This window comes from Balaenoptera ricei, chromosome 4 (assembly GCF_028023285.1).
Source record: "Balaenoptera ricei isolate mBalRic1 chromosome 4, mBalRic1.hap2, whole genome shotgun sequence".
In the NCBI taxonomy this organism is placed as follows: Eukaryota; Metazoa; Chordata; class Mammalia; order Artiodactyla; family Balaenopteridae; genus Balaenoptera; species Balaenoptera ricei.
The window spans coordinates 26,796,202-27,859,694 of NC_082642.1; the positions used below are offsets into that span (position 1 = coordinate 26,796,202).

The window sequence follows — 1,063,493 nt, forward strand, 5'->3', positions numbered from 1 at the left end:
AAAATAAACAAATGGGACTTAAGGAAACTTAAAAGTTTGCACAACAAAGGAAAACATAAAGAAGACAAAAAGACAACCCTCAGTATGGGATAAAATATTTGCAAATGAAGCAACTGACAAAGGATTAATCTCCAAAATTTATAAGCAGCTCAATATCAAAAAAAACAACCCAATCCCAAAATGAGCCGAAGAACTAAAGAGACAGTTCTCCAAAAAAGATATACAGGTAGCCAACAAACACTTGAAAGAATGCTCAACATCATTAATCATTAGAGCAATGCAAATCAAATCTACAATGAGGTATCACCTCACACCAATCAGAATGGCCAACATCAAAAAATCTGCAAACAATAGATGCTGGAATGGGTGTGGAGAAAAGGGAACCCTCTTGCACTGTTGGTGGGAATGTAAATTGGGACAGCCACTATGGAGAATAGCATGGAAGTTCCTTAAAAAACTAAAAATAGAACTACCATACGACCCCACCATCCCACTGCTTGACATATACCTGGAGAAAACCATAATTCAAAAAGAGTCATGTACCACAATGTTCATTGCAGCTCTATTTACAATAGTGAGGACATGGAAGCAACCTAAGTGTCCATCAACAGATGAATGGATAAAGAAGATGTGGCACATATATACAATGGAATATTACTCAGCTATAAGAAGAAACGAAATTGAATTATTTGTAGTTAGGTGGATGGACCTAGAATCTGTCATACAGAGTGAAGTAAGTCAGAAAGAGAAAAACAAATACCATATGCTAACACATATGTATGGAATCTAAAAAAAAAAAAAATTCTGAACAACCTAAGGGCAGGACATGAATAAAGACGCAGACGTAGAGAATGGACTTGAGGACACGGGGAGGAGGAAAGGTAAGATGGGACAAAGTGAGAGAGTGACATCTACATATATACACTACCAAATTTAAAATAGATAGCTAGTGGGAAGCAGCCACATAGCACAGGGAGATCAGCTCGGTGCTTTGTGACTACCTAGAGGGATGGGATAAGGAAGTTGGGAGGGAGAGGCAAGAGAGAGGAGATATGGGGATATATGTGTATGTATAGCTGATTCATTTTGTTTAAAGCAGAAACTAACACACCATCGTAAAGCAATTATACTCCAGTAAAGATGTTGAAATAAAAACTGTTTAAGACAGCAGAGGACCTGTATTAAGTGTTGGTCTTTCTCACTCTTCCACTTCTGCTCTCTGTTCTTCCTAGAGAAGATGTTAAAGGGGGTATAGTACTTTTTAAATAGGAGGTTTAATTTATTTCAGATAATACACATCCTGCAGAAAAGATTATTCCTCTATAGAAATGTGAACACATGAAATCACTACAAATACATATTTTATGGGTTAGATATTATTAGTTCCACTTTATAAATAATTGAGCATGCCAAAGTACTGGCAACTGGATAGGAAGAGGACTCAAACCTAGGGTGCCCCCACCCCAGTTTCAAGACCATGGGATGTTTTTCTTTTTTTTATATTCTTTTTCATTATGGTTTATCATAAGATATTGAATATATTTCCCTGTGCTATACAGTAGGACCTTGTTGTCTATCCATCCTATATATAATCGTTTCCATCTGCTAATCCCAAACTCTCAATCTATCCCTCCACACACCCTCCCCCTTGGCAACCACAAGTCTGTTCTCTATGTTTGTGAGTCTGTTTCTGTCTTATAGATAAGTTCACTTGTATCGTATTTCAGATTCCACATATAAGTGATATCATATGATATTTGTCTTTCTTTTTCTTACTTCACTTGATATGATAATTCCTAGGTCCATTCATGTTGCTGCAAATGGCATTATTTCCATCTTTTTCACATCTTCTTTATCCATTCATCTGTCAATGGACATTTAGGTTGTTTCCATGTCTTGACTATTGTGAATAGTGATGCTATGAACATTGGGGTGCATGTAACTTTTCAAATTAGAGTTTTCTCTGGATATATACCCAGGAGTGGGATCGCTGGATCATATGTCAACTCTATTTTTAGTTTTTTAAGGAACCTCCATACTGCTCTCCATAGTGGCTTCACCAATTTATATTCCCACCAACAGTGTAGGAGGGTTCAGCTTGGGCATTTTTTTCAAATCCGTGTTTCATATGGTCTTTGTTTCTCATCCATCCTTCCGTGTCTGCCTCTCTCAAGAAGGCTCAGATCCTCCGTTTTCACACCCTCCTGGCTGACTGTGCTTTAGCTCCTGCTGTGTAACATTGATGTGCATGGGTGTTTCTGATTCCCCGGTGGATCACAAGTTTTGCCAGGTAGTGGCTGTATCATACGCTGCTTGCTGTAACCCCAGAGTGATTAGAACTTTCTGGTACATAGGGTGCTCCCTCTGTCCCCCGTGTGTGTACCCGTCCCCTTATCTTACATCCTGCACCTGAGTCAGGTTTGTGGGTGACTACAGTGTACATTTAACTTCCTCAAAATCAACTCTGCACCCTTGATCACTTGTTAAAAATACTCATATTACATTTGGATGGTTTGCTTTCTATTATATAATCTAAATTAATGTGTGATGTTGTACAGATATATTACAGTACGATGTTGTATATGTAATGTAATATGTATTGCACTTGGCGAACAATTTATGGGATTTTTTTCAAAGATCATTTTGACTATGTGTGAGTTTTACTTTATGCATTAACTTTGAATCATATTCCTTACCTACAATGTGCTCCATTATAATTGTAAGGCCATGCTTTGTGTTGTGTGTGGTTAGGTAGAATTATTAGTGAGAGGCATACATTTTGAGTCAGGCATTCCTGGGTCTGAATTCCAGCTCTACTTAATCTCTTGAAGCTCAATTTCCACAGATGTAAAATGAGAATAACTTGAGAGCCTGTGCCCGGGGATGGCTGTGAGCCTCAGAAGATACATGCACCCTAAGTGCCCATCGTATTGTGGGCACATGGAAAGTCCTCAGGTTGTCACTGTTGTTGGCTGGTGGCATCCCTCAAGGTTTAGTGCTTAGGAGTAATTCCCCTAATGGTAGTAGTTTGCTGTGTTGCAAGGGAGTTGTGAAAACTAGAAGGAGTGTGTTTATGAAGGTATGATAAATACTAGCAATAAATCATTTACCGTCCTTCCCCCTCTCCCCTGTTCCCACCCACAAGTTTTATGCCTAGTTGCAAAGATGACTCAAGGGTTATGCTGGGATTTCTCTGAGATAAAATTTCCTCTGTTCCTGCTGATTCCAGATTTATTTCAGATGCAAAGTATGTTTAGCACTGGCCCCCAGATACACAGTCAGAATACAAAATCAATCACTCTGCTCTGCAAGTGGAGCAACAGACATTTATTGTATTTATATATCTCCTATCTTTGTCCGAAAAAGATTCTGGGTAGCCAGCAATAGACAACATATTGGGTACATTCTACTGTCAAAGTCCAAAATGCTACTAGCACAAAATATTCTTTTTTTTCAGGGAGACCCCCATTCATATTGTAAAGCCATGGTTCTCACACTGGAGCACGAATCAGAAATCTCCTGGGGGTCTTTTGTTACTACACAGATCAATGGGCCTCACAACCAGAGTTTCTGATTCGGTGGATCTAGTGTTAGAGTCAAATAATTTGTATCTCTGACGGTTTCCCAGGTGATGTTGATGCTGCTGGTTTGGGAACCACACTTTGAGAACCAATGCCTTAGATACTCCCTTTATTTAGACAAACTGTGCATTTTCTCTCCTGTGGGGTATGACTGAGAACAGCATTGGTGGTGAGGAAAGGGACCTGACATTTACTGAGCACCTGTGACATTTGCCGTGTGCCAGGTACCTCAGCAACACTTTACACGTATTATCCTATTTAATCCTCACAACTGCCCCACCAATCAATTCATAATTATTTATGAGACCCTGTCGTGTATCATGCCATGTGCTGTGCTAGGTTCTGGGGGTGTGGAACCAACGCCACAGACATAATCAGGGAAACATGCTTGAGCAGATAATTATAAGGGCGATCAGTGTGATCCATAGAAAATAGAAGACCAGAGAGGTTAAGTAACTGGGCTAAGGTTACACAGCTAGTGGGAGACAAAGGGGACAAAACAAACTTAAAAACCATTTTACTCCAAAATGTACCGTCCTTCCACTAAAGCGGAGGTTCTTAGATTTTTGGTCTCAGGGTGTCTTTACACTCTCAAAAATTATTAAAGACCTCAAAGATTTTTCATTTATTTGGGTTAAATCTATCAACATTTACTGTATTAGAAAATAAAACAAAGTGGTTCACAGTTTGAGAACCGCTGCACTAAACCAGGCTGCAAATAGTACCATCTTTCTTAGGTTCTGAACACTGACTTGTTTTTTTTTTAATTAATTAATTTTTTATTTATTTTATTTTTGGCTGTGTTGGGTCTTCGTTGCTGTGAACAGGTTTTCTCTAGTTGCGGCGAGCGTGGTCTACTCTTAGTTGCGGTGCTTGGGCTTCTCATTGTGGTGGCTTCTCTTCTTGCAGAGCACAGGCTCTAGGCACACGGGCTTCAGTAGTTGTGGCACGTGGGCTCAGTAGTTGTAGCATGCGGGCTTTAGAGCACAGGCTCAGTAGTTGTGGCACACGGGCTTGGTTGCCCCACGGCATATGGGATCTTCCCGGACCAGGGCTCGAACCTGTGTCCCCTTCATTGGCAGGCAGATTCTTAACCACTGCACCACCAGGGAAGCCCCCATGACTTGTTTTAATGACTTCTGTAAGCCATCAAAGATGAGAAACTTCTCCTAAACTATTTTTTTATTTTAAACATGAGGGCCTCTTTTGAGCCTCAGCCTATATTTCTAGTGCTGATGGCTTCCTAAAGACAAGGCTGACCTGCTTTGGAATAGCCCTTTTAAATGTGTGTGTGTGTGTGTGTGTGTGTGTGTGTGTGTGTGTGTGTTTATGATAAGGAAAAGCCAATTAAACGGCCAATTGCAGAACAAACTAAGATGTGGTAACTTTATTATTCACTGAAGGGTCTCTACCCCAGAGGAGGGCATTTAAAAAGTTACAGTTCACAAAAGTCAGTGATGTGCGTTGTCTTCAGGGCTCCTCAGGGCAAACGCCATGGCCAGGGAAGCCGAGGGATCCCTCTTGCTGTCTCGTTAACAGTAAGAGAAGTAGAAGAATGACTGGACTCAGGTCAGGCAGTTTTTATGTAACGTTGGCAGCTGAATCATGCTTAATTGTGGGCTAACGACCAATATACTGCCCTTTCCTATCATTTGTATTCATTACCTAGTGAGCATGAGACAGCCTAGTAGATACTTTCCTGGTGTGTAATGGTCTGTGGTTGTTCAGACACGGACGCTCTGGCTGACTCTGAACGCTTTATGGCCTCGTTAAGTTTTACTGAGTAAAGTCACCAAATGAGAGTTGCCATAACTCAATGTGATTCTCAGTGGATGATCAATGAGATCAGATCTCCTTTTATTTTTATAGAGACCAGTGAACTGGAGAGGGGGGGGCGCTGCTGCAGCAAGGTTTGAGCAATTATTTAGATGTAGCAGACCCTTGGATGAGAAGTAGGAAAGAGAGAAGCCTCCAGTCATCTGACTGTGTGGTCTTCTTGACACCAAACATCTGGGTCACTGGTTCATGGGGAAACTTTTTTTTTTAACATCTTTATTGGAGTATAATTGCTTTACAGTGTTGTGTTAGTTTCTGCTCTATAACAAAGTGAATCAGCTATACGTATACTTATATCCCCATATCCCCTCCCTCTTGCGTCTCCCTCCCACCCTCCTTATCCCACTCCTCTAGGTGGTCACAAAGCACTGAGCCGATCTCCATGGGGAAACTTTTAAAATGTTTATCCAGATGTTTCATTCACATATGCATATCCCATAGCCAAAACAAACAAATCAGAAATGTGTGATGAGAGATGATCATTTGTCATCTTCCTTAAAAGCTGAATTTTGACACCAAGCATCTCTGTTGGTTGACCTGAGGCAGCACGGAGTCCTTCACACAGCACCTCTGCACAGGGCACATTTTGCCAGGTGATTGTAACATTTTAGAGGAAATGTTTTTTTCTGGAAATAAGCACTTGTATGAAGGTCTAAGGCATAAGGAATTATACTGGCAACTTGAATCTCCTTTTCACCGTCACATCAAATGGGAAACTGTGATACATACCCTGAGGGGCCATCTCCTGGGAATCCTTTTAGCCAAGTTTCTTGTGCTGTTTGTAAGTCGTGAGCTTCTTGCCCAGAATTCTCATTTTCTGATTCCATGGGCTCATATGAGCAACTCTCAGTGATGAACCCTGTTGGTTTTGCAGATTGCTACAGCTGCTTTCAAGAACCTGTTTTTCTAAAGCAGGCACAGGGAATGCCCTGGCAGTCCAGTGGTTAGGACTCTGCACTTTCACTGCTGAGGGCGCGGGTTCCATCCCTGGTTGGGGAACTAAGATCCTGCAAGACATGCGGCCAAAAAAAAATATAAAAAAATAAAAATAAAGCAAGCACAAACATGGAAGGTAGCTAGGCCCCTGCTCCTCACCCACCCTCCCTGCCCAGGGATGGGGCTCGGGGAAGACCAGACCTGCTCACCGACCCTTTGTGTCTGCCCTGTGTCTGCCTTGCCAACAGTCAACCTCAGCTTTATCCCAGCTTAGACTTTAGCCCAGCTTAGACCTCTGGAAGAAAGGGATGGGAGTTATTTTCCGCAGGGATGGGATGATGGGAATCTGCCTGACGTCATGGGGACATCGTCTTCCGTAAACAGGGGAGAAAAGACAACATTCAGTTAGGGAGGTGCAATGTGGTTACTTAGGTGGAAACCCTGTCCCTCTTTGCTTGGGTGGCCAGGAAATGTTCTATTTAAGATTCCCATTCCTTCCCTGTGTTTTATGAGTGATTATATAAGTTTACTCTCTAAGCATCTTGTTCTGTGATTTTCCTTTTATAGGTATGTATTTTAATATTTAAGGGAGGTTTGAGGTGAAATAAGACATGATTAAGGCCAGCTTGAGATCTGCAGGTCAAAAAGGTCAGTGTCAAATTGAGATCCGCTAAGGCAGGGGTCAGCCAAATAGAGCCCATGGGCCAAATCCAGCATGCAGATTTTTTGTAAATGAAGCTTAGTTGGAACCCAGTCACACCTGTTGTTACCTATGCTGTTCTCACATGACAATGGCAGGGATGGGTAACTATGGCCCTCAAAGTCTGCTGTCTTGCTCTTTGTGGAAGAAGTTTGCCAACTCCTACACTTGGGGACATATTTCTCTTTGGCCATCTCCTGATAGGAAACATACATAGATTTCAGAAAAATCCAAGGGAATATTATTCTTAAATATGGACTCTGAGCCATAAATGATAGAATTTTGTTGCTATGCCTTGTGAGGATCTTGTACATAGTAGGTGCTTGTGGGATGAATAATTGTGTATTCCTAGATGAGTGATTTATGGCCTGGGTTACATTCCCCCATGTATAAAATCAAAGTATCTGGTGTGATCTCTAAGAATCCTTGCATGACTGAACGTTCATGCCTTGTACCCCAGTCTGCCAAGCCTCTTGAGTTCCCATCATTCATATTCATTTAGCATCAGCTGGAGTTATTAGGCAGGGTCAAAAAGCATGACTATCCACATGGAGAGAAACAAGGAGGGTTAAGAGTTGAGAGCATCTAAATAATGCTTAATGCCTGTTCTGAGTTGCTTTGTGGGACATTTGTTGTTCGTGGTGTGATCTTGGACACACCAAGGCTGGATGTGCCTGAGGTCCCAAGTCACAGTCCAGGGGGTGGTGAGCAGTAGATGGATGATGTGGTGGGGGACTGAGGGAAGGAGAGGTGATGGCATTACTGTCTTCCACCCAGGGAGAAATATGAGCTGTGCCATTGTGAAGGAAGGCTCCTGCTCTGTGGTGTGATTTGGTAGCCGACTACTGATTCAAAGCTTATGCTGTACCTCCCTTTAGGACCCGGAGTTCCCATGGTCACCTTTCCCGAGGAGATAGCCAGGGTTTCCATCTGCTCAGCTCCACAGATTTGACATAGGGTTATCATTTATTCATTAATTTGGGAGGGTGACACACTGCCTCTGCTGAGATGTAAGCAGAGCCTCAGCCTCCCAGGCTGCACCCAGGTTTTCCTTTCAGGAATTCCAGCCCCCAGAGTGCTGGGGTTCTGCTGAGCAGCCCTGCCTCCTCACATCCTGGTAAGTGACTGACCATGGCAGGTCGGAAGGCTAAGGACAAGCAGGATGTGAGCAGCCCGGGGCTAAGGAAGGGGAGGCCTGCTCACTAACCCTTGGCTTCTATGTGCAGGATCCAGACCACCCTCTCCCCTTTGGGAAGAGAAGGGTAGAAAGGACAGGACCAGGACAGGGCCGAGTGGCATGATGCAGTTTGTGCCACGTTCTGACTCTTGTACCTTTAAGCTCCATGGCTAAAAGGCATGTTGCAGGGACAGACTGACTGGTCCTGCTGGAGAAGCAGAATTTGTTCCTTTCTAGACATTTTGTTTCTGAGAGCTCCTAGTTCTTAGAACTTCTGAAGGCCTTAGTCTTAGGACTGGAGGTAGAGGGATGCTTTTTGATCTGCTGAAGCATGGCTAATGTTGCAGTTCAGTAAAGTGCATCATTATGTCAAGTGAGAACATTAAAACACATTTTCCTGGACATCTTATATTGGTTGCCTCTATCGTTCGTTTTTAAAAATAAGTGGACAAATCATATGCATCTGATCACAAACTTTCCTTATTCCTTTATATGTGTATCTTCATATGTCCCATTGAATGTATATTTACCTTTATTCATCAAACTTATTTTTCAGATGTATTGTGTTACAGACTGATGCAATGCCATGCCTATTACTTTGAATCAAGTATTTAATTAAGTCCTTCATCTAAAACAGCAGCTATCTGAGTATTTCTGCTACCCACTACCTAGGGCTTAGAAGATTTCATGTGCAATCAAGGCAAAGTCTCACAGTAGAAGTTCCTTTCAGTGAGAGAAGACACCCTTTCTGCAATCTTAGAAATGAAGATGCTAGTACTTGGCTTCACGGAATTGGACATAATTTAAAACTGTAACACACTTTTCTGCTTGCTTTATTTGTAAATGTTGATCCTGGCACTGAGAATCTCAGAGCTTTTCCTATTTTCTTATTTCACAACTCCTAAGGCATGTGCAAAAGGAAAGGTAATAAAGGATAATATTTTCAAGATAAAACATGATTCATAAAGGTGACAGCTATGCCATATGTGAGCAGTGATTAACAGCTGCAGAGTCTGCTAACGGCTTTTTAAAAGCAAAGTGATAAAGCAGATTTTCCTATTATTGATATTTTGTATTTTGTTGCTTGCTCAAGTGCATGCCCTGATTTTTCTAAGCTTCATTTTATTCTATAGAAATCGAATCACTGTTCATGCCCCAGCAGTGCTGTGTTAGGGCTTACTTAACTATTTCACATAGCTCCCTGGTTATTCTTCCAGTGATATTTTAAGTTTCAAGACAATGATATGGTGTATTAAAATCATAACCTACACTTCTTATTTCTGGAGAGTGCAATTGGATGGACAGAGGGCAGAATATTTCCGAGGCTTGCTCGTTTCAAATTGGTTTAATTTAGAGCAATGATGAGAGTGGGCATGCGCTTAATGAAGTATCACACGTTTCGATGGTCTTCCCCTGCCATCCCCAGCAGATCCGCTGCAGGCCTGGTGGGGACAGACAGACAGACAGGCCCAAAGACCGATTGCCTCTGAGATGGGGGGGTGGAAGGGAAAGAAAGCTCCTGTTTCAAAATTGAGTTGTCATCTTAGCGAGATCGGTTAATTCTAGGAAATGCATCTTCATGGAATTCAGTTGTCTTTGGCAAATAACCAAGCCCATTTTCTCTGATTGAGAAACCCCTGATCACTTGCCTTGTATAGGTGGTAGTTTTCCTCTTGTTTGGATCACAGTTCCCTTGGAGAATGTACTGAAAGCTATGGATTCTTTCACCTGAAAAGTGAACACACCTATTTGTACACAGAAGTCTGCAACCAACTTCAGGGGTTTATGGACCTCCCTGAAGCAGAGACCTTTTCCTTTTCCCATCAAGAACCCCTTCATTGTTTCTTCAATGGATGTGTTCTCGATGGTAAATTTCTTTTAAAAAATATCTACATTAAACTCATGACATGGTAGCATTTCTGTTAGAGGGAAAGGGAGCAGTAGAGCTGGGGATATTTTGTTACCATAAAGAGCTGTGCATTGTACTGTCTGGGGGACGCTCTAAATTGAGTGTCTGGCTCCTTGGGGGTGCTTGGAGGAAGGGAGTGCAAGAGGGGCGAGGACAGTGCCTGGGGGTTGGCTGTGAGGGAGGCATGGCTGCATGCCAGTGAGTGTCCTCAGGGGCACTCCCCACCCCCACCCTGTGGAGCCCAGGAGCCCCGATTCCCTGATGGGCTGCCCAGGAAGCTGGTGGGCGGGGTGTGTCATGTGATGCCTTGGCACAAATAAGAGGAGAAGGCCTCCTGTCGCACTCCTGGTGGAGGGCCAGTAGTGCCCAGGCTTTTGCCCAGAAGTCCTCCAGAGCTCCAAGCCCTGGGCCGTGAGACACAGCCTTTCTGGGGCTGGCTTCTCTGGACTAGGGGTGCTGTGCTCACAGGAGATGGTGGGTGCTGACCAGTAAAGAAAATTGGCCTTGGAAGTGGTTCACACACACCTTTATGCAGGTGCATCAGGCAGCCTGGAACTCAGCGCTTGGTGCTCTGTAAGGTCCCAAGAGATATTTTGGAAATAGAGAGGTAACAAGAATAAACATGGAAGACCCAGAAGGTCAAGGGTAAGACTTGTCCTTCATCCCTTTCTTTCCCCCTTTTTTCACCCTCCCTCCCCTTCCTCCTGCCTCTTCCTCCATCTTTCCATCCATCTTTCTTTCTTTCCTTTCTTCCATTCTTTTCTCCTCCTTCCCTCCCTTTTTCCTTCATCCTTCCCTATTTTTCTCTCCACTCCTCACTTTCTTCCCTTTATCATTTCCTTTAATCTTTTCTTCCTTTCCTTACCTCCTTCCTTCCATTCAACAGACATGTTCAGGTGTCTGCCGGGTGCTGTTGGTTCTTAGCTGGTGTGGAATTTTGGTGCCCTTTCTGTCATGACGGGTCCACCCTCGTGCTACCAGGGAACATTTTTGTACTTTGTTAACTTCCCCTGCTCCTTTCTTCCTTCATCAGCTAGCATATATCAAACAGCTGCCTTAGAGAAAAAAGCTAAAATGATTATGGACTTCAGTTTCAGGAAGGAAGGTGAAAATCAAATTTAGGAATCAAGGTACAAGTATGTGAAAAGCCAAATAATAGTGGAATAATTACATGATGTCTTGAAACAAGAAGGTGAGATGCCGGAAGACAGCCTGAACATTATTGTTAGATGAGTGGATTGAGACATGTTTGAGTTTAGAGAATGGAGCAGTTTTTGTGGGGTGGGTGGGTTTGGGAGAGTCTTATAGAGAAGGAGCATAAACTGGTGTTCCAAATAGAATTTTCATATTTGGAAAAGAGAGAAAATTTCAGTCCAGGAAAGAGGAATGATGTGGGTAAAAGCTCAGTAGTGTTGGTCTTTTTCTTTTGTCGCCTACATTTTCCAAGGGAAAGTTCCAGTCCAGGGAACCTCTCTTCCTCTCCTGGTCATGGCCATCTTGTCTCCAGTTCTTTATCTTTCCCCACATTTTAAATTCAGCTGTTGATGGGCTCAAGGGAAACACCCAGTTTCTCTCAGCCCCTGCCACGATCAGCAGACTAGTCACTTTCTGTTGCACATAAAGAGCTCCTCAGAGGGGACGTTTAAACTGAAGAGAGTGCTTTGAAATGTCATTTCCAGCTTCATGGTTGAAATTCCAACAGTAATTTTTGTCAGCCCTTGGGTGAGCCAGAGCACTGCTTTTAGGGCTCATGGTCTGACATGCTGGAGGTCTCAGAGTGCCTGAAGTCAAGGTTTTGGGCTGGAATTCCTGGTGTGGCTGGTCCAGTGTGACTGAGTCCAATTCAGGAAACACTCCCACTTTTCTTGCACATTGTATGTACATTTAGCTGTTGTTCTTGGATGTTTTCGTAGTAGATGGGTGTTATAAGCTGAAGCCAATCCATATTATTTGGTTTCAACATCCTCAGTCCATGTTTTTTCCCTCTGAGGCTGGCATTTCTCTGCAATTGTTCCATTGGATCCTTTCCAAGGCTTAGCCTCTTCGGCAACATTGCTAGGGAGATACAGGGTTGCTGGGGTCCCCCTAGACTTGTGGACTTTTGATATTTGCCCTTAAGTAAAAGAAATAATCTCTTTACCGAATACTTGCTGGTTGCTCAGAATAGAAATTTTCTCACTGGTACATTACACTTGATTATTGAAAAGTTCACATTCAGGCATCGTATATGTCGTGTGTGTGTGTGTGTATGTGTGTGTGTGTGTGTGTGTATGTGTGTAAAAATAATTCCTTTTCCTTCCAAGGACATTGTGATTATTCTCAGGATCTAGTTGATCTTCCCTTCTTTCATCAGATGAAATCTGGTTAAAAGGGTTACCTTGGAGCAGAAAGGAAGGGGGATGATGGCCCTGGCGGTAAATGTAAGCCTCACTGAAAACTGTCCTAGAATGATATTGTCAAAGGACAATTTTGAAAGTTTTAATTCAGCTTCCCATGTTATAAAAAAGGGAAACCTAGGTCCAGAGATGTGAAGTGATTTGGGCCGAAGTGATGCAATAGATTAAAGATAAACCAGGATCTGAGTACAGGTTCTCTGACTCTGGGAAATAATTACATGTACAGAATCTTTGCACCCTGTTATCAAAATATGTTAGACAAAGAAAGCAATGATAAATAAATATTTGATCAGCAGAATAAAGGAAACAGCTTTGTTCCACCTTTCATTAGGAGTGGTTTGACAGAATTTATAAGAAAAAATTTTAAAATGGGGGATAAAATATATTTCAAGAATACAGAGATCTTTTACAAAGATATATAAGGTCTGTTCGAAAAATATTCTCAGTAAAAAAAGCAATCAACTTATTGCCCACGACATTCTCATAACACAGTATAATGACTTTGGAGGTGTAGAATACTAAGCTAATTAAAAGCTACTCAGTTGCTTGAAAACGATTAAATAACTGTTTTGTGAAAGACAGAAGCCAAGTACACAATATATTAAAAGACAATGGAAGTGCAGTCTTCTCCATATACCATGGGATGCAATCAAAACTGTAATTAGACTACATTTCCTACTCCCAAATGCCAGTGTTAGACAAGAAAAAAAGAGATTAAAATAGTTTCTGAATCAAGAACATTTTAAGAAAAAAAGAAGGAAAAAAGAAAGAAAAATCAAAATAATCTGGATGTCATCGAGGAAGGAAAAACCAAGTGGTCTAATGAACAAAGTTAGCATTTCTAGCCCCAGCTTGATAGTGCCTCCTCTTCTTCCTCCTTCTCAGATGCCGCTCGTCCTTACCTCAGTCACTGAGAAATTTGGAATGCCTGGCCCCTACACTCCCCAGAGTCAGGATCTTGGGGAGATATGGAGAGGGGTTAGGGGCTGCCTTGGGGCCATTTTTTCTACCCTGTCCCCTTAGGGAAGGCTCTGGGAGGATCAGAGAGAGCACTGTTCCCAGCTGTAGGCACATTTCTAGAGCAGGGAGGCGGTTGAAGAAGGACCTTCTTTACAAGCTGCAGACATGCCTTCTTGCAGCTCCTCCAGTAGCAGCCGCCCTCTTAGAGCCGAGCTCCAGTGCAGAGCCCTCAAGAAGGTCCTGTGTTCCCCACTCAGGAGAATGTGCAGAGTGAGCTCACTGGCAGTCATACACAGTTTGGCTTAGCTTCAACCCAGATCTCCTCCTTTGCCATCCACCTCTCAGAGTCACTACTGTCATCCACCCCAAACATTTACTGATCACCTGTATTGGTTGCATTATTAGAAGCTATGGTATAAATAGAAGTGAAGAGCACTGGCTCTGGAGCTGGGATCCCTGAGTCCAATTCAGGACTCCACACTTGTAGCTGCATGATTTTGGGCAAGTTATTCAATCTCTTTGTGCCCCAATTCCATTGTCTGTCAATGGAATAATAATGATAGTGGGTCCCAAGGCATGGGTTGTGAGGTTGTTACATGAGAAGGGCCTTAAAACACTTTGATAGTGCCTGGCACAGAATAATGACTCCTCAAATGTTAGCAATGATTATTACTTTAACCTGTAGGGACACTGGGTAAGGGTGTAAAATTACCGTACCTGCCCCAGAGGGACTATGCTGTAATCTGGGAAGCTGAACGTTTTTCAGTCATGAAGAAGGAAGTTGGTTTTGTAAAGCTGGTTTGGTGATGCTGAATTCTCTGAGCTTTTGCTTGACTGTAAAGCTTTTGATTTCTCCATTGGATCTGAATGAGTAGATTCCGAATCTGGGTAGAGTGTTCTTGGTTGTAGGTTTTTCCCTTTCACCACTTTAAATATATTGACACTCCCTTCTGGCCTGCAGAGTTTCTGCTGAAAAATCAGCTGACAACCTTATGGGGATCCCCTTGTAGGGTATTTGTTGATTTTCCCTTGCTGCTTTTAATATTTTTTCTTTGCATTTAATTTTTGTTAGTTTGGTTAATATGTGTCTCAGTGTGTTTCTCCTTGGGTTTATCCTGTGTGGGACTCTTTGCTCTTCCTGGATGTGGGTGATTATTTCCTTTCCCATGTTAGGGAAGTTTTGGACTATAATCTCTTCAAATATTTTCTCAGATGCTTTCTCTTTCTCTTCTTCTTCTGGGACCCCTATAATTCGAATATTGGTGTGTTGGAAGTTGGTCTTGTGATCTTGTGCATCTAGCAAAGGATCAGTTGTTATGTCTGAAGATGGATCACCATCCCTCCCCCTCCCTCTAGCATGGATGGAGCAGAGCCTCCTTGTTTACCAAGAAGAGCTAAGCCCTCTAGTAATGTTAGTTTTTCCAGATCTTAGGCTTCTGAGAAGTCCTGTCTGGGTTTCATTCACTCTTTAAAAAAAAAAAAAAAAGCTCCTGGTTACATAGGCATAACTACATGTAATTGCGTAAAGAAATAGAATACACGTGAATTCTTAAATATGCAACTACTCTCGAGGCTAACTTTTTGGTTGTGTCTCTTTTCTATCGTGGGAAAATGCAGAGGAGAGACCAGTCTGATTTTTGGAATCTTATATGAATTTATCAATCTCATCATGCCCAGAAAGATGCATCTCTTAAAATGAAGCCTCCATGCTCTGAGTAAGTTCCTCCTCTTACTGTGTGATGCCAGTCTTCTCAGTTTAACCCTCTCCCCAACCTGATGACAATCAAGGGTAGGATGGAAGGAAGGATTTCACACCATTGCCATCTTGGCTACTAACTTCTATTTGTCTAGGAGCGTCAACTCTTGGTGGCTTTCATGGCTTATGTCAATGAACTGGGGCTCAGGTTCTGCCCACTTCATGCCCAGCACCACCTCAAGCAGAGGTCAGCAAACTGCAGACAAGAAGCCCAATCTAGCCTGCCACCAGTCTTTATAAATAAAACTTTATTGGGATGCAGCCACACCCATGAATTGATATATTGCCTATGGCTGCTTTTGTGCTGCAGATGCAGAGTTGAGTAGTATTTGTGAGAGACCATATGGTCCACAAAACCTAGAAAATGTCCTGTCCAGCCCATAATAGAAAAAGTCTGCTGATCCTTGACCTAAAGATTAGACGTAGAGAGAGGGAGTCCTCCCAAGGCCACATAGGGAGCCAGAGATCACAACTGTTCTACAGGTAGGGAAATTCAGGACAAGAAAGGATAAGATGAGAGTAAGAAAGTTGCCTGTAGAACCAAGGGGATGAAGTAGTAGCTGAGCTGTTTGCATACAGGCTCCTGCTGTTGCCTAGGCTGTAGTGTATAACAACTTGTCTAATTCCAATGGAAGTTGCCCCTAATCATATGCCGTGTTTTCCTCATCACAGGAGTCATGTGAAATCCTCCAGTGATGGAAAATGTCATGGATTCTGTGAAATGATACCCTGTCCTCCCACAGCTCTGCCGTGATGGCTTGTTACAATTTCCAAACAAAACTGTCCTTTGAGGTTTGACCTTACGTTTCTGTGTTGACTCTGAGCTGGGTAATGAGGTTCCCATTTTTCAGCTACCGTAGCCCCCTCACTCCTTTGAAATTATTGAGTTTTTCTGGGCCACTAGCTATGTGTGAAGTATCCCCAAGGTACCCACACCACTCCAAGTGTCTGCCTTTCCCCTTTCTGTCATTAAAGGGGACACAAGGAAGACAGAGTGTGAAATCTAGGCTTGTTGCCCAACATATCTTGCTTTGCAAGGACAGCAAAGAGCTTAGGAGCCAGTATTTTCCATGTATAACTGACTCCATCTCTAAGAGATCGTCAGTCTGATCTCCACTTTGTGACAACCCCTTCCCAGAGCTTCTGCACAGGGCTGTCTGCTGGCCTGAGAGCTGGTTGCTTGCTGGCTGTTCACCCTGGCCCAGCACTGCCTCCATCCAGAAGGACATCATTTCTAACTTGCACAAAGGTGCCCTGTGGGCTGGCAGCAGTCCTGTCCCTTCCTCTCTCTGAGCTTCAGTCTTGCCTGCTCGGGGAAACTGAGCTAGATGGTTTCCAAAGCATCTCTTAGCTCTTTGATTTGAAGACCTTTTGAGGCAAACTGCTTGGCTGGCTAAGTCCCCTTCATGCTCTGTGCTGCTTCCCTGCCTGGAGTGCCTTTGAAGCCAGCGGGGAAAGCTGTGTGCCAGGAAATCCAAGGGCTTGAGAAGAGAAGGGCTCCTGGGTTGCTCTGAGGACAGGGCTCTGAAGACTGGACTTGACAGTGTCGAGGCAAGTATCGGTTCTGAGAGACCATGGTGGGGGGGGGGGGGCGGGGTGTCAGACCAAAGGCAGGTGTCGCCAAGTCTGGCCTGATTTTCTCAGCATCAGAGCAGTGGAGAGAAGCCGGAGCCCCTCTGGCTCCATGCAAAGGGAGAACAGCGACGTGCACCCATGTATCTTCTCTCCCTGACCAGACCATCGCTGGGGTCATGCTTGGCCTCTTACAGTACAGACCTGGACACCAGAGTGACCAGATGCCTGGGCTGAGCCAAGGGATAGTAATAGGGAGGACAATGAGGAACACTGTGAGTGTGAGTACACAGAGGTGAGGCTCGCTGGGGCCATGGACCCTCTAGGGAAGAGGAACCTTGTGAGCTTCCTTGAGATCTTGTCAAACCCACACTCCAGTTCCCTCAGGTTACTAAATTTTTTGGTGTATTTCTATTAAAAACCTTGTTTTGTTCTGTTTTGCCCCCACTTTGTTGGGCCTTGATAATGCTGGGTGTGAACATGGTGCTAAATGCTTTCGTATCATCTCATGTAATTTAAACGTTACAAGGCTAGCTGTGACCAGTTCTCTCTACATTTGGCAGAAGAGAAAACCGAGGCTCGCTGGAGTTAGATCACCTGCCCAAAGACACAGAGCTAGAAAGTTCTTCAGCTAAAATTCTAACCCAGACCCTACACCCAGATGATACTGCCTTTAAATGCTATGTCCCAGGGCCTGTCCACGCTGCCTCAAACGTGGCTAATGGTGTTGCTAGTGCAATGAGGTTGCAGGGGCAGGGGGAGCTTTCTTGCCTGTGCAGACAACACAACTCAGGGTTTCTCAGCCTTGGCACTACTGACATTGGAGCCAGAGAATTCTTTGTTGGGGGGAACTTCCTGTGCATTGTAGGATGTTTAGCAGCATCCCTGGTCTCTACCCACTCGTTGCCAGTAAGTTCTTTATCTCTGCCCAGTTGTGACAACCCAAAATATCTCCAGACTTTGCTAAATATCCCCTGGGAGACAAAATTGACTTTGGTCGAGTGAGAATCACTGACATGAACTAGTGTTAATTTACCAATAAAGGAAAAAAATCTCTGCACATGTAATTTCTTTATTGTCTACTTTTCTTTCCTTTGCACCAAAATTCTGCTATTAAAGGCTTGAGCCCTTCTTCCTGCCTGGCTGACATCCTGAACTGTGTCACTGGGAACGCTTTACCTTGCTGGCATCTTCCCACACGTCCCAGACACTCTCTCTTTGAGCCTGGAGCCTCCTGGGGGAAGTATTAAGAACCAACCAGCTATGAAAACAATGTGTTCTTCCTTGTGCTAAGTGCCTCTGCTCTGGCGGTAAAATGCTTCAGTGGTGTGAGCATATGGCATCAACAGGGCCTCTAAAAACCACGCAGGGCATCCAACAAGCGTGGAGGGAAGGGGACAGGCTGTATGAGCTCCAGAAGTTTTTGGACGGGACCTCCCCTCCCCCAGGAGCAGCTGGGCTGGGGTTCCTCGGGGATCTTGAAACTCCACACAGGCCAAGGTTTGCAGGCCTTGAAGCCATTGCATTTTGCTCCTTTAATTAAACACCCTGCAGACCTTGACATCTGCCACAGAGAAAGGCCTAGAGCAGCCCAGTGGCCCAGCGCCAGCCCTCACTTCTGGTTCCAGGCAGGCGTCTATTAGGTGAGGGGTCTAGGCACCTCAGCAGGGACCCGCTGCTTTCTGCCCACACAGCCTCCCGAGGGCAGGACATCACTTGGAGACTTCTAGGCCAATAAACAGCCTGGAGTATTGGTCTCAGAGCAGGGGGTCTGAGCTGCTCAGTCACCCAGTTTAATAGCACCAGGTGTAAAAGCTTAACGAGGTCAGGGGCTTAGTGTGCTGGAAAATGATGCCTGTGAGTTTTCATCATCCTGCCTCCTGGGTGATGTCACTATGGGATCTGACAGTGGGTTTTAAAATAGTCTCCTTTTTTTCAGAGCATAAATTTTTGGAGCTAAATAAAATCATCAGGAAAAATCTTTAGAAGTTTAGTCCACAGGGTTTATGGGTATATCCTGAACCATGGCTGACGGTGTAGGGTGTAGATGTGCCTATACCGTTATGCCCATGTGCACACATGCAGGCATACTCTTGTCTCCACGTGAAGGATGAGGGGCTTTAAGCCAGATGAGCCTGTTTCAAATTCCAGGTCAAGTCACTTCCTGCATGTACGGCATGGATGACTTACTTATGATCTCTGAGCCTGTTTCCTTATCCTTAAAATAGGAATAATCATACTGACATCCATGGCATTGTTGTGAAGGTCAGAGATAATGGGTTTGAAGTTACAAAGAATAGAAGACACTTGATAAGTGATGTTGTTGTTATTATCACAATGTTCTCTTGTGAATAGTTACAAAAAAGATACCAAATCTGGGATAGAGCTGATTTTCTTAGATTACTCTTCAATAATTAAGTTGTTATACCTCATACTTCCTCCATTTCACTCTTGGGACTGGATGTGGATGTTTTCCATTTCGAAATACTCTCTCTTAATCCTCATTCAATAAGGAATAATACGTGATCTTTCAGAAATCATAAGGGCTCCTGTTTTCCATTCATTCCTATAAACATTTATGAAGCATGTACTGTGTGCCAGACACAGATCCAAGGGCTGGGGATCCAGCAATGAAAACAGACGAAGCTGCTTGCTGATTGTCTACATGCCAAGTCTGCTGCAGCCTTGCCTCCGGGAAAGATGTGCCATCCTGTGGCAGAGATACCCACTGTGAACTGACTTCGTGTCACGCTCTGTGTTGGGTGATTAGGGGAGCAGCATGTAGTGATGAAAAGAAACAGTGAAATATGGCAACGTGATGGGTTTGTTGGGTAACTGACACATGAGCAACTGACTGAGACAGAAAATACAAAACCATGACAAGTGTCATGGAAATCCAAGAATTGATTTAGAATAAATTTATGGATGAATAATTCATTAAGGCTTATTAAGGGAAGTTGAGAGCATAGTGCCTGGAACATAGTATATGAATGTTTGAATGGATGAATTGTTGCATGAACGGAAGGCCTGCCATGTACAGTTGTGCAGGTTTCGTACTGCACTCCAAGGCATGCCATTCAAACTGTGGCAATGATGTTCAGCCTCTGTGCTCATGTGCCAAGAATTTCACATGTAACCTCATTCAATCCTCCCAACACTCCACCATTTAAGTGGTGTTTTCTCCATTATGCAGACATGGACTTGGGGACTCAATGTGGTTGTTACCTGCCCAGGTTCACAGAAGGAGTCAGTGGAAGTGGAGGGGACTCGCAATTGGAATGCAGACCCCTCTGACTCCACAGAGTTCCTTCTTGGAGAATAGAAGAAAACAGTAGCTTGAAATGAAACTTGATGGTTTAGGTCTTGTCTTTTCTTTGAACCAAATGCTTAGGTCTCTGGGGTCAAAAGGAGAAGTGGAGACGCTGAAATGATTGCTTTTCCAGATTTTGAGCTTCAAGTCACATGCTCGGTGAGACCCTTGCCCTGTCTCACATCACACTCTTAGCTCTCCATTCTCCTCTCTTCAAGAGAAGCTTGGATCCAAGATACCAGAAAAACCCATCTGGTACAAGTGGTGAATACACCATATGTATTATTTACAAAATTAATAATGAGAAAAGATAACAGCACTGGAGTGAGGAGCTGTTATTGCAGCAGACAGTCAGCCTCTTGGCCGGGAGATGACATCCAGCTCAGATGTGCTGTTTCTTTTATAACTAAGTTTAATCTCTCTCCATTCCTGACCCAGCAATTAGCTGGATAATGCAATGCCATGTTGGTGTCATGTCAAGACTGTGAACTAACAGGGCCTTCCCCACACTGCCCCCTGAAGTCTTGGCACTTCACACTCCTGTGTGATCCAGGAAATCAGCAGGAGAGGGGGTCGACTGACTGCTCCTGATTGCTGGTTGCTCTTAAAGGCAGTTTATTTCTCAATCAAGTTTTTAATATAACAGTTCAATCTAGAGAACTACAAAAGGTGAAAGAAAAGTTTATGTCAGGTTAAAAAGAATTGTGGCTAACAGTGAATACAATTTTAAAGTTTCAGGAAACAGAGGATTATGAATTGTATGGCTTTGGAAGGATTACGAGTTGTATGGCTTTGGAAGGGGAATGCAGTCTTCCTGCTTTGGAAACATCCCGCTTCTTATGCTGTACTTCTCTCTGAATTCCAGAGCCTGTAGGAGTCTTAGAGATTATCTACTTACAGTTGTAAACAGGCTTTACATCTTTTGTTTTGGTTATCTTAAAGAAAGAAGGGGAGGGGTGAGGAAGAGAATTATATTTCTGAGTTATGTGCTTGATTTCCTTAATTCCTTCCAAGGGTCCTGAAAATGAGATATTATTATCTCAATTTTATTGTTGATGAAACTGAGGTCTTTAGAAGTCCCAGAACCCAGGGTATGTGTTCAATCTTTTCATCTCTGGACTGTCTGCTGTGTAGCCCACACTCTTTGTATAATAACATATATTTTGACACTCAGGGAGGGGCTACTTTTCTTAAATAGAAGGAGGAACAATTCTGTGTTAAATAATATCCCCTACAGGTAAATAAAACAACAATAATAAGTATTTAATGAGTGATTACTGTGTTAGGCGCTGTGCCAGGTGTTCTGTTCTCTTAGCGCTCTGGTGAGGAAGGCACTGTCTTCTGCCCATTTGACAGATGATGGAGCTGAGGCTTAGAGGCAAATGACTCTCCAGAGTCACACAGCTGTTAGAAGTGCTCTATCTTTGTACTCATGTCTTTCTTCTCTGTTAGGCTTTAAACTTCTAGAAGGCAGGGACTGTCCCTAATCAATTTCTTTATTCCTAGAAGCCCTTGCAAAGTGGTTTCCCATAGCAAGTGCCTACTAGATATTCGAATGTTAGAGAATGTAACTGATCCTGGAATCTGTCCTCTCTGATCTCATCACACATTCTGACTGTTTTATCAAGTGGGCAGATGGGGGAAAGGGTGTGTTAGCAGAGTGTTTCCTTCCTTCTGTGAAGCATAGAGGCCTAAAGCTCTTATGTACATATGATAGGAATGGAACATTCATTCATTTTATTGTTTTGTTTTGTTTTGGTGACTGTATTAGTCAGGGTAATACAGGTTGTGCTAACTTGACAAATAACCCAATGGCTTTGAACCTCCAAGCAGCTCTCTAGGGCCGCTGCCCCCCATCACCAGTGGTGCAAGAAATGCCTTGACCTTTGGCTCTGCCATTTCAATACAAGGTCCTTTAATAGTCACCACAGTGGGGGCAGCTGGGTGCTGGGACTGTCCTGCCCTGGTCATTGAAGAGACACACATCATACTGGTCACACCCTACCAGCTGGAATTAATCATATGCTCCCAGACAGCAAAGAAGGTGGAGAAGAGGAATTCTGCCCTGTGCACAGAAGAGGAAATTTAGATGTAATTGATCTCGAAGACTCTAGTCCACTGGTGGTCCTTTGTTTTATTTCGTCTACTGAGTTACAGAAAAGGTTAAAGGTAACAGTTACAATACTATGATATTCCTTCAGAACACTTTCATGGACTTGCAGTTCCATTTGGCAAATTATACTAATTTCGATTCCATATGTTTAACCACAGTGACTCATGTCCAACTCTGGCTATTTTAAGTTTCTATATGTTGGCTATACCAGTAACTGCAATTTTTTTAAAGGATAAGGTATTTCTTCTAAACCATCAAGGATGTTTTAGCTCAGGAAATTGTTCTATTTTCTTGATACTGTCTCAAAGGATGCCTTAACTGGAGTTCTCAATTTTTTTAAACGTCAGTGTAAAAATATTTTCCAACAGATTGTTAAAATCCTTCATAAAACAATGCTAAGTGAACCTAACAAAATATAAAACTATATATATTATGATTCCAAATTTCTCTGTCTCTCTGATAATTGCTGTCTGTGTCACTCTGTCTCTGTTCTACACACACACACACACACACACACACATACACAGACACACACTCCATATTGCAAATCAATACATCAAAATCTTGACAGCCATAGTCTCTGAGCCTAATGATTATTTTGATTTTCTTCTCTATACTTTTTTGAATTTTACAAATAATTTTATACCAAAATATCTTTTTAAAGATTAACATAATTTTTTGCTCAGATATGTTATAATCAGAAAAATACATCTTAGATATAGTTATAAATATAGGATGGATATTTAAAAGTGCTTATGTGTTTCTTGTAATTCCGTCTCACAGCACAGAATTAAATGGTGCTTATTATAGATTATTCCCTCTGTTTCCTTTTTCAAGTCATTTAGAACTTGGAGGCAATGTTGAGAAAAGGGAATGGAGAGCAGGAAGGGAGAGAGATGCCATCCAGAGATGAGGGAACCATCATTTCCATCGTGAAATCCAGTTTAATTAGGGTCAGCCAGTCCCTGTATCACTGTCCCCGTCTGCTCTTCCTGGATAGTTAATTTGATATCTTCTGATGAATGTCATCTTGCAGTTAAAATGCTGGTGCTAGCGAGTTTCAGCATCTCAGCTGCCATGTCCCCTAGCTGTCAGCAGCCTTGTCTTTTTAATCAGGACCTCTATGGCTCTTTTTATTCAAGTAACTTTTTACTTTCCCAGATCCCAATGAATCTGGATGGAGAAGAGAGACATTAGTTGAATTTTAATTTAATCACTTGCCCCTCGGGAAATGTGCTAAAAACGATGGTTCACACAAGGACAGGATAACACACCTGCTGGGGTCTGATTCCTACTGACTCATCACCTGGGTACAGAGCACTGAGGGTGAGCAGAAGGCCTGCCACCTGGGAGCAGGAGGTGAGGATGGCTTCCCTTGGAAGCAGGAGAGAAAGGGAGCCCATGTCTGTCAAGGTCATCATAATCCCAGCTGTCTGAGTCATGAGAGGAAGGAGATCTGGGCTCCACTTGCTTAATCCCCAGGAACAAATGACCTAGGCAAGGTACGGGGTCAGCAGAGGATGAGCTGACTGATGAGGGCTTCCTGAAGAGGCTGATCAGACTGACAGCTCAAAGCCTTCCGACCAGAGACAGTCGTCACAATAGACTGAGGAGTTGCTCTCTGTGACAGATGCCCCCCTCCCCTGTCCTCCTTTACTTATCTCCTTAACTGCATGGAGTCCCTCAAGGGGCACCTGTGATGTCATCTGCACAACCTGTGTGGCTGTGTGGCTTCCAGCGACGTGTGCGTGTTTACCAAGTACAGGTGCCAGTGCTGGGCAGACCAGCAGGGCGAGTTGGTGATGATGAGTTCCATTCAAAACCCAAGAGCTCTCTCATTGAACTGAGAGCTTCTTGAGCCCCAAAGTGAATACAGATCACCTGGGAATCTTGAAAAAATGCAGATTCTGTCTTGGTAGGTCTGGAGTGGGGCCTGAGAGTCTGCATTTCAGCAAGTTTTCAGTAGATGCTGAGACTGCTGATTGCAGGACCTCACTTTTGAGTTGTCTTCACTGGGGTCATCAGGCTATCAAAAGGATATTGGGGGAAAAAAAAAAAGAAGGATATTGACAAAACTTGGTTTCTTGATACATTCTTCTATTGATATTTAGATTTTTATCTATTGCAAAGGATGATTTTTTTAATATAGCCTTTGATGTACAATAACAAAGGGATTGATTCATCGTTGAGTTTCTTTCTGTTTCTTTGTTTAAGTCGGGAACAGAAGTGCCCAAATGGGCACTGTGGGCTCATTTTCTGCAGGCTTATCAGAAACACACATCCTCACCTAAATGCTGCAGCCCTTATTTCCTAAGTTGTAAGCTTCTGCAGGACAAAGGCCAATACTTCATGTAGACTGGTGCTTAATAAAGATTTTCTTGTCATAGTCTACGTACAGTTTATGATGTGATCTAACTTGGCAAAAAATAAAAAGAATAAAAAAGGCTTAGGCATTTGAGTTAAATGTGACAAGAAAAATTGAAGCAGTTTCTCTGGAATGTCATGCCTTATCTTCCTGCTTAAATCAGAGTCCAACTCCTTGCAAGACTCCCATGAAAGTGACAAGTCAGCTACACATTAATGAGAGCTTTGGTCCCTGTCTCTAACCTCTTCTTCCTGGGTCCCTCTGAGGTTTTCTGCTGAGGTATGGGTTTAATTTAATATCCCCATCTCTACAGCAATTGGTCTTTGGCCCGTCCAGATTCTGTTCTGAACACCATGGTGTGTTATTGAGATGACGAATGGGGCAAATAAGGGAAGTTGAGAAAGCTCTGGGAGGCTGTTGCCACGGGGGCGTGGCAGAGGTGATGACGAGATTGGCAGCCTAACGGGTTTTATTAGCTGGTGCTGCAGTGTCTGCAGTGATGTCATTCCTTTGGAAAGGAGCCCAGGACTCACTGGGAAAAACATTACCTGTTTAAGGAAAATAAAATTGTTTGGAAAGGATCACACATGGGAAAAACTATTCAGCAGAGGCTGACCTAGGGAAGTTAGAAAAATGAATTCAGTTGCACATGGGTTACCAGAGTTAACATACAATAACTTCTTGCACTGGGCAAGCCTTAAATAATGTCTGTGACTTGGAGGGCGGTGGTGTGACTGATGGATATGGGTTTTAGCCTTGATGTAGCCCCCAAGTCTCTGGATGTCCTCCTTATTTGTGGAGTTCATGGAAGGAGGAAGGTGTGAACTGGTCTTCCGTCCACTTCATCCAGGTGTGGAACTGTTTTTAGGAATTGTTGCTTTGTGTCCATACTCAGTATGGATGGAATTTTTTCTAAATGCTGAGAACTACAGGGCACCAGGTATTTCATATGGTCCGGGCCAGCAGGCTTGGAATTTCTGTTTGTTAACAGTTGCTCCATTGTATTTGTGATGTATTTATAGTTTTTATTTGCAGACAGGTTGCCTTTGTCATATCATCTGTGGTCTGTTGATTAAAGCAACCAACCACATTGCTGATATTATCTACTCACCGTACTTGGGTGCGATTCCCCCTCTGCCCCTTCATGGAAGTGTCTTATGCTGCTTTTTCTGAATCAAGATCAATCAAAATCTTCATCTGGTCAAACTGAGTAATCTTTTGGTCGACTTAGTTAACTGTCTTGTTCTCTAGCCAGCAAAATAAATCATTTGGTATCAGTATTTAGTTGAATTTGCTTTGCTTTCTTGATCAGGTTATACTATTTGGAAGCTTAGACATTTTTCTCCCTGTAACACTTGCATCTACAAAGTGAAGAACAGATACTATAATTGTACATGAAAGCAACTTTGTTCTTTTTTTTTTTTTAACTTCTAATTTTATGTTGGAGTATAGCCGATTAACAATGTTGTGCTAGTTTCAGGTACACAGCAAAGGGACTCAGCCCTATGTATACATATATCAATTCTCCCCCAAAACTCCCATCCCATCCAGCCTGCTACATAACATTGAGCAGAGTTTTCTGTGCTATATAGTAGGTCCTTTTTGGTTATCCATTTAACATATACCAGTGTGTACATGTCGATCCCAAACTCTCCTTTCCCCCCATCCTTCCTCCCCTGGTAACCATAAGTTCCTTCTCTAAGTTTGTGAGTCTGTTTCTGTTTTGTAAATAAGATCATTTGTATCATTTCTTTTTAGAATCTGCATATAAGGGATATCATACGAAATTTCTCTTTCTCTGCCTGACTGACTTCACTCAGTATGACAATCTCTAGGTCCATCCATGTTGCTGCAAATGACATTATTTCATTCTTTTAAATGGCTGAGTAATATTCAATTGTGTATATATACCACATCTTCTTTATCCATTCCTCTGTCAATGGACATTTAGGTTGCTTCTATGTCTTGGCTATTGTAAACAGTGCTGCAATGAACATTGGGGTGCATGTATCATTTCGGATCATGTTTTTCTCCAGATATATGCCCAGGAGTGAGATTGCAGGGTCCTATAGTAGCTCTATTTGTAGTTTTTTAAGGGACCTCCATACTGTTCTTCATAGTGGCTGCACCAATTTACATTCTCACCAACAGTGTTGGAGGGTTCCCTTCTCTCCACACCCACTCCAGCATTTATTGTTTGTGGATTTTTTGATGATGGCCATTCTGACTGGAGGTAATATCTCACTGTAGTTTTGATTTGCATTTATCTAATAATTAGCGATGTTGAACATCATTTCAGGCCTCTTGGCCATCTGTAAGTCTTCTTTGAGAAATGTCTACTTTGGTCTTCTGCCCTTTTTTGATTGGATTGTTTGTTTTGATGATATTAAACCTCATGAGCTGTTTGTAAATTTTGGAGACTAATCCCTTGTTGATCACATCATTTGCAAATATTTTCTCCCAATCTGTGGGTTGTCTTTTTGTTTTGTTTATGGTTTCCTTTGCTGCACAAAAGCTTTTGAGTTTAATTAGGTCCCATTTGTTTATTTTTGTTTTTATTTCCATTATTCTCGGAGATGCATTGAAAAAGATATTGCTGTGATTTATATCAGAGAGTGTTCTGTCTATGTTTTCCTCTAGGAGTTTTATAGTGTCCAGTCTCACATTTAGGTCTCTAATCCATTTTGAGCTTATTTTTGTGTGTGGTGCTAAAGAATGATCTAATTTCATTTTCTTATATGTAGCTGTCCAGTTTTCCCAGCACCATTTGTTGAAGAGACTACCTCCACCATTGTGTAGTCTTGTCTCTTTTGTTGTAGATTAATCGACCATAGATGCCTGTGTTTATTTCTGGGCTTTCTATCCTGTTGCACTGATCTATATTTATTTTTTGTGCCAGTACCATACTGTTTTGATGACTATAGCTTTGTAGTATAGTCTGAAGTCAGGGAATCTGATTCCTCCAGCACCGTATTTCTTTCTCAAGATTGCTTTGGCTATTTGGGGTCTTTTATGTCTCCATACAAATTTTAAGATTTTTTGTTCTAGTTCTGTGAAAAATGCCATTGTTAATTTGACGGGGATTGCATTCAATCTGTAGATTGCCTTGGATAGTATAGTCATTTTGAAAATATTGATTCTTCCAATCCATGAACATGGTATATCTTTCCATCTGTTAGTGTCTTCTTTGCTTTCTTTCATCAGTGTCTTATAGTTTTCAGAGTACAGGTCTTCTGTCTCCTTAGGTAGGTTTATTCCTAGGTATTTTATTCTTTTTGATGCAATGGTAAATGGAATTTTTTTCTCAAATTTCTCTTTCTGATCTTTCATTGTTGTTAGTGTATAGAAATGCAACAGATTTCTGTGTATTAATTTTGTAACATGTGCCATTACCAAATTCATTGATGAGCTCTAGTAGTTTTCTGGTAACATCTTTAGGATCTTCTATGCAAACAGTGACAGTTTAACTTCTTCTTTTCCAATTTGTATTCCTTTTATTTCTTTTTCTTCTCTGATTGCCATAGCTAAGACTTCCAAAACTATGTTGAATAAAACTGGTGAGAGTGGACATCCCTGTCTTGTTCCTGATCGTAGAAGAAATGCTTGCAGCTTTTCATCATTGAGTATGATGTTAGCCGTAGGTTTGTTGTATATGGTATTTATTATGTTGAGGTATGTTCCCTCTATGCCCACTTTCTGGAGAGTTTTTACCACAAATGGGTGCTGAATTTTGTCAAAAAAAATTTTTGGCATCTATTGGATGATCATATTGGTTTTATCCTTCAATTTGTTGATGTGGTGTATCACACTGATTGATTTGCAGATACTGAAAAATCCTTGCATCCCTGGAATAAATCCCACTTGATCATGGTGTATGGTCCTTTTAATGTTTTGTTGGATTCAGATTGCTAGTATTTTTTATTTTTTAAAATTATGTTACCTTTTATTATTTTACAATAAATTTCAAAAAATGCTGTTACAGTTGCCTTAACTGCTCTATATATAAGACCTGGAATCAAAGAACACTGAGAATTAGAACACACAAACATCAAGCTGTAATACCTACTTGTGCTGAACAATTACTATCAAAAGGATGTCATTTTTTAAATAAGCAGATGTGTGGCAATGCAAAATAAAATACAAACCTGTTAAAACAGAACAGTAAACTTTGTTTCAATGGCTATAGAAAGGAGGTGGTTTTGTTTTTTGTTTTTTGTTTTTCAACACATCTGGTCTGGCAGCAAGTTGTACTATGCATTTAAAGCAATACATGCCCTGAAAGCTTATATTTTCAGCTGTGTGCATCACCTGAATCAGAGCCCAGGTGAAAAAATATTACTCTCCATACCCTCAACACCCCTCCCTCCATAAGGTCACAATGTTCTTGAACTCAAGATTCTTGTTGGTGAACTATTTTACAATAATTCTTCTCCAGTGACACTGGATGCTTTTAGTTTCCTCTAAAAGAGAAGCAATGAAAATGCAAGGAAACCCTCCAGGGTCCAATTTTCACTTCACATTCTCCAAGGAGTAAAATAGCAGCTCTACATGTTGATGAAAAAAGTTTTTGATTTCCTCCTATTAGGTTTTAATCATATTAGCATTAAACTTTATCTGGAGTTAGTTGGATTTCCAAAAGAAAATTTTTTGTTGCCAAATATTTGAGAAATTTAATAAAACATTACATATATGTAATTAGCTCTTAAATCTATACCAAAAAATTTATATATATATGTTTATATTTATTTATCTTACCTTTGCTGAAGTCCTGTTTTTTTCTGGCAAAAAGTTTAAGTGGACGGACAAATGCTGGCTTTATTTCTTTATAAGCAATAAGTTGAGTCTTTTTTTTTTTTCATTCAATATGACTGCATGTTCATAATAAATTCACAAAAGGCAATACAAGAAAACACCTACTGAATAGGCATCTGCCAAGCAATTCATGTTTTAAGGTTAGACTCTATCAAATAGCACTACGGCATTATAGGCATTCCATTTTTGTTTTCTTTTTTCAAGTTTGTCAGTTCTTTACTATTTTTTTGTTTGTTTGTTTTCTTAGCAGGGGATAGTGTGTAATCACAAAGTAAGGCCTAGAGACCATTTACAGTCACTCCCAATATTAGGGTGGACATAATTCTCAAGAGCTGATATAAACCAAACTGAACAGTAGTCAACTAGGACCACATTTGGTCACATTCAAATAGTCTCCAATAACATTTTGCTGATATACATGTTTCCTTCTCGACTGATTTTGTGTTAATCTTTTAAAAATTATAACAAATAAGACTGCCAAGTTTTTGTAGAGTTGTATTTTTAGGGGTTTGTTACATTGCAAGGAATATGTTTTAATTCACAAAATGTCACTAGTAATGTCCTTTCTATAAACATGGTTGGCAAAATAAAAAAGGCACAAAAGGGGAATTATGAGAAATGCTTTCAAAGCAAGTATATTTCACGAGAAAGAAAGAGTACCAAAGCAATTATCTTTCACTAGAAAAGGCAGAGAAAAGTGTTCAGTAATTCATGCACAACTTGAGCTAAAAAAAAAACCAAAAAACTTCTCTTCAAATGGGTCCTGAGGCTTGAGAAAACAAGTTTTCCTAATCACGTGCTTTGTGTAAAATAAAATGTAAAGCTGCACAAATACATGTTTGGTTTAACAGTGGACCCATGTTTTTTAAAAAGTGAGGCAATTTAAACAAAGGAAAACAAAACCAAAACACCTTCATAAACAAAGCAATTCCACCTGTAGCCTCTGTCCTTTTTACCACTTAGTGGGGTAAAATGTCCAGTAAAATGTAAAATGCAGCATTCTTAATCATGTAATCTAGAAACTTTTCATGATAACTTATTGCAAATTGCACTTGACAGTTCACCACAACAATGGAAAACTGGCCCCTTGTTCGTTTACACAGTCCTTGAATGATCTGGATAAAAAGTTTGCAGCTGTGCTCAGCCAGCTAGCTCCACCCTCTGGGTGTGAGCCCACCAGGAACACTGCTTTGTCCTGCTCCTTTGTGGGACTCTCGTCCTCAGGCAGGTAGTCGGGCAGGTCTGTGTTCTGTTCTACTTCCACAGGCGTGTCTTGGACGGGACCAGCATCTCTTCTCCACTTCCGCTTTTCACAACTTGCTGAGCCTTCATAACCTTGGTTGATGCTATTGCTGATGCCAAAGCCTCTGCTTTCAGATCTGAACGGATTCGCACCACACATCTTTGAACAGCCATTTGAAAAGTAAAGCTAATAACGCCTTTAATTTTTAACAAAGCCTCTTCACACACGTTTCTCCAAGACGTATCATCAAGACCATCTATATGCAAAACCACTGTTTTGGCACGTTTGTTTGTGGTTCCCAGAAAAAACTGAGCTTTCCTTCGACGTGAATTCATTTCATTGAAACTATCACCATCTGCCATATTGGAAGACTGAAGAATTTCATAGATTTCAGAGGCCAGCAGTTTTGTTTCTCCTGGAGTTGTAGTCGAGCAAAGCCTAGTGGACGACAGGGGGGTTGGGATGTTCCATAAATAAAATAAGGCCGGGCAGACATCCCTGATCCTGGACAATGGCTCTACGGTTTAATGGATCTGCTGCTAGATCCCGGAGCTGGTTAACTACTGAGAGAGCATCAGGTTCTTCATTCATGGTGGAGGAGGACGAATTCATCTTCTATGCCATACACATGAACAAAATCTTCTAAATTCGCTCCAGCGTTCTAGGAATCCGGAGCCTGCCGCAGCATCAGGGCCACACCAACGGATAACGTAGAGGAACCAGCAGGCACGGAGCGAGTCTCTCCTTTCGCAGACGTGGCCTCGGCAATGACAAACGACCCTGATGACTTTAGGAGCCAAAAAAGCTAGGACACTGGCGGGGAAAGGCCTTAGGGACTCTCCCCCATGACCCAGTCACCTCGGCTGGTTCAGATTGCTAGTATTTTGTTGAGGATTTTTTGCATCTATATTCATCAGTGATATTGACCTATAATTTTCTTTTTTTGTGTGGTATCTTTGTCTGGTTTTTGTATCAGGGTGATAGTGACCTCATAAAATGAGTTTGGGAGTTTTCCTTCCTCTGCAATTTTTAGGAACAGTTTCAGAAGGACAGGTGTTAGCTCTTCTTTAAATGTTTGATGTGAGTCGATCAACTGTGTGAATCACAATCAATGTGTGAATCCATCAGGTCCTGGACTTTTGTTTGTTGGGAGTTTTTTAATTACACTTTCAATTTCAGTGCTTGTGATTGGTCTGTTCATATTTTCTATTTCTTCCTGGTTCAGTCTTGGGAGATTGTACCTTTCTAAGAATTTGTCCATTTCTTCCAGGTTGTCCATTTTATTGGCATAGGGTTGCTTGTAGTAGTCTCTTATGATCCTTTGTATTTCTGTGGTGTCAGTTGTAACTTCTCCTTTTTCATTTCTAATTTTAGTGATATGAGACCTTCCCTCTTTTTCTTGATGATTCTGGATAAAGGTTTATCAATTTTGTTTACCTCTTCAAAGAACCAGCTTTTAGTTTCATTGACCTTTGCTATTGTTTTCTTTGTCTCTATTTAATTTATTTCTGCTCCAATCTTTATGATTTCTTTCCTTCTACTAACTTTAGGTTTTGTTTGTTCTTCTTTCTCTAGTTGCTTTAGGTGTAAGGTTAGGTTGTTTATTTGAGATTTTTCTTTTTTCCTGAGGTAAGATTGTATTGCTATAAACTTCTCTCTTAGAACTGGTTTTGCTGCTTCCCATAGGTTTTGGGTCATTGTGCTTTCATTTTCATCTGTCTCTAGGTATTTTTTGATTTCCTCTAATTTCTTCAGTGATCCATTGGTTGTTTAGTAGCCTATCATTTAGCCTCCATGTGTTTGTGTTTTTTATAGATTTTTTCTTCTAGTTTATTTCCAGTATCATAGTGTTATGATTGGAAAGTTGCTTGATATGATTTTAGTTTTCTTAAATTTACTGAGACTTGCCTTGTGTCCCAGCATGTATCAATCCTGGAGAATGTTCCGAGTGCCCCTGAGAAGAATGTATATTCTTCTGCTTTTGGATGGAATGTTCTATAAATATCAATTAATTCTATCTGATCGAATGTGTCATTTAAGGCCTGTGTTTCCTTATTGATTTTCTGTCTGGATGATCTGTCCATTGATGAAAGTGGGGTGTTAAAATTCGCTGGTATTATTGGGTTACTGTCAATTTCTCCCTTTATGGCTGATAGTACTTGCCTTATATATTGAGGTGATCCTCTGTTGGTGCATATATATTTACAATTGTTATATCTTCTTCTTGGATTGATCCCTTGATCATTGTGTAGTGTCCTTCTTTGTCTCTTGCAACAGTCTTTATTTTAAAGTCTATTTTCTCTGATGTGTATATTGCTACTCCAGCTTTCTTTTGATTCCCATTTCCATGGAATACCTTCTTCCTTCCCCTCACTTTCAGTCTGTATGTGTCCCTAGGTCTGAGGTGGGTCTCTTGCAGACAGCATATATACCAGTCTTGTTTTTGTATCCACTCAGCCAGTCTGTGTGTTTTGGTTGGCACATTTAATCCATTTACATTTAAGGTAATTATCAATATGTGTATTCCTATTGCCATTTTCTTAATTGTTTTGGGTTTGTTTTGTCGGTCTTCTTTCTTCCCTTCCTCTTTTGTTTTCTTCTCTTGTGGTTTGATGAACATATTTAGTTTTGTGTTTGGGTTGCTTTTTCTTTTTGTGTGTGTATCTATTGTACTTTTTGGGTTTGCTGTTCCCATGAGGTTTTGATATAACAGTCTATATATGTACAAGTTCTGTTTGTGTGTGTGTGTGTGTGTGTGTGTGTGTGTGTGTGTTTAAGTTGCTAGTCTCTTTCCTGCCTAGAGAAGTTCCTTTAGCATTTGGTGCAAAGCTGCTCTGGTGGTGCTGAATTCTCTTAGCTTTTGCTTGTCTATAAAGCTTTTGATTTCTCCATCAAATCTGAATGAGATGCTTGCTGGTTAGAGTATTCTTGTTTGTAGGTTCTTCCCTTTCTTCACTTTAAATATATAGTGCCACTCCCTTCTGGTTTGCAGAGTTTCTGCTGAGAACTCAACTGATAACCTTATTGGAGTTCCCTTGTATGTTATTTGTCATTTTTCTCTTGTTGCTTTTAATATTTTTTCTTTGTCTTTAATTTTTGTCAATTTGATTACTATGTGTCTTGGTGTGTTCCTCCTTGGGTTTATCCTGCCTGGGACTCTCTTTGCTTCCTGGACTCAGTTGACTGTTTCCTTTCCCATGTTAGGGAATTTTTCAGCTATTATCACTTCAAATATTTTCTCGGGTCCTTTCACTTTCTCCTCTCTTTCTGGGACCCCTATAATGCGAATGTTGGTGCATTTAATGTTGTCCCAAAGGTCTCTTAGATTGTCTTCATTTCTCTTCATTCTTTTTTCTTTATTCTGTTCCATGGCAGTGATTTCCACCATTCTGTCTTACAGGTCACTTATCCATTCTTCTGCCTCATTATTCTGCTATTGATTCCTTTTAGTGTATTTTTCATTTCAGTTATTGTATCATTCATCTCTGTTTGTTTGTTCTTTAGTTCTTCTGGGTCTTTGTTAAACATTTCTTACATCTTCTCAATCTTTGCCTCCATTCTTTTTCTGAGGTCCTGGATCATGTTCATTATTATTATTCTGACTTCTTTTTCTGGAAGGTTGACTATCTCCACTTCATTTAGTTGTTTTTCTGGGGTTTTATCTTGTTCCTTCATCTGGGACATAATCCTTTACCTTTTCATTTTATCTAACTTTCTGTGATTGTGGTTTTCTTTCTGCAGGCTGCATGATTGTAGTTCTTCTTGCTTCTGCTGTCCATCCTCTGGTGGATGAAACTATCCAAGAGGCTTGTGCAAGCTTCCTGATGGGAGGGACTGGTGATGGGTAGAACTAGATATTGCTCTGATTGCTGGGCTGTGCTCAGTAAAAGTTTAATCTGCCTGTCTGCTGATGGGTGATGTTGTGTTCCCTCCCTGTTAGTTGTTTGACCTGAGGTGACCCAGCACTGGAGTCTACAGTCTATATGGGTGGGGCTTAGCAGTGGCCTCCAGTAGGGCTCACTCCAATGGGTACTTCCCAGAACTGCTGCTGCCAGTGCCCTTGTCCCTGCAGTGAGCCACAGCCACACCCCACCTCTGCAGGAGACCCTCTACACTAGCAAGTAGGTTTGGTTCAGTCTTCTATGAGGTCACTGCTCCTTTCCCTGGGTCCTGGTGCAGACAAGACTTTGTGTGTGCCCTCCAAGAATGGAATCTCTGTGTCCCCCAGTCCTGTGGAAGTCCTGCAATCAAATCCCACTGGCCTTCAAATTCAGATTCCCTGGGGATTCCTAGTCCCATTGCCAGACCCCCAGGCTGGGAAGCCTGACGTGGGTCTCAGAACCTTTACTACAGTGAGAGAACTTCTGTGGTATAATTGTTCTCCAGTTTGTGGGTCACCCACCGGATGGGTATGGGATTTGATTTTATTGTGATTGTATCCCTGTTACCATTTCATTGTGACTTCTCCTTTGTCTTTGGATGTGGATTATTTTTTTGGTGGGTTACAGCATCTTCCTATCAATGGTTGTTCACCAGTTAGTTGTGTAAAACAACTTTGTTCTGACATGGTCATGACTAATTCTACTGAGGGTTTGTTTTGAGTGGATTGAGGCTATCTTAACATTTCTGTGCCTTAGTTTTCTCATCTGTCAAATGTGGATGATTATAGAACACAACTAGCTCATAGGGTTGATGGCTGTGGGATTAAGTGAGATAATAGTGTCTTCTCCTTTTTCTGACATTTGTATAAGATATTTGAAATGCTACTGCCTTAGGACTTTTGCCCTTGTGTGTTCTGTCTGCCTGGACTTGTTTTCCTCCCAAAACCCTAATCATCAGCTCTCTAATTCTTTTATGTTTTTACTCAAGAATTCCCTCCTCAGTGAGTTTACCATATCTAAAATGTTACTGCTCCCCTTAACACTGCATCCTTCTTCCCTGTTTATTCTTTGTCTTAGCTCTTATCACTGCCATTAAACTGGACATTTATTTATCTTTTTTATTGACTGTTACTCCCTCTTTCCCAACCCATTAGAATGTAAGATCTATTAAGTAAAGAAAAAATTGTGCCCTGTTTTACTTCTAGCACTTGAGGATAAAGTAAATATTTGTTAAATTAATGTAATGTACTATGCTTACAGCATAGTGGGTACTTAATAAACATCACATTGTGACCAGGACACCTCACACTGCCTTCTCTCCACTGCTTATCTAGATTCTACAGCTGAACCAAATTTCATCATCTTTCTTTCTGGGTCCACTCAGCTAACCCCTCTTGCCAGCTGCCTTCTTCTTTAAATCCCATTTTTTTTATGGTAGCATTATCTTTTTATCTGCCCTATCTTGTTCTCTGATTATTTCATATGAGTTGGTCCAACCATCCCAACTATCTTTGCAAATTTCTTGTTGGGAATAAATAACTCATACTTCTGCCCTATTTCCTTCAGCATAGTGCCCAAGATGTAGTGAGTGTTCACTGAATATTGTTTCTGTATCAATCTGCATTGAGCAAATGATATGTGACTACAGAATTTATTGTTTACTAACTAGAAACCATAAAACCAATTGAATGGAGGGAGAGAAGTATCATTTTCAAGCAAAAATCACATTAGTGAAATACATTTATTTGTGTGAATTATTTGATCAATACTTGTCTCCATCACATTAGGGTACTCTAGCTGCACTGGCCTTCTTTTCTTTCCCAAGCTTTTATTATGAAAAATTTTAAATATCAGCAACATTGAAAGAATTTTACAGTAAATACCTGTGTACCCACCAATTTGGTTCTACTGTTAAAAATTTTAGTTTAATTGCATTATCACATAATTTATTCATTTGTTCACTCTTCTATCTGTCTATTAATCCATCTTATATTTTGGTGCATTTAAAAGTAAATGAAGGGACTTCCCTGGTGGTCCAGTGGTTAAGACTCCGTGCTTCCACTGCAGGGGCATAGGTTTGATCTCTGGTTGGGGAACTAAGATCCTGCATGCCACGCAGCATAGCTAAATAAATAAGTAAGTAAATAAATAAAACAGTGATAGGGAACTCCGTGGTGGTCCAATGGTTAGAACTCCATGCTTTCACTGCCGAGGGCCCGGGGAACTAAGATCCCACAAGCTGCGTGGCAGCCAAAAAAAAAAAAAAAGTAAAATGAAGACATCAGTACATTTCCCCCTAATTACTCAACATATATTGAACTAGAGTTCATCATATAAATGGAATGCTGCATGTACTGTCTTTTGCATAAGGCTTGCTCACTAAACACAGTGTTCCTAAGATTTATCCATGCTCTTACAAACTCATTCCTTTTCATTGCTGAGTAGAATTCCACACTTTGTCTTGCCCTAGCTGCTGGATGTTGTGACTTATGTGGCTGCTATCCACCTATGTTTGTGTACAAAGCTATCTTCTTCCCCTTGGACAAACACCTCGGATGAGATTTCTGGGTCATAGAAATCCTTTTTTGTCCTCAGACATACCAAGCTTTTCCCTGCCTTATAGCCTGGCACCAGCTCTTTCCTGTGTTTGGAATGCTGTTCTCTGTGTATGAAATACTTTTGCCCCTTATTATATGTAACTGCCTCTTTTGTATCACTCAAATCATAGCCTTCCCCGACCGCCTGTTCTAAAGTAATCACCTAGTCCTTCTTCAGCACATGACTCTTTCATAATTTTCTGCATAGAATTTCTCGTCCTCTGATAATTTTGTTTTTGCCTAATGTAAGCTAGGGATAGGGTCTCTTTGCTTTACTTTTCTCATTCTATAAAGTGCTCAATGACAGTTTAAGCTTTAATAGTTTTAGATAATTCTGCAGTCAAAAATGGCATTGTATGTAGTAGATAGTCAATAAACATTTGATGAAGAAGTGAATACAGGAATGAATACATTAAATTCCTAATTGCTAGGCCCATCCACCTTACTCATTGTTGTATCCTCAGTACTCAACATATAACAAGTGCACACTATCTATTTGAGGGATGAGCAGATGATAACAGTTCCTTGGTAGATCAGAAACTCTTAAGAAAATGCCACTCTGGAAAATGTCTTCTTTCCTGCCTTGTCATATGAAGGCAGTTAATTCAATTCCTTAAACATGTTCAAAACCTGGGTAAAAGTGTGTCACAGCTGCAGATGTGAGGCATCTCCCCTCTGCCTTGATATCCAGTGGGAAGTTGCTGGTGGCAAAGTGGAAAACACACTTGTAAGCTGTTGTGAACAGATTGGCTCATTAACCTGGTGTTTAATGGTGCTAAAATGTATTTCTCCAAATTTAGTTACTAGTACTTATCCTGATTCGGGGGTAAGGGTGAAAGAGGAAGCACTTACCTTACAGGGCAGTTAGTTGGGTGGGGTTGGCAACTGGACATGGATTTCTTGTCTTGCTCAGGAATTGTCATCTTGGACACCTGCAGCCACAGAAATAGGAGATCTCTGAAGTTCAAGGGAAGGAAAAGTCAGCATTTTATGCTCTTAGAGTCCTGGAGTGGTAGAGAAGGACGAGAAAGGAAGAATTCCTGGTGACATCTACCACCAGATTCTTCCTTTCTCAGTCCAGCTGACCTTGTACTATCTGGGAACAAAGAACTGGACCTGCCCATCCTGTGAGTTGAGAAGGGGTCCTCGTATCTTCCAATACTCCACAAAAGAAATGGACAACCAGTGTGGACATTGGAGGAGAATCTTCCCAGGATCGGCTTCTCTCTGCCTTGGCCACTGGTGTGCTTGTGTCCTGAGTAGTATAGGCAGAGGCATGAAAAGAGGCGAGGTGGAAGTTATGGTTGAAGTTGTGTATAGCCCACACAACAATGCTACCCCCTCAGCCCTGGCCCTATCACAGTGCCCAGCAAAGAATCTGCTTATTTGGAGACCAAACTCAAGCAGCCAACTTCCACTGTGCCTTTCACTGTTTACTCCTCTCTCAGAAAGAACTGTATCCATGTATTAAGGCCTTGCTCAGTGACCAAGTTGAACCTAACCATGTCTGGTAAATTCCTTGGTTTGAGGGAAAGGAAAATGATAGCATCAAGACAATCTAGAGCAGCTTGATGAAGGATGAGGGAAATCATATGTGGGCTTCTCTTTCTGCACTAGGCATAACCACGAAAGACCAAGCATTCATCAGGTTATTTTTTTAAAACATCAGGCTATTGTAATTCTAAGGAGGTGCTAGCTACTCTGTAATGTAATATTTTGCAAAACAGAGTTTTTCTGTAATATGAATAATCACCCTATGTTATATGCTTTAGAAACTTGGACTTTGATCTTTTTAGTTGTACTTAAATAGCATTTGAGTTCAAGAGACACTTTGAGGTAAGGGATTCTGGGAAGATGCAGCCTGAAGGTGTATCCTTCATGTCAATCCCTCTTGACTCCAAATCATCTACTTCTACTGCGCCAAGTTGCAGATGGGATTGACACTGGAGGTATTATTGAGGCCACTTTTCCTGGGATTTCTGGGTAAGAGAGCAAGCTCTGGACGTATTTATTCCCCTTTGGGCCCGATAGGTTCTAGGACATACAGAGGCTGAGAGGCCAGGGGAAAAGAGTGGTTAGGGATGGGCATAGGAGAGATGAAAGGATCTCCTTAAGGAGGGAGTCCAAGTGTGGTCTTTGATGATGGGCCTGATGGATCTTCCTGGACCCTGAGTAACTGCCAGGGAGTTAATTGGATGGGATGAAATCCTCAAATCCTCAAGTCTAGGAGACAACCAAGTCTTGCAACTCAGGAGGTCTGTATGCAGAGGCTTCCTCAGGGAGAAGGAATAGAAAACGGACCAGTGCTTCACTGGCCCCCAGTGACTGCTGCACTTCCCACTATTTGCAAGTTTCCTACCATCTAGGGTGATGCTTACTTGATTGCTGGAAGGTGGAATGAGTGTGGAAAGATTGTAAGTCATGATTTGCCAGAGGAAATAGTAGTGCAACCATAGGGAGGAGGACAGCAGATGTTGCTTAGTGAAACTGAGCCACTAGAGATACAAGCTGACCAATGACAATGATAATAATAAGAGTATTTAGGAAGATTTTCTTACTGCATAGAAAAGTTATTGGGTTTAAAATTATTTGTTTTAATTAAAAATGTAGTAGTTCAACTGAAAGAGCGAATAATTACTGTTAAGAACTAAAAGAGTGGCTTGGAAGATGATTGAGAAGAAATATTTCAAAGTAGAGGGTAAGGATATACAAATATGAAAATAAGGAGGGATGCCAAAAGACCCAGAGGACAGTCTGAGATCCTCACTAGGCATTCCAGAAGGTCCACAAAAGAACAGGTGGTAGAGAGGCAGTTATTTTCAAAAATGATAAAAGAAAATTTCCTTATTTTGAAAAAAAACTTGAGTCTATAAATTGAAGGTCCTCACTGAGTTCTGAGCAGGATTAATTAAAAATATATATATCTGGATTTCTAAAATCAAAACATTCCAAACAGCAAGACTAGCATCAGACTTGTCATCTGCAACTCTAGAATCTAGAACATGGTAGAAATAACATCTATGGACAATCTGGATTTTTATATCTGATGTTGAACTCTCTGAAAAGAGATTATTCCTAGCTTGAGACTACATGATATAGAAATGCTAACTGATCTACTGAGTCAGAACTTAAAAGACTAGTGGGCACTCCCACTGATATTCTCACTATAGAAAAAGTCTTTTGATTGCATTTTCTCCCAAACCTTACCATTCCTTCCTGGGAAATTCTTTCCCAGTATCACTGAAGACAATTCTTGTAAATAGAAATATTTGAGAATTCCATACTGAAAATGGCTCTTCTGTATCATCCGGTCCTACCTACTACTTTACAGAGACCAGGAAACTAAGGAGTATCAAGAAAGTTAACCAAGGCTTCATAGGGAATGAGTGCAAAAGTCAGGACAAGAACACAGGTCTGGTTTCCAGTCTAATCATCCTTCCAATTTAGTTGAGGAGAGGAAGTCCTTTACTTCTGTGATCTATTTCATATCCTTCTAATACATTTCTTTCTTAAATAGCCTTGAATGGGTTCCTGTTGCTTGCAACTGAAGGTCCCGAACTGATGAAAAGTCTAGCTATTCTCTCAGTTTCAATAATGACATATACTCATGTGATTACTAAATTGATATTTCTAGGCATGACCTTTTCCTCTGTTTTCAATATCTCAAATTTCCGAAGTTTCCCTCTGTAGAGCTTACTCATTTTTCAGATTCAACAGGCAACAAATGAAACTCAAAATGTCATTTCAAAAATGGCCGTTTTCTTAATGTTCCTACTTTTGTCACTGATATCACCGTTACTCGAGAAATTTAAATCGCTTTTCATGAAACACATTCTCATTAAGTCACTCTCTTCCTCAGAAACTTCTGCCCTTCTCTGCTGCTTGCAAGATCATGTATGTTAACACCTTGGCTTAGCATTCAAGTTCCTGTCAGATCTCTCCACTTTATTGTCATTAACCTAACTTTTTAATATTCATACCTGTGACCATACTGGACATTCCACCTAAAAAGAATTTCCCTACCTGTAGAAATGTTCTCCATATTGCATGTAATAAAAGAAACTCTGGCTAATGTTGTACAGCAACTATACTTCAATTAAAAAAATAAGCTCTGGCTCTGTGCTTAAAATCAAAGATACTGGGCTGTATGTTAGTTCCACTAATCCTGGCTATGGGTCCTTGAAGCTTTGGTTATTTTTATCTATAAATATGCACATTTTCTCTCTTCTAGGCCAGATCTTTCATTTTTATTCATATAAATAAAGAAAAATAAGGCACAGAGAATTTTAGGGACTTTATCAAGGTCAGATCGCTTCCAGATAAAAGAAAACTAAATGAATATGAGATGCTACATCCTCAAGTGGATCGTTTCTCAGGAGTCCCCTGCGGTCTCCTGCTTGTAGCCTTAAGCATATTCAGATGTGAAGACCCCTCTGTGCATTGGGGACTGGGTGGGGGAGGGGAACTGTTTGGGCAGAATCTGATCTGTAAAATTTGTTTCAGTCTTTAGGCTAACAGTAGCTGTTAGAATGTCTGAAAATTTTATTCATGAGTGGCCTGCCCTTTCCACTGTTGGTTAAAAACAGACTTAATATCCAGGGAAATTTTTTTCAGGCAGGCAAATTAGATAGTTGGAGGCATGCTAGAATCCAGAGACCTTGATGTGAAAATAGGTTACATTGGAACCACGGTGGAGAGTGGGACTCTTAACCATACTTGAGTTGGAGGTGTTTCTGGTCATAATGCCAGTGTCTGCACTGATGATGACCCCCCTCACCCCAGAGTTCTCCCTGTATATTATTTCCATTTAAGGGTTCTTGGTGTAACCCAGTCATTCTCATCACCAGCATGTAGATCCCCATCATTCTTGAAGCAGGTGCTTTGTACATTTTAGAATATTTCAAGAATGCTAGTGCAAACCCTCCAGGTCTCCTGAAATTCAGGCTGTTCCATTTCCGGACAGGAAGACACTTTTCCAAAGAGATGTGGCCTTGGCTTCATTATCCCACCTCCTAACTCAGAAACCAGATCATGCCTTGTACAGCTGTAAGAGTGCACTCCCAGGAGGCTGGGGATGCTCCAGTCATTATGAACTGATGAGATCTTCTTTCATACATAACCCACCTGACAGATCTGATCAGATCACACCTGGGCTCTGCAGGCAGGTGCTGGCTGAGCTGAGAGGTGATGACTGAAGTGTGGGGAGCATTAAATACTCCCCCTGTTGGTATGAGGTTTGCTGGTGTGCCTTTTGTCGGGCTTGCTCCCCTCCTCTCCTTATTACCCTCCCCATTTCACAATGATGTCATTGGGCTTCTCCTTCTAGTTCATCTTCTTCTGCCTTCACCTCGTGCACCGATTCCTTTCCCTCCTGCTTGTTGACTTTCTCGTCTCGAGCCCTCCTGCCTTCCTGCCTGAGTTCACTTTATTTTTAATGGAATTTCTCCTCTGGTTCTCTTCTCTCTCCTCCTACTCTGTGTTCTTCCACAGTCGCCCAGCTATAAATAACCTGAGGCGTCCAACCTTTTGCTCTCATGGAGAAATGAATAATTAAAACTCCAGAGGAAGACACGTGGATTAAATCAGGCACTTAATTCCTTCAAAACACAGAGAGCATTTTGTGGTGTCCTGTACAAATGGATGAGTCACAGTCAGTTTCTTTCAGAGGGGAGAAAGCTGTTTGATTTGGTCAGCAGTGTATTAAAAAATGGAGCATGCTAATGAATGTCAGATGTTGGATGGGAACGACACTTCTCCCACATTCTGCGACATGAGCCCTGGAGTCCCAACTATAACACATGTGGAAGTGACAGAGTTTACTGACCAGTGGTTTGTAGAATGTTTCTCTGTAATATTTCATTTACATTATCAAATATCACAAATTTTGAGTCCTTGCTTATTAAATATGGTGAAGTGGGGAATTGCGATTCTCTTAGAGATATTGTTGAGGTGACGGCTTATGGGACTATTTAATAGTAAGTGCTCAGAAAGCTCAGGTGATGTCTCAGGAATGGGTCCACAAAGGAGGTTGGCAGTCGCTGAGCTGAATGGTTCTCACTGGCTCCCCTCATTGTACAAGTTCTTCTTCAGCTTTCCAGAGACTGGGTTCCTTCCAGAATGGTCTAATTTTATGGTATCTTCTCTTACCCTGAAACATCTTGCTGATGTCGTCAAGAAAGCGCGGGCATCAGGATCCATTATGCCACACCCTGCTCTGTTGCTTTGTAAATAGACTTTCTGAAGGAAAATCAAGGAGGATTTTCAACCTGGATGAAGTCTACAGAGCCTTTTATGGGAGGCCAAGGGCCTCTACAGAACCTTGAAGGGGGAGGTATCGTTCAGAGATCCGTGAGGAGAAAAGGCCTGGGTATTGGATTCAGAAATAAAACACACACAAACCTAAGGAAACTATTGGTAATTTTACAGAAATATCTCAGACCTGGCTCAACCCGGGAAATAGTCATGTGTTGGAACTCCCTCAAAAGAACAGCTGTGTGTGTGTGTGTAAATTCTGCTTTGGGAACAGATAAAATAAATTAAAAACTACCTTAGAGGAAATTACTCAGTGAGGTAGGAGGGAAGGGTGAGTGGCATCTTAAAAGCTGAACAGTAAGGAGGGCAGTAGACTTACCTTTTTATTAAAAAATCATTTGGCAGCATGTGCTTTTGGTTAAATCCCTTCTTCTCTTTTAACATTGATTAGCTGCTTTTCTCTAAAATGAGTTTCATTATAGAAAAAATGTTTTCATCTGTTTATCTCCCTGTCCCCATATGCTACTCTCTCAAAGTTTAGGTCCTTTGGGAGGAGTAGGTGTTAATTAAGCTAATTACTTCCTTTAGTTTATTCAGACCTTAGAGATGGCTTTAGGGCCCATTACACAGGGCTCTCCCAAAGAAATAAACACACCTTTGAAATAATTTAATTGTTTCCTTTGCATGCACTTTGCTGCTAAATAAGGGGAAAGACTTTGGATAAGGGTGATTTGTTTGGGGAAGTGCTGAAGGTGAAAGTCACACGAACGCAGTGCTTCTTAAACTTTAGTGTGTACGTGGATTGAATTACTAGCGCATCTTGTTAATGCAGGTTCTGGTTGGACAGGGCTACCAGATAGTGCCACTGCTGCTGGTCTGAAACCACACTTTGAGAAGCAAGGAGCTAGATTTAAATTTCATGTTTTTGGTGCCACTGTAAATAGTACTTTTTAAAAAATGTTAATTTTCCATTCCATGGCTAGTACATAGACATGCTATTGTTTTTTGTATATTGTCTTTGTATCGGCAATTTGCTAAGCTCACTATTAGTACCAATAGCTTTTTTGTAGACATTTGGGATTTCCTACATAGTCAGTCATTTTGTCCAAGGATAGAGACAGCATTATTTCTTTCTTTCTAATCTGTATGCATTTTATTTCTCCTTTCTGGAATTTTTGCACTAGCAAAGATCGCTAGTATGATTGTTGAATAAGAGTGCCTTACTGGTTCTTTTAAAGCTAGGAATGTTATTTCAAGCAATAATTAAAGCAGATCTAAGAGTGGTGTCTTAAATTGAGCGCCCTATTAACATATCTTCAGGTGATTATTTTCAGTTACTGAAAAAAGAGACTCTCCTCTGTGGATTAGAAACTTTCTAGGGCTCATCTTCTACCCAAGGGTTTTGTTTCTACTTCTGAGGCACTTGAGATGTCAGCATTTACCCAGACACCCCCACTTCAGATAAAGTCATGCCAGTGACAGCCAGACCTCTGGCTCACCACTCTCTGAACTATGCCATCTCTTACCACTCCTGCAACAAAACAGGGGTGTCTTCTGCCCAGGCAACCCACGCTTGAATAGCTCTAATTAACAGCATTTCTTGTGACTGTCTTTTGCCTTTTCAAAATGTTGCTGAACATGAAATAAAAATCACAGGTTTCCTGGGCTCTAGTTTTAAAAAGGTCCTGAACCTGGGTGTCGTGTGGCAATCTACTTAGCTTCACATAGCAAAGGAAACAGCAAATGTATTCTCCCTTCAGAACTGTAGCACCACCTGTGATACTTTCACATCACTGAGGTGGAAGAGAGCAGACATTTTTGTGTGGACCCACCACCTCTTAATACACAGCCATGCAGTCCCTTACAGCTCTGCAGAGCCATTGTCAGGAACTTCTTCCAGCCCTACCATGTGCTTTATCCTCCATCAGCTTGTCAGCCTCCCATATACTTCTTTTCTATCTTTATCAATGAATATCCCAGACAAATAAATTACACTGGGAGCAAAAGAGAAAGGGTCACTAGTGATTTTTTGAATCCATTTTTGAAATATAAGTTTCCAAATCAGATATTTATTATGAGATCAAAGAAAATAAGCGCAACTCTTTTCATATTTCATTCTGTATTGGCATCATGTTATAACATCAAGTAACATTTCTGTTACATATTTCATTGGGTATGTCCTTGAAAAGCTTTGAATAATTGTTATTGTATTTGCTGGGGGATTTTAAAGGGAAAAAACTTAAAACAACATTTGCTCCACATGTATAACATTTATTCTCCCTCTGTTCAATAATGGCGATTTGGACTTAGTCACTAAAAAATTGGGTAAAACTCAAAACTCACCTCAGCCCTCAAACTGAGAAGTATTTAGGGAAAAACAAAAAACAAAACCTTTCTATGGCATGTACAATCACAATTTAGATATTGAAATTCTTCTTTTACAAAAAAGTCCTATGGATGCTTATCTTTTCTTTAAGAAACGTGAATATAGATAAATTTTTTCTCTTGGAGATTTAGTCATATGTCTCTAGAGGCTTGTATGATAAGCAGAAAATGATAAATGAAGATGTGTGATTTTTAAATGTCTCTTTCGTATACAAAGTTATCAGTGAAACCATGAGCATCACAGTTCAACTGGAGAGAATATGGACTTTGACTAAAAATTCACAATAATTCAATATTTGTGTTGTTCCCATTATCCAACAGCCCTTGTGCTCCAGAACATTCAGTGTCTTCCTAGAGCCCCATGCATTTCATGTCAGCCTCTTTTGCCCAGGATTCTGCACCTTCCATGCTTAGTCTAATCCTACCCACTCCAGGGCAACCGAACTTCACAACAGACTACCACCTGTTTCCCAAAATCTAAGTGCAGTTTTGCTTCTCGATGCTTTTGACATGGTATTATCTTAGGCTGGATAGGCTTTCTCTGCCTGTTGAAGTTTTATTTCTCAGCCACCACTACGTCAAATTTCATTGTCTTTATAATACTTTTCCTGTAAGAGAAAATGTATCATTCCTCTGCCTTTCACAAAAATTGCCTCCCTCTCTTCTTAGCACTACTTTCATTCTGTTTGGATTATCTGTTCTTCTTACCGTGTCTGTCTACCTGGCAAATTACATTTCTAATGAGGATAGGACTCTTGGTTTATGGGTCCCCAAATTTGTGCTGTGTTTTAGCCATTGTTGGTGCTCAAGAAGTATTTTTAAGGTAAGTGTATTTGTAACCAAAGCCTCTGGTGCTGCACCCACAATGATTGATGGAAACAACATTTTATATTCCAGAGCAGCATTTTGTGACTGAAACAAGCCTGTGTGCTTTTAGGGCCATTTAGTTGACCTATAGCGACCCCAGTCAACTCTAAACTCCCATGTTTTTGTGTTGAATCTGATCTCAATAGCCACCAAAAGTGGATGCACAGTAATGTACTCAGGTCTGCAGCTTGTCTCCTAGAATTCATGGTCATTATCACCTTTGCAAGGTACCTGTTTTCATCCAGGAAGTGGGCTCCGAATGTACTTTAAAAATGCATGCTGTATGCTTTAAATATGTACAATTTTTATTTGTCAAGTGTACCTCAATGAAGCTGGAGAAAAACTGCACTGTTTTACATGTAAAAAAATACATTACTCTGGCAAGTAAATTCAACACATTGCAAGCCAGCAGAGCACACAATTATAAACAATTTCCTAAGCATGTGTCTCCATATACAGTAGTCAGCTATTGGTTTATGAGTGCTAAAGGGAAGAAGGAAGGGAGACACAAAGAGAAGGATTATTTGGATCCAGTTTTTGAGTTTTGGGGACTTTATATTCACAATGAAACATAAGTGGACCTGGCGTTAGAGTGATCCATTATTGTGTGAGGCCAGTCACATAGGGAAAGAACTATGCTGACCAATGGAAAAGAGATGCCATTGTTGTCAAGCTCTTTTTTAATTTTGTGGACTTATTTCTAGGAAAAGTCTTATATTGGTAAACTATGTTTACTGGAAAAGAATAAATTTGCATGAAATTGGGATTATCCTGGAAAGCCTTGAAAATATGAAAATAAAAGGGAGAGTGTTCCCCACCTTTGCAAATGACCCCCCAATTTTTAGAGTTGTGCAAATGAGAAGACTCAGACTCATCTTTGACACCCTCATAGTCAATCTGTCATGAAGACCTGCTCATGTTCCAACATAAATATCTGTAAACCATCTCTGTTTCAACAGTTGTCACCACTGTCCAAGCTAAAATCACCTCTCCTTTGGTCTACTAGACTAGCCTTCTCTCTGGCTGCCCTCTAACAGTTCTCCACACTGGTTAGAGTGATCTTTTTAAAAATGCAAATCTGATTATGCCATCCCCCAGCTTAGAACCTTTCAAAGGCTTCCCATTGCTCCTCAGATAAAGACCAGAATCCTTGTGGCTCACAAGCCCTGTTTTCTCTGGCCTCTGCATGCGTCAGCAAACCCACTGCTTACTGCTGACCATCACTCCTCACTCTACAACCATACTGGCCTTCTTTCTGCAGCTCAGTTTCACCCTAGTCTTATAACACTTTTGCCAGTTAGGATGAGTAAATATTTAGGATGAGCATTTTCTGGTCTAATATCTATAAACTCTGGGGAGGGGGAACAGGTGCTTGCTTATAGCACATGGCAGAGACTCACTGAGATATTTTTTTCAGTGAGTGAATTTTTTGTATGAATTGTTGGACCTCAGTAGACTGTGACGTCTTCAAGGACAGCATATGCCAGAGACACATCCATGGGCCTGTCGTTCATACCAACTGGGCCCAGCCCTGTGCCTGGCACACATGGGCACTGGGTAAACATTTGTAGCACATTGACTTTAAGTCACTCTGACTCTAGCTGAGAGCCTTGAGAGTCAGACAAGTAGCATCAACATTGCTTGGGAGCTTATTAGATCCAGAATCTCAAGACTCACCCAGATTTACTAAATCAGATTCTGCATTTACCCCCCAGGCCCACTGTTTAATTTTTGAGGTATAGCATATATACAGTAAAATATGTAAAGTGTACTAAACTTAACTGCACAACCTAATGTATTAACTGTGTTACCACTTCTGATCAGAGGTAGAACATTCCCAGCACCCAAGAGTGTTTCTTTCTTCCTGTTTTCAGTCAGTACTCTCTCAGAAGTAACCACTAGTCTTACTTCTTTCTATTAATTAGCTTATTAGCTTTTCACATTCTTGGACTTATAAAGTACCACTCTTTTTCACTTAACATTTTCAGAATCTGCATTTTCACAAAACACCCACCCACAAAACTTGCATGTTCAACTTTGAGAAGCATTTCTAGGGAGCCTTTGTTCTCACCCCTGATGGCACATTGATGACCACTGGTGCCTGGGTACCACCCCCATGGATGCTGATGTAATTGGCCTTGGATGAGGCCTAGGCAGCAGAATTTTTAAAAAAACCCTCAAAGGATTCTAACTTGCAGCCAAAATTGAACACCGCTCTGTATGTCCTTAAATCCTATATCAACCAGAGCTCCCTGCCTCTTTAATACATGCTGGGAAAGAACAGTCATTACCTCTCAGAATGAAGCAGATCTCACCCAGAGCAGATTTTGTCTGCTTTCTCAGTTAACTGCTTTTCTCATCTCCCACCTTCTCTAGAACCTAGAGAAGACACACTTAAGCCTTTGGCTTGTGTTTTCATCATCCCACGGGAGCAGTGGTATGCTGGAGCTGGCTCATAGTGGCTTGTGAAGGCAGACTTTGTGCTTCTCTTTCCAACTATGCATTCAAGGACGACATGTTGGTAATTTGAAATTGGCCATGATGGGAGTCTTTATACCACAGAAATGGGCAAACACTACCAGTCAGGTTCTGTTTCCTCCCCAGTCTCCTCCTGGAGAGTTGGTTTGCATCACATATTCCCTTAATATAGGCAAAGTAGTTAGGAAGTGGTTCCCGTCATCCACTCAAGCTTTCATTTCTGCCAACACCTAACTTACCATTTGGCAATTAATCATATGTTTAAGTAATATTGGCAGCGCATCCACTGCTTTGGGAGTATAAAAAGATGGGCATGATTATCGTGTTTCTTCCATCCAGCTTAATTGGAAATCCTTAGATGCCTGCTTCCAGGGTCACTACTGTCTGGTCTTATTTAGGCCATCAGTACATGAATAACAGAGCAGAAGTCAGTGAGAACATTCATTACTGTACCTCACTTAAGGTCTTTCGTTGCATCTAGTATTCTCTTGGGGTTGTCCAACATTTGACTTATCTGGTTTCTATTGATCATTGAATGCCACTGATTACAAAGTGATTCAAGATATTTTGCAGATATTTTGTAAGTAAACCTGTGGGGTAACACTGATAAAGGATTTATGATTCTTAGTGGTTAAAAACAAGACTTTTTAAGTCAGATAGATCTGTGCTTTAATCTTGGCTCTTCTACTCCTAACTGGGTGACTGTGGGCCAATTATAACATCTCTAAGTTTCGTGTTCCTCATCTGTAAAATGAATGAAAAATCCTTTGTGGAATTGTTGTGAGGATTAATTAAGGAAAAACAGGCAATGCAGTAGGCTTCAAACCTGACACATAGTCAAACTTTACTCATTGTCATGGGCTGGGTCCCCAGGAACAGACCCTGAGACAAGGATTTGGGTGGAAGTAGTTTGAGAGGTGATCTTAGGAAATATTGGTGGGTGAGGAGTGGGAAAGGGAGACAGGGAAGAGCTGGAAACCAATAAAGGTGCAATTGTGAAGCAAATTTACATGTTAGCAATTGGAACTTAATTTTACTGGGGAATCTGAGAAACAATGTAGAAGTTATAACTCAGGTTTGTCCCATTAGAAGGTAGAGGAAGCTGTGGTATTAATCCGTCAACCCAATAGTAGTAGCCGTGTATGGGAAAGCTTCCTATAGCAGAATGTTGTTTTTCTGATCCATTACTCTGAGAAAGGCAGGATAATATAGTCAGAGAAGCATTGATTCATCTCCTAAGGTTTGTTTTAGCTGTATTAGTCACAAATAGTCTCATGGCTTAATTTCTTTTTGTAGGCACAAACATTACTGCTGGTGTGAATTAAAATCACACTCACATACACACACACACAGAAAACCCTTGTACAGTTTTACTTTTCATCCTGTAGTGATGGGAAACAGTACTATATAGCCATTCAGCTCTAATATGCTGAAGCATAGATTCGTCTAGGGGCAGCATGGCTCAGTAGAAAGACCATAGGATGAGGAGTTAGGAGACTTTTGTGGAGTCTTGACTCAGTCACTTAAACTATTTTTGTAGCCTTGAAAGGAGCAAAATTTCCCTGAATCTCTGCTGAAGGGGAAGAATTACCTGCCTAGTTAATTCCTTGTGGTGAGGAGCACAGGGAATAGTGCTTTGAAAAGGGGTTGTCTCGTATGCTGAGGTCTGTATTGGAGGGACCAAGTCTCCATCAGCCACCAGAGCAAGGTGCTTCTGGTTTCTTTGGGCAGGATTCCTGAATTCCCTGTAGAGCTTCGGAGTTACCTTGTATTTTTCCTGTATCCACAGCATTGCAGTAGTTTGTGACCTGAAGACATAGTGACTCTCTGGAGGCACGTTAGACACATTGATGTAAATCAGCTGGTTCCAAGGATTCTGTGCAGTTCTTGTCTTCAGTGAAAAGTGTGGCTGCAACTGCTTTGTTCAGTTTCTCCTAGAAAACAGTGTTGATATCAGTCTCTCTGACATCCTGGAATATTTCCTTGGCTCCTCAAACATGAAGGAGAAGAAACCAGGGCAAATGTTTATATAACTTTATTCCCCCTTGTTCTCAAATCCAAGGAATGATCATGTTGGATTTGGATGGAAGCTTCTTTGCCCTCAACATGTCCATCACTTTATGAATTAAGTTCTACATTTATATAAGGTATTGGTTTTCAATTACTGAACAAATTTTAACCAGGTAAATATTTAGGTGGAAGACTTTGGAATTGCAAGAATTTACTACATGCTTTGAACTTTAAAGAGCTCCTTTTCTATAAATTGGCTTGTCCAATGTAAGTTTTTTCTTGCAGCTCCACATGGGAGCAAGGAACTTATAATATGTATATATTTTAAAGATGCAGTGTGGCATTCTAGCAATTAAACAATCTCAGTATGATGTAAATGTAATCACATCAGATTCTGTGTTTTGAATTGCAGTGCAAAACTGTATACATTTTAAGGATGGACTTACTGTTAGAGAAAAAATACTATATCTTTATTTTTTAAAAAATAAATTTAGACAAATATGGAGTAATCTAGAGTTAACTAGAGTTAATTCCCAAGACTCTAAACTTAAGTACCTGAAAATTTAGATATTTATAGGTTAGTGGTTTTTAATTAGAAAATCTAATGCTCACCAAAAATATTATTCAATATTAATGTGGTTACAATATTTTTAGTTTCAATAAAAAAAAAATTTGGAGAGATTCTTTAGAAAGCAAAAATGATGACACAAATTAAAGATACTAGGAAATAATTATATCATCTTTTTCTTCTTTAAGACGGTTTGCTCAAATCAGCATATCTATAACTTCAGCATAAGCATAAAATTTCAGAGTATCCATAAAGATAATGTATGCAGAATATTTCTAGATAGTTTCATATATAGTACATATATAATAGTTTTATTATAAGCCAATTTGAAGTTTATTGACTATTGCATATATATATGAAAATAAATCTGGGTCTTTCCTCTTTTTTCTATCAATAGAATTTTTTATACATAAACAAAACAAACAAACAACTCACATGAGCAAATACTAATAATAGACCACCAATGATCCTGGCAAAAAAGTACACAAAGTGGAAGTTACAATCTTCCTTTAACCATAAACTTCAATCATGGCAAAGGGGATAAAAAGTTATTTATAATAATTGTTTGTAATAATTATATTTGATAAACCAATTACTCCTTTTATGTGACTTCACTTTCTAAAGCTGACACTTCATTTTTGTGAGTAGAAGGACCTGCATATGTTTGCATCCAGTACATAGAATATGTGCAGTGAATAACTGCAGATTGATTGGACTCCTTTGACTTTTTAGCATTTTTAAAATATTGAAGTACATTGTTTTTACAATGTACTGTATTTTACAATGTAAAAACAATGTATTGTTTTTACATTATTGTGTTAGGTTTTGGTGTAGAGCACAGTGATTTAGACATATATATATTCTTTTTTTTTTTAAACATCTATATTGGAGTATAATTGCTTTACATATATATATTCTTTTTCAGATAATTTTCCATTATGTTATTATAAGATATTAAATATAGTTCCCTGTGCTATACAGTAGGACCTTGTTGTTTATCTGTTTTATGTATAGTAGTTTGTATTTGCTAATCCTCAACTCCTAATTTATCCCTACCTCTGCTTTCCCCTTTGGTAACTATAAATTTGTTTTCTATGTCTGTCAGTCTGTTTCTGTTTTATATATAAGTTCATTTGTATCATTTTTTTCAGATTCCAGTTACAAGTAATATCATATGATATTTGTCTTACTGTCTGACTTCACTTAGTATGATAATCTCTAGGTCCATCCATGTTGCTGCAAATGACATTATTTCATTCTTTTTTATGGCTGAGTAATATTCCAGGGTGTGTGTGTGTGTGTGTGTGTATATATATATATGAAAATATATACATCTTCTTTATATATGGACGTTTAGGTTGCTTCCGTGTCTTGGCTATTGTAAATAGTGCTGCTATGAACATGAAGTGCATGTATCTTTTTGAGTTAGAGTTTTCTCTGGGTATATGCCCAGGAGTGGGATTGTTGGACCATATGGCAACTCTATTTTTAGTTTTTTAAGGAACCTCCATACTGTTTTCCATTGTGGCTGCACCAATTTACATTCCCACCAACAATGTGGGAAGGTTCCCTTTTCTGATTGGACCCTTTTGAATTCTGGTATTTTCACTCACTTATCTCTGTGACACTTTATTTATATCTCTGCAAGTGTTTTTATTAAATCACATTATATATGTAAGACTTTTCACTCGTTTAAAATGGCTAATTGTTAAGAGATCTGAATGGATAAGTCTTAGTGATAAGAGAATTTATCTCATAGGTTCCATTGGTAAATGAAGCATAGGGATGTTTATGTAGAAAGTTTCTAGAGCTTTCAGTGATCAAACAATGGACATTTTAAAGAACCGTCTAGAGGAGATGCCTGAAACTAAATGGCATCGCTGTGGTTTCTGTGTGGCAGATCAGGGAGGAGGTGTTTTCTTCCTTGGGTGATTTATTGTCAAATATGGATTGACTGGCTATTCAGCACAGGATGTCACCTTAATTGCAGGTCCTCACTGAGGTGTGAGCTTCTCTTAACTTGTGCTACTTTTCACAGCCCTGAAAGGAGAGGGTGTTGTGGTGGCTAATTATTACTCTGTCTAGTTATTGCTGTTAAAACAAAATGGTATCTTGCTTGAATTAATCATCAGCCCATGTGGTGAAGATTACTTCCCAGGACTTATCAACTTATTAAACAATTAAACTGAAATTCTGGGGACAGTAGAGCTTATCATCCAGTCTCTGCTGCTGTCTTGCTCTTGTAAGTAACAGGAGACTGTTGTCTCTATACTCCTCTCACTGTGGTTCCTTCGCTTGAAGTCCAGGATCCTTGAATACTGGATAGAATTAGTTCATAGCTGATTTTTAACTTTACAAAGACTTTTGTGGGAAAGAATGAAGTAAGTTTCACCTAAAGTAGGTTTATCAGAAATGATAATGTTTTTCCTTTATTACCTATTAATTTTTTAGTGTTGGATGTTTATTCCTTTCAGACATTTAAAGCCAATTGCCAAATCCTTCACTAGCCATTACAGAACCAGGTCATTTCCTTTGGCTCTAACTCAGAAGTAATTTCCTTGATCATTTATATGATTTTTTCCCCCCTTGAGCTTCCCTTAATTACTCTTCCTCTTGGATATTGTGCAGCCTGGGATGCTGGATACAATTGTGACGTTCATGTCAGGAGACTATTTCAGGGGGACAGATTTCTTTTTTCTTTTTTCTTCTCCTACTCTCCTCCTGCACTTTCTTTAAAAAAACAAAACCAAAACAAAACAAAAAACAAAGAACCAAAAAACTTATTTTTCTTAGAGTGTCTCAGACCCCAATGGCCACACATAGGCTGATCTCTAAAAGCGAAAATAGCTTAGGTGAACTTTATCAAAGTTTTTGTTGTCAATGTTGGGTTTTCATTTGTTTGATTGTTTTTATATGAACCATTTTTTAATTGGAAAAGTAAACCATAGTCATAATATAAAAAAATTAAACCCTATAACAGTAAATCTCCCTTCCAACCCAGACTCCTGACCCCAGATGCTTCTGTTGAAGTGATAGATATGCTGATTTCAACAAACAAGGACAGAAAGATGAGACAGTTATTTTGTAATATCTTTAACTGCCTCATTGGTTTTATCTTCCAAATCAGTGATTTTCCAAATTCAGCGATTTGTGTCCTGAATACATAGTGACTCTCGAGCGACATGTAAGACACGTTGATGTAAATCAGCTGGTTCCGAGGATTCTGTGCAGCTCTTGGCTTCAGTGGAGAGTGTGGCTGCAACTACCTTGTTCAGTTTCCTCCTGGAAGACAGTATTGATATCAGTCTCTCGGACATACTGGAATATTTCCTTGGCTCATCAGACATGAAGGAGAAGAATCCAGGGCAAATACTTAAATAACTTTTTTCTTCCTTGTTTTCAAATCCGAGGAATGATCATGTTGGATTTGGATGGAAGCTTCTTTGCCCTCAACGTGTCCACCACTTTATGAATTAAATTCTACACGTATACAAGGTATTGCTTTTCACTTACTGAACAAATTGTAACTAGGTAAATATTTAGGTGGTAGACTTAGCAAGAATTTACTGTATATTTTGAACTTTTAAATGCTTCCCCCCCACTCCCAAATTAGGATTACTTGTGATCCTTCTACAAATACTTCAAGGATTGAATGTTACATAGGAAAGGGAAAGGGAAGAGTGAAAGGAAGAGAGAGCATTCTCTTTTTTAAAAAGACTAATAGTGACAGCTTATTAAGTTTTTTTTCACCCAACAATATATTTTAGAGGTCTTTCTATATCAACATCCATAAGTCTACTTTATCCTTTGTCAGAGATGCATAGTATGGATAAGTTATAATCTATTTTTTATTTTTTTAATTAATTAATTAATTTGTCTGCGTCGGGTCTTAGTTTCGGCATGCAGGATCTTTGTTGTCACCTGCGGGATCTTTTGGTTGTGGCATGTGGGATCTAGTTCCCTGACCAGGGATCGAACCTGGGCCCCCTGCATTGGGAGCACAGAGTCTTAGCCACTGGACCACTAGGGAAGTCCCTGTAATCTATTTTGCCTGTCCTTTGTCAGTGGTCATTTCAGTTATTTCATTTATTCATTCATTTTGACGGTTAAAGTCATGCTGTAGTGATTGTCCCTATTTGTATGCCTCATAACCATGTATATACTTGTCAGATAAAATTCTATGCATACTAGACATAAATGTCTTCGCATGCAGATATGTGTGTAACTATTTGTATACTCAAACAGAATCATTAAGAAATACAGTTCTCCACCACCCTGGTTTCCTCACTTTACAAAGTACTTTGGGATGGCGACAGGTACAGAGCCACCTCATTCTTCAGGTTTCCTTGCCTTTCCCTTCATAGATGTAGATGTCAGGGTGTTATTTCTACAGTGAAGACATTCAGGGCCCGCAGAAATAGTGTGAGTAGATGCCCCTGGATGTGAGACAAATGGGCTGAAGAGGTTGGAGCCAGTGGCAGGCAGGCTTGTTATAGTTCAGAAGCCTGGGCTTTTGGCCGTGGGATAGACGATGGGGCAGTGGAGCCCAAGCCCTCATTCTCTGTGTGGAGGGACTGGACATCCAGGCAAAGTCAGTCTCATGCCTGAGTCACTTATCCAGTGAGGGGCAGAACCTCCCAGCTCACCACCAAGGGCTTTTTCTACTACCCCATGGAAACTCCCATGTTTGTCTCTCTGTTTCTTGTAGGCTGACTCTCCTATTGTTTATTATTTCTCCTCATGACCTTGACTGGGTTCTCTTGACCCAGTTGAAAGGGGCATTTAGACACCATCCCACTCAACCTCTGGAGCCTAGTTAAAATTTGACAGGCAGTTCTGTCTTGCAGGAGAGATTTTTGCCAACTTCTCTGAGGCCCCCATCTCAATTTGATGATGATTTCAAAATCATTACTAAAAAATAATGATATAACTTTGGGGGAAAAACGATGGTTCTCTGTCTTTCTCTCTCCTGTATTGCTTTTGAAGATGCTTACGTGATAGGGGCATAGTGGGCAGCCAGGCCTGGTCCTATTGACATAGTGTGGGGGAGGGGAAGAGCCAGTGGTGACCTTAATGAATCAGATCACATCCATGTGGCCCTTCTCTCATGGTGGTCAGGGAAGAGTAAATGCTGCTTGGTGTCCTTTCTCAGCTGAGTCTGCCTCCAGGTGGACAGACATCTGTCAGAATCATGAACTGAGAGTGCTGTGGTGAAAGGAAAGTGGGAAGTCATGATATATGCGTCTGCACTTGAATGTGCATGTTATGAATGTATATACATATGCATTTACTGTATATGTATATGCACACCATGTACATATATGTATATGTGTGTACAAATGGGAGCATATACACACCTATATATGCACACGCATAGATTTTACAATGTATGGCTGTGAAGGGAAGCAGAAGATAAGGACTCTCTCAAACCTCTTCCATGCAGGAAAAAAAGAAACAACTACATTAAGAAGATTTGAGAAAAGAAAGTTCTGACAAAAGCAAGGATGTTTTTCTTCCTAAAGTGAAAGATCTCCCACAGGACAGATTATCTCCAAATACCCATTTTCTATCACAAGCAGTATTTATCCTTCTTCTGTCTGTTTACATGGGGGCATCTCCACTGACACTGGTTGCCATGGTAATTCAAAGCAACTGGTCTGGCCCTGTAGTTTAGGATAATATATTTCGAATAGGCAGGGTAAAGAGCCCAGAGAATGCACATTTGTGGCCTGGCACCTTGCTAATCTGTGCTGAATTCTTAGGGTAAAAAAAAAAAAAATCAATGCTGTGCTCTGTGAACCAATTTCTTTTGACAAGATAAGTGCTTGTGACATATCTGCTCTTCTCAGGTAATTGTTAAATAGATCTGCAGATTAAATTGACCTTAGAAATAAACAGTCACACTCATTCCTCCATGGTGATAACTGTTCAAAATACACCTTCCAGATTTCTCTGGACTAGATTCCCATGTGGGGAGAAGTAGTTCTTTGGGTTGCAAGCATTGACTCTGGTGTCCAATTACCTGGGTTTGAATCCCAGCTCTGCCACTTACTGGCTGGGACACCTTGAGAAAATTGCTTAAACTTTTTGATCCTCAGCTTTCTTATCTGCCATTGGGGATGATAATAGTCTCTACCATTTAGGGTTGTACTGAAGAAGAAATTTATTGATATATGTACAGCACTTAGAATTGTGCCTGGTCCACACTAAGGGCTACATAAATGTCAGATGTCATCGCCACCATCATCACCACCGCCACCATCATCATCATCATCATCATCATCATCATCATATTTCTGTTATTACATTTAATTTTTATTGGGAAGAATTGACATTTTTTTCCATCCTACATTTAGATGGGCTCTGGGGAGAAGAAAAAAGATAATAAAGTCCATAGAACAGAGTCTGAGTGGAAGCTTGAAGTCACAGGAGTTCTTTGAGATAACCTGAAAATCTTCCGGAACACATTTGAGAACTTCCAGCCTTTCCTCCTTCTCCTAAATTCAGGTTTTGGTAGCTTTTGAAGTGGCCATCATACCACTAATCAGTTACATGAAGTGGCTTTTCTCCAAGCCACTGGATGTGCTGAGAGTTTGTGCTCAGTCACACTCTGCTACTACAACCAGCTGGAGTTTTGGAGCCAGGAGATGAGTCAGGGTGGGTATGTACATGTGAGAGGGAGAAGATGGGACCAAACCTGAGTTGAGTTGTGGACGTTTGTTATTTTCTAACTCCCTTTTTAAAAAAAGTGTATGAGAAAAAAAATAAAGTATATTAGAAAGCTGAGTTCAGGGAAAGATTAAGAGTAAAATTCATTGTATTAGTGCTTTTTGCCAGGCTTTCTTTGGAACCTGTGATCTAGTAATGGCAGAGCTGGAAAGAGTCCATTGGGAATATTTGCTTCCACACTCCCCTTTATGGAGGACGAAGTGGAACCCTAGAAATGATGGCCTGGGCAGGGAGGGACAAAGGCAGGGCGAGAACCCAGAGCACCACTGGCTGAATCCAGAGCTACCTTCAGAAGTAGGACTGTTTATGGTTTGAGTCTTCAGTACCATCTGGACTCCTCCGCACTGTCACCTCTTCTACGTCCTGGTCCTTTGACACTGTTAAAGGATTCTTCTCAGAGGCCTGGGACATCCTTTGTTCCATGACAGCAGCAGCCTCCTGTGGGGTGAAGTGCTTCTCTCATGGAATTCTCACAGGGAAGGCTAGTCTTCTTTGTCCACAGTAATGCCATCTCTTTATTTAAAAGGGAACCAGATGTCACTGGGGACTGACATCTATTCTAGCTATGTGCACTTACTTGACCTCAGACAAAGAAACTGTGGTTCTGAATGCTCTGATGAGGTTCTGAGTGGACTAGCTGAACCTGGGGGATTCACCAGGCAGAGAGCTGTAGACTTTTCTGTCCTACTGGAGTGTGTACTTGTTAGTGGCAGCAAGACATTTGTTTGCCAAGGGAGGTTTGATGTATGGCCCTTAGTCTTTTTATTGACTTCAGAGTCTCTGAGAACAGTGTTTACTGTCCTCTGATAGGATAGGCATTTCTTTTTGTACTTTCATTTTTTTATCTTCCTAGGATAGAAAAATAAGAAATTTCATTACTCCCAATTCTGACTTTGGTTGTCATGTGCATTTTCTTCTCTTAAGTAAATGTGCTTTGCTGGCCTCTCATCCCTTTCACTCCACAAACATCTGTCCATTCAATCCACAATATTCATTAAACATCTACAGAGTGGCAGGCATGGAGCTGAATGAAGGGGGCACTAAGGCAAACAAGAGCCCATCCTGGGCCATGAGGAGTCCACAGGCTAGTGGGAGACAGGCAAGTAAGTGATTCCATTGTGTGCTCAGCAAATACTGCTTCATAAATATTTGGTAAGTTAAATTGATTCCAACAGTCAAAACTGAAATTTGGGATTACTTGGCAAGATATTTCAGGTCTGTCGTCTGAGGGAATATTTCATATCATCTAGTCCAAGTGAGAAAATATTTCCAGTCTTCTAGTCTGTTGTTCAACTTTTTGTTGCCATTGCTTTGGGACATAGGGTCAATTCAAGAAGCAAATTCAACAGTAATTTTCTCATTGATATTTCATTAGAAATATTTTAACGTTCAATTAAAAAGATTAATCTAAGAATATACTTTTTACTCAATAGTACCCCAAAGAGACCTCAAATAGACTTAGTTTTGAGTTGCATTTATTTTTATTGATCTTGAAGCTGTTGTCACTCTGAGGCCTGAAGGGATGAGGAATGGGGGAGGTGGGTATTGGGACTAGAGAAACCACCTGTCATTCTAGAGGGGATGCTTATAGGAGCTATGACTTTAGCTCAGCTAGAGAACAGGACCAACCACAGTGCTCCAGAAGGGAGGAAGCTGGGAATAACACCCTTGCTCCTCCTCCCCTGCCAGTGTCTCCTGTTGACTGCTTCTGATGTGAAACCAGAAGGCCAGGGAGCTGCTCATGTAGCCCACACAGGTCAGACTCCCAGGAAAAATGGCAGCGTGTAAAGCATGGAGATGCATCTTCAGGGGCAAGGACAAATCTAGCATAGAACGACTTTTGTAAGTGAATCCAGATGACCCTCTGGGGCCAAAAGGAAAGCATTTAAATTCATATAAGGAAATTACTATTTGCTCATCAAAGCTTAATATCATTACTGGGGGTTTTGAATCTAATCATATCTTGGGGAATCAGAGAAACAGTCAAGAGGTTGCTGTTTCATGGTATAATAAGTATAATTACAAATGCTTTGTTTGTCCTTCCACTGAGTCACAGAATCTAATTCCATATCAGCTGGACATGGTCTTTTTTCACCAGTAAATCTCAGCAGAAGTGAAGCTCTAGGACTTCTAAGGCTAGGTCCTAAGAAGCCTTGCAGATTCTGCCTTGGAATGCTCTGAGAACTTTGATTCACCACCTAAGAAGTCCAGCTACCTTGATATGACCATATTGGACTAGGCCCTGCATTTAACATATCCAAATGAGCCTCCCTCTTCCAGCCATCCCCACCAAGGTGCCAGACATGTAAGGGAAGTCACCTTGGACTCTCTAGACCAGCCTCTTCACCAGATAAACACCAGTGAGTGGCCTCATCTATGCCACATGGAACAGAAGAATCACTGAGCAGAGCCCTTCCCAAATTTCCAACTCACAAAACCAGTGGTATACAATGAATGGTTATTGTTTTAACCCATTGAGTTTTGAGGCAGTTTGTTAAGCTGGAATAGATATTTAGGAAACGCCCTTACCCTCTATGTCCACATTAATAACGGGAGGTAGCAACAACCCTCCATCAAACCCCATACACACATATACTAACACATACCACTTTAACTTTACAGTTCTGTTGTAAGTGATCTAGCCAGATAATTGAGTCTAATGTGAAACTGTTGATTCTGGATGAATTTTGAATTCTGGAAATGGAGAAAGCAGTAAAGAGCAGCATCACCAGTTAACCTGTGCAGCCTGGGGAAAGATGCAGTCTGGGGAAAGGTGCAGCCTGGGGAAAGATGCAGCCTGGAAAAGGTACAGCCTGAGGACTGTACAGCCTGGGGAAAGATGCAGCCTGGGGAAGGTTCAGCCTGGGGAAACATGATCATCTTCATCACCTCAAGTTGTTTTTAAATAAAAGTTTAATTTTAAGAAACTATAATAAATTATATGCTCCTTGCCCAGATGTTCCATTAGAAAACAAACATAAACATTTTATTCATGTCAGAGTGATTACACTAATTTCTAAGGAAAAAGATGCAGCAAGGAAATGTACAGGTAATGAGACAATCAGAAAAGGAACAAATATTAGTAAACATAGTACTGGTCAGAATACACTGGATTATGCTGCTGTAGCAAACCCCAAATCTCAGTGACTTCACATAGCAAAAGCTTTTTTTCCTGCTATTCTATGTGTGTGTGGGGTATCTCCACTCACTGAAGTTACTCAGAGACACACAATAGCTGGAGCTTTACATAGCTTGTGCTCCCACCATCTCCAGAGCTTCAGGAAAGAGAAATGGCAGCTCACATCTGGTTCTTAAAACTTCATTCAGTGTGAAAGAGAGGCCTTCCATTCCCACTTCACTAGCCAAAGCAAGTTATGTGGCCGCACCCAGTTTGAAGAGGGCAGGGAGTTCTCCTGGGAGAAGGAAGAATGGGTAACCCTTGCTGAGGAGCACTGGTTATGACCACAAGCATGTGTTTTGGGGCAGGCACTCTGCCAGGCATGTTTCACTGAAATCTAACAAAAATCCATTTTATAGGTTGAAAACAGGCCTATGGAGGTAAAGCACGTTGCCCATGGTCACAGCCGATACTTGTAGAGGAGGGTCTGGGACCCAGGTCCTTGGGTCAGATTCCAAAGGGCAGACTCTTTTTGACATGGTGCTTACCAAGCATATTCATATCATTGAGGAACAAGAACAGACAAAAGGAAGTGAGGAGAATTTGATAACTATTTGTATTTTGCAGCAACTTTCATCTTAATAAGGTACTTTGCTTCTCTTTTGACTTGTGCTCTGAAGTGCATTGATATGAATGGTAAGTTATGGAGGCCTCACCATGTTCAGGGCACTGTTCTTGGTCTGTGAGAGAAAGAAAAAAATCAGAACACAGTATCCTTGTAGAGTTTATTATACTCTAGTAAAAGGAAACATCTTTAAAAGAATAAGGGTTCCTTTTACATACAAACAGCAAAGTCTTGGAATTTGTTCAGGTATAAATATATATTGTTCCAAGCAGATTTTAGAACAGTGGTTCTTAAAATTTTTGAATCTACTGAAAGCTATTCTCTCTCTTAGGAAAGTGTATTTACACACTAGAACTGTACCTTCCCTATATTACGTGCTCAATACATATTGTTTCTTTAAATTGAAGTATAATTGATTTACAGTGTTTCAGGTGTACAGCAAAGTGAATGAATGGAAAGAGAAGGAGGGACTATTTGGGATGTACTTCTAATATATGTTCATCCTTATGTGGCTGTCACTCAGAAGGATGGTATGTACTTTGCTCTGGGGCATCTTAGCACATTTTTGTTGTTGTTCATAGCATGAGAATTGGGCCCTGAGGAACTGAGCGAAGATCAAATACTGAATGGAAAATAAAGCAATGGATTGATTGTAACCCTCAGAGAGTTGGCTGTTAGAGTAATTGTTGAAACATGTAACAAATTCTGAGGGAAAGGGAAATATATCTCATCATCTACCCTTGACTGAGCATCTGCTAAGCACCAAGCACTTGTTGGGTGGGCACTGGGAAATAAAATTAAAGGTAAAATTCTGATCTTGAGAGGCCCTTAGTCTAATGGATGAAACAGAAGGAAACAACTACCCACAATGCATTGTGAGAACAGTCATAATGGAAGCGTGAACAACTTGCTATGGGAACTAAGACTAAGGCAGGGCCTTGAAGAGTGACTTGAAGTAAATGGTGTTCCTGGGTCCAGTTCCCATGTGTGTGTGTGGCAGTGGGGGTGTGTGGGGCGGGGCAGGGGCCTTCCCCATATCAACAAGGACACCTGGCTGGTGTCTGATAATTCAACTCAATTTTGACACTCTCTGCCTGGAGGTGGCATCAAATTCCAGAGGTTGAGGGCTCAATTCCACAAGACTGCCCCCTTTCCCCACTTCAGATACCACTCGCAAGCCCAGGTTATCACCTGTGCTTCTCACCAACTAGCTATAGACTGGAGGTTCCAACAACCCCCTCCTTGGACTTCAGATGCCAGACACAAGTCCAGGTTGTTTACCTGTACTTTTAACTGCCTGGCTGTAAATCAGAGGTTTCCATGACCCCCTCCTTCCTTGAGTTTCATTAATTTGCTAGAGCAGCTCACAGAACTCAGAGAAAAATGTTACTTACTGGATCACCAGTTTATTATGAAAGGATATAACTCAGGAACAGCCACATGGAAGAGATGCATTGGGCAAGGTATAGCGAAAGCACTCAAGGCCACTCTCCCATAGATATCTCCATGTTCACCAGCCCAGAAACTCTCCAAACCCTGTCCTTTTGGGGTTTTATGGAGACTTCATTACATAGGCATGATTGATTAAACCATTGACCGTTGGTGACTAAACCCCACTCCAGCCCCTCTCCCCTCCCTGGAAATCCCAGGTGGAACTGAGAGTTCCAAACCTCTAATCACAGGGTTGGCTCTACTGGCAACCAGCCCCCACCCTTATGTGCTTTCCAAAATTCACCTCATTAACATAAAAAAACGATACCTTTATCACTCCTAACACTGAGGGTGTTCCAAGGGTTTGGGGAGCTGTGACACAGAAAACTTGGAGGAAGACCAAACATATATGAGAAATTTACTTTAGTCATCTGAATGACCAAATCTATCTATCTATCTATCTACCTATCTATCTATCTATGTATCTATGTATGTATCTATGTATGTATGTATGTATGTATCTATCTATCTATCTATTTTTTTTAAATCTCAAATTTTCCAGGTTAGAAGGGGAGTCTAATCAAGAGAGAACAGCAAAGGCATGGATATTTGCATATGCATGGAATTCTGAGTACTTCAAGAAGTCTAGTGCTTTTTTGTATTATTATTTGAGTAGGAAGATAATAATCTTTCATAGAAGATGGTTTACAGTGGTGAGAAGGGAAGCCAGGAGACCTGTTAGGTGGTGGTGATCAAACTGAGGTTGTCTCCAGAGGTCGAGGACATTCTTTAATGAACTATCTTCCCCCAGGTTAATACTCCCTACCATGCTTAGCATATAAGAGGTGTATTTGCTGGGCAAATGAATGAATAACTAATGAATGAGAATCTAGATTTGGCCAGTTGGATGAGATAGGTTAATGGAGTAAGAAACATTTTGGAAGTAGAATGTGTAGCAGGACTTGATGAGGTATGTGCTTGGAGAGGTGTGTGCCATGGCAGACCTGGGTTTGGGAAGGGAAAAGGGAGAAGGGAGAGAGAGAAATGGAAAATTGTTTTGAGATATTTAGTTTGTGTGACTCTTGGTGATGCTACTCCTTCACCTCCTGGTTTTTCTTTCTTTCTTTTTTTTTTAAATTGAAGTATAGTTGATTTACAATGTTGTGTTAGTTTTGCTGCTTAACGCAAGTTCGTATGCTGGAAGCACAGTGAGGCCAAACACTACCAAAACGTCGGAGTTTGGAGCAGAGAAAGGTTTATTGCAGGGACTAGCAAGTAGATAGGAGGCTCATGTCCCCCAAACTGAGCTCCCCAAATGGTTTCTGCAAAACATCTTTAAGAGCCAGGTGAGGGAGGGGTGTCCAAGGATATGGGATCAGCTCGTGCACAATTCTCGGATTGGTTGATGGTGATCAATCCTTAAGACACCAGAATGTCTGGGGGCTATGTTCTCATGATCATCTAGTAGTTCATTTCTTCCATTTGGTGGTAGTTTTCAGCATCTGAAAAACTCAGGAAATATACATCAGATACCATTATCTAGGTACTTCAGAGAGGAGTTAAAGCAGAGGATATGAGGGAGAGGTCCATCCCAGGAAGGCTCCATAGGGTCCTGCTCAGTTATAGTTTCTGGTGTACAGCAAAGTGATTCAGTTATACACACATACATATTCTTTTTCTTTTTTTTTTGATCTTTCTTTAAGGCCATGTTTTGTGGATTGTTATTAGGGACCATAAGCTCCCTTCAATCCTACATTATCTGCCTTCAGTCTACTAGGTTTGGATCTTGAGAGTCAGGAATAGACAACAGAGAAGGGAGAGGAGGATACTTTTGGAGAAGCATGACCTGCTTGCTTGTAATGGGGTAATGCCGTGAATGCATATTCTAATGACTGTTTCCTTTCAGCCAGAGGTCCTAGCTGACCACTCAGGTCATTGGAAAGGCTATAACTTAGCCTACTCAGTGTGTAAGTGGCTCAACTCCATTTCTTTTGGCCTTATGATAATTCATATTGGCTGAGTGCTACTTTGGATGGATTCCTGGGTCAGGCAATATCACACATGTTTGTTCCTCACAGCAAAGCTGGGAGTTAACCAGAATTACTGATTTTTCACCAGTGATGAAACTAAGGCTCAGAGTGATGAAGTTACCTGCCTAGAGTCACAGAGGAGCTACTGAAATTCAATCCTTTAGGATATAAGTATGTTCAGATTCTAATACAGTACTGTGAAATGATTCTTTAAGGAAAAAAATCATTCTACGAGTCATAATTACTCTAAAGAGTTTTTTTGTAGTTCTCTCTCTCTGCAAAAGCATGTTCACATGGAACAAAATGTCCCTGATGAAGATCCAGGTGATCAAAATATTAGTCCTAGCTCTGCTTCTAACCACCACCCCTGTGGCCTTAGAGCAGCCATTGAACATTTCTGGGCTTTTGTGTCTTGTGAGATCTCTGAGTTTGTCTTGTTCATCTCTAAAGTTTTGACTAGCTATAATCAACATTTCTTGTTCTGATAAAAATTATGGTAATGGATATTTCCAATCCACAGAGTTGATTTCAAGGTAAACCCAATATCACATGAAAACATTGTCAGAAGATATTATCAGCATTTTTTCAAAGCAATAATGTTTTCTAAACTAATATGATTATATATTGTGCTATTCAGCATTGACAGTGAGTGTTGCAGTAAGGGGGACCCCTTCCAGGGCCCGAGAGTAGGCCCTTGTCTAACACTCGGAAATGAATTGTCTGAGGAGACACACGTGCAAACAAAGCAAGAGACATTATTGGGAAGGGGACGTGGGTGGAGAGCAGCAGGGTAAGGGAACCCAGGAGAACTGCTCTGCCATGTGGCTCACAGTCTTGGGTTTTATGGTAGTGGGGTTAGTTTCCGGGTTGTCTCTGGTCAATCATTCTGACTCAGGGTCATTCCTGATGGCGCGAGCATCACTCAGCCGAGATGGATTCCAGCAAAAAGATTCTGGGAGGTTGGTAGGACATATGGACTGGAGTCTCCTCTCTCCGTTTGACCTTTCCCGGATTCTTCCAGTTGGTGGTAGCTTATTAGTTCCGAGTTCATTACCAGGACCTCCTGTTGTAAGATAACCCGTGCAAGTGGCTACTATCTTTCCTGGCCAGGGTGGGCGGTTTCAGTCAGTGTTTCCCCTAACAATAGTGTGTTCTCTCTCTCCATCTCTCTCTCTCTCTCTCTCCCTCTCCTCACACAGTATATTGTCAGACTCACAATTCTTTTCTTTTCAATGCTGAATCATTTGAATGACCTGAATCTTTAGAAGCACCACAAAGTATGACATATTACTTGAATTTGCTGTTGGGTTTTAGTATTCAGAAGATATATTTCTTAAAATAATGGGGTTAGTCATTCAAAAGAAGAAGTTTCTTTTAGGCATTTATATTCATAGCTCACTGTCACTGTAATTCAGGGCAATGTATGACATTTTAATTTAGGTGGTTTTATACTAGAGTAGGTGGGGCGGTGAAGGGGAGCAAAAGGATTTTGCCCTAAATTGCATCTGAGAGTGGAAAACATTCTTTGCGCCTTCCACTGTTTTTGAGAGGCGCCATCACACTTTGGTGTTACAGGCAGTTACACAAGCAAGTTAGACTGGGTGGAGGAGAGACTTTTTTTAATCGGGAATTTCACTTTCCCCATATCATAGTGGTCTTTGGATGAGAATGTTGTCGACTGAAAAAAAAAAAGGCACAACATGAGAATTGTGAGTTAAGTTTTATCTGGGGCAAAATGAGGACTATAGCGTGGGAGACAGCATTTCAGATATCTCTGAGAAACTGCTCCAGAGAGGTGGGGGGAAGATCAGTGTTACATATGATTTTAGTGAAAGGGGGATGTGCAGTGGAGCACACATGTTGGCAGAGGCTGGCTGTTAGTCACGAAGAGCAGGTGTCACTGTTAATTATTTCAGTGCTTTTCTAGATACGAGGAGATGCAAGAATTGGGCTCATAAAATCTTCTCCTGAAAATATCTAACTATCTGAAGACCTGTTCTGCCAGTTTTTCCTACAGCACAGAGTGCCTCATTCCTGATCTCCACCTTGAACTCCTTTCAGGGGGTGTTGAAATAATGAGCTGCAGATGAGGTAGATGGCAAGTGCCAGTTTGTAGTTGGAAATGTTTAGGAAGCTGGTGGCTGTGACTGGTAGTCTGTTCTGAAAGGGCAGTGTTTGAGTTTGTGATTTTTCTTTCATGGGTTTTGATTAGAAACAGCCTGCCTTTTCTCTCTCACCCTTCAGGTCCCCCTGCTGCCTAGATGTTGAAATATTGCACTGAGTCATTTCCCTATTGTTTGATGTTTTTGATCTTTGGTGCCCAGGGATGACTGGCTCCTATGGACCTCTGGGTGTGTTAACCCCAGTCTCTCCAGTCTTCTTTGCTAACTCATTGGTTTTGGTCAGATAACTGTTGCCTGATTCACAGCTTATGGCCAGTTTGCATCCAGATATCATTTATGGAGCTGCACTGCTCTAGATACTTGCATTTATCTCATTTCATTCATTATAAAACCCACCAGGATTGGGGAATGCAGGAATACTTATTATTAACTCTATTTTTTATACAGAAGAATTGAAGCTTAGGAAGGTACGTAGATTGTCAAAGGTCACATAGCTGGCACATAGGAGAGCTAGAATTTCATTCCAAATATCTGACTTCAAAGAGTTTAGGATAGAGCAGTGGTTCTTAAGCATCACATGTGTCAGAATCCCTGAAGGGCTTGCTAAAAATAGCGTCCTGGACCATAGCCCCAGTTCTTAATCAGCGGGTCTGGGGAGGGGACACCGAATATGCAGTAGAATCACTTGATTTCAGAACTCTTCTGCTAGAATAAGCTCCTGGAGAACAGGAGTTGTGTGCAACAAATCTTTGATCCTCTGCAATGTCTCCCACCATTAGCAGGACCCTAACAAATATCTGGTGAGTGAATAACTAAGTGAAGGAGTTGGAAGGCATGAGGTCAAAAAGAGCTTTGCTACCTGGGGTGGATTATTTCCCCATTATAAGTTTTGCTTTCCTCAATGAAAGGCTTGAATTAGAATTTTAAAAAATTTAAATACATGCCTTTTCTATTACAGCTGCATACTTACCAGGTCAAATGATTTTCTGTTCAGTAGTTTAATAATAATGCTGATAACCAAAGGCTCTGTGCATGCTCCTCTTAGCTTATTTTACTATAAGAGTCTTCTTCTTGCGTACCTGGTGCTGAATGGAAGGCAGGACACGCTAGTGACCACTGTGGTGACTTTTCTTTTTCAAAATCCCCATGATTCAATTCAAGAAGCTATTATATTTGTCCCAGGATCAAGCTGACAGGCATGGGGACATCATTTTCCTTTGGTAAGGTTTGTTTTGTTTCAGTTTAGAGGATGCCCTAGATGTATTCTGACAAGATTAAGGCTCTAGTGAGGATGTGCTCTGCTAACAGTTATAAGTGTCAACAGTTTTCTCACCGAGTTCCAGTGTTGGATTATTTTGTATCCCTACTCAGTAAGTAGGACATGGCATTGAACTAGGAGAGAATGTCTTTCATGCAGGATGAGCTAACACCCCATGCTAGATCAGTGTGGCTATAGAAAACAGGAATGAACTTTTAAAAATATTTTATAACATGTTTTCTTCCTGATGACAAGAGCATCATCATGTTCATGATAAAATATATATGTAAAATTTCAATGAAAAATATAGCAAGGTTAAAACTTTGGTATACATACTATGAGTCTCTTATTCTCTCTCTCTCTCTCTCTCTCTCCCCTCTTCCTTCCTCCCTCCCTCTCTCTTACCATTTGCAAACAAAATTAAGTGACAGAATATATAATTTTTTCTCACCTTCCAACCCACAGTATTTTCTTACACTCTCTAAATATTCTTCAAGAATATAACTTTTCTTGGCTATATGGTATTCAACTGAGTGTATATAAATACCTTGCTAAAAACAATCTCAGTTTTTTAATATTTATATTGTTTCCAAAATTATTGGTATTACAATAAATGCTCTATTGAACTTCCATCCCTATGTATAAATTTTGTGTATATTTATGATAATTTCAGTCAAAAAACTACACTGAAGTGGAATTTTACTGGATCATAGGGCATGAATCTGCTTTGCTGTTCCATAGATTTCAATCTGCATTTTTTATGCAAGCCATTTTAATACTTAAGATTTTATTGGCTGAAGGTGACATAGTAAACTACAGTGAGCCAATATCCATTAAAGAAATAGACTTGGTAGTTAAAAAGATGCCTCCATCAATTCTGTACCTCTCAAGTATAAGAAATACATCAGGCCAGTAAAATTTGAACACAAGTTTCATCAAACATCAATGAACTGGTAATCCCTGTCTTATGCATATTTCAGAGAACATAAAAAGAAAGAAAAGCTATAGACTTTTTTTAGCTATATTACCTTGATACCACAACCAATACTCAGAGTTTAAAGAAAAGGCTACTATAGACTAATCTCACTTAGAATCATAAATAAATAATTCCTAAATGAAATACTAACATATGAAATCCAGTATTTTAAAAATATATCACATCCAAGAAGAATTTATCCTGAGGGTGAAGGATGGGTCGGCATCAGTCTGTATATCAGTATATATCACTATATTAATATCAGAGATTAAAAGAGAAAAATGTTACCATTGTCTTAGTAAATGTGATAGCTTTTAGCCTGAGTACCCTAGGGTGGATCTGCTAGAAAGAAGAGCCTGGGGTGCAGATTACAAAGTTGACACTTTGAGGGGTACAGATATCATCAGGGAGAGTGAGGAAAATAGGTAATATCAGGCAAGGAAAGATGTGAAGCAGTTGTGTTGCCGTATTAGCCACAACTTCCAAATACATTGCAAAGACATTCAAGCATGTTACCTCAGCTTATGGGGATTTACACAAAAAGTTTACAAGAGGAAAGTGCCCCGTTGAGCAGTTCTATAGAGGGGCAAAGGGAGGGTAAGTTTATCTGACTGTTTCCCTCTTCACTTTTGTTTTGCATTGGTCATGGTCTATCCCACAGAGACCTGATACTTTTGTACACCTGGTAAGATTGTGACTGCTAAAGAAGCCAATTCTAAGCCCTGTCATGTGGCATTTCATCCAAGTCCAGAAGCAGAGAGGAGATTCAGTTGGTTGGAGCACCAACCAAGAGAGAAAAGAAGGAGGTAGCTGAGGGAAACAGGAGGCACACAAAAAATTTAGATGCAATACAATTCATAAAAAGCACTGGATGTGATATAACACTTATGATAAAAATAAATAAAACAAAAGGAAAATCTCATAATCAACATGGTCAATATATCTATGCAAAAGCTCTGGTAAATTTCATATTTTAAAAGTTCAGAGATAGTTCCATTAAGTCAGATACAAAACAAGGATGCCCACTTTTCTGCTACTATTCCACTTTTTACTGGATATTCTAGCCTTACCACTTAAAAAACCAAAATCAAAAACAAAAACAGAAAACCCAGAACTTAATCACATACTTGCAAGGGAGACTAAAATATGTAATTTCTAGCTGCCGGCCATGTGCTTAGCTAAAACAGGTGTGTGTACTGGGGAAAGGTCTTTTACCATAATGAAAATATGGTGAATGGGTGCTGGGACCATAATTAGTCATTTCTGCCACATCTATGTGGGAAAAAACCTAACAGTATCTACAGACAATAATCAAAAATAAAAAAGAGAGCTCAGTGTTTCCAGATAAAACATTAACATAAAAACTTTAGTAGTATGGGAATGTAAATTGGTCAGTCATGAAAAACAGTATGGAGGTTCCTCAATGAATTAAAGTTAAAGCTGCTATATAGTCCAGCAATTCCACTTCGGGGTACATTACATATCCAAAGGAAACAAAATCATTATCTTGAGATAGCTGCACCCCCATGTTCATTGTAGAATTATTTACAGTAGGTAAGACATGGAAAACAAACCATGGTCTGTGTCCATCAGCAGATGATTGGATAAAGAAAATATGATATATATATATATATATATATATATATAAAATGGACTATTATTCAGCCACAAAAAAGAAGGAAATCCTGCATGTATGATAATATGGATGTACCCTGAGGGCATTATGCCAAGTGAACAGAGAAAGATACTGTATAATCTCAGTTATATGTGGAGTCTTAAAAAAACAAACTCCTAGAAACAGAGAACAGATTGCCAGAGGTGGGTGTTGGGGGTGGGGTGGGGGAATCAGTGAAAGTGGTCAAAAGTTACAAACTTCCAGTTATAAGATAAATAAATTCTGGGATGTAATGTACAGCATGGTGACTATAGTTAACAATACTAATAGTATATTTGAAAGTTGCTAAGAGAGTAGATCTTAAATGTTCTCATCACAAAAAAAAAATTATAACTATGTGAAGTGATGGATATTAACTAAACTTATTGTGGTAATCATTTGGCAGTATATACATATATCGAATCATTATGTTGTACACTTTAAATGAATACAATATGTCAATTACATCTCAATAAAACTGGAAAATTTTTCAGTAATGAGCCCTATAGCAACAGTAATCAATTAGAAAATGGTATGGATAGATATATAAATTATAATAACAAAAACTACCTAATGAGTAGAAATAAATTTAATCCCCAAATGTACAATATTCTAAAAGAGAAAAATCACAAAACATCTCTGAAACACATAAAAGAAGATAGTAATAAATCTTTTAACCATGTTAATTCTCCTCAGATTGACCTAAAAAACTGATGCAATTCTAATAAATTTTCCAACAGAATTTTTTATAAAGCTGGGCAAACTTATTCTAAAATTTATATGTTGAGATAGGTACCCGAGGATAGCCAAAACCAACTAATTGGCAAACAATAGGAAAATGGGAAAAGAGCATCTGGGCAGTTCATAAAGGACAAAACATATAAAGGGGTTCTCAGTCTCACTAGTAATGTGATAAATCCAAATTGAAGTAACCAACCACAAATTGCCCTTTTATGTGCCTTGGATTGACAGAAATTAAAAATAGTAACAATATCAAGGGTTGGAAATGATGTGGGGACATTTGATGGAGTGAAATTTAGGAATGAAGTGAAATAGGTACAACCATTTTGAGCAATAATATGCCAACACCTAATAAATCTGAAGATGGCTATGTTAATATCTAGGAATACTACTTTTAAGTGTAGTTGATCCTCATTACTCACAGGTCCCATATTTGCAAATTTGCCTACTTGCTAAAATTTATTTGTAATCCTCAAATCAGTATCCACAGTACTTTCACAGTCACTTGTAGACAGAGAGTGGCAAAAGTTTGCATCCCTTGATGTGCACAGTCCCAGCTGAGGTCAAACAAGGCGACACTCTACCTTCTTGTTTTATTTGCAAACAAGTGTCCTTTGCATGGTCGATTTAGTGCCATGTTTCAATTTGCATTTTGTGCTTTTTGTTGCTGATTTCATTGTTTAAAATGGCCCCCAAGTATATGCTGAAGTGCTGTCTCCTGTTCCTAAATTCAAGAAGGCTATGATGTGCCTTATGGAGAAAGCGTATGTTAGATACACTTTGTTCAGGCATGAGTCATAGTACTGTTGACTGTGAGTTCAGTGTTAGTGAATCAACAACATATATATTAAATAAGGTGCCTTTAAGCAGAAACACACATAAAACAAGGTTATTAATTGATTGGTTGACAAAAATATTGTGACCAGAGGCTTGCAAGGACCTTAACCCTGTGTTTCCTCTAGGAACAATGGTACAGTATCTGCTAATTCAGTGTTCACAGTGACTTTATAAAACACAACTACTACAAATAACAGAAATCAACTATAAACTGCAGAGAAACTTGCATATGTTCACAAAAAGACATAAAGAGTGTTCATTGTTTGTAATGGTGAAAATGTAGATACAACCCTAATGTATTTCATGCAGAGAATGGATGAATACATTGTGTTATATACATACAATGGAACACTTTCATAGTGCTAGCATTTTGGTTGAGACTCGTACAATAAGCAAAATAACTACATAAAGTATATAATCTGTTAAAAGGTAGTGAGTGCTGTGGAGGAAAATTAATTAGAGAAGGGTAATATCAAGTCCTGGAGTGTGGGGCGTTTTTTTTTTTTTTTATTGGAGTACAGCTGCTTTACAATGTTGTGTTATTTTCTGCTGCACAAAGAAGTGAATCAGCTATATGTATGCATATATCCCCTTCCTCCTGGGCCTCCCTTCCACTCCCACCCACCATCCCACCTGCCTAGGTCATCACAGAGCACCAAGCTGAGCTCCCTGTGCTATATGGCAGGTTTCCACTAGCTATCTGTTTTACACATGGTAGTGTATATATGTCAATCCTAATCTCCCATTTCATCCCACCCTCCCCTTCCCCACCCCGTGTCCACATATCCATTCTCTATGCCTGTGTCTCTATTCCTGCCCTGCAAATAGGTTAATCTGTACCATTTTTCTAGATTCCACATATATGCGTTAATATAATATATTTGTTTTTCTCTTCTGACTTACTTCACTCTGTATGACAGACTCTAGGTCCATCCAAATCTCTACAAATTACCCAATTTCGTTCCTTTTTATAGCTGAGTAATATTCCATTGTATATATGTACCACTTGTCTTTATCCATTCATCTGTTGATGGACATTTAGGTTGTTTCCATGTCCTAGCTATTGTAAATAGTGCAGCAATGAACATTTGGGTGCAGGTGTCTTTTTGAATTATGGTTTTCTCTGGGTATATGCCTAGTAGTGGGATTGCTGGGTCGTATGGTAGTTTTACCTTTAGTTTTTTAGTGAACGTCCATACTGTTCTCCATAGTGGCTGTATCAATTTACATACCCACCAACAATGCAAGAGGGTTCGCTTTTCTCTACACCCTCTCCAGCATTTATTGTTTGTAGATTTTTTGATGATGGTCATGCTGACTAGTGTGAGGTGATACCTCATTGTGGTTTTGATTTGCATTTCTCTAATAATTAGTGCTGTTGAGCAGCTTTTCTTATGCCTCTTGGCCAAGCGTATATCTTCTTTGGAGAAATGTCTATTTAGGTTTTCTGCCCATTTTTTGATTTTTTTTTTTTTTTTGATACTGAACGACATGAGCTCATGTATATTTTGGAGATTAATGATTTGTCCATTGCTTCATTTGCAAATATTTTCTACCATTCTGAGAGTTCTCTTTTCATCTTGTTTAGAGTTTCCTTTCCTGTGCAAATGCTTTTAAGTTTCATTAAGTCCCATTTGTTTATTATTGTTCTTATTTTCATTACTCTAGGAGGTGGGTCAGAGAAGATCTTGCTGTGATTTATGTCAAAAGTGTTTTTCCTAATCTTTCCTCTAGGAGTTTTATAGTGTCCGGTCTTACATTTAGGTCTTTGATTCATTTTGAGTTTACTTTTGTGTATGGTGTTAGGGAGTGTTCTAATTTCATTCTTTTACATATAGCTGTCCAGTTTTCCCAGCACCACTTATTGAAGAGGCTGTCTTTTCTCCATTGTATATTCTTGCCTCCTTCATCATAGACTAAGTGACCATAGCTGTGTGGGTTTATTTCTAGGCTTTCTATGCTGTACCATTGATCTATATTTCAGTTTTTGTGCCAGTACCATACTGTCTTGATTGCTGTAGCTTTGTAGTATAGTCTGAAGTTGGGGACCCTGATTCCTCCAGCTCTGTTTTTCTTTCTCAAGATTGCTTTGGCTATTCAGGGTCTTTTGTGTTTCCATATAAATTGTAAAATTTTTTGCTCTAATTCTGTGAAGAGTGCCACTGGTAATTTGATAGGGATTGCATTGAATCTGTAGATTGCTTTGGGGAGTATGGTCATTTTCAGAATATTGATTCTTCCAGTCCAAGAACGTGGTATATCTCTCCATCTGTTTGTATCACCTTTGATTTCTTTCATCAGTGTTTTGTAGTTTTCTGAGTACAGGTTTTTGCATCCTCAGGTAGGTTTATTCCTAGGTATTTTATTCTTTATGTGGCAATGGTAAATGGGATTGTTTCCTTAATTTGTCTTTCTTAGCTTTTGTTGTTAGCATATGTAAATGCAAATGATTTCTGTTCATTAGTTTTATATCCTGCAACTTTACCAAATTCATTGATTAGATCTAGTAGTTTTCTGGTGGCCTCTTTAGGATTCTCTATGTATAGTATCATGTCATCTAAACAGTGACAATTTTACTTCTTCTTTTCCAATTTGGATGACTTTTATTTCTTTTCTTCCCTGATTACCATGGCTAGAACTTCCAAAACTATGTTGAATAATAGTGGTGAGAGTGGACATCCTTGTTTTGTTCCTGATTTTAGAGGAAATACTTTCAGTTTTTCACCATTGAGAATGATGTTTGCTGTGGGTTTGTCATATATGGCCTTTATTATATTGAGGTCGGTTCCCTCTATGCTCATTTTCTGGAGAGTTTTTATCATAAATGGGTGTTGAATTTTGTCAAAAGCTTTTTCTGCATGTATTGAGATGATCACATGGTCTTTATTCTTTAATTTGTTAATATGGTGTATCACATTAATTTTGTTTTTTTAAAATTTTTTAATTTAATTTAATTTATTTTTTTAACAGCAAGTTCTTATTAGTCATCAATTTTATACACATCAGTGTATACATGTCAACCCCAATCGCCCAATTCATCACACCACCACCCCCACCCACCACGGCTTTCCCCCTTGGTGTCCATACGTTTGTTCTCTACATCTGTGTCTCAATTTTTACCCTGCAAACTGGTTCATCTGTACCATTTTTCTAGGATCCACATATATGCGTTAATATATGATACTTGTTTTTCTCTTTCTGACTTACTTCACTTTGTATGACAGTCTCTAGATCCTTCCACCTCTCAACAAATGACCCAGTTTCGTTCCTTTTAATGGCTAAGTAATATTCCATTGTATACATGTACCACATCTTCTTTATCCATTCGTCTGTCGATGGGCATTTAGGTTGCTTCCATGACCTGGCTATTGTAAATAGTGCTGCAATGAACATTGGGGTGCATGTGTCTTTTTGAATTATGGTTTTCTCTGGGTATATGCCCAGTAGTGGGATTGCTGGGTCATATGGTAATTCTATTTTTAGTTTTTAAAGGAACCTACATACTGTTCTCCATAGTGGCTGTATCAATTTACATTCCCACCAACAGTGCAAGTGGGTGTCCTTTTCTCCACACCCTCTCCAGCATTTGTTGTTTGTAGATTTTCTGATGATGCCCATTCTAACTGGTGTGAGGTGATACCTCATTGTAGTTTTGATTTGCATTTCTCTAATAATTAGTGATGTTGAGCAGCTTTTCATGTGCTTCTTGGCCATCTGTATGTCTTCTTTGGAGAAATGTCTATTTAGGTGTTCTGCCCATTTTTGGATTGGGTTGTTTGTTTTTTTAATACTGAGCTGCATGAGCTGTTTATATATTTTGGAGATTAATCCTTTGTCTGTTGATTCATTTGCAAATATTTTCTCCCATTCGGAGGGTTGTCTTTTCGTCTTGTTTATGGTTTCCTTTGCTGTGCAAAAGCTTTGAAGTTTCATTAGGTCCCATTTGTTTATTTTCATTTTTATTTCCATAACTCTAGGAGGTGGGTCAAAAAAGATCTTCCTGTGATTTATGTCATAGAGTGTTCTTCCTATGTTTTCCTCTAAGAGTTTTATAGTGTCCGGTCTTACATTTAGGTATCAAATCCATTTTGAGTTTATTTTTGTGTATGGTGTTAGGGAGTGTTCTAATTTCATTCTTTTACATGTAGCTGTTCAGTTTTCCCAGAGCCACTTATTGAAGAGGCTGTCTTTCCTTCATTGTATATCCTTGCCTCCATTGTCATAGATTAGTTGACCAGAGGTGTGTGGGTTTATCTCTGGGCTTTCTATCTTGTTCCATTGATCTATGTTTCTGTTTTTGTACCAGTACCATATTGTCTTGATTTCTGTAGCTTTGTAGTATAGTTTGAAGTCAGGGAGTCTGATTCCTCCAGCTCCGTTTTTTTCCCTCAAGACTGCTTTGGCTATTCGGGGTCTTTTGTGTCTCCATATAAATTTTAAGATTTTTTTGTTGTAGTTCCGTAAAAAAATGCCATTGGTAATTTGATAGGGATTGCATTGAATCAGTAGATTGCTTTGGGTAGTATAGTCATTTTCACAATATTGATTCTTCCAATCCAAGAACATTGTATATCTCTCCATCTGTTGGTATCATCTTTAATTTCTTTCATCAGTGTCTTATAGTTTTCTGCATACAGGTCTTTTGTCTCCCTAGGTAGGTTTATTCCTAGGTATTTTATTCTTTTTGTTGCAATGGTAAATGGGAGTGTTTCCTTAAATTCTCTTTCAGATTTTTCATCATTAGTGTATAGGAATGCAAGAGATTTCTGTGCCTTAAATTTGTATCTTGCAACTTTACCAAATTCATTGATTAGTTCTAATAGTTTCCTGGTGGCATCTTTAGAATTGTCTATGTATAGTATCATGTCATCTGCAAACAGTGACAGTTTTACTTCTTTTCCAATTTGTATTCCTTTTATTTCTTTTTCTTCTCTGATTGCCATGGCTAGGACTTCCAAAACTATGTTGAATAATAGTGTTGAGAGTGGACATCCTTTTCTTCTTCCTAATCTTAGAGGAAATGCTTTCAGGTTTTCACCATTGAGAATGATGTTTGCTGTGGGTTTGTCATATATGGCCTTTATTATGTTGAGGTATGTTCCCTCTATGCCCACTTTCTGTAGAGCTTTTATCATAAATCGGTGTTGAATTTTCTCAAAAGCTTTTTCTGCATCTATTGAGATGATATTATGGTCTTTATTCTTCAATTTGTTTATATGGTGTATCACATTCATTGATTTGCGTATATTGAAGAATCCTTGCATCCCTGGGATAAATCCCACTTGATCATGTTGTATGATCCTTTTAATGTGTTTTCTGGATTCTGTTTGCTAGTATTTTGTTGAGGATTTTTGCATCTATGTTCATCAATGATATTGGTCTGTAATTTTCTTTTTTTGTAGTGTCTTTGTCTGCTTTTGGTGTCAGGGTGATGGTGGCCTCATAGAATGAATTTGGGAATGTTCCTTCCTCCAGAATTTTTTGGAAGAGTTTGAGAAGGATGGGTGTTATGTCTTCTCTAAATGTTTGAGAGAATTCACCTGTGAAGCCATCTGGTCCTGGACTTTTGTTTGTTGGAAGATTTTTAATCACAGTTTCAATTTCATTACTTGTGATTGGTCTGTTCATATTTTCTATTTCTTCCTGGTTCAGTCTTGGAAGTTTATACCTTTCTACGAATTTGTCCATTTCTTCCAGGTTGTCCATTTTATTGGTATAGAGTTGCTTGTAGTAGTCTCCTAGGATGCTTTGTATTTCTGTGGTGTCTGTTGTACCTTCTCCTTTTTCATTTCTAATTTTATTGATTTGAGTCCTCTCCCTCATTTTCTTGTTGAGTCTGCCTGATGGTTTATCAATTTTGTTTATCTTCTCAAAGAACCAGCTTTTAGTTTTATTGATCTTTGCTATTGTTTTCTTTGTTTCTATTTCATTTATTTCTGCTTTGATCTTTATGATTTCTTTCCTTCTGCTAACTTTGGGTTTTGTTTGTTCTTCTTTCTCTAGTTTCTTTAGGTGTAACGTTAGATTGTTTATTTGAGATTTTTCTTGTTTCTTGAGGTAGGCTTGTATAGCTATAAACTTCCCTCTTAGAACTGCTTTTGCTGCATCCCATAGGTTTTGGGTCGTCGTGTTTTCATTGTCATTTGTCTCTAGGTATTTTTTGATTTCCTCTTTGATTTCTTCAGTGATCTCTTGCTTATTTAGTAACGTATTGTTTAGCCTCCATGTGTTTGTGTTTTTTACTTTTTTTCCCCTGTAATTCATTTCTAATCTCATAGCATTGTGGTCAGAAAAGATGCTTGATATGATTTCAGTTTTCTTAAATTTGTTGAGGCTTGATTTGTGACCCAAGATGTGATCTATCCTGCTGAATGTTCCTTGCGCACTTGAGAAGAAAGTGTAATCTGCTTTTTTTGGATGGAATGTCCTATAAATATCAATTAAATCTATCTGGTCTATTGTGTCATTTAAAGCTTGTGTTTCCTTATTTATTTTCATATTTAATGATCTGTCCATTGGTGTAAGTGAGGTGTTAAAGTCCCCCACTATTATTGTGTTACTGTAGATTTCCTCTTTTATAGCTGTTAGTTGCCTTACGTATTGAGGTGCTCCTATGTCGGGTGCATACATATTTATAATTGTTATATCTTCTTCTTGGATTGATCCCTTGATCATTAGGTAGTGCCCTTCCTTGTCTCTTGTAACATTCTTTATTCTAAAGTCTATTTCAACTGATTTGAGTATTGCTACTCCATCTTTCTTTCGATTTCCATTGGTATGGAATATCTTTTTCCATCCCCTCACTTTCAGTCTGTATGTTTCCCTAGGTCTGAAGTAGGTCTATTGTAGACAGCATATATATGGGGCTTGTTTTTGTATCAATTCAGCAAGCCTGTGTCTTTTGGTTGCAGCATTTAATCCATTCACGTTTAATGTAATTATTGATAAATATGTTCCTATGACCATGTTCTTAAGGGTTTTGGGTTTGTTTTTGTAGGCCCTTTTCTTCTCTTGTGTTTCCCACTTAGAGAAGTTCCTTTAGCATTTGTTGTAGAGCTGGTTTGGTGGTGCTGAATTCTCTTAGCTTTTGCTTGTCTGTAAAGTTTTTGATTTTTCCATTGACTCTGAATGAGATCCTTGCCGGGTAGAGGAATCTTGGTTGTCCATTCTTCCGTTTCATCACTTTAAGTGTATCATGCCACTCCCTTCTGGCTTGTAGAGTTTCTGCTGAGAAATCAGCTGTTAACCTTATGGGAGTTCCCTTGTATGTTATTTGTCATTTTTCCCTTGCTACTTTCAATAATTTTTCTTTGTCTTTAATTTTTGCCAATTTGCTTACTATGTGTCTTGGCGTGTTTCTCCTTGGGTTTATCCTGCATGGGACTCTCTTCATTTCCTGGACTTGGATGGCTATTTCCTTTCCCATGTTAGGGGGGTTTTCGACTATAATCTCTTCAAATATTTTCTCCTGTCCTTTCTCTCTCTCTCCTCCTTCTTGGACCCCTATAATGCGAATGTTGTTTCATTTAATGTTGTCCCAGAGGTCCCTTAGGCTGTTTTCATTTCTTTTCATTCTTTTTTCTTTATTCTGTTCCATAGCAGTGAATTCCACCATTCTGTCTTCCAGGTCACTTATCCGTTCTTCTGCCTCAGTTATTCTGCTATTGATTCCTTCTAGGGTATTTTTCATTTCAGTTATTGTATTGTTCATCTCTGGTTTTTTTGTTCTTTAATTCTTCTAGGTCTTTGTTAAACATTTCTTGCATCTTCTCGATCTTTGCCTCCATTCATTTTCCGAGGTCCTGGATCATCTTCACTATCATTATTCTCAATTCTTTTTCTGGAAGGTTGTCTATCTCCACTTCATTTAGTTGTTTTTCTGGGGTTTTATCTTGTTCCTTCATCTGGTACATAGCACTCTGTCTTTTCATCTTGTCTATCTTTCTGTGAATGTGGTTTTTGTTTCACAGGTTGTAGGATTGTAGTTCTTCTTGCTTCTGCTGTCTGTCCTCTGGTGGATGAGGCTATCTACGAGGCTTGTGCAAGTTTCCTGATGGGAGGGACTGGTGGAGGGTAGAGCTGACTGTTGCTCTGTTGGGCAGAGCTCAGTGAAACTTTAATCCATTTGAATGCTGATGGGTGAGGCTGGGTTCCCTCCCTGTTGGTTGTTTGGCCTGAGGCAACCCAACACTGAAGCCTACCTGAGCTCTTTGGTGGGGCTAATGGCAGACTCTGGGAGGGCTCATCTCAAGGAGTACTTCCCAGAACTTCTGCTGCCAGTGTCGTCCCCACGGTGAGCCACAGCCACCCCCCTGCCTCTGCAGGAAACCCTCCAACACTAGCAGGTAGGTCTGGTTCAGTCTCCCCTGGGGTCACTGCTCCTTCCCCTGGATCCCGATGCACACACTACTTTGTGTGTGCCCTCCAAGGGTGGAGTCTCGGTTTCCCCCAGTCCTGTCAAAGTCCTGCCATCAAATCCCACTGGCCTTCAAAATCTGATTGTCTATGAATTCCTCCTCCCATTGCCAGACCCCCAGGTTGGGAAGCCTGACGTGGGGCTCAGAACCTTCACTCCAGTGGGTGGACTTCTGTCATATAAGTGTTCTCCAGTCTGTGAGTCACCCACCCAGCAGTTATGGGATTCGATTTTACTGTCATTGCGCCCCTCCTACCATCTCATTGTGGCTTCTCCTTTGTCTTTGGATGTGGGGTATCTTTTTTGGTGAGTTCCAGTGTCTTCCTGTTAATGATTGTCCAGCAGCTAGTTGTGATTTTGGTGTTCTCACAAGAGGGAGTGAGAGCATGTCCTTCTGCTCTGCCATCTTGGTTCAGGGCGTATCACATTGATTGATTTGCATATGTTGAAGAATCCTTGCATCCCTGGGATAAATCCTACTTGATTATGGTGTATCATCCTTTTAATGTGTTGTTGGATTCTGTTTGCTAGAATTTTGTTGAGGATTTTTGCATCTGTATTCATAAGTGATATTGCCCTGTAATTTTTTTCTTGTGATGTCTTTGTCTGATTTTGGTAACAGGGTAATGGTGACCCCGTAGAACGAGTTTGGGAGTGTTCCTCCATCTGCAATTTTTTGATAGAGTTTGAGAAGGATAGGTGTTAGCTCTTTTCTAAATGTTTGAGAGAATTCGCCTGTGAAGCCATCTGATCATGGACTTTTACTTGCTGGAAGAGTTTTAATTACAGTTTCAATTTCGTTACTTCTGATTGGTCTGTTTATATTTTCTAATTCTTCCTGTTTCAGTCTTGGGAAGTTGTACCTTTCCAAGAATTTGTCCATTTCTTCCAGGTTGTCCATTTTATTGGCATATAGTTTCTTTTAGTAGTTATAGTAACCATAGTAACTATAGTAGTAGTTAAGTAGTTCTTATGATCCTTTGTACTTCTGCGATGTCATTTGTAACTTCATCTTTTTCATTTCTAATTTTATTGATTTTAATCCTCTTCCTTATTTTTCTTGAGTCTGGCTAAAGGATTATCAATTTTTTTTTGTCTTCATGAAGAACCAACTTTTAGTTTTATTGATCTTTGCTATTGTTTTCTTCATTTCTATTTCATTTATTTCTGCTCTGATCTTTATGATTTCTTTCTAGTAACTTTGGGGGTTTTTTTTGTTGTTGTTCTTTTTCTTCTTTCTCCAGTTGCTTTAGGTGTAAAGTTACATTGTTTATTTGAGATTTTTTCTTGTTTCCTGAGGTGAGATTGAATTGCTATAAACTTCCCTCTTTGAATTGCTTTTGCTGCATCCCATAAGTTTTGGGTTGTCATGTTTTCATTGTCATTTGTTTCTATGTATTTTTTAATTTCCTCTTTGATTTCTTCAGTGATTTCTTGGTTATTTAGTATTTTATGTTTAGCTTCCATGTGTTTGTGTTTTTTACAATTTTTTTCTTGTAATTGATTTCTAATCTCATAGCATTGTTGTCGGAAAAGAGGCTTGATGCAATTTCAATTTTCTTAAATTTTTCAAGGCTTGATTTGTGACCCAAGATGTGATCTATCTTGGAGAATGTTCTATGTGCACTTGAGAAGAAAGTGTATTCTGCTGCTTTCAGATGGAATGTCCTATAAATATGAATTAAATCTATCTGTTCTGTTGTGTCATTTAAAGCTTGTGTTTCCTTTTTTATTTTCTGCCTGGATGATCTGTCCATCGGTGTAAGTGAGGTGTTAAAGTCCCCCACTATAATTGTGTGATGTTGATTTCCCCTTTTATGGCTGTTAGCATTTGTCTTATGTATTGAGGTGCTCCTATGTTGGGTGCATAAATATTTATAAATTGTTATATCTTCTTCTTGGATTGATCACTTGATCATTCCTTATCTCTTGTAATAGTCTTTATTTTAAAGTCTATTTTATCTGATATGAGTATTGCTACCCTAGCTTTCTTTTGATTTCCGTTTGCATGGAATATCTTTTCCCATCCCTTCACTTTCAGTCTGTATGTGTCCCTAGGTCTCAGGTGGGTCTCTTGTAGACAGCATATATATGGATCTTGTTTTTGTTTCCATTCAGCCAGTCTGTGTATTTTGGTTGGAGTGTTTAATCCATTTACATTCAAGGTAATTATTGATATGTATGTTGCTATTACCATTTTCTTAATTGCTTTGGGTTTGTTTTTGTGGGACTTTTTCTTCTCCTGTGTTTCCCTCCTAGAGAATTTGCTTTACAATTTGCTGTAAAGCTGGTCTCCTGGTGCTGAATTCTCTTAGCTTTTGCTTGTCTGTAAAGCTTTTGATTTCTCCATCGAATCTGAATGATATCCTTGCTGGGTAGAGTAATCTTGGTTGTAGGTTTTTCCCTTTCATCACTTTAAATATATCCTGCCACTCCCTTCTGGCCTGCAGAGTTTCTGAAAAATCAGCTGATAACCTTTTGGGGATTCACTTGTATGTTATTTGTTGCTTTTCCCTGGCTGCTTTTAATATTTTGTCTTTGTATTTAATTTTTGTTAGTTTGATTAATATGTGTCTTGGCGTGTTTCTCCTTAAGTTTATCCTGTATGGGACTCTCTGCATTTCTTGGACTTAGGTGGCTATTTCCTTTCCCAAGTTTTCAACTATGATTTCTTCAAATATGTTGTCAGACACTTTCTCTTTCTCTTCTTCTTCTGGGACCCCTATAATTCGAATGTTGGTGCATTTAATGTTGTCCCAGAGGTCTCTGAGACTGTCCTCATTTCTTTTCCTTCTTTTTTCTTTATTCTGCCCCTTGGCAGTTATTTCCACCATTCTGTCTTCCAGTTCAATTATTCGTTCTTTTCATTCAATTATTCTGCTATTGATGATTCCTCCTAGTGTATTTTTCATTTCATTTATTGTGTTATCCGTCACTGTTTGTTTGTTCTTTAGTTCTTCTAGTTCCTTGTTAAACATTTCTTTTATTTTCTTGATCCATACCTCCATTCTATTTCTGCAATTTTGGGTCATCTTTACTCTCATTATTTTGAATTCTTTTTCAGGTAGCTTGCCTATTTCCTCTCCATTTTTTTGGTCTTATATGTTTTTACCTTGCTCCTTCATTTGTACCATATTTTTTTTTTGTCATCTCCTTTTTATTGTTGATGGATGGGGCTGTGTTCCTGTCTTACTGGTCGTTTGGCCTGAGGTATCAAGTACTGGAGTTTGCAGGCAGTTGGGCAGAGCCATCTTGGTGCCAAGAAGAGGACCTCCAGTAGACCTCACACCAATTAATATTCCCTGGAGTCTAAGGTTTTCTGTTAGTCCAGTGGTTTGTACTCAGTGCTCCCACCACAGGAGCTCAGACCCAGCCCGCGACCTGGGAATCAAGATCCTGCAAGCTGAGCAGTGTGGTTAAAAATAAAGCAGAACAATAACAAAGAACAAAAAATAAAATAAAATTAGAAAAATTAAAAAAAATATTAGAAAAAATAAAAATATAAATGAAACAACAACAAGGTAAAACAGAAACACAACAGCAAAAAAAAAGAGGGGGAAAGGCCTTGGGGGTGTGGGCTTATGTGGGGTGGGGATTAGTTAGGGGCTGGGCCTAGTATTAGGACCCACTTGGCCAGAAAAGGCCCTGGGGGAGGCATGGTGGGGCCATGGGTGTTGGGGCTTAGGCTCAGCACAGATGTTTGGGGCCCTGGAGGCCCGGGACCCCTGCAGACTCACTGGAGCTTGAGGGGGCGGGGAAGACACTAACCTTGTTTCCCTCCAATCCCATGATACCCGGAAGCGTCTCCCCATTGCTGCTGATCCCTGCTCTGTGGGTGGGCCCCTCCAAGTGTGGGAACCTCTTTCCTACCCACCCTGCCCCAGATGGGTGCCAGTGCCCTCCCACCTCCCCTTTTCCTTCCCCCTCCCTCTTTCCCATGCTCCAGTTCCTGCTTGGCCAAAGGGGTCCCTGAAGGGCTGAGCTTTAGGCCCAGGACCCCAGCAGGCTCCCTGGGGCCCGAGTTGTTGGGGGATATGCTAGCCACATTCCCCTCTGAAACCCCCAGTCCCTCCAAGGTCTCTCCCCATCGTTGCTGATCCCTGCTCAGTGGGTGGGCCCCTCTGATCATGAGAACCCCTTTCCTCCCCCAGCCACCCATCAGTGGTGCCAGTCCCATCCCACCTCCTCTTTTCCTCCCCTCATCCTTCCCCCCCAATGTCTTTCCCACCCTCATCCTACACAGTCGCTTGGGGATTCCTCCCATCCCTTTAGGTGTCTGATGTCCCCCATCAGCGCCTGGTAGGTGCCCTAGTTGTGAGGAGATGCGAACTCTGCATCTTCCTACTCCATCATCTTGACTCTGCCCTGTAGGGTGCTTTGAAATTTTAAATAATGTGGCCAAGGAATGCCTCCCTGCAAAGGTGTAAATAATTAAAATTTGATATTCTCTTCTTATTTCATAAGGTAGAACTTCTAGAATTTATTAAATAATAATTGTAATAGGAGATTTTTTTAAATTCCTGACTCAGAATCTAGCAAATAGTGGGGGATGAATAAATGTTTACATAATGAATGCCTCTGATGTTTCACCTTTAAATATGATTTTGGCTAATGTCCAATACATCCACATTTCAGTGCTCTAGGAACTTTGCATATTTTTTGTGTGTTTTATTATTTCATTTGGAAGATTGAAAGAAGTGTTTTAGATTTTCCTGGCTTTCCTCCACTGTGAGCTGGAGTTCCATGATTGACATTTTAATATAGGTGAAGCACTGAGCCTGGCATGAATTATCACTCAATCAATGTTTTTTAAGTGAATTAATGAAGAAACTGAGAGGGGGAAGGAAATACAATGTTTACCTTGATTTGTAATTTTCAAATAATCATGTATTTGGTAAGTAGGCTTCTTTTTTCTTCTTTTGCCATTGGCCCTGCAAATGGTAGGCGTGGGCTTAGCCAAGGGAACTAATGTTTGTTCAGCAACGATTATGTTCTAGGTACAGAGTGCAGAATTCATTCCTTTGCATGTAATCATTACAAAACCCAGCAAGGTTGATATTATCTCTACTTTACAGAAAAGAAAATAGTTTCAAAGAGGTTATGCAAATTTCTCAACGTCATACATCCTGAATCATAGCACAGCTGGCATTCCAGCCTAGTTGATCTGACACCAAAACCTGTGCTCTTTTCTTCACATACTGATGCTAGTTCCCAGAATCATAATCAGTGTGCTCAGTCTATGTATTTTTGTTTGCTTTTTCCTCCATTGCATTTTATACTCAACATAATAATGCCAAAGCATATCAGCACATAGGGAAAAATCACTTCTGGTTTTCAATTTAATAAACACTTATTGAGTTCCTACATTGGTTATTTTCAATACTTTATAGAAAATATGACCTTCTCAACATGATAAAAGGCATTTATAAAAAACCCACAGCTAGAAAGTTTTCCCCTTAAGGTCAGGAAAAGACAAGTATGTTTACTTTTACCACTGATATCCAACATTGTACTGGAAGTTATAGCCAGGAAAATTAGGCAAGAAAAATAAAAATAAAAGGCATTGAAACTGGAAAGGAAGAAGTAAAATTATCTCCATTTGCAGATGCCATGATCCTGTATATGGAAAATCTCAAAGACTCTATAAAAAAGCTATTATAGCTAATAAACAAATTCAGCAAAGTTGCAGTATATAAGATCAACACAGAAAAATCAGTGGCATTTTTAAATACTAACAATGAACAATCTGAAAAGGAAATTAAGAAAACAAATTCATTTAAATATCACCCAAAAGAGTAAAATACCCAGGAATAAATTTAACCAAAAATGTTAAGGACTTGTGCACTACAAAACATTGCTGAATGTAATTAAAGAAAATCTATATAAATGTAAAGACATCCTATGTTTATGGATTGGAAGACTCATTAAGATGTCAGTACTATTCACAGTAATCTACAGATTCAGTGTGGTCCCTATCAAAACTCCAATGGTCATTTTTTGCAGAAATGGAAAAGCTGATCCTCAAATTCACATGGAATTGTAATGTCCCTCGAATACACCCCAAAACCTTGAAAAAGATGAACAACTTCTTGATTTCAAAATGTACTACAAAGCTTCAGTAATTAAAATGGTGTGGTACTGGCACAAAGATAAACTTGTAGACCAGTGGAATAGAATTGAGAGTTCAGATATATACATATATACATCTATGGCCAGTTGATTTTTGATAAGGATGCCAAGACCTTTCAACAGGGGAAAGAATAGTCTTTTCAACAAATGGTGCTGAGACAACTGGATATCTATATGCAAAACAGTGAAGTTGGACCCCTACCTCACATCATATAGAAACATTAACTCAAAATGGATCAAAGACCTAATTACAAGAGGTAAAGCCTTAAAACTCTTAGGAGAGAACGTAAGGGTAAGTCTTCATGACTTTGGCCATGGATTCTTAGACATGATACCAAAAGCTGACCAACTTAAAAAAAATTAGGCTTTATCAAAATTAAAAACTTTTGTTTATCATAGGACATTATCAAGAAAGTGAAAAAGAACCTACAGAATGGAAGAAAATATTTGTAAATCATTTATCTGGTAAAGGTCAGAATATGTAAAGAACTCTCACAACTCAACAACAAAAAGATAAATCACCAAATTTTAAAACGTACAAAGGACTTGAATATGTATTTCTCCAAAGATTATATGCAAAGAGTCAACAAGCACACAAAAAGGTGCTCAACATCATTAGTCATTAAGAAAATGCAAATCAAAGCCACAATGAGGTACCACTTCACACCCAGTAGGATGGCTATAATTAAAAAAATGGAAAATAGGTTTTGATGAGGCTATGGAGAAATTAGAGAGTTTGTACATTGCTGGTGGGAATGTAAAATGGTTCAGCCACCATGGAAGAAGTTTGGCAGTTCCTCAAAAAGTTAAACATTCAATTACCATATGACCCTTCAATTCTATTTCTAGGTATATATCCAGAATAATTGAAAACAGTCACTCAAACAAGTATGTGTACACACATGTTCACAGCTGCACTATTTACAATAGTCAAAAGGTGGAAACAGCTCAAATGTCTATCAACAGATGAATGGATAACCAAATTATGGTATATTCATGCAGTGGAATATTATTCAGTCAAAAAGAGGAATGAAGTACTGAAACATGCTACAAAATGGATGAACCTCCAAAACATCAAGCTGAGTGCAAGAAAGCAGATACAAAATGACAAATACTGTATGATTCCATTAATATGAAATATTTAGAATTGAGAAATCCATAGAGATAGAATGCAGACTGGTGGTTGCCAGGAGCTGGGGAGAGTTGGGGGTAGGGAGAAACCATTTAATGGGTAAGAGGTTTTACTAATAAGTGATGGAAATGTTTTGGAACTAGATAGAGAAGGTGATTTCAATAACACTCTGAAGATACTAAATGACACTGAATTATTCTCTTTAAAATGGTTAATTTCATTGAATGTGAATTTCACCCCAATAAAGTACTTAAAAAATATTATGACCAATCTTGGAGATTCCAGTAGGTCTCAGATGAGTACCAACTCTGTCTGTTTTGAAAAGATAACACTAGTGGTTCAGATGTGTACCAAGGGTTGTGAACTGTTGGCCTCCATGCCATCAGTGTCCTGGGAACTTTCACAACATTATCTCATTATCCCATTCCTGTCCTCATTTAACCCTCTTAGGTCCTGACTCTGTGGGTCATATTCACTATATGTGTGTCAGTTTTGGTCCTCTAATAAGAAGACGCCAAGATGGAATTAGATATGGAAGAGACTTATTTGTGGGAAATAACTGCAAAGAATAAAGGGGGATAAAACATTTGGTGGGAAAGGCTTTCAGAGTGTGATGCAAGTCTGATATCTGTGAAAGGGGAACGAGAAGGAAGGAGGCTTGGAGAAGAAAAGCCTCAGACTTCAGTGCAGCCCTGAGAAAAGCTTATCCAGGTAATGAGATCCCCAGAGCAGATTGCCCATCAGAGGAGTCCTCCTTTGGGCTGGAATGGCCTACCTCTTGTACCTGAATCATTCCCTCTCATTGGCCAGGAACAGCCCTGGAAGGGTGTGGCCTCAGGGATGGATGCTGCTGAGGATTTGAGTATATGGCACCTGGAGGATGTCCACCAACCAGCCTTCTTGCAGCAGGTTCTCTTGAAAGATCTGAGCACAACATCTCAACCGCCACCAACAGTGTGATATTGGACAAGTCCTGTAATCTGTCTGAACCTTATTTGCAAAATGCAGTTTATGTCATCTCCATCAAGCAGTTATAGGAAGACAAAATTAGATAAGTAAAAGTACCAGGCAAGGTATCTGGAATGAATATAAGTGATTGACCATTATTCTTTTTCCCAGCATACATGTGAGCAAACTGGCTCAGAGAGAGAAAACGACATTTCTGAAGCCCACATAGCTAGTAAGTAGCAGATGCAAGATTAAAACCCAGCCTAACTTCATGTCCTACACGTATTCCATTTAATCACCTACTTATCTGAGATTTTCTTCCCAGTATCTGGAACTGGGGACTGCATGAACACTCTCCGTGTTCTGTAAAGTTGTCTGTGGAGACACATCTGCCAGCTCTGTGTGTGCAATATGTACTTTTACTTAATTTCCTTGTGCCTTATTTTCCATTGGCACATCACAGAGAAGCGCCAAGCATCTTCTTCTCTTATCATTAGTTGTGTATTGACATTTGGAACTTTTGGAAAGATGATAACATCCAACACTGAAATATTCATATTTGATAAACACTATCATAGGAGAAAAAATTAAGATGTAAATTGGTTTCATTTAAATCTCACCACTTCTACCACACAACACCAAGTTGACATAGTCAGACTGGCATGGCTGTGCCTTCTCCTGTCATCTGTTGAGAAGTGGACGATAGCAGCGGCTCCTCCTCTGGGGCTCTGGAGTCATGGGAGGTGGCCAGCTGAGGGACTGAGGTGAGCCCCAGCCATTGCATTTCCCCTGCTGCTACTGCTGCTGTGGAAAGTGGAATATTGACAACACTAACAGCCAGAAGCAACCTGTGGGCAGGGCAGACACACGCAGCCCTGCCGTCTCTCACTTCACATACTTTTATAGATATTATTCAAGAGCATAGCAGCCCCTCCCCATCTCAACTTGCTCCATCGTAAAGTCATTTGTCAGCTTTCATTGCAGAAGGGATGACACCAAATGGTCTCTTCTGGGCTTTCCCTGCACATATTATTTGCTGGCAAAAAGAGAGAAAGAAGTTTGGCTTTGCTGTTTAGGAGATAAATATTTGGTGCCCGGTTAACCTTATAATACAGTGTCAGATCCAGGATTCAGTTCTGTGGACATTTTTAGTGCTCACCATGGCTAGGTACTAGAAATTTGGAGTTGAAAAAGATAGTCAAAGCAGAAACCGGGGGTGTGGTGAGAGGTGAAGCAGGAACCAGGGGTGTGGGTCAGAACAAGACTAGGTCTTATAGATCCTACTAAACGATTAGACCTAATGGAGTCAGTGACAGGAAGCCAGCGAGGAGAGTTAAGTCGGGGAGATACGAGGTCACATTGGTGTGTACAGGGGACGATGGATGTACTGGGAGAGACTGGAGGCTGGGAGATCAGTTAGGAGGCTGATAGAGGAGTCCAGGTGAGAAAAGGGTGAAGATCAGAATTTATGCAAATGGCAGAGGCAATGGAGAGAAGGGGATGGACGTGAGAGAACTTCTGAATAAGAAATAATAAAGGTAAAAGCAGTAACAATAGTAGTAATAACAATTAGTTGTTGCTGTAATAACACTTATTAAATATTCATCTCTGCACCAGGCCCTATGATAGATAAGCACTCTCTTCATTTACAGCAACCCTATGAGATATTAAAAGGCTATCATCGCCTATCCAGGATTCTAAAATTCCTAAAATCCTTCAAACAAAAAGTTTTTCCAGATTCATTTGCAGTAAAACTTCAGTAGACTTTTGAACTCGCTTGGTGGAAAAATTTGACTGGAAATGATGGAAGGCTACTTACAGGTTTCATTTATTTAGTGTGGACACCCACACGTTTTGCTGCAGGAATATAAATGTGTTTGATTATGGAGCATGGGCCCCAGACCCTTCTGGGGACATTACCAAATAGACTATAGATGGTGTAATGCTGTCTGCCTGTGTTACAAATTATATTTCACATCCACTTTATACCTTTTAACCTTTCCCCAAGGGTTTCAGGTAAGGGACTGTGGGCCTACCTATATTTTAGCTGTGGAAACAGAGGCACAGGGAGGTTAAGTAATTTGCCCAGAAGTATGCAACTAGGTGGTGGCAGAGCTAGGATGGGAACCCAGCTTCTCTGGACTCGAGAGCCTGCACTCTGAAACCTGTTGCTGCACTGTCTGCTTAGGTTGGCAGGAAAAGATTATTTTACAGATGAGGCAACCTACGTTTCTTTTCAACTAGCTTCTGTGAATGGTAATATCTTGCTTTCTAGGTTTTAGAAGAATGGAAGCATTTCCTTACCAAGGTTACTCAAATGAATCTTTTGGACAGAAAAAAGGACTCCAGGGTGATGAAGGAGGTTTCTGGGGATGGGGACTGGTTGCCAGTTTGGGAAGATTCATCAGGTGGAAGTGAAAGATAACAGCTGCCTAATGTCATGGGCTCCAGATTGAAGGAAAAAAGTGGTGAATCTTTGGCAAGATTATAGATGATTTTGGTTTTGATTCTTAAAGCTTTCCAGGTTTTTCACAACTGTCACAATTTACTTTTATAGTTAGAAAATTGGCTTTTAATTTCTTTATGACAAATGACTTATTTTGGGGAGAGTTAAAGCAATAAGTGCCTTATAAATAAAAGGCATTCAGTAACTATTTGTTGATATGTTCACTCAACATATTACTTTCTTATCCCACTTGCTAACTGCCCACGAATACTGAAAAGTTTAAAGTAGAAATTTTGTTAATTATTATTCATGTTTTACAGAATGTTTTTCTTTCTCTTAAATTGAACTAATATATTGCTGTACAATATTATATGTTACAGGTGTACGATATAGTGATTCATAATTTTTAAAGGTTATTCTCCATTTACAGTTGTTATAAAATATTAGCTATATTCCCCATGTTGTACAATATAACCTTGTAGCTTATTTTATACCTAATATTTTGTACCTCTTTATCCCCTGCCCCTATATTGCCCCTCCTCCCTCCCCTCTCCCCACTGGTAACCACTAGTTTGTTCTCTATATCTATGAATCTACTTCTTTTTTGTTAGATTCACTAGCTTGTTGTATTTTTTAGAGTCCACATATAAGTGATGTTTCTCAATTTTTTTTAAAAAAGCTATCCAAGTCCACTTAATTACAATAAAAAATTTTTAAAGGAATAAAAAGATTTTGAAGTCATAATGAATTGTTTGGTAAAAAAATAAAACAATACCTAATGTGATAAACATTCCAGTAACATTAGAGAATTTAGGCAGTCTTTTGAAGCTTAATAAAACCTAATTTTACTAATATTAAGTTGTAATAAGAGGACAGTCTTTCCTTGTCACACAAGGTATTATTATGACATTTTATACATATTAGGAATAAACAATAAAATGTTGGTAAACCACAGGAGCCCATTTTTTATTGAGCACCTGATTTGTGCCAAGATGATCAGGAGAGTCTAAGAAAGGTAGTCCCCATCTTGTGTTTTAAAATGTGTATCTTCTGAACCAGGAGTTTTAACTTTCTTTAACCTTTTGTCAAATTGCCTTTATAATATTTTGCCATAAAGGACAGTAAATAGCATCAGATATATTGCATGATTCTTTTCAAAAATAGCCTCTCTTTGGGCCTTAGTTTTCTCATCTGTCACTGGGGATAAACAAGATCTGTTTCATAGAGATGTGGCTAGTGGTGTGCTGATAAATGTTTAACAAACAGCCTTCAAAAAGAAGAAAGAAAAGGGGGATAAATCTCTGATTTGTCGTGTTTCCTAATTTCTGTGGTGTAAATATTCCCATCACATCTGATTTCAGGCCACCATGGTAACATCAAAGCACCATTATACAGTATTTCCTTCCTTACTACTACATAGATAATAGGTGTAAACCACCTTAAGAGCATAGAAAATAGTAAAATGTGGTAAAAATAATTAGGAAGTAATGAGTTTTGAGTATTTATTACCTTTGTTTTAAATATAAAGTTTATATAATTTAGTGTCTAAAATGGCTATGTTTGACAGCCAGTTTGCAAAAATTCCTGAAAATTTAACAGTTGACTCTTGAAGCCAGTGCAAGCCAGCTCCAGCATACCACTCACTAGGTGTTATGAAGATTAAAAGGAAATCATAAATTTTAAAACTGCCTAATAGTTCCTCTATAAATCTCCATTTTCTTCTCTTTTCTCTTGTGTTTTATTAAGCCCCATCCTCCTCCTCAGAGTCCATGACAACATCTCTAGTTTTAATACCATCTCCAAAGACAAATTAGCTTGATGAATTATTCAGAATATTCAGGAAAACTTGGTGAGCACAATTCACTTGCTCTCAGTCTTGTGAGAAGGGTCAGCTTGAATATGAAGAAAAAGGGCCTTGGTGTCTTCATCTCTCTTTGCAAACACTTGTTCTGCACGCCTGGAATTCACTGCCCCTTTTCCCTGGATCAGTAGTTCCTCATGCTTTCTTATCCTAGAGCTGACCAAGAAGAAAGCATGATCTCATTAGAGAATCAAATCTGTGGCTTTATTCAACTTCAGATGAGAGTTCTGGGAGATGTTTCCACTGTATATTGGAAAAATATACACCCCACTGATTCTGATATAGTCATTTTTTGTTTTATTTATTTTCAACTAAGTCACATGATTAGAAATCCATGTGTATCTGAGCCCGTATATTTTCCTTATAAAGGAAATATAAATTTTATTGTGATTTCAAAATATAAAGGTTAACCATGCTCAGTGTAAAAACCATGAAATAATACTGAGAAATATAAAAAGATGAAAACAACATTACTCATAATTCTACAACTCAGAGAGAGCCACTATTATCTTTTAGTGGATTTCTTGTTTTTTCCTTATTTTTCTGTTTGTGTAAGTTACATAATTGGGATCATACAGTATATGAAGTTTAGTATTTAGCATGGATACTTTTTGATGTATGACTCTAGAAGATTCATACATTATGTATGAGCATTGTTGGAAACAGTTTCATTAAAAACATAAACTTACCTGTTTTCCTTTTATCTGTAAACCATCATAATGCCTTAATTTCATGATTTAGTTATGAGGAATTAAGCTTGCCAATCAAAACAATATGATTACTTATGTTAAACTTCAAGGATGGGGTTAGAACACATACCCACAAACACACACACACAGGCATACAAATATAACACATACATACATGTCTTAGGGAACAGGCAAACCTGGGTGCAAACTCCAGCCGTGTTACTGTCTTGCTGTGTGACTTTGGGCAGATTACTCAGTTTCTTCCCATGTAAAATGGGAGTAATGTTAATACCTACCTGGAAGGGCTGTTAACCAGATTTGATGATGAGGTGGTACATATAAAGTGCTTACTTAGGATGCAGTAAGTCCCTATGAAAGACAGCTACTGTTACTGTCATTACTGAGTGGCCCAGCCCTGCCAGCTTGAGACCAGGATAGAATGAGCCACTGACTATGTTAGCAGTGGGCAGAGGATAGGCTGTGGGATTAAGTATATATAAAGTGTTTAGACCTGTGCCTGACACAGGAAGTGCCACATGAATGTTTGGTGCCAGTGTGCATTAATGATTAACCTATAACTTACCATCTAGGTTGAGACAGTTTTGAGAGTGAAAGGGTGCATTAGTAATAATTAGACTGGAACAATAGGTGTAAACCAGGACTGCCTGAGGCAAATTGGGACAATCCTAGGCAAACCAAGACATATCCACCCAGCTCTCCCAAATCCTTACCCAAACTTATACACTGTTAATAGTTTCTCTAAAATTCTTCCAGAGTTTCTTTATAATATACAAGCAAATGTACGTATATAATTTTTCTTATTTTCCTCCTTTTTACACAAAAGACAGCATTTTCTACACACTGTTTGCAGCTTCATTTTTCACCTAACAATACTATATCCTGAGATCACTCTGTATCCACAAAAACAGCCATTCCTTTTTTTTTTTTTTAAACAGCTATATGGTATTCAATTGTTTGGATATACCAACAGCTTATTTAACCAATTCTCTATTGTTGAACTTTTAGATTGTTTACAATATTTAGCTATTTCAAATAATGCTGCAATAAATAACTTTGTATATAAGTATGGAAAAGTGGGGTGGCTGGGTCAAAGGGCGTATGACTTTATAATTTTGAACAGTATTGTTAAGTCTCCCAGGATAAGCTGTGTACCAATTTGCATTACTGGTGTATGAAAGCACGCATTTCCCCAAGGTGTTGACTGCAGAGTATAGTGGTAACCTTTTATTTTTGCCTTTGGCAATTTGATAGGTATTTTAGTGTAGTTTGAATTTAGTAATATGCTGAGCAGTAGTCATGATAGTGAATATCCCTGTCTTATTCCAGACTTTAGTGAGATGCCTTTTGAGCTTGCCCATTAAACTTAATTCTGTCTTTTGAGTTGAATATTTTTTTTTAATTCATTTAAGATTAATACATTTATTTATTTATTTTTTAGCACCTTTAATTATTATTTATTTATTTATTTATTTATTTATTTATTTATTTATTTATTTTTTGGGCTGTGTTGGGTCTTCATTTCTGTGCGATGGCTTCCTCCAGCTGCGGCAAGCAGGGGCCACTCTTCATCACGGTGCACGGGCCTCTCACTATCGTGGCCTCTCTTGTTGTGGAGCACAGGCTCCAGACGTGCAGGCTCAGTAGTTGTGGCTCACGGGCCCAGATGCTCCGCGGCATGTGGGATCTTCCCAGACCAGGGCTCGAACCTGTGTTCCCTGCATTAGCAGGCAGATTCTCAACCACTGCGCCACCAGGGAAGCCCTGAGTTGAATTTTTTTAATGTTAAGTATCCACATACTTGTACCATGCTTTATCAAGGTTTTAAAAATCTTTTACAATGTCACATTTTCCTTTCTTTTCTTATAGTTTGGTATTTCGGAAGATCTGTGTTTCTATTCTAATATTACCTTGGTAATTATAAACTTATGTAGTATGCTCAGTCCTTCAGTTCTTCTTTTCCTTTCCTTTTTTTTTTGGATTCCACATATAAGTGAAATCATGCAGTGTGTATCTTTTTCTATACGGTTTTCTCCACTTAGCATAACACCTTCCAGGTTTATTCATGCTGTTGCAAATGGCAGGATTTCCGTCTGTTTAAAAGTTGAATAATGATCCATGATATATCTATCTATCTATCTATCTATCTATCTATCTATATATGGGATATGGTGATATAAATATATCATTCCATCAACACTCATCTGTCAACACACTTTTAGGTTGTTTCCATACCTTGGCTCTTGTGAATTATTCTGCAATGAACATGGGAGTACAGATATCTCTTCAAGATAGTTATTTTATTTCCCTTGGATATATAACAAGAAGTAGGATTGCTGGATCCTATATTAGTTCTATTTTCAATTTTTAGTGTGGAGGAACCTCCAAATTATTTTCCATAGTGGTTTTCCAGCTTCCATTCCCACCAACAGTGTAAAAGGGTTCCCTTTTCTTCACATCCTTACCAGCATTTGTTATCTCTTGTCTTTTTGATAATAGATATCCTAGCAGGTATGAGGTGATATATCCCTGTGGTTTTGATTTGCATTTCCCTGATGTTGAACACCCTTTCATGTACCTGTAGGCCATTTGTATGTCTTCTTTGGAAAACTGTCTATCCAGGTCCTTTGCCCATTTTAAAACTGGATTATTTTTTCTTCTATTGTATGAGTTTCTTATATATTTTTTTAATATTAACCCCTCATCAGATGTGTGGCTTGCAAATATTTTCTCCTGCCCCATAGGTTGCCTTTTAATTTTGTTGATGGTTTCCTTGCTGTGCAGAAGTTTTTCAGTTTGATGTAGTTCCACATGTTTATTTTTGCTTTCGTTGCCTGTACTTTTGGTGTTAATTCTGAAAAAACATTGCGAAGACCAATGTCAAGGAGCTTACCTCCTGTGTTTTCTTTTAGGAGTTTATGGTGTTCAAGTGTTTAATCCAATTTGAGTTGATTTTTGTGTATGGTGTAAGATAGTCCAGTTTTAATCTTCACATGTGGAAGTCCAGTGTTCTCAATATAATTTATTGAAGAGACTATCCTTGTATTCTTGGCACCCTTGTCGAAAATTAATTGACCATAAGTGCATGGGTTTATAGCTGGGATCTCTGTTTTTGTCCATTGATTTATGTGTGTCTTTATGACAATACCATACTGTTTTGATTACCATAGCTTTGTAAAATAGTTTGAAATCAGTAAGTGTGATGCTTCTAGCTTTGCTCTTCTTTCTCAAGATTACTTTTTCTCTCTGGGGTCTTTTGCAGTTCCATGCTAATTTCAGGATTGTTTTTTCTATTTCTGTGAAAAAATGTCATTGGAATTTTGATAGGGATTGCATTGAATCTGTAGAGTGTGTTGGGTAGTGTGGTCATATAAACAATAATGATTTTTCCATTCAATAAACACTGAATATCTTTCATTTCTGTCTTCTTCAGTTTCTTTCATCAGTGTCTTACAGTTTTTCAGTATACAGGTCTTTCACCTCCTTGGTTAAATTTATTCCTAAAATTTATTTATTTATAAATTCCTAATAATTTATTTTATTTCTTTTTTGATCCTATTGTAGATGGATTGTTTTCTTAATTTCTTTCTTACAGTTCATTGTTAGTGTCTAGAAACACAACTGAGTTTTGTATATTGATTTTTTATTTTGCAACTTTACTGAATTTGTTTATTAGTTCTAACAGTTTTTTTGGTGGAGTTTTTAGGGACTTTTATATATACGATTATGTCATCTGCAAATAGACAGTTTTCCTTGTTCCTTTCTGACTTAGATGGCTTTTATTTGTTTTTCTGGACTAATTGCTCTGGCGAGGAATTCTAGTAGTATGTGGAATAGAAGTTCTGAGAGTAGACAGCCTTGTCTTATTCCTGGTCCTAGAGGAAAAGCTTTCAGCTTTTCATTGTTGAGTATGATGCTAGCTGTGGGCTTTTCATATATGGCCTTTATTATGTTGTGGTACATTCCTCGTATTTCTATTGTTGAGAGGTTTTTTTTTTTTTTATAAAAGGATGTCAGATTTCATCAAATGTGAGATGATCATATGAGTCTATCCTTCACGTTGTTAATTCGGTGTATCACATTGATTTGCTGTTGTTGAACCATCCTTACATCCCAGGAATAGATCCCGTTTGATCATGATGTATGATTCTTTTAATGTATTGTTGAACTCACGTTGCTAATAGTTTGTTGAGGATTTTTGCCTCTATGTTCCTCAGGGATATTGGCCTTTAATTTTTTTTTCTTTTCTTGTAGTACCCTGGTTTGGCTTTGGTAGTAGGATAATGGCCTTGTAAAATGAGTTTGGAAGTGTTTCCTCTTCACTTTTGGGGAAGATTTGGAGAAGGATTTGTATTAATTCTTCTTTAAATGTTTGGTAGAATTCAACAATGAAGCCATCTGGTCCTAGACTTTTCTTTATTGGGAATTTTGTTACTACTGATGAAATCTCCTTACTAGTAATTAATATATTGATATTTTCTATTTCATGATTCAGTCTTGGTAAGTTGTATGTTTCTGGAAATCCATTTCTTCTAGGTTATCTAATTTATTGGTGTTTAGTTTTTCATAGTGGTTTCTTGTGTTCCTTAGTATTTTTGTGTTATCAGTGGTAATGTCTTCTCTTTCATTTCTGATTATATTTATCTGAATCTTTGAGTCTTCTACTTTTCTTAGTCTAGCTAAAGGTTTGTCAATTTTGTTTATCTTTTAAAAAACCAGTTCTTAGTTTTATTGACCTTTTCTTCTGTCTTTCTAATCTGTTTCATTTATTTTCGTTCTGATTTCTGTTATTTTCTTTCTTTTAGTAAGTTTAAGCTTAGTTTTTTCTTCTTTCTCTAGTTTCTTGAGTGTAAAATTAGGTTGTTTATTTGAGATCTTTCTTTTTTCATAATGTAGGCATTTATCATTGTAAACTTCCGTCTTAGTACTGCTTTTGTTGCATCACATAAGTTTTGGTATATTGTGTTTCCATTTTCATTGTCTCAAGAGTTTTTCATTTCCTTTTTGATTTCTTCTTTGATCCATTGCTTGTTCACAAGCATGCTATTTAAATTCCACATATTTGTGAACTTTTTGAGTTTTCTTCTTGTAATTGATTTCTAGTTTCATATCATTGTGGTCTGAAAAGATACTTGTCATTATTTTATCCTTCTAAATTTAGTTAAGACTTGTGGTCTGACATATGATCTATCCTTGAGAATATGTGCTTTTGGGAAGAATGTGTATTCTTCTGCTGTTAGATGGAATGGTCTATAAATATCTGTTAGGTCCCTTTGTTATAACATGTAGTTAAATCCAATGTTTCTTTACTGGTTTCTGTCTGGATAATCTACCTGTTGTTCAAAGTAGGGTATTGAAGTCCCTTACTGTTATTGTATTGCTGTCTATTTCTCTCTTCAGATCTGTTAGTATTTGCTTTATATACTTAAGTACTCCAGTGTTGGGTGCATAGATATTTAGAGTTAGATTCTCTTGATGAATTGACCTCTTTATCATTATATAATAGCCATCTTTGTCTCTTATTAGAGTTTTTGGCTTAAAGTCTATTTCGTCTGAAATAAGTATATCTATCCCAGCTTTCTTTTGGTTTCCACTTGCATGGAATATCTTTTTCCATCTCTTTACATTCAGTCCATATGTATCATTAAAGCTGAAGGAAGTCTCTTGTAGACAACATAGAGTTCGGTTGTTTCTTCATCCATTCAGCCACTCTGTGTCCTTTGATTGGAGAATTTAGTCCATTTACATTTAAAGTAATTATTGATAGGTATGGCCTTACTATTGCCATTTTGTTCATTGTTTTCTGGCTGTTTTGTAGTTCCTTTGTTCCTTTCTTCCTCTTTTAGTTTCTTGATGATTTTCTGTAGTTGTATACTTTGATTCCTTTCTCTTTACCTTTTGTGTATACTATAGGTTTTTGTTTTTTAGTTACCATGAAACTTACATTAACATCTTTTAGTAATAACAATCTATTTTAAGCTGATAACAACTTCAGATACATACAAAAGCTCTACATTTTTACACTCCCTCCTTTTATATTTTTGATGTCACAATTTACATCTTTTTATATTGTGTAGCCATTGAAAAATTATTGTAGTTACCATTATTTTTATTATGTTTACCTTTTAACCTTAATACTAGAGTTATAAGTGATTTACCCACCACTATTACAATATTGAGTATTTTGCCAGCAACTTTATACTGTCATATGTTTTTCTATTACTAATTATGTACTTTTATTTCAGCTTGAAGAACTCCCATTTTATTTCTTGTAAGGCCAGTATAGTAGTAATGATTAACTACTTTGGCTTTTTTTTGTCTTGGAAACTCTATTTCTCCTTCCATTCTGAAGGACAGCTTTGCTGCATACAGTATTCTTTGTTGATAGTAGATTTTTTCTTTCAGCCCTTTGAATGTATCACCCCACTCCCTTCTGTCATGCAAGATTTCTGCTGAAAAATCTGCTTACAGGTTTACAGGGGTTCCCTTGTATGTAACAAGTTGCTTTTCTCTTGTTGCTTTTAAGAGTCACTCTTTGTCCTTAACTTTTGATAATTTGATTATGGTGTGTTTCCCTGGGGGTCTTTCTGGATTCATATTATTTGATATTTTCTTTACACTTTCTGGATCTGTACGTCTGTTTCTTTCCCCAGGTTAAGGAAGTTTTCAGCTATGATTTCAAGTAAACTTCCTGCCCCTTTCTCTCTCTTTCTCTCTTCTCCTTCTGGGACTTCTATAATGCATGTACTGGTTCTTCTGATGATGTCCCATAAATCCCTTAAGCTATCTTCACTCTTTTTCATTCCTTTTTTCTTTTTGCTCCTCTGATTGGATGATTTCCACTGCCCTGTTTTCAAGTTCACTGATCCTTTCTTCTGCTTGATTTCATCTGATGTTGAAACCCTCCATTGGATTTTCAGTTCAGTTATTGTATTCTTCAGCTCTGTGATTTCTGTTTGGTACTTTTAAATATTTTCTACCTCTTTGCTGAAGTTTTTACTTTGTTCATGAATTGCTCTCTTAAATTTGGTGAGCATCTTTATGACAGTTAATTTGACCTCTCTATCAGGTAAATCACTTATTTCCACTTCATTAAGATTGGTTTCTGGAGATTTATCTTGTTCTTTTGTTTGGGACATATTCCCTCTTTCTTCGTTTTTCTTAACACTCTGAGTTGGTTTCTGTTTATTAGAAAAAACAGCCACCTTTTCCAATTTTGACAACCTGCCCTTGTGCAGGAGATGAACTTTGTCAATCAGCTCAGTCTGAGCTCCTGGCTTCCTCTTAAACCTTTGTGATTGTTTAAGCTGTGGACTTTTTTTTTAGTGGCTCCCAATAAATGATGGTGTGGCAAGACCTATCAGTGTCCTAAAGGTGTAGGAAATGTCCATACCCCTCTTCAGGCTCCTGGAGAACTATTAATTACCTGCCTCTTGAGCCCCTGATTCAGGTTAATTGAAAGCCTGACCTTCAGGCAGCAGCTGGGAAAGCCAGGATGTTATATATGCAGTCTAGCCCCTTTCAGGGAGAAACTGAAAGCTGAGTGTTTTGCCTACTCTCTCTCTTGTTGAGCCAGGGAAAACAGTCACTGAGAGTGCTTGTGTACCCCAACAGAATTCCCTCCTTGTTTTATGTGGTGGGTAGCTCATGAATTCTGAGGCCTATCAGCTCCCAGAGCTAGGTGATTTGGGAGCCAGTCCCTCAGAGGCAACCATAACAGTTGGGGTGCTAGAAATATGGACAGGCTCCTTCCAGGGAGAAGCTCAAGATGATTTTAGTTGCCATGAACCAGGAGAGTTAGTGGGGGATGTGCCCAAGAGCTCTTTCAGACTCCTGGGAGGATCCAGTCTGTTCCCACATTCAGGCTGATTAGAAGCCAGAACCTCTGGCAGCAGTTGGGAGAGCATGCATAGCAAATCCATTCCAGGGAGAGACTGGGAGATGGGTATTTTTTGCTGTCTCCCTCTGCAGTGAACCTGGAGGGGGTAGCTTCAGGAAGTGCTTGTGCAGCTGTTTGAAAACTAGGTGGCTGTTTTCTCTGCTTAATATGTTTCTATGGGATGCATGAATGCTGAGCTCATTGGTTATCAGAGCCAGATGATTTGAAGGTCCATCTCTTGTATGGCAGCTGCAAAGTATAGACAAGCTCCTTGGAGATTTGGTTTTGCTGTTGAAGCTAGGTGGGGGTAGAAGGTGGAGGAAGTGCTCACCAACTCTTTCAGGCTCCCAGGAGAATCCAAGTCAGCCCTAAAATTCAGGCTGATTAGAAGCTGAACCTTCAGACAGCAGCTGGGAGAGTATTGCAATGAAATCCCTTCCAAGAAAAAAACTGGGAGATATGTGTTTTTGTTTGCTCCTTCTGCACTGAGCCTGGAGGGGATGTCCACAGGGAGTGCTTGTGAACCCATTTAAGAGCTGCTTCTTTGTTCACTATAGTCCTGTGAGACTTTTGAATTCAAACCTCAGTGGCTCTCAGAACTAGGTGATTTGGTGGTCCATCCCTCAAGTGACAGCTTTAAAAGTTAGGACACTACATGTGTGGCCCAAACCCTTTGCTCCTCAGGGAGAAGCTGGCAGCTAGGGGTTCCCTCTCAAGTGTAAGGTGCTGTGCTTAGGGCAGGGATCATGGTGAGAATGTGTCTCCGCCTTTCCTATTCATTTTGATATGGGCATTTTCTCAGTTGCCTGATGCACAGGAGTCACTCAACTAATTTCTGGATTTTTCTCAGAGGGAATTGATCCATGCATAGCTGTATGTTTAGTGCATCTGTGGGAGGAGGGTAAGTCAGGAGGCTCCTAGGTCACCATCTTGGTCAGTCCTTCATTTCCTTTACCAGACGCAATTAGTAGTGATGAGTAAATATATTGACTCTTTCCCCTCTTTCTGGCTTCTCTCTTTTATCCCTTAATTTTAATCAATAATATTGTCTTTCTTATTGATTAACTTTTTACTATTAAATATGCACTTATTTTTGTTATTTGTTATATTGGTTTTAAAAGATATGTTTATTTCTGTCAGATGCTCCATAGAGTGGACACCACTTTTTCTTTATCTCCCAATTTCTTTCCTCTTTTCTCCCCCATATTTCTGTTATTTGCCTACATCTATGTGGTCAAGATGTTAATATATACATTTTGTGTTGGCATCTTAATTTTCACTTTGCTTTTGTCTTAGTTGGAGAGTTAAATATATTCAATGCACTATTTCTTTGTCATAGTTTCCTTAGGCATTTTGTAACTGGTTTAATTTTGTCTTCTAGTATTTTCTCAAGAAAGTCTCATAAGTACAGCATACCCTTAAAACCTGTAAGTTCAAAAATGCTAGTCAATGGCCTTTATATCTGAAGTATAGTTTATCTGTATTTGAAGTCCTTGGCTTAATATTTCATTCTTTGAAAAACTTGTAGGTGCTACTGCATTGTGTTTGGTGTAGAATTTCTCTGTAGAGAAATCTTATGCCAGTTTGATTTATCCTCCATGGTTTTGCATAGTTGTCCAAATAGTTATTCAAAGTGTGATAAATTTACTGGGATATGTCTTAGTATTATCTATTTTTGTATAAATTTCCTGGTGCATGTAATACCCTTTTAATAATATGTTCAAACCTTTTACTTCAGGTAAGTTTTCTTGATCATATTTTAATTAGTTTTTCTGTTTTGTTGTTTTGTTTAGTTTTCATTTAGTTTTATAAATGGGGAACTGAATATTCACAGTTGGTTCTTTGCTTTTCACATAACTTTCATTGTCTGTCTAATCCCTAACTCATTTCTGTGCCTTTTTTTTTTTTTTCTTTTTTGATCCTTGTTTTCTTGTTTCTGGTATCTGTTCCCTTAATGTGCTATCTGCGATGTCTGCTTTGCTCATGTCCTTTCAGATTTCATCTCTATGTCTGTGATTATTTTTTCTTCTGCTTATTTCCTAGGTTCTGCCAACTCATTTCTTCTCTTCTTGTTTTTCCATCTCTTTTATGAGTTCTTATATTTCTATTCTGTGCTATTCCTTCATAGAGGGGATTATTTCATTAAATTTTTATAATTTTTTGTAAAATATTTTTATCACAATTTTCATGTGCTCTTGACATTTTCTAATATCTATTCTCTAATAGTAAGTTTTTTCTGCTCTTCTCCACATTTTCTTATATTTTCTTTGCATCTTGTCTGTGCCAATTCACTTTTAAAAAATTGAAGTATAGTTGATTTACGATATTTTGTTAGTTTCAGATGTACAACATAGTGATTCAGTATTTTTATAGATTATACTCCATTTAAAGTTATTGCAGAATGATGACTATATTTCCCTGTGCTCTACAATATATCCTCATTTTTCATTTATTTTATACATAGTAGTTGGTGTCTCTTAATCCTCTACCCCTATCTTGCCCCTCCCTCCTTACTTTCCCCCTCTGGTACCCACTAGTTTATTCTCTATATCTTTGGAGTCTGTTTCTGTTTTGCTATATACATTCTTTTGTTTTACTTTTTAGATTCCACATATAAGTAATAACATACAGTATTTGTTTCTCTGTGTGACTTATTTCATTAAGCTCTAGGTTCATCCATGTTGTTGCAAATGACAAAATTTCATTCTTTTTATGGCTGAGTAGTATTCCATTGTATATTTATGCAATCTTTATCCATTCATCTGTTGATGGACACTTAGGTTGCTTCCCTTTCTTGGCTATTGTAAATAATGCTCCTATGAACATTGGAGTACATGTAATCTTTTCACATTTTTGTTTTCATTTTCTCTGGATATATACCCAGCAGTGGAATTACTGGATCATATGGTAGTTCTATTTTTAATTTTTTTGAGGAACCTCCATACTATTCTCCATGGTGGCTGCACCAATTTACATTCCCACCACCAGTGTACTAGGGTTCCCTTTTCTCCACATCTTTACCAACATTTGTTTGTTGTGGTCTTTTTGATGATAGCCATTTTGAGAGGTATGAGGTGATATCTCATTGTGTTTTTGATTTGTTTTTCTCTGATAATTAGTGATAAACATTTTTTTTCATATGCCTGTTGGCCATCTGTATATCTTCTTTGGAAAAATATGTATTTAGGTCTTCTGCCCATTTTTAAAATGTGTTTTTTTTTTTTTGATATTGAATTGTATGAGCTATTTATATATTTTGGATATTAATCCCTTGTTAGTCACATTTGCAAATATTTTCTCCCATTCTGTAGGCTGTCTTTTCATTTTGTTTATGGTTTCTTTTGCTGTGTAAAAGCTTTTAAATTTAATTAGGTCCCATTGGTCTATTTTTGCTTTTGCTTCTTTTGTCTTAAGAGACAGATCCAAAAAAAATATTGCTGTGATTTATGTCAAAGAGTGTTCTGCCTGTGTTCTCTTCTAGGAGTTTTATGGCTTCTAGTCTTACATTAAGTCTTTAATCCATTTTGAGTTTATTTTTGTATATGGTGTGAGGAACTGTTCTAATTTCATTCTTTTACATGTAGCTGTCCAGTTTTCCCAGCACTACTTACTGAAGGGACTGTCGTTTCTCCATTTGTATATTCTTGCCTCCTTTGTCATAGATTATTTGACCATAAATGAGTGGATTTATTTCTGGGCTCTCTACTCTGTTACATTGATCTATGTGTCTGTTTTTGTGCCAGTACCATGCTGTTTTGATTACTGTAGGTTTGTAGTATAATCTGAAGTCAGAGAGCATGATACCTCCAGCTTTGTTCTTTTTTCTCAAGAGTGCTTTGGCGCAGTTAACCTTTCATTGCTCTTCAGTGAGCAGGTTGGATTTTTATTAACTATTTAGATGTAGGAAGTTTCTCTTTGAGGTAGTAAGGGTCCAGGGTAAATTTATAAGCATCGCAGCCCAAAGATTCTCTCTTTTTCCGCTGCTACACAGACCCATCCTAGTGTTTCTTGTGTAATACCCTCTTATTTTCTCTGAACCAGACTTAGTACACCAGGGCTTCTACTACCAGCCCTATTCACCCAACCCACATTGATTATTGAAGAACTGAGACACACCTTGTACACTTCAAAGCCCTCATCTTCAAGTGAATGTTGCTTATCCTTTCAAAGCCGAGTTCTCTCTTCTGTTTATTCATTTTTCACCTCCCAGAATGTTTCTGCTTCTTCTCAGATGCTTTTTGCAGCCCTTTAATGTGTTTTGGGTCTCTGTGGATTAAATCTATCTCTTGATCTCACTAAAAATGGAGTTTGAAAGTTTTATTTTTATTCTGTTTATCACTTTTATATGATTTTCATGAGGAAAAGAGTAAGTGTTGACTTAATAGTTATTATCATACCAGAATTCCAGAATAATGTTTCTGCCAAAACAAAAGAAATATAAAACACAGTAGGAGGCCTATAATCCTGGACTGTATGTTGGTTGTCCCAGTCTTTATTTTATCCTTGGTTTTCTTAATGTATAAAAGGAAATTCATACCCCCTCCACCAATCCATACAGACCCCAAACACTACCCCTCCTCTCCCAACCCCACTTCTAGTTGGTGTTTCCTAGAATTCTCCAAATAATGAAGTTCTCTAAATTTTATACTTTTAATGCAGAGCCCCCATCCTCTACTTTGCCTAGGTTCATATATGTTTGAACCCTAGGACACCACTTTTTCTGTGGCCTTTTCAAGCAAAGTCTATTTTTCAAAGCCATGCTGTCATCTCCTCCTACCTTGTCATGCCCTTTCTATCACTGAAGGCTTAGCTCAATCTTCCTGAGCTGCCTGCCTTCTGCTATCATCCTAGAAAATTGACATCTTCTTGAACATTCCCCAAAGGACTCAGACCTCTCATTTCCTTGATTTCTTTCTATCTCCAATGATTCTTTGCTCTCCTCTACTCCATTTATCCCATCTGTCCTTTATACTGTTGACTTTGGTCATTAATTCACAATGCCCCTCCTCCAATATTGCTAATTCAACCATCCCACTTTCCAGCTTATTTGTTCAATCATCTCTGCACAATGATTTTATGACCTCATCAAGATGTCCAGTCTATTGATGTCTCCAATTTTTCTGTTGACCTCTTCCTGTTTCATTTCCATCCTATCCAGATTATATTTTATTGGCTTTCATTTTAATGTCTCTTTTGCAAATACTCTCAACTTCCTTGACCTCTCCATCATTATAACTGCTTGATCTCAGCCCAGGTAAACCAAACTATGTGCCAACACCCAAAGAGCTAGGTCAAGATCTCTTGAGAATACCACACTTTGGGAAAGGCTGGTATCATTGGAAATCCATGACCATCAACCTCCAACTGGGCCCTCAGTAATGTCAAAATAGCTTATTTACATTTCCTTATTGAGTTTTTTCTTCATCATTAAACTCATTTTACATCTCCTCCATACCTCTTGTAACTCTAAAGTCCTTTCCCACAACCTTAATCAAATGACATATTTCTATTCACAGAAAAAATATAGAAGCCATGAAATGGGAACTCTTTCTTGTCCCCCCCCCCCACCATCCCCACAGACTTACTGCATTTCCTTCCTTTCTGTTCAATAGAAGAAGCACAGATATTCCAGACCGCATCCCTTCTCACTTTCTCACAGGACTTACATTACTGGGTATCCCCTCTAGTGGCTATAACCTTACTCTCTGCTCTCTAACTGGATTTTCCCCAGCAGCCTGCATCTATATCATGGTACATAGTTCATCTTTAAAACACTTTCCCTGGATATTGCATCTCTCTCTATGACATTTTACAACAAACTTCTTGAGAAACCTTTGTACACATGCTGCTTTCTCTTCCTTTTCTGTCATTCATTTTTTGATTCATCCCAATCTGGATTCTCCACCTGTTAAAGCCAACAATGGTCTTCCTAAATCCAAAGGATCACTTTAAGTTCTTATCTTCAGTGACTTCACATTTAAAACAGCATTTAACATAGTGCTATGAAAACATGACTCAATTTCCATCTCTGGCCCCTATATTTCTTCCTTTCTGGTGTCTCTCTTCTCAGGAAATGGTATGACCTCTATACATCAGTTGGTCACACCATGAATGTGGGCAGCCATCATTTTGTCATTTCCTTCATCTTCCATTTACATATCCACTTTGCATAGGGCCTGTCATTTTTCTCCCAAGATTCTCCTCAAATCTGTCTGTTTCTTTCCGTCTCCTCTACTACTGCTTCAGTCCAAGCCTCCATCCTTTCCTGACTTCATGGCCGTAATGACCATCTCACTACTCTACTCCCTTTCGTTCTTGATCTTCCCCAGTCCATTCTTCACATTGTTCCAGAGTGGTCCTTAAGGAACTTACAAGTGTCATGTCACTCACCACTGCATTTAAAATCTAAAATCTTCAGTGTCATCTACAAAGCATGAGTTAACCCTTAACTGTCTCTCAACCCTCAGTTTCCTCCTACCCTCAATGTCTGAGCCACAGGGCTGACTTTAAATTTGGGCAAACTTGGAGACTTTGCATATGCTGGAATATTCTTCCATCAACTCTTTACTTGGCCGAGTCTTACTCATCCACTAGGCACAAATTAAATGTCCCTTCCTCAGAAAATCCTTCTCTGACCCCAAAAGGTACCCCTTTCATATCTCATCACACTGTTTGGTCTTTCTTCATGGCCTTTATCCAATTGTGTATGTATATATTTGTACACTTATTTGTTTAATGTTTGTCTTTTCCATGAGGGTGGGGTCTACATCAATCTCATTCTCCATTTAATCACTAGCACCCAGCACAGAACATGACACAAAGCCAGGAGCTCAATAGATATTTGTTTACCCAATGATTGAAAGGGAATCTAGGCTAGGCTTTGCTTTGAGACAGAGGTATTTGACGGTCTGATCTGTCATATATCAGATAGCCAGGTTTCTGTCAGGGTTCTATACAGTGACCTGGTAACTGAACCAGCAATTTTATGGTAATAAGGCCTTTCAAAATGTCAGCACATGTATACTTCTGTTTAAACTGTTGACCTTTGGTTACAAGACTTTCTGTCCTCTTGTCCAAATCCATTAGCAGACATGTGAGATCTCTCTGATATCCATAGCCACATTCTTCAGGAAGTTTCTTGAATCTTCCAGTCCTCTGACTGCTGTGGGCATTGGGAACATTGCCTTTTCACTGTGGTAGCTGTAACCTTACCTGAATAGAACTCACTTGTATCATGATGTCAAACTAGAGGCAGAGAAGAGAAGTAGTATTTTGAAAGACAATTAACTATGACACATAAGAACAAAAGGGATTGTCTCCTCTCTCCTAGTTTCATAGAATGCCAGAATTGGGAAGTACCTTACAGCTCTAACCTAACCCCCAATTGTACAGATAAGAAATTTGAAGCCCAGAGAAGTAAAGTGATTTCACCAAGGTCACACAGTTATGTGACCCCTTTGTCCACTGTACCCTTCATTTATCTTAGTAACCAAAAATGTGCATGCCAGCTTTAGATCAATTTTTCATGGAATTTTTTTTTTCAGTTGTAAAAAGCTTAGAGCAAAATGAAGATGGGGATGAAATGGGGATGGGGACATAAACAATCTTTGTGATTAGAGGGAAAGACTCGAGTTCTTCATCTCTCAGTGTTGAAGGGGACCTCAGAAGTCATATAAACCAAAGTAGTGAGGCAGGTCCTACAAACCCATAGGTATGAAGCTCAATATTGAGACAATTAGGGATAGCTTACTCTCTGATGAATGATAGTTCCCTTTGCAAAAGACTGTTGTTGGTCAAGGTAAGGTTCTCTTCTCCTACTTAAGGAGACATCAGTTTCTCCCTAACCTTTTTATTAAACGGGTTCACCAATTTCTTCTTCACTGAAATGCTCTTCATTTACTTTCCTGAAACATTTTTCACTATTCGCATGCTGAAGGTTGGATTTTGTTCAGTGGTAGTTGCATTTCAGGAGCATATTGCAAAAGCTGTCACCAGTCCAACTGGTAGAGTGTTTTCATTGGCTGTACTTCCTACCATGATTGAAACTGCCCTGAAATTTATGGGAAATGAGTAAGGGTAAGTTACCTTTGTTAAAGTATCAGGTAATGATATTTCCTATATGAAGTATTGGCATGTGCGTTCATTGGAAATATTTCTAATCAACACTTTTAGTTTCCTGTGTGTGAGCTCATTCTTTATCACCTCCCAACCGTTCATCTGCCTCACCTAACCTTGTGAGAGAGGCAGAGGCACAAGATGGGAAGCAGGAATTTTGAAAACATCTGTTTCTGAACATTCTGTGATTACAGGAGTCAGGCTTGAGAGCTCCTCACCGTTCAGTAAGTTCTTTACTACCTGAGGGAAAGAAGTCATTGGAAGAGTGGCAGCTTTGCCCCTTAGGTTTCTATATGTGAGGACCCAAAGAGACCTACATACAACGGGAAGCTTTTAACTTGCTCTGCCCCAACTGAAGGAGGTAAGGGAGTTAATATTCACTAAGCACCTATTATCTGCCAGGCACTGTACCAGGGGCTTAGTAGGACTGCCACATTGCATGACTCAGGGAGCAGCATTCACATTGTAGTCCATGTGAAGTGGACCACCGAAAGTTGTGCAATGAGGTATCTTTACATCTATTATCAGTTACTACAACTGCTCATATATAATCACACCAAAAAAAAAGTCCTTTGGCTTCCATTTGTTTTTTTTATTGGGAACCCTAGTATGAGATCAGAAGAAAGGATGAGGTCAGGGCATGTATTCCCCTGACTCCTTCGTTGCAGGGTCACTGTGTGCTGGCTGTGTCCCTGATCTTCTCAAGACAGTTTTTTCCTACCTAACTTTCTCCCCCTGGGTTTTAGATCCTACTCTTGTGTCCATATTGCATTATCCCTTGAATTTCCCCTGCATCACACTTACCCTAATTTGAGTGTGCCCTTCTTTTCCCTATAAGGACCCTGACTAATACAGGCTAGATATCAAGATGAATCTATCTCACTAGAAAGTTAATGTCCTTACCACTACCTCTTGGTAACACCCATTGAAAAGTGCCAGTATTTTCATGGGACTGTCTGAGTTAAGTGGAGTCTCTGGCAAAGACCTCCAGGGTGTTGCATGTTAGGTGCTTACTTGCAAAATCTCCACGGCTCACTTACAGTAGCACTTACAGCCAAAAAGACCTGCTCTGCATGTACATGTCATAGATGGTGCTCAAGTGATTGCCCATTAAGGTACACTGCAATAGTCTTTCCTGTGGAAAGGATCCCCTGCTCCCAGCAGCTTGTTAGGCAGCCAGTGCTGTTAATGCAGACTCATTCAACAGCTCTAAGGCTTGCATCTCTAGGAGTGTTCAGTTAAAGATTTTAAAAGCCCTGTCAGGAGGAGTACACACTTGTGACAGAATGGCTAATTTGTTGGCAAGCTTTCCAACAAGATAGATAGGTGGAGAGAATGGGATGCAGAGAGGGTCGACTTCGATAAGGGGGAGAGAATGTGCAGAACAGCTCTGTCAGGGTGGCAGGTCTGCGCAGTTGTATGCGATGGTAAGGGGGTACTGGGAGGCCAAGGGCACACCTGATGGAGGGGACATGAAGACATGAGGTAGAAAAGAGACGTGAGACAAAATGGAATCTCCACCTCCCTTACAGGTTCTTCTTTTGCAGGCCCCAGATGATGTCAGTATAGATCTCTGGCAAAATATCTTCCTGGCTTAGAGTTTAGTCCTTCCACCTCATCATGAAAGTTACTCTGATTTCTTATTTCCTTCCAGCAGAAGTGGAGTTCAAAGCAGACAGTTTATCATGAGTGAGTCAACAGACTGGAGGGCATTTCCACGAAAGAGATCCCAAGAACAGGAGAGACTGGTGCACTTTTAGAGGGAGTGCATCTGTTCTTTAGTTGTTTATCCCTTAAATTAGGTCCAGAGTTGTGGTAAGGAGCTACCCAGAAACCATGGAGCCTATATAAGCGCCATCTCTGTCCCAACTCCTGCAGCCATGGTTTTAATAGGGAGACCATGGATGGAATGGAAGGAGAGAGGTGATGTGCAGTGGGGGGGAAGGGCCATGGAAGGAAGGCAGTGACTAGGCACAGGCTCTGATAGCAGACTCTGATATCACTACTGCTATTACTGCTAGTACTGCTACTGTACTACTAGTACTACTACTACTATTACTACTAGTATTACTAGTACTGCTACTGCTACTGCTGCTGCTATTACTACTATATACCTCTCAGGTTTGCTGTGAGAATTAAAGAAATAAAGTGCTTAGCACAATTCCTGGCACACACTAAAGGCTCATGCTATGTTAGCCATCATAGTTACTGTTACTGTTATGCATAAAGGGAAGGAAGGAGGACTATTAACAGTTGGTGAGAGGTTGCCAGAAAAACCTTCCCAACTTGAGTCTGGCTGGAACTAGTCCATGTTGTGTAACTCAGAACCACCTTTTGGATCCCATTTGCGATTCATTCACCCATTCAACAAATATTTCTTGAGTGTCTACAACATGCCAGACACTGAATGAGGGATTGGCTCCACAATGGGGAACGTTCATAGTCTCTCATACAGCTCACCTGAGAGTGAAGGAGAGCTTGGAGAGGAGATTATTACATACAGGAGAGCATGTGCTGTGTTAGGGATAGAGGCAGCATGTTAAGTGTATATGGAGAAGGAAGACAGGAGAAGGAGGTGGGCAATTTAAGTTGGCTTGGAATTGTGTGCAGGTTGGCTTCCCACTGATGCTGACTAAACCCTTAGTTGAAGAAAACAGATACAGGCAGACCTTGTTTTATTAGGCTCCACAGATGGTGCATTTTTTACAAACTGAAGATTTGTGGCAACCCCACGGCAAGCAAGTCTATTGGCATCATTTTTCCAACAGCATTTGTTTACTTGGTGTCTCTGTGTCACATTTTGGTAATTCTCACAATATTTCAAACTTTTACATTATTATTATACTTGTTATGGTGATCTGCGATTAGGATATTTGATGTTACTATTGTAATTGTTCGGCGGCATCACAAATTGTGCCCATATAAATGGTGAACTTAATAAATGTTGTGTGTTCTGATCACTCTTTCTCCCTTTCCTCGGGCCTCCTTCTTCCCTGAGACACAAGAATATTGCAAGTAGACCAATTAACAATTCTAAAATGGCCTCTAAGTGTTCAAGTGAAAGGAAGAGTTGCATGTCTTCCACTTTAAATCAAAAGCTAGAAATGATTAAGCTTAGTGAGCAAGTCATGTTGAAAGCCCAGATAGGCTGAAAGCTAGGCCTCTCGCTCTAAACAGTTAACCAAGTTGTGAATGCAAAGGAAAAGTTCTTGAAGGAAATTAAAAGTGCTGCCCCAGTGAATACACCAATGATAAGAAAGTGAAAGAGGCTTACTGCAGATATGGAGAAAGTCTGAGTGGTCTGGATAGAATATCAAACCAGCCATCACATTCCCTTAAGCTAAAGCCTGATCTAGAGCAAGGACCTATCTCTCTTCAAGTCTATGAAGACTGAGAGAGATGAGGAAGCTCCAGAAGAAACGTTTGAAGCTTAGCAGAGGTTGATTCATGAGGTTTAAGGAAAGAAGCCGTCTCCATACATAAAAGTGCAAGGTGAAGCAGCAAGTGCTGATGAAGAAGCTGCAGCAAGTTATCCAGAAGCTCTAGCTAAAATCATTAATGAAGGTGGCCACATTAAACAACAGGTTTTCAATGTAGAAGAAACAGCCTTCTATTGGAAGAAGATGCCATCTAGGACTTTCATAGCTGGAGAGGAGAAGTCAGTGCCTGTCTTCCAAGCTTCAGAGTACAGGCTGACTCTCTTGTTAGGGGCTAACGCATCTGGTGACTAAGTTGAAGCCAGTGCTCATTTATCATTTCTAAAATCCTAGGGCCCATAAGAATTATGCTAAATCTCCTCTGTCTGTGCTCTGTAAGTGGAAAAACAATGCCCAGATGACAGCACATCTATTTACAACATGGTTTACTGAATATTTTAAGCCCACTGTTGAGACATATTGCTCAAAAAAAAAAAAAAAAAAAGATTCCTTTTGAAATATGACTGCTCATTGACAATGCACCTGGCACCCAAGAGGTCTGGTGGAGATGTACAATAAGATTAATGTTGTTTTCATGCCTGCTAACACAACATCCATGGGTTCTGCAGACCATGGGTCCAGGAATCATTTTGACTTTCAAGTCTTATTACTTAAGAAATACATTTCATAAGGCCATAGCTGTCATAGATGATGATTCCTCTGATGGATCTTGGAAAAATAAATTGAAAACCTTCTGGGAAGTATTCACAAATGTGATTCATGAGAAGAGGTCAAAATATCAACATTATCAGGAATTTGGAAGAAGTTGATTCCACCCTCATGGTTGACTTTGAGGGGTTCAAGATTTCAGTGGAGGAAATAACTGCAGATGCAGAAATAGCAAGAAAACTAGAATTAGAAGTGGAGCCTGAAGATGGGACTGAATTGTTGTACTTTCATGATAGAACTTTAATGGATGAGGAATTGCTTCTTATGGATGAGGCAAAGTGGTTTCTTTCTCCTGGTGAAGGTGCTGTGAAGATTGTTGAAATGACAAAGGGTTTAGAATATTAAACTTAGTTGATAAAGTAGTCACAGGATTTGAGAGGATTGACTGTCTTTTGAAGGAAGTTCTGCTGTGGGTAAAATGCTATCAAACAGCATTTCATGTTACAGATAAATCATTCCTGAAAGGAAGAGGCAATTGAGGTAGCAAACTTCATTGTCTTAGCTTTAAAAATTGCCACAGCAACCTCAGCCTGCAGCAGACTCCACCCTAGTCAGCCAGCAGCCATCAACATCAAGGTCAGACCCTCCACCAGCAAAAAGATTATGATTTGCTGAAGACTCAGATGATGATTAGCTTTTTTTAGCAATAAAGTACTTTTAAGTTAAAGTATGTACTTTTTTTTTTATACATAATGCTATTGCATTCTTAATGAACTACAGTATAGTGTAAACATAACTTTTATATGTACTGGGAAACCAAAAACTTCATGTGACTCACTGTATTATGATACCCATTTTATTGTGGTGGTCTGGATCAAACCCGAAATATCTCTGAGGTCTGCCTGTATTGTGCACTGAACAACATTCTTGTGGTCCAAGTTACTTTACTAATTAATTCAATAAGTGTTTATTGAACACACCTCCCTGGCAGCCACTGAACAAGGTGCTTTAAAACTCCATGAAGGCAGAAAATTTATCTTTTTACTCACTTCTCAGTCAGTGTCCGTGGACTGAGAAACTCAAGAGACCCAGATGGTACCAAGGATCATTTGAATCTTGGTCGTTCCTGGGGGTCTCTGGTTCCTGTGGGCTTGGTGTTTATAATAAGGTGATATCTGGGCTTCTTTTCTCGCACAAATGAATGCACAGCAAGTAAATGCAGCCTTTCAACTCAATGGTATCATCCAAACACAGCATGTCTTTCCTTGTGGGGACAAGTTGGGGACTGGTGATTGGTGAAGAAAGAAGAAGATGGCAGAATGTGTGACATATAAATCTGGCTGAACTGAAAAATCTTAACCATCCAGAGGCAAAGGCTTATTTGATGGACACTAGAAAGCTGAGTGATCATCATTGCAGCCATTGTTTGGAAGATGCTTCAGCTCTGCTTCACCTCAGCTGATCCTGGGACTGTGTCCTCTCCATCCTCTCCACTGAACTGTGTCCAGAGCCTCATCACTCACTGTCAATACCAGAAGTTGGGCTTCGATGCAGTAGCAGCCAGCTGCTGCAAGTTCCCTTCAATTTTTCTGTATCTTGACAAAGGTGTCAAGAAACACAACTTCTCACAGGACAGCCTCCTCTGGCTTAGGTCTGGGAGGCCTGACACTTCCACCCATTCCGATCAGGCCTGGAGGGAGTGTGGACAGCAGGTGGTCCCTCCAGGATGTTGCCTTAACAAGCGTGGCCAGGTGCAGGTGTGAAAGGACACAGGCTCTGTTTCCTTGTGGTAATCACACCTCAGGCATGACCAGTTGGACACAGCTTCAAGTCTTGAGGTGGGCTTTGGGACAGGCTGTAAGCAATCACTGCCAGGGCACTGTTGCCCTCTTGGACCCCTCTCTGTAACAGATGGGCACCTTGTGTTGCTGAGTGGCAAAGGAGAAGGGTCAGTGGTGGCCACCGGCTCAAAAGGCTTATTCCTTTGGATAGGCTTGGGTTGTTTTCACAATGAAATTCCCTTAGGATTTCATAGCAGGGTAGATTTAAAGCATGAATTACAAACCTTTTGTGTTAAATATAATCCCGATTTTATGTGCAAACTATTTTTTTAAGAAAAGCAGACTGTTTTAAATTTTGAATTATTTATACTTTAATTCACTGATATGGTATGTATAATTAATACATCTACAGAGTTTGCTTAATGCTTTAAAACATAATTCTTATTGTATTTCTGTTACAAAAGTAATATATGCATGTTTATTACCTATAATTTAGAAAATACCAAAATGCACAACACTGAAAATTAAAATCACCTATAATCCCATGACTCTGAAATAAATTAATATTAACATTGTAGTGTATTTTCTTCTGGGCTTTTATCCTACACATGCATCTAATATGTTTTTGAATGATTTTTACGCATAATGCTTGCATCAAGAATGCAGGCAGAAAAGAAAACAGAATTGCTTTTCTTGCCTCTTTGCAAGATTGTCCTTGAATGAGTGTTCTTTCAAACATAACCCAGCCACCTGTACCTCCTGCTACAAAGACAAAGGCAGAAAACTATGGTGGGGAGGTGGAGTGTGGGGACAGGCAGAGAAAAATGAAACTCTGGTTAATATCCAAAGCAGAGGGTAAACTATCCTGCAGAATGTATTTGGAGGATTGTTTTACATGAGAACCAAAAATGATTTGATTGACTGACTCATTCATTCATCCATTCAACTTTGATTGAGCCCTCATTTTGAACCAGGCTTTGTACTTGGCAATAGAGTAAAAATACAAATAAGACCCAGCCTTGACCTCTGAGAGCACCCAGGCTGGGGTGGGTCCAGATGAATAATTCAGCAATGACAATGAAATGGTTGCGTTTTGAATGTATAGAAAATAACAAGCCATTTGCAGTGGATTGGGAAAGGTACTTGAGGAGATGGGGTGGGAGAAGAGCTCTGTGTACATACTGGGTAGTTTGTTCTTAATTGTGAAAGCACCTGGAGTCCACTGAAGGACTGTAGAGAGGAGAGTTAAATTATCACTTTTGTATCTTGGCCAGCACATTGGGAAACAAACAAGATTTTGACATCAGACAGCTCTATGATTCTCTGAAAAGCAAACAAAACAAAACAACTGAAACACAAGAAAATAAACAAACAAGATTCTCCAAGAGTCAGTCTGCCCATCTGTAAAATGGGAATAATAACTGCCTGTAAGGTTGTTGTGAGACAGGAGACAATATGGCATAGTAGAAGGATGTGACCTCACCTCTTCTTATGGAAACACCAAAATTACAACTAACTGCTGAACAACCATTGACAAAAACCCTCTGGAACCTACCAAAAAGATACCCTATATCCAAAGACAAAGAAGAAGCCACAACCAGACAGTAAGAGGGACACAATCATGATAAAATCAAATTCCGTACACACTGGATGGGTGACCCACAAACTGGAAAATAATTTTACCACAGAAGTTGACCCACAGGAGTGAAAGTTCTGAGCCCCATGTCAGACTCCCCAGCATGGGGGCCTGGCAATGGGAGGAGGAGCCCCTAGAGAATCTGGCTTTGAAGACCAGCAGAGTTTGATCTGAAGAATCCCACAGGACTGGGGGAAACAGAAACTCCACTCTTGGAGGGGGCACACGGGTCTCGTGTGCACCAGGACACAGAGAAAAAAGTGGTGACCTCATAAGAGGTTGGGCCAGACCTACCTGCTGGTATTGGAGGGTCTCCTGTGGAGGCGGGGGGAGGCTGTGGCTCACTGTGGGGACAAGGACACTGGTGGCAGTAATTCTGTGGAGAACTCATCTGCGTGAGCTCTCCTGGAGGCCCCTATTTTCTCACCGAGACCTGGCCCAACCCAACAGCCAGTAGGCTCCAGTGCTGGGTCTCCTCAGACCAAACAACAAATGTGGCAGGAACACAGCCTCACCCATCAGCAGACAGGCTGCTTAAAGTCTTCCTCAGCACACAGCTGGTTGATAAACACACCCCCTGACACGGCCCTGCCCACCAGAGGGACAAGACACATGTACACCCACCAGTGTGCAGGCATCAGTCCCTCCCACCAGGAAGCCTGCACAAGCTCTTAGACAGTCTCACCCAAAAGAGGGCAGAGAGCAGAAGCAAGAAGAAATTCAACACTGCAGCCGGCAGAACAGAAACCGCAATCACAAAAGGTTAGACAAATGAGACAGCAGAGGAATATGTCCCAGATGAAGGAACAAGATAAAACCCCAGAAGAACAACTAAGTGAAGTGGAGATAGACAATCTACCTGAAAAAGAATTCAGAGTAATGATAGTAAAGTTGATTTTAAAGATCTCAGAAAAAGAATGGAGGCACAGATAAAGATACAAGAAATGTTTAAAAAGACCTAGAAGAACTAAAGAACAAACAAACAGAGATGAACTATACAGTAACTGAAATGAAAAATACACTAGAAGGAAGCAATAGCAGAATAACTGAGGCAGAAGAACGGATAAGTGAGCTGGAAGACAGAATGATAGCTATCATGCAACAGAACAGAATAAAAAAAAGAAAAGAATGAAAAGAAACGAGGACAGTCTAAGAGAACTCTGGGACAACATTAAACACACCAACATTCACATTATAGGGGTCCCAGAAGGAGAAGAGAAAGAGAAAGGACCTGGGAAAATATTTGAAGAGATAATAGCTGAAAAATGTCCTACCATGGGAAAGGAAACAGCCACCTAAGTCCAGGAAGTGCAGAGAGTCCCAGGCAGGATAACCCAATGAGGAACACACTGAGATACATAGTAATCAAATTGACAAAAATTAAAGAAAAAAAAATATTTAAAACAACAAGGGAAAAGCAACATATAACGTACAAGGGAACTCCCATAAGTATATCAGCTGATTTCTCAGCAAAAACTCTGCAAGCCACAATGGAGTGGCACAATATATTGAAAGTGATGAAAGGGAAGAACCTACAAACAAGAATACTCTACACAGCAAGGCTCTTATTCAGGTTTGACAGAGGAATCAAAAGCTTTACAGACAAGCAAAAGCTAAGAGAATTCAGCACCACCAGACGAGCTTTGCAGCAAATGCTAAAGGAACTTCTCTAGGCAAAAAAGAAAAGCCTAAACTAGAAAGAAGAAAATTACAAATGGAAAGCTCACTGGTAAAGGTAAACATACAGAAAAGGTAGGAAATCATCTGTACACAAATATGATATCAAAACCAGCAATCATGAGAAGAGGAGAGTACAAATGCAGCATATTGGGAATACATCTGAAATTAAAAGACCAGCAACTTACAACAGTATTGTTTATGTATAGACTACTATATCAAAACCTCATATTAACCATAAACTGAAAATCTACAAAAGATACACACACACACACAAAAAGGAATCTAAACACAACACTAAGGTTAGTCATCAAATCACAAGAGGAGACAACAAAAGAGGAAGGGAAGAAAAAAACACCTACAAAAACAAATCCAACACAATTAACAAAATGGCAGTTAGAACATGCATATCGACAATTACCTTAAATGGAAACAGATTAAATGCTCCAACCAAAAGACATAGACTGGCTGAATGGATACAAAAACAAGACCCTTATATATGTTGTCTACAAGAGACCCATTTCAGATCTACAGACACATACAGATTGAAAGTGAGGGGATGGAAAAAGGTATTCCATGCAAATGGAAGTCAAAAGGAAGCTGGAGTAGCAATACTCATATCAGAGAAAATAGACGTTAAAATAAAGACTGTTGCAAGAGACAAAGAAGACACTACACAGTGATCAAGGGCTCAATCCAAGAAGAAGATATAACAATTGTAAATATATATGTATCCAACATAGGAGCACCTCAATATATAAGGCAAATACTAACAGCCGTAAAAGGAGAAATCAACAGTAACACAATAATAGTGGGGGACTTTAACACTCCATTTTAATCAACGGAAAGATATCCAGACAGAAAATCAATAAGGAAACACAGGTCTTAAATGACACATTAGACCAGATGGACTTACTTGATATTTATGGAGCATTCCATCCAAAAGCAGCAGGATAAACATCCTTCTCAAGTGCACATGGAACATTCTCCAGGATTGACCACATGCTGAGCCACAAAGCAAAACTCAGTAAACTTAAGAAAATTGAAATCATACCAAGCGTTTTTTTAGACCGCAACCCTATGAGATTAGAAATCAACTACAAGAAAAAAAAAAAAACAAACAAACACACAAACATGTGGAGGCTAAACAATATGCTACTAAACAATGAATAGATCACTGAAGAAACCAAAGAAATACTGCCTAACTGCAGGAGTGCTAGGGGAACAGACAATGTTTGCTGAGAAGATTTGACACACACACACACACAATTTTACCTCTGCTTCTTTGGTCCTACTATTGGCATGGAAGAGGAAAATGATAAAGCAAAAGTTATTTATAGTAAGCTTTTTAATTGAACTAAACTCTGATTTTCCAGTAAGAATGAAGTTAACTAAGTTTTTAAACCCACCCAAAAGCTAATTTCTTTACAGAACTAGCCCCAAAATTCCATGTGTCCAATGAACCAGTCTAAATTATAATTGAACATATTTGTTCTAAAATTGTTGACCCAAACCAAAATATATGAATAACCTAACATGAATTGATTTTTAATTTGGAGTCTTGTTATTTAATAATGATTTATCTTTAAATCAGAGCTCTCTCAAATGATCTGAAATTTGAGTGTGGGAACATTTGGGCATTTGCTATATTATAGACCATAGGACAGGAGAAATAGAAATAACATTTTTCAGAGACTCTATTGTATTGATTATTATGTTTGGTTCTTTTATGTCTGTGATCTCGCTAATCCTCACAATAGCCCTGGGAGATAGCTTTTTTTTTTTTTTTTTTCAGAATGAGACCACTAAGGCTCTCTGTGTTCTCTAACTTCTCTAAGTTATGTCACAACTAGGAAATGTCAGAGCCAGGACACAAATTCAAGTCCTTGTGTCTCCAACACACTTTTGACTCTGTCATGCACCACTTGGGTGATACTCTCATCCATCCAAGCATCTCATGACCTCCAGAAACAGAATGCTGCCTCTGTGTTTTTGCCTTTTTTTGATGATGGGACATACAGATTGGCATATCCTTTCTTCTTTTCCTAGTCTCTTCCATTCAGACCAGTGTTGTGAGCTTAGCTTAAAACCTTTCTCTTCCATTTTACAAATAACATAGTAATGGTTCATTTTAAAGCACCTAATACCAATTCTAGCATAAAGAAGTCTTTGTGACAAATACTGCCTTTCTTCTCTCTTCACTACACTTCAGTTTTTTCTCCAAAAATTACCATTGCTTTCATTTTTTAAATTCATGATACTAATTTTGAAATTTCTTTTAAAAATTTATTTATTTTATATTGAAGTATAGTTGACACACAATATTATATTAGTTTCAGTTGTACAACATAGTGGTTTGAAAGTTATGTAATATTACAAAATGATCACCATGATAAGTCTAGTATTCCCTATGCTGTACATTACATCCCCATGACCTACTTATTTTATGACTGGAAGTTTGTATCTCTTAATCCCCTTCACCTATTTCATTCATTTCCCCACTCCCCTCCCTTCTGGCAGCCACCAGTTTGTTCTCTGTATCTATGAGTCTGTTTCTGTTTTGTTTGTTCATTTGTTTTTTTCTTAAATTACACATATAAATGAAATCATATAGTATTTGTCTTTCTCTGTCTGACTTACTTCACTTAGCATAATTTGCTCTAGGTTCATCCATGCTGTCACAACTGGGAAGATTGTATTCTTTTTTATGGCTAATATTCTAATATATATATATATATATATATATATATATATATATATATATATATATTCCATTAATCTATTAATGGACACTTAGCTTGCTTCCACATCTTAGCTATTGTAAATAGTGCTGCAGTGAACATAGGGGTGCACATATTTCTTTGAATTAGTGTTTTAGTTTTCTTCAGATAGATATCCAGAAGTGGAATTGCTGGAGCATATGGTAGTTTTATTATTAATTTTATGTTTTCCATAGTGACTGCACCAATTTACACTCCTAAGAACAGTGCACAAGTGTTCCTTTTCCTCCACAACCTCACCAACATTTGTTATTGGTTATCTTTTTGATAACAGCCATTCTGATGTGTGTGAGATGTTATCTCTATGTGGTTTTGATTTGCATTTCTTTAATAATTAGTGATGTTGAGCATCTTTTCATGTGTCTGTTGTCATCTGTATGTCTTCTTTGGAAAAATGTCTCTGTCCATTTTTAAATTGGATTGCTTATTTTTTGGATATGGGGTTGTAGGAGTTCTTTGTATATTTTGGATATCAACCCCTTATCAGATATATCATTTGCAAATATATTTTCCCACTCAATAGGTTGCCTTTTCATTTTGGGATTTTGTTTTCACTGTGAAAAAGCTTTTTAATTTGATGTAGTTCTATTTGTTTATTTTTGCTTTAGTTGCCCTTACCTGAGGAGACATACCCAAAATGATACTGCTAAGACTGATGTTAAAGAATGTACTGCCTATGTTTTCTCCTAGGACTTTTATGGTTTCAGGTTTTACATTTAAGTAAATCCATTTGGAGTTTATTTTTGTATATGGTGTGAGAAAGTGGTTCAGTTTGATTCTTTTCATGTATCTGTCCAGTTTTTCCAACACCATTTATTGAAGAGGCTGTCTTTTCCCCATTGTGTATTCTTTACTCCTTTGTCATAGATTAGTTGATCTTAGAGTGTGGGTTTATTTCTTGGCTCTCTATTCTGTTCCATTGATCTCTTTGTTTTTTGTACCATACTGTTTTGATTACTGTAGCTTTGTAGTATAGTTTGAAATCAGGATGCATGATCCCTCCAGCTTTGTTCTTTTTATCAAGATTGCTTTTGCTATGTGGGGTCTTTTAGGTTTCCATACAAATTTTAGCATTGTTTTTCTAGTCTGTGAAGAATGTCACTAGTATTTTGAAAGGCATTGCATTGAATCTGCTTTGGGGAGTATGGACATTTTAACAATATTAATTCTTCCAATTCATCTTTTCCCTTCACTTTGGACCAAAGTATCTTTATCTTTTCTGGGCTTTATCATTACTTAGCTTGTCTTTGCTAATTACTTTAGCAATTCATCATATACCTTCTTGCAGAAATCTTTTTCACATGAGCACTGGTTAACATAACAATTATTTAGCACTTACTCTATGCTGTATATCTGCCTTGTTACTCCTTGAATCCTCACAACAATGCTAAGTTAGATCCTACTGTTAGTTCCCTTTTGCAGGTGAGGAAACCAAAGTACATCTTGCCTACAGTTATAACAGTAAATTATGGATCCAGGGTGTGAACCTGGCTATCTGACTCAAAGGCTTATACATTTAAATATAATGCTATATTGCCTTCTATGAATAAAATATTTCATCTACTTCATCCCACTGAAAGTCCTTGAAAGGCAGTGACCACAACTTAATATTTTGGTGCCCCTCCTAGCATGTGATAGAGTATTAGGCACTGGGTATTTGCTCAATAATCATTTATCAAGTTGAATTTTAGGGATCTTAAGTGTGAAAGGAGAGTATCCTTGACCATGAGCATCTCTTGCCAGTGGTATGTGATTATGAGAATTAGCCATGTTTGCTTCCTAGACTTTTAGCCTCCAGTGAAATCGACAAACACAGAGTCAGAGGGACTTGAGGGTTAAGGAATATGTCTAAGTGTTCTAGACCAGCTGGTGGCAGAGATAGGAATGAATTGGTGCTCTATACCCATAAGTGACATCATTTCTTCTGGGAGAATTGGATTTCTGAGACACAGAGGCAAATCATTGCCCTTTGTTGCAGCCAGTCAGTGCCAAGTGGGTGGGAGCAGTGCTGTCAGCACATCAGGAGTGAGCAGGAAGCCTGTGTTCTGACTGTTGTGTTAACTCCTGGTTATCCATCCCCACAGTGAGAATTCCAGACCCTGTTCTTTTCCTTTAGCCATTTACCATGGAAGTAATCTGTGTTTGAGGAAGTATCAGTGAGACGATTCATGCAGGGAGAGGGAAGGAAGAAGATTGGAGAGAAATGCTCTCTGGGATAGAATGCTTGGAGTCTCACACTGATGTAATGTTTGGTTCTAAGGTGATGGCATAGATCATAATCGTCATATTTCTAGGTCACCTGGCATTTTGAGGGTCTGTCTGGCCACTCCAGTCCCTGTTTCTGGTTCTGGAGATCTATTTTGTATCAGCAGCTAGAGTCACAGATTTTTCCAGGACCCCACACCATGGGGTTCTGACCTGTCATCCTGCAGTTTAGGAGGCTCCATGCCCAGTCTGTCCTGCTTTGAACCTTTGTTGAACAGTCCCTGGCCCCTACCCACCAGGATTTTGTAGACATGGAAGCTGATAGTTATAACATGTGTGTGATCGTTGACGTCAGGGGACCATAGGAACACAAACTAAGGAGTGACTAGTGGGTATGGGGTGGTCATGGAAACTTGTTCAGTGTATTAAAATGGGGCCATGAAGGAGACATAAATGAGGAGGAATTTTTCATGTGAAAAAAAATAATATAATTCCATGGGAATTCCAGTGGAGGGACAAGAAAGACTTGAAAGTGAGAAAAAGAGTAATACGAATGAAGCAGTTTAATGTGGCTGGACGTACCGTATAGCAGAGAGAAATATGCTCAATATTTTGTAATAACCAATGAGGGAAAAGCATCTGAAAAAAAAGATAGATATGTATGTATAATTGAATCACGTTGCTGTACACCTAAAACTAACACAACATTGTGAATCAATTATACTTCAATTTAACTAAGTAACTAACTAGCTAAATAAATAAATAAGAAATAAATAAAATAATTGGCTGGAGACTAGTATGCCCAGTGGACAAAGGTCGGAAAAGTCAGCTAGTGATTCTAGCCTGGGAAGTGTGGACTTTGGCCTGTAGAATTTAGGTACCACAGAAGGATGTGGGGCAGGGAGTGACCTGATAAAATTTGAGTTGAAAAATTTGGCAGACACCCCTTGAGCACCTTGTACCTACTGATTGCAATGAGGAATAATTTATGATGGATCCAAGTTGGGGGAAATGAGAGAAATGATTCTCTTTGTCTCATTTAAGGTTTGTTTCCTGAGATTCTACTTTGCCTCATATTACTATTATCATCTCTACTTTCTTTTAATTGGAGTCTCTTTTTATTTATCCAGATATTCACTCATTCATTGACTCATCCATTTACTTACTTATTACTGTTTGCTTTGTAAGTATCCCATAGTTAGATTTTAAAGACCTAAGGTTCTTGGTCCTTTGGGAGGGAATTTTAACATTTTTATGATTACTAATATATTAGATATGTTGGTCTTATTTATGCCATCTATTATTTATTTTTTAAGTAAAATTTTATCCAAGTGCAACAAACATACAGAAGAGTTTATATCATAAGTGTATAGCTTCACAAATTTTTATGAAACAAACACTCCAAATCAAGATATAGAATATTCCTGCACTCCAAAGCCTCTTTTGTATCCCTCCCATCATTGCCTCCACAAAAGGTTATCATTATTCTGACTTCCATCATTATAATTAATTTTGGCTTGTTTTTGAACTTGATATAATTGGGATCACATGGTAAGTACTCTTTTATATCTGACATGGTTCAGATATAAAAGAACCTCCATGTCTAGGAGGTTCATTCATGCTTGTGTGTGCATCAGGAGGCCCTTTATGCTCATTGCTGTATGGCATCTATCATGTGACTAGATAACACTGTCGTTATCCCCGTCCATTTCTTAGGTCATGTGTTACAGCTCTTGTTATTTTCTATTTACTCATTCAAGGATGGGAACACTCTGTTCAGCCTGGCATTTACCAGTGTACAGGCTAAGTGGAGTGTCATTAATCTTCCCCACTATCCGCTGGATGCTAGCTTCTCCTGCCTCTAAACTGAGTATTTGAGGGTCACCATGACATCTAGTACCTGGCCCAAACTGGTAAGGCCCACAGGTATTCATCTAGAGTAGTTTGGCCAAACTGTGACTGGAGCTCCGACTCAGAAGCTCTGAACACATTCCTCTATGCCGTGTGGTACCTGAGAGACAGTGCTTCCCACACCGCACTGCTTCCTGGTGTAGTCATGTCTCAGCCCCCAATTACAGTATTTTCAATGGGAAACAAAATATTCCCAACTACAGTATGCTTCTGCTTGGTGCCCAAACTCTGCCATTTTTCCAGAGTTTGTTTTTGCTTTTCCTTTTTGCTAATCATTTATCTTCTGTTGTGTCCCATGACATTTTTTTAATTGAAGTATAGTGGATTTACGATACTGTGATAATTTCAGGTGTACAGCAAAGTTATATACATATATATTTCTTCAGATTCTTTTCCAGTATAGGTTATTATAAGGTATTGAATATAGTTTTTTGTGCTATATAGTAAATCCTTGTTGTTTATTTATTTTATGTATAGTAGTTTGTATCTGTTAATCCCATACGCCTGTTCCCCCCCCACACACACACACTTTCTTCTTTGGTAACCACAAGTTTGTTTTCTATGTCTATAAATCTGTTTCTGTTTTACATATAGATTCATTTCTATTATTTTTTAGATTCCACATATAAGTGATATCATATAATATTTATCTTACTATGTCTGACTTTTTTCACATCATCTTAAACCAAATGTCCGTTGATGGGCACTTGGGTTGTTTCCATGTCTTGGCTATTATAAATAGTGCTGCATTGAACATAGGAGTGCGTGTATTTTTTCAAATTAGAGTTTTAATCTTTTCCAGATATATGCCCAGGAGTGGATTCCTGGGTCATATGGTACCTATATTTTTAGTTTTTAAAGGAATAACCATACTGTTTTCCATAGTGGCTGCACCAACATACAGATGGCCAACATGCATATGGAAAGATATTCAACATCGCTAATTGTTAGAGAAATGCAAATCAGAACTACAATGAGGTATCACCTCACACCAGTCAGAATGGCTATCATCAAAAAATCTACAAATAATAAATTCTGGAGAGGGTGTGAAGAAAAGGGAACCCTCCTACACTGTTGGTGGGAATGTAAGTTGGTACAGCCATGAAATTTTTCTGTGAGTAAATAAGTTTAGAAAACATTATATGCCATATCTCCTTTTTGGTTTACAGAGAATATTCACATACAGCAGAAACTCTCTACTGTAAAAGAACCTGCTTTATGTTATAAAACCTACCATTTTCTACTTTTGAGAGTATCTGTTAGTACCTCACAAAATAGAACAATGGTTCCATAGCACATTGTTATGTAGAAAACAGTCAGCGGGATTTCCACTTGGATGTTTTTTCCTTTTAGTGTTATTGCTAGTTTCTGAGGTTCTCCATGGCTATTTTAATAGAAATGTGGCAGAAGGAATAACAGGCAAAATTAATCTATTATAAATACTTATCTGTGAGAGTCAAGATGGTGGAGGAGTACAAGGATGTGGAGTTCATCTCTCCCCACAAATCTACAAATGGAACGATTCTCACAGAGCACCTGCTGAACACTAGCAGAGGACCTTGGACACCTAAAATGACGAGAAATATCCTTGCATAACCGAGCAGGATGAAAGAAAGAAGAAGGGAAAAGGAAGAGGAAAGGAAGCAGGAGGGACCTGTGCCCCTGGAGGGGAGCTGAAGGAGAGGAGGGGTTCCTGCATCCGGGGAAGCCCCCTCACCAGTGGGAAGATCAGTTGGTAGAGAAAGGGGTCTTTAGGGGTTATCAGAGGAGAGTGCAGCTTATTGGAGGAGAGTGCAGCAACCGGTGTGTCAGGCAGGACAGGGTGAGACCTACACAGATGGTCCATGCCACAACGCTGTGTGCCCCAGCCTGAGATTTGTGTCTGCCAGTGTGGACAGGGGCTGGGTGCTGGAACGTGGGGTTTAGAGAACAGATCTGGGGAGAGGACTGCTGTTGCTGCGAGGAGACAGCCTGAGGGGATGGGAATGAGGAAATCCGCAACCGTAATGCTTGTGGCAAAAACCTGGACTGCCATTGAAGTGAAGTGGCATTGTTGAGTGATGCATAAGGGGTGGGGCCACCATTGTGGCCTCTCTCCTCACACGCTGGCTCCTGCCTCCCTGGAAAGTAGGAAGGGCTCCCAACAGGGCCAGGACTCCTGCAACCCCAGTGGCTGCCACCTCTTCCTCTGCACCTCATCCCTACTGTGATGGGCACTCTTGTGACCCTGACCACTGCTACCTCCATGCCCCCTCTTTGCTGGGGAACTCTTGTGTGCTCCAGAGCAATCTCAGGAGCAGACACCTGTGGGTGGCCCACACTCAGAAGTGGGGCTGAAACCACAGCTGAACCCCAGGGGCCATGCAACTAAGGAAGAAAAGCTGAAATCTCTCCTTCCAGCTGCACAGACTGTGGATTGACACCCCTATGACCAGCTTTGTAAACTCAGCTCCTGCAGAACATCTAAACAGACAACAAGTCCTCCTGCAGCCAAGATGGGTCTATCTTTAGCAGCTGTACACTCTGTGGGCACATACATGTGGCTGGTGGACCAGGCCAGAGTCTGAGCTGCCCCCATAGTGCCCACAGTGGGTCCAGATCCATAATTACTGCAATCTTGGGACCTGACTTCAGTGGATCTATGCTGGTGGCCTGGTGAAAACAATTTCAGAGAGACACCAGGGCCAATTGCCAGCATAACTATGGTTAAGGTGGGGCCAAGAGCAGTGCCAACAACAGTGTAATCTGAGAGCTCGCACAACAGGTGAAAGGTGACACAACAGAGCACACCCACAGGTGAACAGCTCCAGAGGAGGAATACTCAGTGGTTTCTCTCCCAGTGGAAGTGCTCCAATCCCACCTACCTTGCACCACAAATCAGAAACACAGCTAAGAAACAGCTCTGGGGACCTCTACTCCAACAACTAGGGAGGAGACCCCAACTCTGACGGGGCAGTGACAACCACAGAGCAAAGGGGAAGCCCCATTCAGTATCCAGGGCAGACTCTGGTCACCACAACTTCAGTCACACCTCTTATCAAGGGGATAATGAGCAGCATACACTGAAGAAAGAGGTGGCAGACATCTATATTAAAAACAGCCCTCACACCAAAAATTATTAAACCCATGCAGGTTACACAGGGATGTTCCCATGTAAAAATAGCCCTCCAAGACAGTCTGAGGGTCTGGTATCTGGAGGAAGAACCCCCAGAGCATTTAGCCTTGAAGGCCAGTGGGGCTTGAGTGCAGGAGCTCCACAGGGCTGGGGGAAACAGAGACTCCACTCTTGGAGGGTGCACACAAGGTCTCACATGCACTAGAACCCAGCACAAAGAAGTACCTCCATAGGAACCTGGGCTGGACCTACCTAGGGGTCTTGGAGGGTGTCCTGCAGAGGCAAAGGTTGACTGTAGCTCACTGTGGGGGCAAGGACACTGGTAGCAGAAGCATCAGGGAATATTGATCAGAGTGAGATCTCCCAGAGTTCCACATTTTGGTACCAAGACCTGACCTCACACAACAACCTGCAGGCTCCAGTGCTAGAAAGTCTCAGGTGAAACAACCAACAAGATAGGAACACTGCCTTCACCCATCAGAAGGCAGTCTGTCTAAAGTTGTACTAAGCTCACAGCCACCTCAAAACATACCCCTTGACACGGTCCTGCCCATCAGAGGGACAAGACCTAGCTCCACCCACCAGAGGGCAGGCACCAGTCCCTCCTGCCAGTCCCTCCTACACAAGCCACTAGACTAACCTCACCCACCAGGGGGCAGACACCAGAAGCAAGAGGAACTACAGTCCCGCAGGCTGCAGAAAGGAGACCACAAAACCAGAACAAAATGAGACAACAGAGAAATATGTTAGAGATGAGGCAATGAGATAAAAACTTACAAGAACAACTAAATGAAGAAGAGATAGGTAATCTTTTGAAAAAAGAATTCAGAGTAATGATAGTAAAGATGATCCAAAATCTTGAAAAAGAATTGAGGCACAGATTGAGAAGATACAAGAAATGTTTAACAAGGAACTAGATGATTTAAAGGACAAACAGAGGTGAACAATACAATAACTGAAATGAAAAAAACACTAAGAGGACTCAAGAGCAGAATAACTGAGGAAGAAGAACGAATACATGAGCTAGAAGACAGAGTGATGGATATTACTGCCACAGAACAGCGTAAAGAAAAAAGAATGAAAAGAAATTAGGACAGTCTCAGGGACTTCTTGGACAATATTAAACATACCAACATTCACATTATATTGGTCCCAGAAGGAGAAGAGAAAGAGAAAGGGCCTGAGAAAATATTTGAAGGTATTATAGCAAAAAACTTGCTAACATAAGAAAGGAAACACTTACTCAAGTCCAGGAAGTGCAGAGTCCTATGTACCAAGGAGGAACATGCCAAGACACATATTAATCAAACTGACAAAAATTGAAGACAAAGAAAAAACATTAAAAGCAACAATGGTAAAGCAACAACTAACATACAAGAGAATCCCCATGAGGTTATCAGCCGATTTTTCAGCAGAAACTCTGCAGGCCAGAAGGGAGTGGCATGACATGTTTAAAGTGATGAAAGGGAAAAACCTACAACCAAGAATACTCTACCCAGCAAAACTCTCATTCAGATTCAAAAGAGAAATCAAAAGCTTTACAGACAAGCAAAAGCTAAGAAAATTCATCACCACCAAACCAGCTTTACAACAAATGGAGCTTCTGTAGGTGGGAAACAGACCAGCAACTTAAAACAAACTTGTACATATAAAACCTGCTATATTGAAACCTAATGGTAACCACAAACCAAAAATCTACAATACATACACACACAAAAAAGAAAAAGCAACCAAAAACAACACTAAAGATGGTCATCAAACCACAAGAGAAGAGAAGAAAAGAGTAAGGGAAGAAAAAATACCTACAAAAACAAACCCAAAACAATTGAGAAAATGGCAATAGGAACATACATATTGTTAATTACCTTAAATGCAAATGTATTAAATGCTGCAACCAAAAGACATAGAGTGGCTGAATGGATACAAAAGCAAGACCTGTATACATGCTGTCTACAAGAGACCCACTTCGGACCTAGGGAAACATAGAGACTGAAAGTGAGGGGATGGAAAAAGATATTCCATGCAAATGGAAATCAAAAGAAAGCTGAAGTAGCAATACTCATATCAGACAAAATAGACTTTAAAATAAAGACTGTTACAAGGTACAAAGAAAGACACTACATAATAATCAAGGGATCAATCCAAGAAAAAGATATAACAATTGTAAATATATGTGCACCCAACATAGGAGCACCTCAATATGTAAGGTGAATACTCATAGCCATAAAAGGGGAAAGTGACAGTAACACAATAATAGTGGAAGACTTTAACACCCCAATTACAACAATGGACAGATCATCCAGACAGAAAATTAATAAATGAAATATTAGACCAGATAGACTTAAATGATATCTATAGGACAGTCTATCCAAAAGCAGCAGAATACACTTTCTTCTCAAGTGCACATGGAACATTCTCCAGGACAGATCACATCTTGGGCCACAAATCAAGCCTCAGTAAATCTAGGAAAATTGAAATCATATAAAGCATCTTTTCCAACCACAATGCTATAAGATTAGAAATCAATTACAGGAAAAAAAAACTGTATAAAACACAAACACATGGAGGCTAAACAATATGTTACTAAACAACCAATGGATCACTGAAGAAATCAAAAAATACCCGGAGACAAATGACAACAAAAACACGACAATCTAAAACCTATGGGATGCAGCAAAAGCAGTTCTAAGAGGGAAGTTTATAGCAATTCAATCTTAACTCAGGAAACAAGAAAATTCTCAAATAAACCATCTAACCTTACACCTAAAGCAACTAGAGAAAGAAGAACCAAAAAAAAACCAAAGTTAGTAGAAGGAAAGAAATCATAAAAATCAGAGCAGAGATAAATGAAATAAAAATGAAGAAAATAGCAAGGATCAATGAAACTAAAAGCTAGTTCTTTGAGAACATAACAAAATTGATAAACCTTTAGCCAGACTCATCAAGAAAAAGAGGGCGATTACTCAAATCAATAAAATTAGAAATGTAAAAGGAGAAGTTACAGCTGACACCACAGATCATAAGAGACTACTAAAAGCAACTATATGCCAATAAAATGGACAACCTAGAAGAAATGGACAAATTCTTCTAAAGTTACAACCTTCCAAGACTGAACCAGGAAGAAATAGAAAATATGAACAGACCAATCACAAGTACTAAAATTGAAACTGATTTTAAAACTTCCAAAACAAACAAAAGTCTGACCAGATGGCTTCATGGGTGAATTCTATCAAACATTTAGGGAAGAGTTAACACTTATGCTTCTCAAACTATTCCAAAAAATTGCAGAGGAAGGAATACTGCCAAGCTCATTCTATAAGGCTACCATCACCTTGATACCAAAACCAGACAAAGATACCACAAAAAATGAAAATTACAGGCCAATATCACTGATGACCACAGACACAAAAGTCCTCAACAAGTTACTAGCAAAGAAAATCCAACATCACATTAAAAGGATCATACACCATGATCAAGTGGGCTTTATCCCAGTGATGATAAGAAAGAATGAAAGATCAGAAAGAGAAATTAAGGAAACAATTCCATTTACCATCACATCAAAAAGAGTAAAATACCTAGGAATAAACCTACCTAAGAAGGCAGAAGACCTCTACTCAGAAAACTATAAGATACTGATGAAACAAATCAAAGGTGACACAAACAGATGGAGACATATACCATGTTCTGGTTTGGAAGAATAAATATTGTCAAAATGACTATACAACCCAAAACAATCTACAGATTCAATGCAATCCTTTATCAAATTACCAATAGCATTTTTCACAGAATTAGAGCAAAAAATTTTACAATTTGTATGGAAACACAAAAGACCCCAAATAGCCAAAGCAATCTTGAGAAAGACAAATGGTCTGGAGGAATCAGGCTCCATGGCTTCAGATTATACTACAAAGCTACAGTAATCAAAACAGTATGGTACTGGCACAAAAACAGAAATAGATCAATGGAACAGGATAGGAAGTCCATAGTGCCACGCACCTATGGTCACCTAATCTATGACAAGGGAGGCAAGAATATACAATGGAGAAAAGGCAGCCTCTTCAATAAGCGGTGCTGGGAAAACTGGACGCTACATGTAAAAGAATGAAATTAGAACACTCCCTAACACCATACACAAAAATAAACTCAAAATGGATTAAAGACCTAAATGTAAGACTGGATACTGTAAAATTCTTAGAGGAAAACAGTGGCAGAATACTCTCTGTCATAAATCACAGCAAGATCTTTTTTGACTCCCACCCCCTACAGTAATGAAAATAAAAACAAGAAAGAAATGGGACCTAATTAAACTTTAAAGCATTTGCATAGCAAAGGAAACCATAAACCAAACAAAAAGACTACCCACAGTATGGAGAAAATATTTGCAAATGAAGTGACAGACAAGGGATTAATCTCCAAAATATACGAACAGCTCATGCAGCTCAATATCAAAAAACCAAACAACCCAATCGAAAAATGGGCAGAAGACCTAAATAGACATTTCTCCAAAGAAGACACACAGATGGCTAAAAAGTACATGGAAATATGCTCAACATCACTAATTATTATGCAAATCAAAACTACAATGCAATATCACCTCAACACCAGTCAGAATGGCCATCATCAAAAAATCTACAAACAATAAATGCTAGAGCAGGTGTGGAGAAAAGGAAACCCTCCTACACTGTTGGTGGGAATGTAAATTGGTACAGCCACTCTGGAAAGAGTATGGAGTTTCCTTTAAAAACTAAGAGTAGAACTGCCATATGATCCAGCAATCCCACTCCTGGGCTTATATCTGGAGAAAACCTTAATTTGAAATGATACATGTACCCCAGTGTTCATTGCAGCATTATTTACAATAGCCAGGACATGAAGCAACCTAAATGACCATGACAGAGGAATGGATAAAGAAGATGTGGTGTGTATATATTATATATATATATATATATTATATATATATATATTATATATATATATTATATATATATATAATATATATATATAATATATATATATATATATAATATATATACACACACAATGGAATATTACTCAGCCATAAAAAAGAATAAAAAATAATGCTATTTGCAGCAACATGGATGGACCTAGAGATTGTCATACTGAGTTAAGTAAGAGATAGACAAATATCATTTGATATCATTTATATGTGGAATCTTAAAAAAAATGGTACAAATGAACTTATTTACAAAACAGAAATAGAGTCACAGATGTAGAAAACAAACTTATGGTTACCAAGGGGGAAAGGGGGGCAGTGATAAAATGGGAGATTGGGATTGACATATACACACTACTATATATAAATTAAATAACTAATAAGGACCTAACATGTAGCACAGGGAACTCTACTCAATACTTTGTAATGACTTATATGAGAAAAGAACTTAAAAAAGAGTGGATTTATATGTATAACTGATTCACCTTTCTGTAACTCAAGAAACTAACACAACATTGTAAATCAACTATACTCCAGTAAAAATTAAAAAAAAAACTTTATCTGTTTATTTCCCATTTGCCTGCAAGCTCCTTGGAGTTAGTGGCCCTGTCTTTTCCTCTTTGTAATTCCCAGTACCCAGCATGGTTCCCAGCACACATCTGAAATGTTAAATAAATATTTTATGAATGAATGAATGAATGAAAGAAATATAACACTCTGGGACTGTTAGTGTGAAGGGACTCAAATAGAACTAGAAACTGAACTGAGATGTTAAGGTATACAAAGGAGGCTGAATAATATTACAGACAGAATCCTGTAACTTTGGAGTTAAAAAGAATACAGTTGAATCCTGCCCCCTTCGTTTTTTTTGATTATGTGATCTAGGAATTTACTTAGATTTTCTGAATCTCAGTTTTCTCATCTGTAGAACTGAAATAATACTGAGTTACCCTTAATAAGTATTGAAAGGATTGAATGTGATGGTGTAGCTGGCAGCACTGAGCACAGTGCTGGTCACCCAAGTAGGCAAAAACAGTTGTTGTGGTTGGTTTCATTGTTGCTGTTATGGTTTTCCTGTGGCACTTATTTCTGTGGTCTCTGCCTGCACTGGAACCTGCAGGTTTTCCTGTGTTCATATTCTCTTCACAGGCAGTGCGGATGGACATCTATAGAACTCCCAGCCCCCACATGCATGGCATCTGTCAGGTTTCCTCATCATCTAATCATGTCTTACACATACCTTGCCCAGGTGCCTAAACTTGAGCCATTCAGTCAGTATGTCTTCATGCTGTCAGAGGACCCCTGAAGTTTCTCAGTGCTCACGGGGAGACTGTTTCTTTCCTTTCCAGACTCCTCCACTGAATATAAATTTCTCACATTGTTACACAACAGCAGTCCCACCCTGTACTCTGGTACTATGGAAATTCAACAGGAGCGGAAGGAAGAGAGAGAGGAAGAGAATGAATGTGTGTTTGTGTCCATGTGTGAATACTGACATGCAGATACCATAACTTCCACATTGGCTGCGGCTTTCCTCTTCACTGAAGTATCATGACGACTGATATCTGAGATGGATATGTTGTTATCCTCTAGAACAGCCTCCCTTTTCAGCAGTCCTCTCTCCACTCCCCAAATCACACCCACTTTACATAGTACTTCTACCTCAATTCTCATCTCTCATTTGTTTTCATCCATTGCTACTTCAGCAAGGCCATTGCCACAAAGCTTATGTTTTGCCATTTTGAAACTTTCTGTAGAAACATTATTACACATCAGACATAAAGGCAATGCCACATTAGAAAGAAGTTCTAGTTTCTTAAGGAACCTCCATACTGTTCTCCACAGTGGCTGCACCAATTTACATTACCACCAACACTGTAGGAGGGTTCCCTTCTCTCCACACTCCAGCATTTATTGTTTGTGGATTTTTTGATGACAGCCATTCTGACTGGTGTGAGGTGATATCTCATTGTAGTTTTGACTTGCATTTCTCTAATAATTAGTGATTTTGAACATCTTTTCATGTGCCTCTTTGCCATCTGTATGTCTTCTTTGGAGAAATGTCTATTTAGGTCTCCTGCCCATTTTTTGATGGGTTGTTTGTTTTGATGATATTAAGCCACATGAGCTATTTGTAAATTTTGGAGACTAATCCATATGATCCTGCAATCCCACTCCTGCGCATATGCCCCCAGAGAAAAACATGGTCCAAAAGGATATATGCACCTCATTGTTCATTGCAGTGCTGTTTACAATGGCCAAGACATGGATGCAACCTAAATGTCTATCAACAGAAGAATGGATAAAGAAGATATGGTACATAAATACAATGGAATATTACTCAGCCATTAAAAAGAATGAAATAATGCCATTTGCAGCAACATGGATGGACCTAGATATTGTCATACTGAGTGAAGTAAATCAGACAGAGAAAGAGAAATATGGTATGATATCACTTATATGTGGAATCTAAAAAAAATGATAGAAATGAACTTATTTACAAAACAGAAACAGACTCACAGACTTAGATAATGAAGTTATGGTTATGGGGGGAAGGGCGGGGGGGGAGGGATCATTAGGGAGTTTAGGATTGACATGTATGCACTGCTATATTTAAAATAACCAACAAGGACCTACTGTATAGCACAGGGAACTCTTCTTAACATTTTGTGACAACCTAACTGGGAAAAGGATTTGAAAAAGAATAAATACATGTATATGTATAACTGAATCACTTTGTTGTACACCTGAAACTAACACATTGTTAATCAACTATACTCCAATACAAAATTAAAAGTTTTAAAAAAATGTTCTAAGGAGAACCTCACTCCAATATCTTCCTTAGGCTGCCACGTTCCCCCACCCCAAGAGTGTGGATGGCAGACATTGTTAATTAACCACACTCTTTCTCATGCAGTCTGTCTCTGTGCAGTACTGCAAGCATTCACCACTGAGCAACTGGCCCTGGCAAACGAGGAAAAGCCTATGGGCCAAACCTGGACGTGCTAAGTCCTTTTAGCACCTCTGTGTCCAGTCTCCACTAAAGAGTGGGAAATAGATTTCTCTTATAAAAGAGTCCTGGGCTTCCCTGGTGGTGCAATGGTTAGGAATCTGCCTGCCAATGCAGGGGACACAGGTTCGAGCCCTGTCCGGGGAAGATCCCACATGCCGCGGAGCAACTAAGCTCGTGCTCCACAACTACTGAGCCTGAGCTCTAGAGCCCACAAGCCGCAACTGTTGAGCCCACGTGCCACAGCTACTGAGGCCTGCACACCTAGAGCCTGTGCTCTGCAACAAGAGAAGCCACGACAATGAGGAGCCCGCTCACTGCAACGAAGAATAGCCCCCACTCACCGCAACTAGAGAAAGCCCGCGCACAGCAACAAAGACCTAACAGAGCCAAAAATAAATAAATAAATAAATTTATTTAAAAAATAAAAATAAAAGAGCCCTGTTTCCATGACTTGCTTTGAGTTGAGGTCCTTGACATCACATTCATGTTGGAAGGTTCCTTTGAGCAATAGCATTCAGTTATAGTCTTCAGGAGAAACAAAGGAAAAAAAAAAAAAAGAATGCTATGAACAGTAGTTTAATACAATATGTCCAGCACATGTCAGTTATGGTAGCCACCAGCCACAGGTGGCTATTTAAATTTAAGTTAAAACTAAATAAAGTTAAACATTCATTTCCTCAATTGCACTAGCCCCAGCTCAAGTGCTTTTGGCCACTGTATTGGACAACGTAGGTAAAGAAAATGTCCATCAACACACGTATTTCTACTTGGCAGCACTGAACTAGACGTTGTGTTCTGTATCCTAAGAGGTAGTTCCTTTTCACTTTGTCATCTACTTAACCCCCCTCTTCTTTCCCAAAACACACGATGCTGTCCTTTGCCAATTAAACAAAATCCTGTTAATGCTAGGATGTCGTTCAAAGCAGAAGCAAGTCTTAAACGAGATGTAGGAGCAGAACAAGACCCATCAGATCCATTACCATGCTTTTTCAAGGAAATTGGCTTCTGGCTTCATATACTGTCTATAGTTTCTCCTGTTGAACATAAAAATAATGTTGCTCCTGTTTGCTTTTAAATTTAGCCACATATATGAGACCAGAAGCACAAAATCCACTTTGTGAGCCCCCAGCTTCCTTTGAGCATGACATTAATGGAAGAATCCACCCTGTGATTATATTAAAAAGGGAAAATAACTGAACAAAAGAAGACTGGGATTTGATCTTTTTACTGGGTAAATTTAGTTGCCTGAGAAACAGGAGGAAATTATTTCAGTGCCAAAATATAAAACATCATCTGAACTTGCTTTTTCTCTCTCATTCAGGATCTATAGTTGCCTTTGGTGTGGTAAGAAAAGGAGTGGCTGTTACAGGAAGGAGACAGTTATTCATACGATTTCCTTTGACATTTTGTTCATGTTTCACTTTTAAAATTTTGTCAGCCTTTGTAATCGTCCAGTTAAATTTGTATATCCAGTTCTTCTCCTAAAAATGGGTGACATTTGAGTGCTATAAAATTAATAGGAATGTGATGCAATGGACATAATTGCTTTCTAGAAAAATCTCATGTTTATGACTCATTGTCAGAGACACAAATGTGAGCCCGGAAGTTCCTAGAACATCGATATATCTGATTCCTTATGTACATTTTCCCAAGAAAGCTCTTTTTCAGTAAATAGGATCTCTGCTGGATTTTTTTCTTTTGGTCTCTCGGTTGTCTCAAATTAGAAAGTCAGGAAATGACTGAAATAATAATTTACTGCACTTGAGTGATTTGACATATGTTTCTTGAATGTTTCAAGAAAAACATTCAAGTCCACATATTGTCAATTTTGAATCTTATTCATTAGCACCATGGCCTTTTGTGGTTCATGTGGTTTTATTTCTGGGTTTTCTGGTGGTGTAGCCCCACCAATGATAACTCATTGATGCTCACTGATGAAATCATCCGGGTAGGGGCACTGAGTTCCCAGACCCCTCAACTTGTTGGTGAGGCTACCGTTACAAAGAGTTCCAAAAGTGACTTGGGCTGCTTTGAGAGTAAGGAGAAGAAAGAAAAGTGAATTTTTAAAGGCTACTAGAGCACAATCTCATTAATGTACATAGTACACCTTAGAGATTTTATTAAGATTGGAGCGGGTTTTAAGTTTGCCTTTGCATGATCTAGAAGGAAAATAATTGTTAATCTAATTAAGAGTGTAAATCATTTTATAAGAAATGGTCAAAAACACAGATTGTGGAGTCCATTAGACCCAGGCTTGATTCCTGACTCTGTCACTTGGCAGCTGTGATTTAACCACCATGAGTCTTACTTTTACATCTATGAAGTGGGGCTGGCAATACTTATCTCAAGAGACTGTCTCAAGAATTCAGTGAAACACTGTCTGTGCAGTTTGTTACTGGTGTCGTTAATATTAGTGGCTAGGAAAATAAGCTATTTTTAAAAGAGATTTATAGAGCACTATAGGCTTTTTTCCCTTTTCAGCCCTCGTGGGAAGATTCAGTGTTTGTGCTGGCAAACCAGGAGCCGAGGGAGCCTGAGCAGGATGCATTATGATCAAAGCTGTGAGAGGAAGGGAACCTAGAGGACAGGTTAATTTATAAAAAAAGGAGCTCTCTATGAAGGAAAAAATAATAAGGAATTTAAAAGTTTCAAGGACTGAGAGAGAAGGGCGCCGGAAGTTTTGGGGGATAGACGGAAAGAGGGAGGGGCAGTACAACGTGACACTCAGGGGAACCAGGTAAGTCAGGAACATTTGGGCAAGTGTTGTGTGGTGTAAGTCCCCAGTTGCCTCTTTTACTGAGAGTCTTCTTTTTAAAAAATTTTTAAAAATTGAAGTATAGTTGATTTACAATGTTGTCTTAATTTCTACTATACAGCAGAGTGATTCAGTTATACATGTATACTTTTTTATATCCTTTTCCATAATGGTTTATCACAGGATATTGAATACAGTTCCTTGTGCTATATATAGTAGGACCTTGTTGTCTATCCATCCTATATATGAGTTTGCATCTGCTAATCCCAAACTCCCAATCCATCCCTCCCCCACCCCCTCCCCCTTGGCAACCACAAGTCGGTTCTCTGTGTCTGTGAGTCTGTTTCTCTTTTGTAGGTAAGTTCATTTGTGTCATACTTTAGATTCTACATATAAGTGATATCATATGGTATTTGTCTTTCACATTCTGACTTACTTCACTTAGTATGATAATCTCTAGATCCGTCCATGTTGCTGCAAATGACATTATTTCATTCTTTTTTATGGCTGAGTAGTATTCCATTGTGTGTGTGTGAACACACACACACACACACATCACATCTTCTTTATCCATTCATCTACTGATGGATTTCCACATCTTGGCTATTGTGAATAGTGCTGCTATGAACATTGGGGTGCATGTATAATTTTGAATTATCGGTTTGTCCAGATATATGCTCAGGAGTGGGACTGCTGGATCATATAGCAGCTTTATTTTTAGTTTTTTTGCGGAACCTCCATACTATTCTCCATAGTGGCTGCACCAATTTACATTCCCACCAACAGTGCAGAAGGGTTCCCTTTTCTATTGAGAGTCTTCTTAAGTAGTTATCCCACAGGGAGGAGAGTGGAGCAGAGTGGTTAAGAGCCTAAATTCTGGACCTGGAGTTCTAGGTTCAAATCCTTATTCATCACACTTGGCTGAATAGTTGTTTTACTTCTCTAAGCTGCAGTTTCCTGCCTGTGAAACGATTCTCCTGGGATCTCATGACTTAATGTTGAGTGCTTGGCAGATATATAAGAGCTTGATAAATGTTACATGAACTCAGTGGTATCCTTTTTAAGAAGGACAATAATCGTTTTCATTATTCTTCTGAAGACATTATGAGGCTTAATTCATTTAATTCTCAGGAAAACTCTACAAGGCCGGAGCTATTATTATTACCATTTCACACGTGATAAAACTGAGGCTCAGAGGAGTCAAGTAACTCGCCCCAACTCATACACAGGGAGTAGCAGAGTTCGGGTTAGCATCAAATATTCTGACGCTGGATCCCTACTCTTTTCTTCTATACCATCTACATCTCATACGTGAGCATCTGGTCTTCAGATGAACAACTTCTAGGGCAGTTTGCCTTGTTTTATAAATGCTTGGTTTGTATTCAACAACCTTGCCTCTCAACGTGTGGGCCATAGGCAGCAGGATCAGTGACACCTGGGAGCAGAGTCTCAGGCTCCACTCCAGACTCTTGTAACAGGAACTATGTCTTAACAAGCTCCCTGCATGATCCGTGATCGTGTACAGCCTGAGAAGCTGCTCCAGGATGTGAACATGTAGGAGATGGGCTGTCTCATTAGTGTCCAGCGCCGCGCTTGCCGCCTAAGAATAAATTTACTTTTGATCTAACAGTAGATCAGGAAACTTTGAATAGGAAATAAATTCAGAAGTCGAGGGAACAATACCTGGTTTCTCCTCAGCTGAGTGAATGATGCTCAGGGCCTCTGGATCCACTGCAGCACCAGGCACATAGCAGACACCCTGTCATATTTCTTGCATTGATATGGAAATGTTGTGTGATAGAGACATCCAGCATAGCAGCCTTCCTGGATGTGCAGTGACGTTTAAAAAGACCAAATAATGCCAGAGCAAGCAGAACAGAGATTATGCAGTTATTCTTTTTTTTTTTTTTTTACATCTTTATTGAAGTACAATTGCTTCACATTGTCACGCCAGCTTCCGCTGCACAACAAAGCAAATCAGCCTTACCCACACACATATCCCCACATCCCGTCCGTCTCCCACCCTTCTAGGTGGTCACAAGGCACCGAGGAGCTGATCTCCCTGTATGCACTTATTCTTCTTTTTTTTTTTAAACATCTTTATTGGGGTATAATTGCTTTACAATGGTGTGTTAGTTTCTGCTTTATAACAAAGTGAATCAGTTATACATATACATATGTTCCCATACCTCTTCCCTCTTGCATCTCCCTCCCTCCCACCCTCCCTATCCCACCCCTCTAGGTGGTCACAAAGCACAGAGCTGATCTCCCTGTGCTGTATGGCTGCTTCCCACTACCTATCTATTTTACATTTGGTACTGTATATATGTCCATGCCACTCTCTCACCCTGTCACATCTCACCCCTCCCCCTCCCCATATCCTCAAGTCCATTCTCTAGTAGGTCGGTGTCTTTATTCCCATCTTGCCACTAGGTTCTTCATGACCTTTTTTTTTTTCTCTTAGATTCCATATATATGTGTTAGTTAGAGTCTGTCATACAGAGTGAAGTAAGTCAGAAAGAGAAAAACAAATACAGTATGCACTTATTCTTAACATAGCTTTAAGACAAGCTGGTCCCCTGTGAAACCGAGCTGATTCTCTTTCCTCTTGAGTTCTCTATTGTCTCGGCATTGTTTTCAGCTCATTCAGAAACTAATTAAGTTTCAGGATCAGTTTGTCCTGTTAGAGAGTGTGGATATGCTAAAGGAGTGGTTTTTTATAACTTAAATTATCCAAGTGAAAGGACAATTATAATTTGCTTCTAAAATTGGCCAAAAGTCAGCTTGCACCAAAATAATTCTCAGCAGACATTAGTCTCTGTAAAACCAGGCTATTGTATGAAAGGCAACAAAAGGATTTAAATAGGCCATGGAAAATGTATTGATAATCTGGCCATATTAATCCTGTCCTCTAACAGAGTGTGAAATTACTTGTTTACTCCACTTATCTGGGGCTGGAGGTAGCTGATCACTGGTTGACAGAGCCATAGTTTGTGATCACCTTTCAGCAGTGAGCTTCAGCTGGGCCAAGGCCAAACAGTCTGAATTCACTGACCTATATACCACCTCCAAAGTCAAGGTCAGGACTGCTGCTACCTCTGGACAGCCAGAGGAAGTCATGATCTCCAAAATGCCCATCTAAGTGTGGCTTTCATTTGTGCACGGACATGACCTATATCCTGTCCCCCCAAAAGTGAGTATTTGTAGTGGTTTCATCACCAGTCTACAAATATTATCAAGGCGAACACTATTGGGGTAAGGTATAAGAAGTAGTCCCTGACCTAAAGGAGACTAACCACTGTGGTGAAATAGACCCTGTTGATGCTCTGCCCAGTTCCCCTTTATCAGGCTAGTGTATCCATCCCCCAGTGCCCAGTGGATGTGAGTGTTGGCTGTGAATGTTTCACAGCTGCCCTTTTTCTGGAGACTTGGCTGATTGTTCTCAGCCAGTGGGTGGCAGGGGCCAAACCTGAGGACTTATGCCTGCCCAAACCTAGAATGAATGTAAGCCTGAAGGAGCCAAGGGAAGAAACAGTACTCCCAAAGTTCAGTGAGAACCTTGGAGATGGAGTTGCCTTTCAGGACCTGGGTCATATAGGGGTTTGGCTCACAGTTCTGGAGGCTGGACATCCCAATCAGAGTGACAGCATGGTTGGGTGAGGGCTCTCTTCTCACTGTGTTCTCACATGGCAGAAGGGCCCGGGGAGCTCTGTGGTCTCTTTTGTAAGAACACTAATGACATTCATGAGGGTTCCACCCTCAGACCTAATCGTTTCCCTAAGTCTCCACCTCCTAATCTCACCACCTTCAGGGGTTAGGATTTCAACTATGAATTTTGTGGGGGGACACAGACATTCATACCACAGCAACAGGAGGCTAGCCAACAGTGAGCTGTCATTCAGTGGAGGTCAGCCTCTTAGGTCCTTGAGCAGAAGAAGAAGGGCGGGGGTGAAATCAATGAAAAAAGGAGGAGTAAATAATGACCACCCTTTGACAATCATAAACTTTCTTCTCTCCTCTAGTTCAACCATCATATTGGCACTAGATTAATTTTTATCAAATGATTATTTCATCATGTCTATTTTCCCAGCTCTAAATCCTCCAAGTGTTTGCCTAAAAGAATGATTCATAAATATTTTTAGATCATATACCCCACTGGTTAAAAAAAAAGTCTCTGAACATGTGCCCCAATTTCATTTGTTTATTCATTTATAAACGATTTAAATTTACTACCAACTAATATCTCAGAGTACCATGTACACTTACAGTTTAGGATATATTATTCATGGTATGGCATAAATCCATATTTCAAGAAGCTTTCCTAATAGTTTTAAATTATTTTAGACAGCTTTTGGCCTATGTGATCAGATTGTCACTTATATTTTACTATTTGCCTTCTGATCGGCTAATGTGTATGAATCCTCAGACAAACTACTGATTTGAGAGGTGGTTGTGTGCTCTTAGGTGGAGAGTGTCATGCCCAGACTGTGTGGGCTGCAATGACAGAATGTATTTAAGGGGTCAAGTAGAACCTTAATCCTGGAGTAATAGCAAGAAAATCTAAGAGAGTTCCAGTTGGCAATGGGAGAATGAGTGATTTAATCTTGAGAGCAGTCAGATTACAATAATAATAGCTCTACTTTTGAAGCATCTACTGTATACCTGGCATTGTGCTAATTACTTTACATGTATTATTTCATCTGCCCTTCATAGCAACTCTTCAAGGTAGGTATTACTACAGGAGAGGTTAAGAACCCTGCTCAAGGTTACATAGTGAGTGAAGGAGCCAGGATTTGACCTTGGAAGGAACTGTCTGTCTCCTTGACAGTCTTTTTTCCATCACATCCCACAATTAATACTTGGCATTAGAGCAGGTGTTCCATTCTATAGGAAAGCTTGTGTTATACAGAAAGGAGTCAGTGGGTCCTGGATGAAAGGAGCCAGCCTGAAAGGGCTCCTATCTCTGTGACATTCTGGAAAAGGCTATGCTGACAGTAAAAAGATCAGTGGTTGCCAGGAGTTAGGGAGGGATGAATAAGTGGAGCACAGAGGATTGTTAGGATGGTGAAACTACTCTGTATGGTACTGTAATGGGGGGGTACATGTTATTATACATTTGTCCAAACACATGGAATGTGCAACCCCAGGAGCGAACCCTGATGTGAACTATGGACTTTGGGTGATTATGATGAGTCAGTGGAGGTTCACCTATTGTAACAAAGGTAATGGAGGAGGAAGGTGGCATATGGGATATCTCTGAACATTCCTCTGAATTTTGCTATGAACCTAAAATAGAAAATACTCCTTAAGAAAAAGAGAGAGAGAGAGAGAGAAAGGGGATGGACCTGGCCATGAGCCTGTAAGGATAGGGCCAGTTGGAAGGGGTAGCAATGCCTCCCAGAGATAGGAGAGGCCACTCAGAACTCAGAAGAGCAGTGTGGATCCAAGGAGCCAGCTAATGCTTTGGGAAAGCAGAACTCAGGAAGGATAAGCTGTTCTTATCAAAAAGTTGACAGAGAGTTCACAACATTTTTTCCAACACTGTCTGATACAAAACCACCCTCCTACTAGTCTATTCCTTCTCTGTGCACTTTTTTATAAACTGAAGTTCACATATGCTCTGCCTTCTATGTTGCTCTAATAATTGGTCTGCTCACAGTCTGTAAAAATAGAGGAACCATCATTTATTAAGCTGTGCACTTATGATTTGTGCATTTTCTATATATGAATAAAATTTGTTTAAAAATAGAAAGAATGATTCTGTATGGAGGTTGAAATAAATCAAGGATATTGTCATATCCACTGTTACTTTGTAGATTCTACATATGGTAAAAAATAGCATGGGCTAAAAGATAGAAAACTGGCATTTCAGTATTAGCTCTTCCATTAGAATAACTGTGTGACACAGGCAAGGTTCCAATCCCCTCTGAGCTTGGATTTTCTTGTATGTAAAAAACAAATGTCCCAAAATCCCTATTAATATTCAGTATGATAGAGGACAGAGCAACTCTCACCCTCAAACTAATCCCACAGCACATATTGGAACAGAATCCCAACTCCTTCCAACTGCAAACTCCCCTTACCTGATATTTTAGAGCAGAGACTGGGAAACATTTTTTGAAGAGGCCAGAGAGTAGGTATTTCAGGCTTTGCAGGCCATGCAGCCTCTGTTGCAAATACTCTGAGCTGCAGTCTATTAAGGCAACCACACAAAATATGTAAATGCATGACCAGGCCTGTGTTCCAACAAAACTTTATGTATCAAAGCAAGTGACAAGCTAGATTGGGCACACAGGTCATAGTTTGTCCACTTCTGTTCTAGGACATAACTTTCTGGCATTCAGTGCAACTTCCCTTCAGCATATATAGGGAAAAACATATGTTCATAATAATTAGATAAATAGGGAACTAGAGAGTTGGAATGTGGAAGGGAGGCAGGGCAGAGAGCCTTGTGATGGAGCATTGGGAGAGAAAATTCCAGTGACATCTGCCATGAGAGAGGGGCATTGTCAGGTTGGAAAAGGTTGGCTTTGGCATGGAGCTAGCTGCTAAGTTTGGAGAGACCAGCTGGTGTGTGTGTGTGTGTGTGTGTGTGTGTGTGTAAGAGGTTATGGTGTACTCAAACCTAGCATGGTGCCAGGTACCAAGGGGACTCACTGAATATTTGTGGAAGAAGGGAAGGAAGAAGGGTGGATTATCCTCATTTTATAGATGAAGAAATTCCACTGTGGGATACCAATGCCGTTTCTCATAGGGAATCTACAGGGAAACAGAATTTCATGAGAAGGATATTGATTTCACCCCTGAGAGGCTCTGTCGATGTCCTTACAGACCCAGCCCTCCTCTGAGAAGGAGAGTGTTGGAGGGTTCTGGGGGTTCCCTGTAGCCCTGGGCCTTGGTGATGCAAAGTGTCATTGAAAGGTGACCATGTGAGGACAGGAAGGAGGCCTGCAATACTTACTTGTGGCTACTGTTTCCATGGGTTAGGCTTTGTGCTCTCCTTCAAATGGTCACAGTCACATTTCTGACATGGTAGCAGGAGCAGGGAAGGGAAAGGAGAGAATGGACTAATGCACTTGAGGCAGGAGATCAGATGCTGGGTCTCTCTTGGACTTGGTTTGCTGAAAGCATCTTGAGAAAGGGAGCCAGGGTTTGGGGAAGGGAAATTTGGACTGTTTCTTCATGTCAGACATTGTCCTTCTCTGTGCCATCACACAGAAGGAAAAGAAGAGCTGGATTTGGGAGGAATCTGAACAACTTGGAATGTGACTAAACTGATTAACCAACAACTCTGTAAAATTTCACACAAGCCATACACTTAGTATAGAACTGGATTACAGTTTGCAGTCTGTTGCACTAATTCGTTAATATTATTTCACAGACTAAAAATTTTACTATGCAAATCATATAAGAAAATAGTGTTCTTAGCCAAGTGCATTAGCACCTATTGGGTATTTTGGTTGTTTTTTCTTTTGGTTTTGTTTGTTTGTTTGTTTGTTTCACTGGAACTCTGACCCTGCTGTGGAAAGCTAGATAATTAATATATTCAGTACTCGATAGTGTGTGTTGAACATTTTCCTGAAGGGTGACTGGGAGGCTTTCTCCTTTGACAAATACTGTGGTGATTGGCATGTATTTTTTCCTCTTTTTCTTGCCTAAAACAGAATGAAGAAGATGAGCAACATTTATGAGTCAGCTGCCAATACACTGGGAATCTTTAACAGCCCCTGCCTGACCAAAGTTGAGCTGCGTGTGGCATGCAAAGGCATTTCCGACAGAGATGCTCTTTCCAAACCAGACCCCTGTGTCATCCTCAAGATGCAGTCCCACGGGCAGTGGTTCGAGGTAGGCATGTCCAGTGAAATGGACAGAAGCATGGCGGGAGAAGTGATTTGAAAATGTTTTGGCATTTCCTGTCTTCAGGTGGTTTATTTCGGTGAGATGGAAAATTCTAGAAATGAATATGATCACATTTCTGTTTATATCATGATTTTTATTTATTTAAAAAATTTTTATTTTATATTGGAGTATAATTGATTAACAATGTGATAGTTTCAGGTGTACAGCAAAGTGATTCAGTTATACATATACATGTATCTATTCTTTTCCAAATTCTTTTCCCATTTATGTTATTACAGAATATTGACCAGAGGTCCCTGTGCTATACAGTAGGTCCTTGTTGGTTATCTGTTTCAAATATAGCAGTGTGTACATATCAATCTCAAACTACCAGTCTATCCTGCCCCCATACCCTTCTCCCGTGGTAATCATAAGTTTATTCTCTAAATCTGTGAGTCTGTTTCTGTTTGTAAATAAGTTCATTTATATAATTTTTTTTGATTCCACATATGAGTGATATCACGTGATATTTCTCTTTCTCTGTCTGACTTACTTCACTTAGTATAATAATCTCCAGGTCCATCCATATTGCTGCAAATGGCATGAATTAATTCTTTTTAATGGCTGAGTAATATTCCATTGTATATATGTACCACATCTTTATCCATTCATTTGTCGATGTAAATCGACATCCATATCGTGATGTTTTAATACTGTGGATATTTTGACATTTACCCTTAATTTGTGTGCTCATTTTAGACATAGTAGCCCCTGGGGATGGGCAACAGGGACTGCCTTACAGGGGCCACATCACACATTTATTTTTCGGAGTGAAAACTTAATATTAGCTAAACTTTATTGGGTGCTTATCAAGTGTCAGGTGCTGTTCTAAGTGCTTTATGTAAAATAACTAATTTTGTCCATACAACAATCCTATGAGGAAACAGACAGGTGAGGAAACAGAAAGATTAAGTAAGTGGAAAATCTAATATTTACCAGTCAAGCTCCAGGGCCTGAGCTCTTTATTGCTATTTTATACTTATGGTGGCCATTGGTGTGGTCTTTGGTGGTTTGTGTGGCAAAATTGCATGTTGAATTCTGCAGTTGGGTTTTGTTTGTTTATTTAAAAGTTGAAACAAATTGGATGAGGACTGTTTTTAAGTTTTGGGTTTTTTGTGTTGTTGTGTTGTTGTTGTTTTCTTTTTAATTTTTGTTCTTGGTACCTGGTCTGTTTGCAATGTTTTTAAAGATCTGGTCTCAGGTGGAAGGCAGGAGAGGGAGGAACAGGGGGTGCAGCCAAGGAAGCAGTTGTTATTGTCTCTAAGGGAACCAGATGCCCAGTGGAATTTGGGTGAGGGGTTTGAATCCATACTGAGTAGATCAAGTGTAGACAAATACCTTGTTTGGATCCCTGAGGACAGACTTCAGTCCTTCTTCCATCTGCTTGCAAGGAGCTGACAGGTGCTCCTCTAGGGGCCAAGGTCTTCACTCCACAGCAGGAAGAAGGCTCAGAAAACCTCACAGGTAGCATGTTTACTTACCTGTACGTATGCAATAAAAGCCACTTCTCTGAAAGGATGGTTTGATAGAATTTGGTAAGCTGATGAAATTCAGGTGAGAAGGCAACATAACACACATGAGGGGATGAATGACAGATGGCAGATAGGGGATCTTCATTTAACTTCCAGCTCATCCAGGTCTTATATTATACATATAAAACAGCATTCACAGGCATCTTTTTTTTTTTTTTTTTTTTTTTTAAAGCTTGGGATGGGACCCAAGCCTGAGTATTTTTCTTTTCTTTTTTTTTAAAATTAATTAATTAATTAATTAATTTATTTATCTTTGGCTGTGTTGGGTCTTAGTTTCTGTGCGAGGGCTTTCTCTAGTTGCGGCAAGCGGGGGCCACTCTTCATCGCAGTGCGCGGGCCTCTCACTATCGTGGCCTCTCTTGTTGCGGAGCACAGGCTCCAGACGCGCAGGCTCAGTAGTTGTGGCTCACGGGCCTAGTTGCTCCGTGGCATGTGGGATCTTCCCAGACCAGGGCTCGAACCTGTGTCCCCTGCATTAGCAGGCAGATTCTCAACCACTGCACCACCAGGGAAGCCCCACAGGCATCTTAATGTGTAACGTCTTTTTTATCCCGTCTAAATATTCTCCATGACTTTGTTGGTGGGCTTTACTGTCTTTTATTTTTTGTTTAACAAAACTAAATGGAATATCTACATTAGGATATTAGGACTCTCTTGGATAATTAGAGGAAAAGACTTCATCTCCTGAGACCCCCCCCCTTACATAATTTATTTATTATTTGTATATATTTCTTTTTAGTGTTTTCCTTCTGGCATTCATATTCTTACATGATACTTATCATGCACATAAAATTTTCTTTCCTGATTTTATTACTTAGTAGTATATGTTTTTGTCCATATTATTATAATATTCACAATTATAATTTTTAAGACTGCATAATATCCCATCAAGTAGATTTATTTAATCATTTTCCTATTTTTTTCACTTTGAAGTTGCTTTCAAAACTACCCTATTTTAAATAATGCTGCAGTAAACATCTTTTAGCATAAGGCTTTTCCCTTCTTTTTGGATGAGCTCCTAGGAGATAGTCTGTCAAAGTGGAACTAGTGGAACAAAGGATAGGACACATTGGGGGCTTTTGATACATTTGCCAAATTGCTTTTCCAAAGTGCTTTTCTACAGAGTCACTTAAAGTGTGTTTACCCACAGCTACCAGCCTGCAAACATTTTGTTACCAGTGCACAATGAGATAAGAAGCTTGTGCCACATTGTAAACTGATTCACTGCTTCCTTCATCTAGAAAGTCTTACTCTTTAAAAGTAGTGTCAGCTGAACTTCCAGCATGCTTAGTGATATGACTGATTTATACTTTGGAACTTTGAGAAGCACTTCTCTAATAAATTTTAATCTTAAGAATATACATTTAGGATATAGTTGAGAAAACAGAGCCCACACCAGGTAGCTAATAGAAAAGATTTAATTCAATAACAAATAACAAAGGAGTTGGGAATCTTGAGAAACTAAGTAGGAACTGTGAGGAAACCCAGAGATTAACAACGGGAAGCTGCTACTTAGGGTAGAACAGTGATGTACTGAAGCTATCTTGTAGAGGCTTGAGAGAGACAATTGTTAAATCTTCAGGAATTTTGCTAGCCTGGGTATAAGTATTTACACCACAGACATTGGCAAACATTTCAAATCAGAACTTTCTCCCCACCAAGAGAACCGGTTGCTACACATTTACCAGCACACCACTGGGAGAGGGGGACAAAAGGAGGTGTTAGTACCAGGTGGACCATTGAGCAGAAGCTGGATCTGTGGAAGGAGGGCCTACCTAATGGCAGCCAGCAAGGTAGAGGAGATGCAGGTAATGCTGAAAATGTTACCTGAAAGGGAGATGAGGAAGGGATGTCATCCCAGGTCTCCCATCCATGCCTTCCAGTGACCACACCCCTGGTGGAAGCCAGTTGACAAGGTTCCAGGGAAGAGTCCAGAAAACACTTGAAAGCACAGAGGTAACTGACTAGCACATAGACCTTCTGACAACTCACAGTAACTGGGAGAATCAGGCACTCAGTCATGAAGTAGTGCATATTTATTTAGTGCTAACACCTACTTTTTGGTGCAAGTTCAGTGCGTGGTCCTGTGCTCAAAGTGAGAAGCACCTGACAGTCTATTTAAACCACACACCTACTACCTTCTATGTTTAGTGAAAGCTGGCATGCATGGCCATTGCCCTGGGACATGACTGATGCACATTTTCCTGTATCTGTCCCTTAGAACATGTTTGGAATTACAGAGAGATTTCTATGTGCAGAATTACAGAATTCAGAGAAAGCAATGCAGAAGAGGATTCATGCCAGCTGTGTCAGTTCCTGAGTGTCTTTGTTATGTGAAATCTGGTAAATGACTAAGTGAAGAAAAAAGAAAAACCTGAGAGGCTAAACTGATTTGCATAATAAAGAGATTGTTGAGGGTGTAAGGATGAGAGAAAGAAAAACAAGGTGAGCTTCTTTTTCAGAGTTTTGAAGTTTGGCAAAAGAGCCTCTCTGGAGATCAGCACTGTCCACTAGAACTCCCTACAGTGATGGGCATGTTCTCTGCCTGTGCTGGCCAGTAGGTAGTCGCCGGCCACAGGTGGCCCCTGAGTAGTTGAAAGGTGGACTGTATAACTGAGGAATGGAAAATGTTAATTATTTAATTTTAATTAATTAGAGGGTAAATAAGTAGCTGGTGTGATTTCGGAGTCTCCTTGGGTGGTAGAGAATTTGGCTGGGTGGGGAAAAGAGGAAAGGGAGTTTGTTAACACGTTACTACCATAGGCTGTTGTTTTTACAGCTGAACCTCTTTTGGGGAAGACATACCTAGAGATTGATATTTCCTTGTTATTACTTGTGATTTCTGCCCTGTACATTTTGTTTTTGTTGTTGTTCTTGTTGTTTGTTTTTTTGTTTGTTTTTATCTGTTTCATCTTTTTTTTTAACATCTTTATTGGCATATAATAGCTTTACAATGGTGTGTTAGTTTCTGCTGTATAACAAAGTGAATCAGCTATATGTATACCTATGTCCCCATATCCCCTCCCTCTTGCGTCTCCCTCCCACCTTCTCTATCCCACCCCTCTAAGTGGTCACAAAGCATTGAGCTAATCTCCCTGTGCTATGCAGTTACTTCCCACTAGCTAGCTATTTTACATTTGGTAGTGTATATATGTCAATGCTACTCTCTCACTTCATCCCAGCTTACACTTCCCCCTCCCCATGTCCTCAAGTCCATTCTCTACGTTGGAGTTTTTATTCCTGTCCTGGCCCTAGGTTCTTCAGAAACTTTTTTTTTTTTTAGATTCCATATACTTGTGTTAGCATACGGTATTTGGTTTACTCTCTCTGATTAACTTCACTCTGTATGACAGTCTCTGGGTCCATCCACCTCACTGCAAATAACTCAATTTCATTTTCTTTTATGGCCAAGTACTATTCCATTGTATATATGTGCCACCTCTTCTTTATCCATTTGTCTGTCGATGGACACTTAGGTTGCTTCCATGTCCTGGCTATTGTAAATACAGCTGCAATGAACATTGTGGTACATGACAATTTTTGAATTATGGTTTTCTCAGGGTATATGCCCAATAGTGGGATTACTGGGTCATATGTTAGTTCTATTTTTAGTTTTTTAAAGAACCACCATACTGTTCTCCATAGGTGCTGTATCAATTTACATTCCCACCAACAGTTAAAGAGGGTCCCCTTTTCTCCATACCTTCTCCAGCATTTATTGTTTGTAGATTTTTTCATGATGGCCAATCTGACTGGTGTGAAGTGATACCTTATTGTAGTTTTGATTTGCATTTCTCTAATGATTAGTGATACTGAGCATCCTTTCATGTGTTTGTTGGCAATCTGTATATCTTCTTTGGAGAAATGTCTCTTTAGGTCTTCTGCCCATTTTCGGATTGGGTTCTTTGCTTTTTTGATATTGAGCTTCATGAGCTGCTTGCATATTTTGGCGATTAATCCTCTGTCAGTTGCTTCATTTACAAATATTTTCTCCCATTCTGAGGGTTGTCTTTTCGTCTTGTTTATGGTTTCCTTTGCTGTGCAAAAGCTCTTAAGTTTCATTAGGTCCCATTTGTTTATTTGTGTTCTTATTTCCATTTCTCTAGGAGCTGGGTCAAAAAGGATCTTGCTGTGATTTATGTCATAGAGTGTTCTGCCTATGGTTTCCTCTAAGAGTTTGATAGTGTCTGGCCTTACACATAGGTCTTTAATCCATTTTGAGTTTACTTTTGTGTATGGTGTTAGGGAGTGTTCTAATTTCTTTCTTTTACATGTACCTGTCCAGTTTTCCCAGCACCACTTATTGAAGAGGCTGTTATTTTCTCCATTGTATATTCCTCCCTCCTTCATCAAAGATAAGGTGACCATATGTGCATGGGTTTATCTCTGGGCTTTCTATCCTGTTCCATTGATCTATATTTCTGTTTTTGTGCCAGTACCATACTGTCTTGATTTCTGTAGCTTTGTAGTATAGTCTGAAGTCAGGGAGCCTGATTCCTCCAGCTTTGTTTTTCTTTCTCAAGATTGCTTTGGCTATTTGAGGTCTTTTGTGTTTCCATACGAATTGTGAAATTTTTTGTTCTAGTTCTGTGGAAAATGCCATTGGTAGTATGATAGGGATTGCATTGAATCTGTAGATTGCTTTGGATACTATAGTCATTTGCACATTGTTGATTCTTCTAATGCACGAACATGATATATCTCTCCATCTGTTTGTATCATCTTTAATTTCTTTCATCAGTGTCTTATAGTTTTCTGCGTACAGGTCTTTTGTCTCCTTAGGTAGGTTTGTTCCTAGGTATTTTATTCTTTTTGTCGCAATGGTAAATGGGAGTGTTCCCTTAATTTCACTTTCAGATTTTTCGTCATTAGTGTATAGAAATGCAAGAGATTTCTGTGCATTAATTTTGTATCCTGCTACTTTACCAAATTCATTGATTAGCTCTAGGAGTTTTCTGGTAGCATCTTTAGGATTCTCTATGTATAGTATCATGTCATCTGCAAATAGTGACAGCTTTACTTCTTCTTTTCTGATTTGGATTCCTTTTATTTCTTTGTCTTCTCTGATTGCTGTGGCTAACACTTCCAAAACTATGTTGAATAATAGTGGTGAGAGTGGGCAAGCTTGTCTTGTTCCTGATCTTAGTGGAAATGGTTTCAGTTTTTCACCATTGAGAATGATGCTGACTGTGGGGTTGTCATATCTGACCTTTATTCTGTTGAGGTAAGTTCCCTCTATGCATACTTTCTGCAGGGTTTTTATCATAAATGGGTGTTGAATTTTGTCAAATCTTTTTCTGCATCTATTGAGGTGATCATATGGTTTTTATCCTTCAGGTTGTTAATATGGTGTATCACATTGATTGGTTTGCATATATTGAAGAATCCTTGCATTCCTGGGATAAACCCCATTTAATACTGGTGTATGATCCCTTTAAAATGCTGTTGGATTCTGTTTGCTAGTATTTAGTTGAGGATTTTTGCATCTATGTTCATCAGTGATATAGGCCTATAGTTTGCTTTTCTTGTGACATTTTGGTCTGGTTTTGGTATCAGGGTGATGGTGGCCTCGTAGAATGAGTTTGGGGGTGTTCCTCCCTCTGCTATATTTTGGAAGAGTTTGAGAAAGATAGGTGTTAGCTCTTCTCTAAATGTTTGATAGAATTCGCCTGTGAAGCCATCTGGTCCTGGACTTTTGTTTGTTGGAAGATTTTAATCACAGTTTCAATTTCATTGCTTGTGATTTGTCTGTTTATATTTTCTATTTCTTCCTGGTGCAGTTTTGGAAGGTTGTGCTTTTCTAAGAATTTGTGCATTTCTTCCAGGTTGTCCATTTTATTGGCATATAGTTGCTTGTAGTAATCTCTCATGATCCTTTGTATTTCTGCAGTGTCAGTTGTTACTTCTCCTTTTTCGTTTCTACTTCTGTTGATTTGAGTCCTCTCCCTTTTTTTCTTGATGGATCGAGCTAATGTTTTATCAATTTTGCTTATCAACTCAAAGAACCAGGTTTTAGTTTTATTGATCTTTGTTATCATTTCCTTAATTGCTTTTTCATTTATTTCTGATCTGATCTTTATGATTTCTTTGCTTCTGCTAACGTTGAGGTGTTTTTTTGTTCTTTTTTCTCTAATTGTTTTAGGTTTAAAGTTAGGTTGTTTATTTGAGATGTTTGCTGTTTCTTGAGGTAGGAATGTATTGCTATAAACTTCCCTCTTAGAACTGCTTTGCTTCATCCCATAGGTTTTGGGTCATAGTGTTTTCATTGTCATTTGTTTCTAGGTATTTTTTTATTTCCTCTTTGATTTCTTCAGTGATCTCTTTGTTATTTAGTAGTGGATTGTTTAGCCTCCATGTGTTTGTATTTTTTACAGATTTTTTCCCATAATTGATATCTAGTCTGATAACGTTGTGGTCAGAAGAGATACTTGATATGATTTCAATTTTCTTAAATTTACCATGGCTTGATTTGTGACCCAAGATATGATCTATCCTGGAGAATGTTCCATGAGCATTTGTGAAAAAAGTATATTCTGTTGTTTTTGGATGCAATGTCCTATAAATATCAATTAAGTCCATCTTGTTTAATGTATCATTTAAGGCTTGTGTTTCCTTGTTTATTTTCATTTTGGATGATCTGTCCATTGGTGAAAGTGAGGTGTTAAACTCCCCTACTCTTATTGTGTTACTGTCAATTTCCCCTTTTATGGTTGTTAGCATTTGTCTTATGTATTGAGGTGCTCCTATGTTGGGTGCATAAATATTTACAATTATTATATCTTCTTCTTGGATTGATCCCTTGATCATTATGTAGTGTCCTTCTTTGTCTGTTGTAATAGTCTTTATTTTAAAGTTTATTTTGTCTGATATGAGAATTGCTACTCCAGCTTTCTTTTGATTTCCATTTGCATGGAATATCTTTTTCCATCCCCTCACTTTCACTCTGTATGTGTCCCTAGGTTTGAAGTGAGTCTCTTGTAGATGGCGTATATACCAGTCTTGTTTTTGTATCCATTCAACCAGGCTATGTCTTTTGGTGGGAGCATTTAATCCCTTTACATTTAAGGTAGTTATTGATATGTATGTTCCTAGTACCATTTTCTTAATTGCTTTGGGTTTGTTATTGTATGTCTTTCCTTCTCTTGAGTTTCCTGCTTAGAGAAGTTCCTTTAGCATTTGTTGTAGAGCTGGTTTGGTGGTGCTGAATTCTCTTAACTTTTGCTTGTCTGTAAAGGTTTTAATTTCTCCATCGATTCTGAATGAGATCCTTGCTGGGTAGAGTAATCTTGGTTGTAGGTTTTTCCTTTTCATCACTTTAAATATGTCCTGCCACTCCCTTCTGGCTTGCAGAGTTTGTGCTGAAAGATCAGCTGTTAACCTTAGAGGGATTCCCTTGTATGTTATTTGTTACATTTCCCTTGCTGCTTTTAATATTTTTCCTTTGTATTTAATTTTTGATAGTTTTATAATATGTGTCTTGGCGTGTTTCTTTGGATTTTTCCTGTATGGGACTCTCTGTACTTCCTGGACTTGGGCGGCGATTTCCTTTCTCATGTTAGGGAAGTTTTCAACTATAATCTCTTCAAATATTTTCTCAGTCCCTTTTTGTTTCTCTTCTTATTCTGGGACCCTTATAATTCGAAAGTTGGTATGTTTAATGTTGTCCCAGAGGTCCCTGAGACTGTCCTCAATTCTTTTCATTCTTTTTTCTTTATTCTGCTCTGTGGTAGTTATTTCTACTATTTTATCTTCCAGGTCACTTATCCGTTCTTCTGCCTCAGTTATTCTGCTATTGACTCCTTTTAGGGAATTTTTAATTTCATATATTGTGTTGTTCATCATTGCTTGTTTGCTCTTTAGTTCTTCTAGGTCCTTGTTAAACATATCTTGTATTTTCTCCATTCTGTTTCCAAGATTTTTGATCATCTTTACTATCATTGCTCTGAATTTCCTCTTCATTTGTTTGTTCTGGTGTGTTTTTACCTTACTCCTTCATCTGCTCTGTATTTCTCTGTCTCCTCATTTTGCTTAACTTACTGTGTTTGGGGTCTGCTTTTCGCAGGCTGCAGGTTCATAGTTCCCATTGGTTTTGGTGTCTGCCCCGAGTGGCTAAGGTTGATTTAGTGTGTTTGTAGGCTTCCTGGTGGAGGGGACTGGTGCCTGTGTTCTGGTGGTTGAAACTGGATCTTGTCTTTCTGGTGGGCAGGACTGCATTTGGTGGTGTGTTTTGGGTTGTCTTTGAACTTATTATGATTTTTGGCAGCCTCTCTGCTAATGGGTGGGCTTGTGTTCCTGTCTTGGTAGTTGTTGGCAAAGGGTGTCCAGCACTGTACTTGCTGGTTGTTGAGTGGAGCTAGGTCTTAGTGTTGAGATGGAGATCTCTGTGAGAGCTTTCGCTTTTTGATATTACGTGGGGCCAGGGGTCTCTCATCGACCAATGTCCTGAACTCGACTCTCCCATTTCAGAGGCTCAGGCCTGACACCCGGCTGGATCACCAAGCCTCTTTTGGGAAGTCTGAGGCCTTCTGGTAGCATTCAGTATGTGTTCTGTAGGAGCTGTTCCACCTGTAGATGTATTTTTGATGTATTTGTGGGAAAGAAGGTGATTTCCACATCTTACTCCTCCACCATCTTGAAGGTCCCTGCCAAAGCAATCTTTGTGGAAGTCCAGGAGTCCAGCAGAGAAGTTCCAGCACAGCCCTTTTGGGAAGTCTGAGGTCTTCTGCCAGCATTCAGTATGTGTTCTGTAGGAGTTGTTCCACATGTAGATGTATTTGTGATGTATCTTTGGAGGGGAAGGTGATCTCCACGTCTTACTTCTGCCATCTTGAAGGTCCCCCTGTGCTTTTTGTAATAGCATTCCAACTGGGAAAAGACCCTGTTATGCCCTAGTTTACAGCTCAGGTTACTACTGCAATAATTATAACTACCTTCTGATGCCCAGCTCATATGCAGGGGAACTGCTTGCTTTTTAAATTGGCTGTAGCATGTTTGCAGTGGAAGAGAACATTTGATTCCTAAAGTGTATCATAAAAATGTAAGCCTGATAGTTAGACTCAAAAGGACCTACAATCTGACCTTCTGTGCTGTTAATGGTATTAAGAGTCAGTAAGAATACATAGTAGTTTGTGTCTCTTATTCCCCTTCCCCGATGTTTCCCCTCCCCCCTTCCATCTCCCCACTGGTAACCACTAGCTTGTTCTCTGTATCTGTGAGTCTGTTTTTGTCTTGCTATATACATTCCTTTGTTTTACTTTTTAGATTCCACATGTAAGTGATAACATACAGTATTTGTCTTTCTCTGACTTATTTCACTAAGCATAATTCTCACTACGTCCATCCCCGTTATTGTAAATGGCAGAATTTCATTCTTTTTTATGGTAGAGTAGTATTTCTTTGTATATATATATACCACATCTTTTTTATCCATTAAGGATATATGTACAGCACAGGGAATTATAATTATTATTTTTTAGTAACTTTAAATGGAGTGTAACCTATCAAAATACTCAATCTCTTTGCTGTAACACTGAAACTAATCTAATATTGTAAATCAACTGTACTTCAAAAAAAGAGTTGATGAGGATAAATCTGTGTCTCTGAAATACTGGGAATCAATTGTTCTGAAATGTAGAACAGATTGTTGCTCTTTGCAGACCAGCAGGGTTTGAAGTGTATGTTTAAGGGCTGAGGAGATGGAGAGGATGCTTTTTGTTTCCTCTCAGAGTATAAAGATGAGATGGTAAACCTTCTAGTAAATCTTTAATGACCATGATTGTAACTGTCAAAAGGAAGGAAAGGAAAACTTGTAGCTTGGAAATACATTCCCAGTGGAGAGTTTCAGACCTATCATTTCATTTCCCTAATTTAATTCATACCCATTTTTTAAATCCCCCTGTACCTGCTCCTGGCCATTTAATGGTGACAGTATGTGGTACAGTTCAGTGTGCTGATAATTTAAAACACATTTTGTCTTCCAGTGAAGGGTGGAAATATTTCCCCCTGGCTTCTAGTGAGTGCTGATATTCACTAACTCCCAGGCACTAAACTTCATATGCAAATGGAATAAATTAACACTTCTCAGGGATTCACAAGGCAAGAGCCCTTATGAACTGGAGCCTTTTATTCAGTTCCCTGGGCACCTGGATGCTCTCCATGAAGCAGAGCTACACTCCTGATACTGTGGCCCTTGGCAGAGATCTTGTAGATGGCAGAGTAATTGTTCTCATTGGAAAAAGCCAAATGATTGCCCACACTGCTAGGATGTTGCCAATCACCTTTAATTCCAGTTTTCCATTTAATCTTAATACGTAGTTATTGAATTCCTCCATAGGAAGCTCTAAGTAATTCTCAGGATGAATTACCCTTGGATCAATTCCATATGAAAGCATGTTATGATGAATCATATGCTTTGGTGGATTGTTGGTAATAATAATTGTTAGTAATAATTAGTGTGGTTATATCTAACACATTAATTGTCAGTGGATGTTAATGCAAGATTATTATTGTTTATAATAATAATGTATCCATATAATACTTTACATTCACAAAGCCCATCTACTTAAGTTATTTCATTTACTTCTCATAATAGCCCTGTAAAAAGGTGGCACAGACATTGAAATTAACCCTAGCACGTACTGAGTACTATGAAAAAGACATCTTTTGTGTCCTCAAAGACCTCAGAGTCTAGTAGAATGCAGCCCATCTCAGAGCCAGAGGCCTGGAGCCTTAGATGGTCATGTGAACTTGAGAAAGTGGGCTCAAAACAAGGTCCTAAATTAAACCTTTTCCTTTCCTTCAATGTGTGGTGGATAGACCATTTCAAGCGTGCCTTGGCTACTTTTATATGGGGTGGAACTAAAAATCAATCATTCCTCCATCCCTCCACTATTCCCCATGTTCTCTCCCCACTCCCCATCTACCCAGATGTAGGGTCTGGATACCATCTGATCCAACATCCCTACTGGCAGTACAGAGGAGAAATATGGGTCCACAATGGTGGCCTTGCCCACTCCCAAATAAGTGGGCTATGAACTTTTTTCAGCAATTCTTTGTTGGCTAGAGGGCTCATGGAGGAGTTCTGTGGAACAAGTTTCTTTCATGCTTGGGTAAATAGTGAGGCAGCATCCTTTTGTGTATGGAGCCAGGAGGATAGAGTCCAAAATAGCAGCTTCACCTATACCTGAGATTTTCAATTTCCTATTGCTCCAAAATGCTAGAATTTTATGAAAATGGGTCAGACAATATGAACATTTAGGTGATAACAAAATAAAGTAGCCATCTCTAATTGTTGATACCAGCTATGTATTCGTCATTTTACATATTTTCCTTCTAATCCTCACAACTACCCTGCAATGCAGACTTTATTAACCAGGTAAGGAAACTGAGGCTTGGGCAGAATTAATAAGTCACCAGGTCGTACAACTAGTCAATAGTAAAGCTGGAATCTGGTTGATTCTAAAACCCATATTATCTCTATTTTACCAGAGGTCACAAATTTAAAGCTAAAGGCCTCTATCTAATCTCCAGGCATAGTTTATCTGGCCTTCATGTGTTTAAACAAGTTTTGTACTGGTTGACAAAACTTAAAGATCAGGGGATTTTTCATAAAACTCCAGATTTTTTCTTTTGCCAGGAAATCTGGCAACATGGAGCCTTTAGTTCTTGTACAGTGATGGTCAGCATCTGCCCCTACCCAGAATCCAAGTGTGTCCTTGTGCTCACTCCTAGCCAGCCTCCTTCACTCACTGGGATGGCTCCAATGGCCCCTGGAGGTGTTTGAGTTCAGACCACGCTCCTGCAATCCCTGGGCTGGGCCTCTGAAACATAGCTAACCGCTCAGTTGTGGACTCAGACAAGAGCTGAAAAATGAAAATTAAGTCAATTAAAGCATTCCCTCTGGGTATCACAAACAAGTTCCTTTCTCAAAAGATTTTCTGTTCACACTTTGCTGACTGGCAGTGTTTGAGTGGCTAACACCAAGCATGACGGGTGATAAAAAACAACAGTTTTCTTCAGTTGTTCACAAAGTTTCCACTGTGGTTTCACATCAAACTCCCATTTGGGAAAACTTTGATGTTGCTTTCCACCTCCCCCTTAACACGTCCTAATGAGAATAATTTCTTTTCTTAAAAAAAAAAAAAAAAGAAGAAGTTGATTTTGGTGATATTAGAAATCTTATCCTGAGCACTGAATAGAAAAGAAAACAAAATGAAATATTAGAACCAGAAAATGTTTCCTTCCTGCTGCTGGAAGTTACATCCCTGTGACCAGAGACTGTGGTGTTATGATGCTCACTCCAAAAATGATGCACTTGGATGAAAGGGAAGATTACTGGATTGTGTAATATGTGACTAAGTAGCTTTCTTATCATTGAAATCTCCAAGTTGTCAATGTTATAATGTCTGAGAGCAGAATCACACAAGATGGGAAATTTGGGGCTACAAATGAGAAAAAGAAACAATTAGAACTGAAATCCTATTTTCACTGCTTATTCTCTTGGGGGCCCAGAAGATGATTTATCAGCTGGAAGGATAATGTCAGGTCTCCTACAAAGAAGAGAGCACTGTGATGTGGGCTTCACTGCCTCCTTAGCTTGAAGAACTGGCAAGACACACTCTGGACACTCAGACTCAACAGTGGTTGCCATGGGTTTTTGTAATGTGTCTTGAGTCCCATGTTGAGTGTTTGGAAGATGGAATACAGGCCAGGGATAGAACGTGAGGAGGCATCTATGATTTAGAGCTCTCTGCCTCTAGCTCAAACCACCTGCAACATTTCAAAGGAGATATTTTCAACACCTTTTCTGGGCCCCACTTTTTAATGTTTTTCTAGTCACTATTGATAATCATCATCTTAAAATTACCTTTCCTTTGTAATTTCAATCAATTGTATCTTTTTTTTATTAAGTGTAGTTGTGGTTTATTAATAATGATACCTTAAATATATTGAGAGTAGGCATGCAGTGTATCAGGCACTCTCTTAAGCACTTTACATGTGTCATCATATGTAATTATCAAAACAACCCTACAAATTGTCCTATGTAGATATTTTATAAAGAGGCACAGAAGAATTAAGCAACTTACTCAAGGGTCACACAAGTCAGTCATAAGTGAAGGAGCTGTGACAAATTGAACCCAGTCTGTCTGACTGCAGACGGTGCTGCCAGGATCCATCACTGCCCATCCCTAAGAATAATGTGTCCCAGTCCCTGAGTGCTGTGTGCCGTGTGCTGAGTTTTTACATGCATATTCATAGAATTCTCATGACAGTGTTAGCAGATAGGAACTGTGATTACCCATTTTATAGGTGAGAAAACTGACACTCACATAGGAAAGGTACATGTCGAAGCTCACAAGACTAGTAAGAAATGGTCTTGGGACTTGAACTCAGATCTTCATGTCTCCAGTGCCCGTGGAGGTAGAGTAACACCCATAAGGCCACTAGTCTTTAAAATGAACATGTTTTTCCTCCTTAGAAAAGGCAAGAATTCATTTAAAACTGATTGCATTTATTTTTAATAGAAATTAAATTTGTTTGGGGGCTGATATTTAAAACATCCACCACAACCCCAGTTTATATGGTTTCAGCCTGACCTCCTAGTGGTTCATGATGGTGCGTGGCAGAGTGGTTCAGAGCTCAGACTGTGGAGCCAGGCTGCCCAGATTTAAGTCCTAACCCAGTCATTATTAGCTGTGCTAATAGGCAAATTACCTAGCCCTTTCTGTGCCTCAGTTTCCTCATCTATAAGATGGGTATCATATTGGTACCTTTCATATGGAGATGATTATGAGATTCAATGAATCAGCTCAGGTAGAGTGGTTAGGACAGTCATGAGGTGCACCACACGTCAATGGTGTGACCTTGGAAAGCCTCCTAACCCCTCCAAGCCTCTCACACCACCTCCTTTCTAAACGGTTGTCATTAGGATTGAATGATTGGCTGGCAGGATAGTGAGCATGCTGATGCTATAGACTCTGGAATTGGACCACTTGGGTCATCTATGACCTTACACAGAAGCCTCACCTTCCCTGACCCTGCATTCTCTCCATCTGCTACATGGAGGTATCAATGAAACCTGCTCCATGGATTTACTATAAGGGTAAAATGAGATGATACCTAAGAATTCCTTAACAGAGTACCTGGGGCATAGTGAGTGCTTAATAGACATTAAATGTTATTATGCTTAAAGCATATAATGTGTGCAAAACTAATGTGGTTAGCACATTACCTAGGACCCCGTATGCAGAAGATGTTATCAGGTAACACCTACATGATGTGTGTTTAATGCCAGCAACAAGCTTTTGGTCTGCTGCCCAGCCCAAGTATTCTTGGTCCCATTTGTCTGTGTTAAAATAAGAGAACTTTCAGTCAAAAATTTTGGCAGGTCTCTAAGTTTCCCCCAAGCCTCTGACTAGCCACTTTGATTGATCTGTTTTGGCTCTCCTGGTAGGGAATTATCCAAGTCTCTTCCTCCCCTGCACTCCCTGCATTTTGAAGAAGACAAATAGGCTTGGAGCAATTTCATTTCACTTGTCCATGTTCTCTAATCTGTGGATGGGAATAAGAGAGGCCGTGCTGATAACCTTGCCTTTCCATCTTTGCTTCTGTACCAACATCAGCCAGCACTGTTTGGCAGTCTTAGAAGAGAAGTGACAAGAAAATTCCTCCTTCTGGAAGCTCCAGATGTTCTTGGGGTCAGTTTATAGGCTAATTAAATATTTTATCTTGATTCAAGCTCAGAAAAGTTCAACTGCCTATCTTGGTTAGTCTGTTTTCAAATACTTGATATTTCAAGAACCTCTTCCCACCTGAGAATTCAGTCTTAGATATTTTCTTCTTGAGTGTGAAGACTAGTTCTTCTTGTTAAAAGATTACAGTTTGGGAACTGTGTGTGGAAGCAAGAAAATTTGGTACCTTTTAAACACCCCCTTTGAATTCCAACCGTTTCAGAACAACTTCTGAGGAACTGGGATTTTTGGTAGGATAGCCTACGTAAGCCTGTCCATCTTGAAGATTTGCTTTTCCAGCTCCAATTACTACCATTGCATAACAATCACCCTAAAATTTAGCAGCTTAAAACAACCATTTTATTAATCTCATGGATTCTGTGACTTCAGACAGGTCACAGTGGGTCTGGCTTACCCCTGATTCACAGCATCCAGGGCCTCAGCTGGGAAGACTAGAGGGCTGGCAGGATTTGAGGCTTGGGTTCAAATCATCTGAAGGTCCTTCACTCTCATGTCAGGCTGGGACTTCCGACTAGAGCATCTGCATGTGGCCTTCCATGCATGGTGGTCTCAGGACAATAAGAAGAGTGTCGAATGTTTGCCATCCAGTTAAGCCATGGACGATAAAAGTTGAAGTCTCTCTTCTGGTTCTAGACACCGTTTTAAGAATAATGCATAGGGGCTTCCCTGGTGGTGCAGTGGTTGAGAATCTGCCTGCCAATGCAGGGGACACGGTTGTGCTCCGCAACAAGAGAGGCCGCGATAGTGAGAGGTCCGCGCACCGCGATGAAGAGTGGCCCCTGCTCGCCGCAACTAGAGAAAGCCCTCGCACAGAAACGAAGACCCAACACAGCCAAAAATAAATAAATAAATAAATTTATTTTAAAAAAAAAGAATAATGCATAAATGCTACCACGACTAGATAAGAAGAAGAAGAAAAGGAATAAAAAAGAGCAACTTGTATCTGCATAGCCCTTCCACAATTCTTTTCATAGCTTCCTCACAACAACTTATGAAAGTCAGTACTATTATTTTTACTGCCAATCTGCAGATGAGAACCTGAGATTCAGAGATGTCATAATAACATTTCCAAGGTCATATAGTCAATATATGTGGTACCTGCTCTCTAAAATCCTCTGACTTCCAAGTTTGGGATCCTTTGGTTGCATCATGAATCCTCTCCCACTGATGTTCATGATTCTAACCCTGCCCCTTTCTGAGAAACCAGTACACCTATGGCTGTGGGAACCAGTTGAGCCCACACACAACTCTCTCCATCCCTTTGCTACTTGATCCCTTTCTTGCCCACTCCCTACCTGCTGCCTTGAAATTTGCCCAACCACATTTTCCAATCCTAATAAGTATTTTCCACAATAATTTGCTGGCAAGAGACCCATAGGTGAGTTTATTCCATGGGTGAGCCATGATTCACCTACCAGCCCACTAATGGTGCACATGTAAGTGGTTCATTTTTTGATTCATTTAGCAAACACTTATTGAGTTCCTACTATGTGCAAGGCACTCTGCCTTCCATGGGCTGGGAGAATGGCAGGGAGTAACACATGGTTACTTTTGTGCTTTTGTGCAAGTGAACAGAATAGAAAATAAACAATGAATGTATAATCTGTTGTCAGGTAGTGGTGAGTGCTTTGAAGAAGAATGAAGCAGGGAAGAGGGTGGAGAATGCTGAGGACACCAGTTTAAAAATTATGGTTAAGGAAGGCTTCTCTGAGGTATCAACATTTGCACAGGAAATTAAGCCAGTAACGGAGTGAGCCATCTGGTTACAGGGAAAGAGTGTTCTAAAGAAGGATGAGCAGAGGCCATGACACAATGACACAGGTTTGCTGACCTATTTAAGGAATAGCAGGGAAGCAGGATGGATAGAATAAAAGAAAAGAAATTGAGTTATTTGTAGTGAGGTGGTTGGAGTTAGAGTCTGTCATATAGAGTGAAGTAAGTCAGAAAGAGAAAAACAAATACAGTATGCGAACACATATATATGGAATCTAAGGAAAAAAAAAAAAGGTCATGAAGAACCTAGTGGCAAGACGGGAATAAAGACACAGACCTACTAGAGAATGGACTTGAGGATATGGGGAGGGGGAAGGGTAAGATGTGACAAAGTGAGAAAGTGGCATGGACATATATACACTACCAAACGTAAAATAGATAGCTAGTGGGAAGCAACCGCATAGCACAGGGAGATCAGCTCTGTGCTTTGTGACCACCTAGAGGGGTGGGATAGGGAGTGTGGGAGGGAGGGAGATGCAAGAGGGAAGAGATATGGGAACATATGTATATGTATAACTGATTCACTTTGTTATAAAGCAGAAACTAACACACCATTGTAAAGCAATTATACTCCAATAAAGATGTTAATAAATAAATAAATAAATAAAACAATGAGGTTAAAAATGTATGGTTGAGAGGAAATGGTGTGAGGAGGCAGCTAGGGACCAGGTTGTGTAGGGACTTACAGGCCACAGTAGAGATCCTGGGGGGTTTCTAGATTTTATTCCAAACGTGGAGGGCAATGGAATTCTTGGAGCAGGGAAGTGATTGGCATTTTAAGAGATAACGCTCTTTGTTGTTGGGCCAGACAGTGTACAGAGACTACGTTTGTCCAAGGGAGAGATATGATAGTTTGGAGCAGGTGGTAACCGTGGAGAAGAGGAGAAGTGGTTGGAAATGAGCTGTATTTAAAAAATAGACTATAAAATTTGCTGATGGATAGGATGTAGGGTATGAGAAAAAGGGAGGAATCAAGCCTGATTCCAGAGGTCTAAGCACCTAAGTCAACGATGACAATGCTTGGGGAAGAGCGGGCGTGATAATAATTCTACAGTGAACATGCTTCTAGCAGTGAGAGGCAGGGACAGTGTGGCTAAAAACCATCTATGTTTGAATCCCAGCTCTATTATTTATCAGCTGTAAGGTCTTACCCAAGTCAGTTACTTCCATTTTCTTACCTGTATAATGGAGATGATAAAATTACCTACATTGTAGGGTTGTTTGGAGGATTTAATACACAACAGTACCTAGCACTTAACTGCCAGCCATCAGTGTCATTATAAACATAATTCTGTTAACATTTAGATTGTTGTCTTAGGGGAAGTGTTGGATCAAATGATATACACACATGTTAAGCTTTTAAAATTACCTAATTCCCTATCTGGAATGATCATACCCATATGCTCCTACCAGCAAACTGTGAAATGAAAAGGAGGTCCATTGTTAAGAATATGTTTTTAAATAGAACAGCTTAACTCCTGGGTTTACCCAGGTTAACTCCTGGGTAATGTTTTGTTAAACATTATTTAACAAAAATGTTTTAGATATTTAGCAATTAAGATATAGACTCCCCAGACCTTTGTTGTTGCCAACTGCCCCAGTCACAGAGGGAGGCTTTCTTTGGTATGGCGTGACTCGAAGTCACTTAAGGGATTCTAATCATATTTCTGTCCTTTTTCTCCCAAAATTATCTTTATATTAATATGTGTATTAATTATTAATATAATATAATATGCCTGATATAATAATAAAATACTAATAAATTAAAACATAACTGTTAATACGTTTTTACTAGTATACAGTGTGTGTGCGTGTGTGTGTGGGTTTGTAAGAGTGAGAGCTCGAACAAGGGAGATGTGGGTTGTGTGTGTGTGTAAGGACTGGAGACTGAATCCAAACATCTCTAGGTTGTCATCTCTAATTCTGAACGATCACTGTGCTTGATGTTGTGCTTTATTTAAAGAGAGAGAGAGAAATTGATTTAATAACCTGTCACATTATACAACACAAGAAGAAAACTAGGGAAGAAAAAGCACTCTAGTATTCTTAGTGGGAAGAAAAATATTGTGACAGCTCCATGGAGGAATCTTTGTGCAGAGAAAACTGGTAGAAATTATGGTGGTGAGTTGAGGATCTTAGGAAAATATACTGCTTCCATGGAATAAATGTGACCACTACACCACAGAGCTTTACATTATAGAAGACTATTTCCCTCTCTTATGTAAGGGGAGTAAGAAAATAGAAACTTCGATTGTTCCTTCTCTTTTTCTAATTCCTTAAAATAATTTATTCCATCATCATTTCCTCTGGGGTTTCTGAAATATTCTATTTAACTGAGGTGGGACAGAATAACAACAAATTATGATAACAATATGATAAAATTGTAAAATTTAATCAAGAGAATTTAATATCTTAGTGTAAATGCTGGCATTTGGGAGAAGTCAGTTTGTATGTTAGTGAACAGATATATGTGAGGGAATAATACCTTCCAGCCACCAGGAAGACACCTATTGTTGAATAAGTTGGGTTTGTTGCTCTTTGTCACAAGTGAGAACACTCTCCTTGGGGAACTCCGAGGCATCTTAGTAAGAGAGTTTAAGAAAGGACTTAATTGAATTTGGGCTATCGTTAGGTGATTTGGGGAGAATTTAAGGAAGGACAACTTTACTCTGGATTGGATGGAAGCCAGGACAATTCTGTAATTGAGTACCCTAATAGACCTTATCTAGGAGGGAAGAATAGACCAAGGTTGAAGCTATAATCAATAAAGAAGCATCAGTCGATCATTTAACCAGGATGGGAGATGTTTGGTCATTTTTGTGGTTTGGACAGTGTTTATGTTTTTCTCTGGCTCCAGCATGATTATGGAGCAGTCTATTTTTTGTCTTGCTCCATCATGGCCTTGTGTTATATTGGTGTTCTGTGAAAGTGTTTTGTTCCACAGGACACTAAAATCTATCTGTACGTGCCACGCCAGCTCCTAGCAACACCAAGGTCAAGCTGATAGCACCAAGTCTGCTCACCAAGCCAGCTCCCAGATGTCAGGGGATGCTTTCCTCTGGCTCAGAGTGAAAACCAGGAGTTAAGCTGTTCTATTTAAAAAACATATTCTTAACAATGGACCAACTTATTGACTAAGCAAAGTATCAATCATAACATGTCTTGAATCCAAACAAAACGACCTTTTATTTCTCAGCTGTCCTTATTATCCAAAGAATGATAATTAGGATATTTATCATTCTTAAATGATAATTAAGAATGATAATGATTATTATCCAAAGAATGATGTCCAATGTATGTAGATTCTATAAGTTAATTTTACTTCTTCAATTTAACCCCAAATCTCCCTTATATATTTTTTTTCTCTAGCTCCCTTATTAGATGTAAAATTCCCAGGAGCTCTTTTGAAAACATTCAAGTTTCTGCTAATCCTTTCTATAGAAATCTCTTTAAGAAATATCCTAAGTCCATCAGACAAAGCATGCATTTTCACAAGAGATCTGGGCAGGAGAATTCTTTTTTTTTTGAAGATGAGATAGATGGCTTAATTTCTATCCCATTTATTAAGCCAGCTCTAGGGGGAAAGTTATTTTCCAAAAGCTCCATTTTATAAACATCACCTGGTCACTGACATTCATTCAACAAATGACTAATGAATATCTGCCATGTGCCATGCACCCTCCTTGCCACTGGATAGCAGAATTGACAATTATGGTCCCTGTCTTCATAAAACTCATATTTCTCAAAGGACAGGAAAATGTGTGAACCAAAATATTCTTTCAAAGCTTAGAGGAGTCAGAGGAAAGTATATTTGACTCTAGATTGGGAAAAGGAGCCAGGGAGGGTTTTATAAAGGAGATGTGACTTAACTAGATCTTAGGTGATGAGTCTGCCAGGTAGATAAAATAAGGAATAACATTGCTTAAAAAGGGAAAAATTATGCTATGCTATGCAAAAGACTGACTTCAATAGGATCAGGCAACCCCTACCAATCACCAAGCCTGGATAATTCTGATAAATTGTTCTTGATAGGACTTTATGAAAGGACCATCATCTTCTTGGCTAGAGCTCTTCCTAAGCCATACTCCAAGAAGAGAATATCTCTTCTATTTTTAAAGACCTTTTGAGAAGGGAGTCCACAGTCATCCTGGGAGGTCCATGGCTTTGAGTCACAGAACCTTATTAGCACAGATGGTGTTCAACAGCTCTCAGCGGGAGGAGGAAGGGATGTTCCAGGAGGGATCAGGGGCTAGTTTTGAGGGTTTAATACTTTGAACAGGAAATAACCCTGATGCAGCCGTGAGCTGGAGTTTAGATTGCTTATGTGCCAGGATTTTCCCATGAATATAAAACAGGAGACTGGATATGGTAATGTCAGATGAAACAGCTAACTTCTTTTACCTCATGAGATCCTGGGGAACAATGGGGGAGCTTAAGAAAAAAACTCATTAGTGGAAGTAGATTTCTGTTAGTCACAAGATTTCAGCCTGAGTTACACGCACTCTTATTCATGTATTCTCCTATAGTGTTCCACACTCCCTTTCTTCACTTCACTTAATCATATTTTTGTCTCTCAGACAATCTCACATACTTTGTGTGGTTTGCACTCACTGACAAACTCAAACTCTGAGTCTGTCTGTGTTTTCTACAAACACACACACATACACTTACACACTTTTAGATCCAATTCATAGTTAACTCTTGTTAGTGAGCTTATTACCAAATGAAACTGAGCCAAAAAGTCAAACAGTAGGAGACAGTCTCAGTCATACTTTTCATGGAATCTTCCAGAATAAACAAATGACTTTTCTAGGTGTTCTTTATTCTGGAACCTAGGGTGAAGCAAGGTAAGATCCATAAGGGCGAGACTTTGATCTATCTTACTCATCACTGAATTTCCAGCTCCTAAAATAATGTCTGGTACTTAGTAGGCACTAAACGGATGTTTGAATGTATAGTTGAATGGGGTTTCCTCTTGCTTGTAGAGATTGTTGGTGTTTCATCACTGCTGAATTTGATCATTTAGAAGTTCTTCTGTAGAGATCAGTGTACCCTATCTAGTTGTGGCATGTTTGTTCTTAATGGGAATATCTTATTTCTTGATAGCATATGGGTTGAGTTGTTTGAATCATCTAGCTGGTGTGAAATTTTGTTTCAGTCTGTCTTTGGGGAAACAGCCTCTGATAATTATTTTAGGTAAACTTTTAATTTTACAAGTCATAAGTGTACAGATCAAGATATTTTCAGAAAATGGATCCAACTGTAGAACCAGCACTTAGATTAATAAACAGAACATCAGCAGAACCACAGAGCCCCTCTTGTGCCTTCTTCTATTTACTACCCCTCCACCTGTGTCATGAGTAACCACTATGCTGACTTCTAACAGCATTGATAGCTTTTGCCGATCTTCAACTTTTACACAAATAGAGCGTGCAGTGTGTATTTTTTAGTGTCGAGCTTCTTCCATTGAGCATTATATTTGTGAGATTCTTGATATTGCATGTAGTCTGGTTCATTCTCATTGCTGTATACCATTCTGTTGTATGGATATACCCCAATCGATTTATCCATTCAGCTGCTGATAGACATTTGGGTTATATCCATTTTAGGGCTCTTATGAATAATGCTGCTATGAACATTCTTAGGGATGATTTTTGATGAGTATATTGATGTGTTGCTTTTGGATAAATACCTAGGAGTATGATTACTGGGTCATAAGGTGAGTAAAGGATTAGCTTTAGTAGATACTTCCAAACAGTTTTGCAAAATGGTTGTACAAAAGTACACTCCCATCATTAGTGTATGAGAGTTCTAATTGCTCCACATCTTCTTCAGCATTTGATATTATTTCCTCTCTTTTTCATCTTAGCTATTCAGGTAATGTGTAGTCCTAGATCACTGGAATTTTAATTGAATAAGATTAAATGAATAAGAAGATGAGCACTTTCATATATTTGTTGGGCATAAACATTTTATTTAAAGGTTTGGTTTTTTTTAGTTGTATCTCTATTGTGCAAATACATTCCCAGACCCAACAGTCACTCTCTTTTCAACCTATTTTTAATTCAGTCCCACAGTAGTTGTTACAATAATAAACAGGGTAATTCTTAGCTATCACAGTCATTTTTGCTATCACTCTTATTGTGGAACTTCACACTCTTAAAATTATTGCTTATATTATTGATTACTATTTATATTATTGATATATCTTTCTATTCAAAGTGCTATTCCTGACTCATAATTGTTGTAATCATCATCCACAGTACATCATTAGGCTTTATAGTAAACCACATTACATCTCTGTACCAGCTAAGAATGCTTTCAGCTGTGAGAAAAGGAGGCTAGAGGGTTTTGAACAAATAGGGGTTCATTTTTCTCATATAATAAGAAGTTTTTGGTGTTGGGTCAGCTACTCCACATCACTGTCAGGGGTTGAGATTTTTCTGCATTTTCTTTGTGCCACTCTTAGTAAGTTTATTGGGTGTTCTTTCCTGTAGTTGTTGCCTCCTGCACAAAAGACAGTTGTTGAATTGCCAAATATGATGCCTACATTCTAGACAGGAAAAATGGGGGTGGACGGAAGGCTATGCCATCCATGTCTAAAACCCTTTTCTAGTGGGCATAGTTTTGTCCCCAGAATCCTGATCTGCATACATTTTAGGGATCACTTGATGGTAACAATGTCACTGGTTACTACTAGATGCAGGGGAAGCTGGGAGATTAGTGGTTGGCTTTGTAGCCTGTAAAGCAGAAGACAAGAGAGAAGGGTGTTGGTTTGGTGTCAAGGAAACAAAATACAGTGTCTGCTGTAGACTGTTAGAAAAAAGAAGGCACAAACAGAGGCTAAAGAGGGGTTGATACAATCAACCCCTCTTTAACCTTGAAGAAAATATAACTAGAATGGCTTTTAACAAGGTAGATAATGTTCTTTCCTGATGCTCGTGCACTTTATACCTGGTGCTCAGAGCTTGATTTAGGGAGCACTTGCCATGTTGTCCCTAGCTGTTCCTTCTGATTAGTGACGTCCCACACATGGTTCATTAGACTCTGCCACCTTCTGTCAGTTACCACACAGATTAACCATTAATAAAATTGATGATAAAACACACACAGACACACACTTTCTATGAAAAGGGGGGAAAGAAACACCTCATAGCAATAAACAATTCTCACAAAAAATGAAAGTCTTGCCTTCCATTTGGTTGTAATTGGAATTTTGTATAAATTAGATAAATATTATTTGCTTTTGCCTTTTACTGGTAAATATGGGACCCTGTTTGTCTGTGGAAAAGTAGAACTTTTTTTTTAAACTGTACTAGTGAGAAAAGAAAATGAAAATACCAACCAACAAAAATCCAACAGGCTGTTTAAAGTTTTTTAAAGCACAGTGAAATTTCTCATGATGAGGCAAAATGGTTATTATTTTAAAATTGTTTTCCACCTTTATTGAGGTATGATTGACAAATAAAAGTTATATATATTTATATTGTACAATGTAATTTTTTAAGGTGTATGATGTGATGATTTAATACATGTATACATTGTGAAGTGATACCACAATCAAGTCAATTAACACATCCATCACCTCATGTAGTTACTTTAATTCGTGTGTTTGGTGAGAACACTTAAGATATGCTCTTTTAGAAAATTTCAAGTATACAATAAAGTATTATTAACTATGATCACCATGCTGTACCTTAGGTCCCCAGAAGTTATTCATCTTATAACTGAAAGTTTGCACCCATTGACCAACATGTCCACTGTTGGTCTACTCTCTGGTTCTATGAGTTTGACTCTTTTAGATTCCACATATAAGTGAGATCATATAGTATTTATTTTTCTGTGTCTGGCTTATTTCACTTAGCATAATGTCCTCCGGGTTTATCCATGTTGTCATAATAGCAGGATTTCCTTCTTTTCTATGACTCGTGTGTGTGAATCCACATATATATGTATATATAAATGTTCATATATATAGATACGTTCATATATATGTATATATACACATATATACATATACACAGTGACATATATATCAATTTTCTTTATTCATTCATTCATTTATAGAGACTCAGGTTGCTTCCATATCTTGGATACTGTGAATAATGCTGCAGTAAACATAGGAGTGCAGATATCTCTTCAAGATACTGATTTCATTTCTTCTGGATGTATACGCAGAAGTGGGCTCACACGACCGTATATAGTAGTTCTATTTTTAATTTTTTGAGAAACCTCCATACTGTTTTCCATAGTGGCTGTACCAATTTACATTCCCACCAATATGCATCAGCGTTCCTTTTTCTCCACATCCTTGCCAACACTTACTATTTCCTGTCTTTTTGATAATAGCCATTCTAACAGGTGTGAGGTGATATCTCACTGTGGTTTTGATTTGCATTTTTCTGATGATTAATTATGTTGAGAACTTTTTTATAAACCTGCTGGCCATTTGTATGTCTTCTTTGAAAAAATGTCTGTTCAGGTCCTTTGCTCATTTTTTAAATTACGTTACTTGTTTTGTTTGCTATTGAGTTGTATGAATTACTTATGTATTTTGGATATTAACCTCTTATCAGATATATGGTTTACAAATATTTTATCCTATTCCATCGGTTGACTTTTCATTTTGTGGATTACTTTCTTTGTTGTACAGAGCTTTTTAGTTTGATATAGTCTCACTTGTTTAGTTTTTACTTTTGTTGCCTTTGCTTGTGGTGTCAAATCCAAAAAAATCATTGTCAAGACCAGTGTCAAGGAGCTCACCCCCTATGTTTTCTTCTAGAAGCTTTATGGTTTCAGGTCTTATATTTAAGTCTTTAATCCATTCCAAGTTAATTTTTGTGTATGATGGGAGACAAAGGTCCAATATCATTTTCTTGCATGTAGGTGTGCAGTTTTCTCATCATCACTTATTGAAGAGACTATCCTTTTTCCATTGCGTATTCTTGGCACCCTTGTCAGAAAATAGTTAACCTTATACACGTGTTTTTTTTAAATCTGGGATCTCTATTCTGTTCCATTGAGTTATGTGTCTGTTTTTATGGCAGTACTGTACTGTCTTCACTATTAGAGCTTTGTATCAATTTGAAATCAGGAAGTATGTCTCCAGCTTTGTTCTTCCTCCTCAAGATTGCTTTAGCTATTTGGTGTCTTCTGTGGTTCCATGCAAAATTTAGGATTGTTTTCTGTTTTTGTGAAAAATGCCATTGGAATTTTATTAGGCATTACATTGAATCTGTAGATTGCTTTGGATAGTACAGGCATTTTAACAATATTAATTCTTCCAATCCATTAACATGAGATCTTTTTCTATTTATTTGTGTCTTCCTCAATTTCTTTCTTAAATGTCTTATAGTTTTTAGTTTACTGGTCTTTCACCTCCTGGGTTAAATTTTTCCTAAATATTCTTTTCATTTTGATGCTATTGTAAATGGGATTTTTTTTCTTAATTTCCTTTTTGGGTAGTTTGTTGTTAGTATATAGAAATACAAGATCTTATATTCTGTAGAGAGTTTGGGTCTGACAGTAGAGATAGGTATGTGGGAAATATTCATCAATAGTATATATGTAATTTCCCTTTTTTGCTTGATTTGTTTTAAGCCAGAATCTTTCCAAATTTTCCCATTGTTACAAGGAACTACAGATGTGAATTTTTTTTTAATTTTATTTATTTATTTATGGCTGTGTTGGGTCTTCGTTTCTGTGCGAGGGCTTTCTCTAGTTGTGGCAAGTGGGGGCCACTCTTCATCGCGGTGCGCGGGCCTCTCACTATCACGGTCTCTCCTGCTGCGGAGCACAGCCTCCAGACGCGCAGGCTCAGCAATTGCGGCTCACGGGCCTAGTTGCTCCGCGGCACGTGGGATCCTCCCAGACCAGGGCTCGAACCCGTGTCCCCTGCGTTGGCAGGCAGATTCCCAACCACTGCGCCACCAGGGAAGCCCCAGATGTGAATTTTTAAGTTTAATTCTTTACCATAAAGTTGTAGTTAACTGTTTTCAATGAAACATCTTTGCAAATGAAATGAGCATATTAAATATAACAAGAAAATGAAGTAGTATCGTTTTCTTTTAGATTAAATCCAATATGTATATAGTACTTTCATATATATCGGTCCATTTAATTTCTACAGCAACTCTGCCAAGTCAGTGGTGTTATCTTAATTTATAACTGAAGAAATCAGAGCTCAGAGACCTTATGATTTTGCCAAGGTCACACAGCCAACAAAAGGGGTCTTCTTACGTCCAACTCTGCAGCATCCTCTGAGCACTTTAAGAATTTAGGAGAGGAAAGGAAGTGGAATTTCTCAAAATAATCCATTTAAAATGTACCATAATATCTTGAGGCCTGGGACTCTGTCCATTCCCTGTCTTATTCCCAGTGTTTGGGCCAGTGCCTGGAATGCTGTAGGTGCTCAACAAACATTCATCAAATAAACAATGGAATGAATAAATGGTTTTAAAACTAAAGTAGTTTTAAAATTAAGGTGAAGTGGTCAAATGGTGCATTCTACACTGGACAGCTACTGTCCTATGGAGGTCGAGGCCTAGCCAGACAGAGATTTTGGGGATGGGCATCATCCCCCACTCTTTCCATAGTCTTATGGGCCAGCTATTTCCTCAAGGTGGCCTTGGTGAGGGAGAGGAGGGGGAAGCGAGAGACAAGCAGCAAACAAGGAAGTTGAGGAGTCAGAGAGAAGGTACAGAGCTCTCCCTGTACCTTCCACCTGCCCCCAGTGTCCAATACATACCTTACCCATAACTCTCACTTGCTGAATTGAGAGGTCCATTTAGGGGTAGTCCCTCTTCTAGAGTGTGAGCTCCTCAGGGAGAGAGATTGGGCATTTGCCATTACTGAATTCCCAGCACTGCTGCAAAAGTCAGTGTTGCTTTTCGCCCCCAGCTTTATTAAGGTCTGATTAACAAATAAGAATTGTATATATTTAGGTTTTACAACATGATGTTTTAAAAGTCAGTGTTTCATAGATATTTGTGAACACAAATGAGGCACACCAATGTACTAAAAGAAACCTTTTTCATGCAAAAAATTTTATCCTGTGTAAGTGAAGTTCCATGACTATCAGGTACCTCAGAGTGGTCTAAAGGTCTAGTTACATAGTCAGGGAAGTAGGGCTTGATCTAAAAGATCAGGATATCAAGAAGAGGGGTAGAAGTATTAGCGTGTTGTAAAGGCAGGTTTCTCTGGCCGAATCTCAGAACTCAGCTTTGCCAGAGTCATTATTTTCATCCTCCATTGTGTCAATCAGGGTCCAGTCAGAAGAAAGAAACTACATGTTATTTTAAGAGATAGAATTTAATATAAGGAATGGTTTAGTAGGAATTGAAGATATGAAAGGGCAAATAGGAGACACTACGGCACCAAAACGATAGCAACTGAAAGAAGCAGACTTTGCCCTTAGGGTTGGGAGAATGGAGAGGAAAAATGGACTAAAACCCAGATCTCTGAGGAGATGGTGTCATGTCCCTGAAGGGTGTGACAAGCTGGTTCTGTGTGTGTTGGAAAAACTGCAAAGCAGATTCAGCAGCTCCCAAGGGAAGAAGTGTCTTTGTTGGAGTGAGAAGTGTTGGTGGGGGAAGATTGCTGATGCTCCTGGGTTGTGGGAGCCAGTCCCTTCCTCTTCCACCTCCAGACTCCTCATTACCTCTAGGGACCCTGCTTGGCAGAGATTAACAGGGATCCAGCTGCCAAAGCAGACAGTGGTTTTCAGAGTTCCCAGATTCGACATCACAAAGTCATGTAGAAGGGTGGGTTTGAAACTTAGAGGCAAGAGTTTAATAATCGGCAAACCCACCTACCTTCCCCAAGCTGTCAGCCACAGAGTATGAGTGTCTGCAATTATTCCACAAGACAGCTAAGTTCCTACATTGGCCACTGCTAATACCTAATCAAGTTTCATCCTAGTGGTCCTAGGTAGTTTTCAGGAGTGGATAGAGCAAAATGAGATGGGTCTTCTGAAAATTCATCTGCCCAACAAATGTTTATTTATTGCCCTGCTCTAGGTCTGGGAGACATACAAGTGAAAAGACGTGGTTCCAGACATCTGAGAGTTCCCAATCTTGTGATAGATAAAGTAAACGAATTATACCATAGTGTGATAAGAGCAATGATTTCATTAAAATGAGTGCTGTAGAGTCATGAAAGATGGCATCTCTATTCATTTTTTATCGCTGTGCAGGACTTTACCCTAAGCCTTAGTGGCTTAAAGCAACAAAAATCATTTATTATCTCACATTTCCTATGGGTAAAGGATTTAGGCAGGGCACCTCAGAGGTAGTTTGTCCCTACTCCACAATGTCTGGAGTCTTTGCTAGAAAATTTGAAGGCTAAGGGCTGAAATCATTTGAAACCTCTTTCACTCACATGTGTTGGTTGGGAGCCTATCTAAGACTGTTGCTCAGAGCACCTACATGTGGACTCTTCATATGGTCTGAGCTTCCTCAAAACATCGTGTCTGGGTTCCCAAGGTAATTATCCCAAGAGAGAGCCGGGCAGATGCTACATTGCCTTTTATGACCTAGTCTCACATGTCATGCACTTCCATCACAATGTTTTTTTCTGAGATATTACAAAGGTCTACCCAGGTCAAGGTAGGGGAACCAATTTCTCACCTCTCTATGGAGAAATGTCAATGTCATGATATAAGGAAGGGCATGTGGGGCAGGATATATATCAGTGCAGTCATTTTGGAAAATGTCATCTCCCACAAGATCTAACTCAGCCCATGGTTAGGGTACAAGGTAGCCAGAAAACATTCTTAGAGGTGATGGCATTCCTGCTGGATTCTGAAGGCCCAGAAGGATTTTTCCAATGAAGAAGAGAGGATGGTTATTTCAGATAAAAGGTAAAGTCAAAGTCCCAGAGGTATGAGGTAGATTTATGTCTAGAAAATTTCCTGTAGTTCATTGTGTTTAGTTTTCTTTGAATGGTAGGGACTGAGCTTACCAAGTCTTTCTCTCTCAGAAGAGAGACGTGGTTTCAACTGTCAGGCTGATGACGTTACTCCTGAGAGGAATGGAGTCTGGCATTGTGAGGTTAGTCTCCCAACTCTCCTCCTCACTTTTTCTCTGTCTGGACCCACAGAAATTGTTAAGATGCTCTGGGTAGTCAGTTTCCTATTGCCACAGGACCGTACATGTTTCCAGGGTCTGAGAGTGAAATGGTAGGGAAGGAAATGTCAGTATATCAGCAGCCCTGCTCCAGACCTGTTCACCTGGCCCTTTGCAGCATTCTGAAGAATGTTCTCGATGCTGACAACCAAGAATACAGTCCTCTTCTGAAGATCTCTTCAGTCCTTATTAGTATATCTTATTGCAATCCCCTCAACTCTTCTGATTAGGAAATATCCCAACTTATCCTTATTTTCTAACCAAGATCACCTCCTGGGAGCACGCCCTCCTGTTCTGTCTTAACTCGGCAAAGTTGTACAGCAGTTAGCCACCATCAGCTTGAAAGTGCCCCTTACAAATATCTTCATGTTGCTGGTTCTTTCCCCCTTATCCTCCCTACTTTATCCAGGGACCAGTTTCAATCTCTGCAATATTTCTTTATTCTTTTGTTCCTTTACATCTCTTTTGCCCTCACTCTAGAGATTTAGAATTTTCTTCCTGGACTATTAAAGTGGTTTAATAATTGGTCTCCCAACCTCTTGTCTTTTCCCACTCCCAACCACACTTAGCATCACTAGGTCCTCTTCACAGAGGTCGTTAAGCTTGGTTGGTTTTTCCTAGGCGGCATTAATTGAATTGCCCCTCCACCTTCTCTCCTCCAGGCTGGATGGCTCCATGTCCCCAGAGGTGCCCCCCCTGTGCATCTCTAACATGGCTTAGTGTGATGTCTGCTGCTGAGTCAAATGATTTCTAAATAGAAACCTTCTGGTTTCTGGCACCGTCATTAATTAGCATCCATTCTCAGAACATTTAAAAGAAATTAGTTGGGAGAACAATGTGCTCCCAACAAAACTAATGAAACTTGGAAATTGGTTACATTAAAAAATAAATAAGTAAGTGCAGCCCTTGCTGGTTAACTGCTTATGCAGAGTTTATCAAACGTCCCTCTTCTTGCCTTCCCATTTTTGTCCCTTGATCCTCTCACCCACTGCCTTCTTGTCCTCTCCCCTCAGAATTATGACTACTTGTCTTTTAAAGATCACACTGTGTCCTGTTCATACCTGATTGATTATTAGCAGCTGCAGCCCTCATACCATCAATTTAAGCTGCAGCCCTCATACCATCAATTTAAGCCCAGACTGCCTCTGTTGACAAAGTTGGTTTCTCCCCAAAGGTAGTGACCATGTCTTATGTGTCCCTCTAAACTGTAATTATAGCACAATGTGTGACACGTAGTTGAATATTTAATGACTAAATGAACAAATTACTAGTAAGAAGTGTTATTTTGCCCACTTTGGGTAAGACAGCCAAATGGGACCTAGGATAGTATCTTGTCCTGATCCCACTGAGATGATCCTGGACAGTTGCCCATGCTGTTCATTCTGCTGAGGACACTCTTCTCGTCGTCCAGGTCATCTCCTACTCATCGTGGGTAGATCTTAGCTTAGTTGTCATTTCTTTGCAAAACCTTCCCTAACACCCTCCTGCCAAACTTCAATCACCCTTCCTTCCTTACCAAGTGAGGGACTCCTGTATATTCTTCCTTATACTTTTCATGTTATAGGAAATGCATATTTTACTGTTTACCTATTAATTATCTACATTCAGCTTCAAACTGTGTGCCCCACAAGACAAAGGTCCATATATATCTTTTATTCATCATATTCCCGACACCAAAGAGAGTGTCTGGCATACTGCAGGCTCTTGATAAATAAGAATACAAGTATGTAGGAATGATTAATAAAGTCAGGACCCTTTTGGGGGTCTTGGAATAATGTTCTCTCCCCTTTCCTTCTCCCAACATAGAACTGTACCATCTATATAGCTAAAATTGTGCTATGGAAAAAATAAAACCACAATAAGATATATACAACGCCTTGTACAAAAAACCAGTAACGTCTTTTATTTATGCTTTTGTCTAAGCATATTCCATTATTGTAAAATATGCAGAAGTGGAGGATACATGGCCCACAAGTTTTCCTTAAATTGAAAAGCTGAGCTCACAGTGAGCTTTGGCATCTCTTCTGCTCCTTGTGAACAGGATGCTCCAGCTGCTGTGAGCATCAGAGGTACCATCCATCTACTTCTTAGAGGAGAATATGATTACTGCAAGAAACATTGTGGATTTTATCTAAAAATGACAAAAATTAATAGTCATAATATAATCTGCTCTGGAATGATATCCTATTCCTCACTTTGATACTTTGACAAGAGTAAGAGTCCTTCATAGAGGGGGTATCCAACGTCCCCTCAACTTTAGAGAGGTGATTGCCCCCGTTAACTTCTCGTGGGAAAGTTTTCCACATCGAGGGCAACATGAGTTTCTTCTAAGATGTTCTGGTCTTGGATGAATTCCATTTTAAAGAGTGTATTTCTGCTTACATCTACTAATGGTTGCTTGTATCTATTTAGAGAGAAGTAGGAAGTTCACTGGGCTTAGGTGTCAAAATTGTCCTGTATCCCAATGTTAGCTCTATTGAAATTTTCAGTAACTTATTAAATCTGTAAAATAAAACTAATAATTCCTGTACTTGTATCAGTTAGGAATTATTTGGGCTGCAAGTGAAGCAAATAGCGGTATAGTTATTTACACAAAACACAAGTTTATTTTGCTCACGCATTAAAGACATACAGAGCCTGCTAAAGCAAATTCATGGGGTCATTAGGAATCAAGGCATTTTATCCTGTTGCTTTGCCATCCTCCACGTGGAGCTTCTACCTTGTGGTCCAAGATGTTGCTTGAATTCTACCCATCAGTCTGCATCTCAGCCGACTAGAAGGAGACGGGGAAAGAAGAACATGGGCACCTCTTTTTAAGGATGTTTTCTGGAAATTATAACGCTGCTTCTGCCAGAACTTAGAAGGGTATCATGCCTAGCTTTGGGGGGAGGCTGGGAAAGGCATTCTTTATTCCATGTGGTCATGGGTTACAGCAAAAACGAGGAGCTGATTCCTCTGAAGATAAGAAGGATGGATATGGGGGGACAATTACAAGCCTTTGCCACCTCCTCCTCACCTGAATATTGTGAGGATCAAGTAATACAAATGCATTTCATAAATTGTTAAATACTGTATCCTTGACAGATTTTATTTTTAAGATATTATTAGTGCTATTTTTATGGGTAGGAATTCAGAAAACTAAAGAGAAGTTAAAGGAAGTTCTTAAACGGGCAATTGCTAGGTAAAATTTTATTCTGGACAGTGATTATTGAGATCTGTTTTTGAAGGATTATTATAAGGAAAACACTTATCATTCATTACCCAGCTACATAGATGATAGAGGGAACTGGAAGCTAGATGGTGTATCTCTTTCATTTTACAGATAAAGAAACGACGTCCAGAGAGGAGATGTTATTTTTCTAAGGTTACAAAGCTAGAAGTTAGTGGTAGAGCCAGAATTAAAACCCAAGATCCCTGGAAGAATATTTAATATCTTATCCACTGGACATTCCTACCTTCCCAAATTGACAATCAACTGTAAAATGAGGGTTGATTAAGCTGTCAAGGGAAGTTTTGAGGAGTTGCTAAAATTTTCTGAGGCTGGCAGGGACCTGCATTTGCACAGAGGCTGGCTGAGGGGACCTCTTCAGGTGACCTCAGCCCCAGGCTTTCCTTGTAATTGGAGTTAAAATTCAGAGTGGCTCATTCAACATTGTCTCTGTGTCCTTTTGTTTCTTAGTTGCAGAGTTGATTTTGGCCCCCCTATGGCTACACTATGGGGTCCATTCTTTTCTCCTTCTTGAAATTTGTTTAATGTTTTGTTTGTCCTTTAGTTTTTACATTCTGAATTCAAGGATTCTCAGTTTATCAGGTCCTGATGCTTTTTGTCCTTACAGCTTTTCTTACCCAGTTCTCCAGCAGCCATTCCCCAAGGGCTGTGGGGGGCGGAGGGTGTCAGTTCCCCCTGAGCGTCACAGCCCTTTTTCCATCTCTTCCCTCGCATCGGGGAAACCTATTTCTATCTCAAAGGGTGACCTTTAGCTTCTTGTATGAACACTGGCAACAAACTCTTACCACTTCCCCAGCAGCACCAGCTGCCTCTCTGAATTCTCACCTGAATTTCTAAGGAGTATTGCTGACTAGTTGCTGAGATGTCTGTGTTTGTGTTTTATGCTTGCTGTTTTGTTTTAATGCTTGGTGGTGTCTTTTTCCTGTTTTGCCCTTTACTTTGTATTCTCTTCTTTGCCCTCTCTCATTGAAGATGACTTTGATTCTCTGTCCCAGCAATCTGTTTTCTGCTGTGTCAGGAGCTGGATGCCACTCTTCCCCTAATTTCCTCTGGCAGGCTTAATTAATTCATATAATTTTGTATGCTAAATGGGGAACAGTCACTTTACAAAACAACAATTACCTTATGAATCTACCCTGTCTCTATGTTATCCAACCTTATTACATGTCACTTGTTTCTCCTTTGAACCTGGGTTTTTAAACCTGAGTCTATAAGGCAGAAATTCTTATTTGCCTAATATCAATGATTCCTTTTTCACTCAAAGAACTCTGCTTTGGGGGTGTGTGAGAAAGGGGCAATTGCTCCCAAGCATAAAAATTATGATTTCCGTGTTACACATTTTTTACCTCAGTAAAAGTTTCAACTTACATTAGCTCACATTTCTTTTGTTCTGAAATTATTTTTATGTGTCTGTGTTTTGCTTCCTCACCAAGACTCTAAACCCAGGAAGTATGTCCCTTACTTATAAATCTCATTATACTCTTAAGTGTAATGTCTTAAATGCAGTGTCCATTGTGTAGTGACCAATATGGTAATAAAAATTGGAAAAGATTAATAAATATAAGTATGATGAAAAAAACACAATTTCCAGCCTCCCTTTCATCCAAGAGGAGCCATATGATAGTGTTCCCACAAATAAAATATTAATAGAAGTCTAGCTGGAGATTCTGAGAAAGCTTGGCTCCCCATCGATGCCACCTCTTTCTTCTTTGTCCGTTTTCATTCCTGCTTCTTGCATGTACGTGGCTGCCACAGCCATTCCCTCGACTGTGAGAGACAGGCCCAGAGGGTTGAGGCGACCTCAGCTCTAGTACTCTGCACCACTAAACAAAAGTCAGTAGTTCCTACCTCCAGAGTTCTTGTTAAAAGAAAAATAAAGCCTCTGGTGGGTTGATATCACTGTTGTGGGGGACTCTTTTACTCTCTGCTAAATGCAGTTTCTAAGTGATCCATTTATAACCAATAGATTGAGTCTCTGGTGAACACTGTGATGTGCCACCCAGATCCCATGCAAGGAAGAACTTGTCGCCTGGTCACTGTCAGTACTGTCAGCCCTTTTGGGGGATTTTTCAGTTTCAGGCAACCTCTTCATCCAAGGTTACTCCCTTTCTGGAGTGGCTCACATTCAATAAATGATCAGTTGGGCACATAAAGTCCTGGACATTTGATCCAACTTGGGACAATTCCACAGGGTCATTTAGAGCTCCTATAGGGGTGTCAGTAGCTGTCATTGAGTCCACATGAGTTTGACTTCTCCCTCTGTTCACCCCTGCTTTCCTTCCCTTCCTTTCACGGGTACTGGTCCCAAGAGTGCTCCTCTGTACTAGGCTCTGTCTCCGGGTCTGTTGCTTAGAGTGAGGGTCCCCAACTCCCAGGCCGTGGACCAGTAGTGGTCTGTTAGGAACCGGGCTGCAGAGCAGGAGGTGAGTGGTGGGTGAGCAAGTGAAGCTTCATCTGCCGCTCCCCATCACTCGCATTACCACCTGAACCATCCCCCACATCCCACCATCTGTGGAAAATTTGTCTTCCATGAAACCGGTCCCTGGTGCCAAAAAGGCTAGGGACTGCTGGAAGGACCCAACCTGTGACACCTACAATTGATTTTCAGTCCACAGATGTTTATTGACATCCTACCCAGTACCACGCTCTGTGCTATGCCTTACTTGGTGGTGAGGGGTGGGGGTGGTGGGTCAGGAACACAAAGATGAGTAAGATACAGTCCTTATTCAGAAGTAGCCCTAGTCTAGTAAAGGAGTCAGATAGGTAAACATATACTTTTCATTTGGGGCAATGAGTCCAATTATAGTATGATTATATCACTCATACATTTGAGTGATATTGTTCAAAAAGAGGATGTAGAATAAAAGAAAAAATGGCAAAGAACAGAGCCCCTGGGAAACAGCCGTTGTGTCTAGTAGGACCTGAATAAGTACTGCTGAATCCTGAGTAGAGCGATGATGACTAAACATTTGTGTCCCCACTTCCCCTGGGAATATATGGGACAGATTGAACAACTACCTGAAGGCCAGAGAAGACCTCACAGAGAATGTGAGGTTTGAGAGGAGACTTGAAGGATATGGAGGTGTTACCATATAAAGTGGAGGTAAAGGGCATCAAAAAAGGAAGAGTATCCATTAAAAATGCAAGAGCTTGAAAGGGCTCTTGATGTGATTGAAAAAGAAAAATGATTTTCTGGCAGGTGGGGAGACAGGTGAATTGAAGCCAGACAGTGGAAGACATTATATAAGTCTTTGGGAATTCACTGGTATTTGTTTGCATCAGAGTCAAAGTTATATGAAAATTTGAGGGTTAACGAAAGACCAAGTATTGGCCATGTGAAAGGTAGATTAAGTAGGAAGAGATGAGAAGTAAGCAAACCAGTAAGTGCTCTTTGGTAGGGTATCCAGGCAACAGATGATGGGAGACTGAACTAAGACAGGGACTGTGGGTACAGAGAGGGTGTGATAGATTTAGGAAATTTGGGTGGAGGAATTAAGAGGGCTTGGAGTCTAAATTGATGTAGGCAGTAAGGAAGTCAAAGATGACTGAGAATTTTGGCTAATGAGATGTAGTCATGGTACTCTCAAGAGCCAGAAGAGAGATTATAAGAGACTTGAGGTCTCAAAGATATCTAGAAAAACAACTTGAAATAGATTTCTAGCACACAGAACCTTCCCTGGGCAGCAAATATAGGTTTCTAATACACTGAAATATTTGTGTTACTTGAAGCCATACATTTGAGTGATATTGTTCAAAAAGAGGATGTAGAATAAAAGAAAAAATGGCAAAGAACAGAGTCCCTGGGAAACAGCCATTGTGTCTAGTAGGACCCGAATAAGGACTGCTGAATCCTGAGCAGAGTGATGATGACTAAACATTTGTGTCCCCACTTCCCCTCATTAACGTGCAGTATAACTCCTTTCACTGTTCTAGAAAACTCTAGGTTACTCCTAAGGCTTTCTATCCCTTTGTGTACTCATTGGCCAAATCTTGCCCATTTTCAATGCCCTTGAACTCTCTTTATCATTCTGTTGACATACTATTCCTTTTTAATTTTTTGGTCACACCGTGTGGCATGTAGGATCTTAGTTCCCTGACCAGGGATCGAACCCATGCCCCCTGTATTGGAAGCACAGAGTCTTAACAACTGGACCACCAGGGAAGTCCCTCTTTATCTTTCTGAAGGGAAAGTATCATTCTTCTCAGTTCTAACATCTTCTTACATCCCTTTTAACAAGATGGGATATCCCAAACTCAGAATTATAAGTTGACTGGCTTTCACAGAAAGCAGGGAGCATCTTGCAGTGTGAAATATTGCATCATTCAATTAGGAGGGTTTTCTGCCGTGAAATCAAACTCAGTCCTGAGCACTTATTCTAAAGTCTTTGAAAACAAGACCAGTCTTGTTGGTCTTTGAAAGGCTTGGTGGGGACTAAACATTAGCTCTGTGTTGAACTGAGTTCAAATGGAACTGAGCCAAGCCTTTCAGAATCTTTCCAATAAGTGATATTTTACAGTCATTACCTGACTCCAAATGAAAAGTCTTCTGCAAAGATGGAAATATATGTCGGGTTTCAGAAAGACTAAAATAGAGGTAAATGTACAAAGTGATCACCATGATGAGTCTAGTTCCCATCTAAAACCATACAAAATTATTGATATTACATTATTATAGACTATGTTCCCTATGCTATACATTACATCCTCATGGCTTGTTTTATAACTGGAAGTTTGTACCATTTAATCTCCCCCACCTTTTTACACTTACACCCCTCCCCACCCTTCCTCTGGCAACCACCAGTTTTTTTCCTTGTACCTATGAGCCTTTCTGTTTTGTTCTGTTTGTTCATTTGTTTTGAGTTTTAGAGATCACATTTAAGTGAAATCATAGGATATTTGTCCTTCTATGACTTATTTCACTTAGCATAATACCTCGAGGTTCATCTATGTTGTCACAAATGACAAGATTTCACTCTTTTTTTATAGTTGAGTAATATCTTGGCTACTGTGAATAATGCTACAGTGAATGCAGGGGTGCTTATATCTTTCCAAATTAGTGTTTTTGTTTTCTTTGGAAAAATACCCAGAAGTGGAATGTCTGGATCCTATGGTAGTTCTGTCTAATTTTTGGGAGAACCTTCATACTATTTCCCATAGTGGCTGCACCAATTTATATTCCCACCAATAGTGCATAAGGATTCTTTTCTCCACATCCTCATCAACCCATGTTATTTGGTGTCTTTTTGATAATAGCCATTCTGACAGGTCTGAGGTAACGTCTCATTGTGGTTTTGACTTGCATTTCCCTGATGATTAGTGATGTTAAGCACCTGTTCATATGTCTGTTGGCCATCTGTATGTCTTCTTTGAAAAAAGGTCTATTCAGGTCCCCTGCCTATCTTTTGAGTTGTTTCTTTGATGTTGAGTTTTATGAGTTCTTTGTATATTTTGTCTAGTAACCCCTTATCAGATATATCATTTGCAAATATCTTCTCCCATTCAATAGGCTGCCTTTTCATTTTGTTGATAGTTTCCTTTGCTGTGCAAACACTTTTAAGTTTGATGTAGTATTACCAGTTTGTCTTTGCTATTGTTTCTCCTCCCTAAGGAGACATATCCAAAAAAAAATTTGCTAAGACTATGTGAAAGAGCATATTGTCTATGTTTTCTTCTAGAAGTTTAATGGTTTCAGGTCTTATATTTAAGTCCTAAATACATTTGGAGCTTATTTTCATATACAGTGTGAGAAAGTAGTCCAGTTTGATTCCTTTGTGTGTAGTTGTCCAGTTTTCCCAGCACTACTTATTGAAGAGGCTGTCTTTTCTCCATTGTATGTCTTGTATCCTTGTCGTAGATTAATTGACCATATAAACATGGATTTATTCCTGGGCTTTCTATTCCATTCCATGGATTTATGTGTCGGTTTTTGTGTTAGAACCAATCTGGTTTGATTATTATAGTTTTGTAGTATAGTTTGAAATCAGGGAGCATGATACTTCACTCTTTTTTTTTTTTTTTTTTTTTCACACACACACACACTGTATTTTATTTTTACAAGAGATAAATCGACTGACACCAAGCATTGTACATGGATGACCACAACAAAAGCAACAATGATTGCAATTACCAAACATGAAACACACTCATACTATGTCATAGTATTGACATTCAGTCCAGTAATCCTCCACTGTAACAGCTCCTTTACTTTGCAGTGAAAATTGATTTGTATATTCTTTGCCTCTGAGTCCTTGTGGAATTTTTTTTTTTTTTTTTTTTAAATTCAGACAGAAAGTCACAAAAATTATACTCATCCTCATCAGTTCACTCAGTCCCATGTAATTAATTTTTTTTTTTTCATCTTGATCTTTTGTTAGCACTTTTATGAGTTCATCAGTTTTTCATTAGAGTTCTGAAAATGCTTATTCATTCAGTTCAGCAGTACAGTCCGTTACCAGAAACCTGTACTTGTCAGAGTCTTTTCCATGTATTTCTTGAAGATGAAACCCTTTTATAGGAACATATTTGCAAAATCATCAGAGTACACCCAGAACTGTCTGTAAATGACAAAAGACTTAAAAATGACCACGGTTAAAGATTTGATGACAGTTCATAATAATGCAGTTGACAAGAAAATTAGTTATTTCTGAGATATACATTTTAAAGTAATAAATAGGATTATTACTTATAACATTATACCAGAACATATAAGATTTTTAGAAATTTCATGTAATGTCTGAAACATTTATATTAACATATTTCCATACATATTTCCATACAAGTACAAATATAAGATTTTTAGAAATTTCATGTAATGTCTGAAACATTTATATTAACATATTTCCATACATATTTCCATACAAATACAAATATGATTTTTAGAAATTTCATGTAATGTCTGAAACATTTATATTAACATACTTCCATACATATTTCCATACAAATACAAATATAAGATTTTTAGAAATTTCATGTAATGTCTGAAACATTTATATTAACATGTTTCCATACAAATAACCCAATGAAAGTTTAGTATTAGTTGTTTTGTTTGTTTTTTTATACTGCAGGTTCTTATTAGGCATCAGTTTTATACACATCAGTGTATACATGTCAATCCCAATCGCCCAATTCAGCACACCACCATCCCCACCCCACCGCAGTTTTCCCCCCTTGGTGTCCATATGTCCATTCTCTACATCTGTGTCTCAACTTCTGCCCTGCAAACTGGCTCATCTGTACCATTTTTCTAGGTTCCGCATACATGCATTAATATACGATATTTGTTTTTCTCTTTCTGACTTACTTCACTCTGTATGACAGTCTCTAGATCCATCCACGTCTCAACAAATGACTCAATTTCGTTCCTTTTTATGGCTGAGTAATATTCCATTGTATATATGTACCACATCTTCTTTATCCATTTGTCTGTTGATGGGCATTTAGGTTGCTTCCATGACCTGGCTATTGTAAATAGTGCTGCAATGAACATTCGGGTGCATGTGTCTTTTTGAATTACGGTTTTCTCTGGGTATATGCCCAGTAGTGGGATTGCTGGGTCATATGGTAATTCTATTTTTAGTTTTTTAAGGAACCTCCATATTGTTCTCCATAGTGGCTGTATCAATTTACATTCCCACCAACAGTGCAAGAGGGTTCCCTTTTCACCACACCCTCTCCAGCATTTGTTGTTTGTAGATTTTCTGATGATGCCCATTCTAACAGGAGTGAGGTGATACCTCATTGTAGTTTTGATTTGCATTTCTCTAATAATTAGTGATGTTGAGCATCTTTTCATGTGCTTCGTGGCCGTCTGTATGTCTTCTTTGGAGAAATGTCTATTTAGGTCTTCTGCCCATTTTTGGATTGGGGTGTTTGTTTCTTTGATATTGAGCTGAATGAGCTGTTTATATATTTTGGAGATTAATCCTTTGTCCGTTGATTCATTTGCAAATATTTTCTCCCATTCTGAGGGTTGTCTTTTCGTCTTGTTTATGGTTTCCTTTGCTGTGCAAAAGCTTTGAAGTTTCATTAGGTCCCACTTGTTTATTTTTGTTTTTATTTCCATTACTCTAGGAGGTGGATCAAAAAAGATCTTGCTGTGATTTATGTCAAAGAGTGTTCTTCCTATGTTTTCCTCTAAGAGTTTTATAGTGTCCAGTCTTATATTTAGGTCTCTAATCCATTTTGAGTTTATTTTTGTGTATGGTGTTAGGGAGTATTCTAATTTCATTCTTTTACATGTAGCTGTCCAGTTTTCCCAGCACCACTTATTGAAGAGACTGTCTTTTCTCCATTGTATATCTTTGCCTCCTTTGTCATAGATTAGTTGACCATAGGTGCGTGGGTTAATCTCTGGGCTTTCTATCTTGTTCCATTGATCTATGTTTCTGTTTTTGTGCCAGTACCATATTGTCTTGATTACTGTAGCTTTGTAGTATAGTCTGAAGTCAGGGAGTCTGATTCCTCCAGCTCCATTTTTTTGCCTCAAGACTGCTTTGCCTATTCGGGGTCTTTTGTGTCTCCATACAAATTTTAAGATGATTTGTTCTAGCTCCGTAAAAAATGCCATTGGTAATTTGATAGGGATTGCATTGAATCTGTAGATTGCTTTGGGTAGTATACTCATTTTCACAATGTTGATTCTTCCAATCCAAGAACATGGTATATCTCTCCATCTGTTGGTATCATCTTTAATTTCTTTCATCAGTGTCTTATAGTTTTCTGCATACAGGTCTTTTGTCTCCCTAGGTAGGTTTATTCCTAGGTATTTTATTCTTTTTGTTGCAATGGTAAATGGGAGTGTTTCCATAATTTCTCTTTCAGATTTTTCATCATTAGTGTATAGGAATGCAAGAGATTTCTGTGCATTAATTTTGTATCCTGCAACTTTACCATATTCATTAATTAGCTCTAGCAGTTTTCTGGTGGCAGTTTTAGGATTCTCTATGTATAGTATCATGTCATCCGCAAACAGTGACAGTTTTATTTCTTCTTTTCCAATTTGTATTCCTTTTATTTCTTTTTCTTCTCTGATTGCCGTGGCTAGGACTTCCAAAACTATGTTGAATAATAGTGGTGAGAGTGGACATCCTTGTCTCGTTCCTGATCTTAGAGGAAATGCTTTCAGTTTTTCACCATTGAGAATGATGTTTGCTGTGGGTTTGTCATATATGGCCTTTATTATGTTGAGGTAGGTTCCCTCTATGCCCACTTTCTGGAGAGTTTTTATCAGAAACGGGTGTTGAATTTTGTCAAAAGCTTTTTCTGCATCTATTGAGATGATGATATGGTTTTTATTCTTCAATTTGTTAATATGGTGTATCACATTGATTGATTTGCGTATATTGAAGAATCCTTGCATCCCTGGGATAAATCCCACTTGATCGTGGTGTATGATCCTTTTAATGTGTTGTTGGATTCTGTTTGCTAGTATTTTGTTGAGGATTTTTGCATCTATATTCATCAGTGATATTGGTCTGTAATTTTCTTTTTTTGTAGTGTCTTTGTCTGGTTTTGGTATCAGGGTGATGGTGGCCTCATAGAATGAGTTTGGGAGTGTTCCTTCCTCTGAAATTTTTTGGAAGAGTTTGAGAAGGATGGGTGTTAGCTCTTCTCTAAATGTTTGATAGAATTCACCTGTGAAGCCATCTGGTCCTGGACTTTTGTTTGTTGGAAGATTTTTAATCACAGTTTCAATTTCATTACTTGTGATTGGTCTGTTCATATTTTCTATTTCTTCCTGGTTCAGTCTTGGAAGGTTATACCTTTCTAAGAATTTGTCCATTTCTTCCAGGTTGTCCATTTTATTGGCATAAAGTTGCTTGTAGTAGTCTCTTAGGATGCTTTGTATTTCTGCAGTGTCTGTTGTAACTTCTCCTTTTTCATTTCTGATTTTATTGATTTGAGTCCTCTCCCTCTTTTTCTTGATGAGTCTGGCTAATGGTTTATCAATTTTGTTTATCTTCTCAAAGAACCAACTTTTAGTTTTATTGATCTTTGCTATTGTTTTCTTTGTTTCTATTTCATTTATTTCTGCTCTGATCTTTATGATTTCTTTCCTTCTGCTAACTTTGGGTTTTGTTTGTTCTTCTTTCTCTAGTTTCTTTAAGTGTAAGGTTAGATTGTTTACTTGAGCTTTTTCTTGTTTCTTTAGGTAGGCTTGTATAGCTATAAACTTCCCTCTTAGAACTGCTTTTGCTGCATCCCATAGGTTTTGGGTCGTCGTGTTTTCATTGTCATTTGTCTCTAGGTATTTTTTGATTTCCTCTTTGATTTCTTCAGTGATCTCTTGGTTATTTAGTAACGTATTGTTTAGCCTCCATGTGTTTGTCCTTTTTACGTTTTTTTCCCTGTAATTCATTTCTAATCTCATAGCGTTGTGGTCAGAAAAGATGCTTGATATGATTTCAATTTTCTTAAATTTACTGAGGCTTGATTTGTGACCCAAGATGTGATCTATCTTGGAGAATGTTCCGTGCGCACTTGAGAAGAACGTGTAATCTGCTGTTTTTGGATGGAATGTCCGATATATATCAATTAAATCTATCTGGTCTATTGTGTCATTTAAAGCTTCTGTTTCCTTATTTATTTTCATTTTGGATGATCTGTCCATTGGTGTAAGTGAGGTGTTAAAGTCCCCCACTATTATTGTGTTACTGTTGATTTCCTCTTTTATAGCTGTTAGCAGTTGCCTTATGTATTGAGGTGCTCCTATGTTGGGTGCATATATATTTATAATTGTTATATCTTCTTCTTGGATTGATCCCTGGATCATTATGTAGTGTCCTTCCTTGTCTCTTGTAACATTCTTTAATTTAAAGTCTATTTTATCTGATATGAGTATAGCTACTCCAGCTTTCTTTTGATTTCCATTTGCATGGAATATCTTTTTCCATCCCATCACTTTCAGTCTGTATGTGTCCCTAGGTCTAAAGTGGGTCTCTTGTAGACAGCATATATATGGGTCTTGTTTTTGTATCCATTCAGCCAGTCTATGTCTTTTGGTTGGGGCATTTAATCCATTCACGTTTAAGGTAATTATCGATATGTATGTTCCTATGACCATTTTCTTAATTGTTTTGTGTTTGTTTTTGTAGGTCCTTTTCTTCTCTTGTGTTTCCCACTTAGAGAAGTTCCTTTAGCATTTGTTGTAGAGCTGGTTTGGTGGTGCTGAATTCTCTTAGCTTTTGCTTGTCTGTAAAGCTTTTGATTTCTCCATCAAATCTAAATGAGATCCTTGCCGGGTAGAGTAATCTTGGTTGTAGGTTCTTCCCTTTCATCACTTTAAGTATATCATGCCACTCCCTTCTGGCTTGCAGAGTTTCTGCTGAGAAATCAGCTGTTAACCTTATGGGAGTTCCCTTGTATGTTATTTGTCGTTTTTCCCTTGCTGCTTTCAATAATTTTTCTTTGTCTTTAATTTTTGCCACTTTGATTACTATGTGTCTCGGCGTGTTTCTCCTTGGGTTTATCCTGTATGGGACTCTCTGCGCTTCCTGGACTTGGGTGGCTATTTCCTTTCCCATGTTAGGGAAGTTTTCGACTATAATCTCTTCAAATATTTTCTCTGGTCCTTTCTCTCTCTCTTCTCCTTCTGGGACCCCTATAATGCGAATGTTGTTGCGTTTAATGTTATCCCAGAGGTCTCTTAGGCTGTCTTCATTTCTTTTCATTCTTTTTTCTTTAGTCTGTTCCGCAGCAGTGAATTCCATCATTCTGTCTTCCAGGTCACTTATCCGTTCTTCTGCCTCAGTTATTCTGCTATTGATTCCTTCTAGTGTAGTTTTCATTTCAGTTATTGTATTGGTCATCTCTGTTTGTTTGTTCTTTAATTCTTCTAGGTCTTTGTTAATCATTTCTTGCATCTTCTCAATCTTTGCCTCCATTCTTATTCCAAGGTCCTGGATCATCTTCACTATCATTATTCTGAATTCTTTTTCTGGAAGGTTGCCTATCTCCACTTCATTTAGTTGTTTTTCTGGGGTTTTTTCTTGTTCCTTCATCTGGTACATAGCCCTCTGCCTTTTCATCTTCTCTATCTTTCTGTAACTGTGGTTTTTGGTCCACAGGCTGCAGGATTATAGTTTTTCTTGCTTCTGTTGTCTGCCCTCTGGTGGTTGAGGCTATCTAAGAGGCTTGATGGGAGGCTCTGGTGGTGGGTAGAGCTGACTGTTGCTGTGGCGGTCAGAGCTCAGTAAAACCTTAATCCACTTGACTGTTGATGGGTGGGGCTGGGTTCCCTCCCTGTTGCTGTGGCGGTCAGAGCTCAGTAAAACCTTAATCCACTTGACTGTTGATGGGTGGGGCTGGGTTCCCTCCCTGTTGGCTGTTTTGCCTGAGGCAACCCAACACTGGAGCCTACCCGTGCTCTTTGGTGGGGTTAATGGCAGACTCTGGGAGGGCTCACGCCAAGGAGAACTTCCCAGAACCTCTGCTGCCAGTGTCCTTATCCCCACGGTGAAACAGAGCCACCACTCGCCTCTGCAGGAGACCCCCCAACACCAGCAGGTAGGTCTGGTTCAGTCTCCCCCAGGCTCACTGCTCCTTCCCCTGGGTCCTGATGCACACATTACTTTGTGTGTGCCCTCCAAGAGTGGGGTCTCTGTTTCCCCCAGTCCCGTCAAAGTCCTGCAATCCAATTCCCACTAGGCTTCAAAGTCTGATTCTCTAGGAATTCCTCCTCCCGTTGCCTGACCCCCAGGTTGGGAAGCCTGACGTGGGGCTCAGAACCTTTACTCCAGTGGGTGGACTTCTGTGGTATAAGTGTTCGCCAGTCTGTGAGTCACCCACCCAGCAGTTACGGGGTTTGATTTTACTCTGCTTGCGCCCCTCCTACCGTCTCACTGTGGCTTCTCCTCTGTCCTTGGACGTGGGGTATCCTCCTTGGTGAAGTCCAGGGTCTTCCTGTCAATGATGGTCCAGCAGTCAGTTGTGATTCTGGTGCTCTCGCAAGAGGGAGTGACAGCACGTCCTTCTACTCCGCCATCTTGGTTAATCTCCCATCCGATACTTCACTCTTTGTTATTCTTTCTCAAGACTGTGTTGGCTATGTGGAATCTTTTGTGTTTCCATACAAATTTTGATTTATTTGTTCTAGTTGTGTTTAAAATGCCACTGGTAATTTCATAGGGATTGCACTGAATTTCTATAGATTACCTTGGGGAATACAGTCATTTTAACAATATTAATTCTTGCAATCCATGAGCATCATATGTCTTTCCATTTGTTTGTGTTGTCTTCAGTTTCTTTCATCTGTGTCTTATAGCTTTCCTAGAACACAGCTTTTATCTCCTTACTTAGATTTTAAAGACTTTTTTAAAAATTTATTATTTATTTATTTATGGCTGTGTTGGGTCTTCGTTTCTGTGTGAAGGCTTTCTCTAGTTGTGGCAAGTGTGGACCACTCTTCATCACGGTGCGCGGGCCTCTAACTATCGCGGCCTCTCTTGTTGCGGAGCACAGGCTCCAGACGCGCAGGCTCAGTAATTGTGGCTCACAGGCCCAGTTGCTCCACGGCATGTGGGATCCTCCCAGACCAGGGCTCGAACCCATGTCCTCTGCATTGGCAGGCAGATTCTCAACCACTGCACCACCAGGGAAGCCCCTCCTTACTTAGATGTATTCCTAGGTATTTTATTCTTTTTGATACAGTTGTAAATGGGTTGTTTTCTTGATTTCTTTTCTGATAGTTTATTGTTAGTGTATAGAAACACAACAGATTTCTGTATGTAAATTTTGTATCCTTCAACTTACTGAATTCATTTATTAGTTCTAACAATTTTTTCATAGTGTCCTTAGGATTTTCCATATGTACTATTATGTCATCTGCAAACAATGACACTTTTATGTCTTCCTTTAAAATTTGAATTCCTTTTATTTATTTATTTTTTCTTGTCTGATTGCTGTGGCTAGGACTTCCAATGTTAAAGGAAAAAAAGGGGTAAGACTGGGTATCCGTGTCTTTTTTTTTTAACATCTTTATTGGAGAATAATTGCTTTACATTGTTATGTTAGTTGCTGCCGTATAACAAGGTGAATCAGCTATACGTATACATATATCCCCATATCCACTCCCTCTTGCATCTCCCTCCTACCCTCCCTATCCCACCCCTCAAGGTGGTCACAAAGCACCAAACTGATTTCCCTATGCTATGTGGCTGCTTCCCACTACCTACCTATTTTACATTTGGTAGCATCAATGCCACTCTCTCACTTCGTCCCAGCTTACACTTTCTCCTCCCCGTGTCTTCAAGTCCATTCTCTATGTCTGCATCTTTATTCCTGTCCTGCTCCTAGGTTCTTCAGAAACTTTTTTTTTTTTTTAGATTCCATATATATGTGTTAGCATACGGTATTTGTTCTACTCTTTCTGACTGACTTCACTCTGTATGACAGACTTTAGGTCCATCCACCTCACTACAAATAACTACATTTCGTTTCTTTTTATGGCTGAGTAATATTCCATTGTATATATGTGCCACATCTTCTTTATCCATTCGTCTGTTAATGGACACTTAGGTTGCTTCCATGTCCTGGCTATTGTAAATAGAGCTGCAATGAACATTGTGGTACATGACTCTTTTTGAATTATGGTTTTCTCAGGGTATATGCCCAGTAGTGGGATTGCTGGGAAGTATGGTAGTTCTATTTTTAGTTTTTTAAAGAACCTCCATACTGTTTTCCATAGGGGCTGTATCAATTTACATTCCCACCAACAGTTCAAGAGGGTTACCTTTTCTCCACACCTTCTCCAGCATTTATTGTTTGTAGATTTTTTGATGATGGCCAATCTGACTGATGTGAGGTGATACCTCATTGTAGTTTTCATTTGCATTTCTCTAATGATTAATGATGTTGAGCATCCTTCCATGTGTTTGTTGGCAATCTGTATATCTTCTTTGGAGAAATGTCTATTTAGGTCTTCTGTCCATTTTTGGATTGGGTTGTTTGTTTTTTTGATATTGAGCTGCCTGAGCTGCTTCTAAATTTTGGAGATTAATCCTTTGCCAGTTGCTTCATTTGCAAATATTGTCTCCCATTCTGAGGGTTGGCGTTTCATCTTGTGTATGGTTTCCTTTGCTGTGCAAAAGCTTTTAAATTTCATTAGGTCCCATTTGTTTATTTTTGCTTTTATTTCCATTTCTCTAGGTGGTGGGTCAAAAAGGATCTTGCTGTGATGGATGTCATAGAGTGTTCTGCCTATGTTTTCCTCTAAGAGTTTTATAGGGTCTGACATTACATATAGGTCTTTAATCTATTTGAGTTTACTTTTGTGTATGGTGTTAGGGAGTGTTCTAATTTCATTCTTTTACATGTACTGTCCAGTTTTCTCAGCACCACTTATTGAAGAGGCTCTCTTTTCTCCATTGTATATTCTTGCCTCCTTTATCAAAAATAAGGTGACCATATGTGCGTGGGTTTATCTCTGGGCTTTCTATCCTGTTCCATTGATCTATATCTCGGTTTTCGTGCCAGCACCATACTGTCTTGTTTACTGTAGCTTTGTAATATAGTCTGAAGTCAGAGAGCCTGATTCCTCCAGCTCCATTTTTCTTTCTTAAGATTGCATTGGCTATTCAGGAACTTTTGTGCTTCCACACAAATTGTTAAATTTTTTGTTCTAGTTCTGTGAAAAATGCCATTGATAGTTTGATTGGGATTGCATTGAATCTGTAGATTGCTTTCAGTAGTATATTCATTTTCACAATGTTGATTCTTCCAATCCAAGAACATGGTATATCTTTCCATCTGTTTGTATCATCTTTAATTTTAGTTCTTCTAGGTCCTTGTTAAAGGTTTCTTGTATTTTCTCCATTCTATTTCCAAGATTTTGGATCATCTTTACTATCATTGAATTCTTTTTCAGGTAGGCTGCCTATTTCCTCTTCATTTGTTTGGTCTGATGGGTTTTTACCTTGCTCCTTCAACTGCTGAGTATTGCTCCGTCTTCTCATTTTGCTTGACTTACTGTGTTTGGGGTCTCCTTTTCGCAGGCTGAAAGTTCATACTTCCCATTGATTTTGGTGTCTGCTCCCAGTGAGTAAGCTTGGTTCAGTGAGTTGGGTAGACTTCCCAGTGGAGGGGACTGGTGCCTGTGTTCTGGTGGATGAGGCTGGATCTTGTCTTCCTGGTGAGCAGGACCATGTCCAGTCATGTGTTTTAGGGTGTCTGTGAACTTATTGTGATTTTAGGCAGCCTCTCTGCTAATGGGTGTGGTGTGTTCCTGTTTTGCTAGTGTTTGGGATGGGGTGTCCAGCACTGTAGCTTGCTGGTCCTTGAGTGGAGCTGGGTCTTAACATTGAGATGGAGATCTCTGGAAGAGCTCTTGTCGATTGATATTACGTGAGGCTGGGAGGTCTCTGGTAGTCCAATATCCTGAACTCGGCTCTCCCACCTCAGAGGCTCAGACCTGATATCTGGCCGGAGCACCGAGAGCCTTGTCAGCCACACAGCCACACAGCTGACAAGAAAAGGGAGAAAAGAAAGAAAAAATATATAAAGTTATTAAAACAAAAAATTTAAAAAATATTATTAATATAAAAAAATAAAAAGTAATAAAAAAAGAAAAGAGCAACGAAACCAGTAACCAAATCCACCAATGATAGCAAGTGCTATAAACTAAACTAAACTAAGACAAACATATAAATATGAATCTTCAATCGCTCCCAAATTCCAACACCTCAATTTTTTGATGATTCGTTGTCTATTCAGGTATTCCATGGATGCAGGGTACATCAAGTTGATTATGGAGATTTAATCCGCTGCTTCTGAGGCTGTATGGATAAATTTCCCTTTCTCTACTTTGTCCACACAGCTTCTGGAGTTCAGCTTTGGTTTTGTCACTGCCTCTACATGTAGGTCGCCCCTGGCATTGTTCTTCACTCAGACAGGAAGGGATTAAAAAAGCAGCTGACACCATCACCCTGATACCAAAACCAGACAAAAATGTCACAAAGAAAGAAAACTACAAGCCAATATCACTGATGAACATAGATGCAAAAATCCTCAACAAAATACTGGCAAACAGAATCCAACAGCACATTAAAAGGATCAAACAACATGATCAAGTGGGGTTTATCCCAGGAATGCAAGGATTCTTCAATATACACAAATCAATCAACGTGATACACCATATTAACAAATTGAAGGAGAAAAACCATATGATCATCTCAATAGATGCAGAGAAAGCTTTTGACAAAATTCAACACCCATTTATGATAAAAACCCTGCAAAAAGTAGGCATAGAGGTAACTTTCCTCACCATAATAAAGGCCATATATGACAAACTCACAGCCAACATTGTCCTGAATGGTGAAAAACTTAAACCATTTCCACTAAGATCAGGAACAAGACAAGGTTGCCCACTCTCACCACTATTATTCAACATAGATTTGGAAGTTTTAGCCACAACAATCAGAGAAGAAAAAGCAATAAAAGGAGTCCAAATCAGAAAAGAAGAAGTAAAGCTGTCACTGTTTTCAGATGACATGATACTATACATAGAGAATCCTAAAGGTGCTATGAGAAAACTACTAGAGCTAATCAATGAATTTGGTAAAGGAGCAGGATGCAAAATTAATGCTCAGAAATCTGTGGCATTCTTATACACTAGTGATGAAAAATCTGAAAGTGAAATTAAGAAAATACTCCCATTTACCATTGCAACAAAAAGAGTAAAATATCTAGGAATAAATCTACCTAAGGAAATAAAAGACCTGTATGCAGAAAATTATAAGACACTGATGAAAGAAATTAAAGATGATACAAATAGATGGAGAGATATACCATGTTCTTGGATTGGAAGAATCAACATTGTGAAAATGACTCTACTACCCATAGCAATCTACAGTCTCAATGCAATCCCTATCAAACTACCACTGCCATTTTTCACAGAACTGCAACAAAAAATTTCACAATTTTTATGGAAACACAAAAGACCCTGAATAGCCAAAGCAATCTTGAGAACGAAAAATGGAGCTGGACGAATCAGGATCCCTGACTTCAGACTATACTACCAAGCTACAGTAATCAAGACAGTATGGTATTGGCACAAAAACAGAAATAAAGATCAATGGAACAGGATAGAAAGCCCAGGGTTAAACCCACGCACATATGGTCACCTTATCTTTGATAAAGGAGGCAAGCATATACAGTGGAGAAAAGAGAGCCTCTTCAATAAGTGGTTCTGGGAAAACTGGACAGCTCCATGTAAAAGAATGAAATTAGAACACTCCCTAACACCATACACAAAAATAAACTCAAAATGGATTAAAGGCCTAAATGTAAGGCCAGACCCTATCAAACTCTTAGAGGAAAACATAGGCAGAACACTCTATGACATAAAGTACAGCAAGATCCTTTTTGACCTACCTCCTAGAGAAATGGAAATAAAAACAAAAATAAACAAACGGGACCTAATGAAACTTAAAAGCTTTTGCACAGCAAAGGAAACCATAAACAAGACCAAAAGACAACCCTCAGAATGGGAGAAAATATTTGCAAATGAAGCAACTGACAAAGGATTAATCTCCAAAATTTACAAGCAGCTCATGCAGCTCAATAACAAGTAAACAAACAACCCAATCCAAAAATGGGCAGAAGACCTAAATAGACATTTCTCCAAAGAAGATATGCAGATTGCCAACAGACACATGAAAGAATGCTGAACATCATTAATCATTAGAGAAATGCAAATCAAACTACAATGAGATATCATCTCACACCAGTCAGAATGGCCATCATCAAAAAATCTACAAACAGTAAATGCTGGAGAGGGTGTGGAGAAAAGGGAACAGTCTTGTACTGTTGGTGGGAATGTAAATTGGTACAGCCACTATGGAGAACAGTATGGAGGTTCCTTAATAAACTACAAATAGAACTATCATACGACCCAGCAATCCCACTACTGGGCATATACCCTGAGAAAACTGTAATTCAAAAAGAGTCATGTACCAAAATGTTCATTGCAACTCTATTTACAATAGCCAGGACATGGAAGCAACCTAAGTGTCCATCAACAGATGAATGGATAAAGAAGATGTGGCACATATATACAATGGAATATTACTCAGCCATAAAAGGAAACAAAATTGAGTTATTTGTAGTGAGGTGGATGGACCTAGAGTCTGTCATACAGAGCGAAGTAAGTCAGAAAGAGAAAAACAAATACCGTATGCTAACACATATATATGGAATCTAAGAAAAAAATAAAAAATAAAGAAAAAGGTCATGAAGAACCTAGTGGCAAGACTGGAATAAAGACACAGACCTACTAGAGCATGGACTTGAGGATATAGGGAGTGGGAAGGTTAAGCTGTGACAAAGTGAGAGAGTGGCATGGACATATATACACTACCAAACGTAAAATAGATAGCTAGTGGGAAGTAGCCGCATAGCACAGGGAAATCAGCTAGGTGGTTTGTGACCACCTAGAGGGGTGAGATAGGGAGGGTGGGAGGGCGGGAGACGCAAGAAGGAAGAGATATGGGAACATATGTATATGTATAACTGATTCACTTTGTTATAAAGCAGAAATTAACACACCATTGTAAAGCAATTATACTCCAATAAAGATGTTAAAAAAAAAAAAAAAGAAGTGGCTGATTAGGTGGCTCTGGCTCACTCAGGCTGGGGGGAGGGAGGGGTACAGAATGCGGGGTGAGCCTGTGGTGGCAGAGACCGGCGTGACATTGCAACAGCCTGAGGCATGCCGTGTGTTCTCCCAGGGAAGTTGTCCCTGGATCACGGGACCCTTGCAGTGGCAGGCTGTACATGCTCCCGGGAGGGAAGTTGTGGATAGTGACCTGTGCTTGCACAGAGGATTCTTGTTGGCTGCAGTAGCAGCCTTAATGTTTTATGCCCGTCTCTGGGGTCCGCGCTGATAGCTGTGGCTTGTGCCCATCTCTGGAGCTCGTTTAGGCAGTGCTCTGAATCTCCTCTCCTCGTGCACCCCCCAAAAATGGTCTCTTGACTCTTAGGCATGTCCAGACTTTTTCCCGGGTTCCCTCCCAGCTAGCTGTGGGACACTAGCCCCCTTCAGGCTGTCTTCACGGAGCCAACCCCAGTCCTCTCCCTGGGATTTGACCTCCAAAGCCTAAGCCTCAGCTCCCAGCCCCTACCCACCCCAGCGGGTGAGCAGATAAGCCTCTCAGGCTGGTGGGTGCTGGTTGGCAGTGAGCCTCTGTGCAGGAATCTCTCCTCTTTGCCCTCTGCACCCCTGTTGCTGCACTCTCCTCCATGCCTCTGAAGCTTCCCCCACCCCCACACCCCACCCCCGTCTCCACCAGTGAAGGGGTTTCCTAGTGTGTGGAAACTTTTCCTCCTTCACAGCTATGTCTCAGGGGTGCAGGTCCCGTCCCTATTCTTTTGTCTCTTTTTTCTTTTTTCTTTTGCCCTACCCAGGTACGTGGGGAGTTTCTTGCCTTTTGGGAAGTTTGAGGTCTTCTGCCAGCTTTCAATAGGTGTTCTGTAGGAGTTGTTCCACATGTAGATGTAATTTTGATGTATTTGTGGGGAGGAAGGTGATCTGCACATCTTACTCCTCCGCCATCTTGAAGGTCCTCTCCTGGGCACCCATGTCTTGTTCCTGATCTTAGAAGAAATGCTTTCAGCTTTTCACTGTTGACTATGATGTTGGCTCCAGGTTTGTCATATGTGGCCTTTACTTTGTTGATTTATGTTTCTTCTATACCCACTTTCTGAAGAGGTTTTTATCATAAATGGATGCTGAATTTTGTCAAAAGCTTTTTCTGCATCTGTTGAGATGATTATATAATTTTGATTCTTCAGTTGTTAATGTGGTCCATCACATTGATTAATTTGCAAATATTGAACCATTCTTTCATCCCTGGGATAAATCATGCTGTATTATCCTTTTAGTGTATTGTTAAATTCAGTTTGCTAATATTTTGTTGATGATTTTTGTATCTATGTTCATCAGTAATATTGGCCTGTAACTTTCTTTTTTTATGGTGTCTTTGGTTTTGTGGTGTCAGGGTGATGCTGGCCTTGTAGAATGAGTTCAGAAGTACCCCTTCCTCTTAAATTTTTTGGAATAGTTTGAGAAGGATAGGTATTAACTCTTCCTTAATTGTTTGGTAGAATTCACCTGTGAAGCTGCCTAGTCCTGGACTTTTGTTTGGTGGAGTTTTTTGTTGTTGCTGTTGTTTTGTTTAATTACTGATTCAATTTCGTACTGGTAATCAGTGTGTTCATACTTTCTATTTCTTTCTGATTCAGTCTTGGCAGATTGTATATTTCTAGGAATTTATTCATTTCTTCTAGGTTATACATTTTATTGGTGTATAATTGTTCATAGTAATCTCTTATGATCCTTTGTATTTCTTTGGTGTCAGATGTAACTTCTCTTTCATTTCTGATTCTATTTATTTGGGCTCTTTTCCCTTTTTCCTGATGAGTCTGGCTAAAGGTTTATCAATTTTGTTTATCTTTTCAAAGAACCAGCTTAGTTTCATTGATCTTTTTATTTATTTACATTTTAGTCTCTATTTCATTTATTTCTGGTCTGATATTTATGATTTCTTTTTTTCTACTAACTTTGGGTTTTCTTTGTTTTTCTTTTTTCTTGTTTCTCTAGGTGTAAGGTTAGATTGAGATTTTACTTATTTCCTGGTGTAGGCTTGTGTCACTATACACTTTCCTCTTAGAACTTGTTTTACTGCATCCCAGAGATTTTGGATCATTGTATTTCCATTTTCATTTGTTTCATGGTATTTTTTGATTTGCCCTTTATATCTTCAGTGACCATTGGTTATTTAATAGTATATTGTTTAGCCTCCATGTATTTTTATTTTTTTTCTTATAGTTTACTTCCAGTATCTTAACATTGCAGTCAGAAAAGATGCTTGATATGATTTCAGTCTTCTTAATTTTACTGAGACTTGTTTTGTGGCCCAGCATGTGATCTATCCTGGAGAATGTTCCATTTGCACTTGAAAAGAATGTGTATTCTGCTGTTTTTGGATGGCTGTTCTCTATATATTTATTAAGTACATCTTAATAAATGTACTTAATAAAAAAGTGTCTTTTAAGGCAAGTGTTTTCTTTTTATTTTATTTTATTTTCTGTCCATTGATATAAGTGGGGTGTTAAAGTCATCTAGTATTATTGTGTTACTGTCAATTTTTCTTTTATGTTTCTTAATATTTCCTTCATATATTTATACACCCAATCATATTTAGGCTGCATATATATTTATAATTGCTATATTTTCTTATTGGATTGATCTCATTATGTAATGTCCTTCTTTGTCTTTCTTTTAAAGTCTATTTTGTCTGATATAAGTATTGCTACCCCAGCTTTCTGTCTGATATAAGTATTATTACCCCAGCTTTCTTTTCATTTCCATTTGAATTGAATACCTTCCTCCAACCCCTCATTTTCAGTCTTTATGTGTCTCTAGATCTGAAGTGTGTCTCTTGTTGACAGCATATATATGGGTCTTATTTTTTTTAAATGCATTCACCATTCTATATTTTTTGATTGGAGCATTTAGTCCATTTACATTTAAAGTAATTATTGATGCATATATACTTATTTCCATTTTTATTGTTTTCTGGTTGTTTTTGTGGTTCTTTTTTGTTCCTTTCTCACTGTTTTCCTCTCTTCCCTTGTGATTTGATGCCTGCCTTTAGTGCTATGTTTGGATTTCTTTCTCTTTTTGTGTGTGTATCTATTATGGGTTTTTGGTTTGTAGTTACCATGGGGTTTATATATAACACTGTTTGTTTGCATGTATATATGATTATTTTAAATTGATAATCTCTTTAGTTCAAATGCATTCTAACAACCCTATATTTTTACTCCCCTCACCCACGTTTAATGTTTTTGATGTTGTATTATATACCTTTTTGTTTTGTGTATCCCTTAACTACTTACTGTGGATATAGATGATTTTACTACTGTTATCTTTTAGTCTTCCTTACTAGCTTTATAAGTGATTGATCCACCACCTTTACTCCTTGCTTGCCTTTACCAGTGAGATTTTTTCTTTCATAATTTTCATATTTCTACTTGTGACCTTTCTGCTTAGAGAAATTCCTTTAACATTTCTTGCAAGACCTATTTAATGGTGCTAAATTCTTTTATCTTTTACTTGTCTGTAAAACTCTTGATCTCTCCTTCAGATTTGAATAATAACCTTGCTGGGTAGAGCATTCTCAGTTGTAGGCTTTTTTCCTTTCATCACTTTGAATATATCATGCCGTTGTCTTCTGGCCTGCAAAGTTTCTGCTGAAAATTCAGGTGATAACCTTATAGGAGTTTCCTTGTATGTAACTGCTTGCTTTTTTCTTGCTGCTTTTAAGATCTTCTATCTTAAATTTTTGCTATTTTAATTGCAATGTGTCTTGGTGTGGACCTCTTTGGGTTCATCTTGTTTGGGACTCTCTGTGATTCCTGGACCTAGATTTCTGTTTTCTTCCCCAGTTTAGGGAACTTTTCAGCTATTATTTCATCAGATAAATTCTCTGCCCCTTTCTTTATTCTTCTTCTTGGATCCCTCTAATGCAGATGCTAGTATGCTTGACATTGTCCCAGAGGTCAATAGTTTAAGAAAACTATCCTTATTCTTAAAAATTCTTTTTTCTTTTCAGCTGTGGTGATTTCCACTCCTTTGTCTTCCACTTCATTGAATCATTCATCTGTATCATCTAATCTAGTATTGATTCCTTGTAGTGTATTTTTTATTTCCATTATTGTATTATTTTGCTCTGTTTCTTCTTTATATTTTCTTAACTCTTTTTTAAGCTCCTCACTGTGTTTATCCATTCTTCTCCTGAGTTTGTTGAGCATCTTTATGATCATTTCCTTGAACTCTTTATTGAGTAGAGTGCTTATCTCCCCTTCGCTAAGTTCTTCTCCTGGGGTTTTGCTTGTTTCTTCATTTGGAACATATCCCTCTGTCTCCTTATTTTACCTAATTTCTCTGTGTTTTTTTTTTTTTTTCTCCTATGTATTAGATAGGTCTATTATGTTTCCCAATCTGGAGAAGTGGTCTTATGTAGGAGACGTCCTCTGGGGCCCAGCAACACACTCACCTCTGGTCACATGAGCTATATGCTCTAGGGGTGCCCCCTATGTAGTCTGCCCAGGTTCTTCTCTTGTTATGGGACTGATTACTGTGGGTGTGTTGGTAAGCAGGGCTGGCCCCTAGGCTGGTTGGTTGCCAGGCCTGCCTCATGTGGTAGCTGTCAGCCTGCTTTTGGGTATGACTGCGTCTCCACATGGCTGGCTGCTTAGCTCTGGAGTCCCAGGTTGGTGCCAGCCCACTGTTGGGTGGGGCTGGGTCACTGAACTGCTGGCTGTGCAGCCCTGGGGCCTGGTGCTGATGCTTGCCAGCTGGTGGGCAGATAAGCCCCTGGCTCTAATAGTCTGGGGGAAGGACTCCAAAATGGTGCATGCCAGCAAAGTGTCTTCGTGGTAGAATGAACTCCCCCAAATGTCCACCACCAGTGTGTATGTCCCTGGGGGAGTCCCAGTTGTCTCTTGCCTTTCCGGGAGGCTCTTCAAGATCAGCAGGTGGTCTGACCCAGGGTCCTTTCAAACTACTGCCTCTATGCTGGGACTGGGAGTATGTAAGATTTTTTGTGTGTCCTCTAAGAGCAGAGTCTCTGTCTCCTTCAGCCCTCTGGCTCTCCCATAGGGGTGTCCTGCTGCCCTTCAAAGCTAAATATTCTGGGGGCTCATCTTCCTGGTGAAGGACCCTTGGGCTGCAGAGTCTGATGTGGGGCTCAGACCCCTCACTGCTTGGGGAGAACCTCTCTGATTATCTTTCTGTTTGTAGCTTGCCCACCCAGAATTGTGAGGTCTGACTGTACTGTGTCTCTGCCCCTCCTAATCATCTCACTGCTGCTCCTTCCTTATATCTTTAGTTGTAGAAAATCTTTTCTGCTGGTCTCCAGGTCATTCCCATAGATAGTTGCTCTGTAAATAGTTGTAGTTTTGCTGTGTCTGTGGGAGGAGATAAGCTCAGTGTTTTCCTACTCTACCATCTTGGCCACACCAATGTCAATATATTTATGATTGTACTCAACAATGACACCCAAACACACTTTTATAGAGATGGTGCCTGAGTCTCTTCAGGCTGCCATAACAATATCATAGACTGGATGCATTACAAACAGCATAAATGTGTTTTTCACAGTCCTGGAGGCTGGGAAGTCCAAGGTTAAGGCACCAGCAGATTTGGTGTCTGGTGAAGGTTCGCTTCCCAGTTCATAGACAGCTGTCTTCTCTCTGTGTCCTTACATGGCAGAAGGGACATAGTAGTTCTTTGAGGTCTCCTTGATAAAGGCACTAATCCCATTCATGAGGCCTCCACCCTCATGACCTAATCACGTCTGAAAGCCCTTACCTCCTAATACCATCACACTGGGGATTAGGTTTCAATATAAGGATTTGGGTTGGGGGGGACACAAACATTCAGTTAATAGCAGATAAGTAGAAATTCTCAAAGTCAGTGATGACAGAGGCAGCCGGACATACTGGACATGGGATTCATATACTGAAACTGCTTAGGAAAGTAGCATTTGCACTGATGGCCAGAAATCATACAGGGTTCTTTTTCCTCAGTTATTAAAGACATACTCATGAAACAGGTGTTATTCATTCAAAGACAGACTCACCTGTCACTTGTGAGTATATTCTGTGTGCTAAGCACTGTGGTTTATTTTTGTTGTTATTGTTGTTTTGCATTGCTTAGCACACAGAATATACAAGTTACCTTATTTTATCCTTTCAACATTTTCTGTGACATAAACAATATAATCTCCATTTACAAATGAGGGAACCAAGACTCTTTGAGTTTGACTGAATTAGTCATTACAATCTAGATCTCTGACTCAAATTCCTATACTCTTTAAAACATGTCCACACTGTTTCCATTAAATCCTTCATTAAAAATGTATGCAGAGCCTCAATAAAGGGAAGTAAACACAATTTTCAGATGTCTTTATTACCTTAGTGTATCATCCATCCCAGGGACAGGAACTGCTGGGGAATGTGCAGACTTTGTCTCGACTGTTTCCCATTATAGATTCTGCCATTTCTTTTAGTGTTTTATAGCAGTCATTTAAATGAACTCAGTCCATCTTTGACTTTTTAATATCTTAGCCCTCCTCTCCTTATGTTCTGTACGACCAGTAATCCTCAGTTAATATCTAATCTGCTTTCAAATGTTATCATGGTAACTTAGTAACATTTTTACTTTTGTAAGTCTTTAGCCTTAGAAACATCTAACTCTGGTGGACTGAGTCTTTATTATGGCCATCTTTATCTCCCAAACTTAACTTCTGAGGCATTTGTTGTCATGCTTTTTTGGGTGATGTGACAACATAACTATATAGACAAAGGGATGACTGATAACAAACAGTTAAAGACCCAAGTGCCTTAGTTTGTCTAAATAATGACTTTGGGGTTGTTATAATTTTGTGTATGTGAGAATTGGAACCCAGGAGAAGGTGATTTGTTTGAGATAAAGGAAAGGAATGAGGAAATAATTGCTGAGTGAGAAAGTATGAAATGGCGGGTCATTCTGTGGATGTATTTGCATTGATGTTTTCTATTTTAGTTAGTTTATAGCCTAGGTTCTGTTGGATCAGAATCATTATAATTTCTTTTAGCAGTACCAGTGCTTCTCTGTGCATCTTTTCCCATCTGACACAAGTTTTGCCATTCTATGCAAGGCTCCTTAGAAACAAAAGAAGTTCGGGCATCAGCAGAATCACAGAGAGTAATCTGAATTGCACAGAGTTCACTAGTTGGCAACACCACCTTCTTATTGTAATCTCTTGGATAGTACTGGGTCTCAATCTTGGCTACACATTCAAATCACCTTTAAAAAATACTGATGCCTGAGTTTAACCCTCAGAGATTCTACTTTTATATGCCTGGGATATGGCCTGGGTGTTTGAAAATTTAATCTAACATGCAGCTTGAGAGCCACTCAGATAGAGGTTGAGAATCACTAAGATCAATGCTAAATTTGGGGGAAAATAGTATGGAAGAGGGTCAAAAGCAAAGGTTGGCTTGAGTTGCAAAATTAGCCAAAAAGAGGTCAACTGCAGGTGGTTTCCAGTTATGGGTGTTAGGTAGAGAAGAGCGTCTTGAAGACCACTGAGGTGCCAGCCAGTGAGGGGCAGGCAAGGTAAGGAGCCAAACTGAGATTTGTGACTGGCTTTCTTGGGGTTCTTCTGGGATAGGTTAACAGATAAATTATCATCCAAACCACACATTTTTGAAAATGAAAAGGAGTGACATTAATTATTATACTGAAACAACAGGCATAAACCAACAAGATTATCTTGGGCAAATTGGGAGGTATGGTCACACCTAGCGTGCATCTCATTCGTGACTTCTGATGTTAAGATCATGTGAGCAGTATAAACTTCTCCTTTATAAGTACAGTTGAAAGTGGTTAATGCTTTTGATCTTTGATAATATCATCCCACAGCTCCATCAGCTTCTTTAGACAGTGGTTTTCAACCTGAGCTGCACATTAGAGTCACCTAGGACTTCAGAAAACAAATGCTAATACCTGTTCCCCATCCTTAAGGAACTCATATTTTGGTGGGTAGAGTCCAGACATTACTATTATTCTTTTAAAGCTTTCTAAGTGATTCAATTTGTTGCCGTGGTTGAGAAGCACTGCTTAAGAAGGAAGGGGTTTCTCAACCTCAAAGCATTTGCATTCCTTTGTGGAGGGCTGGCTGAAGACAACTGGCACTGTTATATAGCTTGATTGTGGTGGTTTGTGTAATGAGTCTTGTTGCTCTATAGCTACACCTCCTAGATGTGCTTTGTCTCATTTGCTCTTGAAATTATGAGACCATTATGTGATGGTTTTGGGACTCATGGTCTTCAAGTTGCTGTGGGCTTGTGAAGACTTTGGCAGTGATTTTTTTCCAAATGTTTCACTGTTGTGATGGCTTTCAAAGGAGAATATGTTTAAAATTCCTTTCATAAAACTTTTAGAATATCATCATATTACCCTAGGATGCCACTTGTAAAAAGGTCTCCGTGGATGACAAGTAAAGGGAGTAAAACCATCTCTCATTGTGGTTTCAGCAAATATCAAACACTGCCTCTTTGTGAACATAGCCAACTCTTCTATCCAAGGCTCTGTGTAGACAATCAGTGCTTCTCTCTTCTCTTATCTCTTACCCTTGGGCTGCTCATTTTTTGATCAGTAGCTCATTAGAGTCCATCAAAGGTGAGAACATCATAAAGAAGGAGAAACCAAACTCACCTGCTATTTTCATTAATGGATCTGGTGATAGGATTGAATGAGAAGAGTCTGAAGCTGGGGTTGAAATGATGCTCTTACACTGTCTGTGTGATGAAATTAATTCATCCTTTTTCACTCTTTTTGTTCTCGGAGGAAAAATCATGGTCAAACCTTTAATTCTCTTGGCTTTAAGAAATTAAGTTTGAAGATATATCAATAATTGTGTGAATTAACTCACAAATGTGAACAATTGATATTTTACAATTAATTTTAAAATCCCTGAAGAAATGTGTATAGCTGTTTTAAAAAGTTGAGTTGTCAAGAAAAGAGACTTATTTGCATAATTTGGAGAACTTATTCCCCTCTAAACACCTGCGTGGTAGTATTTATGTGGAAGAACTTATTCCCCTCCAAACACCTGCGTGGTAGTATTTATATGGACTACATCTGGTGTGAGTTTTTTCACTCTTCCCTTTTCTTAACCACCTAGAACCTGCTTGAAATTGCTCTGTTGTTAGGAGAAATGAAGGCTGTATTAGATTCCTCAGTGGATTCTGTAACATAATTAGTGCAGGAGTGTAACTGATTGAGCAACAGAGAGGTTGGGAGATGGAAAGGCAACGAGGGCTGTAACAGGGTTTTCCTCTGCCAGCCCAGAGAGGATTTTTTCCACTTACCTTTTCCCCAGAAAGTAGGGACCAAAAAGAACATTCTGTCCTGAAGCCAAACAGCCCCAAATCTATACAACTGTAGAATGTTGTATCTAAAGGCCTTAGAGAATTTCTAGTCACCCAACTCTTTTCTGTAAAATGAAGAAAGTAAGGTTCAGGGAAACAGAAATGTTCCAAAAGTCAAGCTAATTTACTTTTCTAGTTCCTAGTTCACTGTACTTTTCACTGCATCCAGTGAAAAGTCCAGCCAGATGTTCACCAACCCTAGAGCTTCCCTGCTTGTTTTGGGAACTCTGTAAACAAGGGAACATTTCCTGTCAAACAGGGAGTGATTGACTGCAGCTGGAAGACCCGCTCCTCACTTTTACCTGATTTGTGTTGCAAGTTCTATGTCAGATTTTTAGGGGAGGAAAAGAAACCAGTCAGTTTTGCTAATATAGATATAAAATACCCATGTGCCTAAAGGGAAGGTTCTTGGGATACAGTTTTGAAACACTATAATCTGGCACTGAGATTGAAACAAAATATTTCTCAGTAACTTCTTGTTGAAAGAGTATGGAAGGGAGAAGATATACAGATGACCAACAGACACATGAAAAGATGTTCAACATCACTAATTATTAGAGAAATGTAAATTGAAACTACAATACAATGAGGTGTCATTTCACACAGGTCAGAATGGCCATCATAAAAAAGTCTACAAATGATAAGTGCTGAGAGGCTGTGGAGAAAAGGGAACCCTCCTACACTATTGGTGGGAATGTAAACTGGTGCAACCGCTATGGATTAACAGTATGGAATTTCCTTTAAAAAACTAAAAATAGAACTACCATACGATGCAGCGATTCCATTCCAGGGCATATATGTGGAGAATACTGTAACTTGAAAAGATATATTCACCCTAGTGTTCATAACAGCACTATTTACAATAGCCAGGACATGGAAGCAACCTAAATGTCCATCGACAGAATGGACAAAGAAGAGATATATATATATATATATATATATATATATATATATATATATATATATATATATATATATATATATACACACACACACACAATGGAATATTACTAATCCAAAAAAAGAATGAAATAATGCCATTTGCAGCAACATGAATGGACCTAGGGATGATCATATTAAGTGAAGTAAGTCAGACAGAGAAAGACAAATACTATATGATATCACTTATGTGTGGAATCTAAAATATGATACAAATGAATTTATTTACAAAGCAGAAATAGACTCGGAGACATAGAAAACAAATTTATGGTTACCAAAGGGTGGGGAGGGATAACTTAGAAGTTTGGGATTAGCAGATTCAAACTACTATATATAAAATAGATAAACAACAAGGTCTGACTGTATAGTGCAGGGAACTATATTCAACATCTTGTAATAACCTATAATGGAAAAGAATTTGAAAAAGAATATTTTATATATGTATGTATAACTGAATCACTTTTCAGTATACTTGAAACTATCACAACATTGTAAATCAACTATACTTCATTTTTTTAAAAAAGTAAAAACAAACAAAAAAACAAAATATAGAGTATGTAAGGAACACAAAAATGAAAGAAAATGACTTGTGAACTTTGTTTCTTTCATTGCATAATCCTTGATGCAAAGGTTTGACATATGCTTCCAGGTAGAATGTACACATGACCTAAGTCAGGGGAAGCCACCATGTCTTGTAAACAGAAATAATTGACAAAAGGCATACCCTCTTATTCCACTGAGTGAATGAAATCAGATACCATCGTGAGGGAGAGCATGGGCTCTGGAACCTGACTGTGTTTAAATCCCAACTTTACCATTTATTAGCTATGTGAAAGCTATGTGAAATTGTGGAAGTTTTCTGTACTTTATTTTGCTCATCTCTAAAATGGGGACAATAACATCTACCTCATGGGAAGGTGAAATATTTTAAGGCATGTAAAGCTTTAGAACAGTACCTGGCACATATAAGCATTGTTGTTATTAATTATTAAAAATTTATATTAACAATGTTGTTATTAGCCAAGAAAAATAATACCAGGAAATTCTTTTGTGGTATTTGTGAACTTCTCTAAGGTTCCATAATTTCTCAGTAGGTTTTCCTTTCCACCCCCCATGTTTCTCATTCACATCTGTGTTATTTTCCTCTTCCAATACCTTAGTGCAGAAACTACATGTGAACATCCCATCTTGCTATTGCCTGGATTTGTCATATCCTCTACAACTATAGAGTGTTAGAGCTGTTAAAACTCCGTAGAATGTTTAGAATATATAAAGCCTTTGGTCTCCTGGCTCATTTTAATAGCATTTTGGAATAGTTTGCCTTTTGTAAAACATCTTAACCTGGTTAGAATGAGTGCATGATCATCATGAGAGATAAAATTATATAGAAACCGTGTAAAGGATACTATTTATGTCTTCCAAGATTCTGCATATAAGTGAGTGCCCCAGAGATATTTACTGACTTGAATACACTTTATAGATAGAACCACATGGTTGGTCATTTTCCTTTTCTCTATGTCAGATTATGTTATCCAAGTTCCCTGGCCTGTTGGAGGAAAGCACATTGTGTTGGCAAATAGAAGGACTAGTCTCAACAAAATATCTCTTGGCTTGAATCTCAAACATATTTCTGGTTTCAGTGGCTTTTCAACCAGAGTAAGACTCAGAGAAGGGCAGATATATGAGGTCAAGTGCAGGAAGAAACATATGATAAATTTTATTTTATATGAACTCAATATCTGTGTATTAGAAAGGATCAGGCTTGGCTGCAGGGATAATGATGACAAATATTGCTAGATATATGATGATAGATTCAACTAAGCAGAGTCTGGAAGTGGAGGGCTTTATAAACAGAGGCCCAAAGAAATTCTTCAAAACTAAATGGTTGCAATATTTGTCACACACATTCTCTCCCTCTTTCTCTCTCTTTCTCTCTCTCTCTCTTGGCACAAATGGGAAAGCAAATGACTACTCAGATCAAAACAGATGCTCAGGAACTAATGCTTTACCTAACTGTGCTACTAACAAGAGTAAGATGGACAGTGAAACTGATGATTTTGAAACCAATCTAAGTCTTGAAAAAGGACATAGAGCTGCAGGGGAGAAGATCCTTTTCACAGACTTGAAGAAACCTTCCTGAAATGGAGGCAGAATCAACTTTACAATCAGAGAGCTATCAAAGATGATGCAATTACTGGCAAGTCAAGAGCCAAAAATATCTGCTTGTGCCTAGAAGCTGCAGATGGGGAGTCTTAGGTGTTTCTCCTCTTTATGTCAGCTCATTGGGTCCAGCCTCAGTGGACACAAACCCATTACTGCTGTGGAGATAAAGGACCAGTTCCAGGACCATGTCTCCTTGTCTTCACACAGGCCAATCTCTGCCCAACTAGGAAACCGTGAGACCTTGTCCAAAAACACAGGAGTTCGTATCTTAGGGACGAGGGAAGAAAAAGACATCACTGCAAAAAAATCAAGGTGAGGTCAGGCCCACAAAAGGCCCCTCTTTAACATTGGAAATTCAAACTCAGAAAGAGATTTATAAGAAATACACTGACCTAAAACAAAATCTCTTGAACCTGCCCTTTCCTTGGATTCCTGATCTAAGGGAACAGTAGGAATACCTGGCCCTTGTTGTTGGCTTGTCCAGACCTGTGGAGAAAGCTTGAGAGACAGCATTTGTGTATGTTGGTCAGGCTTTGGGCTCACAAAATTTAAATTCTTGGGTTGAGTGAAATTATATTCTGTGTATAAATCTTTTTCCAGTTTTCTAGGGACCCTCAAAAGAAGAAGAAGAAAACCAAGAGGGGGAGGAGGAGAGCCAGAAGGAGCAACAGAGGGAGGGTAGGAGGGAGAGAGGAATAGAGAGAGAAGAATAAAAGAAAGAAACACACAGAGTCTCTCTTTAATGGGGTTGAATGTTTCTTATTTTGGTATTGGAATGGAAAATATTGATGTTTTAGCTTGGATTGGAGTGTACAGGTTAGTTCTTCATCCTGAAATGGAATACACAAATATCTTTCCCCAGTGGGATTTGGGGAACCATTTTTTGCCCTTTTTCTTAAAATTGAAGTATAAAATTGCATATAAAATTCCCAGGTCTATTCAGTTCCATTTAAGTGCATATCATTTTGACAATCAAATACACTTATGTAACAACCACCCATATTCCACACAATGTGTAGAATGTAGAAAGTCATCTCATGCCCCTCCCCTCCCAAGCTCTTGCCTCCCAAGAAGACAGCCACTATTCAGATTTCTATTCTCATAGATTTGTTTTAGTCTGTATAAATGTACTCTTTTGTGTCTGGCTTTTCTGTTTCAACATAATGTTTTGGAGATTCATCTGTGTTGTTTTATGTATCAGTAGTTTATCCATTATTTAAATATACCAAAATTTTTTTTTATTCATTCCCCTTTTTATGGGCATTTGGACTAATTTCAGTTTTCAGCTATTATGAATAAAACTTCTATGAAGATTCTTATACAGTGTTTTAGTGAGCATATATTTTTGTTTAAATTTATACGAAGCTCTGAACTGTCCTTCAAAGTGGTCACACCATTTTGCACTCCTAGAGGGGACTGATGAAAGTTCCAATCACTCCACATCCATGGCAACATTTGACATTGTAGGTCTTTGTTATTTTAGCCATTCCAGTGAGCATGAAATATTATCTTACTGTGGTTTAAGTTGTACTCCCTAATGACTAAATTATGTGGGGCCTCTTTTCATGTGCATATTGGCCATTGTGTATTTTCTTTTGTGAAGTGTCTGTGCATATCTTTGCCCATATTTTTATAAATTGGTTGTTTATATTTTTATTGTTGATTTGTAGGACTTCTTTGTATACTCTGAATAGTCATATTGCAAATATCATCCTCTATGGCCTGTCTTTTCATTTTCTACTAGTGTATTTTTTAAGTTTTTAAAAAAAATTTTAATAAAATCCAGTCCTTTTTTCTTTTATAGTTATTGCATTTTGTGTCTTAACTAAGTAATATTTGGCTTTTTCAAAGTCACAGAAATATCCTGCTGTATTTTCTTCTAGAAGCTTTATAGTCACGGCTTTTGAGATCCCCTTTACAGACAAGCAAAAGTTAAGAGAATTCAGCATCACAAAACGAGCTTTATAACAAATGCTAAAGGAACTTCTCTAGGCAGGAAACACAAGAGAAGGAAAAGACCTACAAAAACAAACCCAAAACAATTAAGAATATGGTAATAGGAACATACATATCGATAACTACCTTAAATGTAATGGATTAAATGCTCCAACCAAAAGACACAGACTGGCTGAATGGATACAAAAACAAGACCTGTATATATGCTGTCTACAAGAGACCCACCTCCGACCTAGGGACACATACAGACTGAAAGTGAGGGGATGGAAAAAGATATTCCATGCAAATGGGAATCAAAAGAAAGCTGGAGTAGCAATTCTCATATCAGACAAGATAGACTTTAAAATAAAGACTATTACAAGAGGAAGGAAGGACACTACATAATGTTCAAGGGATCAATCCAAGAAGAAGATATAGCAATTGTAAATATTTATGCACCCATCTCAGATTAATTTTTGTTTATAGATTGACAGAGGATTTGAAACTAATTTTTATACAGATATCCAGTTGTTTCGGTGCCACTTGTTAAGATTTTTTAAACTTTTTTTGTTCCACACTGAATTAACTTTGTTGAAAAAAAAAAAAGAAAGAAAATCAGTTGAAAGTGTTTGTGTAGGTTCATTTCTAGACTCTCTTCTGTTTATCACTTTTCTATCCTTACAACAGTATTAGACTTTCTTGGTTAGTATATCTTTATAGTATATCTTGAATTCAGATGCTGGGAGTCCTCTACCATTCTTAGTTTTCAAGATTGTTTTGGCTATTCTAGATCATGTGCATTTTCAGAAAAATTTAATATCAGCTTGACAATTTCTTCAAAAGATTTTGCTTGTATTTGGTTGAGATTGCTTTGAATTTTACATCAATTTGTGGATAATTGACATCTCAACATGTATATCTTAACATGATATGTCTCTCTTTAAATTTTTTTAAAAATTTCTCAAAAAACTTTAATAATTTTTACTGTATAGGTCTGTACATGTTTTGCTCATTTTATTTCTATGTACTTTGTTTTCATGCTATTTTAAACTATATTATCTTATTTTCTAATTACTTATTGTTAGTAAATGGAAATACAGTTGATTTTTGTACATGACTTTGTATCCTATGACTTTCCTAATTTGTTTATTAGTTTATTGTTTAGATTCCATAAGACTTTCTGAGTACACAATAATATTGTCTGTGAGTAATGATCATTCTCCTTTTTAATCTTTTTTCTTCTTGTCTAGAACTGTCTAGAACTTCTAGTACACTGTTGAATACATGTAGGGAAAGTGGAAATCTTTACCTTATTCCTAATCTTGGGTAAAAATGTTTAGTATTTCACCATTAAATATGTTAGCTCTAGGTTTTTCGTAGGTGCCCGTTATCACACTCAGGAAAACTCCATTCTATTTCTAGTTTTCTGAGAGGTTTTAACATCAATAGGCTTTTGAATTTTGTCAAATACTTTTTCTGCATCTCTTGTTATGATATGTTTTTTTCCTCTTTTATTCTGTTAATGTGGTGAATTATAATGATTCACTTTCAAATGTTAAACCAACCTTATATTCCTGGGATGAATCCCACATGATCTATTACCCTTCTTATACATTGCTGGATTTTATATATTGTTTATATATTGCTAATATTACAGGGGGCACACAGTCATCATACTCTCCTACTAGATTTAATTCTTGAGAAGGGAATTTATTTCTAATCTGTGAAAGTGTCCCTTACTGTATCATACTCATAATGCCCAATAAGTGCATAGAATATGTTTTATTTTAGAAATAAATGAATTCATGAATAAACAAATAAATGTATATGCCTTGGTTCTCCCATGTCTCTTTCAAGAGTAGGCTTTACTTAATAAAAAACTTGAGACATATAACGTCCCTGTAATGTGCAACATGATAAATATAATTAACACTGTTGTATATGAGAGTAAATGCTAAGAGTTCTCATCAAAAGGAAAAAAAAAATTTTTTCTATTTCTTTCATGTTATACCTATGTAAGTTGTTCACTAAATGCACTGTGGTCATCATTTCTTGACGTATGTCAGTCAAATCATTATGCTGTACACCTTAAGCTTACACAGTGCTGTACATCAATTATATCTCAATAAAATGGGAAGGAAAAAAGAAATCTCATGCTCAACACCTTCCTCTTTGCACAGGTCTGAGTGCCTCATACATATTTGAACGCTGTAGCTGTCCATGGTGCGGACAGGCATCGCACTGGCTCCGTTCTCACCTGCGAATGGAGGCTCAGCCATGAGTGTATGGTGATCGGGGAGGGTTCTGCTGGGGTTCCAGCCTTGGCTCCACTGCTACCAGGAGAGTTGAGCAACCCACCTCCTGCCTTTGTCTTCAGTTCCTCATCTGTAAAGTGAGAAGGATCTAAGGTCTCTAAGACCTCCTCTGGGTATAAAATGTTCTGTGTCTGGAGATGGCAAGTGAATTACAAGAAGACCAGGATTAGGATCCAGGTCTCCTCAGGCCGAGCCAGCTGTCTTCTCCCCTGGAATGTTCTATCTTCCTCTTCTAATGCTTACTGTTTCATGCTGTTTGTTTGAAGGCTTATACTAAAAATGTTCAGTGCAGGGAATGGATACTCTTCTCTCTTCCGTCATCAATTCCCAGGAAATGACTGTGTAAAAATTTTTTATGCCCACTCTCTATTAATATGAGGGCAGTAGTCAAACCCTTATTTTTTTCAGCTTTATAGAGGTATAATTGGCAAATAAAATTATAAGCTATTTAAAGAGTCCTCAAACCCTTACTTACTGCCATATTAATCCCTTAGTACCTTGGAGCCTTTCTGTATGTATGATTCATTTGGGGAGTAATGGTCCTATCTACGTTTTATGATTTTCTAGTTCTAATTTTTTCAGCTTGTTATATTTCCTCCATCCAACTGTTACACAGCTGGTGTTAAGCTCATAGAATACTCTTCCAGTCAGCCTTTGGAGTTTCTCAGTGAGTGTTTTGTTAAGGAGGGATTAAAAATATTAATTTTTAATTGAATGAGTAATATACAAATACAGTCTCACTTTAAAACCACCCACCTTCTTTACTGGTCACTTCCCAAGAGGTTATCCATGTGGTGACTTTTCTCATATATTTACATGCATACATACATGTACTTAAAAAAATCTAAAATTGTAACATAAATGGCATCATGCAACGCCCATTTTCCAGTACCTTCCCTCATTGTGTTGTTTCAGTTTATCAATATTGTAAATGGTTCAGCAGTGAAGGTTCTTATATACGTTGTCTTGCACACAGTTGCAGGGAGAGCTGGCAGGAAGAAGGATTTCTGTGTCATGGAGCTTGTGCATATTTAACTTTAATAGATACCATCATAGCAGAGGGGTTAAGGGCATGGACCCTGGACCCAGACTACCCAGGTTTGAATCCCTGCTCTGCTGCTTCCTAGCTGTATGATTTGGGGCTGCTCTGCAAAATGGGGATAAGATCTCACAGGATTGTTAAGGCGATTAAATGAGATAATAGAGAAAATAGTACCCACCCCAGAGTGTCGTCAGCTACACTTTAGTTCACTAAAGCTGGGGACCATGTCTTACTCATGTGGTATCCTCAGTAAAGCACTGTATTTGGCACATATCAGGAACTCAGGAAATCCTATTGTACAATCGTAGTTCAACCCCAAAATGGCTATTTTTTTTTCACGTAGCCATAGTAGCTCCTTGCATAAGATGAGAGGGGAGTCAGAGTGAGAAAGAAGTGAATACTTATTCTGCTACTGGCATATGTCAGGTGTCAGGCTGGGTGTTCTACATTTCTTACCTAATTTAATGTCCCATGAGGTTTCATTTTATAGATCAAAACATTGAGGCTCAGAGAGATTAAGTAACTTGTTCAAGGCCACACAGCCAACAATTTTGAATTCAAATTCAGTGTTGTCTGCTTCCTTATCTAATGAGTATCCTTCCAGGACAAACAGTGGGATGCCTTCAATTCCTACAGGCACAGTCCCATTGAGGGAAGGTACACTTTTCCTGGAGGTGTTATAACCCTATACCAAGAACCCTTAGAAAGCATTTTTTTCAAAAGCAGACCCTGTTTTAAGATATAGTTAACATTAAGCTCCAGAGGAGTTCTGGACCTTAGCCAAAAACTAAAAAGTGTTTTAAAATTCAGAAAAATGGAAGTGATGAATTGTGCAGACTGCTGCAACCAAAAGAGATACTCTCAATATTAAGGAGATGCCAGTCATGAATATTGTACTCACACTGAAAGATAGATTTACAGCACCAGACCAAAAATAGGGTACTCCTAGCTCTCAATGCTAACTGATAGTACTATACCAGTTTGCTATTGCTATGATCATTCCGTGGAACAAATAAACACAGAAATTCAGTGGCACAGAAATGACTTAGGTGTGTCTGTGGGTTAGCTGAGAGCCATATGGTTTGGGCTAGGCTCCTTCACATTCTTTTTGGTTGGGACACCTCTGTTCTATGAATTTTTCATCCTCCTCCTGGGACCAGAGGGTTAGACGGGGGATGTTCTATTGTGGTGATGGCAAAAGTCCCAAAGAGCAAGAAGCATCACACAAGGCCTCTTAAGTCCTGGGCTCAGAGCTAACACACTGTTCCTGCCGCTTCATTCTATGGCCAAAGAAAGTAACATGGACAAACCAAAGTCGAGGTGTGGAGAAACATACTCTGTACCTTTAGGGGGAGGAACTTCAAAATCACTTGGCAAAGGGCATGGATTCAGACAGAGTGAAAAATTGAGACCGGTGATGCAATTTACCATGAGGATTAGTCAAAAAGTCCCCTTGAGGCTATGTATTTGCTCCTGCCTTGGTTGGGCAGCTAAAACAGAAAGAAGAGGTTTGTTTCTTTTCTTTTCTTTTTTTTGAATCACCACTGTCATTCCACTAGTGATGGAAAATGCCTTCTTCAATCCTCCCTCCCCTGTGGGCACATGGAGTGAAGAGTAATTTAAAATGAACAGGCTGCTTTAGATTTTTCAGAACACCTGTATCTTATTTTAGAAACAATTGACGCTCTTGGCCTGGCTTATGCTTGGGCAATTTAGAGCGATTAAAGAATTTTACATTTCTCAAGTGCTTCTGTGTTCAGATGAGCCAAATACAGGTTGGATGCAAATCTTCTTCAGTGCTATTTTTTTGAGACACTTTTAATTACTAATCATCTAATAAAGTAGTGAAGATATGAAGTTCCCGGTGTTCCAGTTTGAATTCACAGCAGAACAAATTTAAAAGCCTTCCTGGCAAACTCTACCTCATTGGCTTGGTATTTTCTCCCCTTTCCTTTTTTATTTTTATCAACAAGAAGTCCTTGCCTCTCTCTGTGTTTATCATTTTTGCCCACATGGTGCAGTCTTGAAGGAAGTCAGCTTAAAAATATTGCTCTCTTAAATGAGATTATTCTGGGATAGGGACTAGTGAGGTGAGATGAAGTAGGCAGAGAAGAAGAGTGGGGGTGTGAATGAGGTGGGAGCCACAAACAAGATTAGCCACTGGTGATATCTGCTTAACGATAGACAGATAACCTAGAGATTATGGCTATGATGCAGAGGAAACAACAACATCTGAGATTTTAAAATGAAGCTGTCTTCCAAAGAGGGTGGGTTGTACCAAATACTAGTTCCATTTGTTGTGCAAAACATTGGGTTTGGAAAGGCAAAAAGGTGGGTGTGGAAATGTAGCTTGGCAATAGGAGCCTGGAAGAGCAGAACTGATTTGTATAAAAGAAAAAGGTGGAATTCCCCAAAGCCTTCTACTCAAAGTATTGTCCTGGGACCAGCATGGACCACACCCAGGAGCTTGTTAGAAATGGAGAATCTTGGGCCCAACCAACCTATTGGATCAGAATCTACATTGCACCAAGCTCCCCAGGTGTTTTGTATTGGAGCTGGAGAAGAACTGCCTTAGAACAGCAAGGGTGGAACAGGTTAAGAGGAAAGACAAAAGGAGAAAAGGGAGGTAGGAAGGAGATGGTTTGGGCTAAGGAGTAACAAGCTGCCAGTGAAAAATCACCAGTGGTGGGCAGGCCAATGGACTTTTAAGAACAAAATTGTCCAATTTTAGTAGTTTGCTTTTCTGAAATATAAATCCTTCATCTGTATCCTTCCTATCCTTTACTAAGTCTGTTCTATGTATCCTAACAGCTTGTGGCGGTGTCTGCTTTCTGCTTCTGTGTGTATATAAATCCCAGGACTATCTGAGTTTCTACCTGAGTCTAGGTGGGAAGGACTAGAGACAGCAGGTTCAATGAGGCAGAGTGACTCAGGACCTGAGCGGATCTATTGGAATTGGGAGTCTGGGATAAGAGACCACGAAGGTGATGTTGATATGATGAGAATGTTTTAGAATTTAATCTATTTTCCCCTTTTGCATTTGCTTGTGACCCCCACATTCAACTAAAGGAAACCTTTGCCTCAAGGAATGTTGGGATTATTAAAGCTGCAGGGCAATCAGAGAGGGTCAGTGTGCAACTTCTGGGTGTCTTAAAGGTTCCAAGAATTTCCTAAATTACAGATGCTCCCCATTATATATCAAGACTCAGACTTATCTGACTCTAATCATAGCATTTTATTCTAAACTCTGTTGTAGAGAAGATCCAGACTATGTTCCTGAAGGGAACATGTGACAAGAAGTGGACACGGAAGGTCTTCTGCAGGGCGAGGAAGGAAAGGGTTTAGGAAATGCATCTCAGGTGGGGACTCTGGCCTCCGCAGGAATACAGTTTCTCCATTGCATTGGCATTGCTTGAGGGAGCTGAGAATGAAGAAACTCTAGTTAGGTTGAAGAAAAAGCCAAAAGTGAGAGGGCTTCTGCCTTCTTCCTCTTTATGACTCTGGGAAGAGACGTGGCTACAATGCCTCATGGTGACATATGGTAACCACAGCAGGATTGACATGGCATTGTAAAACATAGAGTGAGGACTCGACACTATTTCTCCCTAACACCCACCACACTGTTCTCATAGACTGTGGATAACAAGGAAAGGACCAAACTGTACCTCCATGCCCAGTGAAAATATGGTATATATCTGAAGGGCACTCTGGCAAGCTCTGGACAAAGTGACACTGTGGCCAAGGGCTTCAAGGAGGGCTGGCCAAGCTGGCAATTAAATTGGAGTCATGGTCAGAGCTCAGAAGATTTGCTGAGCCTGCAAGAGCTGCTGAGGGTGGGAGGAGAACCCAGCTATAGAGAGCAATGGTTACACTGAGGATAGAGGCCGCTGCCTAAATCCTGGGTGAGGTGAGCTGTCCTCAACCTTGAGTTTATCAGGGGCTACAAGGAAGGACAACACAAGACCAGACACCCCCTCCCCTGCTGCCAGGAAGATATGAGCTTCCCCCGCTGCTCCCAGATAGACTTATAGAAAGGTGGGAGGGGTGGGGAGATCCTTTAAGAAAAGAAAGGAACACCCTTGATGATGGGGAATTTGACACTTAAATTGACAGAGTACTTACCCAAAGAAGTGGAAATAACTAGAAATATATTTTAATGTGAAGAGTGTAACTTTTAATTCGTATGTGCATGTTTTCTTCCAAAATTGAGAAAAAGATGAGATGAATTAATAGAAAATAGAGGAAGCTACATTTTTGTAATCTGACATGTTGAGTTAAATCTCCTCCCTGCCCATTTACCCCAAAACACAGATACACAAACACACATACAAAAACGCACACACAGGTGTGGCATGCACGTTCCTGAGAGTTTTTTAAAAAGGTATGGAGGGGTCTTTAATTGTTCCACAGTATATGAAGTTGGAGCCTTCAATCTTCATGGGCACTGAGACCCCAGCTGATATCCGAGTGACAGTAAGTGTCAAGTATACGAGCATCTTTTATGTGCCAGGCATTGTCTTGATACTTAATATGTTATTTAAAATAACTTTTACAGAAAAGCCTGTGATTTAGGTGGTGGTGTTAAAGTTTACAATAACAGATGGGAAACCAGAGGCTCAGAAAGGCTGGCTTATAGGTAACTTGCCCAATGTAACATGTAACATGTTACATGTTAACATGTAACAATGTAACATGGCCAATAAGTGACCACATTGGGACCCCACCCCAGACTTAAATCTAGAGTTTATGTTATCTCACATTCTATATTTGATACTCTCCCAAATGTCTGCTTGCATCATAAGACCCTTCCCTATTCCACCCTCCTTCTAGGTTCTGCATCTGTATTTTCCCTCCCTTTGCTTGCTCCTTTTGTAGTCGCATGGTGACTATTTCTCTCTGGGCATTAGCACGAGCACTAGCATTTGCTGTCACATGTACTCCCCTGGGCTGAGTCCTGTGGTCTGCCTGGACCTTTCTTAGTGGTCCTCAGCCATGAAGAGGAGAGACGCATGTATCCCAGTGTCCATGCAGATCACCCTGGAGACACACAGTGTGGCCCAACATCTGTCATGGTTCCAGCACCAGGGCCTTCCATTTACATTCTGGAAAATGGCCATGGCGCCTCAGCCAGGGAGCCACCCTCGTGTTAGCTGATATTAACTTTGGTAGGGCATGTTCTCTCTAAGCTCCAGGAGCTACAAATTCCTGTTGGACTGTTGTTGCTCTTCTTTATGACAGCAGTGGTCTGGCAGGTTCTTCTATTACATGAAAGCTGTAGAACTTCCCCACTCACTGGGTCACTTAATCCCTGAACATACCTTCCCCTGCCCCACTTCTTTCCCAGAATCTCACACAGAATTAAAATCTAAGGATTCATGGATTCAGTAAAATATTGTGTACTGTTATTATGAAGCCCCCCTGGAGTGATGAGACCTGGGATAATTTGAAAATGCTGCTTACTCAGGCTGTAAAATCAGAAGTTTTAAAGAAGAACAGACAAATCAAGAGGCAGATTTGTTGTTGTTTCTCTAATAATCTCTTTATTTTAGGAAGCTGGTCTACAAAACAGTCCTGTACCACTGTTTTGTAAGGTCATACTGCTACCTGCATTCTGATTCTTCATGAGTTATCCTTTTTTACTGTCCACTTTTCTCTCAGATTAGCAATGGATGTCACAACAGATGTCAAAATATATGTGATTGTCTTGCTTTGCAAAAGGACATTGAGAGGGGATGGCATGGCACTGCCTGTGAACCGAGAGGCTATGTAAGACATAAAAACAGATTGGCCACAGGACAGGGATGAGCTGTGCAAATGAAAATACAGAGCTAGTTATCCTCACTATAAATCAGTCAAGAGAGCCAAGATGCATAAACATTTTCATACTTTTTGAACTAGTCATTCCATTTTTGGGAATCTTTCCTAAAGAAGTAATGAAAAATGCAGACAAAAACTGCACTGATTAGATAGTATGGGATTTATTAATTCCTTGGATACTTTATAGAACTTACCTGTAAGACCATAATGACCTAGCATGCTTTAGGCGGAAATACTTCAAGAACTTTTCCAATTTCTTTTATAGTTATTAGACAATTCCAATTGTTATTTCTTGTGTCAATCTTGGTAGTTCAGATTTTCTCACCAATAGTCCATTTCATCAAACTTATCACGTTCTTTTATAGTTTCTTGTCTTCTCCATGTCTGTGGTGATAGGATTTCCCCCAACATTTTATTGTGAAACCTTTCAAACATTCAGAAATGTTGGAAAGAGTATGCAATGAGCACCCATAGACTCACCAACAAGATTCTACCGCTAACATTTTACTATATTTGCTTTATCACATTTCTGTCCATCACTGCATCTTTTTTTTAATGAACTCCAAAGTACATTGCAGACATAATGATAGGATTTTAAAATGAAAAAAATGTTTAAATCTCTTTGAGCAGTGTAATAGTTTTAGTATTATTAGTTGACATATCTGGGGTTCATGGCAGGAAAGAGATGGCATGTCAAATTGGGCAATTTGAGGACTGTTCACAAAAATGGGAATGGTGCCATCCTGGGGCAGTGGGGCACCAATGCCACCCTGGGGCCTGGAGGGGAAGGTAAAGAGGGAACTCACTAAAACTAGGGACAGAGCTGTGTGGAGGGGGCTGCTTAACAGGAGAAATGCAGGGGGTGGAGGCCTGGGAGAATAGCCACCCTCCTCTCTCCCTTTAGTCTCCTGCTGGTGCTCCCATTACCCAAACCCAGCCAGAAGCCAGAGGGCAAGGTTAGCCTTCGGAGCAGAGAGCATGGTGGAGAAAGGTAGAGAGTGGATCAGGAGAGGACTATCTAAGTGACATAAATTCTAGGTAGAACATAGCACGTTCAGCAATAACGTGGATTTTGAAATCCTTGGTGTAGCTCAAGTGGATACGTACATGGTAGGTGTCCAGGAAATGTCAGTTAAATTAATATCAGAGTTGTGAAAAGCTTAATTTAAGGTGATGAAATCCTGAAAAACCCATCAGTATAGTAGCAGAAAGGCTTTTGGGTGGTAGAGGCAACTGTGTGGGAAGGAGAGGGCAAGAAAACCATGTGGTTGATTGATCACGCTATAGGCTTTTGTTTCCAGTGGGTCTCCTGCCTCACTAGACGCTCCCAGCCTTGCACATCTGCCCTCTTGCTGACTCACTTAGCCAGGCCTGCCGGCTGCATGGCCAAAAAAGTTAATACCCTTTCTAAAGAAAGTGTTCAGATGTCGTGTCTTCCTTTGGACTTGGGAGTCTTCACACATGGTGCAAGGAGTGCATACAAGACACCATCCTGCACACTGTGGGGAATACAGGCAGGGAGGGCTGTCCACAAGGAGCTTCTCCTCATTTAATGAGCTATAAGGAGGCATAACTGACATCCTCCTTGCAGATGTCATTGAGAAGTGATTTTATCTTAGGGTGTTCCCCGGGTGTGCTCATGTCATCACTGTTTTCTGCTTCGTCTTAACACTGCAGGTCAGGCCAAGGGCAAAGAGAGAAGAGACCCCCACTATAAAGTATAACAGATGCTTCACATTTCTTTCAGCTGCCCACCTACCACCTCTTTCTACATTTGGGAAATCTCCATCTCAGAAGTGTGGGTAGGGCATGCAAACCTTCTCCCTCCTGTGGAGTCTCAGGCTCAGTAAATTGGCCATGCCCGTTGCCAGACTTCGACTCAAAAGCTAGTGAAATGAGACACAAGGGACAAGGAGTTCTCTCTCTCTGGTGGCCTTTGCATAGGGGCAGTAGTTTCTTCTCCAGAATCAGTTGAAAAAGGAGGTGTTAGTCATATTTCCTGGCTGCTTAGCCTTAAGGTTAGTTTTCAAGCCTTCCTAAAGACACTATGAACTACCTCAAATCCTTTTAACATAGCCTTTTTCTTCTTTCCTTCTTACCTGCTGGCTTTCGTTCTTTCTTTCCTTCCTTCTCCTCCTTCTTCTCTCTCTCTCTCTCCCAATAGACACGTGCACAGACTATGGGCAGAATTCCTAAAGCAGACTCTTAAATGGCTAATAAACACATAAAAATATTCTACTCTGTTAATAATCAAGTAAGTGTGAATATAAAATAAGACACAATTTTTCAATTATTATAATTCCTTAGGTTTTAAAAAATGATAATATCCAGCATTGTTGAGGGTACAGGGGGAGATATTCTAAACCCCCTATGATTGCCGGTGGAAATAGAATCTAATAAATATGTAAACCTTATGTATAGAGAAGGTTTCTCCTCACAGTGGTGGTTATAATAGTGGAAACATGAAAACAGCTTATATGTGCAACAATAGGAAAGTGATTACATATATTATGTTAATACAAGTCAATAGTGTTCTGCTATTAACAATGAGATTTTGAAGCAGTATCTAATGATGTAGATAATGAAATAACACTTTAAAAAGAAGGATAATTATATGTATGGGTAATATGATCCCATATCTGTTAAAATTATGAAAGAATTTGTGTTATCATATACACAAAATGACCAGGAAAAAAATTCACCAAAATGTACATACTTTTTATCTCTGAGTTATGAACAAATAGGAGGTTTTAATTTTTTTTCTCTATTCTCTATTCCAAATCGTCTTCAATAATCAAGTAAAAACATTTAAAATCATAGTTATCATTTTCTCCCTTACCACTCATCTAATAGGCCATCTGCTGCAGTTAACTTCTGTTTTCTCCATTTGAAATTTTGGTACACAATTGAAATAGTGGATTTTTTAAACAATTGGATCCTGAAAGTGGATGTGTAATCTCCATATTTCTGTGCTGGCTCTTAACACTCATTGTGCTCCCCTGGACAAACCCCAGTATGTGGGATTTGAGTGAAATCCTATTGCTTTGGCATTTTAACACAATTAACAGTGGGCTTGAATTCAATCTCTGCTCATCTATGATTCTATTCCAGTTCTGCCCCAAGTCAGAAAATAGCCAGATATTCTCTCTGAATATACAAGGTCAGCAATGCATTCAGTTGTACTTAATCCTATACACTCAGGATTGTGAGAAAATTAATCATTAAGAACATTGTTTTCTGGAACTAGTAATACTAGTTATGACTAATGATGAAATAAATGGAATTTGCTTCTTTGTTAGAAGAGAGACAGAGAGGTGAAGGGCATATGCATAAAGTTTACATCAGACAAAACTGACCCTGAGTGGATGTAGTGGTGATGAGCAAAACCAAGCCTGGACCTAGGGCACAGCCATGAGGGGAAGTACCAGTGTCCAGAAGAGGAGTGGCAGGAACGCACCTGTGAGGGGCCAGTGATGAGATGACATCATGCCTGAGAGAGAACACTATACCAAATTGGCTAGAGTCTTGGCGGGCGGGGAGGGAGGACTGGTTAGCAGATTGTGTCTTCCAAAGGTGGCCACAAAAATAGGACCCTTCCTCATGCTCTTCCTAATAAGACTTTGGCATCCTCCCTTCAAAGTGTGAGATCTGGGTAGACTTGTGACTACTGCAAATTTGGTGTAACTCTGAGGCTGGATCATAGGAGGAAATACAACTTCTGCCTGGTTTGGGGCAACACTTGCTCTTGAAACCCAGCTGCCATGCTGTGAAGAACTCACACAATCCATGAGTATGTTGAAATGGTTGCTCTACACCACTGGGTTTGGGATGTTTGTTACACAGCATAGTAACTGGAATAGGGGAGATGTGAACATAAATGGGTCACAATCTTGGGATTTGGTACAGAGGTAAGGCTGGACCCCAAAGGCTAGAAGCAAGTTGCTAAAGAAGGGTGAAAACAAAGTAAGTCATCTAAAATAAAAAGACATTTAGCTTGTAGTAACTCTATGCTGCAGTATCACTAAAAACACATAAGAAAATCTACAGCACCTCCAAATATGGAGAAGGACGATTGCTGCTAGAGTTTTCACACACTTCAAATCTCTTGGAGCCGGACTGAGAATCGCAATAGGCAGCCTACCTTCTGAAGCCATTCCCCTGTGTGAAAGAAGCAAGGAAATATAATACTTTCTCACTTCCTTACCAGAGTCTGAACCACGCAGAAAACTGAACAACTTTTTACTGTGTGGGTGAGTTCAGGAAGAAGCTAGTTTATTCTATCCTTGCCACACCTTCTATAAATGTACCTAGTAAATTCCAATCTGATTCATTACTTTTACCCACCTCCTGAATAAGGCCAAGCCCTTAGACCTCTTTTACTACATCTATTCTTAGACAGGTTTTCCCTGTCAACAAAGAATGCAGCTAAGGGGAAGCGGGCTGTGCTGGGGAAACTAGAGAGTGACACAAAGGACTTTTAGAGGTAGAGTTCTGACAATAAAACATAGTAACTAGAAGGTGAAAGAAGAACTCGGGTAGCTGGACATGAGTAGTGGATTTTTGTTATTTTATTCCATCAAGAGAGTTGGAAGTCTAGGCAGTAAGGAGGGAAGACATCAGCTCATTCCAGACGATCTGTGTTAAACAAATGCCCCTTGGATCCTGGAAATTATACTAGATGTTCTTGAAGAATATATACTTACTTAATGTCAAGCACTTCAGAGTGATTTACATGTGTTAACTCATAATAACTCCATTAGTTAAGTATATTATTTACCCCATTTTACAAGTAGGAAATGGGCACAAATAGGTTAAGTGCCTTGCCCAAAATTGCATGGCTTGTGAAAATGAAAATTTAGGCAGTCTGACTCTAATCCCTGTGCTGTTGACCTCTGTGCTATCAGGCTTCAAATGCTTGATTTAATCCCAGTTAACTTTCCAGAACTGAGAATAGAATCAAGGATGCAAACTGAAAAGGTTTATCCCGTTTCAATAAAAAATAATGAAGGAAGACTCAGTCCTGTGCTCAATATTCTGTAATAACCTAAATGGGAAAATAATTTGAAAAAGAATATATATATATATATATATATATATATATATATATATATATATATATATATATATATCTGAATCACTTTGCTGTACACCTGAAACTAATACAACATTGTAAATCAACTATAGCCCAATATAAAATAAAAATTAAAAAATAAGACTCAGCCCTCAACTCACTGTGGCTAAATTTTTCTCACAAAGCAAAAATACAAAGCCTATAAACATCCAGGAATTTTTAAAATATCCCAAAGGGAACCCAAATCAAGCTAGTTTCCAATTTCTGCTGCATTAAATACCAGAAGAAAAACCCAATAATATCTACATAGTCATTGAGCAGGAAAGATATGGACCAACAATTTCATGCCTAGTTACTATTTCATCAATCACTCTTCATTCATTTATTCATTCAATCACCATACTTATTCAGCATCTATTATATTAAAGGGATTACATGAAAGTAGCAGAAAAATATTCTTAGACATATTTTAACTACACACGACCTATGTTCCATCTTGTACCTCTTGTTGCATGGATTCTTAAAGGTATAGCATGTTTCTTATGACAAAGTTAAGTAGATTAATGGAATCGTGTTACAGTTAACTTTAGCTTTCAGAAGATTTAACTACAGTTAAGTGGGTAGGCAGTATAACCTTGGAAGGCAGATTGCATGGTAAAGAGCAAAAACTTTGATGTCAGAGAATGCTGGGTTTGAGTGCTGTGTCTGCTACTTGGATGTGACCTCAAGTAAGATAATTATCTCTTTTAAACCTCAGTTTCCTCATTGTGAAATGGAGTTAATATGTCATAGGGTTGTTGTGAAAATTAAGTTGGGTAATATATTTAAATGGTTGAGCCTGGTACCTGACATGGAATTAATATTCAATATAAGTTAATGATGATGGTGATGGTTATGAGGATGTCATATTTGTATACAGTGAGGAGTCAGTATTTAAGTTAATCTGCTAAAGCTTTTCAACAAGTCTTTTTTTGAGATTTTTTTAAATTGAAATATAGTTGATTTACAATGTTGTATTAGTTTCAGGTATACAGCAAAGTGATGCATATATATATATATATATATATATATATATTCTTTTTCAGATTCTTTTCTCTTATAGGTAATTACAAGATACTGAATATAGTTCCCTGTGCTATACAGTAGGTCCTTGTTGGTTATCTATTTTATATGTAGTAGCGTGTATCCATTAATTCCAAATTCGTAATTTATCCCTCTCCCCTTTTCCCCTTTGGTAACCATAAGTTTGTTTTCTATGTGACTTTATGTCTGTTTTGTATATAAGTTCATTTGTATCATTTTTTTAGATTCCATATATAAGCAATATCATATGATATCTGTCTTTCTTTTTCTGACTTACTTCACTTAGTATGATAATCTTTAGGTCCATCCATGTTGCTGCAGATGGCATTATTTCACTCTTTTTTATGGCTGAGTAGTATTCCATTGTGTGTGTATATGTGTGTGTGTGTGTATGTATGTGTGTGTGTGTATATATATATATATATATACACACAGACACACACACATACACACACACATACATACATACATACCACATCTTCTTTATCCATTTATCTGTCAATGGACACTTAGGTTGCTTCCATGCCTTAGCTATTGTAAATAGGCAGCATTTTCCCCCAATTTTATTTATTTATTTATTTTTGGCTGCATTGGGTCTTTGTTGCTGCACGTGGGCTTTCTCTAGTTGCATCAAGCAGGGGCTACTCTTCGTTGCATTGCGTGGGTTTCCCACTGAGGTGTCTTCTCTTGTTGCGGAGCATGGGCTCTAAGCGCACAGGCTTCAGTAGTTGTGGCACATGGGCTCAGTACTTGTGCCTCATGGACTCTAGAGTGCAGGCTCAGTGGTTGTGGCGCATAGGCTTAGTTGCTCCGCGGCATGTGGGATCTTCCCAGACCAGGGATCCAACCCGTGTCCCCTGCATTGACAGGCGGATTCTTAACCACTGTGCCACCAGGGAAGTCCCAGCAGCAAGTCTCAAATCCAGTAAAAATACATAAATGGAATCAAACATTGAATGAGTCTCTTTTTCTGTTAGCTGTTACCCCAAATCATCTTTTTATCTCACTTTATGTTGAAATGTAGTATGAAAGAACTAATAGGGAAAGTGATTTTTCGTAAATAATGAAGGTATAAACCAGGAGTAGCAGATGCAATAAAACTTATAGCTCATAGTAATTTCACTTTGCCAAGTGTGGTGACTTGTACAGTGTACAGAATATGCATTATTGTCATGTGGGAGCCATTCTGAAGAAATTTAAAAAAGAAAGAGCAAGTTTGTGGCTAGAGAAAATGCAACATGGTTATTTATATAAGTTCTTCAATCAAAAACTTAAAATTGGGAGAGGAAGTGATGTATTTTCCACATTCTATCTTGTTCCACAATCCCAAGGTTGAAATCAGACCACAAACATGAATTGAGTATCTCCTCTATGCCAGGCCTCATGAGGAATTCTGGTGTGGAAGAGCTGTGAGGTGTGGACATCACAGCTTAGTTCCCAAGAGCTTGCCTCCCAAGCTGACAGCCTGGATGTAAATACCTATTATGTTGTTTCATGGATCTCTGACCTTCAATCCACTATCCTCCTTGAGCCTCTACTGAGTTATTGGTAAAAAGAAGATAATAATTGTTAGTACCTAAACCAATGACTGTTGTGAATATTTCATGAGATCATATCTATTAAAATTATTTGCCTGGCATAGAATAAACAATAATAGCATGTTAATAATTATTTTTGTTACAATAACAACTTCAAGGAGCAACAGTTTGGTGGCTACAATGGATTTAAAATAAGTAATGAAAACATAGCATATACGGAACATACAGAAATTCTTGGGATCATTTATTGATGAAAGGGTTGTTTTTATCTAAGAGACTCAAGTTAAAAACAGAGATCTTAGGGTGCGAGCAGACATTTGTATATGTTGTAACTAGAACACAGCCTGGAGCCAAGATAGGGGATGAAGATGGGTGTACATGTGCAGAGGTGGTAACCAGAGATAAACTTAATTTTAATTAATTTTCTGCCTACATTTCTATATTGCATCCTTGCTGCTCCCTTCTCCTTGCTTTGCATGTCTTCCCACTGCTCTATTCAAGGGACATTTATCTGTGTGTGTGTTAAGGCCATACTCAGACCAGGTCAGGGAAAAAGAGCCCATGCTATTGTAAAGGCTCCATGGCAAAACTTCCTCCCAGTCTTACTGAACAATACAAGGCTGGGGAAACCAGGACAGAGGGTCACCATTGGTGACCCAGGGATGTAGAGGAAAGGTCTTTGCAATGTGCTAGCACAGCAAGTGCTGCATGTACATTTCATCTGCAACCTTGGAAGGGAGGCCTCACCCCCATTTTGCACAGGAGGAGACTGAGGCTCAGAGTGATCAAAAAGCTGGAACTGGTGCAAAATTTCAAACTACGGTTTAGAAATGGTCTGGTTGTCCAAATAGCCTGCTGAAGAGCAGGCGAGGAAATAACTTCTTTCATCCTGGACATTGTCAACACACATTACTCCATCTTTAAAAATTGTATCTAAGATGTGTTGAATTACATTACTCTTTATGCAAACACTCAGTTCTGTATGCACCATATCTCTTTGCCCTCTTTATTTGAGCAATGTACCCTGGTGTGTAAATAAGAGATGACAACTCCTACATGTGTGTGAGGGAGGATTGGATTTGAGGAAACAGAAGCATGGGTAATTCAAATAGCAAGCCCTGTCCCACTCAGTTTCTGCATAAATAATTTGCAGATATTCTGGACTTCTGCCAGCAACTCTCCACTGCCCACCCCCATTCCATAAATCTCTGAGTCATATCGGGCATGGTATAGGGAGATGGGGTTGGTAGAAATAAGATTTTTCTCTGAATGTAATTATTATTTCACTTTTTTCAATATGTTTTATAATTAATATTATTGGATTTTACTTATTTTTACTAACAGGTAAATTGAGATGCAGAGATGGTTAAAGGCAGACCAAGGTACCATTGCATATTGGAGGAAGGGGTAAGATTGGGACTAAGATCTGAGTGTGTACTTTGTTCTTACATGCCTCATTTGCCCACTGGGCAAATATTGTGCATTGTCTCTGGTTTTCATCATGGAGCACTTTTCAGATGTGCAGCTGATGGAATCATGTTTCATGTTACTTTGAAAAATATGTCAGTGGCTTAAAATTTTCAGGGACAAATCATGTGTGAAATGATATGACTATTTCTCTATAGTGGAACCCTCATTTCTACTTGATGGTGGTGGGATTGACCCTAAACCTGCCTGCTGGAGGCAGTTTTGTCATCTCTCATTTACAGTAGTCTCATTCAGGTTAACACAATCATTTTCATGTAAATAGTCAAATGAGAATTTAAATCATCACTCCCAAATTCAAACCTCCTATCTGGGTAGTATTCCCCTCTCAGGGAGTCTCCTCTTTCCAGTATGGAGCCCAGCTTCAGAGGGGCTTACATAAGTAGCTACATGGCATCAGGGGATGGGTGTATGGTTCTTGCTGAGTCATCGGGCTTCTGCTGGCCACCTGTGAAGTGGGTGTACTGAGTGCTTTTGGAAATGGATTCACTTGGACATTGATGGAGCTCCAGCACCTGCTCATGTCTAGGGTCCCTGTTGACTTCCTCTGTGTGCCCTCTCCATCCCAATTATAGGTTTCTTTCACCCTATTGAGCCTTTTGGCCCATTCCCATTTTCTGCAGAAATTTCTGCAAACTACATATAGGTACTAGAAAACTGAAACATACTTTCTCAACCTTCTCCTTTTCTTCAAAATGCTATTCCACCGTTTTTATTCTATTGTGGTAGCCCTAAGTTGGCCAGGGGCATGCTAAGAAGGCCCCAAGACCATCTAGGTTTTCATCTTATCTATTCCTGAAGGGAGGGGCAGGGGGCAGCCTCCTCTCTCTCTCTTCCCCCACACCCTCTCAATCTCCATTGCTTACTACCCACATCTCTGTCTCTGTCTCTATCTCTATCTCTCAATCTCCCTCTAGGTTTCTCTAACACAGGGAGAGTTTTTATTTCCTCCCAGTGTAGCAGGAAACCACCTTCAAGTTTATATCATGATGTCCTGTACTCCATGATAGCTGGCTGCGCAGCTGAGGTGATCCCCAAGGAAGCTGGTACTGAGGCTGGGGCAGCAGCTCCTCCCATGGAGGAGGATCTGGGTGGTGCATCTCCACGTCCATCACACTGATGGTGACTTCTCTGCTTGCTAAGTGATGTAATGTTGTCTTTCTTTCTGTGCTCATCTGAATACCTTAAGTTCTTTTCTCATGTAGGAATATCTTTGCCTCATGGCAGTGAAAGGAGGAGCAGTTTATGCTCCTTTGGGAGGCCTAGTCACTTTCTAGTGGGAATATGAACCAAAAATTGATTTCCTGTACTCTCTTCTCCCCTTGTACTTCCTTATGTAACACCATTTAATTTCTCCTCTGGCTGCAGAAGCTCAATGGTTCCTTTTTAGCCATTCCAGGCTTACTGTGTTGGAGGTGCTGCACTCGTTTCAGGAACTGAAAGGACGGCATTTCTCCTCCTTTGGAGGTGGTAATGGGTTGGGAAAGAACTCTGTTCAGAAACAGAGTGTGAGTGCAGGCAGGAGGGAGACAGCAGAAAGATTGAAAGGAAGCTACCTCACTCCTGGAGAAGTTCCCCCAAGGGTATAACACAGTAGGTGGCCTCACCCAGATGAATGGTCATACCCAGGCTCTCACCCCCTATGGTGTGAATGCCTGTTTGTATCATTACTATTGGAAAAACTACTCCAAGAGCATTTCCTACCAAGGTCAGGTCCTTGACAAGCCAGAATCTGTGTTCTACAAGCCCACTCTGGTGATGCGGGGACATTCAACTGACATGACGTAAAAAGCCAGATAATGAACACCCTAAAGGACTTCTTAAAAGGCTGCCGAGGACTCAGAGTGGTGTCTGAATGTGTTAAAAGCCATACCATCTGAGGTTGGCAACGAAATGCTCACACAAATATTTGTCTTGCTGCTTTGAAAGTCCTTTGATTAGAATTCTAGAGTGAACCAGCTAGATATACCACACACTCAGCTGAGCAGAAATTTAAATCAAACTCTAGAATTAAAATCCTGTTGATAAGTATTTTGGCTGACTGTTTCCTAGTGAGCCTGGCATTTGGCCAACATATTTGTTAACTGAGCTTTGATTTGTTCTTTTGGATTCCAGTTCTGTGTCACTCTTTGGCTCTTTGGGGTTCACTGCAGAGGAAATTGAAATAAAAACTAATGGAATAAAATTGGAAGCCAATTGAGAAAATTATAGAGGTGAACATCAGCTGATCTGGGAGAGGAATGGATAAGGCTGATTTTGCGAACTCCTTCGTGAAAATATTTCTGGTCACCCTGCCAGATGTGGCTTCTCCTCTGCTAACCCCTCATGGCTCCCAGCAAATTCTCCCTCATGATGGATGGATTTATACGTGTACATGATTGTTTCCCCTAACTAGATATTAAGGTCTTTGAGGTTCCGTTCACCTTTTCCAGCTTGCATTGCCTTGTGTAGTGCCTCATATATTCTAGGTAATTGAGCTGTAAAATAATAGAGCTACCAGGAACTCTGAGATGACATACTCATTCCTCCTTTAACAGGACTGGGATGTTTTAACAACCTGCCTGTGGTTACTTGGTTAGTGGCAACACAGCAACTAGACACCAGGTCTCCTCACCTTCAAGGCATGTATTTTTCTGATTATAATATTATTACATGTTTACATATGTTGCACATAAGCATGCTTCCATTTCCATATGTGAGAAAAATATAAAGTACAAAATAAATGCCACCACTCAGAATAATCACTATCAATATCATATTAAATATATGCATAAATAAATATATAAATGTATAAAATACAAAATACATTGACAAAATAAAATGTATAAAATAATATATAATCTATGTAAATTGAATAAATGTATGCTTATCAACATTTTATTAAATATATATTAAATAGCAAATTAAAGTATGACTATATCTATGCATCTATATATATATAATTTTATACCCTGATTTTTATTTTATTTAAAAAAATTTTTTTAACATCTTTATTGGAGTATAATTGCTTTGCAATGGTGTGTTAGTTTCTGCTTTATAACAAAGTGAATCAGTTATACATATACATATGTCTCCATATCTCTTCCCTCTTGCATCTCCCACCCTCCCACCCTCCCTATCCCACCCTGCTAGGTGGTCACAAAGCACCGAGCTGTCTCCCTGTGCTATGAGGCTGCTTCCCACTAGCTATCTACTTTACATTTGATAGTGTATACATGTCCATGCCATTCTCTCACTTCGTCCCAGCTTCCCCTTCCCCTTCCCCGTGTCCTCAAGCCCATTCTCTAGTAGGCCTGTGTCTTTATTCCCATCTTGCCCCTAGGTTCTTCATGACCTTTTTTTTTTTTTTTTTTTTTAGATTCCATATATATGTGTTAGCATACGGTATTTGTTATTCTCTTTCTGACTTACTTCACTCTGCATGACAGACTCTAGGTCCATCCACCTCAGTACAAATAACTCAATTTCGTTTCTTTTTATGGCTGAGTAATATTCCATTGTATATATGTGCCACATCTTCTTTATCCATTCATCTGTCAATGGACACTTAGGTTGCTTCCATGTCCTGGCTATTGTAAATAGAGCTGAAATGAACATTTTGGTACGTGACTCTTTTTGAATTATGGTTTTCTCAGGGTATATGCCAAGTACTGGGATTGCTGGGTCATATGGTAGTTCTATTTTTAGTTCTTTAAGGAACCTCCATGCTGTTCTCCATAGTGGCTGTATCAATTTACATTCCCACCAACAGTGCAAGAGGGTTCCCTTTTCTCCACACCCTCTCCAGCATTTACTGTTTGTAGACTTTTTGATGATGGCCATTCTGACCGGTGTGAGATGATATCTCATTGTACTTTTCTTTTTTTTTTTTTTTTTTAATTTTTTAAAAACATCTTTATTGAAGTATAATTGCCTTACAATGGTGTGTTAGCTTCTGCTTTATAACAAAGTGAATCAGTTATACATATACAATATGTTCCCATATCTCTTCCCTCTTGCATCTCCCTCCCTCCCACCCTCCCCATCCCACCCCTCTAGGTGGTCACAAAGCACCGAGCTGATCTCCCTGTGCTATGCGGCTGCTTCCCACTAGCTATCTATTTTACATTTGGTAGTGTATATATGTCCATGACACTCTCTCACCCTGTCACATCTCACCCCACCCCCTCCCCATATCCTCAAGTCCATTCTCTAGTAGGTCTGTGTCTTTATTCCCGTCTTGCCACTAGGTTCTTCATGGCCTTTTTTTTTTTTTTTTTCTTAGATTCCGTATATATGTGTTAGCATACTGTATTTGTTTTTCTCTTTCTGACTTACTTCACTCTGTATGACAGACTCTAACTCCATCCACCTCATTACAAATACCTCCATTTCATTTCTTTTTATGGCTGAGTAATATTCCATTGTATATATGTGCCACATCTTCTTTATCCATTCATCTGTCGATGGACATTTAGGTTGCTTCCATGTCCTGGCTATTGTAAATAGAGCTGCAATGAACATTTTGGTACATGACTCTTTTTGAACTATGGTTTTCTCAGGGTATATGCCCAGTAGTGGGATTGCTGGGTCGTATAGTAGTTCTATTCTTAGTTTTTTAAGGAACCTCCATACTGTTCTCCATAGTGGCTGTATCAATTTACATTCCCACCAACAGTGCAAGAGTGTTCCCTTTCCTCCACACCCTCTCCAGCATTTATTGTTTCTAGATTTTTTGATGATGGCCATTCTGACCGGTGTGAGATGATACCTCATTGTAGTTTTGATTTGCATTTCTCTAATGATTAATGATGTTGAGCATTCTTTCATGTGTCTGTAGGCCATCTGTATATCTTCTTTGGAGAAATGTCTATTTAGGTCTTCTGCCCATTTCTGGATTGGGTTGTTCGTTTTTTTGTTATTGAGCTGCATGAGCTGCTTGTAAATCTTGGAGATTAATCCTTTGTCAGTTGCTTCATTTGCAAATATTTTCTCCCATTCTGAGGGTTGTCTTTTGGTCTTGTTTATGGTTTCCTTTGCTGTGCAAAAGCTTTTAAGTTTCATTAGGTCCCATTTGTTTATTTGTGTTCTTATTTCCATTTCTCTGGGAGCTGGGTCAAAAAGAATCTTGCTGTGATGTATGTCATAGAGTGTTCTGCCTATGTTTTCCTCTAAGAGTTTGATAGTGTCTGGTCTTACACTTAGGTCTTTAATCCATTTTGAGTTTATTTTTGTGCATGGTGTCAGGGAGTGTTCTAATTTCATACTTTTACATGTATCTGTCCAATTTTCCCAGCACCACTTATTGAAGAGGCTGTCTTTTCTCCACTGTATATGCTTGCCTCCTTTATCAAAGATAAGGTGACCATATGTGCGTGGGTTTATCTCTGGGCTTTCTATCCTGTTCCATTGATCTATATTTCTGTTTTTGCGCCAGTACCAAACTGTCTTGATTACTGTAGCTTTGTAATATAGTCTGAAGTCAGGGAGCCTGATTCCCCCAGCTCCATTTTTCGTTCTCAAGATTGCTTTGGCTATTCGGGGTCTTTTGTGTTTCCATACAAATTGTGAAATTTTTTGTTCTAGTTCTGTGAAAAATGCCATTGGTAGTTTGATAGGGATTGCATTGAATCTGTAGATTGCTTTGGGTAGTAGAGTCATTTTCACAATGTTGATTCTTCCAATCCAGGAACATGGTATATCTTTCCATCTATTTGTATCATCTTTAATTTCTTTCATCAGTGTCTTATAATTTTCTGCATACAGGTCTTTTGTCTCCTTAGGTAGGTTTATTCCTAGATATTTTATTCTTTTTGTTGCAATGGTAAACGGGAGTGTTTTCTTAATTTCACTTTCAGATTTTTCGTCATTAGTGTATAGAAATGCAAGAGATTTCTGTGCATTAATTTTGTATCCTGCTACTTTACCAAATTCATTGATTAGCTCTAGGAGTTTTCTGGTAGCATCTTTAGGATTCTCTATGTATAGTATCATGTCATCTACAAACAGTGACAGCTTTACTTCTTCTTTTCCGATTTGGATTCCTTTTATTTCTTTGTCTTCTCTGATTGCTGTGGCTAACACTTCCAAAACTATGTTGAATAATAGTGGTGAGAGTGGGCAACCTTGTCTTGTTCCTGATCTTAGTGGAAATGGTTTCAGTTTTTCACCATTGAGGACAATGTTGGCTGTGGGTTTGTCATATATGGCCTTTATTATGTTGAGGAAAGTTCCCTCTATGCCTACTTTCTGCAGGGCTTTTATCATAAATGGGTGTTGAATTTTGTCGAAAGCTTTCTCTGCATCTATTGAGATGATCATATGGTTTTTCTCCTTCAATTTGTTAATATGGTGTATCACATTGATTGATTTACGTATATTGAAGAATCCTTGCATTCCTGGGATAAACCCCACTTGATCATGGTGTATGATCCTTTTAATGTGCTGTTGGATTCTGTTTGCGAGTATTTTGTTGAGGATTTTTTTTTTTTTAAACATCTTTATTGAAGTATAATTGCCTTACAATAGTGTGTTAGCTTCTGCTTTATAACAAAGTGAATCAGTTATACATATACAATATGTTCCCATTTCTCTTCCCTCTTGCATCTCCCTCCCTCCCACCCTCCCCATCCCACCCCTCTAGGTGGTCACAAAGCACCGCGCTGATCTCCCTGTGCTATGCGGCTGCTTCCCACTAGCTATCTATTTTACATTTGGTAGTGTATATATGTCCATGACACTCTCTTACCCTGTCACATCTCCCCCCACCCCCTCCCCATATCCTCAAGTCCATTCTCTAGTAGGTCTGTGTCTTTATTCCCGTCTTGCCACTAGGTTCTTCATGGCCTTTTTTTTTTTTTTTTTTTTCCTTAGATTCCGTATATATGTGTTAGCATACTGTATTTGTTTTTCTCTTTCTGACTTACTTCACTCTGTATGACAGACTCTAACTCCATCCACCTCATTACAAATACCTCCATTTCATTTCTTTTTATGGCTGAGTAATATTCCATTGTATATATGTGCCACATCTTCTTTATCCATTCATCTGTCGATGGACATTTAGGTTGCTTCCATGTCCTGGCTATTGTAAATAGAGCTGCAATGAACATTGGGGTACATGACACTTTTTGACCTATGGTTTTCTCAGGGTATATGCCCAGTAGTGGGATTGCTGGGTCGTATGGTAGTTCTATTTGTAGTTTTTTAAGGAACCTCCATACTGTTCTCCATAGTGGCTGTATCAATTTACATTCCCACCAACAGTGCAAGAGTGTTCCCTTTCCTCCACACCCTCTCCAGCATTTATTGTTTCTAGATTTTTTGATGATGGCCATTCTGACCGGTGTGAGATGATATCTCATTGTAGTTTTGATTTGCATTTCTCTAATGATTAATGATGTTGAGCATTCTTTCATGTGTCTGTAGGCCATCTGTATATCTTCTTTGGAGAAATGTCTATTTAGGTCTTCTGCCCATTTTTGGATTGGGTTGTTCGTTTTTTTGTTATTGAGCTGCATGAGCTGCTTGTAAATCTTGGAGATTAATCCTTTGTCAGTTGCTTCATTTGCAAATATTTTCTCCCATTCTAAGGGTTGTCTTTTGGTCTTGTTTATGGTTTCCTTTGCTGTGCAAAAGCTTTTAAGTTTCATTAGGTCCCATTTGTTTATTTGTGTTCTTATTTCCATTTCTCTGGGAGCTGGGTCAAAAAGAATCTTGCTGTGATGTATGTCATAGAGTGTTCTGCCTATGTTTTCCTCTAAGAGTTTGATAGTGTCTGGCCTTACACTTAGGTCTTTAATCCATTTTGAGTTTATTTTTGTGCATGGTGTCAGGGAGTGTTCTAATTTCATACTTTTACATGTACCTGTCCAATTTTCCCAGCACCACTTATTGAAGAGGCTGTCTTTTCTCCACTGTATATGCTTGCCTCCTTTATCAAAGATAAGGTGACCATATGTGTGTGGGTTTATCTCTGGGCTTTCTATCCTGTTCCATTGATCTATATTTCTGTTTTTGTGCCAGTACCAAACTGTCTTGATTACTGAAGCTTTGTAATATAGTCTGAAGTCAGGGAGCCTGATTCCCCCAGCTCCATTTTTCGTTCTCAAGATTGCTTTGGCTATTCGGGGTCTTTTGTGTTTCCATACAAATTGTGAAATTTTTTGTTCTAGTTCTGTGAAAAATGCCAGTGGTAGTTTGATAGGGATTGCATTGAATCTGTAGATTGCTTTGGGTAGTAGAGTCATTTTCACAATGTTGATTCTTCCAATCCAGGAACATGGTATATCTCTCCATCTATTTGTATCATCTTTAATTTCTTTCATCAGTGTCTTATAATTTTCTGCATACAGGTCTTTTGTCTCCTTAGGTAGGTTTATTCCTAGATATCTTATTCTTTTTGTTGCAATGGTAAACGGGAGTGTTTTCTTAATTTCACTTTCAGATTTTTCGTCATTAGTGTATAGAAATGCAAGAGATTTCTGTGCATTAATTTTGTATCCTGCTACTTTACCAAATTCATTGATTAGCTCTAGGAGTTTTCTGGTAGCATCTTTAGGATTCTCTATGTATAGTATCATGTCATCTACAAACAGTGACAGCTTTACTTCTTCTTTTCCGATTTGGATTCCTTTTATTTCTTTGTCTTCTCTGATTGCTGTGGCTAACACTTCCAAAACTATGTTGAATAATAGTGGTGAGAGTGGGCAACCTTGTCTTGTTCCTGATCTTAGTGGAAATGGTTTCAGTTTTTCACCATTGAGGACAATGTTGGCTGTGGGTTTGTCATATATGGCCTTTATTATGTTGAGGAAAGTTCCCTCTATGCCTACTTTCTGCAGGGCTTTTATCATAAATGGGTGTTGAATTTTGTCGAAAGCTTTCTCTGCATCTATTGAGATGATCATATGGTTTTTCTCCTTCAATTTGTTAATATGGTGTATCACATTGATTGATTTACGTATATTGAAGAATCCTTGCATTCCTGGGATAAACCCCACTTGATCATGGTGTATGATCCTTTTAATGTGCTGTTGGATTCTGTTTGCTAGTATTTTGTTGAGGATTTTTGCATCTATGTTCATCAGTGATATTGGCCTGTAGTTTTCTTTCTTTGTGACATCTTTGTCTGGTTTTGGTATCAGGGTGATGGTGGCCTCGTAGAATGAGTTTGGGAGTGTTCCTCCCTCTGCAATATTTTGGAAGAGTTTGAGAAGGATAGGTGTTAGCTCTTCTCTAAATGTTTGATAGAATTCGCCTGTGAAGCCATCTGGTCCTGGGCTTTTGTTTGTTGGAAGGTTTTTAATCACAGTTTCAATTTCAGTGCTTGTGATTGGTCTGTTCATATTTTCTATTTCTTCCTGGTTCAGTCTCGGCAGTTTGTGCATTTCTAAGAATCTGTCCATTTCTTCCAGGTTGTCCATTTTATTGGCGTAGAGTTGCTTGTAGTAATCTCTCATGATCTTTTGTATTTCTGCAGTGTCAGTGGTTACTTCTCCTTTTTCATTTCTAATTCTATTGATTTGAGTCTTCTCCCTTTTTCTCTTGATGAGTCTGGCTAATGGTTTATCAATTTTGTTTATCTTCTCAAAGAACCAGCTTTTAGTTTTATTGATTTTTGCTATTGTTTCCTTCATTTCTTTTTCATTTATTTCTGACCTGATCTTTATGATTTCTTTCCTTCTGCTAGCTTTGGGGTTTTTTTGTTCTTCTTTCTCTAATTGCTTTAGGTACAAGGTTAGGTTGTTTATTCGAGATGTTTCCTGTTTCTTGAGGTAGGCTTGTATTGCTATAAACTTCCCTCTTAGCACTGCTTTTGCTGCGTCCCATAGGTTTTGGGTTGTCGTATCTCCATTGTCATTTGTTTCTAGGTATTTTTTTATTTCCCCTTTGATTTCTTCAGTGATCACTTCGTTATTAAGTAGTGTATTGTGTAGCCTCCATGTGTTTGTATTTTTTACACATCTTTTCCTGTAATTGATATCTAGTCTCATAGCGTTGTGGTTGGAAAAGATACTTGATACGATTTCAATTTTCTTAAATTTACCAAGGCTTGATTTGTGACCCAAGATATGATCTATCTTGGAGAATGTTCCATGCGCACTTGAGAAAAATGTGTATTCTGTTGTTTTTGGGTGGAATGTCCTATAAATATCAATTAAGTCCATCTTGTTTAATGTATCATTTAAAGCTTGTGTTTCCTTATTTATTTTCATTTTGGATGATCTTTCCATTGGTGAAAGTGGGGTGTTAAAGTCCCCTACTATGATTGTGTTGCTGTCGATTTCCCCTTTTATGGCTGTTAGTATTTGCCTTATGTATTGAGGTGCTCCTATGTTGGGTGCATAAATATTTACAATTGTTATACCTTTCTCTTGGATCGATCCCTTGATCATTATATAGTGTCCTTCTTTGTCTCTTGTAATAGTCTTTATTTTAAAGTCTATTTTGTCTGATATGAGAATTGCTACTCCAGCTTTCTTTTGATTTCCATTTGCATGGAATATCTTTTTCCATCCCCTCACTTTCAGTCTGTATGTTTCCCTAGGTCTGAAGTGGGTCTCTTGTAGACAGCATATATATGGGTCTTGTTTTTGTATCCATTCAGCCAGTCTGTGTCTTTTGGTGGGAGCATTTAATCCATTTACATTCAAGGTAATTATCGATATGTATGTTCCTATTCCCATTTTCTTAAATGTTTTGGGTTTGTTATTGTAGGTGTTTTCCTTCTCTTGTGTTTCTTGCCTAGAGAAGTTCCTTTAGCATTTGTTGTAAAGCTGGTTTGGTGGTGCTGAACTCTCTCAGCTTTTGCTTGTCTGTAAAGGTTTTAATTTCTCCATCACATCTGAATGAGATCCTTGCTGGGTAGAGTAATCTTGGTTGTAGGTTTTTCTCCTTCATCACTTTAAGTATATCCTGCCACACCCTTCTGGCTTGCAGAGTTTCTGCTGAAAGATCAGATGTTAACCTTATGGGGATTCCCTTGTGGGTTATTTGTTGTTTTTCCCTTGCTGCTTTTAATGTTTTCTTTATATTTAATTTTTGATAGTTTGATTAATATGTGTCTTGGCGTGTTTCTCCTTGGGTTTATCCTGTATGGGACTCTCTGTACTTCCTGGACTTGATTAACTATTTCCTTTCCCATATTAGGGAAGTTTTCAACTATAATCTCTTCAAATATTTTCTCAGTCCCTTTCTTTTTCTCTTCTTCTTCTGGGACCCCTAGAATTCGAATGTTGGTGCGTTTAATGTTGTCCCAGAGGTCTCTGAGACTGTCCTCAGTTCTTTTCATTCTTTTTTCTTTATCCTGCTCTGCAGTAGTTATTTCCACCATTTTATCTTCCAGGTCACTTATCCTTTCTTCTGCCTCAGTTATTCTGCTATTGATCCCATCTAGAGTATTTTTAATTTCATTTATTGTGTGTTTCATCGTTGCTTGGTTCCTCTTTAGTTCTTCTACGTCCTTGTTAAATGTTTTTTGCATTTTGTCTATTCTATTTCCAAGATTTTGGATCATCCTTACTATCATTATTCTGAATTCTTTTTCAGGTAGACTACCTATTTCCTCTTCATTTGTTAGGTCTGGTTTGTTTTGACCCTGCTCCTTCATCTGCTGTGTGTTTTTCTGTCGTCTCATTTTGCTTATCTTACTGTGTTTGGGGTCTCCTTTTCACAGGTTGCAGGTTCGTAGTTCCCGTTGTTTTTGGTAACTGTCCCCAGTGGGTAAGGTTGGTTCAGTGGGTTGTGTAGGCTTCCTGGTGGAGGGGACTATTGCCTGTGTTCTGGTGGATGAGGTTGAATCTTGTCTTTCTGGGTGGCACATCCACGTCTGGTGGTGTGTTTTGGGGTGTCTGTGGCCTTATGATTTTAGGCAGCCTCCGTGCTAATGGATGGGGCTGTGTTCCTGTCTTGCTAGTTGTTTGGCATAGGGTGTCCAGCACTGTAGCTTGCTGGTCGTTGAGTGAAGCTGGGTCTTGATGTTGAGATGGAGATCTCTGAGAGATTTTTGCCGTTTGGTATTACGTGGAGCTGGTAGGTCTCTTGTGGACCAGTGTCCTGAAGTTGGCTCTCCCACCTCAGAGGCACAGCCCTGATGCCTGGCTGGAGCACCAAGAACCTTACATCCACACAGCTCAGAATATAAGGGAGAAAAAAATAGAAAGAAAAAAAGAGGATAAAATAAAATAAAATAAAGCTATTATAATAAAAAATAAGAAAAAGAATTATTAAGAGTAAATGTATTCAGAAAAATTTTTTTTTAATTTTTAAAAATAGATTTATTAATTTTTTATAGTAAAAAATAAGAAAAAAAATTTTAAGACAAAAATTTATTAAGAAAAAAAATTTTAATTTTTTAAAATATAAAATATGAAAAAACTTATTAAAAATTTTTTTAATTTCTAAAAATAGAAAATACGGAAAAAATTATTAAGAAAACATATATTAGGAAAAAAATTTTTTTTTAAGTAAAAAAAAAAAAAAAAAAAAAATGGACAGACCTAACCCTAGGACTAATGGTGAAAGCAAAGCTATACATACAAAATCTCACCCAGAAGCATACACATATACACTCACAAAAAAAGGAAAAGGGGAAATTAATATATCCTGCTCCTAAAGTCCACCTTTTGAATTTGGGATGATTCGTTGTCTATTCAGGTATTCAACAGATGCAGGCACATCAAGTTGTTTGTGGAGCTTTAATCCGCTGCTTCTGAGGCTGCTGGGAGAGATTTCCCTTTCTCTTCTTTGTTCGTACAGCTCCCAGCGTTCAGCTTTGGATTTGGACACGCCTCTTCATGTACATCGCCTGAGGGCGTCCGTTCCCCGCCCAGACAGAACGGGGTTAAAGGAGCAGCTGCTTCGGGGGCTCTGGCTCACTCAGGCTGGGGGAGGGAGCGGTACGGAGGAGGCGGGGCGAGCCTGCGGCATCAGAGGCGTCATGACGTTGCAGCAGCCTGAGGCGCGCCGTGTGTTCTCCCTGGGAAGTTGTCCCTGGATCACGGGAGCCTGGCAGTGGCGAGCTGCACCGGCTCCCGGGAGGGGCAGTGTGGGGAGTGACCTGTGCTCCCACACAGGCTTCTTTGTGGCGGCAGCAGCAGCCTTAGCGTTTCCTACCAGTCTCTGGGGTCCGCCCTTATGGCCGCAGCTCGCGCCCATCTCTGGGGTCTGCGCTGTTAGCCGCGGCTCGTGCCCGCCTCTGGAGTTCGTCTAGGCGGCGCTCTGAATCCCCTCTCCTTGCGCAACGCGAAACAAAGAGGCAAGAAAAAGTCTCTTGCCTCTTCGGCGGCTGCAGACCTTCTCTCCGGCTCCCTCCTGGCTCGCCGCGGCACGCCAACCCCTTCAAGGCTGTGTTCACGCCGCCAACCCCAGTCCTCTCCCTTCGATCCGACCGAAGCTCGCGCCTCAGCTCCCAGCCCCGCCCGCCCCGGCGGGTGAGCAGACAAGCCTCTCGGGCTGGTGAGTGCTGCTCGGCGCTGAGCCTCTGCGCGGGAATCTCTCCATTTTTCCCTCTGTGCCCCTGTTGCTGTGGGATCCGCGCTGATAGCCGCGGCTCGCACCCGTCTCTGGATATCGTTTAGGCAGTGCTCTGAATACCCTCTCCTTGCGCACCGCGAAACAAAGAGGCAAGAAAAAGTCTCTTGCCTCTTCGGCAGCTGCAGACTTTTTCCCGGACTCCCTCCCGGCTAGCACCAAAGCCCGAGCCTCAGCTCCCAGACCCCGCCCGCCCCGGCGGTTGAGCAGACAAGCCTCTCGGGCTGGTGAGTGCTGGTTGGCGCCGAGCCTCTGTGCGGGAGTCTCTCCGCTTTGCCCTCCACACCCCTGTGGCTGCGCTCTCCTCCGCGGCTCCGAAGCTTCCCCCCTCTGCCACCCGCAGTCTCTGCCCGCAAAGGGGCTTCCTAGTGCCTAGAAACCTTTCCTCCTTCACGGCTCCCTCCCACTGGCGCAGGTCCCGTCCCTATTCTTTTGTCTCTGTTATTTCTTTTTTCTTTTACCCTACCCAAGTACGTGGGGATTTTCTTGCCTTTTGTGAGGTCTGACATCTTCTGCCAGCGTTCAGTAGGTGTTCTGTAGGAGCAGTTCCACGTGTAGATGTATTTCTACTGTACCTGTGGGAAGGAAGGTGATCTCCGCGTCTTACTCTTTCGCCATCTTGCCTCTACCCCCCTCATTGTACTTTTGATTTGCATTTCTCTAATGATTAATGATGTTGAGCATTCTTTCATGTGTCTGTTGGCAATCTGTATATCTTCTTTGGAGATATGTCTATTTAGGTCTTCTGCCCATTTTTGGATTGGGTTGTTTGCTTTTTGATATTGAGCTGCATGAGTTGCTTGTATGTTTTGGAGATAAATCCTTTGTCAGTTGCTTCATTTGCAAACATTTTCTCCCATTCTGAGGGTTGTCTTTTCATCTTGTTTATGGTTTCCTTTGCTGTGCAAAAACTTTTAAGTTTTATTAGGTCCCATTTGTTTATTTTTGGTTTTTTTTCCATTTCTCTAGGAGGTGGGTCAAAAGGATCTTGCTGTGATTTATGTCACAGGGTGTTCTGCCTATGTTTTCCTCTAAGAGTTTGATGGTGTCTGGCCTTACATTTACATCTTTAATGCATTTTGAGTTTATTTTTGTGTATGGTGTTAGGGAGTGTTCTAATTTCATTCTTTTACATGTAGCTGTTCAGTTTTCCCAGCACAACTTATTGAAGAGGCTGTCTTTTCTCCATTGTATATTCATGCCTCCTTTATCAAAGATAAGGTGACCATATGTGTGTGGGTTTATCTCTGGGCTTTCTATCCTGTTCCATTGATCTATATTTCTGTTTTTGTGCCAGTACCATACTGTCTTGATTACTGTAGCTTTGTAGTATAGTTTGAAGTCAGATAGCCTGATTCCTCCAGCTCCGTTTTTCTTTCTCATGATTGCTTTGGCTATTCGGGGTCTTTTGTGTTTCCACACAAATTGTGAAATTTTTTGTTCTAATTCTGTGAAAAATGCCATTGGTAGTTTGATAGGGATTGCACTGAATCTGTAGATTGCTTTGGGTAGTATAGTCATTTTCACAATGTTGATTCTTCCAATCCAAGAACATGGTATATCTCTCCATCTATTTGTATCATCTTTAATTTGTTTCATCAGTGTCTTATGATTTTCTGCATACAAGTCTTTTGTCTCCTTAGGTAGGTTTATTCCTAGATATTTTATTCTTTTTCTTGCAATGGTAAATGGGAGTGTTTTCTTAATTTCACTTTCAGATTTTTCATCATTAGTATATAGGAATGCAAGAGATTTCTGTGCATTAATTTTGTATCCTGCTACTTTACCAAATTCATTGATTAGCTCTAGTAGTTTTCTGGTAGCATCTTTAGGATTCTCTATGTATAATATCATGTCATCTGCAAACAGTGACAGCTTTATTTCTTCTTTTCCGATCTGGATTCCTTTTATTCCTTTTTCTTCTCTGATTGCTGTGGCAAAACTTCCAATACTATGTTGAATAATAGTGGTGAGAGTGGGCAACCTTGTCTTGTTCCTGATCTTAGTGGAAATGGCTTCAGTTTTTCACCATTGAGGATGATGTTGGCTGTGGGTTTGTCATATATGGCCTTTATTATGTAACCCTGATTTTTAAATTAATTTTACATTATATTATAAGCATCTTCCCATGGTATTATATTGTCTCCATAAATATGTTCTTTAAAGACTACCTTGAAAATCCCATTATTATTTACCTCATCTTTATAATGTAGATTTAGAAATTTTTCAAAATTTTCACCATTACAATGCAAATATTTTCTTTCAAAAAATCTTTCACCATTAAAATGGAAAGATATGGAGGTCATCTCTGCACATTATTCTTGTCCACACCTCACATTTCTTCACAAGGGTAATTTCTGAAACCAAGTAATGAACTATTTCAAGGCGTATGATAAATATTACAAGACTGTTTTCTAAAAAATTTGTACCAGTACATAGTGGTGTATCATTATTTGACTTTCTTGATTAAGGTGTTAAGTCAAAATTGCTTTATTTTAAAAGGCATTATTTTTTATTACCTGAAAACTAAGAATATATTGTATTTATTTGGTCTGAGTAAAATAATAACTCAGAAATTTTATATTTTGAATCACATTCATTGTCACTGCAAATCATATATATTTACTAAATATATACAGACATATGTGTATGTATATTATACTTATATGTACACATATGCATGCATTTAAACATATATATAGTAATTTTAGAATTTACAGAAAAATTTGAAGTATACTTTCATAATAATATCATTTCACTTGAGATTATTTTTTCTGTTCTATGAAATTCTTACATTTTTTTTTCTCTTATGAAAATGTTACTTTGGTAAAAGACTTTAAGAAATACTTTAATGTTCATCAACATGCTTATTCTTATAATTTTAATCTAAAATTGTAATGTTTCTTTAATTCACCATTGACTTTTCAAAACTCATAGGAGGTATTTTTAAATGTCATATTATATCACCTACAGAAATAAGTTTGTTAAATGCCTTACAAGCCTTGTTTACTTTTTACTGGTCCCCGTGGAATGAGTTTGTCACCAATAATAGCTGAATTTTCTCTGTCCTATGTGGAATTATCTTGGGTATTCTAATGAGACTACTGCTTCTAAACATGGATAACAGAACTACACCATAATGTTGTCATTTGTATTTTTCCTGACTTACATTATATGTAAGTCCCCTACATACAAAACTTCGAGTTGCAAACTTTTAAAGCTGTGAACGTGCATCCACATGTCCAATCATGTAAGTTCATGTGTCTGGCGTACATTGTCATGTGTGTGCATCCTTTACAAGTGGTTGTGCTTTTGTGTACTTTACTGTACAGTACTGTATAGAGGTACGGTAGTACAGTATCTTTATTTCAAGACCAGATGTCTGGAAGCAAACGTAAAAGCAGCAAAGATATAGCTGGTACTGCTTAAGATGTAGCAGTGCTGATGTAGCTGATATCTCCTATTGCTGATGATCCTTCAGCTCTATCATCTCCCACTTCCTCTCCCTCCTCCAGCCAGTAACTCTTCTTGCCTGTTCACTTGATGCCAGCCCCTGTGTGCCAGCTGTTGTACTGTACTACGGTACTTTTCAAGGTACTGTACTGTAAGATTAAAAATGTTTTCTTTATTTTTTGTGTTTGTTTTTAATGTATTATTTGTGTGAAAAGTATTATAAACCTATTGCAGTACAATACTATATGGCCGATTGTGTTAGTTGGGTACCTAGGCTTACTTTGTTGGACTTACGAACAAATTGGACTTACGAACACACTCTCAGAACGGAACTCGTTCATATGTAGGGGACTTAGTATATATGAAATCATTAAAAATCCATGTGCCTAGAGAGAATTAATATGAAAATCTGATAATTTTGCCAGAATTATAGGAAAACAAATCTGAAGGTCATAGGGTTTTCAAATTATTTTTAACATTTTATTTTGAAATAATTTTAGACTAACACATGTGTTGCAAAACTAGCATGTATACCAGAAAAGTCATGTCCATGGAGACAGAAAGTAGCCTGGAGCCGGGGCAGGGAGTGAGTGGAGATAAGCCTGAGGTTTATTTTAGAGTGATGAAAATGTTCTAAAAATAGTTAGTGGTGATGGTTTTACAACTCCATAGATTTACTAAAAACCATTCAATTGTATACTTAAAATGAGTGAATTTTATGGTGTGTATATGATACCTCAAAAAACTCTTAAATAACAAGTCATCACATTGTACACCTGAAACTAATATAATGTTATATATCAATTATAACTCAATAAAAAATATATATATAATTACATTTCTTTTAAAAGACCCTCTTAAAAATATAGTACAGGGTTCCCATGTACCTTTTACCCAACTTCCTTCAAAGATAACATAATGTATAAATAACCTTAGTGCAATTGTCAAGACCAGCAGTTTTACATTGATACAACAGTATTACCTAAATGACAGGTATTATGTGGGTTTCATCAGTTTTTTTTTATGCACTTTCCCTTTGTTATTTTAGGGGGGGTACGGAGAGTTCTATTAATTTTATTACATGTGTAAATTTGTGTCACCACTGCTGCAGTTACAATACAGAGCTGTTCCATCACCTCCCACAAACACTGCATTGTGCCGTCCCTTCAAGTCACTCCCTCCGCCTCCATAACCCCAATGGCAATCACTAATCTGTTCGCCATCACTATGATCTTGTCATTTGGCAATTTTATATAAAGTAAAATCACACACTATGTAATCATTTGAGATTTACCTTTTTCCCTCAGGATAATGCTCTTGAAAGCCATTCAAGTTGTTGTGTGTATATATAGTGTGTCCTTCTTTAGTGCTGTGTAATATTTCATGGTATAAATAACCAACAGTTTGTTTATCCATTCACCTCATGCAGGACATTTGGGTTGTTTCCAATTTTAGGCTATGAACATTTATGTACAAGTGTTTGTGTAAATTTAAGTTTTCATTCTGTAGGGTAAACACTCAGGAAACTACCAAACTGTTTCCTAGAATGGTGGCACCATTTTACATTCCCACCAGCAATGTGTGAGTGATCCAGTTGCTCTGTCCTCCAGTGAACTCCTGTTACTTCCAGCATTTTGTTATTTTAGCCATTCTAGTAGGTGTGTAGTGGTATCTCATTATGGCTTTAATTTGCATATTCCTAATGCCTAGTGATGTTGAACATCTTTTCATTTACTTGCTTGCCATCAGTATATCTGTGGTGAAGTTGTATATTCAAATATATTATCCATGTTTAAACTGGATTGCTTAATTTCTTACTGTTGAGTTTAGAGAGTTCTTTATATATTCCAGATACCAGTCCTTTGTTAGACAAGTATATACAAAGTTTTCTTCCAGTTTATAGCACGTCTTTTCATTCTCTTAACAGTGCCTTTAGCCTAGCAAGAGTGGTTTTGTTTTGTTTTGTTTTTTATGGTTTGTTTTTATAAACTCTAATTGATCAGCTCTATAATGGATTATGCTTTTGATGTCATATCTAAGAACTCTTTGCCTAACTCTTGGTCATGAAGGGAAATTATGTATTTTCTTTTCCAAACTCTATTTCTTTTGCTTGCCCAATTGTACAAACTGGAACACCTTGTGTTGGATAAGACTGGTGAAAGTAGACACACTTGCCTTAATCTTATGGAGAAGCATTCAGTCTACTACATTGAATATGAGCTATTGAATGTGAGCTATTGGTTGTTTTGTAGATGCTTTTTATCATGTTGAAGTTTCCTTCTATTCCTACTTTGCTGAGAGTTTTTAGCATGAGTGGTTGTTAAATTTTATCGAAAGACTTTTATGACACAATCAATATGATCATGTGGGTTTTCTCCTTTAGACTGTAAACATGGAAGGTTGCATTAATTCATTTTTGAGTTTTGAACCAACTTTGTATCCACTTGGTCATGATGTATTATTCCTTTTACATATTTACTAATATTTTGTTAAAATTTTTTATATCTATGAACAGGAGAGCTGTGGTTCAAATGCCAATTATATTTTAAAGCCTTTGAAGTGCTATTCTGGTCTGCCCCGCTTGAGGCAGACCTGAAACCTGGGTGATATTTTATATCATATTTCAGCATTATATCATATTTCAGTATTATATCATAATTCAGTTCTCAAAGCATTTGCTGTGTTCACTCTTGGTTAGTTTTATGCATGGGCCTCTTCAGGGTGAGCCTGGGACTGCAGACACAGATGTAAAGGGTCCCTTTCTCTGGCTTGTCTTCTCAGTGATCCCCACTCTCTAGTTAGGGGGAATGCTGTCTCTCCTGCATTTGCTTAGTAAAAGGTGTGGGTAGCCCTTTAGAGCTCCACTCCACTGTATATGCAGCAGTAATGCCAGGCGGGGGCAGGGAGCGGGGAAGGGGTGCATGTCACCACCTCTTTGCTGTCATTTGCTCAGTGTACGAAGGAGTGAGTTGATGGGGTTCCACTCCAAGACTTTTTTTTTTAAACATATTTATTGGAGTATAATTGCTTTACAGTGGTGTGTTAGTTTCTGCTTTATAACAAAGTGAATCAGTTATACATATACATATGTTCCCATATCTCTTCCCTCTTGTGTCTCCCTCCCTCCCACCCTCCCTATCCCACCACTCTAGGTGGTCACAAAGCACCGAGCTGATCTCCCTGTGCTATGAGGCTGCTTCCTACTAGCTATCTATTTTACATTTGGTAGTGTATATATATCCATGCCACTCTCTCACCCTGTCACACCTTACCCCTCACACACCCCATATCCTCAAGTCCATTCTCGAGTAGGTCTGTTTCTTTATCCCCGTCTTGCCACTAGGTTCTACATGACCTTTTTTTTTCCCCCTCAGATTCCATATATATGTGTTAGCATACGGTATTTGTTTTTCTCTTTCTGACGTACTTCACTCTGTGTGACAGACTCTAACTCCATCCACCTCATTACAAATACCTCCATTTCGTTTCTTTTTATGGCTGAGTAACATTCCATTGTACATATGTGCCACATCTTCTTTATCCATTCATCCGATGATGGACACTTAGGTTGCTTCCATGTCCTGGCTATTGTAAATAGAGCTGAAATGAACATTTTGGTACATGACTCTTTTTGAATTATAGTTTTCTCAGGGTATATGCCCAGTAGTGGGATTGCTGGGTTGTATGATAGTTCTATTTTTAGTTTTTTAAGGAACCTCCATACTGTTCTCCATAGTAGCTGTGTCAACTTACATTCCCACCAACAGTGCAAGAGTGTTCCCTTTTCACCACACCCTCTCCAGCATTTATTGTTTCTAGATTTTTTGATGATGGCCATTCTGACCGGTGTGAGATGATATCTCATTGTAGTTTTGATTTGCATTTCTCTAATGATTAATGATGTTGAGCATTCTTTCATGTGTCTGTTGGCAATCTGTATATCTTCTGTGGAGAAATGTCTACTTAGATCGTCTGCCCATTTTTGGATTGGGTTGTTTGTTTTTTTGTTATTGAGCTGCATGAGCTGCTTGTAAATTTTGGAGATAAATCCGTTGTCAGTTGCTTCATTTGCAAATATTTTCTCCCATTCTGAGGGTTGTCTTTTGATCTTGTTTATGGTTTCCTTTGCTGTGCAAAAGCTTTTACGTTTCATTAGGTCCCATTTGTTTATTTTCGTTTTTATTTCCATTTCTCTAGGAGGTGGGTCCAAAAGGATCTTGGTGTGATTTATGTCATAGAGTGTTCTGCCTATGTTTTCCTCTAAGAGTTTGATAGTGTCTGGCCTTATGTTTAGGTCTTTAATCCATTTTGAGTTTATTTTTGTGTATGGTGTTAGGGAGTGTTCTAATTTCATGCTTTTACATGTAGCTGTCCAGTTTTCCCAGCACCACTTATTGAAGAGGCTGTCTTTTCTCCACTGTATATGCTTGCCTCCTTTATCAAAGATAAGGTGACCATATGTGCGTGGGTTTATCTCTGGGCTTTCTATCCTGTTCCATTGATCTATGTTTCTGTTTTTGTGCCAATACCAAACTGTTTTGATTAATGTAGCTTTGTAATATAGTCTGAAGTCAGGGAGCCTGATTCCTCCAGCTCCATTTTTCGTTCTCAAGATTGCTTTGGCTATTCAGGGTCTTTTTTGTTTCCATACAAATTGTGAAATTTTTTGTTCTAGTTCTGTGAAAAATGCCAGTGGTAGTTTGATAGGGATTGCATTGAATCTGTAGATTGCTTTGGATAGTAGAGTCATTTTCACAATGTTGATTCTTCCAATCCAAGAACATGGTATATCTCTCCATCTATTTGTATCATCTTTAACTTCTTTCATCAGTCTTATAATTTTCTGCATACAGGTCTTTTGTCTCCTTAGGTAGGTTTATTCTTATATATTTTATTCTTTTTGTTGCAATGGTAAACGGGAGTGTTTACTTAATTTCACTTTTAGATTTTTCATCATTAGTGTATAGGAATGCAAGAGATTTCTGTGCGTTAACTTTGTATCCTGCTACTTTACCTAATTCATTGATTTACTCTAGTAGTTTTCTGATAATATCTTTAGGATTCTCTATGTATGGTATCATGTCATCTGCAAACAGTAACAGCTTTACTTCTTCTTTTCCGATTTGGATTCCATTTATTTCTTTTTCTTCTCTGATTGCTGTGGCTAACACTTCCAAAACTATGTTGAATAATAGTGGTGAGAGTGGGCAACCTTGTCTTGTTCCTGATCTTAGTGGAAATGGTTTCAGTTTTTCACCATTGAGGACAATGTTGGCTGTGGGTTTGTCATATATGGCCTTCATTATGTTGAGGAAAGTTCCCTCTATGCCTACTTTCTGCAGGGCTTTTATCATAAATGGGTGTTGAATTTTGTTGAAAGCTTTTTCTGCATCTATTGAGATGATCATATGGTTTTTCTCCTTCAATTTGTTAATATGATGTATCACGTTGATTGATTTGTGTATATTGAAGAATCCTTGCATTCGTGGAATAAACCCCACTTGATCATGGTGTATGATCCTTTTAATGTGCTGTTGGATTCTGTTTGCTAGTATTTTGTTGAGAATTTTTGCATCTATGTTCATCAGTGATATTGGCCCATAGTTTTCTTTCTTTGTGACATCTTTGTCTGGTTTTGGTATCAGGGTGATGTTGGCCTCGTAGAATGAGTTCGGGAGTGTTCCTCCATCTGCAATATTTTGGAAGTGTTTGAGAAGGATAGGTGTTAGCTCTTCTCTAAATGTTTGATAGAATTCGCCTGTGAAGCCATCTGGTCCTGGGCTTTTGTTTGTTGGAAGATTTTTAATCACATTTTCAATTTCAGTGCTTGTGATTGATATGTTCATATTTTCTATTTCTTCCTGGTTCAGTCTCGGCAGGTTGTGCATTTCTAAGAATTTGTCCATTTCTTCCAGGTTGTCCATTTTATTGGCATAGAGTTGCTTGTAGTAATCTCTCATGACCATTTGTATTTCTGCAGTGTCAGTTGTTACTTCACCTTTTTCATTTCTAATTCTATTGATTTGAGTCTTCTCCCTTTTTCTCTTGATGAGTCTGGCTAATGGTTTATCAATTTTGTTTATCTTCTCAAAGAACCAGCTTTTAGTTTTATTGATCTTTGCTATTGTCTCCTTCATTTCTTTTTCATTTATTTATGATTTGACATTTATGATTTCTTTCCTTCAGTGAACTTTGGGGTTTTTTTGTTCTTCTTTCTCTAGTTGCTTTAGGTACAAGGTTAGGTTGTTTATTCGATATGTTTCCTGTTTCTTGATGTAGGCTTGTATTGCTATAAACGTCCCTCTTAGCACTGCTTTTGCTGCATCCCATAGGTTTTGGGTTGTCGTATCTCCATTGTCATTTGTTTCTAGGTATTTTTTGATTTCCCCTTTGATTTCTTCAGTGATCACTTCGTTATTAAGTAGTGTATTGTGAGGCCTCCATATGTTTGTATTTTTTTACAAATCTTTTCCTGTAATTGATATCTTGTCTCATAGTCAGAAAAGATACCTGACACGATTTTAATTTTCTTAAATTTACCAAGGCTTGATTTGTGACCCAAGATATGATCTATCTTGGAGAATGTTCCATGAGCACTTGAGAAAAATGTGTATTCTCTTGTTTTTGGGTAGAATGTCCTATAAACATCAATTAAGTCCATCTTGTTTAATGTATCATTTAAAGCTTGTGTTTCCTTATTTCTTTTCATTTTGGATGATCTGTCCATTGGTGAAAGTGGGGTGTTAAAGTCCCTTACTATGATGTGTTACTGTCGATTTCCCTTTTATGGCTGTTAGTATTTGCCTTATGTATTGAGGTGCTCCTATGTTGGGTGCATAAATATTTACAATTGTTATACCTTCCTCTTGGATCGATCCCTTGATCATTATATAGTGTCCTTCTTTGTCTCTTGTAATAGTCTTTATTTTAAAGTCTATTTTGTCTGATATGAGAATTGCTACTCCAGCTTTCTTTTGATTTCCATTTGCATGGAATATCTTTTTCCATCCCCTCACTTTCAGTTTGTATGTTTCCCTAGGTCTGAAGTGGGTCTCTTGTAGACAGCATATATACGGGTCTTGTTTTTGTATCCATTCAGCCAGTCTGTGTCTTTTGGTGGGAGCATTTAATCCATTTACATTCAAGGTAATTATCGATATGTATGTTCCTATTCCCATTTTCTTAAATGTTTTGGGTTTGTTATTGTAGGTGTTTTCCTTCTCTTGTGTTTCTTGCCTTTAGAAGTTCCTTTAGCATTTGTTGTAGAGCTGGTTTGGTGGTGATGAACTCTCTCAGCTTTTGCTTGTCTGTAAAGGTTTTAATTTCTCCATCAAATCTGAATGAGATCCTTGTGGGGTAGAGTAATCTTGGTTGTAGCTTTTTCTCCTTCTTCACTTTAAGTATATCCTGCCACTCCCTTCTGGCTTGCAGAGTTTCTGCTGAAAGATCAGCTGTTAACCTTATGAGGATTCCCTTGTGTGTTATTTGTTGTTTTTCCCTTGCTGCTTTTAATATGTTTTCTTTATATTTAATTTTTGATAGTTTGATTAATATGTGTCTTGGCATGTTTCTCCTTGGATTTATCCTGTATGGGATTCTCTGTGCTTCCAGGACTTGATTAACTATTTCCTTTCCCATATTTGGGAAGTTTTCAACTATAATCTCTTCAAATATTTTCTCAGTCCCTTTCTTTTTCTCTTCTTCTTCTGGGACCCCTATAATTCGAATGTTGGTGCATTTAATGCTGTCCCTGAGGTCTCTGAGACTGTCCTCAGTTCTTTTCATTCTTTTTTCTTTATTCTGCTCTTCAGTAGTTATTTCCACTATTTTATCTTCCAGGTCACTTACCCATTCTTCTGCCTCAGTTATTCTACTATTAATCCCTTCTAGAGTATTTTTAATTTCGTTTATTGTGTTTTTCATCATTGCTTGTCTCCTCTTTAGTTCTTCTAGGTCCTTGTTAAATGTTTCTTGCATTTTGTCTATTCTATTTCCAAGATTTTGGATCATCTTTACTATCATTATTCTGAATTCTTTTTCAGGTAGACTGCCTATTTCCTCTTCATTTGTTAGGTCTGGTGTGTTTTGACCCTGCTCCTTCATCTGCTGTGTGTTTTTCTGTCTTCTCATTTTGTTTATCTTACTGTGTTTGGGGTCTCCTTTTTGCAGGCTGCAGGTTCGTAGTTCCCATTGTTTTTGGTATCTGTCCCCAGTGGCTAAGGTTGGTTCAGTGGGTTGTATAGGTTTCCTGGTGGAGGGGACTAGTGCCTGTGTTCTGGTGGATGAGGCTCGATCTTGTCTTTCTATGTGGCACGTCCACGTCTGGTGGTGTGTTTTGGGGTGTCTGTGGCCTTATTATGATTTTAGGCAGCCTCTCTGCTAATGAATGGGGCTGTGTTCCTGTCTTGCTATTTTTTGGCGTAGGGTGTCCAGCACTGTAGCTTGCTGGTCGTTGAGTGAAGTTGGATCTTGATGTTGAGATGGAGATCTCTGAGGGATTTTTGCTGTTTGGTATTATGTGGAGCAGGGAGGTCTCTTGTGGACCAGTGTCCTGAAGTTGGCTCTCCCACCCCAGAGGCACAGCCCTGATGCCTGGCTGGAGCACGAAGAGCCTTTCACCCACACGGCTCAGAATAAAAGGGAGAAAAAATAGAAAGAAAGAAAGAAAGAAAAAGGATAAAATAAAATAACGCTATTATAATAAAATAAGAAAAAAATTATTAAGAAAAAAATTTATTAAGAAAAAATTTATTAATTTTTTAAAATAAAAAGTAAGAAAAAATTTATTAAGAAAAAAAATTTTTTTAATTTTTTAAAATAAAAAATAAAAATATATATTAAGAAAGAAAATTTTTTTATTTTTGAAATAAAAAATAAGGAAAAATTATTAAGAAAAAAAATTTTTTAAGTAAAAAAAAAAAAAACAAAACGGATGGACTGAACCCTAGGAGAAATGGTGAAAGCAGAGCTATACAGACAAAATCTCACCCAGAAACATACACACATACACTCACAAAAAAAGGAAAAGGGGAAAAATTAATATATCCTGCTCCCAAAGTCCACCTCCTGAATTTGCGATGATTCTTTGTCTATTCAGGTATTCAACAGATGCAGGTACATCAAGTTGTTTGTGGAGCTTTAATCTGCTGCTCCTGAGGCTGCTGGAAGAAATTTCCCTTTCTCTTCTTTGTTCATACAGCTCCCGGGGTTCAGCTTTGGATTTGGACCCACCTCTGTATGTAGGTCCCCTGAGGGCATCTGTTCTTCGCTCACACAGGATTGGGTTAAAGAAGCAGCTGCTTCGGGGGCTGTGGCTTACTCAGGCCAGAGGGAGGGAGGGGTACAGATGTGGTGTGAGCCTGTGGTGGCAGAGGCCGCTGTGATGTTGCAGCAGCCTGAGGTGCACAGTGCGTTCTCCCGGGGAAGTTGTCCCTGGATCACGGGAGCCTGGCAGTGGGGGGCTGCACGGGCTCCCGGGAGGGGCGGTGTGGATAGTGACCTGTGCTTGCACACAGGCTTCTTGGTGATGGCAGCAGCAGCCTTAGCGTCTCATGCCCGTCTCTGAGGTCCTCGCTGATAGCCGTGGCTCGCGCCCGTTTCTGGAGCTCGTTTAGGCGGCGCTCTGAAGCCCCTCTCCTTGCGCACCGCGAAACTAAGAGGCAAGAAAAAGTCTCTTGCCTCTTCGGCAGCTGCAGACTTTTTCCCGGACTCCCTTCCCGCTAGCTGTGGCACACTAGTCCCCTTCAGGCTGTGTTCACGCCGCCAACCCCAGTTCTTTCCTTGTGATCCGACCTCCGAAGCCCGAGCCTCAGCTCCCAGCCCCCGCCCACCCCCACGGGTGAGCAGACAAGCCTCTCGGGATGGTGAGTGCTGGTTGGCACCGCTCCTCTGTGCAGGAATCTCTCCGCTTTCCCCTCCGCACCCCTGTGGCTGCGCTCTCCTCTGTGGCTCCGAAGCTTCCCCCCTCTGCCACCCACAGTCTCCACCCGCGTAGGGGCTTCCTAGTGTGTGGAAACCTTTCCTCCTTCACAGCTCCCTCCCACTGGTGCAGGTCCAGTCCCTATTCTTTTGTCTCTGCTATTTCTTTTTTCTTTTGCCCTACCCAAGTATGTGGGGAGTTTCTTGCCTTTTGGGAGGTCTGACGTCTTCTGCCAGCGTTCAGTGGGTGTTCTGTAGGAGCAGTTCCACGTGTAGATGTATTTCTAATGTATCTGTGGGAAGGAAGGTGATCTCCACGTCTTACTCTTCCGCCATCTTGCCCAGACCTCCACTCCAAGACTTTTTAAGGAGAGGCCAAGAAAGTGGCTCTGCCCAGAGCTGCCACTTCTGTGGTGTTAGTAGGGCAGGGTGGGGTAACAGGGAACCAGTCTAAAGGGCTTCCTCCTTGCAGTCCTCTGGATAGAAAGAGCAGGCTTTTCCTGGGAATAATTTATTTTTATTGTGCGCTGTGGTGGTTCTGAGTTGCAGGCAGCTCTAGCACCCAGACTAAGATATATATGAGAAATAAATAAATAAAGCCCAGGGAACTCACTGTGAAGTCTTCCTTCTTTCTTAGCCTGACCATCCTCTTAATTTCACCCTTTAAAATCTTCTGATACTTACTTTGTGCAGGTCCAGGGTTTTAGTTATAATTAACAGTAGTAGGGTGAAATGTATTTATTCCATCTTGACCAGAACCAGAAGCTATCATTTTATTTTCATTAGTAGTGACATTGAATTTTTCTAAATTTATTATTGGGCTTCCCTAGTGGCGCAGTGGTTGAGAATCTGCCTGCCAATGCAGGGGACACAGGTTCAAGCCATGGTCTGGGAAGATCCCACATGCCGTGGAGCAACGAGGCCCGTGAGCCACAATTACTGAGCCTGCGCGTCTGGAGCCTGTGCTCCGCAACAAGAGAGGCCACGATAGTGAGAGGCCTGCACACCGTGATGAAGAGTGGCCCCCACTTGCCGCAACTAGAGAAAGCCCTCGCACAGAAACGAAGACCCAACACAGCCAAAATTAATTAATTAATTAATTAATTAAATTTATTATTAATTTTTATTTATTCTTATTTGAATTACTTGTTCATTTCTTGGCCAATTTCAAATGAGATTTAAATGTTTTTCTAATTATTTAATATGAATACTTTATATGTATTACTTGTTTATAATAATTTTATTTGCTATAAAATTTCTCCAATTTTTTTCTTTTTATATGTATTATTTTTGACAAATCTATAGTTTTTTTCCATTGTGATTTCTTCTTTTTACATTCTAAGATCAGATAAATGGCAGTAATATTTTCTTTTATTTTTTTTTCTTTTATCCATACTTTTTTTTTTTAAAACATCTTTATTGAAGTATAATTGCTTTACAATGGTGTGTTAGTTTCTGCTTTATAACAAAGTGAATCCGTTATACATATACATATGTTCCCATATCTCTTCCCTCTTGCATCTCCCTCCCTCCCACCTTCCCCATCCCACCCCTCTAGGTGATCACAAAGCACCAAGCTGATCTCCCTGTGCTATGCGGCTGCTTCCCACTAGCTATCTATTTTACATTTGGTAGTGTATATATGTCCATGCCACTCTCTCACCCTATCACATCTTACCCTTCCCCCTCCCCATATCCTCAAGTCCATTCTCTAGTAGGACTGTGTCTTTATTCCCGTCTTGCCACTAGGTTCTTCATGGCCTTTTTTTTTTTTTTTCCTTAGATTCCATATATATGTGTTAGCATACTGTATTTGTTTTTCTCTTTCTTATTTAAAAAAAATTTTTAAAGTATAGTTGATTTACAATGTTGTGTTAATTTCTGCTGTACAGCATAGTGATTCAGTTATACATATATACATTCTTTTTTCATATTCTTTTCCATCATGGTTTATCATACGATATTGAATATAGTTCTCTGTGCTATATAGTAGGACCTTGTTGTTTATCCATTCTATATAATATCTTACATCTGCTAACCCCAAACTCCCACTCCATCCCTTCTCCAACCCCCTCCCCTTTGGCAACCATAAGTCTATTCTCTATGTCCCTGAGTCTGTTTCTGTTTCATAGATAGGTTCATTTGTGAACTTATATTTTAGATTCTACATATGTGATATCATATGATATTTGTCTTTTTCTTTCTGACTTCACTTAGTATGATAATCTCTAGTTGCATCCATGTTGCTGCAAATAACCTTATTCCATTCTTTTCATGGCTTTGTAGTATGGGTTATTTGTTTTTCTGTTGTTGAGTTGTATGAGCCGTTTGTATATTTTGGAAGTTAAGCCCTTGTTCATCACATCATTTGCAAATATTTTCTCCCAGTCTTTAGGTTATCTTTTTGTTTTGTTTATGGTTTCTTTTGCTGTGCAAAAGCTTGTAAGTTTGATTAGATCCCATTTGTTTATTTATTTATTTATTTATTTATTTATTTATTTATGGCTGTGTTGGGTCTTCGTTTCTGTGCGAGGGCTTTCTCTAGTCGCGGCAAGCGGGGGCCACTCTTCATCGCGGTGCGCAGGTCTCTCACTATCGTGGCCTCTCCCGTTGCGGAGCACAGGCTCCAGACGCGCAGGCTCAGCAATTGTGGCTCACGGGCCTAGTCGCTCCGCGGCATGTGGGATCTTCCCAGACCAGGGCTCAAACCCGTGTCTCCTGCATTGGCAGGCAGACTCTCAACCACTGCGCCACCAGGGAAGCCCCCATTTGTTTATTTTTGTTTTTATTTCTCTTGCCTTGGGAGACTGATCTAAGAAAATATTGGTATGATTTATGTCAAAGAATGTTTTTCCTATGACCTCTTCTAGGAGTTTTATGGTGTCATGTCTTATGTTTAAGTCTTTAAGCCATTTTGAGGTTTTTATGTGTGTGTATGGTGAGAGGATGTGTTCTAACTTCATTGATTTATATGAGACTGTCCAACTTTCCCAACACCACTTGCTGAAAAACTGTCTTTTTCCCATTGTATATGCTTGCCTCCTTTGTTGAAAATAAACTGACAGTAGGTGTATGGGTTTATCTCTGGGCCCTCTATTCTGTTCCATTGATCCATATGTCAGTTTTTGTGCCAATACCACACTGTTTTGATTACTGTTGCTTTGTAGTATTGACTGAAGTCTGGGAGGGTTATGCCTCCTACTTTGTTCTTTTTCTTCAGGATTGCTTTGGCAATTCTGGGTCTTTTATGGTTTCATATAAATTTTAGGACTATTTGTTCTAGTTCTGTGAAAAATGCCATAGATAATTTGATAGGGATCACAATCTGTAGATTGCTTTGGGTAGTATGGCCATTTTAACAATATTAATTCTTCCAACCCAAGACCATGGGATATCTTTCCATTTCTTCGAATCATCTTCAATTTCCTTTATTAATGTTTTATAGTTCTCAGTGTAAAAGCCTTTCACCTCTTTGGTCAGGTTTATTCCTAAGTATTTTATTTTGGGGTTTTGGTTTTAAAAGCCTTTTGTTTTTTTACATTCCCTTCTGATATTTCATTGTTAGTGTAAAGAAATGCAACTTATTTCTGTATGTTAGTCTTATATCCTGCTACCTTGCTGAATTTGTTTATCAGTTCTAGTAGTTTTTGTGTGGAGTCTTTAGGGTTTTCTATATATAGCATATGTCATCTGCATATAATGACAATTTTACCTCTTCCTTTCCAATTTGGTCTGATTGCTGTGGCTTGGACTTCCAATACTATGTTGAATAGAAGAGTTGAGAGTGGGCATCCTTGTCTTGTTCCAGATTTTAGCAGGATGTCTTCCAACTTTTCACCATTGAGTATTATATTGGCTGTGGGTTTGTCATAAATAGCTTTTATCATGTTCAGATATGTTCCCTCTATACCCATTTTGGTAAGAGTTTTTATCATGAATGGATGTTGAACTTTGTCAAATGCTTTTTCTGCATGTAGTTTTGTCTCTTCTTTTGTTTATGTGGTATATCACATGGATTGACTTGCATATGTTGAACCATCCCTGTGAACTTGGGATGAATCCCACTTGGTCTTGGTGTATGATCTTTTTTATGGGTTGTTGGACTTGGTTTGCTAATATTTTGTTGATAATTTTTGCATCTGTATTCATCAAAGATATTGGCCTATAATTTTCTTTCTTGGTGGTATCTTTGTCTGCTTTTGGTATCAGGGTGATGTTGGCTTCATAGAATCTCTTTGGGACTGTACCCTTCTCTTCAATTTTTTGGAAGAGTTTGAGAAGGATCAGTTTAACTTCTTCTTTGTATATTTGGTAGAATTCACCTGTGAAGCCAGCTGGTCCTGGACTTTTTTTTGTAGGGAGTTATTAAATCACAGATTCTATTTCACTTCAAGTGATTGATCTGTTCAAATTATCTATTTCTTCTTGATTGAATTTTGCTGGGCTGTATGTTTCTAGAATCTTGTCCGTTTCTTCTAGGTATTTGAATTTGTTGGCATACAGTTGTTCATAGTACTCCCTTATGATTTTTTTTGTATTTCTGTGGTATCGGTTGTTATGTCTCCTTTTTCATTTCTTATTTTGTTTATTTGGGTTCTCTCTCTTTTCTTCTTGGGGAACAAGGTCAGAGGTTTGTCAAAGAACCAGCTCTTGGTTTCATTGATTTTTTCTATTGTTTTTTAAATCTCTATTTTATTTATTTCCTCTCTGATCTTTATTATTTCCTTCCTTATGCTGATTTTAGGTTTTGTTTGTTCTTCTTTTTCTAATTCTTTTAGGTGGTAGGTTAGGTTTTTTAATTGAGATTTTTCTTGTTTTTTGAGAAAGGCCTGTATCACTATGAACTTCCCTCTAAGAACTGCTTTTGCTGCATCCCATAGCTTTAATATGGTTGTGTTTTCATTGTCATTTGCCTCCAGGTATTTTTTAAAGTTTCTCTTTGATTTCATTGTTGACCAATTTGTTTTTTAGTAGCATGTTGTTTAGTCTCCATGTAATTGTTTTTTTCTCATTTCTTTTTCTGTGGTTGATTTCTAGTTTCATGCCATTGTGGTCAGAAAAGATGCTTGAGATAATTTCTATACTTTTAAATTTGTTGAGGCTTGTTTTGTGCCCTAGTATGTGGTCAAGCCTAGAGAATGTTCCATGATGTGCACTTGAAAAGAATGTGTATTCTGGGGTTTTTTTTTTGGATGTACAGTAAGTCCCCTACATACAAATGAGTTCTGTTCCAAGAGTGCATTTGTAAGTCCAGTTTGTTCATAAGTCCAACAAAGTTAGCCTAGGTACACAACTAACACAATCAATTATATAGTACTGTACTGTAATAGGTTTTTAATACTTTTCACACAAATAATACATATAAACAAACACAAAAAATAAAACATTTTTAATCTTACAGTACAGTACCTTGAAAAGTACAGTAGTACAGTACAACAGCTGGCATACAGGGGCTGGCATCGAGTGAACAGGCAAGAAGAGTTACTGACTGGAGGAGGGAGAGGAGGTGGGAGATGGTAGGGCTGAAGGATCATCAGCAATAGGAGATGGAGGGCAAGCTGCAATTTCACTCATGCCTGACGTTGATGGTACAGGTTCTGGTTCCTTGCTGGATTCAATTCCATCTACCCTCTTGAAAAAACAATCCAGTGATGTCTGGGTAATAGCTCTTTTTTTCTCATCATAGATGACACGGTAGCACTGTATTGCATTCTGAATGGCTGCTGCAACCTTCAAGTACCATACTACATTCGGGTCCTGTGCATCAAAAACTAATAGTGCCTCCTCAAATAAAGAAAATCCCCTTGCCATTTCCTGCATCGTGAATCTCTTTGGTTCTTCAGTTTCTTCTTCAACCTCTTGTCTCTCTTTGTCCTTTCTCTTGTTTCTGGAAATCCTGGGCTTGAAATAAAGATACTGTACTACTGTACTCTATACAGTACTGTACAGTAAAGTACACAAAAGCACAACCACTTGTAGAGAATGCATGCACATGACAATGTACACCAGACACGTGAACTAACTTACATAATTGGACATGTGAATGCACATTCGCATCTTTGAAAGTTCACCACTTGAAGGTTTGTGTGTAGGAGACTGAAAATATCAATTAGGTCTAACTGCTCTATTGTATCATTTAGGATCTCTGTTGCTTATTGATTTTCTGTCTCAAAGATCTGTCCATTGATGTGAGTGGAGTGTTTTAAAATCTCCTATGTCTGTTAGTATTTGTTTTATGTATTTGGGTGCTCCTATATTAGGTGCATATATGTTGATGAGTATAAAATCCTCTTCTTGTATTGATCCTATTATCATTATATACTGTCTTCTTTTATCTTTCTTTATGGTCTCTGTTTTGAAGTCATACTGTGATATGAGTATTTTGACCCCCGCTTTCGTGTCATTTCTGTTTGAATGAGATATCTTTTTCCATCCCCTCATTTTCAATCTATGTGTGTCCTTTGCCCCAACGTGGGTCTCTTGTAGGCAGCATATTTTAGGCTCTTGTTTTTTTTTTTTTATCCAATCTGTCACTCTGTGTCTTTTGATTGGAGCATTTCTCCCATTGACATGTAAGGTAATTATTGATAGATATGTATTTATTGGCTTTTTAAACCTTGTTTTCCCATTGATTTTATATTACTTCTTTGTCCCTTTCTTTTTCTCTTTGTTTTTCTTTTTGTGGTTTGATTATTTTCTTTTGTATTATACTTATGTTCTCTTCTTTTTTGGCTTTTGTGGTTCTATTGTATGTTTTTGATTTCCGCTTACCCTGTTTTTCAAGTATGTTAACCCCTACTTATATCTAATTGCCTTAGACAGGTAATCATATAGGCCCAAACACATTCTAGGGAAAAAAAAATCTACATTTTCTTACTACTCTCCTCCCCCACATTTCATGATTTTGATGTCCTCTTTTATGTCTTCATGTTCATCCTTTTGCTCTTCATTCCGGTTGTCATCACTTTCACAGATATTCTTTGATTTTTTTTTTTTAATCTGTGTACTGGCTTATTTAAGTGATTTACTTTCCAACTGTGATTTTCTCTTTCCTACAGATTCTTATTTTTTTTCTATTTAGAGAAGACCTTTCAATACTTCCTTTAAGATAGGTTTAGTATTGCTGTATTCTTTTAGTTTTTCCTTATTTCAGAAATTCTTTCATCTTCTATTCTAAAGGATAATCTTTTGTTTGTTTATTTGTTTGTTTTACACATTACTACAACATTAACATCTTAAAACATCACTTTTTTTTTTCTAACATCTTTATTGGAGTATAATTGCTTTACAATGGTGTGTGAGTTTCTGCTTTATAACAAAGTGAAGCAGCTATATATATAAATATATCCCCATATCTCCTCCCTCTTGTGTCTCCCTCCCACCTTCCCTATCTCACCCCTCTAGGTGGTCAAAAAGCACTGAGCTGATCTCCCTGTGCTATGTGGCTGCTTCCCATGAGCTACCTATTTTACATTTGGTAGTATTTATAAGTACATGCCACTCTCTCACTTCGTTCCAGCTTACCCTTCTGCCTCTCCGTGTCCTCAAGTCCATTCTCTATGTCTGCATCTTTATCCCTATACTGCCCCTAGGTTCTTCAGAACCTTTTTTTTTTTTTAGATTCCATATTTATGTGTTAGCATACTGTATTTGTTTTTCTCTTTCTGACTTACTTCACTCTGTATGACAAACTCTAGGTCCATCCACATCACTACAAATAACTCGATTTTGTTTCTTTTTATGGCTAAGTAATATTCCATTGTATATATGTGCCACATCTTGTTTATCCATTCATCTTTCGATGGACACTTAGGTTGCTTCCATGTCCTGGCTATTGTAAATGAGCTGCAATGATCATTGTGGTACATGACTCTTTTTGAATTATGGTTTTCTCAGGATATATGCCCAGTACTGGGATTTCTGTGTCATATGGCATCTAAAGGATACTCTTGTTGGGTAGAGTATCCTAGGTTGCAGATTTTTCCCTTTCAGGACTTTGAATTTATTTTGCCACTCCCTTCTGGCCTACAGTGCTTAGGTAGAGAAATCAGCTGATAGCCTTATGGGGGTTCCCTTGTAATTAACTCTTTGTTTTTCTCTTGCTGCCTTTAGTATCCGCTCTTTATCTTTAAGTTTTGCTATTTTTACTATAATATGTCTTGGTGTAGGTCTGTTTGTGTTTATCTTCTTTGGGACCCTCTATGCTTCCTGTACCTGGATATCTGTTTTCTTCATTAGGTTTGGGAAGTTTTCTGCATAATTTCTTCAAATACATTTTGAATCCCCTTTTCTCTTTCTTCCCCTTCTAGAATCCCTATTATGTGTAGATTGGCACACTTTATATTATCTCATAGGTCTCTTATATTGCTTTCAATTTTTTAATTTGGCTTTCTGTCTGCTGTTCTGATTGGGTGATTTCATTATTCTATCTACCAGGTCACTTATTCGTTCTTCTGAATTATTCATTCTGCTATTCATTGTCTTTAGCTCAGCTTTTGTCTCAGCAAATGAGTTTTCTCATTTTTCTTGGTTCCCCTTTATAGTTTCTAGTTCCTTTTTACAGTATTCTGCATTTCTGTCAATAGCCTTTCTTAATTCCTTCAGTATTTTCATTATCTCCTTTTTCAATTCAGTGTCATTAGACTGAAGAGATCTGTTTCATTGTTTATTCTTTCAGGGGAATTCTTTTGGTCTTTTAACTGGGAGTAGTTCCTCTGCTTCTTCATTTTACATATATTTTCCTTACTCTGAGAGTTTAGGAGAAATAATTATCTACTGTGGTCTTGGAGGGCTATTTATATGTGAGAGTATCCCTGTGTAGCTTCTTTGGTTTTAATATTTTTAGTGGAAGGGCTGTTTTTAGTATGGATGTCTGTTGCCTCTTTCCTCAGCTTGTGCTGGCCATTATCCCCTTGATAGGGGATGTGCAGATGTGGTGTCTGGTGCCTGGTCCTGGAGTTCTCAGTGGTGGTGGCAGCTCACATGCACCCCTGAAGCACACAATGGGAGCAGAAGCAGCTCTTGACCACTTCTGAATTCCAAGAGGATGGCAGCAGCAGCTTGTGACCACTCCTGGAACTTCTATAGGTGGTGTCCTGCCACCTGAGAGCACACATCGGGAAAAAGGCTGCAGTGGCAGGTCCCAGATCTCCCCTGACACACCTGCCAGACAATGGCGCCTGGCCTCTAAGGAGGCCCAGGCTTCCTCCACGTACACCCTCAGTTGCTATCACACCACACTCCAGCACCTTCAGTCTCTTTCTGCACAGCCAACCCCAGTCCTCTCCTCCAGGTCTGATCTCCGAAGCCTGAGTGCCCCCAGCCCCTACCTGCACCAGTGGATGCACATCTCAGGCTGGAGAGTGTGGGGTGGTGGTACTAACCATCTGTGCAGGCCACTTTCCATTCTGGCTGCCACAAACCAATTGCTGTGTTCTCCTCTGAGGTTCTGAAGCTCCTCTCTGTCCCGGCTGTTCTCCCTCCTGGTGAGGGGACTTCACAGAGATTGGGAACCTTTCCTCTTTCACAGCTTCTTCCCAGGGGCACAGGTCTAGTCCTGATTACCTTCCCACTTCCTTCCTTTTTTTCTTTTGTCCTACCAGTTACATGGAGATTTTCTTGCCTTTTCAGAAGTCTGAGGTCTTCTGCCAGTGTTCCATAGATATTCTTTGAGAATTGTTCCACATGTAGATGTGTTTTTGATGTATTTGTGGGAGGAGATGAGCTTCACGTGTTGCTACTCCACCATCTTGATCACCAACGAATTTATTTTTATTCTTTTGTGAGAAGTGATGTAACTTGATCTTTTTTCTTCCAAATAGTTAATTGCCTCAGCATATTTGTTTATTTAGTGATCCTTTCTTTCTCTACTAACAGATATAATTATTGAATGAATAAGCCCTTTTTCCTTCAAAGAAGAATTTCTTTGCCACCCACACCTTCAAGCCCAACAAACCCTCTCTTTGAATCAAAATAAGAAAATAAAATCTAACTTCTATCATAAAAGGTGACAAAAAATCTCCTTGTCTTCACTTTTCTACTCCCCACTCGTCAGTCCACATCTAAAGGGATAAACAAGTAAATGAGCCAAACAAAGAAATAAGAGAAATTTAAAAGGAGATAATTAAATTTGGCTGTCCTATGAAACTAATAAAGGGAGAAAATGCAGAAGTTAAAGGTTATTATAAAATCTAAAAAGGGAATTTAAGCCACAGGCTTTCACTGTAGTCTGCATTTTTCTCCCTAGCTTTTGTCTTTTAAAAAATGAAAAACATATGAATATTTATTGTCATCTTATCTTTTCAAAATGTGGAATTAAAATTAGTGTTTCATAGAGAAGTAAAATAATTGTATCTTAGTTCACAGACATTTATGCTTTTCCTGCTTAATGTTTAATTCTTTGAATTATTCAAATAATTTTAATTGGCCATTTTAATAACTATATGAATTTAAAGATATACCACAGACCTCAATTGCCATCACTTTTATACAGATGGGGAAAATATACCCCAAATGCCAGTTTCCTCTTGCTGGTATGTACGTGACTCAGTAGAGGAAGGAATCATGATGAAATGTAGGGTAAAGGAGAGGAAATGGTGGATGTTCTTGATGAGTCAGTGGTAACCTTTGCAAATTTTCCCAATTTCAATGAATTATTCTTGAGCAAGTCAGCCCAGCCAAGTTTTATATCTTGATACTCTTCTGGCACAGATAGAATTTTTAACTGTAGAGGCTGAGAGATCATCTTTGTTCCCAAAGCAGCCTCACTTGACCTAGAATTTACTGGCACTCTCCACTCAAACCACCAACATATTGATATAAATGTCAATTATACAATATAAAATATACCGATCAAATAGAACCTTGAGCCCTTGGCAGTGAGGACTCAGGGTGGCCTGAACAGAAAGGATTTTAGTCATTGAAATTAAAGGCCCAGAATCTTTTTCTGACCAGAAGAGAACTAATATTTAAAAGCACCTGCTCATATTTTGGGTATAGTCTGGTTTCCCTATAACTGTTTTCACACTTGATACTGAGGCAGCAAATCCAGTGGTTAAGAGAGTATAGGTTTGAAAACAGGCTTGAGTTTGAGCCCTGATCTGTTACTTCCTAATTATTTTAAATAGTTTAATTTCAATAAGCCTCAGTTTCCTCATTTATAAATGGGGCTAATAATACCTCCCCCTCAAGATTGATGGTGGATTAAGGGAGATATAAGTGAAGTGCTGTGCCTGAAACAGTGACTGTAAATAAATAGTAACCGATATGAATGGAAAAAAAAGTAAAAGCACCTGCTCTGTGGTTTCACATATTCTCCCATCTAATTGTCACCTCAGTCTGCAAAACAGGGACTAATGGCCCCATTTCACAGATGAGGGAAAATGAAACTTGGTGAGATTGTCTCTAGCTCAAGGTTTCAGACTTGGTAAGTGATGGAGTTGGCATTTAAATCTGGATTTTGGACTCCAGAGTCCATGCTAGTCACTCTAAGGCTCTAGGGACACAGAGATGATTTTAGGGGAAATCTGGACACAGAGTTAAGTAATCCTGAATCACACAGTGAGGCAGTTAGACCTTCTAAATTCTCTTTCTATTCTTCTGATGATAGCAAAAAGAAAGTTTTGTTTTGGTGTTGTATACTTTCATGTCTTTTTAACATTTTATGTCCTCCATTTTCAATAAAGAGGACAAAGATCTCAGACTCAAAGTATTGGGCCAGCAAAAGTATCTACCTAGAATTTATTTATTTATTTGTTTTCATTATGTATATTTTTATATCTCTTATTTATGGCAAGTTATACTAATTTTCCATTTATGGTAGTGATGTAAAGTTTCAGTTGTTTAGCTAGATATACTTAATTTTTTAATGTGTCGATTTAAAGAAAATTAGTATCTAAATGCAGGTATTAGTAGTATATGAAAGATATATGTGAGAAGCACATATTTTGTTTTAGATATGATGCTATAAATTCTTAGAACAATTTCAATGCTTGAACAATATGATGTATGCTCCCTTCCCCTAGGGGCCACAGTTACCCCATGTGCCATGGGCCACTGGATATGAGATATATCAGTACCAGAACATGATAGCATTTTTCTTGCAGGGTAAAGAAGAACTTATTCTCAACTTTGAGAAATTTCTAACAATGTTATATACTAGACGAACTGCATAGAAAACTATAGATTTTTCTTCCTAAAGATTCTACCCTCTACTTCTGGGTAGAATAACTTTTACCTAAGATTCTACATATAATTTAAAATTTGACCTACAACAGGGCATCCCTGGTGGCACAGTGGTTAAGAATCCGCCTGCCAATGCAAGAGACACGGGTTCGAGCCCTGGTCTGGGAAGATCCTACGTGCCGCGGAGTAACTAAGCCCGTGTGCCACAACTACTGAGCGTGAGCTCTAGAGCCTGCAAACCACAACTACTGAGCCCATGTGCCACAACTACTGAAGCCTGTGTGCCTAGAGCCCATGCTCTGCAACAAGAGAAGCCACGACAATGAGAAGCCCATGCACTGCAACGAAGAGTAGCCCCTGCTAGCCGCAACTAGAGAAAGCCCGCGTGCAGCAATGAAGACCCAACGCAGCCAAAAATAAATAAATAAATAAATTTATTAAAAAAATAAAAATTTGACCTACAACAATGATTCTAACAGTATCTTTCAATATATTTTCTAAATTTTCCATAGTGAAGTCAACTTCAAGGGAGACCTTCATTACTAGAGGCATCTAATGCAAAGTTTTTCATTTGTTCAACAAATGTTTATTGAATACCTACTGTACACTAAGCATACACTTGGGATATCTCAGTGAACAAAATAGGTAAGAATTTGTGGATCCTGCCTTTGTGAAGAAAAGGAAGAGAGACAATAGATAACATATATAATAAGTGAGTATATAAAAAGAATGTGGTAAGTGTTATGGTGTAAGAATTGGGAAGGCAGCAGGGTGTTGGAATTTGTTTAGAGGGGTCTGAGCAGGCTTTATTGGACATTTGAGCAAAGACTTGAAGGTGGTAAATAAGACTAAGGAGGAGGAAATACCATCACAGTTATACAGAACAAGTACATCCCAGGAATGTTTAAGGAATATTAAGGATGCCTGAGTAACAATAGTAGGGGATGTAAAGAAGTGGAATGGAAGGAGGTGAACAGTATGGAGGGAAACAGAGTAACAATGATCTAGTTTATCTTTTAGAAGAATCATGCTGTCAGCTGGGTTGAGAATAATCTATTGAAGAACAAGAATGAAATCAGGGACTCAGACAGAAGAGTACTGTAGTCATGCAGGTGAGAGATTATGGTAACTTGGACGAGGGAAGAGGTGGAGAAAACTAGTCATTCTGGATATATGTTGAAGGTAGATGGAGTTAGATGTAGAGTGTGAAAGAACTTGTCAACAACAGGGCAGCAAGGGATGGAATATCTGGGAAGGAATCTCTGTAGCAAAGGCATATATTTGGAGGAGAATATGGTCTTTGAGCAGCCAGATTGTAATGGAATTTTATAAGCTCCAAACCTTTAGTTAATTTAAGAGAAGAGATCCATAAAATACTTGGTTTTTGCCTGTATAGCTATGTAAGTCTAAATGATGACTACCACTTCTTGCCAGAATCTTCCAGTGTTGACTTTTAGAGATGTGTTTGCATGCACATAGGATCTTGCTAATTTCCACCTAAAACCTATCACCTAGTGGCTTGATTGAAATGAACATCACGTTCTACTGGTGAACAGTCCTGGTGGCAGTAATGTGTATATTTATTTCAGCAACAGATGACATATAAATCCAAGCAATTTCTCCCTATCCTTTTGTGAAGGGGTGTCACTTCTGATTTAGTCAATCTTAGCATCTTCAACATTTGTCAAGCAATGTTTCATTTGGGCTCTTTACTCCTTAATTTGTTGTTTTTTTATAGTGTAGTTACAGTATTGTTTTATAGGATCATTTGGTTAATGTTCTGGACACCCTTTTTGTATATACTGCCTCATCAGCTCCATCTGGGATTTGAATGTTAATTTCTTGCTCTTGTAACTTTTCACATTGTGCTGATGAGGTGGGGTTGTGGAGAAGAGGGCATAACTAAACTGCACCAGTGAAATTAAGTTTGAGTGACTCAAAAGAAGCATGCATTTCATTTGAAAAATACTAACTTCTGGCCATGTGCCAGGCACTGGGATCATAATGATGAAAAGTACTGTCCCTACCTCAGGTGGATGATGATAAGGCCTGGTTTAGAGCAATGACATTGATAGTAGATGAGAGAGGAGATGGATTTCAAAAGTGTGTCATCTATGTACATAAAAAACAAAGATATTTTATATAAGTTCTCAAAAAATACACCGTTTCTTAAGAAACATAATGCTTACCAAACTTTTAAGCAAAAAGCATTCAAATATGTGATCCAGATTACAAAGAGATTAATCAAAACAAAAGTTCAAGAATAAAATGTGTGAACTCCGTGATCCCCACTACCACCTTCGCATTCACCCAAGAAGAAAGGTATATACATACAAAGACTTATATAAGAATGTTCATAACAGCTTTATTTATAATAGTCAAATTTCCTTCAATCTGAGAATGAATAAATAAATTGTGATATAGCCATACAATGGAACACTACTCAGCAATAAAAAAGAAAAAAACTGCAATGCCTATGATAACATGGATAAATCTCACATTTTTTTTATACTGAAGGCAACCAAAGAGTACATACTGTATGATTCCATATATATGAACCTAAAATAAGCAAATATTAGCTAGGATGATAGAAATCAGTACAGGAAGAAACTTGCTTGCATTATGGAAATATCTTGATTATGGTACTGGTTACATTAGTATACACAGTTGCCAAAACTCATTGAACTGTGCTCTTAAAATCTGTGCATTTTAATGCTGGCAAATTATACCTCAATAAAAAAAAAAGACTGGGGGGGAGATAAAATTTGAGCATGAAACAATTAAAAAATTATATCAAGCAAATTTAGAATCTGAGCAATACAGTGTTATATTGGCTTGTCCTAGACTTACAGGGATACTGTCACCATACGTATGACTTACTATACTGGGCTATTTTTAACTGTGGCTTCTACTTCTTTCTCCCTCATTGAAATATGAGCTCATTAGTCTCTAATTTATTGTGATAGAGAGCATGATGCATGTCACAACGTATTTTCTTGGAATCTGTCATATCCTCAGCCAAGGAAAACCATACAAGATACCAGGGTTTGTTCTGGTAAAACTACTATGTACTTGTGCTTTGCCTCATCCAGATCAGCTCCATGTTTAATCTTCTCGTTTTATCTCATTAACTTCCTGTTTGTTTCTACTACAAATAAAACCTAAAGAGCTACCACTTTCCTACACTTCAGTCCCAACTCAACACTCTTCCTTATGATATAATGAAATAAGGGTAAAAACTGAAATTAAATACTCTAAAACATGACATTTATTGTGGCAGAAATGTAGGAATACACTAGTAGATTTGATTCACTCTTCTTTATTTTGCATTTTTAAATTTATGGCTATTTTGTTTAAATCATAAAATGTTTTATGTCTTGCTATGCTATCAGTTGTATCCTATTTGTCCATTGCTGCTGTTTCCTACAAATGTAATAAGGTTAGAGACTGCTGCTGTGATGAGCCCATAAGACTGTCACAGCAGTCACAAATTACTGTGTCTTGCTTCACCCTTGAGTATATGCACATTAAAGTCATGTGTGTAGTAAAGCAGGTTTCCATTACTGGCAAAGCTAAGAAACCTTGGAATAAATAGATCATTTTCACAATGCAAAGTCTGATTTCTTTCTAGAACACATTTTAAGCAATTCAGTATCTGTGGTTGGGCATAGAAGCAATTGGGAACTGGGTTGACCAGGCTTGATGGTATTTTTTTCTTAAGTGGTCATCCTGAGACATTTTCCTTTTCCTCCCAAATATATATCTTTGATGCTAAAGTTTTAGATACATCTTTTTTGAATCCCATAAGAATTCCTCAAGATAATTCAAATTCTTCCTTTTGAAAGTGAGATATAATGTACTTTGTAACTTCAAATGTCTCTATGGAGACACAGAGCTCATTGGATTTTGGTGACTAAGAAAAAGACACCTGATGTGGTAGAGTGTATAGTACATCTCTGTGTTTACATTCACAGGGTAGGGTGGCTGTGAAGACCTCAGCGGATGGCCCTGTTGAATAAAAGCAGTGTTTAGAATGAGGTTTAGGGAAGGATGTTAGCTTAAAGACTGAGTGACGTAAATTTTTTCATTTACTTTCTCTCCCTCAGTCTGAGTGACCGGGTACAAGGGAGCCCATCCCACAGGGGAGCTAGAAGAACCAAGATACATTGAACCCAAAACCTGGATGGGAATTTTCCCTGAGAAATTATTTTTCTCCTCTCAGGTCCATCTTGCTGTTTTCCTTTTGTCTGACCTTTATGGTGTAAGAGATTGAATAAAGAGTGGCCTTTGTAAAACTCTGCAGTGGGGAGGCCACTTAGAGTGGTAAAAGTCACAGAACAGAGTCAGAAGAACTGAGCTCAGTCCCACAGGGTCTTAGGCAAGTACGTCATAGTCCCCAAGCCCTTATCTGTAATAGAAAAAATAAGGATTCTCTAAATTTCCTTTTAGTCCACTCTGACTTTCTGTGACTCTGGTTCAAACCTTTCTCAGGTATGAAATGATCCTTAAACCTTCTCTTTTCCAATCCACCCAACTGTCCTCATGTGGTTTAGTTTGTATTCTTTAACCATTTGTGTTACTCTTAACCAGAAGATCCCCAGATCCACGAGAATACCCTTAGACCATGAAGAGCCCGAACATACTTTTTGACTGTGTACTTACTATAGGCCACTCTACCAGGCACATGTGCTTGCACCCACATGTACACACACACACGCACACACACACACATACACACAATTTTACCTTTTCCTCACACACAACCCTGTTAAATAGTCATTATTTACCCCATTTTCGGGTGGGTGAGGGAATGGAGATGTACAGCAATTAAGCAATTTACCCAAGATTTAGCTTATGTAAGTCAGGACTGGACTCCAGGACACATAATCTCCCCTCTATCTTGCTCCAACTCCTGAAAATACTCACTAATTTCACTAACTTATTCATGCAAATCCAGAACTTTATTGAACGCTTACTCTATGCTTGTCTCTATACTGGGATTTGAGATGCCCCTAGTGTCTACAAAAATATTAATTCAGGAATTTTTTTTTCCTTCAGGAGTGAAAATAGTCCAACATAGATTCCACCAAAACTTTTCTAGAGTTCTCTGTTTTTATCACAAGCTTTTCTGTGCCCTTTTCTTTTTCATTTTGTTTATTTCTGGCTTCACACAATGACCATCTAAGACCGGGGCATAGGGTCTGGGCTCTGGGTCATGCTTTGGTTATTAACTGCCATGCTAGGAACAGATGGCCTGTGCCATTGGGTCTGCCATTGGAGACAGCAATCCTGAATGAGATGACCGAGAGTTCATCATGTGTTCTAGGCTTTATGAAGCCTAGGGACCTTGGTTGGACCTCTTTCTAGTGACCTCAATCACAGTCATCAGCCTGGGGAAGGATTTTATGACCACTCTCAATCTAAACCTGCACAGAGTAGATGTATTCTTGCCTACCTGAACTTTGTGCGAATACCCAATCTACTATATTCAGGGCCCATCAGGACATGACCAAGAAGAAGCTGACACTGGTAGGAAAAGAATTACTTCTTGTATGTTTCTTCATTCTGACATCCTTCTTAGGACACAGCTCTATCTTAGAAATGACTACTCACAAAAATTACCACATTTTTATTTGTTGATTGGGCCTCAAACAGTGAAAATGGTTTTGCCAAATTTTAACTGCCATTTCTGAGGATTACTTTTAAGTATATGTTATAAGAACCACTCACGTGGTTCCTATTTCTCAGTAGAAATTACATTTGAAATAAATCATTACTATGACACCAAAAGCTGCCAAGGAATCTCATGACAGATCCCTGTGGTTCCTGAAACTCTTGGGACCCTCACAGGGTGCTGCTTCAACTATTCCATTGATGGTGGAAGTTCAGGTCACATCCCATGAGAAGAAGACTAAAGGTCCACTTGTGTGGTCCCTCTAAGACTTCAAGGTTCTGTGCTGCTATGAAGAATTTTCAGGAATATCAGCCTGTCTTACTTCCTACTCCCTGATGTACTGTCCTCTCCAGGCCCCTCACCAAAGATGCTCTTCAAATCCAAGGTGCCTTAGAAATGAGAGTAAGGACACGTTGTCTCCATCTCTAGTTATCTCTTCTCTTGTTCTGCTCCAGAGGAGAAAGAGGCAGACACACCAAAAAACTGGGGAATGTTTTCCTCCTGAGTAGGTCCCTATGCTTAGTCTGCTTTCACTCAAACAAGCTGTTGTTTTTTCCAGTGGGAGAAGTTTACACAGGCTTAGTACTGATAAAACTGGGACCCAGGGACATTGAAAGACCTGAGCAGACCCCTGACTGGTATTATTAACTTCAGCAGTTCTGCCCTCTTCGCCACCAACCCAACTAAAGGATAAGGCTGGGCACTAAGTCACATCGCATTTACAAAGGTCGCTGGCATCCAGTATCTTTTGACAGCATACTCAGAAACCCTCAGAGTAAGCTGCCTCCTGAGAGATGGGTAGTTCTTTTTCTAAACTCTGAGTTCTACATTTCTTTCTAAGCCACATTTATGTCAAATTCCTATGTTACTGGATAACCAGAAAGATATCAGAGTACATATGATCTGAATAACTGGGTTTTGATTTATAGAATCATAGAGTCACAGTGTTAGCTGGGGCCTTTCAAATGTCTCATTTGACAAAGTACTAAAGAGAGTTTAAATGACTTACCCAAGTAGTTAGCTGTAGAAGTCAGGTTTTCTGTCTTCCAGACTAGTGTTTTTAATTCTCTGAGAGTTCAGCATATTAAAGATTCTTAGTCTTAAGAATAAGGAACCAGACTCTCATTCATTCAACAAGACTTTGTTGTAGATCCTCTCTGTGCTAGGTGATGAAAGGGTTCCTAAGAATCATGAAACAGTTCCTATATATCTTACAATCTCGTTCTAAGTTCCAGTATGTACACCAGTGCCTCTATTTCTTTTTTCATTTAAATTATTGAAGAGAAGAAATATCTGGCTTGCTACCTTTGATATCAGACTGGAAACAAAATATAGATTTGATGTATGGTTTTATGTAAATCCCACCACATGTGCTTATCTTTACATAATATGCAATGTGGCTGATGAAAGTAACTTGGCCTTCATGCCTAACCTTTAAGGAGGGTGTGATTGCAACATGATTTTGCAACTCTGGTTATTTTTGCATTCACTAGAAAGTGCTTCAGTGGTGCTCCAAAGCTCACCTTCCATTTGCTTTCAGGAAGGTATTTAATTACCATGCGCTCAGTGAAAATGAAAGTCTTGACCCTATATTCAGAGCACGTGGTACATTTCAATTCCAACAACTCACCGTGGTGGTGTCTGTATTGATGTGACAGTCTCCAAGAGGATGGTTTCTGAACTGTGGCACCATCACACTTATGTCTTGCTGGCAGTGCCATAGTGGAAAGCTCACAAGCGCTGGTGTTAGAGTCAAATGCAGACCTGCCAGTTACGGGCTGTGGAATCTCGAACAAGTTGCTAACATTTCCAAATGTCCATTCGGTGAATGTAACCCAGAATTCTGCAGGGTTGTGGTGAGGACGGAGTGATATGAGAGGCATCTAACAATACCTGGCATGTAGAAAGCTTTCAATAAATGTTAGTTTCCTTTCCTTTTTACCTGCGTGCACATGCGCGTGCGCACACACACACACACACATACACACAAGACTCGCGATGATGTGTGAGCTGCCACTTATTTCTGCCTCCTTGCTGAGAAGTGGGGAAATTATTTTAGAGATCCAATACTGGATGAAAATAACAAGTTGAAGTATATGAAACAGGAATACTTCCCAAATGATCGTTTAGGTAGATAGATTGTTCTGGGGCTGCAGGAGTGAGGCGATGACCTGGATATGTGTTATATTTATGTGAACAAGGTACTTCCTGACTCTGTAAGACTATGTCTGGGCGGCGTTTGGTTCCCTGTACAGATAGAAAAGCCAGTTCACTCCCCAAGGCAGACAAGGACATCAACTTTGATGGCTGAACGACAAACTCATGGCCAAATTCTCGCCACCTGTTAAATTAGTGAATCCTGAATTACATAGGGATATAGGAGTAGGGTGGATATTTTAGGAGAAAAAGAATACATTGATTATTTTCTAACCCTTGTTAGTTCATTCTTTCGGAAAATGATCCATTTGTGCTAAAGTTGGAATTACGGTCATTGGTCTGTGCTGGTATAAGGATCAGGGCAGCCAGTATATGGAACACATAAAAATCCCTCTTTAGGATTTCATGACAAAGAACAGAATTCCACATCTTCCTACAGAGGTATGACCAAATATGTTTTGTTGTAGCCTGACTGGAGGTTAAAATTTTAAGTAGTTCACTTACAACCTGGAAAAAAAAAAAAAGTTCTATTCACGTAATTAGCTGGTTCATGAGCTCCATTGGCTTTTACTTTTTTTTTGTAAATCCAATTTCACTGAATTTACAGAATTTTGGAATTAAATGGCTTCATTCTACCTCAGTTATCCAGAGTATATATAAAATAGCAATTTCCCCAGATAATTGGTATGTTTACCAAGTCCTTCTTACTTCTGGAAATGTTATTTAACATTACACTTACCTTGGTAATGAGGGAATAAGCAATCCCTTGAAGAACTACTCAGGGTTGATTTGTCAAGTTTTCCTATTTTCCAAAGGAGTCTATCAGATATAAATGCAAGGCATAAGAATCCCTGGAGAGACCTAGGGGCCTGGGGAGCAGGATCCTGAAAGGATTTGGACAGCATCAGAATACAAAGAAAAAGTTGATTTGCTTCTTGGACATAAGGCTGAGTGAGCAAACTTGCACTAAGTGTGGGGATTGGTATTGCAGTGCACGGCTACATTCCCCCTTCCAAATATACCCCGGTTTCCTTTTGTGAAGTGAAATCTCCCCCAGTTCATAAAGCCTTGGTGGGAGAAAAATTCCATGTGTCCTCACCTACAATGGAAACCAAAGGGCTCACGCCCTCTCTGTCGTCTCCTGATATAGCCATGGGGCAGCCAAGCAGATGGTTTCTCTCCAGACCTTCCATCCTGGGTGAGTGATAAACGGTGGAAGGAGTGCTTGGGAGTCATTCATCACAGTGGCTACACCAGCACCATGGACAGCTGGCCAGACAGCTGGACAGCTGTCCAGTCTTCTTGCAATGAGGAGACAGCTGGCTTCCAAGTTGTTAGCCCCCCAGGGGCTGTGTAGCCCTGCCAGTTCCACTGACTCCCTAAACTCCTAGTATTCTCCAAAAAATGTTCTTTTGGATAAATTAGCCAAATCTAGTTTTTATAGCGTGCAACCAAGGAACCATAACTGATCTAGACCTGTATTCTAAGCTTGTCTCAAAGTACATTACACTCCACCAATTAATATGCTGGATTATCAGTGGAGAATTCTCAAGCTGAAAGGGGCTCTAGAGGTCCTGTAATCCAACCACCTTCTTCTGCATTTCTCGGGGGCGGTAGGGAGCTGAGACATAGGCTGATTACCCTTTACAATGTGGGAACGTTATGGCATAAAGGTTAAGTGAGTTCGCAAGATACGTGAGTCACATTTCTCAACAAATGGGAAGAAAGGGAACACAGCTCCCTTGACATCTCTGTTGTTCAGTTGTTGATGGGTTGAGTTGATGTTGGCAGGCACATCAGTGGTGTAGCAAGAAGTGCCATTAAAAACCTGTCCAATATCATGTCCTTTCACTCTGAACCACTCGTCAGAATTATTTCTACTCACCGTCTGCACTTGTTTCTTCAACTGTAAGATGGATATAAACATTATCTCATAGAGTTATTGAGAAGTTTAAATGAGATGAGTGTGGGCTTCAGAGCTCCAAATCCCAGGACCTAACAAAGTACTAAAAGCTATTTTTAAAACAGAAAACAGAAATTGATAAGATGTTAATCATAATTGGGTCTTTCTGGACACCAGAATCTCTATTAGTAAGAGATGTTTATAAGGATTACATAAGCAAAGGAAGTGAAGCAAACATGACTTGCATAGTATGTGTTGGATGCAGAGATGTAGCACCCAGATCCCCCATTAAAGGATTTGTTGCCAGCTGCCAAAAATGCTGTCTGTCCCTTCAGGGACTGACTCAGCTGCAAAGAACCCCCCCACCCAAGGTCATGTCCTTCCCTGAGCTGCCCAGCTCTATTGACTGACTGATGGGTGTGGGAAAAATGTCTGGCCATTTCAGCCCACTGTCAGACAGCTCTGTCAGGCCATGTAAGCTCCAGAGCTCTCATGAGCCAAGTCTGTTATTGGGGTTCATTGCAGCATCTCCTTCTGCCCATTCTGCTCCCTTCCCTTTCCTTCCACAGAAGTTTTGGCCCCAAGGGCATTCCCTAACACGCAGACTGGAAGCTAAACTCAGAACCTGCTTCTGAAGGAACTCAATGTACAACATCCTGTGTTGGGCATTTTACACTGAATTTTTGCAAGAAACCTTATGAAACATCTCTAATTTTCCTACTGTAACAGATGAAGGAATTGAAGCTCAGAGAACTCAGCAGCTTGTCTCAGGAAACACGTTATGTGACAAAGCTGGTATTCAAATCTAGTTCAGTTTGATTCCAAGAACTGTGTTTTGAGAAATTATAAACGTATCTTTTCTTGGACTGAAAGAACAACTTTCTCTCCCGGAGTGAGCAGCTAGGCTCAGTGTTTGGTCAGAATCATTCTGTCCACATAACTGTCTAGGTTGGTTCCGATGAGATTCCCTTTCCTTTTGCCTTTATCCATTTGCATCCTTCTTTATTCCCTGAGTTAATGGCTATTGTTTTAGCCTAAAAATAACAAGTGTCAGCTTCTACACATTTTCAAAAATTTCAACATCATCATTTAAAAATAAACTCTGAAATTTTGTTTTCTCTCTGTTGGCAACCACAGTTGCTATGGAGTTCAAGTAATAGATTGTGATGTTTAACACTGAATTAATTACTACTTCTCACTTGCAGGGAACATCTAATTATACATATTCATGCCAAGCAAGATTTGGTTTTCTTAAGGAAACTGTGGTGTGGTGTGGGGTGTGTGTGTGTGTGTGTGTGTGTCCTTTTACCCTACAAGGTACATGGGGGAAGGGTCTTGGTTTGTGGTCTTCTAGAAGACTTCACTTTTCTTCTTAATTACAGTTTTTCCTACTAGATCTGACCTATATTGAGATCATATTTCTCCTTACACACCTGAATGGATTTTCCTACATGCAAATGGTGGGCTTTTTCTTTTATTTTAAACATCATGGTGAGGTAAAGCATGAAGATTTCTTCTCATTTCCTCCCCCCGTCTTGTTCTCTTGGACACATGTATCATGAGGTGGTGAAGTATTACTGGAGACAGCATGCTATCTGTTAGGATCAGATATAACTGAGTCTGAATCCTGGTTTTGTAACTTAATTAACTTGGAGCCAAGTCATGTCAGGACTGAACTTCAACTCCTTAATTGATACAATGGAAATGATTTTATCTACCACTTGGAGCTGTTGCAAAGATAAATTAAGTTTTAAACAAACTTAACACCATACTTCTCAAACTTTAATGTGCAAGATGGAGCTCTTGTTAAAATGCAGATTCTGCTTCAGCTGGTTAGGCTTGGGGACCGAGCTTCTGCATTTCTAACTGGCTCCCATTTGATGTCGATGCTGCTGGTCCATGGACCACACTGTGAGTAGTAAGAACGTACATGAAGTCAGTGCATTTGTAGCTATTAGTACAAACCCTTAATTTGTTACCCTACACATTTTGGATAGAAAAGCACAAAATTCACACCCACTGGCCAGATGGAGAAACAGAGGCACGGGCAAGCAGATCATGCACTGTCACCAAGAGGACACCATGGGGTGTCTCTGCCACGTGTTGCCTTCACCTGCAAAGCTTCTATTTTTCCCTTGTGCGGGCTGTTGCAACTCCTACTGCTACTAATGGGAGTTACCCAGGCATGTGTGGAGGAAAGAACATAAATCCTGTGGTGTTTTTATGTACTCAGCTAGTAAAGCAATTTTGTATTTTGCTGAAAAGAAACCAGTTTCTTGACACTGACAGTAAGATGTTTAGAAATTTACTCCTTTCAATTGGCTCATCAAATAACTAGTTTTTTAAATTGGATTTGGGGTGTTCATTTGAAAACGGGATTGTGGCTCAAAGGCTTAGGGGACCTAAGTGGTTGAGATTGTGCAACACAGCACTGAGCATATTAAGATTTGAAGGCAGCCCCTTGCTGAAAAGATCCTTGGATTCTTACAAAACAGGAGTTGGCAACCTTTCAGATGTGGGTAGGCGGCATTTCTTTTATTTATACTCTTCATTTAGGGGAGGTGGTAAAATGCTTCTTCTTTGAGAAGATTGGGAAAGTACTTTTCTGCGTGCTTCCTGACTTACTTCCTAGAACTTCTGTGTCTTTCTGGCCTGCCCTTTTGAATCACGTATACCTTGCTGGCCTTTGTTGCTCCATCCTTTTGGATCTTGGACCAGGACTAAAACATATGTACCACTATTCCCTTGGCTGATGACCCTGCTGGCCTCAGGCTGCCCTTCCACACCACCATACCACATGGTAAAATGACAGTAATAACCAGAGTCCTCCAGTGGCCACCTGGAGCCAACGTGTTTTGATTCCTCCATAACCTCTCTGACCATCTATCCTCCTAATCACTCCTCATTTCTCACACTCCAGCCACGTCGGCCTCCTTGGTGTTCCCTGACAGTACGAGGTATATTCCAACATTAGGCCCTGTGCCATAGCTGCCCCCTTTGCCCGGAACTCTTTTTCCCCTGAGAGTAGCCCAATTAACTCTCTCCCCTCCTTCAAGGCTTACCTTCTCAATGAAGCCTTGACCCACTACTCCTTTAAATTACAAACTGCAAATCCAGGCCACCCCCAATCCACCATTCCTGATCCCCCTCACCCTGCCCTACTTTTTCCTTTTTCCATAGGGCTTATAACCTTCTGTTCCTATGCAGTGAACTACAGTTCCAGTAGAGAGCATTCCTCACTGCCTCTCCTCCTCCCAACATTATTGATTTGGATTGAAAATTCCTTTCCTCCCACAGAAGGCAAATCTAAGTCTTCAGAAACAGCAGAAATAATTTTTCCTAAGGAAAAGTTCAGGCTGTTATGTATCTTGATTTTGGTGGTGGCTACACAGGTGTACAAATTTGTCAAAGCTCATCCAACTGTAAAGTTTAAATGGATATAGTTTACTGAAACTGAATCATACCTCAATAAAGTTGATTTAAATAAAAGAGGATATAACTGTTCCTCTGGGGGCATGGGGTGGGTGTGAGGTGGGCTGATATTATAGGTTGAGGTAGTAGTTGACATTTAGGAAGATAAATTTCTTCCTCGGAAATAATGTGGATAAAGAAATCAGTACAAATTGGTATCCTGGGAGTCACTCCCTCTGGCTTTGAACGATGAGAGCAAATATTCGGTGTTAATGATTCACATTGTCCCTGATGACTCTTCTTTCATTTGCAGAGTGACTCTCAGAAACCCAAAGATTAGAAAATTTCGGGTTGGTTTAGTTTTATGGTTTTCTAAAGTGAGTTGATCCCTATTTCAATCCTATAAAGGAGTGTGGATTAGAATCTCTTCACTCTGAAAACATAGTTTTCATTTGGATAAACAAAACCAGAAACAAACAAAACCCCTCATCTTTCCTTGAACTCTTCTCATGTTAATACAGGAAACAACTAACAGGAAAACAGCTAGCAAACTCCTAGAATGTACACACTCAGATATCTAGAAATGTCCACTCCTCATCCTCAGCCCAATTTCAGTTTTCAACTTTTCAAAAAGAATCAGACAAATCTCTGATGTGAGGATGCAAGGAAGTAAAGGGAAGATATAAATCTAAATTCTGCCACTTCTGAAACACCTGCCATTACAGAATGGAAGGTTTGAAAAAAACTATCAGAACCTGAGTATCAATGTTAGTCCTGGACATATTAAAAACTATGCTTCTAGACTTTGAAAAGTATTAAAATACTTATAGATGCATCTTAAGTAACTATAATTAAAGTGGATATTAGGACTTTTTTCCAAACATGTTCCAAGTATTATATATAGGCCGGTTCTGGAATCTTCACATACTGGAGTAGAGAGAGGGCTCTTTGTAAAGTGCATCGTAGTTTACTTAAACCTCAGTTGAACTCTCAGAAGTGTTACCAAGAGGATGTATCTGCTTCCCTCCCGCCCCCTCAAGCTGGAATCTGGCTAGCAGTCAGGAACCTCTCACATGAATTGGGGAGGTCAGCTTACCCCAGGGGCCCTCCATCTTCATCCTGGATGGCTCTAACCCTCTTCAGTTCTTATCCATTTGATTTTCTTTTTCCTGTCTTCTCAAGGAAAAAGTATTCAAGATGCTTCTGTCTCTTTCACTTTATTTATACTGTTAGCATTGTCCACTTTCATGATCCCAGAGCCTATTTCCTTATATCTCTCTCTAGAATGTCTAGTGATACTTTCTGATTTCCATGCTCAGTAATTCTCCCTCTGGTCCTTTACATCTGGTGGATATTTTTAGATTGTTATCCGTCCACCTCCACCACCCACTGTTGCTCCCCACTGAGGCTGTTCAGCCAAACTATACATATTTAATTCTTCTAATCTTCCTTTATCCACCAGACCCACCAGTCTCTTAAAATTGTTTTGTTCATTTTAAGACCGCCTCCTGATTGTAGCTGCCCTGTGACCCCACAGACTTTCTCTCAGACAGGGCGAGTGAAGGCACATCTCAGCGTCTCCCGCCTCTGTGAAAAATAAACAGTGGAGATACTGCTTTGGGAAAGCAAGTGTTCTCCTTACTTGCTGCAAGTCATAAATACTTCTTTCACTAATAATAATAATAATAATAATAATAATAATAATAATTAAAAAAAATAAACAGTGGAGACAGGAGGATTCTTGTGGCAGTCATTATCAACTTTTGTCCAGTTCTCTGCCTTCTGAACACACAGTAGGATTGCAATTCCTGGGCCCTTGTCATTGGTAGAAACTTGTGACCAATTCTGCATGTGAATTATGAGTAATGAAACACTTCCAGACCAGTGAGACCCTCGAGTGCTTTTTTCTTTCAGGAACAGTGGCTGCCAATGTTCAGGATAGTGGCTGCTCAATGCAAACCATTATATATAGACTGGATAAACAATAAGGTCCTACTGTGTAGCATAGCAAACTATATTCAATATCCTGTGATAAACCATAATGGAAAAGAATATGAAAAAGAATGTATATTGTGTATAAATGAATCAATTTGCTGTACAGCAGCAATTAACACAACACTGTAAATCAACTATGCTTGGATTAAAAAAAAAATAGCAGCTGCTCTGCTAGCCTGATCCCTTGAGTTACTACAATGAGCTGAGACCCTCCTGCCAAGCTACGCTGTCCATGCAACAAGAACAAAGAGTACACTTTTGTTGTTTTAAGTCTCTGAGGTGGGAGGACTATTTGTCACTGTAGAATGACCTAGTCTCTGCTGACTAATACAACTCTAATAGATGCCCTGAGGTGCTCCACGTATACACACCAAGCAGCATGTTACAGTCTGGGACACTCAGCAGACTAAGAACTTTTATATAAGGGTTAATTTGAATAACATTCTCAGAGAAAGAATTAGAGGCAAGGTTGGGGCAGAAAAGAAACATAGAGGGGTGGACTCTCATGAGGGAGCTTTGAATGTACAGCAGAGACTCCACTTCGTACCAGGCAACTGTCCTCCTGGATGTGAAAGCCAGTCACCGAACTGTCTTTCCATCATTTCTCTCTCCAGGCCCCAGTTCCAGCACATCATATTTAGGTTATTTCTAGGATTAACATCTTTATACTTTTATGTCTCTTCTACTTCTTTCTTCTCCTCCTTCCCCTTTTCCTCCTCTTCCTTTGACTCCTTTTCAATTTTTTCCTCTCATTTATCCCCATGCAGGGATTTCACCTGCTTACTTGAACCAGCCAAAGATATTCGATGACTCTTAAGAAGCACTGTTTACCTTTTATAGTCTACTTGAAGATATTTACTCCCTCTTTGTATTAAATTTGCAAATTTCTACAAAAATCTATCAGATAATTATGACCTATTCACACTCTTATAAGTGAATGTTGTAGCTTATGATGTGTTTGTCCACATTTGGTTATTGTTTGCACACGTTCCACTGGTTTCTCATTAACCTTGGCGTATTTATTGTCAATCTTATCCGACTTTTACTACCACACAGTTGTGGGCTGACCCTGCAGATTTTCCTAGGTATTTATTGAAGCTTTGTGGATGAGGGGAGTGTGCATATTCATTTGCTATTGTAACAAATTACCACAAACGTTGTGGCTTGAAACAACACAAATATATTATCTTACAGTCTATATAAGTCTGACATGAGTCTTAATGATTAAAACTAAGATGAGGGGAGAGCTGTGTTCCCTTCTGGAGACCTTAAAGGAGATTCCATTTCCTTTCTTCTTCAGCTTCTAGAGGCCACCTACATTTCATGACTTGTGGTCCCTTCCTCCATCTTCAAACCGGTAATGACAGGTTGAATCATTCTCATATTGCATCACTCTGACCTGCTGTTTGGCCTCCCTCTTCTGCTTTTAAAGACCGTTGTGATTACATTGGGCCCACCAGAATACTCCAGGGTAATCTGCCTATTTTTGTCTCCACATACTCACCAACACTTGTTATTTTTTGTTTTTATTTTGTTAACAGCCTTTCTAACATGTATGAGGTGATATCTCATTGTTTTAATTTGAATTTTCCTGATGATTAATGATTTTGAGCAACTTTTCATGTACCTGTTGGCCATGTATGTGCCTTCTTTTGGAAAAATGGCTATTCAGATTCTCTGCCTATTTCTTAATTGGCCTGTTTGGTTTTTTGCTATCCATTGCATGGGTTCTTTATATATTTTGGATATTAACCCCTTTTCAGATATACGATTTGAAAATATTTTCTTCCATTCAGTAGGTTGCCTTTTCATTTTTTTGCTGATTTCCTTAGTTGTGCAGAAACTTTTTAGTTTGATTTAGTCCCATTTGTTTATTTGCTTTTGCTGCCTTTGCTTTTGGAGTCAGATCCAAAAAATTATTGCCAAGACTGATGTCAAGGAACTTATCAACTATGTTTTCTTCTAAGAATTTTATGGTTTCAGGTCTTACATTTAAGTCTTTAATTCATTTTGAGTTAATTTTTGTGTATAGTATAAGATAGTGGTCTAATCTCATTCTTTAGCATGTGGCTGTCCAATTTTCCAGAACCATTTATTGATGAGATGGTCCTTTCCCCATTGTACATTCTTGGCTTCTTTGTCATAAATCAATTAGCCATATATGTGTCAATTTATTTCTGTGCTCGTGATTCTGTTCCATTGATCTATGTGTCTGTTTTTTACACCCATACCATGCTAACTGAATTCTTCTTACCCACATTTATGGTGCCCTTGTCTTCCTCCCATGCTCTGTACACCATTTCCCCTCACAGACACTTTCCTTAGATTTCAGGCTGGCTTGTACCCTGTGACCTCAATTCTCTGATTGGTTTAAGAAAACTTGTGAATATTTAGAGTATTTGGCTTTTCCTGGTTGTTAGAATAGAAGTAATGCTCTTTCCAGCTTTCAACATTGTAGGCAGAAATCCCCATGTCTTCTATCATGTTCTAATTTCTACATATATAAAATTAAAGACAGGCAGTGTTCTTGCTTTCATGGAGGATACATTTGGACATTTTCTACTATTTCTTTTGTTGTTAAAATTCATCATAAATTTTAAAATATTTGTAAAATACTATATATATATGTAAAATGTGGGGAAACAAGTCATTTCATATTTTGCAGATTAAGATATAAATTACCATACCCACTTTAGAAGATAAGTAGTCAAGACTTAAATTATATACCTTAAAAAAAATGCATCCCCTATGACCCAAGGATTTCTTTTTATCTACCCTAGGGAGATACATGAACTTGTTCACAAAGACATTGTCATAAGGGCTTTCACTGCCACATTGTTTTAGAGAAAAATTGGGGAAGAAAATAAATATCTGTCCATAGGAGAATATATTCTATTTTGTGTCCATACTATGAAATAATATGCAAACAGATACAATAGGGTAGATCTATAGGTAGTGACCTAAGTATCTCCCAGACAAAATATTTTTTAAAAGGTATGAAATGATATATGTAATATACCTTTTAAGAAACAATTTTTAAAAACCCAAGCTTGTTAAATGATGTTGAGTGATGAATAGTTGAAATAACTACTTAGAGACATAACAGATAAATTTTAATAATGCTGGGAGGAGGAGGAGTTCCTCATAAACCCACTATTCAGATATTCACTAAGAAACTGGATGTCCACATGAATTCCTAAATTGAGCAGATAGATAATTATACCAAATAACTTGTTCTTTTCCAAATCTGGAGTTATACAAGCCTATTAAAAGACAAAAGTGAAAGCAAACTTGAACTTGTATTTCTAACCTTAATACTCAAGTAAGCAAATGTGCCATGGAGCCCCGATACATGAGTACAACTTAAGCTCTAGCAGGAAATGTTATGGCTGAAGGGAAATGACTGAGAAAAATATAATATGGGCTGTGAGGTGGACAAACGGTTTCATGGAGCTTTATTTTAGCAGCTTATCCCCAAACTTAGTGGCATAAAACAATAAGGGTTTTTGGTCTCGTACTGTTTCAGTAGGTCAGGAATTTGAGAGCGGTGTTGCTAGGTGGTTCTGGCTCAAGGTCTCTCATGAGATTACAGTCAGATATTGGCCAGAGCTGCAACCTTCTGGAAGCTTGACCAGGTTTGAAGCAATTGCTTCTAAGATGGTCCATTTATGTGGATGGTGAGTCGGTGCTGATTGTAGGCAGGAGGCCTCAGTTTCTCACCACAGGGACCTTCCCATAGGAATATCTGGTTGCCTCATGCTTAGCAGGTGGTTTCCTCTAGAGCAAGTGACCCAAGAGAGAGGAAGGTGGAATCTGCAACATCCTTTATGACCTAGCCTGAGAAGCCACACCTCCTATTGATTGTGCAGGTTGGCCCTCTTCAGTGTGGGAGGGAGCTGTATAGGAGCTGGGAATCACTGGAAACTATCTTGGATGTCTACTGTCACAGGGTTATGTTCCAACCCAGTGCTTTTTAACCACATTTCTAAAGCAAGTGATGGGCAGACTAGTCCAGACAATGAAAATGATTTCTAATTCCATCACTTTTTAATGACATGTTCAGTAAATAAGAATGGGATTTTTTCCATTATTTTTACTTCAAGTTAATTATATTCAAATCGTCAACTATTTCATGATTGCCTATAATATGCAGATAGGAGGTGAAGACTAACACATCTGGAGTCATGTCTGCTACTTCACAGCAGGCTTTGCACAAGTTTGTCATATTTAAGCTATTCAAGAATCCTGTACATAAGTATAATTTGTTTCATATCATGGATGACAAAATTGAGGATAAATGAAATGCTCATAATTACACACCCAGTCAGTAGTATCATCAGGATTTGAACCCCAGACTACCTGTCTCCAGGTGTTCTTTCCACTAAACTGGGATGAAAAGTATTTTCTCCTTATTTCTCTAATTTTCGATCCACTAATATGAAATTAATTTTCTTGAACTTAAGAAAATAATGACTCAAAAATATTTATTTCTATGAAAACAATGCAATGGTTATGAAGCTCAGTCTACAAATTGCTGAGTAAGAAATATAACTTGCTTTATTTTCTGTAATACTAGTTAATATTTATGACCATAGGAAGCTAATAGGAAGCTTTAACATCTATCTTTTCTGTGGCTCCTGAACCCTCCTTATTCCCTTTCTATATGGTGTCAGAGTTGGGCAAAGAACAGGGACCATGTGACCCACAAAGGTCCCTGAGATGTCCTTTGCCTCATGGCCTTGAGGTTTTGTGATTGTATGAGGCTTCCATGTCTGGTGTGGGGAAAGGGGACTTTTGTTCAAATGGCACCTCCCCCTACCTATGCCTACCATAGCCATTTCTCCTCTATGGATTTGTGTGCCCCTCTCCCTCCAGCACCCCAAAAGCACTGGCAGCTTAGATGACCTGTTCCTGATCTCTAAGCTTCCCCACACCTCTCTGAATGTGCTGACAGTCCATGGTCTTGCCAGGATGCATGTCCCTATGCTCTCCTGTTATGCATACGTTTCTTTTTCTCTTCTCTCTTCCTACTAACCTTGAGAAATCTGTGATTGTAAGGAGAGCCCCTTCACCTCCTGCTTCACTTAAGAATTTTTGTGAAAATTGCAAACTTCCTCCTTCCTTATCCATTCCCCTGGATGGACATTAGGTTTTTGAAAATAAATCCAGGAAGACTTGAAAAATCATTCACTCTCCTTTACCCTGACCGCATCCTCCTTCAGAGGTAGGGGACCTGGAGTAGAACACCTACAAGAAACCAGAGCAAGAAAATGCAGGAATAACTGTTGTAGTTTGTAGCCTCATAAAGTGTCTAAGAGATTTTTTTGAATTTTCACCTTTTCCCAGCACCTGGGCCTTAACATCAGCTGACCAATTTGGCTGTGGTTTGGTTTTTAGGGTGTTTTTTGTTTGTTTTTTGCTCCAGGCAGAGGCTGACACCTGTAAAATTACTATGTTCTGAAATTAATACTTTAAAGCGAAGTTCATATTTTAAATTAAATATCGTTTAGTTGTACGTGGAAGGATAGTACCCAGCCAACAGAAACGTTCTCATTAACTTTCAAGATACTTTTAGGAAGACTCAGATAGGGAAAGTTTCATGTTCTAATCAAGACCTGGCTGAATATGGCCACATAGTATTTAATGTCTAAGTCATTAGTTAGTACGATCTAACTGCCTGTTAATAAAATGTCTGGCTTAGGGCAAAGAAAAGTGACTCAGGAATTTCCTGATTTCCTATTATTTATCCACACATCTGGAAAGTTTTATTTTCCATCAAAGGATGTAATAGTATCTTCCACCCTACATGCTTTTCTTTAAATGTGACCTTTCCAAATCCATGGGTATTAGAGGTAGAATCTATGTGGCTTTTTCTTGCACCTAAGCATACCTTTTTTCAGGGTATATATCCAGTAGTGGGATTGCTGTGTTGTATGGTAGTACTATTTTTACTTTTCTAAGGAACTTCCATACTGTTCTCCATAATGGCTGTATCAATTTGCATTCCCACCAACAGTGCAAGAGGGTTCCCTTTTCTCCACACCCTCTCCAGCATTTATTGTTTGTAGATTTTTTGATGATGGCCATTCTGACTGGTGTGATGTGATACCTCACTGTAGTTTTGATTTGCATTTCTCTAATGATAAGTGATGTTGGGCATGCTTTGATGTGTTTGTTGACAATCTGTGTATCTTCTTTGCAGAAATGTCTATTCAGGTCTTCTGCCCATTTTTGGATTGGGTTGTTTGTTTTTTTGATATTGAGCTGCATGAGCTACTTGTAAATTTTGGAATTTAATCCTTTGTCAGATTCTTCATTTGCAAATATTTTCCCCCATTCTGAGGGTTGTCTTTTCGACTTGTTTATGGTTTCCTTTGCTGTGCAAAAACTTTTAAGTTTCATTAGGTCCCATTTGTTTATATTTGTTTTTACTTCCATTACTCTAGGAGGTGGGTCAAAAGGATCTTGCTGTAATTTATACCATAGAGTGTTCTGCCTATCTTTTCCTGTAAGAGTTTTATAGTGTCTGGCCTTACATTTAGGCCTTTAATCCATTTTGAGTTTATTTTTCTGCATGGTGTGAGGGAGTGTTCTAATTTCATTCTTTTACATGGAGCTGTCCAGTTTTCCCAGCGCCACTTACTGAAGAGGCTGTCTTTTCCCCATTGTATATTCTTGCTTCCATTATCAAAAATAAGGTGACCATATGTGTGTGGGTTTATCTCTGGGCTTTCTATCCTGTTCCATTGATCTATATTTCTGTTTTTGTGCCAGTGCCATACTATCTTGATTACTGTAGCTTTGTAGTATAGTTTGAAGTCAGATGATAGACTGAATCCTCCAGCTTCGTTTTTCTTTCTCAAGATTGCCTTGGCTCTTCGGGGTCTTTTGTGTTTCCATACAAATTGTGAATTTTTTTGTTCTAATTCTGTGAAAAATGCCATTGGTAGTTTGATAGGGATTGCATTGAATCTGTAGATTGCATTGGGTGGTATAGTCATTTGCACAATTTTGATTCTTTCAATCCAAGAACATGGTATGTCTCTCCATATGTTTGTATCCCCTTTAATTACTTTCATCAATATCTTATAGTTTTCGGCATACAGGTCTTTTGTCTCATTAGATAGGTTTATTCCTAGGTATTTTATTCTTTTTGTTGCAGCAGTAAATGGGAGTGTTTCCTTAATGTCTCTTTCAGATTTTTCATCATTAGTTTATAGGAATGCAAGAGATTTCTGTGCATTAGTTTTGTATCCTGCTACTTTACCAAATTCATTGATTAGCTCTAGTAGTTTTCTGGTAGCATCTTTAGGATTCTCTATGTATAGTATCATGTCATCTGCAAACAGTGACAGCTTTACTTCTTCTTTTCCGATTTGGATTCCTTTTATTTCTTTTTCTTCTCTGATTGCTGTGGCTAAAACTTCCAAAACTATGTTGAATAATAGTGGTGAGAGTGGGCAACCTTGTCTTGTTCCTGATCTTAGTGGAAATGGTTTCAGTTTTTCACCATTGAGGATGATGTTGGCTGTGGGTTTGTCATATATGGCCTTTATTATGTTGAGGTAAATTCCCTCTATGCCTACTTTCTGGAGGTTTTTTTATCTTAAATGGCTGTCGATTTTTGTTGAATGCTTTTTCTGCATCTATTAAGATGATCATATTGTTTTTATCCTTCAATTTGCTAATATGATGTATCACATTTATTGATTTGCATATATTGAAGAATCCTTGCATTCCTGGGATAAACCCCACTTGATCATGGTGTATGATCCTTTTAATGTGCTGTTGGATTCTGCTTGCTAGTATTTTGTTGAGGATTTTTGCATCTATGTTCATCAGTGATATTGGCCTGTAGTTCTCTTTCTTTGTGACATCTTTGTCTGCTTTTGGTATCAGAGTGATGGTGGTCTCAAAGAATGAGTTTAGGAGTGTTCCTCCCTCTGCTGTATTTTGGAAGAGTTTGAGACAGTTAGGTGTTAGCTCTTCTGTAAATGTTTGATAGAATTCACCTGAGAAGACATCTGGTCCTGAGCTTTTGTTTGTTGGAAGATTTTAATCACAGTCTCAATTTCAGTGCTTGTGATTCGCCTGGTTATATTTTCTATTTCTTCCTGTTTCAGTCTTGGAAGGTTGTGCTTTTCTAAGAATTTGTCCATTTCTTCCAGGTTGTCTATTTTATTGGCATATAGTTGCTTGTATTAATCTCTCATGATCCTTTGTATTTCTGTGGTGTCAGTTGTTACTTCCCCTTTTTCATTTCTAATTTATTGATTTGAGTCTTCTCCCTTTTTTTCTTGATGAGTCTGGCTAATGATTTATAAATTTTGTTTATCTTCTCAAAGAACAAGCTTTTAGTTTTACTAATCTTTGCTACTGTTTCCTTCACTTCTTTTTCATTTATTTCTGATATGACCTTTATGATTTCTTTCCTTCTGCTAACTTTGGGGTTTTTTTGTTCTTCTTTCTCTAACTGCTTTAGGTGTAAGGTTAGATTGTTTATTTGAGATGTTTCTTGTTTCTTGCGGTAGAATTGTATTGCTATAAACTTCCCTATTAGAACTGCTTTTGCTGCACCCATAGGTTTTGGTTCATCATGTTTTCATTGTCATTTGTTTCTACGTATTTTTTGATTTCCTCTTTGATTTCTTCAGTGATCTCTTGGTTATTAAGTAGTGTATTGTTTAGCCTCAATGTGTTGGTATATTTTACAGATTTTTTCCTGTAATTGATATCTAGTGTCATAGTGCTGTGGTCAGAAAAGATACTTGATACGATTTCAAATGTCTTAAGTTAACCAAGGCTTGATTTGTGACCCAAGATATGATCTAACCTGAAGGATGTTCCATGAGCACTTGAGAAGAAAGTATATTCTGTTGTTTTTGGACGGAATGTCCTATAAATATCAATTAAGTCCATCTTGATTAATGTATCATTTAAAGCTTGTGTTTCTTTATTTATTTTCATTTTTGATGATCTGTCCATTGGTGAAAGTGGGGTGTTAAAGTCCCCCACTATGATTGTGTTACTGTCAATTTCCCTTTTTATGGCTGTTAGTATTTGCCTTATGTATTGAGGTGCTCCTCTGTTGGGTGCATAAATATTTACAATTGTTGTATCTCCTTCTTAGATTGATCCCTTGACCATTATACAGTGTCCTTCTTTGTCTCTTGTAATAATCTTTATTTTAAAGTCTATTTTGTGTGATATGAGAATTGCTACTCCAGCTTTCTTTTGATTTCCATTTGCATGGAATATCTTTTTCCATCCCCTCACTTTCAGTCTGTATGTGTCCCTATGACTGAAGTGGGTCTCTTGTAGACAGCGTATATACAGGTCTTGTTTTTGTATCCATTCAGCCAGTCTGTGTGTTTTGGTTGGAGCATTTAATCCATTTACAGTTAAGGTAATTATCAATACATATATTTCTATTACCATTTTCTTAATTGTTTTGGGATTGTTATTGTCGGTCTTTTCCTTCTCTTGTGTTTCCTGCCTAGAGAAGTTCCTTTAACATTTGTTGTAAAGCTGGTTTGGTGGTGCTGAATTCTCTTAGTTTTTGCTTGTCTGTAAAGTTTTTAATTTCTGTGTCGAATCTGAATGAGATCCTTGCTGGATAGAGTAATCTTGGTTGTAGCTTTTTCCCTTTCATCACTTTAAATAAGTCCTGCCTCTCCCTTCTGGCTTGCAGAGTTTATACTGAAAGATCAATTGTTAACCTTATAGGGATTCCCTTGTATGTTATTTGTTGTTTTCCCCCTGCTGCTTTTAATATTTTTTCTTTGTATTGAATTTTTGGTAGTTTAATTAATATGTGTTTTGGCATGTTTCTCCTTGGATTTATCCTGTATGGGACTCTCTGCATGCTTCCTGGACTTAACTATTTCATTTCCCATATTCGGGAAGTTTTCAACTATAATCTCTTAAAATATTTTCTCAGTCCCTTTCTATTTCTCTTCTTCATCTGGGATATCTATAATTGAAATGTTGATTCATTTAATGTTGTCCCAGAGGTCTCTGAGACTGTCCTCAATTCTTTTCATTCTTTTTTCTTTATTCTGCTCTGCAGTAGTTATTTCTGCTATTTTATCTTCCAGGTCACTTATCTGTTCTTCTGCCTGAGTTATTCAGCTATTGATTCCTTCTAGAGAATTTTTAATTTCATTTATTGTGTTGTTCATCGTTGTGTGTTTGCTTTTTAGTTCTTCTGGGTTCTTGTTAAATGTTTCTTGTATTTTCTCCATTCTATTTCCAAGATTTTGGATCATCTTTACTATCATTACTCTCAATTCTTTTTCAGGTAGACTGCCTATTTCCTCTTCTTTCTTTTGGTCTAGTGGGTTTTTAATTTGCTCCTTCATCTGCTGTGTGTTTCTCTGTCTTCTCATTTTGCTTGACTTACTGTGTTTGGGGTCTCCTTTTCATGGGTTGCAGTTTCGTAGTTCCCATTGTTTTTGGTGTCTGTCCCCAATGGCTAAGGTTGGTTCAGTGGGTTGTGTAGGCTTCCTGGTGGAGGGGACTAGTGCCTGTGTTCTGGTGGATGAGGCAGGATCTTGTCTTTCTTGTGGGCAGGACCACATCTGGTGGTGTGTTTTGGGTTGTCTGTGACCTTATTATGATTTTAGGCAGCCTCTCTGCTAATGGGTGTGTTTGTGTTCCTGTCTTGCTAGTTGTTTTGCATAAGGTGTCTAGCACTGTAGCTTGCTGGTCGTTGAGTGGAGCTGGGTCTTAGCATTGAGATGGAGATCTCTGACAGTGCTTTTGCTGTTTCATATTACATGGAGCTGGGAGGTCTCTGGTGGACCAATGTCCTGAACTCAGCTCTCCCATCTCAGAGGCACAGGCCTGACACCTGGTCAGAGCACCAAGACCCTGTTAGCCACACGGCTCAGAAGAAAAAGGAGAAAAAGAGATAGAAAGAAAAAAATAAATAAAATAAAATAAAGTTATTAAAATAAAAAAATCATTATTAATAATTTAAAAAAATTAAAAAGTAATAAAAAAAGAAAGAAAGAAGAGAGCAGCCAAACCAAAAAACAAATCTACCAATGACAACAAGTGCTAAAAACTATACTTAAAAAAATAAATAAATAAATAAAAAAGACAGAAAGAACCCTAGGACAAATGTTAAAAACAAAGCTGTACAGACAAAATCACACACAGAAGCATACACATACGCACTCACAAAAATAGAAAAAATGAAACATATATATATATATGTATATATCATTGCTCCCAAAATCCACCGCCTCAATTTGGGATGATTCATTGTCTTTTCAGGTTTTCCACAGATTCAGGGTACATCAAGTTGATTGTGGAGATTTAATCCGCTGCTCCTGAGGCTGGTGGGAGAGATTTCCCTTTCTTTTCTTTGTTCACACTGCTCCTGGGGTTCAGCTTTGGATTTGGCCTTGCCTTTGTGTATAGGTCACCTGAGGGTGTCTGTTCTTTGCTCAGACAGGACGGGGTTAAACTAGCATCTGATTAGGGGTCTCTGGCTCATTCAGGCCAGGGGGAGGGAGGGGTACGGAATGTGGGGTGAGCCTGCAGCGACAGAGGCCAGCGTGATGTTGCACCAGCCTGAGGTGTGCTGTGTGTTCTCCCGGGGAAGTTGTCCCTGGATCACGGGACCCTGGCAGTGGCGGGCTGCACAGCCTCCCCAGAGGGGAGGTGTGGATAGTGACCTGTGCTTGCACACAGGTTTCTTGGTGGCTGCAGAAGCAGCCTTAGCGTTTCATGTCCATCTCTGGGGTCTGCCCTGATAGCCGTGGTTCACGTCCGTCTCTGGAGTTCATTTAGGTGGTGCTATGAACCCCCTCTCTTCGTGCACCTGAAACAGTGGTCTCTTGACTCTTAGGCAGGTCCAGACTATTTCCTGGACTCCCTCCTCCTATTTCTGGCATACTAGTCCCCTTCAGGCTGTGTTCAGCCTGACAACCCCCATCCTCTCCCTGGAATCTGACCTCCAGAGCCCGAGCCTCAGCTCCCAGTGCCCACCTACCCCAGTGGGTGAGCAGACAAACCTCTCTGGCTGGTGAGTGCTGGTCAGAACCAATCCTCTGTGTGGGAATCCCTCCACTTTGCCCTCTGCACCCCTGTTGCTGTGCTCTCCTCCGTGGCTCTGAAGCTTCCCCCCCCACCTACCCCCCATCTCTGCCAGTGAAGCGGCTTTCTACTATTTTGAAACTTTTCCTCCATCACCCTCCCTCCCCAAGGAGCAGGTCCCATCCCTATTCTTTTGTCTCTGTTTTTTTTTTTCTGTTGCCCTACGCAGGTACTTGGGGAGTTTCTTGCCTTTTGGGAAGGAAGTCTGAGGTCTTCTGCCAGCGTTCAGTAGGTGTTCTGTAGGAGTTGTTCCACATGTAGATGTATTTCTGATGTATTTGTGGGGAGGAAGGTGATCTCCACGTCTTACTCCTCCGCCAGCTTGAAGGTCTCCTCCAGCATACCTTTTTTGACTGAGTACAGTGGAACAGATCTTAGAGTCAATCTCACAGTGGAAGTTAATCTCTGTGACTCCTTAGGCATTAAAGGAACTGCAACTCCTGCCTAACTCTCTCTCAGGACACTTGTTCTTGGTACCCAGTCATCTTGCTGTGAAGAATTCCAAGCCATGTAAAGAGACCAGTTGTAAGTGGTCCAGCTGGCAGCTGGCACCAACCACCAGCCAGGCAAGTAAAGAATCTTCAAGGTGACTTCATCTCCACTCATAATTGGGCTGCAGCTTCATGAGAGATCCTGAGAAAGAATCACATAGTTGAACCCAGAACTGTGAGAGATAACAATAATAAATGGTGATTTTTTCCCCTATACTATTAAATTTAGGTTTTATTTTGTTTTTTTCAGATAGTCACAGGAAACTAGAACAGCACACTGGCCCAGGGACAAAAACAGCCTGAACGAAAGGTGTCAAAGTTGCTGGAATCACCCGCTTGTGGTTTCACTGTAGCTCTAGATGCTAATCTTCCGTTCAGCTCTTTATCTTACCATAAATACTTGGAAAGCATGAGCGTGCCCTGTCATATACATCTCTGAAAATTTATTCTTCAGATTATGTATCCAGAATAATATATCTCCCCAAGGCACAAGGAAAGTAAGAGAATGCATATCTCTCAGTTTTGCAGCAGGTACTGTGTGATTCATTCATGGGCTGATGAGATGGGAATGAGGAGAGAGTTGCCCACAAATGGGCAACTAGAATTCTGGCTGGACTCAAGGCACATGAATATGGGAAGTGCTCAGAATTCTGCTCATTTTGGAATCTAGTTTGCTTCTATTTTCCTTAAGTAATAAAGCATCCAAAATATAGTGGCTTAAAACAACCACCATTTATTTAACTCAGTTTGTGGGCAGCAGTTTGTGCTGTGCTTAGCTGAGCATTCTTCTGGTCTCAGATGAACTTTCTCATATGTCTGTCTTCAACTGCAGTAAAACCTGGCTAATGGCAAGGATAATGGGCCACATGTTCCCTTGCTCTTCTGCAGCACAGGCTGGGATCAGTCACATGGCAGTGGTATAGCTCTAAGAGAAAGAGCAGAAACATGCAAGCTTCTTACAGCCTTGGCTTAGAATTGGCACACAGCCACTTCTGCCACATTTCTAAAGCAAGTCACAAGGCCAGGCCAGATGCAGCGGGTGGGGAAATACACTGTATATTTTGAAAGATGAGTTGAAAAGTCACATTGTAAAGGATGTGGGACACGGGGAGGGGTAAAAAAAAAAAAATCCATTTCACAATCACTTAGTCCTGGCCTTGGTTGACCAGTAGTACAAACCTTTGTGCTAGTTCTATGGATCAGGCTATGGAGGGCAGTCTAAAGATTAAAAAGGACCAGTTGCTAGCCATTTATTCCCAAGGCTGCAGTCATACTCAGGAAAGATATACCTCCCTGTTTGAAAGGAGTTTTCAAATCACATATTCAACAGATATTTACAATTTGTGTTTTGGTAATACTTGCCCACTCCCTGACATTAACATTTGCCTGATTGCATTTGGTTAAATCATGTGGATTCTTCTTAGGGCCAACAACTGGGTTCCACAGAGGTGTAAATACTGATGATGATAAAATGTGAATGGATAGGGAAAGCAGAAGTAATAACAACTCTCAGAACTTCTATCCGATGGTTGAATCACAAGAGTCTCAAACCGTCAGTGCTAGGAGGAAATTTCAACCAACCTCTTCAACCCTGTTGGGGTAGATTAATTAATAATGGTGTGTGTGTGTGTGAGAGAGAGAGAGAGACAGAGAGAGACAGAGAGAGAGACAGAGATAGACGTTGACTCTAGGTACTGCAAAAGATAAAACAAGGTAAGAAAAAAGAACTAACGAGTATTGTGTCAGGAAGTCTATCTTACAAACTCAGATGCTCAGAGATGGAGTCCAACCTTAATCAGAACCTGAATTTCTTTTTTTATTTTTTTGAAGTTTTGAATTTTATTTTATTTTATTTTTTATACAGCAGGTTCTTATTAGTTATCCGTTTTATACATATTAGTGTATACATGTCAATCTCAATCTCCCAGTTCATCCCACCACCACCCCTGCCGCCACTTTCCCCCTTGGTGTCCATACGTTTGAAGAACCTGAATTTCTTATTCAGTAAGAAGCTGGTTCTTATTCATAGTTGTCCATTCTTTTCACAGCTATCATTTGATCACTGCATAATGCTCCAGCAATTAGAAGTACATAATTTACTTAGCCATTTCCCTGTTGTTAAACATTTATATTGTGTTTAGTTTCTTATCATTACAAATAGTGCTGCAATAAACATTTCTGAGCAGAGTATGTTCTCCCCAACTTGTGTATGTGTCAGGAGGGCTAAAAGGTGTTCATCTTTGTGTCTCCAGTGGCTAGAACAGTGCCTGGCACAAAGTAGGTACCTAACGATATATTTTTTAATATGTTTCCTCACATTTTAAATTCTTTATTTGGGAAAGATTATCAGATGCCTATGCTTTCAAAGTGTTCTTATCCAAATATTTCCTTTGAGGAGAAGAACAAATCACATGCACAGTTTTTCTTTCATTGAAAATCTTTATAGAAGCAATTATCAGCCAAACCTCCTTGTACTTTTGTTTTCTGGAAAAAAGGGACTAAATTTGAGTGGGACTGAGTGTACAGAGACAGGGGGAGAGAATTCGTGTTTCCTGTCACCTGCCACATGCCAGGCACTGTCCTAAGCATGGTGCTGCATCATCTCATGTTATCTTCATGACACCCAAGACATGGGTAAAGTCATACCCGTATCCAAACCTCCAGGAGATCATGCAACTTGCTCAATTCCAAGGCCACCCCGTTGGCTAACAGCAGAACCAGGATTTGAATTCAGATTTGTCTGACTTAAAAGTACTGTCGAATTTTACCTTTCACTACCCCTCTGGAAACCAAGTTTGATATATAAGGTAGAAAATTCTCCAAGTCAATCTCAGAAACTTCTAATTCCAGTCCTGTGTTCATTGAAGTTTTCAGACTGAGGCCAGGATGCTAAGACCCAAGGCTTGAAGTACTCTTTCAGAGATGGTTTTCTCTGTGGGTTGCTGACTTGTTCTGCTGTGGGTCTGTGTTATCATAACCTGGTCTCTTTGCAGATCTTAAGGGGCAAAGCAGGGACATCTTTTTCAGTGTCTATAAAGCCAAATATTCTGTCTTAACTGTTGGTTTAGTTCTGAGCTTTCAGATACGTTAGCAGGTTTGGGGGAGATTCCAGGGTTTCCCTCTGTGAACACTGATCTTTGGAGACCCTGCTATGAGGCTCTGCTTAAATGTCTGTCCTTTGACATCATTCGCAGGCTTGCTGTGAGATCAGTGCAGTGTGACTTAGGTGTCTCTGTTTACTAGTGCTGCCAGCACTGTTCTGGCCACATCCCAGCTACATTCAGTGCATCTGCTCACTGCCTCACCCGACTTCAATTCTGGAACCCAGAAGGAGCAGCTGGGCAATTTGTCAACATTTTTTGCTGTGCAAACCAGAATAGTTTGTAATAGTCTCCTGTTCTACACCTGAGACTAGAGGTCTGAGGCACTTGAATAATATTCCTTAATATTCTTGGTTGTTCTCTGCCCTGGGACTTGATGTTTCCATGGCCCTGAGTCTCTGTTACCTGTTAGAAAGGAAGACTTGCACTCTACTTAGACTGGATGGGTGGAATCTGATTCTCACCCAAGTCCTTCTGGGACGTTTTCTATGTTACTCTTTTCCTTTCTCACTTTGGATGCATAGTCTGATTTGGCGTGAAAGTGATCCTCCTTCTATGTTTTCCTGGAACTTCCCCTCCCTATTTCCTCAACCTGGTGGGTAGGCCCATCTGACTATTGCTGTCTCATCTGGGGATCCTAGCAATGGGGCTCTCTCACTTTCTCTCCAGTCCTGTTGGCTTCTGGCTTGGTTTCTTTTGAATCCTAGCATGGCTTGAGCTCGGGGCCACTAGTCAATGTACCCAGACTAGGTCCTGACACTGAGTATTTACTAAGCACCTATCAGCCCTCCCAAGCCTGAGAAAACACTCATGAAGTATACTACATTTTATATCCCAGAATTTTTTTGCACAGTGATGCCCTCTCTTTGAAGACAAAGCCCATGGTTGAGTCCTGTCTTTGGTAAGAACTAATAGCCCAGAGTCTCCCTCGTTTCTCTTCTGTTGACATATAACTTTGGCAGACACCTGAGCAGATGGAGCATCTGGGTTTTATTCCACTTCTTTCTCTGTTTAGGGTCACAAGGCAACTTTTTTGGCCTGAATTGTATAGCTTTATCTCTTTTGCAGTGGTATACATGGTTTTGAGTGATTGGACAGGAAGTTATTGTGAATTACAGTAAAGTACAAAAATAAACCTGACCCCATTTCAATCAGGAAAGCAGCATGAGCTCTTTAGAAAACTCCAGGCACCACCTGCATACTGACTGATTGACCTGCTGTGGGCATTGCTGATAGAAGCAGGTCACTCCTCTCAGGCCCCCAGGACAAATGATGGAGGCTGCTTGCAGGTGCCACTGGGGAAACACATGTCCATGCACCATGCTGCGATGTCTGGATACTGACTCCACTTGATATATAAACCTCTCTGTCCTTTTTCTTATCTCTACTTCCTTCTTTATAATCAGTGTGAATCCCTTGGAAATCTGTCTAGATGATCCCTTTCTGTGGTGATATTGTGAGTTCACCCCTAAAGTAGCTCTCAATCCCACACTCCTTTTCTTCCACCCTCACGGAGGGCTTCTTCACTTCTCTCGTAGAAGATGGACTAGCTGCCTGTTAGGCATGTTCATCTTTGTGCTTGGTCTTCTCCTGTTGCCAGAGTGGTTTCCCTAATATATATCAATTGTGTCATTTATTCCAAATATACATCCAATCATGCCTCTCATTTCTTCAGAACTTTTATCATGAAATTAAGGCCACACCCTTAGGCTAACAATCAAATCCTCGCCAACTGTAATGCCAGTATTTCTTTTTTGGATTTTCTTCACCCAGGCTTTCCCAACTCACACATGGGCCACACTAGTGAGAGGCACATGGTGGGAGGGCTTCAACAGAATTGAAAGAGGCCCTCCTTTTCTTACCCATCAAATATTTCAGCAAATAACATCTCATCCATTCTAACCCTGACATTTTAAGCGTCCATAAAATTAAAATATTGGTACGTTTAGGATCAAAATCCTAAATATTTTTTTCCTTTTTTGCCAGTAATGGATTGATGGAATGTGACAAAACTAGCAAGATTTGTGCAAAACCATTTCTTCTGTCATTTTTATCATGAGGCTACAACCCCAAAGCCATTCCACCATTTATCTACCCATATAGTAACCATTAGGTGCTTGGCACTTGCCAGGAGATGAGAATATATAAATTTTTAAGATAAATGGACCCTGTCTTCAAGCAGCTTGCCATGTAATAGTGGTAGAGACCTGTAAACAGAGCTGTATTATTAGGTGTTATGAGAGCTGCAAAAGCACCCTTAATGGTTACAGAGGGAGCACAAACTCCTGGAGAGGTTAGGAAAGGCTTCTGGAAGGAGATGTTTGAAATACACACACACACACAAACACACACACACAAAATGAACAATCCATATGAAGACTGAGACCTGATGTCTAAGGATCTTGGAGACCAAAGCCTACTCCATTCCTAGACTTTACATTTGTTCTTCAAGAATAGAGAGAAGGCAGTAACCCCAGCTGCTAGCACTGACCACTTTTTCACTAACCCTAGGATGATCTGCAGGCCACTGAATTATTATTCTGGGGTGTTTCACCAGTGGTTACATTAGGGAAAGGGGGTATAGGCTGCCACTGAAAATGGTGATTGTATGTGGCCCTTGTGTCAGTGCTGGAGCATCATTCGTGGGAGCTAAGAGATGGGAGAAAGGGAGGGGATTGTGGAAGAAGATTATTCCAGTTTTTTTCATAACTCAATTTGGAGACTGAGGAGTAGCAGCAAAATATCAGAAAATAAAAACAAAAACAAAAAAACCCCAAGAGCAGGTAGAAAATAATGATCTATTTTCAGGATACATAACAATTCTGTGACTCACTCTTGCCCGTAGAGTGGATTCAGTGAGATGCGGGGTCTGAATATACCCCTGAAGGCTCCTGTGGGAGAATTTTGAGCCCAGCTCAGGACCTCAGATGAGATTATTATGATGGTCCCATTTGGTATTGCAGCTCCGCTTCATGCCTTGGTCTTAAACACACTGCACAGAGTTTAACCTTTAATGAGTTTATGTTTACTTCAGGAACAAGTCCTGGCCCAGCTGTCTGTGTCTTTTCTAATTCAGTTATGCCCAGTCTCTCATGGGATAACTCTAAAAGTTAGAAACATATCCACAGTAGCTTTCATAATATTTTTTCTCTTTCAGAGCCAGTTTTCAAAACTCCACAAAGTGAATAAATACATCTTAAGCTCTTTGGAAATGTCTTGTCAGGAGAGTTTGGAGAAAAATGTCTTTAATTGAATATGGGGCATACAAGTTCAATTTAAATTCCAAAGTGTGGGCTTCCCTAGTGGCGCAATGGTTAAGAATCTGCCTGCCAATGCAGGGGACATGGGTTCGAACCCTGGTCCGGGAGATCCCACATGCTGTGGAGCAACTAAGTCCGTGTGCCACAACTACTGAGCCTGTGCTCTAGAGCCCACAAGCCACAACTACTGAGTCCATGTGCCACAACTACTGAAGCCATCATACCTAGAGCCCGTGCTCCACAACAAGAAAAGCCACTGCAATGAGGAGCCTATGCACCTCAACGAAGAGTAGCTCTTGCTCGCTGCAACTAGAGAAAACCCACATGCAGCAATGAAGACCCAACACAGCCATAAATAAATAAATAAATAAATAAATAAATAAATAAATAAATAAATAAAAAGTTTATAAAAATAAATATATTCCAAAGTGTGATGGAGTTAAACTTTGCACAATTTTATCTTATTGATTTTCTTCTGTGTTTTTGGTTAAAAAATAAATAAAAACTTCCAAGCAATCACTTTTCTTTTGTGAAAGTCAAGCTATGATGTCAGTAGTATTAATGCCATATTAAAAAAATATTGTACTGGCACAAAAACAGAAACATAGATCAATGGAACAGGACAGAAAGCCCAGAGATAAACCCATGCACATATGGTCACCTTATCTTTGATAAAGGAGGCAAGCATATACAGTGGAGAAAAGACAGCCTCTTCAATAAGTGGTGCTGGGAAAACTGGACAGGTACATGTAAAAGCATGAAATTAGAACACTCCCTGACACCATACACAAAAATAAACTCAAAATGGATTAAAGACCTAAGTGTAAGGCCAGACACTATCAAACACTTAGAGGAAAACACAGGCAGAACACTCTATGACATAAATCACAGGAAGATCCTTTTTGATCTAGCTCCTAGAGAAATGGAAATAAGAACACAAATAAACAAATGGGACCTAATGAAACTTAAAAGCTTTTGCACAGCAAAGGAAACCATAAACAAGACCAAAAGACAATGCTCAGAATGAGAGAAAATATTTGCAAATGAATCAATGGACAAAAGATTAATCTCCAAGATTTACAAGCCGCTCATGCAGCTCAATAACAAAAAAACAAACAACCCAATCCAAAAATGGCAGAAGACCTAAATAGACATTTCTCCAAAGAAGATATACAGATTGCCAACAGACACATGAAAGAATCCTCAACATCATTAATCATTAGAGAAATGCAAATCAAAACTACAATGAGATATCATCTCACACCAGTCAGAATGGCCATCATCAAAAAATCTAGAAACAATAAATGCTGGAGAGGGTGTGGAGAAAAGGGAACACTCTTGCACTGTTGGTGGGAATGTAAATTGATACAGCCACTATAGAGAACAGTATGGAGGTTCCTTAAAACACTAAAAATAGAACTATCATATGACCCAGCAACCCCACTACTGGGCATATACCCTGAGAAAACCATAATTCAAAAAGAGCCATGTACCAAAATGTTCATTGCAGCTCTATTTACAATAGCCAGGACACGGAAGCAACCTAAGTGTCCATCATTGGATGAATGGGTAAAGAAGATGTGGCACATATATACAATGGAATATTACTCAGCCATAAAAAGAAATGAAATGGAGGTATTTGTAGTGAGGTGGATGGAGTTAGAGTCTGTCATACAGAGTGAAGTAAGTCAGAAAGAGAAAAACAAATACAGTATGCTAACACATATATATGGAATCTAAGGAGAAAAAAAAAAGGTCATGTAGAACCTAGTGGCAAGACGGGAATAAAGACACAGACCTACTAGAGAATGGACTTGAGGATTTGGGGAGGGGGAAGGGTAAGGTGTGACAGGGTGAGAGAGTGGCATGGACATATATATACTACCAAATGTAAAATAGATAGCTAGTGGGAAGCAGCCGCATAGCACAGGGAGATCAGCTAGGTGGTTTGTGACCACCTAGAGGGGTAGGACAGGGAGGATGGGAGGGAGGGAGACGCAAGAGGGAAGAGATATGGGAACATATGTATATGTATAACTGATTCACTTTGTTATAAAGCAGAAACTAACACACCATTGTAAAGCACTTATACTCCAATAAAGATGTTTAAAAAAACAAAAAACCAAAACCAAAAAAGAAAGTATTACCAATATTCTACCACCTAATGCATATTTACATGTCCGAATTCTGGGACTTCCCTGGTGGTCCAGTGGGTAGGACTACATGCTCCCAACGCAGGGGAGCCAGGTTTGATCCCTGGTCAGGGAACTAGATCCCACATGCACACTGCAACTATGACTTTGCATGCCACAACCAGGGAGCCCGCATGCAACAACTAAGAGGTCCACAGGCCGCAACTAAAAGATCTTGCAAGCTGCAATGAAGATCCCGCATGCCACAACTAAGACCCAGCACAGCCTAAATAAATAAATAAATAAATCTTTAAAAAATAAAAAGTAAATAAATGTCCCAATTCAGCTAATTATTTGGTAGGCTGGGAAGAGAGTAAGAGGTAACTGCTTTCTTTTTTCCAAACTCTTGCCTAGTTGAAAGAAAATTGGAAGGTTGAAAAACTTCTTCCTTGGACTCCCAACTACCTCACAAAACACCCACCTCACACTCAGCTGAAGGGTCATCTCTTCTAGGAGGGATCTTCCTACCACCCTTCATAGGTCAGGTTAGATGATGCTATTAGGTGTGAATTTATATCACTCTGTGGATATCCTTAACTTCACACTTAGACTATTTAATCTGTATCTGTTTACTGTATTTACTAAGTATCTGTTTATGTGTCTAACTCTCTTACATTGTGATGTTCCTGAGGGTGGAAACTGTACCCTAGTTATCGTCCCATTATCTTACACAAGTCATGGAACAGAGTAGGTCTTTGGTGGTGATTCCGTGCATTATTGTGTACATGTCCATAGATCCATCTTAGTTGGCAGAAGCCTGTGACTGAGGCCTTTGAGGAGTGCTCTTCTCATAATTATGTCATTGGTTCAATGGCAGAACATCTGAGGTCTCATGTCCATTCACTGGGCAGTTTTGCTCAACCAGTGCACTCCTGGGTAAGCCTTGACATGGCTCATTCAGGGAGTTTTGATGTAAGAGGCATTGATGTGCTGTATCTGAACAGGGCAGTCAATCTATCTCAGAACATCACTGACACAAATATTGCCATTCCTAATGCAAGTAAAATACTTACCCCACTTTCTATAGCCATTGACTCTGAGGTATTAATAAGGTTTGTAATAGAGCCCACTCGTTTCCATGTTCCTGGTTCCTACAGAATAGAACAAAAACATATAATAGTTGTCCTGAGAGTTGGACCCTTCTAGGGTGATCGTTTGGTAAGTTTGTAATACAGTCTAACCTTTAGCTGAACTTTGGGAGGAATCTCTGTGATGGAATAAACCAGTAGTCTTGATTAGCCACCAGCATGAAGCCAGCCACATCATGATTCATTCATGCTCGTGAAATCATGGGCAGATAGATCTCCAGTGAGTTGGATGTGTTCTGTGCTGCCTTCCTCAGAACCCTCCCCTTGCCAGTTTTGGGATACTTGCTCAGGAAATACTAAACCCAAGAAAACAGGTCATTGCAAATGATGAGGGCTATAAAGTATCCTGCTTTCAGCCCAACTCTCCTTGACAAATGAGAATGACGAGAAGATGGCGTTGATGTGGTCAGCGTTTCAATCCAGAATTCAGATTTCTGCAGCTTAAGAAAACCAGAGCCACTGTGACCTGCAGAGTGTAATCATACAGTGTGGAGTGAATGAAGCTTAAGTAAATACCTGTCAGAGTCTAGAGCTGACCAATGCCATCTGGAGTGAATAGGAATCATTCGGCCCCGTTCCAAAGAAAGACTGGTCAGTCTTCTGGTTAGAAGAACAGAGCTGTTACATTCGCAAAGAAAGTGAAACTTGCCCAACACCATTAGAGGAAAAGAGTATATGTGTATTATTCTAACAACAAAGCAGTGGCATGGAGAGGAAGGCTCCCGCGGTCTGCCTCTGTGAACTGCAGTGGCACTGATGATCTTTGAGTGGGAGGTTTATGTTCATTTGCAAATGCGATGACATTTTCAGCTTTTTGTGCCAGGAAGCACCTTGGGAAGCTTGTGAGTGAATGCATTCTCCCTAGAGAGCAGCAAATGAGGTTTAATCCATGTACTGATGGAGTGTCTGGAGAGAAGTGTGGGGGAGCGGGGGAGGAAGGGGCGGATAGATGTGTGGCAATGGGTTACTCTAGTTTGAACTGACTTAGAGAAAATGTATTTTGCATCATTCCTTCAAAGACTGCAGGGACGAAGCTTGGGAAACATGTGTCTCAGTAGAAAGCTATGGGGTGGTTTGTGCTCTTGACCTGAGGGAGCAGATCCAGAATAGATGAATGTGTCTGAATAGTCAGGGATGGGACACCTGACTTCATCCGAGTTAGGGATTCAATTCAACAAGTTTGATAAACAGGGAGATTGGTAGTGACCAAACTAACCCCCTTAAATAGTTAATGAGGCTGAAGATGATTCCAAAATGGCTTAATGTGGCAGAATTTTTCTCACAAAATGGTTTTGATTCAAGTAACCTTGGACAACTGTGGTGCAAGAATAAAGAAAGTTCTCTAGACAGAAAAAGCTCTGCTGCTTCCTCAAGCCAAAGTTGTTAGAGTCCAAAGGAACTTAATTTGGTACTGAGTTCACCCCCTCAATCTCCTAGGGAGGAGGAGGAACCATGAGAATTTAAATGATTCCCGTGGAATTGGAGGCTATCATCAGTGTACTGCTCTGAGCTTTGATGATTATGCCTCTCACTCTGGAATCTTGGACCCTGCTGCTTCCCTTTAGGCATTGGCTACAAACCAGGGACCATCCCAAAGTAATAGTAAACACATTTCCAAGTGATCCTGGAAAGAGCTCTAGACTTTTTGGCAACTCACTAGCAGATTTTTGATTCACTGAGAGAATTTCCACTGGGACAGGGTACTTCACTGCTGAATAATAGAGTTGCCATATGCAAAATAAAACAATAAGCAGCAAGCAAAAATAGTAGTACTGCCATGTCTACTTCTGCCACGTTTGGCACCTTTGCAGATATGAGAAAGATGCCCCCTGCCCCCGGTGGTTGAATTTGAGAAAAACTCCCTTTCCCCTGCACTGACTTTCCAGGATGGGCTTGGAGAGGGGCTGGATTTCATTCCCTATTCACCCCCTTGACCAGGCACGCCTTAGCAGGATGCAGACTACACATTTGGATGCAGGAACTCTGGTAACAGACTTACTTTCAGGTTTTTGTGATACCGTAAAGAAGAACATCTGTACAAGTTCTTTGAAAGATGTCGTGCTCTTTATCGGTGTAAGTCCTATTAAGATACTGAAATTGGTGGACTACAGGGAGATCCCTTTATAGCCAAATTGTGCTTGGGGATCTAAGTTGAAACTCATTCTACTCCTGAGAGCTTTACACCCAAGTCATCTGCATCTCTGAAAAAGTAGTTTCTGAAATTGAACTGGATTTTCCATAAGTATTTTCTTGGGAAATGTCACTAAAGGATGATTATAAGGGTCTGTGTGTCAGGATACGTCCCTGGTGAGAAGTGTCATTCCTCAGAGGTGGTCCCTGATTGCTTGGTATGTTGAGAGCCTGATAATCCTTGGCATGTTGACAGCCATCTCAGGGTGGTTGTGCACCACAGGCAAGGAAACAGGAGGGCAGCCAGTGGCAATGAGCTCGTAGAAACAGGGCACACGATATGGGAGTGATGGCGGAAATGCACGGTGGTAACTCCTGGTATGAGGACTTTGATCTCAGGTACACAGACACGGAGGTTTACAAGTCTGTTGCCCAGTTCTCTGTGACTCTCTCCTTTTGAAGAGGTGATATTTGAGCAGATTTCTGAATGGTGAGAGGGAGCCAGCCAATGTGAAAATCTTGGAGTAAAGCCTTCCAGAGAGAGAAAATAGCAAGTGCAAAGATCCTGGGGCAGGCACAAATTTGGTGTGTTCAGAAAGAGAACTGGATCGGTATGTTTGGATTTTAGTGAGTGAGGGAGATCACAATGGAAGAAATGGTCAGAGCAGTAGACAGAAGTCATATCATGTTGGGCAATTGTTGTCAACTCCCACCGCGTATCAAAAATGCAGGCGCTCTACCAGCAGCAATTCGTATTCAGTTAGTCTAGGGTGGAGCATTAGTGTTTGATTTTTGTTGTCGTTGTTGTGACTGTTGCTGCTCCTGTGGTTATTTTAGGTCTCCAGGTGGTTCCAGTCAGAGGTGAAAAGGCTCTGATGTGGAGCCTTATAGGGTCTTCTAGAAATTTGGATTTTATTTTAAGAACAGTAAAAAACCACAAAGGATTTTAAGCAGGGAAATGACATGGTATGATTTCCATGTCTAAATGTCATTCTTGCTCCTGTGTAGAGAATGAATTAAAAGGGGTAAGTATGAGGGAAACTCTTGGAAGTCCATGACCAATATCCGTGGAGCCTTGGTCTACTGGAGGGAAAAGTGGATGGAGAGGGGAAGCGTGGAGGTGTAGTCCTGCACATTTCCTAAAGTATTTATTTTCTGATGGATTGGATTTGGGGGTATGGGAAAAGATGAATGACCGACAGATTTTTTATTTGAGGAATTCAGTGTATTGTGGTGTCATTTACAGAAATAGGACACCCTGAGGAGAAGCATTTTTTTTTTGAGGATGAGGGAGCGGAATAAAAACTTCCATCCTGGCGAGTTGTGTTGAGGCTACATGTTGATTTCCAAGTGTAGATGTCTGGTTAGCAGCCGTTTATTCACAATAGGAATTTAGGGGTGAGATACAGAATGTGCATAGAAAATTGAGTTTGTATTGTATATCGATGGTGTTTCTCATCTCATATGAGATGGTATGCGGGTGAGGGCAGGAATAAACTTTTCAGTGACAACAACCTTGGTCCAGAGGCAACTCTGAAGATGAATCACTGTGTCCTGTTCCTATCCTGCCCCTCATCCCAGGCTGGTTCTCCTGCCAAGAGAGAGGGGGGTACTTTCAGTTCCTAGTTCCCTTTAATTCTGATTCAAGGAGAAAGCTGCCAGTTTTGTGACTATAGTGCAATATCTTTAATAACTTAATGATGCCTTCTGACAACCTTAACACCAGTGAAGTGGTTCACTTAATGGTGACAATCAGTCCTTTTGTTAGAGAAAACAACTGAAATCACTGGGGAAACTTGGCTTGGTGATGGCAGGCAGCCCTGGAGTGGCGAAACCTGCCTCCAGCATGGTTTCAGAGCACCCAGTGGCCATGGGGGATGGGGCATGGTACCTTCCCAGACACTCTTGATGAATTTCTCCATTCCACAAGCACATCAGTAACTCGCCTCCTTTCCCGATCTTGTATGGTCTGTTGATATTTTGACTTAGAGCAACATTCTTCATACCTGGAGAGACACACCCCCTAGGGAAACATGAAGATTTTCCAAAGAGTATAAGGGCTTAATTACAGATCTTCCAGTTCCATCTGTACTGTTTCTTAAGAATTGAACTGCCTAGGAACTCACCCTTCTCCTACTCTATCAAATAAAGAAACTTGTTGCTGGGCTCTGTCTATGGTGCATTGCCCTGTGGTTTACAAAAGCCTCCTAAGTTCTAAACAAGGGGCCATTTGAATATTAGTGTAGGTATTGAGAAAACAGATGACCGTCCTGACTGGGTAATCAACAAATCTTTCTGCAAGTCAGGTTTTCCGATTCTTTGCTTTCTACAAAATTGAAGGTGGACTAATTGACATGTCAGTTGCTAGATCATTAAAAATAACTTTGATGATAAATCACTACGATTTTGACATACAACTTGGAAGGGGTACAAAAATTGAATGGCACCTCTATTACAAAACTTCCATTCATGTCTATTTATTTACAAGAAAAAGTTTCTCAGTTCTAAGCATTTATAAAAATGAAAAACAGGAATGCAATGGAGGCTGAATCTGATTTATTCTTGAGATTTGTTATATTTATTCTTTAATACATGAAGTAATTATAGGAGAAATAGCCATTCATCTCATTAAGAGATGCATTTTGAATTATAACTTTAACTCTAATAATTATCAAAATTTAGAGAATATTTCATTGTTTTGATCAATCCTATACTCATAACTGTAATGATAACTCAATCCAAATTAAAATCTTTAACAGCATTACAGAAAACTTTTAAAAAGATTCACATTTATAGACATATTTTTGTCACAAAGAGGTATGAGAGACCAATGAATAAAACATTTTAAAGTATAAAATTATATTTCTTTGGGATAAAATTCTATGAGGAAAATAAAATGGAAATCCAGTTTGAAGGGAGAAAAGGAAGTTTATAAAATTTATTAATGAAGAGTTTGTCTAAGTATTTTTTCAATAGATAATAGCATTAAATCACTATGGCATCAAATTTCCACTCTTTAGAGTTCAAGCAGTTTTAAGATGGCAGAATTAAAATATGCTGAATGTTATATGCTATTAAAGCTGGGGATGAAATATTTCAGATGCCAGCTTAGAAGTATTTAAATGGATTCACAGCTTTTCAAAATTCTTTCAGGGGGCATCTAAGCACAAAGCTAGAAGATGACTTTTAGAGCGTGTGATGGATCTTCTTATGGGCTCTTTAGGTTCCTCTTAGGCCAAGGACAAAAATCCTCATTCTAAATGGCCACTCTTGGGCCATTGAGCCCTGGGGTGTTGCAGTTTTAGTTCAGGATAATTTCAAAGTGACCATTGGGAGGATATAGATAGGTAGGTAGGTAGGTAGGTAGATAGATAGATAGATAGATAGATAGATAGATGTACATAACGTAAAATTTACCATTTCAACTGTCTTCAAGTGTATGATTCTGTGACATTAAGTACATTCACACTTGTGTGCCCATCACCACCATGGAAATATGTATTTTAAAAAACCTCTAGCACCTCAAATATTTACCATCAGTGAGTTGTATTTTATTGGTGTTTGCTGAGAGAGAACTAGGCATGTGAAACATTGTACCTTATTTTCTGTATAATTCTGATTGAGAATTTTGTTTCCTCTGTGCTGCCATATAAGTCCCACGAGAAATACCTCCTAGCATTCAGGTCTTGGAAAGAATTTCATTTTAAAAATATTGTCAGTGGCTGGGCTCTTTATTTATCTGCATTTAAAAACCTGTGACAATTATGTATTCCTTATGTGGTAGAAATATGAAACAAGAAGAGAGTTGGAGGTCTTTTACTGAGGGCAGTGAGCTGTATGCTCAGCTCTACATGACTAATGTGGTCCTCTGTGAAGCCCTGGGAGACGCAGTCCAAGAGGGGGTCTGAAAGGATGTATTTCTAACCAGGATTTGATCTATTATCTTTACATTAAGTTATATATCTGATTTGTCTGGGAAGTTCATTTTTTCATTCACTCATTCATATTCACTCATCAAACATTGATTGGACACCTATTATATGCCAGGTCACCACCATGCTGGCACTGGGCTAGAGGTAAAATGTATAATAACCACCCTCAGAACAATACATGGTTTAAAGTGGGAAAGAGAATTATTCTAAATGTTACCAGTGGGGTTGGCGCTGTTGCTGGTGACACCTAACTGAGCCAGGAAGCAGAGTCAGAGAATGGGTTTCAGAAGGGATGATGCCATAGCTGAGCCTCAGAAGACAAGCAGGAATCAGCAAGGTGGAGAGAAGAAGGACAGAATTTCTAGCCAAACGTAGCAGCTGGTCTTCCCAACTAGCTCTCCCCAGACTCGGCCCATTCTTGACCTGCATTGGAGAGATTTGAAATTCTAAATTAGATTCCTAAGAAAGGTGCCAATTAGAAGAAAGCATGGAGTGACTGGCAAACAAAATCGGCTGTGTTGGGGTAGGGGGTATCTAGACAGGTACCACTTGGCCTGCAGAACAAAGAAGTACCCCTGGGGAGGGTGGGTGTTGGCTAAGCGGCTTAGTTAATTTTCAGATGTCCTGTGTTCTTAAAACTCTGTGACAGCAAGACATGGGCATTTATTGTTTTGTGAGCAGAGGGGTTAGCATAGCCTTTCACTGAAGGTCAAACCAACCCATGGAGGGGAAGTACAGAACTCCCACATCTGGCAAGAGTAGGAGAAAGGACCTGGAAACGGCAAAAGCATGTCAGACATGAGTGCAAGTTCATAGTGTACTGCTGGCTGCCTGCAGTGGGCGTGGGCATAGGAAACTAAGCTGGAAGAAAAGCAAGCATGGCTCTCCCTTATTCCCTCTCCTGTTTCTTGTCACCCAGTCTCCCCTTAAGGATTTGACAAGGGGAGGTGATTAGAAGGAGAATGGAATAGAGGAAGAAATGGACATGGGTTGGGTGTCTACTGTGTGCATCAAGCTTCAGCTCAGTATCACCTCCTTCTCTGAACTCCTGGACTAGAAAGATGAAAGGCCCCTTTTTGTGCTCCTAGGGTGCCCTATTCAGAGCTCCAACCTGATTTACTTTGGGTTTTTTTTTACATTTCTGTTGGATTATAATTGTTTTACAATGTTGTGTTAGTTTCTGCTGTACAACAAAGTGAATCAGCTATAAGTATACATATATCCCCATATTCCCTCCCTCTTGAGCCTCCCTCCCACCCTCCCCAACCCAGGTCATCACAATGCACCGAGCTGTTCTCCCTGTGCTATACAGCAGCTTCCCACTAGCTATCTATTGTACACGTGGTAGTGTATATATGTCAGTGCTACTCCCTCAGTTTATCCCAGCCTCCCCTTCCCCCCATGTCCACAAGTCCATTCTCTACATCTGCGTCTCTATTCCTGCCCTTCCACTAGGTTCATCAGTACCATTTTTCTAGATTCCATATATATGTGTTAATATACAGTATTTGTTTTTCTCTTTCTGACTTAACTTCACTCTGTATGACAGACCAATTTACTTTATTCTATTGGGGAATTTTTTTTCTTTCTGTACATGCCTCCTTCTCAAAATCATGATTTTCCCCAAAGCAAAGGTTATATATTCTGATATCATAGATTCCTTAGAAGGACTTGGCACATAGTAGATACTCAGTTTCTGAATTAAGTGAATTGCATCTCTTTAATGGCGTTTTATGTTCGATGCCTCATTGAATAATTGCAGAAAGCACTGGCTTAGTGTGGGCTGTGTACCAGGAAGGCTCTAACCCATATTCTTCTCCTAAAACCCTGTAAAGTGGACACTCATTATCTCCCATTATATAGGCAGTTACCACATCTCATAAAGGTTAAATAACTTGGCCTGGTCCCACAGCTAACAGGTAACAGAGCTGGGATTTGAACCAAGGCAGTCTGACTCCTGAGTTTGTACTTTGAACCATTATTCCCATCCTGTTCTTGCCACATTAATATTGGGTGGATATTTATAACCATGTAACCCAGTTTTGCAAAGAAGGTAAGTAAGTCTCAGAGAGTATAAGGGAGTTGCCCAAGACACACAGCTGGTAATTGGCTGGCCTGAGACTCAGATTCAAACATGTGCAACTCCAAAGCTCATGTCTATTACACTCCACAGCAATTTGCACACTCTCAGAACTGGACAATCATCTCAAGTGTTTTGACTGAGGATGCTGAGAGAGTTAAGGTATCATTTCTTCAAGAATGTAGGGTGAGTAGCTGAAGATGGGTGGCTGGTGAAAGAGCAGAAGCAGACCGAACTTCCTCTGTTATTAGCTTCTTATTTAAAAGTGTATATGTGTGCATGTGTGCATTTGGTTGAGTTCTCTGAAATGTGCACAGTGTAAAAATTTTGAAAACAGAGGAAAAAATGAATAAGAAATCATCATTATCATTCTACCTTCCTGGCATAATCATTGCTAATTTCTGTGCATCTAGTATGTATGTGTATGTGTATAAATAAATATATTTATAAGTGAATTTAGACTCACATTGTTGTCTGTGACTTTTTTCAGCTTAACATTATAACCTAAGCACTTTCTAATTTCATTAAATATTCTTCAATTATGTGCTTTTTAATAACTTCACAGTAAGTGGATAAACCATAATTTATTTAATCCTGATTCCTCTATTGTTGGATATTTATCAGTGTTTACATCTTAGATAATTTTACAGAAACTTCTTAAAAATAGAGTGGCTGGATCACAGACTTTTTATGCACATGGAGAAAATGTCCTCAACAATGGTAGTATAAATTTATTTTTCCTCCAAATCTATATGTAAATCTCATCTCCCCAATCTTTGTCTACAGTATTATCTTTTCAAAATTTGTCAGTTGGATAGATGAAAAACTTTCTCTTCAGTTTTAAAATTACAATCGTTTGATTATTAAAGTGGCTAGATGTTTTCTATATATTCTTGGTCATTTGTTTTTCTTCTTTTTGGAAAAGTACTTTCATATCATTTGCTTTTTCCATTAGGATATTTTTAATATTCTAATCAACTTGTCTGAACTATTATTAAAAAGAAGACTTCATCTGTTACAGATATTTTCCAAATTGTTAATTTGTCTTTTAAAATAATTAATTAATTAATTAATTAATTTTTGGCTGTGTTGGGTCTTCGATGCTGTGTGTGGGCTTTCTCTAGTTGCAGAGAGCGGGCGCTACTCTTCGTTGTGGTGCGTGGGCTTCTCATTGCGGTGGCTTCTCTCGTTACCGAGCACAGGCTCTAGGCGTGCGGGCTTCAGTAGTTGTGGTGTGCGGGCTCAGTAGTTGTGGCACACGGGCTTAGTTGCTCTGTGGCATGTGGGATCTTCCCAGACCAGGGCTCGAATCCGTGTCCCCTGCATTGGCAGGCGGATTCTTAACCACTGCACCACCAGGGAAGTCCTGTTAATTTGTCTTTAAAATGTTTTTCTTTTTTTTTACATATGGAAGTTTAAAAATTATATAAACAAACTCTGAATTTACTTTGTGGTGTCTTTGCTTCTAAAATTTGAATACCTCAAAATCAGAATCATATTTACCTATGTTTTCTTACACTTATGGTTTCAGTTTTTATAGTTAAGACTTTAATACATTTGCCATTCATTTTGGTACATGGTTTGATGTAGGTGTTAATTAATCTTTTCTTTTTCTCAATTAAAGAATTGTTCAAAAGTGATCTACTGAGCAGTCCTTTCTCTGGTGGTCCTTGGTACAATCCTCCCCTAGTTTTTTATTTAACAACATCCGCTCCCCTCTCATTATATAAAAGGGGGAGGCTATGTGTTGTGGGGTCTTCAGATGCATAATTCCCAGCTTCTGCCCTCCAAGAACTTGTAACTAAGTGGGGAAGTTCAAGCTGTTAAATTAACTCCTGCACAAGACAGAAGGAAGAATATGGGTGATCATTTTGGTCAAGGCCTCAAGGTTTTCTTTAGGATATTGGTGAAATCTCGGGTCTAGTTTCAATATCCCCTGTGGAAGATGCAGAGATTCACCACCCACACCTCCTTCAAGGAAGCTTCATGCCCAGTGGTGGGGAAGGATGGTCATCAGAGAACCTCCAACTGTCAAAGCCTTCAGGGTTGCCTGGGTGCAGAAGAACACCTCATCCAAGGACATGCCCTTTCCAAGGCATCTGGTGCCTAAGTGAGGCTGGGTGTAAATGCCTCACTATGTGGGCCTAATGCAGGGAGATGCTGACAAGGAGTATTTGCTCCAAGGCTCCCCACGAGTTGGTCAAGACTTTATCAGCCCTGCATTGCTGTTCATCTTCTCCCTCTGCCAAATCCTGCTTCCTCCCTTTCCTCTCACAGGTATTAATCCCTAATAAACCTCTTGTACCCCCAAACCCACTTCAACATCTGCTTCTGGAGAACCTAACCTGAGATGTCCCCTCCTTCCCTCGAGTATTGCCCTGGACCAAGGAGGGCTAATCAACACTTCCAAGGCACCCACAGAAACTTAGTTCTGGAGATGCAGGAGAAACCTTACAAATGAATTCAGTGTGCCAGGAAATGAGTGCATCAGTTAGCAAGTAATATAAACTTAAAATGTGTGAAGATACAAAGAGAGAGGTAGAAGTTCGAGCTGGTAATAACTGATGTGTTCACAGAAGGTGTACAGGGAACCACCTGCCAATCAGAAGCGTGTGCTGGTGCTAAGTTCTTAGGATCTGATGAAAGAAGCATAGCATCATCACCTCATGTCCACAGAGAGGATATTCACTTTCCCTGCACAATACAAATACGATTTCTAAATGGGCACTGTGTGATAGCACTAACATTTACAGAGTATCCCATGTGCCAGGCAGTGCACTAGGCAATTTCTAAGGATAGTCTCACGTAATCTTCACATCGAACATTATTATCACCCTCATTTTCCTTAGAAGGTGTAAGTACCTGCCCAAAGTCATGCACATTTTAAGCGATGGACTCAGTGCAGGAACCTGAGCAGCCTAAGCACTACTTTGTTGTAGGCATGTCAGCCACTAATGAGCTGTGTGATCTTCTTGGAAAGTTACTCTAACCTCAGTTTCTCCTTCTCTAAAATGGGCATAATGGTGTTTATCTCATAGAGTTGTTTGGATGACTCAATGAGGTAATGCAGTATAAAGTCCCAGGCATTGTATGTCACAAAGTAAAAACTTTAAACATGTCAGTTGTTACTATCAGTGTTGTTATCTTCTAGGTTTCTGACATGAATTTCCACATTGTCTGAAGGATGTTTTATTTTTGATAAGGGACTACTTATGGGAAGACTTCTGGTCACCCTGGCAAACTGACATGACATAGAAACACAAAGAAATGCTAGGCGAAATTACAGAAGTTTAAAATAAACACAGCTAAGCTTGAAAGTAAGACAAGGCAATCCCTGGTGGCAGAAATGAAAGGAAACAAAACCAGAGCGTTTGGCACAATTGCTGATGACCTGCTCATAAAGCTGTAGGACCTGACCATCAGCCCTAAGTCCTGGAGACCTGGTGTTTAATCTCCCATATGTGCCCTGGGGCCTTGCACCTAAGCCCCTGTACAGACATGGGAATTACTCAGATTGGAGAATGGATAAAATAAACCTGGAGAAGCATCAAGAAAGCTGGTCCTTTACCTTAAGTCACAGATAGTAATAGAGTCACCTGGGAGTATTACCACAGTCCTGAATATGTAAAAACCCATCAGTGCACAAGGATTCTATACCTTGTGGCTCTCTTAGGGTCTTGGCAGATGCAAGCATAAAATCCAACCCTTAAGGACAACTCTAAACCCAGAGAACCCAGACTCTCAAGGAACACAACTCCTGGGAAGATGAGCTCACAATAAAAATTACAAATTGCATGCAAGGAAATAAACCACCATGAGAGAGAGTTGGCAGATGTAACAAACTGTCAATTCTGTACTCAAAGAACTGGAGATAATAGCGCAGTCTGAAAGAAACTTTAAAAGAAGTAGTTTAAAAATATGCAGGGAGCTAAAAGGAGAGAAGCAATAAGGCAAAAATAAGAGTGGAAACAAAAGCCCTGGAGACTGAAGGAGCTATGGGCAGGAGAACTGTGATAAATAGAGTAACTAGGGAGGCCTGGGGGTGGAGATGGTGAAAAGTAATCAGAGACATGAAGGAGGTGAGGGAGTTAGCCAAGCAGTATCAGAGAGAAGAAGTTCTAGGTTGTGAGAACAAAGAAAGCCTTGGAGACAGAACTGCAGCTGGTATGTCTAAGGCCAGCAAAGAGGTGGGTAGACCTGGAAGGGAGTGTCTGAGAGGGAGAGTTAAGTTAGTTAATCTACCTGAGCCTCAGTTTACTCTACTGTAAAATGAGGAATATCTACTTCCCAGAGTTGGAAAGTTTAAATAACTTAAGCAAAGGAGCCGGGTTTATGGAACAAGGCCACTTTAGATCCTTTATATCCGCTATTTAATCCTCAAAGAAGCCTCTTATTATCTCCATTTTACACATGCAAGCACTCAGACTGCAAGAAAGCACAAAGATGTGAGAGATACAACCAGGATTTAAACACAGGTCCTTTTGTCTCCAAAGCCCAAGCTCTTTACATTATCTTCATGTGGAATGGCCAAATGCGGTGATGGGTATAGAGTAGGTGATTAGTAATTATAGTTTCATGTTTTTATTACCCTGGACCAGATACATCAGTAATTAATTTCGTCTTAGTTTGGGTTCCCCCACAAAATAAAGCCTAAGACAGAGATTCGAACATAGGTATTTTATTTGGGAAGAGATGCCAGGAAGCAGGCATGAAGGAATGGGGAGAAGGAGACAGGGAAGAAAGAAAAGACAATAAAGGCGCTTCTAGGATGGGCAGCTGGGGCCCACTCATACTAATGATTTTATGAGGAATTGTGTAGAATGCATCTCAGAATTGTCCCTCCAAAGGGTGGGAGGCTGGTTAAGGTCACCCTGGGGAGTGATAACTCACCACATCTCCAGACTTCCTTCACGTGGGCCCGCACAGCTTCAGATAAAGTCCAGAGGCTTTACTCTTTCTTTCTAGAGAAAATGTCAGCAGTGCATGAAATACTAAGAGATCTACATTTCCATTCTTTATTCCCTACCAAGGAGACCTAGAATCTCTGGTTCCCAAGCTGCCAGCTCTTTCACAATATATCATATGCTCTTTTGAAATATCTTAAATCTAGTTGCCTAATTTCAAAAACCATGTATGGCCTTTTTGGAGTAAAATTAATCTTTTCAAAATAACTAGGAACCATGAACTGTGTGTGTGCGTGTATGTGTGTATTTTAACTAAATGAGATAAACCAAACTGAAATTATTCAGATGTGTTCAAAGTGCATCAAATATTGGTAGGGTGTAGATTAAATTATTAAATGTTTCAATATAATTATAAAGTATTTGCAAAATATGACATGTTAGGGAACATTAAATCTGTTTGAAAAGAGATGAGACAGTAATAGTGTATGAAAATCTTTTGTGTTGGATGTCTCTTTTCACTAAGATATTATATTTTTATTTTGAATTTTAGAAACTGTTATCTTCAGAATTGACCAAATTGATACTTCTCTTTGCGTACTACAAAGTTTGATCTCCTTGGTTTGATGTACTCATCTACTTACGATTTTGAAGATGCTTAAGAGCATAATAAATAGGGTAATCAGAGGAGGCCTGATTACTGAAAGGGAGAAATGAAGAATTGCAGAAACAGTGTCTTTTTTTAACATCTTTATTGAACTATAATTGCTTTAAAATGGTGTGTTAGTTTCTGCTGCATAACAAAGTGCATCAGCTATATGCATAGTTATATCCCCATATCCCCTCCCTCTTGCATCTCCCTCCCACTGTCTCTATCCCGGAGAGAAACAGGGTATTTTTAAGTCATTTAACTATTTCAAAGTACTTCCATGTCAATTATCTCATATCCTCATTTATTCATTTACTCAGTCATTTAACAGACAGTAACTACTGACACTGTCTCTGTGCCAGAATCAGTGGCAGGCACTTGGAGGTAAAGATTCGAAAAAAGTCTCTGAAATTGCTTGTGGGAGGAGTCAAGATGGCGGAATAGGAGGACGTAGAATTCGTCACTCCTCACAAGTACATCAAGAATACATCTACAGAATCATCGACAGGAATACACTGGAATTCACCAAAAAATGATACCCCACATCCAAAGACAAAGGAGAAGCCACAATGAGATGGTAGGAGGGGCGCAATCAGAGTAAAATCAAATCCCATAACTGGTGGGTGGGTGACTCACAGACTGGAGAACACTTATACCACAGAAGTCCACCCACTGGAGTGAAGGTTCTGAGCCCCACGTCAGGCTTCCCAACCTAGGGGTCTGGTAATGGGAGGAGGAATTGATAGAGAATCAGACTTTGAAGCCTAGTGGGAATTGATTGCAGGACTTCACAGGACTGGGGGAAACAGAGACCCCACTCTTGGAGGATGCACACAAAATAGTGTGCACATCGGGACCCAGGGGAAGGAGCAGTGACCCCGGAGGATACTGAACCAGACCTACCTGCTAGTGTTGGAAGGTCTCCTGCAGAGGCAAGGGGTGGCTCTATTTCACCATGGGGACAAGGACACTGGCAGCAGAATTTCTGGGAAGTACTCCTTGGCGTGAGCCCTCCCAGAGTCTGTCATTAGCCCCACCAAAGAGCCCAGGTAGGCTCCAGTGTTGGGTTGCCTCAGGCAAAACAACCAACAAGGAGGGAGCCCAGCCCCACCCATCAACAGTCAAGTGGATTAAAGTTTTACTGGGCTCTGACCATCACAGCAACAGCCAGCTCTACCCACCACCAGAGCCTCCCATCAAGCCTCTTAGATAGCCTCAGCCACCAGAGAGCAAACAGCAGAAGCAAGAAAAACTATAATCCTTCAGCCTGTGGAACAAAAACCACATTCACAGAAAGATAGACAAGATGAAAAGGCAGAGGGCTATATACCAGATGAAGGAACAAGATAAAATCCCAGAAAAACAACTAAATGAAGTGGAGATAGGCAACCTTCCAGAAAAAGAATTCAGAATAATGATAGTGAAGATGATCCAGGACCTCGGAATAAGAATGGAGGCAAAGATCGAGAAGATGCAAGAAATGTTTAACAAAAACCTAGAAGAATTAAAGAACAAACAAACAGAGATGACCAATACAATAACTGAAATGAAAACTACACTAGAAGGAATCAATAGCAGAATAACTGAGGCAGAAGAACGGATAAGTGACCTGGAAGACAGAATGGTGGAATTCACTGCTGTGGAACAGACTCAAGAAAAAAGAATGAAAAGAAATGAAGACAGCCTAAGAGACCTCTGGGACAACATTAAAGGCAACAACATTCGCATTATAGGGGTCCCAGAAGGAAAAGAGAGAGAGAAAGGACAAGAGAAAATATTTGAAGAGATTATAGCCAAAAACTTCCATAACATGCGAAAAGAAATAGCCACCCAACTCCAGGAAGTGCGGCGAGTCCCATACAGGATAAACCCAAGGAGAAACACACCGAGACACATAGTAATCAAATTGGCAAAAATTAAAGGCAAAGAAAAATTATTGAAAGCAGCAAGGGAAAAACGACAAATAACATACAAGGGAACTCCCATAAGGTTAACAGCTGATTTCTCAGCAGAAACTCTACAAGCCAGAAGGGAGTGGCATGACATACTTAAAATGATGAAAGGGAAGAACCTACAACCAAGATTACTCTACCCAGCAAGGATCTCATTTAGATTTGATGGAGAAATCAAAAGCTTTACAGACAAGCAAAAGCTAAGAGAATTCAGCACCACCAAACCAGCTCTACAACAAATGCTAAAAGAACTTCTCTAGGTGAGAAACACAAGAGAAGAAAATGACCTACAAAAACAAACCCAAAACAATTAAAAAAATGGTCATAGGAATATACATATCGATAATTACCTTAAACGTGAATGGATTAAATGCTCCAACCAAAAGACACAGGCTTGCTGAATGGATACAAAAACAAGACCCATATATATGCTGTCTACAAGAGACCCACTTCAGACCTAGGGACACATACAGAGTGAAAGTGAGGGGATGGAAAAAGATATTCCATGCAAATGGAAATCGAAAGAAAGCTGGAGTAGCTATACTCATATCAGATAAAATAGACTTTAAAATAAAGAATGTTACAAGAGATAAGGAAGGACACTACATAATGATCAAGGGATCAATCCAAGAGGAAGATATAACAATTATAAATATATATGCACCCAACATAGGAGCACATCAGTACATAAGGCAACTGCTAACAGTTATAAAAGAGGATATCGACAGTAACACAATAATAATAGGGGACTTTAACACCTCACTTACACCAATGGACAGATAATCCAAACTGAAAATAAATAAGGAAACAGAAGCTTTAAATGACACAATAGACCAGATAGATTTAATTGATATTTATAGGACATTCCATCCAAAAACTGCAGATTACACTTTCTTCTCAAGTGCGCACGGAACATTCTCCAGGATAGATCACATCTTGGGTCACAAATCAAGCCTCAGTAAATTTAAGAAAATTGAAATCATATCAAGCATCTTTTCTGACCACAATGCTATGAGATTAGAAATGAATTACAGGGAAAAAAAACGTAAAAAACACAAACACATGGAGGCTAAACAATACGTTACTAAATAACCAAGAGATCACTGAAGAAATCAAAGAGGAAATCAAAAATTACCTAGAGACAAATGACAATGAAAACACGACGATCCAAAACCTATGGGATGCAGCAAAAGCAGTTCTAAGAGGGAGGCTTATAGCTATACAAACCTACCTAAAGAAACAAGAAAAATCTCAAGTAAACAATCTAACCTTACACCTAAAGGAACTAGAGAAAGAAGAACAAACAAAACCCAGAGTTAGCAGAAGGAAAGACATCATAAAGATCAGAGCGGAAATAAATGAAATAGAAACAAAGGAAACGATAGCAAAGATCAATAAAACTAAAAGCAGGTTCTTTGAGAAGATAAACAAAATTGATAAACTGTTAACCAGACTCATCAAGAAAAAGAGGGAGAGGACTCAAATAAAATTAGAAATGAAAAAGGAGAAGTTACAACAGACACTGCAGAAATACAAAGCATCCTAAGAGACTACTACAGGCAACTCTATGCCAATAAAATGGACAACCTGGAAGAAATGGACAAATTCTTAGAAAGGTATAACCTTCCAAGACTGAATCAGGAAGAAACAGAAAATATGAACAGAGCAATCACAAGTAATGAAATTGAAACTGTGATTAAAAATCTTCCAACAAACAAAAGTCCAGGACCAGATGGCTTCACAGGTGAATTCTATCAAACATTTAGAGAAGAGTTAACACCCATCCTTCTCAAACTCTTCCAAAAAATTGCAGAGGAAGGAACACTCCCAAACTAATTCTATGAGGCTACCATCACCCTGATACCAAAACCAGACAAAGATACTACAAAAAAAGAAAATTACAGACCAATATCACTGATGAATATTGATGCAAAAATCTTCAACAAAATACTAGCAAACAGAATCCAACAACACATTAAAAGGATCATACACCATGATCAAGTGGGATTTATCCCAGGGATGCAAGGATTCTTCAATATACGAAAATCAATCAATGTGATACACCATATTAACAAATTGAAGAATAAAAACCATATGATCATCTCAATAAATGCAGAAAAAGCTTTTGACAAAATTCAACACCCATTTATGATAAAAACTCTCCAGAAAGTGGGCATAGAGGGAACTTACCTCAACATAATAAAGGCCATATATGACAAACCCACAGCAAACATCATTCTCAATGGTGAAAAACTGAAAGCATTTCCTCTAAGATCAGGAACGAGACAAGGATGTCCACTCTCACCACTATTATTCAACATAGTTTTGGAAGTCCTAGCCTCGGCAATCAGAGAGGAAAAAGAAATAAAGGGAATACAAATTGGAAAAGAAGAAGTAAAACTGTCACTGTTTGCAGATGACATGATACTATACATAGAGAATCCTAAAGATGCCAGCAGAAAACTACTAGAGCTAATCAATGAATTTGGTAAAGTAGCAGGATACAAAATTAATGCACAGAAATCTCTTGCATTCCTTTACACTAATGATGAAAAATCTGAAAGAGAAATTATGGAAACACTCCCGTTTACCATTGCAACAAAAAGAATAAAATACCTAGGAATAATCCTACCTAGGGAGACAAAAGACCTGTATGCAGAAAACTATAAGACACTGATGAAAGAAATTAAAGGTGATACCAACAGATGGAGAGATATACCATGTTCTTGGATTGGAAGAATCAATATTGTGAAAATGACTATACTACCCAAAGCAATCTACAGTTTCAATGCAATCCCTATCAAATTACCAATGGCATTTTTTACAGAACTAGAACAAATCATCTTAAAATTTGTATGGAGACACAAAAGACCCCGAATAGCCAAAGCAGTCTTGAGGGAAACAAACGGAGCTGTAGGAATCATACTCCCTGACTTCAGACTATACTACAAAGCTACAGTAATCAAGACAATATGGTACTGGCACAAAAACAGAAACATAGATCAATAGAACAAGATAGAAAGCCCAGAGATAAACCCACGCACCTATGGTCAACTAATCTATGGCAAAGAAGGCAAAGATATTCAAAGGAGAAAAGACAGTCTCTTCAATAAGTGGTGCTGGGAAAACTGGACAGCTACATGTAAAAAAATGAAATTAGAACACTCCCTAACACCATACACAAAAATAAACTCAAAATGGATTAGAGACCTAAATATAAGACTGGACACTATAAAACTCTTAGAGGAAAACATAGGAAGAACACTCTTTGACATCAATCACAGCAAGATCTTTTTTGATCCACCTCCTAGAGTAATGGAAATAAAAACAAAAATAAACAAATGGGACCTAATGAAACTTCAAAGCTTTTGCACAGCAAAGGAAACCATAAACAAGACGAAAAGACAACCCTCAGAATGGGAGAAAATATTTGCAAATGAATCAACGGAAAAAGGATTAATCTCCAAAATATATAAACAGCTCATTCAGCTCAATATTAAAGAAACAAACAACCCAATCCAAAAATGTGCAGAAAGGTTGCTTCCCTGGTGGCGCTGTGGTTAATAATCTGCCTGCCAATGCAGGGGACACAGGTTCGCTCCCTGGTTTGGGAAGATCCCATGTGCTGCAGAGCAACTAAGCCCGTGCACCACAACTAATGAGCCTACCTTCTGGAGCCCATGAGCCATAACTACTGAGCCCAAGTGCCACAACTACTGAAGCCCAAACGCCTAGAGCCCATGCTCTGCAACAAGAGAAGCCACTGCAGTGAGAAGCCTGTGCACCGCAATGGAGAGTAGCCCCCGCTCACCGCAACTAAAGAAAGCCCCCAGGCAGCAAAAAAGATCCAACTCAGCCAAAAATAAATAAATAAATAAATAAAATTAAAAAAATAAAAGTGCAGAAGACCTAAATAGACATTTCTCCAAAGAAGACATACAGATGGTGAAGAAGCACATGGAAAGATGCTCAATATCACTAATTATTAGAGAAATGCAAATCAAAACTACAATGAGGTATCACCTCACACCAGTTAGAATGGGCATCATCAGAAAATCTACCAACAACAAATGCTGGAGAGGGTGTGGAGAAAAGGGAACCCTCTTGCACTGTTGGTGGGAATGTAAATTGATACAGCCACTATGGAGAACAGTATGGAGGTTCCTTAAAAAACTAAAAATAGATTTACCATATGATCCAGCAATCCCACTACTTGGCGTATACCCAGAGAAAACCATAATTCAAAAAGACACATGCACCCCAGTGTTCATTGCAGCACTATTTACAATAGCCAGGTCATGGAAGCAACCTAAATGCCCATCGACAGACGAATGGATAAAGAAGATGTGGTACATATATACAGTGGAGTATTACTCAGCCATAAAAAGGAACGAAATTGGGTCATTTGTAGAGATGTGGATGGATCTAGAGACTGTCATACAGAGTGAAGTAAGTCAGAAAGAGAAAAACAAATATCGTATATTAACGCATGTATGTGGAACCTAGAAAAATGGTACAGATGAGCCGGTTTGCAGGGCAGAAGTTGAGACACAGATGTAGAGAACAAACATATGGACACCAAGGGGGGAAAACTGCGGTGGGGTGGGGATGGTGGTGTGCTGAATTGGGCGATTGTGATTGACATGTATACACTGATGTGTATAAGTGATGACTAATAAGAACCTGCAGTATAAACAAACAAACATAAAAAGAATACATCTACAAATGGAATAGTTCTCCTAGAGCACCTGCTGAACATTAGCAGAAGACTTCAGACACCTAAAAGGACAATAAAAATCCTCTCACAACCGGGTAGGACAACAGAAAGAAGACAAAAAGAAAAGAGGAATCAAAAAATGGACCAGCAATGCTGGCAGGAAGCTGAAGGTGAGCGGAGGTCCCTGCACTCAGAGAAAGTCCCTCACAAGAGGGAAATCAACTGGGACAGAAAAGGACCTTTGGGGAATCAAAGGAGAATGCAGCAGATGGTCTGTGGAAGACAAGACAATGTAAGAACTGTTTGCATGGTCAAAATCACAGCCCTGTGCATTCCAGCCTGAGTCGTGAGTCGCCTGTTGCAAAGGGGGGTTGGGTGCTGGAAAGTGGGGTTTGGAGCACGGACCCAGGGAGAGGACAACTGTTGGCTGTGAAAAGACAGCCTGAAGGGACAGGAGTAAGGAGCTCCACAATCAGGAAGGTCTACAGAAAAAGCCATAAGAAGCAAGGTGTCATTGTTGAGTGGTGTGCAAGGGGTGGAGCCACCATTAGAACCCCTTTCCCCAACCGCCAGCTTCTTCAGCCTCTGCAGGCACTGGGAGGGTCTCCCATCTGAGTGGGCCCACCTGCCCCTTGGGCTGGGGTCTCCTCTGCCCACGTGAGCTCTGGGGTACCGCCCATCCAAAAGCCTCCTTGAGAATCACCCGTGGGTGCCCCTGACTGGGACAAGAGCCCACTGATGCTGGCAGAGGCTGAGTGCTAAAACATGAGGTTGGGAGAACGGATCAGGGGAGACAAGCACTGTTGGCTGTGCAGATACAGCAGAGGGGATGGGAGTGAGGAGATGCATGGCCGGGAATACCCCTAGAGGAAGTGTGGTCTGCCTGGAAAGCGAGGCACCATTGTTGAGAGGCATGCAGGGGGTGGGGCCTCCACTGTCCCCACATGCCAACTCCTGCCTCTGTGGGCACTGGGAGGGATGACCACCAGAGCAAGTGCATCACAGTCCGTTCCAACTGTGCGCCGGTCCCGCCACCACAGGCAACTTGCACACACCACAGTTGTGGCCACCCTACCACCCCTCGGCCTGTATGAGTAAGTGTGCCCCAAGCAGCTGCTGCTTTCACTCCCTCTTGCCTGGGCAAGGAACAGAAGCCTGAGGGTGATGCGCACACACAGATGGGGTCAAAACCAAAGCTGAGCCCCAGGGACAGTGCGACTATGGAAGAGGAATGGTAATCTTTCCTTGCAGCTGCATAAGCTGTGGATTAAATCCCCGAGATCAGCTTGGTAAACCCTGCATCTGTGGAATACCTGAATAGGCAATAAATGTTCCCATAATTGAGACCAGTCTAGACTTTGCAGCAGTGGACTTTGGGAGCAAGTGTGTACAGGAGTTGGGCCAGGTCAGAGTCTGAGCTGCTCCCACAGTGCCCACAGCAGGTCCAGAGACCTATCTAGAGGTATTGGAGGGCCTCCTGAGGAGTCAGGGATTGGCTCTGGCTCACTGTGGGGGCAAGGACACTGACAGAGGAGACCACAGGAAAATATTCTTATTACTGTTGTTCTTTCTTTCTTTGTTTCATTTTGTTCAGTTGTTGGTGTTGTTGCTTTTATTTTTTTATCTTTTATTTTTAAGTTTAATTTTTTAATTTTTTTAAAATATATTTTTTATCTTTCTATTTTTACTTTACATTTTTGTTGTTTTGTGGTTTTTTCTGTTTTTGTTCTTTGTTTTTTATTTTCTTTTTTGTGGTTTTTTGTGTATATTTTATGTTTTCTTTGCATTTTTGTTGTTTGTTTTCTGTTTTTGTTTTATTTTTCATTTTTTTTTTTTTGTTTCTGTTAGTTTGGTCCTTATTGACTGTTCTTATTTTTTTAATTCTTTTGTTTATTTGTTCTCTTGTTTTATTTTTTTTCTTTTTTCTGTGTGTGTGTGTGTGTTGTGTTGTTGCTGCTGTTTGTTTGCTATGGTTTTTACTATTTGTCTTGGGTTTTGTTTGTCTGTTTCTTTTCTTTCTTTATTCTCTGGTACACTGTGCGACTTGTGAGCACTTGGTTCCCTGGCCAGGGTCAGGCCTGGGCCTCCAGGGTGGGTGTGCCAAGTCCAGGATGCTGGTTCACCAGAGAATTCCCTGGCCCAGGGAATATTAATTGGCATGCGTGCTCCTGGAGGCATCCGTATCACCAAGACCAGGCCCCACACAACTACCTGCAGGCCCCAGTGCTGGGCACCTCATGCCAAACTAGCAGCAAGACAGGAACACAGCCCCACCCATCAGCCGACAGGCTGCCTGGAATCATACTAAGCTCACAGACACCCCAAAACACACCACCTGACATGGCCCCGCCCTTCAGAGGGAAAAGACTCAACTTCACCCACCAGAGTGCAGGCACCAGTCCCTCCCACTAGGAAGCCTGCACAAGCCTCTGGACCAACCTCATTCACCAGGGGGCAGACAATGGAAGCAAGAGGAACTATGACCCTGCAGCCTGCAGAAAGGAGAGCATAAACACAGTAGGATAGAAAAAATGAGACAACAGAGAAATATGTTGCAGAAAAAGGTAAAATCCCACAAGATCAAATACATGAAGAGGAAATAGACAAGCTACCTCACAAAGAATTCAGAATAATGATAATAAAGATGATCCAAGATCTCAGAAATAGAATGAAGGCAGGGATTGAGAAGATACAAGAAATATTTAACAAGGACCTAGAAGAGCTAAAGGACAAACAATCAGTAAGGACCAACACAATAACCAAAATGAAAAATACACTAGAAGGAATCAATAGCAGAAAAACTGAGGCAGAAGAATGGATAAGTGACCTGGAAGATAAGCTGTTGGACATAAAGATAAAAGAATGAAAAGAAATGAGGACGGTCTCAGAGACCTCTGGGACAACATTAAATGCACCAACATTCAAATTATAGGGGTCCCAGAAGAAGAAGAGAAAGGGAAAGGGCCTGAGAAAACATTTGAAGAGATTATAGTTGAAAGCTTCCCTAACAAGGGAAAAGAAATAGTCAACCAAGTCCAGGAAGCACAGAGAGTCCCATACAGAATAAACCCAAGGAGAAACATGCCAAGACACATATTAATCAAACTAACAAAAAGTAAATACATAGAAAACATATTAAAAGCAGCAAGGGAAAAGCAACAAATAACGTACAAGGGAACTCTCATAACGTTATCAACTGATTCTTCAGCAGAAACTCTGAGGCCAGAAGAGAGTGGCAGGACATATTTAAGGTGATTAAAGGGAAAACCGTACAAACAAGATTACTCTACCCAGCAAGGATCTCATTCAGATTCAATGCAGAAATCGAAAGCTTTACAGACATGCAAAAGCTAAGAGAATTCAGCACCACTGAAACAGCTTTACAACAAACGTTAAGGAAATTTTCTAGGCATGAAACACAAGAGAAGGAAAAGACCTACAAGAACAAACCCAAAACAACTAAGAAAATGGTAATAGGAACATACATATCAATAATTACCTTAAATATAAATGGATTAAATGCTCCAACCAAAAGACACAGACTAGCTGAATGGATACAAAAAGAAGACCCATATATATGCTGTCTACAAGAGACCCACTTCAGACCTAGAGAAACATACAGACTGAAATTGAGGGGATGGAAAAAGATATTCCATGCAAATGGAAATCCAAAGAAAGCTGGAATAGCAATACTCATATCAGACAAGATAGAGTTTAAAATAAAGACTATTACAAGAGAAAGGAAGGACACTACATAATGATCAAGGGATCAATCCAAGAAGAAGATATAACAATTATAAATATTTATGCACCCTACATAGGAGCACCTCAATACATAAGGCAAATGCTAACAGCCATAAAAGGGGAAATCGACAGTGACATTATAATAGTGGGGGACTTTTAACAACTCACTTTCACCAATGAACAGATCATCCAGACAGAAAATAAATAAGGAAACACAAGCTTAAAATGACACCATAGACCAAATAGACTTATTTGATATTTATAGGACATTCCACCCAAAAGCGGCAGAATACATTTTTCTCCAGTGCTCATGGAACATTCTCCAGGATGGATCACATCTTGTATCACAAATCAAGCCTGGGTAAATTTAAGAAAATTAAAATCGTATCACACATTTTTTCCAACCACAACGTTATGAGATTAGAAATCAATTACAGGAAAGAAAACTGTAAAAAATACAAACACATGAAGGCTAAACAATATGCTACTCAAAAACCATGAGATCACTGAAGAAATTAAAGAGGAAATCAAAAAATACCTACAAACAAATGACAACAAAAACATGATGACCCAAACCTTTGGGATTCAGCAAAAGCAGTTCTGAGATGGAAGTTTATAGCAATACAATCTGACCTCAAGAAACAAGAAAAATCTCAAATAAACAACCTAACCTTACACCTAAAGTAACTAGAGAAAGAAGAACAAACAAAACTCAAATTTAGTAGAAGGAAAGAAATCATAAAGATTAGAGCAGGAATAAATGAAATAGAAATGAAGAAAACAATAGCAAAGATCAATGAAACTAAAATCTGGTTCTCTGAGAAGGTAAATAAAATTGATAAACCTTTAGCCAGACTCATCAAGAAAAAAAGGGAGAGGACTCAATAAAATTAGAAATGAAAGAGGAGAAGTTACAACTGACACCACAGAAATACAAAGGATCATAAGAGACTACTACAAGCAACTGTATGCCAATAAAATGGACAACCACGAAGAAATGGACAATATCTTAGAAAAGTACAAACTTCCAAGACTGAACCAGGAAGAAATGGAAAATTATTTGTGATTTTATATATGAATAATAATGAAGTTGAAATAATAATGAATTTGAAACTGTGAAATAATGAAATAATGAATGAAATAATGAATTTAAAACACAAATAATGAAATTGAAACTGTGATTAAAAATCTTCCAACCAAGAAAAGTCCAGGACCAGATGGCCTCACAGGCAAATTCTATCAAACATTTAGAGAAGCGCTAACACCTACACTTCTCAAACTCTTCCAAAAAAATGCAGAGTGTGGAAAACTTCCAAACTCATTCTACGAGGCCACCATCACCCTGATACCAAAACCAGACAAAGATATCACATAAAAGAAAATTACAGGCCAATATCACTGATGAACATAGACACAAAAATCCTCAACAAAATACTAACAAACTGAATCCAACAACACATTAAAAGGATCATACACCATGATTAAGTGGGATTTATCCCAGGGATGCAAGGATTCTTCAATATCCACAAATCAATATGATACACCATATTAACAAATTGAAGAATAAAAATCATATGATCATCTCAATAGGTGCAGAAAATGCTTTCGACAAAATAGATGCAGAAAAAGCTTTCAACAAAATTCAACACCCATTTATTCAACACTCTCCAGAAAGTGGGCATAGAGGGAACCTACTTCAACATAATAAAGGCCATATATGACAAATCCACAGCAAACATTATTCTCAATGCTGAAAAACTGAAAGCATTTCCTCTAAGATCAGGAACAAGACAAGGTTGCCCACTCTCGCCACTACTATTAAACATAGTTTTGGAAGTCCTAGCCACAGCAGTCAGAGAAGAAAAAGAAATAAAAGGAATCCAAATTGGAAAAGAAGAAGTAAAACTGTCACTGTTTGCAGATGACATGATACTATACATAGAAGGCCATAAAGATGTTACCAGAAAACTACTAGAGCAAATCAGTGAATTTAGGAAAGTTACAGGATACAAAATTAATACACAGAAATCCCTTGCATTCCTATATACTAACAACGAAAGATCAGAAAGAGAAATTAAAGAAACAATCCTATTTATCATTGCAAGAAAAAACATAAAATGTCTAGGAATAAACCTACCTAAGGAGGCAAAAGACCTGTATGAAGAAACCTATAAGATACTGATGAAAGACATCAAAGACGATACAAACAGATGGAAAGAAGTACCATGTCCTTGGATTGGAAGAATCAATATTGTGAAAATGACTATACTACCCAAAGCAATCTACAGATTCAGTGCAATCCCTATCAAATTACCAATGGCATTTTTTCACAGAATTAGAACAAAAAAATTTACAATTTGTATGGAAACACAAAAGACCCCAAATAGCCAAAGCAATCTTGAGAAAGAAAAACGGAGCTGGAGGAATCAGGCTCCCTAACTTCACACTATACTACAAAGCACAATAATTGACAGTATGGCCCTGGCTCAAAAATAGGAATATAGATCAATGGAATAGGATGGAAAGCCCAGAGATAAATCCATATGCCTATGGTCACCTAATCTTTGACAAAGGAGGCAAGAATATATCAATACAATGGAGAAAAAACAGTCTCTTCAATACGTGGTGCTGGGAAAACTGGACAGCTACCTGTAAAAGAATGAAACTAAGAACACTCCCTAACACCATACACAAAAATAAACTCAAAACTCAGACGTAAAAAGAAAATAAACTCAGAAAATAATCCACAAAAATAAACTCAGCCATAAAAAGAAAGGAAATTGAGTTATTTTTAGTGAGATGGATGAACCTAGAGTCTGTCATACAGAGTTAAGTAAGTCAGAAAGAGAAAAACAAATATCGTATATTAACGCATATATGTGGAATCTAGAAAATGGTATAGATGATCTTCTTTGCAAAGCAGAAATAGAGACACAGATGTAGAGAACAAACATATGGATACTAAGCTGGGGGATGGGGGAATTGGGATATTGGGATTGACACATACACTATTGACACTACGTATAAAATAGAAAACAAATTAGAACATACTGTATAGCACAGGGAACTCTACTCAGTGCTCTGTGGTAACCTAAATGGGAAGGAAATCCAAAAATGTTGGAATATATGTATAGCTGATTCATTTTGCTGTACAGTAGAAACTAACACAACGTTGTAAAGCAACTATACTGCAATAAAAATTAATTTAAAAAAACAGAAAAACCTATCTCTGCTTCACGAAACTCTGGGAGCTGTGTTCCGGCATGCATGGTCAGGGCCTTCTTTGTGATGAGAGAATGAGACTAAAAAGATTAAGCCATTTACCCAATGGAACAGGTTGTTAACGTTTGAAAGGGCTAAATTTTTAACCAGGTCTCCTGGCTTAAGTAGGTAGCCTGGACATGTTTTTAAGATGGTGCATTTAATAACAGTTTCACTTGGCATATAGACCTAGAATGTTGATTTTTTAGCCACCTGTGACCCAGTAGGGAAATATTAGAAGAGAACATGCATGAATTTCCACTTGTGTGTCCTCACTTCAGGAAGTGTTCTTCTTTGACTTCAACTTGACTTTGGACTCCTCTGCATATCTTAGCTACATACATTTTAAATTTAATTTTTCAGTCTTTTATTTAGAAGGACACTGTACTTTGCTCTGCCATTAAGATTCTGAATGGCCCCTGCGTATTTGTTATGCATTGCTTTCTTCATTTGAGATATTCAAATGACTAGGCTACAGCTGGAAGCTTTAACTCCAATAAACAAAAGATGGGGTCCAGATTTATGATGTCCTCATCTTTATGGAAGGTAGGACAGAAATGTCTCTTCCAACAGGTTTTCTGCTCTTTTAGCCTATTTGTTCCTGAAAATTGTCTGCATCCAGCCTTATCCAGGCAATTGATGTAACAACTGGGGGAAATGTTGCTTGTCTTTGCTGCTTACTCAGGAACTTTGTTTGACTTCTTGGTAGGAGTGGGGCCAAAGTTAGACCCAATTTCATTTTATCCCCACCTGAGTTTACCAACAGGCAGGGACAGATTGATTCAGAGGGAAATTTGTTCCCTCCTGTCCCCTACCTCAGAGAAACATTCAGTTGGTCTCACTCATGCAACTGTCAGGGGGTCCCTGATCAAACTGGTTCTCACCACGGCAAAAGTCATGGCCTCTCCTCTCCCGCTCTCCCAGCCTCCGTTCATCTGTTTGACCTCAGGTTGTGCCTCTCAGTCCTGGTTCACACACCCCCCTCGGACCTGATGGCAGACTTATCTTCTCTCCTTGGTGCTCATCTCTGGGCCCTGGTTTTGTATGCCCCTCCAGCTCAGTAAGCTGCCAGCCCATCCTCCCCCGCTCCCAAGAGGGGAGATAAGACAGGTAGGGAAACTATCTGTAGTTGCTATCCATAGGGTCTGGCCATGCTGAAGATTTTCCCAGCATGCTGTGTCACAGGTGCCTTCTGATCCCTCACACTTGGAATTGGAACAGGGAGGCTGACTGTGGAGGGAGAAGGTATATCTGCCACTTATGTATCCTCTATTCTGTATTCTCTATTATGCATGCAAACTGCACATTACATGTACTTCCTGGTGGCAGTGATTATAATCCCCACTTTCCAGGTAAGGAAACTGAGTTTCAAGGCGGTTATATGACTTGCCAATGTCACATCGCTGTAAGTGACAGGATTTGAGCCTTACTCCAAACCCATACTCTATATAGAACAGGCTGCATCTCACAAGATCTGAACTAGACATACGCCTCTGAGAGGGGTGTGTGATGGGGAGTGGGGCAGTGGGTGTTCAGGCAGTGCATCAGGCAAGCAGCTGTCCCCAGGGAGCTCTAGCACAAAGCAGTGCATATTCCCTAAAGGAAGGGTGTAGGAGCAGAGGGAGACTTGTGAGATCTGTCTTTGGTCCCCAGGATAAGCCTGATGTTGGAGGTCAGCCACAGTCTAATCCAGAGGGCAAGGCAGGACCCTGTGCATGAAGGAACGCAGTCACTGGAGAGCAAAACCCAGTCCTGCTGGGACACTTGGTTTTGACACTGGGCCAGAGTCATACAGAACCAGTGTGAATCCTCTTCCTGAAGGCAGAGCTATGAAATTCCCCCAACACATCATCATTACATTGCAGCCTCAATAAAGGGGTGCATTTTGCCTCCAGGCCTGCTCAGGAGAAGGTCTCTGCATGGTTCCTTCAATCTTGCCCAAGGATGGGTGCCAGGTGCTTTCCATTCTGTACCCTCACCTCCTCTCCACATGCCCATTCACCACTCTTGGTCTTGGGGGAGCTTAAGATTCTCCCGGAATGTGGAAGAGTGTGGTCCATAAAGGGTGGGACCAATGGGATTGCATAAAGTCCTGGGGTGCATATTGAGTCTCGATGGCTGCTATCAATAAGACAGCCAGGGAGGGCAGTCCCCATGCCTCCTCATGAGCAGTGAGCCCAGGAGTCTACTCCTGCATCCCTCTCAACTTCTGTCTCCAGTGTGATCCATCCTCCCATGAAACAGTCCTCATCTACCCTCTGGGGAGGTCTTCCTGCTCTTCAGCTGTTTCTTCCAATTCTACTATTTATAATGAGATTTGCTTTTGTTATTTGAAATTATTGGGCTCTTGAAACTAAAAAAAAAAAAAAAAAAAAAAATCTTGAAGTGCTGTCATCTCTGGTCCAAACTGTGGTTAAAAACTCAAAGGTGAACACACCTCATATTTTTTTCTGTCTTCATTTCTACAGTTTTGGATGTACCCAAGAGCAGGGTATGCTGAAAGCTCCTCCTGCTTTGTGAGTACTGAGAGAGGTCGGGCTCAAGTTCTTGCAGGGGAAAGCACCTCACCACACAACCTCCCAGGGGATAAAAAGAAGCACTTCCTCATTAAAGAGACACGTTTACTGTAAGATGAGCCCCTCTTTCAGGAAGATTAATGTATATATTTTAGAACGCATGTTGGACGAGGCAAGTCTGCAGGTGAGGTGTGGTCCAATGGCTGTGCTCTGAGGATGGGGGAACATGGCCTTTCCAGCTAGAAAGTATAAAAACTCAGCAGCCTCTGACCAACCTTCCTGTGTACCAGGGGACAGGTGTATCAGTAACTGATATAAAACTCAAAGAATTACCCTGTCACTCTTTAATTCAATCTATGCACTTACTTCAATGTACTTCTATTAAGTACAATGTACTTCTCCTTAAATCTGTGTGTAGCAGGTGGAGGATGAGGAGGGGAGTTGCTTTCTCCCTAAAGATAGTTCCTTTAATCAGCTGTCAGCTCCTGATAAATGAAAGGCCATTGTCCAGCAAGATGCGATAAAGCAGTGTGTTAGGCGAGGTGGCCCCATTTTCAGTGTTTTGTGTAAACTGAGTTGGCTTTTGGAGATGCTGATTGCTTCCAGTCTGAGTGCTTTTGTGCAGCGCTTTCCCTAAATTGGCACCTGCTTTATCTCTGGGGCTATCTCCCTTGCTTGGCTTCAGTGCCTCAATTTGAAGCTGACTGGAATGGTTTTGTCTGAAATAAAGTTCCCAGCATTACACTCTCTCCTCATCTCTGGTGGGAGGCAGCAGGATGTTGAGTTGAAAAATGTTCGGCCATGAGCTATCAGCCTCCTCCCTCTCCTTTTGCAGGCTCTGGTTTCTGGAATCCTCTGACCAGGGCTTTGGAAGGTCCTGAGGCAGTGAAAAGAACAGAGTCCCTCAGTTGGAATACTGGCCTGCCAACTAGCTATAAGTGAACATAGGAAAATGTCTTAAAATCTCTGAGCCTTGCCTTCCTGACTTATGAGAAGGGAAACAGTTTTATTGGAGGAGGTGGAATCACCTACATTGGTATCAGGCCATGACAAATACATGAAGAGGCTGACAGCTGATCACCTAAGATGCTTGGTTGGTTTGGGAAGCTTATTGGAGAGCTCGTGAGAAGTTGGGTTGGGACTGAGGCAGTGACCAGGTCAGAAAGGTGCTCCAGAGTAAGCTAAGGAGGAGAGAAAAGTCAAGCAGGAAGAAGGATACTCCACCCTGTAGGAGGCTGCTGGGACCAGAGCTGAGAAGTGTGGCCAGCATTTGTCTGCTGCCTCACAGTTATCTACTTCTGGGTCACATTGTGCATGGAGGCCGAGGGAGCCCCACAGCTGGTCTGGGCTGGTGCGTTTATTACACACTTACTTTCATGATGCAGGTTGCCCACAAAGGCCCCTCATCAGCACATTCTGACCTTCTCCCAAGCACAGTGAAGCCATGGCATTTGCACTGTTTCCCTTACCTTATAGTTCTGAAATCTGAGATTATGGATTGAGACAAATAAAGAAGAAAAAGAAAATGGAGAGCCCTGAACTCTCATTGTTTTCCACGTGGAACATTTGTAGATTTTTTTCCAAATTGCTCTCTGGCCCTGTGCAAGTTGCCATCAGGAACCCTGATCCAGAGAAGACAGAACCTGGAGAGTCAGGGCTTTAGGCATCATGCCCATCTCTCACTTTTACGTGCATCTAGGTCCGAACCTAGAGAATTCAGGTTCGAGCCTTCCAAAGAAGTGTGTATCCAGTGGCATTTAAACTGATGGAAGAGGTGATTGGAACACTGCCTCACTTTGCCCCTCTCCCCCACCCATCTCTTTCTCTAGCATTCTTTAGATATTTATTGTGTATGAACTAAAATTCTCCCCCACCAAAGATGGTTGACCTTCTGGAACAAAAGAAAATGATCACTAAAATCTGTCTCAGGATCAATCAGAGGTTTTAAAGAACTTGTGCTCTGAGCTGTTTCCACAGTACAGAAAGAATTTACTGCTTCACGACCCTGAGTATCTTCCCTTCTCTCTTCTCTCTCCTGTAGGACCCATGGCCTTTTCACTCCTCATCAGGACATTCCCTAACAGGTGAAAAATAAAAATGGGAAAAGAAAAAGGGGGGACAGCTAGAATAGAAAACAAGCTAACTTTAGCTATTAAATAGCCCAGAGGAAGAGAGATCTAGATAAGAAAGAAGTTAGACCAATTCAGTTAAGGGATGATTTCTGAATTGCCTTTGGATTTCATCTTTCCTTCCTTTCTGCCCCATCCCTTCTCAGCCAAAATCACTGAAGCAAACTTTAGACTGTGATTTTAAGAGCAGTCCTCTTAAGCAAAAGAAAACCACCAGTTTAGTGTTGGCTTGAAGGAAAACATCTGTCTTCAAAGAGGCCGCATAGGGTGGTGCCATGGTTTTCCATTATTTTTAATCAGGAGAAACTTTTAAGAACAATGTCTAACTCTGAACCTCTAGGTGTTAAAGGGTGAGGTGGGAGTAGGGGCAGCGGGGGGGTCTCTCTAGTGTAGCCCCCCTCGTTCTTGCCAGCAGCCCCTGAGGCACAAAGAGAAGCCTTCCCAGGGGTCTCCAGATCCCATTCCTCAGTGATTTTGAGCTTTGTGCTCAGTCCGGCCTGAGTTTAAATCTCATCTCTGTCACTCTTCCAGCTAGAATAATCTTTGACTACAACAGAATACTCAGCTATTTATTAATTATTATTAATAATTAATGTCCTACAAACCCAGGATCTTTCCTTCTTTTTCTGCACCATACAGAACATTCAGGCTGGTTCTGCATGATGGTAAGATGGTGGCCATAGCTCAGACATTATGCCCTCACTCTTCTGTGTCCACAAGAAGAAAAGAGGTTCTTTCTCTCTGCTTCTTTCTCTTTTTTTAAGGGTAAAAGCATAGAGCAGAGGCTACTCAGCAGACTTCTCTTGCTGTATTTTTGGCTGAAACTAGATAGAGACTCACCTCTAGATTAATCACTGATCAAAGAAAATGAGGTTACCATTTGGGGTTTTGACCAATTATGTTCCACCTCAGGGTGGCCGTCTGTCTCCCAGGTGTGTCTGTTAGTGGTGTATAAGATAGCACACACGAGGGGCGGCCGGCCTTCAGTAAACAGAGCTCACTGGTGCCCCCAAACATATTCACAATGAGCCTACAAATCACATGTTCTCAAAAGGAGCAAAATTCCACAGGAATACAGTGGAAGAACTGTGCTGATATTGAATCACATGTAGTAAGGTCTAGGGTTGTTCAGCGTCCCTTCCCACTGCGTTCATTCCTTTCCACTGACAGGGTGTTACCAAGCCATCTGTTTCACAAATCTGAATAGAAAGACTAGGTGACTTCACATCAATAATTTGTTTCAAGGGAAAAATTATAGCTTCTTGCATCTGCGACTGTCTGATAAGCCTGCTAGGGGAGGAGATTCATGTAGTGATTCTGATGCTGTCAGGGAATTCCTATGCACGTGACTAGCATGGTGATGCCACCTCATAGCTCACACACCCCGTGGACACTCTCCAACAGAGCTTCTGTAACCACACTTAGTGGCAAGACTCTTTTTTTCTTTTAAAAAATTTTGTTTTAATTGAAGTATAGTTGATTTACAAAGTTATGTTAGTTTCTGCTGTACAACAAAGTGATTCAGTTATACATATATATATTATTTTTCAGATTCTTTTCTATTATAGGTTATTACAAGATGTTGAATATAGTTCCCTGTGCTATACAATAGGACGTTGTTGTTTACCCATTCTATATATAATAATTTATATCTGCTAATCCCAAACTCCTAATTTATTCCTCCTCCTCTTTCCCCATTGGTAACCATAAGTCTGTTTTCTATGACTGTGAGTCTGTTTCTGTTTTGTAAATAAGTTCATTTGTGTCATATTTTAGATTCTACATATAAGTGATATTATATGATATTTGTCTTTCTCTTTCTGACTTAATACACTTAGTATGATCATCTCTAGGTCCATCCATGTTGCTGCAAATGGCATTATATCAATCTTTTTATGGCTGCATAGTATTCCATTATATATATGTACCACATCTTCTTTATCCATGCATCTATCGATGGGCATTTAGATTGCTTCCATGTCTTGGCTATTGTGAATAGTGCTGCTATGAACATTGGGGTGCATGTAGAGTTTTTTGTCAGGATATATACCTCGTAGTGAGAGTGTGGCAAAAGTCTTGAGGTCTCACTCTGTAGTTCCTTGCAAATGCCAATTAGCACTTATAATAACATGTATCCCATCTGTTCATGTAGCATACCTTTGTTGGGCACCTGCTCTGCACCGGGCACTGTTCTTAGTGTGATGTAGGTACGGGCCACTCAGCCTTGTTTGCTCCATCAATCCCTTCCTCTACATTACAGTGAAGATGGTTCCACCAATCCTGTGATGTTGCCACCCCTCGTGGTCCAACTCCTGTGGTAGAATGAGGAGCCTGCTCTGGGACAAGAAATGTGATAAACTCCTGGGACACCTCCTTTCAGGAGCTTCCTTGTGGTCTCGCTCCATCTGTTTTTCAGTCATTTGCTTACTGATTGTGAGGGATGCTGGTGACAGTTCAGGAAAGGATCATAACACCCTTAAAACTAGTTGAACTAAATGTAGACTCAGGGGCAGGAATGATTGTATCTGGAAATGTGTGTGCTGGAAAAAAAGTTAAACCTGACGCTAACCCCGAATTGTGCAGCAGGCATCTAAGAGGGAGTCAGGAGCACATGAAACCATTTTCAGATAGCATCAACCTCTTCAGAATGGGAATTTTGAAAAATCAATAAGGATTCCAAACCCAGATGTCTTTATGGTATAAATAAATACATAAATGCCTTATAATTTGGATATGTTCATTTGTGGCATTTTAAAAGTCTATTGTTTCTTCAACAAATATTTATTGAACATCTATTATGTGGCAGATTCTGCACTAGACACTGAGGACATAGCATTAAAGGATCAGAAATGTTTCTTGTTTTCATGGGGTTTACAACTTGGTAGGGACAAAACTTTAACAAATAAACATATAGAAATAAGGAATTATAGTCAAGATGAAGACTATGATGGTCACCAGACATTACATTTAGGCATTACTTTCACCTTTTTTTTCTTTTGAATTGATTTACAGTGTTGTGCCAATCTCTGCTGTACAGCAAAGTGACTCAGTTATACACAGACAGACATTCTTTTTTTATATTCTTTTCTGTTATGGTTTATCACAGGATATTGAGTATAGTTCCCTGTGCTCTACATTAGGACATTGTTGTTTATCCATTTTAAAAGTAATAGTTCGCATCTACCAACACCAAACTCCCAGTCCATCCCTCTCCTGTGATGACCACAAGTCTGTTCTCTATGTCTATTTCTGTTTTGTACATAGTTCATTTGTGCCATATTTTAGATTCCACATGTAAGTGATATCATATGGTATTTGTCTTTCTCTTTCTGACTTACTTCACTTAGTATGATAATCTCTAGTTGCATCCATGTTGCTGCAAATAGCATTATTTCATTCTTTTTTATGGCTGAGGAGTATTCCATTGTATATATATACCACTTCTTCTTTATCCATTCATCTGTCATTGGACGTTTCAGTTGTTTCCAAGTTTTGGCTATTTTGAACAGTGCTGCTCTGAACATAGGGGTGCATGTATCTTTTTTTTTTTTCTTTTTAACATCTTTATTGGAGTATAATTGCTTTACAATGGTGTGTTAGTTTCTGCTTTATAACAAAGTGAATCAGTTATACATATACATATGTTCCCATATCTCTTCCCTCTTGCATCTCCCTCCCTCCCACCCTCCCTATCCCACCCCTCTAGGTGGTCACAAAGCACAGAGCTGATCTCCCTGTGCTATGCGGTTGCTTTCCACTAGCTATCTATTTTACGTTTGGTAGTGTATATATGTCCATGCCACTCTCTCACTTTGTCACAGCTTACCCTTCCCCCTCACCATATCCTCAAGTCCATTCTCTAGTAGGTCTGTGTCTTTATTCCCGTCTTGACACTAGGTTCTTCATGACCTTTTTTTTTTCCCTTAGATTCCATATATATGTGTTAGCATACTGTATTTGTTTTTCTCTTTCTGACTTACTTCACTCTGTATGACAGGCTCTAACTCCATCCACCTCACTACAAATAACTCAATTTCATTTCTTTTTATGGTTGAGTAATATTCCATTGTATATATGTGCCACATCTTCTTTATCCATTCATCCAATGATGGACACTTAGGTTGCTTCCATGTCCTGGCTATTGTAAATAGAGCTGCAATGAACATTTTGGTACATGGCTCTTTTTGAATTATGGTTTTCTCAGGGTATATGCCCAGTAGTGGGATTGCTAGATCATATGGTAATTCTATTTTTAGTTTTCTGAGGAACCTCCATACTGTTTTTCACAGTGGCTCTACTAACTTACATTCCTACCAACAGTGTAGGAGGGCTCCCTTTTCTCCACACCCTCTCCAGCATTTTTATTTGTAGACTCTTTAATGACGGCCATTCTGACCAGTATGAAGTGATACCTCATTGTAGTTTTGATTTGCATTTCTCTAATAATTAGTGATGTTGAGCACCTTTTCATGTGCCTACTGGCCATCTGTATGCCTTCTTTGGAGAAATGCCTATTAAGGTTTTCTGTCCATTTTTTGATTGGATTGTTTGTTTTTTTGTTGTTGAGTTGAATGAGCTGTTTGTATATTTTGGAGATTAAACCCTTGTCTGTCACATCATTTGCAAATATTTTCTCCCATTCTGTAGGATTTTTCATTTTTTTTTATGGTTTCCTTTGCTGTGCAAAAGCTTGTAAGTTTGATTAGGTCCCATTTGTTTATTTTTGTTTTTATTTCTATTGCCTTAGGAGACTCACCTAAGAAAATATTGGTACGATTTATGTCAGAGAATGTTTTGCCTATGCTCTCTTCTAGGACTTTCATGGTGTCATGTCTGATGTTTAAGCCTTTAAGCCATTTTGAGTTTATTTTTGTGCATGGTGTGAGGGTATGTTCTAACTTCACTGATTTACATGAAGCTGTCCAACTTTCCCAGCAGCACTTGCTGAAGAGACTGTCTTTTTCCCATTGTATATTCTTGCCTCTTTTGTTGAAGATTAATTGACCGTAGGTGTGTGGGTTAACCATTACTTTCATAAATAGATTTTCACGTGTTCCAATTTAGTGAATAAAATGAAATATCTAATTTCTGAAAAAATATGTGATTTCTCCATATTTTGTGGGCATACAACTCCTGTAAATGGCTTGTGAGTGGTGTGAAGTCTTCAGCAGTTTAGATTCAGGGGTCCAACCATGACATATAACTCAGATAAGTAGGTCAGGGAGGTTTTGCAAGGTGAGAACTTTGGTAAAAGGGACACAGCCTAAGTTGGTTCCAAGGTGGCAGAAATCTCAGGATATCAGCTTCATAAATTGCTCTCCTAGGCCTAAATACCAGCAGGTGGTCACAGCACTGGGCAGAGGACCCTATCTTTCTTCACTCTTGCATCTAGAGTGTTATCCCATAGTTTCCTGGGACTCCTGGAGCCTCCTCCAGGTGTTGACCCTCAAGAGTGGGATACATGCAAGACAGCTCAATGCTGCCTGCCTTCCAGGATGGTCACTTGACCAACAGAAAGATCACCCATCTTTGCCACACCAAATGGCAGATTCATTAATGCTCCTACCTTCCTTGCCAACTCTTCTTTTACTGCTCAGGTAGACACCAAGGAAATATTAGCAAGCCCACTGCATAAACAGGTGCCCAACCAAGGATCCCCTTCTTGCCAGCCCTACCAGTCTCTGAGGATAGTTCTCCTGCAAGGACTCTGCTCCCCTGAATTTGCAGAATGAAGCTTTACCTCCTCTTGAGGGGGAAGAGGGCAGTCATCACACACCCCATCAGCCAGTCAGAACAAATCCAGCCCTTCTTGACCCTCCCTTCTTTCCTCTCTAATCATAAGCTTCGATCGGAGGCACTGATGGTTATGGGTTTGGTCATCTCAGAGGGGTGTTTGGCCTTCAATTTATTCCTCAGTTTAAAATATGAGGTATTTGACATTTGTGTCCTTAGATGGAAGTAATTCCAGGGTAACAGGAGAAGCCCCATTTAAAATCCCTTCACATGTGTAATACACTAACGCAAACCTAAAACCCAACAACAGCTTGTGAATCCACATGGTAGCTGGGTCAGTGCTCAGAACATGTTTTGTGCCATGAAAATAAACAAACAAAAAAAACCCCACATACATTTAGAAATGGAGTATCTTTTTTTTTTTTAAACATCTTTAGAAATGAGTATCTTGAAATCATTCAAAGACTCGAGGTTCATGCTTTGTTGTTAAGAGTAAATGCATCATGAACTATGCAAACTGATTGTTTTGGGGCCCAGACCAAGAATAATTAAGCTCTGAGAATAAATTGAAGGTTATCTTTGGCCCTATTTGGAAAAAAAAATGTAGGTAAGGGGAAATAAGCAAAGCTCACCTCATAATGCAGTTTTAATTATTCAACTTTTACAGAGGTCTGTTTAAAAGATAAGGAACAAAAATCATTATTCATAGTTCAGTTACTAAAGAAGAGGGAGAACTCCCTTCCTCCCATTATTAGTGGCCAATCGATGGCCCCTGCTGACTCTAAATCCTAGACAAGCCAGACTGGTCATTCAGGAAGGAACAGCAGGAGGAAGGGAGCAGATAAGAATGAAGAAAAAGGCTTCTTAAACAGATTTGTCTACCCTGTGTTTCCTGCCAGCTGTCTCATAACCACTTGTTGACAACAGGCTATTATCCCCCGCTCCCAAACAGGGGTCATCATCATTGTGGCTTGGGGGGAGTTGTCTCAGGTAACCATTCCTTTCTGGACATAATTCACATCTAGGCTTCTTACTAATTTATTGTAAGAAAAACTTGAATGTTTCTTTTTCAACACAGACCAATCGTCAGCTATATCATCTACAAAAGTAAATGTTAGATTTATTATGTATATATTCTTCACACAAGTGTGCATCCTCATTTACAGACAGCCACGTCTTGTGGTTTGTCAGACAAAAGGAACCTGGCGCTTAAGTTTTCTTCACATCTTCCCACAACCCTGAGGGAGATACCCACCAGTCATGATTCTCTGTTTTCACTGTGTAGCAAATTGATTGTAGAGCACCCCGAAACCTATCCCTCAGTTTGCCACCTTCCAGAAGAGGGCCACTGAGCCAAACTTCACCTCATCTAACTCTAGGGATTCCATGAGCGCTGGAAAATTCCATGGGCAACAGAATGTGGGAATCTCTTCCAACACCAACGGGTGAACACAGATTGGGTGAGGTCAAGCTTTGTAGATATTTGATGAAAATCCACACACTCACACCAGCATATACCTAAATATAATAACGATTTGCTGTGCCAGTCCTCTGGGCTATGAAATACTCAGAATGTCTTTTGGTAGCATATTCAAGCTATAAGGAACTTAGAATTTCCCTCGAATAAACAAATTGCTTTGAGAGGGGTACAGGTAGCCTTTTTTTCTTACTGGTCTAGTTTGGGTCTCTAGTTGCTTTTCAGGAGATTCATTCAGTATTCATGTCCAATCTGGCTACACTACAGGGAAGTGTGACATTGAATTCATGATGCAGAGGATAAAAAAACAAGGCAAAATCATCCTCGACAGCAGAAGGAAAGCAATTCTGTTTTTCCCAGGCCTTTCAACAGCTGATCAGAGAGAGCTGTTCCCCACTCTGCTTAAGACGAAGTTGTTCAGCTAACTTCCCTCTGGACCCTTCTGATTAAAGTGGGTTTTACACATAGTGTTAGCTGAGTCTCAGCAAGTTCAAGGTCCTAAAATTGCTTCAATTTCTTAAAATTGAGAGATTCTAATGAGAGATTCCACAGCACTGAGTGGAAAGTACAGATCACCATGAAGAGCATTTACACAAAGGAAGATTTCTGATTCAATTTCTATCCCGATGGATGGACTCATTCTGGGCTCAGGATATGTGGTAGTATTTTTTTTTCAAGTCTCTCCTGAATCCAGCTTAACCTGTCTAGTGGTCTGTCTTATTTCCACCTCTCCTTGCAAAACTAGGAATTGAAACTCCTGGGTTCTTATGGAATCTCTCTTTCTGGGCATCCTTAGTGACCTGTACAAGCCACCAGAAGGCAGGACTGGGTTCTAGAATAAGTGGATACAAACATCCTCAAAGCCAGCCTTTAGTTTTCTGCAGAAACACTGAAACTTCCAATACATGCAAACTGGCTTAAGCTTGATGACAATCACAAATCATAGCCTCCTCTTCCACCGAGCTTTGGAATTCCAGATATCCTCACCAGTAGCTGCAGTAAAATACCTTTCTTTCCCTGTCTTTCCCTTAACCAGACCTGGTAGGACAAATAAAGCAAAAGAACAGAAAAGCCTAAGACCCAAAACATCCACAAACTGGAGACTTGGTTTCTAAATAAAATAATAGGGTGTAGGCTCGGTTTGGTAAGGGTATGTGACTTTCTGGTTACAAACACTCAAAACATGTTTCTCCTAAAACCTGTGAAATCTGAGTGTGGATATTTGGGAAAGGGGATTTGGGAATTGAAAATAAATCCTTCTAGGTCAAAGTTATCCTTTTGATAGGCAGATTGAATCTGAAGCTCTTGTTCTGAAGAAATATTCACTGAGGTAGCAGAGGGGAAAATTGTAGCTGTGATTTTTTTTTTCCTCTCAAGTCCGGCAGAGTATGAACAGTGTTCTCTTCTTGCCTAAAGGAGAAAGGGGTCACGGCTACCCCCCAGCCCCCATTAGTGCCCCAGCCAAGCTGAAGGGAGCCAACTGGGTTCTTTGTAAAAAAAAAAAAAAAAAAAAAAAATTGCCACTCACTGGACTCAGATGGGTCCAGCCCTTCATTACTGAGTCCTGCTTTTTTTTTTTTTTTTTTTTTTTAAACAATCTGAACCGGTTTTCTTCAACTTTCTTTAAAGAGCCAACTCTAAATATATGTCTCAATGTGGTTTACCACTCCTGGGTAGAGGGTAAACCATGCTGAGAAGTGATGGAGGTTTCTAAATAAATATCTAAATACAATGCACATGCACACCACACACACACACACACACACACACACACACACACACACACACCTAGCACTTTCCACACTTTGTGCCTTTATTATCCCATAATCAGATGTCTTAGATAAGCTACAGACCAAAGATGGAAGGAAGGAAGGGAGGAAGGAAGGAAGGTAGGAAGGAAGGAAGGAAGGGAGGGAGGGAGGGAGGGAGGGAGGGAAGGAGGATGGACTTTTCCCCTTTCTTGCACACATGTGTTTATGCCCAGGTTCAGACTCTATTTTAAAGTTTTGTTATGATTTATTATGTATACAATATTAACAGTCATCCAAATGAAAGGAAAAAATTCCCTTAGAGCATTGCTTCAACAACAAATCAAACCGTGTTCACTTTGCTTTACTCTTTTCCTGTCCCCATCCCAATGTTGGCATCAATTTATCTGCCATTTACTGTTGATTCTAGAGCAACATAGCTTATGAAGTGCATCAACTGATGTATTAACTGCATTTCAGAACAACACCAAATAAATGAAACAACATTAAATGGGGATTGTAAGATGTGTCGTGAGCACAGAAAATCAGCAAAACTCTGAAAACTGTGCATCTTTGAATCAAGGAAGCCTGTGAGGTACAATTTCATTACAGATACAATTTTGAATCTAGACTTTTTATTATAATAATCATTTTGTAGGGCTGTATCTAGGCATTATAATTCTAATTTTTACAGCATTATATTATGTTATCAAGGGACATCCTTCTGACCATTCTTCTTTGGCAGATATTTAAGCCTCTCTCCAGTGGTGAGGTGTGCTTGAGCCAGCCCTTGGGGGCCCATCCTGCATATCTCATCTCTACCCTGGCTTCAGAGACTTCAAATTGGTGGCTTGGAATTGGCCATGGTGGGAATCTTTACACCATGAAAACTGGCAGATATGGCCAATTTACCAGCACCCCACTACTTATTTCTAATATTGTTCCTATTATATATAATACCTTAACGATTGACTAAGTGTCCCAATTTTTTCTTATTCCGAATTTGGAAGAATTCCACTAAGGGGATAATGATAATGAAGTACTAATAAGTAAATGCTAACACTTCTTCAGTGCTTACCAAATAAGATACTGTGCCAGCCCCCTTACTTATCCTCAAAGCAACCCCATCAAGTTAGGTATTATTTGTAATTTCACTTTACAGGTGAGAAGATTGAGGCTTAGAACAATTGGATGACAGTCAAGCAACTAACCCAACATCACACAGCTGGCAAGTGGCAGGGTCAGGGTCTGGATGCAGGCAGTCTGGAGCCAGAGGTCACCCCCAAACCACAGTGAGGTCATTAGCATTCCTGGGAGTCTAACTGTGATCCCCAACAAACCAACTCTGAAGCCCAAGCCTGCCAGGTCCCTCCCTCCCCTGTCACAAGCCCACACAAGGGTTCACACTTTCTGTGGCTGCCCCGAAGCTGCTGGTGCCAGGTCTGCTCCATTCTCTTCTCTCTTTCTTGCACCATTTAGTTCCAGCAGTCTCTGAATTGATGCAGTTTCTCCATCCTAGGGTCTTCAATGCTTTTCTTCATAGTTCCTCTTCTTTTTCTTCCTTCCTGATGTTGTAGCTCATCCTTCTCAGGGCTCCAGGGTTTGCCTCCATCTTATCCATCCCTCTTTCTTCCAGTTTCTCCTCCTGTTCCTTGACCTGAGTGGACCTGAGAGGAGTGACATGACAGGAGTCTGCAAAAAACCCTGAAAACCTGCTGGTCAGGAAAGCAGAGTTTGTTAGACTTCCTGCAGTGAAGGACAAGGCCACCTGGATAATCTTAGGAGTTTCTCAGGTGGGGGGAGGTGAGGGGAGGATGTTTAAAAGGTTTTAGGGTCTCATCTCCCTGATTCAAGGCAGGTCCTGAAAGACGGGGAACTGGTCAGGGTTGGAGAGACTTTATGGGCTTCTGGTTGGTGGGCACAGTCAGGGGATCACCTAAAACAACTCCGACTAAGCCAGCTGCTAATCTTCATCAACAAACTCTCGTATTGTTCATGTTGTCATCTTCCCAATGCAAGTACTTCCCAGAGCAATTAACCAAGTCACTTGTGTGGGTTCCCAGTACTGTGTTTAGCACAGAAAAAGGAAAAACACTTGCTCCCAGTATTGTTTATCAGAGAGAGAAAAGTGTGATATCTTAGTTCTCAGGCAGAAGAGGCCCTTTCTGCATCAGTGGTTTTGGGATCCCAAATGGGCCCTCGTGACAGAAGCCTGACCGTGTCCCTGAAGCCCAGACTGGTGATAGCACAGGGCGCCATACTCCAAAGGCCATCTCTCCCACAACCCAGTGGCATTCCTGGATTTAAGTCTAGTCTGTGCTTTTTCCAGGTGGGTTTCCTGGCTTTAGTGACACCAGGACTTTGACAGGAGATTTTGTTCAACCACACAGAGCCCTTCAATATGTCTGGGCAATGTCCTCCCTCATAAGCCCCCTGGGAAGATGTGCAAATAGGAGCCCTGGTAGCCTGCCAGCCTTTCAGGGTTCTATCAGTGGACTTATAAATCAAATATTTCAGTTTTGTATTTCTTACTATGTGCATATAGCAGTTTTCTTCTTCTGAATTGTGATCATAAGGTAATTTCCACAAGTGGGACCACAGGGTTAACAGGAAGTGAACATTTTCATGGCTCTTGATTTTCATTGCCAGCTTACTTTCTATAGAGGGTTGTAACAATTTATATTGCGAGCAGCAATATGATTGTACTGTTTTCACCACAATATGGCTGACATTGTTTTATGATTCAAAATATGCATACTATAGTTTAATTATACTATTATTTCTTGTACTTAAATTTCAATTTCTTTGATTTCTAAGGAGGCTTAACATTTAAATACATGGTCTGCGTAACAATGATTAGAACTAAGAGATAGGCAAAAAGAAAATTTCAGAAGCATCTAAAGTTGCCACCCCAAAGTAACCACTGTCAATAAAAGACCTTTAGGTTTCTTTCTTTCTATAAATATACTCTTCTTTTTTTCTGTGAAAACTGGGTCACACTGTTCAACATATTTTGTAACCTGTTCTTGTTTTTTTCACTCACTCACATATTCTTACACTTTTCCATGAAATAATGTCTCCCTAACACCAATTGTGCTGATGGAACATTATCTCATTGTTGTGAGGCAGTGTAAATGGAGATTAAGGATGTAGACCATGGTGCCCAGATGCTGGGTTCAAGTGCCAGGTTAGCCATTTGGGATCCATGTAACCTTGAGTAAGGTATTTACATCCTTGTGAGTCAGTTTACTCACTTGTGAAAAAGAGATCATGATACAACAACCCTTATAGGGTTGTTTCAGAAATTAAATAAATTAAAACTTGTAATACTTAAAGAGTCTGGCACACTATGTGTTTGTTTGCTGGAAACAATGTTGGGTGTGCCATAATTAATTCACCAAACTATATCATTGGACATTTCAGTTGTTTTCTTTTTTCTTCTGATACAGAAAATGCTGTGATGAACATTTCTTAAGATAAATTCCTGAATATTACATTGCTTGATCGAAGAACACCTACCTAGTTAAGGCTTTTGTTATGTATTGCTAACTTTTCCTCCAAAAAGTATATCCCATGAGCAGTATAGGAGAATGTGATTTCTTCCCTGATATTAGCAATCAATGTCCTTTAGATTCTTTGCCTGCCTGAGACAGGTGAAATCTGGAAGGTAAACATGAGCTGACCAGAGAGCCAAGGGCACAGTTTCCTGTGGCCTCTCTGTTCTGCCCATCATAATCTCCTCATTAGCTGGCCTAGGACTCTATCTAAAGCAGGGAACATTCACCATTTAGGTGCTATTTTAAAGTGAGAAATGATAACTGGTAATATTGTATTTATGGTTATCATTAACTTGGGCTAAATTACAAAGAGACAGCTCCAGAAATAAGTGGAAGAATTGGAGGAATAACAACCCAATTTATTACATCTCTGTATGCCCACAGTGAGCACTGCAGGCTTATCACAATGGGGACTTCAGGGAGTGGGCTTCAGATCAGCCGAGTCCGACAAAGCCTGCTTGACATAGCAGCTGTGGTTTGTGTTATCTCAGGTATTAAGTCAGCTGCTAAATCAGATTTACCATGATACTTTATTTCTTGTCCAGATTAAAGAGGAAAAACTCATTGTGCAAGAGAATCAAACATTGGCTGCTTTATCATAATTAAGAACACATGCACAGCTGAGAATTTCTTTAGGGAACATACATTATTGAATTTAAGGAGATTCTAGATGGCTATGTCCTGGGTAGAAAAGATAGTTTTATTTTCTGAAAAAAAAAAAAACAAAAACATTTTGTGGTATATACATTCTTTCCTGCCTTACCTCCTTCTCCATTGGATTTTCAATGAGACTTGTCCAGTCACTTCTGTGTGTGACTTTTCTTCCTGCCTTGACATGTACAAGTTGAACTGTAATATCAAAAAGACCATAAGCTTTTGCCCACTGTAACTTTGTCAAGGAAAAAAATAATGTATACCTAAAATAGGGGGAAAACAGTTGATATTTTTTATATTACCTGAGTTTTCCCACCAAAAGGAATTAAACTATGCTATCACATCTTTGTATTCCAAGGAGTGGTTATCTAGTTCTTGTTTAAGATTGTTTGGATGTCAGCTCTCTTCATTGCTGGTTACCCGCTTCAGGTCACATGCCTGACTATTAACTTAATCCATGAGAAAAAAAGTTAGAACATGCATGTCATCATACTGTCCTTCTTAAGTTGCTCTGGAAAGAAGTTTGAAGAGGGGGGTTGAAGCTCTTGGGCCATATGAGGTGATTGACTAATCTCCATCCCTGACACACTTCTTCCCCCAAACCACAGAGGTAGAGTGACTGTTAATGAGTGCCTGTCATTTACAGTGTTCAGAGCGTATATTATTCACTCTTATTTGTTATTCAAGAAGCAAAGACCTAGAAAATTGTGTGTTTTAAATAAGATCAGAAAGAGAAGGGATGAGGCAAGACTGTAACTGACATACATCGAACATCAATTACAGACTAGACATGCTAATACATGACAAATGATTTAACCTCAGCCCACAGCAGTGAGATAAGGTAGGTACATATCCTAGCCTGGCAGATGTGAAATGCATCATCCAGGTCCATAAAGGCCACAGGTGATTTAGTTAATTGCAGTCAGTCCCCAGCTATACTGCAGAACTTATCAGGGTCTTCAATTTGCTGGCTAGTATTGTGGATCTTCAAGAAGGGGATATAATATACAGAATTTTCCAGCTGACTTGGCATGCCCTCCAACCCCCACACACATACAAGCAGATAACACACAAACAGGCATAATTTCTTTTAAAAAATATCTTTTCAGCTAATGTTTCATAAAGCACATTTGGAAAATACTCCTCATTGTACTGGTGAGATATGAGAGACCCAGAGTAGCTAAGCAACTCTCTCAAGTTCACACAGAGATTTTGAAGTAGAATTGGCACTCAGCCCCAGCCATTGCAAATCTTAACCCTGAGCAGTCGTAGTTTTAACAATGATGCCTCACATGGTGGTAAAAACTGGTTGAACTCTAGCTGATAGTTTCTCCTCTGATTTCTTTTTTTCCTACATATTAATATTATTCAATATTAATTCTCAACTTGAGTAACAAAAGTAAGTCATTCCTTCTTTGTCTTAAGCAAAAATCCTAAGATACTGAACCTTAGCTGAGAATGAGATGTTGTGGAGAAGCCTATCAATCTTTGATTTAACCAGACATGGTGCAGTGATGAAAGACACAGCTTTTGGTTGAGACATGCAGCCCTGATCATATCTGGCTCTGTCACTTGACTGCTGGGATTTTTAAGTCAACGAGGGCAGTGTCTATGTTGGTTTTGCTCAATAGTGTATACCCACTTTTGGCTTACAGACTATTAAGGAATAATAGTTAAGCATGTATATATATATATCTTTCCCCCATTCCAACCCTCCAATGTCTTTGCCCATCTCACTCAGAGTCAAAGTGTTTACAGTGATGACCTGCAGAGTCATACATCTCTCTAACTTGATGTAATTTTACTCTCCCCTTCACTCAGTCTGCTGCAACCACAGTGGCCTCCTTGCCATTTGTTGAGCCCTCCAGGTCCATTCAGGGCCTTTGAAAGTCTGTTCCCTCTGCCTAGAACGGTCTTTCTAAAAGAGCTTGCTCCTTAACCCTCTTTGTGTCATTATCCAAAAGTCACCTTTGTTCCAGTTATCAATCACTATGTAAGAAACAGCCCCCCAAATTAGTGGTTTAAATAACAATTATTAATTACTGTTACATAATATGATTCTATGGGTCAGGAAACAAGGCAAAACACAGAGAGGAAACTTGTTTCTGAACCCCAGAGTCTGAGGCCTCAGGTGGGATGACTTGTACAGGTGAAGATAGGAACAGCTTGGGGATAGCTGGCTCTCCCTCTCTCTCACTGTCTCTCTCCCACGACATGTTTCTTGCTGTGCATAGCTTGGGCTTCCTCACAGAATGGCACCCTTAAAGTAGTAGAAGATCTTGCATAGCAGCTCAGAGCGAAAAAGGGACCAAAGTGGAGGCTGCCAGTCCTCTTGAAGCTGATCCAGCAACTAGGCACAGCATAACTTCTACCAAATGCTGTTAAAGTAGACACTGAACAGCCCAGATTCTAGAGGAAGGTTGTAAATAGCATAGCTTCCTTCTTTTAATAAGAGGAGCAGCAAAGAATCCGTGCCCTCTTTAACCACCACATCTCAGTAAGTCCTTCTCAGTCTATCTTATTTAAAACTGCAATCCCCCAATGCTTTCTACACCCATTCTTGCTTTATTTTTCTCTATGACAGCATAATCACTTAAAATATTTTATATCTTATGTATTTAGCTTGTTGTCTGTAACCCCCACTTGGGTATAAATTCCATGTGTCCAGGGACTTTTTCTGTTGTGCTCCCTGTTGTATCTTCATCAACTAGAATAGTGTGTGACACATAGTAGGGACTCTATAAATAGTTATAGAAAGGAAGGAAGGGAGGGAGGGAGGGAGGAAGGGAGGAAGGAAGGAAGGAAGGAAGGAAGGAAGGAAGGAAGGAAGGTAGGAATGAGGGAAGAAAGAAGGAAAGAGGTGGGGGGAAGGAGGGGAATAAACCTGAGGTAAGTTAACTACTGTGACCCTAAGTTTCCTCATCTACAAAATGGGAATAACACTACCTTCATTCTAGAGCTCTTTTAAGGATTAAATGAGTTCAGATATATAAAGTATTTAGTAGAGAGCCTGGTGAATAATTAGTAGATATTAATTTGAGTGGCCACTGTGTACACTTAAATGGATTTCAGAAAGACCGTAAAATAGATTTAGACACTGTCTTCTTGGGCACCACATAATCTTCTGACATATGGAAGAAACAGGCAACTTCAAGCCAACTAAAAGCTTCGCTCTGATAATTGAGCTTAACCACAAAAGGAAAGTGAGGATTTAATGGAAGGGACAGGAGTCATTTATTTTTAAAATGGGGTTCCTTTTGAAGTGAACTTCAAAGTTGCTAGAAAGACCCTTTATAAAATTGACATCAGGATGGGTCACCATGTATATTTCACCGAGGAGGGAAACCTCATTTGAGTGCTATCATTTTCTCCCTAATTGTCTATAAATAGTAATTCAGTCATTTATTTCCACTCAAAAAAGACCTCCTAATTTGTTCATTTGAGCATTAAAGCAATGCTAATGCAGAGTTTCATCTCCTCTCATCTGGAGAATCATGGTTTGGTGGGTTTTGTTTTTTTGCTTTTTTCGTTTGTTTTTTTGCTTTGTTTTGTTTTTTGAGAAGTGTCCAGACATCCTACTTGCTTCCATTTCTACATCTCTTTTTGCTTCCTCTTCTTCAAAGTGATGAAAGTTAACTCAAGATATTATTGTGGGGTGGTGAGAGTCCCAGGGTCCTCAGAGAGGCAAATGGAATGAGAAAGCAAGAACACAGAGTTGTACAGGTGCTAATGCAGCTGTTAGCTGCCTTGGGCATCTGGGTGAACTTGACCCGAGATTTTCATGGCCTGTGGAAGCCACCCGCTGCCCCCACCAGTGGATAATCCTCTCAGAAGCCTACTTCCTTGTGGACTCTGCCTCCATTACCACCAGTTTTTTCCTGTAGCACCAATCTGTCACTAGAGACAATATGCCCAGGCATTTCATGATTTTTTGTCCTTTTTTCAAGTGTTTTGTGACTTTGGTAACCTGATTAGAAATGCGGCTGGGAAATGATGTGGAAAATGAGCCCTTGCCTCATTTTCTCGGCCCTACACCCACTTCCCGGTTTCCCTCTCCCTTACTGGCTCCTCCTTCTTTGGAGGAAAAAGCAAATCCTACTCCAAGTCTCAAGCTAAACAGTTTTATCCTCATTCTGGTCCTGAAGGCTCAGATTCTACCCCAAAATGGACTTACCTGGGCACCTACTCAACAAGGGAAGTGTGTCTCTTCCCACAGGGAGTTCTTGGACTAACTTCCAAGAAAATGAAGTAGTCACCCTGAATCTCCTTCTTTTACTTTGACCAAGCTTGTATCCCCATATGATTTCCTGTCCCTTTGGCCCAGTCACCACCCAAAAACATAAGAATGGACAGGACTGGTAGCCTCATTTGATGAAGAAGGGCTGCTGTTAACCACGTTTCCAAATTGCCCTTTTTAAAATAGAAATTCTCACAGAGTTAAAGTTCCCTGGGAATGAAGTATCTGGTTGCTCATGGAGTAAAAATGTGAACTTCCAAAGCTTTGGTTGGTAAATCATCCTCAAGGGCAAAAGGATTTGTCCCTTCCCATGAAATATGCAAATGGGCATGCACCCTGCACCTCGAGGGTGACTCAGTGATTTGGGGGATGGAAATAGGGAAAAGTGCAGGCTTTCTGCTACATTTGGGGCTAAGATTTAGGCCACCTAAAGTGGAATTTAGACACATATCACATGGGAACCTGGGTTTGATTAGTGAAAAGGAACAGACAACAGTTTTTTGGGTTTTGTTTGTGTTTTTTAACAAACAATTCACTTTAAGAAAAGGGTTAGATTCAAATCTGCAACTTAACAGCTAGGCATCCTTGAGCCAGTTATAAACCCTCCTTGAGCCTCTTTTCCCTCATTTGTACAATAGTGGAGAGGATTCCCACTTTACAGGGAAGTTATGAGGAATAAGTTCTATAAACACACAAGAAGGTCTGAAAAAATGTCAGGCTCATAATTTCCTCCCTTAAGTCAGACAAAATCCTACAGTCATAACTTAGATGGGCTTCATTGTCATACATTTCATTCATGGATATTGTAGCAGGTCACAGTGACCAGGGCGTGTTCTTTGTAATGAAGGAAGTACTATTTCAGAAGTGGCAAAGCAGCTTGAGGTCATTCCTGTAAAATGGACACCTGACAAAGCCATAATATTGACAACAATCTGCAAGCCACAGCACCTAAGGTACATTAGAGTGCAGCCTTCAGAATAGCTAGCAAGGTGCCTTATAGATTTATTCCCATTTGTAGGAGGGATGGTGCTGAAGTTTTCTCATTTCTCATTAATGCTAATCATTCCTTAAAGAAAAGCCCTGCAGATGTCCTTAAAAACCTACAAACATTCCTTAAACCCTTATGCAATCATCTATCCATTATTTTAGCAATGATAAAGCAGCTAACATAGCTTGTCTGTACCTGATCGTAGCTCTGTATTTTTCTCCCCCACCTCTCTTATTTTTTTCTTGTAAGATGACTTCTTTGCATTCGAATCCAGTTTCTTTCTCGCTTGGGCCGGTAGCTCTCTGTCCAATCACTAGTTTGAATGGCAGGTTGGTGCTACCATTAGATAAATATTAGGACCCTCACTTTATAAATTAGAGGTTGAGCTTTTGAAAAAGAGAAGGAATTGGTAAACCTTGGCTTGGCCACAGTAAATAAGATAATGGAAGAAGTTTTCAAGAACTCAGATTTCTTGGCTTTTGGTGACAAGCTCCCTTAAGTCAGCTGTCTTTCTAGTGAGGATTCTGGTGAGAGCCCTGACAGAGGAACATGGGATGTCACACCTTCCCTGATCTAGAAATGGGAGCCTCAGCCTGTGGCTCCAAAGCCAACCCTGCCAAGATCAGCGGTTTTTAGCATCCATCTGAGCTGTTGCTTACCGCCCAGTGACCTGCGCTGACTCTGTTTCCTGACTTGTTCCTTCCTTCTTGTTTGGCTCCGTCCACTTTCTGCTGTTCCTGTCATCTGACTACAATCCCACTGGTGTCCCAACCTGCTTGGTTCTCTCTCTGAGTTAGACACAATTCAGCCCTCAATTCTGGGCCTCCAACTCAAGCCCTTGTTATTAAATTGCTAAATCCCCAAGAACTGTAACTGATGGCCCAGTCCCAAAAAGGGCCCCTTAAGGATTTGCCTTTTCCCTGAGATGACCCACTCCTGCCATCTCCTGGTCAAAGGTGAGCCATCCAGCTGCCATCCTCCACTCATCATTTCCACCCCAAGGCACAGCATGGATGGATGATAATGGAATTTAACCTTCTAGGTGAAGGCACTTTGGGATAACAGGGTAGCAGCACAGTAGCATAAGCTCTGCCCTATAATGGTACTCCCAGTGTTTGGCTCTGGATAGTGAAATCTTCGTCCTGGGTTCCTGTGTGGTTCTGGTAGACACGAAGGTTTAGAATTTATGAGGTGAAAATTGAAACCTTAGCTAAGAATAAATACCCTTGAGAAAAACCTAGCTTTTTGTCAGCATCTGATAAGGGAAGACCGAGCAAGGGAAATATACAGCTGTTAATTTTATGAGGTCGTTTTTACTTTAGCACTAATGAATATTTGCGGGTCTAATTACCAACATGTGTCAACACTTCTTGTGTTTGGCCAAAGAGATATCAAAATGTTTTGGACACCAAAGCTTCTTGGCATTTTTTGCCCACTGTGTCTATAAAGAGAGAACGCCTTAGTATGACAGAAAGCCCTAGCATGACACTTGGCACATACTTGGTCCTTGGATGTGTTCTTGGTGGTAGGATGATTATTGGATCAGGAGGACTTAGATGAGTTTACTCACCTTCTCTCAGGAGGGAATAGAGAATTTATGGAAGCACACTGTCAAGATTCCTTTGGGTCGTGCCAGGGAAGTTTTGCTTTTGGAAATTGGTTTGCGGAGTCCCTCAGAAAACGCTTCACAATACTAACAACCTGACAATCTCCAGAATAAGAATGCCTAATGTAAGGGGACAGATGATCCCAATATGATTTATTTAATAATGATATATAATAAGGTAGACATGCAGCCTTTGTATTTAACAAATCCCATTACAAAACACACAAAGGATGTAATCAAACACTAGAATGTGCAAACTTGGAAGAGATCTGACACCTGGTTTCTGAATATTAAGAAACTTGTCAAACTTACTCTGTCTCCTAGCAAGGCAGTGCTCAGATTTATGACTGTGAAAACCTAATGTAACAGTAATCAATTTGTAATTGTTTTGTATTCTTTCCTCCCTGCAGGTTGTAATGGAGGCAGTGGATGGAATAGCAATTAACTCTTTGGGGTAAATATGAGTAAAGTCAGTGGCAGCACATTTAGCATTAAAATTTTTTTTTTGCAAACTTACAAAAGGAGGAAAGGCTTTATTGCATTCATGTAATGGTCATCCGTCCCAGGCCCATAGAGTGATTTCCGTAGTAGTTGCAACCATTATCCCCTCCCTGGGGAGGTTTGAGTTGCCGTAGCTTCATCTGTATCATCCTGTAGCAGGTGATGCTCTCAACAGTTCTTTTAGTGGCTCAGTAATTTTCTTACAGTGTATCTAGGCTGAAAGAAATATTTACCAGTTCCATTTATTAAGTAGTTAGGTCCAAACAACAGAACAAGGCATTTGAAAAATAATACACATGAATCGAAAGAAAAAATATTCAAAATTGTACCCTTTAGTAATCATAGTTACTCGATAACGGAATATATGTGCCTGTTGAGCACTGCACATATTTTCAGAACTTGAAATGCTATTGGACCACGCCATTCTCATTTCCTGTTCCACATTTTGGCAACTGCCAAAAGCCTGGTTTCACAAGGATATCACGATGTAATGTTGTAAATGTAAACTACTTCAAGTCTGCAAGATATCCAACAGATATCAAATATCCCTGTACTTCTCTGGAAAATATCCAGTGTTGCCCATGAGCTCACTGTAATGCCCTGGGTGACATGGTGTACACAGTTTATAGCCAGAGCTCATAGTTTCATGTCACAGGAGTGCCTAGCTTATACAAATTCAACTATAGTAGCCCCCTCTTATCCATGGGGCATATGTTCCAGGACCCCCAGTGGATGCCTGAAACCACAGATAGTACTGAACCCAATATATACTATGTTTTTTCCTATACATACATACCTATGATAAAATTTAATTTATAAATTAGAGATTTATAGAGATTTAAGAGATTAACAACAGTAACTGATAATAAAATAGAAGTTATAACAATATACTGTAATCAGTTATGTGAATGTGTTCTTTCTCTTTCTCAAAATATCTTACTGTACTGTACTCACCCTTCCTCTTGTGTTGATGTGAGATGATAAAATGCCTACTTCATGAGCTGAAGTAAGGTGAATGGCATAGGCATTGTGACATAGCTTTAGACTACTATTGAATTTCTGCCAGTATGTCCAAGGAGGATCACAAGCTTAGGGTGATCCTACATTATGGAGCCATGAGTTGATGGCTGGATGTCAGGAGCAGATGATGTCAATGTTTGGAGATCCCAAGTGGGATGGAGCAGGATGGCATGAGATTTCATCACCCTGCTCAGAATGGCATAAGGCATGCAACTTAAAACTGATGAATTGTTCATTTCTGGAATTTTCCATTTAATATTTTTGGACCACAGTTGACAGTGGGTAACTGAAATTGTGGAAAGCAAAGCCACATGTAAGAGGGGACTACTGTACACTCTCTTGCTGCTAAAAGTTATTCTTGTGTTCAAAGTTCCATATTTTTAAAATTTTATTTATTTTATTATTTATTTGGTTGTGCTGGGTCTTAGCTGTGGCCAGCAGGCTCCTCAGTTGCAGCTTGCCAGCTCCTTAGTTGTGGCATGCATACTCTCAGTTACGGCATGCATGTGGGATCCAGTACCCTGACCAGGGATTGAACCCGGGCCCCCTGCACTGGGAGCACGGAGTCCCAACCACTGCACCACCAGGGAAGTCCCAAAGTTCCATATTTTTAACGTAACATGGCCTGCAATTGTAAGTCAACTAATACAACTTACCCTCATACAAAGAATCAGAATCTATTCCAACATAGGCAGAAAAGTTAATTGTTTTGGATATACTGAAAGATATTACGTCTGTATTTTGCAGGTGATTTAGGTATTTTTTAAATTTTTAAACTTTTTTCAAATACAGAATACTCATACACAAAAATGTATATATAATTTTATATAAATACATGAGCCTATCTTCACCTTTTAAGAGCAGTCTCTCTTTTTGTTATACTTTTTTGCTTGATTTCACCATCATCTTCCTCAGTCTTTCAATGTATATTCTCACACTAATATAAACAACTTAGAATATAACCTTTTAGATTTTTCTCTTTGTTCATGTAATCTTAAATGCCATATTGATAAACACACTGATATGGATACTAGTCATCGATTTACATGATGGAGACACATTATATATTGTTTCTTGTGTCTTGCATTTTTAAATAAAAAGTACCAAGTCAGTTGACAATTCATTCTTTCAAATGGCTGCACGATATCCCATGGTGTGGATGAACCACACCCATGGGTGTGGTTCATCCACCCATGCTCTTGTTAATGAGCATTCATCATGTTTCCAGTTTATCTGGCCCAAAAACAGCTCTACAATCCACAATTTTGTTCATATTTTCTCACATACCCAGTGGTTTTATTTCTAAGGGTTACATTCTCAGGTATAGAATTGCTGTGCTGAAGGGCATATTCAAATTAAATTTTTTAAAAATAGGTGTTGCTAAATAGCTTTTATTATTTATTTATTCTATCTAGATTTGATTTGCTTCTGGTTTTCTAAGTAGTTTCCAGCCATTCCTGTTTCACTTAGTAGCATTGTTTTCAGCGTCTATAGATCTGATCACAAGGTTTCTCCCCTTTAATGTATTGATATAATTAATTATATTGATAAAATTCCCAGTACTTCATTTGCATCACAGGAATAAACTATATGGTCATAATGTATTTTTGTATACACTGCTGGATTCTTTTGCCAATGTTTTGTTTAGAATTTTCATATCTATATTCCAAATGAGGTTGGTATATACTTTTCTATTTTTCTACTATTCCTTACCAGGTTTTGGTATGAAATTTATGCTTGTTCCACGAAATTAATTGGGGAGCTGTCTAGCTTTTTCTATGGCCTGGAAAAATTGAAGTAACATCGTAATTATTCTGTAAAATTAGCTATCTCAGCTGTGAACCCATCTGGTCGTAGTGCCCTTTTCAATGTCAGATCTCTAATCACCCTCATGAGCTTGTCTACAGTTGTTGGTCTATTCAAATTTTCCATATCTTCTTGGATAGGTTTGGGTAATTTATATTTTGCTGTAAAATAATTTCCCCTTGGAAATATTTAATATTAAATATTCTTTTAGTCCTTCCTGCATCTGTGATTGTTCTTTCTTTTTTATCTATAATCAGACTGCTAGGTGTTGGTCTGTTTTATTCTACACTAATTTTCAAAGAACCACCTCCCAAATTTGTTTATCCTTTCTAATATTTGTATTTCCTTATCTTTTATTTTGTTGTTATAAGCTACTATCTTTATTAATTCCTTCTCCTAATTTCTTCTGATTTATTTTATTGTTCTTCTAGTTTCTTAAGATGAGTACCAAGTGTCTGTACCTCTATGGCCTTATTTATTGTTTATCTAATAAATCAGTCCTTTCTGAGATATGTGTATTGAAATGTCCAATAGTAATTGCATTTTTTCAGCATTCTCTTACATAAGTTTTGTTTCATATATAGATGATCTTTATGTGTGTGTGTGCATTCAGGTTTATGACACATACATTTTTCACATACATTTTTCACAAATTGTGCAACTTATAATTACACGGCACCTGTTTACCCTGTCCATCTTATTTGCTATTAACAGCACAAATCCTGCTTTCTTTAGATTTTTATTTTACTGAATTCATTCCTTGTGTTTAATCTTTATTATTTTCTCTAGCTGTGCTTCTTGTAAACTTCATTCAACTGGGTTTCTTTTTAAGCCAGTAAGATAGTCTTTGTATTTTAATGGGAGAAATCAGTCTATTTACATTTATTCATTGACTATTGTGCTGTATTTTGTTTCTTCCATCTTATTTTGTTTATTATTTGTTTTACATTTTTATTTCCTTTTGTTCACTTTCCTTATTTTTGCTCACATTTTATGATAAAGTTGCTATTCTTTTCCCCTCATCAATTTGGTAAAATTGTTTCCTTATTTTTCTTAGAAAAATCCGGAGTGGTTATCAGGAACTCAGTTTTGACACGCAAAGTTTGAGATGCCTGCGAAATGTTAAGTGGGGCTTGGAGACTGTCCATAGAGTTCAAGAAGCTTCAGTTTTGTCTCCTATTCAACCACAGGGCAGTAGCTCTGAGGCCATCTCTCCAGTGTGTCCTGAGAGGGCTCAGCCTTGGGTATGCACAGTTTCTCAGACCATCGGGGTAAATGTGATTTTATTTTGAAAGCCTGGCTTCCTCAGAGTCATCCTGGGTCAGAGGAGCTTAACATTCAGCTAGCGTAGGTCTAAATTTGTGCTTAATCCCCTGGAGCTACTAAGGCCCCTGTGTTTTGCTGATGGATCAGGTGTGGCTGGGGAGATGCTTTAGAGTCTGCCCCATGTTCTGCTCTGACTGTTCCTGAGTAGGTGCAGCCTAGGGAATGCCCATAGCCTTCCTGACCCCCAGAAGGATTTTTCTTGTCTGTCCTTTTCCCTGGTTCTCACTGTTAAATTTCTGGCTGTCCTGCTAGGTAGCTTGTTGCTACTAGTATGACTACTAGCCCTCTCTTAATTGCTCTCTACCAAGATCTCCATGGTTTTTGACATCAAGGCATTTAGACAGAACTTCTCCAGGCTTTGTTTCCAGTAAAGTCAGCCCCCTCAGGCAGAGCTCTCTTCCTTAAGGTTCTCCTCCTCACTTGGGCAGAACCTCTGTGCCACTGTGCTGAGGCGGGCTGGGGACAATGCATTTCGATGTGTGATGGTCAGGGAAGAAGGACATCTAGGCTTGAGATACCAGTTTGGGAGTCATCAGTTTACTAATTTTATTTAAAACCATGAAGTTAGATTAGATGATCTAGAGACCTATGTAGAGAGAAAATAAAAGCAATCAAAGACTTAAGCCACTTGTAGGGCTGAGCATTTAGCTATGAATAGATGAGGAGTTTCTGCCTCAGACCAGGGCCAGGAAACACTTGTTCCATCAGTCACAGGCCAGCTCCATCTCAAACCACAGGAGACAGACTGAGTTTCATACCTTGTATGTCTCATCCTGTACCTGTATCACTTGGTTATAAACATGCTTTTCCATCCACCAAGTCTAGCTTATGCTGTTGTCTCAAGAATCCAACTGGCTCTACAGGTAGGAGATGAGCAGAATCTTTTCCCATTCTGTGTCTGAGACCTTGAAAAGAATCAGGGCAGGCTGCTGTGACATTCATATTTGGTGTAGAAAAAAGCAACTGGAATATGATAAAAATAAATAAGTAAAATCTGGAGCAGAAAGCCTGGTTTCACACTCATCACGGCCAGAAACTAAGGGTGAGACCACCATGGGCAAGTTACTTAACTTCCTCCGGTGTCAGTTTCCCCAATATTCATCTTCTCTTCCTTGCAATGCTATCATGTTCTGAGACCTAAGTAATATAATGTAAGTACAGTAACATGCAGTAGGTGCTCAATAAATGTCAGCTTGTTTCCTTTATTGACCACAGAGGCCAGAGAAAAGCTACTTAAATCCATGAAATAATCTCTAAATTTCCATTTTAGTTGTTCCTTCTTTATCAAACTGTCTACCTTCCTATAGCTACATTGTTTTAAGGATACCTGAAGGGTACTTTAAGGAATTATTTCAATCATGCATGGTAAGACACGCAGATACAGAATGATTGCTATAAAGGAGAGAGTCTGTACTCACATTTCCCTAGAAACAGGAGACACCTTGTGACACACAGGGGCACAGGGGGCAGCACAGGGGGCAGTCAGGAGGCAGAGGGAGCAAAGGAAACACGAGCAACAGCCTTTATTGTGGTTTTCATGGGAAAGAATGGGCTAGGCAGGGCAAGCAGGTTTAGGATTGGTTGGTTTGAATAATTTCAGTGAGCTCCAGTGAATAAGGGATGTCCTTAGTTGTCTGATACCTGGCTCTGGGATGATCAGGGCAGGAGAGTCATGGCAGAGAGTGAAAGAGCTGGATACAGGAGGTGATGGGGGTAGGGGGATGGCTCTGGCTTGGTTGGTTTGCATATGAAAGGGCGCCCTCCAGGTTTCTTACTCTCTCAGAATTGGCCAGCCCTGACAAGGACGGTCCCTCCAGGGTCAGCAAGGACCAAGATGTCAAAGCATAAAATATATAGAAAACAAAAAGTCATGATTAATACACACATTCTGTTTTATGTTTGTGCATATTTGCTAGATCAAGAAAAAGAGGGCTCACAAGCCCTCAAGCAAAATCAGGGAGCTGGAAATGAGCCATGGAGACCCATAATCACTAAATTATCCACTAGGTAATAAAAACTATCCATTCTCTGGCTATCAAAGCCAGTTTTTTAAAAATCCATATTTGGATTCAGGGGTAGAATTGGAATTCCAGAGCTGGGGGCTTCCCTGGTGGCACAGTAGTTGAGAATCCATCTGCCAAGGCAGGGGACACGGGTTTGAGCCCTGGTCCGGGAAGATCCCACATGCCACGGAGCAACTAAGCCCATGCGCCACAGCTACTGAGCCTGCGCTCCAGAGCCCACAAGCCACAATTACTGAGCCTGCATGCCACAACTACGGAAGCCCGCACACCTAGAGCCCGTGCTCTGCAACAAGAGAAACCACGGCAATGAGTAGCCCACGCACTGCAATGAAAAGTAGACCCCGCTCACCACAACTAGAGAAAGCCCATGCACAGAGACAAAGTCCCAATGCAGCCGTAAATAAATAAATAAATAAATTTATTAAAAAAAAAAAAAGAATTCCAGAGCTAGAAGAAACCTTAAGAATTAGTCTATTCCTCCCCCCACAACCCCTCACATCTGTTGCTTAAATCTCTTCCTTATTCCTGCTAAGGTGGCGTCTTACTTCTCCTTCAGGTTTTTCTGATTGTAAGTAAAGGTCCACTCTTTATGGAACCAAGATCTGCTTCATTTTGTCCTTGGCCTGTTAATTCCTGAAAGCCTGCTGTCTTGATGTACAAATACAAAAAACACTCAGCCAAGCTCCCAGAATAACTGCCAGATCAGATAAACTATGTAAAATGGGCCTACAGAACTGACAAAGAGACACTTGTATTTGTCACACCTATTGCACACTTAAAGATGTCACTTATGAGAATTTGTTTTCTATCTCTTTCTCTGAGCTGGAGTAGGAAAGCCTCCACTTCAGGGCACCCCAGAGTGTTGCCAATAGCCACTGCCACACAAAATGTCCTTCCCACAGAATGGATGGGACTATGAGTAGGACATCTCTATTATAAATTGAAGTCTTGACTTTGGGAGGTATGGTATGTAACTCGTTAGATGCTGAATCCCTAGGGCCTAGCTCCGTGCTGAAAAAATCACAGGCACTCATTAAATCTTCACCGAGTGAATGAGAGGATGCATGGAAATGAATATGAAGTGCTAATTGGAAGCGTCTGCAGATAAGTAAGACACAAGAAAAGAAGGTTTGGGTTGCTAGTAGAAATCACTGATGCTGTTACAAGAAAGCAATATATTCTGAATTAGGTTTTCTCACCTGTTGAGCAAGGGGCCGACATAGAAGGGTGTTGTGTAGCTTTAAAGAGAAAATGAGCATTAGGAACTTAGCACAGAACCCATGATGAGCAGTCAAAGCACTCCAGCTATTGTTGATTTGCTGCTTCTTTATACAGTTGACCCTTGAACAACTTGGGGGTTAGGGGTGCTGACCCGCTCATGCCATCAAAAATTCACATATAACTTTTGACCAAAACTTAACTGTTAATAGCCTACTGTTGACCAAAAGCCTTACCAATAACATAAACAGTCAATTAACACTGTTTGTATTATATTATATACTGTATTGTTATAATAAAGTAAGCTAGAGAAAAGAAAATGTTATTAAGAAAATTATAAAGAAGAGAAAATACATTTAAAGTACTGTATTTATCAATACTGTAATCTTATGTCATCTATTTGCAAGATGAATCATCTGTCAGTACCTATATGTATATTGTCTTATACAATATAAAAGACTGTAGCTGTTGTATGTATTACTAACACTAGACATCAAAAATGAAAAGATAATGTGAAAAAGAAATTCATATTTTTTTACAGGTATAACGAATCATTCATTGATAACAGAGAAGCAGCAGTATGATTGGTTCATGGTAACCTAGCCTATACATTAAGGAATGAATTGTTGTAAAATGTCTGTGGCATAAAGTATTGCAGTCATATTCATAATACAGCACTGGAAACATTATTACTTTTAAAAAAATTGCCTACCTGTGATGATAGGCTGATATGCAGTTTCTCCAACTATGAGAGAGGAAGAGAGAGAGAGACAAGCATACTGCACAGTAATGTAATTCTCTGAAAGCAAAGTTATAAAACAATAAGAAAACTAACACATTATTAACTTTATATTCCATATTACTCATGTTATGCCTACGTAAGGATAGGCTATCCACTTCAATACAAGTCTTGCACACAATGTTCTACACAGTAAACACTTAGGCAATGATGATGATGATACAAAAATGTTTACACAGTTCTTGCTGTACAGTTATTAGATTTTCACACGAAGACACATACATACTCCCAGCAGATAAGTTTATTAACCGTATGGCATGATGATTATTTAGTATTCATTAAGTGGAAGTGGATCATCATAAAGTTCTTCAACTCATGTCTCCACACTGAGTGAACTGAGGAAGAGGAGGAGGATTGGTCTTGCGGTCTTGGGTGTCAGAGGTGGAGGAGGTGGAGGGAAGGCAGGAGAAGCAGTCACACTGAGTGTAAACTTATGGAAATACATCATAGTTTCTGACTTTTCTACTTTTTCATTTCTCTGAAAATGTTTGTATACCGTAATCTTTCCATCATTTGCTTTAGTTTCAGCACCCATATTATAGAAGGATCCATGTTGTAAAAGTAATCAAAAGCAGTCTTGAATGATTGGAACCCTTCTGCTGGATAGTCTGATGTCAGTTTGTTTCCTGGCACTGTTTCTTCTATGTCTTCCTCATCCTCTGGCCCTGACTCGGAAGCACTCATCTCCAACAAGTTGTCCTCTGTTGATCCCTCTGGTGTGGTGTTCATTAGCCCTTGAAGATCCATAACTTGAAACCCTTCACCACCCCTCTTTTTTGGCCATATCCACATTCTCTTTCATGATTTCCTTTGATTGGCTCTGTCATAAATCTTCTGAAGTCATGCACAGCATCTGGACACGGTTTTCTCCAGAAGGAATTTACTGTTTTGGGCCTGATGGCTTTCATGGCTTTTTAATAACAATGACGGCATCTTCAGATATCTTTCTCCTCAGTGATTTTCTTAATGGTATCTGGGAACTTATCTGCTACTTCTCGGTCGGCAGAATCTCCTCCTGTCATGTTGATATTTTTTAAGCCAAGCCTCTTTCTAAAATTATCAAACCATCGTTTGCTGGCTTTAAATTCTCCAGCTGTAGATCCTCCACCTTCCTTTTGCTTTAAGTTGTCATATAATGGTTTTGCTTTATCTCGAATCATATCAGAGTCTATATATATGCCTTTCTTAAAGCAGTCCTGCACCAACACAAAAGCTGCTTTTCCAAGTCGAAATAAAAGGCATTTCACAAAAAGTGCAAGGTTTTTGCAGCTGCTGGTATAGCTGAAGCAATGGCTTCACAAATTTCCTTTTCTTTTTTTACAGTGGTCCTTATGCTGGATTCTTTCATCTTGAAGTGGTGGTAACCACAGCTGCAGACCTCAATCTAGGGTACATATCAAGCAACTGAACTTTTTCTTGTAACATCATGACTTTCTCTGTTTCTTGGGAGCACTGCAAGCATCACCAGTAGCACTTCGTGTGGGTCCCATAGGTGCCAAGGTTTATGGCATTGAACTTAAACATGATGAAAAATACTCAAGAACTGCAAGAGATCACTTTTTACTGCCATATGCTATTTACTTGAAACAAACTGCTCACTTAGAGATGATTAGCATAACATGGCACCTTAAGTGGATACTCACAACACTTAAGCTCATCACAATAGCAACAGGAGACGACTACAAATTATTACAGTAGCACAGTATGTACTACAGTTAATTTTCTGCAGGTGTGATTTAATACTGCATCTTTACAGTTGTTAACATTTCTCTCAACTGCAAATGGCACCATGTATGGTCTGTAAGTGTTTATGTGCTTGTTTTGATAAACTTTAACTTTTTAGACTAGATTTGTGTATGTTTTATGGTGGTAAATGATAAAATAGACTAGAATCTACATATATTTTATGCATTAATGACATACCTAACTTTTACGTACATTTGTCGATATTTCTAGGCTATACAGTTTGCAAGTTTTTCAAATTGTCACAGATCTCCAAGACATTTTCCAATATATTTGTTGAAAAATTCCACATATAAGTGGACCCATGCAGTTCAAAAAGGGCCAACTGTAATCATGAGAGTATCTAACCCCATGCTTATAAGTAGGCCTTCAATAAATTGTAATCACTGATGATCATTTGAATGATGCTGATGATGATAAGAGTGTGGTGGGAAATTTCACCACTTAGAAATTTGGCCCCAGTCCTAATAATGCTTGTACCTAATGAAGGACCCAGCAATGTAAGCTCTTCAGTGTCAACAGAATTACTCACAAATGAGTAAGAGGAGCATCACAGCATCAGTGGGAGATGCCTCTAAAAGAGACATATGCTTCGTAAAGAAGCCTTGTGTGCTGTATGTACATGCTTATTTAAAGACAGAGGAAGTGAGGATACGGGGAGGGGGAAGGGTAAGCTGGGACAAAGTGAGAGAGTGGCATGGACATATATACACTACCAAACATAAAATAGATAGCTAGTGGGAAGCAGCCGAATAGCACAGGGAGATCAGCTCTGTGCTTTGTGACCACCTAGAGGGGTGGGATAGGGAGGGTGGGAGGGAGGGAGACACAAGAGGGAAGAGATATGAGGACATATGTATATGTATAGCTGATTCACTGTGTTATAAAGCAGAAACTAACACACCATTTTAAAGCAATTATACTCCAATAAAAAATCCCTAAAAAAAAAAAAGACAGAGGAAGTAGAAGTTTGAGAATGGGAAAGATAAAAAGAAAGACAGAGGAGGATTTTTACCTCTTCTAATAAAGACGTTATCTTGTGACAGTCTTAGGGTAATTGCCACAAAGAATCCGTCTTCCCAAGTGGTTGGAAATAAATTGAAAAATCCGTTGAGATTACCTTTCTGATTACCAGTCCTTTTCACTTATCAGAAACTGTCTCTGTTGTTTACAAGGAAATAAAGAGGAATAGGAGGAAAAATATATATACATTTGGAGAGCTTTTTGGTATGTGGAGTAGCTGGAAACTTTTGGGGTGATGCCAGAGTGGCCATCATCTACAGTAGCCTAAAACATTCCAGAGCTCAGCCTGCTGCAGGCTAGACTTGGGCCCAGACAATCAGGGCCCAGTGAGGAGAATGGGCCTCCTACACTTGGAGTGTCCATCCACCGTGTTCTCTCTCAGCCCTGTGTAAGCAGCTTCAACTTTTTAATTAGCAAATATAGTGAAAAGTTTTCAATTCCTTGGTTTCTAAAGGAAGTCTTTCAGGGAGTGGTAAAATGGAAAGTGAAATATGTGGACATGGGGCAAAAGTAAGGCGTGCTGGTTGTTGGGCCCCCGTGGAAGGAGAACACAGGTGTGTGGCTGGACTGACAGACGGGCAACCCCCAGACCTGTCACCAGGCTAGGCCTGTGGTCTGTGGCTAAACAAAGCTGTTTGGTCTAAATTGACTGTGGTGAGAAGGCAGGGGTCCTGTGGCACATGTCTGGATCCACCCCAGGCTGAGAAGAAACTCAGCTCTCTCTCTCTCTCTCCCACTGTCTTCTAGCTTCTGAGCTAGAGTTTCATGGTGATAAGAATTTATGGTAACTTGGGTTTGGCTTCATGTAGAAGCTCAACATTTTAATGAGGAGATCTGGGAGAAAAGCTGGTCAAGAGAAAAATCAGGGAAGAGGAGACGGAGGGCCCATGGAAATTGTGCAAAATATTGAACACACTCAGAGACTTATCATGTGTCATTCATTTAGTAAATAAACACTGAACAAGCAGTTTGTGTTTGGCACTGTGCCAGGTGTGGAGTATGTAAATCAATGCACCCCACTTGTGTTTTAACTTCTTTGCTCTTAGAGAAAATAAAAGATATCTATTTTTTTAACACTTTAGTGCAAACTCCTTCAAGTGTGTTTTGTTGGATATTAATATATATATTTTGTGAGGGGGGAAAAGGAGACTTAAATACATTTGGAAAATTTTAGACAAGCTAACACACTTATTGCTGCAGAACCCCTCAGGGGTCTGTAATGTACTATACTATGCATGACAGCTTTCTAAGAAAAGGGTAGAGTGGGCAGGGCTTCCAAAACTCCTTTGACTACATATGCTTTATTTCCAGGAGCTGCTTGTTGAGCTAGCATGTTGCAGAGCATGCTTCAGGGATGCTGCTTTAAAGCACTGATCATCCCTTTCGGGGGACAGGCAGGATGTCTGACTGCACTGCTCTGTTAGCCGAGCATCCTGATCTGCCCCGCTGTGAGGTCCTCTCTGACTGATGCTTGTGTTGGGAGGCACCTGGGCTAGCCCATTTCCTAAGATCCCATTTCCTGGCATGGCCTGATTCCATAGTATTGCCCCCTTTAGGGAACTTGGTTTTTAGAATTTTGTTTCCAGTGTTGTGGGGGATTAGCCCGCATTAACAAAACCACACAACAAAAAGGCTGACTATGTGGATGTTTGTTTTGAACTTTGAAGCTGAAATGCTGGGCCCTGGGTCCTGTAAGCACCTATGTAGCTGTGTTGGTGGTTGTGGAATACGCAGTTTGGTGTGGGGAGTCCGAGCACTAAACCAGAAGGCAGAGAACCTAGCTTATCCACATCTCTACTGTCAGTCTGTAGCTTCAGGAGTTTGAGAATGTCATTTTAATACCTGTGGGCCTCAGTTTCCTCTGTTACGAGTTGAATCACCAGAGGAGAAGAAGAATGACACAAGTGACACCTGAGCCAGTCCTGCCCCTCCTACACCCGGGGCAGACATTGCTAAGTGATCATTTTCCCCATAAATACAGAGATGGCGTCAGGCACCTTTGCGATACCCTGTTCGCACCAACCACTCTTAACCGAGAGGCAACATGGAGGCTGCTGCCATTCCCAGACTGAATGAACGCTAAGATCTGAGCTTATTGCCATAAACAACATCTACTTTCTGGGAAAAGCCAAGTGTCAAGGAGAGGTGAGCCCCCCCCACTGAATGAGGGAGCACTGTGGGGAAGAGCCCCAGGCATAGGCTGCTGTGCTCCTCCCTGTCCAATGGCATTTGGAGAAGATCCACTTGGATCATGTGACTAATTCACAATCTGGGCAGCTGCGAATTGATTTATAAGCAGACTGGATGTTGGTTATTCTAAAGGAGTCAGGGGAGGGGGAACTGGAAGCTGAGAGGTTGACCCCAAGCTACAGGACCATCCCCATGGCTTCATCCATGCACGTGGGCTCCTGTTGTGAGGAGGGTGAGGCAGCCTCGCGAGCCCACCTTCACACTCAGCTGGCTGGTGCGCTGGGTTGGACTTGGGATGTGTATGGAGCATCCTGCAGATGAGTTTCTTTTCACTATTTCAAACGTCAACTAATAAGAAAACTTAGGTTCTCCAGTCTTTTTTTTTAAATTGTATTTTACTTATTTTTTTATACAGCAGGTTATTATTAGTTATCTGTTTTATACATATTAGTGTATATATGTCAATCCCAATCTCCCAATTCATCCCACCACCACCAACCCCCCCACCACTTTCCCCCCTTGGTGTCCATACTTTTGTTCTCTACATCTGTCTCTCTATTTCTGCCTTGCAAACCAGTTCGTCTGTACCATTTTTCTAGATTCCACATATATGCGTTAATGTACAATATTTGTTTTTCTCTTTCTGGCTTACTTCACTCTGTATGACAGTCTCTGGGTCCATCCACATCTCTACAAATGACCCAATTTCGTTCCTTTTTATGGCTGAGTAATATTCCATTATATATATGTACCACATCTTTATCCATTGGTCTGTCGATGGGCATTTAGGTTGCTTCCATGACCTGGCTATTGTAAATAGTGTTGCAATGGACATTGGGGTACATGTGCCTTTTTGAATTATGCTTTTCTCTCAGTATATGCTCAGTAGTGGGATTGCTGGGTCATATGGTAGTTGTATTTTTAGTCTTTTAAGGAACATCCATACTGTTCTCCATAGTAGCTGTATCAATTTACATTCACACCAACAGTGCAAGAGGGTTCCCTTTTCTCCACACCCTCTCCAGCATTTGTTGTTTGTAGATTTTCTGATGATGCTCATTCTAACCAGTGTGAGGTGATACCTCATTGTAGTTTTGATTTCCATTTCTCTAATTATTAGTAATGTTGAGCAGTTTTTCATGTGCCTGTTGGCCACCTGTATGTCTTCTTTGGAGAAATGTCTATTTAGGTCTTCTGCCCAATTTTTTTTTTTTTTAATTTTATTTATTTATTTATTTTTATTTTTGGCTGTGTTGGGTCTTCGTTTCTGTGCAAGGGCTTTCTCTAGTTGTGGCAAGGGGGGGCCACTCTTCATCGCAGTGCGCAGGCCTCTCACTATCGCGGCCTCTCCTGTTGCGGAGCACAGGCTCCACACGCGCAGGCTCAGTAGTTGTGGCTCACGGGCCTAGTTGCTCCGCGGCATGTGGGATCTTCCCAGACCAGGGCTCGAACCTGTGTCCCCTTCATTGGCAGGCAGATTCTCAACCACTGCGCCACCAGGGAAGCCCCTACTGCCCATTTTTTGATTGTTTTTTTTTTTTAATATTGAGCTGCATGAGCTGTTTATATATTGTGGAGATTAATCCTTTGTCCACTGATTCATTTGCAAATATTTTCTCTCATTCTGAGGGTTGTCTTTTCGTCTTTATAGTTTCCTTTGCTGTGCAAAAGCTTTTAAGTTTCATTAAGTCCCGTTTGTTCATTTTTGTTTTTATATCCATTACTCTAGGAGGTGGGTCAAAGAAGATCTTGCTGTGATTTATGTCAAAGAGTTTTCTTCCTATGCTTTCCTCTACGACTTTTATAGTGTCCGGTCTTACATTTACGTCTTTAATCCATTTTGAGTTTATTTTTGTGTATGGTGTTAGGGAGTGTTCTAATTTCATTCTTTTACATGGAGCTGTCCAGTTTTCGCAGCACCACTTATTGAAGAGACTGTCTTTTCTCCATTGTATATCCTTACCTCCTTTGTCATAAATGAGTTGACAATAGGTGCTTGGCTTTATATCCCGCTCCATTGATCTTTATTTCTGTTTTTGTACCAGTACCATATTGTCTTGATTACTGTATCTTTGTAGTATAGTCTGAAGTCAGGGAGTATGATTCCTCTATCTCCGTTTTTTTCCCTCAAGGTTGCTGTGGCTATTTGGGGTCTATTGTGTTTCCATACAAATTGTGAAATTTTTTGTTCTAGTACTGTAAAAAATGCCATTGGTAATTTGATAGGGATTACATTGAATCTGTAGATTGCTTTGGGTAGAATATTCATTTTACAATATTGATTCTTCCAATCCAAGAACATGGTATATCTCTCCATCTGTTTGTGTCATCTTTGATTTCTTTCATCAGTGTCATAGTTTTCTGAGTACAGGTCTTTTATGTCCTTAGGTATGTTTATTCCTAGGTATTTTATTCTTTTTGTTGCAATGGTGAATGGGATCGTTTCCTTAATTTCTCTTTCTGATCTTTTGTTGTTAGTGTATGGAAATGCAAGAAATTTCTGTGCATTAATTTTGGATCCTGCAACTTTACCAAATTCATTGATTAGCTCTAGTAGTTTTCTGGTGGCATCTTTAGCATTATCTATGTCATCTGCAAACAGTGACAGTTTTACTTCTTCTTTTCCAATTTGGATTCCTTTTATTTCTTTTTCTTCTCTGATTGCCATGGTTAGGACTTCCAAAACTATGTTGAATAATAGTGGTGAGAGTGGGCAACCTTGTCTTGTTCCTGATCTTAGAGGAAATCCTTTCAGTTTTTCACCATTGAGAATGATATTTGCTGTGGGTTTGTCGTATATGGCCTTTATTATGTTGAAGTAGGTTCCCTCTATGCCCACTTTCTGGAGAGTTTTTATCATCAATGAGTGTTGAATCTTGTCAAAAGCTTTTTCTGCATCTATTGAGATGATCATATGGTTTTTATTCTTCAATTTGTTAATAAGGTGTATCACATTGATTGATTTGTGTATATTGAAGAATCCTTGCATCCCTGGAATAAATCCCACTTGATCATGGTGCATGATCCTTTTAATGTATTGTTGGTTTCAGATTGCTAGTATTTTGTTGAGGATTTTTGCATCTATGTTCATCAGTGATGTTGGTCTGTAATTTTCTTTTTTGTAGTATCTTTGTCTGGTTTTGGTAGCAGGGTTATGGTGGCCTCGTAGAATTAGTTTGGGAGTGTCCCTTCCTCTGCAATTTTTTGGAAGAGTTTGAGAAGGATGAGTGTTAGCTCTTCTCTAAATATTTGATAGAATTCACCTGTGAAGCCATGTGGTCCTGGACTTTTGTTTGTTGGAAGATTTTTATCACAGTTTCAATTTCATTACTTGTGATTGGTCTGTTCATAATTTCTATTTCTTCCTAGTTCAGTCTTGGAAAGTTCCACCTTTCTAAGAATTTGTCCATTTCTTCCAGGTTGTCCATTTTACTGGCACAGAGTTGCTTGTAGTCGTCTCTTATGGTGCTTTGTATTTCTGCAGTGTCTGTTGTAACTTCTCCTTTTTCACTTCTAATTTTATTGATTTCAGTCCTCTCCCTCTTTTTCTTGGTGAGTCTGGCTAATGGTTTATCAATTTTGTTTATCTTCTCAAAGAACCAGCTTTTAGTTTTATTGATCTCTGCTATTATTTTCTTTGTTTCTATTTCATTTATTTCTGCTCTGATCTTTATGATGTCTTTCCTCCTACTAACTTTGGGTTTTGTTTGTTCTTCTTTCTCTATTTCTTTTAGGTGTAAGGTTAAATTGTTTATTTGAGATTGAGATTTTTCTTGTTTCTTGAGGTATGATTGTATTGCTATAAACTTCCCTCTTAGAACTGCTTTTGCTGAATCCCATAGTTTTTGGATTGTGGTGTTTTCGTTGTCAGTTGTCTTTAGGTATTTTTTGATTTCCTCTTTGGTTTCTTCAGTGATCTCTTGGTTATTTAGTAATGTATTGTTTAGCCTCCATGTGTTTGTGTTTTTTACGTTTTTTCCCCTATAATTGATTTCTAATCTCATAGCATTGTGGTCAGATAAGATGCTTGATGTGATTTCAATTTTCTTAAATTTACCATGGCTTGATTTGTGACCCAAGATGTGATCTACCCTGGAGAATGTTCCATGTGCACTTGAGAAGAAAGTGTAATCTGCTGTTTTTGGATGGAATGTCCTATAAATATCAATTAAATCTATCTGGTCTATTGTGTCATTTAAAGCTTGTGTTTCCTTATTAATTTTCTGTCTGGATGATCTGTCCATTGGTATAAGTTAGGTGTTAAAGTCCCCCACTATTATTGTGTTACTGTCATCTTCCTCTTTTATAGCTGTTAGCATTTGCCTTATATATTGAGGTGCTCCTATGTTGGGTGCATATATATTTATAATTGTTATATCTTCTTCTTGGATTGATCCCTTGATCATTATGTAGTGTCTTTCCTTGTCTCTTGTAACATTCTTTATTTTAAAGTCTATTGTATCTTATATGTGTATTGCTGCTCCAGCTTTGATTTCCATTTGCATGAAATATCTTTCTCCATCCCATCACTCTCAGTCTGTATGTGTCCCTAGGTCTGAAGTGGGTCTCTTGTAGACAGCATATCTATGGTTCTTGTTTCTGTATCCATTCAGTGAGCCTGTGTCTTTTGGTTGGAGCATTTAATCCATTCACGTTTAAGGTAATTATTGATATGTATGTTCCTATTACCATTTTCTTAATTGTTTTTTGTTTGTTTTTATAGGTCCTCTTGTATTTCCCACTTAGAGAAGTGCCTTTAGCATTTGTTGTAGAGTTAGTTTGATGGTGCTGAATTCTCTTAGCTTTTGCTTGTCTGTAAAACTTTTGACTTCTCAATCAAGTCTGAATGAGATCCTTGCCGGGTAGAGTAATCTTGGTTGTAGGTTCTTCCCTTTCATCACTTTAGATATATTGTGCCACTCCCTTCTGGCTTGTAGAGTTTCTGTTGAGAAATCAGCTGTTAACCTTATGGAAATTCCCTTGTATGCTATTTGTCATTATTACCTTGTTGCCTTTAATAAATTTTCTTTGTCTTTAATTTTTTTCAGTTTGATTACTCTGTGTCTCAGCGTGTTTCTCCTTGGGTTTATCCTGCCTGGAACTCTCTGTGCTTCCTAGACTTGGGTAGCTATTTCCTTTCCCATATTAGGGAAGTTTTCAACTATAATCTCTTCAAATATTTTCTTGAGTCCTTTCTCTCTCTCTTCTCCTTCTGGGACCCCTATAATGTGAATGTTGGTGTGTTTGATGTTGTCCCAGAGGTCTCTTAGGCTGTCTTCATTTCTTTTCATTCTTTTCTCTTTTTTCTGTTCTGCGGCAGTGAATTCCACCATCCTGTCTTCCAGGTCACTTATCCATTCTTCTGCCTCAGTTTTTTTGGTATTGATTCCTTCTAGTGTATTTTTCATTTCCATTATTCTATTCATCTCTGTTTGTTCTTTAATTCGTCTAGGTGTTTGTTCTTTAATTCTTCTAGGTCTTTGTTAAATATTTCTTGCATCTTCTTGATCTTTGCCTCCATTCTTTTTCCATGGTTCTGGATCATTTTCACTATCATTATTCCAAATTATTTTTCTGGAAGATTGCCTATCTCCACTTCATTTAGTTGTTTTTCTGGGGTTTTATCCTGTTCCTTCATCTGGTACATAGTCCTCTGCCTTTTCATTTTGTCTATCTTTCTGTGAATGTGGTTTTTGTTCCACAGGCTGCAGGATTGTAGTTTTCCTTGCTTCTGTTTTCTGTCCTCTGGTGGATGAGGCTATCCAAGAGGCTTGTGCAAGCTTCCTGATTGGAGGAACTGGTGGTGGGTAGAGCTGGGTGTTCCTCTGGTGGTCAGAACCCAATTAATCTTTAATCTGCTTATCTGCTGATGGGTGGGGCTGGGTTCCCTCCCTGTTGGTTGTTTGGCCTGAGGCAACCCAACACTGGAGGCTACAGGCTCTTTGGTGGGGCTAATGGTGGACTTCTGGAGGACTCATGCCTAGGAGTACTTCCCAGAACTTCTGCTGCCAGTGACCTTGTCCCTGCAGTGAGCCACGGCCACCCCTGCCTCTGTGGGACACCCTCCAACACTAGCTGGTAGGTCTGGTTCAGTCTCCTATGGGGTCACTGCTCCTTCCCCCTGAGTCCTGTGCACACACTACTTTGTGTGTGCCCTCCAAGAGTGGAGTCTCTGTTTCCCCCAGTCCTGTCGAATTCCTGCAGTCAAATCCTGATAGCCTGCAAAGTCTGATTCTTTAAGAATTCCTCCTCCCATTGCCAGACCCCTTGGTTGGGAAGACTGACGTGGGGCTCAGAACCTTCACTCCAGTGGGTGGTCTTCTGTGGTATAAGTGCTCTCCAGTTTGTGAGTCACCCACCCAGCGGTTATGGGATTTGATTTTATTGTGTTTGTGCCCATCTTACTGTCTGATTGCAGCTTCTCCTTTGTCTTTAAATGTGTGGTATCTTTTTTGGTGAGTTCCAGTGTCTTCCTGTCGATGATTATTCAGCAGTTAGTTGTGATTCCAGTGCTCTCACGAGAGGGAGTGAAACTGTCAAGGCTCTCCAGTCTTGGACGACCTTTCCCGAGGACTCTACAGCTGTGACAGAGAGATGAGGCGGTGGGACCATCTTGTTAATAACCAGCATCCGAGTGAAGTGCAAACTGCTTTACACTTGTGTGGGATTAGCCTCCAAGCTCCCTCATGAGGAGGATCTGACAGGAGCTACAACTCGGAGTGACCTGTCATGCAGTCCCTTCCCACCCCCACCTTGGCAGGCTCTGATTTCCTTCAGCAGACAGGCATAAGTTTTGTCAGGCAGTTTCTGATCATTTGATGTTCATGTGCCAGCTTACAGCTGGAGTCTGGTAGAAGGACGTTGATTTAGGATTGAAAACACCATTTATGTTTTAGACTCTTCTTATGTCCTCTCTGCTTAGAGCATCCATATTTCTCCTGATCTATCCCAAAAGGGAATGAGCTAACTGGAAGAAACTTGAAGAGAAAAATATAAAGGAGGGGGGAAAGAAGGTGTGAAGACAGGGAGAGACATGCTGGACCCTCACAGTCACATCAAAAAGCCTTTTCAGGGTCTGTCTCCCAGCTGAAGACGTTAAAGATTGTTTTCCTGTCAAAGAACATTTGGAGTCTTGAGTGTTGGGAATGGCTCTGCTTGAAACCATTATATTGAGAGGGTACCTGAAGAGATATGTCCTCTTCAAGAGAGATGGTCATGTCCCAGGAAAGAGCTTTAAGGGGAATCTCAAGTGGCTCCATCACTACAGCTGAGTGACCTTGGGCACATTAACTCCTTTGACCCTACGTTTTCTCATGTATAAAATAGTGATAATGGGACGGTTTGTTGGGATGATTGAGTGGGACAGTACATGTGAATTGGTTAGAATAATGCCTGGGGCATTTTAAGTGTTCAGTAAATGTTCCTTATGATCTATTACTGAACACGGTTGGTGAATAGATGTTGAGGCTAAGAGGAAGTTACCACATGAATAATACATGGATCAATAGTTTTCAGACTCTTAAAAGACCATATAATTCATTCATCATGAGCCACCAGGCCGGACACAATTTTGCCTGCCCTTGGGATTCTGAAGTCTCTTCCAGAAGAAATGTTAATGACACACGTAGAGATGTATGGGCAAAGTTCAAGGGATCAGCAAGGGATGATGAGATGCTCTGGGAGTAGCAACAGTGGGAAGGTACCACTGGACTTGATGGGTAGGTGGAGATGGCAGTGTTACTGGAACCCAGTGAGAGCTGGAGGCTTGCAGGAAGGGTTACTAGGAGGGGACTGGGGGTGGGGGGGTGGTGGGACATAGTCACTACCTAAAACTGAAGCATGGGGCAGGAAGGGGGCAAGCAAAACACACTGACCTCTCTTTCTTCCCACTTTCTGATATCCTACTGATGTCTCCTATTGGCTGAAGAGGCAAGTTGACAAAGTAACCCTAATAAAGCAATTCATGCAGCCAGTCTCCTGGGGAACAGAGCAGAACAGAAAGATATTCAGATGCAAAGGAGACTAATCACCACATTCACTAACTCTCATTTCACATATTGGGAATGTGGCAGTTAATGGAGTGCTCAGTTGGATAATCCATCAAGTAAATCAGCTCACAACTTAGTTATTTCCTTCAGTCTTCTTATCCTGTAACAAGATGAGCAGCAGTCAAAAGGCAGCTCCCAAGGAAGAAGAAACTTGCCAACACACAGTCTGACCAGGAGGTGGGGGTGTTCAGAGTAGATCACACGGTCCTTCTGGTCGCCATGCACCTTGGGGCTGAGCCATAGCAGCTGGTAATATAATATTACTGGTCCTCAAATTGAACTGTGTATTCATTAAGATTTCTAAACCACATAGTTTAAAAACCTTAGTCTGTTAAGGCTGCTATAAAAAAATACTATAGACTGGGTGGTTTATAAACAGAAGAAATGTATTCCTCACAGTTCTGGAAGCTGCAAGTCCAAGATCAAGGCATCGACCGATTCGGTGTCTAGTGAGAGCCTGCTTCCTGGTTAATAAACACTTAGCCGTCTTCTTGCTGTGTCCTCACATGGCAGAAGGGGCAAGAGAGCTCTCGGGGTCTCTTTTATAAGGGCACTAATCCCATTCATGAGCACTCCACCCTCATGACTTAATCACCTTCCCAAAGCCCCACCTCCTAATACCATCACACTGGGGCTTAGGTTTCAACATAGGAATTTTGGACCATGGGAACTAAGCCACACACACTGGACATTCATGTTGGGGAAGAGGAACACCTGAGGAGGATGCAGCAGTGCATACTTGAGACCCCTGTCAACAGGGGCTGAGGAGGGCAACAAAGGAAGAAGAAGACCCAGGACCAATCCCTGTGGCCCTTGAGAACTCTCTGAAGGTACCTCTAGGTGATGCTCATTTCATTCACTTCTGAGCCCCACTCTTGGGCGAGGTGATGTGCCTCTGCTGTTTACTCAACAGCACAAGCCTGGGCTGAGTCCAGTGGTTAAAGGACTGTCTCATTCCAGGTCCTCCAGCAGGTTAATTCCCAGGGCTCTGTAAACAGAATCCAGCTCGCACAAGAGGCCTTGTTCCTTGAGAGCCAGGTGAAGTGCATAGCAGAAAGATAAGGTGGGGGTGGGTGGGGGTGGGGGTGGGGGGTGGTCAATGGATTGACTTTTGTAACCCTGGATCACTCGTTCAATTTAATCTATAGAGCATTTGAAGATTTTGCCATGGGGTGGGTGAGGAGTGCCTTTTCAGAGATGAATCTGGATGCTTCTTGAGAGAGGTAGAGTGATGTGTAGTTTACTAGGACTGCCATAAGAAACTACCACAGACTGGTGGCTTAGATGACAGAAATTTATTGTCTCACAGTTCTGGAGGCTAGAAGTCCAAGATCAAGGTGTTGCCAGGTATTGCTGCTTCTGAGGGCACTAGGGAGAATCTGTTCCACACCTCTCTTCTGGCTTCTGGTGGTTTGCTGGTCATCTTTGGTGTCTCATGGGTTGTAAGTGTGTCACTCCAATCTCTTCCTTCATGTCCAAATGGCATCTCCCTCTGTGCATGTCTGTGTCCAATATCCCCTATTTATAAGACACCAGTCATATCAGATCAGGGATCCACCTCACTCTAGTATGACTTCATCCTTACTTCTAACTTCTGTAACAGCTGTATCTCCAAATAATATCACATTCTGATACACTCAACATATGAACTTTGAGGGACATAATTCAACCCATAATAAATCATAAAGTAGGAAGAGCATATATTTTGAAATTGGAGATACTGAGTTTGATCCTTTCTTTTGCCACTGCTTTTCTGATGCAGTTTTATGTTATCATTTGCAAAATAAGGATGATATATTTAATAGACTTATTGGTAAAATGATAAGTCATTGGTAAACTGAAGTACTATTTTATGTATCACCAGTTAACAAAAATATACTTTCAGTTAAACAATGGCATGTCATCGATTATAACACGCATCCCAATTTTAAAAACGTTACATTGTGAAAGAAAGTTTGTTTTAAAGTTAATGAAGATAAGGTCTGAAAATAACATGTAAAACACCTTCTACAGGAACGTAAGAAGGTGAATGATAAAGGTACATCATTTTTTCTCTCACCCCTTTCTTTGCCTGTGCAGAAAAGTTACCATCATCATTGGTCACCACTCAAGTTGCCATTCATTTCCAGGATAAATTTAAATAATTTACTAAGCAAGGGTAAAAATTCCTAAGGAGGTGACTTCTGTGAAGTGTGTTATTCATAACACAACTACTATGATTGCTTCAAGTAGGGATGTCTTCTGGAGTTTCTCTCTTAAGGATCCCACTCTTTATTCATATCTTGGCTAGTAAGTCCACTCATATGCATGGTCTGAGACCAAAAGACCCTTGGAGAAGTTTCTTTATTTGTTTAGCTGGGATTGAATGTGGATTGGACAAATAGGAGACACCACTAGCTTTGAAGAGTGTTCAGTTCTGTGTTGATTAGGACTAACCTCCACATTGTAGGATATTTAGCATCTAGGGATGTCACCCCATCATTGTGACAACCCCAGACGCCCCTACACATTTCCACATGTCCCCTGGGAAAGTGAGTATTGCCCCCATTGAGGACCACATGTGTCCAGGTGAGAGATCAGCTTCAGCCCAGGATGTTATGATAAGAGAAGGAGAAGCAAAGGTTGCTGAATACTCAGGCATATTTTCACTCATAGGACCTGGTGAGCAGGAACCGACTGTGAGGCACACCAGTCAGGCAGCCAGAAATGATGCAAGCATGAAGACATAGCACAAAAATGGCATCAGGAAATTCAGGTTCCCACGGGTGACTTCTTTTTACATAACCAGCAAAATGTTACAGTGTTAGTCCTATTCAAGTAGAGAATCCACTTACAATGAAAATAAAAGCCATATTTCACTAGCACCAACCTCTCTCCCCCTGTTGAGTGATTTTAAGACCAGAGACTTGTTTGTTGCAGTGGTAGGACAAACCTGCCAACTCCTTGGCCAGGCACTTGAAATCAGCAGCCACAAGCAGCTGAAATTGAATAATGCTAATTCTGGTGACTCAGTGACTTATTATCTAAATTTTATGTGGTTTAATATGTCCCTTTGGAAGTTACATGCTTTGAAAAATTGTCTGTAATCCATCCTTTATTTTTGATCATAACGTTATCCATTATTTATTCAGAGAAAATTAGTTTCTCCTCACCCTCACTAAATAAATATTGCAGAAATATTTAAAGAATATCAGTTTGAAATAATATCTAATTATACGCCTGCCCTGGGGGCCTTCACGTCTCTCTCTGGCACGTGATGTCACTCTTCGCCAGCCCTGTTATCCTTGGGATAGGGACCTGTACTTCTCTAGGAAACCTTAGAGCATTCAGTGACTGACATCAGTTTTGGCTCCTGACTTTACCTTCTCCCCACTTCTCCAGCTCATTGTTTAGCGCTCACCTCCCAATCACCTCACCTCCTTTGCCTATGTCAGTCCCAGCCCTTGGGAGCCTCTGGGAACAGATGGCCATTCTGTGCATAGTCTTGAACTCTTTTTGATGACACACTGACCTTGTCCCCTACACAGTTCAATCTCCGTGGGCAGTGTTCAAGGCCCCCATTGTATCTCCAGTATGCCCAGTGGACAAACCAGATCTCCAGAGACACAACTACAGCCTCATTCACTGACTTTCCCCAGCAGTTCCATATCTTATGCCTGTTGTCTGGTTTGTACATTACTTTGAGCAAGAGGATTTAGGTGAAAAAGCTTCAAATTTGCATGACTATATAGCATAAAGATGAAAAATCCTACCTCTTGCAAGCGGTATGATACTGGGAAAGTTATAGGGTCTCTCTACCTCCCAGTAAAGGGGGTAATAATAGTACCTACCTCACAGTGTTGTCATAAGGATGAAAAGAGAGTGCCTGTCAGGAGATTTGACCATACACTTCACCAAAGAAGACAGATGGCAAATAAGGACGTGCAAAGATGCTCCACATCATTAGTTATTAGGAAAACACAAATTAAAACCACAATGAGATACCACTACACACTTATTAGAATTTTAAAAGTTAAACATATACCTATTTCACTCCTGGAGAGAAGAAATATATGTCCATACAAATGCTTGTACATGAATATTCATGGCAGCTTTATGTGTAACAGTCAAACTGGAAACAGTCCATCAATGAAATATTACTCAGAAATAAAAAAGATGAACTGTTAATGCACAATGAATAAATCTCAAAATAATTACACTGAATGAAAGAAAAAGACAAAAAGACTACATAGTGTGTACAATTAATTTATATGTCATTATAGAGGATACAAACTGATTATGGTGACAGAGAACAGGCCAGTAGTTGCTTGGAAACAAAGGCAGGAAGGGGTGAGAGGAAGAATTAAAAGGGAGCATAAGGAAACCATAGGGGTTAATGGGTGCCTTTACCTGATTGTGGGGATGGCTTCACAAGTCTATACACATACCAAAACTTACGGAATGGTACACTTTAAATAGATGTGGTTTATTTTATGTAAATTATACTTCAATGATGCATTTTTAAAAGTGAGTGCCTGTGACACACCAGGCCTTCCATAAGCATTAACTATTATGAACTTTACTGTTCTACTGAAAAATGTTTTAGATGAAATTCTTTAAAAGAGCATCTCATCCAAAGCAATATCTAATGATTGATTCTATCATCATCATATCATAACCCAGCTGCATTTTTTCTTTCTGTCTAGGGATGCTCATGAAGAAACATGAATTAAGAAAAATAGTCCAGACTTTGAGGTCAAAAAGCCTGAACTCACTGCCCATTCTGTCATCCAGTACTTTGTACTGACATCTGACCTTGATTTTACTCATATATAAAATAGTATAAAGCTGCATCACATGATTGCTATAAGAACCAAATAAAAAAATGTGTGTGAGTATGTTCTGCAAACCATAAGCAACACTGGGGTATCAGTCATTACAACTGCAGAGGAGAGAAGTGTTGACAGTTTTGCAGACTGGGTAACAGAAAGAAAGCAAGATTTTTTAAAACCTTGACAAAAAAAAAACCTCACACAAGAGCAAGAGCTAGACCCTCTGTCTCTTCAGTTCCTTTACTCTGATATTCCAACATTCAAATTGCCTAAGAACACCTTTAAAAATACAGATTTTGGGGATTCCCTTACTCCTATTGAATCAGAACCTGGAGTATAGGGATCAGGAATCTCAGTGTTAAGGAAAGCTGCCCCATTGATTCTTTTTTTATTGTTATTAATTTTTATTGGAGTATGGTTGCTTTACAATGTTGTGTTAGCCTCCACTGCACAACAAAATGAATCAGCCATACACATACAGATAATCCCCTCCCTTTTAGACTTCCCTCCCATTTAGGTTACCACAGTGCATTAAATAGAGTTCCCTGTGCTATACAGTATGTTCCCATTAGTTGTCTATTTTATACATAGTATCAATAATGTATATGTGTCAATGGAATATTACTCAGCCATAAAAAGAAATGAAATTGAGTTATTTGTAATGAGGTGGATGGACCTACAGTCTGTCATACAGAGTGAAGTAAGTCAGAAAGAGAAAAACAAATACCATATGCTAACACATATATATGGAATCTAAAAAAAAAAAAAGGTTCTGAAGAACCTAGGGGCAGGACAGGAATAAAGACGCAGACGTAGAGAATGGGCTTGAGGACATGGGGAGAGGGAAGGGTAAGCTGGGACGAAGTGAGAGAGTGGCATGGACTTATATATACTACCAAATGTAAAATAGATAGCTAGTGGGAAGCAGCCGCATAGCACAGGGAGATCAGCTCAGTGCTTTGTGACCATCTAGAAGGGTGGGATAGGGAAGGTGGGAGGGAGACCCAAGAGGGAGGAGATATGGGGATATATGTATATGTATAGTTGATTCACTTTGTTATAAAGCAGAAACTAACACACCATTGTAAAGCAATTATACTCCAATAAAGATGTTTTTAAAAAATGCAAAAAAAAAAGAATTAAAAAACATGGCTACACAAATAAATAAAGAAAGAAATAGTGTACATGTGTCAATCCTAGACTCCCAATTCTTCACACCCCACCCCTTTCCGCCTTGGTATCCATACATTTGCTGTCTACATCTGTGTCTCTATTTCTGCTTTGCAAATAAGATCACCTATACCATTTTCTAGATTCCACATATATGCGTTATTATACGATATTTGCTTTCCTATTTCTGACTTACTTCTCTCTGTATGACACTCTTTAGGTCCATCCACGTCTCTACAAATGACCCAATTTCATTCCTTTTTATGGCTGTGAGCCAGCAATCCCACTACTGGGCATATACCCAGAGAAAACCATAATTCAAAAAAACACATGCACCCTAATCTTCATAGCAGCACTATTTACAGTAGCCAAGTCATGGATGCAACCTAAATGTCCATCAACAGATGAATGGATAAAGAACATGTGGTACATATATACAGTGGAATATTACTATTGCCCCATGATTCTGATGCAACCAGCAGCACCAGTCAATGGCTGGTCCTTTGGAAACAACTGCCTTGACCTTGACACCTTTCAATGAGAAACATCAGCCGTCTTAGGCTCTATTGCTCAGGTTAAACCTGTCTTCAGTCTCCAGAAAAGAATGCATCTCCCATACTGACTGGGAATGCAGAATGTTTTGAAACATCTGTGAGTGTTACGAGCATTTCCCCATCACCATTCTCCTCCTAGTCCTGAGCATCCATACTCAAGGGTCTCAATGGCCCTGAGATTATCCTTGGAATTATCTATCTTGGTAATGCAAAGGTTTGTTACTTAACTTCTTTCCAAGCCAATCCTCTCCCTCACAAAACCAAGCCATTCAGTGTTGCCTTGGATGGTCCATCTGAGGTGTGGTGTGATGTCTATGTGTGATGAGCATTTGAAAATCAAGAAGTGAGAAGAAAATCAGCAGGATTGATGCACATCAGCCATTTGCACCCTTTGGGGTGGTTAAAGCAGAGAAACAAAGACTAGAGTTTCCATCTTCTGTCTCTTATCATCTAAACCTGGCTAGGACTCTGTTCTTCTAGCCCTGAGGAAAGAACCTTTTCTGTGTCTTGAGAATCCACCTATAAGTTACTTCTTGGAGATTATTTCAAAATTTTCTACCAAAAGGCACCACATGAATATAATTAAATCTCTTATCATATGGCTCATGATGCTATGAATTTGGACCAAGTGTTGCAAAAATGCCTCTAGAAGTCAGGCGGGGGAATTCATTGAGGGTGAAGAGCTTGGAGAATGGAGAATGAATGCCCATCTGAATGGGGCAGCCCCCAGTGGTTGCCATGTATGAATGTAGTCCCAGGTTGCCAGATAATATGATTTTTTTCCAAAGGGAGGGCAATAGAAATAGCGGCTGTTTTCTGTTGACAAATTAAGAGAAAACTACGTTTAAGTAGGACGAATAAAACACCTCAAGGTAAGTGTGAACTTGCAGACTACCAGTTTGTGACCTCTGATTTTTACTATTACTCAAAACCATAATCTCTTAATAAACTGAAAAGAACTATGCCAATACAGTAAATCCTTGTACCCACACAGTTAACCAATAACATATGCAATCCTGCCCCCCCCCCCCACCAGAATGAACATTTTAAAAGATATAAAATTCAGCTCAAATAGAAGCTGAGTCTTCACGGGAAGAGTCAAATAACCATTGGTCTGTACAATAGCTTGTTTTCAACTGCTAATCAGCAGTGGGTTGGGGTTTGGTTTTTCTGTCTCTTGCACAGGGACATAAAAGGACCATATTCTCCTCCTCATAACCTGGATCATTCATCCCACCAGGAATAGCAGATGGTGTTCCTTACAGGGTAACCCTCTCTCACACAGGGCCCTGCATAGGAAGGGACAGGGACAGGGACCAAGCCCTGAACTCAAGAGTGTATCCAATTTTCTTTGCTGGATATTGTGTACACACATGATATGGTCAAAAATGGTTTCCCTGATTTTATTGAGAAACTTTCCTTGTACTCTAATGAAAGTGGGGAGATTTTTTTACAGTTTGTGCTAATGAATGACTCTTGGGATGTATCCAATAAACTGTCGACTGAAAAAAATTGCACAGACTAAAAGTTGAGAATTATGTTTTATTCAGAGGACATTCTGAGCACTTCAAGCCTGGCAGACAGCATCTCAAATAACCCTGAGAGACTTCTCCCAAGAAGCAAGGTGGGGAGCCAGGATATATAGGAGTTTTTGCAACAAAGACCAGGTAGTGGGAACATCAAAAAATTACTCTTAATTAAAGAAAACCATATATCTCAAGTTAATGAAATTTAGTGCTTTTCTATATATGGGAAGATGCAAGAGTCTGGGCTCACTGAAATCATTCCTTTCATATGCGTCTCAGATACCTGGGGCCAGTATCCTTCTTCTCTCCATCCTGATCCCCTCATGGTGCCCCGTGGTGGTGGCTGCAGTGGCTGAGGGCTTGGCAGCCGGCTCTCCATCCTGAGTTCCCTCAGGGCTCACCATCAGTGTGGCTATAATGTGATGGCTTGGTGGCTGCAACATCCTTTGTTTACTGATATGGCAGCAATATTTTTCATTCACAAAACGATGTTTCTATTTGAAAGCTGACAGTTCATGTAGGCTCCAACTGACCCATAAAATATGAGTGATGGATATCTCCCTTTGAGAGATACTGTAGGATCTTGGGTTATCTGTAACTTGGTCCTGTAAGGCTTCACAGAATATAAATGGTGTTGAGTATTCTTACTTGGGACAGACGTGGAAGAGAAGAACTTTAGTGGTGGGGGTACTAGCAGAAAGCAGGTGGCATACCCAGAGTTTCACTCAAAGGGCTAAACTCTTCACACAGAGACTCTTTGCATGTGCCTGGGCAGGAGTAAGGGAGCTGAAAAAGGACAGCGTGGCAGCAGCAGAAAGCCATTACCACCCCTCTGTCTGAGGGTCAGGACTGTGTCACCAGATCCTGGCGGCAGCTCCCTCTTGGATGGGAGTCCCTAGCAGACTTGTGTGTAGAGGGACGGAGACACTGCTTATGTCCTTCTGATCTCCTGCCAAGTCTCCCCTCTGGCTGCCTCCACCCAGAACCCAGAGGTCAAGGGAGCCCAGGAAAGTCAGTCCATAGAAGTCAGCCTCCAGGGGCACAGAGTATGGCAGAAAGTGAGAGAGAAATGGAAAGTTATTACCACAGAAGGCCTGGGAAGTCTTCGCTCCTGGAACATTAGAGCACAAAGAGACTTTTCATCCTCTAATCCTCTAACCCTCACTGGTTGATGAGGAAACTGAGGCCCCGGGGACTGAAATGACCGAGTCAACATGTGTAAACCCAACAAAAGGCACACTTGAGACCACAGGCAGTTATCTTCATATCCCTTTTCATGTCCTTCCCCTTCAGTATGCTGGGATTCATGAACTATGACACTCATACTAGAGTAGCGTTGGCTAAAATGGGGCTTCTACATGGTCTTTTGCCCTGACTGTGCCCCTCAGACTTCAGGAATTGAATATAGATTTCTTTTCTCCTTAACCCAAATGTGCCCTCAGACTCTTTCTCATCCTGAGGCTCCAGGCAGCCCCTATTAATCAATCCATCTCGTTGCCCTGTTATTTAACAATACAAGGTGCTCTAAATCCTTAAATACAAAGCTCAGATTATTCTATGATTTTCCTCCTTGAAACATGGCTTATTCTCTGAAGATGCATCCTTGAAGACATCCAAATTGCTCACCCTGGTGACTTGGTGGAGGGCATTGACAGTTTGGAATGAGACAGAGCACCGTAAGATGAATCCTCATGAAGGATAATGATACAAAGCCCTGATCCCTGATGAGTTTTCTCTTTCTCTCTTCTTCAGGTTGACAGAACAGAGGTGATTCGCACCTGCATCAACCCAGTGTATTCAAAACTGTTTACCGTGGACTTTTATTTTGAGGAGGTGCAGCGCTTGCGGTTTGAGGTCCACAACATCAGCAGCAACCACGATGAGCTGAAGGAGGCTGACTTCTTGGGCGGCATGGAGTGCACACTTGGCCAGGTGAGTCCACGGTGCCCTTCCTCCCTTTTTGCCTTCTGAGGGCCTTTCTCCTTCCTTTTGTCTTCTCTCCTCTCATTCAACCCTTGTTTTCTTTCTGCTGATTTTATTTCCTTTAACATGCAGCATTTCGTGATGTTCCATGCACTGCCATGTCCATTATATTCAACATTATACTTACATCTGGATGATGCTGCAAATATATCAAGTGTTATCTTGCAAAGATAATCATTTTTGCTTTCTGAATTCCTTCATTCTGTCAGTCATTTATTTAACGACTATTTATGGAGCACCTGCTCTGCTCCAGTTGAGTGTCTGCTATAGCCTTATCCTGATACATCATAATCTTCTATCTCCCAACTCAACTATGGGAACTGCCACACAGGGAGTATCCCTGAGTCACGTGTATTCCAAGCCTCTGGTGCCAAAAATAGCCCAAGAGAGGGCTAAATAGATATTTGGTGAATGAATAAATGCTTTACTTAATCCTCACAACAATGATGGGAAATAAACATCATTATTATATCCATTTGTCAGTGAGAAACGAAGACTTAGAGAGGTAAGTGACTTGCCTGAGGTCCTGCACTAACGAGGGCAGAGTTACAACCAGGTGAGCCTCACTCCACACCCCATCATCTTGCCTTTCTTACGCCTTTCCTTTTCCCCTTCCCTTACTGCTGTACCCAGAACTTGAGTAGGTGCTGAGGAGAAACCTAAATGAAGAAATAGTCCCTGTGCCCAAGACTAATTGGAGAAGGCACAGTATATGCCCCTCAAATAGAGCCATTCATGATGCCCTCTAAGCCATCATGAGACAGCATATCCTGGGCTCTGTACATAGGGTTGTGGGCCTGCAGGGAAGGGAGAGCTTTCTGTTGGGGAGAATCAGAGAAAGCATTGCGGAGCCAAACTTTGAAAAAATATGGTCCGGGGATTGAAGAAGAAGGAGGAGGGAAGCCTTTCAGGCAAAGCATAAAGCATAGAGGTCAGAGTAACCATGCAGGGCTAAGGGGCGGGAGGACCAGGCAGTCTTAATCAGGGTCAGATGCTGATTCACTAGGAAACCAGTGCAGCTTAAAATTCAGAGCCCCTCACTTGTGTGGACCCTTCCAAAGCTCTGTGTCACGTTTTTATTTGTAGTTTTGTACTTTTTTCACAAAGAAGGATTCCAAATTATATAAACCTCACAAAATCTGAATTAATCCCATGCAGAGGTAAGGGTCTTGTTTAGGGATTAGTAAGAAAAAGTCTGCCTGGCAGAGAGATGGCAAGCATGCATATTTGTTTGCTGTCTTCACCCTGCCTCATGCCACTTGTCACTAAAGGAAATTTCTCCCATGTGAGCACTGACAAAATAGACAAGCCCTCAGTTACCCTTTTCTGGCAAATATAGTGATTGATTTCATAAGATTGTTCCTTGCTTCTTCAGTAAAAGCCAAAAGCCTACTGTGGAAGTAGAGCTGAGGGGAGGCAGACAGAGAACCTGGGATGTTCTCCCTCATATATTATATGATGGTCATTATATGTCTCTCTCATGGCTTTTGGAAAGAGTCGAGAGCAGATAGTTCTAGAGTCTTGCCAGGTACAGTGTCCTATAAGTAGGCATTGAATGAATGAATGAATGAAAGAATAGTGGATTTGAGATGGAATTCTGCAATGTATAAATAAAATTAAAAGGTGACTAAAATGGCAGTTTTATAGATATAAAGGAACCATTCTAAGATTCTCCCTTAGACAATGGGCATCCCTTCTATGTATAAAAGTTATATTAAAAAAAAAAGTTATATTAAAAAAAAAAGTTATATTCTGTCCCAAGAAATAAATGTAGATCCATTAAGAATCATGTAAATAAAATATATTTTATCTAAAGCTTTCATAATTTTTTCTGTGTGAATGACCCTCAAACTTACATCTTTCATAAGGTTCATTTTCCCATATCCAGCCAGTCCTTGACCCTCTACTTTGTGCCAGGCAGTGTGCCAGGAGCCAACAATAGAGTGGGAGGCCAGAAGCATTGTCCTTGCCCTCAAGCAGCTCACAATCTAGTTGGGGATAAAGATGTAAAAAAATTAATTACACAAACAATTAATTAAATCACAACCATTCTTAAGGAGAAGTACAGAAGAGGAGAACAAACAATGAGAGGATGGCCTCAGGTGGACAAGGGCTCAAACAAGGCTTCCAGAGGGAAGTGACATTTCCACTGAAACTGGAAGGGAGCGGGAGCGTAAGCAGGGAGAGGAAACACATTCTGAGCAGATGGGAACGCTGTGTACAGAGTCTCTGGATTCAGGAAGGAGTTTGGCATATGATATCTTCATTTGGACTTCCCAAAAAGCCGACTCTGAGATAGGAAGTCAAAGGAGGTGTAGGAAGCACCATGGTGGAGTGGAGAAGTGAGGCAGGAAGAGGAGGGCAGCCTGGGAGGGTGTGTTGTCCAGCCAGCTACTGGACATGGGTAGCTGGAATGTAACGGGGCTACGACATTCTAGAGGCCAGTGCAGGGCAAACACCAAAGAGTGATCTCACCCTCAGGATGAGGGAACTGGAGCTTTTATACATGTGGGGGTGTATATACTCTCAACAGTCATTGAGGGCTGTTCCCAGCGTGGAAATAGTAATCCCCTAGCATTTATGGCTTATTGCATGGGTGGGAAAGACCAGAAGAAGTTTTCAAGCAAAGAAACACAAGTGCTAGTGGTCAGAAGTCAGTGCTGTGCACTCAGGTCATAGGGCCTGGGGATAAGAGCAGGTCACTGACAGCATCTGCTATATCGACTCTGGTTGTCCCCCACCCAGTAGCCAATCTCCTCCCTCTTTCAGCTGTCAGACCCTGATCATTTTCAGACGATTTTCCACCATGCAGAAAATGGCTCTATCCCTAGCTCAAAAAGTGAATCCTGAGGAATCTCCACCAATCATATGAATCCCATCCCCCTTTGCCAGACATTGGTTTAGGGGTGGGCTTGTGAGCAATTCTAACCAATAAGACATAAGAATTTTTCTTGGAAAGGTTTCCTAGCCTTAGCAAAAGAGATACACATGAAGATTCCTGGAACCACTGCAGTCGTCTTGCAGGAGACTGTGGATAAGAGCAGCCCTTGGGGAGGTCAGAGCCAAGAGATATGGCAGGACAGGCCTGACACCCCGTACCTGGAGCCCACCTACCTGTGGACTCCTCATTAGGAGGGAGTAAGCTGTCCTGCCGTCAAAGCCCTTTGGGGTGTGGTTTCCCATTACTTGAGTGTAAAGCATCAGGGTTGATATGGAGTAATGAGGAACTGAGAGATGGCCAGACGGCCTGGAGTGGAGGGAACAGAGAAACTGAGGGGTGCATTGGCATAATCGTCTTAATCTCTCAAGATGAGGAATATGTAGACATGAGCACTGAGGATGAATTACCAATAATCCTTCCTAAGTATATTTTGATGCTTTTGAAAGGGCTTTCAAACTGATCATTTCACCTGGCTTTTTTTTTTTAATTTATTTTTTTGAAGTATAGTTGATTTATAATGTTGTGTTAATTTCTGCTGTACAGCAAAGTGACTCAGTTATACATATATACATTTTTTTCATATTCCATTACAGTTTATCACAGGATATTGAGTATAGTTCCCTGTGATATACAGTAGGACCTTGTTGTTTATCCATCTCACATATGCTAGTTTGCATCTGTTAATTTCAAACTCCCATTTCACTTGACTTTCCCGACGACACTGGGAGGACAGGTGTCATCATCCACATTTCATAGTAAACAAACTGAGAAACAGAAAGATTCAATGCCTTGACAGAGCCAAGACAGAAATCAAGAGTTCTTGATCTTTAATTCAGAGCTCTTTCTTCTGCCATTATTTAGGAAAAGATAATGTGGGGAGGCCCCCTGTTGTGAGAAATTTTTTTGACATTGTGGCTTAAGGTGGGAAAAGGACATGAGCAGAAAGTCAACAATGCTTCCTGAGTCACACTACTTCACCCCCGGGTGACTTGCTGGCCTTACTGGGTATCCTGCATATACTTAAACAATGCACCCTCTCATAGTATAGGCCACGTGACAGGTGCCATTGACCTCTCCCACACTTTGGGGCGCCACTCATTGGCTTAAATCAATAAGGATGTCTTAATTTTGTGGCAACAGTGATTGATTCAAGGAATGCATGTAACTAATCTGGTGTAACGAGATGTAAATATATATTTCCTGGAGCCTTCTGGGAAAGAAAAGGTAGGGCTGTGAGGTGGAAATGGACCCTGCAAGAGAAGAATGTGGAGCTACTGGGGAAAAAGAGAGAAACTGAGTAATGTTCTTTACACTCTAGATAGAGTCTTGTCTGAAGCCAGCCTGCCCTGGGAATTTCAGCCAATAGCTTCCCTTTGGACTTCCTTGGTGGTCCAGTGGTTAAGAATCTGTCTTGCAATGCAGGGGATGCCAGTTTGATCCCTGGTCAGGGAACTAAGATCCCACATGCCTTGGGGCAACTAAGCCTGTGTGCCACAACTACTGAGCCCGCATGTCACAACTAAGACATGACACAGCCAAAAATAAACAAATTAATTAATTTAAAAAAATAGCTTCCCTTTGCTATAGGCTAATTCTTTTTGCTACTTATAATGTGAAGTCTAACTGATTGAACCATACTCCATAGAACCCCTTTCCCAAACCATAGAGACCTCTTTAAATTCCAAGCTCCTGTAACCCATCTCCATTTCATTCATGCAGCTCATTCTACATTGCCTTGAGAAGGTTTTTTTTATCAGCTCATTAAAATAATTTCTCTCTATAATTAGCACTTATTTTTATATTTATCTGGTCCCCAGATTACAAGATTACAAGTTTCTGAAACTAGAGGCCACATTCAGCACTTATTTGTGCCTAAGGCAACGTCATGCTTTATATATCACACGTGCTCAAGTCAAATTTATTGATTAGTTAATTTTGAAAGTTTCAGATCAGTATGAACTTTTATTTTGACAGGATAAGTTTCATTCTTTCATTTATTCATTTTTTTTAACAAGCATTTCGAGAGTGCCCTGGGTACACCAAATACTGTGCTAGGTGCTAGAGGCACAAAGATGAAAAAGAAAGGGGCCCTGCACCAGAAGAGCTTATAATTAGCTGAGAGACACAGACCAGTAAATAAATCATCAAAATGCATATTACTAAGTGCTATAATGAGTTGTGTTCCAAAGGCTATGGTGGAAAGACTTGCCTCTGCCTAGAGTTAAGCACTGAGGAGGTCTCATACGAAAAGTGTCTAACTCTGGACCGGAATCTCAAAGAGTGGGTAGGGATTCACCAGCAGAGAAAAGAAATGACTCTCCAGGCAAAATGACTGGTACACAACAAGGCACAGCAGCATGAGAACGTTAGAGAACTCTAAGTAACCCAGCATGGAGGGATGGGCAAGTGAGTTGGGAAAGGGATAAACGAGGCTAGGCAGGAGAGGAGGAGCTGACCATGTGATTTTATGAGGCTTTCACTAAAGTTTGGAGAGCTCGGACTTGATGCACTGAAGGCCCTGAGGGGCTTTAAGAAGGGCAGGGCCAAGACTGGATGTGTGTATTAAAAAGGTCACTTGGGTATTCCTGTAAATGGTGGATGGGTGAGGATGGATGTGGAGGCAGGGAAACCAGTTAGGAGGTTGTTATAATAATAGAAAAGAGCTGAGGAGAGCAGTGGTGATGAAAGTTGAGAAGAGGAGACGCAGAGGGGAGTTTGTTCAAGAGCACAACCAGCAAGTCTTAGATACTGGGTGCGGGATGAGAGGTCCACTGGCATCTGGCTTAGGTTACTGAAGGAGTGACTTGGCTGTCTTTGAGGGGAATTGGATGGAGGAGTGGGATGGGGAGTAGGATGTAATGCTGATGCCTTAAGCTCAGGATGTCTGTGAAGAGCCCAGAGGAGATTGCCACTTGGTGGCTTGACCACGTGGATCTGAAGATGACACAGATTTGGAAGCTGGCCCCCTATAGATGGTAGTTGGTAGCAGGAAAGTGATGAGATTTCTCAAAGAGGCTGTTTTATTTTTACTTTTGGAAGAAAATTCATTGAACATGCCACATATGAACAACTCATAAAGGGTTTTAAAAAAAATCATTGAGTATGTAAGAACATTTCATTTTCTTAGGTGAAAGTGTGAGCTTGATGTCTTGAAATCAAAATCCTTTTCTATGTGTAGAGTAACACACAGACAAATGCAGTTGTCATGAGAGCTCTGTGAAGGGGGGCAGACTTCTTCACTCTTCATAGTTTGACAAGTTGTGAACCTTTGGTGAAGATGGAAGTTTTTCTAGTTTTTTTCAAATTTTTCTCTCTACTATGATCAAGCAAAAAAAAAAAAATCATTTTTCTTCTTCATAACTTCAGCAATGAGAGAAGATTCCTTTTCCTTGCACTGTTCAGTTGGGCAGGGGTTGGTGGACATGGGAGCTGTAGGAATGGCATGGTCAGGTCTGAGGCACTGTTTCATGATGCTGCACCATGAAGCTGGGTGGACTAGGGTCATATCCTAGCTCAGCCGTGCTCAGGTGTATGTCCAGAGGCAAATTCCTGCAGCTACTTAAACCTCAGTCTCTTCATTTGTAAAATGGATATAATAAGGCTGGCCTCAAAAAATAGTGTGACGGGGGAGGAGCATCAGGATGGCAGAAGAGTAAGACGTGGAGATCACCTTCCTCCCCACAAATACATCAGAAATACATCTACATGTGGAACAACTCCTACAGAACACCTACTGAACACTGGCACTCAGACTTCCCAAAAGGAAAGAAACTTCCCCACGTACCTGGGTAGGGCAAAAAAAAAAAAAAAAAAAAAACAGAGACAAAAGAATAGGGACGGGACCTGCACCAGTGGGAGGGAGCTGTGAAGGAGGAAACGTTTCCACACACTAGGAAGCCCCTTCGGGGGCCGAGACTGCGGGTGGCAGAGGGGGGAAGCTTTGGAGCCATGGAGGACAGTGCAGCCACAGGGGTGCGGAGGGCAAAGCGGAGAGATTCCCGCACAGAGGATCACTACCGACCAGCACTCGCCAACCCGAGAAGCTTGTCTGCTCACCCTCTGGGAGGGGTCAGGGCTGGGAGCTAAGGCTCTGGCTTCGGACATCGGATCCCAGGGAGAGGACTGGGGTTGGCGGCATGAACACAGCCTGAAGGGGGCTAGTGCACCACGGCTAGCCAGGAGGGAGTCCAGGAAAAAGTCTGGAGCTGTGATTTATGTCATAGAGTGTTCTGCCTATATTTTCCTCTAAGAGTTTGATAGTGTCTGGCCTTACACTTAGGTCTTTAATCCATTTTGAGTTTATTTTTGTGTATGGTGTCAGGGAGTGTTCTAATTTCATACTTTTACATGTACCTGTCCAATTTTCCCAGCACCACTTATTGAAGAGGCTGTCTTTTCTCCACTGTATATGCTTGCCTCCTTTATCAAAGATAAGGTGACCATATGTGCGTGGGTTTATCTCTGGGCTTTCTATCCTGTTCCATTGATCTATGTTTCTGTTTTTGTGCCAATACCAAACTGTCTTGATTAATGTAGCTTTGTAATAGAGTCTGACGTCAGGGAGCCTGATTCCTCCAGCTCCATTTTTCGTTCTCAACATTGCTTTGGCTATTCAGGGTCTTTTGTGTTTCCATACAAATTGTGAAATTTTTTGTTCTAGTTCTGTGAAAAATGCCAGTGGTAGTTTGATAGGGATTGCATTGAATCTGTAGATTGCTTTGGGTAGTAGAGTCATTTTCACAATGTTGATTCTTCCAATCTAAGAACATGGTATATCTCTCCATCTATTTGTATCATCTTTAATTTCTTTCATCAGTGTCCTATAATTTTCTGCATACATGTCTTTTGTCTCCTTAGGTAGGTTTATTCCTAGATATTTTATTCTTTTTGTTGCAATGGTAAACGGCAGTGTTTTCTTAATTTCCTATCAGATTTTTCAACCTTAACATATAGGAATGCAAGAGATTTCTGTGCATTAATTTTGTATCCTGCTACTTTACCAAGAGAAATGGAAATAAAAACACAAATAAAAAAATGGGACCTAATGAAACTTAAAAGCTTTTGCACAGCAAAGGAAACCATAAACAAGACCAAAAGACAATGCTCAGAATGGGAGAAAATATTTGCAAATGAATCAACGGACAAAGGATTAATCTCCAAGATTTACAAGCAGCTCATGCAGCTCAATAACAAAAAAACAAACAACCGAATCCAAAAATGGGCAGAAGACCTAAATAGACATTTCTCCAAAGAAGATATACAAATTGCCAACAGACACATGAAAGAATGCTCAACATCATTAATCATTAGAGAAATGCAAATCAAAACTACAATGAGATATCATCTCACACCGGTCAGAATGGCCATCATCAAAAAAAATCTAGAAACAATAAATGCTGGAGAGGGTGTGGAGAAAACGGAACACTCTTGCACTGTTGGTGGGAATGTAAATTGATACAGCCACTATGGAGAACAGTATGGAGGTTCCTTAAAAAACTAAAAATAGAACTACAATACAATCCAGCAATCCCACTACTGGGCATATGCCATGAGAAAACCATAATTCAAAAAGAGTCATGTACCAAAATGTTCATTGCAGCTCTATTTACAATAGCCAGGACATGGAAGCAACCTAAGTGTCCATCGACAGATGAATGGATAAAGAAGATGTGGCACAGATATACAATGGAATATTACTCAGCCATAAAAAGAAATGAAATGGAGGTATTTGTAGTGAGGTGGATGGAGTTAGAGTCTGTCATACAGAGTGAAGTATGTCAGAAAGAGAAAAACTAATACAGTATGCTAACACATATATATGGAATCTAAGGAAAAAAAAAAAGGTCATGAAGAACCTAGTGGCAAGACGGGAATAAAGACACAGACCTACTAGAGAATGGACTTGAGGATATGGGGAGGGGGAGGGGTGAGATGTGACAGGGTGAGAGAGTGTCATGGACATATATACACTACCAAATGTAAAATAGATAGCTAGTGGGAAGCAGCCGCATAGCACAGGGAGATCAGCTTGGTGCTTTGTAACCACCTAGAGGGGTGGGATAGGGAGGGTGGGAGGGAGGGAGATGCAAGAGGGAAGAGATATGGGAACATGTGTATATGTATAACTGATTCACTTTGTTATAAAGCAGAAACTAACACACCATCGTAAAGCAATTATACTCCAATAAAGATGTTTAAAAAATAAAGAAATAAATAAGTAAAATAAATAAAAATCAGATATTGAAATATACATTTCAAAGTGGCAAAATTGTATAAATTGTATAACTCTCACATGAGGGAAAATATTAATAAGGTATAGTTCCAATCAATTTTGAAATTTCTTAAAAGATAATCTTGAAGGTTTTTTGTTTTGCTTCATTTAATCAAATATTCAGATAAACATAATTAAATCTATTGACCTTTTTTCCATTTGTAGTATGTATCACACAATACACTTACAATACAAAATAAACACACTGGATCAGGAAAAAAAATGCATGAAGAAAAAAGAAAAAAAAAAAAGTCTGGAGCTGCCGAACAGACAAGAGACTTTTTCTTGCCTCTTTGTTTCCTGGTGCACAAGAGGAGGGGATTAAGAGCGTTGCTTAAAGGAGCTCCAGAGACTGGCGTGAGCCGTGGCTATCACTGCGGACCCCAGAGACGGGCATGGGACGCTGAGGCTGCTGCTGCAGCCACCAAGAAGCTTGTGAGCAAGCACAGGTCAATGTCCACACCTGCTCTCCCGGGAGCCTGTGCATCCCACCACTGCCAGGGTCCTGTGATCCAGGGACAACTTCCCCGGGAGAACGCACAGCATACATCAGGTTGGTGCAACGTCACGCCGGCCTCTGCCACCGCAGGCTCGCCGCGCACTCTGTACTCCTCCGTCCCCCCGGCCTGAGTGAGCCAGAGCCCCCTAATCAGCTGCTCCTTTAACCTCGTCCTGTTTGAGCGAAGAACAGAGGCCCTCAGGCGACCTATACGCAGAGCGAGTCCAAATCCAAAGCTGAACCCCAGGAGCTGTGTGAACAAAGAAGAGAAAGGGAAATTTCTCCCAGCAGCCTCCAGAGCAGCAGACTAAATCTCCACAATCAACTTCATGTACCCTGCATCTGTGGAATACCTGAATAGACAAAGAATCATCCCAAACTGAGGAGGTGGACTTTGGGAGCAATGATATATATATATTTTTTCCCTTTTTCTCTTTTTGTGAGTGTGTATGCATATGCTTCTGTATGTGATTTTCTCTGTATAGCTTTGCTTTTAGCATTTGTCCCAGGGTTCTCTCTGTCCGTTTTTTTTTTTTTTTTATTACTTAAAAAAATTTTTTTTCTTAATAATTATCTTTATTTTAATTATTTTATTTTATTTTATCTTCTTCTTTCTTTCTTTCTTTCTTTTCTCCCTTTTATTATGAGCTGTGTGGAGGACAGGCTCTTGGTGCTCCTGCCAGGTATCAGGGTGGTGCCACTGAGGTGGGAGAGCCAAGTTCAGGACACTGGTCCACAACAGACCTCCCAGCTCCACGAAATATCAAATGGTGAAAATGTCCCAGAGATCTCCATCTCAACCTCAAGACCCAGCTCCACTCAATGACCAGCAAGCTACAGTGCAGGACACCCTATTGCAAACAATTAGCAAGACAGGAACACAATCCCATCCATTAGCACAGAGGGTGCCTAAAATTATAATAATGCCACCGACACCACAAAACACATGAGCAGACGTGGAACTGCCCACCAGAAACACAAGATCCAGCCTCATCCACCAGAACACAGGCACTAGTCTCCTCCACCAGGAAGCCTACACAACCCACTGAACCAACCTTAGCCACTGGGGACAGACAACAAAAACAATGGAAACTATGAACCTGCAGCCTGCATAAAGGAGACCCCAAACACAGTAAGTTAAGCAAAATGAGAAGACAGAGAAACACAACAGATGAAGGAGCAAGGCAAAAACCCACCAGACCTAACAAATGAAGAGGAAATAGGCAGTCTCCCTGAAAAAGAATTCAGAATAATGACAGTAAAGATGATCCAAAATCTTGGAAATAGAATGGAGAAAATAAAGAAACGTTTAACAAGGACCTAGAAGAACTAAAGAGCAAGTAAACAGTGATGAACAACACAATAAATGAAACTTAAAATTCTCTAGAAGGGATCAATAAAAGAATAACTGAGGCAGAAGAATGGATAAGTGACCTGGAAGATAAAATAGTGGAAATAAGTACTGCAGAGCAGAATAAAGAAAAAAGAATGTAAAGAATTGAGGACATTCTCAGAGACCTCTGGGACAACATTAAACACACCAACATTCGAATTATAGGGTTCCCAGAAGAAGAAGAGAAAAACAAAGGGACTGAGAAACTATTTGAAGAGATTATAGTTGAAAATTTCCCTAATATGGGAAAGAAAATGGTTAATCAAGTCCAGGAAGCACAGAAAGTCCCATACAGGATAAATCCAAGGACAAACATGCCAAAACACATATTAATTAAACTACCAAAAATTAAATACAAAGAACAAATATTAAAAGCAGCAAGGGAAAAACAACAAATAACACATAAGGGAATCCCCATAAGGTTAACAGCTGATCTTTCAGCAGAAACTCTGCAAGCCAGAAGGGAGTGGCAGAATATACTTAAAGTGATGAAGGAGAAAAACCTACAACCAAGATTACTCTACCCAGCAAGGATCTCGTTCAGATTTCATGGAGAAATTAAAAGCTTTACAGACAAGCAAAAGCTAAGTAAATTCAGTACCACCAAACCAGCTTTACAACAAATTCTTAAGGAACTTCTCTAGTCAGGAAACACAAGAGAAGGAAAAGACCTACAATAATAAACAAAAAACAATTAAGAAAATGGTAATAGGAATATACATATAGATAATTGCCTTAAATGTAAATGGATTAAATGCTCCAACCAAAAGACATAGACTGGCTGAATGGATACAAAAACAAGACCAATACATATGCTGTCTACAAGAGACTCACTTCAGACCTAGGGAAATATACAGATTGAAAGTGAAGGGATGGAAAAAGATATTCCATGCAAATGGAAATCAAAAGAAAGCTGGAGCAGCAATTCTCATATCAGACAAAATAGACATTAAAACAAAGACTATTACAAGAGACAAAGAAGGACACTACATAATGATCAAGGGATCAATCCAAGAAGAAGATCTAACAATTGTAAATATTTATGCACCCAACACAGGAGCACCTCAATACATAAGGCAAATACTAACAGCCATAAAAGGGGAAATCGACAGTAACACAATCAAAGTAGGGGACTTTAACACCCTACTATCACCAATGGACAGATCATCCAAAATGAAAATAAAAAAGGAAACACAAACTTTAAATGATACATTAAACAAGATGGACTTAATTGATATTTATAGGACATTCCATCCAAAAACATCAGAATACACATTCTTCTCAAGTGCTCATGAAACATTCTCCAGGATAGATCATATCTTGGGTCACAAATCAAGCCTTGGTAAATTTAAGAAAATTGAAATCATATCAAGTATCTTTTCCGACCACAATGCTATGAGACTAGATATAAATTACAGGAAAAAATCTGTAAGAAGTACAAACACATGTAGGCTAAACAACACACTACTTAATAACCAAGAGATCACTGAAGAAATCAAAGAGGAAATCAAAAAATACCTAAAAACAAATGACAACGAAAACTCAACGACCCAAAACCTATGGGATGCAGCAAAAGCAGTTCTAAGAAGGAAGTTTATAGCAACACAATCTTACCTCAAGAAACAAGAAACATCTCAAATAAACAACCTAACCTTACACCTAGAGCAATTAGAGAAAGAAGAACACAAAAAACCCCAAAGTTAGCAGAAGGAAAGAAATCATAAAGATCAGATCAGAAATAAATGAAAAAGAAATGAAGGAAACGCTAGCAAAGATCAATAAAACTAAAAGCTGGTTCTTGAGAAGATAAACAAAATTAATAAACCATTAGCCAGGCTCATCAAGAAAAAAAGGGAGAAGACTCAAATCAATAGAATTAGAAATGAAAAAGGAGAAGTAACAACTGACCCTGAAGAAATACAAAGGATCATGAGAGATTACTACAAGCAAGTCTATGTCAATAAAATAGACCACCTGGAAGAAATGGACAAAATCTTAGAAACGCACAACCTGCCGAGACTGAACCAGGAAGAAATAGAAAAAATGCACAGACCAATCACAAGTACTGAAATTGAAACTGTGATTAAAAAATCTTCCAAGAAACAAAAGCCCAGGATCAGATGGCTTCACAGGCGAATTCTATCAAACATTTAGAGAAGAGCTAACACCTGTCTTTCTCAAACTCTTCCAAAATATAGCAGAGGGAGGAACACTCCCAAACTCATTCTACGAGGCCACCATCACCCTGATACCAAAACCAGACAAAGATGTCACAAAGAAAGAAAACTACAGACCAATATCACTGATGAACATACATGCAAAATTCCTCAACAAATTACTAGCAAACAGAATCCAACAGCACATTAAAAGGATCATGCACTATGATCAAGTGGGGTTTATCCCAGGAATGCAAGGATTCTTCAATATATGCAAATCAATCAACGTGATACACCATATTAATAAATTGAAGGAGAAAAGCCATATGATCATCTCAATAGATGCAGAGAAAGCTTTTGACAAAATTCAACACCCACTTCTTAGGGTAAAAACCCTCCAGAACGTAGGCATAGAGGGAACTTTCCTCAACATAATAAAGGCCATAGATGACAAACCCACAGCCAATATCGTTCTCAATGGTGAAAAACTGAAACCATTTCCACTAAGATCAGGAACAAGACAAGGTTGCCCATTCTCACCACTATTATTTAACATAGTTTTCAAAGTTTTAGCCACAGCAATCAGAGAAGAAAAAGAAATAAAAGGAATCCAAATTGGAAAAGAAGAAGTAAAGCTGTCACTGTTTGCAGATGACATGATACTATACATAGAGAATCTTGAAGATGTTACCAGAAAACTACTAGAGCTAATCAATGAATTTGGTATAGTAGCAGGATACAAAATTAATGCCCAGAAATCTCTTACATGCCTATACACTAATGATGAAAAATCTGAAAGTGAAATTAAGAAAACACTCCTATTTACCATTGCAACAAAAAGAATAAAATATCTAGGAATAAACCTACCTAAGGAGACAAAAGACCTGTATGCAGAAAATTATGACAGTGATGAAAGAAATTAAAGATGATACAAATGGATGGAGCGGTATACCATGTTCTTGGATTGGAAGCATCAACATTGTGAAAATGATTCTACTAACCAAAGCAATCTACAGATTCAATGCAATCCCTATCAAACTACCACTGGCATTTTTCACAGAACTAGAACAAAAAATTTCACAATTTGTATGGAAACACAAAAGACCCTGAATAGCCAAAGCAATCTTGAGAACGAAAAATGGAGCTGGACGAATCAGGCTCCCTGATTTCAGACTATACTACAAAGCTACAGTAATCAAGACAGTATGGTACTGGCACAAAAACAGAAATATAGATCAATGGAACAGGATAGAAAGTCCAGAGATAAACCCATGCACATATGGTCACCTTATTTTTGATAAAGGAGGAAAGAATATACAGTGGAGAAAAGACAGCCTCTTCAATAAGTGGTGCTGAGAAAACTGGACAGCTACGTGTAAAAGAATGAATGTAGAACACTCCCTAACACCATACATAAAAATAAACTCAAAATGGATTAAAGACCTAAATGTAAGGCCAGACACCATCAAACTGTTAGAGGAAAACATAGGCAGAACACTCTCTGACATAAATCACAACAAGATCCTTTTTGACCCACCTCCTAGAGAAATGGAAAGAAAAACAAAAATAAACAAATGGTACCTAATGAAACTTATAAGCTTTTAGACAGCAAAGGAAACCATAAACAAGATGAAAAGACAACTCTCAGAATGGGAGAAATTATTTGCAAATGAAGCAACTGGCAAAGGATTAATCTCCAAAACATACAAGCAACTCATGCAGCTCAATATCAAAAATCAAAAAACCCAATCCCAAAATGGGCAGAAGACCTAAATAGACATCTCTCCAAAGAAGATATACAGATTGCCAACAGACACATGAAAGAATGCTCAACATCATTAATCATTAGAGAAATGCAAATCAGAACTACAGTGAGATATCATCTCACACCGGTTTGAATGGCCATCATCAAAAAATCTACAAACAATAAATGCTGGAGAGGGTGTGGAGAAAAGGGAACCCTCTTGCACTGTTGGTGGGAATGTAAATTGATACAATCTCTATGGAGAACAGTATGCAGGTTCCTTAAAAAACTAAACATAGAACTATCATACGATCCAGCAATCCCACTACTGGGCATATACCCTGAGAAAACCATAATTCAAAAAGAGTCATGTACCACAATGTCCATTGCAGCTCTATTTACAAAAGCCAGGACATGGAAGCAACCTAAGTGTCCATCAACAGATGAATGGACAAAGAAGGTGTGGCACATATATACAACGGAATATTACTCAGTCATAAATAGGAATGCAACTGAATTATTTGTAGTGAGGTGGCTGGACCTAGAGACTGTCATACAGAGTGAAGTAAGTAAGAAAGTGAAAAACAAATACCGTATGCTAACACATATATATGGAATCTAAAAAAAAGAAAAAAGAAAAAAAAATTGGTCAGAAGAACCCAGGGGCAAGACGGGAATAAAGAGGCAGACCTACTATGGAATGGACTTGAGGATACGGGTAGGGGGAAGGATAAGCTGGGACAAAGTGAGAGAGTGGCATGGACATATATACACTACCAAATGTAAAATAGACAGCTAGTGGGAAGCAGCCGCATAGCCCAGGGAGATTAGCTCGGTGCTTTGTGACCTCCTAGAGGGGTAGGATAGGGATGGTGGGAGGGAGGGAGACACAAGATGGAAGAGATATGGGGACATATGTATATGAATAACTGATTCACTTTGTTATAAAGCAGAAACTAACACACCATTTTAAAGCAATTATACTCCAATAAAGATGTTAAAAAAAAAAAGAAAGAAAGAAATAGTGTGACGATCAAGTGAGGAAATACTTACAAGGTGCTTAGCAGGTCCCTGGCACAGAAAGAGCACTCAGGGTCTAGAACCTGTTATTAAGGAGATACCACTACAGACACTTGTAGGGACCAACATTGTTTCAGAAGTGAATGTGGAAGGAAAACAGGTGAAAACCTTATGATAGAACCCATGTCCTGGGCAATTAGTAAAATTGAGCTTATAATTTTGCCTTAGGTTTTTTTGCTTGCTTTATACAGTCAAAGATTCAGTTTGTGTATAATATTTACTCTTATAGGGCTATTTTTAGTAAAAATGGTTTCAAGTAAGATCTCTGAAGTAATTTGGGACAGATGTTCCCATTCTTATCTTCCACAACTGAAGCCCAAAGGGAAAGATAAAAGACTTCCCAAAACCCATCCAGAAAGTCACACATTCAGAGCCTCTCTCCTCAAGGCTGTCTACAGGTACTTGCTCTACCCGTCTGAGTTTGTCACATTCTCATTCTGCCATGTGAACCAGCAGGACTCATGGCCTTTCGGAAGGGAAAATAGCAGCCCTCAGCATGCTAGAAACTGACATTGACCATGACGTTGGGTACCAGCACAGCAAGTGACTTACCACTGAACGGTGATGCCAGATGAAGGTTCACATCCTCCAAGAGCACTCAAGGCAGAACTGTGTGTTCTGGGCAGATGGATGAGGGGGGCGAATCACAAAGATGCAGGTGCTCGAAAAGCTGTGTATGCCTTCTGGGTGACTGTGGAGACCATCCTTGGGTTTCTGTTGGCTGAAAGAAGACCAGGAACTAAACCCCGTTCCTGCTGCACCCAACAGAGGGCATGCCAGGGAGAAATGCGACCCCTTACTATCTCAAACAGCAAGCAGACCTTCTTTAATGTGATGCCTTCATTTTCTGTCACTGCTTATTAACTCATTCATTCATCCCCATATTTTTCCACTCCATCATGCACCAATCCAGTGGACAGTGAGTCTGAAATAATAAAAATAATAAATATAGCAGCTACCTTTCTCTAGGCACTTTTATTTACCAGCCACTGGGCTGGGCACTCACTAGACCTCAACTTAATTGAACACAATCATACTCTTTTCCATTTGCTCTAATAGTTTATCACTAACTAGTGTAAATTATGATGTAGCAGCTATTAATGCAAATCTGGGTTGGAGTTTACCTTGCTAGTTTGTTTTTTTTAAGTTTGTCTTATACAAAGCTGATAGAGGCAACATAGGAATTCTCTTGGGGAAAAAAAATAGCTTTGGTTATCTCTCCTCAAGGTTTGCACACTGAATTCGCTTTAAATATAACACAGCTTCTTAAATAGTGGTTAACCTCCCAAAAAAGAACCTTACAAATTCACCATCCAGAAGGTGTTCCCTCCTGGTCTTTTCACCCTAAACCATGCTGCATAAACCCATTATCCAAATTCATGGTTGCCCTGGGTTTCATCATTGCTTCCCTTGCAGGCATTTTCTCTCCTCCTTGGCTTGGAGGACAGTTACACTGTGTGAAGTCTTCTCTCTCTGTCATGTGGCTGCTCTTCAGTGTATTTCTTCCCCCAAAGGTCAGAAGATATCTATTATAACCAAGAACCTCTTGCTTCCTGTCATCATAAGTGAGCAGGGAAATCTTTAACACCTCAAAGTATTTCAAGGCTCTCTGGGGGGCTCTGACTCTCATTCATGAGAGAAGAATCATGTGCCATCTTCCCACAGAGCAGAGGTTCTCAAACTTGAACTTAACAAAGCCAGGTGGAGGCTCATTAAAACATGTAGTACAGACCCCACCCCCAGAGTTTCTGATTCAGAAGATTTAGTGAGAACACAGATAATTTGCCTTCCTAAGTTCCCAGGTGATGGAGATGCTGCTGGCCACACTTTGAGAACCACTGTCACAGAGTCTTGGGGGAGGAATGCCAATGAATCTTGGACAGTGTATCACTAGTTTTAATAACAAAAGAACTAATGTTTGGGGTAATTATCTAGAGAAATTAAGGAGGACAACGAAAATATCTGGAGACAGGAAAAAAAATTGCTTCATAAAGTTTACAGTCCCACAAAGGACCATGCACATGGCTTTGAGTTTATATTCTCGGTGAGGATCTTGATTTCCAAAGTTTGTTTCTCCTATCCACTCAATATAGTTGAATGGACCTATTACCTAGAATGTTGGTTCTTCTCCTGACACAGGTGAATGTTAGCATTAGATAAGCCACAGTGACCCCTGAAAGGATTGCTGACCACAAGCTTTCAGTGATCTAAGTGCATTTGGTCTCAGGCTGGGATGGACCCAATCAGTGGGGACTGGGGTTTTGATGGTGCAAAGGGTGCTATCCAAACTCAATATAAAGCCCACAGTGAGATTCCCAAGGTTGGTTTTTTGTTGCATAACATCCAGTATCCACATGGCATAAAATTGATGGCCCAGGGGAGTCAAATTTACACATTACAGCAGGCAACTCATTTTCCTTCTGCTGCTCACATGAAAAGCTTTCCCTAACTTTGCAGAACTACTGCAGGCAGAAGCCACATGACTGATGAATGATGTCATCAATAAGTGTTATCTCAGCTGCCACGGACCAGCTGAGAAATCCTGGGAAGCAGTGCTGCTTCCATGTTGACTGTTCTGCTCATAGGCAGGTGGGATTCACACAGGGCAATTGTGGGTGAGCACACCTAGCTCTCCAATGAGAAGAAAATTAATTCTTCCCTTTTTCTTTGTTATCTTTGTCCAGCAAGTAATCTTCTTACATTTGGGTACTAGGGAAACCCCTCTGCTTCCTCTAGAGTCTCCTTTTGTACCTTTAAATCTCCTCTATGGTGTCCTAGACTGGTGTCAAGAGCCCTGGGGCCTGGATCCGCCACCAAGTCCCTGTGGGATCTTGGTGATGTAGTAACCTCATCTGTAGAGGGAAGGTTTTGTATTGATAAATCTCCAAGTTTCTTCCAATTCTAATAGTCAATGATTCTCACTCATCTCTTTCCTTCCCCTTGTCTCTGAAAGTAAAGCATCCCTCCCTGCATCCTCACCCCTTTGCAGGATGTTCTCTGCCCACCTCCCCTCAATTCCCCCACCCCACCCCTTCTCTTCTCATCCAGGACTGAACCTGCCAATCATAGATGTCATTCAGCCACAGATTGTACCTCCCGCCTGAGGTGCCCCCTGGAAAAGCAGCTCCTTGTGTCTACTTAATTTCAAAGATAGTTTTCAAAAGATATATTTAGTGGCAATTAAAATGGGCATGTGTTTACAGGCCCTGTTCCACATACATTCACAGGAATATGGTACCTCTCCTAGCTCCATATGTGTACAAGGGAGGAGGGCAAGTGACCTGAAACTGGGTGAGAATTTGCAAGCACTGACATGTTACTACTGAAAAGCAGCTCTAGGTGTTTGACCTGGTCAACTCTTTAAGGCAGGCTGGTGCAGGCACTCAGCCTTCAGCTTACCCGGCCAGGGCACCCTAGACCTGTCTACCCATACGGAGAGACACATGTGCCACCTGGGTTTGAAGGCAGCTACTGGTACCTCTACCAGACCTACCACTTTTGCTTGTTGCCAGCCAGCCTTCATTCCAATCACTCTTCCACCCAACAAAGAACTACTGGCTGTAAAAACCCACCCTAATCCTGTCTTCTTGGGGTTCACACAGGCTGTCTCCACCATCTGGTCCTGGTCTATTCCCAGCCTCATCTGGTTATACCTTCTCAATTATCAGCATTCTGAGTGCCTTAAATAAAAATGTCCTAGGCTTGTCTCAGCCCTTAAGCATGAGACACTACAACACTGTGAACCAAATACTCAATATGCCAAATGGCCAATTTGCTGAAGTCAAATAACCAGAAAGTCAATTCACCAAATAATATAGTAGCCCCAAATTAATTCTCTACCAAATATTTTTATTTACCAAAAATAATTTTTTAAAATATATTTATGTTTTACTGCCATTATTTTAAAACCTGAGAAGATTACTGCATTTTTTTAGCTTGGCAACTTATGAAATTTAGTTACCAATTACCATACAATTTTCTGAACATCACATGTAGCCATCAGAAGACTAACCTCTTCTTGGTCTTCTCTCCTGAAGGTGGGGAAAAAATATTACTAGCTCTTCAAGTACTCATTTCTTAGTAGGCCAAAGGACTAGGAGGAAATATTTTTAAATGACAAGAATGAAGACATGTAGAGTGTGGGGTTATAGGTGATTTTTCATGTCACCTCCATGTTTTTCTATATTTTCTAAAAGGAACATATATCACCTCTATAATCAGGAAAAAGTTACTATGAATGTTAGTAAAAACATCATAATTTTTTAAAAAAATCAAGCCTGTATCCTGACTTAGAAGAGCTCATATTCACATAGAAGAATATGATACCTAGTATTGTACAGATCTTAAACTTTTGAAAAACTTTAAAACATGTAAAGATGTCTAATTTGGGAATTAGTGAGAAATGCTTTTGAGTGAGGTATCTGCTGTGGCTGTGCTTTCTTTTTATATATATATCTATATATAGATATATAGATATATATCAGATATATATTTTTTATTGAAGTATAGTTGGTTTACAATGTTGCATTAACTTCAGGTATATAGCACGATTCAGTGTATACACACACACACACACACGTGTATATATAATCTTTTTCAGATTCTTTTCCCTTATAAGTTATTATAAAATATTGAGTATAGTGCCCTGTGCTATACTAGGTCCTTGTTAGTTATCTATTTTATATATAGTAGTGTGTATATGTTAATCCCAATCTCCTAATTTATCCTTCCCTCACCCCTTTCCCCTTTGGTAACCATAAGTTTTTTTCTATGTCTGAGGGTCTATTTCTGTTTATATATATATATATATATATATAAATTTATTTATTTTGTTTATTTTTATTTTTGGCTGTGTTGGGTCTTCATTGCTGCCCGTGGGCTTTCTCTAGTTGCAGTGAGTGGGGGCTACTTTTCGTTGTGGTGCACGGGCTTCTCATCATGGTGGCTTCTCTTCTTGTAGAGCACAGGCTCTAGGTGCGCAGCCTTCAGTAGTTGTGGCTCACGGGCTCTAGAGCGCAGGCTCAATAGTTGTGGCGCATGGCCTTAGTTGCTCCGCGGCATGTGGGATCTTCCCAGACCAGGGCTCGAACCTGTGTCCCCTGCATTGGCAGGTGGATTCTTAACCACTGCGCCACCAGGGAAGCCCTCTATTTCTGTTTTGCAAATAAGTTCATTTGTGCCTTTTTTATTTAGATTCCACATATAAACAATATCATATGATATTTGTCTTTCTCTGGTTTACTTCACTTAGTATGATAATCTTTAGGTCCATCCATGTTGCTGTAAATGGCATTATTTCATTCTTTTTTATGGCTGAGTAGTATTCCATTTGTATATATGTACCACATCTTCTTTATCCATCCATCTCTCAATGGACATTTAGGTTGCTTCCATGTCTTGGTTATTGTAAATAGTGCTGCTATGAACATTTAGGTGCATGTATCTTTTCAAATTAGAGTTTTCTCCAGATATATACCCAGGAGTGCGATTGCAGGATCATATGGTAATTCTATTTTTAGTTTTTAAGGGGACCTCCATACAGTTCTCCATAGTGAGTGCACCAATTTAGACTCCCACCAACAGTATAAGAGGGTTCCTTTTTCTCCACACCCCCCCCCAGCATTTATTATTTGTCAACTTTTTGATGATGAGGCTGTGCTTTCTGTTAGGTTTTTGAGAAAGAACTTTGTAGATGCTGCAGGTAAAGCCTTGATTCCCACCTCACTGCCCACAGGAAGGAGGTTTTCCTTGGGTAATCTGATTCTGATGTTTTGTTATACTGCTTTTGATTACAGAAGATACCCTGGAGAGCTTGGAGCACTAATAACGAATAAGTTAAGGAAACTTCACTGGAACTGCAAAGAGGTTCTGACATTCCCCCAAAGTCCAGAATCTCCAGTTCAAGCTTAAGTTGAGAAAGAAAATATTTTTATTTTGAATTAAACTAATGAAGTTTAAAAGGAGAAAAAACAATAACTGCTTGGGTTACAAAATCATTCCCAAGAGTCTTGGTTTCAGATTCAAGGGCAAAATGAGGCCGAGTGTGAATTCATTAACTTTGCTTTGGATGGAAGGTGAGCCTTTGAGGCTCCTCTGTCCACCTGGGCAGGTCGGTCAAGGCCCCGAGTGAGCTGATTATAGTGCTCACCCACTCTTCCCTGACATCTGCCCACCAGGGGGCTGAGGTCAGCACACGCTCCCAACGCAGTTATCAGCAACAAAGGAAAGGAAGTCCTCCAGACCTCTCTCCCCACAATAAGACTCGAACCAGGAAAATTAATATTACAGAGAACCTGCAGACAGGGTTCCAGTGGAATCAGAAAAGCTTGAAACAGAGAGGAAGACAAAAGTCCAGCTGATGGGGGCTTCCCTGGTGGCGCAGTGGTTGAGAATCTGCCTGCCAATGCAGGGGACACGGGTTCGAGCCCTGGTCTGGGAAGATCCCACATGCCGCGGAGCAACTAGGCCCATGAGCCACAACTACTGAGCCTGCCTGTCTGGAGCCCGTGCTCCGCAACAAGAGAGGCCGCAACAGTGAGAGGCCCGCGCATCGTGATGAAGAGTGGCCCCCGCTCGCCACAACTAGAGAAAGCCCTCACACAGAAATGAAGACCCAACACAGCCAAAAATAAATAAATAAATAAATAAATAAATAAATAAATAAATAAATAAATAGCGTTCCCTTTAAAAGGTGGGAGGAATGTGGAACACAATTAAAAAAAAAAAAAATCCAGTTGAGTTCAGCCAGCACAGCGTAGGCGTCAGCCTTTGGTGCTCCTGGCCTCTGCTTAAATACTTCCAAGGAGGGGGAATTCATCCTTGCATGTGAGGTACCCTCATAAAGATATCATAACCTAGACTCCACTTGCCCCAATTCACACATGTTGTCATGGTTTAATTATTAACACTGTTCCCTTTCATTTTCAAGTGTCCCAATTAAGACAATATTTTTTACAGTCCCTTCATGATAATAAATCATTTTCATAGCTGACATTTACCAAGTGCTGATCATATGCCAGACATTTGTGAGCTTGGTGCTATCAACATCATCATGACAATTATCATCATCATCAACACCAGACCAAGATCCACGCCTCCTAAGTGGCAGAGCCAAGATGCAACAACAGGCATTTGGATTCAGAGTCAGAGCACTAAGCTCTCCCTCCCTCACCCCCAAGCTGCACTATCTCTGGGCTTCTGTTTCATATACCTAATAAGAAAAAGATCCATATCCCTTTACAAATCTCCCCCCACTGACTTTCTTATTAGTGCTCAGTTGAAGGGAGGAGACTGATATTTGGGGGCCTTGTTGTATCCCAGGTGCTGAGTTACCTGAGGCCAGTATCACCCCCACTTCTACAACCCTTTGTAGATTGGAAAAATTGGAGAGTAATTCTCCCTAAAAGCTATCACTGTAAACTGCTCAATGAGGTCAAGAAGGAAGTGACCTTCTCCACATGTTGATAAATTGACTCCTGTATCTTTCTCCCAGCTCAGGAAGACCTGTGACAGACATCTGCAAATGGACACCTCATTTATGACTGTTTATCTGCAATACTCCTGGACCACAGAGTCTGAGCAACTTACAGTATTCAGGCCTCACCCTTCCATGGGCACAGATCTATTGCTTATGTACCAGTTAAGGATAACAATCAGATAAAAATAACTGACATGTACTCATTCATTTATTCATTCATTCAGTGAATAACACATCAATGCCAACAATGATAATAAAAAGCTAATATACATTTATTCACTCATTCAAATAAATATGTATGTATTCATTCATTTATTGAGCACTTACTGTATGCCAGACACTCTTCTAGTCCCTGGGACGTCAGCTGTGATAAAAGGGGACAAACCCCTGTTATCGTGGAGCTTACCTGTTCCTACATGAAATAATGACAGTGATAGTCCTATGAAGGAAAATTCCAATGGGGTAAGGGATAGAGAGTGATGGGAAGGGGGTAGGTGCTCATTTAGATAGGAGTGTCTGGGAGGCCCTTTCTGAGCAGAGACCAGAAAAAAGTGTGGGCGTGAGCCACACAGAGAAATCCAGGAAAGCAGTCTAGGCAGAGGGCAGAGTGACTGCTCTTATATACTGCTAGACCTTATGCTGAAAACTGCACCAAACATCTCATTTCATTCTCACAGAACCCCTGAGGGGAACGTACCATATTTCCACATTTCCTGCTAAGCACCTGAACCTTGAAGTGACTTGCCTAAGTGCAAGCCATTTTCAAGTCGGGGAGTTAAACCCAGGCCTCCCGACTCCCAGATGATGTCCCCACTGCAGCTCCTGGGCACTTCTGTGCCTTGGCCTGTGGGTAACAAGCACCAGCACTTTCAACACAAGATTTAGAGGATGACTAGGAAACGACCTCTATAAAGCCTGCATCACCCATCCTATTCTGCATCTGGTTCTGACATCTTGTAACATTATTTTTGATTACAGAAGAGACCTGAGAGGGCTTGGAGCGCTACTAATGAATAAGTTAAGAACCCTCACGGGCCCATGAGGATGGGAAGTTTAAATCTCTGTGTCCCAGAGTTCACCAATCATGCCACAGGCAAGCAGGGATCCTTGATCTGGGCCCAGGCCTGGAGTAAGTGGGATAGGAAGGAGCACACCACAATCGGGTGAGTGGGTTCTGAGACAGCACACGTGGAGAACAAGACAACAGCCCCGTGGAAATGGGACCACTCAGTGGATATTGTGCTCTGACAACTGCTGGAGGTCTTTGACCCCCAGACCCTCCCTCTGTTCTGCTGGAGGACCGTGAGGCCCACATCCAACATTGACAGATAGCTTTTAAATATTCTGGTGCATGTTATTCTAGATTTTTTTTTGATGTATGCATATACATACAGTTCCTTTTTAAAAAAACAACCATCTGGTGACTTATACATGCTTTTTGTAACTTGCTTTTTTCACATAAAAAATATATCTTCCCATGTTAATGCAACCCTCTCCAACATTTATTTGTAGACTTTTTAATGATGGCCATTCTGACTGGTGTGAGGTGATACCTCATGGTAGTTTTGATTTGCATTTCTCTAGTAATTAGCAATGTTGAGCATCTTTTCATGTGCCTGTTAGCCATCTGTATGTCTTCTTTGGAGAAATATCTATTTGTTTAGGTCTTCTGCCCATTTATTCTATTGGGTTGCTTAGTGTTTTGTTTTGTTTTTTGATATTGAGCGTTATGAGCTGTTTGTATATTTTGGAAATTAATCCCTTGTTGCTTGCATCATTTGTAAATATTCTCTTCCATTCCATAGGTTGTCTTTTCATTTTGTTTATGGTTTCTTTTTTTTTTTTAACTTCTTGATTGGAGCATAATTGCTTTACAACGGTGTGTTAGTTTCTGCTTTATAACAAGGTGAATCAGCTATACATATACATATATCCCCATATCCCCTCCCTCTTGCGTCTCCCTCCCATCCTACCTATCCCATCCCTTTAGGTGGTCACAAAGCATGGAGCTGACCTCCCTGTGCTATGCGGCTGCTTCCCACTAGGTATCTATTTTACATTTGTTAATGTATATATGTCCACATCACTCTCTCACTACGTCCCAGCTTACCTTTCCCCTCCCCGTGTCCTCAAGTCCATTCTCTACATCTGTGTCTGTATTCCTGTCCTGCCCCTAGGTTCTTCAGAACCTGTTTTTTTTTTTTAGATTCCATATATATGTGTTAGCATATGGTATTTCTTTTTCTCTTTCTGACTTACTTCACTTGTTTATAGTTTCTTCTGCTGTGCAAAAGCTTTTAAGTTTATTTAGGTCCCATTTGTTTATTTTTACTTTTGTTTCCATTACTCTGGGAGATGGATTCAAAAAAGTATTTCTGCGAGTTATGTCAACAAGTGTCCTGCCTATGTTTTCCTCTAGGAGTTTTATTGTATCCTGTCTTACATTTAGATCTTTAGTCCATTTTGAGCTTATTTTTGTATATGGTGTTAGAGAATGTTCTAATTTCATTCTTTTACATGTCGCTGTCCAGTTTTCCCAGCACCACTTATTGAAGAGGCTATTTTTTCTCCACTGTATATTTTCGCCTCCCTTATTGTAGATTAATTGACCATAAGTGCATGGGTTTATCTCTGGGCTTTCTATCCTGTTCCATTGATCTCCGTGTTTTCATGCCAATACCATAGTATTTTGATTACTGTAACTTTGTAGTATAGTCTGAAGTCAAGGAGAGTGATTCCTCAAGCTCCATTCTTTTTTCTCAAGATTGTTTTGGCTATTCAGTGTTTTTTGTATTCCCATACAAATTAAAAATTTTTTTTCCAGTTCTGTGAAAAAAATGTGATTGGTAATTTGATAGGGAATGCATTGAATCTGTAGATTGCCTTGGGTGGTATAGTCATTTTAACAATATTGATTCTTCCAATCCAAGAACATGGCATATCTTTCCACCTGTGTCATGTTCAATTTCTTTCATCAGCGTCTTATAGTTTTCAGAGTACAGGTCTTTTGCCCCCTTAGGTAAGTTTATTCCTAGACATTTTATTCTTTTTATGCAATGGTAAATGGGGTTGTTTCCTTAATTTCTCTTTCTGATATTTCATTGCTAGTGTATGCCTTGCACTTTTAATATTCTTCCTTTTGAAGCCTCCATCAACACACAGAAAAGAAGACAGCCCCTGCCCTGAATTGGCTGTCCCCCACAGAGCATAGCCCCAGCCTGAGCAGGGAGGACACAGCCTGTGATCTCTCAGGCCCTCACCCATGGGAGGGAGGAGGCTGGGCCCCCACAGGGTGTGTCCAGAGGCTGCAGGTAGTGAGAAGACATTGCTGTTGTTCTCAGTCTGGGAAAGTTGCCTCTTTCTCAGACCGCTCCTTTCTTTCCTTCATATATTTCCTCCTCAGCTCCTGCCCTTCCATTCATCATCCCCATGTTGGAGACTCCCAGCTCAGGCCTCTCCTATATGCCCCAGATTTATGTATCCAACAGTATCTAGATACTGACTCCACTCGGATGACCACAGGTACCTCAGACTCAACAACCCCACATCAAGCTCATCATGTCCTCTTGCTCTCCCTGCCCACAGCCTCCATCTGCCCCATTCAGGGAATGACACCTCTGTCCTCCCAGATACAGAGACCCAAAACCGAGGAGCCTTCCCTTGCACCACTCACTCACTCCCTCTGCCCCACAGCCCACCCATCAGCCTTTCCCAAAGCCCCATCAACTCAGTGTCTTAAATATCTTTACTCTCTACCTCTCTTTCCACTCCACTGCCAGAACCCCAGTCCAAGCAAATCAATGACTATAATCATCTCTTTGTGGGAATTGATTAGACAGGAAAGAAAAGAAGAGGAAGGAGCATTTCCTAAGCATCTCTATGGGCCTGATGCTGGGATTTTGTTGCTACTCATTATGCACATGATAAACCAGTGGGGTGGATAGTATCATCACCATTTCACAGAAGACAAAACTGAGGCTTGGAGAGGTTACCCTGCCTGGTCCCACACCACGCTCAGCATTTGGACCCTCATGCGTGACCTTTTTCTTTTTACTAATTTATTTATTTTAATTTTTTAATTGAAATATAGTTGATTAAGACTGTTGTATTAGCTTCAGTTATACAGCAAAGTGATTCATTATATATCTATTCTTTTTCAGATTCTTTTCCCTTATAGATTATTGCAGGATATTGAATATAGTTCCCTGTGCTATACAGTAGGACCTTGTTGATTATCTATTTTATATATAGTAGTGTGTATATGTTAATCTCAAACTCCTAATTTATCCCTCCCCTCCCTTTCCCCTTTGGTAACGTAAGTGTTTTTAAATTGGCTGTGTCAGGTCTTAGTTGTGGCACACGGGATCTTCATTGCGGCATGTGGGATCTTTCATTGAGGCAAGTGAGCTCTTCGTTGCGGTGCATGGGTTTCTCTCTAGTTGTAGCATGCGGGCTCCAGAGCACATGGGCTTAGTTGCCCCATGGCACGTGGGATCTTAGTTCCCCAACCAGGGATCAAATCCGCATCCCCTGCATTGGAAGGCAGATTCTTAACCACTGGACCACCAGGGAAGTCTCCCATAAGTTTGTTTTCTATGTCTGTAAGTCTATTTCTGTTTTGTAAATAAGTTCCTTTGTATCAGTTTTTTAGATTCCACATATGAGTGATATCATATGGTATTTGCCTTTCTCTGTCTGACTTGCTTCAGTTAGTATGATAATCTCTAGGTCCCTCCATGTTGCTGCAAATTACACTATTTCATTTATTTTTCATGGCTGAGTGATAATCCATTATACACACACACACACACACACACACACACACACACACACCACGTCTTCTTTATCATCATGTGTGGCTCTTACTCTACATTATGTAACAAGAGTGAATCTAGGGGACCAGTTAAGTGGCCCCTGCAGTGGTCTGAGGGAGAGGGAATGCCCCTCTGAGGTCAGCTCCCCCAGGGCGAGGAGAGTGTGAATCACTGCACACATCTGGCAGGGTTTAGCGCAAGATCAAGTCCAGACTCTGTCATTTATGGGAGGCAGCAGAGAGGGGATGGATTCTGGGCTGGACTGACTGGGTTCAAATCTCAACTCTGCTACTTCCTGGCTGTGGAACCTTGAGCAAGTCACCTAGCCTCTCTGTAGTGAACCTAATGGTGGCCGCCCAAAATATGTCTACATCCTCAGCCCCACAATCTGTGAATGTGACCTTATTTGGACAAAAAGTCTCTGCAGATCTAATTAAGGATCTCAAGATGAAGATCTCATCCTGGATTATCCAGGTGGGATAAATCCAGCGACAACTGTCCTTATAAAGGCACCACAGAGCAGGGACGCAGACAGGAGAGGGCCTCATGAAGGAGGTGGAGTGATACAGCCACAGGCCAGGGGACAGTGGCAGGCACCAGACACTGAAGAGACTAGATATGGAAATCGCCCTTAGAGCCTCCAGAGGGAGCACGACCCCCACAGATGCCTTAATTTCAAACTCTGCCCTCTGCAGCCATGAAAGAATATGGTTCTGTTGTTTTATGTAAATTTGTGGTAATTTGTTATGGCAGCCCTAGCAAACCAATACACTCTCTATACTTCATTTTCTTATCTGTAAATGGGCATAATACTTACTCCACAGGGCTGTCATGAGAATTAAATAAATCAGTACACATAAGGCACTTCAGAGGAGTGGCTGGCACACAGTAAGTGCTCTTCCTGCAGTAGTATCATGACTCTTCAATAGCTTTATTACCTTAGTTATCTTTGAGCTTCTGGTCTCTTCACCTGTTGACAACCTAGTTAACCTAGTCTAACAACCTGAAAGCTGGAATTTGCATCCTTCACGTAAAAATGGTCAAGGGCTTTCTCCCATCCTCTTCTGTCCTGTGGACTACTAGTGTTTGGTTGCCAGCCTCACTGAAGACAAATCACCGCCTGCCAAGGCAATGGTTGAAAAGCTGCCTTGTGCCCTTGACCTGACACAGTGCCCTACCCTAGGCAGCAGCTGCTTGGAGACACAGCTCTTTCTCTTTCTCCTGATCGCCATGTAGTACAGCTTAGCTTGGGGTGGGGAGGTGGCCTTTGGACCAGGTCATTTGTGATGAGGAGGCAAAGGTGCATAATTAATACACAGGCAGTCCTTAAATCCCTCTCCGAAACTCTTTCCGTCCCTTACTAATGAAGTCAGAGAAAGGGTAAAAGCCTGTAATTACACTTGAGGTAATTAGAACCCTGCTTAATAGAAATCTCAAGACAGGAAGCCCAAGCAAGCAGATTACCTATCACTCCTGTCACTTGGAATCATTCTCTCTAGGCTGGTCCTTCTGTAGGTCTCCACTGGGGAGCTGAGGACCAGACTGAGTTTACATAAAACATACGTACACACGCGTGTCGCCGTTCTCTCTCCCGAATGGCTGAGAAAGCTTCTTAGCTCCTACAACTTTACCTTTAGTGAAAGTCAAAATCAGCAGAACAGATTCATTTTAAAGCCCTTTTCTAGAAATCCTTTAAATCTGATCATATTGTACTGAAATTGTCAATGTGCAATTCTTACTTTGTAGCTCAGTGCTTCTCACTTTTAATGTACATGCAGGTCACCTGGGGACCTCAGCAAAATGCAGATTCTGATTCAGCAGGTCTGCGGTGGGCCCTGAAAGTCTGCGTTTCTAGCAACCCAGGCCATGCTGCTGCTGCTGCTGCTACTGCAAGGAACAAGCTAGGATGAGGAGGGGAGGACACGCGTGAGGGGAGAAGGAATAGCTCTCCATCCCATGGGTGACTTCACATCCCTCCTACCACAGCAACCATCCCAAACTTCTAATGAAGATCTTAAAAATGAATAAATTTGCCAATTGAGGGGAGAAGGTATGAGTCATCCTAGGCAGAGGGAACAGCATAAGAAAAAGCATAGCTCTTAAAGGCTATTTTTTAATGATCTTTAAAACCGTTTTAAGGCTTCCCTTTATTGGTAGTACACACAAGATGCCGAGGTTCTCAGCGGTTATTATGTGCTCAGATAGGATTTTGGCTCCTTTGGGTCAGTGGTGGGAGCAAGATGACCAGGAGAGGGAGGAAGAGTGTCAAGGCCAGTGTCTTCAGGCATATTTATCTTGAGAGGGTCTGACTTCTATCAGGTGAAGTAATATTGGCCAGCAGTCTTGGGAGGGAAATGGGAAGGTAGGGATTTCCTTAAAATCAGTCATCACTGAAGCCATCATGGCATCTTTTCCTGGAACTTTAAACCTGGTCATGGGCTAAGTCAGTCTATTAGTTTCCTGTGTTTACTGTTACAAATTATCACAAACTTAGTGGCTTGAAATAACACAGATTTATTCTCTCATAGTTCTGGGGGCAGAAGTCTGAAACCAAGGTGTCAGCAGGGCCGTGCTGCCTCTGGAGGCTCTAGGGGAGAATCCATTCCTTGCCATGTCCAACATCTTCAAGTATTTCTCTGCTCTGTCTTCATATTTTCATCCTTTCTGAGTATATGTCATTATATCTCCCTCTGATTCCCTCTTATAAGGACACGAGATTACATTTAGGGTCTACCCAAATAACCCAGGATAAATTCCCTATTTTAAGATCCTTAATTATACTGTAAACACTTTTTTTTTTGCCATTTAAGGTAATACACACAGGTTTCATCAATTTAGGGTATGGATATCTTTAGGGAGTCATTTTTTACCTACCATAGCCAATGTTGCTAAAGTACCTAGTGTCAATCAGAGGACAACATGGCCAAGAACCTGGTCTCTGGGGATAAATTAAAAGTCTTCTTTTCTGTCCCTCATATTCAGCCTGCTCCTCATACTCATATATACCCTTGGTACCTACTAATCCCTCTCCTTTTGACTACTCACTTATCATCCCTGAGCCTTCAGGTCAGGAGCAGTTTCTTCAGAAATGCCTTACCTGACCTCCTGGATCTGGTGAGTCCCCCTCTCATGGCATGACATTACTTCTCCTTGCAGAGTTGGAATTGACATGGGTTTTGTGTGGCTACCTCTGGAAGGGCAATTATGTGCCTGTCTTGTGACATCATTTTATTCTCAATACCCAGCACATAATAGATGCTCAATAAATATGATACTCAGTGAAGGAATGAACCCTGGCTTCAACTCTTATAAGCTATGTGTATTAACCTGTTAGGGCTGCCATAACAAAATATCACACACTAGTGGCTTAAACAATGGCAATTTTATCATAGTTCTGGAAGCTGGAATTCCAAAATCAAGGTGACAACATGGTTAGTTTGTGGTGAGATCTCTCCTGCTGGCTTGCAGACAGCTACCTTCTCATGGTGTCCTCACATACTCTTTCCTCGGTGTACATATGCAGAAAGAGAGAGAGAGACTTCTGATGGATCTTCCTTTTTTTATAAGAACACTAGTCCTGTTGGATCAGGGTCCCACCCTTACGACTTCATTTAACCTCAGTTATCTCCATTATAGACCCTGTCTCCAAATACAGTCATATTGTGGGTCAGAGCTTCAAGATATGAAGGGGAGGAGGGGTGGGAAGGTTCACAATTCAGTCCATAATGCTATGTGACCTTAGATAAACTCAATTTCTCAAAGCCTTGCTTCTCTCATCCCAGTTGCTTGGGGCAAGAGAGAGTTTTGCTCATTAAATGACAGTAAATGAGATAATGTATGTGAAATGCTCAATACATTATCTGACACAGAGTTGAATTTTGGTAGTGTCTCCCAGAAGCAGACAAGGATTGGAAAGTAGATTATCTGGAAAGTGAAGGAAACACTAGAAAGGGAGTGGAGAAGTGGCAGGAAAGGGGGAGTGGTCAATAAAGCAAAGGCTGTGATGTCTAAGGAATCACCACTGGGAGTAACTGGAACTCCATCCACTGGGAAAACTCAGCTTCTGTGCAGAACAAACACCGCAGAGTTACCCCCATCCCTGGGCCAAAGGAGCTGCGGGGTTTCTGTGCCAAAGCCCATCAGTTGGTTGACTCCGCTCCCAAGGGTGTTAATCCCCGCCACTTTCAGCTTACTGTTCCTGTGGACAGTGGGCACAGACTCCAGAAGAACCTGTAGGCCAAGAGATGCCAATGCTGGCTGTTGGGAGCCCAGCCAGCTCTGCAAGAGCCAGGCCTGAGAGGATCTGGACCAGTGCCCCTCTGTTGCTACAGGAACCATCAGGAACCCTTGGTTGTACCCTGTAGTGATGGGAGTAGTAATTGCTAGTTTGCAGAACACCAGGGATGCTCCTTGACAAAAGGTTCTGGGGTCAAAAAAGTGTAAAGAATGCTCCTTCCATGGCTGTGCTCAGGGTGATTCACAAATCTCTGTTAATATCCTGCAGTTAAAGATGTCAAACTTTTTCTAATTGTGTGATTTCCAGACTTATTTACACAAAGACTTTTTCATACAATATTTACTTACTTTTTAAGAAATGAAAGTTCTCTGACACATGCTTTGAGCATTATGAATTCTGGCTAACAGAGGTGCGAATGTCAAGTATTGTAAATATGTTTTCACCTGTCCAACACTGTTACCTCAGAACAGTGCCTGGCACAGAAAAGATGTTCAATAAATGTTTGTTTTTGCAATAGAGTCTTAAAGCAATTTCCAGAAATAATCTGAAGATATTCTCAGTAAAAGAGATCTCATGAAAGACGACTGTCTAGTCCCCAAAATGACTGCTTTGAAAGTCTTTGTAAGCAAATCCAGATGAACATACACTTGTTGAAATATTGACCAAAATGTTTTTTATTCTCCTGGTTTTGTTCCCATTTATCTAAATGAAACAGTGGACTTCCCTGAAAATGAGGATCCCTGCTGTTAGAATACCACCCACTTCACAGGGAGAGAAGCACTTCCTCCCCAGATCCATGTGTGAATGCAGATCAGGGACTTGATGGTGCTAATGTCCCTCTGATTCAACTTTGCTAATAAGAGTGTTTCCTCCCCCTATATTTCATCCTTCTGTTGAAGTCTAAGGATTGCAACTGTGACCCCACTATAGGGTGAGAAGAATCAAATTAGAGGACTTCTGACAAGTACATCCCCTTTAGCCCAGTGCTAAATGCTGCCTATTTGTTGGCCTCAGTATCAGCTGGGACAAGTGTAAGTCCTTGTCACTCTAAACCCCTCATCCTCTGACAAGACCTAAGGCTGTTTTTGAGTATGATGCAGTTGCTTCAGCTGCAACAAAGCCTGCGTGAGAAGGGAATTGGCAACAAATAGACTTTTCTCTATAGATCGCTGCTTCAGCTGGGTATCCTACTATTTTTGCCCGAAGTTCTAAGAATGGCAATGCCAATGGCAACTCACTGTCAATCATTATTACAATGAAAGGTTTGAAACCTTAGTTATTACTCATTCTTTGGAGCTGAGTTGGAGGCCTGGGGCTGTAGAATGTTTGTTTGAATGCCTGCTTGATTAGCCACTTGTTTACCCATATGACCATTTCTTAAGAAGGAATATTTCCTGGGAAATTGCTTGTCTTCCTAGCATTTGTAAAAGGCAGGAGGTGGTATGTGGTAGCATTCTCTTCAGACCCTACAAATGGAAATGTTGGCATTTCTAAAGAAGAGTGAGAAGAGAGACCTGGTACCATCCTTGGTCTTCCTTGAAGAAAGAGAATGTGGATCTTGGAAGACACAGTCTGTAAAGACAGTCTACCAATACCTGGTAACCCAATGCATGGATCATCTCAGGGCTGACAAAGTTGTTGGGGTCACTTGGAGTTATTGGGGTAGGTAACCAATGTGGATGAAACGCAGTGACAGTGGACCAAAGTATTTCTGAGACCAGATTTATTTGGGAACAGGGTATAATGTTCCCAAATAAATCTGTTACCTTTCTTTAGAGAGATACTGACCTGGCTACTGCTTATCAGTGACCCTTGTTTTGTCATCTATTCATGTGTCTTCCCTTCCACTCTCCACTGAAAAACCCCTAGAGAGAAACCACAAAGTCTTCTAATGTCCTTTTGCTGTTTGTCTTCTGTGTTTCCTCTGTGTTTTGGTTTATCTCAACTTAAAAAATAATGTCTACATTATTCTAGGAAATGGTAGCTTTTCTAGAACAAGTGACAATCTGAGAATTGGGGTGGGGGAAATAATGATTTTGCCGATCGTACTAAAAGCACTGGAACATTCTTAATGAGTAGGGTGGGAAAGGTGAGTTTGGATTCAGAATTAACTATGGAAAGGAAAGCCAATTCCTTTATCACCTGAATTTTTTCATGTCATTTTATTGATAGTCAACTATAAATAAAAAACCTATGTTCTTAATCATTATGCTACACTGCACTTAACCAAAGCCAGTGTCTCCAGATTACTTCATTCTTAAGGTTTAACTTGATTATTTCTTTACCATCTTCTCCATGCTTACACATTGAGGTTTAAGCACTAACATGAGATCTAGGGCTTAAAAGCAAACACATGTAGTACAAATCCAGCTGTGAACATTTTCTGAACCTGTTTCAGGAGTTCGCTTACCAGTCATAATGTAACTGGAGATCAGTTTCTGGAGTCAGACCTATGTTCAAATCCCAGCCACACTCCCTCCTAGCTCTATGGCCTTAGGAAAGTTACTTAAACTCTCTGTGTCCAACTTTGCTCTGCTATAAAAGGAAATTAATAATACCAAATTTGTGGGGCTGTAAAGTTAGCAGCAAAATGACCACTAAGACAAAAACCTTACTGAATTTCTCCTTCCCCTCAGGGTCTATTCTCTCTTCCCCACTATATAGCCAAACTTATTGAAAGAATTTTCTTCTTGTCCATTTTCTTCCTCTTTCTCTCCTCTTCAACCTACTCCAGTCTGTTTTCTGCCCCAAACTTTGTTCTTTGCCTTCCAATTTAATGTCCCCTTCTTGTGACTCTTAACTCACTGAAGGGCATAACTCTCTGATCCAGTGATACATTTAGGATGCCTCCCACTCTTTCCGTATTCAATCCATTTCCAAATTCTGACTATTTTACACCTAACTATCTTATAAATCCGGTCTTTTCTCTCCATCTCCATAGCCACTATTACCTCTCACCTGTACTGCTGCCAGAGATTCATAAGTGGTCCACTCTCATTCACCCCATTCATCATCTCCACCATGGCCAGTGCATCTCTCCTTTGTGATGAGTTATATTTGTTTGACCATTTGGTTTATTACTATCTCCCCCACTAAAATGTAAGCTCCATGAGGTCAGCTATTGCATCTGACTTTGCTTACCACTCTATTCTTAGTGCCTAGCACCAAGTTTGTCGTATTTTGGGGACTAGATAATGATTTTTGGAATGAATAAGGCATCTCCCACATAATCTGTATACTTACATGGGAGTTCCCATTGCTCTCATTGATATCATCAACATCATCATCATCACCTGATGATTCTTTATAGAAACACTCCTTCTTCAGATGACTGCAGACTGAACATTAGGATCTTTAAATCTGCTTGGCCTAAGGAAGGTCTCTGAACTTTTTGTATTTGATATTAACACACTCCTAATATTTTTATTGCTCTAACACAGAGACAAAATATATAAGGATTTCAGAGAATGGGTTTATGTCCCCACTTTTCACAGTGATCTCCTTCCCCTTCTTACGTGTACTTTTACCGATCGCTGCATTAAAAATTACTGCAAAAGTTGAAAGCTTGAAAACAAACACTTATTGTCTCACAACTTCTGTGTATCAGGAGTTGGGGAAGCATGGCTGGGTCCTCTGGACCAGGGTCTCTCACAAGGCTGCTGTCGAGGTGCAGTTATCTCAAGGCTCACCTTGTGGGAGGACCAGGCTGTTGTGTGGCTGCTGGCTGGCCTCTGGTTCTCACTGGCTGTTGAGTGGGGACATCAATTCCTGGCCATGTGGGCTGCTCCTACAGGGCTGTTCACAACCTAGCAGCCTGCTTTCCCCAGAGCAAAGGCTCTAAGAGAGAGAATGAGAGATGATGAGCAAGAAGGAAGTCAGTGATTTTGGAACCTAATCCCTGAAGTGATATCCCATCACTTTTGTAGTATTCTGTTCATTGGAAGCAAATCACTGGATCCACCCAACACTCAAGGGGAGGGAATTACACAATGGCAAGAACACCAGGAAGTGGGGATCACTGGGGCCATCCAGATAGAAGCTGCTGCCCACAGCAGGGGACTATGCTCTCCCTCTGCCGAGAGCAGAGCATGGCTTTCACTCGAGGCTTTTAAGCCTTGTCTCCTCTGGGAATCCTGGGGAATCCTGGGGTTCAGGCCCATCAGGGCCACACTGCCTTGCCACCTTTCCCTTTCAGAAAAGAAAACAAGAGGGGATGGGGCAGGTTCTGCTGAGAATAGCTCCCAGTGGAGAGGACCTCAGTTACTCCTTTTGCCTTGTCTGAGCATCAGTCTCCTCATGACTTACTTTATTGCTTCCTATTGAATATATTAAAAATAGAACCCTAGAGCTTATCGATACAGGAGGTGTATATTTAGACCTTGAGTTTCTTTCCTCCCTTCACCCCATCCTCCACTCGGCACAGAGGTTTTAGTGTTAATTTGAGATCATTCTGAAACTTCATCTCCTTTATGCTAATGTACATATCCAACATGTTTTGTCTACTTTTAATATAAATGTCTCAACAACGATTAAGCCACCTCCATTATTACTGAATTATCTGTAATCCTTTACACACTCACACTTACAGCACAAGCCATAAGAGGAAAGAAGGGAATGACATGTATTTAGGAGAGGTTTGTGGAAGAACATTGGAAAATAAATGAACATTGATGTCATAATTTCAAGGAGAGTTGTAAGTGCAAAATTTTGTAAGGGAAATACTAAAGAGTATATCTGCAAGTATATGACTAGTATCTCCACCTTGTGTTTCCTTTTGTACAGATTGTTTCCCAGAGAAAGCTGTCCAAATCCTTGCTGAAGCACGGGAACACGGCAGGGAAATCCTCCATCACGGTGAGCCCTCCCTAAGCAGCCACCTGCCCAGGAGCCCAGATGGAGCTGGCTGGTCCGACCCAGCCACGTGGGAAGCTGACCCTCTGGATGTTGGGAATTGAACCCACAACTGCTCAACTGTCCCAGTTGCCCTTTCTTTTTTCCATCTTTATCCTTCCTGAAAATACAATTTTGACCTTTCCATTGTAGGAAAAAGGATTTGAAAGTAAGGCCGTTCACTTCAACTAAGCACTTCTGTAATTAAATGTAGGTTTTAGCAGGGGACAAAGATGGAGTTATTGAGCACAGTAAGAATACAGAATTGTCTGGAGTTTTCAAATCATCAGAGCTACCTATCACCCCCCCCCCGCGCCCCCCCCCCCCCAGTGAAAAAAAGCTACCTGTCCCTGTTTCTCAGTTTCTTGAGAAAAAAAAAATGCTCTAATAGCATTTAGTCCAAGGTTTGGTCTGTTGCCTAAGGACGAGAGAGCCCAGCATTTAACTCTCCTCTTTAATATAATAGTCTGGAACCGTACTGTTCTATTTGGCAGCCATGTGATTATTTGAGCTTAAAATTATTTAAAATTAAATAAAAGCAAATAGTCATTCCTTCCGCTATCCACGTATCAAGTGCTCAGTAGTTCCAAGCGGCTGGCTGCTGCTATATTGAACGGTGCATATTACAGAACATTTCTGTCATTGCAGAATGTTCTATAAGGCAATACTGGAAGTATTTCTAAATAAAATATTAAATGTTCAAGTAGAACTCCAGTATTTGAAACTTTGGCATCTTGTATTAACGCCCTTGAGAAAGATAGTCTAACCATTTAGCTGTGTGGACAAAAAATAATAATAATAGGTAGAAAAAAGTACCAGGAGAATCTGAATTGATTGCAAGGCAGATTGTCTCGGGAGGAAAACCTCCTAAGTTCCTCTCAACATTCCTTTTTAACTTGAAAGTGACTGATTCATTTTAAAAATTTTAAGCCATTTTTTAAAGGAAAAATTCAAAAATATTTTATTTCCACTGGTGAAAGTTAGGACCATTCTCACAAGTGCTTAGCTGAGTTTGTTGGCTTGAATATTAAATATTAAAATGACACGGTCATGTCAGAGCTTATTCTTGACTGCCACGTTCAATCATGAACAAATGGTTCAAACGGTCTTTAAAGACGCCATTTGTACTCTAAAAATCCGTGGACCCACGGGCTCACTGCCAAAGCCCACAATCCTAGATAAGACTTGGGATGGTGAACCCAGGTGTGAGATCTGCCACGGTTCTTTCCCAGGTGAACAAAAGCTCATCTTGTCACTTTTCTCTAAGACATCTTGGGAATTTCCTTTCTCTACACAGCCCAGAAAAACGTAATCTCCTTCCTAATTTTAAATATTTAAATACTCCTCTTAATCCTGTGTCCTTGGATCAGAACAATGGCTTCCATAGCATCTGGAAAACACTTGAAAATATGTGCAAAATTTTCTAGGCTTTGCAAATGGAGGTCATAACTTTCATCATCTTTCCAAAGGTGTCTGTAACCAAAAAATAGTTAAAGTGGAGTGTAAGAGGCTCAAGTGGAGTGTAAGAGGCATTAAGATGATACGGGACAAAAGATAATTGAATGAAAAATCTAAATATGATGATTTCTGGTTTATCAAGCAGTTCTTCAGTTTTCACTATGTATCTGGACCCATGTTCCCTACTCTTCAGGTGCTCACACGTTTGGAGGGATCATTCCCTCTTTAGACAACTCTTTTAGCTTTAATATTATGTGTAAAATAAAAATTTCCAGAGGCTACCAATGTGTACTCAGAACAGATGAACCCAACTCATAATGGAAAAGTTGAGCTCAGATAGAATGGAGATAAAATTGAATTAAAGCTCAGTATCTCCACATAACAAATTTGATAAGGGTGTCCACACGTTATGGCCTCTGAATGCATGGTGAAGTCCTAACTTGATTTAGAAGTGGTTTAACCTATATGCAGCTACATTGGTCCCTATATTTTTGTTGTTGTTATTATTGTTTTTCTCCCGACTTTTTTTTTTTTAACATCTTTATTGGAGTACAACTCCTTTACGATGGTGTGCCAGTTTCCGCTCTATAACAAAGTGAATCAGCTATACATACACATACGCCCCCATATCTACTCCCTCTTGCATCTCTGTCCCTCCCACCCTCCCTATCCCACTCCTCTAGGTAGTCACAAAGCACCGAGCTGATCTCCCTGTGCTATGCAGCTGCTTCCCACCAGCCATCCATCTTACGCTTGGTGGTGTACATATGTCCATGCCACTCTCCAACTCCATCCCAGCTTACCACTCCTGCTCCCCGTATCCTCAAGTCCATCCTCTAGTAGGTCTGCATCTCTATTACCGTCTTGCCCCTAGTTTCTTCTGACCATTTTTTTTCTTTTTTTTTTTTAGATTCCATATATATGTGTTAGCATACAGTATTTGCTTTTCTCTTTCTGACTTACTTCACTCTGTATGACAGTCTCTAGGTCCTTCCACCTCACTACAAATAACTCAGTTTCATTCCTTTTAATGTATGAGTAATATTCCATTCTATATATGTGCCACATCTTCTTTATCCATTCATCTGTTGATGGACACTTAGGTTGCTTCCATGTCCTGGCTATTGTAAATAGAACTGCAATGAACATTTTGGTACATGACTCTTTTTGAATTATGGTTTTCTCAGGGTATATGCCCAGTAGTGGGATTGCTGGGTCATATGGTAGTTCTATTTTTAGTTTTTTAAGGAACCTCCATAATGTTCTCCACAGTGGCTGTATCAATTTACATTCCCACTAACAGTGCAACAGGGTTCCCTTCTCTCCACATCCTCTCCAGCATTTATTGTTTGTAGATTTTTTGATGATGGCCATTCTGACCGGTGTGAGATAATATCTCATTATAGTTTTCATTTGCATTTCTCTAATGATTAATGATGTTGAGCATTCTTTCATGTGTCTGTTGGCAATCTGTATATCTTCTTTGGAGAAATGTCTATTTAGGTCTTCTGCCCATTTTTGTATTGTGTTGTTTGTTTTTTTGTTATTGAGCTGCATGAGCTGCTTGTAAATCTTGGAGATTAATCCGTTGTCCATTGATTCATTTGCAAATATTTTCTCCTATTCTGAGGGTTGTCTTTTGGTCTTGTTTATGGTTTCCTTTGCTGTGCAAAAGCTTTTAAGTTTCATTAGGTCCCATTTGTTTATTTGTGTTCTTATTTCCATTTCTCTAGGAGCTGGGTCAAAAAGGATCTTGCTGTGATTTATGTCATAGAGTGTTCTGCCTATGTTTTCCTAAGAGTTTTATAGTGTCTGACCTTACATTTAACTCTTTAATCCATTTTGAGTTTATTTTTGTGTATGGTGTTAGGGAGTGTTCTACATTCATTCTTTTACATGTAGCTGTCCAGTTTTCTCAGCACCACTTATTGAAGAGGCTGTCTTTTCTTCACTGTATATTCTGGCCTCCTTTATCAAAGATAAGGTGACCATATGTGCGTGGGTTTACCTCTGGGCTTTCTATCCTGTTCCATTGATATATATTTCTGTTTTTGTGCCAGTACCATACTGTCTTGATTACTGTAGCTTTGTAGTATAGTCTGAAGTCAGGGAGCATGATTCCTCCAGCTCTGTTTTTCTTTCCCAAGATTGCTCTGGCTATTCAGGGTCTTTTGTGTTTCCATACAAATTTGACATTTTTTGTTCTAGTTCTGTGAAAAATGCCAGTGGTAGTTTGATAGGGATTGCACTGAATCTGTAGATTGCCTTGTGTAATAGAGTCATTTTCACAATGTTGATTCTTCCAATCCAAGAACATGGTATATCTCTCCATCTATTTGTATCATCTTTAATTTCTTTCATCAGTGTCTTATAATTTTCTGCATACAGGTCTTTTGTCTCCTTAGGTAGGTTTATTCCTCGATATTTTATTCTTTTTTGTTGCAATGGTAAATGGAAATGTTTTCTTAATTTCACTTTCAGATTTTTCATCATTAGTGTATAGGAATGCAGGAGATTTCTGTGCATCAATTTTGTATCCTGCTACTTTACCAAATTCATTGATTAGCTCTAGTAGTTTTCTGGTAGCATCTTTAGGATTCTCTATGTATAGTATCATGTCATCTGCAAACAGTGACAGCTTTACTTCTTCTTTTCCAATTTGGATTCCTTTTATTTCTTTTTCTTCTCTGATTGCTGTGGCTAAAACTTTGAAAACTATGTTGAATAATATTGGTGAGAGTGGGCAACCTTGTCTTGTTCCTGATCTTAGTGGAAATGGTTTCAGTTTTTCACCATTGAGAACGATATTGGCTGTGGGTTTGTAATATATGGCCTTTATTATGTTGAGGAAAGTTCCCTCTATGCCTACTTTCTGCAGGGTTTTTATCATAAATGGGTGTTGAATTTTGTCGAAAGCTTTCTCTGCATCTATTGAGATGATCATATGGTTTTTCTCCTTCAATTTGTTAATACGGTGTATCATGTTGATTGATTTGCATATATTGAAGAATCCTTGCATTCCTGGGATAAACCCCACTTGATCATAGTGTATGATCTTTTTAATGTGCTGTTGGATTCTGTTTGCTAGTATTTTGTGGAGGATTTTTCATGTATGTTCATCAGTGATATTGGCCTGTAGTTTTCATTCTTTGTGACATCTTTATCTGGTTTTGGTATCAGGGTGATGGTGGCCACGTAAAATGAGTGGGGGAGTGTTCCTCCCTCTGCAATATTTTGGAAGAGTTTGAGAAGGATAGATGATAGTTCTTCTCTAAATGTTTGATAGAATTCACCTGTGAAGCCATCTGGTCCTGGGCTTTTGTTTGTTGGAAGATTTTTAATCACAGTTTCAATTTCAGTGCTTGTGACTGGTCTGTTCATATTTTCTATTTCTTCCTGGGTCAGTCTCAGCAGATTGTGCATTTCTAAGAATTTGTCCATTTCTTCCAGGTTGTCCATTTTATTGGCATATAGTTGCTTGTAGTAATCTCTCATGATCCTTTGTATTTCTGCAGTGTCAGTTGTTACTTCTCCTTTTTCATTTCTAATTCTATTGATTTGAGTCTTCTCCCTTTTTTTCTTGATAAGTCTGGCTAATGGTTTATCAATTTTTTTACCTTCTCAAAGAACCAGCTTTTAGTTTTATTGATCTTTGCTATCATTCCCTTCATTGCTTTTTCATTTATTTCTGGTCTGATCTTTATGATTTCTTTACCCTGGGGATTTTTTGTTCTTCTCTCCTAATTGCTTTAGCTGTAAGGTTAGGTTGTTTATTTGAGATGTTTCTTGTTTCTTAAAGTAGGATTGTATTGCTGTAAACTTCCCTCTTAGAACTGCTTGCTGTATCCCATAGGTTTTGGGTCATTGTGTTTTCCTTGTCATTTGTTTCTAGGTATTTTTTGATTTCCTCTTTGATTTCTTCAGTGATCTCTTTGTTATTAAGTAGTGTGTTGTTTAGCCTCCACGTGTTTGTATTTCTTACAGATTTTTTCCTGTAATTGATATCTATTCTCATAGCGTTGTGGTCGGAAAAGATACTTGATATGATTTCAATTTTCTTAAATTTACCAAGGCTTGATTTGTTACCCAAGATATGATCTATCCTCGAGAATGTTCCATGAGAACTTGAGAAAAATGTGTATTCTGTTGTTTTTGGGTGGAATGTCCTTTAAATATCAGTTAAGTCCATCTTCTTTAATGTATCATTTAAAGCTTGTGTTTCCTTATTTCTTTTCATTTTGGATGATCTGTCCATTGGTGAAAGTGGGGTGTTAAAGTCCCCTAATATGATTGTGTTACTGTAGATTTCCCCTTTATGGCTGTTAGTATTTGCCTTATGTATTGAGGTGTTCCCATGTTGGGTGCATAAATATTTACAATTGTTATATCTTCTTCTTGTATGATCCCTTGATCATTCTGTAGTGTCCTTCTTTGTCTCTTGTAATAGTCTCTGTTTTAACGTCTATTTTTCTCATATGAGAATTGCTACTCCAGCTTTCTTTTGATTTCCATTTGCATGGAATATCTTTTTCCATCCCCTCACTTTCAGTCTGTATGTGTCCCTAGGTCTGAAGTGGGTCTCTTGTAGACAGCATATATAAGGGTCTTCTTTTTGTATCCATTCAGGCAGTCTATCTCTTTTGGTTGGAGCATTTAATCCATTTATATTTAAGGTAATTATAGGTCTTTTCCTTCGCTTGTGTTTCCTGCCTAGAGAAGTTCCTTTAGCGTTTGTTGTAAAGCTAGTTTGGTGGTGCTAAATTCTCTTAGCTTTTGCTTGTCTGTAAATCTTTTAATTTCTCCATTGAATCTGAATGAGATCCTTGCTGGGTAGAGTAATCTTGGTTGTAGTTTTTTCCCTTTCATCACTTTAAATATGTCCTGCCACTCCCTTCTGGCTTGCAGAGTTGCTGCTGAAAGATCAGCTGTTAACCTTATGGGGATTCCCTTATGTGTTACTTGTTTTTCCCTTGCTGCTTTTAATATTTGTTCTTTGTATTTAATTTTTGATAGTTTGATTAATATGTGTGTTCGTGTGTTTCTCCTTGGATTTATCCTGTATGGGACTCTCTGTGCTTCTAGGACTTGATTAACTATTTCCTTTCCCATATTAAGGAAGTTTTCAACTATAATCTCTTCAAATATTTTCTCAGTCCCTTTGTTTTTCTCTTCTTCTTCTGTGACCCCTATAATTCGAATGTTGGTGCATTTAATGTTGTCCCAGTGGTCTGTGAGACTGTCCTCAATTCTTTTCATTCTTTTTTCTTTATTCTGTTCTGCAGTAGTTATTTCCACTATTCTATCTTCCAGGTCAGTTTTCCGTTCTTCTGCCTCAGTTATTCTTTTATTGATCCCTTCTAGAGAATTTTAATTTCATTTACTGTGTTGTTCATCACTGTTTGTTTGCTCTTTAGTTCTTCTAGGTCCTTGTTAAACATTTCTTTTATTTTCTCCATTCTATTTTCAAGATTTTGGATCATCTTTACTATCATTATTCTGTATTTTTCTTCAGGTAGACTGCCTATTTCCTCTTCATTTGTTAGGTCTGGTGGGTTTTTGCCTTGCTCCTTCATCTACTGTTTGTTTCTCTGTCTTCTCATTTTTCTTAACTTACTGTTTTGTGGGTCTCCTATTTGCAGGCTGCATGTTCGTAGTTTCCGTTGTTTTTGGTGTCTGTACCCAGTGGCTAAGTTTGGTTCTTTGGCTTGTGTAGGCTTCCTGGTGGAGGGGACTAGTGCCTGTGTTCTGCTGGATGAGGCTGGATCTTGTCTTTCTGGTGGGCAAGTTCACGTGTGGTAGGGTGTTTGGGGTGTCTGTGGCCTTATTATGATTTTAGGCAGCGTCTGTGCTAATGGATGGGGTTGTGTTCCTGTCTTGCTAGTTGTTTGGCATAGGGTGTCCTGCACTGTAGTTTGCTGGTCATTGAGTGGAGCTGGTCTTGGCATTGAGATGGAGATCTCTGGGAGATTTTCGCCGTTTGATATTTCGTGGAGCTGGGAGGTCTCTTGTGGACCAGTGTCCTGAACTTGGCTCTCCCACCTCAGTGGCCCAGCCCTGACGCCTGGCTGGAGCACCAAGAGCCTGTCCTCCACACGGCTTTCACGCTGCCTTAGTCTCGAAGCTCCCACCCCTGCTCCTCAGGCTGGTCTCCTTGCTTCTTTTTCCACCAGTTTCTGTTTCAAAGTTTTGAGAGTCACTATTCAATATTGGGAAGTGATCTTTTATGAAAAAGGGTGTTAGGTTATTATCTCTTCACTTATGTCAAAGTCTTTGTCAGGAATTCTGTCTTCTTGGGATTTAAGGGTTTATTTCCTTATTCTCTCTCTGTCTCTCTCTCTCTCTCTCGCTCTCTCTCAAAGCCCAGGGACAGTCTTTTTTGAAACATTGGAATTAAAACATTTATTTGATGACCTTTTAACCATTGGTCTGGAAGGGATGTAGAGACCAGTTTATTCCCCATCCCTTGTTGGTGTAATTCAAAACAGTGAAGAAATATTGCTGCCTGCTCCTCCTTTTTTGTCAGTTCCCAAAGAAGAAAATGTATATAATTATTTATAGACGTGCCATTCAGTGCTGTGTGACCTTTGAAGGAAGAAGCTCTTCCTAATTGCTCCCCCAAAACCTCTTCCCTTAGCTTACACCCCATATCTCATGTTTTCATGCTCAGCACAGATGAGATCTAGTTATCTTCTGTGGTCTGTTCTAGGGAGTTCCCTGTACACCTGGAGATGCTGTGCCATCTTCACTGGGTTGTGGGAATCTCCATGCCAAATGTCAGTCTTTGTTGATTTTTTGGATCAGACATGAGCTAAATTGTTCATGAATTCCTGGGCTTAGTTGTCGAACTGCCACTGCACCTGATGTCTCCTTTTTCCTTTAGGTGATTGCTGAGGAATTATCTGGCAATGATGACTACGTTGAACTTGCCTTCAACGCACGGAAACTGGATGACAAGGTAAAGTGGCACCAGCTTTATTGAAGGTAGTAATAAAACTAGCACACAAAGCTTAATAAGATTCTCCCTCACAGCTATTTTTTCCCTTTCAACTCACATTATTAAACACATCAAAGATTTCAGAGAGGTCTGCAAAGTTAGGCTTCCCCCAAATTGAGAAGCAGTTAATGAGAAGTGGGAGGGACTATAATTAAAACAGGACCACCATTTTATTACAGTAAGACTTCATTTCTTCCCAAATGCCACAGGTGCATAAGTAAATGCAATTTAACCCCAGTGCTAGGAACTTTTCAAAGGAAAAGAGATGTGAAAGGGAAGAAAAGTTACATGTATTAAGCATCTATATTTGCCAGGTACGTGGTTAAGAGCCTTTCAAGTATGATCACAGTTAATCATTCATATAGCACCCTTGTAACAGGTATTATTAACCCTGTTTAGACCTTGATGAAGAAACAGATTCAAAGATGAAGTAATTGTCTAAGGTCACTCCATGTGTTATCCAGATAGTCCAAGAAACAGACAACAAGACAGGGTTAACAATGCAAGAATTTTATTAGAAGAAATGCCTGTGTAGGGAACATTGGTAGGAAATCTGGGAGAGCTGACAGACCACAAAGTAAGTCTGAATATAAGTAAAGGAGAGCAGGAGAGAAGTGGCAGCTCCTGCAATGCCATGTAGTCTAAGGAAGGTTCCACAAAGCCATCAAGGAGTCCTAGAGCCAAAATTGGCCAGCAAGAGAGTCCTGTGTCTCCCATGAGTGCCTTTATAGCCCCTACACACACAGCACTGGCTGGGAGCAGCCCACAGGCAGCCTGGCCTCAGAGTGAGGGCAGGGCTGGATTTCCGAGCACAGCAGCTGGGGCCCATGGTAGGTTACACTCCCTGGAGTAGGAGGTCTGCAAAGCACATGCTCATGGCCACCATACCCTGCTAGTTGGTGGTAAAACTGAGGACTCAGTCCCATGTCAGTCTGACTCCCATCTGTACTCTTTCTGTTATATCTCACAACTTCCTCCCCATCACAGGCCGTATTAGTCTTGTGTATACAGAAAAAGTTCTACAGTCACCATCCCTTTAAAAAAAAGCTTCCTCTCCAACCTCACCATATATTTATTATTTCCCTCCAACCATATCCTTGAGTCAAAAAGCACATCATATCCATAAAAGTATTCACAAAGGACTCCATTTTCCAAGCGTACAACTAAGGAAGAGGCGATACGGGGATGTGGGACTGCTTTTTCAAACAATTGCTTACAGGCATTAGGCTGAAAAAGGTAAAGCACTCAAGCAATTCCCCATAGTCTTAAGCAGCAGTTTATATCCTGGCATAGTTCATTTTCACCTACAAAAAGTACTCAGTCCATTTATGCATTCATTAATTCACTCTCTTATTTGTTCATTTATCCACTCGTTCATCATTCATTTACCAAACCTTTGTTGTATGCTTGTTATGCATCAGTTGGCGGGAAAAGGGCACACTTTGAACTACTCTTACACCCACAACCTGGAATTCACCATCTAAGTGACACATCAATTTAAATCACAAGTGCTATAATGATACTAGAGCCATAAGAAGATGATACACAATCAGAAAATCCTGAAAAGGGTAATCCATTCTGCCTGGGGACATTAGGAAAGACTTTGCTCTTAAGAAGGCATTATATTTGGATTTTTTTGTCCTGAGTAGATTGTGTGACACTTTCACAAACTGCTACCTTTTGACATTAGATGAGTGAGGTGCTGGGAATTGTAGAGTGCGTTGATGTCTGTGGGGTGTAAGCTCTTATCCCTCACTTCCTGTGATCATCGTGCTCTTTCTCTCCCGTCACCTTCAAGTTTCAGAATAACTCACCAGACTGCTTTGTAGCATCTTTCCTGGTGACAATTATAAGCCATTGGGTCAGTGTGTTGCAGTTTTAAGTTACTCACTTAATGGCTTATAATGGCTTCTTTCCACTTAGTCATGTCCTCTAGCTGACTTATGTTATAATGCAAGGGGCCATGGGGGTTTGTTAGTGGGTCCATTGGCTCTAAGGTGTTTGAGCAGTTTCCCTTCATTCAAATGAGCGCTTGCTTGCTAACAGAACTGAAAGAGCCCCATACAGCATTTACCGTGGTTCTCGATGGCCGTTCCCACCCTCAGCTGTGCTGATTGTCCAGGGCCCTCAATTGCTCATTGCTGAGACCCCAATACCACAGAGTTGGAGACGCCAGGTCCTCCATAATATGGTGGTATCTTTCCCAGACTCAGTCACCCAGAGGGGAGCAGGCCCTGTTCAGACAAAAGCAGAGGCCATTGCTCCAGTGGACTGGGGAGTGAATGGTCTCAAGTGGAGAGACGGTAAAGTTGTAGAGTTGAGGAGCAAGATGGTACCATGAAGATCATCTCACACAACCTCTTCAGGAAACGGAGGCTCAGCAAGGCCGGATGACTTACACAAAGACACTGCTGCCCGGTTATCTATTTCTGCATCACAAACCACCTCAAAACTGGACAACTTATACTAACAACTACTTTATTATATGTCATAATTTTGAGGTTAGAAATTCAGGCAGGTTTCAACTGGGCAATTCTTCAGTTATACTCAGCTGGTGGAGGAGCTTTACTCACATGCCTGGCACATGGGATGGCTGGAAGGCTGGGCTCCACCAGCTCAGTCAGCTAGACTGCCTTCATGGTGGTCTTAGGTTTGTCACACTTTCTACATTGTGGCTGGCTTTTCCCAAGAGAACACCCCAAGAGAAGCAGGCAAAAGCTGTGTGACCTTTTCTGACCTAGGCTTCAAAGTCATGCAAGTGAGTCATAAGGCAGCCCAGAGTCGAGGGGAGGAGAGCGACTCCATGCCTTGATTGGGGAGTCATAATGTAGAAAAGCGTGTGGACAGTGGACATTGTAGTGGAAAATGCAACCTGCCACAGTATTTTTGTGATAGAATCAGAATAATAGAGGACAATTATTTCACGTCATAGCTGGTAAAAGCGTTCCCAGAGGTTCTCAAGGACGACCTCCTTCTAGCCTTTAGCACTAAATGAGGGTGTAGCTACCTGCATGTTAACAGTTAATCTTATATTAATTGAGAAAATAGACCATGACTAAAAGCCACTGAAATAAACAAATCTTTCAATTTAAACCATTTTGCTAATTAGTATCATGAGAGCAACTAATTTCTATATACATTTGAAAAATTGCAGTATGAATATGTGGGGAATATACACTATATCCAATTCAGACAATAGTTATGGAGATCTGGAACCCCAGTGCCCTTGCAGTAACTCTGGTAACCTCCAGGTATCCACATACCTCTGGTAGAAAGTTCTGCCTAATACAATTGCCCTCTTTTACGTATGAGAACATCGAGGTTCAGAGATGTGAAATGACTTACCAAAGGACACACACACACACACACACACACTCACAGATAATCAGTAACAGAGAGGGACTCAATCAGTTTGCCTAACTACAATCTAAATCTTCTTCAGGGCAGAGGGTTAATGAATACAAGTTGGATTGGTCTTGGGCTGTGGAGAACTTGGTTATAGTCCCGTGTATTTCGGGGAAGTGGGGAGCCAGAGAAGAGGAAGGTGAGGGTACGTATGCTACAAGGCAGCAGTCCTCAAGGTGTGGTCCCAGTTCCCAAGACCCTTTCGGAAGAATGCATGAGGTCAAAACCATTTTCATGGTAATACTAGGACATTATTTTCTTCCTTCACTCTCATTCTGTCACATGTGTACGGTGGTTTTCCAGAAGCTACATGATGCCTAGTATCACAACAGATTGAATGCAACAGCAGATATGAGAATCCTGCTGCTTTCTATTGATCTAGTCATTAAATTGATTTACAAAGATGTAAAATAATATCATTCTCCTGACAATTTTATACATTTGGAAAATATAATTATATCCCATTAAGATGTTACTTTTTATTATGATGTCATAGGTTTATCTTTATTACTTTTAAAATGATATAACAAATGAATATTTTTTAAAATTCTCAGTTTTAATTTATAATATGGTAAAATATTGACAGATATAATCCACATAAACAAAAGCTCCTTGGTGTCCTCAATAATTTTTAAGAGTGTAAAAGGGTCCTGAGACCAAAAAGTTTGAGAACTGCTACTGTGGAGTATAATAGTACTTTTGCAAACCACAATGACAGATAATGTCCCTTTTCTGTCATTTTCTGTCATTTTTAACTCCCCTTTCCAATGCTGTCCAGGAAACCAGCAGCTATCTATTCAGGACGGAAATCCAGAGTCCTTGAAATCTGAGAAGTAGGCTTCATGAGAGCCGCATATAAAATAGATGAGGTTTGCAAGAAATAACTTATTTGTCTACTGTTAATGCAATTCACTTTGTGGAGAGATAGGCTTTTTAACTCCTAAGTCACATTTATTACATTAGCAGCTAGTTGGTGATTAATCTAACAAGTAGAGATATGAATGTAATCACTTTGGAACATTCAAACTGACAAAGTGTTCTTTCTCCTCCCTTTCCTGAGAAAGTATTCATGACGGTGTGTTGGAACTGATTCTCACACTGGTGCTCTTCATATATGTAATCATGATCATTATAAGCTGTATTTTTTAATATTGCCATGATGCTAGTTTGATGGGGTGCTGTATAAGCAGTTGAATCTCTCTCTGAAGGAGAGGTTGGTAAACATTTCCTATAAAGGTCAGATGGTGAATAGTTTAGACTTGCATGTTGTATGGTCTCTGTCCCAACTATGCACATTTGCCTTTGCAGCATGAAAACAGCCATAGACAATACGTAAATGAATGAGCATGGCAATGTTCCAATAAAACTTTATTCACAAAAACAGGCAGTGGGGGACTTCCCTGCTGGAGCAGTGGTTAAGAATCTGCCTGCTAATGCAGGGGACACAGGTTCAAGCCCTGGTTCAGGAAGATACCACATGCCACAGAGCAACTAAGCCCATGCACTACAACTACCGAACATGTGCTCTAGAGCCTGCAAGCCACAACTACTGAGCCCACACACCGCAACTACTGAACTCTTCATGCTCTAGGGCCCACACTTTGCAACAAGAGGAGCCACCACAATAAGAAGCCCATGCACTGCAATAAAGAGTAACCCCCACTCCCTGCAACTAGAGAAAGCCCACATGCAGCAACAAAGAACAACGCAGCCAAAAAGTAAATAAATAAATTTAAAAAAAAGAAAAAAACTTAAAAAAACCCCTAATGAACAGGCAGTGGGCTGAATTTGGGCCACCCACCATACTTTGCCGACTGCTGTTCTATAGCAACATTAACTCTCTCATGTTGCGCTGTGATTTTACTATGTTCATGTATGCCTGCCTGAAAACTAATCCAGCCTGCATTAATGAAAGCAAATTATCATTCATGAGTATCTATAATGTACCAGGTGTCAGGTGTCTAACTACATTTCCCCCAAAGCTCACCATATTCTTAAAAATGGGTCTTATTATTTCCAGTCTACAGATGATGCATAGTGAGGTCAAAGAATTTGCCCAAAGTCACAAGGAGAGGAAGCTATAGAGTCGGGATATGACCCCATATCATTCAAACAATCTCTTCTAGTTCCAATATTCTGTTCTCATGATCATTGTCATGGTTATGCACTGCTTCCTTTTCTCTTTCAAACCTCAGCTGATTGCTTACTGACCTCTCACTTGACTAAATTTCTTTCATATTGGACTAAAAGAGCAGGGACATAGCCTCCAAGTTATTAAAACATTTTACCATAGCAAAACTTCAGTAAAATGCCTATATCATTAATTTTCATTGTACTGAACTGTCCCGAGGGCCATCTTAATGCTGATGGTCAAGCAAAGGAAACTGAAAATTCCAGATTGAGGTCAAGTAACTACACAATTAGACACAGATTTGTTGTTTTTAACTATGAATCTCTGAGTGTACATTTTAGATGCATTTGAGCTGCTTATGAGTTATTTTATTTTCAGAAATCAGATGCCTTCTTAATAGTAATCACCCCTGAGGCTTTCCTGGTGGTGCAGTGGTTAAGAATCCACCTGCCAATGCAGGGGACACAGGTTCAAGCCCTGGTCCAGGAAGATCCCACATGACGTGGACCAAATAAGCCCTTGCACTACAACTCCTGAGCCTGCGCTCTAGAGCCCATGAGCCACAACTACTGAGCCCGCATGCCACAACTACTGAAACCCACGTGCCTAGACCCTGTACTCCACAAGAGAATCCACCACAATGAGAAGCCTGTGCACCATAATGAAGAGTAGCCCCTGCTCGCTGCAACCAGAGAAAGCCCACACACAGCAACGAAGACCCAACTCAGCCAAAAATAAATAAATAAATAAATTTATTTAAAAAAAAAAGAGCTCTTACTAACATTAAAAAAAAATAGGAGGAGAAGATGGCGGAAGAGTAAGACGCGGAGATCACCTTCCTCAACACAGATACATCAGAAATACATCTACACGTGGAACTGCTCCTACAGAACACCCACTGAATGCTGGCAGAAGACGTCAGACCTCCCAAAAGGCAAGAAACTCCTCACGTACCTGGGTAGGGCAAAAGAAAAAAGAAACAACAGAGACAAAAGAATAGGGATGGTACCTGCACCAGTGGGAGGGAGCTGTGAAGGAGGAAACGTTTCCACACACTAGGAAGCCCCTTTGCAGGTGGAGACTGCAAGTGGCAGAGGGAGAAACTTCAGAGCCACGGAGGAGAGCGCAGCAACAAGGGGGTGGAGAGCAAAGCGGAGAGATTCCCGCACAGAGGAGCGGTGCCGACCAGCACTCACCAGCCCAAGAGGCTTGTCTGCTCACCCGCCGGGGCAGACGGGGCTGGGAGCTGAGGCTCCGGCTTCGGTCGGATCGCAGGGAGAGGACTGAGGTTGGCGGCGTGAACACAGCCTGAAGGGGTTAGCGCACCACAGCTAGGCGGGAGGGAGTCCGGGAAAAGGTCTGGAGCTGCCGAACAGGCAAGAGATTTTTTCGTGCCTCTTTGTTTCCTGGTGCGCGAGGAGAGGGGACTCAGAGCACCGCCTAAACGAGCTCCAGAGATGGGCGCAAGCCGCGGCTATCAGCGCGGACCCCAGAGACGAGCATGAGACACTAAGGCTGCTTCTGCCACCACCAAGAAGCCTGTGTGCAAGCACAGGTCACTATCCACACCACCCCTCCTGGGAGCCTGTGCAGCCCGCCACTGCCAGGGTCGCGTGATCCAGGGACAACTTCCCCGGGAGAATGCACGGTGCTCCTCAGGCTGCTGCAATGTCACGCTGGCCTCTTGCTGCCGCAGGCTCGCCCCATATACATACCCTTCCCTCACGCCGGCCTGAGTGAGCCAGAGCCCCCGAAGCAGCTGCTCCTTTAACCCCGTCCTGTGTGAGCGAAGAACAGACACCCTCAGGCGACCTACAAGCAGAGGCGGGTCCAAATCCAAAGCTGAAACACGGGAGCTGTGCGAACAAAGAAGAGAAAGGGAAATTTCTCCCAGCAGCCTCAGAAGCAGCGGATTAAAGCTCCACAAACAACTTGATGTACCTGTATCTGTGGAATACCTGAATAGACAATGAACCATCCCAAATTGAGGAGGTGGACTTTGGGAGCAAGATATATTATTTTTTCACCTTTTCCTCTTTTTGTGAGTGTGTATGTGTATGCTTCTGGGTGAGATTTTGTCTGTATAGCTTTGCTTTCACCATTTGTCCTAGGGTTCTGTCCGTCCATTTTTTTTTTTTACTTAAAAAATTTTTTTCTTTTTTTCTTAATAATTATTTTTTATTTTAATAACTTTATTTTATTTTATCCTCTTTCTTTTTTTTTCTTTCTATTTTTTCTCCCTTTTATTCTGAGCTGTGTGGAAGAAAGACTCTTGGTGCTCCAGCCAGGCATCAGGGCTGTGCCTCAGAGGTGGGAGAGCCAACTTCAGGACACTGGACCACAAGACACCTCCCAACTACACGTAATACCAAACAACGAAAATCTCCCAGGGATCTCCATCTCAACACCAAGATCCAGCTTCACTCAACGACCAGCAAGTTTAGTGCTGGACACCCTATGCCAAACAACTAGCAAGACAGGAACACAGCCCCATCCATTAACAGAGAGGCTGCTTAACATCATAATAAGGCCACCAGACACCCCAAAACACACCACCAGACGTGAACCTGCTCACCAGAAAGACAAGATCTAGCCTCATCCACCAGAACACAGGCACTAGTCCCCTGCACCAGGAAGCCTACACAACGAACTGAAACAACCTTAGCCACTGGGAACAGATACCAAAAACAACGGGAATTACGAACCTGCAGCCTGCGAAAAGGAGACCCCAAACACAGTAAGATAAGCAAAATGAGAAGAAAGAAAAACACACAGCAGATGAAGGAGCAAGGCAAAAACACACCAGACCTAACAAATGAAGAGGAAGTAGGCAGTCTACCTGAAAAAGAATTCAGAATAATGATAGTAAAGATGATCCAAAATCTTGGAAATAGAATAGACAAAATGCAAGAAACGTTTACAAGGACTTAGAACAACTAAAGAGTAAACAAGCAATGATGAAAAACAATAAATGAAGTTCAAAATACTCTAGACAGGATCAATAGCAGAATAACTGAGGCAGAAGAACGGGTAAGTGACCTGGAAGATAAAATAGTGGAAATAAGTACTGCAGAGCAGAATAAAGAAAAAAGAATGAAAAGAACTGAGGACAGTCTCAGAGACCTCTGGGACAACATTAAACGCACCAACATTTGAATTATCGGGGTCCCAGAAGAAGAAGAGAAAAAGAAAGGGACTGAGAAAATATTTGAAGACATTATAGTTAAAAACCTCCCTTATATGGGAAAGGAAAAGTTAATCAACTCCTGGAATCACAGAGAGTCCCATACAGGATAAAACCAAGGACAAACACGCCAAGACACATATTAATCAAGCTATCAAAAATTAAATATAAAGAAAAGATATTAAAAGCAGCAAGGGAAAAACAACAAATAACACACAAGGGAATCCCCATAAGGTTAACAGCTGATCCTTCAGCAGAAACTCTGCAAGCCAGAAGGAAGTGGCAGGACATATTTAAAGTGATGAAGGAGAAAAATCCTGCAACCAAGATTACTCTACCCAGCAAGGATCTCATTCAGATCTGATGGAGAAATTAAAACCTTTACAGACAAGCAAAAGCTGAGAGAGTTCAGCACCACCAAACCAGCTTTACAACAAATGCTAAAGGAACTTCTCTAGGCAAGAAACACAAGAGAAGGAAAACACCTACAATAACAAACACAAAACATTTAAGAAAATGGGAATAGGAACATACATATTGATAATTACCTTAAATGTAAATGGATTAAATGCTCCCACCAAAAGTCACAGACTGACTGAATGGATACAAAAATAAGACCTGTATATATGCTGTCTACAAGAGACTCACTTCAGACCTAGGGACACATACAGACTGAAAGTGAGGGGATGGAAAAAGATATTCCATACAAATGGAAATCAAAAGAAAGCTGGAGTAGCAATTCTCATATGAGACAAAATAGACTTTAAAATAAAGACTATTATAAGAGACAAAGAAGGACACTATATAATGATCAACAGATCGATTCAAGAATAAGGTATAACAATTGTAAATATGTATGCACCCAACATAGGAGCACCTCAATACATAAGGCAAATACTAACAGCCATAAAAAGGGAAATCGACAGTAACACAATCACAGTAGGGGATTTTAACACCCCACTTTCACCAATGGACAGATCATCCAAAATGAAAATAAATAAGGAAACACAAGCTTTAAATGATACATTAAACAGGATGGACTAAGTTGATATTTATAGGACATTCCATCCAAAAACAACAGAATACACTTTTTCTCAAGTGCTCATGGAACATTCTCGAGGATAGATCATATCTTGGGTCACAAATCAAGCCTTGGTAAATTTAAGAAAATTGAAATCGTATCAAGTATCTTTTCCGACCACAACGCTATGAGACTAGATATCAATTACAGGAAAAGATCTGTAAAAAATACAAACACATGGAGGCTACACAATACACTACTTAATAACGAAGTGATCACTGAAGAAATCAAAGGGGAAATCTAAAAATACCTAAAAACAAATGACAATGGAAACACAACCACCCAAAACCTATGGGATGCAGCAAAAGCAGTTCTAAGAGGGAAGGTTATAGCAATACAAGCTTACCTCAAGAAACAGGAAACATCTCGAATAAACAACCTAACCTTGCACCTAAAGCAATTACAGAAAGAAGAACAAAGAAACTCCAAAGTTAGCAGAAGGAAAGAAATCATAAAGATCAGATCAGAAATAAATGAAAAAGAAATGAAGGAAACAATAGCAAAGATCAATAAAACTAAAAGCTGGTTCTTTGAGAAGATAAACAAAATTGATAAACCATTAGCCAGACTCATCAAGAAAAAAACGGAGAAGACTCAAATCAATAGAATTAGAAATGAAAAAGGAGAAGTAACAACTGACGCTGCAGAAACACAAAGGATCATGAAAGATTACTACAAGCAACTCTATGCCAATAAAATGGACAACCTGGAAGAAATGGACAAATTCTTAGAAAAGCACAACCTGCCGAGACTGAACCAGGAAGAAATAGAAAATATGAACAGACCAATCACAAGCACTGAAATTGAAACTGTGATTAAAAATCTTCCAACAAACAAAAGCCCAGGACCAGATGGCTTCACAGGTGAATTCTATCAAACATTTAGAGAAGAGCTAACACCTATCCTTCTCAAACTCTTCCAAAATATTGCAGAGAGAGGAACACTCCGCAACTCCTTCTAGGAGGCCACCATCACCCTGATACCAAAACCAGATAAAGATGTCACAAAGAAAGAAAACTACAGGCCAATATCACTGATGAACATAGGTGCAAAAATCCTCAACAAAATACTAGCAAACAGAATCCAACTGCACACTAAAAGGATCATACACCATGATGAAGTGGGGTTTATCCCAGGAATGCAAGGATTCTTCAATACACGCACATCAATCAACGTGATACATCATATTAACAAATTGAAGGAGAAAAACCATATGATCATCTCAATAGATGCAGAGAAAGCTTTCGACAAAATTCAACACCCATTTATGATAAAAGCCCTGCAGAAAGTAGGCATAGAGGGAACTTTCCTCAACATAATAAAGGCCATATATGACAAACCCACAGCCAACATCGTTCTCAATGGTGAAAAACTGAAACCATTTCCACTAAGATCAGGAACAAGACAAGGTTGCCCACTCTCACCACTATTATTCAACATAGTTTTGGAAGTGTTAGCCACAGCAATCAGAGAAGACAAAGAAATAAAAGGAATCCAAATCGGAAAAGAAGAAGTAAAGCTGTCACTGTTTGCAGATGACATGATACTATACATAGAGAATCCTAAAGATGCTACCAGGAAACTACTAGAGCTAATCAATGAATTTGGTAAAGTAGCAGGATACAAAATTAATGCCCAGAAATCTCTTGCATTTCTATACACTAATGATGAAAAATCTGAAAGTTAAATTAAGAAAACCCTCCGATTTACCATTGCAACAAAAAGAATAAAATATCTAGGAATAAACCTACCTAAGGAGACAAAAAACCTGTATGCAGAAAATTATAAGACACTGATGAAAGAAATTAAAGATGATACAAATAGATGGAGAGATATACCATGTTTTGGATTGGAAGAATCAACATTGTGAAAATGACTCTACTACCCAAAGCAATCTACAGATTCAATGCAATCCCTATCAAACTACCAATGGCATTTTTCACAGAAGTAGAACAAAAAATTTCACAATTTGTATGGAAACACAAAAGACCCCAAATAGCCAAAGGAATCTTGAGAATGAAAAATGGAGCTGGAGGAATCATGCTCCCTGACTTCAGACTATACTACAAAGCTACAGTAATCAAGACAGTATGGTACTGGCACAAAAACAGAAACAGATCAATGGAACAGGATAGAAAGCCCAGAGATAGACCCACGCACATATGGTCACCTTATCTTTGATAAAGGAGCGAAGCATATACAGTGGAGAAAAGACAGCCTCTTCAATAAGTGGTGGTGGGAAAACTGGACAGGTACATGTAAAAGTATGAAATTAGTTCACTCCCTAACACCATACACAAAAATAAACTCAAAATGGATTAAAGACCTAAATGTAAGGCCAGAAACTATCAAACTCTTAGAGGAAAACATAGGCAGAATACTCTATGACATAAATCACAGCAAGATCCTTTTTGACCCAGCTCCTAGAGAAATGGAAATAAGAACACAAATAAACAAATGGGACCTAATGAAACTTAAGAGCTTTTGCACAGCAAAGGAAACCATAAACAAGACCAAAAGACAACCCTCAGAATGGGAGAAAATATTTGTAAATGAAGCAACTGACAGTGGATTAATCGCCAAAATATACAAGCAGCTCATGAAGCTCAATATCAAAAAAGCAAAGAACCCAATCCGAAAATGGGCAGAAGACCTAAAGAGACATTTTTCCAAAGAAGATATACAGATTGCCAACAAACACATGAAAGAATGCTCAACATCATTAATCATTAGAGAAATGCAAATCAAAACTACAATGAGATATCATTTCACACCAGTTAGAATGGCCATCATCAAAAAATCTAGAAACAATAAATGCTGGAGAGGGTGTGGAGAAAAGGGAACCCTCTTGCACTGTTGGTGGGAATATAAATTGATACAGCCACTATGGAGAGCAGTTTGGAGGTTCCTTTGAAAACTAAAAATAGAACTATCATACGACCCAGCAATCCCACTACTGAGCATATGCCCTGAGAAAACCATAATTCAAAGAGAGTCATGTACCACAATATTCATTGCAGCTGTATTGACAATAGCCAGGACATGGAAGCAACCTAAATGTCCATCATCGGATGAGTGGATAAAGATGATGTGGCACATATATACAATGGAATATTACTTAGCCATAAAAAGAAACGAAATGGAGTTATTTGTAGTGAGGTGGATGGAATTAGAGTCTGTCATACAGAGTGAAGTAAGTCATAAAGAGAGAAACAAATACAGTATGCTAACACATATATATGGAATCTAAGGGGAAAAAAACATCATTAAGGACTTAGTGGCAAGACGGGAATAAAGACACAGACCTACTAGAGAATGGACTTGAGGATATGGGGAGGGGGAAGGGTAAGCTGTGACAAAGTAAGAGAGTGGCATGGACTTATATACAGTACCTAACGTAAAATAGATAGCTAGCGGGAAGCAACCACATAGCACAGGGAGATCAACTCTGTGCTTTGTGGCCACCTAGAGGGGTGGGATAGGGAGGGTGGGAGGGAGATGCAAGAGGGAAGAGGTATGGGAACATATGTATATGTATAACTGATTCACTTTGTTATAAAGCAGAAACTAACACACCATTGTAAAGCAATTATACTCCAATAAAGATGTTTTAAAAAAAAAAAAACTAAAAAAAAAAAAAATAGTAATCATCCCTGATATTTGTATAGTGCTTTACTAAGTGTCCTCAAGCATTCTCTCTTTTATTGGTAATAATAAATAGCAGTAGTGCTTTCTGAGTGCTGACCATGTGTCAGGCACTGGACTCAACACTTAGGTGCATCAGCAACTATAATCTTTCTGCATTGCTATGAGGAAAAGCTGATACCTTCTCCATTATGGATAAAGAAACTGAGATGTGGAAAAATTAAATATCCTGTCCCACATCACCCAAACTGTATATGGTCGAATCAGGATTTGAAAGCCAGTGTGCTACATATAAGACTTTTTATTTACTTGAAGATGAAGATTATATCCTGATCTTTCTTTTCTTGATTTGTAGTACTGTTACCAAGTCCAAGCTCACTCTGCTCACCACACAACAGACCGATAAATCAGGAGATGAGATGTTGAGGCAAGGAACAGTGACTTTATTCGGAAAGCTGGAAGACCAAGAAGATGGCAGACTAGTGTCCCCAAAACCATCTTACCAGGGTCTGGATGCCAGTTTCTTTTATAGAACAGAGAGTGGGAGGAGGTGAGGAAATAAAGTAAAAGGGCCGTTATTTTTGCCTGGCTTGGCCAGCATCGGGGAGGGTATGTGAGAATTTCTTCCTTTCTACAGCCGTTCATAGGTGGGCAGGGTCAGATTGTCTCCCTGTGAGCTGAACAAAGGCCCTTTAGTTTAACATTCAGCAGAGAGGCAGGGTCCCCTGAGACAGACCATTATGTATGATTATAGTAACAAAAGCAATGAAAAGCACAGGTTAAAGTCAAAGAAACAGATCCAACATGGAGTCAGATTTTGCTCTTCCCTGTTACAATATGTCCTCCTGACAACAACTCCATGCCTATCCTTAATAGTAGCTTAAAAGCATGTGAAATAAAGCAGAAAAAACATTGCAATATACTTCCAAGAGAAAAAAATAGGGTACCAAAGTGTATATAGTGTATGATTACAAATATTTTTTAAAAGAAAGAAAGAAAATTATGTCTAGATTCTAGAAAAAAATTTATCAAAATGTTATTGATAATTATGGTATTATGGGTGAGATTATGGTCTATTTTTTCCTTTCTATTTTTTCTATATTTTCTATTTTTTAAAAAAACGATAGCAAACATTTAAAATTATCAATAAAAGGAAAAAGAAAAATAACTGATAGCGTTCCTCCAGTGTGTTGAGCAATTCTTAAGTACAATTGACATACACATTCCCTGAGGGACCAACAATCTATCTCAGGGGTCAAAGCCTGCGGCTCCTGGAGAAGGGCTCCAAGGGCACGCAGAACAAGCTAAAGTGCCCACACTAGGAATTGGGGAGGGAAGCTCTGGTTCTCTAACATGAGTGTTGAAACAGAAATAGGCTCGAGGGCGAATGTCTTGAGCAGATACGTATATTAGTGCAAGTATGTGTGCCCGACGCACAGTGAGGCTGAACAAACTAAAACATCAGAGTTTGGAGCAGAGAAAGATTTATTGCAGCGTCATACAAGGAGATGGGTGGCTTATGCTCTAAAATTCAGCAAAGCTTTTTTTTTTTTTTTTGGCCACACTACTTGGCTTTCAGGATCTTAGTTCCCTGACCAGGGATTGAACCCACACCCTCTCCAGTGAAAGGCAGTGAAAGTTCAGAACCCTAACCACTGCACTGCCAGGGAATTCTCTTGGCAAAGCATTTTAAAAATGCCCGGGGAGGTAAGGGGGTCGCAGGGTATGTGATCAGCTCATGCACAATTCTCTGAATGGCTGATGGAGAGGTAACAGGATGGTGTCACAGGGGTTAACATTATGAGTCCTTAGGTTCCAGGAGGCTCCAGGTCATCAAGTAGTTAACATCTTCCATTTAGTGGGAGGTTTTCACATCTGTAAAACAACTCAGGAAATGTGCATCAAATACTGTTATCTGGGTACTTCAGAGAGAAGCTAAAGCAGAGGATATGGGGGAAGTGTCTGTCCCGGGAAGGCCCCATAGGGTCCTGTTCAGTTACACATAGTGGTAACAATCAGATAGAAGTGTGTCTGGGAGGAAAGCAGGGGCCATTTTTGTGGAGAGACAAGTTTTGCAGGGCAGACTTACTGATGAACTCTGTGTTGTCAATCAGGCACCTTCAGAAATAGGGCGGAACGGTATTTTCCAGACTCTGGGTGTTTGATCCTGGTTGGGTAGGGAGGACAGCCAAAGGGAAGACAGATATCCCCATCTCCCTCCTCCTTCTAAGGTATTCTACAAAGTTTTCACTACAGAACCAACCATGTTATTTTTTCCTGCTCAAAATCCTTCAGTGGCTCCCCACTGCCTCTCAGGTAAGTGCAAACACCGGATGCACATTTAAGGCCCTTCACCTCATGGAGCCACCTCCACCAGTACTGCCTCAGATTCCTCCCCTACACATCCTGAGGCTTCAGGGTAATTCAGCTACTTGGTGTGACCTTTCTATGTTTACTCTTTTACACCTTCACTCACTCCATTCCCTCCCTAGAAACATCCTCCTCACAACCATATTTTGCAGTCAAAATCCATTGACTTTCCCTCTTCTGTTATTCATTCATTAATACTTAACCCTTGGTTATGTTTATGTGTGTACTTAGCACAAAACTAGATGGCCCTTTGGAGGGATGAGAAAAGGTTTTATCCTTCCTTGTATCTTAATATCAAGCACAAGGGCTCCATGATCAGTATATCCCCTGAGAGTATTTTGTCGAGCTAAAGACTAGGATGGCTGTAGGCTTTATTCTGCTTTGCTGCTGTCTAGATTTCTGGGGCGGGGAATTACCTAGTGAAATACATAGTAAGAATGTGATGACTAAAGCTGTTGCTCAGATAGCCTCCTATTCTGTACCTGGTTTTCTTGTCCCTCGCTCATTCGTTTATGTATTCATTCATACATTCAGTAAACACTGTGTACCACTGAAAGCTAGATGCTATGGAAGATGCTATGGTAGAAATATAAAGGAAAATAAGACGTAATTCCTCCCATCTGAGAGTTTATAATCTATCAGGGTAAAAAGCCAAGTTTAAAAGAAAGATATGGACAGGTCTGCTTCCAGTATTAAAGTGCCTGTTTGTTTTACATTACTCTACCGCAGAAAACAACTATAAACACTGGACATGATACAAGAGACATCTGTTTGAGGGTCTTAAGGCAGTCAAGATTCAGGGTCAGAGAAGCTGAAGAGAAGAGAAATCCATTGAGGTGATTCAGACATTCTATGCAGATTTTCCACTCAAGACAATTCCATAAGGCTGATTCATAAAACCCAGGGATAGAGAAGCTGGGAAGCCTAGCAGAAAATAGCTACTAAGAAACAGAGAAACTGAGCAGTGCTTTTAATAGTCTTACGGAATTGGGGAAGTAAAACTGGAGTTCAGGACTTCAGGGAGAGCTTGGGTTATTTGTAGAGGCTTCAGAGAAGGGAAGCAGCCCAACGGTTGGAGTGACTTATCCCCTCAAGGCATTCACTAATTAGCAAATAGCAGCATAGAGAGAAACTGAACCAATAACTATAGAGCCAAGAGATTATGGAAGTAAACAGAGTCTTTCAGAGTCTCACAAACAGAAATGAGCCTTGAGGGCTTGTCAAGAAGGAACAGCCCTCATAAACAGTGAGTCTTTGAGTGAGAGCCCTTTAAGTATTATACCCAAGGAATAAAGGAATCAGAAATAGGTTGGGCCTTTAAAGACTTTTGAAGAAACCAGCTTCTAAAGCGCTCAGTCCTATTTGGATTCAGGTGACTGCCTCCATTCTAATTGCTTGCCAGAAGCTGAAGACTCATCTATAGCCTTTATAATTTTTTTACACAGTGTCTAGTATTTAATCAAAAATTAACAAGCGTAACACGAGGCAGAATGAAGAAACAGATAATAAAAACAGACCCACAGTGATCCAGATACTGTAGTCATCAGACATAGGCTTTACAATAACTAGAATTAACATGTTTAAGACAGCAGATACACTGCTTCTTAGAGAACCAGCATTTGGATGGATCTTTGAAGACTACTTGGGATTTCAGTCAACCAATCCTTACTTCTCAAAGGACTTGGGGTTAAGATACAGCTCATTCTAGCCAAAGGTGGATCTCAGGGATGAAGAATAAAGCAAGGAAGGGTCAAATTCAGGGGTATTTTATCCAGGGCTGGATCAAATGTGTTTGTGCAGGGAGTAGGGAAACAACTCATTTCTGCTTATCTATTGTAGGATTTCTTCAGTAAGTCTGACCCATTTCTGGAAATTTTTCGAATGAATGATGATGCAACTCAGCAGCTTGTGCACCGAACTGAGGTGAGAAGAGCCGTCTTCAGCTGTGCCATCTCGTCTCTTTAAGATGATACACTGACCTGTTTTGAGAAACCCCTTCCCTTTCTTAATGTCTGTAGCTATCCCCCAAGACCTGAAGTCTTCCCAGTCCTTAAGAGGGCTCTTTATTCTCAGTGTGGGTGTTATAAGAGGAGACACTTTCTCACCCAGATTTTCCATTATTGACCTTTACTGCAGAAAGCCAGCAACTTATTAATAATAAAAAGATGAATACTAGCTAATATTTAATAAATGTGACTAGGTACCAAGCATTTGACTGAGTGACCTCATATGCATCATTTAATTTACTTCCCACAACTATGCATTGACATGATTATTATTACCCTATTTTACAGTTGAAGAAACTGAACTTTGAGGAGGTCAAGTCACCTTCCCAGTGAGCAAGGGGTAGAGCTGAGGTTTGAATTGAGTTTGACCCTGAGCTTTGCTGTGATTTGAGAAGCCAATCTGCCTCCCCAGGGAAAGTCCATACACAGGACTGATGTCAGATCTGTCGTACAAATGGCTGTCCTGTATCAGCAGTCACTTGGTCTGGCTGCATCTCCCTCTCACCCTCCTACCTTCTCTCCACGTGACTCCGAGCCTTGTCCTTCACTATCTTACCCCCCGCTACCCACCACCACACACCCACTTAACAACCAACCCTAGTCTCCACTTTTTATTTTATTTTATATACAAGCCAGTTCAAGAGAGACTGTGTGGGGGTGAGAAGTGCATTGATAAGGAGGAATGGCTTGGAGCTGAGAGAGAAAGGTGCTTCTAGTGTTGGGTAAAGGAAGAAGGAACTCTCATGACTCTCTCAGGATGATAGTGGGGTGCTGCGTTCCCATACCACACACTGGAAATCCATTTCCTTTTTCCTGAAGTAGCAGAGTTGCAGGTAGCATTAGGGGAAATTTTCATGTCATATTTAAGGTAAACAAGAATCGAATAGTCTTGGACGGGCTAGTTCTGTGTATGTCATCTGATGCATGGTTAGCATTTAATAAAGTGTGTTTACTAAAAGAATGAATATATGAATGGAGTTGAATATTGATAGTATGTCCACTCCCTGTGATAGTACAATGTGATTCTTTGGACAGTCACAAATTATTCACTGGGGAATAGTTTCAAATGCAACTGGGATGGTTTCCCTGAGTGGCACCCCATCACCATCACCAAATAGAACTTTTTCCCACATAAGGATTCCTTTGGTGGAACAAAGTTCTTTCAGGAGAAGTAACTAAATGTTGGGGAGAATCAGAAGTAGTACCCGTTCATGCCTTTGCTCCAGCCAATGCATGGGGACTTGAATGTGCAGGGAGAAAGAAGAGAGGTGGCATATTGTTAGACTTCTTCACTCCTGATGGCATCCCTCTTCTTGGTAAATTCCCCTGTTCCCAGAATCTCTAACTCTTCCCCATACCCCATTGCAAGGGGCTCCTGGAATCTCATAAGAAATGTGATTGTAAAGTTTTCCAATGAGTCAATCAACATACATTGATTTTTCCTCTTTATTACTCAATAGATACAAAATAAATACCAGGCAATACCGTTCTCTCTGGGTAAGCACATGTGTGTGTGTGTGTGTGCATACACACACACACAGATTTTAATTTCAGAGGACATTTCTAGTTGAAATTTTGATCTGCTATTGAGTTTTACGAAGCTGTTGTAATGAAACATCTTCACTTTTTAGTATTTCTATACAAAGGTGAGAAATTTAAATTAACCAAAACAATTTTATCTAACTTTTCTTCTCACTATCACTTTGCTCATTCAGGGAATGAGAGCAAAAAGCAGTCACACAGGAACATTATTTTTCTACTTTTTAATGCATTAAAGGAAATTTAATAATGAGCCTACAGTATAATCAATAATTCATCATTATATTAAGGAATTCAGGAGAAGAGGGAATCACTTATAAAATAATTATGTTATGTAGATAGAGAATTAATATTTTTACAATTCTAAGACTCTGCTAACTAAAAACTTCATAGGAAGAAAAGTCAATATGACAGAACTCCATTTAACTTCATTTGTATGTACCCTAGAGCAGTGGTTCTCAAATATCATGCATCAGAATCACCTAGCGGCCCACCTCGAGAGTTTCTGTCAGTAGGTCTGGGTGGAATCTAGACGTTTGTATTTTTAACAAGTTCCTGCTGGTCCAGGAACCACACTTTGGGAGCCCCTGACCTAGAGTACACAGTATAATCTTAGGCACAGAGCAAATACTCATACACTAAACCAAATTGAATTACTGAATCATCTGATGGCAGAATAAGACTTGACTCGAATAGACTCTCAGGCAGGATTTAGCCAAGTTCATGATTAGTAAACTGCTTTTAAAAGGGTTTCACGACATTACAGTCTTAGTTTGTGATACTGAAGTTCTGAAGATCTGCCCTGTTATGCCTCCCAAGCATACATAGTATAAATGTACTCCTGGGATTTTTCTTCCAGAAACTTTTCTTCTGACTTGCAATCTGATCTAACCAAGGTCACAGGTCACCAAAGACTGCTCAGTTCTTCAGCAGCAGAATTGTTCTGCCACACTCCCCCACACACCAATAGGCTTTACGTATGCTGACCTCAGTAGAAGAGAATTTATGCCATAGGACTGACAGTCCTACAGAACTGGAGATACTTTATCAGAGGCAGAGGAAGCCCATCTCCTTAATCCCAACCTCTTTTGATATAGAAGGGGCCATCTCCAGCATCCACATACTGGACAATATTATTGTCATTATTCATGAAATAACAGCCAGGCCAGTGACCGCAAGAGCTCTGCCCAATACGATCTACCTAGTGGGCACCCTTTAAAGGTTTACTACTCCACGTTTTCATGAAGGCACCTGTTCCAGACAATTGTCCTTTTCATAAGCACCGCAGTGTTTCTCAAGCAGTTTTTATGTTGAAATGTGAAAATGTCAAGCACTACCTCTCCAACCCACCACTCCTCTCTTTTTTTCCTCAGGTTGTGATGAATAACTTAAGCCCAGCCTGGAAATCATTCAAAGTATCAGTAAATTCTCTATGCAGTGGAGATCCCGACCGCCGGCTGAAGGTCAGAAATCTGTCTATGTCTGAAAAATGTAATTTTACATATTTACCCCTCCTCTTTCTCTTCAAGTGAATGTTGGCAAACCCAAAATTTTCTGTAGCATTTACCCAAATCTCTTAGCATCTTGATGGAAGAAACAAGGGCTCTCCTTTCTGCTGGAGCCATTGAGGCTCCTGAGATAACATGAGATAAATCTCAATCATGTTATGTTAAGTGGCAAATCCCATGGCCTCTAGGAGAGAAACTGTGGCAATAAGTTCAGGGTATAATTGGGAGTTATTAAAAACACAAATACTGTTGTTATCAGTTATCTACCGCTGCATGACAGACTACTCCAAAATTTAATACTTAAAACAATAGCCACTTATTTAGCTTATGATTCTGTACATTGTCAAGTTGAGTTCATCTAGGAGGCTCTTTTCTTGGTCTTGCATGGACTTCCTTATGTATTTGCAGTCAGCTGTACCTGAGCAGGACGCCCCTGCTTCTGGGGTTTGTCTGGCTGTCATCTGGAATGATCAGGGTGGTGGAGCCATTTGTCTCTCATCGATCAGCAGGCTAGCTTGACTTATACACTCAGCAACCTTAGGGTCCAAAAGAGCCAGGACAAAAGATGCACGTCTCGAGGCCCAGTCTCAGACTCACATGAGGTCACTTCCTCTGCGTGCTATTGGCCAGTCACACAGTCATCCCAGATTCAGGGATGAGGAAGTAGGACATGGACTCCACCTCTTGGCGGGAGGAGCTGCAGAGTATGGTGGCCACTCTCTTCAGTCTACCACACATGCTTTTTGAGTATCATGGGAATGTAGAAGTTGGAAGAAAAGACTCATTATAAGAGTCAGGATGACCAAAGGAGGACAATAGACTAAGTGCCTGAACCAGACTCCCAGAGTCATTCCTTATGGTCCCTGGTCTGGCCCTCTCTCTACCTTGGAAGTTCAGAAGCTCCATGTTGTCAGTGTCCCAGAGGTGACTCTACCAACTCAGGATGACTGAGTAAATTCAATAGAGGCCAGAGCTATAAATCAAAAGGCCGACAGGTTCATGTTCAGTGAGAAACATGACCCTCAAGCAGACTCAACATTCATATCAGCTTTACCAGGGCATTTTCTTCATGTGGGCAAACCATGGGGAAGACAGTTTTCATAAGGTTGTGTGACTGCCTAAAAGCAGAGCCAGGGAAGCTGGATAATGGAGGTGGTTAATGGCTTCAGACTTTAAAAGCCTGGGGCACCTACCACCCCAATGGGATTATAGGTCTGTTAGGCAGACTAAACATTCATGTTGGGGGCACTGACTCCCCTGGAAAGTGTTAGATGGGCACTGCTAATGTTTGTCTTTGTAACTTTACACTTTACTCACTCTTTTTGCCCTGTAATCCTTCTTCTAATGGATATAATTATTTGCATTTGTCAATGTCATCCATCAGTTTGGAATCCTATCCATTGGTTAGTCCCAAACTCTTAATGTGACTTTACATCTTTGTTTAAAACCATTCTGTTCGGACTTTGTACTATCTGTGGACATGCTTACTTCTGTGGTCTGGAGGAGCAGCTCAGAGTTGTCCCTAATATCTCCTGTGGGAGCCTCCACTTCCACTGGAATTGTCTTTCATGCCAAAATCAGGACTCCTGGCTGTTTGGGCCTCATGTATAAGCTCATATGCACAGTGGCCAAGACCTACAGCTTCAGGCCTGGGTTGGAGATTGTCACCTATACTCTGAGCCACCCCATCCCATTCCCAGGGAGATAAATGGACCCTTTGGGGCAGAAATAAGATAATGCCTACATTAGCCATAGGTCAACTTAGTCATGGTGAGTTATTAGATAAAAGGGGAGGGTTATCTATAATTGAATAAATAAAGATGCAGAAAAGGAGCATTTTGTGGCCTTTTGAGTGCTCTGCTGTCTGTAGAGGACAAGTGGGAATAAAGGAGAGAGAGAGAAAGAGAGAGAGGGAGAGAGGGAGGAAGGAAAAGGAAAGGAATGAAGGAAGGAAAGAGAGATAGACAGAGAAAGGGAGGATCAGGATTTCTCAACAGCTGCACCATTGACATTTGGACTTTGTTGTGGGGCCTGTCCTGTGCATTGTAAGATGTTTAGCAGCATCCCAGGCTACTAAACACTCGTAGTAATACTTCACCCCCATCAGTCTTACAGCCAAAAGTGTATTCAGACATTACTAAATGTTCCCTGGAGGGTAAAATCATTTAGACCAATGCATCAGAATCACCTAGAAGGCTGTTAAAACACAGATTGTTAGGTGTTATCAGGGTTTCTGATTAGGTAGGTCTGGAGTGAGCCTGAGAATTTGCATTCTACAATTCCTGAGTGATGCTAATGCTGCTGGTCCCAGCCCACACTGAGAACCCCTGGTACAGACATTTGCTCCTTCATTACAGTCCTTCCGCGGCTCAGTGCCCCCCACCACTTTCCACCACCCAGCTTCCCCTCCACCACCTTTTCTCTGCCCAGCACTCGTACCCACCCTGCCCTCTCCAAGCCTTCAGGGCTTGGCACATGCCTCTCTCTGCCTGATGCCTTCTTCATTCTTCTGCTTTTCTTGGATTATCGTCATCTGCTACTTTCCTTCGGGTCTCTCCAATATCCCTCCACTTCCAGAAACCTTCCCTGATCTCTTTAGCTTCTATGGGTGCCCTCTAGCCCTCTGCACCCAACTCATGGAGATACTTCTCCACTTGTTTGGAACATTTCCGTTTCCATCTCTTTCCCCAGCAGGTGACTCTTTCTTCCCAGTTTGCCCCTTCAGGGTGAGAACCATGTTTTTCTCCCTGTGTATCCAGGCATCCAGCCCAGCGCTCGACACGGAGCAGATACTCAGTAACTGTTCCTGGAGTGAATGGACAGAGGAGCAAGGAGGTGCTGAGAGGTCAGCAGCACCTCACTGGCGGGGGGCTTGGGGGGAGGGAATCCGCCCACACAGGTGTGCTGAGCTCACTAGGTGACAAATCCAATATCATCACTCACCTGCTCACAATCACCACATGCAGCTTTTCTGAAAAGCTTGAGAGACTTCCCGTATTGCCCTTTATTTGTATTGATTATTTCATCACAAAAGCCACTGAGAAATGCTCATAATGTTGTTTCCATTCAGCTTTCTCTGAAATAAAATGGTACCATATTGGCAGGCAGCATCTCCTCACCACCAAAAAAAAAACACAGAAAATGAACTTTCAAATTAAAAATTTGCGGACTTCCCTGGTGGTCCAGTGGTTAAGAATCTGCCTTCTAATGCAGGGGGTGCGGGTTCAATCCCTGGTCAGGGAGCTAAGATCCCACATGCCTCGCGGCCAAAAAACCAAAACATAAAACAAAAGCAATATTGTAACAAATTCAATAAAGACTTTAAAAATGGTCCACATCAAAAAAAAAAAAAAAGAAATCTAAAAAAAAGACCAAAAAAGAAAAAAATTTAAAACCCTCTGTCCATTTAGATTCTCAGTCTTAGCAAAACTCTAATAATGAGGTCTTTGTCCCAAATGAGACTTGATATCATTTATTCAGGGTTTACACTAACACCAAGTTTAAATCAGAACAGGTTTTTCTTTTGGTTTTATTTATTTTTTTCCTATTCCTCCTCTATGGGAAAAATTTTAAAAAGCATTCAAATAAGTATTTTTCAGAAATTGATGCTTTAATTTATTTATTATGAAAAATTTTAAACACCCATAAAAGTAGTGGGTTATGATAACCCACCCCCCTCCCCACATCCTCAACCATTATTAACTTGTGGCCAATTTTATTTCATCCATACTCCCAATACCCATTTTCTATCACCCCGCCCCCCCCCCCAACCACCACTAGATCGTTTTGAAGCCAATCCCAGACCAGGGCTCACTCATTCATTAGGTAAAGCAAGCGTAGTGCCAGAACCCATGATACTTTTAAGAACCTACAAGAACGTTTTAATTTCTTTTAAAGTCAGAAGGAAAAATGAACTTGTAAGGTTGAATAAAGTGTTTCCATTTTTTTCTCACATCAGAAAACAATAACATTTTTAGGATCCCCAAAATCTATTATGGTGAAAGGGGGTCCATGAAGGCAAAAGGGCCTGGGGCCAATGTAAGTCACTATGGGGTCCTCTCCCAGACACCATGCCATTCCATCTGAAAATACTGCAATATGTATCTCTAAAGGACAAGGAAACTTTCTATAAACATAACCACAAACCTATTTTTATACCTAGATTATCTAATCTTCCTTAATGCCAGCAAATGTTCTGCCACTATTCATATGTGACCGTCTAATTTATTTAATAGTTGTTTTTTTTAAATTGGAATCTAAACAAGGTCCAAGCATTGCATTTGACTGAAATGTCTCTGAAGTCTCTTTCAATCTGTTAGTTCTCTCTCCCTCTTTTTTTTTTTTTTCCTTGCAATTTACTTAAAGAAACTTGAAGAAACTTTCTTCTTTTACTTGAAGAAATCAGGCTGGTTTGTTCTGTCACATTTCCCCCACTCTGTGTTCCCTGTAAACAGCTAGTTGGGACTTGATCAGGTTCAGGGGCTGTTTTGTAGAAAGAATGTTTTACAAGGGATGGTGCTCTTTTATGGTCTTAACAGTCATTGAGGAGCATTGCTTAGATTCGTTATTCCATTAGAATTTCCAAAATGGTAATTTTCTAAATCTATTATTCCTTCTTTATCTATTATTTAGAGTTCTTCTGTAAAGAAGAGCTCCCTTCAACAGCTGTTTGGTTCCCTGAGGTGTGATTTGTACAAGAAAGGCCGGACAATGCTTTATTCTTTCTTTTTTTCAAACAATTTTCAGAATAACAAGTTACTTCTCTAGCATTCTTCATAGGTGACTAATGGGCTCCCTCACTATTATTAAGAATTCATGGAGTTTTAAAATATACTCCAGTGTTTCAATCTATTTCAGTTATAATTATTCCTTTGAAATCTTGTATCGTCCCTTGTTTAACCAGTTAAAACCCCTTCAAGTTGGCTCTTGAGTTCTTAATAGTTTCCTTGCTTTCTGGTATGAATTTTTTTAATTCATGAATTTTGAAATTTTGAAATTCTTTTCTTCTGTAAGATATATATCCCTCTATAGATGCTAACTCATACTTTAAAGTCTAGAGACAATTCCTCTCTATAGTTGAAGCTCTAACCCATAAAACGGTTGGGTTCCTTTGTTTCATGTTGCTTTCAGCTTTTAGAATTTATTTTTTCAAGTTTAATTTTGTTTTATAATTATATAAAATGTTTACATGATTCTAAAGTCAAAACTACAAAACAAAGTATATTCAGAAAAGTTTAGCTCTCATTCCTGTTTCTCTAGTTTTTACTCTCTTCCCTTACAGGTAATCATTTTGTAGCACATTTTAATACCTGGTAGAACCAGCCTCTCTCACTTCTGTATTCTTTGTCTTTTTAAGGGTCTTCAGGTCTGCTTGGATATTTTGCTTGTTGTTCTTTCCATTAAGCTTTATAAGCAACTAGTACCAGAATTTTTTTTAAAAAGTGATAGTATTTTTATTGAGATTGCAAAGGAAATCTCTTTTAATGTTGTCTTCCCAGCCCAGAACATGACTCGTTTTCAGTTCATTCAAGTCTCCTTTTGTGTTTGCAGGAGCACTTACTGTTCCTCTTAGAGGTTTGGAATGTTTGTTTTTAAGTTTATGCCTAGTTTGTTTGTTTCTTTCTTTCTCTTCCATTACACCTTCTAACTGAATATTGTTTGTATACATAAAAGCTATTGAATTGTTTTCTTAAATAACTATTTTATTAAGTTTTATTGTTGTTTATACTAATTTTCTGTTAATTTTTTGGAGTTTTTAAAATATAGATAATATGGAAATAGAGATAGTTTTGCCCATACTTACTTAACTAGTCGTTCTCCTTATTTCTTTTCTTTATTTGTGTGTACCAGTGCTCCCAACACAGTGTTAAATAGTAGTAGAGATGGAGGCCATCCTCTGGTCTTATTCACCAGTATGGTGGAAAATGCTCTGGTGTTTCCCCATCAATTCTGACAGAGGTTAATTTTTTAAAGAAATTATGAAGGTGTCAGAGGCTTAGAGTTTTCTCAGCCACATCTACTGAGCCTTAAATACCTATGGTATGATTCAGAGAGGATTCTCTCTTGGTAACTCAAGAGACAACCCTGCAACAAGCTGAAATGTCTTCTGAACGATGTAAAAGACATTGCACTACTTACTGAGTAGATTTAGGGTTACATTTAATATTAACTATTTAAAGAAATATATGTATTTAATATTTAATACTAGCTGTTTAATGACATATATATTTAATATTAGCTGTTTAATGACATATATATTTAATATTTAATATTAGCTATTTAATGAAACATATATTTAATATTTAATACTAGCTACTTAATGAAATATATTTAATATTTAGCTATTGAATGAAATTATCCATGATTTCTATGACATATTAGAGTCCTTATCAAAATCACAACTTCATTTACTTCTAACCATACTGTGAGGTAGATTCCATTGTGTTCATTTTACAGATGAAGAAACTGAGGCTCAAAACCCCATGCAGTCAAATGCCAAATTTCATGCTTTTTGTTGAATCGTGCTGCCTCTATTTTGTTGTATTCTTAGAAAATAAATCATCCTGATAAAGGATGATTTATCCCATTACTCTCACTCAACCAAAATGCTTATCATCATTCAAACATTCAACAGAAAGAAGACTTGTCTCTATGTAACATATTTCATAAAGTCTGAGAAACTATCAACTATTCACCATATTACTAAAAGGGAAAAAACACTCTCAATGAAACTATAACACAGTGCTTTTCTATCAATTTGTGGTTGTTAAGAAAATAAATATGTGCCTCTTTGATTCTATGAAATATGATATTAATCATTTCCTTTGATTTTGTCAACACATTATTAATACCCAGTACGTATTTGTTAGGAGACAGTGCTGGTATTCAGAATAGATTCTTCCAGATGGGGGTCTTAGAGAGAAAGAGAAGGAGAAGGGACCACCAGCAAGTATTATTAACACCCTAACTGTGCCTAGTACTGGGGGAAAGGTCATGCCAGAACAATCCAGACAAATACCATGTAAGCACCCTGAGGTCATTTCCTGTCCCTTTTTCTGGTGCTCAAACTGCACAGGTAACTTGGAAACTTTCCCCTAGAGTTTATCGGACATTCTCTGAGGATAATTGATAGAAGCCACTTGCCTTGAAGAGGGATCTAGGGTGATGAGGACCAGTTGTTTCTATATCAACTTGCCCCCAGGGCTTATTCTGGAGAGAGGTCCAGGTTATTAACTGAGGTCTTAGTGGGGTGGACACAAGCAAGACAGAACCAGGAGAAGGAAGTAGCAGAAAAGAAGGAGAAGCAAGTCCCCAAAATAAAAGCAGAGGTGATGAAACTCAGGAGGCCATGAGGGTTGAGAGGAGGCCCGGACACAAGTCTAAAGCAACCATAAATGGCATTTTAACCCACCAAATATCTTGCTCATTCTTCATGCCCTCCCTTCCTCTGCAGCGGTGCCTGGGTGATTTAAAACAGCATGTTCACAAGCTCCCTCCTGACACCCCAAAGTTGGATTCCTGGCCAGTCAGAAAAGTGTTCTGTTGAATCAGAATCCCAGTGGTCCTGGAATCTTCAGTTTAATGGTTTTCCTAAACAATGCTTGTGCCCGCCATTTGCCAAGCGCACATGGAGAAACAGTGTCTTCCTACTGATTCTCCAAACCTAGCTGACTTCCTGACACCTCTCTTAGTTAGCTCAGTGTTTTTCCTGCCACCTCACTGCAAAGCTAATGTGTGTATATATTTGCTCTTCCTCCTGTATGAAATCCTAACATTCGTCCTTGGCTTCTATCCAGCTATTCCCATCCTCCCTTCTCAGGTGTGACCAAGCCACCTTCTCCACAAATTCACTGTCTTTGCTTAGTCTCTGAGCCAGACTGGTTCACAACTGCCAAATGGATTGGACTCCTGGAGTGTGTTCTTGGAGTTTGCCCTGGACATTCCCCCTTTATTCCCAACCCCATATGAATCCTAACTCCTGGACCCCTAAATACCTCTTATTTGGCCTCTGGTCCTTTGGACTTAGTTCCATACTTGTTTCATCCTGATTTTCTCTAACAAACCTCTGGCTCTTACTGCTTAGGAAGGAAGAAACCCCACCCCAGTTCCAACCCCCAGATCTCAATCCATGACAGTGGCCCCAATTCAGCCCCATAGTTCCCCCAAGTTCATGGAAGGGGCTTCAATCATTAGATAGCCCATGGCTTACACCAGCATTTCCTGATTCTTGCTACAAAACATGGGAATTTGGAATTGAGGGGTTCATTGCTATGTTCAGTGTGGTTGGAAAAACCTGTAGTAAAGAACCTGACATTCCCAGGTGGGTGGAAGCAAGTTTACTTCCTTCTCTACCTACCTTATAATGGAAAGGGAAAAATTTGAAGGTGGCTCATGGTCCTATGAAGCTTTCTTGAGATCTGTTAAAATGTAAGTGCTTTCTTGATGGCCTCTGGACTCAAGGGTTGCTGGTTTTATGCCTGTCTATAGCCCACTCAGCCTAGATGCCCTGCAATTACCAGAGGACTGCAGACTCACCAAGGTGTCTCTGTGTTGGATCAGCCCTGGCACAGGAATTCTCAATGCCACTTAAGTAAATGGCACCTGAGCCCAGCAGGCTGCCTCTACTGAGATCTGTAATCTATACAGTACTGCAGCAAGGAAAAGCAACAGCCAGCTTAAATAGTGTTAAATCGTGCAGGAATAAAGAAACTTCTGAATGAGAGAAAAACTACATATTCTCTTAAGTTGAATAATATTTTTCCTTTTCATTAATATTATGCCCCTTTTTACAGATGAGGAATTCAAAACTCTTTGTTTAAGGAAATTGTTGAAGATTATACAGTGAAGTAGTGCAGCCTTAGTTTAAACCCAGCTCTCTCTTGCTCCATCGTTCTTGTTCTTAACTATTGAAGGACAGCTAACATTCACCAAGCATTCACCCACCAGCTCCCAGTTGCTTCACTGGACACTGCTTAAGTGACTTCATTTAACCCTATAATTATCCTAGGTTATACAATGCTGTGGTAACAAAGTGCCCCCATGAAATATGTTTCTCACTCACATAACAATCAGAACTAAAGCTTTCTAACCAGTGTCTGCCTCTCCTGCGTACAGTGATTCAGAACCCAAGTTGCTTCTATCTTGTGGCTCCTCCATACCTTAGAGCCTCACTGTTATTTGTATCCACACAAAGAAGGGTAAAAAATGTGGAGAGGGATGAGCTGCCCATGAAGAACCCGGTAGCTTAGTTGCACCTGTGCAGAACTAAGAGTGTCTCAGCTTTTTCTTATCTCCAATCACCTTTCCCCACTTTCCCCACACCCAAGCTTTATCCCATAAACATCCCGAGACCTTCAACTTTGCCAACACTGATTTAAGATTCGTTCACCCATCTCCTCACCTGGCTGCCTCATGAATAAAGCCTTTCTCTGATGCAAACTTTGGCATCACAGGGTCTGGTTTGATGCACCATGGACAATCACGGCTTGTCCTTCAAGATTCCACCTGTTCTTACCACCCTAAGAAGGCTCATTTGATGCCTCAACTTAGGGTACATAGGAGGTGTGTTTGCTGAGGCCCTGTATAATCAAAGAATATCTACTGAAGGCTCTACAGGTAAAAGGCAATGGATTTAACTGTAGGCTTTTCTTCAATGTTGTCTGACATCCAATATTACATAGAAGTTTGAGTGAGGCTAATGGCAGACTCTGGGAGGGCTCATGCCAAGGAGTACTTCCCAGACTTCCACTGCAAGTGTCCTTGTCCCTGTGGTAAGTCACAGCGCCCCCCCCACTTCTGCAGGACACTCCAACACTAGCAGCCGTGTGGCTGACAGGGTCTTTGTGCTCCAGCTGGGTGTCAGACCTGAGCCTCTAAAGTGGGAGAGCCAAGTTCAGGACATTGGTTCACCAGAGACCTCCTGGCCCCACATAATATCAATTGGCGAGAGCTCTCCCAGATATCTCCATCTCAACACTAAGACCCAGCTCCACTCAACAACCAGCAAGCTCCAGTGATAGACACCCCATGCCAAATAACTAGCAAGAGAGGAAAACAACCCCACCCATTAGCAGAGAAGCTGCCTAAAATCATACTAAGTTCACAGACACCCCAAAACACACCACCACATGTGGTCCAGCCCACCAGAAAGACAAGATCCAGCCTCAGCCAGCAGAACACAGGTATCAGTCCCCTCCACTAGGAAGCCTACACAACCCACTGAACTAACCTTACCCACTGGGGGTAGACACAAAAAACAACAGGAACTATGAACCTGCAGCCTGCAAAAAGAAGACCCCAAACACAGTAAGTTAAGCAAAGTGAGAAGACAGAAATATGCAGCAGATGATAGAGCACAGTAAAAAACCACCAGCCCAAACAAATGAAGAGGAAATAGGCAATCTACCTGGAAAAGAATTCACAGTAATGATAGTAAAGATGATCCAAAACTTTGGAAATAGAATGGAGAAAATACAAGAAACGTTTAGCAAGGACCTAGAAGAACTAAAGAGCAAACAAGCAATGATGAAAAAAAATGAAATTAAAATTTCTCTAGAAGGAATCAGTAGCAGAATAACTGAGGTAGAGGAAAGGATAAGAGACCTGGAAGATAAAACACTGGAAATAACTAACACAGAGCAGAATAAAGAAAAAGGAATGAAAAAAATTGAGGAGAGTCTCAGAGACCTCTGGGACAACATTAAACGCACCAACTTACAAGTTATAGGGGTCCCAGAAGAAGAAGAGAAAAACAAAGGGACTGAGAAAATATTTGAAGAGATTATAGCCGAAAACTTCCCTAACATGGGAAAGGAAATAGCCACCCAAGTCCAGGAAGTGCGGTGAGTCCCATACAGGATAAACCCAAGGAGAAACATGCTGAGACACATAGTAATCAAAGTGGCAAAAATTGAAGACAAAGAAAAATTGTTGAAAGCAGCAAGGGAAAAATGACAAATAACTTACAAGGGAACCCCCATAAGGTTAACAGCTGATTTTTCAGCAGAAACTCTACAAGCCAGAACGGAGTGGCATGATATACTTAAAGTGATGAAAGGGAAGAACCTACAACCAAGATTACTCTACCCAGCAAGGATCTCATTCAGATTCGATGGAGAAATCAAAAGCTTTACAGACAAGCAAAAGCTAAGAGAATTCAGCACCACCAACCAGCTGTACAACAAATGCTAAAGGAACTTCTCTAAGTGGGAAACACAAGAGAAGAAAAGGGCCTACAAAAACAAACCCAAAACAATTAAGATAATGGTCATAGGAACAAACATATTGATAATTACCTTAAACGTGAATGGATTAAAAACTCCAACCAAAAGACACAGCCTTGCTGAATGGATACAAAAAAAAAAAAAAAAGAACCATGTATATGCTGTCTAGAAGAGACCACTTCAGACCTAGGGACACATACAGAGTGAAAGTGAGGGGATGGAAAAAGATATTCCATGCAAATGGAAATCAAAAGAAAGCTGGAGTAGCTATACTCATAACAGAAAAATTAGACTTTAAAATAAAGAATGTTACAAGAGACAAGGAAGGACACTACATAATGATCAAGGGATCAATCCAAGAAGAAGATATAACAATTATAAATATATATGCACCCAACATAGGAGCACCTCAATACATAAGGCAACTGCTAACAGCTATAAAGAGGAAATCGACAGTAACACAATAAGAGTGAGGGATTTTAACACCTCACTTACACCAATGGACAGATCAGCCAAAATGAAAATAAAGAAGGAAACAGAAGCTTTAAATGACACAATAGACCAGATAGATTTAATTGATATTTATAGGACATTCCATCCAAAAACAGCAGATTACACTTTCTTCTCAAGTGCGCACAGAGCATTCTCCAGGATAGATCATATCTTGCTTCACAAATCAAGCCTCAGTCAATTTAAGAAAATTGAAATCATATCAAGCACCTTTTCTAACCGCAACGCTATGAGATTAGAAATGAATTACAGGGGAAAAAAACGTAAAAAACACAAACACCTGGAAGCTAAACAATACGTTACTAAATAACCAAGAGATCACTGAAGAAATCAAAGAGGAAATCAAAAAATACCTAGAGACAAATGACAATGAAAACATGACGATCCAAAACCTATGGGACGCAGCAAAAGGAGTCCTAAGAGAGAAGTTTATAGCTATACAAGCCTACCTCAAGAAACAAGAAAAAGCTCAAGTAAACATTCTAACCTTATGCGTAAAGGAAATAGAGACTAGAGAAAGAAGAACAAACAAAACCCAAAGTTAGCAGAAGGAAAGAAATCATAAAGATCAGAGCAGAAAAAAATGAAATAGAAACAAAGAAAACAATAGCAAAGATCAATAAAGCTAAAAGCTGGTTCTTTGAGAAGATAAACAAAATTGATAAACCGTTAGCCAGACTCATCAAGAAAAAGAGGGAGAGGACTCAAATCCATAAAATTAGAAATGAAAAAGGAGAAGTTACAACAGACACCACAGAAATACGAAGCAACCTAAGAGACTGCGACAAGCAACTCTAGACCAATAAAATGGACAACCTGGAAGAAATGGACAAATTCTTAGAAAGGTATAACCTTCCAAGACTGAACCAGGAAAAAACAGAGAATATGAACAGACCAATCACAAGTAATGAAATTGAAACTGTGATTAAAATCTTCCAACAAACAAAAGTCCAGGACCAGATGGATTCACAGGTGAGTTGTATCAAACATTTAGAGAAGAGCTAACACTCATCCTTCTCAAACTCTTCCAAAAAGTTGCAGAGGAAGGAACACTCCCAAAGTAACTCTATGATGCCACTATCACCCTGATACCAAAACCAGACAAAGATACTACAAAAAAAGAATATTACAGACCAATATCACTGATGAATATAGATGCAAAAATCCTCAACAAAATACTAGCAAACAGAATCCAACAACACATTAAAGGGATCATACACCACGATCAAGTGGGATTTATCCCAGGGATGCAAGGATTCTTCAATATACGCAAATCAATCAATGTGATACACCATATTAACAAATTGAAGAATAAAAGCCATATGATCATCTCAATAGATGCAGAAAAAGCTTTTGACAAAATTCAACACCCATTTATGATAAAAACTCTCCAGAAAGTGGGCACAGAGGGAACCTACCTCAACATAATAAAGGCCATATAAGAAAAACCCACAGCAAACATCATTCTCAATGGTGAAAAACTGAAAGCATTTCCTCAAAGATCAGGAATGAGAAAAGGATGTCCACTCTCACCACTATTATTCAACATAGTTTTGGAAGTCCTAGCCACAGCAATCAGAGAAGAAAAAGAAATAAAAGAATACAAATTGGAAAAGAAGCAATAAAACTGTCACTGTTTGCAGATGACATGATACTATATATAGAGAATCCTAAAATGTCACCAGAAAACTACTAGAGCTAATGAATGAATTTGGTAAAGTTGCAGGATACAAAATTAATGCACAGAAATCTCTTGCATTCCTATACACTAATGATGAAAAATCTGAAAGAGAAATTATGGAAACACTCCCATCTACCATTGCAACAAAAAGAATAAAATACCTAGGAATAAACCTACCTAAGGAGACAAAAGACCTGTATGCAGAAAAGTATAAGACACTAATGAAAGAAATTAAAGATGATACCAACAGATGGAGAGATATACCATGTTCTTGGATTGGAAGAATCAATATTGTGAAAATGACTATACTGCCCAAAGCAATCTACAGATTCAATGCAATCCCTATCCAATTACCAATGGCATTTTTTACAGAACTAGAACAAATCATCTTAAAATTTGTATGGAGACACAAGAGACCCCGAATAGCCAAAGCAGTCTTGAGGGAAAAAAACGGAGCCGGAGGAATCAGACTCCCTGACTTCAGACTATACTACAAGCTACGGTAATCAAGACAATATGGTACTTGCACAAAAATAGAAACATGGATCAATGGAACAAGATAGAAAGCCCAGAGATAAAGCCACGCACCTATGGTCAACTAATCTATGACAAAGGAGGCAAATGGAGAAAAGACAGTCTCTTCAATAAGTGGTGCTGAGAAAACTGGACAGCTACATGTAAAAGAATGAAATTAGAACACTCCCTAACACCATACACAAAAATAAACTCAAAATGGATTCAATACCTAAATGTAAGACCGCACAGTATAAAACTCTTTGAGGAAAACATAGGAAGAACACACGTTGGCATAAATCACAGCAAGATCTTTTTTGATCCAGCTCCTAGAGTAATGGAAATAGAAAGAAAAATAAACAAATGGGACCTAATGAAAGTTCAAAGCTTTTGCACAGCAAAGGAAACCATAAAGAAGACGAAAAGACAACCCTCAGAATGGGAGAAAATATTTGCAAATGAATCAACAGACAAAGGATTAATCTCCAAAATATATAAACAGCTCATGCAGCTCAATATTAAAGAAAAAACCCAATCCAAAAATGGGCAGAAGACCTAAATAGACATTTCTCCAAAGAAGACATACAGATGGCCAGGAAACACATGAAAAGCTGCCAACATCACTAATTATTAGAGAAATGCAAATCAAAACTACAATGAGGTATCACCTGACACCAGTTAGAATGGGCATCATCAGAAAATCTAGAAACAATAAATGCTGGAGAGGGTGTGGAGAAAAGGGAACCCTCTTTCACTGTTGGTGGGAATGTAAATTGATACAGCCACTATGGAGAACAGTATGGACATTCCTTAAAAAAGTAAAAATAGAATTACCATATTATCCAGCAATCCCACTACTGGGCATATACCCAGAGAAAACCATAATTCAAAAAGACACATGCACCCCAATGTTCATTGCAGCACTATTTACAATAGCCAGGTCATGGAAGCAACCTAAATGCCCATCGACAGCTGAATGGATAAAGAAGGTGTGGTACATATATACAATGGAATATTACTCAGCCATAAAAAGGAACGAAACTGAGTCATTTGTAGAGACGTGGATGGATCTAGAGACTCTCATACAGAGTGAAGTAAGTCAGAAAGAGAAAAACAAATATCATATATTAACGCATGTATGTGGAACATAGTAAAATGGTATGGATGAACCAGTTTGCAGGGCAGAAGTTGAGACACAGATGTAGAGAACAAACGTATGAACACCAAGGGGGGAAAACCACGGTGGGGTGGCGATGGTGGTGTGCTGAATTCGGTGATTGGGATTGACATGTATACACTGATGTGTATTAAATTGATGACTATTAAGAATCTACAGTATAAAAAACAAACAAAAAAACAAACAAAAAATTAAATACAAAGAAAAAATATTGAAAGCAGCAAAGGAAAAGCAACAAATGACATACAAGGGAATCCTGATAAGGTTAAGAGATTATCTTTCAGCAGAAACTCTGCAAGCCAGAAGGGAGTGGCAGGACATATTTAAACTGATGAAAGGGAAAAACCTACAACCAGGAATACTCTATCAAGCAAGGATCTCATTCAGATTCGACGGAGAAATTAAAAACTTTACAGACAAGCAAAAGCTAAGAGAATTCAGCACCACCAAACCAGCTTTACAACAAATGCTAAAGGACTACTCTAGGCAGGAAACACAAGAGAAGAAAAAGCCCTAAGACAACAAACCCAAAACTATTAAGAAAATAGTAATAGGAACATACATATCGATAATTACCTTAAATATAAATAGATTAAATGCTCCAACCAAAAGCAATAGACTGGCTGAATGGATAAAAAAACAAGCCCTGTATATATGCTGTCTACAAGAGACCCACTTCAGACCTAGGGACACATACAGACTTAAAGTGAGGGGATGGAAAAAGATATTCCATGCAAATGGAAATCAAAAGAAAGCTGGAGTAGCAATTCTCATATCACACAAAATAGACTTTAAAATAAAACTGTTACAAGAGACAAAGAAGGACACTACATAATGATCAAGCTGTCAATCCAAGAAGAAGATCTAACAATTGTAAATATTTATGCAACCAACATAGGAGGACCTCAATACATAAGGCAAATGCTAACAGCCATAAAAGGAGAAATCAACAGTAACAAAATCATAGTAGGGACTTTAACACCCCACTTTCACCAAAGGACAGATCAACCAAAATGAAAATAAATAAGGAAACACAAGCTTTAAATGATACATTAAACAAGATGGACTTAGTTGATACTTATAGGACATTCCATCCAAAAACAACAGAATGCACTGTCTTCTCAAGTGCTCATGGAACATTCTCCAGGATAGATCATATCTTGGGTCACAACTCAATCCTTGGCAAATTTAAGAAAATTGAAATCGTATCAAGTATCTTTTCCAACAACAATGCATTGAGACTAGATATTAATTACAGGGGAAAAAATGTAAAAAATCAAAACACATGGAGGCTAAAACATATGCTAGTAAATAACCAAGAGATCACTGCAGAAATCACAGAGAAAATCAAAAAATACCTAGAAACAAATTACAATGAAAACACGATGGCTCAAAACCTATGGGGTGCAGCAAAAGCAGTTCTAAGAGGGAACTTTATAGCAATACAATGCTACCTCAAGAAACAAGAAAAATCTCAAATAAACAACCTAACCTTACACCTAAAGCAATTAGAGAATGCAAAAAAAAAAATCCCAAAATTAGCAGAAGGAAAGAAATCGTAAATATCAGATCAGAAATAAATGAAAAAGAAATGAAGTAAACAATAACAAAGACAAAAAAACTAAAAGCTGATTCTTTGAGAAGATAAACAAAATTGATAAACCATTAGCCAGACTCATCAAGAAAAAAGGGAGAAGGCTCAAATCAATAGAATTAGAAATGAAAAAGGAGAAATAACACCTGACACTGCAGAAATACAAAGGATCACGAGAGATTACTACAAGCAACTATATGCCAATAAAATGGACAACCTGGAAGAAGTGGACATATTCTTAGAAAAGCACAACCTTATAAGACTGAATCAGGAAGAAATAGAAAATATAAACAAACCAATCACAAGCACTAAAATTGAGACTGTGATTAAAAATCTTCCAACAAACAAAATCCCAGGACCAGATGGCTTCACAGGTGAATTCTATCAACCATTTAAAGAAGAGCTAACACCTATCCTTTTCAAACTCTTCCAAAATACAGCAGACGGAGGAACACTCCCAAACACATTCTATGATGCCACCATCACCGTGATACCAAAATCAGACAAAGATGTTACAAAAAAGGAAAACTACAGGCCAATATCACTGATGAACATAGATGCAAAAATCCTCAACAAAATACTGGCAAACAGAATCCAAAAGCACATTAAAAGGTTCATACACTATGATCAAGTGGGATTTATCCCAGGAATGCAAGGATTCTTCAATATACGGAAATCAATCAATGTGATACACCATATTAACAAATTGAAGTGTGAAAATCATGTGATCATCTCAATAGATGCAGAAAAAACTTTCGACAAAATTCAACACCCATTTCTGATAACAACTCTCCAGAAATTAGGAATAGAGGGACCTTACCTCAACATAAAAATGGCCATATATGACAGACCCACAGCCAACATCACTCTCAATGGTGAAAAACAAACCATTTCCGCTAAGATCAGAAACAAGACAAAGTCACTCTCACCACTATTATTCAACACAGTTTTGAAAGTTTTAGCCACAGCAATCAGAGAAAAAAAAGAAATAAAAGGAATCCAAATTGGAAAAGGAGAAGTAAAACTGTCACTGTTTGCAGATGACATGATACTATACATAGAGAATCCTAAAGATGCTACCAGGAAACTACTAGAGCTATTCAATGAATCTGGTAAAGTAGCAGGATACAAAATTAATGCACAGAAATCTCTTGCATTCCTATACACTAATGATGAAAATCCTGAAACAGAAATTAAGGAAGCACTCCCATTTACCATTGCAACAAAAAGAATTAAATACCTAGGAATAAACCTACCTAAGAAGACAAAAGACCTGTATGCAGAAAAGTATAAGACACTGATGAAAGAAATTAAAGATGATACAAACAGATGGAGAGATATACCATGTTCTTGGATTGGAAGAATCAATATTGTGCAAATGACTCTACTACCCAAAGCAATCTACAGATTCAATGCAATCCCTATCAAATTACCAATGGCATTTTTCACAGAACTAGAACAAAAAATTTCACAATTTGTATGGAAACACAAAAGACCCCGAATAGCCAAAACAATCTTGAGAAAGAAAAATGGAGCTGGAGGAATCAGGCTCCTGGACTTCAGTCTATACTACAAAGCTACAGTAATCAGGACAGTATGGTACTGGCACAAAAACAGAAATATAGATCAATGGAGCAGGATAGAAAGCCCAGAGATAAACCCACGCACATATGATCACCTTATCTTTGATAAAGTAGGCATGAATATACAATGGAGAAAAGACAGCCTCTTCAATAAGTGGTGCTGGGAAAACTGGACAGGTACATGTAAAAGAATGAAATTAGAACACTCCCTAACACCATACACAAAAATAAACTCAAAATTGATTAAAGACTTAAATGTAAGGTCAGACAGTATAAAACTCTTAGAGGAAAACATAGGCAGAACACTCTGTGACATAAATCACAGCAAGATCCTTTTTGACCTACCTCCTAGAGAAATGGAAATAAAAACAAAAATAAACAAACGGGACCTAATGAAACTTAAAAGCTTTTGCACAGCAAAGGAAACCATAAACAAGACCAAAAGACAACCCTCAGAATGGGAGAAAATATTTGCAAATGAAGCAACGGACAAAGGATTAATCTCCAGAATATACAAGGAGCTCATGCATCTCCATATCAAAAAAACAAACAACCCAATCCAAAAATGGGCAGAAGACCTAAATAGACATTTCTCCAAAGAAGATATACAGATTGCCAACAAACACATGAAAGAATGCTCAACATCACTAATCATTAGAGAAATGCAAATCAAAACTGCAATGTGGTATCACCTCACCCTGGTCAGAATGTCCATCATCCAAAAATCTAGAAACAATAAATGCTGGAGAGGGTGTGGAGAAAAGGGAACCCTCTTGCACTGTTGGTGGGAATGTAAATTGATACAGCCCCTCTGTAGAGCAGTATGGACATTCCTTAAAACACTAAAAATAGAACTACCATACAACCCAGCAATCCCACCACTGGGCATATACCCTGAGAAAACTATAATTCAAAAAGAGTCATGTACCACAATGTTCTTTGCAGCACTATTTACAATAGCTAGGACATGGAAGCAACCTAAGTGTCCATCAAGAGGTGAATGGGTAAAGAAGTTGTGACACATATATACAATGGAATATTACTCAGCCATAAAAAAAACGAAATTGAGTTTTTTGTAGTGAGGTGGATGGACCTAGAATGTGTCATACAGAGTGAAGTAAGGCATAAAGAGAAAAATAAATACCGTATGCTAACACATGTATATGCGATCTAAAAAAAAATGGTTCTGAAGAATCTAGGGGCAGGGCAAGAATAAAGACGCAGACGTAGAGAAGGGACTTGAGGACATGGGGAGGGGAAAGGGCAAGCTGAGACGAAGTGAGAGAGTGGCATTGACCTATATACACTACCAAATAAAAAATAGGTAGCTAGTGGGAAGCAGCTGCATAGCACAGGTAGGTCAGCTCGGTGCTTTGTGACCACCTAGAGGGGTGGGATAGGGAGAGTGGGAGGGAGACACAAGAGGGAGGGGATATGGGGATATATGTATACGTATAGCTGATTCACTCTGTTATACAGCGGCAACTAACACAACAATGTAAAGCAATTATACTCCAATAAAGACGTTTAAAAAAAATGTGGAGAGTGCTCTCTCTAGAGGTTTCTGCTGAAAGCAGCACTTGACATTGCTGCCTATATTCTAATGACTAGAACTCAGTCATACAGCCACACTGAACTGCAAGAGCAGCTGAGAAATGTGATCTAGTTGAATTTTGGGTGGTTTTTGGTGACTATCGAGCTGGCTCTTCCATGGGTAGACACTGGTAATATCCCATTTTGCAGATGAGAAAACTGAGAAAACTGAAATCACTTGAATAAATTCATGGAACTTGCAAGTGACATAACCAGATTCAGGTCTGTCTGACTCTGTCCAGTAAAACTCTCTGTGATGGTGGAATATTCTGTACCTGTGATGTTCAAGAGAGTAACCCACTGCACATATGTGGCCAAAGTCATCCTTGCCCACACTCTCCTCTCTTTCTCTTCAGGAAGCCTTCCTATTTTCACTCATCCCATGCTGGGAACACATTCCTTCTTCTCCAATAAACACCATCCCAGGAGAAAATTTCACCCCTTCATGTGTCAAGCCTCCACTGCTCATGGGAGTCCTCCTCTGCCAAGTTCCAAAGGGGGGGGAATGGGTGTCCTGAAAATGAGGCCAAAAGTAGGTACTGCCATGCAAAGATAATCTTTTCATCAGTGAGAATCAAGTCTGATTTCCTCAATATCTAAGAAGAGAGAACACCTTGTCAAAGCAAGTGCTATGTTTTTTCTCCCTAGGAAACTATATAATCTGGTCTTACATAAAAAAAGAACTTTGCAAGTTAGTGTTTGATGGGTACACATTTTCAGTGGGGAAGATGGGAAAGTTCCAGATGTGGATGGTGGTGATGGGTGCACAGCAATGTGAATGTACTTAATGCCACAGAGCTGTGCACTTAAAACGGTTAAAAGTAGATTTTATGTTATGTATCGTTTCCCCCCCCCAAAAAAAATGTGTGTGATAAAAGAATCTTCTTCCTGTTGATGTGACTTTGAACTTGCTCCTCATGGAACACCTGCTTGGCGTTACTGTACTAAGGAACGTTTGAGTCCTGCCCATACCTGGCAAACCTCACCTAGGATGGCTCTTGCTCTCACTGCAGCCTGGGATGAGGGTCTGGCAGCTCTGCAGATGCCCAGACTCCTCCCTCTCCCTCTCAGAAACCCTTGTGGGGTACAGGGGTGGTCCTTCATTGCACCATTATGAGTGAAAAGTATAGAAGGGTTGGCATGATCTGGTACAACTGTTTTGTGGGGAAAATGGTCAATCTCTGTCTGGTCAAGCTATGTCTGATTAACTCAAAAAAGATTTTTGAGGAAATTACCTTTGGAAAATACTTTGAAATTCTGAACTAAGAGAACCAAATAAACACTAATCAGTGCCCTGGTGAGATCTCTCATGTAAAGTGAAGAGGGAGCCGTGTTGTCTTCCAAGGTGGACATTTTCCTGCTAGAGAGAACATCTATTCCAATAAATCGTGATTTATTGCTGTGAGGAGAAGCAATTTCCTCACATTATTTAACCCTTCTATGCCTGCATCTTCACTGAAAATTAAGATAGCTAACCAGCTCCTGGGAAGATGCTTGGGGAGAACTAGGCAGCTGGACCAAGTTGCTGAATGATGATGGGGAGGGAATGTTCTAAGGAAAGTATGAGGATGCTCTGTGCATCCTTGAGGCATAATTCAACCTGATGGGGCTCCCTGTCCTGTCTGAATAATGCTGTGTGTGGGCAACATGGACATTCTCTTATGCCGGTTGCTCTTGTTTGCTTGTGTGTTTGTGTTTATTTAGGCCACTTTTCATCATTCATTGCACCACTTTGTTAACGTTGAAGCTGAAAATGTTGCTTCAAGATCTCAATTTTCATTTTTGCGCTTTTGGAAATGTTTTGAAATGTAGCCTTGTCAATAGGAAGGTTTTCACAAATTGGGTTGACATCCCGAGAGGCCATTGTACTGAGTCCGTTTCTGTAGGGCATTCAGTTACTCTCCCACATTTTAAACATTAAAGAGGAATGTAGGTTTTTTGAAAAAAGTATTGTAATCTGCAACCATCCTGGGCATTTCTTGTGGAAAGTCTTTTCAATAGAATTTTCAAATAAAACATTAAGAGAGCTCTCTCTTAGGAAGAAGGATAGCTTTTATAGAGTTCTTGAGGCCAAGAGAAATGACCCTTTCTTAGGTGCTGGGTAGAACAGTCCCACAGGCCCTCCTCCTCAGGAGCTGGAGGAGGTGTCAGCATCTTTTCATGGCCACGGTGCTCATGAAATCCCATCTGCTATAAGGTGCTCAGACTTCCAAAAAGGGTTGGGAAAGGCCAAGATTTTGTCTCTGGGGACCACATGAAACCATTGTCAGGGGAGAACATACTGACTGACATTATAAGAAATAAAGTATTTGTCCCCTGGGAGCATGTGAGGACCTTCCTTCCTGTGACCTTAAACTCATGACAGAGGATGCAGATGCCTTTGAGCCATCCCAATAAGGAGAAGAAAGCTAGAATGATCATTACCCCGGCCTCTACCCAATGAGTTAGAAACAAGTGAGATGCCTCCTCGTGTTGCCTAGTGTGGCCGCTCAGCTAGACAGCTCCAGCCCAGGCCCTGTCCACCAGCTGTGGTCTCCAGCTTCTTTGCTTAGACAGCCACTCACACTTGATGGGTCCTGGAAAAAGTGACTCATGTAAGAGTCAGATGCATACATCAGAAGGCCAATATATGAATTTATAAAACTTTTAATATAATTTATTATTTATTTAATAAAAATTATAAGCATGCTCCACCATACTCCTTCCCTGATGTCTAAACCTTTGTGAAGCAGAGTTAGCCATCAGAACATTGCTTGGTGAGCATGGAGAAATCAAGGCCAGGGCATATGAGGAGTCTTGAGAGATTCTACTGTGGTCAGCAGTTGGACACAAAGACCCTTTGGAGAGTCTGATTAAGTTAGGCACATAGGATATTTGCCTTTTAAAGGGCAGAATACATGAACTCATTAAGGCTGATCTCTGGACTCCAGAGCCCTGGGATGAGCCATGGTGAGTCTTGTCAAAATATAATTTCCAAAAAGTTAAAAGCATAACCCATCCAACTGTCAATGATCATGTGTCAAAGATTTTAATCAACTCATTCATGAATGAGGAAACCAATACGATGATAAACTATTTTCCAAGAGGAATAGGGTTTACACAGTCTTTTTCTTTAAACATGACTAAGATTTCTAAACACAAAATTGATTAGTGTCCTTCACAGCAATAAATCATAAACTTCAGGGTTATCTTTGCTACTAGATAGAAATCATTGCATCATATGTAAGTTTAACATATATAACTTCACAGAGTCTGAGCTCTTAATTAATAAATAATAAAGAGCAAAATCATGCAATGGTACATTCTTGTAGGAAAATCAATCATCCTTGGGCCTGTTAAACAATGCTTCAGTATGCCATTGAAAGAAATTGCAGTCACACGCTTGACTTGTTTCCAGGTTATGGATAATTTTTCTTAAACTCATTGGTCCCCTAGTTCACATTTCTATAAAGTGATACATGCCTGAAATTTCTATCTGTCCTCCTTTGTTCCCTCTCCATCTCTGAATGGCTGGCACATTGTTAACTTTCAGATGTCAGCTCGGAACCCAACTGCTCAGAGATGCCTTCCCAGAGCTCGTCGTTCATACATACCTTCCTCCAAGTACTCTCTATCTCATCACCCCATTAATCTCTCTGATGGCACTTACCCTCATCTGTCATCATCATGTTATTTGTTTACATGTTTATTGTCTGTCTGTCTGCTATACTGAAATGCAGGTACCAAGGTCCTAGGGAAAGGAACTGGCCTATACAATTCACCTCTATATCCTCAGCTCCTAAAACAGTGCTGGGCGTATAGTGAATGCTTGATAAATATCTACCTAATTGATGGATGCATGCATGCATGCATGGATGGGTGCATGGATGGTTGGATGAATGCCTGCATGGATGCATGGTATGTATGCATGCTTAGTTACATTAGCGACATCTTTTGGAAGACTTCCTGCCAAGTTTTTGCTATTTGGTCTGCCCTTTTAAAGTCTCCAAGAAAAACACTCCTCTCATCTACTTATTCTTACCCTCATATATATTGACACTGCTGATTAACTTATTATTGCCATCTCATCACTTTTGACCTAGGGTACTACCTTTATGCAAGGCAAGGGTAAATGCATTATAGAAATGTCCCTTCCTCATTGTCAGTGTCTTGGAGAACACCCCACTACAGCCCATTTACAATCATACTCTCTCCTAATAGTTTTCTCCCTCGAATTTAAGCACATTCTAACAGTCCTGTAGTGTTGCAAGAAGGAAAGAAAGGAAGGGAGGAGTCTGGATGAGGGAGAAACCAATAGAGAAAGACACTTCTTCAGGATGAGGGCCTGGAATGAAAGCCACAAAGATGATAAACAAGATCTTGGCCTCACCTGGCTGTCACAGCATAGCTTTTGGAGGCCAAAGGGACCTAAATTCCTCTCAGAAAAGGAAAGGGAAGGAAAGCAGCTTTGAGGATTTTCCAAATGTCAAGGATCTCATTTCACAGCATATTTCCTGGTCAGGTATTTACTTCCTTCAGACAATCTCTGAAATAGCTAGGACCAAGTCTAGGACTAAGAATGATAAATTCTAGCTCACCTGTAAGCTGTGAGATTTTCAATGGAAAAAATCAGGAGATGGAGGTAGGGTGAGTAAGACAAGTAGGATTCAATTAAGTCCCAGAGTGGGTGAGAAAAAGAAGAACCATCTTCTATATTCTGATCCTCAGAACGTTTTCTATAACTTCCTTTCTTCTTTTTTTCTTGTCTTTCCCTTGGCAATTAAACATCTACCCAAATTTTATTGTTGTTGACCATCCAGCATGCCTGGTTGCACTCTCATTTAAAATATGTTATGACAGCTATCTCACGAAAGAGTAAAATCACTAAATGGACTTGTCAGGAAGTATTACCTTCAGCTCATCTCCCCTGGAGACCAGCTAGCCCTCTTCATACGCTCTCTTAAAATTCACTCATCCCTGCTGCTCCCAATAATGAAACCAACTCTTGGAGGTGTACAACGTACCAAACCTCAACAGACCTTTTCACAGGTGAACATATCTAGAACAATGTTGTCAAACTTGAGCATGCATCAGAATCTCCTGGAGGGCTTGTTAAAACACACATATATGGGCTCTAACCCCAGAGTTTCTGATTCAGTCGGTATGGGGTACAGCCGGAGAATTTCCATTTCTCACAGTTGCCACGGGATGCTGATGCTGCTGGTCCAGAGTTCACAGGCAGAGAATCACTGATACCGAAGAAGCAGTCAAGAGACGACCTCAACGACATCTTTCCTTCAATTCACCCATCTCCACCTTAAAATTTCTCAGTATCGGAATCCATTGTTTCCTTCTTGCCAAAACTAACTTATTTATTCATTCACTCCAGTTCCTCATAATACTCAGACTCTTCCATGGCTAGTCACTGATACAAGTACTTTTTTTTTTTTTTAACATCTTTTAACATCTTTATTGGAGTATAATTGCTTTACAATGGTGTGTTAGTTTCTGCTTTATAAAAAACTGAATCATATACATATACATGTATATATATCCCTATATCTCTTCCCTCTGGTGGCTCTCACCCTCCCACCCTCCCTATCCCACCCCTCTAGGTGGTAACAAAGCACCAAGCTGATCTCCCTGTGCTATGCAGCTGCTTATCACTAGCTATCTATTTTACATTTGGTAGTGTATATATGTCCATGCAACTCTCTCACTTTGCCCCAGCTTACCCTTCCCCCTCACTGTCTCCTCAAGTCCATTCTCTAACAGGTCTGCGTCTTTATTCCCGTCTTGCCACTAGGTTCTTCATGATCTTTTTTTTTTTTAATTTAGACTCCAACATATGTGTTAGCATACGGTATTTGTTTTTCTCTTTCTGACTTACAGCACTCTGTATGACAGACTCTAGGTCCATCCACCTCACTACAAATAACTAAATTTCATTTCTTTTTATGGCTGAGTAATATTCCATTGTATATAATTGCCACATCTTCTTTATCCTTTCATCTGTCGATGGACACTTAGGTTGCTTCCATGTCCTGGCTATTGTCAATAGAGCTGCTATGAACATTGTGGTACATGATTCTTTTTGAATTATGGTTTTCTCAGGGTATATGCCCAGTGGTGGGATTGCTGGGTTGTATGGTAGTTCTATTTTTAGTGTTTTAAGGAACTTCCATACTGTTCTCCATAGTGGCTCTATCAATTTACATTCCCACCAACAGTGCAAGAGGGTTCCCTTTTCTCCACACCCTCTCCAGCATTTATTGTTTGTAGATTTTTTAATGATGGCCATTCTGACCGGTGTGAGATGATATCATTGTAGTTTTGATTTGCATTTCTCTAATGATTAGTGATGTTGAGCATTTTTCATGTGTTTGTTGGCAATCTGTATATCTTCTTTGGAGAAATGTCTATTTAGGTCTTCTGCCCATTTTTGCATTGAGTTGTTTGTTTTTTTGATGTTGAGCTGCATGAGCTGCTTGTAAATTTTGAAGATTAATCCTTCGTCAGTTGCTTCATTTGCAAATAATTTCTCCTATTCTGAGGGTTGTCTTTTCGTCTTGTTTATGGTTCCCTTTGCTGTGCAAAAGCTTTTAAGTTTCATTAGGTCCCATTTGTTTATTTTTGTTTTCATTTCCATTTCTCTAGGAGGTGGGTCAAAAAGGATCTTGTTGTGACTTATGTCATAGAGTTTTCTGCCTATGTTTTCCTCGAAGAGTTTTATATTATCTGGCCTTACATTTAGGTCTGTAATCCATTTTAAGTTTATTTTTGTGTATGGTGTTAGAGAGTGTTATAATTTCATTCTTTTACAGGTAGCTGTCCAGTTTTCCCAGCACCACTTACTTAACAGGCTGTCTTTTCTCCATTGTATATTTTTGCCTCCTTTATCAAAGATACGGTGACCATATGTGCATGCGTTTATCTCTGGGCTTTCTACCCTGTTCCATTTATCTCTATTTCTGTTTTTGTGCCAGTACCATACTGTCTTGATTCCTGTAGCTTTGTAGTATAGTCTGCAGACAGGGAGCCTGATTCCTCCAGCTCCGTTTTTCTTTCTCAAGATTGTTTTGGCTATTCGGGGTCTTTTGTGTTTCCATACAACTTGTAAAATTTTTTGTTCTAGTTCTGTGAAAAATGCCATTGGTAATTTGATAGGGATTGCATTGACTTTGTAAATTGCTTTCAGTAGTAGAGTCATTTGCACAATGTTGATTCTTCCAATCCAAAAACATGGTATATCTCTCCATCTATTTGTATCATCTTTAATTTCTTTCATCAGTGTCGTATAGTTTTCTGCATACAGGCTTTTTGTCTCCTTAGGTAGGTTAATTCCTAGGTATTTAATTCTTTTTATTGCAATGGTAAATGGGAGTGTTTCCTTAATTTCACTTTCAGATTTTTCATCATTAGTGTATAGGAATGCAGGAGATTTCTGTGCATTAATTTTGTATCCTGCTACTTTACCAAATTCATTGATTAGCTCTACTAGTTTTCTGATAACATCTTTAGGATTCTCTATGTCTAGTATCATGTCATCTGCAAACAGTGACAGCTTTAGTTCTTCTTTATGATTTGCATTGCTTTTCTTTCTTTTTCTTCTTTGATTGCTGTGGCTAAAACTTCCAAAACAATGTTGAATAAGAGTGGTGAGAGTGGGCAACCTTGTCTTATTCCTGATCTTAGTGGAAATGGTTTCAGTTTTTCACCATTGAGGATGATGTTGGCTGAGGGTTTGTCATATATTGCCTGTATTATGTTGAGGTAAGTTCCCTCTATGCCTACTTTCTGGAGGGTTTTTATCGTAAATAGGTGTTGAATTTTGTCAAAAGCTTTTTCTGCATCTATTAAGATGATCATATGGTTTTTATTTTTCAATTTGCTAGTATGATGTATCACATTGATTGATTTGCATATATTGAAGAATCCTTGCATTCCTGGGATAAACCCCACTTCATCATGGTGTATGATCCTTTTAATGTGCTGTTGGATTCTGTTTGCTAGTATTTTGTTGAGGACTTTTGCATCTATGTTCATCAGTGATATTGGCCTGTAGTTTTCTTTCTTTGTGACATCTTTGTCTGTTTTGGAATCAGGGTGATGGTGACCTCGTAGAATGAGTTTGGGAGTGTTCCTCCCTCTGCTATATGTTGGAAGAGTTTTAGAAAGATAGATGTTAGCTTTTCTCTAAATGTTTGATAGAATTTGCCTGTGAAGGCATCTGGTCCTGAGCTTTTGTTTGTTGGAAGATTTTTAATCACAGTTTCAATTTCAGTGCTTGTGATTGGTCTGTTCATATTTTCTATTTCTTCCTGGTTCAGTCTCGGCAGATTGTGCATTTCTAAGAATTTGTCCATTTCTTCCAGGTTGTCCATTTTATTGGCATATAGTTGCTTGTAGTAATCTCTCATGATCCTTTGTATTTCTGCAGTGTCAGTTGTTATTTCTCCTTTTTCATTTCTAATTCTATTGATTTGAGTCTTCTTCCTTTTTATCATGATGAGTCTGCCTAATGGTTTATCAATTTTGTTTACCTTCTCAAAGAACCAGCTTTTAGTTTTATTGATCTTTGCTATTGTCTCCTTCATTTCTTTTTCATTTATTTCTGATCTGATCTTTATCATTTCTTTCTTTTTCTGCTAATGTTGAGGGGTTTTTTGTTTTTCTTTCTCTAATTGCTTTAGGTGTAAGGTTAGGTTGTTTATTTGAGATGTTTCTTGTTTCTTAAGGTAGGATTTTATCGCTATAAAGTTCCCTCTTAGAACTGCTTTTGCTGCATCCCATAGGTTTTGGGTCATCGTGTTTTCATTGTCATTTTTTTCTAGGTATTTTTGATCTCCTCTTTGATTTCCTCAGTGATCTCCTGAGTATTAAGTGGTGTATTGTTTAGCCTCCATGTGTTTGTATTTTTTACAGATTTTTTCCTGTAATTGATATCTAGTCTCATAGTGTTGTGGTCAGAAAAGATACGTGATACGATTTCAATTTTCTTAAATTTACCAAGGCTTGATTTGTGACCCAAGATATGATCTATCCTGGAGAATGTTCCATGGGTACTTGAGAAGAAATTGTATTCTGTTGTTTTTGGATGGAATGTCCTATAAATATCAGTTAAGTCTATCTTATTTGATGTATCATTTAAAGCTTGTGTTTCCTTATTTATTTTCATTTTGGTTGATCTGTCCTTTGGTGAAAGTGGGTTGTTAAAGTCCCCTACGATGATTGTGTTACTGTCGATTTCCCCTTTTACGGCTGTTAGCATTTGGCTTATGTATTGAGGTGCTCCTATGTTGGGTGCATAAATATTTACAATTGTTATATCTTCTTCTTGGATTGATCCCTTGATCATTATATAGTGTCCTTCTTTGTCTCTTGTAATAGTCTTTGTTTTAAAGTCTATTTTGTCTGATATGAGAATTGCTACTCCAGCTTTCTTTTGATTTCCATTTGCATGGAATACCTTTTTCCATCCCTTCACTTTCAGTCTGTATGTGTCCCTATGTCTGAAGTGAGTCTCTTGTAGATAGCATATATATGGGTCTTGTTTTTGTATCCGTTCAACCAATCTGTGTCTTTTGATTGGAGCATTTATCCATTTACGTTTAAAGTAATTATCAATATGTATGTTCCTATTACCATTTTCTTAATTGTTTTGGGTTTGTTATTGTAGGTCTTTTCCTTCTCTTGTGTTTCCTGCCTAGAGAAGTTCCTTTAGCTTTTGTTGTAAAACTGGTTCAGTGGTGCTGAATTCTTTTAGCTTTTGCTTGTCTGTAAAGGTATTAATTTATTCATCAAATCTGAATGAGATCCTTGCTGTGTAGAGTAATCTTGGTTGTAGGTTTTTCCCTTTCATCACTTTAAATATGGCCTGCCACTCCCTTCTGGCTTGCAGAGTTTCTGCTTAAAAATCAGCTGTTAATCTTATGGGGATTTCCCTGTATGTTATTTTTTTGTTTTTCCCTTGCTGTTTTTTATATTTTTTCTTTGTATTTAATTTTTGGTGGTTTGATTAATATGTGTCTTGGCGTGTTTCTCCTTGGATTTATCCTGTATGGGACTTTCTGCGCTCCCTGGACTTGATTAACTCCTTTGGGAAATTTTCACCTATAATCTCTTCAGATATTTTCTCTGTCCCTTTCTTTTTCTCTTCTTCTTCTGCAATCCCTATAATTCGAATATTGGTTCATTTAATTGTCTCCCAGAGGTCTCTGAGACTGTCCTCAATTGTTTTCATTCTTTTTTCTTTATTCTGCTCTGCAGTAGTTATTTCCGCTATTGTATCTTCCAGGTCACTTATCCGTTCTTCTGCCTCAGTTATTCTGCTATTGATTCCTTCTAGAGAATTTTTAATTTCATTTATTTTGTTGTCCATCATTGTTTGTTTGCTGTTTAGTTCTTCTAGGTCGTTGTTAAATGTTTCTTGTATTTTCTCCATTCTATTTCCACGATTTTGGATCATCTTTACTATCATTATTCTGAATTCTTTTTAGGTAAACTGCCTATTTCCTCTTCATTATTTAGGTCTGGTGGGTTTTTACCTTGTTCCTTCACCTGTTGAATGTTTCTCTGTCTTCTCATTTTGCTTAAGTTACTGTGTTTTGGGTCTCCTTTTCACAGGCTGCAGGTTCGTAGTTTCTCTTGTTTTTGGTGTCTGCCCCCAGTGGCTAAGGTTGGTTTAGTGGGTTTTGTAGGCTTCCTGGTGGAGGGGACTAGTGCCTGTGTTCTGGTAGATAAGGTTGGATCTTGTCTTTCTGATGGGCAGGTCTGCATCTGGTGTTGTGTTTTGGGGTGTTTGTGACTTTATTATGATTTTAGGAAGCTTCTCTGCTAATGGATGGTGTTGTGTTCCTGTCTTGCTAATTGTTTGGCATAGGGTGTCCAGCACTGTACCTTGCTGGTCATTCAGTGGAGCTGCATCTTGGCATTGAGATGGAGATCTCTGGGAGATTTTTGCCCTTTGATATTACATGGTTCTGGGAGGTCTCTGGTGGACCAATATCCTGAACTTGACTCTCCCACCTCAGAGGCACAGCCCTGATGCCCAGCTGGAGCACCAAGAGTCTGTCATCCACACGGCTCAGAATAAAAAGGAGATAAAAAGAAAGAAAGAAAGAAAAATAAATAAATAAAATATAATATAATAAAGCTATTAAAATAAAAAATAATTATTAAAAGTAAAATAAAACATTTAAAAAGTAATAAAGAAAAAAAGAAACAAAGAAAGAAGAGAGCAACCAAACCAAAAAACAAATCCACCAATGATAACAAGCACTAAAAACTATCCTAAAAAAAAAAAAAATACGGACAGACAGAACCCTAGAACAAATGGTAAAAGCAAAATTATACAGACAAAATCACACACAGAAGCATACACATACACACTCACAAAAAGATAAAAAGGGAAAAATATATATATATCGTTCCTACCAAAGTCCACTGCCTCAATTTTGGATGATTCGTTGTCTATTCAGGTATTCCACAGATGCAGGGTACATCAAGTTGATTGTGGAGATTTAATCCTCTGCTCCTGAGGCTGCTGGGAGAGATTTCCCTTTTTCTTCTTTGTTCACACAGCTCCTGGGGTTCAGCTTTGGATTTGGCCCCACCTCTGCGTGTAGGTCGCCTGAGGGTGTTCAGGTACGTAGGGAGTTTCTTGCCTTTTGGGAGGTCTGACGTCTTCTGCAAGTCTTCAGTAGGTGTTCTGTAGGGGTTGTTCCACAAGTAGATGTATTTCTGATGTATTTGTGGGGGGGAAGTTGATCTCCACTTCTTAGTTTTCTGCCATCTTGAAGCTCCTCCACAAGTACTTTTTAAATTTATTTTACTGAAGTACAGTTGATTTACAATATTCTGTTAATTTCTGCTGTACAGCGAAGTGATTCAGTTATACAAATATATACATTATTTTTCATATTCTTTTCCATTATGGTTATCACAGGCTATTGAATATAGTTCCCTGTGCCCTACAGTAGGACCTTGTTGTTTATCCATTCTATATAGTAGTTTGCATCTGCTAACCCCAAGCTCCCAATCCACCCCTCCTCCACCCCCCTCCCCTTTGGCCACCACAAGTCTGTTCTCTATGTCTGTGAGTCTGTTTCTGTTTCATAGATAAGTCCATTTGTATCATATTTTAGATTCACATATAAATGATATCATATGGTCTTTCTCTGTCTAACTTCACTTAGTATGAAAATCTCTAGGTCCATTCATGTTGCTGCAAATGGCATTATTTCATTCTTTTTTATGGCTGAGTAATATTCTACTATCTATCTATCTATCTATCTATATCTATATCTATCTATCTATATCTATCTATCTAGCTAGCTAGCTATCTATCATCTATATATCACATCTTCTTTATCTTTTCGTCTGTTGATGGACATTTAGGTTGATTCCATGTCTTGGCTATTTTAAATAGTTCTGCTATGAATATAGGGGTGCATGTATTTTTTTAACATCTTCATTGGAGTATAATAGGTTTACAATGGTGTGTTAGTTTCTGCTTTATAACAAAGTGATTCAGTTATACATATACATATTTCCCTATATCTCCTCCCTCTTGCGTCTTCCTTCCACCCTCCCCATCCCACCCCTCTATGTGGTCACAAAGCACAGAGCTGATCTTTCTGAATTATAATTTTGTCTAGATATAGGCCCAGTAATGGGATTACTGGATCATATGGCAACTCTATTTTCAGTTTTTTGAGGGACCTCCATACGGTTTTCCATAGTGGCTTCACCAAATTGATACAGATATTTTAAAGCTAGAAAGAAGCTTTGGAGTCATCTCATCTATCAATCAGGGGTTCTCAACTTTAACATTACTGACATTTGGGGCCAAATAAATCTTCACTGTAGGGGGCTGACCTGTGCATTGTATATTTAGCAGCATCCCTAGCCTGTATCAACTAGATGTCAATAATATACTTGCCATTGTGACAACCAAAACCATCTCCAGACATTGCTAAATGTCCCCTGACGAACAAAATTATCCCGGTTGAGAACCACTTCTCTAGTCAATTGTTTCTTTACTATCTTCCTCTCTGTTGGGGTTTAAGGGTGAAAATGCATTGCATCCCTTCCTGAGTTTGTTCCAATTGAGAAATTAAGACAGATTTCAGAAACATGGAGATCAAAATATCACTTCATTGCTGCTAAAACTGACTCCTGCTAGAGAAGTTTGTAAGTAACAATAGGCGAGGAAGCCCATAGTTAAACTCAGGATGAGCAGAAAATAATTGTGTGGCAACACCAGGGGGCACTGCAGTGGCATGACTAAGGCAGTGGTTCTCAACCTTGGATACATACTGGAATCACCTGGAGACCTTTAAAAAGTATTGATCCCACTTCAGACCAATTAAATAATTTCTGGGTATGAGCCCAAAACATCAGAAATTTTGAAAAGCTGCTGAAGTGATTCTAATGTGCACCCAAGGTGGAGAACCTCTACTTTAACCAAATAGTCAAAGGAAATTTAGTTCCTGGTTGGATATTTCTTAAAGGTACTGAGGAGACAACAGTCTGATACAAGATCTCTCAGGAAGTTTTGTAAGTCTTTTTCAGTCAACTATCTTCAAAATTCGGCTGACATGTAACTTAAATTTATTATAAAGAACATAAAATATTTACAGCCTTCGGAGCAGCCTTCCTGTGAAAATAGAGCATCTAAGTCAGGACTTTGGAGATATGTAAAAAGCCCAGAAGTTCATGATTAATAGGCCCAGTGCTGCAGGCTTTTAATGTGCTGGGGAAGAGGCCCCAGCGGTGGATTAGAGGTGGGTAAAGAGAACCCTTGGGCCACGTTAAGGAATTTTGATTTTTATCCTGAGAACAATGGGAGGCACTGGAGTTTCTATGCAGGAGAGTGACATGGTCATACTTGAATTGTTGGGATCGATACTCTGCCTATTTGTGGAATTTGGATTGAAGGAGGGCAAGGCTTGAAGCGGGAGATCTGGTTAGAAGTCAGGGTCGTCATCCAGGTAAGGGTTACTTACCAGACAGGGATGATTAGACTTTTTACCAGATTGGCTGTTGCACGGAGAGACAGGAAGAGGAATGCCTCAAGCATCAGTCCCTAACTCCTGACTTGGTCACATGGGTGGAAAATGGTACAATTCCTTAAGATCAGACCATCAAAGGAACAGGAGTTTTGGGGCGAGAATGATGAGTTCAGTTTTGTACCTGCTAAGTTGAAGGTGTGTGGGTCATTCAGTGACAGTTGGCCCAGGGTTGTCTCAGTTTTAGCACAGAAAGTCCTGCATCCCAGGAAACCATCAGTCTTGGGCAAACCAGTACACTAGTCTGGCTCTCAGAAGAGAGAGCTGGGCTGGAGCATGAATGTAAGTGTTGTCAATGAATAGATGGTGTGTGTGTGTGTGTGTGTGTGTGTGTTTGAACATGTGTGCAAGTGCACATGTGCATGAGATTAGAAGGAAACACACCAAAATGATGTTAACAGTACACATTTCTCAGTGGCTAAGCAATAAAACTATTTTTTAAGAATTTAAAAATTATGTTCTACCTTAAGAATGTGTTACTTTTGCAACAAGAAAAAAGAAAAGACCAGTTTAAAATATACAAACAATTTTTAGTATCCATGCCAACATTCTCTATTTGCTTAGTCCTTTTTAGTTCCTATTGAAAAAGTAAAAATTGAAGTAATTATTTTTAAAAGTCCCTGCAGGTTTTCCTGGTGATAGGCAAATATACCTTATTTTTGTATACAAAAATTATTTTTGGATACATACCTTATTTTGGTATAATTTTGTATACCTTATACAAAATTAGGAAATAGACTATAGATCAATTTGGCTTGCCTCCTCTTAAATTCCAATGTCTTAAAGGCTTAAAGTAACTTTAGGTTTAAAGTAACCTGGCAATAGAGTGACTATCTGGTGATAACAAACTTACACAAGTAGAAGTACTGTCCTTCTATACTTGTGTTAGTTTTCTGAAATGGGTTTGTCTTTTACCCCATTTCTGCATTGTTCATTCTTGATCACAACCTATTATACACAGAGCTGAGTGTATATTTGAGACTGTAGCTGCAACATCTAACTTCTTTACAAAACATGTGACCACAGGTTTCATCAACTGTTCTTTAAAATCAGTGGGCTGAGAATGACGACACTGGAATGAGGAGGACAACATGGAGGACACTTCTGTGACTTGTCCCAGGTCCCATGGGATCTTGTGCAGCAGTGCTGGGGTTTGAACCTAGGGGTCCTTAGAATCGTGGAATAGAGGCCCAGAGAGGAGAAAAGACTGGCCCTGGACAACATGGCTCATTAGAAACCAAATCATGACTTGAACCTGGACTTACAGACAGGAAAAGAGCATTAAGCCCCTACTGTTCACCTACTGTATGCCAGGTACTTTCCCATCTTCCGTCCCCTCTAATCCACACAACAAAATTGCAAGGCTAACAAAGAAGGAAACTGAAGCTTAGAGATTTGAATAAACCCCTAAAAATTCACAGACCTCTTAAGGACAGAACCTGAGTCCAGGTCTGGTTGACTCCAAAGTCCATCTGATACCTCCTGAAGGTTTCTGGAGGCCCTTCTTTATGTCTCAAATTCTGATGCCTGGGGGAAATGGGGGAATGGGTTCAATTGCTGTCTCCAAGGTAGGAGAAAAAACAAAATAGCAGGTTTGTTTATCCATCATTGTCAATGATTGAAGGATGAGGGAAGAGGAGAAATACCAAGGACTTTCCTGAAACTTAATATCACCCATCACATTTCAGGTGAAGTGCCCTTGCAGTGAACAGCCAGGAAATAAGAACCTCAAGGGTTATTGTAAGCTTGTAAAATCCCAGAGAGCCTTATAGTATTTTAAATCTCTTGGGAGGATCTTGCATATATGTTGGAGAAATCAAGTATAGGCAGAAAGGAGATGGCACCTTGAACAATTCTTTCTCACTTTTCTTAGTGTAAAATAAGAGATGATAAACTCTCCTTTGCTTTTCTGCCTACTTTGTATGTATTGTGTCTATTTCCAAATGCTTCCCAACATTTTCTCTTTAGAACCTCATGTAGGAGGTAGACAGGGCAGGAATTATTATTCCCATTTTTGCAGATAAAAAAGCTGAGTCATAGATTAAATCATTTGCACAGGATATCACAGATAATTAGCAAAAGTGAGAAGAGAAAGTAGGGGAAAGAGCTGTTGCTTGAAATCACAATTTTTATGATGCATTTCTATCAATAAAAGCACTTTCAATATATACATATTTTATTAATTATACACCTTTAATCTTGTACTAATATAGTATGTATATTTTAAATTTTATACAATAATAAAAATTTAAAGACTGTGATAAAAATGAATATAAATGCAAGCGCTAATATTCCCCTTTCACTCCAGTTGTTCACACACCCAGGGTATGGTGATTCCCACCCCCTAGTATCCATGTCTTTCTGTATTTTCCTCCCCTTTAGTGTGGGCAGGACCTGTGACCTTTTAACCAGTAGATACATGAAAAGTGGTGGCACATATTCTTGTGGTTATGTTACATTATATGACAAAGGTGAAGATGTCATTAAGAGCCCTAATCAGTTGACATTTAATTGCTCAAAGGGAGATTATCCTGGTGGACCTGACCTAACTATAGACCCTTTAAGAGAGGACCTATGCTTTCCCTGAAGTCAGAGACTTCAAGGAGAAGAGACACTGTCTCTCTGTTTCTGGCTTTCAAGAAAAAAGCTGCCATCAATTCTACAGCCACAAATTCTGCCAACAGCCTGAGGGAGGTTGGAAGCAGATCCTTCCTTAATCCAGCATCCAGATGATAATGCAGCCCAGCCCACACCTAGATCTCAGCCTGTGAGAGCCTGAGCAAGGACACAGCTAAGGTGTGTCTGGATTCCTGACCCATGGAAATTGTGAGATAACAAGTGTGTGTTCTTCTAAGCCACTGTGTTGTAGTAACTTGTTACACAACAACATAAAATGAATACACCAGGGACTTCCTTGGTGGCACAGTGGTTAAGAACCCACCTGCCAATGCAGGGGACACTGGTTTAAACCCTGGTCCTGGAAGATCTCACAGGCTTTGGAGCAACTAAACCCGTATGCCACAACTACTGAGCCTGTGCTCAAGAGCCCACGAGCCACAACTACTGAGCCCACGTGCCACAACTATTGAAGCTTGCATGCCTAGAGCCCGTGCTCTGCCACAAGAGAAGCCACCACAATAAGCCTGCGCACCACAGTGAAGAGTAGCCCCCGCTCACAGCAACTAGAGAAAGCCCTCATTGAGCAACGAAGACCCAATGCAGCCAAAAATAAATAAATAAATTTATAAATTGATTAATTAATTAATTAAATAAAATAAAATGAATATACCAGAGGGTGGTCTCTGCACCCCCTGGGTTTTGCAGACCTCATTTTCTAGTCAAAAATCTGAGCACCAAGCTCTAGGCACTCTGCTCAGCACTTTACCTGTAACATGTCATTTAATCATCCCTACCTTATGGAGTTGGTATTTTTGTACCTATTAGGTGGTAATAAAACTGAGATCAGCAAGATTAAGCAACTTTCCGCAGTCCCCACAGTCAGAAATGAAAGGCAAGGGTCTTGACCCTCAGCTTGGAGCTGAGAATAAAGCCAGTTACTCTCTTCACTTCCTCTGTTGGATCCAGATGACCTTACAGAAGACAACAGGAAACATTCCCCATGCCTTTGTCTACTCATGAAATGCTTACTGACTATGTACAATGTATTCTGATAAGTCTTAAAAAGTAACACATATCAGGCTGCCCTACTCTTGCAAACAATTTGGCTAAGAGAATGACAGCAAATATCCTTTGCTTAAGGGAATCTAGTCCACACCATGTTTTAATACTAAGTCTCTGGCAGTGTGTTTTCTTCCCACATTTTTCTAGGACAGCTAACAACCTGCTGTCTTAAGGAGAAAGCTGAGAAATTATTTTCTCCTCTATACCAGTCAGGATCCTGGCAGGACATTTAATGAAGGAGTGTTTTACAGATGTAAAATGATAGATGGTTAAGTGCCCAGGAATAACAATAGCAGGAAGCTTTTACCACCCAGGTCGAAAGGGACAAGACAAGGAATTATGTTACCAGAGAGTAAAGCTGTAGAACCCATCTCTTTCCCCCAGGAGCTGTGGTGACAAAGGAACACAGGTACTGCCAGAACCTCAGCATGGCAGGGAGGGAGCAGAGGTAGATACCCTGATACTCCCCTCTCCTGCTGGTGTTTCCTATAATAGGAAGGAAGTCAGCCCTTAACTAGCCTTTCTACTGGGTTTCCATTTATGCTATTCACACTGTCCTGAATGCATTTACTTTAGTGCTGATGCATCTTATGGCCTGTATCTCTTAAGTGACAACAGTGGGTTCTGTAGTTACACATGAGAAGTAGTCTATGTGAGAACCATCTAACAGGACCAAAAAATATATTGTGTATTGGGCTGGAGAGTTCAAATAGTTGAATGATTCAGTATCAGTGGAGCTTGGAGCTCTTGGAAGCAATTTGATATGACCTTCCTTTCATTCTACTGTGATGTGCTAATAAAGTAGAACAATGTGCCCCCAACTGCTGCTTTTTGCAAATCAGTTTTTCACCTGGCAACAGCTATTCTAGCAGCTGCTGTTCCTGCATTTCCATGTTCCCGGCCTTGCAAATCCATCACTAATCAAACCCAAGAAAATAGAGCCAAGTAGGAAAAATTCTTGGTTTCCACACTTGCCCAGCTGGTTGCACTGTGTTCTGGCGAGGAAGGACTTTTGCAGAACTGATATGGCAGGCAAACCACCAGCACTTACTTCTGACCCTGCCACCTACTTCCAGGTGATTGGACCTCCTTGGGCATGTCCCAGAGCTTAGTAGCAACTTCTCTAAGCCTTATTTTCTTCCTTAGTCAAATGCAGATAATAGTACCTGCCTTTATTCTATAGGATTCATTCATTCATCTATTCATTCATTTGGTCAACAAATCTTGGATCACCTACTATATACCAAGACAGCCTTAACAATCCACACCAAAAAACATGTCATCAAGGAGCAAAACCAGAATTTTCAGAACCATCTCAATTTCAAATATTTAAACCATTTATTCCTTGAACTGATAATCATTTGCTGAATATATTTTAAGTGCCAGTTTCCTTATTACATTAAATATGTAATCATTCATTCAATTATATATAAATCTCCATTCAAGACCTATAAAGAAGATGTGGTGTATATATGCACCACACACACACACACACACACACATACACACACACAATGGAATATTACTCAGCCATAAAAAGAATGAAATGTTGCCATTTTCAGCAACATGGATGGACCTACAAATTATCATAAGTGAAGTAAACCAAATAAAGACAAATATCATATGATATTATTTATATGTGGAATCTAAAAGAACATTATACAAATGAACTTATATACAAAACAGAAATAGACCCAGAGACACAGAAAACAAACTTATGATTACCAAAGGGAAAGGGTGGAGGGAGGGATAAATTAGGGGTTTGGGATTAACATATACACATTACTATATATAAAATAGATAACCAACAAGGACCTACTGTATAGCACAGGGAACTATACTCAATATTTTGTAATAACCTATAAAGGAAAATAATCTGAAAAAGAATATATATATATGTACTATAACTGAATCACTTTGCTGTAAACCTGAAACTAACACAACATTGCAAATTAATTATACTTCAATTAAAAAAAAAAAGGCCTACTCTCTGTGAAGCATCATGCTAGTTTCTGGAGGTACAGAGATGAATGTCTCCACCATCAGGGCATTCAAAGTGTGATGACGAAACCTGATCTCAATGTATAAGCAGACAGATATTTTTTAAAGTGCAGAAATACCAGGGAAAGAAAAATCTATAGGACACCCATCCTGGGCTATGAGACAAGAAAGCTATGGTTAGACGTGTACTTCTGATAGTTAATCTGACTCTCTGAACTTGAACAAGAATAAAAGCAGTTAAGGTGCTTCTGTGGTCCAGACAAGAGATAATGACGTCCTGAAGTGCAGTGACGTTGAGTGTAAGAGAGCAAAGGAGTCGTTTGGAGACTATTTAGGCAGTACATTTTACAGGACATAGTGAGAAGATGGAGAAGAGGAGAAAGGAACGGGGCATTAATATTCCTCTCCAATTTCTCACTTGAGTAATCTTAATTCCCCTCATCAGCCCTGCAGGGTAGGTATTGTTATTGACATTTTACTCAGAGCCTCAAGATCAAGTAGCTAGTAAGGTCAAGGCCAAGATTCACACCCACAGCCTGATTTCAAAGCCCATGCTTTTCTACTACAAACACAGCCCCCTCCAGGATCTTCATATTAGTCTTTCTATGAACCCCTCTTCTTTTTTGTTTTTCTTTTTTTTCTTTTTGGCTGCATTGGGTCTTTGTTGCTGAGCATGGGCTTTCTCTAGTTGCTGTGAGTGGGGACTACTCTTCGTTGCAGTGCACAGGCTTCTCACTGTGGTGGCTTCTCTTGTTGCAGAGCATGGGCTCTAGGTTCACGGGGTTCAATAGTTGCATAACACGGGCCCTAGACCATGCAGCCTTCAATAGTTGTGGCCCATGGGCTTAGTAGTTGTGGTGCACAGGCTCTAGGGCACACGGGCTTCTGTGGTTGTGGCACACGGCCTCTACAGTGCAGGCTCAGTAGTTGTGGTGCACGGGCTTAGTTGCTCCGCGGCATGTGAGATCCTCGTGGACCAGGGATCGAACCCATGTCCCCTGAATTGGCAGGCGGATTCTTAACCACTGTGCCACCAGGGAAGTCCTAAACTCCTCTTCTTAGATTCAAAAATCTGCTTCCTGGACCATCAGATGGGAAGAGGGAAAAGAAAGGGTATGGCAGGATTGGAGATGATGGAGGGCAGGAAAAGGGTGAGCGTGCTAACCAGTCTTCTCTCTCTTCCATCATCTGCATCCCTTCCCCACCTCTCTTCTCCACCAGCAGGTTCATGGTTCTGGGGGCTCAGGACCCTCCTCATAACCTGGTCCTGTCTATAGGAATTAGCACAGGCAGTCTCTGCAGTGGCTCATGGCAGTCAGATTTGCTGGGATTTCTCACAGCATCTCCAGGTTTGGGGATATATCTAATGTGCTCCAAAAGGAATCATTTAAGAGATGAGAATCAGGAAACTCTAATTTGCTGTTTGCCTACCAGCATTCTCAGGCTGCATCCTCACTCCAGCTGTCTTTTGCAAGGCAGAACTTTCTTTCTGGCCAAAGCAGTAACTTGACAGTGGGTGGGAGCTACTTTACCACTCAGAGTTTCCTCTGGATCTGCACAGCAGTCTTAAGACAGCTGGGGGTGGAGTAGAAAGCCCCTCTTCCCCCATCTTATCCTTGAGGCTCTGCTCCCAAAGACTGGAGGCTAGTGGTTCCAATGACAGAATGGTGCCATCTGTGGACCAAAGTTCTGCATCATCAATGATCTCCAAGGTAGCAAAGATGTTACCTAGCAGCAGCGGAGCCCAGAGATGATACCTAGCTGCATCACTGGCTGCCCAGCCCTTTTCCTCATCCTGACATGCTTGCATTTCTCTTCTTCTTCAACTTGACTATTTACTGCTGCTCCAGATTGCCAAAGAGAATGTCAAAGAATGCTAATAGCCCAGAGTTGAGATGGTTTCCTAATACTATACACTGTAGCTGTCCTCAGCAGGACTCACCCTCCGAATTTACCCTGTGACATTTGTTGGGCCTTGGAGACCTGGGAGAGGTTTTATGAGATTTCCTGAATACAGAATTCTGCCTCGTGAGTTCCGCTATCATAATATGTAGGGGAAGAATTTTCCTTGTTTCACAGAATAGGTGGTTTCAGTGAAAGTTATAAATAAAATTATCTAAAGCATTTAGATAATTTCATTACATTTTATAATAAGAAATATGTTGCTGTGGGTGGGGGAAAAACACTTTGGCCTGACTCAATTCTTGGGGCATTGTACGTTTTAAGAGGAATATAACCAGAACTCTTCAGTATCTTAGCCTGATATGCAATGAATGATTTTCTGTTATTTTCCTTCTATCTGTATATACTTTGTCACCTTTTTGCAGCAGAGTTTGTGTTCTTAGTCAATCACAAAGAGTGAGATTCTGACTGCTTTCTGCACAAAGCAACCTCCTACATTAGAAATTGGATATTCTGCAGCTGTTGAAGAGAGGTCTTTTATGGGCAGGCTCTTCAGCTTCCTGAGTCCTCTCCAAAGTCAAGGTCTGAGTTCCACTCACGATTCTGAAACTCTCCTTACTGACTTCAGATAAATAACCTTCTTGTTCTTAAATTGCATCACCTACAAAACAAAGATGGTAATGTCTGCCCCCACCCACTTCCCAGTGACACTTTTTGAGTCAATGAGAATGTCTGAAAAGCACTTGGATTGCTCTATGGGACCTGCTATTTTAGAAATGCCTTCTTAGCAGTCAGGGCAGCCAGACAGATGCCACAAAGGCTCTGAATGCTGAGACTTCAAAGAATGAAAACCCAGATCATAGTTCACTTTATCCTGACTCTATACTTGAAACTTTGGACTTGTTTCAATTTATGACTAGGTGAGATACCTCGTTCGACCTCCATCATGGGCATAAATAGTACCTGCTTTATAGAGCTGTTGTCAGGATTAAAGGAAGAAGTGCAAACAACACGTTCAGCATATAATAAGTGCTCAGAAAGCATGGGCTATGTTATCTGTATTAGAGGTTATAATAGATCATTCATTAAGATGTTTTATTGGCCAGGGACCAAATGAAATCAAATGTACATATGTTCCCTGAGGCACCAGCCACCGCGATATACAGTGTCAGGATTTCCAGGAAAAAAATGGCTAAACCTGAAAGATGTGGAGATACTATCTGTAATTGGTAACCAAGAGGGTGTTTGCGTAGATAACTGCAGCTCTTAGTGGTAAGGCCTCGTTTCATCTCAAGGTATGTGCAGTATTGGTTTGGACATCACAGATGGACAGTGGATGGATAGCAACACAGCAGTGTGATTTAAGACATCTTTGTTCTTTCGGTTTGGAGAACTTTTCCCCAAGGTGATTTCAGCCTTCCAGCTTTTACTTGTTTCCTCTTCTGGGCGGTGATGATGGTTTGGTATCTCGAGCATCTCTCTTGGCAATAGATTCCCAGGCCTGGTTCATCAGAGGCAAATTCTTAGTGCAATATCACTCTCCATCTCTTCCCTCCTTATCTGAAAACTGTTTTTTATTGAGTTGCTGTTGGATTATCTAAAACTAGAATAAATTGTTTGCTGTTTCTTTGCTTCTGTCCACTACTTGAAAGCCATTTAAACTTTAAATTGTGCCCAACTTTTCTTGACTTTCCTTGATTATGCCCCTCTTATATTCCTGCTAATTTTATCTGGAGTCCATATCATCCTTAGACCTTTCCCATTCTCCTAAGACCCAGAGGGTTGTATGACTTGCTTGAAGTTGCAGATTCAATCCACAGGCTGAGACAAGAGGCAAGGTCTCCTAACTCTTCATTCTAAAATCGTTTTACTTTCTCTACGGATGAGATCTTCTCCCATAAACATAAATGTGACTCAGAACTACAAACTGGACTTGGAAAATGGCCTAAGCTGAAAAGAATGATTAGCAAATACTTAAACTAGTATTTCTCAAAGTGTGATCCTCTAACCAGTAGCACCAGCATCACTGGGGGAACTTGTTAGAAATTCAGAATCTCAGGCTCCACCCAAGACCTACAGAAGCAGAAATTCAGGTCCTGCAGGTGATTCTGATGCATGCTGAAGTTTGAGAACCTATGGTACAGGCTATGTAAAAATCGTATACCTTGATTACATAAGGCCATTAAATGGCCACTGATGCATGAAATTGTGTTTGGATTTCAGAGGTATGTTTGAATTTCAAGTCTGTTATTTTACCTGAAAGACAAGATAAACTAATACATTTCAAGGTCCAAAGTTTTACTGAAATTAGCGGAAGTGTTTTCAGGGCCCTGTGGGATCACAGACATGGCTGAAAAAAATCAGGATCCAGGGTAAACACTGCTAGATGCAAGCAGTTATTTCTCTGAATAGAGCATGTACTCTGCACTGTCCAATTCAACAGAGATATTAAATCTCTCTCTAGTCTTACAGTATGTTGCTCTACCCACATATTTTACCTTCCTGGTCTCTGAAGACATTTGAGTTTACTACTCAGTCTAAGCGCTATTTACTCTTTTTTTTTTTTTAATTGAAGTATAGTTGATTTAAAATATCTTGTTAGTTTCAGATATACAGCACAGTGATTCAGTTTTACATACACACATGTATATATTCTTCAGATTCCTTTCCCTTATAGGTTATTACAAAATATCGAGTATAGTTCCCTGTACTACACTGTAGGTCCTTGTTGGTTGTCTATTTTATATATAGTAGTGTGTATATGTTAATCTCAACCTCCTAATTTTTCCCTCCCACCACCCCCTTTTCCCCTTGGTAACGATAAGTTTGTTTTCATGTCTGTGCATCTTTTTCTGTTTTGGAAATAAGTTCATTGTATCATTTTTTTTAGATTCCACATATAAGCAATATCATATGATATTTATCTTTCTCTGTCTGGCTTACTTCACTTATTATGATAATCTCTAGGTCCATCCATGTTGCTGCAAATGGCATTGTTTCATTCTTTTTATGGCTGAGTAATATTCCATTATATTATATCTTCTTTATCCGTTCATCTGTCAATGGACATTTAGGTTGCTTCCATATCTTGGCTTTTGTAAATAGTGCTGCAATGAACATTGGAATACATGTATCTTTTCGAATTATGGTTTTCCTATTTACTCTTTATACAGGATATCAGATAAATGTGTCTCAGCTAACACTGTCCAGTAGGACTTTCTGGGCTGTTCTATTCTGTGTTCAGTATCAGTGTTGTCCAGTAAGGTAGCGAGTAGACATGTATAATTAGATTATTTAGAAAACTGACAAATTGATAATCTAAGACAGTCTTTTCTTAAATAAGTGGACAGCTTTTAGGGTCAATCCAAAAGTGATTATGTCTAATCATTTATTAGTATAGTTAGACAAAGTTAGGAGCCTTCCATTCATGATGGGGTTGAATAATTCTAGGACCAGTGGGTTTTCTGAGACTTTTTATAACTTCAGTTCTTTGATGTATATTTTAAATGGCAAAAGGTTGCTGGATCCAACTTTGAAAGAAATCATAGAATGTGCAATAACAGTTCTTCAACGGAAACCATACAAAAATTGTTCCAAAAATCTGAATTCACTTTTGATCCTGAGTGATGTCAACCATTAAAAAGTTGTGATTATCAGGTTTTGCAAAAGAATAAGCTCTCAATAAAAGAATTTGAAGTTTAGAAGTTCATATGTGACTGCATCTGAGTAATATTTGATGTATTGTCAAGCTGATGTTGCCAGATGTTTTTAAGTGTCCAGTAATTTTCTTGGCCAAGAGGAACAATGCCCACTCCCTTCATTTTACACTTAGGATGATTTCAGTTTATGAAATAATGATTAAAAAAACCAAGGAATAGTCTCTCTTAAAACATAGCTAGAGATTCTTTAAACTTGAGTTTCTCACATCTGTTCAGAAAAGACATTGCTTCCATGTTGTCTTCCTATCCTCCCATCTCCCTTCCAGTTATAAGATACTGTCAGGCTCAAGAACAACAATCCTGAAGGTCAGAGTAGGTTTCAGGTAGAAGTAATCATATTTACCCAATCTGAAACATTCACCTCAAGAATGGAGATGAGCAAAAAAAGACTGACTATGAAATTGACTATAATTATTGACCTGGCCCCTTCATTGGAGACCCAGGTTTAATTGTCCCTAGAATTGCTTTGCTGGCTGAAGTTCAGCCAAATTGCATTGTGACAATAGGTGAGTTTGATTATTTACTTTCTTCATTGTTTCTGACAGCTCTACCTGGGGAAATGATCCAAAGTGAATCACTCTTTCTCATCTACATTTCCTATGGATAAGGCTTTGGCAAAACATTTGCTAACCTTGGCATTCGTGTCTTCTAAACTTATTGAGTTAATGGGTGTTCGGAGTATGGGAAGTTCAGGAGACTATCGGATGTGTTTTCAGTATCTGAGGGATAAACATGCCTGTTGGTAGGGAGGATGCATTGTTGGTTTTTTTCTTTTTTTGTATTTTTTTTTCTTCTTCATTACCACTCCCCACCCCCACCACTTTCCCCCCTTGGTGTCCATATGCTTGATGTCTACATCTGTGTCTCAATTTCTGCCCTGCAAACAGGTTCATCTGCACCATTTTTCTAAGTTCCACATATATGCATTAATATACGATATTTCTTTTTCTCTTTCTAACTTACTTCACTCTGTATAACAGTCTCTAGAGCCATCCACGTCTCTACAAATGACCCAATTTTGTTCCTTTTTATGGCTGAGTAATATTCCACTGTATATATGTATCACATCTTCTTTGTCCATTCATCTGTCAATGGGCATTTCGGTTGCTTCCATGATCTGGCTGTTGTAAATAGTGCTGCAATGAACATTGGGGTGCATGTGTCTTTTTGAATTATAGTTTTCTCTGGGTATATGCCCAGTAGTGGGACTGCTGGGTCATATGATAATTCTATTTTTAGTTTTTTAAGGAACCTCCATACTGTTCTCCATAGTGGCTGTATCAATTTACATTCCCACCAACAGTGCAAGAGGGTTCCCTTTCCTCCACACCCCCTCCAGCATTTGTTGTTTGTAGATTTTCTGATGATGCCCATTCTAACTGGTGTGTGGTTATACCTCATTGTAGTTTTGATATGCATTTCTCTAATGATTAGTGATGTTGAGCATCCTTTCATGTGTTTGTTGGCAATCTGTATATCTTCTTTGGAGGAATGTCTATTTAGGTCTTCGTCCCATTTTTGGATTGAGTTGTTTGTTTTTTTAATATTGAGCTGCATGAGCTGTTTATATATTTTGGAGATTAATCCTTTGTCCGTTGATTTGTTTGCAAATATTTTCTCCCATTTTGAAGGTTGTCTATTCGTCTCATCTCCTTTGCTGTGCAAAAGCTTTAAACTTGCATTAGGTTCCACTTGTTTATTTTTGTTTTTATTTCCATTACTCTAGGAGGTGGATCAAAAAAGATGTTGCTGTGATTTATGTCAAAGTATGTTCTTCCTATGTTTTCCTCTAAAAGCTTTATAGTGTCCAGTCTTATATTTAGGTCTTTAATCCATTTTGAGTTTATTTTTGTGTATGGTGTTAGAGAGTGTTCTAATTTCATTCTTTTACATGTACCTGTCCAGTTTTCCCAGCACCACGTATTGAAGAGACTGTCTTTTCTCCATTGTATATCCTTGCCTCCTTTGTCATAGATTAGTTGACCATAGGTGTGTGGCTTTATCTCTGGGCTTTCTATCTTGTTCCATTGATCTATATTTCTGTTTTTGTGCCAGTACCATATTGCCTTGATTACTGTGGCTTTGTAGTATAGTCTGAAGTCAGTGAGTCTGATTCCTCCAACTCCAGGTTTTTCCCTCAAGACAGCTTTGGCTATTTGGGATCTTCTGTGTTTCCATACAAATTTTAAGAATTTTTGTTCTAGTTCTGTACAAAATGCCGTTGGTAATTTGATAGGGATTGCATTGAATCTGTAGATTGCTTTGGGCAGTATAGTCATTTTCACAATATTGATTCTTCCAATCCAAGAACATGGTACATCTCTCCATCTCTTGGTATCATCTTTAATTTCTTTCATCAGTGTCTTATAGTTTTCTGCATACAGGTCTTTTGTCTCCTTACGTAGGTTTATTCCTAGGTATTTTATTCTTTTTGTTGCAATCATAAATGGGAGTGTTTCCTTAATTTCTCTTTCAGATTTTTCATGATTAGTCTATAGGAATGCAAGAGATTTCTGTGCATTAATTTTGTATCCTTCAACTTTACCAAATTCACTGATTACCTCTAGTAGTTTTCTGCTAGCATCTTTAGGATTATCTATGTAGAGTATCATGTCATCTGCAGAGAGTGACAGTTTTACTTCTTCTTTTCCAATTGTATTCCTTTTATTTCTTTTTCTTCTCTGATTGCCATGGCTAGGACTTCCAAAACTACGTTGAATAATAGTGGCGAGAGTGGATATCCTTGTCTTGTTCCTCATCTTAGAGGAAATGCTTTCAGTTTTTCACCAATGAGAATGATGTTTGCTGTGGTTTTGTCATATATGGCCTTTATTATGTTGAGGTAGTTTCCCTCTATGCCCACTTTCTGGAGAGTTTTTATCATAAATGGGTGTTGAATTTTGTCAAAAGCTTTTTCTGCATCTATTGAGATGATCATATGGTTTTTATTCTTCAATGTGTTAAAATGGTGTCTCACATTGTTTGATTTCCATATATTGAAGAATCCTTGCATCCCTGGGATAAATCCCACTTGATCATGGTGTATGATCCTTTTAATGTGTTGTTGGATTCTGTTTGCTAGTATTTTGTTGAGGATTTTTGCGTCTATGTTCATCAGTGATATTGGTCTATAATTTTCTTTTTTGTAGTATCTTTGTCTGGTTTTGGTATCAGGGTGATGGCGGCCTCATAGAATGAGTTTGGGAGTGTTCCTTCTTCTGCAATTTTTTGGAAGAGTTTGAGAAGCATTGGTGTTAGCTCTTCTCTAAATGTTTGATACAACTCACCTGTGAATCCATCTGGTCCTGGACTTCTGTTTGTTGGAAGATTTTTAATCACAGTTTCAATTTCATTACTTGTGATTAGTCTGTTCATATTTTCTATTTCTTCCTGGTTCAGTCTTGGAAGGTTATACCTTTCTAAGAATTTGTCCATTTCTTCCAGGTGGTCCATTTTTTTGACATACAGTTGCTTGTAGTAGTCTCTTAGGATGCTTTGTATTTCTGTGGTGTCCATTGTAAGTTCTCCTTTTTCATTTCTAATTTTATTGATTTGAGTCCTTGCCCTCTTTCTCTTGATGAGTCTGGCTAATGGTTTATCAATTTTGTTTATCTTCTCAAAGAACCAGCTTTTAGTTTTATTGATCTCTGTTATTGTTTTCTTTGTTTCTATTTCATTTTTTTCTGCTCTGATCTTTATGATTTCTTTCCTTCTACTAACTTTGGGTTTTGTTTGTTTGTTCTTCTGTCCCTAATTACTTTAGGTGTAAGGTGATATTGTTTATCTGAGATTTTTCTTGTTTCTTGAGGTAGGCTTGTATAGCTATAAACTTCCCTCTTAAAACTGCTTTTGCCATATCCCATAAGTTTTGGATCGTCGTGTTTTCATTGTCATTTGTCTCTAGTTATTTTTTGATTTCCTCTTTGATTTCTTCAGTGATCTCTTGGTTATTTATTACGTATTGTTTAGCCTCCATCTGTTTGTGTTTCTTACGTTTTTTCCCCTGTAATTGATTTCTAATCTCATAGCGTTGTGGTCAGAAAAGATGCTTGATATGATTTCAATTGTCTTAAATTTACTGAGGCTTGATTTGTGACCCAAGATGTGATCTATCCTGGAGAAAGTTCCGTGTGCACGTGAGGAGAAAGTGTAATCTGCTGTTTTTGGATGGAATGTCCTATAAATATCATTTAAATCTACCTGGTCTATTGTGTCTTTTAAAGCTTGTGTTTCCTTATTAAGTTTCTGTTTCAATGATCTGTCCATTGGCGTAAGTGAGGTGTTAAAGTCCCCCACTATTATTGTGTTGCTGTCGATTTCCCCTTTTATAACTGTTAGCAGTTGCCTTATCTATTGAGGTGCTCCTATGCTGGGTGCATATATATTTATAATTGTTATATCTTCTTCTTGGATTGATCCCTTGATCATTATGTAGTGTCCTTCCTTGTCTCTTGTAACAGTCTTTATTTTAACGTCCATTTTATGTGATATCAGTATTGCTGCTCCAGCTTTCTTTGGATTTCCATTTGCATGGAATATCTTTTTCCATCCCCTCACTTTCAGTCTGTGTCTGTCCCTAGGTCTGACGTGAGTCTCTTGCAGAGAGTGTATATATGGGTCTTGTTTTTGTATCCATTCAGCAAGCCTGTGTCTTTTAGTTAGAGCATTTAGTCCATTCACGTTTAAGGTAATTATCGATATGTATGTTCCTATTACCATTTTCTTAATTGTTTTGTGTTTGTTTTTGTAGGCCTTTTTCTTCTCTTGTGTTTCCCACTTAGGGAAATTCCTTTAGCATTTGTTGTTTAGCTGGTTTGGTGGTGCTGAAGTCTTTTAGCTTTTGCTTGCATGTAAAGCTTTGAATTTCTCCATCGAATATGAATGAGATCCTTGCCAGGTAGAGTAATCTTGGTTGTAGGTTCTTCCCTTTCATCACTTTAAGTATATCATGCCTCTCCCTTCTGGCTTGTAGAGTTTCTGCTAAGAAATCAGCTGTTAACCTTATTGGAGTTCCCTTGTATGTTATTTGTTGTTTTTCCCTTGCTGCTTTCAATAATTTTTCTTTGTCTTTAATTTTTGCCAATTTGATTACTATGTGTCTCAGCATGTTTCTCCTTGGGTTTATCCTGTATGGGACTCTCTGCACTTCCTAGACTTGGGTGGCTATTTCCTTTCCCATGTTAGGGAAATTTTCAACTATAATCTCTTCAAATATTTTCTTGAGTCCTTTCTCTCTCTCTTCTCCTTCTGGGACCCCTATAATGCAAATGTTGTTGCATTTAATGTTGTCCCAGAGGTCTCTTAGGCTGTCTTCATTTCTTATTATTCTTTGTCTTTATTGTGTTCCACAGCAGTGAATTCCACCATTCTGTCTTCCAGGTCACTTATCTGTTCTTCTGCCTCAGTTATTCTGCTATTGTTTCCTTCTAGTGTATTTTTCATTTCAGTTATTGTATTCTTCATCTCTGTTTGTTTGTTCTTTAATTCTTCTAGATCTTTGTTAAACATTTCTTGCATCTTCTCGATCTTTGCCTCCATTCTTTTTCCGAGGTCTTGGATCATCTTCACTATCATTATTCTGAATTCTTTTTCTGGAAGGTTGCCTATCTCCACTTCATTTCGTTGTTTTTCTGGGGTTTTATCTTGTTCCTTCATCTGGTACATAGCCCTCTGCCTTTTCATCTTGTCTATCTTTCTATGAATGTGGTTTTTGTTCCACAGGCTGCAGGATTGTAGTTCTTCTTGCTTCTGCTGTCTGCCCTCTGGAGATGCATTGTTACATCACACAAAGTGCAAGATTAAGAACAGGGGAAGTAGGTTGTTATTAAATGTACCAAGAGTTGTGGTATAATCTCCAACATTAATTGAGATGAATATAGCTAACCATAACAATCCCCAAATATATCTAGGACGTTAAGCATGTACACATTTTTTAGCCTCACAGTTCTATTTTTAAAAGCTTATTCTATGGAAATCATTATGGATTTTATATTTAAAAATGAAATGGTCAGCATAAGATGAATGGTAGTATTTACAATAGAACAATCTGCATAACAGAATTTTCTGCATCCTTTACAAATAATGTTACCAAAAAAATATGACATGTGGTGGAGTAGCCAAAATCATCTGCAAATTTTTTTCCTTCTTTCTACTTTCTTTTGGTTTATTCTGTTCTTTTTAAAATTTATTTAAGTTGAACATTTGGCTTACCAATTTTTAACCTTTCTTCATCACTAATATAAATATTTAAGGTTTTAAATTTTAATTGAAGTATCACTTTAACCACATTATACGAATCCTGATATTTAGTATCTTCACTGTTATCTAGTTTCAAGTTATTTTCAGTTTCCATTATTATTTCTTTTTTCATTAGTTATTTTTTTATTGGAGTATAGTTGCTTTACAATATTGTGTTAGTTTATACTGTACAGCAAAGTGAATCAGCTATACGTATACATATATCCCTTCTTTTTTTTTATTTCCTTCTCATTTAGGTCACCACAGAGCACTGAGTAGAGTTCCCTGTGCTATACAGTAGGTTCTCATTAGTTATCTATTTTATACATAGCATCAATAGTGTATATATGTCAATCCCAATCTCCCAATTCATCCCACCACCCCCCTTTCCCCCTTAGTATCCATACGTTTGTTCTCTACGTCTGTGTCTCTGTTTCTGCTTTGTAATTGAGATCGTCTCTACCAACTTTTTCAGATTCCACATATATTCGTTAATATACGATATTTGTGACTTATTTCACTCTTTTTGACAGTCTCTAGTTCTCTCCATGTCTCTACAAATGACCCAATTTCATCCCTTTTTATGGCTGAGTAATATTCCATTGTGTTTTTTTAAAAACTAGATATATGGAGATGTAGTTGTGTTTTAAAATCGATTTTTAACTTAGTAGTAATCACAGAACATGGTCTGTCTTATACTGATTCTTTGACTTTTTTGAGCCTGCGGTCAATTTCATAAAGATTTCGTGTATGCTTGAGAAGAGTATGTTTCCTCTACATGGAAGGGACTCCTGTGACAGGGTGGGAATGAGGGTGGGGAGGTGAATGGAGTTAGAAAGGGGCAAGAGTGGGGACGAAGAGACCAGTTAGGAGGCTATTGTGACGATTTAGGCAAGAGATGGTGGCTGGGACCAGGAAGGTAGTAGTGGAAGTGATGAGATACAATTGGATTATGGATGTATTTTCAAAGTAAAGCCAACAGGATTTCCTAAAGGATTGAATGTGGGAGAGAGAGAAGTCTTGCCTAAGCAGCTGAGATGGGTGGGACTATAGGTGGAGCAGGCTTGGGAGCAAAGACTCAAATGGAGAGTTTGTGTTAGACACCCAAATGCAGAGGTCAAGGAGGCAGAGGAAAAGTCTGAACTGAAGATACAAACTTGGGATATAAACTTGGGTATTTTTGGCTTGCTGGTGGTTTTTAAAGCCATAAAAGTAAATGAGACTACCTAGGGTAATGGTTCTCAACTGGGAGTGACTGGGGTGGTTGCTACTGGCATGTAATGATTAGAGGTCAGGGATGCTGCTAAACATCCTGTAATGCACAGGATCATACCATCCTAACAAGGAATTATCTGGCCCAGATGTCAACAGTGCCAAGGTTGATAAAACCTGACCCTGTGGCCTGAGGGCATGAGTGTAGCTGGAGAAGAGAAGCTACTCAGAGACTCAGCTCTAGGCACTCCTTCCTAGGAGTTCAAGGAGATGAGAAACAATGAAAGGAATTGGAGGGTGTATGTCCAGTGACACTGAAAGGAAACCAAGAGAGTATCATACACTAGAAGCCAAGTCTAGAAAGTCTGTTAAGTAGCAGAAGTGATCAGCTATGTCAAATACTGATGATAGGTCAAGAAAGATGAGGAGTGAAAATTGACCATTGGATTTTTCATCGTGGGGTCACTGAAAAGACCCCCACTTTGACAAGAGCAGTTTTAGAAGAGTGGTGTTGGCAAAAGGTCATTGAGTGACCTTGGGCAAGCTGCTTAGCCTCTCTGAGTTTTAGTTTCCTCACTCATAAGATGAAGATAATTACCTATATCATAGAGTTGCATGAGATAATGTAAACAAGGTATGTAGAGCACCAGCTCAGAACTGGCACATAGTAGGCACTCAATAAATGTAAGATCTCCCTCCACAACCTTTCCATCATTTCCAACTTCTCTCCTCCTGCCCACCCTACATTCATATACAAACCTGCTGCTTCAGTGCCTTACCACACTCTAGGTACTATTTAGTATCAGATGAGGCAGTTCTTTCATTTAAACACACTTTAAGATGGGAACCATATTTCAATTATCCCTTATTATGAACTGAAGAAAAAGAAATGTGTTAATAACTTGAGTTTTTCTGTATGAGGTGATAAAGTGTACTGGGAGAGAACCAGGTAGCAATTTAAAAATATACAGAATCACAAAGTAATTTCTCATTAATTTAAGCATTCTCTTGTTAAGCTGCATTATGTATGAAGTCTTTCTACAGTTTTGGAATTGTGCAAGCCTGAAACAATGGTCCCATGTACTAGATCTACTGTTGCTCCACATATTTTCTTCACATAAAACTCCTCTATTTCAACCTCTCAATCAAAATCAAAAATCTTCAAAGAGATGTCAAAGGATGGAGATTGGGAAAAATCTAGAGAGGTGGACATTCACTTCTTAAAACCTTTTACTCTGGAGTCTCCCACTGATGTTTTCTCTTGGGACTCAGAAAATGATTATATTACTCTAATGATTGCACAGTAACCTTATAAAATTAATTGAGTTTCAAAAGGTCAAAGGTAGCTATATTGTGGGGAAAAGCCACCTGAAAATATGTCATTCGGCATTCAATTCTAATTTTCACAGAACTAAGGGCCCTGGAAGGTCATCCAAGTAATGAGATTTTGTGCTAATTCCCGTCAGTCACACACTATGAGCTCTCAGCCCAAGTGGCTCCTGACTGCTCTAGAAACTCAGAAGGCTGAAGAGGAATTCTGCATGATTTGGAACTTCATGTCGTGACTCAGTTCCAAGTGATTCTGAGGCAACCTGATTTTCACATCTGCCAATTCCTCAAAGCGAAGCTTTCATTCATCTCTCTACTTCTGCATCTACTGTATTTCACTGAGTCTTAACACACACATTTTTCTCAAATTCTTGTCTCAGAAATCAGACCACATCATACAATCAATGGCTTGTTACTGTTGCTGTTGGTCAGTGTCATTCAAAAGAACACTGTGTTATGTTGGAAATGTTGAAATGCTGTTGGTCTGTTCTGTCCAATATGGTCTCCATTAGCCACCTATGGCTTTTGAACACTTGAAATGCAGCTCATGCAATCGAATAAGTGAATTTTAAATTTTATTTAATTTTCACTGTTTTAAATTTAAATAGCCACATGTGGCTAGTGGCCACCATATTGGACAACACAAGTACAAGTTGAATGCTTTCAGAAAGTATTTTCATTTGTTCCTTCCACACACTTGAGGAATGATCAACTTGAGACTCCTTTAAATTAAATTCACTGTTTGAGGCTTTTTTGCACTGCTCCGGTAGTGTGATTTCAGATCATGGCCCTGAATGAATACCAGCTTTGGCTCAAATTCTCAGAAGAGATTTTTCTTTTCCTCCCTTTAACCAGTGTCAATATTGAGATATGTAAATTTTCCTGCCATCCCTTCCTGCATGGTAGACTTTTTTTTTTTTCCTCACCTTCTCTTACTCTCAGAGGGTGGCCCTTGAGTTCCAACATGCAGAAATAATTTCCTATTAAACTCCTCGTCATGGATGTTTTTTAGTTTCATATTGAAACCAAAAATAATGATGCTTCCTTCAACCAGTAATAACTAAAATGGATGGGACAGCATCACCCTGGTCTGGCTTTTTTTTTTTTTTAACATCTTTATTGGAGTATAATTGCTTTACAATGGTGTGTAAGTTTCTGCTTTATAACAAAGTGAATCAGTTATACATATATATATATGTCCCCATATCTCTTCCCTCTTGCATCTCCCTCCCTCTCACCCTCCTTATCCCGCCCCTCTAGGTGGTCACAAAGCACTGAGCTGATCTCCCTGTGCTATTCGGCTGCTTCCCACTAGCTATCTACTTTACATTTGGTAGTATATATAAGGCCATGCCACTCTCTCACTTCGTCCCAGCTTACCCTTCCCCCTCCCTGTGTCCTCAAGTCCATTCTTTACATCTGTGTCTTTATTCCTGTCTTGCCCCTAGGTTCTTCAGAACCTTTTTTTTTTTTTTTAGATTCCATATATATGTGTTAGCATACGGTATTTGTTTTTCTCTTTCTGACTTACTTCACTCTGTATGACAGACTCTAGATCCATCCACCTCACTACAAATAACTCAATTTCGTTTCTTTTTATTGCTAGGATGTAACCCTGTTTGCACAGGGGGAGACTGAAAGCTAAAGACACTGTTTCATGAGCATTTTTATGAGCTTCTGTGTATAAGAAGTGCAGTTTTAGGGTCCAGGTAATGATGCAGGGTGCAGGCAGAGGGTCCCTCTCTTCACTTCTGCAAAACCCAGCCCTCTGGGTGCTGGGCCTCCCACATCTTAGAGCTTTGAGAACTTTGAGGGCCACTTTCCTTAATGGAGGCATCATTCTGGATGCCAATGGCACCTGCAGTAATAAGGCAACATTAAGAGGTTAAGGAAGAGGCTGAGCAGAAAAGGAAGAAACATGACCATGCCCCATGGGGATGCAGCTAGACAGGTTGGTTTCTGGGTCTAACTGGAGATTCCCTAAGATACTTGGGGTAAGAGGGTGACTATGAAACTCTGCAAATGACCATCATTTCTGCTTGAACACATGTGGCTCATTGCTAGAAAGATTTTAATTAATAACATTTCTGGGACCTTACTTCAGTTGAGGACAGGGTGAGAACTGGGATAGTCAGATCATGAGAGAAGAAGAAAAATAAAGGAAGAAGTGTAGTTAGTTATTCCCGAGGCTGAAAGTGAAATTGCAGATGAAACATTTTTTATATTCCTTTTTGTCTGATCCATTCAGATTTTATCCAGAAGATGCAAAAACTGGGAAACCCGTTTGAGGATTTCTGGAAAGTCGTAAGCATATTGGGCCCAAGACATAAGGCTGGGATTTGTGCAGAGTCCACTTTTGGCCTCTGGGTTGTTGGGCATCAATATGGCCATCCTCTGTCCCCACTAGGGGTGCATCAGGCACTGTAGACAGAGAGCACCAGCCTTGGGTTAACTTGTGTTTGAGTCAATTCTGCCAAAGGTACAGTGAATTCACTTAACTTGCCAACTATGAGATCCTTATCTGAAAATAGGATATGATACACCCCCCATGAGACCTCACAGAGTTTTTGTATCATCAAATGAGATAACAGAAGCCCAGTAAAGTGCTATATGAATGTAGGGGGAAAGAGCATGTTTAAATAGGGCCAATCTGCAGTGAAATGTTATTCCGTTGAAGAGAGTAAAAAGCACAAATGATGCTCACCTAAAAAAATTACTCCAAATTAAGATCTGTAGGTACCAGTCCAGCTCTCTCAACTTAATTGAATCTACTTGTATTTGGGGTTGAATTGAATGTATAGTAAGTTCTGTCAGTGATAAAAGGGAATGAAAAGAATACGGAAAGTTAACAGGCTGTCTAAAACCTAGACCCATTTGCTATTCCAACTGTGGCTCATTACTCTGATATTGAAAAGAAACACTTAAATTGAGGAAGAGACAAAAGGAAGCTTCTAGAGGAAGGATCTACCTTGTGTAGTTGGAAAATAAGGCCTTTTTTTTTTCCTGTCAAGGGCAGGTTACTTCTCCCTATGGTATGTTGCTGGAAGTCTCTAGGGACAGCCAAAATTCCTAGAACCTGTACACAGATCTCAGCAGCAGCTAGGATAGTATGTTTTCCATAGTTAAAATGAGAAAGCTATGTTCCAAAGGCAGTTGTAACAAGAGGACATGGCCACAGGGGAGAGAGTCTCAGGAAACTTGGTAAATAAGCCAGAAATTGATGGTCAGAAAGATGTCTCAAATTATAATCAGAAAATCCAGATGGATTCATGGCAGCACAAAAGAAAACAGCCACATTATCAGGAAAAGTTTAGAAAAACACATGTAGCAGAGAATAGAGCCAAGTCAGGCACTCAAAATTAAGAAGAATGGTGAGAAAGGGGAAGACCTGTCAGAGCTAAATGGCATGGCAACATGGTGGACAAATGTCATGGCAAATAGAAAGAAAAGGAACTGTATCCTCTTTACCTTTTATCCACAGAACCTAGGGACATGCCTAATATAGAGTAACTATTTAATGAATGCATAAACCCAGCAAACAGATTTAGGATATTGAAAACTGACTCTTCTAATTCAGCCAACTTATACCCTAAACCAATCCTTCTCAAACTTTAATGTGCATACAAATCACTCGGGGATCTTGTTTAAATGCAGGTTTTAGTTCAGTAGGTCTGGGATGGGACCTGAGAGTATGCATTTCTAACGTGCCTGTGACTACCACAGATACACTGATTCACCCCATAATTTGAGTAATAAGGGCCTTGACTCAACTCAGCAGCTTGTATTAGCTTTTTGTTAAGGCAGAAATCTATTACAAGAAGAAGGACTGCGAGTGGAAATAAGGAAAGTATCTTTCAGGAGTAAGGAAGTCAAGCTTGACTGTCAAGAATGACAGTTCTTGGGAAGAATGATTTGGGGAACTTTCCTGGGACAGTGGCTGCCAACAGCCCTGTGCCCAGAAAGAGGAGACCACGGTGGCCCAGAATTATACATGCAGAACTGGGGGAGAGCAACATTTGTAAAATGGTTTATCCACCGGAGCCGTTACAATTTTTCATAACCTGAACAAAACTCATCATCCAATGATGGACTTCATTTCAGCATGCCCCATCTATCTTATTGCATAAAAATAAAACTTCAGGTTTATTTTTTTACTTTGAGTATATCACTACAGTGGAGCTTAGTGACATAGAAAGCTGATATAAAAATAGAGTTATGTGTCACAAAAGGGTAGAAATAGGAAACTGTAGACATTGCAGACAGAGAATTATCACATGAACCCTTTGTAGTCTCCCATTTACTGACCCCTCCTTCACCTTGTACCTATTGTCCTCTATGAACTATAGCATGTGGTCTGGGTTTAAAGAGAACTTGGAAAATGCCTTCATCTCTTATAGATGACCGTAGATATGGCTACCAAGCAACAGTCCCAAGCAGTGATGCAGAATCAACCCCACCTTTACCATGATGACATTCTGTGTTCTGAGATCAGCAACTTCAGCACCGGGGACAGAGGCAAATCCCTGTGGACACACAACTCTGGTTTCAATATGAGCCTTGCCGGGCATCTACCCCCCTCTCACCACTGTGCACAGGACAGTCATTTGTGACGTGCCCACCTTTCCTGCCAATTATGCCCCCATCCTTTATATTACAGGACTGTTTCCTGCTGTGCTTATGCATACAGGACAACATACTCCTTTTCCCATGGGAAGGCTCTGCCATTTTCATTACTGGAACTAGGCACCCATATATCAAACAAGTTCTCCAGGAAGCATTGTTAGCTCCTAAACTGTTTCATACTGATTGTCTACTCTGCTTTGGTGTGTCTCTCTCAGCTATTGGCTGTCAGATGACATCTCCTCATGCACACTGGAGTAGGAGGTGATCTTCAAAACTTTTACATGAGGCACACTTTATGACAAGAATCAACGATACATGTCATAGCACAACAATCTTAAGGTCATGTGTGGGGTACTCAGATATTCTAAGTTATTGACAAGCTGAACAAAATCAAGCTGCCACTCTTCCTAGTATAGTATAGCATGTGACATCCCCTTTGCAGTAGGGGATTAACTGCACACCCTAAGACCAAAATTGTAGTAAGGAAATGAAGTTAAAGAAGGTTCCTGAGAGGGGTGAAACCAGGCAGAAGACAAAAACCAAAATCAGGGCTGATGACTACATATAAGAAACTTTCTCTGAGTTACAGAGAGTCATGAAGCATAGGTCTCAGCCAAGGGAGCCAGTTGATTATAGTTAGGAAAGGACACATTGGAATGAGATACCCAGACAGAAATGGCCTCTTTTCGAGCAAATACTTATTTTAATTTCCTCAGAATGAGATTTGCAGGCTGAAATGGTCAAAGGGGAAGATTCTCTGAAGCTGGCCATGAGCACTACAATTATAAGGGATAATGGCCTAGGGGACACCTGAAGTGGCAGCATCAGGAGAAGTAATAGCAGATGGCCATAGGAAAAACATTGAGATGGGGCACTGTTACTGGTATTCATAATGAATAAATACTCCATGGATCTTGTAGTCAAGGGAGGAAATTAGGATTTTTTGCCCAATGGTGGTTCCAAGTCGGAGTCAACACCATAGACTTTGAACTTAGGTCTTAATTTGACCCCTATGCTGGCTTTTCCTAAGGGTCCCTCTTGGCTCCAAGAGCCTTCCTAGTCAACATGGAAATAACAGACAAAAGTTACTCAATGATGGTGTATTAATTTCCTATTTCTTCTGTAACAAATTCCTACAAACTTGGTGGCTTAACACAACACAAATTTATTATCTTACAGTTCTGGGAATCTGAAATCCAAAATGAGTCCCTCTCTAGGCTAAAATAAGTGTCAGGAGAGCTGCATTCCTTACGGATGCTCAAGGGGACAATCAACTTCCTTGCATTTTCAAGCTTCTGGAGGCTGCCTGCATTCCTTGGCTCATGACCTCTTTCCAGCAATCAATCACTCTGACCTCTGCTTCCATCACCACTTCTTCTTTGGTTCTGACCTTCTTGCCTCCCTTTTATAAGGACCCTTTAGGTTACATTGGTCCCACCTGGATAATCCATGGTGATCTTCCTATCTCAAGATTCTTAATTTAATCACATCTGCAAAGTCCCTATTGCCTTATAAAGTAACATATTCACAGGTTCTAGAGATTAGGATGTGGACATCTTTGAAGAACCATTATTTTGTCTATCATAGGTGGTATCTTCACTGAAGGCCAAAAAATTAGCAAATGTTAATCTGACCTTCAGGTAGCCAGTAACTCTGGACCCAAGGGCTCAGGGAAAATGGCCTGCTGTGCTAAAAGGAAAAGGATTTATCCTGGTACAATTTGGTCAATTTAAAACCATTTAAAACTAACATAATTTCTTGCTCCAAGAAACTCTCTCTTTAAGTCATCTCATTACAATACATCATCATCATTATTTTTTAAATCAACCAATTACAGTAATTTTTGTGTTCTGAAAACAGAAACATGATAGTTGGCTGCTCTCCCAGAAAACCTTTTACATTTCTTTCCACATATGAGTATTATGAAAATCATCTCCAGATGAGTAGAGCTGCATGCTGGTATGCTCTGGCTGAAGCTCTCTTGGGGGGCTCACACCCAAGGGAATGTGGCAGCAGGGCCAATCGCTGCTTTTGTCCTGGTTAGAGGAGGATGTGGTTGTGAGGCAGGGGTTTAAAGCCCACAGAACTCTGGACAGAAAGTGCTGATTAGGGACTGGAGACTTTATTTTCCTACAGTCACTGTCAAGTCGGATAATTCTACCTCCTTACTCTCTCTCTATGCCACCCCCTTCCTCTCCAATCTCATGCTACTCGTCAAGACAGTGTGATATTTACATTGCAAGACTTCCCCAAAATGACCTGATCCTACGAACCGCCTAGGATGTGTATAAAACATCCCAGGCACCCCACTTAGAAATTCTGATTCTAAGCCTTGCAGGGGCCTTGGAATTTGAAGGGGCCAAGCAATTCTGTTATCTGGCAAGGATGGGCAAGACACATTTCCAAGCTGGGCCGAGAAATAATGCACACTTTTTCACACTTTTTCAATATTTTTCAAGCTGGTGAACTTGAACAAGTTACTTAGCTTCCTGGAACCTGTACAATGAAGAGTTCATAGGTTGTTTGGAGAATTTAATAGGATTGTCTGCACTTTTCACTGTACACAGATCATGAATTATCTTCTCTCCCTACCCTTCATGCCTCTCCCCATAGTACCTGCCATATTGTGGTTTTCATACCTGGTGGGTGTTGACTGACTGCATATGCCATGAAATGACAACCAGCAGCACTTGGTTAATCTTTCTGCCAGGACCTTCCCTACCTACCCAGTCATCAACTTTATTGTGTAATTACATGGGCTTTCAGAGGCCTCCCTGCCACACAGCTTCCTCTCGTCCACAAGGAAATGTCCACAAAGGTTCTCCTTTCTTCACAGCACCCAAAGAAAGCTAATGTTCCCCCACAGCTGTGTCAACCAACTTCATAGTTCTAGGAAGTGCCTCCAGGAAGTGCTTGACTTTTATTCTACAAGAGAAAGAATCATGGCAGTTTTACTACCCTAGACAGGGCCCCCTGCTGGCTAGAGAGTTTCTTCACCAGTCTCAAAGTCTCATGTCTCCCTGCAGCAGGAATGCGTGCCACGTGCCACAGGCTACATGCTATTGCGATATATATGTTTAACACGTGCTGTGGAATCAGCTCGATTTTAAGTACCATCCCCATTTTATTTTTGGCAATTTTAGGCTTGATATTTTAGCCTTCCAAAGAATCTTGGGAGTATATTATGACTGATGCCCTATTTTATTCTCTCTCTTTACCACTTGTCTCAATTCTCAATCCTCTTTTTCTTCTTAAGGTGATGGCAGTGGGTGCAGAGTGATGATCATGCTCTTATAGTAGTTTATACCTCTTAATCCCCTACCCCTATGTTGCCCCTCCCTTCTCCCGACTGGTAACCACTAGTTTGTTCTCCGTAACTGTGAGTCTGCTTCTTTTTTGTTATATTCACTAGTTTGTTGTATTTTTTAGATTCCACATATAAGTGATATCATACAGTATTTGTCTTTCTCTGTCTGACTTATTTCAGTTAGCATAATACCCTCCAAGTCCATCCATGTTGTTACAAATGGTAAAATTTAATTTTTTTTATGGCTGAGTAGGATTCCATTGTATATATATATACCATATGTTCTTTATCCATTCATCTGCTGATGGACACTTAGGTTGCTTCCATACCTTGGCTATTGTACATTGGGGTGCATGTATGTTTTTGAAATAGTGTTTTTGTTTTTTCTCAATATATACCCAGGAGTGGAATTGCTGGGTCATATGGTAGTTCTGTTTTTAGCTTTTTGAGGAATTCTTGCCCAAACCATTTACATCTCTTTCTCTCTATACTTCCCACTCCTGACACTATAGCAAAGTGTCAAAGTGTGGCTTCTAGACCAGCAGCATCACCTGAGCACTTGTAAGAAATGGAAATTCTTGGGCTCCACCCCAGATCTGCTGAGTCAGAAGTTCTGAGAATGAGGTCCAGAGATCTGTGCTTTAAAAGCCTTAGGTGATTCAGATGTACTCTAGTTTGAGGTTCATCATGCTATAGCGACTTCCTGTCTATCAGCCATCTCCCGAAAACACACTCACAATACATCTAATTGTTAGTAGCTTGGAATGCCACCAACCTGTCCATAGAATGCTTAGAAGTCCTCCCCACCATCCCAACTGACCTCATTTTAATTCTCTTTTCCCTCAGATTTCCTTCCCCCACTCCATGAACATGGAGCCACTATCTCATTCTCCACACCCCCCCTTTCCAAAATTTAAAGCATAATAAGCTAAACTGGAAATCACCTGAGAGATAGTCTAAGCCAAATGTGGTAGTGGTGTTATCTCAGTTGTGAGACCTGGACTGTCATGTTGAGTGGTATTCTGAGGTCATGTCCAAGTTCAATGAGTAAAAGCTGACAGGTGCTGAAATGGGAAGTAGCAGCAAAGTGCCCTGCACAAGTTTTACCATGAGGCCTGGGGAAAGGAAGTGACTTGTGTAAAGTCACACAGCTAGTGAGTGGTGGAGATGCTTCTTGAAACCATAAATTATATTCAATACTCTTCTCACAAGACTCATGTTCTTTCCCTTTGCTCTCCCGCCTTTTCTCCATTTCTCCTTCTCTTGACTCTCCATCACCCTTGTAGACTTTCTGCTCATCATTAACATGACTACCACAAACGAGTAAAGGAAATGGGAGGGGGGGGGAAATCAACAAACTGAGCTCCTTTTTACTGAGGAGTCTTGGAGAGAGGCAGGTGAAAACCAATGGCTCCATAAAATATGCTGCAGGTCTCCCTCATCAATCTCTCTTACCACGTGAAAGTGAACATGCCTTTCTTCCTTTTTCTTTCCTTCTTTCTCTCCTTTTTGCTTCCTTCCATCAACATATTTTTGCTGGGTGCATACTAAATCCAGGCATTTTTATAAGCCCTGAGGATACAGCAGTTAACAGACCCAAAAAATCCTGCCCTCATAGTCCTTGAATTCTAGTAAGGAAGATAGACAGAAAACAAATAATAAATGACAGAATATATGGCATGTCAGACGGTGATAAGTCTTACGGCGAAAAATTAAATAGGCAAGAGAAATATGAGGAGCAGAGAAGAAAACAGTTGTCATTAGGATGGTCAGAGAAGGCCTCAAAGGAGGTGACAGGTTAGCACAAACCAGGAGGGAAGGGAGCACACCATGTCACAATCTGTGAGAAAAGTGTGTTAAGGTGAGCAAACACAAGCACAAAGTCCATGAGACAAGCACATTCAAGAGAAATTTGAGGAGGGATAGGAGGACACCATATATGGGGCAGAATGAGCCAGGGGGAAGGTGCTGGGAGATGTCACTAAGGACTGATGGTGGGACACGTTGTGTAGGGTCCTGTTTGCCATTGCAGGCACTTGGGACTATACCCAACTCCAAAGTGATGTCTCAGTTCCCTCACAGTTTTGGTGGTGACAAAGCTGCTCATAGTTGATAAAGTAATGAACTCTAAGGTTGCGATGATAGACTGTGCTTTCTTCCCAGAAGTCTCTGCCATCCAGCTTTGCCCCACTTATGATGGACACTCTGGCCCCTGAGAGATAAATATTTTAGGGGCAGGGGGATCTTTGGGGCATGCTCCTTCAAATCCTATTAGACAGGCCTTCTCTATATTTATGTAAGACAATAAATATCCTTATCCTCTCAAATTACTTTGCAACTAAACAGCTCAGGACTGTACAAAGCCCAGCCTTATTCCTTTTGACCTGTCAGTGCACACAGAAAACAAAGACAAAAGAGCCTATTTCTAATTTAAAGGCAAACATATTGAAGGAGGGGGGCAGCTGTGCTCAGGAGACTTGGGTTTCAGTTATCCCAGGCAATGACTGCCTGTCTTTGGAATACTCACTTAATTTCACTGTCTCTGCTTATTTGTAAAGTGGATCCTTGGATAAGACACTTTTAAGAAAGTCTGTGCCCAAGGGGGGTCTGGGCAAGATGGCAGAAGAGTAAGACGTGGAGATCACCTTCCTTGCCACAGATACATTAGAAATACATCTACACGTGGAACTGCTCCTACAGAACACCCACTGAACGCTGGCAGAAGACGTCAGACCTCCCAAAAAGCAAGAAACTCCCCACGTACCTGGGTAGGGCAAAAGAAAAAAGAAACAACAGAGACAAAAGAATAGGGATGGGACCTGCACCAGTGGGAGGGAGCTGTGAAGGAGGAAAGATTTCCGCATACTAGGAAGCCCCTTCACGGGCGGACACTGCGGGTGGCAGAGGGGGGAAGCCTCGGAGCCATGGAGGAGAGCGCAGCCACAGGGGTGCGGAGGGCAAAGCGGAGAGATTCCCGCACAGAGGCTTGGCGCCGAGCAGCACTCACCAGCCTGAGAGGCTTGTCTGCTCACCCGCCGGGGCGGGCGGGGGCTGGGAGCCGAGGCTCAGGCTTCGGTCGAATCGCAGGGAGAGGACTGGGGTTGGCTGCGTGAACACAGCCTGAAGGGGTTAGCGCACCACAGCTAGGCAGGAGGGAGTCCGGGAAAAAGTCTGCAGCTGCCGAAGAGGCAAGAGACTTTGTCTTGCCTCTTTCTTTCGTGGTGCGCAAGGAGAGGGGATTCAGAGCGCCGCCTAAATGAGCTCCAGAGATGGGCACGAGCCGCGGCGATCAGCACGGACCCCAGAGACGGGCATGAGACACTAAGGCTGCTGCTGCCGCCATCAAGAAGCCTGTGTGCAAGCACAGGTCACTATCCACACTGCCCCTCCTGGGAGCCTGTGCAGCCCACCACTGTCAGGCTCCCGTGATCCAGGGCCAACTTCCCAGGGAGAACGCACAGCGTGCCTCGGGCTGGTGGAACGTCATGCCGGCCTCTGCCGCCACAGCCTCACCACGCATCCGTACCCTTCCCTCTCCCCCGCCTGAGTGAGCCAGAGCCCCCGAAGCAGCTGCTCCTTTAACCCCGTCCTGTGTGAGCGAAGAACAGACACCCTCAGGTGACCTACAAGCAGAGGCGGGTCCAAATCCAAAGCTGAAACCCAGGAGCTGTACGAAAAAAGAAGAGAAAGGGAAATATCTCCCAGCAGCCTCAGAAGCAGCGGATTAAAGCTCCACAAACAACTTGATGCACCTGCATCTGTTGAATACCTGAAGAGACAATGAATCATCCCAAATTCAGGAGGTGGACTTTGGGAGCAGGATATATTAATTTTTCCCCTTTTCCTTTTTTTGTGAGTGTATATGTATATGATTCTGGGTGAGATTTTGTCTGTATAGCTTTGCTTTCACCATTTGTCCTAGGGTTCAGTCCATCCGTTTTTTTGGGTTTTTTTTACTTAAAAAATTTTTTCTCTTAATACATTTTTTCTTAATAATTTTTGCCTTATTGTTTATTTTAAAAAATTAAAAAATTTTTTCTTAATAAGTTTTTTATTTTTTATTTTAAAAAAATTTTTAAATTTTTTTCTTAAATTTTTTTCTCAATAATTTTTTTCTTATTTTTATTATAAAAAATTAATAAATTTATTTTTAAAAATTAAAAAAAATTTTTTCTTAATAATTTTTTTCTTAATATTTTTTTTATTTTTTATTATAATAGCTTTATTTTATTTTATTTTATTTTATCCACTTTCTTTCTATTTTTTCTCCCTTTTATTCTGAGCCGTGTGGATGAAAGGCTCTTGGTGCTCCAGCCAGGCATCAGGGCTGTGCCTCTGAGGTGGGAGAGCCAGCTTCAGGACACTGGTCCACAAGAGACCTCCCAGCTCCACGTAATACCAAACGGCAAAAATCTCTCAGACATCTCCATCTCAACATCAAGACCCAGCTTCACTCAACGACCAGCAAGCTACAGTGCTGGACACCCTATGCCAAACAACTGGCAAGACAAGAGCACAGCCCCATCCAGTAGCAGAGAGGCTGCTTAAAATGATAATAAGGCCACAGACACCCCAAAACACACCACCAGACGTGGATGTGCCCACCAGAAAGACAAGATCCAGCCTCATCCACCAGAACACAGGCACTACTCCCCTCCACCAGGAAGCCTACACAACCCACTGAACCAACCTTAGCCACTGGGGACAGATACCAAAAACAACGGGAACTACGAACCTGCAGCCTGTGAAAAGGAGACCCCAAACACAGTAAGATAAGCAAAATGAGATGACAGAAAAACACACAGTAGATGAAGGAGCAGGGTCAAAACACACCAGACCTAACAAATGAAGAGGAAATAGGTAGCCTACCTGAAAAAGAATTCAGAATAATGATAGTAAGGATGATCCAAAATCTTGGAAATAGAATAGACAAAATGCAAGAAACATTTAACAAGGACGTAGAAGAACTAAAGAGGAACCAAGCAATGATAAAAAACACAATAAATGAAATTAAAAATACTCTAGATGGGATCAATAGCAGAATAACTAAGACAGAAGAACAGATAAGTGACCTGGAAGATAAAATACTGGAAATAACTACTGCAGAGCAGAATAAAGAAAAAAGAATGAAAACAATTGAGGACAGTCTCAGAGACCTCTGGGACAACATTAAATGCACCAACATTAGAATTATAGGGGTCCCAGAAGAAGAAGAGAAAAAGAAAGGGACTGAGAAAATATTTGAAGAGATTATAGTTGAAAACTTCCCTAATATGGGAAAGGAAATAGTTAATCAAGTCCTGGAAGCACAGAGAGTCCCAAACAGGATAAATCCAAGGAGAAACATGCCAAGACACATATTAATCAAACTATCAAAAATTAAATATAAAGAAAACATATTAAAAGCAGCAAGGGAAATAAAACAAATAACACACAAGGGAATCCCCATAAGGTTAACAGCTGATCTTTCAGCAGAAACTCTGCAAGCCAGAAGGGAGTGGCAGGATATACTTAAAGTGATGAAGGAGAAAAACCTACAACCAAGATTACTCTACCCAGCAAGGATCTCATTCAGATTTGATGGAGAAATTAAAACCTTTACAGACAAGCAAAAGCTGAGAGAGTTCAGCACCACCAAACCAGCTTTACAACAAATGCTAAAGGAACTTCTAAAGGCAAGAAACACAAGAGAAGGAAAAGGCCTACAATAACAAACCCAAAACATTTAAGAAAATGGGAATAGGAATATACATATCGATAATTACCTTACATGTAAATGGATTAAATGCTCCCACCAAAATACACAGACTGGCTGAATGGATACAAAAACAAGACGCATATATATGCTGTCTAGAAGAGACCCACATCAGACCTAGGGACACATACAGACTGAAAGTGAGGGGATGGAAAAAGATATTCCATGCAAATGGAAATCAAAAGAAAGCTGGAGTAGCAATTCTCATATCAGACAAAATGGACTTTAAAATAAAGACTATTACAAGAGACAAAGAAGGACACTATATAATGATCAAGGGATTGATCCAAGAATAAGGTATAAAAATTGTAAATATGTATGCACCCAACATAGGAGCACCTCAATACATAAGGCAAATACTAACAGCCATAAAAGGAGAAATCGACAGTAACACAATCATAGTAGGGGATTTTAACACCCCACTTTCACCAATGGAGAGATCATCCAAAATGAAAATAAATAAGGAAACACAAGCTTTAAATGATACATTAAACAAGATGGACTTAATTGATATTTATAGGACATTCCATCCAAAAACAACAGAATACACATTTTTCTCAAGTGCTCATGGAACATTCTCCAGGATAGATCATATCTTGGGTCACAAGTCAAGCCTTGGTAAATTTAAGAAAATTGAACTTGTATCAAGTATCTTTTCCGACCACAACGCTATGAGACTAGATATCAATTACAGGAAAAGATCTGTAAAAAATACAAACACATGGAGGCTAAACAATACACTACTTAATAACGAAGTGATCACTGAAGAAATCAAAGGGGAAATCAAAAAATACCTAGAAACAAATGACAATGGAGACACGACGACCCAAAACCTATGGTATGCAGCAAAAGCAGTGCTAAGAGGGAAGTTTATAGCAATACAAGCCTACCTCAAGAAACAGGAAACATCTCAAATAAACAACCTAACCTTGCACTTAAAGCAATTAGAGAAAGAAGAGCAAAAAAACCCCAAAGCTAGCAGAAGGAAAGAAATCATAAAGATCAGATCAGAAATAAATGAAAAAGAAATGAAGGAGACATAGCAAAGATCAATAAAACTAAAAGCTGGTTCTTTGAGAAGATAAACAAAATTGATAAACCATCAGCCAGACTCATCAAGAGGAAAAAGGAGAAGACTCAAATCAATAGAACTAGAAATGAAAAAGGAGAAGTAACCACTGACACTGCAGAAATACAAACGATCATGAGAGATTACTACAAGCAACTCTATGCCAATAAAATGGACAACCTGGAAGAAATGGACAAATTCTTAGAAATGCACAACCTGCCGAGACTGAACCAGGAAGAAATAGAAAATATGAACAGACCAATCACAAGCACTGAAATTGAAACTGTGATTAAAAATCTTCCAACAAAGAAAAGCCCAGGACCAGATGGCTTCACAGGCGAATTCTATCAAACATTTAGAGAAGAGCTAACACCTATCCTTCTCAAACTCTTCCAAAATATTACAGAAGGAGGAACACACCCCAACTCATTTGACGAGGCCACCATCACCCTGATACCAAAACCAGAGAAAGATGTTGCAAAGAAAGAAAACTACAGGCCAATATCACTGATGAACATAGATGCAAAAATCCTCAACAAAATACTAGCAAACAGAATCCAACAGCACATTAAAAGGATCATACACCATGATCAAGTGGGGTTTATTCCAGGAATGCAAGGATTCTTCAATATACGCACATCAAACAACGTGATACATCATCTTAACAAATTGAAGGAGAAAAATCATATGATCATCTCAATAGATGCCGAGAAAGCTTTTGACAAAATTCAACACCCATTTATGATAAAAGCCCTGCAGAAAGTAGGCATAGAGGGAACTTTCCTCAACATAATAAAGGCCATATATGACAAACCCACAGCCAACATTGTCCTCAATGGTGAAAAAGTGAAAACATTTCCACTAAGATCAGGAACAAGACAAGGTTGCCCACTCTCACCATTATTATTCAACATAGTTTTGGAAGTGTTAGCCACAGCAATCAGAGAAGAAAAAGAAATAAAAGGCATCCAAATCAGAAAAGAAGGAGTAAAGCTGTCACTGTTTGCAGATGACATGATACTATACATAGAGAATCCTAAAGATGCTACCAGAAAACTGCTAGAGCCAATCAATGAATTTGGTACAGTAGCAGGATACAAAATTAATGCACAGAAATCTCTTGCATTCCTATACACTAATGATGAAAAATCTGAAAGTGAAATTAAGAAAACACTCCCGTTTACCATTGCAACAAAAAGAATAAAATATCTAGGAATAAACCTACCTAAGGAAACAAAAGACCTGTATGCAGAAAATTATAGGACACTGATGAAAGAAATTAAAGATGATACAAATAGATGGAGAGATATACCATGTTCTTGGATGGGAAGAATCAACATTGTGAAAATGACTCTACTACCCAAAGCAATTTACAGATTCAATGCAATCCCTATCAAACTACCACTGGCATTTTTCACAGAACTAGAACAAAATATTTCACAATTTGTATGGAAACACAAAAGGCCCTGAATAGCCAAAGCAGTCTTGAGAACGAAAAATGGAGCTGGAGGAATCAGGCTCCCTGACTTCAGACTACATTAAAAAGCTACAGTAATCAAGACAGTTTGGTACTGGCACAAAAACAGAAACATAGATCAATGGAACAGGATAGAAAGCCCAGAGATAAACCCACACACATATGGTCACCTTATCTTTGATAAAGGATGCAAGCATATACAGTGGAGAAAAGACAGTCTCTTCAATAAGTGGTGCTGGGAAAACTGGACAGGTACATGTAAAAGTATGAAATTAGAACACTCCCTAACACCATACACAAAAATAAACTCAAAATGGATTAAAGACCTAAATATAAGGCCAGACACTATCAAACTCTTAGAGGAAAACATAGGCAGAACACTGTATGACATAAATCACAGCAAGATCCTTTTTGACCCAACTCCTAGAGAAATGGAAATAAAAACACAAATAAACAAATGGGACCTAATGAAACTTAAAAGCTTTTGCACAGCAAAGGAAACCATAAGCAAGACCAAAAGACAATGCTCAGAATGGGAGAAAATATTTGCAAATGAAGCAGCTGACAAAAGATGAATCTCCTTACAAGCAGCACATGCAGCTCAATAACAAAAAAACAAACAACCCAATCCAAAAATGGGCAGAAGACCTAAATAGACATTTCTCCAAAGAAGGTATACAGATTGCCAACAGACACATGAAAGAATGCTCAACATCATTAATCATTAGAGAAATGCAAATCAAAACTACAATGAGATATCATCTCACACCAGTCAGAATGGCCATCATCAAAAAATCTACAAACAATAAATGCTGGAGAGGGTGTAGAGAAAAGGGAACCCTCTTGCACTGTTGGTGGGAATGTAAATTGATACAGCCACTATGGAGAACAGTATGGAGGTTCCTTAAAAAACTACAAATAGAACTACCATACGACCCAGCAATCCCACTACTGGGCATATACCCTGAGAAAACCATAATTCAAAAAGAGTCATGTACCAAGATGTTCATTGCAGCTCTATTTACAGTAACCAGGACATGGAAGCAACATAAGTGTCCATCATCAGATGAATGGATAAAGAAGAAATGGCACATATATACAATGGAATATTACTCAGCCATATAAAGAAACGAAATGGAGTTATTTGTAGTGAGGTGGATGGAGTTAGATTCTTTCATACAGAGTGAAGTAAGTCAGAAAGAAAAACAAATACAGTATGCTAACACATATATATGGAATCTAAGGAAAAAAAAAAAAAGGTCATGAAGAACCTAGTGGCAAGATGGGAATAAGGACACAGACCTACTAGAGAATGGACTTGAGGATATGGGGAGGGGGTGGGGTGAGATGTGACAGGGTGAGAGAGTAACATGGACATATATACACTAGCAAATGTAAAATAGATAGCTAGTGGGAAGCAGTCGCATAGCACAGGGAGATCAGCTCTGTGCTTTGTGACCACCTAGAGGTGTGGGATACGGAGGGTGGGAGGGAGGGAGATCCAAGAGGGAAGAGATATGGGAACATATGTATATGTATAACTGATTCACTTTGTTATAAAGCAGAAACTAACACACCATTGTAAAGCAATTATACTCCAATAAAGATGTTAAAAAAAAAAAAAAAGAAAGTCTGTGCCCTAGCTTAATATAACTTTAGGCTTAGATATCAGCAAGGTTTCATTATTATTTCTTCTTGATATTTCCCTTTTGCCATAGAAGTTCCACTCATTTGGGATAGCAGAATATAGAAAGAGAAAGGAGCATTCTCTGCCATCTGAAGCCATCTTATTTTTTTTTTTGAATTTTAGAATTTTATTTAATTTATTTTTTATACTGCAGGGTCTTATTAGTTATCCATTTTATACACATTAGTGTATATATGTCAATCCCAACCTCCCAATTCATCACACCACCACCACCACCCCTCCACTTTCCCCCCTTGGTGTCCATACGTTTGTTCTCTACATCTATGTCTATTTCTGCCCTGCAAACCGGTTCATCTGTACCATCTTTCTAGGTTATATATATATGCGTTAACATACGATATTTGTGTTTCTCTTTCCGACTTACCTCACTCTGTATGACAATCTCTAGATCCATCCACATCTCTCCAAATGACCCAATTTCATTCCTTTTTATGGCTGAGTAATATTCCATTGTATATATGTACCACATCTTCTTTATCCATTGGTCTGTTGATGGGATTTAAGTTGCTTCCATGACTTGACTATTGTAAATAGTGCTGCAATGAACATTGGAGTGCATGTGGCTTTTTTTTTTTAAACATCTTTATTAGAGTATAATGCTTTACGATGGTGTGTTAGTTTCTGCTTTATAACAAAGTGAATCACTTATACATATATATATATATATATATGTCCCCATATCTCTTCCCTCTTGCATCTCCCTCCCTCCCACCCTCCCTATCCCACACCTCTAGGTGGTCACAAAACACCGAGCTAATCTCCCTGTGCTATGTGGCTGCTTCCCAATAGCTATCTATTTTATATTTGCTAGTGTATATATGTCCATGCCACTCTCTCACTGTGTTGCAGCTTACACTTCCCCCTCCCCATATCCTCAAGTCCATTCTCTAGTAGGTCTGCATCTTTATTCCCGTCTTGCCCCTAGGTTCTTCTGACCATTTTTTTTTCTTTTTTTAGATTCCATATATACGTGTTAGCATACTGTATTTGTTTTTCTCTTTCTGACTTACTTCACTCTGTATGACAGACTCTAGGTCCATCCACCTCACTACAAATAACTCAGTTTCGATCCTTTTTATGGCTGAGTAATATTCCATTGTATATATGTGCCACATCTTCTTAATCCATTCATCTGTTGATGGACACTTAGGTTGCTTCCATGTACTGGATATTGTAAATAGAGCTGCAATGAACATTTTGGTACATGACTCTTCTTGAATTATGGTTTTCTCAGGGTATATGCCCAGTAGTGGGATTGCTGGGTCGTATGGTAGTTCTATTTGTAGTTTTTTAAGGAACCTCCATACTGTTCTCCATAGTGGCTGTATCAATTTACATTCCCACCAACAGTGCAAGAGGGTTCCCTTTTCTCCACACCCTCTCCAGCATTTATTGTTTGTAGATTTTTTGATGATGGCCATTCTGACTGGTGTGAGATGATATCTCATTGTAGTTTTGATTTGCATTTCTCTAATGATTAATGATGTTGAGCATTCTTTCATGTGTTTGCTGGCAATCTGTATATCTTCTTTGGAGAAATGTTTATTTAGGTCTTCTGCCCATTTTTGGATTGGGTTGTTTGTTTTTTTGTTATTGAGCTGCATGAGCTGCTTGTATATCTTGGAGATTCATCCTTTGTCAGCTGCTTCATTTGCAAATATTTTCTCCCATTCTGAGCATTGTCTTTTGGTCTTGTTTATGGTTTCCTTTGCTGTGCAAAAGCTTTTAAGTTTCATTAGGTCCCATTTGTTTATTTGTGTTTTTATTTCCATTTCTCTAGGAGTTGGGTCAAAAAGGATCTTGCTGTGATTTATGTCATACAGTGTTCTGCCTATGTTTTCCTCTAAGAATTTGATGGTGTCTGGCCTTACATTTAGGTCTTTAGTCCATTTTGAGTTTATTTTTCTGTATGATGTTAGGGAGTGTTCTAATTTCATTCTTTTACATGTAACTGTCCAGTTTTCCCACCACCACTTATTGAAGAGGCTGTCTTTTCTCCACTGTGTATTCTTGCCACCTTTATCAAAGATAAGGTGACCATATGTATGTCGGTTTATCTCTGGACTTTCTATCCTCTTCCATTGATCTATATTTCTGTGTTTGTGCTGGTACCATACTGTCTTGATTCCTGTGGCTTTGTAGTATATTCTGAAGTCAGGGAGCCTGATTCCTCCAGCTCCGTTTGTCTTTTTCAAGATTCTTCAGCTATTCAGGGTCTTTTGTGTTTCCATACAAATTGTGAAATTTTTTGTTCTAGTTCTGTGAAAAATGCCAGTGGTAGTTTGATAGGGATTGCATTGACTCTGTAGATTGCTTTGGTTAGTAGAATCATTTTCACAATGTTGATTCTTCCTATCCAAGAACATGGTATATCTCTCCATCTATTTGTATCATCTTTAATTTCTTTCATCATTGTCATAATTTTCTGCATACAGGTCTTTTGTCTCCTTAGGTATGTTTATTCCTAGATATTTTATTCTTTTTGTTTCAATGGTAAATGGGAGTGTTTTCTTAATTTCACTTTCAGATTTTTCATCATTAGTGTATAGGAATGCAAGAGATTTCTGTGTATTAATTTTGTATCCTGCTACTTTACCAAATTCATTGATTAGCTCTAGTAGTTTTCTGGTGGCATCTTCAGGATTCTCTATGTATAGTATCATGTCATCTGCAAGCAGTGACAGCTCTGCTTCTTCTTTTCCAGTGTGGATTCCTTTTATTTCTTTTTCTTCTCTGATTGCTATGGCTAAAACTTCCAAAACTATGTTGAATAATAGTGGTGAGAGTGGGCAACCTTGTCTTGTTCCTGATCTTAGTGGAAATGGTTTCAGTTTTTCACCATTGAGGATGATGTTGGCTGTGGGTTTGTCATATATGGCCTTCATTATGTTGAGGAACGTTCCCTCTATGCCTACTTTCTGGAGGATTTTTATCATAAGTGAGTGTTGAATTTTGTCGAAAGCTTTCTCTGCATCTATTGAGATGATCATATGGCTTTTCTCCTTCAATTTGTTAATATGGTGTATCACGTTGATTAATTTGCATATATTGAAGAATCCTTGCATTCCTGGGATAAACCCCACTTGATCATAGTGGATGATCCTTTCAATGTTCTGTTGGATTCTGTTTGCTAGTATTTTGTTGAGGATTTTTGCATCTATGTTCATCAGTGATATTGGCCTGTAGTTCTCTTTCTTTGCGACCTCTTTCTCTGGTTTTGGTATCAGAGTGATGGTGGCCTCAGAGAATGAGTTTGGGAGTGTTCCTTCCTCTGGTATATTTTGGAAGAGTTTGAGAAGGATAGGTGTTAGCTCTTCTCTAAATGTTTGATAGAATTCGCCTGTGAAGCCATCTGGTCCTGGGCTTTTGTTTGTTGGAAGATTTTAAATCGCACTTTCAATTTCAGGGTTTGTGATTGGTCTGTTCATATTTTCTGTTTCTTCCTGGTTCAGTGTCGGAAGGTTGTGCATTCTAAGAATTTGTCCATTTCTTCCAGGTTGTCCATTTTATTGGCATAGAGTTGCTTGTAGTAATCTCTCATGATCCCTTGTATTTCTGAAGTGTCAGTTGGTACTTCTCCTTTTTCATTTCTAATTCTATTGATTTGAGTCTTCTCCCTTTTTTTCTTGATAAGTCTGACCAATGGATTATCAATTTTGTTTATCTTCTCAAAGAACCAGCTTTTCGTTTTATTAATCTTTGCTATCATTTCCCTCATTTCTTTTTCATTTACTTTTGATCTGATCTTTATGATTTCTTTCCTTCTGCTAACTTTGGGGGGTTTTTTGTTCTTCTTTCTCCAATTGCTTTAGGTGTAAGGTTAGGTTGTTTATTTGAGATGTTTCTTGTTTCTTAATGTAGGCTTGTATAGCCATAAACTTCCTTGTTAGAACTGCTTTTCCTGCATCCCATAGGTTTTTGGTCGTTGTGTTTTCATTGTCATTTGTTTCTAGGTATTTTTTGATTTCCTCTTTGATTTCTTCAGTGATCTCTTTGTTATTAAGTAGTGTGTTGTTTAGCCTCCATGTGTTTGTATTTCTTACAGTTTTTTTTCCTGTAATTGATATCTATTCTCATAGCATTGTGGTCGGAAAAGATACTTGATACGATTTCAATTTTCTTAAATTGACCAATGCTTGATTTGTGACCCAAGATATGATCTATCCTGGAGAACGTTCCATGAGCACTTGAGAAAAATGTGTATTCTGTTGTTTTTGGATGGAATGTCCTATAAATATCAATTAAGTCCATCTTGTTTAATGTATCATTTAAAGCTTGTGTTTCCTTATTTATTTTCATTTTGGATGATCTGTCCATTGGTGAAAGTGGGGTGTTACAGTCACCTACTATGATTGTGTTACTGTTGATTTCCCCTTTTATGGCTGTTAGTATTTGCCTTATGTACTGAGGTGCTCTTCTGTTGGGTGCATAAATATTTACAATTGTTATATCTTCTTCTTAGATTGATCCCTTGATCATTATGTACTGTCCTTCTTTGTCTCTTGTAATAGTCTTTGTTTTAAAGTTTATTTTGTCTGATATGAGAATTGCTACTCCAGCTTTCTTTTGATTTCCATTTGCGTGGAATATCTTTTAGTATCTCCTCACTTTCAGTCTGTATGTGTCCCTAGGTCTGAAGTGGGTCTCTTGTAGACAACATATATACAGGTCTTGTTTTTGTATCCATTCAGCCAGTCTGTGTCTTTTGGTTGGAGCATTTAATCCATTCACGTTTAAGGTAATTATCGATATGTATGTTCCTATTCACATTTTTTAAATGTTTTGGGTTTGTTATTGTAGGTCTTTTCCTTCTCTTGTGTTTCCTGCCTAGAGAAGTCCCTTTAACATTTGCTGTAAAGCTGGTTTGCTGGTGCTGAATTCTCTTAGCTTTTGCTTGTCTGTAAAGCTTTTAATTTCTCCATCAAATCTGAATGAGATCCTTGCTGGGTAGAGTAATCTTGGTTGTAGGTTTTTCTCCTTCATCACTTTAAATATGTCCTGCCACTCCCTTCTGGCTTGCAGAGTTTCTGCTGAAAGATCAGCTGTTAACCTTATGGAGATTCCTTTATGTGTTATTTGTTGTTTTTCCCTTGCTGCTTTTAATATTTGTTCTTTGTATTTAATTTTTGATAGTTTGATTAATATGTGTCTTGGTGTGTTTCTCCTTGGGTTTATCTTGTATGGGACTCTCTGTGCTTCCTGGACTTGATTAACTATTTCCTTTCCCATATTAGGGAAATTTTCAACTATAATCTCTTCAAATAGTTTCTCAGTCCCTTTCTTTTTCTCTTCTACTGGGACCCCTAAAATTCATATATTGGTGCTTTTTATGTTGTCCCAGAGGTCTCTGAGACTGTCCTCAATTATTTTCATTCTTTTTTCTTTATTCTGCTGTGCAATAGTTATTTCCACTATTTTATATTCCAGGTCACTTATCCATTCTTCTCCCTCAGTTATTCTGCTATTGATCCCTTCTAGAGAATTTTTAATTGCATTTATTGTGTTGTTCATCACTGTTTGTTTGCTCTTTAGTTCTTCTAGGTCCTTTTTAAACGTTTCTTGTATTTTCTCCATTCTACTTCCAAGATTTTGGATCATCTGTACTATCATTATTCTGAATTCTTTTTCAGGTAGACTGCCTATTTCCTCTTCATTTTTTAGGTGTGGTGGGTTTTTGCCTTGCTCCTTCATCTGCTGTGTGTTTCTCTGTCTTCTCATTTTCTTAACTTACTGTGTCTGGGTTCTCATTTTTGCAGGCTGCAGGTTCATAGTTTCCATTGTTTTTGGTGTCTGTCCCCAGTGGCTAAGGTTGGTTCACTGGGTTGTGTAGGCTTCCTGGAGAAGGGGACTAGTGCCTGTGTTCTGGTGGATAAGGCTGGATCTTGTCTTTCTGGTGGGCAGGTCCACGTCTGGTGGTGTGTTTTGAGGTGTCTGTGGCCTTATTATGATTTTAAGCAGACTCTCTGCTAATGAATGGTGTTGTGTTCCTGTCTTGCTAGTTGTTTGGCATAGGATGTTCTGCACTGTAGCTTGCTGGTCATTGAGAGGAGCTGGGTTTTGGTGTTGAGATGGAGATCTCTTGGAGATTTTCACCATTTGATACTACATGGAGTTGTGGGGTCACTTGTGGACCAGTGTCCTGAACTTGGCTCTCTCACCTCAGTGGCACAGCCCTGATGCCTGGCCATAGCACCAAGAGCCTGTCCTCCACAGGGCTCAGAATAAAAGGGAGGAAAAAAAGAAAGAAAGAAAGAAGAAGATGAAATAAAATAAAATAAAATAAAGTAAAATAAATTAAAATACATTTATAAAAATAAAAAATAATTATTAAGGTAAAAAAAATTTTAAGTAAAAAAAAAACAAACAAACAATGGACAGACAGAACCCTAGGGCAAATGGTAAAAACCAAGCTATACTGGCAAAATCATACACAGAAGCATACACATACACACTCACAAAAAGATAAAAAAGGAAAAAAAAATATACATATATATATCATTGCTCCCAAAATCCACCTCCTCTGCTTGAGATGATTCGTTGTCTATTCAGGTATTCCACAGATGCAGGGTACATCACGTTGCTTGTAGAGATTTAATCCGCTGCTCCTGAGGCTGCTGGGAGAAATTTCTCTTTCTCTTCTTTGTTCGCACAGCTCCCAGGATTCAGCTTTGGATTTGGATCCACCTCTGCGTGTAGGTTGCCTGAGGGCGTCAGTTCTTCGCTCAGACAGGATGGGGTTAAAGGAGCAGCTTATTCAGGGGCTCTGGCTCTTTCAGGCCGGGGGAAGGAAGGGGTACCGATGCGGGGCGAGCCTGCAGCGGCAGAGGCCTGCGTGACATTGCACCAGCGTGAGGCGCACTGTGCGTTCTCCCAGGGAAGTTGTCCCTGCACTTCGGGACCCTGGCAGTAGTGGGCTGCACAGGCTCCCAGGAGGAGAGGTGTGGATAGTGACCTGTGATTGCACACAGGTTTCTTGGTGGCTGCAGCAGCACCCTTAGCATCTCATGCTCGTCTCTGGGGTCCGTGCTGATAGCTGCAGTTCGCACCCGTCTCTGGAGCTCCTTTAAGTGGTGCTCTTAATGCCCTCCTCTCGCGCACCTGGAAACAAAGAGGCAAGAAAAAGTCTCTTGCCTCTTCGGCAGGTCCAGACTTTCCTGGACTCCCTCCCGGTTAGCTGTGGTGCACTAGTCCCTTCAGGCTGTGTTCACACAGCCAACCCCAGTCCTCTCCCTGCGATCCGACTGAAGCCCGAGCCTCACCCCCAGCCGCCAACCATCCCGGCGGGTGAGCAGAGAAGCCTCTCGGGCTGGTGAGTGCTGGTAGGCACTAATCCTCTGTGCAGGAATCTCTCTGCTTTGCCTTCTATACCCCTGTTGCTGCGATCTCCTCTGTGGCTCCAAAGCTTCCCCCCTCTGCCACCCGCAGTGTCCGCCCATGAAGGGCCTTCCTAGTGTGTGGAAACCTTTCCTCCTTCACAGCTCCCTCCCACTGGTGCAGGTCCTGTCCCTATTCTTTTGTGTCTGTTTTTTGTTTTTTCTTTTGCCCTACCCAGGTACGTGGGGAGTTTCTTGCCTTTTGGGAAGTATGAGGTCTTCTGCCAGCATTCAGTAGGTGTTCTGTAGGAGTTGTTCCACATGTAGATGTATTTCTGATGTATTTGTGGGGGAAAAGGTGATTTCCACGACTTCTCCTCCGACATCTTGAAGCTCCTCCCTGCATGTGTCTTTTTGAATTATGGTTTTCTCTGGGTGTATACCCAGTAGTGGGATTGCTAGGTGATATGGTAATTCTATTTTTAGTTTTTTAAGGAACCTCTATACTGTTCTCCATAGTGGCTGTATCAATTTACATTCTCACCAACAGTGCAAGAGGGTTCCCTTTTCTCCACACCCCCTCCAGCATTTGTTGTTTGTAGATTTTCTGATGATGCCCATTCTAACCGGTGTGAGGTGATACCTCATTGTAGTTTTGATTTGCATTTCTCTAATAATTAGTGATGTTGAGCAGCTTTTCATGTGCTTCTTGGCCATCTCTATGTCTTATTTGGAGAAATGTCTATTTAGGTCTTCTGCCCATTTTTGGATTGGGTTGTTTGTTTTTTTAATATTGAGCTGCATGAGCTGTTTATATATTTTGGAGATTAATCCTTTGTCCATTGATTCATTTGCAAATATTCTCTCTCATTCTGAGGGTTGTCTTCTCATCATGTTTGTAGTTTTCTTTGCTTCACAAAAGCTTTTAACTTTCATTATGTCTCATTTGCTTATTTTTGTTTTCATTTCCATTACTCTAGGACATGGATCAAAAAAAATTATGCTGTGATTTGTGTCAAAGAGTGTTCTTCCTATGTTTTCCTGTAAGAGTTTTATAGTGTCTGGTCTTACATTTAGGTCTTTAATCCATTTTGAGTTTATTTTTGTGTATGGTGTTAGTGAGTGTTCTAATTTCATTCTTTTACATGTAGCTATCCAGTTTTCCCAGCACCTCTTATTGAAGAGACTGTCTTTTCTCCATTGTATATCCTTGTCTCCTTTGTCATAGATTAGTTGACCACAGGTGTATCTGTTTATCTTTGGGCTTTCTATCCTGATCCATTGATCTATATATCTGTTATTGTGCCACTATCATACTGTCTTGATTACTGTAGCTTTGTAGTATAGTCTGAAGTCAGGGAGTCTGATTCCTCCAGCTCCGTTTTTTTCCCTCAAGACTGCTTTGGCTATTTGGGGTCTTTTGTGTCTCCATACAAATTTTATGATTTTTTTGTTCTAGTTCTGTAAAAAATGCCATTGGTAATTTGATAGGGATTGCATTGAATCTGTAGATTGCTTTGGGTAGTATTGTCATTTTCACAATATTGATTCTTCCAATCCAAGAACATGGTATATCTCTCCATCTGTTGGTATCATCTTTAGTTCCTTTCATCAGTGTCTTATAGTTTTTCGCATACAGGTCTTTTGTCTCCCTAGGTAGGTTTACTCCTAGGTATTTTATTCTTTTTGTTTCAGTGGTAAATGGGAGTGTTTCCTTCATTTCTCTTTCAGAATTTTCATGATTAATGTACAGGAATGCAAGAGATTTCTGTGCATTAATTTTGTATCCTTCAACTTTACCAAATTCACTGATTACCTCTAGTAGTTTTCTGGCAGCATCTTTAGGATTATCTATGTAGAGTATCATGGCATCTGCAAACAGTGACAGTTTTACTTCTTCTTTTCCAATGTGGATTCCTTTTATTTCTTTTTCTTCTCTGATTGTCATGGCTAGGACTTCCAAAACTACATTGAATAATAACGGTGAGAGTGGATATCCTTGTCTTGTTCCTGATCTTAGAGGAAATGCTTTCAGTTTTTCATCATCAAGAATGATGTTTGCTGTGGGTTTATCGTATATGGCCTTTATTATGTTGAGGTAGTTTCCCTCTATGCCCACTTTCTGGAGAGTTTTTATCATAAATGGGTGTTGAATCTTGTCAAAAGCTTTTTCTGCATCTATTGAGATGATCATATGGTTTTTATTCTTCAATGTTTTAAAATGGTGTATCACATTGTTTGATTTCCATATATTGAAGAATCCTTGCATCCCTGGGATAAATCCCACTTGATCATGGTGTATGATCCTTTTAATGTGTTGTTGGATTCTGTTTGCTAGTATTTTGTTGAGGATTTATGCATCTATATTCATCAGGGATATTGGTCTGTAATTTTCTTTTTTTGTAGTATCTTTGTCTGGTTTTGGCATCAGGGTGATGGTGGCCTCATAGAATATGTTTGGGAGTGTTCCTTCATCTGCAAGTTTTTGTAAGAGTTTCAGAAGGTTGGATGTTAGCTCTTCTCTAAAAGTTTGATAGAATTCACCTGGACACCATCTGGTCCTGGACTTCTGTTTGTTGGAAGATTTTTAATCACAGTTTCAATTTCATTACTTGTGATTAGTCTGTTCATATTTTCTATTTCTTCCTGGTTCAGTCTTGGGAGGTTATACCTTCCTAAGAATTTGAACATTTCTTCCAGGTTGTCCATTTTATTGGCATAGAGTTGCTTGTAATAGTCTTTTAGGATGCTTTCTATTTCTGTGGTGTCTGTTGTAACTTCTCCTTTTTCATTTCTAATTTTATGGATTTGAGTCCTCTCCCTCTTTTTCTTGATGAGTCTGGCTAATGGTTTATCAATTTTGTTTATCTTCTCAAAGAACCAGCTTTTAGTTTTATTGATTTTTGCTATTGTTTTCTTTGTTTCTATTTCATTTATTTCTGCTCTGATCTTTATGATTTCTTTCCTTCTACTAACTTTGGGTTTTGTTTTTCTTCTCTCTCTAGTTCCTTTAGGTGTAAGGTTAGATTGTTTTTTTGAGATTTTTCTTGTTTCTTGAGGTAGGCTTGTATTGCAATAAACTTCCCTCTTAAAACTGCTTTTGATGCATCCCATAGCTTTTGGATCGTCATGTTTTCATTGTCATTTGTCTCTAGGCATTTTTTGATATCCTCTTTGATTTCTTCAGTGATCTCTTGGTTATTTATTACGTATTGTTTAGCCTTCATCTGTTTGTGTTTTTTATGTTTTTTCCCTTGTAATTGATTTCTAATCTCATAGCGCTGTGGTCAGAAAAGATGCTTGATATGATTTCAATTGTCTTAAATTTACTGAGGCTTGATTTGTGACCCAAGATGTGACCTATCCTGGAGAATGTTCTGTGTGCACATGAGAGGAAAGTGTAATCTGCTGTTTTTGGATGGAATGTTCTATAAATATCAATTAAATCTATCTGGTCTATTGTGTCATTTAATGCTTGTGTTTCCTTATTAAGTTTCTGTTTCGGTGATCTGTCCATTGGTGTAAGTGAGGTGTTAATGTCCCCCACTATTATTGTGTTACTGTCGATTTCCTCTTTTATAGCTGTTAGCAGTTGCCTTATGTATTGAGGTGTTCCTATGTTAGGTGCATATATATTTATAATTGTTATATCTTCTTCCTGGATTGATCCCTGGATTATTATGGAGTGTCCTTCCTTGTCTCTTATAACATTCTTTATTTTATTTTATTTTATTTATTTTCTTTTTCTTAAAGGAGAGTGTATTAGAGAGAGAACCATTACTTTAAACATAATTAATTCTAGGGCTTTCTTTCTTTCTTTTTTTTTTTTAATGCTATTCTTGTCTGCTTACATTCTTTTTTTTAATGTATGTATGCATGTATGTATGTATGGCTGTGTTGGGTCTTCGTTTCTGTGCGAGGGCTTTCTCCAGTTGTGGCAAGCGGGGGCCACTCTTCATAGCGGTGCGGGGGCCACTCTTCATCCCGGTGCGCGGGACTCTTCATCGCGGTGCGCGGGCCTCTCATTGCCAAGCACAGGCTCCAGACACGCAGGCTCAGTAATTGTGGCTCATGGGCCGAGCTGCTCCGCGGCATGTGGGACCTTCCCAGACCAGGGCCCGAACCCGCATCCCCTGCATTGGCAGGCAGATTCTCAACCACTGTGCCACCAGGGAAGCCCAACATTCTTTATTTTAACATCCGTTTTATTTGATATCAGTATTGCTACTCCAGCTTTCTTTTGATTTCCATTTACATGGAATATCTTTTTCCAACCCCTCACTTCCAGTCTGTATGTGTCCCTAGGTCTGAAGTGGGTCGCTTTTAGAAAGCATATATATGTGTTTTGTTTTTGTATCCATTCAGCGAGCCTGTGTCTTTTGTTTGGAGCATTTAATCCATTCACGTTTAAGGTAATTATCAATATGTATGTTCCTATTACCATTTTCTTAATTGTTTTGGGTTTGTTTTTGTAGGTCCTTTTCTTCTCCTGTGTTTCCCACTTAGAGAATTTCCTTTAGCATTTGTTGTAGAGTTGGTTTGGTGGTGTTGAATTCTCTTACCTTTTGCTTGTCTGTAAAGCTTTTGATTTCTCCATTGAATCTGAAGGAGATCCTTGCTTGGTAGAGTAATCTTGGTTGTAGGATCTTCTCTTTCATCACTTTAAATATATCATGCCACTCCCTTATGGCTTGTAGAATTTCTCCTGAGAAATCAGCTGTTAACCTTATGGGAGTTCCCTTTAATGTTATTTGTTGTTTTTCCCTTGTTGTTTTCAAAAATTTTTCTTTGTCTGTAATTTTTATCAGTTTGAGTACTATGTGTCTTGGCGTGTTTCTCCTTGGGTTTATCCCGCCTGGGACTCTCTGCGTTTCCTGGACTTGGGTGGCTATTTCTGTTCCCATGTTAGGGAAGTTTTCGACTATAATCTCTTCAAATGTTTTTGCGTCCTTTCTCTCTCTCTTCTCCTTCTGGCACCCCTATAATGTGAATGTTGTTGCATTTAATGTTTTCCCAGAGGTCTCTTAGGCTGTCCTCATTTCTTTTCATGCTTTTCTCTTTATTCTGTTCCATGGCAGTGAATTTCACCATTCTGTCTTCCAGATCACTTATCCGTTCTTGTGCCTCAGAATATGCTTATCCATATTCTGCTATTGGTTCCTTCTAGTGTCTTTTTCATTTCAGTTATTGTATTGTTCATCTCTGTTTGTTTGTTCTTTAATACTTTTAGGTGTTTGTTCTTTAATTCTTCTAGGTCTTTGTTAAACATTTCTTGCATCGTCTCCATTTTTGCCTCCATTCTTTTTCCGGGGTCCTGGATCATCTTCACTATCATTATTCTGAATTCTTTTTCTGGAAGGTTGCCTATCTCCACTTCATTTAGTTGTTTTTCTGGGGTTTTATCTTGTTCTTTCATCTGGTACTTAGCCCTCAGCCTTTTCATTTTGTCTTACTTTCTGTGAATGTGGTTTTTTTCCACAGGCTGCAGGATTGTAGTTTTCTTGCTTCTGTTTTCTGTCCTCTGGTGGATAAGGCTATCTAAGAGGCTTGTGCAAGTTTCCTGATGGGGGGGACTGATGGTGGATAGAGCTGACTGTTGCTCTTGTGGGCAGAGCTCAGTGAAACTTTAATCTGCTTGACTGCTGATGGGTGGGCCTGGGTTCCCTCCTTGTTGGTTGTTTGGCCTGAGGCGACCCAACACTGGAGCCTACCCAGCTCTTTGGTGGGGCTAATCGTGGACTCTGGGAGGCCTCACACCAAGGAGTACTTCCCAGAACTTCTGCTGCCAGTGTTCCTGTCCTCACAGTGAGACACAGCCACCCCCCGTCTCTGCAGGAGACCCTCCAACACTAGCAGGTATGTCTGGTTCAGTCTCCTATGGGGTCACTGCTCCTTCCCATGGGTCCTGATACACACACTACTTTGTGTATGCCCTCCAAGAGTGGAGTCTATGTTACCCCCAGTCCTGTCAAAGTCCTGCAATCAAATCCTGCTAGCCTTCGAAGTCTGATTCTCTAGGAATTTCTTGTCCCATTGCCAGGTCCCCATGTTGGGAAGCCTGATGTGGGGCTCAGAACCTTCACTCCAGTGGGTGGACTTCTGTGGTATAAGTGTTCTCCAGTTTGTCAGTCACCCACCCAGCAGTTATGTGATTTGATTTTATTGTGATGAGCCCCTCCTACCATCTCATTGTGGCTTCTCCTTTGTCTTTGGATGTGGGGTATATTTTTTGGTGAATTCCAGTGTCTTCCTGCCAATGATTGTCCAGCAGCTAGTTGTGATTCTGGTGTTCTCGCAAGAGGGAGTGAGAGCACGTCTTTCCACTCTGCCATCTTGAACCAATCTCCATCTGTAGCCATCTTGACTGGCACCAAGAGCTCTCCTGTAGATTCAGAAGGGCAGGTGGTCCTTACAGAGGGAGGGTTCCTGAGATGCGTATCATTTCCTCCAAAATGCCTTCCCTGACCCCTCCTTCTGACTTAGAACCTTCTTCTGTGGTTTTACAGTATCCTGTCCTCATCTCTAATATAACAAAGATATGTTATTTGTTGGTGCGTTTGCCTGTCTTTCCTATTTCCCCCTTCTCTGCCTAGTACCTCACCTCCCTACACACACTAAACTATAAGCTCCTGGGAAAACAGGTACCCGCCTTGTTAGCTGTATATCTTTAGCCTTTAACACAGTGTCTGGCACATAGTAGTTGCCCAAGAAATGGTGAATGAATTAATTAATGGTTTGAGTGGTGGTAGGTTAATGTTGGTGTCAAACAGAAGCCTCTGAAGAAAATGGTCAGAATGTTTTTGGGGGGGAATTTTTTAAAGTTACCAGCATTCTAAAGGATCCTGTTTATAATCCAGTGGAGATTCTGACTTAATTTGTCGAAAATTGCTGTAATTGCAACATGTTCAGAGAACCACAGGTACAAAGAAAACACTGTCCTTAAGAATGGACTTTTGCTATATTCCAGGGAATATGGCATGGGAATTAAGGTGAGGGTTATGATAAAAACTAGTGTTTCTATTTCATATTTTAGTTTACAAATTATTTTCAAATATGTTCTTCATTGGAAAGACATCTGGATTAGACATCAGAGAATCTGGGTTTCCAAAAAGTGGCCTAGCCTTTCTGAGCTTTAGCCTCTTCATCTGTAAAATGGAAATGATACATATATGCCCATCTCAAAGGGTTGTTGAGAGGATCAAATGAGACAAGATATGTGACGACTAATTTAAAACTTACAAGCATAGCTGCTGGTGTGGGAAAGTGAGTCTGGGGAGCTATTATAAATGGCTCCACAAAATAAGTGACTGAATAGGTCAGTAAGATGAAGTTTTTACTGCCTCTGAGCTAAGAGCAAGTAGAGTAAGACTTTAAAAGCAATAGTATCATGAATAAATTTTGTGAAGTTCGCCCTCAGTTTTGTTATCCTTAAAATTAGAGAGTCCTACTGGAATGATCCCCAAATTACTATTGAACTGAGATACTAAGATGTCAATGACATGCTTGAGACAAGGCATGGTGAATAAGTTCCCATTTAATGAATCTAAGAATACCAGCACTCCTCAGAACAGTGCTTAGACCCTATAAATCTACATCACATGAGTGCAGAGTGAGTATCTGAAGCACATTGTCCTCTGGCTCATGTTATAGCTGAGCTTGTTGGCAGCATTTCTAGCCCTTATTATCCCTAGTGGGCCTGGACGAATTGGCCAAAGCCTCACAGAGACTGGCAGAGCTAATTATTTATAGATGCAGCTCATCAAAGACTTTGCACCTTCGTTTGTCAACACAAATGAAGGGCTGATCTGCTGACTCCCATTCTTCCTTTCTCTTTTATGTACTGTCTGTTCCTTAATTCCTTTCATTTTGATGTGCCTTCAGTTCTGATGAATTCAAAGCTATGAGGATTTTAACTTCCTAATCCATCAGTTGGGGGTGATCAGGAGGGAGAGGAGAGAAATACTATCCCAATTCTTCAGCTAATCTGTCATTAGGGGATTTCCATAGGAGTTTATGTTGGTTAGGCTATTTCTGTTAAAAGGAATTTTGATGGCCTTTAGTTTGGGTGAGTTAAGTAAGAACTCACCTAAAAAAAAGGGAGAAGATATGGGGGTTTTGCTACGGCCTCAGGATTCTGGGAACTGCTAAACCACCAGGTCTCACAGAGCTTACTAAGTAGTTCGACTCAATAAATCATTCAGAATTCAGAGCAGCACAAGTGACTGGGTAATCTGGTCAACCTCCTAACCTAAGGGTTCACAAATATCTATTCTCATGCTCTACCATTGTGGCAACTTGACTTGTCTCCCTGTGTCCTTCAGCTACTATTCCCAAAACCAGCTGCTTCATTCTTTCTCTCTGTGTCAAGTTCTGATTGGTCTAATTAGTTCCCTTTGTCCATGATGAACAGAACTTCCACACCAGGTCATCTCATAGACTCCTGGCCAACCTACAGGTGGGCTGTCCTTAGACAAAGTGCCCACTTCAGAGGAGCACAGGCATGAGTCACCATTGTGTGGACAGAAACCCTCAGAAGAGGGATGTGCGAGGAGCAGATGTTCTGAAGCCCAGCCTCCAGTAACACATTCAAAGTCAGTGCCTTAATGGGCTGAGATGCCTATCTGAACCAAATCTTCTTTCCTACAAGTAACTGTGATATATTAAAAGAAAATCCAACTTAAAAAGCACAAAGGTTTTAAGAACTCCTTTATGCACCATTTCATTATTTTTATTACATGCTTCTCTATTATTCTTTAGTTAAAGATCATTCAATTGGTGAAGTTCCTAATGTACTAAAATAAACTTATCAAAATATCGTTGTCATATAACTTCTAAGTATCATCTGTTGGACAGAGTGAAGCACACATGTTCAAGTTTCTGTTCGATTTAACTAGTGGTATGGCCATGGTGTTATTTTCTGTGATTATCTATTGCAGAACTGAGTGCATTAGATATATTTCAGGTGACCTGGGCTTTTGTGGTGAGCTGGAGACCTAAACAGTATTTACAACTTTGTTGTTCTGAGTTCTCAGCATCCAGTTAACAGTAAGAATTTTCAGAGTTATAGTCATTTATAAATTGGAAATTAATGCAGAAATCTTATATCACCTGAAACCAAGCATCTTTGAAACAGCCACCTTCAGCAGACATTTTAAAAATCTCTGATCATCACAGCCATCTTATGTCATTTGATTCTCTCCATGTCTTGGGAAATGGTGTAAATATGAGGAAAGGTAACTGTATATTTATCTAAGACAGTGGTTCTCAAACTGTGGTCACAGAACTAGCATATCAGCATCACCAGAGGACTTGTTAGAAGTACAAATCCTCACGCCTTACCCCAAATCTCCTGAATCAGAAAGTTTGCTGATGGGGCTCAGAAATCTGTATTTTAACAAGCCTTCCAAAAGATTCTTGTGTAAACTAAAGTTTAAGAATGCTGAGCTAAGACTTTTGTGAGCTTCAGAAGACCCCAGGAAGACTCTATTTCCATAAGAACAATGCAGTATCCCCATCACTTGGTTAGAAACAAGAGCGTGTATTATTTCTCTAAGTACCTCTGACTAGGGTCAGATCTGGGAGGAAGCCCAGACTAAGGATGAATGTCATCAATGTACCTTTGTTCTCTTTCTCTATTCTCTGTCCTTCCCTTCTTCTCCAGCAGGCTGCCCCTCACCATGTCTAAGCTCCTTCAGTTTCCTACATAGTATTTCCTCCTCCTTCCTCTTTGTTAACCTAAACTCCATGTTTCCTTCCAGTTCTGCTTCAAAAAGGACCTCCTCCAAGTATTTTCCATGTTTTCTCTCAACTGCATTCATCAAGCATTTATTGAACACCTACTTTTTACCTGGCACAAGTTACAAAGACAAATAAGACTCTGTCCCTGTTCTCCCGTGCAATGAGGACACACAACAGATGATGCTACTTTTTTGCTTTCACTCAAACCTTTCTCTACAGTTCCTAATAAATTGCCAGACAACTTCGATCTGGTTTTAGGTTATGTCCAATATATGTTTATCTTCCCTACTAGATGGCAAGCTCCTTGAGGGCAGTGACCACATATTAAAACTCATTTTGTATATTGCGTGTTTCCTGGCAGCCTGCAGAGAATGTGTTGGGGGAATGTTGTTAGGTTGAATGAATGAGGTAACGGTTGAAACAGTAGTATAGATGTGCACAGAATGGATTCAGTACCTTCATGGTAAGCCTCTCTGTCTTTTCTTCCTCTGCCCTTTAAGTCACTCTTACCCACTTACCTGGGTTATGAAACCAATAAAATCCCAAAGACAACTTGTTTGAACAAAAGTGGATTCATGTTTCTCCATGCTGGGCCGTGGGGAATCCCAACAAATGCCAGGCCAGCCACCAGGTCAAATACCAATTAAAAGTTTAAAAATAAATCTTAAATCTGTACCTTAATTCTACCCCCTGCTTTTGGTTGGGATGATGTTTGGGTTTTGAAGAAAAATTTTGTAGAATCCTGACTCAGGGCCAAAAAGACCAATAGTTTGCCCTTAATTAGTGGAATTACAAAGAACCTGCCAAATCAATGATTTGTACATAACCAGAGAGACACAGAGGAGAACGATGGTCTGTGTAGTACTTATTATATGTCCACATCTTTCAACTGAACTAGATTACATGCCAAGCTGAATCCTCCAAGAGCAGCTGCCTGTAGGTTGCTTACAAACTCTCTTTTGATCCACATATCAAGTCAGTACTTAGGTTTATAGAGCACATACCTGCTTACCAAGGTAACTGTTGGCAATATGAAAAATAAGATATTACAAAGTCCATGTTTGCCAATTTGTTCAGCTCTTCATAGATCAAAGCTCCAGAGAGCATCTTAAAGGTTAAGCTTCTCAGCTGCATAGCACAGGGAGATCAGCTAGGTGCTTTGTGACCACCTAGAGGGGTGGGATAGGGAGGGTGGAAGGGAGACACAAGAGGGAGGGGATATGGGGATATATGTATATGTATAGCTAATTCACTTTGTTATACAGCAGAAACTAACACAACATTGTAAAGCAACTATACTCCAATAAAGATGTTTTTTAAAAAAGTTAAGCTTCTAAGTAAGGACAGAAGGAGAATAAGGCAAGTTTCCTGTGGCTCTCTTAGAAACTCATACCAGGGAGATCATCATCATCAACATTATATCCATGGGATGTTGGGGCTTGAGTCATCAGGAAACTTTGAGATTTGCTACTTGAATATGTGGCTTTAAAATTAGAAGGACTCGTCATGGAAAACACATGACTTTGTGAATAGGAGAGGTGGGAAGAAAACGGATGGGATGGTAATTTCTGTGAATGAAATAATTTTTTTGCTGCCTCATTATGATTCTTGACAGTCTTGGCAAGGTGGCAAAAATGAAAGCTACCTTTTTTAATAAAATAGAGCACTCAGGATCACTAAAGTTGTCAGTAGGAGGAAGAATCTCAGAGTAAGGAAAAGCAGCTGAACTATAGGACCTAGGCTTCCTAGGAGTGTTTATTAATTAGCAGTCTCAAGGTAACCTGCTTCCCACTTAACTCTGACCCAACCATGGACATATGGTTCTCCTCTGAGTGCTGTGAGGTCTAGCTATGACAAAACCAAATTACTCAAACCAAATGTTGCTAACAGACAGGTAAGAACAAATAGAAAGTAAACTCAGGGAGTACTCTTAAGTGAAAATGATGTGGTTTATAAGATAATGCTCACTCTTCAGGGCTTATATCCCTTCCCTGCCCCAATGGATAAGGCAATGACATTCAGGTAGTTCTTTTCCTCCTAGTACTCACCCTACAAACATGCATCCTGACTCATCAGATTGAGACTGACAGTAGGAAACAGGTTTTAATCTTATATTCCAACTCTGAACAATAAATAATGACTGCCTGGGATGCTGGATTGAGGAGGAGTCTAAGTGAGGAAAGTATGATTGATTGGTGATGTCTGCAATGGACAAGGATAAGAGGATGGACAGGAAGTAGTGGGGGAATGATTATGCATGTGCCAGGTATTTGGCATCCTGGTCTAGACCTAAGAAAGAGATACCAAGACAGAGGTACACAATTCTCTCTTTCTCCACCCTAAGGACCTTACTCTTCCTCTATGATTAATACTTGAAATAATGCCTCCCCATTTCAGGGAAGACCCCACCTAAGAACAGGGTCCAATTTCTACAGGCAGCCATGTTAGACTCTTGCATATTTGTCTCAGTATTCACACAGAAGAAACTCATGCTGATGGGGGAGACATATCTTTCCATCAGCCATTTTTCTCTCTGGAATGAATCTCCATAACAGTCTCAGTCTTCCTTTTGGCCACACGGGACCTGGAGTTTCTGAAGTTACAAGTAGCTGTCACAGGCAGAAGGCTAACCCTGTGGGGTGACCGTAAACTTTACAAAACAGTCCCTGCATGAGAGGGAAAATCTGACCGTGCCTCATCTCCCCTTGCTTGTGATGAAGTCATTCCTGATCAGCTCAAAGAGGAGGACAAGTTACAAAATAGCTGCAGTGAGGGGAAACCTGAAGAAGAGGGGAAATTGATTGCTTTAAAGGCAAGTGGCAGTAGGAAAACTTAGTGAAAGCAGGGACTAGGCAAAGGAAAAAATCATGAGTCTGGGGGGAACTAAAAAGAGGAAGCCATTCTAGATAAAGAGGAACTGACAGATTCTTCATACTGGTCACCCTCCCAAAGATCAAGCTAGATGGCAAGATGAGACTGAATATCAAGGTACAGCCACCAACTTTAAATCTGGATCTGAGAATAAAGTCCCCATCAGTGGTGGACCTCACACCAGCCCAGAGCAACAGTCTAGAAAGGGTAGCACTGAAACATCACAAGTCAACCTTCTCATCCCACATGTAGCCTAGTGACAAGTGTTTGTACAATATGATTGATCACCCTGCAGTTTGCTTTGTCAGTCAGTCATGGAGTTAATTACATGTTACTCTTGGGCACTATTATAAATAATGGTATGGCAAACAGTGCTAGGTTTAATGGTCCTTAGTGTTCAGCTATTAAATTGATGACACAGCTACATCAGTATTGATGAACAGGGATCTTCTCCATCAAAGATAATTTATATCCCTTAGCATAATGGGTCATTCTGCTCCCATTTTTGCCAAGGCATCATTCATACTGATACAGGCAATGAATCCATCAATAAAGGAGGAACAAACATATTTTGTTCTGTAGTTTTTAAAAAACTCCCCTGATAAATGCTGATCATAAGGAAACAGGGATTTTTGTATCGCTGACACAGAGCTTAAGGAAAATGTGAGCTCACCATAAAACTTGCCAAAACAGAAAAATAAGATGGATTCAGGCGAAAGAATTTGCATCCAAGCACAGCTTCTCCAGAATGTACTGTCCACCTGCCTAGGACATCCTTCTTTTCCACTCACTCTACAAATATACAGCCAAATTCCTTGCCCAAGTAAGCTGTGTATTATATACTGTGTATTACGCCCTAATCTTGGAAATTATTCACAATACACATTAGCAGGACTTGGAGTAGGGGAAGGCAAAAGGAGTATTGGCGCAAAATTTAAGGAAGCTGTCACTCTCAGCTTTACGCAAGTGGCAACCCTGTGCTTGTGGTGCCCTAAGAAAAAGTGCCTCTTTAAATTTTGTGCACTTGATGGCTGGTTGGCCTCACGTTGGCATTTCAAAGTCTGCAATAGAGAAAACCGTTTAACTTCTATTATCTCAGGGTAACCCAAGCTTATGTGAGAATTCAGCCCTTTTTTATTTTTTATTAATACTCTATTAACCTCCGATAAACCTGGTGCTCTATGAAATGAACTTTTAAAATGCTTTGCTACCATATGGATTTTGATTTCTGCTCTTTAAAACGATAACCTTGATGTGGAGAATGCAATTTAGATGGGAACTTGGGTCCATTTGTCATAAACCATCATTGAAAATACATTGACTATTATGAAAGCCAGAAAAAAAAATTCTAATTATTTTCCACTACTTTTGCTGGCTTTTAAAATAGTTATTGATGAACCTGTTACTAGGAGGGCCTTCCTATCAGTGAATGGATGGGTTTACACCATCCATGGGTAAAGACGGTCTGTGTCATCTCCCCAGAGACAAATCAAGCTATTGCTCTGTACAGTGATAGAAATGGAATGAGAAGAAAGGTTCAATTACTTGGGTAATAAGCCTGATAAGCTAGGTCAGTGCCCCTGCTTTATACTGTCAAAATCTCAGCTCTCTGCTTGTCCATCTTGCAAATGTGTGTCTGACTCCATCTGGATGAAAAGAATAGGATATCTTTCTGGATGACTCAGAACCAAGCCCTCCTATCTCGCAGGAAAGTGTTCGACTCAAAAGTCTGTCTATAATAATTATTGTTTAGAAGAGGAGAAATGATTCTCTCTGACAAGGAGAGTTTCGCCAGTAGCAATTTTAGGCTAACAACTTAGTACCATTGTTCGGTTTTCTTGTTTCATGTAGGAACTGCAGACTCTTCCTCACACTCGCTAAGTAGGCAGCATAGCTCAAGGAGATATAGATTGACCAGGAAGGGCTGGTTCTATGTAGAAAAGCTGAGTGACAGAAGGACCCCATCACAAGGAACTAAATGAAATTAATAAAAAGTGTTGGACTACCGGAAGCTTGGTTTCAAGGGTGGCTGGGGTAAATCCACACAAGACTTCAGTCAGAAGCCGGTTCCTGGATGAAGACTCAGGATCCAGACCAGGGTCAGAGGTGATGTCTGCCCACAAGAGACATGGGTGAGAGGGTCCCAAGGAGTAGCCAGGTCCTGAAGAGCATGAGCATGCAAGGTCCCCTGGTGCCCAAAGGATAAGCTGGATGCCCCAGCCAGCCAAAGAAACATTGTAAATGCGGGAACAGAGCAGGGACCAGTCAGTGGTGGTGATGAGGCAGGAGGATACAGAACAATGTTTGTGACTCTGACTGGAATGCCTCAGTTATTTTATACTGTCTGTGGATAGAGGGTTAGTCCAGTTTAAACTCCCAGAATTGGCTTGGGCGTGGCAGCAACAAATCTGTTTTCCATAAATCATTTCATGCGATTGGTTAGGAATGGCTCATTTCTCCATGCTTTTGGGATCTGTTTTGTTCCCTTGTTTTAAAACCTCCAAGTCTTGAACACCTATGATGGTTCCATAGGCAATAATTAAACAAGAGAAGCAAGTAAATGAGCTTATGTCAGAAACACACTGTAATCAAGCTGCCTGGCTGCACCAGGGCTCCCTCCTGGCTGCTGCGAGCCCCACGTTGCCAGTTTGTGGTTTTCAGACTGATTAAGCCATACGAATCGAGTCATCTGTTCTTTTCCGGTCTTCAAGCGCCTTTTCCTCCTCAGGGACCAATGGAGGTTGCCTCCAGGCATCAAATTACAGCAATCAATAAACCACGAGCAGCACGGCTCATTTAGGAATAAAGACACAGGCATTCTTCTAGAAGAAACAATGATTACCTGTCATGAGTCCGGAGATTCATGGTGTTTATTAGAGGTCAAGAATGTGGGATTCAACATTCGACATGACCAAATACTAAACTATCCCTTGGGCCTCAAGCCTATTCTTCCTGTGATTCCTACCCAGGTGAATGGTACACTGCATCACCCAAGCCAGAAGCTTGTGGGTAATATCATGAAATTTTATTGTGTATATGATTTATACTTCAAAAAAGTTGATTAAATGAAAAAAAAATATTATTAGGCATATAGGAACAAATGTTCAATAAACTTCAGTTTGCCTTTTACAATAAAAAGTCCCCATGATTTAGAAAAAAAAAGATGTAAGGAGCAGATTGAGGTAAATGGCGCTGACCCAAGTCTGCAAGGGGAACTCGTGCTTTGGGATGCTTCTCCCACTGAGCACCTGGTCTGAGTTTCAGGATTAGAAGGAGCCCCATCAGTCTGAACATAGGGCGCTGATGATGAAGGTGGTGCACCCCCAGGATGAGCACAGAGCACCCACCCCTCACTGCTGCTGGACTGCATGTCCCAGACGCTCAATGTTTCCTCTTGAGGTGGAGTCAGCGAGTGAGGGCAGGCCGGGCAGGGAAAACAGGTGGTGGAGGACTATGCACAGACTCAGGTAGGGGTCTGCACCTGGAGTTAAGGCAAACTGGTGCACCCAATGTTTAGTATGGATTTGAAAATAAAGACTGGTGGTAGAGCCTACATTTCACTTGGTCTTGCTCCATCAACTAAAGCAGGACCTCTGACCTCCCCTCCACTTTAAAGTTCACTTTTCAATCATTTCTTTGAAAATATCAAGCAGGTTCTTGCACATGCTCACCCACATGTCATTTCAGCTATACCTCTGGCGTGGACCATGCCCCCATCCTCTTCCTGTGCATCACCTCCTGCTTCTGCCTCCCCTGAAGTCCACTGAGGGCCCTTCCCCACTCTCATTGTATCAGAAGCTCATGTGAAGTATTAACTCCCAGGCCAAGGGGAGTCACCTTCCACAGATACGAAAGATTTCAGCACCATTTTCTCTCCACTGCTGCTGCTGCCTTGGTGAATGGTGCCTGAGTGTATGGATGTCAAGGCTGTGCCCTCTAAGCTTCCAGACATGTCTGCTGCTGCTGCTGCTGCTGCTGCCACCGCTGCCGTCCTTCTGCCCTCAGCCCCCAGCAACACCTCCCCTGCATGGAGAAACACTGAGCCCTCGGGATGCTCAAATCTGAGCCTCTTAGTGCATCTAACCCCTCTGTTCTCCTGACCTACATAAGACCCTGCTATTTTGTGAAAACTTCTCTTTCAAGCTACTTTTCTACTTACAGCTCACTCCCCAGAACTCAGACATGAATCCATAGGGGTTAGACCTGTAGAAAATTCTGGGCGATTGTCACCAGACTCTACTCAGCCTTGCCCCACTCCTCTAAGATGCAGTTCTTTGTTCTTGGGCCCATCTTGTTGTCCCACTCTCTCCTCACCTTAGGTTGAGTCCCCAGAAGGTACTCAGACTGTCATACAGAAAGACGTCCGCTAGTCCTGCCCACCAGCCCAGCAAAGATGACTGCCAGAGATGCACATGGCAGAGGCCCCAGCCCTGCCCACCATTTCTGGAGCTGTACCTACAGTTTGTTTATTTGAGAAACTCTCCCTTCCATCTGGATGCTGCATATGCCCATCTCTCAGGGTCCAGCTTCGTCCCTGCTCTACTGTGAAGATTTCTGTCTTCACTCCCTGTGACATCCTGCTCTGCCAAACCTCAGAGGTCCAAATCAGAGTGTTCATGTTACAAATGGGGGAGCTACTTTTAATTCCCATCCAAGTAGCTGCGTTGATGTCCAAAGGTTATTGCCAAGTCTGCAGTGAGTAAAAGCAATCAAGTGTTGAGAAAATAATCAAAGGGGCGTGGACCCTCTTCCCATGTACACACCCTACCAAGGTCTGCCTGTGCTCAAGTCACAACCACCAGATAAGCAAATATACATTTAATACTCTTTTTTAGATGTTTACAGTCCTGTGTAAACCATTAAACCGATTTTGTGTTAAGGGTTGTCATTAAATTTTAACAAAAAAGAAGCCATTCCAAGTACTAAATTATGAATGAAATTGTCCCAAATCCCTAATCATAGCTATCCTGAAATATAATTTTATGTATTTGCCTAAAACTCCTTAAAATGATAGAACATTGCCTGATTTCCCAAAAGCTGCAGTTAGGAGACTGGTCTAGACTAAGTGACGTGAGAACACAGTTTGGTTCCTACATTACTGATTCTGTTAGCATTTAATTTTGATGGTCTCAATTTAAAATTCTACCTTTAAATGAGCCCAGTAAGGCCCCACCTAGATTAATCATTCTGGGCAATCTTACAGTGCTTATTATCAAAAAGAACATTAAAGATGTATATAAGTATATTCTTCCCTGAGAGAGGTCAGATATCCATGATTTAGTTGGTTAGTAAAAAAAAAAGAAAAAGAAAAAAGGTCTGCCATTGAAAAGGCACATGGCATGAGTATGTTATGAAGCTATGTGGTATAATGAAAAGGGTCCTGAGTATGGAGAAATAAATCCAGGTCCACAGCCTAATTCAACTCTTGTTAGCTCTGTGCTTGGGAATAAGCCACCTTCAGTTGCTCTATTGAATTTTAGGATCACCATCTGTGAAAATGGACCTGCCATCTCATGGTGCTCTTGTGAGAATCACCATGAGAAGATGAACAATTGACTTTCAGTTGTCCAAAGGGTATAAATATACCTAGTGAAAGAAAACAAAGGAAATTGTCTTTTTGTCTTGCTTATGGTTTCCTTTGCTGTGCAAAAGCCTTTAAGCTTAATTAGGTCCCATTTGTTTATTTTTGCTTTTATTTCCTTACTCTAGGAGGTGGGTCAAAAAAGATCTCACAGCATTTTATGTCAAAGAGTGTTCTGCCTATATTTTCTTCTAAGAGTTTTATAGTGTCTGGCCTGACATTCAGGTCTTTAATCCATTTTGAGTTTATTTTTTGTGTATGGTGTTAGGGAGTGTTCTAATTCCATTCTTTTACATGTAGCTGAACAGGTTTCCCAGCATCATTTATTGAAGAGGCTATCTTGTCTCCATTGTATAGTCTTGCCTCCTTTGTCATAGATTAGGTGACCATAGAAAAGACAACCCTCAGAATGGGAGAAAATATTTGCAAATGAAACAACTGACAAAGGATTAATCTCCAAAATATACAAACAGCTCATGCAGCTCCATATCAAAAAACAAACAATCTAATCAAAAAATGGGCAGAAGACCTAAATAGACATTTCTCCAAAGAAGACATACAGATGGCCAACAAACACATGAAAAGATTAAACAACATCACTAATTGTTAGAGAAATGCAAATCACTATTATTATCTCCTTTAATAGGGAGAGTAGTGAATAGAAATGCAACATCATTAATTATTAGAGAAATGCAAATCAAAACTACAATGAGGTATCACCTCACACCAGTCAAAATGGCCATCATTAAAAAAATCTACACACAATAAATGCTGGAGAGGGTGTAAAGAAAAGGGAACCCTCTTGCACTGTTGGTGGGAATGTAAACTGATACAGCCACTATGGAGAACAGTATGGAGGTTCCTTAAAAAACTAAAAATACAACTACCATATGACCCAGCAATTGCACTACTGGGCATATACCCTGAGAAAACCATAGTTCAAAAAGACACATGCATCCCAATGTTCATTGCAGCACTATTTACAATAGCCAGGACATAGAAGCAACCTAAATGTCCATCAACAGAGGAATGGATAAAGAGGATATGGTACATATATACAATGGAATATTACTCAGCCATAAAAAGGAATGAAACTGGGTCATTTGTAGAGCCATGGATGGACCTAGAGACTGTCATACAGGGGAGTGAAGTAAGTCAGAAAGAGAAAACCAAATATCATTTATTAACACATATATGTGGAATCTAGAAAAATGGTATAGGTGATCTTATTGGCAAAGCAGAAATAGAGACACAGACACAGAAAACAAATGTATGGACACCAAGGAGGGAAGGGGTGGGTGGGATGAATTGGGATATTGGGATTGACATATATGCATTATTGATACTGTGTATAAAATAGATAACTAATTAGAACCTATGTATAACTCAGGGAACTCTACTCAATGCTCTGTGATGACCTAAATGGGAAGGAAATCCAAAAAAAGAGGAGAAATATGTATATGTATAGCTGATTCACTTTGCTGTACAGTAGAAACTAACACAACATTTTAAAGCAACTATACTCCAATAAAAATTAATTTAAAAAAAGAAAAAGAAAATAAAGGGAGTAGTGTTACATTAATCAGGTATTGATAAATAATTAAGAATTTTATGGCTTTAATATAATTATCTCAGACTTTGGAACAGAAAGTTGAAAAAGGAATAAAGACGCAATGCCATGTAACTAGGGAATTCTGGATCTGAAAGGACCTCAGAGAGCACTCACTCCAGCTCCCATTCCCCAGACACCCATTTCATAGAGAAGGAAACTGAGGCACAGAGATACTGAGAAGACATCCTAAGGTCTCACAGTGCTATCCACAGAGCGAGGACAGAACTCAACCTGCTGCTTCCCAGGCCCTGGCCCCTGTGTCTACAACCATTAAACCGTGTCCATAATCCCATGCATACAATTCTTTGCCTGTGCCTATGTCTACCACCACCAAAACATATTACCCAGTTTGATCATCTCCTTTAATAAAAATTAACCAGTTGATTGCAGTACCTTCCCTTTGCACTGTGGAAACAGGGCCAATCTGAGGACTACCATCCACTCAACTTAAGGAGAAAGACCTTTTTCACAGATAAGAGAAAGATTCATCACAGATTTATCTGTGCTCTTACTTGTGCCCAAGAACTGTGCTAAACCCTGATAGAAAGCTGAGTACTCAGAAGTTTCCTTCCAGTAGTGGATAAAGACCAGTGGTGACCATGTAGCTGGAGACACATTAAAGCAGATGTAAACAGATTGCAATGGAAGCTTTGGGGATGGTGTAACCAAGGAGCCAAGAGAAAGTGGACAGTGAACCCTACTTCACCTGGACAAATGACAGGTTACAATGTTAAAACAAATATAAAAATTTAAAAGGCAAGGGAAGAACAGATTTCCTTTAAATATGAGAATTCTGCAGTGATGAGCCGCAGTTATGTAATTTTATAACCACAGTTTGGGTAGCTCACCGTGGCCTTCCAGGACCTGGATCACATTCAGATCCCAAGAACTCTGATGTTAAAGCCAATTGTACTTTAAAACCCCAAATATTCCATAATAGCAGGAGATCATTCACCTCTCTGTGTCTCAGTTTCCTCATCTGTAAAGTGGAGATGACAATAATAGTGTCCCACTGATGGGGTTGCTGTGAAGATTAACTATCAGAGCATGTCAAGGGCTTAGAACAATGCCCGGGACAAAGTAAGTGTTCAATAAACTTTGGCATATCAGTATGAGAAGACCGATTGTCACTGAAAACTCAATTCTTAATATGAAGGTATGAATGCCAAGGGAGAAGATGAGGGAAGGTGCGTCAGCCAGGGTTAACCAGAGAAACAGAACCAGTGGAAGATAGACATTAAGAGATTTATTGCAAGGAATTGGCTTATGCTGTTGTGCGGGCTGGCTGGACAAGTCTGAAATCCCTAGAGCATACACTCAGGAAAGGCAGGCTGGAACTCTCAGGCTAACTGAAGTTAAGTTATGGCACAAAGGCAAAATTTCTCCTTCCTCAGGGAAGCCTCATTCTGCTCTTAAGGCTTTCAAAGGATTGTGTCAGACCTACCCAGATTATTAAGGAAATCTCCTTTACTTTGAGATTTCTTAACAGCTTTATTTAATTGATACATAAAGAATTGTACATATTTAATGCATATAATTTGATGAGCTTGGACATATGCAAACATATGCAGACTCATATGCATATGAGTTTGAACCTGTGAAACCGTCACCCGAATCAAGGTAACAGACAGATCCCACACGTCCCAACATTTCCTTATGTCCTTTTGACTTGTTTTGCGATAAAAACACATAACATGAGATCTACACTCTTAACAAGTTTTGAAGTGCACAACACCATATTACAAACTATAGGCACAATGTTGTACAGCAGGTCTCTAGAACTTACTCATCTTGCGTGACTGAAACCTTACACCCATTGAACAATAAGACCCCAATGCCCCCACCCCTCAGCAACCGCTATTGTATTCTCTGCCTCTATGAGTTTGACTGTCATAGATGCCTCATAAAAGTGGAATCAGGCACTAGTTGTCCATCAGTGACTGGCTTATTTCAGTTAGCATAATATCCATCCAAGTCACAAATGGCAAGATTTTCTTCTTTAAGGCTGAATAATATTCTATTGTATGTATATACCACATTTTCTTTAGTCATACACTTGGGTTATTTTCATATCTTGGCTATCGTGAATAATGCTGCTGAGGTTAGCATGGGAATGAAGATATCTCTTCAATATCCTGACTTCAGTTCTTTGGATGTATACCCAAAAATGAGATTGCTGGATCATATAGTAGTTCTATTTTTAATTTTTTGAGAAACCACTATACTGTTTTCCATAGCTGCTGCACTGTTTTATATTCCCACCAACAGTTACAAGGGCTCCAATTTCTCCATATCTTTGCCCACAATTGTTATCTTTTGTGTTTTTTTAATAATTGTCATCCTAATAGATATGAGGTGATATCTCATTGTCATTCTGATTTGCATTTCCTGATAATTAATGATGTTGCGCATCTTTTCATATACCTGTTGGCCATTTGTATATCTTTTTTGGAGAAACATCTGTTCAAGTCCTTTGACCATTTTTTAATCAGGTTATTGGGGGGTTTTTTGCTATTGAGTTGTAAGAGTTCCTTGTACATTTTGGAAATTAATCCCTTATCAGATATACAGTTTGCAAATATTTTCTCCCATTCTGTAGGATGCCTTTTCACTTTATTGATGGTTTCCTTTGCTGTGCAGCAGATTTTTATAGCTCCTGCAGGAGTTTGATGTAGTCCCACTTGTCTATTTTTGCTTTTGTTGCTTGTGTTTTTAGTATCATATCCAAGAAATCATTGCCAAGATGAATGTCAAGAATATTTTCCCCTGTGTTTTTTTTCTAACAGTTTTACAGTTTCAAGTCTTATGTTTAAGTCTTCTATCCATTTTGAGTAGATTTTTGTGTATGGTGTAAGGTAGGGATCCAATTTCGTTTTTTTGCATGTGGGTATTCAATTTTCCCAACATCATTTGTTGAAGAGACTCCCTTTTCCCCATTGTGTATTCTTGGCACCCTTGTCAAATATCAATTGACCATATATGTATGGTTATTTCTGGGCTATCTATTCTGTTCCATTGGCCTATAGATCTGTCTTTATGGGAGTACCATGATGTTTTAATTCCTGTGGCTTTGTAATATATTTTGAAGTGATGTCTTCAGCTTTGTTCTTTTTCTCAAGATTGCTTTAGCAATTCTGTGTTGACAAAATTCAACACTTTTTCATGATAAAAATGCTCAACAAACTAGGAATTACCTCAACATAATAAAGGCCATATATGACAAGTCCACAACTAATATATTACTCAATGGTGAAAATGTTAAAGCTTTTTCTCTAAGATTAGGAATAGACAAGAATGCCCTCTCTTGCCACTTCTTTTCAACATAGTGCTGAAAGTCCTAGTCAGAGCAATTAGACAAGGAAAAGAAATAAAATCCATCTTTGTCACTTTCTAGATGTCTAGTCAAGTCACTTGACCTCTCTAAGCCTGTGACTGATACCTGTGAATGGTGATAATAATATTGTCATTTCAGGGTTATCATACAGGATTAGAGACCATAAACACAAATGGCCTGGGTTCATAAGAGATGATCATTTAGGACAAGCTCCAAAGTTTAACTTCTTTTAGTTCAAAGATTACCTATTGTTAACTGTGTGGTGTTGGAAAACTTACTTTACCTCTCTGTGTCTCAGTTTCCTCATCTGTAAAATGAGCATAATGAAAAATTGTTCTGGGTATTAAGTGAATTTACATATGTAAAGTGTTTAGAACAGTTTCTGGTACATAGTAAGCACTATATATGTTGTAATTATTATAATTTGCTGTTTTGTGGTTGGCGGGGGGAATTAGGTAGGCAGGAAGCCTGGACTTTCGTCTCAGCCCTGCACTGGGTGAACTTGCAGGAGTCACTTCCTTTCTCTTCCATTAATTTCCTTCTCTGTAAAATGAGGGAGTTGACAAGACCATCTGTCGAGCTCAGACATTTTAAGATGATATACCTAAACTACACTGTGAGCTGTAGGAATGCGGAAGGCCTCCTGACTTGTAGATGGTTTTGAGCTGCCGCTCTGTCACCAATCTGTCAAAGTTTCCTTATTGATTCACACCAAGAACCTGCCTCTGTCTCAGCTTTTCTGCAGGGCAGTTGATCTGTTTACTTTTCACCATAACATGTTCCTCTGTCATCTGTATCAGAGCTGTCATAAGCCAGCTTCATGGCAGGGAGAGAAAGACTGTGGTTTTATTTTTCTGCCTCACTGTGTCTTCTTCCCTCTGGGACCCCTCTGAGAAAGGTCGAAACAGAATTCTGCAACTGCCATGATGAGAAATGCCACTGATTGAAGAAGCAGGGCCCATGTAAACAGCGGTGCCCACCCCCCAGGAGGCCAGGCCTGGAGCCCTGTTGGGCCTGACTCATCATCCAGCCCAGGGGGTTTCTGTCCCAGAGAGAGCAAACGTCCTGAGTGTTATGGTGGCAGGTGGTAGGAGGGCAGTAACTAACTGAAGCGTGATGGGAAATCTTAGAGAAGCCAGAGATGGCAGATAGGTGGTTTTGCTTGAGGTTTGGTGACAAACCAAAGTACTACATACATTCCCTCTTGCTTTTCCTATATTCTAACGAAGAGATTAAAAGAAACACAAGGGAGTGTTGAAAAGACTGCTTTGGCCCCTTTGCCTTTTTATCTGCTTCCCCCCAAGATAGAAGACTGAGTATCTAAGTGTCAGACTCAGGTGTCCCAGGGCTGTGTTCACTACTGGGCACAGTTAAGAGCCTGAGAGGCAAGGTCCCAGAAACACACTTCCTTCTCTTTCTGTGCCCAGGCTGGGCAAGCTTTCTTTTGCTTCTGGCTCCAGGTAATGACTGTGTGAGTGTCAGGGTCAGTAAGGAGGGGCTGGCAAATAGAGAGAAAAACCCCTGTTGTGAGTAACTGAGATCAGTAGACAAGTGTTTGACAGTGTGATGTTCACAGTGCACATCCTGAGTGATGTTTCCCACTGGGTGGATGTTGATACAATCCACTGTGACAGAATATAAATGAGTAGGAATAAGTTTGGGGGGGGGATTATGTTTCATTTGGGGCATATTTCATTTTAGGCCTGTGCGGTATCCCACAGGTCAGAAAATAGATTTATAAACCAGGTTTTCCAGGAGGGACTGGCCAGTGGGGTCTTCATCCCAAGAAAGAACCAGGCTGCCCCTTGAACCCCAATATTCCAGGGAAAACCTCTGAGTAAATGTCTCCTTGCTGCCTCGATCTTATATGAGTTCTGGGGTTCCTGGCTGCAGATCCCTGGTTTACGATGTAGAAGTGATATCTGATGTGCTTGAAACCCTAGTCCAACTTCCACCCTAGAAAAAATGGGGACTCCCTCTTCATCTAAAGATGTGAGACCAAGCAGAGGGATGGCTACTGATTTAATCTGCATCACTCTGCAAAGTGTTACTTGCAAGTCCAGAAGTTAGCCTTAGTGCTGTTAGATGGAGCTCTCTTGTTGGAAGGTCGCATCCTAGGTGTGATGGACGCCTGCTTTTTACCAGTGTAACTCACCTCTCACTGTTTTTCACCCATTTTTTGTGTGGGTACAATTAAAGATCTCACTTTTTGCCCTCTTACTTGTTTTTTTTAGCATCGCTCTTTTGCCTTCAGAAAAAAAAAAGAAAATGTGACTCATATGATCAAATCATTAAACATAAGCTGTCACTGTGGAAGCTACAGGCATGGACTCAGGCACCTGATTCCAGCTGTAAACCACAGAGGCTCTCTGCTGTGGGAAAAACAGCACTGGAATTAGAGTCAGGATACCTGCCTTCAAATCCCAGGTTTTTCATTCACTGGATGGTCCCTTTGGCAAGTGACTTATCTCCTTTTGGTCTTACTGGCCTTATCTGAAAAATGGGCAAATTATTAGTCACTGCTGCATCACAGGGCTGCTTGAAGATTATGACAAAAAGGCTAAGTAAAACCAATGGAAACCAAAGGGATACCTCTTCCCACATGCTGTCATCCTAGACTTTTGATCCAGACCAACTGTCCTTCATCAAGTCTTCCTCATAAAGTTTGCATTGCCTTCAGCTGCTGTGGATGAATTCTTAAGTTTAAAAAAAAATTCTTAAGTTAAAAAAAAAATACTTATTTTCTCTTGCAGTGCATAGTATGGGACTGGGACTCCAATGGCAAACATGATTTCATTGGAGAATTCACCTCAACATTCAAGGAGATGAGAGGAGTAATGGAAGGAAAACAGGTATGTGGTAAACCCCTCATGGCATTTCCCCCAGACTCGCCTCTCACAATGCCTCCTTAGCACCCAGCTATACACAGAGCAGCTAGAGGTGAGACATTAATACATGATTAAACATGGCCAGGAGGGAGCACGGTGGGAACTGAAATCTGGGTTCTAGTGCCAACCCAGCTCATAGCAATTGGTTGTGACCTTGGACAGGACCCTGCTCCAAGGTGGTACAGTTTCTCCACTGGCAAAATGGAGAAGTCAGATGAGAAAGTTTCTAATTTCCTTTAGCTGTGTAGCCTTGGACAAGTGACTTAATCTCTGTGCGCCTCAGCTTTCTCACCTAAAAAAAATGAAGGTGATAATGGTACTTACCCGGTAGCATTCAGTGAAGATTAAATGAGATAATTCATGATACGCACTTGGCAGGGTGTCTGGAACTTCCAAAATATGTGCTGGTGTTATTATCATGTTGCAGTATTCTTTCTAGATCTACATTTCCATGACCTGGTGGCATTAATTACACATTTAATGCTTTGGGCAAATTATTTGATTACTCCAAATTTTTATTTTGGGCACCAGATTTTCATCTAGTTTCACCATTTCACTCTTACACTCTTGATACCAAGACATAAACCCAAACACTACGACATACCACAGGGGCACATAGGGATTTCATTGCATCACACAGAAGCCTACACCTCCTCTGTGTATCTCTCAGACACCCATACTTTGATGGATACATACATACATCTATTGGTCAGTTGCTGTCATCTGGATCCTGACCATGTAACTTCTTCTCTGATCTGTTCAGGATTCACCTGCCCAGCGTCAGCTGCAGAACCTGAATCTCTTTGCCTGAGGGCTTTCTGTGGCTGCTGGAGCCTTCTCTGCCCACATCTACCGCAGGCTGGACATGTTGGGGGAGTCATACACATTTCAGGGAGCAGCCCTCAACAAATTGCTAGTGGGAGATGGGATATAAATACCCCAGCTCTCTTGCCCTTCAGGTGGCAAAACTCTGAAGCATGCTCTGTGAAGTTGCCCAGAGTTCCCCAGCAGGAAGCAGCCCTGGTTGCCCATAGGGGTACCTGAATGGATCACATACCCCTCTTTGGCTGCTTCCCTATTTCAGTTCCCCACTCTTCTATTGTTCCTTCCTGTTATTACCTCCCAGATGAATTACTTGGACTTAAATCCTTGCCTCGGCGTTAGCTTCTGGAGGAAGTCAAACTAGTCTACCTGCCATCCTTACTCTGGGAGCCACTGTCCCCATAGAACAAAAAGGAGTGACAGCAGAGAAAGACTTTTTCCCCTAAAGACCCTGTGCCTGGCCTGCTCAGAAGTGCTGCTTGGGGAAGATTGTCCCAACTCACTGTTCAAGTTTCCCCTTTCAGATGTAAGTCAAGATGTAACCAGACTGGATGGAAATAAACTAACGTTCTTTAGAATCAGAGGCTTAATCTGAATCAGGCCATTTGTTGAATCCTTCCTTTGGCCTGAAAAGTCAAGGGCAGCTTTCTGCATAGCTCCCACAACCTGCTATATATGTTGTTACATACCCAGCACTGCAGGAAACTTGTCAGACACACAGAGACCTTCACCCATGAGCAGGCTTGCAGAGTTTCAGGGGTACAATGAAAGCCAACACTAAACTATAAATAAAGTCACTACCCAAATAACTAGGAATTTATCCAGAGACGTTGTTGCTTCTTTGAATGTACAAGACCAGGCTCTGTTGAGCTAATAAATCAATGGCAGTTATCCATACCACCCACTAGAGTTCTAAAGAGTTTTACGAAGTTTTGCCTTGTTCTGCTTTACAAGTAGAAATAGCCAAACCAATAAACATGGGAAACACTTCATCTTTAGAATCCTAGGAGGATATTATAGCATACATCACAATTGAATTGAATTGAATTGAATTGAATTGAAGTCTGATGCTTTCAAACAAACAGAAGTGAATCTTGAAGTCCCTCTGAGGAAATGGATGTGATGCTACTGTAACTTTCTGTATCACTGAGACACCAGAAAGGTTTTGGTGCAATTCCTCAGTCCCTATTCTGGCACCTTTGCACCCAGGGAACTGTTCTATTATTTATTGACTCCACTAATATTTACTGAGGAGCACCTGCTAAGTGTCAGGCTCTAGGTGTGACATGACTGTGCATCAGAGTAAAATATAAATATGAATCAAGTAAACAAAGTATGTAATTATACATTGTGACAAATGCTATAAAAACCTGAGCCAGTTTAGTTATAAATATATAACATAGAAGAGAAAACCTGAAAAGGTGACATTTAACTTGAGGGCCCTTAAAGATGAAGTGAAGCCAACCATGTAACAAGCAAGGGAACAGTATTTCAGCCCGAGGGAACAACATTGCAAAGTACTGAGTCAGGAAAGAGCTTGGTGTGATTAAGGATCTGGAAAGAGACCAGTGTATCCGGATCAGAGAAGGTGAGGGAGCCATGCATGAGATGTGGTCAAGGACAGAGGCCGAGACCAGGAAAAGCAGATTCTGATAGCTCGGAGAAAAGAGTTTAGATTTTCCTATAAATATGTTGAGAGCACACTGAAGCCACAGTCTCCAATTTAGTAGCCACTGGCTACATACACCTATTTCAATTTCAACTTTAGTAAGTTTAAGTTAAATTAAGTTAAAATTTCAATTCCTCCACCTCTTTCTCTCTCTTTCTCTCTCTCTCTCTCTCTCTCTCTCTCTCTCTCTCTCTCTCACACACACACACACACACACACACACACACACCAAGTGCTCATGTGACTAGTGTCTTCCACATTGATTGGTGCAGACTTGGAATATTCCCATCATTGTAGAAAGTTCTATTGGGCAATGCTGCAAAGGGGTCTAGGCTGGAGAATGATGTTGATTTTTTAAAGATTACTCTGGCTAGTGTGTAGATAATCAGTTACAGAGAGAGACAAGAGAGTGAGGCAGGGAGATCTGTCAGGAGGCTACTACCATGGGCAGGACAGGAGGTCGGCCATCTGGGCTGAGTTCCCCTGGGAAACTCCTCTCTGTTCCAAATGGGACTCACTCCTGCACTTGTGCCTACACATCTGGGGTAGCTGAGATGTTTCTCCATGTGCTCTTTCATCCTCCAGGACACCAGCTTAAGTTAATACATGGTGAAAATGTCCCAGAAGCAAGAGGAGGGCAAGCCCCAGTGCACAGAGGCTTGTCAAGCCTCTGCTCATATCACTTTTGCTAACATCCCATCGGTCAAAACAAGTCACCTGACTAAGCTCAGAGTCATTGTGCGCTGGGAGGAATGGGTCATTGGCGCCAATGCTGTATCAGTCTACCCACTCACATCTGCCTCAGAAATTGCTTCATTTTCAGATACTTCCAATTGTCAGAGAGTAAAAATTTGTCTTCTGAGTAGAAATCCAAGGATCTACTCCCATAGGATAGTGGGCAGGAGCATTCAATGACTCTTGGATGTTTGACTTTGTCAGTGGTCAAGGCGCAGGTGGCTTTGTCCCCTGAAGCCTTCTGTAGGCTGGAAGGGTTGAGATCTGTTCACCCTTTCACTCCCAGCTACCTCCTCAGTTCTGATTCTACCCCTCACAGAAGCCTCTCTGGCGATCTAATGTGCCACCGTTGTGACTGTGTCAATCCATTATTTTAGTTTTCTGTGAAGTTAAGCAAACTTACCATCATCCCCACCAGCTTCCTGTAGCCAGTATTCAATGTCCCTCAGTTTTCCTACCTCTTAAGTCAATTCCCAGACACTAAGACTCAGCATTTGGGTTACTCAGCTGTGTTTCCCCAAATCTCTCCTTCCCTCTGCTGCTTAATTTGATCCCATTAATAGCAAACATTTATAAGTGTCAGGCACTGTTCTAAATGTATTACAGGGGTTAATCATTCAATCCTCACAGTAACCCTATGAGATAGCTACAATTATAAGCTCCATTTTACAGAGGAGACATGCAAGGCATAGAGGAATCAAGTAATTTGCCAAAGGTCACACAGCTGGAAAATGGAGGAGCTGGGATTTAAACCAAGCAGAGTAATGTCAGAGTCTCCCTCTCCACCACTCCTCCTTACTGCCCCTCCAGATGTGAGGGGATCAGCTAGAGACCATGGGTCAGCCCTCAGGTCCATCTGCAGCAGTGCCCAGGGGCCTCATCACGAATGACTCCACTTCTTCCTGAGCTGGCAATCATGCTATAACCTTTCTTGTTTCAGGTGCAGTGGGAGTGCATCAACCCCAAGTACAAAGCCAAGAAGAAGAATTATAAGAACTCGGGCATTGTGATTTTGAACCAGTGCAAGGTATATACATAGCCCCTGTCTTCCAGGGGTATGAAGCTAGGGCTGTCTGGGAGGAAGTCTACAGGTTATGTGGACAGAAGGAGAGAGTGTCAAAGAGATATGATCTATTTTAAACAAAAATCAGAAAGTCAAGGTATTAATGGACATACACTGTAAGCATGGGTGGTCTTGGAGCTGTGGTAGGCCAATGCCACCATCCCCTCCACAAGGACAGTCCTGCCCCCAAAGATAGGAGAGTCCTGGTCTGCCCAGGGCAGCACCAGAGGGAGGTCCCCAGAGGGGGTCATCAACATTTCTAAAGCACCTACTCTGTGCCTATCCCAGGGTTCGGTGCTTTATACGTGGCACCTCCCCCATGCCAAGAGGGTACCATGAAAATAAGACAGTGGGGAAAAATTAAAGGGCCTAAAAGTTCCTCCCAGAGGGGGCTCTAACTTCGCAGAAAATCCCATCTGGGAATAATTTTGCCACTGATTGAGTACTTACTATGTGAAAATAACTATAATACGTTCTGTTTACTCTTATCACAACCCTGAGATTTCTACTTTCAAATGAGATTGTGTAACCAGTTCATCACACACATGGTAAGTTTAAGAGCTGAGATTTTAGTCTCCGTCTGTCTGACTCCACGACATAAGACTTACATACCATCCAGTTTCTCTCTATATATATCAGGTTCCTTCATTCAGAGTTGGCCTTTCCTGGCTGCCAGGAGCTGCAGGAGCTCATCCTTACATAACAAGAGAGTAAAGGAAAAGACTGAGGCGTCTGGCTTAGGTCACATGCCCACCCCTTGAACCAATCACTGGAACTAGGAGATAATGCTTATGATTGGCCACCCGGGGTCACTGTTTTAATAATGGCTTTTTTTCTGTATTTTATGATGCTTTGACATCTTGGGGCCTTGCATACTGGGGAGGAACTGCCCCTCCCAGGGTTACCTAATTCCTAAAGGTAGCAATCAACTTGCCTGTGAGCCTGTCTTTGACATGCAGACCAATCCATCCAGAGCCTATACCCCCAGCCACCCCCTTTCCTGAACTCTCACACACCAAGCCAATATTCCGCCTGCCCTGTATCACCCCAGAGCCAGGTTTCAGACAATTAGAGACCATCCCTATGGCCCAGAGCCTCATAAGTTACTCAAACTATTGAATTCTAAACCTGTTTAACTGCTTACCTTGCTTCATGCATTCCTTCCCACAAAAACCATGATAAAGATTTATGCCTGTGTTTTCCCCTCATTCCTCTTGCCTCCTGACTGACCCTAGTGCTTCCCTGTGTGGCCCCCTTGTGTGGCAGGACATGCCTCCTGTCCCTTGGGGAGCTGTGAGTAATAAACTCTTCTTTCAAAGGCAGTTGTCTCTGGTCATCTTACCTACCTGTACAGACCAAATCCTAGTACATTCAGAATAGACCTGTGACCATCCCTGTGCCCATAGCAGCAGGAGAAAAGAAGATCCAGATGAGCCAGTTCAACTGTCCATCTCTGTAAGGTGATTGTGCACATATCTGTTTTGATCTAAGAGTTCGGCACTCAGAGGCCATGGTGATCGAACTCATTTTTTTGGTGTACAGACAGTAGTAGGGTATCCCAACTATCAGGTGAAGCATTGCCATAAGGAAGCCAGGAGCAGGCACTATTCAGGGAGCCCAGTAAATATCAGCCCTGAGACAAGTCTGCCAATAGATGTGTGCCACCTGGAGGTGGTGCCAGGAAACTCTACCATGGGGTTTTATGGGTCAGTCTCTGAGAAGCTGCCCTGAGTGTCAGATGGAGTCTGAGAAGTGAGGGTCAAGAATCAGCTAGTAGTTGTCCTGGTAAAAGGATCCAGATTGTGAGCTCAGTGGCTGCATATACCATGCCTGTTTCTCTCATCCCTGTATCCCTAGCATCCAGTGCATGGTGGGGGCTTAATAAATCCTTGTTGAATAAATAAGTAGATGAATGTCACCAAGACTCAAGCATCAGAATCATAATGAAGCAGAAATTAAGACTAGAAATCAGTAAGGTGTGTGAGAACACAGATGCCAGGGGTTGGGAAGAAAGAAGGGACCCTGCTGACTTCCAGCCTAGAGGTTGAAAGGATGGACTGTGCAGTCAAGACTGCCATCATTTGAGTTCCACCTCCATCATCTTAGCCTCAGTTTCCTCATCTATAAAATGGGCACAATAATAACAATAGCATCACCTTCACAGGCTTGTTCTAAGAATTAAATGAGGTAATGTATGTTAAGTGCTTGGCGTACAGTAAGTGCTCAATAAATGTTAATCCTTGTTGCTCATGGCATGGGAGAAATCTCACTAGCTGGCAGCTGACAGTAAAGACCTTCTCAGGTAATTGTGATCTTGAAGCTGCCCATCTTGATTACTGTGGTGTTAAGAATGTTACCAGAACTGGGACTTAGACACGGGCAGCAAGACTGAAGCCAAGTGTGAGACTTCATTCATTTCAAACCAGTGGTGACCCTTGAAAACACAGTATTAGTCTCACCCCAGAGGCAGAGGCTGATTAAAATCATGTGTAAACCAAAAGAGAGGGTAGCAGGGGATGGATGCTGCAGCCCTCACAGGCCCATCTAAATTCAGCATTGCTCTCTTTTTCTCCTTTCATGGAACAAAATCAGCTCACCCATCTTTTTCCCACAGATCTTTCTCTGCTTTTTTCTCTACGTCAGCATAACCCCAAAGTCTAGGCCTCTAATCTATAGGTACACAGATCATACTGTTCCTAATACAGTTTCCTCTCCTCCTCCCGTGCAGATCCACAAGATGCATTCTTTCTTGGACTACATCATGGGTGGCTGCCAAATCCAGTTTACAGTGAGTTGTTTCCATATTTGTCCTTATTCAGGAGTAAGGTTGGGGAGTGGTGCTGGGTGTGGGGCACGAGGAGACAAGTCTGTTAAGACCCTGGGTCAGCTTTGCTCACGTCTCACCGCTGAAATATCATACAGTAACATGTTTTTACAAGGAGGTCATACTTCTGTTTTCCTCAGTGAGTATGGTTTTCAGTGTCATGTCAGGAAATCCCTGCCATTCAGCCTCAGGTGGTTCGGGTAACCAGCCTAATGCTTTCCATTCTTTCCATGACTACGTGAGGCAGGAGGCAGTGGGTGGGTTGCCAGGTCCCATCACTGCGTGAAAAGTGTGGGAAGGAAGTGAGACGCACTTGCGCATCCCACTGGACAACTGCAGACGTCTTGGTTGTGTTCGTGTGGCCAAACCATGAGCATCCATGTCATGCCCAATGGTCAGTGACAAGAGTAAGCCATCCAAATGGTTCATCAGTCAATGAGAAAGCGAATTCCAAAAGACTGGAGAACCAGTCTTGCAAGGTTGAAAAATAGAATGAGTGAGTGGATTGAGGATCATCGCCTACATGGAATCTGCGAGCCCATGGGATTTGCACACTCCTAATACATATTGGAGGGTTGGGGTGGACTGGGTCTTTTTTAAGTGCCCGGGTGGGCCAGGGTTGTGAGTCCATCTGCCCTGGAACAATTTACTTTCAGTGGCTTCATATTCAAAATCCTACTAGGTTTAGGCAGACATGACCTGCAGAAAGAGAATACCCAGATGACAAGGAATAGATCTGCTAAAACCTATGGGAAATCAACGTGGATGTAAACAAGAGGAATCCAATCTGTGCAGCATTTGTTCCTCATCTTACAAAAGTGTACTCGTGAAACTCAGCCCTGTTTAGCTCCCTAGACAGGCTCAGTCATGTGAGGAAGGCAAGGAAATTGGTTTGAGCTCAAGAAAGTAGACAGGAGCAATGTATTCCTGAGACTAGGGATAGTGGTACCCAAAGGACTAGAAGGGGGTTCCCCGAGGGGTTGAGATAAGGCATCTCCCTAGATAGAGGCTTGTCCTCTGCTATAACCTCAGAGGGGTCCACCTATGTCCTGCCTAAACTCAGGCCATTGTTCATTTGCCCCTGAATACTTAGAGGAGTTAATTATAGATTTTGGTCATTTCTTTGAAGTCTAAGTTTCTCTAAAGACACACCCACGCAGCACCCACCCCCCTACTCCCCCGCCATATACACACTGGCATGTTTAGAAGGTAGCAAACATGTGCATTGTGGGAACACACCCCTACCTCCAGCTGTCCTGGGCAAATGGAGGTGGAGGAGCCAGCAGTGTCACAGAGGAGATAGTGTCCCATGCTCTTAGGCAAAGGATTGATGCAGAACACTATTTATAGATTTTTCAAGGGAAAGCTCTATCGGTTTGGGTCTGATTTAGATTCTATAGATCCCATGTTTTTGAACAACTCTTTATTCAACCTTCAGGGGCTTGCTTTGCCCTTGGAGTTGGGCTACAAAGAATTGGCCCCAGGGAAAACTGAAGTTTGACCCCAGAATGTTTCCAGCTCTACACCCTGACTCATGAAGGGGAGGGGAAGGGAGATCGTGTGGCCCACCTGACAGGAGGATTGCTCTCCTGGCTTTGTTTTCCCCTCCTTCTCACTTTTGCTGATGCTCCCCAGCTGGAAGGGACCACCTCAGGTGGTTCTCACTACCACCTTCCCAGCCCCGGCTTCTCAGCCATCCAGGGTCCATGGATCGACCTGCGGGAGGTCTGGAGTGAGTCTGGAGCAAGGCATGTGAACAGGGGGAGCATGTGCAGATAAATGCCGAGGAGACCAGACCATCAGCAGTGCCTGCAACAAAGCCCTTCCTCCTGGAGGACTCCGGGCCGAGGACGCAGGAGAAGGTTGCTAGGTGTTCTATTTTGAGCTTTCTATTAAAGAAAACATACCAGCCACCTCATTGTTATTTTCCTCTAAAATTAAGTCAGCTTTCCCATTATTAATTTCTTATTGCTCAAGCAGTGCCATCTAATGTAAATGATAAGCTGTAATACAAACTATTAATAACAAATTAACATGTCAATAAATTTGGTATTTATTATATGCCCAATCATTTTATTGAGGCCATCTGGAAAAATGAAGGGAATGTGGCAGAGGGATGAGAAATGAGAAGAGAGCTTCCTGGCGTAGAGACAGGCAGAGCAGAGGGAGGGAGGAATGAGGTTCCGTTGCAGTCACCCCACCCCTGAGCTCTCCAGAGTTGAAATCTCCCACTGGCGCAGAGGATGGCCCGAGATTCCTAAGCAGGCCCCGGAGCTTCAGCCAGGATGAGCCTCCGTCTCCCTGGAGACAGACCTTCAGGAGCCAGCAGTGGAATACAGTTCTGCATGTTTCCTCCCCTCCTCACCCTTCTCGGCCCTGTCCCTGTGCCCAGGAGGCCTTCCTCTTTGCGTGCATCAGCCAGGTTCGCCTACTCATGGACTTTGGTTGGATTTGACCAACGGTAGGCAGCAGCCAGAGGTCAAACAATAGGAGGAGAATGAAGTTGGGGCACTTCTTCCCCACTCTCTACCCACCAGGCTGCTGTTTGGCAGTGACCACATTCCTCTACAGAAGGACACAGTTCCCTTCAGGTGTCCTGCCCTGCAAACACTACTCTTACTCGGTTCTACTAACTGCCCCTCTTGACCCTTTCTACTCAGCCTCCCTTAACATTTTAGAATTGTCCTTTTATTAAATTCTTCTCAATCATCCCTTTTGAGTGGATCATTTGCTTCCTGTCAAGACTCTGACCAATACACACTACAAACAGGGGTGAGAAGAAAGCTTTTGCACCTTCCATTGATGCCTGGAGCTCCTGGTTCCACCTTAATAATATCAAGAGTAGAGCATCTTTCCCTTCAGGTAGTAGGCTGATATAAGTTGCTCAGAATACTTCTGTTGAATGGTGGTGGATCAAAGCCTAAATCTTCAAGAAGAGATAAGGTTTAGGGAAAAGAAGAAATTGGATAAATAAATGTGATACTATGTTTTTGCTTTAAAAATCACCCCTGTGAACTTAAATACTTATGCATCCATATATTCTAATGATAAATACTGAAACCTTACTTGGGTTAATGTGAATATACAGGATATATTTAGGGGATTGTTGGGGAAATGGTTTGGATTGAGAATTTGAAGGCCTTGAATTTTTAGGTAATTAGGTGGACGTGGGAATGTTCAGAAGACTCTTGGGCAGGACTCGGGAGCAATCAGGCACATGCTTTAGGGAAGTAAATCTGGGAGGGCTTCATGAAAGGGACTCTGAAAGAAGATATTAAAACCCACTGTAGCCGTCCTGGTGATGGGTAGTAAGAGGTAACTAGAGGGGCAGCAGTAGGAAGGGGCACTGTGGAGAGAGAGTCTACTAGCCTTGACTTATGATACAGGAGGAGACGGAAGGCAAGGGAGAATGATGAGCCCAGGATGACTCAAATCTTTTGTGCCTGAAGACAAAGCATGGCAGTCCCATTCACAGAAATATGGAAATCAAGAGGAGCTGCCAGACAATAAGATGAACTTCCTCATGGATGCAGTGGAAGTATTTTCAGGTATCCCAGTGGAGATAGCCTTTATAAGTACGGACCTCAGTTTCAGGAGAGAGGTGGAAACTGCACATACATGGGCCTGGAGGAGATGGCTAAAGAGAAAAATACAGAAAGACAGGGGGCCTGGTGACAGAATATTGTGGAAGATCTGCATTTGTCAGCAGGGGAAAGAGGGGAAAACAATAAAGAGATGCCAGAGGGGGAGGTCCCAGAGGAGACAGTAACTCAGATGATCAGGAGGAAGTGTTACAGGATCAGGGGCAGTAATCTCATATGCTAAACAGAAGATAGAAGGTGAAGAATGAAAAATGGTGACTGGGCCATGTGATGAGTAGGCCCAAATCATCTTCAGAAGATCAACTTCAGCAGAATGAGACCGGAGACCCAGGAGGTGGGGTGTAACAGACAGTGAGGAAGTGAACACAGTGGGTGTAACTACTCGTTCAAGAAGGCCGACAATGAAGAGAAGGCAAGAGGTGGAAAGGAGGGTGGCAACCTGAGGATGAGAAGAGGGGAGTTTTAGGCTATAAAATAAGCAGAGAAGGCCCCGGGGAGGGAAGGACATAAAGGATGCCAAAAAAAAAGCCCCAGTCTATGATTCTTCCTCTTTTTTGGTCACATGGACCATTTGAAATCTGATACAAGATCTATATCCTCTCACTGGAAAGTGCACACACCCAATTCTGCACACCATTTCAGGATGTCAAGGGCACCCCTGAGGACAACCTTTGTTCCTCGTGTGAATCTTTGAGTCGTAAGGACTCCGGGGCAACAGTCGTGTTGTGGTCTTGGAGGAGCTGGGCAGAGGTGAAGCAGAGACTTGAGGGAGAGAGATTGGGTTCCATGTGTTTGGCACATGGCACAGCAGCTAAAAGGAAAACCAGATACTAGAATTTCATATACAAAATACACAACTACAGACAACATAGACGAGGCCGACTCCATAAGATATTTGAAGAGAAAATGGTAGAAGAACTCAATGTTTCTTTTGAAAGTTATTGCCTTTCCAGATGCAAAAAACTGTTCATTGTAAAACGGATTTTCACAGAGACAGGCTGTAAGCAACACAAATGTCCAGCAATAAAGTAATAGCTATATAAATCGCAGGTCTTCGTTTAGGTGGACTATGATAAAGCCATTTTAAGTGATAATTATGATTGGTAATAACATGAGGATATGTTTATGTCATAGTGTTAAGTGAAGAAAAAAAGAACATAAAGCAAAGCTACCCTATGATTACAACTATGTTAAATGTTTATACATAATTATATTGTATGTTTTATATATAAATTTTAAAAATATTTTGGATATATATATTGTATATAACTAAAAAGAAAAAATATGACTTACCAGACTAGTAGAATCCTGAGAGAATTTTTTCTTATTATATTCAGATGGCCCTTTTTATTATTTGTAATTTTTTTTAAATTAAAGAGGGTTCCCTGGTGGCGCAGTGGTTGGGAATCCGCCTGCCAATGCAGGGGACATGGGTTCGAGCCCTGGTCCGGGAAGATCCCACAGGCCGCGGAGCAACTGGGCCCGTGCGCCACAACTACTGAGCCTGCACTCTAGAGCCCTCAAGCCACAGCTCCTGAGCCCACATGCCGCAACTGCTGAAGCCCGCACACCTGGAGCCCATGCTCTGCAATAAGAGAGGCCACCACAATGAGAAGCCTGCGCACCGCAAGGAAGAGTAGCCCCTGCTCGCGGCAACTAGAGAAAGCCCGCGTGCAGCAACAAAGACCAAACACAGCCAAAAATAAATAAATAAATAAAATAAATTTTAAAAAATTAAAGAGGGTATTGCTTTCCTTTATCTCTGATTTTATAGTCTACATTTTAATAATATAATATGATATAATAAGCTGAATGTGGCTTCTCCCAGATTAACCTTGAAACCTAGGAAAAGATCACCTCTTAAAGGTCCTCTCAGGTCATCTTTTCTGACCCTAACACACTTGAGACATCCTATGCCCAAGCTGTGTCTCAGTTTAAGTTTTAAATCCTGATTTGATATCCCAGACTAAACACTGACGGATTCTGGTGTAGAACCCTGAGAAATGAGAATGAGTCCTGGGATGAAGAGGAGAATGCTTTGCACTTTCCAGGAAATGAACCAGGCGACCTCTGGGGTTTCTCCCATCTGGCCTAGGTTCCTATTCCTTTGCCTGCTATAGGGTTTTGAGGAAACAGAAAAGCACAATAATTAAACCTATTATTTAAGAAATAGTCCAGACTAAAGAGTATCTCCACCTACAAGTCTTGTTTTATAGGTCCAAATTGTATACAAATCTAAAAAACAAACAAACAATTAAAGCTGCCCTATAGCAGGTGATATCACAAAGGTTGCAGAGAGATCAGGCAGCTAACCAGAGATAGGTTCACAGCAGCTTTCCCCAGACAACATCTGGGAGGTTCTCAAACGGCGTATTTTTTCACCGGCAGGGAAGGGATATGAGGCCTGGGCTCGTTTCAGGTAAGAAGTTAAAAATGTCCAAGGAAGGATACTCATCGTTAGCGTCCAGCCTTTTCTGGAAGCAGTTCCCCACACTGGGGACTTGGCAGCATGGAGGAAGCAAGCATTTTGCTTTCTTCACAAGGTTTTGCAAAACTGCTCCGTGGCTCTGCTTAATGAAGAGCGAGACCTCCTGGGCAGAAGGGGAAACAAAGGAGGCCTGTTCCTGGGCTGCCCGCTGGGAAGATGGGAGTGCACATCGGAACCGCAGGCTTTCCTGAATGCTTCATAGCAGAAGATGAAAATGGCAGCTCTGCAAGCCTGCCACATTAAGGAAGCCAGGAGTCGGGAGCCTCCTCCACAAACTGGCATTTTTCGGTCATTTTCTTGCTTTTATTTCTCAACTTAATCCCATCTTTCACAGCCTCCCTGTTGCTTTTTAAAATAAACCTAACCTTTCTCTCTGTTCTCTTTGCACTCATGCTAACTTAAAGAGCGCAGAGAATTCTTGGTAGAAGGCCACCTCCTGAAGACAGAGATTTTATCTCCAGCCTCATCAAGGAGACTTCAGAAACCATCAGTTGCCAGGAAAGAAAAAATATCTTTTAGCTGCCTTGTACCTGAGACTGTCCATTTACTGTCTAGTCAAATGATAAAATATTTTTATGAGTGGTGGGAATTACAGAAAGTAGTAGGTGATAAAGGTCATTGGTTTATTTCCTTTTTCATCAGGTAATTTTTAAGTTCACACCCTTCCCCAAAGTTACATCAGCATCTCCTGAGCTGGAATAGCCTCTGTGGTTGTCACAAACATGGGGGCCATCCCCATGGGAAGAGTGGAAACCCCAGAGGCCTGCCTGCAGAAAAAAGTAGTTTCCATTGGGCATGTTTGTATGTCCCCAAAGGACCACCAGGAACAGGCAGCACAATACCGCCTTCTAACCTTGAACTTCAGGTTGTCCCACTACATAATCTCCTCCATCCCCAAGGAGATCTGGCCGCTCCCTTTCCCTAACTGGCATCCAACTTCACAATCAGTCACCGAATCCTATTTGTTTTCTATGCTTAATATCTTCAATCACAATCCTCTTCTCACCACCATCTCTGCCCCACCCTAGTTTGTTAAGCGTAAGGGAATTATTCCAAGCCTGAGGAGGAAGAGTTGATAGAAATGAAAAGATATAGCAGCACTGGGACCAGAGTGAAGAAAGAGAGGCATCTAGGATGCAAAATTTAAGGAGGCATCACTCTCAGATCACGCAAGTGTAGGGTCAGCTCAGATGAGTGCCTTCCTGAGCTTATGCCCTAGTCACCTCTCTTATTTTACCCTAATCCCAGCCCTATGATTTTTTTTTTTAATTTTAGTATAGATTGTTGCCAAAATCTGTTAAGCTCATCCAGATGTTACATCCACTTCTCCCCATACCACAGGTACTCATCCAGGTGATACACCTGGGCTCAGATGCTGCTACTTCGTGCCTGCATGCTTGGAGGATCTTGCCTATGCCTGGGAAGATAAGATGTTCAATTATGTTTCTTTAGTTACCATTTTCCTTTATGGAGGTTTTTCCCTCTGTTCTTTATATTATCTGATTTCATTCTCTGGTTTTACATCAAGACACCAGCGTATTTTTTGTCATCACAGGATACCCTTGACAATCAGGTAATCAACACATGGTACAGGTTGTCAGTTGCAGTGTTAAGAAACACAGGTAGATTGGGATGCTCCACGAAGAGGGGCATCATAAACACAAGTGAGGGGAGCCACAGGTACTCGTTATTAATAATAAAATATCAAACCTGCCAGTGATTTGTAATACTTGCAATGATATTAATAAATCAGAGCAGAATCAAGGTTGTCTCCATAATAACATCCTTGCATCCTCTAGAATTTTCTACAGCTCTAAAGTGCTTTTCTCAGTAGAAGAGAAAGAGGTGGCTTTACTTCTAGCCTTCCCAGCACTATTTTTACCTTCTAAACACTATGTACACATGTGAGGTGCCATGATCTCTTAAGTATGTCTCATCAGGACAAAAAGGCAGAGAATGGTGGGTGTTTGTTGAAGCTTAGTACATCCAAGAGTCCCTGAGATGTTTGATTTCTCCAAACACTGTCTCTCAGGTACCTCTCAAGTGTCCTCCTTGGAGAAGTTTTCCAGGGATTGTCTGCATGCAGCTGGACCTCTGTCTGGTTGGGGCCCCATTGCATGTAGGCTCCCCAACACCACCCCTGCCGCCTCAACTAGCTTTTCACCACAGTTCGTGTTGTCTTCCTCTCTTTTCTTCAGTGGCTTGGCTTTCACCTTCAGGATGAAATCTATGTCAGAAGATACTGGATTTCACTGGTCCTTTTAGGTCACCCCCAGTCGTCTTCAGTAACCCATTCTCCCACTGTTTTGGTTTTTATTCATTAAATTTTTTTTTTTTAATTTTAATGTTTTTAGTGAAGTGTAGTTGATTTGCAATGTTGTATTAATTTTTGCTGTATAGCAAAGTGATTCAGTTATACATATACATACTTTCTTTTTTGTATTTTTTTCCATTATGGTTTATCACAGGATATTGAATATAGTTCCCTGTGCTCTATAGGACTTTGTTGTTTATCCATTCTATTTTTTTATTTTATTGAAATATACTTGATTATACTGTATGATATCAGTTATATGTGGAATCTAAAATACGATACAAATCAACATATCTGCAAAGCAAGAACACTCACAGACATAGGTTGGGGGGTAAAGGAAGGGAGGAATGGGAGTCTGGGATTAGCAGAGGCAAACTATTATTATATATAGAATGGATAAACAACAAGGTCCTACTGTATAGCACAGAGAACTATATTTTCAATATCCTGTGACAAACCATAATGGAAAATATATGAAAATATATATATATATGTATAACTGAGTCACTTTGCTGTACAGAAGAAATTAACTCCCACTGTTCTTTATACACACACACACACACACACACACACACACACACACATACACACAATTTAGTTGCCGTTTTCCTACCTTTTACAGTTGCTTTGGTCATAAAGTGTTGTTCATTCAAGGTATTTCTTCTCTCCTAAATTACTGTAGTTGCCTCCTGGTTAATATCCCTACCTCCAGGCCAAATCTCCTAATCCTTCATAAGAATAAAACATGCCCACGAGATGTCTGGACATGCCGGTCACAGACTTACTCATTCTCTTGGGTATATAATGATATGATGAAGGAGCAGAGTCTTTGGAACCATATAGACTTGGGTTTAAACCCAGCTCCATCCCCTATGACTTTGTGACCTTCATCACCTTTGGGCATCAGATTCATCAATAAAAAGGAATAATAATCTCTACCTCCCAGAGTTTTTATGAGAATGAAATAACACAATGCCTGTAAAGCTGCCAGTGCAGGTGTCTGACACATAGTAGGGTTTCAACAGAGGTTACCCCTCCCTTCTTCCCTTTGTGTCCAAAGTAAGGGCATCTAAGGGTTGGAGGAATACTCATATGACCTTTTCTTTTGAAACACTTAGTATTATATTAGCGTTTTATCAGTTTGTACTCCCTTATTGAAAACATCTGAAGGTTCTGAAAATAGAATTTGAATCCTGCTTAAAGTTATTTTCAACATAGTCCTGTGGAGAGGTGAGGAAGAAAAGGGGAAATTCAGTGATGAAAGAATAACTTTACGAAGGAAAAAAAGAGAGGTTGTTAGTGAATTACTGTTAGTCAATGCTTTTTGTCTTCTAGTTACTTTGGTTTGATTGCAGGCTTACAGTATAAGATGAGGTGACATTTTTTTCCATCAACGTTACTCTGAGTCTGGTCTTTCAGAAGCAGACACAGAGCACATAACCCCTTTCCTCTGTCCTTCCAGAACTAGCATCCCACCTTAAATCCAATGAGATATTCCAGTGGTTTGTTATAATGGAACTTTGCCAAATGTTATGCAAATAGCATTTGTCATTCACAAGATCATAAGAGAAAATAGAGCCTTTCTATCATCAGTCAGCCAGTGAATGGATTCTGTTGAGCTGGATGCACCATGAACATTCCTTTCTTTCCCTACAACTCCTTTCATTTTAATCCCTCTCTCCCCACTCTCCACCTCCAAGATAAAGCATTTCTTTGGAGAGGTGTTTGCTAGGTTAACTTTCATTGAATTGGTGATGATATTAGAAATCAGAAGAAATACACCTTCCCGTTTTAGCACCACCCCCAGGCTAAAGAATTTTGTCGTTGTTGTTGTTAAGAAGTGTCCTGTGTGGGACTTCCCTGGTGGTCCAGTGGTTAAGAATCCACCTTCCAATGCAGGGGATACAGGTTCGATCCCTGATGGGGAACTAAGATCCCACATGCCTCGGGGCAACCAAGTCTGCGCACCACAACTACTAGCTCATGCGCTCTGGAGCCCACACGCCACAACTAGAGAGAAGTCCGTGCACTGCAACGAAGACACAACACAGCCAAAATTTAAAAAAAAAAAAAGTGTCCTGTGAGTCAACTTTTATTTAGATGATGATGATGTAGGGGGTCAGAAAAAACTTAAGTTCAAAGATAATGCCGACTAGGTGGCCAGACAGAGGTTTCTCTTCTCCTCTTGCCACTGACAATGCTGTAGACTTCAGGCATCTTCTTTGTTGTGGGTGGGAGTTTTTACATGAATGAGCCTTACACAGAGCTGCTTCTGGCAGAAATTTTATTATAACCACTTCAACACCTCTCTCTACAACTGTTCACTCATGAAAATAACAGTGGCTTTGTTATACAGACTGCATCTTTAACACAGAATTTAGTTTTGAGGGAGTTTAGCTAGGCCTCAGAGATGGAATCGTCCTGCCCGGAGAGCACTAAGGACACTTCTTAGTGAATTACAACATTCCACCCTTCCCCTTGTTGCCTGGTGACGTCATGGGTCAGATGCTGGGTTTTCTGACCTGGACGTCAATCTCAAGTTCTGTTTTGGACAAGGAGAAGAGAGGGCGTGGGGGAGAGGGAGGTTGAAGACTATAGAAATGTCCTCAACCAAATTAATAGCTAGTTTTTTTATTGAAGTATAGTTGATTCACAATGTTGTGTTAATTTCTGCTGTACAGCAAAGTGACTCAGTTATACATATATATACATTATTTTTTTATATTCTTTTCCATTGTGATTTATCACAAGATATTGTATATAGTTCCCTGTGCTATACGGTAGGACCTTGTTGTTGATCCATCCTATATATAATAGTTTGCATCTGCTAATCCCAAACTCCCACTCCATCCCTCCCCCACACCCCCTCACTCTTGGCAACCACAGGTCTGTTCTCTATGTCTGTGAGTCTGTTTCGTAGATAAGTTCATTTGTGTCATATTTTAGATTCCACATGTAAGTGATATCCTATGGTATTTGTCTTTCTCTTTCTGACTTACTTCACTTAGTATGATCATCTCTAGTTGCATCCATGTTGCTGCAAATGGCATTATTTCATTCTTTTTTATGGCTGAATAGTATTCCATTGTATATATGTACCACATCTTCTTTATCCATTCATCTGTGGATGGACAGTTAGGTTGTTTCCGCGTCTTGGCTATTGTGAATAGTGCTGCTATGAACATAGGGGTGCATGTATCTTTTTAGAATAGAGTTTGTCTGGATATATGTCCAGGAGTGGGACTGCTAGGTCATATGGTAATTCCATTTTTAGTTTTTTGAGGAACCTCCATACTGTTTTCCATACTGGCTGCACCAATTTACATTCTCACCAACAGTGCAGGAGGGTTCCCTTTTCTCCACATCCTCTCCATTATTTGAATAACTAGTTTTTAAAGCTGATGAATTTCTTCTCTAACTCTGCTTATTGGCAGGTGTGTAACATACTGCTTTCCCCCCTCCTCTGGCTGTGTCTCTCTCAGGGCTAATCACAATTCCTACAAAATGTATTCATTTTAAATCCACCCATTTGCCTATCTTCTCTTCCAGGTAGCTATAGATTTCACAGCCTCGAATGGGGACCCCAGGAACAGCTGTTCCCTGCACTACATCCACCCCTACCAGCCCAATGAGTACCTGAAGGCCTTGGTGGCCGTGGGGGAGATTTGCCAAGACTATGACAGGTATGAGACTCCCCATCTCTGTGGGTTCCTTCGGCCCTTGCCTGACCCTGGGCCAAAGAATGGAAATAAGTTATGCTGAGGCTCATGAGGGGACAGAATAAAGCTTTGTCCCAAACGTGTTATCCTCTCCACACCTAGAGAAACTGAGTTCATGCCAAGCTCACATTGACCACCAAAACAATCCTTTCTTAGCTTTCTTCTCTTACTTGGCTGGCAGGACCACTGGATAGCGATTTTGGTTTCCCTTTTGTAGTTTCATTATGTGCCTTGCTACTCAAAGTTTGGTGCATGGACCAGCAGCATAACTTCACCTAGGAACTTCATCAAGTCCCACCTGAGAATCTGAATCAGCATCTGCATTGTAACAAGATTCCCAGATGATTCGTGTGCACTTTGGAGTTTGAGAAGCACTGGTTTATTGGGCACTATTCTATCTGATCCTCACATTAAACATTCTGTCATGGGTGTTATTTAACAGAAGAGGAAAACTGTGCAGGGAGGTGAAGTGATCTGTGCTCTGCTCCATACCCAGGGGCAGGAATTAAACCCAGATTCAGCTCATTCCACAGTGTAAGCTCATAATAGTGGGGTTTCATGGACCTCAAAAGCTGCTGGTAACTTTAACAGAAGGTGTGTGTGTGCCCACGACAGTGTGTGTATGTGTTTGTAAGTCTGTATAGAAAACACAATTTTGAGATCAGATCAGTATTACATTTATTTTTACTTGATAATAAATATTGACCTTGCCCACCAAGAGAATTCCCTGTAAGAAGCGATTTACATAAATTACACTGAACTGAATTTATTCTGCCTTTCCAGTATTTCCAGATTGAGGTGAAGTTGTTCACATGTTTGATCAAGAAGGCTTTTTGAAGTAGAACCAGTGTAAATATAAATATGGGTAAATCTCAGTTGACAGCCTGGTGTGATTGTAATATAGGGCTAGTCAGTAATGAGCAGCAACTAATTGACCTATTAAACCAGGAAAATAAAGAAAGTGACTCTGTCCTCCGGTTTCAGGGAGATTTCATGGAATAGCCTGATTTCTGTTCTTTCTAGTCTCATAATTGGTTATAAACCATGATAACCTGATACCCAAGCACCACAGGGAGTGACACAACCTAGTGACCAGAAAGTGCAGAGAAACCAAAAGGACAGGTAATAGGAAAGCTTCCAGCAGTGGACTTCCCACTGGCGAGTCTCTGGATTCATATTGTTCATCACCAATAACTCAGATGGGTGTGAGGTCAGTTGGGGATGAATGAACAGGTACAGTCAAATCAGACAGCTCTAAACACAAGGCCCCTGCTAACACTTCCTCTTTTCCACATTTGGAACAGAGGGCAATAATAACATTTTTAATTACCTTGTTGAAATGATACTTGTACTTAACCTTGAAATATTGTCTGTGAAGACAACTTGAATCTCAGCTCTGATTTCTTTAGACCCCAATTCGGGGAGGTTCTTAGAGGGGCTCGTGTCATATGGAGATTTCTACCAAGGAGAGAAAAAGATGAACATATTGCATCCTCACTGTCAGAAACTTCTCCAAACATCCCCAAAACAACAACACAGTAATTCTCTCCTTTCTCTCTCTCTCACTCTCACATACACTCACACACACACACACACACACACACAAGTGTGCCCATATGAGAGAAGAAGGAAGAGAGGGAACATCTTCTGGATTCTTAATAACTTTTAAATGTTGAAATTCTCATAAAAGAGATAAAGTAGGTAAAAGCACTTAATACAACACAATAGCTGCTTAGTAATAAAGTTGACTCTAACTGACTCTGCAAGGCACAAGGCAGTGTAATAATGAATTCCAAAGAGGAGATTTGGTGGGCTGGCCAGAAATTAAGATGCTGACACCCAGAGCCCTTGCTGCGGTTGTGCAGCAGATTTACCGGACAAGTTGCAGAACTTCTGTTTCCTGATTACCTTGCATGAAAGATGCAGATACAACAGTCAGAGGGACCCGCACATCTTTTAGAGCTGTTATCCCTTTATAACGTGAGCCAGACAAAGCCTGGGGAGGATTTTGTATTCCCTCAAAAATAAAGATTCATTCTAAAAGTAAGAGATGACACTTTTGGGGTTACATGAAGAATCATCGCAAATGATTCTTTTAAAAATTTAAAAATAAAATACCAAAGTTGTCGGCCCCAACTGGCCAAGAAAATCAGGTTCCTTCGGCTCAGTGGAGCTTTTTTATTTTTCATATAAAGAAGGCACCTCAGCATTGAAATGGGCACACTAATCGCTTCTTGAAAACTGACAAGGTTCCACTGCTTCTCCTCTGTGTGGGTGGAAAGACAAGAGACAGGAAGTCAGGACATTTCAAGTCGGGGTTTTGGAATTAATTTATTCTTGCATCAAAGTCAGTGAGGTTGTTGCTCAGAAAGAAACACTTCAGTAAAAACTGACAGAAGGCACCGTTCCCCCTCCTGCAGCGACACGGAGGTTTTTAATCCCCAGGAGGCTTGGAAATTCCTCCCAGCCTCTGACAGCCAAGGGTTTTCTTCCTGCCTAGTACAGTCACTGTTCACGGGTCATGATGAGCTGATCCGTGAAGCTGAACAGCTTGAGAGACGTGTGAAGTTCGGAGTTCTCAGGGTGGCCTTGAGGGGAGGCTCCCCCCAGACTCAGGTCCTGAGCCCGGAAGGCAGCCCAGCCAGCCCATTTTCTCTGCACCTTTGAGAGGGAGACCCCTGCCCTCTCTCCCCTCCAGCTCCCCAAGAACGTGCGCTCACAAACGAACTCATCTGTTCCCGGTTGGTTGTAGCCCTTCCCCAGCTCCTACGAACAACCTGGTCTCTTTAGGCTGCTCAAGGCAAAAATGGTATCCATTCCTTGGTCTCAGCAGAGATGTGGGTCTCTGACCACCTGCCATGTCCCTCATAGAAAGGCTGGTCTAGCTGCTACCAAGAGAGTATAAATACGGTACATTGCTCGCAAATACAGACTGATGTTTGATAGGCTTGGCCACCCCAGAATAAGGCAGGGGTACTGGAAACCACTGAGGCAGGCGTCTCCTCTGAGGTGTGCTCAGAGCAGTGCGGAGGCAAGGTTAGAACTGACACAGGCATGTTCGAGTGCAGAGGGTTGGGTTAGAAGTCAGAAGGCAGGGTTACATCACAGTGCTACCTTTTCCACTCTGCCGATACCAATTCATTGTTCTCAACCTTGGCTCCACATTGGAACCACTCAGGAAGCCTTAAAACAAGCGGTACCTGAGCCCTACCCCCAGACACCCTGATTTAATTAGTCTGGTGCACATCCTGAGGATCAGGATTTTTAATTCCAATGGGCATCCAGGGTTGAGACCCAGAGTTAAATTGGGAGAGATAGGTGAGATGAAGCGGCTGAGGACCTACTGGGTGCCAGGCCCCTCACGCAGTGCTGTAAAGACACAGAGAGATTAATAAGCACAGTTTCCCCTCAAGTGGGTCACAGTCTCATGGGAGAGAAAGGCACATAAATGAATCACAGCCCTACATGGCCTATGTAAGGATGGGGATGCATGAGGAAGGAAGGATTAACTCTATCCTTTGTGGAAGAGAGATTGACATTTGAGGAGGGCCTCCTGGAGGTGGTGAGTTCTGCTAATTCTGTTCTTTGTTGTTATTAGTACATTATTCTGAATCATTAGACCAGACCAACCTCCTATGAAGGGCAGAGTCAACAGGGTCCTGGTGTCAGGGGTCCTGGGTTCAGATCCCAGCTCAGCTCCCTTTATTCTCCTGAGGTTGTACTGGGCCTTGGTTTCCTTGACTGCAAATGAAAGATTTATCTAACTTCCCCGGCAGGGTGGTTGTAAGGATTAGATACAAAAGTTTTGCCTTTTGTACATACTTGATAAATGATAGAGGCTATTTTCTTTAATACTCTTACACAAAAGGGAAAAGGACTATAGTGTCAGACTTAAAAGTCATTTTGGACCAATGACCTTTAAAATTTTTTGGCTCACATACCCCTAAAAAGAGTGTTAAAACATATAGCCCTCACACACTTTTGCATTGAAATCTAACATTTTCCATCAAGAGTTTAAATAGTGACAAAGAATGAAAATTCTAGTGTAATGTAAATATGGACATTTAAAAATAAAACTCTTACCTAACTCTTGCAAATGCATCCAGCAGAATCTAAATGTCATAGCTATTTGATACCCACCATCGTCCATTTAAAAAATGTACGAACAGTTTCATCAGTTTGAGCTGAGAATTTTGTTTCTTCTTTTTCATGAACTCATATTTACATTCCCTTCCCCCATAGAACTTCATTCCAATGTATCTTTAAAAATTTGGTTTGAAATTCCTTTATTGATCACTGTATCATACATGTCTTTAACTAAAATATGAATATAAATTTTTGTTTCCAATCTCTAAAATTTACTGTAATGAAAAGATTCAAAGTATTTAAAAAATATCTTCTGGTTTAGTTTTTATTATAATCCTTATTAGTGTGTAATTGATCATAAATATTTGTGAAATTTCAACACCTGATTATTGCCTATAAAAAATAGAAATGAAGAAATCTTAATGAAACAGATAGTAGGTTATTTTCCCAATTAGTTTACATATCTGTGGATGACTGCTACCTATGACCAGAATGGGAAAATCTAACATCAATTCTAATCCAATTTTTTGTTTTTATCAATGTAAATACTAAGAAAGCTTGTTTTTATAAGTCCATGGTAATGGAAAGAGTTTGCCTACGAGTATTATGTAATTCTTTCAATTCTAAGTTTTATATCAAAAAATTACATATCTATCATCAAAAGGTATTTTTAATCATCTACCACCTGACATCAGCACTTCCTACAATTTTTTTAAAGCAAAAATGAGCAACTACCTGACTTACAAAAGGATTTGTTTGCTAGTGAGTCATTCACATCAGGAAGTGTCTCTTTATTTTCTGCTGTGAAGATTTTATGCTCGGTAGCAACGCACCACGGTGGCTGAGATTCCTAGTGCATGAGCGGAGGTTAATTGGGAGAGGGGAGGTGTGAATGAGGAGCAGGTATTTCCATCAGAGATGTTCCCAGAAGATGAATTTCAGTAAAGAATATGTGGGGAGGTAGAGGAACTGAATACTGATTTCCTTTAAAAACAAAGAAGCCATGCTCTCATATCCCTAGAAGGACTTTGCATTTCCATGTACCCTAGCTTTAAGACCACTGCTTTAGAGAACAGCCTTTATTAAATGTCTAGTTGTTCTGAAATGCTATTTTGCTCTCAGTTCATCTCCATTTCCTTATGGACGCAGTCATTTGTCTTTTCTTTTATTAATCTCTTGCTTTAGCCCACTTTTCCTTACCAGGGAGGGTAAAAATGCATCTTCCATCTGCAGGTCATCTGATCAAGGTCTTTCCCTAAGAAGTTCAAGACAGCAAGCTCATTGCCACTGCAGACCCTGGGCTCTTAGATAGTATTTTATACTATTTTATTCCAATAGTAAGAAATACTGCCTTCAGCAATGTGGTGATCTGCCCTGAATTTTCCAGGTTGGAAGTTTCTACCAATCAAGTCCTCCATAATTGCTAAATGACCCCTTTACTCAGTGCTGGTGGATCCTATCTTAAGTTCCCTGATGGGTTGGCATGCCGATGCTTGCTTGTGTGCTCAGCTTGCCTTCCCTTGCCTCTTGCATAATAAGACTCCTCTCTGCCTAGTTTTATTTCTAATCAGGGAAAATGAATGCTTAAATCTATTGTGCTTAGGCTTGAATTTTTTTCTTTAGTATGTTTATTAGAGTCTTTGTGACTTCAGAGAACTGACGCCCTCCTGACTCATTAATTATTCCCCTTGTAGGTGAGGCATTTTCCCTACCTCCCTACTCTTGAAACTCGGTTGTGTAACAGTGCATCATGCTCAGCAAACTTCAAATCCACAAGGGTGGCTTGAGGGTTAAAAGGAATATCATTTCGTCTGGAACACTGGTTTTGTGATTAGAAATGGGTGGGATATTAAATCTCACCCATCCTAAACTTATCAAAGAAATTAAAAAGTGTGGAGCCTTCTAGGTTTCTCTGTTTTGACTTCTGAGCCATCCGAGTTGGAAGAAGCAGGACCCATCCTCCACCCAGAACAGTTTTCTTCCAGACTTAACTAGAAAGTACCTCTAAAATCTCCTTTGCTGATTCCTCCCCACATCTGCTCACCCTTGTCTTAGTTAAGAAGGAATTTCTGAGTCAAAGTATTTCAATATGTCCAAGGACCAGAAGTATTTTTTTCTCAGAGCTGTGGCTAATCCTTTATAAGATTTTATGATTTTCTATTTATCATCATTAATACCTTTTCTAATACCTGCTAGATGCAATGCCCCACGAAGCCCATATCTACACAACAGAAAGGGAAAGAGAGAACTGGTGATTTTCTGGCAAATTTAGACGTTGATTTCAGAGAATTCTGGTTTCCCTGTACCTCCCAACCCCTGCCCCAAATTTGATCAAATGGGCTGTATTTTGGTGAAGTTCTTTTTTTTTTTTTTTCACACACACACACTGTATTTTATTTTTACAAGAGATAAATAGACTGACACCAAGCATTGTACATGGATGACCACAACAAAAGCAACAATGATTGCAATTACCAAACATGAAACACACTCATACTATGTCATAATATCCAGTCCAGTAATCCTCCACTGTAACAGCTCCTTTACTTTGCAGTGAAAATTGATTTGTATATTCTTTGCCTCTGAGTCCTTGTGGGATTTTTTTTTTTTTTAATTCAGACAGAAAGTCACAAAAATTATACTCATCCTCATCAGTTCACTCAGTCCCATGTAATTAATTTTTTTTTTTCATCTTGATCTTTTGTTAGCACTTTTATGAGTTCATCAGTTTTTCATTAGAGTTCTGAAAATGCTTATTCATTCAGTTCAGCAGTACAGTCAGTTACCAGAAACCTGTACTTGTCAGAGTCTTTTCCATGAATTTCTTGAAGATGAAAGCCTTTTATAAGAACATATTTGCAAAAGCATCAGAGTACACCCAGAACTGTCTGTAAATGACAAAAGACTTAAAAATGACCACTGTTAAAGATTTGATGAAAGTTCATAATAATGCAGTTGACAAGAAAATTAGTTATTTCTGAGATATACATTTTAAAGTAATAACTAGGATTATTACTTATAACATTATACCAGAACATATAAGATTTTTAGAAATTTCATGTAATGTCTGAAACATTTATGTTAACATATTTCCATACATATTTCCATACAAATACAAATATAAGATTTTTAGAAATTTCATGTAATGTCTGAAACATTTATATTAACATATTTCCATACAAATAACCCAATGAAAGTTTAGTATTAGTTGTTTTGTTTGTTTTATACTGCAGGTTCTTGTTAGGCATTAATTTTATACACATCAGTGTATACATGTCAATCCCAATCGCCCAATTCAGCACACCACCGTGAAGTTCTATCAAAGCCATCATTGGCTACTGATGACCTCTAAATCAGTTATATAGTGATGGGTGATGGTCTGGCTTTGATCCTTTGACTTCTCAGCTTGGGGCTCCCCTTTTGCATCCAGAGACATTCTGGGACAGTGAGCCCTTATCTGTATTTCCTTTTCTCCTTGACTGGCTCTGCAAGAACTGCGAAATGGAGGAACTGTTCCAAGAACAAATCTCAGTTGTGTTTTTAATGGGAGAGAAAGTAAAAGGTAGATAGCCTGAGGGGGGTATGCCTTCTTCCAAGAGCAATACTCCAGAGCCCAACTGCAACAATCCCCTGACAGCACAAATTTTGCTTAAGAAGAGTCTTATTTGTGATCTGGTCAGGAGGCCCAGTTATGGGAAGTGCAAGAGGAAATCACATTTAATGCTGTACATAATCAGTAAGTTATGATGGTATAATAGAAAAGGCATGGGCTTTGGAATCGCACAGTGCTCGCTGGTAAACACCTTGGGTCACTTTCTTAGCCTTTCTGAGACTCAGCTTATTCATCAGTAAAACAAGAATAATAAGTAGGTGGACCTTCAAACATTGTGTGAAAATTAACTAAGTATGTACATGGTCTAGCATCATATCTGGCATATTGTAGTGCCAATCAATGTTTATTCTTCTCCTGCCCATTGTCTCACCTATAGTATAGGAAAGCAGTAAAGTGATGAACTTTGGGGATAATTTCTTGATTTTAGTTGCTCACACTATTGCTATCCCCTGTTACCACAGGTAATCAAGAAGCATGAGTCAGCATTTGGCATAGTGACCTATTCTAGCAAGGTAATGCAAGTTCGTGTTTTTCTTCCTCATTAGATGGACAAATGTAGCAACTTCTTTTTTTTAATTTCAGTGACAAAATGTTCCCAGCCTTTGGGTTCGGTGCCAGGATACCCCCAGAGTACACGGTGAGTGAGTGTTTTGCTATAAACAAAGGATGACTTGGGTTTCCCTCACAGGAGTCTCACTCTTTCGACCTTTGATATAATTATGTAAGGGCCCAAAGAGGCAGAAGTGGTCTTCAGAACCAGTGAGATTAGCTCCTCGGAGCCTCTGTTTTGATGACAGCCAATCTCCTGGTATTCTGGATTGGCCTTCTCAGAGCCATTTCCAAATGAAGTATTCCATTGTTTAATTTCTTATAGACATAGTCAGAGACTGTGGAAACACTCGGAAGTTGATCTCCAGTGGCTCAGAAACCATGTATTCAGATCTCCCCTGGAGAAAGACCCTATTGACCATGTTGACAGTGAAAGTCCATGACAGGGAGGTCTACAGACTCCCTCATCCCAAGTCCCTAAGCACCAGTCTTGTGTGGGAGACACAGAAATATCCTGAAGAAAGCGCTGCTCGGGCTCAGAGAATCTGGAGCTGAAAGGATCATGTAAAGACACTGGAATCCTATTTGGTCTCGATGCCAATTTCTCACAAAGAAGGCAGAGACTGTACGTGGAGAGATTTGTGCTGCAGTGGGGCTGAGGCACTCTCCCATGGTATACCAGATGACCCTGTGGGACACTCTCCACAAGGGACTCACCCTCCCAGGTGGGAGAACCTTGGAGAGGAGCAGGGCTCCTGCTGCAGCCTCAGGAAGCCTCTGAGGTCCCAGCTAAGTGCAAGCAATACTGCCCAGTCATCAATTTCTCTTTTACTGACCTTGTCTGAGCTGCACAGCAGGAGGCAGATGCCAACTTTTGCTTCCACCCCAGAGCTGTCAGACCAAGGGCCTTCAGTGAAAGAGGGAGTCCACCTCCCTTTTCCTGCTGGAGTGAGAGATGATGGAGTAGCCTGTCTCCCTGACCTGTCCTCCTCCTTGTTTGCTTTGTAGCCCACACTGGCCTTCCTGCTGACCATGCTACAGAATTCTAGAAGCATTTGTTGGAAATGAGTACATGGTGGGGGAAGAATATAGAACAAGAGCTGTCAACTGGTGGCCTGTAGACATTAGTCAGGCCATATTCTATTTGACACACAGTTTTTTTTAAGAATTAGACAATTTCATATAAAATGTCAGATTTCTGGCTTCTCTGGAAAAGCTGAAAGGCCTGATAACACTAAAATTTAAAAGATTACACCTAAAAGTATTAGCCAGAGCTCAGGAGATGCAGTCCCCTTCAGACGGGGTATCAGTTCCAGAATGTGGGCAGGTGGGTGCCCACCTTCCTCACAGAGGTGCTGAGCCTTGAGCCTGGAATGCACCTGGACAACCACCAGTCCAGCTGCCCTGAGATGCTTGAGTGTCCTCCTCACATCCCCCCAGACAGCCTTCCAGTCCCAGCTTGGCCCAGCGGGGCTGAGGACAAAGGTGTACAACATACCTGGCCCCCAAGGCCTTCCTGTCCTCATCCCTGACATCTGTCTGGTCGCCCTCCTGAAGCAACTTCTTCTTCTTCTTGCTGTTTGCTAAAGTCCTGATCCCCTGGCTCCACTCCGACTGGCAGCTAACTTATTCCTGCTGCCCTAACAGGCACCCCTTATGTATTCTCAGTCTGCTCCCCCAAAGCCATTCAGATACCTTTTCCATGCCTCATCTCCCCTCTGCCCCAGACAGGCCCTGATGGTCTCAGCAACTCAGGTGACCCCCAGAGTGTTTACAAAGTTACCATGACTTGCTTCTTGAGGATAAAATCTCAGTTTGCATTGAAACTGAGCCACAAGCACCTCCGCCTTAGTTTGTGCTCTCCTGGAACCTTGCAACAGGGATTTGGAGGCAAGCAGTTTATTTGAGAGTTGGAGGAAACCTCAGTAGAGAGTGGGGAAATGGGGAGAAGTCAACATAGGGTTTACTAACAAGCCATTACTAGCATGGACAGCCAGAGCTGAATCCCAGGAGACAATGCAAAGCACACACAGACCCCAAGGGATAAGAGAGCTGGGGTATTGACACACCACCTCCCATCAGCCCATGATGAAGAGCTACTCTACAGGCACATTACTCCCAGGGGACATTAATTCCCCACCGTTTTCAGCCTGTCACTTGGGCAGGCAAAGCAGGCTCTGGAAGCCCAAGAAAAACTTAAGGTAAATAAAGCAGGCAGGATGGTTGGCAGTCGGCTGAGTTGCCTGGAAAAGCCAAGGGCAAGGGAATGTGAGCGAGGCACCAACAGCATAAGCTCTGACCCCCACTGAGAAAAGAGGGGTCTTTTAGCACAATGACCTATTTTCTAGGCCCCAGAGAGTCCTGTGGGAAATAGCCTTTGAAATGGAAGTCTCAGTAAAATTCCAAGTGACCCAATAAAAATGTCTAGATGCCAGGACACCCCTCTTATTTTATCAGGTTTTAGAAAGAAGAAAAGTAAACCACATATTATTTGACCTTGTACATATGTCCTGCCAGGTAGAGGAATTTGTGTTGGAAGTATTACTTTTCCAAAAGCAAGAGTCTATTTTTACCTGTATGTATGTGAAAATCCTCCTGCCTGGCAGCTCTGTATATTATGTTAGAATGAGTCTTAAATGTCAACAGCTTTGCTGGAGCCTTTGTAACCATGGCCATGTCAAGCAGACAGCTTAGGTTATTGAGTTATCATTTTTTAATCACTGGGTCCAAATAGAACTCAACCAAATCTAAGCCTCTGGTCTGTGGCCACTTCTATCCGGAAGCTATTTGGAGTTACATTTTTATGAAATATTTTCTTGGATTTTTTTTCATATGCCTTATTCTCCCCCTCCTGCCAGCATTTATCTGATTCTAGAAAATCTCCCTGTCACCTCAACTCCACAGGGAGCTTAGAATCCACCCTCCATCTCAGAGTGATTGTGTAAAGGCTTAAAATGGTTCCCGCTGCTTGACACATAATGAATGTAATGAGCATCTGTTGGCAAACTCTAAGCCCCAGTGCCTCCTTACTGGATTAATGTTGTCATTCTCCTTTCTTCCTTTTGTAAATTTTAATTGGTGTCCAGGTATCTCACGACTTCGCAATCAACTTTAATGAAGACAACCCAGAATGTGCAGGTAAATCACAACGTGAAAGGAAGTCAGTGTTTCACAGCCCTTCCCTTCATACTTTTCCCATTTTAGTTTCTCACTCCTGATGCAGTATGTCAGTGATGATTGTCCACAGCAGAGAAGTAGGCTCGCTGGACCCAAATAAACACGCTACTCTGAAGGCCACAACAGAGCAGAGACGTAAGAGCTGGAAAAGACAGAATGCAGAAGAGGTCTTGAGCTTAGAGCGAGAATATTGATTCCAATTCTGGATTCTTCTGGCCAAAAAAAAAAAAAAAAACCCAAAAAAAATTTGAGGGAAGGGTCACCTGATGGGCAGTGATGAGGTACCCCTCTTTCTGCTTTCCAAGTTGTCATCAAGTATTTATTTTGCACAACTTCCTCTCGGTGAAGTAATAAGGAAAAGGGGAAGCGTGGAGATCATGTGACACTTTCAGCATGTTGGCAAAGGATATGCCCTCAGAAACTTCAAGCAAGTCACTTCATGGTTTTGTGCCAGAAAGAGCCTTCTCAAAGGCTTTGGTCTGTATTACGTTATTTCCAGCTAGAAATTCCCCAAGACATTCCACAAAATAATGATGATGACTATGATGATAAATTGTATCCTAGAATCATTTTTCCTGATTTCTAAATAATAAATAGAGCCAAGTACACCTGTTGCTATGAAAATGGTAAGACATTTTTGCAGTGGGCTGGTGGAAATGTCTGTGTCTCTCCTCCTTCCTGTAGAGGAGGAAGGGGCTGAACAGGGTTAATTCAGATCCTGTGGGGGATGTAGAACATCCCACAGTTTCTTTCACAAATTTGGCACTAACTGTCCAAGAACATGACATCAATATCCCCGGGTCTGCACGTGACAACCTCTGAGACCAGATCTCCATTCTGCCCTTATTCCCTCTCACCATCCCTCATGCCAAGTTTATTACAGTTTAGGCTTCCCTCATCTCAAACCATTCCCTCTCTTCAACTGTAAGAGTGGTTTTCCATCAAAGCAGAGTGAAGGACATATCCAGTGTTAACCCGTTTCACATCTTAGAATTCACCTGCCTGGTATTTTTGGAAGAGAACTCAGACTTGCTTATCTTCGGCAAAACCTCAAAAACCAAAACAGAAAAAGAGATTCTGTTCAGCATCACTTAACTTCAAAACCAGGCTATGTAATGATTTGGCACCTGTCTTTAGAATGGCAGACTTTGGGGCAGGACAAAGAGAATGCAGCATTTTCAGTCATTTTCATACACATTTTGTTACATGCATGTGTATAAAGGCAGAACAGAATACACCTTGCCCATCCAAGATGCCCAAAATCTGGTTGGCAGGATGTGGAGGGAAAACAATCACAGCAGGGGCTTTGTGGGTCTCTCTGGCTTCAAACAAGACCAGTGTGCTGTTTCAGGGTAGAAAGGGGTGTAGGAGGATGAGAGGAAACAGGGGAAGAGAGAGGTAACACAGGCACAGACACGGAGAGGACCCTTTGAACAAAAATCATTGGTAATGGGACTGTCTCTGTGGGATCACAGTTAGAACATTCAGTGTGCAGCCAAGACTTATGCTGGGAGGAGCTACACTAGCAGGGCTGCCTCTTCCAGCAGAGCCCACCCGTCATGATCTCTTGGATGGAAGCCCCCCTTAAATGAAGGGTGCCCATGGTGATGGACGTCACTCACCTGTACTACAGTCCCCGGCAGACGACTGTGACCGTCATTTTGCTCATTCATCACACAATTGGGGAGCAGCTACCATGTGCCCGACCTGCCTCGAGCTCATGAGAAAGAAAGTCACAATTCTTACCCACAAGGACCTTAACATCTGGAGAGATGGTTGTGGGTACACATCACTCACATAGGTGGCCCAGGGTGGTTATACTAGAGTCAACAGGACGGTGGGAAAATGAGAGGGATGTTAAAGCTGTGAGCATGGCCCTTAGAGCCAGACACACCTGGGTGTGAATCCTGAGTCTGCAGCAAACCTATCTGAGCCTCAGTTTCTTACCTGTAAAATGGGTACAATGTTGGCTTCATTACAATAGGAGAATCTAATGAAATCTATTTTGTCAGGTGAGACAGAAGGGAGACATTGGTGGAAATGATCGCTTTTGACTTGAACCTTTAAAGAGAATGATTTCAGATCAAAATGATTTCTCTCTGAGTTTTAAGTTGTAGGGTTGCAAAATATTCCCAGTATGAATCCCTTATTTTTGAAAGTGTAGAAAAAGATTTGGGAATACATCGGTTTGTAACTGACCTTTTTTTAATGGGTCTAGAATATTCTCTTTGTCATAAAAAGCTTGTTTGTATTCTGTAGCAAACACAATCATTCATTAATAAATTCTGCCCAAGTCAATTTCAAAAAAAAAAAAAAAAATAAGTAAAATGAATAAAGAAAATGATTTTAGTGGGAGTGGAGGCAGAAATACCAGCTCAGATGTGGTATTTTCTTTTTTATCTTAAGTACATAAATGTGCTATTGATAAGGACTATTTGGGGGAAGTTAATGCTTCATTTGTGTGTGTGTGTGTGTGTGTGTGTGTGTGTGTGTTTGATTATAAATATATTTAGGGAGACTATTTAGCTATTGATCTTTGCCAATTCCACCTCAGGGATTCAAGGAGTTGTGGAAGCCTACCAGAGCTGCCTTCCCAAACTCCAGCTCTATGGCCCCACCAACATCGCTCCCATCATCCAGAAGGTCGCCAAGTCAGCATCAGAGGAGACCAACACCAAGGAGGCATCGGTAAGGAGAGGGGTGGTCTGCCTGCTAATGGACATTTACCCATCCTGACCTGGATACTGGCCATAGCACCCATCCCAATCTGACAATAAATTTGCATTTCTACCCATGTGAGTTTGAAGAAGTGACTTAACCTTCCCCCTGTCCTCAGTCTCCTCACCTGAAAAATGGGGATAATCATGCCTATCTCTGCTGGATTAACATAAGGTTTAAAGATGACACAACTCAAATGTCTGCAATGTTACCTGAACACAGGAGGCCTTCAACAGGGGAAGCCACTATATTCACTGGAGTGTAGGTCATCCTCATAACACTCATACTCACCTTCAGTTCCTGGGAAGGAAAAAAAACAACTGTCCAAAACTAAACTTGCTTTCCACTGTACCCAGACTACAGATGGAAGTGAAGTAAAACAATGGGTTATTCTTCTGCCTGGTAGTCAAGTGAAGCAACACACAACATCACAGCGAAGGTTTATTTCAGGTCCTATTTGTGGTTTTCTTAAGAAAAATGCAAACCAAGTTTACAAGGCCAAATAGAGTTTGTTTTTTTCCCCTAATGTATTAGACTTAAATATATTGCCATAATAGCTTTTCTATGCATCATTTTTCAATACTGTCATTATGTCCTATGTCCTTTTTTAGCTTTATGACTTTTTCTCAGATTTAGCAGAATATTGCTAATGTCTGAGATTTTTCTCTGTGATTTTATCCTGGGTTCCAAGACACTGAATTTGCATGAAGAACATGATATGCTGCTCCCTCACCTTCTTATGTGAGCTCATCTGACCCCCTTGCCCTGTGCCTGTGTTCTCAGCTTCCCTCGTGTTAGGATGGGCTGGACCACACTCCCGTCTCATGGCTACCTCTGCTCTACGCACTGCAGCACACACCTCCCAACTATTAGGGACACTGACCTCATACTTATATTCCCTTTCTCTCCTATCACCTATTTTTCCCTTTCTACTGAAGACTCATTCCTATTAGCAAATAAAGCATGTTACAATATCTCTTGTTTAGGTTCAAAACTCTCTCTCAACACCACTTTACCCTTTAGGTACCGTCCCTTATTTTACTCTCTTTTACAGCAAAATTCATTGAAAGAACTGCCCATATTCACTGCCTTCATCTCTCCTCCCATTGGCCCTTCCACCTACACCACCCAAACTTTGCTCCCCGACACCCCTGTGAAGACCACATTTGTCAAAGTCAGTAGCATCTCCATCTTGCCAAACCCACAGAGGCCTTGAAGCAAATCTGAATCCTCTCAGATGCAAGATTTAGGCATAAGGTTGGACAGGATCAGTATTTCATTTTATTTTTAACCTTTTTTTTTAATCACCAGGACTTCAAATTCAAATACTTCAAATAATACCTTGCTCAGAAACCAAACACATAAAATAGATTTTAAGAAAACAGACTATTTTTGCTAAATCTGGTCTGAAGGATGCGGTCCAAACTTGTCTATTCTCCTTTATCCCCAAGAGCATCCAAGGCATCCCTAGGGCTCCCTGGAGCCCAGTTTGAATCATCTCAGCCTCCCTGGGGGTACCAGGACTCACAGGAGTAAAGAGAATCTGACATAGGTCTGAGTTTTGGACTAACACAAACCAGCATGAGGCTCTGGCTATTACTCACTCCTTCAGGGACCGATGGGTCTGCTCTGAAAGGACAGGTCAGGAAACAGTACTGAAAGCATCTAATCCACATCTCCCCAAATAACCCACTCCTATAGGCCAGGAACACTGATGCTTTCCCCCAGAGGTTTCCATTACCTTTTGAACAGTGTATGGTCCAGGGCCCCTTGTTATCACTGACTGCTAAGGGTCCTAACCTTGAACCTTGTAGGCAAGTGCTGCCAGGAAGTCTGTGGCTGTAGGATTTTCTCCTCAGTTTTGTGGAACTCTTCTAGAAAGAAAAAAAGTCCTCTCCTTATGTAAGCAGGACCTCAAGTACATTCAAAGACTATAATATTTCACCCGTGAGCACTTTCCTAGCCTGACTTTGGAAGCAACTGTTACTGCGACCTTTATTGGAAATTTCCATCAGGGTTTTGATCCAACAGTCTGCAGCCTATTACCTTTAGCTAGATTAAACCTGGAAGGATCAGGTTCTAGAATCTTGACAGTCTCTTCAGACCAGAGCTTCTTAACCATTTTTGTTCCATGGACACCATTAGCAGCTGGTGAAGCCCATGGACCCCTCCTCAGAAGGACCTTTAAATGCACAAAATAAAATGTTATAAAATAAACCAATTATATTGAAATGCAGTTAACAAATATCTTTAAATGTGACATAGAAGCATCATAAATATAGTAATAAAATTAAATTATGAGAATTTGTGGCTGGCCTAATACTGTAATTTCTAAGTAGTGTTGAATGTAAATGACACGTTGAGATATTTGCAGACACTGTAAGATAACAGGAACGTATTCTGTGATTTCTATTAGTGACTCAGTCACAAGTACAGTTAAAACTAATTTTATTTGTTGATTATATTTAGAATTGAAAAAAATGATAAGCTTTAGTTAGGGGTCAGTGAAAATAAAACTTTAATTTACCCCAGCTGCACAGACTGCCTGAATCCTTTCAACTCAATAGTCCGCAAGCCTAGGTTAAGAACCCCTGCTCTAAATGAAAAGACAGCCACATTCTGCAACCTGTTTTTCAGTGGCTTGCTAGCTAAGAATGGCTTTTACATTTTTAAATGGTTGAAAAACATCAAAAGGAGAATAATATTTCATGGCACACAAAAGTTATATGACATTCAAACTTGTGTCCATCAATAAAGTTTTATCGGAACACAGCCATGCACATTCCTATCAAGCACTGTCTATGGCTGTTTTCATTCTAACAGGCAGAGTTATGTCATTGCCACAGACATCATTATGGCCCGCAGAGCCTGAAGTATTTATTATAGCCCCTTTACAGAAAATATTTTGCCAACGCCCGCTCTAGACCACAACAACTCTAAACTTTCTTGATGTGGTCGTGTGACTGTCAGGTTGTTTGCTCCTGGGGGGTATTGTAGGGGGCAGGTAGGGGAGATCCGTGCCCTGGACCATGAAGACCGGATCAGACAGGAGTTACGGGAGGGTGGGGAGTGGACGATGAGGGCACAGAAGTGCGATTCACTCATGAGCCCACCTGCTCAGGAATCAGGATGAGTCTCCATCCAGGTGTGGCACCTGCCATGGCCTCCAAGGCACACCCTGGGAGGAGTCATTTCTGGTTCTGGTGTTTCCTACACTGCTTCCCTCCATCCCCAGGCCACCAAGCTGCCTCCTTCTGTGCCTTCTCCTTGCAACTCCCTAGCTCCTCCATCACTTCACCCGACTGAAACCTTCCTCCAAACTCCCAGGCCACCTTCTCTGTGAATGTATAAGACTTAAAAAGCATAGGTATGGATGAAAATTGACAACTCGAATGAATTTGAAAATTGATCAACTAGAACTAGGGGTGGGTAGTTAGTGGACATGGAACAGAATTAGTCTTTATATTTATTTATTTATTTATTTATTTATTTTTGGCTGCATTGGGTCTTCGTTGCTGTGTGCGGGCTTTCTCTAGTTGCGGTGAGCGGGGGCTACTCTTCGTTGAGGTCCACAGGCTTCTCATTGTCGTGGCTTCTCTTGTTGCAGAGCACAGGCTCTAGGCGCATAGGTTTCAGTAGTTGTGGCATGTGGGCTCCGTAGTTGTGGCTTGCAGACTCTAGAGCTCAGGCTCAGTAGTTGTGGTGCACGGGCTTAGTTTCTCTGCGGCATGTGGGATCTTCCCCGGCCAGGACTCGAACCTGTGTCCCCTGCATTGGCAGGCAAATTCTTAACCACTGCACCACCAGGGAAGCCCCAGAATTAGTCTTTATATTAAACTGTATGGAAAGCATTCAGGACATGTGACTATCTTCATCATAGTGTGAATTTCTCTTCTCTCCAATTGTAGTTTTGACTGAGTTGTTTTGTTTAAAAACATTTTTTTCAGACTCACAGAGAAAAATGGGAACTCTTTAGCACTGCCAGCCTATATGCAGCTTTCTAAGTGTGATTCTCAAAACAAGATGTTTTCAACATGTGATTATTCTACCTAGCCTTTCTCCTTTGAAATGTGACAACTTGGAATGGTTTCATCATCCCACATTTACTCCCTGTAGATGTTGAACATACTGCAAAGATTACATTAGAAATTATTTTGGGTTTGGCATGAGCAACATCTCAGTGACCTCCTTCCCTCCCCTCTCACCTGAGAGGCTGTCGTGATGCCTCTAACGACTAAGGACAGTGATGTCCTCCACTGGGCCTTCCCTCTCCAGACCCCATAGCCCTTCCCAAGCCCTTCCTGTGCTGATGAGCATGGAGCCTTCTCTCCAATCTCCGTCTCAGATGAGTCACCCACCAGCCTGTCCAACCAGGACTTAGAGCAGGAAGAGTCTTCTGCCCACATCCTTGGAGAAGGGCAGCCACCTGCAGGCCACACACTAGCCCAGGGCACACAGCCTTCAGAGGCAGAGACTGTGACCCTTGCCTCTTCTAGCAGGGATTTAGTGCAGCGCCATCCACTAGAAATACAGTGGGAGGCGTGCAGCGATGTTAAATTCTCCAGTAGCCACATTTAAAAAAGTGAATAGAAGCAGGGAAATTAATTTTAACAATATATTTTATTTAACGCAGTATAACTAAAACATTATCATCTTAAGAGGTATTCCATATAAAAAATTATTAATAAAATATTATACATTCTTTTTTTTGTACTAAGTCTTCAAAATCCAGTGTGTATTTTATACTCACATCATCTCAATTTGGATGCTAAATTACCGTAGAAAATACTTGATCCTTATATAGATTTTATAAATTGATAACTGAGAAAGTGGATTCACATATTTATAGTTGTTCCAAACGTACTTAAAAGATTTCCAATAACTCAATCGGGTATCCACTTTTTAAAGTTAAATTTAAATTCATTCAAATGAAATAAAATTAAAAATTCTGTTTCTCCATTGCTTTCGCCACACTTCAAGGGCACAATAGTTACATGGAGCTGGTGGCTATTGTAAATATTAGGCAGCTTGACTTTAGACTCTTGCAAATCTCCAAGCTGAAGAGGACTGTATGAATGATCTAGTCCCACCCGTCATTTGAGAGTTGAAGAGGTTGAGACCCAGAGGAGTTAAGGGAAAATTCCCAGCATCTCAGAGCAAGAGGCTTTGAAGCCAGCCCCCTGACTCTTCTGCTACTCTGTCTACACCCTGTGCTTTGTAACCATCACTAAGGTGATTATTAGAATTAACCTGCAATTACTGTGCCTGCCTTTAAGCTCCATTCATCCTAAGTCTTCAATGTTTAAGGTTGTCAACACGGGCACTCAAGAAAAGTCAGTTGTCACTTGCTGTGGTCAGTATGCACTGGAGCCGCCGGAGTGTGTAACTGGCTTTGTCCTTGTCTCTCCCACCTCTCCATCCCCATCATCTCCTGGTGTCCCACTGATGGCAGCAATACTTCATCCTGCTGATCCTGACTGACGGGGTCATCACAGACATGGCCGACACGAGAGAGGCCATCGTCCATGCCTCCCACCTCCCCATGTCGGTCATCATCGTGGGAGTGGGCAACGCAGACTTCAGTGACATGCAGATGCTGGACGGCGACGATGGGATTCTGAGGTCGCCCAAGGGAGAGCCCGTCCTTCGCGACATCGTCCAGTTCGTGCCCTTCAGGAACTTCAAACACGTACGCATATCTCGGGGGCTTCCCCTGGGAGAGCAGAAGCCCCCCTCCCCATTTTTCCACCAGTGTTCGTAGTGAAGCAATGCCAGCTGTCCCTGCCTGGGCCAGGCTGACTCCCACCCAGGACATGTAGAGCTTGGCTTGCTGGAGAAAGAAGTATAACCTGAGTCATTGATGAGGAGTCATGCTAACTATGTAGCCAACATTTCATTGGAGCTTGGCCTCATCCACAGAATTTAGGGTCTCCATTGTACCCAGGACTGCCATATACAGTTGGGCAGGTTGTTCCCTGCTCAAGGTTGCCTGGCTGAAGTAGCAAAGAGGAGCTGAAATTCAGCCTTGGTTCTCCTTGTCAAGCCACGTGCCCTGGCAGAGGTCTGTGTTTGCCTTGGCAAAGTGTGTTTTCAAAATGATAGAAACTTAAATCCTGTATAAATATATAGTAAGCAGCATCAAAGATTTATTTAATTCATTAATGAGGGAACCAGCAAGATAACAAAGTTAGTTTAAAGGATGATATTAAACAGTTGTTTGTGGTCAATAGGGGAAAATGCTGGAATAAGTTTGCTAAGGCAGAATCAAAACTGGTTCATGACCGACAGGGTTTAAAAAAATAAAAAAAAACCTTTCTGATTCATACAATGTTTCCCTCTCGGATGGCAGTGGCCCTGAAGAGCCCTGCAGAGCCCCCCCGCTGTGTCACAGACAGCCCCCTGTGTTGTTCCGTTCCGTGCCCCAGTGAAAGCTCCCACAAGTGTGTGGGCAGTGAGCCTGGGTGACTCACAGCGGGCAACTCTGCCACCGTAGCCCATCTTCAACTTGCCCAAGGGGAGGTTTCCAAGCTCCCAAGTTGTCTGCACAGGACAGCAAGGTGGGGCATCCTCTTCAAGTTAGGGTGCGCTGGAGCTGAATCGCCCACAGTTGTGTTCATCAGTGAAACCACTTGCTCGCATGGTGCCTGAGGTGGAAGGAGGGTGTTCTTCCAGACTGTGATGTCCCGCCCTGTCTTGTCGGCTGGACAGAAGTACCACAGGACTGACCACCACCCACAGCGTTGCCTGAGTGAAGAGGGGTCCAAGAGCTTCTCCAAACCACCCTCTCCCCGCCCCCTACAGACACACACACACACGCCACGGGGCCATGCACTGTTGCAGCCTCCACCCAGCCCCTGCTCTCCCTCACACACTCGCAGAGTGCCTGCTGTGTGCTAGCACTGGCACCATGGTGAGATGAGGAGCCATGGGACCCAGCCTCCAGGAATTTACTGGAGAACTGCCCAGTTGGAACACAGGTGTCCGCAGAAAACTCTCACACTAAGAGATCTATGGGCGATTGTGGTGGGCCACCCTGTTGCTACAAAACTTCAGAGAAGCGGCTGGAGCTGGAACATGAGGAGAACAGACCCTGGGGGTTGGGCAGGGAGGTGAGGGGCACCCGCAACAAGGAAGTGCCTGATCAGTGCGAGGAAGGGGGCGCGCTCACTGTCCCTCTGCTCCAGGGCCCCAGCTCCCTGTGGTCCACTAGAGCAGAGTACCAGGAGTTTAGCACCCGCCTTAGCTTCCTGAATTTCAAATTAGATTCTGAGAACCGTTTCATTATCCAAACTAATCTATTCTGAATTCAATAAACCATAAATAAAACGCAAGGTGAGGCACTGATATCATTTCATACAGCCAGGAACCCATGAATCGCCTCTCTCTTTCTGCTCTGCATGGTAACTCAGAGCTTCGGACAAGGCAGAGGCTCTGAGCTGTGTGGCTTGGGGCAAGTTACTTAACCTCTCTGTGTCACAGACTTTCATCTGTAAAACAGGGCAAATAACACACACATTGGAAGATTAGAAGTGGGGCTTATATAACGCACAGCACAGCGCCTGGTGCATGTAGGTGGTTAATAAATGTGGCTTTTATTACTGTTCTTACCAGCTACTTTCATATTTTCTTGCTTTATCCCAAGTTAATGGACCTCCAGGCCCTCCTTGCTCCCCAGAACCACCAGCATAGATATGCAAAGGGCAGGAGAATCATTGGGAACTGTGCTGTCCAACACAGTAGCAAAGAGCCACATGTTGTTATTTAAATTTAAATTCATTAAAATTAAATTTAAAAATCAATTTTTAGTCACACTAACCACATTGCAAGGGCTCAGTGACAGCACGTGTCTGGTGGCTACCACGTTGGACAGTGTAAATACAGAATACTTTTATCATCCAAGCAAGTTCTGCTTGACATACTGTTCAGGAATATTTTTGTCTTCAAATAACAGCAAATCCATCTCACAGTGGATTACATGAGTGGTTCTTAACCAAGGATGATTTTTCTCCCCAGGGGACATTTGGCAATGTCTGGAGACATTTTTGATGGCTACTTGCATCCAGTGGGTAAAGGCCAGGGATGCTGGTAAGCATCCTGCGATGCAGAGGACAGTCCCCACACAAAGAATTATAAAATATATCCAATATATCAAAATAACAATAGTGCCAAAATTGAGAAACCCTGGATTATATAAGTACAAATATACTTTTCTCGTGTAGCTAGATGTTAGGGGCTGGTGGCTGCTGACAGTTTTTTCAATGATTCAATAGTGTCAGGACCAGCACTTAGAGATTCTTTTTGTTATTCCCTCACAATGATAAAATGGTTGCCATAGCTCTAGGAATCATATTCTAGTTCAAGGAAAAAAGGAAGCAGAAAGAGAAACAGAGCCAGTGATGTCTGTTAAAGAGCTCCAAGAAACACCCCCCAGGAAACTCCCACTTGGGTCTCAAACAATGAAATTGGGTCACATGGCCGTCCCTAGATGCCAGGGAGACTGGGAAGTCAAGTCTTTATCTTTCTAAACTTTGTGTGAGCAATGATCAGAGAGAAAAGGGAGGAAATGACTATTGTGTCTTCCCCAGTGTAAAAGTGGTCCATGATCTAACACACGACCCTGAGCAGTTATTTATAAAATAAAAGAGCATTCATGGATACCAATGTCCAACATACTATGGCATCTTCAAAATGTGAGCAGTCGCTTTAGAAACACTCCTCACAGTGTTTTCAGATTGTTTTTAAGGTATGTGTCTTTTACATTTTGAGCCTCCTAAATACTCTGAGATAGAATGAATTCCTGTTCTTTCCTTTCTTGTCTCAGAATATCGGGGCATAGCAAAGTTGAATGGCTGAGTGACAAGCCACATAGGAAGGAAAGAGCTAGAAACCTGGTCATCTGGCATTTAGGCCAGACCCCTTTCCTTCAGGACTTTTCCAGAGGGACCTCAAACATTTCTCTCTGCTTCAAATTTTCAGCCTCTTCAGTAATTGCTAACAATGAGGTTCCGGCAATCTTACTTGCCCAGTGGCTGGGGAGTTAGTAGTGAGTGCCAGGGTCAGAGGTCCGGCCCCAGCTCTGTATGAGGCCAGAGTCCATGCAGAATATCAACCTCTACCTTCCTCTGCCCCAAGGCCTGCAGTGAGTCCATAATGCTGATATAAGAAAAGCTACATAAATTAGCACAGTATTCAAGACTCTCCATCACCGGGCCACAAGCTCATTTTCCAACTGAATGCCCCACCAATCCTGCATCCCCAACACACACACACACACACACACACACACACACACACACGCATGCACTTCCTTTAGAGCCCCATCAGATGACTCACTGTCCCTAGAATGATCAAATGCCAATCCTCTCCTTCTCCCTGTTTTAAAATATACCCAATGTAAATGCCATCTCTTCTTGGAAGCCTGCTTCCAAGTCTTGTTTTTTTGTGCTCTGGTCACACAGTGTCTGTGACTCCCTAGAGCAGTGCTTCTCAAATTTCAATATGCACAGGAATCACCTAGGCATCAAGTTAAAATGCAGATTCTGATTCATTAGCTCTGGGATGGGTCTAAGATTTTACATTTCTAAAAAGCTCCCATTGATGTGATCTGCTGGTCTGTGGGATGTATCATGTTCTGCCTCATAGGAGGGTTAATTTCTGCCCCACCAGGTTCCCCTCACATGACTGTAACTTCCTAATGGCAAGAATCATAGACCCTATAAACCCTCGCATCGTTCCTGGAACATAAATAGGTGTCTGGATTTGAATGTAAATCAGACACAAAACTGCAAGGCAATTCTTTCTGCCATCCAGTGTTCACCCATCCTCAGATGTGAATAGTTTTATATTTTGAGGCAGACATGAAAAAATATAATTATGAAATTAAAGGTTCATTTTCCAACAATCTGACAACTCTTGCTTGGAGTAGATGCTGACAAGTACAGAATGAATGGTGAATGAATGAATGAATGAATGAATGAATGGGACCAGCTGCTTAGAGCAGGACTCAAGTCTTTTAGGCTGATTTGGGTCAGATGCCCTTGGCCCGGTGCCAAAGTCACTGTGATTTCTTCTTCCCTGCAGGCATCTCCAGCTGCCCTGGCAAAGAGCGTGTTGGCTGAAGTCCCAAACCAAGTCGTGGACTATTACAATGGCAAAGGGATTAAGCCAAAATGTTCATCAGAAATGTATGACTCTTCCCGGACACTGGCTCCATGAAGTCTACACACTTTTACAGAGTCCTCAAATACTATTCCTGCTGATACTTAATACTTCTATTATCCTGTACTTAAAAAGACACACAGGTACACATTTAAAAATAGCATGTTTTGGTGATTTTTAACTAACTAACAATTTTTTTGCATGTGTAGCCCTGAGGCCTGGATCTGCTAAGCCCTTGTATTGTTAAAGACTTTTTACAAAGAAACACGGATAATTATAACTTACTCTTTACATTACAGCATGTCGCCTTGATATAAAATGTTATCTGTATCTGTTTTTTATACAGGTTTGTTGAAATTTTGCTAAATTTCTTATTATCTTTACACTGTAAAGCATTTTGAAACATTTCTTGAACGTTGATAGCCAAAACATATTTGGTTTTATCTGCTACAGGATGAGAGACTTTTTAAAATGGCAGATGCATGGACTGTACTTTGCATGTTTAAAATAAAAAAAAAAAAAAAAAACATGCTGTTTTTGCAGTTGTCGTCCATAATTCCTCCCTGCTGAGAATGGTCTCTCCACTGAAAAAGGGGCTTATCCACCTAGAGGTGGTCTTCCTGAAGTGGGTCTGGGACACCCAATCCAGCACCTCTCAGACTTCCCCATGTATACAAATCACCAGAGGATCTTGTTTAAATTTTGACTGTGATGCAATAGGTCTGCATGGGCCCAAGATCCTACAGCTCTGAGTCCCAGATGATGCCAATTCAGGCCCCATGTTTATGTCACTCCCTAGGAATGACCTCAAAGAGTCTTCAATAGACCCATGACAGTGGAAACTTGTCCACAGCAAATAGCCATGTGGTATGGCTTTCCAGAGAGGTGGCCCGCCAGGTTGATGTTTAAGCTTAGTCTAGGGCTTCTTTGTGCCTCTTTTTATTGCTCCTGAGAGCGAACTCAGTCATCAACACAAATGCCTGGAATCATTGTTTTGGGTGGAGGTGTTTTGTTTTGATATAAACAAGCCAGTCTTGAACCAAAAGAATGTTTCACTTGTATAGTCTTCTTGAAGAGAAATGGACAAGTGTTCTGCAAGCATAAAAGGCCCTAGGTGGAGCCCACTTTTGGTCAGAGATATGGGAAAGTAAATCACAAGGCAAAATAGATCTGTTTGTTGTTCCGTGATGGGGGAAGTATTTAACAAGCAAACTAAATGCCTTTCGATTTCCAGTGGTATAACTATAGATCTTAACCTTGCAAATACATGTTGGCCAAAAGCACATTTGGGAATGATGGTAAAATGTATGACTGAAAAAAATCATAAATATTTAAACTGTATTATTTTATGAATAAATTGGGTACTTACAGAATTTTTTCTAAGACTTATAGTCTTGTTTCTCTTTTCAAGGCAATTTCTGAACAGTGTTCTTGTAAGTGACTTGGCCTCAGGTTAGGAATAGCTCTTTCACAGTCCCATAGAAACATGTGGATCATGGTTTTTAACAGGCAAGGAATTAAAATACTTAGACCCTGTTCACCAGAAATAGCTGGTGGTTGTTTCTAACCCAAAACAAGTACATGAGCTTCAATGCCTATGTGCCAGAAACATAGTAAGCAATATGTTTAATGAATAGATAACTATTCAATAGATAGATGCTTAATGAATAAATGGAATACTACTCAAATGAGTGAATGCATGAAAGAACGAATGAATGGACTTGTTAATATGCCTCATGATCAACATCAAATCCACTGTAGATTTTTTTCATTTTTTAAAATTTTTATTGAAGTATAGTTGATTTACAATGTTGTGTTACTTTTAGGTGTACAGCAAAGTGTTTGAGTTTTTTATATATATATATATATATATATATATATATATATATATATATATACACACACATATCCTTTTTCATGTTCTTTTCCATTATGGTTTATTACAGGAAATTGAATATAGTCCCCTGTGCTGTACAGTAGGTACTTGTTGGTTATCTATTTTATATATAATAGTGTGTATCTGTTAATCCCAACCTCCTACTTTATCCCTCCATGCCCCCCTTTCCCCTTTGGTGACCAGAAGTTTGCTTTCTATGTCTGTGAGTCTATTTGTGTTTTGTAAATAAGTTCATTTGTATCATATTTTAGATTCCATGTATAAGTGATATCACATGATATTTCTCTTTGTCTGGCTTACTTTACTTAATATGATAATCCCTAGGTCCATCCGTGTTGCTGCAAATGGCATTATTTCTTTCCTTTCTATGGCTGAGTAATATTCCATTGTGTAAATATGTACCACATCTTCTTTATCCATTCATCTGTTAATGGACACTTAGGTTGCTTCCATGACTTGGCTATCATAAATAGTGCTGCAATGAAATTGGTATGTATGTATCTTTTAATGGTTTTAATGGTTTTCTCTGGATATATGCCCAGGAGTGGGATTGCTGGATCATATGGTAGCTCTATTTTTAGTTTATTGAGGAACCTCCACACTGTTCTCCATAGTGGCTGCATCAATTTCCATTCCCACCAACAGTGTAGGAGGGTTCATCTTTTCTCCATACCCTCTCCAGCATTTATTGTTTGTAGACTTTTTGATGATGGCCATTCTGACCAGAGTGAGGTGATACCTCATTGTAGTTTTGATTTGCATTTCTCTAATGATTTAAGCTGCCTCAAGAAGAAGGGTGGTTTGGAGTGAATAAGTCCTTCAGTCCTGAAGGGGAGATCTGAGTTTCACAGCACAACACCCATGACCCCTGGCATATGGCAAGTACTTAACACATTGTAACACTTTCTGTTATAATTATCAGCATCATTTTTATCCTTCTTTTTATAGCCATTGCCCTGACTTAGTTTAAGTCTTCATCATCTCTTGTCTGGGATATGAAAGAGCCTCCTAACTGGTTTTCCTAATCTACATTGTCTTCCTCAGATCTGTTCTCCATACTGTTGCCAGAGTGATGGTTATAATCTAAGTCTCTCACTGCCCTGCTTAAAATCCTCCAGTGGCTCCCCACAAACTTCAGGATAAAAAAAGATCACTTTAAAGTGACCTTGAACATAACATATACCTGACTTTCCCATATGATTCTTGCCCACTTTCACTGCCCCCCTCGACCACCCCACTGCTATTTGACAACCTCTTCACACTGCATTTGTTGAAGCTTCCCCCAACCCACCTCTTCACTCTGTTGGTTTCTGCTTATCTTTGAGGTCTCAGCTCAGGTGACAACTGCTCTCAGAAGCCCCCCCAAAACGAGACATGGCCAAGTATTTGTATTCCTCTTACCAGTTCCCTTTTCATCTGTGCATACTTATGTCAGAAGTCCCTCCAACTAGGACCTGAGTTTCTCCTAGAGAGCAGAGTCCTCAGGTCCCATTGTACAATCAGCACAGATACAATATCAGAGCATGCAGGGCTAAACCAGTAAGAGGAGGTGCCCTTCTGGTCAATGACAGACCTCCCCACAGTCTTCTGAGAAATGTAGCTGCCACACACAAATCAGATTCTGGTGCATTAACTTCCATTCCACCAAAAGTCACTGTTTAACACAAAGATTTCCAGACCAACAGGATGAAGTACAACAAACTTATAAGAGAATGTGACCAGTATCTTAAGGTTGATGTGATACAATTACATAATCCAGATGTTTCCAAAACTTCTCCTGCCTTTCATTAAAAACACCAACAGAATAGAGGGATGAAAATGTTTGGGAATAAAGACACGGACCTACTAGAGAATGGACTTGAGGATATGGGGAGGGGGAAGGGTAAGCTGTGACAAAGTGATAGAGTGGCATGGACTTATATACAGTACCAAACGTAAAATAGATAGCTAGTGGGAAGCAGCCGCATAGCACAGGGAGATCAGCTCGGTGCTTTGTGACCACCTAGAGGGGTGGGATAAGGAGGGTGGGAGGGAGGGAGATGGAAGAGGGAAGAGATATGGGATCATATGTATACATATAACTGATTCACTTTGTTATAAAGCGGAAGCTGACACGCCATTGTAAAGCAATTATACTCCAATAAAGATGTTAAAAAAAAAATGTTTGGGAACTAGAAACAGAGGTTCACAACATTGTGAATGTCCAAACTGTCATTGAATTGCTCACTTCAAAATGACTAATTTTATCTTATGTATGTTATCTTACATGAATTTCACCTCAATTTTAGAAAAACAAAAACAGTAAATACCCCAGCTTATTTGATGAGCAGACAGTCCAGTCATTCACCAGGTTTCCTCCTGGACCCACCCTCACTTCTCACCTTGGATGTGGCCCCAGGTTCTTCTGCTAATCACCCTCCTTCCATATTAGCACATTTCTGGGCTGCTGCATCTTCTCTCAATCATACGCCACCCCTACCTACCACCACCCCACCACCATGGACACAGTTCCCATGCTTAATTCCCCAAAGTACAGCCAAGAACAGACAGTAGCGCTCAACAAAGCTTTCCTGAATGTTTGAACTGAATAAAGAACATTTTTAATGTGATGGAGATGCATTTAAAAGGGGATGCTGTATTTGCTCTAAGAACTTGTGGATTATAAGATGCACCATTCATATCATAACTCCTAAGAGAAAAAGAAACACCATAAAATATTTACAGGAATTTCACATTTGCCAATAAAGCACACATTTATCCCCAAAATCCCATTCTTCTTTCTTCTTTAGAGTCAAAATGCATCTAAGCCTTCTTCATGTTGTGACTTTAAACGTGCTTCTACCATTTACACATAAGCAGAGCATCACAAATAAATGTTGGGATTTGTAACTGCTTGGGACCTTGACCTTTTGGGATTTTTAGGGCAGATAATATAATTCTGACGTTTACCCAAGAACACTGAGGTTTTGTATGTGTTTCCAATTTGATGAAACTTACAGTGGTTTCTAATTTTAAAAGCCCAGTGTGGATTCACAAAGGAACACCAGTCGGCCATTCCATTCCTGACTGTTTCTGTGGCTCCTGAGAACATAAAAGGGAGCCTTGCTAATGGAACCTTGCAGCCTTGCTAATGAAACAAAGAATACTTTTCTCCAGAACGTAAATACAGCTTCAAGTTCGGGCATTATGAATCATTTCTCTAGTCTTGCCCAGAAACTTCTGAAAGAAAAATAAAATAGATTCAAACATACATTGGTTTCTTATAGTATATGGAGTGCCCTGTTCTTTTATACATCTATGTACATACATGCACATATATTCATTAGCTTTCACTTTGTAAAATTGAAAGCAGAGCTGAAGGTTGGCAGGGTTCCCTCTAAGATGAACAGACAGCATTTCCTTCATTATTGCCCCATCCTGATGGCCAGGTGGGATTTCTAAGAAAGGAATTTCTTTCACAGGTGATTAAAAGGCATATATTTCAAAAGAAAGATCTTTTCTTCCCTTTTCTTCCCTTTTGCATATTGAATGAGTTTTCTAAATGACATAAAATGCTAAAGAGTACCTCCTGCATTCATTAACAATCCACAGGTAAATCCTTGGTAACCAGCTGGGATCCACTGGGACCAAAATCCCTGCCTTATGGAAAGCAATCAGAGCACCAAATGTCAAACCCAGGTGGACTGGAGTGTGGGATATGAAAAATATGTACACCCACAGGGACTGGATTAGGCTAAGAAAATAATTTCATAATCTAAACTAATTCATTTAGAGTTAAATATGAATCAAATGAATTGAAAGTGATTACAAATATCATTAAATATAGCCACAGTCGAGAAATTACCGTCATGTTCTGTTTATGTCTCTTTATTTAATAGCCTCAGGATCAGAATGAACTTAGCTGAGCTGCCATCCTGCAGGTCTCAGTTCATTCTAGAATGTGCATTTATCCATTCTAGCGAGAGTAGTTAACAAGGTGGTCCTACACTCTTGAAGAAGGCTGACTCAAGATGGTTATGAGCAAGAGTTTTGGTGTCAGGCACAAATATGTTTCCTAGACAATATAAATTTTGTTGCCTTCTCTGACCCTCAGATTTCTCATCTGCAAAATGGAAATGATACTATCTGCCTCTTAGAGTCCTTGTGAGGACTTCAGGAGATAATATCTTTAAAATGTTGAGCTCAGTTGCATGGCATATAATAAGCAGTCTCTAGGTCATTATTTGTAGCATAATGGGCAAGGTGTATAGCCTGGAAGACAAAAAGAAGGCTAAAAAAATAATAAGTACGACGAAAAATGCACAAAACTGTAGCATTTGATGACCCTTGTCACAGTGGCTGGCTCACGGATAAACATGTGACCTGAGCCAGGCCAGAAAATCCAAACCCAGGACTTTTGCTGGAGCTCCCAGGAGAGAGTAACTGTGCCCTGACATTGCTGCCCTGTGAGGACATGACCCTGCAGGTGGGGGAAGACTTCGCTTGCGCCTCATGGGAATGAGGCCAGTGCAGAATGAAGAGGTAAAAAGGGAAAAGGGAAGGCAGCATCCTGATGACCTCAGCCAGGCTCTGGATCCAGCCTCGCCCCTGGAATTCACCACCACCAAAGCCTGTAGTTGTCCTTTCACCTAATCCAGTTGAAGCTGGACTTCTGTTGCTCACAGCCAGAGATTTTTGACTTGACCTTGGGCAGAGAGGAAAGATGGCAGGGCAGGGGTGGAGGGAGGTGGTGCTGCGTGCTGTTCCTTCCCTCACCAGCTATGAAGGGAACCCGTTCCCCTCACTTCTTTCTGGTCACTGAACACTTGTGGGGCTGAGAACTATCTGAATTAATATAAATTACTCATCTATTAATATTTGGTTGTAAGTCTTCCGCCTCAGGACTTTGGAGGACAGGCTCATCTTTGATTTCCCTGTAGGATTTAGGGTAGAGATAGCAGGTGAGATTTGGAACGTAGAAAGTCCTTGCATATTCATTGAATGAAACAAACATGTTGCCCATTCACCAATTTTTCCTTGTGTGAGATGGAAAAGAGACAGAGGAGATACAGACAATTTGTTTCTGGAATGGATCAAATCATCTGAGTTGCCATTGCAGGGAAAGGGCAAAAGGAAAGTCCTCCTCTCTTCTGCCTGAGGGAAACCCACCCTGTTCCTTCTTAATATTCTATATCTACCACTTCTTACTGTTTCCTATGTGATGACCCATTACATTTTTCATTTCAGGATTTGGAATAATTCAGAAACAAAGGAGAGATTAAAATCAAATCTTTCTCACATTCTTGGAAGCAGGAAGGACATTCTAATTAAGGTGTTCTCTAAATTTGCTAGAAGTTTAAGGGGAAAAACTGAGAGAAGTTTCAGGGAGAATGGCTCCTTGTCCATGGGTAGCATCTTTTTCCTCCTGAAGAAAATCCACTCTGCTTTAGAGTCCAAGAAAGCATCCATCAGGACCAGCATCTTTCTGCTGCCTGAGACCTTCAAATTTCCAGTCCTGGGATGCTTCCCTGTGCTCATGGGAGGAAGAACCAGATTTCAGTGACAAAGTCAATTTCCCCAAGGATCAATTTCTGATATATTTTATTTTGTTGTCTGACCAAGTCCCAAACTCCCTTTCGCAGAACGCCTTGCCTCAGAATGACATTTTACATTTAGACAGTTCCAATCTAGCTGATATTTCACTTTAAAGATCATTTCCCCCCTTTTCTACTGGTCATAACTTAAGCAAGGAGATGTTTTATAAATAACTTCGGCTTTCAGTCACCCAATACAGCAAACCCAAGGGCTCAGCATCATGTAAAGTGGAAAAATAGAACGGGAATTAGGAGACCTGGGTTCTAAAGCAGGCTGGACTAGGTACATGGCTTTCCTACGGATGTTTACTAAATATCCATCTTGCAAAATTTATCTAACCTTTCCAGCCACAATACTTTCCTCATAGTTTGCTGTGGGGATTAAATAATAATATTTGCAAAACATTTACCATTACACCCAACACTATATACGTGGCTCAAAAAATTATTATGAGTCTTTTCATTACTACTATTACTACTGCTATGATATAGCAGCAGTTCTTTTTCCAGAAAACTCATGTTCTCTCAGACAAACTACTGTTCCCATAATGACTATTCACTTGCAGGAAACTTTAAGGCAAAGTTTGCCTACCCACACCTGGCATTCTCTGCACTGCTCCTGGACTGGAGAGTGTGGATTCCAAGGGTAAAGAAAGAAACAGAAGGAAGAGAGAAGAGTAGGCTTAGCATATTATACCTTGTCCAGAAAGGAGCCCAGTCTCCTTGATGGTAGTGTGATGATGATGATGATAAAGATGATGATGGTGATGATGGCGATGGTGATGATAAAGCTGATGATGAAGGTGGTGGTGATGGTGATAAAGCTGATGATAATGGTGGTGGTGCTGGTGATGATAAAATGATGGTGACAATGATGATGATGATGGTGATGATAATGGTGATGTTTTTAAACAATGAAAACACTACTCTTTCATATGCTGTATTTCTGTAGTATTGGAAGGAGATCAGAAAACATGGAGATAAAGGACACTAGAGGCAAAACAATGACAAAGAGATGTCCTAACACCTGTTAGGAATCTTGCAAGACTGCATCAAGATGAATTTGTTCATGTACAAAATACCAGTGAGAAAGTTAGAAAAGGATAAGTCAAGATTTTTCACAATTATTGCAATATCTAACAGAAAGTGAATGTAAATATTAATAGTAATAGTAGTCGACAGTTTTTTTAGTTCTTACTATGTGCCAACTACTGTGTTAAGCACTTTGCATGCATCATTTCATTTCCTCTGTACTGTTGCCTTAAGAGGTTTTTTTTTTTTTTATGACTTTTCTAGATGAGGAAGCTCAGGGAAACAAGTGATTCCCCCAGGTGCATGGAAATAGTAGCAGACACAGGATCTGAACCCAGACTTTCCCACTTCTAAAAAAAGTCTGCTCTTAGCTATTATATGAGTAGATCGAGTCCTTTGCTTCTGATGTTGGTGGATGAGGCAAAAGGAGCATGTTGGTGAGCAAAACAGAGTCTTTTGCTCTTGTTAGTCATTTGGTAACCCAAGTTCAGGCCCTTTCACCCAAGCTATGGTTCTGGGGTTGCCTCGACTCCTGTCGGTGTGATAATTCTGACTACTCTTGATATTTCACATCAGATTCATATATTTTTTACTGAGGTATAATTCACATACCTCAATTCCTCCCTTTCAAAGTGTATATCTCAGTGGTTTTTAGTATATTCACAAAGTTGTGCCACCATCACCACTAAAATTTTCAAGTGTTTCTGGAGCTCTTATTATATATATATATATATATAACATATATATATAATATTTTTTTTTCCTGGGGGTGGGTACCACATGGCTTGCAGGATCCTTAGTTCCCTGACCAGGGATTGAACCCACGCCCTTGGCAGTGAAAGTGCGGAGTCCTAACCACTGGACCACCAGGGAATTCCCCTGGAGCTCTTATTATAAATGTAGGATTTCTGGGAGAACTGAGGAAATACATTAATATTACTCTGCCTTGAAAGAGTTTGCAATCTTGTCAAGAACGCATGGCTTATAAACTTAAGGCTCCTCACTACTTACAATAAAAGAGAATAATACCATACAAGAACGTAATATATGCAGTAAGTGCTAAGAGAGAGGAATTAACAGGCAGGTCTAGTGATGATGAGGGAGTCCTCAGTGGGGAGGTAGGCCTTGGAGATGAGGAAAAGTTGGAGAGGTGGTGTGAGCGGGGAGGGCATGAGATGCAAGAAGCTGTCAGGCTAAATGGCCCAAGTGTTAAACTCTTGCCAAGCATAACTATTTGCCCTACTGAGAGACTTGCTGGGACTTCAATAGGAAATACAAAAGAGATTAGATGAAGCCCAGTGATTTCAGCCAGAGATGGCCTGCCCTATTTGAAGGTAATTTATATAATAGTGACCAGTGGCTCCTCTCAGTAACTTGGGTGTGATGCTCATTGGTTTCAGCGGGATGCATGCTTTGCGGAGCAAAGACAGCATTTGGCCCATGGTGGAAATTCCTGCATTTAAAAGCCATTTTGTTCCATTTTGAAATAAAGTGGGAGTGAAAGTCAAGCCCCATGATGCTTCATGGTTAATAAAACTGCAAAGGCATTTCTGCCTGGGCATAAAAGATTATTTTAAGCATCATCTTCTGGGCTCCTTGGTTACTAAGGGAATCCTGTCTCAGCTCAGCGGTGCAGACAGGCGAGTTGCCATGACAATCCTGCTAGGCCTGGTTGGAGTCTAAATACCACAGAGGGAGGAACCGCTGTCACTACCTGACCCCTGAGCAGCTTGGCAGTGCCCTCCCTGCCCCTGCAGCTGGCCACCCCTCCTGCACCCACCTCAGCTGCCCAGTCCTTGCACCTAGGGGGCACAGGCACCACTGGAAGTGCATTTAGGGTCAGTGGCTCAACTTGTTTGATGGTCAATCTCCTCTTCTGTCCCAGAATGTGCTGTTCATGCTGGGTCATATTCAAGTCTTCCTGGACACCCACAATCCTTCAAGCCTGGCCTTTGTCTCTCCGAATAGAGGAAATACTAGATATTTACCAAAAAGTTGCACTAGGAAGCAGAATAAAATCTGGAATAAATCTTATTTTCTTTCCAGCCAGACATAATCTGAAACATTTTCACAGGGGAGACCTGTCACAGTATTGGTCAATGAGCAATTGATCAATCCCTGCAACTGCCTAGATGCAATTCTATCCTTTCACATGGACACACTCATGGTGTTTGTGGCAAACTATACTTTCTAAAGATGGTGGTGACCATGTCTCCCATCCCATGTGACAATGTGACTCAATGCTCACATTGAGGCATGGGTCTCTATTCCTTGAACCTGGGTCGGCTGTGTCTGAAGCGAAGGAATGACATGTGATTTCTGAGGTTAGGTCATAAAAGGTAACACAGCTTATATCTGGTTCTCTTGGGATGCTTGCTCTTGGGATCCAACCCTCATGTTGTGAGGAACCACAAACAGCCACATGGAGGGACCACATATAGGTGTTCCAGAGAACAGCCTAGTTGAGGTCCTGACTGACAGGCAGCATCGAACACCAGACATGAAGTGAAGGCACCTTCAAATGATTTTAGCCCCACAGCTGACATCACCCCTGGTCTTTGAGTCATCTCAGTGGAACATGAAGCAGAAACAAGCTGTCCCCACAGTGCCCTTTCTGAATTCTCAACCAACAGGAGGCATACAAAAAATTAAATAGTGGTTGTTCTATGCCAAAAAGTTTGCGGTGATTTATTACCCAGCAATAGTAACTGGAACTACATTTTCTTCCTAGGCTGTCCTTTCTCTATTCTGCTCCTGGGGACTCTTATTCTCCCCTCAAGGAATAATTCAACTGTTACCCTTCAGATGCACATTTTTCTTCTCTTGGGTGAGAGGCAGTGCAACAGAGCAGTGAAGCACTTGGACTCTGGAGTCAGCCTGCCTGGGTTCAACTCCTGGCTCCATGACTTACTTGATAAACTTATGGTTTGTGACCTTGGATGAGCTGCTTATCTCCCCTGTGCCTCAATTTCCATATCTTTAAATGAGGATGAAAATAATAGTACATACTTCATAGGTGAGGAGTGAGTTGGAAAGCACTTAGAACAGTGCTTGCCACTTAGCACAATTTAAGTGTTGGTTATGTCTCATTCTTCTGGGACCCTTTCCAAGTATAATCAAAATCCCAAATGAACTCATTCTCTAGAATTTTTCAAGACTCTGTATCTTCTGGGCTCAGACAGGACCACGACCATGGCTCCAGATAACAAGAGTATTCACTGGTCTACAGCTACACTTCAGCCATCAGAACTACACAGCATCTGGAGAGGACCAGGGGAAAGGAGCCGCCCTTGGCTGAAAGCATCTGGTCCTTGGGTGTGTGATGCTCCACTGTCTGCCGCCAACATTTTTGTTCAGCCATCAGAGAACTGTAAAGAAATGTATATGGGTTTAATCACATTAAGTTTCAGAACCATTCTGAGTATAAGGACAGACTGCTGGGAAACTGTAACCCACATCACCACATGGCCACACTGCTGCTGGTGCTGCTTCTTCTTCCCCCTCCTCCTCCTCCTCTTTTTCTTCTTCTTTTTTAGGCTTCAAGACAAATGTGTTTCCATGCTGATCAGCTCTTGGAACCCTAAAATCTGTGGGAGAATTAGGATTTATAAATAAAAAACTATGTTTTTAAAAGCTTTATACTGAAATTGAAAATTGTAATTTGGTCTTACTGGAGGACATTGAGGCAGAAATCGTCTTCTTACAGATTCTGCAATATGGCTGTTTAAGTTTTCTATTCTAATTAGCAATGGGATCTCAAAGTTCAAAATTTCCTAAAGTTCATTTTATCTATTCCCCATCTAATACTCAATGAACTTTCATAAAATCTCTACCAATTTTAAAATATGCTAAATTCTCACAACTTTAGAAAAATGGAAGAAAGCCAAGGATAATTTAATTAGAAGTCTAAACTCAAAATAATTTTTAATTTCAAATATAAGTCATGTTATAAGCTAAGAGATAGCATAAAGGAATGTAAAATATAAACTAATCAGCAATGAAAAATGTATCATTCTGCAAGCAGCCAACCAAACACGACATATCACAAACACTGTAAGAACTAACTGAAGGGCCTAAAGGCAGGAACACATGAAAAAGATACTTTCCAATAAATCCTTGGTTTGAAACCTACTCCTTCTAAGATGGTTCTCTTTTGTTGCCCATGGCTTTAGAAATTCAGAAGTGAAACTATTCCTCATGTTTTATTTAATATGAAGAATATTTATTACATCAGCTTTGGTCTGAATTAGAGGAGCAAGGATTACAGAATGGTAGCATTAAAGGGAGATAATGGGGGCTATCTTTGTTCCAGTGAGAAACGGAAGTCCCAGAGAGGCTGATATCAGGGTCCCAGGGTCCAGGGCGGTCTCTGAAGGATGACATTAGAAATGCTGGGAAGCTTGTGCTCAGCTCCCTAAAGGAGACCTGGCTGGGTCGCTTGAGAACTGGACTGGTCCTTGTGAATTAGCAGCACTCCATAGTGACTAAATCAAGTAAGATGATACCTCCCAGACCCAGCTGGCAATCAGGAGATGTGTGCTGTGTGACAGCAGACAAAGCATGTTTTGCTTTGATTCGGTTCAGCAGTAGCGTCTGCTAAGGATTTCATTGACTCAAGATTGCCATTATGGACCAGGAGAGTTTTGGCACTAGGGGCAAAGTTAGACTGAATGGCTGACTCCTCAGGCCTCACAGACCACAGTGTGTGATAGGATCACTTACCAATTTTCTTCTTAACGATAGAGGAATTCCAACACAAGAGTAATAACACATTTGTCTCACAGAATCAAAGAAATAGAATGGCTGAAAGCACATACTCTGTGGGCACACTGCTGAGATTTAAATTTTGGCCCTTACTAGTCGAGTGAACTTGTGTTGTGTAATCTCTCTGTGTTTATTTTCTCAATTGTAAAATGGAGATAATTATAGTATTATCACATGGGGTTATCATAAAGATCAAGTGAGGAAATACACTGAAAGAGTGAACATGAATCCTGTTAGGAATCAGACTTCGGTGTTTAATTTATAATGGAATGTCAACACAATACTTCTAACAGAACACACCCAAGGTCACAACCCAGCTACAAAATGACTAACAGTTCCTTCATCTGAGTGATTTCTGCTCCCTCACCATCATCATCCCTAGTCTCACTTTGTCTTTCGTTCCTCCAGATCAAAATTATTGAGATGCCCAAATGCTGAATTGTCCTTGATAGCATCCATTCCAAAACAAGTCCCTGTTTTCCTGATGCCACCCAGCATAAGTTCAAATCTTATAACTCGTTTGTATAGAGACATCCTCAGGTGTATGCTCTCTCTTGCTGCAGCAAGCTAATTAAACTTAACCTTGTTTGAGTTTGGGTGTGCCCCTGGTGGTCTCTGACTGATGGGCTTCCACAATACTCAGCACATATAATAGCATACTATATGCACAAGAAATGCTAGCCACTGGCAGTAGTAGGCAAGTCTTTTTATTCCCAACTTCTTGCATACAGCACACCTCAAGACATGCTTGTTCAATAAAGGGCTATTCTCAAATAACTGGGAAGCCAGGCTAAGATGAGAAAACAAAGCAAATATTTAGAGACTGTGCTTTGTTTTCTAATTTTTATTTTTAGAGAACAGTCCAAGTAGTTACCAGGAATTGACCATTGCCTGGACTTTTTAAGCTAGGGTAGCCAGATCTTGAATAAAAGAGGGTCTTGAAATAGCTAAACTTTTAAGTTTTTATTTCTGAATTTCTACAAATACCCATTTGACAAAGAAGGAAACAAACTTTTGAAGTAATAGAATGAATGCCCAAGATACATCCATGGTGATTAGGTTTATTTGCACCTAAGGTGTATTAGGTATCTGTTTAGTGACTCAAAATGAGAGTAATCGTTTATTCTCTGTGGCAGTTTCTTCTGGTCAGGAACCCATGAGTTCCTTAGCTGGGTGGTTCAGGCTCAAAGTCTTTCATGAATTGCAATCATCTGAAAGGTTGCCTGGGACCGGAGGATCCCCTTCCTAGGTGGTTCACTCCTAGCTGGAAAATTGGTTCCTCTCCACAGGGCTGTTTGAGTGTCTGCAGGACATGACCGCTGGCTTTCCCCATAGGGAGCCGTCCAAGAGCCCAAGACACTAGCAATACCTTTTATGATCCACCCCTGGAAGTCACACATCATCAACTTGGCCATATTCTACTAGTGCATGCCAACCCTGTTTCAGTGCCGACCCTGCCCATCTGCCAGATGTGCTATTTTGGACCAGCACCAAAATTCTAAGTCTGTGTTCCCTCATTTATAATATAAAAATAACAACCTCCCTTCAGGGCTGTTTTGAACGTAAGCCAATATAAGATTATCAAGCGCTGCTTAGTACAATGAGCTGCCCCACAACAGGCATTACTTAGAAGTGATTTCGTTTCCTTAGGAAGCCTGTCCCTAGTTCGCCTCATTCTCCTGAAGTTTAAACTGCGAGCATCCTTTTTTTTTCCACCCCTGGAGAACCGAGTCAGTCAGATCCCACCCTACCCAGCCGACTCGATCCCGACGTAGGACTATTCAGGAGGCGGCACTCTAGTTCCCGGGGCTCACCTCGGCACCGGCGCACTTTGCGAACGGACCGGAAGTGGCTCCGGCAGCTCTTCTTCGTCCGGAAGGGCAGTGGCGGGTGGCCGGCTGGACGGTTCGGGAGGACTCTGCGGACTGGGTCGCCGGCGCGGGGACTCCCTGAAAGCGGAGCGGCGGGGCGCCCGGAGGTGAAGGGGTTGCGCCCTCCCGGCCTAGTCATGCCCGGTTGGAGGCTGCTGGCTCGGACCGGCGCTCGGGTGCTGGACCGCGGCGCGGGCGGCCTGGGCGCTGCCCGGGGCTCGGAGAACAGGTGGGTGCGGAGGAGAGACGAGGGTGCGGGGTGGTCCCTGCACCTGTGGCTTCGGACTGTGGCCTGGCCCGGCGCGGGGTAGGAGGGGGTTCCGTCCAGGCCTGAAGAGTAAGAATCATTGCTGTAAGGACGTGCCCTTTGAAGGATGGAAGGAGTGGGGGTTTTTGCTTTTTAATGCTGATGAGCATTAAAACAAGCATTACCAACAGCAATAATATTATCTGCCAATTAGTGAGTGTTTACTCTGTGATATATGTTCAGTTAGGAACATTAGGCTCCTTAGGTCATGTAGCCTCGCGTTAGAGCTGCTATCATCCGTTTTACAGATACCATCATTTTCCCGTCCTATCATTATTCCGTTTTGCAGGTAAAAGGGAAGCTTAGAGAAAAGTGATTTGCCCAAGGTCACTTAACTAATAAGTGCAAAATTGGGACTCTAGCCTGGATGTATCTACCTGTCTACAAAAGAGAGAGATCGCAGGAAGATTTACTTCCTTTCTGACCCTCCTGGCAAAAATTACACATCTCTTTCCTGACCTCTGTCCTGTAAGGTCTTTCTTGGTGTGTCCAGCTAGTCACAGGTCATGTCTTTTATGGATTTTAGGATTTGCACACCCAGTTTCTTAACCACTCTGAGCCAAGGCCATGTCATTACAGGGGTTTATCAGAGAAAGATCAGTAACCCCACATTTTGTCACCTCTATTGGATGTAACTGTTAAGGTACATGTTCTAGTGGACCTGCGGCTTCTCTTGTCTACATAGGACTACTCTGTCAGAAATCTGTTTATCCCAGAGGAGAAGAGGAAGAACTTTTCCTCCAGGGTAACTATTAACAGTTGAAATATGAGCCCCATTATTATCGTGAGGAATGTCAGGGAAAAAACTGGAACAGAATCCAAACCCTTTCCAAAGGTCCTGACTACACTTTCCAACTCATGTGACCTCCCTTCTGTACATTAAGTGGGGAACCTTTTGAATTATGCTTTGTTTTCTAATTTTTATTTTTACAGAACAGACATCTGGCTTTTGGTTAGACGTCTCCATGGCAAGAGTGGTACTTGGTGGGATGAGCATCTTTCTGAAGAAAATGTTCCCTTTGTTAAGCAGTTGGTCTCTGATGAAAATAAAGCCCAATTAGCAAGTAAACTCTGTCCCCTGAAAGATGAGCCATGGCCTATACATCCTTGGGAACCAGGTGGTTATTTTGTATATGTTGTGTTCTCATCGCCTAATTACTGTCTGGCTGGCACGTTTAAAATCATAGTGACTTCTGAATCAATTTATCATCTCTTTAATTTATTTTTCATGTCTTAAGTGTGTCTATTTCATTGTCGTTTGCTTTGCAAGAATATTTCCAGCATCCTAGTCTACTGTTAGTGAATGTCTGATGATCATAAAGACTTCCTCAAGAAACTGCTTTGTAGGTGAAAAGAGAATTGTTCTGCAAACGTTTTCTTGTTTTCTTCAGATGAAAAATAATATAAAATAAATCAGGGAAGAAAAGCTGGAAGAGTGTGATCTAAACTGTAATGTATCACACAGACGTTTGTAGCTGGGGTATTCTACCACTCCACGCCTGCCAAGCATAACCCCAGAATCAGCTCTTTGTGCCTGGTTGAGTGCTAAATCCATGTGTGGCCAGACAAAAAGCATAAGGCCTTTCCTGTTCATGGAGTTGTCGTTGGTTGGAGGTTATTGTGGCTGTTGAATTGTTTAACGGCTAGAATTCTTAGTGGAGCAACTTTATCAATTTATGCAACAAATCTAAGTGTCATGATGGGTGCTGACATATTTTAACAACATGACCACTTGTGTCATCTCAATAACTCCAGCTAACTTACTAGAATTTGAATAGTAGATGTTTCCTAATTAACGAGGTTGGATATGAATTGATATTAGGAAAGCGAAGCATAATGATGGATTTATCATGCCCTCTATTAATACCACTTTTAAATACCAGAATATATCAGTTTAACTATTTTCTTTATTTTGTATGGTTTTCTTATATTTTTTATTTTACAGAGATTTATTGAGTACCAATATATTATGTCAGGCATGGCTGAAGGCAATTATATCTGTAAGGAACAGTTGTATTTTACTGTATGAATATATCAGCATGTTTCTTATCTGCTTGCTCCTTACATGAAACCAAAATTTAGGAAATACCGTTGTATCATGTTGACAAATGTTGAAAAGTCTGTGTGAATATTGATTTGTTTTTAATTGCCAGGTTCCTCTAGAGTAGGCCTTATTGCACTGAAGCTAGGCATGATGCCCTTATGGACCAAAGATGGTCAGAAGCATGTGGTCACATTACTTCAGGTAAGAAAGAAACTGAAGATGTAACAAATCTATGTGTGTGCTGAGATCTATTTGTGCAAACCTAAATGGGCAATATTTGTATCCTGAAACATTTGACTGTGTGGTGAAGAAGAGGTAAAGTCGAGCATAGATACTGTAAAAGAGCTTTACTTCTGATGGTGTCAGTAAATGTTCTCACTCATTCCTGAGTGGTGGCTTTCTTCATACTGGCATTGGGATAACTGGGGCAATGAATTAAAAAAAAAAAATTGTAACCTAGCTTCTTACAGATCTACTAGTTTAATTCATAATCAGAAAAAAATCTCAGTCCCATCTTATTTTCATTTATGGAGTTCTTTCAATTCCAAATTGTAATTTTGATCTCTTTACTAACTCAGAATGTAACACTTTTGTCTGGGGAAGCAGCATTTTGTTCTCTGAGATAAGGTTAAACTCCAGTGGTTAAGAATGTAGGCCCTGGAACCAGAATACCTCAAATGTTGGTTCTGCCATTTTCTAGCTGTGTTCCTTGGAGCACTGTGTCTTATCTGTAAAAGAATAATTTTATTCTGTAGAAGAAATCACTGTGATCTCCCTCAAAGGGTTATTGTGAGGCTTGCACAAGATGCTAAAAGTCAAGCACTTAAAATTTAAAACAATATTAAATGTCCAACAAGTTAGCTGTTATTGTCTTTATCATTATTATAAAAAGATCACTGATAAAGTTGAGACTTTCATTCCCCAGATCACTTTGAACAGCTCAGTTCATATTGGAGTCAAGCCTTAGACAAGTAATTAGGCAGCTGATGGGGAGTAAAATGAGACCTCATGCACGTAAGTGCTTCCAGTGCTGACAGGCACAGGTGGCCTGTAAGCCCTTAGTAAGTTTTTACTGACTCTGAATGACCAAGGAAAGGATTATAGTTTCTGGAACTCTACAGAACTTTGGGAGCTTTTAGGAATGATGAGTGGGATTGTCAATTGGTACAGCTGCTTCAGGAAATAGTTTAGCATTATGGAAAAGTTGAGGTACGTGAACCTGTGGTCTCCCAGTTCCACTCCTGAGTGTTACTAGAAAATGCGAACAGATGATTTATAGCAGCATTACTCTTAATACTCCAGAAGTAGAAATAACTCCCATGTCCATCATGGTAGAATGAGTAAATAAATCATGGTGTATTTACATGACGGAGTGCTGGGTGGCAGTGAAAATGGACAGAATAGAGCCACACACAACAGTATGGGAGAACCTTTCCAATAGAATCTTGAGTGAAAGCAGGAAAATATGGAGGAGTATATGTGGTCCGACTCCATTTACATAAAGGTTCAACAGGCAGCACTGAACTATGGATTAAACAATACTTTCAAAGGTAGTAATTATAATGAAAAGTTAAATGATTACCATAAATGTCAAGAGAGGTGGTTATTTCTTGGACAGTTCTTCTCAAACTTTACCTCAGAATCACCTGGAGGGCTTATAAAACACAGGTTCTGATTTAGTAGGTCTTGGCTGAGGCCTGAGAACCTGCATTTTCACGGAGTTCCCAGGTGACTGATGCTGCTTGCCTGGGGACCACACTTTGAGAGCCACTGCTCTAGGGGTAAAAAGGGTGGGGGGTAATGGGTGTAGGGGGGGATTGGGAAGAGACACAGAGGTTTGGGGGATTTTTGACATTCGTAGTGGTTACATGCATATTTTCTTTATAAATACTCATTTTGTTGTATATTTGTGTTTTATGCATTTTCCTGTTTGTGTTGTATTCAGTATTTGACAGTGTTTTTTTAAGAGTGTGGTTGGTATGAGAGGGATGGTGAGATAAGAAACTTTAGGGAATTCCTAACTGTCCGAGGGCCTCAGTGTGGCTGATATGTAATGTTAACATGTGTCCTGGCACATACTTAGTTTTTTTATGTTTGTTTTTTTAGGTACAAGACTGTCACGTCCTAAAATATACTCCAAAAGAAAATCATAATGGAAAAATGGCAGCCCTGACTGTAGGAGGAAAAACTGTATCACATTTCCATGTAAGAGTGTACTTTCATTCCTAGAATAGTGCATTTCATTAGTTTTAGACCTGAATTCTTTGAGATTCTGAGTTCTTTAAGTTTTGAGGATATCCCATAGCCACAGACTTGTCCAGGAGGTGAACTGTGGATTTGTGGGGAGGCAGTCTGATAGAGCCACTGACCCCAGGAGTGTGGGAGACTTAAGTTTGCTCCAGTACCTCCCTTCACTGTCTGAAACAAGTAACTTCACCTTCTAAGCTTCAGTATTTGCCCAGATGTAAAATGTGGATAAAAATACTACTTACCTAAGAGGTTTGGTACCAGGATTACGTGAGACTTTTCACATGTGCCTGGCATGTAACAGACACTCAAAAGATGGTAGCTATTTGATTATTTTGTGGTTGTTTTATGTTTAATTTCATTTTTTTTCTAAATTGTCTCAACTCTTTTTTTTTTTTTCACACACACACACTGTATTTTATTTTTACAAGAGATAAATAGACTGACACCAAGCATTGTACATGGATGACCACAACAAAAGCAACAATGATTGCAATTACCAAACATGAAACACACTCATACTATGTCATAATATTGACATTCAGTCCAGTAATCCTCCACTGTAACAGCTCCTTTACTTTGCAGTGAAAATTGATTTGTATATTCTTTGCCTCTGAGTCCTTGTTGGATTTTTTTTTTTTTTTTTAATTCAGACAAAGTCACAAAAATTATACTCATCCTCATCAGTTCACTCAGTCCCATGTAATTAATTTTTTTTTTTCATCTTGATCTTTTGTTAGCACTTTTATGAGTTCATCAGTTTTTCATTAGAGTTCTGAAAATGCTTATTCATTCAGTTCAGCAGTACAGTCAGTTACCAGAAACCTGTACTTGTCAGAGTCTTTTCCATGAATTTCTTAAAGATGAAACCCTTTTATAGGAACATATTTGCAAAAGCATCAGAGTACACACAGAACTGTCTGTAAATGACAAAAGACTTAAAAATGACCACAGTTAAAAATTTGATGAAAGTTCATCAAATTTTTAACTGTGGTCATGTCTCAACTCTTGACTCCAACAGCATGTAAGGATTAATTTTTCATATATTAGAAGTTTTCAGCATTGGGAAGAAAGCTGTGTATGAAGTCACATCACATTTTTCTGAATAAAGTGTATTTCCCAAGTAGAATACTAATAGAATGCTGAGTTTGTAGTTTAAATGTGAAAAAATCTGCACAATTAGTATTTTGGGGGGTTTGGGGATGACTAAAAGCAGAGAATGCATTTCTAGAAAAGGTGATGGTTTTCACTAATGGCTGCTGAAACATCTTTAGGTTTACTACAACGTTGCTTGTCTCTAGATTAACATTTTTCCATCATAAATTATTTATGAAATGAACATGAATGAAAGTTAGGAGACAACCTGTTCTGTGCAGCTGTCAAAACTAGCAAGTGTTTATCGATTGCCTCCTATTTCCTTGTCATAGTTAACTTTTGAGCACTTATTACTTGCTGGGTATGCAGGCATTAAGTCTTTTACATTTATTAACTTTTTCAGACTCTAAAGATAACAAAGTTAAGTAACTCCCTCAGGGACACCCACCAATAAGATGTAGAGTGACAGTTAGACTCTGAAAGCCTTACTTTGTTAATCGTGTCTTGATATCCACCCTTTGGGAATACATAGGGAAGGTGGACTAATTTGGCTATCTCAATACAGTACTGTAAATGCAACAAGCACGTTGGCCAGTTCTGCTTTTGGAAATCCTAGGAGGTTTCACAGGGAGGAGACCAGAAAGGAGGGTGGGTGCTAAAGGCATGCCAGGCAGAGTGGGCTCTGCAGAAGCAGGTGCATGGAAGAGCATTGGTGCTTGGGAAGAGGAGGGCCATGTGTCTGGATCTTAGTGTGCGGTCGGGGAGAATGTGGTAAAGGTGTGACAGGTGGGGTTGTCAGGATGGAGGGCTAACAAGTTTAGACTTCATCATGTAGACTTTGAGGAACTTTCTGAATTCTTTAACGAGGGCAGTGGTCAAATTGTTATCATGGTTAACTAAATTAGAAGATGCCAGGTGCAGGGAGGACGTTTAGGAGGTTGTTTTAAGCCCTCAGGGAGAGTTGATAAAAGTCTTTTGCCCTAGAGCAGTTGCATTGGGCTTGGAAGAGGCAGGGATTATAAAAGACCAGGTGAGTGTGAGCGTGTGGGAAGAGGACCCAGCAGGTCAGTGCTCATGCCATGACCTGGGACAGGGACGAGGAAGGGGATGCTTTGCAGGAAAGACGTGTTTGAAGTGTTTTAGAAAATCCAGGTGGAATTGTCCTATAAGTATATACTGATCAGCAAATTGGCGCTGGTTGGAGTCCTATGGTTTAATAGGCCTATCTCATAAGTATTAGAGGACTTAGCTATTTTTGCATATTATGGTAGTATAGTTAGTTTATTTTTCATTAAGCCTTCATAGTAATATCTGCTATTCCTGACAGTTTATTGCCTAATAATTACAGGGTTCAGATAATACCACAGTAATTAAAAACACAATGTGATATTTTGGGAAACATTTTTTTTAAATGTCAAATGTTTGAATTTTTAAGTGTGTAAATATTTGCCCAACTTCCTGTGAATCATGTGAACAATTCTTCAGTTTGATAGACACCTCTGTTTTCTAATTGATTGTATTTCTGTGTTTTTGTTAGGACTAGCACTGTCATCTTTATTTCATTACCAATTTTGTAAATTTTTGACTCTACAGCCTTGGTATTTGTAAGTCAGGTGTCCTGTTGGGATAATCCATTCTGCTCCAGCAGATTTGTGAACATTACTTCCTTGGGACTGTGCGGTAGTGGGAAATGAGTGGACGTGGGATAAGAAGAGCTGAGTTCTTCCGTGGCTGCCAGTAGCTCCTTCACTCCACCTTTTTGAACAGCCATTTTCTTACCCGTGAAGACAAGGGATTGGACTTGATGGTCTCTGAATTCTCTCCCAGTTCTAAGTCTCACGTTGGTTCTCAAATATTTTAGTTTTTCAGAAAAAACAAAATTCCCCTCCAAAAATGAACTTGTCAGCTCAATTTATTCTATTTTACTTAGTGATAAAGATAGTCTTATTGATGAAGTCTTATTAACATAATAACTAAACTATTACAGAAACGATAGTACTTTTATTTCTACTTTCATATTTGAGACTCTGGTCTTCATACCTTAAGCTTTATCTCACCAATGAATATATAGCACAGCAGGGTGATTTGGATGCTGTATTCTTATACTGTGATGAATTTTAACCACTTATCTGACATAAACTTTTAAAACTGCTCACTATTCTGGTATAGAAGGGCTACAGAGGCCCTTCAAGATATTATTTTTCTAGGACCAGAGGTCATGTATTATAATATTAGGAAAAAAATTTTGTCTTTGAATGACCTTTCATCAGAATAGGATGTGAAAATGAAGTTCTAGAATTCTTTATAAGTAAAGCATTTTGGTTCAGAAAGGAAAAAGGTTTTTGAAACTAAAAGTATACAGACTTTCTCTTACATATTGTAGCCCTCAGGGAAACTGCAGGTAGATTGATTATAGAGGGTTTGAGAGAGAGAAGAGACACCTATGACTAGGTAATATTAAATAGTTAAGCATTCTAAAATGAGTTGATTGAATCAGTTTTATTTATAATAAGGCTAGAATGTTATTTCTTTTTTAATCTGTAAAGAATTTATGCCTCCAAGAAACTAGACTGCTTTGCTTTTGCTATTTGTGTACCTTATAATAAATAAAAACTGATGTGGTACATAGTGTTTTTGAATAAGGAAGCTAAGTGGCCTTAAAGTTGGTTAAATCAATTCATCTTAGGAGCAGAGAAGCATTTTCATTGTGAGGAGGATAATTGCAGAGAACTGAAGAGGGAGGAAAAAAATGCAACCTCATAGATAGGCTTATCCAAGTGTGACGCTGCTGTCAGTCTTTTAAATTGCCTTTTGAAATCATTTATTTGGAAGTTAGAGGGGAAAAAAAGCCCTCTGTTACACTGCTGTTGACTCAACTCAACTTGAACATCTGGTTTTTCTCAGGACAGATACCCAATTAGTTTTATGATATTTTGATTTTAAAAGAAAAAAATTATTCACTTTTAGTGAAATTGGAAGATAATCAGGAAATATGTATTACCTTTGTCCTTTTTATGTCTCAGTCTATAGTTACTTAGTCAAGATGTTTATCTTGTCAATTTTGTATTACTAAAAAAAGTACAGGATTTTTCTCATAAGCCTCCTGGAATACTTAAAAACCAATATTAATAAAATAATGTGTTTTAAATTACCAGGTGGAATATGTGAAGGTCAAAAATAAAATTGAAGTCTGTTCTAAAATTTAATAAATCTGAATCCAATACATCAGGAAAATAATTTTAAGGATACACATTTTTAAAATTTTTATTGAAGTTTAATTGACCTAAAATACTGTTAGTTCCAGATACACAGCATAGTGATTCAGTATTTCTATACATTACAAAATGATCCTCACAGTTACCATCTGTCACCATACAAAGTTATTACAATATTATTGACTATTTTCCCCATGCTGTACATTTCATCCTCCTGACTCATTTATTTTGTAACTGGAAGTTTACCTCTTAACCTCCCTCACTTATTTCACTCATCCCCTCCACCCCATCCCCCTCTGATAACCACCTGTTTGTTCGCTGTATCTATGAGTCTGTTTCTGTTTTGTTACCTTTGTTCATTTGTTTTTTTAGATTCCACATATAAGTGAAATCATATGGTGTTTGTCTTTCTCCATCTGACTTATTTCACTTTGCATAATATCCTCTAGACCCATCCATGTTGTTGCAGGCAAGATTTCATTTTTTTTCATGGCTGAGTAATATTCCATTGTGCATGTGTGTGTACACATATATACACATCTTTATCCATTCATCTAGCGTTGGACACTTAGGTCACTTTCGTATCTTAGCTATTGTAAATAACACTGTGATGAACATAGATGTGCATATATGTTTTCGTATTAGTGTTTTTGTTTTCTTTGGAAGAATACCCAGAAATAGAGTAACTAAATTATATGGTATTTCTATTTTTAATTTTTGAGGAACCTCCATACTGTTTTCCGTAGTGGCTGCACCAATTTACATATCTGCCAACCGTGCGCAACGGTTCCCTTTTCTCCGCATCCTCTCCAAAACTTGTTATTTCTTGTCTTTTTGATAATAGCCATTCTGACAGGTGGGAGGCAATATCTCATTGTGGTTTTATTTGCATTTCCCTGATGATTAGTGATGTTGAGCATGTTTTTTCAAGTGTCTTGGTCATTTGTATGTCTTTGGAAAAATGTCTATTCATGTCTTCTGCTTATTTGTTAATTGGGTTGTTGGGTTTCTTTTGCTGTCAAATTGTATGAATTCCTTGTATATTTTGGATTTTGACCCCTTATCAGATATATCTTTTGCAGATATCTTCTTCCATTCAGTAGGTGGTCTTTTTGTCTTAATAGTTTCCTTCACTTTTTAGTTTGATGTAGTCTCATTTATTTATTTTTGCTTTTGTTTCCCTTGTGTGAGGAGACAGATCCAAAAAAATTTTGCTAAGATCTAGGTCAAAGATTGTACTACCTATGTTTTCTTCTAGGAGTTTTATGGTTTCAGGTCTTATATTTAAGTCTTTAATCCATTTTGAGTTTATTTTTGTATATGGTATGAGAAAGTGGTCCAGTTTGATTCTTCTGCATGTAGCTGTCTGGTTTTCCCAACAACATTTATTGAAGAGGCTGTCTTTTCCCCATTGTATTTTCTTGCCTCTTTTGTCATAGATTAGTTGACCATTTAAGTGTGGGTTTACTTCTGGGCTCTCTATTCTGTTCTGTTGATCTATGTGTCTTTTTGTACCAGTACCATACTGCTTTGATTACTGTAGCTTTGTAGTATAGTTTGAAATCAGGGCGCATGATACCTCCAGCTTTGTTCTTCTTTCTCAAAATTGTTTTGTCTATTCTGGGTCTTTTGTGTTTCCATACAAATTTTAGGATTTTTTGTTTTGGTTCTCTGAACAATGCCATTGGTATTTTGATAGGGATTGCATTGAATCTTTACATTGCCTTGAGTAGTATGACTATTTTAACAGTATTAATTCTTGCAGTCCATTAACATGGTATATCTTTCCATTTCTCTGTGTCATCTTCACTTTCTTTCAGCAGTGTCTTTTAGTTGTCCAAGTGTAGGAGGTCTTTTACCTCCTTAGTTAGATTTATTCCTAGGTATTTTTTTTTTTTTTTGATAATTTGCAATTGCAAGTGGGATTGTCTTCTGAATTTCTCTTTCTGATAGTTCATTGTTAGTGCATAGAAAAGCAACAGGTTTCTATATATTTTGTATCCTGCCACTTTACTGAATTCATTTATTAGTTCTAATAGTTTTTTTGATGGCATCTTTTAAGATTTTCCATATATAGTATCATGTCGTCTGCAAACAGTGATAGTTTTATTTCTTCCCTTCTAGTCTGGATTTCTTTTATTTCTTTTTCAAGGAGCCACATTTTTAAATGAACTTTTGTGTTTGCTTTTGTGGAAGAAGTGAGTATGACTGAGGATGAAAAGCAGGGGCCTTAGTAAAAGCGATGTTGAATATCAGTCTTAGATTTCAGCATATGGGAAGTGAAACCATAGAGAATGACGGGAGTGAATGTATGTTATCACTGTTGGAAGAAAGGATAGCCTCCCGAGGGGACTCTGTGAGGTAGAGAACAATCTTCTGTGGACATCCAGAGCAGAGCTGTTCAGCATTTGTTGCACAGTCCCACTGGGGGACTCCAGGGAGATTCTCGGGGGGCTGTGGACTGATCCAAAAACTAAAGTTCTCTGCTTATAGGCCAATGCCACCCAATTTCATGTCAGCTGAGGATAGCCTACTCAGTAAGTTATAAAGGGGCACAGTTCTTATTTCAAACTGAAATTAGCAAGTACCTGAAGTTTGCTGCATATTCAAATACATGTTCTTCAGATAAGTGTGGCTTATCACTGGACCTGGGACTAGACATGTATTTAACAGACTTTCAGTGAGCTTTGGAAGTACATAGTAGGGGGAGATTATAGGCCAACAGACTGGCATGGGCAGGCACAGGTAAGCATGTGTAGAGTACTGTGGCTCATTGGGGTCCTACAGGTGCTTCGTTTAGGATCAGAGGAGAAGCAGAGGGAGAGGGAACAGCAGGAAGATAAATATTATTGCTTATATTCTCATGAAAGAGGCTCTTCACATCAGGAAGTGGTACAGCTTTTTTGGTAAGTCTTACAGTATCTATATCAAGAGTTAAGAATTAAAACAGAAAAAAAAAGACAACAGGGCATTATGGTAAGGGAATAAGTTGTCCATAAAGTTTTCTATTCAAGGATATTTACAATAGCAGAAGAAAAAAGCAGGGGTGGAGGGAAGAGCAGACAGTAGGACCTGCCAGGAGCTGGGGATGGAGCAGCCACTACGGTCTCTGCTCTCTAGAAGCTTACATTTTGGTGGGCTTGGGGGTGAGACAGGGAAGCTATTGCACAGAAGATAAACAATTAAAAAATGTGTATTGTGACAGATGGAGGGAAGTGCTTTGAAGATTACTAAAGTGGGCTGAGGGCATTGCAAGAGACAGAAAGTGGTGCTATTTTAGGTAGAATAATCAGGAAAGGTAAGTTGATATTTGGGTGAAGACCTGAATGAAGTGAGGGAGCGTATTATACAGAAATCTGGCAGAGACGTGAGGAGAGACATAGGTGAGGGAGGTTACGAGGTACAGACTTCCAGTTGCAAAATAAATGAGTCATGGGTATGAAATATACAGTGTGGGGAATATAGTTAGTAACTACATAATATCTTTGTATGTGACAGGTGGTAACTAGACTTATAATAGTGATCATTGTGTAATATATAGAAATATTGCATCACTTTGTTTTGCACCAGGAACTCACAGTGTTTTAGGTCAATTACACTTCAACAAACAAATTCATAGAAAAAGATTTCAGTTTTGTGGTTACCAGAGGCAGGTGATGGAGGAGGGGGAATTGTATGAAGTCAGTCAGAAGGTACAGACTTCCAGTTATAAGGTAAATAAATACTAGGGATGTATGTACAACATGATAAATATAATTAACACTGCTGTACATTATATGTGAAAGTTGTTAAGAGTAAATCCTAAGAGTTTTCATCACAAAGAAAAAATTTGTTTTCTTTTCCTCTAATTTTTTATCTATATGAGATGATGGATGCTCACTAAACTTATTGTGATAATCTTTCCATGATGTGTGTAAGTCAAGTCGTTATTCTGTGCACCTATAATAGTGAGGCAGACATTTTCTACAGTTGTAAATAGCATAGACAGTTTAAGACTATGGAGAGGAAAAGGGAAAGGGAAAAAAATCTGGCAGAATGGCATTCCAGGCAGGGGGATCAGTATGTGCAAAGGACCTAAGGCTGTTGTTTAGTGAGTTCTTAGACGGGGAAGTAGCACATTGTCCCCGTGGCAGGGCGAGCTGGGAGGAGAGTAGGTGGTGTAGAACCTTGGAAACCATGGTGAGGACTTAGGACTCGATTCTTCTGCACAAGACGCAGACCGTTGTGGAGACTAACGTAACTTGAGTTTAGAAGGATCATGCCAGCCTGTGAATGGAGAACATACCAGGGGGTCAGGAGTATAGAAGTTGGAGACCTGATAGGAGGCTACTGAAATAAACCAGACAATATATGGCTGGCTGGGGTGGGGGTGAGAAGTGGCTGATGTGGGCTATGTGTTTAAATAGAGGCTACAGGAATGGCTGATGGATGGACATGGGATGTGAGAAAGAGAAGAGTTGTAGGTGACCATAGAATTTTTGGTTTAAACAGAAGTATGGAGCTGCTGTTTATTGAGATTCGGAAGATGAGGAGAGCAGGCCTGGCGGGGCAGGGGCATGTTTAGTTCAAGTTTAGACGTGTTAAACTTGAGTTGTTGTGTGACATCAAAGTGAAATGTTGACTTGGCAATTGGGCAGAAGAATTTGTAGTTCAGAGTAGAATTTGGAGTAGATGTTAGAAAAGTGGGTCATTAGCCTGTGAAAGAACCAGGGAGTAGTAGCTGGAAGTGGAGTGGAGGCCTTCCAAGGAGAGAGCAGCTGCCCGTGCCAAGCAGTGCTCGTGGTGACCAGGGCATTTGGTGATTTTGGCCAGCATGTTCCGTTGAGTACGAGGGGCTGGAAGCTCCTGATGAAAGCCTTGTCGTGGGCAGGCACAGAAAGATTAGCTGGAGGAGATAATGTGGCCAAGGAAAAGTTTGTGTTTTAATGTGAGTTATTGTGATTCTTTTATGCTGCTAGGAAAGTTCCAGTGGAAAGGGGGAAATTGTTGATTCAGGAGATGGTGGGGACAGTTTCAGGAGTAAAGCCATTGAGTAGGTGAGAGGAGGTAAGAGTCAGTACACAGTGAAGGATTTGACTTTAATAAGAACATGGACAGTTCATCTGTTATTGTGGTTCCCAGCCCCAGATTCACATCAGAACCATATGGAGTGCTGAAAAAACACTGACACCTGGATGCCCCCTTAGACCGGTGAAGTTACAGCCTCCAAGCTGAGGCCCTGGCCTTGGTGTTCTCTGAAAGCTGCCCATGTGCCTCTTGTGCACCTGGAGTGGGGTGGGAGGGTGATGATTTGATTTGGTGGTAAAAGCTTGGGGAAGGGCTCTCGATTCTTCTGTTTTTTTCAGTGAAATAAGAAGCAGCATTATCAGCTCAAAGCAGGGAGAAGGAGGGGAGAGTGCTGGAGGTTTTAAGAGGATGTGGCGGAGCTGCCTTGGGGAGTGAGAGGGATTTAACAGGGGAATGTGGGTTGACCAGGCCACACTGGGACTCACTGTGAAGTCTGGTTGTACATTTGAATGTGACTTGTCATGTTTTCTCCCAGCTGCTTGGACACAGCAGGGAAATTAGAGTCAGATTTCCCAGGATTGGGGTTCTTGATACAGACGGTCTCCAGTCAAAATCCAAATATGAGCATGACTGTATTTCTTTTCCTGTGGAACAAGGGTCTTTCCCCGTATACTTTGAGCTACACTATGCCGGTTCTTTATATGAGCTACACGGTGCCAATTCTTTATATGAGCTACACTATGCCAATTCTTTATATGAGCTACACTATGCCAATTCTGAGTGTGATGGATGAAAATCTCACCTCCCTTAACTAAAGTCAATAGAGTACTCTTTTGTTCATTGGGGAGGCAGAGTGCTCTTTAATTTGTTTTCCTGGAGTGTTAGTAACTTAGTTTAGATCTCTAGGCATTAAATTCCGCTTTTTGTAATTAATGTGTTACTTATATGTGCTGCTTTTCCTCTAGAAATCTACATCTATATTGGAATTTTACCGAGAACTTGGATTGCCACCAAAACAGAAAGTTAAAATCTTTCATGTAACAGATAATGCTGTAATTAAGCCAGGTAATCTGAGGTGGGGGAGAAGAGGGAGGTAAAAATACCCAAATATGTGATTTGTTTAACGTCAGCCCTTTCAATAAAGCTGAATTCACAATACAAAGTCCCAAACATTTATTTTTAAATATAGAACTGTATCTGACTTAACACTAGGGACAAACAAGTCTTTTTCTTTCTTAAGTGGAAAGAACTGTAGAGAATTCTGTTTTCCATGAAAGAGGGAGGAACACTTTTGTTTTTAATGTACAGAAGGTTTCACATTTGGAAAAGCCACTCCAAATAAATAAACGAACTTTTAAAATGTGAAGTTCACTGTTTGTAGGCTGGCATTTTATTAAGTGAAGAGTAGACTCTCACTGAGATAGGATAATTTGAGAAAATGTAGCCTGAAACAGGAAAGTGACTGACCATAGCACCTTGTAAAGATCTTAAATGTAAAGATTCTTACTTAAAAATTTCAAAGTATTTTACCTACTCCATGGGATGTCAAAAAGTAAGATTTGGCAGTATGATTATATTGGTTCATATAGTTAATGACATTTTGATGTCTTTGAACTTCAGAAAAGCTCCCTGATCTCTTGAACTTGAGTTCTCTAACAGGTAGACTGTAGAAGGATGTTTTAAGATTTGATATTTTAATACCTGAACTGAATTTCTTGAAATAGAATACAATTGCAATAGGCCTTTTTAATAGGGGCGGTAGAGTCAGCCTTGATATAAGTTAGAATTGAAGGTATTTTTTGAAGTGCAAGTTTTTCATCTTGAGGTAAAGTACATGGAATTAAACTAACAAGTATAAAAATTAAGTCCACATTAACTTTTGCTGTAGCACAAACCATATGATAATTTTGTGTGTGGGGGTGATAAATGGTCAAATATCAGCCGTTCAGGTCATTCAACCTCATAGAAATTCGGTCACTTTTTAATCTCCCCTATTTTTTCTTAAATGAAGGTTTTTCTCTGCCCATATAAATCCACGTTGGGTCCTACCTTAAAGGACACTAAACCTACAGCACTTTACTCCCTGTTTTAAACAAACAAAAATAGCTTTTGATTACATTCTCTACTATATTGGTTCCAGCTTTAAAAAAAAAGTCTTTTACTGGATGATGTTAAAGTTGATTCCTATTTTTGGATAACTTATCTCCAATAGGAAAAAAAAAAAAAGACTTGATCCAGCCCCAGTGTTTTTTGAGTCATTCTCTTATTTTTATTTTCCTTATTTGAAATAGGAAATACATCTTAACATATTGTTATTCACAGAAACAACCAAGAATCTCATGTATTTATCAGCAGGAACAGTGTTGTCACAGGAGTTGCCTGTTTCAGCCAGTATCACGTTGGCCTCTGTGAAGGCACAAGCGCGCCAGTGGCCGTGGGCTGTTGGCCACTCCAGCACCATGTGCCCCATACTTCAGCCTACATGCAGTCCATTAAAATACATTTGTTGAGCAGTTTTATTATTTTATTGTTGACATTGCTAATAATTAAAATTGCGGAAGAGACTCTCCTGACATTTTGAAATCTGATAGCTAGAAGGCTTCCTGTATGTAGTTTATGTTTAATGAAGTTATTTTTGGGCTGATTTCATACTGATTTTTTGTTTTCTTTTCATAAAGGCACTCCTCTTTATGCTGCTCACTTTCGCCCAGGACAGTATGTGGATGTCACGGCCAAAACGTAGGTCCACGTAACAGGTTTTTTCCTTTTGTTTTCCTTGTATATTAAAAAACAGCAGAGTGAGTGAAAGAAGTGCAGCCTTTCAAAGTCAGTGAATAAAGGATAAGTAACCATTATTCTCATTCATAACTCTAATCCTTAATGTTACTTATGGTACTGGTTTTTAAATTGCACCGAATTAGTTGTATGTGAAGAGTTCACTTTGTGTTACAGCTTTTAAACTGAGATGTGTGCTTCTTGAGATGGGATTAAGAGAAAGGTCCATTACTGAGTTCCTTGTGGGCTGGGCCCACATCTGTTTGAAGACCAAAGGCAGCATACGGTTTGTTGGTGAAAGATACAGGAAACAGTTAAATTACAGACATCTTGCACTATTTGCGATAGTTGTGCTTAAGGTTCCCCTAAGGTAACTAATTGTAAAGCATTTTTGGAACTGTGTTAAAATCCTATCATGAGCTGAAAGAAGAAATAGGATTACACCTTAGGCGTCTTCAACAGCGTGGCATCATCTCTTGGCACTAGAAGAGAGAGACCTCTTCCACAAAAGCAAAATATTTTGTTATGTGTAAACAAGGGTTCAAATTTGGTAGAAATTAACACTTAATTTTCACTCTAACAGAAATGCTGACTTTGAGTCATACTTATGTTGGGTGGTGGTGTTTGGGGTACTGTAGTTTTTTTTTAATATCTTACCATCTGTTAAGATAAGCCCAGTACTGGCTAGGTAATCTCCAGGAAACATTTAGATCTTATAGAAGTAGTTTTTCAAAAATCAGCTGAGGTTATCTCACTATGGAATGAAGTCACCAAGCCTTTAAATATGTTTATATAGAAATTGTTCAGGGACTTCCTTGGTGGCTCAGTGGTTAAGAATCCACCTGCCAATTCAGGGGATACAGGTTAGAGCCCTGGTCCAGGAAGATCCCACATGCTATGGAGCAGCTAAGCCCGTGCGCCGCAACTACTGAGCCTGTGCTTTAGAGCCCACGAGCCACAACTACTAAGCCTGCGTGCTACAACTACTGAAGCCCACGCACCTAGAGCCCATGCTCCGCCACAAGAGAAGGCACTGCAGTGAGAAGCCCACGCACCGCGATGAAGAGCAGCCCCCGCTCGCTGCAACTAGAAAAAGTCGGCATGTAGCAATGAAGACCCAACTCAGCCAAAAATAAAAAAATTAAAATTAAAAAAAATAGAAATAAATTGTTCAGTATCAGTTGTTAGAATCCACATGATCTAGGCTAAGCTTAACTCCAGATATCAGCTCTTGTCTATGTGGCTTGCAGGATCTTAGTTCCCCAACCAGGGATCAAACCCTTGCCCACGGCAGTGAGAGTGCCCATTCCTAACCACTGGACCGCCAGGCAATTTCCCAGCTCTTGTCCATTCTTGTTTCTTGTTCTATCAACATAGATGGTAGTTTCACTGATTTATGTGCCTCAGTTTTCTTTTTGGAATATTCTGACTGAGAACCCTTTGAAAATGAACAGTGGCCCACTGGTTCTCTGGGTTAACCTTAGAATCACAGTGACTGAGACAGAGCAGCTTCTTACATCCAAGGAAACCAGATAAATCCATCATCAGTTTCCTAAACGCGGTCAGATATTTCTTCACTTCCACATTATTACTGCCTACTTTTAAATACGGGCCATTGCACACAGGTCCTAGGGGCCTTAACTTTTGATTAGCTATTTAGAAGTGGAGTGGGCTAGGTTGGTGGTGGAGTAGAGGAGAGTGGGGCCTATTTAAAGAGACTGTGAACCTTCCTCTTTTTCTCCCTGCTTCCTGCTTCCTGCTTGTTGCGAACTCATTCCTACTTGCTGGGGCATCTGAAATTACTGGTCTTTTGGTAACGTTTGTCCTGCCTGCCCTTGTGAAGAAGTCAAAATATCGGAGCTGTAAAGCTTTGGTTTGAGTAAGTGGGGAGATGTGTGTGTTGCGAATCAGATGGTTTTACTTTTTAAATTCCTGAATTATTACGTATAATAAAATGCCTCACGGTAATTTGTTAATTTACACACGGTTAATAATGTGTGCATTCCATTACATATTTTACAGGGTAAATGAGATATTCAGGAAACCCTGCAAAGTCAGATTCCTTTGTTAGCAGATGCTCTGTGGCAGTGTTTGTGACTAGCTTGGGTTGGAGCCTAGCCTTTCAGTGCCTATGTTCACTAGATGCTTTCATTTCATATACTACTGTTGGGTTTCCTTGGCTTCCTAAAAGCTATTTTTAAAACTTCAGGCTTCTCCTTGTGAGTGTAAAGTAGAAGGAGAGTATGTTGGTTTTGTTTTGTGTTTTAAGATCGTGTACCTAGAAGACAAGAGTGTGTACAGCCATGTGCCAGCCTCAGGACTAGATGGCTGATGAGAGCTGGGAGAGTAACTAACCCTGGGATTTAGAGTAGTTGACATTCAACTCTGCAAAAGGGGCACCTGCATTTGAGAAAACCCTCATTGTTGTGTGGGCTGCAGAACCGTCTTCTGTTTGACTTTGTGTAGCATGTGCACTGTACTCTGGTGTGCGTACCTTTTCGGGGTATTTCCTGAGATCAAAATGAAACAGACTTTGACCTTTCACTAAATGTTGCCAATGGCTACAGCTCTTGGAGCTGGCATGTTATTATGGCCTCAGGATGCTTGTAAGTGCTTGCGAACTTACAGAGCTCTGTCCTCATGTGGAGATGTTTTGGATTCCTCCTGGGTGCAGGCTGAGGTCTCAGCTACACCCAGTCCTGGTGGAAGCTGTCTCTTTGCCGTTGACTTTCCTGTGCATGTGTACGTGCACGCACACATGAATTTGCTTGCTTTTCTTTTTCCTTTTTAAATTCTTCTACATCCTTTCCCTGATGCTTCTCATTTTTTGGACAGTTCACCCCGCTTGGAGTTTTAGCCCTCGCAGCCAGTGAGAATGTTTTTTTTCCTTGTTGACTGTAAATGGAACCATTATCTTTTGGACATAGGCTCTGAGTCCTTGCAGTTTCTTGCTATGGCTCACTTACAGCCAGAGATTTTCTACCTTGTCCTCCATTTTCAACCCCTGTTTTAAAATTTTGAAACTTCTGGGCTCCATTGTCTTCATTATTAATCCTGTTACAGGTGCAAACACTAGAGAAAAAATGGTGCAGTGACATGGTTAGGTCAGATGAGGGACATGGGTTCACAGCCTGGAGCATCATTTCCCACACTTGAGTGGGCTTCACAATCTCCCCTACCTCCACTCCCCCACCAATCTTCAGATTCATTAGATCTGGGGTAGTACCTGAGAATTTGCATTTCTAACAAGTTCCCAGGTTGTGTGGATGCTGCTAGCCCAGGGACCACACTCTGAGAATCACTGGACTGGAGAACAGTCAGGAGCTCACCGGCGGACCTTCTTTTCCTGCTGCTCCTTTACCCAGCACAGAGTCCCAGTGCCTGCCTTTTCTCAACTCTACTCAAATTATAACATATGAACATCTGTTTTAAAGCAGGCAAGTCTAATTAATCCAGTTTCAAATAACATTGTCAGTAAAATCAGGCCTTTGTATTACCCACATTTTAGTTAGCATGAAACTGAAAACTGGTCTCCTTAGTAACTGGCTTCATCATCTCCTTTCCATTAGAGATTAATTTGAGACTTTTTTCTTAATTGAAATTGTTCATTTTTCTCACGTTGTAATAGTGATATTTAATGGTTAAATCTATACTTATATTTCAAGTTTTTTACCTTATACCTTCAATTTTAATTGCTGGATTAAATATACTTTAGAAATAACTAACTAAATAAGAAAAATTAAAATGGAAAAGTACTAATTTAAGAAAATACAGTGTTAATAGAATCTTTCTACTTCAAGAATGAAATTGTCTGCAGACATTTTCTTTTTAGTGACCAGTAACCAACAGTAGCAGCCTCTTGAAGGCTTCCTTAAATTTTTAAAATGTTCCTCTTTTAATGATTGCATTGGGAAATCTGCTTACACTGAAAGTTACATTGTATTTACCTGTGCTGAATTTGGATATAATTTTCTATATAAATAAGTAAATTTACCATTGTTGTGTTGGAGTGTGAGGTGAATATATATTTAATAGAGTTCTTTTTAATTTTTACTTTTAAACCAGAAATAGTTTTTCATCTAAAAGGTCTTAGTATACAAATTTAGATTATATGGGAAAGATCTTTACATCTAATATATAAAACCATTCTAGCAGAATAATTTTTCACAATTTTCATTAGGCTATAAATAGGTAATAAGACCCAGTCTTTGAAATATGTCAGTTTTATGTAATTTATTCTAAATAAAATTTAAAGTCTAGCACATATATTGATGTGTTCCCCACACCACCACCACTACCCACTTCCTGTACTAGGACCCTTTTAAAGATTATATTCTTGTTCTGTAATTATATTCCACCATAACTTCTAATAGATGATGGGTTTGGGGGCCTAACGTTTTCCCTTTCTTTCTCAGTTTTGAGGAGGAAACCTCTCTAGATAATATATAAAGAGTGGGTGAGATAAAGTGTGACTGTTGATTCCACCCTCAACATAGGATGTTTAGTCCATTGTTTTCTGTTGAATCCTAGCAGTGCTTATTTTAACTTGTAGAGTTTTTCTTTTTTTAAGGAAAGAAATCAGAAAAGAATTAAAGTAAGATAAAAATAAAACTGTAAAAATGCATTCTGCAGTGTTTAGGAGAAAATGTTAGGTCTCTGTCTCAGAGGACTTGAAGGACACAGGTGGTGATGCATCTATAACGGTGGGCATGGGGGCACTTTCCTGCCAGGTGTCTTACTGAACTTTGAATTCATGACAGTGGCAAGCCTGAAGTAATTTCTTGAATCCCAGATTGAAATCAGAAAACAGCTCATTCAGCTACTTCTTTCTGAGTGAAAGATAATCTAAAACTCTGTCTACGAGTCTGGGCTAATGAAAACAACCCATATATTTTCAGGCACAGTCATATTACTTTAATAGCAATTTCTGGCATAATCTTACTATTTTTGAAGTTAACAGTGTCCTTTAAATTCTCATTACCCTTTGGCCTCAAAATAGAAAAATAGGCCCTTACTTTGATAATGTTATCCCTGGTAGTAAAAATGAAAGCAGTTGGGGAGAGTTAATTTGGGTTCTTTCATTAAAATATCAAAATGTGTACAGAAATATTGTCCATCGTAGCCTTAAGGTGATTAAAAAGCCAGGTAGGTTCTTAACAAAGCAAAGACTCTTCGGGCTGTGTGAGCAGTCCTGCACACTGTTCAGAGAAGGGTGCCTGCACATGGTCAGAAGCCTTCCCCACTAGCTTGTTATTCTGACTGGTGGGTGTTTGCTGGGAACTCGGAGGGAAAGCAAGGTGGATGCTGCCTTCAGGGAACAATTGCTCTCCAGCCCTGCACATTTGCAATTTTATTTCATTTTTAATAAGTTACTTTATTTACTAGTTATTCAAAGCAGTAAATTTTTAAGCATACTAGTGAAACAGTTTTCAAAATGAGTAAACTATAGAGGGAAATAGTCTCTGTAAAAAATAATCCTTCTTCAGTCAAAGTGAGTGTCTCATCAGAGGTGGTCTAGGGAGTGGCTGAAAGCATGGATCTGTTTCTCAGCAGCTCTGTGACCTGAACAGCTTCCTTAACCTCTCAGTCGCCTCATCTTTAACATGAGACTAATTACAGCACCTACCTCATAGCCATGTTGTAAAGACTGAATGAGATAATGCACAGAAGGCTCTTAGCTCAAGATCTGGGACATAGTGAATGCTCAGGAGTATTGGCTGCTATCGCTATTGCTGATATTACTGTTTTTTCATTTGTTTCAAAATTTTAAAGGAAAAATCTGTTTTCCTCAATAGGAAATATCTTTTTAACTGAATTAACAACATTAAGTCATTAGGAATTAGACTGTGGTATTTTCTAATACATCAAATTATTGCCTCTTACTTTAGACTGTTTTGTATAGCAAAGTAGTAGCTTTACAAAGCACTCTAGGTAATTTTAAGAGTACATAATACCTGCTACATCTAGAATTTACAGTGTAATGAGGATGCCCTTGAAATAACTCCATGCTTCTCTGATATGCTACTTTATTTTTGCTTTACTCTATTTTTCAAGAGGCAGTATGACCTGAGTTAAAAGCATGACCAGATACTTTCATTTACCAGGCATTTGACCTTGGGCAAGTGGCTTAACCTCTCTGGATGTAGATTTCATTATCTTTAACATAAGGGTTTGGGAGTAAATGGTTTCTAAGGTTCCTTTCTTTTTTTTTTTTTAAATGTGGGTTTTTGTTTTTTTAAGTATAGTTGATTGACAATATCGTGTTAGTTTCAGGTGTACAGCAAAGTGATTGAGTTACACATTACATATCCTTTATCATGTTCTTTTCCATTATGGTTTATTACAGGATATTGAATATAGTTCCCTGAGCTATACAGTAGGTCCTTGTTGGTTATTTATTTTATATTTAGTAGTTTGTATCTGCTAATCCCAAACCCCCAATTTATCCCTCCCCACCCTTTTCCCCTCTGGTAACCATAAATTTGTGTTCTATGTCTGTGAGTCTGTTTCTGTTTTGTAAATGTTCACTTGTATCATTTCTTTTTTAGATTCCACATATTCTAAGTTTCCTTTCAATTCTAAAAATCTGTTTCCAAAAAATAATCCCTCAGTTTTCCAAGTGGCATAACTCACTGTTTTCTATATTAATGAAGAAGTAATACTCAGAAAACTGTTGTGTCTTTTCATGATATTGCAGAATTATTTGAGTTTTTGAGTTTTCTTCTTTGAGAAGAGCAGACTGAACTCAGGACAGCAAACGTGGTGTTCTGGGTTTACTTAGAACAGCTGGAAAATGCTCCCTTCTGTAAGAGGACTCACAGGAATCACTGCACATTTGGCTCTTTGTACTATGGAATGAGCTAGATTTGATGTCAGAAAGCTGTAAGCGGTGCACTCTTAGCAGTCAGTTGTTGATAAAAATATTCCCAGATATTGATGGGAGCTTTATAGTTTTTAGACATAAACAGAATACCTGCAGTTCAGGTCATGCTGTCACAAATTCATCCTGGAGAGTAACAGCCATACAGATCTTCCATGCCAGCTTTTGACTGTATGTGATGGGACACAGAGCAACTGGAAGATTCCACCATGACTTACCTTTGTGCTCAGGAGCTGTTTTATATCACTGATGGAATAGGTTTAGACAACAACACTGAGTTGAGTAGAAATTGACTCCCAGCATTTACAGGGATCTTCAGTGGCAAGGGCAAAACTCAGTGATGGGAATTTTGGAGGAATTTCCCTGAGGACTCAGAATGGATGGACTAGAGAGCACTCCTCACCTCATGGACATTTTGTTTTACCCCATATACAAGTGTATCCAGAACCATGCAGTCAAAGGCAGTTTCCCATAAAGTGGGGAAATACATGATGGGTTTGTATTAAAACCTGTGTGTCTGCTGGTAGACATTTAGGCATTTGTCAATGTGACAGGGAAATGAAATTCATAGTAGTATTCTCTAGAGATTTATAGAATGCAGTTGGAAACACTAAATTATGCATTCTCTTCTGCAAGATTCTTACAGTCAAACCTTTAAGCCCCTCCTCACCTTTTCTTAATATAATCTTCATAAACTTTTGTAAAAGACAAGCCCATTATACAGCATTTGGAAACTACAGGACAAAATAAAGGAAATAATCATCTCTCTTCCTAAGACACAGTTATAGCCAGTAACAAAATTACTCTGAGTTCTCTAGGTAGGGCACTAGGGTTAGATGCTGCACAATCCCTGCACTTCATGAACTTAAAGTATAGTAAGGAAATACACCCAGAAACATGGGCAATAAAGTCTAAATTTAAATCGCATCTCTGAGATTTTTTGATGAAGTTTTGGTTTTAGCAAGTACGAATGCTCTAAATAAAATAAATTTTTTATGTTTTCCTAATTTTCAGATATGTTTCACTAAATTTGGAACTTCTAACATTGTGTTCTTAGCTGATTTGAATTTTCCTTTATTTGGTTTTTTCTGCTGTCATTAAAAACTGCAACAGAAAAGGGGTGGGAGAGATAAAGTATGTTATGTGTTTTATATCCTATTTAGTAAAGTGAAGGTATTATTTTATGTGACCTGTGAAAACCTTATGTTTGAATTCTGCACGGGTTTGCTAAGTGTAGATTCGTTCATATCTTGCTCTTGTTTCGTTTTTCTTCTCCAGTTGGGCGACAACTGAGAGAAACAACAGAATAGACACCTGTGCCCCCTCCGTGGAGCAACAGGTGCCCTCTGTTCTCCGTAGTCTCAATTCAGCCAGTGATTTGTCACATCATGTGTGTCTTACCCTTTTGTTTAAAGGTTATTTATTGAAGAGGCTCCTGTTGTACACAGTATAACAACATGATGTGTTCTAGAACTAGATTGAAAAACAGTCTGTAATTGGCTGACAGTAATTAGCACTTTCAGGATACCACTTTGATTTTGTAATCGTTTGCTGGTAAAATGAGCTAAATTATCTCCTGTAATTTACCTGGAGTGTCTTTTACTGGTGCACACATGCATGCTCTCTCTTTAAGCAGGAGATGAATCAGTTTGAGAACTCAGAAGTTACCAACAAACTTTCTACAAAGAATGACCAGTGTTAGAATGCCATATTTTGAAAACATGCTCATTTTAGATTTGGCATTGCCAGTCCGTTCCCTTGTTTTCTTTAAAGTGTTATTTGCCAGGGCTTCCCTGGTGGTGCAGTGGTTAAGAATACACCTGCCAATGAAGGGGACATGGGTTCGAGCCCTAATCTGGGAAGGTCCCACATGCTGCGGAGCAACTAAGCCCATGCACCACAACTACTGAGCCTGTGCTGTAGAACAACTGAAGCCTGTGCACCTAGAGCCCATGCTCTGCAACAAGAGAAGCCACCACAATGAGAAGCCTATGCACCACTACAAAGAGTAGCCCCCACTCGCCACAAGTAGACAAAGCCCGCGTGCAGCAACGAAGACCCAGTGCAGCCAAAATTAAAATAAATGAAATAAATATATAAAAAATTTTTAAAAATGTTATGTGCCAAACAATATCATAAGTTCAAATGACTCTTTAGTTCTTTTTTATTTTTAAATTGCAAAGCATTTATTTTTCAAATATCAATATATTCTAAAATTCAGCGTTAAGTAGAAATATTTGTTAAGTTTCTGAAGCCAAATTTCAGTAAAATATTTGATTATCATAGTTTCCCTTCTTAGATGTTAACCTTGCAAAGTTTATAGTGACTTTTCAATGAATATATGTTAAATTTCTGTTTTAGCTCTTTGATCAAGCATAAACATTATTTTGAGTTTTGGAGGCAAAAAAAGAATTACGTACAGGCACGCCTTGGAGATACTGCAGTTTGGTTCCAGACAACGGCAGTAAAGCGAGTCAAGCTTTTGGTTTCCTAGTGCATATAGAAGTTATGTTTACACTGTACTGTAGCCTGTACAATAGCATTATGTCTAAAAAAACAATGTATGTGCCTTAGTTTAAAAATACTTCATGGCTTAAAAATGAACGAAATATAATGCCATTTTCAGCGACATGGATGGACCTAGAGATTGTCATACAGAGTGAAGTAAGTCAGAAAGAGAAAGACATGTATCGTATAATATCACTTATGTGTGGAATCTAGAAAAATGGTACAGATGAACTTGTTTGCAAAATAGAAATAGAGTCACAGATGTAGAAAACAAACTTGCGGTTACCAAGGGGGGAGAAGGGTAGGGTGGGATGAATTGGGAGATTAGGACTGACATATACACTACTATATATAAAGTAGATAACTAATAAGAACCTACTGTATAGCACAGGGAACTCTACTCAATGCTCTGTGGTGACCTAAATGGGAAGGAAATTTTAAAAAGAGTGGATATATGTATATGTATATCTGATTTACTTTGCTGTACAGCAGAAACTAACACAACATTGTAAAGCAACTATACTCCAATAAAAGTTAAAAAAAAAAAAAACTTCATGGCCAAAAAGTGCTAATCATTATCTGATCACACAGGGTTGCCACAAACCTTTCAAATTGTAAAAACCACAGTATCTGCGGAGCATAATAAAACAAGGTGTGCTGGTCAGTGTACTCCATAAGTGATGTGTTCAATTGATTAATGTGAAAAATGCTACATTTAAATTATTCATATACAAATAACTTTTGACATGTGATATGATATTATTAGACTGTTCTATACATATTCATATTATTTTTATGCTGGTTTCTTGATTTATCTAAAACAAACCATCTTAGTCATGTGGGCTTACTTCAATCCATTACTCTCTGATAATTCTTTGTTAAATGCATAGCAAAGTCCTTGTGGAAATAACATAGTTTTCAAAATCTTTTGTGATTGGTCCTTTTTGTAAATGTCCTGAACTGGGCACTATTTATTTAATAATAGCTAGCTTTATTAAATTAAGGGAACACAACATGAAAAATATGTTGATATATTATCTAATGAAAGGTGGAAAAAGTGTTCATATTAAGAGTCTATAAAAAGAAGCCTGGTAGAGTCTTACAATTCATTCTAGCCCTTTCCTTGTATCATTTGTCCTGATATATTTGACAGAGATAAACTCTAATACTGCTTGAACCTTAGTGTTGTGTCTCCTACATTGCATAATGTTTCTCTAGTTAGCAGAATTTGAAAATAGAATGGTTTTGTTTAAAAATTGAAATATTAGATTTTTTCTCTGATTTTATTTCTCCATTGGCTTCTGATTCAAACCTTGAAACCAAGATCCATCTTCTAAACTTGTTCAGCATTTAGAGCATTATTACTGTTTTATTTCGTGTTCTATTGTATATTGCTGCCTAGCACATTACTCTAAAATACAACAGCCTAAAACAACAAACATTTATTACCTCACAGTTTCTGTGGTCATAACTCCCAGTACAGCTTAGCTGGGTGCCTCTGGCTCAGGGTCTCTCACGAAGCTGCAGCCGAGGCAACAGTCAAGGCTGTGGTCATCTCAGGGTTCAACTTGGGAAGAAGTGTCTACAAGCTCATTAACATGGCCACTGGCGAGCGTCAGGTCCACAGTTGTTGGCTAGAGAGGTCCTTGCTGCATAACTCTCCATAGGATAGCAGCTGGCTTCCTTCAGAACCGAGAGTGCAGAGATGGAAGCCAGTGTCTTTGTAACCAAGAGTCAGAGGTGACGTCTCATCTCTTCTGCCGTAGTTTATTCCTTAAGAGGTGAGTTGCTAGGTCCACACAGACTCAAGGGGAGGTGATTGATCACACAGGGGCATGTGTACCAGAAGGTGAGTTTTTTCAGGGGTTTTTTTTTGTTTGTTTGTTTTGTTTTTAATTTTTATTGGAGTATAGTTGCTTTACAGGAGGTGGGGGTCTTAATGGTGGCCTGCTGCATTGCTTACAAGTACTTTGAACTTATAAAATGTCCCACTTTTACTGTGTTGTTTCATAGGATTAGGAAGATAGAACTGCTTAGCTTGCTATTGTCTCACAATCTTGAACTAATCATTTTATGTAGAATGAGACTCCAGGAAGGGGTGCAAACCAGGACAGAGATAAAGGCATGTTCATTTGTAGTTTTGCTTGTATGGCCTTTTCTAGTTATTTGGATAAGGAACTTTGCTAAAAACTCTAAGGTACTATCAAAGTATACAGTTGGGGGTATTTTATCCTCTGTTCATTATGTAAATTCTAATGCCTATCTTGTTCAGTATTGGTAAAGGTTTCCAAGGTGTCATGAAGAGATGGGGATTTAAAGGCCAGCCAGCTACTCATGGTCAAACAAAAACCCACAGAAGGCCTGGAGCTATTTCAACTGGTGTAAGTATAACTTAGTGATCCTCTTTTTAGTACTAAAGATTCAGCTTTTGTGTATATGGTGCTTTAGTCTGTCCTTGGGATCAAGTCACATTATTTGACTCTTACTCCAGGTGGGTCCTAATAAAAGTCACACATTTATGAGTCCTGGCCTTACTTACTTTCCAGAGCCAGACTTGAATCATTTGGTTATATCCTACATACTTACGGCCAGTGTTCTCAGTACTTGTCTGCCTACTTTCTTTCCCATCTCTGTCTCCCATCCTACACTCTGATGTGAGCTGCCAAGTGATCAGGGATCAGAATGCCCTGCCATCTGCCCTCACTGGTTCCTTCACAGATTTGTTTTTGCCTTAGAGGAGACCGTTGGGAAAAGTTGTCAAGGACAGTATAATGATGAAGGGGAAAGTAATAGAGAAAAAATGGAGAAGTAGACAATAAGAGCATAGGAAGGAGAGAAGGAGTTTTGTAGTGCTAATTTAGTCCTACTGAATATCTCTCCCAGAGGTGTACCGTAAAGAGCCTGGGGGAGTCTTACTCTTGGGTGGGAAGAGTATGGAAGGGCTTAGGAGTGGCAGGAGTGGCACTTAACTAGATATACTTTTTTGTTACACTTTTTACTTTGGAACCATGTTAATGTTTTACAAATTCAAAGTAAAATAAAAATGGGGGGGATCCATAATGGAATATAATTAGGAAATGAACATAACTATTTCAAATGAGTAACAGAACCTCACTAAAGTGGGGGACTAGAGTGGACTAATAACTCAAGTAACTTGTGAACACATAGTTGTTGGCTGTATACCCGGAGTCTAAATTTAAAATGTACTGTGTGCAAGTGTTGAGTTCTAATTATGTTTTTTTAGTAGTATTAGTTAGCCATTCTGAGATAATTTTCTGTGAATTATAGGACTGACCAGATAAGTGAATATATTGATAATGGAAGCCAAGTTTCTCACTATTGGAGGTAACTAACTCTCTCCTTTAGTCACTCTGCAGAAGGATAGTAACATCAAAAGCCAGGGTGGGAGAGTAGGACCATTCCAGCAGCTGCGGACTGGATGGGGTCCAAGTCAGTTAATACGGAAGATTTGTGAAAACAGGCCAGGCAGTCCATTTTTTCTTTGAATGGTGGTGTGACATGTTTTTATGTCCTTCTCAGCCATTATGGGCTCAGTTGCTGCTCTCTTGTTACTGAACTTTTCTCCTAAATATGTTCTTAGTCTATATTTTTTTGTTCTAATCTAATTTAGAAAGGGAATTCTCTAGGGGTAAATGTGACTAAATCCATGTTTAGTTCTTTACTGGGGGCTAGCAAAATGGGGGAAAAAATAAAACATTTTAATGACATATCTTATTTGCATTTTGGTTTGATCTGTACTGTTTGAAATTGAGAGTACTACTTAAAAGTGCTACTTTTGGTTCTCTCCTTTAGGATGTTGCCAGAGTCTGGCCTGGAACTAAAATGCCTGGACAATTGGGGAACATAGATAGGACAGCATTTGGACTGAAAGTAAGTTTCTGGAGTGGCTTTTCATAGGAATGGTTAAATTAGTGCCTATAGGCAAATGCACCAGCATACATATTTAACATGTGTTGGCATATGGTGGTTCTAATAGGTTTTACAATTATTGAGGGGTGGGGGATACGTGAACTCTGTGTGTGTGTGTGTGTGTGTGTGTGTTGGAGTTGTCATATATGTTCATTTAACATGCAAGCCATGGAAAATGCACTCATTAAAAAGAAAAAGTTAATTGTCTACTATTTGACCTGAAAGATTTCCATAAAGTGTTGTTGCATGAAAAAACAGAGATTCAGAGCATTATGTATAATACTCTTATAAAAGAGTAAACAGAAACTCCCTACATATATATGTCACCATGCCATGTAAGCACAGAGAAGAGTAGATGGTTATATATCAGATTGCTTTCGATTAAATGTCAAATGTGTGGGTGGATGTGGGTGAGGAAGAGGAGAGAGGAAGACAAAGTAGGAGACAATCAAAATAGGAAAATAGAGTACTAAAAAAGCATTGTGGTATACATCCATTTTTGTAAAATAATTATATATTTAAAAGGGGCAGAGAGTTAAATTCACTCTCTGCTAACTTGAGGAATATATGTAATATCTAAGTGAAAATGAGTTGTACATAATAGGTGCCATATAATTATACTTTTATTAAAACAACTAATCTGTATATATGTATGAAAAGTGTAGAAAGTACAAAAAAGAAAATAGGCCATTCAAAAGAACAACCCCCAAAGACAACCACTGGTAACATTTTGGTGCATATTCTTTCATTCTCTATTCTAGATATATTTTATTTATAAATTTTAACCAGCAGAAGTTTTTAAATTTTATGTAATCTAAGATTTTTTTTCCCTCTCTGTTACATTTATACTTGCCACAGACAACTATATTTGTATCTGACTTTGTGCATTTTCTTTTCATGTATGCATATGTGTGACAGGAGAGAGATTTCAGTTTCCCTAGTATTTAACATTTAGCCATGAGGTATGGGTCAAACTTGATTTTACCCCCAAATACTTTCTTAGTACCATTTCTTGACTGTTCTCTCATTTGTGTAAATGTTTTTCCCACATGAAGATCTGTTTGAAGGCCATCTGCTCAGCACACTTTTAAAAAAAATTAGACCCAGAGAGGTTGCGGCTTCCCAGTTTCTAGTTGCAGCAAGCTCATGTTAACTAAGAATAAAATAAAATTGAATTTTCATTTGTTATTCTTAATGGTGCCAGAAGAATATTGAAATATCCAAGTAGTCTTGATCGTTCAGTCACATTTATACTTAAAATGAGAGTTTTCTACCACTTACATGAGACATATCTGTTGTAGTATTGCAGTACAAGTCATCCATAGGATTTGAAATTTTTATTCTCATTCAATATTTTGAGGTGCTAACATGATTATTTCTTTACAGGCTACTTATAGCCTCAGCTTTTGTTTGTACTGATATAAGTATATTCTCATATTTTTGACTCTTAAGGTTTGATTTTATTTCCACTTCAGGTGTGGAGAATAAACACAAAGCACAATATAATCTATGTAAATGGCTCTGTACCTGGACACAAAAATTGCTTAGTAAAGGTATGTATAACTGTCTTTATGTCTTTATTTTCCCTTGTTCAGAGATGTGGATGTGTGCCATAAGTTCTCCTCTCACCCATAAATGTGTCTTGAAAATAAGTAGCTGTTTCTCCACATGTTCTTTGCTAATTTTTTGCTTTTTAGTAGCACCTGAGTGAGAAAATTGCACAAAATAACCTATAGCCTGTGTCTCTAAAACCATGAACCTTCACAAAGGGTAGGTCCAGTAAGAGGCGCTTTAGAAATACAAAAAGGATATTAGCAAAACTACTTGCAAAAATATCAATATATCTCTATGCTTCCAAAAAATAACTTTTTCATTTTTTAAGAGTACTTTGACACGGGAACCAGAAGTGTGTGTGGTGGAAATAAAATGAGAATCAACAAGAAAGGTGGTTTGAGGTGGACATTTTAAGGAAAGATTTATTATTATTATTATTATTATTATTATTATTACTAGCATTGCTCTGTGTTTTCCTTAAAAATACATTTTTATGTTCAAAACATGAAGAGAAGAAAACATGTTATACAAGATAGACTTGAAAAAACGTTCTTAAGCTCTCAGAGATTTATTTCCATCAAATAAAATACAAAATAAATATTCAACCTGGGATTTAAGTCAACATAATACAAAATGAGATGTCACTTTTGAATTTTGAATCTTCCATTCTGAAAATAAATTTGTAGTTGAAGTGATATCAGCAGTTCCCCAAAATAGATTCTTCATTACTCTTCCAACAATAACAACAAAAATAGGCTGAAACTTAACCCTCAGATTTTTCAAAAAACCTGTCTTTTTCTATGTATTCTTTTCATTTCTTAAAGTAGGTTCTGTTACTAGCATAAGGTACAATATTTATTTCAGTCTTACAGTAATTAAAATCCCCTTTCTGGAACTCTTCACTTTTTTGACTAGAGTATTCTCATTTTTTTTTTTAAAGAAAAAATGCATTTGATTAATTCTTGCAAGATTTTTTGGTCTTTTTTTTTTTTAAAGTTTGCAGTTTTTTAGGTTTAAGTAAGTTTTCAGACCCCCGGTGACCCAAGTCATGTATATAGTGACAGGTACTGGAAGCCAGCAGGTTGTCATTGTGCTTTTCCTAACATCTGGGCTTCATAATTCAGTGTATTCCTACCTCCAGATTTATTACATTGTTATAAATATAACAACCAAATAAAAGAGGAAAAAAAAGAAAATGATCATTTTTCATAATAAATTATACTGGATAGCAGATGAAGTTTTAAACATTGTCAAATCCTCCTTTTCTCCCCATTTGCTGTATACAGTTCTAGGCTGGCTTCCAGCTGAGCCTCACTGTTGCCGTGACTCCTCAGGTTCACCTCAGCATCTTCCTTGACACCAGCAGGGATGAACAGGTGAACTGCCTTGAAAAACTATATGTGCAGGGTTCTGATCTGGTTGTTATAAACAATTTATAATCAACAACACGTATTACTCAGATTTTTCCACCCACTTCAATAAAGATTGGCTCCAAAAACTCAATCCATTTAATGGATGGTGGCTTGCTATCACTGAAGATATTCAGAAGGTACACTGAAGGCAGTTCCAAAAGAGGAGTCCAAATACATTTTGAGAAACTGTACCATCAGAGAAATGTCTAGACACTTTGAACTGTTAACACACTAGGTGAATATATTTCCAACAAACAGATTTTGATAAAAGAATTCATCCTGAAAAAAAATCTTTGAAATATAGTGCCTTTTAACTGTCTTTTATAACCTTAAATGTCTGTCCCAAACATTAAGGTGTGGGTTTGGGGGAGTTTTTTGTGGGCTTATGTTTTAAATGTCAAAAGTTTGGTAAATCTTCTGAAAACAGTCACCCCACTTTGTCCATTCTTCCCAGTGATCCCACAGCAGGTGAATAAGCCCCTTGCCGTTGGAGGTTGAGGCTTGTCCTGCTGGACAGGCAGCCTCATTGGCATCCACTCACTCCACAGGAGCTTTTGGTTCCATCAGAGTACAGAGCACAGGGCTGCCTGTCATTCATTCTAAAGTTAGTAAGATAGTCTTAGGGATAACCAAACTGTTTAATTAATGTAAGCTTTTTGTTCTTCTTTGGATTCACTAAATGTATTAAAGAGAGCCTAAAGAACTGTTATTTACAGCATAGTGTACTGTACTATTTGTGTGTGCTCGTCCCTATATTCTAATTTATAATTTAAGTTTGTTTTCAGATTTTCCTGTTTTTTGTGTGTGTGTCCTACCTCCAGCTTTCCTAAAAAGTGTTTGAACTGGTTTGCCAATAGACATAAATATAAAAAGAATGAGAGGGAGTCCTGAAGTCAGGGAAATAATAAAGCCAGGGATAAGATTCAGTGCACAAAAACATGTACCAGCAAATTTGGGACAAGATGGTGGAGTAGAGGGACCTTGAGCCCACCTTCTCTTATGAGCACACCAAAATCACAACTAACTACTGAACAATCATCAATTAAAGAAAAAGCTGGAGACTACCAAAAAAGATATTCTACATGATATAAAGAAGAAACCACAATGAGATGATAGGAGGGGTGCACTCGTGATGTAATCAAATCCTTTACTACCTGGCGACACAAAAACTGGAGAATGATTATATCACAGAAGTTCTCCCACAGGAGTGAGAGTTCTGAGCCTGACGTCAGTCTCCCCAGCCGGGGGGGCCTGGCATCAGGAAGAGGAGCTCCCAGAGCATTTGGCTTTGAAGGCCAATGGGGCTTGATAGCAGGAGCTCCACAGGACTGGGGGAAGCAGAGACCTCACTCTTAAAGGGCACATGCAGAATCTCATGTACCTGGAACCCGGGCAAAAGCAGTAATTTCATAGAAGCCTGTGCCAGACCTACCTGCTGGTCTTGAAGGGTCTCCTGGGAAGGTGGGGGGCAGCTGTGGCTCACCCTGAGGACATAAAAACCAGTGGCAGATATATTAAGGAGTATTCATCTTCATGAACTCTTGCTGGAGGCTGACATCTTGCTTGGGTCATTAGCACCAAAACCTGGCCCCACCCAACAGCCTGTAGGCTCCAGTGCTGGGACACCTCAAGCAAACAACCAAGTGGGCAGGGACACAGCTGCATCCATCAGCAGACAGGCTGCTTAAAGACTTCCTGAGCCCACAGCCGTCTTTGGACACACCCCTTGACACAGCCCTGCCCACCAGAGGGCGAGGAACCAGCTCCACCAACCAGTGGGCTGGCACCAGCCCCTCCTGCCAGGAAGCCTGCACAAGCCTCTAGAGCAGCCCCATCCAGCCAGGGTCAGACACCAGAAGCAAGAAAGCTATGATCACACAGCCTGTGGAACTGGGTCTGCAAACAGACTGGTCCCTGATCCTTCGGTGATGAGAGGGAAGTGTACTGCTGGGACATACAGGACATCCCACTTCTCCAGGGTTGGGAAATGCAATTAACCTGCCACACATAAATATACAAGTAGAAATTTGACGGAATGAGGCAGCAGAGGAATATGTTTCAGATGAAGGAACAAGATAAAATCCCTGCAGAACAGCTAAGTGAAGTGGAGGTAGGCAGTGTACTCAAGAAGGAGTTCAGAGTAATGATCGTAAAGATGATCCAGGAATTTGGGAAAAGAATGGATGCACAGAGCAAGAAGTTAGAAGTTTTTAACAAAGAGTCAGAAAACATAAAGAGCAACCAAACAGAGATGAATATAATAGCTGAAATGAAAAATAGAAAGAACCAGTAGCAGAATAAATGAGGCAGAAGAATAGAGCAGTGAACTGGAAGAAATAGTAGTAGAAATCACTGCCATGTAACAGAATAAAGAAAAAAGAATGAGAAGAAATGAGGACAGTTTAAGAGAACTTTGGGACAACATCAGGAGCACTAACATTCCCATTATAGGGATTCTAGAAAAAGAAGAGAGAGAAAGGGCCTGAGAATATACTTGAAGAGATAATAGCTGAAAACTTCCCTAACCTGGGAAAGGAAACAATCACCCAAGTCCAGGAAGCGCAGAGTCCCATAGAGGATTAACCCAAAGAGAAACACACCAAGACACATAGTAATCAAATTGACAATACTTAAAGATAGAGGAAATATTCAAAGCAACAAGGGAAAAGCTATAGATAATGTACAAGGGAACTCCCATAAGATGGTCAGCTGATTTTTGAGCAGAAACTCTGTAGGCCAGAAGGGAATGGCATGATGTATTTAAAGTGATGAAAGGAAAAAAATCTACAACCAAGAATACCCAGCAAGGTCCTCATTCAGATTTGATGGAGAAATCAAAAACTTTACAGACAAGCAAAAGATAAAAGAATTCAACACCACCAAACCAGTTTTACAACAAATGCTAAAGGAACTTTTCTAAGGGGAAAAGAAAAGGCTGCAACTAGAAACAAGAAAATTATGAAATGGAAAAGCTCACTGGTAAAGGCAAACATACGATAAAGGTAAATTGTCCACACACAAACTAGTAGGGAGGTTAAAAGACAAAAGTAGTAAAATCATCTGTATCCACAATATGCAGTTAAGGGATACACAAAACAATTAGATGTGAAATATGATATCAGGGACCTCCCTGGTGGTGCAGTGGTTAAGAATCCGCCTGCCAATGCAGGGGACACGGGTTCAAGCCCTGGTCCAGGAAGATCCCACATGCCATGGAGCAACTAAGTCCGTGCACCACAACTACTGAACCTGTGCTCTAGAGCCCACGTGCCACAACTACTGAAGCCCACACACCTAGAACCCATTCTCCACAACAAGAGAAGCCACCACAATGAGAAGCCCACGCACTGCAACAAAGAGCAGCCCTCACTCGCTGCAACTAGAGAAAGCCTGTGCACAGCAACAAAGACCCAGCGCAGCCCCCCAAAAAAATTAATTAAAGAAAAAAAGAAATATATCAAAAGCAGTAATTGTGAAGGGAGGAGAGTACAAATGTGGGGTATTTAAAATGCAGTTGAAATGAGATCAGCAACTTAAAACAATCATATATATTTATATTTATATATATGCACACACACTGCTATACTAAAACCTCATAGTAACCACAAACCAAAAATCTATAATACATATACACACAATAAAGAAAAAGGAATCCAAACATAACACAAAGATAGTCATCAAATCACAAGAGCAGAGAACTAAGAAGAAAGGGACAAAAGACCTACAGAAATCTAATAACAAAATGGCAATCAGAACATATATATTGATAATTACCTTAAATGTAAATGGATTAAATGCTCCAATCTGAAGGCATAGACTGGCTAAATGGATACAAAACCTAGACCTGTATACATGCTGTATACAAGAGACCCACTTCAGATCTAGAGACATACAAACAAAGTAAGGGGATGGAAAAAGGTATTCCATGCAAATGCAAATCAAAAGAAAGCTGGAGTAGGAATACTCATATCAGACAAAATAGACTTTAAAATAAAGACCGTTACAAGAGAGAAGGACACCACATAATGATCAAGGGATCAATCCAAGAAGAGATATAACAATTGTAAATATATATGCACCCAACATAGGAACACCTCAACATATAAGGCAGATGTTAATAGATATAAAAGTAGAAATTGACAGTAATAATAATAGGGGACTTTAATGCCCCACTTACATCAACGGACAGATCGTCCAAACAGAAAATCACTAGGGGAAACACAAGCCTTAAATGATACATTAGACCAGATGGACTCAATTAATATGTATAGAACCTTCCATCTGAAAGCAGAATACACTCAAGTGCACATGGAACATTCTCCAGGATTGATCATATGTTGGGCCACAAAGCAAGCCTTAGTAAATTTAAGAAGATTGAAATTGTATCAAGCGTCTTTTCAGACCACAACTCTATGAGTTCAGAAGACAACCAGGGAATTCCCTGGCGGTCCAGTGGTTAGGACTCCATGCTTTCACTGCCAAGGGTGCGTATTTAATCCCTTGTCAGGGACCTAATATCCCACAAGCCACCCGATGCAGCCCAAGAAAAAGAAAAGAAAACAGCCACAAGAAAAAAACTGCAAAAAACACAGACACGTGGAAGCTAAACAGTATGCTACTAAACAACCAATGGGTCACTGAAAAAATCAAAGAGGAAATCAAAAAATACTTAGAAAATCATGAAAACGAAAACACAATGATCCAAAACCTATTGGACACAGCAAAAGCAGTTCTCAGAGGGAAGTCTATAGCAGTACAAGCTTACCTCAGGAAACAAGAAAAATATGAAATAAACAACATAACCTTACACATAAAGCAACTAGAGAAAGAACAATTGAAACCTAAAGTTAGCAGAAAGAGAACTCATGAAGATCAGAGCAGAAATAAATGAAATAGACACTTTAAAAAAAATCAGTAGAAAAGATCAATGAAACAAAAGCTGATTCTTTGAAAAGATAAACAAAATCGGTAAACCTTTAGCCAGACTCATCATGGGAAAAAAGGAGAGGGCCCAAATCAGTAAAATCAGAAACGAAAAAGCAGAAGTTACAGCCAATACCACAGAAATACAAAGGATCATAAGAGGCTGCTACAAGCAACTATACAGCCATAAAATGGACAACCTTGAAGACATGGACAAATTCTTAAAAAGGTGTGATCTCTCAAGACTGAACCAGGAAGAAATAGAAAATATGAACAGACCAGTTACCAGTACTGAAATTGAATCAGTAATTCTAAAACTCCCAACAAACAAAAGTCCAGGACCAGATGGCTTCAGGCTACCAAACATTTAGAGAAGAGTTAACACCTATCCTTCTGAAATGATTTTAAAAAATTGCAGAGGAAGGAACACTTCTGAACTCATTCTATGAGGCCACCATCACATTGATACCAAAACCAAAGATATCACAAAAAAAGAAAAGTACAGGCCAATATCACTGACGATCATAGATGCAAAAATCCTCAACAAAAATCAAACCAAAAAAAAAAAAAAATCTAGCCAGCTGAATCCAACAATACATTAAAAGGATCATACACCATGATCAAGTGAGATTTATCTCAGGGATATAATGAATTTTCAGTATCTGCAAATCAATTAGTGTGATACACCACATTAACAAGTTGAATAAAACTATATGGTCATCTCAATAGATGCAGAAAAAACTTTTAATAAAATTCAACATCCATTTATGATAAAAAGAAAGAAAAAAAAAAAACTCCAGAAAGTGGGCATAGAGGGAACCTACCTCAGTATAATAAAGGCCATATGTGACGAGCCCACAGCTAACATCATAATCAACAGCAAAAAGTTGAAAGCATTTCCTCTAAGATCAGGCACAAGACAAATGCCCACTTTTGCCACTTTTATTCAACATAGTTTTGTAACTCCTAGCCACAGCAATCAGAGAAGAAAAAGAAATAAAAGGAATTCAGATTAGAAAAGAAGTAATTAAATTGGCACGTTTTGCAGATGACGTGATACTATACATAGAAAATCCTGAAGATGCTATCAGAAAACTACTAGAGCTCATCAGTGAATTCTGTAAAGTTGCAGGGTACAAATTAATATATAGAAGTCTGTTGCACTTCTATACACTAACAACAAAAATCAAAAAGTAAAATTAAGGAAACAATCCCATTTACAATCACATCAAAAAGAATAAAATACTTAGGAACAAACCTACCTAAGGAGGCAAAAAACCTGTACTCTGAACATTATGAGATGCTGATGAAGGAAATTAAAGAAGACACAAACAGATGGAAAGATATACGATGTTCTTGGATTGGAAGAGTCAATATTGTTAAAATGACCATACTATCCAAGGCAATCTATAGATTCAGTGCATTTCCTATCAAATTTCCAATGGCATTTTTCACAGAAGTAGAACAAGAAATTTTAAAATTTGTATGGAAACACAAAAGACCCCGAACAGCCAAAGCAATCATGAGAAGGAAGAATGGAGCTGGAGGAATCAGGCTCCCTGACTACAAAGCTACAGTAAGCAAAACAGTATGGTACTGGCACAAAAACAGACATATAGATCAATGGAACTAGATAGAAATCCCCAAAATAAAGCCATGCACATATGGTCAGTCTACATCAAAGGAGGCAAGAATATACAATGGAGAAAAGGCAGTCTTTTCAATAAGTAGTGCTGGTAAAACTGGACAGCTGTGTGTACAAGATTAGAACATTCTCTAGCACCAAATACAAAAATAAATTCAAACTGGATTAAAGACCTAAATATAAGACCAGATACTATAAAACTCCTAGAGGAAAACAGGCAGAACACTCTTTGACATAAATTGCAGCAATAACTTTTTTGATCCTAGAGTAATGGAAATAAAAATAAACAAATGGGATCTAATTAAACTTAAAAGCTTTTGCACAGAAAAGGAAACCATAAAATGGAAAGACAACCTGCAGGATGGGAGAAAATATTTGCAAAACGATGCTACCAACAAGAGATTAATTTTCAAATGTACAAACACAAATGTACAAACAGCTCATACAGCTCAATATCAAAAAAAACAAACAACCCAATCAATAAACGGGCAAAAGACATTGACTGTCTAAGTAGACATTTCTCTGAAGAAGACATACAGGTGGCCAAAAGGCATATGAAAAATAATGCCCAACATCGCTAATTAGTAGGGAAATGCAAATCAAAAAAAACTATAATGAGGTATCACGTCACACCAGTCAGAATGGCCATCATCAAAATGTCTACCAATACTAAATGCTGGAGAGGGTGTGGAGAAAAGGGAACCCTCCTACACTGTTGGTGGGAATGTGAATTGGTGCAGCTACTATGGAAAACAGTATGGAGATTTTTTTTAACTAAAAGCCGAGTTACCATATGGTCCAGCAATCCCACTCCTGGGTATATATCTAGAGGAAACGATAATTTAAAAAGATACATGCACCCCAGTGTTCACTGCAGCCCTATTTACAGTAGCCAAGAGATAGAAACAACCTAAATGTCCATCGACAGAGGAATGGATAAAGAAGCCATGGTACGTTTATACAATGAAATATTACTCAGCCATAAAAAAAGAAAATAATGCCATTTGCAGCAACATGGATGGACCTAGAGATTATCATATTAAGTGAAGAAAGCCAGACAAAAGACAAATATTATACAATATCGCTTATATGTGGAATCTAAAAAATGATACAAATGAACTTATTTACAAAACAGAAATAGACTCACAAACATAGAAAACAAACTTATGGTTACCAAAGGGGAAAGGGGTGACGGAGGGATAAATTAGGACTTTGGGATTAGCAGATACAAAGTACTATATATAAAACAGATAACCAACAAGGATCTACTGTATAGCAAAGGGAACTATACTCAATATCTTGTGATAACCTATAATGGGAAAGAATATGAAAATATGTATATATGTATAACGGAATCACCTTGCTGTTTCTTGGGTATAATAGATCTATAAAAATTTGAAAGTACTTGAGAATTCACCGTTTAGGCATTTATAACTAAATTTTCACAATTATCAAATTTGCACAGAAAGTTTTGTTGTTCGTTTTGTTGTTTATCTGCTTGGGTTTTATTTTCATTTACAAATTCTGAGACAATTTAATTGGTAAGAATTTGACTTTTTTTTCCCAAGTTAAAGTTCAACTCAAGGTTAGTGGATTGGAAAAAAAAGTCAAACAAGTGTATTTTCTTCTGGGCAACTTACTGCTAATTTCTTGGAACAATTTAATGAGAGAAATTAATATAGGTGTTTTTCTGTACTTACTTCAACCATATTATTCATTTCTTATTGCCAAAATGAGTATGCCTTATTTTAATCTGTTTGTGTAATTACGTGTAATTGTTTTTTTTACTTCTCTCTGAATGAAGGCTGTAGAGTGAGTCAGAAGCTTTAAAGAACCTAATGTTTTCCAAAAATATAACCCAACATTTTAGATCATATCGATATCTGTACTATTCCTCAGTTAATGAATTTACAAATGTAATTAGAATATTTTTAGAATATAAAGAGCTAATACAGCTGTTTTCAAGACTTCTGGGTTTATTATTGTTTCTGCTAAATACTATTCTGTCCTTAGCTTCTCAAAGAGAACATTACTTGTTAAATATAAGCTAATTTCCTTAACAAAACTTGATATTTTGGGTTATGTGCTCTTAGAATTAAGACTAACAAAAGTACTAGGTAAATTTTATATTTTTTAACCCGAGCTCAAGAAATTTATGGTAGAATATAGAATAATAAAAATACATGATATGAGTAGATAATAAAATCAGTAATTGAGAAGTAGATAGTAATACCTTTTAGGTATATAGTTTATGTCAGTTCTTTATATTTGAAAAATCAATTTGGGTATAATTGATATTTATGTAGTAATTGTAGAATATAATTTATTCTGTTGGGCAGTTCTGTTTATGGATAAAATATAATCAGAGTAATTTTATTCTCATGAAGTAGCTGATTAACTTGAGGAAGGTTATATTTCTGTCATTGGATTAGTTAAGTTTATTGGAATAAAAATACATATATAAAGTAAAAGGAACTCAGTGTATAATAGCTGTGTTATTCACATTAGAAAATGAAGGAACAAAAAACAAAGAAAAAGGAAATGTAGGAAAAGCTATTCTTTGATTATGAATGAGACTATAAGCAAATAAGTAAATAAAGTAATAAGTAAACCAGACTATCTTTAAATAACTTAATTGGTATCACTTATTAATAAGATCTTTGCTTCCTCCCCCCAGATCAAAGATTCTAAATTGCCTGCATATAAGGATTTCTGTAAAAATCTACCATTCCCAACATATTTCCCTGATGGAGATGAAGAGGAGCTACCAGAAGATTTGTTTGATGAAGATGTGTGTCATCCTGGGGCACCTTCTATTACGTTTGCCTGACCTCATTGGACATGACAGACTCCCACATGTCCTGTGAATTCTGATGAGCCAGAACAATAATATAACCAGGAATTATGTTTTCTTTTCTTAGTAACAACATACCACAGTGGTTATCTTTGTCAAGGGCATAAATTTATCCCTCATCCTCCAACTGAATTTCATTTAAAAAATTACCACATTAAGCAAATCAGTTAAGTAGATTGAATATGCCAAATTTAGATGGACCAGCAGTTTGCATATTAGTAAAATCTTTGTAATTTGTGGGCTTTGTTCTTTTTTTACTATGTATTTCTCAAGTTATCTTAAATGTTTATAAATTTAGCTTCTTTTACTAAAGATTTGTCTGTCTTTGTGAAAGAGTGGTTGTGGAACAGTGTCAAATCATATGGGGACTATGGTGTTACCTATTTAGTTAAAAGAAACCATTTCCTGAGTCCTAAAAAGAAAACGGAATTGAGATTTTTATCTAGATTATAGAAATGTTTATGTCATAGTTAAAGGCCTGACACAATAAGATCATAAATTATGGGTCTTATTTACACTTCTTTTGGGAGGTATAGTTATTTTTTAGTTAGATCACTCAACTATAAGACAGGTGTAATTATTTTTCCTTTTTTTTCAGCCGTGCCCTGCAGCATGCGGGATCTTAGTTCCCTGACCAGAGATCCAATCTGCCCCCCACAGTGGAAGCTCAGAGTCTTAACCACTGGACCACTGGGGAAGTCCTGTAATTATTTTTCCTTGATGCCTTCCAAAAGGGATTTGAAATGGCCTGGGTGTACATTCAACAAACTTTTTTTTTTTTAATTAATTTATTTATTTTTGGCCGCATTGGGTCTCCGTTGTGGCACGCGGGCTTTCTCTGGTTGCAGTTAGTGGGGGCTACTCTTTGTTGTGGTGAGCGGGCTTCTCCTTTCTGTGGCTTCTCTTGTTGAGGAGAACGGGCTCTAGGTGAGCAGGCTTCAGTAGTTTGGCATGCGGGCTCTAGAGTGCAGGCTTAGTAATTGTGGTACATGGGCTTAGTTGCTCCGCGGCATGTGGGATCTTCCCGGACCAGGGCTCAAACCCGTGTCTCCTGCAGTGGCAGGCAGATTCTTACCCACTGCGCCACCAGGGAAGTCCCTCAACAAACTTATTAATCACTTATTACTCATGTTAATTAAATGAGTTAAATGTTAATAGCTCCTGGGTTTCTCTTCATTGTATGGAATGAAAATGTTTACTAATGGCTACTTATAACAGATAATTAAGCTTAAAAATGTTAAGTATGAGCAGGCCTCATTTAACTACTGGATTTCCTCTGGACCAGATTCCTGAGGATCCACAGAGTCTAACTTTTTAAACTCCAGGTATCTTCTGAGACTTGATTCACATGGCCACCCAAGAGACTTAATAACCACAGTGTTAGACCTTTTAATAACAAATCCATTAGTTATCAGGGAATCACACGAAAATCTAACAGTATTTTCCTTCCCACATTGCATTTCTCATTCTTAATTTTAAATCCAACTGTAGCCACATCTCTTTTAAAGTTTTCATTTATACTTCATCTCTTTTCATTAAAGACTTGTGACTTTAATGGTTCTGGTGACTGAATACAGCATCAATATGCAAACATATAATAGCAATATTTAATTGGGAAATTCTGTGGGAGGAAAGTGGATACCATCCACAACAGCAATTTTTTAAAAGGTTACTGAGGAAAAAAAGCCTGACATATATTCTAGAAGGTCTTATTGGAGAAGATAAGATGTTATTGAAGGACATAAAAGATAACCAAGATAGTCCTTTCCATTTTTTAAGTTATGAATGAAAAGACTTAATATTGTAAAGAATTCAACTCAATCATATTTTCAAAATCTCAACAGGACTTACCATAGAACTGTTGAAACTGATTCTAAAATTGATATGAATGTGTAAATTCAAGAATAACCAAAACTTAAAATGGTACCCATAGGTTAGGTTTGCCCCATACTATGATTAGGGACTATTTATACATATTTAACTTTGAAATTCTGAATACTGTATGCATCAATTCTATTCCTTTAATTAGCTGCATTTGACCAAAAGATTTTAGTGAACTTATAGATATGTCAAGGTTGCTGATAAAGTTATGGGAAGCAGCTGTTACCTTGCAAAACAAATGAACAATTATTGCTGGGAGAACATAAACTCTTGTTTCTGAATAAGGTATTTGCAGAGGTTTGTATCAGGAGTCCCCAACCTCTTCTGAATGAAAAACTGTGTTTAATTTCCCAGAAGCCATTGATGGGGGGAATCATTACTCAGGAAGGATGCTTTACACAGTGCAGGAAAGGAATCATATCATCTGAAAGTAGCCAGATGACAGGAGAGCCAGGATATATGGCGTTTTGAAGAAGGCAGGGAGTCCTCTCCACTAGAGAGCCTGCCCCAGACCCATCACCATCTTCCTCTAGAGTTTGTGTTACCAAGTCCAAGCTCGTGCTGCTCACCCTACAACAGGCCAGTAAATCAAGAGACAAGCTGTTGGGACAAGGAAAGCCAGCAGACCAAGAAGATGGTGGACTCATATCCCAAAGAACCATCTTGTCTGAGTTAGAATTCAAGTTTCTTATATAATAAAAGCAAATGGAGTAAAGTCAAACATTTCCTGGTTCCAGCCAGCCTCCGGAGGGGATGTGTTAATTCACAGGTGGGCCTGGTCCAGATGTTTCCTGTGAGCTAAACAAAGGTATTTTAGCTTAATGCTCATTACCTGGGAGGCAGGGTTGCCAGAGATGGGAATTGCATATACTTTAAGCTTGCAGGCAACATCCCTTTAGTGATTAACTTGTAATAGAATACAAAGGTTCTTCCCTATTACAATTCCCCACTGCCAATGTCCATTCCACAGTCTTGAGGGGAAAGGGACAAAGACTGCTCTGGCTACTCCCTGCTAAACAGGGGCAATGAATATTCTTTAGAATCTTTAGGAGTAAAATCCTCTTTCCTTTTTTATCTACAACCATTTGAACCTGATGAAACTCCTTAGCACTTTGTTGTCTAATTTGTAATTGAACTTGGGTTTGGGGTTCGGTTCCAGTTCCCAATACATGTACTAAGTTCCTGTGCTGTTTATTTGGGAAAAATTAAATAGGTTGACCCCTCTCCAGCCATAATGAAATTACCATTTACTTCAGTTCAATAGGCAGACCTGTTGGAGTCAAACTCATGAACAGGGTTTAGTATAATGCCCAAAGTTTTAGCATAATTGGCAACTGCTAGCTCTTTCAGAGCATTTATAGATTCTCCTGCCTGGACAGACACCTAGAATGAACTACAATACAGTATTTCAAAGGGGCTTAATTTAAGCCTGCTTCTGAGAGCCACTAATACATAGCAGGGCAACTGGCAAGGCCTTATCCCAAGTTAAATTAGTATTCATTTTCTCAGTTTTTCCTGTTGATTGTGGTCTCCAGGATTAATGTAGTTCCAATGCCTTAAACCAAATCAGGGGATAATTTCCTTTTAGGAGAGCTTTAACTGATTAAAAAGTACTGATTTTAATGAACTTATTTACAAAACAGAAGCACAGACTTAAAAAACCAAAGGGGAAAGGTTAGGGGGGGAGGGATAATTAGGAGTTTGGGATTATCATATACACACTACTATATATAAAATAGATAATCAACAAGGACCTACTGTATAGCACAGGGAACTCAGTATTCTGTAATAACCTATATGGGAAAAGAATCTGAAAAAGAATATATGTAACTGAATCACTTTGCTGTACACCTGAAACTAACACAACATTGTAAATCAACTATACTCCAATACAAAATAATTTTTAAAGTACTGATTTTAAAAACTGGTGATTTTAAACTGTCACACACAAAACCAGTGGTGCACAAAACAGTGTCCTTTCCTTCTGAAGTTTATACAATTCATTGTTATCATTAATCAGTCTTTTTACAAAGAGTCCTGAGACCATTATTCCACCACTTATTAAGACTGGGGTGGCAGGTATTGGAGATTATATTCATTTAGCCTCTGAGTTTTCTGGACGGACTTGGTGACCTTGCCAGCTCCAGCTCCCTTCTTTTTCACCACTTTAATGACACAGCAACTGTCTGTCTCATGTCATGAACAGTAAAACAACCCAGAGGAGGATAGAGAAACTCTCAACGGATATGGGCTTGCTAGGAACCGTATCAACAGCAGCAGCATCACCAGATCAAAAATTTGGTGCTAGGACTTCCCTGGTGACACAGTGGTTAAGAATCCACCTGCCAGTGCAGGGGACATGGGTTCAATCCCTGGTCTGGGAAGATCCCACTTGACACAGAGCAACTAAGCCTGTGGACCACAACTCTTGAGCCCATACGCTGCAACTACTGAAGCCTGCATGCCTAGAGCCCGTGCTCTGCAACGAGAAGCCACCACAATGAGAAGCCTGTGCACTGCAATGAAGAGTAGCCCCCACTCGCCGCAACTAGAGAAAGCCTGCACGCAGCAACAAAGCCCCAATGCAGCCAAAATTTAAAAAATAACAATAAATATAAAATAAAAACGAACTTGGGCCCATCTTCCAGCTTTTTCTCAGAATAATGATCAGTCTCCAGCTCAGCAAACTTGCAAGCAGTGTGAGCTGTGTGACAATCCAGCATGGGTTCATATCTAGCACTGATTTGGCCTGGGTGGTTCAAGATAATCACTTGAGGTATGAAGCCAGCTGCTTCCATCGGTGGGTCATTTTTTCTGTCACCAGCCACATGGCCACAACGAACATCTTTGACAGACATGTTCTTGACATTGAAGCCCACATTGTCCCCAGAAAGGGCTTCACAAAAGCTTCATGGTACATTTCAACAGACTTTACTTCAGTTGTAACATTGACTGGAGCAAAGGTGACCACCACGATAGGTTTGAAATAGTCTCCACTCAACCCACAGGGACAGTACCAATACCACCAATTTTGTAGATATCCTGGAGGGGCAGACTCAAAGACTAGTCACTTGGATGAGTTGCTGGCAGGATGCAATCCAGAGCAGCATGGTTCCACTGGCATTGCCATCTTTTGGGTGAATTTCCATCCCTTGAACCAAGGCATGTTAGTACTTGGCTCCAGCATGTTGTCACCATTCCAGCCAGAAACTGGCACCAATGCTCCTGCATTGGGGTTGTAGCCAATTTTCTTAATGTAAGTGCTGACTTCCTTAACAATTTACTCATATCTCTTCTGGCTGTAGGGTGGCTCAGTGGAATCCATTTAACAGCAACATTTAGTTGTTTCACACCAAGAGTGTAAGCCAGAAGGGCATGCTCATGGGTCTGCCCATTCTTGGAGATACCTGCTTCAAATCCACCAGCATCAACAGCAACAATGAGAACATTACGGTCGGCCTGGGATGTGCCTGGAATCATGTTTTTGATCAAGTTTCTGTGTCCTGAGGCATCAGTAATAGTCACATAGTACTTATGGTCTCGAATTCCCACAGGGAGATATCGATGGTGGTACCACACTCATGTTCAGCTTTCAGTTTGTCCAAGACCCAGGCAATCCTCTTCAGAGACTTTTTCTGTCCAGGTGGGATTTCTTCCACCCACCCTGAAAAAAAGTGTCCACAAACACTAGCAGGTATCTGAAATTTCCTGCAGCTCAAGGCATTTGTGTCCAGTCGTTGGTGGCACAGATTCCTTTGTGTTGGGCCCCCATCTGGGAAGGTCCAACAGCAGTCTTTGGGTTGCTTTTAGAACGAATCATGCAATTCTGAGTGACTCGCTGGATGGTCTTCTATAGGTTAGGCCCCATTATATATTTTTGAATCCATTGTAAGGTGGCATCTCTCCTGTAATGGGTACTGATATGAATTTGCTGCAGCACAGGGTCCAAGATCACCTCAGGAATCAAAACAATTGTGCACTACATTTCCAGCCAGGCAAGGTGCAATCCAAGTGAAACCCCACTCCTCGAACCTCTCTTTGTCCTTTTCTGAATATACTGGATGGTATTTTGACAAGTCAGTCTGTGGGAGAAGTGATCCTCTTGCCTCAGGGGATATTGCTTTAGGTTAGGTGTCCCAGCGTCCTTTTTTAAGGGGATGTCTATTGGCCATGTGTTTTTGGCCTTCCCTGGGGTGCTGTTAGCACACACTCTGGTCTTACCTTTCATAGACCTGGGGTTGGGGGGGGGGGGGTTGGGAGGAGGAGGAGGAGAGCTCTGTCTCCTGGGGTTTTCATGAGCACCATCTGTAGGCTTAAAGAGTGTTCACGTGGGACTCTGATGTCAAGCTGTTCTGAAGAAAAACTTAAGGGTGAAAGCTCATTGTTCCTCCCCCAGTAGGGGCTTACCTCTCTTCCAGTTACTCCCCTTTCGGGAATCCAGTGCCAAAAAAGTGGCATTTTGTTTTACATCTTCATTCTTCTGTTGCTGTTCCCTGTTGAACACTTTAAAAACAACATCTACCCATTGAGAAGGGTTCATTCCAAATGCACCATCTAATCTTCACAACTTTCTCCCAATATCTGAGACACTGTCCAAAAAAGATCAAATTTATCATTCTAATATTTTCAGGGGTCTCAGGATCTGCATTAGTATAATGTCTGTAGGCTTGATAAATCTTTTCCAAAAATTCAGAGGGATTTGTTTTTTTGCCGAATTTCTTGAATTTTGTTTGAACTATTTTGCTTTGGTTCCCCTTTTCAAAGCCCTGCCCAGATGCACTAATAAGTAGTATTATAATAAGGGCATTCCTCCCTCATCGGGGTCCCATTTTAGTTCAGCTGTGGGTGATGTCAAGTGGGCTCCAGTTGTAGAGGACCCTCCTTGTGAAGGAGGGTTGCAATCTTTCCAGTTCAAGAAGTCTGAGAAACGCAGCTGACTGATCATTTGCATTTAGTCCCCATATGAGGTAAAGGTGTAAGGGAAATTGCCCTGCCCTGGGAGGGGCCCAAACTGGGTGCCCTGTCAGGTCTTAGATGGCGGTACTAGACCAAATTCCTGTGCCCCAGGAACTAACACAGGATTTTCTAACTGATCACTATAAGGAGGGGCAGTTCTGAGCCCCAGTGTCAGGAATTGGGGTTGGATAGGAACGGAAAGTGGTGGAAGGGGTGGATATATTGGCATAACAGCTGGAGGAGTTAAGGTTTTTTATCTTCCCCCCAGAATTAGACTTTTTAAATTGAAGTATAATAGATTTTTTTAAAATTGTATTTATTTATTTATTTGGCTGCTTTGGGTCTTCATTGCTGCGCACAAGCTTTTCTCTTGTTGCGGAGAGCAGGGACAACTCTTCATTGTGGTGTGTGGGCTTCTCATTGCAGTGGCTTCTCTTGTTGCAGAGCACGGGGTCTAGTTGCACAGGCTTCAGTAGTTGTGGCTCGCGGACTCTAGAGTGCAGGCTCAGTAGTTGTGGCGCACGGGCTTAGTTGCTCCGTGGCATGTGGGATCGTCCCAGACCAGGGCTTGAACCCGTGTCCCCTGCATTGGCAGGCAGATTCTTAACCACTGCACCACCAGGGAAGTCTGAAATATAGTTGATTTACAGTGTTTTGTTACTTTCAGGTGTACAGCAAAGTGATTCAGTTATACTGTATATACATATATATATTCTTTTTCAGATTCTTTTCTCTTATAGGTTATTAGAAAATATTGAGTATACTTCCCTGTGCTATACAGTAGGACCTTGTTGTTTATCTATTTTGTATATAGTAATGTGTATATGTTAATCCCAAACTCCTAATGTATCCCTCCCCCTCCTTTCCCTTTTGGTGACCATAAGTGTGTTTTCTATGTCTGTGGGTCTATTTCTGTTTTGAATATAAGTTCATTTGTATCATTTCTTCTTGGATTCCACATATAAGTGATATCATATGATATTTGTCTTTCCCTGACTTACTTCACTTAGTATGATAATCTCTAGGTCCATCCATGGTGCTGCAAATGGTGCTGCAATCCCACTCCTCAGCATATATCTGGACAAAACTCTAATTCAAAAAGATACCTGCACCCCAATGTTCACTGCAGCACTATTTACAATAGCCAAGACATGGAAGCAACCTAAGCGTCCATTGACAGGTGAATGGATAAAGATGTGGTATACACACACACACACACACACACACACAGAGTAGAATATTACTCAGCCATAAAAAAGAATGGAGGAGTTAAGATTTGAAGCAACATATTCTCACTCTCATTCTCTTCCTTTTCTTATTTTCCTTGATGTAATAGTGCAAATACTTGCTCATAAAGGATTTCATCATTCTTCCCTGCTTCTTCACAGAATAGCCATAAATAGTAATTGATGATCTCTAACCTTTAAAGGATGACTTTTTGCCTTGGCATCAACCAAACAGGGAGAATTCTGGGCTGAGGGTTTTGGTGATTTTAGGAACCAAGTGGAATCTTTCTCTTCTCCCTAGGAATGTCCCACAGACACGCCTTTCCCCCCCGCCCCATTCCTTTTCTCCATTTGACATCAGTAAAAGTTTTAAATATCACAAAATTGATTTGTCTGTAAATGAAGAAACAATACCAAACAAAATGAAGTGAAAAACTCAGAGGACAAACAGTAAATCCTAAATAAACCCTCAAGTTTGGTCTTGGAGTTTTACATATACAATGACACAGGAGACCATAAATGATGTAATTAACACAACAAGGGTAGCAGTGCATGGTGCACAGGGTCCCAAGATAACCCTGCCTAAACCCCCTGTGGAGATCCAGACAGGTACAGTGGCCACACATTTTTACAGTAAAATATCATCTTCTCACTCATGGGTTCATGGCTGTAATCAGATCACTTATCCAAAACCTACCTCAGAGGACTTACTATAAGGGATATTTAAAACATTTCCCATTTTTAAAGACATAAATTCTAGACAAAACACAAATGGCACATATAAATGCTAGCATCCAAAGAAGCAAACAAACCAGTTCACAAATCGAGTAAAAGTCCAACAACTCTTTCCTCTCTCTAACAGGGTACCCTAAACAAAGGTATTTTAGCTTAATGCTCATTACCTGGGAGGCAGGGTTCCCAAAGATGAGCCATTATGTATAATTTAAGCTTATAGGCAACATCCCTTTAGTGATTAACTTGTAGTACAATACAAAAGTTCTTTCCCATTACATCTGCAGATGGACTGTGTGTCTGCATTTGAGTTTGAAGGAGAAATTTTCTGATCACCTTTTAGGATCACAAGTGTGAACCCTGTCACTTAGAGCCAGACAGGGAGCAGAGGATCCACTTCACCCCCACTCCCCACCACCAGCACCTTGTACAGCTCCCTATTTTTGAAGAGGATCAGGACCCCGTTCCCGCAAACTTTTTCAGTGGCCCAGAAGAAGTGACCTGAGTTCTACTGAGCCAGGTGGGAAAGGAGGATGCCTTCTCCACGCTTACAGGGTACAAAAGCCAAAGTCTGCCTGGTCCAACAGACACTAAGCAAAACACCTGTGATTTGCTAAGAATCTTAGGTCACTTTCTGGCTCCAGCTCTTGTCATCAAATATTCAACTCGAGGAAAATGGAACTCTGCCTACTATGGATAAGCAGTACATGGTCTGGACATGGGTCACTCGCCTTTCTGTTTGGAGCCCATGCAATACTAGTGGCTTACTCTTGAGCTGTGTTGGCAGATGGAAAGGCATGGAGTTCAAATGGACTTAAACTTGATCCACTGTTTTAGATTTTGTCTTGAAATGAGGAAATTTTTGTAACCATACTTCATTCAGTTTAGACATTTCTTCCAGTCTTAGTTGGTATTAGCTATTAGTTATAAAATAGGTAAATACTGGGCCTCATATAAATTCTGTAGGCCTCAGTAAGGCCAACTGGTCAAGACATACCTTCTTTAGCACTATTCACAATAGCCAAGATGTGGAAACAACCTAAATATCCATCAACAGATGAATGGATAAAGAAGATGTTTTATACACACACACACACACACACACACACACACACACACACACACACAAAATGGAATATTACTCAGCCATAAAAAAGAATGAAATAATGCCATTTGCAGCAACATGGATGGACCTAGAGATTATCATACTAAGTGAAGTAAGTTAGGCAGAAAAACAAATATCACATGATATCACTTATACGTGGAATCTAAAATATAACACAAATGAACTTATCTATGAAACAGAAACAGACTCACAGACATAGAGAACAGACTGTGGTTGCCAAGGGGGAGGAGCGGCACGGGAGGGCTGGATTGGGAGTTTGGGATTAGCAGATGCGAACTAGTATATACAGAATGGTTAAAAAACAAGGTCTTACAGTATAGCACAAGGAACTACATTCATTATCCTGTGATAAACCATAATGGAAAAGAGTATATATATCTGAATCACATTTCTGTACAGCAGAAACTAACACAACATTGTAAATCAACTACACAATAAAATACACTTTAAAAAAAAATGCCCATTAGTGCCCACATTGGCTGAAGGTCACTGCTTTGGAAGTTCCCCCTGCTCTTGCAGGAAGTATGGCAGGAGAATGGGCTGATGGTGCTTATCTTGCTTCTATAAATTGTTCCATAATGGGCACACATGAGAAGGGAATGGAATGAGCATATTGAAGATTTTGTTTTTCCTTCTATTCATTTGACCTTATTCTTTCCTCTCATCTGGCTTCCCCTCTGCGTCCTGCTGACCAGCATAGTGGCCGGCAGGTGACAGGCAGAACCTCCAGAAGGCTTATTTGGTAAGTGAATGAAATGAACATACTGAACATACTGGAACATCTTCTTTTTTTTTTTTTTTTCCTGTCTTTCAGTTTCCTTGGTTATTCTATTTGCCTTTCTCTTGGTTGACTCCAAGCACCATAGTGACATTCTTGTAAAGGTCTGAAACCATTTGAGAGGTCCACAGGGCAAATCGCACATTTACATACCCTACACTTCTAGATGTTAATGGTCAGATTAAAACTTGAATAAGTGGAGGGCAGACTTGTTCCTGGTGAAAAGACTATATTTCATAAAATTTCCTGTTATTTCTAAATTGTACCTAAAGGTCCAGGGCCGTTCCATCATAATCCCACCAGAGTTGAGGGAAGGCAGTGAACAGAAAAGGCATGAGGGTATAATTCTGTAAAAATGGTTCTCAAATTCATCCAGAATAATAAACTAGAAGAAATCTCAAAAGAAATTCTAAAGATAATAAGTAAATGAAGAAAGATTTATCTTTCCAAACTCTAAACCATAAACACTGCTTTAAGAATGAACAAAGCCCATGTGGTACTGGCACACGAATAAGTAGATCTAAAAAAACAATAGAACAAGTACAGAAAGATGCTTTTATAAGTAGTCAGTTTTTAAATTTTAAGATATTTGAAACACAGGAATCCATAACTCCATACAATAATACATATAAATAAGTGGGAGAGAAGGGAGGACTATGGCTTTCAATGGAATGTTGACTGCCCAGCTGACAAATGTGGAAGGGGTACTAGAGTTGGAAAATCATTGTTCTGCAGCCATCATGGTACAGACAAGAATCATCAGTGGATACTAAGTCAAGGGGGAGGGAGGGACAGATTTTGATGGTAAGCAGGATATTTGCATGGTATTAAAGTGTCTCCCCACACATGGAAGCAACCTAAATGTCCATCAACAGATGAATGGATAAAGATGTGGTATATATATACACACACACACACACACACACTGGAATATTAGCCATAAAAAGAATGAAATAATGCCATTTGCAGCAACATGGAATGGACCTGGAGATTATCATACTAAGCGAAGTGAGTCAGACAGAGAAAGGCAAACATCATATATCACTTATATGTGGAATCTAAAGTATGACACAAATGAACTTACCTATGAAACAGAAACAGACTCATAGACATAGAGAACAGATTTGTGGTTGCTGGGAGGGCAGGGAGATGAATTGGGAGTTAGGGGTTAGTAGATGCAAACTATTATATATAGAATGGATAACAACAAGGTCCTACTGTATAGCACAGGGAACTATATTCCATATCCTGTGACAAATCATAATGGAAAAAAAATAAAGTGTCTTCCCATGGATTGCTTACTAGTTGAAAGAGGAAAACACTAACTATACAGTAATTACCAGGTGATCAAAATTAATAGCACCAATATGGGACAGATGAATATTGTGAAACCAGATATAATACTTTGAGACAAAATGTCACTTCTATCATATCCCAGCTGGAATGTATAATCTGAATTTAGTCATTAAGGAATGTCAGGCAATTCCCCCCAAAGAAAAAGGGAATGAATGCTTTCAAAAAATGTCAAATGCATAAAATCAAAAAAAAAAAAAAAAAAGACTGGGTATACATACCAGATTAAAAGAGTTTAAAGAGACATGACAACCAAATGTAATACCTGATCCTAAACTAGATCCTGTATTGGAGGTGGGGAGGGATGCTAGGAAGGACATTATTGGTAAAATTGGAACATGGACTTTATATATTTTTTTTATTGAAGTATTGTTGATTTACTATGTTGGTAGTTTCAGGTGTACAACAAAGTGATTCAATTATACATATCTATATATATGTATATTCTTTTCCAGATTCTTTTCCCCTATAGGTTATTACAAAATATTGAGTATAGTTCCCTATGCTATACAGTAGGTCCTTGTTGGTTGTCTATTTTATATACAGTAGTATGTATATGTTAATCCCAAACTCCTAATTTATCCCTCCCCTGGAACATGAACTTTAAAGTATTGTGTCAATGTTAAATTTACTTAAATTGACAACCCTACTGTGGTTATGTAAGAGAAATTCTTATTTCTAGAAAAGGCACACTGAAGTATCCAGAGGAAAAGAGTCACAGGGAGTGCAACTTACTCTCAAAAGTTCAGGAAAAGACTCAGGAGAAAACATTTATATAAAATAGGTAGATAGATAATAAAGCAAATGGGTGTAAAATGTAAGCAATAGGTGAATCTAAGTAAAATGTACATGGATGTTCTTTGTAGTATTATTGCAACTTCTCTGTAACTTTGAAATTATTTCCAAATAAAAAGTGGTTTTTTGTTGTTTTTGTTTTTGTTTTAAGAATACACACAGTTGGGACTTCCCTGGTGGCGCAGTGGTTAAGAATCTGCCTGCCAATGCAGGGGACATGGTTTCGATCCCTGGTCCAGGAAGATCCCACATGCCACGGAGCAACTAAGCCTGTGCGCCACAACTACTGAGCCTGCACTCTAGAGCCCATGAGCCACAACTACTGAGCCTGCATGCCACAACTACTGAAGCCCGTGTGCCTAGAGCCCATGCTCCACAACAAGAGAAGCCACCACAGTGAGAAACCTGTGCACTGCAATGAAGAGTAGCCCCCACTCGGCGCAACTAGAGAAAGCCCATGTGAAGCAACAAAGACCCAATGCAGCCAAAAATAAAAATAAAATAAAATAAATTTATAAAAAAAAAAATATGTCCACAATTTTAAAATACTAAAAAAAAAAAAAAAAAAAAAAAAAGAAAAACGAATACACACAGTTATGGTCCCATTTATATAAAGTTCAAGAATAGGCAAAACTGGGACTTCCCTGGTGGTCTAGTGGTTAAGAATCTGCCTTCCAGTGCAGGGGATGTGAGTTTGATCCCTGGTCAGGAAATTAAGATCCCACATTCTGCGGGGCAGCTAAGCCCATGTGCCACAACTACTGAGCCTGCAAGCTCTAGAGACTGTGTGCCACAACTAGAGAGCCCATGTGCTGCAACTACTGAGGCTGTGCACTCTGGCATGGAACGAAAGATCCTGCATGCTGCAACAAAGATCCTGCGTGCCACAACCAAGACCTGACACAGCCAAATAAATAATTTTAAAAATAAAATAAAATAAAAAAGGATAGACAAAACTACTATAGAGGTACTGAGTGGGTGGGGCTCACAGGAGTCAGGTGTGGTGTTGGAGACATTTTATACCTGGATTTCAGTAATGGCTATGTGACTTTATGTGTTTATATGTAAACATTCATTGAGTTGTTTGCTTAAAATTTGTGTACATATACATACTATGCCTCAATTATAAATTTAATTAAAAATTTTTTTTATTAATTGTGGTTGAGAGCAAGTCGTGTATGAAAGTGTAGGAATAGAAAATGAGGAATGCAATGAAATTGCATTTGTAATGAAATGGGACCAAGAAAAACTACTTCAAAATTGGCCTCAGAACTTTCACAAATGAAACAAACTATTCTAAATCACCATAGGACTACACACAACAGAATGATACAATCGCTGTGCAAGAAATGCTAAGTCGGAGAAGGACTGGCAGAGAGGTTGATTAGGAAAGATCTCCAGGAAACCTGAGGTGAGGCTTGAAAGGAAATATAGGAGTTGGAGAGGAAGAGGATTACATAGCATACTTACTAATTTCCCTTCTTCAACCATTTATGTAAGCTTTTAGGTTGGTGAGGCTTTCATTTGAGACTGGCTTGGTCTTTTTTTTTTAATGCACAAGTATAGAACTGAAGAAAGTCATATCTGTTAGATAAAGAAATAAACGAGCATATATTATCTCTCTGAGGAGAAGTATTAAAAAAAAAAGAAAACTATGATGATGGATTCTCGAGACACGGGGCTGCAAGAGAAGGTTGGCACTTAGCAAGTCTACATACTTACTTAAACCCACATTTATAGAGGAACTTCTCCCATGTCCTGGACAAAAGTGCTATTCTTGGGAGACCAAGATGTGTCCCTCAAAGCCCCAAAGAGCTTACACACTCATAGGAATACATAACAAAGAGTCATATTAAAAATGGCAAGTTGGGACCTCTCATCCGCAAAGTGAAATGAGATCACACTTTTTTGCACCCCCTCTGTTCCAAAACATAACAGTGATAGACAAGATCTGTAAATAGACATAGCCAGGCTCCACAACAAATAAACCAGAAAAGGAAAAATATGTAAAGCAGAGAACAAACTGAAGCACAAGCCTCTTAAGACATGGGTGAGAAAAAAAATTGTGGCAGTGGAGTTAAAGGGGCCAAAATGCTTGATTAAAAAGAGGAGACCAAAGCCAGAGGAAGGGCTATACCATCCCAATATCCTCACCAAATGAAGACAAGGGGAAAAAAAACAAAAACCTTTTGCCAATGTCATTTACTGGCCTAAGCATACATACACACACACACACACACACACACACACACATGGAATATTACTCAGCCATAAAAAAATTAAATTTTGCTATTTTCAGCAATGTGGTTGGACAGAAAATATTATGCTTAGTGAAATAAGTCAGAGAAAGACATACTGTATGATATTTATATGGTCGAATCTAAAAAATAATACAAATGAATGTATATGCAAAACAGAAACAGACTTACAGTTATAGAAAACAAACTAGTGGTTACCAGAGGGGAGAGGGCAGTGGGGAGGGGCAATTTAGGGGTATGGGATTAAGAGATAAAAACTACTAGATATAAAATAGATAAGCTATTTTATTTATTTTTAATATATAAATAGATATAGCCATTATCTTATAATAACTTTTAATGGATTATAATCTGTAAAAATACTGAAACACTAGGCTATATACCTGAAATTATTATGACATTATAAATCAACTATATTTCTATTTTAAAATATATATATATATTGCCCTTCCTGTTTATAACCCTGCAATGATTTCTGTTGTTTTTAGATTAAAATCCAAACTGAGCCAATCAATTAATAAATGTTCTTACTCAGAGATAAACCAAGTTCCTGCTGGCTCAGTAACTGGATTTGCAAAGTCTTCGTTATTACCAGAGATCAGGATCTTTTGAAATCCTTCTGGACTAAGGGTCCAGGAGCCAGGTAGAAGCAACTAAAAAACCATCAGATGAAGACAGATGAGCAATGAGGTAAAAAGAGAAAAAGAAAATACATTTTTATGGGTAAATAAACAAAATATCTCCCATTCAAAATCAAAATTCTTTTTTAAAATGTTATGTTTTTACCATAAAAAGAAATCAAATGCTAAGAAAGAGCCAAAACAACCAACAATCAGAATGAATTCTCTCCACGTGAAAGTTATAAACAGTTCAACAAAGAACTTAAAATTAATGTCTTTAGGATGCTCAAAGAGATGACTAAAATTACAAATTTCATTCAACATGGTAGGAAATGACAAAATAAAAACAGGCCAAAGGAAATAAGAATGGATTGCTATATCACGAAATGGTATGCTCCTAACAATTTAACTTCAAAATATATAAAGCATATAAAAATAAAATTTCAAGGGAAAAAATCACAAATCAATGATTAGAGTGGAAAATGTTAACATATCTTTATCGGGTATGTTAAAATAAACTGATAGAAGAAGCAGACCAAAATCAACAAGGACATGGAAGATGTGAGCAACACAATTAACAAGTTTAATCTAATGGGTATTTACAGAACAGTTACACCCTGGCAGCACAAAGGTCTCTCCGGACTCTTCTAGGCATTAATTAATACTTTGCTGTTTCTGGAAGATTCATTCCAGCCTTATCCTAGATAAGGTGCCTATCATTTCTGCCATTACTGCATCAGTGACAATAATAATTGCTGAGATTTATTGCACCAGGCCAAGGGCTAATTATGCTGTTATCTAATTTAATCTTAAAAACAGTTCTCTAAGGTTGTACTTTCCAAAGTACTGGCTACATGTGACTCTTGAAAACTTGAAATGTGTCTAAATTAAGATATAATGTAAACATAAAATACGCACTAGAATTTTAAGACACAATACCAAAAAAAAAAAGAATAACACATTTCATTAATAATTTTTATAGGGTGGCCTTAACCCTGGTGGCCCAGTGGTTAAGAATCTGCCTGCCAATGCAAGGAACACAGGTTTGCGCCCTGGCCTGGGAAGATCTCACATGCCACAGAGCAACTAAGCCCACGCACCACAACTACTGAGCCTGAGCTCTAGAGCCCGCAAGCCACAACTACTGAGCCCATGTGCCACAACTACTGAAGCCTCCGCACCTAAAGCCCGTAGTCCACAACAAGAGAAGCCACGACAATGAGAAGCCCATGCACCGCAACAAAGAGTAGCCCCCATTCACCACAGCTAGAGAAAGCCGTGCACAGCAATGAAGACCCAACACAGCCAAAATTTTTTAAATAAATAAATAAATAATTTTTATATCTATTACATGTTGGACACAGACAATCTCATACATGCCAACAGCCAACAAATCTACTCGGCGACCGTGACGGAGCAGTACAAAAACATGATCATTGAAATTGTGTCTGAGCACAAACAGAGCAAGAACACAGTCCAGACCATAAAAATGACCAAACGCCCCAACTCCCAGCTAATACAAGTGACTTCTTCACCAATTACAGCTTTTATTATGTTTTGTTTCTCTCACCTCTGAGGGATAAAAATTATTAAGGTTTAGCAGAATTGTTCCTGCTCACAGCACCCAGTCAGAGCAAAAGCACCTGTCTTTGAATTCTCTCCCAAATCACCTAACACAAGTTCAAATCCTGCGACAGCCCCCTCCTAACCACCCCTTTCTGAAAGCCTCGAGGCTCCTTGTGGATGGCTATTTCCAGCATTGCCGCAGGTCATTAAATCCACTTTGTTCAACTACAATGTATTCCTGATGGTCTTTGGCTGTAGGGCATTGACAAACCCGTTTACCAGATAAGAAAATTGGGCCTCGAAAAGCTAAGTCACTGGCTTGAGGTCATACGGGATACTGGGCTACCATCAGTGATCTTCAACCTTGACCACACATCAGATTCTCTGGAGATGGGACCGAAATATCCATATGTATTAAAAGCTCCCCCCAGCAGTAGCCAGCCAGCTGAGGTTGAGAAACGCTGGCCAGGTGATGTCTAGGGCGGCACATCTCAAACTTCAACATGCCTGTCAATCATCCAGGGATCTTGTTAAAAATACAGATTCTGATTCAGTGGGTCTGGGTGGAGCCTGAGATTCTGCATTTCTAACAAGATCCCAGGTGACACTGACACTGCTGGTCCATAGACCATATTTCGAATAACAGAATCTGGTGTCCCCTACACCTCCATAGCACTGACTTTCCAGAAATGTGTTTTATGTCTCTATTTATCAAAAAAAGTAACTTATTCATTTATTGAGCACCTACGATTCATTAAGCACCATGCTGGACCCTGGGGAATCCAGCAGGAAACCAGATAAAAAATGTCTCTGACCACCCAGAGCTGACTTTCTCAGGACTGAGGGGGAAGTGTCTCATTGTCCGGTTGACCCAGGGTCAGCGATCGTGCTTCCCCTCTAGCTGGGGCCCTTGTGTTGGTTGGGGCCCTGGTAGCTTCCTTCCAGCATCAACATTTTATTATTTGATTTTCTCCTGAATAGTATGAATTTGGGAACCATACATTTAGTCCAGAGATGTTTGTTTACTAAAACAACTATAACATGGGGAAGAGAAAACACAATATATTCAAGGTCATGAAAATAGAAACTGTGTTGTCATTTTTTAAAAATCACAGCAAATGTAATGGAATTTCACAGTAAATTATTTAGCATCCACGAAAGAATCCCCCCAAAGATTATCGCATGCTTAAAGTAGGTCAGATTCTGGGACTATGTGTCTTTAGACTGTACCTAACTGAAGCTCAAATGTTTTCATTGCTCTTGCATTAAATGGTTTTGACATGAAATTTTAATTAGTCTTCAAAAGGCATTGTATGTCTGCTGCTGGGAGATGGGGAATTTGGTAACCCTGGCTTTTTTGTTTCTCCTGGATGTTATACCTACAGGACCAATTTATTGATAGCTGGAGTTTTCTTGCTCTTCATGCCTGGTCAGTTGTGTAGGGTGAAAAAGAGAAAAGCTGTCCTTGACACCTGGGAGCTGGCTTGGTGCTCTCTGCTGGGCTGTGGTCCTCTTGAGGAATATAACACTTGCACAGACCATCAACATCAGAGGAGGCCATCCTGTGATGTTGATGGATGGAGACAAAAAATGACCACCCTACAATCACGTATGAACACAGACAAATTGTGATCATCGTCCAAACCACAAAGTGACCACATGTCCCCTATCTTGGCTGAGTGACCGCTGCTGCTTTCTCAGCACCAGCCTTGGTCTGTTCCTCCCTCCTTCTAGGTGAGATTACTCGGGTAATTACTTGGGTAATCACAGAATTCTCCTGGCACACAGTGGCCACTCCAGATATAATTGTGGAATGGATCTCCTAATTTCTGATTCCGTACACCGTCTTCTTGGACCGCCATTTCCTTTTCTTCTAGCTCACAAGACTTAACCTCAGATGCATGGATCTCAAGGATGCAAAGCCAAGCTTTTCACCTCCCCCAGGCCTGGCCTCAGCCGCTGGATGAGGCCGAAGAGACTCACAGCATCAGCTGAGCTGCCTCACATTAGGCTCAGGAGCAGGGCCACTGCAGATGCTCACACATGCTCTCAGGCTGCGGGACAGATCGGGCAGGCGATTCCCCCGGGGGAGATTTGAGCCGGGCAACATATAAGGAAGGTAAGAGGGGTTTGAGATAGAACTGAGAGGTCCTGGGGCAGAAAACATGGAGGAAAGGGGATCAGAAGTGAGGGGTCATCTTCAGAAGCACGGGCTTCCAGTGGAAGAAAGTGGCATTTCACGTCTCTGGGGTAGAAAGAAACAAATTCCTTTTGGGAGCATGACCTCTTACTCCTCATCCCCCAAGTTCTGGACCATCCCATTCATAAGCCCTTTTACAATATTTTAGAAAGAGGTTCATTTAATAAAAAAGCACTACCAAGTAGCCTAGTGCTGCCGTTGCGTGCAGGGCAGAGAGCCCCGTAGCGGTCTGGTCTCTGGATATCCCCCCGTTGTTGTCACACCCACAGCGCTAGATGGGCGTGGACTCGCCCCCACCTCCTGACACACAAGCCCTCTGCCTCGTCCGGCTTTCCGCCCCTACTCCCAGCTCTCCTGTGACGTGGAACAGCTCTTAACTTATTTTGGGCCATCCTTCTCCTTTCGAGCTCCGCAATCACCTGCCTCTTTCCCAAAACACATCTCCAGTATTAATAAAGGAAACATTTCTGCTCAAGCCACAGTCTCAGAGCATCTAGTGTCAATGCCGCCACATGGCAGTAGGAAAGCACTCTTTCTTGGGGAGTGTGGTAGACTGAAAACGGCCCCCCAAAAGATACACATGTTCTAATCCCTGGAACCTGTGAAAGTTACCTTATGTGGCAAAACAGAACTCTGCAGAAGTGATTTTGAGATGGGGAGATTGTCCTGGATTATGGGAGTGAACCCTAAATGCAAGCTCATGCATCCTCCCTGGAGGGAGGCAAAGAGAAGACAGGCAAAGAGGAGAAGCAGAGTGACGACGGAGGATGCAGCCACACGGCCAGGAACACCGACAGCCACAGAAGCTTGGAAGAGACCAGGAATGGATTCTCTCCTGGAGCCTCCAGAGGAAGCCCAGCCTGCCAGTGCCTTGATTCAGACCTCTGCCCCCCCAGAACTGGAGAGACTACATTTATCTCTAGCCACTGAGATTGTGATCGTTTGTCACAGCCTCCCCAGGAAACTAGTATAAGGAGGTCCCACCTCTCCCTCTCCTGCCAGCAAGCTGGTGAGCAGCCTGCTGGGAGCACAGAGTGGGCACCAGACTCAGAAAGACAAAGAAACATGTGTGGAGCAGCAAGGGGCTTCCAGCCAAGGTGTCTGCCCATGTTTCTGCTCTTGACCTGTCATTGGGCAATGAGGGTCACTACCCAAAAAGAGGCAGAAAGTTCATGACTCCAGATGAACCCAGAAGCCCTCAGCTACAAACCAGCATTTCTTGGGGGGGAAAAAACCCCATTTTTGGAATAGAAAAATTTACAGGGGAAGCCTTCAGGGAGGTGACCTTTCTTGAAATGTCATGGCCTGTGCAAACTTCCAGTGTTCAGTTTGGCAAACAGAGGAGCCTGGGGCTGGCAGGAGAGGAAGGCCCAGGGTAAGCTGATACTACTGAAGGCTGTTGGTTTAGAAGGGGCTGGAAGCACCAGGGGCTGAAACCATTTGCAGAAAGCCCCTTCCTTTCCTGAGTTGACCTAACCCCAGTGTTGTCCAACAGGAGCTGAAGAACCAAAACGTTCAATGAATAACAATGTTTCTAGCCTCTCAGACCTACCCCTTCCCCAGGCTAGTGTGAATGGCAAAAAAAAATCCCTTTTGGTGGGTGTGAGTTATGCTGTGCCCAAGGGGAGTCTGGGATCTTTTAAACAAATACTTCTTTCTCTTAATATTTACTTTTCATAATTAAAATATATAAGCATTTTACAGAAAATTTGTAAAACAGAATAGAAGGGGAAAAAAATCATACACCCATCCCTCTAAATGCACCCACCCACTGTTGGGATTTCAGAGTATTTCCTTCTTCCACATCGTTTTTCTTTGGTTTTAAAAAACTATAATCAGAGGACTAGATTCTCAAATTCTGAGAGCTTGCACCTGACCACCCACTTTGAGACAGTTACCTATCACCTCTCCCTGTTTTTATGTTCCTCATAACCCTCATCATCGTTTGCAGTACTCACCTGCAGTCAAGGCCCAGACATTGGAGGGAAAAGGGATGAGGAGGAGGGGAATGAAAATTGGTAACAACCACCAAAGCAAAATTAAGCTCATTTGGATAAATAGTGTTCATTAGTGATGTTAAATCCAAGTGACAAAAGTGAAAACTCTGACTTTATAAAGTTGATTCTCATTATTCATGGATTTGTGAGTTCGCCTACATACTAAACTTCCTCTGTAAATGGAAAATCCGTACTGTGGGCCTGGGGTCATTTGCAGACACAGAGGAGGGAAAACCTTGAGACCCTGCCACCATGTTCCAAGCCGAGGTCACACAAAGGGACACGGCCTCCTTGCTTCAGTTCTTCCTATAAATAAGGGTCCTTTTTGAGTTTTATTTAGCGCTATGTTTATACATTTTTGCACTTTGTGTTGGTGATTTTGCTGTTTTCCGAGCCTAGTACAGAAGTGCTGTCTAGGGTCCTAAGTGCAGAAGGCTGTGATGAGTCTTACAGAGAAAATACACGTGTTAAATAAGCTTCATTCAGGCGTAAGTTCTAGTGCTATTGGCCATGAGTTCAATGCCAATGAATCAACCAAATATATTAAAAGGTGTCTTTAAACAGAAACACACATTAAACAAGGTATGTATCCATCGGTTAACAAAAACACCATGACCAGAAGACCAGGACCCTAACCCTGTATTTCCCCTGGGAGCAGTGGTTCCATGTTCACAAATCTAGTGTCCATGGCACCTTTATAGAATATCATGACTGCAAATAACAAGATTCGATTAGACACATTTTAAAAAATATTTTCCTTAAAAAACTAAAAATAGAGTTACCGTATGATGCTGCAAGCCCACTCCTGGGCATATATCAAGAGAAAACTCTAATTTGAAAAGATACATGCACCCCAATGTTCATTGTATCACTATTTACAATAGCCAAAACATGGAAAAAACCTAAATGTCCATCGACAGATGAATGGATAAAGAAGATATGGTACATATATACAATGATATACTACTCAGCCATAACAAAAGAATGAGATAATGTCTTTTGCAGCAAAATGGATGGACCTAGAGATTATCATACTAAGTGAAGTAGGTCAGACCAAGACAAATACCATGATATCGCTTATATGTGGAATCTAAAATATGACACAAATGAACTTATCTGTGAAACAGAAACAGGATCACAGATGTAGAGAACAGACGTGTGGTTGACCAGAGGGTGGGAGAAGGAAGAATTGGGAGTCTAGGGTTAGCAGATGCAACCTACTATATAGAGGATGGATAAATAGCAAGGTCCTATTGTATAGCACAGGGAACTATATTCAATATCCTGTGATAAACCATAATGGAAAAAATATGAAGAAGAATGTATGTATATGTATAACCGAGCCACTTTGCTGTACACTAGAAACTAACAAAGCATTGTAAATCAACAATACTCAGTAAGAAATTTTTTTAAAAATTATACCTTTAGAGGATTTTGATGCATGTATAATGAAAACAGATGGACCAAGTTCATGGGCACATCTGTGTACAAGTCAATGAGGACAGCAAAGGTGCTTCTAATTTTTGTTCTGCGTGTCAGAGACCACTGGAACCCTCCCCAACACCTCTTTTTTTTCACAGCACCCTAATTTTATTTGGGGTACAAAAACATACAACCCAAAAGTCTACATTTCCCAGCTTCATTTGCAACTGACAGTGATCACAAGAGTGTAAGCAGCAGTCATTGATGGTGAGATGGTTTTTTAAATTACAATAAAATATACATGAACATAAAAGTTACCATTTAAGCCATTTTTAAGTGTACAATTCAGTAGCATTAAGTATATTCATATTGTAGTGTTACCATCACCACTATTCATCTCCAGAACTTTTTCATCATCTCAAACTGAAACTCTGTCCCCATTAAACACCTTCCCCACCCTCCCCTGCCCCCTGGTAACCACTATTCTACTCTCTGTCTCCAGTCACATGACATACTTGTCATACCATATGACATACCATTCCAGTCATACCATATGACACACCAGTCATGTGGTAAATGTATGTCTAACTTTTTAAGAAATGGCCAAATTGATTTCCAAAGCGTTTGTGTATTCCCACCAGCTAGTCTGAGGTTCAAGTTCCTCCATGCCCTCACCAGTACTTGGTGTGGCCAGTCTTTCTATGTTGAACCATTCTAATAAGTGCGTAGTGGTATCTCATTGTGGGTTTTTGGATTTTTTTATTTGTCTCAAAAATCTTTTCTTAATAGGGTGAAATTCATATGACAAAATTAAACATTTTAAAGTAAACACATCAATGGCATTAAGTACATTCACGATACTGTGCAACCACCACCTCTATCTAGTTCCAAAACCTGTGCATCCCTTCCAAATAAGACCCCATTAAGCAGTCACTCCTGGTCCCCTCTCTCCTCAGACACTGGCCACCATCAACCTACTCTCTGAATTTGATGACTCTAGGGACCTCATATAACTGGAATTACATAGTATTTATCCTTTTGTGTCTGGCTTATTTTACTGAGCATGTTTTCAAGTTTTATCTATGTCGTAGCATGTATCAGAATTCCATTCCTTTAAAGCTGAACAGTATTCCACCTTACATTGTCTTAGTCCATTCGGGTGGCTATAACAAAATACCATAAACCATGTGGCTTATAAACCGAAATTTATTTCTCACAATTCTGGGGGCTGGGAAGTCCAAGACCCAGGCACAGCAGATTGCGTCTGGTGAGGACCTTCTTTCTGGTTCACAGACAGTGTCTTTGTGCTGTGTCCTCACGTGGTAGAAAAGGAGCAATTTAGCTCTCTGGAGTCTCTTTTATAAGGGCACTAAACACCTCCCAAAGTCCCAACCTCCTAATACTATTAGATTGGGCATTAGGTTCTACATATGAATTTGGGTTGGGTGGGGGGAGGTTACAGTGGGGGACACACAGTTTTTTACCCCTCCCTGGTTCCTTTACTTCATCTCTAAATGTGGATGTAATAGCTGGAGCTTCAGCAACCATCTTAGAACTTGAGGGCACTTTGAGGACGGGGCACTAAGAAAGATGAAAGTCTCCTTGATCATATCATGGAATGTAGTATAGAGATGGTGATGGCCAGGTTTCCTTCCTGTGAAAGAAAAATCCAGTCCCTCATTTGTCTTGTGGGGTCAGAGTGGTCTCTGATACTTGGCAAATACAGGCCCTAACTGACACATCCCCCTTAGTACTGACCTCCATCCTGGGGCAACATTGGTTGGATCAGAAATAATTCTGCTAGGGATAAACCTACCTAAGGAGGTAAAAGACCTGTACTCAGAAAACTATAAGACACTGATGAAAGAAATCAAAGATGACACAAACAGATGGAGAGATATACCATGTTTTTGGATTGGAAGAATCAATATTATGAAAATGACTATACTACCCAAAGCAATCTACAGATTCAATGCAATCCCTATCAAATTACCAGTGGCATTTTTTACAGAACTAGAACAAGAAATCTTAAAATTTGTATGGAGACAAAGACCCCAAATAGCCAAAGCAGTCTTGAGGGAAAAAAACGGAGTGGGAGGAATCAGATTCCCTGAATTCAGACTATACTACAAAACTACAGTAATCAAAACAATATGGTACTGGCACAAAAACAGAACAGGATAGAAAGCCCAGAGGTAAATCAATGCACCTATGGTCAACTAATCTATGACAAAGGAGGCAAGGATATACAATGGAGAAAAGACAGTCTCTTCAATAAGTGGTGCTGGGAAAACTGGACAGCTACAGTAAAAGAATGAAATTAGAACACTCCCTAACACCATACAAAAAAAAAAAAACTCAAAATGGATTAAAGACCTAAACGTAAGACTAGACACTATAAAACTCTTAGAGGAAAACATAGGAAGAACACTCTGACATAAATCACAGTAAGATTTTTTTTGATCCACTTCCTAGAGTAATGGGAATAAAAACAAAAGTAAACAAATGGAACCTAATGAAACTTAAAAGCTTTTGCAAAACAAAGAAAACTACAAACAAGATGAGAAGACAGCCCTCAGAATGGGAGAAAATATTTGCAAACGAATTAATGGACAAAGGATTAATCTCCAAAATATATAAACAGCACATGCAGCTCAATATTAAAAAAAAACAAACAACCCAATCCAAAAATGGGCAGAAGACCTAAATAGACATTTCTCCAAAGAAAACATACAGATGGCCAAGAAGCACATGAAAAGCTGCTCAACATCACTAATTTTTAAAGAAATGTAAATCAAAACTACAATGAGGTATCACCTCACACCAGTTAGAATGGGCATCATCAGAAAATCTACAAACAACAAATGCTGGAGGGGGTGTGGAGAAAAGGGAACACTCTTGCACTGTTGGTGGGAATGTAAATTGGTACAGCCACTATGGAGAACAGTATGGCGGTTCCTTAAAAAACTAAAAATAGATTTACCATATGACCCAGCAATCCCACTACTGGGCATATACCAAGAGAAAACCATAATTCAGAAAGACACATGCACCCCAATGTTCATTGCAGCACTATTTACAATAGCCAGGTCATGGAAGCAACCTAAATGCCCATCAACAGACCAATGGATAAAGAAGATGTGGTACATATATATAATGGAATATTACTCAGCCATAAAAAGGAACGAAATTGGGTCATTTGTAGAGACGTGGATGGATCTAGAGACTGTCATACAGAGTGAAGTCAGAAAGAGAAAAACAAATATTGTATATTAACACATATATGTGGAACCTAGAAAAATGGTACAGATGAACCCGTTTGCAAGGCAGAAATAGAGACACAGATGTAGAGAACAAACATATGGACACCAAGGGGGGAAAGTGGTGGGGGGGTGGTGGTGGTGGTGGGATGAATTGGGAGATTTTGATTGACATGTATACACTAATATGTATAAAATAGATAGCTAAAAAGAACCTGCTGTATAAAAAATAAAATTCAAAAAAAAAAAAAAGAAATGCCAAATTTTTCATGCAACTTTTGACCAGTGAACTCATACTTTTTACTTCCTAGAGGATGAGTTGGTTTTAATTCAATAAAGTGAATGGAAACACACACACACAAAAGAAACACTCTGATGTTCTGATGTCAGAATGCCCCAGGGGTTCCAGGGGCCAGGCTGGCCATGACTCTGTCAGACATGCATCCCAACTCACCTGCCTCCTCCCCCACCTTCTACGGGTATTGATCTCTAGTAAACATCCTGTGCCCCAAACTCCATCTCAGTCTCTGCTTCTGGAGAACTCAATCTGCAATACACTCCACAGTCTCTCAAAGTCCTTCCTGGCTCTAAGCGTCTATGTGGAAAGACCAGTGGAGAAAATACAGCAGAGTAAGGGCATGGGCTTCAGAGTCAACCTTATTTGAATCTTCATGCTTCCCAGCTGTGTGGCCTTCAGTAAACGACTTAAATTTTCACATCTATGAAAATTTTCACATCTATGAAAGACAGACAACAGTTTCTCCTTTGTGTAAAAGGGAAGAACAAACCTGACTCCATATTAGATCTGTTCATTTTTTTTCTTTAATTTTATAGAAATACAGTTGATTTACAATGTTGTGTTTAATTTCTGCTATACAGCAAAGTGCTTCAGTTATATCAATATATAACTGAATATATTCTTTTTCATATTCTTTTCCATTATGGTTTATCACAGGATATTGAATATAGTTCTCTGTGCTGTACAGTAGGACCTTGTTGTTTATCCATCCTATATATGCTAGTTTGCATCTACTAACCCCAAACTCCCAGTCCCTCCCTCCCCCACCACCCCTCCCCCTTGGCAACCACAGGTCTGTTCTCTATATTTGTGACTGTTTTTTGTTTCATAGATACGTTCATTTGTGTCGTATTTTAGATTCCACATATAAGTGATATCATATGGTATTTGTCTTTCTCTTTCTGACCTACTTCACTTAGCATGATCATCTCTAGGTTCATCCATGTTGCTGCAAATGGCATTATTTCATTCTTTTTTATGGCTGAGTAGTATTCCACTGTATATATCTATACCACATCTTCTTTATCCATTCACTTGTTGATGGACATTTAGGTTGTTTCCATGTCTTAGCCATTGTGAATAGTGTCGCTATGAACATACAGGTGCATGTGTCCTTTTGAATTATAGTTTTCTCTGGGTATATGCCCAGGAGTGGGATTTAGATCTGTTCCTTTTACTTTAAACTTTGTGCTCTGTTGCCTGTGCTTAATCATGCTGGCTCTTTACCTTTTGTAAAAGAATATTGCCTATAACCTGAAATATATAGGATAGCACATTCTCAAGGCTCTGACATTTAAGAGTCCGTTCATATAGAGGTAAGAAGTTGCAGAACAGAGAATAACATTTGTCCTGTTGAAGGTTTACAGGAACATTATGACCTGACCTATGTGGTGCAAGACTGAAGGATTCCAACACCAAGAAGTTTGTAACAACCAACCACGTTTCTCCCTTTCCTTGCCTTTAAAAATGTTTGTTGAAACCCTTCAGGGAGTTCGGGGTTTGGGGGACACGAGCCACCTATCTCCTTGTGTGGCCCTGCAGTAAACTTTCTCTGCTCCAAACTCTGACATTTCAGTATTGTTTGGCCTCACTGTGTGTTAGTGTGCACACGAACTTTTGTTCGGTAGCATTTAGACAGTTATTGTGTGGATTAATTGAGCTAATGCATGTAGAGGGCCTGGTAGAGGGAATGGCATATGCTAATAACATTATTATAATTCTTCCTTTGGCAAAAACCTCCTTGTGCATTCAACTTCACACAGTGATTCACATAAAAGAATTCCCTAATGAGGGTGCATGAAGCAGCAAACACTAAGATTTACATGTATTTTCCCATTTAATCTTCCTGGGAACCCTACCCAACCCAAGGTGGTTGTCATTAATATCTCCATTTTACAGATGAGAAAGTTGAGGTTCAGAGAGATTGAATAACTTGCCCAAGGTCACAAAACCAGTAAGTCATGGAATGGAGCTAAGATTCAAATCTGGGTCTCTTTGTGTCCAGAGTGTGAGATAATAAGAAATACATGTATTGGTCTCTGCCCCAAGATTCTAACACAGAGTTCCTAAAATCCTTGTAAAAAGGGATGCTGGGAGAATCTTTAGTTCTAATATTTAGTCTTTGATCCTGGTTCCTAAGACTGGTTCCTAAATCCCTTGGAATTTCCTGGGGGGACAAGAACATCTTCTGTTCAAATGAGATGACTCTGGGTGTGCTCTTTGATGAAGGCTGGTCACAGGAAAGACCAAGCCATGATTAGAGGCTTGGAACTTTCAGCCCCTCCCCTCATTCTACAAAGAGAGGAGGGGGCTGGAAACAGAGTTCCTAATCGATCATGGCTATGTGATTAGGTTCCATAAACATCCCAATAGGGGATTTCTGGGTTAGCAAACACATCCAAGTACCAGGGGGTTGGCACACCTGTGGTGGAGGGGGGAATTTTCCCCCTACCTCTCGTGGGTTCTTGTGGCTGGTTTAATAATGAAATTAACACAAGACAGCTTAACAGGCAGAAAAGAAACAGTTTAAATAGTGAGCACAGAGGTCACATAGAAATGGCACCTATGAAGTGGCCAAAGCAGGCAGCTTTTATACTTTTTAGACAAAGAAACAGTAAATTTGAAAGGACAAAGAAACTTAGGTTTGGGTGCTTAATTAGTAAAGAAGTAACAAGGTTTGTTTATATGAGCTTCTCAGCCCTGGATTCCCTGCCTCTGGATGTCTCTCTACCTCCTGGAATGGGGAGGATGCCTTTAATGTGGGAGATTTGTTTCCTGCTCTCAGCGGACAGAGAGGAGGGTAAAAGTCTCTCTCGTATCAGCTGTTTCTTAAATAACTTTAATTCAAAACAATCAATACACTATTGAGACATATTTGGGGGCAGCCTGTCCTGGGCCCCAACACACCTCAGCTCCACGGGGACTGAATTTCCTGCACTTGAGGCTCTTCCAGACCTTGTCTTATGTATCTCTCCACCTGGCCATTCCTCTGCATCCTTTATCATATCCTTCATTATATAATAAACAACTAGTAAACATGAGCATTTTCCCTGAGTTCTGTGAGCTGTTCTAGCAAATGATGGAATCCAGGGAAGGGGTTGTGGGAACCTCTGATTCGTAGGCAGTTTGGACAGAAGTTGTGGGTCACCTGCGAACCTACTGCTTGTGATCGGCATCTAACATTCAGGCGACGGTCTTGTGGAACTGAGCCCCTAACCTGCGGGGTCTGTGCTAACTCCAAGTCAGACTTGAACTGAATTGTGGGATACCCAGCTGGTCACAGAGAATCTCTTGGTGAAGGGAAATGCCCAGACATTTGGGGACCAGAAGTGTCAGAGCAAAGTTCTCTGTGTGAGGAGTAACAGGAGACACAGACACGTGCCGTCCTGGGTGAGACGCAGAGGCTGAGCGCTTTGCTGCACAACCATCATGCCCGTGGCCCTGTCCCCACCATGCAGCCCTTCCCAAAGTAGCAGGGGCTGAAGAGATGATTGCTAGTTCAATATTAGGCAGGAGAAGCCTCAGGGAGAATACAGATACAGATCAGTATTTGCTTCTATACATTTATGTTTGTTGATTTTAGTTAGGGAAAGATAATCCTCAATTCACTCCCTGGATCAAACTAGGGCACAACTGAAGAATGCAATCGCTGTGCGTGTAAAGCTCCTCTGGGAGCCCCAGAGGGAGGGAGTGAAGGGGCTGGAACCATGGAGAAGTGGGAGGAGGAGACAAGTGGAGGTCAAGCTGGACAGTAGGACAGTGAGGGGCAAAGCACAGGTGGCAGTTGTGGCTGGGGGACTTCTAAGAAGGGGATCCCTGATGTCTGGTGTTTACAGACCAGCCGGACTGGCCCAGACACCCCAACTCCACGGTGATCTGCAAATCATCAGTAGTGGAGACTTCACAGGAGTGTGAGTGGCTTGGGGGCAGCAGGGAAAGGAGGCAGGGGCTGGTGTTTGCAGGGGGGGGGTGGTTCACATGCAAAAGAAGGAAATGGCCACAAGAGACAGAATGGGATACAGAAATCAGCAGAAACAGGAAATCAGAGCAACGATAACTGGGAGAAACATGTGCCTTCAAGAGTCTCCCCAATACTAAGGAGGCCAGGATTTTGGAGGACTTGACACATCCAGGTGGTGCTGGGCCAGATTGATTGGAAAATGGCCAGGTACCTCCAGCTCGGTGTCCACTGCTTCTGCAATGGCTGAGCCTGGATGTCCTCTGACCAGGTCCCTTAAAGAATCCTAATTGGGGCTTCCCCGGTGGCGCAGTGGTTGGGAGTCCGCCTGCCAATGCAGGGGACACGGGTTCGTGCCCCGGTCCGGGAGGATCCCACATGCCGCGGAGCGACTGGGCCCGTGAGCCACAACTGCTGAGCCTGCGCGTCTGGAGCCCGTGCTCCGCAACGGGAGAGGCCGCGATAGTGGGGGGCCCGCGCACCGCGATGAAGGGTGGGCCCTGCTCGCCGCAACTGGAGAAAGCTCTTGCACAGAAACGAAGACCCAACACAGCCAAAAATAAATAAATAAATAAATAAATTTATAAAAAAAAGAATCCTAATTGGATACAGAGACACTGCCCCACCCCAAGTCACCTGGGAAAGAGAGTGCATGTGTGTATATACATGTGTGCACGTGTGTGTGTAGGGGCATGGAGCATTCTCTGGGACTGGAGCTGCCTTCCCCTGCCTTCCCCTCCCCTTGGGCTCAGCCTTTGAGAGCTGAGGAGGGGAACGCAGAGAGAGGGCTGCTGAGGGCTGGAGGGAATCGTGCCTATGAATGGGCCCTGCCGGGACCTAACTTTTTCCCTCTTCCAACCACAGTACACATAAATGCTCCTGCATTAACGGACTAGGTCTTACCTGTCCGCAGAGGAACCCACCTGTGGGGAGAAAAGCACGGAGATTTATCAGCTGTCCACCCGCAAGACCATTTCTCCTAAGGGCCTTGCCGGCAGCCCTCACACCCACCTGGAAGAGAAACTGTTTAGTTCTTCTGGGTGGCAGGAGGTGGGCAGGTAAGGAGACAGAGGCCTGACCCTCTTGGCCACACCCCATCAAAACAGACACCCCTTCCTCACCTGCCTCTTTCCCACCCACCGTGACAGGGAGCAGGCAGGGAGGAAAAGCAGCTGTAACGGGGCCCTTTCCACTTCTCACAGCAAACAGGAAGCTCATCCCACCCTGGAATGCTGTCTTCCCCAGAGTAGAAGGCAGCAGCCTGGAGCAGGAAGACTAGGCAACCTGGGGTTCAAACCTACCCCCAGCACCTACAAGATGAGAGTCCTTGCGAAAGTAGCAACCTCTTGACGCCTGTTTCCTTGCCAGTAGAATTGAGATAGTAGTTGTGGAGATTCAGAATATGTCACCCCAAAACATGCCATTTGGGCATATTGATTATTTTGAATTAAGGGTACTTGAGAAGCAGCCAGTACAAGACACTCTGAATCTTCTGAAAGCAGGAGGTGAATCTTCCATGTGAAAAGCACCCTCCCAGTGCTAGGAGGGTAGACGCACCCTCATCACCAGAAATAGGGAATTCAGGGCCCAGAAGTCTGTATAAACAAACCTGTTACTTCTTCACCAGTTCACTACCCCATGCCCAAACCCCTTTTCTTGTCAATTCTTCACAAATGTATTATTTCTTTGTCTAAAATGTACAAAAGCTTCTTGCTTTCGTTACTTCTTTGAGTCTCATATTTTTATGGGACTCCCGTACATAGGAAATTAAATTTGTTTTTCCCCTCTTAATCTGTCTTATGTCAATTTAATTGTTAGACCAGCCAAAGGATCTAGAAAAAAAGAAGGGAAGTTTTCCTCCCCACTCAGTCTTGTACTCACAGGGGGGCTCTAAGAAGGAGATTGCGAACACAACACACTTGGAGCAGAGCTAATGCTCAGCAGATGGCAGTTTATTTTTGCTCTGGAAAACCCAAAGCCCTTCCCACCATTTACTCTTTTCCCCAAGTCAACTTGAAAAAGCAACAGGGGCTCATCATGTGACCTGAAGGAAGGTCAGTATCTGCAAGCATCTGCCGTCAATCAGGCACAGGCTGTGGGCCTTCTTAAAACAAAACAGATGTGTGGGGATGAGACCAAGGAGCCAATCCTCTCAACCCCAACTTGTGGCCCCTGATTTTCTCAGAGTAAAGAGCTAAAAACGACAAAGGGTTTGATCAGGGTGGTGTATGGAGCCTGGAACAGAGACCATCTCCACCCCTGGTCTCGTGAACGCTGTTGCCTTCTGGCTCTGATGAGCCTGGAGGGTAATTGGGAGAGAATGGAATGGGGTGCAAACCTCTGTGAGCTGGTCTTATTGTGTTACTGAGTCCAAGCTCACTCTGCTCGCCACACGACAGGCCAATAAATCAGAGACAAGGTGTTGTGGCAAAGAATAGCAACTTTATTCAGAAAGCCGGGCGTCTGAGAATATGGCAGACTAATGTCCTAGAGTCCCATCTTATTGGTGTCTGGATACCAGTTTCTTTCATAAAATGGGGGGGAGGGTGGGTGAGGAAGTAAAATAAAAAGGCCATAAGTCTTCCAAAGTATCTCCTGGCTTGGCCAGCCTCAGGGAGGGGATGTGTTAATTTCTTCTTTTCTGCAGCCATTCACAGGTGGGCAGGGTCAGGGTGTTTCCCTGTGAGCTGAACAAAGACACTTTAGTTTAACAAGCAGGTGGAGGGGCAGGGTTCCCCAAGGCAGGCCATTATGTATGCTTACAGCTATAGAGAGCATCCTTTTAGTGATTATAGTAACAAAAGCAACAAAAAGCAAAGGTAAAGTAAAAGATACAGATCTAACATGGAGTCAGATCCTGTTCTTCCCTGCTACAATTGTCTACAGTAACTGGGAGTGGGGGCAGGCACAAGGCCCTGCTCTCTTCATTGAACCAGAGTCTCCTACAAAACAAAAGCCTTACACAGCTGCGGAAGCGGCAGTAAAGCTTGCTGTCTCCAGGGCACAAAGGCCCATGTATCTGGAGGAAGGATGGAAGAAAAACTCTACCCCAGCTTAGGGCAGAAACCTGTCTTGTGGGAAGGGAGCTGCTGTACTGTGAAAACACTCAAGCAGCCCTGTGGAGGGGCTCCCATGAAGAAAAACTGAGCCCTCTCCACCTCCCTCCCCCAACCCCCTCCCTGCCCCAAGAGCCAGAATCACCTTTCCAGATGCATGAGTAATCCACCTTAGAAGTGCCGCCCCAGTCAAGTCTTCAGCTGACAACTGACTTCAACCTAATTATAAACACCAAGCTAGAACCATTCAGCCAATTTACTCCCAAATTCTTCACACACACAAACTGTTAAAACCAAGCAGGACCCTGTAAGGCCCTCTCTGGTACAAGTCCTTTCTGTGTCCCCCATTTCTCATTTGCAGGAAATAGGCTCCATTTAGCCTCCTTGACCTTCCCTGACTTCCAAAGGACAGATTTAAACAATTGTTAATCAGGGAAGGGAGGGAATACAGAGACAAGAGAGGAGCAGTCAAGAAACAATAGTACAGCCTTGGGGCAGGGTCCTGGTTCCTCCTCAAGTAATATACATAAGGATACCTTTGAGTTCTTCTGCAGGAACTAAAGCCTCCACCCAGGTGGAGGATGTTAACTTCAGGCTGAGCACAAGATTTCTGGAGCACCATCCTGTTACCTCACCACTGATCAATCAGAGGAAAGTCACACAGCCTGTGGCCCTCACCCCAAATTTCGCCTATAAAATTTTTTCCCCAAAAACCATCAGGGAGTTCAGGGTTTTTGAGCACAAGCCACCCATCCCCATGCATGGCCCTGTAATAAACCTTACACTGCTCCGAACTCTGATGTTTCAGTTTGTTTGGCCTCACAGTGCATCAGGCACATGAACCTGTGTTAGGTAACACTGTGAGACATAATAGATTATTACTTGTTTAAGCCACTAAGTTTTGGGGAGATTTGTTTAACAGTAATAGGAAACCAATACACGATTTTATACATCAGAATTCCAAGTAAAATTTCATTTGAAGAACTCTGTTGTGTAAAAGAAAACAACAGCAAACAAAAAACTTTAGTATCCATGTAATCCAACCTTCTTAATTCATTAATTAGAAATAGAGCCAAGAAAGATCAAGATATGGTGACATAACTGAGTCAAGGCAAAACCAAACCAACACACAATTTTGATGGCTACTTCATTCCATAGCATTCAACAAGATCAGATATTGAGAGAACAAGGTATTCAGAGTTTGGTTTAGAGAAAAGACTGGTTTATCCAACCTGGTTGTTAAGGCAAGTACCAAGATGTTCTTGAGGGAAGTTTAGTTGCCTGGCCTTCAGGTTTAATTTGATAACAAGGTGAGACAGGAAGGGGCCAGGGAACAACCTTTTAAAGAATGATATGGCCCAAGGACATGACATAAACTGGTTAGAACCAACTAGGTCCAAGATGGCGGATGAGTCAACTTCTGCTAGACCTTGAGCCTCAGTGTACCCTCATTGTAACACAGCATGCTAAATGACACACCCACAGGTGCCATGACAGTTCAAAGGTCAACCATAAAAGGTCAAAAAGTGGGTGGTGGTCCAATTCCTGGAAATCCCCACCCCTTCCCCAAAATAGCTAGAATACTCCTCTCACTCATTAGCCTATGAAATTACCCACCCCTATAAAAATTGACAACCCCATACCCTGGGTTCTCTCTCACCTTCTGAAATGACCCACACCCTGTCTATGGAGTGTGTATCTCCCTGAATAAAACTTCTTTTGCTTTACTTTGGCTCACTCTTGAATTCTTTCCTATGTGAAGCCAAGAACCCACACTTGGTGGCTGTCCCAGGGATTCACCTGAGACCTGGGACATGACAATCCTCTCGTGCCCCACTCTTTTTCATGCAAGAAACGGTTGAGGTAAATGGCAAGACGTCACTGTTTATCGCTATCCTGAACATAAAGCATGATGAGTTGGAACTTTAAGTCTTTATTTAAAAAAAAAAATTTTTTTTATAAGCAAGTTTAAAACTCATCAATCCATTAACTAAAAGCTTTGCTGCCCCAAACATGGCAATTTCCAAACACCAAATCAGTGATTTGCAACATAAATAAAGCAATCAGAATGATGAAAATAGAAGCCTTCCAGCAAAATCCACTTCTGAGAGCTGCTGCCAAAGGGAGAAGAAAAAACATTTTCAAGTTAAAATTTGGACTGAAAATGAGCTGAGAATAAGCTGAAAATTATCACCTCTCTCTGAAACCCAGTGGTTAATTACACTGTTTCACAGGAAGGTGCATATAGATGTAGCTGGGATAAAAGAAATAAATGTACGTTCAGAGAGAATTCAAACCACAATTCCCTTGATGGTGTATTAGTCACTTCTTTTTCCTGAGCACAGGCCAGGCTGCAAATGTTATGCTGACTTCCTTCTGTAGAGGTTGTGAAATTGCTAGAAAATGGCTGAGGACCTTTGCCCTGTCTCTTCAAATGACAAGTTCCCAGATCTCTCCTTTCAATGTGCCCTGATCACTGCTATTTATGTTCCCAACTGGAAGCATATGCAGTGTGTGGGACCAGTCCCAAAACTTGCTGGGGTTCTTGCTGTTTCCCCGGTCTGTGTGAGTAGCAAAGATGTGGAAGGTCTCACACGTGCAGGGGCTGGGGCTGCTGCACAGCTCTACATGGAAGCACTTTCCTCTCTACTCAAAATATGATTTATATTATGATTTAATTTTTATATAAATGCATCTACCCACAGTCAAAGGCAGGTAGAATAAGGCTATTTAAATAATTAGAATGAGCAGAGTAGCTCATGTTGAAATGAAGCAGGACCCTGTGGGGCTCTCCCAGGTACAAATCCTTTCCGTGTCCCCAGCTTCTTGTTCATAGGAAATAGGTTTCATTCAGCCTCCTTGACCTTCCCTGAGTTCTAGACAGGGAAGGGAGGGGATGCAGAAGCAAAGGAGGAGCAGTCAAAACAAACAAAACAAAACAAAACAAAAAACAGTGCAGAGTAAAGCAGGGTCCTGGTTCCTCCTCAAGGGATATACATAACAATGTGTTTGAGTTCTGCTACAAGAACTAAAGCCCCCACCCAGGTGGAGGATGGTAACACCAGACTGAGCACAAGATTCCTGGAGCACCACCCTGTTACCTCATCACCAACCAATCAGAAGGAAGTCACACACCTTATAGCCCTCACACAAAATGTTGCCTTTAAAAACTCTTCCCCCACAAACCATCAAGGAGTTTGGGGGTTTTTTGAGCACTAGCTGCCCACTCTTCTTGCTTGGCCCTGAAATAAACCTTTCTCTGCTCCAAACTCCAGCGTTTCAGTTGGTTTTTCCTCACTGTGCGTCAGGCACACAAACTGAGCTTGGGTTCGACAACAATATACAATGTGCCAGGTGACGTATTTTGCAGTAGTGTGTCCTGACCCCACCATTAGTTTATTCTCTTCTTTATCATGGTTGATTGAAATATATTATTATTATTATTATCATTGTTATTAATAGTTTTTAAAAGTTTCTTTTATCTTTACTGCTCATTGTTAGTAAAGTTATGTAAATCTTTAGAACTATTGTCAAAATTGAAAATTATCCAGTTTCTTTCACAGATGTAGAAACTGGAAGATTTCAAGGCATGTCAGGTCTTCCTGTGCACTGAGCAATATTAAAGAATTATCACATCAGTATACTAAAAGCCATTCCTAGACCCAGTCACATACAATAAACATTCTATTAAGGGTTTGACTTTGTATGTGAGCCAAGGCCCACAAAGCTCTCCTAGGAAAACTGGCCTGCTGCCTGGCTGACAGGTCCCAGCCTCACAGACGGAAAAGAAGGTCACTTCCTGGGAGGCCACAAAGCTGAGAAAGTTGAAAATTGAGAGGACCTCAAGAAGAGAGGAATTTACCAAATTGATAGGTTCTCTAGGTTAAATCTGGTGGATATAGTTTCTTGGGTTTTGTTCCTCAAGCCTAGGAAAGAAAATAATAGAGACTTTATAAAGTCCAATTTGAGATTCTTAATCCATATAGTTGCCCAATACTATATGGCTCTAGATTTGAAAAGCAAATTCGAGGAAGCCTTTAGGGTTACTTAACACTCTCCCTGCATCTCTTAAACATTGCAGATTATTTACGATCCCAGTAGAGGAGACTGTCAAGAAAAATTATCCTAAACTTGAAAATAGGCCAAGGAGATTATTGGGCATTCTTTCAGAGTAGTGTTGGGAGTGTTCCTCTGACTGGCTTTCTATGGACCAGGCTATTTTATAGCTCTGTAGGGGTAGAGGCAAACTTACAGAAAACTGACGGCACTGCAAATAATTTTTGCCCGAAAGCAATGCAATGGCTGCCTGACAAATGCTGATTTTGTCTGGTAGTAAGACAATTGATTTCCATCTGTAAAAATGATAACCTTCAAAGTTACTCTTTATTGTCTGTAGGATATTAACCAATTCTGCATCTCTGAACAAACTCATTTCAACATTTTCTTTGGTCTGACTCTTGTAAAGCTCTGCTCTTCAAATTCTCATTTGAATTAGTTTTAACATTTTACTGGTTCCCTAATGAATGGAAGAAAATCTCTGACATGTTCATTTTATATTTTTATGAAATCATGTATGTAACTTTTTGAGAAGTATTTTTCAGCACACGAAACCGAGCAGGACCCTGTGGGGCTCCTGGGCACAAAGCTCTTTCCGTGTCCCCCGTTTCTTATTTGTAGGAAATAGGCTTCATTCAGCTTCCTTGACCTTCCCTGAGTTCCAGAGGATAGATTCAAATAGTTGTTAACCAGGGAAGGGAGGGGATGCAGAGACAAGGGAGGAGCAGTCAAGAAACAATAGTGCAGCCTTGGGGCAGGGTCCTGGTTCCTCCTCAAGGGATACACATAACAATATCTTTGAGCTCTTTACAGAACTAAAACACCTAACAAATGGAAGACGATAAGTACTTGATGGAGCATTCTTTATTCCAGAGAGAAGGTCACAGTTCAATAGCTTTGAGAACCGCAGAAGCCCATCCTGAGACCACCTGATGACAGATGATCTCTAGATTGAAGGAATGCAGGCCCTGCATGCACCCTGATCCTTATCAACAACTCTGCCCATTGACTAAAAGACTCCTCACAACCCCCCACTCCCACCCCAGGTCGGGACACACAGTTTTGAGGGCATTAGCTTGCTGTGGCCCCCTTTCCCTGTAAAAGCAATAAAGCTATTCTTTTCTGCTTCACCCAAAACTCTGTCTCCGAGATTCAGTTCAGTGCTGGTGCATAGAGGTCGGGTTTCCTCATCACACATGCACTAAAAATATTCCAGCAGTTTTGTAATGTGCCTCCTTAGCCCAGTCTTAAGATCCAGTTCACACTATGGAGCCAGATTAAGCTTCCCATTGTCCAGCTCTGACTCTATCACTCCCTTGTTCAAAACTCTGCAATAGCTCCCTCCTCTTGATACAAGAAGGTTCAAATACATTAGGTTGGTATCCCAGGCCTCTTACAATCATGCCCCAACCTCTCTAGATCTACCCTTGGCTTCAGGTAGGGTACCTAATTAATGTGTGGTAACAAATAGATGACTGAACTCATTAATACCATTTACCTGAATGTAATGGCTTGCTTAATGCTGTTAAGAATGAAAGCTGTCCCTTTCCCTTATTGGGCATCCCACCTAAAGTATTTTTCATCTGGCTTCCCCCAGGAGCAGAGCCCAAGACAAGGTTTTAAGGATCAGTAGTTTGAGAGCTGATCTGAGAAAACTCCAGCAAAGATGTAAAAAAGGTGGCCTGGGAAGAGAACAATGTGACAGAGGGTGTGTGATGAAGCCAGCTCCCACGGTATGTAACTGTGAAACCGAGCAGAACCCTGTGCCCACACCCGCAAGTGAAAAGGCCCCTCCATGTTTACAGAAGAGCGGAAGTCTCCCAGGCCAATTTGAGTCACAAAGAGCTGGCTCAAGCAGCTAATGATTAGGACAAAAGAGTCACAGACCCAGTGGCTGATGAATATTCCTGAGTGGTCTTACAGATACTGTACTTGACACCAGAGGGAAAAAGCTAACTGCATGATGAACAGACTGCAGCCATGACATAAGCTGCTCCATCTTGAGCAGTACTGAATGTATGGCTAGTACAATTCCAAGAACTGGCCTTAGGAGAGTGAGATTAACACTATTGCTCATAAGAATCTATATCTTTGTGGGCATCCAAATAATTGTAGTTCGTTCTGCCCATGTATGAAAATGGGCAACTACAACTGTCAGCAAAGAGATGCTACAGACCCATGTCGATGTCTTCCACTCTAAGAACATGGCACCTTGTGTCAGCATGAAGAAGTTACAGAAGATGGACCTTAACCCATGATCCCATAGAAATGAAGTGATGTTCTGAGAAGTGGGGATTTGTAAGCAGCTTTTGGCAGGAAAGACCACTTTGCAGGAAAGAGTTCTCTGCAGGAGGCCCCTTTTCTCTTGACACTAACCTTAAGCCAGGCACCCCTGTGATCTACTCATCTCTGGCCGAAGCACACCTTTCAAATCTTTTGACCACACAGTACTTTGCCTAACTTGTTGGTTCTTTCTGTAGAACAAAGAAGTCGAAATGAAGAATAAGTAACTAACAGATGACCTGATCTCTTCCCCAGCTTCCCCTTCAGTAAACTCATGAACAAACTGTGTGAAGAAGATAGTATCTAAAGAAAGACCACAAGCCTGCACACAGTGGGGGTTAGTGACAACTCTGACCCTCTATCTCAATAAGTAACTGAGATTAACATCCCTGTTTACCTTTAGAAGTTTTCATGGCTGAGCAGAATCTTCAGAGGTGGTTTTGGGGGACCCTGTGTCCACCATCTCCCCAGATTACTGGCTTTCTGATTAAAGGCAACTTTCCTGTCTACCATCATCTGTGAGTATTGATTTTGTAAGGGGCAAGCAGTGGGACCCGATTCCATAACAACTGGAGCTCACTTCTACTGAGGTGTCCTGGGGGGTAGAACAGGACCCTCCTCAGAGCTGTCCCAATCAAGCAGTGAGGACACAGTGTGTATTTATCTACTGATTCCCCATCTGTCATTGGTTAAGTGTTACTTCTGGGAACATTGTCTCCTGCCACTTGCAGCTGCTCTGCACACGGGCCAAGCTGGCTCCCTCATCCAGACAGAAATGCTCAAGGAGAGTCAAAGTTCTTCCCAGTAAGCAGCCTTCAGAGCACCAACAGCCCAGGATGCAATCCTGCAGAGATTCCCAGCCAAGTAATTCAACTTGTTTCCTACAGATTAAGACAGGTTCCTCTCTCCTAACAGCTTTCTATGTCAGAAGCTGAATTTTTTTCTGATTATATTCTACCACTACTGAGTTATATTGCAGTCCTAGATTTAGGCATTATGGCTTTGGAATATATTGAAGGGTCTCAGGGGTCTGGACTCATCGTGTTTGGCCATAAAGGCAATTAGATGTCTGCAATTTTTTATTAAGATTGTATAATGTGTCAATTACACGCAAGATGAGATTGGTTGGGACTCCTGCCTGCCTTTATGGTATCACTTTTCCATGCTTTTAATGTGCTCCCTTTGGGCTCTGTTTAGCATGCAGGTTACAGTGTGGGGAAGTAGAGGTGAGGGGAGGAGGCCAAATGCTGGGAATCTGAATCATCCTTGTTAAAAGATAATCTGCATGCATATGAGGAAGAAAAAAGGGGAGGCTCATATCTCTCTGCAGGAGGTTCTTGAAAACCAATAACAGACAGCTATCTGTTCACCTCTGGAAAGGAGGAGGGCCAGATGGAACGTGGGTAGCTTTGGGAACCAACTGAGTCATGAGAAATTTCAAATTGTGATAAAATTTAACCATAAATGTGCTCCAGTACAGGTGGAACAAGGCTTGTAACCAAGCAGGACACTGTGGGGCTTTCCTTGGACAGACCCCTCCCCGCATATCCTCTGTTGTAGCTCTTCTCTGAAGTACCCAGATAATATTATTTGCTATATTTCCTGAGTTTTTCAGATCCTAACAACCACCACCAAGAGGAAGAAATTAACTGCTTGATGATCATGAGCACAGAGCCCCCCGACATACTGGTACCTAAGGATTGATAATGGTAACCCCAGTGACACTGCCCTGTTACCTCAAAATCAGCCAATCATCAGAGAATTATGCAGGAGTTGATCACACACCCTATGATCCCCCCTCCCTCACCTGGCCCTCAAAATACTTTGCTGAAACCCTTCGGGGAGTTCAGGGTTTTGGGGAGCATGAGCCACACATTCTCTTCTCATGGCCCTGCAATAACCTCACTGTGCATTGGGCACATGGACTTGTATTTGGCAACAGGCTGACTCCTAGTTCAGACTGGATAATTGTACTTGGAGAAATGCTATAATCTGTGGATTTGTTATCCAAACACTGGGTTTGCCTCTTCGTGGGTGTTGAGCCAAAAGACACAACCAAGCCGAAGATCCGGGGAAGGAAGGATTTATTACCTGCAGCAAATAAGGAGAACACCTGGGATTTTTCCCAAAGCAGTTTCTCCCCCAAACAGCAAACTTGGGGAAGTTTTAAGGTAAGGGTACAGACATATTCATGAGGGGCTTGGGTGGTGTATGCATATCCATGAAGGGCTTGAGCAGAGGAGAATTCAGCATAGAATTGGGGCAAAGGTCAACAGAGTCTAAGCTTTAGCTGATTGAAGTCACGAGGGTCAGAAAATGTCAACATCATCATCCCTTATGTTCCAGTAGATCTGGTGGTTGAGCTTCAGACTAATCTTTACCATTGAATTAGAACTGGGAGCCTTTATACCTGATTTGTTATCTTTGCTATTGTTACTCTTTTGCCTGATAACAGTCCTTCGTTTCTTTGTTCTTTTGTTCCCTTAAGATCATTAATTATTGAGACCTGTTCAAGGGCAAGCACCGTGGCCAGGCTTAGATCCCAAAATGGCTTCTCTTATGTCAAGAAAGTCATGCCTGGTTCTCCTTTCCCGGGCACCCCCTACAGTACCTACTTACAGATTTACACACCAAGCTGACAGTCCTTCACCTCTTCCCTCTGCCTCCCACCCCGTTTCCAGCACACTCCTTACCTCCCTGGGTTCCAGTGTTCTTAGAGGCTTTTTCAGATTTGCAGTTAGTTATACTCAAGAACAGTAGTTCTCAAACTTGAGCTGCATCAAAATCACCTGGAAGTTTTGTTAAAACGCAGATTGCCGGGTCTGAACTCCAGAGTTGCTGATTCAATAGTTCTGGGGTAAATTTGCATGTCAGGAAGTTCCCAGGCGATGCTGGTACTCCTGGTCCAAAGGCCATACTTTGAGAACCACTGCTCTAGAAAGAGTAGGTAATTGGACATGGGTCTTCAGCCCCACCAGAAGTCTGCCCAGTCTTTACAGAACGATTGAAATCATCACATCCTTCAAAAGGCCCACGAATACCTCCCAGTTCAGCTCTATGTTGAAACTAGCAGATCATCCCATTTTGGGGTTTCTGAATTTTAGGATTTGCATCAGAAAGTCCTCAACAATGATCCCACCCACAATCATCTACATTCTTGCTTCTCCACAAAGTTTGTGGATTGTTCCTAAAACCCCAAATGCAATCTTTTCACTAAAGCTTTCACTCCTAAAAGGCCAAATATCTACTCAGTGTGAATATGACTGTTCTACAGATGGGAAAAGAGGAAAGATCCCAGGGACCAGATCATGAACACAGGAATCTGCTGAATGTAATGGAATTTGGGTCGTCCGTCTCCTGGCTGAATGCAAGTTTCACTCTGGTTCCCTCAGTGTTTGGTGAGTTCAAGGACAGCCTTTGGTCCACAATCCAAAGAAAGCAGCACCTGTGGGAACTAGAGCCCTGCCTCCCAATTTTGGCATTTGGTATGAAAATCAGTATCTTTTGGCTTTTTTATTTTTATTTTTTGGTATGAAAATCTACAGCTACCAGTGGATTCTTGCCCCTAAAGGTGGGGACTAGAGCTCTTTAATCCAGCATCACAGCACAGAGAGCCCACCAGCATGTCCCCTGAAGCTGCTATTGACAAGGACTTGGGGACAGGTCCTGGAATCCCAGTGCCCAAACTGAGCTACGGACAGTGAGCTGGCATCCACAGGGGCAGGGCTGCTGTGAGAAGGGGTAAGCTCATCCTCTGAGCCGAGGATTTCCCATCTATTCACTGGATGACTTAGAATAAGCCACCAATTTCTCTGAATTTGTGTCCTCATCTGTAATAATAACACAGCCTGTGTTTACTGAGAGCTGGACTATGGGCCAGGTGCTATGCTAGTCCCTGTCGACCAAAAAAACCCACAGAAGGCTGCAAACAAGAGTTTTTTTAGGGTCGTAAGAATTGCAATTTGGGGGCCTCCCTGGTGGCACAGTGATTAAGAATCCACCTGCCAGTGCAGGGGACACAGGTTCGAGCCCTGGTCTGAGAAGATCCCACATGCCACGGAGCAACTAAGCCTGTGTGCCACAACTCCTGAGCCTGCGTGCCTAGAGCCCGTGATCCGTAACGAGAGAAGCCACCACAATGAGAAGCCCACACACCGCAATGAAGAGTAGCCCCCGTTCGCCGCAACTAGAGAAAGCCTGCACGCAGCAACGAAGACCCAACGCAGCCAAAAATAAGTAAATAAATAAATAAATATATATATATATATAAATATATAAATATATAAATAAATATATAAATAAAATTTAAAAAAAAAAGAATTGCAATTTGGGAGGTGCACCAATTCCAGTAGCAACTCAAATGTGCTCCAAGGGAAACAGAGAATAGCAGGGATTTGTAAAGATGACAGACAGAGACATTCAGAGAAGTTAATATAGGTTGTTTTACAGAACTACAACGCATGCCAGCAGACATTCAGTTACTTATTTGTCGGCAGCAGATTGCTTGCTGAGCTGCAGTTTCTAGGGAGTAAAGAAAATGAGTTCTAGGTGGCCTGTGGATGCCTGGGTCAAAAGTCCATATTATATCTGGGTGGAGGTGTGTTAAGTTCCCCCTCCCTACTGCCTTCCTGGCTCCAGGGTAGATCCCTTTGACATAAGTGACTCCATTTTATTATTTATAGTCCACATCTTTTATCTGCATTATCACATTAATTCTTCCTGAGAACTCTATGCGATGGGTATTATTATTACCCCATTTTACAGATGAGGACACTGAGGCATGAACTGGCTGCATAATTGGCCCAAGTTCCTAAGCAGTGAAAACAAGATTCAAGCTCAGTTCTATATGACTCTAAACCATCCTTTCCCTAGTGTGGTCTCATCTAATCTCATGATTTGAAGCACCACCTACTAGCTAATGACTCTCAAATTTATACCTTCAACTCCAATAAGTATCTCCAAAACTGAACTCTTGATCCAGCCTTCACCATCTCAAAAGTGGTGATGAAAAAAAAAAAAAAAAAAGTGGTGATGGAGAGAAACAGACTGAATACGAAATAGTTTGGAGGCAAAAGCAACACAATTCTACCATTAGTCCCGGGCCAAGGGTGCAAAAAAGTTCTCACATAATTACTGGGATTTTTCGTGGTCAAGGAGTGATAGGATAAGGACAATCTTCCCCCTAAATCCCATTAGAATGCAAATCTCCCAGACAAAGATAGCATCACCTCAATCAGTATCAAGCTTTATCACCTTTGTGTGACTAATTTGACTGAGACCTGACCTGAGGCATGTGCAGAGGAATAGTAAATACCCAGGGCAGGACTCCCCAGCCCAAGGGCCCACCTGGCCTGGCAGGTAAAGTGAGTGAGTGAGGCCGCCCTGCTTTCAGAGGATAACCTGCAGCCCGTGCTGTTGCCTTGTTAACAAAGGCATGCTGCTTCTCCAGTCCAGCCCCTCCCTAGCACGGGACAGTATTGCTGGAGCTTCCAGTTTTCTGAGATGGAGCATGGGCTGCAGGTTATTAGTGTGAGAATGCTCAATTTTTAAACATTGCAACTAATTTATACTGGGCGGAGAGGGGGACTCAGGGGGGAAAAAAGAAAAATAAGGTCAACCCTTGCAGTAATTTTGGAATTTCTTGACTAGTATGTTTAGACATTAACTCATTCGATTCTTACATTAATCCTGTGAGGTTAAGTGAGAGTGTTCCCATTCTGCAGATGAGAAAGCCTCACAGGGCATGGAACTTGCTGCAAATTAGTCTGAGGTCTTGGGCCTGAGTTTCTATATCTGTAAAATGAGGAAGAGGAGGTTTCTGAGCGCCCTGAAGTTGTGTGCGAAGGTCTGCACAAGTTAACACATGTGTATTTTTCTCAGAAAAGGATGCATAATAAGCTTCATCATATTCTCAAAGGGATCCCAGACCCAAACAGCTTGAGTATCACCATCCCAGAGAGGATACAGATGAGGAATTTATAGAAGAAGGCTGTCAGATGTCCAATAAACATGAAAAACTGCTCAGCTTCTCTGCATCAGGGAAATGCATGTGAAAGAAAGGGGCTTATTTCAAAGATAAGCCATGAGGATCCAAGGACCTGAGGTGGTGCAGTGAAGCTGCAAATGGCTCATTCAATCAGTTATGGCTCCTCTGGTGGTCGTGCCTCTCCTGCTTGATGTCTGTGGTCATTCTTGCGCTAATCACGCCAACAAGTGCCCAATGGCTTCACAATTCCTGTGCACCAACCTTCAAGGAACAACTATAAAGCTCAGTGTATCAGGATATTATTCAAGGCCGATTCTAGCTGTTTGAAAATATTTTGTACCTTTTGAATCATTTTATAACATCCTACCCTCCTCTCTACTGCAAAAGGATTTTCAGTGATAACTACGAAATGAAACTAATGATAACAATGATCAGAAGGGAAATGAAGACAGTAAATGTTTCTATTATTGAATTGCATGTGCATAATTATGTCAGTAAATAAATTTTTAAATAAGTATTACATTACAAAGGATAAAAGATGATTAACATTTCAAAATTATATAAATGTAATTTTTGAAAAAGAAAAACCTACCTATGCCATCTCAGTGATGAAATAGCATTATAGTTCTTGTGTTTGAGCCTTAACTTTTGCAAATGTCAATAATTTGGTCCAAATTTGCATATTCATGTTACATAGAATAGCCAGATTTGCCTACCTATCTCCTCACTAACAGTTCATAGAAGACAGTTTTTATTAATTTTAATTCTGAAAGTTTTCTTTCACTCGAAGTAAGTTATTCAAATCATTAAGAAAAGTCTTAAACAGGGACTTCCCTGGTGGCGCAGTGGGTAAGACTCCACGCTCCCAATGCAGGGGGCCCGGGTTCGATCCCTGCTCACAGAAGTAGATCCCACATGCATGCCACAACTAAGAGTTTCTATGCCACAACTAAGGAGCCCACCTCCTGCAACTAAGGAGCCTGCCTGCTGCAACTAAGAGACCCAGTGCAACCAAATAAATAAATAAATAAAAAGAGAGGCTCCTAGTTCTCAAAAAAAAAGTCTTAAACATAAAGATAAATTTGACCGATTCATAAAAACCTCAATTTATAATGAATGTCAGAAATGCAGCATTTTCCACATCTTTGTTTCTTGGGGATTGTTCTCAGTGGTCTTCATATGTCTCTGTAGCTCAAACATTTCCACTGAAATGTTTTCACCAGAAGATTCATCATAAATTTCTATTACATTTAGTAAAACCCCTGAAGATTTTCCTCTTACACTGAATTTAGAGGAAATGACTAAATAGTGAACATTGACATTATTTGATCCATTGCTTTAGAATGAGTGTCCTGTTCCTGGTGAAAACTATCCAGGTGTTCAAAGACTGTCCTTTTGATTTCTTCTAGCAATAGAAGACCAGCACCTTTTGTCATGTTTCCTGGAGTTCTTCTTCAAAATTTTACTCTGTTTTCCATGGAATTGCCTATTTCCTTACTTTTTAGCAGTTGTTGTATTATTCCTAGCTTTCTCCACAGTTTCTGTGCACTGACCTTCAAGGAACAATGTTAAAGCTTGGCGCTTCAGAATACGTGATTCAAGGCTGATTCTATTTGAAAAAGTTGTTGTGTATTTCAATCTCCAAACAGAAAAATTACATCCAACTCTCCTGGTTTATTATGAATCTCCAGTGTAAACACGAGTGTGTGGAACCATAGGGACTGGAGACACAAGCCACACCTGAAGTCAGCTAGAATTATTGAAAAACATTATAATTCACTTTTAAACAAATATGTGTGGCTGAGTTTGTGTGCATTTGAGGCCAGTTGTATAGCTGGGACTCGAAGCTTACACATATTATTAAAACTCAACAGTACCCACAGCAATAGCTTAGAATGTAGGCCAACAAAAGATTTTTTTTTAATTTATTTTACTGAAGTATAGTTGATTTACAATGTTGTGTTAATTTCTGCTGTACAGCAAAATGACTCAGTTATACATATATATATTCTTTTTCATATTCTTTTCCATTATGGTTTATCACAGTATATTGAATATAGTTTCCTGTACTATACAGTAGGACCTTGTTAATTATCCATTCCATATATAATAGTTTGCATCTGCTAATCCCAAGCTCCCAAACCACCCTCCCTCACCCCCTCCCCTTTGGCAACCACAAGTCTGTTCTCTATGTCTGTGAGTCTGTTTCTGTTTCTGTTTCATAGATATGGTCATTTGTGTCATATTTTACATTCCACAAATAAGTGATATCATATGGTATTTGTCTTTCTCCTTCTGACTTACTTCACTTAGTATGATAATCTCTAGTTCCATTCATGCTGCTGCAAATGGCGTTATTTCATTCTTTTTTTTATGGCTGAGTAGTATTCCATTGTATATATGTACCACATCATTATCCATTCATCTGTCGATAGACATTCAGGTTGCTTCCAGGTGTTGGCTATTGTAAATAGTGCTGCTATGAACATAAGGGTGCATGTATATTTTTGAATTAGAGTTTTCTCCAGATATATGCCCAGGAGTGGGATTGCTGGGTCGTATGGTAGTTCTATTTTTAGTTTTTTGAGGAACCTCCATACTGTTCTCCATAGTGACTATATCAATTTACATTCCCACCAACAGCAACAGAAGATTTTTGAGGGAGGGAGTACATTATCACTGACATTGTTAGAATGGCCTACATGTGGTGATGGATAAAAGCAAACTGACATTGTTTGCAATCTTTTATTGCTTGTACCTTGAGCACCTGCTCTCACCGGGGTCGGTTTGCCACTGGAGAGAGACACCATTTTTCAATCATAATTCTGGAAAAATCTAGAGGTGTGACAGCACCTAATGCTAGACCAAGATGTGGAGTGTCTGGGGGCAGTGAGATAGACGGGGAAGGGAGAAGGCAGAATATACTCACTCATTGCAGGAGAAAATGGGGATCAGTCTCACCTTTGGGCTAGAATCTGGTAATATCTATGAAAATTAAACATAAACATGCCTTTCAATCTAATCCTACTCCTGGGAAAGAGGCTGAGGTACCTCAGAATATCGTTATATCTGAACCGTGGAATTCCACAAGGCCACTAACAAGAATAAGTTAGAGCTGTATTGGCTGACTCAGAAGTATTTCAACAATGTTTTATTAATGGAAAAAAGCAAATGTTTACCAACTACAAGCCCTTCTACGTGTGATATGAAATTTTCCATGAGGGTAAGAGCCCAGGGGAAGGCCCGGAAGGGCTCCTACCCATCTGGCTTATCCCGACAAGAGAGGGGAGGGGTCAAAGCAAGAAAAAATAAGCCGTAGATAAGAGAGAATAACTAAAGAGTCCCACAATAAAAACAGCATGCAAAATACTCCATTTATATAAAATTACATGTATTTGTTCACTGTCCCCGAGAACTATGAAAAAAAGGCCAAATTACCCAGGGCTGCCGATCAGAACTTTCTATGATGATGGAAACGTGTTCTATTCATGCTGTGCTATCCAAACCAGTAGCCAGGAGATGCATGTGGCTACTGAGCGCATGAAGTGTGGTTAGTGTGACCGAGGAACCAAATCTTTAATTTATTTAATTTTAATTAAACTTAAGTAGCTAGTACAGCTATAGACAATGGTTTACTATAAGCAGTACTGTTGCTTTATTTTCTTTTTTCTACTCTTTATAGTGCTTGAATGGTTCTATGATGAGCAGTTATTATGTAATCAGTAAAATAAATAAATAAATAAAATTTAAAACCTGTAGAGAAGCAGTATGTGTGGTGATTAAGAGCTCAGATTTAGATCCAGACAGCCTGGTTCAAATCCTAGCCTTGCTACTTCATTGCTTATACTTTGGAGCAAATGCCAAATAAATAAATAATTTTTTTTTTTTTTTTTTTTTTTAAAAAGGGACTTCCCTGGTGGTCCAGTTGTTAAGACTCCATGCTCCCAATGCGGGGGGTCTGGCTTTGATCCCTGGTCGGGGAACTAGATCCCACATGCTGCAACAAAGACCCCGCATGCCGCAACTAAGACCCGGTGCAGCCAGATAAATACATACATACGTATATACATAAATATTTTAAAAAATAATAATTTGGGGCAAATTACTTAGCCTCAAATTCCTTTCTTTACTATGCCTCAGTCTCCTCACCAGTAAAAGGGGCATAATCATAGTACCCGTGTCATATGGGGTTACTGTGAGGATGAAGTGAGTCTGTACATGAGAAACTCTTAGACCAGTTTCTGGCACATGGTGTTTGATAAGTATTTGCAAATACAAATATTACCAAGGGTTTAGTTACAAGTGATAGGAGACTCTGGCTAAAGAATATACTCATTGGATACCTGTGGGCTCGCAGAAATGTTGAGATGTCTGGAGGACCAGGTTTCAAGCCCAGAGGGCAGACCCCCAAGTGATGCCTCACTGCTGTTCCGATGCCAACATATGTTGTCGGGGGCCATTGCTTCCCTTCGGTTCCCGAGTGCAAGTGCTGTCGGGTGTATCAGGTTGGCACAGCCTAGATCACCAGTCCGGGCCGGAGCCCTGGCTGGAGGGAGTCTGGGCAAGCGAGTACTCTACCTGCTAACTCAGCCTCTGTTGGGGGAGGGGGAGGCTCTACGATGGGAGGGCTCCCCTCAGATTCAAAACACTTCATGTGCTGGGAAGACCAAAATAAAGATAAAAAAAATACTACAAATGTTATTTAAATTAGGGAAAGGCTGGGGAGAGGGGGGAACGAAAGAAAAAAAGGTTTTTCCTCAATGTTCTGATAGCTTTATTCAAAGAATTATTTTTCGAAAAACAGTTCATTAATAGAGAAACGTTGAAGGTTTAGAATGGGGGAGGAATAAATTAGGAGTTTGGGATTAACATATACACACCACTATATATAAAATAGATAACTGACAAGGACCTACTGTATAGCACAGGGAACAGTACTCAATATTTTGTAATAACCTATAAGAGAAAAGAATCTGAAAAAGCATATATATATATATAACTGAATATATATATAACTGAATCACTTTGCTGTACATCTGAAACTAACACAACACTGTAAATCAACTATACTTCAATTTTAAAAAAAGGATAGGAAAATTTTAAAAAAATATTTCATGAATTTTTAAGCTAGAATTTGAGTCTTTTTTTTTTCTTTTTTTTGAATTTTTGAATTTTATTTTCTTTTTTATACAGCAGGTGCTTATTTGTTATCTATTTTATACATATTAGTGTATACATGTCAATCCCAATCTCCCAGTTCATCCCACCACCACCACCCCCATGCCCGCACCCCCCCCAACCCCCCCGCCCACCCCGTACAGAATTTGAGTCTTGAAAGATGTTTTCTTGCTTGAGGCAGAAGATCCAAGCAAAACACTTGGACCCCCCCCCACCCCCCCCACCCCCCCACCCCCCCCCCCCCCGCTAGCTCAGCTACTTTGCTTTGCCCCGGGGTTAGAAATTTGGGTAACCTTGATAATCAGGTTAATCATTAAGATCTGTCCCAGCTCTTGGATTCTAAAAGTACCTCCTCCTTTCTCTCCTGGGGCCCTTATTCTTTTCAGAGGTGAGAAAAAGATATTCCAGTAGGTGAAAACTACTTCTCCCCATGTTCGTGCTGTGCCATCTATACAAAAAGCCTCCCTGATGGGACATTCTGAGAATTGTGGGTTTGAGGATACATAAAGCCCTGGGTGGTGAGTGCCCAAGGTCACTGGAACCAGGGGTTCTGCTGTCCACGATCATCTGATACCACTTCACTAGGAGCCACCACTTCTAGCTGTGTGACCTTTGGGCTCATCCCTTCACCTTGGTCCTGTCTCAGTTTCCTGGTCTATAGAATGAGGGCCATGATAATAGAATGTACTTCATGAGGTTGTTAGCAGATTGCATGACTATGTATGAAGTGCTTAGAGCAGTGCCTGGCATATATCATGCACTATAAAAGTGTTCTGGTGGGTAAATAAAATTTATTTTGGACCTGCTCCTTTCTCAAGATATTTAAAAATTTTTAGTTCCAATAAAAAAGACTGACCTTCAATAAAGGGGAAATGTTGAGTTAGGGTTTGGATATGACATTTTTAAAATGCCTACAAGATAGCCTCTTGAGGATGTCTGCCTACACACATTGTAAACTGAATCTGGAATTCTGTTGATATCTCTGAATCTCAAGTTTGGACATTTATGCAGCTAGAAGTAGAAGGCCTCTGAAGAATAGATAGAGTGAGAGTTGTTATGCATTAAGATGTGTAGATACTGGGACTTCCCTGGTGGTCCAGTGGTTAAGACTCTGTGCTTCCACTTCAGGGGGATGGCTTCGATCCCTGGCCGGGGAACTAAGGTGCCATGTGGCACGGCCAAAAAAAAAGACTAGTAGATAAGGAGTTTATTACTAGTATTTGTGAAAAAACAAAGAAATGAGATTTCTCCTAGGCTGATCTCATTCTTTTTTGATTTATACTGGTGATTGTTATGGTCCTAAAATTTCCTTAGAAGAAGACCAATAAAAGTCTCATTTTCTGCCATCAGCTTCCAGGTAAAGTGATTATCTCTTCAGAAATTGCAGATCCCTTAAGCCATCTGTAAAAGGAAACAGCATCAATTCCACCAGTCCCCAAAGGACAAACTTTGAGCAGACATACTGCCCACGGGGTCTGGCTTATTGAAAGGGAACGTCTCCTGCCTCCACGGCACCCACTTGCTGCTGAGCATCTGCTTCTCAGCTTTTTGAGAATTCAGTGGAAGGGATGGGAAGGAAACAAAGAGATGGTTGACTATTTAGGAGCCAAGACCTCTCCATTACTTGAATTTATCTGAAAGCCAAGTGTTTTCTATGGCAGGGGATGAACAACACTTTGTCTCCAAAATTAAAGCAGGTTGGTGGTGGAGCTTTCCTTATTTTCTCTTCTTCCAGGCTCTTGCCAGAGAAACAGAAGCCCTTGTTCTAATTCATGTATTCTATTCCAGGTATGTAATAAAGGTTCATGAATGTGTCTAAGGCATTCAGTTTGCATTCCAAAGTGTTTTTCCAGAGGCGGTTGGAATCTTGCTCACAGCACCCTAATTTTTCCCATGGCTAGTGTCTTTAGGATTAGTTATTCTGGCTAAAGAAAGTGCACACAGGTTTCTTTCTTTTTCTTTTTTTCCCTGTCTTACTTTGGATCTTCCTTCTCTTAGGTAGTATCGTAAAATGGTAGTCACGGTGAAAAAGCTGGTTAAATTGGTGACATTCGTGGATGTGGAATAAGCCTTTTTTTTTTCCTTCTTCTTCTCTTGTTTCTTCCTTCTGCTGTTGCACCAATCATGTTTACTTTCCATGTAAGCAAGGGGAAAAAAAGTAGTGAAAAGTGGAAAAGTAGGAGAGCATATTCCGCAGGACTGAAGGAAGGTATGGGCATAAAATATCTTGGAGACGAGAAAAATGATAAAATCCTCATGGAGGTGCCGGGGATTGAACCCGGGGCCTCATACATGCAAAGCATGGGCTCTACCACTGAGCTACACCCCCAAGTGACAGTTGCCTCTTTTTTTGGTATGTTAGGAAATATACCCATTTTCTGTATTCTTTGGTAAAGCTATTTCCTTTTGTCAGAAAATTTATTCAGTTAACTCCACTATTTCTACAATTTTTAAATTAGACTTTTTTTGGTGGATTGCTATGCTCAAGAATAGTAAATTCTAAACCCAAATTGTTACCATTCCTGCTCTTAGTTTCTTCTCAGCTGGGTCAGTCCTCTCCAAGACCTTCTCACCTGGGCCAAAAGACTATGACAGAGTAGATGGAAGCGTATAAAACAAAGAAACCAGCTCACTGGAAATTATCACCCGGAAACAGAAAACTGATTCCACATTAACAAAAATTAATCCATTTCTCAGAATCTTTGAAGATTATTCAAAAATGAATGAAAAGAAGAGAAAAAATAAGGGACTCTAAGAAATTTTTAAAAATTTTTTCTGTTATTTTCTGAGCTGTGTCAGAGGAGCAGAGAGGCTTTCCAATGAATCCCTATCATTTCTCTTCGGTGTCTCTCCTCCTACCATCCCACACCACCAGGAACTGGATGCAAACATCATATGTGGAAGACATTCCAAACTTTTTGGGTGGATAAATATATTGGACAACGAGACAGCAACACTTTCGAAGACTGAAATGTTCTAAAAAATTGATTGAAAACAATCTCCGTTTTGAAAAATGAGTGTCAGGGAAGCTCACCCCTAAGGAGCTGAAATAGCTCAGTTGGGAGAGCGTTAGACTGAAGATCTAAAGGTCCCTGGTTCAATCCCGGGTTTCAGCATGTTAAGTGTTTTAGTCAGCATCCATGAGCAGGAGCAATTCTGGTAACCCCTACCAGAAAGGTCTACCTTTGCATCCTTGAAACTTCAATCTTTTTTTTGTTTTGTTTTTTTGGCCATGCCACATGGCAGTGGAAGCTACCAGTGGAATCTTAACCACTGGACCACTAAGGAAGTCCTGAAACTCCCATCTTTGAATTTGGGTCTTGTGATTGATGTCCAATGAGCTTGGCACATGAACAAAGGAAATGTCTGGCATTCATTGCTTCTCCCATGTGTGTGCAGCGATTGCAATGCCCAATGAATTTTGATGTGCAAGATAAAAATGAATAGTAAAATTCATTCTTATAATTAAAAAACAAAAAAAAGACTGCCCTTACTGATCTCACCAGAATTCCCACAGCAATTATTATATGGATGAGTAGTAGGACAGGGTTCTTACTTCCCCTCACCATTGGCATTTTTTCCTCTCCTTACACATGGTGGGGTGAATAATTTGCATAGTAGATCCTGCAAGTTATTCTAAACAAGGTCGCCCATTTTAGCAAAGGAAAGATGTGTTTGGCTTGGAGATGCTTGTGATAGGCTTGAATAATGGTATCCAAAAGATGTCTACACATTAATCCACAAAACTGTGAATATGTTCCCTTATATGGCAGGTGTGATTAAGTTAAGGACATTGAGATGTGGAGATTATCCTGGATTATCCTGGTGGGCCCTGTATAATCACCAGGATCTTTATAAGAGGCCGGTGGGAGGTCAGAGAGGAAAGATACTACATATGGCTGGCTTTGAAGATGAAGGGAAGGACCATGAGTCAAAGAATGGAGGCAGGTTTTAGAAGCTGGTAAATGCAAGGAAACAGATTCTCCTCTGAAGCCTCCAGAAGAAATGCAGCCTTGATTTTAGACTTCTGATTTCCAGAACTATAAAATAGTAATTTTGTTTAGCTTAAAGCCACTAACTTTGCACTAATTTGCTACAGTAGCAAAAGGAAAAAAATACAATGCTCTATACCAAAGACTTTCTCCAGTTAGAACATGGAAAGTTCAGAGGACTTGACCTTGCAGAAGATGCCTAGAGTGAACCATAGCATAAGTAGATGGCACTTTTTTTTAAAGAAAGATTTGGCATCATCCTCTGGACTCTGTTTTGTGATCAACTAAGAACGAGATCATTTGCCATCTGGTCATGAGTTGTACCTGCAGGTGTTTCCAAACATAGCAGCGGATTTTTTCCTTAGAATATACTTGAAGAGTTCCTATTTTTCTCTTGTGCCATTCCTTCCATTGTTTTTGTTGTCTGTTCCCTAAATCTTTTATTTACATTTTTACGTATTTATATAATAGTACTTAAAACTACCATGTATCACAAGCCTTCTGTGATCAGGCATGGCCAAAGCATTCACATGCATTCATTCATTTAATCTCCACAATAACCTTTGGAAGTATTTACTGCAATTTTACCCATTTTACAGATGAGGAAACTGAGGCATGGTGAGAATAAGTAACTTTCCCAAAGTGGCACAGCTTTACAGTGAGCCATGGTTCAAAACCAGGTCATGAGCCTAACTGCTCATAACAATGAACTTCCTCAGGGCCAAGACCCAGCGTTATTCTTGTTTTTACCTCCCCGACTCCCACCCTGCCATGCCTAGCCCATTTATTGAGCTCCTGTTATTGCTAGCACTGTGGTAAACACTTCCACATATATGACTTCATATCATCTCTACTAGAACCTCAAGTGTCTTGTCCAAGGCCCTACAAATACTAAAGTGGAAGACCTTTCCAAACCACTATGCTGAGTTACAGACCTGAGAGCACTGGAGTTGGGGCCAAAAGCCTGATTGGAGCCTTAGCTCTTCCACTTACTACCAGCGGTGCAACTTGTGCCAGTCTCTTCATCATTTGGGTATCTGTTACTTCACCTCTAAAATGGGGGTGATCAAACCTACCCTGTAGGCATTTCAAGCTCCTCCTGGATGGGGCTGGTGGCACATCACAGCTGGGAGACAGAGCTGGCTCCCCAAAAGGCAGCAGCAGGTGCCTGAGGCTGGCTGATGGAGCAGAGCACTGGAGGGCACTCTACCCTTTCTCCAGTGAAGCTCAGCTCTGGTCTTCCTACCTTGCCTTCTCCAAAAGGAGCCACCATCCAGCTGAAGATGTTAGAGATTACTTCCTCCCTGGGAGCAGTGTCACATCACCTGCCCCAACTCCCATACCATTCATTCACTAGGTGCAAATGCTGTTTCTCCCCCCCTCCCCCCCTCAGCCAGGGTCGTGTTGCCACAGGCATTGGCAGCAGCTTACAGAGCCTCACTGTCACGTGGGGATGGGAGCAGGAGGCTAATGCCCTACCTGACCCTTTCTTTCACCATGGTTCCAAACACCTATCCAGGCACTGAAGGAAATTTGAAGACGAAAGGACTATGGGACCTTTATGCTTGAGATGAGGGAGAGGGTCCCAGTGCCTGGGAAATAGGCATACCACCAGTTCCTACTACTTCTGCAACCCAAGGATAAGGAAGAAAGGAAGCAGCCCACAGCAACCTCCAACCTCAACTCCAGGAACCAGGAAAGATTCTCAGCCACCTCCCAAATTATTTAAAACATAATTCAGGAGAGACCGGCCAAGATGGCGAAGTGGAAACAACTTGAGCTCACCTCCTCTCATGGGCACACCAAAATCACAATTATCTGCAGAACAACCATGAAACGATGAAAAAGACCAGAACTTACCAGAAAAGATCTTCTACAGCAAGACACAAGGAAGAAACCACAAAGACGTGGGTAGGAGGTGCAGACTCACAATACAGTCAAGTCCCGTACCCCCAGGCACCAAATTAGCACCAGCACCTGGCCCCGCCCAGCAGCCTGTGGGCACAGGTGCTGGGACCCCTCAGGCTGAGCAACCCCCGATCACCAGCAGACAACCTGCCTACAGACTTCCTGAGCCTACAGCCACCTCTAAACACGGCCCTGCCCACCCTGGGAAATCTTCAAGTACACTTGGATTTGGACTCATGAGCTCAAAGTAGCTCTGCAGTTTTCAGAGGGAACACTCTCTGGACCCTGGTTTTCACATCTGTGAAATAAAAGTGTTGGATGAGGTGATTTGTCTGGACATTGGCAGCTGTGAAATGCCACGCACGTTCTCTGATGATCTCAGTAACTGGTATGCTCTGACAACAAAGGACGTCAAGAAGATCCCATTATTATGCTGAAAAAAAAATGATTATTTTGTCTGAAGTTGTCTCTAAATTCCATTTTGGAAATAGGCAGTGTGTGCATTTTTATAGGAATTTGTACTCGTTTCCCTAAAGCACTTGCCAAAGTCACACTCTTGGTTATTGGAAGAATTGAGGGGCGGCCCTCAGTCTCCAGACTCCAAAGCCGGAATGCGGGCCATTTCTACAAGGACAGAAAGAGGTGCCAAAAGGGGACCGAAAGGGCAGGCTCTGCTTCTGTAAAAGTCCTTTGGAGCTTGCTGACTGTTTCAGTTTCAGCCACAATCAGATGTGCGCTCTTGCTGCTGTTCCCATTTTCCACATGAAAGTTGCTAGGGCTCTTTCACACTTTCCTTCTGAATTACTACAACACGGTTTTAGGATTATTTCACCTGGAGGCTTTCCTTTGAATGTACAGTGTGTGTGCACACATCTGTTTACAGTTTGCTGAAATCTCAAGTGTGATTCCATAACATCTCGGTTTCTTTTTCCATGGGGGATGGATGTCTCCCTCATTTTAAGCCTAAGTCAGGGCTGCCCAAGGCTTTTCACATCAGGGCACTCATAAAAATGGTATTTGCACAGTGGATGGGGCTACTCCAGATCCTGAGGTGCCTGTCTGGAGACTCCAGCCTTTAGGTACCCTGTCCCAGCCCAGCATCCCTGAGGACTGAGGGCATGACAAGGCCCACATGTTTTCTCTAACATTTTGTTATAAAAAGTTTCAGACATAAATAAAAGTTAAGAGAATTATACAGAGGATAACCATGTACCCACCACCTAAATTCTACCACTAAGATTTTACTTTACTTGCCCTATTACATTTGTATTCATCTATCCACCCTTTATCCAGCCATCATATTTGTGATGTAATGCGATGTAAGTTGCAGATGCCAGCATCCTTCACCCTAAACTTTTCAGCACACATAGCACTAGTAACTAGAGCTTCAATATTTATTTTTTTTAAGATGAAGTTTATGTACTGTGAAATGCACTAATCTTTCTTTTAACCATTTTTTAAAAATTGAATTATACTTAATTTACAATGTTGTGTTAGTTTCAGGTATACAGAAAAGAGATTCAGTTATACATATATGTGTGTATACATATTCTTTTTCAGATTCTTTTCTATTATTACAAGGTTATTACAAGATATTGAGTATATTCCCTGTGCTATGTAGTAGGTCCTTGTTGTTTATCTATTTTATATATAGTAGTGTGTATATGCAAATCCCAAACTTCTAATTTATCCCTCCTCCTGGTCCCCATTTTCCCCTGGGTAACTATAAATTTGTTTTCTGTGTCTGTGATGAAGTGCACTAATCTTAACTGGCAAACCCATACACTCGTGTAACCCAAACCTCTATCAAGATAAAGAGCATTGCATCACCCAGGAAGTTCCCTACTGCACTTTCCAGTCCATCCCCACGCCCACCACCCCACCTCACCCCTACAGGTCAGTTTTGGATGTTCTAGAGTTTCATGTAAATGGAACAATACAATATGTTGTCTCTCAGCCCAGCTTTCACTCAGTGTGTTTTTGACATTCATACATGTGGTTGCATGGAATCTGTAATCCCCTTTTACTAACAAGTAAACCGCACTGCATAAATGCACCATGGTTTGTTTAACTGTTCCTCTGCTGATGGACCCTGGGCTGCTCCACTTTTCCATTCTCTCTCATGATATCTACCACTCAGATACATTTCATGCTCCAGCAGATCCATTCCTGGAAGACTGTGTGAAAAGAGTGCTCTGGTATATCAAGCCCAGTTTGCCCACTGGCTTGGGCTGGGGTTTGGTTTCTCCAGGGGCAGTTTGCATACTGGTGAGCCGTGCATGGAACACGATGGTGGCCTTGTCATGCCCTCAGTCCTCAAGGATGCTGGGCTGGGACGGGGTACCTAAAGGCTGGAGTCTTGACTGTATTGTGAGTCTGCACCTCCTACCCACATCCTTGTGGTTCCTTCCTTGTGTCTTGCTGTAGAAGATCTTTTCTGGTAAGTTCTGGTCTTTTTCATCGTTTCATGGTTGTTCTGCAGATAATTGTGATTTTGGTGTGCCCATGAGAGGAGGTGAGCTCAAGTTGTTTCCACTCCGCCATCTTGGCCGGTCTCTCCTGAATTACATTTTAAATAATTTGGGAGGTGGCTGAGAATCTTTCCTGGTTCCTGGAGTTGAGGTTGGAATTTGCTCTGGGCTGCTTCCTTTCTTCCTTACCCTTGGGTTGCAGTAGTAGAAACTGGTGGTATGTCTATTTCCCAGGCACTGGGACCCTCTCCCTCATCTCAAGGATAAAGGTCCCATAGTCCTTTCGTCTAAGAGATTTATTCCAGTGACCTCATTTAACAGATGAGGAAACTGAGGCCCAGTGAGTAAGAGACTTGCCCTGGGTCACACAGCTAGCTAGTGGCAGGCGAGGCCTAAAACTGTCAGGCTGAGAACCCTCTTGGTTCTATCATTAGGAAAGGTTTTTGCCTCAAATCGAAGCATTGCTATCGAATGCATTTTAGAATCTTGGACTTTTAGTTCTAATAATGTATTTCTGCAAATGGTAATCTTTGGTATCTCCTGAAGCAATTAGTTCAAACATTTTTTTTTAATATTTGTTTATTTATTTGGCTGCGTCAGGTCTTAGTTGCGGTATACAGGCTCTTCATTGCTCACACAGGCTTCTCTCTAGTTGCAGTGGGCGAGCTCCAGAGCGCACGGGCTCAGTAGTTGTGGCGCATGGGCTTAGTTGCCCTGCAGCATGTGGGATCTTAGTTCCCCAACCAGGGGTCGAACCTGTGTCCCCTGCATTGGAAGGCAGATTCTTAACCACTACACCACGAGGGAAGTCCCCAAACATTATTTTTTAAAGTTCGTAGACACTTTAATAGAGAAAAGAATGAAACGGTAATTTAATTACCGTTTAATTTAATTAAGCAGCTTAATTAAAGTTTTTAGCTATTTATCTATTTATTGCTTTATAATAAAGTGTTTCTGCAATGCCCAACTGCTTTGGCAGAGCATAGAGAAATACAATTATTAATTGCTTCTATCATAACCACTTCACAAAGCAGTGAGTACTTAGATCTTCACCCATACTTCCTGGGAGCAAAAGTTTCACACCAACATTCCTCAAAGACAAGCAACTTCAGAGTAAAATATTCGTATGAATCATCAAGAGCTATTATTAAACTCTTCTCAGAGTTTCTGAGTCATTGCCTAAAAGAATATCTAACTTGGGTTTAATTTGAGGAGAAAATAGGGGGCTCAAATTTAACATTTTTCTTCTGCCTTAAAAAGCACTGGTCCTTGACCCTGTTTCCTGGTCCTGCCCTCCCCATCACTCCTTCTAGGAGAGGAGTGGTACTCACAGGCACGCTGACTGCTCTGTAACATGAGATGTGTGCGCAGGCCTTTTCCTAACTCTGACAAAGTAGCGCGCTGACCACCTTGCCAACTCCCTCCACCCAGAGCCTCCCTAGAAAAGCTGTAGAAGCAGGTGCAGTCGTACAGCTGAAAAACTATCAACAACACCTCCAAAGTGTGAGATGCCCCTGGGGAGAAGGCAGGCTGTCTAGGCTGGTGTGATGGGGGAGACAGCGGGAGGGCAGAGCAGACGGAGGGTATGGGCAGAGAGAGGATTCTAAATTCTCTTCCCTCTCCATGGCCTGGCCGTGGATGGATCTGCAGCCTCTTGGCCGCAGAAACCTGCAGCATCAGTGCAGGCGGCCAGTGCTGTCAGGGTACGTAGAAGTACCACAGAAGCCCTGCTGGTGCGAGGAGCTGATGAAAACTGGACCGGCAGCTGATACTTAGCATCCGCTCACTCACCTCTCCCACCTCAAGCTCCCCAGGATGACGGATTCTAACCTAGGAAACCCCTGCTCACAGGAGGTGCCTGGCAGCACGGTACCGAAGGTTGTAGTCTGCGGGGTTCTGTGGGGTCCAAAGTGGTCTGCCCAGGGGCTCATCCCTTCCCTTCTTCTTAAACTCCCGTGGAGGGATCTGGCTCTTCCTCAAAACCAGAGAGGATAGCTTAAAACAGGAACATGAGTTCCCAGTGTGAAATAACCTTGCACCTAAAGACGACAAACAGAACAGCAGACGTTGATTGGAACTCACCGGGCAAGAGCTTAAATAAACACAATAAATATTCTCTAAAGGGCTGGAGGGTGGGGAAGAGGCGAGATGGTGGCCAAAGGGCACGAACTTCTAGTCACAAGATGAATAAGTTCCAGGGAGCTAGTGTGCAGCACGGTGACTACAGTTAACAACACTGGGGGTTGTATACAATGGAAGTTGCTCTGCGATCTTAAATGTCCTCACAACAGCAGCAACAGAAACGGTGGTTATGGGAGGTGAAAGAGGTGAGAACTAAGTGATCAAGAAAAACCAAGTCCTATCAGGTCGTTAGAGCAGAAATGCCTAAAGGCAACCACTGCTGGGCTTTTCCATGGCAGAGCCAATAAAATCCTGTGTACGTGTGCGCACGCGCACACTCCAGACAGCTTGAATTAGGTTTCTGTCTCCCGGAAACAAGGACCTAAGAGAGGACGCGGGAGGGGGCGTAGCTTTGCCGCTTTGTGATGCAATGAACAGAGTGACTTCAGAAAGAGCCCCTTTCCGAAGGCGTTAGTTACTTTAGCTAATAATTCACTGGCTAAAGCCCCTAGTCTTCTTATCTATTCTTGACTTGGCAGTCCCCATAATCTTGCTGAAATAATACAAAAATGTGTACTCTTTAGAATACATATAAATTTTGATTCCATCTATACAAAGCTCTGGAAAATAAAAACTAATCTCTACTGACAGAACGCAGATCAGCAGTCGTCTGGGGCTCTGAGTGAGGCAAGGAGGGAGGATTTAAAAAGGGGCAGGAGAAAATGCTTGGGGTGATGGACATGTTCGCTCTCCTGATGGTGTTTATGGTTTCAGCAGGATATATGTGTGTGGAAACTCACCCAAACGCATACTTTTTTTTTTTTTTTTAGTATTAGGTTCTTCTTGTCTCAAAGTATATATATATATATATATATACATTTTTTTTAAACATCTTCATTGGAGTATAATTGCTTTACAATGGTGTGTTAGTTTCTGCTTTATAACAAAGTGAATCAGTTATACGTATACCAAACGTATACTTTAAATACGTGTAGTTTATTGTATGGCAATTATATCGCAATAAAGCTTTAAAAAAGGAAACAAAATAAAAACGTATTGGCAAAACAAAAAGCAAATTGGATAATGTCGTCCTATTTAACACCCTGCAGTGGTCTCCCAATTCTCTCAGGGCAAAACCCAGTCTGTAACGGGGTTTGGAAGGCTTTCCTGATCTGCCCCTGCCCGGTCACAGCTCTTACCATGTCCAACCTCTCAAGTGGGGCACCAGACATCCTGGATTCCTCCCAATTTCTGGGTCCACTTCAAGCATGTGTAACCTTCTGCTTCTTGGAACATCTCCCCATGCCCACTCCTGCACGCGCACACACACATTTACCTGGATACTTGCTTTAGGCTCCTGCTCATACATCCCCTCCTTGACACTTTCACGGAGCATCTCCCCACCCCCACGAATGCTCAGAGCCTTCCTATGTACTCCATTGTACACAAGGCTTTCCACAGCTTAGCACGTATGACTCTGTCTCCTAAGTGCCTTTTTACTTCTCTGAAGCCCCTCACCATCCTGTGAGATATTCTGAGGGTCTGTCTTATAAATCATAGCTCTGGTGCCCTGAACACTGTCCAGAATATGGTATGCTTGTTGAATGATTTGATAAATAAATCAATAGGTCATAGACAGTCCAAGAGTATATCTTAACTGCTAAACTTAGAGGAGACTGAGGCCAACCTTGAGAAAGGGGGAGAGTCAGGGTAGCACAGTGATAAAAGCTCGGGCCCCAGTGTTAGGTAGTCTTGGGTTCAGATATCAGCTCTGCCACGTAGTAGTGTAAACACATGGATGTTCCCAAACCTCGCTGTGCCTCAGTCTCCTCCTCTGTTAAATAGGGATGGTGATATCTATTTCATTGGGGTGTTTTGAGGATTAAAGGAGATAATCTGTATAACTTGAGGTCCAAATGTAACTACAACTAAAGAAAATAATATCATAGTCCTTAAGAGAAAAAGGAACTAAATAATAATAGAAGCCAGTCAAATACATGTTCCTGGTATTACCAAAATGAGGAAGCCAGTTTAAGGTCAAGTAGCTGCACAGTAGTTCATTTCCCTCCGATCAGTTTGTGCCTGAGAGCCCGTCTCAACAAACTTCTTGCCTGAAAATCTCTATCTCAGGACATGCTCCCCTGGAAACTGGGCCTGCGACACTAAGTCCAAACACCCATCCCTCGACGCACAGGTCACCCCCATGCGCATATGCCCATGCACCACTGGGCAAGCAGTCAATTCAGGACTCTGATGCCTCCCCTGAAGCCAAAACAATGGGGGCAGCTGAGTATCTTGGATCAGAAGAATAAAAGCAAATTCCCACTGCCCTTATGAATCTGAAATGTTGAATCATATTTCAGGGCAAGGAGCCTTTGGGAAAGAGGCTCTGAGTTTATTGAAGGACTGGAAGGAACAGGATATTTAGGGGGAAAATCTGGGAGAGCAGGACACAGACAACTGGGCTTATTCTGGATAAAATGTAAGCTCCTGAAGGGAGGGATTTCTGTCTACTTTGTTCTCTGCTGTGTCTCCTGAAACAGTGTCTGGCTTATGGGAGGTGCTCAATCAGTATCAAGTCAATGAATATAGAGTTTGACAGGGCAGGGAAGGAGGCAAAGCTAACAGCAAAATGAAAACTTTAATGCAACTGCCAGAGAAAGAGTGAGGCGGTGAAGCTTGGTGGGTCAGATCCTGAGTTGTGACCACAGGCAGACCTGAGTTCAAGTCAGGCTTCGCAACTTACAGCTCTAGGACAGCTGGCAAATCATTAGCCTCTGCAAACCTGTTTCCTTATCTGTGAAATTGGACTCATATTTAATACAATGACTCTGAAGATTAAATAAAATGATTTAGATTAAGTGCTTGTACAGGGTAGACACACAGTTCTCTGTTCATAAGTGAGCACATTTGATACACATGTACACACACACACATACACACGCACACAACCTCCAGGGACTTGAGGGGTGACAGTGTTTTACTTCTGGATCCTCCAGAGGAAGGAGTGTGGTGCTTTGTCTGCTTTAAGGATGACAAGAATCAATGCAAAATGTTCTGGCCAAGTAGAGCCTGTGAAATAAACCTGAAAGGCTATACCAGCCCATTAATTTGAGTCTTAACCATATTACTGATTTTAGAGTCACTTAAGCAAATCAATGTTTCGAAACACACTTTGGAGAACAGCCTAATTTGTGAGTAATTTTTTTAAATCGGCCATTTGAGATACTGCCACTGAGGCCTGACTATTCCACTTTGATTTAGAGCAGAACGCTTGTGCCAGACAGAGGACAGGCCATTTGACTCTTTCTGCCCACGCATTCTAAACAACAAAAGCTAGGACACAAGATTAGCTATGGCCTCCCGTTACCATGGTATATAAGCTACAAAATCCATTTCTGACTCCAGTCTCTATTCGAATGTGGGACGGAACTGGGAAAGCTGCCAAGGAGAGCCAATGGTTTCACATAAATTCTTCAACTATAGGGAACAGTACAATACAATACAGGCAGAACAATACAAGTTTCCTTTGTGCTCCCTTTACACTTTGATTGACAAAAGTAATTATGTACTTATTCAGAGGTAATGGTCTGTCTTCCATGGTACCATTATGGGTGGTTTGGACATTGTGGTTTTCTTTCCTCCCTCATTGAATAGCAGCCATGAGATCTGAATAGAACCGACCCTCACTTAATCCTGTTCCCCTGGGCACAGTCGCTGCTTTAGGCCACCCAGGCCAAAGTTCATGGTTGCCCTTTGACCATAGGGGTTGGTCAGGGCTGGTCAATCATGGCAAAGCTAAGGACTCTTGCTTTGGATACAAATAAGGGGAACCAGCCTTGAGATGGAGCCCTCACTATAGTAGTATAGTGTAGAGAGAGAATAAAACTAAGTCATTGAGCCTTTGGGTCAACTATTCCTGAAATCTACATACTTCTCAGATTTCCAGGTATATGAGCTAAAAAGGTTTAAATTGGATCTTCTGTTACTTACAACCCAAAACTTCATAAATAATATATGCCCATCAGAAAATGAAAAGGTATGTACATTTCCAAAATTATATTTGACTTCCTGCCTTTCATCCCAGACCCAAATTCCTTGCAGTGGCGTGCATAATCAAGGTGGACAGTCTTACATACGCAGAATGATTTTCCTTCACATCAGAAAAATCTATCATTCATCCAATGGGCTTGGTTTATCTGTTAAAATGTATGAAAATAACACTTGCTATAAATAGCTTATATCTTAGTGTAATTACAATTAGCTATAATGAATGCACTTGGAGGCCTATCTTGCGGCCTGATAAACTGCCACCAGCTGTCATGCTAGCAGACCTGAAACGATGATTTGTGAGTTTAATTCCCTTAAAATAATATCATGAAACTGAAGCAACATGACCTCTCAACTCGCCAGTGTTATCTTTAAACTTTCCATGCAGCCAATACACAAAGATATTTGTTCTGATATTGGACACGGTTTAAAAAAAGTGGATGTTCTATGTTTTTTAAAGGACATAAAGCCCTTCACACTAAGGAGATGAACCATAGAATTTCAGTTATCAGCCAATAGGTGGAAGAGAATTTGAGGAGTGTCCGTTCCATAGGGACCACAAAAACCTTATCACATAACAATCAGCAGGGCTGGTCTTGAGTTCCAAACCTCAATGTAAATACTAGGTCAGCTCATCTCGACTGTACCCATATTTGAAGACTAGGAAGTGTGATGTTGCTATGGTAATAAGTTGCTAGGATACCTCCAAGCAGCCAGTGTAAGCTGACTTTGTTAAACGGTATCACAAGGATTAAGAACTAATATGTGTTTTGATTGGATAGAGTGACTAGAAGTGTTTCTTTGCATTATTTAGGAAGCCAAATAGGGACCTTTGAGATAATTTATCCTAACCTTTTGTTCATTTCACAGATTAATTTATTCAAATATTTATTGAGCACATACTATGTGTCAGGCAGTGTGATAAATAATGGAAGACACAGGGCACCCTTGAGATGTGCACAGGAGATGCGGAGACCAAGACCCAGAGAGACTAGGAAGTTGCCTAATGGACACAAGGCCCCTGGACTTGTACAAGAGTCTTGAATCCCAGTCCAGTGCTATTTGCCACAATGTGAAAAAACTTGTTGGAGGGACTTCCCTGGTAGTCCAGTGGTTAAGAATCTGCCTTCCAAGGTAGGGGACGCAGGTTCGATCCCTGATCAGGGAACCAAGATCCCACATGCCACAGGGCAACTAAGCCCATATGCCACAACTACTGAGCCTGCACACCACAACTAGAGAGAAGGTCAGGTGCTGCAATGAAGAGCCCGCGTGCTGCAATGAAGAGCCCGCATGCTGCAGCTAAGACCTGACACAGCCAAATCAATAAATTAAAAAAATTATTTTTCAAAAAAAAAGAAAAATCTTGGACAAAAATTAATATGAATTAATATTCAAAATGAGCTTCTACTGGCTTGCTCAACTTTCATAAGAGAAAAGACTTTTCAAGAAGCTTGCATTCAATAAGCGTTTTACTGAGTGCTTACTGGGCCTACTCTATTGTAACATGCCAGATGCTGGGGAAACACAGTCATGTTCTAGTAGGGCCAAAAGAGAATCAAAGGAAGAATTCTGGCCAGTGGGATGGTTCTCTTGTGGAGGCATGCTCAAGTTGCCATGGCAGCCCAAATGAGGGGAATGAAAGCTGCCCTAAAGGGGTGATGAGCTTTGAAGGACAAGCTTTGAAGAACAAGTAGGCATTAAGGAGGCTTGGGGCAAGCAGGCCTTTCCAGGAACGGACTCCATGTGATGTAATTAATATGTTACTACAGTGAGGACTGGCATTTTCTCAGCAGTGCCTGAGGGCAGGTGCCTGATACCTATGGGGACCACGTGTTCAGTTTAAACAGTCAACAACTTTGTCCCAAAAAGTTGGAGCCATTTCAACCAACCATATTCTAGTTTGGGAAATGGGGTATTGAAGCCAATATTTGAACAGATCTTAAAGTACATGGTGCTGGAGTCACTATGAATGGTTCAAGTGGTTGAGTTATTCTGCCCGAAACATTTGTCCCAATCACAGACCCAGCACAGTTTTAACTCCTTCCTTAACACCAGATCCATAAAGGCTTTGCTTCCCCTTGTGCCCGCCTCCTCCAGGCTGCCTGTCCTACACCATTAGCCCTTGTCTCTGGAGACAGTTCCGTGTCCACTGTGATCTCCTCCCTGCTTGGCTGGGCCCTCTCTTTCACAGGAGACTTGGGGCTGGTCTGGTCATCGATGGCACCGACAGGCAGAGGCACTCACCCTCCCAAGCCTTGCACCCTGAACCTCCATTCTGTTCCATGCTGGGGAGGCCTCCACCAGCATCCTGCCCCACCCGCCCGGCCACATCGTCCGGTCTCCAGCACCTCACCTCTTGCTTCCAAGCTCAGCGCTGCCCGTCCTGGTCTCTGCCTGGTGCTTTGGGCAGTGGCGGATGAGCCAGACCAGCCAGTCGTTGGCCTTTCTGACCCCTGTCTCTCAGCCCCCACTGCATGCTGTGCCCTATTTCTTAGAAGTCACTTAGGACTCCAGATGCCTCCAGGGTGAGAAATGAGCTTCTCCCCTCCTGCATTTCACCCACTGTAAGACATCATTGACTGCTACATGCATTATTATTTTATGTACTTCTAAGAAAGAAAAATTCTGCCATTAAGCCATAACACGATGTTTTCTTATCACTTCATTTTCTAAAAATTTCTATATATTGAAGATTTTTTTACTTCATTAGACATGGTTTTTATCATAGATCACTCTTGTGCATACACGGGAAATAGACCCAAAGTAAAGTGATTTAAATATTCCTAAAACTTCTGCAGAGTGTTCAACTCTTTTGAATCATTTTTCAACTTGAGGTGTTAGGTGTTTGTGTTTTTCTACAAAACATCGACCTCTGTGCCATCAAGAGCAACATTTCTTAAGAGTTCTCCACCTGAGTCTCTGGGATTTCCTCCCAAGCTGCTGAAATTCATCCCACAGGTTTTCAGGCCATGTGCAGCAGGTGACGACCATGTCAGGACCACCACCTGGCATGAGTTGTAAGACCTATCCTGACTTCAGAGAGTTTAATGTCTGTCTTAGAATAATGGAAACAAGGGGACGTCAGACATGCTGTTCCCCACACACGACCACCGCTGCAAAACTCACCAGGGAAAAGCCCAGGACCTGAACTTGTCTACCTCAGCCTTTTGACACGGCACCACCCTGCGTGCATCTCCAGAGATGTCTAAGCTGTGACTGGCTCTTCCTGGCGGCCTCGTTCCTGGCAGCCCCACCCCAGTGGGAGAAGGATGAGCTTCAAAGCCGGCACCACAGCAGGACCTGTGTTCAAGGACTCTGAATTCAAACCTGTCAAATTCATGCCTGGATCCCTCTGAAGAGTTCCTGGAGTGAGTGGTGTGCTGAGGCAGGGTAGGCCTGCAAGGAGGGTTCTCACACCCAATACCCTCTTTTATAATCAACACTTCTAGACACCAAAGATGGCTGCAAATATATCTGTCCCACCTGATCTTCCAGAACTTGGTCACTCCTTTATCCAGAGATGGAACCCAGCCTCCCCACCCCTCGAATCTATGTGAGTTTTGTTGTTTGTGACCAACGGAACATGGCAGAAATGAAGTTGACTTCTGAGGCTGATTCAGACAAGGCCGTGCAACTTCCATCTTGCTTTCTGGAGCCGTGACGGCCAGGTAAGCAGTCTGACCACCCTGAGGTGACCACTCTGAGGAGCCCAAGCCAGTTACCATGAAAAAGCCTGAGACTGCGTGGCAGGAGACAGGCCTGGCCGGCCTGCAGCTGCTCAAGTCCAGCCTGGATCTGACCCCAGCCATGAAGGATAAAGGAACTGCTGTTACTCTAAGCCACTACATTTGGGGATGGTTTGTTACATGACCATAGCAGATGGAACCCACCTTTGAGGATGGGGTGTCATTCCCACGGGGAATGACCGGCCTAGAGTCATTAAATCCTCCACGTGACCACCAAGAACAGCGTCTCCAGGGAAAGGCTTGGAGCTCCGAGACCACTGTTTTGGCCACTTCCTGCTCACAGAGCTTCAATTACCTTCTCCATGCCCTCTTCTCCTCTTCATCACCCTGAAGTCTTAGGATGGAAAATTTAGATAACTTACCATCTATTGCATAAGCAAGGAACAACTTGAGCTAGCTCTAGAAGCTGGAAAAAGATCAAATGGATGACAGATAATTCCCTATTCAGTTACACCCTGGCCTTGGCTTCGGGGCTCCATCGTGGCATCGGGGGCTGCATGGGGTGTGAGGTGGTGACAGGCCTTGCCTGCCTTGCTCCACGCCGATAGCGAGGGCGTCCAGGCCTCCACACTCGGCCGGACTAGTCTTCGTGAGACATGAATCTCATACAACTTGGGGAATGTTCTTTAGGAAAAATAGAAACCAAATTTAGAAAAAAGGAAACCAAAGGGAATATCGATAATAGGATGTAAAAGCACAAACAATAACAACTTTAAAAAGCTGAAAAATACCACAAACATGACAAAATCCAGGGAAAAAAACCCCATAAAATTATGATGAGTTAATTACCTGACATGATTTTATGGTATTCTTTCCTACTTTGGGGGGTTGCATACTCTTTTATTCCATTTTATACTGTCATTTTCTATATAGTATGAAGTAGATTAACCTAGTCCAGAAGGTCAGGACCAGAGACTGATTCCCTTAGGAAGTGACATTAAAAATAAGAAAGAATGAGAGTTAGTGAGGCAAAAGGTGCATGTGGGAGGGGGATCTGGGGCAGGGGTGGAGGGTCAGTGGCCTGGGGAAGGGGATGAGGGTTGCCCTGCAGTGAGCCTGAGGTCAAAGTTGCTTTCTCAGCTCTGGTGGGTCGGAGGATGAGAAACTAAAGGGGAGGTGATAAAATGCAGGGGAAATGCCTGCATGGAACATTATGCAGCCATTAAAAGGGATCCTGTGGGGGCTACGTAGCAGCATGGAGCAACACTTTGGCTGCAAATTGCAGGCATGAGTTTCTACACGAAAGCACAGCCACGTGAAGAATTATGGAATCTCATGAACAAGATCCCTATTGGAACAAAGAGGAAGTTTGAGTCTTTAGTCTTTTTTTCCACCTGTGCTAGGCATGGGTTGTTTGTGCTACACAGCATCACTGCCCCCTCCCTCGGGGGTCTGCTATATCCCCAGATCTCCTCTCTGTTCCCCCAGCCACCACGAGGGCGGAGGAGCCTGGCCTGGTCAGTCAACTGCATAGTCCTAGTGCCAGCAGGGAGGGCCCAGGTGAGCATGTGACCACACCTGGCCACTCAAGCTCCACCGTGACTTTCTCATTTGGGGCTGAAGAACTTCAGTCCTCCAACTCAACAAACTACCCAACATTCTTCCTGGGATGGGTCCCATGTCCGCCCTGAATCCTTTCCTTTTTTCTTTAGATTCATTTGGGTTGGGTTTCTGTAAGCTCACAAGAAAAAAGCAATTTCCTTTTTATTTTTTTAACTGGTCATTTTAAAAACAAAATACGTACACATTGTAGAAGGTTCAGGCAATATGAAAAAGCATAAAGAAGAAAGTTTATGTGTCTCTCCCTGTCATTTATTTCCAGTTTTATCACGTTGTGCTCAGAGAGTGTGACGTGTACTCTATCATTTCAGAGGCGGTACAAGACTGGAGAGGATTTACTGAGGTTTTCTAACGCCCAATAGATGAGTAATTTGGTAAATGTTTCCTGGGTCCTTAAAGGTAGATTCTCTGCTTCAATCAACAGAGTTCAGGATTTATCTTTCATTTTGCTGACGTTTGTGCCTAAGTTTTTCGTTTGGAGTCTGGAGATAATATAATAGTATCTCTACCTGATATAGTTGGGTTGTCACATATGTTAACACATGAAAAGAGCTTACTAAGAATAGTGCCCACAGCACAGTAAGCACTGCCAGAATATTTGTTGCCATCATCATCGTTATTATATATCCTAGATCCTGTACTTAAACGTTGACATTTTATCTGCCAAGGACTGAGTTTGTGGTCTCCCAATACTGTTGTGTTGACTTCTCCTTGCATTTTCCATAGATATCCTGTATATAATCTGAAATTCATGCGGTCATTGTGGATAAACTCTTGATCAATTAAAGAAAGCTAATACAGATCTAGCCCCTTAAACCCTTTCCTCGGGGCTGCCAGCTCTTTGTGTCTTATCCCATCTTTCCTCTTATTCCCCAGTCCACGTATTCCTTAAATTCCCTGAGCAAAGCCTGCTTCTGTTGGGGAATCAGTCTTCTAGAGAATGCTCTTTATCATTTACAGCCAGCGTTCACGTCCCTTTCATGAACAGACCGCATGTTATTTCCTGTTTACTTCAGTGAATTGGAGGCGATCCTTCCACTCCTTTGCCCTCAACAAGCACATGGCTCACTCACCTGCTCGCCCCTCCCTGTTACCTGGCCTCTGCCTACATCCCCACCTGGAACCAGTCCTGGACCGCAGGAAGTTGGGAATGGATCAGTCTGTTCTTTAGTGGCCAGGAGAGGCTGGGGGGCTGTGGCTGTGGGTAACAGCCGTCCTCCCGGGGCTTTTCCAAGGGCTGTTTTATAATTACTGAAAACCCCACCAGGGTCATCTGAGAAGAAAGAGAGAAGTCCTTGCCACTGCATCCCCTGGGAATGCCTGTGGAGGGTAACAGGCCCCAGGGGGTAGGAGGGGGCTGCGCTCATATGCGCATCAGGGTGAGCAGAGCACTTGGCAGGGGTGGGGCGGGGATGGGGGAGAAGGCCCCAGAAGGCAGCTTCATCTCTCTGCCTCTGGCCTCTACCAGGCTGCCTTTACCTGGAGGGAACGTGAACTTCCACGTTCCTGCCTCTTGCAGAGTTAGGGGGCGAGGCCATGTGGTTTCTTTTCCTGGGAGTTTTCTGTGGCCTTAAGTCCACGGTGGGTGTTTCTCTTTCCTCTGCCCTGCCCATGCCCTGTCCTTCCTCCTCAGAAGTGAACGTGTTTTAAATATAACCCCCCACCTCCTGCTCACTGCCTGTCCCTGAGGAGGGCCAAGGTACAGCGTTTGTTAGCTGGGCTCAGATTCTGTCGCCATTCACTAATTTCGTCAGATAAAATTTCTCTGTTTTTTTTCTCATGTTCATTTGTCTGTGTGGAGGGGACGGTTTGGAGAAAAAAGTTTTCTGTGCAATAAACCAAAGTCATAGGACCCCCGCCTTCCCTCATCTGCACGTCTGCCCTGGTCTGGTTTACCCAGCAGCCTTTGGCCTGAGTAACTGTGAAGGTCGCGGCCACTCTCCTCAAATGTTTCTGCTCAAAGCAGCAGCTTTGCCAGAAATTCGATAACCAAGGAGACTCTGGCTCCGTACAGCATGGGGCCCAAAAGTGTGAATTCAGCACCAGCCGCCGCAGCCGCAAGGAAAAAGCAGAGAACTGAGAAGTGCGAGCATCTTGCTGACTCTGCTGAGAAAGGCAGAAATAGGTGTTTGGGGGGATGCAGCCGGGGCCACTCACCTCCCATGAAACAAAATGCAAGAGGGGCCAGCATCAGGTGGAGACCGTGCTGGGTAAGTGCTGCCTGCTTTACCCTCCCCACAGGAACCACAAACCCAGCGGCTCAGAGGAGGAAGAGGTCAGGTGCTGGCTGAGTCACCACCGCAGATAATGGGGTCAAGGATTCCACGGAGCTGCCCGGCTTCTCTCTCCCCTTGATGACTGGTTTCTCCAGGCCAAGCGGTTTCCTCATACTGCAGCAGGAAGGTACTGGATAAGAGGGGAGAGACCAGAGGCAGGTGTGCCATCACCTCCCTGCCTGCCTGCAGATGGGAAGATGAGGCAGGCGAAACGAACACAAGCCACAGAAAGATGAACACTCTAGGGGGGCTGGCTGAGACGGCACCCTCTCACTGGGAGAGTGCGTGTGGGGGTGATACAGGGGATCCACGGGCTGTCCCCCTCAACAATCCCCAGAGCCAAAAAATAAGAAGATTTAGTATAAACAAAAAGGCAAGCTGACGACTGCACTGCCAGGAGGCTCTGACGTGCCGGGACAGCCCAGCAGTAAGATGCAGTCTGTAAGGGCTGTGAAGCAATGTGCGCGGCTGGGCCCCGGGCCGGGTCTGCACAGGCCCAGCTCCAGGTCAGGTAAGCGGTGCCATCACTCTGATCCCGCTCGGCCACAGGGTCCTTGCCTCCTCACAGGGATGAGCGAGGGCTGCGGGACACACAGCACAGATGGAGCGGGTGCAGGCTGTGCCCTGGGAGGCTCTCAGGCATCCCTTCCCCCGGCCTGCCTACCTGGGGAGCTGACGGAGGGTCAGGGCCAGGTTAGGAGACAAAGGACAGAGTCGGCCACCTCTCCAGGCACCTACCTGATCTCCACAGCTGCTCCCACCCCCACCCCTTCAAAGGCCAAGAGCTGCCACCCGTCCCCACCCACCCCTTCTTCACAGCCCTGTCGCCCAGGGCTCCTGCCCTGTCAACGCCCTCCTTCCCCTCCTGGAGCCTCGCTGAGGACTTGGCTAGTAGCTCACACCACCTTCTCCAGCAGCCGTCAGTTTCTGGCTTCATCACATGGACCTTGACTTTCTCATGATGGCTCCACCTCAGCTTCAGAAACACCCTCTCTGGCTCAAGTACCCCTCCCCACCCACCGCAGCCCATGCTGGAGTCCTACCTCACCAAGACCTCCAGTTCACTAACCCCTCCGGGGTCACCTCCTGCCTTCAATTCCCGTCTTATTCAGGTTAAACCTTACACCCCACAGTCCAGCATTACGTCTCCTCTAATCTCAGCCCCCTTGCCCCTCCTCCCTTGTGCTCCTCTGGGAAAGGTCCAGCTCTGCCTCAGTGACCTCGTCCCACCTGAACGCAGCTGTGGGGGAAACACGTGTGTGTGTGTGTACACCGTCCCCCCCAAGATGTGGTACATCTGAGCACCTAGATTCTGGTCTCACAGCTCAGCCCCGCCTGCCCTTCTGCGTTTCTGTAATCGACTTGCTTTCCCAGGTGCGGATGAAGGACTGCCTCACGCCCTCTGACAGCATCCTCCACCCACATCCAGCCAACGGTCTCACTTCCTTTCACCAGGAAGAGATTACAGCTCCTTCAGCCCACCACTAATTGAGCCCCTCCTCCTCTATACTTTCCCCTCCTCTTCTTGAGCCCATTGTGTTGCAGGACTGGCTGTCCTCCTCTCAGAGGGCTCAGCCCGCCTCCTTTTTTACGACTGTGACCCTTCAGGAACCCTCTCTCCACTCTCCACCTTGACTGTTCCCATCGACACCCAGGCTCTCCCACTGCAAACCCTCCCTGACCTGACAGCCCTCTCCACTTCTCGCCCCATTTCTCACACCCTCTGGACCTGCTTCTCACTGTCCACCCCACCACCACCTACTCACTCAACCAACGCCCACCCCTTCCTGAAACGGCTCCCCTCCAGGTCATCCAAGACTCCACGCTTAGAAATCCAAGAGACAGTTCTGCCCTCCTTTCACCGAAACGCTCATGAGAGCTTGGCATGTCCACCCTCTTCAAGCAGCTTCCTCTCAACTCCTTGTCCTCCTGAACGTGTCCTGCTCCCCCCACCAGACTTTCAGGGCTTAGGGCCCTGTCCTGAGTCTTCTTCTCTTTTCTCTCTCCCTGGATGACCCCATCCAGTCTGAAGTATTGCCACACCATTTTTATGTGGATGACTCACAAATTTAGGTCACAACACCTCCAAAGTGACCTTGATTCCATCCCCTCCAAAAGCCTGTGTGGTCTCCCTTCCAGCTTTGCCAGGCTTTCCCTTCATCCATAAGTTGAACACCTTAGGGCACCAGCTGAAAAGTCACCCTTGAGTCCTCTCTCTCCTCACCCCACCCTCTAGCCAGCCCATCAGAGGGCCTGTCAATGCCGCCACCACCATCCCTCAAGGGCTCCCACTTCTCTCCACCTCCTCTGCCATCCAGGCCCAGATCAGCACCACCTCCCACTTCCCCTCCTACCCACTTCCAGTCCGTGCTCCACACACCTTGCCCCGACCATGGCCTGTAAGGCTCTGTACCATCTGGCTCCTGCTTCACCTCCCCTTGCTTACTTTAGTCTAATTACACTGGCCTTTTGCTGCAAATTCTCTGCTTCCCCTTACCCCCCGCTGCCACCCCCAATTGAGAAATGGAGTCTCACTCCTTACCTTTGTTCTGGGATAATTTGCCAAGATTCGTTCCCAGAGCCTTAACACGTGCTCCTCCCTGGCACACCCAGAATCCTCTCCCCTCACTCCTCCCTGGCACACCCAGAATCCTCTCCCCACACTCCTCCCTGGCACACCCAGAATCCTCTCCCCACACTCCTCCCTGGCACACCCAGAATCCTCTCCCCACACTCCTCCCTGGCACACCCAGAATCCTCTCCCCACACTCCTCCCTGGCACACCCAGAATCCTCTCCCCACACTCCTCCCTGGCACACCCAGAATCCTCTCCCCACACTCCTCCCTGGCACACCCAGAATCCTCTCCCCACACTCCTCCCTGGCACACCCAGAATCCTCTCCCCTCACTCCTCCCTGGCACACCCAGAATCCTCTCCCCTCACTCCTCCCTGGCACACCCAGAATCCTCTCCCCACACTCCTCCCTGGCACACCCAGAATCCTCTCCCCACACTCCTCCCTGGCACACCCAGAATCCTCTCCCCACACTCCTCCCTGGCACACCCAGAATCCTCTCCCCACACTCCTCCCTGGCTGTCCTTTCCATCCTTCAGCCTAAATGCTCTTCACAAAGGCCCTTCTGGACCACCTCAACTAAAAGTGAAAGATACCAAGGTGGGACCTGTAGCAATCCTTTATTTCCTTCTTAACACGGACATAAATAAAACAAGTAAATAAGCATCATAATTTAATTAATCTTATCTTCCTTTCTAGAGCAGTGGTTGGCAAACTGTGGCCCACAGGCTGGCCACATCCCTTTTTAAATGGTTTTATTGGAACACAGCCACACCCACTGATTTATGTATTGTCCACTGCTACTTCTGACTTCGCAGAGTTACGCAGTTGCTACAAACACCATGTGCCCCACCAAACCTAAAATATTTACCATTTGGCCCTTTAAGAAAAAGTTTCCTGGCCGCACGTAGAGCAGTCTATGGCTCTCACATCCCTAGATCACCAATATCTCATACAGCTAATTTGTTGAAGGAACTGAAGGGCTTTGAGGCCCGGCTATAAGCCCTTCTTTACTGGGAGACTCTTTTTTGTTGGGGCAGGTCTAGATCAGGGCTGGGCCAGCTCCCTTCACTGTCCCCAGAGTCTAAGGGATCCCAAGTGAAAGCCCTGGAGGAAATGCACAAGAACCCAGGAGTCTCAAGTCCAAGGTCAGTCCAAGGAGGCCAAACCTTTTCCTCACCCCTTCTACCCAGTTTCAGAAGAGGGCAGGGGGTAGGTTAGGGCCCTCTACCACCCTTTCGGGGGGATACTGCTCTGGTCAACCCCCAGGCAAGGATGCAACTACTTTCAGGGGGAAAACGGGTCCTCTGCTTCTCTGTCCTCCCCAACAACCATGGGCTGGGCTAGACCCTGGGAACAGCCATGTAGGAGTGTGGGGAGAGACCCTCCCTGGTTCAGAAGCTCCTCCCCAGCAAGGAGATGGGCATGGCGACAAGCTACGCCCCACACGTGCCACTTCCTGCTTAAACTGGACATGGCGAGGGATGGGGGAGGCATCAGCTTATGTGTGAGTGCGTGTCTGGGGGTCACTAGGCTGTGTGTGCGCACATGTACAGGGAAGAGGCAGGCTCTGAGAATCTGTCAGGGCGCCCAGGATGAGCTGCAGACTTGCCACTGATGCCATGAGTCACCACGGTCTGCTCAGAACACACTACATACCTTTCCCTTTTAATCTGTTATCATCTATCAGGCCCAGGCCCAGAGGAGAAAACATCCCCTTTTTCCTCCCTCCCTCCCCAGTACAAAGCCCCTGATCTCAGGCAGGTTCCATGGGTTCGTGGAGGGCAGCCTCTAGGGACGAGCTGAGAACTTAAGGCGTGCGAAAGAGCCAGGTTCCAGCAGTCCGAGGTTCTGGAGGGCTTCCAGCAGCTGTTCCCGTGCATTTCCAATAAAGGTATTCTCCAGGAAGGCAGGCAGGCCTCCCACACCATCCCGCAGGGTGTACAGCGGCACCCGTACCAGGCCCAGCACCTGGAAAAGAAAGGAGACATGAGACTCTGGGAACGCAGGGAGCTCGTCCCAGCCAGATCTTTCTAGATCAGAGGTCTCACCCCTTTATCAGTCCAGCAGAACCAGGCCTGAGGATGCACACCTCTGTGGCCCTAGAGGGCCCAGGTCTTTGCAGACAAATGACCCAGGTCATGCTCTCCAGCTCCGCAAAAGCTAACCCTTCCCACATCACTGTAGTGGCTCCTGCCTCCGGGATGCACCCTGGGCCCTACGCCAGTAGTCCTCAAAATGCGGTCCCCGGAGCAGCCGCATCAGCACCATTTAGGAACTTTTGAAACATGCAGTTCTCAGGTCCTTCTACCCCTCCCCCACTGAGCCGGCAATTCTGGGAGTGGGGCCAGTAATCAGTTTTAATAAGCCTCCCAGATGATTCTGATACCCGCCAAAGTTTGAGAACCATCGCCATACACAATGTCCCCCTCTCCCCTTGCCTAAGTGCCAGGGTTTTCCCACAAAACATCAGGCCACTTCTCCTACGCAAGAAAAACAGGGGACTAAGGTGTAATGCCTGCCACTACCGAGGGGGAGTAGAAGAGTAACTTGGGTGGGTGTGTTCTACAAAGACAACTGTAGAGGCTTGTGAAGTGGGGAGGGGGTTAGATCTCTGCAGGGAGGCCAGGTTGGCTGCAACTAGTCACCCAGACCCCAACTACACGAGGAAACTTCGGGACAGGCCTTCGGGAGCTGGAGGACGCGGGGTGGGCTCCTGGGCTGGCCCCACCTCCAGCCCGTGGTCCCGGGCGCGCGGCGCGCCCATCTCCACCGCAGTCAGCTGCTCCAGGGTCAGGCACTTTGCGTAGAAGTGCGCCACGACGCGCGGCCGGGACCCGGCGTGCGAGCTGCGGTAATCGGCACGCTCCACGCGGAAAGAGGCCGTGGCCTCGCCCAGTTCCTCGCCCAGCTCGCGGTTCAGCCCGGCCTCCAGGCTGCCGTCCCGCAAGTCCACGAAGCCGCCGGGGAAGCCCAGGCGCCCGTCAAAGCGCATCTGCATCTGCGGGAGAGGGAAGCGGAGATGGCCGGGGGCGCCCAAGGCGGCGTGGCCGCGGGGCGGGGGCGGGCGGTGGCCGGGCGCGCCCCTTCCTCACCAGCACGGCGTAGCGCAGCGGGATGCGGCCGAAGAGCAGCCCCGGGTCCGGCGCGTAGAGCAGCGCGTGGCACGCGTGCCGCCAGCCCGGCCCCAGCTGCAAGGCCTCCGCCAACTCCAGCCTGCGCATCCCGGCCATGACCGGACCTCCCAGCTCGGCTGTCCAGGGGGCCGACGTGGGTAGCGGGCGGGGCGGCCAGGACCAATCCCTGCAGGGCCCGGCGGCCAGGACCAATCCCTGCAGGGCCTGGGGCGGGGCGCGGCCGTGGGCCCGGGCGGCAGCCAATCAGAACGGGGCGCGGCGGCGGGTGTCCGGCCCCGGGAAGCCTAGGGCCAAGTGGGACCTGGGGGAAGTTGGCCTTGGCACTGGCAAGGCTGCAGGCGTGGCCAGGTCCTGGACGCGGCGGGAGACCGTTAATAGTGCTGACGTCACAGTCTAGCTCCAGGGGACTTCCCCAGCCGGTTGGGAGAGCTGGGTCATGCGAAGAGGTTTGCAGGCTGGTAGAGTTTAATTATCTAATTAAGGACGCGTCCTGGGAGCCACACCTAGTTGGTCTGGATGGTTCACGAAGCCCGGCGCCTAGGGTGGGGTAAGGGTAAGCAGAGTTGGCTTCCGAGCCGCGGCCTTGCCTGGGTGGTGGGAACAGAGGAGCGATGGGTGTCAGAGCCATCCTGAGGGTGACACTGCGGGGACTCAGTAGCTGATTGAGTGTCTGGGGGACTTTGCCAGGATGACGTCAGGGTGGATGGCGCCGTCACTTTCTGGGATGGGGATAGTGTAGTTCTGAAATTGGGGGTGGCAATAGGTGGTGGATAGGATGGACAGACCCACGAGATTTTCCGGGAAAGGGTAAGGGAGGAAAGGGCTGTGGGTGAAACCCTGTAGGCACAGGAAGGAGAGAGAGCAAGGGTCAGAGGTAGAAGAAGAGCCCAAGGCTTTCTAGACTTTACTCTCACATACGCTCGCTCAGACCACTGAGCTGTGAAGCAAGGTGGGGAACCGCGCACCCCCAGGGCAGGGGGCTGCTCAGGACCTGATGCTGAGTGAGGAACAGGGGTTCAGAATCCCTCACCCCAGGCCTCCCCACTTTTTCTCAGGCCCTGCACTCTGTGCAGGTCATCTCTCCTCAAGAGTCGATATTTATTACACAAAGGAAAGGAGGAGGCAGCTTCTCGAGAGGGGCTGGGCTTGGAGTCACAGACTGTTAGTAACAGCACGTGATGAGAAAGAGCCCAAGAACCCACCCAGAGACAGGCTGGCGACCTTAGCAAGGCAGTCAGTTCTCTCAGATCCCAGTCTCTCATCTGTTAAGTGCAGAGTATTCCAACCTATTAGGGATGTTAGAGATTTAAAGCACTTAGAACGGTGCCAGGCACAGCAAATGTAGCCATCCATGGAGTCAAGGGTGGGGCAGAGTCTTATGTTAAAGGCCCGCTGGTTGGAACTGAGCCACACTCACCAGGCCTCAGCATGGGGGCTGGGGGGTGGGGTGGGTGGAGTGAGACGTTCCTGGCATCATCTTTCCTAGCTTAGTCTTCTGAGTAACATGGCAGAGACGGTATCTACTGACATCAGGCAACTGGATCGAGGTGATGAGACACACTCATTCCCCTCTTAGAGTTCTAGGGGGGCCTGGAAATGGCCCTGGTTAAACGATTAAACCTTGCAAAAAGCTCATAAAGACTGCCAATTCCAGAATGTAAATTGGTGCAGCCCCTGTGGAAAACAGTATGGAGGTTTCTCAAAAAACTAAAAATAGAGCTGCCATATGACCCAGCAATTCCACTCCTGGGTATATATCCAAAAAACAAAAAATAAAACAACAACAAAAAACAGAAACACTAATTCAAAAAGGTACATGGACCCTAATGTCTGTGGCAGCATTACAATTGCCAAGACACGGAAGCAACCTGAATGTCCGTTGACGGACAAATGGATGTGGTATATATACAATGTGATACTATTCAGCCATAAAAAAGAACAAAATTTAGCCATTTGCAGCAACACGGATGGACTTGGAGGATACTGTGTTAAGTGAAATAAGTCAGACAGCAAAAGACAAATACTGTATGATATCACTTATATGTGGAATCTAAAAGATACAACAAACTAGTGAATATAACAAAAAAGAAGCAGGTATAGAGAACAAACTAGTGGTTACCAGTAGGGAGACGGAAGGGGGGAGGGGCAGTATAGGGGCAGGGGATTAAGAGGTACAAAATATTAGGTACAAAATACCTACAAGGATACATTGAACAACACGGGGAATAGAGCAAATATTTTATAATAACTATAAATGGAGTACAACCTTTAAAAATTATGACTCACTATATTGTACACCTGTAATTTATATAATATTATACATCAACTATACCTCAATAAAAAATAAAAGCAAAAAGACCTGCCACTTCCAGGGTTCCACCCCAGACCAATCGAATCAGAATCTCTGGCAGTGGTGCTTAAGTGTAAGTGTTTTTTATATGTGTTTCAGGTGACTCTAATAAGGAACCAGGGCTGGGAACAGTGCCCTAAACCCTTACCCCTAACACTCCAAAGGGTTTCTTGGTTTCTCTCCTAGAAGGGTTTCCTTGAAGGATTTAGGGTCAAACATACACTTTCCAGAGCTACTGGCTGTTGTATTTTTCTTTTATGGTTGCTTGAGGAGACTTTTTAAAGATAGATTCAGCTATTTCTAAGGCAATGTGAAAAACTATGAAAGCAAGGCAACAGCTCTACAAGAAAGTGACTGGAGGCCAGAGCTTTTTCAGGATGAATGAATATGGAAGCCCTCAAGACCCTCCAATCTTGCCTCCCCTTCCAAACTGCTCTCTGCCTCTGCCGGGGGAGCCCAGCCTCTACCCTCTGCTATTCCACCTCCTGAGGCAGACTGCCTAGCAGTTGGGGCTGAAGGTAGAGAGCTGAACCATGTGCCTCCGGAGATGCTGCAAGTTCAGAACCAAAAATAGCTCAGTGTTCAGCCTCAGAGGATGCCAGGGAACATATTCATTATTTTTAAGATAATGAGGAAAGGAATTAAGCATTTATCCTTTTTATATGGGCTCTACCTCAGGGTAACCAAATAGTTGATGAGGGGAGGTTTTTCTTTCTATGGAGAATTCCAGTTATTCAGAGAAGAAAGATGGAGCCAATCAAAACTTTGCTTTTTTTTTAAGCTTTAAAGAATTAAGAGAGCCTAGGAAATGATCATCAATGGCTGCTAACATCACTAAAATGATGGAAGAATGCACCACCTATGAAATATTCTTGCCAAAAAATTGAATTTGAATCTAACCACCATATTATAAGAAATACAAAAGAACATCTTTTTCAAATATCAGGAAGAAGCTAGAATGATCCAGGTGGTAGTGGATTAGAGTTGGAGACATCAGTAAGATTTGTTTAGTTTAGATACAGATGGTTACATACAGAAACATTTTTGGATAAGTGTATATTCAAGGATTATTTCGTACACATATAAATTTCATTGCTCTGTCAGCTGGGAGGGCCTAGAAGCAGCGATTCCCCAGGAGAAACAAGCACACGCAGCTCCCAGATCTTGGTTTCTGTTACCATTTCCCAATTAAAGGAATCAAGACTCCTTGGAGAAGTGCTGATTCAGGCACCAGGGCAGGAAATATACACAGTGGATACATGATGAGCCTGGAGCATCTTGTGATGCCAGAAAATAAGGAAGTGCACTGAAAAGCCAAAAATCAATAATGAAAAAAAAAGAAAAACCACCCATATCGATGGGAGTTTGTCAAAGGGATAAGGACACAGGAGCCAACTCAAGAGCTAAAGAGCTCCCTACAGCTAAAGCTGAAACAGTCTGGGCAAGAAAATAAAGCAGTATTGGATTATAACCCAAAGGATGAGATAAATCTCTACGGGCCTATACTGATCTAAATCATGAATAAGTACATAAATGGGGGGAAAGAAGATCTCCCACGCAGAAGTAGTTGAAATAATTTATATAGGAGCTGTGCCCTGAAGACGGTGAAGTGTAACTGCCGACTCCTTCAGCGTGGGCTGCTGAGAACAGCCACTTCTTTCCAAAGGGGGCGTAATGGAAGGGGGTAGGGGTGGGGCCTCTGCCGGGTGATCCGGGGCAGTATCAACAGTGGTAAGTCCTGGGGGGGGGGGGGTATGCACTCGTGATATGATGGTAATTATAGGGGCGACTGCGTGAACTGTCTGGGGTCTCTGTACTGTCTTCACAATTTTTCTGCAAATCTAATACTTCTAAAAAGTAAAGTTTATTTTTTTAGAAAAGCATCTAGACTGTAGGAAACTTTACGAAAGAAATGAGCTGGTTTCTTCAATAAATGAATTACATGGGGAAACGAGATGGGGGTAGAATCTATACATTAAAAGAGATTGAGGAGACATATCTAGTGAAGGGATTACTTGGATCCTAATCTGAAGAAACAAAGAAAGTGGGGGAGATGTGAATACTGAGCGGATATTTGATATATAGGAATTATTGATCATGCTTAAAATGTGATAGTAGTATTATGGCTTTTTACAAAAAAAGTCTTTATCTCTTATAGATACATGCTGAAATATTTATGAATGATAAAAAATTAGCCAGTGAGGGGGTAATGGGTGAGACTATAAATAAAATAAGATTGGCTACGAATTGATCATTTCTGAAGCTGAGTGACAGTTCCCTAACAAGGGCTTATTATGTTATTCTCTTTACTTTAATATAGTTCGATGTTTTTCATAGTAAAAAGTTAAAAATAAAAAGCACTTTGACTTCTCATGAAGTTAAAGGTAAAGGTTATAATTTACAGTTGAATAAAGCTTTGCATTTCACAAAACCCTTTCATAGATAGGATCCCTTTTGGTCCAGGAGAGGGAGAGGGAGGTGAGGGTCTGGTCTCACTTTTTAGGCAAAAGAAGACTGCAACCAGCATCTCCCATCTGTCAGGAAATTTTACATCATCCCACTTAATTCTCATAAAATTTCCCAGGTGTTTCAAATGCAGAGCCAAGACTAAGAACCACTGATTTTGAAGAGTATAGGAATGGGGGAGGGAGGGAGGGAGAGGAGGTGCTACCCTCAGAGAGCTGCCAGCTAGAGCCTGTTGGTGTCTATCCAAAAGGACCTACTGAAAGTGTTAAATGCTGCTGTTATTATTATTTTTCAGGCATTCACATACCTGCAGTCACATCCAGCAGCCTTCAAGGAGGTGGCATTCTACAGAAGGCAGCCCTCTTCTTGGTTATTTGCAGGCACAGCATCAAAAATATCCACAGCTGTGTTGTCTGGAGCTCATCAGGTGGATCCATTTCACTAGGAGGACAGAACTTTTCAGACACCTCCAGTTCATACCTGGACCTCTCCCCCTGAATACCCCACAAATGCCTCAAGTCCAGCACACCCAGGAATGAGCTCAGTATTTCTTCCCCACCTGCGTCTCCTGTAACCCCACCTCTGTGTATGCCCACCGCCTGCCATCCTCCTTTACCCACCCCAGGCAGCCCTCACCCCTCAGCTCCCTTTCATCGTCTCCACGCTCCATGCCCTGACTCATCAGATGAAGGTCAGGCTTCATCTTTGCTCACCTGGACTAACCTCCTAACTGCCTTGCTGTCCTGCCTGTCTCACCCTTTTCAAACCTGCCCTTCACAAGGTCTCAAGTTACAGCTTAAAGTCATGCTGTCTTCAGGTGCTTCGCATTTCTAAGGGATTCTTGCAGAGCAAACTCAACAGCTCACATGTGAACTTCACCTTCTGTATTAGTGATCTGTTGCTGAAACCTACTGTAAAGTGTAGTGACTTAACAATAAACACTTCATATCTCACAGTGGCTGAGGGTCAGGGACGGGATCAGCAAGGGCTGCAGTCAAATGAAGGCCTGACTAGGGCTGGAGAATCTGCTTCCCGGGTGGCTCACTGTCATGACTGGAGGTTAGTGCTGGTGGCAGAAGCCTCAGTTTCATGCCATATAGATCTCTCCATGGGGTTGCCTGAGTGTCCTCATGACACAGTGGCCGGCTTCTTTCAGAGTGAGGGACCCAAGGGAAAGCAAGATGGGATCCATGTCTTTTACGACCTAGTTTTCAGAAGTCATACATGACTGCTACAGGATTCTCCTGGCCATAAGGCCACCCCTGGTGCCACGTGAGAGGGAGTTGCACAGAGCAGGATACCTACCAGAGGTGAGGACCACTGGGGCCATCTCAGAAGCCGGCCACACACCTTCCTCTCAAACCTGCTGTGGTCACCCTTACACTTGAACCATCAGCACAAAAAGATGACACATTCCTGGAACCCACAAGGCTTTGTGTTCTTCACGTCTGTAAGATCTTTGTCTCCTTCTTTCTTGCCTGAAATATTTTCCCCAGCTTTACTGAGGTATACTTGACAAATAAAAACTGTATATATTTAATTGATATACATATACATTGTGAAATTACCACAATCAAGCTAATTAACATATCTATCACCACACATATTTTATGTGTGGTGAGAACACTTAAGATTTACTTTCTTAGCAAATTTCAAGTATACAGTAATACAGTATTATTAACTATAGTCACTATGTACATAAAATCTCCAGAACTTATTCATTCATTCCATGTAACTGAAACACTGTATCCTTTAACCAACTGTCCCTGTAAGTTTCCTGCTCCTGAGTGATCACTCAGCCAGAACGAGTTCAATGGCCAAACTCAGAGTCTGAGGGTAAGGAAATACTCTCTTCCCATGATAGTGGGAAGAACTACGAAGTTAAAAGGGAGCAGTCAGCATCCAGGGAGGGGTGAATTGGAACCAAAAATTCAATCAGAGAAGGAAAAAGCATAATATTTCGGAAAAAAAATGTTCTAGCTGTTGAAAGTTTGTCTCCCAACTAAACTTACAAATCTACTTTGCAAATACTCTATTGGAGTCAAGCTCTCAGTTCTGCATAAATGTTAACAACTCCGGTACTCCTAATGAGTATTTATGAATATATTATTTCATAATGTATATTTGTTGGACTAAATTTCTGAATTTCCTTCTGAAGTTAGGGGAGAACTGAGCGTCCTGAGGGCACTAGGGATGCTGCTTACCCCGGGGTCACACAGGTAGGTTCATGAATGTGAAGTGGGTTGAGGCCTGGTTGGGGGACACAGCTGGTCCTCAGCACAGCTCGGTTGCCTTTTCAGAGCTGCTTTCTTCATGGCCTCTCAGCCGACTGTGAGCAAATTTTTAGTCAGATGCTGGCTGAAAATGGCTAAAAGTGTTTACTTTTGGGGTGTGTTTGCATGTTAGTACTGGAATCTTAGCCGCCTAAGGAAGTCTTCAGGGATGAATCTCCAATGACGGGAGATCAGGCAGCCTGACGATAAATAATTCCTCCTCCAAAGTTGAGAGCATCTTAACAGCGTTTAAAGCATACCCACACCTTACACCGAACCCCATGAGCAATCTCCTGCGATTCAACATATGAGATAATCTTGCTTATTTTTTATGGCTATCTTCAGACAAAGGCAGGAAACTGAGACTCAGAGGAAATGACTTGCCCTGGATCACACAGTAAATGGCAACAGTGGGGCCAGAATCCAAGCCATCTGGGAGCAAGTTCAGTTTGTTTGCCTTACACGAAGGAAGATCATTTTAAAACACTCTTTGCTGTGTGTCCACCCCTGCCCCTCCCCTGGTCCCCTCTCTCTGTCTCTGTCTCACCCCTTCTCCTTCTCTTCCTCATTTTTCATTCTTTCTCCTTTATCGTCTTGGTGGCCTGGCTCCCTTCCTTTCTGACACAGTAGTTAACACACATGAGTTACCCATCATCTTGAAAGAGGAGCGGGGTATTTCTACCCCCCTCCCCTTGAGTTACTGTCTGATTTGTCTGCCGCCTTTATCCTGATCCCATATAATGGACCTAGAGCTTTCACTCCAGCCTCAGCCCCAAATACATTAAATAATTAACTCCATCACTCTCCTTTGTGTGCCTTATCTCTGCATCACCCAAAATAGCTCGTGGCATTTCCTCTGCATAAATAGAAAGCAGAAAGGTCAGTTGGCATTTGTGAAATATATATATATATATATTTTTACAAAGCTGAGAGCTAGCAGGGCTTCTTTATTCCCTCATTCCTGTGACTGATTCATAACAAACAACTTCCTAGATTTCCAATTCCTCAGCCAGTTTCCACTCACCATCTTGCAATTTGGTCAGTGATTAATACCCACATTGAGTATGGCTGAGGGACAAAGCATTTTCCCAATGGTAAAATCAAAAAGGAATTTTCTAGTCATCTTAAATCCTGTGCTGCCACTCCCAGTGAACCAACTAGAAGGTAAACACAGTGAGTTTCTTTTATAAGACATGGAGCTCTGATCCAAGATGGTGTTTCTTCCTAGCTTTCCTTTCTTCGATGCCTGATACAGTGCACAGCACAAATCCTGGAGGATAAGGTGTTTTCCTTCTGCACCTGTCTTCCTAGACATTGTAGGGGACCAGACTAGGCCACCTCCAAATATGCCACTTTGGCATAAGGATTATTTTGAGCTGAAAGTAATTAAACAGTAGATGCAGGAAGAGCCCTCTGCCTTCCCACGTTATGCCTAAATCATACATTTCCCATGAGAAAAGCGCTTTCCCTGGACCAGGGAGAGGAGAACATTCTTGTCGCTGGAGATGGGGCACCAACGCCGAGACGAATCTGTACAAACAGACCTACTAACTCAACCCTTATCTTCCATCACTTTCCCCGTGTGTCTCCTAGTCACTGCCCCACAATTTACCCCTCCTCAGAGCTCAAATCTATTTTCCTTTGTTTTGTCACGTCTCCACAAACTGATTACTGCTCTTTCATCAAAACAGTACATAAGCTGTCTGGCTTGTTTCTCTGGTGTTTTCACTTCTTTCTAGAAAGCACCCCCCTCACCTCCCCAACCCCATCACATGCCATGTAAAAACATTAAGATCAAATAAAACGTGTATCCTTTTTCTCCTGCTGTCTGTTGTCAGTTTATTTTGTAGGCCCCAGCTACGGCACCTAAGAGGGTAGAGGAGGTCTTTTCTTCCCTCCAACATGTTCTTAAACTGAGGGTGTTGTTCCCTGGACATGTTTATTTATTTGTGAAATATTTGAGAATCTAGCTATTTCCTCTTTTGACCCAGCAACTCACCCAAGTGTCAGGGAGGAAGAAATTTCCCCTCCGCCCCTCTTGAGTTCTTGTGGCTGGACTAGTAATAAAATTAACACCAGACAGCTTAACAGGAGAAAAAGAAACACATTTTAATTCATGTGCCTGAAGGTCCCATAGAAATGGGACTTAAGAAGTGGGGCAGCTTTTATACTTTTTAGACAAAGAAACAATACATTTGTGAGGAACTGACAGGACAAAGAAACTTCGTTTTGGGTGCCCAATTAGTGAAGAATCTAAACAGAGCTTGGGCTTGGGTAGTAAACTAAAAGAAGTGGTAAAGTTTGTTTATACAGGCTTCTCTACCATGTTCCCTACCTCTGGTGATAAAGGTGTCCTTCTTCCAGACGCAGGGAGGGCACCTTTCATATGAGATTTATTTCCTGCTTTTCAGGGAGACGCAGGAGGGTCAGAGTTTCCTTCTTGCATCGGCTGCTTCTCAAGCAACTTTAATTCAAAATCATCAATCTGTCGTGGTGGCATAATTTGGGGCTGCCCACCCTGAGCCCCGACACAAATATTCTGTTCTAACATGAAAACCATCAGCAAGGAGATTCAGAAACTTTTATTAACTTGGGTGCTACCCCTCTTCCAGATGTAGTTGAATCTGTTTGGTCATAAAAGGGCATGGGAGCTACAGGGAGCTCCTCCTGGTGGTGAGGGCTCTTCCTTGTTCGCATGAGGGGCATGTCCGCATCTGTTCCCCTCAGCAGAGTGGTCATGTGCTCCATCCATCCCGGGCTTCCCAGGGCAGACCTGGCTTTCAGTGTTCCCCCCTGGCAACAGCCGCAGTTTCTGGATTTTGACGTGAGCAATGTGCTCAAGTTCAGAATTCTGCTAAGTCTCAGATCCCACCTGCAGGGAAAGAGGGCAGAACGGGCATCTTTGGCTTTGGGGAGAGGCAGCATGAAGATCTATGGTGGCCCTCGTACTGGGGTACAGAGGCTGAATCTCAGAGATGGAGTTTTGGGTGAAATAGAAAAGAATAGCTTTATTGCTTTGCCAGGCAAAGGGGGCCACAGCAGGCTAATGCCCTCAAAACTCTGTGTCCCGACCTGGAGGGGGTAGTGAGGAGTTTTATAGTAATGACTCAAAGAGGGCGTGATCAGCTCATGGACCTTCTTCTGATTGGTTGGTGGGGAGGTAAGCGGGAGTCAGCATCATCAGCCTTCTGGTTCCAACCAGTCTGGGGTCTGCGTGCTTATGGGCAGCATACAGTTAACTTCTCCCACCTGGTGGGGGCTTCAGTATCTGCAAAACAGCTCAAAGATATTGTTATGTGTATCCCTTGAGGTGGAACCAGGACCCTGCCCCAAGGCTGCACTATTGTTTCTTGACTGCTCCTCCCTTGTCTCTGCATTCCCTCCCTTCCCTGATTAGCATCTGTTTGAACCTGCCCTTTGGAACCCAGGGAAGGTCAGGGAGGCTGAATGAAGCCTATTTCCTGTAATCAAGAAATGGGGACACAGAAAGGCTTTCGTGCCCAGGAGCCCCACAGGGTCCTGCTTGGTTTCAGCCCCAACACCTCTTCATAGGGCACTGGAGTTGGAGGGAACACAGAACAGTGATGTTCACAAGCCCTTGATCATTGAAGTCATGGCTCACTTGGGTCCCCGTGATTCCTTGGGTTTCTGGGCAGAGGTGGGAATGAGGCTTAGAGCACAGCCACCAAGCACCCTTGTCCTTAAACTGACCCCACCAAGTTCCCGCAAGTTAGTCACACTGACCTTTTTCCTCTCGATCAGTACGTTTTGAGAGTATTCACAGTGAGACATCTGGAGTCTTTGGGCTCTTCCTCCCAATCCTCAAACCACCTTCAGGGATGGTGGTAAGTGAGATGAATTATGCCCCATCTAAGAGGAGACAAAGCTACTGCTCCAGTAAAGGGAGGTGGGGAAGAGGGCAGCAGAAAGAAGGGTCTGGAACAATGGTTCTGGTTGTGGTCCTTATGCTGGCAGCGTCAGCATCACCAGGCACTTGTTAGAATCGCAAATTCTCGGGCTTCCACCAGATCTTTTGAATCAGAATTGCTGGGGATGGGCCGGTAATCTGTTTTTTAATAAGCCCTCCAGGGATTCTGATGCTCAGATTTGAGAAACACTTGCCTAAAAGACCCTGCATTGAACTGGGGGCACAGGCCCATCCATAACGGGCCAATAAGGGGCCAATAAGCCCCTCTGTCTCAGTGTCCTCAATCTGAGGCAGGAGTAGAATAGTGACTCTCAGTGCTTCCTTGCACCAGATTCACCCAGGCAGCTTGGTAACAAAAGACAGGCTTTGGTCCCTTATCTCCCCAGAGAAAGGGAGGGGATTGGGACTGGGTATTGATAAAGATTCTCTCCTTGACCAATCCTGGAAGCCCGCCTTTTTTTTTTTTTTTTTTTTTTTAAATATTTATTTATTTGGTTGCACTGGGTCTTAGCTGCAGCATGTAGGCTTCTTAGTTGCAACACGTAGGTTCCTTAGTTGTGGCAGGCGTGCTCCTTAGTTGTGGCATGCGAACTCTTAGTTGTGGCATGCATGTGGGATCTAGTTCCCTGACCAGGGATCGAACCCGGGCCCCCTGAATTGGGAGTGCAGAGTCTTACCCCCTGCACCACCAGGGAGGTCCCTGGGAGCCCTCTTTTGACTACTCCTCAACCTTGGGCCCTGTCTTCAACCTGGTAAGTCAGTTTAGGGAGAACCCCCCACCCCTGATGTCTGATCACCTGGTCTGCCTCCAGCAGGAACCCTGTTAGGTCAGTTTAGCAACAATCCCCCCTGCCTTGGATGTCTTCTCTTAGTAACCTTCTACCCTGGATGCCCACCAGTGGCCCCACTCCTCCTTGGCTGTAAATGCCGTGCTGCCTTTGCCGCATGAGGAGGTGAGTCTCTCCTGTCTCCCTACTGCAATAGTCTTGGCACCTGGTCCTGAATAAAGTCTTCCCTATGGGTGTAACAAGTGTCAGAGTAACTTTTCCTTTAACACATTTTCTTAAACGTGTGCATGTGTAAGAAGCTGCTCAAGCAGGTCTGATGTAGCTCCCTGGTCAGAAACCCACATGCACTATGATTACGAGCGTGGGCACTGGAGTCAGACAGATCTGGGTGAAACCTAAGCTCAGCTTCTCGGGACTGCATGACCTGACTGGTTACCTAACCCGAGCATCGTCAGCTGCAGAGTGGGGAATTTCTCTCTCTCTCTCTGTTGAAAAGATCGAATGAAGTAAGGTCCTTACAGTAGTGAGCACAGCACTGGTCCATAATAGACAACAAACAAACCAAGTCTTAGCTGCTTTAAGTAATAATTACCTTTAGATGGATGTGCTACATTCAATAGGATACTTCTGGATAAGGACAGGGTAAAATAGGTGATTTATTTTGTAACCATGGAAAATATATTTATTACGAATAAAAGTCTTCAATACTCCATGGATGAGTCTGGGGAATAAATCACAGAAAGGAATCACTTTATCCTTACACATATGCTCTTCTTGCTTTTTAAGCATTCAAGGGCAAAAGCGGGTCAAAAGCAGGTCACCTGAGACAGGTACATCTGACCCATGGGCAGCAGCCCAGTGTGGCCGAGGCTGGGGTCCAACGCTCTTCAGGGGCAGGTGCCCACAGACCGTGGAGACCCAGAGCGGTTGGGCGCTGAGCCTGTCCTCCAAGTGGAAACAGTGAAGAGCAGGTGCTTCTCCCAGGCCAAGGTCAGGGTGGTCCAACCCCGCTGGAAACCCCAAGGGCACACAAGCGGGAATGCTTTTCAGGAAGCTAAACTTGACCGATCTCACAGTTTTGACCCAACAACACTGATTAGCCCAGGTTTACTACTCCCTGAAGGAGCCATTCCATTTGACAAGGGATTGAGAGTAGAGACAACAGCTCCAGCTCTGTACCCAGTTCCCAGTACAGAGTCCAGCATACGTGCTGACGGATGCTCACAGGCATTTGTCTACTTGAAGCTGCTTGTTTCTGACATTTGCTTTGTGATGGTTCTGGAGAAGAGTGGCCCCTTCTCCCCTTGTGATCAGCAACTGCTCCTCAAAGTAGAGCCACTGGTCAACCTCAGAACAGTCACTGGCTCGAGGCATGACTGTTTCCAGAGCCACCCGGACCTCTGCCTCGCTGGCTCTCTGCTGCCTTGTTCTCGAGGTAACTGTAGACCTCCTCAAACACCTCCGCCCCCAGCTTCTGCACAGCTGATCTGCCAAGCAAGTTAGGAAAGAGTAAGAAGTGTTACATATTGAGATCACTTTAGAGAAAATGTACTGTCAGCCCTCTGTGTCGCGGGTGGTTGAATCTGGGGGTGCGGAACCCGAGGACACAGACGGCCAACTGCGCTGCCAGTTTATTCGAGGGAATTGAGCATCCGTGGATTTTGTTATCTGTGAAGGCGGGGGTGAGGAGAGTTTCCTGAAACCAAACCTCCGTGGATACCGAGGAACAACTGCATTTTAAAAGCATTTATTTAACCTAAGTGTCCATCATCGGATGAATGGATAAAGAAGATGTGGCACATATATACAATGAAATATTACTCAGCCATAAAAAGAAACGAAATGGAGTTATTTGTAGTGAGGTGGATGGAGTTAGAGTCTGTCATACAGAGTGAAGTAAGTCAGAAAGAGAAAAACAAATACAGTATGCTAACACATATATATGGAATCTAAGGGGAAAAAAAAGGTCATGAAGAACCTAGTGGCAAGACGGGAATAAAGACACAGACCTACCAGAGAATGGACTTGAGGATATGGGGAGGGGGAAGGGTAAGCTGTGACAAAGTGAGAGAGTGGCATGGACATATATACACTACCAAACATAAAATAGATAGCTAGTGGGAAGCAACCGCATAGCACAGGGAAATCAGCTCTGTGCTTTGTGACCACCTAGAGGGGTGGGATAGGGAGGGTGGGAGGGAGGGAGATGCAAGAGGGAAGAGATATGGGAACACATGTATATAACTGATTCACTTTGTTATAAAGCAGAAACTAACACACTATTGTAAAGCAATTATACTCCAATAAAGATGTTAAAAAATAAAAATAAAAATAATTAAAAAAAAATAAAAGCATTTATTACACAAATAACATTGTAACCCTGGGATTTAGAGAAAAACAAGACCTTGAACATTCAACAATATTCAACAAATACTTCTTGAATGTTTATTACATGACAATTATCCTTCTAGGAACTATGAATACAGCATTCAACAAGTGAGGCAAATTCCGGCCTTCATGGAGCTTACCTTCTAGGGCAATGGTCCCCAACCTTTTTGGCACCAGGGACCGGTTTCTTGGAAGACAATTTTTCCACGGATGGGGGTGGATGGGGATGGTCCAGGCAGTAATGCGAGCGATGGGGAGCGGCAGGTGAAGCTTCGCTTGCTCGCCTGCCTGCCGCTCACCTCCTGCTGTGCGGCCCTGTTCCTAGCAGGCTGCGGCCCGGGGTTGGGGACCCCTGTTCTAGGGTAAAGAATAAACAGGTAACTAATAAGATGCATACATAATAAAATAGGTGGTGCTAAGTGCAATGAAGAATAAAGCAGGGAGAGAGATGGAGAAGGTGGGTGGACAGGGCAGCCCTCTCTGAGGAGGGGTCGTTGAGAGAGACCCACAGGAAGTGAGCCAGTATTGGGGGGAAGAGGTGAGGGGACCTTGAGGCTAAAACGTGCAGGAGAAATATCCGGAAGGCGAGTGTGTCTGGAGTCAGGCAAACGAAGGGAAGAGGATGGTTGGGATATGAAATCAGAAATAATGATAATGAGAACAATCAAATGATAATGAGGAGAGAGAGGCAGAGGAGGGGAGAAGAATAGTCCTATTACCCACCCGCTAGGCACTTTTCTACCCACTTACACTTTACAACAGCTCTGTAAGGGAGGCATTTTAAAAAATCCCTATTTTACAGATGAAGAGACTGAGGCTTAAAGGCTGTGGTAATTTGGCCAAGTTCCCACAGCGGCCAGCGCTCACTTCCATACTTGCCCCAGTCCTGGTCCATGTGGAGCCACAATCTGTGTTTTAATCATATCGCCACACCTGGAATGTTTATTTTGCCTCTGTTTCCCCTCATCTCTAGCCAGGGTCGCAAACTAAAGGCTTATGGGCTAAGCTTGGCATGGGACGTGTTTTTTTCCATCAGCACCATGTTCTATTTTCTCCTGTTTTATTCGTATTTTTTACACTTGAATGTGAAAATCTTCAGGCTGCGCCTGCCCTCCTCACTCTCTATTTTCTGCCTCTTCTTCACTCACCTCCCTCACTCCTGACCATTTTATCCTAGGCTGCGTCCACCTGCCTGACTCAAGGGCACTCGAGTGTCGAGAATTTTGTTTTACAGTTCACGGTTGTTAAAGGCTCCATACTGCTCCACCGAATCTGTGTGCCGACACTTTCCTTATCACTCCTCCACCATACATTTAGTTTTTTTTCACAATAACACTGTATGGACACCCTTAGGAACACAGCTTTTTCATTTAGGGGAATCTTTCCTGGCATCAAACTTCTAGAAGTGGGGCTAATTACATAAGTGTGTCCACCCTGTGAAAACTCATATATACACTTATGATTCATGCCCTTTTCTGTATATGTATTGAGTTCGATTAAAAAATAAAATATTTTGTGAGAACAGATTAGGTTGATGTGTATACAGTCATCCCTCAGTATTGGCAGGGGATTGGCTCCAGGACTCCCTGCAAATAACAAAACCCGTGGATGCTAAAGTCCCTTATATAGAATGGCATAGTATTTGCATATAACCTACCCACACATCATCTCTAGATTACTTACAATACCTAATACAATGTAAATGCTATGTAAATAGTTGTAGATACAATGTAAATGCTATGTAAATTGTTGCTGGTTTGAAGCAAATTCAAGTTTTGCTTTTTGGAACTTTCTGGAATTTTTTTTTTCAAATATTTTTGATCCCCAGTTGAAGTCACAGATGCAGAACCCATGGATACTAAGGGCCAAGTATAAATATTTTTATAACTTTAACTGTGAATAAATGTTTCTTTACTCTTCATTTCAATGGATTTGGTGCAAAGAAAAATCAGAGGTTGTTTTTTGTTTTCCAAAATGTTTAAAGCATTACTGCTAGACAGTAATGATGGTAATGTTGACAATAACATTGAAGGCATTAATCACAGATGCTTTCATTCAATTTTTATGCTTTTGTTGTACAGTAATATTCAACCTTGTAATCCCTAGAACACAAGGATCTGGGTTAGGTATTGTGGCAGATAAAAAGAAGAAGTAATTGATCCTGCTCTAGTTTAGAGGCTTGTAATTATAATGCAAGATATATGTATCTTAAATTTTAACTAACATTTTTATAGTACTTCAGAACTTGCAAAATGCTTTTACATTTATTATCGCAAATGACCCTTGTGAACTAGGCAATACATTGAACATTTATCTCCGTTTTACAGATGAGAATAAGTAGGCTGACTTTCACAAACTAACACAACCACTAGGTTGATGGAACTTGAACTCAAACACAGGTCTTGGAACTTCAAGTGCTGGAGAGATAAGCAGCCCTAGGGTCCCACATCCTCCAGCTTGTGTAGGTTTCCCAACTCTGCCAAGAGATTATCAGAACCAATCCCAGGATGCCTCACATACCTTGTCACCTCAGCCACTCGCAGAAATCCAAGCTTTCCTTGCTGACATGGTCAAATCCTACCGCTTCCCTGCCTCACAGACTCATATAATATTAGGGTCTGATCTCTTCTCTACTCTCATTTATCAAGTTGTGTATAATCTGTCTCCTGCTTTCTTCCACCAACCTGCTCTGTGTTGTCCACAGTCTGTCTTAGCCACTAGGCTCCAATCACACCTACCTCCTTTCTGTTCTTTAAATAAAACCCAAGCCTTATTCCCACCTCCAGGCCTTTGCACTAGCTGTACCCTCTTCCCTGAAATGCTTTTCCCTTTGATGTTCACATCACTGCCTCCTTCTTGCCATTCAGATCTCAGCTTACATACCTCTTTCTTGGAGAAACCATCCTTGACCACTGAGTCTAATGGATCCATCCAGTGATTACACAGGATCACATCACCTGAACCATTTGCACAGCACCTATCACTCTGGTATTTTTCTTCTATCTTTTTGCGTATATTTCTTTATTGTTACTCCCCTAACTACCCTACTCCCCTAATTAGCATACAGATTCCATAAAGGAGGGACTCAGTACCTAGAACAGGACCAGGCATGCAGTAGGTGTTCAGGAAATACTTGGGGAATGAAGGAACCACCCAGACAGCCACTAATTATCATCAAATAGTGTCTCATGAAAGTTTACTGTTGGGAAAATCAGGGAACACCCAGTGGAGGAGAAGGGGGCGCTGTAACAACTGGAGGACTGTGGGTGGGAGCCAACCGTGGGAGCAGCAGGAGACCAGTGAAGCGGCCTGGCAGGTACGGAGGATGCGCGAAGAAGAGAGTGAGAACCACATGAACACAACATTAAAGAAACCTTAGAATGTAATTATTAATATTAACCATTGATGATAAAGAAGCCCCAAAATGTTCCCTGACAACATAAAAAATAACTAACAGTTCTTGAGATTTCTCTGTGTGCCAGGTTCCATTCTGGGCATCGTCTCAGATCATCCTTTTAAATCCTCATAACAACAGTATGGATAGACGTTATCGTTATTCCCATTTTACAGATGAGATAGAGGAGGGTATTAAATAACTTGCCCACTGCCACCTAGCTTTGAAGTGGTGGAGTTGGAATGTGAGTCCTAGTAGTTTCACTCCAGAACTCATTCTTTTTTTTTTTTTTTAATTAATTACTTATTTATTTTTGTCTGTGTTGGGTCTTTGTTTCTGTGCGAGGGCTTTCTCTAGTTGCGGCAAGTGGGGGCCATTCTTCACCGCGGTGTGCAGGCCTCTCACTATTGCGGCCTCTCTTGTTGCGGGGCACAGGCTCCAGATGCACAGGCTCAGTAGTTGTGGCTCACAGGCCTAGTTGCTCCGCGGCATGTGGGATCTTCCCAGACCAGGGCTCGAACCCGTGTCCCCTGCATTGGCAGGCAGACTCTCAACCACTGCGCCACCAGGGAAGCCCCCCGGAACTCATTCTTTTCATCACTATGATATGGACTTTGGATTCAGAGAGACCAGAGTTGGATCCTGGCTCTCCCTTTCACTGGCTGTGTGATCTTGAGCCAGTTACTTAACCTCTCTGAGCCTTGGGTTTTTCATATCTAAGTGGAGGTTACACACACACACATTTTAGCAGAGTACCTGTCACCTACCAGGAACCCGATAGCCATTGTTTTTACTATCATGTACATTATTGTTGCTTTCCCAATGGTGAATTGCACAGTAATCCTATTTCAATTTAACTGGAAGCTTCAAGTAATTTTGTAGTTCTACTGCCAGTTAAGACACTATTTTAGGGGACTTCCCTGGTGGCACAGTGGTTAAGGCTCCGCACTCCCAATGCAGGGGGTGGGGGTTTGGTCCCTGGTCAGGGAACTAGATCCCACATGCATGCTGCAACTAAGGAGCCTATGTGCCGCAACTAAGGAGCCCGTGTGCCACAACTAAGGAGCCCGCCTGCCACAACTAAGGAGCTCACCTGCTGCAACTAAGACCTGGCGCAGCCAAATAAATTAAAACAAAAAAAGATACTATCTTAAGTATTTTTATCGTTTCTAACTGAATTTGAAAAAAAAATGACATAAGAAGTCTGGTGGCACAGTGGGAGTTTAAAAAAGAAGTAATTTTGTAGAAGTAATCATGAAAACCGAGTTTAGCAGAAAGCATTAAGAAACACAGATTATTCTTCAGACACAGTTTAAGGAAACTTGAAAATGATTTTACAGAATATAAAAAAATTCCTGCACATCACATATGTATGAGGCACTGCAGGAATAGAATGGCACCATGAGCTTTCCTTTTAACATGGCTATCTTAATGATCACTGGTGCTAACAAGTACCAGGAAACTTTATGAAAGATGGATTTTGTACCCCTTCTCTCCATGTCTAGTATTTCAAATGGCTGTCTCTGAATCTGGTGGGCAGAGACAGGACAGATCTCTGCACAGAGACAGACGACTGCATTTTCCAAGCTTGGGCGACATGTGGCACCCCCATATGGGACGTGTGACTTTCAGGCCCTTTGTGAAAATGGTGTTGGCTTCTGCTCTGTGGCCTGGGCACAGATTCTTGTTTGTTGGGTACCCTGCTATAGCTAATCATTCCTGGAAGGGTTATTTTATTTGTGATCTAAACATCCTCTAGTAAATGTAGATGAATAAAATGTCTAAAAAACAAAATCCATCTAGGTATAATTTATGAGACACACGTTAATATATAGGGCATTGAAAGGTTGAGAGTAAACAAATCTAAAAAAAAAAGATATGCCAGGCAAATAATAACCAAAAGAAATCTGAGGTAGCTATATTAATATGAGACAAAATAGATTCTAAGGGGAAAAAAAGCATTATTAGAATAAAGAATGCCACTAGACAATGAAAACCGTTCAACTCACCAGGAAGAAATAAAAATTCCAAACTCACATGCATCTAGTAAAGTAAAATCAAAACACATCAAGCACTACAGGGAGAAACTGTCAGTTACATCCTCATAACGTAGGATTTCAATACACCTTACTCAGTTATTGATGGAAAGCATTTGAAAAATTAGTAATAGAAAATCTGGATATACTTAATAAGCTAAATTTAATAAATATATATAGGACCCTCTCCCTCTTGAGGATTAGAGAACCTACACTCTTTACAGACTCTCATGTAACATTTACAAAAACTGACCATATACTAGACAACAATTCAAGTCTCCACACATTTCAAATAACTGATTTTATACAAGATCTAGTTATCTGACCACAATTGTTAGAAACCTGTAACAAAAATATGGAGTAAACAGTTCTGTGTTTGTAAATTTATTTATTCTAAATAAATTGTGGGTCAATCAAGAAATTAAGCATACCATTAAACAAACTCATTTTAAGCCAAAAGAAAAGTGACAGGTGTGCTAGCATTGTAAGATTGCAGCATAAATTTACTTTGACACTGGGAAAATAGGCTGTAATATTTCTGCAATGATGTGTTCCAGTATTTTAGGAATCATAAAATAGAAAATTCTATTTAAGGGGACTCTCTTGCTGTAATCTAAGGTTTGGAGAGAGGGGAGTGTTCCTTGTGCTGTTTAAGGGGAAAAAGGGGGTTCTAGGTTTGTTTTTATAAAGAGAGGGGGGCAGGAACTATCCCTTTAGTTATGTGGATATCTCAAATAAAAAGAACTTACATTTTCAAATGAATAAAAGTATATTTTAATCCTTTTTCATCTATTTTGTCCTATGCTTCATATCCTTGATCAATTTTATCCTCTTGCTCAAAGTATTTTAAGTGTTTAAGATATCCTAAATATCATCTTAACCCAGATGGTTCATTTACAGGCTGGTGCTCTTTGGGCTGGATCACCACCCTGCCCAGGCCAGTGGCAGACACAGGGGAGCTGAAGGAAGCCTCCCACGGTTCTAAAGAAGCTCCAGCTGCCTGGAGAAACCCCCAGTATATATATTTGGCTGATTCTCCAGCTGAAAATCTCCATTAAACCGCAAGGGAGCACTTCCGCCCTCCCCTGCCTAGCTCCTCTAAACTCAATCTCTCATCCTCCAAACTCCTTTACTGACCTCTTCTCATGTTTACTTGTTCTTTGTAAGCAATAGATTTATCATATCTATTTATTTTCCCGTCAGCTATTGATTGCTCTGTGTGCCCTCTATCTCTCTCTCAGAGGCTCTAAAGAAGAGGTCTGTGTCTGTGTAGTTCTATAAGAACAGCAAACGAAAATGTCCTCACATTTTAAATATTCTTTTAGTTTGGAAGCCATCTCACACTTAGAGAAGAGTTACAGGTATAGTTCAAAGAACCCTTTTTTGACTTGAGCCTTTTGAGAATAAGTTGCTGACCTGATGCCCCTTTCTCCCATACTTTGTGTGTATTCTTTACAAATAAAGATACTCTCTTACATAATCACAGACCAGCCATCAAAATCACGAAATTACCACTGATATATTACTGTCATCTAATTCTCTAATCCATTCAGGTTTCCCCAGTTGTGCAGTAATAAATAAAAGGATCCGGGTCAAAATAATTATGTTGCATTTATTTGTCATGTCTCTTTAATCTCCTTTAATGACCTTGACACTTTCAAACATTTGAAGCAAGTTGTTCTGTAGACTGTCCGTCAATTTGCATTGTCCTTGCCCATGGGACTTACCAAGTCTAGCTATCCTTCCTTTTACATATTGGCCTGAAAGACAGGAGTAGAGCCTTCTATTACCTCAGGGCATTCTTTGAGAGCTCCACCTGCACCCCTTCAAGAAGGTTCTCTCTTCTCTAGAGTCCAAAAAATGCCTGGGTGGTAATAGTATCTTGGTGCCTAGTTCATGATTCCTCCCTACAGCTTTGTTCCCAGTGTCCTGTAAGAAATAAGGGCTCTCCTAAGGGAAAGGAAGCAGCTTGTGAAGTAAGTTTCCAGACATTCAGGAAAGAATGCCCTGAACATTCTACCCACTTGATATCTCCACTTGAATGTCTGGTAGGCATCTTACAGTTATCACGCCCAGATGAATTGCTGATCTTCCCTCCAAATCATCCTAGTGCTGCAGCCTTGCCCACGTCTGTTCATGTCAGTTCCTGCCTTCCAATTTCTCAGACCACAAACCTTTAGGTCATCCTTGATTTGTCTCTTTCTGTCACACTCTAATGGTCCACTGTCTGTCATAATCAGACCAGTTATTAAATCCTATTGGCTCTCACCATTTCCATCACTACCACCCTGGTCCAACCTACCATGCTCTCTCACCTGACTGCTTCAGTAGTCTCTCAATTGGTCTCCTGATTCTACCCTCACTCCCCTACAGTCTGTTGTCAACTCAGCAGCCAGAGTGACCCAGATCCCTTCCTCCTCTGCTCAAAACCCTCTTTTGGGCTCCCCATCTCACCCAGAGTAAAGTCAAGATCCTTCTGGTGGTTTAGAATATCCTGAACGATCTTCCCGCCATACCTCTGCAAACACATCTCCTCCCTCCCTCCCCTCACTCACTCCATTCCAGCTACACTGACCCCCTTGACCTTCCATGAATACACTGGGCTCATCCCATGCCAGGGTCTTTGCACTTGCTTGTCCCTCTGACCAGAATGCTCTTTCTCCAGATATCCATATCTCTTTTCTTCATCCTCTCCAAGTCTTTGCCCTGGTGTCATCTTTTCAGAGACCTACCCTGACCACCTTCTTTAAAACTGTAAACTTTACCCCCATTCTGCACTGCCACTCCACCCTCCCTGCTTTGTATTTTCTTCTTAACATTGTTACTTTCTACTGTACTCTGCTTTCCCTTTAGGATTTGTCAATCACCCCATTTGAAAATAAGGTCCATAGGGCAGGGATTATTTTCACCTTTTTTGTTCACTGATCCCACTGCTTGGAATAGTGCCTGGCACAGAACAAGTACACAGTAAATGCTTGTCAGATGAATGAATATATACCTTGAAAGCCAAGTAAGGAAGGAATAAGGTGATGTCATACAATTTTATTTTAAAATATTTACATCTGATGTGAGGGTCAAAGTGGTGAAGTAGGAAGACTCTGAGCTCACCTCCTCGCATGGACATACCAAAGTTACAACTACTTACAGAGCAACTACCATTGAGAACAACCTGAAGATTAGCAGGAAAAATTTTCCACAATTAAAGATATGAAGAAGAAACCACAATGAGCTGGTAGGAGCGGCAAAAATGGGTCCAGCCATATCCCCTGGTCGGTGAGCCACAAATGAGAGGGAAATCACAAGTGCAGAGGTTCTCCCCAAGGAGCAAGGGGTCCAAGCGCAACAGCCTCAGCCTGGGAATCTTGCATGGGGAAGATGAGGCCCCAGAAAGTCAGGCTTTGAACACCAGCTGGGCTTACATTTGGCAGAGCTGGAGGGCTATAGGAAACAAAGACTCTGCTCTTAAAGGGCACGTGTAAAGTCTCACAGGCTCGAGTCCCAGCAGAGAGGCAGGATGTTCAAAGGAGCCTGGCTCAGACCCACTTGCTGATCTTAGAGAGCCTCCTGCAGAGGCAGGAGGCCGTGGGACTCCCCCCGGGGACTGAGACACTGGAAGCAGACATTTTTGGGATCTCATTTACCGCACTGGCGCTGGCACTCGCAAGTACCATTTGGGAATCCCCTCTCTAGGCAATTAGACCTTCCTTGCCCACTGGCAGCCACAAGCCACTGGGCTGCACAGCCAGCAGGGGGTCAGCCTGCTTATGAGCACGACCACAGTGGTCGGCCTCACCACATCAGAAGTGCACACGCGGCTGACGCAAGGAGCACCCCTAGAGCACATAGGTCCGAAGGGAGTGTGCTACTGGGCCTCACAGGATGTCTCCTGTAAGGACGTCTCCACTTATCCAAGATCAGAAGACATAATGGACCTGCCTGATACGTAGAAATAAACACAGAGAAGTAGGGGAAATGAGGAGACAGAGGAATATGTACCATATATATATATATAATATATATATATATACACACACACATACACACACAATGGAATAGCCACTGAAAAGAATGAAATCTTGCCATTTTCGATAACTTGGATAAATCTAGAGGGTATTATGCTACGTGAAACAAGACAGAGAAAGACAAATATCATATGATTTCACTTACGTGTGGAATCTAAAAACAAAACAAATGAACAAACAAAAAGAAAACAGACTCATAGATACAGAGAACAAACAGGTGGTTCCCAGAGGGGTGGGGTGGGGTGAAATAGGTGAGGGGAATTAAGAGGTACAAACTTCCAGTTATAAAATTAAAAAGTCTCAGGGAGGTGTTGTACAGCACAGGGAATATCATCAATGGTGCTCTAATAGCTTTGTTTGGGGACAGATGGTTACTATACTTATCGGGGCCATCATTTTGTAATGTATTTAAATGTCGAATCACTATGTTGTACACTTGAGACTAACATAATATTGTACATCAACTACATTAAAATAAAAGATAAAAATAAAAATATATGCATCCTTAGTATTTGTTCTAAGAATTAGCACATAGTGAAATTATAACCTAATTTTGCAAAGTGTAAGATCACTTCTGTGATTTTTACTTGTTTTCCAAATTGTTTTTTAAGATAAAACTCTGATCAAGTGTACTTTTCAGTATTTCTTATGTTATTTTCATCCTATTTCAAGTGGATTGGCTTTATGGGGCCTACGTGATCATCTGTGGATAAAAATGACCTCATATTTCTCTGAGTGGAAAGGAACAAGCTTTGTTTTTTGTTTTTTTTAATTTTTTTAAATTAATTAATTTTTAACATCTTTATTGGAGTATAATTGCTTTACAATGGTGTGTTAGTTTCTGCTGTATAACAAAGTGAATCAGCTATACGTGTACATATATCCCCATATCCCCTCCCTCTTGCGTCTCCCTCCCACCCTCCCTATCCCACCCCTCCAGGTGGGCACAAAACACAACAGAGCTGATCTCCCTGTGCTGTGCGGCTGCTTCCCACTAGCTATCTATTGTACATTTGGTAGTGTATATATGTCCATTGTTTTCTTAAAATAATTCTGTGTGGAAGGGGCTGTGTCCCTGCCGTCCTCTTTCACACTTGCACACCGGGGCATCTGGAGAGCTGCCTAGCCGGCTGCCCCGCCGCACGTGCGAGGCCTCGGAGAAGGATGGAGGGAGTGAGCAGCCGAGGCGATGCCCTTCTACAGCCGTCACCCTCTGCCGTGAGAGTTAAATACGACAGAGAGCAGCAGCCGAGGGCATTGTAGCCTCCTGTTCTAAACAATATTTTAGCTTAGCAGCAGAAAATGTTTGACACCATCCCCCCTCCTAGAAGAATCACAAGCAGTTTCTCTTCAGGGAGAAGGAATGAGTTTCCACCCGTTCCCGCAGCATCATCAAAGCTCCCTTAGCCCTGTCCCTTAGTGAGGACTAACAGGAAAGTCTCTCTCTTACCTTGGGGTTGATTTGCTTTGCAAACCTTTCCTCTGCCCAGTAGAAGTTCCCCAATAATGGCTACATTTACATTTTTGTTTCCAGATTAATTAACCACTTGAGGAGTGTAAAACTGAAAGCAAAGGACTTTTGTCTGTTTTCCGGTCTGCTCCCCCACTGGACTTGGGGCCCCCTGGGGACAGAGGGCCTTTCTTAGTCATCCTTGTACCCAGCATGGTCCTGGCACAAAGCTGCCCCTACATTATTTATTCATTCAGCAGATCTTTAATGAGTGCCTAGTGCATGCCAAGTTCTAAGAAGCAGCCATAAGCCTGTGACTTCACAGTACTCATATTTTAGTGGGAAGATGATGGATATTAAACAAATAAACAAACAAATAAGGTAATTTCAGATTTTTGTCATTGCTGCAAAGAAAGTAAAACAGGGAAATGGAAGAGTGAGAGCAGGGTTGCCTAGAATAGGGTTTGAGCCCCCCAGCAAGGTGGCGGCAGAAAAGGTGCTTCTAGGGGGTCTGGTACAGGCTGCTTGGTGACCGCCAGGCCCTGTCATTTTGAACCAGCTCCCCCATCTTCTTGACTGACCCTAATGCAGAGGAAGCAAGGCCCGCCTCGAACATTTGTGGGGATACAGCAAGAGGACCAGTGGAGTCCCACATGTCTAAATATCTATAAGTTATGAACCAAGCTAACAAACTGTTAAATAAAATATGACCTACCTTCTTACCCTGACAAATTAACTTCACAGAGACCTGGAAGGCCAGCTTCAGTATTCTCAGACTCCTCCGAGTTCTGCAATGGAATGCGACAGAGCTGGGTGTGCCAGCCCCCCGACCCTCATCCCTAGATGTACATCCCGACCCTGCGCCCACCTCTCCCCAGCCTGGCTCCATCTCCCACAGTGCGGGGTCTCTGCACACACTTGACGCCTCAGTCCCTACGTCCAAGAGCCACTGATGCCTTCTGCAGACAGCCAGCCACCCTGTGGGCCACCTCCGACGTTGGGGGGTGCAAACTGGCAGCACAGACCACCCCCGGGAGGAGGGCCCTGAGGCAGAGGCCCGTGGACTCTGGAAATGAGCTTAGGTCATTTGGGCCTAAGAGAATTGCGGGGTTCCAGGTGACCAGGGCATGGTCTAGAAGAGGAGACACAGGCCCTGAGTATGCAGGTCCCCTTGGCCCCATGGGCTTCTTGCTCCATGGGGAGGGATGAGGCTGGAGGATGACCACAGTGGCGTCCTCGACAGCCAGGCCCAGGGCCTAGGGATGGTACTAGGAGGGAGGTTACCTTTGCCAATGTAATTAAGGAAGGCCTCTCTGGGGGGCAGGCGTAGGAACGACATTTGAATGGAGACTTGAATGGTAGGATGAATCATCCAGGCCAGTATCTGGGAGCAGGGCATTCCCAACTGAGGGAAAAAGAAGGGGCCAGGCAGGTGAAGCTCTGTACGGAAGAAGACTGGGGTGGCTGAGGCCTAACTCAGGGGAGAAGAGTGACAGGAGAAGAGGGCAGATGGTCAGGCAGGGGCAGCGACCTTGGAGGCCGAGGTAAGGAGCCCTGCCTTGACCTGGGTGCAGGGGAGCCTCTGAAGAACTGACACGATCTGAGCCCTGTTATAACCAGATCACTCTGGTGCTGTGTGAAGTGGATGAATCACAAGGAGCCACTGTCAAGGGCAAATCAACAGATTTGAGCACCACTCAAAATGCTTCAGTGCCTTTGATGTAAGGATCCTTGTGATTAATTCTTCCCCAAATTTTCGAACCAAGAAAACTCTCCTACTAAGCTGGCTGCTGTTGACTCAGAGGGTTTCTCCTCCTGTCTAGGCTGCCTGCAAGCTCAGAGCTGAGTTGGTGCTTATTTGCAGGGTAAACTGTTCATTTATCAATCTGGCATCCAGTCTCAATTTTATATCTCCTACCCATATACATGTTTTCACAAACTTTTCTCAGAACAGCAAAAATTATAAGTAAATAACAATAGTAGTTAGAAACATAAGCAGTTGCAACTCAAAACACTGGTACCTGACCAGTATTTTGACAATGTGTACACTGGAAGTTGTTTGTTTGTTTTGTTTTGATTGTTTGGTATATTGTAATTGAGGGGCAGGTAGCATGGAGCTTTTAAATGCACGTTAACCTTTGCTACTAAAAAATTATAGCGACTTGTTGGGACTCAGTTTCTAATCTTTACAAACAAATGAATGCCATGGCTTTTCGTAACTCTCCCAACTTTATTACAAGGATGTCATAAAATATTTTAAGATATACAAAAAAGTGTAAAGTATAATACAATGAACACACACATAACCAACTCCCAGTTTAAGGATTCAAGCATTAGCAAATGCAGCTGAAGCTCTGAATTCCCTCCCTAATTATAACCCCTTCCCATTCCCCACTATTCTGAATCTGGTGTTTTATCATCACCAAGCATTTAAAAAATACTTTTATTATATATGTAAGTATGTAACCCTCAAAACAAGTAGCACCGTTCAGTGTGCTTTTACACTTTAAGTGATATCATACTTGGCTTTTTTCTTGCCTTTTTTGCTCAAAATTGTTGATATTTATCCCCTTTGATGCTGGAGCTCACTGATTATCTGTGTGCCATTCCAGCACTATTCTGCATTTGTTCTCCTGATGAAGTACCTTTCACGTTGTTTCTACCCCTTCCCCACCTCACTATCACTTTTACTAACAAAGCTGCTGGGAACATTCTTTTTTTTTTTTTTTTTTTAACATCTTTATTGGAGTATAATTGCTTTACAATGGTGTGTTAGTTTCTACTTTATAACAAAGCGAATCAACTATACATATACATATATCCCCATATCTCCTCCCTCTTGCATCTCCCTCGCACCTTCCCTATCCCACCCCTCTAGGTGGTCACAAAGCACCGAAGTGATCTCTGTGCTGTGCAGCTGCTTCCCACTAGCTATCTATTTTACATTTGCTGGGAACATTCTTGCATACCCTCCTTGGATTCATTATACCTTAAACTACAAAATATACACATGCATGGAAAACCAAGCCTTTCAGACACAGTTCCTACATAAAGTCATTATTTTCAGAGTGATTTACCATCACTCATATTTGATCCTTTATAATGGCCCCAAGGTGTATATTTTATAAGAAGATGCAATCCACAGAGGGATAGACTGATTTAAAAATCAGAATTATGGAACTTTTGAAAAGCCCTGCAAAGTACCAAGGAGTCATCTAATCGAACACCTTCATTTTATAGACGAGGAAAGTGATTCCAGGACGGGGAAGGGGCCTCCCCAGTGGTGAGCACTGGGCTTCAGAGTGGATCCTATACTGGTCTCCACCATGATGGACATACGTGTGAAATAAATATAATATAAATAAATCCCTTGCTTTTTCTTCTGTTCACTAAGACCCACTAAACAATGCACCATGAGACATGGACCACTCATAAGTCCTTCCTGGCTGAATTATGACTGTGCTTCCCTTGGTCAATTCAAACCACATTCTTAATTTTTCAAAAGTCAATTTCACCCTAGCTTTGCTGGAGTCGAAGCAAACATCAGAAGATAAAATAGATTTTCTAATCAAACACAAGAATAATTGGATTTGCAAAGGGAAATAAAATCATAAAGGAAAAGAAATTAGAACATAAATATGTTTGGAAGAATTTCTCAGAGCAAGAGTGAGTTATTACAGTTGGGAAACTATGGGTTTCCTTGGGGAAGAATGAATTTTAAAAGCTGCCTGTCATTTGATGAGATTCCGTAAGAATTCCCTCTTTGACTAAACTTTAGTCAGGCTCCTCTGAGTCCATCCTCTCCTCAACAAGGCCTCATCCTCGGCTGCAGTCTCTGTCCCACTGGGCCCAGCTCAGCAAGTATTCCCATGCCCTTCATACCTAACCAATTCCCTTAGTAATCTTCCATCCACTGACCTCTCCCTGCCCACTGGTTACACATCCCCAGCTGCCCCTGTTGTATTCAGCATGGAGGTCAATCTCTCTCCCTTATTGCAATAGTCTTGAGTAAACTCTTCCTTGCCTGTTTGATTTCTGTCTGGTGCAATTTTTCTTGGACAGCTTCATGTCTAAATGCCAGAATGTCACTGGGTCCCAGAGTACAAACTGCCCATAATTAGGAGGACCATGTCTTGGTTAACCTGAAAAGGTTTTAATTTCTCTGTCAAATCTGAATGAGATCCTTGCTGAGTACAGTAATCTTGGTTGTAGGTTTTTCCCTTTCATCACTTTAAATATGTCCTGCCACTCCCTACTGGCTTGCAGAGTTGCTGCTTGAAAGATCAGCTCTTAACCTTATGAGGATTGCCTTGTATGTTATTTGTTGCTTTACCTTGCTGCTTTTAATATTTTTTCTTTGTATTTAATTTTTGATAGTTTGATTAATATGTGTCTTGGCATGTTTCTCCTTGGATTTATCCTGTATGGGACTCTCTGTGCTTCCTGGACTTGATTGACTATTTCCTTTCCCATGTTAGGGAAATTTGCAACTATAATCTCTTCAAATATTTTCTCTGACCCTTTCTTTTTCTCTTCTTCTTCTGGGACCCCTAAAATTTGAATGTTGGTGTGTTTAATGTTGTCCCAGTGGTCTCCGAGACTGTCCTCAATTGTTTTCATTCTTTTTTCTTTATTCTGCTCTTCAGTAGTTATTTCCACTATTTTATCTTCCAGGTCACTTATCCATTCTTCTGCCTCGGTTATTCTGCTATTGATCCCTTCTAGAGAATTTTTAATTTCATTTATTGTGTTTTTCATCATTGCTTGGTTCCTCTTTAGTTCTTCTAGGTCCTTGTTAAACGTTTCTTGCATTTTCTCCATTCTGTTTCCAAGATTTTGGATCATCTTTACTATCATTACTCTGAATTCTTTTTCAGGTAGACTGCCTATTTCCTCTTCATTTGTTAGGTCTGGTGAGTTTTTACCTTGGTCCGTCATCTGCTGTGTGTTTCTCTGTCTTCCCGTTTTGCTTACCTTACTGTGTTTGGGGTCTCCTTTTCACAGGCTGCAGGTTCGTAGTTCCCGTTGTTTTTGGTGTCTGCCCCCAGTGTGTAAGGTTGGTTCAGTGGGTTGTGTAGGCTTCCTGGTGGAGGGGACTGGTGCCTGTTTTCTGGTGGATGGGGCAGGATCTGGTCTTTCTGGTGGGCAGGGCTGCGTCCAGTGGTGTGTTTTGGGGTGTCTGTGAACTTAGTATGATTTTAGGCAGCCTCTCTGCTAATGGGTGGGGTTGTGTTCCTGTCTTGCTAGTTGTTTGGCATAGGGTGTCCAGCACTGTAGATTGCTGGTTGTTGAGTGGAGCTCGGTGTTAGTGTTGAGACGGAGATCTCTGGGAGAGCTCTCACCAATTGACATTACATGGGGCCGGGAGGTCTCTGGTGGATGAATGTCCTGAACTTGGCTCTCCCACCTCAGAGGCTCAGGCCTGACACCCGGCCAGAGCACCAAGACCCTGTCAGCCACACGGCAGATGAGTGGTTTATTACCAAGGATATTAAAGCACAGGAACCAACAGCCAGATGAAGAGATACATAGGGTGAGGTCGAGAACAAAGAAACTTCAGTCCTCTTGGAGTTTGGAGCCCAGCACAGTGGCACAGGGAGGCATTCTGCTTCACCAACCTGGAAGTTCTCTGAAACCCCTCCTTTTGGATTTTAATGGTGGCTTCACTACACCGCATGGTTGATTAAATCTCTAGGCACTGGTGATTAATTCAACCTCCAGAACCTCTTGGTTAACCTGAGATGGTCTCAGTGCCTGCCTGACACAGAAGCATTATCACCGATGGTGCCCATTCCATTGTCAAAAGGGTCCTGGTTTAGACAATAAATTATATGGCCACCCACATGTGATGTGAAATTTACTGGCTAAACTGTCACTGAGGACCTTAATGACAAGAGGACCTGTTGGGCTTAAAAACGGTGTTACAGCAACTACAAAGGACACAAGAGAGCAGACTCTTTAAATGAGAACATTCCTTTTTAGTCCTGACTCCCTAGGCATAGTTACATTTGATTTTATGACCCAAATTAAAATGTTTCTCCATAAATAAAAGATGATTTTCGTCACTTCGTATTTCAAACATGTTCACCCATTGCCTTTATTATACCTCTCCCTTGGTGACTGCAGATGGGTTTATCACAGTACATTTTATGAGACATGCATTCCAGAGTGAGAGGGAGGGAGGGAGGAGATAGAGCCTGGGAAAGCCCATGAGGCACAGGCCTTAGGAAAAACAGCAGAGATAAGGGAAGCACTACCTCATTCTCTGCTGAGTATCATTAAAGGACTGAAATGAATTTGCAAAACAATAACTGAGGTTGACACCTGCTCTTGACAGGTGGGAGCAGATCAAGATTGAGCTGTGCTTTTACTGCTGTGGAAAGAGGGCCAGGCAGGAGGGAATCCCCTACCGCCTCCCCTCTGGAAACACTGCGTTTCTTGTCTTCTTTCCTAACACCAAAGGAGGAGACCCCTCATTAAGGTGAGGTTTGTGAGAAATTTTGAGCAATGGTTTTTTTAAGTTACTTCCACTTATTTGAAAATATCTGCAAGAGACCCTTATCCTGCAGAGCTCTCCCACATCCGATGGGATGGGCTGAGAGCTGCAAACCCTGTAAGGCAAGATCTCAGGCTCTGACTTTAGGGTACAGATGGGCTGGGGAGGTGGAGGGGAAAGGGTTGGATTAGGATAATCTCCAAATTTCCTCCTACCAGGAAAGTCTAAGATTCTCCCCTCCACTAGGTTTGTTCGCCCCATTTACAGGCAGAAGATTTGAATGAGGAGAGAGCAAGGTCACTGAGGGGGGCCTCTTGACTTCAGTGTTCAGTATGTGACCTGCAGGACAAGATCACCAGTTTAGAAAGAGGAACAAAGGCCGTCAGAAGGGTGTTTTACCCGTGCTACTCAAAGCACGATCCTGCCCACAGCATCACCCCTCACAGGAGCTGGTTGGAAATGCAGGCTCTCAGGCCCCACCCAGACCCGCTGGATCAGAATCTCCATTTAACAAGACTCCAAGTGATTCGTATGCACTTTAGAGTCTGAGAAACACTGGCTGGAGCTGTGGATTACACTTTGAATAGCAGGACTCCAAAAAGCATTTCAAGCTATGAAATAGCTTTTGAAGAAAATTCTGATGCTTTTATGGGATCAGACCAGCTTTCCAAGCTCCAAGGCATCACTTCCCATACCAGCACCCTCTACAGAATTACTAAACTTAACTTTTTACAATATGAATTTAAATCTGATATGAGTAATAGAAAAGGGGCCCTCATGAATTTTGGGCTGAAGCGTGTGCTCTCTCTCGCTCTCTCTCTCTTCTCTTTCCTTCTCCCTAAATCTCTGATGCACAGCTTTGCATTAGTAACAATCTTGGATTCATAACACACTCTCAGCATCGTGTTTGTCTTAAGAGGAGGACGCCAACCTTGTTTGGGTTGGAGATTATGAATTATAGTTTGTTTGGCAGTTTGCTGGGTTTGCTTGCCCATGTTTGCCCCTGACTCCTAATTCTGCATCAGCTAGAAGTCTCTCTACTTAAATAAGCAGGAAACCTCTTTCCCTTCAATTTAAGAAATAATGTATTCTAATTTTATCTTACTGATCATCTGACTAAGGAGTGAAAACCAAGCATAAACCTGTGTTAATAATTTTCCCACCTTTTCTTTGTATCTGGGGCAGATACTGCAGAAAATCATTTGGTGTGAAATGAAGTTTCAATTAGTTCTAATATATGCGTAGTCTTGGGAAGAAACAGGAAGAATTAAATTGCAGGTTTTAGTTGAACTACATGAAATTGCTACTTTTACAAGTTAAAAAAGTCAAATATTGGCAATTTCATTTAGTCAACCTAGTTAGAATGTTTCAGTTAAGAATTTCTTGACCTAAGAAATATTAAGAGGGTTGACAGTGCTATTTGTGGAGGCTGGGTTGTCTCTTTTATTTGGAGATATTTTTTGGAAGTTGGGGCAAATGCTTTGAAGACTAGACAACCATCTTTCTATTCTAAGCAGGCAGGGAGACGTGGGCTGTGGGAAGGTCAAGTTTGGTTACAGATTCAGGATGAATGTATGTGTCCTTGAAGGAGGCTTATAACCTTCTGCATCTGTGAAATATACAAATGGTGACACAGAAATATAGATAGTTGACACACAAACTAAGGTAAGTTTCTTTTCTACTTCCTTTTTATGTCAGGTGTAGTTAATACTTGAACTCTGACAGGAGTATGAAAAGAAAACTCCCCCCTCACTATGTTAGCATCAGTCTTTAGCTGGAATGTGAGAGAAGAAGCATCAAAGTGAAGTGTAAGAATCTCATCCCTTTCTTGGTTAATTGTCACAGTTACACTATAGGCCTGCTGTGTTCCATGGCACGCTGGGCATAATTCTATGATCGGCCAAATTGCATCACATTCTAATTATGTGTGCTGTCCTGGGATCACACTTTGAGTTGAAGGTGGAGACATCTTATTCGTGATGATGTGCCCAGTGGCTTCAAGGCAGCTTGGCACACAGTAGGCATCAATAACTGTTTTATGCCAAATTTTAAAATTTGTGGAACAAATGATGACTTTTAATAACTAATCACATTAACAAAAATTGAAAATATTACATTAACAATCTTTGTGAATTACAGAAACAAAGTTGGCAATAAATATCAAGGGTCACATCCTATGAACAAATAATTATAATAAAATCTCATACCCTATGAACCAGTAATTACAAGACATTTATCTTAGGAGAGAGCCTGAAATTCAAAACAACGTTAGGTTAAAAATAATTTTGTCAAAATTATATATGAGTTGGAAAAACTGAAAAGAACTTAAAAACCCAAGAGTAGGATATAATATTATAGATAAATAAATGATATTTTGGGGAATATTTAATAACATTGGAAAATGCTCAAGTAAGGAGGGGGAGAAAAACCATGACACTAATGTCCTGCTTTTTTTTCTAAACTTAGCATCACATCACAAAGATGTCCCAAGTATTCAAAATTCTGCCAAAGTAGTGTTTGTAATGGCTGTAGAATTCCATTGGATACAAATACAGTAAGTTAGTAACTATGTTTTATAAATGTACACATGTACACACACACTAAAAGTAACATGGATGGGGTAATATGCATATTGTCTGGCGCCTTCTTTTTCTCAGGTAACAGCATAATCTAGACAGCTCACCACAGAAGCACATGCAAACCTTCCTCAGTTCATTTTCGTGCCAGGATATTATTCCATTGCAGGGACATGCATTGATTTTTCAAAACAACTTGTATCGATACTTTCAGCTGTTTATAGCTTTTTGCTATTAAACAATCCTGTGATAGATACTTTTTTTTTTTTTTTAGAAATATACCTGGGCTTGTTTATTTATTTATTTATTTATTTATTTATTTATTTTTTGCTGTGTTGGGTCTTCGTTTCTGCGTGAGGGCTTTCTCTAGTTGCGGCGAGTGGGGGCCACTCTTCATCGTGGTGCACGGGCCTCTCACTACCGCGGCCTCTCTTGTTGCAGAGCACAGGCTCCAGACGCGCAGGCTCAGTAGTTGTGGCTCACGGGCCCAGTTGCTCCGCGGTGTGTGGGATCTTCCCAGACCAGGGCTCGAACCCATGTCCCCTGCATTGGCAGGCAGATTTTCAACCACTGCGCCACCAGGGAAGCCCCTGTGATAGACACTTTTGACAAACATTTCTGTGCATTTATGCAAGTACATTTGTGAGATAAATTCTGAAATTGCTGGATCAAAGATAATGTTCACTTTAAGAACTTGAATAAACTTTGGCAAGGTGCCCTCCAAATTGTCACACCAATGAACACTGTCTTGAACACTGTATGAAGCCACTGCTTCATTTTAAAATGGAAATAGGGGATGGGATATATTTGCGTGGGTGTATTTGAAACAGAGCTCATGAGCTCCTGCAACACATGGATCCATGAAAACTGGGTCTCCCTCCCTCCTTCCCTACACCCTTCTCACTCCGTCTTCCTTCCCTCCTTCCTGACTTTCTTCTTTTCTTCCATCCTTCCTTCTCCTTCCCTTCCTTCCCTCCACATTCCTCCTTTCCCTCCCTCCTTCCCTCCCTTCCTTCCTTTCTTCCTTCCCACCTTATTATTTGATCTAATGGGAGGAGAGACAGGGGAACAGAGTGAAGGCCAGTGAAGAATTCGTGTGGCAGGTAGAGAATTAGAAGAGAACAGGAAATGGGCTTAGCTGGAGGTCGGGTGTTCCCTCTGGGAGGACATGTGCTGAAACTGGACCCACGTGGAGGAGGGCAGTGTGGCCCCTGCCTAAGGATGACGTGCAATTCTGTGACGTGTTCTGTATTTTACAGTAACTGTGAGGTGACCATGCGCTCACCAACCTTATTGTGGTAAGTGTATCAAATCATGATGTACCTGTATCAAACCATCACCTTGTACATGGTAAAAGATAAACTGAGGCATATTGAACAATTTAAGAGTTTATCGAGCAAAAATAGATTTGAATGGAGTGGCGTTAAATCAGAAGTGGTGAGGCGCCTCCACTGACAGGAGCTCAGGGAGATACTTTACAGAGAAAAGGTGGAAGCCAAGTGAGGAAATCATTGACTGGCTGCAGCTTCAAGCCTGATTGGCAGTTTGTGCTCGGTTGTCCCTAGGTTTCAATTCCATAACCTTGAGGTATTTACAGGATTAGATTTTGGTTTGCTGATGTTGGCTGCATCAGCATTAGAGCCACAACAGACTAATGACCTATTAGTTTAATTCTCTTAGTGTACACCTTAACCTTACACAACGTTACATGTCAAATATATCTTGAGAAAGCAGAAACAAAAGTCGGAAGCAGACTGTTGCGGGGAATACAGTGCACAGAAATCTGCAGTGTGGGCAAGTAGGACATAGGTGAGGACAATTTAGATGTGTCTCTAATTTTAATGGGCATAGAAAGGATTCGTGGAGGATCCTTGTTTAAGATGCAGATTCTGATTCCGTAGTACTAGAGTGGGGCCTGAGATTCTGCATTTCTAATGGGCTTCCAGGTGACACTGATGCTACTGGTCTGGGCCCACACTTTGAGGAACAAGACTTAGTTGACAGAGCTCCCTGCCAGAAACAACAAGCAGAAGCATCAGCAATCAGTGGGGAGCAGGTGAGCATTACTGTTTAGAGTCAGGAATGCCCCCTGCAAATATTACAAGGTGATAAAATAACGAGCTGGCTCAGTCTGTCACTGCTGCTTCAACCACCAGATCCAGCCTGGCCCACAGCAGCAAAAGGACCAAACAATGTTGCATTAAACCTATGCTTACTTTCCCCACTCTTACAGGAACTCTTACTTTTAAATCAGATTGTATTTTATTTGCTTCATCTCCAAAAGTCAATAATAACTTCTGTCACACAGAGTCCTTCAATATTTCCTTGATTCGTGTAATACCTGGTATCGCTGACACTGTCCCAGGTTTAAGTGACAATTACCTGCCTTTGGTTCAGTCGAGGGTGCCCACAGCCTGCAGCTGGAGGGATAGAGGCCCTGCCCATTACTTTCTTTATCGTATGAGAAGAACAAAATGGAGCTACTGCCCAAAGGCCCAGCATTAACGTGTGTAGTTTCAGTTGGGCTTTACAGCACTGCAACTTCCCTTGGGATTAAACCACTTGAAAGCTCCTCTACAACCTCCCCATGTTCCACCGAGATATTTTCTGAAGCGTTACATCCGACAAAGCTAAGGTTGTTAATGTATGTTTAGGAACCAGGATGCTTTTATATTTAATTCTTCCTGTGTGACCATTTCTCTACCATCAGTCCTTGCAAATCAAGAGAAGTTTAAACGCTACAAAAATTCACAAGCTGCAGTTGACAGGAACATTTTTCACCTCTCTGATCCAAGCCAGACAAGTGCATGATGCTGGCAGGCTAGCTGTTCCCTCTTTCACCTCCTGCCCAAGGATAGGGAGCCCAGATGATACCCAAGAACATACACACACACACAATCACTATACAAACAAGAGCTCCGGGTTGAAGCCTTAGGAAAACTAGTTGATGCTTGTTCTCCTTTTCAAAACATAATCAAGATGACAAGACTCAGACAAGCACAGGTCTTAAGAACTCTGTCACCTGATGAAGCTCTTCAATGTATCCACTGTGTTTATACCTAGAAGGGTGTTTGCATTCAAGAAATAGGTTTGATGTGAGTGAAGGTTGTATTCCTCTAAAGCCCGGGGGATATGCAGGGTCAGCTTTCTGAGTGATAGATACAAATTAAGGATCCATGAGAAAAATTTCTAATGTGCTTGTATTCACTTTAAATTTTGTTCTAATTAGGGATCATTAAAATATATGATGGTTAGAAATTAGGTTGTTTTATGCTTGATTCATGCTTTCCTTTACATTAAAAAGTTCTATTTGAGTAGAAAATCAGAGAGGCATAATGTTTCTTTCCTTTTTCAAGAAATTAGGATGTTTGAACTCTATGTTTATAATAACCACAAAACGATTGTCTACCTGGTGTAAGAAAGAAAACAAACAGCTTTTGTGTGTGTGTGACACTTAGGATTTCATTAGTTTAATTTAGCTCCTCACTCACAGAGCAGACCACAGTATCAAAAGTATTAGTCCATGGGAGATAGCACTTAGAAGAAAATATCTCTCTGAATTCCTGTTATCGTTTCAAATTCCCAAAGGTAAATTTTCCAGGCTTCTGAGAGAAGTAGCATATCTGATGTTGCCAAAACCCAGATGCAAATAAATATATCAATATAGGCTCATTTTACAGATAATTGAAACTCTTATTTTTCTATAATTTCATGACACCAAATACAACATTTAAAATGTTGATATGTGTTCAACATTTACTATGATCTATGATTTTCTTTTTTTTTTTTAATGTGGACCACTTTACTTTTAAGTCTTTATTGAATTTGTTGCAATATTGCTTCTGTTTTATGTTTTGGTTTTTTGGCCATGAGGCATGTGGGATCTTAGCTCCCCAACCAGGGATCCCCTGCACCTGCACCCCCTGCATTGGAAGGTGAAGTCTTAACCACTGGACCACCAGGGAAGTCCCTACTATGATTTTCTTTTTTTTTTTTTTATAAATTTATTTATTTTATTTATTTATTTTTGGCTGCGTTGGGCCTTCGTTGTTGCACATGGGCTTTCTCTAATTGCGGCGAGCAGGGGCTACTCTTCATTGCGGTGCGCGGGCTTCTCACTGCGGTGGCTTTTTTTATCGCGGAGCACAGGCTCTAGGCGCACGGGCTTCAGTAGTTGTGGCTCACGGGCTCTTAAGAGTGCAGGCTCAGTATTTGTGGCGACCGGGCTTAGTTGCTCCACGGCATGTGGGATCTTCCCGGACCAGGGCTCGAACCCGTGTCCCCTGCATTGGCAGGCGGATTCTTAACCACTGCACCACCAGGGAAGTCCCTACTATGGTTTTCTTAATGAGGTTTTTATAGTGCTCAACATCCTTTTCTACCCTAAAAATAAGAAAAAATGAAAGAAATGGTGATAAATATAGGCGTGTGTACACACATACTAGTCATTTCTTGACCAAAAAGAAATAAAAAGTTTTACCATTATTATTGCAAAATATTTCTATAGGAACATGAGCAATACCAGAGAAACTGGCAACCTCTTGCCCTCAGTGTGAAAAACAAACAGCTTTTTGAGAGTTATCTTTACATATACACACATAGAAAGCCATATAGGTCTTTACGCATTTATATGGATGACTTAAAAGAAATATGAAGGGGGAGCTTAGAGAAAGGCCTGTCCCAGGACCACTGAATGTCAAGGCTCTTTTCCACCAAGGATGCTGAAGGAACTGCTCAGGTTTCATGGAGCAGCAAGAAGCACATAACCCAGGTCTGCTCCAAGGACGCCTTTGACGTGGGTGGGCTGGCAAGCTGTGCAGTTACAAAGCTACTGCCTCAGCTCCAAACCCACTCTTCCCTTCTCTGCATTAGGATGCTGAACCCGACTCTGCTGGCCGTATTTTCGCTTTGCCAGCTGCTCCCTACTAGGCTCCGCCTGCAGGGGGTGTCAGAGGGAGACAGGTGAGTGGGAGAACTTACCTCCCATCCCTGTGAATGTCAGGCTGACGCCGCTCCCCGCCAGCAGCCGGTGAATCCATTTCTGGTTTCTCCGACAGTTTGAAGATACAAACTGCTTGAGATGCCCCATTATGTTGTTACACAACTCCTGTATTTTCTGTATTTGTCATTTTTTTCTGCACAGATACAGACTGTACTTCCTTCTACTGGTGTTCAGAAGCAGCCAAGAAACATCCCGCTGCAGCTGACACTCAGAAGGTGCAAATGCCAGAGCCTCTGACATTGCTTTTCACTTTTAAGTTTGAAAGGATAGTTGTCATGTACAAAGTAAAAGTTAAAAATTTTTAAAAACACTGAGATGCAAGAGATTAAAGACAACACAATCTTTAGAAGGTAATAGCTAAATTGTTCATCAGTGAATTCGTCTATGAAATCTCTCCCCATCTAGTCCTGAGAATTCATCTTTGAGGCCCCACTGTCTCCTATGAACACCCCATGTCAAGCCTCACATGAAAGCCCTGCTCCTTACTGCAGCCCTAAGTATTATCCAGAGAAAACAAACCTCTGGTTGTCTGAAAACTGCCCTTAAAGCCCATTTTCCTTAAGTGTAATCACATTCCATCTAGAGGATTATTAGAGATGAGTGAGCAATCTTTTGGAGACTTGGGGATGCCATAAGGAAGAAACCCATTTGTTTGATGCCTCCCTATTTCCTTCATTCATCCACTCATCCTTTAGTTACTTATTGAGTACCTGATCTTTGTGCCGAGCAACCAAAGAATCCTGTCTAAATCATCTCTGTATCTTTTTTCCATGGACAAAATGCAATAAGGAAGTCATATAATCATATCTGCCTTTCAAAATATACTGTTTCACCCTCACATTTCTGAACAAGAGGGGAGTTTTCTTTATAATGCTCTTTAGGCTGTCTGGCCAAAGACTCACCTCCTAATTTACTCACCACCCATCCTTCCACTTAGGCAGATAATCGTGTCACACACACACACAAACACACACACACACACACACACAAATTACACAGCACTTGTCTTGTACCCAAATAACTTAGTCTAAAAGAATCTTGGTATGATTTGGGGGGTAATGAAACCTCATTTTCTGGGAGGTGTGTTTAATGAGAACACTTTCCTGGTCTTCCTCCCTTGTTTAATGGGGTCTCACAGCCAGCATCATGGTGTCCATGCTTCTGATTGTGGAAGATCAATGTTAGCCTGAATCTCAACTAGGAAATGACTCATTTATGACTTTTTAAAGTAATCCAAGTAACAGTTTCAGAGACCAGCTTTGTGTTGCTTTGGTTTTCCCAAAGACTCAATTGGGAAAGAATGTATACCAGTGAATTTTCATATGTTTTTCCCAGTACCATGGCAGGCAAAATATTCACACAGAGGCCAGGAGTCCTGATATTCTGGAGAGATACAGGTCAAGCAAATAGCAGAAAGCATTCTGGAGGAATTAAGTAGCACCTAGCATTTTACAGAGTGCATTAGAGAGGGCAGAGTTACAAAAACTAGCCAATAGTGACCGCACTCAAATTGAATCTTACCAATCCTTAGGTGCAAATATATACTTTTACAAATTATAAAAGGGCCCTGATACAAAGAATAGATCATCTCAGTCCAGAATAGAGTGGGACATACAGAAGACCACCAGCAAAACATGTACCATACAAGGAGGAGAAAAATCTAGACCAGACTGGACAAGTCATGCTGTAAAAGGGTAATCGCCAAGTCCTAGGGAAGGAGCTGGAAATTTACTGTGCTCACTCCATCTTGTCCTCTGCACCGTTTCATTTAGCCATCAGATTTCTGCATTAATAAATTGTCCACATGACAAAGGTAAAGGTAAAGTTGATCACGTTCCGCAAATACGTGAGATGTCTTTAGACAGTTCTGAGTTAAGAAACCCCTCCATGCTTTAATATATCAAGATTTTCTTGGCTATTATGGATAATATATATATATATGTATATACACATACATATGTGTATATGTATATGTATGATAAGTCTTACATGGATAAGGCCTGAACATTGGCAAACCAACACAGCAGAACCCCTTCCTGAAGGCTGATGAGGCTCCACATCGAGTTACTGATGGATGTTATTCTGTGTCCTGCTTTTCTTAGAACATCTATAATAGTGATTTTACTTTAGCACTCCTTGATTAGGAATTGACCATAAAAATAGAAAGTCAAAACACAGTTAGTTAATTAATGCATGGCAGGAGGGAAACATACTCATCAAATCAGCCAAGGGCGTCCCTGTCATTTATTCCTCAGAGACCTCAAATCAAAATCTGCCTTCAGTTTTGCTCTTAACCCTTCTTCAAGGGTCACATATTTTTAATACAAAAAGTAAGAAGGAAACATTTAATTCTAATTAAAATCGACAGATTGTAAATTCTCTAGGTACTCCTAGTCTTACTTTTGAATACAGTTAGACCCCCTAGAAGACTGTGTGGTCTAATTCATCATAGGACAGCTTTTTATCACCAAAGAAGCCATGTTTATGAACTTCATATCTGCATTTCCTGCAGGATTGTTGAGGATGTGACTTCACTCAGTACGCTCTATATGGAGACAAAAGCTCTGTCTTCCCTGAGGAACCAGTAACAGTCACATTGTTGATAATGAGAACTAGTAACTCTATCATGTTTTTCTGTTTTCACTTGGCTTCCTGGAAGCTCAGAGCCATACCATACACTCAGCCACAGCAACTATGGTCATACATTGACTACCCCTCACTTCTCTCTGATCTTCATTTTCTATACATATTATTTTATTAGGCTTATTGTATATTGCATTTGATGTAATAATGAATTAAATAAACTTCTCTCGGGTGTAAGAGGTAAGCTCTGATCAGCAAAACATGCTATTCATATGTATCAACTGGTAACTCGATTTTCAAAACCCCTTGACAAATAGTTAAAGAATAAATAAAGTTTTAAGTAAAATTTCAGTCTCTCAGAGGCAAAGACTGTGTCTTCTATTTCTCTCTTCACTCCATCATTCTCTGCAAACAGCAGGGGCTCAGTAAATGCTACTGAAGGCAGTAAGGACTAACATTGTTTATTGAGGGTTGGGTCCGTATTTCTTGGAATTTGATGTGTTTATTGAGGGTTGGGTCCGTATTTCTTGGAGTTTGATGTGAACTGGGACTGGAACTTGATTCCAAAATAGGAGGTGTAGAGGGGGAGCTTCAAGATGGCGGAAGAGTAAGACACGGAGATCACCTTCCTCCCCACAGATACATCAGAAATACATCTACATGTGGAACTGCTCCTATAGAACACTTACTGAACACTGGCAGAAGACCTCAGACCTCCCAAAAGGCAAAATAGGAGGTGTAGGATTAGAAGATAAGTAGAGAAGATTTTAATTTCCCCTCTGAGGAGTTCTCTGATCTCATAGATTTGGGCAGACTTGTGGAAATCTGGGTGCATGATTACAAGCTGTCCTGAGACTTCTGCATCAAGGGCCTGGTGGAGTTCCAGAGAGTTTGGCAGCATTGCAGCAGCAGAGGACAACCCTGGGCCCAGGACTCTAATGGACAATTGTCCAGGACCAATGACTTGAGCAAGAGACAAGGGAGACAGAGCCCTGTGCCTGAGCAGCAGCTTACACCTCTGTAAGCTGCATTCTCTCACCTGCCCTGCTCCCCTCAAGTCTCAGCCAGTCTCTGCTTTTCTCCATGATGTACACCATAATTTCCTAGGATTGGAACACTGCTGTTGAAAAAATTCACTAGAAAATAATCCTTTCTTCTTTCCTCTTGTGAGATAATGCAAAGGCAGAGGTGCCCTGCCTTGTCTGAAATTCCTTTTGTCAGTCTCATTTCTGGCCTGACGTTGATGAAGCTGCACAGTTTGATAAGAGTAAGACAGGACCACATGAGCTCAGCTTCCTGCCCATGTTGCTGTCCAGGCTGGCTCTGTAACCAAGCACTAGAGCAGGGCTCCAAAGCCACGGCATAATCAGCACTGCAAAACAGAGAGGCTGAGACACCTCTGAAGGGCTTGAGAAAATCTATTCCTGTGTCTAGCATGATTAGTCTGTGGAGAGACCTGGTTGATGAGTTGAAAAGATAACTGTGCCCATGGATTAATTACTATTGTTAAAATAATCACACTACCCAAGGCAATTTACAGATTCAATGCAATCCCTATTATAATACCAATGGCATTTTTCAAAGAACTAGAACAAATAATTTAAAAACTTGTATGGAAACACAAACGATCCCAAATAGCCAAAACAATCTTGAGAAAAAAGAGCAAAGCTGGAGGCATCATACTCTGTGATTTCAAACTAAACTACAAAGCTGTAATAATCAAAACAGTATGGTACTGGCATGAAAACAGACACATTGATCAATGAAATAGAATGGAGAGACTAGAAATGAACCTACACTTATGTGGTCAACTAAACTAAAACAAAAGAGGCAAGAATACACAATGGAGAAAAGACATCATCTTCAGTAGATGATTCTGGGAAAACTGAACAGCTACATGCAAGAGTCAAATTGGACTGCTTTCTCGTACTATATACAAAAATAAACTCAAAATGGATTAAAGACTTAAACATGAGACCTGAAACGATAAAACTTCTGGAAGAAACAGAGGCAGTTTTTCTCTGACATTGATCTTAGCAATATTTTTTTTTTAGATCTTCTCTCAGGCAAGGGAACAAAAGCAAAAATAGACAAATGGGATTACATCAAACTAAAAAGCTTTTGCACAGTAAAGGAAGGAAACCATCAACAAAACCAAAAGACCATCTACTGAATGGGAGAAGATATGTGCAAATCATATATCCAGTAAGAGGTTAATATCCAAAATATACAAAGAACTCATACACCTCAATATCAAAAAGCAAACAACCTGATTAAGAAATGGGCAGAGAACCTGAATAGACATTTTTCTAAAGATGACATACAGATGGCCAACAGACACATGAAAAGATGCTCAACATCACTAATCATCAGGGTAATGCAATTTAAAACCACAGTGAGATATCACGTCACACCTGTCAGAATGGCTATTATCAAAAAGAAAAGAAGAAAGGAGCTTCAAGATGGCGGAAGAGTAAGATGTGGAGATCAACTTCCTCCCCACAAATACAACAGAAATACATCTACATGTGGAACAACCCCTACAGAACACCTACTGAACACTGGCAGAAGACCTCAGACCTTCCAAAAGGCAAGAAACTCCCCACATACCTGGGTAGGGCAAAAGAAAAGAGAAAAAACAGAGACAAAAGAATAGGGATGGGACCTGCACCAGTGGGAAGGAGCTGTGAAGGAGAAAAGGTTTCCACACACTAGGAAGCCCCTTCATGGGCAGAGACTGCAGATGGCGGAGGGGGGAAGCTTCCGAGCCATGGAGGAGAGCACAGCAACAGGGGTGCAGAGGGCAAAGGAGAGAGATTCCCACAGAGAGGATTGGTGCCGACCAGCACTCACCAGCCCGAGGAGGATTGTCTGCTCACCCGCCAGGACCGGTGGGGGCTGGGAGCTGAGGCTCAGGCTTCGGAGGTCAGATCCCAGGGAGAGGACTGGGGTTGGCTGCGTGAACAAAGCCTGTGGGGGGCTAGTGCACCACAACTAGCCAGGAGGGAGGCTGGGAAAAAGTCTGGAGCTGCTGAAGAGGCAAGAGACTTTTCTTGCCTCTTTTTTTCGAGGTGCGCAAGGAGAGGGGATTAAGAGCGCCGTTTAAAGGAGCTCCAGAGATGGGTGCAAGCCACGGCTATCAGCGTGGACCCCAGAGACGGGCATGAGACGCTAAGGTTGCTGCTGCTGCAGCCAACAAGAAGCCTGTGTGCAAGCACAGGCCACTATCCACACCTCCCATCCCGGGAGCCTGTGCAGCCCGCGAGTGCCAGGGTCCCGTGATTCAGGGACAACTTCCCCAGGAGAACACATGGCACACCTCAGGCTGTTGCAAAGTCACACTGGCCTCTGCTGGCGCAGGCTGGCCCCGCACTCCATACCCCTCCCTCCCCCCGGCCTGAATGAGCCAGAGCCCCCGAATCAGCTGTTCCTTTAACTCCGTCTTGTCTGAGAGAAGAACAGACGCCCTCAGGTGACTTACACGCAGCGGTAGGGCCAAATCCAAAGCTGAACACCAGGAGCTGTGCGAACAAAGAAGAGAAAGGGAAATCTCTCCCAGCAGACGCAGCAACAGTGGATTAAATCTCCACAATCAACTTGAGTACCCTGCATCTGTGGAATACCTGAATAGACAATGAATCATTCCAAATTGAGGTGGTGGACTTTGGGAACAATGAAATATATATATATTTTCCCTTTTTCTCTTTTTGTGAGTGTGTATGTGTATGCTTCTGTGTGTGATTTTGTCTGTATAGCTTTGCTTTTACCATTTGTCCTAGGGTTCTGTCTGTCCATTTTTTTTAGTATAGTTTTAAGTGCTTATTATCACTGGTGGATTTGTTTTTTGGTTTGGTTGCTCTCTTCTTTCTTCCTTTCTTTTTTTTAACTACTTTTAATTTTTTTTTAATAATTATTTTATTTTATCTTTCTTTCTTTCTCTTTTTTCCCCTTTTATTCTGAGCCGTGTGGATGACAGGCTCTTGGTGCTCCAGCCAGGCATTAAGGCTGTGCCTCTGAGGTGGGAGTGCCAAGTTCAGGACATTGGTCCACCAGAGACCTCCCAGCTCCACGTAATATCAAACAGTGAAATCTCCCAGAGATATCCAACTCAACGCCAAGGCCCAGCTCCACTCAATGACCAGCAAGCTACAGTGCAGGACACCCTATGCCAAACAACTAGCAAGACAGGAACACAACCCCGTCCATTAGCAGAGAGGCTTCCTAAAGTCATAATAAGGTCACAGACACCCCAAAACACACCACCAGACGTGGACCTGCCCACCAGAAAGACAAAATCCAGCCACATCCACCAGAACACAGGCACTAGTCCCCTCCAACAGGAAGCCTACACAACACACTGAAACAACCTTAGCCACTGGGGGCAGACACCAAAAAAAATGGGAACTACGAACCTGCAGCCTCTGAAAAGGAGACCCCAAACACAGTAAGATAAGCAAAATGAGAAGACAGAGAAAACACAGCAGACGAAGGAGCAAGGTAAAAACCCACCAGACCTAAGAAATGTAGAGGAAATAGGCAGTCTACCTGAAAAAGAATTCAGAATAATGATAGTAAAGATGATCCAAAATCTTGGAAACAGAATGGAGAAAATACAAGAAACATTTAACAAGGACCTAGAAGAACTAAAGAGCAAAAAAACAATGATGAACAACACAATAAATGAAATTAAGAATTCTCTAGAAGGGATCAATAGCAGAATAACTGAGGCAGAAGAATGGATAAGTGACCTGGAAGATAAAATAGTGGAAATAACTACTGCAGAGCAGAATAAAGAAAAAAGAATGAAAAGAACTGAGGACAGTCTTAGAGACCTCTGAGACAACATTAAACGCACCACCATTTGAATTATAGGGGTCCCAGAAGAAGAAGAGAAAAAGAAAGGGACTGAGGAAATATTTGAAGAGATTATAGTTGAAAACTTCCCTAATATGGGAAAGGAAATAGTTAATCAAGTCCAGGAAGCACAGAGTCCCATACAGGATAAATCCAAGGAGAAACATGCCAAGACACATATTAATCAAACTATCAAAAATTAAACACAAAGAAAAAATATTAAAAGCAGCAAGGGAAAAACAACAAATAACATAGAAGGGAATCCCCATAAGGTTAACAGCTGATCTTTCAGCAGAAACTCTGCAAGCCAGAATGGAGTGACAGGACATATTTAAAGTGATGAAAGGGAAAAACCTACAACCAAGATGACTCTACCCAGCAAGGATCACATTCAGACTTGACAGAGAAATTAAAACCTTTACAGACAAGCAAAAGCTAAGAGAATTCAACACCACCAAACCAGCTTTACATTAAATGTTAAAGGAACTTCTCTGGGCAGGAAACACAAGAGATGGAAAAGACCGACAATAACAAACCCAAAACAATTAAGAAAATGGTAATAGGAACATACCTATCGATAATTACCTTTAATGTAAATGGATTAAATGCTCCAACCAAAAGACATAGACTGGCTGAATGGATACAAAAACAAGACCCATATATATGCTGTCTACAAGAGACCCACTTCAGACCTAAGGACCCATAAAGACTGAAAGTGAGGGGAGGGAAAAAGATATTCCATGCAAATGGAAATCAAAAGAAAGCTGGAGCAGCAATTCTCATATCAGCCAAAATAGACTTTAAAACAAAGACTATTACAAGAGACAAAGAAGGACACTACATAATGATCAAGGGATCAATCCAACAAGAAGATAAAACAATCGTAAATCTTTATGCACCCAACATAGGAGCACCTCAATACATAAGGCAAATACTAACAGCCATAAAAGGGGAAATCAACAGTAACACGATCATAGTAGGGGACTTTAACACCACACTTTCACCAATGGACAGATCATCCAAAATGAAAATAAACAAGGAAACACAAGCTTTAAATGATACATTAAACAAGATAGACTTAATTGATATTTATAGGACATTCCATCCAAAAACAACAGAATACACTTTTTCTCAAGTGCTCATGGAACATTCTCCAGGATAGATCATATCTTGGGTCACAAATCAAGCCTTGGTAAATTTAAGAAAATTGATATCGTATAAAGTATCTTTTCCGACCACAACGCTATGAGACTAGATATCAATTACAGGAAAAAAATCTGTAAAAAATACAAACACATGGAGGCTAAACAATACACTGCTTAATAACCAAGAGATCACTGAAGAAATCAAAGAGAAAATCAACAAATACCTAGAAACAAATGACAATGAAAACACAACAACCCAAAACCTATGGGATGCAGCAAAAGCAGTTCTAAGAGGGAAGTATATAGCAACACAATGCTATCTTAAGAAACAAGAAACATCTCACAAAAACAACCTAACCTTACACCTAAAGCAATTAGAGAAAGAAGAACAAAAAATTCCCAAACTTAGCAGAAGGAAAGAAATCATCAAGATCAGATCAGAAATAAATGAAAAAGAAATGAAGGAAATGATAGCAAAGATCAATAAAACTAAAAGCTAATTCTTCGAGAAGATAAACAAAATTGATAAACCATTAGCCAGACTCATCAAGAAAAAAACAGAGAAGACTCAAATCAGTAGAATTAGAAATGAAAAAGATGAAGTAACAACTGACACTGCAGAAATACAAAGGATCATGAGAGATTACTACAAACAACTATATGCCAATAAAATGGACAACATGGAAGAAATGGACAAATTCTTAGAAATGCACAATCTTCCGAGACTGAACCAGAAAAAAAATAGAAAATATGAACAGACCAATCACAAGCACTGAAATTGAAACTGTGATTAAAAATCTTCCAACAAACAAAAGTCCAGGACCAGATGGCTTCACAGGCGAATTCTATCAAACATTTAAAGAAGAGCTAACACCTATCCTTCTCAAACTCTTCCAAAATAGAGCAGAGGGAGGAACACTCCCAAACTCATTCTACGAGGCCACCATCACCCTGATACCAAAACTGGACAAAGATGTCACAAAGAAAACTACAGGCCAATATCACTGATGAACATAGATGCAAAAATTCTCAACAAAATACTAGCAAACAGAATCCAACAGCACATTAAAAGGATCATACACCATGATCAAGTGGGGTTTATCCCAGGAATGCAAGGATTCTTCAATATCAATGTATCAATGTGATACACCTTATTAACAAATTGAAGGAGAAAAACCATATGATCATCTCAATAGATGTAGAGAAAGGTTTTGACAAAATTCAACACCCATTTATGATAAAAGCCCTCCAGAAAGTAGGAATAGAGGGGACTTAGCTCAACATAATAAAGGCCATATATGACAAACCCACAGCCAACATTGTCCTCAATGGTGAAAAACTGAAACCATTTCCACTAAGATCAGGAACAAGACAAGGCTGCCCACTCTCCCCACTATTATTCAACATAGTTTTGGAAGTTTTAGCTACAGCAATCAGAGAGGAAAAAGAAATAAAAGGAATCCAAATCAGAAAAGAAGAAGTAAAGCTGCCACTGTTTTCAGATGACATGATACTACACATAGACAATCCTAAAGATGCCCCCAGAAAACTACTAGAGCTAATCAATGAATTTGGTAAAGTTTCAGGATACAAAATTAATGCACAGAAATCTCTTGCATTCCTACACACTAATGATGAAAAATCTGAAAGTGAAATTAAGAAAACATTCCCATTTACCATTGCAACAAAAAGAATAAAATACATAGGAATAAGCCTACCTAAGGAGACAAAAGACCTGTATGCAGAAAATTATAAGACACTGATGAAAGAAATTCAAGATGATACAAATAGATGGAGTGATATACCATATTCTTGGATTGGAAGAATCAACTTTGTGAAAATGAGTATACTATCCAAAGCAATCCACAGATTCAATGCAATCCCTGTCAAACTACCAATGACATTTTTTCACAGAACTAGAACAAAAAATGTCACAATTTGTATGGAAACACAAAAGGCCCCGAATAGCCAAAGCAATCTTGAGAAAGAAAAATGGAGCTGGAGGAATCAGGCTCCCTGACTTCAGACTATACTACAAAGCTATAGTAATCAAGGCAATATGGTACTATCACAAAAACAGAAATATAGATCAACGGAACAGGATAGAAAGCCCAGAGATGAACCCACGCACATATGGTCACCTTATCTTTGATAAAGGAGGCAAGAATACACAGTGGAGAAAAGACAGCCTCTTCAATAAGTGGTGCTGGGAAAACTGGACAGCTACATGTAAAAGCATGAAATTAGAACACTCCCTAACACCATACACAAAAATAAACTCAAAATGGATTAAAGACCTAAATGTAAGGCCAGACACTATCAAACTCTTAGAGGATAACATAGACAGAACACTCTATGACATAAATCACAGCAAAATCCTTTTTGACCCACCTGCTAGAGGAATGGAAATAAAAACAAAAATAAAAAAAGGGGACCTAATGAAACTTAAAAGCTTTTGCACAGCAAAGGAAACCATAAACAACACGAAAAGACAACCTTCAGAATGGGAGAAAATATTTGCAAATGAAGCAACTGACAAAGGATTAATCTCCAAAATTTACATACAGCTCATGCAGCTCAATATCAAAAAAAAAAAGAAACAACCCAATCCAAAAACAGGCAGAAGACCTAAATAGACATTTCTCCAAAGAAGATATACAGATTGCCAACAAACACAGGGAAGAATGCTCAACAGCATTAATCATTAGAGAAACGCAAATCAAAGCTACAATGAGGTATCACGTCACACCAGTCAGAATGGCCAACATCCAAAAATCTACAAACAATAAATGCTGGAGAGGGTGTAGAGAAAAGGGAACCCTCTTGCCCTGTTGGTGGAATGTAAATTGATACAGACACTATGGAGAACAGTATGGAGGTTTCTTAAAAAACTAAAAATAGAACTACCATACGACCTAGGAATCCCACTACTGGGCATATACCCTGAGAAAACCATAATTCAAAAAGAGTCATGTACCACAATGTTCCTTGCAGCTCTATTTGCAATAGCCAGGACATGGAAGCAACCTAAGTGTCCATTTACAGATGAATGGATAAAGAAGATGTGGCACATATATACAATGGAACATTACTCAGCCATAAAAAGAAACGAAACTGAGTTATTTGTAGTGAGGTGGATGGACCCAGAGTCTGTCATACAGAGTGAAGTAAGTCAGAAAGAGAAAAACAAATACCGTATGCTAACACATATATATGGAATCTAAAAAAAAAAGAAAAGAAAATGGTCATGAAGAACGAAGGGGCAAGATGGGAATAAATATGCAGACCTACTAGAGAATGGACTTGAGGACACGGTAAGAGGGAAGGGTAAGCTGGGACGAAGAGAGAGAGTGGCATGGACATATATACACTACCAAATGTAAAAGAAATAGCTAGTGGGAAGCAGCCGCATAGCACAGGGAGATCAGCTCGGTTCTTTGTGACCACCTAGAGGAGTGGGATAAGGAATGTGGGAGGGAGATGCAAGAGGGAAGAGATATGGGTATATATGTATATGTGTAGCTGATTCACTTTGTTATAAAGCAGAAACTAACACACCATTGTAAAGCAATTATATCCAATAAAGTTGTTAAAAAAGAAAAAAGACAAGAAATGACAAATATTGATGAGGATGCAGAGAAAAGAGATCCCTTGTACACTGTTGGTCGGAATGTAAATTGGTGCAGCCACTGTGGATAACAGTATGAAGGTTCCTCAAAAGATTGAAAATAGAACTACCATATGATCCAGTAATTTCAGTACTGGGTATTTACCGGAAGAAAACAAAACATTAATTTTAAAAGATATATGCACTATGTTTACTGCAGCATTATTTATAACAGCCAAGATATGGAAGCAACCTAAGTGTCCATTGATAGATGAATGGATAAAGAAGATGTTTATATATATATATATATATATATATATATATACACACACACACATATGTATATATGTATATGTATATATACACACACACATATATATATGCACACACACACTATATATAAACATTATATATATACCCTGTATATATACATTTTATACACATATACATATACAATGGAATATTACTCAGCCATAGAAAAGAATGAAATCTTGCCATTTGCAACAACAGGGATGGACCTTCCTTGAGGGTGTCATGCTACGTGAAATAAATCAGATGCAGAAAGACAAATACCATGTGATTTCACTTACATGTAGAATCTAAAAAACAAAACAAATGAACAAATGTAACAAAACAGAAACAGACTCATAGATACAGAGCACAAACTAGTGGTTGCCAGATGGCAGGGGGTGGGAGGGATGAGTGAAATAGGTGAGGGAGATTAAGAGGTATGAACTTCCAGTTACAAAATAGACGAGTCACAGGGATGAAATGTACAGCACTGGGAATGTAGTCAATAACTATGTAATATCTTTGTATGGCTACAAACAGTAACTAGACTTATCATGGTGATTATTCTGTAACATACAAAAATATCGAATCACTATGTTGTGCACCTGGAACTAACAGAGTGTTGTGGGTCATTTATACTTCAACAAACTCATAGAAAAAGAGTTCAGATTTGTGATTATCCGAGGTGGGGGGAGGGGGTACTGGATGAAGGCAGTCAAAAGGTACACACTTCCAGTTATAAGATAAATAAGTACTGGGATGTAATGTAGAACATGATGAATATAATTAACACTACAGTATGTTGTATATGAAAGTTGTTAAGAGTTATCACAGGTAAGAAAAATTTTCTTTTTCTTTTATTTTGTATCTGTAAGAGGTGATGGATGTTCACTAAACATTGTGGTCATAATTTCATGATGTATGTAAGTCAAATTGTTATGCTATACACCTTAAACTTATACAGTGCTGTATGTCAATTATAGCTCAATAAAACTGGAAGAAAAACATTTTTTAAAAGAATTTGATTATATAAATGTGCAGTGTTTTGAAGGCATTCAAGAGTGTAATTAGTAATACACTGTCTACTCAAATGTTTTAAATTGATATCTAGCCAACTGAAATAAACTGGGTCTTTTGAATGAAAAAAAAATGATGAGAGTCAAAACTCAACAAATACAGCAATAAACATGAGAGCTTCTCCTTAACCTGTGGTTCCTGGTGGTGTTTAGGGTTTTCAGCACTGAACAGACTGTAGATATTTCAAAATAATATAGAAACAGCTGTGTTAATTCATTCTAATTTTATCACAAACATGCTTAGTTGTTTAAAAATAATGCCTATTGCCTCCAGCTAGGAGAAGTATAAGTTTACCGTAATTCAGGCATGGTCTTAATGGGAGTCAAAGACATGGAACATATTTGATTTATGGACCAAGAAGAAACAATCTTGAACAAGGGAGAGTAACCAGGAGACACCGGGAAGACTGAAGACGCCTCAGTCCATGAACACGAACATGGCCTCAGAAGTCCTTGAACTTGTGTCCCCCCGCCCCCCAACCCTGGACATCTGTTCTGAGGTTGCCAACAGCTACAGGACCTCTTTAGGATCGTTTCCTTGGAAGTAGGATTTCAAATCTGTGAAAAAAAATTTGTGAAAAAGTCTAACTGACTAACAAGCACTTTCATAGTCAATTAAACACCAGCTCATAAGTCGGGGCTGTAGAGTGGCAACTGGAAGGTCAGGAAAGAGGTTTGCGCAGGGAGGCAGGGTGTCCGCTGAGTACTCAGTAGAGCGCCATTTGATACCCATGCTAATGATGCTTCCATTTCACAGGTGAAGAAACTGGGGCTTGGAGGCAACCTCTGATACCCCCTCCTGTTACTGAAATAGGACAGATGGAATTAGGGTACAAGTGTGTTAAACTTCAGCTGATACACACACACACACACACACACACACACACACCACACACACACACACACACACCACACACACACACACACACACACACACGTGTCTAGAAAAAACAGGTACAGAAGACTTTTTTGGGGAAGATGAGATCCTGAGGACACAGAAATGAGCAAAAGCCCAAAAGCAGAAGGAAAGGCTAAGGCGCCGGCCTGAGAACATTTCATTTTGCTCCCAAGAAAGGGAGGAAAGCAACAGATGGCAGGAAATGGGGATTGGAGACCCCTGGGGGGCACAGTGGACGCTGGTCTGTACGTCAAGATCCCTCATCAGGAGGGAAGTCTGGGTCCCCAGCAGCCGGGAACACCCCGGCAGGCAGCCCTCTGGGGAATTGCCCTCAGCTGAGCTCAAGAGCCGCCTCGTCAGGGCTCACGCCCCCCCTGTGTTCCTGCAGCCGGTGACTGGTGGGTACAGGGCTCTTGAGCTGAGTCCCCTCAAGCCAACGTGGGACAACTTTGCAGACAGGGCCATCCCAGCTTCAGCGCAGCCCATACACCGGACAAGGCCTTGTTGACCCCAGCTCAGCTTATACCTCTGTCCAGTCCTGCTTCCTCCCCTCCCCCTCACATGTGGATCCAGGGAGCCGGCCCCCGCAGGAAAACTTTCTGCAGGAAAATCATCTCAGAGCCTGCTTTCCAGTGAGTCTACCTGTAACAGGAAGTGAAAGCACATTTTTAAGAACAGGGATGGCTAATGATTATTTGAAGTTGCTTAAGTCCTTGTGACATGAAGCCTTTACCACTAGCTTCCAAATCATCAAAAAAGGTCCAGTGCCTTCGTGGTTAACTTGGGTGAGTAAGGATGTTAAGGAAAATGAATAAAGAGGCTAGATTTTCAGTCTAAGCCAATATGGCACAGAATGGAGGCAACAGAGAGAAGATACTCATGATACCCAAGGACTTGCAGATGTCTCGGGAAGGGCTGTGAACTACCACAAGACACGGACTTAGGACTTGAGCCTAAGCTGCCCAGACCCTGGAGGGGCAGGACAAGCTGGCTGACACCTGGGTTACAGCTAAGAGGCTGAACCTTGCCTTCATAGAAAGGGGAAAGTCATTCCTAGGGCAGGCAACAGACACAACAGGTCCACTTGAGGGAGAAGGTATCAGCTGGGCAGTGCGAGGGCCTGTCCATCCCTTTGGAGGAGATGGGCTCCTCCTCTGAACTTCCTGGGCGTTGGCTCCAATTGGGCAGCACTTGGCATTCACCCTAGTCTTGTGAATCACACTCAGGGTGTCCAATCTCCCTAGGCAGGGTGTAAGGTTTCTCCCTTACGTACCTCACGACACTTAGAACCTTCCATTTCACAGACTCTCAAGAAAAGCACAATTAATTGATTGCAGACCTTGAGACAGCTGAGTAGGAGGAAGCTTGGCTGGCTCTTTACAGGATCTCTTAAACCTTACATGTATATTTGGAAAGGCTGCTCTTTGGGGAAGGACCCCTTGTTTGCCGGTCACCAAGCCTTCCTTACACACAAGCTTTTGTTTGTTGTTTTGAAATTGAAATGTTGGTTTCAATCAGCAGTTCCTTCAGAAGTGCTGCCTGACACCGACCTTTTATTAAAGAAATGGAATGTTGGAGGCATAACTAACACCTCTTCAATGAGATTTGAAAAGTGGAGGAGAAAAGAACCATTGCTTTATCTAGTTCTCCACTGAAGGGTTATTTCAATCAGTCAGACAGAATGAGCTTTATTCATAAAGCACTTGGAAAGCCTCAGATAGTAAGTTCTTTGTGTTAAATACCTACATTTGACAAGGAGAAGCCTGAGCTCAGGAAATAAGATGCTGTCGAAATACAAACACCCACCGTTCCTTCAGCTCTATCATCTCCCACCTCCTCTCCCTCCTCCAGCCAGTAACTCTTCTTGCCTGTTCACTCGGTGCCAGCCCCTGTATGCCAGTACTATACTACCGTACTTTTCAAGGTACTATACTGAAAGATTTAAAATGTTTTCTTTACTTTTTGTGTTTGCTAGTTTTTTATGTATTATTTGTGTGAAAAGTATTATAAACGTATTACAGTACAGTACTATATGGCCGATTGTGTTAGTTGGGTACTTAGGTTAAGGTTATTGGACTTAGGAACAAATTGGACTTACAAAAAAGTCTTGGAAAGAAACTCGTTCGTATGTAGGGTACTTACTGTACAGCTTCCTAAATTCCAAAAAATATAACAAAAGCAAGTAAAATAGACCCCACAGTGAAAGACTACATTTACAAAAAAGATAGACAGACAGACATAGAAAGATAATATAAAATATAAAATACAGAAGTTTGATGTACTCTGTGGGGAAACTGAAGAAAAAGCATTCTCATACATTACTGGTAGAAATGCAAAATGACATTTGGAAATGTCTACCAAAATAATACTATGCATTTTTATTTTGACCAAGCAATCCCACTTACAGAAATCTCTCTCAAAGAGAAACTGGCAACAAAAGAAAAAAGCTGACTGCACGAGATTATTCACTATAGAACTATTTGTAACAGCGAAGGACTGGGAAACCCATATGTCCATCTAGGGGACAGGCTGAATAGACAGCAGTCCATCTGCACAAAGGAAATGTTGAAAGCTATGAAAAGGAATGAAGTATACTGCTATATACAACTATGAAGTAATCTTCAGTATACACTCCTAAGGGAAGCTGACAAAAGTGTGTATAGTGTGCTACCAATTTCTTCAGAATAAAAATATTTGAATATATTTTAAAAATGAAAGAATGAGCCATAAAAATTTTTTTAATTATTCCTTTTTGGGAAAGGGAGCCATTAGGGTAAGGACAGAGACTAGTCTTCATTAAATATGCCTTTTTATGAATTTGACTTTGGACTCATGGAAACACTTTACATAATCAAGAAACAAAAGTAATAAAATAAAAGCAGTTTCTAAAAATTTAAAACAAATAAGCCTCTGTATACCCACACAGAAACTAATGATTCGGCTCAGTAGAGATCAGTACATGTGCGTGAGGGAATCACTGAGGGGAAGGAAATAACAGTGTGAGTTAGAGAGAATAGTGCTTGGAGCTCACACAGGGCCAGGCCAGTGCCTCTTAATACCCACCAAGACAACCTGATAATTCACTGGCCACTGGGTGGAACACACAGAAGAGTCTTTCTTCGGTCATGGGCAATAATAAGGGATAGTTTAATTGCTGCTCTGGTCCCGCATAACAAAGCTGAATCAAACTGTTTCTAAGTAACATAACTGAATCCTAAAACAAAGGTCAAGACTGTTTACTGGAATACAAAAATATCCAGGACCCAACAAGGAAAAATTCGCAATGCCTGACATTCAATAAAAATTACCAGGCATACAGAGTAGAAAAATATGATCTATAATAAGGAGAGAAATAAACTAATCAAAACCAACCCAGATATGACACCAATGTTAAAATTAGCAGACAAGGACATAAAATAGTTATTATAACTGTATTCTACTTGTTCAAATAGAGGAAATATTGAACATGTTAATCAGAGACATGGAACATATTTTTCAAAAAGACCCAAATCAAACTTCCTGAGATGAAAACTACAATGTCTGAGATAAAAAATACACTGGATGGGATTAATAGCAGTTTAGACATTGCAGAAGAAAACATTAAGTTGAAGACATAGCAATAGAAACTGTGCAAAATGAAACAGATGGAGGAAAAAGCCTAAAAAAATTGACCAGAGCATCAGTGAGCTGTGGGACAACGTCAAGAAGCCTGATATCTGTGTCACTGTAGTTCCCAGATCGGGGACACACAGTGCATGCAGACAATAGTTTGTTTTTCCTGTGCTCTCTTCATGAACTGGCAACGCAGAGGTGATTCAGTGTTGTGGTCCCCACAAAAGGATCCTACCTCTCCAGGGCCCAGATATTTTTCAGGGAGTCAGCATCCAACAGGAGAAATGGGCTCAGAACCCACCCCCAGACCTTCAGGCCTTCTCCATGGCTTTTCCTTCTCAGGCTGGTCTTAGTAAGGTGGATCCCAGCCCTAGAACTTGGTCCCACTGAGCAAGATAGTGGAGGCCACTCCTACCCGCATTGTCCCCAGTCACTAAGGCAAGAGCCTGACAGGCCCCTCACAGCAAAGTTCAGCCTCAGAATTTCCTGGGTAGTGAGTCTCTAACATTTGGCTTCTTGGGTCCAGAAGCCTTAGGGATAACTGCTCTGAGGGGCCTGAGACTTAACCCCAAACCTGGCTCTCTTTGTGACAATTCTGTGGAGAATAAAGGTATTCAGAACTACAAGGGTCTAACACATGATTATTCATAGATCTGCATCCATGTCCACAACCACTATCAGTTACATTTGGTGCCTATGATGTAAGTGATGAGTCCACTTATGTGATTTTCTGCAACAGGCAACACTAATAAGGACAGAAAACAGATACATGGTTACCAGGGGCAGGGATGACAGGAGAGATGGACTACAAAGGGGGAGCACAAGGGAAGTTTCGGCAGTGAGAAAACCATCTTTCAGTCTCGATGGTGCTGATGTTTATATAACTATAGGTACTTATCAAAATTGATAGAACTGTATAATTTAAAAAGTGAATTTTATTGTATACAGATAAAAGAGTGATGAATTTGTCAAACCTTATAGAACCATACTAGATATAAATGATCTCTTCCTTAATAAAATAAATGGAAAACAAGTAAACAAAAAAGTCTAAAAAATAGAGGCCTTAAAAACATACATATATAAATATATTTTTATATAATACTTGGCTTTTGTTAAGATTGAGCCCAACTCATATTCTGGTAATAAACTGTCCCAGGGTGAAATCCTCTTGAATCAGTGCTTCTCAAACTTTAACATGTACATGAATCTCCAGAGAGTTTATTAAAACGCAGATTCTGATTCTGCATTTCTCACAAGCTTCCCAGTGATGTCAATGCTGCTGGTCTGTGGGCCACACTTTAAGTAGCAAGGCTGAGGACACCAGTGAGATCACCTGATATATAAAGGCCAAGAGAATCATTCACTCAGATTGAACAAGCCCTTCATGCGTGACTCACTGCCTTGGCCTGTGTGAGTTACAGGATTGGTCCCTCGGCAACAGTGTGTCACTTACACACTCACTGCTAAAAGCTGACCCGCTGTCATTCCATAGGTCCTCCTCTTTGGCCTCCAGTGAAAGCCTGGGCCCAGGCCTGGAACTGAATGCAGTTGACAGTGGTGAAGAAAGCTCTTCTTAAGAGAAATCCAGAAACTCCTGCCCTGAAGGTAGAGGCTTCAGGAGGTGCATGAAGCCACAGAGGCCCAGCCAGCCAGCCACCCATCCTTCCAGCCACCCATCCATCCATCCATCTACGTATGAATAGCAACATCACTTCAAACGTCCATGGAAATTACTCAGCCAGAAAGGAAGCCCACACTTACTTCTTGTGATTCTGCAGATATTTGAATGACTTTGATTGGCCCCCCACCTAACAACTGCTCAAAGTGAGTGCTGCCTGGGCCCCAGCAGGGGCGTTCCATTTGTGGACAGTCTCCCAGCAGGAGTAAGAAGTGGTCCCGACAGGAAGCCAAGTGTTGGAGGATGGTAAATGGCTGGCTTTTATATTCAACAACTTCATGACATTTTCCCAGCAAATTGACACTTCTTTTTGTATGCTAAAAATAATGCTCTATAAATGGCTTCACAGACAGCTTCTTTGCCCACAGATGCCCTCAGGTATGAAACAGCACTTAGCAGGCTAACACATTATAACACCTTCAGATATTTGCTTAAGGTTTTTCAAAAGGAAGCAACCACATGTATATCCAGAGTCTATTTTAAGTCGTTAACATTTATTGAGTACTTACTATGTGCCGTGAAGTATCCTAAGTGCATTTCATACATTCATAATCCCAACTAACGCTCAGAACAACCTCACGAGGTAGAAGCCATCACATTTTATAGATGAGAATTATCAGGCACAAGGAGGTTGGGTAACTTGTCCAAGGACACACACTAGTAATGAGAAACAGGGACATAAATCCCAGCAGCTACTGTCCCCTGCCCTGGCCTTCCCTCTTGACCACTATGCTAGGGTCACCCTTTGCCTGACACTGCATGTATTTATGCTCACTAAGCCCCGGGGCTTCCAGCTGAGGGATCGTGAAGGAACACTGCACTACAATCATCACCTGTTCCTCCCCACTTCCTTACAGAGCCTCACTCTCACACAAGGGAGGATGAAAAGGTTTGTTCTTACCTAGGTCCTACCTTTCTTATGTAAAGATGGGGAAAGCTGTAGAAGAAGTAAACTTGGTTCAGGAAATCAGGAGTTCAGTTTTGAACATCCTGAGTTTGAAATGCTCATGAACATCCAAGGGAAGTAAGAGCAGATTAAAATTCACATATTACTGAAAGAATAATGGATGAAAAGATGTGCTGTCATACAGAGTGAAGTAAGTCAGAAAGAGAAAAACAAATACCGTATGCTAACACATATATATGGAATCTAAAAAAAAAAAAAGGTCATGAAGAACCTAGGGGCAAGATGGGAATAAAGATGCAGACCTACTAGAGAATGGACTTGAGGATATGGGGATGGGGAAGCGGAAGCTGGGATGAAGTGAGAAAGTGGCATGGACATATGTACACTACCAAACCTAAAATAGATAGCTAGTGGGAAGCAGCCGCATAGCACAGGGAGATCAGCTCGGTGCTTTGTGACCACCTAGAGGGGTGGGATAGGGAGGGTGGGAGGGAGGGAGATGCAAGAAGGAAGAGATATGGGGACATATGTATATGTATAACTGATTCACTTTGTTATAAAGCAGAAACTAACACACCATTGTAAAGCAATTATACTCCAATAAAGATGTTAAAAAAAAAAAAGTTGTGATGGATGGTACGTTCTTAAAAGCAACATGGGAGAATAGATGGGAGTGGAGACAAAACAAGGTTTGCCATGAGTTGTTGATTGTTGAACTGGCTGATGAGTCCGTTGGGATTAATTATACTACTCTGACTACTCCTGTATACGTCTACAACTTCCAAAAATGACGTTTTTAAAAATTCAGAAGGACACAGAATCACATATAGGATACCATAAAAAATGTATAACTTGGATCTGATCATGAGGAAATACCAGACAAATCCAAATTGAGGGACATTCTACACAACTGGCCTGTACTCTTCAAAAATGTCAGTATCATGAAAGATGGCAAGTAACTGAAGATCTGTTCCAGAATAAACGACACCAAAGGGGCGTAACAATGAAATGAAATGTGTGATCCTGGTTTGTATCCTGGATCAGAAAAAACAATTGCTATAAAGGCCATTATTGGGGCAATTGGTAAAATTTGGATATAGATTGGTATATCAAATAGTATATCAATGTGAAATTTCTTAAATTTAATCATTTACTATGATTCTATAAATGAATGTCTTTGTTCTTAGGAGTTGCACATTTAAATATTTAGAAGTAAAGAATCATGGTGAATGAAATTTATTCTCAAATTACACTGTAAAAATAATTACAATAATTTATATATATTATATAGATAGATATAGAGAGATTATGCAAATGTGGCAAAATAATAATCGGTGAATCTAGATGAAGCAGACATAGGTGTTCATTGTGCTATTCTTACAACTTTTCTTAGGCTTGACATTTTTCAAAAAAAAAATTAATTTGATTTACCTGATGCAATTAGTATCCCTATAATACATCCCTTGTGTTCCCTTCCTTACAGCCTTTTGAATAAAAAGCTGTCTTCTTTACTCTTTAGAGGTGGGTACCAAATACTTGATTCTTCTTTAAGAATGCCTCTCGTATGTATCAGTTTTACTTGTATTAAGTCACTGACTCATCTCAGCAGGCCCTGCGCATACTCCCCAGCTGCTGGGGGTGCCCCTGGGGGTCGGCCCTCCGCCGTCAGCCCCTGTGGGGATTGACTTGGCTGAGTAATTCCTTGTCACAGTTCCTTTCTGGGGTAGCCCACATCCAGTGCTTGGTTGACCTGGGATCATATAGGCCTGGCCCTCTCACCCCCAACTCAGGGGAGCCCTGCAGGGCCGGCCCAGATTTACAGCTCTCTGCAGAATCAGCAGAGACCTCCACTGAGACCACGTCACAGCTTGGCATGTCCCTGTGCCCAGTCTGCATCCTTTGCCCTCCTTTCTGCAGATGTTGGCCTCAAAGACACCCCCTCACAGACCTCCTGCACAGAAATCCCCATCCCCAAGTCCACTTCCTAGGTACTCAGCTGTGGCAATAATATGATGACCATTTCGCAGATGAGAAAACTGAACCTCAGAAAAAACCACTTGCCTAAGCTCAGAAAGCCATCTACTGGTGAAACTAAGGCTCGGACTCCAAATGTGCTGGCCTCCAGTTACCCCCTTCTCTTTACCCTTCAAATCCTACATCTCTGTTAAGGCCGAGGCCAAGTTCCCTCTTCCCCCAGAGACATCCTCGACTTCGTTTTCTCACCTTGACGCTCTCACCATCTGCTCTGTTTGGCACATGGCTATGGTCCCACTTGGATACTTTCTTTAACCGTCACCTCAGATTACATAACCACTGTGTTGTTACTTAGTTTTTCAGTTTGAAGTTTGGTGCTTTCCCTGCATTATAATCTCCTTGGGGACAAATGTCATTTATTGTTCTTTGCATCCCAACAGTTGCTGCCCACATGCTGAGGATGTGGCCAGTACATTACCAGGTAGGGAAAGAAGACAAGATTCCACCTCTTCTGGCTGTCCTCTAAGTCTTAGAACCTGAGGAAACACAACATTCTCAGAAGATCCTCAGCCCTGCAGCTTCAACTTCCTCTTCACCTTTTCTGGAATGGTGTGGGACTTCGTGACATGGAATATAAGGGGATGGCACATTATTCTGCCAGAGGAGCAGCACCATCCATGGGGGAGTAGCCCAAACTGTATCCGTGAGCCAGAAGACATTTGGTCAGATTCAGTCAAGCAGTAAGGAAGAAAACAGCAAACCGGGAATAAATTCACTGGAATGCATCTTGGTCACTTATTTTGGCAAAACTGCTTTCATTTTAATTATTTAAAGCATTTTGTAATGTGCTAGGAAGTGAGATGTTGTATACTTTGCAAAAGTAATGAAGTCTTAGATCAAAAATCTGACAACACCACATTATTAAATTTTAAGGGTGAAATAAGCGAGTTGCTTTTCTTGTCTTTGAAAATTATCGACTGGGAGCTTAACAAAAGCCTTCTCCATAATCTCCTCCCACCAAGGACGAGTGGAATGAGGGAGGGGTGGGAAAGTTTAGTTCCAACTCCCTCACTTCCAGATCCTGGGACTCTCTTGTTGCCATGGTAACTGTGTTATTAGGTTACCACTCAGGTACAGGCAAGACTTGAAAACAATCCGCATCTAAACACATTATCAGCTTGAGGTTTGGAAATAATTTTCAGTACTTTTTTTCTCCTTTGTTTCCAAACATCAGCCTATATGATGATGTGTTGCATTGCAAGAACAATATAAATGCACATCGACTGAAAAATAATTTTTGCCAAGCTTCCTAACTATTCAACCAGCACCAACAGAGCAAGTAGATTTTAGAGAGAAGCTTCTGAGTTGGAACATCTACAGGAGGGGTCCACAAACCATATAGCCCACAGGCTAAATCTGACCTGTTATTTGTTTCTGTACATCTTGTGAGTTAAGAATTGCTTGAATACTTTTAAATGATTGAAAAAAATCAAAGGAAAAATAATATTTTGTGCCACGTGAAAATTATATGAAATTCACCTGCAGTTTGAAAACCATGTTTTACTAAATCACACCCATACTCATTAATTCACATTGTCCATGGCTGCTTCTGTGTTATAGGAGCAGAGTTGTAATGGTAACAGAAATCATATGGCCCATGGAACCTAAAATATTCACCATCTAGCCCTTCACAGAGAGTTTCCCACCCCTGATCTGGAGACATGGAGAAGTTAGATTAGGAGGCTGGGGTCTCTTCTCTGCCAAGAAGTTTATAACAGGTGCTTAGTCTGTTTGGGCTGCTACAGCAAAGCAGCACAGGCTGGGTGGCTTATAAACAACAGACTTTTTTTGCTCACAGTTCTGGAGGCTGGGAATTCCTAGGTCAAGGCACCAGCGTGGCCACCTTCTGGTGAGGCCCTCTTCCTGGGTCATAGCTAGGGCCTTGTCATATGGCAGAAGGGGCTGGGATCAATCTGGAGCCTCTTTTATAAGGCACTAATCCCACTCCTGAGGGCCCCACCCTAATGATTTAAGTACCTCCCAAAGGCCCCACCTACTAATACCATCTTTGGGGGTTAGGATTTCAACATGTGAGTTTGGGGGGAACACGTTCAGACCACAGCCAGCAACTTGCATGCAGATTCAGGCCTCTTCAACTGAGCTGTGCACAGCCCATTCACCACTGCTTCTAGAAAAGCACAGCTGTGATTTTTGTGGTGACCAAACGGAATGGCACCACATGACTGACAACATTCTTTCCATACGTTCACACACTGCACTCTCCAAGGGGTCAGGCCACAGGCTACTTACTCCCACATGCGTTTCATCTTGGCCCTGGATGCTGCACTGTTGAAAACTGGTGGTCCTGCTAGTGTGTCTGGAGCTGAGCTGGTGACAGTCCTTGTGCCTGAAAATCAATGCACAGCCCTTACTGACTCCATCAGCACTTCAGCAACTTCAAGGCAACAGGCAAGGGCAATCAGAAGACAGAAGCTATCACAGATGAATTCTATCAAACATTTAGAGAAGAGCTAACACCTATCCTTCTCAAACTCTTCCAAAATATAGCAGAGGGAGGAACACTCTCAAAATCATTCTACGAGGCCACCATCAGCCTGATACCAAAACCAGACAAAGATGTCACAAAGAAAGAAAACTACAGGCCAATATCACTGATGAACATAGATGCAAAAATCCTCAGCAAAATACTAGCAAACAGAATCCAACAGCACATTAAAAGGATCATACACCATGATCAAGTGGGGTTTATCCCAGGAATGCAAGGATTCTTCAATATATGCAAATCAATCAATGTGATACACCATATTAACAAATTGAAGGAGAAAAACCATATGATCATCTCAATAGATGCAGAGAAAGCTTTCAACAAAATTCAACACCCATATATGATACAAACACTCCAGAAAGTAGGCATAGAGGGAAATTGCCTCAACATAATAAAGGCCATATATGACAAACCCACAACCAACATCGTCCTCAATGGTGAAAAACTGAAACCATTTCCACTAAGATCAGGAACAAGACAAGGCTGCCCACTCTCACCACTATTATTCAACATAGTTTTGGAAGTTTTAGCCACAGCAATCAGAGAAGAAAAAGAAATAAACGGAATCCAAATTGGAAAAGAAGAAGTAAAGCTGTCACTGTTTGCAGATGACATGATACGATACATAGAGAATCCTAAAGATGCTACCAGAAAACTACTAGAGCTAATCAATGAATTTGGTAAAGTAGCAGGATACAAAATTAATGCACAGAAATCTCTTGCATTCCTTTACACTAATGATGAAAAATCTGAAAGTGAAATTAAGAAAACACTCCCATTTACCATTGCAACAAAAGAATAAAATATCTAGGAATAAACCTACCTAAGGAGACAAGAGACGTGTATGCAGAAAATTATAAGACACTGATGAAAGAAATTAAAGATGATACAAATAGATGGAGAGATATACCATGTTCTTGGACTGGAAGAATCAACATTGTGAAGATTACTCTACTACATAAAGCAATCTACAGATTTAATGCAATCCCTATCAAACTACCAATGGCATTTTTCACAGAACTGAACAAAAAATTTCACAATTTGTATGGAAACACAAAAGGCCCTGAATAGCCAAAGCAGTCTTGAGAATGAAAAACGGAGCTGGAGGAATCAGGCTCCCTGACTTCAGACAATATTACAAAGCTACAGTAATCAAGACAGTATGGTACTGGCACAAAAACAGAAATATAGATCAATGGAACAGGATAGAAAGCCCAGAGATAAACCCACGCACATATGGTCACCTTATCTTTGATAAAGGAGGCAAGCATATACAGTGGAGAAAAGACAGCCTCTTCAATAAGTGGTGCTGGGAAAATTGGACAGGTACATGTAAAAGTATGAAATTAGAACACTCCCTGACACCATACACAAAAATAAACTCAAAATGAATTAAAGACTTAAATGTAAGGCCAGACACTATCAAACTCTTAGAGGAAAACATAGGCAGAACACTCTATGACAATAATCACAGCAAGATCCTTTTTGACCCACCTCCTAGAGAAATGGAAATAAAAACACAAATAAACAAATGGGACCTAATGAAACTTAAAAGCTTTTGCACAGCAAAGGAAACCATAAACAAGATGAAAAGACAACCCTCAGAATGGGAGAAAATATTTGCAAATGAAGCAACTGACAAAGGATTAATCTCCAAAATTTACAAGCAGCTCATGCAGCTCAATATCAATAAAACAAACAACCCAATCCAAAAATGGGCAGAAGACCTAAATAGACATTTCTCCAAGGAAGATATACAGATTGCCAACAAACACATGAAAGAATGCTCAACATCATTAATCATTAGAGAAATGCAAATCAAAACTACAATGAGGTATCATCTCACACCGGTCAGAATGGCCATCATCAAAATATCTACAAACAATAAATGCTGGAGAGGGTGTGGAGTAAAGGGAACCCTCTTGCACTGTTGGTGGGAATGTAAATTGATACAGCCACTATAGAGAACAGTATGGGGGTTCCTTAAAAAACTAAAAATAGAACTACCATACCACCCAGCAATCCCACTACTGGGCATATACCCTGAGAAAACCATAATTCAAAAAGAGTCATGTACCAAAATGTTCATTGCAGCTCTATTTACAATAGCTAGGACATGGAAGCAACCTAAGCATCCATCAACAGGTGAATAGATAAAGAAGATGTGGCATGTATATACAATGGAATATTACTCAGTCATAAAAAGAAATGAAATTGAGTTATTTGTAGTGAGGTGGATGGAGTTAGAGTCTATCATACCGAGTGAAGTAAGTCAGAAAGAGAAAAACAACTACTGTATGCTAACACATATATATGGAATCTAAAAACAAACAAAAAAAATGGTCATGAAGAACCTAGGGGCAAGACGGGAATAAAGACACAGACCTACTGGAGAATGGACTTGAGGATACAGGGAGGGGTAAGGATAAGCTGGGACAAAGTGAGAGAGTGGCATGGACATATATACACTACCAAATGTAAAATAGATAGCTAGTGGGAAGCAACTGCATAGCACAGGGAGATCAGCTCGGTGCTTTGTGACCACCTAGAGGGGTGGGTTAGGGAGGGTGGGAGGGAGGGAGACGCAAGAGGGAAGAGATATGGGGACATATGTATATGTATAACTGATTCACTTTGTTATAAAGCAGAAACTAACACACCATTGTAAAGCAATTATACTCCAATAAAGATGTTTTAAAAAAAAAAAGAAGACAAAAGCTAATCCACCTTGGCCACAAGGTAATGCCACATTAATTAGAGATAAATTCAATTATGAGATGAATAATAAAGAGATTTATTCCAAATGACAAGATGATTTACAGTTTTAATATGTACAAGGAATTCCAGGACAAAGCCTTTCTCAAAAAGTATTATTTAAACAAACACCATTATTTAAAAGATGGGCTTTTTATACGCAGGGGAAAATGTATCTATAGAAAAGAAAACATTCTTGGGGAGCCTTTGGCCAGTATCTTTCAGCAGGGTTGCTCTGATGACTGAGGGATTTTTTCTGATAAGCTTAGTTTTCCCTTTATCTTAACCTCACACCTGAGCACTAGCATTTTTGCAGTGGAAGGCAAGAATCTGACCAGGGGGTCATCTGCAGCCTTGAACTTCAGCAGAATGGAGCAGAAGGCCAAAGCTGGGGTCAGAAGGTAAAGAGTTGTTAATGAACGCTGCGGAGTTAGGAAATCCACTGAGAGAGCCACAATTTTACCAAGATACCCTGGAAGCTCTTACAGAACATGTTGGAACTGATGGGAAAGAAATACTCCACCAACTGAAACAACATTCCTTTCCCACTAAGAAGCTAAGGCTGCCCCCAAGTGAGGGGCTGGGTCATCAGAGCTAGATCTTCATGTGGGGTGAGGGACGGGGGCAGAGTCCTGTGTCTCCATCCCTTAGACCTCCCACAAGGTGCCTCATCCCATCAGGAGAAAACTTTGAGCCCTAAGGTTCATTTATAAACTACTGTATATCCACGTAGTTGCTTTGTCAGAGAAGGTACCCACGCTGTGAAACTCCAGCTTTTCCCTCATATAACACGTGACTGTCTGCTTTGGGGACCAAATGAGGAAGTGAGGGCCAACTCGCATTTTGTGTATTAGTAAAGCCTTTTCCCTATATTTTTAATTTAAAAAGATTAAATGCAAATTCTATTATTTCTTACACTGCCCTTCTTTGTACACCCCCTTGGGGGCATGCACCCCACTTTGAACTTCTTGTTCTTACAGACACCATCAAGATGAATTCTGTCTTGCTTCACTTTGTCAGAATCTCTGGTCTTTCCTCAGGCTCCATCTCTAGATGCGGAATCGCTGGTGTGAACTTCGTAAAGGGCACGTTACAATTAGCTAAGTAAACCACACGTCCTTCCTGGTATATCACAGGTAGTTCCTGGTGTCTGACAGCTCCCCTTCCTCTCAATCGGGAGACACCCCCCCCAACCGGGCCCCGACTCTGAGAGAAACCTGCCTCAGCCTCTGTCACCAGAGATGGCTCCACGGTAGCGTCCTCTCCCAACAGCTCTGGCCCGATGGTTGCTTTTCTGCAGGGAAGGCTCTTGTGAGGGGGGTGACTGGGAGGCAGAGAGGTTCATTTCATATTCATGTTGGTTGCTTTTTATAACCATCTTTCCTAGAACCTGAAAAGTTACTAAAACAACAAGCATACCATGTCAAATAACATGCAAGCTCAAAAATCAGTTCTGCCAAGACGGAAAGGAAGGCGATGTTTCCCCATCTCTCCCAGAGAGAGCTGGCAATCCTTAGGGCTTATGCAAATAAAGGTCAGAGCAATTTCCCCAGAGTTGCAGTTTATTTTAATCTGGCTACTCTTCCCCTCAGTAAGGCTCTCAGCATCACGGGGAAAGATGCTGAGCCTTGAGCCCAAGCAAGGGTAGAGGACGGGGCAAGGAGAATTTCAAGCAACAGGGCTGGCGAAGCTTGGTGCTCAGAGCAATTCCTTTTTCAGTGTTTCTTACTGACCAGCCTCTCTCCTTCCATCCCACCTTCCAACATGAGTAACACTTGCTTTATTGTCAAAGAAAAGGACAGCACATTCAACAACCACAATAAAGATGAAGTCACAGGTTTCATCTAATAGGAGGTCACTGAGTCCCAGAGTACATTCTAGGCCACTGCCAGAGATCCTGCTCAAATGTGATATGAATCAGCTAGGGATTCTGTTAAAATGCAGATTCTGACTTAGTAGGTGTGGGTCAGGCCTGGGATTCTGAATTTCTAAATGCTCCCAGGTGACACCAGTGCTGCTGGACCTGGGACCACATTTTGAGTAGCAAATGTGACAGGCTAGCTAGTAATCCATGGGATCCAGTGCTAAATGACAATGCAGGGTCCGTTGTTCAAAAAGCAAGAGAAAAGCTGGTTTCTTTTTCTGCATCTATCTTGGGACCTGCCATGGTGTTTCTTACAGGATTTTTATTTCATGTCATCTTCCCTCAGGAACTGGGCTAGATGCTCTCAAGGAGTGAAGACCCTCACAGGGACCCAGGGGACTCCCTGATCCCATCCTTCCAGAAGCCATGCCTAGCTGCCCCCTGCCCAGGGAGTAGAGGGCAGCAGTGGGGGGAGGGAGGGGGGAGGGGAGGGTAGTATCAGGGAGCAGGTGCTTGTCGGAGGACTCTCTCCAGGGAGCCAGCTCCTGAGCAAGGCTCCAAGGCCCTGCTATGTGTTCCACTGTCCCATCAGACTTCATTTATAAAATACAAATTCAAAATTAAAATTATTAGGAATTTCAGTAAACCCCAAGTGCGGGCCCCCCTCCTGGGCCTGGGGCCCTACGCTCGTTGCACGCACGTGAAGCTCTGATTCCAGAGCTCTGCCGTCTTAGATGTTTTTAAAAAATCAATGAATCCTCAATCCCTATGTTGATTTTTTTACAATTAATTTTCTCTTTGTTAATTTCAACAGCATTTTCATGCACTTGGAAACAGCATGTACGTGTGAGATGCCCACACAATGTCAGGGGCACTGATGGCGTCACAGATCGGGAACTCTATACTGTCACCTCTCCCAGGGCTCTCTGAGCCATAGGCTGGGGACCCAGCCTCTCTACTGAGTCTGTCCCTTTCTGACTGCCTTTGATTTGTCCTCACCTTTGCTTCACCTCCGGCTCTTTCTAAAGAACAGTGAATCCTGACAAGAAGCATTGTTTAGACAGCACTCTCCTCCTTTCAGGGTTTCTAAGACTGAAGAATGTCCACCAGCCAGTCATCAGAGGTTATACCTATGGTGATTTTTAAAGGTGGTTGTGTGCACGGTGGGGGGTAGATTTTAGAGAAAACTCTGACCACTCTATCCTGCCTGTGGGAAGTTCTGAAGATACTCGGCTCCGTGCACCTCTGAGAAAAGCCCTGCAGTGTGTGCTGTGTGGGTGGGAGCCAGCGGGTCTTCCCTGGCTGTGACTCCAGCCAGAGGGCAGCAGGGGATCAGTCGGCAGCCAAGTCCTGCCACGTCCTGCCTCTTCCACCCACTCCTTGCCTGGGCTATCTGCTCCTTAGGAGGAACTATGACCCCATTAAAATACAGGGAGTGACCAATCATGCTGCCTGAGCAGAGGAGGGCACCGTGCTCACAGCTCACCATAGGTCAGCATCAAAACAGAGGGCCAGACGTTCGGAAAAGAAGGCGGTGACAGGAAGTGTCACATGGACAATTTGAGCATTTGCTCCCTTTTCCCTCCCCATCGTGCTTCACCGGAGCAAGAGGACCTTCTGCTCTAGGAAAACGTACCTGCAAGCAGATGTCAGGACTTGGTGGTTCAAGATGAGTTTTCTCGAAAACCAACTCCCCTCTCCTCTCTTGTGTCCCTCAGCCTGGGCTCCGTCCCCTTCACGTTCTACTCCAATCTGTTCACCATCATGGTCGGCTCCATCTGTTCTGCCCTTTCCTTGTTCCCATGTGTCAACTGTCCCCCCCACCTTTCCGTCTTGGGTTCCTCCACCCTCCTGTCCTGGGGGTGTGACTCGTATTTCTATTGCCTTTTTGAAGTGTCATTTCTATACAAATTCATTCCAATTCATCATGAACAGCAGCAGCAACAACAATAACGGCTAAACATTTTTCAGTGAATAAGTGCCAGGCCCTGGGCTAAGCATCTTACCTGCTCTCATGGAAGGTTCCTAGGAAGTAGGTTCATTTTTCAAGGAGTGAAGAGAGGTTTGAAATGTTCATTTCACACAATTGATAGCCTACGCAGCTGGAACTTGACACCAGGCCTAGATGCTGGCTGCCCATGTTTAATCGTCCTAGAGGGAATACCCACTCCATGGCGACCACTGCGCTGGGTGTCAGCCAAGATGCTCCTCGCCAGGTTTTGTTTCCCAATACTCTTCACTCCCCTACCCTTTTCAACTAGTTAGTAACTCCTTGACCACAGAGATTATGTCCTGTACATCTTTGTTTTGAACTTCTTAATCCATTTTTAAGGGTACAACTCAATGGCATTAGTACATTCATGATGTGTCTATCTCCAAAACTTTTTCATCACTCCAAACAGAAACTCTGTAACCATTAAACAATAACTCACCATTCTCCCCTCCCCAACCCCCTGGTGATGTCTAATAGGCTTCTGTGTCTGTGAATTTTACTGTTCTAGATATCACATGTAAGTGGGATCATACAATATGTGTCTTTTTGTGTCTGGCTTATTTCACTGAGCATCATGTTTTCAAGTTCACCCACATTGTAGCCTGTGTCAGGACCTCCTTTTTATGGATGAATAATATTCCATTGTATGTATATATCACTATTTGTTTATCCGTTCATCTGTTCATGGTCACTTGAGCTGTTTCTACAACAACAGATGAATGGACAGACAAAATGAGTGTTATGAGTAATGCTGCTGTAGGTATTTTCACAGAGGTTCTTTGTCAGGTTTAGGAAGTTCCTTTGTATTACTAGTTTGTTGAGTGTTTTTATCAAGAAATGGTGTTGGATTTTGTTAAATGCTTTTCTGCATCTATTGAGATGGTCATATAGTTTTTGTCCTTTAGTCTATGAACATGGTGTATCACATTAATTGATTTTCTGATGTAAAACTATCCTCACATTCTTTGGATAAATCTCACTTGGTCTTTCTATATAATCCTTATAATCCTTTTTCTATTGCTGTGTTTACTTTACTAGTATTTTGTTGATGATTTTTGCATATATATCTACAATGAATATTGGTCCATAGTTTGTTGTTTTTATTTTTTCTTGTGATGTCTTTGGTTTTAGTATCAAAGAACAGCCTCACAGAATGAGTTGGGAAATGTTCTATCATATTCTATTTTTTGGAAGAGTTTGTGAAACTGGTATTAATTCCTCTTTGAATGTTTAGTGGAATTCACCAGTGAAGCAATCTGGGCCTGGCCTTTTCTTTGTTGGAACTTCTAAAATTATTAATTTGACCTATCTGTTACAGGCCTATTCAGATTTTTTTTTCTTCTTGAGTCAGTTTCAGTAATTTGCATCTTTCTAGAAATTTGTTCTTTCATCTAAATTATCTAATTTTTTGGCCCTTATAATCCTTTTAATTTCTTTAAAGGTGGTAGCAATGTCTCCCCTTTCATTCCTGATTTCTTAATTTGAGTCTTCTTTCTTATTTTCTTGGTCAGTATAGCTAAATATCGATCAATTTTAAAAATCTTTTCAAAGAAACAATTTGTGGTCTCATTGATGTTCTCTATTGTTTATTTCATTTATTTCCACTCCAGCCTTTATTATTTTCTCCCTTCTGCTTGCTTTAGGTTTAATTCAATCAACTTTTCAAGTTTCTTAAGGTAAACCATATATTTTAGATGTTCAATAGGTGGGAATTAAAATCAAAGGTAATGTAAATAGTAGCTGTGGCCCTTAACCTGTAAAGGGCTTGCAATCAATTGGGGAAGGCAGGATATCTATCTAGATAATCAGCAGAAGTAGTACTGAGGAGATGTACCCTGGTACAGGGACTACAAAGAGGTATAATGAGGATCTATGGAAAAAGCACCAGCCTTCAGGTTAGGGGACCACAATTATCATTCTGTTTCTAACATCACCAGCTGCATGGCCCTCCAGTCACCTCTCTGGGCCTCAGTTTCCTCACTGTATATCTAAGTGTTTCACTAGACTAAGGGCCTTCTTTCATTTCAAACGTTCTATGATCTGGTATAAGACATATCCCTGGACCTCCAGAGTTACAGACTTTACTTGGGAAGGTAACACTTACACTAACAAAGATAAAGAGCAATCAAAGGGACCAAATGTTAAGAGGCAAATGGCTGGGACCAACGATAAATGTTACAGGCATTATAGAACATCAGGCACTGCCATCCTGAAGTTGTTCCTGTAGAAATAGGAACAACTGTGAAATATTGGTTGGTGAGGCTTGTAACACTTGATACCACCCATGGGAGTGTTTTGACAATGAGATGAAAGCAAAATGATATAAAGAGACATTAAGCAACTAGAAGCTGTGTTTCTTAAGAATGTAAAGCACAGCTCATGATAGTAATATTGTCAGGATCCCTCCTACTTCTGTGGTCTCTTACAGCAGAGCTATTTTCCCTGAAGGTGTGACAGCTTGATAATCCTGACATTTCACCAGCAGAGAGAAATTCTTCTCTCATTTCTTCCAAAATCTCCCTTTACTCATTCCAGCTGCTGGACAAATGACCTTGATTGTAAAACGAAAACCTGTGTTTACCCTCCCTGCTAAACACCCTACCATATGGGTAATGAAGAGCTGATGCAGGCAGTGCAGGGGTGGATATTTTGGCAAACGAGCTCTCCCTTAAGCTCCCAGCACATTGCTTAGTCAGGAATCCTTGCAGACACTGTCCTTGTTGCACAGCACATTCAGAATGCTTCTCACCTAAACTCCTTCAACCCTCCTCTTTCTCTCAATTGCCTACAGAATACTCAGGGAATAGCAATTCCTTGACAGACAACCCTCTTTGCCCAGATTATTGCAATGGCACGTCTTCATGGCCCTCATTCTTTCTCCTCCTACTCGTTAGAATGGCGCGTGACCAAAGATTTGCCTAGGGGCTGGCAAACATTTTCTGTAAAGGGTCAAGTAGTAAATATTTTAGAATTTGCAGGCCAAAGAATATCTCTTGCAATGACTCAACTGAAGACAGCCACTGGCAACAGGTAAATGAACGAGCATGACTGTGTTCTAGTAAAATTGTATTTACGGAAACTGGTAGTGAACCAGATGTGGCCCGTGAGCCATAGTTTACCAACCCCTGATCTAGATGATGGAGAATCATAATGATTCTAAGCTGGAGGTGACCACAGACCTCTTCAAGCCAAATTCCCTCATCTTACGGATGAGGAAACCGAGGCCCAGAGAGGCCAATGTCACAGAGCTGTAAGGGGAGGGGCAAAGGCAGGACTAGAGCCGTGGTTTCCTGACTCCCAAGTGAGTGCTCTTTCTAATCCCCCACAGAAGTGCCACATCCAGATAAGGATTTTCATGTGCTGATTTTGAAAAGTCAGGAGATCAGCAGACAAAACCCCTCCTCCAAAGGCTCAGATTTGGAGAGAACATTGCATCTGTCACGTCATGTCTCCACCTCTCCGATGATGGCCCCGTGGCTTATTATAGGAGAGGCTGTGAACCAGCAGGACACTGTGAGAGCAGTTCCACTTACCGAGAGGCTTAGCTGACCCATGTTTTTGTGAAGACTTTCCTCAAGCATCTCCTGTGATGATACTGGACCTCAGGATGTCAATACAATTGGCTAAGAATCTTTGAAGAAGGCTGGTCTCCGTTTTCACTGTGTTATCCCAACACCCAGAGATGGAGTTGTACCACCCAGATCTCCTTTCAAGGAAGGACATGTTGCCCAGCTGCCAGGAGTGGGGGACACAGACAGCCTGCAGCTGTGGTCCCTGCAGAAGCTGCCTCAGCTGCAGAGCTGCCTTGCCCAAGATCACGCCCTTCCCATGTGGCCCACACTTAACAACTATTCACGGTCGAGGTAGAAGCTCTGGTCATTTTGTCCTGAGCAAACAATCCTGAGTCCTGAGCGTCCCATGAGTTCGGGTAAGTCTTGTCAGGCCCCACTGCTCTGCGACTTCTCCTCTGCCTCATCCTGCTTTCCTCCTCTCCTGTCCACAGGGACCAATCCTGCATAAATGTCCTGCCCACTCAGCTCCTCCTCCCACTCAGAGGCTGCTTCCTGAAGAACCCAAGCCATGACACATGGGGACTGGGGCTTGGTGGGGGGTGGGGGGGCGCATGGAAGTGGTTGTCTTGGAGCCTTTAACAAGCTGAGTATTTGATAAGAGTGATAACAAAAATGACAATGTAACCATCCTTACCCTCCCCTCACCCCCCGCCAGCCCCAGCTCTTTCAGAGAATTGTTTCTGTAGGAACAGGGCAGAAGTCACCACCTAAGGAAGTTGTTGCTAACCCTGCAGCAGCAGCTGAGTCCCAGCCAAACCCCAGGAGGAGGCTGGAGAAGAAAGCAGACAGGAGGAAAGGGAAGAAGACGGCCCAGGAGACAACAACCTCCAGATGCTTCCAGTAGGAAGGGAGCCAGGGCACATAAGGATGAGTGCGTGAGCTGCCTTAGTGGACTGGGGTCTGAATCCTGACTCCGTGATGTTTGGTCAGTTACAAATCTTCTATGACTCAGTTTCCTCACCTGTACAGAAACAAAAATCTGCTTTTTAGGGCTCTAGCAAAGCTTAAAAGCAATGATCTCTGTGAAGGTATGTTGCTTTCGGTAAAGGCCCAGGTGTACGAGGACACTGTCTCCCTTGTCCCCAGAGCACCCACCCCACTGCTCTGCACAGGGTAGCTTCTCAATGAGTGAACAGCACTCACTGCCTCTACCAGAATTAATCAGTTGGAAAAAAGGTGGGTCAGCTCGGAAAAGGAAACCTGCTGTTCACGGGGAGATGATAAATACCAGAAGATAGGAAATAAATAAACTTTCTATTTTTACTCCATGGTTATTTCACACGACAAATATTCAACTGAATTGTATGGAAAATTAAAAACAACAGGAGTTCAGGGGTTTGCCAATGTTTATTTCCTTTTGAATATACCAGAAGACACCTCTAAGAATAGTAACTATCAATCAAAAAAAAAGGGGGAGGGAGTGTCTATTTTAGGATTGAGGCACAACAATTAAATGTGCATTCAGGGTAAGAGGTATGTGGAGGCCAGACCCTAACTATTTCAATTGTGCTTACCCTGTAGCCAGTGTTTGGGAGTTTCATTATTCTGGGCTGCCAATGGTGGAGAATCTTGGCTTTAGAAACAAAACCTGCTTTTCTGTAACAGCAGATTGGGCTGGCTTCAAACTGACCCAAATACTTAAGGTAAGTACATCAGCACTCCCCTCTTCTTTCAGTAGAAAAGAATCACAGAAGTCATCCATGGTCATTGCAGATAAATTAGAAAACATGGAAGGGGAAAGCTCCTCTGAGAACCATTATTATCACTTTGGTATTTCCAGTGTGTGTGTGTGTATATCAGCTATAGTTTATTTATAACACCTTTCATGCCAATGAATATGTAACTACATCATCATTTTTAATGAACTGAGAAGAACTTCTTTGTTCTAGAAGATATACCAGCCCCCATTGCTAGGCATTTACTTTGATTCTCAATTTTTACTATTGTAAACCACACTGCCATGAGAATCCTTGTATATATTTCTCCTTACACACAACTCTGATTATTTCTTTAAGATAAACTCCTAGACATAGACTTGCTGAGTCAAAAAATATTTTATGCTTTCAGGTTAGTTTAACCTAAATGTTGAAAGCAAACCTTTTTCTAGGTTGTAAGTAACACTCTCTTCAATGGGGTCATAAATATATTAAAGATGGAATGTGAGACATCTTTATTAAAAACTTGATTCAATTTATGAAAATGTCCAATATAAGCATTGTCTTTATAAAGCCTTGGCTGGATGTGAGAGCCCAGTGGTTCTCAAAGTCCCTGGACCAGCAGCATCAGCATCACGTGGGAAATTGTTAGAGATGCAGATTTCTGTGCCCCACCCAAATCTATTGAATCAGAATCTCTAGGGGTGGTGCCCAGCAATCTGGTGATTCTCATGCTGCCCCACCACCTGGAGTTCATCACTTCCTGCCTGGAGTTCTAGTCATTTGGTCTAGAGATGGTGATACCCCTAATAACCTGGAAGTTCCCCGAAAACATGAACTATGTCTGATACTGCTCTGTGAGTCCTATGATGGTTTTATGCCAGGAAACGCTCGATAAATATATCATCGTTTGCGATGCAGCCTTACATTTCCAGCTTTTCGCATAAATAACCTGATAGAACTTTTAAATGAACTGCATAAGAAACCCTCTGCCCTAACAAATGAGTGGACAGTCTCCAGCCAGTGACACACTTTTACTGACCCAACCAGAAGTGGCCTCAAAAAGCAATTGGTCTGGTGTATAATCACTGCTGATAGAATAGCTTGATGTTGCTCCTTGGAGAATGAGTTATCTAAAGTTCAAATGGCCAGGTTGACTTGTCACTTACTAGGGCCACTAACAGCCACCTCGCCCAGGAAGGCACGCCAATGGCCGTCTGTGCTGCGTGCAATCAGACACACTGAGGAGCATTACTGAGCCTCTTCTGGGGTTGAGGTGGATGAGAAGGGACCTCATCCCTTCCTCCTCTTCTAAGCTGATGGTGTGGAATTTGAGTCTCAGCTGAGCACTCAGCTAAGCAGATTCAGGACCAGGCTTTTTGCTTCTGCAGGCAGGCATTCCATAGCGCCCATTGCCAGCTGCCACTGCTGTGGTCCTCTGTTCAGGTGAGAGCACAGGACAGCTTCTCACCTTTCCTTAGAGTGTCAATCCTGACAACTGCTGCTGAAGCAAATGGCTCCCTCTGCAGTCAGCAGCACAGAAGATAAACTGAAGAATAACCACCTGGATCATCTACTCCTGTGAAAACCGAAAGAGGAGCTATATCCATAGGACACTGCCAGGGCCATCTCTCCACATCTCTAGGCATTTTTAAGGTCTATCCTTATCACAAGAAAGTCCATTACCATAGTAGATAGTCATTATTATTTGGGGCTTCACATTCCCCTTTCCTGTTTAGGAGAATCTTCTCCTTCATGAGGCAGAGGCCAGCTCCCACTAAAGCAGCTATAGATGCCTGACAGTCACTTCCCAGCCTCCGAGTTGTCAGGGTGCAGGCATGCGGCCAGCCTCTGATGTCCTCCCCAGACTTACTATCAGAAGCTTGTATTGAGGAAGAGTGGAGCTCGAGGAGGCCGTCCAGGCAGGGATGGGGCCCCAGCCAGGGGCAGCCTAGTAACCACACCCCACGTCCATCACTAGTGGCCTTGAGGATGCTCAAGCCACCCTGTGAGGAGCTCCATGTGGAGGGGAGCTGAGGCCCCAACCAACTCGCTGTGTGAGTGAGTGAGTTGCCTGGGAAAGGCATCCTCCGGCTCCAGTCAAGTCTTCCCATGATCGCGGTCCTGACAACATCTGACTACAACCTCGCAGGAAAACCTGAGCCAGCACCCCACAGCCAAGCCGCCCCTGGATTCATGACCCACAGAAACCACGAGAGGTAATAGAGGACTACTGCTGTTTTCAGCTAGTGCGTTTCTGAGTAGTTATTAATGCAGCCATAGTTTAGGCACCAAGCTTTTACAGAGGGTCAGGATAAGAGACTAATATATGAAAAATGTTTCTGCATTTACCTTAAAACAAGTTTTTTGTTTGTTTTTTAAAATTAATTAATTAATTTATTTATTTTTATTTTTGGCTGCATTGGGTCTTTGTTGCTGTGTGCGGGCTTCCTCTAGTTGCGGCGAGTGGGGGGCCACTCCTCGCTGTGGTGTGTGGCCTTCTCATTGCAGTGGCCTCTCCTGCTGTGGAGCACAGGCTCTAGGCACGTGGGCTTCAACAGCTGTGGCACGAGGGCTCAGCAGTTGTGGCTCGCGGGCCCTAGAGTGCAGGCTCAATAGTTGTGGCACACGGGCTTAGCCACTCTGCAGCATGTAGGATTCTCCCAGATCAGGGCTCAAACCCATGTCCCCGGCATTGGCAGGCAGACTCTTAACCACTACGCCACCAGGGAAGTCCCTTAAAACCAGTTTTGAAATCATCGTTTGTTGTGTTGCTTCATGGTCACCATAGAAGAGTACGGTGTTGCTAAGTATTCGTAAAGACCTTAATAGGAAAAAGTAGGTGTCCTTTGGAGATGGATAAAGAATCTTAAAATTCACGTGGGAAAATGAATGTCAGAGGATAAGAATATTTGAAAAAATAAGAAAATTAGAAGATAACTGTCTTATCAGACATTAAAACATTCCATAGAGGCAGTGTAATGAGAACACTGTGGTATTGACAGAGGATTAAGAAGCTAGATCAGTAGGCCAAAAATAGAGTCAGAAATAAATAATATCCAGGAGTTGGAATATAACAAAAAAGAATTTAAATTAAATGGAAAAAAATAGATTTTATTCATTTAAAAACATTAAGTGTGAAAAATAAGACAATAAAAATTCTAGAAGAAAATTTAGGAGGCTATATATAAAACACTCTTTAAAAAAAGTGGGGGACGGATAAATTAGGAATTTGGGATTAATATATACACACTACTATATATAAAATAGATAACCAACAAGGACCTACTGTATAGCACAAGGAACTATAGTGAATATCTTATAATAAGCTATAATGGAAAAGAATCTGAAAAAGAAACAAAATACACACACACACACACACACACACACACACATATAACTGAATCACTGTGCTGTACACCTGAAACTAACACAAGATTGTAAATCAACTATACTTCAATAAAAAAGGGAAAAAAATATCGAATTACTATGTTGTATGCCTGAAAAAAGTTGTACTTTTATTTTGATAACATTTAGATTATACTTACATTGTTTTGGTCAGTTGTACACCAATAATATTTGGAAAAACAAATCTGAAAAACTGTTAAAAAGAAACAAACAGAAAAGTTAGAATTTATAAAAGTTGAGTCACATTTACCTACTTAAAAAATAAAAAATTTCCCCCACCAAAAATCCCAAAGAAACAATAAATGAAATTAACAGACATAAAACAGACTGGGAAAAAATGTGCTACACATATGATAGAAAAGGGAGTAGTAATGTCTTTATAATAATTCAGCTTAATACATTGAACATTAAATCAAGTGCAATGGCAGTGACTATTTCTCTCCACACAAATGGGTATGGGATATTAAAGATCCTAGTAAACACCTTTTACAAGGAAAACACTTTGTTTAGGAAAAATAATAAAAATTAGCTACCAAGATAGTTCATGCCGTATTCACAGTGTGATGATTTGAACTGCTCACCATTCCCAGTCAGCCTGTTGTTGCTGCTGCTTGTTCCTGTCTCTGTGTTTCTCCCTGTCCTGTCCCTTCCACCTTCAGGGCCTTCCTCCCCACCTTCTCATGGCCAAACCTATTCTCATATCAGGAACGATCTCGGATGCTGCCTTCTCCTTGAAACGTCCTTGATGACTTGCATCCCCCAACTAAAGACAATCTCCCCACTTTCTGAATCCTTACTCTCTTGTTGTATGGCTATTTAAGCCCTTGTCTTGGTTCTATTCTGAAATCATAAAACTTTAACAGCAGGATCCAGGCCTAACACATCATTGCCACCTAATACCATTCCCTACAAAGTATATTAACTTTGATGAAATACTAACATGTGAGTAATGAAGGAATGCACGATTGCTGAGTTTCTCTCTTAGCTAGGTAAATTTGATTCCTGAAGTTTTTTTTCTAGGTAATAGGAATATACAGAATGTTCTTTGCTAAGAGTGTGCTACTAAGAATGATTAATAATATTGTTTTAGGAATTTATTTAAATTACAAAGCCTTTCTCTACCTCCTTCCCATCACTACACATCTGCCAGATGAATGTATGGTATGGTAGCACACACATGGTAGCACACACATGGCAGGTAGCACACACATGGCAGGTTCTCTGAAATTGCCACTAATCCTGAATCTATTGCAGCCTTTCAAGTTTTAAAGAACTTCTAGAAACTATTAAATTTCTGTAAGACATAAACAGAAGGGATAGTGGCAAATTTTGTGCATTCACATCAAAATGATCCAAGTGGTTTTTGATCCAAAATATCCCCCCTCTCTCCCAAATGCAGTGGTTTTAATGTGTCAGTAACCAAAGATAAGACACTATGTTGAAATCACTCTAATTATTATGAGAAATTCTTTTCTGTCAAGGTGAAAAGCACAATAGTGCAAGGTCAAATGGCTGTCAGTCATCCCTACATTTAACAGCTTAGAGTTTGAAGAGCTTAAGCAAAGGAAGTTTCAAAGGGATTCAGAAACCCTGATGTCTTCTCTGGTCTGTATCAGTCACATTGTTTAGTGGAGATTAAACAGTAATTACCAAGGTTCAATGGAAGATTTGAAGGGTAACAATTTTCAAAAAGCCAAACTGATCAGACGTGTCAACACACTAAAGAAATCATAATGGGCAGAGAGGTTTGGAAGAATCTCTTGTATTCTAATGACTTCTGTGACAACATCCTGCTTGGATGTACAAAACAAGCCTTTTTACAAATAGTTCACCCAACTTGTATCATTCTGCTGATGACTTCTCTCTAAAGTACAGCTAATTTCCCAATCGTTAAAAAGTGCTAAACTTCATATGTTGCCTTGGTCCATAATCTGATTACTAAGAAACACAGAGACAGAATTTTCCTTTTTAAGGAAAAACAAAGGTCATCTTCTGCCCCTACTGGCTAGTGATGGGCCTGAACAGTTACTATAGCAACACCATCTGTTGTCTGTGGAATGAAAGCCCATTACCAGTTCCCCAACTCAAGTCACTTCTTTCAAAGCATCCTCCTTATTGTTTGTTAAAGCTGATCTTTTCTGACCATGCTTAAGAACCAGTGGTATCCTAGTCCACAGGATAAAGTTCAAGCTCCTTAACCTGGCACCAAGTTTCCCCATGGCCCTGGCCCTGTGTATTCAGATTTGCTGATCCCTTCCTCACACCTTACATTCCAGGAGCAGCAGCCTTCTTGATAATTCCATGAATACATCCAGTTGTTTCATACTTCTGAGCCCTCCACTGCTCGATCCTTTCTAGAGGACACTCCCTCTTCCTGACCACTTGGCCATTCTACTCACCTTTTCATTCATTCATCTAATGATTATTGAAAATTACTGTGTGCCAGGCTATGTGTTAGACTCTGAGAACACTGCCATGAATAAGACCTTGTCCCGCCCTCATGGACCCAGGCAATCACAAGCCTCCTCCTCCTCTGTGGAGCCTTGCCCCAGCTGCACGCCCACAGTGGACGCCTCCCCTCCACTTCCCTTGTTCCCAGTATGCATTGTCCTCATCACAGTGCCCTGTAATTACCTGCCTCCCTGACTAGACTGGAAGCTCATCAAGGCAGGGACCTTGTTTTCTCCATCACTCTGTGATACCTGGCTTATGATATGTGCTTTATAAACATCTGTAGGGAAGAAAGGGGGGGGGGGTGGAGAGAGACTGCACATTTCAACCATGGAAATTTCATGTTTTGAAGTATCTGCCCTCAGTGAAATGGCTGCTACCCGCATTCTTGGCTGTCCCCCAGACCCCCCATTTTTGGCCTTTCCTGTTCTGTTAAAAAAATGTTTTGTTCTCCTTTCCTCTCCTAATTCTACCTGGGATCCCTTAGCATCCTGTTCATGACTGGCCTTTCTTCTTATACCCCATGGGAAATGTTGAGGGGAATTTAGGGCTTCAGAAATGAGGTGCCTCCATTTGGGAGGATATGTCCTCCATGTGTAAAAGAAGCACCTAGTGGGTGATATTGTTACAAAGCTTTGCACTGATTTGTCCAGGACCCCACTTGGTGGCTGGGACCATGTTCCAAGTAAGTTTCAACATCTGAGTCTTCATATAGTGTCTTCAACCCACCTAAATGTCTGGCACAGATACTGAGGATGAAGAAAAAATACAATATTGGTTCCAAGGAAGCTCAATAACTCTTGTATATAGTGCCAGATAGCCCAGCACACACTGACATCACCACAAAAAGAGAGAAAAAAGTTCTAGAAGAAGCTGTTTTCATTTTGGCTTATAAGCAAGTTCTCTGTAATTTTAAGAAATACATTTTTTATTTTATACTTTAGTAACATTTTGTTTGAGTTATAAATTAGGGTGGGTGTGCACGATAAGAATCTCAGGGCCTAAGGACATTAAAGCCATGGCTCTCAAAGTGTGGTCTGGACCCAGAACATAAGCATCACTTGGGAACTTGTTAGAAACAAATTCTGGGGCACACAGAACATCTGTGTCTTCCCAAGTGCTCTAAGTGATCCAGATGCCTGCTCAAGTGTGAGAACCACTGGTGTAAAGGCTTTAACCTGACCTTGATGTACAGAAGAGACTCAGATACTAAACCTGTAATTCAAAAAGCCATCTTCTAATTTGGGATCTCTTGAAGCTCCACAAATGCTACCTCATTCACCCTCTCCACTCCCCAGTGACACAGGAAGGGGAGGCATCACTGCCCCTGTTTCACATGAAAATAAAACTCAGTCTGGGGTAAACCGGCCACCAGCAGCATTTTCAGGGCTACAAAGTTATGACTTTATTGGTCCAAAGCACCAGAAGGACATTTGCATCTGTTGTTCTCTCCTCTCTTCTTGAGGGTTGGAAGAAGCTCTTGGAAATGTTTGTGGAAGATAATTACAAACCTGTCATGCTCAACGGGCAACTGGATATTTCCCAGATGCATAGGCTGATGCTGCCTGTAAGTGAAGCATGGCTCAATCGTGGAGGGTTCCTGCTTAAGTGACAAGGCTTATACTCTGACATATTGAAGTTTCAATTGTCCCTTGGATCCTGTTAACATTCGGACATATATCAACAGCCATGATGGTTAATAAGCTCTAACTATTATTGCAGCTGGTGAATCTCCCAAAATGTAGTTAGAGCAAAGCAGCTACTGTCTACTTGAGCAATCTCAGGTCCGATGAGACTACGTGAGGGGACTTCTTCACGGCTCCTATGCAAAGACAGAGAAGCACCTGGAATCCAGAAAGCCATCATACTCTCATCTGTAATGAGTACCTCCCCAGACAGGTGTTTCAAAAGCTCACTGCCCCTCATGTCAGTGTCCGCCAGTACACCCCTCCTCCGCCTTCCCACACACACTTAGGAGTTTAGCTGTCACCTTTCTCTGTCCCTGAGTCACTCACCACTCACCCATCAGCTTTCTGCCTTCCCAAACTCACTAACAGCACTCACCTGGCTCCCATCTCCTCTCCTGTTCCCTTTGTTTCTGCAGGTTTATATCAGCTTTATTCCTTTGCTGTCACATTAGTGGCACTCCAGACAGAGATGAATGTGTATTTTTATTCCATGTTCCTAAAACTCATTTTCATAAAATCATACAGTCTAGAAGGGAATTGAGATATCATCTATCCAATCCAGCACTTTTTTTTTTTGCAGTGAAATCTTTTTTAAGACACAATCTTATGTAGAAGTCTAATTTATAAAACAGATAAGAGTGAAACTATTTTGGTTGAAGCTGGGAAAGGAGCAGAGTCTGCATCTAATTTCTCTTAAAATATTTAAAAATATTTGTTAAGGGCCTCTTCTGCACCAGGCACCATGGTAGACAGGGCTTCTGTCCCCGTGCTGCTCAGGGTCCCCCTCCCCATTTGCTAGCTCCTGGAGGTCCCCAAGGAACCCAGTTTGAAAATTACTGAGCTAGTCTAACTGAGGTCCAGAGAGAGAGTGATTGGTTGGCCAAAGGACAGCTTTCCTGGTCTGCAAATTCGAACTTGGGATAACTGTACCTCATAAGTGTTACTGATGTGCAATTAAACAAGTCACAGGATGATGGCCAGGACAAAAAATCGGGGAGCTGTGTTATAAGTGAGGCTTCTCACACAGAGATGTGGAATATGCTAGGAAAAGGTTATAAATTGTACATAAACTCCTAACAAAATAGTGGTGAATGCTGGCACTCCTGAAAACTTCATCTTTATTCCTGCCATTCCTTTTTTTTTTTTTTTAACTTTTTATTTTATATTGGAGTATAGCTGACTAACAATGTTGTGACAGTTTCAGGTACATGGTAAAGCGACTCAACCATACATACACATGTATCCATTCTCCCAGAAACACCCTTCCTATCCAGGCTGCCATATAACATTGAGCAGAGTTCCCTGTGCTATACAGTAGGTCCTTGTTGGTTATCCATTTTAAATATACCTGCCATTCCCTTTGAAGGGACTGCTTTTGGTCACACGACTGTGGGACATATATACAATGGAATGTTACTCAGGAATAAAAGGAACAAAACTGGGTCATTTGTAGAGACATGGATGGACCTAGAGACTGCCATACAGACTGAAGTAAGTCAGAAAGAGAAAAATAAATATTGTCTATTAACGCATATACGTGGAATCTAGAAATATGGTGCAGATGAACCAGTTTGCAAGGCAGAAATTGAGACACGGACATAGAGAACAAACGTATGGACACCAACGGGGGAAGGGGGAGGTGGGATGAATTGGGAACTTGGGATTGACATATATATGCTAATATGTATAAACTAGACAACTAATGAGAACCTGCTGTACAGCACAGGGAACTCCACTTCGCTGTACAGTAGAAACTAACACAACATTGTAAAACAACTATACGCCAATAATTTAAAAAATTAAAATAAAAATTCACCGTCAAAGTTCAAAGAAAAAAAAATCTCACCCCTTTTCACGCAGGACCTATAAGAATAGAGTCATCCATCCCTTGGTATCCCTGAGGCATTGAGTCCCTGTGAATACCAAAACCTGTGGCCGCTCAAGTCCCCTGTACACAGAGGCCTAGTACAGTGGATACAGATGGCCCTCAGAGCTGAAGGAGCTTCTGTCCAGGGCTGGTTGAATCTGGGGAAGTGAAACCCGCAGATAATAAACTGTATCCTCTGCTATTCCATCTGTGTCAGGTGACAATTTATCATCCAATGCTAGAAGTTATCACAATTGGGTTTGTTGGGTTAAAAAAAGAAGAAAATAAGAAATAACGTTTTATCCTTGAAGCACAGCAATCCCATTTATAGAGACCAACACTGCTAAAGAAATTTCGGCTTTGTTTTTCAGACTAAATCTCTTCTAGTAACTGGCTGACCTTCAGAGTGATGGTCCTTTCAGCTTGAATGAATATAGTGTTTCTATAGGACCAGTGAGGTAGACATATTCCTCTCCCAGGAAACCTGTAAAACCTATTATTGTGCCCTGCCAGGCCACCATTGGATCACAGTGGACCACTGAATTTAATGATTTCATCCTGGGAGACCCAGGGTCACTGAACAACAAGGATAAACAATTCTTCTTTGCATTTCCTGGCCCATGGGCCAGACATTCAACCTCTGTTGGCCTCAGTCTCCTCATCTGTCAAATGAGGTTGGATTACAGTATGTATAAGATTCTTCCCAAGCTTTCTACTTGTTGAATATTCCATTAGAATCTGTAGGTATCAGTATATTTTGGAATTTGAAGAGACTTACTCACTTATAGTGGTGCAGCCCAGCACGTGCTCCAAACATCTGGCCAGTGCTTCAATATCACTGTCCTGTCAGAACAAGAGACATTTACTTCTGTGGGTGGTAGGCATGGAAAAATGTTCTCGCCACACATAGGCAAGACAAAACACAAAAAAATCTAGTTGCAAACTCACTGTACAATATGATCCTATTTTTAAAAAGAAAATCTATATCTATATGTATATCTATTGATACATCTCTTCCCTCATATCAATCTATATTTCTATTGCTCTATCTCTCTGATGGGAAGAGCATACACTAAAAATGTTAACCGTGGTTTGACTGCAAGGTGGGATTAAGGGGGTATCTTTATTTTCTTCTTTGTGTGCTTATGTCTTTTGTAAATTTTTATAATAAACAAATATTACTTGTTTAAACTATAAAAATGGTAAATAATATTAGAATGAAGAGAAAAAGTTTCTATTCAATCTATAATCAATACAACAGGAATCAAGTAAACATATTTTCCTAGAGAGCATCTCTACTGCTCTTCTTTGGAAATTTATGGTCTTCAAGGAGTCATAAATCTAAGACTTGTATTTCTTATTTACTTTAACCCTCAATAAAAGTCAGGAACCCTCATGAGGATTTGAAGGGGGGGGATCCCAGAACTGTATTTGGTAACAAATATTATCTTTAGTGCAAAATAAATATCTGTCCTCTACCCAGGAGGCTGGAAATATCCAAAACAGCATCATAACGATCAGGGGAAATGTAAGCTCTTAATTATTTTCAGGTTTGTGGTTATATTGAGAGAAATTAATAATTTATGGCTTACCTGCTCTATTTCAAAACAAGCGACACATTTCATATTGTAGAATTGTGGATTTTAGACAAATGCACTGTAGTATAATAGACTACCATAAAACGTTACATAAATGTGTTGGGTTTCATTTTATAACATCTGGTGGGGTTTGGGCAGCCACTTTTTATGCATGTGGTAAAACCCAGCATCACTTCATTTTCCAATGTATAGAAGAGGAGTGATGAGGAAGGCATCCCTGGTCAGTACTGGTCACTGAGGACAAAGCACTAATGGGAGACTCCAGTGCCCAGCCCAGGAATAGAGGGCAGGCACCAAGCATAGAAACAGAAGAAGGAAAAACAGGTCCCTCTCTTCTTCTATACCCTTGTGGTCTCCAAACTTAACAGGGGCAGCCTTGAGTCAGACAGGAACTTGGCAGGAAGAAAAGCTAAGCACACATCTGCATATGCAGGTGATGATGCCAACCAGACAAGCTGGACCTAAACCTGGCTTCTCCACTGACTGTGCTGGTCAAGGCCAAGTGCTTGACTTCCCAGGTCTTAGTTTCTGCATCTGTGAAACTAGTGGTTAAGTCAGATGATGGTTAAGGAGGCTTCCAGTGCTCAAACCCTATTTTTCTGTCTAAAGAGCCAGATGCACAGAGAGTGTGGTAAATCGCTTTCAAAGTCCCATCCTCGTGCTCCTATGCCATTCCTCACATCAAGAGGTGGCGATCTTCTGCCATCCCTGGTGCTGGCCCTGTAGCTTGCTTTGGGCCACAGCACAATGCAGAAGTAATGCTGTGACTTCTATAACTAGGCCTTAAGAGGCATGTAGCTTCCATTTTTTACTCTGTTGGAAGCCAACAACCACATAAAGAAGTCCAGGCTGTCCTCCTGGAGAGATCAAGTGGGGAGATTCCCTGGAGCATGAGAGGCCATGGGAGGAAAAGAGAGGCCCCCAGCCAACAGCCAGCAACACCGTCGGACACATGAGTGAGGCCACTGTGGACACCCAAGCCAACCTCTCAGCCAAATGCAGCCTCAGGAGAGACTCTACACAGTATCACGTGGAGCAGAACAGCTGTCTTGTGAGCCCTGGCAATGCACAGAGTCATGAAAAATAGGAAATCATCATTTTAAGCCACTAAGTTTTGGGATGTTTTGTTGTACAGTAAAAGATAACTGAGGCATGATTTTGAGTTCACTCAAATCAAATACTCAAGTATTTTCCGCTTTTATGTCCCAGCACCAGCACAGACCCTGCCATGCAACAAACACTAAGTCTCATCTGTTCGGGTCTCTTCCAGCTTCTGTGATTTGCAAGGAAGGAAAACAGAAAAATGGCATGAACTCTGGGTTCTCCCCTACTCAAAGTATTGTACTTCATTCCTGGGAAGCTGAGGAAAAAGCACACTGCTTCTTAATTCTGTGTCCTGGTCAAGTCAGTTAACCTCTCTAAGCCTCAGTTTCTCTAATTATAAAGTGATGAGAATAACAGTCTCCATCTCACACAGGGCTCTTATGAGACGGAAATGAAATAATACAAAGCCTTTACTAGAGTGTGTGGCTCACTGGAAATATCCAGTCAATGGAAAAAGAGAGTTCAATAGAAGAAGATGGGATGGGCAAGGGAAAGAGACATGAAAGATGAAGAGGTTCCACTCGCTGTGCTGGCCACACAGCATGAAAAGTCTCAGGAAGCAACTGAGTTGAACCAATGCAACAGAAACAACAAGAACCAGAGACAGGGCTGCAGAAAGCACCCAAATGGCTGTGATACATCAATCACATCTTCCCAACACAGAGGTTAGGAGCACTGTCCATGGGTGTGGGAAGGGCAGAAATAATTCTAATACTATAGAATGAATGAATGAATACTAACTTTTATTAAGGTCTTAATATGTGCTATTATTGTACCAGCTTACATCTATTAATTCATTTAAACTCTACCAGGTTTGCTGTATTTCTTCCCATTTAACAGTTGATAAAACTGAGGCACAAACAGTTTCCATAATAGACCAAGTTCACGCAGCTAGTTAGAGGTGCAACAGGCAATGTCTCCAAGGGCCTGACCTCTTAGCTACTCCACTACACATACACAGAGTAGAAATCAGGGCTCCAAACCCAGAGCAACCCACGATATTGTTGGAAGAACTAGGGTATAGACTCAAGAGAAGACCTAAGAAAAATTCCTTGGGAGATATATATAAAACAGAATGCAGACTGGAAACAAGATGCAGCTAAAGAGGGGGCGGTGGGAGGGGTGGGTTCTTCATCAACAGATTCTGACTTCAGGTTAAAAGAGCAGTTTAAGCAGAACAGCGATTCTCTAAATATGGCCTCGACCCAAGGGGTGTGCCTTCTCACGGTGGAGCAAGCAAATCCAGCCGTGATCCATGTGGGCACTTGGAACCTTTGCTGACTTCCCTTCCTGCCCCTGAAGACTGTGACCCCAGAGGTCATGGGCAATGACTGAGCTGAACCTTCATTCCCAACAAGGGACAAGTCATTTTCTATCTCTAGGCTGCAGAACAGGGTATTACAATTTAAACTGCCAACTACACCCATTGAAGACTTTGTAAAATTTTGAAATAATTTCAGACTTACAGAAAACTTGCAAAAATAATGTGAAAACTCCCACGTACCTTCATCCCTGATGTCATTGCTATGCCATATTTATGTTATCATCCCCCAACTATGCAAACACACCAAAGTTTCTCAACCTGGCACTACTGACGTTTGGGCCGGATAATTCTGGCTGGTGTGCTGGAAGATGTTTAGCAGCATCCCTCCCCTCAACCACCAGATGCCAGACACTCCCGTCAGCCCTTCCTTTGACCCTGAAACTGGAAAAGCAAAAATGTCCCCAGACACTGCCAAATGTCCCACCAGGAAAAAAATCTCCCCTTGTTGAGACCCACTGACCTACATACATCTCTATCTCCACATACATATTTTCTCTACTGGTCAAATCTGGAACAGCTTGAGGATCAAAATAAATGATTTTAATGGGTTATAAGCCATAGGATTAAAATAAGATGCCAATTGTACCTTTTAACATTTGAATGAAATTTTGTCTATTTTGACAAAGAGACAATTTATAACAAAGATCAGGTTCTACACTTTTCACATTAAATAACAATTTAGGAAAGGCGTTAAGGAGCTTGTTTTACTGTGTTACAACTTAATGTGGCAACCAGTTCATTCCTAGTGTTCCAGAAATTATCATTTAATGAATACAAATGACCTCAATAGAAATACACTCACCCCCATGAGTAAAGGGGGAAAATGGAAAGGAACTGCATGCCTTTCTAAAGATGTTTCCTGGGTCTGCACCATGTTTGCGCTTAGCAAGAAGTTCAGTCATGGAAAAGACCTTTTGGGAGTGTATCATGGCAGGTGCGATGTGGGAATTATGCTGCTGATTGGAATTTTTGCATTTTCTCCTTGTTTCACAGTTTAAATTGACCTCTGCCCGAGCTCAGTGGCCTGTGGAACACCCGTGTCTCCCTAGGGGCCACATTACAGTGTCGTCAGCCTTCAGTCATTCCAGCCAAATGCCAGGAAGCTCATTTTCAAATGTTGTGAAAATAACCTAATGGTTCCTTGGCTGATGAACTTAGATGTTCTTCAAATTTCCTTCCCTCCTAACCATCAACCTCTCTAACAGGAACATGCCTTAGAGGCTCGAGGAATATCTTTTTAAGATTCAGCTCTGAAAAACTGCCCCACAGTTTCAAGTTCAGTCAAACACCCAGATTTGTTTCAGAAACAGATGCAGTAATTTGGCTAATTAATTAGAAATTGCTTCTAAGGGGGAAAGGGTAGTTGTTATACTATGTTCTCTAATAACTCATATTTATTTTTTAATCTGGAAAATATAGAAAATTATCAAAAGAAAATAAATATCACCCCAAATTCCATTACTATTAACATATACACCCACAAAAATACATACACAGTCTTTTCTAGGTAGATCTATCTTTTATATATTTGAGATTATACTATATATGTATGGTATACATAGAATACACAGACATATACACTTTTGTTTGGATTTTCATCCTATGCTATTAAAAGTTTTTTAGAAACATAATTTTAATAGTTACACAACATTGTACTGTAAAGCTATATGAATTTATTTATCTATGTCCCTGTCATTGGACATCTAGATTGCTTCAGTTTTTTTGTAAACAACATTGCAATGACTACCTTTGCACCTAAATCTTTGCCCCATGTTTACAGTTATTTTTTTAGGTTAGCCCTTCAGAAATTAAATTATTGAGTCAAAGAGTGTGAACATTTAGAAACCACCCTCTTTCTCTGCTCTGGCCCTTTTCTTCACATTTCCACCCATCCCAAGTAGCTTATTTTCTCCACAATGAGCTTCGATGCCTTCATACTTTTTTCAACCTTTATAAAATGTGCTTTCCTTCAAGAAGATATATGATAGATTCATTATCGCAAAGATGATTGATAAGGCTTATATGTTATCTCAGGATACTTGTGTTTCAGTAAGGGATATAGCCTCACATCAGAGGAATTAACTTCTAATAGCAGGAGTGTAGGCAGCAACAAGCAGGCATGTCAGAGGAGGAAGTCAGGTGGTGTGTTCACAGAGCTGGAAAAATCACATTTTTCCATTTAGTTATCAGCCAGTTCTGTCTGACTAAATAATCCAGATTATCTCCTCACTTTAGAGCTTTCACCCTAGTCGTGGTGAAAGACTTAGTTTATACACATGTGCGTACCACGCACAGACACACAAAGCCACTTCATTACTCAATTCAGTTTTATTCAATTCAGGTAAAGTGTATTAAATACCAATTATGTTCCAAATGTATACAAAGTTGAGGGGGACAATATGGCCACAACCCACCATTTCGGGACAGATAATCCATTCCATATCCCTGGGGCATTCCTGCCAGTACCCTAGTGACTCACTGCTCTTTCGGCAGTAAATTCCCCCATCAAATCCTCCTTTGATGCATGTCCTACATGCTGGTAGGATTACACAAGCCAGGTTGAGAAACCCATTAAAATCAAACAAATATAACCCAACAGCTACCCTAACTCAAGGCCATTTCTTGCCTGGACCACACATCAAGCTCCTTACTTCTCTTTCTGCCTCCTCTGTGGCCTCACTTTAGTCCATTTCCTTCACAATAGCCACGACTTTGTCACTATGTACAGAATAAAATCCAGACTCCACCTCCCTTACAGATTAAAGTCCCATGACAGCTGGCCACACCTTGCATGACCTACCTCCTGATGATCTTTCCAACATCATCTATTTCCACTTCTCCGACTAACTGTGCTCCAGCCATATTGGTCTCTTTCCTTCAAACATAGTAAGATCTTTCCCATCTTGGGGCCTTCTCACTGGTTGACAGTGCTCTTGCCTCACATGTTATATGACTGTCTTTCTCATCCTTCAGATCTCAACTGTAGGTCACCTGCTCAGAGAGTCCCCCTATTTGAATTAGGTTTGTTTCTGCCACCACTCTGGCCGACATATCATAGTGTTTGTTTCTTTCTTTTGAGGCACTTAGCCAAAGATATACTTAAAAGTTTTGTTTGTTAGTATTTGCTCCATGAGGGCAGGGACCATGCCTGTTGAGTCATTATTAGCTCAAAGCTGGCAACCAATAAACCCTTTCTGAATATGTTGATGAAAGAAAAGCAAACATCGGGGCAACAAAGTCAAATAAAATATTCCTCTGTTTCTACCTCACCAGCAGATTTTACCTAAATTCATAGCTTCTTAACCCTGCGAAAACTTCTTTTTTAATATCTATTGGAGTATAATTGCTTTACAATATTGTGTTAGTGTCTGCTGTAAAACAAAGTGAATCAACTATATGTATACATATATCCCCATAGGCCCTCTCTCTTGAGCCTCCCTCCCACCCTCCCTATCCCACCCCTCTTGGTCGTCACAAAGCATCAAGCTGATCTCCCTGTGCTATGCAGCAGCTTCCCACTAGCCGTCCATTTTATATTTGGTAGTGTATATATGTCAGTGCTACTCTCTCACTTCGTCCCAGCTTCCCCTTCCCCACCATGTCCTCAAGTCCGTTCTCTACGTCTGCATCTTTATTCCTACCCTGCCACTAGGTTCATCAGTACCATTTTCTTAGACTCCATATATGTGAGTTAGGAATATATATGTATTTGTATATACATATATATGTATTTGCTTATATATATACATATATATGTGTTTGTTTTTCTATTTCTGACTTACTTCACTCTGTATGACAGACTCTAGGTCCATCCACCTCATTACAAATAACTCAATTTCATTCCTTTTTATGGCTGAGTAATATTCCATTGTATATATGTGCCACATCTTCTTTATCCACTCATCTGCCAATGAACATTTAGGTTGCTTCCATGTCCTGGCTATTGTAAACAGTGCTGCAGTGAACACTGGGGTACATGTCTCTTTTTGAATTATGTTTTTCTCAGGGTATATGCCCAGTAGTGGGATTGCTGGGTCATTTGGTATTTCTATTTTTACTTTTTTAAGGAAACTCTATACTGTTCTCCAAAGTGGCTGTATCAATTTACATTCCCACCAACAGTGCAAGAGGGTTCCCTTTTCTCCACACCCTCTCCAGCATTTATTGTTTGTAGATTTTTTTGATGATGGCCATTTTGACTGGTGTGAGGTGATACCTCATTGTGGTTTTGATTTGCATTTCTCTAATGATTAGTGATGTTGAGCATCTTTTCATGTGTTTGTTGACAACCTGTATGTCTTCTTTGGAGACATGTCTATTTAGATCTTTTGCCCATTTCTGGATTGGGTTCTTTGTTTTTTTCATATTGAGCTGCATGTGCTGCTTGTATATTTTGGAGATTAATCCTTTGTCAGTTGCTTCATTTGCAAATATTTTCTCCCATTCTGTGGGTTGTCTTTTTGTCTTGTTTATGGTTTCCTTTGCTGTGCAAAAGCTTTTAAGTTTCATTAGGTCCCACTTGTTTATTTTTTATTTTATTTCCATTACTGTAGGAAGTGGGTCAAAAAATATCTTGCTGTGATTTTTGTCTTAGAGTGTTCTGCCTATGTTTTCATCTAAGAGTTTTATAGTGTGTGGCCTTACATTTAGGTCTTTAATCCATTTTGAGTTTATTTCTGTGTATGGTGTTAGGAAGTGTTCTTTTTTTTCTCTTAATTTTTGAATTTTATTTTATTTGTTTTTATACAGCAGGCTCTTATTAGTCACCAATTTTATACACATCAGTGTATACATGTCAATCCCAATCGCCCAATTCATCAGACCCCCACACCCACCCCTCTGCCACTTTCCCCCCTTGGTGTCCATACGTTTGTTCTCTACATCTGTGTCTCAATTTCTGCCCTGCAAACCAGTTCATCTGTACCATTTTTCTAGGTTCCACATATATGCGTTAATATATGATATTTGTTTTTCTCTTTCTGACTTACTTCACTCTGTATGACAGTCTCTAGATCCATCCACGTCTCTACAAATGACCCAGTTTCGTGCTTTTTTTATGGCTGAGTAATATTCCATAGTATATACGTACCACATCTTCTTTATCCATTCATCTGTCGATAGGCATTTAGGTTGCTTCCATGACCGGGTTATTGTAAATAGTGCTGCAATGAAAATTGGTGTGCATGTGTCTTTTTGAATTATGGTTTTCTCTGGGTATATGCCCAGTAGTGGGATTGCTGGATCATATGGTAATTCTATTTTTAGTTTATTAAGGAACCTCCATAATGTTCTCCATAGTGGCTGTATCAATTTACATTCCCACCAACAGTGCAAGAGGGTTCCCTTTTCTCCACACCCTCTCCAGCATTTGTTGTTTGTAGATTTTCTGACGATGCCCATTCTAACTGGTGTGAGGTGATACCTCATAGTAGTTTTGATTTGCATTTCTCTAATACTTAGTGATGTTGAGCAGGTTTCCATGTGCTTCTTGGCCATCTGTATGTCTTCTTTGGAGAAATGTCTATTTAGGTCTTCTGCCCAGTTTTGGATTGGGTTGTTTGTTTTTTTAATATTGAGCTGCATGAGCTGTTTATATATTTTGGACATTAATCCTTTCTCCATTGATTCATTTGCAAATATTTTCTCCCATCCTGAGGGTTGTCTTTCCATCTTCTTTATGATTTCCTTTGCGGTGCAAAAGCTTTGAAGTTTAATTAGGTCCTGTTTGTTTATTTTTGTTTTTATTTCCATTACTCTAGGAGGTGGATCAAGAAAGATCTTGCCGTGATTTATATCAAAGAGTGTTCTTCCTATGTTTTCCTCTAAGAGTTTTATAGTGTCCAGTCTTACATTTAGGTCTCTAATCCATTTTGAGTCTATTTTTGTGTATGCTGTTAGGGAGTGTTCAAATTTCATTCTTTTACATGTAGCTGTCCAGTTTTCCCAGCACCACTTATTGAAGAGACTGTCTTTTCTCCATTGTATATCCTTGCCTCCTTTGTCATTGATTAGTTGACCATAGGTGCGGGTTTATCACTGGGCTTTCTATCTTGTTCCATTGATCTATGTTTCTGTTTTTGTGCCACTACCATATTGTCTTGATTACTGTAGCTTTATAGTATAGTCTGAAGTCAGGGAGTCTGATTCCTCCAGCTCCGTTTTTTTCCCTCAAGACTGCTTTTGCTATTCGGGGTCTTTTGTGTCTCCATACAAATTTTAAGATATTTTGTTCTCGTTCCATAAAAAATACCATTGGTAATTTGATAGGGATTGCATTGAATCTGTAGATTGCTTTGGGTAGTATAGGCATTTTCACAATATTGATTCTTCCAATCCAAGAACATGGTATATCTCTCCAACTGTCGGTATCATCTTTAATTTCTTTCATCAGTGTTTTATAGTTTTCTGCATAAAGGTCTTTTGTCTCCCTAGGTAGGTTTGTTCCTAGGTATTTTATTCTTTTTGTTGCAATGGTAAATGGGAGTGTTTCCTTAATTTCTCTTTCAGATTTTTCATCATTAGTGTATAGAAATGCAAGAGATTTCTGTGCATTAATTTTGTATCCTGCTACTTTACCAAATTCATTGATTAGCTCTACTAGTTTTCTGGTGACATTTTTAGGATTCTCTATGTATAGTATCATGTCATCTGCAAACAGTGACAGTTTTACTTCTTCTTTTCCAATTTGTATTCCTTTTATGTCTTTTTCTTCTCTGGTTGCAGTGGCTAGGACTTCCAAAACTATGTTGAATAACAGTGGTGAGAGTGGACATCCTTCTCTCGTTCCTGATCTTAGAGGAAATGCTTTCAGTTTTTCACCATTGAGAATGATGTTTGCTGTGGGTTTGTTGTATATGGCCTTTATTATGTTGAGGTAGGTTCCCTCTATGCCCATATTCTGGAGAGTTTTTATCATAAATGGGTGTTGAATTTTGTCAAAAGCTTTTTCTGCATCTATTGAGATGATCATATGGTTTTTATTCTTCAATTTGTTAATATGGTGTATCACATTGATTGATTTCTGTATATTGAAGAATCCTTGCATCCCTGGGAAAAATCCCACTTGATCAGGGTATATGATCCTTTTAATGTGTTGTTGGATTCTGTTTCCTAGTATTTTGTTGAGGATTTTTGCATCTATATTCATCAGTGATATTGGGCTGTAATTTTCTTTTTTTGTAGTATCTTTGTCTGGTTTTGGCATCAGGGTGTTGGTGGCCTCATAGAATGAGTTTGGGAGTTTTCCTTCCTCTGCAATTTTTTGGAATAGTTTGAGAAGGATGGGTGTTAGCTCTTCTCTAAATGTTTGATAGAATTCACCTGTGAAGCCATCTGGTCCTGGACTTTTGTTTGTTGGAAGATTTTTAAACACAGTTTCAATTTCATTACTTGTGATTGGTCTGTTCATATTTTCTATTTCTTCCTGGCTCAGTCTTGGAAGATTATACCTTCCTAAGAATTTGTCCATTTCTTCCAGGTTGTCCATTTTATTGGCATAAAGTTGCTTGTAGTAGTCTCTTAGGATGCTTTGTATTTCTGCGGTGTCTGTTGTAACTTCTCCTCTTTCATTTCTAATTTTATTGATTTGAGTCCTCTCCCTCTTTTTCTTGATGAGTCTGGCTAATGGTTTATCAATTTTGTTTATCTTCTCAAAGAACCAGCTTTTAGTTTTATTGATCTTTGCTATTGTTTTCTTCATTTCTTTTTCACTTATTTCTGATCTGATCTTTATGATTTCTTTCCTTCTGCTAACTTTGTGGGTTTTTTTGTTGTTCTTTCTCTGATTGATTTAGGTGTAAGGTTAAGTTGTTTATTCAAGATTTTTCTTGTTTCTTGAGGTAGGTTTGTATTGCTATAAACTTCCCTCTTAGAACTGCTTTTGCTGCATCTCATAAGTTTTGGGTCATCGTGTTTTCATTGTCATGTGTTTCTAGGTATTTTTTGATTTCCTCTTTGATTTCTTCAGTGATCTCTTGGTTGTTTAATAGCATATTATTTAGCCTCCATGTGTTTGTAATTTTTACAGTTTTTTTTCCCCTGAAATTGATATCTAGTGTCATAGGATTGTGGTCAGAAAAGATGCTTGATAAGATTTCAACTTCCTTAAATTTACCAAGGCTTGGTTTGTGACTCAAGATGTGATCTATCCTGGAGAATGTTCCATGTGCACTTGAGAAGAAAGTGCATTCTGTTGTTTTTGGATGGAATGTCCTACAAATAACAATTAAGTCCATCTGGTCTAATGTGTCATTTAAAGCTTGTGTTTCCTTATTTATTTTCTGTTTGGATGATCTGTCCATTGGTGTAAGTGGGGTGTTAAAATCACCTATTATTATTATGTTACTGTCGATTTCCCCTTTTATGGCTGGTAGTACTTGCCTTATGTATTGAGGTGCTCCTATGTTGGATGCATAGATATTTACAATTGTTATATCTTCTTCTTGGATGGATCCCTTGATCATAATATAGTGTCCTTCCTTATCTCTTGTAATAGTCTTTAATTAGGGAAAATAACACAGAACAACAGAAAAGCAAAGTTAAAATAGAACTGCATAAAAAAAAAAAGTAAAAAACAAAAATTATGTTATAAAACATGGAGATCCCAAAAGACTAAAAAAAATAAAAGAACTAAAACAACAACAAGCAAAAAAGATAGAAATAGAAACCAAAAAAAAAAAAGCCTGACCCAACAACAGAATGAATCAAAACATAATAAAATTAATAGTAATAATTATTTTTCCCTGGGGTCTCCACAGTAAATGTCCTTGCACAGACCGTGAGGCACAGCCCACCTCCATCTCCCCAAGAGGCTGTCCTGCCTCTGAGCTGGTCTCTGGACCTGCTGTGGTACCTCTGGGGACCCCTCAGACTCTGATCTGGCCCAGTTCCTGCGTATGTTGCCCCCAAAGTCCACAGCTGCCAGAGCTAGATAGTTTTCTTTCGTGGGAACACACATTGTCTACTCAGATATTCCATAGATGCAGGGTCTACTTAGCTGATCGTGGGGATTTAACCTGCAGGTTGTACAGCTGATGAAAAGATTTTCAATCCTCTTCCTTAGTCACCCCATCCCTGTGGTTCAGCTTTGGTTTATCCCCACCTCTGCATGTGGTCCACCCACAGGAGTCTGGTCCAGAGGCTGCCTTGGAGCTCTTGGGCCTGCCCCTGTGAGGACAAGGCGCAGAGGTGGTATGAGTGCTTGGATCGTGGGAGCCCGGGCAGTGCCAAATGTGCAGGGAAGCCGGTGGCCATGGGTGCAAGAGATGTGGCCCAAGTGAGGCCTTTTCTGGTGCCCGGCATAAGGCCCATGAGGGCCAGTCCTGGCTGGGGTTTTTCTGGCACTTAGCAGCAGGCATGCAAGGGCCAGCCCTGAGAGGGCTTATTCTTTTAATCGCCCTGCAGCCGACACTTGAGGGCCAGCTCTGAGGGAGATTTTGTTTTATTGCTCGGCAGCCAGCGTGCAAGAGCCAGCCCTGAGCAGGCTTCTTTTATTGTCATTGGCAGGTGCCTGTGTGTGGGGAGAGAGAGGCTACAATAGTGGTTCCTCCCCCTGCATGTGACTCAGCAGTAGCGCCCTGCTTCCATGGCAGTCCTGTTTTCCTCCATAGGCATTCCCTGTTTTGGCTTTCCTCCCTCCCATCCCCTCAGTTTGTCTCCCCGTAGCCAACAGCAGTTCTCACTCTGGGCCTGTTCTCAAGTCCCCATGCTCTAGCTCCCAGCCCGCTTGCACACCTGTGAATACACATCCCAGTCGGGACACGTAGGGCCCGGGTACAGACTGTGTATTTCTCACTCTGTCCCGTCTGCCACAGATCGGCTGCTTCAGCATCTTCTGACAGCCTCAAATGTTTCCCTTCTTTCCCAATCGATTTCCCCATCGGAGAGGGGGTTTCCCCAGTGGATAGGGGGTTCCCCTGAATTCGGGAATCTCTCCTCTGTTTCAGTTCCCCCACCCTGGGGTGCAGGTCCCGTCCCACTTCCTCTCCTCCTCCTTCTCCCTTCTTTTTTTCCATCCTACCCAGTTATTCAGGGATCTTTATAGTCCTTTCCGGTGTCCAAGATCTTCTGCTAGTTTTCAGCTGGTGTTCTGTGAGAATTGTTGCATCTATAGATGTATTCCTGATGCATCTGTGGTGAGAGATGAACGCCACGTCCACCTACTCCTCCACCATCTTGAATCTTCCACTACTCCCTGCGAAAACTTTGGATACATTTCTCCCACTGAGTTCTTTCAGAGGCGTTTATTTGCAAAGCTTCATTCCAAGCCAGCTGACTGTGTATCTTCTGCTTCCATCTGCTCTTTCTTCTTGGTTCCCAGTTGTTCTATTATAAGGCTATTTTCTGTCTGCTTCTGAGGTGACCCCAGAGGCAGATATGACCTCACAGGCTCCCCACAAACTACAGCTTCCTCTGGTGGAATCCTTGTCATGAGCCTTCTGGGAAACTTTCTGTTGCAACTTCCCAAATGGTCCTCAATGAGGAACTTTGCCTTTCAGAAGATGGCCCCTCTGTGGGTTGCAGCCATTGCTACAAGCTTTCTTCCCCTGTGGCCACCACAGGGCATACACCCTCAGGCACTGTGGGACGCACAGCTTTTGGGGGGTAAGAGCCACGTGTGGGGTGCGTGAGCAGCAGGCTCAAGAGTTCTCAGCCCAATTCAGCTTTGTGCTCACTGGTCTCCCATGCTTTCCTGGCTTCATGGCTCATCCTCCCTGGAGCAGGTTCACTAATCTTCCCACTTCCACAATCTAGTAGACCCCATGTTATTTTTCTATAGATCCTGTGATCCTACAGATCCCTACAGACCCAGGAACTGGACCCCTTATTGTCTGGGTCACAGATTTATCCACCTTGGCCTCAACTATATATGTATGCATACATATAATTAGAGGATTCTGATTCCTGGAAAACATAAAAATCTCATAAAGAATTCAGTGGTGTAAACAAGCAGTCCAGGAAGATTTTCTATGAGCAGTATTTTGTTGGAATCTGACACCTGGATAGACACAATGGACCAAGTTCTCAAAAAAATTCTCATCTGGATGATCTGCAATAGAACATGAGAGTAAACATGTAAATAGTTAAAAGGTTTATACCAAATCAAAGCTACACAGCATCTTACATTTTTATCTTTAGTTCTTAGAGGCAAGTCCCAAATACTGTCATCTGTACATATCACAAACATTGTTTTGTTCCTTGAAGTTTCAACCTTTGATCTGAAAGTTGATAAGATGCTGTTTTGAAAATATAATCGAACAATTATTCAACCATAGTTCTATATCAATATGCTTTCTAGAAAAAAAAAAAACAACCTTATTTAGCATCTAAATTACCTAGGACAGTTTCAGCTACAAGTAACTGAAAACCTACATAAAATAGCTTAAACAAAGAGTCCTAGTATGTTACTTTTCAAGTATTCTCAGAGCCCTCTCTTTCCCAAGAAAGTATATCCTCATACTTTATGGCCAGAATCAATTGCATGTTCATCTTAAACCAATTGCTGGCAAATGGAGCCCGATGGCCAGACTTCTAGAATGGATCAGGGTTTACCTAAATCATGAGGGAAGGGTGGCCACTGGCACAGAGCTGAGACTCTGACTGAATGGACCAGAGGAGAGGGGGCACAGCCTACTGGTTCAGAGCCTGGACTTTGGAGCAAGACTTCCTGAGTTTAAATCCAGCCCTGCCACTTGCCAGCATGTGTCTTGAATAAATTATTTAACCTATAGGTGCCTCTATTTCCCCATCTGTGTGATGGGTTGTTGGGAGAATTAAATATGTTAGCATTTTTAAAGTGTATAGATATGCGCCTGGTACATACTAACTGTAATATGTGTTTGTGAAACAAAATGCTCAAGAATGTGTGTTGGGTGCACAACCAATATGCACAGCATCTTGGCATGAACCTGGTTTAATTTTCTGCTTAAGCTGTTGGAATGGATCACGGCAGTTGAAGACATTTCTTTCTGAAGAAGTTTGTCTCTCAAGCTGTTGCTGATGGTCATGTATCCAAGAGACTCCGGTCATGGTGTGCAGGTCAATCTGAAACCCGGTTTCAGAGGAAAAAGGTGGAACAAGGGTGGAAAAGAGGCTCTGCCATCCCCTTAGGGAACAAAGCAATGAGAAACCACACAGAGAAGCCTAGTCCCATGAGACGTGTCTGTCCCAAGTGTCAGGACAGTTGGCCTTCGTGTGGATGAAGAGGAGATGGCCGAGGGACGAGCCAAAGAGAGGCCAGGTGGGGGACGTCAGATGCTGCATCCCTCACTCCTCCACTAGCCCTAATGAATGTCTTCCTCTTGTTAAATGAGAGAAAAAGAACTGTAAGTTGGCTAAAAACAAACAAAGCATCTGTTTAAGAGAAATTTTGAGCAACTCTGAAACTTAACGAGTTGGAAATAAACCAATGGGAGAAGCTTTAGTTATAAAGTTGGGTGAATGAAAACAATTTACACAGCTCTCTTTGAGTCTGAATATATGGATAAAGAGAGAAAGCATTGATATCAGTAAAATGGTAACTAGTATACCTGCCCCTCGAGGAGTGAGCTGTGAATGAATGAATGAATGAATGAATGACAGGGAACCAGCTGCCATATGACCTTAGTTTGGGAGCAGTTTGGACACCAATAGCCCCTGTGTGATTGTACATCTATTTTCGGACATTCTCAAGAGCCTCTTGAGGCTTCTGCTTCCTGCTTCCACACCTTGAGGCTTCTGTCTCCATCCAGTGCCCTCCATGCTCTCTGGGCAGGCGGCCAAGCTGACTCCCAAAGATGTGTCCAAGGAGGTGCGCTCTAACCAACACAGACACAGACAGTTTCACAGCTACAAAGTGTCCTGTTTCCAGAGGCTGAAAGCTGTTCCAAGCTAGTGGAAACAGATGCCGTCACGTGCTGCCAGGCCTGAGACCACAGCCTCCGTCTGCTGAACAATCCCAAGCAGCAGAGATGTATAAACATATGTACAAGATGGATTTAACCTTCCATTTCAGCTCCAGCCATTGAGAAAAGCACAGTCAAGTCCATCTCACTCAGACCCCCAGGCATGTCCTCCTGTTTAAGGGTCGCTATGTCCGCAGGGGTGAGGGGCAAAGGGGCTGATCTCCTTCACCTCCTGGTCACCTCCCTTCTGAGAGCCATCTCACAAGGTGACACCAAACCATACAGAAAACTCATCCCTACTCACCCTCAGTCATTCTGGACCTGCTTTCTTCCTGAGAGATCTCATTTGAGGGCACACAGGACCTCCTCCAAGCTGAAAAGTCATGCTTGGGCCACAAGCAGCCAAAGGAGTGGCCTTGATGCAGGCTAAGGACTCACACATCTCATTATGTGTATATGAATATCACAAATCTATTGTAGTTCTTTTGTAGTTTTTCTTCTACAAAAGAAAATGTAGAAGAAACATGTGATTTTTACTGAAGTAAAATCTGCATTCAGTAAAATGCCCAGATCTTAAGAGTACAATTTTTAAAATGTATATACCCATGTAGCCACAACCCAAAACAAGATAAAGGACATCTCTCTCATCCTGAAAGTTCCCTCCTGCCCCCTTCCAGCCAATCCCTACCCTCTGTAACCACAGTTGTTCTGGTTTCTATCACCATAGATTCACTTTAAGACTTTATTTCAGTTGCCCTTCACTGGCTTGGTCTTTCACTCTCCTTATCGGGCCTTCACGATGTAGCTACAGCTGGCCTGACATCTCCAATCTCAGCCACCTTCTTGCTCACCCTGCGGTTTCTTCAACTTGCTGAGCCCTTTCACGCCCGGGGCCCTCCCATGTCCTCCTCCCCTCTCTGGGGTGCTCCTCTCCCAACCCCCTTTCCATACATGGAGGGCTGCCTTTTCCCATCCTTCAGGTCATGGCTGAAAAGTCCTCTTCTAGAAACTTCCCTCACCCCCTTCTAGGTCTCCCCACACCCCCAGTGCTCAGTTCCTCTATTACTTCAATTTCTTCCTTTCCTAGTCACGCTCATCTGTTTGTGGACGGGCTTATGGGCTACCTGTACCAATAGGCACTCATTCATCCATTTATTCTGCAGTATCTACAGAGTATTTGCTCTGTGCTTTCTAAGCACTAAACTAAACACTGTTCACGATGTTGGGAATGTAGCAGTGAAAATAAAACCCAACCAGAATCTCTGCCCTACTAGCTCGCATTCTAGTGGGGGGAGACAGACCATAAATGAATAAGCAAACAAACAGTGGTAACTCAGATGGGGATAAGGACTTGAGAGAAAAATAAAGCAGGGAAGGGAAAAGGGCATTCTCAGGCCAGCAAGTGCTATTTTACATCAATTAGTCAGAGTCTTCCCCAGTAAGACGGCATGAGCAGACTTGGAGGCATAGAAGCAGCAAATCATTTGTGTATCTGGAGGGGAGGGTATTCCAGGCTTCCAAAGGCAGGAACATGCCTGGTGTGTTCCAGAAATAGGAGGATGGCTGGAATGGATGGAGTGGGGCGAGCAAGGGCAATTTTCATAGTGATGGAAGGATGGGGAGCTAGAAGGCCTCTGACCAGACTCTGCCTCTTATTCTGAGTGAGATGGGGAAAGCTCTGGGAGACCAGTTAGAAATATTACCGCAATGATCCACTGGGGAGGTGACAGTGGCAGTGGGGTAGAGGTGCTAAGTAGTGATCATATTCTAGACACACCTCAAAGGTCCAGCCAGGAGGTTCTGCCTGTGGACTGGATGTGGAATGTGAGTGAAAGGGTGTGAGTCATGGCTGGCTCAAGAGGTGCTGATTGGGACTGAGGCTGGGGTTTATTAGTCTACTCTGGGATACTCTTAGTTCAGGACGTCCACTAGAAGTCCACATGACTTCTAACCCCACTCCAGGGCAAACTGGAGATGTGAGTCTAGGGTTCCGGGGAGACAGAACTGAAGAAGACACAAAAGGGGGAGGTGACAGTCTGTGGATAGGACTTAAATACATGAGGGGGCGTGAGATGCCCGTGAAGGTGGAGCTGTGTCTGTTTGGTTCACCACCATACATCCAGTGCCCAGAACACTCAAATAGGTGATGTATAAAGGAATGATCCGAGCAAAACCCCACCCATTTTCTTTTATGCAAGTTGCTTTATTAAGCTATTGTCCATCTCCTTCAAACCATATCCACAAACAGCCCTGAAAAATGTCACTAAGTTACAGAAACCAAAACACCAAGCTGACCTTATCCATTTTCTGCACACTCAGATGGACCTTTACATCTGAGTTTGATCTCATTAGAAGCCAAGCCCTTGCTCATCTGCATTCGTAATACGTAGGAAGACAGCAGATGCCGTTCAGCACAAAGCCATAGGGCAGAGCTGATGGCACCTTTGTGGAGGCTGCCCAGAAATCAGGACGCTGATGTCCTCACTCCTATCTCACTGCCAGTGACCACCTTCTGCCCAGGAGAAAGGCCTTAAAGAGTGTGTATTGATGGGAACAGAGCCACATCTGCAAAACTCAAACTGCAAACAAGCCCCCCCACCCAGGTCCTGTAACACCGAAAGTGCCTCTGTCACTGCATTGGGGACCGCTGGATGTGACTGTCAGCGTGTCCATATTTCACCGCTAATGCCTGTTCCCTCCACATTATCAAAGCCTCCTAACTGCAGTGTTGCTCGTCAATGCCAGGTTCGCGGCAAGTCGGCATCCGCGGGTTGCTTTAGGGTTTCACAGACACTCATGGGCATCCACTACAGAATTCTCAAGACACTCTGGGTTACAGTCGGGAATGTAAAGAATGGAGAGAAGAAATAAGAAAGCAGGGCTGACGGAGTGGCGCCACGACGCCTACCCGAGACCATGGGCAGCTGGGTTTTCAGGAGCTGATGAGGAGGGTCCTCCCCTTGCTGCCCTCCCCGTTTCTAGAGTTCCAGCAGCTGGAGGGGAGCCTGCCTCTGTCACCCCCCTCCCTCCCAATAGCTCACAAGCTCTTGATGGACTGCTTCTCTCACCACGGCCCAACAGTCCCAAGGAGAAAGTCCTGCAGTTGAAGGAAGGTTGACTGGAACAGAGAGAGAAAGGTCATGTTCCAAAAGGCAGCCATTGCGACACACACTCCCTTACGGCAGGTTCCTATTTCTGACTCCAGTTCTAGATTTCTTCCCATATAAATCCCACAGAGTAAGGGGGAACTTGGCCCTGTGTCTTGAACATAATTTTAAATCATCAGATGTTCCATTTTCACACATCCTGGGGCCGTCCCTTAGGTCCCAAGCATCTCCTTGTCGTCTCCTTTACCAAATTCCCCAGTAAGTGCTATACTCACCCAGGACGCATACCAGTGGACACAGGAGTGTTTACTGGTTTGAATTCCAGCTCTGGCAATGCACTGAGTGACCTAGGAAATTGGTTATTTTTTCTGCTTCAAGTTTCCTCATTTGGAAAATGGGATGAAAGATGTTACTCCCAGAAACTACTGGTGAGCACACCATGGGGCAAGTCACATAAAGGACTTATCACGGCACCGAGAGCGCTGCAAGGTGGCTGTTTATTCACCACAGTGGTCGCTTTCTCTGGTACGATGTGGACCCATGTGCTCCCAGATCAGCAGGTTAATGGAAGGACAGCACCTCCAACAATGTCCCAGGTGTGTCACACCCCTTTCCTCCCAGAATGAACACCAAAATTCTCTCTCCAGATGTAGAAAATATTCAGAAAATAAAATTAAATTTCTCTGTGTAACTGAATCACAAAACAGTGGGCTGGGCCTTTTGTTTGCAAGGGCTGTTTAGGAGGATTTTCATATTCTTTGCAGGCTCTCTTACACCCATGTGGTCAGGGCACCCCAGCTCTGATGACAGAGAGGGACAGGAATTGGTGTGTGTATGTGGAGAGGGGTAGGTTGGAGAGAAAAGCCCCGAAGGTGCCACTGTAAGTCAGTCAGCTCTGCGAAAACCTACGCAAACCTCTGCACCTCTGACCCCAGCTCCAGGAGCAGCGCGGCCGAGCACCGTGCAGGCCGTTGTGCCTCGTTCCCCATCTGCCTGTGTGCCTCAGTCACCCACCGACAAGGAGGTGGCAGAGGGGGCGACCTCTGGTCCATACCCTGGAAGGATCACACAGACCCTGCCCTCCCGCCCAGTGTGCTTTGTCTTTATCCACCTATTGCCTCCCTTGCCTCTGTGCTTTGGCATCAGGATGAGAAGTATAGGTGTGATCCTGAGCACAACACTGGATCTAATTTAAAAGATGTCAGGACTACAGTCTTCTACATGCCCACTGTGCTGTGTCCCAGACAAGAGCAAGGTTTTGCTGGCCCCCATCTGACAAGCAATGAGCTGTGCTTCAGCCTGGACCAGAAATGGTAGAGCGAGAAGGGGGAATGACCATGATGGATATGAGAGCTGGAATAGGGGTGGGGGCAGAAACTGTCACATCAGGGTCACTCCTTCAGCAGCACACATTGGGTCTACAGACACCTGTTACCTGGAAGGAATGACACCTAAACTGTGAGTTCACTAACACTTCAGCAGGGCTGGCTGCTGTATCGCCTGGGCCACAGGCCAGGGGATATTGATGGGGAAATGATTCAGCAGCAGGGCTGGCTGCTTCTTAGAAGTGATGACGACTGAGGTAATTCAAGACAAAAAGTGTTTCCTCCCATGCATAAAGCTAAATTAATTAGGTCTGATTATGCAAAATAGGAGGTAAATCAGTCCTACTATTTGGACTCAAGAGTTCTGGCACCTTCTATTAAAATTTTTTTAAAAAACCAGTAGGAGGAATGAAATCTGTATCCCATAACAGACATGGCAGGCAGGCTCATTTTATTTCTAATTTTCATAACTCAGCACTTTTCCTAGAACTGGCACCAACTTTGCCTTGTACACAGGTCAGTAATTCTTTTCAGTAAAACAGGTCTCAGCAGAGGATCAGATAATGCAGTGGCCCCTTAGCTAGTCCTTCAGACGACTGAGTAAAGTGCATTTTCTCAGTCATCATGGAGGAGCAGGGATTGTAACTGCTGTGCAGGAGAAGACTGTGTAAAGGAGAGGCTGCAAATAAGGGCAGAGAGTCCGGCTCTGCTACTTACTGGCTGTGCCGCCTTAGGGAAGCTCCTGCGCCTCACCAAGCCTCAGTTTCCTCTCATGCAAAGTTAGCATAGCACAACAGTCTCATCTTTCAAGGGACCTGAGTTTTAAAGTCAGTGCTTCATACAATAATCAATTATAGACAAAATACTCTGTTTCTTTTTTGAGCACCAAATGAAATAGCTAGCTTGCACTTGGGGAGGGCGTTGTATGAAAAACATGTGTCCTTAAATATTTTAAGTCTTGGGTAATAATTCAAAGCACCAAGAGGTTCACAATCGGAGAGACACGCAGGAGCTGAGGGGCACTGGGGACTCTGGATTTATAGCTCTCAATCCGGGACATTCGCTTTTTGACAGAATTGTCAGGCAGAATTGCCTGGAATCCCTAACTTCCTCCTACTTCAGCTTCTTCATCACCCTCACATTCTCCCTTATTTGAATTCCAGCCAGTGAAATTCTAGTTTGATTGACTTCAACCAAAAGACACATCATCACATACACTTGCATCGAAGGGTTGTTGCAAGAACTGAATGAAACAATGGGTCTGTGGCAGCCACGGAAGGGCCCCTGACCTGTCTCTTTGAGGGCAAGCCTGCTACCGGTTGTGTGGAGAGTTGACAGCCCCCAGCTGCTGCCACTTCAGAGTCATTGCACGTTCATGCCAAGGCCACTCTCTTCCTGGGCAGCTCCCAGCCACTGAGAGCACGGTGGACACACGAGAGCCAGGCCATGTCTGCCCATTTTGGGCTCCTCTAAGGGGCAGTCTCTGCCCTGGGGTTCCCTCTCGGTGCAGCCAAGGGTTTTTTCACAACTGCATGGCAGGCCAAGGCTCTCACCCCATCCTCTGTTCTCCCCTCCCACCCTTGTCCTCAAAGATGCAGACCAGCATCATGGCTTGAGGCTCTTCCTGCCCATCTCACAGGCTTTTCTCTCATTTCTATTTCCATCTTGTCATCTGCTTCCCATAAGACCTAAACTGACATAGCACACAAAGTACTGGGCATAAAATGAAGGTTCTGGAAACGTTAGCTCTTATTGTTATAATAATTATGACTTGATTAAACAAATGACTCCACTAGCAGAAGATGCTCTTAGAGGTACCTACTCCCATGACAATCTGCTCCAAGAGTCCTCAGTGGAATCTTAGGCCTTGCTTAGCCTGTACCCATCTCTCTGCCCCTGTGGTGCCATTCCAAGGTCATTCTTGCTTTTTCTAATGCTTCACTGTGCAGAGAGAATTTCAAAATCACTGGAGGATTTGGTGAAAATATATTAAAAACTTCAGAATTAGCTGGGAAATGGGCCTCTACAGCTCTTCATCTTAGCAAGAACAAACACCATGGTCCTAAGAGCCTTCTCCAAACGAGTGTCAATGAAAGCCACATTCACTAAACAGCAGAGCCTTTCCGGAGGGAGTTCTGAGTCACATCATTATGGCCCACCTCATATGTACCTCACCGGTGCACGTGGGACATTGATTAGTCGTGGAGAGGGAAATGATGGTCAAGGCAGTAAGGGAAAGATGTAAAGGTCTACAGAAACACCCAGCAGTCCACAGCCCTAAAACATATCCATTAAGGCACATGAAACACTTTTCAGTGACAGGTCCCACAAATACTGTTGAGAACCCTGTTATGATGACAGCTATAAATTCCATTCTCTTGAGATCTGAGAGGCTGGTTCCAATTCAGTGACCACAGACTTCACAGACGAGCCATCAACAACATAAGGGCTTGTGATAAAGGGGCTACTGATGCTGTGCTTATTGAAGCAGAGAAACAACTGACAAATAGGTGCTTCACAAAACTGCTCTGGAGAAACCGCTGCTGAAAGATTGTCTTGGGTGGCACAAGGGACCCAGAAATCCAATGAAGCCCATGGCTGTCTTTCTTTTTGAAAGTACTTCTTCCATTAAAATAGAAACCATGTGACTTCTGTTCCATCTGAAGGAAGAGGATATCAACTTTGACCTGATTATTCACATAAAAGCCATGGGTATGATGACCACCTAAGCAGACCTTGGGTGCTCGGGTCAAGGGCAAGACTGGGGAAAGGGGAGAAGAGGCAAATCCCAGAGAGGGCTGCAGGTATCACCCAGTTTACAGAGCCAGCAGTGACTGGGTCTTAGTACAGGGTTCTGTAACTGTAATTTGTGTGTTGCTAATAAAATAACCTAAAAAGCGAAGGGTAAATACCCATCACAACCTCACACTCACCACCATTGGGGAAGGGGAAATTATATTGAAAAACAAACGGGGTTGTAATTACCTATCTCTAATACAAACTACTCACTCGACATGTCCCCGCCCGCTTCTGTTATGCCAAGTTCATTCTAGGGTGATATATCTTGTGTACTAGAAAAACCATTGGCTTGGAAATGTGATGGACCTGGGCCTGAAACATGGTTCTGACCCTTTTCCAGCTGCGTGGCCACAGGCAAGTTACTCCCTCAGAAATTCAGTTTCCTCATCTGGAAAATAGGGATAAGAATAACTACCCAACAGGGTTTTGTGAAACAAAACAGCAACATATATGTGAGAGGCCTTAGCATCTTGTCCCAATAGACTATTTAAAATCAGTCACAATCTATCAAACCACATGTTACAGAGGCATAGCCCAGAGAGCAAAATCGCTGCTCGATATTTATCATTGGCCCTAATAAATAAGAAAGGATATATTTTATACCACAGTTGTAAACTCTCACTTTAGCATTAAAGAGTTTTGGAAGTATCATAAAAAAGCCACAAGATGGCTACATAGCTTTATCATAATAACAGCTAATATCTCATGATTAATTACTTCATTAAATTCTGGGCACTATACTAAGTACTTTTTTGAAAATATTTTATTTATTTATTTATTTATTTATTTAATTATTTGGTTGTGCTGGGTCTTAGTTGTGGTCGGCAAGCTCCTTAGTTGTGGCTAGTGGGCTCCTTAGTTGCGGCAGGTGGGCTCCTTGGTTGTGGCTCACGGACACCTTAGTTGCAGCTCACCAGCTCCTTAGTTGTGGCACATGAACTCTTAGTTGAAGCATGCATGTGGGATCTAGTTCCCTGACCAGGGATCAAACCCGGGCCCATGCATTGGGAGCGCAGTCTTAACCACTGTGTCACCAGGGAAGTCCATATTCTAAGTACTTTACATTGATTACTTCATTTAATCCCCAAAACTATTCTGTGAGGCAGGAACCATTATTCTCTCTTTTTACAGATTAGAAAACTGAGGCACATATATATATGTTGGCATGCGGTATTTGTTTTTCTCTTTCTGGCTTGCTTCACTCTATATGACAGACTCTAGGTCCATCCACCTCACTACAGATGGCTCAATTTCGTTTCTTTTTGTAGCTGAGTAATAGTCCATTGTGTGTGTGTGCCGCATCTTCTTTGTCCATTCGTCTGTTGATGGACATTTGGGTTGCTTACATGTCCTGGCTATTGTGGATAGAGCTGCAATGAAAAAAAAAAAAAGAAAGAAAACTGAGGCACAGTGGGGTTTTGTAACTTGCACAAGGTCACATGACCCACAAGCGACAAAGGCTAGACTCGTACAGGCAGTTCGATTTCCAACCCTTGGTTCTAACAAGTTCTCCAAAGATGGGACTGCTGGAGGGGCTGGCAAAGTTCTACTTCTTGACCTCGGTGGTGTTTGCCATATATTTTATTCCTTTGTTTTCTGAAGTCAGTTTTATTTTATTTAAAACATTTTAAAGTAATAATGTTAGTAGCTAAAATTTTACCACTTGACGCTTTGGACAGAAATAGAGGATGTGTTTTGCACATCGTGTGCCTTGCAAGCACAGGCACAGAATGAAGTTTCTGTAATACTGTAACGACATTTGTCTCTGTTGTTTAGGACAGTGGCACAAAAGCAAATGAAAATTGTATTTTCAATTCGTGGTAGGAGGTGTTTCTGTTCACAAGTCCATTGGAAAAAATGGGGAAATGGTATAAAGAAAGTGTTTTTATTTTGGTATGCTGAATCCCCACTGCCTGGACTCTGTTTTTCTCAATATTTATTTGTTTCTCTCTTCATGTATTTGTCTCTCAATTTCTCTCTCTCATCCTTTCTCTCATCCCTTTCTCTGCTCAGCTCCATATCCATACCCGTCTATTCCCTTCTCCCTGCCTCTCTCTCCTTTTCTTAAGGAGAACTTGAGAACATTTCTTACTGGTTTTATTTATTGAATATTATGATGAATTGCTTACTCTTCATTAGAAAGGACTGAATGGATTGTGTACCACCTTCAGTTAATTCTCCTGAATTAAGTCTTCGTCGACATAGGTGCCCTTTGATTGACTTTTATCTTACTAGCTTAATGGTTCCCAGTTAGTAAAAAGCTTCTGTACCTTATGGAAGTTTAGGACTGGGAAGGTTATCAAGTTATGGCCTAAAAAGAAAATCAAGTATATGAGCGTAAATTGCCCAAAGTCATCTGCTTTTTCTTCACGTAACTCTTACTTTTCCCCTCTCCTGCAGACACCCAACAGTGAAATCACATGCAGGGCTGTTTCTTGGCCTATGACTCAGATGGGTCTAAGTCTTGTCATTGTTACAGAATCTATGGCAAGGACACAGACTCAGATATTCCAGCACTGTATGTAAGGGGGGATTCAGAGGTTGGAGTGGCCAGGAAGACCATCTCCTAAGCCCAGGATCTCTGGGCCTCATCCCCAGAACTAATTAGTGCACTGGGACATGACTCACAAATCTGATTACCAGACAGAAAAGTATTCAGTATAATTTTAAATATCCTCTTCCCTCTTCTAAAGACACATGTGCAATGTTCATTTGACAGCTGTATGTGGGGTGCTCCTCAGTGTGCAAACAGTGTAGCGTGTATCATCCTCTCACCTGAATCAGTACTGGGTGCTCCAGCCCTTCCCTCATCAACATATCCAGACCAGATTCGCAGAATTCCACAGGGCCCTGCCTGTCCCTCGGCCTTGGAAATCCAGACACATCACGTGGAGCCCGTATAACAAACACTAGTTCCCCATCCCCTACTTGGGTTCTAAGACTCCCTTGACTCTTTCTGGGAAGTCACAGCCTGCTCAGCACCTTGGACAGCCCCACCACCTCTGCTGGGAGCAGCGTGTACCTGTTGGTTTGTCCCGTAAGCAGGCTGGGGTTCCGCATCCTTGACCTCTTCCTCTCCCTCCTCACTTTCTTCAGAACAGGAGTCAAATGTATCATCAGAATACCTTCAGCCACAAGTGGGTCTTCTGGGATCTCTGAAATAAAGAATAAACAAAAATCAGATCCCACCAGTCATTAAAATTATGATGAGTCTAGGAACACCTCCCTCATGTTTTCCCAGAGACGTATATTTTGTTTGCACTGACAAAGTTTTCATGGAGCGTAGAGCTGAATCTTAGCTTCCTGAATGCACCTAGTGGAATGTAATAAATACTCAGCACAGTTAACCAGTGGAGGAAAGGAAGGATGACTCTGTTTGCAACCACCCTTTGAAAGTGGAAGAATAAAACCTTGAAAAGAGAAGAAATTATCTCTTCTAAAGTCTTTACCTTCAGAGGCATGAATCATTATTACAAACGAGGGGATTTAGGAGCAAAAGCAGGGTAAGATGCCTTGGCTGCAGGACCCTATTACACACTCACATAAAGTTTTTGCAGAGACAGTTGGAGGGGATAAATGTCAGCATTCTTCCTGGGAATTTCTTTTTTTTAAGAGAATACTAGTAGGGAGACCAGGCAAGAGGGATAGGATATATAGCAATAGCATTTTGGCAAGCTGAGGAAAATGTTAAAATTCTTTTCTAACAGGCTATGAAGGCTTTTGAGATGGAGTTCACTCTGGGGTATTACTTACTCACATTGATATGCAGCATTTATTAAAAAAGTAAGTAAAGGCCACCCAGTTAAGCTGATGCCAAGAAGTGGCTACCTAAGTTACTTGATGCAATATTATTACTAACTAAAAATATAGTTGGTGCTTATAATGGTCTTCAACCAAGAAAGGCCAAGAATGGATCACAAAAAAGCATAGTGATATCAATTCCAGTTTGCTAATGGGGACCTAGAAATAGAGAAATATCCTTGGGGAGGGGAGAAAACTAAACAATGGTAGTCTCTCTACCTCATTAAAACCATGGGCATTTTAGGCTTTGCACCATACTCTGACTTATAAACAAAATTATTCTAAATTGTAACACAGAGCACTGTTTTTCATCCCATTGTTGCTATTTTTGGGGTCAGAGAATCAAGGTTTGAATCTAGCTCTACAGCCTCTTCGATGAGAAACTTGGGTGAGGGATTTGAACTAACTGAGCTCTAATTTTTCCAGTAAAGCTGACATAAGGGTAATCTAACAGGGTAGCTATGAAGATTCAATATGATTCTTATGAAAGCATCTGTATGTAGGGAAACTTTATACAAATGTTCCCTTAATTTCCACATCTGTAAAAATGAACTTTTCATTAACTGATTCCAGAATCCCTTGAAAGTAAAATACTTAGTGTATGTAGAAATCCCTGACAAAAGGATACTTTAAAATCTTTGCTATCTGTAGTTTTCCATAGAACACAAGAGGCAGTACCAAGGAATCAAAACTGGTCAGCTCAAAAGACAAAAATTACATATATTCAAAACTGCCTTTGCCAGTTCTTTAGGAAGGAGCTTACTGGGAATCTCACACTTTCTCTTAGTAACGCCAACACAGCCTGTTCTCCCCTCAGATCACCTATTATCAGTTGAGCAACAGATGAAACAGACTATTTATATATAGGGGCCATGTTTTATAAAAATCTTTATTTGACTCACACTCAGAATGACAAGAGGATCACCACAAGAGAAGTATATAAAAACCAAAATCTACCGAGAGGACAATTCAGGTCTCCAGTTTTGTCCTCAAGCAGGGGCACATGCTCACTGAATGGAATGGTGGACAGAACCATGTGACTTCCTGCCTCTCTTTCTCCCCCTTGACCTCTCCCTGAGCCTCTGTGTCTCTTACACAGAGATGTCCATTCTCTCTGTCTCCCCACTTCATCTCATTTCCTCTCCCATTCCCTGAGTCTCTGTCTCTCTGACAGTTGTTCATTTGCTGACTCACTCATATTTTCTCCCTCTTTTTCTCTATCCCCCCAGCCCCACTTTCAGGCAAGAATATTTACTTTCAAGTTGACTATGAAAGAGTAAGAAATATCATTTACACTGTTGCCCAGTATACAGAAATGTGCTTGGATTTGTGTATATATAAAAACATCTTTATAGTTAAAACAAAAGCTTCATGCATCAAAATTTACCCATACTACAAATGATATACTCTGACATTTCACATTCTATTTAATGTGTTTTTTTGGTTTGTTTCTTTGTTTTGTTTTCTTTTGTTTTGTTTTTTAGAGTCACTATTTTTTTTTAATTTTTAAAGATTGAAGTATAGTTGATTTACAATGTATTAATTTCTGCTGTACAGCAAAGTAATACAGTTATACATATATATATACATTCTTTTTAAATATTCTTTTCCATTATGGCTTATCATAGGATTTTTGTGTGTGTATGTGTGGATGATTTCTGTATATATATATACATATATATATATATTTTAAACATCTTTATTAGAGGTTAATTGCTTTACAATGGTGTGTTAGTTTCTGCTTTATAACAAAGTGAATCCGTTATACAAATACATATATCCCCATATCTCTTCCCTCTTGCGTCTCCCTCCCTCCCACCCTCCCTATCCCACCCCTCCAGGTGGTCACAAAGCACCGAGCTGATCTCCCTGTGCTATGCGGCTGCTTCCCACTAGCTATCTATTTTACATTTGGTAGTGTATATATGTCCATGCCACTCTCTCACTTTGTCCCAGCTTACCCTTCCCCCTCCCCATATCCTCAAGTCCATTCTCTAGTAGGTCTGCGTCTTTATTCCAGTCTTGCCCCTAGGTTCTTCATGACCTTTTTTTTTTTTTTTTCTTAGATTCCATATATATGTATTAGCATACGGTATTTGTTTTTCTCTTTCTGACTTACTTCACTCTGTATGACAGACTCTAGGTCCATCCACCTCACTACAAATAACTCCATTTCATTTCTTTTTATGGCTGAGTAATATTCCATTGTATATATGTGCCACATCTTCTTTATCCATTCATCTGTTGATGGACACTTAGATTATTTCCATGTCCTGGCTATTGTAAATAGAGCTGCAATGAACATTTTGGTACATGGCTCTTTTTGAATTACGGTTTTCTCAGGGTATATGCCTGAGATATTGGGATTGCTGGGTCATTTTTTTTTTAAATTTATTTTATTTATTTTTTTATGGCTGTGTTGGTCTTCGTTTCTGTGCGAGGGCTTTCTCTAGTTGCGGCAAGTGGGGGCCACTCTTCATCGCGGTGCGCGGGCCTCTCATTACCATGGCCTCTCTTGTTGCAGAGCACAGGCTCCAGATGCGCAGGCTCAGTAACTGTGGCTCACGGGCCTAGTTGCTCCGCGGCATGTGGGATCTTCCCAGACCAGGGCTCGAACCCGTATCCCCTGCATTGGCAGGCAGATTCTCAACCATTGCGCCACCAGGGAAGCCCCAATTCTGGGCCATTTTTAATGCTAGTTGCAACTTGCTAAACTGATTTCTCAACCCACAATTTGAAAAACACTGGTTTGGAATGCTGACTTTGGCATCAAAAAGACCCTCATTTAAATTGAGACTCTGACATCAGCTTCATAACATTAGGCGTTATTTAAACTTTCTGCCCTTCGGTTTTCTCATGGGGATGGTGGCACCCGTCTCATAGAATCGTTGTGAACATTACATAGTATGATGGATGCAGTGTGCAGTACACATGGTATGTGCCCAATAAATGTAAGTTACTGATATTTAACATAAAACTCTGTAGCTTTGTCTGTAATGCTCAACACCAGGAAGAAAATAAATATAAGGCAATCACAAAGAGATATCAAGTTAAAATTTTTAACAATATTTTAAATAGAATCGCGTCTCAAAATCCATATGGTACCCAACTCAAATGGCAATAAGAAGTGGCTCCTCCTGCTGCCCTCCCTGCTGCTGGGCCCCAGAGGGACCCTGGGCGTTTCACACCCTCCTGTCCTCCCATTGTCCTTCCTGTCAATTAACTGGTTCCATCCCGGCTCCCTCCAGGCCACTCACAAGGAACCTCTACAACAGGGGTGAACGAACTTGTTCTGTAAAGGGCTGGATAGAAAAAGTGTTAGGTTTTGCAGGGTATACAGTCCCTGAACCCTATTTACAAAAGCCGGTGGCGGCCAGATAATACCACAGCTCTACCCCACAGACAGATGTTTCTCTTGCTAAATATTGAGCCCCACCTCCCATAACATGGCTCCCTCCATAACAGTCAGTCCCCTTCCCTCTCCTACCAAGGATCCCCTCCCAGGGAGGAGAGGAGGGAAGAAATGGACAGGGGGAAAGTGCCTAAGTCATGAAACAGACCTGGATGAACCCATCTCCAGTGTTTCTTAAGCAAATACCACTAACTTGGTGCAGCTCAGAAAAGGGTGCATTTTCAGAGGGAAAAGTCCAAAGAAATAAGTCAGCTCAAACTGTGTTTGTCAAACCCTGTGTTTTTTGAGCCCTGGCCCAATGTGAAGCCTTGTTAGGCTAAGGCTCATTTCTGCTGTCATGAGGGGGAAATGGTCTGTGATAAATAGCTTTCATTTTTTCGCAGCCTGAAGTCAGCCTCGTGACAGATGCTCAGGAGTGGCATCCAGATCTCTACTTCACTGGGCGGCAGTGACGGAGCATGTTTATGAAGGAATCCAACAACGGCTGCCTGAGCTTGAAGGCAGCTGTTGCAAATCCATGCTGGAGAAAAAGAGAAGCAATTACCCTGTCCCAGGAAAAGGATGCTCTTTGTCAGACCCTTCAGTTGGGATCCTAATAAAGCCCTTCCTCTAAGACTAAAGTGAATAGCAGGATCACCTGCAGGGCTTGTTAAAACACAGAGCTGCTGATCCAGCGGGTTGGGAGTGAGGCCTGAAAATGTGCATTTCTAACAAGTTCCCAGGGGATGCCGGTGCTGCTGGTCTGGGGGCCACACTTTGAAAGCTACTGCTCTAGGATGTGACTATTTCAAATAAAAGTACTATCATATACTATTACAGAAGCACCATAATAAAATGTATAAGACTCTGTAATATCTCTACATCTTCTAACATTTATATGTTAGACAAAAAAATGAAGAAATACGCTTTACTTTAGAAGAGCTCAAATTGTTGTGCCATTAGTTGTCTCCACGACTCACAATCTCTATGGAGTTATAGGGCACTATTCCCATTTCATTGATGGGGAAGAACAAAACTATGAGTCAGCATTCCAAAGTCACAGCACTTTACAGACTGTAAAAGCACATTCCTATCCATTATTCCACTTGATCATTGTAACAGTGATTCAAGTTAGACCAGGACAACCTTTTTATCTCAATTTTTAGATAATTAAAGTGAGACTCAAACAGGCTAATAATCAACCACAGGTCACATAGCTGCATGCATGGCAGACTGGAATGTAAATTACCTGAATCCTATCTTTATTCCACTGCATTAGTGCTATTTTATGGTTAGCTAGGAATTTTCATCTTTACTGGTAAAACCATGTCATATATAAAAATTGTGATTATCTTCCTCATAACTCTGAAAGATGTTAGACAACAAGGGATAGACTTTTGACTTTATGAGATAGAAAAATTGAAGCTTAGTCATCCTGATAAATTATCTGAAGGCAGCTGGCAATAGTGAATGCCAGGGGCCCTCGCTCAGACTCAGCCCAACTGTCACTCAGCCCAACTCTGTCTCAGATGTGCTTAAACTGGACTGTGGGTCAGGATCACCTGGAGGCCTTTGTAAAACAGATTCCTGGCCCCAAAGTCCACTGTTTCAGATTCAGCTACTCTGAGGTGGGGCCTGAAATTCTACTCAATGATGCTGCAGCATATTTTGAGAACTACTGCTCTATCTTTTGGACCTTCAAGGAGAAAATGACATACAAGTGCAACTGTTTAATGATAAATTCCCCAATACTCCATCTTTTATTGCACCTGCTCTTTAAACTTCTAAAATGATCAGGAAATACATTAAAGAATTTTTTTTAAGAGCCAATAAGATAAGAGCTTCGCCTAAAGGCAAAACCAAATTTCCTTTAAAGGAACTTAGTTATGTGGGAGGAATTTCTCAGCCTGTGAGCCCACCATCACCCTAAATGATTCTAGCCATCCATTTGCCTTGAGCAAATGCGGGTAACAAGCTTAGCAGAATGGTTCTCAAAGGGTGGTCCCCAGAAGAGCAGTAACAGCATCACCCGGATCTTATTAAAAATGCAAATTCTTGGGCCTCCCAGACCTACTGAATCAGAAACTGCACTGAGGGTCCAGCAATCCACATTTTAACAAGTCCTCCAGGGGATCCTGATGCACACTTAAATTTGAGAACCACTAGTTTAGCACAATGTAAACAGTAAGCTCCTGGAGGGCAGGAGTCCTCATCCTGTTCATCATGGTATCTCCAACCCACGGCTCAAAGCAGACACTCAAACTTCTTGTTGAGTAAATGAATGCCTACATCTCTAAGAGAGAGAACTTTCAAACTACCATATAGTATCTCATGCAAAGAATTTCCTAATGTTTATTTTTGGGAGGTGCAGGAGAGGGGAGGAGAAGATCGGGAGGAGATATGGATTTTTTTCCCGAGAGCCCTACTCTCTCCCTCTCTCTCACATCCTCTGACCTTATATCTCAGATGGAGTCATAACTCCAAACTGTAAAATATGTCTTCCTCATACTACCATCTCCAGCTACATCCCACAGGCCCGCCTAGTTTGAGGCCTCAGTTTAAGATTGCCCAGCCTGTGACGGCACTCGCATTGGACAGTGGCTTTCTCCAGGTGTCCCAGACTCTGCTGCAGCTGCAAGAGCACCCTGCCTCTCTCTGCATATCTAACAATACTGTCAGAATTGATTAATGTTTCATGACCAAATGACTTGTGATTTGGGAAATCCAACAGACTCACTTGCACGTTTCTGCCTCTTCTCCGAGGAAGTCAACAATATCCACAAAATACTTTTTAAAATGGTTCTCACTATATCCTCTATACGGGGAGGGTGGGGGTGAGAATCGCTTCATAAAGAGAAGATGCTCTGTATTTTAGCTATGGTGAGGCAAGTTGGGGATGAGTATGGGACCTTGGTAGCAGGCAGCTGCCCAGAGATGCCCTTCTTTATTTTTTCTTTCTGTCCGAGTTTTCTGAAGGAGGCAATGGCTCTATTACACTGAATCAGAAAATACTGAGCAAAATTATAATAAAAACAAACCGATTTATTGTTAGATCTTGATGTGGCCAATCCAAAGACCATGTTCAGTGACAGTGATCAGAATGACAACAGTCATTATTACACTGACAAGGCAGATCTCATAATTTCTTATTTTCCCAAAAATGGCATTTGTGGATGTGAAAAAGATTGCCCTAGTTCATTTTTTAATAAAAACATTTTAAATAAAGACATCATCTCACATGCAGGGAAAACCTGTGATTAATATGCTACACCATTCTCAAACAACAGGGTAAAAGACAATGCCTTGAGAAGGCACTTAGATGCAGACATTGTCTTTGCTGAGCTGGCTTGGTTTCCCCAAGGAGCTCCATCTTGTGTAAGGTGCAGACAAATTAGGGTAAAAAGACAGAAATGGAGCCCAAGTTAACTGGTGATGTCTGCTGCTTCTGAGAAAGACTGCAGAATAGTGACTAGGAGGGTCAGCTATAGAGGTAGACTGAGGTTCAAGTCTGTTGCTCATTGACTGTGTGACCTTGGGCAAGGCACTTCACCTTTCTGGTCACAGTTTTCTGATTTATAAGTGGGTGTAGTGAATGCTATTGATGCCCCACCCAAAGCTCCTTACCAAACACACTCCATCCACGAGTGTTGCCCTGCTCATCCTCCAGCTGCTATGAGCACCGACTGCTGTGTTAGTCTTCTAGGTTTGCCATGACAGAATGCCACAGACTGGGTGGCTTAAACAACCGAAATTTATTATCTCATAGTTCTGGAGGCTGGAAGTCCAAGATCAAAGAGCTGGCAAGTTTGTTTTCTCCTTGGCTTGCAAGTGGTTGACCCTCTGTGCACTGGTGTCTCTCTTCTCGTGTCTTAATCTCCCTCTCTTATAAGGACACTAGTCAGAATGGATTTGGGCCCTGCCCTAACAGCCTCATTTCAATCAACTTAATCGGCTCTTTTTTTTTTTTTTAATTTATTTATTTATTTATTTTTATTTATTTATGGCTGTGTTGGGTCTTCGTTTCTGTGTGAGGGCTTTCTCTAGTTGTGGCAAGTGGGGGCCACTCTTCATCGCGGTGCGCAGGCCTCTCATTATCGCGGCCTCTCTTGTTGCGGAGCACAGGCTCCAGACGCGCAGGCTCAGTAACTGTGGCTCACGGGCCTAGTTGCTCCGTGGCATGTGGGATCTTCCCAGACCAGGGCTCGAACCCGTGTCCCCTGCATTGGCAGGCAGATTCTCAACCACTGCGCCACCAGGGAAGCCCTTAATCGCCTCTTTAAAGGCCCTATCTCCAAATACTGTCTCATTCTGAGGTCCTGAGGGTTAGGGCTTCAACATATAAATTTTAGGGGAACACAGTTCGGTCCATACCAACTGCTAACGGAGTACAGATGCCCCCTTCTCCAGACAACTGCTCTCAGATCAAAGAATTTCCTTATCAAAGAGGTTAGGTCTCACCTCGACCCCAGGTGCAGTTTTGGCCGATGACTGACTGACTCAAGGTGGAGCCAACTCTGTGGTGTCATTCATGCCACGAGCTACTATGGAGGCTAGTCTGCAGCTGGACCCCATCCTTGCTCAGCAACTTCCGCTGCCCTGTCCAGACATACCCCCTACCCATCCCACCCCACCCAAAAGACACATACGTCAGAGTGAACATCTCAGCCTCTGCTTCTAAGCAACCCAACCAAAAACTTGGGGTATTATAATAATAATACCTTAACTTATAGCTACAACATACAATTTTATAAAAGCTAAGCGAGGTTATACAGTAATGTAAACACCCCTTAAAGGAAAATAGCCAGATGCCAGCAAGATTACATACTTTTATATTACACATTTAATCCTCAGACTTTCTAGAAAACAATAGAGCCCATTCCCATGGATACTTCTAAAGGGAATCCTTCATCGGCTATCAATTATATCTCTGACAGCTAAATTTTTTAATCTCTTGAGGTCTAGACTACCTTCCCTGCTTGAGGTCTTCTTAAAATGCTCTACATAGCATAGTGTCTTGCACCTAGTAGGTGCTTAATAAATGACCATTATTATTACCTGAGCAGGTAGAAAATGTGAGTTTTCTTATAGCTGACAAGAGTGCAGGGGGAGAAAATAGGATCCCTTCCACCAGAAATAAGAGGTGAGCTTTGGCCTTACTCCAGAAAAGGGATGCAGAAGGAGGGTGGGAGATTCAGAGCCAGCGAGACGGTGGATGGTCATGTGCTCTGTGAGATGCTGAGCTCATCAAACACGTATACAGGTGAGAAAGCTGGGTTTACTGTCTGAACCCGTAAGTGCCATGTGGAGGCCACCGGCTTCCATGCATGAGCTACAAGCAGAGGGAAGCCTGCATAGTGATTAAGAGGAGAGCTCTAGACAAGCTGCAGTTTGAGCCAAGCTTCCCAAATCTCCCAGGGATGGGGTCTAAGCTGGCATCTAGGGTACATCATTATTTGTGTGTAAAAGCAGCATTTATACAAAAAGGGCCAACTGCAGAGCTAGAGAAAACACTCCTTGGGCAGAGGCAGTTGGACTCCACCGTGTAGAAAAGGATCATTCCTAAACCCCAGGCTTCTGCCCTCCTGGGAGCTAATAAAGGTACCAGTCTCTCACCTCTGGACATATCTTCCCCTACACCATTAGAAGGAATGAACTGACCCTGAAACTTTGCTGTTTTGGAAAAGGTATTTTGTCAATTTTTAAACTTGAACTTACATTGAATTTTATTTTTCCTTTTCAATTTTTAAAAACCATCTGTCCCCCCCACAGTGAACCATGAGATGGTTTATCAGGGTTATGTAGTGACTCATCAGCTGGGCCTAGAATACCCTTCCCATTGGCAGCCACTAAGATTCTCACTGGAGCTTGGAAGTCATAGGGGAGAAGGGCGCACCCTAAGACCAGTGATCACTACTTCCCACGGTGAGTCATCCCTTCTGCGGGTACCAGGGGCCCCTGCTGGAGGTCCTGGGGAAGCCGTTACTCCATATGCCAAAGGGCTGCTGCATCTCTATTTCATTACACAATCCCCTTCTGGGCCCATGGGAAGCAAATGTAATTTTCAGTCACTATTTAGTGGGGCTGGAGGCTTACAGCAGCGTATTTGCTAAGGAGTATTTTGAACCAACGTTCAGTCCAGGGAAGCATGTAGACAGCCCCCGGTGAAGTGAGCACTCCAGATTTCAAGGGAGAAATGAACACTCAGATCTGTGACTACCTCCAGTCTCAACCAGTCTGTCACAGATCTTGCCTAACACACTTTCCATGTCACTCTTCCCCACCAAGGACTTCCTCACTGCCAATAAAATTGAGTACGAAATCTTCAGCTTGGCAGCCAAGGCCTTTTATCATCTGGTTGCAACCTGCTTTCCCAGACCTGCCTTCTCCTACTGATGGATGTGGTCGCTCTCCGTTAAAGGTGGGCACCAAAAGAGATTCTGATTGGGTGGCCCTGGGCTAGGTCTAGGCAGCTTCATCTTTCTGGTGCTTTCCAGATGGTTCTCATATGTACCTTTAGATCAGGACCTTGGCTTTTGTAACCTGGACTCTACATTTTCCCCTGAACTTGCTCTTGCTTTCCAACTTCTGTACTTTTAAGAGCGCTCTCTCCTCCTAGAATTGCCTTGTCCAATATGGTACCCATTAGACACATGTGGCTTAAATTACAATTAATTAAATGGAAACAAAATGACAAATTCAGTTCCTTATTCACACTGGCCACATCTCAAGTGCTTGAAAGCCTCCTGTGACAAGATTATAGAACATTTCCATCCTCGTAAGACATCCGCAGGATGGCGCTGTTCTAGAGGCTCCTCCCCTGCTGGGCGGCAACCTCCAGTTGGAATTCGGCCAGATTGCTTTGAAGCCCTAGGATGTGGGTCCCTTCACCTCTCGGACCCTCCATCCCTCCCCTGACCAGCACGCCCTCCACCACCACCAACCCCACCCTGCGAAATGGAAGGTGGAACCACAGGCCCCCGAGGACCTCCAGCTCTCACAGTCCTGGGCTCAGCAGGGCCAGGCAGTGGCTCCATCCCATCTAGCCTCAGCCTCCTTCGCCTGCCCTTGGAACCATGTCAGACCGAGCCTTCTCATCTGTGCCAACCTTCTTTTACACAGTGTCTACAAGCGGGGCTTTAATAGATGTCCAGCCCGCACCCTTCACCCCAGAGAAAGGCAGCTCATGGACCTCCCAGCTCCCCACAGCAGACACTGTCTTCACAGCACAGCAGGCATTAAGTCCACTTTACTAATTATATCACTAACTCTAAGTGGAACTAAATCTCAAATACGAACAATACATTTATATTCCTGGGGACAGATGTGCAGCAGTTGCTTGGTTTTATATCTTTTTGATGCTTTCTTCTCTCATACAATAAGCTATAGGTTAGTACCAGTACCGTGACCTTTTCTAAAATAAACCCTCAAAACTAAGGCTAAAATTAACCATGTTCATTAGCTTAGCCTGCAGCATCACACATGAGGCTGTGAAAAGAAAGAATTTTCTTAGGCAAAATACATATTCATGACCCTTTCTGCATGGAGGGCTAAATTAAGTACAGTACAGTGCCACGTATAAATACATACAACAGCAGGTTCTGCTGTAAGTTTTTCTTCGAGAGACACCCCTCTATATGATCAAGTGCACCAAAGGGCCTCCCCCCCTACACACACACACACACACACACACACACACAAACACATGACAGAAAGAAGCTCCATGATGCATTTGGATGTAGGTCTCCCTCAAGCTCTCAAGTCGATGCTTTTTTTTTAATAATAGATCTTTATTGGAGTATAATTGCTTCACAATACTATGTTAGTTTCTGTTGCACAACAAAGTGAATCAGCCATACGCATACACATGTCCCCATATCCCCTCCCTCTTGAGCCTCCCTCCCACTCTCCCTATCCCACCCCTCTAGGTCATCGCAAAGCACCGAGCCAATCTCCCTGTGCTATGCTGCTGCTACCTACCAGTCAACTATTTTACATTCGGTAGTGTATATATGTCGATGCTACTCTCACTCAGCCCCAGCTTCCCCCTTCCACCCCATGTCCTCAAGTCCATTCTCTATATATCTACCTCTTTATTCCTAACCTGCAATTAGGTTTATCTGTACCATTTTTTTCTTTTTTTAAGATTCCATATATATGCATTAGCATACAGTATTTGTTTTTCTCTTTCTGACTTACTTCACTCGGTATGACAGAGCACCTCACTACAAATAACTCAATTTCGTTTCTTTATATGGCTGAGTAATATTCCACTGTATATATGTGCCACATCTTCTTTACCCATTCATCTGTCGATGGACATTTAGGTTGGTTCCATGTCCTGGCTACTGTAAACAGTGCTGCAATGAACATTGTGGTACATGTCTCTTTTTGAATTATAGTTTTCTCAGGGTATATGCCCAATAGTGGAATTGCTGGGTCATATGGTAGTTCTATTTTTAGTTTTTTAAGGAACCTCCATACTGTTCTCCATAGTGGCTGTATCAATTTACATTCCCACCAAGAGTGCAGGAGGGTTCCCTTATCATCACACCCTTTCCAGCATTTACTGTTTCTAGATTTTTTGATGATGGCCATTCTGACTGGCGTGAGGTGATGATACCTCATTACAGTTTTGATTTGCATTTCTCTAATAATTAATGATGTTGAGCATCTTTTCATGTGCCTCTTGGCCATCTGTATGTCTTCCTTGGTGAAGTGTCTATTTAGATCTTCCACCCATTTTTTAACTGGATTGTTTGTTTTTTTGATATTGAGCTCCATGAGCTGTTTGTATATTTTGAAGATTAATCAAATTAATGTTTTTTCATTTGCAAATATTTTCCCCCATTCTGAGGGTTTTCTTTTTGTCTTGTTTATGGTTTCTTTTGCTATGCAAAAGCTTTTAAGTTTAATTAAGTCCCATTTGTTTATTTTTGTTTTTATTTCTGTTACTCTAGGAGGTGGGTCAAAAAAGATCTTGCTGTGGTTTATGTCAAAGAATGTTTTTCCTATGTTTTCCTTTAAGAGTTTTATAGTGTTTGGTCTTACATTTAAGTCTTTAATCCATTTGGAGTTTACTTTTGTGTATGGTGTTAGGTAGTGTTCTAATTTCTATGTGCCAAAATGATTCTCCCTTAGGCAAAACTATAACATTTCTCTGAAACATTTTTTCTGGTTTGGAGAGGAAAAGCCAAAATAAGTAGGTAAAGTCTGTCTTTTCTCCAGAAATGAATATAGGCCAGAAAATCCACTCTCTCAAAGGGAAATATAAGGAGATTGAGCAGACCCTGAAAAAGCTGGTATGTATGGCTGGATACTGTGTTTTTGGCAGAAAACATCAAGTTCTGTGACTTTAGGCAACTGGCTTAAGCTCCCTGAGTCTTAGGTGTCTCATCTGTAATATGCAGATAGTAATAACTCACCAGTCTAAGAACAGGAGCCCAAACTAGATGATTCCAGGTTGTTTCTCTGCTCTAAGGGTTGCAAAAGTATGACATGGAGTAACAGACCAGACCAGTGTGTATATGAATCATGTGGGGAACTTGATGAAATGTGGATTCTGATTGGTAGGTCTGTGTGGGGCCTGAGAGTCTGCATTGCTGACATGGTCCTCAAACCACACTTTGAGGAGCCACTGAATGTTTGTCAAGAAGTGAGATGACAACTAAGACTTTCACGAAGCTGAAGAATTTAAAGTGCTGTCAAAATGAAGCCTCTGCCTTTTCTCTGATTTTCCTTTGGCAGTGTTTCCTCATTAACAAGAGGCTTGGGTACCTCAGAATGCATTTAGCGATTGGTTTATTGGCAGAGAGAACACCTTGTGAGCCAAATAGGATTTCTCCTCTGATGAAATCCTGGAGTTATAATTTCTCTTTTCCACCTCATTTCTCCTGGAAAATATTTGTTTCCCACTGGCAGCATCCCTCTGTTAACTGTCCAGCTGTAGGTAGTCAGGAGACTGCCAGAAGATGTCTGCTTGTGCTAAGATGCTCTGAGCTTGCCAATGTGAACAGACAAACTGAATACGGCAACATGGGCCAATGATCACAAAACACAAGGGAAATCTATTGCATTGATACTGTGGATGTGTCTTCATTTAAATGTTTTTAATTAAAGGAAGTGCATATCATACACATCGGTTTAGAAAAATCTTCATGGTCCTACTCAGGAAAATCTTCTATCGCAACGTTGGATTTTCCCGTGTGACTGGGTACTTCCTGTTGAATGTGATATGGTCTTGGAGAGCAAGGTAAACTCAAGTTTAAAAGGAACTCTTTCCTGGCCTGTAAAATCTAGAAAAGCTTCCATTTACATGTCCCCAAGTATTATAAGTAATAATAATAATTACTTCCCATTGTATGACCCTCCATGATTCACAAACTGATTTCAAATATATTCTCTCACCTAAGGCTCCCTTACTACATGGTGTGAAATAGGTGGTGTTTTCCCCTTGTGTCCACACAAGGAACATAAAAGTTAGGGTTCCTTGACCTCTTCAACTTAGTTTGAAAGTGGCAGACCCCAAACCATGTCTTCAAATTCTAGATCTAGTGCTCATTTGTATCAAATCATATTGATTACAGAATTCTGCTTGGCTACTCTCTGAAGGTAACCACTCAATTTGGTCACATACTCACAAATGCAACCACATCTGCAGAATGTGACATTAAAAGTTCATTGCAACCTCTACCTCTTTTCCACATGCCAGCTTTCCCTTCTTCTCAAACACTTTCCATGCCACACACATGACACTAACTACTACAGAGCACCTTCAAATAATGTCTAGAACCTTGGCCAGAGGTTAAAATGTAACTTTTTAAAACGTGAAGTCACTAGAAAGAGCCTTCGATAAAAATTACTTGCATTAGTTATCTATTATTGGGTAACAAATTACCCCCAAACCATGGCTTAAAACAATAAAAAATGTTTATTTTCTCCACATTTTCTGTGGGTCAGGAATCCAGGAGTTGCTTGGCCAGGAGGTCCTGGCTCAGGGATTGTCATGAGGTTTTGGTTAAGAAGTCATCTGAGGTGATAGTCATCTGCAGGCTTAATGGGGACAGGAAGATCCAACCCTAAGCTCACCCACGTGGCTCCTCGCAGGAAACCTCAGTTCCCGGCACATGGACCGCCCCCCCTCCCAGGGCAGCTTGAGTGTCCTTGCAACATGGCAGCTGACTTCCCCCAGAGGGAGTGACCCTAAAGAGCAAGGCAGAAGCTGCGTTATCTTTGCCACCTAGCCTTGGAAGACACACTCTGCAATTTCTACACCATCCTATTGGTGTCACGGGTCAGCCAATTTAATGTATGTGGGGGGAACCATACAAGGGCATGAATCACTGAGGACCATCTTAGAGGTTGGCCACAAAAAATAACCTAAAAGTTTAGTTTTTCTTTCATTTTTTTTTTTTTGAGAAAAATATTCATTTAATCTTCATGTATAAATAGTTGGGTTGTTATATTGAGGTTACGTAATGAATCGTGACAGACTTTACACTAGAACTTTCTCCCAATATCCAAGTTGGTGAAACCTCTACCTTTAAAAGACGGTAAATAGAAAAACATATATGTAACAAGATTTGGTTCATAATTAGGACAAATATGGACTTGAACAGTCAGATCCTATTGAAATTTCACATGATTACCCAAGTGGTCAAAATCATATTTAGGGGAGTAGGTATATAATTATTTTCAGTATCACATCATATTGCTAGGACACTAAGTATTCACATAACTATGGGGAGAAAATAACACAAAACTAAGATGTACTGTAACCTACATGAAAGTGAACATGGACTAATTAAACAGAGAAATATCCAGAGCAAGGGACGCTGATCAGGGACATTTAATGTGATCTGTATTAGTCACAGTTTTCCAGGGAAACAGAACTAATAGGATATGTGTGTGTGTGTGTGTGTGTGTGTGTGAGTGTGTGTGTGTGTAGAGAGAGAGAGAGAGGAGGGGAGTGGAGAGACACAGAGAGAAACAGAGAGATGGAGAGACACAGAGACAGAGACAGAGAGACAGATTTATTTTAAGTAATTGGCTCTTGCAATTCTAGGGGCTGGCAAATCCAAAATCTGCAGGGCAAGTTAGCAGGCTGGAGACCTAGGCAAGAGTTAATATTGCAGCCTTGAGTCTAAAGGCTGTCTGGAGATAGAATTCCTTCCTCCTCGGGAGACCTCAGTCTTTTCTCTTAAGTCCTTAGACTGGCTGGATGAGGCTTGCCCATACTATCGAGGGTGATCTGCTTTTACTCAAAGTCTACTGATGATTTAACATTGATTACTTATGAAAAATACTGTCGCAGCCAACATCTAGACAGGTGTTATACCAAACATCTGTGCACCACAGCTTACCCAAGTTGATACATAGAATTAACCATCACAGGATCTAATACGAGTATTCTTTTCCAATTTGGATCTGACAGAGAAGGTGAATGAAGTTGGCAAAGAGAACTCAGATCTCCCACTCAGGCTGCAAAAGTCCCAGAGAGTAGGATTCCAGGCTACTTCCAATACTGAGGGACATCTGAACACCTAAATGCTGACTTGGGGACCAGTCAATCCAATTCTTAGGTTGGATTCCCCAGAAACAGATGAGGGTTTTCATCAAAGTTTTTTGTTAGAAAGGGTTCCCAGGAGAAACTGGCAGGGGTGGGAAGGGGGACAGGGAGGAGCAGGAGGTCACACAAAGGGGCAGGATGGAGCAGAGTCCCATGAAAGGTGACCTTGGCTCAATCCCATAGAGCTCAAGAGACAACTGAGACAACCAGCGGGAGGCACTGGAATGTTTATATGCTTGCAGGCAGTAGCCGCTTTAAAAATGCTGCCTCCAGAGAACTGGGGGTTGGGAGCGGGATGTGGATTCCCAGACACTCTGGCTCTCATTGAGCAGCTTGGGGAAATGCAAGAAAGTTTTGCAGGGCTTTGGGGGGAACAAGTAGACTTATGAGAATCTAAATTCACACTCCTCATGTGCTGTAGGTTTTCCTAAGACATTAACACTAAATTAGTGTGGAGCAAATATACAAGATGCCTGTCAGAAAAAAAAGAAACAATTCTGAAGGGACATTTCTACAATCTGACGTTTAGCATTTGCTTGGAGAAAAATCCCCACTGAAGATAAACCCTCAATCCAAAATTATTTGCATGTTCCAAACAATGTTGCAATGAACATATAATTTTGCAAACTTGTAGGGGTATTTCTAGAGGATAAACTATTACACATGAAAATGCTGGGTCAAGAGCATTCCAGTAAGAGAGAATGCTCCCAGATATGGGCATGGTTTGCTCTCTCATTTCATTCAAGTCTCTATAAAATGCTACCTCCCGAACAAAACAATAAACAAGCAATATAAGGAATAAACATAAAGCAAATACTTATAAAACTACTATCTAGGCGGAGGCGTGACTGCTGGGCTTGGCGCTGCCACAGCGCAGCCAGCTCGACCTTGAGCGCACAGTTCGTCGTTTCCAGCTGCTGCACGGTGGAGAGGTTGTTGAGGCCCTGCAGTTGCTCCTTCTAGTTAGTGTGGAAGAACTTGTACTCTTAGGTGTGCACCACCACCTGACTCAGGTCCAGCACATCGAATGCCGGGGACGGGCAGTAGGCCAGGCCCAGGCAGAGCTACAAGGCTGAGAAGCAGGCAGCTGAGGAGGCCACACTGCAGCAGGACAGTGACTACGAGTGGAAGCTACTCATGCCGCAGGCCCCAGAGGGGCCCAAGGACAGGCGCAAGCTGTCTCTGAACACCTTGTGATAGGAGGAGGCAGCACACAGGTAGTCCTCAGAGCTGAAGCTCATGATGCCCGGACCAGGGCCGGGAGAGCGCTGTGGCTGGGAGAGAAGAGCTAACTCAAGAATGGTATCTACATCAATCTGCGAGATCTCTCCCAGAGATCTCCATCTCAATGCTAAGACCAAGCTCCACTCAATGACCAGCAAGCTCCAGTGCTGGATACCCCATGCCAAACAACTAGCAAGACAGGAACACAACCACACCCATTAGCAGAGAGGCTGCCTAAAATCATAATAAGGCCACAGACACCCCCAAAAGACACCACCAGACGTGGACGTGCCCACCAGAAAGACAAGATCCAACCTCATCCAACAGAACACAGGCACTAGTCCCCTCCAGCAGGAAGCCTACACAACCCGCTGAACCAACCTTAGCCACTGGGGGCAGACACCAAAAACAACGGGAACTACGAACGTGCAGCCTGCAAAAAGGAGACCCCAAACACAGTAAGGTAAGCAAAACGGGAAGACAGAGAAACACACAGCAGATGACGGACCAAGGTAAAAACCCACCAGACCAAACAATTGAAGAGGAAATAGGCACTCTACCTGAAACAGAATTCAGAGTGATGATAGTAAAGATGATTCAAAATCTTGGAAATAGAATGGAGAAAATACAAGAAACGTTTAACAAGGATTTAGAAGAACTAAAGAGCAAACAAACAATGATGAACAACACAATAACTGAAATTAAAAATTGTCTAGAAGGGATCAGTAGCAAAATAACTGAAGCAGAAGAACGGATAAGCGACCTGGAAGAAAAAATAGTGGAAATAACTACTGCAGAGCAGAATGAAGAAAAAAGAATGAAAAGAATTGAGGACAGTCTCAGAGACCTCTGGGACAACATTAAAGGCGCCAACATTTGAATTATAGGGGTCCCAGAAGAAGAACGGAAAAAGAAAGGGACTGAGAAAATATTTGAAAAGATTATAGTTGAAAATTTCCCTAATATGGGAAAGGAAATAGTTAATCAAGTCCAGGAAGCACAGAAAATCCCACACAGGATAAATCCAAGGATAAACATGCCAAGACACATATTAATCAAACTATCAAAAATTAAATACAAAGAAAAAATATTAAAAGCAGCAAGGGAAAAGCAACAAATAACATACAAGGGAATCCCCATAAGATTAACAGCTGATCTTTCAGCAGAAACTCTGCAAGCCAGATGAGAGTGGCAGGACATATTTAAAGTGATGAGAGGGAAAAACCTACAACCAAGATTACTCTACCATCAAGGATCTCATTCAGATTCAACGGAGAAATTAAAACCCTTACAGACAAGCAAAAGTTAAGAGAACTCAGCACCACCAAAACAGCTTTACAACAAATGGTAAAGGAACTTCTCTAGGCAGGAAACACAAGAGAAGGAAAAGACCTACAATAACAAACCCAGACCAATTAAGAAACGGTAATAGGAACGTACATATAGATAATTACCTTAAATGTAAATGGATTAAATGCTCCAAACAAAAGACACAGACTGGCTGAATGGATACAAAGACAAGCCCTGTATATATGTTGTCTACAAGAGACCCACTTCAGACCTAGGGACACATACAGACTGAAAGTGAGGGGGGGGTGGGGGAAGATATTCCATGCAAATGGAAATCCAAACAAAGCTGGAGTAGCAATTCTCGTATCAGACAAAATAGAATTTAAATAAAGACTATAAAAGAGACAAAGAAAGGCACTGCATAATGATCAAGGGATCAATCCAAGAAGACGTAACAATTATGAATATTTATGGAGCCAAAATAGGAGCACCTCAATTCATAAGGCAAATACTAACAGCCATAAAAGGGGAAATCGACAGTAACACAATCATAGTAGGGGAATTTAACACCCCACTTTCACCAATGGACAGATCATCCAAAATGAAAATAAACAAGAAAACACAAGATTTAAATGATACATCAAACAAGATGGACTTAATTGATACTCATAGGACATTCCATTCAAAAACAACACAATACACTTTCTTTTCAAGTGCTCATGGAACATTCTCCAGGATATATCATATCTTGGGTCACAAATCAAGCCTAGGTAAATTTAGAAAATTGAAATCGTATCAAGTATCTTTTCTGACCACAATGCTATGAGACTAGATATCAATTACAGGAAAAAATCTGTAAAAAATACAAACACATGGAGGCTAAACAATACATTACTTAATAACCAAGAGATCACTGAAGAAATCAAAGAAGAAATCAAAAAATACCTAGAAACAAATGACAATGAAAACACAACAACCCAACACCTGTGGGATGCAGCAAAAGCAGTTCTAAGAGGGAAGTATATAGCAACACAATGCTACCTTAAGAAACAAGAAACATCTCAAATAAACAACCTAACCTAACGCCTAAAGCAATTAGAGAAACAAGAACAAAAAATTCCCAAAATTAGCAGAAGGAAAGAAATCATAAAGATCAGATCAGAAATAAATGAAAAAGAAATGAAGGAAACGGTAACAAAGATCAATAAAACTAAAAGCTGGTTCTTTGAGAAGATAAACAAAATTGATAAACCATTAGCCAGACTCATCAACAAAAAAACGGAGAAGACTCAAATCAGTAGAATTAGAAATGAAAAAGAAGAAGTAACAACTGACACTGCAGAAATAAAAGGATCATGAGAGATTACTACAAGCAACTCTATGCCAATAAAATGGACAACCTGGAAGAAATGGACAAATTCTTAGAAAAGCACAACCTTCCAAGACTGAACCAGGAAGAAATAGAAAACATGAACAGACCAATCACAAGCACTGAAATTGAAACTGTGATTAAAAATCTTCCAACAAACAAAAGCCCAGGACCAGATGGCTTCACAGGTGAATTCTATCAAACATTTAGAGAAGAGCTAACACCTATCCTTCTCAAACTCTTCCAAAAGAGAGCAGAGGAAGGAACACTCACAAACTCATTCTACGAGGCCACCATCACCCTGATACCAAAACCAGACAAAGACGTCACAAAGAAAGAAAATTACAGGCCAATATCACTGATGAACATAGATGCAAAAATCCTCAACAAAATACTAGCAAACAGAATCCAACAGCACATTAAAAGGATCATGTATCATGATCAAGTGGGGTTTATCCCAGGAATGCAAGGATTCTTCAATATACGGAAATCAATCAATCTGATACACCATATTAACAAATTGAAGAATAAAAACCATATGATCTTCGCAATAGATGCAGAAAAACTTTCGACATGATTCAACACCCATTTATGACAAAAACCCTGCAGAAAGTAGGCATAGAGAGACCTTAGCTCAACATAATAAAGCCCATATATGACAAACCCACAGCCAACATCATCCTCAATGGTGAAAAACTGAAACCATTTCCACTAAGATCAGGAACAAGACAAGGTTGCCCACTGTCACCACTATTATTCAACATTGTTTTGGAAGTTTTAGCCACAGCAATCAGAGAAGAAAAAGAAATAAATGGAATCCAAATTGGAAAAGAAGAAGTAAAGCTGTCACTGTTTGCAGATGACATGGTACTATACATAGAGAATCCTAAGATGCTATCAGAAAACTACTAGAGCTAATCAATGAATTTGGTAAAGTAGCAGGATACAAAATTAATGCACAGAAATCTCTTGCATTCCTATACACTAATGATGAAAAATCTGAAAGTGAAATTAAGGAAACACTCCCATTTACCATTACAACAAAAAGAATAAAATACCTAGGAATAAACCTACCTAAGGAGACAAAGACCTGTATGCACAAAACTATAAGACACTGATGAACGAAATTAAAGACGATACATATACATGGAGTGGTATACCCTGTTGGATTGGAAGAATCAACATTGTGAAAATGACTATACTACCCAAAGCAATCTACAGATTCAATGCAATCCCTATCAAACTACCACAGGCATTTTTCACAGAACTAGAACAAAAAATTTCACAAGTTGTATGGAAACACAAAAGACCCCAAATAGACAATGCAATCTTGGGAAAGAAAAACGGAGCTGGAGGAATCAGGCTCCCTGACTTCAGACTATGTTACAAAGCTACAATAATCAAGACAGTATGGTACTGGCACAAGAACAGAAATATAGATCAATGGAACAGGTTAGAAAGCCCAGAGATCAACCCACACATATATGGTCACCTTATCGTAGATAAAGGAGGCAAGAATATACAATGGAGAGAAGACAGCCTCTTCAACAAGTAATGCTGGGAAATCTGGACTGTAAAACTGTAAAACCTGTAAAAGAGTGAAATTAGAACACTGCTTAACACCATATACAAAAATAAACTCAAAATGGATTAAAGACCTAAATGTGAGGACAGACACTATAAAACTCTTAGAGGAAAACATAGGCAGAACACTCTATGACATAAGTCACAGCAAGATCCTTTTTGACCCACCTCCTAGAGAAATGGAAATAAAAACAAAAATAATCAAATGGGACCTAATGATACTTAAAAGCCTTTGCACAGCAAAGGAAACCATAAACAGGACGAAAGGACAACACTCAGAATGGGAGATAATATTGCAAATGAAGCAACTGACAAAGGATTAATCTCCAAAATTTACAAGCAGCTCATGTAGCTCAATATCAAAAAAACAAATAACCCAATCCAAAAATAGGCAGAAGACCTAAATGGACATTTCTCCAAAGCAGATATACAGATTGTCAACAAACACATGAAAAATGCTCAACATCACTAATCATTAGAGAAATGCAAATCAAAACTACAATGAAGTATCACCTCACACCAGTCAGAATGGCCATCATCAAAATATCTACAAACAGTAAATGCTGGAGAGGGTGTGGAGAAAAGGGAACCCTCTTGCACTGTTGTTGGGGATGTAAATTGAGACAGCCACTATGGAGAACAGTATGGAGGTTTCTTAAAAAACTAAAAATAGAACTAACATACGACCCAGCAGTCTCACCTCTGGGCATATACCCTGAGAAAACCGTAATTCAAAAAGAGTCATGTACCACAATGTTCATTGCCACACTATTTACAATAGCCAAGACAGGGAAGCAACCTAAGTGTCCATCTACAGATGAATGGATAAAGAAGATGTGGCACATATATACAATGGAATATTACTCAGCCATAAAAAGAAACAAAATTGAGTTATTTGTAGTGAGGTGGTCTGTCATACAGAGTGAAGTAAGTTAGAAAGAGAAAGACAAATACCGTATGCTAACACATATATATGGAATATTAAAAAGAAAAAAGGTTCTGAAGAACCTAGGGCAGGACAGGAATAAAGATGCAGATGTAGAGAATGGCCTTGAGGACACGGGGAGGGGGAAGGGTAAGCTGGCACAAAGTGAGAGAGTGGCATTGACCTATATACACTACCAAATGTAAAATAGCTAGTGGGAAGCAGCCACATAACACAGGGAGATCAGCTCTGTGCTTTGTGATCACCTAGAGGGGTGGGATAGGGAGGGTGGGAGGGAGATGCAAAAGGGAGGGGATATGGGGATATATGTATACGTACAGGTGATTCACTTTGTTATACAGCAGAAACTAACACAACATTGTAAAGCAATTGTACTCCAATAAAGATGTTTTAAAAAAAGAAAGAATTGTGTCTACTTCTACACTGAACTTTTAAATAAATGTTTTATTTAGATGTAAAAAAAAAAAAAGCTACTATCTAGGTCAAGAAATTTAGAATTAATCAGTGACCCAGAAATACTACTCACATTCATATATTCCATATCCCTTCCTGGTTATAACCCTGCTCTTCACCTTAGAAATAACCAAATATTTTTACTTTTATGGTAATCACCTCCTTGATTTCCTTTAGTTTCTAAACTTTACATAATTCTTAAATGATATAGTCTGATGTATTGGGTTTTGATGGTTATGAAAAAAGAATTATATTTCAGGGATTCTCTTGGTTCTTGCTCCTTTTATGTTTACAAGATTTATCTGTGTTGTCACAAACAGTTGAAGTCTGTTTACATTTATTGTTGTATAGGATCCTATTGTACCAATATACAACAATTTATTTGTTATACTATTAATAAACATTTGCATTGTTTCTAGTTTGGGGCTATTACAGCATTCTTGTGAATGTCCTGGTGTACTCATGCATATAGATTTACAAGGAATAGCCCCAGAAATGAAATTGCTGAGCCATACAGTGTGCAAATTTTCATCTTTATTAGATGATGCAGAGCTATTTTTCAAAGAAGAAACACCAACTGACACTCCAGTAATGGAAGTGTTATTTGTCCTTGCAGTTTCACCTCCTTGAGAACACTTGGTATTGTCAAACTTTAAATTTTTGTCCATCTGAGTAGTATGTAGTGGTATCTCAGAGTGGATTTGAGTTTTCATTTCCTGATTTACTCTGTATGGCATTGTAGTATGGAATTGTAAGTTGGAAGTTATTTGCTTTCAGCACACTGAAGATGCCAATGACTTATGCTTTCCTTTATTGCTATTAAGTCAGCAGTTAGTTAACTGTCACTCTCTTGAAGATAATTCCTTTTTATTTCCCTCTGGACTCTGAATATCTGAACCTTTGGTTGTCTGAGGTTTTAATATAATGTATCAAGCTGTAGATTTCTTTTTGTTTTCCTACTTGTCATTGGTGGATCTCTTGAATCTATTGAATGATTTCTATCATCAATTCTGGAAAATTCTCACCTATTATTCCTTGTTTACGTTTCTTTCTGAAACTCCAATTAAATGATTTGAGATCTCACTCTATCCTCCATGTCTTTCACCCTTTCTTCTGTAATTTCCATGTTTTGTCTCTCCATGTTATAATGTCTCCAACTTCTCTTTCCATTCTTTAATTTCTGCTTTAGCTGTGTCTAATCTACTATTAAACTCATTCATTGAGTTCTTAATCTCAGTGTATTGTAGTTTTCATTTTTATAAGTTCTATTTGGTTCCTTTTCCAAAAGGCTATATGGTGTTTATAGTTTCTTATTTCCTGCAAATATGTTCAAGCTTATTTAAACATAGGAAGCATCATTATTTTATAGACTATATGTCAGATGATTCCAGTATCTTAAGTCTTTGGGGGTATATGGTATATGTATGTCTAGTCTAGTGAACACTTGTTGGTACTACCAAGCCTGCATTATCAGAAGCAGAACTCTATTGTGTTTTATAATCAGATTTTATTTTTATTTGTTTTTTAAAATTCATTTTCTAACTTCTCTTCTAGAATGTTACATTCTGTGACTTACATTTTTTAAACCACTGTATCCTAAACATCTAGAATATTACTTTGCACATAATTTTTAAATTGTTAAATAAAAATATTAATTCTTTAAAAATACTATATAATATTTCTTCAGAACAGTTATGCCATGTTACCAACAATGTATTAAAAAATCCTGTTTATTCCTCACACCTTTGTTAATACTGTATATTCTCAGTCTTGTAAATCTTTGCCTGTTTCACAAAAAGTGACATTATTGTTTTAATTTTTATTTATTTAATAGTTAATGAGGTGGACTCCCTCTTATTAGCCATTTGTGGCAGGTCTTCATGAAATTGGTAATTTCCCTTGCTCATTTTTCTTTTCTAATTGAAGTATAGTTGATTTACAATATTGTGTTAGTTTCAGATGTGCAGCAAAGTGATTCAGATATTCATTACATATTTTTTTTCAGATTATTTTCCATTATAGGTTATTACAAGATACTAAATATTGTTCCCTTTGTTATACAGTAAATTCTTGTTGTTTATCTATTTTATATACAGCAGCTTGTTAATCCCAGATCCCTAATTTATACCCCCTTCCTTTTCTCTTTGGTAATCATAAGTTTGTTTTCTATGTCTATGAGTTTGTTTCTGTTTTGTACATAGATTCATTTGTATCATATTTTAGATTCCACATATAAGTGATATCATATAATATTTATCTTTCTCTGACATACTTCAATTAGTATGATATTCTCTAGGTCCATCCATGTTGCTGCAAATGGCAATATTTCATTCTTTTTTACGGCTGGGTTAAGATTCCATTGTATATATACACCACATCTTCTTCTTTTTTTTTTTTTTAAACATCTTTATTGAAGTATAATTGCCTTACAATGGTGTGTTAGCTTCTGCTTTATAACAAAGTTAATCAGTTATACATATACAATATGTTCCCATATCTCTTCCCTCTTGCATCTCCCTCCCTCCCACCCTCCCCATCCCACCCCTCTAGGTGGTCACAAAGCACCGAGCTGATCTCCCTGTGCTATGCGGCTGCTTCCCACTAGCTATCTATTTTACATTTGGTAGTGTATATATGTCCATGACACTCTCTCACCCTGTCACATCTCACCCCACCCCCTCCCCATATCCTCAAGTCCATTCTCTAGTAGGTCTGTGTCTTTATTCCCGTCTTGCCACTAGGTTCTTCATGGCTTTTTTTTCCCTTAGATTCCGTATATATGTGTTAGCATACTGCATTTGTTTTTCTCTTTCTGACTTACTTCACTCTGTATGACAGACTCTAACTCCATCCACCTCATTACAAATACCTCCATTTCATTTCTTTTTATGGCTGAGTAATATTCCATTGTATATATGTGCCACATCTTCTTTATCCATTCATCTGTTGATGGACATTTAGGTTGCTTCCATGTCCTGGCTATTGTAAATAGAGCTGCAATGAACATTTTGGTACATGACTCTTTTTGAACTATGCTTTTCTCAGGGTATATGCCCAGTAGTGGGATTGCTGGATAATATGGTAATTCTATTTTTAGTTTTTTAAGGAACCTCCATACTGTTCTCCATAGTGGCTGTATCAATTTACATTCCCACCAACAGTGCAAGAGAGTTCCCTTTCCTCCACACCCTCTCCAGCATTTATTGTTTCTAGATTTTTTGATGATGGCCATTCTGACCGGTGTGAGATGATACCTCATTGTAGTTTTGATTTGCATTTCTCTAATGATTAGTGATGTTGAGCATTCTTTCATGTGTCTGTAGGCCATCTGTATATCTTCTTTGGAGAAATGTCTATTTAGGTCTTCTGCCCATTTTTGGATTGGGTTGTTCGTTTTTTTGTTATTGAGCTGCATGAGCTGCTTGTAAATCTTGGAGATTAATCCTTTGTCAGTTGCTTCATTTGCAAATATTTTCTCCCATTCTGATGGTTGTCTTTTGGTCTTGTTTATGGTTTCCTTTGCTGTGCAAAAGCTTTTAAGTTTCATTAGGTCCCATTTGTTTATTTGTGTTCTTATTTCCATTTCTCTGGGAGCTGGGTCAAAAAGAATCTTGCTGTGATGTATGTCATAGAGTGTTCTGCCTATGTTTTCCTCTAAGAGTTTGATAGTGTCTGGCCTTACATTCAGGTCTCTAATCCATTTTGAGTTTATTTTTGTGCATGGTGTCAGGGAGTGTTCTAATTTCATACTTTTACATGTATCTGTCCAATTTTCCCAGCACCACTTATTGAAGAGGCTGTCTTTTCTCCACTGTATATGCTTGCCTCCTTTATCAAAGATAAGGTGACCATATGTGCGTGGGTTTATCTCTGGGCTTTCTATCCTGTTCCATTGATCAATATTTCTGTTTTTGTGCCAGTACCAAACTGTCTTGATTACTGTAGCTTTGTAATATAGTCTGAAGTCAGGGAGCCTGATTCCCCCAGCTTCATTTTTCGTTCTCAAGATTGCTTTGGCTATTCGGGGTCTTTTGTGTTTCCATACAAATTGTGAAATTTTTTGTTCTAGTTCTGTGAAAAATGCCTGTGGTAGTTTGGTAGGGATTGCATTGAATCTGTAGATTGCTTTGGGTAGTAGAGTCATTTTCACAATGCTGATTCTTCCAATCCAGGAACATGGTATATCTTTCCATCTATTTGTATCATCTTTAATTACTTTCATCAGTGTCTTATAATTTTCTGCATACAGGTCTTTTGTCTCCTTAGGTAGGTTTATTCCTAGATATTTTATTCTTTTTGTTGCAATGGTAAACGGGAGTGTTTTCTTAATTTCACTTTCAGATTTTTCGTCATTAGTGTATAGAAATGCAAGAGATTTCTGTGCATTAATTTTGTATCCTGCTACTTTACCAAATTCATTGATTAGCTCTAGGAGTTTTCTGGTAGCATCTTTAGGATTCTCTATGTATAGTATCATGTCATCTGCAAACAGTGACAGCTTTACTTCTTCTTTTCCGATTTGGATTCCTTTTATTTCTTTTTCTTCTCTGATTGCTGTGGCTAACACTTCCAAAACTATGTTGAATAATAGTGGTGAGAGTGGGCAACCTTGTCTTGTTCCTGATCTTAGTGGAAATGGTTTCAGTTTTTCACCATTGAGGACAATGTTGACTGTGGGTTTGTCATATATGGCCTTTATTATGTTGAGGAAAGTTCCCTCTATGCCTACTTTCTGCAGGGCTTTTATCATAAATGGGTGTTGAATTTTGTCGAAAGCTTTCTCTGCATCTATTGAGATGATCATATGGTATTTCTCCTTCAATTTGTTAATATGGTGTATCACATTGATTGATTTACGTATATTGAAGAATCCTTGCATTCCTGGGATAAACCCCACTTGATCATGGTGTATGATCCTTTTAATGTGCTGTTGGATTCTGTTTGCGAGTATTTTGTTGAGGATTTTTGCATCTATGTTCATCAGTGATATTGGCCTGTAGTTTTCTTTCTTTGTGACATCTTTGTCTGGTTTTGGTATCAGGGTGATGGTGGCCTCGTAGAATGAGTTTGGGAGTGTTCCTCCCTCTGCAATATTTTGGAAGAGTTTGAGAAGGATAGGTGTTAGCTCTTCTCTAAATGTTTGATAGAATTCACCTGTGAAGCCATCTGGTCCTGGGCTTTTGTTTGTTGGAAGGTTTTTAATCACAGTTTCAATTTCTGTGCTTGTGATTGATCTGTTCATATTTTCTATTTCTTCCTGGTTCAGTCTCGGCAGTTTGTGCATTTCTAAGAATCTGTCCATTTCTTCCAGGTTGTCCATTTTATTGGCATAGAGTTGCTTGTAGTAATCTCTCATGATCTTTTGTATTTCTGCAGTGTCAGTGGTTACTTCTCCTTTTTCATTTCTAATTCTATTGATTTGAGTCTTCTCCCTTTTTCTCTTGATGAGTCTGGCTAATGGTTTATCAATTTTGTTTATCTTCTCAAAGAACCAGCTTTTAGTTTCATTGATTTTTGCTATTGTTTCCTTCATTTCTTTTTCATTTATTTCTGACCTGATCTTTATGATTTCTTTCCTTCTGCTAGCTTTGGGGTTTTTTTGTTCTTCTTTCTCTAATTGCTTTAGGTGCAAAGTTAGGTTGTTTATTCGAGATGTTTCCTGTTTCTTGAGGTAGGCTTGTATTGCTATAAACTTCCCTCTTAGCACTGCTTTTGCTGCGTCCCATAGGTTTGGGGTTGTCGTATCTCCATTGTCATTTGTTTCTAGGTATTTTTTGATTTCCCCTTTGATTTCTTCAGTGATCACTTCGTTATTAAGTAGTGTATTGTGTAGCCTCCATGTGTTTGTATTTTTTACACATTTTTTCCTGTAATTGATATCTAGTCTCATAGCGTTGTGGTTGGAAAAGATACTTGATACGATTTCAATTTTCTTAAATTTACCAAGGCTTGATTTGTGACCCAGGATATGATCTATCCTGGAGAATGTTCCATGCGCACTTGAGAACAATGTGTATTCTGTTGTTTTTGGGTGGAATGTCCTATAAATATCAATTAATTCCATCTTGTTTAATGTATCATTTAAAGCTTGTGTTTCCTTATTTATTTTCATTTTGGATGATCTGTCCATTGGTGAAAGTGGGGTGTTAAAGTCCCCTACTATGATTGTGTTGCTGTCGATTTCCCCTTTTATGGCTGTTAGTATTTGCCTTATGTATTGAGGTGCTCCTATGTTGGGTGCATAGATATTTACAATTGTTATACCTTCCTCTTGGATCAATCCCTTGATCATTATATAGTGTCCTTCTTTGTCTCTTATAATATTCTTTATTTTAAAGTCTATTTTGTCTGATATGAGAATTGCTACTTCAGCTTTCTTTTGATTTCCATTTGCATGGAATATCTTTTTCCATCCCCTCACTTTCAGTCTGTATGTGTCTCTAGGTCTGAAGTGGGTCTCTTGTAGACAGCATATATATGGGTCTTGTTTTTGTATCCATTCAGCCAGTCTGTGTCTTTTGGTGGGAGCATTTAATCCATTTACATTCAAGGTAATTATCGATATGTATGTTCCTATTCCCATTTTCTTAAATGTTTTGGGTTTGTTATCGTAGGTGTTTTCCTTCTCTTGTGTTTCTTGCCTTTAGAAGTTCCTTTAGCATTTGTTGTAAAGCTGGTTTGGTGGTGCTGAACTCTCTCAGCTTTTGCTTGTCTGTAAAGGTTTTAATTTCTCCATCACATCTGAATGAGATCCTTGCTGGGTAGAGTAATCTTGGTTGTAGGTTTTTCTCCTTCATCACTTTAAGTATATCCTGCCACTCCCTTCTGGCTTGCAGAGTTTCTGCTGAAAGATCAGATGTTAACCTTATGGGGATTCCCTTGTGTGTTATTTGTTGTTTTTCCCTTGCTGCCTTTAATATGTTTTCCTTATATTTAATTTTTGACAGTTTGATTAATATGTGTCTTGGCGTGTTTCTCCTTGGGTTTATCCTGTATGGGACTCTCTGTGCTTCCTGGACTTGATTAACTATTTCCTTTCCCATATTAGGGAAGTTTTCAACTATAATCTCTTCAAATATTTTCTCAGTCCCTTTCTTTTTCTCTTCTTCTTCTGGGACCCCTAGAATTCGAATGTTGGTGCGTTTAATGTTGTCCCAGAGGTCTCTGAGACTGTCCTCAGTTCTTTTCATTCTTTTTTCTTTATCCTGCTCTGCAGTAGTTATTTCCACCATTTTATCTTCCAGGTCACTTATCCTTTCTTCTGCCTCAGTTATTCTGCTATTGATCCCATCTAGAGTATTTTTAATTTCATTTATTGTGTTTTTCATCGTTGCTTGGTTCCTCTTTAGTTCTTCTACGTCCTTGTTAAATGTTTCTTGCATTTTGTCTATTCTATTTCCAAGATTTTGGATCATCCTTACTATCATTATTCTGAATTCTTTTTCAGGTAGACTACCTATTTCCTCTTCATTTGTTAGGTCTGGTGTGTTTTGACCCTGCTCCTTCATCTGCTGTGTGTTTTTCTGTCATCTCATTTTGCTTATCTTACTGTGTTTGGGGTCTCCTTTTCACAGGCTGCAGGTTCGTAGTTCCCGTTGTTTTTGATATCTGTCCCCAGTGGGTAAGGTTGGTTCAGTGGGTTGTGTAGGCTTCCTGCTGGAGGGGACTAGTGCCTGTGTTCTGGTGGATGAGGTTGGATTTTGTCTTTCTGGTGGGCACGTCCACGTCTGGTGGTGTGTTTTGGGGTGTCTGTGGCCTTATGATTTTAGGCAACCTCCCTGCTAATGGATGGGGCTGTGTTCCTGTCTTGCTAGTTGTTTGGCATAGGGTGTCCAGCCCTGTAGCTTGCTGGTCGTTGAGTGAAGCTGGGTCTTGATGTTGAGATGGAGATCTCTGAGAGATTTTTGCCGTTTGGTATTACGTGGAGCTGGGAGGTCTCTTGTGGACCAGTGTCCTGAAGTTGGCTCTCCCACCTCAGAGGCACAGCCCTGATGCCTGGCTGGAGCACCAAGAGCCTTTCATCCACACAGCTCAGAATATAAGGGAGAAAAAAATAGAAAGAAAAAAGAGGATAAAATAAAATAAAATAAAGCTATTATAATAAAAAATAAGAAAAAAAATTATTAAGAGTAAATGTATTCAGAAAAAATTTTTTTTTAATTTTTAAAAATAGATTTATTAATTTTTTATAGTAAAAAATAAGAAAAAAATTTTAAGAAAAAATTTATTAAGAAAAAAATTTTTAATTTTTTAAAATAAAAAATATGAAAAAACTTATTAAAAAATTTTAATTTCTAAAAATAGAAAATACGGAAAAAATTATTAAGAAAATATATATTAGGAAAAAAAAAATTTTTTTTAAGTTAAAAAAAAAACAAAAGGACAGACCTAACCCTAGAACTGATGGTGAAAGCAAAGCTATACAGACAAAATCTCACCCAGAAGCATACACATATACACTCACAAAAAAAGGAAAAGGGGAAATTAATATATCCTGCTCCTAAAATCCACCTTTTGAATTTGGGATGATTCGTTGTCTATTCAGGTATTCAACAGATGCAGGCACATCAAGTTGTTTGTGGAGCTTTAATCCGCTGCTTCTGAGGCTGCTGGGGGAGATTTCCCTTTCTCTTCTTTGTTCGTACAGCTCCCAGCGTTCAGCTTTGGATTTGGACCCGCCTCTCCATGTACGTCGCCTGAGGGTGTCCGTTCCCCGCCCAGACAGAACGGGGTTAAAGGAGCAGCTGCTTCGGGGGCTCTGGCTCACTCAGGCTGGGGGAGGGAGCGGTACGGAGGAGGCGGGGCGAGCCTGCGGCGTCAGAGGCGTCGTGACGTTGCAGCAGCCTGAGGCGCACCGTGTTTTCTCCCGGGGAAGTTTTCCCCGGATCACGGGAGCCTGGCAGTGGCGAGCTGCACCGGCTCCCGGGAGGGGCAGTGTGGAGAGTGACCTGTGCTCGCACACAGGCTTCTTGGTGGCGGCAGCAGCAGCCTTAGCGTTTCCTACCAGTCTCTGGGGTCCGCGCTGATGGCCGCGGCTCGCGCCCGTCTCTGGGGTCCGCGCTGTTAGCCGCAGCTCGCGCCCGCCTCTGGAGTTCGTCTAGGCGGCGCTCTGAATCCCCTCTCCTTGCGCGCCGCGAATCAAAGAGGCAAGAAAAAGTCTCTTGCCTCTTCAGTGGCTGCAGACCTCCTCTCCGGCTCCCTCCCGGCTCGCCGCGGCACACCAACCCCTTCAGGCTGTGTTCACGCCGCCAACCCCAGTCCTCTCCCTGCGATCCGACCGAAGCCCGCGCCTCAGCTCCCAGCCCCGCCTGCCCCAGCGGGTGAGCAGACAAGCCTCTCGGGCTGGTGAGCGCTGCTCGGCGCTGAGCCCCTATGCGGGAATCTCTCCATTTTTCCCTCTGCGCCCCTGTTGCTGTGGGATCCGCGCTGATAGCCGCGGCTCGCATCCGTCTCTGGATTTCGTTTAGGCAGCGCTCTGAATCCCCTCTCCTTGCGTGCAGCGAAACAAAGAGGCAAGAAAAAGTCTCTTGCCTCTTCGGCAGCTGCAGACTTTTTCCCGGACTCCCTCCCGGTTAGCACCAAAGCCCGAGCCTCAGCTCCCAGCCCCCGCCCGCCCCGGTGGGTGAGCAGACAAGCCTCTCGGGCTGGTGAGTGCTGGTTGGCACCGAGCCTCTGTGCGGGAGTCTCTCCGCTTTGCCCTCCGCACCCCTGTGGCTGCGCTCTCCTCCGCGGCTCCGAAGCTTCCCCCCTCTGCCACCCGCAGTCTCTGCCCGCAAAGGGGCTTCCTAGTGCCTGGAAACCTTTCCTCCTTCACGGCTCCCTCTCACTGGCGCAGGTCCCATCCCTATTCTTTTGTCTCTGTTATTTCTTTTTTCTTTTATCCTACCCAAGTACGTGGGGATTTTCTTGCCTTTTGGGAGGTCTGACGTCTTCTGCCAGCGTTCAGTGGGTGTTCTGTAGGAGCAGTTCCACGTGTAGATGTATTTCTACTGTATCTGTGGGAAGGAAGGTGATCTCCGCGTCTTACTCTTCTGCCATCTTGCCCCTACCTCCACCACATCTTCTTAAACCAGTCATCTGTTGATGGGCATTTGGGTTGTTTCCATGTCTTAGCTATTGTAAATAGTGCTGCTATGAACATTTGGGGTGCATGCATTGTTTCAAGTTAGAGTTTTTGTCTTTTCTGGATATATGCCTAGGAGTGGGATTGCTGGATCATACAGTAGCTCTATTTTTAGTTTTTTAAGGAACCTCCATACTGTTCTCCAGACAATACTACAATTGGGAGGGTTATGCCTCCAGCTTTGTTCTTTTTCCTCAGGATTGTTTTGATAATTCTGGGTCTTTTGTGGTTCCATATATATTTTAGGATTATTTATTCTAGTTTTGTGAAAAATGTCATGAGTAATTTGATAGGGATTGCATTAAATCTGTAGATTGCTTTGAGTAGTATGGCTATTTTAATGATATTAATTCTTCCAATCCAAGAGAATGGGATATCTTTCCATTTCTTTGCATCATTTTCAATTTCCTTTATCAACACTTTATAGTTTTTTGTGTATAGGTCTTTCACCTCCTTGGTTAGGTTTATTCCTAGTTATTTTTTGACACCATTTTAAATGGGAATTGTTTTTTTTACTTTCTGATTTTTCATTGTTAGTGTAAAGAAATGTAACAGATTTCTGTATATTAATCTTGTATCCTGCTAACTTGCTGAATTCATTTACTAGTTTTAATAGTTTTTGTGTGGAGTCTTTAGGGTTTTCTATATAGAGGATCATGTCATCTGCATATAATGACAATTTTACCTCTTCCCTTCCAATTTAGATAACTTTTCTTTTTCTTGTCTAATTGCTGTGACTAGGATACCCAGTATTACATTGAATAGAAGTGGTGAGAGTGGGCATCCTTGTCTTGTCTTAGAATTTGGTGGGAGGGATTTTAGCTTTTTACCATTGAGTATAATGTTGGCTGTGGGTTTGTCATAAGTAGCCTTTATTATGTTGAGATATGTTCTCTCTATGCCCAGTTTGGTGAAGAGTTTTTATCATGAATGGATGTTGAATTTTATCAAATGCTTATTCTGCATCTATTGAGGTGATCATGTGGTTTCTCTCTTTTCTTTTGTTGATGTGGTGTATCATATTGATTGATTTGCATCTGTTGAGCCATCCTTGAATCCTGGAATGAATTCAACTTGATCATGATGTGATGTATGATCCTTTTTATGTATTGTTGGATTTGGTTTGCTAATATTTTATTGAGGATTTTGCATTTATATCCATCAAATATATTGGTCTGTAATTTTCTTTTTTTGTAATGTCTTTGTCTGGATTTGATATCAGGGTGATAGTGGCTTCATAGAATGACTTTGGGAGTGTTTCCCTCCTCTTCAAGCTTTTGCAATAGTTTGGGAAGGATAAGTATAAGTTCTTCTTTGTATGTTTGGTAGAATTCCCTAGTGAAACCATCCAGTCCTGGACTTTTGTTTGCAGGGAGTTTTGTTTTGTTTCGTTTTTTGTCAGCAGTGCCACATTGCCTGCGGGGTGGGTTCTCAGTTCCCTGACCAGGGACTGAACCTGGGTCATGGTAGTGAAAGTTCAGAATCCTAACCACTAGGCCACCAGTGAACTCCCTTGCAGTGAGATTTTTTTATTATTATTATTACAGTTTCTATTTCACTTCTAGTGATCTGTCTGTTCAAATGATCTTTTTCTTCTTGACTCAATTTTGGTGGGCTGTATGTTTCTTGAAACTTGTCCATTCCATCTAGGTTGTCCAATTTGTTGGCATATAACTGTTCAGAGTATTTTCTTATGATTTTTAAAATTTCTGTGGTATCAGCTGTTATTTCTCTTCTTTCATTTCTTATTTTGTTTATTTGTCTTTTCTTCTTGGTGAGCCTGGCTAGATATTTGTTGATTTTGTTTATCCTTTCAAAAACCAGCTCTTGGTTTTATTGATCCTTTCTATTTTTTATCTCTATTTTATTTATTTCCTCTTTGATCTTTATTATTTCCTTCCTTCTGCTGACTTTGTTCTTCTTTTTCTAATTCTTTTAGGTGGTAGGTTAGGTTGTTTATTTGAGGATTTTTTCTTGCTTCTTGAGGAGGGTCTGTCTTGCTATGAACTTCCCTCTTAGAACCGCTTTTGCTGCATTCCATAGATTTTGTAAGGTTGGGTTTTCTTTGTCATTTGTCTCTGAGTATTTTCTGCTTTCTTCTTTGATTTCATTGTTGACCCATTGGTTTTTTAGTAGTATGTTATTTAGTCTCCATGTGATCTTTTATTTCCCGTTTTTCTTTCTGTGGTTGATTTCTAGTTTCATACTGTTATGGTCAGAAAAGATGCTTGAAATAATTTTTATCCTCTTAAATTTGCTGAGGATTGTTTTGTGTCCTAATATGTGGTCTATCCTAGAGAATGTTCCATGCATGCTTGAAAAGAACGTGTATTCTGGTTTTTTGGACGTGGTGTCCTATAGATATCAAGTCCAACTGTTCCAATGTGTCATTTAGGATCTCTGTTACCTTATTGATATTCTGTCTGGAAGATCTGTCCATTGATGTCAGTGCAGTGTGAAAGTCTCCTACTGTTATTGTATTCCTGTCAATTTCTCCCTTTTTGTCTGTTAGTATTTTTTAAATATATTTAGGTGCTCCTACCTTGCTCATTTTCCTACTGGGTTAATTTTCCTTTTCTTAGTGATTTATGAATAGAAATATAGATAGATATCATGTATATTTTATATATTATAGATTGTAAACATTATAAGAATTATAAATATTTCTTAATTTATTTCTCATTTGTCTCTTAATTTTGTTTATTATGGTTTTTGCTATATAGACATTTTTGTGTTTTTATATAGGCAAATCTGTATGTCTTTTATGCTTTCTGGGTTTATTTCATAATTATCAGAAATTTCTTACTCCAAGATTATGAAATTATTCTCCAATATTTTCTTCTTTGATTGTTTTATACTTTAAAATTTTTAATCTGTTATAATTTATTTTTGTGTTGTATAAGGCAGGAGTCTAATTTTGTTATCAAACAAGCAATTGTTTCAAGACCACTTATTTAAATATATTTTTCTTCACTAAATAAAGCAATGCCATTTTCATACACTAAATTCACATCATTTCAACTTACAAAGGGCCTTCAATATATTGCCTCACATAATAGTCACCATATGTAACATGTGTTTCCATTCATTCATTAAGAAAATGTTTACTAAGCACACTTTACACATGCAGGGAAACACTTACTTACATTTACCATTTTATTGTAAAAGGATATGAAAAATGACAGAGATGAACATCCAGATGGAAGAGATTGTAGGGCAATCTCATGGGAAGGGACATGGAGCTTCCATGTCCTCTCTGGGAACCCCACTCTCCAAGAACCTCTGTGTGTTCACCAACTCAGAAGCTCTCTGAACCCCATAATTTTGGGACTTTTGGTGGAGGAGGGATTAACTCTATTTCCAGCCCCCTTTCCCTCTCTGGACAATGAAGGGTGGGGCTGAAAGTTCTAAGCTACTAATCATGGCTTGGTCTTTCTGGTGACCAGCCCCCATACAGGAGACCACCATGAGTCACCTAATTAGAACAAAAGACATTCCTATCTGCCAGGAAATTCCAAGGGATTTAGGAGCTCTGTGTCAGGAACCAGTGTCAAAGAACAAATATTAGAACAATAGATGCTCCTAGTGCTCTTATCACTTAGGAAATTACAAGGGTTTTAGGAGCTCTGTGCCAGAAATCAGGGCAGAAATCAATCCATATATTCTATTCTTTGTGTTTATCATATAAAAACAGAGTTGAGAGGATGCATCCAATTGAATGATCCTAGGTAGGATGAAATTTTCTTAGAGAAATAAAAAGGGAAAATATATTTTGTATTTTGTAAATCATTGTGGTGTCTCCTATGTAGTCAGTTGTAAAGGTACATTTAAATCATAAGCAAAATTCACAGTGAAAATGGTATGATAATTATTACCAAAATATTTAGCTAGAAAAGACAATTTATACAAGTTTTACAAATGCAAATAACATGAGTATTATATTGCTTCACTCAATAAAATGAAAATGATTATTTTAAACAATGGGGAAGGGGGAAATGATCAGTGTTAAAATGAAAAAAATGTTATGCATTTCTGACTTAGCTCTGAATTAACAAAGCTTTTCCTACTGAAAAGTCCCAAGGAAACTTACAGGATCTAATAAATCTTGTCAATGGATGAGGTGCATATATGGAAATACAAATTTGGACCCAACAGTGCTTTTGCTGTGCATTCAACTAGAAAACTAAAACTGTATTTATTCCATCAGTACATTAGGTACCTTTGGCAAATGCACCTAATTTTTCACAGGCCATTCAACTAAAAATAACTTTATATCTTCCTGAGAGAAAATAAAACAAAATAGGAATATATTCATTTAAGAATATAGCTAGATAAACTAAAACAGAGATAGCTATATGTGTACTTTATCAATGATGACATAGAAAAATCCATCAAATGACATGATGTAAAATCCCATGCCACCAGAGAAAGAGCACATTTCACTGTCACCATAACTCCCAGTGTCTGAAAGTTTTATCTCCATGACAATGAGAGCTAGAAATCAACTTGCTCTAAAGCATTGATTGCATGTGCTGATGCTACAGCTCTCCAAGGACAATTTTTCCAAAAAGTTGAAGAGTAACACAAAATAATTAATTAGGCAATTTGCATTGTATTTGGGATTCCTCAGTAATGAAAAACTGCTCACCGAGCAAATGCTGGAGCCCAGAGTTTGGGTGATTGGTTTAGAAACTCCCAGACTCTTTGGAGGAAATATGTAGTGTGTGAGTGTGCTGCAGCGCACAATTAACCCTGCAGGAGGCCCCGCAGACAGTTTCAAGATCTTGCATCCAGTTAGCCCATAAAATGATGTCGATTAAAGCATTAAAGTGCATCATCTCAGTAAGACTGCAGATTTTTATGACCATTACAATAACACTGGCAACATTACTTCTGCTTTTTAATGATTTCACACCCATGAAATTCAAATAGAGTAGGGTTTTTACCTTAGAGCACCCTATTCATGAAAAGGGCTCCTGCTGCTTCATTATCTTTTTTCTAGTTTATTAAAAATTTATTTAACAGGGCAGTACAGATGGAGAAATTATTCATGAGATATATTTAATGCTATTTAAATATTTAATGCTCACTCTTTCAGTGTCTCCCTTTATGCCCAGAGGAACAATTCCCACAAATGTGGTCCAGGGACCCTGGGAGTCCCTGACACCCTTTCAAGGGATTCCAAAGCTAACTTCATAACAATACCAAGATGTTATTTTCCTTTTTCACTCTCATCCGCTCAGGTGTACACAGTGGAGTTTTCCAGACACTATGTGACATGTAACATCACGATAGTCTAAATGCAAAGCAGATATGAGAATCCAGCTGCCTTTTATTAAGCCAGTTACTTTTTTAAAACTATGAAAATGTAAACCAACGTTGCCCTTCTCAATTATTCTTTTTGGAAATTATAGTTAATTTTCATAATATGTGACAACATGGATAAACCTTGAGGACATTATGCTAGGTGAAATAAGCCAGTCACAGAAAGATGAATCCCATATGACTCCACTCATTTGAGGTTTCTAAAATACTCAAATTCATAGAATCAAAGAAAGAAATGGTGGTTGCCAAAGGCTGGGGAGAGGAGGATATGGGGAGCTACTAATAAATGGGCCCAGAGTTTTAGGTCAGCAAGATGAATAAGTTCTAGAGATCTGTTGTATGACACTATCTATGATCTACATTAGTATACTGTACACTGAAAACTGTGTTAAGAGGCTAGATCTCCTGTTAATTGTTCTTCCCACAATAAAATAAAATTTAAATAATTAAGATAGGGCTTCCCTGGTGGTGCAGTGGTTGAGAGTCCGCCTGCCAGTGCGGGGGACACGGGTTCAAGCCCTGGTCTGGGAGGATCCCACATGCCGCGGAGCAACTGGGCCTGTGAGCCACAACTGCTGAGCCTGTGCGTCTGGAGCTTGTGTTCCACAACAAGAGAGGCCGCGATGGTGGGGGGCCCATGCACCGCGATGGGGGGTGGCCCCCGCTTGCCGCAACTGGAGACAGCCCTCGCGCGGAAACGAAGACCCAACACAGCCAAAAATAAAAATTAATTAATTAATTAATTAAATAATTAAGATAAAATAAAGTAGCAAAAACACTAATAAACAAATCAATAAATAAAAGCGATGAAGGAGTGTAGGTCCTACTAAATATTTAAACATATCATGACACTACAATCATAACAGATTTTTAGTGAGGGAATCAAGCCCTGTATTAATGTAAATATACAAGCAGGAATTTGATGTACAAAACTGGTGTATATTTCAATTATATGTGGAGAAATAATCACTTATCAAACAAAAAATAATTTTAAGAATAAATACGCTATTTTTGTTAACATGTAACAGGTTTATTATTGCTATTTTTAAATGGCTGTTGTTTAAATTCTCATAGGTATAACCACATAAACAAAAGCTCTTTGGTGTCCTGAATAATTTTTAAGAGTGTAAATGTGTCTTGAGATCAAAAACTTTGAAAACTGCTAGCCTAGGGTTTATTAAATAGCTGGCTCTGGGCTGCGTCTGTTATTTTGTTCATCATCACTGAGAACAAATTCCCAAAACAGGTGGTGGGAAGAAAGTAGGCTTCTGTGTCAGGTAAAACAGGTGGTGGGAAGAAAGTAGGCTTCTGTGTCACGTAAAACTAATGTCAAATTCTGGTTTTGGTATTACTGGCTGTGTGACTTCATGCGAATCATTTAACCTCTCTGAACCATAGTCACCTCATCTAAAACAGAGGTGATATTATCAAACTATTTCCCACAAGAAATTTGCCAATTACAAAAGAAAAAAAAAAAACGGTACTTTTACAGGAGACACCACCTTCTGCAAGGAAGACACTACCTCATCCAAGTGATCAAGGGTGATACATCAACATCACATACTCTACCTGACGTGATACACTGAGGACACGTCACTTCTATGTTAGTCTTGCCCAGAATGTGTAACCTCAATCTAACTGAGAAAACGTCAGACAAACCCACAGTAAGAGATATGCTACAAAGTAAGTGACCATTGCTTATCAAAAGTACCAAGGTCAGGAAAGAGGCTGATAAACTGAGGGCCATCACAGATTGAGGGAGATGAAGGAGACACAACAATAAATACCTTTGGGGAGGCAGGGACTGGTAAAACTGGAATAAGATTAGTATTTAGTTAACAGTATTGTTACTTTTCCGGGTTTTGATTACTGTACTTTGGCTAAGTAAGGTGTTAACTTTAGGGGAGCTGAGTGAAGGGAATACAGAAACTCACTGTACTATTTTTTGCAAGTTTTCTATATGTCTAAAATTATTTCAGAATAAACAGTTAAAAAGTAAATTAATCAAATGGAGGCAATCATGTCTTCCATACAGCACTGTATGGGTTTAGAGGTAACCAGTGTAAAATGTTTTCCACCATACCTTGCCTACAAATGGAGGTTTTTATTTTCATTCTTCTTTTTTGTTCAGTAGTGATATGTTTTATTTTTTTTCCCCTGAGACAATTCATCTTTATTTTATGTTTTTAGCATTTGTTGCAAAGCTGGTCTAGTGGTATTGAATTCTCTTAGCTTTTGCTTGTCTGTAAAGCTTTTGATTTCTCTGTCAACTCTGAATGAGAACCTTGCTGGGTTGAGTATTCTTGGTTGTAGGTTTTTCCCTTTCATCACTTTAAATATAACATGCCACTCCTTTCTAGCCTGTAAAGTTTCTGCTGAAAAATCAGCCGATAGCCTTATGGGAGTTCCCTTATATGTTATTTGTTGTTTTTCCCTTGCTGCTTTTAATATTTTTTCTTTGCCTTTATATATTTTTTAATTTATTTATTTTTATTTTTTTATTTTTTGGTTGTGTTGGGTCTTCATTGCTGTGCACGGGCTTTCTCTAGCTGCAGCGAGTGGGGGCTACTCTTTGTTGTGGTGCACGGGCTTCTCATTGCAGTGGCTTGTCTTGTTGTGGAGCATGGGCTCTAGGCACTTGGGCTTCAGTAGTTGTGGCTCACAGGCTCTAGAGCACAGGCTCAGTAGTTGTGGCTCATGGGCTTATTTGCTCCACAGCACGGGGAATCTTCCCAGACCAGGGCTTGAACTCATGTCCCCTGCATTGGCAGGCAGATTCTTAACCACTGTGCCACCAGGGAAGCCCTGTCTTTAATTTTTGTCAATTTGATTACTATGTGTCTTGGCATGATCCTCTTTGGGTTTATCCTGCCTGGGACTCTCTGCACTTCCTGGACTTGGGTGACTGTTTCCTTTCCCATGTTAGGGAAGTTTTCAGCTATTACTTCTTCACATATTTTCTCAGGTCCTTTCTCTCTCTCTTCTCCTTCTGGGACCCCTATAATGCAATGTTGTCCCAGATATCTCTTAGACTGTCTTCATTTCTTTTCATTCTTTTTTCTTTATTCTGTTTCATGGCAGTGATTTCCACCATTCTGTCTTCCAGGTCAATTATTTGTTCTTATGCCTCGGTTATTCTGCTACTGCTTCCTTCAAGTGTATTTTTCATTTCAGTTATTGTATTGTTCATCTCTGTTTGTTTGTTTGTTCTTTAGTTCTTCTAGGTCTTTGTTAAACATTTCTTATGTCTTCTCAATCCTTGCCTCTATACTTTTTCTGAGATCTTTGGGATCATCTTCACAGTCATTATTCTAAATTCTTTTTCCAGTAGGTTGCCTATCTCCACTTCACTTAGTTGTTCTTCTGGGGTTTTACCTTGTTCCTTCATCTGGAACATATTCCTCTGCCATCTCATTTTGTCTAACTTTCTGTGATTGTGGTTTCCATTCTGCAGGCTGCAGGACTGTAGTTCTTCTTGCTTCTGCTGTCTGCCTTCTGGTGGGTGAGGCTGTCTAAGAGGCTTGTGCAAGTTTCTTGATGGGAGGGACTGGTTCCTGCCCACTGGTGGGTAAAGCTGAGTCTTGTCCCTCTGATGGGCAGGGCTGTGCTCAGGAAGACTTTTACCAGCTTGTCTGCTAATGGGTGGGGCTGTGTTCCAGCCCTGTTGGTTGTTTGGCCTGAGGCATCCCAGCACTGGAGCCTACAGGTTATAGGGTGGGACTAATGGCAGCCTCTGGGAGGGCTCATGCCAATGAGTACTCCCCAGACCTGCTGCTGCCAGTGTCTTTGTCCCTGCCATGAGCCACAGCCTCCTCCCTGCATCTGCAGGAGACCCTCCAATACTAACAGGTAGGTCTGACCCAGTCTCTTATGAGGTCACTGCTTTTTTCCCCTGGGTCCTGGTGTGCATGGAACCTTGTGTGTGCCCTCGAAGAGTGGAGCTTCTGCTTCCCCCAGCTTTCAAAGCCAGATTCTCTGGGGGCTCCTCCTCCCATTGTCAGACCCCTAGGCTGGGAGGACTGACATGGGGCTCAGGACTTTCACTCCTGAAAAGTGTTGGAACTTCTGTAGTATAATTGTTTTCCAGTTTGTGGAAACTGTTCCAGTTCCCAGCCGGTGTGGGATTTGATTTTATCACGATTGCGACCCTCTTACTGTCCTGTGGCTTCTTTTTGCCTTTGGATGTAGGGTATCTTTTTTGGTAGGTTCCAGTGTTTTTTCATCAAGGTTGTTCAGCAGTTGGTTGTGATTTTGGTGTTTACCTAAGAAGGGGTGAGCTCAAGTCCTTCCACCCTGCCATCTTGAGCTAATCCCCTTTACTTTTAAAATTTTTATTTTATATTGGAGTATAGTTAATTTACAATGTTGTGTTAGTTTCAGGTGTACAACAAAGTGATTTAGTTATACATATGCACATATCAATTATTTTTCAGATTCTTTTCCCACATAGGTTATTACAGAGTATTGAGTAGAGTTCTCTGTGCTCTACAGTAGGTCCTTGTTGATTATCTATTTTATATATAGTAATGTGTATACGTTAACCCCAACCTCCTAATTTATCCATCCCCCCCACCCTTCCCCTTTGGTAACCAGAAGTTTGTTTTCTAAGTCTGTGAGTCTGTTTCTGTTTTGTAAATAAGTTCATTTGTATCATTTTTTTAGATTCCACATATAAGTGATATCATATGGTATTTATCTTTCTCTTTCTGACTTACTTTACTTAGTATGATAATCTCTAGGTCCATTCATGTTGCTGCAAATGGCATCATTTCATTCTTTTTCATGGCTGAGTAATGTTCCATTGTATATATGTACCACATCTTCTTTATCCATTCATCTGTTGATAGATATTTAGGTTGCTTCCATATCTTGGCTATTGTAAATAGTGAGTGCTGCAATGAACATTGGGGCACACGTATCTCTTCAAAGTACGGTTTTCTCTGGATATATGTCCAGGAGTAGGACTGCTGGATCATATGGTAGCTCTACTTTTAGTTTTTTAAGGAACCTCCACACTGTTCTCCATAGTGGCTGCACCAATTTACATTCCCACCAACAGTGTAGGAGGGTTCCCTTTTCTCCACAGCATTTATTGCTTGTAGACTTTTTGATGGTGGCCATTCTGACCAGAGTGAGGTGATACCTCACTGTAGTTCTGATTTGCATTTCTCTAATAATTAGCAATGTTGAGCATTTTTTCATGTGATCTTTGGCCATCTGGATGTCTTCTTTGAAGAAATGTCTATTTATATCTTCTGCCCATTTTTTGATTGGGTTGTTTGTTTTTCTGATATTGAGCTGTATGAGCTTTTTGTATATTTATTTTCATTCTTCTGCTCAAAACCTTTCAGTGGCCTCCCATCCTTTTGTGAGAAAAGTTTCTATTTCTTAGACTAACATACTCAAGATTCCACATAACCTGACTCCAAATTATATTTATAATTTTAACTAATTTTTTATTGTGGTAAACTAACATAAAGTTTACCTTTGTAAGTGTACAGTTCAGTGGTATGAAGTACATTCACGCTGTTGTGCAAACCATCACCACCATCCACCTCCAGAGCTTTTTAATTTTCCCAAGCTGAAACTCTCTATGCATTAAACAATAACTCCCTATCCCCCTCTACCCCAGCCCTTGGCAACCACCATCTACTTTCTGTCTCTATGAATCTGACTATTCTAGGTCACTCATATAAGTGGAATCATGCAATTTTTGTCCTTTGTGTCTGGCTTATTTCACTTGGCATGTCTAACCCTGTATGACCGTGTCCCCCATAATCTGACTTCATCCCCCTCTGCCTCACTCCTCACAACCTCCCTCCAGCCCACTGGCCCTGCTGCTCCTTGAAGACGCCTGGCAGACTCTTGCCTTGGACTTTGCACTTGATACCTCCTCTAACGGAACACTCATGCCCAAGGCGCCGAATGGCCCATTCACCCACTTTCTTCAAGTCTTTATTCAAAACTCAACATTGTGGCCCATCTAAAATGTCAACCCCTCCCTGAAGCTTCCTTTCCCCCTTCTTGCATCATTTGTTCTTTTGAGTACTCATCACTTTCCCATGTGCTATTTTACACATTTATCTTATTTACTGTCCATGCCACCCCCCCCCCCCCACTGAATATAGGTTCCACAGAAGCCAGAATATAATGGCACCTATGAAGGTACAAAGATAATGGCAATAGGAAATTCCTGAAAGGAGGAATTCCAGAATTCCTAAAAGGAAGCCCAGAAAGAAGGGAGGAAAAGTAGTTTTGAAGTTATTTTTTCAGAACAGATAAGGCAACAGCTTTTGAAGCTCAGAGAAGCAAACTGCCACTTAAGAAAATAAAGTCTATTAAAATAAATATTTCAGAGGAAAAGAAGCACTACTGGCTAGTTTTTTGATCACTGTAAAAAACAAAATTTCGGTCACATAGGAACTGAAATAAAATGGATATTGTTTAGACCACACAAGCACCTTGGAGACAGTAACTCACAAAGCACACTTCTACATGCCAGGCTATGTGTCAATAATAAACAGACCATCACCCAGCAACACATAAGAAACACACCTACCGTGGTGGCATCCCAGGCCAGCTCTCTGCTGGCCGCTCCATCAAGCCTCTATCTGCCTATTGAGGCCTCGTGAACTCAGGTTTTGGTGACCTGCTCCACAGATGTCACTAATGACTCTTAACGATTTCACCTGACCCTTCATCTCTAATTAAATCCTATGCCCTCTTTAGTCTTGTGTAATCTGCTGTTGGAACACTCCTGATTCATTGATATGACCCACTGGTTGGGAGGGAATTATTAGATAAAGTCTGAAAGACCTCCAGGGCCTTCGCTTGCCATACATTTCATCTGAGGCAAGATAACGGTCTCTCAGACCTGGGCCCTGATGCGATCTGGAGATGATACCAACACCAAACACCTGTAATAACATTGTCTCCTTAGTGGAAAGCTGTCACAACACAGAGGAGAAACCTCTGGAGTGAAAGAGTTATGGGCTTGGGGCTGGGTCCCAGTTCAAGTGCAAAACCTCTTCTATCTTTACCTCTTTGCACTTCAGTGTCCTCAGCTATAAAAAAGGGTCATTAATAGGTGTTGTCAATATTTGAGAATTTCAGCAAACTGATCCTTCCTCCCTAGTAAGAACTAGAAAATGGGAAATACAGAATTTTTTGTGAGTTTGATTTTTAGAGAGCTGAAATATAAGATCAACGTTTAATGATTGTAGTGATTACTGAAACAGGCTTCTCACCAGAATTACCTGTGGAACTTTAAAAACAATTTAGGTGCACAGCTTTTATCCTCGGGCAGTGCTGTCCAATGGGACTTTCTGTAATGATGAAACATTCTAGAAATGTGCGGTCCAGCACAGGAGCCACTAACCTCATGGGACTCTTAAAGCACCGCCCCCCCCCCCCGTTTTATTGAGATATAAAAGACATATAATATTATATTAGTTTAAGCAGTTGAAGTGTGACTAATGTGACTGAGGAACAGATTTTAAATTTTTATTTACTTCTAATTAATTAAAATTTAAATAACCACATGGGCTAGTGGTTATCAAACTGGACAGCATAGTTTTAGACAAATTCCTCTTAGTGTGCGCTCCTCAAACCAGCAGCAGCCATGTCACCAGGGAACTTGTTAGAAATGCAGGCTCTTGGGCCCTGTCCCAGACCTGCTGAATCAGAAGCTCGGGGGTGGGGTCCCACCCTGGTGTGCTGGTGAGGGTTTAATGAAAGAGAAGCAATGATTAGCAGCATTTGTCAATGCTCCTGGTGTAAATACTTAGCATAGCAGATTTCAGGCAATCACTGGACACGAGATTGGCCGGAGAGGTACCATGAGCTTTGAGAGCCCACGTGGGCTAGCTCCTGCATGCCACCAAGCCAGCAATCTGCATTTTAGCAAGTTCTCCAGGTGGTTCTGATGTTCGGTAGAGTTTGAGAACCACTGAGGTAAACCAGAGCCTAAGAAGACAGAGACCATGGCGTTTGTGTTTTAAATTTTTCATGAGGGGTTTCAATGAGCAGCCTGTTTGGAAAGCCTGACTCAGAATACACACGAGCAAGGGCACTGACTTGAGGAGCCAGGTGGCCTCCTCAGCCTCCTGTGCGTGAGGCAGCCTGACACAGACTATTAAGACCTGCTCCCGCCGGAGCGTGGAGAAGCCTGAGCCTCGGCCCCTCAGATGGAGGGTCACAGCCAGCCTGCCTTCCCTTCCCTTCAAGCAGCCATTCCAAACCTCCCACCTTCTGATATGATGAGCGACATCACAGGCATAGCCCACTCTAGGGGCAGATCCAAGGTGTAAGCAACACTGGCCCTCTAACCACAGCTTCTGCTTTACTCTCCCACTTAAAAAGAGGATTGAGAATTGAGAATCATATTATTACTAGGATAATCTAGAATTTTTACTTTAAGAAAATATCTTACAAATTTCAGAAAATATCTGAAGATATCTTATAGTTGTTTACGACATACAATAGTCCAAAAACACTGTTTTGAACAAGCTACTATGTCACATCTAGGACATACGTGCCCTTCTTTAAAATAAATATGGCCTGCCTATCTCACCAGATTTGTGGTAAGAATTAAATGATTTAACTATGCACATAAAATCATACCTGGAATATTCTAATTCCACGTGCAGCCAGCCCTAGGGAGGCAAAATCATACGTTCATTTGAAATGAGCACAGACTCTTCCCTAGTTTAACAATCTATGCTATGGAAAAGCAGCCTGCTGAAATTCCTTTATATTTTAACTAAAGGAGAAAATAATAGAAAGAATTCAGAGCAACTTGTCTAAAACCAGGAGGTCACTCATACATACAACCTCCGAGGTAGAGTACAGAACAAATCCCTGTGATCCAGAAAAGCTCCCTCATTTCATTACAAACCCAGAGCAGAGAGTTCCATTAAAATAACTGCATACATTACTTGAATATTTCATTGCAAAAGTCATATAGTTATGCCTACCAAGCTCTTTATTTTGATCTACTGAGTTTGGCCTAAATCCCAAATGAGACTACAGTGGAAAAAAGAATGTATATTCTTGTCTTTATTATGCTCCTTAGCACAAAATATTTTTACATTTATAATGTTTTTAGAGAAAATAGCTAGAAATTTTAGCTGCCAGTTTACAGGCTCAGGATGGCTGGCAGAGGAGCATCTTTTAAAGCAGTAACTTTGTCCTAGGTTCTGCTTCCCAGTATAACAATGGCACTCTTGACCTGTGAACAGGAGAACACACATACCTGTAGAGACTTAGCTTTTGCTCTGGGGGCTGCCTATGGTCTTGACAAAGAAGGTAATTTTTCTTGGTGCTAAACTAACTGGCCCAGATGGACATAATTAAGGCCATAATTTGACAGGGGGAACTAATGAACCTGAATCATTTTGCATTTCCCATGTGCAAAAACTAGAGCAAAAAAAGTATTGTATTCCAAATCATACTAATTCATAGAGTGAAGGTGCTTATAAACTATAATCAGAAGGTCTCCTGGGTGGTTAAAAACTGAATTATCTCATCACCAATTGCAAAGGTTTTATGTGGAACTTGAGAAAAATACTGCAACTTGCTTTGACATGGTATGTTTTCAGTAAGAGATTGTGGTGCGCTTTCTATGTTTCATGTACTATGCTAAGTTCTTTGTGTATCATCTAATTTATTCCTCACTTAACCCCCAAAGATTGGGTATTACTATTACTCCCATTATATGGATGAGAAAACTGAGGCTTGGAAATATAAATGTTTTGCCCAAGTTCACACAGCTGGTAAATGGCAGAAGCGGGGAAAAGATAAAGTCTGGCTCCAAACCTCTTTCAAGTACACTCATGGCTTCCAGTCCAGTGGAGTTTTGTGAAATGTCTGTGGTTATTCCAGAAGTTTCAGTCATTCTTCCTTTGAACATATTGGAGGTAAGGTTACTTGAAGTTAGAGAAAAGTATTGAATTATAGACTGTTTATCCAAATACTATTTTTGTCATCTCAAGCATATGGATGACTCAGATGAACTACTGCTGTGGCATCTACGGAGAGTGTCTCTCAGCTCTCCTCCCACAAACTTGCTGCTTAGCTGCAGCACATGCAGCGGGCTGCCAGACTCCACCTGCAGCATCCTGGGGCCCTGCTGAGCGCTGGAGCTGGTGGCGATGGTAAGGCACAACATTTCTGCCCAACACAAGATTCCTCTATGGGAAATCTTTGATCTAGAAGCTCCCCATGTGGCTGATGGAGGCTGTCTCAGAACTTTAATGAAGTCTGAAGCTCTTCCTACCCACTCTCCCTCCTTCCTGCTCACCTTTCCCAGGTGTCAGACCTGCATCACAGACTCTCTACGCCTACTCTTGATCCCCTTCCATTTTTCTTCCAGCAGACGTTACCCTCAATACATCTCTTGTACTTCGACCTCAGTCTCGGGGTCTGTTTCCCAGAGGACCCGACCCACCAACCATGAAAAATATTTTCATATGGGGGCCCGACCAAACCTGCTATTAAAAAAGAAAGAGTAATCCACCAACCAATGTCTGCTCACACTGTCACACATAAAGTTTGCCATGGATTCCATGGGGAGACTAGGCGGATGCAAACAAGAGATGTGTGTGCCTGTGACACAGACTATGCTTCCCAAAATCCCGTCATTCCCGTTAATGGGAATACACTCAGCAAATATGTTAAGGAGTCTGGGAGGATTACCTTACGGTGATGTGACCGCTTTTATTAAACTAAATACTGATCTACTATTATTGCAGAAGAAGAAACCATATTTTTGGCACTGTTGGTGGCTTCCGTGAGAGATTATTTAAATGTAGGAGTATCTATAAAGAAAGAGGAAAAGGCTAGGCTACTTAAAAAGCAGACATGGAGGATTTCTATTCCCAGGTCTCCAAAACGCCTCCTTTATTTTTCATCTTTCCAGTATCCATCTGGGAAAATTAGATTACAATCTCCCTTAAGAAGAAGGAGACAAAAATTATAGGTGAACACCAATGCACACAAATTAGCCTCTTCTGGTAACTTGTTATTCTACTGTTTGCCCAACTGAATTAATCTGTGCAAGAAATGTATGCTGTTTATGACAAAAAGCATTAGTGCTCTTATAGGATTTTCCCCCTAGATTTAGTCACTCATTCAACAAATATTTACCAAGCATCAACTCAGAGCCAGTCACCATGTCCACCAGTGAGAATAAAAAGATAAACCATATAGCACAGGGAACTATATTCAATATCTTGTAACAAACTATAATGGAAATGAGTCTGAAAAAGAATATATAGGTATACATACACACACAAACACACACACACACTCACACACACACTTGTCACTGAATCACTTTGCTGTGCACCTGAAACATTGTAAATCAACTACAATTTTTTAAAAAGTCATGGAAATACAAAAAAACTGAAAGATGAACCAGAAGGCATGGTCCACATGCTCACTGAGCTTAGAGCCTAGCCCAGTGCTCTTCAAACTTTAATGTGCAGACGAATCACTGGGATTTTGCATCTTCTGATCCAGCATGTCTAGGATGGGGTCTAAGATTCCGCATTTCTTACAGGTCCTCAGGACGGCAGTGATATGAGTGCAGAGACCATGCTTTAAGTAGCGAGGGACTGGCTTACTAGCTCTCAGCAGCGGGGCTGTGACACACTCCTGTATGTGAATGCCTTTCCCCTGAAAGGCATCAAATGTGAATCGATGAATGTTGTCAATACAATAGAAAACATATACTCTCACCAGGATACCTGCTGGGTAGAATTTTGAGCTGAGATCAACAAAATGTAGGTGTATGATTTACTGAATAAAAAGTAGGAGGCAAGGTATGGAATGACATCAGGATGGTGCCAAAGAACGCTGGCATTCCCAGGAGCAGGTGCAAACATGGCCTATGAACACGACTGCACAGCCAGGGCACTGGCCCACGTTCTTCATCAATGACACAAAGCTAAATTTTAAGCATTTAAAATTTTTCCCCAAACCTGCTTTTTCTCAACCAGTAGTCAATTTCTAGCCCTCTCAAGTACACCACTAAAATTTCTCATCCAGGGCACCATAAACACACAAAGGTTAACCTTGTTCAAAATGTGTAATCTCACAAATAAGAGGAGGCCAGATGTATAATTAGAGGCCACATGTCATAAGCAACTGCTTGTGTAAACTGTCAAATTATATCTTAAAATGGGGTTGTGGGGAGGTGGAAGGTAGAGGGAAAGAGGGGAGTTAAAATTCTAAGCTGTTTGAAGCCAGGAAAACAGGCCACATGGAGTTAAGCTGGGGAGAGGAGTTGGGTTTGCTCATTTTTCCTAGATTCAAAAGAGAAAATTAATCTGAGCTATAAAAAGACTAAAGTCACTTTGATCTCTACAACCCCAAACGTCCAGGTGCAAAATGTAGTGAAAGGTAGCAGGCATCTTAAACTCATCTACAACTCTGTACTTAGCCGGCTCATCTTTCATAGTAAGAAGAAACTCCCATTAATAATTTAAAGGAGCCATGCCAGAAGAAGTAACCCAAACAAGCCCAGAGTTAGCAGGAAAGGATGGTCAAGGTCAGCTGTGAAGTGGGGTGTGTAGGGGTCACACTACACATTCATGATTCGTATGACATGCATTCTGACACGTGGATGCCAATGCACAGAACAGCAAGGGGAATTTCCAAAGACCCCATCCTGCAACCTCAGAGACGAGTCCAGCTGGGGAGCTCTAAATGCTGACAGCATCACAAACATTCTGAAGACAAACATGAAAAAATGGGTTTTTTAAGAGTAAGTCAAATTCATATTACTGCTCACACACAGACATACTACTTTGAAACATGACAATCATTTTGGATATTTTTGTAGGTTTCCTATTTTTCTATTTTGAAAATTTTTTTTTAGAAGCAAGAGAAAAAGAGCAGTCAATGGAAAATGCTGCTAGTCATGAGTGACAAAAGGAATTAGATACTGCTGTAGTTCCTTGCCAGAAAGGTTTTGTTATTGTTGTTGTTGTTGTTTTTTTTTCTGGATATATGTTATTTCACTTGAAAAAAATGAAAGTTTGACAAGCGAATCTAGAGCTGAGAGTGAGGAGGTCTCACTGCCGCAAAACAGAACAGAAAGCCCCTTTACAAAGATTGGAGAGGACAAATTTAAATGCCTATTACAAATAGCTAAATTAAAGTCTGGCCTTAACACCAAAGCAGAATATTTCAATCACTTAAACAAAAAATTAGCATATGAGTCAAAGACACTCGTGTGACTGGAAGTAGGCACTGTCCAGTATTGCTGTGTTCATTTCCTATGGCCTCTTAGCTTCCCTTGGGCATCATGACAATGCTCTCCAGGTGGTGTGCAGGAGCCCTGAGCACAACTGTGAAATTGCATGCATAGAAAACAATTTCATCGACTAAAGGAAAACCACACCATGGTATATCCAAAATGCTGTCTGAAACATATATTATATGAGGTTTTAGTCTATTATATTTTGTGTCTATCTTACCTTAAAGCCATGATTGATGCTTATTTAATTTTCTGCTTAATTGATTCATTCCAAACCTGAACCATGATAGGGCAGGGCAAAAAAACCAAAAACAGATGCTCTCTGCTCTATCAGCAGAACCCTTAGGTTAATAACTACTGTCTAATTTATGTTTAGCTAAGGGGTGGATCATGGAATCCACATACAGCTTTCCCAGGTGAGAACATTATTTTGAGAATGTTATTTTGCGAGGTCCATGTTGTGGGGACTGATTTTCCTCTTATTTCTATTATGCCTGCTTAGGACACAACAGGGAAGTAGCTGATTGGGCAGGTGTTATTCTGCATCCACTTCAATTTTTCAACTGGTATATAATCTTTCAAATTTCAACCAGAGGTACCTACCCAGCTTATCATGCAGAAGAAGCACTCTGAATTATTAAATATGCCTCAGGGTGGGGAATCAGCACATCTTCATTCGATATTAGCTTCATTCTAATTATCCTCTAGAGCTCAGAAAATTAGGGAGTGACTGCAGGGGCCTATTCCCGGGAGTAAATGTGAGAGTCAGTAGGAAACACAAACGTAACTCAGTGGAATACATGACAAATATGAAACAGAACCACCATCAATTTATATTCATCAATCAAGTCTCTAAGATGGTTAGAGCTCTGGAAGTGATGGGACAGCTGGAAACATGGACATGGCCTCCAGCACATGGTCGTCTTTTCCCAGGGCTGACAAGCCAAGCAGACCCACCAGCGTCTCTGTCTTGGGTGGGTTTGGCGTCTGGGCTGTTATGTTTTGTTCTGTTATGCTCAGGCTGCTTTTGTGGGTCCTAGGTCCTCTTAGACCTATTGGTATGGGTCCCCAACCACACCAACATGAGCCCTCCAACCAAAAAGACTGAGAGGGTAGCCAAGGGATTCCAGCCCCTCATCTTCTCACTTCCTGAGAGAAGACCTCAAACTCTATTAACACTCCTTGTGGAAGACAATGTTGCTTGGTTGACATTAGAAGAAAACCCCACGATCATTTTCTGGACTAAGGACTTTGTGTCCCAAATAACATCTAGAGATCCTCCTGGTTGCCTTCTAGCTCCACGACTTCAGGACAGTCTCTCTCAGCCATTCATTAGCTAAAATGCAGGCTAATAGGCATTACTCATGTTTCCTTTTTCCTTTTTTTTTTTCTGGATATTTTGTAAATATATTTTTTAATTCATCAACCTTACTGAGGTATAATTTATGGACAATAAAATGTACTCATTTAAAGTATAGAGTTCAATAAGTTTTGACAAATATATACATCTGGGTAACCATCACCACAAGAGGCTCCTTGTGCACTTTTGGAGTCGATTTCCAACACCACAATCCCCAGGCAACCATTGGCCTCATTTCTATCACTAGAGACAAGTGCTGCTAGTTCTAGAACTTCATAGAAATGGAATCATTCCATAGGAATTCTTTTGTTTGTGGCTTCTTTCTCTCAGCACAGTGTTTTGATATTTACCCATGCTTGTGTGTATTGATAGTTTGCTTCTTTTCATTGCTGAGTATTACACTGTATGGATAAACTACAAGTTTGTCTATCCGCTCACCTGTTGATTGACACTTGACTTGTTTCTACTTTTTGGTACTATAAACACAACTGCTAAGAACATTTGTGTTCAGATCTTCTTGTAGACATGTTTTCATTTCTCTTGGTAACTATCTAGAAGTGGAATTGCAGTAAGTAAACATTTTCTTTTTTTAAATTAAAACAATAAAATTATATCATTGTCTGACAGAGTTCAATTCACCTTAACATTTAAAGGGAAGAGATGACACCATAAGTCATAGGTCAGCCTAAAACTAAAAAAGGGCATGTGGGCTTTCTACGAGCAAGCAAATTACGACCTCCTTTAGGTCTAAGCTTTCTCTGAGCACAGTGAAGGGGCTCAGGACTCGCTCAAGGAGTGGCTTAAAAGGAAATTAAGTGACAGCTGGTCAGGCTCTGGGTGGGCAGCCAAGGCTGACACCAGTGCAGCCTCCGCATTATGAGAGCCATGTTCTGGGTGGGTCTGGGGCCCCTGAGTCCCAGGCTATTATTCCAGCTTTGCAAGAAATGTTATACTGAAACTCAGCTGTGAGTTGCTAAAAATAAGGCTAGAGTGTAAAGAAGCTCCTCGCAAAAATTAATGTGCAAGTAATCATCAGCATTACATATAAGGAGTTAAATAGGAATAATTTCTTCAATGTTCCAGTCATGCTTTCTCATTTGATTATAATGGTTATCCATGACTTCAGCTAGATTAAATCAGCTGTTGTCAACTAAATGCATATCAGATGTAAATAATGCCTCACCCTGTCTTGTTTCTCTGCAACTAACTCCTCAATCCCAGAGGGAATTTCCCAATTCAGCATCTAAGACTGATTAAACATTTGCTGCAGGAGCTTAAAAAAAATGATTGTGTAATTTTATTATATATATACAAGCTAGATAAAAAATAAATTACAACCCCCGCTGGGTGCTGAAAGTTTGGAGTCAAATCTTCTATAAGGCAAAGAAAATGGGGGTAATAATTAACCACTTCAGAGTTCATTAACAAATTAAAGTTTCCTGTCTCAAAGTTTCATGATTAAGCTATGAGGTCACTAACCATCTTGCAATTACCCACCATCTAACCAATCATCAACCCAAAGGCGACATTTTCATAGTTCTTCATAGTCTCCCTTTTCAATTTAATATTTAAGAAAGAATAGAAATTAGAAAATATGAATTTACAGAGAGGAAAAAATAAGGGAAATGTTTAAAGTATTTTACAAGGCATTTGGCCCACCTAAAATTACTATGTGTTTTTGGCTCTCACAGCTTATAATGCGCATCTAAGTAGTTTCCTTACGGCGTGAACAAGGTGGGCAAAGGAGTGGATTGACCCACTTCCAGTTTGGCTGGTAACTCAACACATGGTCTGCCATACCAAAACCTCCCGACAGAAGACAAAGGGCAAGGTAAGGAGGATGCCAGCCTGAGAGTCCCGGCAGCTCTGTGGTCAGAGCTAGCTTAGGAGTAACTTGCACTAGAAAGCAGGAACTTTGGAGTCCTTGAGCAAATTACCTACTGTCTTTGGCTTCTCATCTGTGAAATAAGTACACTTTCCTATCTGAAATCTGGAAGCTGGGCCCAGGCCTCTTGATCCTAGACCACCCACTCAACGCCCTGTCCTGGGGCTTCCTCTTTCTAGATGGCGATGGCCCTCCAGCAGTGCACAGGCCATCCGTATTGGTGCTACTCAAAGGCCTGCCTAGCCCTTGGTTTTATAGACTTGGAAAGAAAGGCCCAGGGGACAGTTCTACATTTCCAAATTTTACCTTTGGAAAATAACAAATAATGTATTAAAGAAATACCTGGGGACTTCCCTGGTGGTCCAGTGGTTGGGTGTCCACCTTCCAATGCAGGGGACGCAGGTTCCATCCCTGGTCGGGGAACTACGATCCCACATGCCACGGGGCAACTGGGCCCATGTGCTGCAACTACTGAGCCTGTGTGCTCTAGAGCCCAAGCACCACAACTAGAGAGAAGCCTGCACCCTGCAATGAAGAGCCCGCGTGCCTCAACGAAAAGATTCTGCATGCCACAACTAAGATCCTGCATGCTGCAACTAAGACCAAATGCAGCCAAATAAATAAATAAATAAATACCTGAAAAGAATCTAAATGCAAATCCATCTGATACACATATTTGTCTGCCAATAACACCCATTACCAGGTGGCTTCCAAAACACCATTTCAAAAGTTGGCAAATGACCTGAAGAGCATCAGGTCCTAGTCTCCTCACAGCTGAAGGAGGCAGCACGAGCTCTAACAGCTCCATCAGGAAGACATCGAATGCAAATTTGGACTGAGATGACCAGCCAAATCCAAGTTTCACTACCTCCTTTCTTTGGAAAGAGAACTCAGCTACTGCCAAAGAGAGTTCCAGCCATGAGGATGCACCTCAAGGCCTTCACCCACAAGGAGAGTGAGGCTACCACGCCCGTCCGCCATCCCCACCCCAGGCCCACTGCAGCAGGGACACGCAGCCTCCAACAGCTGAGTCTCCTGAAGCACTTCCTGACGTCCTGGCTGCCTCTGACTGCCTCGCAGACTAGTGCTCATCCAGCGAACCTCTCTCTTCACTTGGAATGAGACTCGAATTGCGGTCTGACAGCCCTCTCAGCCTTTCCTAGCTCCTTTCCTAACTCCTTTTATGCAGACATTTCCCCTAATAATATCTTTGCACTTTTAGTCCCATCTTGGCATCTGCTTCTCAGAGGTCGAGACAACATGTCATTCATCCACACATTCATTCACTCAAGGAATATTCACTGAGTGCCTACGATGTTCCTGACACTTGTCAGCTGCCCTGGGGAAAGGGGTACGGGACTGCGAGGCCCCACGTTCCCAGCCCTGCCCCTCGGGGTCATGAACTGCTTCCCTCTCTTTGGCTTTTACCATGTGCTGGACATGGAGCTGAGAGCACATCACAGGCCTTAGCTAATTTGCTTTATTCTTGTTTCATGGTAAAGGAAACTGAGACCTAGACAGATTGTTGCCAGGGTCTTCCCGGATAGGGCCAGTTTTTTTACTCTAAAACTCATGTTTTATACCATTAGGCTATGACATATCTCCCCAGTTTGGCTGACAGCTCTGAGCACTTTTTTTCTGGTTCATGAGGGCCGGGGAAACAACTTTCTTCAGAGCATTCACAGTCTTACACAAGTTAATAGTGATGCTGTTTAACTCATGTAGAAGGGGAGGTCCCTCATCTGGTGCGAGTTTCCAGCTCATCTTCACTATGACAAAGACAAGAGAGGATGGACAAAGCCCTCGGCTTCTCTGCTCTTCACCACCACAGCCCAGCTCTGGCAAACTGACGGAAGGTGGCCGCATACACCCAAGGCTTCTCCTAGAGGCCGGCCACTGGAGGGTCAGCCTCACCAACGCACATGTCATCCAAGAGCAGCCTTCTGCAGGCTGATGCAAACTCATACCATGATCTCCAAGGTCAGCTACGGTGTCCTCTACACTTGACCCAAGTGTGCCAAGCTCCAGGGAAGGAATGGGCTGAGACTCAGGCAGATTCTCTGAAGCTGGGTCATCAAATTCCTTGCAGAAGGTAATGAACAATTCATGAGAAGCTGATCAGAGGAAACAGCATTACCACAAATGAAACAATATTCTTGTTTAGAAGATGACTTAGAAACAAAAGCCTACCTAATCCTTTCCCTTAAACATGATAACATTTTCAAATCTCAAGAAGGCAGCTTGGGATGAGAGGAACAGCTCTGAATTAACTCAGCAGGTGACCTTGGGCAAAGCACGTAACCTCTCTTGGCCTGAGTGTCAGGGTCACGGTGAGGGTGAGGCGGGCATGATGTCCAGCCCTGCTCAGCTTCCTCGTCTCAAGACTAGAGGTGCTGGCTTCGATAATGTCTTTTAAAGCTCTCCTCCAGCTTTAAAAGCTCTGTGATTCTATGAATTTCAATTTCCTAAAAGAAAGAGATCTAAGAGGTGACATGAAAGAGTTTCCACTTCAAAAAAATAAAAGTTAAACTTCTCAAATGTTTCAATAGGCATTTCAGCTAATCACTCTGTGTGTGTGTGTGTGTGTGTGTGTGTGTGTGTGTGTGCGCCACCCAGAGCTAATGCTGAATTGACCTGTTTTCCTGGATAAATGGCTTTCATGGAGAACTATTCCAAGAGCGTCTTCTTATCAAAAGGAGAAAGTTCAAACTAATCTTCAATGAATAAGTAAAACATAGCTGTGCTACACTGTGATGTGGCATCTGTGGAAATACAGTCATAAAATATTTTTAAGAAGTCCATTTTATGTACTGTATAATAATTGTTGCAGGAGGTGAAACTGGCTCCACATTTCAAAGGATCACTGATAGTGCAAAAGGCAGAGACTGCACGAAATGTGCCTTTGTGTGCACTTCAGAAATTATTTGAAAACAAGTATTTGGACTCTCAGTTGACTTTGATTTTCTGAGGTTCTCTTTGAAGAGAACAGAATTGTTATAATTGCTTCTCTTAGAAGGAGCAAGACTTGATCTGCTCTTTGATCCCCAGGACTATTTCACATTTGGAGGCATGATCTGCCACACAATTTTCACAGAAACCATCACACATGCATATACCCCAGGATAAAAGAAAGACTGGGCTTAGTGTGTGCATCGTGGTATCTAGTTGTTTTAAGCTACCATCCTTTAAAGAAATGGTGCCAACATGATTCCACAGTCAACTACGCTTCAAGATTTCAAAGCCCAAATTCAGTGGAGCAGAAAATGCCTGCCAGCGTAAAAGGCCCCATCAGTCAGGATCTGAAAAACAAAGCAAGCCACTCTCCTAAATGCCCCAAAGAATTGTTATAACATTTAAGAGGTGACACAGCCAGCCTGTCTCTCCCCTAACTGTGATTCTACCTCCTACAACTGCTTTTGAAATATAATGAGGTTTGCTTCAGCCAGCCAGACAGAAGGAAGAGGACTAAAGAACAGAGACCCAGCAAGAGGAGGAAGAAATTCAACCACAAATGCGCATCTGGGCAAAGACAGGAATGTGTGCCTCTTCCTTCTCTCCTTCTTAATCATGTTTTTCTTTAGCCTCTTGCATCCGATTAATCCAGCTTATTTCTCACATTGTATTTCATCCTTTTCAGCTCACTGAAGCCTTTCCGTGAGATGTCTAGACCCTTCAGTCCATCTGCAAAGTGTCAGCTCCCCCTCCTTGGTTCTCTGAATATATTATGCCTGCCTCACTCCTGTGCCTGTGAATGTAATAAGACTGGTCTCCTCTCTGCCTGGCCTCCTCTCTCCATCCTCCTCCAGGGGAAACAAGAAATCCTTCCCTCAGGTTACCCCTCCTTTTCTTCAATTCCCATTAAATGCTCTTTTTTCCTAAAAAGATTATAAGAAGGTCCGCTCATCATGGCTTTTCCAGATCCTCCTTCATCTGAAGCTGCTTTCAAGAACTCCAATTTCTGTCCATTACTAATCAGCATGTGGTTCTGGCCCAGCAGCATAGGAATCACCAGGGAGTTTGTTAGAAATGCAGCATCCCAGGCCCCACCCCAGACCAGCCAAATCAGAATCTACATTTCAACAAGACCAAGAGGTGATTCAGGTACATTTTGAAGTTTGAGAAGCATTGCTAGAAAACATAAGAATTTGGAGGATGGCTAGTAGACTGTGGACCTGAGAGGTCAAAGATGGTTCTCCTGAAGAGGTGGTGACATTTGAAAGAGAGAAAGTGGGATGCTACTGATGGGTCAGAAGGAAATGGCTGATGTAACTGCACATGGAGGGCGAGAGACCTGGGGTGCTGAACAACCCTGCGCGCTGGGCAGAATCAGCCCAAGGAGGGTCTTCTCTTCAAGAGCCAGGGGCTGCCTGGAGTACTTCCTGCCCCCATCAATATGCAACTTAGGAAACTTGCTTCTGGAAAGCTCAGAACCAAAGATGTTGGTGATACTGAATCTTACACGACCGAAGAATGAACCACCATCTCTGGTCAAGACAGCGGCAGGCACCTCCCACCTGCCTTTGCTCCTTGCTGATGGACGAGGGTGGAATTGGGAGAAACTAGGCAGACACTGTGGAGGTTATGAGTTGGGACTTCATAAAATCTCTGTGAAATCCTCACTTTCCTCATTTGAACTGGGCCAAGATCTGGACTCCCATGTTCTGTAGGATAATATAGAGCAAATAAAATCTTAAGTGACTTTAGAATCCCCCAAGGGCCCTAATTTATAGAAGGGACAGGACCCTATACAGTGCTGTTGCTTCACACTACTAGTAATCATATTGGAAATGAAAAAGAACACAGAAATGATTATTTTTAAGGCCAATGAAGAAAAGCAAAGAAGTTAAGTGAGTTATCAGACATTAAAATGTAAGATCATACTTGAAACTACATTTTTATTTGCCATATGCTAACTTTAAGAATAAAGTTATTTAGGCTTTATAAAACAAAATATTATCACGTCTGTACTTCTCAATTTCCAATCTCTGGGGGTAAAATCCCTTAGAAGCAGGAGACCCTGAGCATTCCAGAAAAAAAGTCCTGGTTTTTATCAGCTTATTAAACAAGTATTTTACATATATTAACAAACGCAGAATTCTTATCATCATGCCAGACTCTTGTTGAGGATGTGTGGGAATCTGCAGTCTCAGTCCTGAGGGAAGATGACCCACCTCCACAAGTCATCACTTCAGGGCCTCAAAAGTATCTGGGGAGCTGAAGGAGGGTGCTCAGTGTTTGCAGGGGGCTTGGTGGTGTCAAGACCCTTCCCTGAGTAGGGGTCTGACACTGCTGCCCCTCAGCAGGCAACTTCTCCACCCTAAGGTTCTGTGAGCAGGAACCATCCCACCCCCATGCCTCTGAGGCCAGCTACCCTGGGAGTGAGAGATGGTGGAGAACAGGGGTTGGGATGGAGCAGTGTCAGCTGGGTACACACTGTCTGCTAAAGGGCCCAATGGACAGAGACTCCTAAGGTCAATGTAGGCTGGGCCCCCATCTGCTCCAGCTTTGGGTTTTCAGAACTCTAAAGCACTCCCAACCACTAAGTAATTGAGAAAGGTGGATCACCAATCAGAGGGAGGCAGAAAATAACGTTCCCATGCTCTGCCTTGTCTGCGAGTGAGCTCTGCCCAGGGCTCCGGCACACCCCAGGGTGCGGAGCCCTCTGATTACTGAGCTACAGTAGAATGAGCATCCCCAGACCTCAGGGATCATCCCCACAGCCTCAGGGGCTTGGTTCTTCCTGCTAAAGGAAAGAATCTCCCTCAGATGCAGGGATCACCAATGAACAAATAACCAGAATTTGAGACAATAAAGTTTTCCATAAAAAGGACTCCTTCCCCAATTGCTTTTACCAAAGAGCTAAGAGGTTGGTGTTGATGTCTATTATCCAAATACAACCCTGAAGAAAGACTACCTTAAGTATCAAAATCTACACCAAGGCCAGTGAAGATATTTTTAACCATTAGGGAATGGTATGCAGAGGCTTGGGATGCAGAGGACATGAATTTGGGGTGCATTTCATGTGAATCTGCAACCCTATTATTGGATATGTATGATAATTCTCCAAAGTTTGAAAGGGGTTATTAACACAATGCACGATGATATGGATGGGAGACAGAAAATAAAGAGGGAAAGAACGAAAAATAAGACAGAAAAAGAACAGTGGACTAAAGAAGCAAAGCAACAATAGCACGGCTGAAATTCAAAATTAGATAGACACACATTTGTTCTGCAAAGTCATACTTTTAACTCCTCAGTTGTTCATTCAGTGCAGATTAAGTCATCCTTACACAGCAGGCACTTGGTACAGCTGCTTTGAATTAGTGCCATCACTAATTGTTGGCCTACGTTCTAAAACAAATCCCAGTCCAGCCTGGAATTGGGCAGAGTTGGTCTGGATGCTTTTTTCCCCCACCTTGTCCCTTTTCCTACCCAACTGGCCCCATGAATCTGAAGAATCTGAGGCAAGAAAAGGTCTTTTGTAAAATTGAAAACAAAAGCGCACTCACGTGGAGCACATCCACAGTCAGCTGCTGGAAGTTCCGAGATCTCAGTTCTTGCATTCGTTTGTTGTTTTCTTCCTATTTTTCTTCCACAAGCTTTCTGCATAAAGTGAACATAGAAAAAGAGCTTCAATTTGCTAAAACCACATCTACGTTACACAAGTGTGATCCCTGTTTCAAAAGGCAGACTGGGGTGTCGGGCAGCCAGGCCCGCGGTCTCTCCTTCATCACGTGAGTGCAGTGCAGCCCCACTCGATTTTCCTTTAAAGCACTCAGGATGCTGGCTCTTTGTTCACCCTCAAGAACCCAGAACTCAGGGGAAGAGGGTGGTGCCATCCCTGTGTGCTCTCGGCCTGTGCTGACAACAGACAGGAGTGTGTCTCCGATGCCCGCTAGAGAGCCCAACACATATGAATAACTGGATAGCAAACCCATAGACGCGGAAAACAGACCTGCATTTCAACGAATTTATGGAAAAGAGTATGAGAGCCACTGTGAAGGGGAATTTTTCTCAGACATTTTCTGTTTCCTCTACAATAGGAGAGTCGAATTTAATAGACCTGCTATTAAACTGGAGGAAAGATTTGAGTTCTTGTGATTACTTGTATGCTAATTTATACTTAGATTTCTTGAAAAAATCACTGAATATCCCTGTAGTCAAATTTTCTTGTCTATAAAATGGGTACATGATAACGCTCATGACAATGAAGTCGTTTTCTACCTAAAACACATGACCTTTCTCGAATCCTAGAAACAATAATCAAAACCACTCCAATGCAATTTATTCATAAAATCAAGAACAAACTTATTTAAAAATCATTGCCTTTAATAACAAAAATATTAAATGCCGTGAGGAAGATCTATGATTTTTTTGCATATTAAAAAATAGTTTTAATTTGAAAAATAATTTGTAATGTGCAAGTTATTAAATTGCCTTTTTAATCTGTTCCTGTCAGAGATTTAATCTTCCTTTCACCCTCAACCAATGACATGAACCATGGTACCCCGGAAATATCGCCATTCCTGAGGTGTTAGAAATAGATCTGGGACTGTGAGTTGATGCAACAGTCTAAACAACTTTCGTGACTATATTTCTTCAGCAAAATCCACACTTAGTGGTGTACTGGTTTGCACATATCTTCCAACTGAATGATATCACATTGGTACCTTGAAAGTGACCATTTACACCACAGAATCAGCAAACAAATTAGTAGCTACCCCTCCAGCCCCCACAAGCCCAGAGGGGGTTGTAAAACATTCACCAGCACACGACTGCCCAGGAAGCACTTTGACAGAAATATTTTCCCACATTTATTAAAGGAAACATGTGTTAAGGGAAAATCATCTCTCAGGTTCTTACTTGGTTCATCATGGTATTCACTGTAAGTACAAGGACACCTAGAATCATTTTTCAGGTACATTAACAAGGTCATAAATGGACAGATTTGAGTTTCAGGTCTTTTTTTGTCTCTCTAGTTCTTTGTTGGGGCTTCTAAGCCACCAAAAAATTGGCAGAGGAAGAAAGAAGAAAAATTGGGAAATTGGGTCACATACCAGCTGAAAAATCAGTCTTTGAGAAATTGGGAGTTTGGGGCTCTTTGGAACCCCCTTTTCATGTGTAAACTCTAAACACTTGTGATCTCTCACACCAGCAGCATGCCCTGAGCAGACTGTGAAGGGCTTTACCTGACAGAACAGAGTTGTTTCCAGGCTCCTTCCTAAAGCCAGCAATTTCCTGCAGGTACAGAGCAGCCAGGGCTCTGGGCAGAGGGGTTTAGCAAACACCTGGGGAGTGTGGACAGAATAGTGAGGCCACCATATCACCCCCTCACGGTGCTGTGTACAGAAGGTGTCAGCAACAAAGAGGCTTTGTCTGGAGGCTGACCTTATATTTTCATTCCTAATAACCTCCCTGATATTCAATCCTTCTTTTCACACAAGACTGAAAGCCTGCTATTAATAGTGCCTGGCATCCAATAACCATCTATGGTTCAATAACCATCTTTTGAGGGAATGAGTGAATGAATAAACTGATAAATATATAATGAGAATGTGCATTTTCTTGTGGTTTTTGCTTTTCTTCAGCAAATTCCTCTAGAGCCCTGGGAAGCAGCCCAGGGCCCAGGGCACTAAGGGAAGGTCACTTACTTTAGCTTCCTGGCCTCCTCATCAGCTGCCTGTACCTTCCTCAGCCGCATCCTCTCTCTTGGTGTCATCCTCTGTACCTCAGACAGCGCCCGCAGGGTCTGCAGGTGGATTTTTTTCTGCCTATAGATAATAAAGATTCCCACGTGCAACCCATCCCAAACATGCTCAGAAAAATTAAACAAGTATTTTACAGAAGTATCATTACACTACTGAGAAGGGAAAAGCATCTCAAGACATGCCAAGCAAAAACTAATAAACTCTGGGTAGGTAATTAGCCAAGAAGGACTGTGGCAATATTATTGGCAATATTTTTTAAATTAGATTTTTGTTTAAAAGCAAATTATGTACTTTGCAAATTTCTGCTCATTTCGTTGCCTATGACTGGTTTTTATAGTGTAAGACAAATTAGGATCTTGGCCATTAGGGAGTAAATAGACTGGCAGACTAATTCAACCATGTGGATAAGACATCATTTTGTAATTAGGCAGGCAGGGTTTGAATCCCATCTCTACCACTCATTAGCTCTGTAGCCTTGGGCAAGTTACTGAATTTCTCCGAACCCCAGTTTTCTCATCCATAAAGAATGGGCTATCCTGAGTATTATATGAGATAACGTATGTACAATGCCTGACATATAAAAGTATCCCAAAATTGTAGTATTATAATAGCTAAAAGTTACTGAATATGCCTTATCTTCTAGGCTTCATACAGTAGGTATTTTTATGGCAACATGGCATAGTGATTAATTGCACAGTTAAGAACATTCTCTGGGTTCAAATCCTAGCTCCCAGGCTACATGCTGTATGCCTTTGGGCAAGTTACTTAACCTCTCTATGATCATTTAAATAATAATAATAATAGTACCTACTTTGTAGGGTTGTTGTGAGTTTAAATGAGTTAATTCATGCAAAGAGCTTATAACAGAGCAAAGCATATGGTCATTACCCCTGAAAATGTTAGCCAATATTATTCGAGAGCCTCTTTCTTCAGTTAAAGAAATGTGCTTACATTAACCATGTATTGAAAGGTCTGCAACCACATTCTCAATGGCATTTGCTTCTGTGCCTGGCTTGGTTAGGGCCCAATAGCGGAATGCCTTTTGCACTCAACTCCCTCCTTAAGAAACACTATGAGGAAACTGTAATGACCGCTGTAGGCAGTTCTCATCCCTCTGGAATACAGTTCAGACCAGAGCCTCCAGGGGCCATGCAGTTTTCAGCAATACACATGCTTTATTTTGTAAAACCAGATAGAGCCCCTCAAAACAGTCATAGATCTTGAAAATAACAGTGAGGATTTGAAATCGATATCTCATAATGTGAAAGATCACCCGAAGAACTAGATTCGAGCACACTATAATTGTAAGCACAGTCAGGCAAACTTTTCAAAACTGCAGTACAAAATGATAGTTAAGGTTAGTCCAGTATTTTAAAAATAAGATACATACTACTCCCACATATCTTGTTAATAAAATAAAATGAGAAGTTCCAGGCATTCTTGAAAAAAATAGGTAGTAACCCAAGAAAACTAGGTTATAGGGGCATGCTTAAATATTTATCTCCTGAGTTGCAGGGTATTTAAACTGGAGATCATGCATTAAACAAAGACTGAATACCTTTGATGGACCAGTTCCCTCAGTTTGAATGTGGAGATGGAAAACAAACACAGCACAGTTGAGAAACCACTGGACTGGGGGTTAGAGAAACATATTTGTGTAATTTGGCCTTGAAGATCAAGCTGATGAGGGCTACCATTCTTACTTCACTGCCCTGCACAGCTCTGGGAGGGACTGTCATTCTCATTGGGTCCTCACAAAATTAAATAGCGTTTCTTCAGCAAAATTATAGATTTGGTCTTATCAGTGGTGTCCCCTGGAATTGTGCAGTACACAGCCTGCACAGCTGCACATGGCTGTTCTGACATAACTTAGTATTCTGGGCCCTTGAAAGTTATGGCATAGAAATTTTGAATGAGGTAGGAGAGAGAAATGAGATCAGGAAAAAATTATGGCTCTTTGTGAAACACACATTCTCTAGTTCTTATGTGTATCTCAAGAAAGTAAATTTTGGCTCATTTTCAATTGTCCCAGGACTCCACAGTGTCAGCTTTTCAATAGATACTCTGCCAGTTCCTCTTAAACAACTAACATGTGAAAGCCATTTATGCTTAATCTGAATGTTCATTAGCATAAATATCACTAAACGTTTGAGAGATGAATTTCTCTATATACTTACAATGCAACTGCAGAGCTACCCTGCAGATATGTAAGCTGTGCAGAGGTTTAAACTTTTATGATTTCAATTTGCTACCACCTGGGGCAAAGGGCTTTGGAACGTCAAGTTACTGAAGCTCCTTAATTTCTTGGCAAGACTTAGATGAATTCTAGGATACTCCATGCTGTTAGCTTAGCACTAATAGATTGTTTAAGACAAATGCATTTAACATTTACACACAGTGGGCTTTTTAAAAACAAAGCAATTACCTACACAGCATTAATTATATAAGTTGCCTCCTTCTGACGATTCAAATTCTTGTCTTCCAGGGTCATTTCCGAATATCGGCACATCAGGTGCTGAAAAAAAGAACAGCCGTAACATACCTTAAAGACTCTTCAGGGACGAAGAGGCATAAAATGACCAGTAGCCTTTTCTGATGTGTAGTACTACTGACCCGTGTCTGAGGCTTGAAATCGAACCCACTGGTAACTATTTTTCCTTCTGTAACAGGTTTAAAACATTACACAGCAGCTCCTGTGGGGTCAGGCTCCTGTCCACCTTTCCAACTTCATCTTGCTCTGCCTGCTCTCTTGCTCCCGGTCACCCAGCCACAGGCAGGCCTTCCCTCAGCTCCAAGAACACACAGTTCTCTCCCACCTCAGGGCCTGTAGTGGACGATGTCTCCACTCCCAGTGAAACCGAACAGGACCCTGTGAGGCTCCTGGGCACAAAAGCCTTTCTGTGTCCCCTATTTGTAGAGACTAGGCTTCAACATCCATGACTTTCCCTGGGTTCCAAAGGGCAGGTTCAAACAGTTGCTAATCATTGAAGGGAGGGAATGCAGAGAGAAGGGAGGAGCAGTTAAGAAACAATAGTGCAGCCTTGGGACAGGGTCCTGGTTCTGCCTCAAGGGATTCACGTAACAATACCTTTGAGTTCTTCTGCAGAACTAAAACCCCCAACAAATGGAAGATGTTAACTACTTGACGAAGCATTCTTCATTCCAGAGAGAAGGTCAGAGTTTGATAACCTGGAGAACCACAGAAGCTCATCAGGAGACCACCTGAGGCCAGATTAAAGGAGTGCAGGCCCTGCACACACCACACCCTGATCCTTAACAGCAACGCTGCCCTTGCACCACTGCTATAAAACTCCTCACCAAATCCCCCTGAGCTGGAACACACAGTTTTGAGGGCATGGGTCTTCTGTGTCCCCCTTTGCCTGACAAAGCAATAAGCTATTCTTTTCTACTTCACCCAAAACTTTGTCTCCAAGATTTGATTCAGCACTGGTGCACAGAGGCTGAGTTTTGGCATCACCAGGGCCAGGACTAGGGTGAGACAAGCAAGGCACTCATCTCAGGTACAAATTTAAGGGGCACAAAAAACTCAGTAACCAAGATAAATAATATTTCAATGCAGTATTATAAAAAAATCAATATTAATGACAAAAAGCCTTGGAGAATATGATAGCAAAAGTTTAAAAAGCAACAAGACCTGTCCTGAACGTGCACCATTCTACCTCACTTTCTTAACGAGCTGAACTTAGGTCCGCTCGCCAGCAAAGCCAATTTAATGATACCAGGTCGTGGTGAAGGAAAGTACAGCGTTTATTACAGGGCACCAAGCAAGGAGAATGGGTAGCTAATGTTCAACAGAACCGAACTCCCTGATAGCTTTCAGGGAAGGGTTTTTAAAGGCAACATTTGGGGTGAGGGTTGCAGCTCATGGACTTTCTTCAGATTGGTTGGTGCTGAGGTAACAGGGTGGTGTTTTGGGAATCTTAATCATCAATCTCTGGGTCCAACCAGTCTGGGGTCTACATGCTGGTTGTCATCATATAGTCACCACCTGGGTAGGGGTCCTAGTTTCTGCAGAACAACTCAAATATATGCATTAGATTATTATGTATATCCCTTGGGGAGGAACTAGGATTCTGTTTTATCACTGAACTGTTGTTTAGGCTACCATTACTTTTCTTGCTTGACTGCTTTTCTTTTGTTTCTGCATTCCCTCATTCTCTAATTAGTAACTACTTGAGTCTGTTTCTTGGAACTCAGGAAAGGCTTAGGAGACTAAAGCCTTTTTCTACAAACAGTGGACACTGTTTCAAGAAACAGTGGACATGGAGGGACTTTCATACCTGAGACGGCCCTGCAGGGTCCTGCTTGGTTTTAGCTCCACTTTCATCCTAGCCCCATTGGATCCTGTCCTTGAACATTTGACATTTTGTTACTATGGACTTTTTTTAGCATTACTTTGGGTTTTTTTAAAAAACACTGCATTACAACATTATTTATCTAGATTACTGAGTTTTTGGTGTCCTCTTTAATTTTGCACCAGGGCAAAGGCCTCATTTTTCTCACCCTAGTCCCAGGGGATCTATTGGATGCCTTTTGACTTTTTTGTTTGTTTGTTTGCTCAGTCACCCTTCATTGTGGTTTTGATCCCAACAACCAGCCTCTTTTCAGAAGTCTGCCCTCAGGCAAGTGGAGAGCTATACTCAGGGAGAGCTGAAAGCACCAGGGAGCTCCCACCACTTCCCCCTCTTGTCCTGCTCATCCCACATCTTTAGTGCTTCCCCCTCCAGGGGACATCACCTAGGTCAGAGTTTTGTACCACCCACTCCCCGTGATCCCAACACTCTCCCTCAGGCTCTTTGTAAGGCGCACTGCTTCTCACCATCTCACTGATGTCACAATGTCACCTGCTCCTTCTCTGACCACCAAAGCCCTTCCTTTCCCTTATTTCACAGCATGCTATTTTCTTTCTTCCTAGTTCTTCTGATAGTTTACGATTATTTTATTTACTTGCTTACATTTTCTTGGTTACTGGGTCCTCTTACTAGCAGTCAAGCTTCAAAACGACAGGAGTCATATCTGTTCCTATCATTTTGGCACCCCCCAGTGTCAGTACAGTGCCAGAGCTCAACTAATGACTGCACATCAAGTCAGCATCCCTGTTTCCTGTGCCTGAGAGCTGGACACTGATGAAAAGGTGTGCCCATTTGTGAAGGTGAATGACTGCTCTGTGGGTCCACTTAAAACTATTCATAAAAATTAAAGGAAATCTGCCTGAGGGATTTGTATTGTAAAAGCCTATGAAGTCTAAAAACAAGGAAACAAACAAACAAAAAATCCTGAGAGGACACCATTTGCTTTTTGCTTACCATTGAAGGCAGATTCTCTGCATCAAAATGTTTAATCTACAGGAAAACAAAATAAACTCAGCTAATCAATAAAAACTATTAGTAGGATACAAAATAAGGAGTGGAATAATAAAGGCCCAATGAAACCCCCAGATTTTGTATCATTAGTAGTACATTCTTGCACTAGCAGGGATACACTTACAAAGTGTAGAGGTAAGATTTGTAAGCCAAGAGCTCTAAGGGTGGATGCTGCAGTTAGGCAAAAAATCACAATCCAAACTTCTCACATCTGGGGCACCAGGGAACTGGAGTTCACACACCTTCCTTGGCAAAGAGATTGTCTACTAATAATTTCCTCCAGCTTTAAAAAAAAATCTTGTTTCTCCTTTCTGACTGATTCTTACTGCATCTTATTCCCACAGCATATCTACAAGTCCTAGAAGGTATATAAATGCTAATATGTGCTTCCAGGTATCCCTTTCATTTTAAATACCTGTAGTTGTTCATCAATGTAAGGAATTTTTAAAATTTCTATAGCAGATGGTCTCAATGAAGGACTCTTGTTCAACATGCTGTAATGTTTAAAAAGGAAATTATTGTTCAAATGAACTAAAATATAAGTACAACTTAAAATTGCTTCTGCAGCAATACATTTCTTTCCGTAGCTTTCCATGATGGCATTCAGCTGTCTTGGGTATCTCTCAGGGAGAGAAGGAATGTCGCCTTCAACAATTTTTATAACGATGGATAAGAAATTGGAGCCAGTGAATGCCTGATTCATGCAGCACATCTCACACCAAAAGCATGCCAGAGACCTGAAGACACAAAAAATTTGAATGAGGAATAAATGTCCTCTTTTAAATTTGATCATCATACAAAACCTCAGATGTGTTAGGGCATTGGTTGTGAGGCACTAACATACACTTTGTTTTCTATTTAAATACATGTTTACTGAAAAAAAAAGGAAAAAGTGAAAAAAGAAAGCACAAAATATAAGTCTGAATGAACACTTTTTGTCAGAAGAGAGCAAACAATCCAACAGGAATATGCCTACACATAGTAGGGACTCAATAAATATTTGATCAAGGTAGTAAGAAATTTTTGAATCAACCTCTTTGAAGGAAAAGTAAAATGCAGGTAAATATTGTCTTCCTAAGGCAGTTCAATTAATGTTATATATGCAAAATAAAATTTAACTTTATTAGCCTAGCCTTCCCTCTACTGTGTATCCAAGCATTCTGAAAAGGAAGCTGGCATCTTTATTAGTTTTCTAAATAGAATCCATTTGCAAGTAGGGTGGGAGAGTGGCTGCCTGCAGCACTCATTAATGTGTATAATTCTCCCTTCAGGAGTATGAAGCAGAATATTAAAGTTCTAGATCAGTCCAACACTAATTTGTGTTAACTATGCAAATCAGTCATCTCTAAACTAGCAGAAAAATCTTTTAAATAATCTACATCATTAAGAAAACCAAGGGGAAATTTCTGCCTGAACTTAGTGTTAAGAAAGAACTTTTCTCCTGAATAATGGGTTATTTTTATCTTCTGGCTATCCTGAATTATGTAACTAGCCAGGTCTCCCTTTTCTTATTAGTTGCTTGAAAGATCAGAAATAAATTTGCCGTTGACCTTGTGTAAGCTGTGTTTTATGTAACTTCAAACACTGTCCTGCTTTATCATGAAAGGCAAGGTATATATCAATAATACATACATGAATACATCATTTTAACCATTTTGTGGGTGTTCAAGAAAATTCTGTATATATACACTGAAAATGTTTCTGTTCCAGTAAATAATAATAACTCTAAAAATTTCAAACTGATTGGTACTTTACATATTACAAAGCACTTTCATATATATCTCAACAGAGCATCATAACTTTCCAGTGTAATAGAGCCAATATTATATTTTTCCCATTTTATACATGACAAAACTGGCTCAGAAAAGTTAAGTGACTTGGCCAAGGTCACACAAGTGACCTTGATTGCCTCTTGAGTTATGTATTTTTCTTTCCAAATCTGAGACTATTTCCATTATAGAATGCTAGAAAGAGACAGACATTAGGAGAAATCTCACGATATTGACTAGAACACCAAGATCAATGTCAACCTTACAAATTATGAAAATTATTTGAAGCTCAATAAATTTTCATCCATCTGTAAGACTATTAAATGGTATTTGGTATAGTAGCACATATTTAGATTTCTATACCCAGAAAAACAATTTTCTTCAAATAAAGGTGAAATAAAGACATTTTTAGACCAAGCAAAACAGAGAATTCATACCAGCGGGAAAGCACTAAAATCCTAAAAGGTAATTCTTCCAAAAGAAGAAAGATGATCCCAGACAGAAACAAGGAATGAAAGAAGGAATGAAGAGCACTGGAAAAAGTAATTTTGTGAATATGTTTAAATCAACATTAACTCTATAAAACTTAACTATCTTATGGGATTTAAAATTTTGTGGAATAACATTTCATGACAAAAATAATGCAAAAGATAGAAGAGGGTAAATGGAGTTAAAGTATCATAAGGTCCTAATATTACTGGGAAAGTGGTAAAAGCAGTAATTTTTACTAGACTGTAATAAGTCAAGAATGCATGCTATAACTGCTAGGATTACCACCAAAAGAATAGTAAAATAATGTATAACTGAAAAGCATAAAACTAACAAGTTACTAGAGGGAAAAAATATCAAACAACAAAATTCAAATTAAAAAAAAAGAAAGAGGGACTTCCCTCGGGGTGAGTGGTTAAGAATCCACCTGCCAATGCAGGCGACATGGATTCGAGCCCTGGTCCAGGAAGATCCCACATGCCGTGGAGCAACAAATGCCTGTGCACCACAACTACTGAGCCTGTGCTCTAGAGCCAGTGAGCCACAACTATTGAGCCTGTGTGCCACAGCTACTGAAGTCCATGTGCCTAGAGCCCATGCTCCACAACAAGTGAAGCCACTGTAATGAGAAGCCTGTGCACCACAACAAAGAGTAGCCCGCACTCTCCACAACTAGAGAAGGCCCACGAGCAGCAACAAAGACCCAACACAGCCAAAAATAAATAAATAAATTTATTTAAAAATAAAAATAAAAAAGATTTTAAAAAGCAAGAAAGGACAGAAAAAGGAACATAAAACAAATGATATTTGAAGATTAAAAAAGAAGACAAACTGTCATTAAGCATTTCAACATGATTGTATACATTAAAAAGGTCAAAAGACACTACAAACTATTAGAATTAACAATTGAATTTAGCAAGGTTGTTGGATACAAAGTCATTTCTATAAGCCTGCAGTAAACACATTTTAAAAACAAAATTAAAAATGTCATTTACATTAACATCACAAAATGTCAAACACGTAGAAATAAATCAAACGTAAGATGTGCAAGACCCTACACTGTAACCTCAGTACATTGCAGAGAGAAATTAAAGAAGATCTAAAAAAAAGAAAAAAAAAAAAATAGGGAGGGATAGATCCACACTCTTGGATTGGAAGGTTCAATTTATGAAGATGTCAATTTTTCCAAGAATGACTTAGTGCAATATCGATTCAAATCCTAGCACACTTTTTTGTGGGAGTTGACAAGCTGATTCTAAAATTTACATGGAAATGCAAAGGGACAAGGGTAGCCAAGGCAACTGAAGAAGAACAAATTTGGAGGTCTTTTATTACCAAACAGCAAGATTTATTATGAAGTTTCATTTCTTATGAAAGTATGATATTGGCGAGGAAGAAAAAATAGACCAATGGAACAAAATAGAGGGCTCAAAAACAGATCTGCATATATTCAATCACTTGACTAATGCAAAGATGAACTGCACTGTGGTAGAGGAAAAGATGATCTTTTTAATAAATTATGCTAGGCCAAGTGAGTATCCATATGGAAAATATTGTATATTGACTCCTGTCTCACATCATACACATGCACAAAAATCAATTATAGGTGGATCTAACTGAAAGATAAAATCATAAAATTTTTAAGAGAAAACAGGTAAATGTCTTCCTGATCTTGGCATATGCAAAGATTTTTTAAATAAAATGCAAAAAGCACTAACAATAAAGTTAGGGACTGATACGGTAGACTTCATTAAAATTATAAACTTCTGTTCACAAAAAAACACCATTTGGAAAGTAAAAATGAAGATACAGAGTGGGAAAAGATATTTGCAATTCAAATATCCATCCAGGACTGGTATCCAAAAAATTCCATAAATCAAACAATCAATCAATCTTCTACAAATCAACAAGAAAAAGGAGAGAATCCAAGAGAAAAATGGGCAAAAATTTGAAGAGACACTTTTGGCCCCAAATCATGAGATGTTTAACATTATTAGTCATTAGAGAAATGGAAATTAAAACCACAGTGCACAGTCATCAGAATGGCTAAAATGAAAAAGGTAATTATCAAGTCAGTACCTGTTAGGCTATTGAAAAAGTTTTCTTGAAAAGAAGAAAGGGTAGGGCTATACACTAATATAATCATCAGATTGAACCAAATACTTTTACCTGTGTGGGTATGTGTAAAATAGTTGTGTGCTGTGAACTGCCCCAATATACTTCTTATTTCCCCAGAGAAGAGTCTAATTCTAACTTCAAGAAGTTTTCTTATACTGACACAACATAGAGCTACAAGGGACTATCAAGATTTGCTAATTCCAAACTCTCACTGTATCGATGAGAAACAAAAGCTCAGAGAGAGGAAGGACTTTGCCTGGAAAGGTGCCATGTTAAATCAGCTTGTTTGATACTGGTACTAGTTCTCATTCAATATTTCTTAAAAGTGTTTTCTAAAAAATTTATCTTGACTACCCCCTGCTATATAATCTATTGCATATGTAATAATTTGAACACTGAAAAAAAAAATCAAATTCATAAGTCCAAGAGGTAGAGGCTATCCAGGCACCCACACATACTCTTCTGAGGACGTCACTCAGCCTTGTGGGCTCTGAGTCTTCTTCAGGACTTGGGTTGAAGCAGAACAAAGCCAGATAATCTCTCCTGGCTCTGACAGGTCTGAACGGTTAGATGGGAGCAATGATCCCTGACCCAGGACACTTTGAGCTGTCTTGGGAGCAGACTTTTATATTGTTTCCACCCATAATACAAATGGCAACAATAACAATGATAATAATAATGAAAATGACAGCTGAAATTTTAATGATGGTGTTTACTATAAGCCAGACACCCTGTTCTATGTTCCTTACATACTCAAACTTGTTTAATCATCCTCACAACAGTCCTAATGAAGTAGGAACTATTATTATCATTCCCATTTTTCAGATGAGGAAACCCTAAAATTGGGTAAATTGTTCGAGGTTCCATACTGAGTGGGTGGTAGGGCTAGTACTGCAACACAGGCTGTCTGGCTCTAGAGACAGAAACTCTATGCTATCCTGACTCTCAGTGCTGTACCAATCAGAGCATTTCAGGTCCTTTAGGATGTCCTTCAGTAGGAAATCTTGGCTAGCCCTGAGAGAAGCCTTTCAGGCAGGGGCTGACTTCCCTGATTTCAGGTCCCATCGGGAACCATAATCCACCATCAAAGATCCCTGGGGCTTTAGACAAGCCATTCAGGGCATCAGACCCTGGCAAATATAGAAAACACAGACAACTAGATGCTCTGGGGCAGAAGGAAAGGAAGGCAGGCAAGTTTGGCCTTTGCTTTTCTGTTGCTTGGCAGGGAAAGAGGGTTAGTGGTCTATTAAGCACAGTGAGTTGATCACAAAGTCAAACCCTGGTTTTATGGAGACATAATTTTACCTGAGTCATACTTGATGAATGTAGTGAGGTTATAAAAAGATGTGGAATTATCTGGCTAGACAGACTACGGAACAATTAGACAACTAAGAGGACAACTCAGTAATCAATTTTGATGCAAAACTGTTCTTTTTTGGAAATCCTCTCAGCTACACTGAAGGCATGCTGCTTTCCATTTACCTATTTTATTTTGATCTACTGATATTTGCTGGGCTGGAGCACATGGAGAAGACTTCATTTATTAGCCAGTAACTTGTGGAAAGGGACTTGCTATGGTCCCAGTGCACATGCCTGGCATGGGAGCCAGTAACTGAAATATGAGACAATCTGATTGTAGAAACTACCATGACACTTGGGGCAAAAGATTTTTTGATTATCCTGTACCAGTTTTAAAATCTATTTTCTATGTATACTTTTTATTCTAATAACTATATGTCTGTGTATCTCTATGTCTATGTTTTAATTTTCTCCAGTTTCCAACCAGGCATTTCTACATGGGAATAATTACATTATCTCAAGCTCATCACTTCTATCCTTTTTGAAGACTTTTCTCTTATTTGACTCCCGGGTCTTACATATGGCAATGCAAGAGCAAGGAAGGGTGGGGGGCCGGGAGATAAATTGAAAAAAACAAGAGGTATATTTAACTTAGAAGTCTGTAATTTGCATTCCTTTCTTTTTCCAAAATAGAGCCAACTGTGAAGAAGTAAGCAAATAAATCCCTGAGGGGGGTGAATGTGGCAGTGAAAGTGAAAGCTGGGATCAGGTGTGAGCGAAGCACATTATACCTGAATTCCATAAACTTGCCATCTGTCCAAGTCCACCAGAACTGCCCAGAGGATTTCTGAAGCACAGATTGATAATGAATTGCAAATTTAACTCTGACTTTGTCTTGTCTCAAGGTAACTAAATTTACCCTTTGAAATCTGCCCTGACTCTGCAAAGAGAAACCTACCCCACCGTGGTGCATGACTCTGGTTAGGGAAATTTTATTGATCTTCTAGATAATATTTTTACTTGATGTAATCCTAACATATCCATCTAGAAAAGAGTATACATAATTCATGCAGTCGAATAAATAGAGTAATAGAAATTTAATACAAGAGTAGCCGGTTTTGCTTTAGTGTGTGTTACCCTAAATAAAAGTCGTTACCGTGGTAACGTCGAATATAAACATAAACTCAGTCTATATATGATAAACAACACTGAGCTGCTTGAACAAATTTTAAGAAGCATATTATATTAATAACTAATGTTTATTAAGGGCCCATCACATCCCAGAACCTCTATCAGTTCTTCCCAAGCTTTAATATGCATACAACAAATCTCCCAAGGAATTTGTTAGAATGCTGATCCTGAGTATTTGGGGGAAAATGGTGGTTACACTGGAGCATAGTTTCTGTATCTTCCTTGAATCCTCATGTAAAACAGAGCAGCTAGATAGAAAAACTAAAAACCAGGGCCAACATTTTCAACAAAGTTAGGTGACAAAGTGTCTCCTTGAACCTCAAGGTACAAGTACATGGAGACAAACCACAATTGCCACGTGACCTGCACAATATCAGCATCTGTGTGAGAAGAAGCAGAGAGAGTCAATGGAGTGATTGAAGGACCCAACAGTAGAAGACCCTCAAAACAGTCAACAGGTACTCACTGAAAAGCACAGGGGGCCAATCTAAGAACAGCAGCTAAAACTCGTAGAAGTTCTGCCCAATCCAAAAGCAGGGTGAATGCAAGAAAACCCTAGGGTAAGGCCTGAAGGGGCTGGAGCAGAAAAGCTCAGGACTATCCAGTAGAACTTTCTGCAATGATGGAAATGTTCTAAATTTCTGACTACAATAACCACTAGCCACATGTGGCTATTGACCACTTAAAACATGGCTAATGTGTCTGAGGAACTGAATTTTTAAAAAAGTATTTAAAAGGAAAAGTGAATGCAGGTGCGCTCACCCCTTCTTACAAGAACACTGGAATCACAACTAACTGCTGAACAACCATCAATAAAAAAACGCTGGAACCTACCATAAAAGACACCCAACATCCAAAGACAAAGAAGAAGCCACAACAAGATGGTAGGAAGGGCACAATCGCAATAAAATCAAATCCCATACCCGCTGGGTGGGTGACCCACAAACTGGAAAACAATTATACCACAGTTCTCCCACTGATGTGAAGGTTCTGAGCCCTATGTCAGGCTTCCCAGCCTGCGGGCCCAGCAATGGGAAGAGGAGTCCCCAGAGAATCTGACTTTGAAGGCCAGTGGGATTTGACTGCAGGACTTCCACAGGACTGGGGGAAACAGAAACTCCACTCTTGGAGGGGACACAAAGTCTTGTATGCACCAGGACCAAGGGAAAAAAAACAGTGACCCCATAAGAGACTGGGCCAGACCTACCTGCTAGTATTAGAGGGTCTCCTGCAGAGGCAAGGGGTGGTTGTGGCTCACAGTAGGGACAAAGACACTGGCAGCAGCCATACTGGGAAGTACCCATTGGTGTGAGCCCTCCTGGAGGCTGCCATTAGCCCCACAAAACAGCCTGTAGGCTCCAATGCTGGGACACCTCAGGCCAAACAAGAAACAGGGAGGGAACACAGCCCCACCCATAAGCAGACAGGGGATTAAAGTTTTATCACACACAGGCCTGCCCACCAGGGACAAGACCCAGCTCTACCCACCACCAGTCCCTCCCATCAGGAAGCTTGTGCATGCCTCTTGGATAGCCTCAGCCATGAGACAGCAGACAGCAGAAGCAAGAAGAACTACAATCCTGCAGCCTGTGGAACAGAAACCACAATCACAGAAAGTTAGAAAGAATCAAATGGCAGAAGAATATGTCCCAGATGAAGGAACAAGATAAAACCCCAGAAAAACAACTAAGTGAAGTGGAGATAGGCAACCTTCCAGAAAAAGAATTCAGAATAATGATAGTGAAGATGATCCAGGATCTTGGAAAAAGAATGGAGGCAAGGATTGAGAAGGTGTAAGGAATGTTTAACAAAGACCTAGAAAACTAAAGAACAAACAAACAGAGATGAACAATACAATAACTGAAATGAAAAATACACTAGAAGGAATCAATAGCAGAAAAACTGAAGCAGAGGAATGAATAAGGGACCTGGAAGACAGAATGGTGGAAATCACTGCCATGGAACAGAATAAAGAAAAAAGAATGAAATGAAGACAGTCTAAGAGATACCTGGGACAACATTAAATGCACCAACATTTGCATTATAGGATTCCCAGAAGGAGAAGAGAGAGAGAATGGACCTGAGAAAATATGTGAAGAGATAATAGCTGAAAACTTCCCTAACATGGGAAAGGAACAGTCAACCAAATCCAGGAGTGCAGAGAGTCCCAGGAAGGATAAATCCGAGGAAGAACACGCTGAGACACATAGTAATCAAATTGACAAAAATTAAAGACAAAGAAAAAATATTAAAAGCAACAAGAGAAAAATGACAAATAACATACAAGGGAACTCACATAAGGTTATCAGCTGATTTCTCAGCAGAAACTCTGCAGGCCAGAAGGGAATGGCACGTTATATTTAAAGTGATGAAAGGGAAGAACCTACAACCAAGAATACTCTACCCAGCAAGGCTCTCATTCAGATTTGACAGAAGAATCAAAAGCTTTACAGACAAGCAAAAGCTAAGAGAATTCAGCACCACCAAACAAGCTAATGTCTAAAGGAACTTCTCTAGGCAGGGGAAGAGACCAGCAACTTAAAACTACCTTGCACATATAGAGACTGCTATATCGAAACTTCACGGGACCAGCAAACCCAAAAACTACAATAGAAACACACAAAAAAAAGAAAAAGAAACCCAAAAACCACACTAAAGATGGTCTTCAAACCACAGGAAAAGAGAACAAAAGAGGAAGGGAAGAAAAAAGACCTACAAAAACAAACCCAAAACAATTAAGAAAATGGCAATAGGAACATACATATCAATAATTACCTTAAACGTATATGGATTAAATGCTCCAACCAAAAGACACAGACTGCCTAAATGGATACAAAAACAAGACCCGTATATATGATACCTACAACAGACCAACGTCAGACCTAGGGACACACACAGACTGAAAGTGAAGGGATGGAGGAAGGTATTCCATGCAAATGGAAATCAAAGGAAAGTTGGAGTAGCAATACTCATATCAGACAAAATAGACTTTAAAATAAAGACTGTTACAAGAGACAAGGAAGGACACTACATAATGATCAAGGGATCAATCCAAGAAGAAGATATAACAATTGTAAATATATATGCACCCAACATAGGAACACATCAATATATAAGGCAAATACTAACAGCCACAAAGGGAGAAACCAACAGTAACACAGTAATAGTGGGGGACTTTAACAGCCCACTTTCATCAATGGACAGATCATCCAGACAGAAAATCAATAAGGAAACACAGAACTTAAGTGACACATTAGATCAGATGAACTTAATTGATATTTATACAGCAATCCATCCAAAATCAGCAGAATACACATTCTTCTCATTTACACATGGAACATTCTCCAGGATTGACCACATGCTGGGCCAAAAAGCGAGCCTCAGTAAATTTAAGAAAATTGAAATCATATCAAGCATCTTTTCTGACCATAATGCCATGAGATTAGAAATAAACTACAAGGAAAAGAACTGTAAAAAAAGCACAAACACGTGGAGGCTAAACAATATGCTACTAAACAACCAATGGATCATTGAAGAAGTCAAAGAGGAAATCAAAAAATACCTAGAGACAAATGAAAATGAAAGCATAATGATTCAAAACCTGTGGGATGCAGCAAAAGCAGTTCTAAGAGGGAAGTTTATAGAAATACAATCTTACCTCAGGAAATAAGAAAATGTCAAATAAACAACCTAACTTTAAACCTAAAACAACTAGAGAAAGAAGAACAAACAAAACCCAAAGTTAGCAGAAGGAAAGAAATCATAAAGATCAGAGCAGAAATATGTGAAAAAGAGACAAAACAATAGCAAAGATCAATGAAACTAAAAGCTGGTTCTCTGAAAAGATAAACAAAATTGATAAACCTTTAGCCAGACTCATCAAGAAAAAATGGGAGAGGACTTAAATCAATAAAATTAGAAATGAAAAAGGAGATGTTACAACTGACACCATAGAAATACAAAGGATCATAAGAGACTACTACAAGCAACTGTATGCCAATAAAAGGGACAACCTGGAAGAAATGGACAAATTCTTACAAAGGTACAATCTCCCAAGACTGAACTAGGAAGAAATAGAAAATATGAACAGACCAATCACAAGCACTGAAACAAACTGTGATTTAAAAACTCCCAACAAACAAAAGGCCAGGACCTGATGGCTTCATAGGCAAATTCTATCAAACATTTAGGGAAGAGCAAACACCTATCCTTCTGAAACTGTTCCAAAAAATTGCAGAGGAAGGAAAACTCCCAAACTCATTCTGTGAGGCCACCAAAACCTTTGGTATTCTATGAGGATACCAAAACCAGACAAAGATACTACAAGAAAAGAAAATTACAGACCAATACACTGATGAATATAGATGCAAAAATCCTCAACAAAATACTAGGAATCCAAATCCAACAATACATTAAAAGGATCATACACCATGATCAAGTGGGATTTATCTTAGAGATGCAAGGATTTTTTGATACCTGCAAATCAATCACTGTGATACACCACACCAACAAACTGAAAAATAAAAACCATACGATCATTTCAATAGATGCAGAAAAAGCTTTTGACAAAATTCAACACCCATTTGTGATAAAAATTCTCCAGAAAGTGGGCATAAAGGAAACCTACCTCAACATAATAAAGGCCATATACGACAAACCTACAGCTAACATCGTACTCAATGGTGAAAAGCTGAAAGCATTTCCTTTAAGATCAGGAACAAACAAAGATGTTCAGTCTCACCACTTTTATTCAACATAGTTTTGGAAGTCCTAGCTATGGCAATCAGAGAAGAAAAAGAAATAAAAGGAATACAAATCAGAAAAGAAGAAGTGAAACTGTCACTGTTTGCAGATGACATGATACTATACATAGAAAATCCTAAAGACACTACCAGAAAACTACTAGAACTCATCAATGAATTTGGTCAAGTTGCAGGTTACAAAGTTAATACACAGAAGTCTGTTGCATTTCTATACACTAACAATGAAAGATCAGAAAGAGAAATTCAAGAAACAATCCCATTTACCATCGCATCAAAAAGAATAAAATACCTAGGAATAAACCTACCTAAGGAGACAAAAACCTGTAATCCAAAAACTATAAGATGTTGATGAAAGAAATTGAAGACAACACAAACAGATGGAAAGATATACCATGTTCTTGGATTGGAAGAATCAATATTGTCAAAATGACTATACTACCCAAGGAAATCTACAGATTCAATGCAATCCCTATCAAATTACCAATGGTATTTTTCACAGAACAAAAAATCTTAAAATTTGTATAGAGACACAAAAGACCCCAAATAGCCAAAACAATCTTGAGAAAGAAAAATGGAGCTGAAGGAATCAGGCTCCCTGGCTTCAGACTATACTACAAAGCTACAGTCATCAAAACAGTATGGTACTGGCACAAAAATAGAAATACAGATCAGTGGAACAGGATAGAAAGCCCATAAATAAACCCATGTTCCTATGGTCAACTAATCTATGACAAAGGAGGCAAGAGTAAACAATGGTGGAAAGACAGTCTCTTCAATAAATGGTGCTGGGAAAACTGGACAGGTACATGTAAAAAAAATGAAATTAGAACATTCTTTAGTACCATACACAAAAATAAGTTCAAAATGGATTAAAGACCTAAATGTCAGACCAGACACTATAAAACTCTTAGAGGAAAACATAGGCAGAACACTCTCTGGCATAAATTGCAGCAATATCTTTTTTGACCCACCTCCCAGAGTAATGGAAATAAAAACAAAAATAAACAAATGGGACCTAATTAAACTTAAAAGTTTTGCACAGCAAAGGAAACCATAAACAAAACAAAAAGAAAACCCAAAGAATGGGAGAAAATATTTGCAAATGATGTGACCAACAAGGGATTAGTCTACAAAATTTACAAACAGCTGATGTGGCTTAATATCCTCAAATCAAACAACCCAATCAAAAAATGGGCAGAAGACCTGAATAGATATTTCTCCAAAAAAGACATACAGATGGCCAAGAGGCAAATGAGAAGATGTTCAACATCGCTAATTATTAGAAAAATGTAAATCAAAACTACAGTGAGATATCACCTCACACCAGTCAAAATGGCTATCATCAAAAAATCCACAAACAGTAAATGCTGGAGACGATGTGGAGAGAAGGGAACCCTCCTACACTGTTGGTGGGAATATAAATTGGTACAGCCACTATGGAGAACAGTATGGGGGGTCCCTTAAAAAACTAAAAATAGAGCTACTATATGATCCTGCAATCCCACTCCTGGGCATATATCCAGAGGAAAACATGGTTTGAAAGGATACATGCACCCCAATGTTCATTGCAGCACTGCTTACAATAGTCAGGACACGGAAGCAACCTAAATGTCCATCAACAGAGGAATGGATAAAGAAGATGTGGCACATACATACAATGGAATATTACTCAGTCATTAAAAAGAGTTAAATAATGCCATTTGCAGCAACATGGATGGACCTAGAGATTGTCATACTGAGTGAAGTAAGTCAGACAGAGAAAGAGAAATATTGTATGTTATTGCTTATATGCGGAATCTTAAAAAAAGATACAAATGAACTTATTTACAAAACAGAAACAGACTCACAGACTTACAGAATGAACTCATGTTTCCCAGGGGAGAAGGTGGTGGGAGAGATAGTTAAAGAGTTTGGCATTGACTTGTACACACTGCTATATTTAAAATGGATAACCAACAAGAACCTACTGTATAGCACAGGGAACTCTGCTCAATATTATGTAACAACCTAAATAGGAAAAGAATTTGAAAAAGAATAGATACATGTATATGTATAACTGAATCACTTTGCTGTATACCTGAAACTAACACAACATTGCTAATCAGCTATACTCCAATATAAAATAAAAAGTTAAAAAAAAATCGAAACTGAAAAAAAAAAGTGAATGCAATCCTTCTGCCATATCATCCCAATATACTACCATGTTTTGGGGGAGAGTCATAAAATTTTAGAAACAAAGTTTGGGTGAATTTCAGATCCTGCTCATATCAGCTCTTTCTAATTACTTTCTTCCACAATTGAGCTTTACAACGTCTGAAGGAAGATCAGCTCATCGCCCTCCCCCATGGTGGTCCCATGCCCTACACACACTAAGCATCTGGCCACAGAAGAACTGAGGACAAGACCAACAGCAGGGGGAGAGAGAAGGGAAGGAAGATCACAAGGGGGCAGAGGGTAAATAAAGGGAAAGATTTTTTGCATCTTTAGCTATTCTTGGGGACATGGTCATAGACTCCATACAAACCATAAAGTCTGGGAAATAAACATGACAGTGTTCAAAGCTGGGTCGAGAAGCAGGTTGGCAACAATGATGAAAGCATCTCTCCACTGCCAACTGTTACTAACTCAGCCCCCCACTGCACAAAGGCTGGATGTGGCAACAGCGTGTGTTGCTCATGTGGCATAAGAGACTTCACACTTTGGAATCTAAAAAAAAGGTACAAATGAACTTATTTACAAAACAGAAACAGAGTTTCAGATATAGAAAACAAATTTATGGTTACCAGAGGGTAAGTGGAGAGAGGGATAATTTGGGAGATTGTGATTGACATATACACACTACTATATATAAAATAGATACTAAGAACCTGTTGTATAGCACAGGGAACTCTACTTAATACTCTGTAATGGCCTATATGGAAAAAAGAATCTAAAAAAGAGCATATATATATATATATGTATATATATATATATATATATATATATATATATATATATATATATGAAGCTGATTCACTTTGCTGTACACCTGAAAGTAACACAACATTGTAAATCAACTATAGACCAATAAAATTTTTTTTAAAAAAAGATACTTTACACTTTGAGGGAATGGCTGTGTTCCAACAGCTTTCATCATCTTTGATAGTTTCCGGAGGATCTTTTAAGATGGACAGAGCCTCAGAAGTAGCAGAATACCCCAAATTAACAGAAGGCCTGCCTTTCTCCCATTTTTCTCCACCAGACTTCTCCCCATTCCCATCTGTTTTCTGTCGCAGACTCTGGTATCACTATAAGACCATCTCTCCTGGTAGATTGCCTACTCTTTGCAAATATCCCTTCCCCTTCCTTCTCCTGGGGGTGGGCTTCCTTCCTTGTTGATATTGGGGTTGGCCACATGACCTCCCCAGTCTCTGATGTGAGATAAGAAGGGGAAGCTTCACATGCAGGTGCAGATGTAGCACAGCCCCTGCTCTCTGTCTTAGCACTAGGCAGGCTCATTCCAGACCAGGACACAGTCTGAGTCCTGGACCTGGGACACTGGAGCAGAGGCAGAGCAGGCTTGCAACCTGGAGCAGAGGCTCAGGTAACCTTCAGTCCTCGTGTAATGTGAAAATGAAATACATTTTATAAGTACCTGAGATTTTTGGAGCTCTTTGTTATTTCAACAAAGCTGACTTATATACCATCCCCTTGTTTAACAACGTTCAGCAGCTTCTCATCCTGCAGGAGGTAAAGTCCAAGCTCCTTTGCATGGCTCCATGGGTCATTCACCACGTGAACCCTGACTGCCTCCTCAGCCTCGTGTATTTATTGCCACACCCCCTCTGCCACATACACACACACACACACACACACACACACACTTCATCCTCAGCTAGTCAGAGGACACCGAGCATTACTACACTTCCATGTCATTACAGTGCTCCCAGGGGCTTTCAGGAGTCAGAGAAGGCCCAGGTCACTTGCAACTACTTTCAAATTCTCAGCATATTTTCTAAAATGAAAAAAATACCAAAACAGAGTTTCAAAAATTATGATATATTATGAAAATTTTACATTTACTAGATTAACACCTTTAACATATATACACTCATTTGGATATAACTGCAAACACATACATTTGAGGCCCATTGTGAGGGAGAAGGCTGAGGGGAAATGGCTCTTTGGGCCAGCTTCTTTCCCTGCACAGTCCACCCCTCCTCCCCCAGTGGGCATCCCCTACCTTCAGTCATGGGCACTGGATCTTTCTGCCTGAAAGGCATTTTGTCAAACTTTTCTCCATCCTTCCCCATCCTAAGCAGCATTATCCATTCTCTGAGACTGTAGCTGATGCTCTGCATCTTCACCCTAGCAGTGAATCACTCACTCCTTTATACACAAGAGCCGTGTACACACTCCTTGTATTGCATTATAACAACATATGGCAATTTGTTTATGTCTGCAAATCTTTTGAGGACAAAGACCAGAACTTACACGTCTTTTTTTTTTTTTTTGGAGTATAATTTCTTTACAATGTTGTGTTAGTTTCTGCTGTACAGTGAAGTGAATCAGCTATATGTATACATATATCCCCTCCCTGTTGGACCTCCCCCACCCCATCCCACCCATCTAGGTCATCACAGAGCACGGAGCTGAGCTCCCTGTGCTCTGCAGCAGGTTTCCACTAGCTATCTATTTTACACATGGTAGTGTATATATGTCAAACCTAATCCCCCAATTCGTCCCACCCTCCCCTTCCCCCCTAGGTCCACACGTCCATTCTCTACATCTGTGAAGAACTTACACGTCTTGATGTTTCTTTCTTTCTGTGAACAACCCATGGGCAAGAGGTAAACTGGCTTTCCGGGTGGAAAGGTACACCCTGATTTGTAGCATTTATTGATTTCTGTGGGGTTGAGAAAAGATGTGGATAGCAGAGCCTTGCGAGCTGGTCTGAGCTGGCTGCCGCATGCCACTGAGTTATGCGAGTGATGGAGAGATGGTGCTGGAGCCAGAAGGTGGTCCAGGGCTGGGATGAGCGGGAGAAGGGAAGCCAGGAGGAGTGGAGGGAGAGTCTGAGGCACATGGGAAAGCTGCTGGTCCAGTCTCTCAACTGAGGCCCAGGTTCTTGGGATCCATCCATCAAATGCACCTGCAAGGAGAGTACCAGACTGTTTTCCTGGCACAAGCAGTGTGGCCTCCTCTCCAGCCATTTCTTGAACTTCTTAAAATAAAGAAAATGAACAGTGCCAACTTGTCGTAATGGAGACCCAGACTACAGGCTGTGTCTCAACTCTACCTATTGTCCTCCTGACAAAGCCCTGTTCTAGTCACCACTATAAATAATAAAGCACCTCAAAACTTAGTGCCTTAAAACAACAATAGTCAGTAATTTTGCTCATGAATCTATTCTCTCAGAAATTGACAGGGAGGCCTTGAATCTTCTCCCCACGGCATTTGCTGGGCAACCTCAGTTGAGGCTAGAAGATCCATTTCCAAGTCACTCACATGATTGGCTGATTGGTGTTGGCCATTATGTAGAAGCTCAGCCAGGGTTAAAGCCCAGAGGTCTCGATTCCTTCCACACTGTACTCCCAGTGTGCTACACAGGCTTCCTCACAGCACCATAGTTGAATTCCAAGAGCAAGGATCTCAAGGGAATCAGACAGAAGCGTTGTCAACCTTTTATGACCTAGACTCAGAAGGCACATAGTAACAATTTTGCCATAATCATAGTCTTACCGAAATTAAAGGGGTTTATTCACTAGGTGAATAAACAAGCAAATAATAACAAGCCTCAGAGAGGTGGGGGCGTGGGGAGAGTAAGTGTCCAGAGTTGCTCCAATATATCATCTAAAATGTCCAGTTTTCACCAATTACGAGACATGCAAAGAAACAGGAAAGAATGATCCATACATGGGGGAAAATAGCAGGTGACATAAACTACTTGAGAGAGCTCCAATGTCAGATTTAACAGAAAAGGATTTCCAAGCAGTCATTTTAAATATGTTCCATGAACTAAAGGAAACTATTTAAAGAAGTAAAGTATGATAAAATGTCACATCAAATGGAGAATAGCAGTAAACAGAGAGAAATTATTTTTAAAATCAAATAGAAATTCTGGAGTTGAAAAGTACAATAACTAAAACAAAACATTCCCCAGAGGGGCTCAACAGTAGATTTTAACTATTAGAAGAAAGAATCAGTGAACTTGAAGATAGACTGACAGATATTATGCAATCTGAAGAACAGAGATAAAAATGAAGAAGAATGATCATTGCATCAGAGCATGTGGGAAACCAGAAAACACACCAGCATACACACAGTGGGAAGACCAGAAAGATAGGAAAGAGGGAAAAGAGGAGAAAAAAATACTCAAAAAAAGAAAGGCTGAAAGCCTCCCAAGTCTGATCAAGTTTGATGAAATATGTTAATTTACATGTCCAAGAATCTCAACTAACCCCAGGTAGGATAAACGCAAATCCACACCTAGATACATTGGGTAAAAATGCTGAGACAAAGAGAAAATCTTCAGAGAAAACATTAAGGTCTTGGTTGAATAAACTGTTGTGTCCAGGAATAGAATACTATGCAAACATTTAGATGATATGTAGATATATTTTGTTGCTACAGAGCAATGTTCTATTTTGCTAAATGAAAAAAAGCAGGTTATAAAATTATACATAGTGTAATTATTTTTTTGGAGTAACAAATAAACTTAGATGGGTACATGAAGAATTTAGCACATTAAATGTCAATCACAGAGTAAGAGCTCCACAGAGGGTAGCTATTCCTGGTTCTTTTGCTGCTGTTGTATTATGCCCTTTTAAAAATCCACCAGTCCAGGCTAACATTATCTGCAGAGTTTGCATCAATCATTTCATGCTCATCATTGAAAAAATATATTAATACTCAAATTTACTGCCGCTGACTTAAGTGTTCCCTATCTCAGCTTCTGCTGAGTGAAAATAATGATGCCAGTGCTCAGTCTCCAAGAAGCCTCACTCCCCAGGAAGGTGAAGCTGTCCAACAGTTTGCTCTGAAGCCACACAAGAAGTTCCCAGAACATGGGCAGGTGAGAGCTTCCTTCACCGAGAGGCAGCTGATGGGGCTGCTGGCTGCCAGCTACTTGAGGCCCCACATTAGCTACAGAACCTGCTCTCAGGTTGGCCTGTTTCTCCCTTTTCCTAAATCCGTCACCAGAAAACAGGCTTGTTTTCCTCTCTACTCCCTTCCCCTGTCTACCCTGGGAATGCTCTTCTGTGAGGATACTTTCTTAGTCCTGGCAGACCAGGCAGGTGCTGGTTCCTCTTTGTTTTCTTCCACCTGAAGCTAAGCCTTGTCTAACATTTCCGTCCACAGTCACTACACTCTGACTCCAATGTTGGGTGTGAACTAGACTCCTCCAGTGTCCCCTACCCAGTCAACTACCATACCAGACCCCTGAACAAAACTTTGAGAGCATCCCATTATACTTTCCCCACCACCATTAACTCCACTTAAATCACCCAAAGAATGTATGGCTATCTGGTGACCTCTCACAACGTGACAAATAAGGCCAACAATGAATAGTCTGTTTCCTTTCTGCTTAATTACAGTACCATTATTCCAATAGTATTGTCATTGTCCTTTATTTGTTTCTCCTACAAAAATAATAAGATCTAACTATCCATAGTTTAAACCAATTTAAAGAACTAGTCTAGGAACCCAACTCATATATTACATTTTTCCTGTGGGGGAAAAAAATGTTCAGCAATAGCTTATACAAATCAGCCATGTTCAAAATATTGTCCTCAGTGAACCTAATTATCCTAACTTTCCAAATAATTGTTTATAAACTTTTAGATCCTAACTCACTTTTAAGAAAGGGACTTCCTGTACTTGACTGCTGTAAATAAATGAATCCCAAAAGTTTTAAGCAGGTTGCAGAAGGAGGATAAGGTTACATATGGGCGAGCATTAACAGATGAAAATATAGTTAGTATTATAACAATTCTTCTTCTTTAAGCATTATAAATAAATATATACAGCCATTAGTGCTAAAGCAAAACACCTGTCAATTATTCATAAGTGTTTCCAATCCTAAGACAATATTCCACAGTAAACAGATGCTACACATCTGTTCAGTGGATTCAGTGGAAAAATTCTCAACCCGATTCCATCTAAATTTTCTAAGAGTGTCTCCCAAAGATGACTCACTACACTTATATATCTGCCACTATAATTTATATTTCTCTGTTATTCTTTCCACTTTAGGTTCAACAATAGACGTTTCATTACCAGATAAGCCCATTTTGATTTGGATACAACCAAGGTAATTACTAAATTCATAATAAGGTGGTTATTTGGGGTCATGATGATGATGAATCCTTACGTAGAACTTGCTGAGTAGTTGGTAATCTCTGCAAAGAGAGCTAACCTAATGCTTGCAAAAATATATTAAAATTCTCCTGCATTTCTATATTTGGGAGGTATTGGCTTTTTTAAGTTTTGCCTGAGTCAGATATCATTTTTCTAAGCCTAAAACATTATAGCAATACTGTCTAATATTCCTATGATTCTTCATGCAATACTAGAAACAGTTTTTTGTTTTATGTTTTTGGTTTTTTTTTTTTTAAAGAAGTAAGACAGACACAACTGAAACAAAAGACTCTATGCCCTCCTCTCTGTGGGCTCCTTTGCCTCGGTTTTCTAGGTGACGTCCATCCGATTTGGCAAGCAAATATAGACACCTGTCAAAAGGAGTCAACTTTCTTGCTATACGTAATTCCAAGACTTAAATGATGAGCTTCATAAAATTAATTTACTCTTCATTCAAATGACATGATGTAACATCTTCCTGAGATACCATGTAAACTTAATCATGAAGAAATTTTATATTTAAATCTATTTTAAAATGTCCATAATAATAATAAAAATAAGTGTGAAGAGAGATTTAGGTATGTAACTCAAATTCAATCCAAAGTCCAAGATTAGTTTTTCTCTAACTGGAGAAAGGTACACCAAAAAGAGCAAGAAGATTTTTCCTGAGGGTCAGGAATCCTATCACTTTTGATTTGGATACAACTATTGAACAGCCATGGGCAAATAGTAGATGTTCAATAAAGCAAAGTGTAAAGAAACTCATTCATCTGAACATATATTTGTGGGTTTTTTCTGGTTTTTGTTTTTGTTTTTGGAGGGAATCAGGGAAGGTTGTGATTGAGAAAAGGTGATAGGTGAATTGGAAAAGACCACCAGAGAGGAAACTAGTTAACAATGAAAAAAACCACTGAAGAACCTAGAAATGTATAATACCAAGAGTGATTGAAGGGGCAGGATGGATAGGGATCTGCCCCAGCCAGACTTAATCGTGACAGTGTTCTCTCCCACTTGGGAGGGACCACAGCAAGAACAGGAGTAATGACCTTGTTGAAAATCCCAAGGCATAACCCCTGCTGTGTTTATTTTTCCCTAACCAGAGAAAAGGTAACTTTCTACTTTATCTTCTTTAGAAGAATGAAGTGGGCACAATATTTCACACTGCTCATCTTTGAAAGCTCAGAACTACTTTAGTTGATTTGCATACAATAATTATTTACTTAATTAACAAGTTCTCAGCTAAATTGTCCTTTCAACCCTTAACAAGTTGAAAATTATATAAGATTCCTCTTCAAAGGAAAGGAAATTTTCCCCAATTAGGATCTATTGCTATCAACAGAATACAATTTTCCACATGGCTTCTTGCACTGAGATTTAAACTGGTTCCCCAAAGAGGAAGGAGAAATTCCTTTGGAACAGAGCTCAAAGAAGCTGAGAAATCTCAAATGTATCTATCAGCGAAAACCCAGAATTTTTTTAATTTAAGTTGATCCTTAAGGCTAATATCTTTAGTAAAAATTCTTAAAAGCAACCAGAAGACAAAAATTAAAGGTAAGCTATATATTCCCCACAGAGGTGGAAGTTAACCTTAAAAAAAAATAAAGCACAGTGTTTAGAATTACAAATGCTTTATGTAATAGACTAGCAGAAACATATCAAAATTTAATGTTTATAATACATTAGGAACTTTCCCTCGTGGTTCAAGAAGAAAAAATCTAAACCAACCAGTTAATCTATGAATAAAGAGAATTTTTGAAATCAATTTAATGGGTTATATCAAGTTTCTAATCCAAAAGACCTTCTTTTACACTGCTCACAGAATAACTAATATTTAAAAGGGATAAAGTGAGTGTACGTAGTAAGTAAATGAGCCTAAAAACAAAATGCACCATCTCTCAGGGTAGCAAATGAATAAGGCGCCTGGACCAGCCCATGCACACTCACCAGATATCCGACTTTGTGTCATAGCCTTGGTGTTTCAGAGCCTCCGGGCTCATATAATGGGGAGTTCCAGTTAAAGTGGTGGCTAGATCACAGGATCCCATTAAGAGTCGAGAAACTCCAAAATCCCCTTGAAATAATAATTTTTATGAATACTTTAAAACACAAAAATCAGTACTGTGCTGGAAATTAACAACTGTCTAATTTGACAATTTTAATATGCAATGATTCATACCATTTTAAAGGGAAAGAAAAGTCACACATTTTAAATTATACAATACTGGTGAATAGCTTTAAAAATAAAAGCCTTATAGGAGAAAGAAGACTTTGAAGACAGGAAAGTGAATTATGTAAGCTAAAACGTTTTTTCTCGAATTATGGAAAACCAGCAACTTGAAACAAAAAGCTATTTCAAGTCTGAATAACAACAAACAGAATGATTCTGGAAGCACTGAATATAATGACTTGCAATTTTATCTGAGGGGGGAGAGTTTGTTCTTCATTTACAATAAAGAAATTTTAAACAAAAAACCTGAGACTTTTCAAGAACATGACTATAAAAATTTGAATCTATCAGCTTCGGTATACTTGCCTAATTAGTTGCATGCTTTTATGTTTCCCCCTCTAAGAACACCTACATAAGATCAAACAATCCAGTAGCTGTTATGAGTGTAGGTACAGTTCTAAAGGAGAACTAACTATATCAACATTTTAATTATCTGTGATAACTGCTAATTGCTTGTGATAAAATAAGTGGGGGAGTGGGAAAACTGTAGTAATCAAACTAGTAAAACAAGTCTAATCATTTATTAATGGTTAGTGCATGGCATGGAATAGGAACTCAGAAGATATTTGTTGAATCTATCTAATATGTAGCAAATGTTTTATACCTCAGTTTATATCAGATAATCAGAAACAAAATAATTGGGTTTTTTGTTGTTGAGCACAACCAATCAAGAACAAAAATTTAGTAAGTTTGAATAAACCAATGATTATTCTAACACTTTTAGGTACTTTATACTCCAATTTGATATATTAATAACATCTAGAATATACTCTCTCATAGAATACATATTTCTTAAAATCTTACCAATTTTAAGTAGATTATTTTTCAGAAATATATTATTTGATTTCAAGTCTTGATGAAGTATCCTCCTACAAAAGGAAAAAAAGGATATACAATTTCATGCAAATATAAAATTTTAAAATCCAAATATAAATAATATATATGAGTGAATGTGAAGTGATTCACACATAAATATACACTCCCAGAGATATATCTTTCAATGTTCAAAAGCTTCAAAGTCACAACATTTTCTAATTTCACTAAGAAAATCAGAGTTTTAAAACAAAGGTTTTAAAGACAGAGAAACATGTAATTGAGAGAAGGTTGATGTGCTTCCAACTATTTCAATAGGCCAGATTTTATTGTGTTTTAGTAGCATGATCTACATTGTACTATATCCAGTAACCATATACCCAGTTCACAGAGGAGTTATCACAAAGCTTTATAATCTATTATATACTATATATAATCTATTATATGCATATATATTATATCTTTATATTTATAATATACTATATATATTATAATCCAAATGTTCACATTTTATATATATGTGGAAATAATGTTGATGATGGTATTTAATAATAGATAACACTTAACAAGTTTTACTGTAAACCAGCAATGTAAATTATGTCAGTTAAGATTTTCATTTCTGAAATTATGAAAAATCAGACAACTTGAAAACCTTTGCCTAAAAAAACACCCAGAAATGTTGAATAAAGTATGTAAGTCTCTTCACATATAACACAGCTGAACCCCCAAGAAAATGAGGCAAATCCTTTGGGATTATACAAAAAGAAAACTGAAAATCAGAGGGAGCAATAGGTGCTGATGTCTCAGCAGCCCGAGCAACTCAGAACTCACAGCAGCCAAGACCTTGAGGCCATGTAATGTGGAGAGCTGGAACTAATATAAACACCTAAAGTCAGAATCCTATATGCAGTCCATATCTTAAGTGAAAATATGACCCAAGAAACACTCACTCACAAGTAAACAAAATGGAGAAAAAAAATCTCTCCCTTCATATTTTGCAACCATGTCTCTCTGCTCACTTACATTTGGAATTCAAATATGCAATAGCTGTATGGCTTAAGACATCCCAAACCAAGAAATTAACATAAAAATTGGTTCTCAGCTGTTAGTACCCTCTTGAGGTATCTGGCAGAAGCAAATGCAAACTGAATCAGCAGATAATATATAATAAAACTATACTTCAAAGCTACAGTAATCAAGACAGTATGGTACTGGTACAAAAACAGAAATATAGATCAATGGTACAGGATAGAAAGCCCAGAGATAAACCCACACACATATGGTCACTTAATTTATGACAAAGGAAGCAAGAACATACAGTGGAGAAAAGACAGCCTCTTCAATAAGTGGTGCTGTTAAAACTGGAGAGCTACATGTAAAAAAATGAAATTAGAACACTACCTAACTCCATACACAGAAATAAACTCCAAATGGATTAAAGACCTAAATATAAGACCAGACACTATAAAACTCTGAGAGGAAAACACACTTTGACATAAACCACAGCAAGATCTTTTTTGATCCACCTCCTACAGTAATGGAAATAAAAACAAAAATAAACAAATGGGACCTAATTAAACTTAAAAGCTTTTGCAGAGCAAGGGAAACCATAAACAAGATGAAAAGACAACCCTCAGAATGGGAGAAAATATTTGCAAATGAAGCAACGGACAAAGGATTAATCTCCAAAATATACAAACAGCTCATGGAGCTCAATGTCAAAAAAACAAACAACCCAATCAAAAAATGGGCAGAAGACCTAAATAGACATTTTACCAAAGAAGACATACAGATGGCCAAGAGGCACATGAAAAGCTGCTCAACATCACTAATTATTAGAGAAATGTAAATCAAAACTATGAGGTATCACCTCACACTTGTCAGAATGGCCATCAACAAAAAATCTACAAACAATAAATGCTGGAGAGGGTGTGGAGAAACAGGAACCCTTTTGCACTGTTGGTGGGAATGTAAATTGATACAGCCACTATGGAGAACAGTATGGAGGTTCCTTAAAAAACTAAAAATAGAACTACCATATGACCCAGCAATCCCACTACTGGGCATATACCCTGAGAAAACCATAATTCAAAAAGAGACATGTACTCCAATGTTCATTGCAGCACTATTTACAGTAGCCAGGACATGGAAACAACCTAAATGTCCAACAATAGGTGAATGGATAAAGAGGCTGTGGTACATATATACATATGGAATATTACTCAGCCATAAAAAGGAACAAAATTGGGTCATTTGTAGAGATGTGGATGGACCTAGAGTCTGTCATACAGAGTGAAGTAATCCAGAAAGAGAAAAATAAATATCGTATATTAATGCATATATGTGGAATCTAGAAAATAATATAGAGGAACCTATTTGTAGGGCAGGAATAGAGATGTAGATGTAGAGAACGAACATGTGGACAAAGTGGGGTAGGGGAGGGTGGGATGAATTGGGAGATTAGGTTTGACATAAATACACTACCATGTGTAAAACAGATAACTAGGGGGAACCTGCTGTAGAGCACAGGGAGCTCAGCTCAGTGCTCTGTGACGTCCTAGGTGAGTGGCATGGGGGGGTGGGAGGGAGGTCCAAGAAGGAGGGGATATAGGTATACATATAGCTGATTCACTTCGTTGTACAGCAGAAACTAACACAACATTGTAAAGCAATTTTACTCCAATAAAATAAATAAATAAATAAATCCCTGAGAATTTCAGATAACTTAATAGGATATAAACTATAAAATAAGTATATTTCAAATGATTAAAATAATAAAGAATAGAAAACACGAGATAGAAACAGAATATTATCAAAAAAAAGATGATGCTGATTTGAGAAACAACCAAATAGAATATCTCAGGGGAAAATGTGACCATTGAAATTAAAAACTCAAGATTAAGACCTCAGCTTCCAACTATGATGAAGTAAGCTTATATCACACTAAATCGCCCACCTTCCACAGTTGTATCGAGACCACTGCAAAATTTAAACAATATAAAATTTGGGTAAATTTTTTAACAGCTCTTTGAAGATATCAGAGATCAGTCAAGGCGAACAAAGGCAGGCAGCACTTGAGGGGCCAGAACCTAAAAGAAAAGAGATGCACTGAGATGAGCAAGCACTTCCCACTGTGTTTTCCTCTCAGGCATTTGGCAGAAGCAGAGTGTCGTGGCCCAGAGCTTGCAGCAGTTTCACTGAGGTTGGAAAACAAAAACTGTAGTTCAGAGATACAAAAGGCAGCCAGGACTCGAGGGGCAAATTTTCCAGAGAAAAGGGAACAAAAGAGAAGTAAGTCTGACATTGTGAATAGATTTTATTCTGAGGCATTTGCTGAATCCTAAGCTGCTCAGGGGCAAGACATTCAGGAGAAAGCAGCTGCTAAGAGGTAAAAAACTAAGCAGAGTTTTCAGTAGATTCACAAAGCTGAGGAGGAGTCTTGGTAAATAACTAAAACCTTCAGCTGAAAACCCTGAACACTGGAAATAAAGGCAAACTGGAAGTAGACCAGCCCTCACAAACCTAGCCTTAAACTATCTCAGTCCTAATTGGATCAAGGTGATCTGCATCTACTGCCAGCCAGCAAAAAAAATCAAATCCTCTCCAGAGGAAGATAATATCATCCAACATCTCTACACTATTTTACATATATTGTCCAACATTCACTCAAAAACTACAGGCATGCCAAGAGACAAGACCAAATGACCAAAAACAAAACAAACAAAAAGAAACAAATCCATATGTGATCCACCTACTGGAACTATTGGACAAGGATTTTAAAGTAACTATGATATGTTTAAGGAACTAAATGACACAATGAGAAAACTAGATTCTATAAACAATTTTTTAAAAGAACTGAATGGAAATTCTAGAATTGAAACAAATATAATTAAAATTAAGAATTCATTAGATATGTTTGAAAGCAGATAAGATGCAGCAGAAAAAAAGATTTAGAAATTGGAATAATGGTTAGTGAAAAATATTCAGTTCAAGTATTGAAAAATAATATTGATACTTAGACTAGGCAAGTAGAAGATGAGTTATAGATATAATACATCAACAGCCCCCACATATATAAATATGTAAATAAGTAAATCACCACTAGGTATTTTAAGAACAAGGCAAACTGTATGTTAGAAAGCAGTTATGGGAAGTAATTGGCTGGTGCTGTGGTAATAGAACAATAAAATATATGCAACAGACCAGATATCAAGCTACCTGGTAAATTTTTTAAGTATAATTTGACTTTGTGGCTACAGTAAGCAAAAATGGTTCCAGAAAGAAAGTCCTTTCATGTGCTTTGTTAATATCCTTTCCTTTGAAGTATTTAGAAATCAAGTCCAAGAAATAACAAGGTGACTAGCAATATAGACAGTTGACATAAAATCTTTCTTCTAAAAAGCTCAAGTAGCTCTCCACCTATGTCCCCATAATTTCTATTTTCATGATGCCCAAGAGAGTTAAGTGTCCTGATTACGAATGGATGATAGTGGTGGTCAAACCCGTGGTCGAGTTCCTGCCTCCAACTCCCCATTAGGCCATTGTCCAAACCCTCAGCCTCCAGGACCACAGCAGAGTGAGGTCTGTGGAGGCAGCCACAGCAAGTGTTTCTCAGGCCCTGAGCCAGAGTAGGACTATGGAGACGGTATGGACAGTTTAACCTTCATTTCCCCTTAAGCCCTTATCTGAATAGTTTCTGAAACCTCAGCTCCCTCCCCACAGGTCTGTATTTATCCAGCAGGGTCTCAGGGTGGCCTGCAGACTCTTCTTGCCAAAGGTGCTGGCATAAGCAATGGCTCCGTGGTGATGCACAGCCCAGGCAGCTCCTGTTGCTTGTCTCTGCCATGTGGCCTTCGTCCTAGACTCTGAAGTGGCTCCTGCCTGGCTTCCTCATTGGTGTCCTGGGCCCCCAGGACCATGATAAGCCCTCTGTGCTATAAGCCAGGGGTGATGCCAGGTCCTTCTCAAACGTAGCTACATAGTAGCAGTTGCCGATACCTGGTACTGGAGTGGGGTCTCCTTGAAAAAGTGACCTCAGGACATCCCAAGAAGTGGGAACCAGGAGAAAGCAGGAATCTTCCACAACACCACAGACACAATTTCTCTCTGCTTTTCCATCTCCAGACCTGAGGGAGCACACCTCCATTCCCTGTCACATTTAGTAGGTCCTTTCCCTGGGAGCCTCACTACGTTAAAAATGAATTCCTCATACCACCTTTTGGGAAATGTTTAGCCATTCTAACACAATACCTCACCAAGTGGCTGGGGAAAGGTGTGGGTTGCTAGGTGACAAGGCACTCATCTTAGGGAAAGTGTCCCAGCCCTGTTCTCTCCTCCACTGTGAAAGCACCAAGAACACCAGCAAATGAGATCCCTGCAGAGAAGCTGCTCTGTGCTTCATGTTAAAAAATCTAGGCTAATTGAACAGAACCCCTTCAACAGAAGTGAGTTGGGGGGGGGTGTTTTTTTTGTTTTGTGCTTTCTGTGCTAGCACTGGGGGCAAAAAAGGAGGAGGCTTTTTTGCCCCCAGAGCCTTCTTGTCTCTGCCCCCAAGAAGTTCCCTCATGCCCAGTTCTGCTGTGGCATCCAGAGACAACATTTCAAAGATTAGCTAATTAATTGGACCAAAAAGAAGAAAGGCTCTAAGTCACTCAAATACTGGCCCAGTTTATGGAGGCTTGGGGGACTTGGTGACAAGCCTCTGGACACAAACAGCTTTAACAAACTTAACTCTGTCTACTTGCCAGAGGTTCAGGCCCAGGGGGGGAGGAAGGAGTCTTAGAGCTACATTCTCAAGACAGCTTTCAGTGAACTGTGAAAATTCTCAGCTTTTAACACATTATTTATAAGTGTGTATGCCATATGCCATAGATTTAGAATATTACAAATGTATAAATAAACCAAATTAAAATAAGTACAGGAAAGCTCCAAAGGGGTAAACAAAATCTTCATTTCTTCTGTAACTTCATTCTTCTTAGTTTTTCCAGGGTCTTCTTTATCTCCTCTGCTGCTACACTGTATTAGTCAGGGTTCTCCAGAGAAACAGAACCAATAGAAGATACAGATATAGATATAGATACAAATGGAGATTTATTATAAGGAACTGGCTCAAGAAATTATGGAGGCTGAGAAGTCCCAAGATCTGCTGTCTGCAAGCTGAAGACCCAGGAAAACTGGTGGTGTAATTCAGTCCTAGTCTGAAGGCCTGAGACCAGGTGAGTCAGTGATCTAGGTCCTTCAGTCCAAGGGCAGAAGAAGATGCGATGAGACATCCCAGCTCCCCAGTGAGGCAGGAAAAAGGGGGCAAATTCCTCCTCCCTCTGCCTTTTGTTTTATTCAGACCTTCAAGGGATGGATGTGTCCAACCACACTGGAGGGGGCAATCTACAGAGTCCACCGATCCAAATGTTAATCCTGTTACCGAGGCCAAGCTCGCTCCGCTCACTGCCAACAGGCCAATAAGTCAGGAGATGAGGTATTGAGGTAAGGAATAGCGACTTTATTCGGAAAGCCAGCAGACTGAGAAGATGGCAGACTAGGGTCCTCTCAGAACACTGTCTTATCAGGGTCTGGATGCCAGTTTCTTTTATAGAATTAGAGAGGGAAGTAAAGTAAAAAGGCAGAACAGAGAGGGAGAGGCAGGGAGGAAGTAAAAAGGGCCAACGGCCTTGCAAAACATCTCCTGGAATGGCCAGCCTCAGGGAGGGGATGTGTAATTTCTTCTTTCTTGCAGCCATTCACACATGGGTAGTGTTCCTGAGGCAGGCCATTATGTGTGATCACAGTAACAAAAGCAACAAAAAGCAAAGGCTGAAGTCAAAGAAACAGATCCAACATGGAGTCAAAATTGGCTCTTCCCTGTTACAATCCCATCTGGAAACACCCTCACAGACACACCCAGAAGCAATATTTAATGTGGGCAACTCACGGCCCACTCAAATTGACACATAAAATTAACCACCACATGCACTAAAAAAATTTGCAAGGAAATTTGCAACAGAAGAGCCAAATCCATCTTCTTCTTTTTTTCCAAAGTAATTTCCTAACTCATTTGTAAGCAGTCTATGTAATTTTCAAAATGCATTTGAATATATACTCTAGACCAGCGGTCCCCAACCTTTTTGGCACCAGGGACCGGTTTCGTGGAAGACAATTTTTCCACGGAAGAGGAGGGTAATGGTTCTGGCAGTAATGTGAGCGATGGGGAGAGATGGGGAGCGGCAGATGAAGCTTTGCTCGCTCGCCCACCACTCACTTCCTGCTGTGTGGCCCGGTTCCTAACAGGCCACAGACAAGTACAGGTCCATGGCCCAGGGATTGGGGACCCCTGCTCTAGACCATAAGAGGAAAAGGCTGGAATAATGTTTCATAGACAGATCTATTTTATTGGTTATAGTTTGACAGATTTAAGTAGAAAGCTGAGGGAAGCATTGTGGTAGGCTGTATTCTTGTTTCCAAATATTTGCACCTCTTGTGCCTGGCAGCAGGTGTCTGCCTTGGGAGGAAGAGGCACCTCCACTGGGCTTGGTCACGTGACTTGCTTGGGTCAATGGCATGCAAACAGACCAGGCAACTGTCATGTCTGAGCAGAATTTTAAGAACCATTGAGTGTTTCCCATAAATCTCTTGCTTTTCCCTCTTCCAGGAGAAAGCATGTCCCAGACAAGAGCTGCTCCTTCAGAGTAGGCAGTGGTATGGGAAGACTTGCAGCTGATCTGCAGCCAATATGCAACAAAAGCAAGAAATGACTGTCCTAAGTCACCGAGGTTGGGGTTTTGTGTTAACACAGCATGAGGAAGGAGTTTTAGTGCTACAGTCTCAAGGTAGCTTTGAGTGAACTGTGAATACTCTTAGCTTTATACATTATTATTTATAAGTGTCCATGCCATATGCTACAAGAACAACTCATGGCTCACTCAGATTGACATAAAATTAACCATCACATGCACAATGACAAGTTTTTCTCTTTCCCCAAGATCTAGGCCCTCACTTCTAACGTTTTTTTCTCCTTCTCCTTGCCCTTCCCCTTCCTCTGCTTTCCCTCCCTCTATCTCCTCCTCCTCCACCTCCTTCTTCTCCTCCCTCTGTATCTCTTTCTCTCCATATTCCACTAAGCATATTTATAATTAAACTCAGCACTATTGCTTCAAACCTGTCTTTCCAACTTCTTGCTCACCCTCAGCTGATGAACAGGTTCATCTTTGACCTTCTCCTAGCATGCCTCACAACCTGCTTAATGTCAAGTTTGGTCATTTCAGCTTGTCGAATTCACCCTCACCCTTCCATGCTGCCCAGTGCTGTCACCTTGGCTCAGGTCTTACAACCTCAGGCATAGATATTATAAAGGTTCCAGGTTGATAACCCAAGTCCCCCTCTCTCCCCTCTATAATTTATCATCTAATCCTCCTGAAGTTCTGGTCACACTACAGCTCCATTCAGAAGATTTCTGTGGTATCAATGTCTATGCTACAAAACAAAGCCCTCTACAATCTGATCTAATTTGATCAGATCTACAATCTGATGTACAATCTGATCTACCTTGACTCACAGCTCCATTCATGTACTCCAAGAGCCTTTCTGATGGGACCACTCATCATTTACCCTAAAAGTACGATGTTTTCCCAGCTCTGTGACTTTGCTCACTCTGTTCCCTAACTGGAAAGTTCTGACCCATCTTCTACCATATTCAAAATGCACCGTGGTTCAAATATCACTCCTTCCAAGAAGCCTTCATTGATTCTCCCAAGTAAAAGCATTACTCCCTCTTCTGAGCTCCTATAGCAGGGATCCCCAACCCCCGGGCCGTGGACCAGTACCGACCTGTGGCCTGTTAGGAACTGGGCTGCACAGCAGGAGGTGAGTGGCAGGTGAGCGAGTGAAGCTTCATCTGCCGCTCACCATCGCTCGCATTACCGCCCGAACCATCCCCACCACGCCCACCCACCCCTGGTCCGTGGAAAAACTGTCTTCCACAAAACCAGTCCCTGGTGCCAAAAAGGTTGGGGACTGCTGTCCTATAGCACTTAAATTGTACTTTTCTTGGCACTCTTATCACCTGTTTTAAATTAAGAGTATAATTTACATTAAAGTATATAAATCTTAGGCTTGATGAATTTTACATACACATCACACATGTAATCCTCCACCCAGATCAAGATGTATAACATTTCCAGCATCCCAGGAGGTTTCTTTTTTCCCCTTCCAGTCGAAATTCCCTTCCAAACATAACCTCTATTCTGATTCACCCGACATTGGTTTTGCCTGTTTTTGAACGTCATATAAACGGAGCCATATAGTACCCACTCTTTTGTGTCTGTTTTCCTCACCCAACATCACATCTCTGAGATTCATCAGATTGTGCATATCAATCATGTGTTCTTTTTTATTGCAGAGTACCCCATTGTATGACTATACCATAATTTATTTAACAATTCTACTGTAAATGGACATTTTTCTGTGTTTTGGCTATTACAAATAAGGCTTCTATGGTCATTTTTGTACATGTCTTTTGTTGGATATAGGTACTCATATTTCACCTTACAGATACAATTACTAGGTCATAAGGTATTTAAACGATTGGCTGGGGAGGAGAAGATGGCAGAAGAGTAAGACGTGGAGATCACCTTCCTCAACACAGATACATCAGAAATACATCTACACGTGGAACTGCTCCTATAGAACACCCACTGAACGCTGGCAGAAGATGTCAGACCTCCCAAAAGGCAAGAAACTCCCCACGTACCTGGGTAGGGCAAAAGAAAAAAGAAACAACAAAGACAAAAGAATAGGGACGGGACCTGCACCAGTGGGAGGGAGCTGTGAAGGAGGAAAGGTTTCCACACACTAGGAAGCCCCTTCGCAGGCGGAAACTGCGGGTGGCAGAGGGGGGAAGCTTCTGAGCCATGGAGGAGAGCACAGCAACAGGGGTGTGGAGGGCAAAGCAGAGAGATTCCTGCACAGAGGAGCAGTGCCGACCAGCACTCACCAGAGGCTTGTCTGCTTACCCGCCGGGGCAGGCGGGGGCTGGGAGCTGAGACTCGGGCTTCAGAGGTCGGATCGCAGGGAGAGGACTGGGGTTGGCAGCATGAACACAGCCTGAAGGGGTTAGCGCACCACAGCTAGCTGGGAGGGAGCCCGGGAAAAAGTCTGCAGCTGCCGAAGAGGCAAGAGACTTTTTCTTGCCTCTTTGTTTCGTGGCGCGCAAGGAGAGGGGATTCAGAGTGCCGCCTAAACGAGCTCCAGAGACAGGTGCGAGCCACGGCTATCAGCGCAGACCCCAGAGACGGGCATGAAACGCTAAGGCTGCTGCTGCCGTCACCAAGAAGCCTGTGTGCAAGCACAGGTCACTATCCACACTGCCCCTCCTGGGACCCTGTGCAGCCCGCCACGGCCAGGCTCCGTGATCCAGGGACAACTTCCCCGGGAGAACGCACGGCGCGCCTCAGGCTGCTGCAATGTCACGCCGGCCTCTGCCACCGCAGGCTCGCCCCGCATCCGTACCCCTCCCTCCCCCCGGCCTGACTGAGCCAGAGCCCCTGAAGCAGCTGCTCCTTTAACCCCGGCCCATCTGAGCGAAGAACAGACACCCTCAGGCGACCTACATGCAGAGGCGGGTCCAAATCCAAAGCTGAAACGCAGGAGCTGTGCGAACAAAGAAGAGAAAGGGAAATTTCTCCCAGCAGCCTCAGAAGCAGCGGATTAAAGGTCCACAAACAACCTGATGTACCTGCATCTGTGGGATACCTGAATAGACAACGAATCATCCCAAATTAAGGAGGTGGACTTTGGGAGCAAGATATATTATTTTTTCCCCTTTTCCTCTTTTTGAGAGTGTGTATGTGTATGCTTCTGTGTGAGATTTTGTCTGTATAGCTTTGCTTTCACCATTTGTCCTAGGGTTCTGTCCGTCCGTTTTTTGGGGAGTTTTTTTGTTTGTTTGTTTTTTTACTTAAAAATTTTTTTTTCTTTTTTTCTTAATAATTATTTTTTATTTTTTTATTTTAATAACTTTATTTTATTTTATCTTTATTTTATTTTATCCTCTTTCTTTTTTTTCTTTCTATTTTTTCTCCCTTTTATTTTGAGACATGTGGATGAAAGGCTCTTGGTGCTCCAGCCAGACATCAGGGCTGTGCCTCTGAGGTGGGAGAGCCAACTTCAGGACACGGGTCCACAAGAGACCTCCCAGCTCTACGTAATACCAAACGATGAAAATCTCCCAGAGATCTCCATCTCAACACCAAGACCCAGCTTCACTCAACGACCACCAAGCTATAGTGCTGGACACCCTATGCCAAACAACTAGCAAGACAGGAACACAGCCCCATCCATTAGCAGAGAGGCTGCCTAAAATCATAGTAAGGCCACAGACACCCCAAAACACACCACCAGACGTGGACCTGCCCACCAGAAAGATAAGATCCAGCCTCATCCACCAGAACACAGGCACTAGTCCCCTCCAGCAGGAAGCCTACACAACCCACTGAACCAACCTTAGCCACTGGGGACAGATACCAAAAACAACAGGAACTACAAATCTGCAGCCTGCAAAAAGGAGACCCCAAACACACTAAGATAAGCAAAATGAGAAGACAGAAAAACACACAGCAGATGAAGGAGCAAGGTAAAAACACACCAGACCTAACAAATGAAGAGGAAATAGGCAGTCTACCTGAAAAAGAATTCAGAATAATGATAGTAAAGATGATCCAAAATCTTGGAAATAGAATAGACAAAATGCAAGAAACATTTAACAAGGACCTAGAAGAACTAAAGAGGAACCAAGCAACGATGAAAAACACAATAAATGAAATTAAAAATACTCTAGAAGGGAACAATAGCAGAATAACTGAGGCAGAAAAATGGATAAGTGACCTGGAAGATAAAATAGTGGAAATATCTACTGCATAGCAGAATAAAGAAAAAAGAATGAAAAGAACTGAGGACAGTCTCAGAGACCTCTGGGACAACATTAAATGCACCAACATTCACATTATAGGGGTCCCAGAAGAAGAAGAAAAAGAGAAAGGGCCTGAGAAAATATTTGAAGAGATTATAGTTGAAAACTTCCCTAATATGGGAAAGGAAAGAGTTAATCAAGTCCTGGAAGCACAGAGAGTCCCATACAGGATAAGTTCAAGGAGAAACACAACAAGACACATATTAATCAAACTATCAAAAATTAAATATAAAGAAAACATATTAAAAGCAGCAAGGGAAAAACAACAAATAACATAGAAGGGAATCCCCATAAGGTTAAGAGCTGATATTTCAGCAGCAACTCTGCAAGCCAGAAGGGAGTGGCAGAACATATTTAAAGTGATGAAGGAGAAAAACCTACAACCAAGATTACTCTACCCAGCAAGGATCTCATTCAGATCTGATGGAGAAATTAAAACCTTTAGAGACAAGCAAAAGCTAAGAGAGTTCAGCACCACCAAACCAGCTTTACAACAAATGCTAAAGGAACTTCTCTAGGCAGGAAACACAAGAGAAGGAAAACACTTAGAACAACAAACCCAAACCATTTAAGAAAATGTGAACAGGAACATACATATCGATAATTACCTTAAATGTAAATGTATTAAATGCTCCCACCAAAAGACACAGACTGGATAAATGGATACAACAACAAGACCCATATATATGCTGTCTACAAGAGACCCACTTCAGACCTAGGGACACATACAGACTGAAAGTGAGGGGATGGAAAAAGATATTCCATGCAAATGGAAATCAAAAGAACGCTGGAGTAGCAATTCTCATATGAGACAAAATAGACCTTAAAATAAAGACTATTACAAGAGACAAAGAAGGACACTATATAATGATCAAAGGGATCGATTCAAGAAGAAGATATAACAATTGTAAATATTTATGCACCCAACATAGGAGCACCTCAATACATAAGGCAAATACTAACAGCCATAAAAGGGGAAATCGACAGTAACACAGTCATAGTGGGGGAATTTAACACCACACTTTCACCAATGGACAGATCATCTAAAATGAAAATAAATAAGGAAACACAAGCTTTAAATGATACATTAAAAAAGATGGACTTAAGTGATATTTATAGGACATTCCACCCAAAAACAACAGAATACACATTTTTCTCAAGTGCTCATGGAACATTCTCCAGGATAGATCATATCTTGGGTCACAAATCAAGCCTTGGTAAATTTAAGAAAATTGAAATCGTATCAAGTATCTTTTCCGACCACAACACTATGAGACTATATATCAATTACAGGAAAAGATCTGTAAAAAATACAAACACATGGAGGCTACACAATACACTACTTAATAACAAAGTGAGCACTGAAGAAATCAAAGGGGAAATCAAAAAATACCTAGAAACAAATGACAATGGAGACACGACGACCCAAAACCTATGGGATGCAGCAAAGGCAGTTCTAAGAGGGAAGTTTATAGCAATACAAGCCTAACTCAAGAAAACAGGAAACATCTCGAATAAACAACCTAACCTTGCACCTAAAGCAATTAGAGAAAGAAGAACAAAAAAACCCCAAAGTTAGCAGAAGGAAAGAAATCATAAAGATCAGATCAGAAATAAATGAAAAAGAAATGAAGGGAACAATAGCAAAGATCAATAAAACTAAAAGGTGGTTCTTTGAGAAGATAAACAAAATTGATAAACCATTAGCCAGACTCATCAAGAAAAAAAGGGAGAAGACTCAAATCAATAGAATTAGAAGTGAAAAAGGAGAAGTAACCACTGACACTGCAGAAATACAAACGATCATGAGAGATTACTACAAGCAACTCTATGCCAATAAAATGGACAACCTGGAAGAAATGGACAAATTCTTAGAAATGCACAACCTGCCGAGACTGAACCAGGAAGAAACAGAAAATATGAACAGACCAATCACAAGCACTGAAATTGAAACTGTGATTAAAGATCTTCCAACAAACAAAAGCCCAGGACCAGATGGCTTCACAGGCGAATTCTATCAAACATTTAGAGAAGAGCTAACACTTATCCTTCTCAAACTCTTCCAAAATATTGCAGAGGGAGGAACACTCACCAACTCATTCTACGAGGCCACCATCACCCTGATACCAAAACCAGACAAAGATGTCACAAAGAAAGAAAACTACAGGCCAATATCACTGATGAACATAGATGCAAAAATCCTCAACAAAATACTAGCAAACAGAATCCAACAGCACATTAAAAGGATCATACACCATGATCAAGTGGGGTTTATCCCAGGAATGCAAGGACTCTTCAATATACGCAAATCAGTCAACGTGATACAACATATTAACAAATTGAAGGAGAAAAACCATATGATCATCTCAATAGATGCAGAGAAAACTTTCAACAAAATTCAACATCCATTTATGATAAAAGCCCTGCAGAAAGTAGGCATAGAGGGATCTTTCCTCAACATAATAAAGGCCATATATGACAAACCCACAGCCAACATTGTCCTCAATGGTGAAAAACTGAAACCATTTCCACTAAGATCAAGAATAAGACAAGGATGCCCACTCTCACCACTATTATTCAACATAGTTTTAGAAGTGTTAGCCACAGCAATCAGAGAAGAAAAAGAAATAAAAGGAATCCAAATTGGAAAAGAAGAAGTAAAGCTGTCACTGTTTGCAGATGACATGATACTATACATAGAGAATCCTAAAGATGTCACCAGAAAACTCCTAGAGCTAATCAATGAATTTGGTAAAGTAGCAGGATACAAAATTAATGCCCAGAAATCTCTTGCATTCCTATACACTAATGATGAAAAATCTGAAAGTGAAATTAAGAAAACACTCCTATTTACCATTGCAACAAAAAGAATAAAATATCTAGGAATAAACCTACCTAAGGAGACAAAAGACCTGTATGCAGAAAATTATAAGACACTGATGAAAGAAATTAAAGATGATACAAATAGATGGAAAGATATACCATGTTCTTGGATTGGAAGAATCAACATTGCGAAAATGATTCTACTGCCCAAAGCAATCTACAGATTCAATGCAATCCTTATCAAACTACCACTGGCATTTTTCACAGAACTAGAACAAAAAATTTCACTATTTGTATGGAAACACAAAAGACCCCGAATAGCCAAAGCAATCTTGAGAACGAAAAATGGAGCTGGAGGAATCAGGCCCCCTGACTTCAGACTATACTACAAAGCTACAGTAATCAAGACAGTTTGGTACTGGCACAACAGAAACATAGGTCAATGGAACTGGATAGAAAGCCCAGAGATAAACCCACACACATATGGCCACCTTATCTTTGATAAAGGAGGCAAGCATATACAGTGGAGAAAAGACAACTTCTTCAATAAGTGGTGCTGGGAAAACTGGACAGGTACATGTAAAAGAATGAAATTAGAACACTCCCTAACACCATACACAAAAATAAACTCAAAATGGCTTAAAGACCTAAATGTAAGGCCAGACACAATCAAACTCTTAGAGGAAAACATAGGCAGAACACTCTATGACATAAATCACAGCAAAATCCTTTTTGACCCAGCTCCTAGAGAAATGGAAATAAAAACAAAAATAAACAAATGGGACCTAATGAAACTTAAAAGCTTTTGCACAGCAAAGGAAACCATAAACAAGACCAAAAGACAACCCTCAGAATGGGAGAAAATATTTGCAAATGAAGCAACTGACAAAGGATTAATCTCCAAGATCTACAAGTAGCTCATGCAGCTCAATAACAAAAAAACAAACAACCCAATCCAAAACTGGGCAGAAGACCTAAATAGACATTTCTCCATTGAAGACATACTGATTGCCAACAAACACATGAAAGAATGCTCAACATTATTAATCATTAGAGAAATGCAAATCAAAACTACAATGAGATATCATCTCACACCAGTCAGAATGGCCATCATCAGAAAATCTAGAAAAAATAAATGCTGGAGAGGGTGTGGAGAAAAGTTCTGTTCTGTTTTGCTTGCACTGTTGGTGGGAATGTAAATTGATACAGCCACTATGGAGAACAGTATGGAGGTTCCTTAAAAAACTAAAAATAGAACTACCATACGACCCAGCAATCCCACTACTGGGCATATACCCTGAGAAAACCATAATTCAAAAAGAGTCATGTACCAAAATGTTCATTGCAGCTCTATTTACAATAGCCAGGACATGGAAGCAACCTAAATGTCCATCATCGGATGAATGGATAAAGAAGATGTGGCACATATATACAATGCAATATTACTCAGCCATAAAAAGAAATGAAATGGAGTTATTTGTAGTGAGGTGGATGGAGTTAGAGTCTGTCATACAGAGTGAAGTAAGTCAGAAAGAGAAAAACAAATACTGTATGCTAACACATATGTATGGAATCTAAGGGAAAAAAAAAAAAGGTCATGAAGAACCTAGTGGCAAGACAGGAATAAAGACACAGACCTACTAGAGAATGGACTTGAGGATATGGGGAGGGGGAAGGGTAAGCTGTGACAAAGTGAGAGAGTGGCATGGACATATATACACTACCAAACGTAAAATAGATAGCTAGTGGGAAGCAACCGCATAGCACAGGGAGATCAGCTCTGTGCTTTGTGACCACTTAGAGGTGTGGGATAGGGAGGGTGGGAGGGAGGGAGATGCAAGAGGGAAGAGATATGGGAACATATGTATATGTATAACTGATTCACTTTGTTATAAAGCAGAAACTAACACACCATTGTAAGGCAATTATACTCCAATACAGATGTTAAATAACTAAATAACTAAATAACTAACTAACTAAATAAATAAATAAATAAATGTTTGGCTTTGGAGGTATCAATACTACCAAACATTTTTCCCAAGTAGTTATACCAATTCACACCCTAACAGCAATGTAAGAGAATTCCAATAGCTCCACCTCCTTGCCAATACTCGTTATTGTCTGAGATTTTTAACCCCTTCTGGTGGCTAGGCCCTCATTCTATATTGAATTACAACCACAAACAATAACACTTACACAGGGCTTGACAATTTGCAAACTTTCTAAGTGTGTAGTATCTCAAAGCATATTCCCCACAGCCCTATAAATTAAGCAAGGAGAGTCCCATTATGATCTCTATTTTATAGATGAGGAAACAAAGGCTCAGAAAGGTTAAGCAGATCGCCCAAGGCCATAAGCCACATGCAGTAGAGACCATGAACTCTGTATATCCACCATGCTATACGGTTTACAGTTATTGGGGGACATGTTTTATCTCTGTTAGTTTACTAACAGCTCTTCGAGGTTAGGCTTTATTTTAACTTAACGCTATTTAATAAATGAATGAATGAACTTAAATATAAAATTGAAATTTCTCCATCTATAGAGAAAAACTTCACAATAATTGGTTACAATAACATAATGAGGGACTTCCCTGGTGGCGCAGTGGTGAAGAACCTGCCTGCCAATGCAGGGGACACAGGTTCAAGCCCTGGTCCAGGAAGATCCCACATGCCGCAGAGCAACTAAGCCCGTGTACCACAACTACTGAACCTGTGCTCTAGAGCCCGTGAGCCACAACTACTGAGCCCGCGTGCCACAACTACTGAAGCACGCCTGCCACAACTACTGAAGCCTGTAGAGCCTCTGCTCCACAATGAGAAGCCACTGCAATGAGAAGCCCCCGCACCGCAATGAAGAGGAGCCCCCGATCGCCACAAACTAGAGAAAGACTGCAGGCAGCAAGGAAGACCCAACACAGCCAAAAATAAATAAATAAGTTTATTTTAAAAATAATAATAATAACATAATGAAAGAAGCATCATCATTTGTTATCTGAATCACAAAGGCTGGTATTTCAGATCCACAGATCCACAAATACCGAAACATTTAGCCCTATTTAATGACTTTCTTAGAATGGTGAAGGATTCAAAACAAATTTAAATCCTCTCTTTGAAGGATTTTTTTAAACACTTTTTTCTTTTTTTTAAATTAATTTATTTTTTGGCTGCGTTAGGCCTTTGTTGCTGCACGTGGGCTTTCTCTAGTTGCGGCGAGTGGGGGCTACTCTTCATTGTGGTGCGCGGGCTTCTCATTGTGGTGGCTTCTCTTGTTGTAGAGCATGGGCTCTAGGCACAAGGGCTTCAGTAGTTGCAGCACGTGGGCTCAGCTGTTCTGCAGCATGTGGGATCTTCCCAGACCAGTGCTCAAACCCATGTCCCCTGCATTGGCAGGTGGATTCTTAACCAGTGTGCCACCAGGGAAGTCTCTTGAAGGATTATTTTTAACTCATTTATTTTAACTATTACTAAGCAGACCCAAAATGTATCAAAAAATGTTTGGGTTCCTAAATCAACCAGATTTCAGTTTTATATTTTACACACTGAACACCAAAGTTGGCATCTTTATATGTGTTGTTTTCCTTGTGTCTAAGTTAACAAATATGCCAAGGAATAGTAGAGAAAATAAAAGGAATACGAATGTAACTGTATGCACACAGAAGTCTTATATTCAGCAGCTTTGGTAGTTTTTTAAAAGATTATTTGATATTCTTTTATCATTGTCTCTTAGGATAGTTTGACACCATTCAAAAGATTATTGTGAGTTGTCAATAAGTCAGTGGCTGTCTGTCTCATCAAGCATGTGTTTCAGAAGATACACAGCGAAGCACAGAATAATCGGATTACTTTTTATGCCATCAGAAAGCACAGATGACACATTTAAGCTATTTGACATTCATGGACAGCCAGGCGTTGGTGTCCTCTACAAACTCCCACTTTTGTTCAAGAAGAATGTTATGTTCTGCCCCATCCTAAGTTGAAAGCTAACATGGACCCCTCACAGCATCTACTTTTATTTGTCTATGTATGTTCATCTTTTCAAATGCATTCATATCATGTTATGAGCCTATAAAACATTTAACATCTAAAACATCTTGCTTTTGACTTGTGAAAAAAATAGTAAAAAGTTTTAAAACACATTTTTGAGGCTGAGATTGCAAAGGCAAATTATAAACAACTGAACCATAAGCATACTTTGACCTTCTTTATCAGATATTTAATGTCAAAACTGACTGGTCTGAACACTTATATCTTCTGCCTCAATTCCTTTAGCTCATCTTGGAATGTGAGCACAGCTAGATGTGCACTGACACACTCCAAAATAACCCCGCCGTCTATCTGCAGCATGCTAGGGTATTCACAGCTTAAGCCTGCTGGAAGATGTAATAAATTCATAGCAAGCTAAAGGTATCTGAGAATTGCTTGTGGCTCACAGGATAGGATCAGATATAGAGGAATGTGTTTAATACAAGTTTCTGTCTTGTATTTAAGGCCAGTTTGATTTCTAGAACAACAACAAAAAAGGTAATCAAATAAATCCTCTAATCATTCGACAGTTTCCTATGGAAAAACATATCATCGATGTTTAACTACAGTCATTTACCTTTGGACTTGCTTCCTTTCAATTCTACCTCCCAAATTTCATTTTTCAAGTTCAGATGTGACTGTTAAAAAAACACTGTCCTTCAGTAACAAATGAACATACCTTTCATGCATGTAGTCAACTCCCAGCAACAGCTGGATAAACCATTCTATTATTTGACTCTCTGGAAAGGTTTTTCCAGGTTCTTTATATTCCTGAATTTTATAGTCCAGATCTCGGCCCTGAAACAAAATAGCATAATTTTTTGTATTTTCCTTCAGTTAGGAATTTAAAATCAATCTCTCTTAACAAGAGCTGACGCACAGCGGCCATTGTTAATAACAGCACAGTGGGGTCGCACTGGCGCTTGGGAACTATCGCTGCACAGACCCTCTCCTGACCAAACGCTGCCAGCCTCCTGAGCCCTCTTCTCAACCAGGCATCCACTTTCGCCTATAAAGTCTTGAACAAATGCTAACATATTTCTAACAGCTCAACGTCACATTCCTAGGATGACCCTCGTCCCCCTTAAAGTGCCTGCTTGAGAAAACTCAAGGCTGCCGAAGGAACTGACTATTCCAGCCATACCTCAAGATGGAGCCCCTGTCCCCTGCTCTCTGGGGAGGGCAGGAGCCCAACTTCAATAAGTGCCAGTTAGCAAACCCAGGTGGTTTCACAGGAACCAACCCCCTTCCCACTTTCTGCAATATGTCAGTCCCCTGACTCTGCTCAGGTCCCCTGCCTGCATTGCCTCCCCTGCCCCCCACTCCCTCCCTCTCCCTTTAATTCACCCAATTACTTTGCACACAGCACAGTGGAGCTCAGCTCTTTCCCCTCCTGTCAGTGGTTACTGAAGAAACTCTGTTTTCAGTGCTTTAACTATTGTCCGGCTGTGTTTATCTTTGACACCACACAAGAACAAAATCCTTCTAAAGGGCCTTAACTTTTATTACATTACCTAAATTCTACCTAAAAATTGTCTTTATTATATTACATTACATATTTATATGTACTTGCATAAAACTAGGAATAATTCTCCTTATGCTTGGAGTTTTATATAACTATAGAACCCTAACATGTATACAAATTAAAAACACAGAGCCAATAAAATTCAAATTAGTGAAGTTAATTTAGTATCAAGTGGTGATGTTTTGGTGCTTACATTGTGCATATGGTGCTAGTGCTGGAGTATCGATTCTTTTCAGTTTGTCAAGCCCTGACTCTTGCATCCTGGAGATGGCCTCTCTCTCCTCTTCTCTATTTAACTACAGCAACTCTCAGGAATACAGCACCTGCTGATTCCTGCGGGGACCACACACATCATTTAAGCATTAGCAGTCTCTGTCCTACTACTCCCTGCTGTTCAGTTAAGGAATAACACTTGGTGCCAAAAACTAATCCAGATCACAAATGACAAACACCTAAAATTGCCTGGCAGTGTCTGATACAAGACCCTTTCTGATTATGCTGATATTAATGTATGTAAACTACCATAGAAATGAAGACACGAAGTGTTAAATTCTCTTAGAGAACTGCTATACCTTATCCCTTTTACCTTAAAACGCTGAAAAATTAGAGACAATTCAAAAGGCTTTCCTCTGAAGAAAAGGACGGGTTAACGGTGACTGTGTTTGGTCTTTGGAGGATGCCAACAACACAGGCCCACAAAGAGAAGAGGTACTTCCTCCACCCATAAGGAGCATCAGAGCCAAACATTAAGCTACTCAGACTATTCCTGACAGAGTCATCATCATTAGATGCAAAGGAAAAGCACTCATCGGCAATGAAACAATCAAAGAAAAATAACTTCTAATTGAACAACATCAGGTCAACTGACTAACTCATGTGTAATGCATTTTTATTTCCCTTCAGTGCAATGTACAAATATTTGCCTAGCATTTTCTCTCCTTCTACACAGGGCATGACGAATCAAAAGTGGCATATTAAACAACTCGCACCCTCACTCAAACTCGATATCTGGCTGGATTTTCTGGGCCAAGGCGATCAAAGTTTAAGGAATGAATTGAATATTTGACTCCTTGTCAAAAAGACCCACATTTCCTTCTCATTCTCCAAACCTGCCTTTATAGCCTCTCTTTTTAATCCTAGAGTTTATCAAAATTCCGTTGGATCATACAAGTTGTAGTGTCATAATGTTTCTAGAAGTTGCGGAGAACATTTTTTGACATCAGATTATTACAGCATCCTGTGAAGTAGACATTGAAAAGTCCTTCAGATGAAAGGTGAGCTGTAAATGTATGTATTTTTCCAAACCCAGATTTCCTTTTCTACCCAAGAGGACTCCAGCAAACCTTTCTCTCACACAAAAAAGAAAATAATTTTTAATAAAAAAACAAGATCTCCTTTCAATATCCCATTTAGATTCTCAGAATATGATAAAACAACTTCAGTGGCAAAAAGATAATTATCTACATGTTGCCATCTCCTTCCTGAATAGCTTGAGATAAGAAGTGACAGAAAGAAAGCCAAGAAAGCAGGAAGGAGGGAGAAAAAGAAGGAAGGAAGGAAGGAAAAAAGGAAAGGGGGGAAGGAGTGAGGGAGGGAGGAAGGAAGGTTGGAAGGAAGGAAGGTCGGAAGGGAGGGAGGAAGGAAGGAAGAAGGAGGGAAGAAAGAAATGAAAAGAAAAAAAAAGAAGAAGAAAAGCTTGTCTTAAAGGAATATCAATGAAGTTAACAGCTTCAACCCAATGTTTCCTACTTTAGGAAGGTCATACATAAGTACAGTCATCCCTATGAAAATGGCCTTTGTGATGTAATTGTCTGCCTCAATAATACTGAAATTTGGAGAAATTTGTATGTTCAAATAACATTTCTTTCAGGAATTTGTCTCCAAGCCTCAATGCTTCTTTTCATTTCCTATGGTCATTTTAAAACTATATTAGTTAAAGAAATACAAATTCCTACCACATTTGTATCAGCTTCGGTATTGTTTTCCTTGTGAGTGAGCAGAATTACTTTCCCTGTGAGTCGTCTTGCCATAGACGAGCACACTCCCTGGGTGACATTCATTATTAGTCTGACTATCACCTCCTTATGCTCCCCCCTCAAGTAGTGAGTAGAGGTTGCTTATCTGTTTCCTGCATTGATGTTAAGTGTGTGCACATTTCCTGTGACTAAAGAAATATATACTTAGACTATTGGGGGGAAAAAAAGAAATAGGGCCTTCAATACTAGGCCTTAAAGTGAAATGTCAAAAGAGGGTACACAAACACCCCCTTCTCAGGTAGAACCATAAGAAGAAGAAATGTACTAGTTCTTAGCGTTAAGCAAGGGACATGTTCTATTCACAAGAGGACAGAATGTCAAAAGATCAAATTAATTGGAGAGCTGGGTCTTATCCTCCTCAAGTTACTCCCCCTACAGTTTTCATTCTGCATGTTTATCTGCAAGAAAAACTATTTGTTTTGTATTTACTTTGTTCTTTAATAAACACTCTGTAGATTTTCTTAGGATTTAATTAAGGTAGTCAAGTCACTCACAAATTAAGACACAACAAATTTCATATAAAAAAGAAAGAATTTTTTGTGAAGCAGTCTGATTTTAATTCAGCAATACGAAAAGCATTTATTTCTTTTGCCAAGCCATCATCAAAGTAAAAATCAAATGTTTTGGATGAAATGTCACACCTTGGTTTAAGAAGTTCTTATTACAATATCTGTAGGCTCATTCTGTTTCCTTGACTTTGAGGAATATTTAATGATGACTTTTATTGCTAAGGCAACTCTAATGAAAAGGGTATTGACTTAAATTTGAACCAATATTAATATTGCCCTAAATCTACACTGCTGACAGAAAATGCTTTCCTTTACTAATATCACCCCTCAAAAGTTGCAATAAAAGCCTTGATGTTAACTTCTAAGGTTTCAAAAATCTGTAACCCAAAATGTGCCATTTGATGGATTAATGGTCTTGCCTCCTTCTGCCATCCAAGTTAGCCAACATCAGATTGACTTTGAAACACCAAGACCTTGAAGAAATGAAGAGCAACTCAAATACAGTGTCTGAACTCCATCTTTAATTGACATTAAAAAGTTTTAAAACCTAAAAGGATTTGATTTTAAAAATTAATCCGTGTTTTTTAAGTCATCAATAGAAGCACTTACATCCAGTTTAAAAGACAGAGGAGAGCCTTCTCAGAGCCTGAATACAGTGAGACTGTAATGTTCAGAGCATACACAAAGGGCAAAACAATCTCAGGATTTCAGGGCTGGAAGGAGCTTGAAAAATTGTTCTGCCCTACTTCTTCATTTTAAAATGAACACGCTGCCCCTGATTAATTCCCTGGGCCGACATCTTAAGATGCAGCTCCCTCACACTCTACATCTCCTTTAACTAAGGTTCTGAGACATCCTTCCAGTGGACCTCAAAATTTTGCATATATCAGATACATTCAAGTTGCTTGTTTAAAATGCATATTCCTGGGCTGTATCAACAGAGACTCTGATTCAGTAAATTAGGAGAGGACCAGGGAATCTGTATTTTTTTAAATAAATTTATTTATTTATTTATTTTCTTTTTTGGCTGTGTTGGGTCTTCGTTACTGCGCGCGGGCGTTCTCTAGTTTCCGCGAGCAGGGGCTACTCTTCGTTGTGGTGCATGGGCTTCTCATTGAGGTGGTTTCTCTTGTTGCAGAGCACGGGCTCTAGGCATGTGGGCTTCAGTAGTTGTGGCACGCGGGCTCAGGAGTTGTGGCTTGCAGGCTCTAGAGCACAGGCTCAGTAGTTGTGGCACACGGGCTTAGTTGCTCCACGGCATGTGGGATCTTCCTGGACCAGGGCTCGAACCCATGTACCCTGAATTGGCAGGCAGATTCTTAACCACTGCGCCACCAGGGAAGCCCGGAATTTGTATTTTTAAACAAGCATCCTAAGTGACTCTGGGACAGGCCATAGACTGCATTTTAAGAAAGTGCTGCTAGATAATAACACAAATGGGCCAAACACTTAATATCTCACCTATTAATGGAAACATTTTGTCCAGTAGTTTGAAAAATTCCAAAGGCAAAAGATGTATTTGAGAAAGTCTGGGTTGAATAAAAATTATTTTATAATATATTTTTAAATTTGTAAATGGAGTTCATAAAAAGTGGGGAAAATGTCAAACCACGTTATGCTCTTAAAAGCAAAATAAGAAGATCCAGTTTCTAAATAGTTACTAAAGAATGCCATGTAGTATCGTGACATTTATGTCTTGATAATATAACTGAGCACTCTTGGGTTTAGTTGCTAATTTTCTTTCAAATTCTTTTAGAGTAAATTTTCTTCCTGCTGAGGTAAATGTACATAAATAAGAATAAAGTGGTAGAATTTATTTTTTTTTAAGAAGTGACATGAAATAATGCTTTCACCTATAAATCACTGGACTGTTTTTTTAAAATAAACTATTTGGAGTGGTTTATTCTGATTCTATTTTTGATCACATATTTATACAAAGTCATATATGATAGCTAAAGCCACACTCCAAATGCCAAAAGTTCTACTGGGCTTATGAATTGCTTGATATTAGTGCATTCATACATTTCTCTTAAATGAAACTAGTTTTGTTTTCAATTTTTACATCAACAATTTTAAATAAAACTCAGTGGCCTTATTTTTAAACTTTTTTTTGTGAAAAGCTTAAAATATTTCATAGTTTAAACAAAGAAAGTAAATGGAACAAGTCAAATGATTTTACTTATGGTACTTACAAAGATCATGAACAGATAAGTTTAGGTGTATAAAAACACAAGATACATATTATTTACAGTCTTCTTTAGCTGAATAAAGTCTAGACCCATAGAACTGGCACAGTGAATTCAGGGAGGCCTACATAGCCAGGCAGGAGCTGCCCAGGAAAACCAGAGGGCTCTGATGGGATGCGCCTCTCTGAAGATAACTCTAGTTCCCTTAATCAGCAGCAAGCCCAGCAATGCAGACCGCTGAAGACAGCCCTGATGTGTGGACACCTGGAGCTCACACTGGGAAGGATAATGCTATAGACAATGTTCATGTCCCCCGAAAGGCATATGCTGAAATCCTAACCCCACAGTGTGATGGCATTAAGAGGTGAGGCCTTCGGGAGGTGAATAGATCATAAAGGTAGAGCCCTCATGAATAGGATTAGTGCCTTTATGAAAGAGACCCCAGAGAGTTCCCTCCCAGCTTCTGCCATGTGAGGACACAGCAAGAAGACGGCCATCTACAAACCAGGAGTTGGGTTCTCATCAGACACTGAATCTGCCAGAACCTTGATCTTAGACTTCCCAGGCTCCAGAACTGTGAGAAATAAATGTGTGTTGTTTATAAGGCACACAGTCCATGGTATTTTGTTACAGCAGCCTGAACGGACTAAGACAGAAGGTCACTAATCAATGCCACAAAGATCAATATACCAGGAGTGTCTCTCATCCATGGCCTCAGACAGAGCTTCAGCAGTGGCTTTAAAGGACAACAAAGGGTTTGTCTCTAACAGTAGACCCAAGACATCCAGCATGAAGTTGTAAGGACCCTCTGAGAACCAGTAAGCCTGGTGGTGCATGTCATTGCCAAATTCACTTGCAAGAGTCTACAGAGACTCACTAGAATTTCAACATTATAAAACTCAACCCACTTACTTGGTTTATTTAAACAATTTGCATAAATGAGAAACATAAGAGGAGATTTAAAATGTTCTTTTTATATAACAAACAGATCCTTAGAAAGTACTTGCTTGAATGTTGCTATTGGACCCATTAGTGTTTAAAATTTTCCATGTTTCCTCCTTCTGGCATGAATCCTCACACTAAAGGCTGCAAGCCAAAAACTCAGAGGTAAAAATTAGCTTGCCTTCTAGAAAACAACCTGGGGGGAGAGTGAGGTCACACTGAAATAATGAACTATTATAAAGACAGCTTCCATTATTGACAGTCTATTATGTGCAAAGGTCTGATAGTCCCTTTTTTAACTTTATTTTAACTCATAAAGTTAATAAATTAACTTTATTATTTCAAATACCTATAAAAACCTAATAATATACTAGGTGTTGTTTACTTTATCTTAAAATTAGGGTAGGGGTCAGAAAAATGAAATAACTTGTTCAAGGAAATGGACCAAGATTTGAACAGAAGTCAGTGTGATGCCAGAGTCCACACACTTTCTACTGTTTCAAACCCTATCTAGTCCCCTATTGATAGAAAATACAATAATTAATTATATTATCATTACATTAAGACATATGTGTGTGTACAAATTGATATACATGTGTTTTTGTGTCTATGTATATGTATGTATTATATAGAGATAGATAAAGATACAGAACATAAGTGAGAATAAGCCAAGGGAAGGAGCAGCTTTCCCATAAAACAGGATGATCTGGTGGACGTGCACTGTGAGATGATTACCACAGTCAAGTTGATTGACACATCCAATATCTCACATGGTTCCTGTGTGTGTGTGTGTGTGCGTGCACGTGTGTGTTGAGAGCACTTGAGATCTACTCTCTTGGCAAATTTGAAGTGTCTAAGTGCAGTATTGTTAATCATGGTCACCATGCTATACATCAGATTCCCCAGAACCTGTTCATCTTGCAAACGAAAGTGTTAGCTTTATATTTTGCATAATTCACACAGACAGGCTTGATTAGTGTGGCTGTGTTAAAATCTATGTTTAGTGCCACCACCTGAAACATGTTTGGTTAACATTGTTGATATGAACAATAAAACAATCCATCTCTATTGATTCATGTCCCGGTAGAAGTAGATAATTTCATGCTTGGGAAGGTAGGCACCATGAACTATTTGGTTGACTCTATTAAATATTAAGGGAGGAATAGGAGCAATCCAAGTAAAAGAAAAACAGGAGCAGCTTTCCCTATAACCCCTGTGGTCCTGGTCCTGGTCCTGGTCCTGGATGAAATCCAACATTCCAGCCATGTGATTGCCAGAAAATCACCTCTCTGGGGTCCCGTTTCCTCATCTACAAAATATAGTTTATAGATAAGAACCCACTTCTCCTTCAAAAAGGATGGGGGCATGTTTAGAGGACACAGGGGCCAATCTGAAGGAGCCCCACTAGCCGAAGCTGGACCAATTTGAGAAAGAAAATTAATAATGACAGCATTGGGCTATAACTCATAGAATAAAATAAATATCCATGAGTCCATACTGATACAAACAATTGAATAAAGACATCAATGGAGGAGAAGGAACAGTGGAATAGCTCTTTCTAACAGGAGAACCCTAATTAGCAAATGTAGAAAGAATGAGGGAAATACATAATCACCATTAGGCAAATATCACAGTAAAAACTGCTCCAGGCAACTACCACTGAAAAAATCCTAAAATCAGGGCATGAAAGTTTGAGGAGAAACAGGATAGAAGGTTGCTCAGGGAGCCCGGAGAATAAGGCAGGTAATTTTCACGAATAACAGCACCCAGCTGGTGGCCTGAGCAGAAAACCACAGCCACCAGCAGAGCCAGCCAGACTCCCCTGTTCTCAGCTGAGCTTCATCTTTGCTCAGTGCTCCATAAACACTGACACGGTTTTCTTCTATGACTATATTTTTCTGTTTCCACACTGGCCATTCTCCCTTTTTTGCAGTTCTCGGCCCTGGCTGCCCATTAGAATCACCTGGAGAGCTTTCAAAAATCCTGATGCCTGGGTCATTCCCCAGACCAATTAAATCAGACTTTCTGAAGGAGGTCCTCAGCCCTCAGGAGTTTTGAAAGCTTTTCAGGTGATTCCAGTGTGCAGCCAAGGTTAAGCACTACAACTATATTGATATAATTTTTATTTAGCTATGTTAATATCACAGTGCAGGAAACAGACAAGTCCAACCTTCCCTGCTTTCTGACAAAGTGCTTTCAACATATATGACAGATAGAAGGATCTAAAATTTTACCATCAGCATTTGACAGAAATAAGGTGAGAGGCAGCTGGAAGCAAGTGGTAAAGAATTCGTCAAAAGAAATTTCCTGAGTACTAACTTCTTTGTGGCTCATTACATGGGTTCATGATGTGATACAAAAATGAATCAGAAAAAGATCAATCCCACACGCTGAGAGTCTGATCTGAGACGGATGATACTATGTATAATGTGCTGTGTGTCACCGAGTTGAAATGCGATGAGAGTTGGGGATCGGGTGAGGAGTGATTTCCAGCCAGGAGATTATAGGAATCTTTGTAGAGTGGGTGACATTTCAGCGGGCCTGGGAGGATGGTTGGGAACTGAAAACATGAGGCCAGGAGGAAGGACATTCTGAAAGGGCACAGATGAAGAGGTGGGAAACTGTGGAGGAGGGACAGGGGACAGCAAGTTGCCCCATTTCTCTGGCTGGAGGAGAATGGAAGGCACCAATACCTGAAACAGTCTCAGTTTGGTAGTTTGGGTACTATTCCCCATCAAAAATTTGGTTAGATCTTGACAAGAAGTTGTGAGAATTGGGTAATTTGCTTTTTACACTCATAATCTGATGTGATGTGTCCAAAGGGTTGGGTGGTGAACATAGCGGCCTCGTGAATGCATTTATATGTGTGTATTTCAATCTTGCAAGGCCCCAAATTAAATTACAGAAGAGGGAACTTGGGGATTAAAAAACCCAGCTATTTCAATGGTGATAACATTTTTCTGTTAGGTGCAAGTCTGGTCATCTGCCATTTCCAATATTATTATTTTACCTCAATAAGAGGATAATGCCAGGTTTGTGTGAGTTAAGCTCATGAAGGTGAGAAATATCTCGTTTAGCAAGGAGAACTAGCGACCCCCACACGTCATTCCTCAGGGAAGCGCGTCCTGACAGCTCAGCAGGTGGAACAGGGAAGCCCAGCAGCTGCTCCCCGGCCAGCGGCCGTCACCATGGCAACGCCCCCGGGTGGGAGGAGCAGCTCAGCCCGTGGAAACCGCCAGCATTTAAAAAGTAATGCAGATGATCCTGGATTGGATCCTGCGCGAGAAAAAGACATTCTTATAGAAATGTCCTTTCTAAAGACATAACTGGGACAAATGGGCTCAATTTGAGTGTGAATTGTGGATTAGATGTGTGGTTCTCAAACTGCAGTGTGCTTCAGCCTCACCTGGTGGGCTTGTCAAAACACAGATAGCCAGATCCCACCCCCAGAATTTCTAATTCACTGTGGCTGTGGTGGTAGCTAACAATCTGTATCTCTAAGTAAAGATCCCAAATGATGCTGATGCTGCTGGTCTGGGATCACACACTGAGAACCACTGGATTACATACCAGCATTGCTTCGATGTTAATTTCCTGATTTTGATCTTCGTACTGTAGGTATGTTAAGGAAATGTCCTTGGCCTTAGAAAACACTCACAGGAGGATTTAGGACAAAGGGGCATCATGTCTGCAACTTACTCTCAAGTGGTTCAGGAAAAAATAGATAGAGAGAGAGAGAGAAAGAAAGAATAAATAGAATAATAAAGCAAATGTGAAAAAATAACAATTGATAAATCTGGGCGAAGTGTATATGGGAGTTCACTGTGTTCTGTAACTTTTCTAGTAGATTAAAATTACGTGAAAATTAATAATTAAAAATTAATATAAGGAGAAAAAGTTATAGCTTATCATCTAGCTCTGTTCAGTATCGTAGCCACCAGCTACACATGGTTATTTACATTTAAAGTAATTAAAATTAAATAAAGTTTAACATCCAGCTCGTCAACCATACTAGCCATATTTCATCAGGTGCTAAAGGGTCGTATGTGACTAGCAACTACCATATTGGACAGCACAAATATAGAGTATTACCATCATCACACAAAGTTCCACTGGACAGTCCTCACTACAGTGAAGAGTGAGAGTCTCTTTGGAAAATTCAGTGTGCCGAGAGCAGCAGCAGAGGTAGCGGTAATAGGCATAAGCAGTAGGAGTCATTTGCTTCCCACATAAGATAAGTTTATTAACCGAATGGGGCAAAAAGAAGAAAATGATTAAATTATAGCTGATGGATCATAGTGTAGCTATATTTGTAAATCCCTGGGTTTTGCATAGATCGGTGACATAATTGCCGGAGCAGCTGTTCTTACCCATGGACCTCATCATTTTACTGATTTTCTTAACAATCTGTTGGATGAAGGAGAAATAAGCACCCAAATGTCCTGGTTCTTTTTCTTTTCTTCCCCCCCTTCTCCTTCAAGCAGAGGAGGGGCAAGACTGGATGGGGAAACTCCCAGCAAGGCTGTGCCAGGGAGACTGTCCTGAAGGGGAACAGCCAAGACCTGGATGATATCCAATTTTCAGATATTCTAACTTTGCTACTGGTTTCATTTTGGATGACACATTAGCTACCATGTAAAGCACAGCGAGGCTGGTTTTTGTTGCTATCTTTACTCCTTCCGATTTGCTTCTCCTACTTCCTCTTCTTTTCCGCACCTCAGACACCCAGCACCCTCTGACCCAAACAGGCCTGCCTCCCCCTCTAAAGAGCATCTTCTTTCTTCCCAGAGTCATTTCTCTTGGGCCCCAGCAACACCCAGGTGATGAACTGAATACATTCTAAACTATGAATAGAACCAGATTCTCCCAAGGTACATTTGGCTAACATTAGCTCTCAGAATGTTCTGGGAGATACTGTCTGAGCAAGGTCATGTTTGGGTATTCTCTTTCTGACCCAACCCCTGTAACTCCCCTCTCCCTAGCCTCTCAGGAGTGACCGCCCAGACCCACATATGCTGCACCTTGTCAGCCCCAAGCCCCCTCCACCCGGCACCTTTCTCAGCAGCTTCATGTTCACTTGGGCTCAGTAAAATGCACAGCTATTATCACTTGGGGAGAACATGGAATGGCAGGGAAAACTGCAAATACCTGAAGCCATAAATCACAAATCAGTTAATATGAAGGATTTTCATGGGGAAAATGAGCCATATTCCCATTTCCAAGTGTCCATTGGGGAAAATGAACCACAGAGCTAGAACCCAGGACTCAGGAGGTGTCCCTCTGCTCTGTCCAGGCCTCTGTTACAGCATTTAAATGTCCATCTAATAATTGAACTGTTGTCAGAGGCTTGGAGAATGCACCCACACACGCACACACCGAAAGAAAATATGCTGGATCGTTTTTCTGCAGCAATTCCTCCTTAAAATACGTTCACTCTGAGTTTTCCAAGAAAGAGAAACCCTTCATCAGAAACAAGTTTGTCAGTTACATAGAGATGATCACTCTTAGCAGCAAGACACAACGTCCCAGGTATTTATAGTCCACGTTGTGGTTGGCTAATTAAACTTCTGAGATGTCTCTTTACAGACAGCTTTTTACTATGAAATATATATATATATATTTAAATTTATTTATTTTATTTATCTTTGGCTGCATTGGGTCTTTGTTGCTGCGCACGGGCTTTCTCTAGTTGCGGCGAGTGGGGGCTACTCTTCGTTGCGGTGCACAGGCTTCTCATTGCAGTGGCTTCTCTTGTTGCGGAGCACAGGATCTAGGCACGCAGGCTTCAGTAGTTGTGGCACGCGGGCTCAGTAGTTGTGGCTCGCGGGCTCTAGAGCACAGGCTCAGTAGTTGTGGTGCACAGGCTTAGCTGCTCCGCGGCATGTGGGATCTTCCTGGACCAGGGCTCAAATCCATGTCCCCTGCATTGGCAGGCGGATTCTTAACCACTGCGCCACCAGGGAAGCCCTATGAAATATATTTTTATTAAGATTTCAAAAAGAGAAGGAGAGTCTCACCTCACAATACTCTGTGATAATGCAGAAATTATCTTGCTCCACAAAGCTCGCATGGAACTTGACAATGGCTGGATGGTCCAGCTTGGAAAGGAGCTGGGCCTCCAAAGTGGCCTGCACAGTCTCATTTGGATTGAGTTCTCCAATAGAGATTTCCTTCAGGACCTTTCTGCAGCCAAAAAAAAAAAATTTTTTAATACATTTAGAACTAAAAAACACGTTTAATAGATATGAACAGTGGTGCAGGACCATCTAATTAATACCCAGGCTGTGACCTACTCAGAGGTCTGCTATCACCGGTGACTCCTGGGCACCCTGGGTCTGCCTCTGTCCTGGCAGTGCCCTCCACACCTGCGGCCCTAGTTTGGTCACACGGGGCAGAGACAGGACTAATCTTGAGTGGCGTGGCTGAAGCGGCTCTTCCTCAGCCTCTAGGTGTCTCTGTTTCTCCTTGCCTCTCTCAGGCATCTCTGTTTCTGTCTTTTTCTGTCTCTTTGTGTGTTTTCTGTCTCTACTTATCTGTTTTCCTGTTTCTGTCTGCTTTTCTATTTCTCTCACTATTCCTATCTTGGTATCTCTCTGTCTCTGTCTCTCTCCCTCAATATATATATATATATATATATATATATATATATATATATATATATATGTGTGTGTGTGTGTGAATATAATATAATTATAAAATCTGTCACTCTGTCTCTCTGCATCTGTCTTATTCTCTTTTTGACTCTCTCTTTTCCTCTCTGACTCTCTCTCTGCCTCTGCATGTGTGTATAAATACACATGCTTCTCTCTGTCTCTCAGCTCTAAAATTTTCCAAATCTATCAACTTAATATCAGCACAATCAATATCTACTTATTTTCTTTTTAAAACTATCCTTGGCATATCATACTTTATTGCTACCAGTATTTAGGAGAAGAAAAAAATCTAAAAACATTGACAGAGGTATTCAAGCATGTATAAATGGAACAAGAGCTCATTACATCTCCAAATTATTAATTTAAAAATTGTGATAACTAATGAGGAGTGGACCAAAACATTATCTCTTCCCATCTACAGAAAGAAACAGACTGATGACCAAACGAATTACAGTGCCACGGTGTAAACAGATTGCCAGGAGAAGCACTTTAGAGCACCAATTATGTATGCAGACAGATTCCACTGATTATAAATGAGCCTTAGCTGTTCATTAAGTTCTGCAGGACCTGTACTAGAAGACATTTTGCAGTAATGTTATTTAAGAGTAACTACCTATGCATATTAATGAAAATGTATTTATAGTAGAAGCTCTCCTAATTAAAGGCCCTTTAACCAAATCCTAGATTAACCAGAACTCTGCAGTCCTTTCTAACAGATGCCAATGGCCACCTTTGTGTTGGGGACGCGGTGGCCAGCAGGTGCTCTCTGGACCACCTTCCAGTTGAGGTGTTTACCCAAGTCATAGCATCTATTCCCAAACTTGTTTATGCCACTCGTGCCCAGTATTGTAAATCTGTGACTTAAATATGACAAACTGATGAAGGGTAAGTGAGTGTTGTCTCTGCTAGGGAAACTAAGTCAAATGCTTACCACAAAGCTTAATAATGACAAGTTGAAAAAAAAAATGCTGCTAAAGAAATAATTGATAAGACAGTTCTAAAACGTTGGTTTAAAAATGTAAAAATCTAGCATTCTGAACTGAGATTGCTAAATCCTCACTCTACTTTAAAGAAGGTAAACTTGGAAAACTTAATCAACTTAACATGGGTAAGTTTATGCAAAAAGGATGAAGTGACCTCTCATCAGAGGACATCAGATGTTGGCTGCACAACAAAAATGAGAGAAAATGTACAACGATATGTTTTAAGTTGATGTAAACATTTTAGTTATGTCATTTCATTTTAAAATTGTTCCGTTATGTAACCAAGGACCAGCCCCAATAACACTGGACAGGGGCCATCACATTGGTTCTGTTAGGTCTTGAACGCCCTACCAGGCCCCTACTTGATAATGGAGTGGATTCTGGAGAAATTCTTGCTTGGTAACGTGTTCTATAGAGAGACTGTTCTAGCAAGAATTTGGTTAAAAATGACCTCATGTTATTAAGAGTGGCGTCTCAAACTGTTTGGTATAATAAAGGAGCTTGAAATGACAGATGCGGCTGTTTTCCTGTAACTTCTAAAAATGACAAAGCTGCAAGCCAAATGACATCTTCATGGTACTTTTCCAGTACTTACTGCGCCCCAGCCAACGTGCAGTTGTAAAAGTCACAGTGGTTAATTTATATAGCACGGTGATATAAAGTCTCACACAAACTTGCAATATTCTCTTGCTGTGAAGGAACAAATGCTATCGAAAGCTTTAAGATACTTATTTTTTCTTGCAAACATCAACTATTGTGCAACAGGGCATGGGATTTTACATATAGTTATCTGAGCCCCGTCTGGCAGCCTGATGATAAGGCATAAAATCTCATTTGCCCACAGCTTAGCAGACGAAGGGAGGGCTATCAAGACAGGTGATATCTAATATAATCACCTCTGGCAGATGCGGAGATATTCCACCTTCCTTACCTAAAACTGATAGAGGAAACTCTCATTGCATGTCACATAATGTGAGAGCCTTATCAGCCGAGCAGAACGCAGAAACTGACCAAGTCAAGGAAGCTTGTCCCTGGCTCAGTGACACTCAGCCTGTCACCCTCTCCTAAGTAACAGGACAGATATTTATTTTATCAGAACTTCAGCTGTTCAGGAGAAACTTTTTAGCAGCTGCAAAAACAGGCACCCCTTCAGACTCACTCATTTTGCAAACTTTCTGTTCTCTTTCCCAAGTGGCATGTTTCTTTCTAGAATCAGTAGTGAACTGACAAACTTTGGAGAGTGACTGGAAATTTGGGATAACTATAGCTAATTTCATTCCCTTCAAATTGGCCCACCTTCTATACAAATGGGGCAGATGATATCTTTGAGAAGTTCAGGGTTATTTTCCCCAAATTTTCCTGTAGTCTTTCACATATTTCCCATTGAACAAGCAGCACAGGCTGCCTCAGGAAAAAGATGACATCACAAACTACAGAGAATATAAGTCAAATCCCTGGCTTTTGATTTTCCAAAGGAGAGACCAAGGCCAAAGAGAAAAGATCCGAAGGAGCACCTGACCAGTGGCGTGAGTGTCCTCCCTGCCCGATGTGAGAGAGACCCTCGGGACCAGATGGAGGGGAGGCAAGAACATTAGGCACTGCTGAGCCCTTGAAAATAGTTCATGTCCCCCAGGCCGTGTCCTGGGGGACAAAACTCCCAGATGGGAAGAAGAGCCCCAGAGCAGAAGCCCTGCTATATTTCCAAAGCAGGAACCTCACATTTCCTTGTGTCCAGCAAGGGGTAGGAGTGAAAGAAAGGTCTTCAAGGGGCAAGTAAACCAAGGGGCCTAAGAGTTCTGGAATCTCAGTGAGGAGTGCTGTGTGTGTAGTGGTGTAGTGGGCTCTGAGAGTTCATCACCCCTGCCCTTGGGTCTCCTGAGGAAGACAGATAGTAAACAGAGCAGTGTGCATAAATGTGTGTATATGACTATGCTTGTATTTTCTAAAACTTCAAATCAAGCTGGGTGCTACAAAGTTAGGGTAAGTGATGTCTGAGGCCCTCCTGATTTAAGCTGCTGTGACTCTCTAATTTGATCAGCAGCTACTGCAGCCACTGAGGGCAAATCCAGAGGAAACAGATTTTAACTGCAGCTTAAATAAGACAGTAATATTTTTTGCTTTTTAAAAATTTCAATAGTCACCTGTTTAACAGATTATTAAATCTGCTCAGGACTTTCAAGGTAAGAGTTTTCATCCATCTAGCACGGCTGCAATTATTTTAACTAATCCTTTCTTAAATGGTCAGCTCTCATTTTTTTTCTAATTTACAAGGAAATATAGTTTTATTACAGAAAAATTTGAAAACAAAACATAGTCCACAATCCACTACAGAGATCATCAGCAGTAACAATTTTGTGTACTTCCTTCACATCTTTTTGCTACACATATTTTTAACACTAGAGGCCAGTTTAGACAATTTGCCTGCTATTTTCATGAGACAATATCATAGCAGAAATCTGTCATTTGTGGCTGCCCAGTGTCTTTAGACAGCCTCCCTACATTGTAGTAGACCCTTGGGCTGTGGGTCCTGCCTTCTCTAGATAAAAACAGACAGACAACAACAATTCCTCCATCTCCCACCTGCCTTGAGTTGGGGTGCCAGTGTGGGACCTAGGTTCTGCCAGTCAGCTGGACCAAGCCGGGACCTTGCCTTGGGTGTGAGCTGTGTGGAAGGACAGGGCAGGCACAGGACCTCCCTTCGCTAATACAGGTGTCCTAAGAAAGAGCGTGGGCCTGGGGGCAGTGGCAGTGGGCCAATTCCAGGCTGACATTCCTGGAAATTTAGCCTCCCCTTCCCCGTAGCCTCCCGCAGCTGTGAGAGCTATCTGTGTTCAGAATAAATCCCCTTCTGCCTCAACCGTGCAGAGGGCGGCTACTCATACCTGCGTCTAGAGCCCTGACGCGCGCGATTATGCATCACAGAAGCACCGTGAGATGTTCCCGTGAAGCACTCACTTTGGGATAATGAAAACTGAACCTCCAAAATTTGACTCATTTAGGTTAATTTTTATTCATTTATTTGAGTCTTAAAACTTAGGATCTTCTGAGGGATTCAGGGCCTTTTATGGGTAGAAGTATCATGAGAGTGGAAAAACATCCTTTTAAAAGTTACTTAATCCCCTTTAATATGACATATAACTTTAAAACGTAAAGGGACGTGAAAAAATGGCAGTGATATTTGTTCCAAAACGTGGCACATTAATAAAAGATGGGAAAGCCGGGAACTAAAGGCACCTAAAGGAGTAGCTGAAAAAACATTGCAGGTGTTAGTGGAGAGTATACTACAGATGGAATTTTATTTTATTTCAGTTGTTTTTCCTTCTTTCAGCAATTCAGAAACATTTTTAATGTCTGTGGCCAGAGAAAAGGATAATATTATTTTATGCCATAATCTATGAGCTGCCTTTGTTTTTTAATTTCATTTATTTATTTATTTTTGGCTGCATTAGGTCTTCGTTTCTGTGCGAGGGCTTTCTCTAGTTGTGGCAAGTGGGGGCCACTCTTCATCGCGGTGCACGGGCCTCTCACTATCGCGGCCTCTCTTGTTGCGGAGCACAGGCTCCAGACGCGCAGGCTCAGTAATTGTGGCTCACGGGCCCAGTTGCTCCGTGGCATGTGGGATCTTCCCAGACCAGGGCTCGAACCCGTGTCCCCTGCATTGGCAGGCAGACTCTCAACCACTGAGCCACCAGGGAAGCCCTGCCTTTGTTTTTAACAATTAAATCCCTGAACCCACCTTGTTTCAGGGCACAAACTCTGATTCATCTGGTCTTCTCCTCTCCACCCCTGATCACAGGCATGTTGCCGTTTTTGGACACAGACGGAGCTCAGATGACATCACCATACAGTGCAGGGACAGCAAGCCTCAGGTGCCCGTGGCAGACACCAGCAACTAAGGAGCGAAATCCTTCTGCTGAGCCCGACTTCTGACTCCACGCAAGGTGCCAGGCAGCCACTGCCAAATACCTTCACATCGAAAGTTCCACATTTCTGTTATTTCACCATCTATTGACTGCCTTCGGTATGCCAAACACAGTGTCATGTTCTGGGGATAGAAAGATGAAAAAGATAAAACTCCTGCCCTCCAAGAAAGCTCAGTCTCATGGGGAAGGCCAACAAGTACAAAAATAGTTGAACAACTTCACAATAAATGCAATAATAGGGCTGGGGATGGGGTGAGGACCCCTAACTCTCCTTTGAGAAGAGAAAAAATGCAAAATCTATAGACTAGAGCCCCAGGACATTCACTTTTGCACACGGAAACTACTTTGAAGTAAGCTGAATTGCCTTCTCCCCAGGTGGATTCCAAGTAGCAAAAGAAATGAATTTATCGTTCTTTACAATTTGCCCTGTATAAACCAATCGCCAGTAGAGGGACAGCTATATTTGCATTACCTGAATAGGCTACGAAAGTTAATAAGCAGGTGACTTTTCAAAAAAAGAAAACTGCTTGAGAATTTCAATATCTATATATCCTTCTTTAGAGTAACTCATGCACAGACACACACACAACCACAGTATACATTATGGAATGAAGAATGAAAATGTTACAGGGAGGGGTATTTCTTAAAATATCTAAAAACCTGGCAGGTTCACAAAACGCTCCTTCCTTTTTTCCACCCCCTGCATCCCCCCCCACCCCCCACCATTTATCTATCCCAATTTTTAATCAGAAAAAAGCATTTGAGCTATATATAACTACATTTTAAAAGATAATGTATCGAGCCATGCTCTGCTCTAGAGGACCCTCTTAGTTTGGGGTCCCCAGGAAGCAAACCCTGAGACAGGATTTGAGGCAGGTAATCAATTTGGGCAGTAAGAAGAGGGGTAGGAAAGTGAGGTGAAGGGAGGGGAGCCATTCAAGGGCCTGTTATCAAGCCAGTTACAACTGTGGGCAATTGGGGCTTAACTGTGGAGGAACCCTAGGGGCAGGCATAGAACATACCTCTGGGCTCCTCTGCCCGAGGGGCGGGGACCGACTCCCTCATCCACTGACTCAGGCTGCTCCTGGGAGTATCAACTCCCCCGCTCTCCACCCCACTGGAGCACAGAGGCCCTGACAGCCAGGGAGGCCTCAGGCAGAACTGCCCCTGCCGCAGGTGGAGGCTGGGTCCATGTACAGGAAATGCTAATTGGCCAGGGGACATGGGTGGAGCCCCAACACCGTCTGCCACAGGGATGAAAATAAAGGCAACTTTTCTCCACTTTAAATTCTGCTCTATTTTACCTTTACTCCTGAAGATAGCTAGGATATAGTGATTCTGAGACACAGTGTCTGTAACACTGAATAATGAAACTGCAAATCAGTTAAAACCTATAGATAAATTTCATCTCCTATGCTTCTCGAGACTTCGTTTACAAACACATTAGCAGCATATGGGAGTATTATGTACAGATAATAAGCAAAAATAACTAATAATAATAATACAGATAAAAAATGAAGAACAAAGAACAGTAGAAGCATTTCAGACATTTTTGTTTGGCAAATATGCTATTCCTGGCTCCTGTTTAGATTATATTTTCATTTGTGGTAACAAGTTCCATGCAGTGTTTCAATGCTGGTACCATAACAAATTAGGCAAGTTGCCTTTTATTTTTAAGGAACAGAAAAGAGTAAACAGAAATTTCAGGAGTAGGAGTTTTGAAGGTAAATATTACCTGAATAAAAAGTATCTAATAATCATGTGAATTCGATGGCTCTTCCCATCTGTATAAACTTAAAAAACAGAAATGGCTTGAACACAGGTCTCAAGGCTGGAAATGGCGCTGGCGCTCAGTGGAAGTTTTCCGCAGGGAATCTCTGGTGTCAGTGCAAGAACAGAACTGGCTTGAGGACGGACCCCAACCAGCCCTTTCCCAGGGGGGCTCCCTGGAGGTGACAGAGAAGACACAAAGTGTCTAACTGCTCTGCTATGCAAAGCTCTCCTCCCAGGGCTTGACAGAGACTCCACAGCCGAGCCCAGGAATCCATGAGTGAGTGTGAATGGGTCGGGGGGTGGGGGGGAGGGTAACAGAGGGCAGCCTGGGTATCTGTGCCCTCACGGCCAGGCAGCCATCTCCTACCTGTGTCTAAGTCACAGCCTCTACCAAAGCTGCTGGGACTGTCTCCTGAGAGCTCACTGAGAACAACCTGCCCTTCCCTCTCCTTTCAGCCAAAAAAAATGAGTGGGTTGCCTTCACAGTGAGCAGCTTCCTGGAGCTCCTTTCCACAGCCTTGGAAAGTTCTCTTTACCACCAGGGATGTAACGGAGCCAACTCTAGTTCCCCTGAGAACCAGTGAGGGCTCTTCCCACCCCCACTCCTTCTCCCACACACCTCCAGACAAGTGGTCAGGCAGTTCTGTCTTTCTTGTTTATACAGATGAGCACAGTCATTAAATATTGTGGCTTAATTATTTTAAGAGAGGGTGGCTGTCTCCCCCTCTCTCCAGCCCCTGGGGTGAATCATAACTGATCTAAGCCCGCCATGTAATCCTAGTCCCCTTGCCAGTGATCAGTCTAGACACGTGGTGTAATTCTGGCCTGGGACATGCGGGGAGGTCTCATGATGGTTTTCTAGGAAAGAAGCTCCTCACTGATAAAAAAGAGAAGCATAGGAGGAGAGTCCCCTTCCTCCGTCTCTGCAATGCTATCATTCGCCTGTGACTCCTTTGACCTCGGCAGCCAGCTGGCGTCCTGAAGGAACTGTCCTGAGACGACAGGCTGGGTGACGGGAAGGCACCAAGGTCCCTGACGACTTCATCACGGGGATCTGCTCTCCCTCTGGACTTTTTGTTAGGGAGATGAGTCTTTCTTATTGTCTAAGCCATCTTGGTGGCCAAAGATATCCTGATACAAACACTTTGCTACAAGAAGAAAGAGGAGGCTTTTAAAGAAGAGATTAGAAGCAGAGGTGGAAGACGTGGTGAACACTACACACATTGGTACGTGCTTCAGGCTGTGAAAACCCAAGGGAAGGGAGTTAGGTTTAGCTGTGCAGTACATAAAGATTAGAACAGAGATAAGCCCCTTGAGAACAGGGGCTACGTCTTATTTCCTTAGAAAGTGCTAAGTCTCCTATTTTACACTGGAAAAGATAACTTGGTTCTTTTCTACTTGGACATTGATACGAATCTCCAAAAAATTATGACAAAGTAAACTACAATGAACTATAAAAAAATGGATGTATAGTGAGAAAAAACTATTTGAATAAAGGACTAGAAATTATTTGTTGTTAGTGAATCTGGAAACTAAGATAACATGGGATTTCTTTAAATAATTTGAAAACAATTTTATTCGTTGATTCAAAATTCTCATGTGTCAAAAATTTTAGCAGTTATCAAAAAGTATCAGGATTCAGAAAGATTAAAATTCCACCGTTGTTCCCTTCCTTCCCTTGGGTAGAGATATTAGAGTTGTGATAGCAAACAGGAGGTTTCTAAGATGAGGGACAATGAGGAAAAGAGTGAAGTAAAGGGCACAGATAATACAGCAATCAAAAATAAGGTAAAATATACAAATAAAAAAATACTTCCCACCCCTTCTCCCTCTTCCAGTCAGTAACTCTTCTTACCTCTTCACTTGATACCAGCCCCCGTATGCCAGCTGTTGTAGTGTACTATTGTACTTTTCAAGGTACTGTACTGTAAGATTAAAAATGTTTTCTTTAAAAAAAAAATACTGGGGCTTCCCTGATGGCGCAGTGGTTGAGAGTCTGCCTGCCAATGCAGGGGACACGGGTTCGAGCCCTGGTCTGGGAGGATCCCACATGCCGCGGAGCGACTGGTCCCGTGAGCCACAATTACTGAGCCTGCGCGTCTGGAGCCTGTGCTCCGCAACAAGAGAGTCCGCGATAGTGACAGGCCCACGCACCGCGATGAAGAATGGCCCCCACTTGCCGCAACTGGAGAAAGCCCTCACACAGAAACAAAGACCCAACACAGCCATAAAAAAAAAAAAAAAAAAAATACTGGATGAAAATGACCAAGAAAAAATGAATTTCTAAAATATTTGGTCTCTCTCCTCTCCTGCTCCCCCCCAATTAAGAAAACATACTTTAATAAATAATAATAAATATACGTTTTTCTATAATTCTCTGGACATAGAAAAAATTGTTAATATAAGGAATTACTTTGTTTTACATAGTCTGAAGCCTCAAACTTAAGAAATTAAGGATGATGTCATTAGGTGTTAGAGGCACAAGGGTGATCATTATAGTTTTTAGAAGGTAAAACAAAGTTCCAAGAACTGGAGGTGATGTTTATTCACATGGCGGCATTGTGAGAAGCCTCCATCCAAGAGAAGTCTCTCTTGACCCCTCAGGGGTAGGATAGGGGCCCCTCCTCCAGGCTCCCATTGCCCCCTGTGACGTCTATTCACATAGGAGGTCCCGTACTGGCCTGCAGGCACCCAGAGCTAGCTCACAGTCCATTCACTGTGGGATTCCCAGCACCTGGCAGTATGTCTGAATTGAACCAAGCTTGCACACTCATCACCGTTCAAAACTCAGCTCATTCATTACCTTCACCATAGGAACTCTGACAATTATGTCTTTTCATATTTATTTCTTGGTTTCCATCCCCAGACTGAGAACAATTACATTTTGTTCCTTTCTGTATCCTCGGTGTCTAGCACAAGTCTTAGCACATAGTGGATGCACCATCAACGTTTATTGACTATTACATGATCAAAATTAACACCCCACCAAGCACTGTTGTACAGGTGGTGAGAGACACAATCCCTATGTGTGATTCTTCCCCTTATGGAAGCACATCAGCCTACATGCTGGGCATCCTTCAGAAAATGAAAGTTTATAAAAACTGCTTCCTAACATCCTTGCTGGAATGGCCCTTATCAGGAAGTGACTTACCCATGGGAGCTGACAGTAACACTTGCATAGACAGAGAAAAATGGCAAAAAGATATTTCATCCTGGAAAATGGTTCTTCTCAGAGGTTTCCTAACATCTCAGAGATGATAACTCCCACTGGATGACCTGGCCCAAGAGAAGCACAAAGCTGCCCAGTTTCTGATCCTGTCCCCTCACTCAACCTCTCTTCCAATCTTGGGATGGATTTTATGTATTTACAGAATTTTAAAGCTAGACAAGACCCTCAAGAGTAGATCCATCAAAGCAGCCCAACCTATTAAGGTCCTGAGGATTGAGTAAATTTTTTTTGGCTGTCATTTTTAAAAAATTTTTATTGGAGTATAGCTGATTTACAATGTTGTCTTAGTTTCAGTTGTACAGTAAAGTGAATCAGTTATACATATACATCTATCCACTCTTTTATAGATTCTTTTCCCATATAGGTCATTACAGAGTATTGAGCAGAGTTCCCTGTGCTAGACAGTAGGTCCTTATTAGCTACCTAATTTATATATAGTAGTGTGTACATGTCAATCTCAATCTGCCAATATATCCCTCCCCCACTTACCCCCTGTAACCATAAGTTTGTATTCTACATCTGTAACTCTATTTCTGTTTTGTAGATAACTTCATTTGTACCATTTTTTTTAGATTCCACATATAAACGATATCATATGGTATTTGTCTTTCTCTGACTTACTTCACTCAGTATGACAATCTCTAGGTCCATCCATGTTGCTGCAAGTGGCATTATTTCATTCTCTTTTATGGTTGAGTAATATCCCACTGTATATATGTACCACATCTTCTTATCCACTCCTCTGTCGATGGACATTTGGATTGCTTCCATGTCTTAGCTATTGTAAATACTGCTGCAATGAACATTGGGGGTGCATGTTTCAAATTATGGTTTTCTCCGGATATATGCCCAAGAGTGGGATTGCCAGATCTATGGTAGTTCTATATTTAGTTTTTTAAGGAACCGCCCTACTGTTCTCCATAATGATTGAACCAATTTACATTCTCACCAACAGTGTAGGAGGGTTCCCTTTTCTCCACACCCTTTCCAGCATTTATTGTTTATAGATTTTTTTTGATGATGGCCATTCTGACCAGTGTGAGGTGATACCTCATTGTAGTTTTGATTTGCATTTCTCTAATAATTAGTGATGTTGAGCATCTTTTCATGTGCTTTCTGGCCATCTGTATGTCTTCTTTGGTGAAATGTCTATTTAGATCTTTCACCCATTTTTTGATTGGGTTGTTTGTTTTTTTGATATTGAGATAGCTGCATGAGCTGTTTGAATATTTTTGAGATTAATCCCGTGTCGGTCGCTTTGTTTGCAAATATTTCCTCTCATTCTGTAGGGTGTCTTTTCATTTTGTTTATGGTTTCCTTTGCTGTGCAAAAGCTTTTAAGTTTAATTAGGCCCCATTTGTTTATTTTTGTTTTTATTTTCGTTACTCTAGGAGGTGGATCAAAAAATATATTGCTGCGATTTATGTCAGAGAGTGTCCTGCCTATGTTTTCTTCTAAGAGTTTTATAGTGTCCAGGACTGACTAATGTATCCAAGGTCATAGAGAAGTTACAGCAGAGCCGCCGTTCACCTCTTGAAGGAGGAAACAGACCACAACTCCAAAGAACAGAATTCCGTCTCCAAGTTTAACAGTTTCCCCTCTTTCATTTGTGTATAGGATCTGCAGTGTCTAGCAGCTAAGACAGCCCAAAACTTTCTCATTTTTCAAACCATTTTTCAAAGAACAAAAACACCCATCACCTGCTCTACTCATCCCCTCCTTAGCATCAAAGAAGAGAAAACGAAATGACTAGAATAACGGTCTTGCTCCTGATGAGGCACTGGTGAAGCTATGTCTGTTTTTATTAATTACCATTTGAGTGTTATGGAAAATCTTACCAATAATCAAGAGTTTGTGCCACTTACAGAGTCCCAGATTTGGAGGTTTGGAATGAGATCACACAAAAGGGTAAGACAATGTTTCCCAGGACTTACCTTTCCTAGCATTAGATTACATTTCTGAGGTTGTCCTGGGTACCACAACCCTGCAGGTGCGACTGTGTGTGTGTGAGGGCCAGTTTTCAAAAAGCTCAATTGTGCAAAACTCACTTGATTCAAAATTGTTCAACAATGCAGTAACATGCCTTGAGAACAAAAATATCGATAAGATTCAATGCAATCAATCACTCATTCACTCTGTCACACTTTGAAAGGTACTGAGTTTAGAGCAAACAAAGATCCTGTTTGTGTCAGCAAGGAAGTTAAGGAGCATGACAATGTCAGTAGGGATGTGAAAGAATAATTTACATAGATAATAGGTTAGCTCTTGTTATGACTGTTCTATGCTCCAAATTTACAATTACTGTTAGATTAATATTCAAAATGCAAAATTCTGATACATAATTCATGTCAGGTTTTTATTTTGAACATTACAGAAAAAACCTAGAATTGCGGATTGCAATGAGATAATCAGATGTGATGCAAAGTCTATCATGAAATCAAGACGGGAACAAATTGAGTTTTAAGAAGCAACAAAAACTGATTAGCTCCATTTCCCTGACTAGGTAAAGCCAACAAAGGATAAACCCTGTATAAAGTAAAATTAAATTAAGATCCAGGCAAGAAGAAAGTTGGTGCTCCAAAAATAAAACAAAAAAACAATCTAGGGTTTCAGTGAAATAAAGTCTCCTGATCTTATCTATAGCAGGTGCTGGTTGGCCTCAAGTTAACATGAAGACAGCCAAAATGGAAAAAGGTTTGTATTTACAGATTTCAGTCTCTATTTCATCATCACAGTAATTATAACATAGGGATTTGAGCTACAACTCTCTCTTTAACTATAGCACAAAGCAGTTGTTACTGTATTTAATTTTGAGATAGAAAGGGAGGGAAACGAAGCTCTGGATTAGCATACTCCCAATAGAGGGTTTAAGCAACTGATTCTGGGTCTCATGTTTTTGCTGACTTGTGCTGAGGCTGAAAATAATCTGTTTTTATGACCAGAAAGCCAGGGCTTAACCTACTGACAGAGCTCAAATTATAATCTACTAGTAGAAAGGATCCAGTTTCCCTGAATGACAGCTTATGGGTTTAGTCAACGATTTGTCACACACGAAAAAGTCACAGTGGGCTATGTAAGGGGAGGAAGGGATGGGGGACATGGGGCTGGCCTGCCTCCTATCACACAAGGCTTCACTTCCCAGAGTCAGGAGGCTGAGGGGAGCCTGGCTAAGCCAAGTGCTCTGGAAACGTCACGGCTGCTGCTTCTCACAGCGGTGACTGTGCCGGGCTGTCCCACTTGCCCAAGGAGTCCGCAGGAGCTCGGCAGGGAGGCCAGCTCCTCAGGAAACCACGCTGAGCAAAGGACACTGCAAAAGAGTCCTGAGCGCGGTTTTCCGCCAGCACTGTTTCAGGAGAGTCTGGAACTTATTTGAGGATAAATCAAAGTGTTTTCATGTTCATATAATGAAAGGAAAAAGAACTGTTAGACTCATAAAGCGTGATATCTGAGGAAGCCTCAAAGGAGGACACGGCATCTGAGAGCAGTCCTCAAATTGCGTTGTGCGCAGAAATCACAGGGATCTATCCCAATACCGTCCAGGGTGGGCCCAAGACACGTCTCTAACTAGGTCCCAGGCAGCGCCCTGAGCGGCTAAGTCCAGGGAGCACACTTTGAATAGCGAGCTTGGGAGTGGGGAGGGATCAGAGGGCTGCTGGCGCTGCGAACGCTGAAGGGTCCCAGCGCTCTAGAGAGGCTGGGGGGTTGGAGGGGGCTTTGAAGAGCAGCCCAAGCGAGAGGGCCTGTGTGCCCCTCCCACTACAGGAAACATGAGAGCTCCTCCAGCAGCAAAGGTTTGGGACCCGCTGCTGGCCCAGCCCCTCACTTTCCAGATGAGGCCACTAGAAGCCAGAGAGGCTGTGAGACTCGACCACGTGCCCTCCTGAGACCATTCTGCAGCCAACACCCACAGGACCCAGAAACTCCAGTCAGAGTTAAAACACCATAAGGAAAATCACCCTTACACTTTTGGCTCACGTCCTAAAAACTGTGGTTTGCATAGGTTACCTCTTGTTCTGTTCCCAGAAGTGATAAAGTACAGCTGCCCACTGACCCTCTGAACATGTCCTGCTACATAATTTACTACTTGAATGGATTTGTACTCAGCCTCATTCCAGAGAGGATTTGACATAACTTATATAATAAAATAGAAAACTGAGACCAGCAAGGGTAGGTGGAAATAAGAACGAGGAAAAGAAGAACACAGATGTGCTGGTCAAAACTTGTTGCTATGGTTGAGCTTCAAATTCAATTCCCAACTTCTTGGAATGTATGATAATGATTATTACTATTACTATTGTTGCTGTCATTGGTGGTTATGTCGTAGATGTAAGTCTTGCCTATTACAAGGGGGGATCTCAATCTCTGGATCCTTTGTGACATAAAGCAGTTTTCACTCTAGTCACATAGCAGTGGAGGTGTCCCCAAGGAGACATCAGTAATTCTTTTAAATAGAACTCATTCAGAAACAGAATTCCAACTTACAACAACACTTTGATGTTGAACTTATGAGGAAAGCTTCTCAACTCTTACCTCAATTCTAGTCTCTACACTTGGTACCTGTGTACAGAGCACCTGAGCTGTGCAAGACACTCTCCTTGTCCAAGGCACAGCCTCTGCCCATGCAGGCTTTGCAATCCAGAGGGAGCGCAGAGACAAAGCATAACAAGCTATCAGAAAGTGTCATGTACCTTAAAAGGATGAAATGAATATCCTAAAAAGAGAACCAAAACCAAGATATGAGCCAATCCTGAGAAAACATCCAGCCACAAAAACAGTGACACTGGTGTTAACTGTGACAACAGCAGGTGCCGTATGAGGAGCAGTTACCTGGCACCACATCCACTGTGCTAAGAGATTGTTACAATCCTCATTTTTGAAATGAAGAGACTGAGGTACAGACAGGCTAAGATCCTCTCTTAAAGGCACATAGTTGATTGAGTGACCACACCTGGTAATAATGAAACTGAGACCCCCCCCCCCTCCACTTCTGAACTCTGGGCCCCTCACCACCCTGGGATCCTGCCTTCTGAGTTTATGGAGTCAGAACCAGGTGAGCTGCATGCCAAGAACACAACTTGAAGATACATTCTCTGCACCAAGGTTGATAATCTGAATAATCAGGAAAAAAGGGAGAGGTGCTCTCCTACCTCCCCCTACCAAAAAAGTACTGTTCTGATTTTCAAGAAAAGTGTCTTTCAGAAATTGTAGAGCAGTAAGCCTGACACCAATCTCTGGCCAAGTCGAAGAACTGACAAACAGACGGCTTGTAAGCATTTAGAACATGAAGCAGTGGCCAGCAGAGGCTCACGTGGGCTTACAGAAAACAAGCCATACTAAATTAATCTAATTCCTTTCTGTTAGAGGGTTATTTGATTGGAAGATCAGCGAGAAGCAATTAGTCATGGGATATCATGATTCCAGCCCATCTGATGAAGTCATGTTAACATCTGTCAATGAGAAGAGTCTTGTGACATCCTTTAACATGGATGCAGTCTCCATGTGGACCCATGGCCGGCTGAACAAGCAACCCAAACATCCTGGAGTCTTGGGTCTCAGGCCGTTTTGCAGGTACGCCCTCTTGTAATGCCCTCGGTTCCACCCCTAATGATATCTTCACCAACATTTTACTAATGACTAAGATGAAGATCCCAAAAGACATATTTACCAAGTTTGCAGAAGATGCAAAGCCAGGCAGCAGCATCAATAGACACAGGCTGAGTCAGTTTTCCAAAGTGATGAAAGAAGCTGAAATGTGATCTGGAAGCCACCCAGGTTGGACTTGCAAGGCTAAACCTGAAGTTCTCCAGTCACAGGTCGGAAAATCAAATCCACAAATCAAAGATGAGTGAAATGCGGCTGAAGAGTAGACTATCTCATCTATAAACATTCTGATGGTAGTGTGTGGGGAGGAGAGTAGTTGCCCCCCAAAGTTCAATACGAGACCGTAATATGATGTGACCGCTAAAAGAGGTCCTGAGACTCTAAGATCATTTTGCAATGTATGAAAGGTTTTAGCATCAATATACTTGGTTCCATCCAGCCCCTTGTGTTCAGGCCTGGGAACCTCATTTCAAGGGGTATATTGTCACCAAGGAATGACAATTATAATGTTCAGGGTTCTTAAAATCAGGTTACCCAAGGAATAGAGGAATGAGAGGGAACAGAGCTAATATATTTTGAGCAGTAACTTATGAGAATGTGCTAGGGATATTTCCTGTGTCATTCGTTTAATACTTATAACCATACAGAGTAGTTATTACTTTCCCCATTTTACAGATGAGAAAACTGAGAGTTTAGGTTGCTGTCCAAAGTATGTGGAGAGACTGAGATACAAACGGAGGGGAATCTGACTTTAAGGCCAAGGCTCTTTCCACTTCAGGATTAATGTAACCTCCAAGCAGCAGTTGAAACATTGATAATATTGAGAAATCAGAGTAAGATAACTACATCATACAGTCCCTGTATATGCCAGGGTTCCATGCTATTTCCTTTGCCTGGGACACCCTCTCTTTACCCTTTTTCTGCCAGATTCATATTCGTCCTGTAAGACTTGGCTCCTACACGCCCTTCTGCAATGTCTTCTCCACCCTATAAAAATAGGGTAAGTGCACCGGCGTCTAGCAGGCCCTGCAAAGGGGATGAAAGTGCCTATTTACAACCTGGTTGGCCTGCTTGGCCTGTAAGCTCTTTAAAGGCAAGAGCCATGTCCAATTTAGTTTTTATTTTTCCTTCCTAACAGCTTTATTGAGATATAAGTCAGGTACCATAAAATCTATTCTTTTGAAGTGTACAGTTCACTGGTTTTTAGTATACTCTCAGAGGTTTGAAACTATCACTGTGTAGTTTCAGAACACTTTCATCATCCCTCTTATGGACTGAATTATGCCCACCCCCACCAAAATTCACAGGTTGAAGTCCCAACTCCCAATACCTCAGAAGTTCTTTAAAGAGATGATCAAGCTAAAATGAGGTCATTAAGGTGGGGCCCTAATCCAATATGACCAGTGTCCTTATAAGGAGAGAGAAAGAGAGAGACACCAGGGACATGCTACAGTAGCACGCAGATGAAAGGCCACATGAAGACGATGAGGAGGCTGCCATCTACAAGCCAAGGAGGGAGGTCTAAGAAGAAACCAATCCAACTAGCACCTCGACCTTGGGCTTCCAGCCTCTAGAACTGTGAGAGATACATTTCTATTGTTTAAGCCACCCAGTCTGTGATATATTGTTACAGCAGCCCTCAAAAATTAATTCAATCCCCAAAGAAACCCTTTGCCCATTAGCAGTCACTCCCATCCCCACGCCCCATGGTTCCTGGCCACCACTGATCTGTGATTTCTGTCTATATGGATTTGCCTATTCTGGACATTTCATATACATGGAATCATACGACATGTGGTATTTTGTGACTGGCTTCTTTCACTAATGTTTTCAAGGTTCATCCATGTTGTTTCGGTACTTCATTCCTTTGTATGGCTGAATAGTTTTCCATTGTATGGATAGACCACATTTTGTTTACCCATTTGTCAGTTGATGGACATTTAGATTACTTCCACTTTTTGGCTATTACGAATAATGCTGCTATCAACATTCGTGTACTAGTTTTGGTGTGGAGATATGTTTTTCTTTTGGAAAACATATTCTAGGAGTAGAATTGCTGGGTCATGTGGTAATTCTATGTTTAACATTTTGAGGAGCGGGCAGATTTGTTTGCAAAGTGGTTACACCATTTTACATTCCCATCAGCAGTGTATGAGGTTTACAACTTCTCCACATCCTCATGGACACTTTTATTCTAGCCCTCCTAGTGGATATGAAGTTATCTCTCATTGTGGTTTTGATTTGCATATCTTTGATGGCTAATGATGTCGAGTATTTTTTCATATGCTTTCTTGGCCATTTGTGCATCTTCTTTGGAAAAATGTATATTCCTATTTGTTTTTACTCCAGCTCCTGGTCCAAACTGGGCATACAGTGGGGACTTAATAAATAGAAGTCACAAACCACTTACAGCAGAATCACCCAGGGCTCCTAGGTCCCAACTGAGACCTACTGGGTCACACTTTCTGGTCTCAGAATCCACATGTAAACAACGTCCTGGGGAGGTTTCCACCACACACTGAAGTTTGATAACTACTACCCTAACTGAACTAAAGATTCTTTAAACATCTGAAGAGCTGTGATGTATTCAGAGGTAAACATGAGATCTATGCTGTTCTAGACTGCAGGCGTGGGGCTGGTGGGCAACAGTCACAGGCAGAAGGACGTCACCTCATCATGTGGTATCGACTGAGCTTGGCATTTGGCTGGTCTATTTGCTATGAAAGTTGCAGAAGGGAGTCGCAATTGGCTGAGATGTAGAACAGCATGTGGTCCTTGTAGGGAAAGTACCAGGTAGATTCCATTAATTTTAAAATATTCTGCCTTGTGATAACATATCCTGGTATTTGCCGTATCTAAAATAGACTGAGTCTCTACTAAAGAAGAATCTGTATGTTTTTCCTCCCTCTGGATGTTTATTCTATGTCTTGCTTTTCTCTGTTTCCCCCAGGCCCACACAAGCTATCTCACTCTAGAGACCATAATACATGTGTACTTATCTTCCTGTTGTCTGCCAGGTTTCTCAGTTCCAAGCAACAAAATAAGACTTGGCTGAGTGAAGCCCAGAAGGAAGGAATTTATTACAAACTTAGTGGGTGGGTCACAGAGTCACCAGGAATTTCAGGAGGACCAGAACAGGGACAACCTCCCTGCTGACATCACCAGCCCTGGGAACTCCATCTTGCTGCCACTGCCACCACCAGAGTGGCCTTCCTGGGCCCCTGATTCTTGATGTCATCGGTGCCTAGTCCCAAGTCCAGGGCATCAGGTTGTAGAGTACACAATGTTCAATTGATGGATGCCTGAGTTGATAATGCGTGAATTTAATGGGCACTGGGAACACTGGCTGCCATGGGACATGTAAAAAAACCTCAAGGGCCCAATTCATGTCTTCCAGGAGCTTAGATTTTAGGTGAAGAGCTGCAGTGTACAAAAATTGTTGTTAGGAAATAATTACAAGGTTCTCCATAACTCTGGAGCACAATTTAAGGTGACAGAACATGTGTGCAGCAATGTAACTGCAGTGCTGTGGGGTAATCTGTACATCGCTGTATAACCAAGGAATAGATGGTACCTGGCAGCTCACCATCAGTCTTGGGGCACTCTGGTCACCAAAAAGGACATTTTGTAACCTTGTGATCTGAACCAGAAAACCTTCCAGGTTAAAGGCTAAAATGCCTTTGCACACTCTCTCCTAGGAGTGTGGGGAGGGGAGGTGGACTGGTCATGTTGAGGAATAATGACTAACACAGTTCAGACAGAGAGAGAGGGTCCAATTGACAGAATGCCTTGAATATGAGGCTTAATTTAAATTTTGTCTGACAGGAGGGATTCAAGATCTGTAAGATCTTTAGCAAGAGAGTGACATTATAAAAACAGCATTTTGAAAAAATGGTTATCCCTGAGCTTGAGGAAAGAGTAGAGTCTCCCACCAGCCAGGAAGCTACTACAGATTTAAAATTACAAAGGCTTATAGTAAGGTGACAGTGGAGAATAAAGGTAAATTTTGAAGATTCTTAAGGAAGAACTGGCAGGTGACTGGCCATGTGGTGGGCAGAGAAGGCAGTCACATGTGATGCTATTTACCAGTCTTCAGAATTGGAAGTGGTAACTACCAGAAAAAAAAAAGGATGCTTTCCATTTCATTTGCTAAATTTCAGACATTGCCTAGATATTCAAACGGAGATTTCATTTAGACCCTAGAAATATGAAACTGCATAACAGGTGAAGGAGCAAAGCTAGAGGTGTAGGCTTTAGGGCCATTTGCTCTCAGGTAACAAGGAAAACAAGGAAAGTAAATGGAGCGAATGTGAAACACCACCTACGCTTAATCTATCATCCTTCACCCCAGAGAACACTGTACCAGATAAACTTCAGCTTAGTTAATCATCAGAAGTCTAGATAAATTGCCTCAATGAGGAAAGCAATGAAAGCCAGTTAACAAGGATAAGACAAAGCATATTTTCTCTCATTAGAAAGTGGCCTCCCAGGCCTTTATGTCTAAGATTTCATGTGAGGTTAAAGATACGTTCAAACAAGATGACTTCAACCTTGCTAATTATCTTTAGACCCCTGGAACCAAAATAGTAACTATTTTGAAGGTATTAAACTATGCCATGGGGTCTGTCATATGGGGGAGACTCTATTTGCTGCTCCTTCCCACATGGCAATCTCCATGCTATCCTGTGCTCAGGGCTGGCTTCCTGGGCATAGGGCCTGTGCAGGCACACAGGGCCCGAAGACTGCAAGGGCCCTACACTTGGCTTAATGCTCTGTTATCAAAGGCTTGAAATTCTTAATAATTTTTTAACAAGGGGCTCTGCATTTTCATTTTGTACTGGGTCCCACAAAGTTTGTAGCCAGTCCCACCTATAATATTCAAACATAAAAGCTATTTATAATTGACTCATGCTAAACTAACCAACCTCATTCTTGGTCACTGGATCAATTTTGCTTTTACACATTTGATAAAGTGAGGCAGGGCTCAAATCTGTCAATTCCCTATGTGTCCGTCGCTGCTGTGAATGTTCTTAACATGGAAGGGCTGTGAGACCATGGTCACAGATGAGGAAGTCAGCAAGCCATAGGAACATCTACAGGAACTGAAACATCTTTATCTGCCGATGCAAATCAGGTACTCGGAGCAACGGTACCACCAGTGGGCTCACTTAAAAATTGACTTTCTAGAGTCTGTAGAAAAGGCCAGTCAAACAGGAATCAACTACGTGCACACTTTGATACAAGCGCTATTAAACACATATACCTCATACCATGTGGATAGATCTTAAGTTGGTTCAGGTCCTAAAGGGGCTATATGGAAGGGTTAAATGCACATTGACAGAGCTCCCATGAATGACGAGACTCTGATGGGATTTTTATTACACTTCAAAATCAGGTTTTATTTCTTGTGGGTTGCACTTCTAAAATTCTAACTTATGTCAGAGAAATATGACTATTAAGTTAGAATAGTTTTACCCTAACTCTTTAAGAATGTAGGTAAAAAGCAAAATTAATGTATATAATAAAATTTCCTCTTGTATATGAATCTCCAGCTTCAGAAAAAGTACCTTGAAATAAAACTGAAGCAATTCATAGTAGTTTCAATGAGGTAAAATCTATTTTCATGAGGACCAAGAATAATAATGCTTCTCCTTAAGATAATCTGAAAACGTATTTTTAGTATTTAAGGGTTCTCCTGAACAAGAGATCAGTAATACCTTGTAGTTTACCCAGAATTTTTTTTAAAAAAACTTTTTATTTGAAGCATCCTCATTGAACTACTGAAAATTCAAATGAAATGATATTGTTGAAGTACTTTGTTTTTTTCAAAAGTAAAAGTAACACTATAATTAATGGGAAACAATATAGAAAGACAAATTTCTGTGATTTTCGGGATCAACTTTGATCAATTTTATATTCATAGAAAGTTAAGACAAAAGAAAATCAAACACTTCATCCTTAATCAATTACAGAGTTTGTTTTCAAAATGTAATGGTTAAATCCTCAGTTACAATATTCTCGGCTCTCTAGCGCACCCTAGAGCTATGCCCACCACCTCTCCTCAGTGACCTCAGCTGTAGTAAGGGAACTGTGATGGAGGCTTCGGGACATTAGGAGATGAGTCCATGTGTTTCATTTATATAGAATACAACAACAAGCAATATCCAGATATATCAGCAGCTTTCAGCCCTCAGCCTGAAGAGGAGATTCTTCATTGTCTAAAAAGCCCTGACCCAGAGCTGGTTTGGCTTTCCCTGAGACTGGGGGCCGAGGACAGAAGGAGGTGCCCACCTGTGGAAGGCATCAGCTCTGACACCCTTGGCTATCCTTTTTCAGGGCAGAGATGGGGACCCACGTCTGGAAGCACAGCAGCGAGGTCAGCACCATGGACAGCACACTGGCCAGCTTTCCCACCGCGAGGGGCTTCGCTCCGAGGGAGCATCAAATTCTGCATGCTTTTCTCACTGCAGGGCACAGCCCATCTTCCGGGAGGGAGACACCCATATCTCAGGGTGACACTTAAACATAATAAACGGTAGTCACTGAGCATTAGACCCATGTGCTCCCCAAGAGAAACCACTAATGCAAGTGTCTGGAGACTTTCAGGCCCCACATGGAGGACTTCCTGAGGGCCTCCATCACTGTCCCCGATCATGAGAAAACACACAGCATGCTGGCTGTTGCTGGAGGCACCGCATGAAGCTGAATGCCCCTCTGAAAACACCCACCTCCTAACATACCCCCTCCCTACCCAAGGGCGGGGGGTGGGCTATCTCCTTTGAGATCTCTCCCAACCCAACACCACAGCACCATTCATCCACGTGAAATCTCTTCAGCAGAGAAGTACACACAACAAGGCAGAGACGGTGCGAACCAGCCAGAGATTTCATAGACATCTCCACTGAACCTCAAGGCAGTGAAATGAGGTTAAAGCCCTTCAGAGGAAAACTCAAGGGCCATTTCCCCCACCCACAGTCATCCTTCTTCCCCTGTAACATGGCTCCAACCTCCAGAAAAAGGAACTGAATAACACGGTCTCTCTGAGCTATTGCCCAGACTTAGAAACACAAACATATGCAAAAATGTTGTACCCCTCTGCTACTGGGAAAACAAGAGCTTTGGTGACAGGTTTTGCTCCAAAATTCCTTCTGATGGTCTTTTATCTTGGCTTTTTTTTTTTTTGTCAGAGTCATTATTGATTACCATTCTAATACCAAACATAATATGAACCATGGACGAGCACACCCAGCACTCCCATCCTCTTCCCCCGTTTTATTCTTTCTATAGCACTTAATCACATTCCAGTGCATTATATAACTTGATTTATCCACTGTCTCTCTCTCTCTCCTTAGCTCCACCAGAATGCACCCCCCTGAGAACAGACTTTGCTGTGTTCACTGCTGTATCCCAGGCCTAGAACAGCACCTGACACAGTGAGCAACCCACCCACTCACACTGCGGGTTACTTAAGGTACACACCGCTTCCTAACTGCACTGAATGAATGACTCTGTGGCATCAAGCATTTGGCTAATGTAAACTGGATCACTGTACTTTTCCTGTGGGACTCAGCGAGATATATCCTCGAATCAAGAGAGTGACCGCCCTCCTCACCCGGAAACAGCAGGGCATCACTGCCTTCCTGTCCCCGGGAGGGACACAGTCCAGGCAGTTAATGAAGACATCAGCCCTGCTCTGCTACATCTGGAAAAAGAGGCAAAGCCTTGAAGCGAGGAGGATGGAGAGACAGGGTGGAAAGGCTGCCCAACTGCACCTCTGAAGGGTCATCAAACTGGTCCCACGTATCAGCAGACACCCGTCAACCTAAGCTATAACCTTTCCCTAGGCTGTCTCAGCAATTCCGCACCCATCAGGTGGGCCAGGTGTCCTTCCCTGGAAGAGCCTCTCTTCCCTGCAGCTCCTCTGGGTTTATCACTTGCATCAACGCTTCTCATCAAAGTGACCAAAATGGCCTTCTGCTCGGGACTGGAGATTCCTCAAGGGCTCTGAATGTTGACTCTTCACCAGAGCTCCAAGACAGATTGTACCCTCTCTGTCACACAGACACACTGACAGCTCTGAAAGATGTCCTCACCCAACTTTAAATGTATTTCCCATTTCTGGGCCACTCCAGCTATAACACACTAGGAGTTAGAATTTATAGTAATTCTATAATTATCTTGTGAGCAGTGCAGTCACATTGCATTGCACTTTTGCATGTTAAATTTTTTGTGTTTAAATTTAAAACATACCCCATTTTTGTTGCCTTGTTTTACAAAGTCTCATATTTAATAGACCTCAAAAGAATGAAGTGGCCCAGATCTCTCTCAACCTCTAAGAGACCCTGATCCCTCCCACCTCATGGCCCTTCTAATAGAGCTATTTGCACTCAAATCCTATTTTCAGCCCAATACCAGTACCTGGAGGACAGTGGCCATAGCGGCTTCATCTCCTTGATAGCCACCAGCTGGATGCTTGCTGGATGAAGCTGCTCTTGGCCATTCTCAAGGACAGTGGAGAGTGACGTTTAGTTAAATATATGGCTTTTTCTTTCGATATAGAGCATGCATACATCTTCGTGTACACCGAAACTAGGAAATGTCCACCTAATACATAGATGGCAAGAAAAAACAAACCTATTTCATGCCAGTTAAAACAGTCTGTGAAGATAAAAAGATTTTTCCAAATTTATTTCTCAGCTGACTTGTGCTTTTCCTATGAAGAAATTAAAAATACGTTAATGACCTATTCTTAGCCTTTTATTCATTTAACCAGTGAAATTAAAATATTGGTAGGTTGTAACCAAATGAAGATGACTTTATGGACCTGAGTTAATCCTGCCAGTAGGGATGTTGCCCCCTCGGGAGTTGGTCTGCATGTCACTTTAGCACCACCTGCTGGTCATGATGGTCAGTATTAAAACAGTGACTTTCATTCCTATTCCTCTTACTGAATCTCTTGTAAATTTAAATACCACATATGCTTGTGACCAATAATTTCAACATGGTGGCACGGTGTCCAACATGGGTAGTAACTCCCAAGCCGGGCTCCTCAGAACACCAGTGCTATTCAGAGGGGCCTGGGGAAGGGAGTTCAGTGGCTGAGCACAGTTGGGAAAAGCTCTTGAAGGGTCACAATTTAGCCAGCAGATTTCAGGCTCTGAAGAGCTCCTCAGCAAACAAACTGGTTTAATTTTGTGGAGCCAAATGTTTTCCAAACTCATTTAATCATGGAACTCCTTTTTACACAGAACATCTATTAACATTTTCAGGTACTCTAGGGCTTAAGGTCAGAGGGCATTGAGGCTGTCCCAAAAAATCACAGCTGTAAATGTTTCATTGTATCGACTGCCTGCCTACCCACAAACTAGACAATTTTACAACATGATTTTTGCTTACAAATAACTTGCCAACAGATTTACACCCTTCACCTCCAAGACACACAGGATGGCAAAGTGACACTGTCATCACTATCACTTCACAGCCAAGTTATTTCAAAAAGTGAAAAATCATCCCACCACGAGGCCTCAATAACAAGTTTCCAGCAGTGCTTCTCAAACTTTTCCAGCAAAACACCCCTAGTAGCAAAGAAGGAAAAACTCATACCCTGGAATAGGACTGCCAAAAGCAGAACATGTCTCTGAAATCTCAAGCTTTATTTTAAAAATTCATGCAAGAAATAGTGACATGTTTGTGAAAGGACAAATGTTCAGGGTTATTCACTGCAGCAGTATTTTTAATAACAAAAGATTAAAAACAATCCAAATATATATCAACAGGAAAGTAGCAGCCATACAATAGAATGTACTATATAGTTGTTAAAACAAAGAATGGGAACATTCTCTTCATACTGACGTGGAAAGCTCTCCCAGATATTTTGGCATATGAAAAAAACATGAAACAGAAGTGTGTAATACGCTAGTTTTTATCAGAAGGAGACAAAAATAAGAATCTATATTCCAGAGTCGCTTATAGATGCACAAAGCAACTCTGGAAGGATCCATGGGAAACAAACTGGTTACGTCTTGGGGAAGAGAATGGGAACTCAGAAAAAGGGGGACAAGGATGAGAGGAGACTTTTAACAGTACAGCTTTTTATATTTATTGAGCCATATAAATGTGTAACCTATTAAAATTATAGTAAAAATTCAAAACTTATGCAAATTTTTTATTCTACTCCATGACATATTCACACTTGTCCTAAATTTTTTTTAATTACCCATATATTTTCACATTAGTAAAACTAAATGCATATTTAAACTCCTGCTTGGTGGGTCACCTGGGACACCATATGTATGGTCCAGTGTGAAAGGTATGGGTTCAGGCCATTAAATTTTGCGTAAATATTTAGCCTTCATTTCATTTGGAGAACCAACATCAACACAAAAAAATCTGGAAATGCTACTAAAAAATGCTTGCTCAACAGTTTGGGATTTTTATCTACAGGCTGGGGCTTTTAACCAGGGAAAGGTTAACCCCAGCGTCTTAGAACTCTTATGCTCAAAATCAGTACTAACTTACCTTTGGTAAGTAAGAAAGTGACACCACACTGAGATGGTGCCCAGAGTGTGAAGCTCACAGACTTCTGCCCATTCTTCAATGCCAGTGAGTCCAGGGGCAGCCAAACCCCAAAGGCAAACCTCTGCTTTACAGCCAAAGTAACTGGAATTTCAAACTCTCCAACTATTTTCAACACATTTTTAAAAGCTTGGTGATTATTTTTTAAATTAATCAGTCTGGCTTAAGTCAAACAATTTCCTATTATATTTCCTTAATAGAAAAAATAATTAGGCTTCTTTTGGTTACACTTTCACAACACTTTTTAAAAAAATTTATTTTTAATTTATTTATTTTTAATTTATTTATTTTTGTCTGCGTTGGGTCTTCGTTGCTGCGCGGGTTTTCTCTAGTTGCAGCGAGCAGGGGCTGTTCTTCATTGCGGTGCACGGGCTTCTCATTGTGGTGGCTTCTCTTGTTGTGGAGCACAGGCTCTAGGCGCGTGGGCTTCAGTAGTTGTGGCACACGGGCTTAGTTGCTCCGCGGCATGTGGGATCTTCCCAGACCAGGGCTCGAATCCATGTCCCCTGCACTGGCAGGCAGATTCTTAACCACTGCACCACCAGGGAAGTCCCACACTTTTATTAAAATGCTTTTTATATAACATACGTGAAAAACATATGGCATTTCTTTATATGAAAGATATGGGCTAAAAATAAAACACAACTCAGATATAACTCTGATGCAACAAGCAAATGTAGCATGACTAATGTCAATAAAATGTACTATAGGTACCTAGTGCATTTTATCCCAGAAAGGATATTCTAAGGACAAGTTTTGCATCCTTGTTTACCTCCTAGGAGTGGTTTAATAAACCAACAGTGCTATAAATGTCTCCTAAATTCTCTCAAACTGAAATTTTATTTCTAGGTGTAAATAAGGCCAGAATTAAAAAGACAAACAGCGTGAAGAGATGAAGCAGTGCAGCACAACCAGCAGGGAGTCATCTGCTACTGCTTTCATCCACCCTTGTTCCATTTCAGAAGGCTGTTCTCTCTGGGATCCCTTCAGAGAAACAAATAGGCAGTGGGGACCATAAGGACTTAAAACTACTGCAATCTCCTGATGATCTGTTGGATATTCATGAGGTGCAGAATGATTCCACCTTTAGGTTTTATTTCAGCTGTAATAATGAGTTATGAATAATTGATCTCTAGGTAATAAATTATTCAGGTAGGCACACAGTTTCCAAGGAATCCTGGGGAGAGTCTAGCTAATGGCGTAAGATGAGTCAGAGGCAGCTGCCGAGGGGACATCCCATAATCACCCCACACAGCAGAGGCAGGGTAGTCAGGGCCTCCCAGCGGGGGCTTTTCAATGAGTGGGCCATATTAATGCCTTTTGAATTAGTATAAACTGGAAATCCCCACAGGGCACTCCACTGTCTCTCCAATGTATGAAACACTGAGCCCTGGATCGCTTCATTCATCAGACCAGGATATTTGTTATCAGCTGAGTACAACCTCTGCTGCTGAAAGTAGTGCCGAACTGAAAAACTGTGTACGTGTGTGAACACACACACACATACACATATATACACTTGTGTGTTTATGTGTATATATACACATATACGTTTATGTGTATATATACACATATACATAGTTTTTGTGTTGATGTACATATATACACAGACAAACATACACACAGGGAGTTTTTATGATTGTGCAGGGCTAGCAAAATAATGCGAAAATAAACTTTACCTGGAGGAAATTATCTACTGTTCTTGGTCTTCAAAACCTGTTGAATATACCTTACCCCTTCTGAGCTCAAAACTCAACCTCAAAGATAGTAAGGCTTACTTCAGGTTTGTGTCAAGTCCAATCCTTATCAAATATCCAAATGCTTTACTTCCTAAGTAATGTTAAACTGCCTTGCAAATAACATCTGTCACTGGACCTTCTTATAATTTAATTTTCATTTCTAAAACAATTCTAAAAATAACAGAAATTATTAAGTTAGAGCTCAATAATCATTGTACTGAAATATCTTTCAAAGAGCACATGAAATAAAAGCAGCTGATCAACAAACTGCAAATCTAATTATTGTAAAAACTGCATTGGCTGATCTTGCCCCCAGACCCACAATATCTATACTTGTGTGAGGCCCATGAGATGGAAGATGTAGGGAGACAAGGGAGAGAAGAAATGAAGGGCTGCGGATCTTCCTCAAATCTCTCCTGAGGGAAGGCAGATATAGCTACATTAGGTTTTTAGAGGTTTCTCCAAACTCAAACTAATAGAGAAGTGGAAACATCAATCAAACTTTAATTAAAATGTTGAGTGCCAACTGCATATGGGAAGTTGAGAAAACTAACACCCAAACACATTCTAATCAAAGCTGCAATATTCCAAATTTTCTACTCTTAGAAATTTGTAAACCTAGAATATATGAATTTAACCTTCCTTCCTCACTTGCTCAATAAAGGTCATGAAAAACAAAGCCTATGATTCTTCTCTGATCTAAAAACAAGAAGATTGATTGGTCTGAACCCAAAGATTAAAAAGCAACATTAAGCTTAAGCTACCAAATTTCATAATGATTATCACTAGCAACTACAAAATCAACCAGTTTAACAACCTTAGAGGTTTCATATATCACGGTCCAAGGTTCACCTTCCCTAAACACATTTATTAAGGTATAATTGGCAATGATACACTGCACATATTTAAGGTATGTAATCTGATAAATTTTGACCTATGGATATGCCCAGGAAACCATCTCCACAGTCATGACAATGAGCATGCACATCAGCTGCAAAAGTTTCCTCATGCCCAGGGTTTGCTTTTTCAGTAACTAAAATTTGGGGTGGATTTTTCACATGATTACTAAATAGTAGCACTGCCGTCCTATTAAGTATGTTCTACAACATGTCAAAGGTTTCATAACTGTTCATTCATACTTACAATTATCAGGTAACAGGGGCTATGAAAGCAGCTGAGAAATAAAAAGTGATTGTAAAAAAAAAAAAAAAAGGGATTGTATCCCTGTTAAACTATGGAACAGAAATTCAATTTCATAGTATTTTAAAGCAATGAGGTCACATAATATTAACTGCTTATTTTTAATACTATATGAAATTATTTATACAATGCACAATTAGTGTAGTACACAAGCTACTTTAGAAATCTTTGGTATTAACTATATCTATTGATACTTCCCATATAAATTTACAAATCACTAGTTCTAAAAATGAAGCTTAGGAATAACTGACCAAGAAGCTAATAGTAACATAAGTGTTATTGTTTTTCTCCCCTGTTGACTTTTAAGTCACCTACATCATGCTAAGTTCACTATTTAGATATGGATGTCATGGCAACCAAACTTTTTCCCCAGGAAAATCTGCTCAAGAGTAATAAAGTAAGCCAGAATTTTAACCTGAGGGTTTTCTGCCTTCTCATTTCTTTGATGATTAAGTTATAGATGAATCTCATTTTCCAAGTTATTTAAAGGTAGATGGTATCACAACTCAAATTTTCAGCTCAAAATATTAGAAAGGTGGGTACTAGCCAAAACTGCCCATACCTCCTCCCAGGTCAATGCACGTGTCCAAAAAGGAAGTGGACCAGTTCAGAAGGGAAAGGACTGGGAAAAGAAGATGCCCCTCAGATGGTCCTGCAGGAACAAGTGACAGTACAGGGAACTGCCCGCTGTGTGGCAGGCCCAGCACTGGTTGGCTTGTCCCACCAAAAGCTGTTGGAGGAAAGGATCTGACAAGAAGGCCGCTTGAATAGAACCAAGAACAAGAAGGGCTAGTTACAAATTATACTCAACGGTGTCATGCTTGCTTTGGCATCAGGAAACTAAAGTTAGCCCAAAAAATATTGGATTTGGTCATCGAGGTTCCTCTGGCATCTATCAAAAATCACCTCAGTCTTTGCTATAACACGTCTTGCCGGAAAAAACATCCTTTATTTGTTAGGGGATAAAAACTTGAACTGTCCTATGCCCATAAGGTTTTGTTCTTGCATTTTGTACATTCATCCTTAAAGTATTTTGTTTTATTTATTGAATAAATGAGACAAAAATCACATTTAAAGTAATAGGCTTACACAAATCTCCTGTTTTTAAAACTTGGGGTAGTCAACAATGACAATGTAAAGGGACCAGCATATCCAATTACATTTAAAAATTATTATTTACTAAAATAGCTTAGATATTCCTCCCCCCATCTCATACACTTATGAAGAATAACATTCCTTATTTCCTGGGGGTATTATTCAGTGTTAGCAAAACCATTAGCTTCCCTACTCACAAATCCACCAAAACAATACATTGGAAGAATAGAGTAGGATAAGGAAAGAATTTAAACAACCAGTCTGAAAATCTAATAAATACAGTATAGTAATTTATCTACACTCTTTTCCTGTCAACAGTCGTATTTTAAATAAATCACTTTTGTTTTCTTTCAAACAATAGTAATGTAAGAAAAAAGCATTTTAAAAAAGGCTTTTTGTGTGCTGGTGTCTTCCTTCTAAATGCTTCTTGGTGATTCAGTCTTCAAGCAGGCTTGTTTGGCCCCCTGCCCAAGCCAAAATGAAATGGAGGGTTTCCCTGCATCTTACTCATCCTAAAATATTTTATTTATTAGTCATCGCTCATCCGTAAATATTAAAAACTAGATAAAAAGCTAGAGAAAAAGGACATGCAGCAATACATGCAGCAAAGCAGCCTCAGGAAGATGTAAATCATTTACCCCAGAATGTCAACCTCATTACCATGATTGAGGTAAGTCAGTGTGCACCCCGCCTTCTCTTCTCTCCTTTTCCCTTCCAGCTCCCAACCCTTACATGTTGCAAAATTGCCAGAAGCTCAGAGGCTTGAGTTACTGTAGACCAAGAACTGGCAAAGCCCAAAGTGAAGTCTAAGTTCAAACTTACCCTGTCCAGATTTACCTAGGTGGAACCTACACACAATATCCTCCAGAACATGAACTATTTTAAAAGAGATTTTAAGATGCACTCATAAGCTCTATTAAAAGACTGAAGATTTTAAGGGGAAAAAGACATGATCACTACAATAAAAAAACAAAGAAAACTGTATTTTCTGGTAGGGAAAAATAGAAAGAAATCATTAGTTTCCTCCAAATTGCTTTCATAACTGTCCACTGCATAAACCACTGAATCCTATTAAATTAACTCAGCCCACTCAATAACCCAATTCTACCATCACAGATACCCACTGGGGAGAACTCCTGGTCATACTATAGAAATAACAGCTTTAATAAGAGTGCAGAGAACAGGCTCAAAGCTGGACTCATTAAATCTACTGTTTTATTTAGAATGACTCAAAACTGAAAGTAAGGATATGTTAAAATAATTAAGTAAATCAGACAGAAAATCCATAAATAGGTGTTAGTAGGTGCATAGGTGTTAGCAGGTGCAAAACATAAACAGTAGCTTTGCTGAAGGCTATCTGCTATTAAATAGCAGAAATTACTGTCACATTCTGAGTCACTGAAAGCTGTTTCAAATATTATAAAATCTATGCATTCTAGTTAAGAACTATTACTCATTTTTAATTATTTTTGACACTGGCAGGCTACTATAATCAATTTATTAATTCTCTAAGAGGAAATAATGTCCTTTTGTGTAAACAGTGAAAACCTATACACAGAAAGGGAGGCTTTTTAGTTCATTCCTTATAATGTGAAAACTGATTTCTCCATTTCTCAATGTGTCAGAAATAAACTTGAAAATGGATGAAGTACTTTTTCTCTAATTACAACTGAGCATCTGAGCAAATGTGGCCATAATCCATAACTGGCTCAAATATTCTTCAACTGAATGCACAGAATGCCCATCACTTCTCAGTGATTGAAGCTCAGTTATTCATTAGTTTCCCAGACTTATACCATTGACAGAAAGGATATGATGAAACAATCATTACATCAAATCTCTGAGGATGCAAAAAGGCACAATAGTTTTTTACTTCTACTTCAAAGAGAGTACCAGAATCTACATATCCAACAAGAAGGAGCTAAACGATATTAAAGCCATATGGTGGACTATTATGCAGGCATTTTATATGATGCTTTTCAGAATATTCGATAAGATGGGAAAATACTTATATTTTAATGTTTCCAAAAAAAGATGCAAAATTATATATACACTGAATGGAAATGTTCTCCCATCCTTTTGCCTAGTTCAGTGGTCCTCAAACTGCAGTCCTCAGGCCAGCAACAGCTGTTAGAAATGCAAATTCTCAGGCCCCACCGAGACTTGCTAAACCAGGAAGTTTGGGAGTAGAGCCCAGCAATCTGTGTTTTAAGCTGCCTTCCAGTTCTGATGCCCAATAACATGTGAAAACCACTGGCTAGTTCTTAATCATTCTTGAGGTCTCAGCTGAAACGGCATGTTCTCAGGGAAGCCTTGCCTCACCAAAGCTCATCCTGCCAACTTAGACAGGTCTGTTGTACCTACAGCAACCAAGACTTTTCTTTCACAATACTTAATGGCAGTTTGTAATTATTTACTTTTATGATCATACAATTAGTGTTTTTCTCTCCCACTAGACCAGATACTCTCAAGCCTAGCTATACATTCAAATCACCTGGAAGCTCTCAAAAATCCAGATGCCTGGCGTGTGGCCCAGTTAAAACAGAATGTATTGGGGTGTGACTCAAAGGTGTATTTTTAATATTGTTATTTTACTGTTCAGCCGCAATTGAGAACCACCCAACTCAAGCTCCTTAGAGAGCAAGTGACCAGAAAATGGGGACCAGATTTGTTGAATGAATATGTAAAGTTTCTTTTACTTTTATTTATTATGTGGATTTTTTTCAAGCTTGCACATGGTATAAAATTCCAAATGTACAAAATGGTTCAATGAAAAGCAAGTCTCCTTCACTCCTCGTCCTCAATCTCTGAGGCAACCACCATGACCAATGCCATATGTTTCCTTGAAGATTAAATGTCTGTCTGTCAGTGCTTACAGAAAAGACCAGAAGTTGGATGGCAGGATTACAGATCATTTTCCTGCTTTACGCACACCTGCACTTTTTGTAAAACATGTGCACATTACCTTCAATATTGGAAAAGGAGGTAGCCTAGGGTTACCTGTATGTACGTGCCTCTGGAGCTGTTCAGCAGACACACACTGGCACTGAGGGTCCCCAGGAAAACAGTCACCTGGAACGATGTTCTCTATTATGAAGAAGAGACCCTTTATCTGGCTAATCAAATAACTGTCTAAATTGTTCCACCTATTTTGTTTTAGGTATATTTTCACTTCTGATTAGATATTCAGCTTCTCCAGACTCACATCAGAAAACGGTGGAAAGGTACATGAAAGGAGATACTTATTCATTCTAGGCCCAGAATTAAGAAGTGGCATCATGATTTATAGATTCATCTTAACTGAATTTGGTTAACATAAGCCCCTCACCAAGACCGACCATCTCAAAGTATATTAAGATGAAAAGCTGAGGAATGGATCCTCATGTGGTGGCTTAACCGTGGCTGTGTCCTTCAAAAGCCCTGACTCCCACCGGCCCACCCCTGTTGGTGGCTACTGCTCAACACAACACTTTGGAAATGGGCTGTGGGCCTGAGATGTCCTCAGAAGGAACTGGGCTAAGGAGAGCCATTTAGCTTTACAATAAAGGACCCAGACTGTTGTGGGGTTTTTTTTTACCTCTTTATAACTTTGCACCTCCTTCACTCTTAAGGTGTAAGGCCACTCCTCTCTTGCTGTCAGTGTGACTAATTCTATCAGCAGCCCCCAAACCCCTCTCTTCCATATTGTCTCCATGGCTGGCTGGGAAATCTGCTTGTTAGGACTTTTAAAAATCCACTCTAATACAGGCCCAAGAGCTCTCCTGGGAGGCAGGGTCCTAGGCCTCAGTGTGTGGGCTTGAGGACACTTCTCTAAGGAATTGGTGGCCTTTCCTATTTAAGATCCTCATACTGGGAAGAAATGTCCTGTGGAGAGAGAAAGCATTTTCATGTTAACCATGTCGACCATATGTAGGCAAAGACCAAAGTGTAGGTGCACAGTTAAGGGGGGAAATATTTAGATATTACATGGACAGAACCAAGGGGGGAAAAGAATGAAAGCTCTTACATAATGTACAGATACCAGTAAGATAATGACCATATGTAGCTACAAGGGAGCTGGGCAGTGGCCATACCAACATCTCTAAGAGCAACCTGCCACACAGATGCTAAAGCACTGCACTGGCTGCTGGTTGTTTTATGTATGTTAATTCTGCCTCTCTTCTAGACTGGAAGTTCCTAAGGGCCAAGCCTTGTATCCTATTGTTTCAGTTTCCTCTCTGGTACTCAGTCCAAAGCAAAGGTTTATTACATAAATTGTATTAAATACTTGAGTTGACAAACTAAAAGACTAGAGCAGAAAATCAACTTCACATAATAAAGTCACTGTATCTTAAGTGTGATGAAACTTTTTTTAAAACCAGCATCCTATGCTGATAAGATTAATGTTGAAATTCACCAACTGTGGCCATGACTAATTGTGTATTTTAATCATGGACAAATAATCATATAATTCAGGGTAAGCCTATTTCCTTAACATCTCTTTTCTATTAAATTACACACAGTATGCTAAGGGCCAAAGTAACTTCCTAGCTTATCAAAATCTTGTAGGTTTGCTTAATAAAAAATTGACAGCTTATATATATATGGAATCTAAAAAAAAAAAAAAATGGTCATGAAGAACCTAGGGGCAAGACGAGAATAAAGACGCAGACCTACTAGAGAATGGACTTGAGGACACGGGGAGGGGGAAGGGTAAGCTGGGACAAAGTGAGAGAGTGATAGTGTATATATGGACATATATACACTACCAAATGTAAAACAGATAGCTAGTGGGAAGCAGTCGCATAGCACAGGGAGATCAGTTCGGTGCTTTGTGACCAGCTAGAAGGGTGGGATAGGGAGGGTGGGAGGGACGGAGATGCAAGAGGGAAGAGATATGGGGATATATGTGTATGTATAACTGATACACTTTGGTATAAAGCAGAAACTAACACACCATTGTAAAGCAATTATACGCCAATAAAAATGTTAAAAAAAAAACTGACAGCTTAACAAAAATATAAAATTATGAGCTAGAATTAGAATAATCTTTAGGAATATGCGTTAACATTATCACACCTTCACATCCATTAGTCCAGAGTTTCCATAATTATGAAAGAAAATATTCCCAAATACTGTTTTATGAATTCCATGACACAGAATATAATAAAGTAAAAACCTCTATCTCATTCACTAATCATTTTAAGCTTAATTTTATTCTACTGTGATAACTAAAAAAAGAATAACAGATATTTTTATGCCAAAAAAACCCCCTCTCTTGAAACATACATTAATCAAGTGTAATGCCTGTGGCCTTTTTTTTTAATTCCATAGCAAATGCAGAAAGTCAATAAAAATGTAAAGGAATGTGGTATTTACGTTGTAATTAAAATTCACAACATCATAGTATATGAAAATGTCGATGGTAGAGTGGTGCCCTCAAGTGGCACAGTGATAAATTGCAACTGTTTAACGGGAAAGTTCTTTGAAAGTTCTTTGATTAATTAAATCTAAAGTGCATATCGCCTGGACCTAGAGTTCACAGGGGCTGGTAACAAGTGTCCTACAGACCAGCTGGGGCTCACGGTCTACCTAAGTCCCTCCTTTAACAAGGGTACCACGGGGTAGTCTGGCATGTAAAGGTACCATACACTTTCCTTATTATCTCAGAAGGTTAGGGGTATGTCTGCAAAACGTGAAGAGAGTCAGATCTACTCTGATCTGTTAAGGGAGCAGCATTCATAACATTACAGAAATCTTTTTAGAAGGTATCTTCTATCCAGCCCTTAACCAATTTCCTATGTTTATGGCCTAGTATGTAAAGCAGAATTTAAAACCTTATCTAACCAAATTGCTTGAAGAATGGGTGGTGCTTGTTGATGTGCTTTGATCACAAACCAAAGGTTCACCTGTCAACACTCTCAGGAAAGGATCCTAAAAATATGAGTTTAGTTTTCTGCCTCCGTATATGCATTAAACACAACAATCGCTGATGAGCTGCTGCCTTACACAGCTAAAAGGTCAACATTCTGAGGACCAGTTTTCTTCCGACAGCCATAGAGATATGAAAGAAGAGATATGAAAGAAGAGATGGCAACAGAAGGGTTACAATCTCAAGAAAGATACTAGAAGAAGGTTTTAAAATCACATACCTGACATCACATTGCTTTGCTTGGGAGACTTTCCTCTCTTAAAAGTGGAATGTAAAAAGAAAGGCTTCCATTTAGTAGAGAGTTCCAGTTGCAGTTATTGGGTAGTGTCTAAGAAAACTGAAGCTCAGATTAGGAACCTGCATAACCTTAATCTCAGTTAAGATCAAGACTGGCTTTACTTCCTGACCTGTTCACCTTCAAAGCCTGTGGTCTTAACCCGTGACACTGTACTGCCTTCCTTTGAGCATTCTAAGATTTTGTGAGCAGCCATATCCATGATTCTTCATGATTTCAGCAGTTCTAAAAGTCAAACGTCTATAAAAGTAGGCAGGTAGTGGAAAGGTGTAAGAAACGGTGAGGAGTGGCGGGAACGTGGTGAATCGGAGAGGAGTCCAGGGTCTGCTTAAAGAGGGCCACTGCCTGCAGCTCCAGCCCACACTGGCTACACAGGCGGCAGTGTTAGCAAATATTTTGATTTTTTTCAAGAGAAGATGAAAAGCTCAATTTTATGAAAGCAACCCATTTTTAAATACTGGCAACTAATTTAGATTTAAAAAGAAACAACTCTGCAAGCCAAACAAAAGACATCTGAATGCTGAATGTGACCAGTACGTAATATGTTGTAGAGTTTCTGATGATGAATGATTCCTGTCCAAGAGATTCTAGACTAGACCTTTGGTATCAAATGATTTGTCAATTATCCTCACTATTGAATTTACTCTACACACCTAGGCTTCTTCTGCCATCTTCAGCTCAACTCATACGTCCTAAGATGAGTTCAGGTACAGTGAAGGTCACTAACAAATCACTTCCCATTCAACTGGCCCCAGCCCCCTCATCTCTCTCATTCTCTTCCCCTCCTCCCTACACACATACACACCCACCCATCACCTCAAGTCTGAAACTTTCAAGTTTGGTCTTCATACATCTTATGTTACATCCCTTTAATCAACTTTTTTTTTTCCTATTCTCTTAAATTCTTCACATTCCTCATTAGTTGAAGAAACCAAAATTGGATACATTCTTTACATTATGATTTTTATAACTCTTGGGTCAGATTTAGGCCTTACTCTTAATGTTTCCATAAAGGGTCTCTAGTAATTTTCATAAATTTATCATCCTGTTCTAAACAGCTGGAAGAGTACCTCTAGGATTTAAGGTAAAAAATTATTTTTTGGTAGAAGTCATAAAGCATGTTCTAATGACACCAGAAAAGTGCCAGCATTATTCCCATTCTTCACATAGGAATTTATCAAAAATTATGAAGTCTAGATAACTACTTTTTAAAATTCTGGACACAGAGACCATTTAAAAGGCTGATTTTTAAATAAAATAGTAGCATCAGTAACATTTGCTTTTATAGTTCCTATGACATATTAAGAAATAGAAAAGTTTATCACACTGATTTTAAATCCACAGTCCTATGGGCAAAAGCTGGAGGCATTTAGAGTAGCCTCAAAACCTCTGAATAAAAGAGTAGATTATGGGATGGAAATCTGTTCTTCTCAAGGGCTGATTTCTTGGATCACTCTTCCTTCTCCTTTCTCTTCCTCCTGTGTTTGATGTACAAGTTTCTTATCCTAACTTCAGTTCCAACTAACTTTTCACTGCAGCAAATTCAAGCAACTTTAAGCTAAAAATGAAGATTCATCCTTATTTGTAAGAGATGTACTGTCCAACAACATTAGAGTTTTTCTCTGCCATGAAAGTTTATAGGGTTTGATTAAAATCAAAGGAAAGGGAGAGGAACCAAGATGGCGGAGTAGAAGGACGTGCTCTCACTCCCTCTTGTGAGAACACCAGAATCAGAACTAGCTGCTGGACAATCATCGACAGGAAGACACTGGAACTCACCAAAAAAAGATACCCCACATCCAAAGACAAATGAGAAGCCACAATGAGACGGTAGGAGGGGCGCAATCAGAGTAAAATCAAATCCCATAACTGGTGGGTGGGTGACTCACAGACTGGCAAACACTTATACCACAGAAGTCAACCCACTGGAGTGAAGGTTCTAAGCCCCACATCAGGCTTCCCAACCTGGGGTTCCGGCAACAGGAGGAGGAATTCATAGAGAATCAGACTTTGAAGCCTAGTAGAATTGATTGCAGGACTTCGACAGGACTGGGGGAAACAGAGACCCCACTCTTGGAGGGCGCACACAAAATAGTGTGCGCATCGGGACCCAGGGGAAGGAGCAGTGACCCCGGGGGAGACTGAACCAGACCTACCTGCTAGTGTTGGACGGTCTCCTGCAGAGGCGAGGGGTGGCTCTGTTTCACTATGGGGACAAGGACACTGGCGGGAGAAGTTCTGGGAAGTGCTCTTTGGCGTGAGCCCTCCCAGAGTCTGTCATTAGCCCCACCGAAGAGCCCAGGCTGGCTCCAGTGTTGGCTTGCCTCAGGCAAAACAACCAACAGGGAGGGAACCCAGCCCCACCCATCAGCAGACAAGTGGATTAAAGTTTTACTGAGCTCTGACCACCACAGCAACAGCCAGCTCTACCCACCACCAGAGTCTCCCATCAAGCCTCTCAGATAGCCTCAACCACCAGAGGGCAGACAGCAGAAGCAAGAAAAACTATAATCTTGCAGCCTGTGGAACAAAAACCACATTCACAGAAAGATAGACAAGATGAAAAGGCAGAGGGCTATATACCAGATGAAGGAACAAGATAAAATCCCAGAAAAACAACTAAATGAAGTGGAGATAGGCAACCTTCCAGAAAAAGAATTCAGAATAATGATAGTGAAGATGATCCAGGACCTCGGAATAAGAATGGAGGCAAAGATCGAGAAGATGCACGAAATGTTTAACAAAGACCTAGAAGAATTAAAGAACAAACAAACAGAGATGACCAACACAATAACTGAAATGAAAACTACACTAGAATGAATCAATAGCAGAATAACTGAGGCAGAAGAACGGATAAGTGACCTGGAAAACAGAATGGTGGAATTCACTGCTGTGGAACAGACTAAAGAAAAAAGAATGAAAAGAAATTAAGACAGCCTAAGAGACCTCTGGGACAACATTAAACGCAACAACATTTGCATTATAGGGGTCCCAGAAGAAGAGAGAGAGAAAGGACCCGAGAAAATATTTGAAGAGATTATAGTCGAAAACTTCCCTAACATGGGAAAGGAAATAGCCATCCAAGTCCAGGAAGCGCAGCGAGTCCCATACAGGATAAATCCAAGGAGAAACACACCGAAATACACAGTAATCAAATTGGCAAAAATTAAAGACAAAGAAAAATTATTGAAAGCAGCAAGGGAAAAATGACAAATAACATACAAGGGAACTCCCATAAGGTTAACAGCTGATTTCTCAGCAGAAACTCTACAAGCCAGAAGGGAGTGGCATGATATACTTAAAGTGATGAAAAGGAAGAACCTACAACCAAGATTACTCTACCCAGCAAGGATCTCATTTAGATTTGATGGAGAAATCAAAAGCTTTACAGACAAGCAACAGCTAAGAGAATTCAGCACCACCAAACCAGCTCTACAACAAATGCTAAAGGAACTTCTCTAAGTGGGAAACACAAGAGAAGTAAAGGACCTACAAAAACAAAACCAAAACAATACAGAAAATGGTAATAGGAACATACATATCGATAATTACCTTCAACGTGAATGGATTAAATTCTCCAACCAAAAGACACAGGCTCATTGAATGGATACAAAAGCAAGACCCATATATATGCTGTCTACAAGAGACCCACTTCAGACCTAGGGACACATATAGACTGAAAGTGAGGGGATGGAAAAAGATATTCCATGCAAATGGAAATCAAAAGAAAGCTGGAGCAGCAATACTCATATCAGATAAAATAGACTTTAAAATAAAGAATGTTACAAGAGACAAAGAAGGACACTACATAATGATCAAGGGATCAATCCAAGAAGAAGATACAACAATTATAAATATATATGTACCCAACATAGGAGCACCTCAATACATAAGGCAACTGCTAACAGCTATAAAAGAGGAAATCGACAGTAACACAATAATAGTGGGGGACTTTAACACCTCACTTACACCAATGGACAGATCATCCAAAATGAAAATAAATAAGGAAACAGTAGCTTTAAATGACACAACAGACCAGATAGATTTAATTGATATTTATAGGACATTCCATCCAAAAACAGCAGATTACACTGTCTTTTCAAGTGCACACGGAACATTCTCCAGGATAGATCACATCTTGGGTCACAAATCAAGCCTCAGGAAATTTAAGAAAATTGAAATCATATCAAGCATCTTTTCTGACCACAACGCTATGAGATTAGAAATGAATTACAGGGAAAAAAACGTAAAAAACACAAACACATGGAGGCTAAACAATATGTTACTAAATAACCAAGAGATCACTGAAGAAATCAAAGAGGAAATCAAAAAATACCTAGAGACAAATGACAATGAAAACACCACGATCCAAAACCTATGGGATGCAGCAAAAGCAGTTCTAAGAGGGAAGTTTATAGCTATACAAGCCTACCTCAAGAAAGAAGAAAAATCTCAAGTAAAAAATCTAACCTTACACCTAAAGGAACTACAGAAAGAAGAACAAACAAAACCCAAAGTTAGCAGAAGGAAAGAAATCATAAAGATCAGAGCAGAAATAAATGAAATAGAAACAAAGAAAACAATAGGAAAGATCAATAAAACTAAAAGCTGGTTCTTTGAGAAGATAAACAAAATTGATAAGCCATTAGCCAGACTCATCAAGAAGAAGAGGGAGAGGACTCAAATCAATAAAATTAGAAATGAAAACGGAGAAGTTACAACAGACACCGCAGAAATACAAAGCATCATTAGAGACTACTACAAGCAACTCTATGCCAATAAAATGGACAACCTGGAAGAAATCGACAAATTCTTAGAAAGGTACAACCTTCCAAAACTGAACCAGGAAGAAACAGAAAATATGAACAGACCAATCACAAGTAATGAAATTGAAACTGTGATTAAAAATCTTCCAACAAACAAAAGTCCAGGACCAGATGGCTTCACAGGTGAATTCTATCAAACATTTAGAGAAGAGCTAACACCCATCTTTCTCAAACTCTTACAAAAAATTCCAGAGGGAGGAACACTCCCAAACTCATTCTATGAGGCCACCACCACCCTGATACCAAAACCAGACAAAAATACTTCAAAAAAATAAAATTACAGACCAATATCACTGATGAATATAGATGCAAAAATCCTCAACAAAATACTAGGAAACAGAATCCAAAAACACATTAAAAGGATCATACACCACGATCAAGTGGGATTTATCCCAGGGATGCAAGGATTCTTCAATATACGCAAATCAATCAATGTGATACACCATATAAACAAATTGAAGAATAAAAACCATATGATCATCTCAATAGATGCAGAAAAAGCTTTTGACAAAATTCAACACCCATTTCTGATAAAAACTCTCCAGAAAGTGGGCATAGAGGGAACCTACCTCAACATAATAAAGGCCATATACGACAAACCCACAGCAAACATCATTCTCAATGGTGGAAAACTGAAAGCATTTCCTCTAAGATCAGGAACGAAGCAAGGATGTCCACTCTCACCATTATTATTCAACATAGTTTTGGAAGTCCTAGCCACAGCAATCAGAGAAGAAAAAGAAATTAAAGGAATACAAATTGGAAAAGAAGAAGGAAAACTGTCACTGTTTGCAGATGACATGATACTATACATAGAGAATCCTAAAGATACCACCAGAAAACTACTAGAGCTAATCAATGAATTTGGTAAAGTAGCAGGATACAAAATTAATGCACAGAAATCTCTTGCATTCCTATACACTAATGGTGAAAAATCAGAAAGCGAAATTAAGAAAACACTCCCATTTACCATTGCAACAAAAAGAATAAAATATCTAGGAATAAACCTACCTAAGGAGACAAAAGACATGTATGCAGAAAATTATAAGATGCTGATGAAAGAAATTAAAGATGATACAAATAGATGGAGAGATATACCATGTTCTTGGATTGGAAGAATCAACATTGTGAAAATGACTCTACTACCCAAAGCAATCCACAGATTCAATGCAATCCCTATCAAACTACCACTGGCATTTTTCACAGAACTAGAACAAAAAATGTCACAATTTGTATGGAAACACAAAAGACCCTGAATAGCCAAAGCAATCTTGAGAAAGAAAAATGGAGCTGGAGGAATCAGGCTCCCTGACTTCAGACTATACTACAAAGCTATAGTAATCAAGACAGTATGGTACTGGCACAAAAACAGAAATATATATCAATGGAACAGGATATAAAGCCCAGAGATAAACCCACACACATATGGTCACCTTATCTTTGATAAAGGAGGCAAGAATATACAGTGGAGAAAAGACAGCCTCTTCAGTAAGTGGTGCTGGGAAAATCGGACAGCTACATGTAAAAGAATGAAATTAGAATACTCCCTAACACCATACACAAAAATAAACTCAAAATGGATTAAAGACCTAAATGTAAGACCAGACACTATAAAGCTCTTAGAGGAAAACATAGGAAGAACACTCTTTGACATAAATCACAGCAATATCTTTTTTGATCCACCTCCTAGAGTAATGGAAATAAAAACAAAAATAAATAAATGGGACCTAATGAAACTTCAAAGCTTTTGCACAGCAAAGGAAACCATACACAAGACGAAAAGACAACCCTCAGAATGGGAGAAAATATTTGCAAACGAATCAACGGACAAAGGATTAATCTCCAAAATATATAAACAGCTCATTTAGCTCAATATTAAAGAAAGAAACAACCCAATCCAAAAATGGGCAGAAGATCTAAATAGACATTTCTCCAAAGCAGACATACAGATGGCCAAGAAGCACACGAAAAGATGCTCAACATCACTAATTATTAGAGAAATGCAAATCAAAACTACAATGAGGTATCACCTCACACCAGTTAGAATGCACATCATCAGAAAATCTACAAACAACAAATGCTGGAGAGGGTGTGGAGAAAAGGGAACCCTCTTGCACTGTTGGTGGGAATGTAAATTGATACAGCCACTATGGAGAACAGTATGGAGGTTCCTTAAAAAACTAAAAATAGATTTACCAAATGATCCAGCAATCCCACTACTGGGCGTATACCCAGAGAAAATCATAATTCAAAAAGACACATGCACCCCAGTGTTCATTGCAGCACTATTTACAATAGCCAGGTCATGGAAGCAACCTAAATGCCCATCAACAGACGAATGGATAAAGAAGTTGTGGTACGTATATACAATGGAATATTACTCAGCCATAAAAAGGAACGAAATTGAGTCATTTGTTGAGACGTGGATGGATCTAGAGACTGTCATACAGAGTGAAGTAAGTCAGAAAGAGAAAAACAAATATCGTATATTAACGCATGTGTGTGGAACCTAGAAAAATGGTACAGATGAGCCAGTTTGCAGGGCAGAAGTTGAGACACAGACGTAGAGAACAGACATATGGACACCAAGGGGGGAAAACTGCGGTGGGGTGGGGATGGTGGTGTGCTGAATTGGGCGATTGGGATTGACATGTATACACTGATGTGTATAAAACTGATGACTAATAAGAACCTGCAGTATGAAAAAACAAACAAACAAAACAACTAATACTAAAGTTTCATTGGGTTATTTGTATGGAACTATGTTAATATAAATGTTTCAGACATTACATGAAATTTCTAAAAATCTTATATGTTCTGGTATAATGTTATAAGTCATAATTCTAGTTATTACTTTAAAATGTACATCTCAGAAATAACTAAATTTCTTTGTCAATTGCATTATTATGAACTTTCATCAAATGTTTAACCGTGGTTATTTCTAAGTCTTTTGTCATTTACAGACAGTTCTGGGTGTACTCTGATGCTTTTGCAAATATGTTCATATAAAAGGGTTTCATCTTCAAGGAATTCATGGAAAAGACTCTGACAAGTACAGGTTTCTGGTAACTGACTGTACTGTTGAACTGAATGAATAAGCATTTTCAGAACTCTAATGAAAAACTGATGAACTCATAAAAGTGCTAACAAAAGATCAAGATGAAAAAAAAAATTAATTACATGGGACTGAGTGAACTGATGAGGATGATTATAATTTTTGTGACTTTCTGTTTGAATTTTAAAAAAAAAAATCCCACAAGGACTCAGAGGCAAAGAATATACAAATCAATTTTCACTGCAAAGTAAGGGAGCTGTTACAGTGGAGGATTACTGGACTGAATGTCAATATTATAACATAGTATGAGTGTGTTTCGTGTTTGGTAAGTGCAATCATTGTTGCTTTTGTTGTGGTCATCCATTTACAATGCTCGGTGTCAGTCTATTTATCTCTTGTAAAAATAAAATACAGTGAGTGTGTGTGAAAAAAAAAAAGAAAAAAAAATCAAAGGAAAGGAAGTAACAAGAGGGTCATCAATATAAGATAATTTTAGATGGGAGCCCCTGTTTGGTTTAAATGTCTAATTTGAGGGCTGTATGACTACAGACTTTGAAAACCTCCTCCATGGGAAAAAGCCAAGCAAAGTCAATACCGTATTTCCTTCAGTACACTCTATTCACCTCAAATGTGAATTACCATCGATTTGCATTTCCTAACATTTCTAAAAATGCAGTCATTATAAACAATTCTTATTTTCTCATTCAAGTCCCAATCAAGTTAAGTGGAAGCAAGGCTGTAATTGAGACTTTGGTACGCATAAAAATCTTACTTTCACATAATCTACCCCATTTCCCTACTCTAGGTCACTTGGGTACTTCACTCACCTGCTGAAATGCCTTTTAAAAATCTCATCTGAAGACATCATTCAAGGAGATTTTCTCTCTCTTACTAAATTCTTACTTTAATGCAAAAAGCAAAGTAAACATTACTCCGTGCTTTTAATCAGCTAAGAGCTGCACACACACAGCAGCCAACTCAAGGTTTGCATGAAGTATTTTTTTACTTACAATTCCTCTCCTTGTTTGGCATTCTTGTCTGACACTAGATAGACGGTTCCAAAAGTTCCACTGCCAAGTTTCTGTTGAAGCATGTATCTTCTTGCGATCAAGGGCTTTGGACATGTGGAAGCAGCTATTGATCCACTCACACACTTAGCAGCCTCTCGGAATTTCAGCATTGCTCCAAACAAGAGAGAACTGTTTGTTTGCTTATCGAAACTCAACATGCAAGTCTCCTAGGAGATGGTCAAATGCATCCAAGTAGCATCAGTCAATGCCTTAAAGAGGAAAAATCCAGTGGTCAGGTCTAACGGGTGCTGAACTATTCCTAACAAAGAGTGTAAGTTTCTGACAGTGATACCTGTACCTTGATTGGTGGACTGAACAACCCAATATTGGTTAACTTTAATTGAGAAAATGTTAAAAGGTAGAGATACTGCAGATTCCAATAGAAGGCAGTCTTTCACAAAAACAGAGCCTTCCCTCAGGCATCTAAATTTGGCAGAACTGAATAACAGTCAACTTTCCCCAAAGTTCTGAGATGTATATATGTTTTCCAATCAATAATCTGTTTAAGACTTTATACTCCCCACCTACTTTTTAAAAAAATCCAAGTATTAGCACTTTATAATTTCCTAAAATCTACATATCTGCATCAAGCTTTACGTATTCTTTCTTCCCACCTTATGTCTATTTTGATTAATAAATGGTGAGTTAGGATTAAACCAGAAATTAGCATATTGCTGGTTTCTTTCGATTTTTTTTTCTGTAGACTTTAAACCATGATATTTGCATTTATCAGATGTGAAGAGGGATATGGATTCGAAATGAATTTTTTCCCATCCTAAGCAAATTCTGATCCAGTTTCTGAAGTTTTTTATTATGCACACTGTGTATAGAGTAATCTCCCTGGTTTGGAAACAAGATGTGTCACAAATGCAGTTCAAATCTAAAATTGTATTTTAATGTTAGCTGAACATAAATTTGTTATAGGTAAATCTGTAATTTCTCAAAAAGCTATAAATGTACAGTGGAATTATGAAAGGCAGGACTGTTTCATATGAGTATGTGCATGGTAAAATCACTTTTATTTCATCAAAATGTAAAATGTTTTGTTAGTAATTATGAAAAGTGTGTTTTATTTTAAATCTATAAGAAAAACATGATTTTAATAACTAATGAGAACAGACTGTGTAGTACAGGGAACTCTATTCAATGCTCTGTGGTGGCCTAAATGGGAAGGAAGAGGGGATATATGTACACGTGTGGCTGATTCACTTTGCTGTACAGCAGAAACTAACACGACATTGTAAAGCAACTATACTCCAACAAAAAAAAAAAAAAAGGAAAGAAAACATGATTTTAAATTGAAGACTGTGCTCTGGAGTCAGGTCAGTCCATATTCAACAATTCCAAAGCTGTAAGACAAAAACCGATTGTGCATAATGACAAAACAAGATGCTATCTGTGTACTTTGGGGTACATGGCCAGCGGGCTTCATCATGGTGGTGGCCAATTACAAACATCCTTGGAACAGAACATAAACAAGGAAATGTCTATTTACAGCATTTCCCTTCTTGAAATAATGTATTAATCAGTTAAGTTTCACCTAATGCCAGTGAGAAGGAAAACTAGTAATCAGAGAAGGAAGGAAGGAAGGGAGGGAGGGAGAAACCAAATCACCTAAGTGGCTACGTGATCACGACAATACTAAAACATCAGCATTGGGTTGGAACTTCAGAGCTGGGGCCCATACCTCAAAATGCCTGAATTATGTGGGATTATCAAGATTACAGAAAATATTAGTGAAATCTACTGCTGAAAAAACAACTGGAGAGCAGGGCTCTCAATGTGTCTTTGTGTGCTTCCTCTGATCACATAAAAGTGATGCTTTCTGGCCAAATTAAGCTGTTAAGAAAAAAGTATGGACTCATAGCCTTTTCAACTGTAAAGGACCCTTTCAGTAATCCTCCTTACTGGAGATAAAGGTCCCTGTCTAGGGAAGGTCAGAATAGTTCTGAGAAGTCCAATTTCCCAGGGGCTCTCATTTGTAAATGAGTGTTTAAGCCCAGCAGTGTCTAAGCAATGTGGCCAGGCTACAGAGTACCTCGGGACTAGGCTCCCTCTGGCCCAGCCTCCCAGTCGCAGCCCGGCCGCCCCCTCCCCAGACCACTCAGTCTCCTCTGTGCGACCACAGAGCCACCCGAGAACTGGTAAGCGTCCACTAGCCCCCACCTCACAGAGGTTGTGAAGGAACCTGAGCGCAAGGAACAAGCCTTATCTCTGTGTCCTCGGTGCCTGGCACACAGTAGGTTTTCAGTAAACTCTGTTAGAGCAGATAAGCGTCCAGCAGACAAGCTTGCTGCCCAAGCGGGGCGGGGGGAAGGAGGGTGTGTGATGGGAAAGGGAGAGACGGTTCACAAAGCTGCACGTTGACCCTTAGGGGTGGAACTGTGTGGCTGGGGGCACAGACAGGGAAGGGCAGTGTTTACCAGTCTCCTCCTAGGTAACAACAAACAAGAGGAAGCAGATCTGACACCGGATTCTGCTAAAGTAGGTTTACCTTAAAGGTAAACCTTAACCCTAAGGTTAAAAGAATAATTCCTTGTCTCAAGTATTTTAAATTTACATTTTCGCAAAGCGGGCTAACACAAACGGAGGAGGCACAAGCCACACATCCTCCCGGGACGGAAGCAGGTCCGGGAGGTAAGAGCCGAGGGAAGTGAGGAGGCGCGGGCTTGGAGGCCCGGAGAGGCAGCCCTGAAATCATCACCTTCCCGGCGCCGGGAGCCCGCGAGCCCCGAGGAGCCTCCGCGTACCTTTCCAGGTGAAGGGCGAGGGGCGGCGGCGCCGTGCGCGCCCAAGGGCCAGCCAGTAACCGGGATGCCGGAAGAACCGCCTCACATTCTTGCAGCGGCGCCAGCGAAACTCCGGACCTAAGTTGCGGGGGCCGTTGCCAGGGAGACAGCGCGGGGAGTGCCGGGAAGTCGAGCGCGGCCGCTGGGCGCCGTTGCCAGGGAGACGGCGCGGGGAGTGCCGGGAAGTCGGGGAGGTGGCCCCTAGCGGGTCACCGAGGCGGAAGTGTGCGCTGACCAAGGTGGGCGGGGATAAGGAGGCCGGCCCGGCGGGCCTCGCTGCCCTAACCTAACAGCAGCCGTTCGGAGCGTGCTTTCCAGCCTTCCTGGGCGACCTCGCGCCAGGCCCGGGGGCACCTCACCCCTCCGCGCAGTCGGCGCCGCTAGCTTCCTGGAATCGGGCTCCCCGTGACGTCATACTCGGAGACTTCCGGTTCTGCTCAGGAGGTTGGGTTCACGTGCCGGGATCTCTGGTCTCCCCCGGCTCCTGTGGGCTTGTGGTGGAGTGGCTGGTCTTCTGGGAGGACGGAGCAGGTGGGCGCTGCCGCTGCGGGCCCGGGGGTCGTGGTTTGAAGGCCTGTATTTGAGGACTTGGAGCAAACCTTTTGCGCGTCCTCCTCCAGTCCAGCGCGCATTTGTTGAACATCTTCTGTAACTAGCTTCGGCTGAGTAGACGCGGTCTCTGCTCGCATTTGCTGTACAAGACAGACTTGAGAGAAGTAGGTACCCTACAGGGTAAGGTACTGAGACAGGGCCAAGCCTAGGGTGAAGTGAGTTGGGCACTAAATGCAAGGGGAAGCCCCAAAACTCTGTGATCAAGATAAATAAATTTTAACACAGTATCTTTAAAAAATCAAAACTAATGAAAAAAAAATACATGCTTGACAAAACCTCACGATTTTAAATAAAGACAGTATCAGTAACCGTGCCATGCTGAGCCATATTGGACCCTGAGGCCAAAGGAGAAACCAGTAATACTTATCCTGTGACTTAGCCAGTTGGGGAAGGATACCTTCAGTTACTGGGACGTATATGCCAAGACAGATGAGAAGAGACTCTGGTTAGCGTGAAACTGGACAGTTCAGTTCCTCCAGGCTTGAAACTCGGAACTATGCTAATTAAGACGGGCCCATAAGCCAAGGCCTCAAAGAAACTCCCAGACTCTGATAATGAAAATAGAAAAACTGGATCCATATCATTGACCCTACACACTTTAGTTAACTGAAGCCTAATGCTTTGTAATTTATTAATTATGTTATTGAGGTTATCATTTTTATAGCTTAGGATCTTTTACGCTGACCCCACAAAACAAATATTCTGTGTTGTAGGATGGTGACTGTCTCAGTATCAAAGTCCGCAGAAGTTCTGTACATCAGCAGCCTCCGTCCCTGTCCAAAGAGCAGACTCCATGAAGCCATTGAGTTTGTGCCTTGTGACATATGGGGAAAGCGAGAGAGAATGAAAAAGCACTCAGCTAGGTGGTATTGCCTGAGAATCTAGGTAAGGACTAAGATGCTGACACCTAATGTGTTCTATTTAAAGAGCTCTTCATAACATTTGCTGTTGATTTGATGGTGCTAGAAACAGTAGCTTGGTCCCCCATAAGCAACATCAATTAAAAGTGTGTTCTCTTGTTTTAAACAGGCAATTCTTCAGACAGTCATGGGTATCCGAGGACTAATGAGTTTTGTGGAAGATCATAGTAATGAGTTCTTCACAGATTTGAAGTTGCGAGACACAAAAATTATCATTGACGGCTATGCCCTCTTCCACCGGCTTTGCTTCAGTTCAAACTTAGAGCTCCGGTATGGAGGGGACTATGATTCTTTTACAGATGTTGTAGAAAAATTCTTTGAATCACTTTCTGCTTGTAAAATCTGCCCATATGTTGTTTTAGATGGAGGATGTGACATTTCAGATAAAAAGCTTAACACTTTAAAGGATCGAGCTAGGGAGAAGATCCAGATGGCCCATTCCCTTTCTGTTGGCGGGGGTGGGTATGTGTGCCCCTTACTCATCCGGGAAGTATTCATACAGGTTCTGATCAAGCTGCGGGTACGTTTTGTCCAGTGCTTTTCGGAAGCAGATCGGGACATCATGACCCTTGCTAATCACTGGAATTGCCCCGTGTTATCGTCTGATAGTGACTTTTGCATTTTTGACCTGAAAAGTGGGTTTTGCCCATTGAATAGCTTTCAGTGGAGAAACGTGAACACTATCAAGGGTACACGAGACTGCTATATCCCTGCCAAGTGCTTTTCCCTTGATGCACTCTGCTGTCACTTCGGCAATATGAACAAAGTTCTGCTGCCTCTCTTCGCGGTGCTGTGTGGAAATGACCACGTTAATCTGCCCGTCGTGGAGACGTTCTTAAGTAAAGTATGTCTTCCTCTTGGGGCTCCCAGTTCTAAGGGGAGGAGACACCACCGGGTGCTGGGACTTCTGAATTGGTTGTCTCGTTTTGCTGACCCTACCGAAGCATTAGACAACGTTCTGAAACATCTCCCCGGAAAGAGTCGAGGAACCGTGAAGAAGCTTCTCTGTGGCTCCATGGGGGAGTACCTGCAGTCCCAGGGGAGGCTGCAGGACTTCTTCCAGCATGGTGCTTACGCCTGCCCAGACACCTGGAATCCGGGTTTACCGCCATGGGTGCTCGCGGCCTTGGCCAGAGGCCAGCTGTCCCCTTTCATCAGCGATGCTCTGGTGCTGAGACGGACCATTCTCCACACACAGGTAGAAAACATGCAGCGACCAAACGCCCACAGAATCTCTCTGCCCATCCGGCAAGTCATCTATGGGCTCCTTGTGAATACTCCTCCACATCCGGGAAATGTGACCTGGGGTGCACTGCCTCCTCAGCCTCCAACTTTCAGCGAAGTGGAAAGGATTAATAAAAATATCAAAACATCAATTGTTGATGCAGTAGAACTGCCCAAGGATCATTCTGACTTAAGCAAATTGACTGAGGTAAGTGTTTGTAATACCACTGCAATTTCTGTAAAGCATTTTACAGGTTACAAAGCGCTTTCATGTGTATTATCTCTCTTAACATAACAAACTGAGGTTGGTTGCTATATTGCCCCCATTTCATAGCTGATAAAACTAAGACTTAGCTAAATCCTTAGCCAGGGAATTATCCGTGCTAGGACTCAAACCTAGATCTTTTAGCTCCAAATCTGCCATTTCCACTGTACTTCAGTAGCATGTGTTATCTTTGCGGTTATTACTACTACTCTGTTGTTAACTAGCTATCAGTAGAATGGGGTTAGTGACTATAAAAAAAGGAAAGGGAAAAAAATTCTGAGCTGCAGAAAAAAGAAAGCTTGCCTTCAGGCCTTGATCAAAGGCACAACTAACATCTCAGACGGCATTGGATTGCAATTAACAGGATTAATACTGATGCTTAGGCCTAATTTTTCATTTTTATTGATGAGGACTTTTTTTTTAGACTTGAGATTTATGGCATCATGGTGATTTGCTTACTTTGATACTGAAAACATGACTCTTAGCCTAACTCAGTGTTAATTAAACCTGAGTAACAGACCAACCCCCTTTTCAAGGTAAAAGAAATTCTCATGGATCCCAGTGTTTACTTAGTTTTTTTATAATGTTACATAAATATATTAAAAATTACAAAATAGATGTGAAGCTGCTTATGCGAACACAATTAAATTTACAAATTAAATGCAGATAAACTCACAATTCCAATTGCATTGGTTATTGGGTTTTTTTAAATTTTTGTTTTTAAATTTATTTATTTATTTTTGGCTACATTGCATCTTTGTTGCTGCACGCAGTCTTTCTCTAGTTGCAGCGAGCGGGGGCTACTCCACTGCAGTGCATGGGCTTCTCATTGTGGTGGCTTCTCTTGTTGCGCAGCACGGGCTTTAGGCACGTGGGCTTCAGTACTTGTGGCACGCAGGCTCAGTAGTTGTGGCTCATGGGTTCTAGAGTGCAGGCTCAGTAGTTGCGGTGCACGGGCTTAGTTGCTCTGTGGCATGTGGGATCTTCCCGGACCAGGGATTGAACCCGTGTCCCCTGCATTGGCAGGCGGATTCTTAACCACTGCACCACTAGGGAAGTCCCGGTGGGGTTTTGGATCCAACTCAATATTCAGACTCAGGAGTCTCTGTCAGGCCACTCAGGGTGCAAGTCTGCTCCGGGATATAGGGCCGCGTAACAGAGTCCACGAAGGTTTGAATCAAGAGCGGGAGTCCTCCCAACGGTCTACACCATTGATTCTCCTGGGGGTGATTTTGCCCCCCAGGAGACACTTGGTAGTGTCTGGAGACACTTTTGATTGGCAGTACTTGGGGAGGGGTGGCTGTTGCTACTGGCATATAGTCGGGAGAAGCCAAGTATGTTGCTAAATATCTTACAGTTGACAGGACAGCACCCCCAGCCAAGAGTTATCCAGCCCAGAATGCCCACACAGGTGACCAGGAACTAGCCCTTTTAGCCTCCCCATTGGTGACAGCTCAGGCAGGAGGAACAAGATTCACATCGGTGGGTCCAGGAGCCTCCTTGGCAATGGGGAATGACTGCTGTTAGGAACAGGGTTTCTTTCTGGGGTGATGAAATGTTCTGGAATTAGAGATGGTTGCACAGGCTTATAAATAAAACTACTTTAAAAGGGTGAATTTTATGACATGGGAATTATATCTCAATTAAAGAAGGAAAAAGTCCCACTGGCCTCCTTCCCCACGGGATCTACTCTTTCTTGTAACAATTCCATAGACATAGCTTCTGAGGTCCCTGCAAGGGACATGCCTGATTACAAGTCACTGCACTCAGAGAATCCCCAAGATAGGGCCTCCCCATCTGGTTTGTACAGTTCATTTATTGTGTAAGTCTAGATACAGTTTTACAAGAGTCATTCTTATCATGCTAAGTAGCACAGCTGACTAACTTCATCACATTTCCAGGTTTAAAGAACTGGAGAGTTGAGCATAGGTCAAATTCCAAACAGGAATTTATTAAAACTTTACCCACACCAGAAAAATTGAAATTAGCAACGGTGTGGCTGTTAGCATAGCTGACGCTGTCCCGAGCCCTTACAGCTCTTCCTATCCTTTCACTGACCCTACCCAGGACTGTACTGTGCCGTCAGTCACTCCTCTGCATCAAGGGCTTTGTGGTTAATAGAGACTGTTTAATAATCATTACAACCAGGTGGCCTCTATGCTCTGTTAGTCCCCAAACAATGAAAACCTTTCCTGACGTACTCACGGCGCCCATGAGACTGGCTAGCTACCCATTCATGAATCTTGACTTAGGAATGCACGCCCTGTTTCCAAGCACCCCCTGCCACAAGGTTAACTATAAATTGTCCCAGTGGCCCCACAGCCGTGCGCAGCGCAGTTGCACATGCTTCCGATTAATCGTTGTCCACCAGATCCCGATCCCACCCTGAGTACGTTACCCGCCGATAAACTGATCCAATGACTGCATGGAGCCGCCTGCCTCGTTTTCCAGTCTCAGGATGCCTGCTCAGTTTGGTGGGCACTTCTCATTCCCTCCACCCTCCAACAGCAACATTCTGAAGGGTGTTGTGCTGAAATTACATTTCTCCTCACAACATAAATGGTGCTATGTTGGAGGGTTTGTTTTTTTTTTTTACTTTTTTTATGGCTTTATTGAGAAGTGTCTTTAAGTGTGCATACTCTGATGAGTTTTGACGTACATTTACATCCATGAATCCATCCTACAATTAAGATAATGAATGTATCCATCAGCCCTAAACATTTCCTCTGCCTCTCTGCCCTTCATCCTTCCCTCAGTGTGTACACATAGCAAAGTGCACAGATAATTTACACCTTGTTGAGTTCTTACCGGCTCAGCGGTTCCATGTAAAGGGCACCCAGATGAAGATGCATTATCAGCACCCCCGCCTTCCCCAGTGTGGTTCCAGTCACTCCCTCCCTTACCTCTTGTACTCACTGTTCTGATCTCTAACAACCTTGAGTACTTTGTGTTTACACTTTATAAATCATCTGGCTTCTTTTATTCAACATGGTGTTCATGAGATTCATTCATATCACTGTGCATAGTTGTAGATCGTTCATTTCTCATTGTTGTGTATTTTTACTTTGTGGGAATGTACCACAATTGATTGTTCCATTTTATAGCTGATGGGCATTTGTGCAGTTTGCAGTTTCGGTTATGATGAATACTGCTATGAACATCCGAGTGCACAGCATTTAGTAAAAATACGGTCACATTTCTGTTGCACATATAACTAGGAGTGGAGTTGCTGGGACATAAGACACACGTATGTTCAGCTTAGAAGACACATTGCCAAGTGCTCTTGCACAGTGGTTTTACCAATAAATATTCTGACCAGCAGTTTATGAGAGTTCCTCTTACTTTATACCCTTGCCCTTACTTGGTATCTTCTATCCTTTTAAAAAATTTTAGCTGTTCCCTTTTTTTTTTATTTAAACAGATTTTTATTAGCTTTATTCTTTTTTTTTGAATTTCATTTTATTTATTTTTTTATACAGCAGTTTCTTATTAGTTATCCATTTTATACATATTAGTATATATATGTCAATCCCAATTGCCCAATACATCACACCACCACCACCACCCCCTCACCGCTTTCCCCCCTTGGTGTCCATACGTTCTCTACCTCTGTGTCTCAATTTCTGCCCTGCAAACCAGTTCATCTGTACCATTTTTCTAGGTTCCACATATATGCGTTAATATACGATATTTGTTTTTCTCTTTCTGACTTACTTCACTCTGTATGACAGTCTCCAGATTCATCCACATCTCTACAGATGACCCAATTTCGTTCCTTTTTATGGCTGAGTAATATTCCATAGTATATATGTACCACATCTTCTTTATCCATTCATCTGTTGATGGGCATTTAGGTTGCTTCCATGACCTGGCTATTGTAAATAGTGCTAAAGTGAACATCGGGGTGCAAGTGTCTTTTTGAATTATGGTTTTCTCTGGGTATATGCCCAGTAGTGGGATTCCGGGGTCATATGGTAATTCTATTTTTAGTTTTTTAAGGAACCTCCATACTGTTCTCCATAGTGGCTGTATCAATTTACATCCCACCAACAGTGCAACAGAGTTCCCTTTTCTCCACACCCTCTCCAGCATTTGTTGTTTGTAGATTTTCTGATGATGCCCATTCTAACTGGTGTGAGGTGATGCCTCATTGTAGTTTTGATTTGCACTTCTCTAATAGTTAGTGATGTTGAGTAGCTTTTCATGTGCTTCTTGGACATCTGTATGTCTTCTTTGGAGAAATGTCTATTTAGGTCTTCTGCCCATTTTTGGATTGGGTTGTTTGTTTTTTTAATATTGAGCTGCATGAGCTGTTTATACATTTTGGAGATTAACCCTTTGTCCGTTGATTCGTTTGCAAATATTTTCTCCCATTCTGAGGGTTGTCTTTTCATCTTGTTTATGGTTTCCTTTGCTGTGCAAAAACTTTTAAGTTTCATTAGGTCCCATTTGTTTATTTTTGGTTTTATTTCCATTACTCTAGGAGGTGGATCAAAAAAGATCTTGCTGTGATTTATATCAAAGAGTGTTCTTCCTATGTTTTCCTCTAAGAGTTTTATAGTGTTTGGTGTTACATTTAGGTCTCTCATCCATTTTGAGTTTATTTTTGTGTACGGTGTTAGGGAGTGTTCTAATTTCATTCTTTTACATGTAGCTGTACAGTTTTCCCAGCACCACTTATTGAAGAGACTGTCTTCTCTCCATTGTATACCCTTGCCTCCTTTGTCATTGATTAGTTGACCATAGATGCATGGGTTTATCTCTGGGCTTTCTATCCTGTTCCATTGATCTGTATTTCTGTTTTTGTGCCAGTACCATATTGTCTTGATAACTGTAGCTTTGTAGTATAGTCTGAAGTCAGGGAGTCTGATTCCTCCAGCTCCGTTTTTTTCCCTCAAGACTGCTTTGACTATTCGGGGTCTTTTATGTCTCCATACAACTTTTAAGATTTTTTGTTCTAGTTCTGTAAAAAATGCCATTGGTAATTTGATAAGGATTGCATTGAATCTGTAGATGGCTTTGGGTAGTAGAGTCGTTTTCACAATATTGATTCTTCCAATCCAAGAACATGGTATATCTCTCCGTCTGTTGGTATCATCTTTAATTTCTTTCATCAGTGTCTTATAGTTTTCTGCATACAGGTCTTTTGTCTCCCTAGGTAGATTTATTCTTAGGTATTTGATTCTTTTTGTTGCAATGGGAAATGGGAGTGTTCCCATAATTTCTCTTTCAGATATTTGATCATTAGTATATAGGAATGCAAGAGATTTCTGTGCATTAATTTTGTATCCTGCAACTTTATCAGATTCCTTGATTAGCTCTAGTAGTTTTCTGGTGGTATCTTTAGGATTCTCTATGTATTGTATCATGTCATCTGCAAACAGTGACAGTTTTACTTCTTCTTTTCCAATTTGTATTCCTTTTATTTCTTTTTCTTCTCTGATTGCCGTGGCTAGGACTTCCAAAACTATGTTGAATAATAGTGGTGAGAGTGGACATCCTTGTCTTGTTCCTGATCTTAGAGGAAATGCTTTCCATTTTCCACCACTGAGAATGATGTTTGCTGTGGGTTTGTTGTATATGGCCTTTATTGAGGTAGGTTCCCTCTATGCCCACTTTCTGGAGAGTTTTTATCATAAATTGGTGTTGAATTTTGTCAAAAGCTTTTTCTGCATCTATTGAGATGATCATATGGTTTTTATTCTTCAATTTGTTAATGTGGTGTATCACATTGATTGATTTACGTATATTGAAGAATCCTTGCATCCCTGGGATAAATCCCACCTGATAATGGTGTATGATCCTTTTAATGTGTTTTTGGATTCTGTTTGCTAGCATTTTGTTGAGGATTTTTGCATCTATATTCATCAGTGATATTGGTCTGTAATTTTATTTTTTTGAAGTATTTTTGTCTGGTTTTGGTATCAGGGTGATGGTGGCCTCATAGAATGAGTTTGGGAGTGTTCCTCCCTCTGGAATTTTTTGTAAGAGTTTGAGAAGGATGGGTGTTAGCTATTCTCTAAATGTTTGATAGAATTCACTTGTGAAGCCATCTCATCCTGGACTTTTGTTTGTTGGAAGATTTTTAATCACAGTTTCATTACTTGTGATTGGTCTGTTCATATTTTCTATTTCTTCCTGGTTCAGTCTTGGAAAGTTATACCATACTAAGAATTTGTCCATTTCTTCCAGGTTGTCCATTTTATTGGCATAGAGTTGCTTGTAGTCGTCTCTTAGGATGCTTTGTATTTCTGCGGTGTCTGTTGTAACTTCTCCTTTTTCATTTCTAATTTTATTGATTTGAGTCCTCTCCCTCTTTTTCTTGATGAGTCTGGCTAATGGTTTACCAATTTTGTTTATCTTCTCAAAGAACCAGCTTTTAGTTTTATTGATCCTTGCTATTGTTTTCTTTGTTTCTATTTCATTTATTTCTGCTCTGATCTTTATGATTTCTTTCCTTCTGCTAACTTTGGGTTTTGTTTGTTCTTCTTTCTCTAGTTTCTTTAGGTGTAACGTTAGATTGTTTATTTAAGATTTTTCTTGTTTCTTTAGGTAGGCTTGTATAGCTATAAACTTCCCTCTTAGAACTGCTTTTGCTGCATCCCATAGGTTTTGGGTCGTCGTGTTTTCATTGTCATTTGTCTCTAGGTATTTTTTGATTTCCTCTTTGATTTTTGTCAGTGATCTCTTAGTTATTTAGTAACGTATTGTTTAGCCTCCATGTGTTTGTGTTTTTAACATTTTTTTTCCAGTAATTGATTTCTAATCTCATAGCGTTGTGGTCAGAAAAGATGCTTGATATGATTTCAATTTTCTTAAATTTACTGAGGCTTGATTTGTGACCCAAGATGTGATCTATCCTGGAGAATGTTCCGTGTGCACTTGAGAAGAAAGTGTAATCTGCTGTTTTTGGATGGAATGCCCTATAAATATCAATTAAATCTGTCTGGTCTATTGTGTCATTTAAAGCTTCTGCTCCTTGTTAATTTTCTGTTTCGATGATCTGTCCATTGGTGTAAGTGAGGTGTTAAAGTCCCCCACTATTATTGTGTTACTATTTCCTGTATTATAGCTGTTAGCAGTTGCCTTATGTATTGAGGTGCTCCTGTGTTGGGTGCATATATATTTATAATTGTTGTATTTTCTTCTTGGATTGATCCCTTGATCATTATGTAGTGTTCTTCCTTGTCTCTTGTAACATTCTTTATTTTAAAGTCTATTTTATCTGATATGAGTATTGCTGCTCCAGCTTTCTTTTGATTTCCATTTGCATGGAATATCTTTTTCCATCCCCTCACTTTCAGTCTATATGTGTCCCTAAGTCTGAAGTGGGTCTCTTGTAGACAGCATAAATATGGGTCTTGCTTTTGTATCCATTCAATGAGCCTGTGTCTTTTGGTTGGAGCATTTAATCCATTCACGTTGAAGGTAATTATCGATATGTATGTTCCTATTACCATTTTCTGTATTGTTTTGGGTTTGATTTTGTAGGTCCTTTACTTCTCTTGTGTTTCCCACTTAGAGAAGTTCCTTTAGCATTTGTTGTAGAGCTGGTTTGGTGGTGCTGAATTCTCTTAGCTTTTGCTTGTTTGTAAAGCTTTTGATTTCTCCATCGAATCTGAATGAGATCCTTGCTGGGTAGAGTAATCTTGGTTGTAGGTTCTTCCCTTTCATCAGTTTAAGTGTATCATGCCACTCCCTTCTGGCTTGTAGAGTTTCTGCTGAGAAATCAGCTGTTAACCTTATGGTAGTTCCCTTGTATGTTATTTGTTGTTTTTCCCTTGCTGCTTTCAGTAATTTTTCTTTGTCTTTAATTTTTGCCTATTTGATTACTATGTGTCTTGGTGTGTTTCTTCTTGGGTTTATCCTTTATGGGACTCTCTGCACTTCCTGGACTTGGGTGGCTATTTCCTTTCCCATGTTAGAGAAGTTTTCGACTATAATCTCTTCAAATATTTTCTCGGGTCCTTTCTCTCTCTCTTCTCCTTCTGGGACCCCTATAATACGAATGTTTTTGCGTTCAGTGTTGTCCCAGAGGTCTCTTAGGCTGTCTTCATTTCTTTTCATTCTTCTTTCTTTATTCTGTTCTGCAGCAGTGAATTCCACCATTCTGTCTTCCAGGTCACTTATCCATTCTTCTGCCTCAGTTATTCTGCTATTGATTCCTTCTAGGATATTTTTCATTTCAGTTATTGTATTGTTCATCTCTGTTTGTTTATTCTTTAATTCTTCTAGGTCTTTGTTAAACATTTCGTGCATCTTCTCGATCTTTGCCTCCATTCTTTTTCCAAGGTCCTGGATCATCTTCACTATCATTATTCTGAATTCTTTTTCTCGAAGGTTGCCTATCTCCACTTCATTTAGTTGTTTTTCTGGGGTTTTATCTTGTTCCTTCATCTGGTATATAGCCCTCTACCTTTTCATCTTGTCTGTCTTTCTGTGAATGTGGTTTTTGTTCCACAGGCTGCAGGATTGTAGTTCTTTTTGCTTCTGCTGTCTGCCCTCTGGTGGATGAGGCCATCTAAGAGGCTTGTGCAAGTTTCCTGATGGGAGGGACTGGTGGTGGGTAGAGCTGGCACTGTTGCTCAGGTGGGCAGAGCTCAGTAAAACTTTAATCAGCTTGTCTGCTGATGGGTGGGGCTGGGTTCCCTCCCTGTTGGTTGTTTGGCTTGAGGCGGCCAACACTGGAGCCTACCCGGGCTCTTCGGTGGGGCTAATGGCAGACTCTGGGAGGGCTTATGCTAAGGAGTACTTCCCAGAACTTCTGCTGCCAGTGTCCTTGTCCTCTCGGTGAGCCACAGCCACCCCCCGCCTCTGCTGGAGACCCTCCAACACTAGCAGGTAGGTCTGGTTCAGTCTCCTATGGGGTCACTGCTCCTTCCCCTGGGTCCCGATGCGCACACTACTTTGTGTGTGCCCTCCAAGAGTGGAATCTCTGTTTCCCCCAGTCCTGTCGAAGTCCTGCAATCAAATCCCGCTAGCCTTCAAAGTCTTGATTCTCTAGGAATGCCTCCTCCCGTTCCCAGACCCCCAGGTTGGGAAGCCTGATGTGGGGCTCAGAACCTTCACTCCAGTGGGTGGACTTCTGTGGTATAAGTGTTTGCCAGTCTGTGAGTCACCCACCCAGCAGTTATGGGATTTGATTTTATTGCGATTTCGCCCCTCCTACCATCTCATTGTGGCTTCTCCTTTGTCTTTGGATGTGGGGTATCTTTTTTGGTGAGTTCCTGTCGATGATTGTTCAGCAGTTAGTTGTGAATCCGGTGCTCTCGCAAGAGGGAGTGAGAACATGTCCTTCTACTCCACCCAATTTTAGCTGTTCTTATGGTTGCCATCATTTTAGCCAATTTGGTGGGTGTTAGTTTGCATTTCTCTGATGACTTATTTGAACACCTTTGCATGTGTTCACTGGCCATTTGCATATTCTGTTAAGTTTCTATTCAAAGTCTTTTGCCCATTTTCCTGTTTTTTGGTTTATTTCTATATACAGGTCCTTTGTCAAATAACATTGTGGGAGCATACTGTGGGTTGTCTTTTCACTCAAGTATGTTTTGCTGAACAAAAGTTCTTAATACACTCTAATCTAAAATTTTATTATTTATGCCTGTCACTTTTGTGACCTACTTAAGAAATTATTGCCTGCTCCAAGGTCATGAAAAATATTTTTGCCTTTTACACTTAGATCTGAAATCTATCTAGAATTGATTTGTTTGTGTGTGTGGTGTGACATAGGGGTCAGGACACTTTTCCCCCACATGAAAATCCAGTTGAGTCAATGAGTACAGCAGGTGGATTATACTCCGGGCTCAGTGGAGGTGACAAGTGTTCTCATCACATACTTGTATTCAAAGTGGGGTGAGATTTTAGTTCAGTGTCTGTGCAGTGACATCATTTGGCTTTCTCTTGGCACCATCAATTCTACATTTTAGCTCAATGTTGTTAGCTCTAATTAGCCCGTGATAATTCTAAAGGGAATCAGGTGCAAATATGATTCCAAAGGTGTGCAGGTACAAGTATGGAGACTTTGTGATAATATCTTCATTTTGTATGCTTAACATGATGTGACAGTAATACTTCATCTGCTCTGTGCCAGCTCTTGTAATAGAAACTTTATACAACCTCTCATTTATTTCCCACAGTAACCACGTAGGGTAGAGTTTCCATTTTGGCTATGTCACCTGCAGTGGACAGAGCACCATTCAGGTTAACCTCTGAGAGGCTAACCGTAAGGAGAGATGGAAGGGATCATTCTTGGGGAGTAAGTCAGTGCCAAGCCCAGCCTCTCTCCGGGTGCCTCTGCCTCTGAGGCAGCTTCTTCTGCAGACTTGTCACACGGGATGAACCCTGACTAGATTTAAGGGCTGTGAGCAGAGTAGTCCCCCTTGGGGAAGGGAACAAGGACTAGTGGGTTCTATGAAACATCTGTGTGACTCATTCTAGTGCCCATTTTACAGATGATCAGACCTGACTGTAGAAAAGCTCAGAAACTCGCTCAAGGCTGCAGAGTTAGTGAGGGCAGAACCTCTCTGAAGTCAAAGCCCAGACTCTGCTTGGTTCATAGAAGTTGTAACTTGGCTAGAGATTTCAATAATTTAAGCATTATATGTCAGAAAAGAATTCATGTATTTTCTTAGCTTTGCATGGTAGGTCTTTCTATCAGTTTAGATTATGAGGAATATATTTAAGTTTAAGTAGTTAATGCTACTTCCCATAGGGGTGATTGACTGTACTGTAAACCACTTTGCGTATTTCTAATTTTTAAATTTTTATCACAGTATCAAATTATTAAAACCAGTACCTATAAATCATTGTATTAAAGTTGTCATACATTGATGATGAACCTATTTTGTCAGTTACAACGTGTTTTACTTCAAGTTAACATCTCTGTTTTCAGCTGTCAACACACTTACTTACTGACTAGGTGTTAGGTGCCAAGAAATGTGCCAGACTGTCTCATCCTTCCAGAAAATTAAGAAGGAAATCTTTTCTGGGTGTGTGCAGACACCAGTAATACAGACTATTTTTTTTCCTTTTAGAGTTTGATTGTGAAGTCGCCCAGAGATGCTCTTTTAATAGTCCTAATTTCCTTATCTGTGAAAGTGTGTGACCTGCAAGGTCCCTTATGGTTCTTAAATCTTAAGATTCACAGTAAATCAACTATACTTCAATTTTTAAAAAAAATGGAATAAAAATCAACAAAAAAAAAGAGGAAGAAAAAAAGATTCATTAAGGCAAAATTATGTCAACCAGAAGCCCGAAGCCCTCATAGCTATTTACTTCCTTTTGTTTGAAGCCTGGAGTGAAAGTTGGTGTGGTATGTTATTACAAGGACAATGCGGGCAGCCCTTAAATATTCCTATTTGCTGGAATATACCTGCCACTAGAAGCGGCCACCCTGGGACAATCCCCGTGTGGGAGAAAACAGACAGTAAGACATTCAGCTGGGTTGGGACATGAGGCAGGACCCAGACAAGCAGAGGGCTGCATGGGATGCTGCAGAGGGTGCATGTGGTCGAAGTCTGCCTTCCGGAGGTGATTGGTGATGGCATCACAGAGGAGGGGGGCCTGAACAGTCACTGGCAGGTAAGGCTAGGGTTGAGTATAGATCTTTGTTTCTTAAAGCAGAAGAGTTAAAATGCAGATTCCTGGGCTCCCCTCATTTACTGAATCAGTTTAAGGGGTGGGACCTGAGGATTGTTTTAACAAGCTTCCCAGGTGACAGGCACACTGCAGATGCCCAACAGCCTGCGTGGGGGATGGACTGACGCGAGCAAGGGCTGTGCAGCGGGAAGAGACAGCACGTCCAGCCAGTCACTGTATTTATTACGCCCCTTATGAAGCTTCTAATTTTGAGTGTGGCTGATTTTTTTCCACAGGAAGATAAGAAACTGACCTAGAGAATGAAAAAAAAAGGACATTCTCCAAAGTAACTTACAGAATGTTTGGTGTATATTTTCAGCTCTCCTTGGCTAGACGGCAGATACTTCTGTTAGAAACGCTGAAAGTGAAACAGAGCATCCTGGACCCAATCCCTGCTGCGTTGAAGTTGCCCATCGCCGTCAGCTGCTACTGGGTGCAGCACACGGAGGCCAAGGCCAAGCTGCATCATCTGCAGGCCTTACTGCTGGGGATGCTGATGGGACCCTTGCATGCCATGATCAACAGCCCTGGTAGGTATCTGGAAGTCCCAGGAGTATGTTACTTGCATGTAATCAAACATTTAAACAAACAAACAAAAATTCTCGGATTATTTACTTCCATCAGTTATATCAGAACTTCGAAGTGGGGCACCAAAATGTCACTCATTCCTTGTCGATCTTTCTGAGTGCTCCGTGTACCAGGTCAGTGCTGGAGGGCTTGACCTCAAGGGCACAGCAGTGAAGATGCGCCGATGCTGCCTCAGCCCCCTGTCCTGTGGCACCTGACGCTCAGTCTGTAAAGCGTGACCATGATGTACATTTTGTGCTCCGTGTTCCCTCCCTGTCCTTCTCTTCAGTGCAGCAGCAGCATCTCCCCTGGAGACTTAAGTAAACTTGCCCATTGGTGAAACTTAAGAATACCTACGATTACTGTAAACATTCATGCTTGTGCTGTTTTGTGTTGTTTTTTTTTTACTTTCTTTTTTCTCCACTGTAAGTTTTAATTAGTATATGAGTTGTGATGGTCGAAATGGTAACTTCTCTTTCTATTAGAGAAATACACTTTGAGGCAGTTTCATCTTTATTTAAACATCAGGTGAAATCAATGTTGATGCATTGGAGCACTTCAATCCTCTAATGGGATTATTCTCTTTACAAAATTATGAATTCTTTATCCAAACATGTATAATAGTTGTCACACTCTAGAACAGTACTAACGTGATGGCTACTAGCCACAGGTGGCTATTTAAAATTAAAACTTCAGCTTCTCAATGCACTTGCCACATTGCAAGTGCCCAGTAGCCACAGGTGGCTAGAGGCTGCTGGACTGGACAGCACAGATGTAGAACGTTCCCGTCACTGCAGAAAGTTCTGGACAGCACTGCTCTGGCATTTACTGTTTAAAATAAGTTCATGAAAGGGTGAGCCGGCATAGACTCCAGGACACCCCAAAGTGGGAGAGCAGCTGTCAGAAGGGACTGTTGCACAGCAAGTTAAGTTCCGGCCCACTGCTGGTTAGGACACAAGTTTAGGGTGTTTCCTCTCATTGAACATAAATATAGTTTAAGAAAATTCTCAGAGCACCAGTCTATTAAGTCTTTACCTGAGTCCAACAGAAGGGGCATGTCAAGGGTCTGTTTCTTTTCTTTTAGGAATGTGGACCCCACACCCAGGCAGGCTCAGTGCCTTGCTGCTCGCTCATTGGTAAAAGGTGGGCCTCCTTTTCCTTCCTTCCAGGTTGGTCCGGAAGGCAGGCTGCACGTGGAGCCGGGACCAGGCAGGTTTCCCGGGGTGGTTGCCGCATGTCCTCCACCACTGAGGAGGTGGCCGATTTGCCCCATTCTCTATGAGTCATACTCTTATTCTCTTCCCATACAACAGAAGGTAAAGCGTGTTTTGAACACACGGCTGTTTCTTTAAGGAAATGTAGTGAAACAGAACAGTAAAGAGAAGGGGATTTTTCATAGAGACAGATTTAGGGTTTGGAGAGTTCAGATGCAGATGTGTTTAAAGTCAGGTAGTAGATTAAAGGAAGAGATACTATTGTAAGGAAAAAGGTAAAGAATTTGGGGTTGAATAAAGTTAGGTTGTCACTAAAAGTGCATCTCAGTATAAATATTTCAGTTTATACATTGAAAGGCTTTTACATTGACATGAAAATAGAAAAGAGCCAAAAAAGAAAAGCATTTTGGTTATTCAGTTTTTTTCTTTATGGAATTTGAAGTTTTATATATGGAGAAAATTACAAGATGATACAGTGTTTTTGGAAATACTGCCCTTGGGTTGTGTCTTTATCTAGATGAGGAAGCTCTGCAGGGCCGTGGTGCTGAGATGCTGTATGAAGAGCTGCAGAGAGTGAAGGCACAGCCGGGCCTGAGGCTGGACTTAGACACAGCTCACGTCTTCTGTCAGTGGCAGTGCTGCCTGCAGATGGGGCTGTATCTCAACCAACTGCTGTCCGTGCCTCTCCCAGAGCCAGACCTAACTCGGTAAGCACCCCGGGAAACTAGTGCAGGTGGCTGCATGTAGAAGTAAATACTTCAGTTTACATTTAACGCAAAGAAGTTCTTTTAAAAAAAATCAAACTTAGTATATATAACTGGTCTTGGATCACTGTTGTAGCTGAAGAGCTGTAATATTAAATTTTTAAAATATTAAATTCCATATTTCCAGAGAAAGTTTCCATGATTTTTTAAAGTTTTCCAAATTTAAAAAAATCTGTTCCTTAAAATAAAAATAAGAGGCAGTTGTTGGTAGATTATAGCTCTTTCCCTCATTTCTTTCAGGTCTTTATTCAAATATCACGTTATAAAGGCTTTTTCTGATCATCTTACTGAAATAATATTCTCTGCTTCCAATTTCTCTAGTCCTATTACTCTTCTGTATTTTTGTATTGATAATTGCATTTCTTAACCACTCAGCATATTGTTTACTCATTCATTCAGATACTAAATGCTTACTCTGTGCTAGGGTGTAGTGAGCAAAACATTTAAAAAGTCTGTGCTCTCACAGAGCTTTTATTTTAGTGAGGTGACTATTAGATGCTTATGTGGATTTTTTTTATTTGGGGCTTTTGTTTTGCCAGGCAAGTGTGAAGAAGGGAGAGACAGCCTGTATGCCAGAAGTGGTTTAACGTTTGACTATGGAGTGTAAGCTGCGTAAGCAGGAAAGGATAGCAGTAGGGGGTGAGCCAGTAAAAAGGGTGGTAGGATCAATGGATTGGACATCAGGGTGACTATCCATTCAAGGGAGTGAGTGAGGAAGATAAAAGGGAGATGGTTAGAAAATGGAGTTGAGATTACGTATGTGCTTTGTCTCTCCACTTGAAGATAAGCTCTGGGTGTGTGCTGGGACTTGCCTGTTTTGTTTACTGTTGTAGCCCCAGTGCCTAGCATTAAGTACTCAAATACTTGTTGAATTAATGAGTGCTATACGGAGGCCTCTCATATATGCTGGTGTGACTTGAAATGTTTCAAGCTGAAAGCTTCCTAGCAGTACATAGTGTTGTTAATGTTACTGAATGCAAGTCTGTGTGTCTGACGCACAGTGAGGCCAAACAGTACCAAAACATTGGAGTTTGGAGCAGAGAAAGGTTTATTGCAGGGCTCTGCAAGGAGATGGGTGGCTCATGCCTTAAAAACCCCAACTCTCCGAGAGCTTTCAGCAAAGCCCTTTTATAGGAAAGGTGAGGGAGGTACATGGTTAGTTGTTGCAGACTTCCTGGTGTCAGATCCTTTGTTCTTGAGGTCAGGTCACCATGTTCCTATAAACCTCTAACAAAACAAACGTTATCCTCCCTTCTAAAGAGAAAGGGAAAGGGAGGCATTTAATTCTGTCTCCATGCCTCCTTGTGGCTTTTAACACTTAACAAATCCCAGAAGCGAAGTTTCAATTGAAGCCTCAAATGAAGCTTCAAAATGAAGCCTTCATTTTACCTGTTCAAAGTCCCAAGGATCGACTTTCGCCCTCCTAGGTCCAGGCCCTGGCTAAGAGGAGGGGGTCCCTGTGGGGGCTGGTTACCCTGCCCCGGAGCGTTCGTTGGTCCGGCACCCAGTCTGGGTCCTCCTGCCAGTGCCCAGGCCCGACAGGAGAGGCAGATCTCAGCTGGCGGCGCCCTCAGGGCCTGGCCCCAGACCCTGCCCAGCCGGCATCACTGAGGGAGCCAGGCGCCCAGGACCCCGCCGGCCCTCAAACTGGCCCCCAGTTCGCCCAGCTCACCCGCTGGCCCCAAGGCCAGCGGGCCTAGGACCCAGGGAGAAGGCTGTGATCCGTCTCTCACTGCACTCGCTGTCCCAGCACGGCTGCGAGCTGACTGCTGCTGGAGGGGGACCGCTGTCCCGGCTGCCGGTCCTGGCTAAGGGCTGCGTGCCCACCCCGCCCCCTGTACTGAGCGCGGCGCCCCCCCCGTGGCCCTCGCCACCCGCACGTCGGCCCGCCAGGCCTGCCAGCTGGACACTGGGCAGCACTAGGGCCTCAGCTGCCCCGAGGCCCCCCGCCGGCTCCTTGGGAGCCGCCTCCGCACGCAAGTTCCCAGGAACGAGCCGCAGCCACAGGGCGGCGTGGCGTCGCGAGCTGAACCGGTGCTGCAACCTCGGGCGGCCACGCAAACCTGCTGGCCCGGCCCCCTGAGCATGCCCGGCCCATATTACATTCCTACACCCTAGACCTCTCTACCAAATAAGATTGATTGGCGTCTGACCAATGGATTCTTTATTCCTTTCCTTTACTAATTTTGGTCATCCTTGACTGGATCCTCTCTAGTGACCACAGATCCCTATAAAACAAGACAGCGGAAACAGTTCCCTCAATAGTGATTTCAGCAGGAGAGTTGTTCCTGCATCTCAGCATCACCAAGGCTCTTTAAATGATGATTTTACACTGAGTAAATGATGGTTCTCCATCAGTTGCTAAGGTACCAGTCAGTCAACCCTGGCAGTAAGTTAATATGTTAAATCTGTGGCTTCCAGTTCATCCCAGCTTATATTTGTGGAGTTGGTTTTTAATCCAAGTGAATGAATGACCTCGCAAATGATAAGATTAAATTTTCTCATATTTCAACAAACTGCCTGTTTGTCCTATCAGAGGCATTTTTAACTCCTTGTCTTTGAAGTGTTAAGAGGCCTGCTCAACTTTGGGCTAGTTGGAGAACCAGCAAGCATGCATCATTTAATTTGTTGATAAAAAGTTCTAAGTATCATTAGCCAAGAAGTAATCTCTGTAACAATTCAGTTCCTTCTTTCAAGAAACAGATTATTCTTGAGTAACCTTAATAATGATTTTATAGAAGCAGCGCTCTCAGTGTTTGATGCGTCTGTTGAAGCCACGTTAGTGAGTTGTCCCAGTGCAGGAACCTCTGCTGTAACGACACCCTCTTCTCTCCCCTGAGCAGACTGTACAGCGGGAGCCTGGTGCACGGGCTGTGCCGACAGCTGCTGACGTCGGCCTCGGTGGAGAGCCTCCTGCACGTGTGTCCTGAGGCCCAGCAACTCTATGAGCATATGTTCAATGCCACTAGGTCGTGTGCCCCTGCTGAACTAGGCCTACCAAAGGGTAAATCAAAAAAAAGAAGGCAAAAGAAACGAGGTACCCCCCGGTTAGAGAACAGAGTGGGGACCACCTTGAACGCTAGGAGTTGGCATGAGGGAGGCAGTCGGTTTGAGCTGTTGATGGTGGGGACCTTGGAGGAGCACATGGAGGCCCCAGAGCTCGAATAAACTCAGTTGCAACCAGGTTAGAATTCTTACCGAAAATATGTATTACCTCCCTTGAAATGATTGACTTTTTTTTTAGAATTAAATCTGTTAAAGGATAAATATTGCAGTATTTTGAATTCCAAAGTACTTTGTATTCTGCTTTTAATAAATACGTGGTTTAAGTAAACTTTTGTACTTTTTCAATACGTGAAAACATGTTTGCACTTGCCATGTTCCACTTTAGTAAGTTAATAATAGTCTATAACCTTCAAATTGTGGCAACTCAGCCAAGCTCTCTTTTCAAAAAGAACAGAAGTCCTACGTCAGTTACTTCCTATAAGCTGAAGCTGGGTTATCATCATTTAACACAACTTTTTTACAACTGTCTCCTCTTCATCCTTTATTATGAAAGGTCTGGGCCCCGGAAGATAGACATGAGGAAGCCAGACAGAAAAGGAGACTTTTAAGTACTTTGTCAAGGAGCCCATGGCAGGGCTGATGAGCATTTTAGATGTGCTCCAATTTTTATTTTATTTATTTTTTTTAATTTTTTTTTTTTTTTTAGTTTATTCATTTTGGGCTTCATTGGGTCTTCATTGCTGCGTGCGGCCTTTCTCTAGTTGCGGCAAGCAGGGGCTACTCTTCGTTGTGGTACGCGGGCTTCTTATCGCGGTGACTTCTCTTGTTGTGGAGCACGGGCTCTAGGTGCACGGGCTTCAGTAGTTGTGGCACACGGGCTCAGTAGTTGTAGCATGCGGGCTCCAGAGCGCAGGCTCAGTAGTTGTGACGCACAGGCTTAGTTGCTCCATGGCATGTGGGATCTTCCTGGACCAGGGCTCGAACCCGTGTCCCCTGCATTGGCAGGCGGATTCTTAACCACTGCGCCACAAGGGAAGCCCTATGTGCTCCAGTTTTTAGAACAGGAATTGAAACTGTAATGGTCCCAACAAAAGAAGAAACAGCATCCCATTAATGGGATGTGCAATTAATGGCATAACCAGCATTTTTAAATGGAATATATCAGATATGCATTTCATAGATTAGATGGTTGTGCAAAGTGTTATTTCTTACTGTGGACTGCAGTCAAGACTGAAATGGCACTGCTCTGGAACACACTGGAGGCTACTAACATTACAAACACCTGTTACAGAACTGTGAAGGCGCGGCCAGTTCCAAATAAAGAACTTGAAAATAGAAAAGCAAGTGGAATGAATATATTTGGGCAAGATCTGAAGATCTGAAAGTACACTCCAACCTTCATTTTTTTATGTATTCGTACAAATTGTGTTCCTTTCTTTACTCTCTCACTGATATATTCCATCAGCAGCTAAATGTGGTTTTCAGCTGCTTTTTGAGCAGGCCTGTGTTCAGTTATTAACGTCTGGTAAGCAGTTCTCTGCACTTCCCTAGAGGTACCACACTCTCAGAGGAAGTAAGCCCAGCATCAGCCACACCTAAGCCCACCCCTCCCAAGGGCTAACTGGCTTTAGCCATTTACAAAAGGCAAAAACAAAATCTCACAGGCTCCTAAAGTTTTCAACCCTAAAACTGGCTTCTGTTTCAAATAAGAGTATTTGAAATAAGGAAATTTTTGTTTAAGAGTGCATGGGGCTCCAGAGTAAGGTTGTTTTCGTCTCTAAAGAGATGGTTATTCCCAGAAGAATCAAGAAAAGAGCAGTCATATGCATCGATTTTTAAGAAGACATGTATTTTTCCAGCAAATAATGGATCTAATGGGAACTATAAGCATGTAAGATCTTTGTAATATCAAAATTGTCTTCCTTGATTCCTGGAGCTGGGGGCCAATCTGGAAATTATACCAGTATGAGTGGCCCATTTCCTGGCTCATCCACACTGCTTTTTAAAATCACCAACCTTGCATGAAAAACTATTCCTTCCCAGTTCCATTTTGCCAAGTGACTGGTTTGATAGGCACCAGACTGAAGAGTGTAGGGCTATAGAATTTAAAGTCAATTGAATTATATCATTCACCTTTTTCTTTCATTAACAGGAAGTATTTCAAGCCAAGGGGCCTTCCTTCAGTAGACATAAGAAAACAGGTTCCTTTCTCTAACTGTTGGAATCAGGCAGGGCCATTCACTTGAAACTACCCAGCTTTGCAGTAAAGGAGTTAAAATCGAATGTCCATTAACTCTTACTCTCTGAGAATTCAGGAAAGTTACCTACCCCGGTATATATCTTCTCCTGTATATATTAAGCGAGAGGTTGCAAGTACTCCACAGGACATCTGAGGGGGTTTACCAAAGAAATAGGACATAGTACCCAACCCCCAAAAGTCATGCTTGTGTAAGCTGTTTGGGGAGGTAAAACAATGAAATAACGAGAGGACATTTTATGATGCAATCTGTCAGGTGCAAATGGCAAACTGCAGACTGAAGGCTACAATCAGGAGACAGCAGTCACAAGGACGAGGAGGCTAAATCCGAGGATTCTCAGACATGGCTTCTGAGCTTGGCTTTAAGAGACAGGGATGTGATTCGGATGAGGTACAGGAGGCAGCAGGGGCACGTGTGTAGAACGTCCCAACTTGGAAAACCTGTTTCATTTTTTAATCAAGTCTTTAAACCTTGTTCTTTCTGATTCAGTTCTAGCTAATGAAATCTCACCTGAGTCTTTGGGGATGTTAAGTCTTCAATTAGCAATTTAAGTAACAAAAAGAACTCTGGACACCGAAGATCAATAAATTTTAGGAATAAAGTTGGAGAGAGAAGAACACTATAATGTAATCTTCTGTGTTTAGCTGTGATTAAACTTTTATTTGTACAAGTCCTTTTTGAGATACCTGGACCTGGAAAGTTGAATATGTATATCCTATAAATATAAATTCTAAAGGCCTTTCATAATAATTATGACACAAAAGAATTCAAATTAATTTCCGTATTTGAATTTGGATTTCTAATTCAAATTAATTAGTTTTAGAAGATAAAGACCTTTATAGCTAGAAAGATCTTACAATTATCTTTTCCTTTGTGCATAAAATAAATGAATCTATCTGTAAAATAGGGATCAGGATAATTCAAGTTGTTGTCTAAGGATAAAATGACATGTATTTTAAGTTACTTAGAACAGTCGCTGGCACTAAAAACATGCCATAGATGACAGTCGTTGTTACATCCACACATGAAAGCCAAGAGCAAAGCAAGGGATCTGGGAGAAGTGGGGGTGCTGGGCAGAAACATAAGGCACCATGAGACCAGTGGCCGCCAGAGCTCATGGCAGAATTTTGCAGAGGCAAAGCAGGTCAACACAAGTATGGCCGAGATGAGAAGGGCAAGAATGTGAGAACATTAAAGCAGCTTCAGCAGAGTTGCCAGGCTGAAGCCACACTGAAAAGCAGAGAAGTGCCAGGAGAGTGTGAATAGGCAGCCAAGCTCAACCTCAGGAAACAATAAATAAAGACCAGAAGGAACTAGCCCTATGTGAGCACTTTGCCCCTCTTGTCCTTTTTTCTTGTTATCAAGGAATTTTCTGTAGTGTTTTTAAACCCAGTTTGAAAGAGTTTGGGATATGTTTAGAGACAGGAGAAAATTAAGAGCAGGTATTACCTCTTCCTGCAGCTGCAAGGGCTATATCCTGGCCCTACCCCATAACCCTAAGGAAACCAAACACAGTCTCCCCAGTAGTGAGGTTTCCAGAGTTCACCGGGCACTGCTTGCTCTCTAGCACATGCTGTTTGGCTGGTTGGCACACCATGAACCCAAGCAGCATCCAGCAAGCAGTCACTCCCAAGACCAGGAGAAATAATTCCACTTCTCTAAGAGGACAAACTTTCACTAGTATCTGACTCCAGACATAGTGACCTTGTATTCTTAGTGCAGTGTTTGTGGGGTACTCGGTATTTATCTCATAATGTGTTTCATTGGTGCGTTTCAGTCAAGGCAGCTAGAAATGATTCTGTATTTGTATCACTTTGAAATGAAATACTATTTCTTTTGGACAGATGTATTAAAAAGATGCCTGTCCACTTGAAGCAACAGCTTTCTGAGCCATACAGGATACGTTGCTCTGGCATTTCTTTCCAGGTCTGAATAATGCTAAAATTCAAGCCCAACCAGCTGTAAAAATTCTAAGATGAGAACCTCATGCTGAGGAAGAACGTTTTAAACTTCAAAGGCATGGACTTCCCTCAGGCAGCATACCAGTCTGTTATAATGCGAGAAAGAAATGAAGAGGTAATACATGGAAAAGTGTTCCAGCTAGTTTCAGTGGATTCAGTGTTCAGGGAGAGAAATGTCACATGAACAGTGTTCAGGGAGAGAAATGTCACATGTTGCAATGCACATGCAATCACCTGTTTTTGTTTTTTTTGGCCTTGCTATGCAGCTTGCAGGATCTTAGTTCCCCAACCAGGGACTGAACCCAGGTCACAACAGTAAAAGTGCTTCTTGGATTAACTGAAGTGCTGGTTCTTCTTGAAAAAATTCCATGTGTGTATCCAGCCGTCACTCCCCCCATATCTTCCTGTGTCTGGTTCATGTGTCTTCCTCTTAACAGGGGACTAAATCAAAGGATGTTGACAGGAAATACAAGTCTACTCTTCAGTGTCTCAATGCTTGCTGTCATGGATACACAGTAATGAGCTCTATTTCATAATGGAGGATGTGGATTAATCTACCTATTAAGGTGAACTTGCTCTGACGTGGAAGCCTTTGAGTAAATACATATTAACATTACTCTAAAAAAAATAGGGTTTAGAAACATACCAATGAGAAACACTACAAATTATTGCTAAAATTGCTGTAACAACAGCATTTTATGCTTTCATTAAAAGACTGGAAAGAACCCTCTGTTTTCAGATTTCCTATTCAGTTGTCATTCATTTGTGTAGGATGGGGTGTAGCTGGGAAAGAGGAAACCGGTGGGTTCTGTTGGGGATATGTTAAACACAGCTTTTAGGCGCTTAAGTGCGGAGAAATAGCTGCTAGGCAGCTGGATATATGTCTGGAGCCTAGATTAGTCTTTGGGTGTTGAGATTATGAAATGTTTTCCTTTTCTATTCCTCTATTTACAAATATCTCCAATGAGTATATTGTACTGTTATAGTCAGAGAAATGTTTGTATAGTTGAAGACTCTAGGAAGGATGGCATCAAGGGAGCAATCTTCTGAGGTTCCCTTGTCTTGCCCCCCAAAACTAAGGAAAACGAGGTAAAAATGGTGGGCCAGGGGGTCTTTAGTATTGAAATCTGGGAATGGTGACATCCACAAATCCAAGTTCCCAATCACAAAGCACTGTAGCCCTTCAAGCTCCCAGATTTATGCAAGTTGTGTTTGTTTTTTTTTTAAACAAACTAAAGAAACTGACCCTGTTATGTATAATAACCATAATTCATTCTGTAAAGCTATTTTGATAAGTCGGACAGCCAAGGGGAATTCACTAAGAAATACTGTCATAACTTTACCTTAGAAATATAAATACTGTGCAAATATGTTCTGGTTTAGAAGGTTCTGTTCTTCTTCCCTAAGACTGGACTGATAGTAAGCCTGCACAAACGACGACGCCTGTTTCTGTGTGTTAGGAAAAAGCAACTGATGAGAGGGAAGCCCCCACTTCTCCTGTCCATCCGAGGGGGTGGGAGGGGCAGGTGGATCAGAGAAGAGCAGACTCTGCAGTAGAAACTTAGGTGAGTTTGTGCGTGTGGTGTGTGGTGTGTGTTGAGCACAACTCAGATGGGACAACAGATCACAACACCCCACCCACTGTAAGAAGAGGGAGCCTTGGTGATGAGGTGGGACAGACAACAGCTGGCATGTCCTTCGTGTTGATGATGTTCTGAGAACAGACTGAGTCTCCGACAGCTGATCTGGTATCAGTGGCTTCCATCCCAGAGAGAATATCCTGTTGGGAGACTGGACGGTAGAGAAAATTGATGCCACTTCCTTTCTGGTCCACTGAATGCAATGCATAGGCCTATTCTGCTCTTTGTGAATATCTATGAGTAGGCAACTTTTTTCTGTAAAACCCCAGCGTGAACGCAGTGGTAGCAATATGGAAGTGAATGTGTGTACTTGTGTTCCAATAAAGCTTGTGGGCAGTAGTCTGTCATCCCCAAAACTAAATCAACAGCCCCACGTGGGTAAGTTAGGAAGGTATTAAAATAAGCTGTTTCCCTAACTTGTAACACCTCCAACTAATTCATGGGCTATCTAGACCTGTTCCACGAAGAAAGATGCTTATAAATTCTAATGCAATCTTATTATGCAACTATATGGATGAATATGAGAAAGGACCATGAAGACATACTCATTTATAACTCCCTAAAATTGATCTAACAATGCTTAAATATAAAGTTTTTCATGTTTTTCCTATCAAGCATACATTTTTCTGCCATTTGGTTGGGGCCTGCTATATACTGCTCACAGACAGTATTTTGTGAGACTCACAAGTTGTTTCATATTGGCTTTTAAGATGCAGACTTGATGAAAAAGAGCAAATGGTCAAGGCATTATGGTATTTTATTTATGACCATAGATGACACCAAACTGTCACTTCTAACTATACTTATCACAGGGAAAGCCTTAATAGAAAATCGCTTTTAATATAGTTGAGTGAATTGGTATTAAAAAAAAAAACCTGTATCAAAGAGCATATTTTGTTTGAGTTCAAAAACTGGAGACACTCAGAAAACAAAAATGGACCTCTATGGTCATGTAGAACAATGTGCCCAATTTCTGGCACTGTGTGCTCTTAATACTGTGAGAGGTGGTTTCTATCTACCTAAGTAGAGCAGTGCAATTACTGCTGAAGAAATACTGGTGTGACCTGGATTGGTGCGTGAAGGCAGTTCAGCCAGGCCGACAGCCATGGGGCCACTGCAGACATGGAGCCTTTGCCAGGGTATCTGTCAATTTGGCTAGACTTGAACACAAAGGGAGCGGAACGGCAGAGCCGGGTGGGCCCCGTGATCTGCACAGGAAACACTGCCTACCTAGACCAGAGCAGACAGAGGAAGGCCCCACACTCACATGTACACGGGAACGCTGGCAGGTCTAGATCAGAGAAGAACTTACAAAGGATCAAAACTAAAGCCTCAAAATATTCTTCCTACCCAAACTTCACCACCTAAACTTATTTTGAATGAAAAGAGAAGATTATAGCAAATTTCTTGTCCAGATTTATCACTTACATGGCTTGGACTTAAAATTTTAATGCTTTCTAAAAAATAAAATCCCACAATTTTATGCCCAAACTTATGGCTGCATTTATTCTTAACAGTATTTACAAGAAACTGCACCACACACACACACCTTTAGAGCTATCTGGAAAGGCCATCCTGGTTGGCTCTTCAGCTGGGCTTTGAAGAACAGGTAAAAACTCTGATTCTCAAATTGAAACAGAAGAAAAAGTATTTCAAGTTGAAGGAATACTGTCCAAAAAGACCAGTAAGTGGATTGTGTTGGAACATCATGTGTGAGATATGAGGCTAGAAAGATCCAAGGAAGAATTATGCGTAAAATGGAAACGAAAAAAAAACATTGTTTTCTACTTGCCTACCATAAATTCTTAATAACTATACTAAAGAAATTACTTTTTTAAAAATCTTACTCTGTCAAAGCTGAGTTTACATTCATTTACTGCTTTACTTTTATCAAAAATAAAAAAAAATCGGTGCTTGTAACAAGAATTATTCATATTTTCTAACTACCTCATAATGAGTCAGCCATGGCTTTAATTCATTCTATGCTAGAAACCTCATCCAACATATCCACTGGGAAAGGACATCACAAACTTCACACTTCAGATTGACCTGTGTCCCACTAAAAGCTGCTTGGCTCTGGTAATTCTCCCAACAGCTCTAGTAGCCAAGCCAGAAAGGCAGAAGCTGCAGTATCTTCCTCTCCTCCCATCGGGTCACGTCAATGCTCTCTCTTAGAAGGCAGAAATTCCAGTTTTTCTCTCCATACTAACTGCCACAACTCAGTTAGTCCCTCTACCTCTTAAGCTTCTACAATTCTCTAATCAGTCTCTCTGTTTTGTCCTTACAGTCCACCCTCTGAGCTTCCACCAGCATGTTACAAGACAAAAATCCAAACTCTTACCACAGTCTGAAATCCTACAGCAGGCTCCAAGCCAAATGTCTTTACCTTCACCACTAGGCTCCTGCCTATCTGTCCAGCCCTCACATTATATATACTCTCCTTGCCCTAGCCCCAGACTCCTGTGGTTTTCACCTGTTCCTTCCAGACCCCACCAACACCTCTGCAGAGGCTATGCTGTTTGGTTACAATATCCTGCTGTTCTCAGCTGGAGATTCTCAACTTAAGGCTTGATTCGGATGCCACTAGTTCTAGGAAATTTGACAACCTCCTCCTATGAAGTTATTTCTCTCCTTTGGCTACTGTAGCACTTGGGGCAGCACTTACCACTGTACCACATATATTTCACTTTGGTTTCCAGAGTTAAGACTGAGAACTTCCCAAATCTAAACCTACCAAAATATTTGCAGACTATTATACCTACATTAATATCAAGGATTGGTTAACCATTATCCATTATTAACAATAACTAACTCTGAAAACCAAACCCCGAAACCTAACAAGAGTTAATAGTCATACCAAGTGCTAACTGATCTCAAGGAAGCTTAATTATCAGGATAATCTGTCTGTCTAGTCCCATACCAGTTAGGATTAACATTTATCCATACCGTGTTTTAGTATGCAAATCAGCTACTGTTCAGATTGCAACTTAATCGAAAAAGGCATTTCAAAGATTTCCAAATGCCAATCTCAAGGGAAACTTCCAGTAAAATGTGTGCTGGATTCATTTTACTGTATGTGTATTTTTAAAATAAATGTGCAAAGACCACTACTAACTTTCAACAGACAGCCTGTTAACAGTTATATCCTCAGCTAACCCAGCCCATGAGCTCTTGAAGGGCAGGGATGCCACCACCTTTCTATTCCTAGTACATTCTAGGTACTAAAGAAAAGTTTACTGAAATGACAATTAATTCATCCATTTAAATTGAGTGAGTCATACGTAGAAGTAAAATGCACATGAATTGCCAAGTGACAAAGGCAGAAAGCAAGGTAAAGTTAACTAAGGTTCTTAGATCTTATATTTATTGTTTGCCACCAATTCATTTCACTGAGAGGCTGTCATATGGCCAGTGCTCACTTTACTTAGGTACTATATGAAAGAGATCAAAACTTGAAATGACTTCACAAAGATTACCCATGTAAAAGATGTACCTTGCATGGGTATGAAAGGTAAAAAATGTGTTTTATCCTTGTGGGTATGGTTACTGCTATTAAATGAAGTCTGTGTCCTGAGGGGGTAGGTTTTTTTAGGTTGCCTGGTTTCAGGCTGTTCCATTTCTGGGTCATGCAATGC

General features: G+C 40.6%; 5 protein-coding genes, 2 non-coding genes and 2 pseudogenes across 14 annotated transcripts; 4 read left to right on the top strand and 5 right to left on the bottom strand.

Annotated features, from left to right (window-relative positions):
- Nucleotides 1-30,483: 30,483 nt before the first annotated feature.
- On the bottom strand, nt 30,484-31,400 carry LOC132365134 (armadillo repeat-containing protein 1-like; annotated as a pseudogene).
- Nucleotides 31,401-148,436: 117,036 nt separating this feature from the next.
- Nucleotides 148,437-611,337, top strand: CPNE4 (copine 4). The gene is made up of 15 exons (XM_059921929.1): nt 148,437-148,616; nt 395,409-395,588; nt 433,034-433,105; nt 441,480-441,554; nt 459,249-459,332; nt 462,328-462,417; nt 567,609-567,707; nt 571,910-571,996; nt 574,761-574,820; nt 586,810-586,943; nt 595,261-595,315; nt 598,314-598,365; nt 600,959-601,092; nt 606,575-606,811; nt 611,203-611,337. The coding sequence occupies exons 1-15, from the start codon at nt 148,437-148,439 to the stop codon at nt 611,335-611,337; spliced, it is 1,674 nt and encodes a 557-aa protein (XP_059777912.1).
- A 15,062-nt stretch (nt 611,338-626,399) lies between these two features.
- Nucleotides 626,400-669,968, top strand: MRPL3 (mitochondrial ribosomal protein L3). 2 transcript variants are annotated; one of them, XM_059921930.1, is made up of 10 exons: nt 626,400-626,646; nt 627,658-627,842; nt 628,878-628,969; nt 630,875-630,973; nt 641,298-641,397; nt 643,011-643,071; nt 654,768-654,876; nt 656,309-656,386; nt 657,901-657,978; nt 668,637-669,968. In XM_059921930.1, exons 1-10 carry the CDS (start codon nt 626,555-626,557, stop codon nt 668,787-668,789), a joined length of 1,047 nt encoding a protein of 348 aa, XP_059777913.1. In that variant the 5' UTR covers nt 626,400-626,554; the 3' UTR covers nt 668,790-669,968. The 2 variants fall into 2 exon arrangements, with proteins under 2 accessions (XP_059777913.1, XP_059777914.1); XM_059921931.1 differs by lacking the exon at nt 627,658-627,842 and having other exon boundaries at nt 626,567-626,646.
- Nucleotides 669,969-672,755: 2,787 nt separating this feature from the next.
- On the bottom strand, nt 672,756-675,234 carry LOC132365135 (elongation factor 1-alpha 1-like; annotated as a pseudogene).
- Nucleotides 675,235-722,055: 46,821 nt separating this feature from the next.
- On the bottom strand, nt 722,056-722,127 carry TRNAA-UGC (transfer RNA alanine (anticodon UGC)). Its single transcript has one exon. It is a non-coding gene; the product is annotated as a tRNA-Ala (tRNA).
- Nucleotides 722,128-722,841: 714 nt separating this feature from the next.
- On the top strand, nt 722,842-722,914 carry TRNAF-GAA (transfer RNA phenylalanine (anticodon GAA)). The gene has a single exon. It is a non-coding gene; the product is annotated as a tRNA-Phe (tRNA).
- A 22,190-nt stretch (nt 722,915-745,104) lies between these two features.
- Nucleotides 745,105-747,754, bottom strand: NUDT16 (nudix hydrolase 16). The gene is made up of 3 exons (XM_059921932.1): nt 747,596-747,754; nt 747,232-747,501; nt 745,105-746,471 (listed from the first exon to the last, which is right to left on the bottom strand). Exons 1-3 carry the CDS (start codon nt 747,731-747,733, stop codon nt 746,292-746,294), a joined length of 588 nt encoding a protein of 195 aa, XP_059777915.1. The 5' UTR covers nt 747,734-747,754; the 3' UTR covers nt 745,105-746,291.
- A 12,998-nt stretch (nt 747,755-760,752) lies between these two features.
- On the bottom strand, nt 760,753-1,033,856 carry NEK11 (NIMA related kinase 11). Its single transcript, XM_059920355.1, is given in 17 exon segments — nt 760,753-760,876; nt 760,878-760,929; nt 834,032-834,092; nt 860,410-860,513; nt 860,516-860,542; nt 917,932-918,046; nt 922,474-922,567; nt 924,616-924,735; nt 927,102-927,187; nt 930,472-930,552; nt 930,646-930,793; nt 951,970-952,096; nt 953,057-953,121; nt 972,552-972,670; nt 985,088-985,253; nt 1,030,939-1,031,207; nt 1,033,749-1,033,856. Coding segments are annotated over 16 exon segments (1,707 nt in total). The 5' UTR covers nt 1,031,157-1,031,207; nt 1,033,749-1,033,856.
- On the top strand, nt 1,033,604-1,054,327 carry ASTE1 (asteroid homolog 1). 7 transcript variants are annotated; one of them, XM_059920352.1, is made up of 7 exons: nt 1,034,036-1,034,503; nt 1,035,113-1,035,284; nt 1,035,429-1,036,163; nt 1,036,518-1,036,751; nt 1,048,768-1,048,978; nt 1,050,747-1,050,936; nt 1,053,837-1,054,327. In XM_059920352.1, the coding sequence occupies exons 3-7, from the start codon at nt 1,035,447-1,035,449 to the stop codon at nt 1,054,159-1,054,161; spliced, it is 1,677 nt and encodes a 558-aa protein (XP_059776335.1). In that variant the 5' UTR covers nt 1,034,036-1,034,503; nt 1,035,113-1,035,284; nt 1,035,429-1,035,446; the 3' UTR covers nt 1,054,162-1,054,327. The 7 variants fall into 7 exon arrangements, with proteins under 7 accessions (XP_059776333.1, XP_059776332.1, XP_059776335.1 ...); XM_059920350.1 differs by lacking the exon at nt 1,034,036-1,034,503 and adding an exon at nt 1,033,604-1,033,635 and having other exon boundaries at nt 1,035,429-1,036,751; XM_059920349.1 differs by lacking the exon at nt 1,034,036-1,034,503 and adding an exon at nt 1,033,666-1,033,756 and having other exon boundaries at nt 1,035,429-1,036,751.
- The last annotated feature ends 9,166 nt before the right edge of the window (nt 1,054,328-1,063,493 follow it).

Excerpts from the sequence above, each read along its gene's own strand:
- NUDT16 (XM_059921932.1), bottom strand. The coding sequence starts at position 747,733 with ATGGCCGGGATGCGCAGGCTGGAGTTGGCGGAGGCCTTGCAGCTGGGG. Across the intron at positions 747,502-747,595 it reads CGCTGCGCTACGCCGTGCTG|ATGCAGATGCGCTTTGACGG; the intron begins GTGAGGAAGGGG and ends CCTCTCCCGCAG. Across the intron at positions 746,472-747,231 it reads CCCGGGACCACGGGCTGGAG|GTGCTGGGCCTGGTACGGGT; the intron begins GTGGGGCCAGCC and ends TTTCTTTTCCAG.
- CPNE4 (XM_059921929.1), top strand. The coding sequence starts at position 148,437 with ATGAAGAAGATGAGCAACATTTATGAGTCAGCTGCCAATACACTGGGA. Across the intron at positions 574,821-586,809 it reads GCTGCCAAATCCAGTTTACA|GTAGCTATAGATTTCACAGC; the intron begins GTGAGTTGTTTC and ends CTTCTCTTCCAG. Across the intron at positions 586,944-595,260 it reads ATTTGCCAAGACTATGACAG|TGACAAAATGTTCCCAGCCT; the intron begins GTATGAGACTCC and ends TTTTAATTTCAG.
- MRPL3 (XM_059921930.1), top strand. The coding sequence starts at position 626,555 with ATGCCCGGTTGGAGGCTGCTGGCTCGGACCGGCGCTCGGGTGCTGGAC. Across the intron at positions 627,843-628,877 it reads TATACATCCTTGGGAACCAG|GTTCCTCTAGAGTAGGCCTT; the intron begins GTGGTTATTTTG and ends TTTAATTGCCAG. Across the intron at positions 628,970-630,874 it reads ATGTGGTCACATTACTTCAG|GTACAAGACTGTCACGTCCT; the intron begins GTAAGAAAGAAA and ends TTGTTTTTTTAG.
- ASTE1 (XM_059920350.1), top strand. The coding sequence starts at position 1,035,447 with ATGGGTATCCGAGGACTAATGAGTTTTGTGGAAGATCATAGTAATGAG. Across the intron at positions 1,048,979-1,050,746 it reads TGCCATGATCAACAGCCCTG|ATGAGGAAGCTCTGCAGGGC; the intron begins GTAGGTATCTGG and ends GTCTTTATCTAG. Across the intron at positions 1,050,937-1,053,836 it reads CCAGAGCCAGACCTAACTCG|ACTGTACAGCGGGAGCCTGG; the intron begins GTAAGCACCCCG and ends TCCCCTGAGCAG.